The 972425-nt window shown below is 45.7% G+C and overlaps 3 protein-coding genes and 1 long non-coding RNA gene across 4 annotated transcripts in view; 2 read left to right on the top strand and 2 right to left on the bottom strand.

The window, feature by feature from the left end:
- Window positions 1–92699: 92699 nt before the first annotated feature.
- On the bottom strand, window positions 92700–392098 carry PPWD1 (peptidylprolyl isomerase domain and WD repeat containing 1). The gene is made up of 11 exons (XM_069222759.1): window positions 385084–392098; window positions 345183–345285; window positions 315334–315434; window positions 302628–302748; window positions 285646–286093; window positions 243833–244023; window positions 210857–211046; window positions 169016–169197; window positions 149223–149304; window positions 132938–133120; window positions 92700–93058 (listed from the first exon to the last, which is right to left on the bottom strand). The coding sequence occupies exons 1-11, from the start codon at window positions 392054–392056 to the stop codon at window positions 92915–92917; spliced, it is 8718 nt and encodes a 2905-aa protein (XP_069078860.1). The 5' UTR covers window positions 392057–392098; the 3' UTR covers window positions 92700–92914.
- A 43-nt stretch (window positions 392099–392141) lies between these two features.
- Window positions 392142–612836, top strand: CENPK (centromere protein K). The gene is made up of 11 exons (XM_069222771.1): window positions 392142–392272; window positions 403116–403142; window positions 420431–420568; window positions 433868–433924; window positions 447821–447893; window positions 479915–479961; window positions 511358–511440; window positions 512857–512955; window positions 539939–540074; window positions 593684–593737; window positions 610991–612836. The coding sequence occupies exons 1-11, from the start codon at window positions 392270–392272 to the stop codon at window positions 611147–611149; spliced, it is 876 nt and encodes a 291-aa protein (XP_069078872.1). The 5' UTR covers window positions 392142–392269; the 3' UTR covers window positions 611150–612836.
- Window positions 612837–765426: 152590 nt separating this feature from the next.
- Window positions 765427–812208, bottom strand: LOC138262004 (uncharacterized). The gene is made up of 3 exons (XR_011199217.1): window positions 812146–812208; window positions 771198–771263; window positions 765427–765494 (listed from the first exon to the last, which is right to left on the bottom strand). It is a non-coding gene; the product is annotated as an uncharacterized lncRNA (long non-coding RNA).
- A 59163-nt stretch (window positions 812209–871371) lies between these two features.
- Window positions 871372–972425, top strand: part of ADAMTS6 (ADAM metallopeptidase with thrombospondin type 1 motif 6) — a 1391222-nt gene continuing 1290168 nt past the window's right edge. Inside the window, exon 1 of the mRNA XM_069222749.1 lies at window positions 871372–871707. The gene's annotated coding sequence lies outside the window, so the exon portion shown is untranslated. The remainder of the gene's footprint in view (window positions 871708–972425) is intronic.

Here is a 972425-nt window from a genome sequence, read left to right as displayed (position 1 = left end):
GTAAAAATACACATACAGACACTGCAGTGGCAGGTCTGAGACATGATTACAGAGCTACTTATGTGGGTGGCACAACCAGTGCTGCAGGCCCACTAGTAGCATTTAATTTACAGGCCCTGGCACCTCTAGTGCACCTTACTAGGGACTTACTAGTAAATCAAATATGCCAATCATGGATAAACCACTTACATACAATTTAAACAGGAGAGCATATGCACTTTAGCACTGGTTAGCAGTGGTAAAGTGCTCAGAGTTGAAAAGCCAACAGCAACATGTCAGAAAAATATAGGAGGCAGGAGGCAAAAAAGTCTGGGGATGACCCTGCATAAGCAAAAGTCCAACACGACCCCCTACCAGCCTAAAGCCAGGGGAGAACAATCAATACCTTGATGTACTTCCCTGATTGGGGCGATAGAACAAGGACCCAGGCCCACAACAGCAGGGGCATGTTCCAGTTCTACGCCTTCCTGACTCCAGTTGGATCCCTCTGTCCATACTCTCAGGGCCCACTAAGCTAACCCATGGGGAACCCTTCTCCACATCTACAGACACCATCTGTGCAACACCTAACTTTACTTTGCTCACAGATGTATTGCAATGGGCAGATAGTACCACCAGGGCCAACACAGTGGTGTTGCCCACTCCACCCCTGGGGTGTGACTCTCGTCCTTCCCCCCCCAGGGGCAACTCTGTCCACCAGGACAGCAAGCCACAGTGGCCCCAGACAACTGTCAGGGATGAGAGCCCGACCTCAGGCCACTCTAACCACTGTGACTGTGGAGAGTGGGGGGTGGTAGCCCCAGGTGCCTGGCACCCTTTGACCACTCTCTCTTCCACCAGGTCAGGGATGACAACCTGACCCTGGTCCTCCCCTCTGGGGCTCTGTACCCTCCCTGCAGAAGCGGCACCCCCAGAGTCAAAAACTGTCAGGGTGCTTGTAGAAGCAGTCCTGCACAATTCTTCCATCAGTGCAGGGATGTTAACCTGCAACTGATCCTCCAACCTGGGGTCTGTACCTTCAGGTTGGACCAGGGCCAGGGGTGAGGCTTCCCTCCCCCTGCCCTCTCTTCTGGGGTCCTGAACCACCCAACTAGGAGTGGCCCCCCCAGAAGACAACATGGCAGGGGCACTGTTAGCAGTAGCCCCTTCCTCCAGGTCAGGGGGGACACCCTTAACCTGGCCTCCCAATCCAGGGTCTGTACCCACAGACTGGATCACTGCCTGGCAAACCAGGACTTCCTGGGGGGCATACCTACCCCCTACCAGGTCAGAGTTTACCCTCTGAACCTGGTCATTCAACCTAGGGTCACCACCCTGCGGTTGAACCACTGCCTGGCACACCAGGACTTCCTTGGGAGCACACTTACCCCCCATCAGGTCAGAGTTTACCCCCTGAACCTGATCATTCAACCCCGAGTCACCACCCTGCGGTTGAACCATTGCCTGGCACACCAGGACTTCCAGGGGGGCACACTTACCCCCCTCAAGGGACACACTGTCCCGAAGGGCCACACAAGAGTTTGGCTGGCGCAGGTCTCCTGACCTCTGCCCATCTGACAGAGTCTGGATTCCCCCCAACCCAGAAATGGTCTCACCAAGGTCATTCATGGGGGGCTCTGCTCTCAGAGCTGACCCCTGACCCTCCAGGTTCTCCACTGGGGTCCGCAACCCCCTCTCAACCCTCTGTCTGGACTTCTGCACCCCCTCACTAGGAGTGGTACTGCCAGACACCAGAACTGGTGGGACGCTGGCTACAGCCGCCCCCCCAAGTTCTCCTGACACTGTGGGGTCTTCCTCAACAGATGGCCCTATGGTACAGGCTAGGCTCCCCTCCTGGTGTTCCCGCAGGGAACCCTCCAGGACCTGGGACCGGATCTCGGGCACCTTGGGCCTCAACCCATCCCCATTCCCTCTCCTCTGAGACTGGACATGGGGTCCCTCACCCATCCCACTACACTGGGACCTACCTGGGACACTACAATCCTTCCCTACCTCACCTGGTTGGGAACTACCTAGACCACTCCTCTCAGGAGCACCCCCAAATGCCTCCATTGTAAGCTCCCTGGGGTCAGAGAACTCACACTCCACCTGGTGTTGGCATAGCTCTGGAAAATAAGGACTAGACATATGCTCTCCAGCAATTACATCACTCAGCCCCTCACATGAATTAACCAAAGTACCCTTCACCCAACCATCCAGTGACTCTGCTTTGAACAAGCACCCCACATCACCCTCCTGAGACTGGTGAGACAGTACCTGACTGTCCCTGACACTCAACCCACACTCTTCTGGGATGTCTTCACACTCCATAACCAGGACTTCTACCTGGGGGGAACCCCTCTCCCTGTCACTCTCAACTAGAGTCAGTAGAGTGTCCCTCCCACCAGTAGGAATATGACTCCCCATGCCAGTTCCCCAATCTACCTCAGAGACCCTGTGCATCACTGGAGCTACCTCATACCCCTGAACCTCCTGGCGTGTGTTAACTCCCTCCTTCAAGTAGGGCACCACCTCTCTGGGCATGTGCACTTCTTCAGCAGTACTGGATACAAGATTTTTGCTGCCACCATCTGAACTGGATTCAGCCCTCATGGCCTCCAGCTTCAGCTCTTCACAGCTCAGCTCTTGAGCTGCAATCCTTTCTTTTTCCAGGACTAAGGCTCTCTGCTCCTCAGCCCTCTCAAGCTCTGCATCTAGCTCTTCCAGACTCCGGATTCGAGCTAGGAGCCAATCATCTCTTTCTGTTCCCTCCTCAGAGCCACTGCCCTCCTCTTCGGAGTAGTCCTCCTCCTCAGAGTCATTTGGTGGTGTTGCCTGACAACGTTTCAATTCATACTGAAACAGGGCTGACTCAAGATCCTCCCTTCTGGATTTCTTGTTCACAGCCAGTCCCCTTTCCATGCAGAATGCTTTAAGCTGCCACTTTTTATACATAAATAGGTGCCAGAAATTGACTTCCATTCTGCAAAGGCTTCACAACCAAAAACCAAAGTCCAAAAATATTAGCAATACTTCCAGGAGGACATCAGAGAACAAAAAGCAGAATCACAAGACAAGTAGTATGTGGTCACGTAATGGTCTGAGATCAAAACAGTAGTGTACACTTAATTACTGTATGTCAAGTACAAATACAAGTCCAAATCCCGACCGCTGGTCACCAATGTTAGAAATGGGGTCTTTGGTTGACAGTCAGGTTACCCCCTGTTCAAGCAAGGACCCTCACTCTAGTTAGGATAAAAGAGAATCACCCTCAGCTAACCCCTGCTTACCCCCTTGGTAGCTTGGCAGAGCAGTAGGCTTAACCTCAGAGTGCTGGGCGTAAAGTATTTGTACCAACACACACAGTAACTTAATGAAAACACTACAAAATGACACAACACCAGTTTAGAAAAATAGGAAATATTTATCTAGACAAAACAAGACCAAAACGACAAAAATCCAACATACACAAGTCAAGTTATGATTTTTTAAAGGTTTAAAATAAAAAGAGTCTTTAGGTAGTTGTAACACCACACTAGCGCTGCTAGCGTGAAAATGTACCTGGTTTGCGTCAAAAATAACCCCGCACGGGCGGTGTGCGTCGAAAGTAACCCTGCACGGCTGTGTGCGTCGAAAACAACTCGGCACGGCGGTGCGCGTTGAAAAAGCCAGCCACACGACGATCCGAAAGTCCCGCGGCGCAGGGTGCGATCTCTCAGCCTCCGTCAGCGATGCTGCGCGTCGTTTCTCCTGCTCCGGGCGTCGGTTTTTCGGTCGCGTTTCCTGCGGCGTCGTTTCTCAGCTGCGGAACCGGCGTCGCGTCGTTTTCTCAGCCGCGATCGGATTCGCGTCGATCTTTTCTCCGCACGGTGCTCGGTGCGTGTATTTTTGTCCTTAGGCTGCCAGCCTCTCCTTTCAGGGTCCCAGGAACTGGAAGGGCACCACAGAGCAGAGTAGGGGTCTCTCCAGAGACTCCAGGTGCTGGCAGGAAGAAGTCTTTGCTATCCCTGAGACTTCAACAACAGGAGGCAAGCTCTACATCAAGCCCTTGGAGATTTCTTCTTCAAGATGGAAGGCACACAAAGTCCAGTCTTTGCCCTCTTACTCTGGCAGAAGCAGCACTGCAGGAAAGCTCCACAAAGCACAGTCACAGGCAGGGCAGCACGTTTTCCTCAGCTATCAGCTCTTCTCCAGGCAGAGGTTCCCCTTGGTTCCAGAAGTGTTTCTAAAGTTTGTAAGTTTGGGTGCCCTTCTTATACCCATTTTAGTCTTTGAAGTCACCTTCCTTCAAAGGGGACTCACACCTTCTTGTGAAATCCTGCCTTGCCCAGGCAAGGCCTCAGACACACACCAGGGGGCTGGAGACAGCATTGTCAGAGGCAGGCACAGTCCTTTCAGATGAGAGTGACCACTCCACCCCTCCCTCCTAGCAGAGATGGCTAATCAGGAAATGCAGATCACACCCCAGCTCCCTTTGTGTCACTGTCTGGTGTGAGGTGAAAAACAACCCAACTGTCAAACTGACCCAGACAGGGAATCCACAAACAAGGCAGAGTCACAGAATGGTTTAAGCAAGAAAATGCTCACTTTCTAAAAGTGGCATTTTCAAACGCACAATCTCAAAATCAACTTTACTAAAAGATGTATTTTTAAATTGTGAGTTCAGGGATCCCAAACTCCACCGGTCCATCTACTCTCTAGGGGAATCTACACTTTAATCATATTTAAAGGTAGCCCCCATATTATCCTATGAGAGAGAGACAGACCTTGCAACAGTGAAAACGAAATTGGCAGTATTTCACTGTCAGGACATATAAACCACATTACTATATGTCCTACCTTATCCATACACTGCACCCTGCCCTTGGGGCTACCTAGGGCCTACCTTAGGGGTGCCTTACATGTAAGGAAAGGGAAGGTTTAGGCCTGGCAAGTGGGTACACTTGCCAAGTCGAATTTACAGTGTAAAAATACACATACAGACACTGCAGTGGCAGGTCTGAGACATGATTACAGAGCTACTTATGTGGGTGGCACAACCAGTGCTGCAGGCCCACTAGTAGCATTTGATTTACAGGCCCTGGCACCTCTAGTGCACCTTACTAGGGACTTACTAGTAAATCAAATATGCCAATCATGGATAAACCACTTACATACAATTTAAACAGGAGAGCATATGCACTTTAGCACTGGTTAGCAGTGGTAAAGTGCTCAGAGTTGAAAAGCCAACAGCAACATGTCAGAAAAATATAGGAGGCAGGAGGCAAAAAAGTCTGGGGATGACCCTGCATAAGCAAAAGTCCAACAGTCCTTAAATGAACAGTTTTCTTATTGTACTGAAAAGTGTCCGATACCATGGCTTGGGCACAGGCGATGGTTGCCTAGAACAGGATTGGTTCCTGTTATACTTTTCTGAGTAAATCCATTATCTCTCATGATTCTAGCTTGAACCAATTTGTCTCACAGATTTGAGTTTCTCTTAAAAGCAAACATAGGTCTAGGGAGAGGGGCATAATCATCATTGGTGTTCAATATATTCCAATGTGTATTAGTGATTCCCTGTATTTTGTTGTTAATATTGGAATGTCTGACAACGCACACCATTCTAGATTGTTCCTTTTTTTGGTGTGGTTCCAATAGGGTGTCGCGATCATAATATTTAGCCTTTCTGTAGGCATCCCGATTACTCTATATGGACAGCCTCTCTGTAGAAATTTCTCCTTTAATGTCGTGGCATTTCTTTCATCTTCAGTTATGTTACTACAGTTCCTCTGTATCCTGAGGAACTGACTAAACGGGATGCTCTGTCGTTGGCATCTAGGGTGGTAACAATAGCTTGTTCCTGGCTGTAGGTTTTGTATACAGAGTCACTTGAAGATGTCCCAGTTCCTCAAAAATGAGAATGTCTAGGAATTCTACCTTCTGATTATTGACAGTAGGGGTGAATTTAAGATTGTTGTCGCATAAGTTAAGCCACTCAACAAATTCCTGAAGATGATCTCTGTTAGCCTCCAGATGAAGAAAATATAATCAATGCAACGCCCCCAATATTTAACATTCTCAAAGAATGGAGCAATTTAATTGTATATGTACTTCCTTTCGAAAAGACCCATGTAAATATTTGCCACATTTGGAGCACATGCAGCTCCCATGCTTACTCCTTTGATTTGTCTATATATGTCTCCATCAAATTCAAAGAAGTTGTCCTCTAAAACTGTTTTGAGACAACTCATAATGAAAGCAACAGGGACATCGGCAGACTCTTCCATCAACAAATGTTGTACCGCATTATAGGCTTCTTTTTGGGGAATGTTAGTATACAACGCCTCAATGTGACCAAAATCCAATGTGATCAAAAATCCTATATGAGAGTTGAATTTGAGTCCCTCTATTTTTACTATCATTTGTCCTATATCCTTGATATAAGAAGAAATTTAGCAGTCAAGGGTTTAAGAAAAGAATCAATGTATTTAGACAGTGGTTCCGTAGTCGAACCAATAGTAGAAACAGTAGGTCTAAGGGGAGTATTATTCATCTACTTATGTGTCTTAGGTACCCCATATATTATGGGTAGTTTGGGATTGCTCGCCTTAAGGAAATCAGCCTCAGATGTAGATATAGTGCCATTCTAAATGCCCCATTCACAGATGGTCAGAAGTTTGGAGCAAATAAGTGCACTAGGATTACTTCTCACTCTTTGACAGTGTTCTGGAACTGAGAGCATAGATTTCATTTTTTTGTTTATATAGCTCAGTATCCAACAGAACAATACCCCCACTTTTACCACACGGTTTGACTGTGATATATTTGTTTTGTTGAAGATCTCTCATGGCTTTTCTTTGCTCTTGGGTGAGATTAGGGGCCGGGGCTGCAACATATCTAAATACGTGATTGATTCTGTTGAAAACTATCTTCTCAAAAACACCTACTTCAGGGCCTATTTGGTCTAGATTCAGAGTGAACATGGACGGAGGTTTAAACTCCACAGTGTTCCATTCTGTAATGATCTCCCTATTTTGAAAGAATTTTTTAAGTCTAACTTTACGGAAAAAAGGCCTGCATATCCTTCATAAGTTCAAACTTATTTATCCTCTGACTAGGAACAAATGTACGTCCTTTGCCTAGGAGATCCAAAGTGGCCTGTTCTAATTGAAAGTTAGTCAAATTAAAAATAGGGAGAGCCTTCTCCGTATTTATGTTTTCCAATATTGTTGTCTCCTTGTTTGTAGAAACTGATGCGATTGATCCATCTGATAATTCAATCTTCCTCGCCTTCAGTTCAGTGTTTGTCCCCAGGGGCTGTTCCAGCTCCCTTGATTGTCTGAAAAAAGCGCTAGTTTTTATTGTTTTATCGTTTGTAAGATCTTGCCTATTAGATCCTCTCTCGCCATCAGATTCAGAGCTGCCTGAGAACGTAACTCTCTGTTTTTTTGTATGAGGTAGTGTTAGTATTAGGTCCTGTGGTTAATTCTTCTGAATAGAAATTTTCTTTCAAATAGGGATAAACTCTTATTTTGTGAAAAAAGTCGTAAATCTTTTCTGAGTTTATCTGTCTTCCTTTTTATCAGGTGTTCTTGGTATGTTTCTATCTCCGCATCTACCTTTTCTAGTGCTCTCTTTGCCTCCTCCAATGTTTGTTTTGTTAAATCTTTGTTTCTAGGGCAGTAATTTCACTCTCAAGGAGACTTATCATTTTTCTCGCTGTCTTTATAATCAGAATCATCCAGTCCCTTGAGCAATGATTGGCTATAAGAGACCATTTTTCCAGGAATTTACGAATTTCTGCAAAAAGCCCAGGAATGTTCTTGATCCGAAGGCCCCTAGGGATCATACACTTAATGTATTGGAGGGAGGGACAAATATGCCTCGTGTAGGTAATTGAATTGGAATCTAGGATTACGTGAGACTTCTTTCACTTGTTGAAGAATTCGCGTCCATACTTTCAGAGTCAAAGGCTGTCAGAGAGCCACATTCCAATGGTTGAGCCCACCTTCCACATTTGTGAGGGCACCTGTGATTAAGGTTTTGTATAATAATGAGATAGCTCATTTCTGACCAGCCCCTAATAACAAAACGTAGATGATGGCTGATTGTGGTGTTTCTGCAGCGCCAGCACCCCGGTGTTAGGCACCAGTTGGTGAATGGCGTAGTATGTTAGGAAATGCCCTGGACCCATGGAGTAGATGACCATAATTTCTGCGTAAGACTCTTCATTAAAAAAGTTCCCCCCAGAGTCACCAACTCTGCCGCAGTCCAAGGGGTTATGTTGTGGCGCACAGTCAATGCATGGTTGTCTGGTATATCAGCCATGGGGATCAGGGGAGAGTAAAGTAGGATGGGGGATTTGCCCTGTACAAACCAGCGCCAGCATGCTCTGGCCATCATCTTAAAATTAGGCCCCTTCATCGGGGGACATGTGGTCTGACAGCCAGGTATACACACTGCTCGTGCCTAGTCTCGCACTTATTGTCATTCTTTCTGTACTGGGAGACTCACAGAGCCAACGTAAGGGCCATTATAATTGTGCTGCAGCATAATATACCTCACAGTTTGGCGTACCTAGGCCTTTCTCTAGGAGCGGACATTGTGTTATAGCCAGGGCCACACAACAATGCTTTTTCACCCCAGAGCAAATCCAATCAGAGACCATTCAGTTCTCTGAAGATACTGGAGAGTACCAGCATCTTAGCTATCGCCACACATCCCAGTGTGAGAGCAGGGAGCACCAGAAGGGGAGCGATCCACGGATATAGCGGAGACCGTGGCTTAGGTTGTCCTCCCTAAGGGCATCATTGGAGTGATCTATCTGTATCCCCAGATAGATTAATCGCAAGGTATACTTCTGACAACTCAGGAACAACGTGCTATGTCAACACAAAATGGGAGGTGTTCAAGTAGTGGTGAAGGTTTATTGCATAGGCCTATCCGTAGGGGTCCAGTAGTTGATTGTAGTTGTGACATCTGTGCAATGGAAAGTGACCTTCCAGCGGACCCTTCAACTGGTCCCATGCTCCTGACTGAAAACGAGAAGCCTGCTACAGCTATGGAGCAGTTAAGAGTCATAAGATGCCAGGACTATATAGACTCTAAGCACGCTGATGGAGGGAGAGCAGGCAGACTTTATGCCTGGTTTATACAGGCAGAGGAGAGGGATAGCCCAGCCACCCAGACCACAAATGTGCTGGGGAAGACCATATTCTTTCAGGGGGACATCCACAAAGTTTGAACCTTTAATGTTGGTATCCATACAGGTAACCACCTGTCCTGGAGGTAGACGTAGAGGCCTTCTTAGTTAAGGTATCATTGGTGCAACTGGGAGCCAAAGAACAGGAAACTTTAGGTGGGCCCATAACAAAATTGAAAATTCATGGAGGCCTTTAACGAGCTCACCAGAGATAAGAACCCAGGCACGTATGGGTAATCCAGCAGTGTTCTATCAAACGTGAATGGCACGCTTGGCCCCTGGACTAGCTACAATATTTTCTGGTTCAATGGAATGTGGTTCCCTGACAGACAATGTAAGGAAGGCTTTCATTGTCTCAGTTCTTCAGGCCCAGGGTGACACCATGGAGGTGGCATCGTAAAGGCCCACCTTTATGCTGAATTTGGACTACAAGATTCTCAGAAGAGGTTCTCCCCCAAACATAGCACCTCATTTAACATTAGGTGACTATACAGAATCCTCAACGAAACACCTGGGAGTTACCTGCCTACACCACTGTACAGTCCATAGATCTGCACAAAGCTTTTGACATGGTGAATTGGGGCTACCTGTACCCAGTAATGAGACAAATGAACTTGGGAAATGGATTAGACATGTGAGTTGATTTCTTATAAGCTTAGGCCCAAGCCAGGGTCCAGCCTCGGTGGTGCATATCTGAGGCCTTCATGAAGCACAGGGGGAATGAGGCAAGGGTGCCCTCTCCTACTGATGCGATTTGACTGGCAATTTGTGAGAATATTCGAAACAGAGGGAAGAGGAACGGGCATACTACTATGAGACAGGGGGTGCATAATATTATTCTATGCTGGTGATATGCACCTGTGCTTAAAGGACCCGGAGACTAGAATACCTTGGAGTGTGGCAGTGCCCGAGAATCTGCGGTGATATTGGGCCTCAAACCTAACAGGCGCAACCCCTGCACTTTTCCGGTGTCACCCAAACTCTCTAGTGTACCTCCGATGATCTCTCGACTAACTATTAAATGGGAGCCCCAAGCCTTTAGGTACCTGTGGGTGTAAATCTTTCACACTAACATAGATACCAGAGAAGGGGATTTAGGAAGAGTGCTGCAAGTTCTAAGGGTAAGTGTGACATTATGTCACTCTCTGAAAATTGCATATCATGGCACGAGTCACCATTTCTAAAAGGGTGGTATTGCCATGTGTGGTTTGCAAACCTGCCAGTCTGTATTCCAATGAACTGGTTGAGGGTGATGAACACCCTGTTTCAAGAGTTGATATGGGACTCAATAGGGTCTCCTTTATCACTCTCCTCCACCATTCTCTGGCCAGGGGTGCTGGGAGACCCAGATCTCAAACTGTATTTTGTTGTGGCGGTGGCAGTAGGGTGACTTCTCCTGCCTCAAGGTACTCATGCGAGACACATGCTTTGTGTGTAGATCTGTTAGATCAGTTTGGTGATCAGGTGATGGAGTGATGCATCTGGCAGCAGCTGGAGCAGTACATTAATTATCCACTCTCCCCAGGGCTGGTTTTCCAGAAATAAAGCTTACCACTTGAAGATACTCGTGTTCCTGTGTATTGTCACAGGAATTTGGCAACGATTGGGAGGCCTGGAATCTCTTCATCACACGTGCATCGTCTCAGTGTGGCCACGCCCCTCTACCAGAAGAGTCATTTTCTTTGCAAGTCGGTTCTTGTGTGTTGAACCAAAAACACGTAACAAAGTCGTTTGGATACAAAAGCATGGTGCTCAACATAAAGCACTGTGAAATTAATTGTCTTTCATTATCAGGATTTAATACTGCAGTAATGATGCACACACTGGATGTGCACACCTGTATTTAGAACAACCAGATTGGTGGTGTTAAGCACATTTGTGTGATTTTAAAAGGCTCAGAAACTTTTTTTGTTTTTTGTTTTTTCTTTCTCAAAACAATTCACCATGCAAGCAGTGTATCCACCTCCTGGATTTGCCTGTTGAACCTGTGATTGATTGGAAAGACTGATACAGATCATTTAATGTACATCTTGAAACAATTGATAGGCAACGATTTTGTGCAGAAAGGAAAAAAAGTATTTTAGAACACTGGGCAGAGTTCAACGTACTTTTGAACATTTCAAGAATTTGATGAATTTCAAAAAGCTGTCCAAATAATAGAGAAAAGATTTGCTAAGAGTATTGTGGTCAGATGTTTCAATTTTTTTTCTAAAGAACAAAAGCTAGATGAATCTGTAGAATTTTATGTGACTGCATTAAGAGTTTTAGCAGATAATTGTGAATTTGAGGATTTTATTGAGCAATAAGACTATCCAAGAGAAATTGTTATAGTTTAAAAAGTTCTTACTCTTAGAAGTGAATAATGCTGCTTCTATGATCAAGTCTTCACAAGCTGAAGTGAAGATTTTAAGGAAAAACATGGAAGAGTCAATTTTGACAGTAAAGTGTAAACTGCAGGATGTCAATGTTATGACCTCTAAAGTAAATTCCAAAGTGGGTTTAATGCCCAACAACAAATTTTGTGCTTGTTTTCATTGTGGACCCACTCATCATGCAGCAAACTTAAATGTTATATCCAGCAGTTAAAAACAGTATGCAACTTTTAGGGTTCAATGGGACATTTTGCAAAAGTATGCATGAAAAGAAGACTTCAAGTAAAGGAAATTGGTGACTATACAGAAGAGGATGCATTACAAACAAGCCTCCCTGATTTGGTGCTCAGTATTAATTCTACAGCTGATGATGCCTGTGAAAATCCCACTGCTGACATAGGAATAGAGAATACATCAGTCAAATTAAAAATGGATTCAGGAGCCAGAGTGATGATACTTTTGAGTGGTTATGGACAGATGAGCCACTTGAAGATCCCAACATCAAAACAGAATCTTTTTAAGGATCGACAGTTGATCTTATTGGTTATTTTGTGTCCACGATTAGTTTTCAGAATGTATGTTTTCTGGTAAAATCTAAGTTACCTTCAAAGGAAAGAATATTTTAGGTTGACTACATCAAGCTATGCTAGACATTGTACATTTACTAGGCAAAAGTAGAAAAGTAATGTCATTTTCCGAACTCTGCTGTGAAAATTTATGACAACATAACAATAAGAGTGTTAATCCCATGCATATTACTAATAATGATAGCAATTTCTGTTCACAGCTTCAACAGGTGCTTAAGAAATATGATTTTCTGTTTGAATTGAATATTAAACTTAAGGAAAATGTCACACGTATTAAGCATAAGTTAAGGACTGTTCCTTTAAGTATTAGAAGTGAACTATCCAAGGCTTTAAAAGATTTGCAAGATGAAGGTATAATCGAACCAGTGGATAGTTCACCTTGGCTTTCGCCCATTGTCATAGCTAAGAAAAAGAACAAGGAGTTGTGCATTTGTGTTGATCTTAGATCTTTAAATAAAAACATTTGGGTGGATGCCTGTTGTTAGAAATTGGATCTCTAGTTAGCAGAGATATGCACCCTGTCCGAGTAGGGACCGCAGTCCTAGTCAGGGTAAGTCAGTGACACCTCATAAACTAGCCTGTGCTCATCCTCTGGTAGTTTGGCGCAGAGCAGGCAGGCCTAACTTAGAAGGCAATGTAAAAAGTACTTGTGCAACACACAAACAATAATCACAAGAGATACACAACAGAAAAAGACTTCACATGGATGTAGGAAAATAAAGCGTGTTTATATGGTTATTTTTAAGTTTTAGCACAATACAGATCCAGTTCATAAATATCAAACCATTGGCTTCAAAGACTCAAAAGTAATAAGATTAATGTGCAGAAGGTAATATATCAAAGGAGTGCTGCTGGGGACGCCTTGGCAAGGATGTGCAATGTCTTTGGTTGTGCTCCACTGCTGAGCAGAGCCACTCAAGTTGCAGTTGCGGGCTGCTCCTGGCAGGTTACAGATTTGAACGGTGAAGTTGGGCAAAAGCCACTCATGTTGAAGTTGAAAGTGTGCGGCAAAGAAAAGCTGGGCAACTCTAAGCAGGTCACAGATGCGAGCGGCAAAGCTGGTCAAGAGCTGCTCAGGTTAAAGTTGAAGGTAAGTGGCAAGGGAAAGCTGGGCCGCTCTAGGCAGGTTACAGATGTGAGCTGTGAAGGTGGACAAAAGCTGCTTGGGTTGAAGGTGAGGCCAAAAGGAAAGCCGGGCCCCCTCAAGGCAGGTCAGAGATGCGAGCGGCGAATCCTGGAAAAAGCTGCTCGGGTTGAGATCAATGGCAAGTGGTGAAGCTGGGCAAAAGCTGCTCATGTTGAAGTTGTAGGTGAGCAGCAAAGGAAAGCCAGACCTCTCTAAGCAGGTTACAGATGCAAGCGGCAAAGCTCGACAAACACCACTCAGGTTGAAAATGCAGGTGAGCCCCAAAGGAAAGTTGAGCCACTCTAGGCAGGTTCCAGAGGTGAGCGGCGATGCTGGGCAAAAGCTGCTTCTGTTGAGATCGTAGGCGAGTGGTGAAAGAAAGCAGGGCTGCTTGGAGTGACTCTGGAGTTTGAGGATGAGTCTTGTGTTACCGGGCAGAGATCAGCAGGCAGCAGGGCGGCACACCAAAGCAGGGCAGCAGTTCCTGAGAGAAGTCAATCCTGGCAGAGTGGCAATCCTGGCACATAGCAATCTTGACTCCAGCAGCATTTCTTGAGTACAGAAGTATACTGATTTTAGGCGGTCAAGGACCCAGTACTTATACTCAGTGGTGGCTCCTCCTCAGCTAGTCCGGGGGCCAAGTGTGACATTTTCATTTGATAGAACACTGCCGCATTACCCATAAGTGCCTGAGTTCTTATCTCTGATGAGCTCTTCAAAGGAGCGTCATCCCCCCTCCAGCAGCAGCACCTGCAAACCATTGTTTATTATTGTTTTGTAGTAAAAGTGGCGAGGCATTGGGGATGACAGCCATGTAGGCAGTGCACAGAGCAATCCCCTCAGTGCGCATGTATGTTTGGCCAGCCAAACACACATGCGCATTGTGGTCTCTCCAGCCCAGCACTATGTTGCAGGGCTGGAGACAGCAGGCACAGGCTCCCAGTCTGCCTGGGAATGCCCTGACTGGGTGCTCCCAGCCAATCCTAATGCTGCTCTGAGCAGTGTCAGGATTGGCCGCAGGGCAGGCTGGGAGCCTGTGCCTGCAGCTTGCAGGAAAGGAGCTGCATGGTGGTGTCGGCAGCGGCGAGTGAAGGTATGTGTATTTTTTAAATTAAATTAATTCCCCCTCCACACACACACACACACACACACCACACCGCCCGCCCCTTCAAATCCCTGCGAGCCGCTCCTGCTTATACTAGAAAATGCCTTTGATGTGGGGGTGACTACAGAGAGTTCTTGTGAATTGCACAGGTCCCTTTTGCAGGTCAGACTTGGCTCTAGACTATCAGTGGGAGGTAATCAGCTCCTTTGTGTGGACTCTAGACACTACCCTATGAGTTGTAGGTGTAGGCCCTTCCCAACCTCCTCCCCAGAAAGACCCATCAGTATGCAGATGGAGTTGAGTATCCTGTATTGTGGGTGTCTGAAGGGAAGGAAAGGAAGTGTAGCTAGCCCAAGCCAGGCATTTATTTGAGATAAGGTGTGGGCACACAAGGTAGTGAGTGCAGAGAAATGGATACTTTTTAAAAGTGGCATTTCTGAAATAGTAATAATAAATCTGACTTTACCAGTAAAGAGGATTTATTATTACCATTCCAATGGTGCTAAACATGATGCAGTTACTCCTCTCAGATCAAGGATTGCAGCTTAAAGTTATTATAGGGAATTCCCAAAGCTGGCCTTTGAGAGGGACAGGCCTCACAGAATTGCAAAACGACTTGGGGAGTTTTTCATTAACAGGACATGAGACTTACAAGTATATGCCCTGCCTTTTGCTTACATGGCACCCTGCCCTATGGGCTACCTAGGGGCCTATCTTAGGTGTGACTTATATGTAAGAAAAGGGGAGCCTGGGTGTGGCAATTGGATTTATATGTCAAGTCAGGGTGTTAAGTAAACTGCACACACAGGCCCTGCAATGGCAGGCCTAAGACATGTTTACAGGGCTACTTAAGTGGGTGGCACAATCAATGCTGCAGGGCCCATGGTAGCATTTAATTTACAGGCCCTGGTTATATAGTATACCACTCGTAAAAGAGACTTACAGGTCAATTAAATAGCCCAATTGTGGATACACCAGTGTAACCATGTTTTAGAAGAGAAGCACAAGCACTTTAGTACTGATCAGCAGTGGTAAAGTGCTCGGAGTCCAAAGGCCAATAAAAAGATGGTCAGAAAAAGAGGAGGAGAAAGGCAAAAAGTCTCGGGTAACACCACCGTAAGGATGCCAGTTCTAACTCCCACCCATTACCCAAGATTGAAGAGTTAATGGTAAAACTTAGTGGTACAAATATATACACTAAGTTAGATTTAAAGTCTGCTTACCATCAGATTGCCTTAGTCGAATCATTCAAACACTTTACAGCTTTTATCACTCCAGATGGTGTCTTTCAATTCAGCAGGATGCTATTTGGTTTCGCATCTGCTGCCTCAGTTTTCCGCAGAGTTTTGGGTGATATAGAAGGCGTTCTTGTATTTCAAGATGATGTATTAGAAGCAAGTGCAAATCAAGATGAACATATTCACAAGCTAAATGCAGTTTTTGAACCAAACAAAGTCAATGGCTTGCAGATAAGGCATGACAAATGTATTTTTGTTCAAGATCAATGGAGTATTTAGGACACATTATCACTAAAAATGGCATCAGTCCAAAACCAGATTTAGTTTAGTTTACTTAAAGCCATTGAAGATTCCCCTGAACCTTGTAATAGAGGGCATGTTATGTCCTTTATTGGACTATGTGAGTTTTATGGTAAATTCATTACAAATTTTGCATTGGTTGCTGAATCGATTACAAGACTTCTAAAAAATAAATAAAAAAAAAGAGGGTGGATTTCACATGGGAAGATGAACAAAAGGAAGTTTTTGTTCAGATAAAGAATAATGTATTGCAAGCCTCTCTGTCCCAGGTCTCCCTGTAAGTATAACTGTTGATGCCAGTGACAGAGGTTTGGGAACTGTAATTACATAACCGTTCAATAATGTTGATCGCACTGTGGCAATTACCCCCAGAGTGGTGAAAGATGTTGAACAATCTTAGTAATAGAGAAAGAAATGCTGGCCTGTACTTGGGCCATACCTTAGTTCTCAAATCTGTTATTGGGAACACATTGTCAACTTAGAATGAATCACAAACCTTTAGTGTACATCTTGAACAGTCCACTGCACCATTCTGAAAAGTTAACTACAAGACTCACTAGACTTTCTACAAAGTTGTTAGAATATAAATTTTCAGTATTGCATGTTCCAGGTTTTTCCAACAAAAGGGCAGATTTTCTTTCTCAGTTTCCCATTGTTCATGAAAATGAAGCATGTGAAGATGAATTGAAAGAGTGTATAGTAGCTTCAGTGGATTTTGAGAATCAATTGTGTGTTTCCAAACTTGATTGGAGCTCTGCATTATTATCAGATCCCGTTATGTGTAAAGTTTCTAAATTTGTAACTGATGGTTGGCCGCAAGAAAGGAACTTCACAGGAGAATTACATTGTTTGCTAAGATTTCGTCTGAATTTACTCTCAATGATGGAATTATCTATAGAAATTAAAAGCTTATTCCTCCTGTTTCTTTAAGAAGCAAGTTATTAAAGTTAGCAATTTCCTTAAATACAGACATATGTTCACATATATTTGTAGTAAAATACCAATATTTACCTGTAGGTGTAGTGTTTTTTTTTTAAATAAATCTGTTTATTGGTTTCCATTAACACAAGAACATTACAAATGAGTTTGATAAACTGTCCTGACCAGACTGAATGTGATCACAAGCAGAAAACGAAAAAACATACATATGATATCTCTGGCCTCATGTTATGAGTCAGCTGGGGAGTAGACTCAACAGCATTAACAATAACTGCGAGGGACACAGGAAAGTAGAGGAGCTCTGACGTTCATAGTGTTGTCTTAAGGGTTTGGGTTACAGATAGGCAAGAAGATTGGTGCTTTTTTTAAATTTCAACAAATTTTATTGCAAATTATGCATGTAGAAAACATATAAAACATAATTCCATAATAGAAAAGAAAAGGAGATACAAAAAAAGCATACCTACATGAAAGGTCTATCGATGTTCACAAATACACAGGTGGTGGGGAAAAATCATATATACAATTACATTGATCACTGTGAAATAGTCGAAGAGGACTGTAAGAAAGTATAAGCGCCCACAAATGCTACAAAACCTCAGCCATAAAAATCAAAATAACATCTGAAGAAAATGCAAGTAATACATAAATACATTTACCAAGCATGTCAGGTACAAACGAGCAAAATAAAAGGCACAATGTACAAGTAATGCATAGAATAGTATGCACAGATCCAGGTATACTGTTAACAAATGTCATAGGATTGTCCGGGAGAAGAGAGATGGTAATCCGTTGTATGTTCATGGGGGGTTAGTAGTAGCATAGAAAGTGTCAAGTCTATTACATAATTTTCTATGTTGTGGTTTCCAGGGAAGTATTGTAAAGCAATATTATCAGCGCACTTAATATACATGATCCAACTCAGCCAATTCAGCCAAGATTTAAAGGAAGCAGAAGCAGTATCTTTCTGTTTGGAAAGAATGGATTTACAAGCTGCTTTATGAGGAGAGGAACTCAAAACCTTTGTCTGAGAACATCGGGACAGAGCTGTAAGTAAAGCTTAAATGTGAGAAACCGTCATTCTTTTTATTACAATTCCAAAAAGTTGGTTCATCTCTCAGGCAAACTTTATGAAGGCAAAAGAGGGTCTAGAATATTCTAAGAAGAAGCCAGAATTTGGTTTGGGAGAGTGCAGGTATGGTTTTATAGGAGAACACTGATTTTTAAATCAGTTTCCAATGTTCTTGGGTCAGTGATTTATTCATATCCCATTTCTTGCGTATACCTCGGTTTAAACGAGATGAATTTGGCTGTAGCAGTTTGTAGTATCTTGAGACCTGGTGACCCTGTCTATTGGCAACCACAATCAGATTAGGAAGAGAGGGCTCTTGGTAGAGCGGGTTGGACTTCGAAACACAGGCCCTGAGTTTGAGAAAGTAATAAAAATCTATATTATCAAGGTTAAATCGATTCTGCAATTCTCTAAAAGAAAAAGGGTAATTTTTCAGACCCAGTTGTACAAAAAAGTGAATCCCCTTAGAAGACCATGTAGACCATTCAATTGGGGCATCTTGAATTTTGAACTGCATATTTTCCCATAAGGAGGCAGGTTACAGTGTCAGAACCTCCAATATTTTGTCTAGTTGCATCAAAGCTTGTTTGGTGGCCTGGAAAATGTGTCTAGCTGGAAAAGAGGATTTAAGTTAAGTAGAGAGTAACATAATGGGATGGTAATCCTCAAGAAGTGCTTTTTCGGCTAGAAGCCAGGCAGGAGTATACTCCTGTGGTGGATAAAACTACATAGCGCCCTGTTCGGCCATAAAAGCCATTTGATATAAATGGAAGTAAGCAAGGTTTACACCACCTAACACAGTAGGGAGGCAGAACTTCTTGATTGATATCCCTGGATGTTTATTTTGCCAAATAAATATGTTTAAGAGTTTATCTAGTTTGCAATGGAAGGCTTCAGAAACGGGGAGTGGGAGCATGAATATAAGGTAATTTACTATCAGTATAATCATCATTTTTATTGTTTTGATGCATCTCCACCGTATATAAAGTTGGGGTTCCAGGATTCAAGGAGATTTTGAACTTTTTGCAGAGTTAATTTCTCATTGTGTTGTAGGGTGTCTAATAAGTTTATGCCAAATTCCATACCTAAATATTTTAAATAACCAGACTGCTATGCCAGGCCAGATTCACCTACAACTTCCTTGGTGTGAATGTTTTTAAATCCTTTCACTTCAGACACATCTATGTTAAGTCTACATCCCGCAACGCGAGCATAATCCTCAATCGTATAGATGAGTGCATCAATCAATGGTCGAACATTATCCATCATAATCAAGATATCATCCACGTACGCTGCCACCTTCACTGTTGTATCTTTGAAGCTGACACCCAAAATGGAGTTAAAATTCAGGACATTTTGGATGAGTGGTTCTAGTGTAAAAATAAACAGGGATGGGGAGGGCAACCCAGTCTAGTTCCTTTCTCAAGTTTGAATGGTGCCGAGAGAAGGCCACCTGATCTCACTCTAGCATAGAGGGCCAAACCCTTTTGAAAACACTTTCACAGAGGCAGAATTTTGTCAAGGTTTCCTTAAGGAAAGCCCAGGAAAACTTATCAATGCCTTTTCGGCATTAAGTGTGATGGCCAGACTTTCAGAAGTCAACATTTTCACTCTTTCTAGAAAATGGCAAAGCAATTGTGTGACATTCAGTCTTTGATGTGAGCTGCCAATCAATTTAGGAAGGAGATTTTCTAAGCTTTTGGATAGGATTTTGGCATGTATCTTTGCATTTAGGTTAATTACAGAGATCGGCCTGTAATGTTTTGCTAGATTTAGATCTTTTCCATCTTTGGGGATTACCACTATTGTAGCCTCACTAGCTGTGCCCGAAGCGCCAGAATTTGCAAAATGATGAGAGTCCCAATAATGTAGAAAGGAGTGTTTGGGAAAACGTTTTGTAGAAATTTGCTCTAAAGCCATCTGGTCCAGGGGCTTTGTTTGCTTTAAGGGATTTAGGGCCATATTTATACTTTTTGACGCAAAACTGCGCGAACGCAGTTTTGCGTCAAATAAATTTAACGCGGGCTAAAGCCATTTCTTAGCACCACCTGTGCGTCAAATTTATACTTTTATGCACGGTAGCGCAAAGCACGGGTTAGAATATATATATTTTTTTCTCTAACCATTGCGCCGCATCGTAAAACAAAATGATGTTAACGCAGGGAAAATGACTCTAATACGGTTTGCGACATTGCAAACCGGATATGCGCCATTTTCCACCGCATTAGTGTCAAAAAGCGGCACAAATGCAGCAAACAGTGCTAAGGAGCCCCACAATGGATCCCAGAAGCTAGGAGAAACCCCAGGGAGATCCCAATCTACCAGGAACCAGCCAGGAGGACACAGACAAGACCCAGGGGAGAGACAAGAAGAAAAGGAAGTGTTGTTTTAGTGCAGAGGAGCATGAAATACTGGTCAGAGAAGTGACGGAGCACCAGCATTAACTTTTCATCACCTCACAATTGCCAATTGGGAGGAGAGAGGCAATTTGGCCACAAATTGTCGATAAGATAAACAATGTGGCAGAGGTACAGGGAACTGTCACAGAGTGCAAGAAACGCTGGCATGACTGCAAGCGCAGGACGAAGGAAAAAATGGAAAGGAACAGGAAGGCAGCACTGCAGACTAGAGGTGGGAGTCCAGCACCACAGGAGGCCCTGGACGAGATGGAGGAGATGGTGGCCGCCGTCATCCCAGAGAGGATCGTCACAGGAATTGCAGGACAGGACAGCACAGACCACCAGTAAACAACACATATGCAGGGTAAGTTGCATGGGGGATAAAAATGCCTAAATGTTAACTGCAAGCAGGGGGAGGTTCATACCTACTACACAATGCATGTCAGCCATGGAAATCAGGCAGTTGAAAGGGCAAAGGGGCACGGCACGGGTGCATGGGCTGTGCAGGGGAATCCAGAACCACAGCACAATACAACACCAACAACCTTTGCATGGGGGTACTCCGCCATGCAAAGGCTGTTGGAAAGGCAAAGCCAGTCCAGGACGGTAGGGTAGAACGTAAAACTGGGCTGCTGTCACAGGACAGCTGGTATTGTCAGAACATGAACTAAGGGACAATGCCCAGTCTCAGGCCATTTCCTCAAGCAGCATTTACCATTGACAACAGTTGCCACTACCACCCGTGCTGTGTGTGTTGGTCAATTAGGACATGGCAGTTAAGTGCCCATGGAACAAACACACCCAAAATAGAGGGTTCAGGATGACGACGTGATCAATCCCCTTCAATTCCTAACAAAGTGTAAATCCTGTCAAATGCTCATGTCTATAAGCGCAATAAACATAATGTATTGTTACTTACATTATGAAGTACACAGCCGTAATGTCATACCCATGCTGCCCATTCCAGGGTCTACCCTGTGCCTGTGTTACAATAGCTGCAATGCCACCTTGCAACATCTCAACTGTGCTACTGCTAAGACAACAGCATTGAGGGGGAGGACATATGTGTCTAGCTAGTGAAACACACCTGCACAGTCATAAGAGGAAATTGAACACTTCCAGGCCCATCAGTGCAATCCAATGTAGCACACATTGGCAAACATCAACATGACACACTACCAATGCTGAAACCTGTATCGTATCATGCCAATGCAATACATGGTATGTGCTAAATCTCAGCAACGTATAGGTGTATTTGAAATATCATAGACTGGGTCAGTCCCATATTGTTATGTGTGGTGCAAGTGGCATCAGAACACCCACAGGCATTCTAAGGCCTCACCATGCTAATGGAAGTAGAGGGAGGGGTGGGTAGGACAAGAAGGTGGCAAGACACAATTTGGACAGAACCTACACCTAGAGGATGTGACAGACAATTCCCCAAACTGCCCACACTACATGTGATATGCAGGTGGGGCATAGGCCTGTGAGAATGCTAATATTAATGACAGGAACAATGAACAGGAACCAAGATTACAATGTTCCACTATTAGGAAGTCAGTGATGTCACATTACAACTGCCACAACACAGACACACTAATTGTACAATATCTCATTGCAGAGGACGATGGCTCTCCTGTGGATTTGCCTGTCCTGGACTACCCTGATGACATGGATGATGAGCTGACAAGCATTAGCCAGGAAACCCAGCAAGATGTCCTGGGAACCCTCCAGACCCCACCTTCAGTCGTAAGGAGGAGCACAGATGTAGCAGCCATCACAGAGGACCTACCCACCACCCCAATAGTATGACCTGCCAGCTCAAACACAGCTGAGGACTCTGATGACACTGCACCACCTTTGAGAGGACAGTAGTGGGAGTACAGCGGGAGCTGGCCAAGGAGGTGCTGGTGGGGATGGAAAATATGGCAGCCAGCTTTGAGGGGATGTGCATGATGACTTCAGCAGCCATGCAAGTCCAACAATCCCTACTGCAAGGACTAAAACAGTGTATGAGGGACTTCCCCACAGAAGTTCGGGAGTTGCCACAACACCTGGCATCCCAAACATTTCACTGCATTCATGACTACAATCATGACCCCCTCAGGGCCAACCTGTCTGCCTACCACAGCGAGGTAGCTGTTATACTCAATAAACAGCAGCTCCTCCTTGCTGCAGTTATGCCCTTAATAGCCCCACAGTTGGCAGCTACCAGGAATTCACTTGCCCCCTCAAGCCCACCACCACCAAGGGCAGAGGAGATTACACACACATCAGAAGATGAAGATGTGGAACAGATCACCTTCACCCATAGTACCCCGTAGCACCAGTCCATGCCACATGGGCAGTGAATTTCCTATATCCTGTGCTTGATAAAATGCCAGTCTTGCTACAGTTGGTAACATGCACTGTTCTCCAACACACTGTTTACCTTACCACTATGGACTGCAATTGTCTCTCACTACCCAATTGGCAATTCATGTTCCTCTGCACTGAATGACACTCCATCACAGCATGTCCAATGACATGTCCCTCACCATTGCACACAATAGAATGCGTCACAACAGAATGCGTCACACTAATGAACTTACAATCCTGGACTATGTAAATATTGTACTACAGCACTTTAAAATAAACAGCACCTACACAACCACTTTGTCTCTGTGTAATGTGGCACATCAACTGTGCAGGAGTTTTGTGATTCATGTAACATGTCAATGGCCCCAGAATGTCAATCTAATAGTGTAGAATGAATGTGGGCTGAAATCTATGCACAAGGGTCTGGATTTTATCATCATCTGTGCTGCCTTTGGCTTATTTCTGAAGTTAAAGCATCACAAACAGTATAATGCTGTGTAGAAAATGTATATGTCAGGCCCAAAGTATCTACAAGATGAAACTCAATGCTGCCCACATCCCCTACAAGACAATCATTGTGTATGTGACATATGACTCTAAACTTTAATCCCACACCATATAGCAGGAATGAATATGTACGAGTGTTTGGACAATAACGTCACCTGGGAGTACAATGTAATAAATCATAGGTGTGATTTATGTATACTGAACTTCATAAGATTATGACACCACTCAGTTTATCAGAGTTCACATGAACATAAGGCTGCAGGCAGACGTCCCACAGTGCCCAAGATTCCAATACAGGACTCAAACGATAACAGCTTCAAAATCACGCCAACCTTTACAATACATTGGGAACCATAGTCACCTTGAGTGGTGGGTTCAATAGATGGCAGATGCATAGAGAAGTAGCTTTGTTGTACCTGCCAATGTGACAGCTGGAAGTGGGAATAACCATGTCAAGAACGGGATGTGAATGCAGGATGGAACACACAGGCAAACACAAATTTGACACTGTACACTCATGCAAAGGCCCTGATCCCCAAGCATGAACATACTGTGAAGGAGTACATAAAACTTTATGATATATGTATGAAAGGAAACTTAAACTATGTCATACACCTAAACTAACCTAACCTACCCTAACTATACATTACACACAACTGGCCTTAACTACCCTAAGCTAAACTTACTTACCACATGTAACTAAACACTCTAAACATCAACCATCCCCCTTATATGACAGGACACGTGTAGGACAACATATACTAACCTAAACTGTATTAGAAGAAGAAGACTTCATTCGGTATGAAATAATTCAACCATTAAAACAAATAAACAACAATACATTAGTCAAAATAGCAATAAGACAATATATAATAAAATTATCCATCAAAAATACAAACAGATAAAACCTCATTATTAAAAAAATTAAAATAAAAGAATTTCATTAGAAAACTCTACATTGTTACGCCAAGTAATAGCCTCATTCAAGAATGATCCCAGACCCCTCCACACCAATGCATCTGAAGCCATTTGCAGCCACATAAAAGTAGGGCGATATTGCACAAAACCCTTGGGTCTCAACAAAGGTAATAAAAAACGAGTTCTAAAAGGTGCATAAAAAACACAAAATAATGTAAAATGGGGCAAGGTCTGCAGGGACACCCCGTCACAGGGGAAAAGTCTAATAGATTTTTCCCCATACTGGCCTAACGGGAAATATAGATTACTTCTAATGATCCCCCAAACAAAATTGAGTAATGAGAGACCTTTCCCTCACATCATTTATCTCTAAAAGATAATGCTCAGGGCCCACCCCCATCTTTAACATAATAAAATCCCTGACCGATTTTTTTCCCTAAAACCTCCCCCTCTCTTTTGGTCCCCTGGATCCTCAAAAAGTTATCCTTAACCCAATTTTTATCACGACTAGTCAGGCCCTCAGGATTATCAAATAAATCAGGCCGCCCCAAATCATGGGCCATCTTTCTTATATACATCAGCCAGGGAATAATCTTTACATTGTCACAGGCCAAACAATCCCTTACAATTTCTCTATTAAAAGTGGCAGGTTCATTACTCCAAATAGAAATCCATAACAAAAGGGGAGCCAGCTGGATGTTGTCTTGCACAAACTCGAGATCTAATTCCGAGTGAAGGCAAAAGCCAGAAGTATTCTGGCCAACTCCCAATAGCCTTCTACAGAAACGATTTTCTTCTACAATAGGGCCTCATAACACATACAAACTAATTCTAAACAAATATATATTTTTTTGTATTTAAAAAAAATATATATTTCAATTTTATTATTTTGTTAAAATACACATAAACCCCAACATCAACAACACACCCACCAACCAACAAACCAAAATGTAATAATATAATCCCCCAACCCACTTATCCTACCTAAACTATCAGCCTACTCTAACCTATCACTAAGCCCCCTAAGCCCACTAAAAAACAGTATGAGGAAAGAGGAGGGAGGGGAAGGAATTAGGGGTGAGGAACAATAAACTCAAAGATTTGCCCTCCTCAGTATTTTTTTTATCGATCTCAGTCTCCTGCTGTTGCGGGCCACCTCCTGCTGTAGACTGTACATGCGCCTCATCATACATTGCATGTCACGTTGGAGGTGGCGCAATGCTGCCATGTCCATTACTCCAGCTGTGGTGGTCAGAGTTGCACTTGATGTTGCAGATGCTGGTGCCGTGGTTGGAGGTTGTGGTGCAGATGGTGCTGCTGTTGGGCTTTGCGCTGATGAGGTTGAGGGTCCTGCTGGACTTGCTGTCATACCAGTGTCCACTGTGCTTGCAGTTGGTGTGGTGGCGGCTGTTGTGGCCAATGCTGGTCCCCCTTGGCTAAAAGCCCTCCATGCACCTGTGGCTCTTTCGCGACGATACCACTTAGCCATCATGCGGTACCCAGCCTCCGCATCGAGGATGTGTCTGTACCGCCCTGCCCGCCTCTGAAATTCACAGATTTCCTGTGCATTTATGTGGGCAGCTGTAAAAATAGAAACAGGCAAACATTAGTGACATAATTGTGTGATACATGTACAGATGATAATCTAACACTTCCTCACAAATAGCACATGCAGTCCAAATCACAGTACAGATGATAGAATGTCCCAGAGGAATGACATGCCATCGCAGCCTACCCATCAACTATCTAACAGCACAGCACTGCACAACAAGGTGTGTACTTAATTAACTGATCTGTGCATATATGTAGTGCTATTGGCCACTTAACAAATGTTGCAAGTACTCAACATGTGCCAGGCCAACTAATCCCTATCTTCTGGATCAAATTCAAGGCACACAAGACCTGTGATTTGTATGTGGAACTGGCAGGATGGTATGCAGTCGATAATCATAAGGGGGCATTGTAGTTTGGCACACATGAATGCTTGAATTACATGTCTGTCATCTACACTGTGACCATCACACCTAGCTACATATATTTTCTCCCCCTAACCCTGTGCCTTTAGGGGGATGGGCATGCAATACATATTTTCCACCATCAAGGACAACCACAAAGCTTTGTCCAGCTGTACATGGATTCAGTTAGTGTGACACAGGTAAGGAGGCTTGCCAACTAGGAGTGAGCCAACCATTGGACAATCACATCTACATTCATGTTTCTATTTGTGGACAACCATCAACATCAGATCTCACTGACACATTTCCTAAATCCACCACATTGATGCAAGCACCCATCTGGCCTTGACCTGCATGCACTCCTATAATATATCACTCAAGTGCCACGTAAATGGAGTACAACATGTGGGGCTAGATGCTGTGGGACAGTCACCCATACAGTCCTACATGTTCATTACTTAACAGGGTTGCGCACGTTTGTGTGTAAAACTGATGCATCATTGTTTTGTGTGAATTAGGGTATGACTTGCTGACTAAATGATGACAGTGGCCACCTCCAAATCAATTTTTGGCATCACTTTGTTCACCTGTCCATGCCTGTTGCACAGCACTTGACTCCCAATATATGACTATCTGCCAATGAAAGTCTAACTCTTCCATGGAACACTATGTCAACCTCCTGTCAAGTCACATATCAGATCATGTGCCAGCTCATCATATCTTGCAATGAGTCCAACACACAGGAGTCAATCACAGCTGCAAACACAACACAGGACAAACATTTTCACACTAACTGGATACGTCTGGGTCCTCGAATCGCGCCACTCCACCTATGGTGTAGGGGGCTGGTCCACCTGTAAAACATGGAAGGGTAATATGTGCTCAATATCTGCTCACTGTACAAACGTAGGAACAATAAATCACTGTGTGTGACATTTTATATGATAGAGCTGCACATCAGGCATGTAGACACCCCAACAGACATACCACTGCAAATATGCATTACAATGTCACTCCAGTGAATGATAGACACACATATGCACACATGCACTGCCCATAACAATCATGTGGTGCCAAACATGATTACTCAATTTTGTGGATAATACATTCCAGATGGTACTCCATTTCATCTTTTGTAATTGGGAGAAAACATGCAATGCCACATTCCTGGTGCACTGCAATACCAGGGACTCGGGTATTGTGGCTTGTGCATCAAGGTCATGTGGGTTGATTTGCTTTCAGGAATTATTGTGCTTTCAGTGGTCCATAATAGGTGTGCCAGTGTTGTATGTAGGTTACATATGCCACATTGGCAGTGTACCCTAAGCCGTATATGCCCCCATGACAACATGATGACAGGGATCCTGTGTGTTAATTGATGACAATGTTTTGCTAAACATGGATCGGCCACTTTTCTGTTTCAAAACTGCAAAATGATGTATGCTGACAGTGTCTTAGTTGATCTTCGTTGACAGAATGCATGGACACAGGTGTAGTCATTGCACCTGAAATGTGTCACTCTGGGCCATGTGTACCTATATCAGGTATTGTGAATCACACATTGCCAGATTCAGCAACTTACAATTAGTAAGTTGGGTGATCAGAGGTAGTACACCCGAACTGACACTGTTCGCTAATGAAAAATGGGGTAGCAAATGTCCTACTTCTTCAATCATGATGAGCTAGGTCTCTATTTGAAAACACCTTGGGAATGGCGGCACTCACAGGAATGCTGGCCTGCTGAGCTCAGCAGACCACCAAGTCTGTGACTGCCTTCATACTGAGAAGTTTACATTTGTAGAAATGCTGCTATATTTCAAGCGGGGTGTACAGAAAGTAATTTAACAACCTATTTCTTCACTAAAATAGTATTATGGAAGCTGTCAGTGGTCCCTTGCACAACATCATGATCAAAAATAGTTTGTGACCATGCATTCACAAAGAGCAGGGATCCCATGCTGACCCTGTCACTTTCGAAAATGGGTTGGCACCAATGTGACACAGATGGTAACTGCAATAGCTCAGTCCTGGCAATTATGCCTAAGCAATAAATTTCATTGGGCCCTGCTACTCAATGATAGGATTTTAACGCCTACTCCAAAGTGCCATGAGATGACCCTGTTTTGTGATAATGCAATCTGGTAGCATAATGGCCCATTTGGGTTTGGCCATGTGAATGATTATTTGTCCTGACGTAAAGACACAGAAACAGTCAACTTAGGCCCAGATGTCTAATTTATTTTGTGTCGCATTTGCTTCATTTGTTGACGCAACAGCTGCGCAAATTAGCAAAAGAAATTTGAATGTAGCAAGTGTGTGCTACTTTTGCGTCCAGAAATTATGAAAATGCAGTGCAAACAAAGTAGAAATATGGGCCTAAGTTAATAGTGAAGGTTATGAAGAGCTTAATATGTATGGCCCTGAATACTGTTCGGACATGGTTCAACAAAACTATGGACTACATTGTTACCATGTATTACCATATGTAATACATACCATTCCTGGTACACTCACAGTTTGTCTAACATGCATTCCACATGTCCACAAACATTGCATGCAAGATGTCACAAAATCTGCTACTGTCACTCCAGAGCATTTTACTGTACACATTAGTCAATTTGGTACTCACCAACAGGGCCACCAATCACCACACCCAGGTGGTCCAGCAGGTCCTGCTCTTCGGCCACCAGGTCAGCCCAGTGATGTTTCAGCTAGTGATTACGTTGGGTGTTGAAAATCCGCCTCAGGTCGAACAGCACCTTTACCCACCTCAGCCTTCTTGCCTCTGCGTGATACTCCTGTATCACATGGCCCCCAGTCTCCAACATCAGGGGGAGGAAGTGGCACAACAGCCACACAAATGCCCCTAGCCGTGTCCTTCCCGACATCACACCAAAACAATAATTCAAAAGTAAAGTGGGAAAAACAGGGAAAGGAGGTAGAAAAAGGAAACTTGTCTAACCCAAAGACAGCCCAAAACTACCCCAACTAATACTACCCACAAACAGACTACCAACAGTACAAATACAAATCTAAATACAATTAAAGACACAAATACACTTACACAGGATACAAAACACACTTACCAAACACCAAAAGACAATATATAGATCACACAGGAGACGAAATCACACAATCCACAGAGACACAATCAAAAACACAGCCACACAGTATAGAATAATCACAGACTGCAAAATGAAAGTGAAGGTACACCCACTGTACCATTTCTGTAAACAGGATATCCTATTACATCACTTCCTGTCTCATTTGCAGCCCGTTTTTTGTCTTGCGTGTACATTTTTGACGCTTACGGAGTTTGCATCAAAATCCCACGCATTCATGGATCAATACATTTTCAATCGATATCCGCATGCCTGGGGTGCGCTGGTGGAATTAACACTAGGGACCCATTAATGTATAATGTGCGTTAGCGTAATTTTTTGGACACGTTTGCATCATTTTTTGACGAGTTTGCGTTTAAAATTCTGTCTTAAACTGTGTTTGCGTAATTTTTCAAATTTTAACATGCATGCAGCCTATAACTAGACAAAGATAGGATGGTATCACCTGCAGTGTGTGTTCAATGTTTTTGGCACATGTGGCAGACCATACTACTGCGGCACATAATACTCATATAGTTGTGCAGGATTAGCTCTCCTAAGTGACGCAACAGCAGCGCATACTTTTGAAATTTAAATGGATTTTTCAAGTTTGCGCAGGTGTTGCATCAATAGAGGACACCAAGGCTACGCTACAAAAAATAATGATTCATGGCCTGTGTGTTTTGTGTGTGAATTGACTGTTAAAATTATTTGTGTGCCTCTGTGAGAACGGCATGCAAAACATTTGGCGTAATGTTCATGTATGAATGTGTTACAAATGGGTATCACCATCAGATGCCAATCAATGAGGTACATCAGTCATGACATGTTTGTAATATCTGTTGCCTCTTATGCTGTGTGTACTTGCTTGACATTGGGGACAATACATTTCCCATGACAAACAATACACAGGAAAGATTGAGGACGGCTGTGTGTATACTACCCATGAGTCAGGCATTTGAACATGCTAGGTAGGTACAAGGTACAGTGTTTGTGACACAGAGTCTCAATTCCAGTCATAACATTGTTATGTACACCACAGTTTGACTAATGTAAATTACCTATGTTCCTCCTGTGGCGGACCAGCAGACCATGCTGCATGTGTTCACATATTTCCAGTGGTTAAAGTGTGTGGGCATGTGTACCCTGTGTCAGTATTGGCCTCCATGGTGTAACAGTTACGTGCAGGTCGTCAAGAGTCTGTGGAGCCAATCCTTGATTTAACCGAGTACCCCTCAAAGCAGATTTGACCTAAAGCCGAAGATCAGCTAACGGCATACAAGGGGCTAGGGCAGCTATGGTACAGCAGAAATTTCAGTAGGGTGACGACAGAGCAACCTTGTTGTGGTCAAATACATTATGGATCAATAATAGACAAACAGGCAGGCTTCATCACTACATTTGTACACAGAGTAGGGCTCTGAACTTCCCAAAGCAACAGGGAACATCAGTGCCTCTGTGCAGATTAATCTCACTGCTAGTCACCACACAAGCCCCATCGAAAGGTGGTGGCAGAAGTGAATCTGTGTCTGGACCATCAGGGCACAAACATGTATTGTCCTTACATACACATTAGCAGCCCTTGTTTGTTGGGCTGGAGGCACAGTACCAAATCCAGGAATACAGCCACAGCACACTGTCACTGTTTGGCACTAATGAATACATGCAAAACCAGACAAAGGATCGGGGCTGGATTCGCCCCCTGGAAAACATGTCCCGGTACAAAAACAATAAGAAAATAAATTAAACTATTCTATACAGTTGAGGACTGATCATAGACTTACCAGACACAATACCCCAAGAGGAAACAGAGGGCATGGAAACCAACTATGAGGCAAATGTAGCCCCAGGGAACGTCTCTGGTTAACGCAAAGACTGGAACCAGTCTGGCTTACAGGATGCAGGCTCTGTCAGGAACAAACATGAATAAGGCAGAAAAACAGTGAGCAGAGTCTGACTGGAACAAGCAGGAACAACACTGTGGAAACAAAGAGCAGTTTCAAGTGTACTCAGCGCTGTAACACAATCCAGCAAGGGCTCTGAAACACCAACGAATTTTACTCTAGTGCACAACAAGGAGCTTCTGGGAAAGGCAGCTTCTAATCAGTTCCAGGTAGCAGCAAGGGCAGGGCAGAGTCAAATGGCTGGGCTGCATGAGAGTGCTCACAGGTGTGTGCAGCTTCAATCTCTCACAAGTCCTGGAGTTGTGATTCCAGTTTAAGGGGCCAACCAGACTTTTCACATGGGAAGCAATGGACAGCAGATTACAGGTCTTACTGACTACCAGGCAGTGTATTATGGGACCTGAAGTCCATGAAGTAGAACTATGGCATGCCATACTGAAAAGGGAAGCACACTGGAGTAAGAATGGGAGTCTGGGTGAGTGTAGATGATGATTCCCAGGGTACAGATAGTCCATTTACAGCACCCCTAGAGAAGGGTGGGCAGAGACTTAAAACATGGCCGTGGCAGGACTTATTCCCTCTGATGGACTGCGCAGGGCACGTCTTGTGAGCATTGCTTGTCATACTTGGGACACTCGTGCTATCCATTTACAGTACTGATGCTCCACTTGTTACCCAAGCTCCCTCACAGGTGTGTGCAGCTTCAGTCTCTCACAAGTCCTGGAGGTGAGAATGCAGTATAAGGTGTCAACTGGACTTTTCCCATGGGAAGCAATGGACAGCAGATTACAGGTTTTACAGACTACCAGGCAGTGCATTATGGGGCTAAAGTCCTTGCAGGCTGATGAAGTAGAACTATGGCATGCCATACTGAAAAGGTAAGCACACAGGAGTCAGAACGGGAGTCTGGGTGAGTGTAGATGATGATTCCCAGGGTACAGATAGTCCATTTACAGCGCTCCCTAGAGAAGGTTGGGCAGAGACTTAAAACATGGCAGTGGCAGGACTTATTACCTGGGATGGATGTGCAGGGCATGTATTGTGAACATTGCTTGTCATACCTGGGGCACTCGTGCTATCCATTTTCAGGTTTGATGCACTTCTTGTCACACATGCTCCTTGCAGAGATAGCCGATGTTACACTTACTGATGTCAACGATCTGTTCATACATTCCTGTTACCAATGCAATTTCACATCCACTGCCTCATGTATGATGTACTTTTTTACCTTATGATTGATGGTGTCTTAGTTAGGTGTCATATGCTGCAATGGACCATGTTGGCAACATGGATGTGTCTCATAGCTGTGGTCCTATGAAACTGAACCTTCAAATGTGAAATAGACAGGATGTATTTCATAAAAACTGTGTGTGATGTTTGCTGTACATTCATACCCATCAAATGTGATGTGGCATCTGAGGTATGCAAATTAGTCTTTCTGCAATGCTCAATGAGGAAATACTCTGAATATTATTCCTAGAGATCATGTGATTCATAAATAATTACCCAGAGCATGATTGAGTGATAAAGTGAGCTGTTTAATTCCATATTGTAAAAAAGTGGTGATAGTGACTATTGTTGGAAAAAATGATGTACTATATGTTGTCTGCAACGCATTCCTGCAGCTGTGTTAGGATGTTCCCCCTCATTTTCCCGGACAGCATCCTCCTCCTCCTCCTCTTCAGGCAGTTGTTGTTCAGGTTCATATAGGGGAATGTTCCTCCTAACACAAATGTTGTGCAGGATGGCACAGATCAAAATGATCTTGCAGACCATTTCTGGGGAATATAGGAGGCTGCCTCCGGTGATGTCCAGGCACCTGAATCTGGACTTCAGGATGCCAAAAGTTCGTTCAACTATGGTGCGTGTCCTCCGATGTGCCTCATTATAGGCACGCTCTGCTGCTGTGCTTGGGTTGGCAAATGAGGTCATGATCCATGGCTGGATCCTATAACCTTGATCAGCTGAAAGAGAAAATAGGGGTAAGTATTTTGTTGTTGGTTGCACTGGAAATGTTACTTTGCATGGCAGTTGTTATCTTGTGTCGTCTGTGACTCATATGTGTTTGTGGTATTGTGTGGGATCCTAGGCTTCTGTGAGGTTCTTTCTGCATTGGGTTGTTTGACTAGCAAAACTGGTGTTTGGCTAATTGACCTGCTATCTCTGGTATATTTAGAAACGTGCAGATCAGTGTGTATCTCCCATGCGTTATGTAGTGAGAAAGATGTGTCTGTGTGCATTCACTGAAGGTGACATGATACTTCCACACACACAATAGATTCCACTGTGGTGGTAACATGGTTGCACTACATGGTCTGGACATTCCATCCAATTAGACATATGTTATTGCAGGTGAAATGCAACAGTGAGGCCCTTTAATTTGGCTGGTTGACAATGCACAACACATCTCCATAAGTTGCCAGCACTGAAGTGTTCAGTATTGACAATGCACAATTATCCCATGTGTGACTAGTTGTATGCAAACCTGTGTTTGTTCCCTCACCCAGTAGGCTCATGTGCAACCGTGCACCTACACTACTGAACTTGCTCCAGGTGAGCTGGCTAATTTGGTTGTGGGGGTGAATGTTTTAGTGTAGGAAGGTCCATCTCCCTGTACATCTGTTGTGTAGATGGGGAATTGTCTCTTTCAGTATGTGTAGCAGTGTGCACTTTGCATTAGTGTCACATCAACATGTTTTCATTGCACAGTCCACTTCCTTATTGCTAGCTGGCAATCTCACCCCAGGAGTGATGTGGGATGTTGACACTGCCTCAATAATTCCATGTCACCTTCATTTGAGTCAGCGTCATCATGCTATGTGTCTCATGGTGTTTGACCTGCAGCAACACACATTGCACACCCCTTACACACGACGTATTGCTTGAAAGGGTGTGGGATTGACTGTGGCCTTATGTGATATTGAATGGTTAATCTTCCAAGTTGTACTGCCTGTTAAGGCAATGTCATTGACACTGTGTGGTTTTAAATTGGTCCCTTGTGGCTGTAGAGTGGCATCTATTGTTATTGGCAGCCGTCATTTGTCCATAGGTGTGAATCCCATTGGGTCAGGATATCAAACATAACTACCAGTGTCACACCTCAGTGTCTTCCTGCCCACGTGTCAATGTAGTGGTGTATGTCTTGTGTGTCCTACAGGGCTGCTGTGCTGTGTGTATATTACTAGGTTTCTGGACTTACCAACAAGAAGGCCATTGCCATATCGTCCATCCTGGAAGTGCCGATTGATGGTGCTGTGGCAGAAGATGAAGGAATCATGTACACTCCCAGGATACTTTGCCATGATGTTGGTGCACAATCCCTGGTGATTAACAATGGCCTGCACATTGATGGAGTGGGTGTGCTTTCTGTTGCGGTATAGGTGCTCGGTTGCAGCAGGTGGCACAATCCGGACATGTGTGCAGTCAATGGCACCAAGCACGTGCGGGAAGCCATTAATTTTGTTTAAAAAAACCTGTTTGGTCTCCTGCTGCTTCTGCTGTTTGTTGGGGAAGCTGATATGGCGGGGTGTGAGGGAGATGATGGCATCAAGTACCTTGAGAATGAGGGCTGTGAGACCCCGGCAACCAGGGTACCAGTAGTTTGAAATGAGCCACTTGCCAACATGTGCAGGGCAGCTAGCAGCTTGGTCTCCGGTGGAATAATGTGGGGTGCCTGCAAGCTGGCTGATAACTGTGGCTCAATTTGGCGCAGCAGCTGCTGTATGGCTTGCCAGTTGAGTCTGTACCTCTGGATGATATCATGTTCCCTAGGCCCAGGAGGGTTGTCCTGGTGCTGAATAGCCTCTCCTGCCTTTTCCGTTGCCTTTGGGGTCCACGTTGGTGTGGTGGTAGCTGCTGCTGTTGGTCCTGTGCTCTGCATCTTCTGGCATGCTGCATGAGTAGCGCCTCCATGTCGTCCTTCTTGAGCTATGATGTTGCTTGTGTGAGTTTTCCTTAAGTAGTGATGTGTTTGCCCCATTTTAACGCCTGCCTGACCCAGGCTTTAAAATTTGACGCAAATTGGGATTTGCGCCATTGTCCGGGTCTGCCTCCCACCCATGCGTCATTTTTGCCCAGTTGAGGAAATATGGCTCACGGGTGTTTGAGACATTTTTTGGACCGGAACGGCTACCTTGCATCTCATTGACGCAAGGCGGTTTCACGCATCCAGAAAATGACACACACTCTGAAATTTTTATGCTAGACGGGTCTAGCGTCAAAATATAAATATGGTGTTAAGTTTGCGCCAGATTTGCTTAAAAAAAATGACGCTAATCCCGCGCAAAGGGAGTATAAATATGGGACTTAATTGCTATTTATTTTATTTATTGATTTTATATAGCGCACAGCTACCCGAAGGTTTCCCGGAGCTAAAGACAATGCAAGACAAAGGCAGGCTCAGGCGAGCAACTTAGGCAATTACTGGTTAAAGAGCCATGTCTTAAGCTCTTTGCGAAATCTAATGAACACCCTTTCATGACGCAAGTAAGAGGGAAGAGAATTCCAGAGAGAGGGAGCTAGGAAAGCAAAAGAGCGTCCCCCCATTTTGGCACGTCTGAATTTGGGCACCTGGAATTTTAGTTGATTAGAGGATCGAAGTAAACGAGAGGGCCGGTATTGTTGGACCAGGATATTAAGGTAGCTAGGAGCTAGGCCCGTATTAATTTTATGCATGTAGCATAGGGCTTTAAATTTGATATGATTCTCAATTCTTAGCCAATGAAGTTCACGAAGTGCACCAGAAGTAGGAGTGATTCTGGGAAGTTGGCAAAGAAGCCTGGCCGCCGAGTTCTGAACAACTTGCAGTTTATGTAGCGCTTCTTTATTCGCACCCAAATAGAGCACGTTTCCGTAATCCAGTCTAGAAATAACTAGCGCTTGGATCACAGTTCTCTGGGCAGCCATAGGAAGCATCCAGAGAATTTTGCGAAGCCACTTCAAGATAGCGAAACAGGTAGAAGCTACTTTGGTCACCTGTTTTTTCATATTCAACTGATCATCAATTATGATGCCTAGGTTACGTGCAGAGAGGGAAGGCATAGGGGGGGCACCCAACTCAGAGGGCCAATGTTGGGGGCCCCAAAGAGATTTTTTATTTCCAAAAATGAGGAGTTCTGTCTTACCTCCATTAAGTTTGAGTTTATTAAAATGCATCCAATTGGCTATCTTAGATAGTCCCATTTGCAAAGAGGGAGGGTTAGCGGTTTCTTTAGAAGAGAGTGAAAAAATAAGTTGAGTGTCATCGGCATAAGAAAAAATAGTTAAACCAGCTTGTTCTGCTATGCTCGCCAAAGGACTGACATATATATTAAAGAGTAGTGGACTGAGAATGGAGCCCTGGGGAACTCCATAAGGGGATGCATGAGTCAAAGAGGAAGCTATATGAGAGAAAACCTGAAAAGTCCTATTAGATAAAAAACTGGATAACCACAGAAGGGCTTTGCCGCCAATGCCCTTAGTATTAAGAGTTTTTAGGAGAGATGAGAGAGATACAGTGTCAAAAGCTGCGCTTAAATCCAATAGGATAAGAGCTACAGTTTCTCCTTTGTCAATTTGTTGGCGGATATTTTCAGTCACACCCAGTAAGGTCGCCTCAGTTGAGTAGCCAACACGAAAACCAGATTGGGAAGGGTGGAGGATGTTATTGGTTTCTACAAACTGGGATAATTGAAAATTAACATGTTTTTCCAAAATTTTGGAAAAAACAGGCAAAAGAGAAATTGGGCGAAAGTTAGAGAAAATTTCAGGATCAGAGTTAGTTTTCTTAAGTAAAGGAAGAACCATTGCATGCTTCCATGATGCCGGCACATAAGCTTCGGTAAATGACAAGTTAAGAAACTGCATAATGATGAGAAGTATGGAGGGGTCAAGCTTTTGAAGTACCGAGATGGGGATAGGATCTTGCGGGGAACCAGTTTTAATGCTTGTGAGAATATTAGAGAAAGAGGCAGTATCCATAGGGAGCCATTCATTGAGTAAGTTAGAATGATTGACTTGGGTTGTTTCTTGAATGATAGGAAAAGGTAAAGAGTGAGTAGATTGGGATTTAGTGATAATACTGGCATGATTAGAGTCATTGTGGAATTCAGCATAAATTTTGTCAATTTTATCCACAAAGAAGGTCGCCAAATCATTACATTTCTTGGAGTCAAAGTCAGGGGGCTTAGATAGGCGAGAGCCACCAGAGAGTTCCTGAACTACTTCAAACAGCACTTTGGGGCAATTCTGGGATTGTAGAATAATCTCGGTGGCGTGTTTGGCGCGCGCGATCTTACATAATCGGTGATAATTAAGAAGGGCTAGTTTGTAAGTAGCTTTTCTGTCTGGGTCATAGTTTTTTCGCCATTTCCTTTCCAAGTTCTTGCATTTAGTTTTTTCTATTTTAAGGGTTTCTGAAAACCAAGGGGCAGGAGGATGTTGGTAGCCCTGTTTGTTCTTTTTATTTGATAATGGAAGACATTCATCAGTGGCAAATGAAAGCCAATCAACAATGACCCCATCATCTCTTATACTCGTGATTAAAGGTAACGTTTTTCCCAACATCGAGTTCATAATATCAATATCTAAGTTTTTCCAATTCCTGTAAGTGCTGGATTTGGCGGAGGAAGAGGAAAGAGTCAGACCCTGTTTTGGTACAATCGAAAATTCCACCAAAAAATGATCAGACCATGGAATGGGAATGGCTTGTTTACATGAAATCGTAGCAAGATTGGAAAAAATAGGGTCTAATAAATATCCTGCCTTATGCGTGGGGCCTGAGTTGTGTAAAAAAACATTTAATGCCGCTAAGTTATCTAAAAGAGTAGCGCTCGTAGTACAGGATATATCATTAAAATGTAAGTTCAGGTCACCTAAGATCAGAAAGTTAGTGGTTTCTAATAAAAAGGGAGCAATAAGATCGGGGAAGGTCGATGCCCAGGGACCAGCGGGGCCAGGAGGATGGTATATGAGGGCCCCGGAAAGAGTGAAGTTAGGTGATAGTAAAAGTTTAAAAAACCCGGCTTTACAGTTTTTAAAATCCAGATCTACCCATTTACATGTAAGGTCTGTTTTAAAAATTAAAGCTATACCCCCACCAGTTCGGTCAATGCGATTTCTTCCAAGATAGGTGTAATTGGGGGAAGAGCATAGGCCATATCGGGTCCAGAACTCACATTGAGCCAGGTTTCGGTTAAGAAAAGGGCATCAGGTTGTCGGTCCGTGAGAATGCTCAGAATATCGTCCTTATGCTTAGGTAGTGAGCGACAGTTTAAGCTGAAGAAAGTGAAGGGGGTAAGAGATAAGTTAGTCTTGTTAGTCAGAAGAGGAATTCGGCTAGACTCGTAACGAAGGGAGCTCAAATAAAGGGGTGGTGAAAGAGTAAAGCTGCAGCAAGAGCAGCTGTATGGGGCTATATCAGGGATAAGGAGAGAACAAAAAGGATTGGGAACAGGTCGTAGGATCAAAAGATTATTACGTGTATAAGCAACAGAATTCTGAGCAGGGGTTCTGGCCCCAGGCCCCGGACGGTCACGGACGGGCGCAGACGGGCTTGCCTTAGACGCGCCTTCGGCGCGCCAACGGCGCGCCCGCTGCGCGCGTCCACTGCGCGTTGTGGGAGGCATCTGAATTTAAACTAAATAGTCAGCTGTGGAATTTCCAATTAATGAGCAACCCGGAAGTGGTTAATCACTTCCTGTTGCACCAGTCGTCCCTCCACACAATCCAAACAATTGGCGGTGGATCGGGGACGCAGTGCAGGTAAGGGGAACGATTCAAAGATTAGAATAACTAATCCAAAGGTGCGATGAAATAATGAAAGACATAGTGTGGTTTTAATTTAAAAGCAGCACACGCGAAAAGTACAATGATTAAAGAAACCGGAGCCCTTTACCAGGCGCTCCGCTGCAGCCAGTGATAAGCGCTGTACTAAAGTTAAAATATGAGCAGATATACCATTAAAATATTAGCGGCGAAAAAAAAAAACACGGAGCCCTTTACTCGGCGCTCCTTATCAGCAGATTCAAGTATAGTCATAAAAAAGGAACATTCAATTCGAAATTCGAAATTACGAAATTACAGGCAGCAGAAGACAGAGCCCTTTACCAGGCACTTAGTCAATTTACCAAAGTTAGGGAGAGCTGCCACTCATCCAGCGCGTCCGCTATATTAATATTTCATCTACACTTATTGAGGCAATGATTTTCTGTCTATCCTCAGGGGACAGTTGAAGGAGATCTAATTTATACAAGTAATATCTGCAGCATTCAAGTGAGAGTCAAGACAATTTAAGGACTCAAAAAACTCTTTAAACACATCTAATACATTTTGGAGATCTGTTTGAATGGTATTCAGTTAATTCTTAATGGAGATAATCTGTTTTTTGTTCTGTTTGTGTTTCAGGTATGAGGCTAACAGTTTTCCTGCTGTATTGGATTCACACATTCTTAGACTTTTGCATTTGTTAATCCAGACCCCTGCCTTCTCACTCAGGAGTTTATTGTTTTCATATGTTTTATTCATTTGATTAATTAGAAAAGTTAGAGTGTTGGTATCGAGATTTGACATGTGGAGGGATTCCAAATTTTTTATTTAATTTTCCAAGGAGCTTTAGGTGATATTAATGAGCCTCTGACGGTCGATTTTAATGTGTCCCAGAAAGTAAAGTATCTATCTGAATATCAGGGGAAGAGTTTTCTTTGATATAGTTAAAAATTGCCTTCTCAATGTATTGTCGGCTTCATCCTTAATTGATTCGTCATTGAAGTGCCAGATATTACTTATGGGTTTTGGATTAATCCCTGGTCCGAGACTAGACGAGGTAATATGTTGGATTGGTTGATAAGCTGGGTGGGGGCACTTGAAATGAGTATGTAATCAGTTCTTGAGTATGTGGAACATAGAAAAGAGAAGATGGTGTAGTATTTAGTAGCAGGGTGTTGTAATCTCCAGCAATCCTTCAAGTGATATCTGGTGCAGAGATGAACTAAAGTTTTGTGGGATTTCGAGGGATGGAGTGGTGATTTAGATTGTCTATCCAGGATCAAGTCAAAGAGAAGACTGACATCACTATGCACTATTAGTAGTTCATCAGTAGGAATATTTTTAAGGATATCACATAAGGAGCTCCACAATTCTGGAGCGTCAACATTCAGACCATAGATGTTGAGGAGGTGAGTGTATTTACCATTCTGTTTTAGTTTTGTGAATACCATTCTACCATTCTACCAGCATCGTCAGTTGATTGAGAGACTAGGATGAGGTTAGGGGTCTTTGAAAAAATCATTATTATCCAATTTATGTTTTTACCTATTGCAGGTGAACTTTTGACTTCACTGGTCCATTTGTTGCTAAGCGAATTAGCTTCTTTGTGACCAATTTTAGTTTCTTGCAGTAATATCATATCTGCTTTTTGTTTAAAAAGATAACTTTCAATTTTTTTACGCTTAATTGGGTGATTTAAACCATTGACGTTCAGTGAAATGACTTTTAGGTTTTTATAGAAGCATTAGCCAGCATTCACTCAAGAACAATTGGTGGATGATGGATGAGCAGTAGGGATGATGTATGATGGATAAGAAGTAGGGATGATGGATGAGACGTAGGAATGAGAAGTAGGGATGATGGAAGAGAAGTAGGGATGATGGATGAGAAGTAGGGATGATGGATGATGGATGAGAAGTAGGGATGATGTATGATGGATGAGAAGTAGGGATGATGGATGATGAATGAGAAGTAGGGATGATGGGTGAGAAGTAGGGATGAAGGGATGATGTATGATGGATGAGAAGCAGGGATGAGAAGCGGGAATGAGAAGTAGGGAAGAGGAGTGAGGAATGAGGATGTCATAAAATGGATGCCGTACCATAGGTTACTATGGATGCATAATTTTAACACCTGCCTTAGGGAGGTGTAACAAATGACGGAAAAAATGGCGCAGTGAAATCTTGTAAAAATCACTGTGCCTGCCACGGAGTGCTCCCTTGCATACTGTTAAAAAAGGGGTCTTTAGTTGGCAGTCAGGTTACCCCTTGTCCAATCAAGGACCCGCACTCTAGTCAGGGTAAGTCACACACAATCCAAATTATCCTGTGCCCACCCTTTGGTAGCTTGGCACTGAGCAGTCAGGCTTAACTTAGAAGGTAATCTGTAAAGTATTTGTGCAATAATTCATGCAATAACACAGTATAAACACCACAAAAATACACCACACAGGTTTAGAAAAATATAAATTATTTATCTGAGTAGAATAAGGTCAAAACGATCAAGATTTGATAAATACAAGTTGAAATATTACTTTTGAAATGATCAATAAAGTATTTAGTTCTTAAAAAGCAATAAGTGTCTCTTGCAACCACAAAGTACCTGGTTTACGCCTAAATTATTTGCACAGGACTGCAGAGGAGGAGATGCGTGGAAAATGGGGAGGTGTGCATCAGGTGCACACAGACAATGCGTCTATGTTTTTCCATGCAGCAAGGGTTTGCATCGATTTCCGGTGCGCAGGCTTGGATCTTCTTCGGGTTGCGGGGTATTTGGAGCCCCCGGGGACTATGCAGAGAAATCCTGGGCATGCAGGACAAAGTCATAGCAGCTGTGTCAATCTGGTGGGCGATGCAGGGAAATTTCTGGCGCACGGCAGGTGCTGCATCGATTCTTCTCACAGGAATTAGGGCTGTGTCATTCTGGGTTGGTGATGCGTCGATCCAGTGGGCCGTGCTTCGAAGTTCCGGTCGCAATGCTGGTGCTGCGTCGATCTCCACTCGAGGAGCCGGGCTGCGTCGTTCCAGTTTGGTTTGCAGTGATTTTCTCACGGCACGGTGTGCATCGATTCTGGCAGACTGTGCGTCAATTTGCACCGCAAAAGGGGTTCTTTGAAGAGATGAAGTCTTTTTGGCCCTGAGACTTCAGGACACAGGAGGCAAGCTCAATCCAAGCCCTTGGAGAGCCCTTCTCAGCAGAGCCAGAGGCCAGCAAGGCAGCAGGGCAAGAGCAGGGCAGCAGTCCTTTGCAGAAAAGCAGTCAGATGAGTCCTTGGGGCAGCCAGGCAGCTCCTCTTAGCAGGTTGCAGGTTCTGGTTCAGGGTTTCTTTCCGAGTAGGTATCTTGTCAAGAAGTCTGAGTTGGTAGGGTCAGAGGCCTGTTTAAATACCCAAATGTGCCTTTGAAGCGGGGGGGACTTCAAAAAGTGGCTTAGAAGTGCACAAGGTCCCCTTTCAGTTCCATCCTGTCTGCCAGGGTCCCAGGAGGAGTTTTTGCAGTCTATTGTGTGAGGGCAGGCCACTGTCCTTTGACATGTAAGTGTCAGGCCCTCCACCCTCCCAGCCCAGGAAGATCTATTCAATATGCAGATGTATGCAGGTGTGACTGAGCATCCTGTGTTTGGGGTTGTCTGAGTGAAATGCACAGGGGAGCTGTCAACTAACCCAGCAAGTTGTGGATTGTAAGGCACAGAAGGATTTAAGTGCAGAGAAATGCTCACTTTCTAAAAGTGACATTTCTAAAATAGTAATATTAAATCCAACTTCACCGTTCAGCAGGATTTCGTATTACCATTCTGGGCATACTAAATATGACCTTGTTACTCCTTTCAGATCAGAATCTACCACTCAAACAGTATAAGAGGGTCAGACCTAATGTTAGCCTATGGAAGGAGCAGGCCTCACAGCAGTGTAAAATGAATTTAGGAGCTGTACACTACCAGGACATATAAACTACACAGATACATGTCCTGCATTTTCCCTACATAGCACCCTGCCCTGTGGGTTACCTAGGGCCTACCTTAGGGGTGACCTACATGTAGAAAAAGGGGAGTATAAGACTTGGCAAGTACTTTTAAATGCCAAGTCGATTTGGCAGTGAAGCTGCACACACATGCCTTGCAATGGCAGGCCTGAGACATGGTTAGGGGGCTACTTATGTGGGTGGCACAATTTGTGCTGCAGGCCCACTAGTAGCATTTAATCTACAGGCCCTGGGCACATGTAGTGCACTTTACTAGGGACTTATAAGTAAATTAAATAAACCAATTGGGTATGAGCCAATGTCACCATGTTTAAGGGAGACAGCATATGCACTTCAGCACTGGTTAGCAGTGGTAAAGTGTGCAGAGTCCTAAAACCCAGCAAACACACTGTCAAAAAGTGGAGGGAGGCAGGCAAAAAGTTGAGGGTGGCCACCCTAAGGCTGTCAGGTCTAACACATACATTATGCCTGATGCAGGCAGAATGTGGCACAAGGAGTCGCAAAGTGGTGCAATGCAAGCATTGTGCCACTTTGCAAATCTGCTCTGGGGAAAAGGCCACCTTAGCGTAAACAAATTATGCTAGGGTAAGGCAAGGTGGCACAAGGGGCTTGTAAATATGCCCCTAAGTTTACAGCCCTGTCTGTCGTGTGTGCACAGAGGGAGTGACCATGAATATGTATGGTGAAGTGTCTAGTAAGGCTCCTAATCAATTGAACAAAGGAGCGTTATCTGAGTACGAGATCTCAAAGCTCTTGAAAAATTGTAACTGAGCAATCAACATGTAGCTCTGCAAGTGTAGTAGGACAAAAACAGGTCATAAACAATCAGACAAGTACTAACCAGCATCATTGTTGAGTCAAAACAAGAAAGCCAGAAGAAACAGAAGTTTATCTGTCAATGCATCACGCTAGCATGAACAAGAGTCATTAGTGTATACCACACTAAAACATCATATTTTAAGTTTACTGGAACCTGTATAATGTGGTTCCAGGGAATGAACTTCGTGATCTGCCAAAAAAGTGGAGAGGTCTCTTGCATCAGTAAAGATGTGATGTTTACCCTCAAACAGAACTCTGAATCTTGCTAGTCCTGCGAAAGAGAACTGGAGATTCTGTGTCTTTTAAGAGGGAGCATAAGGCCAGGAAGCCTTTTCGAGTCTCGACAGTTGCTTTGGAATAATCTTGGGAAATATATATTTGTGGACATTCCAAGCAATGTGATTATGGTTGTGCATGTAGTTGAGGATCAGTTCCGTGTGCTGAAAACAGAGTGGTTTACAGATGATCTGACAAACTGTGAATTTGTTAGCTGGCTTGAAAGAAGGAGCACAACGTGCTCGCTCAAGTTCAAAATCCTAGATGAAGTTTACCCAGTCATTTCTAAAGGAATATGAGATAGGAGGGTTCAGAGTTCTCTGAGCCCTCTGGGATGCCAAAAGTATGCAGGTTACCCCTATGTTTTTTGTCTTCCAGCTCTGCAACCTCTTTATGAAGTGTCTCTGTGGACGAACGGAGTAATCTGAGCTTATTTTCTGTTTTGGTGGAAGTGTCTTCCATGATGCTGATTTGTTGTTCAGCATATGATAGTTTGTCAGTTATATTGCTAATGTTAGCTCTGATAGAACTTAGGCTCATATTTATACTTTTTTAGCGCCACATTTGCGCCACTTTTTAATGCAAAGGCGGCGCAAACTTTAAAAATCCAATTGTATTTTGTAAGTTTGCGCTGCTTTTGCGTTAAAAAAGCGTCGCTTAGTTCCAATTGCATAGCGTCCGTTTTTATTTTAGTAGATTTGGCCAGCTCATGAACGTCACCTAGTTGTTACCTTAGGATTATTTTGTTGGTTGCGTTGATGCCCGTTTTCCCTTTTATAAGTGAATCTGGAGCTGGATGGTCAGCTTTGGTTTGTTTTAGAGACACGTTGGAGTCTTACTCCGCCACAGTGCAATTGTTTAGTGGTGTCTGAAGGTGTACAAAGTGCTTTTAGATTGGAGGTTGGAGCTTGATGCCTTCTAGATGTGAAAATGAGATATGGTAGATGATAATCGTTAGGTGAAACTCGGCCTCAGCTAAAATAGCGATTCCTTAAAATTGCGACCCTGTTTAGAGAAAAATAATTTTGGGGTGCAGCAGAGGGGGCCTTTCCAAAATTGCGATTTCTGGTTAAGAAATTGCAATTTTGGAAGTGCAAAAAATTTGCAGATATGGCCAACAGGCCCATAGGTGTGAATGGGGCCGGTATCGCAATTTGCGATTCGGTAATAGCATTTGCGATTTTTAAGAAATCTCTATTGCCAATTCGCAAATGTGATACATGCCATTTTGCGAGTCGGAAATAGCGATTTCTTAAAAATCGCTATTTCCGAATCGCAAAAGGCTTTCATGATACATCTGGCCCTAAATGTCGAATGTAACTGGAAAACGTGACCATTGTTTGTGAAGACGCCAGCACACTGACAGGCACTTTGCTTTACCTTCAGCATCAGCACCAGCACTCTCAATGAAAGCCCCTCATATACAACTGGCACGAATCAAAGTGTGCACTAGGCAAGACAGAAACAGATCATGATGAAACAGCTAACTCACTTGGTGAAAGCAACATTAATTAAAACATGTGAAATAAGAGTAACTAAATCACTTTTTAATATTCGTTGTTTGCATATCAATTCATGTTTTTTGCATTAATGCTAAGGGCATGATAATAGGGCCAGTTTTAAGGCCATACAGCAGATAAATGCCTTTACTGTAAGCACATATTTCTCCCTTTGTGCTTGAATCCAATATTTGGATCTTTTTTGCAAGGGAACAAGAACCATGCTCGTCTTTTGGATCAATTTCATGAGGGAACAAATGCAGCACCTCCACTTCTAAAGGAGCCAGCAACTTGCAGCCAGGGCCTGGGGCATCACAGTGAGGGAGGTTAGTGTGGCAAGGGGTCTCAGTACCATAAAGATAACATAAGATTAGCATTATAACACTTACCATAACCCAAGACAAGACACCAAGTTGCTCATGCTTGCATCCACTTCTACTGCGTGAGGAATGGGGGAAAGAGTGGTCTCTATGTCAGTGAACGTTAGACGGCTGGGATGAAGAAGTTTCAGTGATAAAAGGTACACGTTTATTTGAGCTGTGGATTACATGTTTAATATGACATATCACGTCATTAGTCTGCAGAAGAAATAAAACAAGCATAACTAGCCATGATAAATTACTGGAACCATTACTGCCTTTGAGAGACAAAATCACTTACAGAGGCAGTGAAAGGAGAGGAGAGCTGAGAGAACAGATTTTTTTTCTTATTGTCTGTAAAAAAGATAGAGTTCCAACTTACTTGTGTGCAGGGTTGTCTTTGGCATATTTATGACTTGAGGTCTTCAGGTCACACTCCTGTCTCCCAGAGAGCCCTGGATGGAGTTATTCATTGTATGTATTCAATTTCTCTGCCACAGACTGCTTGTAATGCAGGAAAAGGGGATTTTCTTTGCGCAATGCCACATTCTTTTAATATAATGTCACCTCTGGTATGTAGACCCTTCTGATCTCACCCCACCATTTGGGTAAATAGGAAAGGATGGATAATAATATCGGAGTGACATGAAGTTTTCAGAAACCCGGACTGAACAAGAAACGCTCCAGGCTGTTTATTATCAGGGCTTCTGGTGGAGGAGGAAATAAGCCAGGGACGTCACTGCGTTCTGAGAAAACGTAAGGGCTCTGCGTGGGCAAGCCCTGTCAGCCCTACTGTGCAGCTTTCAGCCACATACTGACGCAGGCACAGTGGGGCTTTTCAAAGTGCACAACTTTCACTCGGAAAATGTTGTGCAGAAAATGTTTTACTTTCATCATGTAATTAAATATATGCTTCACTAGAGAGGCCAGAAAAGGCGAGGGGCGCAGCCCCTTAGCCCTTGAACACCAGCCGCCCCTGGGTGTAACACAGAGAAGTATGTTTATTTCTTCTAGTTATTTCGTCTTACTAGATGTGCTGCATTGTGCAGCACACATTGAAAGATGAAAATGGCTCTGTGGACTGTTTTTGTCCAGGAAGGTGTTTTCTGGGATAAAAACAATCCTGTACTGCCTGTAATGCAGGCACCCTTGCACTACAGTGCAAGATTGTCTGCATTAGCTCTACACAGCACACAGAGAGCAGGAATGTACCACAGCTTAGTAATTTTTTAGCATTCTTCCTCTCTCCATTTGATGCAGCAAAGCAAATTGTCTTGCTCCATGGCATTGCATCAAATTTTAGTAAATCTGACCCTCAACGTTCATCACCTACCTGAACCTGTTTTGCATGCTGTGTGCAGAGCAGCCGTCTGTAGTTGGGATGTCTGATTATGTCCTTCCAGTGCACTGATCAACTGCTGCTTTTCCCCTTGCACATAATGAAAAAAGGGCAGGAAAATTCCGGCGGGAATGCTGCTTGCTTTGGGGAACTGTGTTTATGAAGGTGGTACCTTTATGGTCCTGAGGAGCCAGAACTTTAACGAGGGATTTGTGCCGCCGTCAGCAGAGTAAAGACAATCCAAGAACAGAACTATGTTACTGTTTAACTCCAGCTTGGGATAAAGTCTAGAGCCAGGAAGTTACGTCACGGCTGGTGCCATTTGCTTGCAAGGAGCTTCCTTTGTGGAGGGTACTGAAACATGGACCATCTTTAGGAGAGTCTGCCTTGAGCCACAAGGGTCCTCATCCCTTCCAGCCTGGCCCAAACCTTCCTAGCATCATTGCATCACAAGAGGGTTGTGGTTGTGCCAGAAACACTATTGGCCTCCGTCTCAGGAGAGCCTGCCGTCACCCCTGAATCCCTGCCCTTTGGCTTCGTAGCATGTGGCTGGGCCTGGTATTCATTGATGGACAGGAGTGTGGCTTGGAAAGGTCATGTCAACCCCTTTTTGAACTCCTGTGGTACACCTGCATCTCCCAAATGTGAACTACAAAGGAGCAATGTGACTGTCCCCTTGCAAACAAGGCCATCATAATGTTGAAAACGAAAAGAGTTGTCTGCCTAGAACATTGCAAACTCAAAATTGGATGACGTTAAAGCATTTAACCCCTTGGTCGCCATGGACGTAATGGTTCGTCCGATGGTGCAGCACTGAGGTGCCAAGGACGTACCCATCCTGGGACCTGCCCAAGGGGGGAGCGCTAGCGCTCCCCCCAGGGACCTAGGTGCAGGGATGGAAGGGGAGTCGCTTCCCCTTCCACGTCTGATGACCTCAGTGTACGATCATGCGCTGACCTCATCAGAGGTCGCCCTCATTGCGCTGGAAGCTCAGCTTCCAGAGCAATCAGAAAAGATCTGCTTGCATATCTCTTCAGATCGGGGGTGGGAACAGGCAGAGAGACATGAAACAAAAGGCCTTTCCTTTCATGTCTTTCTGAGCATTTCTGCAGCCTGATCGTAAAGCGATTGGTTTGCAGAAATGTCCACAATACACTAGGGATCTTTATTTTTTCTTTTACTTTTTTACACATGGGGAGCAACCCCTTAGGCAAGGGTCGCTCCCCTGGGGTACAATTTCATTTTAGGCCATTTCTGCCCACCTCAGGAGCAGATCAACCTATTTTTCGTAGGCCAATCTGCCCCCAAGGGGGGGCATAAACCACTAGGAACCAGAGATTTTGTTTGTGTCAATTTCACGCAAGGGGAGCGATCCCGTAGGCAAGGGCCAAATTTATTTTAGGCCGTTTCTGCCCCCCATGGGGGAAGATCAGCCTATTTTAATTAGGCCGATCTGTCCCCAAGGGGGGCAGAAACCACTAGGCCCCTGGGATTTTGTATTTTTTTTATTTTTTACAGATGGGGAGCGACCCCTTAGGCAAGGGTCGCTCCCCTGTGGGGAAAATTTATTTTAGGCCATTTCTGCCCCCCCTTGGGGGCAGATCGGCCTATTTCTATTAGGCCGATCTGCCCCTTGGGGGCCAGAAAACACTTAGGCCCATATTTATAATTTTTGACGCAAAACTGCGCTAACGCAGTTTTGCATCAAAAAAATTAGCGCTGGCTAACGCCATTCTGAAGCGCCATGCGGGCGCCGTATTTAATCAATGACGTTAGCCGGCGTTAGCCGCCGGCGCTGCCTGGTGTGCGTGGAAAAAACCGACGTACACCAGGCAGCGCCGGCGTAGGGGGATATGGAGCTTGGGCGCCAAAAAATGGGGCAAGTCAGGGTGAGGCAAATTTTTCGCCTCAACCCGATTTGCGCCATTTTTTTCGACTCCCAACCCCCATAGAAATGACTCCTGTCTTAGCAAAGACAGGAGTCATGCCCCCTTGCCCAATGGCCATGCCCAGGGGACTTCTGTCCCCTGGGCATGGTCATTGGGCATAGTGGCATGAACGGGGGCACAAATCAGGCCCCCCTATGCCACAATTTTTTTTTTTTAAAGTACTTACCGGAACTTACCTTAATGTCCTCCTGGGGTGAGCAAGGGTGACAGGGGGTGTCCCTGGGGGCATGGGAGGGCACCTCTGGGCTCCTTCCGAGCCCACAGGTCCCTTAACGCCTGCCTTGTCCAGGCGCTAAAAAACGGCGCAAAAGTGGCCGTACGTCATTTTTTTTGACCCGCCCACTCCCGGGCGTGAATTTTGCCCGGGAGTGTAAATACGGCGCACATGCCTCGGAGTCAATTTTTTAGACGGGAACGCCTACCTTGCATCTCATTAACGCAAAGTAGGTGTCCACACAAAAAAATTACGCAAACTCCATGGACTTTGGCGCTAGACGCGTCTAACGCCAAAGTATAAATATGGAGTTAGTTTTGCGTCGGAATTGCGTCAAAAAAAACGACGCAATTCCGGCGCAAACAGAGTATAAATATGCCCCTTAGGCACCAGGGATAGGTGTGTGTGTGTTTTGTTTGGTGGGGCAGCCCCTTGGGCAAGGGTCACTTCCCATGGGGGCACATTACTGTTGGCCATTTCTGCCTCCCTTGGGGGCAGACCGGCCTATTTCTATTAGGCCGATCTGCCCCTTGGGGGCCAGAAAACACTTAGGCACCAGGGATAGGTGTGTGTGTTTTGTTTGGTGGGGCAGCCCCTTGGGCAAGGGTCACTTCCCATGGGGGCACATTACTGTTGGCCATTTCTGCCTCCCTTGGGGGCAGACCGGCCTATTTTTGTAAGGCCCTTCTGCTCCCAAAGGGGGCAGAAAGCCCATCAGACACCAGGGAAGAATTAAACAAAACAAAAAAAAGAGGGTGGGGGTATGGCCATACCCCCCTGCCAAATAAATGGGGACAAAGTTGTTCTGCCCACCGATGGGCAGATGGGGCAATTACCCCCAATCTACTCCCCGGGGTGGTGGGGGGCAGAAAGCCTTCTAGATGCCAGGGAATTAAAACAAAAAAAAATAGTGGGATGGTGGCTACCAGCCAGTATGGGCATGTTTATGCCCCCACCCCAACTGAAGAGAGTAACAGTCATTCAGCTCTCCCCCGCGCACTAAAAGATCTTATCCCAACGGCAAGCAAGAGGACATTTGATTATTTGGGGTTTTGGTTTTACATTTGAGCCATGAGAGCTTGACTAACTCTCAAAATCATCCCACTTGGAATGGTGAGGGCTGGACTTTTTGGACTTTGGAGTGCTGCAATGTAGAAAAATCTACGAGACCTAGACACATCTGAAAACTAAATATCTGGGTGAGTCCAGGGTGGTGCGCTTCACATGCACCCCGCACTATTTTCTTACCCACAATGCCCTGCAAACCTCCAACTTTGCTTGAAATCACACATTTTTCCCACATTTTTGTGATGGAACTTTCAGGAATCTGCAGGAATTCACAAAACTCCTACCACCCAGCATTGTTGCATCTATACTGATAAAAGTTCTGCCCCACTAGTCAGCCTAAAAACGTTTTTTTTTTCAAACTTCTCTTTTGGACCCGCTGTGGTTCCCCCTCAATTTCGACATGTTTTTGGCTCTTCCTTATCACAGACACTTGGCCCACCTACACAAGTTTAGCTAAAATTGAGGTTTTCTGAGGATTCTGGGTTCGAAAACACTAGGGAATCCACGCAAGTCACACCTCCCTAGTCTCCCTCTGGAGTCTAGTTTTCAGAAATGCCTGGGTTTGCTAGGTTGCCCTAGATGGTTGCTGAGCCCAGGGCCAAAAACACAGGTGCCACCCCCGCAAAAAACAGTAGTTATGTATTCGATAATTTTGATGTGTCCACGTAGTGTTTTGGGGCATTTCCTGTCGTGGGCACTAGGCCTACCAACGAGTGAGGTACCATTTTTCGGGAGATCTGAGGGAACGCTGGGTAGAAGGAAATTTGTGGCTTCTCTAAGATTCCAGAACTTTCTATCACCGAAATGAGAGGAAAAAGTGTTTTTTGTCAAATGTTGAGGTTTGCAAAGGATTCTGGTTAACACAACCTGGTGAGAGAGCCACAAGTTACTCCCTCCTGGGTTCCCCTAGGTGTCTAGTTTAAAAAAATGCACAGGTTTGGTAGATTTTCCTAGGTGCCAGCTGAGCTAGAGACCAAAATCCACAGCTAGGTTCTTTCCAAAAAACATGTCAGTTGTCAATGTAAAAATTGGATGTGCCCATGTTGCATTTTGGGGCGTTTCCTGTTGCAGGCACTAGCCTACCAACACAAGTGAGGTACCATTTTTATTGGGGGACTTGAGGGAATGCTGGGTGGAAGGAAATCTGTGGCTTGAGGTATGCAAAGGATTCCGGGTAACAGAACCTGGTGAGAGCCACACAAGTCACCCCATTCTGAATTACCCTAGGTGTCTAGGTTTGCTAGGTTTCCCTAGGTGGCAGTTGAGCTAGAGGCCACAATCCAAAACCAGGCACTTTCCAAAAAAACACATCAGATTTCAATGTAAAAATGTGATGTGTCCATATTGCGTTTCCTGTCGTGGGCATTAGGTCTACCCACACAAGTGAGGTACCATTTTTATCAGGAGACTTGGGGGGAACACAGAATAGAAGAACAAGTGTTATTGCCCCTAGTCTTTCTCTAAATTATTTCCTTCCATGTAAGACAGTGTGTAAGAAATACGTCTATTTGAGAAATGCCCTGCAATTCACATGCTAGTATGGGGAGCCCGGGATTCAGAGATGTGCAAATAACCACTGCTTCTCAACACCTTATCTTGTGCCCATTTTGGAAATACAAAGGTTTCCTTGATACCTATTTTTCACTCTTTATATTTCACCAAGTGAAAACACATTGCAAGGTGCAGCTCCTTTATTGGCTCTGGGTACCTAGGGTACTTGATGAACTTACAAGCCCTACATATCCCCGCAACCAAAAGAGTCCAGCAGGTATGTTGCTTTCAAAAATCTGCCATAGCTGGAAAAAGTTATAGAAGAAAACGTGTACAGAAATGGTTCTTTTTTCACCTCAATTTCAATATTTTTTTTATTTTAGCTGTTACTTTCTGTAGGAAAACCTCTACACGAATGATCCCTTGCTGAATTCAGAATCTTGTCTACTTTTCAGAAATGTTTAGCTGTCCGTGGTCCAGCATTGGTTTCACACCCATTTCTGTCATTAACTGGGAGGAGGTTGAAAGCACAAAAAATAGTAAAAATTGGGTATGTCCCAGTAAAATGCCAAAATTGTGTTGAAAATGTGGTTTTCTGATTCAAGTCTGCCTGTTCCTAAAAGCTGGGAAGATGTTGATTTTAGCACCGCAAACCCTTTGTTGATGCCATTTTCAGGGGAAAAAAACACAAGCTTTCTTCTGCAACCCTTTTTCCCCATTTAAAAACAAAAACAAAATGTAACTGTATTTTGGCTAATTTCTTGGTCTCCTCCAGGGGAAACCACAAACTCTGGGTACCTCTAGCATCCCTAGGATGTTGGAAAAAAAGAATGCAAATTTTGCTTGGATAGCTTATGAGGACAAAAAGTTATGAGGGCCTAAGCCCGAACTGCCCCAAAAGGCCAAAAAAAGGCTTGGCACAGGAAGGGGAAAAGGCCTGGCAGAGAAGGGGTTAAGTATCTGGGCGTTTTGTTTGATAGGATAAGGTTCATGCTATTCAAGGGTGCTATATTAGCAAGGCTTTGTAGATTTCATTCAAAAGCTGGAGGCTAAGGTTATATAGTGAGTCCTCTACTCAAGTCCTATCAAGCTAAAGTACTGCCTATTGCTATGTACGGTTATTCTGTGCGGTTCATTATTTTAAAAACATTTGAAAAGCATACATTGCGAAAAGTTTTAAACATGCCTAGTATGGTAGCAACAGGAGCGTAGCTTTATCAATGAGATTCAGAAGTGTGAATTTCAAATTTCCTAACTAAATAAGCATTGGCAAAAACAATGGTTCTCACCCATGCAAGAGCTATTGACTTTGCCAATGTGTTTTAGCCATATTTTATACCAATGTGGCTGTTGTTCAGCATAGCTAAAAGTGGCATTAAGGAGATTATAGTGGAGTATCGTAGAGTGGAGTTGCATACAGTGGAGAAGAGTGTCAGAGTGGAGTGGCGTATAGAGGAGAAGGGTGTTTTGGAGTGAAGAGGAGTCTCTTGCAGTGTTGTGGCATAGAATGGAATGGTGTAGAGTGGAGTGGTGTAGAGTACAGTGGAGTGGTGTAGAGTGGCATGGAGGTGCATAGATGACAGATTGGAGTGGCATGTAGTGGAGTGATTTAGAGTGGAGTAGAGTGGGGTGGGGTGGGTTCATGTGTCGGAGTGGATTGGCTAGAGTGGAGTAAAGTGGAGTGGCGTAGAGGGAGTTGCTTAGAGGGGAGTGGCATAGAGTGGAGTAGGTTATCAGAGAGTGGAGAAGCAAGTGGAGAAGAGTGTTGTAGAGTCTAGTGGGATGCCATAAAATAGAGTGCTGTGGAATAGAGTGGAGTGCTGTGGCATAGAATGTAGTGCTGTGGCACATAGTGTAGTACTGTGGCTTAGAGTGGAGGCTCATAAAGTGTCATGGAGTAGAATGGAGTAGAGTGGCATAGAGTGAAGTAGGGTAGGTTGGCATAGAGCGTTGTAGAGGGGAGTGTTGTAGAATGGAGGGGCATAGGATGTAAAAGAGTGTCCTGGTATGGAGTGTAGTGTAGTGTAGTGTAGTGTAATAGAGTGCCATGGCGTAGACTGGAGCGTCGTGAAGTGGAGTGTAATTGGCTGGAATGGCATGGAGTGACGTGGAGAAGAGTGTCATGCAGTGTCGTAGAGTGAAGTGTTGTGAAGCAAAGTTGAGTGTTGTGGAGTAGAGTGGTGTGAATTGAAATGGTGTAGAGTGGAGTGGTGGAGTAGAGTGGTGTGATGTAGAGTGGAAAAGAGTGTTATGGAGTGTTGTGGAGTGGAGTGTCATAGTGTGGCATAGAGTGACACATAGTTGTGTGGAGTGGTGTGGAGTAGAGTGCTGTGAAGTGGAGTAGTGTAGAGTGCCATTGAGTAGAGTGTCGTGGAGTGGTGTAGAGTGGAGTGGTGTAGTGAGGAGTGGAGGGCTGTGGAGTGGTAGAGTGGGGTGGAGAGACATACAATGACACGAAGCGTTGTGGAGTAGAGTGGAGTGCCATCAAGTAAAATGGTGTGTCGTAGAGTGGAGTGTCATGGAGGGGAATGGTGTAGAGTAGAGTGATGTAGGCTGGTGGGGCATGGAGTAGAATAACGTAGAGTGGAGTGGGGTGGCATATAGTGTCATAAACTGGGTGGCATAGAGTGGAGTAGTGTGGTGTTGAGTGTAGTAGAGTGGCATGGAGTGGTGTGGATGGAGATGTATAGAGTGGAGTAGAGTGTCTTAGAGTGGAGAGGCTCAGAGTAGAGGGGCGTAGGGTGGCTTGGAGGTTGTTGAGTGGGAGAGTGGAGAAGAGTGTTGTTGAGCCAAGTGGCGTGATGTGTTGTAGAGTGGAGTTTCGGCGAAAATTGTCAGAGTAGAGTGTTGTAGAGTGGAGTGTCATAGAATAGTATTGTAGAGTAGAGTGTCAGGTGGCGTGGAGCGGGGTAGAGAGTGTGGAGTGAGAGTGGAGTGTAATAGAGTGGAGTGGCATGGAGTAGAGTGGAGCAGAGTAATGTAGAGTGGAGTAAAGTGGCATAGAGTGGACGGGTGTAGAGTATCGGAGTGGAAGATCATAGAGTGTTTTATAGTGGAGTAGAGTGTCATAATGTAGAGTGGAGTGGCAAAGAGTGAAGTGGCATAGAGTGGAGTGGAGTAGAGTAGAGTGACCTAGAGTGAAGTAGAGTGGCATAGAGGGGAGTAAATATATTGGTGTACAGTGAAGTGACAGAATGGAGTGGTATAGAGTGGGGTGTCGTAGAGTGGCATTGAGTGGAGAGCCGTAGAATGAAAGGGTGTGCAGTGGAAGGGTGTATAGTGTTGCAGATTGTCGTAGAGTGGAGGAAGGAGCGTAGAGTGTCAGGGAGAGGCGAAGAGCGGAGGGGCATGGAGTCAAGGGGTGTAGAGTGGTATAGAGTGGAGTTAGGAGTGGAGGAGGTTGGTGTGGGGTGCCATAGAGTGGAGTAGGATGTCAAAGTGCATTGATGTAGAGTGGAGGGGCAAAGAGTTGAGGGGGTATAGTGGACTAAAGTGTCATGAGTGGAGTGCTGTAGAGTGCAGTAAAGTGTCACAGTGGAGTGATGCAAAGTGGAGTAAAGTGGCGTGTAGTGTAGTAGGGGGGAGTGGCATAGAGTCCTGTAGAGAGCCGTAGAGTGTCATACACAAGAGTGTCGTAGAGTGACGTGGAGTGTCATGGAATACAGTGTCTTGAAGAGGAGCAGAGTGGCCTAGAGTGAAATGGTGTAGATTGTCATAAAGTGCAATGGTGGTGAGTAGTGTTGTAGAGTGCAGAAGAGTATGAGTTTTGTAGAGTGGAGTGGGGTAGAGTGGAATGTTGTAGAGTGAAGTGGGATAAAGTAGTGGGTCATAGAGTGAAGTGAAGTAGAGTACAAAAGCGAACAGTTGAGTAGAGTGGAGGAAGTGTAGAGCAGAGTGGCATAGAGTGTCATGGAGTAGAGTAGAGTAGAGTGGATTGGAGGGGCACAACGTGTCACAGGAGAATGACAGAGTGGAGGGGGTAGAGTAGTGTAGAGTGGAGTAGAGGGGAGTGGCGTAGAGTGGCATATGCATGGTGTGGTAGTGCATTGCCATTACATACATCACATCCTCACTTGAAATGGCCATTGCATTGGCACAGACATGCAGTTTTTTTTATATATAAACACTTTTTATTGGTTTTGTTGAAAGAAAGGAAGAAATAAAAACAATGCAGAGGTAAGGCCTGGCACAGCCAGCTTAAAGTCATTCTTATAGTGACAATAAACTTTGACCATAAGACAGTTCAACAGTACCAATATGTAGTACAAAACATATAGTCGTATTTGTTTATGGGAGAAGACCCATCCATTTCCCCCACACCTTTGCATGCTTATAGGGACAGCCCCTTGCCTCATAGATCGGATTTTCTTGGCTTGCACACCAGTCAACTCTGCGCCTCCAATTCCGGAAGGACGGTCCAGTGGGGGAGTTTAAGGTGGCTGTAATGTCTCTCTTGGCCACCAGTGTGGCGGCACCAACAAACGTACAGCCGGCTCTTGATCCCTCCAACTCCTCCATTGTGCCCAGCAGGACCAGTTTTGGGGACAACTGTTGCTCACTCCCCAGCACTACATTCAATTCACAATTTATCTTACCCCAGTACACCTGTATTAGTGGACATGTCCAGACCATATGAAAGAAGTCCGCAGTGCCCTCTGCTCACCGAGGACATTGAGCAGAGGGGCGGAGACCCACCCGGTATAGCCGGTCAGGGGAAAGGTATGCCCAGTACAAAACGCATGTAGTCTTGCCGACACCGCCAGTATTCTGGTTGCCATTAGCACCTCCACCCCGTGTGTCCCTTCAGTGGGTCCCAGCCAGCCCTCCCATTTGTCCCTGATATGGTTTAGGTTACCTGGAGCATTGTTAAATAACATCTTGTAAATTTGGGATACCCCTTTTTTCCCCAGCGCTCCCCCATTAGCAGCTTGGCCTCTAGTGGACTGTACTCCGACACCAGGTCCGTGCGGGATAAGTACGTGCCTAGGCATGGTGGAGGTATCTGAAGAACAGCGTGCGGGAGAGTTGAAAGTCAGTTTGCAAATCTTGAAAGGATCGCATGGCATCCCCCTTCCACACATCTCCCAGTCGTGAAATGCCCACGAGGTCCTATTTCGCAAACCCTCTCAATGCAGCTGATTCGCTCAGCCATGTGCTGTGCCACAGTGGAGTCTGCTGAGTGATGACATTGTTCCATTGAGTATGCTGCAGTGCCTCCCGCCATGCAAGAAAGACCACTTTGGTCTTTGGGTCCATCTCCCGGGGAAGTGGTGAGCTATAAAGAAGATCTAGAATAAGTAGAAAGCCTAGCGTGGTTAGTTCTAGCTGATAGGCCGGGTCGGTCCGCCCCCCCATTAAACCAGTCATACACCACCAGGAGATCTGTTGCTAAGTGGTACAGGTAAGGGTTAGCCATACCCATCCCTCCATCATATACCCCCCTTTGGCAGTGCTGTAGCACTATCCGGTGTCTCGCGCAGCACCAGAGGAATTAGGTGGCAGTTCTCTCCAGTGCATGGAACCAGGAACGTTCTGGAGCACATATAAAATACACGGTAGTACCATCATCTTATATAAGGCCACGCGGCCCAGGATATTTAATGGCAGTGCCTGCCATCTTTGTAGGTCTGTTTTGATTCGAGATAGCAGTGGTGCCAGGTTTAGGGTCCATGTGAGTTCCGGAAGGAGGGCCACCCATATACCAAGGAATTTAAAGCTCAGCCTGAGAATGGGCAGCACCCCCTACCAGTCATAGCAATCTCGTGACAATGCTAGTGGCACCAACACCGATTTGGGGGGGTTCATTTTGAGCCCTGCTGCCTCTTCATAGCAGCGCAGGAGGTGGAAGCTCCTCTGGCCAGTTTCACTGGGTTCTGTCATGTAGAGCAGAACATTGTCGGTATACAGGGCCACTCGGTCTTCAGAGGCTGTTCCCCAGTTCCAGCCGCGATATAGTGAGTCTATTCTGATCAGTTGTGCCAAAGGCTCAATGGCCAGGGCAAAAAGGACAGGGGACAGGCTTACTGCGTTCCCCGGTGGATAGAAAATGTAGAAGATAAGGTACCGTTAACCTGCACTCAGGCCGTGGGGTTGGCATATAAGGCACGGACTAGTCGGCAGAATCTAGGCCCCAAATCCGCACATTGCAATACTAGGAAGAGAAAACCCAGGCAAGTGTCAAAGGCCTTTTTGCAATCAACAAATAGAAGAGCTAGGTTCTGGGGCAACTGTTGGTGCCGGGCTAGGGCCATACGTAAACGACGTATACAATGCTGCATGCTTTGGTTGGCCAGGAATCCACACTGATCCAGGTGAATCAGCAGTAGCAGTGACCTTTTAAGTCATGAGGCAAGAATTGCGGCGTGAATCTTCACTTCGCTATTAATAAGGGATATTGGTCTGTATTCGGTATACAGCTGTGACGGTGGTTGGGTTTTGGGAAGTGCCACAATGGAAGCTACATCTAGTTCCTCCGGAAAGAAGCCCCGTCGGTCCACTTTTCTCATACAAGGCTTTAAGATGCGGTATCAGGTCGTCCCGGAACACTTTGTAACATTCCGACGGGAACCCATCAGGCCCAGGAGTCCTATCTGCCCCCATTGAGGAGATGGCATCACCGATTTCTTCACTTGCTAGAGGTTCATCTAGTATTGTTGCCTCGGCAAGGGGCAATTCAGGGAGGGGAATGTCTGTTAAGAATTGGCGGGCATGATCTGAGTCAATCACCGCAGATGCCCGATATAGCCCCTCATAATAAGAGGCGAATGTGTCCGCCACTTTTTGGAACTTGGAGACAGGTTGTCCGCTGCATAAAAAATGTCGGGGATAATTCTAGATGATTGATGGTGGAAGACCAACCAGTAAAGCAGCTTCCCATTTTTGTCCCCCCATCCATATACCCTGGCATTGTCCGCTCACCAAAGGGGTTTAGCCACCTCCACAGAGTGGTCACGGATCTCCTCTTGAATCAGTAGGAGTTGCCTGGCCCCTGCCTTGCTCGGCTGCACACTTTGCTCTGCTTCCAGCTGGATGGCCCGGGTCTCCAGGTGAGTAATGCAAAGGGTCTGGGACCTCTCCCGGGAGCAGACAAGGCTCCTGGCCTGCCCCCGTGTCACCGCCTTGCCCGCAGCCCAAAGAACTCCCGGTGATGGAACTGAACCCTGTTGAGGGCAAAATATTCCTGGAGTGTTTGTTTCAATTGTTGAACATGAGGTTTGTGTTGCAAGTGCCATCCATTCATTCGCCACATAGGGCGGACCACCGTGTGAGCGGGCCCCATTACAAATCAGAGTGGCACATGGTCAGATATCCCTTGTGGCAAAATTTCAATGTGTGTGAGGTGGCGGCAATCTGTGGCCGGCAAAAAAACAAGGTAAATTCTTGATTGCGCATGATATGCTGCTGGGTATGCGTGAAGTGACAGTGCCATGGGTGCCAAACCCTCCACGTATCCCACAGCCCCGTGGACACCAGCCACTCTAACAAACTGGCGGCGTGGCCTGACAGTGGGTCGAGGGGGACCCAGTCACGTCCAACATGGGGTCGGGAACTGCATTTAAGTCTCCCCCTAACATGGCGGCCCCCTGGGGTAGATCTAGAAGAAGGCTAGGAAGAACGTTTAGATTCCCGCGCACGGCCGCAAGCGGGGAACATACACTAATGGCATTGATTGTGAGGCCTTCAACTTTCCCAGTCTGGGCCACATATCCCCCCTGTGGGTCCCACCACACCTGGGTGACCACCTTTGGAAATGAGGGGTGAAGCAGTATTGCTACTCCCCTCGAGCCTTGCACAAACCTGGCATGGTATACCCTGTCAAAGCCCTTACGGGCCAGGAACGGACAGCAGTCCCCTAGGAGATGGACTCTTGCAGAATGACTATGTCAGGTCAGTGGTGGTGAACGTATGTGAGCACAGCTGTGCGCTTGATCTTGTCTAGAAGACCATTAACGTTCCATGAAATAATGTGCAACAATCCCATTCTGTCTGTGGGTGTATGGCAACTGAATTTCTACCCATGGGTCCTCCCGGGTATCCTCTAGGTCCCACATTGGTAGAGTAAGCATAATGCCCCGTTGTGTGTCGTACTGTTTGATATACAGCAGTGTATGCCGACATCCCTGTGCATTTCTTAGTAATAGCAAACAGACAATGTACCTGAACAACAATAACAAATGCCTTGTTACATGGCACCCAACTCCCATACTCCCACCCCACACTTCCCCCAAGACCCTTATAAAACATCTTACTCTCTAACACAGCAAGTTTTAAACCCCAATCTAACGGGCAGTGGTGGACCCATCCATACTGTCGGATTAAAGAGCATTGGATATTAGGCAGTTATGTTGTAACATGTTCTTAGTTTGGGTTTTACTCACCATCCCCTCCCTCTCTTCCCATTATTGAATTTACAGCACCAGGCTTCAGGACAGGTAGGAGACACTAGCGGCATCCAAGCGCACAGATGTCAGCCCCTTTGCTTGTGGATCCCCTCGGCTCCATCAGGGCCGTTGCTTGCTTGATGATCTGTTAGTGTCTTTGAAGTGGTACCCTCCAACAGTTGCCCCACTGGGGAGCAGGAGCACGAGCCCCGCCACGCGCTGTGCCTCCTGGAGCATGTGCGCTGCCGCGGGCCTAAGGGCTGCCTCCGCTGACTGCTGTTGGTAGCATCTCCCTTGACTGTCGAGGAGCACCACTGGAGGTGTGGGGGGGAGGGGGAGTTAGAGGGTCATCTTTGGTTATCCATGTCCATGCTGCCATGGTGTTCTAAAAAAAAAAAAAAAAGGGTCTTATTGTCATGCACCACTCTGAGCCTTGCAGAAAAAAGAAGACGGTAGGATAGCTCCATCACTCTCAGTTTCTGCTTGACTTCCACGTAGGATCAGCATTGTAATTGAACCTCTCTCCCATAATCTGGAAATATAAGGACCTTTGCTCCGTCGCAGCACAGATCATATTTGGAGCATGCCTCTTGGAGCACCGCATCCCTGTCCTTAAAATTGAAGAACCAAAGTATCACCTGTCTTGGCAGAGAGCCTGGCGGCGGCTAGGCCTCCAGAGCCCTGTGGACTCGCTCTATGGCAAACCACGGTGTGAGGCGATCTCCACGCATCCAAGGATCTGAACCATTCCTCCAAGAAAGAGGCTACAGAGGAGGCCACTGTGTTCTCTGGAAGGCCTACGATTCAGAGGTTATTGCACCTGGATCTGTTTTCAGTGTCTTCCACCTTGTAATGCAGTTCTGATGTACAGACCGATAGCGTGGACACTTATGATTTCAGGGCGGTCAATTCATCTCCCACAGCGGATATTCTCGATTCCGCTTCTGTGATCCGAGCAGTGGCATTGCGGAGATCCTGGCGCACTAGCGGCACTTTGACCCTGACCTCCCCAATTTTGGCCTCCACCGCTGTCTGGGACATCTGGGGGGCTTGAAGAATGGTTGCCAGGTCTCTGGCGGGTAGCGATTTCCCACCAGGGCCTCCTGATGCCAGGTCTCCGACATGAGTCGAGCTGGGGCCCATGGTAAACTGTTCCATGCACGTTTGCGCCGAGGTGCTCCTCACCGACTTGTCTTTGCCCATTGTTGCTCTCTTAGTACACAGTTATCCCAGCGGATGCGACCAGGCCCCAGCCAGGACTGCATTCCCTTAGGCGAGGTCGGCTGGGTTCTTTGCTATGGGACCCCAAGCTTCACGGGGCCCCTGTGTAAAATCAAAGGCCCTCTCCACAGCCCACCTTCAATGAAAGCTCATCTCTGTACACTGTCTCACCACAAGGCAGCAGCGCCTGGGTCAGGAGCAGGGCGCCTATAGTCACTGCTGCTTCCACCTGATCGCACCATGCTCCGACCTGCGGCACTCCTGTCACCGATGGCTGGGTGACCGCATTTCACCAGAGCGCGGTCCACGTTGCCTCAATTGACCTGCCCACTTGAGCCAGTCTCCAGGTTTGTAGCCTTATCCTGGAGCAGCCGCTCCAACTGCTCCTGGCTGTCTCGCTGTGGCGCGGCCACTCTGTCTCATCAGCGGTGCTGCCTCGTGGTCCGCACTCTGTGCTTTGGTGCAGCTGGGCCCCAGGGGTACTCCAGAAGGGGCCCAGATCCAGGACCAGCAGCGGCCCACGCCCCGGGGCCCGCACATGCACCCGGCCTGGCTGCGTCGCTCCTGGGTCCCGCGGTTTGGCCGGGGTGCCTCAATTCCGGCCCGCCCCTGCACCGCCTCTTCTCCTTCTGTTTTCAGCATCCCGGTCTGCCTTTCCTGCAGGGTGGCCTGGGCACTATCCTGGCGGCAAGCGGAGGGGCTGCACACTTCACTCCTCCGCAGGGGTCCGCCGAGGCCCCATCACAGCCGTCGGCCGAACGCCCCTGTCAGTGGTGCCCGGCTGCCATTTTAGGCACGGCCTGTCTGTTGCTGCCCTGCGTCTTGCCGGCTCCCTCGAGCACAGCTGTCCTGGTCAAGCGCTCCTCCGGTGCCTGGGGTCCCCTGGCACCAGTCCCGCTCAAGGATTGGGACGAGATGGGCGCTGCCTAAGGTGGATTACGGAGGGGTCCGGAGCACTACGAAAGTGCGGCCACCTTCGTGACACCTTGGCCACACCCTGATTGACAGACATGCAGTTTTACTGATAACACAAACAATAATGTATGGAAATGGCATCAAGTAGTGTAATGATTTGTTTTGATTATCTTCAAAAAATTGTTTCCAGCACACTTCAGAATTGCAAAAGAGAGTATGCTTCATTTTTGCTTTCCTAATTCTGATATATTCTGAAATATTTGCACAGTTAATTTACAGACATTTAAATGTTGTTGTGCGCTAGAAAAAAGCCTTTAGCCAGTCAGTGAAATACATTTGAACAGAGCACAGTACCCAAAAGTGTCACAGTGCAAACAAAACCCAGAAGCTCCGACAGAGGCAGGGAGAGCAAATGAAAAAGTAAAAATGAGACACAGAATCAAAGGGAAAAAGACACCACCTTTCAGACCCTCAGGTTGTCAACTAAAGCCCCTCAACTTTGAAGTCAGAGAAAGAAAAGCAAACACCAAGCGCTCTGGGAAGACAGAGCCTGAAATTTGACCGCTGTCTTTGAATGCACAGCAAATGTGAAAAGTTAAGCGCAAACTTTAAAGGCTTGTTTACCGATAGCAAGCACTGTGAAAGCATACAGTAAACAGAATATGCTCCACGCGATGCTCTAGCTCAGGCTGGACAGCCTAAGCCAAAGAAAGCAAGCAGATGTGAGTCACAAACCACAAAGCTAATGGCAAACAATGGGCAGAATCTATTCCTAGGTCAGCTTTCCAAATGTCCCCAAGATGTCTTTAGCACATCAGACAGCTGTGCTGTCTGGTAAGCTTTGACCTAAAAAAAAAACAGTGGGCCGTAGGGTGAAAGGGTGAGATGACCAGGGTTAGGGATGGACTGTTCCCATGAGAAGCAGGGTAAGTACTGATTTGCATTAGATGGAAGGTGCAAGGCACTCTTTGATCATGAAAGGTGATTGTGTACAATCTCTGGGGGATGCACCAATCTGTCTATACCCTAGAGCATGTGGAACACTAAATACTCTCAGTTTATATGTTTGGCCCAGAGGATATTGGCATTAGTTATGTCACAATATTTTAATAACAATACAGACATTTGCTTAAATCTGCAGTAACTCTGGGACATCTTTGAGGTGTTTGATGTGACACAAAATATTTTATGAGATTCCTTAACAGAAAGAGAGCTGCAAATAGAAACTTGAGAAAAATGAATGGTAGCCACAAGACACAGAGATAATTGGACCTTTTGGAAAGTGGTAAACAAATAACCACTTAATACTTAGGAAAAATGTCAGTCAGACATGAATACATGGGCAAATAATTTTCCAATCTGTATAGCCAGGTACACATGCAGGGCGATCAGCAAATATAATGTGCACCACTGATTTTTGTTTTGGATGAGGTTATAAAACCAATTGATTCAAGACCAAGGAATAAGGCTCCTGGACCATATGGTATTCCCCTGAACAAGGGATCGCCAACCTTTTCTGTAGCGAGAGCTACTTCTGACCAGTGAAAATTATCGTGAGCTACTGAAGTCTAAATAACTCATGCATTATTACCAGACACCCCCAGACCCAGACTCTTTGACTTTAAGCCTAATGTCCATAGTGTCAGATACTATAGTTTGAACAAAATACTTTCACTAGGGGCACTAAGAAAGGTCTTCCATGTGTGACAGTGAAAGTGTGGTCTTTAAGAATGTATGAACTTGTGTGCATATGAATGGGATATATGTGTATGTGTAACTGAGAGCCTGTGCCATATGTACTTGGGGCACATGACAGATCTATTGCCATAGGTGGCACTGTTGCATGTATAACACAAGCAAACAACCATTTTTTAAACAGGAGAAATTCAAAGTGTAAAAATATTCATAATGGGAACATTTTTCTCCACTTTATATTTCTCCCATTTAAAAAAACATGACTATTTTCCAGTTATAAATATGGCACATTCTACTGGTCAGTGGAAGCAACACTTTAAAAAAATTATAGCAAATTAAAATGAAAAGTTAACTTAATGATAAGGTAACTTTTCATTTTTATTTACTTCAACTTAAAAGCATTGAGAAACATTATTTTGTTCTCACGTCCAATACTGATTTGACAAGGACTTTTATTTAAGAGTTAAATACCTTAATGCTTCAATTCTTCACCTCTGTGTCCTGGGTTATAAATCCGACTCCAGCACTGCTCCTTATCAGACTCTGCTATCTGCAGCCTGATGATAATAATGTAAAATAAACACAGTTTTCCCTTAAATTTAAAAGGAAAAACTTGACCCTGTGTTTATTTAAAAAGGAACTCCAGGCTGTGAGCTACTTTGAAAGGGTCTGGGATCTACTGGTAGCTTGCGATTGACTAGTTGGAGACACCTGATCTAGCCTCTAGAATGGAAATGGAACGCTCATCTATAGTGCTGTACAGAGCTGCGGCTGGAGGCTCTGTAAGCAGTGGGTGCCTACAGATGGTACAAAATACTTTCCTTAGATATTTTCTAAGTTTAGCCCAATAGGCACTGGTGCTCCCTACGCATGAGGAACTAGGGTTAGAATACATTGGACTACATGAAATTAGCCCCTCTTCTCTTGCAGCTGTCCGTTTGGAGTGACAAGTACCACTTTGACTAAGGAGTTGTCAGATTATCAGTCACTGGAAATTTGGCACTTAATATTGTGGTTGTCATACATCTGAGTGTGGTATGGATATTGCCTGGCTTGACTTTTTTGGTGCTCCAGACATCCTGTTGAAGTGTAAAAACACAATTCATGACTGTCTATCTTGAGAGGAAGAGTATGAAAAGGGATGAAAGTGAACTTTCTACACAGATTGTATTTTTCTCTAAAAACTACAAGTGGTCTGCGGCCCTTCTTAGTATGGGTTACTAAGAGCTATAACCTATCTTTAGTGACCAAATTGCGTTTGGGCAAGTTTCAAATTTGTTATTGGTCGTCTGTGGTTAGCAGCCTCAGGACTTAATTTGTGCTGGTGGGGGCCACCAGCACTTATTTTTAGGGGTCACCACTTATTTTCCCTCTTCAGACATTTCCTGAAATCTAGAGGAGCTACAGGCTGGGGAGGTGCAGCCAGACCAGTTAGGGGCCCGTGCAGAACACCTCCCGTGGGTGGGAACCCTGGAGGCGAAAAGGACCTGCAAGCCCGGGAAAAGTGGACGACAGGATTGGCCGATGTCGTTCAAATGGCCCAACCGTGAGAAGGGCCTTTATGTGGAAGGCAGAGTTAAAGGGCTAAATGGTGACGGACCTGCAAGTTGATGTGCGCCTTTGCAGAATTAGCCCACCAGCCCAGACGAGAAGTGCAGGCATCGCAGCTGCATTGCAGAGTGGGTATGAGGGGAGACAGCACAGAACAGCTGAAGAGCGCAATAGCCTAAAAAAATGAGCTGCTCAAGTATGTGTCCTTGGGTTGCCTCACGACAGGGGCCCTGAGTTGCAGGTGAATGGTCAGCAAAGGGGTCAGCACAGGGCAGATAAGCCACTTGCAGCCCAGGCTAGACACAAGGGTTGCCCACACAAATTTCTGTAGAAAGGTGAATCCTAGAGGCTGCCCAAGTGCTAGATGCCTACAAGAACTGGAGATTATCGCTCAAGGTGCTGTCAAGGCAATACGGACTAAAACACAACCTGGTGTTAACAATATCGGACAAATATGAATTATGCATGGTTTGGTTGATGATGGATTGCGTTGTTAATGATACTTTGGCCCGTATTTATACTTTTTTTTGCGCCGCATTTGCGCTGTTTTTTGACGCAAAACGGTGCAAAGCTACAAAATACAATGGTATTTTGCAAGTTTGCGCCGTTTTTGCATCAAAAAACGACGCAAATGCGGCGCAAAAAAAGTATAAATACAGGCCTTTATGTGAATAAACTGTGGCCATTATGCACCAAGGCCCAGATTTATACTCTGTTTGAGCCACATTTGCGTAATTTTTTTAAGCAAATTCAGTGCAAACCTAACTCCATATTTATACTTTGGCGCTAAACTCAGCTAGCACCAAAGTTTTGGACTTAGCATAATTTTTTGCTTGCGGGAAACTACCTGGCATCAATGAGATGCAAGATAGGCGTTCCTGTGCAAAAAATGACGATATGGCCTTAGCGCCATATTTATCCCCTGTGCTAAGATCACGCACGGGGAAGGGGGCCTTAAATAATGGCCCTAAGCTTGCTTAGCGTCATTATTTAATGCCTGGCCCAGGGCAGGCGTTAGGGGACCTGTGGGCCTATTTCCATGGTCAGAGACCATGGAATGGGCCCACAGGTACCCTTCTCTAGCCCCAGGGACACCCCCACCCACACCAGAGGCACACCAGAGGATGGGGGGGACCCCATCCCTGGTAAGTATAGGTAAGTATTATTTCTTTTTGTTTTGTTTTAAGTGCCATGGGGGGCTAACTTGGGCCCCCCTACATGGCACTGGGCTCAATGGCCATGGCCATTGGGGTGGTGGGCCTGACTCCTGTCTTTACTGACACAGAAGTCATGTCCATGGGGATTGTACGTCAAAAAATGAAGCTAGTCTGGTTAGAGGCATTTTTATGCCTCTAACCAGACTAGCGTCATCCTTTGACGCACAACCTCCTGCTCCCCCTACGCCTCCCCCACCCGGCTAGTGTCCTTTTTTATGGGGCTAGCCAGGCCTTGCCGCCGGCTACCGTCATTCCATAAATATGATGCCCGTCTGACATCTTGGAAGTTTACCGCTAGCTGGCGGTAAACTTTTTCACGCAAGTGTCTCTGGTGTGTTAAGTGGTAAGGTAAAGGTGCATCTGGGAACGGCCTGGGAGCTCCTGGGGGTACTTGCCAGTCTGGGAGAGGCTAGGGAAAAACATACAAAGGAGAAAGAAGAAGGAAAATAAAGACGGAAACCCACAAGAGTCTGGAAGTAAGTTATAGAGGCCTGGGGTAGATTCAAGACTACGCACCCATGGTATTTGGAGCACCGGCATAGTGCCGTCCATGGGTTTCAGAGCAAAGCCTTGGTCACCAGCACTCTGTTTTACAAATTAAGCACCAACATCCTTTCAAGGGCGTTACACACTTTTGGTGGGTGTGTTATGTCTTTTGCAACACTAATGCACTTCTTTTTCTGCAAATACAACCTGAATTAATTAAAAATGAGAATCTACTGAACTACTTGCCTTTTTTTCTATTTTTAACTTTTAGAGCTACCATCAACGCTGGTTTTTGGGGCAACTGTAAAACTAACCAGTGCTTTAGTACAGAGTTTTTTTAACTGCCAGAGTCTACACAGATTTAGTGGGCGTCTGGTTTAGGCCACACTGTTGATAATGGATGAAAACTCTGCAGAGTTTGATAATGTGTTCTCTGTCTTTCTAGGTCCTCTAAGTCATGGTTACGTTTGACGTAATGGACTGTGTCACACTGTATATGTAACCTAGAGTACTGCTATTTTGCTTTTAGATTTTATACTTACTGCAATTTTATGAGATATTAGAATGGGACTAATAAGCGATATTTGATTGGTTTTGAAAGCAGGTATCCATTTATGGTATTTTTAAGGTACTTGATATTACGAAAAAAACTAAAACTTGACTTTTCAAGCTGCCTGTCATGGGCGCTTATGATGGCAAAGTAACTGTCTGAGCTGATCAGCTTGGAGAAAGGCCAAAGAGATACTAAAGAGGAGGAGGGACAGGGATCTCGCAGGATTTTATGTCAAAATGCGATGGTGCCTGCTCCTTAATTTATAGGCTAGCGCGTAGCACCGCTGTCGGCAAGAGTAGCCTCTTTCCGGCCGGAGACCTCCACTGGGCCATGATACCGCACTTCTCTGCCCTTCCCGCTATTACCAGACTCACAAATGACACATACTATTGGGGTTCAAGCCCAGAATTTTGCAACATCACTGTAGCACATGCGCAGCTCATGTCACAAATCATATATTAGGGCAGGTCCCCCCTCCCCTGTGGCATTTAGCCGGTCTCATCCGTGCTAAGGTAACACAAATACATTTTGCGGGCATAGTACCCAGAGGATGCCCTCTGTCCATTGAGTCTAGCCCCCAGTGACGCCACATCAGCAGTTAAATCGGCCACTTTTTGACGTCTCCATGCGAGAAGGCAGATTTGTGTGCGGTCTTTCAACACACCGGGAGGAGTGGCCTACCTCGAGATTGGACAACCGTAACTGACCTAGGGGCAGATTTATGAAAAGTATCTCTACACCTAGCGCAGAACCACATTTCTAGCACCCCTTAACACCCCCTCAACTCCACCATGGTAGCGCTGTATTTAAAATACAGTGCACCATGGCGGTAGTTAGGGTGACTAGTGTCAGAATTTGACGCTAGTCCGGCGCTTTGCAGGAGTAGCTTCAAAAATTGTGATTCTAATCCTGCAAAGCACCCAGAGGCCCATTGTAATCAATAGGAGCCTCTTTTTAACACCTGCCCTTAGCAGGTGTTAAAAAATGCTGATAAAAATGGGGCAAAGGAATCTCATAGATCAGTGGTTCCCAACCTTTTGACTTCTGTGGACCCCCACTTTATCAGTACCGGAGCTTGGGGACCCCCACTGAATCATTATTGGAATCTGGGGACCCCCCGCTGAGTATTTACTGAAAGCTGGGGACCTAATCCATTAAAATTATTAAATTTTCCAAGCAGTCACGGACCCCCTGAGGAGGCTTCACGGACCCCCAGGGGTCCCCGGACCACAGGTTGGGAACGACTGTCATAGATTCCTTTGTGCCATTTTTACAGCCCCCCAAGTGCCGGAACGTCCCCTTGCATACATTATGCTTGGCGCTAGCATAATGTGGCACAAGGGGTGACAAAGTGGCGCAAGGCAAGCATTGTGCTACTTTGTAAATATGGCGCAGTGTTTTTCCCCTTCCAACACCACATTAGCGTAAAAAAAAAAAAGACACAAATGTACCGTTGGCACAGCGCAAGGCCAGCATTAATCTGGCCCAAAATGTCTCAAGATCAACTATCTGCTGGTGCCACGCTGCTTGATGACTTATGCAACTGGGAAGTGGGTAGTGCGGGCCAGCCATATGGATACTTATGCATGACCGGTCACCTGCTGTTTAAGTGTCCTGGAGGAGTCTATTCAACTTAATTCACCAAGGGTTGTAACATTTTAGTGACCCACATTAAAAGGAAGGTGCAACAGGACGTTATTTTATTATATTTGTCATATAACTTCACGTATGCCCTTTTCACACACATCAAGCAGCCAAAACAACACTGCACCATCAGAAAGTCTGACACACTGCAACACAATAAAGGTCTGCTGTATAGGTCCTCAGTAGTATATGCTGGTTGGTGACTTTACATCAAGCAGGGACAATGGCTATTCCAAGAGAAACTAGTGCCAGGACAATGGTTAAAACCGGGGCGAAGGCCAGTGTGCCGGGTGCCCATTCCTTGTACCAAAGTGCCACTGAGCTTCTTCCGACTGGGTCTTTAGGAGCAGCATCCGAGTGAGGAGAAGCCTCAGTATCTGGCGTGCACATTTAAGATAGGCTGACTGACGGAGGACAAGGAATCCCTGCAAAAACAAAACGAGCACTCAAGTGGCGTGGAAGGTGTGCGGTCACACGTCTGAGGAACGCCTGTCTATTGATCCGACTTTTGACTGCTGTAGGTTTAGTAGTTATTCACCATGGCTGCTCGGCCCCATGACAATATGGTGCCTTTAGGGTGTCCTTGGTTTCTAGGCAATTCTTTTTATGCTGGAATTTTTAAGCCTACAGTATTCGTATAATGATAAACACACGTGTGTGGATACTGATGAAGCAGAAAATGAAGGTTTTGATTTATTAACGCATAAATGTAGTGCTGACATAATCATGTGTGACATTAACCGAACTAATAAAGATTGTACGGGGACAAAATGTGCCCTCAGAGTAGTTTGCCATCATTTATACGCGTGCTTTATATAACGTGGTGTATTAGAATTGCACTAATCCGACATAATCATAAACGTGTGCTACGATTTGCTTGTTTGAAATGTTTTAGCTTAGCATTACTTTAGCGGAGGCTTTGGCCTAGTTGCCTGGTCTCACGGTTTAGATGTTCGTATTTTTCCACTGTGCTATTAAATCGTGTATTTCTGCTTGAAGCTGTATTTTTCCACAGAAACTGTTCACGTGCTTATCTTAAAGTTAGTGCCAGCATGGCATATTTTCTCTTTAATTCAAGGTCGACTTGCAGGTGCGGACAATGGAGGCTCTGAGAGTAAGCTAATCGAGAAACAATGTTGCAACTTGCGTACCCATCTCCAAGGATAATGTATGCTTAAGTAAAAGCTTGAGAACTGTCGTTTTTGATTGGTCAATTTGAAGCTAACCTATGAACCCTCCAATGGAGACCCTACTGGACTTGAACTGTTGTCTATAAAACCCAGGTGCACGAGAGGAAAGCTCTCTTGATCTTCGGACATCCCGCCATTTTGACTTCGTAGCTACTATGACCCATTTTGCTGCGACGCCATTTTGAGAGACTTTGATGCTTTCTCTAATCGAGAGAAAGAGACCTTAATGATTCTTGCCCTAGAGACTTTAACTTTGATTTGCCCCTTTGCATGAAGTAGTAGTTTTATCTTGCCGCCGTGAGGCAATTGCCCCGTTCACCTTTGCCCCTTTCGTCCCGGCCCTATGCTGATCGAGAAACGATACCTGTGAGACGAAGAATTCATTGATTGCTGATCGGAATTGGTAATTATGAAAGGAAATTGTAAAATTGCATTGTGTTTCTTTTAGGTAACCAACTGCTGACTTTGATAAGGACCCTAGCTAGGAGTTTTCTAAATTGATGTTGCCAAATTGTTTTTGCATGAAGTCCCACATGCTGATGCTAATTTGAGGTTAGATGAGGATTCCATATGTCGCACGATGCAATTTGAGATCTTGTTATGCTGACTAGATGTACGCAATTAGCCCATTACAGATTATCGTATTAGTACTTTGCGTTGTTATTATCGAATGCCTTGTGATTCAAATGCTACATAGATTACATTTGTTTCGACGATATGGACAGCTATTAATGTTCATTTATGTTTATCATTTAGTGTTGAGACACATTTATATTGTGCTAGCTTTGTTAATATAGGGAAATAAATTCACTAACTTTGCAATAAACTGGTGTGGTTATTCCTGACTGAAAGGTCAGGGTTCGCCGAAATGTATTCTGGATTAATTGTTAAGTGTTATGTTGTTCAAGGGGTTGCTTATGTTCGTTATTGATTATCGATTTGAGGTGATTGATCGATTGAGAGTACAGAGAGTTCCCACTTAGTCAAAAGATTCATCGACCTAAAGAGCGTCCGAACGCAGGTAAAATTGTTACCACGTTCCGCTCTATCAATGCAAAATTCTACTGGGTTTACCAATCTGGGAGTAAGATCACACAAGAGATTGGCCATTACTTAGGAAAGCACAAGATTTTATCTTTATGATGTAGTTAAATTGACTTATTTTGGTTTTTATGCAGGTTCAAGTGCCATGTCTTCTGCATATGGTGGTGCACATCTCACCCGGAAGGGCACCCTCACACCTAAAGGATGGTACTCTGGATGGGAACTACTGAAATGGCCGAGTTTCCACTTTTTTGTGATATTCAAGGTCTGAACTAGCATCTCTTATATGCAGGAGGCGATAGTTCCATGCTCTAGGGGCCAGATAGAAATTGTGCCCTCCAGCTCTGGTTCTTGGATGTGGGTGTATATGAGGCCGGCAAACTGGAGTTTTCTGGTCAGTGTGTGGAAACTGATGTGGCTGTTCAGTGTGACCTAAATTTTGGAATACTTTGTATGTGTGCTTGAAGAGTGCACATCTGTGAACAAGGAGCCAGTACTTAGCTGGGTGAAAGTTTAAGTGCAAGTCTGGCTGCACCGATTTGAAGGACCTGAAGTCTCTTAGCGAGATGAATGGTGATGTTGACAGAGTGTTCCTGTAGTCCAGCTTGTTGAAGACCATGGCCTGTGTGACAGTTTTACCAGTGGTGAGCAGCAACCATCTTGAAGATTTATCTGAGGAGCTTGAGGGTGAGGAAGGAGGAGGAGGAAGGAACTGTGTTGATCTGGCTGCTCACTGAGTTGGTTGTCCAATACTAACCCAAGGTTCCTGGCTTGGTTCAGCGGTTTGGGAGTAGGTCCTAGTTCGGCAGACTAGCAGGTGTGGGTCCACACGAGTTGTCCATTACGAAGAGTACTACCTCTTTCTTCTAGAAGTTGAGCTTTTGGTCTCTATCCAGTTGGCAACTTCAGACATACAGGTGGTGAATATCATCCAGGTGTTGGGAGTGTCACCATTGGAGAGGATGAGCTAGGTGTTGTCAGCAAATGAGAGATGCGGACTCCTTATGCATGGTTGATTTAAAAAAAAATATATATATATATTTATATATATTTCTTGATTGGGTTTTGATACCCCACAACCAAATGGTGTACATCAGTAAGTATTAGTCACAGCTTCTTTCCAAAGAACTTCTATAGTCTCATAGATTAGAACATTGTAACATTGTTGGGGGCGCCATTGGAGACAATGGAGTGCTGTGGGCTTTTACTGGCTAGTAAAAGCCCAGAGCCTCAACAATCCAATGTTCTTTGTTCACAGCAACAGCTGTGAACACCCAAGGGGATTTTAATCTCCACTGGCTCCATGAGGACTTTGTTTTATTTATTAGACTATTCTGCCATCTAGTGGCAGAACGTTCTAATAGCCTAATAGCCCTTTGCAACTGGACTATACAGCCTTGGACTCGGGCCTTTAGCTTTGGAGCGGGCCTTTAATGGCCGGTATAGTCCGCTACAGCGGGCTCTAAGGCTATATTCAAGCACTACAGCATTGTGAGCAGTTGGGAACAAAAAAAATACAAGGAAAGAAAATATCAGGTGTTGTAGCAATGAATATCAAGAAACTGACTCAGTCTGGACTTTGCGTTCCACCCATCTGAAGAGAAATAAAGTACACCAATACAACCACAGTGACCCTCACACTTGGACAACCCCCATCACCGACTGACCACGCCCACAACCTTGGAATTATCATAGACAGCAAACTCAGCTTTAAACGGCAGATAAACAAAGTGGCCTCCTCCAGCTTCCACAATGTCTGCATGCTACGGAAGATCTTCAAATGGATCCCACGAAACCAGAAAAATGGTCACCCAAGCCATCATCACCAGCAGACTAGACTACGGAAATACCCTCTAAGTCGGACTCCATGCCCAGTTTCTCCACTGTCTCCAAACCATCCAGAACACAGATTCATCCCAGACCTTCCCAGAAGAACAGACATCACCCCGCCCTCAGAGGTCTACACTAGCTGCTGGTGCAAATTCAGAGTTCTCACCATTACCTACAAAGCCCAACACAACATCGGGTCAAAAAATTCAACTGTAGACTCTCCTTCCACCAGCCAACTAGGGAGCTCCTGTCAGCAACCCTTGCCCATGTCCTGAGAATCCGACACAGCCGCTGCGGAGGGTGCTCCTTCTCCTATCTAGCTGACAAGAACTGGAACAGCCCAAACCACACACCACCCCCCATCCGCACCTCACACTCCCCCAGACTTCAGGAAAAAACTCGACATGGCCCTTTGAGAAGTAGCTCGGACTCACAGCAACAGCCCTGTGCACCTCGATACCCACTGGGATGATAAGCCACACTATGCAAATACAATCTATGATTGATTGATTGATCATTTGAACCATTACTAAACCTATGAGAACTGCTGGTTGGAGGTACCTTGGGTGGCAAGTGTCTGGAAAAAAAACATTGCTGGAGCACTGTAGCATGGATCAATGTTGCTTGGTCATTGGGGTGTGTGTGGAATAATAAAAAGGGGGGGGGGGGAGAGAAGTGGTGTGTGGGCCATGCCATAATAATATTTAAGGGCGTTAGACCCTTCGTGCAGCTATACCAAGATCCCTTTACAGCCATTATTTGTATCATCATTTACTTGACAACACCCAGTGGAGCAATTTAAGGGGAAGGTGGGTGTAGTTTATCAAATAATTTAAGTACATAGGTGTCCCAGAGTGTGGAAGCTCCTTTGCCTCCACGACGCTGCTGGTTGGACGTCATAGCATCCGCCTCAGCTAGTGTCCATTTATGTGCTGTCTGAAGCCAACCATTAATCGTGGGTGTTGGTACAGCCTTCTATGTCATAGCTATCAGGGGTTTAAACAAGGCCAATGCAAAATCTACTACTTTTAGGCAGCATTTGGAGCGCTTGGTGCATCTTGTAATTCCCAGTAGACATAAAAGCGAATCTGCAGAAAGCTGGATGTCAACCACTGCTGATATATGGGACATCACCTGGGTCCACATGTGCGCCAATGGTGGGCACTCCCAAACCATGTAGAGGAATGTGGCATCTCCATGCCTACATCTAGGGCAGGCAGGCAAGACCATCAGAAACATCGCATGAAACCTGTGTGGTGTGAGGTATGTCTGATGGACATAATTAAACTGCATGAATTTCAGGCGAGTGTTCAGTGATACACGTTTCACGTGTCCTACTGCCACTCCCCACTCTTTGACAGTGAGCTCAGTACTTAAACAACCATCCCAGCGAGGCTTACTACGAAGTGCCCATTCTGCACCTCCCACCAGCAGCACTGAATAGAGCACTGATATCGCCCTGAGCTCTAGTCCATGCATAGGGAAACACTGCAATCCATGATGCAGCCTCGGCTCGTTTTTACCCATCGCCCACATCTCCCGTAGGGCCAACATGAGAGCATGGTAGGTGACAAAGGAGCCTGCTCTCAGTCCCTAATTGCCTTAAAACTAGTACAGTGAACCATCATTGTCTAAGTCACTCATATGGGCTATCTCTGCCGCTTGCCATGGTGCTGGATAATGAGCCTCTAACAGCGCTCGTGGGAGGTACCACCCACACAAGACGTTGTGATGAATATGGGACCTGGGTCCACCGGGGCTGAATATATCTATTGCAGACCTGCTTGCCAACCTGTGCAAGTTTCCCCAGGTCTGTTGATGGGCCTCCAGGTGTAAACAGCCATTCAGTAAGCCTATTTTGCCCAAGGATGCAAGAACCAATGTACCCTCCTTCATTCTGTAACCTGCTAGCCACCTCAGGGAGCACTGTGAAATATAATTTGAGGTCCAGCAACCCCAGGCTGACCTCTATCAATGGATGCTGGAGCAGCTTAACCGAGACCCCCTTTCAGGCTTGTCCCCACCCCAAGTCAGACATCAGCCTTCCCAGTACCGTGAAGAAGGCTCAAGTGGGTAGTACAGGTAGTGACACTAAGAAGTATAATAGTCAAGGGAGAACTAGCATTTTGGCAATCGCAGCACATCCCATGGGGGATGAGGGCAGGCATGTCCAGGTGGTCATGGACTGTCGCATGGAGGTAAATGCCCCTTCATGTCAACAAGGTCTTTATGGTACATGTTCACCCCCAAGTAGCGGAAGGTATCGAAGCGCCAAGGGAGTCCTGATCCACCCTATGCAGGGAGAAAATACAAGATTTCCACCAGTTCACTCTGAGGCCCGCCAAGTCACCTGAGCAATCCAATAGGGCATTAAGGGCAGGTAGTGTTTGTGCATAATCTCGCAGATATATCAGTACATCGTCGGCAAACAACGAGGCAGTGTGCCAGTCTGTAGGGCCCCTGGCACTCAAAAGTGCAGTCAGGGAATCCATGGCCAGCACAAAAATTATGGGTGAAACTGAGTAGTCCTGATGGGTTCCTTTTCCTATTGCAAACCTGGCACGAGATCTGTCACCCTGTGCCTTCCCAGGCTCGGTGTTGAGTCTATAGCACTTTAATCAATTTAAGGAATACCGGGCCCATCCCCATGACCTCCAGTACTTGAAGCAAGTGCGACCATCCAAGAGTGTTGAGGGCGTTTTCAAAGTCTAAAGAGACTGCTACTGGGAGGTCGGCCGTTTTCTCCATAGCACCCATGATATGACATAGACACCTCATATAATAGTAAATTGCCCGTTGCTCAGTCCTTTATAGTTCCAAGATTTGATTATGGGCAAATTGTTCCATACCTCATTTGACAACCCACAATCGGATCAAAAGGGCATTTCAAAGGAGGTGAGAGTTGGACCATAGGAACACCGTTGTGAAATAAACCTGCACTGACCAGGTTGGACCAAGGAATCAAGCAGCAAGAGCAATCGATTGGTCAGTACCTTGCTCAATATAGCCTGTAATCGTTATTGAGCATCAACATCGGGCAATAAGAGCCCACAAGTAAGGGGTCGTTACATGTTTTGGTGGAACCATGACGAGGTCCTCACAAAGCGATTCAAGATGAATTCTGCTTTGGTGGGCCTCTATGTAAACCTCTAGCAGCGTAAGGGCAATGGTGGTCCGAAACGTACAATAATAATATGTTCCCAGGGTCTTCCTCCCCAAGCCATCTGGAAAATAGTGAGTTGAATTTTCTCCAACTGCAAGGGGCATTCAAATTCTGAGGACAGGCGGGGGATAGCCGCCTCATGGAGGAAAATGCTGATGATATATGGCAGGGGGGAACTGGTTCCGGAAGAACAGAGTACAGGTCATCATAGAACTGAACAAACTCACCCTTAATGTCAACTTGGGGATTGTCTATGTACCTCGCCGAGTCACGTGTTGCGACAGTCAACGTTTTGGGGATCTCTGAGCCCAACAACCAAACCAGTGTGCACCCTGGTTTATTGCCATCTGCGTGCTGGCTGGCCTGACAGGTTTTATAGTCAAGGTCACTCATTCATGTTATTTCCTCGGGGTAGCAACATCAGAGCTCCGCCAAGTGCAGTCTTACGTTGGGTACAGTCACTGCCTCGATTTCTGCACCCCATACACGCGATTCCAGCTCCATCACGGAGAAGAGACCTTGCCCCCCATGACGTGTGTATACAGTGACCCTCATAACCACCTTCATGGCGTCCCATTCCAGACCCCAAGAGCTCAGTGTGTCAGCATTTTCGGGAAGTATTGTGTGAGGTGAGTGTCAATGGCATTTTTGTATACCACATCCTGCAGTGCCTCCGTCCACAGCCCCTATGTCGGTTTGGCAGCCCAAGCCCAACCCCATTCAAATGTAACCTTAAGGGGGCTATGGTCCGACATGGTCCTGCCTAAGTATTCGGAGTCAAGTGTGAGTCCAAAAATCTGTGTTACAAAAAGCATAGCCAAGACTGGCGTGCATCTGGTGGCTCAGTGCGTAGTAGAAGTATTCAGTCATCACAGGGTGCCCCATGCACCAGATGATATAAAGGTGTAGTGCTTGGGTCCAATTTTGAAAACGTTTAGTGGCCTGTACGCCTTGGGTGCCTGGGAGTTGAGGAATAAATTGATCAAACCCTGTGTTATGTACGCAATTAAAATCACCACCCCACAACACTGGAGCCTGGGGATTCAGTAACGGCGACAGTGAGTGAAAAAGCTTGACTTGGTGTGTATATAGATACCAATGAGACCGGGTCACACATCGGTCTTCTGCATCAATTAGCTCCCTATGTTTCACAAAAGGCACTCCAGGAGCAACCTATATCAACACGCCTCACATCTATGCTGAATACCCTGTGTCATTTACCTCTCCAATCCAGCACCTGCAGACTTTCTCAAGCTCTCCCTGGGTTAGGTGTGTCTCTTGAAGACATGCAAAGTGTACATGCCTGTGCCTTAGGTATGCGTACATTTGGTGTCATCGCACAGTAGTTGCCATGCTCCAGATGTCCCAAGTTAATATAGGAAAGGAGTTAGCCTTTCAAATGTCCCAGCTCATTTCCCCCCTACTCGACCAATCAGCATCCGCATATCCCTCCTGCCCTGCTTCCCTCTATCCAGAACAAAAACACAGAACTGAAACTTCTCCATCCCAGGCTTGGATACCAACGGGCATCGTGCCACAGTCAAAAACCAATAGGAAAGGTGTATCTGCAGCAATGATAGATCACAGACGGGGGCGGGCCAGGCTGTATAACCAACAAGCCTGTCACCGCTCGGAATCCATATCGGAGACCTAGGCCAGTGCCTGGAATCTATTGACACAGTGTGTGGAGACCTTATCGATTGCCTGTTCCTGGATGGCCTGCTCCTCCGTTGGGTGTGATTGAGTTATGCGGGAGCAGAGCCGGCTTTTGGGTATCACATCCGACCAGCCCTGCAAGCCACCTACAGAAGCCTTCTGTGGGTCAGGTACTCCCTTGGAGCACAACCATACCCAAGCCTTCTCCGGGGTCAGGAAGAAATGGGTTCTGTCAGAGTCTAGTACTCATAAGTGGGCTGGAAACAGCAGGGCATAGGAGAGCCCCAATTCACGGAGCTGCGCTTTGACTGCTCCGAAGGTGTTGCGTCTTCCCTGGACATCTGCTGTGTAATCAGGATACAGTGCTATTGTTTTACCACTGTAAGCGCAGGGAGCTTTCACCCTGAACATCTGTAGTAGTAGGTCCCTGTCTTGAAAGTAGAGCAGACACCCAATGAAAGGGTGTGGCAATGTCCCCAGAGGGGAGGACAGCTTGGGATCCTACATGCCTTCTCAATAGAGAGGGGTTTCAGGACCCTGGCAGCCAGGACCATCGTTGTTAGCCACTCTTCCAGGCACAGTTTAGACTTTCAGAGCGCTCGGGAAAGCCCAGGAAGCAAATATTTTTACATCTAGAGAATCCTTCTGCATCTTTAGCCCTTGCCTTAAGATCCCAGACTTTTGATTGCAGAGCCTTTAGTTGGTCCTGCATAGCCACTATGGAGGGCCGCAGACTAGTTGTAGTAGACTTTTGCTATAGTAACAAGACTGCTGGATTTTGGATAGCAGCACCACTGAGTATGGATGACTGAGTCTGATCCCACACCATGTGACAGCTGTTGGCTTAACCCTTCCAGATTTATGGCAGCCTATCACATGATACTCGACTCCTCAGGGAAGTCGTGGGGAACAGACCGTACCCCTTTCTCTCAGATATACAAGTTTCATACATGCAAAGACAAACAAAAGCAGGATCTTGGTTCAATATATATTTTATTGAAGCAACTGAGTTCTACGTAAAAAGGCATGAATTGTGATTATTAGGATAATGAAACACAACAGTAGTACAGCCGTGACCGGGAAAGTGAAAGTGAAACAGAGAGAGTCTCACCATATTATCTTAATAGTGTCTCTAGTCTCCCTACCTACACTACTAAGTTTCTACATGAGAGCAATAGCAGTATTAGCCCTCATCTGCCAATCTAGTCCTGGGAAGGAAGCCCAATCCCCGTACCTGTTTAAGAGGTAACAAAGAGGTCTTTTAGTCTGCTGGCAGTCCTCCCACGTAGACAAAGAGGAAGTGTGAGGTTTCAGGAGAAACTGCAACAACATGCAGCATGAGATGGCAAGCTGGCTGGAATGTCCCCTCTGCCTAATTTCTGGACAGCTTGTTGTTTTATAATAAAACACGCTGGTGTTCTGAAAACTGCCCAGACTTGTCTGTGTAAGGTAGACATTGCACTCTTTGGACCTGCAATGCCCGGTAAACTATTGTGTATAGCCTTGGAGTGAGCACAGGATGAAATCTTGTACTGGAAATGAATAACAATTCTGTGTTGAAGTGCAACTGATATAAAATAATAAAATACCATCACTAAAATGAAGCCTTTGCCAAAATAAGAGGAATAAAGTGGCAAATGACTAGGTGAGAGGGCATAGGCCTCATACCCAAGCTAAAGTAAATGTGCCTAAATAAAATGCTAAAATAACATCACAACACCCTCCCCATTGCCGGGTCGAAAGTGCCAAGGTCCATAAAAATGCATCCTACAGCTAAAGTCACCATATCTGCAATAAATCTTATTAATAGCAAGCTAAAATTAAATGTACGTAAAAGGAGATAAAATGTCCATGTTGACAGGAGAACAGACTAAGAGCAAGCCAAATTTAAAAGTTTGAAGAGACACACCCTGACTGGCAGTGAGAGGGGTTCAGGTACTGCCTAGGAGTCCTCGTGGTCTACAGTGTAGGATTGGCCACATGGTGTAACTTGACATTGTTGATGGATACAAAGCATTTTTCTTTGGAATCAGGTAGAGGTGGGAGGATGACAGTTCTGGTACTGTGTATTCCCAGAACCGGAACCGGTACTCGATATGCAGGGCCAAATTTATTTTTTACAGCAATCTTTTCATACGCTAGATCCCCAACTTTTGGAATCCAGCAGGCTGATGTTGGTAAATCCCTCATTCCCAGTGTGGCAACACATGCAGATGAGCTTTCATCACAGAACTGTTGTAATTCCTGCAAGACAGTGACATGTTCATTTACATCAAAAGGTGTGTCTGCTGCCACTGTGCCAGGCCATCAAGATCTAGGACATGCATAGGTATGCCGAGCAGGACCTCGTATGGGGTGCTCCCTCCCAAGAACCATCTGGGCAGATTATTGAGTGCTCTCGGGACTCTATACAGGAGGCTAAGCCTATTTACGACCCATACCTAATACTCTTGCTGTTAAGGATTGCTTTAAGTCTCGGTTTTTTGTTTCCACCACTCCATTTCCCTCAGGATGATAGTGAGACAAGGAATAAAGTTGGACACCCATCATTGCTCTGGTGTCCCTGAATGCCATGGAGGCAAAGGCAGGACCTTGCTCCGAATGGAATGCTGCAATTGCAAATGTCCTAATACTTGCAAATCTTTAATAACAGTTCTGGTCTCAGCTGATCGTTGTGACAATACCCATAGAAAATGGGAGCAAGAATCAACAGCGACTAAGATGTATTTGTTTGCACCATCAGGTGTTAGGGGACCACAGTGGTCCAGACACAAAGTGTAGTGGTTTATTGGAAATTAGCAAGGATGTCTGCGGAAGGCGTTTCGCTATGGACTCTTATTTGTTGGCAGATGTCACAACAAAGTACATACTGTCTGGTCTGTTTGTATAGACCTGGCCACCAATAGCATTTCTGCAATAATGCAATTGTAGCCACCACACCTATATGGGCCGATGCAACACCCTTCATGCGCTAATCTCTGGTCCTGGTTGGGGATCACATGATCACCCACCCCTGGTATTGTCACGAATGCAACATTTTTGGCACTTAGATGGTAGGAATATTTGGCAGGGTATGCCTTGGAAAGGGCTTGCTGTCAGCTGAAGCTTTCACAGAAGCCAGTGTTTCATCAATCAGCCAACCTCATCCTTGAGCGAGTAACCACAGCAACAGAAGCCGTGGGTACTGATGAGTTGGCTGCTTCATCAGCCAATGTGTTCCCTGCAACGTGTATTCCTACACGTTGGTGGCCCATTGTCTGTACTACATAGGTATTTGGTAATGTCCCCTTTAGATCTGCTACTTTCCCCCACAGAAGTTTGTGTTTTATGGTGTTCCCTTTCGAATCTTTGAAGCTATCCTAGCACCAGTAATGCAGGTATTCATTAAAGGACTGGACACAATAATATGACTCACACAAAAGTGTTAAAAGTTCAGGATCTGCATGTTCCAGTGCCAATCTGAAGGCTCTCATCTCTGCCAATTGTGCTGTGCAGTCCCCTAGGGTCTGCATGTACATATTCTGAGGGTGGAACTTGCTATCCCTCCTACATCCACTCAAAGATGCGTAAGCAGCGGAGTTTAGTTTTTTGAGGTCTACTGGTGGTTGTGCTGAACCATCAGTGGATATAATCACTTGGTATTGATCAAGAGGCAAAATGTTTCTTGGTGTTGGGTAGTCAAGTTCATATTAAAGGATTTCTTGGGTCTGTAGTTTCAGGTCAAAAACAATCAACATCAGAGGCTGTCAGAGATGTTGCCCATTGAATCCAACATGAATGTAATGCTTTTGCGTTTCGTACCCTGGCTTTTGTGACAGCCTCTAAGGCTGGTATTGGGGTCACAGCAGCAATGCGTTTATCCTGGGCCAGAGGTCTCTCTTTTATGACAGCCACCTGAACAGCAATCAGAATTTTCTCAGTGGGAGCAAAGCGTTGTTGTTATGCTATTAATTGTGTTTGACCAATCACTTTGTGTTTCACCACTGCGCATATTAGTTGCTCAATGTTCACCAGTAGACATTACATTTGGTATTTAGGTTAGCTGCCTATTGGCTTTAACATGGTATTAGCCCTTACATTCTGTATTCAGTTCAGCTGCCTATTGGCTTTAACATGGCATTAGACATTACATTTGGTATTTAGGTTAGCTGCCTATTGGCTTTAACGTGGAGTTAGACATTGCAGTTGAGACATTGCAGATGAGCTGTGTTTTTCCAAGCTGTGTTTTTCCACATGATAGACCAAGCTGTGTTTTTCACACCAAACCCTAGCTGATAAGAGAGCATAGATTTTGTGTTTACCTCTCAATCCAGTCTGGGAACGAGTGAAGTTTGGAGAATTGGCCACTCTCCAAGTTTATTCGGTTCTCACACTGTTTGCTTTTAACGATGGCCCTGGGCAACAGCGAGGGGGAGAAAGATCTTGACTTCAGACAGGAACGGACGTCAGTTTTTTGTCTCCCGTTTGGGTAGAAAATCTCTTTCTCGCAGTTGAACCGGAGTCATCAACTTGCAGCCCTCAGAAAGATTAAGCAGAGTGATAGGCCCTATGGTGATGCAATTTTGACTTTTATGCTTTGCTTTGAAGTTATGCTATAATATAATCACATGTATTTGCAGTGTACATTGCAACTGAGAAGTACTTTGATATATTTTGCTTTCATTGCTGCGACTACTTTTAAACGTGTGCTTCCAACCTACTAATTTCGTCTTTCAGGAACCTCGTGGTAAAGTAGTAATAATAATAAATGTCTTCTTCAAACTAAGAAGTGCATTCCAGAGAAGTTTTGTAAGCTCGGTCATAAGATAAGAGAAGGAAAGCAAAACAGTTGTTCAGCTATGGAATGTAAAAGGGATTTAAATGCTATTGTAACAGTATTACCCTCATTGAATGTTACACAGGTGAACCCGATGCCACCAGCTATTACTCCGATTACAAAGTTTGTTTTGTTGTCTCGTATGTTGTTTTTCTTCAAGCTGCTGTACTGCTCTGAGAATGCATGTATGTTCAACTGCCCAATATGAACTGGAAAAGTCTGGACGTATCAAAGTGGTTTTATGAAATAGGCATGATCTGGCATATATGTTCTGCCAAAATTGAAGAAGTCCAATAAGGATTGTAGCTTTTTGATGGTGATTGTAATTGCACCCACGTTTTTAGAAAGTGAGGCACTAGGCTCTTTCCTTCATCTAATAACTTGTATCCCAAAAACAGGACTCTGAGAAAGGCAATCTTTGTGTTCTAGAAGTTAAATTTGTAGCCTATTTCAGCAAAACCCACCACAATGCAGTCCACCCTTCTTAGGTGTGTGACCAGGTCATCATCAGTCAAGTAGATGTTGTCTACATAGGACAACACCTAAGGGTCAATATCATATAGTATGGATGTTACACGTGCTGAGAACAGTTCACGACTGTTCTTATACCATTGTAGGAGTTGACACATTTTCCTTTGCAAGCCTAATGAGCTGAAGACAGTCAAATCCCTGCTTTCCGGTGCTATATTTTGGCAGGAAAAAAATGTTGGAAATATACAAGGTTGTTTTGTATTTTTTGTTCACTAAATAGTTGATAAATGCTGTGCTGAGTGCATTTTGTATAGCAAATGTGCATGTGTGACTGTTTAAATGCTGTTATCTAAGACTATTCTATATGAATGGTCCGGCTTAGGTACGGGGAGCAAAGGGGTTGTTCATAGGTGATATGCAGGGTTAAATTAAGCCATAGTACTCGATTTGTGTATTTCTCTCACTGGTGCTTTAGCTTAATGTTTAATGGGGTACTGTGGTGGTGGTAATGGTGTTGATCTTATCGGTATTGTGTGGCAGGGGGATTCTTTATCCCATCCTACATGGACGCAATACAGCACCGGTGCTTGTGCCAACGCCCAATCTTCTGCATAAGCCTGTCTTAATTCTTCAGGGACAAGGACCAAAAAAGAGGGCTCAGTGACACCTTTCCCTAGTGGGAGATTATGGACAAACGCTGGTGGCCAAACCTTTTCTGCCAGTGAGATGTCATAACACAATGATAATTTTTCCCAGAATATAACCTTGCATGCTCTATGTCGCCCTCAAATAGCATTTTTCCTTTATAGGCCTGATCTTTTTTGTGTGTGTGGGTGGGGGGAGGGGGAGGAGTGGACGCACATGTCCACAGTTTCGACTTCTAATAAAGTTGTTTGTTGCTGTCAAATCCAGAAGCTCTTGAAGATTCTGGCGAACTATTGTGACCTCTGCCACGCTGTCTAGCAGAGTCTGCCCATGACCTGTTCTTCAGTAGGGCTCTCATTATGTGTGGCTTTTCTGGCAGAAATTGCTGCCACTTTTTTCTTTTCAAACTGTGCTTTCTGTTGCAGATGTTTTGCTTCCTTTTTTATGGAAGGTTCATATGAGCATTGTGAATCTTTTCTTGGTTTCATGTACTCATTTCGTTGCTCAGAATGCCCCTCTCACTGCATTTGTCCGGCGAGTCCAGATTGGCGTGTCGATTAATTTATATCTATCAGGAGTTTTTAAACTATCTATTTGTTAAATTGTATTGTTTCGCTAAGGGCTCCGATGGCGGAGATTCTCCTCTTTGTTCTACATCATCTTTAGTTTCTTTTTGTGTATCCCAGGTTTTTTTTTAGAACCCTCAGCTGCTTTCTTGGTAGAATTCTTTTAGGATTTACCTTGTAATTGTGGTTTATCTGATCTGGCTCCCAGACTATCCAGACCCATACTGCTATAAGTTTTGGTGATAATCTTTAGAAGCTCACATTCTTGATCCTGTACAGAAACATCCCGGAGCCGTTGGCGTACTGGCAATCTTACTGCTCCCCTTTATGGTTACTTAATATTAATGAGGATACTGTGGCAAAATTGCCCATTAATTGCATCCCCAAATCTAGGGTTTAGACAGCCCCATACTCATCTTGTATTTGTTTTAACACTTCCAGAAGATTCGAAGTGTTGGTGTATCGTGTGCGGTAGTATAGAGTGCAGAAAACACTGCACCCCAAGTGGTGCAGTTGTCCACGGAGGGAACTATCCAGAATGGCAAGCACATTGTGAAAATTCTGTGTTTATCTTGGAGTCCCATATGGGGAAACACTATTTCCAAAGCCCTCATTTTGTGTGCTAACCAAAACGTTATCTCTTCACGTTTGGTGGGTACCACCTTACCCATGACTGAATGCACAGAAGTAGTATTAATGTCCGCTGTGGCCACCTGTGGTTGCGATGGGGCAGCCCTTGCTGGGATGGTATTCAAAAGCCTCATTACAAATTGTATTAATCTTCTATATATTTCTACTAAATGAGTGTATAAGCAGCGTACTTCTGCTACAGGCATTGCACCTGGATTAGGGTGTGGTGTAAAGGTGGCCAATTTTAGGCAGGTAGGTCCATCATTACTTAAAGGACCTAGTCTAATGTCCTGTGCAGCATGGCGCAGGGCACCCTCAAGCCAATTTTGGTGTTCTTGATAAGATAGTGGTATTTCTAAGTATGCATATGGTCTGTATTGTGCAGGTATATTTCATGGAGTGTGGTGATGAAATGTGTGTGTGGTCCCATCTGCTGCTGGAAGTGACCCAAGAATAAAATAAAATTCTGTTCTGTATGCATCGTGAGCCTCAACGACAAATGTAACCGCTCCTCCCTCATCTGTGAGGCCATTATTTAATAAATGTATTGAGAGGGAGCTCATGATTGCCGCAATTACAACCCTGATTTGGTCTGCCATTTTTTTTAAACGGAACTGAATTGTTCAGAGATAGAAATACCAATTGGGGAATCCTTCTAAAGTTCAAGCTTGAACAGCTTACAGTATCAATAGGTACTACCTATTTAGCTGAGGAGGATATTCCCTAATACCACGGGCGTCTTCGTATAAGGTAGTTAGGGTGCCTTTGCATGAAATGAGAGATACTTGGGAGATCCATTAAATTAGTGCCTAACTAATGTAGGCGGCATCATGTTGTAGACTCTCGCTGTAGTTACAATACTGCTGGATTTTGGGCAGCAGCACCACAGAGTATGGGGGGCTGAGTATGATCCCACACTGTGTGACAGCTGTCAGCCTAACACTTCCGGCTAGCTAGCAGTACCAGAAGTAAAACTGATTTGTGGCAGGCTATCGCATGACACTCAGACTCCTCAGGGAAGTCGTAGTGGAACAGATCATACCCCTTTCTCTCAGATATACAAGTCTCATACATGCAGACAAACAGAAGCAGGATCTTGGTTCAATATATATTTTATTGAAGCAACTGAGTTTGACGTAAAAAGGCATGAATTGCGATAGTACAGAAGTGACCAGGAAAGTGAAAGCAGGAAGAGTCCCAGTATATTGTCACAAGTGTCCCTAATATCCCTACCTACACTACTAAGTTTCGACATGAGAGCAATAGCAGGGTTAGCCCTAATCTGCCGATCTAGTCCTGGGAAGGAAGCCCAATCCCCACACCTGTGTTAGAGGTAACAAAGAGGTATTTTAGTCTGTTGACAGTCCCCCACGTAGACAAAAAGGAAGTGTGAGGTTTCAGCAGAAACTGCAAAAACGTGCAGCATGAGATGGCAAGCTGGCTGGAATGTCTCCTCTGCCTTATTTCCGGACAGCCTGTTTTATGATAAAACACGTTAGTGGTCTGAGAACTGCCCAGACATGATAATGCGTTTTGTCTGTGTAAGGCAGGCATTGTATTCTCTGGACCGGCAATGTCATGTAAACTATTATGTATAGCATTGGAGTGAGCACAGAATTAAATACTGTGCAGGAAATTAACAACAATTCTGCGTGGAAGGGCAACTGCTATAGATAATAAAACATCACCACTAAAATGAAGCCTTTGCTAAAATATTAAGAAGAATAAAATGGAAAGTGACTAGGTGAGATGGCATAGGCCGCAGACCAAGGTAAAGTAAATGTACCTAAATAAAGCGCTAAAATAACCTTAGAGCATAGTTAAAGTGGATTCCGTCTCGTCCGCATGGTCTGTCAATTTGACGAAGTTCACTCACAGGAGACCTGCATCAACTTTTATTGCTCCTAATTGGGCTTGCATGCCTGTTTTAGATTCTTGTATAACATAAGATTTTGTCAAACATGCTTATGTGCTTCTCTTGCTTTTCAGTTGTCAGATCACGTTCGCCGGAGATTGGGTAGCTGATAACATGGTCATAATCGATGGAGGGGGCTTAGAGGTCTTTGGGCACACCATGCCCCCACTGTTCCTGCTCATGGCGCCCAACAGAATGTACTCCCGTACACTTGGAGAATCTAGGGAGGACCAGTGTTGCAGTCACCACAGTAACTCTCTATAGGCACTGCTATCTCTAAAGCAGGGCAAATGCCGCTAGATTTACGAGGGTCAGGGGTTGCCTCCAACATGCAGCAACATCATGACCACCTCGTCCGTGATGTGTAGTGGCACCAGACGGAAGCAGCAGATTGAGGGCACAGGATACAGCACATCTAGACACTCTGTATCCTAGGAGCAATTGATGAAGCCACTGTTAGAAGGTTACCATCTGGTGTGTGGAGCCACCCCCATCCTGTAATGAGCTATGGAACAGCAATATGTGGCTGGATTGTGTGACCTTACCCTCCCCTCGCCAGGTAGTTGTGAGGGCCCAGTGACAGTCCGTGGGCCATACAGGTGTGAGACACACCCCTGGGCCATGAGGCGGAACGAGGATCCTTGTGGTACTCCACAGAAGAGGTTGGTAGCAGCAGAGGTGTGTGAAGCCAGGCTGACAGACTGAGTGGAAGGAGCAAATTAATCTGAAGGCAGATAATCCTACACCAGTTTTGTAGAGGTGTTGGATGACAATGGGGTGGCAGACTGTTAAATGTGGCTGAAAGGATGAGCAGAATGAGTGTTGCTGTAGCTCCTCTGTCTATAACCTGGGGTTGTGGTCAATGGCAACGAGGAGGGAAGTCTTGGTTCTACGATTGTGCGTGAAACCAGATTGAGAGGGGTCCAGGAGATGGTTGCCGTTGTAATGGTCTGCCAGCCGGTTGTTCACAAGATTTTCCAGTACTTTGGCTGGATAGGGGGGCATGGAGGTTGGTTTGTAAGTTTGCCAGTCTCTTCACGTCTGCTAGGGGTTTCTTCAGAAGGGGTAGTATGGCGGTGTGTTTCCAGGCATTTGAGAAACTGTCTGCAGAGGAACCGTTGAATATTGGTACAAAAAGGCAGTGCAGATGGGGTTAAGTCCTTTGAGGAAGATGAAGTGTGGGCAACAATCTGATGGTGCTCAAGAGAAGATAGAGCTCATAGTGTTGGCAGTCTGTTGAGTTGATAGTGGGCCAGCAGGTCATCATGGTTACTGGGGAGTTTGTCTCCTCAGACTGGAGGACGGTGAGGATGGATGGCTCTGGCTGGGGAGAAAAGTTGTTGTAAATGGTGATTTTCTCGAAGTAGTAAGCAATCAGGGAGAAGAGGTCCAGTGATGCCATGGTTACGTAGCTGGAGGTGGTGAAGTACTTTACAATGACAAAATATTCTTTGGTGTTCTGGGAGATGTTCTCAATGAGTTTTGTCAGGGCTGAGCATTTGGTGGTTCTAAGTTACTAGCGGTAGAAACCAGATATCGGATCTGTAGATGCTTCTGTTTCCGCTGTGGATGTCTCTCCACCGGCGTTCCATTTTTTTTGCAGTGGACCTTTGGAGGCACAGTTCTTTAGCGTACCAGCTAGTTTGAGGTGTGGTCGTGGGGGTGGTGATGGTTTTTAGCAGGGTCAGAGTTCGCGCAAGAGGTGATCGAGGTATTGAAGTTCATGATGGCTCAGGAGGTGTTGCTGTGGTGGATTGTGGGTTTGAAGATCTGAGGTCTATATTTTCTCTGGGATCCTGTTCCAGTTGTGTCAAGCTGCTCTAGAGGTTTCGGTTATGGGCTAGTAGGAGAGTTGCAGGCCTAAGCAGATGAGGTGGGTGGGGTATGCTTCTCCACTGTGATGCTGGTGAAGTTGGTAAAGACAGGGTTGAGGTAGTCTGGCAGTGTGGTTTGCGGGGAGGTCCTTCTTCCATTGGGTGAGTATGTACTTAGGTCCTATGGAGGTTGTTGGTGTTTTAGTCGGTGTGGTCTTCCAGGTGGAAATTGAGTTCACATAGGAGGCTAAAGGAGATGGAGTCAAACACCAGTGGGGCAATGAAGTCTGTGATGGTGTTTTTGAAGGTGGATCTCAGGTCGGGAAATTGGTAGAACAGCCTTACTATCCCCCCCCACCCCTCCCCTACAGTGTTGTTGCTGGAGGCGTGGAGGTTACAGGTCAGGTGTTCTAGGAGGTAGCTGGAGCTTGCAGAGGCGAAGTGGTAGATGTATTCTTTGTGATGATGATGGTTAGTTCTCGGAGTTTGCACGTCTTGGCCTGTCTTGCCATCTTGAAATCGGGGCAGATTGCTACTGCGATGTTGGGGGCTGAAGTCGAGATGAGCTACAGTTCGGTCAGGAAGAAGAGGTCTAGAGAGTGGTTGGGTAGGAGGCCCCACAATTATACTTCAATGGATATTCTAACGATCAAGCGAGAGTTCAGAAGGAGGTAAGTCAGGGTAGAGGTTGAGTTGTGCATGGGGTATTGTGTGGGCTGCCAGTATGAGAGCAGGGAGAGGTGGAGAGGTGGAGGGGTGTGTGCAGGGGTTGCTGCCATAGAAAGCACAGAAGGAGCAGGTGGCGCAGGAAAAGCATCTTTAGCGTTAGAGGGGGGAAGAATGGAAGCAGTGTGGTGAAGGACGTCTGGTGTTCAGAGCACCAAGGTCAGTGGCCGAGTAGCATTTGGGTGGGAGGGCGGCCTGGGGTCCTGGTGCTGGGAGAGGGCGGGGCATAGATGGGCTTGCCTTTGGCACACAGTGGTTCATCTGCCATGAAGTAGGTCGTGGAGGTGGCAAGGAGATCCAGCGGCGGGGGGGGGGGGGGGGGTCAGATGGGTGAGACAAATGGCAGGAAAGTAGGTGTATGTGTGATGTAGAATAAAAAGGTGGGAAGAACAGAGGGGGGAAGGGTGCGAAAGGAGGAAAATATAAAAAAAAGAAAGCTGCAGAAGATCAAGAGGAGCGAGACAAATGAGGAAAAGTGCAGGTGAGACCAAATGGACAAAGAGCACAAAAGGAAACAAGCGTTGGCAAAACCAATAGGTTTGGCCTATGCAAAATCTTAGTTTTGTCAATCTTTTTTTACATGTTGCATAGCAGTTGAGCCGCTATGCGATATTGCTTAAAGTAAAATGTTTAAAGTGGAAAAACAGCACCAATTGCAGAAATCAGCAGAAATTCCAGCATACCTGGGAAACCTGAAGGAATAAAAATAAAATTAAAAAAAGTAACACAAAAGGTCTTCAGCAACAATATAAATCGTGAGATTGTGAGACTCAAGAGCAATCCGCCTTGTATTTAGTATCCACAGAAGTGCTGTTGACTACTGCTCTTGTTGCCAGTAAAAACACAACTGTGCCCAGGCTAAAAGAAACACGCCTTAAAATAAACTTTGGCCATACTATAGAAAATGTGTGAAGCAAAGTATATGTGGTAAGAATACCTGTACAAACTATTCCATGCCCACTCCTGCACAGTAGATAATTTTAAGGTTGAGTGGCACTGCAATTAAAGCATGGCTCTCTGCACTACGTTCTGGTTGTCTGCTGGTTGCCGTGCATGCAGTTTATTCACTGTCTGAAAGCACTTTATATGACTGCAAATAGCATGAAAGGGCAATGCTGCCTCTACATAAATATGTTTCCATTATCTGAGCAGCAAAGCTTGGGTCAGGTAAAGCACAAAAATACAGAAGCAGCCCTTAGTCCTCAATTCCTTTCAGATCTCAACATCAGCTTTCCATGCTTTTTTAGGGCACACTGGCAACACCCCCATCAAATACATAAGTACCACAAAGAAGGTGTGACCTAATATAAGCACCTTTGCCCTGGTATGTTGTAGTGAGGCTGGAACGACCCAGAATTAAGCATCAGACATGGGTGCTTGAATCATGGAACAAACTGAAATGGGAGGAGGGTGAGAGGTTAGGAGACAAGTCAGAGCTGGTCAGGAGTGCAAGTGTAGAAGTTAAAACACAACAGAGTGCAGATGGAGTGCTCATTTGTAAACACATTTTAAAAAGTACCATCACAGGTCAGTAGCCAGTGACCAGAAGGAGCACTTGGTCCAGGCTCCAGACGACAGCATGGACGGCAAAGGAGAGAGCAGGAAATGAAAGCACATGACTCGCTGACCAACCAGAAGCATTTAAATTAGAGCAACGTTGGACTAAGTGCAAGTAAGTAAGGAGCAGGTTCTAATTCCCTTTTAACATTTTTTTTTATTCACAAAAGATCTTGCTTGCACACGCATGCAGGCAAAACCTAACAAGGTGAGGATGTAAGCAATGGCAAAAAATGGGCGAATGGGAAAAAGCTTTTTTTTTTTTAAAAGCACAAGAGTGATATGTGAAAAAGAGGCAACAGCCCAGCCATGGGTCCTGTGTTCACTGTGCCACTGAAACCAAGTTACACCCGACATATGAGTCTTAATGAGGGCGAAACTGGTCTTGAGTTGCTTGTGTTCTGGTTCAGGGAGGACCCAGACTGGGCTGTTCGTATTGGAGCAGGGTCAAGGCTGATTTGCATATACTTTGGTCCAAAGTAAGGTGGCATGGTGGGTGGAAAAGAAAGGACTGTGATGTGGCTTGAGTGATTGTCATGGCTGACATTAATGCAAACATTTCATCCATCAACCTTGCCATTGTGGTTGATGTCCTAAGTTCGAAAGGAACACCCAGACGTGGGTCCTGTGCTCACTGTGCCACTAAAAACAAGCTATCCCAGAATGATGAGCCTTAATCTGGGCGAAACTTGTCTTGGGTCACTTGTGTTTCGGTCTATGGAAGACCTGGGCTGAAAGTTTGGACTGTTCCTACTGGAGCAGGGTCAAGACTGACTTGCTTATGGCTGGCTTCGAACTGAGATTGCTTGGTGGACAAACAACAATGGACTGGGATGTGGTGCCGAGCGAATGCACAGTGGTTGAGATTAATTCAAGCTTTACATCCATAACCTTGTTGCAGAAAAGTAGGGTGTTACGATGTGGAGATGTTAGCCACTGGCTCATTAGATAGGATGACAATGCCACACCCTTTTTGCCAAATAGCCTCTACAAAGATGTGGCCCTTGTGGGCTAGATAGTTTACAGTTATTTGGGCATTGGCAGATATTACATTTTGACAACACTGCAGCCCAAAAAGGAAACCTTGTTAAACATGATGCTTGCTTCCAGAAGAAGCAGACCTACATGAAGCTACTTTCTTCCTTCGCCTATACTATGTCAGAAACATGAATGTTAATTATACTGAATTAGGGACTTAATGCATTAGGGACATAATAAACAGTACATCAATATACAGGTTTAAGGTTTTATTTCTTAATTTACAAATTATTAAACAAAATCACTTGATATTTGCATGGCATGAACAACAGAAGACTTGGTGTAGTAGTTGGTGCAGACCTGTAGCTTTCCTGAGCAGAGCGCGTAAATGAAAAACACATAAAAAACTTTAGAATGGATCTAAAATTCAACATTAAAGATATATCAAAATTTATAAAATTCTCTTTAATTATTTCACAGTGATACTAATTATGCTAATGTCTTCGTACGGTTTGTCAGTTTTGGGGTTGACTTTCACATTGGAGATCCGCTGAACGACTTCCATCCCTTTCGTCACTCGTCCAAACACTGTATGTTTGTTGTCTAGCCATGGCTGTTTGATGAAAAAGAAAAAGAAAAAGGAAAACCATCTTACAATTTAAAAATCTTAATACACAGATCTATTTTTTTTAATTGTAATTTTAAACAGAATGCAAGGGAGATGGTCTAAATGTATGTAACAGAATTAAAATATTGCTTGATTTAACTCCATAGCAGTCACTGGTTGACTGGTATTTGCATTCTAAACATTTGGACACTTATACATTTTGGAATCTTTTCAGTATATGTTTGGTACATATTTAGAATAAAAATGATTTGTTAGTAATGAAATCTGTTGACAATTCTACAAGTGTAGGCCCACACACACACTTATGACCTAGAAATGAAGGACAACTTCTCAAATCCAGGGTATTATGGGCAGGTGTGATAAACGCTGTTAGGCGCTACCCATTGAAAAACAAACCTTATTGTTTCACATAACCTCTCACCAGCTATGCTAACCTAATAAAATGTTGTAGCAACATTTGCAATCTTATTTAATTGCTTACAAAAATCAAAGAAGGTTAAAGAAAGCAAAAAAGTGGATCTGAATAAGCAAACAGATTTTGGGGAAAATTCAAAGAAGCTCTAATATATTACCAGGTTACTATGCAGAGGCTTCATAAAGGAGCTTTTCTCTCAACACCACTACGCAATTCCCACAAGGTTTATAATAGGATCCTAGAACCATCAAGTTATCACACTTGCAGATTAAGGCCCACTCTCACACCTGTCCTCGGTCTTATGCTGCTGGCATGTATAGGCCAAAATAATAGCGCAATGGCAGAAGTAGGATTGCTCCCACTACTCGCATGTTTCACATCGAAAGCCGAGAGGACTTTCTTGAGGGCAATTCAGCTATCAGTATAAGCTATGTAAAATTTAACTATCCTTTATTGTGTTTGCGATTACAAACTGCAGTAAAAAAACATACAATCTTGAGAATACGCCACAACAAGAAACGGAGAGAGGAGAGTCAACAACATGCTTGTGAGGACAGTGCCGTAGAAGAAAACAGTAAATGATACACACAACTCCACGACATGATAGCAGGCATTGACGCTTCTTCGTACTGGCAAGATCGTTTTCCAAAATTGCCACTCTGTTCCAATCACAGATGATAACTTGGAAGCTTTCCAAGAAATTACTGATGTTGTTACAAAGAAGCTTGATAAAAAAAAGCCACTTTTCACAGTAGTTCAGACGTGAATGCACTCCAACTTTCCAACCAAAGCAACCGGGTAGAACCATCATTCCTCTAAAGCCTTGTCTACCAGAATCGGTCAGGGATACTTTTCTGATTCCCTAGTTTGCTATCTCTATGAAGAAACATCTTACTACAAAAAACTACAGAATATGACCCAAATTCCTAAAGGAAAACCTACCTAAACATTCCCTGGTACAAGAAGCAACTAGTAGTAGTACTATGCACTAGGCTCTACATGCCAAGCTCCACCAGTTAAAGGAAGCAGAAGAATGGACTGACTTCATAAAAGAAGGTATTCTGAACATCAGCTTTCACAGTGAGCTGGACTGCTGTACTGTCCTGGAGGAACCTGCTTTGTGGTATTCTATGCAACAAATGTGGCGTTCTTGTCAAAAGCAAAACAAAGGTTTTTCAAGAAATTAGGAAGTGGGGCATTGCATGAGAGAACACAATTGGCTTATCTAGACACTGTTTAAATGAAACTCATTTCCCGGGTGCATGTCACTGCGTTATTTCCTGACAGAGCGAAAGATTCTGGACCTTGCTTCATAGGCTCTCCTCTTTTTGTCTGGCATGCAGAGGATAAAAAAAAACATGTTGCAAGCTGAGACCCATGAAATAGGATTTTTCTAAGGGTCAGATTAAGGAGTATCGAAGTGGCAGGCAACATGTTTTTTAATCCTACTGCCGAAAACTGCTGGAAAGCAAACAACACTTGGTCACCTCTCTAATCATCTTCTGGCTTGGCAGAAAGTAACAAGCAACAGGTATGCACTAGGTTTTGCGTAATTTTTTAAAAAACATTTTTGATGACAGCTTATAGGGTACCTGAGATGGCCAATTTTTGCATGAGGTACTTGAGAGAACCAAAGTGTAATGATTTGAGGATAGCACAAACTAGTTTGAAGATGCTTCTTGATTCAATTGCGAGCCATTTAAGGGTGACTAGTATAGGCGAGATATGGTCAAATCTTCTGCTGCCAGCTACTTAACTGGCTACTTACTTGCTGCATGCAGAACAACTTTTCAAAGGGCTACTTGGATGTCGGGCAGGCCAGTGTATAGTGAGTTGCTGTAGAACTAAAGATTGTATCACTGCTTGGAGGTCCTCTTCAGTGGTGCAGTATTTCTTTGATCAAACTCAGCTGAAACTGTACGCTTTTTACCACTGCATTGAGAGCTTGAAGGTTTAGATTTTTGTGAAACACATGGATTTTGTTCTGTTGATTGTAGAGATTTAGCCAGACTTGAAGAATTTTAATACTGGATGGGTTTTCAGGCAGGAAATGTCTATCAGGTTGAGTCCTCAGACTGTGACAGACCTCCACGACTGAATGACTGAAGATAATTGGCCCATGTCTTCCACAGAAAGAAATTCTCAAACCGAGCTATGTGTCAGCAGAAAAATAGAGTTAGATATTCATTTTTTATTAGACAAGCTCAGAGGTTAAATGTAGAAGAGGAAAAGGGTAGGGGCGAGGATGGAGCTCTGTACTTCCTTGCTGGAGGTGAAAGGGTGACACAGAGCCAGAGTTTTATTTGTTGGATTCTATTTTGAAGATACAAGTAGAACCAGGTGAGTACTGACTTGTCACCACGTTCTTCAACTAGTATAAGGAGGGTGGGATGGTTAACCAAGTCAATCACTGCTAACAGAACAAGCAGTATAAAAAGACAGGATCTATCTTTATCCAGAATCTGGAAAGTGTTGTCCACTATTTGAAGTGTATCTGCTTCTGTGGGTACAAAATTACACCTCCTGGATCTCTGCCCTAGATTGCACCAAAAGGGCTGAATAATTTTCCTCTACTTCCTAATAAGGAAAAGCAGACCGCTCCAAGAATTCTGGCATATCCTAGACCTCAAGACTACAGCAAAACATGTATAAAGAGGTTTAGGCTGTTAACCTATACCAAAAGCTCCCTTTATCTACAATACTGGGACTGGATATGTGCAAAGGACCTAAAAGATAAATATTTTTAGGTTCTCCTATTCACACTACACAGACAGTTCTCAAGATTCAGAAGTGGAAACAAACATTACCAATGCAGAGTGATTCCCTTCAATCTGAAACCAGCCCCATAGTCCTATCACAATGCCTGGCTGCCACTGCAGTGTCTTCTTCACAAGGTAATATTTGTTTGCCCCCCCAACTTTACTATTTCCTCCTCAAGGTACTCTTGCACTAAAAAATATTTCAGGATTTAAAAGTAACAAAAGATCTACAGAATCAGGGTCACCATGACAATGAAGACAACTTAACTCGTATTACCACCCAATGTGCTCAACATTTAGGAGCGGTGCTAAATTACACAGGGTCTCCCCAGGAATGTTTGGAGGATCATTAGTGCCAGAAAGCATGGCTAAAACTGCACTAGCTCGGCCACAGTGCAATGCCTAGTCTGGTGGTATTAAAAGATCATACTGCAAGGGTGGCCTACCATCTATCACCCAGAAACCAAAATAAGCTCCTTTTGGAGGTTTGAGATTCCCATATAGAGTACCTGACAATGCAAGTCAAATTGTCTCCCCAGAATCGAGAGGAAAAGTAAGCTCCTTGCGATTCTAGGTATCCATTGTAGGCAATTGCTCTGCGTTCATAAGCAATGTAATCTCTTCCATAACGAATATTTTTAAAGTAACATGATTTCAAATAAATCATTTTAAACCGGAGAACATTAGGGGGTAGCACTTGCAAGTATTAAAATAATCCTGTCAATCAAATTTAATACGTAATGGCCATCTGGCTGACAACACCACTATGCTTTGAAAATAAAAATAAAATAAACGTTCCTCTTACACTTAAAACTGAAAAAACATACCAACACAAAGCCTGTCGTTTTAGTAACAGTGGCAACTGTGTCATGCCAAAATGCTTAGCAGAGGTGAGGAAACTTTTTCAATGTTCCAGTAAGAAACAACCAAAATAGGATGGTTTAATGAGAAGGGCTATTTGAGACCTGTCAGAATTCACACACACCAGCGAACCCCACAAACAGCTGATCGTCCACCTGGTGTTCTCTGGTATGACCGAAGTAAAAGCAAAAAGCTTGTGTCCACAGGACCAGTCTGTCTGGGAAGGTGGTGGTACATGGTGGGTGAACTTAGAGACCCAGAAGCTCCCTGACTCGTGACGCAGATGTGATGGTGACAAGGAACACTGTCTTGAGGGAGAAAAACCGCAAAGGGTAGCTGTAAAAGGGCTCAAAGAGTGCAAATCAAGTATGTGAGGATCAAATTAAGGTACCATTGTGGCATGACAAAAGTAGAGAAGAAGAAACACGTTTTGTAGGCCTTTAAAACAGAAAATAATGAATCATAACTAGTGATTTGATGAGGACAGATCTGGCAACTGTTGAAAGGCTGAAACATACCCTTTTACGTGCCCAAAGCTGTGGCAGGCAAAGGGCAACAAAACGACAGATAACTTGATCTGGTGTGGGGTGTCAATCTGGCATGTTCGTCATGAAACCACAAATTTATCCCATTGACAGCTGTAACAGTTTTTGTTGCGGGATGTTTAGCTGCCAACATGATATCAACCATTTCCAGAGGAAGGGTGAAGGTGTTCAGCTGTCACTTCTCCGTTTCCAAGCATGAAGATGGAGATTGCAACAGCAGGTCCTCTTGGAGGGGCAGCCTGATCGGATGACAGATGCTCAAGTCTAGGAGCTCTGGATACCATACTCTCTTTGCCTAGTCCCGGACTTGGGCTATTCAGTCCTGATCATCTTCAGAACTCTGGGCAAAACAGGTATCAATGGGAAGGCATACAGGAGTCCAGAGTTCCACCCTAGGTGGAACATCTCCTAGCAAGCTAGGTATAACTTATCTCCTAGTGAGAGATGGCTAGGAAACGCCAATGCGCAGAACTACTGACTTTGCGAGTTCTCAGCAGTGGCAACTAGATCGTGCCAGAGTTTTACACAATCTCGGAAGAGACTTTGCGCACCTTGGGGTGTAACTGGCACGCCTGATCCCGTAGGCACTGACTGCTGTGTTAGTCTGTCCTAAAAACAAAAATGGGACCGGACTACAGGAAGTTGGCTCTTTATATAGTTTACAAAAAGAGGTATGCTGTGTAAAGAGTCTAGGTATCCCCTTAGTAGTGGATAGGGCTTTCTTTCAAAATCCCAAAGGCTCCATTTGTGGTTCAGCGGCTTAGGCTAATCAAAGGGGAGTTTTAGACATTTGCTGCATACAGGCAATAAATGACACACACTCAATAAGGAGATCCACATCAATTTAGAAAAATAACATTTTTATATATTTTTTAATACTAAGAACTTGGTTTTTGAGTAAGTACTTTTTAATTTAGCAGTTTTGAAGTGTACAGCAAATACACTTGTATTGACTTTAATGCAGTAATGTTATCCTATTGAAAAAGAAACATACTGCATACGGGTACTTGGCAACAACTTACAGGACTGTTTTTATGGAGTTAAGGCAAGTATGGGCCAAGGGAGCAAGATCCAAGGCAGCACCGAGAGGTCACCATGGTCGGCTCTGGGGTATTCTGGTGCAGAGATGCTATTCAGTGTTGGGTGCCCTAATGTTATCCTATAGGAAAGAAACATATACTGCATATGGCTACTTGGCAACGACTTACAGGACTGTTCTTCTGGAGTTAATGTAAGTATGGGGGCAAGGTCCAAGGCAGCACCAACAGGTCACTTTGGAGGCACTGGAGTGTCGGGTAAAGAGGTGCTGTACAGCGTCAGGTGCCTCATTCACTTTAATGGAAAACGGTCCTGAGGAAAAGAGGGTGAAAGTTGGGACTGGGTGACCAGTCCTGCTGAAACCAAAGCGGGGCTCAGGTCTCAAGGGTCTTAGGCACACAGGGCTGCACATTGGTCCACAGCAATTCAGGCTGGGGGGCACGTGTGCAGTGGTGGTTTGTCTGGTGGGGTTGCGTCTTAAAGACTCCTCATGTTTCTTGGTTCCTGCAAACAAGAGGCTGCAGGAGGCGACTGGGGAACCAATCTGGCCAAACATAAGGTGGGGTTCAGCTTTGGAGGGTCTCAGGACCTCGTTGGCACTGTTGGCCCACCTCAACGCGTGCTGCAGGGCTTTGGTGTAGTGGTGCATTTTGGTGCTGGGTTTTCCACAGTCTGGGGCTCTCTCAGTTCCTCTTGGGTGCCTGCAGGGGAGAGGCTTAGCTACTCCATGGGAGATGCTGGTGGCTCTTGGAAGTGCTGGCAGTACTTTTGGAGGCAGAGCAGGATGATTCAACGTTGGCGCAATTGTCGAGGACAGCAGGCAAGTCAGCCGGCAGGGTTGGGGCCAAGTCAGTTCTTGCTTTTCGCAACTCTTCGGTGTCCTCAGTCTTCTTAGGTCAGCAGAATCTGCTTTCCTTCTACCAGAAGCTCCCATAAATACTAGGTTTAGGGGCATCATAGGGAGTGAAGGGTAGGAGCCAATGTACCCTTGGGGTCACTACACCTGCTATAGGACAACTTTCTGTGGAGTGTGGGCATAACCCTATCCCAGAGTTCTTATTCTACCATCACCAAGATGGCAGGATTTTCCTAAAGAGGGGTACATCAGGCAGCTCACCTTAGGAGTGTGTCTGACATGGGTGTATTCCACGCCTCCTAGCATAGCTAGTTTCCCAACTGACCATGTGCCAAATGGGCCTCATTGCAAGGGGTGGCATCCTGTAGGTCCTGGGATTCCAGGGTCACATATCAAAGGTGCAGGAACTTTGATGTTCCTGGCCTTGGTATGCTAAATCACTAGTTGTCCTGCTGAAGGAAGTGTGAACACTTACCTCTGGAGCAGGCATTGTTTCTGGCCTCCAAGAGCACGGGCTCTCACTTGCAGGTGGTCAAAAACCTGTCTGTGGTGGAAGGCTGGACTGTAGCAGTGAGCTACCACACTAGAGGACTAATAGGTTTCAGGGGGTACTTCTAAGGTACTCTCTGGGTGCATGTATTAATAAACCCATCAATGGAACAAATCTATCAGTGGAATCAGTGTGGGTTTATTAATACAAGGTGTTTGATTCCAAACACACAGGTTTCAGTGAAGCCATTATGTAGATGGCAAACTCGTTTTGACAAGTGCCCAGTACAAGATGGTTTCCCTGTTCACTTGTAAGGTCTGGGGAAAAGAGGCTGACATCACAGAGGCATATCTGCTCATGCAGATATGTCCATGCATGCATAATACACCCTACCTTAGAGCTGTGAGTCCTGCTGTAGAGGTGACCTACATATATTCCAAGCAGTGTTTGCAGTCGTGTTTTCACTTTTGTCTGCACCACGTCATGCAGCCTGAAATGGCAGTCTGCATGAGGGTGGTGAGGGGTCCCTTAGGGTGGTACAATACATGCTGCAGCCCTTAGGGACCTTCCGTAGTACCCATGACCTAGGGACCAGGGGTACCATTTACTAATGTTATTGCCAATTGGGGAACAAACAGACGAGACCTTGGTCACTATGTCTCATAATGCATGCATATACCTGCCTAAGAGACAACTAGAGTTAACTGAGCAGAGAGTCATGTTGGCAGAGGATTACATCCTTTCCCCAGAAGCCTCCAACAGTTTAGATTCTCTGTCCAGAGGTGCACTGAGAAAAGAGTTATGTTTTGACCTGCTTGTGAAAGTTTGCACCACAAGACTCTCTGGAGTAGGGTGCTGAAGGATTAAAGATGAGTCCCTCAGGGCAGGTCTGTGCTGTCTAGCAATCTGCCTGTTCACAAGCAGGCAAGATCCAGTCCCTGTCCATTAAGGCAGTGTTTCCCAAACCCTGGGTTGCGAAAGTCCAAGGAATAAACGAAGGTGACTTTGAATTCTGTGTTTATCTTGTCACATTTGCTGTTCTTTAAAGACAGATGTCAAATATAAGGCTATGCCTCCTGACAAATTGGTGCTTTTAATTTGTTAACATGGGGATTAGAATTTATAAATTCCTCTTTTTCTGAAGTTGGAGAAAGAAAAGTAAAACGAATTATATGCTGTAGGAAGTTGGCTCTGTATGTGCTATTTCAAAGTAAGGAAGAGCATGCACAGAGTCCAAGGGTTCCCCTTAGAGGTAAAATAGTGGTAAAAAGAGATAATACTAATGCTCTATTTTGTGGTAGTGTGGTCGAGCAGTAGGCTTATCCAAGGAGTAGTGTTAAGCATTTGTTGTACATACACATAGACAATAAATGAGGTACACACACTCAGAGACAAATCCAGCCAATAGGTTTTTGTATAGAAAAATATCTTTTCTTAGTTTATTTTAAGAACCACAGGTTCAAATTCTACATGTAATATCTCATTCGAAAGGTATTGCAGGTAAGTACTTTAGGAACTTCAAATCATCAAAATTGCATGTATACTTTTCAAGTTATTCACAAATAGCGGTTTTAAAAGTGGACACTTAGTGCAATTTTCACAGTTCCTAGGGGAGGTAAGTATTTGTTAGGTTAACCAGGTAAGTAAGACACTTACAGGGCTCAGTTCTTGGTCCAAGGTAGCCCACCGTTGGGGGTTCAGAGCAACCCCAAAGTCACCACACCAGCAGCTCAGGGCCGGTCAGGTGCAGAGTTCAAAGTGGTGCCCAAAACACATAGGCTATAATGGAGAGAAGGGGGTGCCCCGGTTCCGGTCTGCTTGCAGGTAAGTACCCGCGTCTTCGGAGGGCAGACCAGGGGGGTTTTGTAGGGCACCGGGGGGGACACAAGCCCACACAGAAATTTCACCCTCAGCGGCGCGGGGGCGGCCGGGTGCAGTGTAGAAACAAGCGTCGGGTTCGCAATGTTAGTCTATGAGAGATCTCGGGATCTCTTCAGCGCTGCAGGCAGGCAAGGGGGGGATTCCTCGGGGAAACCTCCACTTGGGCAAGGGAGAGGGACTCCTGGGGGTCACTTCTCCAGTGAAAGTCCGGTCCTTCAGGTCCTGGGGGCTGCGGGTGCAGGGTCTCTCCCAGGCGTCGGGACTTTAGGTTCAAAGAGTCGCGGTCAGGGGAAGCCTCGGGATTCCCTCTGCAGGCGGCGCTGTGGGGGCTCAGGGGGGACAGGTTTTGGTACTCACAGTATCAGAGTAGTCCTGGGGTCCCTCCTGAGGTGTCGGTTCTCCACCAGCCGAGTCGGGGTCGCCGGGTGCAGTGTTGCAAGTCTCACGCTTCTTGCGGGGAGCTTGCAGGGTTCTTTAAAGCTGCTGGAAACAAAGTTGCAGCTTTTCTTGGAGCAGGTCCGCTGTCCTCGGGAGTTTCTTGTCTTTTCGAAGCAGGGGCAGTCCTCAGAGGATGTCGAGGTCGCTGGTCCCTTTGGAAGGCGTCGCTGGAGCAGGATCTTTGGAAGGCAGGAGACAGGCCGGTGAGTTTCTGGAGCCAAGGCAGTTGTCGTCTTCTGGTCTTCCTCTGCAGGGGTTTTCAGCTAGGCAGTCCTTCTTCTTGTAGTTGCAGGAATCTAATTTTCTAGGGTTCAGGGTAGCCCTTAAATACTAAATTTAAGGGCGTGTTTAGGTCTGGGGGGTTAGTAGCCAATGGCTACTAGCCCTGAGGGTGGGTACACCCTCTTTGTGCCTCCTCCCAAGGGGAGGGGGTCACAATCCTAACCCTATTGGGGGAATCCTCCATCTGCAAGATGGAGGATTTCTAAAAGTTAGAGTCACCTCAGCTCAGGACACCTTAGGGGCTGTCCTGACTGGCCAGTGACTCCTCCTTGTTATTCTCATTATTTTCTCCGGCCTTGCCACCAAAAGTGGGGCCTGGCCGGAGGGGGCGGGCAACTCCACTAGCTGGAGTGTCCTGCTGGGTTGGCACAAAGGAGGTGAGCCTTTGAGGCTCACCGCCAGGTGTGACAATTCCTGCCTGGGGGAGGTGTTAGCATCTCCACCCAGTGCAGGCTTTGTTACTGGCCTCAGAGTGACAAAGGCACTCTCCCCATGGGGCCAGCAACATGTCTCGGTTTGTGGCAGGCTGCTAAAACTAGTCAGCCTACACAGATAGTCGGTTAAGTTTCAGGGGGCACCTCTAAGGTGCCCTCTGGGGTGTATTTTACAATAAAATGTACACTGGCATCAGTGTGCATTTATTGTGCTGAGAAGTTTGATACCAAACTTCCCAGTTTTCAGTGTAGCCATTATGGTGCTGTGGAGTTCGTGTTTGACAGACTCCCAGACCATATACTCTTATGGCTACCCTGCACTTACAATGTCTAAGGTTTTGTTTAGACACTGTAGGGGTACCATGCTCATGCACTGGTACCCTCACCTATGGTATAGTGCACCCTGCCTTAGGGCTGTAAGGCCTGCTAGAGGGGTGTCTTACCTATACTGCATAGGCAGTGAGAGGCTGGCATGGCACCCTGAGGGGAGTGCCATGTCGACTTACTCGTTTTGTCCTCACTAGCACACACAAGCTGGCAAGCAGTGTGTCTGTGCTGAGTGAGAGGTCTCCAGGGTGGCATAAGACATGCTGCAGCCCTTAGAGACCTTCCTTGGCATCAGGGCCCTTGGTACTAGAAGTACCAGTTACAAGGGACTTATCTGGATGCCAGGGTCTGCCAATTGTGGATACAAAAGTACAGGTTAGGGAAAGAACACTGGTGCTGGGGCCTGGTTAGCAGGCCTCAGCACACTTTCAATTGTAAACATAGCATCAGCAAAGGCAAAAAGTCAGGGGGCAACCATGCCAAGGAGGCATTTCCTTACATATGCTAATCTTGCTGAGGTTCAGTGAGTGAAAGGAAAGGCAATGAGATGTCATTTTTTGTAACACACAAGACTGAAATACCTAGAAATGTACTGTGAACATTTGAAAAGCAAAATGAAGCACTTTTTGCGATTTGGAAGTATGAAGGAAATAAATTAGGATCAAACTAAATCAAGACACTTAACTTGGTGATGCACAAATGACAAATATTCAGACACCCAGTTTCCACATACCATTTGCGTGGAATACAGTTTTTATCAGTAACACTATATGCCTGTGCCAAATTTAGTGTCCATTTTAATGGAAAATATGCTGTCTGTAAATGACAGTGCGTTACCACACAATGCTTTAGCTACATTAAAAAATTAACAGCCTCATGTCCGTTAAAGCTGTGTGGGTCGCGAAAGGTTATCATTCTAAACATTTTGTTGTGCTTACAAAAAGTTCAAAAAGCAATGCATTAAGGTATCCATCACTGTCTGCAAAAGGTGAAGGACCATTGTGAAGACATCTGTTTTCACCTTGACCGAAGGCAGATCAAGGACTTCCACAGCTCTCCAAAATAACCAAAGCAACAGGCGCGGATTGCTCTGTAGAAGGGCCAGGTGGAGAGTTGATGCCAGTGTCAGGGGATGGGTCTAACCTACTGGCATCTTGTAAATCTAGAAAAATAATTTCCTCTTCAAAGAGCTTGGACTCATGATCGCCCTCATCATATGGCTCTGGATCACAGAAGCGTAGTGGTAGTGTATCATCTGAGTCTGAATATGGTTGTGTGGGTTGTATCTGAGGTTGAGTTTGGAGCAACTTTAGTTGAGGGTTCAGAGTTGCAGGACAATCTAATCTTTCTCTGGCAATGATGCCAGCACTCACGCACAGGGAACAGTTAAGGATCTAGGTACCAGGTGATGTTGGGATAGGCGTTAGCCCTGGAACAGGAACAGATGGGGGAAGGATGTGTCAGCAGTGAACTGACTGGAGGTCTCCTCAGATTCTTGGGGCCCCATAGGTATGCCACGCGGAACTGCCATGGTGCAGACTATGCAATACATGTCCTCTTTGAAGGCTTGACCTGTTACGGCATCGCCCATGGACTCTGGAATTTAGGTTGGATTGGACGAGTTCGGGGGGGAATAAATCCACATGAGAGACTGAGATCAGAAGGCACGCTGACATCTGCGTGACTTCCCTTGACAAGTTTGGCATGAAGCAGGGGAGCCACGTTTCAACTTCTTGGACTTCAACTTACATGACAACTTGGAGTGGGGGGGAAGAGAACGTGTCTGAAAGCGTGACCACCGGTTACTTCCTTTAGGACAGTATTTAGCAACGTAGAGCTTAAGTGATAGAAAACAAGGGAGCAAGTGCTAGATGTGTCAAAAAGCATAGAAAGAAAGCAAATGACGTCGGTGCTCAGGGGTGGTGGATATATGTGGCTTGATGTCACTTACAGGGCAGGACTGAGTTGACAGGGAGCCACATGACACAGCCTACTAGTTTGTGAGGGACTTGTTGAGAAAAATCTTACGATCCAGTCTGGCACCTGAAGGTATTCACATGGTGAGGAATTTGCAGACAGAAGTACCAATCAGATGTGCCCTCAAGAAAGAGAGCATGTTGATAACACTGTTCTTGCCCTGCTTGTAAGATGCATGCTGTCCGTGTGAAAGATCTGTTCTCCATTCAGAAAGTGATATGAGACGCTGCTCACGCCCCATTTAGCTAGGGTCAACTTGGACGTTTCTGTGTACGTCTTAGCATAGTTGGATACATTCAATGAGAGAGACCAAAGACATTTCCATGTGGGAACACCCTATTTAATTTCAGATAAAATAGGTTCATGAATTGCTTTCTTACTGATTACATTCCTACTACTCAGGGGCAGTATAATCAATTTCTTTGAGGGTGTGAGGACCCCTCACTGTGGATCTATGGGCTATAAGCCACCATCATCAATGCAATGGAACACCACCTTGTTTACAATAAAACACCCTTACAGCAGGTTTCTGAAGACAGACATCTATATATCTTGTTAGTAATGTAAATATATTTGAGATGTACAAGGTGTTGCCCTCCTTCACAGTGTGCAGGGCCATTCGAGGTACAGACGGCTATTTTATGTTTTCTGCCTATTTTCTACTCAAGTACTCAATTTTCTTTTTAAAATCTTGCTGCTGCTGTTTGTGCCATAATGATCGTGCAGGAAAGTATACAAAAAAGTGATGGCTGGAATGCTTGAATTATTGTCGGCCGCTGGTAATTACTCGGGCCACATCCCAGTCCATTGTTATTTTGCACACCACAACATGGACCCAGCTGTGTCTAATTAGGTCTTGCCCCCCACCCCCCCCCCCCCCCCTCCAATGGGAACAGTGCAGCCCGAAATGCCAGGCCCCAGAACACAAGTAACCCAAAGTCAGTTTCACTGAAACGCAGCTATTCATGTCTCATTCAGTGTGCACTGTGTAGGTCCGAGCAACTGGAAGAGGGACATCTTAATCTGGGCTTATCACACCTTTCCCTCAAACAACTCTCTTATTTCTTGCCTACTTTATTGTTGTTAATGATGTGATGAAAACTGTCCAGTGACCTAGGCTGTGAATCTCATGCATCTGTAAGTCAACCCTTTTCTGCCTAGGGTGGCTATGGATTAAGGTGCAACACCGGTAAGAATGTGAAAAGAGGCACCAATCGTCTCTATGAGCGATTACCATGTAAGGAATAATAATGTATTAAGAGTGTGTATATTAGACGACTCCCTCCCCCCCTCACTCCCTCCCTTCTATCTTTCTATGGCCGCCTTTTAATTATCAACTGCATCTCTTAATAACTTAATAACTGCTTCTGTAGTAACAGCATGCTTATTCAGATTGCTAGTGGTTTTGAAAAATGTTGCCACCTGAAGCCTGCAAAATAACGCAGTGAGATAAATGCTTGCAGCTAGCAGATGCAAGACACTGACTAGTTTGAATCTCAACACAACCAAATTATCCTGTCTAATTGGTACCCTTACATTTCTTAATAGTAACATCAGATATTACCTGTCCTTAAAGAACAGCAGAACCTGTATCAATGTAAAACATTTAAATGCCTTCATTCTGCAATCATGAGCAGCCTTTACTCTGTTCACTAGCAAGGAGGACAGATGTTGATGTACAGATGAGACAATTATATGTAAAGAGGTGAATTGATGATGCCATCATAAGCCCAGGTACCAGGGGCTCATGATGCAAAACCCCACCTGGGAGCACTAAGAAAGTATATTTGGCATTTACGTATTTTAGCTATGAAAATGTACAAGAAAGTACAAACTCTGTCCAATACGTGCAAACCACTAAGGACTTCAGTGTCATTTGTCTTGGCTGCAAACTGGTAGTGAAGTATAGTTGGTAAAAATAAACAGGTCTTAGTTGATCAGCCTGGCGTGTCACAAGTGATGGAGGTTGTTCTGAGTGGCAGTCCTGTGGAGCGCTCTGAAATGTGAACCAGAAGACCAGCACTGAAGTAGATAACAATTCAAGCTAGCACTGAGAAATAACATGTGTGGTGGAGGCACATGCAACAAGAGAAGTATTGTCAAGGATGAACTGGTGGAGCATTGTATAAAACTTGCAGCAGTTTTTCGAAGAACATCTGCATCACAGCAATGAAGCAACAGAATTGAATGTTGGATAATCTAAGCAGGCACCTGCTAGAGCAGAACAGCATGAATGGGTGTTGAACTACGAACATCTCTCATTGCAGGATCATCCAAGCACCAAACGTTTAACCGCAGGAGAAAATTCAATGTCTCAATTACGCATCCAGGTAACCAGAACTACAATTCCTGGGGGGAATATATTTCTCATAAGCCTATCATAAGTATTTCTTTATGCATTTCCTCTGCTTCTGAATGTGGTCCCTAAGTTCAAGCATGACCATTCAAATATCTTCATAGCTCATGACTGGAAATGTCGAAGGTACTACACAGTCATTCTGAAGTTGTGAATTAATTTGCACAAGTAGAGTCAGTCTGAGATGAAAGGGAGACAGAACCTTTGGCAGAAACGTTTTTTCCCTGTAATACTACTTTACTGTTAGGTTATAGCCACTAAGAATTCAACATCCCATGAGAGGAATAGCAGGGGACAGGAATGCATTGGCTCAGAAGGGGGATCCAGGTGTCTGGTGAGGTCTATGTTTAAGCTCCACTGAGAGACTGGTAGAACCCTTGGGGGGAATGACTCCAACAAAGATGACATCGCTCACACCATGGCCTCCATCCACTCCGGATCCCCAGCGGACCCCTGACCTCACCACATTTTCAACAAGGCAAGCACCATCATCGCTCCCCACGTCTGCAACACCATCAACAGCTCCTTCGAATCAGCCACCTTCCCAGAAAACTGGAAACACGCAGAAGTCAACGCACTACTGAAGAAGCCAAAGGCTGACCCGGATGACCCGAAGAACTATCGGCTGATCTCCCTCCTCCCTTTCCCGGCAAAGGTCATCGAAAAAGTCGTCAACACCCAACTCTCCCGTTTCCTAGAAGACAGCAAGGCTCTCGACACCTCCCAATCCGGATTCAGAAAAAAATCACAGCACCGAGACCGCACTCATCGCTGCCACTGACGACGTAAGGATCGTGCTAGATAAAGGCGAAACCGCAGCACTCATCGTGCTGGATCTCTTCGCTGCCTTCGACACGGTATGCCATCGCACCCTACGTACACGTCGCTACAACACCGGAATCCGCGATAAAGCCCTCAACTGGATCTCATGATTTCTAACCGGCAGAACCCAGAGAGTCCGCCTTCCACCATTCCAGTCAGAAGCCTCCCGGATCATCTGTGGCGTCCCCCAGGGATCCTCACTCAGCCCAACGCTCTTCAATGTCTACATGACCCCTCTCGCCAACATCGCATGAACACACCACATCAACATACTATCATACGCAGATGAGACACAGCTGATCCTCTCCCCTACGAATGACCCTACTACTGCAAAAAACAACCTCCACAACTGACTTCACGCCATCTCCAGCTGGATGGAATCAAGCCGCCTCAAGCTTAACACCGACAAAACTGAGGTCCTCATTTTCGGCCCCAACCCTTCAGCTTGGAATGACTCCTGGTTGCCCAAATCTCTAGGCACCGCGCCCAAGCACGCAACCTAGGCTTCATCGTGGACCCCACTCTCAACATGACTCAGCAAGTCAACACAGTCTCCTCTTCTTGCTGCAACATTCTCTGCATGCTCCGCAAGATCTTCAAGTGGATCCCCGTTGAGACCAGAAAAAACGTCACCCACGCCCTGGTCAGCAGTACATTGGACTACGGTAACGCCCTCTATGCTGGAACAGACCAACTACAATCTAAGCTACATCCTCGATGTGAATCGACAGCTCTACATGCCACTAACAGATGTCTACTGGGTAAGTAACATTTTCTGTTCTATGGCATGTATGGTTGTAGATACACATGCTTTGCATAGACTGTAAAACAGTCCCTCCAAATAAGTGGTGGCTAGCATGTAGGAGTTGGAGTTGCATGAAAAAGTGTTCGGAGCACTGGTTGGCCAACATAGGCTTGTTGGCATGCTACACTATCTACACAATAGTGTTTAGTAAATGTATGTGGTGTAGACCAAGTAGCAGCTTTACATGTGTCTGCAATTGGGATGTTACCTAGAAAAGCCATAGAAGCATCCTTTTTCCTAGTGGACTGTACTTTAGGGGGGAACAGGTAACTACCATTTAGCTTTAGGATAGCAAGTTTGAATACATTTGACTAGCCACCTGGTTATACCATTTTTTGATATTGGGTTGCGTTTATAAGGCATTGAAAAAGCTACAAAAGTTGTTTAGATATTTCAAGCTGTTTGGTTCTGTCAATACAATACATGAGAGCCCTCAACAGCTAGTGTGTGAAGAGTTCTCTCTGCAACCGAGTCTGGTTATGGGGAAAAAGACTGGTAATTCAACTGAATGGAATTGTGAAGCTACTTTAGGGAGGAACTTAGGGTTTGTTCGGAGACCTACTCGAGCAAAGCGTAATTGGAAGACTGGTTATTCTAACGTTAGAGCCTGGAGCTCAATTACACGTCTTAGGGAAGTGCTAACTACTAAACAAGCCACTTTCCATGAAAGAAAATGTAAAGGGCACGTATGCATAGGCTCAAAAGGCGGACCAGTGAGCCTAGTAAGGACAACATTAAGGTTCCAGGACAGTGCTGAAGGTACCCTGGATGGAATGCCTCTCTTGAGACCTTCCATGAAAGCTTTGACAACCGGAATTCTGAATAAAGAGATGTGTTGTTTGTTTTGGAGGTCAGCAGCTATAGCTTCTAAATGAAGACAAATAGATAAGTATGCGAAGTTTGCTTTTTGTAAATGCATCAAATCATAAACAATGTCTTGGATTGAGGCTTTGAGTGGGTCTATATGTTTAGGTCAACAGTAGCATACAAAACGTTTCCATCTTGCAGCATAACACTGTCTAGTTGTAGGTTTATGTGCATCTTTCAAAATGTCCATGCATTCTGACGGTAGATTTAAGTAACCACACTATGACTTCAAGAGCCATAACGCAAAGCTGAGGGTTTTTGGGTCTGGATTCCGGATCTGTCCTTGATTTTGAGTGAGAAGTTCTGGCATGTTGGGGAGCTTCTTGTGCAGAACTACTGATGGATCCAGAAGATTTGTGAATTAAGCTTGATGTGCTCATGTGGGAGATACAAGGATCATGGTGAGTGAGGTTTGTTTTTTATTTGCAAACTAAAAATGGAATGAGTAGGAGTGGTGGAAAAGTGTAAGCAACTATCCCTGACCAATTCGTCCATAGAGCATTGCCCTTGCACTGGCGAGGGTATCTGGACGCGAAGTCTTGGCATCTTGTATTTTCTGTGGCGGCGAAGAGGTCTATTTAGGGTGTTCCCCACTATTGAAAGTGCTGGTGAAGGAATTGTGGTGAAGTTACCATTCGTGAACTTGGTGCTGCATCTTGCTGAGGTCTGCAAACTGGTTATCCATGCCTGGGAGATACACTGCCACTAAATGAATTTGGTGATTTGCCCATTTCCATATTGTCTGAGCACGATGGGACAACGAGAAGAATCCTCCCCCCATCCCCCACCAACCGTTTCTGCAGATAATATATGGTTGTCATGTTGTCTGTACAGACTAGAACCACTTTGTGGGAGAGTTGTGGCAGAAAAGCCTTCATTACTAGGAAACCTGCTTGCAGCTCCAAGTAATTGATATGTGAAGTTTGTTGAATGCGATCCCATAGACCTTGTATTGCGAGGTTGTTAAGGTGATCTCCCCAACCTGTCTGTGATGCATCTGTAGGCAAAGTAATCTGAGGCACAGGGTCCTGAAAGGGCTGACCCTTGGAGTGGTTGGTGGGATTCCACCATTGCAGAGAACAGTGAGTCTGGCAGTCCAACAACACTAGATCTTGGAGGTGACCAACGTGCCTGAGACTGCTGATGAGACAGACAATGCTGTAGGGGACGCATGTGTAGTCTGGCATGAGAAACTATGGCAATGCAAGACGCTGCATCACTGTCCTTACTGTGTAAGTATGGTTTTCCTATAACTGAGAAATAAAAGTTTGTTAAGTTTGAATTTGAGTTTGATTTGGATACGCTAACCCTAGCTGAGTATTGAGAATTGCTCCAAAATAGGGTTGTATCTGCAAAGGTTGGAGATGGGATTTGAGAAAGCTGATTGTGAATCCCAGAGTGTGAAGGAGGTCTACTGTGATCTGGGTGTGGCGCTGATAGTGCTGGAACGTATTGGCTTTGATGAGCCAATCATACAAGTAAGGGAAGACAGGAATGTGTTGATGGCTGAGGTATGCAGCAACTACTGCTAGACATTTTGTGAAGACCCTGGGTACAATTGTTACCCCAAATGGTAAAGCCTTGAACTGATAATGTTTCCCCGCAATGACAAATCTGAGGCATTTGCAGTGTGCTGGATGAATGGGAATATGAAAGTATGCCTTTTCAGATCTAAAGCTGTCAAAGTCGCCTTGCTATAACAGTGAAATTACATTTTGGAGAGTTACCATATGGAAATTCTCAAGATAATGTAGAGGTTTGGTGGTCTGAGATCTAGAATTGGCCTGAGTGACCCGTTCTTCTTTGGTATAAGGAAGTATATGGAGTATACTACTGACCCTTGCTGTGAGAAGGGGACTGATTCTATAGCCCCTTAGAGAAGAAGGGATTGCACCTCTTCGAGTAAGATGTTCTTGTGAGAATTTGTGAAATTGAGATGGAATATTTGGTGGAGTGGAAGTGAGCTCCGGACAATAACCATGTTGGATAACTGAGAGAACCCACTGGTTTGTGGTGATATCGGACTATTGTGGGTACAAATTTTTGAGTCTTCCCCCTACTAGAGAGGTGTGATGTGGTGGATGTAGTCATAGGCGTGCAGTGGAAGTAGATCCTTTGGAGGTGGATGCCTTTCCTCTGCCATTGTTGTTTGCACCTCTGTAGGATCCTCTAAAGCAGTGGTTCCCAACCTTTTCACATCTGGGGACCCCCACTTTATCATTACTGGAACCTGGGGACCCCCACTGAATCATTATTGGAATCCGGGGACCCCTTACTAGGCCATTACTGAAAGCTGGGGACCTAATCTGTTAATTTTAGTTTATTTTCTGAGCAGTCGCGGACCCCCTGAGGAGGCTTCGCGGACCCCCAGGGGTCCCCGGACCACAGGTTGGGAAACACTGCCCTAAAGGAACCTCTATTGTAGAAATGGGAGCTTTGTTTGTTTTGAGAGGTGGAAGGCTCAGTAGAGAATGGGTTGAAGCCTTTCCTGAATTGTGGGCGACTATAATTACCACTTTGTGTGTTTGGAGTAATGCCCCATTGCCTTTGCTGTCTCTGAGTCTTTTTTAAGTTTTTCTATGGTGTTGTCTACTTCTAGGCCAAATAAGTGTTCCCTATCGAATGGTATGTTGAGGACCGCCTGCTGTATTTCCGGCTTAAATCCTGAACACTTAAGCCAAGCAAGCCTACGTATGATGATACTGGTGTTAATACCGCATGTTGCGGTATCTGCGGCATCAGCTGCACACCTAATGGAATTATTAGAGATGGTTTGACCCTCTAAAAAATCTCTCTTGTGCTCTATTACAATGTTCCTCTGAGAGGTACTGGAGGAGATCCTCCATTTCTTCCCAGTGGGCTCTGTCGTATCATGACAAAAGTGCCTGTGAATTGGCGATATGCCAATGATTGGCAGCTTGTGCAGCCACTCTTTTTCCCACTGCATCTAGTTTTTTAATTTCCTTATTGGGGGGGGTGCCATCTCCTGTGGATTGACTATTAGCACGTTTTCATGCTGATGTGAGCCTGCATAAATAGAGGGTCTGTAATTGCTGCATTGTATTTCTTATCCACCCTCTGGGTGATAACCCAAGACTTAAGGCTTCTTTAAAAATAACATTGGCATGTCTAAACATGCCAGGTAACATGGGTTAAAACTGACTCTTTATGTGTGGTAGCCAGGATGTCGAAGAGGAAATCCTCTTCAATAGAGTCAGTGTGCAGCTGGACATTGTGGTATCTGCTTGCTATGACCTTCTGGTACGATGTTGTGTCTTCAGGTGGTGATGGCAGTGCTCAATATAAGTCAGGGTTTTGGCAGGATGGGATCTGGATGGTACGAATCCTATGCATCTATGTCCTGTGCCATGTCGCCAAAACCATTTCTTTGAGGTGGTGGTGAACCCTGTGTTAAAAACTGTGGTTCAATAAGTGGTGTTGGAGATTGGGGAGGTGGTGGAGGCGTAGAAGGAAGCACAGGGCAAGTGTGGTGGAGAAGGCTGAGGTCAAACTGGAGCCCTGTCCTTGGAGACCTTTTGAGGGGAAGGAGCAGTGTCCAAGGCCTCTTCAAAAGTGAGCTTCCTTTTGATTGGAACAAGGGAGGAGGCAATTATTCTAGCCGTTCCTTTTTGAATATGGAGATGGCACTGACAAGCGTCCATTATTTCTAAGACGAGCTCCACTGGTGAAGTAGCTGCGGAGGAATGACTGGAGTCTCTAAGATACAGTCTTATGTTTTTCGGAGTGGAATTCTTGTGTCGAGTTGAAGCTGTAGGCTCTGAAGTGATTGCAGAGGGTTTTCTGCTCGGTGATGAAGAGCTCGGGTCGATGGATCTGCTCGATCCTTAGGCCGCATGGAATGTTGCTGAGCCGAAGGTCGATGCCAAAGACGTCGTGGCTGTTTTCGGTGCAGAGCCAGAGGTCAGGGCATCTGAAGGTGATTTTTAGATCCAACCATGGCCTGAAGACAGTGGTGGTCCGGCGACCTGTTTCTGGGGCTTCTTTAAAGACTTTGTATGGGGAGTATGGGCTGTTCTACTCTCGGGTTGAATGGAGGTGACTGGCTGGCTCTCAATGTCGGATTGGATGTCTGACTCCGAATCTTTGACAGAGGCGGCCTCCTCCTGTTCCAGCCCCTCTTGCACGTGTTCTTCCCCAAAGATATTCAGAGTCTCTCTGGTGTTCTGGATGCCATCTCCAACCTAAGAGCTCTTCGGTCCCAGAGAATCTTCTTGGATCGAAAGGAAGGCTGGCGTCGCAGGTTTGTTTGTTGTGGTCAGGGTAACAAAACAAATTGCACACCAGATGTTGGTCTGTGTGGAGGGATTTGAAGTGGAATAGAGAACAAAAACGAAATTGGGTACACTGCATTAGCCCTGCACAGTCCGGCACCACGTAGAAGATTAGGCGTGAGAATGGGTGCAGACACTCTGAAGGGCGGTAACCCGGCTCCGGGTGTGGTGATTCGGACCAACCGTGAAATATATAGAAAACTCGAGCAAATTACAATACTGTAGCTAAAAGAAAGACGAAGAGAACAGTTTGGAATAGAAGGAAGCCAAGGAAATACCAGAGTGGGAGGAACATACGTCCGAACCAGACGGCGGAGAGGAAAAAAGTCTAATAAATTATGCTAATGCACAGTATCACCGAGAGGATGAGTCACTCAATCTTGTGACTCAAAAAGATTCTTTGAACAAAAACAACCTGTAACACTGCAGACCCAACGCTAGATGGAGGACTTATGCAAAGCATGTGTATCTACAGCTGCACATGCCATTGAACATTTCTGTTCTATATGCATCAAGTGTTTCTACGACAAAAGTAACATCTCCATCCCCATTAGCAAGCAAATATTGTGTGACAGGTTGTTTACAATTTAATGGAATTACCACCGGCTGCAGTTCTACCATATTTTAAAGGGCAAATTCTGAGCTAGAAACACTAAATGGGGAATAATTTTAAGGTTTAAGCTTGAACGACCTATAGACTAAGACAGGTACCTCCTATTTAGCTGAGGAGGATTTTTCCCTACCATGGACGTCTCCATTTAAGAGGTAATTAGGGTACCTTTGACATGCTAGTGCGAGGTACTCAGGAGATCCGAGAAATTTGTACCTGACCAATGTTGGTAGTGACATGTCAAGCGATTCCTATTATGGTAATAAGACCGCATGTCTGGGACGGCAGCACCACCGAGTGTGGGCGCCATTTGGACTTTGTCGGCCTGACTCCTGGCTAGCTGCAGTGCCTCACCCAACCCTAGGAAGGAGGAGGTGATTTGTGGCAACCTAAACCTGACACTCTGACTCCACAGGGAAGTAGTGGAAACAGACCATGCCCCTTTCGATCAGGTACTCAGCGACACACATACCAAGGCAGAACATGAGATGCAAACTGGGGTGCAGAGAAAAGTCTAAAGGTACAGAATTAGTATTACAAGTACCTTTTTTATTCCATCTGCACCATTACCACTATTACCAATTTGTTGTCTGCCACCAGACCGCCCCACCTGGCTCGACTAGTTCCTTCTCAACTGATACACATTTCTTTTTTGTTGACTACAATATTAAGTGTCTATCATTCTCTTTTAAAGCTTAAATAGGTAAGGATTTGTCCAATATTGAGAAGTAAAAGCTGACTTTCTAGACTACTGGTGGTGATTCAGGGGGTTACTCGAGTTTTGAGTTGACACAGGTTGTCACAGATGACAAGCTTCAAAATTTGTATGGTTTGGGCAGCTTCAGAGACACTGATCTAGTTTTCCTCGATGCCTTTCCCTATGTCTTGCCTTCCAAGTAAAATATTTTAGGGATGAAACTCCCTTCATGCCTTAAAGTTTCTCCTCATGTTTAGGTGCAAGTCACTCAGACAACCCTACTAGCCACGTTGGAATGAGCCCTAAAGAAGGATGCTAACAGGCCAGCACATGTCAGTCAGAAAAGAGGTACAGATTTCAATGTTTGTAACCATAGCTGCAGCTTTTTCTCTGGGACTAACCATAAAAGGCTTGATAGCATGCCAAAAGCTACGGCCTGCTCAAAAGTAGATAACACTGTGTGAACAGCTTCATCATTTATAACGAGCAATAGGAATTTTGTATCCGATTAGATTTTATCAAACTATCTGAGGCTACTTTCACACCTATGATTTTAGAGGTATTTCGTTGAGAACATTACAAAAAAAGATTTTTAATCAAATCGGAATGTACCTTCAGTAGAGAAGGTAGACGACTTCTGATGAAAGGTTTCACGGATGCAGGAAACCTAATTTTTGCTCACCCTTTTAGCAAATATAATGGCCACTGAAAATGTTCCCTTCCAAGACTGGTGTTGGAAGTCCAATTAGGTTGACTATAAAAGGACAACATTCAAATCAAATGGAGGAGACCTCCTTCTCAATGGAGAAGAAAGTTGACAAAAGCAAAGAAAAACAGCACTGACTTTCAGGTAATGTGTCCTGTTTAAGCACTGTAAAAAGACTCATCTTTCAATGAGTAATATGGCTTACCCATACTTCAAATCACAGCTGTGTTTAGGCTGTGCCATGCTGACATTATTAGTTTATCAGAAGTCTGCTGCCATTAAAAAAATTACATTTCTAAAAGTAACTTTCTCTCTGTTGACATTTCGATTACGCATAATGCGTCATCTTCATAAATTCCCCTTATTAGATTTAGGGGTGCAGCATAAAACTGCAAGTAAAATAAAGCCTGTCTCTTCTTTAGAGCCAAGCCCTCCTCTTGCTTTGCATCAAATGTGGCTTGCACTGGGCCCACCCCTTCAAAAACTGATTAATGCTGCCCTGATCCAGGGTCAAGCGCTGCAATCTTATTGTTCGTAACAAATTTTAAAGACGTTTTGCAATGAGATATGGCCTGTGTGGCCGCTAAACATATACAGGAGTTTGTTATTCAAATCCCACTTATCAACAATTATAACAAAGTAACTTGCATAGTTTGTTACATACCACTCGCCCCCAATTGCTCTAACACTAAAATGTCCTCCAAAAATTACAAGAATTGTTCCTGGGTTGCAATCGCCCCCGTCGTGTGCCCATAACTCTGTACCTTAGCACCCAGCAGAGATTCCGACAGGAGCCAGAACTATGCCCCTATAGTAGGCCCAACACGTCAGATTGTTTTTGGGGGCAGTCTCTGGCTTGAAACACTGCAACTTCTAGACCCATAGAATGATCCATCTCCTTTTTCCAGACCCCAGCAGATGAAGTGGAATCTGCTTTCCACATTTTGGCAATATCAATTTTGGCTATTGTGAGTCCCAAAAACAGTAACTGACGTTTATGCTGATTCCCGCCAATACACTCTGTGCTATGAAAAAGGATCACCTTAGGTCTAGTGGGATGTCTCAGGAAAGGATCTCTCCAGAAAGGCATCAGCACAGTACAGCTCCACACCGTGAGGAAGAAGGTACCCTCCTCTGCCCTGGCAGAATCACTTATATCCGTACGCCAGAGGCGACGTTGTGTAAAATGGGTTTGAGTGCTAAAGTACAGCTGGTATTTTGTACAGGCCCTGGGGGTGGAGGTGGGGGGTTGGGACGGGACTTTCCAGCTTTTTGAGAATTCAAAGCTGTTTTACTGTCACCCACTGGGCAGCACATATCATTTGGGTTTATTGTGTCCCATTTTACCCCATGTGTAAGCAAGTGCCAGAAAAGCTTAGAGGCTTTATCCTTGGCTGCCTCCAGTAGTTTGGCTGTGATTGGTTTGTCTGACGCTCTCTTAGCAGCCTCAGTTCTTGTTCTATAGCAATTTCTAGCTATTCTTATAGCTCCTCTGTCTCCTGCTCTAACAGCACTTATAAGTTCTGATTTGAGACAACAGTTTGCATCAAACCACTCATTTGATTTCAATTTACAGGCCTCGACACACCTATTTTTAGTGAAAATCCCTCAAATAATACATTGTGGATCTCCAAGAGCCAGCTCGACCTGAGCGGGAGGGTTCAAAAGAGGCCAGGAGTTGTGGAGGCACACATGGTAGGGAGTGTCTGTTGTTATTGGCAGGTCTGTTGAATACATTATTCAGCAGTAATCCTTACCATAACATAAGGCTATATTTAAAATTAGAATGTCCTGAAAGGGGCAAGTAAGTACCTTGACTGAGCTATGGATAGAGGTTTTAACCCAGGTGTAGGAAGTTGGCTCTGTATGTGCTATTTCAAAGTAAGGAATAGCATGCACAGAGTCCAAGGGTTCCCCTTAGAGGTAAGATAGTGGCAAAAAGAGATAATACTAATGCTCTATTTTGTGGTAGTGTGGTCGAGCAGTAGGCTTATCCAAGGAGTAGTGTTAAGCATTTGTTGTACATACACATAGACAATAAATGAGGTACACACACTCAGAGACAAATCCAGCCAATAGGTTTTTGTATAGAAAAATATATTTTCTTAGTTTATTTTAAGAACCACAGGTTCAAATTCTACATGTAATATCTCATTCGAAAGGTATTGCAGGTAAGTACTTTAGGAACTTCAAATCATCAAAATTGCATGTATACTTTTCAAGTTATTCACAAATAGCTGTTTTAAAAGTGGACACTTAGTGCAATTTTCACAGTTCCTAGGGGAGGTAAGTATTTGTTAGGTTAACCAAGTAAGTAAGACACTTACAGGGCTTAGTTCTTGGTCCAAGGTAGCCCACCGTTGGGGGTTCAGAGCAACCCCAAAGTCACCACACCAGCAGCTCAGGGCCGGTCAGGTGCAGAGTTCAAAGGGGTGCCCAAAACGCATAGGCTAGAATGGAGAGAAGGGGGTGCCCCGGTTCCGGTCTGCTTGCAGGTAAGTACCCGCGTCTTCGGAGGGCAGACCAGGGGGGTTTTGTAGGGCACCGGGGGGGACACAAGTCCACACAGAAATTTCACCCTCAGCAGCGCGGGGGCGGCCGGGTGCAGTGTAGAAACAGGCGTCGGGTTCGCAATGTTAGTCTATGAGAGATCTCGGGATCTCTTCAGCGCTGTAGGCAGGCAAGGGGGGGGATTCCTCGGGGAAACCTCCACTTGGACAAGGGAGAGGGACTCCTGGGGGTCACTTCTCCAGTGAAAGTCCGGTCCTTCAGGTCCTGGGGGCTGCGGGTGCAGGGTCTTTTCCAGGCGTCGGGACTTAGGTTTCAGAGAGTCACGGTCAGGGGAAGCCTCGAGATTCCCTCTGCAGGCGGCGCTGTGGGGGCTCAGGGGGGACAGGTTTTGGTACTCACAGTCGTAGAGTAGTCCTGGGGTCCCTCCTGAGGTGTCGGATCTCCACCAGCCGAGTCGGGGTCGCCGGGTGCGGTGTTGCAAGTCTCACGCTTCTTGCGGGGAGCTTGCAGGGTTCTTTAAAGCTGCTGGAAACAAAGTTGCAGCTTTTCTTGGAGCAGGTCCGCTGTCCTCGGGAGTTTCTTGTCTTTTCGAAGCAGGGGCAGTCCTCAGAGGATGTCGAGGTCGCTGGTCCCTTTGGAAGGCGTCGCTGGAGCAGGATCTTTGGAAGGCAGGAGACAGGCCGGTGAGTTTCTGGAGCCAAGGCAGTTGTCGTCTTCTGGTCTTCCGCTGCAGGGGTTTTCAGCTGGGCAGTCCTTCTTCTTGTAGTTGCAGGAATCTAATTTTCTAGGGTTCAGGGTAGCCCTTAAATACTAAATTTAAGGGCGTGTTTAGGTCTGGGGGGTTAGTAGCCAATGGCTACTAGCCCTGAGGGTGGGTACACCCTCTTTGTGCCTCCTCCCAAGGGGAGGGGGTCACAATCCTAACCCTATTGGGGGAATCCTCCATCTGCAAGATGGAGGATCTCTAAAAGTCAGAGTCACCTCAGCTCAGGACACCTTAGGGGCTGTCCTGACTGGCCAGTGACTCCTCCTTGTTTTTCTCATTATTTTCTCCGGCCTTGCCGCCAAAAGTGGGGCCGGGCCGGAGGGGGCGGGCAACTCCACTAGCTGGAGTGTCCTGCTGGGTTGGCACAAAGGAGGTGAGCCTTTGGGGCTCACCGCCAGGTGTGACAATTCCTGCCTGGGGGAGGTGTTAGCATCTCCACCCAGTGCAGGCTTTGTTACTGGCCTCAGAGTGACAAAGGCACTCTCCCCATGGGGCCAGCAACATGTCTTGGTTTGTGGCAGGCTGCTAAAACTAGTCAGCCTACACAGATAGTCGGTTAAGTTTCAGGGGGCACCTCTAAGGTGCCCTCTGGGGTGTATTTTACAATAAAATGTACACTGGCATCAGTGTGCATTTATTGTGCTGAGAAGTTTGATACCAAACTTCCCAGTTTTCAGTGTAGCCATTATGGTGCTGTGGAGTTCGTGTTTGACAGGCTCCCAGACCATATACTCTTATGGCTACCCTGCACTTACAATGTCTAAGGTTTTGTTTAGACACTGTAGGGGTACCATGCTCATGCACTGGTACCCTCACCTATGGTATAGTGCACCCTGCCTTAGGGCTGTAAGGCCTGCTAGAGGGGTGTCTTACCTATACTGCATAGGCAGTGAGAGGCTGGCATGGCACCCTGAGGGGAGTGCCATGTCGACTTACTCATTTTGTTCTCACTAGCACCCACAGGCTTGTAAGCCGTGTGTCTGTGCTGAGTGAGGGGTCTCTAGGGTGGCATAAGACATGCTGCAGCCCTTAGAGACCTTCCTTGGCATCAGGGCCCTTGGTACTAGAAGTACCAGTTACAAGGGACTTATCTGAATGCCAGGGTGTGCCAATTGTGGATACAATGGTACATTTTAGGTGAAGGAACACTGGTGCTGGGGCCTGGTTAGCAGGGTCCCAGCACTCTTCTCAGTCAAGTCAGCATCAGTATCAGGCAAAAAGTGGGGGGTAACTGCAACAGGGAGCCATTTCTTTACACCAGGTACATAGCCTTCCCACCGCCTGCACCACGAAGGCATGCCTCGCCATCACCTGGAAACATCTATATCCTGATCGGAATTCAAAGGTAGGCATCCAGGTTTCATGAAATAAACACTTCATAATTATCAATGAAAGAGTTCCAATCTTTCTCGGATAATCTACTTTTGAGTCTGGTCACATTCCAGCAAACTATTTTCACGTTATCAGAGTTCAGAGTCATTGGGGTGGCCAGGTTCATTACGTAGTCCATGGGAATGGTCCAAATAGGTTTGAAGAAGAGAAAAGTTCTCCAGGTGACAGACTGAATACAAAGAGAAGTATCAGTTGAAGATGCAAGGTCTCCTTAGCAAGTTAGGGGACAGATTTCAGCAGAGGCCAAGACGCTCAAAGTGGCATGAGGCTCCAGTTTGTGCTCTGACAGCCCCAAGGATTAGAAAGATAATGCAGATTTTTCACAGCCTGGTGGACAGAAAATCTAGATTTGATAAATGACATGAAGGCTAAGATTATGCAAAACTCCTTTATTGCCTGCTCACAGCAGCAACAATTGAAGGAATTCAGAACTTTAAAAACATTCTAACAAGGTATAAAGTCTCTGCACACGCTATAATCTTGCTTCTTCAGAGCTGCGAACAAGTTAATTCCAACTGAGAACTTCAACAACGAAGGCTTCACCAAGGGAATCCAGAGACAGAGACAGAGACCTTCATTAATCTGAAAGAAAAACACAAAAACTGAAACTGAAACTAGGGAGGGTATTAAAGTTGTGGGATAATCTTAGCCTTCCGGTCATTAATAAAATTCAGATTTTTTGCCAGCAGACTGTGAAAAATCTACATTTTCTGTCTTGACATGGGGGCTAACATTATGCACGTTTAAAGTGCTGATAACACATTATCAATTGCATTAGAGACAGTTCTGAAAATAGCAACTTGTAAACATCTTGCAAACCACCTCCTAAGAAAAAAGCCTTAAAGGCTGATGCACCGCTAAGGGAGTGAACCTCAAATATAGCGATATCAACACCAGCCTCACTTATTACCTCTTTCACCCATCTCGCCAATGTGGGATTAAAAACAGCCTCATGAGGCCACTATGAGAAATCAACAACTGCGCCACATTCGGTCTCAAACTTCCAGTTCTTTTCCCTTACTCTTTCAAGTATTTCACAACACAATGATTTTTTATTCAAAACAAAGTAAGGGTAGAAAATGAAGGTTGAAAGAGTCTTTGTTGTTCTTTTAGTATAGAAATAGACTCCCTCAGGTTTGTGGGCTTTGCTACTTACATCTAAGGCTCTTATGTCTGAAGTCTGTCTAAACACCACCAAATAAAGTAGAACTGTAAATTTATAAGAAAAACGTTTTAGCTACAGGTTAGAATTCTTACCCCATCCTGTCAGCACTCCCTGACAACCCTAAGAAGATATGTTTTGCATACTTTGCATGATCTTTCTAGTCAGTAGATTTTTCGCCAGCAGGTACGCTGTCCACCAAACAATGACCGGCTGCTATAACAGATCTATAAACGTTAACTGTCCTGTAGGACAAACCCGAGGCGAACAACTCTGATAGACAGTTAGTCACATGCACTAAATCAGTTGAAACAGGATTGTAATTCTGTTGAACACACCAACATATTAATTTCGTCCATGCCAATTGATAACTTCCCTTGTCCCAGGTGCTCACGACTCTGATATGACTTTGAAAGTGTCTGCCGAAAACCCAGGGTTTTCCCATTGTCTCCTGAAATCATTCAGGCCATTAAAACCAACCGACCATGTTCGACGAGAGAGTAAAATTCTCCTCCTGGTCCCAAAATAACATCTCTGGATATCAGAATTAGGATGGGGGAAGTCCACAGTCATTTCCAACTTGACTGGAAACCAGGCCTGTGACCTTCAGACAGGTGTTATCACTACAATAGTTTCCCTGGATCTGTGTACATGCAGGAGGGTTCGTGAAAGCATAGCAAATGGAGGGAAAATATAGGGTGCCAAGTCCTTCCAATCCTGGATGAAGGTGTCCACCCCCGAAGCCAGAGGGTCCGGCCTCCAAATGAAGAACCTTGTCAATTGTGTGTTCAGTCTGTCCGCAAAGAGGTCCACCCCGAACACACCCCATCTCTCCTGAACATTCAAGAATATCCTACTGTTGATACTCCAACTGCTGAAATCTTTGAAGTTCCAGGAAAACCAATCTGCTACACTGTTTTCTACTCCAGGTATATGTTCTGCTAGAACAGAAATTCCCTTCCTCAAACAGTACGCCCAAAAATCTTCTGATAAGTCTGTGAGGTCATTCGACCAAGGGCCACTCATCCTGTTCACATATCTCACATTGTAAATATGCAACATCACACAGCATCTCATCAGGTCTTTGGTAAAGCAGCGAATCACAAAATAACCTGCCAACAATTCCAAACAGTTGATGTGTAAATTCCTTTCTTGATCTGACCAACGTCCCCCGATGGATAAGTTCCCACATTTCACTCCCCATCCTTCTAAACTGGCATCTGATTCTATTATTATTTATGGTGCATCCCCAAAGATAGCCCAGGATAACAGACACTGGATCCTTGCCAAAAACCTTAATGGAATTTCCTTTTTCGCTAATTCCCTCTTCAATTCCCTGTGTAGGTTTCTTAACTTTTCCATGGGAAGCTTGAGTTTTGACTGAACAGTGCCTACCACAAATCAAAGAAACTGCACCTCCTGAGATGGGGTCAGACAAGATTTCCTTTGATTTATTACAAACCCCAGGTGCTCTAACAGATGGATAGTCATTTTTGTATGCTATGAGACTAACTCTTTGGACTGACCCATTATTAGGATATCATCCAATTAGATAATCAGCCTTACCCCTCTGGAGCCAGACCACCAATGGATGGATAACTTTTGTAAAGCACCAAGGTGCTCAAGAGAGGCCGAACTGTAGACTGCAAAACTGCCACTGTTTGTCCTTCCAGGTGAACTGAAGGAATTTTTGATGAAGGGACCAAATTGGAATTCTTACATATGCATCTTTGAGATCTAATTTTGTTAACTAATCCCCTTTTCTCAAAATGTCCCTCAGTAAGTAGAACTCCTCAATTTTGAAATGGTGACAGACCACCTACTCGTTGAGTTCTTTCCAATTTATTCCTGGCCTCATATCTTTGTCTTTCTTCTCGACCAGGAACATATTGCTGACGAAACCTGTGCTTAAGGCCTCCTGAACAGCCCCTTTGGGCAGTAAATCTTCCACCTCCATTGTGAGCAGTTTAGAGTCCTGGTCAGAGAATCTTATCTCTCAACGTATCCTCACCTGGACTGGGAGATTTATAAACTGTAGCGTGTAACCCTTGACAGTTTCCAAAACCTATGGGTCCTGAGTCATTGGTTTCCAATTCCCATAAAACTGGGCCAATCTTCCTCCCACCTCTGTAGGGGAATGTAAAGGGTCTGTGGAGACTCTTTCTTGCAGAACAAACGCTTTGTTTTCGGTCTCCTCTGGAAAACCTGTAACAGGTCCTTTGTCTCTGAGGGTAGAAGCCTCGGTGTGGACAAAACCTTGGTTGGGCAAACCTACTGCCACATCCGAGGAAGGATCTGGATGAAGCTTGACTTTGGCCGAGGAACTGACACCTTGTTTGCCAAAAAAAACCCTATCCTGAACAACCTTTTTTATGTCTCTCTGGGACTTCTGGATGGAACTGAAAACTCATACCTACTTGGCCATATCTTTGAGGAACTCATCTCCAAAGAGATGACGCTGCACAGAAGGGTCTCCTTCCTTGCTAGCTAAATCTATTAATTTCAGATCCATTCTGAGAAGGATGCTTTTCCTTCTCATTAGAGTGCAGTGTTGGCATTCCTCAATAGGCCAACTGCCCTTTGGGCCCACTGGCGCAATTCTTTTCGATCCACTGGTGTTTCATTGAGATAGTTCTCTTTGGGCATCTTAAACATATTAGTAAGGGGACCAATAAGGTCCAAGAGCCTATCTTGGCAAGATCTTAGGCCTTTGTGAAGTACTTTTCTGGGATCCTTACTATTTTTACTAATAAATTCCATCACCTTGGGTTGTTGTGATTTTATCAGGGAGGGAAGGACGGGGCGCTCCGATCTTAAATGAGATCTGACCTCCTTGGGATTCTCTCATCTCAGCCAGAAGGTTATAAAATCAGCAACATGCTGAGAAGGAGTCTATTCAGGAGATAGGGGATGTTTAATGAGGAGAGGGTCAAACATGTCATCTCCTAGGGGGTCGACAATGCCTATTTTGGATCCATGGGCCTTGAATGCCTCTTCTGATGTTCCCTATTTGGTTATTTCGATATGAAAATGTCACTTACCCAGTGTACATCTGTTCGTGGCATCAGTCGCAGTAGATTCGCATGTTCTGCAATAGCTCGCCATCTGGTGTTGGGCCGAAGTGTTACAAGTTGTTTTTCTTCTAAGAAGTCTTTCGAGTCACGGGACCGAGTGACTCCTCCTTTTGTCTCCATTGCGCATGGGCGTCGACTCCATCTTCGATTGTTTTTCCCCGCAGAGGGTGAGGTAGGAGTTGAATTGTAGTAATAGTGCCCATGCAATGGAGTGACTAAGTATGCACCTATTTAAGGTTGAGATGATACATATATAAATAATTGAAGGTAACTTCCAAACTGCTACAGGCTCCCGGGGAGGCGGGTGGGCACATGCGAATCTACTGCGACTGATGCCACGAACAGATGTACACTGGGTAAGTGACATTTTCAGTTCGATGGCATCTGTCGCTGTAGATACGCATGTTCTGCAATAGACTAGTAAGCAGTTATTTCCCCAAAAGCGGTGGATCAGCCTGTAGGAGTGGAAGTAGTCTGAAATAATGTCCTTAATACAGCTTGACCTACTGTGGCTTGTTGTGCGGATAACACGTCTACACAGTAGTGCTTGGTGAATGTGTGAGGCGTAGACCATGTGGCTGCCTTACATATTTCTTGCATTGGGATGTTTCCTAGAAAGGCCATGGTAGCACCTTTCTTTCTGGTTGAGTGTGCCCTTGGTGTAATGGGCATCTGTCGTTTAGCTTTAAGGTAGCAGATTTGGATGCATTTAACTATCCATCTGGCTATACCTTGTTTTGAAATTGGGTTTCCTGCATGAGGTTTTTGAAATGCAATAAAGAGTTGTTTAGTCTTTCTGATGTTCTTTGTTCTGTCAATGTAATACATTAATGCTCTTTTGACATCTAATGTATGTAGTGCCCTTTCAGCTACGGTATCTGGCTGTGGAAAGAACACTGGAAGTTCCACTGTTTGATTTAGATGGAACGGTGAAATAACCTTTGGCAAAAATTTAGGATTGGTCCTTAGGACGACTTTATTTTTGTGTAGTTGTATAAAAGGTTCCTGTATAGTAAACGCCTGAATCTCGCTTACTCTTCTCAGGGAAGTAATGGCGATGAGAAATGCCACCTTCCAGGTTAGGAACTGTATGTCGCAGGAGTGCATGGGTTCAAAAGGTGGACCCATAAGTCTAGTTAGGACAACATTTAGGTTCCATGAAGGAACAGGTAGTGTTCTTGGTGGTATAATTCTCCTAAGGCCCTCCATGAATGCTTTAATGACTGGTATTTTATATAGGGAAGTTGAACAGGTAGTCTGCAGGTATGCAGATATTGCTGCAAGGTGAATCTTAATGGAAGAGAAAGCTAGGTTAGATTTTTGTAAGTGAAGCAAGTAACCCACTACATGTTCTGGAGTTGTGTGTAATGGTTGTATTTGATTAATATGGCAGTAGCAAACAAACCTCTTCCATTTACTTGCATAGCAGTGCCTGGTGGATGGCCTTCTTGCTTGTTTTATGACTTCCATACATTCTTGGGTAAGTTGTAAGTGCCCGAATTCTAGGATTTCAGGAGCCAGATTGCTAGATTCAGCGATGCTGGATCTGGGTGTCTGATCTTTTGGTTGTGCTGTGTCAACAGATCTGGCCTGTTGGGCAATTTGATGCAGGGTACCACTGATAGGTCTAGCAGCGTTGTGTACCAGGGTTGCCTTGCCCAAGTTGGTGCTATCAATATGAGTTTGAGTTTGCTTTGACTGAGTTTGTTTACCAGGTAAGGAAGGAGAGGGAGAGGAGGAAAAGCGTAAGCAAATATCCCTGACCAGTTCATCCATAGGGTATTGCCTTGGGATTGTTTGTGTGGGTATCTGGATGCGAAGTTTTGGCATTTTGCGTTCTCCCTTGTCGCAAACAAGTCTATCTGAGGTGTTCCCCAGAGTTTGAAATAAGTGTTCAGTATTTGGGGGTGAATTTCCCATTCGTGGACCTGTTGGTGATCTCGAGAGAGATTGTCTGCGAGTTGATTTTGTATCCCTGGTATAAACTGTGCAATTAGGCGAATTTGGTTGTGAATTGCCCAATGCCAAATTTTTTGTGCTAGCAGGCTTAACTGCGTGGAGTGCGTCCCTCCCTGCTTGTTTAGATAATACATTGTTGTCATGTTGTCTGTTTTGACGAGAATGTATTTGTGAACTATTATTGGTTGGAAAGCTTTTAGTGCTTGAAAAACTGCTAGAAGTTCTAGGTGATTGATATGCAGTTTTGTTTGATGTACGTTCCATTGTCCTTGTATGCTGTGTTGATTGAGGTGTGCTCCCCACCCTGTCATGGAAGCATCTGTTGTTATTACGTATTGTGGCACTGGGTCTTGGAAAGGCCGCCCCTTGTTTAAATTTATGTTGTTCCACCACAGAAGCGAGAGGTAAGTTTGGCGGTCTATTAACACCAGATCTAGAAGGTGACCCTGTGCTTGAGACCACTGTGATGCTAGGCATTGTTGTAAGGGCCTCATGTGCAGTCTTGCGTTTGGGACAATGGCTATGCATGATGACATCATGCCTAGGAGTTGTAATACCATCTTTGCCTGTATCTTTTGTGTTGGATACATGCGTTGTATGATGGTGTTGAAATTTTGAATTCTTTGTGGACTTGGAGTGGCTACTCCTTTTGATGTGTCTATTATGGCTCCCAGGTATTGTTGTACCTTGCGTGGCAGAATTTTGGATTTTGTGAAATTGACGGTGAACCCTAGTTTGAAGAGGGTTTGTATGATATGATTTGTGTGATTTGAGCACTCTATTAACGAATGGGCTTTGATTAGCCAGTCGTCTAGATATGGGAACACATGTATTTGCTGCCTTCTTATGTGTGCTGCGACCACTGCTAGACATTTGGTAAAGACTCTTGGTGCGGTTGTTAATCCGAAAGGCAGTACCTTGAATTGGTAATGTATTCCTTTGAATACAAACCTTAGGTATTTCCTGTGCGATGGGTGTATTGGTATATGGAAATAAGCATCCTTGAGGTCTAAAGTTGCCATGTAGTCGTGTAGTTTTAGCAATGGCAATACTTCTTGTAGTGTGACCATGTGGAAGTGGTCTGATTTGATGAAAGTGTTCACTACTCTGAGGTCTAGGATTGGTCTCAGCGTTTTGTCCTTCTTTGGTATCAGAAAGTACAGTGAGTAAACTCCTGTGTTTATTTGTGTGTTTGGCACTAATTCGATTGCATTCTTTTGCAATAGTGCCTGCACTTCTATCTCCAGGAGATTGGAATGGTGTGTTGTTGAATGTTGTGCTTTTGGTGGTATGTTTGGAGGGAATTGTAGAAATTCTATGCAATAACCATGTTGGATAATTGCTAGAACCCAAGTGTCTGTAGTGATTTCCTCCCATGCTTTGTAATGATGACCTATTCTTCCCCCCACTGGTGTTGTGTGGAGGGGGTGAGTGACATGTGAGTCATTGTTTAGTAGTAGGGGTTTTGGGGCTTTGAAATCTCCCTCTATTTCTAGGGAATTGCCCTCCTCTATATTGTCCCCGAAAACCTCCTCTATACTGTCCCTGGTAAGTGGACGGTGTTGCTTGTGAGGTGCTGGCTTGTGTGCTTTGACCCCGAAACCCCCCTCGAAAGGGCGTTTTACGGAATGTGCTGTAATTCCCTCTGCTCTGCGGGGAGTAGAGTGCGCCCATGGCTTTGGCAGTGTCTGTATCTTCTTTGAGTTTCTCAATCGCTGTGTCCACTTCTGGACCGAACAGTTCTTTTTCATTAAAAGGCATATTGAGAACTGCTTGTTGAATCTCTGGTTTAAATCCAGACGTTCGGAGCCATGCATGCCTTCTGATAGTTACAGATGTATTAATTGTCCGTGCAGCTGTATCTGCAGCGTCCATGGAGGAACGTATCTGGTTGTTGGAGATGGTCTGTCCCTCCTCAACCACTTGTTTTGCCCTATTTTGGAAGTCTTTGGGCAGATGTTCAATGAGATGTTGCATCTCGTCCCAGTGGGCTCTGTCATAGCGCGCAAGTAGTGCCTGGGAGTTCGCGATGCGCCACTGGTTTGCAGCTTGTGCTGCGACTCTCTTACCAGCTGCATCGAACTTGCGGCTTTCTTTATCTGGGGGTGGTGCATCTCCAGATGTGTGAGAGTTGGCCCTTTTCCTAGCTGCTCCTACAACAACAGAGTCTGGTGGCAGCTGTGTTGTGATGAAAACCGGGTCCGTAGGAGGCGGCTTATACTTTTTTTCCACCCTTGGTGTGATTGCCCTACTTTTGACCGGGTCCTTAAATATGTCTTTTGCGTGCCGGAGCATACCAGGGAGCATAGGCAGGCTTTGGTAGGAGCTGTGGGTGGAGGAGAGTGTGTTGAACAAGAAATCATCCTCGACCTGTTCTGAGTGGAGGCTTACGTTGTGAAATTGTGCTGCTCTAGCCACCACCTGAGAGTACGCGGTGCTGTCTTCTGGTGGAGATGGTTTTGTAGGGTATGCCTCTGGGCTGTTATCTGACACTGGGGCGTCGTATAGGTCCCATGCGTCCTGGTCTTGGTCACCCTGGCTCATGGTGGTGTGAGCTGGGGAGTGTGATGGCGTTTGTGCTGGTGAAACGTTAATCACGGGCGGAGGAGAGGGTGGTGGTGTAACTCTTTTCACCACTTTTGGTTGTGGTGCTTGTTCCGTCTGGAACTCCAACCTTCTCATTCTCCTAATGGGGGGAAGGGTGCTTATTTTTCCTGTCCCCTGCTGAATGAAGATACGCTTTTGCGTATGGTCCACATCAGTTGCTTGTAGCTCTTCCTCAAACCTATGCTTTTGCATTTGGGAGGTTAGCGAGTGCTCTTCTTTATAAGAGCCCGAAGCTGGGTCGCTTGCAGTTTGTTTCGGCATCGAAACTTTGTCTGCGTGTTTTTTCGGCTCCGAGGTGACTTTTTTCCTTTTCGGGGCCGAAACCTCTCGGCGTCGATCTGTTTCGGTGCCGCTGTCTCGGCGTCGAGCCGTGTCCACACCGGCATCTCGGTGTCGAGGCTTGTCTCCAGCACTTTCTCGGTCCCGAGAAGGCTGCGTGCCGGTGTCTCGACCGGAGTCGGACGATCTTGGCACTGTTTGGGCCTTTTTCGGTGCAGACGGTCGGTCACCGAATTTATGGGTCGAGCCATGGCCTGGTGGCAGTGGCGTCCCCTGGGCCTTGTAAATGTTTCTTTGTGTGGTTTTCGACGTCTTACTCACGGTTTGTGTATCGTCGAATCCTTCGGAGTCTGAGTCTTGGATCGAGAAGGTACCTTCCTCTTCCTGTTCCTCGAACTCCCGTTGGGCTGTCGGTGCGGACGCCATTTGAAGTCTTCTGGCTCGACGGTCTCGGAGTGTTTTTCGGGACCGGAACGCACGACAGGCCTCGCAGGTGTCTTCGCTGTGCTCAGGTGACAGGCACAGGTTGCAGACCAAGTGTTGGTCTGTGTAGGGGTATTTATTGTGGCATTTGGGGCAGAAACGGAACGGGGTCCGTTCCATCGGCGTTCCTCAGCACGCGGTCGGGCCGACCAGGCCCCGACGGAGGATCGAAAAACTACCCCGAAGGGCACCGGAGCTCTTCGATCTTCGATGCGGTGTTGAATCTAAGTACGCCGATCCCGAACGCAACAATACCGACGAAAATCTTCCGAAATTAACTATTTTTTCCGTTCCGAAACTCGGAGCGACAGGAACACGTCCGAACCCGATGGCGGAAAAAAAACAATCGAAGATGGAGTCGACGCCCATGCGCAATGGAGACAAAAGGAGGAGTCACTCGGTCCCGTGACTCGAAAGACTTCTTCGAAGAAAAACAACTTGTAACACTCCGGCCCAACACCAGATGGCGAGCTATTGCAGAACATGCGTATCTACAGCGACAGATGCCATCGAACACCTTGTTATCAGATTCAAACTCAGAAGAGTAATACATATCAATCTCAGGCTCAGAAGCCTCATTGGTATCAATTGGAATGGGAACATTCAGGACTTTTTCCTGCCCTTCTGTTGTGCCTGTGGCACTAGCCTTGCCATGCCAGTACTGCATGTAGAATCATGGCCCAAAGCCTTTACCTTTTTTGCCTGTATAGTAGGTGTATTCACAGAGGCTCTTTTCGTTTGGGTCTTAAGTACCCATTCTGAGCACTCTGGTTGCTCAATATTACCTTTTAAATGAAGGTTTTCATTTTTTAAAATTAATATTATCATCAAGGGATCCCATTAGATTTTAAAGCATCGTGTTCATCAAGCTTTCTAATCGCTCATCCATTGTCTCCTCACTTTGTACTTCAGACATAATGCTGAGAAATAGAAAGTGGCAGCCAGCAAGTAAGGTGACAGTCAGTGAATGCAGTAATGCAATTCTAAACCAGTTATAATGTACTGCAACTGCTAAAATACTTTATTTTGCCCATTTCTAGAAAGATTTCCCAATCATTGCAGCGCTTGATGGCATACAGAAAGGTCCTCAGTGGAGCTAAAACAGCACAACCGAGGCAGAGAACAGAGACATCAGGAGAAACATAAGAAGACAGAACTCTTACCTGCTCTGAAGGAGGAAAGCTTGAGGTATTCGGAGTTTGGTGAGCCATGAGGGATGGCCCAGCCTCTTCCGGTTGATGACTGGCGAGGATGGACCGGCCATTGGCCCAGGCATGTCCTGAGTTGCTTGGTATTGCAGGGATATAAGTAGCCACCCAGTCCAGCATGAACACCCGTGGCCTTCTTGCCGCGATTCACCCTAGTCGCTGTAGGCGCTAGCGGCAACATCAAAGTGCCCCCATGAGGCACTGGCAAGTTGAAGAGCAAAGTCACTGGATTGAAAAGCCCCCTCAGGCTGTAAGCTTGTTCCAGACTATGTCAACTCACTTTATTTATAACTACTTGCCGAAGAGTTGAAGCGTCTCCAACCTTTACAAAATGCAGCTTCGAGTGATAACCAGTTCCCCCAGAAGAGCCACTGCTTAAAAAATTGCACATGTTCCACACTGAATGGTGAATTCATCTTAAGACCTTCTGCATCATATTTAAGGCTATGCATGCTCTAGAACCTCCATTAACCTGTAATACAATCACTAAATACACCCCCTGTGGTGCTTATGTTCCATCTCTGGTGATCTCTTGATAACTCTGAAATCTGAGACAATTGCCATGAAAGGGCACTGCTTCTATGTGGTGGGATTCACTTCATGGATTTCTATGCCTCTGAAATGTCAGCATGAAATCCATGCTCCAAAATTCCCTCTCTTAGGAAGGCTCTTAAGACTTGCCATTTAAAAAAAGCTTTTGCTGGTTGACTTTGCTCTTCTCTCCAGTAGGTTCAGCGCCAAGAAACCACTGGTATACGTTTGCTTTATTAAGTAGGCTTAACATAACATAAGCAACTAGACGAGAGGTGTATGTGTCCTCATAGGTGTTAGTATACAAAAACTGTTGAAGACACCTCTACAGATAAATATGGACGGGGAATGCCTACTTGTGAACTCACAGAAAATAGACACAATAGCCTAATAAGTACTAAAAGAAAGAGAGCAGACGGTACAATGTTACTTACTGTTGGCACCACGGTTAGGAAGAACTGAGAGCCATTTGAGTTTGGTCCTGCATTGGCCATACTGAGTGTATATGGTCGGTCATGTCTTAGCGTTGGATGAAATTCATCTTCAAATTCTCCTCCCCAAATGCTTTCTCCACCCATTCCAGTTCCTGATGGATCTCCTGTTTGAACCATGAAACCCTAGACAGAAAAAGCATTAATAAATGATAACTTAGAATTTGGATTGTGCATATCCACAAGAAAACAAATATTCCAGTTGAATTCATCATTTCATTATTCAAGCAGTAAAGACGTTTTGGACAGGCAAAAATGTGGATAAACATAAACCAGAGTGGTTCTCAATGAAGCAGTTTAAAATTGCTATACTACATGATACATTGCGCATTATTAGCTGTTTTTCAATTCTGATGGCACTAGATGCCAAATTAGACCTTCATGGTAGATTTGAACTTGTTGAGTGAGTGGAAAGCTTTGAACTATGATGGCAGGTAGTTTGAGTTTGGGTGTTAATAAGCTCTGGTTGATGGTTCACAAAACCCTGGTGGGTAAATGCCATAGGCGATCCTGAATAGAACTGTCAGTAACTTTCAGATGGCTCATTTTGAGTCTATGAACAGGCAGACTGAAAAGCGTTCTTGTTGCAAAGTTATGTACTTTGTCCAATGGTGAGAAGGAATAGCGTGGGAATCCTACAAGAAAACCGATGTAGTAAGAACTGGGGAATTCATTAATTGAAAGGGAGACATTGATTAATTTTCTTACAATAAATACTTGGTGTCCTGCTGCAGGGATAGTGATAAATGAGTCAATGCTCATCAAAGTCTTGAAAACTACTCCAAAATTTCTAGCCGAGGAGAAATAAAAAGACGGTAGGAGGAAGTGGATAAAACTAGGTGAGGGGGGGGGGGGGGCTGCAGAAAAGGATGGAAAGTAGACAATGTCACTTTTGGAGAAGTTCGGTATAAGAGACCTGAGTGCCATTCATCATTGGATGCCTGTGAGTCAGAGGGTAGGAAGGCTGAAGTCGAATGTTTCATCAGCGTAAACATGGTAAGAGAAGCCAAAAGAGATGTTTCTAAGTCAGGTGGTGCATAAGGAAAATAGGAGTGGACCCATACACAGACTTGGGCTCCGGTACAAGGAACGACGAAGTTTCACTGAGGAGTGATCTCTAGATATGATGAGAACTACTGTACAGCATTGCCTTGATGCTAATATTCTGAGGGAGGAAAGTATTTTGAAGTAGTCCATTATCTTAAATGCTACAGTTAGACAAAGAATAAGACAAATAAAGCCAGATACTGATGCTGACTTGACTGAGAAGTGTGCTGGGACCCTGCTAACCAGGCCCCAGCACCAGTGTTCTTTCACCTAAAATGTACCATTGTTTCCACAATTGTCACAACCCTGGCACCTAGGTAAGTCCCTTGTAATTGGTACCCCTGGTACCAAGGGCCCTGATGCCAGGGAAGATCTCTAAGGGCTGCAGCATGTCTTATGCCTCCCTGGGGACCCCTCACTCAGCACAGACATACTGCTTGCCAGCTTGTGTGTGCTGGTGGGGAGAAAATGACTAAGTCGACATGGCACTCCCCTCAGGGTGCCATGCCAACCTCACACTGCCTATAGGTATAGGTAAGTCACCCCTCTAGCATGCCTTACAGCCCTAAGGCAAGGTGCACTATACCATAGGTGAGGGCATAAGTGCATGAGCACTATGCCCCTACAGTGTCTAAGCAAAACCTTAGACATTGTAAGTGCAGGGTAGCCATAAGAGTATATGGTCTGGGAGTCTGTCATGCACGAACTCCACAGCACCATAATGGCTACACTGAAAACTGGGAAGTTTGTTATCAAACTTCTCAGCACAATAAATGCACACTGATGCCAGTGTACATTTTATTGTGAAATACACCCCAGAGGGCACCTTAGAGATGCCCCCTGAAACCATACCCGACTTCCAGTGTGGGCTGACTAGTTTTAGCAGCCTGCCACACACCAGACATGTTGCTGGCCACATGGGGAGAGTGCCTTTGTCACTCTGTGGCTAGTAACAAAGCCTGTACTGGGTGGAGGTGCTTCTCACCTCCCCCTGCAGGAACTGTAACACCTGGCGGTGAGCCACAAAGGCTCACCCCCTTTGTTACAGCACCCTAGGGCACTCCAGCTAATGGAGTTGCCAGCCCCCTCCGGCAACGGCCCCACTTTTGGCGGCAAGGCCGGAGGAGATAATGAGAAAAACAAGGAGGGGTCACTGGCCAGTCAGGACAGCCCCTAAGGTGTCCTGAGCTGAGGTGACTCTAACTTTTAGAAATCCTCCATCTTGCAGATGGAGGATTCCCCCAATAGGATTAGGGATGTGACCCCCTCCCCTTGGGAGGAGGCACAAAGAGGGTGTACTCACCCTCAGGGCTAGTAGTCATTGGCTACTAACCACCCAGACCTAAACACGCCCTTAAATTTAGTATTTAAGGGCTTCCCTGAACCTAAGATTTTAGATTCCTGCAACAACAAGAAGAAGGACTGCCTAGCTGAAAACCCCTGCAGAGGAGACCAGAAGACAACAACTGCCTTGGCTCCAGAAACTCACCGGCCTGTCTCCTGCCTTCCAAAGAACTCTGCTCCAGCGACGCCTCCCAAAGGGACCAGCGACCTCTGCCTCCTCTGAGGACTGCCCTGCTTCGACGACAACAAGAAACTCCTGAGGACAGCGGACCTGCTCCAAAAAGACTGCAACTTTATCCAAAGGAGCAGCTTTAAAGAACCCTGCAATCGCCCCGCAAGGAGCGTGAGACGTGCAACACTGCACCCGGCGACCCCGACTCGGCTGGTGGAGAACCAACACCTCAGGGAGGACCCCCGGACTACTCTACGACTGTGAGTACCAAAACCTGTCCCCCCTGAGCCCCACAGCGCCGCCTGCAGAGGGAATCCCGAGGCTTCCCCTGACCGCGACTCTCTGAAACCTAAGTCCCGACGCCTGGAAAAGACCCTGCACCCGCAGCCCCCAGGACCTGAAGGACCGGACTTTCACTGGAGAAGTGACCCCCAGGAGTCCCTCTCCCTTGCCCAAGTGGAGGTTTCCCCGAGGAAGCCCCCCCTTGCCTGCCTGCAGCGCTGAAGAGATCCCTTGATCTCTCATTGACTTCCATTGCGAACCTGACGCTTGTTCTAACACTGCACCCGGCCGCCCACGCGCCGCTGAGGGTGAAATTTCTGTGTGGGCTTGTGTGTCCCCCCGGTGCCCTACGAAACACCCCTGGTCTGCCCTCCGAAGACGCGGGTACTTACCTGCTGGCAGACTGGAACCGGGGCACCCCCTTCTCTCCATTGAAGCCTATGCGTTTTGGGCACCACTTTGAACTCTGCACCTGACCGGCCCTGAGCTGCTGGTGTGGTAACTTTGGGGTTGCTCTGAACCCCCAACGGTGGGCTACCTTGGACCAAGAACTGAACCCTGTAAGTGTCGTACTTACCTGGTAAAACTAACAAAAACTTACCTCCCCCAGGAACTGTGAAAATTGCACTGTGTCCACTTTTAAAATAGCTATTTGTGAATAACTTGAAAAGTATACATGCAATTGAAATGATTCAAAGTTCCTAATGTACTTACCTGCAATACCTTTCAAACAAGATATTACATGTTAAATTTGAACCTGTGGTTCTTAAAATAAACTAAGAAAATATATTTTTCTATAACAAAACCTATTGACTGGATTTGTCTCTGAGTGTGTGTACCTCATTTATTGTCTATGTGTATGTACAACAAATGCTTAACACTACTCCGTGGATAAGCCTACTGCTCGACCACACTACCACAAAATAGAGCATTAGTATTATCTATTTTTACCACTATTTTACCTCTATGGGGAACCCTTGGTCTCTGTGCATGCTATTTCTTACTTTGAAATAGTGCATACAGAGCCAACTTCCTACAGTGATGTTTCACTGGTATTAAAAACATCTCAAAGGTTTCTGATCTTCCCCATGTTATGAATTTGGGAGACCACCCCTCCTGTACAGTAGCCATATTTACCATCTGCTCATTATAGGCCCTGAATTCCAGTAGGTAGTCATTGAACCAAACAAGTTATTTCAGAAAACTGTCTGGCATCCAAACTTATGTCTCCAATTACATCAGATTTACATAAATGTAAAATGAAAAACTTCCAATAAGTCACTGATCAAGATATATCCTGATGCTAGAGAGTAGCCATGAACAGTGTCAAGTGGGGCTGGAACTTAGGTATGAGCATCTTCTGTGAAAAATCAAAGTATTGTCAGATTATGGCTGCCCTCTTACAGATAACAGATTTAAATCTGATCACCAAAATTTGCCAATTGTGTAGGATGGACATTAAAATCAGTTCAAATGACAACAGGAAAATCAAAAGCGAGAGGGCAGCCCCGTATCGTACCTAGGCTCAAGAGAATTATTTGGAAGAAATGCAGTTTACACTGGGCCACAGATGTTCTAAATGTTTATCAAATCAGAATTTGTGTAGCACTAAATGCAGAGAAGTTCGCAAACTTTATTAAATGTCTTCCCTGCATCCAGTGCTATTGAAAATCTTGGCAAATTAATGACTTTGGCTTTTTCAAGGGAATGGGACAGTACCCTAGTAGAAGCACTCAAGTGTCTATTCTTTATTTTGCACCATTTTTGCAAGCCACATTAATTATTATTAAGGATATTGGCATGTAGCAAATAATGTTGGATCTTTACTTATGTATTTCCATATTTGTGGCTTCTGGTGAAGTATACAGAACCCCAGAATCTTCCTAGATGTTGCAAAATGTCGACAGAGGACAGAAAAGGTTGTTAATACATAGTCAATAAAATGGGGTAGAATATCCATCGAGGCCTGTGGCTTTGTGTGTAAAAATATTTGGAGTCACATGTTCACTTATGAAGGAGCAGCTATGACTGGCTTTTTGGTTTAAAATGAGTGAAAAGCGTGTGTTTAAGGGATTGGAGGTCTATTGATCGCCATATGCTTCATGTCACGGTCAAAGAATGATTGGTCAATGCAAAGATAAGGAATAGGTGTTCAATAGCGAGTAATGACATAACTGGGAGAAGAATATGTTACACGGTTGGATACAGGGGTTTTCATAAGAACAGGTTACTTGCCAACAACTGTAAATCCTCGTTTCTGGGGTATACAGATTATTGCTTTTGAGTGTATACAAATCAAAGCAGAACACTGGCAAATCAATGTTAAAACAGCAAAGTTCCTGTGGCACATGCACCTACAGACACAGTATACTACAATGAACAATGAAGGCTCAAATACCCATAAAATTTCCCCCAACAATGAACTGAACAAAACACTTTACTTGAACAAACGATCTTCATTCACCAAACATGGTCAGACCACATTGCTTTGAACACAATAAGAATTCCACAATTGTATGAAAAGGTTGCCTGCATGCCTTACAAATGTAGATAATGATCATTCCAGAAGCAGACAACTCTCATTTCCGTTACATTGCACCGCAACGTTCATGCCCTGGCCTTTTCCAGAGGTGTAACAACTTTCCCCATAGATATTCATCACAAAACCCATGAAATGAGCATGGCTGCTAAAGGCTAAGGCTATTACGCAAGGTTGGTAACACAGTCTCGTGGTATGCATACCCCAGATTGCTTGATTATCAATAGTTGAAGATGAATAATATACCGCTCTAACCGAACAACTCCAATTTTCATTGTTCTTTACATTCCACAACAACTTTCATGCGGTGGCCTTTTTCAGAGGTGTAACAACTTTCCCATAGGTATTAATCACAAAAGCCATGAAATGAGCATGATTGCTAAAGGCTATTACGCAAAAGTTGGTCAAACAGATTTGTGGTATGCATACACCAGATTGTTATTCACCTTCAACTGTTGATGATCAAGCAAACTCCTCTACTCCAAGTTCTAGCTTACTTCAATTCCATATCAGTGAGTTCGGACGCAGTAATAACTCACCTTAATATGCAAAACAGTCCTGCCCATGCTTCTCTTATATTCAGTAGTGCCTTAGCAAAGTCTCCACAGTTTCCCCATGTAACAATGAATAGCTGGAAAACCATTAAAGGGGCGTCTGCAGGAAAACTATTGTATATTGCTCACCCGCTTCCATGATTAAATTCCCATTACAAAAAGTATTGAAAAGCATGTTACATGACTATAAAACACAGGGTTTGAATTAAAAGCATGTTCTGTCGCCGGGGTGTTTGGTAAAAGTTATTAACCACTCAGCCACCCACAAAGTACGAGAAGTCTTTACAAGTCAGTCCTTGCATACTGACCCAGAACACACACTGTGTACAAATAATTCCTAACCTAACAAAAAAACAGTATTTTCCTGAGTAGTCTGCATCAGGAAGGATGTAGGGATTTTAGGATGTAATAGGTAGTGAATTTCTCTGAGTGTCATTTTACTAGTGAATGGCTTTCTGGTCTCAATAATAATCTCAAATTATTTCAAACCAAAAACTGAAAACCTTTCTGAAGCCAGACAAATTGGTTGAAAAAATGTAATTAAGGAAAAATAAGCATGCCTAAAACAGACTCAGGTGGAAAGTGAAATCTTCATTGGGCTAAGCAAACATCTACTTGAATGATCTAAATCAAAAATGCATCCCATTGCCGATCTGCATTAATGGAATCCACTGTGACTGCTTAGCACTGTGCATGACAGAAGGTAAAATGTAAAGTCAGTTCTCCTGCCTATCATGCAGAAAAGGGGCCAAAACAAAAGCACAAAGTGTCTCTCATAAGGATTCTTTTACACCAAACGTACTACACAACTAAACAAGACAAACAGATATGTAAAGACAGGTTTAAAATCATTAATATCCTAAAATAAAATAAAAAATAAACTCTAAAATGTCTTTTGTTCATAGACAGAACGAAATGGTATCCATTTTCTTACACTTTTTGAAAATGATCAGCTGAAGTCCAAAACCTCAGTACAATGTTGAAAAAACATGAATGCACCCTTAACAAGCAAGTAACACATCATACATGGATCTGCTGGCATGCTGTTTTCTGCAATTCAGACCGCCATCTTCCATCTCTTTCTGGAAGAACAAGGACTTTGTCAATGAATTCTCAGATCTCCTCATCACCTCGTCCATTTGACGTGCCCACACTACCCTCTTGTGTGACTTCAGTCTCACAGACAACATAGGTGTAAAAAAGACAAGAGGTACCCTCTTCAACCCCCTTGAAATAATCAATGTGGTACAGCATGTTACACAACCAACACATTCCAAAGGCTAAATATCCTTGAACATGTCAACATCACCAGCAATCCAATGCAAATGACCCATACCCCCAAACGACTCATACCCCTGGTCTGGACCAATCATACCTATCCCATGTTCAGCATCCTATCAACAAACCAATGTCAATACAAAAGAGACACCAAGGGGGATTTTAGCAGAGACCTCTCCATAGACAACCTAATGCTTGAACTCAACCCATCAACTTTACGTCCAATGCCAACAGACTCTTCCATCTCACGTGCCCACGCTACCCTCTTAGGTGACTTCAGTCTCACAGACAACATAGGTGCAAAAAAAGACAAAAGGTACCCTCTTCAAACCCCTTGAAATAATCAATGTGGTATAGCATGTTACACAACCAACACATTCCAAAGGCTAAATATCCTTGAACATGTCAACATCACCAGCAATCCAATGCAAATGACCCATACCCCAAACGACTCATACCCCTGGTCTGGACCAATCATACCTATCCCATGTTCAGCATCCTATCAACAAACCAATGTCAATACATAAGAGACACCAACGGGGATTTTAGCAGAGACTTCTCCATAGACAACCTAATGCTTGAACTCAACCCATCAACTCCACGTCCAATGCCAACAGACTTCAACAATTATTTTGGAAAACTATGCGAACATTCACACTAGAATTAAAACACAGAGATTGCACCCTGGCTCTCTAAAGACTGCAGACGAACAATCTAGTCTTAGACAGGAAAGAAAATGGCAGGCAATCGCACTCCTAATGCCCTCATGACACGCAAGTCAAACCACGCAACAAGCAGACAGACAGCTCATCACATTACCAAAACAAAAATACTATAACACCACCATTTGCGCAGCCACCAACAGAAGCAGAACGTTTTTTAAATGAATCAAAAGACAACTGATCAGGTGAAATTAATAAACAATCTCACCATCCACCCAGGTGTGAAAGGTTTCATAAAGGAGAGCTTAACCTTGTAGAAAGCTGGGTTCAGGTTGCAGTACCATCTCCCTACTGTTTGCCTGTTTTTTGACGCAACTATGAGTGAAGTGCTCTGGGTTCCTGCTAACCAGGTCCCCACTGCCAGTGTTCTTCCCCAAAAAAAGAAACCTGGTCACTTGATACCAAAGTGGCCAGGCCCCTAAGCACCTCTAAGTCCCTAGTAAATGGTACCCCTGGTACCTAGGGCATGAGTACTGAAGAGGGCCTTTCAGAGCTGCAGCACAACTTGTGCCACTCTAGGGGACCCTGCACCACCCACACTGCAGGCCGCGTGACAAGGTGTTCCCTAAAAGTAAAATATGACATGATACACAACCTATTTGCCATGTCCCCTTAACACTGCACGTAATAATTATAAGTCACCCGTACTGCAGGCCTTACAGCTTTAAAATAGGGTGTATTATATTACATGTGTGGACATATCTACAAGAGCAGATGTGCCTCTATGTGTTTGTCCAGTCTTAGACATAGTAAGTTAATAGGGAAGCCATTTTAAGAATATGTGCTGGACACTGGTTGTAGGAAGTTGGCTCTGTATGCACTATTTCAAAGTAAGGAATAGTATGCACAGAGTCCAAGGGTTCCCCTTAGAGGTAAGATAGTGGCAAAAAGAGATAATACTAATGCTCTATTTTGTGGTAGTGTGGTCGAGCAGTAGGCTTATCAAAGGAGTAGTGTTAAGCATTTGTTGTACATACACACAGGCAATAAATGAGGAACACACACTCAGAGACAAATCCAGGCCAATAGGTATTTGTATAGAAAAAATATATTTTCTTAGTTTATTTTAAGAACCACAGGTTCAAATTCTACATGTAATATCTCATTTGAAAGGTATTGCAGGTAAGTACTTTAGGAACTTTGAATAATCACAATAGCATATATACTTTTTACATAAAACACATATAGCTATTTTAAAAGTGGACACACTGCAATTTTCACAGTTCCTGGGGGAGGTAAGTTATTGTTAGTTTTTGCAGGTAAGTAAACCACCTACGGGGTTCAAGTTTGGGTCCAAGGTAGCCCACCGTTGGGGGTTCAGAGCAACCCCAAAGTCACCAAACCAGCAGCTCAGGGCCGGTCAGGTGCAGAGTTCAAAGTGGTGCCCAAAACGCATAGGCTTCAATGGAGAAGGGGGTGCCCCGGTTCCAGTCTGCCAGCAGGTAAGTACCCGCGTCTTCGGAGGGCAGACCAGGGGGGTTTTGTAGGGCACCGGGGGGGGGACACAAGTCCACACAGAAAGTACACCCTCAGCAGCGCGGGGGCGGCCGGGTGCAGTGTGCAAACAAGCGTCGGGTTTGTAATAGGAATCAATGGGAGACCAAGGGGTCTCTTCAGCGGTGCAGGCAGGCAAGGGGGGGGCTCCTCTGGGTAGCCACCACCTGGGCAAGGGAGAGGGCCTCCTGGGGGTCACTCCTGCACTGGAGTTCCGATCCTTCAAGTCCTGGGGGCTGCGGGTGCAGGGTCTTTTCCAGGCGTCGGGATCTTAGAGTCAGGCAGTTGCGGTCAGGGGGAGCCTCGGGATTCCCTCTGCAGGCGTCGCTGTGGGGGCTCAGGGGGGATAACTTTGGTTACTCACAGTCTCGGAGTCGCCTGGGGGTCCTCCCTGTAGCGTTGTTTCTTCACCAGTCGAGTCGGGGTCGCCGGGTGCAGTGTTGAAAGTCTCACGCTTCTGGCGGGAATTACATGGGTCTTTAAAGTTGCTCCTCTGGAAACAAAGTTGCAGTCTTTGTTGAACAGGGCCGCTGTTCTCGGGAGTTTCTTGGTCCTTTTAGAGCAGGGCAGTCCTCTGAGGATTCAGAGGTCGCTGGTCCTGGGGAAAGCGTCGCTGGAGATGTTTTCTTCCGAAGGGGGGAGACAGGCCGGTAGGGCTGGGGCCAAAGCAGTTGGTGTCTCCGTCTTCTCTGCAGGGTTTTCAGCTCAGCAGTCCTCTTCTTCTTTAGGTTGCAGGAATCTGAGTTCCTAGGTTCTGGGGAGCCCTTAAATACTAAATTTAAGGGCGTGTTTAGGTCTGGGGGTTAGTAGCCAATGGCTACTAGCCCTGAGGGTGGCTACACCCTCTTTGTGCCTCCTCCCTGAGGGGAGGGGGGCACATCCCTAATCCTATTGGGGGAATCCTCCATCTGCAAGATGGAGGATTTCTAAAAGTCAGAGTCACCTCAGCTCAGGACACCTTAGGGGCTGTCCTGACTGGCCGGTGACTCCACCTTGTTTCTCATTATCTCTCCTGGACTTGCCGCCAAAAGTGGGGTCTGGGTCCAGGGGGCGGGCATCTCCACTGGCTGGAGTGCCCTGGGGCATTGTAACACGAAGCTTGAGCCTTTGAAGCTCACTGCTAGGTGTTACAGTTCCTGCAGGGGGGAGGTGTGAAGCACCTCCACCCAGAGCAGGCTTTGTTTCTGTCCTCAGAGAGCACAAAGGCTCTCACCGCATGGGGTCAGAAACTCGTCTCTCACCAGCCGGCTGGCAGAGACCAGTCAGTCCTGCACTGAACAATTGGGTAAAATACAGGGGGCATCTCTAAGATGCCCTCTGTGTGCATTTTTTAATAAATCCAACACTGGCATCAGTGTGGGTTTATTATTCTGAGAAGTTTGATACTAAACTTCCCAGTATTCAGTGTAGCCATTATGGAGCTGTGGAGTTCGTTTTTGACAGACTCCCAGCCCATATACTCTTATGGCTACCCTGCACTTACAATGTCTAAGGTTTTGCTTAGACACTGTAGGGGCATAGTGCTCATGCATCTATGCCCTCACCTGTGGTATAGTGCACCCTGCCTTAGGGCTGTAAGGCCTGCAAGAGGGGTGACTTACCTATGCCACAGGCAGTGTGAGTCTGGCATGGCACCCTGAGGGAAGTGCCATGTCGACTTAGTCATTTTCTCCCCAACAGCACACACAATCTGGCAAGCAGTGTGTCTGTGCTGAGTGAGGGGTCCCCAGGGTGGCATAAGACATGCTGCAGCCCTTAGAGACCTTCCCTGGCATCAGGGCCTTTGGTACCAGGGGTACCAGTTACAAGGGACTTACCTGGGTGCCAGAGTTGTGCCAATTGTGGAGACAATGGTACATTTTAGGTGAAAGAACACTGGTGCTGGGGCCTGGTTAGCAGGGTCCCAGCACACTTCTCAGTCAAGTCAGCATCAGTATCAGGGAAAAAGTGGGGGGTAATTGCAACAGGGAGCCATTTCTTTACACTGGTCAAAACGAGTTCCCCAGCTACATGATGGCTTCACTGAAAATAGGGATATTTGGTATCAAATATCTCGTATAAAGCAACCCTCACTGATTTCAGTGATGAATCTATTAATACATGCACCCAAAGGGCACCTTAGAGGGGCCCCTGAAAACTTACCAACTGCTGGTGAGCTCACTGACCAGTTCCAACCAGTCTGCCATCAACAAACGAGAATCTGACACCCCCCCCCCCCCCACACCCCTGCCCCCCAACTTACAAAGGTGAAAGCCTTTGCTCTTTGGAGGTCAGAGACAAGGCCTTCTCTGGGAGAGGTGTTTACACACCTATCGCAACATGATTAACTACAAAACTGCATTCCAAGACAGGAAGCGTCAATGAAACCCACTGCCATTGGTTTCCAGAACTGTTCTTCCTCAGAGGGAAATGCTGACCACCGCTGCCCGCGAGCCCATCTCGCACGTGGACACGCGGGAAAATTAGCTATACAGGAGCCGGTTACATTTCCAGGCAGGACACACCCCTAGGGTGCCCAGTCTGAAAAGAATACAGCATCAGGAATTCCACCATTTTGTGTTTGGTGAAATTAGGAATTCTGGGACAGGGTGAGGCCCACTCCCAAAAGGAAGTGGTCATCTAGGGGTGTAGGGAACCCAAGGGTAAGTAGCCCATTGGTTACTACCCCTTCACTTCCCTTAACACCTCCTAAACTGGGTTTTTAGGGGACCCCCCTGATACTAGGACCTCAGATCTTCGCTGGACACAAAAGGAGTGGACAAAGAAGACCGCTGACCTGAGAACCGAGGAGCACAACTGACTTGGTGCCAACCCTGCTAACCTGCCTGCTGCCCCCAACCCTCGATGAGCAACTGATCTGTCCTGCCACGGCAGCTTCTAAGAAACTAGAAGAGCTGCCAGTGCTTTGCCAAATTGCTAAGAAGAACTCCCTTGGAGCAGAGGAACGGCTTTGCTGCATTGGCAGGTAACCCAAGAAAGAACTGGGACCAAATACCTGATGCCGGACATCACCACTGCACCTGAGCTGCTTAGCCCGAGCAGAAGTGGCGAACAGTGTCAGTGTGGTCCCCAGACCCTCCAGAGACGAAGCGCACCTTGAGTTTGTCCACTGTGGACTTCATGATGGCATCTGCAGCCTGTTTCTGCAGACCCCCTCAGCAACCGTGAGTGACCTGGAGACAAAGACCCAACACCTCAGGAGAAGATGACTCAGGGTGTCTCCACGTCTCCCAGCCTCGTGAGACCTGAGCCCACGTGCTGACTTAACCAGACTGGACCACCAGTCCACGCCTGCAGACTGTTTCTGCTGGCCCTCCCGCAACCATGAGTTATTCCAGCACAGGACCAGATGCAAGAAGACATCACTGCACCTGAATCCCACATCCAGAGGAGAGGTAAATTGACAGTGTCCCCACATGCCCAAGGGCCTCAAGGGTCAAGTCCCCCTGTGAGTTCCCCCGGACTAATCTTCCAATCCCAGCTTGCAGCAACTTCCCAACTGGACTGTTTCTGATTTAAGTGAATGGGATACCTGATGCCGTAACACACCTTTGCACCGCGATGCTCAGAGCCTCCCGAGGTGAACTGCTGGTGTAGCCAAATGATTGTGATCTGGTTGGTAATCGTGGTATCAATGAGATTATGTGGAGAAATGAATTCATCTGCAAATATAATGTATGTGTTTATAATATACTCTCTACCCTGGTGAAGAAAGTACTTATACTCATGATTGTTCTCATGGGAAGGGAATGGTGTTAATATTAAGACCTCTTTGGGAAATTATCTTGTATTTATAATGTTTTTGTTTACTCTGTATTTTTTATTGTGGGATAGTGGTACTCAGAGCTGAGAATCTATATATTGGGATGTCTATGTAGCTAGGTGTTAGGACTGTTCAATTCTATGTATTGGGAGTATTGTGTATATATATATCTTTTCGTGATTCAACTTACTTATTTTATTTACTTTCTCTATTCTATATCATCCTTTCTTTCTTTGATAAAACAATTGTAACTGTCATGTTATAATTATGTTGGTTTGGGGACATTTAGGAGGCATACTGGGGTAATGGTCTAGTTTAATAAGGTATATAAAAGTGTATCTGTAAAGGGGCAGTGGTCTGCACTAACCTATGACAAGGATGGGCCAGTGTATCTTGAGGTGTGGTGTATTATTATGTGTTATAGGACCGTCGATGCTTAATTATTTTCTTCTAAGACTCTTGTTTTTCCTATTCTTGATTGTCATTGTAGTTAGAGGCTCAGTCCCTCTTCTATTTTTAGTGAAGGACGATGGAAAACTGGTCCTTCCTCTATTTTGTTGACTAGAAAGACTTGACACAGTAGTTAGAGGTATAGTCCATCTTCTATTCTGAGTGAAGGAGGATTGAAAATGTTGGTCCTTCCTTTATTTTGTTGATTAAGTAAAATGTAAATGCCGGTTACATGGACGCGTCGTACATAGTGATTGCGTGTCTTTCTGCAGTGGTACACGGAGGCTGTGATTACTTCAGCAGGTGCCGGGGGAACAACCACTTTACAGAAGGTACTGTGTTTGGGTTGTACGTGGGGACTGTATTGCAAAATAATGAAGCTGCAGATATGGCATTAGTGACTTTATTTAACGAGACAAGGAAATGGCTTATGATATGTTTGTTTATAGGGCAGTGGATAGCGTTTGGAGTCCGTTTTACTGGGGAGGCAGTCCTTTGAAACACATTGACTGTGGGTCCAGATTCAGTTCACAGAGTTTGTGATACAGTGTTTTTGGAGGTAAAGTGCTAATGGACATATTAAATTGGGCTATCATCTTGTGGCTTGTCAGTTATAACATGACAGTATAAGAGTTACACTATATTCTTATTCTTGCTGATTTATATTTCTCACTTATATTTTTAAAAAATTCAAATTTTTGACTTATGCATGCACACTAGGGTGATCTTGTTAACATGTATAGGGATCGTCACTACTACGGGTGTTTGCACGGATTAATAGGGTGTTTCTCTGAGTTTGGACTGGGTCGTTGGATACTAATCACCTAATAGGCTTTTGATCACTGGGTTCCACTAGGAGTTAATGATATATGTTTTGAGTGATTTAAATATGATTTTATTGAGTGTATTTCTGTTTTTGATGATTGTTGGGATTCAGATAAGCTAATATAAGAAGCAACTACATTCCAGCCCTGAAGAAGTCAAGCGACGAAACAAGTGTTGACTGAGAGGTCGTTGTAAGGAATTTGGATATTTTGTTTAAATTCAAGGCCATAAAAAGATTTGGAGGAACACTCAAGATTAAACATAATGGACTTTGGAGATAATATGGATCACCATTAGACTGTTCGGTGAACTTGAAAGAGATTGGACTTACATTTTTTGATTTTTGAGGGAATGAGCAATGAATTATAAGGTGGAGTATGGATGTATTTATTTGGAAATTTAAGAACTCGGAAATTTATTAATTATTACTTCTTTGATCTACTGCTTTTCATTGAGCCGTTTATTGTAAAATATTTGTTGAAAAAATTGTTTTATATACTTAGGAACTTATCATAAGGGTGAAAGCCTGTATCTTCAGGACAATTGTACACTTGTTCAACGGGTGCCTAAGCATTTTTATAATGGTGTAGCCTTGGATCCTGCTCCATACTCACCTTAAATCCTGAAGAACAGTCCTTTAAGTCGCTCCGAACTGTCCGTATGAAGTACATGTTTTTCCCCCCACTAGATAACATTACTTCACCCAAAAAGTGCACTGTCAACTCAATAACTACTCACCTGATTCAGGTGATCTTGGTATCAAAGTTTATATAAAAGCATGTGTTATTTTTTTTTATTAGTGTCAGATTTCTTTATTGAGTGTACGTCTCACTTACTGTACGAGTGTGTGCCTTACATGCTTAGCACTACCCTCCGATATGTCTAACCACACTATCCCAAAAAAAAAGCATTTGGGATGTCATTGTGCCTCTGTAATACCGCTGGGGTTTGCCTGGACGCTTTGCACAGAGTAACTCATTTTGGTTCACTATTTAAAGAGCCAACTTCCTACAAACATTGAGAGAGGACAAGCTGGAAGGACATGCTAAAGGTCCATTGACAACTACCATTGTTCCATATAGGACTGAGACTATGGTCCAGGTGTGTTCAACCTTTTCTGTAATAGGAGCTACTTGCGCTCAATGAAAATCATTAGAAGCTAAAATTAGTGTTGTAGTAGTGATCACATCAGATAAGATTACATTAGTGGTCAACATGTGCAAGAATACCGTCAGTGATCACCTCCTCACATCTAGCATGGTTGCTAGCAGCACTGTAAAAAGGCCTGTCAATATAGAATGCCTCCATTTGGGAAAGACTAAATGGATTATTGAAAAAGACTCAGAATATTATTCCTGAAGCTCATAGGACACACTCTTTTCAATTTTTTTTTATCAACTATCGAAGTAGACTAGAAAGAATTCTGAAAGTAAGAGGAGGCATTATTCATTACAAATCTGCTTCACTAATTTTGTCAGGTTGAGAGATTAATCTACCTCAGGAATTGTGTATTTGTTATACAACCTACTTTTGTTAACCTGTCAGAATACAAACACTACTACAAAGTTCCTTGACCAGGCTTGGAAAATATCAGCTACAAATCTGACCCCCTACTGGATGCATCTTTCAAGCACACCAAAACTATGAAAGCATGCTTTATAGATTGCTTTTTTGTTTCACCCTAAATGTCAAAATCATTAACATCCAGTCACAAATTATAGGTTCACACTTGTTAAAATAGAACAATTTGTAGCATACCTTTATGATGCGATGAAATGTGTGGCCATTGTAATACCCATTCCGACTGTGGACACAGAAGTTTTCCACTGTTTTTGGGCACCTATACGTAGAGACAATTTTAATGTTATGGCACGGATCGATACCTTTACAAATCAAAGTTAGTCTCATTAATCCTCATAAATCTTTTATCTTATATCACTGTTTGCATTCACCAAGTTTACTTAAAGATGCAATGGCTGCCTCAGTCAACTGAGTAGAGGCATAATACAGGTAAATTCTGCTTCATGCTGGATTGGTCAAATGATTGAGGAGCTCAAGAAAAGCTTTGGTTAAATTGCATTATACTTGTTAAGAAGGTATATGCAGCTTGCAACCAATAAGCAATGCTTGTGCCTGTTGAACATTTTTAACATTATTGTAAAGAAGATTATACACAGACTTCAAGGAATTTAATTGTCAGCACAGTCGAAGTCAAAGAAACATCAAGACCAATAAGGAATACAGAGAACAGGAAGTGACCATCATAGTTTTGTCTTTCAACTACCCATCACAGCAGTGGTATTTCAAGTTGGAAGATGCTTTACTTGATGGACATGTGGCAGTCAATTCAAAATGTAAGCATGGACTTCTTTTTTGTCCATATAATTTATGTTATGCTTGTTGAGCTACAGAATGAAGAATAAATCTGCTGCTATTCTGAATATAAAACAAATGCGATGTCTTGGGCCTAAATCACAAACCTATTTATTCACAAATAGAAGCATTACCTACTAGCAATCTTGGTTCTGCAGCGTAGGAATCCTCACTGACGTCTTTAAAAAGTTACAAGTTTTTAAAAGTTTAAAAAGACATCTTAAACCCAAAAGGTTATAATAATTCCCCACAGTCCCATGAACAGTTTAAATATATCAGACACAGTAAAGAGCAAACATGGTCACTGCAGAGCAGCACCCTCTACAGTAGTGATTTTCAAACTGGACTTCTGTGAAACCCCACTGGATCATTACTGGACCATGGGGACCCCTACTGGATCATAACTGAAATCAGAGGATCCCCGGAGAGTCATTATGAGAACCCGGGGACCTCAGCATAAACATTTTCAATGATTTGAAAAGACAATACACAACAAATACAGAAACAAGCATTCACCAATCAAATACATAAATTACTAAATATTTCTGTAATTCACAATCAAATATAAAACAAAATCTGAATTTTATTAGGACAATTGATGCTTTTCTTAATTGAATGTAGGCCACTCATCGTTCATACTATGTTGGTGTATCCACGTGCACTCTTCCTACAAATCAATCTGAGGATACTAACCTAATTTTTAGTCTCCAGTTTAAATTTCCTTCAAATTTACAGAACGTTTTCAAATTTTCAACGTTAAATTTTGCTTCTTCATTTATATACACTGTCAAAACTGGGCAAGAGGGGGCTACTGGGCCCAACTACGGGGGTTGAGGTATTTTACTCCTGATGTCCCAGGGCCTGTCCTACTATGGGTCCTGACTAATTGGGCCAATTATGCCTTTAGCACTCGACTCAGTGTTAGCACGGGTCAAGCTGTCCAGGGAAGGGGAGATAAGTGGGGGTGGGTTGGTGGGAATTGATGTAAACACTAAGGGGTTAACACAGGCTCACGACTCAAAATACATTCAGCAGCAGCAATAAATGACTGTCCAGTCAAATACTTACTTTTGTAGAAAAAGCTGTATTTATAAACAAACACAAAGTAAAGTATGGCATTTACGAACAATACTCACAGTCTCCTGAGGTCAGGGCTCTAGTGTTTCATCAGGTGGGTTCCTGAGTCCCATTCCCCTCTTGCTAGCAGTAGTAGTTATTCCCAGTTTACTGTAGGTGACATTCAGGATAAGCTACACTAGTAGTCAGTCTCGGGAGAACCACTTTGACTTTTATTTTAGTCAATAGTGCTCTAGCGCCAAACTGCTATATAGCAAGCAAGTTCCTCCACGGCAATCAGCCCTGTGAGTCAGTGTTACCCACACTAGCAGGACCTGCTTGACAAGAGTTTCTGAGCATGCCTCCTTCGTGGTTGCTGAAGTTGCAGCAGCTATCTCCTATGAGTTCTTCACATGGGGCCCTAGAGGGGCAGGGGTTGGGTGTCCTAGAGTTTTTCATACATGATCCTGCAGATGTGGCGGCTGGGAGGTACTCAATGCTCATTTGATGCTGGTAAGCTTCCTGGTGTCCTCCTCATAGTTTGTGGTGGGGTGGGGTGGCTCTGGGGGAGGGCTCCAGGGTCTGGTGGGTAAAGGGGACAGGGTGGGGTGGAGAGCTGAATCGACTCTACAGGTCCTGGTCATCAGTTGGTACTTGGGCCCGCATGGGTCACCACAGCAGCCTTCTCCTATTGACAACGATCTTAACCTTTACCATCCCAACATATACTTTATTATTCTGTCAATATTATTTCATTTCCTAAGTAGCCGCAGAACCCCTGAGCAGGCTTCGTGGGCCCCCAAGGGTCCCTGGACCACAGGTTAAGAATCACTGCTCTAGAGCCCATCAAAGGCAAAGCTTTCTGATTTTTTAGGATTTAAAATAAACACCATTCCCAAAACAACAACACAGCACCTATAACAACCTGCTGCCTAACATGTCTATAAAATTAGGAAAAGAGCAGCAAGATAAGTTTTAATGTTAAAAGAGCTAGCAAAGCACCCTGCCCTTCTGACATTACTTGGGCTTCCATCTCCCATGTTGGCTAGAACTGGCAATTAAATTACAGTTCTTCTTAGGGGCTCATGGGAATGGGATCCCAGAAAAGATTGTGTGTTTTTTTCTCCTTTCTTTCCAGTGAATGTACATTAAGAAACGTCATATTTTTTCGACTTTGACAAAATATAATGTGCCAACCTTTTCACAATCAAATATAACTTCTATCTGAATGGTGAAAGAGCCAACCACTTTGTGTCAGAGAAATCCTTGATGTCTTACTGCTCTAGGTCTCTAAATCTGATGCCATGCCCTAGCTTGATGTTGTGCCATTTTATGTCACTACATCATTTGACACTAAACCATAATTTGATAATATGCTGGATTATTCATCCTCACCAACACAAATGGATATAAAATGCTGCATGGTCCCTTCATGCACCAAGAATTATTCTAAAGCCTGTGACTTCAACGAAGATCCGACAATATATAAGGAAAACGTACATACCTGTAGTCCTAGTTCTGCATCGTTGGTATCTTCATTGAAGAGATAAACATTGAATATTTTCCCCAAAGACTGCAATGACCCTAGAACACATTCTTTAATATACTTAAATTTTGAGGAAAACGAAATTGAAGAATGTTCATCACTTAAAATAAATTTCCAGTGTCTCAGTGTAGCCTGTCAGAGATGCATTTTCCTTAGGAATGCAGCAGAAAAATAGTTGAAGCTATTACATAGCCTTGGATTGCTCAAAACCTTGTCATGGAAAAGGATACTTTTATACCAAGAGCATGAGGAGAAAATGCACCCTGATGGAATACCACTGACAGAGGTTCAAAAGAAGCCTGTACCTTTAAGAACCTCTGAAGCCCCTGATCCCACAATGCACTGCTGTGGCAGTTTTCAGGTGAGAGTCAGTTCTTTTTTTACGTGAACTACACAATATATATGCCCTGACAGCTGGGGAGGAGGGAGGGTTGTTTATGACTTCAACAAAGATACCTACGATGCAGAACTAGGACTACAGGTATGTAAACCTTTCCTTCTGCATTGTAGGATCTTCATTGATTGTCATAAATGCTGAATAGAGTAGCAAGCTGAAGAAAACACCATAGCGTGGCTGTCAGTTATAAGAATGAGGTCAAAATCTTCTACACATTACCTGTAGTAGTCCAACCACACTGTAGTAATGCATTAAGCCACAAAGTCTTGCAACTATTTAAACAGATTCCTCAACGTTTCCTGCTCGAACTTTGCTTCAGCAGGAGTGTCCGTGTCTAGACAACAGTCAATCAATCAATCAATCAATATTTGTAAAGCGGGGCAACTCAACCATGAGGGTCTCAGGGAACTGGGAGGTGCCTCATCCGAAGAGCCACGTTTTCTTCCAGCTTTTCGCAGCAGTGTAGATAAAGAATTGTCCTCTGGCTGTGCAAGGGATGGTGGCCACGGCCATCTGGGTGGAGCGGAGGGATCTGGCGGGGGTGTGGAAGGAGACGCGGTGGTTCAGGTAGGCTGCTCCTGCGTTGTGTATGGCCTTGTACGTGTGGGTGGGAAGCTTGAAGGTGATTCTTTTCTTGACTGGTAGCCAGTGGAGGGTTCTCAGCTGTTGGGAGATGTGTTCTCGGCGAGGGAGGTGCAGAATGAGTCTGGTGGCAGCGTCCTGGATGAAATGTAGTTTTTTGATGTTCCTGGTTGAGGTGCCAGCGTAGAGGGCGTTGCCGTAGTCACGCTTGCTAGTGACTAAGGCATGGATGACTGTCCTGTGACAGTCTGCTGGGATCCATCAGAAGATCTTCCCAAGTTTGCGGAGTGTGTGCCAGCAGGAGCAGAGTTTACCTGGCAGGTCAAGGATAGGAAGGAGTTGAGGATGATTCCTATGTTGCGTGCGTGCTGAGTCTGTGCATGGCGGGCGCTTAGGGATGTGGGCCACCACTAGTCATCGCAAGTTGAGGTGGCGTTTCCGAAGATGACAAGCTCAGTCTTGTCAGAGTTGAGCTTCAGGCAGCTTTCTCTCATCCAGGTGGCAACGGCTTCCATTCCTGAGTGGAAGTTCCTTTTGGCCCTGTCCGGGTCTCCGGTGAGGGAAATGATGAGTTGTGTGTCATCGGCGTATGACACAACGTTCATACCGTGGCTTCTGACGATGGCAGCAAGAGGGGCCATGTATACGTTGAACTGTGTGGGACTAAGTGAGGATCCTTGGGGGACTAAGCAGTTGACTCCTGTGGGTCTGGAAGTGTAGGGCAGGAGTCTGACACTCTGCGCCCTCCTGGAGAGGAAGGAGTGGATCCATTTCAGGGCTCTTCTGCCGATTTCTATGTTGTGGAGTCTGGTGCGCAGAATGCTGTGGGAGACCGTGTCAAATGCTGCTGAGAGGTCGAGGAGTATGAGTGCTGCGGTGTGGCCACGGTATAGGAGTAATCTGATGTCGTTGGTGGCTGTCTCTGTGCTGTGGTTGCTGCAGAAGCCAGACTGGGAGCTTTCTAAGGAGTTATTGGCCTCAATTAAATTCCATAGTTGTGCGTTGATTGCTTTTGCCAGTATTTTGGTGGGGTCAGGTAGCAGCGAGATGGGCCAGAAATTCTTTAGTTCTGATGGGTCGGCCAAAGGCTTTGGCAGGAGAGGGCTTATTTCGGCATGTTTCCAGTCCTCGGGGAAGGTGCCCATGTTGATGGAGCAGTTGATTGTGTTCCGGAGCTTGGGGGCAATGGATGCGCTGGCTCTGATGTCTATGTCGTGTGGTCAGGGGTCAGAGGGTCCTGCAGAGTGGGTGCTGTTCATGATGTTGACCGTTTCCTCTGTGGTGAGCGTCGACCAGCTGTGGATGGTCTGGGTGGGTTCTTGGGGGGTGGGGTCGGTCACTGGTTCCAATGCCAGGATCTTCTGGGAGGAAGCTGTTGTAGATGTCCTGGATCTTGTGGTGGAAAAAGGAGTGGGTTTGTCGCAGAGGTCCTGTGACGGAGGGATGCTGGTGGCTTCGGAGACTGAGAATGACTGAGAAGAGTTCCTTAGAGTCGTGTGCGGAGGAGTTGATGCGCTCCCAGAGCATTCTTGATTTTTCTTTGGTGGCTGCGGTTCTGAATGAGCCGAGGTCTTCACTGGTTCGGCTGTTCCTCCATTTTTTTCTCTAAAAGTCTGCAGGTACTCTGATTCTTGGAGTTCAGTGGTGAACCAGCTGGCTTTCTTGGGTACGCACTTGGCCGGTGTCAGACGGAGAGGGGCTAGAGTGTCTGCGCATTCGGTGATCAATGCATAGAGATTGCGCGCTGCTGTGTTGGAATCGTCGGAGGGAGGGATTTGGCAAGCGATGAGTTGAGTTGCTCGCTGGTTATTTTGTTCCATTTCCTGTGTGGGGGGGGGGGTCCCCAAGGTGTGTGTGTGCCTGCTGTGATTGTGAAGTGTATGTAGCTGTGGTCGGTCCAGTCTGGGGTGGAGATGGTCTCTATGGTGATCCGGTTGCTTGAGGTGAAGATGGGGTCCAGTGTGTGTCCTGCGATGTGTGTGGGTGCGGAGACCAGCTGTCTGAGGCCAAGGGTGGCAAGGTTGTTGAGTAGAGCGTCTGTGTTTGGGTCGGTGCAGTCCTCAAAGTGGAAGTTCAGGTCGCCAAGGAGGAGGTAGTCGACTGACGACAGGGCCTGGGGTAGCAATGCCTACGTCGTCATCTATGAAAGCTTGGCGGAGGCCAGGTGGCCTGTACACCAGGGTGCCACGGATGAAGGAGTTGTGGTTGGAGTGGACCAGGAAGTGAAGGTATCCCATGGTAGTGCAGTGTTCTTCTGGGATGGCCTTGACATGTAGTGAGTACTTCTGTACGATAGCGAGTCCTCCGCCCGGACGGGAGGGCCGGTCATTCTTTAGGATGCTGTAACTGTCGGGAAAGGCTGGACCCGCAGTGGGGTTGGTCCAGGTCTCGGTAAGGAAGGCGATGTCTGGTCGGGTGGTGTCGATCAAGTCCCAGAGTTCGGTGGTATGTGTGGAGGGAGTGGATGTTGAGGAGCAGGCAGTTGATGGGGTTGTGGAGGTTGTTGGTATTTTTGTGTGCGGAGAGTACCTTCAGCTTGTTGAGCCTGGCACTGAAGTTGCAGTTCCCGCAGGTGAAAGGTCTGTGGGTGTCCTTGGAGGGAGATGGTGTGGAAGTTAATGAGGCGTCCGGTGTTGAGGCGGAGGAGGATCTTGGAGTCATAATGGAGGCAGTCCAGGGGGTGGTGTGACAGAGATCCAGGATTCCTGGCGCTGGGTGTGGTCCAGGCGTGAGGGGGCCATAGGTCCTCTGTCAGAAGATAGCCTTGGTGGTGGTGTCTTAATCAGAGATAGAGCATTCCATTTTAAAATGGGCGAGATTGATGTGGCTTTTGAAAATCTTTCACTGGAGTCAGAGTCAAAGAGTGAAAAGGAATCTGTAAAGGAGTGTCCTCGCATATAATAGGCTTTATAGGAGGAAGTGAAGTATCCGATTGAACCAATGGAGCGTCTGACTGCTGAGACGCAGATGAATGTATAGAAGGAGACCTAGACCATTCCGGACAAGAGGATTGTCTGATATGATGTATCCTCAACATCGAGAGAGGTGTGATCGACGTTTTGTTGGAACCGGACTCTTTAACGTGGTGAGATGTCTCTTTGAAGTCAAATAGGTCTTCGAATGATGCAATTTCGACACTGAATGGTGGGATTTCGATGATTGGCAAGTCTTCAACGCTGAATGAGTGTGTCATGGCGGTGAAGTTGGCACTGTTGTAGTATTCAATGTTGAAACCGGTAATGATAGTCTTGTTGCCGACTTGGCTTTCGAGTGGCAACGATGGGGCATCGTTGTCAACCCCTCTTTGTACAGTGAACAAGTTAGGGTCAAACCTTTCGACGTCGATGTTCTCGACGTCAGTGAATGGTGCTGATGAGAGTACTGTCAAAACAGATGTTGGGAAGGAGATTTCTTATCTGTAGATCTCCCCCTCTGTGGGAGTCCATAGCAGATTTTCGATGCTTTTCAGCAGAACGGTGCAATTATGAGTTTTCCATTCTTTTTCTCTTCTTTCTCTCTTCTCGAGCCTACATGTCCTGTACCAAACCTCGCGAGTCTGATGCCATCCCTGTCTGTGGGTATTGTCTTTGACATTTTTGACAAATGTCACATCCTTTTGCCTAATGTGATGATGAAAGACAAACCACACAAAACTTATGAGCACCAGAGCTTGCCTTCTTTTCTTCCACGTGATGGGAATTTGGTAAAAAGAGAAGTAATTCTGACTAAAAAAAACTGTCAGAGATAGGAAAAAATTTATTTAATCGATGGAGGGGATGTTAAAATGTCGAGTACAATGCTTTTTGCAAGCGCTGAAGTTGAATGTTTTAGAGGTATGAAAAAAACACATGAGCAGTTCAGAGATCCTGTCTGAAGGAGCCGGAAATAACAGAACTCTCACTGGAACACTGTCACTACAATGCATTGTGGGATGGGCTGCATCTGAGGCTCTTAAAGGTACAGGCTTCTTTTTAACCTCTTCAATGTTAACCTATCAGGTAGCATTTTCTCCTCATGCTTTTGGTACAAAAATAGGTAGCATTTTCCATGAAGTGTTTGAGCATTCAAAGGCTGTGTAACAGCTTTAAGTATTTTTCTACAACATTGAGACGGAACATACATTTCTGACAGACTACACTGATACTCTATGTAAAATTATTTTCAGTGATGAACAGCCTTCAATTACATTTTCCGCAAAGTTGTTTAAATATATTAAAGGAGGTGTTTTGTGGTCCTCGCAGGCTGCAAAGAAGTTATTCAACACTTATGTTTATCAATGAAGATTCTATGATGCAGAACCTGCGGTTATAGCTGAAAAGGGCTATCGAAGAATCAACAACAGTATAAACAGGTGTAAGGAAATGCCTCCTTGGCATGGTTGCCCCCTGACTTTTTGCCTTTGCTGATGCTATGTTTACAATTGAAAGTGTGCTGAGGCCTGCTAACCAGGCCCCAGCACCAGTGTTCTTTCCCTAACCTGTACTTTTGTATCCACAATTGGCAGACCCTGGCATCCAGATAAGTCCCTTGTAACTGGTACTTCTAGTACCAAGGGCCCTGATGCCAAGGAAGGTCTCTAAGGGCTGCAGCATGTCTTATGCCACCCTGGAGACCTCTCACTCAGCACAGACACACTGCTTGCCAGCTTGTGTGTGCTAGTGAGGACAAAACGAGTAAGTCGACATGGCACTCCCCTCAGGGTGCCATGCCAGCCTCTCACTGCCTATGCAGTATAGGTAAGACACCCCTCTAGCAGGCCTTACAGCCCTAAGGCAGGGTGCACTATACCATAGGTGAGGGTACCAGTGCATGAGCCTGGTACCCCTACAGTGTCTAAACAAAACCTTAGACATTGTAAGTGCAGGGTAGCCATAAGAGTATATGGTCTGGGAGTCTGTCAAACACGAACTCCACAGCACCATAATGGCTACACTGAAAACTGGGAAGTTTGGTATCAAACTTCTCAGCACAATAAATGCACACTGATGCCAGTGTACATTTTATTGCAAAATACACCCCAGAGGGCACCTTAGAGGTGCCCCCTGAAACTTAACCGACTATCTGTGTAGGCTGACTAGTTCCAGCAGCCTGCCACACTAGAGACATGTTGCTGGCCCCATGGGGAGAGTGCCTTTGTCACTCTGAGGCCAGTAACAAAGCCTGCACTGGGTGGAGATGCTAACACCTCCCCCAGGCAGGAGCTGTAACACCTGGCGGTGAGCCTCAAAGGCTCACCCCTTTGTCACAGCACCGCAGGAAACTCCAGCTAGTGGAGTTGCCCGCCCCCTCCGGCCCGGCCCCCACTTTTGGCGGAAAGGCCGGAGAAAATAATGAGAATAACAAGGAGGAGTCACTGGCCAGTCAGGACAGCCCCTAAGGTGTCCTGAGCTGAGGTGACTCTAACTTTTAGAAATCCTCCATCTTGCAGATGGAGGATTCCCCCAATAGGGTTAGGATTGTGACCCCCTCCCCTTGGGAGGAGGCACAAAGAGGGTGTACTCACTCTCAGGGCTAGTAGCCATTGGCTACTAACCCCCCAGACCTAAACACGCCCTTAAATTTAGTATTTAAGGGCTACCCTGAACCCTAGAAAATTAGATTCCTGCAAACTACAAGAAGAAGGACTGCCTAGCTGAAAACCCCTGCAGAGGAAGACCAGAAGACGACAACTGCCTTGGCTCCAGAAACTCACCGGCCTGTCTCCTGCCTTCCAAAGAACTCTGCTCCAGCGACGCCTTCCAAGGGACCAGCGACCTCTGAATCCTCTGAGGACTGCCCTGCTTCGAAAAAGACAAGAAACTCCCGAGGACAGCGGACCTGCTCCAAAAAGACTGCAACTTTGTTTCCAGAAGCAGCTTTAAAGAACCCTGCAACTCCCCGCAAGAAGCGTGAGACTTGCAACACTGCACCCGGCGACCCCGACTCGGCTGGTGGAGAACCAACACCTCAGGGAGGACCCCCGGACTACTCTACGACTGCGAGTACCAAAACCTGTCCCCCCTGAGCCCCCACAGCGCCGCCTGCAGAGGGAATCCCGAGGCTTCCCCTGACCGCGACTCTCTGAAACCTAAGTCCCGACGCCTGGAAAAGACCCTGCACCCGCAGCCCCCAGGACCTGAAGGACCGGACTTTCACTGGAGAAGTGACCCCCAGGAGTCCCTCTCCCTTGCCCAAGTGGAGGTTTCCCCGAGGAAGCCCCCCCTTGCCTGCCTGCAGCGCTGAAGAGATCCGTTGATCTCTCATAGACTAACATTGCAAACCCGACGCTTGTTTCTACACTGCACCCGGCCGCCCCCGCGCTGCTGAGGGTGAAATTTCTGTGTGGGCTTGTGTCCCCCCCGGTGCCCTACAAAACCCCCCTGGTCTGCCCTCCGAAGACGCGGGTACTTACCTGCAAGCAGACCGGAACCGGGGCACCCCCTTCTCTCCATTCTAGCCTATGCGTTTTGGGCACCACTTTGAACTCTGCACCTGACCGGCCCTGAGCTGCTGGTGTGGTGACTTTGGGGTTGCTCTGAACCCCCAACGGTGGGCTACTTTGGACCAAGAACTGAACCCTGTAAGTGTCTTACTTACCTGGTAAAGCTAACAAAAACTTACCTCCCCCAGGAACTGTGAAAATTGCACTGTGTCCACTTTTAAAGTAGCTATTTGTGAATAACTTGAAAAGTATACATGCAATTGAAATGATTCAAAGTTCCTAATGTACTTACCTGCAATACCTTTCAAACAAGATATTACATGTTAAATTTGAACCTGTGGTTCTTAAAATAAACTAAGAAAAGATATTTTTCTATAACAAAACCTATTGGCTGGATTTGTCTCTGAGTGTGTGTACCTCATTTATTGTCTATGTGTATGTACAACAAATGCTTAACACTACTCCTTGGATAAGCCTACTGCTCGACCACACTACCACAAAATAGAGCATTAGTATTATCTATTTTTACCACTATTTTACCTCTAAGGGGAACCCTTGGACTCTGTGCATGCTATTCCTTACTTTGAAATAGCACATACAGAGCCAACTTCCTACATTGGTGGATCAGCGGTGGGGTACAAGACTTTGCATTTGCTGGACTACTCAGCCAATACCTGATCACACGACAAATTCCAAAATTGTCATTAGAAATTGATTTTTGCAATTTGAAAAGTTTTCTAAATTCTTAAAAGACCTGCTAGGGCCTTGTGTTAGATCCTGTTTAGCATTTCTTTTAGAGTTTAAAAGTTTGTAAAAGTTTGAATCAGATTCTAGAACCAGTTGCAGATTCTTAAAAAGTATTCCAACTTTTAGAAGCAAAATGTCTAGCACAGATGTGACTGTGGTGGAACTCGACACCACACCTTACCTCCATCTTAAGATGAGGGAGCTAAGGTCACTCTGTAAAATAAAGAAAATAACAATGGGCCCCAAACCTACCAAAATACAGCTCCAGGAGCTTTTGGCAGAGTTTGAAAAGGCCAACCCCTCTGAGGGTGGCAACTCAGAGGAAGAGGATAGTGACTTGGAGGAAAATTCCCCCCTACCAGTCCTATCTAGTGAGAACAGGGTCTCTCAAACCCTGACTCCAAAAATAATAGTCAGAGATGCTGGTTCCCTCACAGGAGAGACCAACACCTCTGAAATCACTGAGGATAACTCCAGTGAAGAGGACATCCAGTTAGCCAGGATGGCCAAAAGATTGGCTTTGGAAAGACAGATCCTAGCCATAGAGAGGGAAAGACAAGAGATGGGCCTAGGACCCATCAATGGTGGCAGCAACATAAATAGGGTCAGAGATTCTCCTGACATGTTGAAAATCCCTAAAGGGATTGTAACTAAATATGAAGATGGTGATGACATCACCAAATGGTTCACAGCTTTTGAGAGGGCTTGTGTAACCAGAAAAGTGAACAGATCTCACTGGGGTGCTCTCCTTTGGGAAATGTTCACAGGAAAGTGTAGGGATAGACTCCTCACACTCTCTGGACAAGATGCAGAATCTTATGACCTCATGAAGGGTACCCTGATTGAGGGCTTTGGATTCTCCACTGAGGAGTATAGGATTAGATTCAGGGGGGCTCAAAAATCCTCGAGCCAGACCTGGGTTGACTTTGTAGACTACTCAGTAAAAACACTAGATGGTTGGATTCAAGGCAGTGGTGTAAGTAATTATGATGGGCTGTACAATTTATTTGTGAAAGAACACCTGTTAAGTAATTGTTTCAATGATAAACTGCATCAGCATCTGGTAGACCTAGGACCAATTTCTCCCCAAGAATTGGGAAAGAAGGCAGACCATTGGGTCAAGACTAGGGTGTCCAAAACTTCCACAGGGGGTGACCAAAAGAAAGGGGTCACAAAACCTCCCCAGGGGAAAGGTGGTGAGACAGCCAAAAATAAAAATAGTCAAGAGTCTTCTAAAGGCCCCCAAAAACCTGCACAGGAGGGTGGGCCCAGAGCCTCTTCACAAAACAATCCTGGGTACAAGGGTAAAAACTTTGATCCCAAAAAGGCCTGGTGTAGAAACTGTAGTCAGTCTGGACACCAAACTGGAGACAAGGCCTGTCCCAAGAAAAGTTCCCCTCCAAACTCCAATCCAGGTAACACTGGAATGGCTAGTCTCCAAGTGGGATCAACAGTGTGCCCAGAGCAAATCAGGGTCCACACTGAAGCTACTCTAGTCTCTGAGGGTGGGGTGGATTTAGCCACACTAGCTGCCTGGCCGCCTAACATGCAAAAATACAGGCAGCAGCTCTTTATTAATGGGACAAGTGTAGAGGGCCTGAGGGATACAGGTGCCAGTGTCACCATGGTGACAGAGAAACTGGTTTCCCCTGGCCAATACCTGACTGGAAAAACTTATACAGTCACCAATGCTGACAATCAAACTAAAGCACATCCCATGGCAATGGTAACTTTAGAATGGGGAGGGGTCAATGGCCTGAAACAGGTGGTGGTCTCCTCAAACATCCCAGTAGACTGTCTGCTTGGAAATGACCTGGAGTCCTCAGCATGGGCTGAGGTAGAGCTAAAAACCCATGCAGCCATGCTGGGTATCCCTGAACTGGTGTGTGTAAAAACAAGAGCGCAATGCAAGGCACAGGGTGAAAAAGTAGAGCTGGAGTCTGGAAAAATGGCCCAGCCTACCAAGAGAAAAGGAAAGTCAGTTGGGAAACCAACTGCAACACAGTCAGAAAAAGAGAACCTCTCTTCTCAGGAAGAAGTTCTGCCCTCTGAGGGAACTGAGCCTTTGGAGCTTGAACCTTATCAGGTCGAGCTCTTAGGCCCAGGGGGACCCTCAAGGGAGGAGCTGTGTAAGGGACAAGAAACCTGTCCCTCTCTTGAAGGCCTTAGGCAGCAAGCTGCTGAAGAGTCCAAGGGCAAGAAAAATGGAACACATAGGGTCTATTGGGAAGATGGACTCCTGTACACTGAGGCCAGAGACCCCAAACCTGGTGCCACTAGGAGAGTGGTAGTGCCTCAGTCGTTCAGAGAGTTTATTCTGACCTTAGCCCATGATATTCCCCTTGCTGGGCATTTGGGACAAACCAAGACGTGGGAGAGGTTAGTCAACCACTTCTACTGGCCCAATATGTCCCAGAAGGTTAAGGAGTTTTGCCTCTCCTGCCCCACCTGTCAATCCAGTGGTAAGACAGGTGGGCACCCAAAGGCCCCCCTCATTCCACTTCCAGTGGTGGGGGTCCCTTTTGAACGAGTGGGTGTGGACATAGTTGGTCCACTAGAACCTCCCACAGCCTCAGGAAATATGTACATCCTAGTAGTAGTGGATCATGCTACTAGGTATCCTGAAGCTATTCCCCTTAGGTCGACTACTGCCCCTGCAGTAGCCAAGGCCCTCATTGGTATCTTTACCAGAGTGGGTTTCCCTAAGGAGGTGGTGTCTGACAGAGGTACCAACTTCATGTCAGCATACCTAAAACACATGTGGAATGAGTGTGGAGTGACTTACAAATTCACTACACCATACCATCCACAAACTAATGGCTTAGTTGAGAGATTCAACAAGACATTAAAAGGCATGATCATGGGGCTCCCAGAAAAACTCAAAAGGAGATGGGATGTCCTCTTGCCATGTCTGCTTTTCGCTTACAGAGAGGTGCCACAGAAGGGAGTAGGATTCTCACCCTTTGAACTTCTGTTTGGTCACCCTGTAAGGGGACCACTTGCTCTTGTTAAAGAAGGCTGGGAGAGACCTCTTCATGAGCCTAAACAAGACATAGTGGACTATGTACTTGGCCTTCGCTCTAGAATGGCAGAGTACATGGAAAAGGCAACCAAAAACCTTGAGGCCAGCCAACAGCTCCAGAAGTTTTGGTATGACCAAAAGGCTGCACTGGTTGAGTTCCAACCAGGGCAGAAAGTCTGGGTTCTGGAGCCTGTGGCTCCCAGGGCACTCCAGGACAAATGGAGTGGCCCTTACCCTGTGCTAGAAAGGAAGAGTCAGGTCACCTACCTGGTGGACCTGGGCACAAGCAGGAGCCCCAAGAGGGTGATCCATGTGAACCGCCTTAAGCTCTTCCATGACAGGGCTGATGTGAATCTGTTGATGGTAACAGATGAGGATCAGGAGGCAGAGAGTGAACCTCTCCCTGATCTTCTGTCATCAGACCCAAAAGATGGCTCAGTAGATGGAGTGATCTACTCAGACACCCTCTCTGGCCAACAGCAAGCTGATTGTAGGAGAGTCCTACAACAGTTTCCTGAACTCTTCTCCTTAACCCCTGGTCAGACACACCTGTGTACCCATGATGTGGACACAGGAGACAGCATGCCTGTCAAAAACAAAATCTTTAGACAGTCTGACCATGTTAAGGAAAGCATCAAGGTGGAAGTCCACAAGATGCTGGAATTGGGAGTAATTGAGCGCTCTGACAGCCCCTGGGCTAGCCCAGTGGTCTTAGTCCCCAAACCTCACACCAAAGATGGAAAGAAAGAGATGAGGTTTTGTGTGGATTACAGAGGGCTCAATTCTGTCACCAAGACAGATGCTCATCCAATTCCTAGAGCTGATGAGCTCATAGATAAATTAGGTGCTGCCAAATTCTTAAGTACCTTTGACTTGACAGCAGGGTACTGGCAAATAAAAATGGCACCTGGAGCAAAAGAGAAAACAGCATTCTCCACACCTGATGGGCATTATCAGTTTACTGTTATGCCCTTTGGTTTAAAGAATGCCCCTGCCACCTTCCAAAGGTTGGTGAATCAAGTCCTTGCTGGCTTGGAGTCCTTTAGCACAGCTTATCTTGATGATATTGCTGTCTTTAGCTCCACCTGGCAGGATCACCTGGTCCACCTGAAGAAGGTTTTGAAGGCTCTGCAATCTGCAGGCCTCTCTATCAAGGCATCCAAATGCCAGATAGGGCAGGGAACTGTGGTTTACTTGGGCCACCTTGTAGGTGGAGGCCAAGTTCAGCCACTCCAACCCAAGATCCAGACTATTCTGGACTGGGTAGCTCCAAAAACCCAGACTCAAGTCAGGGCATTCCTTGGCTTGACTGGGTATTACAGGAGGTTTGTGAAGGGATATGGATCCATTGTGACAGCCCTCACTGAACTCACCTCCAAGAAAATGCCCAAGAAAGTGAACTGGACTGTGGAATGCCAACAGGCCTTTGACACCCTGAAACAAGCAATGTGCTCAGCACCAGTTCTAAAAGCTCCAGATTATTCTAAGCAGTTCATTGTGCAGACAGATGCATCTGAACATGGGATAGGGGCAGTTTTGTCCCAAACAAATGATGATGGCCTTGACCAGCCTGTTGCTTTCATTAGCAGGAGGTTACTCCCCAGGGAGCAGCGTTGGAGTGCCATTGAGAGGGAGGCCTTTGCTGTGGTTTGGTCCCTGAAGAAGCTGAGACCATACCTCTTTGGGACTCACTTCCTAGTTCAAACTGACCACAGACCTCTCAAATGGCTGATGCAAATGAAAGGTGAAAATCCTAAACTGTTGAGGTGGTCCATCTCCCTACAGGGAATGGACTTTATAGTGGAACACAGACCTGGGACTGCCCATGCCAATGCAGATGGCCTTTCCAGGTTCTTCCACTTAGAAAATGAAGACTCTCTTGGGAAAGGTTAGTCTCATCCTCTTTCGTTTGGGGGGGGGTTGTGTAAGGAAATGCCTCCTTGGCATGGTTGCCCCCTGACTTTTTGCCTTTGCTGATGCTATGTTTACAATTGAAAGTGTGCTGAGGCCTGCTAACCAGGCCCCAGCACCAGTGTTCTTTCCCTAACCTGTACTTTTGTATCCACAATTGGCAGACCCTGGCATCCAGATAAGTCCCTTGTAACTGGTACTTCTAGTACCAAGGGCCCTGATGCCAAGGAAGGTCTCTAAGGGCTGCAGCATGTCTTATGCCACCCTGGAGACCTCTCACTCAGCACAGACACACTGCTTGCCAGCTTGTGTGTGCTAGTGAGGACAAAACGAGTAAGTCAACATGGCACTCCCCTCAGGGTGCCATGCCAGCCTCTCACTGCCTATGCAGTATAGGTAAGACACCCCTCTAGCAGGCCTTACAGCCCTAAGGCAGGGTGCACTATACCATAGGTGAGGGTACCAGTGCATGAGCATGGTACCCCTACAGTGTCTAAACAAAACCTTAGACATTGTAAGTGCAGGGTAGCCATAAGAGTATATGGTCTGGGAGTCTGTCAAACACGAACTCCACAGCACCATAATGGCTACACTGAAAACTGGGAAGTTTGGTATCAAACTTCTCAGCACAATAAATGCACACTGATGCCAGTGTACATTTTATTGCAAAATACACCCCAGAGGGCACCTTAGAGGTGCCCCCTGAAACTTAACCGACTATCTGTGTAGGCTGACTAGTTCCAGCAGCCTGCCACACTAGAGACATGTTGCTGGCCCCATGGGGAGAGTGCCTTTGTCACTCTGAGGCCAGTAACAAAGCCTGCACTGGGTGGAGATGCTAACACCTCCCCCAGGCAGGAGCTGTAACACCTGGCGGTGAGCCTCAAAGGCTCACCCCTTTGTCACAGCACCGCAGGACACTCCAGCTAGTGGAGTTGCCCGCCCCCTCCGGCCCGGCCCCCACTTTTGGCGGAAAGGCCGGAGAAAATAATGAGAATAACAAGGAGGAGTCACTGGCCAGTCAGGACAGCCCCTAAGGTGTCCTGAGCTGAGGTGACTCTAACTTTTAGAAATCCTCCATCTTGCAGATGGAGGATTCCCCCAATAGGGTTAGGATTGTGACCCCCTCCCCTTGGGAGGAGGCACAAAGAGGGTGTACTCACTCTCAGGGCTAGTAGCCATTAGCTACTAACCCCCCAGACCTAAACACGCCCTTAAATTTAGTATTTAAGGGCTACCCTGAACCCTAGAAAATTAGATTCCTGCAAACTACAAGAAGAAGGACTGCCTAGCTGAAAACCCCTGCAGAGGAAGACCAGAAGACGACAACTGCCTTGGCTCCAGAAACTCACCGGCCTGTCTCCTGCCTTCCAAAGAACTCTGCTCCAGCGACGCCTTCCAAGGGACCAGCGACCTCTGAATCCTCTGAGGACTGCCCTGCTTCGAAAAAGACAAGAAACTCCCGAGGACAGCGGACCTGCTCCAAAAAGACTGCAACTTTGTTTCCAGAAGCAGCTTTAAAGAACCCTGCAACTCCCCGCAAGAAGCGTGAGACTTGCAACACTGCACCCGGCGACCCCGACTCGGCTGGTGGAGAACCAACACCTCAGGGAGGACCCCCGGACTACTCTACGACTGTGAGTACCAAAACCTGTCCCCCCTGAGCCCCCACAGCGCCGCCTGCAGAGGGAATCCCGAGGCTTCCCCTGACCGCGACTCTCTGAAACCTAAGTCCCGACGCCTGGAAAAGACCCTGCACCCGCAGCCCCCAGGACCTGAAGGACCGGACTTTCACTGGAGAAGTGACCCCCAGGAGTCCCTCTCCCTTGCCCAAGTGGAGGTTTCCCCGAGGAAGCCCCCCCTTGCCTGCCTGCAGCGCTGAAGAGATCCGTTGATCTCTCATAGACTAACATTGCAAACCCGACGCTTGTTTCTACACTGCACCCGGCCGCCCCTGCGCTGCTGAGGGTGAAATTTCTGTGTGGGCTTGTGTCCCCCCCGGTGCCCTACAAAACCCCCCTGGTCTGCCCTCCGAAGACGCGGGTACTTACCTGCAAGCAGACCGGAACCGGGGCACCCCCTTCTCTCCATTCTAGCCTATGCGTTTTGGGCACCACTTTGAACTCTGCACCTGACCGGCCCTGAGCTGCTGGTGTGGTGACTTTGGGGTTGCTCTGAACCCCCAACGGTGGGCTACTTTGGACCAAGAACTGAACCCTGTAAGTGTCTTACTTACCTGGTAAAGCTAACAAAAACTTACCTCCCCCAGGAACTGTGAAAATTGCACTAAGTGTCCACTTTTAAAGTAGCTATTTGTGAATAACTTGAAAAGTATACATGCAATTGAAATGATTCAAAGTTCCTAATGTACTTACCTGCAATACCTTTCAAACAAGATATTACATGTTAAATTTGAACCTGTGGTTCTTAAAATAAACTAAGAAAAGATATTTTTCTATAACAAAACCTATTGGCTGGATTTGTCTCTGAGTGTGTGTACCTCATTTATTGTCTATGTGTATGTACAACAAATGCTTAACACTACTCCTTGGATAAGCCTACTGCTCGACCACACTACCACAAAATAGAGCATTAGTATTATCTATTTTTACCACTATTTTACCTCTAAGGGGAACCCTTGGACTCTGTGCATGCTATTCCTTACTTTGAAATAGCACATACAGAGCCAACTTCCTACAACAGGTATAAACAGTTTATCAACTGCATAATCATACACCACAAGTGTGTACGTGGGAGTATGTTTAAAGCAATACATGTTCAAGCTTTCTCTGTGAATCAGTCCTTAGTATTTCAGCTGCTACTCTCTTCTTGCCTAGTATGAGCTAATTTGAAATGTTTATGTTCAATCATTTTAATTCTTTAATCTTGCCAGTATCACCCCCTCAACACACAGATCTACGCTCTGACACTGCATCAGGGGTACAGATTCACAAGTGTGTCAAAACTTAGTAAAATATTGTTTACCTTGCATGTGGTTTACCATACCTATTAGTATGAAGGCAGTGTGATTGTGCATGTAAGGGTTTAGAACACTTCAAACATTTCGACAAAACATGATGGTTTTTCCTGGGACAAAAAGTTAACTATAGAATGAACATCACAGTGTTTGCGGTAAGGAGAGGAGCCTCTCTACGGCCTTTGTAATGCATGTAAAAGAGCAAGGCTGAAGACACGGTTACCTACACAATTAAAAAATATAGATATGGTAACTAGTAGAAAGTTCTACAATAAATTTAAAGTATAAGACCTGTTAAAATGACTGAAAAGTGGGGTGCAGCTACAATGCTCATTTTTAAGCCTGCCAGCTCACTCTGAAATGTGGAGATTCTGGATCTTTACAGTCAGTTAAGGAATGAAGAAAGCCAACAGTGTTTCCAAATAGGTTTTAAATACCCAAGTGTATATGTAAGAACAGGCTTGATGAAACAAGGTTAAAGAAACCAAGCAACTCTAGTCCACCAAATAAAGTACTTACTCGACAGGGAAGAGTTTGATATGAACATCTCCCATACTAGTGTGGACAATGGCACTGTCAGAAACACGCTTGGGACCTTCTGCTTGCGTGGCAGCCATAACCTCTTCTTTTGATGGTTTTTCATTAAATACATCTCGATCAGAGTCAGCGCTCTTTGTGTCTTCGGGTTCCCGCTTGGAAAACTAAAACCAGAAAAAATCATATCTGAGCACAATAGTCAACATAGTTAAATGCAGTTCTTTGATGAATTACAAGACTGCAGCATTTCTTTTCTCTAACACTCAAAGGTGGAATGTCAAGTGCAGCTTGGAGATTTCGCTATGAGCAGAATCATTAGGATTGTAGCTGACCTCGCCTACTGTGATAAATAGATTGCCAGGCGTGAATTAATCCCATGATTTAAGTTCTTAAAATATACATTTCAGATTGTTCTTCACATTAGGTATCAACTTGCATAGAGTTTCTGAGATTTTATTCTAAATAATTATTTTCAAAATGATATAAGTATATTTATTAACAGAATTTCAAGTACAACAAACTCAGTCATAATTACAGAAAGTAGGGGTGGAGGTTAAAAATCCATATAGATGAACCACTGTTTCCAAAACACTTTACCATAACATATGAAACCTCTTTACAGGCAAAGGGCTTTGCCCACATCACTAGTTCCTCTGCAGCATCCTGACAGATCCACCTACCCTACTTTTCCCTATCAGTCTTTGTCATCTAATCCATATAGTTTATAGAGGTCTATACTCTGGAATATCTGATATTTTTTAGAAAATTTCAGCCCATGTGGCCAAGTTGGTCTTCAACTTATCACCTTTCCTAAAAATCTGATGTGTGTTTCTTCCACAACAGTCCATTTTATTGAACCCTTTGGTGATGCTTGCCTGGTCAAACGTCAGGGATGTAGTCAGTAAAAGGACAGCCAGTGTTTTGCCCGCAGTGTCCCTAGAACTGCAAACCTGTGCCTCATTTTGCCTTTCTTTAGTTTGGTGAATACTCTTAGCAACAATTTGATGGATGCCTTGGGTCTGGTGCCTGTCGTGAGATTGAACTTGGCTGTGATCTGCCAACAAAATGCAGAAGGCAACAGAAAAGGAGATCAAGAAGTATTACCACCTCGTAGCTTCCAATTTAAGGCATGACAACACTAAAGGTACAGGGCAGAGAGGGAAATTATCCAGTTGGTCATATTACCTAATCCTAGGGTATGCAAAAGAAGCCGTTCTTAGATGAGGAAGCCTCACACACAACTTGTGTCATTCTTCATCATTGGCTACCTCATCCCACCCTGGTGAGATGATACTTCTAGGGCAGACTCAACCTGACAGGAAGTTCTTGATAAAGCTTAACTGAACAGTTGCTGAGATCCAGATGAATTTAAAAGAAATACCTTGGGTAAACCTAAAGGACATACCTTTATTTGTAGGTACCCCAGGTATGGCTGGTCCAATGCCCCTTACATTGACTGCAAAAGCAAACCCCACCGGGCTGGGATGAGGTAGCCGATGCTGAAGCATGCCACAGGTTGTAGGTGATGCTGTCTCATCCAACAGTAACGGCTTCTTCAGCATCCCGTAGGGATAGGTAATATGACCAATTGGATCACTCCCTTCTCTCCACTGTATGTATTGTTTTGTTATGCAATAAATCACTATCACCCTGTAAGACCAAGCCATGTGCATACAGTTAGGTCCTGCATTGCTGCACCTCAAAGGCAGAGCAACTTCCTGGGTAAATCAATGCCTTTCTATGGGGATCGGTCATTGTGAAAAGAGGCTGCAGACTCTGGCCAGGAGACCAGTCGTGTTGAACCAACAATGGGGCTCAGGCCTCACGATGCTCAGGCACAGGTAGGCACCTTTGGTCTTCTCCGCGGCTCAGGGCAGACAGGTGCAGATGTGTTCTTCGGTGTCGGGATTTCTTTACCGGAGCGGTCGCAGTGGAGGGGGGCTGCATGCAGAGGCTGCAGGCATCATAGTGGAGTCCATTAGTCCACTTCAACTCGGTTTGGAGACAGCGGGGGCAGTGGTGACTTCAGGTGTCAGGTTTTATTGGTTCCAGATGCTTCAGAGTCCCTTCTTTGGAGTTTGTGGAGAAGAGGTATGCTGTTCAAGGGAGGTCTTGAGACTTTTTCGAAGACGGGCACCTCCCGCGTTTCTGGGGTCACAGCTGTAGGACGAGTCGACTTTGACGCAGATTTCAACAAGGAATGCACACAGGCCGGCGGGTTTGGTACCAAGTCAGCTGCTTCTTTTCTCCTCTTATGCCGTTGAAGCTCTTCAGTGCCCTAGGTCTTCTTAGGTCATCAGGATCTGCTTCTCTGGTGCCAGGGACTCCCCTAAATACTAAATGTAGGGGTGTGTAGGGTAGTAGCCAATAGGCTTACTGACCCTTAGGCTCACATTAGGCCCCTTATTTGACCACTTCCTGTTGGGAGTATGCATAACCCTGTCCCAGAACTCCTAGGTATGCAATCTCAAAGATGGCTACCTCTGAAAAATCAAGTCCACCTCGCAACAGCCCCCTGTAGGGGTGGTACTATCCTGGAGGTGGCATGTCTGCCCAACTAGCTAATTTTCCCACCTGTTCAAGTGCCAAATGGGCTCTGGATGGGGAGGTGGGGGGCTTCCTCTCCTAGGAGAGGAGCCAGATTTGCATTTCAAAGCGGAAGACCTTTAAGGCTTGCCACCTTAGGAAGGCTAAACAGCAGGTCATCAGGTGGGGGAGGGTGTTATATCCTCTTCCCAGAAAGGCTTTTGCTCTGGGCCTACTGAGAGCAGAAGGCTCTGAACCTACGAAGCCAGAAGCGTGTCTCGGGTAGAAGGCTGGTGAAAACCAGTCAGTAAGCACACCAGAGACTGGTCAGGTTTCAGGGGGCACCTCTAAGGTGCCCTCTGGGTGCATGTACTGGTAAATCCAACACTGGCACCAGTGTGGTTTCACTAATATGAGATGTTCGATACCAAACATCCCTATCTTCAGTGAAGTCATCATGTAGTTGGGGAACTCTTATTGACCAGTGTCCAGCACATGCATTCAAAATGGTTTCCCTGGTCACTTACTAGGTCTGAGAATTGACAAAGACATAGCAGGAGCATAACAGCTTGTTCAGAAATGTCCTCACATGTAACAAAATGCAACCTCCCTTAAGGCTGTAAAGGCTAGAGGGGTGACTTACATATACTGCATGAAGTTGTAGTGGACATGGCACACAGGCTGTCATGTGCTTGGCGAGAGGTCCTCTAGGGTGGCACAATTCGTGCTGTAGCCTTTAGTGACCTTCTTTAGCACCTCAAGCCCTAGGTACCATGGGGTACCATGTATTAGGGACTTAAAGAGGGTGCTAAAGTATTTTCCAATAGGGGAATCAATTGTACAGTTTAGAGAAAGATCTGGCACTGGAGACCTAGTTATCAGGAACCCAGTGCATTTTCAGTCGAAATCACATCAGATAACAGGCAAAAAGTGTGGGGGTAACCATATCAATTCCCATTATGTTTCTATCAACTCTAAACTGTGTAACTGGATGTAAGGGTTCTATTCAGCTGACACCTAGTGCTGCATATTTTATTCATGCATTCAATGGGGGAATAAGTGGCAGAGAACAGTCGCACTGTAAACTCACTTTTTCCATGACAGTTAAGTGTGTAGTCTAAGAGTGCAATAATCCCCCTATGTACTCTAATATAGGAGATCACCTGTTGCTTTTAATGAAGCTGTTAAGGCCTCGCACATTCCCTGCATGTATTTTAATAAGTTATAAAGGGTGTAAGGATCCCTGCCCCTATTTTATCATGTCCGCTCTACCGCTCCCTCCCTAAACCAACTATTACCCCCATCCAACACAACCCCTGCCTTTCTGTGGCTTCCTGGAAATAACCCCTCCCCCAATGCCATATTACTTCACCACCATGGGTTAACACTCTAGACCCAACATGAAGGTGCCTTCCCAAACACTGAACGAGGTCAGCTGTCAGTTGCAAAGGGTGCGACTTCGTCCCTTTAAGGACCTCATTTTTATAGCCTTCAGAACCAGGGCCTCGTACCTCATGGTTCAAAATATTACTCAACTCCCAAGTTAGTCCATCTAGTAAAAATTATGCTGGTTCTTGCACATGCTAGGCAGTATACCTGTCTAGCGTCCCTATTTGGATGAGCAATTGTTTGCAATCACTTAAGGTTTGCTTCTCTTAACTGTGTGACCCTCCAAGGACAAGGGTTCTGCTTCTTGTTTCCTGTGATTTTAAGTTCCCGTCCTATCTAATATGTAGGTGATAACCACCCTCTGCCCCACTGATTTGTTCCACATGTTCCAGTCCAGGAAGAATGCTACAATCCTCCAATCCCTCCCTCCCTCATTTGCCATGTTCCCTCCCACCCTTCAATGATTAAGACACTTTGCTTTGGTAAAGTGCCTCTCTCTGGCAACTGTGGGTGGTGTTCACTGGGTGAGCCCTCAGTTTCTGCACGGCTTCTTCCTGAATGAAGATTCTGGTGGTGCCTCCTGAGGGCTTACCCTGGGTTCACACAAGCAGGACAGAGAGCCCGCCCATATCACACTGATGTTTGCTGCACATTATCCAGTTCGTCCTGCTCACCGCAGATGTCTGGGCTCTGGTGCCCATCTCCATCCACTCCTATACTTTTTCAGGTTGTGTGAGTAAGTTGAGTCACTATTTCTTCCCGATGATTCATAGCCTGGCCGGAAACCAAAACATATTTCAGGCCCATCGTTCTCAATTTTTGTTTTCACTTGTTCAAAGGATTTCCTCCATCTCTGGGCTTTTTGAGTCCTGCCTGGGAATATGTGGATTGGCATGGTCTTAAGTGAGTGTGTGCAGGCTTTCTAGTGTGTTGGAATATGACATTTCTGTCCTTGCGTCTGGTGGCCGATCCATTTTGCTTTGTTGTTAGTGTTGGTGTTTGCCTTTACCCATATTGGCAAGTGTGCTAATCTACGCTTGCCCCCTCAAAGTTACTGGATCAGCAACAGATGTACCACTGCAGGTCCAGCCAAAAGAGTGCGAGCCACGGACCCAGTGCTCAGTCCTCCCTATCTGCAAATTATGACTATGCCCCCCACTACCTGGAACGCAAGTGACTCAAAAATCAACCAGGCATACCTGGGAATTGCAACCCTGAGGTGTCAATGACACTAAGCTTCAGGGGATGAGCCACCCCTTCAAAAGGGGTCGTTGTGGCCCAGTAGCATGGCTAAGGCTTGCTCAAGGAGGGGCGGGGGGGCCAAAAAGGTGGCGCCCATGGGTTGGCTCCTAATTTAATATGGCACTCCAGTACAGACTGGGTCTGGGCTCCACAGGCAGCAGCTACCATCAGCAGGCAGGGACCTGCTAGTATGCCCAGGGTAAAGCACTGGGCCCCAGGTAGCACCTAGGTCCGGGTGCGAACATTGCTGTCAACGGCCTCAAACGTCTGTGGGTGCTGGCTTCTCTCACTAGAGTTCAGTCACAAGGTCGGGGAGAGGAGCCAATAGAACAGATAGATTCACTTATCCGCTTCCTGAATGTTCAGACTTACCCTAAGGCCATTGTTTAGTGTGAATCATAAGGGCACACTGGGTGCTCCTAGCATTGAGTTGAAATCTGGTCTCTTCAACTCGAGTCAGAAGGTGCCACCATGATCCACCTCTAGATCATAGGACACTTGAACTAGGCTTCCTGTACTCCCTACACTCAACATGTCATCAATGTCCAGGTGCCACCAGGCTCACCCTGCTGAAGCCAGCCATCTCTCGGACAGAGGATGCATTAGGCCTTGCTTCTCTCACCTCACTAGGCCAAGGAGGAGAAGAAAACAAAACAGTCTAACTTCAGTTGACACTGAGATCTGAGCAAACATTCAGGCCCCTGCCCAACACAGCGAAGTCTCCAGACAGAATCAGCCTGGTATGTTCAATTGTAAGGTATGTTGGTACTCAGGATGCTGCAGGATTATGTGGGGTATTTAGGAGCTTACCTTAGTGCGTCTTATAGGCTATCTTGTCAGAAACAACACCCCCACCTCCTCTATCTAGATAGCCTTAAGTTGTCACAGAGGCTAGTAAACAGACCTGCGAACCCAACCAATTTTATAGCACATTTTGTAATGGAAAAAAAGACAATAAAGAAAAATCAGTACAAGCAGCCGAGATGGGAAAAGTAGCATTAAAATATATGAATGATGGCAACTATGGAAAATAATACCAATAAGGGAGTATCTTTTCTCTCCAACTATTGGTTTGCCAAATATCTGCATTTGAGTTCAGCACGTAGGGTAGAAAGTCCATAAGGAGATTTTTGTGAGCTGATTGGTCTGCTGGTACATGAGCACTGGAAGAAAACAGTAGCCAAGACCAACATACCGAAGTGTGGATGCTGAGAAATTGGCCACCTTTTTGAATTTCAGATCCAACATATACCAGGATTCTGCAGACCATCAAGGTAGATCATCCAGCGTCAATACATTCTAAAGTTGCAGCGAGGGGACATTATCCAACTTCTAATTGACAAATCTTTAGAACAATGGACAAGACTGTAAAACTTGCCTGGGTATCTGATTAGAAAAAAAACCAAATGCATTTTATAAAGAAGTAAAAGTAGCAGCATTTTTAGTTCTCGAATTCTCACTAGCTCAAACCAGCTGTCTCAGAACTGTGAAGTCTTGAGGGTCCAGACAAACAAACCTTAACTGGCCATTTTTGGTTTGCCCCCCTAATTTTGGGTATAGCCTTAAGGCATTATAGTGGATACGTTCCCTCTAATACATATGTACCTCATGCAAAAACATTGAGACCAGTGAGATCCTAACTGATCTGAGACAGTGAAATGCCCCACTTGGGGTCTGTTACCATATCCACAGTCACCAATGCACTGGAAAATGAGACATTTGGCACCCTGGAATAAATACCACTGACATTAACTGGATGGGATCCCTCCTTGTTCGGGTGGTATGTTTTTATTACCCTAGCAACTGGAGCTTAAAGCCTACATAATAGTTCAGTGTGGAATTCACAGGTTGAGACACTTGAAACAAAAGGTCAGACAAGGCAAGGCCTTCTTTTCATCTGTCACCTATGACCCTTTGACAGATTTTCGTAGCAGGCATAGTAGTAAACCCAATGAACCCGGGCGTCTCTAGAGCCCACTTAAGTACAGGCCTGCAAGTTGACATTGACAAGATTGTAGAAAACCTATGCAGAAGCATGAACTTCATAAAACATTTGAGGTCATATAATGGTCAAAAAAGTGCTGCACATTTTTGTTTTCTCTGTGTCATGACAGCAACCAACCTTTGTACCTACCTGTAAATAAAGGTTGCATTCATCTTACAAGTTAAGTTACTGCCTGAAAATAGATTTATGTATCACTGTTTACTGTGTGATGCCGTATCTGAGGTTCTAACCTCTACTACAATAAGCCTTGAAAGCTAATCTTCACTACTTGTGCACAGTCACTTGACTAAGGAAGTAACTTGGCTGAGCAATTGGAATAAAGTACTATTCAAGGCCCTCACACCAGTTGTGAATTAGAATGTCCACACAGGACACTGTCCAGTAGGCACTAATTGCTCCAAGGAAAGGCCCAAAGACACACATCTGCAGCATTTCAAGTGAAACATGTCTTTTACATCTTCAGACCTTCTTAAAGAAAATGTTTCTTACCTTTAGAACAAAATGGCTGTTTATCTGGAGGAATAGTTTTGCAGCTTGAAGAATATTCCGGATTCACATGCAGTACATCTAGTGGTTCAGTGTGGAACTGCCTTTTTTTTTTTTTTTTTTTTTTTTTAAACCTGGCCCGTGTATACCATTTAGTGCCCCCTCCATCTCACCCACCCTGGAAACCCCTTTGCATGGCGACATCTTCAGATTATTTTTCCCCTTTTGGCAATTGTTTTTGTTGTAGATTCACAATCGTTCTTCAGCCTCTTTAGACACTATGTCAAACAATCTCCTAATTTTGTGAGAGGAAAGAGGGTCGTATGAGAGTCCAGAAAATTCTTCAAGCTACAAAACTACTCCTACAGGCAAGTAACCCTTTCGCTTAGCAGTATTAATCTTTTCTTGATTCAATTGCTGTGCATCAATTATGTAGCAATTCGTCCCTTCTTGGGAGGCTGGGTTCAAATGAGTTTGTGAACAGGTGCTTTAATACCCTCTGACCCACCTGTGTCTCTGTTTGCTTGAACACCAACATAACTGCATTTGTTAAGATACATACAGAAGACTGTCATACAAATGTCATTAATGACGACATTAGTTATTAAGTGTTGCACTCTTCTTCCTTGTTGAATGAGCTTTCAGTCTTTGCCCCAGTAATGCACCTATTGTTTTGCTACAAGTCTGAATTGTTTGGACTCTCCATCTTGCAAAGGTCTCCTTGGTAATTGGTGAGCCTTTACTTGCTGGTGGTGAAGGAGATGAAGAATTAATTCTCCTATTTGATTGGGCTGGTTTCTTGCATACAATACACAACCGCCCTTCTGGCATCCAGCTTGTGTAGTTCTCGCTCTGCTTTTATTCTTGAAAAAAAGTGTCAGTTACATACATTGGTTGACATGCAAACATAAGAAGATTGTTGGTAGAAATTGTGTTTGTCCTCATTGTACTCTGTCCTTGTGTGTCTGCAAACAGGGATCTTGCGTTATGAGCGATTAAAAACTTGCGAAGACTCCCAAAAATGGCAAATCAAAAAGGCTGTCATAAAAGTTAAACATCTGAGCCATAACACATACATTTTCTTGAATGGAAACTTAATGAGTTGTGTTAGCAATAGGTTTTAGTTCCATTGTAGTGTGGAAAATTACCTTTGATGGGCCACTCTCTTTGCACCTTCCACAAATCTCTTGTTTACTGGAGTATTGAAGGACCTTCTCCCTAAAACACGTCTAGTATAAGCTATTATGGCAGATAGGTGAACATTAATACAGGCATATGATATGCCTCACCCAACAGGTGAGTGAAGTACTTGACCACCATAACGCCCTATCTCCAACTATAATTAACTTCTACTCGATTGCACCACTGTGTGAACTTGTGTCATTTTGCAGTGTGGCATTTTCTTGTGCTAAGTCTTCTGGCTGCTCTTAGGACAATAATGACTCTCTGCTGGAGCCTCAGGGGGCCAAACTAAGTCCTCAGGAACCGCAGGCTAGGCTGAGGGTTCCGGAATCTCGCTGGCATACCTGACCACCTTGCATTGTTAACAAGTCCTGATGAGCTGGTAGTCTCAACACCCTGTCTCGTGACACTTTCACCAGATCTGAGAGCCATGTTTGTGGGGCACATAGAGGAGATATGACAATTATTGTTATGAACATTTCCCTGTGCCTGGTTTAACACCAGTGCTTTCATTACAATTGGGGAAAAAGTGCATGCAAGTTTCCCTGACCAATTTATCGACAGGGCATTCCCCAGTGACCACGGCTGAAGATACCCGGATAGGAAGTTTGCATTCCCCTGTATTACAAATTGATCTATATGTGGTTATCTATCTCTGTATTTTGTACTCCTCGTAGGAGGACGACTACTATTGTCATCCTTCTCTCTAAGGCCCACTTACCTATGTCTGGGCTGCTGAGAGTGTGCATACAACCTTGTTGCCCACTTACTGAGGTAGAACATTGTGGTTGAGCTGTTTGATTGCACTTTAACTTTTCTTTAATTTATATGTGTTTGAAAGACCGTTAGAGCAAAGGAAACTGTGTTGAACTCCAGGATGTTTATATGCATCACTGCCTCTTCTGGGCTCCTAAGGCCCCTGATATATAGTCTCCCCATGTGTTTCCCAATAACCTATGTTGCTACCTTTTGCTCTTATGATGTTTTCATCAACACTTTCTCCCTTTTGACGACCTCTTGGACTTCGGAGCCCTCTCCTTTTGCCATCCTAGTTTCCTCAGAATTCTCCCTGTTGCTCAACCGACTGAGGTCTTTCATCAGTGTTTTCTGCTGCGATTGTGCCATGGAATAGTGAGCCTACCATGGCTTCTCCCTCATCTTCAGGGTCTTGGGTTGGAACTTTGAACACACTGCAGCACTACAACCTGGGGTCCTTTGGAAGATAAAAGATGCAAACCTCATGGCTGTCCATCAGCACGAACATATGGTGGCACACTGGGCAGAATCTGAAGAGGGTAAGCTCTATCCCTGAAGACCATTCTCTGATCCACTGGGCCAATGTTCTTCTCATAGTGAGCTCCTGTAAAAAAAAACGTTTTCCTCCATGGAAACTCTTCCTTCAATATCTGCACTCTTAATTGCATTCCGGATTCAACACATTGGTGATGATCCTGACAAAAACTCGAAAAACTTTCTCAAGTACCTTTGCGTTCCCAGCTATGCTTCCAGAAAACAAAAAAAAATACAGAAGACTGTTCCGATCCAACAACTAGATGGCGGAATGGTGTGTTGTAGGTGAATCCAGAAAATAATCATGCAGAGCAATCTTTCTGGTAGCCATTTTACCTACCTGTAGACTGCAGATATGCATCTGTTCCAAGAGCCAGTCTGGATCTGCAAATTTCTCTAACAGCTGTCCTGCACCACCAGGTGGTGCCATGGCTCCAAGTCAGGCCTAGGACCTCCGAAATGTAATGTAACTAACCATATATACCGCCACTGCAAACTCTATTAGTGTTGCACGTTTTTCTCTAAGCCCTTGGAGGCAGAGACTACCCTGATGAACCTAAACTTCCAATACTATATCATCAGTAATCAGAGTTGGATGGTGGGCAGGCCAGTGATGAATATGCAGGTACCTATCCACCAGAAAGATCAACATCAAAGAAAAATAACTTTCTTCTGATGATTACTTCTACCTGCAGATACCTAAACTTGTGAATCAATGTCAAACAAGTATCCTGTGGTGGCAGAGCTAAGGAGAAAGCAAGGTGGCTCAGCAGCCCTAGTAGCTGGTGGTCAGGAGTTAGGAAGCATGGTAAAAAATAAAAACATCCCACAAACACTTGACCCCATTGACAGTGACTTAAATAGCAACAGCACCAAATGAAGCAAATCCTAAACCAAGCAATACATTCAAGGACACCATTGGACAATATCAAACAACCGTATGAAGGAAACCGTGGTAAACAAATAAGACTGGTTAATTGGTTCCGTGCTGAGGAAGGTTCTGAGCCTTCCTCAGTCACAGTACTTATGTGCTGAGGACAGTTCATGATGCACAGCAAACAAGGCAGGAAATCCCTTTGGTGAGGGGTCCAGAAGAATTTCCTCCAAACAAAAATAGTCTCAGGAGCAGGGGAAGAGGTTCCTCAGGTCCGAGGCTATTTCAGCTTTTTCACTGACATGACGACTGGCATGCATGGTGTGCTGATGTCATTTAAATGAAAATTAAATGAACCAATTGTCTCATTTCACTTTCAATGAATCGGTTCTCAGGGGGGCTATATCAGTGCCCGAGCACTGATTCAGACAGGGGAGGTATCATAGGAAAGGGAGGAATCTCCACTTTCTGATGGTACCTTTTTCTAGTGGATCCCTGCTTAGGGATAGTCGAAGGAGGAGTAACCCCAAGCAGAAATCCACCCGCTAGATAACAGGGAGGGGGAGCGGCCCATTGGGAAAGGTGTGCCCTCCCCCCACCAAAAAGATAAAACGGATTACAGTCTTTAGAGGGATAACTTATTTTTAGGTCAAGCATAGCAGCGTGCAAACACTGCTTTTCGAAGTGTTGTAATTTATTCTGTGGGCTTTAACCACACCAATTACTTTCATTCGTTTCTGAGCCTGCCTTTCAAAAATCCCTTCATTTTGTTGGTAAATGCTTTACGTTTGTCCCGCCTTGAAGCTGTTTTGTTATGCTCTGCAGACTGACCCTGTTACATGGATCAGTTCACTTCTAGCCATTTAATTAGTTTCAGGTGCACTACTTTTTTCTTTTGACTCTGCTCGCACTGCCATCCCCCCAGCACTTCCCACCTATCCCTGAGGTTCCTGTTTGGACATCCCCACCACCCTTCCCACATTGCTGCTTGTTGTATATAGTGCTTAGTAACCATATTTTTAAGCACCACTGATGGTGGAGCTGCAGTGAAATCAAGTGAGCTGAAAAGGATCATATCGTTCGTCAATTTGAGGATTGCTTCCAACGAGGTCACAGTGATGGCGCTTTAGGGAATCAATCAATCTCTCTCTCTCCTGGTGATGGCGCTTTGCTTCGAGCATTTTGTAATGTTTACGAGTGATTCACTGTCACATGATAACATCTCACTGTTTTCCTGTTTTGTTTTGGGCCAATTACAAACAGATACTGGTCTTTCATGAATGAAGGCATTTAAATGTGCCAGCACTGAATGCTGAGGAAGGCATAATTCTAAAGTGACCTTAGGGGTTTTTAATCCATTTATATACACCTCCTGCTCCTTTACCTCCTTCTTGCTTTCTCAATTTGTGATTTTTTCCCCCGTCTTTCTCTTCCCCTGCCTCTCCCATGTGTGTTTTGCTCGAAGTAAGTGCTTCATGTAGAAAACTAAGTTCTGACCCTGAAAAAGAAGCGCCTGTGCCCCATGCAGGCACAAATTAAGCACTGCTTACAAGTAAAGCAAAGGTGTGCCCTTCCCAAGCCCAGCTGTAAGTCTACACAGCACGCTGATTTTCAGCTTGGAAGCGATGGCAAGCGATTCAGACAATGTAATTCTACGGTTATCGCGGGCATTTTTAATACATTTATTTCCACTTCCTCCTTCTTTAACTCCTTCTTGCTTCCTCAATTTGTGACGCTTTTGTCCCTCTTTCTCTTCCCTGCCTATCCCATATGCATGTTTTGCTGAAAGTAAATGCTTGATGCAGAAAATTAAGTTCCGGCCCTGAAAAAGAAGTGGTGGTGCCCCGCACCGGCTCAAATTAAGCACTGCTTACAAGTAAAGCAAAGGTGTGCCTTTCCCAGGTCCAGCTGTAAGTCTGCACTTCAGCTTAGAAGCGATGGCATGCGCGTTGAGACAGCATAATTCTACAGTTATGTTAGGTATTTTAAGTCCATTTATATTCACTTCCTGTTCCTTTACTTTATTCTTGCTGCTTTTTGCTTTCTACATGACACTTTTTTCATCTTTCTCTTCCATCCCATATTTGTCTTTTGCTCAATGTAAATGCCTAATGCAGAAAACTGCCAGCTCTCACAAACAAGCGTTAACAATGTCAATAGGATTCGCCTCAGCAAAATCTATTAGTTATGTCAATGTTTTTTAGACATGTTACATAATAGCTCTAGTAACTACGCAGCATGTCAAAGTTAAAAAACAAAAGCAGTATATGGTCAACTCTGTCCGCGTCATATCTTTAAAAAAAAAAAAATTTAAAAATAAAAAAAAAAAAAAAAAAAACTTTCAACCATGTTGTACAACAGCTAGTGCCGCTGTACAACATTCTATCCGTTGACAGCGCCATACTGCTTTTTGGTTAATTTTAAGACCTGCTGCACAATACCTAGAGCAGCTGTGTAGCCTATCTAAAAAGTATTGACAAAACGAGATTTTGCAGAGGCGAAACCTATTGGCTTTGTCGTGCATGTTTTGTATGGTTACCTCCAACTTTTGGACAGATGCTACTGTTTTTTTTTTTTTTTACTCTGAGAATGCACTGAAGCCTGCTAACCACATGCCAGTGCCCTAACCTTAATCTCTGTATGTTTTGATATAACCAAGTGGCATAAGGCACTCCACACACTTAACTTGCAACTCCTGCTGCTGTGCTTACAACTTCAGGCTTGTGTTGGATGTGTTTTATAGTCTGAACTGCTATTGCTGTTTTTATTATATTTTACCTGTTTTGCAAATAAACTCTAATCGTTTTTTTTTTTTTTTTTTAACTCATCAGTTTCAGGAACATGACGTTTTACAAAGTAAAGCACGTGGTTGTTACATTCAAATACAAAATAAACATGTTTTTTTACTTTGTTGGCATCACTGTAACATAGTACCTTATGTGGTCAAAACCAGTCCTAAGGGACACCTAGGGACAGCCTGTGGTACTGCACACTTACCCGGCTTCGTGCCCATTACAACAGTAAATGTTGCAGTCTTTTTTGCAGCCAGCATACAATGTGTATAAAAACCATTAACATGTTGGTCCTGCTCACATTTCCCAGGCTTTACTTAATCTTGCATTCTCTACAAATGTTTGCTTTTTCCAGGATATTATTTATATTTTATCACAGCCAGCATATTGCTCTTGCCCACCCTCCCTCCCTCATAACCTATTTCCCATTAACTGGTTCTCCAGCATGCAAAGGTCATACGAATGGCAACAGCCCTATGCAAGTATCATCATTCCACTGCATTAAAAAAAATAAAAAGTAAAAGAAACATACCGTTTTCGACGCCAATAAATCTAACTTTTGCAAATGCGAGCCCTAATTCATTGCAAATGCTTGTTATTTGTAGGGGTAGGGACTACCTGGCATGGCGATGCTATCACCCTGCCCCCAAAACAAAAGGAAAACAATCCTTCTGACCTCCGCGGAGGTGCGGGGGGCAGATGGGGGCTATTACCCCCATCTGCCCCTCCCACCATGGGGGCAGAAGTCCACTAGACACTTGGGAGTTACTTTTTTTTATTTCTGGGGTGGGGGCTGCCCAGCATGGGCATGGCCGTGCCCCCCACCCCCTCCAAGAAAAGGAAACGTTCTTCTGTTCCCCTTTGGGGGCTATTACCTCTATCTGCCCCTACCAGGGGAGGGGTGGGGGCAGAAAATTCAATAGACAGCAGGGATTACTTAAAAAATATATATATTTATAGGGCTGGGGTTTGCCCAGTATGGCCATGCCCCTACCCCTCCAAGAAAGGGAAAAAGTCTTTCTGCCCCTGTCTGGGGGCAGATGGCGTAATTTCCCCTGATCCCCATCCCCCTAGGGGAATGCTGGGTGGAAGGAAGTTTGTGGCTCCCCACTGAGTCCAGAACTTTCCATCACAGAGATGTTAAGAAAATGTGTTTCTTCAGTCAGAGTTTTGCAAAGGATTTTGGGTAACACAACCTGGTGAGAGGCACACAAGTCACCTAATCCTGAATTCCCCTAGGTGTCTAGTTTTTAAAAATGTACAGGTATGCTAGGTTCCCCTAGGTGCCGGATGAGCAAGGATTCAAAATCCACCAAAAAAACAAGCCAGTTTTCAGTGGAAAAATATAATGTGTCCACATTGTGTTTTGGGCCGTTTTCTGCTGCGGGCACTTGGCCTACCTACACAAGTGTGGTACCATTTTTTGTCGGTAGAGTTTGGGGATCACAGAATAAACCAAGGGTTATCACTAGCTGTCTTACATTTGGAAGGTACAAATGCAGGGAAATACAATATGTAATAAAGAAGTAATTTTTAGAAATACCCTCTAATTCACATGCTAGTATGCGTACCTACAAATTCAAAGATGTGCAACTAACCCCTCCTTCTATCCATATCTTGTTCCCATTTTGGAAATATATAGGTCTCCTGGATACCTATTTTTCTCTATTTATATTTTACCATATGAAAAACCATTGCAAAATGAAGCTCAGATATTGGCTATGGGTAAATCGTATTCTTCTGAAAACCCATCAACCCTGTATCCCCACAATCGGAAGGGTCTAGCAGATTTAATAATATATACCTTCTGTAAATCGGCCATCATAATGAGAAGTTACAAATGAAAGTGTAATTTTGTTTCTTTGGGAAAACCATAAATGATCTACACAACGGGGAAGGGGAGAAAGGCCACCAGCAAAAGGGTTAATACGAGCAAACGAACAGCAACGTGAAAGCTATTCAAAGGGAAAGAATTTCCCAGTCCCCAATTTGCATAAAACATGCATAGGGTATGGGCTAGAGCGCATAGAAATAAGAAACAAGAACCAACACATGGCCAGCTCATCATGCACCAGTCAATCATCTGCCTAGTTCACAAGAATAGAACAAACTCCAAGGGTCTATGGTCGAATATATCACTCTTCATGACAGAGTGGAGGACTGTGAAACAGATCAAAACCTTGAGGGAACCTTGCCCCAATTTGGAAAGGCAGCAATCAAGAATGTAAGGACACTAAACCCTATGAAGGCTGGAGTGGAAACTCCCAAAGGCCTAGAAGCCAGACTCTGCTCAGAACTGCCTAAAAGTACTGCAGCATCTGCAAGGCCTCCCCATAAAGGAAAAGAGCCACAGATGATGGCAGAAAAAGGTTCAACAGCAGAGAGTGCCAACAGCACCTAGCACCGAACTAGCATTGATGTGGTGTACCCTTCTTAAGCTAAACAATGTGCAGAAGGATTAAATATCTAGTACTAAATACAATTGAAGAAAACCATCAAATGCAACTTCATGGTGGAAAGGCGGCTTTTTACAGATACACTAATAAGCCCAGAAGAGTTGAAAACACCAAACTCAGTAACAGCCCTGTCAGTGTTAGTAGGGTAGACGTATTAGCTGGAGAATGAGACACAGATGTGGGAGATCGAGAGAGATGCAAGCGATCGAGGGAGAGATGGCCTCAGAAGTCTTCTGTAAACCTTATATGAGACGTACCTTGATGCGTTTCCCCAGATGCTCCTCTTGTATTGTCACAAATCAGTTAGTCCACATCAAATACATTTTGAATGTTGGCTTCATGGTATTAAACCTCAGCCTGAAATTTTTTAATCCTGTTACTAGCCAGAGACCTACAGTAGGCTTTGCAACAGTCTAACTGAAAGTAATTCCTAAAAATTATCACTCATTGTATTTTGAAAACGCTAATAAAGTCTCTACAAAATACAGATTGCCACGAGGGAGGATACTTAAAATTCCCAAATGTTAGAAAACTGCAGGCTCACCCTAGATTTTTTGTTGAACCCTAGTTTCGCTGGCTATAAAATTTGTGCTTCTTCTTTCAACATGGTGAAAGTGCTATACATCTGATTGGTTTATTTAATTTGCCTACAAGTCCCTTGTATATGATACCAAGTGTACCTAGGAATTTTACATTAAAATGGTACCAGTGGACCACACCACCCACTGTGCAGAGTGGTACTTTAAAGTATATCTTCAGGCCTACCATTGAAGCCTGGCTCCGCAGTTTTAAATGTTAAATTCAACCTGTTAAAACAACCCATTTTTGCAGGCCTAAACCATCCTTTTAAATATTAATAATAAGTCACCCTAAATAGGTTTTGTTGCCCCTAAGGTAGGCTGCCTGGTATTTAAAAGTAGGACATGAACAGGTTTAATGGTAAAATGGTAAACTTACAGTGAAATGCCAAAAAACTATTTTTACTGAAGCAGGGTTAGCTGTCCAATAAGAAAACACTGGGCTGCAACATTAAATTTAATAAATGTTATCTCCGCCTAGGAAACATCTACAAATTTCAATTATGGACTTTTTAAAACATTCAATACAAACCAACTTCACTGTTGAGGTTGGATTTGTCATAAATATTTTGGAACAGAAACTCTTAGAACGTCAAATTTGCCCTGACTGAAGTCCCTGGAATCAAAATCTGAATTTTGTCTGGGGGCGCTATATACAGCCACAGGAAGAAGGCACTTCCCTTCCATCAGCTTATCGAGTTAAAATTCCTGCATCCCTGTTATATTGGGTGGAACTCCTAGACATCTCCAAATGGGGGTTCCTAAATCAAGTAGAGGGTATAATTCTCAGAAAATTATTATCCGTTAACACAGCAGCCTCAGTGGCGGCTCTGAGGCTGGAAATGGGGCTTAGAAGCGCGTATGCTCAAGGATTAGCGGGGGTTATACGATTGGCCTCCTCAATTTTAAAGAGTGAAGAAAACACTTTAAGATCACTATTAAAGAAAGAGCTCTTTTTAGATAACAGCAAGGCCAATTTCGTCTTTTGTAAGAATTTTTTCATTGCTCCGGAAAGGTTCGAGCTGGATTGTAGCCAAGTTTTAGAACTTTCACCATTGCATTTGGGGCGATTTTGAAGAACGCAACGTGGACCTTGAGCTTCTGCCAAGACTTGGAGAGCTGTAAAAAAAGAAGCTCCTTTGCGAATATAGTTAACACTCTAGTAATACATAAACCACAACTGTACCTCATTTGGAACATCCCTCATAGCGTTGGGCACTTTTGGACGCTGCTTCAACAGGGATTGCTCCCTTTGAACACACTATTAGCAAAATGGTATGGTATCGCAAAGGAGTGCTCCTTTTGTCCGGCAGAATCTCAAGACTTATGTCACAGATTATTTGTCTGCCCTTCTCTTGTCCCATTTCGGCGTAAATGGTTAAAACCAATCTGTCTTCAGCTCTCTTTTCTGTCAGTGCCTGATTTTCTCGAAGCCTTGTATGATCCTCTGAATGAAATATTCTGTTTTAAAATATTTAATTTTTTCTAATGTATTTTAAACTTATTTTAAGAAATTCTTGCAGCAAGGCAAGTCAGGGGGCTTGGTTAAATAATAGGATGATTGTTTTTAACTTGTCCATAATAATAATAATATTACTATGATCTAACATGTGGGACTGAAGATAGCAGGCCCCTTTTGATAGAGCGCGTGATTGGAATGCGAAAATGCTGTTTTTGCACAGGTACATACCACCAACATTATTGTTAACGCAGTTCTGTCTTCTGACAGTCCGGTATTCCTACCTCTTTCGAATTGGTGCTTCATTGAGTGTGTCTATACAAAGCAGGTACCCATGCCATAGGATTTCGATGTAATATTTTAGTGTATTTATCATTTAATTTTAATTCTTTGTACCCGGTTGGATGTAAAGTATAAATAGTCATTCTGACTTTCTGTTTATCTATACTATAAACTTTTATATGGTTTTTAGCTAGATGCAAAGGGTACATTTTATTTTTTGTTTGGTTGTAATATAAAAACTTTTTTTTTATGTGGACCTCAGTTGAGTTCCAAATCATAAATAAAATTGAATTGAATCTGCTCTCCCACTTCTATAATTAGCATTTGAACAGGTGTGAACTTGCTCACAGGGCAGTGACAAAAGATCTTGGGGGTGTGGAGGTGTTGTGCCTTGCAGGATGGACTGTGGGCCCAAGAACTTGATTAGCTGAAAAGAAACCTACCCTATCACAAGTAGATGTAGCTAAAACTCAGGCTTGCAGCCTTCTTTTGTCCTCCCCAGCCAGATCAGCATCTATCAGAGTGATCAGTGTGTCAGATGCTGCCCGAGTGTCATGACCCGCAGGACAGGTCTACCCTACTGGGAGTTAGCATATCACACTTGTGTGGTAGACAGGCTGCCCAAACTATTCTTGTGTATCCCCTGTCTGGCTACTAAAAACTCAGCTGTGTTCTACAAGACCGTTGTCTCCGAGGTTGTTGTGGGTACAGGGATTACTTGTAGTATTAGATGTGGGAGGACATTAGGATTAACGTAGTACACTCCCCAGCCCTGCTAGCCAAAGCCTAGGTGGTCAGTTCCCAAGAGGTCATTCCTCCCCACTAGCTCAAGGTCACAAAGTTAATATCCTGTTTTTTGTAAACAGATTTTGTTGCTTTTCAAAGCAATACAAACACAACTCACAAGGTCCAGGAAAACTGAGCCACACAAATACATTTGCATTGTACAGTGCGATAACCCATTGTATTGGTCTTCAGTAGTAGTAGGATGTAAGCAATCTAATAATGAACGCGCTAGACCTGAACCCTGTGGCTGCACACAGAAATGTCCCCTGCCATATACCCCCATTCCGCCCCAACCAACCACTGATTCCCCACTTCCTCCCTCCGGTTTAAAAGTGGTGACCAAACCTCCTCCTTTCGATGATCTGCCGAGCTATCTAGGGTACTTTCTAGCTCACTCCTATAGCTGTTAGTAGGATGGTATGCATGTGCGGTACTCATGTGTCCGTCTGTGCTGGTGTGCAATTGGGGTGCCCTGGTCAGGGTAGACTAGGCAGTACACCAGGTGCTCCCATCTATGGAGCCTCTGCCTTGCTTCTCTATGTAGGACTACACTCGCGTAGCCCACCCATCGGATAAATTAATCTCTGCATTTGTCCAGTCTAGGTCCCCTGGCATTTTTCCAACTCATTGTGATCTCTCTTTTCACTAATGTCAGAGCTACGTCTATGAAACCTAGTGGTTGTTTTACACGTAGGCAGCCTCGGGGAAACCCCCCAACAGACACTTCACTGGGGTGTCCGGGATAGACCGCAGCATCACTCTGTTGATGCAAGTCACCACTTCCCTCCAAAAGCCCTCCAGGGAGGGGCAGGTCCATACCATGTGTAACATCCCTGTAGCTGTTTGGTCACATCGTGGGCAGGCTGCCCCATGGGTCCCGAACTATTAATGCATCCCGGGGTTAAGATAGGCCCTGTGTTAGTAATAAAAGCTTAGCAGTTTGAATCTAGCTTTAATGGACACTGTGTATGTGTTCATAAAATTTTTGGAACAGTCTGTCTGTGATCGGGTGTGTTATGTCCCTTTCCCATTGTTCTCGCATTTCCCCCAAGAGTGTGGTAAGGTCAAGCCTAATGGCTTGGTAGAGACAGTTTACAGTTTTAAAGTGGGCCAATATAGTGCACAGAGTTTGGCATCCGCTGTGTTGTGGTGGTTCCTAAGTCCCTCGTCCCAAGTGGTTATGGATTGTCGCAACCGCTGCATGATGTAGTAGGAATTGGCCTCTCAGCACGTCGGCGGTAACAGCAAGATCATCAAATGATAGTAATTCCTCATCTCTATATAGGTTACCAAAACAGTTTGCTACGTATGTGGACCATTCTTCTATGCTCCATAAGACGGTGCTCTGCACTATATATTCTAGTCTTTTCAATGGAAGATCTGGTGATTATAGTGCCACTGACTGGGTACCTTTGAGGGTCCGTCTCCAGCAGTGACTGGCACCTCCCAGCTCGGCGCTATCTTCCTCTAACGGGCGCCTTGGGTCCAGGACTCCTCGGTAAATGGTCTGGAGGCTCGCCTTGTCCTCATCGCATTATCCGTATCTTGCCCTCTGGAATAGAGTCACCTGGCAAGCCATTGAAGCGGAGCTGCCAGGTAGTACGCTTCCATGTCCGGTGCTGCCACTCCCATTTGCAGTTGAATGCTGCATCTTGCTTAATTTCACTCTACGTTTGCCAGCTCCCCATATGAGGTACATTAACAGGAAATTAAATTCCTTAAAGACTTATTTAGGGATAATCACAGGCAATGTAGAGAAGAAGTACAAGAATCTGCGGAGTGCCATCATCTTAGATATTGCAATTCAGCCAGCTACTGAGAGTTGTAGGGGTTTCAAGAAATCTACACTGGTCCCAAGGTTTCTCATGGCAGTCCCTATATTATCCTCTAGTCGATCTATGGGATCATGATATATTTGGACCCAGAAGTATTTTAGGCATGTTGTCTCCCAGGCAAGGCCCCACAGGTTCTGTGGCTAGGGAGTCATCCTGCTAAAGGGAAAAAGCCTGGACTTTTGCCAATTAATGCGCCGACCTGATGCACGGCAAAGGTCTCCAAGAGGGCAATTGCTCTAGTCAGTTTAGTCTCTTCGTCACGCAGGAACAATAACATTGTCAGCGCAGAGTGCAGCTAGGTGTGCTACACCACGTATTTCCAGTCACAGATATGCTGCACCTGAGCATGCCCTGATAGCCAGCGGTTCAACCGCGATGGCGAATAGCAGTGGGGAGAGCAGGCAACATTGTCTGGTCCCTCGTCTCATGTTATATGTCTCTGATATCTGCCTCCTGGTCTGGATTGGGGCGGTGTAATTTGAGTACAAAAGCTTGACTCACTTGATAAATCCAGCCCCTAGACCCATCACTGCCACAGTCTGGTATAGTAAGTCTCATCAGTGTTTATTGTTACTATCACTGACATATTGTTGTCAATGGAGTTCGCATCAAGGCTCTCAAGCACCTGTCGGATATTGTAAGCTAGGTGAGACCCGGGTATAAAACCAGAATGATCTTCATGGATCAGGGTGGTCATTCATGGTAGGAGCCTAGGGGGGCAAGTATACTGCTCAAGATTTTATAATCTATGTTGAGCATAGATAAAGGGCAGTGTGCTCATACATCTTGTGCTGGACAACCCGGTTTTAAAAATGGGATTAATATGGACTATCTAGAAGTGACAAGTAGATGTCCCAATTCCCGGGCCTCTGCATAAAGTTCCACTACTTTAGGGGCCAAGTCATCAGTGTATGCCGTGCAGAACTCAACTGGTAGGCCATCTGTCCTAGGAACCTTGCCCCGGGTCAAGGGCCTTAATAGCTGCACTCACCTCTTCAATAGGGATGTCTCCCCCAGTGCATCTACTTCTGCCTGTGTGTCGGGAGTTCCAACGGGTCAAGGAACACACTTATTTGTTGGGGGATGTATCTTCAATGGTATTTCATGTAGTGCTTTATAATATTCCTCGAATCGGTCATCTACGGCACCTTGTGCGTAGAGGCGCTCACCTGTTTCTGATTCTACCTCGAGAATAATGGAGCCCCTAGAGGACGTATTAGCCAACAAGGCCAATAGGGATGCAGTTTTATCCCGTTTTGCATAGGCTCAGGTCATAAACTCTTGGTGATCAAAGCAGCGGAGTTTCTCCATGCATAATGCCACTTCCTCCTTTGCTTCAAGCAGCTGTTTCAGGGCTGGGTTCCCTGGTCTTGCTATTTCTAGTTCCCAGAGTGTTTGTGTTGCTCGAAGTCCTTAGCAGTGTGTGTTGCACTCCTACCGTTTTTGCTATGCAACGTCCCTGAATGAGTGGTGGGTGGGATCTCTCTAGCATCGGATTTGCCAGACAGTTATAGTTCCCCAACCACCTAGAGTCCCCCCCCAACCTCCTACCACCCCCTCCCAAGTAGTACGTTGTGTGTCATGTATGGCACCAGGAGCGGACAACTCATCAAAGAACCTCCCTTGGTCTGTGTTTGGAGTGTAAATCCCTACTACAGTCAGATCTCGGCCAGCCAGTATCCCCCGTCACCACTACATATCTATCAGTGGGGTCAATGATTTCATTTGTTTTTGGAAAGGTAACTTGGGTCGGACTCAAACCAGTAAACCTCCCCACCCTCAGGAAAGGCCAAAAAGGTGGTGGTGAATAGCTGCCCGTGCCATCTTTTTCGGAAGACTTCCCTTTCGGTTTACGCTAATTGAGCTCCCCTTCTCTTCAGATGTGTATAGATCTTAAATCTCTTGGCCATGTTATCAAGGCCCACACATTCCAGTTGACAGTTATAAGCTATGGAGGTTGCCATGTTTGCACTGCATAGAGGTGGGGGGGAGGGGGCATGGCCAGGTATATCAGGTGTGGGCCCACAAGACCCTCGATTAGTAAGCGTCACAGTCCACGGGGGTGAGGGGCACAAACAACCAACTTCTAAGAACCAACTCCCCAACCCCAAGACAGGAAGAAACAGCCTCCCCATCCAAACCAGCCTATCCTCTTCAAACTCTCGTGCAGTCATCATCCGTAACAAAGACAATCTCTTTGGACTTCTTTAAGTTGCGTACTATGCTTGTTAAAAAGGGGGTCCCTCAGAGCTCCTTTTCTAGTCCCACAACATTCAACATCTATGAGGGCCCCCCTTACATAAATTGTCAAAACATGTGGTTTCAAGATTACATACTACTCGGATGACACTCAATTTAGTCATCTCTTTTGGACATGACCGTGATATGGTCAAATCTCGATTTTTAGACTGCATGAGAAAAATTGTGGACTGGATGACAAGCAATTGCCTTCAATTAAACAGTGACAACACCAATATGTTGCTATTTAGAAAGGCTCATCAGCTTTGGTCAGCTGACCATTGGCCCACTGAACTAGGTCTGGTCCTGTCCCAGAGGCAGGTATTAAAAAACAATTCAGCATAAGGCTGGTCCAGCCATGCACCTGTGAGGAAAGCTTTCCTAAGCCTCTAGGAAAATTCTAGTCCAGGCCTTCAGTCCAAGTCACCAGGACTACATAAACCTACTGTTGGCTGCATCCAATGACACTGATGTCCAAGCTTTAGGTTGTGCAGAACACAGCCATCCGACTGGTATGTAATCTCCTCTCAGGCTCTTCTTTGGCACCTATTTTAAGTGCCTTTGCTTTGGTTGCCAGTTAGGAAGCAGGCACTCTAAGTTATGTTGCTTCACTCACAAGGCACTAACCAGCAAAGTGCCAATCTATTTGCATATTAGACTTTGCCACTACTGTCTTCTCAGATTGCACAGATCATTACTACAGATTCCCAGAATCCACACCTTACAATCTGGTGGCAGATCTTTGTTGCACCTTGCTCGTTCCATTGGAACAAACTTCCTTTGCAAATCTGTTCATGAAAGGAGATGGGGAAATGTAAAAGCCTTCTGAAGACATGGCTGTTTTAAAGTATTCTTCCGGCACAAGTCAGTGAAGAGACAAGATACACGTTTGGGTGTGAGTCGTTGCGCAATAATAAGTAGTAATAACAATAACAGAGGAGGGTACCGACCCACATTACATAATACCCTAATCTGTTACACAAAAATTCAACAGGCATATTTTAAGCCTGCTATTCTCCTTTAACAAAGAAACGGAACAGTTACTTGCAGTCATGGTTCTGCAATATAGGATTTGTTATTGAAATCATAAATGATAGAAGAATTCTCTGCTGACTGTGGGGATCCTAGTACTCCTCATATTAACATATTTGTCCATATATATCAGTGAAAAGGACAAAAAGTCCTACACCATATGCTGTGAAGCATCTTCCAAAAGCCTATCAGAGGCAAGATTTTACATTTTAAACCTTTTAATTTTACCCAAAAGTCCCTTCTTAAAACTACAATGCAGTGTCTAGAACAAACTAATGCCTACATGTTTCAAATAATGAGGAAAAGTACACACTGATAGACTTACATTCTGCAACGGAATTCATCTCCTTTCAAGGCTCCAGGACCTTCCACAACCCCATATGAATTGTACGGGCAGTGGCCGTGCAGTCAGTTCTTTCTGAAGCGTAGAGCAGAGACTAGAAGGAATATGTTACCTAACCTGTAAGCATCTGTTTGTGGCATGCAGTGCTGTAGATTCACATGCTCTGCATACTCCTGTCATCTTGTGTTGGGTCTGGAGTTTTACAAGTTGTTTCTTTAAAGAAGACTTTCGAGTCATGAGGTCGAGTGATTCCTCCTCTTGGTGATAATGCGCTTGGCCATCAACTCCATTGTTAGATAGCTTTCTCACAGGCGGGTGAGAAAGGACTGTAAAGTATGTGTAAGTAATGTGATGACCATGCTAAATGTGTATATAGTGAAAACAGTAAATGTAAGGAACTACAACAGCCATAGGTGTCTGGGGAGAAGGGTGGATGCATGTGCATCAACAGCACTACATGCCACAAACAGATTCTTAAACAGGGCGAGTAATATTCTATTCGATGGCATGTGTGGCTGTAGATACACATGCTCTGCATAGACTGTAAAGCAGCCCCCTCAGAAGCGGTGGCTAACCTGCGGGTGTTGCAGTGGTTTGAAAAAGGGTACGTAGCAGCACTGCCTGATCTATCTTGGCTTTCTGGTTTGCTAAAACATCCACACAGTAATGTTTGGTAAGGGTGGGTGGTGGGAACCATGTAGCTGCCTTACATATGTCAGCTATGGGAATATTTGCTAAAAAGGCCATGGTTGTCTTGTAGAGTGTGTTCTGGGAGGGACAGGTAAAGTCTTATAGCCTTAGCATAGCACATCTGAATGCTTTTTACTATCCATCTGGCTAGGCCTGATTTGGACATAGGGTTGCCTTTCTGTAGTGGTGATAAGGCAACAAAAAATAGCTTAGACTTTCTAGAGGTTTTAGTTCTATCAACGTGGAACATAAGTGCTCTTTTAACATCTAATGTATGAAGAGCCCTTTCTAAAAATGGAAATTAAATGGATTGATCGGTGTGAAGAACTACTTTATGTGAATGTGGAAGAAGGGTTCTTCTAAGGTTAAAGCCTGGAGATCACCAATATGCCTAACTGAAGAAAAGGCAACTAAAAATACCATGACACATGAAGAGGGAATGAGTGTAAAGGTTCAAATGGGAGACCAGCGAGTCTGATAAGAACAATATTAAGGTTCCAGGAAGGTGCAGGGGAACCCTCGGTGGAATAACTTAAGTCCTTCCATGAAGGCTTTGATGATTGGAATTTTGACCAGAGAAAGGTGCTGTCTATTTTGGAATCAGGCAGCTATAGCAGCGAGATGTAACCATATAGAAGTGTACACTAAGTTTGCATTTTGTAAGTGAGGTAGTTAGAAAATGTCTTGCACTGTGGCTTTCAATGGGTCAATTTGTTTTGAGTGGCAGTAGCAATCAAAATGTTTCCATTTTGCTGCAAGACAGGCTCCACTGTTGGGTTTACGTGCTTCTTTAAAAATGTCCATACATTCTTGTAGACCGTAAAAGTAGCCAAACTCTAAGACCTCTGGAGTCAAATTGCTAGGCTTAGAGTTTTGGGATCTGGGTGCCTTATTTACCCTTGGTTCTGAGTGAGAAGGTCCTGTCTTTTGGGGATCTTGTGTGGAACAACAGAGGTCTAGAAGTTATGTGAGCCGAGACTGATGAGCCCAAGTGGGAGCTACTAGGATCACTGTAAGAGAGGTTCGCATGAACATCTGAACCAGATTTGGAAGGAGAGGAGGGGAGGGGAAAGCATAGGCAAATATCCTTGACCAATTCATCCATAGTGCAATTCTGTTGGATAGAGGGGGTGGAACCTTGAGGTGAAGTTTTGGCATTTTGCGTTGTCTGCTGGGGTGCAAAGATCTATTTGAGCGACCCCTGACTTTTGAAAGAATGATACGAGGACTTGTGGGTGTAGTTCCCATATGTGGACTTGTTGCTGCACCCTGCTGAGTAGGTCTGCAAAGTCGCTGTCTGTTCCAAGGAGGTGTCCTGCTAAGAGGTGAATTTTGTGATTTAGAGCACAGTTCCAGATGGTCTGAGACAGGTCTGACAGTTGTGGAGACTGTTTCCACCTCCCCACGCCGTTTTTGTAGTTAGTACAAGGCTGTTATATTGTCCGCCTGAACTGGGACAAACTTGTGAGTGAGGTGAGGTAGGAATGTGTTCAAGGCTAGGTGAAAAGCTTGAAGCTCTACATGGTGGATGTGGAGAGGTTGGTGTTTGGCATCCCAGAGGCCCTGCACTGTGAGGTCTTGTAGGTGAGCACCCCATCCCATCTGTGATGCGTCTGTTGTGAGAGCGATGTGGGGAAAAGGGTCACAAGAAGGCTGCCCCTTCAAAAGGTTGGTGGTGTTCCACCACTGAAGAGAACGGTGAGTGTGGCAGTCTATCAACACAAGATCCTCCAACTGACCCTGTGACTGAGACCACTGACAAGCTAGACATTCCTGTAACTCTATGCATGTGTAATCTTGCGTAGGGAACTATGGCAATGCAGAATGCCACCATCCCTAGCAGCCGCATGACCATCTTCACTGCAAGTTGTTGGTTTGTCTGAAACTGGACCAATATTGCCTGAAAGTTTTCATTTCTTGCAGGTTTGGGGTAGGCTAATCCTAATTGTGTGTTTAGGATTGCCCCAAAATATGGTTGAACCTGTAATGGTTGCAGTTAAGACTTGCGAATGTTGATAATGAACCCAAATCTGTGGAGAAGATCTACTGTCATCAAGGAGCACGCTGTTGGCACCGATGAGCGTAGGCCTGGATTAGCCAGTCTCAAGGTAAGGGAGTACATGGACATTTTAGCAGCATAGATGAGCTGTTACCACTGCGAGGCGTTTGGTGAACATTCAGGGTGCGGTGGTTACCCAGAACAGGAGAACCTTGAATTGGTAATGTTTGTCTGCTATGACAAACCTTAAGTATTTGAGATGAGCTAGGTGTATTGGTGTATGGAAATAGCTGTCCTTTAGGCTTAGTGTTGTCAAAAGTCGTCCTGTTGAAGTGAAATGACGTCCTGTAAGGTGACCATGTGGAGGTGCTCCGATAGGATGCATTTGTTTAAAGGCTTGAGATCAAATATAGGCCTTAAAGATCTGTCCTTTTTAGGGAATAGGAAGTACTGAGAGTATACCCCCTGAGCCCTGATGTTGAAGAGGAACCGATTCTATAGCTCCTTTGAGGAGAAGAGCTTGAACTTTCTGCTTGAGTAATGTTTGTTTCTGCATTAGCCAATGAGCATAAGGTGGAATATTGGTTAGTGTGGTAATGAGTTCCGGACAACAGCCATGTTGAATAATGGCTAATATCCACGTCTGATGTGAAGGAATGCCAGGTTGGAAGGAAATGCTGCAATCTGTCCCCGAAGGGTGTTGTTTGTTCAGATGGTAGGATAGTGTGGTCACTGCTTGACAGGGTGTGTTGCTCTGCGGGGGAGGCACTTTTACCTCTACCCTTTGTGTTACTGCTTCTGAAAGAGCCACACTAGTAGCTTTTGGCATAGAAGCCTTGAGAGTGCTTTTGCTGAGAGGTGGATGCCTCTGAGGAGGTAGAATTCTATGCCGCACAGAAGTCTAGGTGATGAAAGAAGTCCAGGGAGCAGGTGTTTATAGCACTGCCATGGTCTTAGCAGTCTGTGTCTTTCTTTATCTTTTCTAACGTAGAATCTACTTGTGGACAGAACAAATGCTCCTTATCAAAGGGCATGTTCAAGACAGCCTGTTGAGCTTCAGGTTTAAACAGAGCAATCCTGAGCCAGGCTTGACGCCTTAGGAGAATACTGGAATTTATTCCACTTGCCGCAGTATCTGCCGCATCTAGAGCGCACCATATGGAGGTGGCAGAGATGGTCTGTCCACCCGCTATCAACTTCTGACTATGTTCTTTATGCTCCTCTGGGAGATACTGAAGTAATTCTTCCATCTCGTCCCAGTGAGCATGATCATAATGTGCCAAGAGAGCCTAGGAACTGGCAATACACCAGTGGTTAGCAGCCTGAGCTGCAACCCTTTTTCCCCACAGCGTCTATCTTTTTCCTCTCTTTATCTGGAGGCATGTCTCCAGTGGCTTGGGAGGTGGCTTTCTTGCGTGCTGTGGTAGCAACTAGAGATTCTGATGATAGCTGTGCTCTGATGAAGATAGGGTCAGATGGTGCAGACTTATACTTTTTGTCCACTCTCTGTGTTACGACCCTAGCCCTAATAGGGTCTTTCTAAATCGCCTCAGTATGCCGAAGCATACCCTTTAAAATGAGTAGATACTGTGTGGCCCCGTGTGTAGTGGGCAGAGTATCAACAAGCATTTGCAATGCTATAGGTCTCACATTTAGGAGAGTTAGAGCTATTGGCGCTGTACATAATAATGTATTTTACCTATGTGTTTTGGTTTAGGGTGTAGTGGATGAATGACAGGTGCCACAGCAACCCTCCAGGTCTGTCGCTGCAGGAGAGAGGACACAACAAGGCAGCCATCCTGTGGAACCACATGACTCCAGGAAAAGGAAAGGACCCAAGATAAAACCCCACCGTTTGTTTTGCACACTTTGCCTTCTGTATGGCATCATCTGAAGCTGTGGCACCCCTCCTGCTGGGTTCTCAAAAATCTTACGAACTGGGATAGTGATGGTCTTGGTTCAGTGTGTTAGTTCAGTGACGGCCGGTCTCTTCCATGCAGTGATGGTGAAATATATCATTCAAAGGATCAGATGGTATCACCCTAGATGACGAAAGGCCAAGCTAGCCCCTCTGGGAATCATACTTTTAATCCTTGCTGCCACACACACCTTTTCTGAGGATACATTAGGTCTGTGGGCTACCTTAGCCCATATAAAGGCTACCTTCACTTAAATGCTGAGACCTCAAATTTCAAATATTTGTGATGTGAATAAAATGCGTGTGATGCAATTAGGAAAAAAAAAAAATCACTTGCTGTAGACTATTTCAATTGTCTAGGGTCTTCCCACCATGGCCCTGTGTGAGCCATATTATAATATATAATCAATGTTGTACTAAAGACAAATCTGGACTCGTCATAGCATCTATCTGTAGACTTTCTTTGCTGTCTTATACAAAAAAAAGACTTGTCACAACAACACATTTGAGTTACAAAAGTACTAAGAGTGGCTGGCCCTGGTGGGCCCAGTTTGTGAAACAACAGTTCTCATCTTTAAAACACCTCCTGCCCATGGAGTCTTTACCGTTACTGTCCAGGATTGACTTTGAGATGTAGTCCTTGGGGTGCGTACCCATATAAAAAAACACATATTCCTATAGACACAGTGAGGTTTGGTGAAGCACCTCACCCTGGAGAGGAACACCAGGAAGGAGGAGTCAGAAAAAGGCCACTTGATAGGGTCAGAAAGATATTTTGACATTGATTTTCCTTGTATTTGGTAACCACGGCAACCAGAAATAATGGGTTGAGTTTACATCAAATGATGCATGGGAACTTAGTGGAGTGGTGACATTATGCCTGGGCTAGGGACTGAGGACAGCGGGCTAACCATTACTGGACTGTGACTGACAATGAGTGGATCATTAGTCCAGAGGGTGATGGGGAAGTGCTCTATGCCTGTTACAGCGACTGTGTGTGTATGGGGGGAGGGGGTATTCGAGTTGGGGCCTCTTCAAACAGGAAACAGTGCTACTCGAGCGTTGTTTTAGACAGCTCTTATGGAAGTGGCATCTGCAAGGTCACAGTAGATGTGAGGTACTGTCAAAGTCTAGACACCAGTGAATTCTGAGAAGAGGCAAGTATGGAGTTTGCTCCACTTTTGTGCCCCATTATATGCTGCCCTTCTCACTGTGGCACCCTTGTGTTAGCTTCTTTGCGCAACAGGGTTAGAAAATTGGCTGACTCTACTAACTGAACTCTATTTGAAGAGGCCCAAATTACATCCAGAGGCTAGATGTTTTTTGCTATCAAGCTTGAGGCCTTAAAGTGATTAGGTCTGGAGTCACACCTCTTTTTCCACCATTTTGGAGACAACACCTTTCGCCATCTTTTTGCCTAGAACTAATCTACGTGCTTGGTTGGTGACCCTCCTGGGGTTATCAAGAGCATGTGCTATTGCCTAGTGTTAAGCTCTACTCCAGTCAGTTGGTTAATGCACCCACTGCAGAGGTCTTGACAGCACGAGAATGTCACAGATTACAGTCCTGACATAGCTTTTTCACCTCTTCATCTCTGCAAGGTCGATACAAATGAATTATAGTTATTTTGTTAAGAAAAAATAGTGTGCCACACTAAGGTACATGCCCGATCGTGCAATAATCCATGTAACAGGGTCAGTCTCCAAGGCAGTAACAAAACAGCCTCAAGGAGGGACAAACAAAGTATTTACCAAAGACATCAAAGGATTTTTGAAAGGCAGACCCAGGAACAAATGAAAGTGATGGGCGTGAGATGGGTGTGGTTAAAGCCTACAGGAAAGAACACAACAAATCGAGAAGAGCAGTGATTGTGTGCGGCTATGCTCGAACCTAAAAAGACAGTCATCCTCCAATGGCTCTCTACGTAACTCCAAACTGTGAAAGGCTGCTGCCCTAGCTATGACCTATTGATAAGAGGTTGCATCCTCAGGGGTGAAGGTATCTGCATAGGGGATGTGTCCTATGAGTCCCATGAGTCCCATGGATCATCTCCTTGTTGACCTCCGGTACCTACCAGTGTCTGAATGTGGTCAAAGGTCTAAGGGGTCTTCAGGTGGCGATAGTGGTGGAGGAGAATGAGGTAATGGTGGAGGTGTGAAGGTGTGGAGGGAAGTGGAATAAAGGCAGGGCTGGTGGCCTTGTCCACAGTTTTCTTCTTTAAGAGGAAGTGACATCTCCAGTAAACCCCTCAAAAGTGCACCTCTTTTTGAATGGAGAGGAAGAGAGGAAGCTTTTGCAAGTATGCATCCAGTCCTGAATTATAAGTGTATTTTCTTCTACCCGAGGACTTGCACGTGTCTCAGTCGGATTCTTTGTGGTCTGGAGACAGGCACAAGTTGCACACCAAATGTTGGTCTGTGTGTGGGTACTTCGCATGGCAACGCGGACAAACCCGAAAGGGCATGCATTCCATTATCAGAGGAGCATTTTCAAGAAAAACTGGTAACAACGCGGAAGTTAGGTCTTGAGGGGGTGGAGCCCCAAAGGGGCGTCAGTCAAATGGAGCCGAACCGACAGAGTTTTCGGACGAAGAGCAGATGTAGAAAGCACGACCAGTAACAGTATTGTTGAATAAGATAGAAAAAAGAACCCAAGGTAGAACTAAAACATAGTTGAAACAGAGCAGAGGCATGGGCGTCCAAACCAGACGCCAGAAAGAAAACAATCTAACAATGGAGTGGATGCCCATGCGCATTACCGCCGAGAGGAGTCATTCAACCTCGTGACTTGAAAGACCTCTTCGAAAAAAAAAAAACTTGGACAATCCCAGATCCAACACTAGATGGCAACAGTATACAGAGCATGTGCATCTACAGCCACAAATGCTATTGAACATTAATTTCAGATGTCTTGATTGGAGATGCCAAATAAAACAAAGCTGGGTAGGAGGGATAGATGTTTATGACCTTAATTAAGAATTTCCACAATGCAAAGCCAGAACTACAAGCAAACAATCATTTCATCTGAATCATAGGATCTTCATTGAGGGTCATAAATGTTAGACTAGAGTAGAAAGCTATAAGATACCATAATAAACTATATTCCGTAGGAGAAACTAAAAGAATTTCAAATGCATGGTTAACCAAAGATTTCCTCAGAGTAGTTGCAAAAACAACAGAAGATGGACAGAATGCAGAACAAATCAAACATTCACCCCAGTCACAGATCTGGGATTAATCCATCAGTTTTTTTGCTTGCCATGCCATTCCAGTTTCGAACCAGCCATATGCAAATCAGTCTTGATCCTGTTCCCCATTGGAACAGTCCAGCCCGAACTGCCAGGTCTTCCCTGAACCAAAATAAAGCATCCTGGGACCGGGTTCAGAGTATCACCCCTCACCAGCCAGGCTAGCTTAAATCTGGCGGCATAGCAAGCACGGGGTCCACGTCTGGGCACACCCTTCCCACTTGGGGCGACAAATACAAAACAAAAGAAGATGAGCGGAATGCAGAGCAAATCAAACATTCACCCCCAGTCACTGATCTGGATTTAATCCATCAGTTTATTTGCTCTACCCTCTTCCACATCTAGCTCACCCAAACCTCACTTTGCTACCATGATCTTTCAAACAACTCTAATAAATTCTCCTTCATTTATCTCACCTTGACTCATCCAAAACCCCTACTGCTACTATGATCTCCCTTACCTTTCCACAGACTATTTCCTCCTCCATCTCTCCTTTATTCACCCCAAGCCTTATCCTAATACTATAAACTCTTAAGTAACACTTCTGAATTCTTCCCTCCTCTATCCCTCCATTACACTAGTCAATCCAACTAATAAACTTGCATATCCTCTGCTCAAATTAACTCATAAAAATACTAAAACTAAACTCTTATTTTCCAATACTAACCCACCACTAATTCCTCTTGGGCTCCGGAGTAACGTGCTACTCGCCGAAAAGCGCTTTGACGCCTTGTCAGGGGTAGTAAGCGCTATATAATGAAAATGTCACTTACCCAGTGTACATCTGTTCGTGGCATCAGTCGCAGTAGATTCGCATGTTCTGCAATAGCTCGCCATCTGGTGTTGGGCCGGAGTGTTACAAGTTGTTTTTCTTCGAAGAAGTCTTTCGAGTCACGGGACCGAGTGACTCCTCCTTTTATCTCCATTGCGCATGGGCGTCGACTCCATCTTCGATTGTTTTTCCCCGCAGAGGGTGAGGTAGGAGTTGAATTGTAGTAATAGTGCCCATGCAATGGAGTGACTAAGTATGCACCTATTTAAGGTTGAGATGATACATATATAAATAATTGAAGGTAACTTCCAAACTGCTACAGGCTCCCGGGGAGGCGGGTGGGCACATGCGAATCTACTGCGACTGATGCCACGAACAGATGTACACTGGGTAAGTGACATTTTCAGTTCGATGGCATCTGTCGCTGTAGATACGCATGTTCTGCATAGACTAGTAAGCAGTTATTTCCCCAAAAGCGGTGGATCAGCCTGTAGGAGTGGAAGTAGTCTGAAATAATGTTCTTAATACGGCTTGACCTACTGTGGCTTGTTGTGCGGATAACACGTCTACACAGTAGTGCTTGGTGAATGTGTGAGGCGTAGACCATGTGGCTGCCTTACATATTTCTTGCATTGGGATGTTTCCTAGAAAGGCCATGGTAGCACCTTTCTTTCTGGTTGAGTGTGCCCTTGGTGTAATGGGCAGCTGTCGTTTAGCTTTAAGGTAGCAGATTTGGATGCATTTAACTATCCATCTGGCTATACCTTGTTTTGATATTGGGTTTCCTGCATGAGGTTTTTGAAATGCAATAAATAGTTGTTTAGTCTTTCTGATGTTTTTTGTTCTGTCAATGTAATACATCAATGCTCTTTTGACATCTAATGTATGTAGTGCCCTTTCAGCTACGGTATCTGGCTGTGGAAAAAACACTGGAAGTTCCACTGTTTGATTTAGATGGAACGGTGAAATAACCTTTGGCAAAAATTTAGGATTGGTCCTTAGGACGACTTTATTTTTGTGTAGTTGTATAAAAGGTTCCTGTATTGTAAACGCCTGAATCTCGCTTACTCTTCTTAGGGAAGTAATGGCGATGAGAAATGCCACCTTCCAGGTTAGGAACTGTATGTCGCAGGAGTGCATGGGTTCAAAAGGTGGACCCATAAGTCTAGTTAGGACAACATTTAGGTTCCATGAAGGAACAGGTGGTGTTCTTGGTGGTATAATTCTCCTAAGGCCCTCCATGAATGCTTTAATGACTGGTATCTTATATAGGGAAGTTGAATAGGTAGTCTGCAGGTATGCAGATATTGCTGCAAGGTGTATTTTAATGGAAGAGAAAGCCAGGTTAGATTTTTGTAAGTGAAGCAAGTAACCCACTACATGTTCTGGAGTTGTGTGTAATGGTTGTATTTGATTAATATGGCAGTAGCAAACAAACCTCTTCCATTTACTTGCATAGCAGTGCCTGGTGGATGGCCTTCTGGCTTGTTTTAGGACTTCCATACATTCTTGGGTAAGTTGTAAGTGCCCGAATTCTAGGATTTCAGGAGCCAGATTGCTAGATTCAGCGATGCTGGATCTGGGTGTCTGATCTCTTGGTTGTGCTGTGTCAACAGATCTGGCCTGTTGGGCAATTTGATGCAGGGTACCACTGATAGGTCTAGCAGCGTTGTGTACCAGGGTTGCCTTGCCCAAGTTGGTGCTATCAATATGAGTTTGAGTTTGCTTTGACTGAGTTTGTTTACCAGGTAAGGAAGGAGAGGGAGAGGAGGAAAAGCGTAAGCAAATATCCCTGACCAGTTCATCCATAGGGCATTGCCTTGGGATTGTTCGTGTGGGTATCTGGATGCGAAGTTTTGGCATTTTGCGTTCTCCCTTGTCGCAAACAAGTCTATCTGAGGTGTTCCCCAGAGTTTGAAATAAGTGTTCAGAATTTGGGGGTGAATCTCCCATTCGTGGACCTGTTGGTGATCTCGAGAGAGATTGTCTGCGAGTTGATTTTGGATCCCTGGTATAAATTGTGCTATTAGGCGAATTTGGTTGTGAATTGCCCAACGCCAAATCTTTTGTGCTAGCAGGCTTAACTGCGTGGAGTGCGTCCCCCCCTGCTTGTTTAGATAATACATTGTTGTCATGTTGTCTGTTTTGACGAGAATGTATTTGTGAACTATTATTGGTTGGAAAGCTTTTAGTGCTTGAAAAACTGCTAGAAGTTCTAGGTGATTGATATGCAGTTTTGTTTGATGTACGTTCCATTGTCCTTGTATGCTGTGTTGATCGAGGTGTGCTCCCCACCCTGTCATGGAAGCATCTGTTGTTATTACGTATTGTGGCACTGGGTCTTGGAAAGGCCGCCCCTTGTTTAAATTTATGTTGTTCCACCACAGAAGCGAGAGGTAAGTTTGGCGGTCTATTAACACCAGATCTAGAAGGTGACCCTGTGCTTGAGACCACTGTGATGCTAGGCATTGTTGTAAGGGCCTCATGTGCAGTCTTGCGTTTGGGACAATGGCTATGCATGAAGACATCATGCCTAGGAGTTGTAATACCATCTTTGCTTGTATCTTTTGTGTTGGATACATGCGTTGTATGATGGTGTTGAAATTTAGAATTCTTTGTGGACTTGGAGTGGCTACTCCCTTTGATGTGTCTATTATGGCTCCTAGGTATTGTTGTACCTTGCGCGGCAGAATGTTGGATTTTGTAAAGTTGACGGTGAACCCGAGTTTGAAGAGGGTTTGTATGATCTGATTTGTGTGATTTGAGCACTCTATGAACGAATGGGCCTTGATTAGCCAGTCGTCCAAATATGGGAACACATGTATTTGCTGCCTTCTTATGTGTGCAGCGACTACCGCTAGACATTTGGTAAAGACTCTTGGTGCGGTTGTTAATCCGAAAGGCAGTACCTTGAATTGGTAATGTATTCCTTTGAATACAAACCTTAGGTATTTCCTGTGCGATGGGTGTATTGGTATATGGAAATAAGCATCCTTGAGGTCTAAAGTTGCCATGTAGTCGTGTAGTTTTAGCAATGGCAATACTTCTTGTAGTGTGACCATGTGGAAGTGGTCTGATTTGATGAAAGTGTTCACTACTCTGAGGTCTAGGATTGGTCTCAGCGTTTTGTCCTTCTTTGGTATCAGAAAGTACAGTGAGTAAACTCCTGTGTTTATTTGTGTGTTTGGCACTAATTCGATTGCATTCTTTTGCAATAGTGCCTGCACTTCTATCTCCAGGAGATTGGAATGGTGTGTTGTTAAATTTTGTGCTTTTGGTGGTATGTTTGGAGGGAATTGTAGAAATTCTATGCAATAACCATGTTGGATAATTGCTAGAACCCAAGTGTCTGTAGTGATTTCCTCCCATGCTTTGTAATAATGACCTATTCTTCCCCCCACTGGTGTTGTGAGGAGGGGGTGAGTGACATGTGAGTCACTGTTTAGTAGTAGGGGTTTTGGGGCTCTGAAATCTTCCTCTATTTCTAGGGAATTGCCCTCCTCTATATTGTCCCCGAAAACCTCCTCTATACTGTCCCTGGTAACTGGACGGTGTTGCTTGTGAGGTGCTGGCTTGTGTGCTTTGACCCCGAAACCCCCCTCGAAAGGGCGTTTTACGGAATGTGCTGTAATTCCCTCTGCTCTGCGGGGAGTAGAGTGCGCCCATGGCTTTGGCAGTGTCCGTATCTTTTTTGAGTTTCTCAATCGCTGTGTCCACTTCTGGACCGAACAGTTCTTTTTCATTAAAAGGCATATTGAGAACTGCTTGTTGAATCTCTGGTTTAAATCCAGACGTTCGGAGCCATGCTTGCCTTCTGATAGTTACAGATGTATTAATTGTCCGTGCAGCTGTATCTGCAGCGTCCATGGAGGAGCGGATCTGGTTGTTGGAAATGGTCTGTCCCTCCTCAACCACTTGTTTTGCCCTATTTTGTAAGTCCTTGGGCAGATGTTCAATGAGATGTTGCATCTCGTCCCAGTGGGCTCTGTCATAGCGCGCAAGTAGTGCTTGGGAGTTCGCGATGCGCCACTGGTTTGCAGCTTGTGCTGCGACTCTTTTACCAGCTGCATCGAACTTGCGGCTTTCTTTATCTGGGGGTGGTGCATCTCCAGATGTGTGAGAGTTGGCCCTTTTCCTAGCTGCTCCTACAACGACAGAGTCTGGTGGCAGCTGTGTAGTGATGAAAGCCGGGTCTGTAGGAGGCGCCTTATACTTTTTTTCCACCCTTGGTGTGATTGCACTACTTTTGACCGGCTCCTTAAAGATGTCTTTTGCGTGCCGGAGCATACCAGGGAGCATAGGCAGGCTTTGGTATGAGCTGTGGGTGGAGGAGAGTGTGTTGAATAAAAAATCATCCTCGACCTGTTCTGAGTGGAGGCTTACGTTGTGAAATTGTGCTGCTCTAGCCACCACTTGAGAATACGCGGTGCTGTCTTCTGGTGGAGATGGCTTCGTAGGGTATGCCTCCGGACTGTTATCTGACACTGGGGCGTCGTATAGGTCCCATGCGTCCTGATCTTGGTCACCCTGGCTCATGGTGGTGTGAGCTGGGGAGTGTGATGGAGTTTGTGCTGGTGAGACGTTAATCACGGGCGGAGGAGAGGGTGGTGGGGTAACTCTTTTCACCACTTTTGGTTGTGGTGTCTGTTCGGTCTGGAACTCCAACCTTCTCTTTCTCCTAATGGGGGGAAGGGTGCTTATTTTTCCTGTCCCCTGCTGTATGAAGATACGCTTTTGCGTATGGTCCACATCAGTTGCTTGTAGCTCTTCCTCAAACCTATGCTTTTGCATTTGGGAGGTTAGCGAGTGCTCTTCTGTATAAGAGCCTGAAGCTGGGTCGCTTGCAGTTTGTTTCGGCATCGAAACCCTGTCTGCGTGTTTTTTCGGCTCCGAGGTGACTTTTTTCTTTTTCGGGGCCGAAACCTCTCGGCGTCGATCTGCTTCGGTGCCACTGTCTCGGCGTGGAGCCGTGTCCACACCGGCATCCCGGTGTCGAGGCTTGTCTCCAGCACTTTCTCGGTCCCGAGAAGGCTGCGTGCCGGTGTCTCGACCGGAGTCGGACGACCTCGGCACTATTTGGGCCTTTTTCGGTGCCGACGGTCGGTCACCGAATTTATGGGTGGAGCCATGGCCGGATGGCAGTGGCGTCCCCTGGGCCTTGTAAATGTTTCTCTATGTGGTTTTCGACGTCTTACTCACGGTTTGTGTATCGTCGAATCCTTCGGAGTCTGAGTCTTGGATCGAGAAGGTACCTTCCTCTTCCTGTTCCTCGAACTCCCGTTGGGCTGTCGGTGCGGACGCCATCTGAAGTCTTCTGGCTCGACGGTCTCGGAGTGTTTTTCGGGACCGGAACGCACGACAGGCCTCGCAGGTGTCTTCGCTGTGCTCAGGTGACAGGCACAGGTTGCAGACCAAGTGTTGGTCTGTGTAGGGGTATTTATTGTGGCATTTGGGGCAGAAACGGAACGGGGTCCGTTCCATCGGCGTTCTTCAGCACGCGGTCGGGCCGATCAGGCCCCGACGGGGGATCGAAAAACTACCCCGAAGGGCACCGGAGCTCTTCGATCTTCGATGCGGTGTTGAATCTAAGTACGCCGATCCCGAACGCAACAATACCGACGAAAATCTTCCGAAATTAGCTAATTTTCCGTTCCGAAACTCGGAGCGACAGGAACACGTCCGAACCCGATGGCGGAAAAAAAACAATCGAAGATGGAGTCGACGCCCATGCGCAATGGAGACAAAAGGAGGAGTCACTCGGTCCCGTGACTCGAAAGACTTCTTCGAAGAAAAACAACTTGTAACACTCCGGCCCAACACCAGATGGCGAGCTATTGCAGAACATGCGTATCTACAGCGACAGATGCCATCGAACATACTATTACAATGTAATACAATATTTGTGGAAGTGCTTGACTGTATCTAGCTAAAAGCTAAGATGTTTTCTAACATTTAGAGAGTTTAAAGAACACACTGCTGGAGAGGATGGGTTCTCAAAGAAAACTGGAAGTCGGATGGCTTTGTCAATATGTAATTCTGATATTAACTTCAGGAGAAAAGAAAGATAAGTTCTTAAACCCCTATTTGCATGAAACCACTCCGAGGGCTTGAATTTCTCTAACCCTACAGGCTCAGTTTCAACCAGTCCTAGTCCTTCTGGATGAGTCACGGAAAGGGACCTTCTGATTGTGAAACAGCTTCTCTCTGGTATCTAAACCAAGGGTGTGTTTAAATGGCTTCCATATCTTCAGGATTGTACACCCTCAAGTACCATCTCGGACCATCCTGTCCCATGTGAAGGATGATGTCTTAGTCACTGAAGCATTTCAGCTACACCTTCTCTCAGCTGTAGCCCTAGAGTTTGATTCCTGGCTTATATCAGTAAGGCCTTTCTCGATGGAAGAGCGCTAAGAACAACCTGTTTCCTTTAGTATTTAGCAGAACCAGATTTTTTGTACTCTGCTACATTCATGCCAACTGTACTGCGTACATGTCAGTGTTCTGTCATTTTCTGCTAGTTGCTGACAAGAGCTTGTCTACTCCAATTGTATCTTTTTATCTCATGAGCTGTACGAGTAGCACTGAACTCCAAAATTTAAGTCCGAGAAGGTCTTCAGCTTCTGCAAAGGTGTGCATATCTCCTTTTCTCGGTCTACCAAATTGGCCCATCTTTATAATAATACGGTGTTCACTTATTCCTCCAGTACAATCTGCAAGTATGTTTAGCATGTCCCTCTTTGTATGCCCACTAGAACCGTTGGTTATCCCTTTACTTTAAAATTAATTTCACAGCTATTAATCCTCATGGTGCTCATGTGGCACAAGTGAGGCTGCCCAGAAGGATGCATACTTTTTCCTTTTCTCTAGAGGTGAGTTAAGTATTTAAAGTCTGTTCTGGCACCTTTCTACGGGTGTCTCATAGATTCCAGTTTGAGCAAAACTTTAACCCTTCCATCCTTTGCCTGTCCTAATTCAGTACCTCAGCAAACTTCTGACTTAAGTGGACAATCTCTCCCCTTTATCACTACTGGAATCCGGAGACCCCCAATAAATTGAAATCCAAGGACACTCACCATGTCACTACTGAAAGCAGGGCACCCCATGAAACTTTTTTGATGATTTGAAATGTAAAACATTACACAAAAGATATAGAAGCAAGCATCCATCAAACAAAAACAAATTATTGCATTTATTATTTCACAACCATGTATTTAAAAAAAACTGAACTTTAATGAAAAGGTTGGAGATTTTCTTAATTCAATTTAGGCCACTCATTGGCCATACTATATTTTGTTTGACACACTCGTACCACAAATCTGAGGATACTATCTTAATTTTTTGTCTCCAATTTCCTTAACATTTAGAGAACGATTTAAAGTTTTCAACTTTACATTTTACTGCTTTATTTATATACACTGTCAGTACCTTGTTTAGTGAGCCACGGGGTATGCAGGGGATATTGGGCCAAATCATGTGGGTTCAGGCCTTTTACACCTGAAGTCCTGGGGTGCAACCTATGATAAGTCCTGAGCAACTAAGCCAAGTGCTACTTCTGCACTTGACTCAATTCTAGCTCAGGTCAAGCAGTCCAAGGCTTGTCAGGGGGGGGGGTCCACATACTTGCTTTTATTAAAAAAAAACAGTATTTATATACCAACACAAAGACAAATATTAAATTCACAAACATTACAAACAGTTTCCTGAGGTCACGGCTCTTTGTGTTTTAACCAGTGGGTTCCTGGGTCCCATTGTATCTCAACAAATGTTGTTTTTATTTTCCATTTACTATAGGGGACATTCAGGTTAAGCTCCACTAGTAGCCCGAGCCTCAGGAATCCAAATTCAATAAGTGTTCCAGTGCTGAAGTGCTATATCGCAAGCAAGTTCCTCCGGGTCCTTAGGAGGGAAGAATAGAGGACTCTGCTCTTTCACAGTCACACTTTGCAAATGGAGATCCTCTACTCCCTCCCTCCCCTACCATATGTATTGGGTTAAAGAGAAGCGGAGTATGCTGTCGCCCTAATTTTCAGGGGTCCACGTGTCCCTCTGTTCGAAGCCCGAAGACTTGCTTCTCATCAGCGTCTGCTGCACTGATATTATGCTTGAGGCTCATTATTTCTATAGAATTCCAGGCATCAGATGTCTTAAGGTAGTGTGCCCCCCCCTAATATTAAAAGAAATAGAATTGTGTACGCACAGTGGGGAAAAAAAGTTATCCACCAGGACAGTGGATAGTATTATTTATTGATAGCAATTCATAAATGTAAATATTGTGGAAGAAGAAAGCAGCTGTTCCGACTATTTAAGCAGTCAAAGCACAAGATTTGATTAGCTTTAAGTAAACATAGGCATACAAGAAATGTGAAGAGAAGTGAAGCAATGTGCCTAGAAATTCTACGTACCAAATAAAAGCGGTTCTTTTTGAAAGCTGTGCAGACAATTGTTGGGTCAGCTTGGACACTCATAAGAACAGGATTATCAGACGCCTTCATCTCCACAGTGGTGGCAGCTCGATGTTTTCTGGCTACACCTTGGAACATGGCAAGTTGTAATATTCTGACATTTTCTTGTTTTCCTAGGATACGGACACACCTAGACAAAAAAGAAAAGTAACCTTAAATAAAATATCATACCGTCCAATAACTGCTTTCTTGCTCCCTTTTTAGACATTGGTGTCAATGTACATAATTAAAATTATTGAAACCAACTATTCCATTTTGATGAACATTGTTCCAAAGGTTTCAATTTTTAAGTTGAAACTCCTTTTTTAAAACATGCACGTCAACACAGAGCATCCATAGTTAATTTTGGTCGCTATCCATGTAAGGCTTATCATAAAGGCCAAAAGGTAAATCTTCTCCTCCCCATTCTACCATCATCCCCTTCTACTTTCCTCCACTGTGCTAACCTCCACTCACAAGGAGAATCGACAGCTTAACCCATCTACAGAGTACAAGAGGCTTGCCAAAACAAAAGAATACTAAGGGGGTCATTCCAAATTCGGTGGGCGGCGGAGGCCGCCCGCCAAAGTTCCCCCGCCAGAAGACCACACCGCGGTCAAATGACCGCGGCGGTCATTCCGACTTTCCCGCTGGGCGGGCGGGCGACCGCCAAAAGGCCGCCCGCCCGCCCAGCGGGAAAGACCCAGCAACGATGAAGCCGGCTCCGAATGGAGCCGGCGGAGTTGCTGGGGTGCGACGGGTGCAGTGGCACCCGTCGCGATTTTCAGTGTCTGCTAAGCAGACACTGAAAATCATTATGGGGCCCTGTTAGGGGGCCCCTGCACTGCCCATGCCAGTGGCATGGGCAGTGCAGGGGCCCCCAGGGGCCCCACGACACCCGTTCCCGCCATCCTGTTCCTGGCGGTAAGAACCGCCAGGAACAGGATGGCGGGAAGGGGGTCGGAATCCCAATGGCGGCGCTGCTTGCAGCGCCGCCATGGAGGATTCCGATGGCCAGGGGAAAACCGGCGGGAAACCGGCAGTTTCCCTTTTCTGACCGCGGCTTTACCGCCGCGGTCAGAATTGGCCAGGAAGCACCGCCAGCCTGTTGGCGGTGCTTAGGCGGTCGTTGGCCCTGGCGGTCCATGACCGCCAGGGTTTGAATGACCCCCTAAGTGCTTAACACATGAAAAATAAAGATACCCATTAAGAACAGCTTGTGTGTGCTTCTCCAAATGACAGCTTAGCGATAAACAGAAATATTAACACTCAATCATAGAAAAGCTTTTGCTTTTAGTCAAACTTCCAAACAAAGAAACAAGACTCAGATGTGAGCTGAAACACTATGCCTATATTTACTAACTGTGTGACTGGGGCTGGTTCACTGGTCTAGGAAAACAATGAAAAATGTCAGGAAGGTAGGTGCATGCAAATTCTGTTTGGGACTTGTCATGTAGTGCTGTGCCGAGAATTTTCATGAAAACTGGCACTCTTGAAAGCCTCTCAAAATCCTCAATTCAATCTACGGTCTTGAAACTGTCTTCAAGAAATATTTGTTTCAAGTTTCTGTGACTTCATTTTATTTTTTACCAATCACTGGGTTTGGCTTCCGTGGTGCAGCACAGTAGCGCCTAACAGATAAGGGTTGTTTAGTTTACCATAGAATGACTATCAGCATGGTGAACAACATTTCCTGGGAAAAGTACTGGTTACTAAGCTTCTGAATTAAATGTATCCTTCCAATATGTATCCTTGTACGCAGTGTTTGACTAGCATACAGGGCATTCAGGCAGTGCCGGATGGGCTGGTTTGACAGACCAGTGTGTGGGCTGGTCTTTTTTTAAGCAGTTTGTGGGCCGGTTTTATGCACAGGTGGGCTGGGTTTTTAAACTAGGTGGGCTGGTTTTTAATGTTGATTTCCCTGATAATACAACAAACATTGCATGCAGCAAACACAAATAGCTGCGGTCTCCCATACCTTGCAAAATATTTACACAGGGGTCCTTACAAGTTCACAACTGACCTTATGTGCAAATGCAGGCCACTTTTACATTTAGCTGGGTTTTAACGGGGACCACTCTTATTTTGGTGCTGGGGCCTATTTTTTTTTTTCCCAGTCTGACACCGCGTGTACATGTCCATGCTTTGTGGAGGGACTTCACATGAAGGAAAGAGTGCATGGACACCAATCATTCAGTAGGATGGACTGCACATACAAAATGTACTTAGCAGCACTAACTACAACGAAAGAATGGTAGTGCACTACTTTGTTGGCATTACAGGTGGCTCATCCTGGCTTCAAACATGCACTTGCATTGCATCTACTTTTAAAAGAGCAGTCAGTGACAACGCAAGCTCCACAGGCATTGTATTTCCTCTACTGCACTGAAAAGCAGGTTTATGTGCAGAAAGCTGTCGTCCTTCCTGTTTATATGCTTTACGAGCACCACTCCTGCTCAATGCAGAGTTAGCTCCCCAGACAAGAGATAAATGCATGGGCTGGGAATATGCACACATTCAAAGGGCTGCGTCATTCACCAAACCATGTTCCAGGGTCAGTAGGCAGTGCTTACATTACAAAAACAAGGAGGGAGAAGGAGGTTGAGGGTCTGGGTATGTCCTCCTGATAGCCTATATAACATTACAAAAGAGGCCCAGCTAAAAGAACTACCACAGGATGGATAGGAAAAAGGATTTTCCTGTAGAAAAGCCCTCACCCACCAGGGTTACCCCTAGGTGGCATCCTTCATCATTGGGTTTCTTCCCATTCCGCTATGGAGCGGGGCGTGCTACAACCTACGGGATACGTGGGAGCACTGATTTAAAAGTAGGTATCCCTTGTGGGTGCCTGTAATTGCACGGAGGTCATTGTGCCTTCATGGGCTTACAGAGGCAGAACTAGGGATTCCCATATCATTTTGATAATTATTTGGGAGTTTCTTTCTTGTGTTTAACAAAGGGTTACTTCGTTCCCTTCTTACTGTGATGGTGATGTATATGTGAGTGACCAATATTTATTGTTGAGGGTTTGCTCTTTGTGACACTATGGAATGCAAAAGAAAGAGATAGACATAGGACCTTCTGAGCTGCCTAGGTGTACCATTAATTTCGGATGTATATCCGACTAATGATTAATGTGATGTTTATACTTAGTCAGCTGGCTCCAAGGTATTTTCTCATTGAGGCCAAACTGGTGTGCGCGCAATTTATAAACTGATCATTGTTCTTTTTCGAACAGCGTAGACTCACAATAAATCTCTTTATGGTGTTCTAGGATAACCCACTGGTAATCCTCCACTGTGTGTGCTTTCTCTTTGAAATGGGTGGACATTTTAGTCTTAGCTCGTCCACATCTCAGGTTACTACGGTGTTCGCAGATGCAAGTCTTAACCCTGCAGGTGGTCATCCCCACATAATGTAGGCTGCCTGGACAAGTGATCATGTATGCTGCTCGCTAATTGGAGAAGTCTCTAATGTCCCATGTTGTACTGTTGTTAAAGGTGACCTGTTTAGTGACCTTTGTTAGATGGCATACACTACAGTTCCCACATGGATAATGTTCATTGGGTAGTGGTAGGTAGTTGATATCTTCTGGTTTACTGCGAAGATCGCGTGGGTGGGCGTGTACAAGCATGTCTCTAAGAAACTTTCCCAGTCTATGTGAAAACATGGGTTTGGGACTATTTAATGAGCCACTATTGAGGATGTGCCAATTTTTGTTGATGATCTTGCTTACTTAACTGGAGGCTATGTTAAATGTTGTGACACATATCGGTCTTTCCTCCTTTTCTTTTTTGGGGAGGGGTGTCCAGAAGGGCTTCTCTGTTGTTGAGAGCTCGCTTCATGGCTCAGCTAATTATTCTTGGGGGGTATTTCCTAGCCTCCAGTTTAGATGCTAGACTCTGGGCTTGTTTTATGTAATCCGATATCCTCAATCTGAGAAACTGTCCAAATGGTAGGTTCACTCTCAAATGGCGGGGATGAGCACTATCAGACAGGAGTAAACAGTTTTTGGCTGTTGGTTTTTCATGGGGGGTGGTTTTAAGTGTGCCATTGGTGGCTATAATGTTACAAACCAGGAAGACCAATTGCTCCTTGCTCATTGTGTGAGTGAATTTCAAGAACTGGTCCTCTCTGTTTAACCACTCTAAAAATTTCACCACTTGTGTCTCATCCACTTTCTAGGTAACTAATATGTCATCAATATATTTTTTCCACAATACTATGTTGCCTCTGTATGGACTGGTGGGGTTTAGGATTCTCTCTGTTTCTAGATGATGGACATAGCCTCTCTTTTATTTCTACAGGCATCAATGACAGACACCATAAACGATAGGTATCGTGACACCACATTAGTAAGGTGAACTGCACCATATCACAGAGCATTTATTATTTATGCTTTCATTAGAGGTAGTCAAACAAAGAGTGGCACCAGGGACTCCACATTGGTCCTGAAGAAGAGCCTAGGGATAAGGCTCAGAAACATGTAAACTAGGAAGTCAGGTACATTACATCCCCCCACTTCCGCAGCCTCTTTTTAATCATAGCACCTTTAAGAGATCTATTAAATCACTGGAATTACTAGGAGACAGGTATTTTTAAATCATCCAAGACCCCACCAGTCCTATCCCTCCTGTGATTCACATTGACAAGACTACATCAGTGCTCCCATGTATCCCGTAGGTTGTAGCACATCCGCTCCGTAGCGGAACGGGAAGAAACCCAAAGATGAAGCATGCCACATAGAAAAACCCTCACCCACCAGGGTTAACTCTAAGAGGAAAATCCTTTTTCCTATCCACCATGTGGTAGTTCTTTTGTACTGGGCCTCTTTTGTAATGTTATAGTGCTTACATTACAAGATCCAGCACTCAAAATAGGATTATCCTTTCCCCCAGTGGATGCTCTAGATCTACACACAGAACAGCGGTAGTCTTAGTGATGGCCAAAGAAAAGCCCGCACTTTTGCCGTACAATTGTGCCAAATGGTGGATTCATGAATGCGATTTTTTGTGGAAGAAGCTACAGCTACAAACAGTATTACCTGGTTGTTGTGTACAAAATTATACTTTGGCCATTCCAAAGCAGTACTGGTAATCAGTTTAGAAAATGCACATTTATGCATATGTGAAGCATTAATGTTTTTTCAAATTCGACAAGAAAAGTACTCGGTATCAAGATACAAGAACCTGACAATAATTCGGTAAAACAATCTATTTCTAATTTCTATATGTTGATTTTTCTTCAGCTAAGAATGAACTTTACATTTAATTCTTAATTTCTGAGTCAGGAGCAACAAACAAATTGATGAAAGCGATGCTCGACTTAATCTCAGCCACTGATGAAAGCTTGGGACACATTCCATTACATTTTTCACCCATTGTGACAGTCTAGACAGAGACCAGCAATGTGCAAGTCAGTCTTTGTGTTACTCCTAACAGAACAAGTCCAGCTCGATCTGCCGGGTCAGGTCCTATCTAGACATAGAAACAAGAGACCACAAACCAGTTTTTTTGGGTGAAACATAAGAGAGGGTCCAATTAGAGTACTTCTCGTACAAAATGCCAGTTCATTCGACAAAACGTGGGAACTTAAACCGGAGGAAATGGACCCATATCCCCCATTTGTAAAATGAGCTTACTGATATATGGTAGGTTCCCACTTAAATTACAGTAATTTAAAGGCATCCAATTGCTAGTTATTCAGTAAAATTCCTTAAGAAATTAGAAAGGTACTCCAGGATAAGTGATCCAGTTTAGGATTTATTAGACAGAAGTGAATGACTCCATATCATACAGCGGATGAATGAATCGTAGAACAGAGTAGATACTCAGCCAACACGTGGTTCCTATGGGGTACATTCAACAGGGCTTTCTCAAGGCTGTACGGAATGAGATAGAATAAAATTGGAGATGGTATTGAGAGAAGACATTAAAGTCTGAAGATCAAGAAGCACCAAGGAGTGAAGACCCAAGGTTCGTAAGGGAATAAATACACCTGCGTGCTGTCCTTATCTATGAAAATCTATCCATGAGGAAAGTAAATTTAAGAACCCATGCAATAGTAGTGCAATAGCATAGAACCATTCCAGATTGGGAGCTGGGAAGATAGTAAGAGGGAGGCTGAGTATCTACTCTGTTCTACACCAAGGACTTTTGGGAATGTTAGTTTGTCATGAATATGATGTGAAAACAGCTGCTGGTCAAATTTATGCTTAAGCAAAAAAGTAACGACTATAAAGCGTAATCCTTGCCTGTCCTTAATAGAACTGAAACTTTCCGTTCCGACAGCTAGGAAACTTTTAATTAAGTTCCACCAGGAGTTCTTAGGCCTACATCAGCTACGATGGATGAGGGGTCAGTTTAAAAACATAGTGATAACTAAACTACAGACCTCAAGCTACCAAACAATGGCCTCTACTAGTTACCTCTTGTTTTGTTTGCATTAAAAATAATCTGGAAAATTATATGAGCATTCATCATTTCAGGTGAGGTTTTACAGCATTTCCACTTATAAAATGCTAACAAAGGACTGTCTAACTGCTAAATGTTGCACCATTAAGAGATTAACATAAACAAGCAGTTTTTTTTAATTGCATTAAAGATAGGCATGATTGATATATAACTAATGCAGATGCCATACTTCACTTGGAATTGTTGTGTAGCCATTTTAGTAAGAGCTCCATGCACGTCATTTTAACACACTAGGCTGCTGTGCACTTTAACCTAGATATATTTAATCGGCTTTGCATTGTTATTTTTACAATAACCATTTGTACGGTCTTGTTTTATTTTCATCTATCTAACTGTTTTTGCTTAGCCCAGCACTGTGTTCTCAAACAAGACATTCTTGATCACTCTGTGCTTCATTCAAGGTTACAGAATGGTACATTGCCGGTGAACGTGGTAGAAGTTTAATCTCCAACATTCGTAGAAAATACACATCCTTACGTAGGGACATTTTCTTAGAACATCAGCTGTGTTATTATAAGAACACTTCCTAGTCCCATTGCACGTTAAGAGGGAGATTCCAGCCAGGGAACCACTACTGCATGCTGACTGCTGAATGCTTCGCTACAGATGCTAACGCAGACTGCAGGCCTGCTCAGGTATGAGGGTTGATGTCTTCCCGGGGGAACCTGAAAGGCAGAATTAGAGCTTAACATGCTGTGCTCAGATTATGACTTAGATAGGAAATAATCCATTGATCATAGTGAAAATACGATAGCGTTATTTCTATGCTTCACTCTTCTCGTCACCATTTTAATACTGTCATGTTGTGTTGTCCTGGTTATTGCAGCTCACGCTTTGCTACCTAAGATGCAGTCGTTTTATTAAACTAACCATTGAAACATATACTGCTTCTGTGTCGTTTATATTTAATTGTAAATGAGAGAACCGGATGCAACCTGAGTGACCACGACTCCCCTGAGAAGCCTAATAGGTCATGCGCTCGGCTGCCCAATCATCACTATTTCCTGGTAGAGATGAGGCACTGCTAGTTGGCCAGAGCAAAACACGGATTATGAGCGACAGGTGTCACCCACCGTGGGTTAGACTCAGTCTCCCACATTGTAGACGATCCTGCTGCTCAAAATCCAGTAGTCTCATTAGAATAATAAGAGCCTATGCAACAGAATGGCAACACTTTGATCATTTTCTGACACAGCAAAGGTTGAATTTCACAAATCCAGAGCTCTGAGCAGCCAAACAAGTGGTCTCTGGTGGAGTGACAGCGTTTTACTTGGAAAGCTCTTGACTGAAAATGGAAACCCACCCACAACTCCACTTCTTTTTTAGATATTGTGCCCGAAACAATAAATCTTTTAGCGGTTTGGTTCCTGTCATTTTTGCAGTCTAAATACAAGACCTTTAAATATTTTGATAGCATTGAGTATATAAAAGTAATTAGTTTGTGCTTATGGGCCACCAGTGTGTCTGCCATTTCTTTTCTTTTTTTACAGACTGAAATGCTTTTTAGAATATTACCAGGTTGCAACTCCACAGTCATTGACATAGCAATTTCACATTACACAACTATACACTCTTCTGGGCCTTTTCCATTTTCAGCCAATGAGCCCACTTGCGCCCAATAAATATTTGTTAGATGAACATGCTTATTAGACTAAAGTACAAAGCAAAAATAAAAGTCGGAAGGAAGCCCAAGACAATTAAGAGACTAGCCCCACTGTACTCTCTGCTCAAATACAGACAGTGGGTTGTGCATACACTGCTGAATACGTATCAATGTATGCATATGATATTTCTAAAGTGCAAACCTAGCCAAAAGACAGAACTTTTATGTAGTGTTTGTAAGGAAATGCCTCCTTGGCATGGTTGCCCCCTGACTTTTTTTGCCTTTGCTGATGCTATGTTTACAATTGAAAGTGTGCTGAGGCCTGCTAACCAGGCCCCAGCACCAGTGTTCTTTCCCTAACCTGTACTTTTGTATCCACAATTGGCAGACCCTGGCATCCAGATAAGTCCCTTGTAACTGGTACTTCTAGTACCAAGGGCCCTGATGCCAAGGAAGGTCTCTAAGGGCTGCAGCATGTCTTATGCCACCCTGGAGACCTCTCACTCAGCACAGACACACTGCTTGCCAGCTTGTGTGTGCTAGTGAGGACAAAACGAGTAACTCGACATGGCACTCCCCTCAGGGTGCCATGCCAGCCTCTCACTGCCTATGCAGTATAGGTAAGACACCCCTCTAGCAGGCCTTACAGCCCTAAGGCAGGGTGCACTATACCATAGGTGAGGGTACCAGTGCATGAGCATGGTACCCCTACAGTGTCTAAACAAAACCTTAGACATTGTAAGTGCAGGGTAGCCATAAGAGTATATGGTCTGGGAGTTTGTCAAACACGAACTCCACAGCACCATAATGGCTACACTGAAAACTGGGAAGTTTGGTATCAAACTTCTCAGCACAATAAATGCACACTGATGCCAGTGTACATTTTATTGTAAAATACACCCCAGAGGGCACCTTAGAGGTGCCCCCTGAAACTTAACCGACTATCTGTGTAGGCTGACTAGTTTTAGCAGCCTGCCACAAACCGAGACATGTTGCTGGCCCCATGGGGAGAGTGCCTTTGTCACTCTGAGGCCAGTAACAAAGCCTGCACTGGGTGGAGATGCTAACACCTCCCCCAGGCAGGAATTGTCACACCTGGCGGTGAGCCTCAAAGGCTCACCTCCTTTGTGCCAACCCAGCAGGACACTCCAGCTAGTGGAGTTGCCCGCCCCCTCCGGCCAGGCCCCACTTTTGGTGGCAAGGCCGGAGAAAATAATGAGAAAAACAAGGAGGAGTCACTGGCCAGTCAGGACAGCCCCTAAGGTGTCCTGAGCTGAAGTGACTCTAACTTTTAGAAATCCTCCATCTTGCAGATGGAGGATTCCCCCAATAGGGTTAGGATTGTGACCCCCTCCCCTTGGGAGGAGGCACAAAGAGGGTGTACCCACCCTCAGGGCTAGTAGCCATTGGCTACTAACCCCCCAGACCTAAACACGCCCTTAAATTTAGTATTTAAGGGCTACCCTGAACCCTAGAAAATTAGATTCCTGCAACTACAAGAAGAAGGACTGCCTAGCTGAAAACCCCTGCAGAGGAAGACCAGAAGACGACAACTGCCTTGGCTCCAGAAACTCACCGGCCTGTCTCCTGCCTTCCAAAGATCCTGCTCCAGCGACGCCTTCCAAAGGGACCAGCGACCTCGACATCCTCTGAGGACTGCCCCTGCTTCGAAAAGACAAGAAACTCCCGAGGACAGCGGACCTGCTCCAAGAAAGGCTGCAACTTTGTTTCCAGCAGCCTTGAAAGAACCCTGCAAGCTCCCCGCAAGAAGCGTGAGACTTGCAACACTGCACCCGGCGGACCCGACTCGGCTGGTGGAGATCCAACACCTCAGGAGGGACCCCAGGACTACTCTGATACTGTGAGTACCAAAACCTGTCCCCCCTGAGCCCCCACAGCGCCGCCTGCAGAGGGAATCCCGAGGCTTCCCCTGACCGCGACTCTTTGAATCCAAAGTCCCGACACCTGGGAGAGACCCTGCACCCGCAGCCCCCAGGACCTGAAGGACCGGACTTTCACTGGAGGAGTGACCCCCAGGAGTCCCTCTCCCTTGATCAAGTGGAGGTTTCCCCGAGGAACCCCCCCCTTGCCTGCCTGCAGCGCTGAAGAGATCCCTAGATCTCCCATTGACTTCCATTACAAACCCGACGCTTGTTTCTACACTGCACCCGGCCGCCCCCGCGCTGCTGAGGGTGAAATTTCTGTGTGGGCTTGTGTCCCCCCCGGTGCCCTACAAAACCCCCCTGGTCTGCCCTCCGAAGACGCGGGTACTTACCTGCAAGCAGACCGGAACCGGGGCACCCCCTTCTCTCCATTCTAGCCTATGTGTTTTGGGCACCACTTTGAACTCTGCACCTGACCGGCCCTGAGCTGCTGGTGTGGTGACTTTGGGGTTGCTCTGAACCACCAACGGTGGGCTACCTTGGACCAAGAACTAAGCCCTGTAAGTGTCTTACTTACCTGGTTAACCTAACAAATACTTACCTCCCCTAGGAACTGTGAAAATTGCACTAAGTGTCCACTTTTAAAACAGCTATTTGTGAATAACTTGAAAAGTATACATGCAATTTTGATGATTTGAAGTTCCTAAAGTACTTACCTGCAATACCTTTCGAATGAGATATTACATGTAGAATTTGAACCTGTGGTTCTTAAAATAAACTAAGAAAAGATATTTTTCTATATAAAAACCTATTGGCTGGATTTGTCTCTGAGTGTGTGTACCTCATTTATTGTCTATGTGTATGTACAACAAATGCTTAACACTACTCCTTGGATAAGCCTACTGCTCGACCACACTACCACAAAATAGAGCATTAGTATTATCTCTTTTTACCACTATTTTACCTCTAAGGGGAACCCTTGGACTCTGTGCATGCTATTCCTTACTTTGAAATAGCACATACAGAGCCAACTTCCTACAGTGTTCTCTAAATAGCTTAGTCTTTCCTAAATTGGAGTAGTGCTGGGGCATTCCCAATGGATATGGGGATATTGTTCCAGATCATGGGTGCATAAATTGTAAAGGCCTGCTGTCTTGTGTTTTTTTTTTTTACACTTCTTAGTCTGCAGTCTGATGCAATGGGTGTGCTGAGAACGACCAGAAATGGTGAACTTCTCAGCAAGATAAGCTGGGATGCTGGTCATGATGGCTTTCTAAATAATACAGCAGGTTTTGAAGACGGTGCGGGCTGGCAAGGGGAGCTAATAGAAATCCATCGGGACAGGAGTGACGTGATCATATTTCTTCAGGCCCTGGATGAGACGTGCTGTGGCATATAGGATGCACCTTGGTGGCGACAGTGTGGAGTCTGGAAGCCTATGGAATAGGCATTATCACCACCCAGATGCAAAAGTAGATCTTTAAGAGCAGTTTTGGGTCACTTTCTGGGAAGAAATGGTTTGAATTCCTTTAGAAGAAAGAGCTGGTATCAGGTTGCCTTTGTTTTTTTGGTACTATGTTCCTTGAGGTTGAGGTTGGTGACCAGGAGGGAAAATCCAAGTGACTTGGCATTCGGTAAAATTTGGGGTTCCAAGCAGTTAATGCTCAAGTAATTGAGGCAGGTTTGTACAGTAGCTTGTTTGTTGTTCCTGGTAAATAACAGGAATAATATCCTCCATGCTGCAGCATTGTGGCAGGCTGATCTGGAAAGCCTTTTGGTGCTGCTACATTTGAGCAAAGCTTACTCCTGGCAGCAGTTTGTTTGCGGGTAAGTAACTTTCCCTCAAACATGAAACACTTATCTTGCCTAAGATTTTAAATGCTACTGAAATGAAAGAACAACTAATTTGTTTTCCAGAATTCTACAGTCCTTTCAATACAATAAAGTCCCACACCGAGCTAAATTGCTTCACTGTTCATGTGCTGAATTTGTCCAACCTGCTCAACATTCCAGGTAAATAAATAATCAGTTGCTCAGAAGATTCTAAAGTATAAATGGAGGGACAAAGTGCCAACTATAATGCTAAAATGGAAGTGTTACTTCCCAGGTCAGTAGTTATGCTAGGTACACAGTTTTCAAACAAGCTGGTATTCCACTTTCCTAATGCCCTACTAGTAAACATAGGCTCTTCACCACTGTAGTCAAGAATTCTCATCCTGAATGTCTTGTCCTTACAGTATACTGCATCAGCATATTCAAACTTGCCTAGTGGCTTCCTTGTTTTACCATTGCAAGTGGAAATGCCTGAGCATTCAAACTTTATCGGTCTTAGTAGCACTGCCTCAGGATAGTGGGATTTTTCTAGATTATGTAGATTCCTTTTCAAAGTTGTGGTCTACAAACCAATGCAAGAGGTGGGTGTGCTCAGGTAAGTTAACCAAATATGTAACAAGGACAACCACTATGCCACCCACAGCCACCTTTTACATATGCTAGCATTAGAAACGTTAACAAGTTCAAACATACTTCTAACCACCGATTCACAATAGCACCATTTCTCTATTCCACAATTAAGTTTTCCTCTCGTATTCACTTTTTAAGTCTTGGATTTGAGACAGCATGAACTGTATCACCAGTAACATGTAACTACTGATCATAGCATTTGAGGCTGTATACTCACATACACTGCATACTCCTGCGATCTAGAGTTGATTCTGGGTATTTGCAATTTTTTTTTCGTCTACGCAGTCTTGAGTCACAAGACTTGTTGCAGCTGTTTCCTTAGTCCATAATGCATCATCTGTAAACTGCTCCACCTCTGATTGTTTTCCTGTCCAGAGGGCTAGTGCAGTGTAGTATCACATAAAAATAGCTAAGTGTACTGTGCATTGTGAAAATGAAAGCTAAAAGAAAGGTACCTGTCATCATCCCTGGCTTCAGGGGAGGCAGGTTGGTGCATGTGAATCGACAACACTACACACTATGATGATAGTTACAGGGTAATGTTTTCTATTGGAAGTATGTGTGGCGTTAGACGCATACTCCTCAAACTAGTGGCCAGATGATGCAGATATTTAACAGTTTGGCCAACTAAAGTCTAATGACTGGCTTGAATGTCCACACAGTGTGGAGTGGACCAGGTAGCAGCTTTGCAGATGTCTGCTAAAGGGACTGTGCCTGAAAAGGCCATGGTGGCTAATTCTTTGCATGAGGAGTGTGCACTAGTTGGCACAGCTATTGTATGCTTGGCCTTAGTATTAGGAGATTTATAAACATTTGATAACCCATTTTGCAATGCCTACCTTAGAGAAAGGGCTGACCCTTGTGATGCTTGGCATAGGCTACAGTGGTTTTGTCTAACAAAAGGACTTAGTCCTGTCAATAGGGACCTTTTAATGGTGGTGTGTGTACAACCCTACTGCTAGTCAGTGTGCAAAAGGGGACAGGTAGTTTAATGGTTTGATTAATATGAAAGGGTAACACTACCTTGGGTAGAAATCTGGGGTTGGTTCTAGCATCCAAGCTATCCTTAGAGTAGAACCATGAGCCGTTTGACAACTATGTTTCACACAGGAGCTGGGGCATTTTGGGAGGAACAAGCCTTTAAGGTCTTCTATGAAAGCATTAACCACAGGGATTTTAAAGAGGGATTTTGTGTTGCCTATTTTGGATGCATGCCATAACTGCAGGCAAGTGTAGGTGGATGGAAGTGTACGCCAATCCAGCCGTCTGAAGGTGAAGCTGGCAGCAAATAATATCCTGAACGCAGACCTTGAGGAAGTTAATGTGTTTGTTGTTGCAGTACTGGACAAATATCTCCCACTTAGCCTCATAACAGGCGCTAGCAGTGGGCCAGCACACCACGCTTAGGCTGAGCATGCATTTATCAGGGAGAATGAGGTACCCAAATTGTAGGTCTTCAGAAGGCAGATAGCTCGATTGATATGTCTGGAGGCCTGAGTTGCCCTGGTGTGCAGGGAGAATGTTCAGCCTCACCTTCTTGAGAGGGCTGATAGACACCTCCAGGAGCATGGAGTACTAGGCATGCCTGGCTGAGGATGGCATCACTACACTGAGGGTGATAAATACCTGCCTCAGTAGTTCTTCGCAGTGTGGTGGGTACCACATAGGGTAGGTCTGAAGAACAGTCAGACTGCAAAATAAAAATATTGTTGATGTGGGGTTCTCACCGACACAGAATTATGAACATATAGAGAGACATCAAGAAGACAGCCCTGGGAGCCACAATCCTGAGATAGAGCTCTTTGGCTGGGATCGGACCTTGATTCTTTGAACTTCTAGAGTATCAAGGAAAATACGCCTTAAACTCCTACAATTCAACTAAGTTACATCACAAGTATCTTACACAAGCCAGTGTACCTCACAACTGAGCTAGGTATGGGGAGATGGAGCAGACTTATCACATGACCTGGGCAAGCATGGCACTCCAGACTTTCTATAACTGTGTGTGCAATCTGGGTAAAAGCCCAAGAGGCAGTCACTGAAATACACAAAAAGTGTCTTTCAGGGTTGATACCCCAACTCAACAGTAATCAGATCCATAGTATTGTCACTGACCTTGTCTTTTTCTCTGCTAAGAGCCACTGCAGTTCACTGGAAGACCTGTTCCCCCCAGTCTGTTGAGCTCTGGACTGCAAAGCTCTGTAACACCAAAAGAAATAACAGGATGGAGCACCATTCTCCCAGAGAGACACATTCTACACTTCATCAGTCTCATGAAATTGAAAGTTAGGTTGAAATGCACTTGAATTCGGAAATGGGTGTTTCAGTACTGTTTGTCCAACCTGTACTTCTCCTTATATTTAGACTTCCACACAGTAGTACTTTGGCAAAGGTGTGTATGGAGGACCATGTTCTCTCTCCGGGCCGGACTGAGAGCCAAAAGCAGCCCTGGCAAATTTTGTCAGAGTAGTTCCCTCACTGCATAGTCTGTCTCAGGCAGCTCCTCTTGGCTGTGTGGAGGCTTGTATTTTCATTGCACTTGGCTGCTGGAATTACTGTGTCCCATCCAAGCCTTTGGTGAGAGCAACCTCAATAGGTGAAAATTGGCATCTTTAGGTCAAAATCAGCTCCCTAGCCTCTGGCCCAACGGAGAAATAACTGATGCCCCATATGGCCATTTGAGCACTGTTCTCGCCATACAGATGTGGTTGATGGTCGTATTTGCTAGAATGGCAAATGTTGCTCCATTCTTCCTTGTAGAGGGTTGTAGGAAGTTGGCTCTGTATATACTATCTCAAAGTGAGAGATAGTTTGCACAGAGTCCAAGGGTTCCTCTTAGAGGTTGATAGTGGCAAAATTAGATAATACTAATATTCTATTTTGTGGTAGTGTAGTCGAGCAGTAGACTTATCAGAGGGTAGTGTTAAGCATTTGTTGTACACACACAGGCAATAAATGAGAACACACACTCAAAGACTTAACTCCAGGCCAATAGTTTTTATATAGAAAAATATATTTTCTTTATTTTAGAAGCATAAGATTCAAGATTTTAGGTAAGTACATAAAATGGAAGGTATTTAACACAGGTAAGTATAGAACTGTGATTTAAAACAGTAGTAAACACAGTTTTGGTTAAAATGGCAATAAGCTAATTTAAAAGTGGGCATTGTGCAAAAATCAACAGTTCCTGCCGGAGGTAAGTTTGGTTAGTTTCTCAGATAAGTAAAGCACTTACACAGTCAGTCTCGTGAGCATAGGCAGCTTACCGTTGGGGGATCAAGGCAACCCCAAAGCCACCGCACCAGCAACACAGGGCCGGTCAGGTGCGGAGGTCAAAGGAGGGCCAAAAAAACCACATAGGCGCCTATGAAGAACAGGGGTGCTCCGGTTCCATTCTGCTTGCAGGTAAGTACCTGGTTGGGGGAGACACACAAGCACACAAAACCCTCATCTGCACAGGGGTGGTCAGGTGCAGTGTGCAAAGTAGGCATCGGGTTTGCTAAAGAAAGCAATGGAGGGATCCGGGGGTCCCTCTGGCGATGCAGGCAGGGCACAGGGGGGCTTCTCGGGCCAGCCACCGACTGGGCTAGGATGAGGGATGCCTGCTGGTCACTCCTGCACTGGTAGGTGGTTCCTCTCAGTCCTGGGCGCTGTGGGTGCAGTGCTTGGTCCAGGTGTTGGGTTCCTTTGTTACCAGGCAGTCAGGGGGAGCCTCTGGATCCTCTATGCAGGCATCGCTGTGGGGGGTGCAGGGAGGTAGACTTAGGGTGTCTACGTCATTGGAGTTGCCTGGGAGTCCTCTCTGCAGTGTTGGTTGTCCTGGACTCGAGTGCTGTTCTCTGGAGGTTCTTGGTCCTTTGGGTGCAGGGCAGTCCTCTGAGTCCTCCGAGGTTGCTGGTCCCGCTGGATGCATTGCTGTGCAGGTTCTTTTGAGTCTGGAGACAGGCCGGTAGGGCTGGGGCCAAGTCAGTTGTTGTCTCAGTTGTCTCTGCGGGGCTTTTAGGTCAGCAGTCCTTCTTGTTGAAGGTTGCAGGAATGTGATTATCTGGGTTCAGGGTTGCCCCCAAATACTGAATGTAGGGGTGTGTTTAGGCCTGGGGGGCAGCAGCCAATGGCTACTGCCCTGGAGGGTGGCTACACCCTGTTTGTGCCTCCTCCCTGAGGGGAGGGGGGCACATCCGTATTCCTATTGGGGAATCCTCCAAAATCAAGATTGGGGATTTCTAAAGGCAGGGGTCACCTCGGCTCAGGGCACCTTAGGGGCTGTCCTGACTGGTGGGTGACTCCTCCTTGTTTTCCTCATTATTTCCTCCAGACTTGCTGCCAAAAGTTGGGATGCCCTGGGGCCCTGCAACAACAGGAATGAGCCTTTGCGGCTCACCGCCAGGTGTTCCGGTTCCTGCAGGATGAGGTGAGAAGCACCTCCACCCAATGCAGGCTTTGTTCCTGGCCACAGAGTGACAAAGGCACTCACCCCATGTGGCCAGAAACTCATCTGGTTGTGGCAAGCTGGCAGGAACTGGTCATCCTAACACTAGGAGTCGGACTGGCATGCAGGGGGCATCTCTAAGATAACCTCTGTGTGCACGTTGCAATAAATCCAACACTGGCATCAGTGTGCATTTATTGTGCTGAGAAGTTTGATACCAAACTTCCCAGATTTCAGTGTAGCAGATTATGGAACTGTGGAGTTTGTATTTGACAGACTTCCAGATCATATACTATTTATGGCTACCCTGCACTTACAATGTCTAAGATTTGGCTTAGACACTGAAGGGGCATAGTGCTCATGCAACTAAGCCCTCACCTGTGGTATAGTGCACCCTGACTAAGGGCTGTAAGACCTGCTAGAGGGGTGACTTACCTATGCCACAGCATAGGGACTGAAGTATACACTATGTAACTATTTTAGAAGGATGAGGAAACGTTTCACTGAAATTGTCAATGTCCTAGGGGATTTTTGGCCTCCACCCAGTCGTCTTCATCCAAGGGGCCCATATCTCCCTCCAATATGTCCTTCAGTGTGGTCATGGGGTCTGGAGTGTTACTGACACTAATGAGTGATACAGACAACAGATGCCCTTTCTAACTAGTTGTGATTCCAGCAAGTGATCCTCATACATCGAAAGCAAGGGGGCGGGTATGAGGGAGACTTTTTATAGACTTCCAGAGGGAAGCTATTAGGTAATGATGACTTTCCAGTGGGGAGTGCTCCAATGGCTTCTGCAATCTCGGCTGCTATAATGGGTTCTTCAGGTCCATGTTTGTCAGTGTTGACAGTCTAAGGAGTAGCATGCCCTCCACAATAGGATTGAGGCTCTGCCTCAGGCAGCTGACAGAGAGTTGTGTAAAATAGTGTGCAAATTGCTGGGCCACCAGTTGAGGGTCTGACACCTCCTGGACTGCCTCTGTCATTAGGTGGAGGGCTAAATCCCTGCTCGCCAGCCAGTGTAATAGTTTTCTGGCCTTGTCTCCCTATCTCGTTGATCCTGCTTTGTAAGTCAAGGTGTGCTTAGGATGCTGTATAAATCGGATTTTGGTGAAGCGTCAGCCTTTTCGGGTCCACCGTGTGTCTCGACTGGTGGTGGGATTTGCAGCCTGGGCCTCTTCCGCAGAGTGCAATTTGTGCTCGAGAGGCACAAATCGATGAATCTGTGGGTCCAGGCAGCTGTCTCATGAGATATTTTCTTGCCACAGAGGACTGCCTTCCGGACCTCCTATAGCGTGGTAGTGGAGTCAACAGATTGATAACTGGTTTAGAAGTAGTCGGACACCTGTTTATATAGGAATTCTGCAAAGTCAGCATCTGTCGGCCACCATAAGCTAAGGTGGCAGTTGTTTAGCGGCTGACACCTGCGGGATCTGAGTGTGTCAGGGTGATTGGGGCCAGCCATATCCTTGGAGGACATAAAGAGATAGTCAAGCCGAGCAGAGGAGTTACAAGACTGGAAGAAGAAAGTATATTCCTTAGCCTGGCCGTGGAGTAATCTGGTCCATCTAGGGGTCTAGTACACAGTTAAAAGTCTCCCCACAGGAGGGTAGGACCAGAAAGGGATGGAAGAAGTAAGGGTACAAGCGCATGTAGTGTAGGGGGACATAAGTGTAAGAGAGGCGTAGACAGAAGCAACTGTCCAGTTGTCTCACATTACATTCCACAAGGATGAAGTGGCCCAGAGTCTGTTGTGCAAAAGGAAAGCCATGCCCCAGGAGGTGGCAGTATATGATAAACCCAGATATAGTTCTGTCACTGCAGACCTGGGCACTGGTTGCCTAGCCTGTGGGTCTCCTGAAGAAGCACCACAAGAGGGGAGAGGTGTTTCAGGTGCTGAAACAAAGCCCCTTATTTGATTTTATTGAGACCATTCATGTTTCAGAAGAGGGCATTAAGCAATTCAACAGTCTGTCGGGGGAGGAGTCCTAAAGGACCAAGCAAGAGGGATCCAGTGTGAAGTGCAACAGGGAAATAAAACAGGACAGAAAACAAAATCATTGTAGCCTTAGAACACCCCAACAAAACTCTCCCCCACCCCACATTTCCACCCCAGAAGCACCTGTCACCTGTTGCATAACGAGTCCCAAACCAGATCTGTTAAAAGAATAAAGTGGTGCTGGTGGTAAGATTTGAGGAAGCAAGACAGTCAAGGCTGCTAGGTCAGGTCAGACAACAAGTGGAGGGCCCTAGTTGTCCAGGGAGCCGCAAGATGAGGAAGGGGACGTGGTCTGAAGGGTGGGAGAAGGCATCCCCGTATACACCCCACTTTGGGGTCCGAAGAAGGGTGCCTTCTAAAGTTCTGGTGACCCCAGTGTGTCGATCTCATGTGATTTCTGGGGTTGCATTAGTTGAACCTCATGCGTTGCATTTAAATGGTAGTTGTGGCGTGTTCCAGGTGAGGGTCTCCTCCAGGGTCTCAAAGAACCAGGATTTGGAGTTGTAGAACACCTTGAGTCATGCCGGGAAAAGCAGCATGTAGTGAACCCCCTGGACCGAAGATGTTGTTGGAGTCCATCATAGGTTCTTCACCGCTGCTGCACCGCACAGGTGTAGCCCAGGGAGATAATTACATGGCTTTCCTCCTCCCGGACTTCTTGGAGTTTGATGTTCGATTTAGGAATTTATCTATCATAGGATGTGGAGGGACCTTGTGTGGAGGCTGCTACATGATAGAGCTGTGCACCCTCCTCAACAGAAAGCAAGTTCAAAAGGAGAAGGTGGGCATCCAGGAGGTCAGCCAAGTTTCCATGAATTGCACAGGAGATTGCTCTTTGTGGGGTTTCCCGAAGGGTGCAGAGGGGCAAACTGCAATGGCAGGCATGGCCCTCAACATCCTCAGCACAGGCCTCCAACGCCACTGATATTGTCAAAAGGCACAGAACCGTCAAACATGAGTTCCTTGACTGTATACTTAATTCGGAGATCTGGTCCTTCGTTTCCGTGTCCCTGCCCACCACTCTAAGGTATTGGGGTACAAAGGAGACCTCTACTCCCACCTCGCCATCTTGGGTTCCAGTGCTCAACAGGTGCCCCACAGTGCCGCCTCACCTCAATTCCCAAAGGAACCAGTCTCTGGCAGCCCTACCCTGTTCATGCGTAGCAGAACAAAAGAGCTCCAAGGCCCATCCTCCATGTCTCATCTGCACAGCCTCATGCACCTGGCCCAATGGTGTCCTCTGGTTCTGAGTGCGCAAGTGGGCTTGGTCGTTCCTGGAAATGGGTGCAGTATGTTCTCCCTGGACATGCAGGGCAGCTTCAAATCCTTGCCAGCACAGAGGATGCGGGCTACTGCGGCACGATGATCAGGCACTCATCAAGGAGCATCCACCATTCTTGGCCTGATCAGCCACACCACAGAAGGGCTGTTTCTTGAAGGTGTCGACAATGCCGTAAGCATGACTCATTTTCTCGGCCTCACCTTCAGTGTCTTGGGCTGGAACTCCTTGCAGGCCTCTCAACGCTCCGCATTATGCTACCTTGAAAGGTAGAGATTATGAATATCATGCAGGTCTAAGTAAAGCTGTGATAGCAGTTTGGGTAGAAATTAAAGAGTGTATTCTCCATCTATCCTCGCTGCCTCACCTCCATCCGTGATCCTGGACTGATAGGCCTCATCAGAATATTTGGTTTAATCATTTTTTTCTTGACGTCTTCAACGATCAGTCACTTTTCTTCAGCTCTCTTGGAAGTCCTCCATCTTAATACCAGACCCAACGGCGAAAAAAAGAATATGAAAATGGCAACCATGCATAGGAACTTCTGAAGCGCATATCTGATGTCTGATGTCACATGTCACCAAATGGTGGACGACAGTGACTCTACAAAAAAACACTAGATGGTGCAATAACAGCATGTGGATACAGAAAGGATTCACACTGAAAAACATCTGTTATGAACCAGATGTTGGCTGGGTTAAGAAAGCTTTAGAGTTTAGACAATAGGCAAAGGGTGATGCTGAGAAGGTTTTTTTTTTTCTAATTTTTTAAGACGCTTGTTGAGTTGTGCTGCTTAATGAAGGCTTCCCTTCAGGGGAGCATGGTTGGTCTCTGACAGACCACTGAGCAAGGTGTTGCCTCCATCTAGGTGGGAGAGAAATAACGCTTTTACTATTGCGCTCAAGTCTTCTCCCAGCAAAATGGTTTCAGGAAAGCATTGAAAACAGGCTTTGTTGGCCTTCTTGATGATGTAATCTTTTTGTGAGAAGTCTGTATTGATGATGAATCAAAGGGATTTGGCCTGGTCCTTCGGATGGGGTCTGAAGCCTCTGAGGTTTAAACTGGAGGCTTGACTGAAACTGGGATGGTTTGGCACAGGTAGTGAACAGGAGGAATTCAGTCTTTATCCAGATACAGATAATCATCAGGTAGTCTGTTGACACTCAGGATTGGATGCATTTGAGGCAGGCTCTGAGTCTCTGTAACTCAGTGGTTGAGGGCATTTTGAGATGAAGCTGGGTAATGTCAGCACACTGGAGTGACCTTGTTATTGCAGTCTTCAAGAATGTCTCCCAGGGGTTATAGGAAAAGGATCAAAATGATTGGGAGAGCCATGGGAGTACTCCTAGGATGACTGGGAGAAGTCCTGGATCTAGAGCTCCACACCTGTGCAAGTTGCTCTGGATGGACAAGGTAGAAAATGAACCATTTCAGGATCAAGCCAGAAACGTCCACAGATAAGGTCAGGCTGTGGTTTAATGGCTGGATGGTAAGCTGTGTTGAAGGCTGCAAAAAGCTCAAGCAGGACCAACAGGCAGGGGTTATTTCAGCCAGAAGAGGAGCAGGGTGCAGTACTCCAGAATAGTGTGAATCCAAATTGGTAGTCTTGGACTAGATTTTTGTTCCTGTACCTGAGTGGCAAATGAGTGGCAACTGTGTGGTGAGTGACACATGCGGATCCTTACGCATACATTTACAGTCTTGATGTTACCTCAATAAGACCATGTCTACTATTTTTAGACACAGGAGAGCGCAGCAGAACCAGTCAACTATATCCAGTTTGAACTAAAAAATATTTTTCACATACATCTTTCCATACAACACAATACACCTATAGATAGCGGGCAATAAAATATTCTGGGAGCCAGGTACTGAAGAAAGTCACAGATCGGGATCATTCTGGAGTTTGGTGAATGGGCTGCCTTTATGTTCCTACTATGTCTTTTTCTACTGATTACACCACTGGGTTAATATTTGAGTAAGGGGTGTTTCCTTTTTGTTTAGAAAAGGTTTCCCCCGTTCAAGTGCAAATCATCCCTGTAGGAAGTTGGCTCTGTATGTGCTATTTCAAAGTAAGGAATAGCATGCACAGAGTCCAAGGGTTCCCCTTAGAGGTAAAATAGTGGTAAAAATAGATAATACTAATGCTCTATTTTGTGGTAGTGTGGTCGAGCAGTAGGCTTATCCAAGGAGTAGTGTTAAGCATTTGTTGTACATACACAAGGCAATAAATGAGGTACACACACTCAGAGACAAATCCAGCCAATAGGTTTTTATATAGAAAAATATCTTTTCTTAGTTTATTTTAAGAACCACAGGTTCAAATTCTACATGTAATATCTCATTCGAAAGGTATTGCAGGTAAGTACTTTAGGAACTTCAAATCATCAAAATTGCATGTATACTTTTCAAGTTATTGACAAATAGCTGTTTTAAAAGTGGACACTTAGTGCAATTTTCACAGTTCCTGGGGGAGGTAAGTTTTTGTTAGTTTTACCAGGTAAGTAGGACACTTACAGGGTTCAGTTCTTGGTCCAAGGTATCCCACCGTTGGGGGTTCAGAGCAACCCCAAAGTCACCACACCAGCAGCTCAGGGCCGGTCAGGTGCAGAGTTCAAAGTGGTGCCCAAAACACATAGGCTAGAATGGAGAGAAGGGGGTGCCCCGGTTCCGGTCTGCTTGCAGGTAAGTACCCGCGTCTTCGGAGGGCAGACCAGGGGGGTTTTGTAGGGCACCGGGGGGGACACAAGCCCACACAGAAATTTCACCCTCAGCGGCGCGGGGGCGGCCGGGTGCAGTGTAGAAGCAAGCGTCGGGTTTTCAATGTTAGTCTATGAGAGATCTCGGGATCTCTTCAGCGCTGCAGGCAGGCAAGGGGGGGATTCCTCGGGGAAACCTCCACTTGGGCAAGGGAGAGGGACTCCTGGGGGTCACTTCTCCAGTGAAAGTCCGGTCCTTCAGGTCCTGGGGGCTGCGGGTGCAGGGTCTCTCCCAGGCGTCGGGACTTTAGGTTCAAAGAGTCGCGGTCAGGGGAAGCCTCGGGATTCCCTCTGCAGGCGGCGCTGTGGGGGCTCAGGGGGAACAGGTTTTGGTACTCACAGTATCAGAGTAGTCCTGTGGTCCCTCCTGAGGTGTTGGATCGCCACCAGCCGAGTCGGGGTCGCCGGGTGCAGTGTGGCAAGTCTCACGCTTCTTGCGGGGAGCTTGCAGGGTTCTTTAAAGCTGCTGGAAACAAAGTTGCAGCTTTTCTTGGAGCAGGTCCGCTGTCCTCGGGAGTTTCTTGTCTTTTCGAAGCAGGGGCAGTCCTCAGAGGATGTCGAGGTCGCTGGTCCCTTTGGAAGGCGTCGCTGGAGCAGGATCTTTGGAAGGCAGGAGACAGGCCGGTGAGTTTCTGGAGCCAAGGCAGTTGTCGTCTTCTGGTCTTCCGCTGCAGGGGTTTTCAGCTGGGCAGTCCTTCTTCTTGTAGTTGCAGGAATCTCCTTTTCTAGGGTTCAGGGTAGCCCTTAAATACTAAATTTAAGGTCGTGTTTAGGTCTGGGGGGTTAGTAGCCAATGGCTACTAGCCCTGAGGGTGGGTACACCCTCTTTGTGCCTCCTCCCAAGGGGAGGGGGTCACAATCCTAACCCTATTGGGGGAATCCTCCATCTGCAAGATGGAGGATTTCTAAAAGTTAGAGTCACTTCAGCTCAGGACACCTTAGGGGCTGTCCTGACTGGCCAGTGACTCCTCCTTGTTGCTTTCTTTGTTCCCTCCAGCCTTGCCGCCAAAAGTGGGGGCCGTGGCCGGAGGGGGCGGGCAACTCCACTAAGCTGGAGTGCCCTGCTGGGCTGTGACAAAGGGGTGAGCCTTTGAGGCTCACCGCCAGGTGTCACAGCTCCTGCCTGGGGGAGGTGTTAGCATCTCCACCCAGTGCAGGCTTTGTTACTGGCCTCAGAGTGACAAAGGCACTCTCCCCATGGGGCCAGCAACATGTCTCTGGTGTGGCAGGCTGCTGGAACTAGTCAGCCTACACAGATAGTCGGTTAAGTTTCAGGGGGCACCTCTAAGGTGCCCTCTGTGGTGTATTTTACAATAAAATGTACACTGGCATCAGTGTGCATTTATTGTGCTGAGAAGTTTGATACCAAACTTCCCAGTTTTCAGTGTAGCCATTATGGTGCTGTGGAGTTCGTGTAAAACAGACTCCCAGACCATATACTCTTATGGCTACCCTGCACTTACAATGTCTAAGGTTTTGCTTAGACACTGTAGGGGCACAGTGCTCATGCACTGGTACCCTCACCTATGGTATAGTGCACCCTGCCTTAGGGCTGTAAGGCCTGCTAGAGGGGTGTCTTACCTATACTGCATAGGCAGTGAGAGGCTGGCATGGCACCCTGAGGGGAGTGCCATGTCGACTTACTCATTTTGTTCTCACCAGCACACACAGGCTTGTAAGCAGTGTGCCTGTGCTGAGTGAGGGGTCTCTAGGGTGGCATAATACATGCTACAGCCCTTAGAGACCTTCCCTGGCATCAGGGCCCTTGGTACCAGAGGTACCAGTTACAAGGGACTTATCTGGATGCCAGGGTGTGCCAATTGTGGAAACAATGGTACATTTTAGGTGAAAGAACACTGGTGCTGGGGCCTGGTTAGCAGGGTCCCAGCACACTTCTCAGTCAAGTCAGCATCAGTATCAGGCAAAAAGTGGGGGGTAACTGCAACAGGGAGCCATTTCTTTACACAAGCCCCCCCCAGCCCATAGGCCAGGAGACTCAGCCAAAGCTGGGAGAGTCTTCCTAGTCTGTCAGGCGAGGAAGAGTAGGAGAAATAGGCTGGTTAGTTGCAGGGCCTACTCTGCCTTACATCCTTCTGTTCAGGTCATTCCCTTTGGGGAACTGACCCACTTCCACAGTGATAGGACCTAGTCTGAATTGCCTCTTGTCTGCCTCTTCAATGTCTCCACCCATTCTTTTTATTTTGGGTTTAGAGGTATCCACCTCTGCTAATCTTATCTTGGCCAGGGTTACCCCTAGCTTACCCAGAGAGGTTACCCAGAGCTGGAGTAACCCCACCATGACCAATAGGGTCAGGGGGCCTAACTTGCTATTTGGCATGGGGTCAGACCACCATGCTAAGGATAGTGCAGCCATAAAGGCTAACACCCAGCAGAGGCCACTGACAGCTGTCAGTGCCCAGAACCACACCTTTAGCTCTTCACCTAAAAGGGAAGGGGCTAAGTTACAGGCTTCTTTGGGTTCAGGTTGCCTGTCTGCTGTATTGGAGTGGGGGGTTACCACATCTTGTAGTAAACACCCTTCTTCCACTCTTTCTTCTGTTAGCTGAGGAGCCACCCACTCAGGTTTAACAGTTGCCTGACTAGCCAGGACTTCTTGTGGGTCAGGTTGGACTTTATCAGGGCCATTTTTGGAGTTCTCCCCTACTGGAGCAGAATCTCCTTGGCTTGCTGTAACCTTGGCTAAAGGTTGTCCACCCTTCCTACTCTGTTTTCTTTTCTTCTTCTTCTGGGGCCTGCTTGCATTTACTGCAGAGGCAGGACTTCCAGAATCCTTGGGAGAGGACTGGCCCTGGACCAGTTCTTCTCTTAGGCTCTGACTAACCTCTGGGTAGTCATTTCCAAGGAGACAATCAAGGGGGAGGTCTGTACTGACTACCACCCTTCTCCAGCTAAAAGTTCCACCCACTTCTATGGGCACAAGAGCCACAGGCCTATTAGTGACCCTGTCTGGGCTAACTCTTACTCTGGCCATCTCACCTGGGATGTACTGGTTTGAGAGCACCAGCCTGTCATGCACAATAGTGTGACTGGCACAAGTGTCTCTCAGGGCAGTGGTTGGGATTCCATTCACCAGTAGGTGGTGGAAGTGTCTACTTCCCTCTGGAATCTCCAACTCACCTGTTGGGCCCTGTTTCCAGTTGAAGGCTATGAAGACCTCCTCATCTGAGGAGTCATCTCCCATGGCTACACTGGTTACCCCTGGAATTTTGTTCTGGGGTTTGTTTTTGGGACAAGAAGTGTCCTTGGTGTGGTGCCCAGACTGTTTACAGTTGTGGCACCATGCCTTAGTGGCATCCCAGTTCTTACCCTGGTACCCACCTTTGTTTTGGGTTGTGTCTTGGGGCCCACCCACCTGTTCTGGTTTTTGGGGGCCTACAGAGGACTCTTTTTCTTTGTTTCTAGTGTCACCCACTTTCTCCTGGGGAGTTTTTGTAACCCCTTTCTTTTGGTCACCCCCAGTGGAAGTTTTGGTTACCCTAGTCTTGACCCAGTGGTCTGCCTTCTTTCCCAATTCTTGGGGAGAAATTGGACCTAGGTCTACCAGATACTGATGCAACTTTTCATTGAAGCAGTTACTTAAAATGTGTTCTTTCATAAACAAATTATAAAGCCCAACATAGTCACACACTTCATTTCCAGTTAACCAACCATCTAGTGTTTTTACTGAGTAGTCTACAAAATCAACCCAGGTCTGGCTCGAGGATTTTTGAGCCCCCCTGAATCTAATTCTATACTCCTCAGTGGAGAATCCAAAGCACTCAATCAGGGTACCCTTCATGAGGTCATAAGATTCTGCATCTTTTCCCGAGAGTGTGAGGAGTCTATCCCTACACTTTCCAGTGAACATTTCCCAAAGGAGAGCACCCCAGTGAGATCTGTTTACTTTTCTGGTTACACAAGCCCTCTCAAAAGCTGTGAACCATTTGGTGATGTCATCACCATCTTCATATTTTGTTACAATCCCTTTGGGGATTTTTAGGATGTCAGGAGAATCTCTGACCCTATTTAAGTTGCTGCCACCATCGATGGGACCTAGGCCCATCTCTTTTCTTTCCCTTTCTATGGCTAGGATCTGTCTTTCCAAAGCCAATCTTTTGGCCATCCTGGCTAACTGGATGTCCTCTTCACTGGGGCTATCCTCAGTGATTTCAGAGGTGTTGGTCTCTCCTGTGAGGGAACCAGCATCTCTGACTATTATTTTTGGAGTCAGGGTTTGAGGGACCCTGTTCTCCCTAGATAGGACTGGTAGGGGGGAATTGTCCTCCAAGTCACTATCCTCTTCCTCTGAGTTGCCACCCTCAGAGGGGTTGGCCTTTTCAAACTCTGCCAAAAGCTCCTGGAGCTGTATTTTGGTAGGTTTGGGGCCCATTGTTATTTTCTTTATTTTACAGAGTGACCTTAGCTCCCTCATCTTAAGATGGAGGTAAGGTGTGGTGTCGAGTTCCACCACAGTCACATCTGTGCTAGACATTTTGCTTCTAAAAGTTGGAATACTTTTTAAGAATCTACAACTGGTTCTAGAATCTAATTCAAACTTTTACAAACTTTTAAACTCTAAAAGAAATGCTAAACAGGATCTAACACAAGGCCCTAGCAGGTCTTTTAAGAATTTAGAAAACTTTTCAAATTGCAAAAATCAATTTCTAATGACAATTTTGGAATTTGTCGTGTGATCAGGTATTGGCTGAGTAGTCCAGCAAATGCAAAGTCTTGTACCCCACCGCTGATCCACCAATGTAGGAAGTTGGCTCTGTATGTGCTATTTCAAAGTAAGGAATAGCATGCACAGAGTCCAAGGGTTCCCCTTAGAGGTAAAATAGTGGTAAAAATAGATAATACTAATGCTCTATTTTGTGGTAGTGTGGTCGAGCAGTAGGCTTATCCAAGGAGTAGTGTTAAGCATTTGTTGTACATACACAAGGCAATAAATGAGGTACACACACTCAGAGACAAATCCAGCCAATAGGTTTTTATATAGAAAAATATCTTTTCTTAGTTTATTTTAAGAACCACAGGTTCAAATTCTACATGTAATATCTCATTCGAAAGGTATTGCAGGTAAGTACTTTAGGAACTTCAAATCATCAAAATTGCATGTATACTTTTCAAGTTATTGACAAATAGCTGTTTTAAAAGTGGACACTTAGTGCAATTTTCACAGTTCCTGGGGGAGGTAAGTTTTTGTTAGTTTTACCAGGTAAGTAGGACACTTACAGGGTTCAGTTCTTGGTCCAAGGTATCCCACCGTTGGGGGTTCAGAGCAACCCCAAAGTCACCACACCAGCAGCTCAGGGCCGGTCAGGTGCAGAGTTCAAAGTGGTGCCCAAAACACATAGGCTAGAATGGAGAGAAGGGGGTGCCCCGGTTCCGGTCTGCTTGCAGGTAAGTACCCGCGTCTTCGGAGGGCAGACCAGGGGGGTTTTGTAGGGCACCGGGGGGGACACAAGCCCACACAGAAATTTCACCCTCAGCGGCGCGGGGGCGGCCGGGTGCAGTGTAGAAGCAAGCGTCGGGTTTTCAATGTTAGTCTATGAGAGATCTCGGGATCTCTTCAGCGCTGCAGGCAGGCAAGGGGGGGATTCCTCGGGAAACCTCCACTTGGGCAAGGGAGAGGGACTCCTGGGGGTCACTTCTCCAGTGAAAGTCCGGTCCTTCAGGTCCTGGGGGCTGCGGGTGCAGGGTCTCTCCCAGGCGTCGGGACTTTAGGTTCAAAGAGTCGCGGTCAGGGGAAGCCTCGGGATTCCCTCTGCAGGCGGCGCTGTGGGGGCTCAGGGGGAACAGGTTTTGGTACTCACAGTATCAGAGTAGTCCTGTGGTCCCTCCTGAGGTGTTGGATCGCCACCAGCCGAGTCGGGGTCGCCGGGTGCAGTGTGGCAAGTCTCACGCTTCTTGCGGGGAGCTTGCAGGGTTCTTTAAAGCTGCTGGAAACAAAGTTGCAGCTTTTCTTGGAGCAGGTCCGCTGTCCTCGGGAGTTTCTTGTCTTTTCGAAGCAGGGGCAGTCCTCAGAGGATGTCGAGGTCGCTGGTCCCTTTGGAAGGCGTCGCTGGAGCAGGATCTTTGGAAGGCAGGAGACAGGCCGGTGAGTTTCTGGAGCCAAGGCAGTTGTCGTCTTCTGGTCTTCCGCTGCAGGGGTTTTCAGCTGGGCAGTCCTTCTTCTTGTAGTTGCAGGAATCTCCTTTTCTAGGGTTCAGGGTAGCCCTTAAATACTAAATTTAAGGTCGTGTTTAGGTCTGGGGGGTTAGTAGCCAATGGCTACTAGCCCTGAGGGTGGGTACACCCTCTTTGTGCCTCCTCCCAAGGGGAGGGGGTCACAATCCTAACCCTATTGGGGGAATCCTCCATCTGCAAGATGGAGGATTTCTAAAAGTTAGAGTCACTTCAGCTCAGGACACCTTAGGGGCTGTCCTGACTGGCCAGTGACTCCTCCTTGTTGCTTTCTTTGTTCCCTCCAGCCTTGCCGCCAAAAGTGGGGGCCGTGGCCGGAGGGGGCGGGCAACTCCACTAAGCTGGAGTGCCCTGCTGGGCTGTGACAAAGGGGTGAGCCTTTGAGGCTCACCGCCAGGTGTCACAGCTCCTGCCTGGGGGAGGTGTTAGCATCTCCACCCAGTGCAGGCTTTGTTACTGGCCTCAGAGTGACAAAGGCACTCTCCCCATGGGGCCAGCAACATGTCTCTGGTGTGGCAGGCTGCTGGAACTAGTCAGCCTACACAGATAGTCGGTTAAGTTTCAGGGGGCACCTCTAAGGTGCCCTCTGTGGTGTATTTTACAATAAAATGTACACTGGCATCAGTGTGCATTTATTGTGCTGAGAAGTTTGATACCAAACTTCCCAGTTTTCAGTGTAGCCATTATGGTGCTGTGGAGTTCGTGTAAAACAGACTCCCAGACCATATACTCTTATGGCTACCCTGCACTTACAATGTCTAAGGTTTTGCTTAGACACTGTAGGGGCACAGTGCTCATGCACTGGTACCCTCACCTATGGTATAGTGCACCCTGCCTTAGGGCTGTAAGGCCTGCTAGAGGGGTGTCTTACCTATACTGCATAGGCAGTGAGAGGCTGGCATGGCACCCTGAGGGGAGTGCCATGTCGACTTACTCATTTTGTTCTCACCAGCACACACAGGCTTGTAAGCAGTGTGCCTGTGCTGAGTGAGGGGTCTCTAGGGTGGCATAATACATGCTACAGCCCTTAGAGACCTTCCCTGGCATCAGGGCCCTTGGTACCAGAGGTACCAGTTACAAGGGACTTATCTGGATGCCAGGGTGTGCCAATTGTGGAAACAATGGTACATTTTAGGTGAAAGAACACTGGTGCTGGGGCCTGGTTAGCAGGGTCCCAGCACACTTCTCAGTCAAGTCAGCATCAGTATCAGGCAAAAAGTGGGGGGTAACTGCAACAGGGAGCCATTTCTTTACAATCCCTATAAATCTAGTGTTGTTGCTGGCCTCTGATACCCAGTCCACATTACACCATAACACGTCTAAACTGATGAAGCCAAGGACACGTAGCTCTTGAAGCTCAAAGAGCAAGCAGAATTTCTACAGTATTGGCTCTAGTGTATTTTGAAAAAGGTTGCATTTTGGTTGGATCACTCTTCCTGTTTGTGCCCCCAAAACTGCTTATTTACTGAACTGTTGTGTCTACTAAGTAGTAAATGATTTGGACATCTGGGGAGTCTGATCAACCACAGAGCAAATTTAATGTCAAGAACTTTATCTTCTGCTGGTTTGCAAATCTCCTAATCCACAGGAAACAAGTCTGGAATTTCGGTAGGAAATCCTACTAGTGTGACTTGTTGAGAAAAAGAGGGCTTACTTGCACTTCAAAGGGAGTCGCTTTATTACCCATTCAGACAGCTCTCCTTATACAAGGAGGACCTGTGCAATGCTCGGCTGACTGAACAATGTGCACTGAAGATACTTTAAGGAGCCAAGACTGTCAAAGAGTCATTAGGCAACCCATCTGTCAAGTAGTACTAAACTCCAGCCTTTTCTTCGAGGGAAACAGTGAGACTGCACTGTCCCCGGCCCACTTGCACTCTAAGGGCACCTCAAACTGCCCCTTCTTCAGGTTTCAAAAGGACCAAAAGACTTCTCTTGACCTTTGGGTGATGGAGGTAATATTGGTTGCTGTGTTTCCTAATTGGAGCACACAGTAAGGATTGAGTAGGTCATGGGTGCCAGTCTCTAAAGGATAAGACAGTGACTTGTACGTTCTGTTGCTTCAAAAGAGTGGCATTCCAAAGGACTATACAATGGGTGCTGATTCATCACATCTGTCCTCCTTTTGGCCTTAGCTTACTCATCCAACAAGCTACAAATCTATCTGCAGAGGAAAGGGCACACTTCTACACAAGAAAAAAGACGTTTTATGGAAATTTTTATAGTTTTCCATAATGGATGGTTTGGGTCACAAACTCAAAAGGGCTTCTCCCCCACTGCAGGTATGTTTAAAACAAGGAATCTAAAGTAAAGGCAGCAAGCCTTACTTACGTTCAGGATCAAGGCAAGCACATTTGGGGGGCTTAAAAAAATAAACAAACACAGAACCCAAACAGGGCTATTATCTTCCAGTTTTATGGTGGTCCTCATGCGTCAGAGACAAATTAAAAATTCATCAGGTCTCAAACTAACCACATCCCTAGATTTTGAAATGTGCCAATCAAGGCTCCACGTGCCAAGAAATAAAACAGCAGAATGAATGAATGGAAAAATCAGCTTCAACAAGAACATCTGTAGGCAGCTCGTGTCCCGTACCTTTGAGACCTGAACCTCAAATTTGAGGTTGACATCCTATGCTACTCTCAGGCTCTGGACCTTGGAAGCAGGAGCACACACACAGCCTGGGCAGAAGTTGTAAAACTGGCAAAATAAGTAACATCCAAAGACCAGTCGTAGGTCTTTTCACCTTTTGAAAACTATCAAGCTATACAGGACAGAGAGGCACTCTGTTGATGGACTTATTTGTACGGTGATGAAACCTCTGCAGCAACAACCATCATCAACATAAGAGAATACCTGAAAGCTGAAAATCCTGGAAATTCCCAAGAAGCAGTACATACAGACTAGGCAGAATCGGCAACAGTGCACAGTCCTGGAGAGCCACATTTTTTTGTAGTGTGTGACTGTAACCCACAGATAACATTCTGCTCTGAGTAGTATTAGAAAGAGGTTGAGCTGTGATTTAGGACCACAAAAAAGGTTGAAACCATGGAAAGACACGGCTACGATTCTAGTGTCAGAGAGACTACCAATGAGAATGGAATGATCAACCTTGCTATTAGCTGCTGCAAGATCAAGCAACTAAATATATGCCTGTGGACACCTCTCCCCTATCTAGGCTTGGCTAGAGTGGTGAACGCCAATTATTCCTTGAAAATAGGAAAATGAAGCATAGGCTGGGTCGCCACATAGGTATATTAATTGCTTACATACCAAAAAACATCCCACACAAGCTGAAGGTAGCTTTCAGAAAATGCCTTCAATGTAATTGGAAATAGCAACGATTGTTTGCGGAAACCAAGAGTAACAAGTGCAGCAAAATTATTTGAGGCATCACTTGGTGGGTTTCCTATAGATCTGGATCAGTTGCTGCTGTCAGGGAACACTTGTCAGGACTTGTGCAGTAAGCATTGTTTATACAAGAATCTGGATAAAATGTTCAAAGCCATGGGCAGTGTGCAATGGATTTAGACTGCCAAAAGCTGGGAATGTGAAGTACACATAAAAAAAGAGAGAAGTCTAGTCTAAGTGTTGCAATGTTAAACATTTACTGCACCCCTCTCTAGTCTGACCAGGAAAATATGGCGTTCTAGCTTCAATTTTTATGTAGTGGGTGACTGTAACCTTTATGAAAACAAGTGTTCATAAACTTAAGACCATGTATATTATCTATGACTCATCTTCAGCCTTTAACAAGTTCAGAAAGCTTGACATAGCAAGACTGACTTGAAATAAAACACTTGCAGTATTAGCACAAGTCAGCTTACTAATTAAGAACACTACTTAAAGAAGTGAGATCTTACCGGTTTGTTTCTACATTTATGACTTTAATGCCGAGCATTGTTCCATACAGCACAAAATGTCCAGTCTCATCGAAAATGATGTTAATTAATCTAATCGCATCCACTTTCTCCAGTTCACGCTCCACAGCCATACGTCGGCCAAACTCCATATCTGGAAGCTGTTGCCTCATCTGCTGCAGTTCAGTGAACATCTACAGAGAAAAAGTCACCATTAGAAGACTCCTAAAAGCACATGTAACACGACTTACCCAAGTGAGCTACAACATATGCCTCATGAAAATTAAAGTGTACTTACAATTTACTTTGTTTACTTTAAATCAACGAGGCAATGTGGATGCTGGAAGCAGAAGGTGGTCCCAGACACATTCATTCTGCTGGAAATGGTGTCTGTTCTGTGGGGGGTGCTCATGGGGCGGATAAAGGGGGACAGCACCTTCCAAACCAGACATTGAATGGGTGACAAACATGGCACTGAATATGCTAATGGTTACTGCAATGTGTCAATATTAATTGCCTTGTTATTTTAAGTTGGTTATATATTGTTTAGGGTGTATATAATTATATAATTTGTATAAACAATACCTTTATAGCATAGTATTAAATATGGTGGCGTCTTGGGTTTTCTTTTTTTCCCCTGTGATAAGTATCTTTGAAGCTGTTTCTTTCATAAGGTTTACACCCACAAATTGCATGCAAAAAGTCTCAAGCTGTTATAACCCTTAAATTCATGCATGAAATAAAGCCTTTTTTTACTTATGTTTTCCAAAATCGACCTCTACTTCATTCTACCTTCTGTCTCACTCTAAAAGTCTCATGCCTAATTGCCTTGTAGCTCTTTGGAAGCCATAAAAATATCTATTAATATTAATTACAGCCAAGAATTGTGTCTCACCTGCCTCCACCCATGATCACATCCATGTCGACCATTATCACAAATGCATGGATTGAGCATGCACACCTAATCACAATAAAGAGCTGACTGACTCATAAGTAGCTTACGGAAAGCACTTTGACACTTCGTCAGGGGTAGTAAGTGCTATACAAATACAATTTATATCAAAGACGGGAATAGTTGTGTTATGCCTCATACTGCTTTTCATTGCTGGTACTGGAGATGGTTAGTTTTACACTAGACAAACTATAGGGTCAGATGGGGTTCGGTTCACCACTAACAGAGGATGGAAGCCCACCAGAGGTATGACATCTTTCAAAGAAATCTGAAAATATTAGCCAACATTAACGAAAATGCCTTGGTCGTGTCACAGCACCAAATTAGGTAGTTTACTTTTTTTTTCTAGAAGAGGGTGTGTCTCTTGAAAAAAAGTGTTTACGTCTGCAGGCTGGCATTGATATTCAAGCTTTCACGAATATTAGCAAAGATCCTATGACCAAGAACAAATTAGAACACCAGCAAATGAAAACAATGAACTGTTGGTTTCGATTTTGAAATCAATGTCAATACTGAAAAAGCAAGCAGTAATAGGAATATAATGATCCATGAAGGTCAGCATATTGTGAAATACTCACTTCTTTAATATGTCACATCATTGTCTTTTTCAAGTGCAGGATATGGCTAAACCAGCAGAAGTCATTTTTAGGTCGAGCCTACCAGCCCAGTTGCAAAGACCTATTGTTACGTTACCAAGATAATAGATTGGGCTTACGGCCCATCCATTGCTCATCATTTGTTGGCTTTATTGTCACTCATTTGTTTACTTTTTATTTGACGGCTTGCCTCGTCCATCTTTTGTTTGTTTGTCCCCTCGTGTTCTACCACTGCTCACTTTTAGGAGTCTATTTTTTTTCTTTTTGCCTGAACACTTCATGAGAGTGCATGTGTTTTTCATCTGTTTTCCTTGTGTGCTACTTTCCCACTCCATGTTACTCTCGTCTGCGTGCTTCTCTCACCCAAAACTGCGCTCCACGTTGCTCTCACCAGTGTTCTTCTGTGGCCCCACACTCCATGTGCTGCTCTTTTCCTTCGCCAAACCCGCACCCCCATTAGACCTCCAAAACCCCCGTCAACATCTGTTCAATCATCAGCAGTTTTTTTTTTAATTGCCCTTTTTTTGTATTTACCGAACCAAGTGGCGTGCACTACCTTGGATGGATAAATGATAAATTAAAGCAAATGGTGCCTGCATCATTTTGCCGCCACAAACTGACTTTCTGACATGTCTGTCACTGGAATGACATCATTGCCATCAGACCTTTTTGTTTTGACAACTCTTCAAAGAGTCCAAAGACTGTACAGCATCTCCAACAACAACTGTCCCACGCATCCCTACTGGCTTTGCCAATACTATTTGTATATTTTATTTTGGCACTACTAGTCCCTTCTAAAACATGAATCGACAACAGTGAGAGACACAAAAGATGGTTACTTTGTGCTTTAACTAGGCCAGAGGCTCAAGTGAATATTTTTAAATGGGGGAATACATGCTCTATGGTGCCATAACATTGCATTGGCCTCAACCAATTCCATCAGAATGGTAAATGTCGATATGGAGTGGACCAGGTTAACGTTGCCTATCACATAATGAGAATGCATGTCCCTGCAAGAAATCTTGCAGCAGACATAAAACCAGATACAGCTGCTGTTGGCTTAAAAATCTGGTTCCATGCCATATTTTCAAAATATCAAAAATTGAAACTAAATAGGAACCATTTACATTGCCAGTGTCTCTTCTGAAAATGTAATAATTTGTCCCTCATGGACAGACATTAGACTCTTCATTAGAGGTGCTATTTGACAAAACTGGATAGCCTCATGAGACATGGTAGTTGTAGCAAGACAGAGTAGGAAGCTGGCTCTGTACATACTATACCAAAGTAAGATATAGTGTGCACAGAGTCCAGGGGATACCCAAAGACTTTACAGAGGCTAAAGTAGATAATACTAATGCTCTCTTTTGTGGTAGTGTGGTCGAGCAGTTAGGCTTACCAGAGGATATTGCTAAAGGATTTGTTGTTCATACACAGTCAGGAAATAAGGCACACACTCAATGACTAACTCCAGTCCAATGCTTTATGTATCAAAAAATATACTGCACCCACTTTCTTTTTTTTGTGTGTGTGGTGGGGGGGGGGGGGGGGGGGGGGGGGGGAACACCTCTTATAACCAAGTGCTCCAGAAGATGCCTCACAACGTCTGACCATAATGTTGATGAATCTCTACTCGGCTAACCCAGCATCACTACAAACATCCTACCACTAGAGAACACTTAGTAGCACTACTTTACAACGCTCTATAAGGGTAGGAAGAACAAGTTACTTACCTTCTGTAACACTTTTTCTGGTGGATACAATAGCTACATGTGGATTCCTCACCTTATGAATTCATCCTTGCGCCAGCATCCTACGGAAAGTTCTCTTCCTAGCTCTCCAAGTCAACGAGGACGTCACAATTGCTCCACGCGACTCCGTCTGACGTCACCGTGCCAATAAGAGGTCCTCGTCGGCGTGCTGATGTCAGTTTCACCCATTTTTTTTACATGCCTTTGAGGCGAACAGGTGCGAACCAACTTCCACAATAAATCCAATAAATATATATACACCTAAAACCCTCATGATGCAACATAATGAAAAACCATCATTTATATATAAACAGGAAAAAATATCTATATAAACATAGCTATACAACCACATATGCTAGTGCAATCAGACAGGCAACTGGGAGGTGGGCGGGACTGTGAGGAATCCACAGATAGCTATTGTATCCACCAGAAAAAGCATTACCGAAGGTAAGTAACTTGTTCTTCTGATGGATACAAACTACCTGTGGATTCCTCACCTTGTGAATAGAGTCCCAAAGCAGTATCGCACTCGGAGGTGGGTGCCCGTCTGATTACACCAAGAAATCCTGTAAAACAGTTCACACAAAATGGCTGTCCCTCCGAACCTCACAATCTAAGGAGTAATGCTTAGCGAAAGTGTAGAGGGACGCCAAAGTTGCCGCCTTACAAATATCCACCACCGGGACACCCCTTGCCAGGGCCGAAGTGGCCGACTTAGCCCTGGTGGAGTGAGCCCTGATTCCCTCAGGAGGAACTTTCTTTGCCAGTGAGTAGCAAACTTTTATACAAAGAATGACCCACCTGGAGATCGTTCTTTTATGGACTGCTCTGCCCTTCCGCTGACCAACATACCCCACGAACATCTGATCCTCTAGGCGAAAGTCTTTTGTCCTCTCAATATAAAAACTGAGAGCCCTTCTAGGGTCCAATCGATGGAGTCTCTCTTCCTCTTTAGAGGGGTGGGGAGGAGGTTAGAAAGAAGGAAGGGCAATAGTTTGCCCCATATGGCAACTTTTGGCAGGAAAGCTGCCCTGGTTTTCAGTACCACTTTATAAGGGAAAAACAAGGTAAAGGGGGGTTTTACGGAAAGGACTTCAAGCTCCCTAACCCTCCTAGCAGAGGTTATAGCAATAAGGAATACAGTCTTAAGAAACAAATACCTTAAAGGACATGAATGCATGGGCTTGAACGGTGAACCATCAGAAATGTTAACACAAGATTTAAAACCCACTGAGGCATGTGAAAAGGTGTGGGGGGAAACGTATTAAGTAAGCCCTTAATAAACCTATTTACAATCAGATTTGAATAAAGAGGGCTGGTCCGGGAGACAAAGAAAAGCCGATAAATCAGCCAAATAACCTGTCACTGTAGCTACTGAACAGCCTTTCTTTGCTAAATCAAGGGGCAAATGACAAAACATCGGAAAGGTGGGCCTTCAATGGATCTTTCTGCTTCTCTCCACACCAACTAACAAATTTAGCCCACTTATTAGCATAAATGGATTTAGTGGAGTGTCGCCTGGACGATAGAATAACATCCACTATATCCGGTGGGAGAGAAAAAGAACTCAGGTTGCCCCGTTCAATCTCCAGGCATGTAGGTGTAAGCTATGGAGGTGGGGGTGTAGAACCTGCCCCTGCGACTGCGAGAGGAGGTCTGCCCTGAGCCGGAGCGGAGGGCACTTTGAGAGTTGTAGAAGGTCTGTGCACCACACCCTTCTCGGCCAATCTGGTGCCACCAAGGTGACTTGAGCCCTGTCTTGGCGAATCTTCCTCAGGACCCGAGAAATCAAAGGTATGGGGGGGAAACGCATAAAGCAACTGGCCGCCCCAGGGTATTTGAAACGTGTCCCCCAACGATCCTTGCAACGGATACTGGAGACTGCAGAATGACGGGCAGTGTGCATTTTCCCGAGTGGCGAATAGATCTACCTGCGGACCCCCACATCTCGAAGATGTACCGGACTAGATCTGGATGGAGACTTGGCCCTGGTGGTGTGAGCCCTAATTCCCTCAGGAGGAACTTTCTTTGGCAGTAAGACTGTCCGCATGTACGTTCAGAACCCCAGCCAAATGATTTGCTATCAAGCAAATCTGATGGTCCTGAACCTAGGACCAGAGCCGCAGAGCCTCTCTGCAGAGAAGGTACAACCCTACTCCTCCCTGCTTGTTTACGTACCACATTGCGGTAGTGTTGTCCGGGAGGACTTGACCCGACCGAACGCGAAGGGAAGGGAGGAAGGCCTTGAGAGCCAGACGTATCGCCCGCAGTTCCAACAGATTGATATGAAACATGACTGTAGGAAGTTGGCTCTGTATGCACTATTTCAAAGTAAGGAATAGTATGCACAGAGTCCAAGGGTTCCCCTTAGGGGTAAGATATTGGCAAAAAGAGATAATTCTAATGCTCTATTTTGTGGTAGTGTGGTCGTGCAGTAGGCTTATCAAAGGAGTAGTGTTAAGCATTTGTTGTACATACACAAGCAATAAATGAGGAACACACACTCAAAGACAATTCCAGGCCAATAGGTTTTTGTATAGAAAAATATATTTTCTTAGTTTAAGAACCATAGGTTCAAATTTTACATGTAATACTTCAAATGAAAGGTATTGCAGGTAAGTACTTTAGGAACTTTGAATAATCACAATAGCATATATACTTTTCAAATAAATCACATATAGCTATTTTAAAACTAGACACTGCAATTTTCAACAGTTCCTGGGGGAGGTAAGAATTTGTTAGTTTTTGTAGGTAAGTAAACCACCTACGGGGTTCAAGTTTGGGTCCCAGGTAGCCCACAGCTCAGGGCCGGTCAGATGCAGAGTTCAAAGTGGTGCCCAAAACGCTCAGGCTTCAATGGAGAAGGGGGTGCCCCGGTTCCAGTCTGCCAGCAGGTAAGTACCCGCGTCTTCGGAGGGCAGACCAGGGGGGTTTTGTAGGGTACCGGGGGGAGGGGGGTGGGGACACAAGTTAGCACAGGAAGTACACCCTCAGCAGCACGGGGGCGGCCGGGTGCAGTGTGCAAACACATGTCGGGTTTCCAATGTAAATCAATGGGAGACCAAGGGGTCTCTTTAGCGATGCAGGCAGGCAAGGGGGTGGGGGGGCGGGGGCTCCTCGGGGCAGCCGCCACCTGGGCAAGGGAGAGGGCCTCCTGGGGGTCACTCCTGCACTGGAGTTCCGATCTTTCAGGTCCTGGGGGCTGCGGGTGCAGAGTCTTTTCCAGGCGTCGGGATCTGGGAAGCAGGCAGTCGCGGTCAGGGGGAGCCTCGGGATTCCCTCTGCAGGTGTCGCTGTGAGGGCTCGGGGGATGGGGGGCAACTCTGGCTACTCACAGTCTCGTAGTCGCCGGGGAGTCCTCCCTGAAGTGTTGTTTCTCCACAAGTCGAGCCGGGGGCGTCGGGTGCAGAGTAGCAAGACTCACGCTTCCGGCGGGAAACGCAGTTGTCTTGAAGTTGCTTCTTTGGAAACAAAGTTGCAGTCTTGGGTGAACAGAGCCGCTGTCCTCGGGAGTTTCTTGGTCCTTCTAGAGCAGGGCAGTCCTCTGAGGATTCAGAGGTCGCTGGTCCTGGGGAAAGCGTCGCTGGAGCAGTGTCTTTTAGAAGTGGGGAGACAGGCCGGTAGAGCTGGGGCCAAAGCAGTTGGTGTCTCCGTCTTCTCTGCAGGGTTTTTCAGCTTAGCAGTCCTCTTCTTCTTAGGTTGCAGGAATCTGGTTTCCTAGGTTCTGGGGAGCCCCTAAATACTGAATTTAGGGGTGTGTTTAGGTCTGGGAGGGCAGTAGCCAATTGCTACTGTCCTTGAGGGTGGCTACACCCTCTTTGTGCCTCCTCCCTGAGGGGAGGGGGGCACATCCCTAATCCTATTGGGGGAATCCTCCATCTGCAAGATGGAGGATTTCTAAAAGTCAGAGTCACCTCAGCTCAGGACACCTTAGGGGCTGTCCTGACTAGGCAGTGACTCCTCCTTGTTTTTCTCATTATCTCTCCGGGACTTGCCGCCAAAAGTGGGGGCTGTGTCCAGGGGGCGGGCATCTCCACTAGCTGGAGTGCCCTGGGGCATTGTAACACACACCTGAGCCTTTGAAGCTCACTGCTAGGTGTTACAGTTCCTGCAGGGGGGAGGTGTGAAGCATCTCCACCCAGAGCAGGCTTTTGTTTCTGTCCTCAGAGAGCACAAAGGCCCTCACCACATGGGGTCAGAAACTCGTCTCTCAGCAGCAGGCTGGCACAGACCAGTCAGTCCTGCACTGAACAATTGGGTAAAATACAGGGGGCATCTCTAAGATGCCCTCTGTGTGCATTATTTAATAAATCCAACACTGGCATCAGTGTGGGTTTATTATTCTGAGAAGTTTGATACCAAACTTCCCAGTATTCAGTGTAGCCATTATGGAGCCGTGGAGTTCGTTTTTGACAGACTCCCAGGCCATATACTCTTATGGCTACCCTGCACTTACAATGTCTAAGGTTTTGCTTAGACACTGTAGGGGCATAGTGCTCATGCACCTATGCCCTCACCTATGGTATAGTGCACCCTGCCTTAGGGCTGTAAGGCCTGCTAGAGGGGTGACTTACCTATGCCACTGGCAGTGAGGTTGGCATGGCACCCTGAGGGGAGTGCCATGTCGACTTAGTCATTTTCTCCCCACCAGCACACACAAGCTGGCAAGCAGTGTGTCTGTGCTGAGTGAGGGGTCCCTAGGGTGGCATAAGGCATGCTGCAGCCCTTAGAGACCTTCCCTGGCATCAGGGCCCTTGGTACCAGGGGTACCAGTTACAAGGGACTTACCTGGGTGCCAGGGTTGTGCTAATTGTGGAGACAACGGTACATTTTAGGTGAAAGAACACTGGTGCTGGGGCCTGGTTAGCAGGGTCCCAGCACACTTCTCAGTCAAGTCAGCATCAGTATCAGGCAAAAAGTGGGGGGTAACTGCAACAGGGAGCCATTTCTTTACAATGGCCAATGACCCTTGACCTCCAGATCCCCCGGATGAGCACCCCACCCTAGAGTGGAGGCATCCGTAACAACTGTGGCCACTGGAGGTGGTAGTGAGAACGGCCTTCCTTGGGAAAGGTTGCTGTCCACTGCCCACCATTGGAGATCCGCTGCAGTGTCCCTGGAGATCCTTATCAAATCCTCGAGATCCCCTTTGTGCTGAAACCACTGCCTGCGGAGGCACCACTGAAGAGCCCTCATATGCCAGCGCATGAGTGACCAACAGAATGCACGAAGCAAACAGACCAAGCAGGAGTAAGACCTTGAGGACCGGAACAACCGCTCCATTTGGAAACATTGGAATCAGTGCCTGAATGTCCCGAATCCACTGAGGCGGAGGGTAGGCCCGATACAATGTTGTATCCAGTACTGCACCTATGAACAGGAGGCGTTGGGAGGTCTTCAGGTGAGACTTGGGCACGCTCACTGAAAACCCCAGGTCGAACAACAACTGGGTTGTCACCTACAGGTGATGCAGCACCAACTCTGGAGACTTTGCTTTGATCAACCAATCGTCCAGGTAGGGGAATACCGCTATTCCTTTCCGCCTGAGATGTGCTGCAACCACTGACATCACCTTTGTGAAGACTCGAGGTGCTGAAGCAAGCCCAAACGGAAGGACTGCAAACTGGTAGTGTTGCGACCCCACCACAAACCAGAGATACTTCCTGTGCGACTTGAGTATAGGGATGTGAAAGTACGCATCCTGCAAGTCGACAGACAACCTCCAATCCTCCTTGTTTAATGCCAGAAGTACCTGTGCCAGAGTCAGCATTTTGAATTTCTCCTGCTTGAGGAACCAATTCAAAATCCTCAGGTCTAGGATCGGCATCAGACGACCGTCCTTCTTGGGGGATCAGGAAATATCTTGAATAACAACCCTGAGCCCTTTCCTGCTCCAGAACCAACTCTATCGCAGCCTTTGATAACATGGTCAGAACCTCCTGTTGCAACAACAGAAGATGGTCCTCCGAACAAAACTAGGGAAGGGGGGGGGGGGGGTGGGGGGGGGGGGGTTGAGGCCACTCCTGAAAGGGGAGAGCATATCCTTTTTCCACAATATCAAACACCCAGGAGTCTGCTGTTATCAACTCCCACTTGCGGAGAAAAAGATTAACCCTTCCCCCTACGAGAGAGGCATGTTCGATAAAGTGGGGAAAACTAGGGCTGCCTTCCCTGCTGTTGTCCACCAGAGGAAGAGGATGATGAAGAAGGGTGTTGCTGGACTGCCCCTCTAGCTCTAGCCCTCCCCCACACCCTCTAAAGGGTCAATAAGATGGATTGGCAGGCTGTTGGGCCGAGTACTGGGGCCTCCGTAAAACCACCCCATGACCAAACCCTCTGAATCTGCAAAAAGACCTATATGGAGTAGCAGGGGTAGCTTATAAACCTTAGGACTTTGCAGTCACTCGGCTCTCCTTAAAACGTTCAAGGGCAGAGTCAGCTTTCTCTCCTCAGCCACTCATGCCTCCTTGTAGCAACCGATGTCGCCATCACCCTAGCAACCGAGTCAGTGGTATCAAGGCCAGACTGTATAATCTGTTGCACCGCAGCCTGCACATCCGAAAAGAGTGTTCCAAAAGGCTTCTGCGCCTCCTGTGGCAGATCCCCGACCATAGTCTTGGTTGAATCCTTAAGGGCATGGACATACCTGCCCAGCACACCGGTAGCGTTCACAGCTTTAAGCGCCATGCTGCAAGATGAAAAGATCTTTTTTGAAGACTGCTCCATTCATTTGGGCTCCCTATCAGACGGGGCCGCGGGGAACGAACCAGGAGCAGACTTTGTGGAGCAAGACGCTTGAACCACTAAACTCTCCGGGTTGGATGATGTGAGAGGAACCCAGGATCCTCGGGTGCCCCCCCATGTCTCCTTGCCACCGCTCTATTAACAGCTGGAACCAAAACTGGCTTCCTCCAGAAGTCCATAATAGGCTCCAACATTGCCTCTTTGAAGGGCAGAAAAGGATCAGCTGAGGATGTAGAAGGATGCAGCACCTCAGTCAGCAGATTTGTCTTTACCTCTGCTGCAGATAAAGGCTGATCTAAATAGTCCACTGCCTTTCTAATGATCGAGTGGAATGACAATGTCCCATTCCAGGGAAGTATCCAATCCACTGGCCGACCCCAATCCTTGGAATTCCTCTGAAGACTCCATAAGCTCACCCTCTTTCAATTGTCTGTATTCTTCTTCTTCAAGAAGACGCAAGGCCTTTCTCCGAGATCTCAAGCGGGATTCTAACCTCGCCGTCGACATCGACTCCATTGAGGCCGAATCCCGACCAGGCACAGAAGAAGATGCATGGATCCGAGCATCACTCGGACCCAGCGCCGACACGGACTCCAACGGCACCTCCTTCGCAGTAGGCTGGCACGCAGGTAATGGAGCCAACTGGCCAGGGGAGAGCATCGGCGTCAGCTGAGGGGGAGATGGCAACGGCACCACGGATGTAGATGGGGACACCATACCTCGAGGAGACATCATCGACCTCGACCCGGCACCCTCAACCGGGCAGAACGGCATAAACAGCTTCGTCTGATATGGAGCAGGGGAGCCCAAAGAAAAAGCTAGTGGCCCCCTGGGACCGGCCTGTGCACCAGCAGGGGTCATAGCCTGGAAAACAGCATACATGGCATTTAAAAATGCCGCCGGATCCGCTCCCGGAGCCGGGAATGCAGGATAACGCTGTTCTTGATCCTGCTGCTGCACATCAGACTCTTGCAGCGCCGGAGAAAACAGAGCTATGAGGAGCCACCTCATAGACTGACTGCGTCGGAGATACTTCTGGGCTCTGGGGCTTTGGAGTAACAGTAGGGCTTACCTCCCAATTACTTCGACGTTGAGTTGATGGAGACCTTGATCGGCTCCATGTTGATCGGCGTCGTGAACCATGATGGCGCCGAGAGTCATGCAGACACCTCTTCTTATGCCTCTTGGAAGAGGTGTGAGAAGAAGCCCTCTTGTGGTCATTCTTCTTAGCCTTTGCTACGAAAATCTTGGCCTCTCTTTCCTTAAGTGCCTTAGGATTCATACTCTGGCACAAACCACACCCTGACATTGTGTTCAGAGCTAAGACACCAAAGGCAGCTCTCATGCGGATCCGTGACAGACATCCTACGGCCACATTCACTACAAGGCTTGAAACCCGATTTTCTCGGGGGAGACATAACAACCAAAGATACACACTATCCAACAAGCAAGGAAAAAAGCGTTGGCGTCGAAGGCACGGAAAAAAGGAAACGGACGTCAGCACGCCGACAAGGACCTCTTATTGGCACGGTGATGTCAGGCGGAGTCGCGTGGAGCCGTGCAATTGTGACGTCCTCATCGACGTGGAGAGCTAGGAAGAGAACTTTCCGTCGGATGCTGGCACAAGGATGAATTCATAAGGTGAGGAATCCACAGGTAGTTCGTATCCATCAGAACCGATAATATATATAAAACAAACTTACCGACCAAAGCAAATATGGCACAGGCCCTCCCATCCTATTCCTGACCCTAAGGAGGCCACCTCCATTTAATACAGCTCTATCTATAGCACGATCCGGGGTCTCCAACGAGTAGCTCGCGAGCTACTAGCAGCTCATGAGCTAATCATAAGTAGCTCTCCTGTGTGAAGCCCAGCCTACAAAACTGAAAGGTTTATATTTAAAACAAATATGTAAACATGTCTGATGTCGCCATTATTAAATTCCAATAATACTCGTAGCTCTGGATGATTTTCATTAATATAAGTTGTTTTTACTATAAAAAAAGATTGGAGATCTTTTCTTACTTCTTACATTAGGATCCTAAATTTCTCTACCTCAACAGCAACCCAAACTGCAGACAGGAAAGGTCTGAAAAAAATCCCTTACACTCCAAAGTGCTGTACCTTGCTATTCAACAATCTGCATTGCGGCACCATATACAATTATTTAAGTGTTACTAACCCAGGAAGGATACAGACTACTGCACCTCACCCTACCTCCCAACATTCAGTGCTTCTAGTCAGACATCTCAAGGACTACCAAAATCCCACTAGGTGCATCCAACATGAAGTATACAGTAAGGTCTGCTCTCAAAATAGCAGACACCAAACTGCAATACCCCAAGGAAGCGAGGGGAGGTCTGAAGGGCACCAAACGAGCGCAAAAGAGACAAGCAGTACCCCTCAGCCCAGGACTCCCCCATAAAATCTAAATCTGAAAACTCTGCAACTCTAGAGCCAATTATGCAGAAACTCAACATGCTACATGTGCTTGCCCAATCAACAAAATCCACCACAGAAACTGTAAAGCGCGACCTTGCATCTCTGAAACAAGAAATGATACAACTGGGTGGCAGAGTCTCAAACAGAATCATGGATAAACCTCCTGGAAGACCACAAAGATAGAAACAGAAAGTGCAACTTGTGCATTAGAAGACTTCCTGAAGGTAGCGAAAACCAAGCTCCTTCCTGTGCAATCTTCATTGAAAAATAGATCCCCCGTACTCAATACAAACGTAGGCAAGGACTTTGAAATAACCAAGTGCGCACAATGTCCACACATAAGCCAGCAAGCAGGAAAGATCCAAGAGTCCTCATTTGCAGACCCTTCCACTACTCGCATACTGAAGCCATCCTCACACAGATGAAGAAAATACAGAAGGGGCAAAGCTCCTCCACTGTGCTCTCTGAAGATTACTCCGAAGACACTGCCAAGAAACAAAAGGCAGTTCTTTGCCAAAGGGAAACTCTGAAAGATCTGTCAAATACAATTTTCGTTTATTGGTCCTGCACAAATAAAAACAACTTACAATGGCAAAACCATCTTTTTTGAAGACCCTAAGGAACTGGACTCTTATGTGGCAGAAACCCAAGACCTGAAAATGACTTCTTAAAAACTCAGAAGGAATGGCTAACACTTAACATGAATCCTTCCTACTAACTTTCACTAACTTTCTACTCACTTAGTAACATACAATAATTAAGGCTGCTCACAAACAGCCTAAACAAAACCCAATTCACGTTCTTTCCATAATGCTGCCTAACTCTGATCGACCCATTGGATCGACACAATAGCTGGCACATTGTTGTACCATTTATTGATAATTTAGCAGACTGGACCAAGTGGTTAGCTCCACAGATAAGCCCATGGCCACAAGATTGTTTATAGACAGCTTTACAAACCAGTAATGCCAAAGGTTTTGCTTGCAATCGTCCTGGATCAGTTCTATTTGCCAGCCCACACCTTCAGGGACTACTGGCAACACAATTACAACAAGACTGTTTTGTCCGCAATGCTCACAACATAATTACCATGTATCTGCACAGCTGTATGATCTGCCAGCAGCACTTCTCTAATCAGACCTTAAAAATTATAAGTTCTACCATTCCATGACCAAAAGGTCCCTTTAAAGCCCTTCATTTGGACTTTGTGGATAAAACTAATAGATGCAATAACTACAGATACCTCATCGTGGTGGTCTGCCCCTTCTCCCAATGGGTCGAAGCAGGACTATGCGTCTACTGTGATGCCAAGTCACCAGCCACATTCCTACTTCTTAAAGTGATTGCACAATGAGGAATCCCAGAAGGGATAAGATGTGACAATGGCACTCATTTTACCAATGCAACAATTTAACATATCAAAACACTGTTAGGGGTAAAGCATAAATTGTCCTCTGTGTACCTCCCCCAAAGTAAGGGTGTGGTGGAGCGGCCTGAACGGCCTCTTGAAGAGCAAGATCAGCAAGCTATGAGCTACTTCAAACAAAAACGGTTATACTGTTTGCCAATGGCACTGTTTTCCCTGAAGAATACACTAAGTTGCAACAATCATTTGATGCCCGATCAAATAGTGACAGGCAGGTCTATCAGAGTCCAAGTCGCTGCCACTAAAAGCAAACTTCAGGGAGAAAGTCTGTCACAGGCAGTGAATGCAGAAATGTGCAAAGTGAATCTAAAAATATGTAAGAGTGAAAAGAAAAGCGCACCAATGCTGAGGTCGACCTCCCAGCTGTGAAAGGAGATCAAGTGTTTATACGCAATTGGGTCCATAAATAGGAGAAACATTTCAAGGGCCCATCTACAGTCACCATGGTCACACCAACCGCCCTCAAGGTGGACAGCAGGAAACCCTGGGTTTATCACAGCCATGTGTGTCTTGACCCAGCTTTTCGCCAAAAGTAATGAACAATGAAAATGAAACAAGAGGGGAGACTAAAAGTGTCACCTCAAAAGCATCACCCTCCAACTGTGTTTTTTTTTTTTTTTAAAGTCAGCATACAAGACATGCATTTTTGTTTTTATGCTTCTCTTTTGTCTCTTAGTACTGTCTTTTTTTTACTCTTTGCTAACAAGGTACCCCCTAATTCCAATGTCATCCACGTCTTAAGAGCGCTCTCTAATAGCAATGTGAACCATAATTCCCACACTGAATTGTCAGATAACGTTGTATCAGCACATATCAGAAATAGGTGCAGGGACCACAAATGTGTTGTACCTCATGTGCTTCCTATTTCCTCATGCTACTGGGTCAGACAGACTGCACTCCACAAAAGTACCCACCCACCCCCAAAACTTTGCTCACTGTTTATTACCTCTGTACTTGTGTAGGATTGAGGACCAAATGCAATTAGCACTAGTCAAAGTAGTAAGCTTCCTAGTTAATGCTACAAGATATGATGCTTTACCAGAAAAACTGCACGTTCGGCATCTAGTCGGGCATCAGGGAAGAAATATCACATAGGAGAAAGACTAGGAGGAGCCCTACTACTGTAGACTGGACACAGATGGTCCTAGATCTAGGTCTTCTAGGAGTAACACACCAACCAACTAAATCTAACAACTATTTTTGAACCCTTTATCCTTAGATTGTGTCCGAAGGCCAGAGTTTAGAGTGACAGTCAGTCTTTGCCCATGATCAATGGCATCCCAACACTGAATTTTCCTGTAGGGCTATGTTGTTATAGAATGGCAATGATATCAGCCAGGATGCAAAAAACGGAATGTACAACCATCTCAGACAAGAATATTCAGCGCTATACTTGGGTAGATAGTACTGTAATTCCCTAGACTGTCATGAAACTAACTTCTGTTTCCAGGGAAATTGCACCATTTACGTAGGTCAAACTATTGGTTGCAATGTCACAGCCTTCCACGTCGACATGCCGGAGAGGGGAACCTCCGGCCTTATGGATTTTTTCTGGCAGTGTGGAGAACGACTATATTGCTGTATGCACAATTACCACCCAACAGGGGAGGGGATCTGTTCCATAGTGGCTTTGTACGCTCCAGTTTTGGTATTCCCTGGAATAAACATATCTGCTTTGCATTAACACCCCATGAGATGTCCAAAATCTTTGGTACATCACAGCAGAAGGGAGAAAACTGCAGAGTATTATGGCACAAGCACCTGGAATGTACTTCCCCAAGAGTATCGCTTGTTCAACAACGCTGAACTTTTCTTTGGGCGCAGTGTGCCATTTGTCCAAGCTAAAGCAACAGCTTGTTGGCACCAAATCACAAGGTGGGAACTCCTCACAATCATCAACACAACCAACAATGGCTTCAATGCTATAAAAGAGGAACTGAGTCACCCAAGTATAATGGTGCTGCAATGCCGTTATGAACTGGGCCTTATGACGTCAATGTAAGGTGGGGTGTGCAGGAAGATAGGAAATATATGCTGCACATTTATTCCAGCAAATGATGCAGAAAATGGAATTTTGTCAGAAGTAATACAGACACTGCATTCTTTACACACTAAAATGATAGATGAAGGAGGTGCTCTAGATAGTTGCTTCAGGGGTTGGTTTGCGTCGCTAACATCCTGGATGTCGGGACCGTTGGGGGCTTTGTTACCAACGTCTGATCTTGCTACCGATATACTGAATGATAAAAGTAATTTTAGCATGTGTTAGAAGAACAGGTACTAAGACCGGAGGGATGTTTTCAGTTAGGACATCAACACAGGTAGCAAATTCTCAGGACTACCTATATCATCTGGAGCCAAGGACAGACCAAGATCTAAATGAAGCAGTTAAAATATCAACCTGGTGTTGGGGGGGGGGGTAGGGTGGATGTTGTAGGAAAAGTAAAAAAAAATAAACACCATGAAGAAAATATGAAACACGGAAATATCGCGAAACATCAACTCCAAGCAGAAACTACACAGCTGTTCATAGTTAAAAAACGGTGTAGGCCCAACTGACACGAACAAGGTGTAAAGTGCACTTAAGAATGTGGGGGAATAGTAAACTTGAAAGAGTTTTTAGTTAAAAGGTCAACTCATGCCTAACCCAAAAGCATTTAAAACACCAGCACACAAGTTCGCCAGTACACACACCATGCATTTAAACAGATTGTGGCCTAATTAGATAATAGGTTCATAATCGAATTAGCCAAAAGCACACAGGTTCTCGATTAAACAATAGATGCAGGGAAGAAACTAAATTCTGAGCACATGGGGGCCTCAGGCGCACAATGCTGACAGCACACACTCCAAGGAAATGGCATCTACCATGTAACACCCACGCATTCTTAGGCCAAAAAATGCCATTCCATAAAGCATTGTCAGAAGTATAATGAAGAATGGGTAATAGTTTGGTTCATGAATTCAGTGTGGGGTCACATGCCTAAGCTTTTTCCATCTTAAATCTGTAACTTGCAAGTTACCGATCATTTACTATGCGTAATAAAGCATTGTAAGGAAATGCCTCCTTGGCATGGTTGCCCCCTGACTTTTTGCCTTTGCTGATGCTATGTTTACAATTGAAAGTGTGCTGAGGCCTGCTAACCAGGCCCCAGCACCAGTGTTCTTTCCCTAACCTGTACTTTTGTATCCACAATTGGCAGACCCTGGCATCCAGATAAGTCCCTTGTAACTGGTACTTCTAGTACCAAGGGCCCTGATGCCAAGGAAGGTCTCTAAGGGCTGCAGCATGTCTTATGCCACCCTGGAGACCTCTCACTCAGCACAGACACACTGCTTGCCAGCTTGTGTGTGCTAGTGAGGACAAAACGAGTAACTCGACATGGCACTCCCCTCAGGGTGCCATGCCAGCCTCTCACTGCCTATGCAGTATAGGTAAGACACCCCTCTAGCAGGCCTTACAGCCCTAAGGCAGGGTGCACTATACCATAGGTGAGGGTACCAGTGCATGAGCATGGTACCCCTACAGTGTCTAAACAAAACCTTAGACATTGTAAGTGCAGGGTAGCCATAAGAGTATATGGTCTGGGAGTCTGTCAAACACGAACTCCACAGCACCATAATGGCTACACTGAAAACTGGGAAGTTTGGTATCAAACTTCTCAGCACAATAAATGCACACTGATGCCAGGGTACATTTTATTGTAAAATACACCCCAGAGGGCACCTTAGAGGTGCCCCCTGAAACTTAACCGACTATCTGTGTAGGCTGACTAGTTTTAGCAGCCTGCCACAAACCGAGACATGTTGCTGGCCCCATGGGGAGAGTGCCTTTGTCACTCTGAGGCCAGTAACAAAGCCTGCACTGGGTGGAGATGCTAACACCTCCCCCAGGCAGGAATTGTCACACCTGGCGGTGAGCCTCAAAGGCTCACCTCCTTTGTGCCAACCCAGCAGGACACTCCAGCTAGTGGAGTTGCCCGCCCCCTCCGGCCAGGCCCCACTTTTGGCGGCAAGGCCGGAGAAAATAATGAGAATAACAAGGAGGAGTCACTGGCCAGTCAGGACAGCCCCTAAGGTGTCCTGAGCTGAGGTGACTTATCCTCCATCTTGCAGATGGAGGATTCCCCCAATAGGGTTAGGATTGTGACCCCCTCCCCTTGGGAGGAGGCACAAAGAGGGTGTACCCACCCTCAGGGCTAGTAGCCATTGGCTACTAACCCCCCAGACCTAAACACGCCCTTAAATTTAGTATTTAAGGGCTACCCTGAACCCTAGAAAATTAGATTCCTGCAACTACAAGAAGAAGGACTGCCCAGCTGAAAACCCCTGCAGCGGAAGACCAGAAGACGACAACTGCCTTGGCTCCAGAAACTCACCGGCCTGTCTCCTGCCTTCCAAAGATCCTGCTCCAGCGACGCCTTCCAAAGGGACCAGCGACCTCGACATCCTCTGAGGACTGCCCCTGCTTCGAAAAGACAAGAAACTCCCGAGGACAGCGGACCTGCTCCAAGAAAAGCTGCAACTTTGTTTCCAGCAGCTTTAAAGAACCCTGCAAGCTCCCCGCAAGAAGCGTGAGACTTGCAACACTGCACCCGGCGACCCCGACTCGGCTGGTGGAGATCCGACACCTCAGGAGGGACCCCAGGACTACTCTGATACTGTGAGTACCAAAACCTGTCCCCCCTGAGCCCCCACAGCGCCGCCTGCAGAGGGAATCCCGAGGCTTCCCCTGACCGCGACTCTTTGAATCCAAAGTCCCGACGCCTGGGAGAGACCCTGCACCCGCAGCCCCCAGGACCTGAAGGACCGGACTTTCACTGGAGAAGTGACCCCCAGGAGTCCCTCTCCCTTGCCCAAGTGGAGGTTTCCCCGAGGAATCCCCCCCTTGCCTGCCTGCAGCGCTGAAGAGATCCCGAGATCTCTCATAGACTAACATTGCGAACCCGACGCTTGTTTCTACACTGCACCCGGCCGCCCCCGCGCCGCTGAGGGTGAAATTTCTGTGTGGACCTGTGTCCCCCCCGGTGCCCTACAAAACCCCCCTGGTCTGCCCTCCGAAGACGCGGGTACTTACCTGCAAGCAGACCGGAACCGGGGCACCCCCTTCTCTCCATTCTAGCCTATGTGTTTTGGGCACCACTTTGAACTCTGCACCTGACCGGCCCTGAGCTGCTGGTGTGGTGACTTTGGGGTTGCTCTGAACCCCCAACGGTGGGCTACCTTGGACCAAGAACTAAGCCCTGTAAGTGTCTTACTTACCTGGTTAACCTAACAAATACTTACCTCCCCTAGGAACTGTGAAAATTGCACTAAGTGTCCACTTTTAAAACAGCTATTTGTGAATAACTTGAAAAGTATACATGCAATTTTGATGATTTGAAGTTCCTAAAGTACTTACCTGCAATACCTTTCGAATGAGATATTACATGTAGAATTTGAACCTGTGGTTCTTAAAATAAACTAAGAAAAGATATTTTTTTATACAAAAACCTATTGGCTGGATTTGTCTCTGAGTGTGTGTACCTCATTTATTGTCTATGTGTATGTACAACAAATGCTTAACACTACTCCTTGGATAAGCCTACTGCTCGACCACACTACCACAAAATAGAGCATTAGTATTATCTCTTTTTGCCACTATCTTACCTCTAAGGGGAACCCTTGGACTCTGTGCATGCTATTCCTTACTTTGAAATAGCACATACAGAGCCAACCTCCTACATTGGTGGATCAGCGGTGGGGTACAAGACTTTGCATTTGCTGGACTACTCAGCCAATACCTGATCACACGACAAATTCCAAAATTGTCATTAGAAATTCATTTTTGCAATTTGAAATTTTTCTAAATTCTTAAAAGTCCTGCTAGGGCCTTGTGTGTTAAGTCCCTGTTTAGCATTGTCTTTTAGAGTTAAAAGTTTGTTAAAAGTTTGAAATTAGATTCTAGAAACAGTTTTAGATTCTTAAAAAAGTCTTCCAACTCTTAGCAAAATAATGTCTGATACAGAGATGAATGTGGTGGAACTCGACACCACACCTTACCTCCATCTTAAGATGAGGGAGCTAAGGTCTCTCTGTAATATCAAAAAAATAACCATTGGCTCCAGACCTACCAAAATTCAGCTCCAGGAGCTGTTGGCAGAGTTTGAAAAAGCCAACCCCTCTGATGATGACATCACAGAGGAAGAAATTAGTGACTTGGAGGCCAATGTCCCTCCTCCAGTCCTAAATAGGGAGAACAGGACCCCTCAAGTCCTGTCTCCAACTGTGTTAGTCAGAAATAGTGAGTCCCTCACAGGAGGGTCCCACATTTCTGAAATCACTGAGGATGCTCTCAGTGAAGATGACCTCCTGTTAGCCAGGATGGCCAAAAGATTGGCTTTAGAGAGACAGCTCCTAGCCATAGAAAGGGAAAGACAAGAGATGGGCCTAGGACCCATCAATGGTGGCAGCAATATAAATAGGGTCAGAGATTCTCCTGACATGTTAAAAATCCCCAAAGGGATTGTGACAAAATTTGAAGATGGTGATGACATCACCAAGTGGTTCACAGCTTTTGAGAGGGCTTGTGTAACCAGAAAAGTGAACAGATCTCACTGGGGTGCTCTCCTTTGGGAAATGTTCACTGGAAAGTGTAGGGATAGACTCCTCACACTCTCTGGAAAAGATGCAGAATCTTATGACCTCATGAAGGGTACCCTGATTGAGGGCTTTGGATTCTCCACTGAGGAGTACAGGATTAGGTTCAGGGGGGCTCAAAAATCCTCGAGCCAGACCTGGGTTGACTTTGTTGACTACTCAGTGAAAACACTAGATGGTTGGATTCAAGGCAGTGGTGTAAGTAATTATGATGGGCTGTACAATTTATTTGTGAAAGAACACCTGTTAAGTAATTGTTTCAATGATAAACTGCATCAGCATCTGGTAGACCTAGGACCAATTTCTCCCCAAGAATTGGGAAAGAAGGCGGACCATTGGGTCAAGACAAGGGTGTCCAAGACTTCAACAGGGGGTGACCAAAAGAAAGGGGTCACAAAGACTCCCCAGGGGAAGGGTGATGAGACAACCAAAACTAAAAATAGTAAAGAGTCTTCTACAGGCCCCCAAAAACCTGCACAGGAGGGTGGGCCCAGAGCCTCTTCACAAAACAATGGGTACAAGGGTAAAAACTTTGATCCCAAAAAGGCCTGGTGTCATAGCTGTAAACAGCATGGACACCAAACTGGAGACAAGGTCTGTCCCAAGAAAGGTTCCACTCCAAACTCCCATCCAGGTAACACTGGTATGGCTAGTCTCCAAGTGGGATCAACAGTGTGCCCAGAGCAAATCAGGGTCCACACTGAAGCTATTCTAGTTTCTGACGGTGGGGTGGATTTAGCCACACTAGCTGTCTGGCCGCCTAACATGCAAAAATACAGACAGCAACTCTTAATTAATGGGACTAGAATAGAGGGCCTGAGGGATACAGGTGCCAGTGTCACCATGGTGACAGAGAAACTGGTTTCCCCTGGCCAATACCTGACTGGAAAAACTTACACAGTCACCAACGCTGACAATCAGAGAAAAGTACATCCCATGGCAATGGTTACTTTAGAATGGGGAGGGGTCAATGGCCTGAAACAGGTGGTGGTCTCCTCAAATATCCCAGTGGACTGTCTGCTTGGAAATGACCTGGAGTCCTCAGCATGGGCTGAGGTAGAACTAAAAACCCATGCAGCAATGCTGGGTATCCCTGAACTGGTGTGTGTGAAAACAAGAGCACACTGCAAGGCACAGGGTGAAAAAGTAGAGCTGGAGTCTGGAAAAATGGCCCAGCCTACCAAGAGAACAGGAAAGTCAGTTGGGAAACCAACTGCAACACAGCAAAAGAAAGGGAACCTCTCTTCTCAGGAAGAAGTTCTGCCCTCTGAGGGAACTGAGCCTTTGGAGCTTGAACCTTATCAGGTTGAGCTCTTAGGCCCAGGGGGACCCTCAAGGGAGGAGCTGTGTAAGGGACAAGAAACCTGTCCCTCTCTTGAAGGCCTTAGGCAGCAAGCTGCTGAAGAGTCCAAAGGCAAGAAAAATGGAACGCTTAGGGTCTATTGGGAAGAAGGTCTCCTGTACACTGAGGCCAGAGACCCCAAACCTGGTGCCACTAGGAGAGTGGTAGTGCCTCAGCTGTTCAGGAAGTTCATCCTAACATTGGCCCATGACATTCCCCTTGCTGGACATTTGGGACAAACCAAGACGTGGGAGAGGTTAGTCAACCACTTCTACTGGCCCAATATGTCCAACATGGTTAAGGAGTTTTGCCTCTCCTGCCCCACCTGTCAAGCCAGTGGTAAGACAGGTGGACATCCAAAGGCCCCCCTCATTCCACTTCCAGTGGTGGGGGTTCCCTTTGAAAGAGTGGGTGTGGACATAGTTGGTCCACTAGAACCTCCCACAGCCTCAGGAAATATGTATATCCTGGTAGTAGTGGATCATGCTACCAGGTATCCTGAAGCTATTCCCCTTAGGTCGACTACTGCCCCTGCAGTAGCCAAGGCCCTCATTGGTATCTTTACCAGAGTGGGTTTCCCTAAGGAGGTGGTGTCTGACAGAGGTACCAACTTCATGTCAGCATACCTAAAGCACATGTGGAATGAGTGTGGAGTGACTTATAAATTCACTACACCATACCATCCACAAACTAATGGCTTGGTTGAGAGATTCAACAAGACATTAAAGGGCATGATCATGGGGCTCCCAGAAAAACTCAAAAGGAGATGGGATGTCCTCTTGCCATGCCTGCTTTTCGCTTACAGAGAGGTGCCACAGAAGGGAGTAGGATTCTCACCCTTTGAACTTCTGTTTGGTCATCCTGTAAGGGGACCACTTGCCCTTGTTAAAGAAGGCTGGGAGAGACCTCTCCATGAGCCTAAACAGGACATAGTGGACTATGTACTTGGCCTTCGCTCTAGAATGGCAGAGTACATGGAAAAGGCAACCAAAAACCTTGAGGCCAGCCAACAGCTCCAGAAGTTTTGGTATGACCAAAAGGCTGCACTGGTTGAGTTCCAACCAGGGCAGAAAGTCTGGGTTCTGGAGCCTGTGGCTCCCAGGGCACTCCAGGACAAATGGAGTGGCCCTTACCCAGTACTAGAAAGGAAGAGTCAGGTCACCTACCTGGTGGACCTGGGCACAAGCAGGAGCCCCAAGAGGGTGATCCATGTGAACCGCCTTAAGCTCTTCCATGACAGGGCTGATGTGAATCTGTTGATGGTAACAGATGAGGATCAGGAGGCAGAGAGTGAACCTCTCCCTGATCTTCTGTCATCAGACCCAAAAGATGGCACAGTAGATGGAGTGATCTACTCAGACACCCTCTCTGGCCAACAGCAAGCTGATTGTAGGAGAGTCCTACAACAGTTTCCTGAACTCTTCTCCTTAACCCCTGGTCAGACACACCTGTGTACCCATGATGTGGACACAGGAGACAGCATGCCTGTCAAGAACAAAATCTTTAGACAATCTGACCATGTTAAGAAAAGCATCAAGGTGGAAGTCCACAAGATGCTGGAATTGGGAGTAATTGAGCGCTCTGACAGCCCCTGGGCTAGCCCAGTGGTCTTAGTCCCCAAACCTCACACCAAAGATGGAAAGAAAGAGATGAGGTTTTGTGTGGACTACAGAGGGCTCAATTCTGTCACCAAGACAGATGCTCATCCAATTCCAAGAGCTGATGAGCTCATAGACAAATTAGGTGCTGCCAAATTCTTAAGTACCTTTGACTTGACAGCAGGGTACTGGCAAATAAAAATGGCACCTGGAGCAAAAGAGAAAACAGCATTCTCCACACCTGATGGGCATTATCAGTTTACTGTTATGCCCTTTGGTTTAAAGAATGCCCCTGCCACCTTCCAAAGGTTGGTGAATCAAGTCCTTGCTGGCTTGGAGTCCTTTAGCACAGCTTATCTTGATGATATTGCTGTCTTTAGCTCCACCTGGCAGGATCACCTGGTCCACCTGAAGAAGGTTTTGAAGGCTCTGCAATCTGCAGGCCTCTCTATCAAGGCATCCAAATGCCAGATAGGGCAGGGAACTGTGGTTTACTTGGGCCACCTTGTAGGTGGAGGCCAAGTTCAGCCACTCCAACCCAAGATCCAGACTATTCTGGACTGGGTAGCTCCAAAAACCCAGACTCAAGTCAGGGCATTCCTTGGCTTGACTGGGTATTACAGGAGGTTTGTGAAGGGATATGGATCCATTGTGACAGCCCTCACTGAACTCACCTCCAAGAAAATGCCCAAGAAAGTGAACTGGACTGTGGAATGCCAACAGGCCTTTGACACCCTGAAACAGGCAATGTGCTCAGCACCAGTTCTAAAAGCTCCAGATTATTCTAAGCAGTTCATTGTGCAGACTGATGCCTCTGAACATGGGATAGGGGCAGTTTTGTCCCAAACAAATGATGATGGCCTTGACCAGCCTGTTGCTTTCATTAGCAGGAGGTTACTCCCCAGGGAGCAGCGTTGGAGTGCCATTGAGAGGGAGGCCTTTGCTGTGGTTTGGTCCCTGAAGAAGCTGAGACCATACCTCTTTGGGACTCACTTCCTAGTTCAAACTGACCACAGACCTCTCAAATGGCTGATGCAAATGAAAGGTGAAAATCCTAAACTGTTGAGGTGGTCCATCTCCCTACAGGGAATGGACTTTATAGTGGAACACAGACCTGGGACTGCCCATGCCAATGCAGATGGCCTTTCCAGGTTCTTCCACTTAGAAAATGAAGACTCTCTTGGGAAAGGTTAGTCTCATCCTCTTTCGTTTGGGGGGGGGTTGTGTAAGGAAATGCCTCCTTGGCATGGTTGCCCCCTGACTTTTTGCCTTTGCTGATGCTATGTTTACAATTGAAAGTGTGCTGAGGCCTGCTAACCAGGCCCCAGCACCAGTGTTCTTTCCCTAACCTGTACTTTTGAATCCACAATTGGCAGACCCTGGCATCCAGATAAGTCCCTTGTAACTGGTACTTCTAGTACCAAGGGCCCTGATGCCAAGGAAGGTCTCTAAGGGCTGCAGCATGTCTTATGCCACCCTGGAGACCTCTCACTCAGCACAGACACACTGCTTGCCAGCTTGTGTGTGCTAGTGAGGACAAAACGAGTAACTCGACATGGCACTCCCCTCAGGGTGCCATGCCAGCCTCTCACTGCCTATGCAGTATAGGTAAGACACCCCTCTAGCAGGCCTTACAGCCCTAAGGCAGGGTGCACTATACCATAGGTGAGGGTACCATGGCATGAGCATGGTACCCCTACAGTGTCTAAACAAAACCTTAGACATTGTAAGTGCAGGGTAGCCATAAGAGTATATGGTCTGGGAGTCTGTCAAACACGAACTCCACAGCACCATAATGGCTACACTGAAAACTGGGAAGTTTGGTATCAAACTTCTCAGCACAATAAATGCACACTGATGCCAGGGTACATTTTATTGTAAAATACACCCCAGAGGGCACCTTAGAGGTGCCCCCTGAAACTTAACCGACTATCTGTGTAGGCTGACTAGTTTTAGCAGCCTGCCACAAACCGAGACATGTTGCTGGCCCCATGGGGAGAGTGCCTTTGTCACTCTGAGGCCAGTAACAAAGCCTGCACTGGGTGGAGATGCTAACACCTCCCCCAGGCAGGAATTGTCACACCTGGCGGTGAGCCTCAAAGGCTCACCTCCTTTGTGCCAACCCAGCAGGACACTCCAGCTAGTGGAGTTGCCCGCCCCCTCCGGCCAGGCCCCACTTTTGGCGGCAAGGCCGGAGAAAATAATGAGAATAACAAGGAGGAGTCACTGGCCAGTCAGGACAGCCCCTAAGGTGTCCTGAGCTGAGGTGACTCTAACTTTTAGAAATCCTCCATCTTGCAGATGGAGGATTCCCCCAATAGGGTTAGGATTGTGACCCCCTCCCCTTGGGAGGAGGCACAAAGAGGGTGTACCCACCCTCAGGGCTAGTAGCCATTGGCTACTAACCCCCCAGACCTAAACACGCCCTTAAATTTAGTATTTAAGGGCTACCCTGAACCCTAGAAAATTAGATTCCTGCAACTACAAGAAGAAGGACTGCCCAGCTGAAAACCCCTGCAGCGGAAGACCAGAAGACGACAACTGCCTTGGCTCCAGAAACTCACCGGCCTGTCTCCTGCCTTCCAAAGATCCTGCTCCAGCGACGCCTTCCAAAGGGACCAGCGACCTCGACATCCTCTGAGGACTGCCCCTGCTTCGAAAAGACAAGAAACTCCCGAGGACAGCGGACCTGCTCCAAGAAAAGCTGCAACTTTGTTTCCAGCAGCTTTAAAGAACCCTGCAAGCTCCCCGCAAGAAGCGTGAGACATGCAACACTGCACCCGGCGACCCCGACTCGGCTGGTGGAGATCCGACACCTCAGGAGGGACCCCAGGACTACTCTGATACTGTGAGTACCAAAACCTGTCCCCCCTGAGCCCCCACAGCGCCGCCTGCAGAGGGAATCCCGAGGCTTCCCCTGACCGCGACTCTTTGAATCCAAAGTCCCGACGCCTGGGAGAGACCCTGCACCCGCAGCCCCCAGGACCTGAAGGACCGGACTTTCACTGGAGAAGTGACCCCCAGGAGTCCCTCTCCCTTGCCCAAGTGGAGGTTTCCCCGAGGAATCCCCCCCTTGCCTGCCTGCAGCGCTGAAGAGATCCCGAGATCTCTCATAGACTAACATTGCGAACCCGACGCTTGTTTCTACACTGCACCCGGCCGCCCCCGCGCCGCTGAGGGTGAAATTTCTGTGTGGACCTGTGTCCCCCCCGGTGCCCTACAAAACCCCCCTGGTCTGCCCTCCGAAGACGCGGGTACTTACCTGCAAGCAGACCGGAACCGGGGCACCCCCTTCTCTCCATTCTAGCCTATGTGTTTTGGGCACCACTTTGAACTCTGCACCTGACCGGCCCTGAGCTGCTGGTGTGGTGACTTTGGGGTTGCTCTGAACCCCCAACGGTGGGCTACCTTGGACCAAGAACTAAGCCCTGTAAGTGTCTTACTTACCTGGTTAACCTAACAAATACTTACCTCCCCTAGGAACTGTGAAAATTGCACTAAGTGTCCACTTTTAAAACAGCTATTTGTGAATAACTTGAAAAGTATACATGCAATTTTGATGATTTGAAGTTCCTAAAGTACTTACCTGCAATACCTTTCGAATGAGATATTACATGTAGAATTTGAACCTGTGGTTCTTAAAATAAACTAAGAAAAGATATTTTTTTATACAAAAACCTATTGGCTGGATTTGTCTCTGAGTGTGTGTACCTCATTTATTGTCTATGTGTATGTACAACAAATGCTTAACACTACTCCTTGGATAAGCCTACTGCTCGACCACACTACCACAAAATAGAGCATTAGTATTATCTCTTTTTGCCACTATCTTACCTCTAAGGGGAACCCTTGGACTCTGTGCATGCTATTCCTTACTTTGAAATAGCACATACAGAGCCAACTTCCTACAAGCATTGTACTGGTTTTTATAACAAGGCATGCCTGCAAACAGGCATTTTCGAGAAACAGCAAAGGTAGTTTGAGCATGGCTAAGGTGCAGTCCGTAATGTTTTCCACCCCGTCGCTACAGTTACTGAATACTGTCTTTGGAGAAGAGTGCGCATGGTTATTTGAGTTTGGAATATTTGCCCACCCAATAACAGCTTGTAGGAAAGCAACTTTTTGGCATGGTTAGCCCCCCACTTCTTGCCTGGTATCTGATGTATTTCGATAGTAAGTGCACTGGGTTCCCGCAAACCAGGTCCCCTGCGCCAGATCTCTTTTTTTCCCCCTAAAACTGCAGGCATTTCCCTTATTTCCCAAAACCCTTAGCACCCTCTGTAAGTCATTAGTGAATGGTATCCCTGGGTCCTGAAGAACTAAAGAAGGACCCTGAAGGCTGGAGCACCAGTTGTGACACTCCCAGGGACCACTGCAGACTGAGTGTTGGTGCAGGTAAAATTGAAAACACGACTTGTAACACCCACACACCCATGTGTGCCAGGACTCCTTCCACTGTAGGTGCCAGGTGTAACTCACCCCTAAGGCAGGGTGCATGAGGACACATGCGGGGCATATATGCACAAGCAGATATGACCCAGCTATGTCTGTTGATTCTTGGACATAGTAAGTGAACAGGGAAGCCATTTTAAATTCATGTGCTGGGCACTGGTCACTACAGGTTTTCCAGCTACATGATGACTTCTCCGAATCCAGGGATGTTTGGTATCAAACATCTCAGATTAATAAACCCCCACACTGATTCCGGTGACTGATTTATTAATAAATGCAACCAGTGGGCAAGTTAGGGGTGCCCCCTGAAAACCTACCAGCTATTAGTGTGTTGACTGACTGGTCCTTACAAGTTCAGCCACCTTGGACACGTTTCTGCCAAATGCCCCTCCCTCCCCCGCCCCAAATGTGAGAGCCAGCCATCTTGGGAGCCAGAGACAAAAGCCTACACTGGGTGGAGGTGTTAGCACCTTACTCAGGCAGGATGGACATTCCAGGGCGGGAAGCTTCAAAGGTCTAGCTGCCTTTGTAGAACGTCCCAGGGCTCTCCAGATACTGGCGATGACTGACCACCCTATCCTGACCCCACTTTTGCCAGCACAACAGGTGGGAAAATTAGGCAGAATAGCTGGTGTGCCCACTTCATGTCAGTCCCACCCATAAGGTGAATGAGCTGAAGTGGACACCACTTTTTAAATTCCTCTATCTTTCTTTGGAAGGAATTAGGTCACTAGGGTCAGGGTTATGCTCATTTTCCAGCAGAAGTGGTCACAGAAGGGGTGTAGTCACTCTAAAGGTGGTCAGCCCATTGGCTACCACCTGGCACTCCCTGTAATGCCTCTAAATTGAGTATTTGGGTGGCACCCCTGAACCCTAGAACTCAGATCATGATGACCTAGGAAGAAAAGGACAAAGAAGAGACACCAGCAGAAAAGGCGAAGGAGCAGATGACCTGGTACCAAACCTCTTGTCTGCACTCCTCGAACTCTGCATCAAAAATATGCCTCGTTCTGCAGCTGAACATCCAGAAACCTGGGAGGACTGCCTGCCTTCGAAAAAAAAGACTCAAGTCCCCCGTGAGCAGCGGACCGGCTCTCCAACCAACTCGCAGGAAAGGACTCTGCAGCCTCCAGAACCACAAAAACCCGGAACCTGAAGCCACTTCCAGTGCCAGCAACATCCCCCAGCTGTTCAGAGTCCGAGTCCATCGTGGTTTCACCCCTCCTGAAATACCTGAAATTGTCTGCTCCTACTGGAAGGAGGGACACTTTTTCACTGAGGCCAGAGACCGAAAACCTGGTTCCACTAAGAGTGGTAGTGCCTCAGCCCATGATATCCCCCAAGCTGGACACCTTGGCCAGGCTAAAACATGGAGTAGGTTGGAGAATCACTTCTATAGGCCAGGTATGACCCAGAAGGACAAGGCGTTTTTTTTTTTTTGTTTTTTTTTTTAAACTCCTGTGCCACCTTGTCAAGCCAGTGGCAAGACAGGTGGCCACCCAAAGACCTTCTTAATTCCACTTCCAGTTGTTGGGATTCCCTTTGACAGGGTAGGTACTGACATTGTCAGTCCCATTGACCCTCCAACTGCATCAGAAAACAGATTCATACTGGTTATAGTGTATTATGCAACCAGGTATCCTTAAGAAATTCCCCTCAGTACTACAGCTGCCACTGCAATAGCTAGGACCCTCACTGGTATTTTTACCAGAGTGGGCTTTCCAAAGGTGGTGGTGTCAGACAGAGGTACAAAATTCATGTCTGGCTATGTGAAACACATGTGGGCTGAATGTGGTGTGACCTATAAGTTCACTAAACCATATCACCCACAAACCAATGGCCTTGTTGATAGACTCAACGTAACATTGAAAGGTTTTTTTGGTGGACTCCCTGAAAAAGGGATGGTATGTCTTACTTCCATGCCTGCTTTTCGTCATTGAGCATTCTAAGAGCTCCTGGGCCAGCTCAGTTGTTTTAGTACCCAAGCCTCATTCCCAGGGTGGAAATGAACTAAAGGGGTCTCAATGCTGCAACAAAAATAGATGCTCATGTAATTCCTAGGGCAGTCGAAATGATAGACAGGTTGAGGGCAGCCCAATATCTCAGTATTTTTGATCTCACATCAGGGTAGTGTTAGCTAGGTCTCACCCATGGAGCGTAGGGAAAGTTAGTATTCTCCACTCTGATGGGTATTATCAGTTTACTATTATGCCCTTTGGATTGAAGAATGCCCCTGCCACCTTCCAAGGGTTGGTGAACAAAGTCCTTGCTGGGTCAGAAGACTTTAGTGCAGCATATCTTGATGAGATTGCAGTCTTTACCTGGCAGGATTACCTGATCCACCTCAGCAAGGTCTTGGAGGCTTTGAAAAGTGCAGACCTCACTATCACGGCAGGCAAGTCCCGGATAAGGGAGGGCCAGGTTATATAATTCAGTCACCATGTAGGTGGAGGCCAAGTTCAACCAATAAAGCCTAAGATACAGACAATTCTGGACTGGTTAGCTCCAACAACCTAGACCCAAGTCAGGGCATTCTTTGGCTTGACTGGGTACTACAAGAGGGTTGTGAAAGGATATGGCACCAACATGGTACACAGAAATTACGTCCAAAAAGATGCCCAAAAAGGTAAACTGGACAGTAAGCTGTAAAGAGGCCTTTGACACACTGAAAGAATTAATGTGCAGACAGATGCCTCTAAACCTGGGATAGGAGCCGTCCTCTGTCCCACATCAATGATGATAGCCATCACCAACCTGTTGCTTTCATTAGCAGAAGGTTACTCTCCAAAAAGCAGCACTTGAGTGCCACTGAGAGGGGAGAGTTTGCTGTGGTTTGGTCCCTGAGGAAGTGTAGGCCATACCTGTTTGGCTCTCATTTTTTTGTTCAAACTGACCACAGATCTCTCAGATGACTAATGGTGAAAAGCCCAAACTGTAAAGGTGGTCCATCTACAGGCAATAGACCTGAGACTGACCATGTCGATGCAGATGGCCTTTCCATGTTCTTCCACTTACAAGATGAAGACTCTCTTGGGAAAGGTTAGTTTCCTCTTCTTTCGTTTGGGAGTTGGGTCATGTAGGGAAGCACCCTTTTTGGCACGGTTAGCCTCCCACTTTCTGCCTGGTATCGGATGTCATTTTGATTGAAAATGCACTGGGTTCCTGCTAACCAAGTCCCCAGTGACAGATCTTTCCCCTAAAATTGCACAACTGTTTCCCCAATTGGCAAAGCCCTTAGCACCCCCTGTAAGTCCCTAGTAAATGGTATCCCTGGTACCTAGGGCACTAAGGAAGGTCCGTGAGGGCAGCATCAGTTGTGCTACCCCAAGGGAACCCTCACCAAACCCACACAGTGCTGCCATGTGTGTAGGAGCGAGAAAAATTGAAAACATGACCTGTCACACCCCCCTGTGGTCCAGGTCCCCTACCACTGCATATGCCAGGTGCAAGTCACCCCAAGACAAGGTGCATCAGGACACAAGAGGTCATAAAATGCATGAGCAGATATGCCCCTGCTATGTGTATGTCAATTTTTAGACACAATAAGTTAACAGGGAAGCCATTTTAAATACATGTGCTGGACACTGGTCACTACTAGTTTCCCAGTTACATGATGGCTTCTCTGAACCCAGGGATGTTTGGTATCAAACATCTCAGATTAATAAACCCTAACTGATTCCAGCGTGGTATTTATTAATAAATGCACCCAGAGGGAACCTTAGATGTGCCCCCTGAAAATCTATTAGCTGCTAGTGTGTTGACTGACTCGTCCTTACCAGGTCAGCCACCTTAGACATATTTCTGTCCCCCCCCCTCCCTCCCGAGGTGAGAGCCAACACTCGAGGGCCAGAGACAAAAGCCTGCATTGGGCGAAGGTCTAACCTAGGCAGGTTGGACATTCCAGGGCGGAAAGCTTCAAAGGCCTAATCGCCTTTGTAATGCGACCCAGGTCTCTCCAGATCACAGAGATGACCCCTCACCCCCACTTTTGAGGGCAGAACAGGTAGGACAATTAGGCACATCAGGAGGTGTGCCCACTTCATGCAAGTCCCACCCCCAAGGTGGACAAGCTGTAGTGGACATAACTTTTTAAATTCCTCCATCTTTGGAAGGAACTAGGCCATTAGGGTTAGGGTTATGCCCACTTCCCGGCAGAAGTGGTCATAGAGGGGGTGTAGTCACCTTAAAAGTGGTCAGCCCATTGGCAACCTCCTGGTACTCTGTAATACCCCTATGAGTATTTAGGTGGCAACTCCGAACCCGAGAACTCAGATCCTGACGACCTAAGGAGAAAAGGACTTAGAAGAGACGCACCAGCAAAAGAGAAGAAGAAGCTACCTGGTACCTACCCCCCTGGCCTGTCTGCACTGCTCAACAAACTCTGCACCAAAAGACTACTTGTCCTGCAGCTGAACATCCAGTTTTAAGTTTTATTGACACGATTAATTAAAACCATCACAATTACAAAGTGCATAATAATATAAATACTTTGCCTGTTCATTATGTAGGTGGAGAGCCATAATACAAACATAAAAACGTATTTGAAACTAAAACGTATGATGGTAAAGAGTTGTACATATCTAAAATGTTCTCCACTAGTTCCAATCTTGATCTTGAACTTAACTTTAGGACTTTCTTGCTCTCTTATGAACACTATAATTGTAGATGAGTGAAGCTGAGTGAAAATACTAAGTAGTACCTAAAGCTATTTCCTGGCCGGAACTAAACTTTCGGAGCTTTACTAATGATGACCCTTGCATACTCGGCTTCAACTTGATTCACTAATTCTTTCTGGGCCTGTACCATGAATTTAGTCCCTCGACAAGAAAACAGGATTGAAAGTCCGCTAAGCCAGCTAATAATGGCGGGTCTGCACGAGCGTATGTTCAGTGTCTTAAGAATGTTTTTCAGATATAATGTCCTGTGGTTTAGCAAAGCGGGCACATACAAAAGATATGTTCTAGTGACTTTTTTCTGTACCCACACAGTCGACAGGAATGTGTCAGGTCCTGCTGTTTCCATGAAGGGACCATATCCTTAGTTTCCATCAACACAAAGCGGAAAAGCATGAACCGATGTTTCAGCAACTGATTGAAGGTTGCTGCTAGATATTCCTGTGCCCGTAAAGTTTTGTATGATGTTATTATAGTCCAGGCATGCCGTCTGCTTGCCAGTTTTTGTTTATCAGAATTTCAAGATTTCTTCTTGGTGACCGTGTTCGCCTTCTGAAAAAACTCCTTTTTGTCCGAGTTCCGGTCCCAGGCTTCTAATAAACCTAGTACTTTGATGCAGTTATTTAAGTGATGACCCCAGGTGCTTTTGTCATTGTAACGCTGTTGCTCCTCAATTTCCATCCAACATAGGTTGTTTAGAGCACCAGTCTCAGCTGCACGCATCCTCCAGCATAGTTTAATGAAGGCACATCTGCTCTGAAATTCATAGTTTTTCAGACCCAATTCTAAACGAACCTGAGCTGGAGAAGCTGGTCGTGGTATCCGAAAAACAGTTTTGTAGGCCTTCGTCTGGACCGGATTGAGAAAAACTACCTCCTTCCCCAGCATGATTTCGGCGCCATAGGTGATGGTGGACATTAGTCACGCTGCCATAACAGAAAGCAGGTGAGTGTATGAAGGGCAGCTCAATTTTTGTTTTAGGACTTTAAAACCATAGGTCAAAGAGACGGCTTTTGCTTGAGCGACAGCAAGCTGCTGCTTGAAAGTCAAGAAACGGTCCATAGTGAATCCCAAGTACTTATATGTGGGTGCAACCTCCACCCAGGATCCCTTTATGGACCATGAAGCAGATTTAAACTTCCTGTCAACTAGGCGGACAACCATAGTTTTACTCAAATTCAATTCTAGGCCTTGCATTGTTATGTATGTATAAAATGCATCAATGCCATGCCGTAGCCCAACAGGTGTTTGGCTGAGTAAAACTATGTTGTCTGCGTACTGTGGCCATGCAATTCCTTTCTTGGCCAAGACTGGCGGGTGGCTATTTACGGGAGCTAGAGTCTCGACTAGGTCTGCAAGATGTAAGTTAAACAAGGGTGCGTACTGGCTCCCACACTGTTCAAGTCCTTTTGCTGTTAATGTTCTGTTGGTGAGGTGGCTGCCCTCTCTGATTTTTACTTGCGCCCAAGTACCTGTGTCAGGGAGAGGCGTCAGGCAGCGCAAACCCAGGGTTTCTAACTTTGTATATGTGATTGTTCTATTAGAGTATTTTGTGCTGCCTTTTCTCAAATCAAAGTTGAAATTGCCAGACAAAATGAGTATTGCGTCCTTGTTTTGTTTCTGCAGTATTTTTAGAATACTGGTCAATGTTTCAATGTTTCCACTGTTTTGAGTTCTGTTACTGTGTATGTATACAATGATCAATAGCAAAGTTCTATTGTTGCCTGATGGCACCCTATGTTCCAATTTTATTGGTAGCAGCCAGTCAATTCCCAGGTCGATCTGTTTGTTGTGAGCCCCCCACCACCCGGACATCACCCCCCACCCCCCATTATAAATATGGCTTTGAAGGTGAATCCATCCTTAAGTCTCTAAGCCATCGTAAGAGCGCTAAACATGTATTAAGAATAGACGTGGACCCTACTGGACATTCTAAAATGTGTTAATATGCACACTGTCAAAAGACATTTACCTTTTATATTGTTTCATTTAAATGAGGTTTTTGCTGCTAGCAAAATGACAGGAACACTTCAGTTCGGGTGCAGCTAGGTACAAGTATGTAACTGGTAGGCTTAATGTATTTAATTTGCACCACAAATGGAGTGTTAAGTGCCAAATGTGAGCTAGCACAAGGAAAATTTCAAGACCCTGCAGCGGTAGATTATATGCAGCTGCAGCTAACTGACAAGGCTATGCAACTCTGAAATGAAAAAAGGACTGGCTATTAAGTAAAATTTGGATTTCCTAAAGTACTAAGCTGGGAAAATCAAACTGCACACATGGGCACATTCAGTCGGTGTGGTTCATTGACTATTGAACTCAATCACAAGTACAATGTGTTTCTTTGTCTTGCCCCTTAACTAGAGAACTCCAGATAAGGTAAAACGATTCCTAATTGTGTGCGCAATAATGACATATCCCTAGAGAATTTCCAATTTTCACAAAGGTAGGTCTCTGAACGCAGCTTCTCTTTGGAAGGGAGTAGAGTTCCAGCAACCTAAAAGTGAAATTAACTACAGAATAGAGCTCGACAAATCTGAACACTCCCACAAGACTCATTGGTCAAGTACTTAGGTTCGTAGACCTTGGAAATTTGAAATAGATGGGACACCATATGTGCCAATAAGAGAGCCTGGTTAACTCGCATGGAGACCAAAAGTGTAGCCCACCAGCTAAATGTTGACAGTTGGGTACGGGGATGGCACTGAACAGCTCTGGCACACCCATCATAGGACAGAGATCCACGTGAAAGAACATGAGCCCTAGATTCGTGGGCTCCAAAACACAAGCCAGCAGTCAAACTCCAGTTTGGTTTTTATTTTTATTAGAACACTGGGCCGCCAAAAGGAAATTGGGGATTAAGAGAAAGGACACATGCCAGAGTTATAATAGTCTTGTATAGAGCAATTAAGAAAAAAAATTCAGGCCCTCATTACAATCCTGGCAGTCAAAGACCGCCAGGGCTGCTTTGTCGGAAGCACTGCCAACAGGCTGGCGGTGCTTTCCTTGGAATTCCGATCGCAGCGGGAGCGCCGCAGTCGCACCGCTGGGACCGGCGGTTTCCCGCCACTTTGGTCCCAGCGGTTGTAATCCCCAGCTGCCCAGGGAATTACAAGTCCCCCTCCCGCCAGCCTTTTCATGGCGGTATGAACCGCCATGAAAAGCCTGGCAGAAAGGGCAGTGGAGGGGCCCCCTGCCACGGCCCTAAGGAGCTTTTCACTGTCTCCCTAGCAGACAGTGAAAAGCGCGACGGGTGCAACTCCCGTGTTGCGACCGGCATCCCTGCTGGGCTGGCGGGCAGAAACTAGGTTTCCGCCCGCGGGCCCAGCAGGGATCTCGAAATGGCCACCGCAGGAGTGCGGCTGCGCAACGGATACAACTTGGAATAATGAGGGCCTCAGTCTGTCAGTGGTTATGTTCTTGGTGTGGTCGTACTTTCCAGATAATTATCTCTTGTACAGAATCAGAACTTCTTGGTAGGCCCCTATATACCAAACGTATATGATAAGATCCAGAAGGGAAAGTAAAAACGTAAGAGCAACAGAGTTACGCAAGTGAGGAATAGAGAATAAAATAGGGCATTTTGAAACTTCTAACAGCAACATTAAATCAGTGGCAAAATGTACTCAAGAGCATGTCTTACCATACTCATTAGCAGGTTCAGTGACTCCAATTACCCACTTTTTAAAAATCGGGAGAGTCTAATTATTGATGCTAATGCAACAAATAAGTTAAAACAAGCTGCCCCTTTGAGCTCATCTTAGCAGATATACACAGTGTATCATGAGATAAAAAGCTACACAATAAGTAACACATTTTGAAGTTCAAAATGTGACCTCTCCTGTAGAGCTTTTTCCAAACCCACTGAAGGAGATTATCTCCCAATGTTAATGGAGCATGATACCATCAAACATGCATACAAGCCCCACCTATATCTCATCTTCCTCAAAAAGACTCACTAGGAATATCTGTACCCCCAGGCCAGATGCCTTACAAAATTAGGATGCAGTCTCAAGTGGACCGAATTTCCTTAGCTAATCAACAATCCCTTGTAATGGCCCTGGTCCAATACACAGCACGAGCCAGAGATACAGCTCTGCTCTGGATTAAAATAATTGTTGCTTTCAATGAAGCATCACAGTCTGAATATTGAAGTAAAATGAAGAAGGTTTAATCAAGATTAAACTGGTCCACCTAAATGAACACTTTAAATACAATAGTAAATGCCCTACATTTCCATCCAGACACAATGGCTATTCAAGTGGATCTACTTAACGCTTTAGCAGTATGCATCTCTAGGATCGACACAAAATTGGAAACCTTGAACAACTTACTGTTGAGGGCCAGGAGTGAGGTCGAGATAAAAATAAGTCTTTGTGCCTGTTCACCGATTAAAGAGAATTAAACTACTCTTCCTACTGAGTTGCAATCCCAGATCTCTGAAATTAAATCTATAACACTGTGTTCAAAAACATTAAACCATCCAAATGACTTTAGCAGCACATTAAGATAGAAATTAGGCAGATAATAAATCGCTCTGAAAACAGTGCTACCATGCATCCACAGGCTGAACAGAGTGACACTTCGCAAATAAATGTAATATCCGTTGAGATTTACATCCATGAAGCTAGCTTCAGTAAAAAGTCTTCCAGGGAAAAATATCAAATGAATTGACCCAAACTTGAATGCAGCAAACATCAGCTTAAGAAACTAATATCTGACAGACGATCCAATGGTGCTCCTGGCCGAAATGGCCTCTCACAAGCTTTACTCAAGGTAAAGTTAAGGATTTTGGGGTAACAAACTAATTCTTTTTACAATTCTGCTCTTCAAAAATAAGTAGTCTGGATTCTTGAAGTGGTGCAGTAATTCATCCATTATTTAAAGGAAGAAATGCACAAGACCTGTCAAATTACCGGCTGATAACTTTGTTAGAAGTAGAGGCCAAATATTTTTGCCAGTCACCTCTTTCTTGCATGACTTACACTCCTGGACGACTGAATAAAAAATAATTACACAACATCAAACAGCCTTTCAACAAGGTGTGGGAATAATCTCAAGTTTGGTCCTATCAATAGCAACATTTGTTTTGTTGACTTCAAGGCCCCATTTGAACATATATATATATATATATACAGGGAGTGCAGAATTATTAGGCAAATGAGTATTTTGACCACATCATCCTCTTTATGCATGTTGTCTTACTCCAAGCTGTATAGGCTTGAAAGCCTACTACCAATTAAGCATATTAGGTGATGTGCATCTCTGTAATGAGAAGGGGTGTGGTCTAATGACATCAACACCCTATATCAGGTGTGCATAATTATTAGGCAACTTCCTTTCCTTTGGCAAAATGGGTCAAAAGAAGGACTTGACAGGCTCAGAAAAGTCAAAAATAGTGAGATATCTTGCAGAGGGATGCAGCACTCTTAAAATTGCAAAGCTTCTGAAGCGTGATCATCGAACAATCAAGCGTTTCATTCAAAATAGTCAACAGGGTCGCAAGAAGCGTGTGGAAAAACCAAGGCGCAAAATAACTGCCCATGAACTGAGAAAAGTCAAGCGTGCAGCTGCCACGATGCCACTTGCCACCAGTTTGGCCATATTTCAGAGCTGCAACATCACTGGAGTGCCCAAAAGCACAAGGTGTGCAATACTCAGAGACATGGCCAAGGTATGAAAGGCTGAAAGACGACCACCACTGAACAAGACACACAAGCTGAAACGTCAAGACTGGGCCAAGAAATATCTCAAGACTGATTTTTCTAAGGTTTTATGGACTGATGAAATGAGAGTGAGTCTTGATGGGCCAGATGGATGGGCCCGTGGCTGGATTGGTAAAGGGCAGGGAGCTCCAGTCCGACTCAGACGCCAGCAAGGTGGAGGTGGAGTACTGGTTTGGGCTGGTATCATCAAAGATGAGCTTGTGGGGCCTTTTCGGGTTGAGGATGGAGTCAAGCTCAACTCCCAGTCCTACTGCCAGTTCCTGGAAGACACCTTCTTCAAGCAGTGGTACAGGAAGAAGTCTGCATCCTTCAAGAAAAACATGATTTTCATGCAGGACAATGCTCCATCACACGCGTCCAAGTACTCCACAGCGTGGCTGGCAAGAAAGGGTATAAAAGAAGGAAATCTAATGACATGGCCTCCTTGTTCACCTGATCTGAACCCCATTGAGAACCTGTGGTCCATCATCAAATGTGAGATTTACAAGGAGGGAAAACAGTACACCTCTCTGAACAGTGTCTGGGAGGCTGTGGTTGCTGCTGCACGCAATGTTGATGGTGAACAGATCAAAACACTGACAGAATCCATGGATGGCAGGCTTTTGAGTGTCCTTGCAAAGAAAGGTGGCTATATTGGTCACTGATTTGTTTTTGTTTTGTTTTTGAATGTCAGAAATGTATATTTGTGAATGTTGAGATGTTATATTGGTTTCACTGGTAATGATAAATAATTGAAATGGGTATATATTTTTTTTTGTTAAGTTGCCTAATAATTATGCACAGTGATAGTCACCTGCACACACAGATATCCCCCTAACATAGCTAAAACTAAAAACAAACTAAAAACTACTTCCAAAAATATTCAGTTTTGATATTAATGAGTTTTTTGGGTTCATTGAGAACATGGTTGTTGTTCAATAATAAAATTAATCCTCAAAAATACAACTTGCCTAATAATTCTGCACTCCCTGTATATATATATATATATATATATATATATATACACATATACATATACATATACATACATATATACCCACACATACATACATATACCCACACATACGTATGATCAAAACGTTCTCATCTGAGGGATTACTCCAGCTTTCTGAAAGGAATCCTGTTACAATACACCAACACCACCATAGGTGTGCATAAAAAAATGGTGAGTGGTCTACCATATCAAGAAACGAACCAGCTGAGCCCAGCTTGAAGCAGGTTGTGTCTTGATGCCACTCTTGGTTAATTTATACATCGCTGATTTGCCAACTAAACTGGACAAGGTGTACGGCCATCCCTCATGGTTGAGAGGAGATCTGCTACCTTGCCTTTTATGTGTCAGTGATGTTTTATTACTCAGCAAGACCAGGGGTGAGTTGCAAAGACATCTGGTGTGATTGGACAAGTTTGCAATAACAAACAAAATGGAAATAAAATGGAAACCAATTAAAAAATTCTTAGTGTAGTAAAGAAGGTGAAGAAAGAATACAAGTGGAATATTAACGCCGATTAAGCTGAAAGATGATCGGAATATAAGTGGTCCAAATGTTTATGGATAGAAGAGGAGACATGTAAGCCCATAATCAGGCCATTAAACCAAATGCTAATGCCCCGCTGTCAGCCTTTCTTACTATCAACAAGTCTCTGAGAGGAATGACGCTTTCTGTGTTGTTAATGCAGCAGTCAAAGGAGAAGGACCAGTTTACCTGAGAAACAAATTTCGTTAATATGGTCCTCCATTTACTCTTCGCTTCCGTCTCATCTCTGGCAAATTCCATTCCCCAGATCAATGGCGCCATATTATGTGGACGCAGCTTTCTTATGTTGCAGGAAAACTGTGAGATAATTTACCTTCCAGCATAGACTGAGCCTGCAATTTCATTTCCTAGCCCAAGGATACCCTTTTTGGTACTTGCCGTGTTCTACAAACATGACAACATAAGATAAAAGGGCCAAAAGATTCCATAACGTATTCCTTCAAAGTTGAAGTTAGGAGAGCAAAATAGACTTGCTGTACATTTATGACTCCATTTTAACAGCTGTAAAAGCAGGTTTACTGGCTCTAAAACTGTGAAAAAACCTCACTTGAGTATCACCTCATTTCGTCTATCCTGGCTTTTAACAAGGCTTTAAAACACTTATTTGCACTGTAGTCCAACCCTTGGACTTATCATCTTAATATTTGAGTATTTGCAGCGATAGTGTGCTAATCTCAGCTTTGTGTTATTAATGCAGCAGATTAAACTGGTGCTCCTCAATTCAAATCACAGGGAACAAACGACATATGATTGGAGTCAATGAACACCGTTTTTGTGGCCACCAATAACTGGCACTCACTAAAGAAACAACAAACTTTCATGCCACCTCAGTAGAGAGCAGAAGCTATGACACACAAACATCCCTTTGCAGCAGAAAGAGTAATGACCTACAAAAAATGCTTGATGTAAAACAATACAAAAAGAGCAAAAACAGTTAGGAAAAGCTAAAGAAAAAGTTAAATTAACTGCTATTGTGCAGAGGTTTTTACTGACTTCATTGCACCTCATTCACAACTGCCCCTCATCTATCCTTTACCCCTCACACTTTAGAAACGTGGGTTTAAGATGCTCTGCTTTACACAGGAAGGTTAATTAAGCATGTAACTCTATAGATCAGAGAAGCGCTGCTGATACCTAGTCAAAAATGCATCACATATCTGAAAATAACACTGCTTGTTAAGTGCATCTCTACGGTTGGCATCATTCTGTTGCACTTTCAAACGTGTGCATCTTGCGTTCTTGGATAGCCCTTAACTGGTATGCAAGTGTTAGGTTGATATTGTATTTGCTGCATTTCTCACTTTACTGACAAAAAGGTGGGTGACACTAAATGGCGCCTGGCAAAGTTGAGAAAGACTAATGGAGATGGGTTTTTGCATTGTGGCTGGACAGACCTTTTTAAATATCGGTGTTGAATATTACATGTGTGGTTAAACTGCTTGGCACTGTGGGTTTTTAGATGGGTTGCAGAGGTTGATAGGTTTGTAGGCATCCATGCCAGATATGTGGCTTTGGTATAACAATCTGGGTGTGGTGTATTTCAGACAGTTGATATTTGGATTGGTAGGAGGTTTATATATAGGATGTTGAGGTGTCAAAAGCATAGCAGGGTATGGCTTTGAGTTCAGTGGTACCCAAGACAGATCTAGATGACTGTGTATGTTTACTACTAGTGCAGAGCAATGAATATATATTAGATGGCTCTGCTGCTGACTTAGCAACCCTTAACCAGCTTTGTGGGGTGTTGTATACTTGCTGATAACAGAAATATACTTGCTACATACATTAAATCAGAAAAACAAACATTAGCAGCCACAATTTTGGCAAAAGGAGAAATCATTACTCATTACTAATGGACTTACAACAGCATCATCAAGTTCAATAAGTGTAACTATTTAAGCATTTAGAGGATCTGAATATCTAGTTGTACACTTACGCTTAAAGATTCATCAAAAACTCTCATGAGTTTTCCAGTCAAAAATCTGAAAATGCGAACTTTTCTGTCTGATCCAATAGTAGCAAGTTTCTTCCCATCTGGCGAAAAACACATGCTGGTGAGATACGCCTTGCATTTAGCAAATTCATACAAGTCTGTATCCGTCTTGTATTCCCAGTGTACATTCTTGGGAAATTTGTACTCTTGGGGAGGACCAGTCCAGTATTCTATCATGCCAGTTTTGTCTGCCGACACTACAACTTTGTAGATAGAGTTCAGACGTATGTGGGTGAGAGGAGATGAATGAAGTCTTTCAAAAACATACATTGGCTTATTACTTCCACGGCCATCATATATAAATATCTTCCCTGTGCTCTTCTCAGAAGACGCTACAGCAGATATGGCGTCTCCTGGGCAAAAAAGCCACTCACATTGACCAGGGTGGTACCTAAAGAGAAAAAAAAACAAAAATAAGGTGTCCATAACAACTGTAAGTGACCAAATCTTTCATGATGCTCTGAGTGATAATGTTGAAATGTAAGCTCTTACTTCAAACACACTATAAGAAAATCTGTCCTGACAAAAATCACCACCTCTTGCTTTTTGGGCACTAATTTAGATTTTTGCTTGCAGGCTTACAAAACATGACCAGCCACCAACATAATGGTTCTATGATGACCTGCCCTCCATTTTCAATGCAGATCCTGCAGCTGTTGGACTTTTCTGACAGATGGTTAGAATTCTACCACAGCAGTGAAAGGTGAATATAAATTAGATACGATCAATGTAAGTTAACTAGCAAAATGCATACAGACCACACATTTACAAATACGCTCTGTTGTGAAACTGGAACGCAGAATGGTATTTATCTGGATGATGGATCTGTGATTTAACAGATCGCAAGAGCAACACCAGTGCTGACTGTAAGGTGGTTCATATATCCAAGAAATAATTAGAATTATAAATGTCTAATGCTGGAGATAATGAACAATTAAATAATTTTCATTTATTTCAGTTAAGAGTAAATGTAATAGATTTGATTTTGTGGCCTAGGAAGCATGTGTATTCGCTTAACCTAAAATGCGTGGGTGAGGACCCGACAACAATATTTTATTAAGTAATTTTTGAGAATAGCAGCATAACAGGGAGAGAAAGTGGCAAGAAATGAATTATTAATGGCCCATGTGGAGAAGCCTACTCACCACCCATGTCTGCTGGCTGCAAGGAAACATAGGTGGGCTTACCTAGAAAGTATGCTTCTTTATCACTCGTGTTACATTACCCAAAGTGGAGAAAGATAGAACATGTGTTGCACTGAAGTACAGTTTCAATAATCTGTCCAAGCATATAATGGCAAAAAAATGTACACCAAAAATATAGTGGCAAGAACTACAGTTAAATTGCAGTTGAACTGTTTTAAGTGGATTCCAGTATAAAAGGTTTATAAAAGATTTCATCTGACACATTTGTTTGCTGGGGTGAGTTAATGAAAATGCATACTTAACATACACTGATTTTTTTTTTTGAAAAAAGGCAATTTTAGAAGAGCATAGCCAGAAAGACATGTTTGAGAAGATTAACTGAATTCATTGAAAGTACCTTCAAGTCTCAGTGCTGCAGTATCTGATTTTATCAATACTTATTCTATTAATTTTTGCTGCTTAGTGTCAATTCCTAACCAATGGGGTTCTATTCAAAACCAACGGCTTAGATGTGCTCTTGAGCCCAAGTAAATCATGTAACATTTCAGCATATTAACAGAGATGTACCATGCTGTGATATAGTACACAGAAGACCCACCCGCCTACGTTTAAGCGGATCCATCTCTGTCCAACTGCATAGTTTATGGGGAGTCTCAGTTCAGATCTCCTACTCACTGTGGGATTCTAGCACTCTATGTCGTGCAAATATGCATGAAGGTTAGATGCTTCCCCAAGATGCAATTAGCTAACAAAATCATAATACTGATATAGAACAATGAAAAGGCCTGAGTGGCCTTTATGGCAATTTTGTAGATGAGCTGAGTAAATGCAGACCTTGAAATGAGGAACTTTGTATAAAAAACAAAAAGAATAAAGGGAAAAAAAAAAAAAAAAAGAAAAGAAAGCAGGCAGACACCGCAATCACCCATCATCATAGTGCAGCAGAAGCAAGTTTCTCCTTAAGGAACTTGCTCCTTTTTGCACAATTACGGGGTTGTCTATTTCCGTGTGAATTTATATCATTTTTATTGTCTTATTATGTATTTAGTATTTTGTGGTTAGAGAATGGCTTCTACCACTTACAGTACAGCCTACTGCTCAGTAAAGCAAGAAAAATTAATTATATTAACGCAATTTATAGATTTCTCATTCACAAGTGGTTTCTTGGCACGGGACATCAGAGTTGAAGATTATTGGAACCTGTAAAGGAAAAGGCTAACAGGCTTTAGTGAACTGAAAAGGCTAACAGGCTTTAGTGAACTGGCACCTTTCTAAGAAGCACCTCAAGGTGCTACGGCAGGTAGTGGTCAGGCATCCTTTCCACAGCTCTGACGAACAAACCAAGAAGTTGCAACCAACCTGTCTTGGATTGGTGAATTTAGAAATGACCAGAAAATTGGCAAGAGAAACGGAGGGTTGTCCATGGGAGAAAACTTCTCATACACTTATGTATGAACCAGGGAGCATATCTGTACAGGGATATGTAAATACAAAGCACCTCAAATAGGACGTTCCCTTACTGAATGCTAATGGAGCTATTGCAAAAGAGGGCATATATGGGCTAATCCTGGTGTGCCATTGACTATTTGGCCAGTGGCATTTTGGATTTTCTGCTGTAATGAAGAAAGTAGAGCAAGGAACAATGACAGCGCAATCGAGTCTAGTCCCAGTAATGGCTAAAATGACCCGCCCTCCTCTATGTTCCAATGCAAAGAAAGAACCATTTTCCTCCGTAGCTTTAAACACTATTAACAAGTGGATATCAGCAAGGTTACCTGCGCCTTAGTTCACAACCAATCTTGACTCACAAGATTCTCACAAAGCATAAATGTCATTGATAAGCAGGATTTCTTATTCTATTCGGGCTATTTTCAAGAGCACATTGACAAAAATAAAGGCAAGTTTATTTGTAGGTATCTTAAGAGGAGATTTTGCTGGATATAAACTCGCAGCCAATCTTTGTGTCTGAGAAGCCCAGGTAGGCATTGACTACTTTTTCAGGAATCCAACCTATTAAGTTCAGCAATGGCAGGGTGGAATTGAAAGCCATTCATCCTTATTCAGGATATCGAGAGCAGGCAGAAACTAAAGGAAACTGAAATGCTGGAAAGCAGGCTTGAGTCACAGAAACAAGGATATGTCACCAAGAAAGAGGCTACAAATATAATCTCAAAGTTGCTGGAGGTCTATCCCTTGTGGACATTCCAGCGACTCAGGTGAGGTTAGGGGGGTGGGGGGAATGAAGGATAGGCCATGGTACAGAGGAATTTCCAAAAACAATCTAGATGGAAAGGATCCCAATGGCAATTCTGTACTGTTCAAAGGTGAAACATGAACTGAAAACACTGATGGCTGCCACTCAGCAAGGAAAACTCCCTCTTGAGGACACAGATAATGGATTGATTAATCACCCATTACTGAGGTGCATGGAACAATTTCCTCACAGTATGTTCTAGAATATTATTTTTCCCATACAATAAAAAAGTCATACCAAAACATTGTTTGATATCATACAGACCCATAGCTAAAAAGCCCAATAACACCTCTCAATGTAAAATATATAGGCTGTTATTTAGGCTCCCACATAACTCTTCCCAATCTTAGATCTGTATGGAGCTCCGCCTATTGGACCAACATTTTGCACTAAAAATCAGAGTTTCTGAAGCATTGTTTTAAATTACAAAATGCTGAACCCCTTTCTACACATCCAAAGGGGTTTCTAAATAAAAAAAAATTAAAAAACAGAGCAACATTCCTTCCATGAAGGCAAAGCAATGTTTTGAAGGAGATGTCACAGTTGGCTAGATGGCTACAACAGTCTTGTCCACCAGAATATCTAGCTGCCATTCATCCAGTGCACTACACACTAAAATGAATGCAGCTATGTTTTGGCCATTTTCTAACCCTACACTTTCCCCGCAGCTGGAGGTCAGCACCCAAGCATGCAGGAATGAAGACTCTGTATAGCCAGAACTGAACTGTTGATCCACATTATGTGCATGTGTCCTGCTTTTATTATAGAACACAGAAATTGCCATGTGTCTTTTATCTGATATAATGCACCTGTCGCCACTCCCTCACTTTTTGTTTGAAAGGAGAACACCCACAAGTGCTATCAGATTTATCAAATTTATGACAGGTGAAGACATTCTTTCAGATAAAATAAAGCAGAAGTCTGACTTTTAATATATCTCTTTTATACAGGTTATTACTCTAAAGTGTCATGTTTGAACAATGGTGGTAGTCATGCAACTGTGTGCCTAAATTAACCCGAAGTGATCATTGGGCCTTATTAGAACAAACGGGCTTTCTCTGCACATCATTTTGTATGTCCAGTCCATATGGAATTTTATTTAAATCATATCTGCACATCATACAAGCACATCAGCAACCTTGCAAATGTTTTATCAGTATTGTAGGTTTAAATTTACCATTATGAATTTTGATGGTTCTGGGTCTGTTAAATGTTTTTGCCTCATTTCAAACATTTTGCACTTATGGTCTTTCCTCCTTGCACTGGTTACCGGTGGAAGAAAGAATAAAACTTTGCATTACCCACGGGGACAATTAAATCGCAGGGGACCTAACATGATCAGGGCTCTTCTTATTTCTTACACACCCAATATAAAGCTAGGGTCCTCTAATACTGGCCTTCTGAAAGTCCCTTGCATTCAAAGTCCAGATGGGGAGGAAGGTCCTTCTCATACATATCCCCCAAATTGTGGAATTAAATGCCTGTTGGTTTGAGAACAGGGCCCAATGAACTCAAATCTAGGAATCTTCTTAAAACTTGGCTTTACACTCACTAATTTTTATACGAACATAATAGAACAATGCTTACTCTCAGAGCACTGGGAAGCCTTAGGGTAGCTATGTGCTTTACAAATTCACATAAGATAAGAAGATGGTGTACAGCTGCATATAGTTACCATGACAACTTGCTGTAACCGAATATTTTAACAGCATAAATGGCCTGGATTCAGACTTTTTGCATTCCCTCCCTCGTTACAATACTTCCAAGCCCAGCTACAATCTGCAATGCTATTTAGTACAATCTTCTGATTGTATTTGAATGAATTATCAACTTGCTGTGGTTTTTTCTGTTTTAAAATTTGTATTTATTTTAGTATCCTTGTTGTATACATAGCTTAGGAATGGTGGACATCAAATAAGTTTTCCTGTTCGAAATTGTATTTTTTTTTACTTGAGGTTTCACAAGACTGTAGTCCCTGGAAGATAGCTTTCAACTTTGCGTAACTTACATGGGTCTTATTTACAGGCCACAACAAATGACGACATAGGTCCTATTATTGCGCTATGGCCCACACTGGAAGCGTTCTGTCTTTAGTGTCACTTGTGTACCAGTTATATAAGTAAACCGACTTTTGGCATTAGTGTGTACATTAAATGCTATGCATATGCAAATGCTTGGAATACACAATTATTTTGGTTTAGGATACAATTTTGATGTTAAATTATATCTCATACACATAGGTACTACAAATTGAGAGACCTGAACACACAGTTTGTCATAGATCAACTTTATGGATGCTTAACTAATACTAATTCATTAACTATTGTGATATAATTATTTTCGTGAAATTACACTTCCTTGTTACAGATCCATCTGGCTCTTGTAAACAGTTTCTTTTAGAAGGTACTTTATTACCTATTAACCAATGAACGTAGCCCTTCAGAGAGGGATTTGTGTCCATGCCTCATTGATCACTTCTACTGAAGAAACACGTCTAGATTTTGTGCATAAATGAAGCTTCTTAATCTCTTGAATGGACAATGGGGCACAGTGACAAAAAATAAAGTCATGTGTGCTTACTTGGCTTCAAAATAAGTGAAAGGAGGTTCAAAGATGGAACATCAGATATCCACAGTGTTTATTGGTCTTTTATGACCAAAGTCCATCCGACTGGGAAAGCCTGCTTCTTGAATATGTGTGTGGAACATAATTTAATAGACTTGTTAAGGCAGCAAAACAGTAGTTAGGAGAAATCTATACTTTCTGGAAGTCCATCTGAAGCATCCTTTTTTTCTAGCAATAAAGATAAGGGCTTAGCTGCCTCTAACCCCATCTTATATTTCTCAAGAACCTAGTCAGCTGCAGGCACAAATCCTGTGACTACTCACAAATGCATGTGCCCAGTAGGCTCCTCCCACGAACGTCCCACCTTAAAGGCTATTCAAGGGGGCGTGGCCTGGCCACCTGAGGACTGAGCTCCGTGGTGCGGCGGGCCTCGGACCGGGGGGCGGCGGTGCTGGGTGTGCACCGAGTGCCCCACATCAATTGCTGGATGGACGCTGGGGGTCGCTGACACCGGAGGGCACCTTGGGCGGTCGCGGAGGCACTTGATCCCGTCAACAAGGAGCGCGAGGGATACGGCGGCCTATAATTGGACGATGAGCCCCGGGCCTTGCATGACTTGGAGGCCCGGCTCGGAGTGTGCGGCTGTCTGGGGTGCCCTGAAGGAGAACGTGTGAGGCGGTGACAGGCTAGTCGGGCATGCGGGGGCTTGGACAGAGGCCACACCCTCGCCCATTCGTGTGCCTTCCCCCACCCCACCTCCTATACCACCTTCTTTCTTCTTTGCTGTTGCACGGGTGGCACCTGAGGCAGCGTTTGAAGCCCCGACTTTGGCACACCCGCCACCTGGACCTCGACAGGGGAGAGGGTGACAGCGGTCCGGCCTGCCCCCACGTAACCTCCGACCACTCATTCCCTCCCCCGCCCGGTGCGTTTTCAGGTGGCACACACGGATACAGCGCCACATTGAACCAGCGCCTGGGAATGGTCGCTACGAACATCAAGGACATGGCAGAGCGGCGCAGCAGGAGACGGCCTTTGACTGGTGGCAGCAGAGGGGGGCCACACGACAGGATTGGAGAAATCGAGTTTCGCGAGGAGAGGCACATAGCGGGGCAGTACCTGGCGGGTCCATATAGTGGGCCTATGCACCTCTTGGAAACAGCGAGATACTTTATCCTGCGCCCTGTCGGCAGCGCGGGGGTCCCTAATTAGACCTCCAGGAGGCGACGTTGCTTGCTGTGGTGAGGGCTCCCTGTACTGCGATTGTATCGCTTTGGACCATCGGGTTGGAGCACCAACAGTACTAGTCTTCCCGGCACTGTTCCAATGGAGGGCTCTCTGATCTGCCACTCCTCTTCCTGGTGGGCCATAAATGACGGGGCTCAGCATCCTCCACCCCACTTGTGACTTCCGGCCCTTGGTTACTGACGTCCCAGTGGATGCTCTCTGGTCTTCGCCAGATCTGGTCACAGCTGGAGAGACGACATCTCCCTCATCTTGCATCGCCCACCTGCCCTCCTGCGTCTGCCGCACCGTGGGTCGGTACCCTTCCGATCCCTATCTACACTGGGGAGCTCGCGATGCCCAGTGGTAGGACGGCAAGCAAACAATCGGGTAAGCCGTCCCAACAACTGCACTTCTCGGAAGCCTTGCATCACCAGACAGTCCCGCCTGGTGAGGAGCACCCCCTCATCCTAGCCAGTAGTATGGCAGAACCTACGCAGGGTGCGACCATGGACTGCATGATATCTTGGCGGTGGGCTGCAAGCTGGAAGGTATGGACAGTGTAAGGCAATGCCTCCTTGGCATGGTTACCCCCTGACTTTTTGCCCTTGCTGATGCTAAGTTATGACTTGAAAGTGTGCTGGGACCGTGCTAACCAGGCCCCAGCGTTATTTCCCTAAACTGTACCTTTGTCTCCACAATTGGCACAACCCTGGCACTCAAGTAAGTCCCTTGTAACTGGTACCCCTGGTACCAAGGGCTCTGATGCCAGGGAAAGTCTCTAAGGGCTGCAGCATGGGTTATGCCACCCTGGGGACCCCTCACTCAGCACATGCACACTGCTTCTCAGCTTGTGTGTGCTGGTGGGGAGAAAATGACTAAGTCGACATGGCACTCCCCTCAGAGTGCCATGCCAATCTCACACTGCCTGTGGCATAGGTAAGTCACCCCTCTAGTAGGCCTTACAGCCCTGAGGCAGGGTGCACTATACCACAGGTGAGGGCATAGGTGCTTGAGCACTATGCCCCTACAGTGTCTCAGCAAAACCTTAGACATTGTAAGTGCAGGGTAGCCATAAGAGTATATGGTCTGGGAGTTCGCCAAATTGGCTACACTGAAATCTGGGAAGTTTGGTATCAAACTTCTCAGTACAATAAAAGCACACTTATGCCAGTGTGCAATTTATTGTAAAACACATCCAGAGGGCATCTTAGAGATGCCCCCTGAAAACATAGCCGACTTCCAGTGTAGGCTGACCAGTTTTTGCCAGCCTGCCACACACCAGACAAGTTGCTGGCCACATGGGGAGAGTGCCTTTATCACTCTGTGGCCAGGAACAAAGCCTTTACTGGGTGGAGGTGCTTCTCACCTCCCCCTGCAGGAACTAACACATGGCGGTGAGCCTCAAAGGCTCACCCCTTTGTTACAGTGCCACAGGGCATCCCAGCTAGTGGAGATGCCTGCCCCTCCGGCCACTGCCCCCACTTTTGGCAGCAAGGCTGGAGGAGATAATTAGAAAAACAAGGACGAGTCACCCACCAGTCAGCACAGCCCCTAAGGTGTCCTGAGCTGAGGTGACCCTTACTTTTAGAAATCCTCCATCTTGTGGATGGAGGATTCTCCCAATAGGATTGGGGATGTGCCCCCCTCCCCACAGGGATGAGGTACAAAGAGGGTGTAGCCACCCTCAAGGACAGTAGCCATTGGCTATTGCCCTCCCAGACCTAAACACACCCCTAAATTCAGTATTTAGGGGTTCCCCAGAACCTAGGAAACTAGATTCCTGCAACCTTAACAAGAAGAAGGGCTGCTGACCTGAAGCCCTGCAGTGAAGACGGAGACGACAACTGCTTTGGCCCCAGCCCTACCGGCCTGTCTCCCAACTTCGGAGAAACCTGCAACAGCGACGCATCCAACAGGGACCAGCGACCTTTGAAGCCTCAGAGGACTGCCCTGCAACCAAGGACCAAAAAACTCCCGTGAACAGCGGCCCTGTTCAACAATCTGCAACTTTCTTGCAACTAAGAAACAACTTTAAAGACTTCACGTTTCCCGCCGGAAGCGTGAGACTTTCCACTCTGCACCAGACGCCCCTGGCTCGACCTGCAGAAAAACACTTCATGGAGGACTCCCCAGCGACTGTGAGCCAGTGAGTAGCCAGAGACGACCCCCCTGAGCCCCCACAGTGACGCCTGCAGAGGAAATCCAGAGGCTCCCCCTGACCGAGACTGCCTGTAACAAGGGCCCTGACGCCTGGAACCAACACTGCAACCGCAGCCCCCAGGACCTGAAGGAACTGAACTCCAGAGCAGGAGCGACCCACAGGCGACCCCTTGCCTAGCCCAGGTGGTGGCAACCCCGAGGAGCCCCCCCCCCTGTGCCTGTCTGCATCGTTGAAGAGACCCCCGGGTCTCCCCATTACTTCCTATCTAAAACCAGACGCCTGTTTGCACTCTGTAACTGGCCGCCCCTGTGCCACTGAGGGTGTACTTTTTGTGCCTGCTTGTGTCCCCCCCGTCCCCCCCCCCGTGCCCTACAAAACCCCCCTGGTCTGCCCCCGGAGGACGCAGGTACTTACCTGCTGGCAGACTGGAACCAGGGCACCCCTGTTCTCCATTGAAGCCTATGTGCTTTGGGCACCTTTTTGACCTCTGCACCTGACCGGACCTGAGCTGCTGGTGTGGTAACTTTGGGGTTGCCTTGAACCCCCAACGGTGGGCTACCTTGGACCCAACTTTGAGACTTGTAAGTGTTGTACTTACCTGCAAAACTAACTTTTACTTACCTCCCCCAGGAACTGTTGATTTTTGCACTGTGTCCACTTTTAAAATAGCTTATTGCCATTTTTACAAAGACTGTACATGATACTGTGATTATTCAAAGTTCCTAGAGTACCTAAGTGAAATACCTTTCATTTGAAGTATTACTTGTAAATCTTGAACCTGTTGTTCTTAAAATCAACTATGAAAATATATTTTTCTATATAAAAACCTATTGGCCTGGAGTAAGTCTTTGAGTGTGTGTTCCTCATTTATTGCCTGTGTGTGTACAACAAATGCTTAACACTACCCTCTGATAAGCCTACTGCTCGATCACACTACCACAAAATAGAGCATTAGAATTATCTCTTTTTGCCACTATCTTACCTCTAAGGGGAACCCTTGGACTCTGTGCACACTATTTCTTACTTTGAAATAGTATATACAGAGCCAACTTCCTACAGACAGTGCCATGGCTTCTTTGACGGTGGAGACGAAATCCATGCGCTCGGACATAGCAGGCTATCAGTACCAAGCAATGGGTCTAGACCAGCGAGTAACAACGGTGGAAACACGCATCGCATCCTGGGTGGACAGAGACCAAGAACTTATATACCTCCAAAGCAAACTGATTGACTTAGAGGACAGGAGCCGCAGAGACAATGTTCACTTTCTTGGGTTCCCAGAAACTATAGAGGGAGAGGACATACACTTCTTTATGGGAGCCCCTACACAAGCTGACTGGCTTAACTTTCGACCCTTCCCTGGAATTTCAAAGGGTGCACAGCCTGGGTCCCAAACGGCGAGATGATGCCAACCGCCCCGCCCAATCATAGCATGCCTGCTGTGCCATCTGCAGACCCGTCAACTATTGCAGGCTGCCAGAGCGCACAGTCCATTTCGGTTGGATGATCTGGAGGTTAGACTAACAGCTGACTTTTCCAAAGAAAGCAGCGAACGTAGGAGGGCATTCTTGGGCCTTCGACCCCTTCTGTCAGCTGGACGTGAAATACGGCTTATTCGAGCCAGCCAGGATGTGGATCACTAAAAATGGGGTGTCAAGAGACTTTTATGACCCTGATGACCTGCCAGTGTTTCTGGAGGGGCTTCAGAACCAGACCCAGTCTATGGACACAGCGTCCTCGATCCGGTCTCAGGACCCGCTCCCGAGTGTTGCCCTTTCAACTCCTGCTCCTGAGGACATGAGACGGACTACCGCAGGCGCTCACCCCATGACGATCGGGGTCAAGTCTCGCTTACCTCTGAAACACACTTTGACTCCCACATGAGGACAAGGAAACGTAATATCGCAAGGGTGACCTGTCATCGGCGGATGCGAAATCCCGTGAGAAATTGCAGTGGCCCTCCCGCTGAGACGACGGAGAGACAAGTATCTGCCTTTATAACATCACAGACACTTTGTATATAGATGGCCAGTATTCTCACAGGTCCTATGGCAGCCTTACTTAGTTGCCTAGCTCTTATTTGGTTTGTTTGAGTGTGATTAGTACTGCTTAAAACACTTTTCTGATCCCATTTGTTAACAATAGGTCTTAAGTTTGATTGCTTTTATATGCCAGATGTTCGTTGTCTTACGCTCTCTTAGCTATTTGGTTTAACATGACAGAGGCTCATTCTTCATCTTTTCCCAGACCCATCCTCCCCTTTCCCTGCGTTTCCCCCCCCTTATTTGTGCTCAGGCGCTTCCCCTCCCAGATTGGACTGCCCCCCCTCCCTTCTACACGGCCAGGCTAGCCCTTGCATAGACGCGCCGCCACGTTTTATGCTATGCCATATGTTTATCATCTGGGAGCTACATTTTTCTTTTCCCTTTCCTCTCCCCTCTTCTTTACTACTTACGACCACCCTATACCTGCATCGCTTACGTGGTTTTGCCTCCCTTGCTGTGTTCATGCCTTGATATCCTCCTTGCTGTGCCATGTACCAGTCCTTCCCCCATGCACACACTCCCTTCCCCCCCCAAACTGCAGAGCAGCGCTGCGTTGGCTTCTGCTGCATGCTCTCACGCTATCTCTTTTTCCCTCTTCTCCGCTCCGGAGGACAGCACCAGGCTCTCTCTACCCTCTTGGTCCATCCCTCATGTCTCTACCCCTTCCTTTCCTCGTTCCCAGTCTGCCTCCCCCCACCCACCCCCTTTTTCTATCTTTTCCATCTGGCTCTAAGATGGCAGGGTCTCAGCGCCTGTTCTTCCTGAAAATCAACCGCCTCCTGACAGAGATAGGGGTGACCCGCTATGCAATAGGGGGCGATTGGAACCTGGCCAGAACGGTACCCCTGGACGTTAACAATAATGCCGACAGAGCCCTACAGTCCGATATATTGTTGGACAACGGCCTGGTGGACCACTGGAGGCTGCTACATCCCGCTGACAGAGAGTATACCATTTTATCACCTGTGCACGGCACCCAATCTTGTCTCAATTACTTCTTTGTGCCACATACCCTAGTGGCCCATGCCCAAGATGCCTGCATACTCGGACCACTCTCCAATCCTCGTCGCTATTCGAGTGGGCCTGGTCTCCCCGGGCCGCAAACCATAGAGATTTGCCGTTTACTATTACAACCCCCCCCCCCCCAAGCAAGATGCAGTTGAAAGCCCATGCGTCCACCTTTGCTCAAGAAAACCTGGGCACTGTCAAATCCAGGTGAACCCTATGGACTGCAGCCAAGGCAACGCTACGGGGGCAGCTCATGCAGGACGCGGCGTTAGAAAATAAAGAGAGAAAAGCGTGACAAGCAGCACTGAAACTTGACATCTGTCATCTTACACGCCAATACACTGACCACCCTTCTCTCCCCAGGCAAGAAAACCGGTCGGTTGCTGGCAGCTCCGCTTCCGTCAGACGACGGCTGCTCTCGCCATACCGGCAATTCGTGCCCATACAGGAGACGTGGTCACGCACACACAGGCGATAGCCAACAGGTTTGCGCCCTTCTACCGCCATCTCTACACACCGGAGACAACATCTAGCCCTGTTCAGATTGAGGCTTCTCTTGCTGATCTTGACTTACCCTCTTTATCAGACGACGGGCGCCGCCTCCTGGATGGAGAAATTAGCAAACTGGAAATAGAGAGTCATCTCCGACCTCCCCTACCACAAATCACCGGGGAAGATGGATTCCCTTCTCAATTTTATAAATGGGCGGGGGAAGAGGCGATTGACATTTTACATGAGGCCTTGAGCGAAGCCTGCAGGGCGAAGGCTTTGGGAGCCATCTCCAACAATGCCACGATAGCGATTACACCAAAACCTGGAAGGGACCCCCTGCTTTGCAGCAGATATCGTCCCAACTCTCTCCTGAACGGCGATCTTAGTCAGCATTTTAGCAAATCGGATATGTAAAGTCATACTGTCCCTGATCCATCATACTCAGGTGAGGTTTGTACCAGGCCGAACCTCCCGAAACCACCTGGGTACTCTGTGCCATACACTATGGGCCTCCAGGGGACTGCCGGAGGCTGCGCTGGCCTAGTCTCTTGATGCCGAGAAGACGTTCTATTGCATAGAGTGGCCCTATCTGTTTGCGACGCTGGCAAGGTTCGGTCTGGGAGACAGATTGATCTCTATGATACGACTGATGTATGATCAACCCATGGCATGAGTTGACTGTGGAGGTTATCTCTCGGACCCTTTCCCCATCCGCAGGGGGGCGCGGCAGGGATGCCCCCCTCGCCCCTTTTGTTCCTATTGACAATGGAACCACTTGCTGCTGTCGTCCGCTCGTTCCCCTCAATAAAGGGTCTCACTTTGTGGAACGACATCTCCAAAATATATACTGGTAAGCCGACGATGTTCTTTTAACCATTACAGAACTAGAGCACACTCTGCCAGCCTTGCGGGAGATTATCGATGGGTTCACACCCCTCTCTGGCTATCATATTAACGGGGACAAGAGTGAGGTGCTTCCTCTTTCGCTTGTGACCACAAAAGCCACGCTTTTCGGCTTCCCATTTCGATGGACTCCGAGACGTCTCAAATATTTGGGGGTGTTGGTCAATCAGGGCCTGGTGCACATGGTGTCTGACAATTTTGAAAAGTGGAATTATCTGGGCCTCTCCATGTGGGGTAAGGTACAGGCACTTAGGATGGTCACAGTGCCTTGTTTTACCTATGTCCTGGGGCTCTTACCCTTGCAGGTGCCTCTCTCTACTCTGCGGAACATTGACACTCAGAGCTTTTGTGTGAGGTTCCATGCGACCACGCTTGGCACCAGCTCAGTTGCTAGGACGCTGCTCCCATGGGGGAATGGGTCTCCCCTCGGTGGAACATAATGCACTAGCACTACATCTATCACAATTGGTCCACACACTGCCCAGAGTACCGGACCCGCCACAGTGGGTAGCTTTGGAGAGGGTGCTGCTTTCCACTGACGGGGACTTGGAGGGCTCTATCGTGACAACCTCTCGTCTTCCGGTAAGGCCAACCCGATCCTGATGGCAACCCGAGCGGCCTGGCGCCGGGTTCACCGCCTGTTTGGAGTTCACCCTCTCTTACACACCCAGGCCCACTTATGGAACAACAATGGTCTAAGGATAGGCGGTGAGGTGCTCAACTGGCCGTAATGGAGCAGGGTCCATATCCTTGATCTTGCTCAGGTTCTAGAGGGTGGAACGCTTAAATCCTTCACCAGACTGCAGGAGGAATTTAGCCTTCATTCGCTGCAAGAATAGCGATACATTGCCTGCAACAGGGCACTAATACCATCCGATGGGGTCTCCAGACATCGCCTGTGGTAACATACCTGAAAACGTGGGGACAGCACAAGGGCGTCATGGCAGGCCTCTATGAGACCATCACCCGACAGCTATACTCACAACCTCTCCTGGACAAACTACGCTTACAATTGCAAGACCGCCTGCAGTGCACTTTTGATACAAAGGACTGCGGGGACATCCTGGAGGCCTTGGATAAGGGCACCCGAGAGGCCCCACTAAAGTTCTGTCTATTCAAGGTGCTGCATGACTGGTATTGGTCCCCAGGGAAGCTGAACCGGACGGGACTCCTCCTGCATGAAAAGTGTTGGCATTGTGCTGAGGCGCACTGTGATCTGATACATATTTTAGTTTACTACCCGACGGTCCGGCCTCTGTGGGCAGCTGTGGACTCCATTCTGGTTGAGTCTATATTGCTTCCAATGCCGCTCCCCCCTCCCTTATCATACTGCATGATGTGACCTCTCTCACGGCCCTACCCAGAATGCATAGACGACTGTTACACACGGCGTTAGCGACTGCAAAAATCTGCATTCTCCACCATTGGCGATCGACGACCTCCCTAACCCCGGAGGAATGGATTGTGGCAATGACCCATCTAGCCACGCACGAGGGAGTCATTTACAACCTGCAGGACCAGGCTCAGATATTTTGTCAAGTGTGGACCACCTTCCTTACTGCCGGACCATTGTAGGTTGTCCGACTGCACCCATACTAGCTGTGGGCCGCCCCTTGTCTGTCTATCACTCGCACTTCTGTCCCTACCAGCTCCTCACTGAGATCACAACTATAAGCAGCACCAGACCCACGACCAAAGTCAAAGCCTTAGATACTACATTTCTCTTCCGCCCCTGAGCCTCTAGCTTTCAGCCCCCTCCTCTCCAACAGCTTCACCTTGACATGCCTATTCTCCCCCCTCTTGTATGTCCACCTCTCCCCTTACCCCTTTCCCTTCCACACAGCATTCTCCGCTGTCCTCCTGCCAATACTACTCCTGTCCCCCCTTTCTCTCTCATTTTTCCTTTTTCTATTTTTCCCTTTCTCCCCCCTTTTTTCCTTTTCCTTCTTTCCCACTTTTCTTTTCTCTTTCTCTTTCTTATTGTCTTTTCTTCTCCTCCTATATCACCCTTTTCCCTCAATGCTAGGCGGCCGTGCAGTGAAGCCTGTGCAGGCCTTACAAACGCTCTTAGTTTAAGAGATTTAACGTCAGCCCTCTATTCCCCCCCTTGTAAGATCCCCTCATAGTTGCATCTTACTGAGCCACAGCTGTTGTACCAGGCGCCAACTACTACCTATGACGGGTGAATGCCTACGTGCAAACAGCCCCAGTTATTTTGATATTGTGAAATTATGATATTTCGATATTCTGACATTCTGATCTGTGTCATGAAGGCATACGATTCATTTTGGCATCTTAGGGTAAACAGACGGTACAGTATGATGCAGACCTGCGCCTCACTCCAATGAGACTTGGCATTTCCGACATTGCGTCATCAGGCTACTATGTACCACCCTCGCCCTATCGCCCCACTCCCTGCCACTTTTCTCCCTCTTCGAGTTCCCTCTCTCTTTTTTCTCTCATTTTTGAGATTTCGATTTTTCTCTCTTCTTCTGTTTTATTGCAATTGTCCCTTTATTGCGATCAGATGTATGGTTGACTATGTGTTACTCGATTTATTTTCTATGTGATCCATTATGTGTCATTTCTTGTTCGTGAAGGGACTTCGGTCCTTCTTTGGTTCTGTATCATCTTGCAGTCTTAATTTCAACACACATAAAGGCTATTCAAGGCACTGTCATGTGGAACAAGTCCTAAAAATGATACTGGTAAGTTTAGCAGAACCTGCTATGTGTATGAGATGGTGACAGCTCACTCCAAAGTCAACTGTCTCCTGTAGCATCTGATTTGTTTTTAAGTCACCTCCACAGGGTTTTAGCACAGAAATGGCAGGAAATTAGTGGATTTACAACCAGAACTCCAAGGTAACACGAGAAAGAAAAAGAAGATAGGCAAAGCAAAAAAATAATTTCAAGTCCTTTTTACTCCTGGGAAAACCAAGCTGCATTCTAAGCAAAGATTTGGTCCTTGCCCGGCCAAGGCAAATATTTGAACAGTAAAGATCACAAGACATAGTGCTGGGTGAAGCCATCCACCATAAAGGTTGATACTACTGAAACAAGTTTAAAAGGCAATGCAGTGAAATGTCAAAATCACACTTGTAATAAGATTTAAAACATACTCACCCAAGTTTCAGCATGTTGATCATGTCAAAATTGACAACATCAAACACCTTCATTGCCTGGTCTTCCCCAATCGAACAAAACAATGCTCCCTCAGAGCTAACTGCAATGCACTCAATAACTCCTGTGAGAACAAAACCAAACATTATCAAAACAGGAGCCTCACAATTAACAGAGTACACAAGAGATATCTACGCACATTACAAACTTTGTTCTAACTCTAGAATAGAGTAGGTGAAACTGAACAAATTGAGGTCTCCACAAGAGGGCCAGAACAACTGTCCCCTTTAATGTCACCTTAATCAACCTGCCAGTTTTGCTGTACCTTAAGAGATTTTAAATGCACAAGGATGAGTCGAGTAGTTTGTTTCACGAGTTTTACATTAATATGCAGGTGAAAATTGGGAGTGTCCAAACAATCCTTTTTTATAAACTGTTCTTTAGTCTTGTGCCATTGGTAGCCCTAAAACCTACAGCATGTTTTTTAAATAAAGTGTTGAGAAATGCTAATAAAAACATAATTGCATTGTACTAATATAAAGCTTTCTTACACTTTGTTCAGTTCAAAGAACTCTCTGGGAGAGTAAGTAAATAGCTACACCATCTGCATTATTTATATAGTGCTTTATGCCCATGCCAAAATCGTGAAAACCAACATGTGGGAAAGCAACACTAGGGTGTATGAAAGCAACACGGGGTGTGAGAGAGAAGCATACAGGCGAGAAAAGTAACAAGAAGTATGATGAGGTTAGGAGTTTGGCCAGGGCTTAGGGGAGGTGGGGTTAACACACAAGACTGAGCTTGCAACACATGGGAGACAGGAATACGGAGAGTGGTGGGCACTGGGCTCCCACATGCATTTTGGAGTGCATCGAGGGTACTGAAGTTTCAAGATGTGGTGAGGCACAGTGCAGGGAATGTCAATGACTGGATTGTTGTAGTGTGAGAACAGAAGCAGCCGCGCATGCAGATATATAACTTGGACTGTATCGACAAAAACTGCCACTGATATACCTACTGTAGGAAGTTGGCTCTGTATGCACTATTTCAAAGTAAGGAATAGTATGCACAGAGTCCAAGGGTTCCCCTTAGAGGTAAGATAGTGGCAAAAAGAGATAATACTAATGCTCTATTTTGTGGTAGTGTGGTCGAGCAGTAGGCTTATCCAAGGAGTAGTGTTAAGCATTTGTTGTACATACACATAGACAATAAATGAGGTACACACACTCAGAGACAAATCCAGCCAATAGGTTTTTGTATAGAAAAATATCTTTTCTTAGTTTATTTTAAGAACCACAGGTTCAAATTCTACATGTAATATCTCATTCGAAAGGTATTGCAGGTAAGTACTTTAGGAACTTCAAATCATAAAAATTGCATGTATACTTTACAAGTTATTGACAAATAGCTGTTTTAAAAGTGGACACTTAGTGCAATTTTCACAGTTCCTGGGGGAGGTAAGTTTTTGTTAGTTTTACCAGGTAAGTAAGACACTTACAGGGTTCAGTTCTTGGTCCAAGGTAGCCCACCGTTGGGGGTTCAGAGCAACCCCAAAGTCACCACACCAGCAGCTCAGGGCCGGTCAGGTGCAGAGTTCAAAGTGGTGCCCAAAACACATAGGCTAGAATGGAGAGAAGGGGGTGCCCCGGTTCCGGTCTGCTTGCAGGTAAGTACCCGCGTCTTCGGAGGGCAGACCAGAGGGGTTTTGTAGGGCACCGGGGGGGGGACACAAGCCCACACAGAAATCTCACCCTCAGCAGCACGGGGGCGGCCGGGTGCAGTGTAGAAACAAGCGTCGGGTTCGCAATGTTAGTCTATGAGAGATCTCGGGATCTCTTCAGCGCTGCAGGCAGGCAAGGGGGGGATTCCTCGGGGAAACCTCCACTTGGGCAAGGGAGAGGGACTCCTGGGGGTCACTTCTCCAGTGAAAGTCCGGTCCTTCAGGTCCTGGGGGCTGCGGGTGCAGGGTCTCTCCCAGGCGTCGGGACTTTAGGTTCAGAGAGTCGCGGTCAGGGGAAGCCTCGGGATTCCCTCTGCAGGCGGCGCTGTGGGGGCTCAGGGGGGACAGGTTTTGGTACTCACAGTATCAGAGTAGTCCTGGGGTCCCTCCTGAGGTGTTGGATCGCCACCAGCCGAGTCGGGGTCGCCGGGTGCAGTGTTGCAAGTCTCACGCTTCTTGCGGGGAGCTTGCAGGGTTCTTTAAAGCTGCTGGAAACAAAGTTGCCGCTTTTCTTGGAGCAGGTCCGCTGTCCTCGGGAGTTTCTTGTCTTTTCGAAGCAGGGGCAGTCCTCAGAGGATGTCGAGGTCGCTGGTCCCTTTGGAAGGCGTCGCTGGAGCAGGATCTTTGGAAGGCAGGAGACAGGCCGGTGAGTTTCTGGAGCCAAGGCAGTTGTCGTCTTCTGGTCTTCCGCTGCAGGGGTTTTCAGCTGGGCAGTCCTTCTTCTTGTAGTTGCAGGAATCTCATTTTCTAGGGTTCAGGGTAGCCCTTAAATACTAAATTTAAGGGCGTGTTTAGGTCTGGGGGGTTAGTAGCCAATGGCTACTAGCCCTGAGGGTGGGTACACCCTCTTTGTGCCTCCTCCCAAGGGGAGGGGGTCACAATCCTAACCCTATTGGGGGAATCCTCCATCTGCAAGATGGAGGATTTCTAAAAGTTAGAGTCACTTCAGCTCAGGACACCTTAGGGGCTGTCCTGACTGGCCAGTGACTCCTCCTTGTTTTTCTCATTATTTTCTCCGGCCTTGCCGCCAAAAGTGGGGCCTGGCCGGAGGGGGCGGGCAACTCCACTAGCTGGAGTGTCCTGCTGGGTTGGCACAAAGGAGGTGAGCCTTTGAGGCTCACCGCCAGGTGTGACAATTCCTGCCTGGGGGAGGTGTTAGCATCTCCACCCAGTGCAGGCTTTGTTACTGGCCTCAGAGTGACAAAGGCACTCTCCCCATGGGGCCAGCAACATGTCTCGGTTTGTGGCAGGCTGCTAAAACTAGTCAGCCTACACAGATAGTCGGTTAAGTTTCAGGGGGCACCTCTAAGGTGCCCTCTGGGGTGTATTTGACAATAAAATGTACACTGGCATCAGTGTGCATTTATTGTGCTGAGAAGTTTGATACCAAACTTCCCAGTTTTCAGTGTAGCCATTATGGTGCTGTGGAGTTCGTGTTTGACAAACTCCCAGACCATATACTCTTATGGCTACCCTGCACTTACAATGTCTAAGGTTTTGTTTAGACACTGTAGGGGTACCATGCTCATGCACTGGTACCCTCACCTATGGTATAGTGCACCCTGCCTTAGGGCTGTAAGGCCTGCTAGAGGGGTGTCTTACCTATACTGCATAGGCAGTGAGAGGCTGGCATGGCACCCTGAGGGGAGTGCCATGTCGAGTTACTCGTTTTGTCCTCACTAGCACACACAAGCTGGCAAGCAGGGTGTCTGTGCTGAGTGAGAGGTCTCCAGGGTGGCATAAGACATGCTGCAGCCCTTAGAGACCTTCCTTGGCATCAGGGCCCTTGGTACTAGAAGTACCAGTTACAAGGGACTTATCTGGATGCCAGGGTCTGCCAATTGTGGATACAAAAGTACAGGTTAGGGAAAGAACACTGGTGCTGGGGCCTGGTTAGCAGGCCTCAGCACACTTTCAATTGTAAACATAGCATCAGCAAAGGCAAAAAGTCAGGGGGCAACCATGCCAAGGAGGCATTTCCTTACACCTACTATAAGGAGTACACATAGGATCAAGAGAAGCCCTACACACTGTTAGAAGAACATGGGAGAAATATATGAAGATGTCCCAAGAGCAAACATAATTAAAGCGCAGTGCAGTCACTGTTTAGCAAGGAGGCAATACTCTGTGGTGTCAGTCAAGGAGCTAAAAAGATCCATCCTTGACTAAGAAGGGTATAAAGATTACAACACATAGGTGTAGAGTCCACATTAGAGCAGTAGCCAATGAATGAACAGACCCCAAATTCTATGGTGGTTTTTGTGTACTGGAGAACATACATACAATCCTGTGAGTCAAATGGTGATGCTTCAGGTAGTGCAATGATTAGATTTTAAGAAGAGAAAAATGACTGGGTAATTTTCAGAGACGAAGGCAAAAAGGAAATAAAGGAGAAGTCTAGTTGTTGGGCCAGTTTAAGCACAAACAGAGACAGTGTCACAATAAGACACTCCCTTGTCATGAGGCCTGTGTATGGACTTGTCATGAGGCCTGTGTATGGACTCACTATAGTTATACCTAATTTTTTTTAGCACTCTAGAAATCCTATTGTCTTTGCCTTATATTGTTGCACATTTTTCCTTTCGTGCCATTGTTTTGAAACACACTGCAATTTCACTTGTTGTGGAGCCACATTCCTGGGATTTTGTCTGTACATTCTCAGAACCTGTTGTCCACTGAGCAGTCAAAGTGTTGTTTTCTGCGAGTTCATCAATCGTTCTTAGGCTTCTATATACATAACCCATAGCTCTTCACTGTACCAAGCTAACGTTAGTAAGTAGGTCCTGTAGTGTTTAGTTTTAGAGAGGAGGATTCCAGCAGAGCTGACTTATCTGGGAACAGATGCCCTTCGGGAGATGCAGCCTGTGTAAACTGGGTTAACACTTCCCTATGAGGACCACTTGATTATGCAAGCATGAGGTATGGGTTCTCCTCTTCCAATGATCATAAATAATAATAATGAGCTTTCCTGCACATGCAATTACAGGGTAGGCTCAGGCCACTAGATTTGCATTATAGTGGCACTATTTGTGTCATATGAGAGAAAGCAATACACATGAGAATGGAAGGAGTTTGGCAGGGAGAGAATCACACAAGACTGAGCCTGCAACACAAGAGAGATTGCAATGTGGGTGTAGAAAGAAGCACACAAGGAAGAGAGCTGAAAAAGTAACAAATCTCATAGAATGATTGAGCAAAAATATTAAACTGCCGTCCGGCTTACACCACTGAATCTGTTCTAACCCATAGTGGATGACGTGTTAAAAAAAATGTTAGATCAGAATGAATCCTGCCTACTAATCCTCCTCGACCTATCATCAGTATTCACTATGGTTAAGCATAATAACCTACTAGAATTATTGGAACATAGCATGAGGTTACAAGGGTCGGTCCTGAACTGGGTCGTCTTGTTTCCCCACAACAGAACTCAACAATACAAGGTTAATCAGTCACTGTTTAGGTCTACTCCGGTCACATTAGGAGTTCCACAGGGATCCTCGCTCTCCCCTGAATACATCAGGCCCCTCAACTTAACTATTAAAAATACCCAAAATTGGTTGACATGCAACCACCTCCAACTAAACACTCTCAAAACGCAATTTCTACTAATCGCCCCACCCAAACATAATGGATCAAGCCACTAACAGCTCTTAACTGCTTGCCACTTGTTACAGATTCTGCAAGATCACTGGGAATAACTCTAGACAGGAACCTGAACATGTAGAAGCACACCAGTGCTACCAAAGGAGCAAACCTCCAATTGACCATCTTAAGAAAAATAAAACTCTTCCTCCCACTCACTGATTTCAAGCCTGCCATGCAAGCCTTAGAGATTCTCAGGTTGGACTATGGAAGAACAACCCTTTGCAGACTGCCCAGATCCAAGACTGATTCCTTTAAGGGCCTCATTCTGAAGTCAGCTGCAAGGTTTATTACTGGATCTAAAAGAAACAACCACATCACCCCTGATTTGAAATCTCTAAACTGGCTATTATGCAAGAATACAGTTAAAAATTGCCCTTTTTGACCCATAAAGCCAGACAATTCAATACCCTGAGATTCCTTGCACAGAAACTGGAACTTTCCGGCAGTTGCAGACCCTCTAGAAGTTCCAGCACTTTCCTGCTGAAACCACAGAAATTCTATAAAAAGAAAAAGTTACAACTGAGCCTGTTCTGGCATCGCCCCAAAAATTTGGAACTCCTTGCCCCCTGAAATCAGACTGAATCCCTCAACTGCATCTTTCAAGAAGCAGGTTACAATACTACTAATTAACACATTCCAGCCCTAGAGCCCTTGAATTTGTCTCGCTGTGCCCGTCATAACATGTTGATTATACCCATGTCTCTCTCTCGTTGGTTATGATAATGTTTTTGATTTGTTGGATTTGACTTTGAGGTGATCTCTCTCAATTATGTTTTTGTTAATTCTGTATGCCCTTATTTTTTTTAATCAATTGTAAAGCGCTCAGATATCCTTAGGGGTCAAATCTGCACTATATAAAACTTTTAAAATAAATATAAATACGTGAGCTGTGGAAGGGAAGAAGCAGGTCAATTAGAGAGATGGTAAAGAGGGTATGCTCCAGGAGTGGGACAAACATGATGGGACAAGGTAAGCCACTGAATGAGAAGAAAGAAAATGAATAACAATAAAACCAACAAATGGTAGGCAGTGAGCTGGCTTAAAGCCCCTAATAAGTTCCTGATAAATCCACAACAGGTCTTTTACAACAGCGTGCTCCATCTTGGAGCCTCAACATAAAATCAGATTGTGCTCAGGTCCTCTTCTGAAGAAGCTAAAATAATATGGGACTCAATTCCATTACATAGCACTGGCCTATGCAGAACCTCCGGGGAATTATTAGAAGAGATGCTCCCATACAAGTGAACCATCAGACAGGGTGCCAAAATGTAGTAAAGAAATGCATCCAAGTCTGGGAGAAAACACAGCCCAAAAACGTTAAAGCAACTCTCTTTATAGACTTTCACAGAAAAGTAAGTCCTTCTGATAACCAAGCCTTGTATTGTTCTATGAAAAATCATTAATAAACAGATTTCAGACAAACATCCTTCTGCATCAGAACTGATTTGGATCCTGTCTTTGTTGGGAGAGACAATGCCAACTTCCAAACCAAACAAGATGTGGCTAATACTAACAGACTCGGAATAGTGGAACTTCTAAAGTCATTAAAATGTTCTCTTTTGTCTTTGTGCCTGACCATATATGCATTTTCAAAGGAAAAGGCTTGAACTTGTAAATGACCTACAGGCTCTTGGCTGCAAGGGGCGGACAAGACAGCAGATCAAAGTATTAGTGTATTTATTGTAAAGTTCACAAGGATATCTTTATCTGGCTGCAGTCTCTGATGTGTGAGGCTGTGTGAAGGAGAGAAAGAAGAAGACACTTGGAGTTCAGAAAGGTGCAACCCACCCTCTACAGAACGTTAGGTGTAAAAGTTTTACCAGCTCAGATGCAGGCAGCTGCACAAAAACACCGAAAAGAAAAGGTAGCTGTGGATTTGCAGTCTTTGGAAGAGAGATGTTACCGCTGTGAAGAAAATGTCAATAGTAATAAAAGCCTCATGGAAATAACCTAAATCAGGGCAAGTGGTAAAAGGTGGAAACTAATTGTGTTTGAATCGACCCAACACTAATATGAAACACTGAAGGAAAGAATGCTAGGTCTTTGATCATTCACAGGAGTAAGGAATCCAGATGGCTTGATTTTCTGACACCAAGAACAGACTTCAGAATATGCGACGATAGCACAAACAACTGGTCAAGACTCTGGTCCATTCATTTAGCGGAGCAAATCTCAGTGATATGGATAATGGCATACATCTAACAGGGCCTGCTAGAATTCCTGGTGTCAAAAGTGCTGTCCTGCCATTACTCTTTTTTTTGCAGAGACTTTTAGATCTGCTGGATGTTATGCTCTACACAGAAGGTACAACAGTTGCTGAAGATAGGCAGCTAGTCTGTTCACCACAACCCGAGGCTTGGGATTGGCATCAGGGTGTGTGGTAAAACCAAATCTGGTTTTCCTGGAGAACCCTAAAGTGTTGTCTGAGGCTTGAAATAAATGGAACTGCATTGTATTTCAAGAGAAACACAATATTGTACCATGAAGCAAATTAAGGGAAATTTAGATGTTGGCATCAGTCACCAATGTGCAGCATATGACGCAACCCAGAATGGAAAGTAAGGAAGCCAGAAGGCAAATGAAATTCCAGGTTGTGGCAAGGTACACAGAAGTAAGTGTGGCATGTTTGGCTGTAATGAAGTCTCTTTTGGAGCCCATGCGGGTCTGCATGTGACAGGTCTATTAAAATTTCTTTTCATATGCTATGGAAACAAGCATTTGCTATTCAATGGGTCTCACAATTGTTCGACTTAGAGCTATTAGCGTTGTAAAGTACTAACCGGACTTTTCTTCCCACATAAACTGAAGATGAAAGGTAATACAGTTTTAGAAAAGCAAGCCGATTTAAAGTGCCACGCCAGGAGCATAAGTGTGAAGGGGCACACAAAAGGAAACAGAAGTTCACTTGCAGTCAAAAGCATCAGCAGTTATGCAATTATCTATGTAACAGGGTCCATGTCATGCAAAGCACTCTACTACTGATCGGCGAGATCGCACTGCGTAAAAAAGAAAAAATAGTCCAGAAGCCATGTGGAAAACACAGAGCCTCGCACGTGTTTAGTAGTTTACCGGTGCTCTCGAGGAGGGCTAAACACCAGAAAAGGCATGCCGTGTGCATGCCTTTCACAAATGAAATCAAGTGAATTTTAAAAGGCAAGCTCATCAACCAATGAAACTGATGGGTGTGGTTAAAAGCCCACAGAGAGATTACAACAGGGGTCAAAGCGTTTGCGCGCTCGACCCTAAAAATGCACTATGGCCTCTTCTGTTGGGGTCGTCCATTTGTTTTGTGAAGGGCAGGGAACGGTGACCTGTAGGTTAGGCTCAGAATATCAAAAAGGGCACACCACCCTTTCCAAACTAACATAACACCATTTTAATACAAATAAATATTTCAACATTGTGGTGAAATAAGCCCCATTTTATCTATGGCCACCCCTTGTTCATTTATGGCACACAATCATTTGAGGAACTCGTATGGCTCTGTAACTCTCCTAATTCAACTTTTGGGTCCTGCTAAGAACACCCCCTCTTCAGCTTGGGTAAATGGGTCCCCTGGGCTACCTACATTTCACATCTTTTGGGAGGCACAAATGATTTGGGTCAAAAATTCAACAGTTACTACATATAAGTTCAGACATTATGTTAATAACATATCAACTTCCCTTTCTTTTATTTGCAAAATTCAAACAATCATTTTATTACTTAGTTCTGCTAATACGTGCTTCATGACAAAGCGTCAATTCCTTGTAGCAAATCTGTCATTTGGTTGCAATATCAGTCAAATAATGTTTAGGCCCAATTCAATTTCATTACCACCAGTCGCCTCTATCTAAAGTACTATAATTAACCACATTCATTCGACTGCATTCCTCATGGTAAAAGGCACCGAACAGATCATTTAGCATATTTATGATGAACCTTCAATTAGGTGTTAAGCCACCTTTCAAAGTAAGCTAAGTCTAAAGTCAAAAACGTTATAAGACTTCAAATGCTTTCATATTTTTGTTCTTTATTTATAAATGATAAAAACCATATGAACGTCTCCCAAGTCTTGCACTGTTTTACTCTGACTCAAACACAGATACCTTGAAGTCACATGGCTTCAACCGAAGTGCTGAAGTGAGTTTAACTGCTTGTTTACCCACTAATCCGAATAAATTAATCTTCAACGAAATGCCAATCTGGATGTTGAACGAGGCAAATAAAGTACTTTATTTAAAATGTTTTTCCTCAAAAAGTGAATTATTCTGTTTAACAAGTTAGCAGCTTTTTTTAATGACTCAGTAAGAAATAAGATTGTTAGACTTCAAGTTCCCTGATAATGCTTATATAGCTAGGTTAGGCAATTAACGAAAATTGGTTACCCTGCATTGACAATCTCACACTAATATACTCCAGGATATTATGGAAGTAGATGAAAGCCAAATGAAAAACCTACCAGACCTCTTTCCCCCAGACAAAATAAAGGAGAGTTTGGGGGGGGAGGGAATAGAAGCAGAATTGCACCACAAGGGGTAATCAGGGAAGGTAGATTAACATTTTTCATTGATTCAATTTAAGCTACATTTTTGTACGAGCCAAAGCTTTTTTATAAAGCCATACTTCTGACTGCCAATTGTTGATGATGTGCTGCATCACAATTTACACAATTTAAAAAAGTACACCTAAGCCGGCAACTGGGACAGGGACCAAAAACATTTTCATTAGCAGGAGGCAAATATATGCCCAGACATGCAAACAATCCCCAGCCCCTTCTTTAGGGCTTTCAGCCTCACTAAGCTTTAAAAAAGAAAGAACGTAGCTAATGTCCTGCTCTATAGTGCCAAAGCAGTGTATCATTTACCTGTGAAAATTACCCACCCCACTGAGCATCCAGAAAGAGCTAATGCAATTAACCAAAACAGCTTAACCGGAGATGGTTTTGTGCATATTAAACACCAATAGGCTCAATACATAAACATCTTTGGTCTATTCAGAGTATCACTAGAACTACTGCCAACAACTGTAATACCAACATACACAGGTAACAATCTGTGTTATGGTTCTAGATTAATTAACTGTTTCAGGTTTTATTAAACAAACTGAAAACTGATGCACAACCTGCTAAAACTATGGCTTATCCAATCTCATAAGAGTAAAGACTAGTAATGGACTAATTCCCTTCACACTTATGAGATATGGTATTAGGTTTCCTGCTTGCTACCATTCTACTTTCATAAGTAATGTCAGACAACTCATCAATGCTATATGTTTAACAATTAGAATGGAACAGGTTAGGTATAGATCATTTTCAATAGCTGAAAGCACTATTTTTTCACAGTTACTGACGGTACTATGCAATTGTTTCACTGCATCTTCATTTAATTAAAATTTAAAAGTGTAATTATGCTTATTCGAAGTTTTGACATTGGCACAATGAAAACATAATTTTCTTCAACACAACTTCTTTATTTTCGTTTAAGTTTTCCATTTTTGTTTTTAAACTGACAACTTGCTTGACTGTGCAGCGGTAGTATTCTGTTTCAAGCTCCATGAGCCAGGCGGGAACAGGAGCTCAAGATGTGTGGTTATGCTGAAGAAAAGAACCCCCAAAACGAAAAGGAGAGGCACAGCATTTTTGTTAAATACTGAACTAAAATAAATTTAACAGCTCATACGTACAATTATACTTGATAAACATCACTAATTCATGCTCCAAAATATTAAGTTATTTACCTGCAACAATGGTTTTACAACTTTGCCCCATATGAATCCCACAGAACCTCCTGTGAAGGTAACGATGTCGAAAAAGAGAGGTGCATCACAGATGACGACTGAAAACAAGGTGGCCTCAGAGGTTCTTGCAGAATCGAGGGTCTGGTTACTAACACTTCATCTGTCGGTGCCAAGGGTTGCTTTTCAAAATTATTACACTATTCTGGCTCAAACCAATAGATGGCAGGATCTATAACGGATACCAAGATGCAAAACCAGTGTTACAGGTAAGTACCGTATTCCATTGATCCATCAACTGGTCTGGTAGATGTGTGCAAAGTCTTTAGGACACAAACTGCTATGCTACTTATTTCTGGCTGTGCTACATCTGTCAAATAATAAGTAACAACGCATTTTATGTCGCTACATGCTTAAATCAACACAAAGTAAGGCAATGTTTTACAGCGTTTGTTTTCACCATCATTTCACGCATGATGGATGTCACAAAAAAACTTTGTAAAAATAATTGTGGGTAAACACTATTAATAAAAATGCAAAGGCAAATTGTATTTCACCGTGCCCAGCCTTTTGGGCTGCTAAAGGGACATTTAAAATGTAATCTGCACACCAAGGCTTTCTGTCTACTTAGTTGCCCACCCACCACATACCCAGACACACCATCTAAACGCATTATTATTATTATATATATATGCACACACACAGTTTCTATTTTCTAAATCTCATGTCCTTGTAGTTTTAGACGTACACTGTGAGGCCACAAAAAAATAACATATTTGCAAACTAAGCAACTTCATGTGCACAGTCAAAGATACAAGCACACACACCCGACGAAGGTTAGATAATTGTTTTAAAACACATTGCATGGCATAGTATCACAACATGTCTGCCGATACCACATATGCCCCAAGAAACACTGCTGGACTACAGACATAGCAGGTAACATGGGCAGTAATCAGCATTCTGCATAGATTTGTTGCAATGTTCAAGATTGCATTAAAAGCAGATAGTTTTTTTACGCACTTAACCCCTCAGGGGAACGGAGGCTTCTGAAAGTGGATTTTCCATTGTTGCACACCCGTCAACAAAAATTACATGTTGCAGCAACCAGGCTTGCATATTAAATTGGACACCTGGGAATGTCTGCCAATGATAACTGTAGTGTATTGGTTGTTAGGCTTACTTGAAGTAAGAAAATGACAGTCCATCAGTAATACACTAAAACAAAGGCTGGTAGGTTACATGTGGAGTTAACAGTTATCCTCAGAACCAGTACTGGAAAGCGTATAAATACAGTTATAGACAAAATGGAAACTCCGGCAGGCAGCCATTTAGCAAGAGGGAAAGTAGTACAATGGATAGCAGCAGATCCTATTGAATCAAAAAGCACCCATGCATTCACGTGGAGAACAAGACAGTCTTGCATTGTGTGGTACACTCTTCAGCAACAACTACGTTCTTCTAAACATCATTTCTGATAAAATTACAGATATATGGATATCTTAAATTACATCATCGCAGTTAAGGGCATGGTGGCAATTCTACACAGCCCCATATGTAAGCATTCCTTGATATTAGTAAACAAAAAGTCCCACAAAAGTGGTTTTATTCAACCATAGAAATCCTTACCTAAATGGCTGCGGAAATGTTTGACAAATTCGATTCCCTCTGCAATTTTCTTCCAGAATTTAACATGTCCATCATGGCTGGCAGTGATGATAAAATCAGTCCTGTGTAGATTAATAAACAAATAAGTTACTAAATACCTTTGGGCAAAATGAACATTTTAAAAAAGTTCTGTCTGTTGGCAGTAGACTGTAATCAACCTAATTTTAATCAGTGCCTTCCCTGCCTCCTTTGCTAAGTACCCGAGATAAAGTGCAGCATAGATATTCAAGAATTTGTGATATATCAGTTTTTGTATTGATCTAGAAACCTGTGGTAGATCCTCGATATGGGCACTAAGGCTCTACACTTCCATCAATCATTGTGACAGCCCATTAATGCTGAGGAAAAAGTGCTGGTTTGGCTGCAATGTTTACTGAACATCAACTGTTGTACGCCACTCCCAGCATTGTACAGAGCCTAGCCCAAGGTGATCTAATATAAATGTGTGAAGACCAGATAGGATACAGCATTGTGTAGCATTCTAATTTCCAAAGAGCACTGAAAGACAACAGCTGATTATTCTAATCCTGCTTCATGTGCTGGGATGTGCAGCCATTATCTGAAGCAGAAGGCTAGGTTATGGTCTCTAAACCCACATTATTTGTGAAAGGCACAGAGGTGGCGGGGGGGGGATGGGTGTCAACAAATTTGCTGAGGAATACCCTCACAATTAGGACACAAATAGACCATACTTTAAACACAATATAGATGATGAACTTAAATAAATACTGGTAAAAACACACAAATTTGACTTTTTCAGTCGAAACCAAAACAGCTCTTGTTGAGCTTGAAGTGTATTTTTGCATGCCCTTTATTAGATTCTGTAAAGTATTAAAGACAAGTCTAAGTGGAGGAAGTCTTTGTGGTAATAAATCAGGCTTCAAACAAAGTTCTAACCTATCGCAATAGAGCATATAATGGGCTGTTTGGCAGTTCTACAATGGAGCAGACAGTCAAGACTACTTGAATTACTGCTATAGCACATACATAGGCAACCTGAAAAAAGCCTTACAAATTTAGTTGACATGAAGACAGGATGCAAAGCGTTTCTTAGGACTGAAAATATGGGATCACAATAACTAATGATTCTGACTCTATGCTTGCTACCAATGAAAAACAGTAACCATCAGAATGCTTGATGCATAAGCATTCTGGACAAGAGGTCCCAAGGACTTAAAGCAACTGATCAACCATTAAACGCCATCTTGTGATCTTAGATCTGCAGTGGACAACACCTTCAACAAAAAACTTGCAGCAAAATAGAAGTATTACAAAGGTTTATTGTACCACTGGGAAAATATGGCCTCCACAAACTTTAAATAACCAATAAGACATCTTCCCTCAGGCTTTCTCACTCACCCTAGAAGCAAGAAAAAAATTGAGAACAATGGGAGAACCTATCTGCATCAACCCACTAACTAACAAATTCATATTGGTGCTCAACATAGGGAAATAAAGTCCCACCATTCATGCATCAAACCCAGAAATTATAACCAGGATTTAAATTCTATCTTCATTCATGATAAAAGTAGCTAGCCTTCAGTTCTCAGTCTTGAGGGGCTTCTTAGGTCCTATCGTTACTCCTTCTAGTCTACTGCTTGGTTACAGCAAGCAACACCTAAAAACCTCCCATAAATAAAAAAAAAAAGCACTGATCTGTGCTCAATCGCCCAGGTTTTTCTAGGCTTGAACAATATAATTCTGCCTTTTGCATACCAGAAATCATCAGGTCTACATGATTTTGCGCATTTCTGTTTTAAAGCATTTCTTTTTATGCTCTAAATCATGTAGTCATAATAATAAATAATAATGTAATGTAGTAATAATGCAGGTAGGCCTGGAAACATCTGTTTTAGGGTGCAATGCTGTGTGTTTCTGCTTGAGGACACAGATTTAACCCGACACTTTTTGTATGATGGTTGTTTTTATTTCAGAGCATTAGAAAGACATTTAAGCTTCAACAAATAAGGCAAGAGTGTGGAAAGATAATGAACTGTACCTAGGTATTCTAGAATAGAACGGATTTGCGCTCAAAATCAGGTATTGTTCGAGAATGCTGCAGTCAGTGGCAATTCCCTAAATTCATCCAATGGCAATTCCCTGAATGACCCATTTCCTTTTACTGGCGTTCAAACTTAGAAAAGGAACTAGGCAGTTTTACACCCGGACCTCAATGCTCATATTGCATTTGTCTCCCAAGGCTCCGGTTTGGTGTAGCGGGAGTGTGTGGGGAGGGTTCCAATGGAAAGATGGGAAGAAAATTATCAATCATGGTATCAGACTACATGCAGCATACCTTTCTTATACCATTACTAGACTGCTAATTGTGTTCTAAGAAAACAGGTCACACTCTGGGTACAAAATAAAGTGGGCATCTACTATAGTTCCATTTTGAAAGTGAGAAGCGAGGTCACCGAGTAGAAAGCAATTTACAGTGAGAACAGATTCTAATATCCCAGAACAGAAAACAATAAGATCAGAAGAAGATATATAGATAATGTAATCTACATGTGCTATTCAATACTTTTAGAGAAGTCCAGGACTGGTGGCCAGAAGCCTTTTTCTGTACTTGAGGGCCGCCACAATGAAAACATTCCCTACACAAATTCACGTGCATTCAACACAATTCTCCATTTTGGGTCCCTAATGAAGATTTCTAGAAGATTAAGAGAATGCTGAGAATACCAGCTATCAGGGCCAGTCCTTTGCAGTACAGTACAAGACTGGGGAAATTCACTACCCCTCATAAGGAATTTTTACTGGGTTCTGTGAAGTGCTGTATGCATGTATGCCCAAATAGAAGAGCCTCAGTCAAAACTGACAGATTAACTACAGGGATCAGAATTTAAGTCCATTATGTGCATAGAGGCATGCTCATTGAGAAACTTAGAACAGGCTATGGAGCCTGTGGTTAGTGTCTGGAAGAAGGCTAAACACATGATAGGCTGGAAAAGTAAACTGACTAACGAAACTCCCTTATGGGAGGGAGACAAACTTTGGAAATTGGCCACATTGATTGAAGTAGACAATGGGAATTAATGGAGATTGTTAAGCTGTTACAACATGAGACAAACATCTGACCAACTCAAATCAGAATTACAGGATGGTAATATATATATTCCTAAAGGACTTCCATGTACTGGAGAAATACATTATGCCCCTGGGAGAACAAACAGAAATTCACATTTAGAAGTAAGAGTGATGAAAGACAGACTCAGGTGGGCTGATGGGAGCAGGGGTGAAGGGGCAGCAATAAGAGATATGCATGGTGTTGACAAGTAACACAAGACTGGGGCATCAGAGGGAAAAAGGGAAGATTTTTTAGGGAGGTTGGGTGTAAGATGCAGACTGGAAGAAAGCACACAATTAGCTTTCTAGGCATAGTGAGCAAGCTGAAATTGCCCAAACACAAACTAACTCTAATTGTAGTGGGTTTTATGGTTGCACAGTGGTAAATATATCCAGAATGGTGAAGCACCAAAACCATGGTAATAGGAACGTGGCATGGGGGAGGATCTGCTGCAGGTCCCCACAGAGGATAATATATGAAGACCACAGATGCCCGAGAAAGTTTGTGTAACTATGTAAACCATGCAGAAACTCTCTGGACCAGAATGAGTGCTACACACGGAAGCCAACCCTTGTTTTAAAAAATATATTTTTATCAAGGTTTACAAAAAAGACAAAAGTGGGCATATCCAATCACATTACCACAATACTATTACTACTTGCTTAGCAAAAACATCCTTTCAATAAACATGTAAACTCTCCCTACCATTCAGGTCTAGGTGCAACTCCAAACTTTACTTGCCTACTCTATATGCCCTCTAGACTTGCTACATACTACAATTTAAGGCCTTACTCAATTTACTCTTAATGATTTGGTGACTGCTCTTATGGAGTGGGCTCATTCCTCTTGAAGTGGTTTAATTGTGTCACTAGCAGGTCGACTGTGAGAACACCTCCCTCACCATTCCCACCCCCACCTGGGATCATTTTATCACTGGCTTACAGCACCTACAGAGGCAACTCCTAATTTTAATTCTATAGCCTTAATGGCATCACATCCTGTGCATTTACATCCCAAGGTTTCCAGGCCCTACCCTGTACAGAAATCAGAAACTCCCCTTCTGCTGTTGCCCATTTGATCATTTTCACCAACCACTCCGCTAAACAAGGAAGGCAGGGGACTTCAAACGTACAGCTATTTGTTGCAGTGCCAAGCTAGAGATGGGATCCTAAATGGTTGCCTGGGACAGGATTCTTGGTGGACCAAGGGCTTATGGCTTGGCTGATGATGGGTTCCTGAGGAAAGGGTTCAAATTGGTTTCTAGAGCACTTCGTGAACTTGGGTCTTAGCAACTAATTGGTTCACAGGGCTGGAGTTCTTATTGGTTCTAGGATGTAGGGCTACAGTTCTGATTTGCCCAAGGTCAGCTAATCACTAGGGCTATTTAACCCTAGGGCTCAGGGCATCTAACCCGGGTGCCCAAGTAAATGCCTCCAGGTTAAGAGTGTCCTGTCTTTTGGTCTTTTAAGGCCTAGGACCAGTCACTGTGCATCTCCATCATAACAATTTCAGGTAAGCAGTCACTCAACATTTTTGTGAATGAATATTTCCTAAACTCCACCAATGATAAAAACATACCCTATACACAAACACTGAAATACTTTGACTACTAATAAATATCAACCATTTAACTTTTAATAACCAAAAACACCACCAACACCACACAACAATTCAATAACCACAACCAAAAGACGTGATTTGCCAGGAAGAAACTAAAAATCAAAAATCAAGAGAAGGAGCAAATGTATTATCACAAAGGTTCCCTGATCTTACCTTCCCACTGTAACTACCCACACTCTACCCACATCACCTTAAAACACAGCAGTTACTACACCACCACTCACTACAAAAGGCCCACAGACACACACAAACGTATCTCAAAATTCTCATTTCTCTAACCAAACGATTGCCCATCAACTTCCACCAAAAGTCAAAATCGCGATACACAGTCAAACAAACCACATCAAAATCCCTCATGCTACACCACACATTCCACTATTAGCAACAGGACACGACGAAAGAAACACAAAAACTGAAATGCCTTTCAGCGCAAGCTGCGTAAACAACAAGCATTCGCAATGCAATAGGTCTTGCATTTTCTTGAGTTAGAGCTACTGGCATTATAAATTCATTGCATTGGGCTTTTCTTGCCATATAAACTGGTCAACCCTGCCTCATAATTTCATCTTTTCCTGCCATATAATTCCAGGGGCCCAGCATTAACTAAAGCACTTCCATTTACCTTCTTTTTCCATCTTAAAACATAGACAATTATCATATGAACCTATGACCCCTTCTGTGCCCAGGACGTAATGGTGGGCACAGAGTCCAGAGGGAGCGCTAGCGCTCCCTCTGTGGGGTTCCCCCCACCCCCACCAAGGCAGGGATGGAAGGGGAAGCCAAAGCATTTCTCTTCCAATCACGTGGAGGGGGCCGGAGAGGCTTCAAAGGGAAGGAAAGGAATTTCGTTCCCTTTGCAGTCTCTCTGAGCATTTCAAAAGCTGGATTGTAAAGCAATCCGGCTTTTGAAATGCCCACTAGACACCAGGGATTTCTATTAAAAAAGTTAATTGGCATGAGGGAGCGACCCCTTGGGCAAGGGCCGCTCCCAGGAGGGGCATTTTTTTTTTTTAAGGCCTTTTCTGCCCCCCCCCCCCGCGAGGGCAGAAACCTCTAGGCACCAGGGATACTTTTTTAGTTGTTTTTTTAGAGGTGGAGAGCGACCCCTTAGGCAAGGGTCGCTCCCCTAGGGGGCCAATTATATTTAGGCCATTTCTGTCCCCCTTGGGGGCAGATTGGCCTATTTTCATGAGGCCAATCTGCCCCAAAGGGGGACTAGAACCACTGCACACCAGGGGGGAGGTTTTTTTTCGTGAATTTCACGCAAGGGGAGTGACCCCTTAGGCAATGGTCTTTCCCCTGGTGGGCAAATATATTATAGGCCATTGCTGCCTTGGGGGCAGATCGGCAGATTTTAGGTCAATCTACCTCAAGGGGGGGGGGAGGGGCAGAAACAACTAGGCACCTGGGATTTTTTTTTTGCGCCAATGTGACGCAAGGGGAGCGACCCTGTAGGCAAGGGTCGCTCCCCGGTGGGGTGGAATTAATTTTAGGCCATTTCTGCCCCCCCACCCCCCCCTGGAACGGCTGAGCTAGAGGCCAAAATCCACAGGTAGGCACTTTGCAAAACACACCTGTTTTCTGTGAAAAAATGTGATGTGTCCACGTTGTGTTTTGGGCCATTTCCTTTTGTGGGCGCTAGGCCTACCCACACAACTGAGGTTACCATTTTTATCTGGAGACTTGGGGGAACGCTGGGTGTACCATTTTTATCGGGAGACTTGGGGGAACACTAGGCGGAAGGAAATTTGTGGCTCCTCTCAGATTCCAGAACTTTCTGTCACCGAAATGAGGAAAAGGTGTTTTTTTGGCCAAATCTTGAGGTTTGCAAAGGATTCTGGGTAACAGAACTTGGTCAGAGCCCCACAAGTCACCCCATCTTGGATTCCCCTTGGTGTCTAGTTTTCAAAAATTTGCTGGTTTGCTAGGTTTCCCGAGCTGCCGAATGAGCTAGAGGCCAAAATCCACAGGTAGGCACTTTGCAAAAAACACCTCTGTTTTCTGTGAAAAAATGTGATGTGTCCATGTTGTGTTTTGAGCCATTCCCTTTTGTGGGCGCTAGGCCTACCCACACAAGTGAGGTACCATTTTTATCGGGAGACTTGGGGGAGCACAGAATAGCAAAACAAGTGTTATTGCCCCTTGTCTTTCTCTACAATTGTTCCTTCCAAATGTAAGGCAGTGCATAAAAAAAGACGTCTATTTGAGAAATGCCCTGTAATTCACATGCTAGTATGGGCACCCCAGAATTCAGAGATGTGCAAATAACCACTGCTTCTCAACACCTTATCTTGTGGCCATTTTGGAAATACAAAGGTTTTCTTGATACCTATTTTTCACTTTTTATATTTCAGCAAATGAATTGCTGTATACTCGGTATAGAATAAAAACCCATTGCAAGGTGCAGCTCATTTATTGGCTCAGAATACCTAGAGTTCTTGATGAACCTACAAGCCCTATATATCCCCGCAACCAGAAGAGTCCAGCTGACGTAACGGTATATTACTTTAAAAAAATCTGACATCGCAGGAAAAAGTTACAGAGTAAAACGTGGAGAAAAATGGCTGTTTTTTTCACCTCAATTTCAATATTTTTTTATTTCAGCTGTTATTTTCAATAAAAACACTTTTAGGATGTACAAAAATGACCCCTTGCTGAATTCAGAATTTTGTCTACTTTTCAGAAATGTTTAGCTTTCTGGGACCCAGCATTGGTTTCTCACCCATTTTGGTCACTAACTGGAAGGAAGCTGAAAGCACAAAAAATTGTAAAAATGGGGTATGTCACAGTAAAATGTCAAAATTGTATTGAAAAATTGGGTTTTCCAATTCAAGTCTGCCTGTTCATGAAAGCTGGGAAGATGGTTATCTTGCCACGCAACCCCTTTGTTGATGCCATTTTCAGGGGAAAAAAAAAACCACGAGCTGCCTTCTGCAGCCCTTTTTTCCAATTTTTAAAAAAAAAACAAAAAAATGTCACTGTATTTTGGCTAATTTCTTGGTCTCCTTCAGGGGAACCCACAAAGTCTGGGTACCTCTAGAATCCATAGGATGTTGGAAAAAAAGGACGCAAATTTGGCGTGGGTAGCTTATGTGAACAAAATGTTATGACGGCCCAAGCGCGAACTGCCGCAAATTGCCAAAAAAAGGCTCGGCACAGGAGGGGGGAAAAGGCCTGGCAGCGAAGGGGTTATCAGACAAACATTTGGCATTAGAGCTCTGGTGGTTCCAATCAACAGTGGCGGTGAATTTTAGACTTGAGGAGCACGGGCTGAGCTGTGTTTTGCTGTTTTGGGTCCAGTACTGGCTTGGTAGTGGGACTGAATATTAGAATTGAGCTGCTGTAATGAAACTGCATGTGAGCGGGGTCCCAGTATAGGAAAGGAAGGGACCTCGCTGGGGTAGAACTGAGGCACTGATAGAGCTGCGCCCAAGGTCCCAGTACTGGAACAGCAGTGAGTACTGACTAAGAACGGAGGTGCTCTGGCAGGCAGCATGTGTGGGGTTCTGGCACGGGTACGGCTGAGGGGCTTGGAGTGTGTGAACTGAGATGCTGTGATGGAGCTGTGCCCGAGGTCCCATTATTGGAGAAGCAGAGTGTACTGACTGCAAGAACTGAGATCCTCTGGCAGACAGTGTGTGTGGGGTTCTGGCAGAGGCACAGCTGAAGGCACTGATGAAGCTTCGAGTTGGATCCCAGTATGAAGCAGAAGTGGGCACTGCCTGCAGAACCCTGATAGAGCTTGGTCCGTAGACTATAGGCAATTACAAGCCATCCTCGGCCCCAGGGACCACAGGCAGGTACAATTGATAATGAAAATCCAAGCCAAGGAAGGGCGGGAGCCAGGCAGCCGAGATAGGATGCAGAAAGCCCACAAAGGCTAAATGTGACCAAGATAACAGCCTGATTTATAGTTTTGTTTACAGCTAAGCTGAGAGCAAGAATGCTCTGCAAATAAAAAGGGAAAATTCCCTGGACAGGAGGCATAGCCTTATATTTGACATCTGTCTTTAAAGAACAGCAAATGTGACAAGATAAACACAGAATTCAAAGTCACCTTCATTTATTCCTTGGACTTTCGCGACCCAGGGTTTGGGAAACACTGCCTTAATGGACAGGGACTGGATCTTGCCAGCTTGTGAACAGGCAGATTGCTAGATAGCACAGACCTGCCCTGAGGGACTTATCTTTAATCCTTCAGCACCCTACTCCAGAGAGTCTTGTGGTGCAAACTTTCACAAGCAGGTCAAAACATAACTCTTTTCTCAGTGCACCTCTGGACAGAGAATCTAAACTGTTGGAGGCTTCTGGGGAAAGGATGTAATCCTCTGCCAACATGACTCTCTGCTCAGTTAACTCTAGTTGTCTCTTAGGCAGGTATTTGCATGCATTATGGGACATAGTGACCAAGGTCTCGTCTGTTTGTTCCCCAATTGGCAATAACATTAGTAAATGGTACCCCTGGTCCCTAGGACATGGGTACTACGGAAGGTTCCTAAGGGCTGCAGCATGTATTGTACCACCCTAAGGGACCCCTCACCACCCTCATGCAGACTGCCATTTCAGGCTGCATGACGTGGTGCAGACAAAAGTGAAAACACGACTGCAAACACTGCTTGGAATATATGTAGGTCACCTCTACAGCAGGACTCACAGCTCTAAGGTAGGGTGTATTATGCATGCGTGGACATATCTGCATGAGCAGATATGCCTCTGTGATGTCAGCCTCTTTTCCCCAGACTTTACAAGTGAACAGGGAAACCGTCTTGTACTGGACACTTGTCAAAACGAGTTCGCCATCTACATAATGGCTTCACTGAAACCTGCGTGTTTGGAATCAAACACCTTGTATTAATAAACCCACACTGATTCCACTGATAGATTTGTTCCATTGATGGGTTTATTAATACATGCACCCAGAGAGTACCTTAGAAGTACCCCCTGAAACCTACTAGTCCTCTAGTGTGCTAGCTCACTGCTACAGTCCAGCCTTCCACCACAGACAGGTTTTTGACCCCCTGCAAGTGAGAGCCCGTGCTCTTGGAGGCCTGGTAAACAGGACTAAGTGTAATTATACAGTAATTGGTCCCTGCTCAAACACAGAAGAAGGAGGGACAAAGAGGCATGACCGACCACTAGCAAGCAAGGATTTTTAAATGACACTGAAACTAGTAAATGAAATAGCTGGAAGCCCACAGAAGTAGTATTCTTAAAAGTATACAAGAGGTCATACGCTTACGCTGAACCTAAAAATAGCTTAAACATTTTTACTTCTGCTCATAAACACTAGACTTCACCTTCATTACAGAAACATAGCTCAGTGAAGATTCTGCAACCACATGCTACAGACCCGCACTGCCTGATTTTCTCATTAAAATAAAATCTAGCATTGTCCAAATTGGAGGAGGCCTAGCTGTTATCCATAATAACACACTACAAATAACTGAAAACCTCATCATGGAAAAATGTGAATCTTTCATGATAAGAGGTCACTGTAAAGAAATGGCTCCCTGTTGCAGTTACCCCCCACTTTTTGCCTGATACTGATGCTGACTTGACTGAGAAGTGTGCTGGGACCCTGCTAACCAGGCCCCAGCACCAGTGTTCTTTCACCTAAAATGTACCATTGTCTCCACAATTGGCACAACCCTGGCACCCAGGTAAGTCACTTGTAACTGGTACCCCTGGTACCAAGGGCCCTGATGCCAGGGAAGGTCTCTAAGGGCTGCAGCATGTCTTATGCCACCCTAGGGACCCCTCACTCAGCACAGACACACTGCTTGCCAGCTTGTGTGTGCTGGTGGGGAGAAAATGACTAAGTCGACATGGCACTCCCCTCAGGGTGCCATGCCAACCTCCCACTGCCTGTGGCATAGGTAAGTCACCCCTCTAGTAGGCCTTACAGCCCTAAGGCAGGGTGCACTATACCACAGGTGAGGGCATAGGTGCATGAGCACTATGCCCCTACAGTGTCTAAGCAAAACCTTAGACATTGTAAGTGCAGGGTAGCCATAAGAGTATATGGTCTGGGAGTCTGTCAAAACGAACTCCACAGCTCCATAATGGCTACACTGAATACTGGGAAGTTTAGTATCAAACTTCTCAGAATAATAAACCCACACTGATGCCAGTGTTGGATTTATTAAAAAATGCACACAGAGGGCATCTTAGAGATGCCCCCTGTATTTTACCCAATTGTTCAGTGCAGGACTGACTGGTATCTGCCAGCCTGCTGCTGAGAGACGAGTTTCTGACCCCATGCGGGGAGAGCCTTTGTGCTCTGAGGACAGAAACAAAGCCTACTCTGGGTGGAGGTGCTTCACACCTCCCCCCTGCAGGAACTGTAACACCTAGCAGTGAGCTTCAAAGGCTCAAGCTTCGTGTTACAATGCCCCAGGGCACTCCAGCTAGTGGAGATGTCCGCCCCCTGGACCCAGCCCCCACTTTTGGCGGCAAGTCCAGGAGAGATAATGAGAAAAACAAGGAGAGTCACTGGCCAGTCAGGACAGCCCCTAAGGTGTCCTGAGCTGAGGTGACTCTGACTTTTAGAAATCCTCCAGCTTGCAGATGGAGGATTCCCCCAATAGGAATAGGGATGTGCCCCCCTCCCCTCAGGGAGGAGGCACAAAGAGGGTGTACCCACCCTCAAGGACAGTAGCCATGGGCTACTGCCCTCCCAGACCTAAACACGCCCTTAAATTTAGTATTTAAGGGCTCCCCTGAACCTAAGAATTGAGATTCCTGCAACTTACCGAAGAAGAAGACTGCTGAGCTGAAAACCCCTGCAGAAGAAGAAAGAAGACACCAACTGCTTTGGCCCCAGTCCTACCGGCCTGTCTCCTGCCTTCTAAAGAACCCTGCTCCAGCTTCGCTTTCTCCAGGACCAGCGACCTCTGAATCCTCAGAGGACTGCCCTGCTTCAAGAGGAACAAGAAACTCCCGAGGACAGCGGACCTGTTCCAAAAAGACTGCAACTTTGTTACAGAAGAGCAGATTTAAAGACCCCTGCAATCCCCGCAAGAAGCGTGAGACTTGCAACATTGCACCCGGCGACCCCGACTCGACTGGTGGAGAAACAACACCTCCGGGAGGACCCACCGGCGACTCCGAGACTGTGAGTAACCAAAGTTGTCCCCCCTGAGCCCCCACAGTGACGCCTGCAGAGGGAATCCCGAGGCACCCCCTGACCGGGACTGCCTGACTCTGAAATCCCAACGCCTGGAAAAGACCCTGCACCCGCAGCCCCCAGCACCTGAAGGATCGGAACTTCAGTGCAGGAGTGACCCCCAGGAGGCCCTCTCCCTTGCCCAGGTGGTGGCTACCCCGAGGAGCCCCCCACCCACCCTTGTCTGCCTGCACCGCTGAAGAGACCCCTTGGTCTCCCATTGAATCCTATTGCGAACCCGACGCTGGTTTACACACTGCACCCGGCCGCCCCCGCGCTGCTGAGGGTGTACTTTTTGTGTGGACTTGTGTCCCCCCTGGTGCCCTACAAAACCCCCCTGGTCTGCCCTCCGAAGACGCTGGTACTTACCTGCTGGCAGACTGGAACCGGGGCACCCCCTTCTCTCCATTGAAGCCTATGCGTTTTGGGCACCACTTTGAACTCTGCACCTGACCGGCCCTGAGCTGCTGGTGTGGTGACTTTGGGGTTGCTCTGAACCCCCAACGGTGGGCTACCTTGGACCCCAATTTGAACCCCGTAGGTGGTCTACTTACCTGCAAGAACTAACAATACTTTACCTCCCCCAGGAACTGTGAAAATTGCATTGTGTCCACTTTTAAAACAGCTTATTGTGTTTTATGTAAAAAGTATATGTGCTACTGTGATTATTCAAAGTTCCTAAAGTACTTACCTGCAATACCTTTCAAATGAGATATTACATGTAGAATTTGAACCTGTGGTTCTTAAAATAAACTAAGAAAATATATTTTTCTATAACAAAACCTATTGGCTGGATTTGTCTTTGAGTGTGTGTTCCTCATTTATTGCCTGTGTGTATGTACAACAAATGCTTAACACTACTCCTTTGATAAGCCTACTGCTTGACCACACTACCACAAAATAGAGCATTAGTATTATCTCTTTTTGCCACTATCTTACCTCTAAGGGGAACCCTTGGACTCTGTGCATACTATTCCTTACTTTGAAATAGTGCATACAGAGCCAACTTCCTACAGTCACTCCACTCCAACTAGAATTTATTCCTTCCTCTTAATGTATAGACCACCAGGCAGCAATGTCAACTATAAAAATTAAACATTAACCAACAAGCAACAAGGCCACCCAAAACAACACGTTCCAGGAGACCTCAACATATGGTCTCAGAAGAATCTAACCACAACCACTGCTATCAAAACCAATCCTGATGTCTTCAACTTTCAACAAATTGTTTCTGTTCCAGCTCACTGTGCCGGACACACTCTAGATGTCATATCTGCACCCTTAGGCCAAACCACAGTTAAAGACAACTTCACCACAAGCTGGAGCGAACATCAGTTTCAAGATGAACGCAGCTAACAACATTACTTTGAAGACTCCAAAAACAAACACTCATACAAGGAACCCAAATAAACATGTGGGCAAAAGACATACACTTCTACAACTGGATCTCCGCTGCACTGGACAAACCAACACCAACAGAAAATGCATACAGGGTTTGACCATGAAAAGACCACCACATGTGTAAATTACATCAAAAGAATGAAAATACAACTCAACACACTACAAAACAAAATTAAGAACACCAAGATATGAAACCGACATAAAAGTACACTACACCACTATTACAGAGCCTAAAAAAAGCAGAGCCACAAAAAGACTCCACTACTTCATATGTGTAACTGTATTGGACTGTCCTGTTGAAGTCTATAGCATTTTAAACGAATTTCTAAATCCAGAGTGCAAAAACACAAACAAAACAATCACAAGACTTCTGGGACAAAAATCCAAATGAACTGACCTCAAAAGTTAAAAAGATTGAAAAATACCTTAAAGGTGAACACAGACACCACATCACATGATCTAACAACCATAGAAAGAGAGAACAATAATCATCCATCAATCCATACTTTTAATACCCTGTCACTCTTCTGTTCATTGGCTGAGTTTGCAGCGTGGCACGCTGACACAACAAGCAGACACTGATCGCGGGCATGGTTGCTGAGCGGAGTAGATGCTGATCGGGTTTTTCTACCCCACCGCTTGCTCGTTTGCACATCTGCCGCTGTGTGTGGGGGGGGAGTGGGGGGAGGGGAAGAGGGGAAGTTCCACCTTCCCCCAGTTCCTGTTTTGTGCCCTGCACACAGCTGTCGGTCCTGCCGCAGAGGAGAGGATTAGAAACCCAGCGCGGCAGGTGCAATGGCACACGCAGGTGCCGCATGAGGCTATGCCTGATTGTTTTGCGGCTTGGTTTTGGAAGCATACAGCGAAGCGCTGTACAGGGCACCACACAAAGCAGGTGTCGTGCCATTAGGGCTATTAAAGCCCATCGAAGATTACGAGGATCACGTTGAGGAGGCAGACAGTAGGAGACAGGAATCTGGAATCCAGAAATCTGGAGCACAGAGCTGAGTGGAGTTCTGAGTGCAGCTCTGGGGCTTAGAGGTGAAGTGCACTGATAGACTTGATAAACTTGCTTCTCCTGCTGCTAGCCTCTCCTTTTCCTTGCTCTAGAGGAGAGTGTTATTACCTGGTGGCAGGGAATGAACGCTAACAACTGACTTTTTTGTTTTGTTTTTTTGCTACTGTCCTTGTTGCTACTCTTATAGTGATTCTCACCCTTACTTTACTTTCCTGGCAGCCCCGGCAAACACCTTGCGACATACAGGGCAAAGGACGGTGGATGAGGCGCCACGGATTGAAGTCAGGGCCAAGACTGGTTAGTTTAAGGCAGGCTCAGAGCCAAAGACTGTAGGGCGTGGCAGAAGCAGACGGCATTAGGCTGGTGCGGCTTGCTTAGCTCTGCCGTCTTGTTTGTCTACCACCACCTCGTCTACCCTGTCTCTCCTTTTTCAGCATCTCTGCAAGATATAAGGGTCAAGGACTAAGAGCTGCAAGAGCTATAAGAGCTACAGAGCCACAGAGCTATAAGAGTTATAAAAGGGGATCAAACAAGGAAAACAAAGTGAAGTAAAGAAGTGAATGTAAGAGACAGTGGAGCAACCGATCACAAAAACTAAGAAATTAATTAAATAAAAGTTCTGAGAATCAACAAAGAACCCTCCAGGGGAAAAAAAAAAAGTTACTATCTTCCAACATGTATGGAACAAGGGGAAAATCAAAGAGGTAGAAGAAAGCACTTGCACACAAAAAACCCCTATGCATTAAACAGTAATCTGAGCAGGAATCAGAGCAGGAACCTGGAATTGCACCCCTAAGCTCCAGTAAAACCTGTGAAACAAAGAGGCAGTTGTAAGGGGCCAGAAGTCTGGGCAATGAAAATGAGGAAGCACATGCAGATGCCGGGAGGTCCAGTCTGAAACTCTTCCTGCCAACCAGTATTGATACTGATGACGTTGTGTCTATTGGAAAAACAGGCCAGGGCGAAATCAATGATACTGGATGTGTAATATTGTCTGGGAGAAAAACCGAGGGAAGTAACATAAGTCTGGGCTAACTCACAAATATATCAGACAACAACAGGATATAAAATGTGCCCCGAGTTGGATGGAAACAAGGAGACTAGAAAATTCAATCAAGTAATGCATAATCAACGATTAAAGGCTTGTCTGCCCCTACAGACTAGCATATTTGCCGGGCAAACACCATAACAAACTATTACAACTATCTTAATTCGAGTGCTGATCAGTTGCAGGTGCAGCACACCAGGTCTTGCGTTGCCCCAGAGGAGTCGCGGGGGAAAATGGTGACGTTAAGTTGGAGGGGGTGGAACCAGCGCAATTAGGGGCCTGGCAGCTAGAAAAACCCTCACCGCAACCATTTCAATCAATGCATAACTTCTCAATTAAGGATCGCTTCCTAGAAGCGAAAACATTACCCCCACGGATAGTGGCAGCCTTAGGGGATCTATTACCAGGAGAACAAACTAAAAGCCAGGAACAACACAGCAACCATCCCTGGGCTCAGACAGGATCACAAGAACTTGAGAATACTTTTCAAACAACCCAATCATAAAGTACTCAAATTGAGACAGTAGCAATTCAAAATATAAATGTGAAGGGGCTTAAACTAGATCAGTCATTAACCATGCAGTCTCCAAAGTCAGAGTCCTCTCTCACAGCCAGAGTAGGAAAAGATAATCCTGCATTGAGTAGACAGGACTTTAGATCACTTAGTTTGGAGCTCTCCTCGTTTCACAACTTTGCCATTGGTAATGTAGATCCCCTACTAGATAATATAACATCGGATGACTTAAACATCTTGGATGGTAACACTTTAAAAGACACCAGGGATAAGGAGAAGAAGCAATCAGAAGGCCATACAGACAACGATCAAAATGGGCAAAGTCCAAAGAAGAACAAAAATGACTTTCCCCTAAACCAACCTATACTCAGAATCATGAAGATCATGTGCGTAACATTGGCCTCAATTGCAAATGCGCTCATGGCCCAGTCTCTCAAACTTGATAGTCAACTTGAGCTGACCAGGCAAGTCACAGCAAGGATAATTACAATGGATCATATAATGGCTCTAGTGAAGGGAGTTGTAAGGAAAAACCGAAGACTACAGTCTGATGCTGAACCTGAAGATAGACAAACATGTGGCCCACTGTTGGAGAAATTAATGGAAGTACTGAAGGTTAATAATGATATAATCGAGGACTGTAGACTTAGGGCCTGATTACAACTTTGGAGGAGGTGTTAATCGGTCCCAAAAGTGACGGATATACCACCAGCCGTATTACGAGTTCCATAGGCTATAATGGACTCGTAATACGGCTGGTGGTATATCAGTCACTTTACCGTCACTTTTGGGACGGATTAACACCTCCTCCAAAATTGTAATCAGGCCCTTAGTCTTAAAAATCTGCCCACGACTGTCCCCAAGCTTAAAGAAAAAGAGTCCAGAAAGATAATGAACAGCCCAGCTCCACTAACCCTGGGACATGTAGACTGCCCAGAAATCGGCGGTTGCACGGAGGACATAGAGGAGTTGAGGGGAATTCTTACAGCAGTAACTGAAGCTCCAAATGCCAAGGGAAAGAGGGCCCAGAGAAAAAGGTTTCAATTAAAGGGGAAAGCCAAAATCAAGGGGATAAAAGCTAAGGGGTGTAAAAAAGGCACAGCAAAAAAGACAACAACAAAAATTAACGTGGGAGTCAAGAGCAGCAGGGCAACATCAAAAACTGCACCATCTCGAAAGGAATATGTCGCTCATCAACAGAAGGTCAAAATACTTTGGTAGCTAGCCCAGGAAAAAAAATCTGAAAAAGATAGTGACTTCAGAATAAAAATCCAGGTTTGCCGTGCGATAAAAGCTGCACCCTTCACTAGATCATGTACCTACTGGATACAGGGGAAGTCTAGCATCCAATTCAGAAATTACAAACAAGAAGAGGATGGAAGATCTATATCCCACTCTTTCCATACAAAAATATCATCACCAGGTCTGGCCAGATGAACGTTGCAGCCAGACGAGCTTTCTCCAGCAGTTGAATGATAGTGCTCGGCCTGCACCCCTACGGCCCGCACTTGATGCTAAAAGTAAAGTAAGAGATGAATTCTGGTTACAAAGAAGCCAGATACAAGAAGGCTGCAAGTATACTGAGATGCATCCTGGAAAGAACAAAGACCATGAAGTTACAATCACGTTTACCCCCGAGTACTCTTCAAGGAAGAGTCAAGATATTTTAAATAGGAGTAACATCTTATGCCTTGTCAACTCCTTGCAAGGCTTGCATGATGTAACAACTAATGATTTGCTCTTGGTAAAATTTATACTAAGAAAAAGTCGAACAGGGGAAAATCTTCAGAAACAGTCTTGGTCTCACCACAGACAGCAAACGAGATCTTAAATCTGACCAGTTTGATGAAGACATGGGGCAAATCAATCAAAATCCCGGAAAAATAATTGTATCCATCTATATTTCTTGAAAAAGCACAAATTCAAAATCTACAAAGTAAGCACGAGCCTAAAGATAACTTTGGCTCGGTATTTCAGGGAGCAATAAGTTCCAGTCGACAACTCCCCAAACGGTCAAATTGAGTAACATAAGGCACTGCCTATCAGTCAACAATCCCAAGGAACAACTCCAGTTCAATACACAGCGGCAAACCCAAAAGTCACTTGCGGATAGCAGCACACAAGCTTTCAGCAAAAAGTGGACTTTCGAAAATAAAAGATGAAATAAGACTGCCACTAAAAATCTTAAGTTGGACAAGGATTGGATAGAATTTATCAAACAACAAGATGTTAGTTGCTTCCAGGAAACATGATCTGTTAATACCATTGAACTAGATGGGTATTCTACCTTTCACCTACAAGCAATCAAACAAAATAAAGGCAGGCCAGTAGGGGGTTTGACCATTTGGGTTAGAACATCGATACTCGAAAGCTCTGTAGCAACCCACACTGTATTAAGTAATGACATCCACACAATAGCAGTGAAACATGAGGCGTGGTCACCTGAAATAGTGAATGTGTACTTTCCACCTATTAGCTGGGTTCAAGTTAAGCCAGGAGTTTGGTTGCTCAAGGAGCATATACTAAAGAGAAGAACAGGGGATCATTTGAAATGTTCGATTGGATCCATGGGCAGATGCCCTTTCCAGTTTTCTATTAATATGTGGTGAATTCAACACCAATCCGCATCCTATCTTAGGGGATGAGCTATTACTAGAAGATAATGTTTAGAATATTCTAAACCCCCCCCCCCCCCACATTAAGCGATGCTGAGGTTCAAAAGAAAGGAGAACACATTTTTTAAGCCTTAATTGAAGGTGGAATGCGCACTTTAAATGGAAGAACTAAATCGAAATTAGTATCGAAATTTACCTTCCGAGCTGGAAATGGGCAAAGTATCATTGATTACATGGCAATAAACATCGAAGCCTGGCATTATATAATAGGCATGGAAGTTTTGGATAGGATCAAAAGTGATCATGATCCGCTCTTAATGGAGATGGTCCATCCTGACACAGGCTCCTGGAAACCTGCTTCTTCATATAGAGGAAATCGCCCAAAAATAGCCTTGAAACCAAATAGGAAAAAATAACGCAATGGCAGTTGAGTGTGAACCTTATATCTGCCCCCCGGTGAAACCTGGATGCCATCATTCTCCATGATTTCAGATCAGTCAATGAGGTTTCCCACTTTTTGCAAAAATGTAACAATCTCTCAGTACAAACATTGATGGAAAAAGCTAAGAATGTCAAAAACATTCCACCGGACAATCAAGGGTGGTTTGATGATGAATGCTTAAAATTAAAAAAGGTACTATCACAAGCTTTAAATAATCGGCACTCAAGAAATATCAATGGGCAACAATTCTTAGACTGCTGGCAACAATACAAGGAACTACTAAAATATAAAAAGAAGATATCCCAAAATAAGCATTGGGGAAATAATCGAGTGGGGATGTGAAGGACCCCCCTAAAATTTGGAATTGTAAATTAATCCACAACTGGGTAGATCACTTCACCACTCTGTACCAAGGAGAAGATAAGATTATACCTGAAATTATTATTGATCTAATAGGTCATAAGCAAGTGTTGGAAGGAAGTAATCACAACTCAAGCAAGACAATGCCGCCACCTTAGAACTGTGCGATAATGACTCAGCGGCCCAAGGCACTTGAAAATGAAATAGTTGTTAAGTCAGTTCCCAATAATACACTTCAGATTAAATGCGTATATACGATTCCTCTTTACGTCCTGCATTATGGTGTTAGTGAAAGCAATAAGAGAGAAAGAAGTTGCGCAACCCATCCTTTCACAAAAAACGCATAAGGCAGCAGACCCAGATAGCATTCCATCAGACGTCTATCGTAACCATCTAGTTTTATAGCTACCAGTTCTTTTTCGCTTATACAACAGCGTGTGGTCCTTTGAAGAAATTCCGCCATCATGGAGAAAATCAATAATAGTTCCAATACAAAAAAAGGACCACGGGACATGGTATGCAATTACAGGCCAATTTCACTGCTTGACAGTGCTGGCCATGTTTTTGCCAAATTGATAGTCTCAGCTAGACCAGTGGTTAGAAGAAGGAGATTTACTATCGTCATACCATGCTGGTTTTAGGAAGGGCAAAAGCACAATAGATCAACTCTTCATGATGAACTTGATCTGTTCCAAATAGGTCACCTTCAAAATTCCTTGCTGTATTTGGTATTTGTCGATCTTCAAACAGCATTCGACAGCGTGCATCGCCCAATACTACGGCAACTTCTGACGAAATGGGTATCCCAGGAAAGATCCTAAGGCTGCTAATTTTACTACACACAGGAAACACCACAAGGGCCAGATAAAGTACGAGAAATGATTACACGGCAGAGATTCCAATCTAGTGAGGCGCTAAACAAGGGTGTGTCCTTGCTCCAATCCTATTCAACTACTACATAAATTAAGTGGGTCAAAAGCTGAATAATGTAAACCTTGATGTGCCGAAACTAGCTAATGAAAGTATACCTACATTGCTTTTCGCAGATGATGCTGTGTTATTGGCACGAACAGAGATATTGATGCATTGTCTATTAAAGGGTTTCTTTTTGTGCATCAAGGAACTTGATGATAAATGTAAGTAAAACAAAATTCATGATTCTTAACCAAAAACAGAAGTTGCGACCAACCTTCAAGAATAGTAACAGGCCTCTGGACTGAGTAGCGACTTATGATTACTTGGGGTGCAGGGTGATTGAAAAATTGGCCTGGAACCCGCAGGTATACAAAAGCAGTATCTCCTTGGCCCAACAAGATGGTGCTGTTCTCAGATTTGCAAAATCCACAGTGAACCATTCTGTGAGATCTGCACTGCTGGTGTATAAAATGAAAGCGAGGGCTGCTGCACTGTATGGTGCAGAGATCTGGGGATTTAAAAAGATCCCAGCAATACAAATAACCGAAAATAAATGTATACAATGCTTGCTCTGTCTGGGCCGTGGTACCCCTATGGATGCAATAAGAACAGACTTGCAAGTGGGAAAAAAAAAAAAAAAAAAAACGAAGATTATACAGCATTGACTCCAATAAGATACTGGATTCGGATTTGGTCCAAGGAGGAATTAAAATCATACAGAGCTGCAATGATGGACTTCATGAACTTCAAAAATTGCCTTGGTTCAATCATGTTTCAACTACTTTGGCTGCCATAGGCTTAGAAGAACTTTGGTCTCACCCGGAAAAAAATTGCGAAGCTTAGTCTTACTGCAGATATAAAGGCATATTGGTATCATAAGATTCTGAGGACTTGTAATTCACCTGGTCTCTTGTTAAAGTGCTACTTTTTATTTAACCAAGAACTTAAAACCAGCTACTTTTATTGACAGTATCTCTCCTGAGGAAAAAAGATCTCTCTACTTTAAATTTCGTATGGGCACGTTACCAGTGATCTCAGTGACTAAAAAGTGGCACCCCGCTCTGACAGGGAGATTTGACTGCTGTCCCTGCCCCTTTGGCAGCCAAGAAGCATTGGTTAATTTTCTTTTATTATGTCATTTTACGATTCAACTTCGAATACTGTATTTACAGCCACTTATTTTAAAAAATGGTGTCAGGAATTGCAAGGCAGCCGAAGCGGTGTGCATGCGCTCTTATGAAAAAGACATAGCGATGACTGTTTCAGCATATATTTTAGAGGCATGACAATTAAGATCATCAATTCATTTACAGCTCTCAGCATCTTTATAACTGCTAGTATTATCGTGCTAATATATTTTTACAATAGTTGTGCCTCATAGATACTTATCCTTTTGGGCAAATGGTGCAGGATGAGGCATATTTTAGTAGTACTACCCAGATCTTGACCCAATAGGTAATTTTGAAGTCTTTCATCTATGAAGTAATTACTGTAGGCAAGGTTGAAGCAGATATTATAGGGAAAGTATTTTAGGACGCTACTACTTCTGGGGGTTTAATCACATGGTCTTACCTGATCAGGTTTAGGACAATTACATCTAATTTAAGCCTTATTATACTTGTATTGAGCTGATTAGTGCACTATGTGATAAAGTAATGGTGTGATTAGTTAGCCATTTTTGCAAGGCATTTATAAGCATATATATTTTAGGTGTTCTTAGCTCTGTGTGATAGTGCATGTGAATGAACTGATTGTTCATTATAGTTTTTATTGACAAGACCGTATTTTATTGTGCGACCTTTAATGTATTATGAAGTGACGTTTTTTTAACTTGTAATTGCAAACTTGTTATGGCTGGATAGGCTAACAACAATAATAAAAGGGAAAAAAAAAAGGTAATATCCCGTAACAAAAAGATTTCTCCAAAAGTATCCTTCCACCCAGACCAGTAGGATCACCTTCAGACTGAACATCACCAAAAATATTTAAAGATATCCTTTGCTTAACCTGTAAAAGGGAGGTAGCCAGATGCCTACTTAACAACTCCCTGGAACTAGGTCCATTACTGAGCTCAAAACCCCCTGCATTAGACCTCTTCTTAAAAGGAAAAAACACAACTCCCATGACCCAGGCTAATGGAATCCCAAATCAAATTTACCATTCTTATGAAAAATGTTTGCGATAGTAGTGGGTGTTTACTCAACTCACTAGCTTTACAGAACATTATGGCTTTACGTCAGACAAACAGTCCAGCTTCTGACCAGCCAGAGGCACAGACAGCTATCAAATCCATTTGAGATGATCTAAAACTCACACTGGACAAGAATGCAGTAGCTGCTGTCCAGCAACTACAAAGACTCCACAATCTTAGAATTCATGAAAAGGCTCTAAAATTGACTGCTTCTTATCTCCTAGACAAAGTGTAGACTACCTACCACCATTCACATCACCTCACGCACAACACTGTGGGGTCCTCAAGGGTCCACTATATACCCGCTACCTATCCCCTTTACCAAATTGGATTAAATCATACAACCTCACCTGTTCCAACTAGGCAGACGACACCCAAATTATTTAAAAAATGGACAGCCCAGAAGACCTCTGCTATTAAGAACTTGATGACTGCCTCCCTGCCATAAATACAGGGCTATTGAATAACCAGCTAAAGATCAATACTGCAAAGATCGTGATTATGATAAGTACCAGCCTACTGCCATATGGCCTAAGAAACCTGAAGCCCTTCCAAAAACATCAAGATAAGTAAGAAACCTAGGAGTAACCATGGATTAAGACTCGTCCTTGATACAGTATGTTAACAACGTCACAAAATGTACCTTCTGCACAATAAACACACTACATTGCATCTTCCCATACCTTGCATACCAACATAAACTGCAAACCACCCTCACACTTGTAATCTCCAAGCTTGACAATGCCGACAGCCTATTCCTTAGTGCACCTGCGTTTATCATACACAAAATAGAACTCATCCAAAATGATGCCACAAAGCTTCTTCTCTTCCTTCACCTAAAAAGAAGGCACACCTCCAGTTCTGCAATCGCTCCACTTGCTACCTACAAAAGGAAGGGCAATGTTCAAGGCACTCTACCATTACCCACATAGCCTCCCAAGGGAAAGGACGCCTATACCTACAAGTTAAATTGAAGCAAACCAAACAGAACATTGCACTACAGGGTTGCACCACTTATCATACCACTTTACCATTACATATCTGAACGAAGACACTGTCTTCTTAGTACATGCTTCCAAACTCTGGAACTCATTACCAGCCAACATTAGTAGCTTATACATTTCCAAATACAGTAGAAAAAAAAGAAAAACTTGTCTAGATAACTGCATCACAGACATCCCAGCAAAAGAGCACAGAAAACATTCCCACCCTTTAGCACAATTCTCGGCTTACAATCCACAAACTGGAAACAATGCAACCAGCATCTTGGGTACAGGTGCGCTGCCTGGTCATTCACTACAGACCGTGTGAAAAGCAACACCACCTTGGACACAGCAAGTTATAAGCCATGGGGAGGTGGGGTGCAGGTTGAGGAGTTTCCTTCCCCAAATTTGCATGTGAGGATGCCAAAGGATTGGGAACATGAGGATAAGTGCGTAGGGCCTCCCCGGGTGCATGGAGCCTCAGCAAGGTGCATTAGTTGTCAAAGCTGGCTATTTCCACCCCTACATATGGTACTCAACATTTATTTCAGTGGAATGTTATGAGTGAAATACAGAGATAAGCATGTGACCCCCACCCCCCCACCCCCCTTTCGGTGACACCTATGTTATGTTGGTACAATGTGTTTCAATTACAAATAGTGCAGTCCTCCCCTGTAAACACTACACAAAGTTTACTTTCTTGCTCTTATCTTCGGAAAGCTTTGTCTTGTATGAAAAGAGATTTTTTTTTTGTAAGCAAAATTTGGAGCAGGCATTTACTGAGGATATGTGAAGTGACTAGACCAAAGCAGTAAAAGGCACTCTGCAATGACAAACTCCACTGGTGACATTTGAAGAGCGGTTTAAGCGATTGGTGTGATAACCAACAATATTGTGGGATACCAATATCAAGGAAAGAATACCAAAAGTCAAGTACATAAAGGGAAGTATACATTATTGCAAAATGCACATCTATGTACCTTAAAGATATATGTACCGGTAGGTTCCCAACCTTTTGACTTCTGTGGACCCCCACTTTAGTACTGCAACCCGGGGACTCCCACTGAATCATTGGAATCCGAGAGCCCCCCCCCTCCTCACTGAGTAATTACTGAAAGCTGGGGACCTAATCTGTTAACATTATTAAATTTTTCAAGCAGTCACGGAACCCCTGAGGAGGCTTCGCAGACACCGAGGGGTCACCGGACCACAGGTTAGGAACCACTGGTGTAGTGTATAGGAAATCTAGACGTACTTACCTGTCGATATTTTATTTTCAATATTCTGTCCTCAATAAGGTATCTTGCTGATACTGTTGATTCAATATCCAGGGAGCACATTAGATAAGCTATGTACAGAAATTTACGAAGGGAGTCCTGGAATTAACATTAAACAACAAAGACATCGGGTGTCTATCTATGTCCGTCTTTCACTTTTATCTTAACACTCCAGAAACACAATTTTGAGAATTAGGGTATATCAGAGCAGAAAGAATGCACTTCAATGAAGTACAAAGTCTGATCTTGCTTAAAGGATTTGCTCTAGTTTATCAAGTTATTTTTAACATGTAGGGCAAACACATCAAGGTTTGCATGTACAAAGAAGGTAAAACAACTTTTAGCCAATATGGGAATGTAAAGACTATTGTAAGATGTGAAGAACAGCCTATTTCAGACAGAGATTCAAACAGTAATGTTTGTGTCAATTTTGAGCTGTTATCGTAGTACACCTCATGGGAAAATGGCAGACACTGCAACAGAGGAAAGAAGGTTATCTTCAATCCTCACATACATTCATCCTCAAAATGCAGAGACAATGGCAGTAATAGAAGAATGTGGGTCATGTACTTAGAACATAGGCTCACATGGTTTACTGGGTCACAGCTCAAATATCAGATTTAAACATGCCCCTGTAACCACAATGGACTGAGAATAGGTATTTTTTTATTTTAATACCAATTTCATGTTGGGTAATGTCTTCTATGCTACAGTCTTGTTTTTCTTGCACAAATAAGAGGAGTCTGCATTTCATGCGCTCTTCAGGCCATGAGCTACGGACAACATACAAGAAAAGAAATGTGCAGTTAAATAGGAGAATCAAAGAATAATACGTACCACACAAAATAGAACCAACTCATGAAGAGTAGGAGGTCAATAGAACAACTATGACTACCAGCAGGATTCCCCAAAAAGCAATCAATTTTGTAAAATTGTATGGCCCCTAAAGAATCTGTGCATAAGAACATATTAACAGAACTCATGTTCCTACTAACGTCATAAAACACAAAAATAGAAATTAAACGTTCCAGAAGAGATACAGCACTGGTACACTCACCAAAAGTGAGCAGTTGGCTAACAAAAATTTAGGAGACCACAAACTGACTTAAAAGTGCATTGACCTCGGGTTTTAAAGGTATTGCTACCCACAACTCTACTGATTGAACAATTGCAAAGCATTCCCAACTAGGACTGAAAAACAAGCTGCAAGGCACTCGGTGGACATGAAATCCAGACACCAGAACCCAGTCACATAGCTGTGGCTATAATTGAATTCTAGCTCACAAGCACTTCTTTCATAATTTTATGTACCTACTAACAATGGGAACTGAAATTAAAACATCTAGAAACACACTAGATAGCTAATTTATTCATGGTAAAAGGCTAAGTGCATTGGGTAACAATGTTGGGTTCGCATGCAATTGCATCCTACACACAAATCAACATCAACCATGTTAGGTAGTCTGAGTAGGGAACTAGTAACCACTAGTCCTGATGAAAACTCCTCCTGAGTAAGCACAAAACATGTTGACTAACAAGACATCAAGGGTTGTAACATACCCGTTTGTTTTTAGAGTTCCCACAGGGAGACAACAATAAAAAATTGATTTAGTCTCCCTTAGGCAATTTTAAAAGCACAAGGTAATGGAAACACACACATGATTGGTTGAAGGTCTAGTGTACAAAAACCTATAGCTGAATCGTTCGTGAAAATGAGTAGATCAAGGAGTGTTGAAAAAAAATTAAAAAACACAAGACAATTACACCCACAAAAAAGAGCTCCACATATCATGGGAGGCATCTGCCAGCAAAAGACGGAAGCTTGGAGTAAGGCATTAGCCCAATTAAACAGGCCATCAGGCAAAGAGACGAAGGCCTTTCTTCAGTAAGTCCTTTTGAGCAAGACTTGGTCTATCAGTTGGAATTGAGACTTGATCTACGGGTCTCACCTCCTCTGGTTAGCCTTTTTTTGTTTAGTGGCGTAATACTGAAGAGCAGGTCGCTGACTGGTCTGAAATATTGAACCTCTTCTTACTCCTCCTTTTTGTACACATGCAACAGACCGAGCCCAGATCAAACTGAGAGATGAGTTAATATCCCAAATGACTATCAAGACATTTATAGGTGTGGGGGGGGTGATTTTAGACAGGAGCCTTCTTCTCTCCTCTTGTATATATCACTCAAGATGGCAGTGTGAGAAATTCACAGTAGTCTTCCTTAGTTTGTGGACACTGAAAGAATCAAACTTAGATAACATTTGCTGGTTGGGCAAAAATACAATAGGCTACTAATTGTAATCTTTCATGCCCACTACTCTGAGATGTTTGAATGCCTAGAAGAGTGACGACTGGCGGATGGGAGGGGAAACAAAATACATTTTGTAGTACATAAAATAGTGCCACTTATACAAAAAAATGCAATTCCTAAACCTACAGCCAAAGATAACATCCTCAGCTATCTTTTCTGGGTTCTAATTTCCGCACACTGTGCTATAGGCTTTTGTGATAAATGTGGTAGGGACACGGGGAGTGGCTGGTACAGGGTAAATAATATTAAATGGGAGTGGTTAGAAAAATGTAAGCCGAAGGTTGGGAGCACCATGCCTGTACAAAACACTAAGGCCACAAAAGAGTAAAACAAATCTAATTCACAGTATACTCTTCTAAAGATACTACAGCACTGAGGGTGTCAGATAGGTGTAAGTGTACTTCAGCCCAGCCTTGGAGTATGTCTATCATCACACATGGCCAACCACTGATACACACTCACATAGGAACAATGGAAGTAAGTAATTAAAATAACACTATAAGAATTAATACTCAACTAAATTATTCAAAATAGTTAAAAAAAAAATATTAATACCCTACTTTGAATTTAAAAATTAATACAACAATTTTGATTAAAACAGAACTAAATTTCTTTTAACTCTAAAATATTTTTAACAATGCAACTTTAATGAAGGTAGTTTAAAATTTAAGAGATTTAAAATGTGTGTATAGTTATAATTATTTTAACTGTCTAATGTATTAAAAGACAGTTTCAAAATAAAGATATTCAATTCTTAAACTTTACATATGAAGTGATTAGATTTACACTAAATATTAAAAAGGTAAGAGTGAGAGTGACTACTGCGTTTAAAAACAGCTAAATGTTCAATTAATGTATTAAAATATCATTTAAAACATAATTTGACAAGTTAGTGTTCTAACATGTTATATTCTGGATATGTAATACATATTTTAAATTATGTATATAAAACATTTGTTAGAAACAGTTACATTTCTCTATGGTTTCTCATATTGAGATGTCCATCCAAGGGGCAGCGGTCAGACATGCTCACCAACTAGGCAGAATGTAAAATATGGTTAGGTAAATTTAGGAATATCTACCTTATATATAAACAAACAATCCTAACACCCACCAACCAAAAATCCCTTGCATGGCATCTGAGCTTAAGTACCATTCACACGTTATCCTGAAGTCTCACTCTCAGCCATCTATGTCTGTACATTTCCAAGTATGTACTAGTTACTGTTGAGGCTGCCCAGGGTGCACAATCTATTAGTGCTGGTTAGGCCTCTGTTGTTATTTTTAAGTCAGTCGGGACAAGGTTCCACACCCTATGACATTTATGGGTTAAACCTTTCAGATCACATGCTTTTTTTTTTGCAGAGGTGTCTGCCATCTTCGGCTTCTGGCCTTGGCATTGTGTCCTTAGTGGAATTCTATTAATCCATGTCATCTGAATGGAACATATAGTTTATATCTGTTTGTATCAAAGTGAAGAATTTTTGTACATAAATTAGATTAGCATAATTCTGCTGGTTTATAAAAACAAACCTTTAAAACCTGTGTTGTCAATGCACTTCAACAAACAAGCACCTGCTAACCTAAGATGGGAATTGGTTGCCTACAAAACATAGGGCTCCACATTTGTCGTTTTTACTGATTTCTACTAATAAATACAGTCACTACACATTGTGCATCCTGTGTTTATTTGTAAAAGTGGAAAAATACAGATAATTTGGCTTTTTTTGGGTGGCTCTCCATGCCGAGATTCATGAATTTCAGGCCAACAACTGTACATATTGGCAGCACGGGGAGTTAGAAAGCTGAAAGAGATTTGCTTAAATTACTGCGTATCCCAAAATGTATGTGGTCCTATTATGCTCATTTTTTTCCTATGGGTTTATTATTTTGGCTGTGTAATGTGCTAAAACCCCACAGGCATCAAAGTAGGAGTGCCTGCTTATCCGTTAATTTAATGTGGAAATATACATGTTATCACCTCCTCTGTTCTCACAACACAAAATAAATAGGATGCCAATAAGATGGCTAAAATAAATATGGATAAATACAGACAGAAATGTTAAAAAACGAAAAAAAAAAACAAAAAAAAAAAAATAAATAATAAAGAATAAATACATAGAACAAAATGTGAGGTACGCTTTCACTCAGGTAACACACACACATATTGCATGCAAGTGTCCCATTGATTTGTGTCATTCTGTACAGATGATTTCAGACAAGCATTTTATTTTTCCACCTGTCCTCATTTAACCTCTTCACCACTAAATGTTTCTTCTGTAGAAATAATGTCTAGAATAGAAGAACATTGCTGAACCGTGAAAGACATGTTTTAGTGTACGAGACTGAAATCAGACCACCACATTAGTTATAAACCGTAGTGGGACATCCTGTACCATGAAGAAGCCACACCCTTTAAAATGCATCATTTTCGACAAATAATTATATTAAATCAGTAAATGAATAGTTATCTACAAAAAAGGAAAAAAATGCTATTTGAAATTATTAAGCTGTACAGATTGTGCACTATTTTAGATGCACAGACAGGAGTGGTCAGAAGACCTTAGCAATAATGTGTAGCAGCCATTTCAAATCCAGTAGCTCTTGCTTTGTATGGTACCTGTTAAAGTTACTTAGAAAAGCAAGTAAAAGTATGGGGCCACATACTAAAGCCTTCCAAATGAAGTTTAAACAAGATTTTAGACCAATACGTTCTGTATGAGGAGGATGCACGAGACAGTCATAATCTGCATGTTTAAAAAAAAAAAAAAAAAAATCTCTAGTGCAACACTTTCAGTAAGAAGCGTTTACAACAGTCAAGCAGAAATCTACTGTCCTAAGCATAAGCAGAAAACAGACACAAAAACAACTTAACTAGACTTACTTTGTACATGCTACATGGGTGATGACATCTCTATGCATGTAACTTCGTTCATACATTGCGGCGCTGGGAAGATTGTCAAGGTAGACACGTTCAAATTCTAGCACTGTGAAAGAAAAAAAAATCCATATGTTTGTCTTCTAATTTTATTTGGATTCTTCTTACATGTCGTCAATATTGCTTTGTTAACCTCTTTCTACTGGAGGATTTCTCTTCACGTCTAGTTAAGGGGTGAACAACGCACTTTGATTCTCACTACGCAACTACGATTTTATTAAGAATAAGGTTCCTTGACTATTCCGTGATCTACTAGCATAAACACAGCAAGTTTCAGACAGAAGAAAATTGCCAACACTGAAGGCACTCATAAAAAGACACATGCAAAGGGTTTCAAATGGCAGATATATAACAGAACAGCCAGCTTCATTCCATTCGTTCTCCATTTTTTATATGTTTGTGAAATCTTTATTGTTGCAGAGCTGCTGGGCGTTGAACAATATAAAAACAGCATTGGAAAAGCCAGTAGGTCTGGCACTGGCCACCAGCTTTTTGGCTTGGTCGACGCTGGTTTATTACGTTTTTTGCAAAAAGTAGGTTGACTCACTACCCCAACCTGTTAACTGCCAATGGATGAAGAGAGCTGGCTGAGAGCCCTTACACGGATGTAAAAACCAAGGATTCTTGGACAACGAACATCAGACCTAGAAATAGCTACGAACAAAAATAATTTTGGCCTCATTTGCAATACCTTGCCATAGAAGCCCCTGCAATGAAGGGAACTACTTTGTGTGTGGATGTGCTCCTCGTGAAAGAGCAGAATTAATTTACTCACAGTGAAGTTAACCAAATGGCTGAAGTACATTGACTCATTGCCACAATCTGTATGTTGTAGTAGGCAAATGAAAATGTGAATGATGCAACAGACCAATAGATCAACAGGATTGGCTAAGAGCCCATATATTTAACTATGTTAGTAAAAATCAAAAGGTCTTGGCTAATGCTATAACTAATGAACAGTAACACTGAGTTTCTCAAAACAGTATTTGAGATTTGGCTAAATACCTCAGTCCAGTATAGTATGTTATCCTCGACAGTGGTTACCATGCAGTGCCTTTACCAAGTAGCTTTTCCCACATATGCATTTTTGGTGCTTTTACAACACAATAATAACAAAAGGAGAGTGACCCCCTCAAACACTAAAGAGACAGAGTTCAAAAGAACAGGAAAACAAAGTTTCCCTGGGTACCTAACAGAAAGCATACTTCACAAACTCAACCAGTGCAAAGCATACCTTTACACGCATGCTAAGTCTAGTTAAGGTAAATATATATGCAGAAATAACTATCTATCTATCACACTGGTGATAGCCAGAGGGCAGTTAGATAGTTAGGACCCAATTCCCATAGGCAAAACGATTCTTGTTTTGCTAACATCTTTGGTGTCATTTGACGAATCTTCACAAAATTTTCAAAACTAGTATGCAACTCACTTCACCCACTGTTTTGAAAGTTTTGGGGGTGATTTGTCAAGCAGGGGGGGGGGGGTCGAGAAAAAGGGGGGAGAGGGGGTCTCAAAACACGTTTTCCCCATGCAATTTCACATAGGGATTTTGAACCCAATTATAGCCAGAACAGCTGAATGGAATTACACCAAACCTGGCAGAAAGCTAGAACTTGGTCCAGAAAGATCTTTTTGTGATTTGGTGTAAATCCATTCAGTAGCTGTGGAGTTATTAAAGGAACAATGAATATAGATATCTAGGGACACAGAAGGTCTGCGGATCCCAGCGATCTCAAAATGAGATCTGATTGGCTGCCACCACTTCAACTAAGAAGCCAAATGTTTATAAAAAAAAAATAAAAAAAAAATCTTAAGGGGAAGGGTAAGTATACCTTGACCCCCTATGCCTGGTGTTGAGGTCCCATAGGGGCCCAAAAATATAAATATACATTTTATGTACTAGGGTGCACACACCCAGGACATAGCAGTTTCCCTGCTTGCATCGAAATCTCTGTCTGCTCTCGCTTAGTGGAAGCAATGAAGCTGTCACTAACCAAGAGCAGAAAGTGAGTTTGCTACTAGTGGGTGGGAGAAGGAAAAATGCTCTCGCCTGTTCAGAGCGGACTTATCATCTGTTTCCCTCCCTGCTGTGAAGTGGGCAGAGAAACAGATGAAAAATTATTGCCCCACATTTTTTGCTGTTCCCTAAGTGCAGGAGCAATGCTGGCTCCCACTGGAGGTGGGGAGCCAGCAGGGACCGCGGAGGCATTCAGGCTCCTCCCACGGCCCCCAACAAAAGACACTGGGTGTGGGACAAGAAACCCACCATGCAGTGGATGGGACCCGGAGGATGGGGTCCCTGGGACCAAATAGGCACAGGCAGAGGGGCCGAACATCCCCCTCACCCATAATTTCGATTGGCCAGGCCTCTGGTGATGGGGTCCCGGGCCAGATATTGGCCTTAGGAGCGGGACTGAGCCCCTATCTCTCCCCCCCCCCAGAAATGAAAAATGTAGAATGCCCAAGAAATTTCCTGAGAAGTATTATTTTAACTATTACAGTTGAATTACCATGGTTTTGTACATGTAAAATCTGAACCTAACAACCTAACTCTCACGTCCCGGTAACTATTGCTTTTTAGTGAATTTCTACTTTTTTTAAAATTCTATTTCCTAACTATACTGTCTCTGTAACCTTTGTTTTTTTTTTGTGAGAAAAAAAAAAATATATATATATATATATATACACACACACACACACACACATATATATATATATATATATATATATACACACACACATACACACAGACACACACACACATATATATATATATTTTTTGTCCCAAAAAAAACAAATGTCACAGGGATGTTAGTCTCACATTTTAAACGTACAAAACCATAGAAATTCTCCTGTTATAGTTAGCTACCTCAAGTAACTGTAACTCGCGCCCTAAGGTAACTGGAACTCGTCCCCCCTCCATGCACAGTTTTTTTGTCAAACATTTTACTTCAACTATTACACTGATATTATCAATAATGTTAATAAGGAGATGTCATGAGTTCCACAATGTGTGGGGAAGTTAGCAGAGCATTGGGGTGGGGGGGGGGGGGGGGGGGGGAGTGCGAGTTATAGTTACCTTAGGGCCCCGCACTTCACCGAATATTTGCCTCACGGGGAGGAGGGTCTGCAGGACCCCCTGTACTTCAATAAAAGCATTTTGCCTCAGGGAATTGGTGGTACCCAGGGTGCGGGGAGCATGGTCCGCCTGCATTGAATGTACTTTGACCCCTGGGGAGGTGGAGGTCATTGGGGCTTCAGTAAGCCCTAGGAGGGGGCAGCATGCGCCCCCTCCTTATTTTTGACATGCACCCAGGACCTGGCACACCAGGGGCCTGTTTTCAAAAAGCCTTCACTTGTTTTTGTTTTAAATGTCTGCTGAATCCTCTGACTCTTGGCAAAAAAGGGGGGGGGGGGGGGTGGAGGTCTTCACATAATGGCTGCAAACACTTCCCTGATAAATTGTTGGCAGCCAATCCTATCTTAGCATGAGATCAGGAGGGTTTGCAGAGCCTTCGTGCTTCTAGATTTACACAAATTCATTTTTTTTCCCTCAAGAACTTATGAACGGATTTACACCAAATAACAAAAAGGGTGCTTTCGAAACCAAGAGCTACCTTTCTAATAAATTTGGTGTACTTCTGTCCGGTTAAGCACTATTATGTTCAAAATCCCTATGGAAAAAAAGCCCCCGCATGTCAGACCACCCTGAAACTTCCCAGACTGCAACTGAAGTAAGCGTCGTATTTTTTGGGAGCAAGATTTTATGAAGACTCAAACAGCGCCAAAGTTATTTGCAAAACAAATAAAACATTTTTTCTATAGAAACTAGGTCTTAACTATAACTACCTAGTGGCAACTGCCACTATATAAACAAAATATACACACACATATTCAAGGGTTTAGGGGTGGGTAGGGGTATAGGGAGGTAATGGTATGTTTAAGGTTTAGAGCAAGGTAAGAGTATTGGGTGGTAAGGGTATTTTTAGGGTTCAGGGGTGGGGTAAGAGTTGCAAGGGTATTTTTAGGGTTTAGGAGTGGGTACAGGTAATGGGTTATAATGGTGTTTTTGAAGTTCTGGGGTAGGTAAGGGTATTGGGTTGTGAAGGTGTTTTAGGATTTAGGAGTATTTAACAGTACTGGGTGCACACAGCTGTAGGGGTGGGAAAGGGTATTGACTTGTAAGGATGTGTTTTTTATGGTTTAGGGGTGAGAACGGTTAGAGAGTGGTAAACATATTTTAGGGTTTAGGGATGGGTAGGAGAAGAGTGGTAAGAGTATATATATTATTTTTAAAGATGTTTGGAGTGATTAGGGGTAAAGGGTGGTATGGTATGGACTTCTCAAATTACATCATTGATGATATCACCAATTACATCATCCAATGAATATCCTAGTTTATTTTACAATTGTACGTATTAGGCTGTGTACATGGAGTGGCCTCTTCTGTCAGATTTCTCTCTCAGATGACGGATGTGTGTACTAGGCTGTGTGGAGAGAGACTGGCAACTCTGCTGAGGCCTCTCTCTTGTATTATAGTTGTGAACAGTATGCTACATCCAGGGACTGTCTTCCCTACCAACACCCCTCTTTCTGATAATGGTTGTGCATAGTAGGGTGTGGCAAGAGACTACACACTACTTACAACTCTCACAAAGCAGATGGGTGTAAATAGTACACTTTGATAAAACATCTCCAGAAGCAACTGTGCACACTGCAGTGTAATCAAATATCACCTAAGCCTTTCTACTGATCACAATCCCGCAAGAGCCTTGCAAGATCGTAACATTTTTCAAAATAAGAACTATCTACTTATCACAGTACTTATCTCTTACACACTTCCTTTCAAAAGCAACTACAACAATATGTATTCCTACTAATGCAGTATATGTGGAACTCATCTACTCCTTTTTACAATTCGCAATCCTGCAAGATCATAAAAATTATGTAAAAGCAATCTACATTTATTTTCCTCACAGCAGTTATCTCTTAAACAATGTCCTTCTGAACTTGGGGGGTACAGCATACTTTTCTGCTGCCCGCTTCTATTGCTTTTTTATTTTATTTCCACAACACCTCCAATTTTACAAAAAAAACAGCAATGGCAGCTATTTCATTTCTAACATTCCAAAAGCCACCCAAACAGCGTGCTTGTGGGAGCCTCTGGGTTTCCTAAGAGGGTGAAGGCTCACAGGAAAAAGAGGCCTCTCGACCAATCACAGGGCCCCATTTTTTATTTTTGTATTCTCACTGGATGCTCACAGGACTCTTGAGTCTCCAGCTGCCAAAGTGTACAATATTTTTTTACCCTTATTTCTCAAAAACTACTGAATGGATTTACACCAAATCACAAAAAACACAATCTGGGGCCCATAATCTAGCTCCCTAGCAAATCTGGTAAAATTTCGTTCAGCAGTTTTTGATGTAGCAGTGTTTAAATAGGTCTATGGGGATTTTACGTTTTATGCCCCCCCCTCTTTCCTTGGCCCCGGTTGACGAATCACCCCAAAACTACCTAGGAAAGCTCTGTGGTGGATGAACCTTTTTTCGTGGAAAGTTTGATCAAATGGAGCTAAAGTTATTAGTAAACCTAAAAAAGCTCTGTATATGGAAAAGCTGACCTAACTTAAACTACCTACTGGGGACGCCATCAGGATATGGAAATATAATATAATTTATTAACCTGCATGGTGAAGTCATGCGCAGTAAAGGCAGATGTGTGATAAATGCAGGCTTTGTATAAAAAATATTTTTTTTTTAAATGTGGTAAAGGCACGCTTTGTAAAGTTGTACAACCCCTGATGAACAGCACCCATTTTATTTACAGTGTACACTATAAGCTGCACAAAGAGGAAAGAAACCCTGTTCCGTAAACTTGCCTTCTGAATGAAAAGTCATACGTCATTAAAGGATTCAGACAAAATGCCCACATGCTTAACTTAGATCTTCCAAACATCATCTTAACAGCTACACAAGACGTTAGTACTATAGTCCTAAAATTCATGCGAACACTGCTCCCGATGGCAATATTTAAGATGCTTTCAGGCACACACATCCTTTTGAGTATTTTTAAATTCTGTGCTAGAACCGCAGATACAAAAAAGCTTTAATAATGAGTGTTTTCCAGAAAGAACAATTCAAATATCTTGGAGATGTGTGCAGATGTGATGCATTTTATCATGTTAAATGGCTTTAAATAAATGCAACTAAAATAAGCAACTGAACCTGCATAGAAAAAGTCACCAAACACAAACTGAAACATGTGCTCTGTAACACATGCCCCACTCAGGGTTTATTAATCGCACTCATAACTGGCACTGGCAAATGTTAAAAAGAAAAACAAAAGAAACAAAAAAATAGCACTGATAAAGCTTATGGTTTGGGCTTCTGAAGAGCTAAAACGTTTCTTGTACATTCACCAACACTTACAACTTTGGCAGCAGCAGTGCAAGCTTCCCTCACACAGGCCAGAAACACAGTGCAGCAGTAGGCGTTTCTCAAATATCTTGCATGACTATGGTATGTAGTGCCTGGCACTCATTAGCCGGTCAGACACCCAAGACCAGCTAGTGGCCTCATCATCTAAGAGTAATTCTAGAGACGGCGTGGCCAAGCAAGATGGCCGGCGCGATGAGCTTTTTTTTACGCAGCTCCTCGCAGCCCCAGCCGAATCCACCCACAATCGCCACATAGATGTTTAAACCTGCAGAATGACATCATTAAAGCTTCTCTGTAACCCCGGAAGACTGTGGTTGGAAGGTGGCAGTGCCTGTATGTGCAGATGGTACTAAACTGAGTGGAGAGATTGGAGGGAGCTCCCTGGGCTGTGATGCCCGATATGGGCCCACAGCTGAAGGCCGAGTCCTGGGCACACAATTGCCTGACCCGGACCGGATTTAGGGGGGGGGGGGGGGGGGGGGACCACCGACTGCCTGGACAGCGCGACTGGGTGAGTGTGGACCGGGAAGGGAGCCCATCCAATGCAGTGCAGCTGGAGATTGGCCTGGAGAATGTGGGTCTGCGCTCTTTCAGGAGTGGTGGTGGTGGCCCAGAGAGCTGTTCCTAAGGCATAGGATGCCAGCTGCGACCAGGGCCTTACGATAAGCCGGGTGGGCCCTGCTTGAGCCGTAATTACAAGGCTGCTGCCCGGACACAGGACTAGACCCAAGGGGGCGCCTGGAGCCCTTTTGTGCTCCTGGCCTTCCCTCCTGCCGGTGGAGCCCTTTCTTACAGTATGTTATCCCTCCTCGGTGACAGGAGACTGAGGCGCCAGCTACAGTTGGCCTGAGTGGGCACCGGACAGACCTTTGCTGACAGGCACATAGCTGCGACATCTAGTGGCGGTCACATCCAGAAACAGTACCTTGGAAGCATGAATTGAAGATGCCAAGGGTAGGTCCCAACAAAACAAGACTTCTGGGGTTCCTGGATAGAGCAGGGGCACGGCAGTGGAGGCATTTGTGGAAAAATGGATCAGAGATGTATTCCAAATAACTAGACTGACCCCTATGTTTGCAATAGAAAGGGCGCATCGTGCAATGGACAACCAACCACTCCACTCCACTCCACTCCACCCCCCACCCCCATCCCCGCCCCCTCCAGAGAACCCCTCCTTCCACCCAGGCCTGGAGTTCCCTTGCATGCCATAACAGCACAGATCCTCAATTACAGGGACCGGGATAGCATACTTCGGGCAGCCTTAGAGGTGAATAATGCTGCCCAATTTGAGAATCATAAAATATCAGTATTTCCAGACTGTACCAATGGAGTGCAAGGATCCAGAAGTTTTTTTTTTTTTTTTTAGTGGTAAAGGCCAAGCTTTGCTCCATATGGGTGCTCTACATGTTGTATCCTGCACGTTTAAAGGTTATCTCGGGCAGTAAGTCTCATTTCTTTGAAACCCCCAGAGGAGGCGTGGTGTTGGCTTGAACTGTGGGACAAGGTACACCAGCACACGTCAGAAAGAGGTCAAGTGTAAAAAAGGGGACTCAACTGGAGCTAGGTGTTCCAATTGGAGAACATCAGAACAATCGGATGAGTCGGAGCAACAACGTGATGGAAAGTCTTCATACCCCAGAGTGGAGATGCAGGAGGATGGCACTATGGCCGTGGCATCTCCCCCTACCCTCGAAGGGGGGTGATAAATAAATGGGGATTTGGGATTGGAGTGATCGACATAAGGGGTTATATATATATATATATATATATATATATATATCCAAGAAAGAAGTGATTCAAACAGATGATCTCACCAAAGAACAAAAATATATTTCAACTACAATGTTTCAGCTTCCGCCTTCCTCAGGTAGTATAAGATGGTTTGCTCAGTGGCTGAACAGCTGACACTGCTGGATTTTCAAAAAGCATCATGAGTGAAGATTTCAGTTGGAATGTGGAATCAATGCAGTCCTGAGAACTCTTCAGATATGCAGAAATCAAGTGGTATGGTCAGTGATGTTCAGTCCTTCTGGATGCAGTGATTTTAAACGATACATCCAGAAGTTCTCTCTGATGCCCAGTAGTGCTTCCTTTAGAACATGTTCCACAGGGAAAATCTTCAAATCTGATAGAAAATGGTCCACAAGGTTAAACTGATTGGCTACAGGCTGGTCAAGTTTCTTGTTAATTATTGCTGATTTGTGGTTCCTGAATCGTGTACGGAGGTCATTCACTGTTTGGCCTACATATTGTTTTTTACAGCTTTGGCGTTGGCACTGAATCACATAAATAATGCATGTTGATCGACATGTAAGATGCTGTCTTATTCCACAGGTCCTTGTAACAGAGCTACTTACTGATGATGTTTGTAAAAGGTATTCACATGTAATGCACCTTTTAGAATCACAGCAATGAACTCCTGCATTTGTTACAGCTTGCTTAAGTTCAGCTCTCACAATCAGCGATCGTAAATTGGGAGCTCTGCGGTAAGCAATGACTGGCGGTTTTGCAATTGTTCACAAGTGGATAGTAAGGGAAAAGTTGTTTGTATTATATTTCTGTAGTTGGGAGCTGATGGATGATAGTCAACCACAAATGGTATTCTGTCACTTTTGTTTCTTCTGTTGGTATTCCAAATAAGTGCTTCTCTGGGTAACTGCAAAGACTTGTCAATTTGTTGCAGAATGATATGCAGAGGATAGCCTCGCTTTTTAAATAATAATTAAAAAATAATAATGTAAATAATATAACCAGCTCCTGTAGATGGTCTTTACAAGTGTCACATAGTGGTGGGACCTTGTTGGGATTTAGGTTCAAGCTGTGTGTCCTAACAGGATTACTATGGATTTACTGTATGGATTATTGTTGTCTGTCTGGGGAGGGGGTGTGTGAAATGAGGGAATGTTATGCAGAGTTACATACACTGGAGAAATGTTATTGTTATTGCAGGGCGTCAATATTATTTGTAAACTGGAACTCGACATCAGAACACTTGTGGTGGTGTGACTGGGCAGGGGGGCTAGCAGAGCACCGGGGGGATAGGGGGGAATGAGGGGGTAGGGACTTCCATGGCTAATTGTGTGAACATTAAAACTTGGAATGTGCGGGGACTGGGACACTACACTAAGAGATGTATGGTACACTCTTAGTTAAAGTGCCAAGGGGTGCAGATAGCCTGCCTCCAAGAGATCCACCTTATGGAAGAAGAGGCTTTTAAACTGGCTATGACCTGTGGGGTTGCCATTTGGGTTACTCCTGGTGTTTCATTCCAACATATGGAAGGGAACTTACAAACCTTAAAAGATATCCCCCAACACAGATGACATGTTTTTTGATTGGATGCAGGAACTTTTGGAGGATAGCATGGGGCACCCAATACTATGGGCAGGTGATCATAATTGTATTTGGAACAGCAATGGGGAACGCTACCTACACCCAATCACAGGAATAAACCCCTTATGATGAAATTACTAGCTACGCCCATGCACAATCTGGGGATCTATAATGGTTGGCAAACCCTGCATCCGGAGGGTAGGCAATACACATGCCATTCACTTATGTATGACACCTGTAGTGGACTGGCTAGGATCTTGGTTGCTGGGTTAGACTCTGGTAAACTTGAGACAGCGACACCTCAGAATGAATTTATCGGATCATACACCAGTGACGATGCGCATAAGATGGGAAGATACTCCACATTGAGAGCGCCAATGGCATATGCCCCCAGATCTTCTGACAGATGCGGTGTGCCGGGAAGAACTGGCAGCCTTTCTGGCAGACTACTTGGGGCTTAACTGGGATATCGCTGCAAAAAAAAAAACGGTGACCTGGGAGACACTTAAGGCAGTGACACGTGCAGCTTGTATGTGGGGTTAAGAAGAAGCTAGGGAAGGACCTAAGGGATCAGAAGAATCAACTAATGGAGCTACAGAGCGCTGATATAACTAACCCAGAAATTAGAGTGGCAGACCTTCGGCTCAGAAGAGAGATAGAAGATATACACAATACTTTAGATAAATCAACACTGCACACTTATTGGTAACGTCTACATAGAGAGTGGTGGCAAGTCAGGAAGGTTGCTGGCCTGGTTATTACACCGAGAACAGGAGGTCCCACCTGTTCTGTACCTTCGCAACTCTGAGGGGGCATTGGTAACTACCAGGACAGCCATACCTGAGGCCTTTGTGAAACACTTGAAGATGGTGTATTGGGCAGGGGACGTTTGACCTATTGAGGAGATTGAAACTTATCTGATGGACATGGGAGTTCCCATGCTTGATCCAGATATTGCCCGGGAATTGGACCGGGAAAATCACACTGGAGGAGCTGGGAGAGGCAATTAAAGCGCTCCTTAGATCCAAAGCTCTGAGGGGTGTACGGGGGAATTGGGGGGGGGGGTAGATGCCCACAGGGTTCTGTCAGACCTATTCTGCCACTCTTAAAGCGAAATTGTCGAAGGTCTACAGTGAGGCTAGGAAAGAAAAACGTGTTACCACCCACCATGAGGGACGGCATAGTGTGCCTTATGCCAAAACCGGAAAGTGATCCGACTGACCCTTCATCATACAGAACCCTGGCTATGCTCAACTCAAACGTAAAGGTGCTTTGTAAAATCCTAGTGACGCGTCGGGTGGGAGTCATCCAAACCTTGATCAATGACGATCAATATGGTTTTATGCCCGCCCGCAGCACTGTCTTTAATATATGCAGACTAACACACAATACATGAGACTATAGATAGTGCTCAAAAGCTAGCACTGGTGTGACTAGATATAGAAAAGCCTTTGATACAGTTGAATGGCCATACTTGGTGGCGGTGCTACGCTGTATGGTATTTGGGACTGCCCATGGTCCGGGTGATCTATCTGAGCTGTGGAGTGGGTGAGGGGGACTAAAAAGGGGGGGGTCCTCTGTTGCCCCTGTTATTCCCTAATGAGCCACTGGCAATATTGCTGCACAGAAATCTTGCACAGTACGGCATAAGAGTGGGACACACAACACGCGTGGTCTTATTATTTGCGGACGACGCACTAATATATCTTAGGTCACCAACACACTTGGTTCCGGTGCTGACGGGATTACTATTAACCTTTGGAAAGATGTCAGGTTAGTGAGTCAATGCAGGCAAATCGATCCTTTTCCAACCTGTGGATACAAGTAACACAGAGGGAGAATGACTTCAGGCGCCTGAAAGTAGACACACTCTTGACAAAATTGGAGACATCAGTTGCCTTTTGGTACCGACTCCTGTTGTCGGTAATAGGTTGGACGGCAGTGACGAAAACAGTCTTCCTGTCAAGATTGCTTTACCTTATACAGAACGCGTTGTTCCCTCGCCGACAGGAGTTTCTTTCTCCATAAACTGGATGGGAGTGAGTATGTGTGTGTTTGTTAGTTACACAGAGCAGGGTGGCGCTCCAGGCGCTAATGCGTGACTTAGAGGACCGGGGACTTGCCCTCCCAGACATTCGCTATAATTATTATGCGGCCACATTACAGCATGGGGCAAAATGGCGGACGACCTCTAATAACTGGAAGAAGAAATTATATGATGGTATGATACAAGGAGATACCCTCCCTTGAATGATAATGAAGGAGGGAGCGCGTTCTAAAAACCCAGTCCCCTTCCTGGTAATACACACATTGGCAACGTGGGAGACGGTGGTGACGAAAGTGTTTCGTAGAGCTCCCTTTGACAGGAAACAAACTTTGGGATCTGGTGCCCCTTGTGCGCGATAGACAGCGACATGTCCATGGAACAATGGAGAGCAGGTGGCCGTGATTTGTTGTGGGACTTATACCCGGGAGAGGGTTTCCTCAGATTTCAAGAAGCACAGGACACTTCTGGGGTGGGGCCAGGGCACATCCTCCATTATGCCAAGCTGGAAAATACTGCCAAGGAAATCTGGACGAGGTTCCAAGTGCAACCGCAGCCTTCAAGAATACTGGGTGGGTTGCTTCAATGGGGTGAGGGAAGACACCTGATTACTCTGTTCTAGAGTGTACTCCAAGATGACACAGAAAACAAATATATATATCACCAAGATATACCATATGGCATGGGCATGTGCCGAGATTCAGAATTTTTGGGTGGGGTCTATGGTTGAGAAAGCAACAGGAGCGACCTCTTTACTGGGAGTAATTAGGAAACCGGCTCGGAATACTCATACTCTTGAATGTTCCTTTGAAGGCACTTTTATCATAATGCTGCATGGAAACAAGAACACTGTTATGTTAGGCATACAACTGTGTAGCATCCTACACAATTAAGGCCAACCTAAGCCGATTTTGCATATTACCTCTGGTTGCAAAGAGCCAAGACTGCTAACAAAATCCCATGGTTGCAGAGCATGCAGCCCCACCATGTGTTCGGTTATGGAGCCCTCTTTAATTCTTAGATGGTGGATCTTTGGAGTCAAAGCACTGCCCTTAAGTTAAGTGAACTTTCTGCTGATGCTGCACTGCCAAGGGACAGTTAGAGTAGCGGTCACAAGGCGGCAGTAGGCACAAATAACCTGTCCCATGCAAGGTGGGTGCAGTGGTCTTAAGAACTCCTAATGGTGGGGAAGAACAGGAGGCAAAAGCACTGCTTGGCTGGAGCCCAAAACACTGATTTCTGAGGCGGGAGTGTAGAGGGAATGCCGGTGGAGATGGTGTGGAGCTCCAATGCCTCAGTTCAAACATGTTGTAACTCAACTCAACACAGTGTAAAGGATGCTGACAAGTTATATCTGTCAGACAGTAACTAAATTACAAAACAAATTAGGACAATTATACAAATAGCGATGCAGTGGGGGGCCAGTGATAAATATGGTTGGTGCTCTCTCACGTGATAAAAGTGATCAAGTGCATATCAAATTTGGCAAGAACAGCATGGCCCATTTAAATAAGAGTACCCAATGACTAGGGTCTGTTACACAGTGGACGACCTTTAGATCCCGTTAGAAATCATGATGACTCACGAAGATGTGTATTGTAGCTGTGGCTAGCGTAAATGCTAATAAATGGCCTTCACAGCCTGGAAGGGAGGGGACTTCTGGTCAGAAACGCCATTCACCATCTATATAATAACAGGGCGCAAATACAAAAACGAGGCTGGAAAAAGTCATGGGAAAGTATATATATTTTTTTTTAAACTGTCATATAAATATGGTGAATGTGTGGGAAGGCAAGTGGTGTTTGCGATGGAACACAGATCCGTGCATCAATGTAATAGCACTTGCTGCAAGGATGTAGAATTTAAATAGAAAGAGAAACTGCAAACCGGGCAATCAGTACTACATTTCAGCATGAAGGAATCCTTTTGTCCATTTTGGACGCAAGGAAGCATTGTGCCAAAATAATAGCTCAAAAAACTAAAGGTACCATGCTTAACAGCTGCTCGTGTAATGGACAATCGCTTTCTTCCTGTGCTCAAGTGGTAAAATTACACAATGTAGTGTAATTTCTAGAATTTCAAGTCGCTATCTTAACATGAAATTCCTGAAATTAACCAAGATTACCAAAGCCTAACAGAAATTTCCCTTGGGCCTAATAAAAACTGGCCTGTTTAAGCAGCATTGTATCCTGATGCAGAAGTAAATGACATCTGCCTAATAGGATGCCATGTTAATTTGTCACCAGAAATCTGAAATAGTTCTGACCAGCTGATAATAGTGAAGATACTCACAGTAAAGAATCAGTCCAATTCTCTAAAAAGCTTCATGTAGAGTCTAGCACAAATAAACTTCTCTGGGACCATTTAAATCAAATATGGTTGGATACAAAGGTCTAGTCATAGATTTGGCAAAAAGCATTCTTACCTAAAAGCGAATAGCTTGCAATTTTATTTGTCTGGCCAACAGTGTCTTATGGTGGATTAAGAAAACACACTACATAGAAGCACATTAGATCTTATGGCATGTACATGGGAACAGTGGTCTGCATCAAACTACAGTGGCTACCCTGAAGGAATAAACAGGACAATCTTATCTGTGAATTAATTAGTGTGTTTGTTTTGTATGCCAGTTTCGCTGGTGCGCTTGTCCTGGAATGCAATGTGCAGGTTGAAGAACCTCTTCCTTTCTTGTATGAGGTGATCAAAGAACACAGATTCCAAGATAACCAATCACTCATTTGGATAGAGAGCATCAATATACCACAATTACATAAGAAGATGCTTTATAATGCATGCAAAGCAGTGGAAGCACTCTTTTGGTAAAGCCTGGATATGAAATGTATCTAATTACTTCATAAATTTCTTGTAATAACACTTCAGTATTTGTTAGCTAGAAGTACTGTACCGACAATAGTTCTTTTACTGTCTCGGTCCAACAAAGGGTATGTACATTTATTTTTAGGCTGTGCAGGAAGCATTTACATAAAAACAATTGCTGGTATAGCCACTGAAGTTAACTTCAGATTTATTTATTTTTTTAAGTAACTGCAGAAAAACAGTTAACATGTTTTAAATGTATATCCGTGCACTGCTTGCTTGTGGCTAGAAAAAAACAAAAAACAAAAAGCATGTGAAAATGAGACACTCCTCAGTGCCTTAAAACCTCTAAAAACTTAAAACCTTAATAGTTTCAGGTTACACTCATTGGTGCTAGGGAACGGAAAAGAGAGCTCCCATTTTTCGCCGAAACGTTATAGAAGTTGCAAATCAAGACACTTTAAACTTTAGGTCTGAAAAGTGGCCCTTACCAGACTGAAAAATCACTTCGGAAACAATAGTCAAACACGAAAAAGGGATTACATAACATCAATGTAAGTCTCTATCAGAATCGGCTCCTTTAGATGGCAGGGAGTTGGTCAGACTAACACACATTGCATCCTTCAAATATATTCCACAAAAATAAAATGATTTATCTTGCATAATTAGCAGCACAAAAATGTGTGAACATCACCCATTTAATTGCGAAAGAGTGCCTCACATTCCTAGACATTAATGTGTAGACATGTACACATTTTTCATGGCTACTGCTACACATAATTTAAAAAAAAAAAAAAAAAAAAAACAGATGAGGAGAACAAACTGTTCAAATTAAGTACGTTTTCTCTGATGCCCTCTGCATGAACATTTAACCTATGGCCAATTCCTAAAGCTCTGCCGTAATTGTTCAAGATTGAGTGTTTTTAATAAACAAGTGGTAGATACTGAATCCTAGATATCTGAAATTTGAGAACCTCTTTTTTGTACATAAGCAGTGCTAAACCTGAGGGACACTTAGGTGCACACCAGATATTGGAGGAGTGGACAAGTAACTGATGCTAGGAAGATCCTGTAGGGGATTCCGCAAGTCACCAGACATTAGCCATTTGGAAGGTGAAGATTGCAGTATGTGCCACCTAACCAGAAACACAAAAGAACCCTATGGCTGGAAATGGTCTGAATTCAAAGGAAATGCACTAACTGTAACTCAAGCAATGTACTTTACCTCTTCATGTGCCCATGTAACATGCATTATGTGGGCATGACATGAAGGAAAGTCAAACTAAGGATATGCGAGCATTGGCAAAACCTATGGTGCAAACGAGCTACTACGAAGATCATACGGTAGAGGATTTAACGTGAACCATATAGGAACAAGTACATACAACCTCACTCACGAAACAGATAATCCAGGAAATGGCCTGAAAAAGAACAGAGATGGATCTACCAGTTGTCCACCTAAAAAGGATGGTCTCAATAACGGCACCCAATTGTTAAGTGTTGGGTAACCTACTACTTATAGACAATACAGTTCTATAATGTAAGCCAGGGTTCAGAGAAACGGCTTGTTTAAAAACACCTAGTGAATGAGGAGTACATACATACGCACGAAACAGATGTGGTGGTCAATGATGTATATTTTGTTCATCACACACTTCCAATTTTCATAAATTTCTTACAAGGACTGGTGAGATGCAAACACTACTGTATTCCTTAGTTGGTTTTCGCCCCTGCTGATATTTATACAGTTGTATTTAGATGAAGGTTTGAGCAGGAACAAACGTAATGATTATCAATCAAAGATGGCGGCTAGAACAGACTCGCTATAGTAGGAGTACTAAAACACAGAACCATGTGATTACGTCAGACTGCCAACACCACCGCAGTGGAAAGGGCAGAGGACACAGCACTTCAGAAACACAAGCTCCCATTTCGGCCCCTTATGATGAAGGAATTACAGGCACTGAGAGCTATGTGCTGTGGCTGGATGGGTTCCACGTACTAGCAAATACAATTTCTGGTCACTGTTCCATTTCTTTTCCATAATATTGCTTACTGAAACTGCAGCAAGGTCTGACATAATAATATACTCTTATCGACTAACAGACTCCTCCTAATAATCACCTCTTCCTTATTTGTAGAGTGCCGAAACCCACCCTATTGGTAATTACCTAAGGTGCAACAAAACCCCAGGTTTTATGTAAGTATTGACACAAGAGTGATTAGAACACATTCACGGGGAGCAGGAAACAGAAACACAATTGGCATTACGGGGGCATGAGCACCCTGATGCGTTCAACCACCTGGAAAAACATGATGACAAGTGTGTTTTTAAAAATAAAAAATAAAGTGTGGGGTCTGTTTGGACAGATGCATCCCAAACACAGATGTATATGGTTGCTATCTGTTTTTCACAACTATACTAAGCAAAGTGTGAATAAGAAGTAAATATGGGGTTTCTCTTTGGGGATAGGGATACTGAAACAGATGACTTGTGGAAATATGCACTAATGTTTAAACTTTTCAGTGACTCACCTCAATACTCAAACTATGTCACCTTACATTATGTTGAGAATAAGCAGGGGTGTGGAATTCTCATAGCCCGAAGCCTAGGACATATTGTTTGAGGAGAAGGACAACAAGATTTTATGTTAACTTTGTCTTTGGGACAAGTAGTCCCAACCCCCTACAGCACAACTCTTTGGCTGCCAGACTACAGTACCACATTATGGAGCACGGAAGGGAATTGTCTGCAGTGGAGGTAATATTTGTGTCCATATGTTTAAGCTGTTATAGCTTGTATTTATTGTTTATTACTACAAAGCCTTTATTACTAGGATGAGCGATCAAAATAAAAGTTGTAAGCTTAGGCTACACTACTGACTGTGGTTGCAGTTAACAAAAAAAAAAAAAAAAAGTATACACACGTTTGCAAAGTTCAATTATAGGAGGCTCTGTATAAAACTCGCAGAGTGCTCTATGATTAAATCAATACTTGCAGAAGCTTGAAAGTAAGATTGATGATTATTTGCTTTCAAAATAAAATGTTCAAAAAAAAAAAGCCAAACTAGGAAAACATTTTTTTCTAAACTACTGTGAATTTTTAGGTACCATTTCTTTGAAGCATCATTTAGTAAAGTGTATTGATCCATGCTAATATTGCCAAAAAATATTCATAATGGAAAATCAGTGTACCAAGATTCAACAAGATTATGGGGAACATGAAAATAAACATGCATTGGCAAAGCCAATAGGTTTGACACTGGTGGTCAGTTTTTTTGGTTTTGTCAACATGTCTCGTGTTTTGACATGGCTGTTGGAAAACTTTGTTGTGGGCGCTGCCAAGCCCTCGCCACTGCAAAAAGAAATTATCAAAAAGCAAAAGTATTTTTTAGTCAAAAAAAAAAAAAAAAACACATTACCAGGAGCACTAAACAAAATTACTTTGTGCTCAGATATGCTCCTTGTGAATGAGCAAATTGCTATCACTCACAGTGAAGCCAGCCGATAGATGGAGAGTAAGAAAGACATAGAAATTTAATAAAAACAAAAGATCTTGGTTAACACCAGACCTAATTAGGGGCCCAGTTCTTCACGAAAATCACAGAAGTGCACCCATGGTACATGTCTTTGCTTTAGGGGAGATTAACTTATTTCATTAACTCAGATGAATTTACAAAAGTACATCAGAAAATCGTAGTACTTTAGCATATACAAGTTCACTTTCCCTCCAGACACTTTTTTCTCAATCATGGAAGAAGCCTTACGTCTGCCCTCGTCAGGAGTAAATTTCCAAACATGCAAGTTAATAGGTTTGCAAAGACTCAAAAGGGCATTCCAACCTTTGAACTACCGCTTACCGCTACCTTAGGCCCCAAGTATGTAGGTCTGCGAAAAGGTGGAAAAATAGGAAAATTGCTAGTAATAAAGCCCCACTATAGTATTAGCCCTAGTATAATCTGATATGCTATGGTCAGTGCTCTGATATAGTAAGATTGCTGCCATAATTTGTCGCCACACTACATGGCACCAAAAGGAAAGGTATATTTTTTTACAGGACAAGAAGATTTATGAAGCAACCTGTCCCATGGACAAGTAGATATTTTATTAAATTCCACACCCGATAGGTAACCGGTTTCTGATTTCCATAGGCTGAAGAGCACAGGATAATTTCTGAGAGCCAGATGGCATTCTCACCCTAAATTGCGGGAGCGGTAATGAGGGAACGTGTGAATGATAGATACTTTTCATGGAACACTGAACTCTGAAATCTGGAGCTCAATAGCAAGATCGTATAGGTCCTAAAGAAATGTGGAAATTTTATGCCGGATGAAACATGTTGACCATCTAGTCAAAAGCACAAATGATGATTCTAGTGCATTAAGCTTGTTTTTAATCTTACAAGGGGGTCCCATCTAATACAGTTTGGGTGAGGCATTACTCAAGCAATTTTAATTTTCTCCTTGGGATTCCCACTTAGTGTATCCTGCTGTTAATGTAGACTAAATGACATTTATTGAATACCTAAGTGCTCTCTCCAAAGGTGGTGTTGAGCCCACCTGATGTTAACAGCTACGCTAGTGTTGAACCGGTAATGCAGCATGCCACTAGTGTGTGGGTCAAAAAAAAAAAAATCAACAAAGAATCATTCTGTTTAGACTATGGTGGTTTAAGTACGGATACAACAGGTTTCTCTCTCTTAGGACAGACCTCTCGGTTTTTCTGGATTTGACTTAGGAGAAGGTGAAGGGAGTGAGTGGATTCTTTGTGTGTATAAATCTGTGTGTATATATTGGAACACACAAACATACGCACATTCACACTACTCAGGGCACAAAATTCAACCACAGGGCCCCTGCACTCCAGCTGAAGAGCATACAGAGTGCTTTAAAAAAATATGGTAAGGTCTCCTGGGGCTCATGTATTCAATGACCAGGAGGATTTACTGCAACTTTTTTATTTTTTATTTTTATAACTGTTCTAAGGGGGCTGCTGCACTCCTTGCAAACCCCAACATTTATGAGAAGGAAAAAAAAAAAGCTTGTTGGTGCCCTTGTCCCATCGAAGGACACCAGGAAGATGAAAAAAATAAAAATAAATATATATATAGCCCTTTAAGGGCATTATGGGGTTACTCCATGGCAGGAATAGTGAAAGAGAAATGAGAGGCTACTCCACTCATTTCACATTTGCGCTTTTAAAATATAGGGGGTCCCGTGCACCTTGAAAATGTTGGGGGCTGCAGTGTAGGGGCAGGCTTAGTGCTACCCAGGACATTCACAACATTAAAAGCCCTTGGCATAGGCCTATGGCCCCAGTTGGTCTGCCAGCTCCCCTGGCCATTATGGGTGCCAGCTGCATTGGTCTTCTCCCAGGGGAAATCTGCTTTCTTTCTGACCCCGCAGGGCAGCAGCAAACCTATGTTGCCTGCCCAGTAGAGCAGAGGTAGGGAGCTAGGTTTCTGTTCCCTACCTGAGTTCTCCCGGTTAAGGAACAACACAGTGACCTTGGAGATGGAGTTCCTGGGACAGAGAGACTGACATTGGGCTTTGGGATAAGGTCTCTGGAGCCATTCCATGTCAAAGGCAGGGAGACACCACACACCCCTCCATAATAAGGCATTAAGTTCCGGGGGATGAGGTCCCCAGGGTAACTACTGGGTTGGGGAGTGGGGCCCCACAACCCCCTCCGAATATCAAAACAAGCATCTGCAATGCAATAGATCTCGCATTTGCTTGAGCTAGAGCTATTGGGGCTCTAAATTGATAACTGGACTTTTCTTGCCACATAAATTGGTCCACCATGCTTCATAACATGGTCTTTTTCTGCCACATAATTCCAGTGGACCTATAACTAAAGCACTTCCATTTACCTTCATCCTCTATCTACAGCAAAAAATGAAAATGTTGCCATTTAGCATCATAGTTTCAATCTGCCACGCTAATGACAAAGGAATATCACTTTCACTACCCTACTATGAGAGTTACTGGCTGGCTAACACAAAGCATTATGAACGCTCACCAGCAAGTAGTCATGGTGATGTTTAATGGAACATTGTGATTTATATGAACTTCCTCAAAAATAAGAATTAACCTTATTTTAACCTGGCCTTCTGGTGGTACAGTGTTACATTAGGAATGTGTCCCTTATACACATCAGTATTCAGAGGACTCTTGGCTGTGCAAGTCTGCTCTACAGCTGAGAATATGGGTGATGTTTCAAATGTTTCAGAAAATATCAGTGAAACGTTTCACCAATTTCAGCAGAGGCCAGTGAAAATGTTAACAACCAGATGAAAACTGGTAAAGCAGCAGGTTCCCCAGAACACTACTTTCCACTAATGATTTGGAAGTAAGTGAAACCGGGCAGTCTAAACAGATATGAAATTAACACAATCTTAGGAGCGACATGACACTTTATTTATTTGGCAAGTGGGCCAGCTTTTGTTAAAACTGGAATCATTCAATAGTCTGCACTACCCTATATTTTTTAGGTACCAAAGTACAAACAAACAAACATCATTAGAATTGCCATGCAGTCGATTTAATTATTGCTACTTCCCCAAATTATGTGCACAAAACATGTTGTACCTGACACCTTGGGCACTGGCCAGAGTTCCCTGTAACAACCAAGTTGAATGTCTTTGGGGGGTGAGCATGCACTATGAAAAAAGTTATATTGTGTGTTGCATAACCTAGCTGGTCACTAATGTTTTATAGGAGCATCTATCACCAGTCTCCCTCTGTTCTCAGGGACCCCAGGTCTATTTTTAAGTTGGCTTTTACTCACAGCACTGGGATAGCTCGATTTCTTTAAAGGGCCCTGTATAGAGAGGAAACTGATTTGCCCTTCTGCAGCTCCACCCTCCCACCACTATGTACAGCTAGGCCAGTGAATGGTCTTCGGTGGTGCACCTGGGAGTCTGTCTCTACTGGGCGTACCTTAAAAACTTTCCGGGGGGCGTGGATTTGGGTGTCAAGATGGCGGCCGCACTTTGAAAGTGCTCTGGACCCCTCCGTAATCCGCCCAAAGCGATCGCCGAACTAGACGTGCAATCGCGTCAAAACCTATTCTTGCAGACGTTCCGGCTGGCATGGAGCGAGAGGCGATGTTCACTGTGGCCATGGCGCCCCGGGGGAGTCGCGGGGCTCGCCCGGCCCTGGTGGCCAACATGGCGGCAGGGGTCACCTCAAGGAACGGAGGAGCGCGCCCTCGTTGGGTGCGCCCATAACAGCAAAGACGCTGACTGGGCAGCGTGCGCTCGGCTGCCATCGCACTCCCGCGGGGCCCCCTGGAGGGAGCCTCTGGCAGAAGGGACCCCTGACGAAGACCCGGGGGCGGAGGTGGTGCCCGGCTGCCTCCGGGTCCGCAGTGGAGCGCTTCCTTTGGTGGCTGCCCTGGGCCCCCGGGGCACTCTCCGGCTGCCCTGAAGATCACCGGAGAACATCGATTGGTGGCCCCGCGGGAGGGGGTGTGCAGCCCGGGTGGCACGCTCACACAGTGGGTGTTCCGGGTGGGTTGTGCTGGCCCGCCCGGACGGACGTACCCACCTGGAGATCTTGGCGTGGTGTCAAAGGAGGGGGGCAGCTGCCGGCCGCGCCCAGAGAAAACGGTGGGGCGCGACTCACGCGAGGGCCCCCCTGGAAGAAACAACCCTCTGTGGAGGAGTGCCCGAGTTCGAGCTGCCCGGTCTTGGTGACCCAATGGATTGAGGCTTCCTCTGCCAGAGACGCCCCATGTGGGGGATGCGGGACGCCGGATGGCGTCACAGCGTCAGTCGACTGGCGAGATGGTCCCCTTGTGCCCCCCCCCATGTGATCAAGGGACACAAGAAAATCCGAGGTGGGTGACAACAGGTTGGCCTGCCCTTGTACTATGGAACAAGTCGGGCCACAGCCTGTGGCCATAAGAGTGATCGGACGTTCGCTGACCCAGAGCCCGGATATTGGCTGGACTCGGAAACGGGGGGGGGGTCTGAGCTTCCCCCTCCCCAACGCCAGGTGATTTCCCTGGGAGTGCCTGGGGTTGCCTCTGGGATCGGGCACGGGAGCCTACGCACACCCCGACCGTGCCCTTGGAGGGGCAGAGGACTCAGCAGCTTGCTGGTCTTCTCTGGTAGCGGCGGATCTGTGGACTGCATCATTGAGGGAGTGGAGGGCTCTGCATGGTGCCCTTCCGTTCTGGCTGAACGAATATCTACCCGATTGAACCCCTGGTACCCACTAGTGACAGAAACTAAAGACTTCAATTCCTTGGCCGTACTGAGCGGTGTCACCAACACCTGGCGAGACCATGGGAAAAGGAAGCATCAAAGCACTCATCAGCTTCACAACCAAGGATCGACCAATTCACTGCACCAACGGCCTCTCGGGGTGGCGGGGATGCCCCTGTCTAAGGCCACGCCTCACCGGATGGAGTAAACGCCATCCTACCGGCGATCCAGACGTCACAACTTGCTGTGGAGACTAAAATCGGAGAGGTAAAGGAAGACGTAGGCCTCATAAGACAGGACCTCAGAAACGCCGTGGGGCGCATTACCACCGTGGAGGCCCACATTTCACAAACTGAAGACGACCTGGTTGACCTCAGGACCAAAGTACCCCAACTATTATCCTGCACTGGAGAGCTACACCGACGAGCCGAGGACACCAAAAAACGCTCCCGGCGCAACAACCTCTGCTTCATTGGATTTCTGAAGGGTGCAGAGGAAAACAAAACACTCGATTTTCTGGAACAATGGATCAAGTCCTGGATGCCAGAACATGCACTCTCGCCATGGTTTGCGATCGCGCAAGCGCATAGGGCCTTGGGCCCATAGCCTCCTCTGGGTGTTCCCAGAAGACCCCTCATCGCATGTTTCCTTAATTTTAAAGACCAAGACAATATCCTAAGGGAAGCCAGATGTGTTACTAACCTCTGCTGGAACAACGACAAGATCTTAATATTCCCTGACTACACCAGGGAGGTTCAGACCCGGCGTCGGTCATTTGAGAAGGTCAAACAAAAGCTCTGGGCGATGCAGCTCCCATATATGCTCCTTTTCCCGGCACACCTAAAATTCATCATGGCAGGCAAAACCTTCTTCGACACACCGGAATCGGCATGGGACTGGCTGACAGAGGAGGGGGTTGGGAGTTGGAGGGGTCCCCCGGGCACGGGTGGCCCCACAGAGGGGCCGCAGAAGCACCAGGTCTAGACGGGGAGAGAAGAAAGGGATCGCTGACCCACCGGGACATGAACCTGTCGTGGGAACTGGCCCCTGATCCGGGAGGTTGGACACAGAGCGTCCCCATTCCCCAGAGCGAATGTGGGCTAATGACAACCTGAGCCAGTCTCCCATACTTGGATAGGAACCACCTGATGATCCATGGTGTTTCTATGGATGTCGCTTGGCCCTGCGGGTCGCAGTCTGACCCGCGATGAGATACTCACACAGTTACTAGCTAATGCTGCACTGCTGGCTGGTTCGCCACACTTAACTTTCACTGTCTAATAGTCTAATGATCCGTCTGAATGGAGGGGTCCACCGATCTGGCCGCGTTACCTAGTTTGGGTAGTTGGGCGACAGATGCTTCCGGGGTTGAAGTATGGGGTGGGGGTGTGTGAAGTTAATAGAGGGATTTAGAGAGGTTATTTGGTTACGTTTTCTTTTCCTTATCACTGCTTTTGTTTTCATTATCATTCTTTGTCTGGGATGACTGAATTCGGACCCCACAACGCGTTCCCAATACTATGACACATTGACACAATGGACAAGTGGCCCACACTAACTCAAATACTGTCATGGAACGTAAACGGTCTGCTAGATAAAATTAAGAGGTCTGCAGTATTTAGCACTCTCCGTAGATACGCTCCATCAGTGGTCCTGTTGCAAGAAACTCACCTCTTAGGTACCCTCTGCCCCATGTTGGCGCGAGGGGGATATGATAAAGTTTACCACGCAGGTTTTGCACGCGGATCAAGGGGAGTGGCCATTCTTCTCCACCGCTCACTGCCAATAGTTGTTGCCTCTACGAGGTCCGATCCGCAGGGGAGGTTTGTGACAGTGTCTGGGATACTTCACGGATCACCGTGTAACTTTGGTTGCACATACGACCCACCAACTGGTTTTGATAATTTCTTAGTCGTGCTCCACCGTGCCTTGGTGGACCCCCCTCAGGGTGCCACTCTAGTGGGTGGGGACTTTAACTCAGTCTCATTGGATGTCTCGGGACGGTTTCAGCCGCCCGAAGTATAAGGGCAACAAGTTTGCATAGATGGGCGTACAGCCTTGGCATGTGCGAAGTGTGGAGAACTTGGCACCCAAGAACGAAGCAATACACGCACACCTCAGCGGCCCACCAATCACATGCTAGAATCGACCTTATATTTATACCGGCCCAAGATGTACCCAACGTCACAGGCACAGAGATCTTGCCCCGGGGTGGGGTTTCTGACCACTCACCAATGCGAGTTAGACTAGGTGGCTTAGATCCGACCCGATGCCCGCTGTGGCGCCTAAATGCTTGGCACCTGCAAGACACCGAATACACCCAAGATATCAGAGACCATCTTACCCAATATTTTGAACATAACCTGGGTACAGTGCGATCCCCAGGCACAATTTGGGCGGCTTGCAAGGCCACCCTTTGTGGCTATGCAAAGCACCTCGTTCTTATCCGGGAACGCGCCAGGGACGAACAATTGTCAGCCCTAGAAGCCAAGGCACTACGACTTGAACGCCAACGCTCAGGTGACATGTCCACCCCCATACTAAGACAACTCACTAGAGAGGAGTTTAAACATCTAACCCTCGAATCCGCAAAACATATCTGGAGAGCGAAGGCTGCCCGTATATACGGCTGGGGAGACAGGAACGGAAAGCTCCTGCATTGGCTGGCCACGCAACCTCTAGCCGACAGTAATTCCTGAAATCCTTGACGCATCGGGAACACTTGTTAGCTCCCCATATGATATCGCACAGACCTTTGCTTCCTACTATGCGAGGCTGTAAGTGGAGCGCCCCAGGCCTCCAACCGAGAGAGAGCTTCCCCTTCTGAAGGACGTGGTGCTCCCCCGGATCTCACAGGCAGCAAGAGAGGCTCTAGATGCGGAAATAATCCTGGCTGAGGTAGCAGGGGCGATAACACAACCTTTGGTCAGGTAAAACCCCCGGCCCAGAAGGCTTCCTGTCGGAACTCCATTGTCGATGTGGCGAGATATTAAACCCTCACCTCCTTAACATGTACGAGGAAGCTGAAAGAGAGGGCCACTTTCCCTCCGAGATTGACCAGGCCACTATCGTAGTAAGGACCCAGCCCCCGTCGTGTAACTGCTCAGCATACCGGCCTATTTCCCTTCTTAACATCTGAATCAAAGCGCTGTCAACAATACTAGCTACTAGATTGAAACCTGCTCTTCCCACACTGGTCCACCCTGACCAGTGCGGGTTTATGCCCTCACGCAGCACCAGACATTGCATTAGGCGGTTGCACTCGGCCTTAGCATATCGGGGGATCCTGTCTCGGTCAGCGCTAGCCCTTCTCCTAGATTTCAAAAAAAGTCTTTGATACTGTGGACTGGTCCTATCTGGAACAAGTCCTTCGACACAACGGGATTGGACCAAAGTTCTGAAGCCTCGTTAAACTACTTTACTCCAACCCGACGGCCTGTGTCCAAGTAAACGGGGTGGTCTCTGACCCATTTCCCATACGTCGTGGCACCCGCCAGGGATGCCCCTTATCCCCATTGCTATTTGCACTCGTGATAGAACCCCTGGCGAAACTACTGCTGGAGGACCCCCTGATGGGGGGATGGGCATGGCCTGAGGGCCCTGAAGACAGAGTGGCTCTCTACGCGGATGATGTCCCCATCTACATCTCAAACCTGGCTACAAGCAGTCTGTGGATCCTTGAACTCTTGGATCTCTTTTTCCAAGCCTCTGGTCTGGCTTTAGACCCCAGCAAATCTCTCCTGGTTCCCCTACATCCATCCAGAGAGTGTATCAACTGGCAAAGTAACATCCCAATCCGTAGAAATAATTTTAAGTACCTAGGCATACACGTAGCCTTATTACCCGAGCAGGCATGGGAACTAAACGTCACGCCACTTACCAAAAAAATTAGAATCGACCTCCAAAAATGGAGGACCTTACCCCTCAACTTGTTGGGCAGAATAGCCCTCTACAAAATGATGATACTCCCCAGATTCCTATACCTCCTGCAGAATCTTCCACACTCAATCCCCCGAAAGTGGTTTGCCGAAATAGACACAGTGGCACGCCGATTCTTGTGGTACAGCTCCCGCCCTAGATTGGCCCTAGTTACATGCCAGAGAGATACATACGATGGAGAGTTAGGCTTGTCCAATATCTACCTCTATTACCTAGCCACTCACCTCCTGGTGATCAATGACTGGCTGGGAGGAGGGTGGTCCGATCCTGCTTACATGTGTGAGCTTCAGACACTCGGGCACTCTGGAGTTTTTGATGCCCTATACGGGGGCCGTATCCCCAGTGACACCCCAGATATCACGAGGGTAGTGCTGCAGGGCTGGCGCGCAGTCCAAAGATTAACGGGCTTGGGGGGGGGGGGACTCCTCACCCAACAGACTCCCCTGTGGCGGAGAACTCACCTACGTGAGGTCTCAACGCTAGAGGGATTCCAAAAATGGGACAATATAAGGATATCTACCCTGGGGGATGTCTGGGGCGAGTCACATATGTGGTCCTTTGCAGATTTCCAAGAAACTTACTCCTTACATAATAATCAATTCCACAAATACCTACAGCTCGGACACGCACTTCTGGTACACGTCAAACCGGGAGACATCGTCCCTGACAGCAGCCCTATGGAGACGAGGACCCTGATGGGTGATCTGGGCAAAAGAGGAATATCCCAACTTTACCGTTCCTTACTCTCCAATACCACCCACCCCCCTTGGGGAACTTCGCCAGAAGTGGGAGGGCTGGGTAGGCCCAATTGAGGAGGCAGATTGGATAGATGCATTAATGGTCTCCAGGACCTTATCAATGTCGTCCCGATTCCGAGTGTTACAGACATTCTTCCTTCACACAGCCTACCTCACACCTGTGAGACTCTCCAGGGCTGGCCTGCGACAGACTTCCGCTTGTCCTCGATGTTTCAGCCCCGACGCTGACTTTTTTTCACATGATCTGGACATGCCCCATTATCTCGACGTACTAGAGGGCAATAGTGGGAGAAATCTCGAAGGTCCTACACTCAGGTGGAGGTTGGCCCCCTTCCCCTTCGGGCAATGGGGGAGATGGACTTAAGGAGACCAGATCGTACCTTTGTTGGAGTGGCATGTCTGGTGGCAAAGAGGGACATTGTGACGGAATGGAAGGCAGGAGCGGCCCCCACACTGTCTAAATGGAGGCGGGGTGTTGATTGGTTCGCACTATGTGAAAACCCCGTGTACGAGGCCAGGGGATGCCCAAGCAAATATAACAAGATATGGTGGAAATGGGGGTGCACATAAAATGCCGAGCAGATGGTGTGGAATCCTCTCCTGACAGGCTGACACGGTTGGGACGGCCCCCTGACGGGGGTCCCCTTGACCCCTTCCACCCTGTTTGACCAAAGCCCATAGGTCGCGATAGAACCTCTTTGACCCAGCACCACACAGTCAAACACTCCCATGCTTTTTATGTCCACATAAGATTTAACCCCAAAAGACTCAGACCCTTGGACATATTTTGGTTGTCCCAAAACCATTCTATTTTATTTTACCTCACCTTGCTTTACACTACGTTATATTATTTAAGGTTTGGATATTTGTTTAAGTCACATTATTCTTTGTTAAAGGTACGCTTTGTGATTTTTGTATTCGGAAATTTTATGTTTTTCCCCCCCGTTTAAAAGCAATAAAAATATATTTAAAAAAAATAATAATAATAAAAAAAAAAAGAACCTTTCACCATAACACTCCAAAATGCCGTTGTTTTTTTTTGTTGAATATCACAGATCTCCACGGTGCAGATCTCCTATTTTACAGCAGGATAATTGTATTAGTATAATGTTGGACTATCGCCACAGTTTCTCAAAGAAAAGGAGAGCCCATAGTCCCTCCTCACCAGTGAATGGCTCACGCCCTGTCACTCACAATATCACCTCGCGCCAAATAGGAGGCATAAATGACACCAAATATGCGTCACTCCTGCCAGTCCTGCATGCATTTATACACAGAGTTCCTAGTCACTTCTTCCTTCAAAACCTTGTCAGAAGAGACCACTCCCAGCCGGGAGTCATTTCCAGTCACAGAAGTCAATTTTTCAAGCTACAATGCATGCAAAGTAGTAATATTCAAGACCAGTTCCAAACCACTTTTCTCATATGGAAGCATCTGGGCTGCCAATTTAATTCCAGGTCCGGTGCCAGCATCTAACAACGGACTCAGCACATTAGCTAATCCTTTAATCAGTTAACATGAGATCAGGCCCATTTTTCCTTGGAATGCACATAAGCAACGGGGGCACTACCATCTTCATCAAGATGATCCACCTGAACACTGGCAGTTTCAGCTGAAAGGAAAGAGAACTCTGCATCCTCTCCATGTTCCTTAAGATTTAATGCTACAGTTACACATTCTGGGTGCATGATCTGTATCCCTACGTACTTCAACATTCTATTCTAACACCACTCACCCATATCCTGACAGGTAAGTTTTCCACTCACGGTTTCGCCCAGTTTCCCAAAGGAAAAATGTGGATTCCCCCATTTAATCTTCAGACCAAACAAGGTCCCAAATGTGTACTAATGGAAGTAATTTAGGGACCATTCTCTCAGGTTTGGACATATACATCATTGTTTCATCAGCATGAAGTGATACGGTACGTGTAGTGCTTCCAACTATAATTCCTTGCTGGTGCAAGTCCACTGTGGGCCTACACTCTATGACCTCCACCGCTAATGCAAACTGCAGAGGCAATGGTGGCATCCTTTTCTCCTTCTCCATCGAAACTCCCAACGGTCTGTGATAATATCATTAGTTTCACTCTGGCCATAATCTGGGAGTAGTACAATCAACATCAACCCCTGTCCAGAAGCTGGGGACCAGAATTGTAAAAAGCATTAAATAAAATAAAATCCTATCCCAAGGAATCTAAGGTGTTCTAGGATGACCTAAGCCTTTTTGCTTTCCTCCAGTGAATATGGACCATGGGTACCTGTGCAGGTTGGCGATTCTGCTTCTCCCAGCTGTAAAGCCAGATGGGTCCTGGTATACTATCAACTGTAGAGTTCACAATTATAGTCCTCAATGAGTACTTTGATAGCAGAGAAGGGCACCTTCTGTTGTGACCACATAAGTGCCAATGAACAGATCCACTACACCACATTCACTCTGTACCTTTCCAACAACTGCATAGTATGTCTCTTACCCACCACAAGACATCACAAACCTCACATGCACAAGTTATGTCCCACTCACCAACAATGCTCAATCAACCCTCATTAGCATCACATTCACAAGCACCAACACCAAGCACTCCCAATTCTGCTGACTTGCTAATGCCAGTACTCACAGAGAACTTCTGCAAGCTGCTGACATGTGTGATCTTATCACAACTCCTGGTCTTAAAGCACTCATAGTAGAAACCAGGCAGTGCCCTACCACCACCCACCAGATGACCCTGTTGCACAAAATTACAGTACCCAATAGATCGAGAGGCAATCGTAGTCATCCATCAAACATTGTTGCTTTGCAGATAATAATAACCTGACCTCAGCCGTTCCACACTGCCTTACCCTTACAACTCCCAGTCCAACCAAAAACGTATTAAAGGAGAACACAGACATCACTCAATAGCACATCGAAAGAAAACTCAAGTCTGTCATCATTTCTCCCAGCAACAAACCTAAATAGCCTACACTGCAAACCCAATGCACAGAAGACAAGACGATGATACTACAGTGACAAAGGCCACGTCCTACAAAGACACCATGCTATCATCATTGTGGAGAAGTGTGGCTCAATGGTTAGAGCGGCAGACCCTGAAGCAGAGATCTGGCTCAAGACCAGGGTTCAAGTCCCGCTTCGGCAGGTCTTGGGCTCAATTCCCCTTGACCAGATAATTCTCGCCTCGGTGCCTAATCTAATTCATGGGTCCCACTCTGCAACTCTGGGCAATAGCTTGCTTAATCTCCACAACGGCCCCAACAGTGCTTAGATGCCTGGCTTCACCCTGGGGTGCTCAGGAGTGGGCGCCTCACAGGGAAAAGCCAGGAGGGGTTCCATAGCGGTATGAGTACAGCGCCTTGAGACCCTAACGGGTGAGTAGTGCGCTATACAAGTGCTAATTTACATTTACATCAATCATAATGGGCATATGCAGAGACACACTAGCATCACTAAATATCAACACATTACTTTCTTATGTCCCTTCCTAGATGTCATCAGAACTAATCCTATTCTACCATTTCTTAAGAAATTCAACCTGAATCAGAATGAACTCCCTACCACCCAAGACACATACTGCATCTGGAAAAAAGATCTCTGAAAAGCCAGTCAACGACCAGCTTCAGGAGAACATCAAACACAATCCAGGTCCAACCATTCAGAATTCAACCTCTGCAGCAGCACACAGAAACCAACCAATTGGATGTCAAGGCTTTTAAGATCACGGCAATGTCTCCCTGTACGTGCTACTCCGCCTTCATCCTTTGACACAGTTGACCACGGAGTCTTGCTCAAAAGTCTCAGATTTTCAATGGGACTGATGAGCAACTTGCAACAATGGTGTAACTAGTAACTGACAAATACAGTGCAGTAGGCCTACTGATGGTCTGAGCCCATCCACGCCATGTGAGATGCCCCTACGCTAAATCCTCTCACAAATTATCCTGCATGTATACATGAGTCAATGTAGCTATCAGTATCCATCAATATGCACAAGATGGTGAACTCTGCACAAGGGTGACATTTAGCAAGGACACCAACCTGAAGAAGGCGAATCTTGCCCCCATCTACACCTCGATGACCAGAGCACACAGAGTTGAGTTGCAGAAGACAGAATTTATTCTCAGGGCAAAGCCAGCAAACAACTGCAGCTACAGAAGGGGCTTGAACAGATAAACCTCAACAGATTCACACCCTGACTTGTCAACAGCTGCGACTCAACTTTTACATGGACACTAATCTCAGCTTCAAAATACATCAACAAGATGGGGGGAAAAAACAAAAAAAAAGAAAAAAACATTCTTGCCTCTAAAGAGTGAAGCAAGTTCTTCTCCCAGATGACTCTTTCAGGGCAGCAATCCAGACAGTAGTAAAGTCTCACCAGAAAGAGGAAAAGTTCACTCACCAAAACCCCAGCATCCCACCTAACCCAACTGATTAAGGCACTTGATGCTGCATCTCACACACACACACACACACACACACAATGTCAAACGTCTTTGGAACTTTCACGTAAGGACAGCACTCTGGCATCAACAAGCCCTCTCCTCCTGCCAAAATGTCCTTCGAGATCTGGTGCATACCTTACTGAGCCGCACAAAATGTCACCCCATCTTACCTAGCATCCAAGATCAAAACCTCTGCAGGACTACCCATGACATATAGCAAAGACATCACAAGACTCAAGACCACAAAATGACTCCTCAGGGTGGTTTACGTTCCATGTGGAGCTTCAATGTCTGGTATCCCCAAGACAAATCCTGCGTCCAGGCCATCTGTACTAAACTTCAAGCATACTTCCATACAAACAAAGGATCCGTTGCTTCAAGGGGACTGTGGGAGCTAAAGGATACATCCGCGCATAGGAGCAGGATCGCTCTCTCCACATCACCAAGTTGGTGGCCCGTGCCTTTTCAAGGTTCACTGGGTGACATTTCTTGCCGACTAAACCTCCCATACGAGGAGATATGTATACAATCTCTGCTAAACTTATATGGCGTGCCACGACAGCCAGGCTGTATGGTTGGGAAGACAAGAACGGGAAGCTCTCAACGCCAGGTGACTAGAATCATGCGAGAAATTGTTGATGAACAGGAGAAAACGCTCCACCCTCTCCCAGAGGTGGGATAAGCGTTCGCCCCCCAATATCAAGAGTCTATATACAGCAATTCCTGGGAGAGACGTCAACTCTTCCTTTTGATTCCTGGACGTGATACCCCGCCCCAGATTTTCATGGACGGAGACCCGGACTCTAGACAAGGTTCTTAGCTTGCAGCCAAGGAGATGGGTGGGCATTATCCGTGATGGCCCCTGGGAACCCCCAGACCAGATCGTTCTGAAGCAGAATGTTATGCCATGTTTTGGGATCTTCTGCCTTTCTACAAAGAGGCAGAATGAAGAGGTACTTACCCACTAGAAAGACACAGCCATGACAGTGGTGCTTCCGAAAACAAAACCCCCCATCAATGGCTTGTGCGGACTATCTTCTAATCTCTCTCATTAAAGGGGAGGTTAAGATATTCGCAGCAATCCATGCCACCCGGCTTAATCAAGTTGTCCCTACCTACTCTGATACATCCTGGCCATAGGAAACGAAGCAAAGGACACAAGGACTGCGTTGCTTTGTATGCAGACAATGTCCTCCTTTACTTTGCAGATCCCGCAACGAGCGGCCCACGCTGCCTCAGACACCCGTTAGTGCTTTGGGGAGGCATTGGGACTCAGCACGAATCCTTCCAAATCAATACTAGTGACCTTGGACAATGGTTAACCTCTACTTATACTACTTGGCTTCCCATCTATTAGTGATTCATTACTGATTTAATAGGAGGTTGGTCAGAACCCGTGTACCCATTAGAACTGTTCCTTTTGGGGTTCTCTCAAATTTTCGGTATGCTTTATGGATCCCCAATCCCTCGGGAGATGCTGCCGGTGATGAAGGCGGTGTTCCTGGCATGGAGGGAGGCCCTGCGTCACACTCAATGGAACTTAACACTCATGCAGCAAACAACCCTATGGCACGGTACTTGGCTGCAGGAGGCAGCTTTCCTGCAAAGCTTTGGGAGGTGGGACTCCAGGGGTGTGGAATTTATTAAAATATCTACTTGTCCAGGGGACAGGTTGCTTCTCAAATCTACTTGTCCTGTAAAAAGATCTACTTGTCCCTTTGGTGCCATGTAGTGTGGCGACAAATTATGGCAGCAATCTCATTATGTAAGAGCTCTGATACTGATAATAGCCTCTCTGATTATGCCAGGGCTACTACCTTAGTAGGGCTTGAATACTTGCAGTTTCAATCCCTACTGCAGCAATTTCCTTATTTTGCCACCTTTCTGCAGATCTGCATACTGAGGCTGGAGGAAGCAGTAAGCAATAGTTCCAGGGCTGGAATGCCTTTGAGTCTGCAAACCTACTAACCTGCATGGTTTTAAAGATTTTCACCAGCTTCTCTCTAATATTTTCCCATAATAAGAAAGGTTGGACATTTACTCCTGACAATGGCAGAATTAGAACTTCTTCCAGGGTTGGGAAGAAAGTGGCCGGAGGGAAAATGAACTTGCAAAAGCTCAATAGATTTTCACATGAGCAAATCTACACATGCGTATTTACCCATGCTAAAATACAGTTCACAAATATTTTACAGGGGTACGACATATACCATGGGTGCACTTTTGTGACTTTCTTTAAGAATTTGGGGGCAACATGTAGGTAGGTTCAGATTTGCGACTTGCAATTTGCGAGTCGCAAATCTGTGTGTAGGATGGTGTTCCTGACACCATCTGTGATGAGCAAGGGCTTCGCAAATGCCCAACTAGTGAATAATCATGAAGTGGGTCGCAATTTGCGACCCCCTTGCGAATAGCGGCCCTCACAGGGATGGTGGCCTGCTTGAGACAGCAGACCACCATGTCTGTGACTGCTTCCTTAAAGGAAAACGAGAATTATAAAAATGAAACTTTTTCGTTTCATTTTTTTCAGAGCAGGCAGTGGTCCGCAAAAATGTTTACAGTGACATTCACAATGGGAAAGGGGTCCCATGGGAACCCCTTCCCTTTTGCGAAAGTGTTAGCACCCATTTGAAATGGGTGCAAACTGCGATTGGTTTGCGCCCGCGTTCGCGGTCACAAAACAATCCTACATTGCACTGCGAGTGCAAAACTGGCTTTGTGCATCGCAAGGTGCTTTTTGCACGTCGCAAACAGCGAAAGTCGCTGTTTGCGACATGCAAAAAGCTACCTACATGTGGGTCTTGGTCCCTAATTAGGTCTGGTGTTAACAAAGACATTTTGTTTTTATTAAACTTCTATTTCTCTCTCTTTCGGCTGGCTTTACTGTGAGTGATCGCATTCTGCTCTTCCACAAGGAGCATATTGGCACACAAAGTAGTTTTGTTCAGTGTCAGGAACTACAGTGGCAATCAGTGACGTAACGAAACTGGAGGGTGCCCCTTTGCAAAGAACATGGAGGAGCCCCCTCTCCAGACTCACTCAGGGCAGGTGCTGTGCTGAAAGGGCCCCCTGGAGGGCGGCTGCGGGGCCTTTGTTATGCCACTGGTGGCAACGTGTGCTTTTAGAGTTCAAAAACATTTTGGGTTTTTTTTGCCAGTGTTTGTTACAATGTTGAGGGCCTGGTAGCTCCCACAACAATAAAGTGTTACAAAAGCCATGTCAAAACAAGACACGTATTGATGAAACTAAAAGACTTATAAAAATATGTCAGACCAGTTGGCTTTCTCAGTGTTTGTTTATTTTCATGCTTCCCATATTCGTGTTGAAAATGGTTACACTGATTTTCCATTAGATAAATTTTTGGGAAATGCTAGCATGCATCAACACATTTTACTAAATGACACTTCATTTGCATCTAATCAGAGAGCATTCTGGGAGCATTATACTTAGCCTCATAGCCTAAACTTTTCAAACATGTGTATACACGTTTTGTTTTTTTTTGTACTGGAACCAACGTCAGTAGTGAAGTGTGACCTTAAAACATTTATTTACAGCACTCACCCTAATAATGAAGGCTTTCAAATAATGAACCATAAATACAAGTTCAAACAGCATTATCTTTTGGAAACACATTACCTCAACTGCAGAGAGTAAAACAGGCAGCCAAAGGGTTTGTGCTGCAGAGGGTTGGGCCTACTTGTCCCAAGGACAAAGTAAACATAAAACCTTGTTGCCCTTGACCCCAAACAGGATGTATAGGAATTCCACATCCCTGCTGGGACCTTATAGGCATTTCCCAATTAGGTGATGTTTGGTGGGGTACACACACATGCCCTTCAGACCGACTTTGCACTGGCTAACACAATGCTACAAATATCTACAACTAAGACTCGCCCTCTACTCATATGCCCACCTGTCTGCTCTCTTCCTGAAGTCAGCCCACTAGAAGTCAAGCTCATGGGGCGATGGGCAAAGGTGAGGTTATCCAAAATATACTGCACACTGATCATAAATATCCCTGGTACTACAGAAACAGCTTAGAGCTCTTGGGAGAACTGGAAAGGCCCCCTCGAGGAGGAGGACTGGAGAGATGCCCTAATGATGATGAGGACCATCACTATCTCGCCCAAAATTACATCTGATCCAAACATATTACTTGCATAGTGCATACCTTTTCCCAGCTAGGCTATACCGGGCGGGTCTCATTCCTGAATCCATCTGTCCCTTTTGTGACGCCGCCCCGCCGACTTTTATCATGTGGTTTGGCTATGCCCCAGGATCCAAGAGTACTGGGCCGCAGTGGTGGGGGAGCTGACCAATGGGAGGTTCCCCATACCCCCTTGGCGCTTCTGCTTGGAGTCCTTGAGGGTCCCAGGGCAACAAGAGCTGATAAAATATTTTTAGGCATGGCCCGGATGGTCGCCAAGCATGGTACTGCAACTCAGTGAAAGAAGAGACCGGTTAACGAGGCCCGGCATTGCCCTCACAAAAAATATCAAGTCTGGGGCAAATGGCTTGGTCATTTAATATAAGGTTTTTTGTGGGGAGTAATGTTGATGTCTTGCCATGGCAATTTCCTATGTGTGTATTAATGATGTGTTAGATCAAAGTGTCTTTTCCCTAACATGCTTTAAAGTGTTCTACTGTCTCACTTGTACAAAACCCAATAAATTTGTTTATAAAAAATAAAATAATGAAAAAAGATAGAAAGAAAGCTAGATGCGAGGACGCCACAATCTAAGCATCTAGGGCAGTGGTTCCCAAACTGTGGTCCGCGGACCCCCAGGAGTCCGTGACACATTCCCAGGGAGTCCGCAGTCCTGGCGGGAAGGCACTCCTCCAGCTGCGGCCTCTTACAAACATGTGCCTGTTTTCATATTTATTACTTCCTTTGTTCAGCAGTTTTAAAAGCACTGCAAAGCTTTAGCTTTGGTACAGCAAAAATAAAAGTGCCTAGATAACTCTAGTGATTAATGTGCCTGCTGGAGAGGTATGAGAGTTTTGGGCAGAGGCAGTTTTGACTCAAAGGTAGAGCAGATGGTTAATATCCCTGCTGCAAAGAATGTGCATCATGCAAAGAACAGTATTTTATGTGCATGGTACAGTGGTTTACTGCTTTTGTCACAGAGATTATTTTGTTACTGTGCAGTTCATAATCGTAATTTAACACAGTGAGCTATGCGCTGCCATTAAAGAGCTGCATTGAACCTGCATGGCACAAATTAGAAAGTTATGTTTTTTTCCCCAGTTCTTTCATTTTCCTTATGCTGCTAAAAAAAGGTTTGCTTGTGTAGAAATACATTCTTATTATTAAAGCCAGCGCTAACCACTGTGTTGTGTTCTCAATCCTGAGTTTGTGCTTCTCCTGACCAAACGCTCTTAGAAAATACCTACATGTGACTCCTACCCCAAATAGTCCCCTGTAAAGTGCTCCGATACCCTACACTGGTATGAGAGGTGCTATAAAAACATATGAATTACATGTGACAGGGACGTTATGGAGAGCTGAGAGGCCCTTATGGATTTACTTCCATTTCCCACCACGTATTTATGTGAAAAAGCTTCCTCAAATCTTATGTACATATAAAGTAAAAACAGAAATCTCCTGGGAAATGTACAATCTGACCCGAGGAAACACTGAGAAGTTAGTCGCCGAGATACAGCACCAACCTTCCCATTAAAATGTTTACATTTTTTTCATATTTTTTCAAAACAAAATAATTATATCTTTAGTAATTCGAGTATTAGTTTGGTGTATATTTTTTTGTAAATTACTGTTTTAATGTTTGAAATGTAAATCATACAAATTGCTTGGGGGTCCCCCAGGTTCCAGTAATGATTCAGTAGGGGTCCTCAGGAGCCAAAAGATTGGGAACTACTAATCTAGGGTTTTCAAATCTGTTCCCCGGTTAAATCTGCCAAGCATTACCTCACCTCTTCAGGAAAGAACCTAGTCTTTAGATAACACCTAGTTGAGTAACACCCTAACCACCAAGACACCCAAAAAGCCCCAGCACACGTTGCTGCAACTGTGCCCCCCTCCACCCCGCTTCTATGTAAGTCACCCTTTCCATTAGGAATTGTACTATTGTACAACTCTATTACAGTACAGTGCTTTGTTGCTTTATACCTGCATCTGTGTTACATAAACAACATGCACATTATCAGTGCAATGGAGCTTTTTGAAGCTATGGCCACATTCAAAAATTCATGAAGAAACAGAAATAAAATAAAAAGTTGTCTAGTGTGATAATGCACTACTCTAAATGCTCTACTGGAGATCTCGCCTTTCTTAGTGCATACATCTACAGAACAAGCCCATTACCAGGAGTCAAAGATTTCCCATGTGATAACTCAATAATTCAAAACAGACATAAATACTATAACAGAACACTGAGGATAGAAACGTCTCCTGCTAAGATGGAACAAAACAAGGTTCAAAATATTTGTCTTACAAGAAATATATCCTTCAAAAACAAAATTTCCCTACGCTTTAGATTTAGAGCTTCACGACAAGGATATTAATTAGATTTAGATATGTATACCTGAGCTGAGTGGTAAGAGAAAGTCCTGGGATGGAGTGATGAATGAGTCAAACCCTCCTTGTTAAAAAAATTGTTTATTTCTATAAAATTAAATACTAAAATAGACAAGTTGCCCTAAAAAAAGTTGCAGATGGACATACTTAGCAAGTTCCGCCTGGAGAAAGCAAGGATTACCTCCAGTTAATAATGTGAGGCTCTACTAAGTGGCTTTCCTTGGAAACTGGGTCAATGGGATAAACAGGTCAGTTACCCTTCAGGAAAAAGAAAAAAAAAAAAAAAGAAAGAAAGAAGAGGGAGGAAAATGTACCCCCCTTTTTTTCCCCACTTAGCAATTTTGCCCATGGAATCATTTGATTATCCTTGGGCTTGCAGGGGAGTATACTCACAGGGTAGATATTGTACTTTCCCTTTAAAGGATACTTTTGTCCTACTTTGGAATTCAGAAATAGCACAATCTTCAATGATTCAATATCAATCACAAAAAAGTGATTTTTGAGGAGGCATTAAATTTGTACAGGGTGAGAAACTGCTCTTAGCTTTACAGATGGGGAGGGATAGGTTTTTATTTTATGGGGTAGGTTTAGAAACACCCAGTAACATTTATAAGGTTATTTTTTTTAGTTCTCCATGTTGCACTACTTCCACTTGCTCAGGATATGGTCCGGTTTTACTCCTTGGTTTGCCCATTATCTTCCAGTCTTTCTGACCCCTCTCATGGTGCTTCTATGGCTCACCTCCAGCTGCTCACTGTGTACAAATTTAGCGGGAGGTTCAAACTTTCAGTCTATTAAAAACTTTGATCATTCATATTCGTAGTACCTGGAAAAGGTCTTGGATAAGACACATTTAGTACCACAAAAGTGAATTATCCATCTGCTCTTCAATATAAACTCTTACTTAAGATCCAGTCAATTAAGTCATTACCACATAAATAGCAAGTGCCTTTGAATTTTAAATTTAATCTGGATTTTTTTTTAAACTACATAGACCGATTAAAAAACATCAAACAGTACAAGAAAACAATTTTCACTTCGGAAAATGTAGTACATTACCCTTAAAGATGATAATCAATCCAGGGGGCTGGTATCCCTAACATTTTGCAAGTACAACTAAACCTGCTTTCTGAATGGTGAACTCTTATTTTATTTTCATTGAAGAGATTAAACTATTTTGTACAACATAATACTAGATTGTAATGACCATGTGACAAAAGACATACAATTCTACAACTCAAGCAGAAAATGCTATGCCTACAGGCGTTCAAGATATCAATTTGTTTCAATAATTTCCAAGAATAAAAGAGTGACGCAGGCTGTAAATACCTTTTCTCTTCTTGGTCTGTGAAGCTTCTGTAGGGAGGGGCCCAACCCAGCGTTCCTCGCTATCTGCCTCTTTGGAGGAAGGCAGTGACATCAGCTCCTCTTTTTTCTCATTGCCTTCGCCACCAGTATTTTCTTCCTTGGAAAAGGGTGAGGAGAGTTGGTCTTTCTTCCTTACTCTGCCTCGTTTAGCTGGAGTTTGGGACAGCTGTTCCATTTTCTCTTTGCTTACACATCCCGCACCATCCTCCTTGGAAGGAGGTAAGGACAGCAGCAATTCCCCTTTAATTTCTTGGTTTCCAACAACGTCTTTTGAGGAGTCCCAAGATCTCTGCAACTCTCTCCTCTGTTCTCGAACACTACCATCCTCTGTGGATGACAGACAGGACATCTGCTGCTCCATATTCCTCTCTTGGTTCCCACCGCCTTCCTCCTCTAATGGGGCTGACGCCAGAAGCAGATCCCTCATTACCTCCCTCTCTTGGTCTAACCTTTCCCCACCATCATCGAAGGGGAGTGTAGAGAGTGGCTCTTTTATCCTTTGTGCGCTTTCAACACTCTTCTCTCTTTTCCTCTCCTTGCCTACATCAGAGGTGCTCCTCGCAAGGCTATCACCATCAGACTGTCTGGACTCTCTTTCCATCTCCACCATGGATGCATGCTTCACCTCACCTCCCATTTCCAATGGCACACTCTTCCACTCACCCATTCCAAATCCAGGCTTCACTTGCCCATCTTCCCGGTGGGCTCTTTTCCTCTCCCCCTTTCCGGATAAATGTTCTACCTCTTCGCCATACCCCTCCAGCTGTTTATCTCTCTCCATGAAAGGTACATGTTTTGACTCTCCTCCACAACCCACTTCCAGCTCTCTTTTCTTTTCATCTTGCGATGATCCATGCTTCATTTCTGCTCTAATATGTACGTCTGGTTCGCGAATCCTCGCTACAAAGTCAAGTGTATGCTTTTCTTCTCCTTCACTGTACATTTCAGCCTCTTTTTTTCTACCTTCGCTGCCAGCTTTAGGCTCAACTTCTGTCAATATACCCTCGGCTGAAAACTTTTCTCTCCTCCTGTCCCTACTATGCAAAGAAAGCCTTCCAACATCACCACTCACCTCAGCCTTTTCCTTCGTCCCTTCCTTCTCCACAGGGGTGCATATTGTTCCCTCCCCACTATCATCTGTCTGCATTTTATCCCCGTCTACCTCCATGTAAATATATTTGCACTCAGTATTGTCCTCTTTAGTTCCATCTTTTTCCCTTCTAGCATCATACTTTTTCTCACCATGTTCCTTCACTGACCTCTCCGGCTTTCTTTCCTTCTCCCCTCCACTTCCTTGACTCCTTTCAGTGTTATGATGTTGTGTTTCTGACTTTTTCCTACTTCGCTCCATCTCCATGACACTCAAGAACTTCTCTACTTCATCCTCTTCCTCTTCTTTCTTGGCCACTTGCCTGCAGCTTCCAAGTTTGATTTCTGTCTCTTCACCATCCTCCTCCAACACCCTTCTCTGTTGTCCATCACTCCTAGGTTTGTTCTCCCCACCATCTTCCATTTCCCATGCACCCAGCCAATCTTTGCCCCTTTCCTTCTCACTGTCACTCCATTGCTTTAACCCTCCTCCGCGAAGTTCCTCTTCTTCCCTTCTCTTCTGCTTCTTCCTGCTGCTCCTGTGCTTTCTTTCTCCACTATTATCGTGCTCCCTCCTCTTTTCCTTTTTCCTACTCGACTTTGGCTCTTCTGCACCACAACCCTCATCATCTTCTGCCTCATCCCTCCTTCTGTGCCTTTCCCTGCTTTCCCAGTGTTTTCTTTCACTACCAGTCTCCTGTTCATGCTGCTCCCTCTTGCGCTCCTTCCTACTGCGCTCATGCCTCCATTCAACTTCACCAACACTTTCATTGTGTTGCTCCCTGCCCTGGCCACTCCAGTATATCATTTCTTCTGCAATATCAGCACCTTCATCATGTGTCTCCATCTCCTGGCTGAACCCCCACTGCTCTCTGTCGAGATCCTCATTCTCTCCCAAACATTCAGGCCAGTGCTGCACATCTCCCCCACCACCTGCTTGCTGTTTCTCCCTCCTCCTCTCCCTGCTCCTGTGTTTCCTTTCTCCACCAGCATCGTGACCATCTGCGTCTTCCTCCTCCTCCTCCTCCTCATCCCAGGACTTCTCTCGCCTCCTCTTTTTTCTGCTGCTTCCATACTTTCTTTCTCCAGTAGCCTCATCATCCTGCTTATCTCTCCTCTCCCTGCCTCTGTGTTTCCTTTCTCGGCCACCATCTTCCCTTTCCTCCCTTTTTCTCTCCTTCTTCCTGCTACTCAAGTGCTTCCCTTCAGTAGCTTTTCTCCCATCTTCCCCCTCCAACTCCTTTTTTTCGTCAACCTTTCTACCAGTCCAATGGCCCATCTGTCTTTTTCCACCCTCCTCTTCGGTCTTCCCACAATCCCAGAGATTCACCTCACTGCCACCAACTTCATCTTCTTTAAACGTTCTCTCCTTTTCCCTGCCTCTGTTTTTTCTATCTTCGTAGTCCCCTTTATCTTCCTCATACATTCTCTGCCGCTGCTTTATATCTGCTCTTGCATGATTCTTCTCTGGGTCTTCTACAGCCATCTCCTTTACATTTCCACCATCATCTGCTTTGTCCACAAATGACTTTTCCGTCTCCCTCCTACTCTGTTTCCTCTCCCTATTATCCAAATGATCATCTTCATAAGCTTTCTGACGTTTGTGCCTCATTTCTGATTGTGCATTGTAGTCTTCTTCCTCCTTCTTGATCTCTGCCTTTAACACTGCCTCACAAACCTCCTCTTCAGTGAATGTCTTTTCTATCTCTCTACTCCTGTGCTTTCTTTCTTCTTGGGTCCCTGGATCCTCGTCTGATGACCTTTGCCACCGCTGTTTGATCCCAGCACTCACACCAAACTCTATTTCTTTCTTCGCAGTCATCGACTTTATGTCTGTATCACATAGGTCATCCTCCAGTATTGTTCCCTTCTCAGTACTTCTGGGTTTACTGTCTTTCTGAGGCTCTCTCTGCTCATGCACTATTTTCTCGTTATTTACCTCTGACACTGCAATACCCGACTCTGCCTTCAACTCTTTTATATCGATTTCTCTACAATCCTGGTTCTCTCTACTCTCCTTGCTGCACACCTTCTCCTCAGAAGTTCCTGCTGGTTGCTGTAGACTCTTCCTCCATTGGAGAGCCTCTTCTCCAGAACCTCTCTCCTCAGCCTCCATATTCTCCTTGATGTAAGGTGCTACTTCAACAAACTCTCCTCTTTGCACGACTTTCTCTTTGTTATCCCTCTGCCCTACCTCCTCCTGATGACTTAGTGTACTACCATCCCTGGAATGATGCTGCCCATGTGCCTCCTGCAACAGCTTTACGTCCTCAATCTGCAGCTTTGCAGGTCCCTGGGCCAGCATCTCTGTAACCTCAACTTGCTGTCCCACAAACTCCTGCAAAACCCCACCTACATGATGCCCATGCTGTCCAACAGGTTCTGGTGACACCTTCTCCCCAGCCTCTTTATACCACCCAACAGACTCCTGCAATTCTCTTTCTCTGTCCTTCTTATTGCGCTCCATAGGCTCCTGTAGTGCTCTCCTTTGGTCCTCCTCATACTGCTCCATCAGCTCTTCTACTGGCCGCTGACTGACTGTATCCTCTTCAGAATCGCATACTTTGCTCTCCTCATGATGTCCCACTGGACTTTCTGGCCTTTTATTTCTGTCCGATTCATGCTGTCCCATGGTTTCTTTGGGTGTCATCTCTCTGCTCTCTTCATGCCGCCTCATAGACTTTTCTGAGCTCTCATACTTATCACGTCCATGTTGGTCCTTGGCCACCTCCAAAACCTTGTCTCTGCGCTCTTCATGGTACCTCATAGGTTCCTCTGACCCCCTCTCTGCGTCTGACTCTGCCTGCCCAATGGATTCTTCTAATATGGACTCTTGGTTCTTCTCATGCTGACCCATTTGCTCTTCTGATCCCTTCTCCGTGTGTTCTCTGTACCCTGCAAGCTCCTTTGATAATCCCGCTCTGCTCCCATCCTCCGATATTGTGTAATGCTCTGACCTCTCTTCTATGGATTCGTTGTGTTGTTTTGCTGCATCACCTGGCCCTCTCTCTCTGCTATCCCCCAGCTGGTACACTGGTTTCTCATCATACGGCTCCACCGATGCCACCGACCCTCTTTCTCTACTTTCTTCAGGCTGCCCCATGAGCTCCTCTGATTCCTCATTTCTACCATCATGCTGTACAACATGTTCTGCAGGTACTTTCTCGCCACTCTCCCCAAGTTGCACCAATGACTTTCCTGGTGTCTCTTTATCTCCCCCCTGCTGTGCCACAGCCTCCTGCAATTCTAGCTCCATGCCTACATGTTTCCCTAGTGACTCATGAGAACCCCCCAACTCTTTAGCATCCTCCTGTTTTAACATGTGCTCCTCCAGCCATCTATCCGTATTATCACCCTTGTGTCTCAAAGGGCCTTCTAAAGACTTCTCAATACTCTCCACTTGAGGGCCTACAAGCTCCTGCATCCCTGCTTGCTGGCCCACAGGTTCGTGCAACATCCCATGCTGTCCCATCAACTCCTCCGAACTCGCAACTCTGTTTTCTGCCTTTTGCCAAATATGCCCTTCTGACCTCACACTGTCGTCTGCTTGCTGTAAAATGGGCTCCTTCGATGCACCCTCTGTGGTTTCCCCCTGAGATACTCTCTCTCTGCCCCCCTCTCCTGGGTGCCTGATTGACTCATGTAATCCTGTATCCTCAACTCTAGCTTGCTGACCCCAAGGCTCTCTTAATACCCCTTCTCTGACCTCAGCTTGCTGCTGGCCCCAGGGCTCTGCTAATTCCATTTCTCTTCTCTCTGCGTGTTGTCCCCAGATCTCAGTTGATATCTTGCCGTCTTCATCCTGTTGCCCCCCCCAGTGATCCGTAGACACCCTGTCTCTGTCGTTCTCCTGCTGGTTCCAAGGCTCCTGTAGTCCTCTGTCTTTAGACAAGTCTTGCTGTCCCCAGGCGTCATGTGATCCCCTCTCACTGCCATCCCACTGCTGCCCCCAAGGCTCGTGAGCACGTCTATCTCTGCCATCACCCTGATGCCCCCAAGGTTTTTGTGATCCCCTCCCTCTGCCTTCTTCGAACTGTCGCCAGGGCTCCTGTGACCCCCTGTTCTGCCCCTGCTGCGCCCAAGGTACACGAGTCCCTCTTCCCCTACCTTCCCCCTGATGACCCCAGGGAACACGTGATCCCCTCCCTCTACCTTCACCCTGATTCCTACGGGGTGTATGTGATCCTCTCTCTCTACCCTCCCCCTGATGGCTCCACTGCTCTCGTGCCCCCCTTCCTCTACCCTCCCCTTGACTCCCCCAAGGCCCACTGGAGCCCCTTTCTCGACCATCTCCATGCTGCTTCCATGGTTTTTGTGATCCTTGGTCTCTGCCATCCCACTGCTGTCCCCAAGGCTCTCGAGGGCCCCTGCCTCTACCATGTCTCTCCTGCCCCCTAGACTCTCGTAATGGTCTGTCCTGCCCATGCTGTCCCCATTGCTCCTGTGATGCCCTCCATCTGCCATCATCTTGCTGCCGCCATGGTTCTTGGGGTGTCCAAACCTGCTGCTCCTGTGAGACCACGTTCTGTCCCTGTTGGCCCCAGGGTTCTTGTGATCCCCAAGTCGGCTGCTCCTGGAATGCCCTGTTCTCCGCATGCTGTCCCCAAGACTCCTGTGATCCGCCAAGTCCAGGCTGTCCTGGCCCACTACTGTCTGGCTGCTGTCCAGAGGGCATCGTTGCTCCCCTTCCCGCCCCAGTAGGGGCCCAAGTCTCTGCTGATCCCCTTCCCATCCCGGGTGGGGCCCATGTCTCTGCTGATCCTCTTCCCACCCCGGGCGGGACCCACTGCTCTGCTGACCCTCTTCCAATCCCAGGAGGAACCCAAGGCTCGCCTGTTCCTCTGCCCACCCCAGGCGGGACCCAGGGCTCTGTTACTCCCCTTCCCGTCCCGGGGGAGACCCAAGGCTCTACTGCTCCCCTTCCGACCCCACGAGGGGGCCAGGGCTCTGCGCCTCCAATACCGAGACCTGGCGGTGCCCAATGTCCTGCTGCTCCTCTGCCGTCCCCAGGCGGAACCCATGGCTCTGCTGGTATCCTGTTCGCCCCTGGTGGCAGCCAAGGCTCGCCCGAACCTCTACCTACCCCAGGTGGGAGCCAGGGCTCTGCTGTACCCCTACCAACTGCTGGAGGCACCCACGGCTCCGTTGCTCCTCTGCCAACACCAGGAGGAACCCATGGTTCCGATACTCCCCTGCCCACCCCAGGAGGGACCCAGTGTTCGGCTGCCCCCCTCCCCACCGCCGGTTGTACCCAAGTCTCTGCTGCTCCCCTACTGGCCCCAGGAGGGACCCAAGGCTCCGTAGCTCCACTATTAACTGCAGGCAGGGCCCACGTCTCTGTTGCTCCTCCGCTTTCTCCAGGGGCGATCCAAGGCTCTGATCCTGCTCTTCCCACCCCGGGCGGGATCCAGGGCTCAACAACTCCCCTACCTACTCCAGGTGCAACCCAGGGTTCTGGTGGTACTGGGATCCAAGGCTGCTGGGGTGTCCTGTTCTCTCCCTGCGGACCCCACGGTTCTTGAGATGCCACATTCTGTCCCCGAGAACCCCATAGTTCTTGGGGTGGCTTAGTGTCCATTTGCTGTCCCCATTGCTCAGAAGGTGTATTGCCCCGTATATGCTGTTCTATGGGTGCCCTGGGCTCTTCTTGTTGGCTGTGAGTCTCTGTTTCCCCTCTGACCTCGCTTTGCTGCCGCCCGCTGTCTGTGCTGCTCAACGCATTATCCGCGCCGCCGGGCTCGGGGGGCGGCGGGGGCGGTGGTGCCGGTACGGGGGGATCGTCCCGTTCCCTCGCTCGGCTGTCATCCCAGCGGGTCTTCCTCTGCCTGGATCCGCCAGACGCCATGCTCACTAGTGCGTCACAGCGGTCGGCCGCCAGGCACTGACGTCATAAGCCAGCGACACACGGCCCAACCAATCAGGATCTCACGCGCTGTTTTCGCCCGAACCGAAACGGGGCATCCGGGGAAGGGTAGCTTAGAGAAAGGTTGAGCTCAGGGGTTGGGGGAACAAGCTGTGATCGTCGCTAGGCTACCGCGACTGGTCAGGAGGTGCCATCATGGTACGTATGATAACACATCAGCACTGCGTATTACTGAACCGATACATCCGCAGCACTGCCAGAAGGACTACGCACCGCTGCTGTAAATCAGCACGGTATAAGTTCCGTCAGTTTCGCTCATCACGGCTAGGGTAGCTACCCGCCCTTTAGCAGCAGAGCACACAGCTCTAGGAACACCGCGCTGTGCACGCTACAGCCCTCCACTAGCGGGAGCACTGCATGCAACCGCCGAAACACTGCACAGTGCTGCAGTGCACACTAATGTCAGGAACACAGAAAGAGAGGTAGTGATGAGCTGTAAATGGACCGCGAGGCGGCAAAGACTGCCATCACTTGGCACAAACTATAAATCCCTTTTAACATGGGGGGCACAAATCATTTACCTTAGTGTAACGCAAACGCGATACCACACTGATGGAACACCACTGTTAGCGACAGGGCACGCTTTATCACGAGAAGTGTGCATACAAATAGCATCGTCTGAACTAAAATTAGCAATGTTACTTCACTGATTTTTAAAAAAAACTCTCCCTCGAGACACAAGCTTCAGATCCTCCCAAAACAATCGCCCATTGACTAGTAAAGTCATGGAAGCCATTGTCTATCTGCAGCCTGAAGAAGCTTCAAATTCATATTAAGGATCGTTCGCATCTGACATGGATCACCACTGGCCGCAGGACTGAAACCATGTGGTTTGATAATAGGGGTTGAACACTCCTAAAAAGGAAGGGCAGCAAGGAGCTTTGGTTTTATTGGGCATGTCCGCTGCCTTCAACAACGGGACAGCGGTTATTCAAGGATTATAATAAGTAGATGAAATGAAAGAGATATTAAGAAATGTATTTGGACTGCTTCGTTGGGTAGAAAATCCATGCTGATAGCTGGCGTTGAGATATCACTGGACTGTATGAATAGGTTATACTTATAATAAGGGAATATTATTAGGTTGATATGGAGCGCTTATGTGTTTTTCACCCAGTGTTGTGTGATGCAATTTTTCTGGGAATCGTTTGCCGCTGGCCTTAACCTTTCGATCGTTTCTGTGTTGTTAAGTAAAGAACTTCAAATATTTTGGTAGCCCCTAGAAGATTTGGGGATGGTGACTCCAGACGTTACTTTTTAAGGGAATAAAAATGGAGAAACAGATTCATCAGTTCATTTACTTTGATGCTACTGCCTATCAGTAAGTATATGGCAAGAGAGTTGATGAATTGTGGCGTGCAGGTGAAAATGTTATTGATAAAGTTCCACCAAAGAACATACACATTTGCATTCATTTTGTAATGATTTTACAGTGTAGGGTTTACTACAGTGCCCGTGAATGTGGTACACGTGCTAGGATGTGGCCATGCACTTGGGGTTTTCTGTCCTGATTTGAAATAATAGCGGAGCACTTTCTGACTCGCCCACAGATCTGGTCAGTGTCCTGCCCATCCACAGCCTAATGTAACTGTGGTTTCTAATGCGGTTATGGGACAAGATGCCGTCTCTGTGACCTGACAGATGCATACATTACAAATAAAGGCATGTACTAATAAATACTTTAATTTAGAAGTACATCCTCAAGTGGAGTGAGTAGTAACCACCTGCTTTCTGGTGAAATCAGAACAATCATCCCATTTTGGCGAAAAATGTCCATTGAACATTTTCAAATTATCAGAATGCCCCACCTTTGCAACCTTTAGAATTTCTTCAGGAGACACTTTTTATACTGAGGGAGTAGAAACGTATTTTAAAAATGACAGAACTCCAGTTAAAAATCATACAGTCACCCCTGTGAAAAAGAGAGGACTACCTTTTACATGCTTTAAGGCCAGAATGGCAAATAACCTACAGACAGTAGAAAGAATGGAACTCTAATAATATGAACGGAGATATTTTGCAGCAGTATTGGATGCCCATAATGATCTCAAGCACTGCATCTCAAGTGATAGATATAAGTTATTAAAAGGAAACAAGTAATGGTAAAAGTATAGATGAATGAGTGACCTTTTTCTAGGCAATGGCCAAAATTTTGTACGTTTGGTATTTTATGGACTTTTTAAAATAGTTTAGTTACGTAAATAAGCCATAACACCCACCTACATCCACAGTCCAATAGGATAATAACTGCAGACCTAAACAATATTTCTCACTTCGCTATCTGCCCAAACAGCACCAACTCCTAACTGTCAATTTAGTCAGAAACCACAGCATAACATTAAATGCAAGGTCAGGAGGGCTGAATGAATGTTGTTTGAGTCCCAGAGAACGGGCCATACCCACTATGGCATCGCAATGACATTATGCATTCGGCTTGGAGAGCTACATATTTGAGTCACTGGTAACGTGCAACACCCATACAAGTTTAGGGTGTGTGACCTTTCAGTATTCGTTGGGCAGAAATTAAAGAAATGTCTCCCATACATTTTGGTAGGTGTTGCATTTATATTGTAGTGCCATTGTTAATTTTTCAATTCTAAAGAAATCCCAAATATGGTATAGCCAACTTCTGTTTTCTGTTGTAGAGTTCAGGCCCCAATGTGTGGTAATAACCCGTTTGGCCGTGCTAAGGCCTAATGCCATTTACTTTTTCTTTTTCTTTCACTGAATGGAGAAGAAAGGTTTGCATATTTGGGAGAGACAAACTGATTTGTCCGCAACCTTGGAATGCGTGTGTTTTATTTTAGCAGTATGTCATAGAGCCCATCCTCCAAATACTTTGAAAGTTTTGGGCTGTGCCAGAGTAAGTGGCACAAGGTATTGGGACTATTGCATCCCCTCCAACAGTCTCCAGGTTTATTTGGTTCTAACCTGTGGGCTAAGTTACCAGTATGAGGTTATTTTCGAGATTGCCTCTGTACCAAATGCACTCCAAGCTGTGACTCTGGTTATGTGGACTATGTCATACCATTTCATATCCTTCAGTGTTCTCCCAGTTCATGCTTTCACTTTTTTGATTGTGATTTTCTCTACGTTTGGCTTTTATTATAAGTTTGTGTGTTATTGAAAATAGGCATTTTATATTTTCTTTAGTGATCATCCATTTTCAAAGTATGTTAATGGACTCTTAGCATGGGGTTTATCATCTTTGTGGGTGACCCAGTGTTTAATTTGAAGGTACCATACCCTTTCAGATTCTGGCAAGTCGTAGTCTGTTCAAAGTTTCTTGAAGAAAATGATACCTTTGTGGTCGTAAAGGCACCTTGTACCTTATTCTTTTACAGATTTCTTCTCTCCTTGTACAGAATTCCACCCGAATTCACAGCTAAAGTAAACTCTAAATTGCCCGTTGTCGAAGAGAGTTGGGGGAGGGGAAGGGAATGTTGGCAGTTCACATTCTATTGCCATCCTGTCCAAACCATTAAGGCAGCTTTCATTACAGATGAGCAGTAGAGCCCCTAAAGCCTATGTTTCTTTGTGAACAATACACAAAGGACCAACTCTTCTCTGACACAGCCCTGCTTCACTCAACCATATATCTCGTCTGTGCAGCGTGTTAGCAGGCTACAATATTAGGATCACCTATCCCACCCTCCCCTGGATGAGAGTATATCATTCTTTTTACCATGTAAGGTATTTTCCTTACCAAGTTAAGTTAGGTACGGCCTTTTGCAATATTTTAAGGATTGTTTGGTATTTTACAGCAAGACTGTAAATGCGATTAGCTATTAATGCAGACCCAACTTATTGTTCTTCTATAGGAGCTTAAAAACAAAACTTGTTTTTTTTCAAAATGCGCTTTACACCACTCTTAACACCCCTTCTCGTTTATACTGTTTTTTTTTATCAGCGGAAGGTTGCTGTTATCTCCAATGTCACTACAGAGTGACAGAGTTCTGTTGAAAAATAGTAAATAAATAAATGAAAAAAATAAAAACAATTCAGTCAAAGAAAAGCTTTGGGTCGAGGGCAAACCGTGCCTACAAGAAGCATCATCAGTAACTCACATGCTGAATTGTCTGTGGAAGATGGGTGCATGCTTTTACAGAAGTGAATGAGGAATGTACACCAGATGTCATGAGCAGAGTTGAGGAAAAGTACATTTAAAAGAAACATGAAATAAAGTGTGTGGCAAATGGAAGGTTTTGTGTACAAGACAGTGAAGGCTTAGGGCCTGATTTAGAGTTCGGAGGAAGTACCATGCCACAAACATGACAGCTATCCTGCCTGCCTTATTGCAAGTGCATTATATTGTGGCACTTGTATAATAACGTGGACATGGTATCTGTTAAGTTTGTGACAGAATAACCCGTCCTTCAAACTGCAACTAAGGTCCTTAATTTCTTTGTATCACTTTAGGTCACAGGATGAATAATAGAATTCATGTCTTGTATTACTCCTCAGTGTCATATTTGTAAATAAAAACAGGCACATTTACTGAATGTTGCAAAAAAGCATCTTGGAAGGAAATTGGGAAGTCTATTGACAGCAATTCATCACAGAACAGTGCCAAAAATAGTTTGTGTTATACAAAAAATTGTCAAAGATCATTGTGGGAAACCGATAAATCTAGATCGTGAAGGCAGGCCATGTGGAAATTTATAAAACTAGAAGGAAAGATAAAGGCAATTTTTGGTTTCCTGAATTTATTTGAGCATAGCTTGCTGAGTTGGAAATTGCCGAACTTGCTCCTAGAGTGATAAAATCCTTCTGTACAGAAAGTGTGCAACAGGTTGCCATGGGAGAGTTTTTCTTATCAATTGTGTCTGCCTTGTATGGTGCCACAGGGTTCCTCGCTTAGCCCCACTCTTTCCAATCTCTATGTCACCCCCTTGGCAAGACTGGTCCAATCTTATGGATTTTCGGTAGTGTCATATGCCGATGATACCCAAATAGTGGTATCACTATCTACTAACCTAGAAGATACTCTCTCAGGATTCAGCTCCTGTTTGTCACAGATTGATATCTGGATGAAGCAAAATTGTTTAAAGCTCAGTTCTGAAAAAACAGAGGTTCTTCTCCTGGGTGAAGACAACTCATTTTGGTTGGAAAACTGGTGGCCTCAGGAAATGGAGTCGCTTCCCTCACCATTACTGGAACTTACTCCCTTTTAAACTTAAAGAACTGCTCAGATCTATTGTCCATTATGAAGCTTCTTAAGACCTGGCTTTCTAATCATTAGTATAGCCTATTTTCTCTTTCCTTTCATGTGTCGGCGGCAGTGCCAAGACGCCGCTGGCATTCAAGCGCTATATACAACTAAAAATCAAATCATAGACAAAGCAGACAGAATGTCTAGCGTGTACTTCAGCTGAGTCTCAGAACCTCCTAATTTGCTTTTAGTTTCTGTGGTAAGTCCAGAAATGCTTTGACAAGTAGACACTTTTCATATCCTGTGACATGTCTGACTAGGAATGTGCAAAGTAAAGTAAATATAGTCTAGTAATTATACATAATTTCAGTAAGTGATCTGGAATGAAAATAGTTGAACAAGCGAACATATTGTTTTAAAGTTCATGTTAAATGTTTTTAGAAAGTAGTGTTACATTATGTAATCAAATATAGTCCTTATGTCAGTTTTGTTTCCATCAAAAGAGTGGAAGATACAGTTTTGAAGAAGTTACTCTGTATGAGAAAGAGCCTTACCATCCTTCCACTTCGTCTTGAGCTGTGATTTGCGGGAATGCAATTGAAAACATATGGCACACTTATTATTGGATGGAACTTCCAAATTCTGTAGACTGCTCCTGAATTTTAATAGAATACTTAGCAAAGAGTTTGGTTCAACTTTTAACAAATATCTCAGTTACACACTGCGAATGTTAGTGTTCACGCAGGCTGTGAGTCTTGTATATGTCTCATCCACAATTACATATAGAGGTTTCAGTAGTTTTGAGAATTTGGTTAGGATTATCAGTGTAGTTTACAAAGCTGACAAAGAGAATTTTGTAGCCCTGGTATTGCTAGATCTATTGGCCGAGTTTGCTGCAGTTTCACATTAGACACTCATTTCAAGATTATCTGAAATCATTATAAAGGGTAAAGCGCTGAGCTGGTGTGTCGTATCTTCCGCCATTCAGAGCTCGGACACTTAAAGCAGGGAGTGTGCCAGGTCCCTGCATTCAGCCCCACTTTTATTTAATATCACTTAAGGCCTTTGGCAAAACACATTTGTCATTTAGGGGTAGGTTTTATGAATTACCCTGATGATACCCAACTAATAATATCTGTGGATCCAAAGACACCTGAACCATACAAAAGTTTTCTTCATTGTATGCAGGCAGTTACTAAACAGTTGACTCTAAACTCCTTCAAAACCAGTGGGTATAAAACAGAGGTACTTTGCTGAGATATGAATAAGATTCCTGGGGGACTTCCGGAAATTTTTTGGCCTCCTCACTTTAATTTCCCACAGGTGGCTTCGTCAGAGGTTAGGAATCTGGGCATATTGTTTGAGTGATCTATCTTTGACCGCTCATGTAAACTGGTTGTCATTTACTTGTTTTTCATCACAACATTTTTTGAGAAAGTCTTTACCCCTTTTCCTGGAAGAACATAGACCTTTGATTGTGCAGGCATCTATACTGAACTGTTTAGACTACGGTAACTCTTTCTGGGTGCCTCAGATCAATTGTTCAAATGTTTGGTGGGTATACAGAATGCTGTGGCTTGGCTGGCCTTGCCATTGCCACAGATATAATCGGCCTCATCAGCATTAAAGAAATTGCACTGGTTTCCGTTAGCTAAGAGGATAATTTTTAGGTCTCATTGTATTGTGCAGAGGTCGTATTACAACATGGGCCTGTCTATCTGCAGACTAAGTTTGGGAGGTATTGCCCGGGCCACCTGGTGCGTTTGGCAAATCTAGCGTTGTAACAAAGTATAACTGCAGACTTTGGGGGTTATTCTAACTTTGGAGGAGTGTTAATCCGTCCCAAAAGTGACGGTAAAGTGACGGATATACCACCAGCCGTATTACGAGTTCCATAGGATATAATGGACTCGTAATACGGCTGGTGGTAAATCCGTCACTTTTCCGTCACTTTTGGGACGGATTAACACCTCCTCCAAAGTTAGAATAACCCCCTTTGTCTGGCAAGGTACAGATCGTTTTCAATTCAAGCAGTGCATTTATGGAATAGCTTGCCAATTTTTCTGCGAACGTTGGTGGAACTTGGCAAGTTCAAAAAGGCATTAAAAATCTGTCTGTTTGCCATTTAATTGCCGGCAGGTAATGTAAATGCGGACATCCTGTGTTACAATATTGTTAAGTCTCAGCGCCAAGGTGCCTTTTTAAAGCGAAATCACACACTTTAGAAATAAAATGAATAGTAATAATACATTTGCACTGCATTATAATTTATTTAATTGGGAACGGTACGTTGCTGTCCTTTGAGGGGCTTATTTGAAACAAATAAAATCTACTCACACATCCCCATCGGTGTCTCTTAGTGCTGTTGACACATCAAGATGGTTATAATTTAGCTCTATCATTGAGAGCAGTCAAGAAGGATCATTGAGTTAACACTTGCAGACAATATGTCACAAGTTTAAATCCTGGCATGGCAAACTTAGTCTTCCATCCCAAGATAGGTAAACTAAGCCCTATTAAATTGAGCACTGGCACCACCTGTTAATGACTGACTTAGAAAAAGGAGAACAGCGATATAAAAAGCACTATAAAACACACAGTCTTTGTCTTCTTCATCTTTTTATTATTACTGTTAAAACAAGCTAGCACACCACCTATCTTGCAAGTTTTTTGTCTAGTTGGGTTGAAGACCTACCAAAGCATAGATGACGGATGAATGTATTAAGAGGGCCCACAACACCATCTGGTGTATGGATAATGACGCCCCCCCCCCATTAAAAGGTTCGAGCAAAAGTCAACTCCATTGTTGTTGAATGTAGGGCAAAGATCCGGGTAGCCCATGGACATATCAACGGAGTGGCTGCGATACAAAGATGAATGCTGAAAGGAATTCTGCATCTCCCCTTTGCAGCTCCTCCGTTCTCCAAGCAGTGTGTGCTTATCAGGAAGTAGAAACCCAGCACCACACAAAGGTACTATGCTACAGAGTAAAAGAAGAGCTGTCCAAACTGCCAACGTAATTGATATGTTTAAAAAAGTATGCATATTTCAACAATATGTAGTGTTGGAGAGCCCAACTTGAACACAAAGGAGTATTTCTTGACTTATGATTACATAAGACTCTTTTGACAGTTGGTAATATGCAAACAGCCTGTCCTTCCACCCTGAGACCCCAATAATTTTTTTTATCAATACATGAGGCCACGGATTTCTTAGAATGGGAGTAGCAGCCGTCAGTCCCTCCAAAGCATACCTTGGAAATTACGTCCCCGCCCTTTACTGCAAAACTTGTACAGTGAGAAAAGCTGTAGAGCCTTTGTCATATCGAGAACAAACCAACTTGGAAACAAATGCTCTAAGAAAGGGTAGAGGGCAAAAGGTTTTAATAAGATCTCATCCAATGGAAAATCAGCAGGAATCTTAAAGCTTACTCTGTTAGCTTGCCTTTGTGTAAAAAGCTAACTTGCATTTTTTAATTAGACCATTGGAATACTATTAACTTTATGGAGGACAGTAGAGTAGCATTGGGCTAATAATGTCTGGTCCACGGTTTCTGCTTAAATATTCCAGTGTTTGTCAACTCTTTCTCCCTATTTAATTTAGAACATTTCACCCTCGAATCTAACAGCATTATAGCCCTTTGCCTCAGACTTTCCAGTTGCTAAAGGCCCTCACTCCCGTTATATGCCCTCGCCTATAGCTCAGACATATAATTCAGATATATGGCATATAACAGCTTTTTTTTATCTCTACGCAACTAGCGTTATTGCTGTGATGACAATCCCTGGCTGGCAGAACAGTTTCTAGAAATCTCAAGCGAAGTAACTAGGTCCCTACAAAATTCATTCACAAGGAAGAAGCTCATGCTGCTAGAAATAGCAACAATGGTAATCCAACCAGTAAATAAGAGCGACTCTGGAACCACTGCACAAGGGTAAGCAACATCTAGAAACAGGTTTGGTGGTATGACAGCCTCCTAGGAGGAAATTATATTATGATATACGAAATATCTAAGACAGTGAGAAGTTTGCACAAATATGAGAGACTAATAAAGTAGTGCCTGCGATGGATCCAGTGGCTCTGGTACCAAATGAAGGTGAAACGAAAATTTCATACATGAATCACTTCCAACACCCAAAACTGTGTTGTCATGAACAAGAAAAAATGCACAGAGGCGCCCTTTTCTTAATCACCAATTTTAAGTTTCTGCTTCCCCCCCCCTAACTGACATGGGGCCCCTAACCCATTCTTCCTAGGACATTTTTGTGACCATTGAAAAGGGAACACAATGATGAAAACTGTTGAGTAAATGATAAACACAAGGAATCAGATTGCAAATTTTTACCCTCTAACTATGATCAATCCCTCCTTATTTTTTATCTCCCCTTTCCCCCACTTTCCCTCAACTCTCAAACACCCCCACATTATTCTTCTTTTTCTGCAAGTTTTTATGAAATAGCCTGTGAGACTGAGTAGTAAATCAAATATTTGAAAACAGATATAGTTTTGTCTTGCCACTGTCAATAAAACAAATAATCAGGCTCAAAATCTCAAAGAAGTGCTGCATCAGTGAATGGTCCAAGTCAAAAAGGCCTCAAACACAATTGGTTTGAGTCATAGCCTGAATCAGATGCAGGAAAAACTGAAGGGTCTGGTAAAATGTTGAAAAAAGAGCCCAAAAGGCCTACGTATTTAACACATCAACGAGGCACTAAAATAAAGGAAGTGTTCATATCCTCCAGGAAATGACCACCCAGCAGCTTTAAGGAGCACACTCTGGTGGCACACCATAAATGTCCAAATGTTCTTCAAACGCAAACATTTAAAATCCAGTATCTTATTTTCAAGAGTCTAGGTTCTGCTTGCTATTCTCATCTCTTCCCTCCTTGCACACAGACATCTTCTACATGCTTCAAAGGTCTAGACCACAATCAGGCTTTTGGGCTAACCGTAAAACTCAAAGCGTCAGATGGGTCAGTGGAACTCTCATGAAGTAAGTCTTCCCTACACTGAGAGGAAACTTCCCAAGCATGGCTAACTTTCCCTCTGAAACGGAGTTGCCCTAGCCAATTGACACACACAATTGTCACATACCTACTGAAGTAACTGAAGCAAAACCTATAAGTACTGTTTTGAGCCAGCTTTCCTCTAGCAAAGGATGAAAAAAAGTGACAACTTGTTACAAGACATACAGTTGAGCTTCAAGACCATGACGGGAACAGGGACTAACCTACTTGAAGATAGTCACCCCTCCTGGTACGTTTTGACCCTCAAGCACCCTTCCATGCTAAAAATCCTCCTGTCCTCTGAAAAGACTCACTGAATGGATAGGGTTTTTGAAATGGGATTGGAGTGGACCTGCCAATCTGTGTTTTCATTTAGCTTAGCCCTATTGGACAACAGAAATGCCTTTTGCTAACTGCTTATAGAAACTACTGTGTACGCTAACACACTACAGGTATGCAAGAGGGTATATGGAACTCTTCAAAAGTCAGAAATACATATAGTATATGTAGTCAAATTAATAAAAGCTTTTAGTTCAGCTCAGGGCTTAAATGTGCTTGTGTATTTTTAATTATTACAGCATGTTATTGCTGTGTAATTTTAATAAAGACTCCATATTGTTTGGGTAGCAGCTTTTCACGCCCAGGAGTGATAAAAGTATTGCACTGGGCAATGAAGTGGAATAATACGTTTGTGTTGGGCTTCCATTGCAGTAAGTGGCTTATATCTCCTTCAGTTTCAGAATTTAACAAAAGTACAAGTTGCAAGGTAAAATGAGATAAACCAGAAGCGATAACTTGTAGTATTTTCTTTTATGTCTTGCAGGACAAACAAGAGGAACTTTTGAAAGATGTAAGTAACTTGTATAACTAACTTAGTGTTTTACTTTAATTCTTTTTATATTGTGGCAAAATTAGTCAGCATCCGTTGTTAAAAAAGGTTGGTCTTTCTCCCCTGTGTGTTTTTGATCCTGTCAAATCTCCACTCTTCTCCAGTCTGGTTCGGCACATGCATAAAACTCTACTAAAGATATCATCTTGACTTCTATAATTTACACAAAGCTCAGCATGCTGAACTTTTTTTCTTTGTTTTATCTAGAGAGGACTACTAAGAGCCACATTTAAATATTGATTTTGGGACTTTGAGGAGTGTGTGGTGTAGGCAGAACTATGCATTGTCAGAGCTAGAACTGGTAAAAGATTGGCTTAAGACTCAACAGTTTGTAGGACGTGTCTCCAAATTCTGTTGCATTCACCTAAGTATTATAATGCCTTACAAGATGGTAGCAACTCTGAGCATAGCTCGGGCTATGGGTATGCAGAGATGATTGACTGGGTTTGAATTCGATGGGACTAATACATTGCGAGGCTGTGCAAGACAGGCAGAAGGGCTACATTTAGAAGTACAGTTCTGTATGCTCCTTACAGACTGATGAGTGTCAGTGATCGCCTGTGGAACATTATGACCAGTTAAAAAATAACTAGCAAATTGAGACAAGGGTTAATCTACATATGATAAAGGTGCTATTTGTTAGAGAGGTATAAGTAAACATGAGACCTTGGAAGAGGAGCAGAAAGGCGATGTTTGGGCTACACGTAGAGCACAATTTTGTTTTTCACTCTATACTTATATGTGACGTGCTATATGTTATATAAACCATTATTAAAAAGGGTAAAACATGTTAGTTTTACTTGACCTTTCTGCTGCATTTGATATTGCTGATCATACTTTCTTTCTGTGCACGATTCTAATGTGTGTTTCCTTAACTCATGTGCTGTTCATATCAACTCGAGAGGTACATGGAAAAATATATTTTCTTCTCTCACTGCGCTTTCCTATGTCATGCTTAAGGCAACTTTTATTTTCTGTTCCCACTATTCCTCTCTCTATGGCTATTTTATCGTTTCAGTTTCACTCAGCTGCATAAAATAAAGGTTATTATTCAGAAAATGCATTCTGTATTTGTTAGTGCTTCAAATCTGTCTTTTCATTATACCGCCTAAATTAGCAGTTATTGTGTTCTTTTACTATATCAAAATGTGTGCATCTTTTAGTTCCCATGCTTCTCTTATTTTTCATTTTGTGTCTCTAACTATTTCCTGCCGAGTTATGTTAATATAGGTGAACGCTTTAAGAATTGCATAGAACCTGAAGAGAATTTCCTATTTGCTGGTGACATGATAAAGCCTGATCCCTGAAATTAGTACACACAAGTATTGTTATTTTTGTAATATTATGATTATTTTATGTACAGTAGTTAATCTATCCATTATGTGAATAAGAATGAATGTAAATATTAAGAAGAGCTTGCTCAGCAAGTACCATACATATTGGGGCAGAGGTCTGATGCTCCCCAGTCATATTTCATCACCCATCTGTAATCAGTAACCTAATCTCTCCCTATATTATAAGTGTCTAACAGAGTAAATATATTATTAATTTATATGTGTGCCAAGTCATGTGTATCGTATTATGCCACGAGGTCTGAAGGTAGAAGTGCAGCTTGAGCATCCTTCCATCCACCTGTTCTTTGCGTCCAACCCCCACCCTAAACAACAGCATTTTCTGTAACTTATTTGGTTCCTGTTTTGCTATACGGGAGAGTGAACAGTACTTGTTAACATTATAGAAAGTACAATGGAGCTTACTGCTACGACCTCTTCTCTCCTTCCTTCAAGTCAGAACCTGCAGGGTCCTTTCTCCTCATAGCCACTTTTCAGCTGTCTTGTTTATTAGAGAGCTTCAGAAAATGGAAAGTTTCCCTTGCCTGGGCTGTTAACCGAGTATAGAAAACATGACAATCGGCTATATATTTTACTAGTTTGCACAATTTGAATGGTTCTTTTTAGAAGATAAGCAGTCTTCTAAGACTTATGCTTAGCCTAGTCACTGTTGTATACATTTGTGCTAACCTCCACCCACCTCAGCCTTTGACTATTCTTTTTTAGATAATACTTTTCTATTGGGTTTGCATGGATAAAAACTAAACAACGTAAAGCGTTATGCCACCTATCGAAAGCACACTTTTTCTGCTCGGGGTGTGTATGCACGTCAATTTCAGTTCTCCTTTTTCCTCTCATAGTCCTCTGTGCGTCCAGCAGACCAGCTTTTGTCCCATTTCTCGAGGCATCTCTGACCCTAGTAAACCGCTCTCTCCACCAGCATACACCAGTTCAGATCCCTCTCCTATTTGATCAGTTTTGGTGCCACTTGTCATTCCCTCACAAACGCTCTGCAGTTTGGGACAGTCCCACACTATGTGAAAAAAGGTTCCAAACTCTCTGCTTTCCCACATTTGTGAGGCACCTCCTCCCACCCTGTGTAAGGTTACTGGGGATAGTAGGTCTTGTGTAGCATCCGAAGTTGGACGAGCCGGAACTCTGCTCTAATGGTGGTTTCTTTGGAGTCCCGCAGAGAAGTGGATAAAGACTGAGGGCCAGAAATTCCGTCCTTTCTCTGATGATGTGGATACTCAGGTACTTAAGTCCCTCAGTGACCCGTGGCAGCCCATTGTTAGGGAGAGGCTGAACTGAGAACACTGAACGGGGTACACTAAAGACTTTCTCCCAAATAATCCTGTAAATCGAGTATTGGCCCCCAAAAAATTGGAGTACTCTCGCTTAGTGGGATATTTTCTCCTCCCTAAGCACTGTCCCATCTCAGGCCTCGGATGAAAGGGTCCTGATGGATCCATGCCGCAAGTGGTATCAGAACAAGAGCGAAAAGCATGGGGGAGAGTGGGCATCCCTGTTTCGTGCTCCGTTGGAGCTCAGACAGCTCCGAGTAAATCCTGTTAACTTTAACGGTGGCTAGTGGTCATTGATAAAGTAGTCATACCCACTCTATGAAGCCAGGGCCAAGTCCCATCTTTTCAAGGACACCAAACATACAGGGTCAATACAGTGTGCTGAACGCCAGTGTGGCATCCAACAAAACCACTAGTGTCTGCTCCACCACTCTGCTGCTAAACCTCAGTACACTGTACAGGCGGCACAGATTATGCTTGGCCCCTCATGGGGCATAAAACCTATTTGGTCTGGGTGGGCTAGTGTCAGGATTACCTGTTTAAGCTCTGGCAAGAATTTTGGCCTCGCCATTCAGTAACGATATTGGCCTATAAGAGCCACGCATCAGGTGGCTTGCCTTCTTTAGGTATGACCACAGTGGTGGCTGTTTGTTGGTTCATTAGAAGGAGTCCTGCTTTTTTTCCTCCCAGGAGCATATTGAGCATCGTTTGTGAGAGCTAGATGCCAAGACTTTATACAGTTCGATGGGAATGCGATTTGGTTCCACCACCTTTCCTGATTACTTTAGGCTAAAAGCTGCTGCAGTCTTGGTGGGGTCCATCTCTGCCTCAAGAAACCGTTTATCTTCTGACAAGAGTTTGGGAAGATGTATATCTTTGAGGACATCTGCAATTTTCACCTGACTCTTTTCCAGAACCGAGATATATATATATATATATATATATATATATATATATATATATATATATATATATATATATATATGTGTGTTCGATGGCATGTGTAGCTGTCGAGCGTTTCGGTCGAGGAAAACGCTGAGGGACCGGAGAGCAAGAAGGCTTCAAATGGCGTCGGCCCCGTCAGGACACCACGACTTGGAGGAAGAAGAAACCTTCTCCATTGCTGACTCGGACGAGGCCGAAACAGAACAGACGCCGAAAACCGTGAGTAAAACAGCCCCGGCCAAAACTCACGTAAAAACCATGAAAGCCCAGGGGACGCAACCGCCGGCAGGCCATGGCTTAACCCGAAAAATCGGTGACCGTCCATACCGGCACCGAGATGAGTCGGCACCGAGATATCGGAACACCGAAACCCCAAAAAGTGGATTCGGAGCCGAAAAAGACAGTTGATAAGGTTTCAATACCGAAACATCCGGCTTCTGAGCCGAAAACAAGTTCCTACTCTGAGGAACAAGGCCTTTCCGCACAAATGCAAAGCCATAAATTCGGACAAGAGCTAGAAGCAGGGGAGCCAGATTACACACAGAGAAGGCTCCACATTCAAAAGGAGACAGAAAAATAAGAACTCTCCCTCCTATACGGATGAAAAGGAAACTTGCTTTCCAAGCTAAAGAACAACCACAGGCAAAGGTGGCAAAACAAGTAACTCCGCCACCATCACCACAACGCTCACCACAACAATCATCACCAATGGCTACCCCACCCATGATGCAGTCTCCAACGCACACAGGGATGAGCCAAGATGACCCAGAAGCATGGGATCTTTATGATGCGCCTGTTTCAGATAATAGTCCTGACTGTTACCCAGCAAGACCATCACCACCGGAAGACTGTACTGCTTACTCACAGGTGGGGTCCAGAGCAGCTGCTTTTCACAATGTGACACTGCACGCTGAACCAATTGAAGATGACTTTTTGTTTAATACGCTGTCGTCAACACATAGTCAGTACCAGAGTCTTCCGATGTTACCAGGAATGTTGAAACACGCAAAGCAAGTATTTCAAGAGCCCGTAAAAGGCAGGGCCATCACTCCTAGGGTGGAGAAAAAGTACAAGCCTCCCCCAACAGACCCTATGTACATCACGCAGCAACTGACACCTGACTCAGTAGTAGTAGGCGCATCTCGTAAAAGGGCAAATTCACACACCTCTGGAGATGCACCACCACCCGACAAGGAAAGTCGCAAGTTCGAAGCAGCGGGGAAAAGAGTTGCACCACAAGCTGCCAATCAATGGCGCATTGCCAATTCACAGGCTTTGCTATCAAGATATGATAGAGCTCATTTGGGACGAAATGCAACACTTCATTGAAACATCTACCCAAAGAGTTCCAAAAGCGTGCACAACAGGTGGTGGAAGAGGGCCAAAGTATCTCGAATAACTAGATACGATCGGCAATGGATGTAGCAGACACAGCTGCAAGAACTGTAAATACAGCGGTCACTATTCGGAGACACGCATGGCTACGCACCTCAGGATTCAAGCCTGAAATCCAACAGGCGGTGCTTAATATGCCTTTTAACGGACAGCAGTTGTTTGGGCCGGAAGTGGACACTGCTATAGAAAAGCTAAAAAAGGACACAGATACGGCCAAAGCCATGGGCGCGCTGTACTCCCCACAGAGAAGAGGCACATTTCGGAAAACACAATTTAGAGGGGGGTTTCGGGGCCAAACAACAGAACCCTCAACCTCACAAACCAGAGCCAGTATCAGAGGGGACGTTTTCGGGGACAATACAGAGGTGGACAGTTCCCAAAAATTAGAGGAAAGTTCCAAAGTCCAAAGACCCCTCAAAATAAACAGTGACTTCAGTGTCACAAATCCCCAACACATAACACCAGTGGGGGGGAGACTAACAGATTTTTACCAAAACTGGGAAGAAATAACAACAGACTCGTGGGTCCTAGCCATTATCCAACATGGTTATTGCATAGAATTCATACAATTCCCACCAAATGTGCCTCCTAGAGCACACAACATGTCCAAACAACACATGGATCTATTACAAATAGAGGTCCAAGCGTTGCTGCAAAAAGATGCAATAGAACTAGTACCAAATCATCAGAAAAGAACAGGTGTGTACTCCCTGTACTTTCTTATACACAAAAAGGACAAAACTCTAAGACCCATATTAGATCTCGGAACACTAAATCTTTAAAACAAATCAGATCACTTTCACATGGTGACACTTGCAGACTTCATCCCCTTGCTCAAACAACAAGACTACATGACAACATTAGATCTCAAGGATGCGTATTTCCATATACCCATACATCCTTCGCACAGAAAATACTTAAGATTTGTAATCCAAGGGGTACATTACCAATTCAAAGTGTTGCCATTCGGGATAACAACAGCGCCAAGAGACTTTACAAAATGCCTTGCAGTAGTGGCAACCCATATCAGAAGACAGCACATACATGTATTCCCGTATCTGGACGATTGGTTAATCAAAACCAATACGCAAGAACAGTGTTCTCAACACACAAAATGCGTCATAGAAACCCTTCACAAACTAGGGTTTTCACTGAACTACCAAAAATCACACTTACAGCCGTGTCAAATACAACAGTACTTGGGAGCAACAATCAACACAAAAAAGGGATTGCCACTCCAAGTCCACAAAGGGTACAAGCATTCCAAAACGTAATACAAAGCATGCACCTAAACCAAAGGTTACAGGTAAAATTTGTAATGAAACTTCTAGGCATGATGTCCTCATGCATAGCCATTTTCCCAAACGCAAGATTACACATGCGGCCCTTACAACGGTGCCTAGCAACACAATGGTCACAAGCACAGGGTCAACTTCAAGATCTAGTGTTGATAGACTGCCAAACATACACCTCGCTTCAATGGTGGAATACTATAAACTTAAACCAAGGGCGGCCTTTCCAAGACCCAGTGCCTCAATATGTGATCACAACAGATGCTTCCATGGTAGGGTGGGGAGCACACCTCAACCAACACAGCATCCAAAGACAATGGGACACTCAACAGAAACAACTTCATATAAATCAGTTAGAACTACTAGCAGTGTTTCTAGTGTTGAAAGCATTTCAACCACTAATAGTCCACAAACACATTCTTGTCAAAACTGACAACAATGTATTACCTGAACAAACGGAGGGACACACTCCACACAGTTGTGTCTCTTAGCACAAAAGATTTGGCATTGGGCTGTTCACAACAACATTCGCCTAATAGTGCAATACATACCGGGAATTCAAAACCAGTTAGCCGACAATCTCAGTCGGGATCATCAACAGATCCACGAATGGCAAATTCATCCCCAAATACTACAAACTTACTTCCAAAGATGGGGAACACCGCAAATAGATCTATTCGCAACAAAAGACAACGCAAAATGCCAAAACTTCGCATCCAGGTACCCACAGTCTCACTCCCAAGGCAATGCGTTATGGATGAGTTGGTCAGGGATATTTGCATACGCTTTTCCCCCTCTCCCACTCCTTCCGTATCTAGTAAACAAATTGAGTCAAAACAAACTCAAACTAATACTAATAGCACCAACCTGGGCACGACAACCTTGGTACACAACACTACTAGACCTGTCAGTAGTGCCTCATGTCAAACTGCCAAACAGACCAGATCTGTTAACTCAACACAGAAACAACAGATCAGACACCCGAATCCAGCATCGCTCAATCTAGCAATTTGTCTCCTGAAATCTTAGAATTCGGACATCTAGACCTTACACAAGAATGCAAGGAAGTCATCAAACAGGCTAGGAAACCAACTACAAGACATTGCTATGCAAATAAGTGGAAAAGATTTGTTTATTACTGCCATAATAATCAAATCCAACCATTACACGCATCTGCAAAAAACATCATAAGCTACCTACTACACTTACAGAAGTCCAAGTTAGCTTTTTCATCCATTAAAATACATCTGACAGCAATTTCGGCTTATCTGCAAATTACACATTCAACTTCACTATTCAGAATCCCAGTCATAAAAGCATTTATGGAGGGTCTAAAAAGGATTATTCCACCAAGAGTACCACCAGTTCCTTCGTGGAACCTCAACATCGTATTAACACGACTCATGGGTCCACCATTTGAACCCATGCACTCCTGTGAGATACAGTACTTAACATGGAAAGTAGCCTTTCTAATAGCTATCACATCTCTCAGAAGAGTAAGTGAAATACAAGCCTTTACCATACAAGAACCCTTTATACAGATACACAAACATAAAGTAGTTCTACGCACAAATCCCAAATTCTTGCCTAAAGTCATACCACCGTTCCACTTAAATCAAACAGTGGAACTCCCAGTGTTCTTCCCAGAACCAGATTCTGTAGCTGAGAGAGCATTACATACATTAGACATTAAAAGGGCACTAATGTACTACATTGATAGAACCAAACAAATTTGCAAAACAAAACAATTGTTTGTAGCTTTCCAAAAACCTCATACAGGTAATCCAATATCCAAACAAGGCATTGCCAGATGGATAGTTAAATGTATTCAAACCTGTTATATAAAAGCAAAAAGAGAACTGCCTATTACACCAAAGGCACACTCCACTAGAAAGAAGGGTGCCACCATGGCCTTTCTAGGAAACATACCAATGACTGAAATCTGTAAGGCAGCCACATGGTCTACGCCTGATCCATTTACTAAACATTACTGCGTGGATGTGTTAACAACACAGCAAGCCACAGTAGGATAAGCATTATTAAGGACATTATTTCAAAAACTTCAACTCCTACACGCTAAACCACCGCTTTTGGGGAGATAACTGCTTACTAGTCTATGCACAGCATGTGTATCTGCAGCTACACATGCCATCGAACGGAAAATGTCACTTACCCAGTGCACATCTGTTCATGGCATGAAACGCTGCAGATTCACATGCGCCCTCCCACCTCCCCGGGAGCCTGTAGCCGTTTAAGTTCACTAAAATTAAACTTGTACATTTGTAGATTTGTAAATATATCACTTTTAGTCACATTATGTACATACATACTTACTCCATTGCATGGGCACTACTACTATATACACAACTCCTACCTTACCCTCTGCGGGGAAAACAATCTAAGATGGAGTCGACGCCCATGCGCAATGGAGCCGAAAGGGGAGGAGTCCCTCGATCTTGTGACTCGAAAAGACTTCTTCGAAGAAAAACAACTTGTAACACTTCGAGCCCAACACTAGATGGCGGAATATGCACAACATGTGAATCTGCAGCATCTCATGCCACGAACAGATGTACACTGGGTAAGTGACATTTTCCATATATATATATATATATATATATATATATATATATATATATATATATATACACACACACGTTTTTAAAGTGACTCACATAGATTTCCACTATTTCATATTTGCCTTGAATTATCGCCCTCCTCACTGTTGTTGATTGCTAGAATCCAGTTTCTCATCTGATGTCTTCACTCCAACCAAGCCAGGGGTTTCCCTGACCTGTTGTCTACCTCATAGAGCCTGCTCTCTGAGGCAATATACTTGGCCCCTGCATTGCCCTCTGCTGAACCTCTTAGTTCCTACTGCTTCAGCCTTAACCTGTGGTGTTTGGCAGGGTCATCCTGTTGTAGCAGGTGAGCTTCGAGGCCCAGTATCTCGGCCTCTAGTACCGCTGGACTAGTTGCCAGGTTCTTTTTTCCACAGGCAATTAGTCCTCTCACTTGTCACCTCTCCACTATTGTTTAGGTTTTTCACAGGGTGGGGTCAGAACTCACCGACCCCAAGGTCTCCTCAAATAGAGTTCAGTACCTTCTCGGACCTTTGCGGTTCGGTACTTGTTCTTAAGGTACAAGGGATCAAAAGATGCTAGATTTGTTTTGTCAGTCCCCTCTCCCTTGTAAATCAGTCTGTACTAAGGAGTGGTGTTAAATACCTCTAGCTAGATGTTTGGTCTCAGTGAAATTCCCCACTGTGTTGTGCCAGAAAATAGACTGCGGGAGAAGCTTCTGTGGGCTCCTGAGTAATATGTATATTATTTGTGTGGGGTGCTGAGCCTGCCAATTCCCGTGAGGCATGCAGCATGATAAATCCTGGCAAGGTCCTGAGTTAGGTCTGGCTCCCTCTTGTGCCCCCTATCCCAGTCCTTGCTGATGACAGCCTTGGACATAAAATGGATAAAAACACCTATCATTTGGGCCCAAATAGGTCAAGTCCCCACAACCACACAGTTTCTATCTGACACTACTCCGCTTGGGGTTTCACCACCTGACCAGCGTCCCACGTGGGTAGGCAGGGTCCGGATTCGGGTCACAGTGTGCTCCCTTATTCACTCTGGTGGCCCTATAGGTACTCCACGGTCTCTCATGCTGTGTCTCTGACACACAGTGGCACCTCTTCTGTAGTCTCTCCCCTGGGGTATTTTTCCTCCACCAGCCAATCCCTATGTCTGTGCAAAAGCCCCTTGTCTCTGACCACCAGGCTCCTCACCACTTCTAAGGGCTCTGCCTCGGCCCACCCTGTCGCCTCAGCTGGTCAACGAGGCCCTCCAGGTGAGTGGCCACATAATGAGAAACTGCCAAAAGTACAACGCAGGGTGTCCTTTAGTGCCCTGGCAGTCCCTCCCACAACAGAGCGGGATCCTCTCTGCTGTCTGAGCCACACTCCTGCACCAAAATCACCTCTTACCAGCCGTCGGGTCCTGCGCCTCTTCTCGCAGTCAACAGCGACCACTACATTGACCCGGGCAACCAGGAAAGCCCTCCAGTCGGTGCCCGCACACAAAGAGCTCCAGACTGTGTGCCTGCTACAGGCCCGGCGTGGGCCACAACCCATTTATTGCACTATAATTTGCTACTAAGTGTTACCATGACCCTTTAATACAATACAATACAATTGAACTTGTAAAGCGCACAGCTGCCTCCAAGAAAGCTCCCCAGCGCTAGGGGCCCTAGCACGCACACAAACTAAGATGCCACCAGAATACCTAGTTATCAAACGGGTAGGCCTTCAAGAGTTTCTGGAAGACCCATTAACAAGGAGAAAAATGGAGGTAGGGCGGCAAGGAATTCCACAGCTCTGAGGCATTGGGGATGCTTCCTATGAGGCACTGAACAATTTAAGCAAGATAGTGGTGATTAGAGGTGCAGCCAGCTTCAGAATGTCAGGAGGACAAGGATCCATCGGAGTCCCAGATTTGCAGCTAGCCAAGGAAGAGGACACACTAGAGATTGTGAGAGGAGCAAATTTATCCAGCAATGGGCCTGAAAGAGGATTCCTATCAGCCATCTGGCCAGACACCCCATGTGCAGGAAATTTATCATAAATTAGTTGAATTCTTTTAAAGAAGCAATCCCTAAAGGGAGAATTGAGGGGGTAGCATTCATATACAACTCAGACTTAAATTGAGCCTAATCTCTTGTTTACATCTCCTTTTATTTCTTGGAATCATATGTCTTATCCTTCCCAATCACTCCTTCTTTGACTAATTCCCTAGCACTCGCCAATTTACCCAGTACAGTTTTGTAAAGAAATTCACAACTATAAAACAAATCAATTAAAATACTTTATGTAATAGGCGTTAATCTCTGTTTTCAAGCCTATAGCAACACATAAACCAAAGACTTTTTATTTTTTTATGTGAACACTTTATAATCAATCAATCAATCAATCAGGGATTTGTAAAGCGCACTACTCACCCGTGAGGGTCTCAAGGCACTGATGAGGGGAGGGTGAGATGGTGTGGAGGTGGTTTTGGGGGGGAAGGTGCAGCTACTGCTCAAACAGCCAGGTCTTGAGAAGTTTCCTGAAGGTAAGGAGATCTTTGGTCTGTCGCAGGTGGGTGGGATGAGTGTTCCACGTTTTTGCGGCGAGGTGTGAAAATGATCTGCCGCCGGTTGTAGTCCTGCGGATGCGTGGGACGGTTGAGAGGGCGAGGTCAGCAGAGCGGAGATACCGGGTCGGGGTGTAGAAGGAGAGTCGTTTGTTGAGGTATTCTGGTCCGGTGTTGTACAGTGCTGTGTGAGCATGGGTGAGGAGTTTGAAGGTGATTCTCTTGTTGACTGGGAGCCAGTGCAGGTTTTTCAGGTGGTCTGTGATGTGGGAGTGGCGGGGGATGTTCAGGATGAGGCATGCAGAGGCGTTCTAGATGCGTTGCAGCCTCTTCTGGAGTTTGGCCATGGTTCCTGCATAGAGGGCATTGCCCGTAGTCCAGTTTGCTGCTTACAAGGGCTTGGGTGACTGTTCGTCTGGTTTTGGTGGGTATCCATTTGTAGATCTTTCGGAGCATGCGGAGGGTGTTGAAGCAGGAGGAGGAGAGGCATTGACCTGCTGGGTCATTGATAGTGAGGGGTCTTTATAAAGACCTTTCCTTAGACAGTGTGTTCTACTGTAGACTTTCTTATTGACCACACCATTACAATGATTGGACCTTTTTCTCATTGCCCTATGAATCGAAACCTATTAAGAACTGTACAACTCTAAGCTCCCTAAAATGGTACCCATCTAACTTGCTTTTGATAAATGAGGAAGAAGAGTGAAATTAAAGCCTTCATCCCTCCTCTACCACAACAGCCCTATTGAAATGGCTGAAAAACTCTGCTGGTGGCAAAATGTGAGATTACACTGGACAGACCACCTTTTTTTCTAGAAATCCAGTGGTGGCCTTAAAGCAAAAAGCACGCCTCAACGTGTGTTAATGCAAGCCCCTGAGTGAGTCTATAGCATGAGTCTGATGGTCTCCAGGAGGATTCACGATGGGAGTGCGGTGCAAATTATAGTTTTCCCCTTTTCCTCAACTCCATACCATTCGTCCCCCTTTCTCCCAAAGATATAAAATACCGCTGTGACACAAATACTATATTTATTTGGAGTAAATGTTTGTAGATACTTTCCATGGTCAAGGTCACAGATTTCTGCTTCTGAGTTGACTGTACTTGTCACCAAGGTGGTGTCGTTTTTTAAGTATTTACTGCAGTGCCAGTGAGGTCCTTATGTGTTAGGCCCACATTACTTTTAATAAAAAAACGGTTAAACCAAAGTAGCCAAGGAATGCCATGGTCATTGGTGTCAACTGCGTACAGTCCTTCCTACCTATCCATTATGCATTCCTCCTGGATTGGTCTGCGATAGCTAAAGTCTGTCAGAGCCCTTTCTTCTTAATGCCTACTATTTATAGCTTTGGGTTTTAAAGCCAACCCTCAAATGTGTCTGTGGGTGCCCTTGTGGTGTTTCATCAGAAGTATCCATTGAGTTTTCTTTCTTGACAGTGCCTGTTTCAGACTGACAAGTAAATTGGCAATACTGTTCAACTTTTCACTCAGAATGTGAATACTAACCTCTTTGTCTACCATCCAGTTTTCGGCATGTTGTAGCAGTGTAGATCGGTATTCTGCCTTGTATTGCACCTTGGACAACCTAGCTTTACATTTTTTTAAATGTATCTTTGGTACAATTGGCATATCTGCAAAAACACATAGAAACAGTGGCACATTTATAGGAATATCGTTTCCATCTATCAAAGTTGGAAGGTTAATCCACTTCTCCACCTTGTCATGAAACTGTTCTAGGACGTTGTCCAGATTATACCTAAGAATATGTATCTTGTATTTGTATTAATGCCTACATATCTGAAGGTCTAGGTTGCCAGTTTATCCAATAATACTTCTTTTGTATCTGGATCTGGCTTATTTAGCACACATAAATCTGACTTGCTCAAGTTAATAGTTCTGCAAAAAAAATCAGTGGTCAATAATAGCGACTGTTCATAGTGTGTTACCTGCATTTAGGGACACACTGCTGTTTCAAACCATATGTTATGGTACCATGGCCAAAGAACCAATTTCTCTCTATTTTTATTGTCATCACCTCTATGTGGGGATCGTTGCCTTCTGTATCCCCCTTTCTGCTGCACAGTATAACCTAAATTATATCCAAATACCTTTGCAGGGCTGGACCCAGCCTTTTCCAGGTGATCCTAGAGGCGACATGCTCATCCAAAATCGTGTTCTCAATGTTGATTAGGATTTATATGACCAATATTTATTGATGCTTATTTTGGGATTAGTCTGCATTACAATTAGGCTTTTCTAATACCTCCATTAGTGTATGCTTGGCATGTGATTAGTTTTACACCTCTGGTAATGTTACTCCATATATTTTATAAAATTGTATTGAAAACAACCTAGTGCTTTACTGTGTTTATGCCCTGCAGGATCTTATGCACCAAGAGCAGCTCTTGTTTGTTGCTGTGGTGAATTACATCGTCTACAGGGCAGCGTAGTCCAAATAAGTAGCAACTTCATCTTCACAAATTGCTGTCAGTTGTAAGTCTAAGTTGTACATTTCCTCTATCATTCCAAATGTTCGCATCATCTACAATTTTGTTTCTCGTAATGTACATATAGCACTATGGGCCTGATTACAACTTTGGAGGAGGTGTAAATCTGTCCCAAAAGTGACGGATATACCACCAGCCGTATTACGAGTTCCATAGGATATAATGGACTCGTAATACGGCTGGTGGTATATCCGTCACTTTTGAGATGGATTAACACCTTCCTCCAAAGTTGTAATCAGGCCCTACGTGCTCTCTCCCCCTCTGCAGATTAATTTCTGTCATCATAATTCATACTGGAGCTATATGAAGCCTATCATATATATTCTCTCCTTATTGATTTCAGTGTCTAACATTCCAGTGAGATACAAATGCCACAGGGTGACACCTTAAATATCTCCCACAATAATTCATGAACTATATCATTGCTCATAGCTAGTGAATGGTCAAATAAAGTATGGGTAGGTATTTCAGAGTTGTATGTGGACTGTTTCAACTCAGGCAGTAAGGATTAGAATGAGCACGTTTTCAAAGTTACACGTGTATGTCTTCTGCTAGTCATTTATTAGGGTGGCTGCCAAAGTCTGATGGCCCACTCTTTGCAGTATCTTGACCATAGTAACAATTACTACAGTACTGAAATCCTCACCCGACATTGTTGCTTGGTTATATGCACCTTGACAAATCCTAAATATTATCTCAGAAGCAGCTGGATCTACGTTATAAGGCCTTTGTCATTTTCTATAAGAATATTCTGCTGCTGAAACAACCTATTCACACATTCACGCATTCCATCCACTTTTAATGATCTGGACTAAACAAATATGTTTCCTACAACAGCATAGTATTTATTTACATATGTCAGTGTTATTGCATTATGTTGTGTCATCCTATTGTTAATACCTCTGAAATTAAAGAACATACACATCATACATTTGGACCCATGACAAGTGTCTTAGACACCACCATTGTGAATCACCACCGCACGCTACAAAACATGGCTTTAATGTATTTTATTTATGCACCTCAGTTGTGGTGGGGTAGTTGACTTCCTGCACCGTCACCCTTGTATGCCACCACAACATCTAGCATTCTCTTTGAAATCAAGTCACTTTGTAGGTTACAGCACCAAAACTGTTCCTCAGATATGCCAGGCAGTGTGTAGCTGTCAGTTTGTTTAGCTGGCATTCATATATCCATTTTTGCAGTACATCGTTCTTCAATTTTCAAATAGTATTGTAAAGGATAATACACAACCTTCCTATTGCTTATATATCCTCCGCATTTATACTAGTTTTCTAATAGAATACATTTTATGTCATCTTTCGATTATCACTGTCCTTTTCCATACAGTATATCTTTTCTACCATAATTCCGACATGGCCTCTCCTAGTGATCTACAAGCTGGACTCTCAACCATCTATCTGCTGTACACATCAAAAGAGCAAGTGAATCCAGCATCAGCCACCTCTAGCACTCCAGCCTGATACATGGTCTCAGTGACTCACACATCTATGTCCAGAATGCTTTAGTTCTTCGTTAGTATGCCACCCTGTCTGTGGTGCCGTGCTCTGGCCTTGTGTTTTGCTTTACTTTTGATTGAGCCAAGTTATACACACTGAAAGGAGTTGTAAATATTCTCTGGAATGCACTTCTTAATCTGAAGAAGACATTTGTTATAGCTTTTTTTCAAGGTTCGTGTAGGAAGGTTTGAACTGTAAAAAGTGTACTTTCAAAATGTGCAACAGCATCGTAAGACCATATATAAAGAATCTTCAATCTATAAACAGCAAATATATACATGCAAGGATACAAACACTTATATTGATATATAGATATATATTCATATGCAATGCAAAGCAAATAATTAATAACAATTTATCACCGTAGAGCCTGTCAGAAGCTTCATCTTACTCATGCCAGCAAGAAGATGACCCCGTTCAACTGCGAGAAAGAGATCCTCACCCTCACGGGACAAATGACAGGCATTTGACGGCCAAATTCTGACAGAGGTCTCAGAATTCATCGCTACTGAGCAGGGCCACCTTCTTATATCTTAAACAACCATGGAAAGGGCCTTCTAGAAGAACCCCTCCTCTCAGAAGAAAATATTAAAAAATGCTGGCTAGTTTAGGTAAACTTTGAAAGGAATGCGTTGGGAATTGGCCACCATCCCAAGGCACTCTTCCCAAAGTCAAACCGTTCCCTGCTTGTAATAAACACCAGCGTGGTACAGTCTTTTCGTACTGACTGCTTACCTCCTACATATTATGTACCAGTCCCAACTCTTCGGTGAGAAGGAAAACATGCAGAAGTGAAAAACACGTTGCATAACATATTTGCACGTAAAAATACTTTAACGTGGTGGTGAAGCTAAGCTGAACACAAAATGGAGTCTAGGCTGAATACAAAATGGAGTCTATAACCAGTGACCACTAAAGTGACAGTAGGCAGCTAAGCCAGGTGCAAAGTGCTGCAACACGACATCAGTGGTCAACACCAAAATAACACTACACTTACAGCTTCTACACCCTTGCAGCTGATGCTCTTTCCAACTCATTGACGTACAAACATGGAGCAGAGAAACCACAGATGATCTGCTGCTAATTCACTGAAAGCATGTCCCAATTTCAAGTGCAGATAAGGCCCTCCAGTAGCCTGCGTTTGAAGGTACGCAGATAAAAAAGGAACCCTTCTTTCTAACCTGAACCAAAAAGAGCGGTAATTTCCATTTTAATAGCAGCAAACCACCATCAGTATTTACTTATGATGGGTTCTCACTTACAGTTTGGCAGATTTTTTTTATCCTGCCAGCAATGTTAATTAGTCTGACTTATTAACAGCTCGCTCTGCTGTTATATCCCTTTCGGCGTGTTGTATGCTTAAAATCAAAATCAGATCTATGAATTGGGTGCAGAAAATTCTATAACTACAGCATAAATACCTAGCAACAGCTGTCTTGTATAAAAGAGTCATGCCTAACTAGTCTTTATACTGAGATCGCTGCAGTGAGGCATTCAGTGGTATGCATTCATGTCCTAGCAGAACCTTCATGTTCATTCTGATTTAGGGAATGTAAAATCCCTTCCATTTCTTGAGAATGTCTCTTTTTTTGGGGTTAAGGCGCTTCAGAAAGTTAAGGATACAACTACGTAATTGTTTACAAAAATAAAATGAGATTGATTAGGGCTTGACAAGGAAATCCAACATTGTTTATAACCATAATAGTAAGGAGACACTATTTTATATTCTAACTTGAAACGTGTACGTCTCTGTTGTGTGTCAATCATCATCATTCTTCCTCGTTCTTAATAGTTTTTTGGTAAATTGTCATTTATTTATGTTATTCTTTTTCAGGCTGAGTCGTTGGCGAAGCACATGTCATCATATAATTGTGATCTGGCACCGGATCTCATCTCTGAGTCTGACTGTTCTGCAGAGGCTAAGGAGCAGTTATTAGTCCAATGTGAAAATATATGGGTGCAAATGGAAAAGGTACTCAAAAGTTTCATTTCCTGTCCTGTATCTGACCCTTAAGTTTGGTTACTTGTATGAAGCAAAGCAGTGGAAAATTATACTATTGTCAAATGCTGATGCACGAGCTGCATTCTGTCCAATGTTAGAGAATGTTTTTCTTATTTTTACAATTTAAAATTGTTTGTACCGTAAATCAAGTCTTATAACTTTTAGTAAAGTGCACAATCCACAGGAATTCTGAACCCTCCAAGATGTAATAGAGATTGGACTGAAGTGTAAACATTAGGGAACGCATGATTGAGGGCAGTTTTTTTTGTTCTTGGATAAACATTTTTGTATAGGTACTGTGTTCTGATAGTATGCTGAACAACAAAATAATCACTGGCAAAGCCAAATGCAACAACAGAGCTATTGACCTTGACAATGCTTGACTCCTGTAGTACACTTTATTATCATATATGGTACACATTAATATTACTCAACCTTTCTAAGATTCCAACATTTTGGATTCAACACGTCAACCATCTTGTAATGGTAACATAATGTTTGAATGTTTTTGGCTCTAGAGCAGTGTGTGCTAAGCTGCGTGGCCCTTGAAAAGGGGAAACATGAAATAAAGGTTTGTAGATGTAATGAAAAATCATGTATTTGACCTTAAAATAAAAGACACAGTAGCCCACCCGACCCAGCACTGAAGGGTCATATGTTAATGGCAAATGTGCGCTTGGTGCAGAAGCAAAGTGGTGTCAGTCAGACTGAGGGGAGCCAATGGATGAAATGGGCTGACCCTTTGCCCCATATTGTATGCTATGGTGTTTATAAATCAAATGTGAATGACAGTGTAAGTGACCAGTAGATGAAGACTGCTGACCCAAAGCTCTCATTTGTATGCACACATGTTGTTGTTGTATTGTTTTCACATTGTTCTCTCCTTGTTGTTATAGATTCCTATCTACCTGTTTTGCACCTTTTTCCCTGTCAATGAGGTTGCTGATGCGCTGTATCCATTGCATGCATCCCTTACATTCCCCATATGCCCACCAGCTGGTGGCTACTAGGAAAATTGACTGGTTTTATCATTGCTATTACCTTGGAAAGGGTTTCCCTTTTAGCGACCGTCACGTGGTAATATGGGCTTATGATCAACTTATTTTCATTTTATATCGCCACCGCCCTCTAGCATGTCTCCCCCAGCTCCACCCCACTTTTAGCACTCCGGCCAACAAGCGTCCCTGTAACCGTGGCAACTGCCAGGGCTCTTGATTTTGTCCGTGATCAGACACTGTTGGTCTGGAAGCACTCCCGCTCCTATCCTCAGTTTGACTCTTCGTCAGTGTCAAAAGTAGAATAGCCGCAAGCGTCCTCCTGCTAACACTGACAGAGCAGTGAGGCTGAACCTGTGCAGCCCGCCCCATTCATCTTGCCCACAGATTCGCTATGGTTTTTCCTCGTGTGATGCACGTCTATTGTGACACTGACCTCTCATAGTTGAGGCTCCTACAGCACCTGCGGTAGCAGTTCGTTGTTTTTCCAACTTCTGCCGTCAGTTTGGTCTTCCTGGAGGTAAGCACAGCTATGCTGTTCTTTGCTAAAGTTGTTGAGTATTCTAATATTACTTTATGGCAAGTGAATAAATTATACAACCCTTATGTTTCATTCTCAAGTTCCCATTTCCAGGCATCCCAATGAGTGAATTCCTTTCTCCACACTTTGGTGGTGTGCACACAGGGTGTGAATCCCACTGGATCCTCTACAGTGTGGTGTCAATTAGTAATTAATTTGACACATTGTGTTACTGCATGATTGTTGGAAACTGGCCCTTGTTGCAGTTACCCCCCACTTTTTGCCCGATATTGATGCTGACTTGATTGAGAGTGTGCTGGGATCCTGCTAACCAGGCCCCGCACCAGTGTTCTTTCCCTAAAAATTTACCATGGCACACAGATAAGTCCCTAGTAAAAGGTACCAGTGGTACCAAGGGCCCTGTGACCAGTAAAGGTCCCTAAGGGCTACAGCATGTGTTATGCCACCCTAAAGGACCCCTCACCAAACACATACACACTCCCATTGCAGATTGTGTGTGTTGGTGAGTAGAAAAAGGCAAAGTCGACATGGCATCTCTCTCAGGATCCCATGCCCACAAAATACTGCCTGTGGCATAGGTAAATCACCCCTTTAGCAGGCCTTACAGCCCTAAGGCAGTGTGCACCATACCACAGTTGAGGACATAGCTGCATGAGCAGTATGCCCCTACAGTGTCTAAGTCCATTTTTAGACATTGTAAGTGCAGTGTGGCCATATTAAGTATATGGTCTGGGAGTTTGTCATTACGAACTCCACAGTTCCATAATGGCTTCACTAAATACTGGGAAGTTTGGTATCAAACTTCTCAGCACAATAAACCCACACTCATGCCAGTGTTGGATTTATTCCAAAAAGCTCACAGAGGGCATCTTAGAGATGCCCCCTTTATTTCATCGAATCTGCTAGTATATGACTGATTGGTCTGTGCGAGCCTGCCACTAGCAGACAAGTTTCTGACCCCATGGAGTGAGGGCCTTTGTTCTCTCTGAGGCCAGAAACAAAGCCTACTCTGGGTGGAGGTGCTTCGCACCTCCCCCCTGCAGGAACTGTAACACCTGTTGGTGAGCCTGAAAGGCTCAGGCCTCGTGTTACAGTGCCCTAGGGCACTCTAGCTACTGGAGATTCCCGCCCCCTGGGCAAAGTCCCACTCCAGAGCCTCCCAGGATCCGTGAGTCCTGACTACCCTGCACCCGATGCCTCCGGCTCGTGTCCAGGTGGCCCAATCAGCTAGAGAGAGTCCCCAGGTGATTGCGAGCAAATGTCCACCCTGGGTTGACCTCTCCTGCCCTCCACGATGACACCTGCTGCGGGAATCCCGACCCCCTCACCACGACATCGCCGGACGAAGATATCTGACACCTACATAGACCACTGCAGCTGCAGTCCCCTGGCCTTGGAGAATCCGCCTTCCAGTGCAGCTCCATTCAGCAGGTGTCCCTCCTCCTCGTCCAGTTGGTGGTCAGTCCTAACCGACCCCCTGAACCTCACATGCAACATCTGAGTGACCCCTGGGATGTCCTTATAGACCAGCATTGGGAGCCAGATGTCCTGTTTGCACCCTGCACCCGGCCGCCCCTGTGCTGCTGAGGGTGCATGTTTGGTGCCTACTTGTTGGGCCCCAGTGCTCCTATAATCCTCCCTGGTCTTCCTTCTGAGCCGCCAGTACTTACCTGCAGGCAGGCCTGATTCCGCATACCCCCCTGTCTTTATAGGAGCCCATGTTAAGTTTGCTCATCTTTGACCTCTGCACCTGACCGGCCCCGTGTTGCTGGTGGTGGGTGTTTGGGGTTAATTTGAACTGTAAGTTGAATGCTTACCTGCAAACCGATCTAACTTTTCTTCCCCCAGGAACTGTTTATGAAAATTGCAGTGTCCATTTATTTATAAAACAGATAATTGCCAATATTTCAAAAACGTTATAACTTACCGATTTCAAACAAAGTACTGTTGATACATCTGGGAAATACAAAACTATTTAAGTACTTACCTGCAACTTGAATCTTGTGATTCTAAAAATAAAATAAGAAAATATATTTTTTGCTATATAAAAACCATTGGTCTGGAGTTAAGTCATTGAGTCTGTGCTTCTTGTATTGTCTGTGTGTGTACAACAAATGCTTTGCGCTACCCTTTGATAAGCCTAACTGCTCGACCACAGTACCACAAAAAAGAGCATTAGTATTATCTACTTTAGCCTCTGTTAAGCCTCTAGGGAACCGCTGGACTTTGTGCACACTATATCTAATTTTGATGTAGTATATACAGAGCCAGCTTCCTACAGTGATGTAGTAGTCATTTATTTTCCTTATATCCTCAGCTTTCCCCGCATTCTGTGGTCCTGGTGAGACGCCATACCCTATAGGGTGTTGAAACGTCGTTGACATATACAAACACCCCAACTAATGAATCCCTTGATTGATACTAGGGCTCGGATTCTCTGTATAATTTTTTTATGTGGTTGGTTGTTGTGTTTTAGAAGCATGAGTTTGTTGTTTTTGTGGACTATACATATGGATTGTAATGTTTTGGTTTTGTTCTTTTTCACGTGGGGTTTTCTACACATTTTCTACTTGTATATAGGGAAATGTAACAATTTTCAAATATGAACAATCTTTTGACTACTTCTTTCCTACGACATCCTTGAACACCATCATTTTAAATAGCCATTCAGCTGGACGTCCATTGATTACCCTTACATATCTCTAAGAACCTTTGTTCTCATGATATTGCTTTTTTTCCTGGTTCCTATTGAGAAGAGCTGCCCTTGTTTTGTTGTTAAAATATTTATCTTCTCAGGCTCTTCAAATAAAAAGCCACAATTCTGAGTGCAACCTTTTTGCATCCAGTGATGCTACATCTTGTTGACCACCCTGCCCGGACCTGGCATAATACATCTGTTGTGGACTAACTCAGGTTAGTCAGGGTCTAATCCTTTGATAATTAATAGCTAAATTATTTTGACCATCAATGTTATATTACACTTTAAAAAAAATGAATTAATTTTTTTAATACATTGTTGTTTGGATAAAATTTGATGTTATGAGGGTTTTTTCCTACTCGAGGTAAATCAAAGGGGTTAAACACCATCTCATGTTGTTTTTGGAATTCTTCTATTATGTGTACTGCATTTAGTCTAGAATATTCCTCGGGGGAGTGGGCGTCGTCTGGAGGCGATAGTGGTGACTTGCATCACTTGTCCTTTCCTTTTCGTTTCCTGCCCTTTCCTGTATTCTCCCTCTCATGTCGTCAGTTGGCACATTGTCACTAATGGTAGATCATTAGTAGTTATCCTATCCTCATCCAGCTGTAGTGGATAAGGGTCCTGCCACTCACTTCTTCCTTTTCTAGATGTTTAGTAGGGGCAAACGTCCAATCATTCGTTATTGGGTGCACCGCTCTATTAGGTTGACCACCCCATTATTTTGTGTATGTTAAAGCTTCTCTGAGGCCAATTTTAGATGTTTTTCGTGATTACTAGAACAACCCTTTTTCCTTCTTTTTTTTTTGTTTCAATATGGAAGCTTTGCAATGGGTAGCAGAATCCAAGGAGCTCGAATATGTTTTTGAAATATTGTTATTCTACTGATGATCAGATCTACTTTCAGTTTCCCTGATCAGATGATGGAGGTATACCTTTTCATATTGGTGCTTTATTTTGGGTACATATCCTTATGTAGTTAGATCAGTGTGCTTCAACTTTGCATGTTTTCTATTTTATTTGTTTTTGCCCTCTCCCCTTTACAGAGAAGCCAAAAAGCCAAAAATCTTCATATGATCTAGCAATCTATTTCTTTTCAACAGTGCTATATAAGCCTTGTAATTACAGCAAGTTGTCGGACCCATTCTAATAAGGGTTCTGTTGTTGGTGCCGATAGAATGGTTACAGGGGCACTCTTGTCTCATGCTTCTATCAAAAGAGAACACCTACAGGTCAGAAGTTCTCTGTACATTAGCCATTAACCCATCTTCAGAACTCTGGCTCAGTCCACATCCTGGTCATCACTTACAAATGAGTAACCCCGTGCCAAGAAATCAAAGGCTTTCTTTGTGTTGAGGGTGTGCATCGACAATGGACATTTGACCGTGTGTGCTAGGGTGTGGTGGACCCTTTTCAAGTTAGCTTTTTATGTGTGTCAATCCACATTGGATTCTGTGCCCCAATTTCTTTATTACATGCAGTAGCCCGATTGCTAGAAGTTTCTCTAATATTTTAGTCTCTGCCTTAATGAATAGGTTGGTTTGTAAGATTCACATTTATCGGGTGCTTTACCTGGATTTAAAGTAACTATTATTTTTGGTTCTTTTAAGTCCTGGGAAAGCTTCTCTTTCAGGCAAATCTGATATTTTGGCAAAATGTAACCAGCTAAAGTTTCTATTACATTATTCAATAAATTGTTTTGATATGAACACAAGGTCTAATTGTCAGCCCAATAGAGTCTGGACAAAAGCTGCCTGATCAGTCGGAATGCTATTGGTTTGAATATTTCCCAGTATTAGTAGGTGAAACAAACAAGTTTTTGTACTTGTTGATTTGGGATTATAGGACAAGGATAACCCTTGACATTTTCAACTGCTTTCGTGGTAGGTGGCTAGCATCAGTACTCTGGATGAAGCATACCTGGCCAGTGGAATTAAAACAAGTGTTCATAATCAAATTATCCGACTTCAGCCACTGAAGTGCAGAGTTATTTTTCATTAACATCCATAGTTGCACCATTTTAGCAAAAGCTAGCAATCTTTTTCTGAGATCTACTTCAACCCTTTCACTAATCACAAAACAATCATAAACTCCTTGAGATATTTTGCCTGTTTTTCCATCATTATCATCTTCTTTTTCTGCTTGTGTAACCTTTATAGTGTTACTGCCTCATACTTACCTTTTGAAAGCGGGTGGTGCAAGAAAGAGTTTTTCTTTCATGCCTTTACAGCTTCCTTGAATTTTCTGCATCCTTAATTTTTTGTTTCGGTATCCGTTTTTCTGTCTTCTTTATTTGGCTTATATAATGTCATACTTTCGAACACTTTCATTTTTTATTTCTAAACTAACATTCCTGTCAATTGTTTTTCATGTTATGCTATAGCCACCCAACTTTAAAATCTCACTTTTGCACATTTAGATTTTTGTTACTTTTACATCAGTCTTTTCTGCTTATTCTCACAATTTGTTGTATGCAGCACTCATATTCTTCCATCTATTTTTTAAATATGTTTATTGGATTTAAACACATAACTGTTCATAGTTATATTACAGAATTATGAGGCTCATTTATATGCGTACATTACATTAAAACAATACTTAACATTTACCAACAATGCAAACCATGTTACATTAAGTTGCAGTTTTTTCAGGGAGTGATATCAGCTACAAATGCGCTCATAGTCATTCCTTGTCTGTGCCATCACTGTCACAGAGTGTCCCAGTCTGTTTCCTCTGCAAATCTTTTAGCCTATCTTTGTTCCATAGAGATAGCCTTGCTCTCGATTTTAGCCTATTTTAAGTAATTCCTTTACCCATATTTTTACTAATACAGCTGCGGCCGACTTCTAAGTCATGGCTAAAGGCTGCTTCACTTGGAGCATTGCCAGATCTATGAATCTACTCTCTAATTGTGCTTTCTTTGGTCTTGGCATGAGCCCTATAGGCAGGTTTTGGGATCATAAAGATTATGTCTATTCACTGTTTCAGAAGTTCCATCTGTGAAGGCCTTCTGGTAATTGGCTCCGGACAAGTCTAGAACATGTGCATAAAGTCTGCCTCTACCATCTTGGAGTGAGGAGATGTATTAGTAATTGTTGTGTGGATTTTATGCAGCCACAACAGTGTCAAATACGCTGTATGAAGCATGTTAAACTGAATAAATCTAGCCTTCCTTGACACACCCTGATGAAAAGCTGTTGCAGTGACTAATTCTTTATTGGTCCACTTCCTACTTGTTTAAGTGCTATCAGGTTTTCCCTCCAATCTCACTAACTCGTTGCCTTAAATCATAGTTGTTGCCCTTCATGCACACCAGTGTTTGAGTGGCATATGTATTGTTCAGTGTGTTGGTGGTTCTGTATCTGCTGCTCCCCATATTTGTTGGACCAGATTTTTGGGATTGTCGTATTTAAAAAACTGGCTTGTGGATAGCTGTCTGTTTTGATGCAACTCATTGAATGTCTGTAACACTCCACGTGCATGGTGGTGGCCTGTGGTAAGGATGCTAGTCCTGTCTCATTCCACAACTTTAGCAACCTTTGGCAGTTTCCTGAATTTTGTATGCAATCCTAATAGAAAGTCAAGGAAGCAGACTTCCTTCAACTGTTTTGTTGTGTACAAGACAATGTACCCAACAGTATCTGGCCATATCCAGCAATCTAGAACATGGCTTGTTTCATGTGACTAACAACATATGTAAACTCTTCAGCCCTGGGGAAGGTGTGCCACCTGCCAATTCACTACAGGTAAGCCAAAAAGTAATAACTCTCTTACTCAGGGCTCCCAATCCTCCTACCATGATCAGTAGCCTCAATTTATGCAGTGTCACGTGCATCTCTCTCTTCTCCATATAAGTTCTGCAAGTAACATGTATAGCTGCTTAAAGACTGGCCTGGGAATTTTCACTTGTGCTGTCATAAAGAACTAAATCCGGCATGGTAGCAGTTTAATGTTTGTAAATGATAGCCTGCTAAACACTGACAAGTAGTATTGTTCAAAACTGTGTAGTGTTTCTAGGGTCTGCTAATGTTCTGCTAGTATTTCCCTTCAATGATGACTGAGTCTTTGTGAAATACATTTATTCTCAGGTAGAGGAATGTTTGCCAGCATGGGCAGAACTTGAGCATCCTAAGAGTTCCCCCTCTGCAACGGCAACAAGCAAGATTTGTCCTTATTTAGCAGAGATGAGACATAGCACTAGAGCTTTCAAATGTAGATTGAAATGGTTTAAGGTCCGTACTCTTTTTTTTTTTATCGTAGATACAGTGTATAAAGATAATACTTACAATTAGTCATTTACATTACATTTTTCTCTTACTTCCATTTCTGCCAGGTGCTCCAAGGCCAAATCAAATAGGAGGAAGACAATTGGCATACCTGCCTTGTCTCTATGCACCTTCCAGACTGTAGAAGTAGTATGACCATTTCACACTTGAGCCATTGTGTGGGAATATAGCAGCAATATCCATGCTCCAGTCTAATTTTTCCTCCAAACTCCATCTGGTACCACCAGGAAGTATGATCAGTCCACTGTATCAACAGCTTTTTGCCTGTTTATGGCGACAATTACCCAATTACCAGTAGTGCGGCTTTCACACTTGAGCCATAGGGTGGGAGTATAGCATTGGTACCCATGCTCTAGTCTTGTTTTTCCTCCGAACTCCATCTTGTCTAGCACTATCAGGAAGTATGACCAGTCCATTGTATCAAAGGCTTTTTGCCTATGGTGGCAGTTACGGGTAGGGCGAATCCACCAGCAGGTTACCTGGTACATGGAACTGCTGACTTCAAGCATACCATGATACAGGCTTATATAAATGTGACAAACATCCATTTTAATACCTGTATTGAACTTTTTTTTTTTTTTTACACCATTCACCACACAAAACACATCACTGTTCACGTTTACTTTGTATTGTACCACCTTGATTTATCACTGTTGTCACTATAAGAATAGATTTGTATATGATTGAATCACTGACTATTTTTTTGAGATTGAAAAGCTTTTATTAATAAACATTAAATACAAGAAAAAAGTACAATGAGCAAAGCTTATTTTACATTTTCAGTGGACCGGGGAAGGATAAGGGAAAAGAGGGAAAGGAATATATAGGTAGGATACTGCAATGAGAATTGAAGACCAGCTGGGAAAATACAAAGTAATTCAGTAGAGCAATTATCCTATAAAAGTAACAAGTACATCTTAATACGAATAAGAACAAGAACAAATGCTGAGAAACACAATAATTTGAGGTGGTTTAAAAGTTTCTGAAAAAAATACCCCTAGGTTGCAAATACCCAGCAGTAGTATTAAGAAAATGTGTTTGAACTCTGTATTAGCATTTCTTTTATATGTAACTGGGAAAGCAATATCCAGTCTATGTGCATGACACAGGTTACTCCACACCAATTTATAAGAAAGATTTGAACAACATTTCCAGTTAGTCATTGTTTGTTGAAAGGCTAACACCAGCAATAGATCCAGCAATTTATTTTTGGAAAAGTGGGGGTCAGTATTCACAAACAGACTTCCCAGGAAGAGTAACTTAGGAGGAAAAGGATAATTAATGTGAAAATTCTGTTTAATTTGAGACCAAACCATATGCCAAAAAAACGCATGTAGGTGGACATTTGAACAGTATATGCATGAGACCAGCTGATGAATGGTCATGCGACCAGCATTTACCATTATAGCCATTTGAAAAAATAACTAGATGTCTTGATAGCCTAGAAGGTTTTGATAGCCTTATCTCTGCCTGATTGAAACAAAACGCTCTATGTTATATAAATGGAAGTTTGGAAAATTAACACCACCCTGTTTAGCTTTTTTAAGGTGAGAAAGATACATTCTAGTCAAGTTATTAAAGAAAAAAAGCAAGGATTGTTGCTGAAGCTTGTAAATAATATATAGAATGAGAGGAGTAATCCTCATCTCGCTGAGTGTAGTCGTTATTGCAAAGATTTTATAGTCCACATTTACTAGAGAGCTATCCCGATAATACTTACAATAAGATAGATTCTTCCCATCCTTATGAACAAAACCTGTGGTGGCTTCTTGAAAATTAACTCCAGCAGCACCTGTGACTGAGAAGAAAATTAAAAGTTGCAACAATCTAGCGAGCAAAAGATTTAAAAAATGAAGGTAAAATTAATCCGTGAAACCAACAGGACCTGAGGCCTTGTCTGTCTTCAGAGATCATCTGAGAGATTTCTTATATAAAGATGCCTTTCTCCAAATTAGGAAAATGTATGTTAGTAAAACCTGATCTAGGAATATCCTGTAAATAGGAATCAGTGTGAAAGGAATGCAGAACTGCTCCAGGAGTACATGGAATTTGATAAAAGTTGACAAACTCCGATAGGATGTCACTGTCCTTGAATAAGCACTGGCCGATAGGGATATTGATGTGATCAATATTAGTACACAGTCTCCTAATTTCTAAATAGTTAACTAAAAGTTTGCCAACTTTATTATGTCCACCGAAGTAATGAGCACTTCTATAGAGAAGAATAGATGAAGCCTTATCAGCCGATACTTTATTTCCTGAAGTTAAGTATGGCTTGTGTAAGCTCAATTAAATATGTTTCAGATTTTTAAGAATAATTTCATACAAAGTAAGGACGTGTTGTCCAGGATGGTTTTGTATTTGGAAACATAGCTAATATTAAAGCCACGAGCAGTAGCTTTAAAAACGATCCCATAATAGTTGAGGGGAGAGATCAAGATCTTTATGAAGAGCAAAAAAAGTCAGCAAAAGTGAAAAAACGAAGATGAAATAGTAGGATCTTGTAGAACAGGATTATTAAATATCCATCTCTGGGATAGTAGGAGTGATAGCAAGAGTTCACAATCTGTGAGTCCGGGAGCATGGTCTGAAATCATAGGGAGACCAAGGGAAGATTGAGTAAGAGAGTGGAGAAGAGAAAAAAGAAAATTCTTGTACTGTGGGATTATATAGTCTCCAGGAGTCAGTAAGGCCTCTGTGAGTAATAGTGGCGTAAAAACGCTTATGCAGTTTATGAGGAATAAACATAACCTTCGATTAGTAGTCTAGAAAAGGATCGATAATCTGGTGCAATCTCTACCTAAAATAAAAAGCTCATCTTCGTACTGTAAACATTTTTAGACCAACAGCTATATTCTACATGAGAAGGGCCATACAGATGAAAAATAGTTAATAGAATGTTATTAGTTAGAAATGTAATTATATGTTACCTACCCTCCTTGTCAGACTCTTGTGAAATAGTTGCACTTTTCACTTTTTTATTAGACAATATAATTACACCATTCATTTTATGGATGGTTAAGGAAACAAAGGCTGAGCCTACCCAACCAGGCTTAAGCTTAAAAGCCTCAGCTCAGTTAAGTGAGTTTCTTGCAAGAGAACTAAGTCTGAGTCTCATTTGGCAAGGTGGTATAGAATTCTCTTCCTTTTAATGGGAGGATACAACCTTTAACATTCCAGGATAAAAGTACGAATTTTATAATAAAGGATAATAGTTCTATAAAAGAATTCTTCAGCAAAAAAGCAAACAAATGAGAAGCCTGAAACAGAAAGAAAGAACATAGGTTATTACAATTTGGATGAACAGATATAGGGACCATTAGAGGACTAGGGAAAAGAAAGAGAAGAAGGAAAGAAAAGGGAAATAGGATTGAAAGATAAGAGACTGCATGTCAAATGAATGATGACTGAGAAAACATACTTTTTGAATTGGAACATAAAAAATGTTATTTGGTGACAGGACACGCTAAAGACGACATGTTAAGGGGGCCACAATGTATTGATAACTGAATGGAATAGGACTACTGAGAAATTACATTGATTGGAGACATAGATAAGCTGTGAAGACATATAGTATTGATTTAGGACACAAAAATCAGCACACTACATAAATAAGGACCCAAATAAGTAATATGTTAGTAAATAATGCCTTCAGTTCCCAAACAAAACTTAGCGGCTAAGCATTAATAGGGAACCTGAAGTGGGAAGTAGGACCTGAAGTGTCCATATTAGAGGACAAACAAAGTCTTAGGAAGTTCATCAGATCAGCCCGTTGATCCTATGTAGTAGTCTTGTCTCGATAAGTCACCTTGAAGAAACATGGGTCAATTAGGCCACAACGAGCACTCCGCACACACAGTTGTGGTTGAAGATCTAAAAATTCTTTCTTCTGGGAAGCTGTCACCCTGAATACATCTTGAGAGGTGAAAATCTTTCTTTTTGACCAAAAAAGTTACTTATTGGCTCTTGCCACATTTAACACTTTCAGCAAATCCATAAATTCTAAGAAAAAAATAATCACACCTCAAGGCTTAGCTGAGGATGCATTCGATTGAGGAACCTACTTCGGGCTATTCTCCTTGATCCACTGTTTTTGCTGCTTCAGATCTGAGGACAACTGCTAAAGCTTTTGCAGGTTCGTTAACAAACCTGAATTCTGTATCATTTGGGTCACTGGAGCCAGGATGCTTCAGGATTTTGCATTGGGCTAACCATAGAGTTCACGAGTATCCGACCTGCTCTATCTGCTGTTGACCAAATTTGCCCCCTTCCAAAACGTAATGCTTTTTTTAATCACCTCGTATGAAGTTCACATTGAGTGGTTAAGGTAATGTGTGCATGCATTTCTGGTTGGTCAGTAATTAATCCATGTTCTTGTTCTTTGTTCTGCCCTGGGAGCTGAAATACTTCCCAATCTCTTCCCCTTCAAATTCTTCCAATGCTGCTTTTGGTCCCATTATGTATGTTAAATGCCTCCTTAATTATACAAATCCCTCCTATCCCAGTTATTTATCGTGACTGAGAACACAGTTGAGTTGAAAATAAAATATTTGATGTGTATTTGTTTGCAGTATCATCTTCATTTGATGTATTTCTTATTGTTAGCAAGCTTATGTATTTTCCAAATGTAGTGCTGATGACTTTCTTGGCACCACAAGTATTTTGTTTTCTGTTAAAAGCGGGTACCATGCTAATGAACCTAAGTTTTGTTTAATACCTAAAAATAATAGTTTGTGTTTTATTGTTCAGTGTCAGAGCAAACTAAACCAACTGGGAACAGAAACGTTGCCGGAGACCGATACTCAGGTGAGTTGTGACATTTTCCATTGTTTTGTTCTTTCATGAGAAAAAAATTACATTTCAGGAATGATTTTTCATGCTGTTATTCTATAGTAATTTACACTTGATAATTTTCATTTACATTTCTCATTAGTATTTTGTATCTTGTGTGATGTAGTGTTTTAGACCTCATAATCTAAATCTGTTTCGGACAGTTGAAGCAAGTAGTGCATAAGCCTTGATACCATCTATTTGTATGATAGGTACGGAAGAACTAAAATACCTAAACATGTTTAGTGGAACGCTTTGGTGAGTAATGTCTCTGTTAAAAGGGACTTGAACATTAGAGGTACTTCAGCATCTGGCACACTTAGCTGAGTAAGATCTCACCCACTTTTTAGTTCAAGCCTACTCGACAGCACATGTGCTGCCTGTTCCACGGTATTGTGTGGCTTACCAAGTAGATAGAGGGGCTTGGACCCTGCCCTTTGTTTACCTTTGGTTGCCTTTCCTTGCCACTCTCATTTGCCTGCTTATTATATGTGCCTCAGCTTTCCAGTCTTGGGTTTGTCTCTCCCACAGAGCATTGCATCTTTACTGTTGCTTTGATTGGCTGTGGTCACTGCTTCCACTGCTTATTTTTCAAGCACTGCTTTTTCTTTTGTGTGAAGCATTGCATGAGAGTGCATGTGTTTTTCAACTTTTGCTCACATGTACTTATCTCCCTCCGTCCGCTTAGTGCTTTCCCCCTCCCCCCTCCATATTTCGCTTGCCTTTGTGCTTTTACCCATTGCCTTTCTGAACCCTCTTTGTTGCTTTCCCCCACCCATGCCTTCTTTATTACTTTTCCTTAGCTCCCACCTTCCCCCCTGTTGCTTTGGCTTACCCCACTCATACTTTTTTTTTTATTACTAATCCAACTCCGATCAGTAACTGAAAAGAAAAAAAAGGCCTGTGTCATTTTGTAGGTGTGTGCATTCATGGTGCCACTAACAGCAGACTTCTTTCCAGTCTTCCCTGCGTGTGTGTAATTAATTCTGGCCACAGGTGTACACTTAGATATTTTACAACGTTTTCATGTTTTACCAAGCTTACTTGGTACTTAAGAATTTTTATTCTACTTGGACTCAGTTTGATGCTTTAGCTTTGAAGACCTTTAAAAACATTTTTGATCAAAAATCTTGAGTCTGTTTTCTTTACATTGGTCCATTTGTATCCCTGAGACTCCAGTGGTAATTACTAAGACAGCAAAAAGGAATGTCAAAATACAGCTTTACTCTTAACAAAGAAAAACATTAATCAATTTTCCCCAAAACAAAGCCAGTGCACTTCTTTCTGTGATAAATTATTTTACACTATTAAAACTTTCAGGCAACAAGTCACAGTGCTCTGTATATCTTTCTCGTGTGATTTCAAAACACTTGTTACCAGTAAGTTTACTAGCCATTTGCTGCCACTGTGTAAAACATTCTGTTTGCACCATTCGACTTGCTTTGCTGGGTCAAATGTGCTGTGACTTGAGCAAGCGTTGGCACAGTGAGTAGCATGTGCGCAGTGAGGTCACACCAGCATGTGCCCTCTTCACGCGGACTTGGTACACCACAAACCATGTGTGACGTTACCACAGTGCTCGTGCCCTTTAATGTAACTATTATTCTGACTGATAAGTACAGCTCAACATACAGACCCCACTTGTTCATAACATGCACACATCGATAGTGCACAACCTGCACACACATGCACATATACAAATCTAAAGTGCACAATATACACACTCATACTGCAGGCTATGTACACTAAAGTGCACGGCATGCACACATTTACAGTGCATCACATGCATACACCTATACTGCATGACATACAGACATCTACATTGCACAACATGCACACACCACTTGCGAAATTTGTGCAGGCATCTATATTGGATGACCTCAAGAGCACGATATGTAGGCATCTGTGGATACTCATCAGTTCACTTATGTCTAAAAGCACATTCCCTCTTTATAAATCCCTGTCATTGTTGTTGTGTTATGCCCCTTGTGAAAGCCTAACCGCTAATTAAACCGCTTCACTGACATCCTTAATTATCGAACAAAATAAAATCTTTCACAAAGGATATGTGGGTTTGAGGGAGGGGTTCTGGTCAGTTTCAGTGTTTGGGAAATATATTTGTTACCGCCTTGCAGACTGACCCTGTTAAATGGATTATTGCGTGATTGGATATACTTCAGCGTAGGTGAACTATTTTTTTCTTTTGTCTCTCCCCTTCGTGCTCCTTGGCGGCCATGGTGCTCACAGAGCGAACAGTGCAGAACAGCAGCTCAAACTCCATCACTGATTTTGAAGCACTGGTCACGTTGTTCACACTTACCTAATTAGATTCATTTCTTTTTTCTCTCACCTTCACTCTCCATAGCTTTCACAAAAACACTTGTGATTACTAAATGCTTTACATAACAAACACAGAAAACCTCAAAGCGGCTCTCCCTGCACAACAGGAGATTTGATACTACAATAGTCACTGCACTTGGGAAACTCGCCCCATAATACACTGCAAGCATTTTTTTACAAAACATTTTTTCCCGTAACTCAGCCTGTGGTGGTCCTAGGCCAATAGTATTGTATTTGTACTAGAGTCCCTACATATTGAACAGGTTTCTCAGAGATAAAACTCAGTTTAGTGGAAAGCAGCCTAGTTTTATTATCAAAATCCAGTGTGTAAAAGGTCTGATTCTTCAGATTGATTGCAGATAATGTTTGCACTTAAGGTAACTATAACTAACGCCCCCCACATACACAGTTTTCTCCTCAATAGTTTTACTGCAAATATGACATTCGTATTATCGATGATTTGATCAAAGATGTCATGAGTGTTGCAGTATGTGTGGTAATTAGCAGTGTATGGTGAGGGCGCGAGTTATAGTTACCTTAGGTCACGAGTTATAGTTACTTGAAATAACTATAAACAGCTGAATTTCTATGGTTTTGTACGTTTACAATGTGAGCCTAACTATAATGTCCTTGTAACCTTTTTGAATTTTTCAGTGAATTTCTATGTTTTTTTTTTTAAACATAAAATAGTTGTAATTAGTATACGTTAGTCCATGGGTACTCACAAACTTTTTCTCGGGGGCCAAAATTGCAGTATGGTTTGCGGCCGAGGGCCGCACTGAAGTGACAGCGGGGCGGGGCTTAGAGGGGGCGGGGCTTAGAGGGGGAACAACCACCCCACCCCCTTTTTCAAAACAATGCTAAACAATGCTGTATTTTGAATCCAGGTATAACTACAAACCTACAAAGGGGACATTTTGAAAAACATTTTTATTATCACCCCTACCCCAGTAACACACACACACAGCGCGCACACACAGCGCCATCTGCTCTCACGCCTACCCCAGTAACACACACAGCGCGCACACACACAGCGCCATCTGCTCTCACCCCTACCCCAGTAACACACACAGCGCGCACACACACAGCGCCATCTGCTCTCACCCCTACCCCAGTAACACACACAGCGCCATCTGCACACAGCGCCATCTGCTCTCACCCCTACCCCAGTAACACACACAGCGCGCACACATACAGCGCCATCTGCTCTCACCCCTACCCCAGTAACACACACAGCGCCATCTGCACACAGCGCCATCTGCTCTCACCCCTACCCCAGTAACACACACAGCGCGCACACACACAGCGCCATCTGCTCTCACCCCTACCCCAGTAACACACACAGCGCCATCTGCACACAGCGCCATCTGCTCTCACCCCTACCCTAGTAACACACACAGCGCGCACACACACAGCGCCATCTGCTCTCACCCCTACCCCAGTAACACACACAGCGCCATCTGCACACAGCGCCATCTGCTCTCACCCCTACCCCAGTAACACACACAGCGCGCACACATACAGCGCCATCTGCTCTCACCCCTACCCCAGTAACACACACAGCGCCATCTGCATACAGCGCCATCTGCTCTCACCCCTACCCCAGTAACACACACAGCGCGCACACATACAGCGCCATCTGCTCTCACCCCTACCCCAGTAACACACACAGCGCGCACACACACAGCGCCATCTGCTCTCACGCCTACCCCAGTAACACACACAGCGCGCACACACACAGCGCCATCTGCTCTCACCCCTACCCCAGTAACACACACAGCGCGCACACATACAGCGCCATCTGCTCTCACCCCTACCCCAGTAACACACACAGCACGCACATACACAGCGCCATCTGCTCTCACCCCTACCCCAGTAACACACACAGCGCGCACACATACAGCGCCATCTGCTCTCACCCCTACCCCAGTAACACACACAGCGCGCACACACACAGCGCCATCTGCTCTCACCCCACCCCAGTAACACACACACACAGCGCACACACACAGCGCAATCTGCTCACACGCCTACCCCAGTAACACACACTACATTAAAAACAAATAAATAAATAACCAAAGAGCCTTACCTGACTCAAAGCACTGTAAAGATGCCACAAATCTGGAACAGCAGGCAGGCAGGCGGGCAGCAGACGTGGAGCCGGTGACAGCAAGCAGACGACCAAAGCCCCGTAAAAGTTAGCTGCAAGCGCTGACTTTTATGGGGCTTTAGCTTCCACGATCGTCAGGGCAACGCAATAAACAATGGCCGCCGTATGTAAACATAGAGGAGGGCCGCGGGAGCATGCTCCCGCGGCCCTCCTCTATGTTTACATACGGCGGCCATTGTTTATTGCGTTTGGTGTGCGTCTCGCGGGCCGCCAAGTTAGGTCCGTGGGGCCGCTGGCGGCCCGCGGGCCGTACTTTGAGTACCGTTGCGTTAGTCCAACCAGAGGTTGGCTGCATGGCCTTGCTAACCCTTTATAACCACCCAACCCTGTGCCACACACTGCCTTTGACTGTGCGAGGTGGGTGTTGCCACCCAACCCTGCGCCACTTAGAATGAGAAATGTTCTGACAAATTGAAAATAAATTATTTAAAAAGTAAAAACAGTGAGAAAACCCTTCTGTATGTACTGTAAATATTTGAAGTTGAAAAGAATTTAAAGCTGAGAAATGACAACTGACACACCTAGACCGGAACCCTCAACCTTCTGTGTGAGGGTCTGAGACCTTAACCACAAGTCCGCAGGTGACCCCTTACTGTGCATTGTCCATACCTTTCTATAACATTTAAAGCAAAGTCTCCTGGGCCATATATGGCTGCAGGAGAGGGGCCGCGTGGCGTTTTACTTAGCACTTTTTAATTTAGTTATTTTTTTTTCTTTTTATTTGTGTGGCAAGAAAAGTCCGGTTAGGAGTTTACAACGCTAATAGCTCTAACTCGAGCAAATGCGAGACCCGTTGCCTTGCAGATGCTTGTTGTTATTTTTTTTCTCTGGCCCCGCTTGATGGCTCATCCCGAAACTTTTCATGCACAAAGACCCTAGAGGGCTCTTTTTTGGGAAACTTTTTTGAAGATTCGCCAAATTCTGTCAAAGATATAGGCAAGTCAAAACACGCTTTTTCTATGGAAACTAGGTCCTAACTATAACTACCTACCGGTGCTTGAGGGTTTTTAGTCACCATGTGCTGGACACTGACTTCTGACGCTCAGCCTCACTGACACACATTGGGCCTCAAGTTTGGCGGTGGCCTCTACTTGTTCTGCCGTCATGCCGCCTGTGCAGCCTGAACACTACCGGCCCCATTAAGCGTTTCCACCCGCTGGCCCTCCGGTAAACAGGGCATTAACATTGACACCGGCTCCTAATGGACCAGACGCCAATGTGGCGGTGTGGTTGGTGCAGCAGCACCCATCTCACATTCCACTGTCCATAATTTGGGCAGTGGAATGCGCGATGGAGCTGTGCATGTGGTCCCCTGCACTGCCCATGCTAAGTGCCGGGGCAGTGCAGGGGCCCCCGACAACCCTATTTTGCAAGCCTTTCAACTGGTGGTGTGGAGGCTCATAATCCCCCAGGGCAGCGCTGCCCTGGGGGATTATAACAGCCGAGACCGCCAGGTTGCAGGCTGGCGGCAGCCTGGTGGTGTTGGCGGTCCTACTGTGGCGGCGCCGCCACAGTCCTAATAGGGTGGTCCGACCGCCCTGTCTGCGGCGGTCCGACCACCATCGCAAGTGTGGCGGTCTTGAGACCACCACACTCGTAATGAGGGCTTTAGTCTGAGACTGTAGGATGCTCCATGGGGCTGAAAGAAGCCTTGCTCAGAGGGCTTTGATCCCGTTCACACAAAGCACAAACAGATGACCAGGGTCCGCCCCTCTGTATATAGTCAAGGCTGTCAATACCAACTGTAGCATGCTTTTTGATGTCTGATATTAGTTGTTTTACATGAATCAGGACTTAAGCTAACTGGAGCAGTCATACACATTAGGTTATTTTTTTATGCCCAGTGGTGTTAGAATCTTGCCTTGGTACAGCTTGGATGAGACACAGGAGAAGAGTGCAGACATGCTGGTGATCAGTCCCTAATCCCTTGGTCTTTGGCTCGTCATTCAGTTCTGTCATTCCCATCTGTGCACGCCATGCATGCGTCAGGAACACAGTACCTGCTTCTTTCCTTATGGGTGGTCCCAGAGTGAACATTGCACCACTATAAATGTTTACATATTTTATAATGGTACAACCATCTCAGGAGAGGCAGTGTGTTTATTGTGGACATACCCAGAGAAGAGCCACACATGGTTTTATGCAGGAGTGCACCCCTCTGCTCCCCTAAGTACAGTCTATCTACCCACGGGTAAAGTGGGTACAGGCAGTAAGAGCAAAGGCCACATGAGTGAAACAGGTGTCAGGTAGTTGGGTGTTGACTGCAAGCCAGGCAGGGACAGTACAGGCCTCTTCACATGATGCCTTTTACAACGAGGTTGGTGGATTTGAGTGAAATCTGCACTTGGAGTAAAGTGCATTTTTTTTAACAAGCCTACCTTCCTTGTTGCTACCTGAATCACATTTCTATGTATCGTATGCATGCCTTTTATCAGCGACATGTACTAGCAACTGAAGCCACTCATTACAGAGTTGAGAGCTTATTGACCCGCATTTCACAGCCCAATAACTAATATAGCTGTGTTAATAACTACACTATTATTACTAAACTTATTCCACAAGACAGAACTATACAAAAAAGAAATGACTGCCATTAAGGTAACACGCCGCAAAAATGCTGCAAAAAAAAATGCTCATGTTTGCCGCAAAATATACATTTGAGTGCTGAAAAATGTCCTAATTCATACAGCAATATCCTGGGGCGTGGGGTCTGTTAAATGAGTAATGGCCAGAAACTTGATGAGGGATCAAGAACTGGCGATTTTATTACTTTGCAGATTATTTTACAATAAATTAAGAAGCTATGAAGGTGATCTGGTTGCACCAAATTATTATTTCTGAAAATAACTGTTTGCCCAACTTAGAACATAGAAAGACAAAAAAGTGATATATCACAATGCTTACAGTAATCCATTGGAATTTGCTCAAGATGCATTTCCTAGGTGTTCTACTTACTCTGTCATTACAGACAGGGGACAGCCATATGCACATACATCTAACAATAGGAACGCAAGCACCCTTGACAAATTTTGCACTTGTTGGTTCTCACCACTAAGGTGCAGGCTGAGTAGCCACAGTAAACCAACAGACTTGTGTCTGGGCATTCCCTTGACACATAGTGCTCTTCATTAGGAAAGACAAAAAGTGATAGAGTAGTATGCTTGAAATAATCTTTTTTTATTTAAGAAAAAGTCATTAATCTTAACCGTTGGCAATTGCTCTGTGGCTCTTCTGCATACACATGCTCATAGTTACTGTTGTGTGAGCAACTGATTTTCCCTTAGAGTGATTGTTAGAGTTTAGTACTGGATAGCGGTAACAGTGTCATCTGTTACTGAACAGCCAGCTCTTTACTGCCTTCCTGAATTCCAGGAGGTTGCAGATGGTTCTAATCTTTGCCATCAGTGAGTACCAAAAGGTCACTGCTTGAAAACAGAAGAGTGTTGTACAAATGGATGTCTCACTAGAGGGCAAGTGGTCAGTTGGAGAATCAGCTATGATTTCAGAGTTCTAATTTGCATTTGTAACTGAAATATATTTTGAATGGTTGAACTTCCAGTACCATATATGGCTGTCTGGTTTGAGCAGAGTGCCTTGAAGGAAGAATGCCTGTTCTTAATTTCCCAGTGACATGCTGGCGCGATGTCATGCAGTACATGTAGTAGATACCGGGCTTCAGTACTCATTGTAGTTTTTGTAATAAGTAAAGTCATTCTTCTAGATTAAGTCTGTTTGTATAGTTCAAGCACAACAGTGTTTGGTTGATGGTATCCTCGACTTTCTGATAATAACCACAATGAGGGACTAGGCATTTGAGGGATTGCATGAAATTGTTGATAACTTTCAAGGTTTGTCATAGGGTGATAATTTTCCTGTTTTTCTGGGTGGAAATATCAGCAATAAATGCATTGTGTTCCAGGATGTTGGTCATCATCTTTTGGTCCATGGTTAGGAGGACGGAGTGGTCTAGCTCTAAGGGCCACACAAATGTAATTCTTCAGCTAGGTGAATGTACCTCAGCTTCTTTTCTTTCAACCAGGCATATTGTTCCCTCGGTTTTAGCAACCTGGTGCTCTTCAAGGATCCACGACCCTTCCAGGCCATTTCGGGAGGTGCATATTTGAAGGCAGCTCGTCAGCCCCACAAGCCAATTAGCGTCATGCCTTTTTGGCTCTGGAGGTAACCGCCTTAATCCTTGTGGTTCAGAATAGCTCTTAGTTACCCCAAATAATCTGTGTATCTGTATCACAGCTATTTTTAAAATCATAATCCTGCTCCTCATAGGTTTTTGCTGCGATTTCAGTAGATTCATTCCTTTTTTTAGCATTCACAAAAATTAAAAACCATGCACAAAAAGTTCACCAATACTATACCTTTATAAATCCTAAATTGGCTGTTTTCCAACAGTGGTGAATTCTTGTTTGCTTTGCTTTTTTATGTCAAAGGAAAAATATGTTTTAGTGGTATAACAGCCCTTTCCTACTCCCTCTGTAAACATGGGGGCACCAGAAAATATTCCCCCACAAGTTGTTTTTAAATTGCTTCTGATATGTAAATATGATGGGACATTACACCAATAATGTTTGTGATTAACCACAAACTTACATTCCAGTAAACACCTATCTATTCCTGCTCTAGGAAAACGCCCTTTCGCAACCCACACATAACAGAGCAGAAAATCTACCATACACGCAGATTTTCTAGAATTTGATTTGCAATTTGCATTTGAAAACTTCACTTATTGTGTTAATTGTGTGGTATACAGACATTTCCACAACTAGGTGTTCTGCTTTGCTTTAAACTAGGAAGAAACGATTCCAAGGAATGTAGTACTCTAAGCTTGAGTAATGAATTTATTAAGACACTTCCCAGATATCTAATAAAAGCACACAAATACATGAAAATAAGCATTTAGCTCAAATAGAATTGAACACGTGTATATAATAATAATTGCAGAGAAAGAACTGTGGAGTGCATAAACAAAGCATAAACATGTATATAAGCTAAATAATTGAAAGTTAGAATGCCTCACCATGGGGGTCAAATCCATCATCATCCTTGCCAGCATCAAGTCAGGGAACCCTGAACAGCTGAGACAGGAGAACTGCCCCAATGGGAACTTATTGGGCAGTGCGTTCACTCCCTTATTGAGCAACTTTGTGTCAGTGCTAAGTTTCCCCTACTTCATATACCTTAAATTAACTCAAAAGGAAGATTCTGGTAACCTCCCCCTCCCTTCGGTTATTTACTTCAAATGCCGGCAGTACTTGGTCTGTGTCGAAAACATGCAAAAGAACTGGCCAGGCCCCAATGGTCAAGCATGAGACAGAGCCGTACCATTCTCTGCTCAAAACATTCTCACACTGGTACACTCTTATCACCTCTGCATCCCCCACAGTTTGTTCTCTGCTCTGGTAAGAAGAGCGAAAACACGTTCAGTGTGGAAAACAAGCTCTGTGTGGAAAAATCCAATGCCTCCATTGTGACGGCACCAGAAGCTAAGTACAAAATGGAGTCAGTGGTCAAGATGGAGTCGGTGGGCCAGTACTAGTAGCATTACACTTCACCCTTTGACCAGTGACTCTCATAACATACTGGTCTAAAAGTAACCCTTTTTGGCTTAAACATTGTAATCAGGTTATGTATGAATTGTATACAGCAACATAATATTATTATAATACAAATTACTATGAGTATTCCACTTAAAACAGTGTGCAGTTGCCCAAAAGGCAGCCAGCTAAATAACCAGTCCCACCACCATTTATCTACATCTTGTTTTACTCCCTTATCCAATTCATGTAAAGCTTCAATATCGGACTGGATAGATTTTGAACGGTCTGACAAGTGAAAACAACACATTCCGTCAAGTTCTGAGTCAGAAGCAAGTAGTTAATGGCTTCTCTGTTTTGTAGTGCAGCTTTTCTAATGCCTAGTGCGTCTAATAATAGCTCTGCTAAAGCAATAGATGTGTGGTTAACGTTCTTGACCATCAAACATGCTAATCTGTTGATAACTCGAATATTATAAACAGCTAATCCTGGAATTCCTACTATAGAAATACTTAAGCTCACATATTCTGATTTAGATAATAACTGAATTTCAGAGTCATTGTCTTCGCTTAATTGAGCTGCTTCCCTTTTGTGTCGAGTATGTGATACAGAGTGAAATGGAAACATCGTGAGTCCTAACAGTGTAAAAGCACACGGTCCTCCAGTTACATTGGCAGGAATGTACGTATAAGTGGTATTTCCAAAAGAGAACAACCACCTCACTGGTACCTTAACATGTTTCATGTGACTGGCGGCAGTCATGATGTGTTTACAAGACATGCTGTTATTGACATTTTTACACATTTTATCGCTCCTTTGTTGACCTAGCACTCGTCAACAAAGGATCACTCAAGGAGACTCCGTTGTTGCTTTATGGCGCATTTCAGCACGCTTTCCGATTTTGTGAGTGTCTTAACTTAGGTTATAGCAGACATCTCCAGCAGTAATATTGTAAGTGATAACATGTGTGAGATTATCCCATTTTTCGTCCGTTGTCTCTTAGTAAAAGCTACAGGACTCGTAGGGTGTAAAGTAAGTCAATACATCACTTTCTTCTACTGCTCCATCCCTATTGGTGGCATTTATGTTTGCTGCAAAACATTGGCAGAAGTTAGGATCGCCACCAAACAGGTGGAAATGACATCCACTGTACTTTTCATATTCATCATGCAGAAATCTGATCTGTTGAGCATGGTGCATGCCAGGTGAATCCAAACGATCTCATTTTGGTGCAGTAAAGGTGTCGATCGGGGCCGTCGGTCAATCACTTCGGAGCTGGGGGCTTTCGGTCCCTCCTGATCCCATGCAGACATGTCCAAAAGGAGACCATATGACACAAACATCACAAAGACACCTTGTAGTATGATCTGATAAAGAGACAGGTATGATCATTCTCGCAAATAACATTTATCAGCTGGTACGTGCTCCCACTTTTTTCTGTCCTGGTTTCATGACTAGCAACACATTGTCCTTGCCTTTTGCTATAATTTCTGCTTGTTAAAGAGGACAATTTGGGGATTCTACCCAACTTTAGCACCAGGATTTTTGTCAGTTGAGCCAAAGCTTCCCTCCCCACTCACTGTAAGAAGGGCTGGCGCAGTACCCTATTTAACTATTTCTCCATACACTGGAATGAGGCAATCTGAGCAATTCTGTCTCCAGGTTGTATTATCAAATCAACATCCCCACTGTTCTGTAGGATACCTTTGAGTTCTGCTTGGTAGTCTGCATCGATCACTCCCCCCAAAACCTGAATACCTTTGGGAGCCAGCCCAGATATAAGATTAATCAATCCAAAATGCTCTGGGGGAATTTGTATCCCAACACCTGTTTCAGTCAAGGTTATGTCTCTTGGTTTCAGTCTTCTGTACATGTTCAGAGTTTGCAAATCAAAGCCTGCAGATTCTGGTGTTGCTCGGTATGGAGCTAAGGCTCCTGTTTTTTTTCCCAATACATGATGGTGTTTGTTGAGACATGAGGTTGTATCTGTAATTCTGGGGTTAACATTTGCATTAATGGTGTTTCGTTTGTCAATGGTCTGTTATTAAGTATCAACAAGGCCTCATTCAAATGTTCTCTCCAGTTTCTCAAAATTTCATCAGATAACTTTTGTAATTGGGCTTTTAGTAAGCCGTTCATTCTCTCAGTCAGTCCTGCAGCTTATGGGTAATATGGAATATGATAAATCCATTCTAATTTGTGTTGTGAAGAACACTCTTGCACCAATTTACCTTTAAAATGTGACCCATTGTCATTTTGGACCTGCAGTGGGACTCCATAATAGAACATTAACAAGTCCATTGTTTTTATGGTGTTAAACTGGGTAGCGCGTTTACATGCGAACACAATCAGATAGCCTGAGTAAGTGTCGCCCACCGTGCAGGCGTATTGACACCCACGACTGTTCGGTAGTGGCCCAATGCATTCAATCTGCCCCCGCAACTTCCCTCTCCCCAATTGACCTCTGGCGGTTTGCGGGACAGATCTCTGTGTATGCTGACAAATAGGACATTGTAGGATCACTGTTTTGATCAAATCTAGGGGAATGTGCATCACTCTAATGCCCACCTGTTAGTAGCCTTTTCTCTCAGGTGTCCACATTTTTGGTGCACCCACTTAGGCATCCCCACCAAGTCAGAATCCTGTGTTGCCACTTCCGCCTCTGAGATTTTGACTTTGTCATTTGCAGTGGAATTAAACCTTTGTTCTAGTGAGTTGGTGGGACAGTGGACATCTACATGATATACAGTTCACAGTACTTTGTTCTAACATTTCCCAAATTATCTGCCACTCCTCTTTACCCCACACCTCCTTGGAATGTATTTGCCAGTAGTGTGCATGCCACGTGGGAAGTCAAGTGGCTAACCCATAGGCAGTGGACCAAGAATCAGTATAAATGTGACATGTCCCAGGCAAGTCTTGTTTTAACGCCTGATATGCAGCATACAGTCCTGCATATTGACTACTTCCCTTCTCTGGTAGTAGAAAGCAGTTTCTTTGTTACAGGATTATATGACACTGCCTTCCAATGTCTCTTGGTCCCCACATACTTGGCTCAACCATCGGTGAACCATACATGCTTCCTATCTTCAGAGGACAAGGACTCAAATGGCTCAACCCACCTCAAGGGTGACTCTTTTACCTTGGGCACTTACAGTATGTTCCGTGCTTTGGTAAGAAGAGCGAAAACACGTTCAGTGTGGAAAACAAACGCTGTTTGAAAAATCCTGTGCTGCCGTTGTGACGGCACCTGAAGCTAAGTCCAAAATTGAGTCTGTGGTCAAATACAAATAGCATTACACTAGGTTACCCTTAATGTGCGCAAATACTTTGCTATCTGTGACTCAAACCCTGTATTCTTCCTAAGTAATGCAAGGGCTTCTTTACTTTTGCTGTGGTTTGCCTTAGAATACATGTTTTTCTTTTCGATCCTTTGGATTTATGTGTGCATAATGCTGTAGACCTCTGGTAAACCCCACACACCATCTTATTGTTCCTCTGGTCCATCTCAAAGAGAAAAGGTGCAATAAATTATATGAGCATCATTTTGGTAGAGTTTATACTGGATAAATTCATTTTTTGATATTAATACCATTATGCATTGTTTATTCATATTCAAATACTAGTAATGTGGTCTAAAATAACAGATCTGTTTTTAAATTGTCAACCTTATAAAAAGCTCTGAAAAAAATGCATAAATATTGTGGCGATAATTTGGTTAGAATCCTCCCCAAATCGGTCTCACTCAGGCAACTTTGAATTTTCAAAAGAGTTAATACTGATGCATTATTTTTTCTTCCTTTATTTTTTTAGCTGTTTTTGTTGATGATGCAAGTGAAATCTCTAATGGCAGAGTGCACCCAATGGCAGAAAAAAGAGCCAGAGAGTAAGAATTTATTTTTATTTATTTTTTAAATACTCAGAGCTTCAGCAGGAAACCTCTTTTGAGTAATGAGAACTAGAGTGATGTGTTAAAATCATATTACTCTATACCAGTCCAACTGTGCTGTGCAGGGCTACCTTCATAAGTGCCTAACGCAACTATATCTTTGATAGAGCATTTCCTTAGTCTAGTCTCCACATCACTAACAGTTGTACCTCTGTTTTAAAGTCAGACTCTTATATTAGCAGTTTAACCCATCAGAGACATTTAAGTGGGTTTTTAGCTCTCTTTTTTGTTGTGTGTGTGTGTGTAATCTGATTATCTAGTGTGCAGGCCAGTGATTTGTTCTGCAGTCAATGATGCTAGCTTTGCAGTCCAGTACATTGACTGAGTCTACCATGATTGCATTGCGATTTAGCCACGTTTGGTGTTGTGGGGCGGAGAGAGGAGTTGGTACTCAGTTTTAGGTGGGTTTAGTTTTGGGGTGTGATATGACATACATAATTGAATATCTTCCAGAGTCTGCCCTAAAAGGAATATTTCCTCAGAGGAGGAGAATTATTGCTGTAACTATGTGTAATTTACATAGAGATTAAACAAGAGTTTTGAGTTTGAGAAGCATGATCAGTGGTTCCATAAACAGATAAAAAAGAGTTGAAAACAGAACGAATCCTTGGGACACTTCCTGGCAGAGAGAGGAAGGATCTAAAATAATACTGCTCATTTTTGGCATATGTGTTAAGTATTTTGATAACAAACACAGCATGGTACCATTTATATCTAGTCCTACCTTAAGTTTGTTCAGAACACAATCTGCAGTGAATGATTTGAGTTGGAATCTATACAACATTCCAGTACTTTTGCTAAACATGGGAGATTTGTTACAGGATGACAATAATTTAGACTTTAAAAATTATTTCCTGGTTTTAACCCCTTCTCTGTCAGGCCTTCTCCGCCTCCTGTGTCGAGCCTTTTTTTGGCTATTTGGGGTAGTTCGCGCTTAGGCCCTCATAACTTTTTGTTCACATAAGCTACCCACGCCAAATTTGCGTCCTTTTTTTCCAACATCCTAGGGATTCTAGAGGTACCCAGACTTTGTGGGTTCCCCTGAAGGAGACCAAGAAATTAGCCAAAATACAGTGAAAATGTAGTTTTTTTTAAAAAAATGGGAAAAAAGGGCTGCAGAAGGCAGCTCGTGGTTTTTTCCCTGAAAATTGCATCAACAAAGGGTTTGCGGTGGCAAGATCACCATCTTCCCAGCTTTCAGGAACAGGCAGACTTGAATTGGAAAACCCAATTTTTCAATTCAATTTTGACATTTTACTAGGACATACCCCATTTTTAATATTTGTTATGCTTTCAGCCTCCTTCCAGTTAGTGACCAAAATGGGTAAGAAACCAATGCTGGATCCCAGACAGCTAAACATTTCTGAAAAGTAGACAAAATTCTGAATTCAGCAAAGGATCATTTGTGTAGATCCTACAAATGTTTCCTACAGAAAATAACAGCTGAAATAAAAAAATATTGAAATTGAGGTGAAAAAAACAGCCATTTTTCTCCACGTTTTACTCTGTAACTTTTTCCTGTGATGTCAGATTTTTTCAAGCAATGTACGTTACGTCAGCTGGACTCTTCTGGTTGTGGGGATATATAGGGCTTGTAGGTTAATTGAGAACTCTCGGTACCCAGAGCCAATAAATGAGCTGCACCTTGCAATGGGTTTTTATTCTATACCCGGTACACAGCAATTAATTTGCTGAAATATAAAAAAAGAAAAAATTGGTATGAAGAAAACCTTTGTATTTCCAAAATGGGCACAAGATAAGGTGTTGAGAAGCAGTGGTTCTTTGCACATCTCTGAATTCCGGGGTGCCCATACTAGCCTGTGAATTACAGGGCATTTCTCAAATAGACATCTTTTTTACATACTGCCTTACATTTGGAAGGAAAAAATGTAGAGAAAGACAAGGGGCAATAACACTTGTTTTGCTATTCTGTGTTCCCCCAAGTCTCCCATTAAAAATGGTACCTCACTTGTGTGGGTAGGCCTAGTGCCCACAAAAGGAAATGGCTCAAAACACAACGTGGACACATCAAATTTTTTCACAAAAAACAGAGGTGTTTTTTGCAAATTAAATCAAAAAGAGATTACACACGGTTCCATCTAGTCCTGTGAGTTTCTTTCAAGTGAATAGCTTGGTCAGTAGATGAGAACCGAAACTTTTCGAAGCAAGAGCCCTCACTCACCATCCAGTGACATGCTTCATCATAGGGCCAGCTCCTCGTCAGGCCGGCGCTGCAATGCCTGATGGGCCCCGCAATGGGGCTCTTTGCCGGAGATCTTTTACGAATCGAATGTAGCCGGTCAAAAACAATGAAGTGAAGGATTGGTAAATAGAAAAATAAAAAATGCCTAGAGGTAACAACTAATAATTTTAATTCACGTGCTTATACCTCTGACAAGATTAAAAACCAAAAAAGCGGGGAGTTGGTGGGATAATGACCACACACCCCATGGAAATACACGTAGGTATAGTAGAAATAATGTCTCTTAGAGAAAGATGGCATATAAGAGACGGAGCACACAGGGTCCCCTGTGTCACTCTATGTAGTGGGTCAACATGTTTCTCGCTTATTACAGAAGAATTAACTTATGCGATTCATCAGGACCTAGTAACATACCTAATCCTATAGATCGTGGGAATTTCCACAAATATGAAATTCAAAAACCTAAGAGAATGTAGAAGAAAGAAAGAAACCACAATTGGCATGACAACCAGGATGGTGAAAATTCGTATTAACGAACACCGTAGCACCATCAGGTGTAAGAGATCCTCCACGAAACTGACTAATCATTTTGTTGAGAAACAGCACGCACCTAATGATATTAAATGGTTGGTTCTAGAAACTATGAGAGATAACATTGACAGTACCAGGAAGCTCTTTGAAAAAGAACAACGGTGGGTCTTCAGACTTCAGACCCATGTACTTGGTCTGAATGACGATATTCAATGGACTAATTTTATCCATTAACAATAACACCCAGTTTTCCCTGTTTGTTTACTATGGCCATTTCTGATTGTTTCACACTATGATCTACAACTATACATACTTTATAAATGACTCAAGAAACGCTTACGGATCCCTGGCTGTGATAACTTTGACAACCCCCTTTAGTGACTGTGAAGACACTTTTGACAATTTGGTTATATGTACATTCCAATATGGCCAACTCTGTTCTGCCTATTTTCTATGTACATCCTCCAAAATGGCCGACACCTTCCTCGGGTTGACGTGTCCTTCCTTTTATTTTTGACCTATTCTCCTTTTAAAAACCCTTCGATATCAGTATCTACTTTGATACCGGGAGTGGGAACCGGCGTAGGTTTACCGACAGTGACCGTTTTTTCCTCAAGTAAGTGCCCTTGCTGACATGCGCTACCTTTAATCGGCACCTCTGTAACGCCGTCTTTCTTTTTGCTTTTTACGAGTCCGGGGGCTCGGCGGTTTCCCTTGGAACCCCCTTATTTGTGACTCTTTAGCAAATGTCTATTCCTGTAGCGTGTACACCATGCGCTCTTATAGCGGCGCCGTAATTTAGTGTGAATCTTTCTCGTATATGAACTATGTTGTGTTAATTGTGGTTTCTTTCTTTCTTCTACATTCTCTTAGGTTTTTGAATTTCATATTTGTGGAAATTCCCACGATCTATAGGATTAGGTATGTTACTAGGTCCTGATGAATCGCATAAGTTAATTCTTCTGTAATAAGCGAGAAACATGTTGACCCACTACATAGAGTGACACAGGGGACCCTGTGTGCTCCGTCTCTTATATGCCATCTTTCTCTAAGAGACATTATTTCTACTATACCTACGTGTATTTCCATGGGGTTTGTGGTCATTATCCCACCAACTCCCCGCTTTTTGGTTTTTAATCTTGTCAGAGGTATAAGCACGAGAATTCAAATTATTAGTTGTTACCTCTAGGCATTTTTTATTTTTCTATTTACCAATCCTTCACTTCATTGTTTTTGACCGGCTACATTCGATTCGTAAAAGATCTCCGGCAAAGAGGCCCCTTGCGGGGCCCGTCAGGCATTGCAGCGCCGGCCTGACGAGGAGCTGGCCCTATGATGACGCATGTCACCGGATGGTGAGTGAGGGCTCTTGCTTCGAAAAGTTTCGGTTCTCATCTACTGACCAAGCTATTCACTTGAAAGAAACTCACAGTACTAGATGGAACCGTGTGTAATCTCTTTTTGATTTATTGTACAGTGGGAACTTTACACACGGGACCAGGAGCTACACTCCAAATATCCCATTCTTCTGCCCCTCCTCGTTTTTTGCAAAGTGCCTACCTGTGGATTTTGGCCTCTAGCTCAGTCGGCACCTGGGGAAACCTAGCAAACCAGCACATGTTTGAAAACTAGACACCTAGGGGAATCCAAGATGGGGTGACTTGTGGGGCTCTGACCAGGTTCTGTAACCAAGAATCCTTTGCAAACCTCAAAATTTGGCCAAAAAAACACTTTTTCCTCTCATTTTGGTGACAGAAAGTTCTGGAATCTGAGAGGAGCCACAAATTTCCTTCCACACAGCGTTCCCCCAAGTCTCCCGATAAAAATGGTACCTCACTTGTGTGGGTAGGCCTAGCGCCCACGAAAGGAAATGGCCCAAAACACAATGTGGACACATCAAATTTTATTACAGAAAACAGAGGTGTTTTTTTTTACAAAGTGCCTACCTGTGGATTTTGGCCGCTAGCTCAGCCGGCACCTGTAGAAACCTAGCAAACCAGCGCATTTATGAAAACTAGACACCTAGGGGAATCCAAGATGGGGTGACTTATGGGGCTCTGACCAGGTTCTGTTACCCAGAATCCTTTGCAAACCTCAAATTTGGCCAAAAAAACACTTTTTCCTCTCATTTCGGTGACAGAAAGTTGTGGAATCTGAGAGGAGCCATACATTTCCTTCCACACAACGTTCCGCCAAGTCTCCCGATAAAAATGGTACCTCAGGTGTGTGGGTAGGCCTAGCGCCCACGAAAGGAAATGGCCCAAAACCCTATCTGGACACATCAAAATTATCAAATACAAAACTACCTGTTTTTGCAGGGGGGGCACCTGCATTTTTGGTCCTGGGCTCAGCAGCATTCTAGGAAAACCTACCAAACCCAGACATTTCTGAAAACTAGACACCCGAGGGAGTCTAGTGAGGTGTGACTTGCGTGGATCCCCCAAAGTTTTCTTACCCAGAATCCTCAGCAGACCTCATATTTAGCTAAAAAATCAAATTTTTCCCACATTTCTGTGTGGGATCACCGCACTGGGACACATTTCATACCACCCAATGTTCTCCTCAGTCTCCCGGTAAAAATGATACCTCATTTGTGTAGGTGGGCCAAGTGCTTGTGAAAGGGAAGAGCCAAAAACATGTCGATATTGAGGGGGAACAAAGGGGGTCCAAAAAGGCAGTTTGCAAAAAAAGATATTTTAGGCTGACAAATGCAGCAGAATTTTTATCGGTATAGATGAGACAATGCTGGGTGGTAGGAATTTTGTGGATTCCTGCAGATTCCGGAAGGTTCCATCACAAAAACATGGGAAAAATGTGTGATTTCCAGCAAAGTTGGAGGTTTGCAGGGGATTGTAGATACAAAAATGGTGCGGGTGCATGTGAAACACACCACCCTGGAATCACCCAGATGTTTACTTTTCAGATGTGTCTAGGTCTTGTGGATTTTTCTACATGGCAGCGTCCCAAAGTGCATAAAGTGCAGCCCTCACCATTCCAAGTGGGACGATTTTGAGAGTAAGCCAAGTTCTCATGGCCCAAATGTAAAACTAAAACCCAAAATAATCAAATGTCTTCTTGCTTGCTGTGGGATAAGATGTTTTAGAGTGCGGGGGAGAGCTGAAAGACTGTTACCCCCTTCAGTTGAGGTGGGGGCGTAACCAGGTCCATATTGGTTAGTAGCCCCAACCCCAATATTTTTATTTATTTTTTTAAATTCCCTGGCATCTAGTAGACTTTCTGCCCCCTGGGGTTTGGATCAGGGGTAATTGCCCCATCTGCCCACTGGTGGGCAGAACAACTTTGGCCCCATTTATTTGGGGTGGGGGTATGGCCATACCCTCACCCTCTTATTTTTGGAAAAACAACACTTCCCTGGCCTCTGGTGGGCTTTCTACCCCCCCTTGTGGGCAGGTGGGCCTTCCAAGAATAGGCCCATCTGCCCCCAATGGGGGGCAGATATGGCCAACAGTAATGCGACCCTTACCCAAGGGGCTGCCCCCTAAAGAAAACACACGCATACACACACACACCAATCCCTGGTGCCTAAGTGGTTTTTGCCCCCATGGGGGCAGATTGGCCTAACAAAAATTGGCCGATCTGCCCCCAAGGGGGTCAGAAATGGTCTAAATACAATTTGCCCCCCAGGGGAGCGACCCTTGCCTAATGGGTCGCTCCCCATCTCTAAAAAAGAAAAAACAAACAAAAAAAAAAACACAAAAAAAATATTTGCCCAGAAATGGCCTAAAATAAATTTTCACCCCCAATCCCCCCGGGGAGCGACCCTTGCCTACCTGGTCGCTCCCCTTGCGTGACATTGGCGCAAAAAAAAAGATCCCCAGTGCCTAGTTGTTTCTGCCCACCTTGGGGGCAGATTGACCTAAAATCAGCCGATCTGCCCCCAAGGGGGGCAGAAATGGTCTAAATACAATATGCCCCCCAGGGGAGCGACCCTTGCCTAATGGGTCGCTCCCCATCTCTAAAAAAAACAAACCCCCCAAAAAAACACAACATTTTTTTTGCCCTGGCGCCTAGAGGTTTCTGCCCACCCCCCTCCCCAGGGGCAGATCGGCCTAATAACAATAGGCCGATCTGCCCCCGGGGGGCAGAAATGGCCTAAAATAAATTTGCCCCCCAACCCCCCCGGGGAGCGACCCTTGTCTACGAGACCACTCCCCTTGCGTGACATTGGCGCAAAAAAAAAGATCCCCGGTGCCTACTTGTTTCTGCCCCCCTTGGGGGCAGATTGACCTCAAATCGGGGGGCAGAACTGGTCTAAATACAATCTGCCTAACGGGGGCAGAAAAGCCCTTTAAAAAAATGCCCCCCCTGGGAGCGACCCTTGCGCAAGGGGTCGCTCCCTCATTTCAATTTCCTAAAAAAAAAAAAAAATCCCTGGTGACTAATGGGGGTTTTAGCAGCCGGATTGCCTGCAATCCGGCTACTAAAACACTCAGAGAGACTTCAAAGGGAAGAACATTTATTTCCTTCCCTTTGAAGCCTCTCCGGCCTCCTCCACGTGATCGGAAGAGAAATGCTTTGCATTTCTCTTCCGATCGTGCTGGAAGCTGAGCTTCCAGCGCGATGGGAGGAGGCCTCTGTGATATTCAGTGCGCTATCGTGCACTGACGTCACGGGGGGGTTTGGGGGGGTCGGGGTTGAAGGGGAAAGGCTTCCCCTTTCATCCCTGCCTTGGAGGGTTGGGGGGGAACCCCACAGAGGGAGCGCTAGTGCTCCCTCTGGGCTCTGTGCCCAGGACATAATGGTTACGTCCTGGACACACAAGCACTGTGCCTCAGGACGTAACCATTACGTCCTGGGCACAGAAGGGGTTAAAGTGCAGGATTACCTCCCCTTTTTTAAGAGAGTAAAGGATGATGCCCTGGCCTGGTGAAATATTGATAAGAATTGTCCAGTTAAGGGCATGGGATGTATTGGGTTTTTAATTTGGTGGCAGGTATCGGGTCAGTTAAATGAGAGGATGGTCTGATATATGGAATAGTCTTAATTAATTCACTTTCAGACTCCATCTTTTTTGGGATTGGGAGGGTAGAGAAAGTTGTATCCAGTGTAAGATGCATCTGTCGCAATAGTTTGAGGTGATAGTTCCTGATGAAACAGTGCTCCTGCCATGCGGTTCTTCCGAAGGCATCACAACAGAGACTGCAGAGTAACTTCAGCAAGGCCTGAACTTTTTTCTCCCAGTTGTCCTTGAGTTGGTTTCACTGGATTCCTGGTGTTTTGCATTTTCATGGTACAAACTCAGCAATGCCAAACAGATTTGAGATTTGCCTGGCTGTGGTAAACTGAGTTGCTAGATAGACTCAGCATCTTCTCCAACAGAAACACAGAGTTGGCGCTGATTTTGAATAGTTGATTGGGAGCCCCGGGGATTTAAGGAGAGAATCTGTCTTGTGAAAATCCTGTTCACCCTTTAAAATGTTGTGAATGTATTAACCAAACATACAGTCTAAGATAGACTGAAACCTGTTTCTTAAATTAAGTATGCTGCTTCTACTGTCATACAGTTTCAGACAATAAGCTACCTGATGTGAATCCAAAAGGTAGGTCTTTATATTGATAGGAATGTTTCCCTGCTTCAAATTGTAGAAATTGCCTTTGCTTCTTTGTGATCAGACAGAGAAAGTATGTGACTTTCTGAATGTGGCACATATCCAGTTTCGTGAATGTAGTTTGGGGATAAATCTGACACAAGGCTAACACTGCAAATTTTCTTTACTTCATTTCTTTGCTGTCCTCAGATGATGAATAGATTTGAATTTGCTCTTTAAGCTCATGAAAATGCCCCAATGCAAAAAGCACTTTCATATATTGAAACCTCTTAATCACCCTCCCCATTACCGTGCTCATCCCCCACCCAGACGCTGTCATGTCACACATCAGGGAAAAGCAGTGAGGAAGATCACAGCTGCTGTGATCTTGCCGGAGGGGCCCAGCCTCGCCAGACGAAGTTCCTCTGATGCCACATTCAGGCTCTTTAAGCTATTTTTGTGCATTATGGGCCCGCCCTGCAGCCATTCCCTGTTTGTAGCCTCCCTTCTACCATGACTGTTGCCGCCGTTAATCTGCCTACCACCACAGTACCTGGCTCGCCCATGGAGGAGGGGGGGTATGGTTGTATGGCAGGGTAGTATTGTGGCGCTGTAGCTGTGGGGTTGATGTAGACGTTTTAACCCTTGGTAGTCTCGGATCCCCTGGCACCTCTACTGAGAGCAGACCCTTCTGAGTGGTCAGCGTCCAGAGACTCCATTGAATCTATTGAATCTTTGGGGTAGGGTTGTGGCAGCTTTTTGCTGTCCATGGGAAGGAGGTAAGTGATTGCTGTTGCTGTTGTAACTCATACAGATATGCTGCTTCATTGGAGTACTAATAGCGTTATCCTAGCTTTACGCCTGCCCCTATTGCCTCTGCTCTCCTCACATACCATTTTCGTCTTTTTAATTGGCACCACTTAAGTGCTGTACGAGTGACTCCAACAGGTCCTTAACAGAGACCTTGCCTGACTAACCTGCTGGCCGACCTGTTGAGGTGGGACTAAGTCCCCCTGTAGACTTTGTTCCACAAGGGGCAGCACCATTATTAAGTGCCCTAACTTCACTGTGGTGCGAGACGCCCAGACTAAAGTCCGAGTTCATCTCTGCCTGTCGTCCTCCGTCATTGCCTGAAGGAGGCTGGGGGGCTGGGCTGGACTAAGCCACCTCTTTTCTATCGGCAGGACAAGGTACCATACTGTGTTTGACTCGTTTTGCATTACTTTTCTTTAACTATCATGAACCATTGTTCATAGTTTTTGTGTAGGATGTCTGCCTGCCAGCCATCTGCAACTTGAACAGCATGGGGAAGCATAGGGTCACTTATTCTAAGCCCATGCCCACGCCAGGCACCACTCTAGATGGATTTTTATAATGAGCTGTGGGAGTATTTATTAGGGAAATCAAACTTAATGAGCGCCACCTGTCTTTGTCATGTACACTGGCATCTGATTGTAAGCCCTCTTGCATCCCCCTTGCGCCAGATATACCAAGCCCCTCAACTGATTTGCCTGAGTGGTCTGCCACTTCTGATACTTTTGCCAACGCTGCAAAACCCAGGCTCTTCTGTGCTTGCTCTGTCTAGTGCTCATCCTGTGAGTCCTTAATCTCACATCCGTCCTGTTAATACAGGGAAGGTAAAAAATCTAAGGGCAAAGAGGAAAAGAGTGGCAAGGTGTGGGGGCTAGGTCAAAATGTCCTTGTCCCTCAGCAGCTCAGCCTAGTCCTACTTTGGTTCCTAAATCTGTTACTAGCCATTGTCTAACCAGTTTTGAAGCGCCTGTTACTTCTGATTTCACTGAGGCGCTGTGCAATAAAGTTCTGTCCTCACTCACATCTGCTCAGGTACCTATTTTGGCATGATTGGCTAATGTGGAATCTGCATTAAATGAGCTGGGGGACGTCTCCATTGCATTAGTACATGCAAAGTTACTTTCTATTAGCCCTAGCCCTAGTAATGAATCTTCTAATCCTGCTCTACCTTCTCGACAACTATTCTTCAGGACAGAGTATCAATAATTCCCTAGCCAGGGCAGATTGGGCACTGCATCTTTGTCTGACCCGCCGGTCTTTCATGCTGTTGATGGCGAAACACGCCTCCAACATCGCAGCTTAGACGGAATAGGGAACACTAGAGCTGGGCATACTTTGCCACTCCCATCACTGTGCCACTGCACCTTCTACCCCAGGCAACTCCCTATGTTGGCATCTTGAAGAATGTCCCTCAACTATCCCCAATCTCACATGAGGATTATGATCCGGTGGTTAACAAATTGGTCCAATAGGCTAATAGTACATTGGGAGGACCTGTGTCCAGCTACATAATGGTAACTCCTAACCTGGGTATGTTTGGTATCAAACATGTCGAAATCATATCCCAATACTGTTGCCAGTATTGTTTGTATGATTCTGTGCACTCTGGGGGCTCCTTAGAGGACCCCCAGCTTTGCTCCTACCAGTTTGCAGGGTTTTACCGAGTAGCCCGCGTTGCTGCCATTCTGCAGTCAGGTTTCTGCCCTCCTGCTGCTTGAACAGCTCAAGCCCAGGAAGGCAGAACAAAGGATTTCCTTTAGGAGAGGGAGGCAACACCCTCTCCCTTTGGAAATAGGTTTTACATGGCTTGGGAGGGGTAGCCTCTCCAAGCCACTGGTATGCTTTGAAGGGCACATTTGGTGCCCTCCTTGCATAATCTGCTTTGCGCCAGTCCAGGGACCCCAGGTCCGTGCTCTGGTGCGAAACTGGACAATGGAAAGGGGAGTTAGCACTCCCTGTCCATCTCCACCCCAGGGGTGGTGCCCAGAGCTTCTCCAGGTGGCCATCCAAGGTGGGCAGAGGCCTCTGGGAGCATCTGAGTGGCCATGTCAGGCAGGTGACATCACAGTACCCTCTTGATAGGTGGTCACCCTGCTAGGGGACCAGTCCCCCTTTTAGGGCTATATAGGGTCTCCTTCTTGGGTGGGTCCTTAGATTCGACGTGCATAATTCCAGTAGGACTCCTCTGTTGTGTTTACTTCGACTTCTGGCCACTGGAACCGCAACTGGACTTCACAGGAACCTACAATCTGCAGCTCCAGCGACAACTCAACTCTGCAACATTGTTTCTCCAGCTCCTTTCAGCAACTGCAACATTTCCCCGGCTGTGCATCCTCTGACGGCGGCAAGTCTTCAGTCTGCACCAAGAAGCAAGAAGGAATCTCCCTTGGATTGAAGGAGTTACTCCCCTGCATCCGCAGGCATCAATTGTAACGACGACCGGCCGCGTTGATCCTCTCTCCTGCAACACAGGTGGTGGTCTGGAGTGGTCCCCTTGGTCCTCTCTACCAGCTGTCCAACTTGGGAGGTGGCGAGTCTTTGCCTCTCCTTGTAGGGTGAGAGCCCTGTGCACCGTCACTCTTGCAGCTTCCAAGGCTTGTTGGCTCTTCTTCCAAGGGATCTTCAGGCTCCTGCCTGCTGCTCCAGTGACTCCTTTGCAGGTGTGCTCAGTGGGCCTCACTGCGATTTCTGTGCCTGTTGCCTGTGAGTTGCTTGTGGGGGCTGCATCCTTGACTTCTGTCTCTTCTCACTGCTGAGGGTCACCTTGAACTCCCCTCCTTGGGTTGAGTCCCCTCGGACCTTCCTGGTCCCTGGCAGCTCTGCAACTCTTCATCTGCAACTCTTGCCGTCGCCAAGGCTTGTTGGTGGTTTTTCAACACCACTGACGGACTGCAACTCTACTTCCGAAGTGGGACATCGACAGCATCACTCCTGGAACTCTTCTTCTGCTCATGTCCTGCGTAGCCGACTCCTGGTCTTCACCGTCGACTTGGTCCTGCATCTCCAGAAGGGTGGGTAGTGGCTCCTGCCCCAACCCGGACACTCCAAGTGGAACTGGACTTGGTCCCCTTCATTTGCAGGTCCTCTTCTGTCAGGATCCATCTTCTGTTTTTTTCCAGGCTTGCTTGGGTCTTGCACAGTCCTTTTACAAAGTTTACCTGTGGGTTTGGGAAAAACCAGGTACTTACCTCTTCTCTCCTGGTCTCTTGGGGGCATTCTGGTACTTACCTTGTGGGGTTCCTAGTTCCTCCAGCTCCCCTCTACAGATTCCACTTAACTGGGTGGGGGTCTGCCTTTCGCATTCCATTTTGTAGTATATGGTTTGGCCTCCCCCAGGGTCGCTAATGTTTAATGTTATTTCACTGTTTTCTGTTGCTTTCTATGCCCATTCCTGACTACTGAGATGTATATAATAGTGTGTTTACTCACTTGCTAGTAGAGTACTGCCTATACAGTATTTTAGTATGTATGTCACTAAAATAAAGTACATTTATTTTTGCAACACTGTGGTTCATTCATGTTTGTAAGTGCTGTGTGACCACAGTGGTATTGCATTAGCTTTGCATGTCTCTTAGATAAGACTTGGCTGCTAAGCTACCTCTAGAGGACCTGGCTTCCTAGACACTGACTACACCCCACTAATAGGGGAAACCTGGACCTGGTAGAAGGTGATAATACCATAGGTACTCACCACACACCTAGGTCAGCTTCCTAAATAACATGTGGAATGTGGCAAATCTAGCAAGCAAGTGGGGTAACCCTGATTGGCATAAGCTGGTTGATCGTAATGTTCTTATTTGTCTGCAAAAAACATGGCTCAGTGACTCGTTTTTTATGGATGTTTATACAACATATTTCACATCAGCCACTCCAAGCACTGTGGGCAAGTGGTAAAGGGGCACTTCTCACCTTTGTGTCTTTGTCATTCCCTGCTAACGTCCTATGGTCAAGTTATACCTCTGTGTATTATCAGCTCATCTTGTTTCAGTAAGCAAAACCCTAATTGTTACTTATTAATGTTTATAATAGTGTGTTTGATACCTCCAAGGAGGCCAGCAGTCTACTCACAGACATTGATAATTGTGTCAGTAATATCTAGGGTAGCTATGTGTTGAAACTCTTGGGGGGATTTCAATCTATGTCTATGCCAGCACTCTGCAGCTAAGGTCTGTGGACTGATGAATGACGCAGGGGGGCCACATTTCACATTTCTTTCATTGCCTTCTTGGAAATCAGTTTAAAACGTTGCTTATCACATACAGTTTCATTTTTTCTCATGACTCCCTTAGTTCAGTACCAGTTGATATTACCACCTTTGTTGGTAAGGGTACCCCTAGCCACATTGATTTTATTTTGTTTTCAGAGACACTGAAGGACTGGGTGCTGGACTAGGAGCCAAACTTCATTTAACCGGGCCGTGCTCAATGAATGTTTAAAACTCGATCGATCATTAGATATCCCTTGGATTAAGTACATCCTCAACACTTGCCTTAGCTTGGGTCGTGAAGACCTTTTCCGCTCACCCAGTAGCCTAAAATCAAGTTCTTTAAATTCCCTGAAAAAGGAGTTTTTGGCTGGTTGTCTGGATTTAAGGATGAAAAGAGATGCAGACTTAGATTAAGCACGGTGCACTTTTTGGCTGCTGTCCCCTTACGGGGTTCTTACTTTCCAACTTTACTGTTAGGCCCTGTGATGACGGCTCTGTGCAAAGCACAGAACAGTTTGTTTTTTTTGCAGGTTTTGTTCTGTCCTAAGAAAGCGTTACCTTTTACCCCTCTTAAAGCAGGCTAATATATGGTATTGCATACCTGCTGTGGCTTATTTGCAAACATTGCCTACTGTTAATATTTGCTTCCTAATTGCTGCTTTTAATCAATGTGCCATTAAGCAGAGGGCCACTGTAGTTACGTTAATGCTTTGATTCTTTTAATCATAACTAGCCTGTGACTTTTATTCTGTAAGGTTTCATCGGGATGATGCATTTTTTTATCGCTATTATGGTTTATTGATCAACTGCTGTATGTAGTGTGTTTTTTTAATGCTGACATTTATGGACAAATTTGACTGAATAAAGATATTCTGACTGCTTTTCAAGCTTTTCTTTTGTGTTACAAATTAAATTGAATAGATCACTTTGTCTCTCTATTTTCAATGGCACATTGTATCTCTCTTTTAATGGGGCTTTTCCTGTGCCCTGGTGCTGCTTAATGATATTGGTTTCTAGTTGCAGAAGATCCTTATAGGTTTGGGGCACTGTCTTTGGCGGAAAAGCAGGCAGATTCATCCTGAAACATGAGGCACAGCCATTGTGCCTATTATTTAGCTGCAGTCTGTCTCTGTTTATATTTTGACACTTTTACATGATTTCTGATACAGCAAAACTCCCTCCAACCCCTCCAGAGTTCCATACAGAGAATGATAGGTGGGAAGTCAATGTTTTGCACATTGCACTAGATTCCTATGCCTTTTTTAAATAAAGGCAGTCTGTTACGAATCAGACTCTAATGTTAGAAATGGGGTCTCTATTTGGCAGTCGGTTTACACCCTGTCTAAGTAGGGACCCTCACTCTAGTCAGGATAAGGGAGATACCCATCTCAGAAAACCCCTGCTGACCTCCTTGGTAGCTTGACACCAGCAGTCAGGCTTATCTCAGAGGCAATGTGTAAAGAATTTGCACATAACACACAGTAATACAGTGAAAACACTTCAAAATGAAACCACACCAGTTTTAGTAAAATGGCTAATATTTGTCTAGCTAAAACAAGACAAAAACGAGAAAAATCCAACATTCAGTAATAAAGATATAGATTTTGCAAGAATTAACTTAAAAATACAGTTCCTTGAAGTCGATAGCTCCATCGGGGGCTATCATGGCGTCATGAACAACAAATCCAACTGTTCAGGCCAGCCAGCTACGGTGTCGGGAAGACCCTCAAACAATACCTTGGAAATGCAGGGCGTTGTAATCCTCGTGCTGAGATCCGGAGTGCGGCGTTGCAGTCTTCTGTTCCGGAGGTCAGTGCAGAGGTCTTCGGGCCCTTGAAATCACACGTGTTGCAGATTGAGCTCCGGGCTGATGACCAAGTCAGGAGTGCTGGCGTTTATGGTGTCGGGTGTGAAGTGGGACGATGCACTGTGCGGTGCCCACAGCTCACGGTGCAGGCAGTGGCTCAGTGATGGCATCCTGCACTGTCGTTGAGACCAGGGCTGCGGTGTCTCCAGGTGATGGTGCAGGCAGAGGCGTTGTCGTTGCAGAAACACTGTCCTTGGTAGGCCCAAAGCAGGCTCCGTGCAGCACCCACAGGTCGGGTTGCAGACAGGGGCGTCTGTCCACGACGCTGGAGTCGATGGCGCTGACATCGGTAGACCGGGGCTGTGGTGCAGGATCATGCTTTGTGTACCTCACGAGCGGTGTCCACAGGCCACAGCGGTGCAGGCAGCAGCGTCGGTGTCAGCGTAGCACGCCGGTGTCAGGAATGCCAAGGCTGCGGTGTGAACAAGGCGATGCGGATTGCGGGGTCCACAGGCCATGGTGCAAGCAGTGACTTGGTAACAGCTTCAGGTAGTGGCGGCGGTGAGACCAGGGCTGCGGTGCAACGTGGGGCACAGCTCCGTGTGGCGTCATTAAGTCAAGGTGCAGTCAACGGCGTCTGTGACAGTGTTGCTGTGGTTTTTCTTCTGTTGCAGCACAAAACACATAGTTCCCAGTGGTGCAGGCAGATGAAACTGACGTTTTTGATATCCCTGAGACTTCTAACAGGAGGCAAGCTCTACTTCAAGACCTTGGAGAAACTTTACAAACAGCATACAGAGCAAAGTCCAGTCTTTGTCCTCTTTATGGCAGAAGCAGCAACTGCAGGCCAACCCAGCAAAGCACACACAGCAAAGGGGCAGTACTCTTCGTCTAGCTCTTCATCTCTTCTCCTTGGCACAGGTTCCTCTTGATCCAGAAGTGTTCTAAACGTCTGGGGTTTTGGGTCCACTACTTATACCCCTTTCTGCCTTTGAAGTAGGAAAACTTCCAAGGAAAGTCTCTGTTGTTGACAAGATCCTGCCTTGCCCAGGCCTGGCCCCAGACACACACCAGTTGGGTTGGAGACTGCATTGTTTGAGGACAAGCACAGCTCTTTCAGGTGTGTCAGCGCCTCCTTCACCCCACTCTAGCCCAGGAGACTCATCAGGATATGCAGGCTACACCCCAGCTCCCTTTGTGTCTATCTGGAGGGAATTCACAACAGCCAGACGTGGAATACGCAAGCAGGCAAAGGCACAGAATGGTTAGGCAAGAAAATGTCCACTTTCTAAAAGTGGCATTTTCAAACAGACAATCTAAAAACCAACTCTACCAAAAGCAAAAGAAGTATTTTTAAATTGGGAGTTCAGACACCCCAAACTCCGCATATCTATCTGCTCCCAATGGGAAATTGCACTTAAAAGATATTTAAAGCTAGTCCCCGTGTTAACCTATGGGAGAGATAGGCCTTGCTATAGTGAAAAACGAATTTGGCAGTATTTCACTATCAGGACATGTAAAACACCCCAGTTCTTGTCCTATCTTTTAAATACACTTCATCCTGCCCACGGGGATACCTAGGGGCTACCTTGTGCACTAGGTGCCTTACATGTAGTAAAACAGAGGGTTTGGGCCTGGCAAGGGGTACACTTGCCCACTTGCTAGGTCGAAACTGAAACTGCACTCACAGACACGGCATTGGCAGGTCTGAGGCATAGTTCCAGTGTTTCTCGTGGGAAGCACAATCAGTGCTGGAGGCCCACTAGTAGTATTTGATTTACTGGTCCGGAGCACAAATAGTGCTCTTTACTAGGGACTTACCAGTGAATCATAAATCAGATATACCAATCATGAATAACCCAATCACCAATACAATTTACATAGGGAGCACTTGCACTTTAGCAATGATCAGCAGACAATAAACCAGCAAAAGCAAATAAAAAAAATAGGAGGAGGAAGGCAAAAAGTTGGGGGATACCCCTGCAAAAAAGGCAATTTCCAACAGTTTCTAATCGCAGAAGATCCTTATAGGTTTGGGGCAGTGTCTTTGGTGAAACAGCAGACAGATTCATCCTGAAACATGAGGCACAACTAATTTGCCTAATATTTAGCTGCAATCTGTCTCTGTTTATATTTTGACACTTTTAAATGATTTCTGGTATAGAACAACTCCCTCCAACCCCTCTACAGAGAAAGATAAGTGGGAAGTCAGTGTTTTGCACGGTTGAGGGTACTGGGCGCCTCCTTGCTGCCCTAACAATCCTAGTTTCCTATGCCTTTTTGCAAATAAAGGTAATTTGTTACTAATCAGACTCTAAATATATGCATTCGAGGACAGCAAGATTGTACATTTCACAGAGTAAAAACTGTTAATCACAGCTTCGATGTCCATCAATGTCATGTTCTCTTTCTTGCTCTGAAATCATTCCACAATAACAGAAAAGTGCGAATGACTAAGGAATTCTTGCAACCCTTGATTAACATGGTCATCGAATCTGTGCATGATCTATCTTAATATTTTCTTTACAGGCCCCAATGCTTTGGAATCTCGATTCCCTTGTTGTTGCCAATCTCTTAGCTTACTATCTGAGATGCAAGAGCCTACGTGGCAGGCACAATCACTTGGTGCTAAAATGACTAGTGGCGCGTAGTGTCTACATCATACGTATTTGTATTATTTAGCATTTTTACATATACATATATCCGCATTATATATCTAGGATTTTCCTAACTCTTTCTAAAGTATGAGCAGTTGGCAACATCTAGTAGTAAAAGCATAAATTCTGGTTGTATGACTGACATGAAGCATGTATGTAAAACAGAGATGCCAGGCCAGAGCTGATTAGAAGATATTTACTACCACCAGCAATAAGGAAACACAAGGTCTGCAGAAACATATCAGAGGCCTGGTATCATTAGACTCAAAGAGGGTGATTAGTATGGGAATGTGTAGTGCACACTATCACCTTGGAGGGGTATCCTGGCACTGAGTGGTTTTGGGCCTAGCCTTGCCAAAGGTGGGCGGGAGTGCTATTCAGAAAGCCAGGTCTTCAACTTTTTGTGAAACTAAAGGAGTGATGTGGTCACCCTTGTTTTTTCCCATCCCTTTCACAAGTGTCAACAGTAAACAAGCATTGGCAAAGCCAATAGGTCTCGTCTATTGTCTTGGACACCTACTGACACCCCTCATAACATCAAAAGCATTTTTTTTATCATTCACCACTGTCATTGCAGCTACCAGGACCAGATCTTTTGCCTAATCCGCCTCAAACAATTGTCACACACTAGGGCATGTGTGTATCCTGTGGCTGACAAGTAACAGCTGCACATAACTAGGCAGTACACTTCCTTTTCACTTTTGCACTCATTACAGTGCGTATAATTTCTGAAAAGAAAGTGGATGAGTCTGGGGCTTTAGATCGTGGCAGATCTGTTATGTTATGCCTTTGCATAGCTCATTGATCACCTGAGGAGGGTAGGTGCTGGAGCTGGTGTGTTGGCGAGTCCCCTCCGAGTGATGCAAAGAGCCGTGCCTTCAGCTTCTGGCGGAGCTCAAGAAGCGTGAGGGAGGCTCTGTTGTGTTGTGGGAGGTCTTTCCATGTTTTTGGTGCAATGTATGAGAATGAACAACCTGTTCTGCTCTTGTGAATGCAGGAGACGTGTACGAGTGAGAGTGAGGCTGAGTGTAGGTGTCTATCAGGCTGGTGAAAGCCTATGTTGTGCTGGGCCAGTGTTGTGTAAGACTTTGAGTGTGTGGGTGAGGAGTTTGTATTGGGTGCATTTGTGAATGGGAAGCCAGTGGAGCTCTCTGAGGTTGGGTGAGATGGGGGTCAGCGGGTGGTTTGGAGTTTACAGTGGATGCTGTGCAGGAGGGTGGCTACGTGGGGAGCCACTGAGGGTACGGACAGGGCGGTGATGGGTTCTTCCTTGAAGCAGGAATTATATCACTTTGAGCCTGCAGCACCTTTCCAGCATGTGAAAATGAAGAGTGCTGTGACACTCATCTTTGTGCACAAAATGTTCTTCACAAGGATAGTAAAACGAATCACTTAACCACTACTGAAAACAGAGATGTATTAATATATATATATATATATATATATATATATATATATATATATATATATATATATACATACATATATATATATATTTTGCTGTGCATGACGTTTTGAAGTGGTGAACCAGGGTTCGAACTCAGGAGTTAGCTCAACATTCTCTGTCACTGGGCAAACCACTCAGCCTCCCCGTGCCTGAAGAAAAATGAATGCAACCTTGAGTAATGTAACTGGAACTCATATAAAGTGCTCCTGTACTCTCGGTCCAGTACGCGCTGTATGAAAACTGCAAAAAAAGGTCAGCCCATGATGTGGACTACATTTGTGTATTTCCTTTTAGTCCTGTCTCTCTAAAGTGCTGTACTAGATGATCTGTTCTGGTATGAGATTGTGCAATTACTCCCTCCACAGTAACAAGAGCTTCCCACTGGTTGCCACTAAGAGGACAAACCAGTGCATACAGTATTACAGGCCAAAAATAGACGACAGCAGGGGCTGCTGCTCGGGCATGGTGAGGCCTGAAGTCGTGCGTATGAGGAAACAGAGGGCACTTGTAAAATGACTCCAAGTCTAAACCAGGCTTGGAGATTGCAGATCCATTTAACCACTATGACAGTTAAATTGGACTCTAGTTGTCCCATCAGGGGAGCCTCATCTCGAAGGACTGACAGCGGCGAGGTTCACAAGTGGAAAAGAAAAAGCGTGCCCTTTACTCAGGCCGGGCCAGATGTCCATATACACTACCAAAATAAGGACTTTATTTCCATTGCAAATGAGGCGCTGACCTGCGCAGCTACATGTCGTCGGGACATAAAACACCCTTCAGCAAACAAACCTCTCAAGTTTCACAACTCGACGAGTGAGCACTCCTGATCCCTGTCTTTACATTCGGAAATTCGAAGGTTTCTCTATGACGTCATCAAAGTAGGACTTTAAATCCCAGACCACAAATAAATACATCTGCACTGGCGCACCTTGAAACGCATCGATCTAGAAAACTGGAGTTTTGCAAGCATGAAGAAACACGTCTCTAGAATGCGATGAGAAGAACGGATAAGGCTAGAGAAATGTGAAAGTCTGACTGAACAACCCAGACTCGCAGGAGGGATCCCTAGAGCCACCTTCTGTATCGCACTTTTAGAAGTCATCGAAGCAACTCTTCACACTGGCACCAAAAGCCCCTCTGTATTACTTAGAAAACAACAAAAACCTATCCATAAAAAGTAAACATTACTACAAAAGAGCCGCTCACGGCTTTCCACGGAGTGCCGCTCTGGCAGGTCAGATATCACCAAAATGAAATGTATACAGGCATGTAAAGATTTCAGCGAATGGGGAAGCCCGGAGACACAAGTCTACACCTGTTCCCATACAGTAGGTCTTGCGCTTCTGAAATCCACAGAGGCTGAGTGGGAGCCTTTCTAAAAGATGCTGAATTCCAGAAAACTCAGCAGTTAAAACATTAGCGATGAGGAGGGACTGACGAAGGAACAAACAACAGATAGGGAGGAGTGCGGGACGAGGGCAACAAGTACTGGGGCAACAATAAACGGAGACTGCGGAAAGGATGGCAGCAACAATCAACAACGCAGGAGCGACAGTGCAACATGCCACGTAAGGTTAAACAAGGAGCAACGACAATGGGAAGCAAAAAATAAGTCCCTGATTTGGAGTACGAGCAGCATAAGGATACCAGTAAAAAGCAATTAATTAATACTTTGTCCATGCTCCATGGAGAAGACAAAAGTACAAAGAGGAAGAAAGTGAAAGGGACCCACTGACCAGTCCAAAGCAAGGAACTGAGAGAGCCAATGGAACCAACCAAGGGTAAGTAATGGGCACGCTAAAGGCACCAGTGTAGGTAATGGGCGGGCTAAAGGTCCCTTTGTAGAGTTAAAAAAAAAATTATAATCGAAACAATAGATCGTTGCCATAGTGACAGTCCTTGCACGCTGCATGCAAGCTTGACCTAAAAAGCAGCAAGAACCCTGAACACTCCATGGGCCTAGGCTTACTGGAGATGGGGATGTTGATTGTAAAGCACTTTTTTGTTTGGTCTCTTTCAGAGCAGCATATCTCAGTTTAGTCACCAAAACATTGTCATCAAGATAGAATATTAATTAATCTAATCTACGGAACACATACTTACCATATAGTATCGTCAAAGTAAGGTAAGGATAGAGAGGGGCACAAAGAAGGCCAGAAAATAGCTTTCCATTAAAGTATCAAATGTAATTCCTCTGACCTCCCTGGCCAAATCTGGTGCCCCAAATCACTCAGAACTTACTTAGAGCTAGTACATAACCAAAGCAGGCCGCCTCTCCTGCTGATCAACTGACCAGAAGGTCCCTGGCTGATTGGGGATTTATGTAAATTAAAGTCCTGCCTTCCCAGACCAAGTGGGTGGTTTGCCCACTGCTTGGTCCTGGGCAGTGCAAGGCCACATTCTCTCCAGTGGATGGCTTCTTCTACTGGTTCTGGAGGGGGCCTTGTGCCCAGTGTGCTTCATCCTGCCAAGGATAGGATGAGTGGATGCCTTTCTCCACTGGTTCTGGAGGGGGCCTTGTGCCCAGTTTGGTTCAACCTGCCAAGGATAGGGTTAGTGGATGCCTTTCTCCACTGGTTCTAGAGGGGGCCTTGTGCCCAGTCTGCTTCATCCTGCAGAGGATAGGGTGAGTGGATGCCTTTCTCCACTGGTTCTGGAGGGGGCCTTGTGCAGAGTGATGCAGCACTTGGGTTGTGGCAGTTCACATTCCCTCACCTGGGTGTCTGAGGCACAAGATTTCCAGGGACCAGGTTGCATGATAGTCCATGGGGGCAGGGCTAGACTCCATGCTGCGGCGCCTAAGGCTGCAAACTGGTGGTGTTGCTGGTGGGGGTGCTGCCAGTGGTGGTGGGAGGCTCCAGCCCGTCTCCTGCAGCATCGGACGGCCGCCCACTGGGGCTGCTGGTGCTGGTAGTGATCCTACTGTCAGAGGAGCTTGCGGCGGGGCTGGTGGCATACTGGCCGTGGTGCAGGTGCCGGTGCTGCCACTGGTGGAGGTAGGCCCCAGTCCTAATCTTGCAGCCTCGGACGGCTGCCCACTGGGGATGCTGCTGCTGACAGTAGTGGTGGCAGCAGCGGTGCAGGTGGCGGGGCTTGCGGTGGTGCCTGCGGTGGAGCTGCTGGTGGTGCTGCCCGCAGTGCAGGTGGCGGGGCTGGCGGTTCTGCTGCTGGGCACCAGGCCTTCACCTGCAGCCTCCGACAGCTGAAGTGCCTTGCCTTGGGTTTTCTGGCCCTTCCTCACCTTGACAGATGCTGTTGTGAGGCTCTGGCAGCTGGAGTTTTGGAGTAGGCCTTGCTGGGTGTGTCGTGCTCCTTGCCCTTGCTGCATGTCGTCCCTTGTTCACCATGGCAGGTGGCGGAATGGTTTGGTCCTTTGAAGGGGTTGGTGGCACACTGGCTGGCATGACGTGTGCCCCCTTTGAGCCTCTGGGAGTTGGAGGTACCACAGCGGACGACGACTTGGGGGCTGAGGTGCTGGCCTGGGTTCTGGACACCCTGGCCCGAGGGGAAGGACGGGGGGGAGGGGTTTAGGGATCAGGTCCATGTTTGCCAGGAAAAGCTTTTTAAACACACTGGGGCGGGAAGAGGGAGAGGGTTTGGGAGTGGAGGAAAAGGGAGTGGTGGTAGGAGGTGTCTGCCTGCGGAGTTTGAGTGAAGGTGCATGTGCTGGAAGCGGTTGTGAGGTGGATGGCTGTTGGGTGGGTGGGTGCTTGCGTTTGTGTACTTTGGGAGGAGGGGTCCCATCACACTGGGAAAGGACACAGGGGGCGTGTGAATGGATGTGGGGGTGGTGACTGCCAGTGAGGGGTGAGTAGTGATGTGCGTGCTGGTGATGAAGGTGGTGGATGAGGATGTAGTGCATGCAGGTGTGAGCGGAGACGCTACTGGGAGGGAGGTGGATGAGGAGGAGGAGGAGGGGGACACAGTGGAGGCAGTGGATGTTGGTGTGTCTGCATGGGTATGGTGCTTGTGTTGAGTGCCTGTGGGATGATGTGTGGTGCGTGTGTTTGCCTGAACCACTTCTGTGTGTTGATTTGGGTGAATGCTGGTCTGAAGGTGTGCTTGGGATAGGCTGGGGTTGAGGGGATTGGGACTGTCTAGAGGAAGTTGGAGGGGGGAGGCTAGACACAGGGACAATGGCTGCCATCAGTGCGGAGGCCAGAGCCTGAAATGCTCTATGTTGGGCCACCACATCAGAGTGAATGCCCTACAGGTATGCATTTGTGGGTTGCAAATGCCACTCAACACCCTGGATGGCATTCAGAATGGTTGACTGCCCAACAGTGAGGGATCTCAGGAGGTCAATAGCCTCATCACTGAGAGCAGCAGGGCTGACTGGGGCAGTGCCTGAGGTGCCTGGGGCGAAGGAGATGCCCACCATCCTGGGTGAGCGGGCATGGGAAACACACTGCAGGGCTGCTGGGAGGGCGGTGCTGGTAGGGGTTGTTGCGGCGGTACCTGTTGTTGGGGTGGGCACAGAGTTGTCCACCACTGCCAGGGAGCTTCCATCGGAGGAGGAGTCGCTGTCTGTGGTCTCCCCCTCCTGTCCCCGTCATGGTGTTCCCCTCGCTCTCTGTCCCACTGGTGCCCTCACCCTCGGTGGATTCGGCCTCTAGGCCCATGTGGGATGCAGCTCCCTCTATCGCCGGTGCCTCTGCTCCTCCACCAGATGATGCTAATGCACACAAGGACAGGGTGACAAAACAAAAGGGGGGGGACAGAGGATACACTGGCAGACACAACACACAGGGAGCAGCCCTATGCACTAGGCCATGCCCAACCAGTTACTAAGATAGTCACCAGCCCATGGGGTACAATGCCTAACGCCATCAGCTGCACAGCAGAAACCCACAGGACCCTGTCCAGTAGTAGATGCCCACTAACACTATTTGGGTAGGAGTGCTTCGGAGCCTGCCCAACAAGGGACCTACCCTGCCATCTTCGCCCTGGCCTAGGGGCACCCATAGCCCACATACCCCACCCATGTTCCTATTAACACACACAAAGTAAGGAGTCAGATTCTGTATGCACTCCCTAGTGGCTGCTGTGATGCCTTCAAGCTCCCATTCAACTCCAGATAGGCCACTGCCAGGATGCGGAACATTAGTAGGGGGGGTCATGGTGCGACGGGCACCCCTTCCTCATTGGGAGGCCAGCCCCAGCTGGGCCTCCGCCATCTATTTTGCCCAGCGGCGCAGGTCCTCCGCAGGTCACCTCTTGCGGCAGTGGGTGCTCCGCCTGTCAAAGACCCCCAGGGTCCGCACCTCCTTGGCGATGGCACGCCAAATACCCTTCTTCTGGTGGGCGCTGACCTGAAATCAATCAATCAATCAGTGTATATGTAGAGCGCACTACCACCCATGAGGGTCTCAATGCGCTGGGGGGGGAGCTGCTACTGCTCAAATAGCCAGGTTTGAGCCGCTTCCTGAAAGTCAGCAGGTCTTCGGTCTGTCGTAGGGGCAAGGGAATGGTGTTCCAGGTCTTGGCGAGGTCGGCTGAGCGGAGTTGGCGGAACGGGGTGTAGAAGGTGAGTCGTCTGTTGAGATAGGCTGGACCAGTCGCTGTGGCGGTGGGCATCGAGGATCAGGCGTGCGGAGGCATTTTGTATGGGTTGCAGACGTTTGAGGAGTTAGGCCGGGGCTCCTGCGTAGAGGGCGTTTCCGTAGTCAAGTTTTCTGCTGACGAGGGCTTGGGTGACTGTTCTTCTTGTATCTGTGGGGATCCATCTGTCGATCTTTCGGAGCATTCGGAGGGTGTTGAAGCAGGATGAGGAGACGGCGCTGACTTGCTTGGTCATGGAGAGTGTTGAGTCGAGGATGATGCCCAGGTTACGTGCGTGGTTGGTGGGTGTTGGGGCTGCTCCCAGAGCGGTCGGCCACCAGGAGTCGTCCCAGACTGAGGGGTTGGCTCCGAGGATGAGGACCTCCGTCTTATCTGAGTTCAACTTCAGTTTGCTGTTCCTCATCCATTCAGCGACGGCCTTCTTTCCTTCGTGGAGGTTGGATTTGGCGGTGAGGGAGAGGATCAGTTGGGTGTCGTCGGCGTAGGAGATGATGTTGAGGTTGTGTAGCCGGGTGAGCGTGGCCATGTAGACGTTGAAAAGTGTAGGGCTGAGGGACGAACCTTGGGGAACGCCACAGATGATCTTGGAGGCTTCGGAGCGGAAAGGGGGGAGGTGGACGCTCTTGGTTCTGCCGTAGAGGAAGGAGGTGGTCCACTCCAGAGCTTTGTCCCGGATCCCTGCATTGTGGAGGCGTGTGCGAAGGATGCGGTAGCAGATGGTGTCGAAGGCGGCCGAGAGATCCAGGAGGATAAGGGCCGCGGTTTCGCCGTTGTCAAGCAGGGCCCTGATGTCGTCGGTGGCGGCGATGAGGGCGGTTTCGGTACTGTGGTTGCTGCGTAACCCTGACTGGGATGGGTCCAGGATGTTGTTTTCTTCGAGGTAGTGGGTTAGTTGTCTGTTGACGATCTTCTTGATGACCTTGGGAGCAGGGAGATGGGACGGAAGTTCTTGAGGACTCTCGGGTCCGCCATGGGTTTCTTGAGAAGGGGTTTGATCTCACCACGCTTCCAGGTCTCGGGGTAGTTTGCAGTCTCGAAGGAGATGTTGATGACTTTGCGGAGGTAGGGTGCGACGGTGGCGCTTGCTTTGTTAAAGATGTGGTGCAGGCATGGGTCTGACGGAGATCCAGAGTGGATGGTGCCCATGGTTTTGATTGTGTCGTCTTCCTTCACGTTGGCCCAGACGAGCAGGGGGTTGTAGTTGAAGGTGGGTGGAGAGTCTGAGGAGTCGGTGATTGGCGGGGTGGTCTTGCTGTTGAAGCTGTCATGGATGTCTGTGATCTTGTGGTGGAAGAAGGCAGCAAGGGAGTTGAACAGGTTTTGTGAAGGTGGGATGTCGTTTGTGCTGGAGCTGGGGTTGAAGAGTTCATTCACGATGTTGAAGAGCTCCTTGCTGTTGTGTGCGTTGTTGTCCAGGTGGTCTTTGAAGGAGGTTTTCTTGACAGATCTGATGAGGTGATGGTGATTGTGGATGGCGTTCTTGAAGGCGGCATGGTTGTCTGGTGTCTGTTCGAGGAGCCCCTTTTTCTCCAGTTTCTGGCAGGTTTGCTTGGAGGCTCGAAGGTCCGAGGTGAACCAGCTGGCTCTCTTGTTGGCACCTCTGTTAGAAGGTTTATTGAGCGGGGTGAGAGTGTTGGTGCAGTCGTCGATCCAGCGCCAGAGGTTGCAGCCTGCGAGGTCGGGATTAGTGGGTTCTGTGGGTGGTTTTCGGACGAGGCTGGTGTTCATCTGGTCTTGGCTGATTTTGCCCCATTTGCGGCGCGGGATCTGTTGGGTGCGGTGGTGCATGGTGGGTTTCTGGAAGGTGAAGTGGATGCAGCGTTGGTCGGTCCATGGGAGTTCGGTAGTGTGGCTGAAGGTGACGTGGGGGCTAGCGGAGAAGACGGGGTGCAGCATGTGGCCAGCGGAGTGTGTTGGGTAGTGACGAGTTGTCTGAGTCCGAGGTTGTCGATTAGGGTGGAGAAGTTGGGGTCTCCACCTGCAGGGAAAAGACAGCAGAAAAGGGAATTAGTCAACCGTCCAGACCGTCAGACTCATGGCCCACCAGATCCATCCCATCACCTGACGCACATACATTGTCCACCTTACATGCTGCACTCTGGCCAGGACGCCTCTGCCCCCCTACATGTGGCTTACATACATAGCACTCCATACATTTATGGCCCATGCATCATGCTCACAGTGTACTCACCTGTTTGTCTGGAGGACTGTAGAGTAACGTGTAATGGGGTAGGACCCTGTCCACCAGTTTCTCCAACTCCTCTGCAGTGAAGGCAGGGGCCCTTTCCCCAGATACATGAGCCATTGCCGCTTCCAGACACAGGTCACAGCAGCACTTGCTGTGTAGGTCCTCTCCTGTGGAAGGTCAGGTAGGAAGTGAGCGGATAGATAGAAAATGGCAGTCACGTCCGCGGCAGTGCATACCGTCACCACCGGCATACATCGCCATTGGCTCCTGGAACCCATAGGGCCCAATGATAACCAATGCGAAGTTGCGGCGTGGTCATCAACCGCCTACTGCAACTGCGCACAACGCCAGCACAATTACCTAATTTCCACTCGTCTCTCCTCACAGGCCAGGCATCTGCCATTTTAGGGGGGCACAGGGCATGACACCTAACTGCGTCACAGCAGACATTGGCACGGCAACTGACAGTCGGGTTCACATTTTGTTTCTGTAAAGTAAACAAATCATCATTAGTGCAATAGATGTGGGAATATGACCCTCTGCTCACCGTTCTCTTCCATAGGCTTCAACCACTGAGACTGAATATGAGATGGCGGCATCCTCCGGTGTACAGACCCCTGGTGGACCTTGCGACAATGGAGGACAGACACATTATCATTACATACAGGCTTGATCGGGCCACCATACAAGAACTGTGTGCCCAATTGGAGCCAGACCTGATGTCAGCTATTCGCCAGCCCACAGGTATACCCCCTCTAGTGCAGGTCCTGTCAGTGCTCCATTTCCTGACAAGTGGTTCCTTCCAAACAACAGTGGCCATGGCCTCAGTGATGTCTCAGCCAATGTTCTCCAACGTGTTGACCAGAGTGTTGTCTGCCCTGCTGAAACACATGCGCAGCTACATCGTGTTCCCCCAGGTGGAGGAATGGCCACAGTGAAAGCTGACTTTTATGCCCTGGGTCATATCCCCAACATCATTGGTGCCATTGATGGTAGACATGTGCCATTTGTTTCTCCCATCCCCCACGCCCCCCCCCCCCCCGGAGAAATTAACAAGTTTTCAGGAATAGAAAAAGCTATCACTCTATGAATGTGCAGATGGTGTGTTTGGCAGACCAGTACATCTCCCATGTGATTGCCAAATATCCTGGCTCTGTGCATGATGCCTTTATCTTGAGGAATAGCAGCATCCCATATGTGATGGGCCAACTCCAGAGGCACCGGGTGTGGCTAATAGGTGAGCCAAAGGTCCCCACCCAGTATAAGTTGGTGTCTGGGTATTGGGTTGTCCCTAAGCGTTAGTGTGTGTCTAACAGTTGTCCCTCGATATTTGCAGGTGACTCTGGTTACCCCCAACCTCTCATGGCTAGTGACCCCAGTGCGGAATGCCAGGACAAGGGCAGAGGAACGTTACAATGAGGCACATGGACGAACAAGGATTATTGAAAGGACTTTCGGCCTCCTGAAGGCCAGGTTCCGGTGCCTCCATCTGACAGGTGGCTCCCTGTACTACTCACCCAAGAAGGTGTGCCAGATCATCGTTGCATGTTGCTCAACCTGGCCTTGAGACGCCAGGTGCCTTTTCTGCAGGAGGATGTGCCTGGAGGTGGTCTTGTGGCAGCAGTGGAGCCTGTGGACAGTGAGGAAGAGGAGGCAGAGGAAGAATATGTTGACAACAGAATCAATATAACTCAGCAGTACTTCCAGTGACACACAGGTAAGACACTGTAAGTTCACTTTACATTTCATTTTTCTGTTGGACATTGTACATGGCAGCCTGATTTCCCTATGTCTTTGGCCACTTACTGTACCCTTTGGCATCTCTATTTTCAGATCTCTGTGCCCCACTCTGGCTCCTGCTATGTGTACTGCTGCCCACCAAAGGTCATTCCAAAGTGTATTTCACTGTACATTTGAGTTGCAATGCTTTGATAATGTTGTACTAATACATTTGTGAATCATTTGACAGACTTCAGATTAGTATTTGTTTATTTAGGTGCTCATAAGTAGAGGGGGATGTGCATTGGGCTGGCCTGATGGTGGAGGAAAGTCAAGGGTAGAGTCCAGTCTCTTGGTATCACAGGTGCATTATCCAATGGGGCATAGGAAGGGGAGTAATGGCAGTTCAAGGTGGACAGGGTGACAGAGTGGGACAGAAGGGTGACAATCAGGAGAGTCTTATTTCCTGGTGGGGGTCTTGGCAATGTTCTCTGGCTCCTGCGTGGATCGCAGGGACCGTTTGCGGGGTGGTTCTCCTTCTGCAGGGGGTGGGGTGCTGGTGGCCTGTTGGTACTGTGGTGGGGCCTCCTGTCCACTTGCGCCGGCGGAGGTGTGAGGCTGTTCATTGGTTTGGCTAGTGTCAGGCTCCCGTTGTTGTGCCACTGCCTCCTTCATGGTCTTGGCCATGTCAGCCAGCACCCCTGCAGTGGTGACCAGGATGGTGTAGATGTTAGTTAGGTCATCCCTGATCCCAGGTACTGTCCCTCCTGCAGCCGCTGGGTCTCCTGCAACTTGGCCAGTATCTGGCCCATCGTCTCCTGGGAATGGTGGTATGCTCCTAGGATGTTGGAGAGTGCCTTGTGGAGAGTGGGTTCCCTGGGCCTGTCCTCCCCCTGTCGCACAGCAGTCCTCCCAGCTTCCCTGTTGTCCTGTGCCTCTGTCCCCTGAACCGTGTGCCCACTTCCACTGACCCCAGGTCCCTGATCCTCATGTGTTTGTTGGATTGCCTAGGGTCCCTGTATTGGTGGACACACTGCTGATTGACATGTCCTGGGGACAGTGGCATGGGCCCGCTGGGTAGGTGCTGTGGTGGTGTTTCCTGAGGGGGGAGGCTCTGTGGTGGGTTGGGACTGTGGCTGGCTACCCGACTGTCCAGAGGTCCCTGATGGGCCAGGTTGGTCATCCTGATCCAGGCTTGCAGAGCTGCTGTCGTCACTGTGGGCCTCTTCAGGGGGGGACTGGATGTAGCTGGCACATCCTCTCTAGTGATATTGAGTATGGGTCCTGTGGGGATGCAAATGCAGTGTTAATGTATCTGCGTGTGCCATCTTGTGCATGGGTGTGTTTCCCTGTATGGTTGTAATTTCCCTGTCAGCTTGGCCTTGTGTGAATGGTGATTTTGTGGGCTGGTTGAGTCTCTCTACTGGGCATGCTGTGGTGATGTCTGTCCATGCAGGTCTGTGTTGGGGGTCCATGCTTTGGTGTTGCATGCAGTGCTCGGGATTGGGATTGGTGGGTTGTGATAGTGGGGTATATGTGAGGTGGTGGAGTGATGGGGGTGAGGGTAGGGGTAGGAGTTTGTGATGGCATGCAGGTAGGGGGGTGAAAGTAGTAAAGATTTGACTTACCAGAGTCCAGTCCTCCTGCAACTCCTGCGAGGCCCTCAGGATGCATTATTGCCAAGACTTGCTCCTCCCATGTTGTTAGTTGTGGGAGAGGAGGTGGGGGTCCACCACCAGTCCTCTGTACTGCTACCTGGTGTCTTGCAACTAGCTGTGGCTCCACCCGGATGATTTCTTCCACCATGACCCTTAGCTCCTCCTCTGAAAACCTGGGGTGTCTTTGGGGTGACATGAATGTGCTGTGTGTGATATGTGTGAGGATGTGTCGGGTGATGTGTTGGGGTGTATGTTATGAGGTGCGTGAATGGTGTATGGGTGATGGTGTTCTGTGGCTCTGATTGAGTGGGTGCTCCTGGCTTGTGTGTCTCTGTGTCGGCAATCTTTTTTTTGTAGGTGAAAGGGTTGTGGGTAATGTGGGTGTGTGTTTTATAGCAGTGTGAGTGTGTGGGTGTGGTGTGTGTATGTGTGTCAGGTGTGTGTAGTTTGAATTGTCCAATGTGTTTGTATTTTGTAAATGTGTGTGTATTTTGAGTGCAGCAGTATGTACCACCAATGGTTTACCGCGATTGAAAGACTGCTGCAGTGATTCTGTGGGTGTATTCCTGTTGGCATAACGGTGTGGTTTTGACTATCGCCAGTTTATCACTGACCTTTGGGCTGGCGGACTTGTGTGGGTTTCTGTATGGTGGCGGATTTCTCACTGTGGGTCATAATACCCGTAGCGGAATACCGCCGCGGTCATGGTATGTTGGCGGCCGTCAGCACGGCGGTAGGCGGCATTTACCGCCACGGTTGTAATGAGGGCCTATGTGCTTGACACCGCCCTTCACTCTTGGAAGGATTTTAACTTTACTGTTCCCAGAATCCTACCCCGGTTATGACATACAGAAAGTGTTACCTTATTTGTGCAAGTGAATTTCCTCAGGATTTTAAGTCCTTGAAATCTAAGGGCAGCTTTAGTGCTACTTCTCTCATTGTTTTAACTCCAAGCAAACAATCTTGGTCGTACACACTGCACATATTCAACAATGAGACAGACACGAATGCAGAATGCACACATAAGCTTAGACTATAAAGCTGGATATCTTATTTTGACTTTTGACACCTAGAGTTCCTTCGTGCTGACCATCCTACTGATTTCTACATTGTGAAGTAAGTCTTGGATGGCTCTCTTCTAGAGGAAGGAATGCATGTGAATTAGTGGCTGCTGGATAGGTGTGTGGACGTTGCATGCATGACACAGACCACTTCTAACCCATTACTTTCACTGCTGATTTCCAAATCTTGATGCAGTGCAGTCATGTTTTCTTTGTTATGTATGCAGCACTTAACAGAAGTGATGTTTTGCACCAATATAACATTGTAATATTTAATATAGTCAAAACATTGTCATGTATTGTGATTACATTGTAATAGCATTGCTATATTTTCTATGAATTCCTGAGATCATGTCTTGTGGTTTGACTGTAAACTGCATTGACATCCCCAGGGTTAGAGAGTAGTGCTATATAAAAACCACAGATAAATAACAACAAGTATATGTAACCTCTTCTCATTTCAGACGCATCACCTTTTTCATGCACGCAAGCTGCAATTGGTCCATTCCTGGATAGAAGTTTGTTAACTATGAATGTTTCTCTTTTTGCTTCACAGTAATCTCTGCTAACCAAGAGGTACTCTTAACATTAGGAAAACAAGAGGTAAGCAAGGAGGTTCTAATAACATGCATCTAATTATTGTGTTCCTCAGGAGTTTGGAATGAGTTGTCTTTTTTCTGACTGTTATTTAAATGATCATATGTATTTTTCCTGTTCTAGAGTGTGCTCCGCAGAACCTACAGAATCGCCCTTCTCTAAGTAACATGACTAGGTTTATGTGTTTTTGACGCAGATTGTTTAATTCCCAATTCTTCTACTTGGAATATTGTTCACCAACCGGTTTATTGGTTGAAAACATTTTATATTTTTGCTGCTGTAGGTAGACATATCATGTACAACGAATTAAAATTATTTTTGACATTTGTAAATTCTCTGCTAGATTTTTAGATTGTTCTCATTTATTAAACTGAAAATTCCTTAACTTTAATTAAGTAATATCATGTATTTTTCTTTACAAATGGGCCTTTATGATTCTGATTATAAATGCCTTCTTAATTCTGATGAGGATGAGCATTGCCCCCCAAATTACAATTACACCTTGTGTTGATGATGTTACCTCAGTTTTCCCCACACATTTTTCATCATGTAAAACCTGATGAAAAAGTGCAAACGAAAAACTTGCATTCCGAGTTTTGCATCTCTGACTGGGGAATAAACGTGGTTAGACCGCACCCCACGTTATTCTCAGATTTCTCCTTGCAATATTAGGGGTGGAGTAATAGAACAGACCTTGGAGCATTAGAAATCCTGGGGCTAATAAACAGCAGTTCCCAAGGCTCTTTCAATGAGTAAAATAAATCCAACCACTTTTTAAACAAGGGCAAATGCAAAGAGACAAATACTCTTTCTAAAGCTATTCTAATTCATTATTGAAATGCATCAGCAATCTGCCTTACGTCAGTATTCATGTGCTTGATACAGACTTGAGTCTCGCAGATGGCCAGGCTGTGCCCTCTTTGTGCAAAGAGAACTTCGTAAAACAGCAGATTTAAAGGCAGTAGTCTCATATCATCGCAATATCATGAAAAAAGTGGCAGGCTTGCAGCAGACTGACAAGTTTTAGGTCGTAAAAAATATCACAACTTTCAAATCCTGAAAGTCAGAACTGGGGTTCCTTGATGGAACATTTAGCATACATGCTGCTGAAACATTTTTCGTCCATATATCCTTCTATGTGTTTTTCTTCTCTGGTTAGCTACAAACTGAAAACCCATCAGGAGAGGATGTGATGTAACGGCCAGAGCAACTCACATTGGAGTTAGGGAACCAGGTTTGAGACTCAGCGTTGGCTCGACATCCATTGATTCTGGGTAAATCACTTAATCACCTAATCATCCCGAGCCTACCAAAATGAATATGTAACGAAACTGGTGCTCATGTAAAGCACCTCAATACCTTCAGGTCGAGTTCGTGCTATATAAAAACTGCAAAAACAAAATAAAAAATGCAACAAGACAGAGAGGTCCCACTATTTGTTTTTCACGTGTAAAAAACATTCAGTAGTAGTGAAAAATGTTTAAATCATGTGCTTTATTATTAGTACAAAAAAAGATAAAAAGCCACGTGCTTTTATGAATCCCTTCAATAAAATTATTTCTCCTTTTGTGAATACTTTGCTCACTACTTAAGATACTGTCAGTCTTTGATCACACAATTTTGCCTTTCCACCTGCAGTCATAAAATACAAGCTTTGCTCTGCTTTGTATCACTGTTATATGTAGAAAGACTAGCTTTCCCTGTGACCTTTTCCCCTGTTTGGTCATTGCTCCCATAGTTGATTTCAGTGCCTCCACAACATGCTGTGATACATAAGCCTGTGTTGCATTTGGGCTCCCCCTGATTTTTATTTTTTTTGCTTCACCTGGTTTTAAACTTTTTACTGTGGGTGGGTCTCACTATATGTGTCTTACCCACTGTAATCACATGGAAAATGGATTGTGCATGCTTACTGCCAGTGTCCGCCTTTTAAGATAAGGCTGCTGCAATGCATCAAGGGTAAGGGTCATTTGACTGGTTACCCATGAAACGTGTGCACACATGTGGGGGCTGTCTGTGTGATTCTATCACTGTGTGCAGCCCTGGTACCAGCGGCTGGCGCAGAGGGGACTCTGCAGGATTGAATCTGCACGTTCCAAAAGGATATTTCTACAAATTATGTGTCATCCAGAATTGTCATATATCTGTGGCTCAACTCAGGATCCAGAGCCCAGGCCCTTTATTACCCTGCTGTGCCAGTTATATACCTTTCTCTCCAGAAGAAGGAGGTGGGGAGGGAATGATCTGCAACAATCAGTCAGCTGTCACGCTGTACCAGTGAAGGGACTGTCCAAGCCCACTGAACAAAGGAGGGAGCCTACACCTCTGGAGCCGACGGAGAAGGGGGGACTCCCTTTGAAAACCTAGCGAGGAAGGCCCTGGCAGGGGTGCCAGCGAGGGGCGGAGCTGAGGCTCCCAGAGGAGATGTGAATAGTGACACCCGGATGATGCCATTTTGAACTGTCCCAAATGCTGTACAGGAAGGTTAGGACATTGAAGAAGAGGTGGCATGACACCCTAGAATTGGTCAGGGGTGCCTGGCTTCCAGTACCTTCTGCTCCCTTTTAAAAACCCTTGCACAAGGGGAGGACTCTCTCCTGCCTGGTGATTTCTTTGTGCTTCACTACTGTACTCCTGGGCTTCCATGGAGAACTGGAGGAAAAACCACCTGATGCCCCCACCGGACTAAGGACTCTGCCCAGTTGACCCCAGGACCAGTGGGTCTCCCTAAGGGCCAGTGAGGCTGGCCTCCTTGCACCCTCTAAGGACGAGTTGGAGTAAAACCTTGTGCTTCTGTGCCCAGAAACCGAGACCAGGAGGAAGGCTGGCACAGAGAGCCAGGAGAACCAGCTCCCTGAGGGGTGTACCACTTTGGAGCCGAGGAGGTCTGCTGCAACTGCCCAGGGTGACTAGAAATTACTACCAAGAGTAAAATGAGCCCAAGTTGGTCAAAATCGGGCCAGCGGGGCCAGAGTTATGGCAGTTTAAGGTTTGGCGACCTTTTCAGCGACGAAGCAGGTGGGGCTTTGCCACCATTTCTAAATCTACTCTTGCCGTGGGCCATGGCCCGGTGGGTGGCGCATGGTTTATTTAATCAATTTTTTTGCAGGGAGGGGCATGAGTGAGGTCCCTTCTCCCGACTCTCTACTGGCCTGGGGACCCCATCCACCAAGCCATTTCTACTTTAAGGGTGGGGCCAGAACCATCCCTCGTTCCCCGAAGCAAAGGGAGGATGGGGGTGTGCCATTGTATCCCTTCCGGAATGGTGGTAGGCTTGCCCCCGGGCCTTGTGCCCGTGTCTTGGGGGAGCTGGGAAGCCCAAGCAGAAGGTTGTACGGGAGACAGATGCGACCAGCTTCAGCAGCTGCACACAGAGGTGCAGGTCAGCAAGGGGTGGGCTCCCTCAGCTGCCCCCAATGTAAGGAGTCTTGGGAGTGCCTGGCTGGGACCAAGCATGCCCGCCCCCTCACCCCCAAAAAAGGCTAAACGACAAAAGGAAAGCTTTGCGGCTCTCCCATCACAGCGGGAGATCCACTGTTATAATGTTCACTTCTCCTGGAGGAGCACCCCATAATGCCCTGCGAGGCTCTTCAGTCTAGATATGTTTTTCCACTTGTGGTAGCCCCGGGATGGCAGGGACACCACCAACGAACTACAGAAAGTGTGGGGGCAGGGGCTGCAGTAGTGCAGCAGCTCCCACTTAAAGAGTGTTTTTAAAGCACTGACCCTTTGTCTACAGGGGTCAAGAATGCAGGGCCCCTCCAGGATCTTCCTGATGTTTCAAAGCGCTCCTGAAGCTGGAGCTTCAGCTGGGAGTTCAGCACCATCTAGAGGATTACTTTATGCTTACATTTATTGTGGCCTGAAAATATTCAAAGGAGATAAGTGTCCTGACCGCCCTCTAGGGGCTAAATCTATGGTTGAATGTTAATGTAGTCAAAATGTGTTGCCCTCTAGAGCAATGATTGAATGATGGTTTAAAAATTAATAAAAATACAGACACATGTTTCGCTATTCAAAATGTTTTATTGAGATGGTAATACTCAGAGTGTTTGTTGAGCACAGTGCATATTTTATTTTGACATTTATAAGTGCATTTACACCTGGAGATTATTATTGATGATCACATTTACTTACAAAATGATGTCTTTAATATGTGGTTTGTGTATTTGGAATCCTTGACTAAGCCAGTATACTTGCCTTATATGTTTGTATGACACTGATAGGGGGTCAAAGATGATTATGTAATGTCACTTGTCATATACATTGGTAGTTCTATCTACCAATGTATATATTTGTAAATACCCAAAAAATGGCACACACGGTTCCATTTTTAACCTTTTCTATTCCAATCCTCGTTTTCCTACTTTTGACCGGTACGCATTTCGCTTAAAAAGATCTCCGGCAAAGAGCCCCCGTGTGGGGCCCGTCAGGCATTGCAGCGCCGGCCTGACGAGGAGCACAGCCCTATGATGAAGCATGTCACCGAAAGGTGAGTGAGGGCTCGTGCTTACAACCTTTTGGTTTCCCTGATTTGCAGAACCGGTAGATACTATTTCCCGCCTTTTGAAACCTTGTGTGCCATTTTTTTGGTTTATACAGTATTGGGAGCTCCACACACTGGACCAGGAGTCTATCCTCCAAATATCCCACACTCCGCCCCTCCTGTTGTTGTTTTTTGATATATTTGTAAATCACAGATTAGTATTTAGTAGTGTGTGTGTAATAAATGTACTTCTCCTTTTTCTTACCAAAAAAGTACTGACTGGGTAGTCATTTATTGAGTGTTTTATTGCACGCCAGTGACTAGTGTTTATTAGCCCACACCACCTCCCCTGTGTAGGACTTGGACTGCTCTGCTTTGCTCCCCTGAGAGAGTCAAGTGCTACAATGAGGTGCTTGCTTCCCAGTGAGGAGAATTGTGGACCTATTACTTGTGAAGGCCATTCAACTAATAGCCCAATTTCCTACAGTCAGTGTTTTAGATGTTACCACCTTTTGCAAGATCCTTTGAATTCTGTGTTGCATTTGTTTTGGTGTTTTTTGTAATCTGTTGTTTTATCTTCATTTACGCTCCACAAGTTATACCTCCTTTGTTAGGTAGTCCTCAGCTGCATTTGCTATCTTAGTTACTATCCATTAATTATACCATACCATCTTGTGTTCACTTGTTTCAAGTCGTCTGTTATTCCCACTACTGCCTCCCCCTTTCACTACGAACCATCAACACCAGGAGGTTGTATTCTCCAGCTTGTAACTTTAGTTGCTAGGATGCTTCAGGCAACATCATTCGGTTTAAAGAGACCTAACAGTAGTAACTGCCATTGGTTCTGATTCCAACCATGGTATCTGACTTCCAAGTTGGTATCCCTGGACCTGGAACGATGATGCCAGGACTATCCTGTTTCTAGGATGCAGAAATAAAGGTCTGTCTGAGGCTACCCCCTGATAAATACCCAAAAGATTCCATGTCCTTTCCAGTCTTCAGAGATTTATTTGTAGATGTCAACTGCATTAAGACAATGAATGTGGCATGTCTCTTTATTACTTTCCACTCTTGACCACTGTAACTCGTTTGCAGGTCAAGATTACATCTGGTTTGAGCTTCTAACTAGCAAAATACTGTTCAGAACATGTCCAGATATAGTGGTGTGTGTTTGATAGAGTTGGTGGAGGTGGCATGCACCAGTAGAGAATTTGAAGTTGAAGCAGTTGAATAAATGCATTGAATAAATTTGTTTAAAACGTAGAGCAACATTCCAGGGCTCTAAATAGTTGTTTACAAAGATTATAAAAAACTAGAGGCAGGCCATATTGCTTTATTATGCCCACAAATACACAAAAGCCACATTGCTGAAGCAAATATATCATCTCGGAAGTAGAAACTCAGAAAGAACATAAGCCCATGCCACTCTTCAAAACCATCACCTCTGGAGCATACAATAGAGTAACTTGAAACAATTGAGGGCAGGCATATTTATAATAGCCAACTTTCACGCCAGAAGGATCTACAGGGTAAATAATCCCGAAGGTTTTCATGTGCCAGCAGCATTTGAGTAAAACATCAAGGTAAACGTCCTGTAAAATAAATGGTTTCGGCCTCATCTTTAAGAGCTCAAGTTTGTACAAATTTCTCATTGCTAGGGATAAGAAACATTCAAGATAATTCAAGGTGTTGGCATTTCTAACTCAGAAACATTTCATCATAAAACTGTAAAAGAGAGAGTAGCATGATAAAGATGTGTTATGACCTACCCTTCACATTGTGCATCCAGTAATCTTACAGGCTGAATTTTGATAACTTGCTTACCTCCATAACAAAAGGAAGAGTGAGTCTAACCACAGATACCAAACAGGTAAAAGGCAGTGATATATAGACATACCAGCAGTATTATAAAGTGCTGAAGTATGTGGAATGTAGGAGTTAAAATCCATATGCCACAAGTAGTTGTTTTTAGCATATGTCTAAGAGACCACGGACTGAAAAGTAGTAAAGGTTTCTAAAGTTCTGGTTAGCTCATAATTACCATCTACAGTTTTTAAATAGAACTTTTTTCAGGTCGCAAGAGCACAGCAATCTTAGTGGAATTATAGACTCAAAATTAATTCAGTAAGTACGAATTATTAAATTGAGGGGTGGTACTGAGACACCCGAAAGGAGGTCAGTAGTTCATTGGTCACTGAACATAGCCTCTATATCCTGTATACAAGATGGTCATTATCACAATACATAATTTTGTGCATTCTTTATAAAACTACTTGAGGTTTTATATTAGCCCCTGTTGAAATAAGGATGTTATCTTGATCTAAATGTACCCGTGGATCTACCAGTAGATCCAAAGGACTTGTAGTATGCCCAATGCAGTTTTCACCTGGGCTTTTTCAACTAAAGAAAATCTGCCTTTTTTGGTTTCTTTTTACCTGCACGCCTATTTTCCCAGTTTTTGCATTTAGAGATTAGTAATACATAATTTAATGGAAAAGCTTTGAGAAGTTTTCTGCTTCCTTCTGTGAGATTTAAATTTACCCCGAGGACCTTCAAGGTTAGTTTTCTGATAACTTCACAATAACAGAATGCACAGTGAAATAGTTCAGAGCTTGTCTCCCTTGTATGAGTGCTTAGGAATCACAGTGGGGGCAGACTTTTTTGTAAAAGTTTTATTGAAATATTTGTTCAAAGGATCACATTAATCATTAATTGAGGATTTGTAAATCACTGCATTCAGGATCTTAGTGCTAGTGTTTCAGCTATAAAGACAGCATAGACAAGCTACTTTTAAATTCTAGCTTACATATCCACATTTTCAGTTGTTTTCCAAATTTTAAAAGATGTTTACTAGTACGGATTACCAGAGGGGTTGGCATTCCAGGTCAGAGTTCCCATGCTGTCAGTAAGCTCTGCCACGATATTTGTTATATTTAGTATTTTGGATCTCCAGCAGTAGCTGAGTACTTGACATGCATGAAAGAATAGGAGCTCAATAAGTATTATTTACAAGAAAAATTGATTAATCAAATAGAAAGTCCTTTGAATTATGCAGATAACTTTAATAAATAGTATGTCACAGACAAACAACTAGTGGATCTGGCAAAGGTAGTTGAACACTTGAACCAACTTCTTCAGATTAAAAGAGAGTGTCTGATAGAAACTCCTAGCTGCAGATTCCCTACCTTAGAATATTTCCAGGCTTCAGACTGAATCTGGAAATTTTCAAGCAATACCCCTGTGTGGCGGTAGGTGGCATTGTTCGCATACACATCGGCATCCACACCGCAAGTGATGTGTGCGGTGCCAATCTACACGCCACACCAGCATGCTCTAATAATACCTGTAAAGACTGCTGCACCATGAATCTAGAAGCACTGAGGGAACGTTTCCTAAAGCTCCTCTTCATCGGCGACCCCACGATGCTTTAATCCCAGTTACGCAGAAAGTCCTTGGACCGCATGCGGAGCTGCTCCCGACAATCTTCATTGCAGTCAAAATTGTTGGGTAAGTCCCACAAGCGCAAGAAGTCAAAGCAGTCTTTGACTTCTCTGCTCCAAGTCACCGGACTTGGCGCAGGAACAGTAACACCATTCGAGGCCTTGCTCCTCCGCAGAGTCTGTGCCTGGTCTGCTCCATACCTCCCAGAGTTTCCTGGAGACAGCGCAACCCCACCCAATTCAAGGAGTTCTAAGGCCATGCATCTTATATTTGGATAGCCTGACCCCTGAGGAGTGCCTTTGGGCCCCATGTGACCCCTAGTAAATTCCAGCTGTCCGGTTTGGCTTCGATGTCAATCTGGAACCATGGATCTGGTGTTGGATCCGTAGCTACTCTACCTGCAAGACTGCAACCTTCCTTGGAGCCTGCTCCAGTACCTTTATTCCTAGCAACATCGAGGCCCTGCAGCGACTCCGACCTCTTCGTCATTCCCGACTTGGATGTGGATCTACGTTGACTCTGACACCAGGAGCTACAATGCCCTACGAGTCGGAGTCAGTGCCTTTTACTCTTGATAGGCCTATAGAGGGAGACAAATGGGAGGGGTTTGAGAATCCTTATTCTGTCGATTACTCCAGAGATCAGTAGTTCCCAACCTGTGTTCAGGGGACCCCTGGGGGTCCACGAGGCCTCCTCAGAGGGTCCGCAACTGCTTTGAAAATTAAATAATATTAACAGGTTAGGTCCCCAGCTTTCAGTAATGACTCGGTATGGGGGGTGTCCCAGGATTCCAATAATGATTCAGTGGGGGTACCCAGGTTCCAGTAATCATAAAGTGAGGGTCCACAGAAGTCAAAAGGTTGGGAACCACTGCCCTAGATGAACTGGTAGAAAGAGCTAGCAAATGCTAGTTGGTTAGAAACTCACTGACAGCAGTGGCAACAGTGGGCAGCCCTGCTGTATGCCCTGTTCAATATCAAAGGAGTCCGACACTATCATCCCAGTTCGCACCCACGCCTGTGGTGCCGTATACAGCAGCCGTACCCATGACGGGAAGTTTAATCCAATGCCCATTCTATGTAGCACCTCCCACAGGTAGTCCCAGGACAAGGTATCAAACGCCTTTTCTAAGTCGAGGGCCACCAGCGCCGCGTGGGCTGCAGTGTCGCACGTCTCATGTAGTACATGTGATAACCTCCGGAGAATGATATGGTTTCTCCTCCCCGGAATAAATCCACATTAATCATCCCGCACTAGATGGTTTACAACTCGCGTAAGCAGGTTGCCAGTACTTTTGCAAGTATTTTTCCATTGTCATTGAGTAAAGGCAATGGCCTGTAGGAGCCAGGGTCCACCGGATCCTTCCTTGGTTTCGGTATCATAACTATCAATGCTTCCCTCGTGTGTTGGCAGAAAGCCTTCTCTGCAGGCCTCGCAGAATATTTCCAGTAATTGGGGAAGAACCTTTGTAGAATATGCATGGTAAAACTCAGTTGGTATACCTTCGGGCCGGGTGTTTTACCGTGTGTCATGGCCCCCAACGCTTCCTGTAGCTCCTCTAGCATTACATTCCCCTGTAGCTCCTCAGTCTGTGCCTCAACAAGCCGTGGAATTTGGAGCCCATCTAGATACCGGCGCATCTGACAGTCATCTTCGCACTTCGGCGAAGTGTATATGTGTTTCAGGTTATCGCGCAAGAGTAGATTGACACAGGATTATTGGTAGAGGTCGTTCGCTCTTAAGTACGCAAGCTAGCATGCGCCCGAGCTGTCTCCCTCACAGTACAACCGCTGTCTGTAGTCCCTATGGACATAACTATTCAGCCTATTCCAAATAACTCCTATTCTTGTGTGCGCCTCGTGGCAATCTGCCTCTGATACGTCTCCGCTGGCCGCTCAGCACTGTAGAGCAGCCAGAACGCCCTCCTGCTGCGTAAGCTTCCGCTCCAGTGTTTTCCTAATAGCATAGGATTTACCAAGGCTCTCGCTTCTTACAACAACCTTTACGGCCTCCCATTCTGTGCTGCGTGTCCGGGTTGTAGACCAGTTCATGCTAAAATATCCATTCAGTGCCGCCTGTATGTCTCCCCTATTTTCAGGGTCCCCGAGTTGCTCAGGCCGCATTCGCCACAGGGGGGTCGCCGGCCTAGGTGCATGTGTCTCACATTCTAATGGCAGAGGGGCATGATCTGATAGAAATCTCACCTGATAGGCAGCATGACGAACACCCAGCGTGCCTACGTTTCCCAGCAGAAACCTATCTATACGCCCCATGTGTTGGCGTGTAACAGGAATATACTGTGAGGTGGGTTGTAGTTCCCTCCATATATCTACGAAGTGCAGGCTACTCATGACCTCGCGAAGTTTGGCTGTCATATGTGGCTTAGTGCCCAGTTTTGGTGGGCTCCTATCTAAGGTTCCATCCAGGACACAATTAAAGTCCCCCGCCCAGATGAAGGGCATTCCCATGTAGGGTGCTAATTCTTTTTGCACTGTTTTAAAGAACTCCGCATCACCCGAGTTGGGGTGTATATATATTCAGGAGGCAGACTTCATGCCCATCAAATTCTCAGTGTAAGAATATATAACGGCCTTGTATGTCCGTTGTGAGGCTTTTTAATTGGAAAGGGACCCCGGGGGCAACACAGACAGAGAACCCCCCTCGAATAGATGGAATATGTTGCCGAATACAACTGTCCGCGCCACTTTTTCTGTCGTTTTTGTGCTTCACTATCCATCAAGTGTGTCTCCTGTAGGAGGGCAATGCGGGCACCTATTCGTCTAAGGTAGGTGTGCACTCTATTACGCTTTACAAAATAATTCAGCCCCCTTACATTCCATGTAACAATTCGCATTGGAGTACTCATCCTGAGCTATGTCATCCAGCAGTCGCAGCCCCATCCCACCCTGTCTGTGTCCGCCCCGGTCGTGTTTTCCGGTCCAACGCGCACTCAACAGTGCAACTCCATGTCCTCTCTTCCTCACAATGCATACAGTATACCAAGTGTATAAAACAGAACTCCAACTCCCACTCTGAACCACATTCAACATCCCAATCCCTCCCTGGGTAAACACATCCCACAACTACTGACTGCCCAATCCGTGTGCCCCGCTATCCACTCTAGAATCCAGAGGAGAGTGAATCACTGCTCCCACTCAATAGCAAGGAACTGTTCAAGATGGTACGGTCAACGCGCATGTAGTTCTCCAAGGTCCCTTACACAACCATCCAAACCATGCACGCACTGTACCCAAATATAGTAACTTATTACTGCAAAAGATCATTAACAATAACAAGATACGGGACGAGGCCTGCCGTGGCCGAAACAAGGAAGCGTATTTGTTAGATCACCCACACCCCGCGTATTGGGGCCATGCCAAGTTCCCGCCTCCCCCAGCACAAGTAGGCAGCGAAGTAGGAAAGAAGTGGGGGAAAGCAAGATGATGGAGAGCAGGAAGAAGGGGTCAGTATTACCAAGCCTGGTATGAGTCCAGTTCTAGTAGTCCATCTCGGCGTCTCTGTAACGAATCTCGGGTATCTGCAGTGTCTGATTCTGGGGTCAGGCCATCCTCGCTGTGCGGGATCCAGAGTGCGACGATGCCTCCGAAGTGACAGATTTCACTCACAGTCTGGCCTCCTCAAGTTCCTGTCTCTTCCGTTCCAGACTCAGGGTGTCATCCGGGTGCACCTTTACCCTGTCTCCTCGGCTGGTGCGGCGGATCCTGTTATTCCTGCGCGCAGTGGCCTGCAAGCCGCATGCTCCCCCAATCTCCCATGCGGCTCCCTCTGTGTGGGTTTTCCGGGGACCCTCAACCACCTCTCAGTTCCAACCAGTCCCAGACTGCTTCTGGCATATGGAAAAATTGAAGCGGCCCGCATGGAGGACCTTCATCTTGGCAGGGTATAGCAGCATATAAGTGTAGCCCAATTCTTTCAGTTTTTGTTTGACACCTATGTATGATTGCCTTTGGAGCTGTACCACTCTAGTGTAGTCTGGAAAGAAGCGTACAGTGTGATTCTCATAGGTTGCGTTGCCGTGTTTGCGCCCTTCCTGTAAGATAATGTCTTGGTCCCTATAGTTGAGGATCTTGGCAATAATCGTTCTAGGGGGAGTTACCGGCAGTGGAGGGGGTATAGGGCCCTGTGCCCCCATTCAACCATGAACACTGGCAATAGGGGAGCAGTGGGCATCGTTTTTTGTTTATCCAATCCTCTAGAAAGGCCTCCAGGGCCTTCCCCTCTGTTCCCTTTGGGAAGCCCACTACTCGTAAGTTGCATCTCCTCGCCCTCCCCTCCGCATCTTCAGCCACGCGCCTCCAGTTTGCACAATTTAGCCTCAAGGGTGGCCACTGTGGCCTTCAGCGTATCCATGTCTGTCTGTATGCCAGTCACTTGCTGCTCAGTGGCCACCGAACGTTCTGCCACCACCCTCAAATCCACTGTCAGTAAATTAATGTCTGCACCGACTGACCCGACGCCTCAATAGCTGCCAGGATCTGTGCTCCAGTGGGCTCACCGCCCTCATCTATGGGTCCAGACGAGTCTTTCTGCAGGCTCCCTCCTGCACTCTGGGCTGTATATTGGTCCATCTTGGTTTGCCGTGCTCCTTTATTCGATCTGTCTTTGCCCATATTGTGCAAAGTTCACAGCACTGGCCTCCGCCGATCCCACAGAGCACTGGTAGTCACTCTTCGCCGTGTCGCAGCCTCAGAGGAAGCGGCATCCGTTGTATCAGCACCAGACAGACAGTGCGTCCAGCACAGCCCATTCCTGGTCTCTGTCACCTCCCCAGGTGCTTTTCTGTTCAGGCAGCCAACACAACTCTTCAATAGCCATTGACTGGTGCTGAGGCATTCGGGGGTGGTGGAATGGAGGGTGGCCATGTCCAGTGCAACCAGCCTGATTACAGGGCCTCGGTCACCTCCCAGAGCCCCCCCCCCATCCCGCACCCCCCACAAGCTGCTCGATGTCTCACTGGACTGTGATATGCCCTACAGGGGCCAAACGGCAGATCAGCCGCTCATCGCTGCCACAATTGTGCCACTCTCAGCACCACTGTCTCTCCGCTGGGCCTCCTTTGCCTCCACCGCACCACTTAACATCGTCCACTAGGCCACACCAGGTGTTCTTCAAGGCCCAGGCACCAACAGTCTGCTCTGGTGCCACCGTGCGGGGGGAGGTATGAAGCAAAAAAGCGGGTTGCTCCCCTCACATCAGGTTTCCCCCACCGGGCTCCTCTAAATCAGTGTACTCATGCCGGGTCTTGGCTTTTCACAATGGCAGCCCAGCCTGCAGTCACAGTCACGGCCGCCATGTTGGAGTCAGGCCCTTCACTGTCCCATCACCTCATTCCCCCACTCCCCATCCACCAGACCGCTGGGTCTGTGGGGCCTCTGGAGGGCAGGATGGTGTAGGAGTTAGAAGCCGGGGCCGGGAGCACTCACCTACTGCGTCCGGTTGGTCATCTTGTTGGCCACACCCCCCACCTCATCCTTTTAAAGAAGAAGAAAGACTCCACCACTTGGACCCAAAAAGGAAGTTGTTGTTCTGCTTCGATCATACAAAAGAATTTCAGGTGAATGATCAACTCTCTGTAGGGAATGACAGGGCAAGCACAAACTGACTATCTCACGATGGTTAGTGCTCTGCCTAAAGATCTGTTACACATCGGCCAAAAGCAACCCCCTGAGGTTTTGCATGCTCATTTCACCAGAGCCAGGGCTGCAAACACTGCATTAGCTCATGGAGTATCTGTCCTGGACATCTGTCAGGCGGCAACGTGGGTGTCTTTACATTCGTTCACAAAACATTACTGTCTGGATGGTTAGGTCTGTCGTGGTGGGCCTTTTACCCGTTCGGTCCTGCAGGAGATTTTGGTCTAATCTGTTTTGCAGACCCAACTTCGGAGAGGCATTGCTTGGGTATCTACTCTAAGGTAAGCAATCTTCAGCTAAGAATCTCTATCAAATGAATGCTTACCTTTGGTAACGCCTTATCTAGTAGAGACGCTATGTAGCTGCAGATTCCTTACCGACGCTCCCGTTCTCCCCGCTCTCTTACTGATTTCAGTTTATGGTCTCCTTTCTGAGTTGGAAATGCACACCCCAGGGTGTCTGTATCCTTTGTGGCTCCACACTTCTTACATGGATAGTTGCGGGGAAAAAAACTAACGTTGGGGCGACACCTATATAGGTACCGCAAATGTCACTGACAAACTCAAATATGGTCTTCCAGAGAGTGACTTCAGAACTGCTGTTCAAGTGGCTATCGCTCATCTGGATCTGGATGATGGTAACGTCCTGCTCCATGGCCTTCTCAGACTCCGCTCTGGCACTCCTTAAGGCTTCCTACACGCCTCAGCACATCTCATCCAGGCCCTGAAGAAATATGATGACCTCACCCCATTTCTCATGGAACTCTATTGAATTCCCTTGCCAGCCTACAACATCTTCAAAACCAGCTGCATCATTTACAAAGCCTTTGTGACCAACACCCATGCTCATCCTGCAGACAAGTTCTCCATCACATGTGGATTTGGGCTTACTCGCATTCAGGGCACCATCATATTGCAGAATAATAAGTGTGAAAAAGAAACAAGCCAGCAGGCCTTTTCCATCTGTGCACTAAATATCTGGAACACCACCACCATATCCATCAAGAATACTCCATTGCTGGAGCAGCCACGCACTTTATAAATACTATAACATAACATACTGCTCCAATTTAGGAAATAATTTAAGACGCATTTCTTTATGGAACACATCATCACAATGGGTTAACAGTCTACAAACCAGCTACCTCTCCTGTCATTAATGACTTTATGCTTATCATTGATCCAGGTCAGTGCTCTGTTCTTTTTGTTAGGGAAATGTGCCACATAGAGCTGGTGTTAGACCTATGAGCTCTTGGTGTGGTTTCCCCTGTATTTTGGCTTCTGACCTCCTGTTTTTGATCCTGTGCCGTTTTTTTTTTTTTTTTTTTTTTTTTTTTTTTTTGCTGGCTTTAGGACTCAGGGCACTTTACCAATGCTGACCAGTGCTAAAGTGCAAGTACTCTCTGTCTAAATGGTATTGGTGATTGGTTTATCCATGATTGACATATCTGATTTACTAGTACGTCCCTAGTATAGTGCACCATGTGTGCCCAGAGCCTGTAAATCAAATGCTACTAGAGGGCCTGCAGCACTGATTTTGCCACACACATGAGGAGCCCTGTAAACATGTATCAGACCTGCCACTCCAGTGTCTGTGTGCGCAGTTTTAAACTGGCATTTCGACCTGTCAAATGCGCCCACTTGCTAGGCCCAACCATTCCCTTTTACTACATGTAAGTCACCCCAAGTCCAAGGCAGCCCCTTGGGCAAGGTAGGACATGTACTGGTGTGTTTTACATGTCCTGATAGTGAAATATTGCTAATTTCGTTTTTCACTATTACAAGGCCTCCCATAGGATAACATGTGGATTGCCTTGAAATATCTTTTAAGTGTAATTTCTCATGGTAAGCAGATAGAGATATGAAGTTTGGGGTCTACGAACTCACAATTTACAAATACATCTTGGTGAAGCTGTTTATTAAATTGTAAGCTTGGAAATGCCCCTTTTAGAAAGTGGGCATATTCTTGCTTAACCATTCTGTGCCTTTGCGTGTCTGTGTAATACACGTCAGGATGACAGTTGGGCTGTTTGGGAATTCACTCTAGAAAGCCACACAAAGGGAGTTAAGGTGTGCCCTCCATATCCTAATAGGTTTTCCTGAGGAAGATTGGTGGGAGGAGCTGACATTTGCACCTGAATATGGCTGTACCTGTCCTTACACGAAGCAGTCTCTAACCCCCGGGAGTGTGTCTTGGGCCAGGGCAGGAAAAGCAGGGTCTTGTGCACTACAAAGACTTTTCTTTGAAGTTTGCCTATTTCAAAGGCAGAAATGGATATAAGTTCTGGACCACTGTCCCCACAAAGTTAGAATCTTTCTGGACTGAGGACATTCTGCCAGGAAGAAGAGCTGGATGCTATAAGAGGGACTGTCACTCTGCCTGTTGCTTTACTGTGCTGGCCTGCTGCTTGCTGCTTCTGACCTGGGAGTGAAAGGACTGGACTTTGGTTTCTACATCCTGCTTCCAAAGGTTCTTCAAGGGGTTGGACTGGACTTGCCTCTTGTTAAGAAATCTCAGGGACATCAAAAGACTTCATCTGCCAGCACCTGGGCTCTCTTGCTGAGAGTCCTTACTTGCCAAGTGGTGTCAAATCCAGTTCCTGGGCCCTTGGGAGTGAGTTCTGATGCAACCAAGAAGAAACCAAGCACATCGACTACAGAGTGTCTTTGGTACTGGCGCTGCTGTCCGACTCCGCGCCGCTGCCTGCACTGGAGCTGTTGTCCCCGCTGATATGCAACGACCGGCTCCGCAGGCCCAATGCCGCTGCAGTGCCTCCGAAGTCCCACCTTAGCGTAATTCCAGCACGCTGTGTCACTGACATCCATGGCACCTGGCTCTGACTCCGCTGCAGCACCGATGGCCCCGTGGTGTGATAGAATTTGACGCCTCACGTCTTGACCTGCTGGAGTCATTGACCCTACTGTGTCAGAAGGAACCGCTGCTGCGCCGACAACGCCGCATCACCTCCCTGCAACTGTAAGGAACAGACACCACACCTCTCCTGCCTCGCAGTAAGGAACCCACGCCTCACCTCCCAGGTGGCAGTAAGAAACTGATGCCTCAGTGGTTCCAGCGACACATCACCTCCCTGACTCCATGTAACATCTTTGCTTCCTCCTCGTCTTCCCAGGCACTGTACCTGGGGTCTGGGCAACTTGGTGACCGACCCGCACTCCCTCACCAGTGGCATCGTACTGTTTGTAACAACTCCGTCAAGAAGCCATGATAGCCCCAGTTGGAGCTATTGTGTTTCTAAGGGATATACTAAGAATTAATATTTCGAAATTCATGTCTTTACTTGTGTATATTGGATTTTTGTAGTTTTGGTCTTGTTTTACTCAGATAAATATTGGCTATTTTTCTGAACTTGTGTGGAGCACTTTTGGGGTATTTTGTGTGTGTGTGTGTGTGTGTGTGTGTGTGTGTGTGTGTGTGTGTGCGTGCGTGCGTGCGTGCGTGCAGATACTTTATACATTGCCTCTTAGATAAGACTGACTGCTCATGCTAAGCTACCAAGGGGGCAAGAAGGGGTTATCTTAGCTGTGTTACTCCCTTACTCTGACTAGAATGAGGGTCCCTATTTGGACAGGGTGCAAACCACTGCCAACTAGAGACCCCATTTCTAGCATCCAGGAAACAGCTAGGATGTGCTCCAAAAAAGCCTTCCGGAGGAATCATTATAGAGAAAGGAAGAAGGTCACAGGGACCATTATTAAATCTGAAATAGTTGGAGCGCCCTTGTGTGGGTGAGACAGGCTGTAAGTGGTAATCCTTCCGGCAAGAACTGCACTAGGTATCCCCAACGATACTCAAAGTTCCTGTGGGTATCTGACAGAATGGGTGATATTTGTTCCATTGTTAGGTCTTGCCACAGTACCACTGGAAAATAGAGGGCGTGGGTGTCTTTTTCCAGTTTGCCGCCAATGCAGTCTTTGCAGCTCCCTGGCACAACCAGAGAATGGAGTGGTCACTAGAGGTTTTGTGCTTAAGGATCTCGTCCCGTAGTCCCACAGGACAAAGTGAATGGGATTTGGTAGCCCAACATGGTTTTAATCTGCCAGAATTTCGAACCAGAAAGATCATATAAGCGGGCGATCCCACTAAATGTGTTAAAGTCACCAGTAGCCCACATCACTTCCAACGTAGATCGGAGGTGGTAGGAAATATTACTTTAAGTTTGGTGGGGAAGTGGTACCAATCATATATAGTAGCTTATAATGAGTTTCCCTCAGTCCAACAGAATGGTTGAATCCCGTTATAATTACTGAGAGCCACTGCCATAGTTTATCTGGAATGGGGTGGCCTAGTATTGTTGACCATAAATGGACATGGCGTGGTGGGACTGTGGGCAGAGCATCCCATCAGTGGGCATATAAATAGGAGACAGTGCCCTTTGCACCAGATACCTGCCGAACAACTTATTTGATTGGTGTCATTTCTCTAGTGGCACACTTCAGATTGAAGGACCCAATGTTTCAGTTGTGTATAGTGGTACTTCTCGGAGGCCGGAAGGCCAAAATCGAGTTGACAATTTTCTAAGGTAATGATGTCCCGCCCATCGAAAAGATATGAGATCTTGAGGCTACCCACGTCCCTCCATTGATCAAAGGGCCCTGGGTTAAGCGCCGGGGGGAAAAGCAGAGTAAAAGTGGATAGGAGTATACAGTGAGGGAAAGGTCACCCACCCAGTCGCTCAATTTAAGGTGTCCCATACCACAAGCGTAGTTCTTGTGGGAACGTTAAGGTATGTGTTACACAGGCGGTCTGCTGTTGGGTTCCACTAAACATCCCATGTGTACCGCCGCCCTAGCCATATGGAGCCAATGTTTCTCTAATTCTATCATCGACCACTCTGATATCACCCTAAGCTGCGCTGCCCTATAGTACAAGAGAAAGTTGGGAAGTGTTAGTCTTCCCTCTTTCTTCGGGCGTCTCGAGAGGTTATAGAGGAGGTGGGCTCTGCATTCCTGCCATATAAAGTGGGTAACGATGGAGCGGAGCTCAGTGGAAAAACCATTGGTTAATCTCATTTGGGAGCCCTTGGAATAAATTTAGTAACCAAGGGAGGATAGACATTTTGACCACATTGATCAGGCGGTGGCCAAGATAGATACATAGGAGCCCACCTTTTAAGGTCTGCTTTCAATTGTTGTAAAAGTGAGGGAAAGTTAGCGCAGTAGAGGTCAGGTATTTTAGGTGTTATTTTGACCCCAAGTAAGATTGTTTTTTGCCCAATTAGAGGGAGTCGATTCCACTAGTTTCTCCATTTCTGTTCTGGATAGGGTCAAATGAGAAGAAAGTTATTTGTGAAGGTTTTTACGGTAGCCTGACACCTTTTCATGGAATGCTAACTGCTGCTTCAGAGCTTCAAGTGAGGAAGTGGGTGAGGTGAGAGAGAGTAGGACATTGTCCGCAAAAAGTGAGATTTTGTGGTCGTGTTGGCCAAAGGGAATGCCTTGAATCTCTGGTGTAGCCATTATTCTCACTGCAAGGGGTTTTACACTGGAGTGAGGATTAATGTAGTTTGCCTGGCCCATTGTTATGAAGTGTTCACTAATGCAGAATTTGTGGAGGATGTGGAAAAAGAAGGTCCAGTCGACCCTATAAAAGCTTTTTTCAGCGTCTAACGCAAAAATGTTTGCAGGGAGTCGGTTTTTGTGCCCTTTTTAACCAGATGAACTTCCCTTCTCAGGTTGTCATGGATCTGCCTCCCTTTAATAAACCCAGATTGGTCCGGGTGGATCAAGTCTGGCAAAATTCCTTCCAGTCTTATGGCAACTATTTTGGTGTACATTTTTGCATAGGGATTGAGTAGCGTAATTGGCCTATGTGAGGGACAGTAGTGGGGGATCTTCCCATGCTTTCGGAATGACGGTGATCAATGCTTCACTCATCGAGGGTGTAACCATGTAAGTTGGTGCCATATAGTTGAAGAGCAGGGATAGATGTGGTACAAGGTCAGAGCTAAAAGTTTTATAAAATTGTGCTGTGAATCCGTCGGGACCCGGTGATGTGTGTATTTAAGTGAGGTCACTGTCTGTTGAACCTCCTCCTCTCTTATTGGGCTACCCAGTTCCTCATTTTGATCCTCAGTTACTTGAGGCAGTTGGACTCCCCCTAGATATTCTATCTGTGGCTCTTCTTCAGGTGTTCAGAGGTGTATAAAGTATGCAAAAGTCATGGAAGGTTTTCACCTTATCTTCAGTCATGGCAATATCTCCAGTGTCTTTGTGTAAGTATCTAATAAAATCCTTTTCATGTTTGACTCGTAATTAGCAGGCCAAACATGTGCCTACTTCATTTCCCCGGTCATATGTTTGAGGCGAAGCAAGGTAAACTCAGCTTTATTGGAGAATATAGGGTTTAATTTCCCTCTGAGGGCCGTGACCTTCCTTTGATGTATAAAGTCTGTTTGTTTTTGTGAATGCATTCTACCATTTTGAGCTGTTCCTCAAGAGTCACTCTCTCCTGGGATTTCTGCTTATTAAGTGTAGTCACCAGGGAAATGCATTTCCCTCTAATAACTGCCTTAAATGCATCTCAAGTGTTGGCCAAGTTTGCGACTTGAGGGTTACTCAGTTCGAAGAATTTTCTAATAGTGGTGCATATTTCATCCCTAAAGAGGCGATCCCCAGTAAGGGATCCAGGGAAGAACCATCTGCGGAGTTTAGGTGTGGGGGAAGTCCAGTCTATGTCAACACCACTGGGGCATGATCTAAGATAGTTATCAGGTGAAAAGCAGCGGCCAGAATAGAGTGTCTCCGAGCCTGTCTGGAGAAAATAAAGTCCAGATGTGAGTATGAGCAATGTGAATGGGGAAAAAAGGTGTAGTCCTTAACATTACGCTGTGTCACCCTCCAGGCGTCCACCAAACCAGTGGAGTGTATTGATTGTTTTAAGGAGTTAGTAAAATTCCCCGCAACTGAGCGGTGTGGGTGGGTTCTACCTATTTCTGGCTCCCAATTAAGAATAAAGACTCCCATTAAAATAATCTCACCTTCCGCAAACCCTCCCAAGAGGTCAAGGGAGGAGTAGAGAATGAGTGCGAGTGCTTGTGCCAAATTGGGGCATATATACATGCGATTGTACACAGTCTGCCTAATATCTCGCCTTTGATTATTCTACCTTCCTTGTCGGCTTTGCTACTGTTAGGTTGAAACATGAGGGATAAAAGAAAGAAAAGGGCAACCCCATTGTGCTTTGTAGAAGCAGAAGAGCGGTAGAGTAGTGGATACGCCTTGTGCAACCTGTGCTCCTCAGTGTTTAAGATGTGTTTCCTGTATGGCGACTATATCATGTCTCCGATCTAGGGATATTTCCACATTTTGTGGCGCTTAGCCAGGGAATTAAGGCCCTTAACATTCCATGTCAGTGTGGTCAAAACCATGATATTATGTAGTGGTCACATGCCCTGTCAGGCTGTCCTCGCATCTCTCTCGCTTGCAGACATCTTCACTACTGACCCTACCCCACCAAAGTCTTTCATTGCTAGTCATTATAAGTACACCCCAAGAATAAAAACATTTCAACAATAAAACAGTAACAGTGAGGGACCTAGTCCAGTAAGAGAGGTGAAATTATGTCACATAACTTTATGTGCATATATTATTATTATTTTTTTTAAAACATATTTTATTAACATTTTGTTATAGTACATTTGTGTGTCGGTTCGGAGTAATCATTTGCATCAGTTATTCATGAACATATAAGTTGGACACAGTTGAAGCATACATTACTCGTGTTACACTGCTGGTTCTTGCGGAGCACCTAGTATTGTTTGTGTAGTTACCGGGTCCTGATTCTAGTACTTTAAGCCCCCTGGCCCACTACCCCGAGTTCATCGTTGGTCTTAATGTATTAGTTTTATGCCATTCTTATATGTAACAAATTTGTGGATAAAAAAAGGAAAAAAAAAACATTCCTATTTGCAACTTGGAGAGGGGATCATAGGAAGTGAAGATAGGGGATAATGGGAGGGAGAGGGAGGAGATGGGAGGAAAGGGAGACTAGGAGGGGATAGGAAGGGTAGTCAAACTAAACGAAGGGTCAACTTTACAGCATTTTGTGGGTGATACTTGTGGCTAATGTTCATTAAGGAGCTAGTGCGCTATGACAGCCTTATGGGGGGCCATGCCCGAGGCGCACCAGTGTGCGGGCGGGGCAGGAATCTGCCCCATCCGCCTCTTCCTCCACCTTGCTCTTGGGGCATTGTGAATGGTGGCGGTTCATGTGGCTTCTTTATCGTTTCTGCATGTGGTCTTATTGTCAGTGCAGGGACCTCAGGGCGCCAACCGGGCAACCTCTTGCTCAGGGCCACCCCTTGGGGCATGCCGCTCCCCGGCCTCCCCCACCTCGGTGTTTGTTGTTCCCTTGGTTAATGCGTCCCATGTCGTCGCCAGTTCTTCCCAGGTCGGGGCGATAGGAACAAGTCAGACGCCCTTAGCTTCCTCAGCTTTCAGGACCTGTAGTTCGGCCCTGGACCATTTCGCAACATCCCTTTTCCAATCTGTAAGTGATGGGCAGACTGGGGCCCTCCAGCCCCTCGAGATCAGCCTTTTATAGAGGGCCAGCGTTAGGCCTAGAAAACACCCTCTTACTTTCCCGTTGAACTCAGTCGGCCTGAGTCCCAGCAAGCACAGGTCCGGGGTGGGCCTTAACTCCCCACCGAGTAGCCGGAATAAGGCAGCCAGTGCCTCCCTCCAGCCGATCTGGAGCACCGGGCACCCCCACACCATATGGTCAAAATCCGCCTTGCCCCCCTGGCATCTTGGGCATGTCCTGGGGGTACCTCCATACATTCGGAATAGCCGGTGCGGTGTGAGATACGTTCTGTGTAGATAATTATATTGGATGTAACGTAGTCTCATGTTACGTGAGACCACCCGGGGGTATGCTAGTATTTTGTTCCATTCCGATTCGGTTAATTCCCTCCCAATGGTGCCTTCCCATCGCTCCCTCAGGGATTGCAAAGGGTCCAATGCTGCGTGGGCCTGGGCCCAGTAGATTTTGGCTATCAGGTGGGGCTCACCCCCCGAAGACAGCAAAAGGTGCAGTACCCCGTGGACTGCAGGCTCTGCGTTTATCGTGCACCAGTGATCTTTCAGGGCGTGAACCAGCCTCCCAAAGAGCAGTAACTGGCCCTGGGGAACACCGGCTTCCGTTAGGGCAGAGAAATCCCTCAGTACCCCCCGTTAAAGAGGTCGCCCACGGTCACAATCCCTGCTCTAGTCCATGGGCCAAGTCCGAGGCCTCCCGGGCCCAGTCCCCCAGCTCCTAGGACCAGTGCCGAAACCGGCAGGGCCGGAGAATAAGGGGGGCCCACTCCCACTCTTTTCATGCACCTCTTTCAACATGCCAATGCAACATTCGTCATAATGTTGCTACCAGGTAAGGTTATCTTCCTACCTATCATGCGTGCTACGATCCATGTTGCATCTTTTGTCCCCAGAGGTGTGCACATGTCCAGTGGTCCTCTGCCTGACATCCAGCCAGATACCCATTGTAGCTGGGATGCCAAGTAATAAGCCTCAAAGTCGGGGCGCCCAGTCCTCCCATTTGGGTCGGTCTGCAGAGGGTTGTGAGTGCAGTGCGCCTACGACCATCATCCCATATTAGTTCCCTTAGCAGCATGTTCAGGTCGCGGAACCATGTTGGGGGGATCAGCAGTGGTAGATTTGCGAAGTAATAGAGGAGTCGGGGAAGCATGATCATTTTGGACAGTGCCACTCTAGCCATTACTGTGAGTTTCAAAGAATGCCAGAATCCCACCGAGGACCTCAGTGATCGCAGTGCCCTGCCCAGATTACCTTCCCTGAGATCTCCCAGCTCGTGGAATATCTGGATACCTAGATATTTGAAAGTACGGGGGGCCCAGTTCATGTCCATCGGGCATGACGTAGGACGCACGCCATCAGGAGACAGAGGGAACACGTACGTTTTGCCGCGGTTTAGGCGGAGTCCGGAGACCTCGCCAAAGTTCTCTAAGACACTGAGGGCCCAGGGGAGGCTGCTGTTACCATCCCCAAGGTATATTAGTATGTCGTCAGCGTACAGGGAGAAAATGTGTTCAGTTGGTCCGTACATTACACCCCGTCCTACTCCCTCCTCCCGCAGTCGGCTCGCGAGAGGCTCAATCGCTAGGGCAAACAGAAGCGGGGAGAGGGGGCATCCCTGTCTAGTTCCACAAAACACTGGGTATGCTCTGGATATGATTTTACCCGTCTTCACTCTTGCTAGTGGGGACGAATATAGTAGGTCAACCCATCTCACCCAGTTCTCACCCAGGCCCATCCTCATCATCACCGACCTCAGGTAGTCCCACCTTATTGAATCGAAAGCCTTTTCGAAGTCCACCGCCAACAGGAGCCCGGTCGGTGGAATTGATTCTCGGGGCATGTGCATGACAGAGAAAAGACGCCTAAGGTTTAGGGAGGTGCTGCGGCCCGGAATGAAGCCGTTTTGATCAGCATGGATCAGCGTGGGCCTATGGGGGAGCAGGCGATCGGCCAAGATCTTGCTAAGGATCTTAAAGTCGCTGTTCAGCATTGACAGAGGGCGGAAATCTGTCACCGAGGCCTCACTATTGGTGGACTTAGGGAGTGGCACTACTAGTGCTTCGCGCATCGTGTCTGGTAACTGACCGCACCGCAACGCCTCCGCATACATTTCCGCTAAGTTTGGGGTTAACAAGGATCTATATTTTTTGTAAAAGTCCATGGGAAGACCATCCGTTCCGGGGGTCCTCCCAGGAGCCAGATGCGCTATTGCGTCGTTGATCTCTTCTAAGGTCACTGCCCCTCCCAGGCTATCTCTGTCCTCTGGTCTCAGTTCCCGGATCGGGGTCTGTCGCAGATAATTGTCAAAGATCACTGGCTCCAGGCTGCTAGGTCTACCATACAGGTGCATGTAATAATCTCTGAATGCGTCGTTGATGGGGCCTGGGCTAAGTCTACGGTTTCCCTCTTTGTCTGTTACACTAGTGATGGGTTCACTGCTCCCGCCCGGGCGCACCAGCCATGCCAGAAGCCTGCCCGACCTCCCCTCCTCTGATTGCAGGGATGCCAGGTATTTCTGCATGCTGTGACATCTGAGCTTTTCCTCGGCTTGGGAGTGTTCTCTGCGGGCACGGTTATATTCTTCCTCCTCGTGTGCTGCAAGGCCCAGGCTTAGTTCGCGCTCGTGTATGATCTTCTCTAACGCAGTGAGCTCCTTTTCTAGTGTTTTCCTCACCCCTACTGACTGCCCCAGGCAAAAACCCCTCATCCCCACCTTAAGTGTCTCCCACTCCACTGCCCTGGAGGAGGTGGTTCCTCTATTGATCTCAATGTGTTCTGATAGGTAGTCTCGTAGTGCCTCTCTATACGCTTGATCCTCGAGCGCCGCGGGGGCAAGCCGCCATGACGGTATGGGGGGTCTATCCTGCAATGTCCTCAATATTAATAATAGTGGGTTGTGGTCTGAGATTGTTCGGGCTAGGTATTCAGAACGTGTCATCCCACGGGCCAAGCCCGTGGTGCAGACCACCCTGTCAATTCTGGTGTGGACGTGGTGGAGGCCCGAGTAAAACGAGTAGTCCCTGTTGGTTGGGTGGTGAACCCGCCATATGTCCACTAACCCCCATGAGTCAAGCCATTTGACCAAGTTTTGTGCTATTTTAATTGATATTGCTCCCTGTAGCGGTAGGGTGGATCTATCCATGTTTATGTCTAGTACTGCGTTAAAATCCCCACCTATTAGTACCTCCCCTGTTTGCTGGCGGGTAAGATGTTGCGATAGGTTCGTCATGAATGAAACCTGATCTTGGTTAGGGGCGTAGATGCAACTCAAGACTAATGGGGTCCCATGTAGTTTACCTTCCAATATTACAAACCTGCCCTCTTTGTCTATGTTTGCGGTTTCAATTGTCAGGGGGACACCTGCTCTGATCCATATCATTGCGCCCCTTGCGTAGGCTGAGTACTCCGTAGCGAACACTGGCCCTCTCCATCTTCGTCTGAGTTTCTCTCCCTCCCCTGGGGCTAGGTGGGTCTCTTGTAGCATTGCTATCTGCACCCCCCTTCTCTTTAGGAATGACAATATTCTGTGTCTTTTGGCATGGGTACCCATCCCCCTGACATTCCAGGTTATGATATTGTAATCTGCCATCTTGTTCTTGGGATCTGACAATTGGAGGACCAGTGCGCCCGGCATTTCAATCTACCCATTGTTGCGCTCGTTCCTACATTGTGATAACAATAATTGCCCATGCTGTTGGATTAACTCGGAACTGTGAACCCCAACTCCCCCTCCCCAGGGCACCCTCGGAACTGTGGGTAGCCCAAAAAAACGTGCAACGTTGCAACTTTACCAAACACATAGTTACAGTACTCGCCAGCCAAGCCAGGTAGGCGAGAGGTATAGTCAGGGGGGAGGCGGCCAGGTCCGGAGGGGCCAATCATTCGTTCAGTTCGTTATGACTTCAGGCCCAGTCACGCGGTCAGGTCAGCCAAGCTCATCAGCTGTTTGCGGAGTCACCTTTGGTGCCCGGGACGGGCTCCCCGAGCCCCCGGCGGATGATACTATCGTGCCATCGGAGTCCGCCTCCGAGCCCTCCTGGGAGGACACTTCGCAACCGACCCGGGCCGCCGCCTCCAGGGCCGCTCTTCTGCCTGTTTCCCTCTGCGTTTTCGTCGGGGCCAGGCTCGGGCGACCCCCGGGCCTCTTCCGCCCAGTCGCCCGGCGGGCTCCGCCAGCTCCAACCTCCGTCAGCGTTGGTCGTAGTGTTTGGGCCCCACGCCTCTCGAGCCAGTCCCATGCCTCCTCCGGGGACTGGAAGAAAGAGGTCTTTCCATCCACGATCACTCTCAGCCTTGCAGGGTATAAGAGCGAGTATTGTATCCCTTCAGTTCGTAATGCTCTTTTGACCGCTAAGAATGAGGCTCGCCTGTTCTGGACCTCCAGTGTAAAGTCTGGGAATAGTGTCACTTCTCTGTTTGCTACCTTGAACGGGCCCGATTCTCTGGCTTTCTGTAGGAGAATATCCCTGTCATTGTAATGCAGTAGTTTAGCAATTACAGCACGGGGGTCTGCCAGGAGCCAGCGGTCTTGATGGCACTCGGTGGGCGCGTTCCAACGTGTAGTAGGGAGTCAGGCATCCCGGCGCAACCGTTGTGCTCAGCCAATTCTCCAGGAATTCTACCATGTTCTCTCCTTCGGACCCCTCAGGAAGGCCCACCACTCGTACGTTGTTCCTTCTATTCCTCCCCTCAGCGTCTTCGGCGCGTTGTTCAAGTCTTGCTACTCTGTCAGCCAGTGAGGTTACTTCCGCCGCCATGTCTTTCTGCCTTGGGGTGATGTCGGCCAGCGTAGTCTCCGTGTCTTTGACTCTGTCAGCCAGCTTGTGATGTTCGGCTCTCAGGAGACCCACCTCAATCGCGACCTGGTTGATTTCTCGTTGCAGTGTTGACTTTGTGTCCTCTATAGCCCCCAGTATTTTGTCTAGAGTGTCTTGAACTTTGGAGTGTGGCTGGTTCAATAGTTCTGCTGCTCCGTCCCCGGGGGGTGTTGGGGGGTCCATGGTTCTGCTCTTATGTCGGCCTTTAGAGGGCATCGGTCCGACCAGGAGGTTTGACCCAGGGAAGGGGCCGGACACCAACCCGGGCGCTGTTGTAGGAGTCGCCGCCGGGAATCACCCCACGTTTTAGGCTCTGCAGCCTTGGTGCTGTTCGTGGGCTTCACTGGGCGGGCCCTGGGCGCACGGCCGGTCGTAATCTGCTTCAGGGGGGGGGTTCCGGCGCGGCTATTTGTGAGTGTTCGCCGCTCCGGGCAGCGTCAACCCCCTCGCCTGTCCCCGCCGGCGGGACCCGCCGCGCCAGCCGGCGTCAGGCGCGCGGCGCCGCCAGGGCGAAGCCGATCCCCGCTCAGTGTACCCACTTTTCCGCCGATAGCACCAGTGTGCTCGTGGGTATTCTCGCTCGCCTGCGTAATACGTGCGGACAATGGCCGGTGGTGTACCAGGATATCGCGGGGGCCCCCAAATGGTGGTACAATGTTGACTGCGCCTCCTCAAAGGGGGAGATAGGGGGTGTCACTCACCCTACCGGCCATCCTCATGCTGGTTGCTGCCAGGGAGGGCCTTCTGCCGCATACTGCTGCCGCCCAGAGTATCCATGTGGGGCAAATGCTTGTGCTCACGGGGCGGCCCCATTGGGAACAGGGCCACACCCGTTTACCCAGTTTTGGGCGAGGCGCCCCTTCAGGGGGGGCACCAGCAGGTCCAGCGATGCCCCCACAGCATTGTCGGGTCCCGCCTCCGAAATCCGGAGCTCGAGCGATTTCGCCATCTCTTGCCGGCAGCTCCTCCCGCGCACACCGCGGCCCGCCGCTCACGCGAGGCCACGGCTTCGGAGGGGATGAAAGGCCGCAGGTCTCCTCGCCGTCCGGGCAGCTACACGCGGGCCGCAATGCTCACCGGGCCCGACCCGGGGGTCCCGCCGTTCCGCCCACTTTCCGGCAGCTCGGCCGGACGATTTAGCGCACAGACGGCTTGTGCTGGCGTGCTGGGCCTAAGTTCTCAAGCTGGCCCCTCCGGAGCCGAGTTCTTAAGCGGCCGCCATTGTCGAAGTCCTGGCCACGCCCCCATGTGCATATATCATATGCCACTTTTCATTCATGCTATTGAGAGCATAAAACATGGTATATAAGAGGTATCTGAAGAAATGACCCCCTGTAGTCTAACTTTCCAAGTCACCCTTAATATTATACAATTCTATATTTTAAACAAGACGTGCTCAAGGTGAGCAGAACAGTGTCTCAGTGGTCCGTGATTGGTTTATCAGTTTGACCGCAAGGTGGGTGAAACATAGTACAAAGTTGGACCTGAAAAATGGATGATTACGGATAGTGATCCTACTGCTAGAAGATAGACCTAAGATTCAACTAGGGGATCCTTGTCTCCCCCGCTCCCTTGGCTGTCTTTGTGGAAGCCATTGTCTCTTGTCCATTCTGGGGTTGATCCCCTTCTGAGCTGTCCTGTGGAGGAAGTGCTGCCTCCTTCAGATCTGTAAAATGGTGTGTTTCGTTTCAGTAGTCAAAAGCCAGACCGAAGGGGTATGTCAATATATATATATTTGTTTGCATAATCTATCCATCATCAATCTGAAGTGTAATCGTTGGGCCAGGGTAGCTGGAGCTAAATCCTGAAAAACTGAGCATTTCACCCCCTTGAAGGACACCTCCGTTTTCCTTCTAGGAATGTAGCTTCGCCAGTATGTCTCAAGGACGTCTCGCTTCCCCTTGCACCAATGGGCCAACTCTGTGGACTCAATCAATTTTTACTTTGTCCCCTAGAAGTTCTGAAAATAAACCCACCACAAAAGCCTCCTGGTCTGGGCCCTCTACACTCTCCTCCAAGTTTCTCAAACAAATGTTATTGCGATGTGGGCGATTTTCCAGGTTCTCACATTTAGGTTTTGTGTTGTGGCGGTTAAATTTAAAGTGATCACAGGAGGTCTCCAGCTTGCCTACTCGGTGCTCATGGGTTTGACATTTAGCTTCCAGATCGAGTTTACGAGTCCCAATCGAGTTGCCACTTTATTGTAGCGTGAGCTTGGAGTTGAGATTAGACCGTAGAGTTTCCAGGGACGAACCCAGGTCTGTTTTAAGTTCTTCCCATAGCTCCTTTTTGAAGTCTTGTAGACAGTAATATGACTGACTTCTGGAAGGGTATTTTTTCTTTGCATATAGAATGTCGTGTTGTAATGTGTGAATTATAGTGTAAAGAATGGGAGGGGTGGCGTTTATTTTATTCTTTTTTATCATTTAGAAGATGCAACAGCAAGGACTGAATGTTCTTTCTTTTCTTCAGGAATTGTATTATATCATTTTATTGTTATGTACTATTTATACATGTAGACCTCTTTGGAGTTCCAAATCATGATAATAAATAATTGAATTGAAGTCTTGTAGAGAGGTAAGTAAATCTTCTTTGGTTAGAGCCATTTCCTTGTCTGAGCTTGTAGTGGAGTGGAGGTCCTGTGCTTCGGCCGTTTGGAAGTAACTCAACACTATTTATTTGCGTTTTTTTCAGAGGCATGTGGGAGCCTGGGGGCTGTAAAGCGTAGTAGAGAAGACTCCACCTAAGCATTCCCCCTGTAGGAGTGGGTTGGGAATGTGCCTCTGTGGATGAGTAGTATCTTCCAGCGTGCTATTGCCTGTGAGTCTCGTCAACACCAGCCTTTCACTAAACCCAGCAGTGTGCCATAAAGAACAAAATCAAACTGTTCTACCTACATTGCTTTCTCGTGTCTCCACTAATAATCCAGATCAGGCTTTTCAATCGAGTAGCTGGTGAGCCACTGGTAGCTCTCCTGATACCTGCAAGTAGCAGTGTGTAGTCCAGCCTAGTAAATTAAAAACCTTTCCTTGGTTAAATTAATATGTTTATCAAAATTGAAAAGTGTGTACTCAAGAAGAAAATAGTTTATTGTCAGAGCTTACACGCTGCTGTTTGGAGAAAAAAAATTAAATTTTGAAAATATATTTAAAGGTGATATTTAAGTGGCAACTTATGCTTTGTTAGGGAGACTAAATACAAATATTAGCATGGTGCCAGGGTATTTGCAGCTATGGCAGTTATTTATTATTAACTGTGTAGATGTAGTCCATATTGGTAACAGTGTTTTGCATTACTGCTGACAACCCTGCTTGATGCACTGAGATAATCACTGCTGGTAATCTTGCATAGGGTGGTCACTAATGTAATTGTGTCTGATATGGTCACTATTATAACACTTATGTTAATAGTAGCTTGTGATTATTTTTATTAAACATAAGTAGCTCCTTTTATTAAAGAAAAGGTTGGAGACCCTTGATAATTTACTAATTATATGTTATATCTGTTTACAGATGTTATTTACGTAATCTGCAGGCACAAATGCTGTTTATCACATTAAACCCTGCCGTATTGGCCTTGCCATTTCTGACAAATAAATATCAGAAATGAGTTTTTCAATGTATAGAAAACATGTAGGAGATAAAGAATTCACTATGATAAACAAATTGATGTAAATAATCCCCTCATAAATTCCAATGGAAGCACTTCATTGAAGACAGTCGCATGCACTTGGATGGACCAACTCGCAGTCTGTGCATTTTAAAGAACTGGTAGCAGTACATCTGTAAACCACTGCCATGTCAAAACGGAGTTAAAACTGTTGGAAAACAAATTACATAGTCATTGACAGGTAATTGGCTAAAGCGAGCAAAAACAGAAAAGGAACAGCTGAACACGTGTATTATTTGAGATGAAAAGAGCTGAACACAAACAAACAATAACACCGAAACGAGAAAAGCTTGTGACACAAAAATGTGAATAGGAAAATTCTTCTCCCCATGAAAATACGAAAATTATATTGATATAATGTTTAGAAATACAAAATGATACAATGAACCACAATCAAATTTATCCTCGGTGCAGCGTGTACAGAATGTTCACAAAGACCTGCTGGAGTTGCTGTGTGCCAGCTGGGCCACGTTTCCCAACATCGGTTTCATGCATCAGACCTTTAGGAAGAAGGAACATGGAATTTTGTCAAAACATGCTGTTTTTTTTAGAAGACCTTAAATATATTGTTGCGTCAATTGAAAAAAGCAGAATAACCTATAGCTTCTCCATGTGTACAGCTTTGCAGTTTTGTGGCAGATTACAGTATCACCCCAGTATTATTGATTCATTTGAGCAAGCTGCATGTCAGTGAAGCCGCTGACGTTTTTTGGTATTGGTACCTTGGAGATTCCCTCTGTCTTAAATGATGTCATTTACAGAAATGTTTTTATCTTACAGCTTCAAAAAGTTAATCGGGAGCTTGAAATGGTCCTTTCTTCTGTTCGGTCGAAGAATAGGAAGCTGAAAGAAGAGCTGAAAATGTAAGACTTGAAGCAACATAGTCAGCCATATTGAATCAGTTGTTTTCATGTTTGGTCTACCTGCCCAAGGCCTGATTTAGACTTTGTATTGATGCAAAATCCTCTGATTCATGGAGGAAGTGTTAAATCTGGAGGTGATTCCAGTGGTAGAATTTTCTCTTCCCTGCAATGCATATGTTAGAGAAACTTCTTGTGGTGGCTTTGGCCGCAAATGTAAGATTGCCTCTGGAAATCGTAGGCTATCCCATTAACACATGACCCTAATAAGGCCCCAGTTACTTCACAGTTTTTGGTACCACATCTATGTTGTGTAATGCATGCACCAGGATCCCACATGCGATGGGTAATTTCAGGAATGGGATTTCAGGTTTCGAATGTAAAGTTCCATTAAACCAAAAATGCTCTTGTGAGGCATCGGATCACACTCAACCTAGCTTAAATGTAAACCTCCAACTCTCCTAAAATGTGTTATTTGGAACCAAGGTCATGGTTTACAAATGCCACCTCAGCTTATTTACTTTTCATTAAAAGTTTCATGATAATATGGAGGGGAATAGAAAATTTCTCTCAGATTTGGGATTGCGAGATGTTGGGTAAAGCCAGCACATTTGAGGGTTTTACCGGGACACATTTTGCCTGTTTAAAAGTAGGCAGAATGTGTCCCGGGCAAACTCCATAGAATGATGGGAAAAGCTGCAACAGTCAGTGCTCAAACCCAGACTCCTGTGATTACTTTTCATTCTGACCAAGAAAACATCTAAGTGGGTGGTAATACTGCTGAACGTGGCAAATAGTCTGTCCAGTGGTACTGGTAATTGTGAGTGTCCCATACCCGCGTTGGTTTTCCTGTGTGCCTTGAAATGAGACCTTATTGTTGGTCAGGCTCTGACCACATAAAAAACACTAGAAGTTGCAAACTTATCTTTCACTGATTTGGCAGTGGAGCACCAAATCTAACTGGGTGTCCTTTCCTGGCATGAAAAGTCGCCCCTCTCTGCTTGTGTTACAGTTTTGCTGTATTTCATATGCCTTTGCATTTTCTAGACTGTTTGAGACTCTGCCTTCTGTCTCTGAAGGCCTCTTATTCCATTCTGTTCATTCACCACTTTTTGTGCACTTGTTCCTCTGCAAATTGAGTTTTGAGATCCATCATCAGACGCCTGCAAATTGAGGTCGTTAATGCGACCTCGTTCTGACCAGTGTTTAAGATCAGTAGAGAGTACAGTTTCGGCACACTGAATATAAGGCATACTGTCAGTCCTCTTTATAGTGCTTCTGTGAATAGCAAAGCAAGTTTGAGCGCTTCAAAAGAAAGTAATGGTTTGAAGAATCTGGTAAACACTTCTGGTAAACACTTCTCTTAAACATAGCCCACTAATCGCCCTGTTTATTTCAATGTTTTCTTCGTGCTGGAAGGGAACAGCGGTGGTTAGAAGAGCAGCAGCAGCTCGTTCAAGCTCTTTCGTCGAGGCAGGAGGAGCTGAAAAACCACGTCGTGCAGATTTCAGAGAAGAGGTATGTTTGTGTCGCACGTCCCTTATGATGTCGTTTGCTCAGATGCCTTGAGGGGGTTAATGCTGCAGATTCATGTGGGTCGGGGGATCCTGTAGAGTTGATTCTGTCTCTCTTGCTCTTCCCAGCCCTTCTCCTTTCTCTCTCACTCTCTCCCTCTGTTCTGGGCCCGTGTATGAGCGGCTCAGTAACCCCCTACCATTGGTATCGTTATCCTGGGGGCCGAGGGGCGGAGTCACACCGTGTTGCGAGTTTTAGGAGAATGCAGTGCGGATATCTGTAGGGCTTTAAGTGGGGTGGGTCCCTGCAGTCGCCTACGCAGCAGTAATTAAACATTCATTTGAAACGGGTTCCTATCGGCCTTTCTATTGATATCCCTTACAGAGAAAAACTCGGATCAATTTCTTCACATCGGTATCACATAAATAACGAAAAAACATTTTGTAATCCATGACAATGAGGCAGCTCCTGATTACATTTCAAATGTTTTGCTTAATTTACTTCCGTGAGAGTGTTTGATGTTTCCAAGATGTTGTTTTTCTGTATTTTTTTTTATCACGCAGCATATTGCGCATGTACCGAGCTTGCTGTGGGTTGGGTTGCCTCTTGGTGTCTGGCTGAGGTCGGGTTGTGGGTGGGTGTTTGAGAGCTTTTGAGAGTGAAGGTGGTGTGTGGGTGTCACAGTGTCTGTCAGTGGGTCATTCAAGTCTTCAGAATACGTGCTTATTCAGTTCTTGGGCATATTACTGTGGTAACACAAAAGTGTGTGTGAAGCAGGCACAAAGCTGCTGAAACAGTGACCGGGCAAAAGAACAAGAAGATGCAGTGTTTACAGGTGAGTGGGTGCTTTGTGCCTGTCGAGGGGTGGCGAAGTGAAGGAGATGCAAGGAAGTACATGCAGATGGACAGGGTGGAAAGAGGGTGCAGAAAAATGAAAGCGACTGGTGTGAAATATGTGGCTGGAAGATTTCAGAAAGATGTTGGCAGATAAAGGGTATAAGTGTCCCGCAAAGAGGCTGCAGAGGAAAGTAGTGTGGAAAGTGGTGTGCAGATGAGAATAGAAGTGATTGCGACATTCCGAAGACCACTACCCCTTTCACAGACCTCACTAATGTTTAATTCTGAGTCTCATTTTCAAAATTGAAATAAATGATGTTCTAATTTTAGATTACATGTTTTACATGATGCCCTTAATTATATAGGCCACATCTTTTGTAAAGAATATTCCTATTTATGCTCTATTGGCCACTCCCCTTTTAGAGATTCCCCCACCTTTTTCATCCCATTTAAAGTCCCAGGTATCTATATTTCTGATGGATACTGCAAATTCTCACCTTATGAATTTGCACAAGCACCAGACTGAATCCAGAAAAAACTCTAAAGCAGTGCTTTACTCCCTTGCTGGTACCACGTGACTCTGCATCAACACATTTCCCTCTGAAACTTCAGAACATAGCCACATATAAGTGTCACCAATGCACATTGATGTCAGTTCCTTTTTTCCGCTCCTCCAGTCGTGGTTCCAGAGCTCCACTCTTTAATTCTCACTCTGTGAAGAGATTTTCTTTCAAAATATTTCTAGTGTGCAAAGGATGTCACCTCCTAAAATGACAGTCTGTCACAAGCAGAAGTTAATTAATGATACCTACAATGTATGCCAGTGGTACAGGCATCCACCAGTAGTGTGAACACTTCCCCTGACAGGGAGTCAAAACAACCACAAGGATGTATGTTTTACCCAGCCAGTCCTGCCTTGTGGTTGATGAACTCAAGTTGTTTACTAGGTTGCTACACTTGTGCACTCTTGGACATGGCTGGTGAGATCTTACATGCGGTTCCAGAAGACTTAAGTTAAACCACATTTTTGGGATGCAGCCAAATGTGTCATCCTCTTGGCCCTAGTCGCCACGAATTGTCTAGATAGGGTTGTTGGAACCAGCGTGGTGCTTTAAATCCATGCCTAGATAAGGTCCACTGGCTTCTCCGGAGATGTACAGTCATACCTTTCGGCAGCCCTCGCCTGTTTGGTGAGAAGTCAGACTCGCCCCTAGAGCATTTTAAACAGAGCAGAGACACGGCATTCTCTGTTTGCCTTTCAGCTCCAGTCAGGCAATCCCCCCACAATCTAACCATTTTTGAGGATATGCCGGGGGTTTGGTGTATCGACAAAGTCAGATTCCACTTTCCATGCCTCCCAGCCTGGGGCTTTGGGCCCAAAAGACAATGACTGAGCTACCAGGGGCAGTACTCACCTCAGTCTTCTACCTCTTGGACTGCAGCCACCAAGCCCCTTTAGTGTGCCCTTACCAGCACACAGCCATCCAGTAGCAGGCCGGATCAGCAGACAGGATCAGCCGCTTCCACCAGGGGTAGTAACATATTACATCTGACAAATGAGTCTTGTAGATTGTCCAGCAGGGCTATGCCCCGCCATTCCTTTCCAACCGCACCTATCACCGCTATGATTATTTTTCATGTGATCATGTATTCGTTTTATGCCAGGAATTGAAGGCTTTTTTGGCCAAAGGAGCTATAGACTGGGTACTGACTTCTTAAGCAAGGACTGGGACCTATTCTCACTACTTTCATGTGCCGAAGAAGCACAATGGTCTCTGTCCTGTCCTAGATCTTTGCCCTCTCTTTCCCAATTCAAAATGCCAACCCTTGCCCAGGTTCACACTGCCCCAGAACTTGGAGACTGGATAGTGGCATTGAACCCGTAGGATGCTTATTTTCATATCCACAGCCTGCAGGCTCACAGATGTTACCTGTGGTTCAAGGTGGGCCACAAGCAGTTTCAGTTTGCCGTACTCAATTTTGGCATCACCATTGCTCCACGAATGTTCACCAAGGTGATGGTGGTGATTGCTACCCTTCTGCAGAGGTCTAGGGTATCGGTCTTCTTATACCTCAACAACTGCTTCTTGAAGTCTGGCTAGCCACAGTTAGATGCCAACCACCTCTTGAAAACTGCCGAATCAACCTGCCAAAGTCACACCGGACTCCTTTGCTTAGGCTTCTCGTCATCTGAACCATCTGAGATACGGTGCGCTTTCAAACCTTTTTACCAGAAAACGAGTCTAGGAAATTCAGGCTGTGATCCTTCTATTTCAGCTTCTGGCTTGGATCTCAGCCAGGGTAGCGCTGAGCCATCTTGGCCTAATACCTTCTTGCAACCCGCTTGCCTACATGCAAGATAGCATATCTAAGCTGAGCAGTAGAAGCTGACGTCTCAGTGGGCCCAGCACCAAGGGAACCTGTCAGCTGGCAGGGGTGACTGCAAAAGATCTGCAGTGGTGGCTGCTGAACTGCAGTTGCACCAGCAGCAGACCCCCCACTCCCTGGTCTACCCACTGTTGCTAGTGGTGATGGATGCATTGCTACTGGGTTTTGAGGGTGGAGGAGGGATAATAGAGGATTCTGATCTCTGGCAGATTACAAAAAAAAAACAACAACCCTCCATGTGGTACTGTACAAAGCAGGGCAGGGTGGGGTCCTATTCCAGTGCTAAGAGGCTCTAAACTTCTGAGCTGGCTGAATCGTCAGGGGTTTTCCCTGGTGGTACACCATCTGGCTGGAACTTTCAACACCTGGGTGCATGAACTCAATCGGTGCTTAGTGTAGCAGCAGTTACACTCGAATATCACACAGGATATCTTCCAACAGTGGGGAGAACACTGACTCAATCTCTTCTCCACTTCTGAGAATGCTCAACGTCAACACATTTGCACGCTGGAGTTCCCAAGAAGGGGTTCTCTCGGACACTCATTCAACTTAGCATGGAACAGAGGACTCCTGTATACCTTCTTGTCACTACCTTTTCTGTCCTCGGTTCCGAAAAACATCAGAATCTACTGGGTCCAAGTTCAGTGGCTCCGGAATGGCCAGGAGAGTGTGATAACCTAGATATTCAGAGTTTGAGCATCCTTCTTCCGATCAAGCTGCCACTTTGGGAGGACCTCCTGTCAGAGCAGCCGAGCAAGATTCTGCACCAGAGCCTGCACAACCTGCACCTCCATAAGTAGAGACTAAGCCGCAACAGTTGATCCCCTTTGAGCTTCCTCCCAAAGGCGTTGACAAAATCTGTGTATTGAGGGGGGGACACATTTGTGGCTTCGTTGGGTACCACCATTTGGATTCGCTGCAGGAAAAAACGTTGTTTGCTTTGTTTTTTCACACAGCAATTTCTTGCTCTAGACACGGCTAAATGTTACCTCTTGGCCCTTTTGCACTTTTTTATCTTTGCCGGACCAACTGTCCTTATTCAAATCACAGGTTCTGATGTATTTTCTAAAAGATTAATAGTGAATGTTTCCACCTAATTCCTTCATGTTGCCACAGTAGGACTTACATCTGGTTCTCACATTAATGTGTATCCCTTCTGAACCTCTGCATAGGTCTCCAATGTGCCTATTCACGCTAAACATGTTCCTAGTTGTGATAACATCCACTTGCTGAGTGAGTGAACTTAAGGACCTTTCAGTCCAGCTTCCTTATACCTTCTTTTTTTCTGGACAAACTGGTGTTAAGGACTAGAGCTGAGTGCTACCAAAGGTGGTAATGCCTTTTCATTTTGCGCAAGCCATCATCCTCCTGACCTGACATCATCATCCTGATCTTTTTCACTTCACCTTATCCCTTGATAGAGTAAGGAGAGATTACATAATTTGGATCCCAAGAGACCTCTCGGTTTTTACATCAATCATATCTAAACCCATCAGGTGGATAATCAGCACTTTGTGGGGTCCCAGGGGTGAAGAAGGGCATGGCTGTGCAGAAACAAGTCATCTCTCGATGAAGTGTCCTCTGCGTTAAGATCTGCTATGCATCAGCGAAAAAGTAGCCTCCAGAAAAACTGTGGTCTCTCTGTGTCAAGGCACGTGTGGAGTGCCTGTCCTGGAAATCTGTCAGGCAGCTACATGAGCATCCGTGCACATGTTCGTGAAGTCATGTTAGTCGAAATGGGCTTTTTGCCCACTCAGCCGTGCAGGGCTTTATAGTCACAGCCATTCCACAGATCCACCACCTTCGTAGGTACTATATTCGTATCTATTCACAAGTTGAGGTTAGATGTATCCATTAGAAGAACAAGTTACTAACCTTCGCTAACTCTCTTTCTAATGAATACTTTATCTAACCGCAGATTCCTCACTACTCTCTTTCCTCCCCTTTCTGCGGTATGGTCTCTTCCATCTAAAAAGATCACAATCTGGAATCTTCATACTGGCTTGTTCAATTAAGCAATGGGCTCCCGTGGGCACAGAAGAGCTCATGAAAGAAACTGATGTCAGCACGGATGGTTGATGCTTATATGCAGGTCTATTTATCACTTCCAGCGCGGAATGGTGTTGATGCTGTGTTGCATAGCACCCTCTACTGGTGTGCAGATCCACTGCTTTTGAGTTTTCCAGATCCAGTCTGGCACCTTGGGAAATTCACAAGGTGAGAAGTCTGCAGTTTGATAGAGTATTCACCAAAAAGAGCTTTACCAAAGGTAAGTAACTTGTTCTGCAAACCAAATGCTACATGTTTTTCCCCAGCTATTTGAGCCAGTCATTTGGCCTGCTTTCAGCATGTGACATGTTCAGGAGAAACACACTTGGCCCACACTGTTCCTGCTCGGTTTTCAATCGCTCTGGGGCCAGTAACTCTTGGATTATTGACCCACATATAATGACTGTTTGAGTTTCTGGTGACATTGTTTGAATAGTTCATAAATATCACCAGACCCAGAAGATGAAACTCCTGCGCTGTAAAAACAGAGATGTGGGGTATGCAACCCCCCCTCCCCGAGCCTCTGAGATCCCGGGTACCCCATCCCATGGCTCCCATTTTGATAATAAGGGCAGAGTAGCACGCCCCTGTTCCATGAACCTGTATGTGGCCCCATTCACCCCATCACTTGGGGCTATGTTTATTATAAGGAGATTCAAAGCTCCCCCTCCCTGAGCCTACATAAGGCCCCATGGACCCCATCACCTGGGTGGTTTTTATTATTTGGGAGTGGGGGACATGTGGCTCCACTCCCAGTGTGTCTGTCAGGCCCCAGGGATATCCATCCCTCAGGGCTGTTTTCACTTTGAGGGAAGGGAATGTGCAGCCCCCCTTCCCTGACCTATGGGGGCCGTTTTCACTTTTAGGGCAAGGGAGTATGCAGCCCCTCTTCCCTGACCCACACTAGGGCTCTGGGCCATTGTTTTTTTGTTTTTTTTTAAAGGGGGCATGAGCGTTCACAACACCTTCCCAGAGCCTAGATCAGGTCTGAGGACCCTATCCCTTGGGGCTAGATACAACAGTGTTCCAGGGACACCATCCTCAGGACGCTGCTGCTTTCTGTCTAGGTGGGTGCGGCATATTGTGCCCACACTCTCCCTGGCAGAGAACACAACTTTACTCCCTTCCGAGCTGGAGCAGTGGATAATGCTGCTCCTTTAAAGGCAGAAGCAAAGTGAATGAGCCGGCTACTGCCAGCACCACTATGGGTATTGACTGGGTAGCTGGCAGGGACCGTGAGGCCCTTGGGTCTCCCCCTGTGGCCCCCAATGAATAAGACATAGGAGCTCCAGGTGAGCACCGGGGCACACAATCCTGAAAAAAATGCTGGCTCCCCCCAGCACCTGGTATGGGCGCTGGAAGGAGAGCCGGCTGGGGCCAAAAGGTCAATGAGGATCCCTCTTTGTCCCCCAACAATTTTGATAATGTGGGTGCCCTCCAAGTTGCTTTTCTGGGGTGCACAAGGAGAGGCATAAGCACCTTGAAACCCCCCACAGTGTGAGAAACAGCAGCACAAATAAATATTATTCTTTTTTCTATTGTAGTACACTTTGCAGACTTTCATTGCATTAGAATTGAAATTTGTGTGCATGTTTAGCTTGCACAATATTGAATACAAATGTTGCATGCAAAAGGGGTCCTTGCCGTTTTGCGATCAACCAAATATTTTTGAGGAATGGAAGTTTTGAAGGATTTGTCTGAAAAAATATTAACTATAAACATTCCTCATTTCCAATAGCAAATGAATCAATCTCTCAGTGGGTTGTTTTAAAATGTATAAACACCCCTGGTCTACAGTACAATAGTTTTTCTGACATTAACATGAGACTGTTAAGGCACATGTGGAGACCGGCAAAAAACATGCCCACCAATGCTAGAAATGTTGACAAGGAGGACTTTTTAGGTCTTGCTGAGATAGCATATGTACAAGGTATTTTGTTATTGTACAGAGGGCTTAGATTCCACCCGTTGCTTATAATTGGTTGGCTTTATCATTACTCTCATTCCCCTGCTTCTCTTTGGTCAGGCCATGTTGACTGCACCTCCTTTTCGTGTTTTTTGTTCCTCCCCTGCAGCTTGGCCCAAGTACTCTTCCTTGGTGCGTAGGTTCTCATTATGCTAATGAGGCTACTGGATTTGGGAAACAGGATTACATGGATTGTGGCTACTAAGTAGAATTCCACATCACATGACGCCAGTCGGCCTAATTCGGGTTCTCCGGCTAACTAGCAGCGCCTCATCTCTGGCCGAGCTGATTGTGGCAACCGGGCACATGACAAGAAAGACTCCTCTGGGTAATTGTGGTCAGTTAGATCCCTTGCCTTTCTCTCAGTTACCAATGGCTCTCATACAGGCAAAGACTACGGAGGCAGAAAATGGTTCCAAAAGGATTTATTGAAATAACTGCATCTTAGATAAAAATGCATGCATTGGAAAAACTAGGATGATAAAACACAATAAAAACAATCAGGTGACTAACAGAGTAAAACACAAGAATAGTCCTACCATACTGTCACTAGGAGTGATGTATATATTTCTACTACCTACACTATGTCTGAGTACAACGAAATACGCCTAATCTGCCCTTCGGCTTTCCCCTCTGTGGGTACATCATCCCTCATACCTGGAGGAAGAAGCCTGTAGTCTAGAGAGACACCGTCCCCATGTGGACCAGGGGTCCGGCCGTCTAAGCAAGTAGCTGCAGCAAAGCAATCAGCATGCAGTCGTGGTCATCTGGCTGGAATCTACCTCGAACATGTCTAGGACACAGGGGTGTTTTTATAATAAAACAGCAAATATTCTAAGAAATAGTCCCCACGTATGAGTGTGTATTTTCTGTGAATGTTGATGACCCAGCATACCACGTTTTTCGGCAACCTTATCTGACTGTAGCCTGCCATACTGTCACTAGGAGTGATGTATATATTTCTCCAACCTACACTATGCCTGAGCACAGCGCAATAAGCCTAATCTGCACTTTGGGTTTCCCCCCTCGGGTTACATCATCCCTCATACCTGGAGGAAGAAGCCTGTAGTCTAGGGAGACACCACCCCCATGTGGACCAGGGGTCCGGCCGTGTAAGCAGGTAGCTGCAGCGAAGCAGTCCGCAGTCAGCATGCTGTCGTGGTCATCTGGCTGGAATCTCCCTCTAACTTGTCTGGGACGTGTCTTTGTCGTAGGTGGAACCAATGGCCCCAGCATTACTCTGATGACCAAATGTTTTTATTGTCCCTTGTATGCAAATGTTTTGCTTCGAGCATGCCTTTTTGCAAAGCTTTTAGAATGCATGTGTGTTCAACTGTCCAAAATGTACCAGTAAAATCAGGACGTATTAGGTCGTATAATGGTTTGATGCGTTGTGCATAATCTGGAATATACGTTCTGCCAAAGTTTAAAAGGCCAAACACTGACTGGAGCTTTTTTATTGTGTTTGGAGGTTGTAGCTGTGCGCATTTTTCTAAAAAAAAAAATGTGGGCGCCATGCTCCTGCCTTCATCCGACAGTTCGTATCCCAGAAACAGGACACTAAGGAATGCTATTTTCGTTTTTTTAAGTTAAATTTGTGGCCGATTGCGGCAAATACTACAGCAATGCGGGCTACCCATCTTAAATGTTGCATGAGGTTGTCGTCTGTGAGATAAATGTCATCCACATATGACAACACCTCAGGGTCAATGTCGTGTAAAATAGATGTTAAACAAGCGGAGAACAGTCATGGGCTGTTCTTGTACCCCTGTGGGAGTCTGCAGAATTTTTCTGCGAGCCAAGGGCACTAAAACTTGTTAGGTCCCTACTTTCAGGCGCTATTTTTTGGCAGAAAAACCTGTTAGATATATCCAGGATCGTCTTGTATTTTCTGCGCACTATGTTGTTCACAAGTGCTGTGCTGTGTGCATTTTGTATGGCATATGTTTTTGTGTGACTTAAATGCCTGTACTCTAAAGTTATTCTATATGAATGGTCGGGTTTAGCAACTGGAAATAATGGATTACTCATGGAGGGGTCTGAGGGTTCAATAACACCCTGGTACTCCAATTGATTGAGGATTTCCCTCACAGGTGCTTTAGCATCATATTTTATAGTGTATTGGGGTTGCGGTTAGGGTTGGGATTTTATTGGTATTACGTGGTAGGTGGAATCTTTGTCCCATCCTACATGATTGTGATACAGCGCAGGTGCCTGTGCCACTGCCCAATCAATGGTGTGCATTTCAACTAGCTTTCTGGGAACAAAGGGCAAGAAGGATTTTTCAACCACATCCTCTCCATAAGGTAGATTGCGGATGAATTCTGGCAGCCAATCTTTTTCAGCCAGAAAATATCATAAATAGAGACAACGCGGTCCCAAAAGATAGCGTCAGTTATGCGTTCAATGTCCCCTTCTAACTGAATAGTTACTCTCTAGTCCCTATCTGGCGTGGAGACACTCCTACCCACAGTCTCAACTTGTAAGAAGTTATTAGTTGTTTTCACCTCCAGATGCTCTTGAAGATCCTGGTGAACTATTGTGACCTCTGCTGCACTGTCGAGCAGTGCCAGTGCCTACTTCCTTTTCTTCAGTAAAGCCCTCTTCTTGAGTGGCATGTCGAATTGGAACCGCTGCCACTTTTTTCTTTTTAAATTGGGGTTTTTGTTGGGGAAGTTTCTCTTCATTTTTTTAACTGAAACTTTAGACGAGCATTGTGAGCACTTTCTCAGATTCACGTACTCAATTCGCTGCTCTGACCACCCACCTCTCTCACCGCACTTTTCTGGTGAGTCCTGAACCGAACGAGATTGGTGTGTATCAGTATATTGATATATGTCAGGCGTCTTTATATTATCCCAATTTCTAAGATTATACCTATTTTGTAGGGTCTATGCATGTGGAGATTCTCCTCTTTCTTTTTTAGGTGTTTGTTATTTTTTTATCCCAGCGTTTTTTGGAACCTTCAGGCACATGTTTGGAAGTATCTTTATTAGATCTGCCTTGACATTGTGGTTTAATCGGTCTGGCCCCCAGACTATCTTGACCAATGCTCGAGTAGGTCGCCGTGATAATCTTTGTCAGCTCACATTCTTGATCCTGTGGAGGGACATCACGGAGCCGCATGCGCACTGCTTTAAAGTTACTTAATATAATTGAGGATACTGTGGCAAAGTTGCCCATTAATTGCATCCCCATATCCAGGGTCAGAGCAGCCCCGTATTCATCTTGAATTTGTTTTAACACCTCCAGAAGATTGGCAAGTGTTGGTGTACCTGTGCGGTAGTATAGTGTGGCAAATACCGTGCCCTGTGTATTGCAGTTTTCACCTGTGCAGACCATCCCGAATGGTAAGCACATAGTGAGAATTCTATATTTATCCTGTGGTCCGGTATGAGGAAAAACTGCTTCCAGTGCATTTATTTTTTGAGCTAACCAAAACGCAATATCTTCCCACTAATAGTCTGCATATCTCTCTCTCTCTCTCTCTCTCTCTCTCTCTCTACTCTCTCTCTCTCTCGACTCTCTCTCTCTCTCTCGACTCTCTCTCTCTCTCTCTCTCTCGACTCTCTCTCTCTCTCTCGACTCTCTCTCTCTGGACTCTCTCTCGGAATGGAGTAAAACATTTCTGTTCTGTAGGCTGGATGAGCCTAAGGGGTGTTCGCATATTTACTGCAATTGCTACCCGTTGTGGGTTCGCCATTTTAACAGTAGAAATATGTTCAGCGATAATGTCACCTAATGGGGATTAGTCCTTTTAAGGTTCAAGCTTGAACAACCTCCAGCGCAAGATAGGTACTACCTATTTAGGTGAGGAGGAAATCCTCAATACCACGGACGTCTCTGCATATACTATCAAGGTGTCTTTAGCCTTAAATGAGACAGAGATACTTAGGAGGGGCTGAGTATTAGTGCCTGACCGAACGTTGGTGGTGCCATGTCACGTAGGTTCTCATTATGCTAATGAGGCCACTGCATTTGGGAGACAGGATCACATGGATTGTGACTACTAATTAGAATTATGCACCACATGACGCCTGTCGGGCCTAATCCAGGTTCTCTGGCTAACTAGCAGCACCTCATCTCTGGCCGAGATGATTGTGGCAACCAGGCATGACAAGGAAGACTCCTCAGGGTAATCATGGTCGATCAGATCCCTTCCCTTTCTCTCAGTTACCAATGGGTCTCATACAGGCAAAGACAACAGAGGCAGAATATGGTTCCATAAGGATTTATTGAAATAATTGCATCTTAGATAAAAAGGCATGTATTGCAATAACTAGAATGATAAAACACAATAAAAACAATCAGGTGACTAACAGAGTAAAACACAAGAACAGTCCTACCATACTGTCACTAGGAGTGATGTATATTTTTCTCCTACCTACACTATGTCTGAGCACAGCGCAATAAGCCTAATCTGCCTTTCCGGTTCCCCCCCTGGGGGTACATCATCCCTCATACCTGGAGGAAGAAGCCTGTAGTCTAGCGAGACACCGCCCCCATGTGGTCCAGGGGTCCGGCCATCTAAGCAAGTAGCTGCAGCGCAGCAATCAGCATGCTGTTGTGGTCATCTGGCTGGAATCTACCCTCTAACGTGTCTGGGATAAAGGGGTGTTTTTATAATAAAACAGCTAGTATTCTAAGAAATAGCCCTCATGTATGGGTGTGTATTTCTGTGAATGTTGGAGAAACAGCATACCATGCTTGTGGGGAACCCTATCTGACTGTAGCCTTGGAGAAATCATAAAGTGAAATAACTGTCCTACTAAGAACGTTATGCTTTCCTAGGTGAAAGTACAATGAGATAAAGAAAATAAAACAGTACCACAAATGTTGCCATTGCTAAAAAACAAGCATTTGCAATGCAACGGGTCTCGCCTTTGCTCGTGTTAGAGCTGATAGCGTTGTAAACTTCTAACCGGACTTTTCACTCGTCATGAAACCTATCTGCAAAAGTGCAATAACCGGAAAAAGTGCAATTAAGCGTGTAATATGGGCGATATTATGCCAAGCGAGATCGCGCTGGGAAACTAGAGAAAAAGTAGTCCACGAACCGGACGGAAAGCAGCGAGCCTCGTATGTTTTCTGTACTTGGTCGATGCGCTCGAGTAGGGCTATCTACCGGAAAAGACATGACGTATGCGTGCCTTCCACTAATGAAATCAAGCAGATTTTAACAGGCAAGCCCACGAGCCAATGAAAGACACTGACGTGACGTGGACGGGGCTCCGAGCCCTTTTGAATTCCTAAAGCGTCTCGCTCAGCGAAACGCATGCGCAAGCGCATGCGACGCAGGCTCGACCCTAATAAAGCAATGCTGAATAAAATGTAACAGGGTTGAAGTGCACAGTGGCAGGCCTAATTTAGCTTAAAACAACGTGTCTAAAACATGGATAAAATAGCTTTACAATAGTTCCATTGTGTGTCCTTCCACTGCTCAAACTTTCTAAGTTTTTTCCCTTGTAGTTACTTGCATGTCATTGTTGCTTGCCCTGCCGCATTTCTTCCTGTGTTGTTGCTTAAACCAGCCCCTCTGCTCCGACCCCAGTGTTGCTTGTCCGTTGCAAACCAGTTTCCTCCTCCCCATGTTTGGTCACCCCGTCCCCCTTTCCCCTGGCTCTGTCCAGCTTTCCCAGCTGTTATTTTTAGCCAATCTATATCGAAAATACGAAATTCGCTACTTTCTGGAGCTCTGTTAAAGCCCCTACGGCTGATCCTGCAATCCCAGGGTGGATCAAGCCAGCTAGGGCCAAACTCACCCGGTGTGTTAACAGGAGTGCCTCATGGAAGGGCTGACCACCGTAACCATGGCCGGCTTTAGAGCTGTGCGAGCAGTGCCGCCACACCGGGTGCTGACCTCAGGGGGGTGCTGTGTTTAGCAATAACTTACGAAACTCACGATTTAAAAGCAACGTTTCTTGTGTGTCCAGCCTTCAGGAAGCAATTAAAATGTCAAGATACCTCTTGTGATTAATGCTGAGGCTAGAAAGGGATATTGGAGGTTTGTCTAGCAGCAGCTTTGACTCGCAATAAAGTAGCACAGAGGGTTAATATGCCTGCTTAACAGAATTATATTTTATGTGGATAGCTGAGTGGATTAGTAAAGCCAGCCTTTACAAGCGCTTTAAAACAAATGAATGCTTGTGAAAGGGAGGCTATGGAGAGATGAGGGGCACATTTGCTGGATGGCAGTGAGGGAGTCTGAGGAGGTGGTCATCGGGTAGGAGGGGTGCCAAAAAGAGACTGTTGCACAGGGCGCAACTAACGCTAAAACCAGCCCTGACCGTAACCATCCCGTATGACATCCTAAGCTCTGCCTTGCATAAGCTATGCTGGTGCAGATGGGTCAGTGCACACTGCTCCATGGCAGAAGTGAAGTTCTGTGTTCTAACCACTGAGGTTATCAAGTGGTGGTATCCCCAATCAAAGGCGGACTCTCGTGGGAGGGCTTGTGTAGGAGGCTGGACTGGCTTGTAGTGGGTACCAAGAGGTACTTACACCTTGCACCAGGCCCAGGTATCCCTTATTAGTGTAGAGGGGTGTCTAGCAGCTTAGGCTGATAGAAAAGGTAGCTTAGCAGAGCAGCTTAGGCTGAACTAGGAGACGAGTGAAGCTCTTACAGTACCACTAGTGTCACTTGCACAATATCATAAGAAAACACAATACACAGATATACTAAAAATAAAGGTACTTTATTTTTATGACAATATGCCGAAGTATCTCAGTGAGTACCCTCAGTATGAGGATAGCAAATATACACAAGATATATGTACACAATACCAAAATATGCAGTAATAGCAATAGAAAACAGTGCAAACAATGTATAGTCACAATAGAATGCAATGGGGGCAAATAGGGATGGGGCAACACAAACCATATACTCTAGAAGTGGAATGCGAACCACGAATGGACCCCAAACCTATGTGACCTTGTAGAGGGTCGCTGGGACTGTAAGGAAACAGTGAGGGTTAGAAAAATAGCCCACCCCAAGACCCTGAAAAGTGGGTGCAAAGTTCACCTAAGTTCCCCAAAGAGCACAGAAGTTGTGATAGGGGAATTCTGCAAGGAAGACCAACACCAGCAATGCAACAACGATGGATTTCCTGACGAGAGTACCTGTGGAACAAGGGGACCAAGTCCAAGAGTCACAATCAAGTCGGGAGTGGGCAGATGCCCAGGAAATGCCAGCTGTGGGTGCAAAGAAGCTGCCACTGGATGGTAGAAGCTGTGGATTCTGCAAGAACAACAAGGGCTAGAAACTTCCCCTTTGGAGGATGGATTTCCCACATCGTGAAGAGTCGTGCAGAGGTGTTTCCGTGCAGAAAGACCGCCAACAAGCCTTGCTAGCTGCAAAGGTCGCGGTTAGGGTTTTTGGATGCTGCTGTGGCCCAGGAGGGACCAGGATGTCGCCAATTGCGTGAGGGGACAGAGGGGGCGTCCAGCAAGACAAAGAGCCCACTCAGAAGCAAGCAGCACCCGCAGAAGTGCCGGAACAGGCACTATGAAGTGGAGTGAACCGGAGCTCACCCGAAGTCACAAAGGAGGGCCCCACGATGCCGGAGGACAACTCAGGAGGTCGTGCACTGCAGGTTAGAGTGCCGGGGAACCAGGCTTGGCTGTGCACAAAGGAAATCCTGGAAGAGTGCACAGGAGCCGGAGTAGCTGCAAAACACGCGGTTCCCAGCAATGCAGTCTAGCGTGGGGAGGCAAGGACTTACCTCCACCAAACTTGGACTGAAGAGTCACTGGACTGTGGGAGTCACTTGGACAGAGTTGCTGAGTTCAAGGGACCTCGCTCATCGTGCTGAGAGGAGACCCAGAGGACCGGTGATGCAGTTCTTTGGTGCCTGCGGTTGCAGGGGGAAGATTCCGTCGACCCACAGGAGATTTCTTTGGAGCTTCTAGTGCAGAGAGGAGGCAGACTACCCCCACAGCATGCACCACCAGGAAAACAGTCAAGAAGGCGGCAGGATCAGCGTTACAAGGTCGCAGTAGTCGTCTTTGCTACTTTGTTGCAGTTTTGTAGGCTTCCAGCGCGGTCAGCAGTCGATTCCTTGGCAGAAGATGAAGAGAGAGATGCAGAGGAACTCTGATGAGCTCTTGCATTCGTTATCTAAAGAATTCCCCAAAGCAGAGACCCTAAATAGCCAGAAAAGGAGGTTTGGCTACTTAGGAGAGAGGATAGGCTATCAGCACCTGAAGGAGCCTATCAGAAGGAGTCTCTGACGTCACCTGCTGGCACTGGCCACTCAGAGCAGTCCAGTGTGCCAGCAGCACCTCTGTTTCCAAGATGGCAGAGGTCTGGAGCACACTGGAGGAGCTCTGGGCACCTCCTAGGGGAGGTGCAGGTCAGGGGAGTGGTCACTCCCCTTTCCTTTGTCCAGTTTCGTGCCAGAGCAGGGCTGGGGGATCCCTGAACCGGTGCAGACTGGCTTATGCAGAGATGGGCACCATCTGTGCCCATCAAAGCATTTCCAGAGGCTGGGGGAGGCTACTCCTCCCAAGCCCTGACACCTTTTTCCAAAGGGAGAGGGTGTAACACCCTCTCTCTGAGGAAGTCCTTTGTTCTGCCTTCCTGGGCCAAGCCTGGCTGGACCCCAGGAGGGCAGAAACCTGTCTGAGGGGTTGGCAGCAGCTGCAGTGAAACCCCGGGAAAGGTAGTTTGGCAGTATCCGGGTCTGAGCTAGAGACTCGGGGGATCATGGAATTGTCTCCCCAATGCCAGAATGGCATTGGGGTGACAATTCCATGATCTTAGACATGTTACATGGCCATGTTCGGAGTTACCATTGTGACGCTATACATATGTCGTGACATATGTATAGTGCACGCGTGTAATGGTGTCCCCGCACTCACAAAGTCCGGGGAATTTGCCCTGAACAATGTGGGAGCACCTTGGCTAGTGCCAGGGTGCCCACACACTAAGTAACTTAGCACCCAACCTTTACCAGGTAAAGGTTAGACATATAGGTGGCTTAAAAATTACTTAAGTGCAGTGGTAAATGGCTGTGAAATAACGTGGACGTTATTTCACTCAGGCTGCAAGGGCAGGCCTGTGTAAGAATTGTCGGAGCTCCCTATGGGTGGCAAAAGAAATGCTGCAGCCCATAGGGATCTCCTGGAACCCCAATACCCTGGGTACCTCAGTACCATATACTAGGGAATTATAAGGGTGTTCCAGTATGCCAATGTAGATTGGTGAAATTGGTCACTAGCCTGTTAGTGACAATTTGGAAAGAAATGAGAGAGCATAACCACTGAAGTTCTGGCTAGCAGAGCCTCAGTGAGACAGTTATTCATAACACAGGTAACACATACAGGGCACACTTATGAGCACTGGGGCCCTGGCTGGCAGGGTCCCAGTGACACATACAACTAAAACAACATATATACAGTGAAATATGGGGGTAACATGCCAGGCAAGATGGTACTTTCCTACAGCTTGCCAATCAAATACTTACAAGCCTATATTTTATGCTCCTTAGTCAAACCTATGAAAAACAGAAAGTCATCAAAGTCCAAAATATGGAGCATGTCTGGGCTGGTGTCACTATAACTGTTAGATGTTTCTGCAATATTTGGGGTAACAGTGGGATTTTGCAATTAATGATGTAAGCGTTAGTTATGCAAGTGTCTGCTGGCAGCAAAAGACTTTTGGAGGCCGCTCATAATTCATGAAAGTTGTGCTGTATTCCCGGGTCACCTCTTGGTAATAGTGCTGAAGCCTCAGGTAACACCAGAAATGTTCGTAATGCTAAGGAGTGGTAAAAAGTCCAGTAACCTGATTACAGACATTCTACTCTTTCTCCAGAGTGTTAATGGGAGGCTCTAAATGACCCACAAGCTTGTGCCAAGCGGGGTGTCTGTAAATTAGCCCTAACGTCCGTTGTCCCTGATTGAAGACCACGTTTGTCCGTAAATTAAGCCTCTCAGCTAAAGGGAAAAAGTTAATTCCCACAATAGATTCCCAGCTGAAGTGGACGGGGGGGGGGGGGAGTCTGTGCTGCATTCAGACGGAGGGGTAGGCAGCTAAAATGAAATAAGCCGCCGTGTTAAGGCGTCTGCTTCCCCGCAGAAATTCAGATGTGTGCAGTTAGTTAATAGCTAAATGTAAAGGCTGCTTGGGAGGCGTTAGTCGGTGGTGTCCCTTGAAGCTTCCTGATAACAAGATATTTTCTTTTGGGGAGGGTACTGTAATGGGGTTCCAAGCTGAAGTATGGAGTGGGTGATTTTAATAGACGGTTATAAAAAAGGTTTGCACTGGGTGTGATCTGCATATAACTGAAATCTATGCTTTGGAAGCACTTTTATCTTTTAACTAAATTTATGTGTACGTTAAGTGACAGCCTATATTATACTGTGTATAATGCATGTTGAAAGTATTGACTTAAACATTCACAGAGCTTTCAGGGACCTCCTAGACTAAAAATACTCAGGTCACTTTTCTCTGCTGCACAACACAGGATCAATTCTACGGGCCTCTGGTTGCACACATACACATCTGTAGTGATTGCATTAACCAATAGAGGTTTCATAACATGAAATAGTGCATCTCCCACTTATTAGTTTAACTTTTATTTATTTGTCAGTTCAAGTGTGCATTATTTTATATGTCGTTACCTGACGGTGGGAGATCAACAAAATAGTTATAGAATATTTTGCTTTTTTTAGCCATGCCTTTGATTCCGACTCCGGGCTCACTGACAACCCCACCAATGGCAATATCCATGCTTTTTTTTAATGAACTTCAACTGCTCCATTAAATAGCTTTGAGGTGGGCGAACCAAGAGCTTAATAAGGAGAGCCGAGCAAAGGGTCTGGCTTGAATCTTAGAACCAGTGCACAAGCCAAGGCCTGAAGTTTTTGCTGTGTAAATCATACAACAAACATCATGTAAAATATGATAAAATCCAAGAGAAGTATATTTCTTTAACATGTGAAGCATTGACATTAATAAGTCACATTTAAGTATTTTTAATCTAATACAATAGGTTTTTGTACAACTGACATTTGGAACTCGCGTATTTGAAAGTGCTTTCATATGCATTAATGAAGAAAAAAGAGTTTTGGTGAAGTAAAATATTTGCCTAAGATCACACAGTTTAAGCAGAAAAGCTGCAATTAATCCCCGTTTTCTAGTATAACTTTGCACAAACTAGCAAAGAAATGGGTTGTCTTTCCTTATGTTAAGGCTATGTTTTTTCTGCAGTTTTTATATAGCATGAACTCAACCCAAAGGTATTGGAGCACTTAACATGAAACCACTTACATTACACAAGGTCACATTCATTGTTTATAGGCATGGAGAGATTAAGTGGTTTGCCCAGAATCACAAGATGTTGAACTAATACTGAGACTCAAACCTGCTTCCCCAGTTCCAAAGTTGACAGCCCTGGCCCTAACGGATTTTGGGTAGAGGGAAGGAGGCAGACAGAAGCCGCATGAAAGCTCAGCTGGTTATGGGTTTGAGATTCCAAGAGGACCTCGATCTGAGTCAGAGCCAGGCTTCAGACTCCAGCCTGGCTCTAGCTTTCAGTGGCTTGCCCACTTCTAGAATAGCTATATAATGTCTCAGAGTCAGTGATATTAGCATATGGTGTCCTGTCGTCCCTTACTTTCATCATTTTGAGAGGCCTTCAGCATCTCTGACAAACTTGCCCTGAGTAAAGCCCTCCTATGTGTGTGGGGAGGCCTAGCAAAGGTACTGCAGAAGCACAGGGTTTTTTCATGTTAGTGAGTTTACAGGTTCTACTAAGTTAAGAGAAAGGGGGATGGACTAACCCTGGGTGGCATTGGGTAGAATGGTCTGTCTAAAACAACGGGTGGTGCAGTGAGCCCTCATTAAAGTATTTACATGAAACCCTGTCTTATGCAGGAGGCGGCCAGACCGTCAGTGAAACACTGTTGGAGCTGTTCAGCTAAATAATGGCATTCTAAGTCCAGACGAGCTAATACTCCCACATATAGCTTTAGAATGGAAAAGAGTTACCTGGTGGCTCCCCATCCCTCAAATCAGATGTGAGACATGTTTAGGTATCTAAAGAGGGAATGAGGGATGAGCAGCAGGTGAAGGTTGGCAACATTATACAATAACTGGGGTTGCACCACCATCTTCCTGCAAATCAGTGGGGAATGGTAGATATTAATCCCTTGGTATCAAAAGGTAACTGATTATAAAATCGTTATCATGTTCTTACATTTAGCTTGTGTAATTTACATCACAAATATTTTGAAGATTCTGCATGTACTTTGGCACTACGTCGTGGGCCAGATCACTAGTTCAGCTTTGGATCCACTGCAGATCCATTTCTGATGCATGGACAGAGCGGGCAGATGCTCAGCACAACCTTCCAAAGGGTCTGCAGCCTGCTCACCCTTCACAAGCGCGACCAGTGGACTATTGCACCAGCAGAGTTTGGCATGGTGGGTGGGTGCTGCTTGTTCAACCACTTGACAGTGCTTCTTCTCTTTCTCTCCTCTTTGCTGAGACATATCCCCAGGTATACGGTACGATACTCATGGCAGACCCATCTTGTCTGATTTTAGGAATTGTCCCACCTTGCTTTTCTCATCATTATTTGTCCATTTCTTAGCAACGACCCTATGAATCTGTTGTTGTGGATCTTCAATATGATCTTCATTTCATCCTGCTCTTCAATTTTATTTGTCTGGTATTCTTGGCTCCCAGCTGTGAGATAAATGTAGACTTCCAGAAGCACACTCCAATGCTGTGAGACTACAGACGAGTTGTGAATACATCACATCCTGACATTAGGTTTGAGTCTGTTACCCATACCATCTGATCTGCCTTATTGATTTATTTTTTAGGTTTAACTGTAGGAAAGTAGCATCTTTCTGACATAGTTACCCCCACTTTATGCCTGGTGTCAGTGTGTTTGGACTGTAGTGCAATGGGATCCTGCTAACCAGGACCCCAGTGCCTGTGCACTCTCCTGTGAAAGTGGTTGCTGGTAAACTTTTACACACCACAATTGGCATACTGGTGCACTTATGTAAGTCCCTAGTATATGGTACCCAGGGCATTGGTACACCAGGGGTCTGCCATGGGGTGCAGCATATATTGTGCCACCCGTAGGAGCCTATGCAAACTGTGTCTGCAGGCCTGCCATTGTAGCCTGTGTGAAATGGTGCATGCACCCCTTCACCACCAATATAAGGCTTACCTTATATAGCGGTCACTGCACTTAAGCACTACAAGTCACCCCTCTGGTAGGCCCTTCAGCCCAAGGACAGGGCGCATCTCCCTAAGTGCAAGGTTACTCCTGCATGAGCAGGGTACCCCTGCAAACCCCAGACTACATTCTCTGGGCTTTGTAAGTGCAGGGAGCCATCCTAAGGTATGTAGTGTACCCTGGTCAACACAAGTGATGTAACTACATAATGGCTTCTCCAAACCTAGGCATGTTTTGTATCAAACATTTTAAAATCATGCATTTACACCGATTCCAGTGCTAGTTGCATGATCCCCTGTACTCTGAGGGAATCTTAGAGGATCCACCAGTTCTTCCTGTGCAGCCTTACGGGGTCTGGCTGCCATCCCGCGCTGCTGCCGACACAAAACACTGTTCTGCCTTCCTGCTGCTGACATTAGCACAAGCAGAGTGAGGCAGAACAAAGGAGTTCCTGCCAGGGAGAGGTGAGACCACCTCTCCTTTTGAAATGGATGTCTCTGGGCTGGGGTGGCCTCGAAGCGCCATCAGACTGCTTTGAAGGAAATATGCCCTCCTTGCATAACCTGGTTTCCACCAGTTTAGGAACCCCCATTTGCCGCTCTTGCATGAGACCACACAAATGACAGGGGGTGACCACCACCCTGTCCAGTCACTTCCCTATGGAGTTGCAAAGAGCTCTGCCAGGTGGCCGGTTGGTTCTGCCATCTTGAAAATAAGATGTGCACAGGCCCCTGGGAGCATCTGACTGGTTAGGCCAAGTAGATGGCATCCCTGACTCCCTCTGATCGGTGGGTCACTTCAGAGAGTGACCAACCCTTTTTAGGGTTAATCAGGGGCTCCCCCGTGGGTGGGTCCTCAGATTCGTCGAGCAAGTCTCTTCAAAGAACACTCTTCAAGACATTTCTGCTCCTGGCCTCCAGAACTGCTGCTTTTGGATCTGAACCAAGACTGTATCCGCTTGGGAGGGCTTCCACTTAAACATTGTTTGTCCAGCGCCTGCAAGATTTCTGCAACATCCGTGGCTGTGCATCCTCCAGGGTCACAAGGACTCTGTCTGCATCCAGAAACAAGTAGGAATCTCCCTTGGAGTGAAGGAGTCACTCCCCTGCATCTGAAGGCACATCAAGACAACAAAACTGGCTGGTGGATCCTACTGTCACATGGACAACATAAAGGCTCGGCTCACAGGTAGTGGTCCGATGTTACTCTCCATGTCCAACTTGTCTTCTGACCAACTTAGGAGACGGATGACCCTTGCTGCAGCCACTGGAATGGAACCCTTGTGCACTGCGACTGTTGCCCTTGCTAAGGCTTGTTGGCTCTTCCTCCAAGAAGATCTTCGAGCTCCAAAAAGCACCATCCTCCAGCACGCTGTAACTCCAGATTCACCTTCCCCTCTGCAGCACTTGCAAAGTGAGGCTTCTGTTTGTTGTGCTGCTGAGGTCTTCTTGCGACACCCTGTGCCTGCTGCCAGTGAGTCACTTGTGGGGGCTCCTCCAACTCCGGCTGGCTTTCCTTCCTGCTGAAGGACTGCCCTGACTCCCCACCAATGGTCGAGTCACTAGGATCTTGCAGGTCCTCCAAAATCTGCAAACTTCCTTACAACTGTGATTTGCATTTGCAGCAAAGGTTTGCTGGTGGTCTTGCTGGCTACTGACCCTACTGCAACCAACGTGGGACAGCTCGTGGGCAAATTCTGTGATCTCTGGCATACCCCTGGACACTGCAGCTGGACTTCTTCTTTCACTGTCCTGTAGGAATCTCACCTCCAAGAGAGTGGGCATTGCCTTCCTGCACCGCCTGGACATCTCCTAGGGGTCTGGACACTGTCCCCTTCTTTTTCATGTTCCTCTCATCTGGAATCTACCTTCGGGTCCCATCGACCTGGTACACAGGTCACAACAGCAGTTGGACAACCGAGGCTTCCATTGCCTCCAATGAAGGGTTTCCGATGCCACCTCATCCCTATGCACCTGGGCTTCCTGGTGTAGGTACTCTAGTCTTCTGGGTATCCACGGGTGGAGGCACTCTCCAACCTTCTTTGTGCCAACTGGTTGACTCGGGGTCCACTGTGAAGAGTCCTGAATCCATAAGAATCTAACTGCAACGGTCTTGTTTTAGTCTACAGGACCCCCAGCTCGATAAAAACGCTGCACCCAGGTGCCTGTGGAAATTCTAGTACTTACCTCTGGTAATTTCCTACTCCCCCAGCCCCTAGGATCCTAACACACTTACCTCGGTTTGGGCTCCTCCATTCTTATAGCACTTTCTTAGTTGATGGTTTGGCCCTCTTAGGGCTCCATGTACTCTAATGCTTTTCCTGATTATTTCTTAGTGTATATTTTTGTGTGTTGATCTCTCCAGGTGGAGAAACCTTAGTGTTGTTATAAAAAAACCTTCGTTTTTGCAACACCTAGTGTGGTTCTCTCTTGTGATTGGTTACTGACTGGCCATACAAATTGCCCGTTTGGCTGCCCTATGATACCGTATCTCGAATCGTTTCTTCTGATTGACCCGTGCTGAGATGTTCACCAGTGCATTTTTCATGCTGTACACCAATTTGTTAGCTTTTGTGTTCTTTGGGATTGCGTCCTTTGTGCCCGGTTTCAGATTTTGAGATCCTTATGTTCTTCTGCCCTGGACAGTTGTTTCCCTTGGCTGAGGCATGTGTATTGCTGTGTGATTGTGCTTTAAGTCATTGGTTTGTACTGTTGTTTGTCCTTGTACTATCTTTATCATTGAGTGCGCCACACAAGTGCCAGTGAAACCATGGCAAAATGCGCATTGTTTAGATGACTTTCCCATCTCCCAACCTCTTTTGGTTGTTTGTGTATTTCGACTTGAAGGCTGTTGCAAAGTTGTAGTACATTAGAACTGGTAGTGTGGATTTTGCTCCCTTTTACGAGGTGCTTTGATGTGATTTTGGTTACTTCCATTGCCTATAATTCCTGGTTGTTGCCTTCAGACTTGGGGCAGGCAGCTTCTATAGTTGTGTGCCTTATGTGACATTCATTTTCCCTTGTAGTGGGTGGTGTGTTGGGCCTACAAGCTGTTATGTGCGGACGAAGAGTTGAAGTTCTCTTTGATTTCTGCAATCAGCGAGGGCAATGGGTACTGTTCTAGGTGCCTCATACTTCCCTCTAGACACAGGTAATGGGGACAGGCATCCAGTGATGCTCCTGGGGGTTTTGTCTCTCCCAAGAGCTTCTCTCTTTATCTTCTGTCCTGGGTCGATTGGGCCCCAGGGATTGTTGAGATGTCATCATGCTCAGGGAGATTACGTCTCTGAAGCCTGAGATTGCTCTCGGGGTTGGAGGGGCACGGGCACTGGGAGTTGGCCCCATCCACATCCCTTCCCCATTGAAATTAAAATAAAAAGGCACTTGGCCCTCCCTTGAGGCATCTTCACTTTTGTGGCAGACAGCATGGCACTCAGTTTTCTGCTGGTCTCTCTGGGAGACCGAGTTTTAGGTGTTGTTTTCTCAGGCCCTGTAGCGTTGATTTGCTTCATCCTGGTGTCGTTTTGCTTCTAGGGACCAGTTACAGCACCTAGGAGCATTTTCTTGGGGCCTCCTGGCCTTGAAATGTTACTTTTGCTGGGGATCATGATTTTGCTGCTCCCTTGCCAGGCCTGTCCTCTGCCTGAGCTCAGGGTGCACTCTCCTGCTTGGGGATGCCAACAAGCAGAACACCCTGCCTGCTGCACTTCCCTAGTCACACAGCTTCCTGGCTACTTGCAGGGCACCTATGTGCCAGGAGATCACCCTGCTGTCCTCAGGTCTACGGAAAGATCTTCCCTGGGAGCCTTTGCCCCACCCCCGTTAACACAGCTGCCTGATTCCCTCACACCAAAATGTTAATGTGGAGCCAATCCTGTGCTTTGTCTTCTGATGTCTGGCCTTGTTCCTTTGTTTCTGTGGGCTTGCCGGTCACAGGTGCAATGCAGAGAGCTAATTAACACATGTAGGTTTCCTCCCCACTACTTAGTTTCCCAGGAACTAGACAAGCCCTGCTAACTGCTCTATTGTGTGGGTAGGCCTTTTACCCTCCTGCTGGCCAACTGAATAATTAACTTGGCCCAATAGGGAGGGGGAGGACAAAGGCCTGGAATGTGATCATGACTGAGGAGTACGGTTATCACAGATGTGACAGTGGATCTGCACTCTGGGTGCATGTTTACCCTAAAATTGATACCTGACCCGTACCTCTTGGCCTAAAACAGTGGTGCTGAGTTTGCCCATAAAGTACAATGCAGTGAGCACACAGCCTTTTCAGTAAGCACTATAGACCTTTATATACGGTGAATGCCCACTCACATTATAAGGTCTACACTAGGTAGGCACCAATGCCTGAAGCTTCCTTTCTATGATAGTTTACTTGTGCGCAGATACCGAGTTTAGCTAGGTTGTAGACTCACACGTTCAGCCTGTACACTTGTGTACACGTGTGCATGAAACAAGCCCAGAGTCTCTTACCCTACATGAGACATGGGTGTATCCAGGCCTGGAATTACTGAGTCCGTTATTTACAGGCTCTTTAATTCCAGACCTAAAAACACTGGCACTAGATGCTGAGCTGCAGGCATCTGTGGAGTCTCGCTGCGCCCTACCTCTTTTTGCACAACAGATTGCACCGCAAATAATCCCTTCCCCCCTACTCATCTCAGGAACAAGACTCCCTCCCTAGGGCCCAGATGACTCCGCTGCACCCCACTCCTCGGCGTGGTCCTGCTGCATATTAGCACCTGCTCTTAGCAGTGGTGAGTAGCAGCCATAATTACTGATAGCCCAGGGAACTATTGCAATGAAGTGGATGGACACTATTCTGCCATGGTTGCAGTGCTGGTATGCGGCCACCCTGAAGTGGGGCACAGCTGAATCGTTGCCCTCCGTAGGGAAGAAGTCCGTAGCTTGCGTAGGGTCCCCATTGCACTGGAATGGGACACACTCCTCAGTGAGCTTCAGGTGCTTTCGGATGAATTCTTATGTTTCAGGACTGTTAGAGAGATGGGACGGCCACCATATTCCTTTACGTTTTACGAACACACCCCTACCATTTCTCCTCTCCAAATTCCATGCTCCACTTCTTTTCTTTAAGGCAACTATTCCTGAAAACTAGCTATAAATGTGTACCGCTTTGTCTTAACTTCACTGATTAGGACTGGATGGAGTACATGTGTGATTCACTAGAATTGGGTGCCATACATATATATCATTTCACTACTGTTAAGATTAACTGTGTTTGACATGACATGCCAGTTGTGACTGTGTACGGGGTTTGTTTGCCTAGGCACTGTTCCGGACCAGTGCCTCCTGTAGAGTATGTGTTACTTGCTTGTGATCTCTGGACCCTCTGGGAACAGGTAATGTGATACTGTCTGTCATCCTTTCATGTACTTGACATAAATATGTCTGTTACTCTCAAAATAAATAAAAATGTCTCAAAACAAAAAAGTAGCAGCCATAGTAGGGCTTGTTATGGGCCTGCAACCAGGAGTATCTGTGGATAACAGCCTGGTAAAACTGCCCGCAGGTTATTCACCATTTCCGACTCTCTGTCTCTCAATGGATGATTTTGATGTACTGGCTCTAAAAGGAGATCCGGCCACCCACTTTCCCTGTACCGGAAAAAGCATTAATGCGAATAAGGACTTACATCTATGCTTATCTGGAGCGAAAAAATATTGTCACTTCCAGCACTAGGAGAAACACGAGTTTTCAAAAGTATGAATCACTGCGTAGTTTTCTAATAAGTTATTCTGGTGTAATACAGCCCCACCTAGTGTAACGCATTTCCGGTCATTTTCCAGCATTACCGATTAACCTGAGATTGTCAATTAAATCATGAAGTGCGTTAAAACCTTCTTGCTTAAGTTTCTCATTTTGCTAGGGAAGCTCCAAGTAGTATTTATCAGCCACAAGGTGGCGCTGGTGTACAACGGAATGTGTATGATTCTCGCTATATTATGATATTTATACAGTTCCCTTGTCTTCATCGCTTGATTTTGCTTGCAAGAAAGTGTCACTCATAATCGTTGAAATGGCACTCATAATTACACTGAAATTATGAAAATGTCAAACATAGCAATCTGAAACCTTGGCAGTTATGGTATTACTGGGTTCTTTTATATATGCATATGATAATTTTCCTTTTCACATGACTCTGATAGGAATTTAATGATACAATCACACGTGGTGACGAACGTGGCTTATTTTAGATATAAACAAACAGGAGTAAGACGAGACTAGAAGCAGGTACGATTAATGGAAGTCCTCGCTGCTAAGAAAGAGAGTGCGTTCAAGTTGCATCACTGTCTGAATGGCGTGTTGCTGTCTGATTGTTGCTCGTTTTCAGTCGGCTTGTGGTTTTCCTCTTGTTGATTCGTGAACGTTGTAGTTTTTATTATTTAAGATGGCGGCTGCCGGAAGCAAGGCAGAGAAAGAACGGTATAATTTGAGTATTATGCACTTAGTAGCATTGTACACCTCAAATGTAAAAGATAATGCTTTTTATTCTACATTACACTCTTGAACATTTTGCTTCATTTTAGGGTATGTCGAGAGGTGGAGCAGAAAATTATTAAAATCCGGGCCTACGAGCAAGAACTATTGGGGGCCCTTGGTGAATTTTTAGGAGAACATTTTCCCCTTCCAGAGAAACCTGAAGAAACGAGTAAGAAGAAAAAAGTATGTTTTAGCTCGAAGCTGAGAAGATGTGTAATTTTCAAATTCACTGTGTACTTATTTAAGAATGAAATGTTGTGTGTGAATATTAACCCTCACTGGCCTGGAGCATGAAATTGGGGTTTAAGGAGCAGAGAGTGACTTCTAAGTGTCAAACGTTTTGCTCTGACCGGTAGGCGCTTGATCTGGCCTAGTCTCAACAACATAGGTGTGGTAGTTCAGAGGAATTAACCACCCGCCCTCTTGGCTCGACACCTGTCTTGTATCATTTGAAACAGGCTTTCTTTGTAAATGAGGCTGACGCTGAGCTTCAGCAAAGTAATGAAAGTCGTGTTCATATTTATTTATAGTTTAGTGTAAGCAGTTTCTAGACTGTTCCATTACTTAGCAGAATGGGAATTTCTGCTCTGGCTGCAAAGTGCCACGAAGTCTCCATATCACTGGAACACAGTGGCACACGGGTGGGTGAGTCCAGTAGACGCTCTGGAATTCATCAACTGTGCAGCATGGTTCACTTCGTTTGGCCCCTCATTAAAGAAACTGCACCCCTTCGTATTGTTGCAAATGTGATCCATAGAAATGTTAAGTATTTAAAAGAAATACCCTATCCTGAAATATTTCTCAGGGTAAACAAGCAGAGAACATTTATATCTTCACAGAGGAATGGAGCATCCTAGGAACAGAAAGCAACGAATTTCGTCCTTATAAACTATTTACCCGTCCGTTGTGTGAGCACAGCCGCGCCATTCAAATCAGACTGTCATTCTTGTCCCTCTTCTGTGTCTGCTCCTGTTGCGTTCTGTGGCGCAAACCCGACACATACAGCCTGAAACCTATCCTGCTGCAAGTTCACTGCAATAATTCGAGCATAAATCACAACCGTCGAGAAGCGACATCCTCTTCACGGTGGAAACAGACTCATCACTGCTTGTACTCTGCGAAGTGGATTTGGCATTTAAGGCGAGCGCACGAGAGCTGTCTGGTGTGTGGGACTGTGTCTGGACACGAGGCACGTGCAGCCGACAACTCCCGCAGGCTTCTTACTAGTGAAACAAAAACACGCCAGGCCCTGGAAACAAGTCTGCCTTGAAAACGTTTCTGAACTCTGGCCCCACACTCATCCATACCAGTGCACGTCAAATGAATGGAGGCTGATTTAGACGCCTCCCAAGAGCGAATTTCATAGTTTCAATCAACATTACAATTCACAGACAGTTATGTTTAATATATTGCAGCATTTCGTTCACATACATTTGTTTCACCACCTGCAGCACTAACATATTCTACATATGTAAAGGTATATTTGAGGCTAACACGTTCTTCTGGGTGTAAAACTGTATTGAAACTATAACATCCCCCTCCCCCCAGGATAGAGCAGTGTCTTTGAAATTGGAGGTCAGTCTGACTTGGTAGCATTTAACACACATTATCCAATCTGATTTGTACTTTTCATGGGACATTTTTGTCATAAACTTGAAAATAAATTTGACTGAGTAATGTGAAAGGTGAAGAAGGACACAATTCTGTTTAATTAACCCTTTTATCCTAACTGGTGGAACGTCCGTCCACTGAAGTGAAGCCAATTTAGATTACATTTCCCATGTATTTCGTCTTGTGTGACGAGAGCATTACATGTATGTCCACTGTGACGTCCGAGCAGCAGCTCTTCAAATGAATCTAGAGCCATGTATTACAACAAATTCAACAAGAAGAACCACTTCCATACTAGTGCCACTACTTTGACCAGGGCATCTAAGCGCATCACACTTTCATTTGTCCATGCTAGATAAAAAGCGAAATGATGAGTGTTAAAGAAGCCCCTTATTTTATGAAAGTGCAAAGAGGCAATTCAGTGCATGGTGTCAGATTTAAAGACGAGCAGTATTGTGTTTGTTTTCTCTTCTGATGGGTATTGGGCAAACCTTTACAGTATTCAGCCAGTCATGTCAGCGTGTTCTTAGATATTGTGTTCCTATTTTTTGCACGATTCTTAGCCACATGCACCAAGCAGACGTCTAACCAGTTGGCTTTGCTAGGGCTTATTTGATGCCTGTACTCAGTGTGTGTATACCCGCACCATGCTTTTAATCGCCCATACGCTGCTCTGCCACAATTCACCTTATATAATACCCTTGTTCTTTACAAACCTAATTTTCCAACCATGTTTTTATAGAGTCTGCCACCGGCCTCTGTAGCTGTCAGCAGCCAACGCTGAGTTCCCCGCTACAGAGCCATGGCATGTTTGCACTACGTTGTAGGTGAAGGGGCGACCGTTTTTGTGTGCTTCATAATTACAAATGTATGGAATAATGGCGCCATCCTGAGTCTGTTGTCTGCATTACAGGCAAGTTAGTTGCGGTTTGGTTAGTAAATGCTTACTGTTAATTTGAAATGGCAGATAGCCCGAGGAGTTGTGAAATGGCTGAAAAAGGCGAGTATCCAAAAGTGCATAGTAAAGATCGCCCACCAATCATAACTGCCTCAGTAGAGAGACACTGAAACAAACCTTGTCTTTATTTGTTGATCAAAGGGGTTTGGCGTAACTGCCAGAGCTGCGACTTTAGAGGCGTGGAACCAGGACACAGTCTCGGCGTTGGCTCAGCATTCTGTGTGTGATTCTTGTCAAATCACTTAACCTCCCTGTGCCTATAAGCTGTGAGCGAGAGCTTGTGTAATGTAACCGATGCTCGTGTGAAGCGCTCCAAAACCTTTGGATCGAATTCGGGCTTTGTTCTGAAAAATGCACTGAGTTATAAATAAAGCCTTAACATCAGGAAAGACAAGTAGATACCCGTTTACTGGCTGATTTGTAGAAAATGAAAACCCAAAACCTGGATAAATCGCTGCTTTCCTGCCAAAACTGTTATTATTTTTTGTTCTTACATTACCGTGCAGGAAAGCACTTTCAGATATGTGAGTTCAGAATACCAGTTTAATCAAACTATCACTTTTAATAAGTACTTCTCAGTGCAGTGCTATATTGTGCCCTAACAAGGCAGTGTTGTGTGATTTATATAGCAAGCATTTTCAGGGCTAGGCTTGTGCATGGGTTCTAAGGTCCGAGCCAGACCCTGGCTTGGCTCTCCATGTTAATCTGTTGGCTCTCCCACCTCTGTTCGCCGCCATGCATGGGCGAGGTCCCCAGGCTTCTCCAGGGCGATCCTTATCTTCAGTAATGCTCTTTCCGGTGGACACTCTGAATGCAGATTCTTCACCTCCCTCCCACATTCCTGTTCTGTGGGTGGTCTTTTCCATCTGAAAAGATCCCAGTTTAGGAATCTGCACAAAGTTTTGTGCAGTTCGCCGGTGGGCTCTGTGCCCGAGGGCATGAATGAGTTCATGAAAGAAACTGACGTCCGCATGTATGGGTGGCGCTTATTATGTGGCTCCGTTTGTCACTTCCAGAGCAGAATTGGTGGCACCTACCAGCACATCAGGAGCGCTGCTTTTGAGTTCAATGGATCTAGTCTGGCACCTAGAGGAAATTCACATGGTTAGGAATCTGCAGTTAGAAAGTGTGTCCTCCAGAAGGAGCATTACCAAAGGTAAGTAACTTGTAGTTGTGGTTGTTTATTCTTGCACAACAGCTGGCAGGTTGGGCAGTAGCTTTCCTGGATCAATCCAAGCCACCTGAGGGAATGATCCATTAAGGCACTACTATGTTACTCTGTATTTTGCAGTGCCATTTTTCTTCCGATGGTCAAGAGACCTGTGAGTCTGACAAGTTGTTTCTTTAGATTGCATCATCGAGTTCAGCAGTCTTCATCAGCATCAACATTTTCTTCAAGCCCTCAATGCAGAGATGCCCAGTCAAGGCATGTTCTGTTTAGAATGATGTCCATTCTCTTCTGGAAAAAAAAGTGTGTTCACCCATGTACACCAATAAAGAAAAAGGATTTGACTGTTACACAATTCTCAACATGGGCAAAAAGTCATTTGGCAATTTAAATGTATTAAGATATCTCAAGGCAGTCATCCAATTAGTGCCTCAGAGGTCCTTTCAGATGTTTTCTATTAATTTAATTATCCATCTCATTCATCTAAGCTACCACCTTATATGTCTGAACTTCTCTGCAACACTGATTTGCACTTGCCTGTTCATCTTGACTTTCAAAGCTTCCTATACCTTCTTGTGGAGAGGAATCATTTATACTTCCATGCCTTGCTCTTTGTATTGGCAGGCGTCCCAAAGCGTCACCAAGGTATTGGCTCCAATTGTCACCTTACTACATGAAGGTAATTCTTCAGATTCCTTACTTAGCTGACAGGATGATATGCACCTCTTCTGTCGCAAGAATGGCAGAGACTGTCTTCAGGTGTGCAGGATACTTTGATTTATCATGAACAATGTAAAGTCTCCTCTCCAGCACTCATAAGTCCAGTCATTGATTGGGTCCAGATTCGAGAGACAAAGGGGGATGATGTATAGAACACTTGTTCTTTAGAATTTCCTAAGGTGTCAGCAGGGTCTTGTGGAGAGTTGAGGCCTTCAGGTCATTCCCTGGCCATTACTCAACCAGAAGCCAGTTTTGGTTGAAACTCTGGTGTCTCAGGAAGGCCACGTATGTATATCTCTTTACCTGCTGCACATCAGTAGTCGGCAGTGTCTCTGTTATGATCCAGGCACTGTTGAACCTATCTATATATATTTTTTATGATTGCCTGAGTTCCAGGAGGTTTTCTTTTCTTCAGTTCGAATTCTACTGCATTTTCTTATACTTTAACCATTTTTTCATAGGCAAAATGGTGGATTACCAATTCCTGTTTCCTTAGCAGGTTCACTTCCTGAATTCTCCTACTTAAGGAAACCAAAATGAGTTCACATTGCATCGCAGTTACGCTTGTTGCTTATTGTTCATTCTCCTGGTTCCAGCTTTTCTTCATCCAAATCCTTGTTCTACTTGTCTTTCCTGGTGTGGTGGAAGGATTTTTACTCAATTCCAGCTTTTTTTCTTCCATCATGTAATTACTTTGTGTTGTGTTTCTTGCCTACCTGTTGCAGTCTGAAGTCTTAGGTTGTTACTGGAGATAACATTCACATTAGGAAGAGACCTCAGCTCTCTTGACCCTTTTCCGTAAAGCATTGAAGGAAGTGCTAAAGAACAAGCTTGTTCGCTTTTCCAGACCAGCAAGGTTTCTGGATCTAATCCAGTTACTATTCAAATCGACAATAGAATCCAAGAAAGACGTCGCAAGGTAAACAATTAAAAAAAAAACTGAAATCAGACCTGGCTTTAAACCTGTATTTAATCCAGCGTTAAAAAAATCCAAATTCTGACCATTATCAAGGCAGATTGCTTACACTGTCGGTCTTTGAGGAGGAATGAGCCAGATGGCGGAAGCTTGGCCTGTGTCTTCATTGTAGCCAGAAGTGACACTCCATTAGTGCTTGGCCTACTAGACCCACTCGTCTATATGAACTATCAGAAAACTAGGAAATCTGTCTCATTGCGGGGATTAGGGGCAGGTTCAAATGGAGAAACCATACCCATCCCATCTCATTCCTTAGGTTTCATCTTATTACATGGAAAGTTTGTAACTGCATCAATCAAGTCACAGGGAAAATCTGCTACCACCAACCGTTAATATCAGACGTCCTGGAGGCATTGCAAGGGGAACATGTTTTTACAAGCCATGACCTCAGAAGCCCATACCATCGTATTAGAATTAAGGCTGGGGATAAATAGAGGCCGCCTTCCAAACTCCTTTTCGGCATTATGAGCATGGTTTCCTGCCCTTTGGATTAATAATTGGTAAAATCAGCAGTCTTTTAGCGTTTTATGAACTCCACATTCTCATATCTAATTGTAGTCTTTATCTCTACATTGATGTATATTTTCTAAGAATTGTAAGGACCTAACCTAATAGGCTAAGGAGTTCCTAAGCCATCTGAGGAAGCATAATTTACTGTCCAAATCTGAAAAATGTATTTTTGACAACAACGCAGTTAAGTACCTGTCATATGTTATTTCAGCAGAAGGACTTCCCATGGCAAGGTATAGGCTGTTCTACAATGGCCTATTTCAACTCCAGTCAAAGAAACGCATAGCTTCCTTGGCCTGATTGTACATTTATCATGTTTTCCTGAAACTGGTACCCCAATAACAGAATTTAAAATGTAAAACACATTTAAGTAGAATCAGGGAGCCACTGAAGCCTTTAACAAGTTAAAGAGAGAATTCATAAAAGTACCCATCCTTTTAAAACCAGATGTTTCCAAGCTGTTTATTTTGTAACAGACGCCTATGACCGAGCTATTGGAGTTGTTTTAGTGCAGAAAGGACTGGATAAATTTGAACATAATATTGCCTCCTACTGCAGGAAGTTTATACCAACAGAATAGAATTATTCTGTACTAGAAAATAAATTATAATCGATCGAAGAGACCTTCATAGAATAGAGAACTTTCTTTTTAGGAGCGCAATTCAGGATGTCTGTCCTTACTAACCACCGTAGTGTACAAGTTCTCCCAAGAGGCTGACCAGAGCTTGCTGAAGTTATAAAAGCTTTGAAAAAAGGGAAGGCAGTTGGGCCAGATAACTTACCAAATGAGTTATATATGTTACTGGGGGAGGAACTTACTCCGATTTTATTGGAATTATTCAATTCTATGCTTTTAGAAGGGGCACAGGTACCTAAATCCTGGAGAGAAGCTATAATTTGTTTGCTGTTAAAACCTGGCAAGGATTCAATGTTATGTTCATCGTATAGACCCATTTCTTTGTTGAATTCGGATTATAAACTGTATACAGGAATTTTATCTAGAAGATTGGGGAAAGTTATAGGCAGTTTGGTTCATTTAGATCAAAAGGGCTTTATGAAGGGTAGACAACTTCATGAGTTAACTCACGAGTTATTTGCTGCAGTAGATTTGGCGGAACAAGAAAAGGCTCCATTAGCGGTTCTGACTTTCGATGCAGCAAAAGCTTTTGATCGTGTCAATTGGTCCTTCTTGGGGTTTGCGATGGAAATAGGTGGCTTGGGAATTCCTTTTATCAGGGCTGTTAGGGAACTGTATAGATGCCCTTCTGCGAAAATTTTGGTTAATGGTCAGTTATCGCAGGAATTCAGGACTAGTCGGGGTACTCAACAGGGTTGTCCTTTGTCTCCCTTGCTCTTTAATTTATATATTGAACCTTTGGCAATTTCACTACGGGTTTGCAAGGACATTCCCCCGTTTCAGAATGGGGGTTGGGAAAAGAAAGTAGCGTTATATGCGGACGACCTTATGCTATACACTAGTGATGCGATGACTACTTTACCTATTTTCAGTACATTGATGGAGCAATTTGGTAGATTCTCAGGTTATAGTATAAATACCGAAAAGACGGAAATCATGTGTTGGAATATGGCTTATGTTTCTCCCTTAGTTAAACAGGAGATTAAATACTTGGGAATTCGGTTTACAACTGATCTTAATGATGTAGCTAAGTTAAATTTTGATACAGCTTATAGGGAAACTAAAAAATTGTTAAAGGCGTGGGCTGCTCTCCCACTCTCTATAATTGGAAGATCCAATATATTGAAGATGTGTATCCTTCCAAAGTTCACTTTTTTATTTAATACTATTCCTTTAGAGTTTAAGGCGAGCTGGTTAAAAAAATTACAGGGTGAATTATCCTCATTTGTTTGGGCCTCCAAGGGAGTAAGGATATCATGGAAAAATTTGGTCATCCAAAGTACTTTAAGAAGGTGTGCTTGAAGCTTCCTAGACATGCTTTTAAGGTTTGGATATATTTTCGGAAGGTGCTAGGGATAGCTTATTATTGCAGTTCTGCTCCCATCTGGGGCTCACCTGGTACGCCTGATTGTCTTTTGGATAAATTATCAACTCCTTTGAGAACCAGCGGGATGGTAAGATGGGGGCAGATCATGGAAGGTTCTGAATTATTATCTTGGTTTGCATTACAGGATTGTACTAAAGGGACAATTTCTAAGTTTAAGTATCTTCAGATATCTAGTTGGGTTAAGTCTCGAAGAGCAGGAGAAATAGGGAGGAGCTCATGGGAGGGGAAACTAGACCAGACATGTATTAGAAAATAAATTGCTTGCTGGTATCATGCACAGTTGGAAACAACAGAAGATGCTTTTTCCCTCCCTCTGTTGAAATGGGGGAGGATTTTTCCAACCCTAGAAGTCATATCTTTGTGGCAAAAGTCATGTTTAGAGTTATGGTTTACTATTAAATCTGCAGGTTTGAAGAAAAATCATTTGTTTACACTACACAGGGTATATTGGTCACCAGCTAGATTAACGGCTATCGGGAAATCCAATAAAAGCTGTCCACGGTGTAGGGAAACCAATGCAGATGATGTTCATATGTTTGGCAATGCTCAATTTTGAATAAGTATTGAGAAGATATAGGAAGCATTCTTAGGGTAATTTTTGATGGAAATTTAAGAATAAATCTTCTTATGGTGGTGTTTGGGGTTTATGAACCGGGCATAAAGTATCAGAAAATGTCGGTGCAACAAGAGCATTTGTTGTTTGTACTAATGCTTTTGGCCAGACGGGAAATATGTTGTAAATGGGTGGATCCACCCCCGTGTTCAGGATTGGCAACTATCAGTAAATCGACTGTGTAAAATGGAACAATGTGGTCCTCATACTAGAAGAGATACTTTTTGGGTGGATTGGGAAAATGCATACCAGTAGTTTATAAGTTTGGAATATGTTTAGATGTGTAAATTTTGTCTTGTTTTTCTGGTTCCTCCTCCTGGTAGTTAAGTCCAGTGATTAAAACCCCCCTCACCTAATTGGGTACCGCTTTGGTTATGATCATGTTTTGAAGAATATAGTAAGACATGGTCGATGGCAGTCGAGGGGAAAAAAAACTTGCAGTATGTAGAACAGGTGGGGTGGCCCAGTAGTGTTGTGGACCGCACACTTGGAAACATACTTTAAGGGCCTCGGCCTTTACCTTTTTTCTCTTAGCCAAAGCGAGGGTGGCGAAATGAGGAAAAAAAAAAAAGAGAGGCTGACCAGGGAATAGCAGGCGCATTCACTGGGCATTTCTGTCAGCAGTTTGATTTTTTTTATAACCCTTTTTACCCAAAACTCATAATACTGTCGCCTGCAGGTTTCTAGACAATAATGTGAAAGAAAAAGATTTGGACCAAAATATTTTTTTTTTCCCTTTAGTGCCTTTTTGACTGCAGACTTGACAGTCACTCCCTTAATAAGTCCATCGTAAGACCTAAGGAATTTCACCAGTACCAATTTGCCAGGCATTGCTCTCGTTTAAGAACTATAGATAAATAGCTCTTCTGCAAGCAATAATTATTCATTCCTTCTAAGGATCTTCAAAGATTTATCCTACATCTGTGTCATGATTCCCTGATCTCAGGCCATAGAGAAGAGCAGCCTACAGAGGAATAGCTAAGAAGAAGAAGGTTGGTCTTCTACTAAATCCCAAATTACCAAAAAGACCTTGGGAAATAATATCTACAGCCTTTATAGTGTATTTGCCAATATCTTTGGTAAATTAATTTTGTGCCATCATAATTGTCCCATTGGATTATTTTAGTAAGATAGCACACTTTTCAACCATACCAAAGATTCCTTCTGCATTTGAGATGGTCATGACATTTTATTCTGATATCTTTAGACTTTGTGGTCTTCCACTCAAGATTATCTCCGTGCATCTCAATATATATATATAAATTCTGGATTTCGCTTTGCTACAGACTAGGTATTCAAAGAGCATAACATTCTGGATTTCATTTGCAGGCAAACTGACAGACTGAGAGGTTGAACAGAACTACATCCTGCACAAAGATGATTTGTTTACAGTTTCTGTTAAGAAGGCCCATAGGGTGGAATCCAAATCTAATAGAGCTAAAGAATGATCAAGGGATGTAGGTGTGAAACTCTCCAATTATCCAGTGAAAAAAAAATCTACTGCAGGAAGTCCAAAAACAGCCTTCTTTACTATTTACGGGCATTCAGGTAGTGTTGTACCAAGACTTGGCACTGATCACATTGGTGACACAATGCCTATAGTGAGAGTTGGTGCAAGATCGCAGATCAAAATGGACTGGATACTGATGGATCTTCTCATAGGGCCTGCAGTTCGGTTGCAAGGATATTGAAGTGACAGCATGATCACAGGAGGAAGCTAGGAAGCTCTTGAAAATTCCTGATCAAGAGGCAGACAGTGAAGAAGCTGACAGGAAGATACAGTCCAAGTAACAATGATTGGCCATGGGCAGATCAAGGATTTGCTCAACATGGTGACATTATTTCTTCTCAAGTCTGTGGTGATCACTATGAACCATGGAAATGGTTACAGCTTCTCACTTTGCCCTGCCAATATATCCGGTGACAGGTAGGTAGATAACAAGTTTATTGAGACCATTGTCCATAAAACATTCTAAAACAATAAAAACATTGTACAATAAAAATTAATTTAAAACCCACCAGACCCACCCGTGGACCACTCGCTCTACTGTAATCCATCCTTAAGACTCTGACTGTGCTTATAAAATGAGCAATTCCTACCGCCACATCTAAATAACACATTTCAGACAGCAGCTCCATTGCCTCTACCTTTTGTACTTTTCTATATTTTAAAAACAGAGGTCTTAAAAACTTGATCCGGCTAGAAATAAAAAAGCCACAATAATATGTAACAGAGAACATTTTACATTCAGGGGGCAAAGGCAAAAAACACTGAAATCCTGAATTATAGCATTTTGGGTGGAGGACAAGTAAATAGGGTTACAACTCGCCCTCGCTCTTAAAATTTCATTCCTCAGAGTGGGATCTGTTAGCTGCATCAGGTAAGGAAAGACTGTGTCAAGGCCAAGAGTGCTTAATGAAAAGCTGATAGACATTTGTTTTCTAGCTACGCCTATTCAAAAGGCTCAGCAATCTTTGCCGCAGACTCTTTCAAAGCTTGTTTACTAGGAAAGGGCAACCAAGTTAAAATTGTATCATGCTCTAAGTGCAAATTCCCTAGGACCATTAGTCTATTTCTTACTTCCCTTACCCACCTTCTTTCACTACTTTGGACCTCAACCCAGCAAAGTCTAGAGACATTTGCTACTTTGCAGTCCTCTGAACGCAAACAAATTTCAGTGGGCTAGGTTCATTTCCCTCCTTATACTCTGGACCATGGTGCCTGGTGGTAGTCACTGGAGCCTCCTTAGAACAGTCCCCTCCAACCGGTCTCTCTCGCAGGAGGGGCCAAATGAAAAAACCTCAGCGTCTTTCTAAGCATTTATTAAAGAGGTAAGAGCCAACCCTCCATATTTCCAGTTAAATCCTGCCAAACAGCTACCTTGCAGCAAGAACCTCTGCATAGTACTAACCATGTGCGAGTACCATTTTAAGTTCTTTTTAAAGGTCAGCCCTAGATACTTATAGGGATTCACTAATTCCACCTCCCGAGCATATAGGAACCATCTGTAGCTTTTTACTTTTTCCCAAAGACCAACACCTTTGTTTTCTCTAGATTGATCTTCAAGTGGTTCTGCTTCAAGGGAGTGTAGTTTCCTCTGCAGGAACATGGGAGTATAATCCAGTAGCTCCACGTCCTCTGCATACAGCAGAATGCTGACTCCTAACTTTCGGGGAGAAAGACTTTACATAGTTTAATGATTTTGAAAGTTTGGCTAGGAATAAGCTAAAAAGCCACTTCTGCGGAAGGCTGTTCTGAATGGGAATTTTCTCTGTAGCTTTCCTGACTTATCTAGCTCAACCTGAGCCCAGTTGTCAGTATCTAATGTTTGCAAAATGCTGAGGAGATGCAAGGGAAGCTCCCAGGCTGCCAGTTTGCGCCATAATATTTTCCTGTCTATTCAATCAAATGCTGTCCAGAAGTCAACAAAACAGCAGCAGGGCCTCTGGTTCCTTTCCAGGGCCTTCCGAATGATGGCCCATAGAGCGAAACAATGATTCATGGTTGAATGTCCCTCCCAAAACCCTCCTTGCTCAATTCGTGTAACCTTATGTGCAGAAGCCCAATCCTCCAGCTCGGATAAAATAATTTTTGAAAATACTTTAACCAAGATGTCCAAAAGGCTAATCAGCTTGTAACGTGCAGGATCTGAACCATAACCCATTTTTAGGATAGTTTTGACAAGTTAGCCTTCCCATGATGCAGGGTGGATGCCAATTGAGGCTATCCAACAGAACAGAAGGGAGTACACCCTTGCCCACCAGCTGCTATTTGTTTTAATTATTACTGCTGGGATGTTGTCTGGACCTACTGCTCTTGAGAGCTTTAACCTATCGATGACTGCCTTTACCTCCTTTTACAGAAAACTAAGTAGAGAGGAGCTCTTTGACAGTTGTACACGAAGACCTAGCTGATGAGGAGGGACTGCTGTACAGAACTTTCAAGTACGCTGCCCATATGTCCTCCAGGATCATACATACTTGGGTCCCCCATTCGGGCCACTGGACTCATTTACTTTTGTCCAAAACTCCAGTTGATCCCCTGATTGTATAATTTCCTGCATTTCGTCCCACTTACTCTGAAAAAAGGAGGCTCTTTTCTCTTTAATCAGCTGTTTGTATAGCGACTTAGGCCGATTCAGCTCCTGGGGTTACTTCCTGGGCATAGCCTAGCTTGTTTAGCTGCCTATCACACCAGGCGTTTGATTTCCCGACAGAATGGATCAAACAAACCCTTCTCTTTACCTTGAGAGTTTGGCTGTGATGCATGATTTCTGACATTTATAACAATACAACCCAACACCTTAATCAAAATTCAATTAAACCAAGCAATTCTATTATCAGAACCCATGGTGAAAACCTCCATGTTTTTTGTTAATTGGTAGCCAGCTAGAAGCTCTAGGTGCGCAGGGTCTAAACAGGTTGTCAGTTTGCGTGGGTAGGACACCTCCAAAGGAAGTAACCTCTCTACAGCCACCAGTTCATTGTACTGATCTAAAACATCTTCTATCTGTAGGTCCACTTGAGCAGGGTAAAGATGAGCTTTGGAATCCCCAGCCAAAATAGCAATTGCTTCCGGAAATGTTGTTGTAATGTCATTAAAATATTGATTGAGGGATTTCAACCAGTCCTTCATTCTCCGATACTCTTCTTTATGGGCATATACATTTATGAAAAGAAAACACCTGCCAACATTGTTACTCAGGCCAATTTCAACCTCAGAAAACTGCCTACCATTAGGCATATTTATAACCTGCAGAGGTTTCCTGATTACCTTGGTGGTGGTTAAGGTTAGGACTCTTGCTGAAGCTCTGTCGTTGCCTCAACTTGACCTTTTGCTATTCAGCACCATGAAGTCTTCTATGGCCCTAACGTCTTGCAACCAAGGTTCCTGAAGGAATACCTCATGGTAGGGGGTTATTGTTTCTTCCAGTACGCCACTTTTCAAAAGCCACTCAAAGCCACGGATATTCCAACTCAGGATTCTCAGATTGGGAGCAGGGTCCTCACTCTGTGAGCCATTAAATTAAGCCTTTCATCCCGCCCGTAGGTGTCAGGGAGCTGCAGCAGGGGTGCAAACCTTTTATGGCTTTTTTTTTCTCTGTTATGATAGCCTGTCATTTACTAGTACCTTTCAGATTCTTCTGGGGCTGGCTATCTTGCCATGGTCTCATAACCATTGAATGCAGCCAATCATATGTGTAGGGTATAAACTGCTCCTACTGGTTGCCAGCTAAACCGGCATGCATGGCTAGAAAGAATGAGGAAGTAGATACTTGTTTAGCGGCGACCGAAAGGGGGTTTTATCTTGGGGGATAACTGGCTTGTAAGTCTGCCTTGGCCACATCATCTCCCCATTTATTACCTACTGAGCGGTGCAGGGGAAGATAAATTAAACTTTTGATACTTCCCTTCCTTGGTCCCCACTCTGAAACCCCACAGATAATATGTCATCTGGGAAAATCCCAGAGTGTGGAGGATTTTTGAATGATTTAGAGGGCATAACTTCCTTGCTTTTTCCCCCAGCAAGTAAAATCCAACAAAAAATCGGAGGAGCCCCGCTCAAGCTTAGGTGGGCTCTCTGGCCTAGTGGAAGGTATTCTTTTTGGTGCAGAAGGGCTTAGGCGTCTTTCCTGTGATGGGGACTGGAGACTTTTTTGTGTGAACTAGTACAGCCATTTGAAGGCTGAAAAGGCTCTGCTTGAGCTTACGTTGCAGCCTAGTCATAGGTAGCTATGGCTACTACGTCACAGCTCCGTGGCGGAGGGGTGCTTAAATGCTGATCTAGCAGGGGACCCTCTGGCACGGGGTATAAAACTTGTCTTCATTCTGGGGCGCTTTCCTTTACCTGCACTTGGTTTATGGAATCTTGCTCTTCTTCTCAAATCTTTAAACCTCTGAAAAAGGTAGTAGTTCGAGGAAAACTTACTGGGGCCAAAAAGATATTTCCTCTTGCTAACTAGCGTAGGGCATTTAGAGATGTAACCTGGGACCTTCGATTCTAACAGAGCCCCATTTACTTCTGGTGTGGTAGACCTTTGACCCCCTGAGGCAATCTTGGGAAAACATTAGGACCCAGTCCCTTATTTGGAGCTAGCAAGCTATTGTTGGTATTATGACATTCTAAGGAAATATCTTTCAAACATTTTGATTGGGCCACCTGGTTTGAGCTTATGGTCACCAGAGTTTCTAGGATGCCGTATAGGGTCTTTTGCACGAGTAACATTACGTCCAGCAGGGATGAGGAGCCGGTCAGCTGAATGCACATTGACCCAGGCCGGAGAGACTTGGGTTACGTTGGAGGCCCCATACAGGTAGCCTTTTTGCAACAGTAGAATACTCTCATCCGAGGAGGATGAATAATGTTGGGACCGGTCATCTACGCACCTCCCCAATGTCAGAGTCAATAAACAAATATTAAGATGGGGTGAGAAGCACTGTCTTGGACCCCTTACAAGAAAAGGCTGTGGGAACACATCCAGAGAGTTATATGGTTGGGCGAAATTATCTGCCAAAGTCATCCCCTCTTTTCCTGGATGGGGGGGCACTAGATATTCCACTTGATAAAGAAGGCAAGCCCTTGTTGAAATGTTTGGAAACAAAGTTCCTTATTGAGCTGGCCAAAGGCAAACGGGGAGCATTCTGATTTGAGATGGAACTTAGGTCGAGCTGTGCATTAGTCTTCTTTCCCTCAGCCTTCCTCCTTTTACAGGGCCTCCCTTAAGCTTTCCCTTTTGAAGCTCCAGGCATAGTTTTTTTTTTTTGGCAAAACACTGGGGGGTGGCGACACATTGAAGGAGGGATTCATATGAGACAATGGAGAGAATGCCATAATCAATCCAAAAGCACTAGGAGGGACCAAAGCCAGATGAGGGGAGATGAATGAATCACTTACTTCCTACTTTTGTGCACCCAGGCTTACCACACCTTGTTATACCAATGCTGCTTCACAATCTGGATACCTGGGGGGCCAAGACAAAGAGAGAGCTAATTCCTTACAGGTAACTTCTCAGCTGAGCATTGGGGGAGGTAGTTTGAGGGGAGATATTGTGAGGGAGACAAGCTCCATGACTTGGGGGGGTTACCCGGTTACCTGAGGCCCCTAGGACAGGCTTGGGAGAAAGGCCTACCCTGCCACACTCCCAAACCCCCTGGCTGCCCGAGGGGCTGAATGCATTGGTGGTTTGGAGGAGGGGTGCATGTCACACCCACCAGCTCGCCCGGAGCTCAGGGCTCCTCCCCTATGTGCTCCTTGCTAAGGCCTTAAAATAAGTACCTCCTTTGTGTTTCTGCCAGCTCCAGGAAGAGAAGGGAGTGGAGGTCCGGCCCCTGTAGAAATGTTTGTCCGTCGTCTAGGCCACCAGAGTTTCAATATTGCAGTGCTGCTGTGCATCCACAGCCAGCACCAGCACTGGACTCTGGAGTGCTTCAGTAGTGCTTGGCGGACGAGCTGGCGCAGGCTTGACTATAGGTCAAAGCAGGCATCGGTGGTAGTGTAAGTGGTGGATGGGCGCGAGCATGCAGGGATCATTTACTGGAGAAAATTACTAGAGCCAGCCACTAGGTCACTTCAGCGTCTGACAAAGTTTGTGATTGAGGGTGATAATACAGTGATTGATTAGTTAACTGACTTGCTGTATTGGCCCAATAATGTAACTTCCCCTTCTTTATGAGGTACTAGGGGGATTAGAAAACAGCCATTTCCTCCTAGACCTAATGAGGCCTGAGAATACTGCAGAGAGCTAGTAAGGATCTTCAAGGGCAATTGAAAGTCAAATTTTTAAGTATTGGTTATTTACTTACTTGAATATTTCCTTTTGTTTTTTACTAGGTTATTGTTTGTTGGGAGAATTTATTTGGGAGCTGCACTTACACCTCTCAGGAGCATGAGAGCACGCATAACTATAGATGGTTGTATTGACGTATGACTCTGGTTGTAGTAAGGAGACTGCTAGATTTTGGGCAGCAGCACCACGGTGTATTGGAGACTGAGGGGGTCATTCCGAGTTTAACGATAACTGAACCGCCACTCCGGCGGCAGACTTTTGACCGCCATATAATGAGTCAGGCAGTGAACCCAATGCAACACAGATGACGCACCGCCAGCACGGACGACGAGCTCAACCGGCGGCGGAAGCCAATGTCCCTCCCGTCATATTCCAAGTCACCATACCTGGCCGCCACGAAAACCTGGTGGAAACAGAAAGTGCAAAAGGAGACACCCACCTCCAGACACAGGGACGCCTCTGCGGCCTCTATGCAGACAAACTGCCAGTCTTCCCAGCGTTATATCTCGCCATACACCTTCAGGGCCACCGACAACGACGAAGACAACAACCGTAAGTATGCTTAGCACAGAGGGGAGGAAATGGCAGTGATACAATCCCACATATAACACACATTTCTCGCACAGACAGCTAAGGCCACACACAGGCACACACAATATACGTCAATGGCAAGTACCCAATACACACACAAAGCCAAGCCGACACGTGCCAAACATACAGCACAACACACACCAACACACCCCATAACCACACAACAACAACTAGACCACGAACACCTCAATGCAGGCACAGACAGGCACATTGTGCGACACCACACATACAAACACACACCATGATCTCTATGTAGCAATGGCACACAATTAATAGCTGTGAATACACATCCCAGCAATGATACAGGTGACACAACATGTACAATCAAGGAAATCCACACATGCAGCTCAGTCGTACACAACACCCCATACAATCACACAAGCAAGCAGTCACACACATCATCACGTTCCCATGGCCCAAACCATCTACTCAGCGCATGCAACAACACAGACACAATCCATACACAGACCTCACACACATTTGCACACAGATGTAGAAGGAAACCAGGGCAAGCATCTCAACTTGACAACCACAGCAATGTGGGCAGTTGTATTCAACAAAAGAAAGAAAGTCCAGTGTCTAGAAATGCAGGACACGTTGTCTATGAATCTTGGGCCCAACTTGACTCCTGACAGCAAATAGGCCTCCACTTCATAGGGGCATCAGTTGGACAGGCAGTCAGGCACCTCGGTGTGGGAGCGGTGAGGGAGGCTTGGATGTGGAAGGGGCACGTTTTGGGCTTAGGAGGGGTGACTTTTGCACTGGGAGGGGTGGATTTCTTGCTGGGTGGAGGAGCAGAGGAAATACCAGAGGGGGAACCTGAGGAATGGGAGGTGGAAGGGCCTGAGAGGGGCAGGGGGACAGGGCGTTTACTGAGAAAATGGGGTGGGAGAGGAGTAGGGAAGAGGTCAAGGATGGAAAGGAAAACTTTCTTAGGTACCATGGGGCGGTCACATGATTGAGGGTTGGGAGTGGAGGTAGAGGGAGTGCTCGTCCGACGTGTTGGTGTGCTGTAAGTTGATGCTGGTGTGCGCAATGTCTGTATGTGTGTGGTGGCTGAATGTTGGGTGGGTGAGTGTGTGCATGTGCATTCATTGGGAGGAGGGGGGCAGAAATGCTGGGAGAGGGAATGGGAGATGTGTGAGTGAATGTTGTGGTGGTGTGAGCTAATGAGGTGGATGTGCTGCAGGTGGCAGAGACGGTAGTTGTGGTGAGTGCGGATGTGGTGTGTGTGTCTGTGAGTCTGCTGTTGTGGTGATTGTGAGTATGACAGGAATGGTAGTAGAACCAGTGTGTTATGATGCAGTGCCGACAGGTGTGAGTGGAGTTGTGACTGCAAGGGAGGAGGTGGTGGGGGAAGTGTCTGTTGTTATGTCTGCAGGTGTGTGTTGTGTGTGTGCATGCCTGTGGGAACATTTGTGGTGCCTATGACTGTCTTTGTGCACCTTGTCTGTTGTAGTGGGCGAATGCTGATATGTAGGTGTGCTTTGGACGGGTGTAGGGAGAGGGGTTGTGAATTGGGAACAGGTAGCTGGAGGGGGGGGGGGGGAACAGAAGATGAAGGGACACTGGCTGCCGTCAACAAGGAGTCCAGAGTTTGAAACGATCTCTGTAGGCCAGACAAGGCACCGTGAATGCCTTCCTGGAATGCATTGGACTGCTGCATCTGGGATGCCAGTCCCTGGATGACATTCACGAATGTTGTCTGCCCCACAGAGATAGACCTCAGGAGGTCAATAGCCTCCTCATTGAGGGCAGCAGGGCTGACTGGGGCAGGGGCGGAGGTGCTCGCGGCAAAGGAGAGGCCCGCCCTCCTGGCTGAGCGGGCACGGGCAACTGGGTGGGGTGCTACAGGGAGGGCGGTGCTGGTAAGGGGGGTGGCAGACAAGGATGGTGGTGGGGTGGTCCCAGTTGGTTCCGCTACCACCAGGGAGTTGCCATCGGAGGAGTAATCTGAATCAGATGTGTTGGTAGTTCCAGTCTCACCCGTGGTGCTCCCCTCGCCCTCCGTCCCACTGGTCCCCTTGGCTTCACTGGTGTCCGCCTCCTGGGTCCTGTGGCCTGCTGCATCCCCACTCGCCGGTGCCCTTCCTCCTTTGCCAGATGATGCCAATGTACACGTAGAAAGAGGTGGAGAGAGAGGCGTGTGGGAGGAACAGAAAGGGAGGAAATGATGTTAACCTACACATCCGCTTCACATAAAAACAATACAGATTACATCCCCTGCCAGGGAAACAAGAGACAATTTAGCAATCATTTACTATTGGATCATGCAAGCGATACCCAAACGCACCTCATCCCTGCAGCCTAAACACCTGAATGAAGACCACCACATGGCTATCAACTGCATGAATGACTTATCCAACTAACCAGCCCAGGACCATACCCATCCACATGTCATCCATTTTGGGATGATACAAATCTGAGTACAGAGGGATTGGGAACACTCACTAACTGACAGGAATGTGTGGAGTACATGTGCTACAGAGGTCCATTGATGTAGCAAGTCAAACAATTGCAATGTTCATGTACCATGCCTGTCATAACCAATATACAGGGCTTCATTTGGACCTCAGCGGTCTTTTTTTCAAGACTGCCGAGGTACTGCCGTGCTGATGACCACCAGCGCTGGCGGTTTTCTGCACAGCGTATTATGACTGCTGGCAGTCCTCCGCCCTTTTCCGGACGGAGAGCCGCCAGCAGCCATACTGGCGGTGAAGTGGAGGCTGCTCCACCACCACGTCATCAGAACACCGAATCACGTCCCAGGATTCGGCGTGGCGTTGTTCTGGTGACGGGGTGCTGGCGGCGGAGCAGCTCCCATGGATCCCGTTCCCTCCCGGGGGCGTTGTGTGCGTGCATGGGGGTGTGCGAGTGAGTGTGTAGAGGGGGGGTGTGTGAGTGCGTGTATGCATGCAGGGGGGTGTTGTGTGTATGGGAAATGTGTGCGTTTGTGTATGTGTGCATTTATGTGTAGTAATTGTGTGAGTGTGCTTGTGGAGGGGTGTGTGTGTGTCAATGTTTGGGGGGGTTGGGACGGGGGTCCTACCATCTTTGGAAGGTGGTAGGGGGGGTCATAGGTTTGGGGGGAGGAATCTGGGGAGGGGAGGTGGGGGAGACCCCTATCAGTGCCAGGGAACAAATTCCCTGGCACTGATAGTGCCTACCGCCATGGATTTTGTGGCGGTACAGAACCCCACGAAATCCATGGCGGTATGCAGGGTCATGATGCTGCCGGCGGTGTAGTGACAGCCACCGGGCTGGAGACCGAAGTCTCCAGCCCAGCAGTCATTACCACCCTGGCAGTCAGAGTGGAGAAGTGGCGGTTTGGCATGGCGGTCACCGCCATGCTTGTAATTTCATTTTTTTTTTACCGCAGGCCTGTTTGCGGTATTACGCCCACTTCTCCACCGACCGCCAGGGTTGTAATGAGGGCCACCGTGCCTAAATGACCACCTTGTACTACAACAGTACACGCACAGTTGGAGGATGGAGCCAGTGACATCATTGCATACATTAGCGACCCATACCTACAGTTGAACTTGTGCTCAGTACCACCACTTCTTCTGCATGGCTCAACATAGCTAACGCCACACACTCCTACATGATGGGTGTGACAACCAGGATTGTGCATTCCCCAAATCACATCGGACCACATCAATTCCTAATCCAGTGAGGGTCACAGTACACAACCATGCAGTAGTCACCGGACAGTCAAAACTTACCCCCTTGTGGCTCCTGTGCTTCCTTCAAGCGCCTCATATCACATATCCTGTGCATGCTAAATACCTGATCAGTCATGACTTGTCAATGTGCACACACATACATCGTCAGACACCACCCAACATGTGGGCCAAAGGACGTTGTACTGACCTGTTGCACTGGAGCAGCGTACAACCACCCATACAGGGGTAGGATCCCTTCCACCAGTTTCTCCAGTTCCTCTGTAGTGAAGGCTGGTGCCCTATCCCCTGCAGTGCGTGCCATCATTGCTCAAAGTGACAGGACACAGCAGTACATGAAGTGGAGGTCTGTTGTGCCCGAAAGCCAGGAGTCAAGTGAGCTGGCCCGTACAAAATGACGATTACGACAGCAGCGATCATGACCGTCATGGCCGGCGGTGATCGTCATTGGTCCCAGTCTCCCATAGATGTCAATGTAAACCAATGGGGAGTTGCACGGCGGTTCAGACCGCCTTCCACCAGCGGCACAAGGTCACTTCCAGCTGTACAATGCATACCGGACAGGCAGATGCCATATTAGTCTGTGTCATTACTGTCCTGGGTGCACAGTGCGTAATTACCTGCATGTCGTCACAAATAGATACATCAGGTCACACATTGTGGATAATAACACATGTAGTGAGTGTCTGGTGACATCACCACATTTGTCATTACAGTTGTCACCATATATGATCAGTATAGTAGAACACATGGAAGGTGTACGTGTACATGTCCTGTATACGCCCATTGCCACAGGGATCATGTGCCATCGCCTGGTTAGGAATGGAGTGTGGAGTAATGTGTCTTCCTACAGCATTACAGCCCACTTGCATTTTTTACACTTCGTGACTGTCATATGTCATACTTGGTGCCCTACCTTGTGAGTGGTTCCCAGATTGTTTTTTGTGTCCCTGCACAGATATCGCCACAATGGAGTGATGAGGAATGCACCAGTTTACTGGCCACTTGTAGATCTTGATACCATGGAAGAGCGCCACATCATCATGACCTATTGACTGAACCGTTTGTGCATCAGGGAATTGGTCGCCCAGTTGAAGCCAGACCTCCTACCGGGTTTGAGAAATCCCCATGCCATTCCTCCAACAGCCCAGGAGGTGTCAGTCCTGCATTTTCTGGCGAGTGGCTCTTTTCAGTTTACAGTGGGACTGGCTGCAGGGTTTTCACAGCCCAAGTTCAGTAAGGTGTTGCAGGATGTGCTGGATGCCCTATGTGCACAGGTACGTTAGGTTCCCACAACGTCAAGAATTGCCCACTGTAGAAGCAGCCTTCTGCAACATATCAGATGTCCCACATGTAATTGGGGCCATTGATGAGACTCACATTGCCTTGGTACCTCCCGTGGACCAATGAACAGGTCTACAGAAACAGGAAGAGCACTTATTTGCTCAATGTAGTGGTGTGTATTGCAGACGAGTACATAACACAAGTGAACGCAAAATTTGCAGGATCAATACATGATTCCTATGTCCTGAGGATCAGCAGTGTCCCTGCAATGATGTCACAGCTACAGGGCTCATAGGTATGTTTACTGCCCTCCATGTCAGACGTTTGTACCCCTCATAACAGTCAGTACTCTGCCTAGCATTGTTACCTATGGTCATGTTCTCTTATCCACACAGGTGACTCCGGATACCCCAACCTGCCCTGGCTCCTGACACCTTTGAGACATCGAACTACAGGAGGGGAGAACGGGTACAGTGAGGCACATGGCCGGACAAGACGAGTGATTGAGCGGACTTTCGGTCTCTTGAAAGCTAGATTTTATTGCCTTCATGTGTTTGGTGGTGCCCTACAGTACCACCAGGGAAACTCTCCCAGATCATTGTTGCATGCTGCATGCTCCATAATCTGGCCCTCAGAAGGCACATCCCACTGTTGGAGGAGGGGGACATTGATGCTGGAGCAGTTTTGGAGCCGGTGACTCTGATGCTTAGGGGGAGGCAGACGAGGATGAAGCACATGACAACAGGACTGACCTGATTCATCACTACTTTCAATGATGTACAGGTATGTGTGAATTGTATGCCATCTGCACATGGAAGATGTATTGCTGAAGCCAGTCACTAGCCAGTATTTGCATGCATCAAGGTGTGTGTGGGGACTACAGCCTTCCATCTCGGTTTCCGACCTTGAAGGGTAGTAGACCCACCATGAGGGGTAGTGATAATGCACTGCTAATAAGTACATGTGTGTAATGCTCGTGCCATTGTAGTACAGCCTTATTGTTGTACCAAAGGTTTAGGGTCATCAGTCTGCCTGTTGGTGGATATGTTAGGGGCAATTATCAGTCTTTTCCTGCTGTGTAGGCATGTCATGCTGCATTGTCAACTGCTGTGTGGCTAGTACCTGTTCCTGACCACTCAGGGAGGTGTACAATAGAGGATGTTACCTATGTTACAATATTCCTGTCCCACACGTGTATGACTACCTATGCAGACCCTTACATATGTGGTATCATAGCTGCTGGGCCTGTCATCCTGTGTATGTGTTCAGATGGTGTGGATGTATGTATTGTTTACATGCCTTCAACTTTGTGCCTGATGCCATTTCATTTTCTCTCTTCAGGTCACATTTCTGTCTGCAGGCTGTATTCTCTGTTGCCATCGTTGACACTGGAAATCCTTACAATTTGGATTTACCTACACACCTGCCTGGGTGTCTCACTACATCTGTCATTTCAACATTGTTGTGGAGCTGACATGTGTATATATTTGCTGGTTGGAAACAGGATTGCCAATACGTACAATGAAGAGTCATGCACCATGACTTGTGTGAATTTTGTGTTTATTAAGTGTATGACATCACAGTCCAGAGCAGTGAGGTATTGGTGTGGGTGCTGATCAGAGTGGGTGGTACAGCTGTTTATCTCACAGGTCCTGTATCCATTTGCCCGGTATGTTGTGTACTTGGTATTGGACAGCCAACAGGGTGTACCAGTGGCACACAAGGGTGACAGTCCAGAAGAAGGATCACTTCCTGGTGGGGGGATTGGTCTTGGCCTGAGGTCTTGCAGGATGTCTGGATGGGCTGGCCTCTTTTGCGGGGGGGGCACTCAGCTACAGGGGTAGAGGTGCTGTTGGCCTGTGGGTCCTCCTGCTGTAGCTCAATTCCAGTGGCAGAGTGGCCAGTGGTGTTGCCTTACTACTGGATGTGACCTGCTGTTGGGTTGAGGATGTCTGCAGGATGTTCATCTCCTTGAACTCCCCTAATATGGAGGCCATGGTGGCATTGAGTGCCTGTCACTGCTGCATTGCCTCCTGGTGGTATTCCCCCTGCAGCCTTTGCGTGTCCTGCAAGATGGTGTGTATCTGGCCCATCTTGTCCTGGGTTTGCTGGTAGGACTCTGGAGACAGCCTCCTGGCCAGTCGTGTCCTGCACCAGACCCGTCCCTTGGCCCACGATTGCACTCCCACTGGCCCTTGCCCCCTGTGTCCCTGGTGCAGTGTACCCCCTCCCACTGACACCAGGACCGTCATTGTCTTGAGTTTGCACCGTTGACTCCTGCCCCTGTCCTGTGGGGCACACTGTTGTTTGATGTGACCTTGGGACACAAGTATGGGAAGGTGGGCTGTATATTGGCTACCACAGGGGAGGTGGTTTCAGTTGTGGGCAGGGTGATGCTGGTGGTGGTAGACTGACCACTCATGCCTGATGGGCCAGGTTCGTCGTCCATATCCATACTTCCAGGGGAGTCCTCCCCTATTGGACCTGCTTCCAGCCCTCGGCTTTCTGTCACCGAGCTCCTCTGCTGTGTGGCGGTACTTGGGAGACCTGTGTAATGAGAGGTATTGTGTCAGATGATGGTATTGTAGCAGTGACACACATGGTTGTATGCCATCATTAACTGGATTTGCATGGCAGTAATGGCATTGACAGTTAGCAGTCCACTGCTTGTTTTCCATCAGTGGAATGTTACAATGGGCCTATTTTGGAGGATAGTTCATGTTTGCCTTGCTACTGTCATTGCCATGTACTGATGTGCATTCCTAATACTTACTGGTGATAGGGAATGACATGGTTTAAGGTGCAATTGCAGTGATGAGATGTGGATGTAGCAGTCATGCAAGTGTAGGGAGTGTTGCATTGTGGTAGATGTGGTACTTGCTGCAGTGTGGGGTATCCATGCACTAGGTGGGCCTGTGAGGGAATGGTGTCAGTAGGGTGCTGTGGCATGCATGGGTGGGTGTTGAGTCCATGGTGGGTTTGTGCACCTTAGGGTGGTGAGAGGGTGGGGGTACATGCTGTGCACGGGGACATGTTGGCCAGGGAGTACAGTAGACGTACCATTGATCAGTCCAGTAGGTTTTCCCGTCAGCCCTTCTGGATGTAGTAGGGCCAGGACCTTCTCTTCCCACGCTGACATTTCTGGGGTATCCGATAGGGGCCTACCACTTGTCCTCATTACAGCGATTTGATGCCTGGAAACCATGGCCCGTACCTTCCCCCTAAGGTCGTTCGACCTCTTCCTAATGTCTTCCGTTGTGCGTGGATGGTTCCCCACTGCATTCACCCTGATGACTATCCTCTGCCATAGGTCGTTCTTCCGGGCTATGGATGTTTGCTGGACCTGTGCTCCTAACAGTCGCGGCTCCACTCTGAGGATTTCCTCAACCATTACCCTGAGCTCCTCTTCTGTGAATCATGGGTTTTCTGGTGGTTGTGTTGTGGGTGTTTGTTGTGCAGGGATTCTGGGTATGCTGTTTGTTGATGTGAGTTTGTGTAGTAATATGTGTGTTTGCTCTGTGGTGTTTGTGCGCAGCGGTGTGTTGTGTGATGCGTGTTCAGTGTGATGGTGCCTGTGGTATCTAGGTGCAATGCCTCCTTTCAGTGTGCTCTTGCCTCGCTCTGTCAGAGTTTCTGGTTGCAAAGGGTTCTGGGTTTGTGTGGGGGTGTGTTTTGTAGTGCTGTGGACAGGTGTGTGTCTCCGGTGTTGGGTAATGGTATTGTCTAATGTGGTTGCAGTGTTCTGGTGCTGGTGCCTTTTTTCACCGCAGCGGTTCTGACTGCCAATGGATTTTCCGCCTTGTTGGGTCCGCGGTGCTGATTTGTGAATCGTTATTTGTCGGGCGGGATATTCTCGGCATGGCAGTGCTGGTGGTGGAGCCGCCTCCTTCACGCCTTCTTTTCGGCCGACGGTGTGTTTTTTGGGTGTATTTTGGGCGGTGTTGTGTGGGTGACTCGTAATATGGCGGTCTTCACTCCATCATCACTGGCGGTCTTTCTGCAGCCGCTTGCACAGCGGTCTTCGGTGATGACCGCCAAACTAGGAATGACCACCTGAGTCTGATCCCACACTGTGTGACAGCTATCGGACCTAACCCTTCTGGCTAGCTGCCAGCACCTCACCAGTGCCAGAGGTAAAAGTGATTTGTGACATCCTATTGCATGACAGTCAGACTCCACAGGGAGGTCGTGGTAGTACAGATCATACCACTTTCTCTGAGATATACAAGACTCATACATTCAAAGACAAACAGAAGAAGAGTCTAGGTTCAATAGGTTTTATTGAAGTAACTGCGATCTATGTAAAAAGCTTGAATTGCAGTTATGAGGCTAATGAAACACAACACCATTAGAGCAGTGACCAGGAAAGTGAAACACAGGAAGAGTCCCACCATATTGTTACTACAGTGTACCTAATATCCCTACTACTACTAAGTTTCTACATAAGAGCAAATAAAAGCGGTAGCCCTAACCCACCCATCTAGTCCCGGTAAAGAAGCCTAACCCCCATACCTGTGTTTAGAGGTAGAGAGAGGTCTACTAGTCTGCTGCCAGTCCTCCCAGGTAGATGAAGAGGAAGAATGAGGTTTCAGCAGAAACTGCGATGACTAGCTGCAATCTCGCCTCTGACTTATTTTGGGCAGCATGTTGTTTCATATTAAAACATGTTATTCTGAGAACCGCCCTGACGTGATAATACGCTGTTTCTGTGTAAGGTAGACATTGCACTCCCTGGACCGGCAATGCACGGTAAGCTGTAGTGTGCAGTCTTGGAGTGAGCACAGGATGAAATATCATGCAGAGAAATGAATAACAATTTCCACATGGAAGAGCAACAGATAAAAATAAACATCACCACTAAAATGAAGCCTGGCTAAAGTAATAAGAGGAATAAAATGACAAGTGAGTAGGTGAGAGGGCACAGGCTTCAAACCCAAGCTAAAATAAATATGCCTACATAAATGCTAAAATAACCACACAACAGTATCAAAACACTATACCGAATTCAGGCTGGTCTTGCTGAACATGAGGGGGATTAAGTCACCAAACAACCACCAGCTGAAAAGCATTGTCCCCTTTAAGGGATCTGTCTGCTGATGTAGATCTTTTTACCGAAGACCCTTCTGCAGCACCTGTGTCTGCAGCATAGGCTCCATACCATCTGTTCTTTGCCTTTGAGGATAATAAAGTAGGAGGAGTATCTGTCTTCCTTAGGCAGAAGTACGTACTGGTACATACTTGTGCTACCACAATTGGAAAACTGGAATAGTAGACTCACTGTTGTCAGCATTTACACTCAGAATGTATCTTTATAAAGATTTTCTACCAACATTCTGCTCTCTTTGGCCCATTTGCTAATGGGGGTATGTTGTAGTGACAGGTGGTCTTAACTTAGCTTGGGATGCTGGACTGTATAGATTGAATCCTTTTTGGCCTGCAACAAGACCAGAGTTTTTCTAAGTTGTGACTTATTTGACATTTAATGACATGTACACATTGATGCTAAAGAACATGCAAATGTTTTTGTGGTGCACTCGACTTATGCCCGAATAGATGACTTGTTTGTCAGTAGACAGTGGGTGAGAAGGGTGCAGCATTTTGATGGACCAAAGCTTCAAGGAGGGGTACCCCTTTTAGTTTTGCAGTCCCATCAGGGTGCTGCTTGTTGCATGAACCTCATGCTAGGGGTATAAGACAGCATATTAAATAATTCTTTATTAGAAATTGAGATGGTCCCACATCCCAAGTTATGAAATGGGAGATGCAATCAGGTGTGAATTTCTAAAAAGGGTGCAGAAGTTAAAAACCTGTGAACTACAAGAAGAGGAACATGTAGAGTGGGAAGAGTCAGGAAGATCAAAAGGTTGAATATGCAACTGACCCTTCTGCAGATGTATAAGAGTGAGCACATCCTGCTAAGACTTGGACAAAAAATTATAGATTTGTCCACAAAGATGACAAATTGCTGACAGTGCGACTTCTGGTATATCAGAATAAAACACATATACTCAATCAGATGAGATTGGCCAACTGGTAAGGGTTGCGCAGGGTAAAGTGGAAGAGATTAGGTAGTTTTTATCAGAAGCTATATGAGAGGAAATTAATCACCAGAAGAGGATTAGCTATACCTAAACACATGCCACCTCCCTTCTGTAACTGAATATCAGAGACAGGCACTTGATATCCTGATTGAGATGGACCATGGGTTCTCTTAAAGTGGGGAATGTTCTGGGCCATGATAGCTACCTCAGGGAATTTTACAGGTGTTTCAGTGATCTTCTGGAAGCTCCACTTGTGTCACTTTCCAACAACCTTTGTTCATCTTTGGGGAAACTCTAACAATAGCAGAGATCGACATCTCTGTGATCCTGAACCCTGGCAAAGTCCACAAGGAGCAAATCATATATGTCCAATGCCATCTTAAATGTTGATGTCGAACTCTTTGGCAAATTTTTGGTGACTCACCGAGATAGATATTTGCCTTTGATGATATTCACAGATACCCTCATGTCTGGAGAGGAGAAAACACATCCAGGTGTTTTTTTGTCTTATTAGGTGCTGGAAAGGGATCCAGTAATATGAGTTGGAGCTACCTGACATTTGTATAGGTGAGAAGGCGTTTAGCTCACACTTTAGCAAATGGATTTTTTTTTGCTGTTCAAGATAACGTCAGCACAGATCTTGGGAAATATGGCATGTCTTAATATGTTTCCCCCATTTATCTGGAATGCAGCCTGAGCTTGAAGCCACCTAGACCCATTGGTAGCAGGGACCTAGTCAATGTAACAATCCTGAGACAGAGAACCCAGTGGATGACAGCCCCAGGAATCTCCTGCACATCAAATTGAAAGGGTGTGTTCTGGACAAAGACCCATCCTGTGAGACTGAGGAGTACTTGTTAGTAGGTTTCAAATCCTCTGTCATCTTGAAAAGACACACTCAAGGATACACCCCAATAATATTTAGTTATAATTTTTTATTTAAAAAACATGAAAAACAATGCCCTATCCTAGTCCATAAAATGTGTTTTCAGCTTCTGTGTCGGACATTACACTCTCAGCCTCTGGAAATTCCGCTCTGTCCCTATCTCTCATTTGTGCTGGGTTTACTACCTTTCTGGGCTCTTCTATTGAATGTTACTAAATATAACAATCAACATGTTACCTCTTTATTGAATGTTACCTATCATTGATTGCGAGCAACAATGAATATGAGTTTTCACCTTCCTACTGGCTCTGTGACACATTGTTGATTGTTGAAATGTAGGTATGAACAGTGGCATGAATCGACATTTAAGAATATGAAGCACCGACAAACGCTTAAGCTATGCATGCTGGTAACTGCTGAACTATGAAATCACACTTAAGCAAACATAAAACAACATATTTGTGCAAACCAAACTAAGTTAAATGCTACGTATGTTTATAATTGTGAAATCTGCAATCAAATATATGCAGTGTAATTGGGATTTTAAAGTAGAAAAAAACAAAGGTCACGTCAGTCTAACAACTTTACTTTATAGGGAATGCCCATCAGGGATGTCCCCTGTTTCCATTATTGCCCTAGCAATAAAACCGTTAACAGCTACTACCAGGCAATATCCAGACATTTCTGGGCTTGCCTTTAGCATGGATCATCTCAGAATTACTCTTTTCACAGCTTATGTCCTCTTGATGTTGAGCAAACCTGAGAGATCTGTGCCGACCATCCAACACCAGCTGAGCAAATTGCAAATTCGAGAAAGCATCAGGGTTTAAAATGAACAAAGACAAGTGTGCAATACTGAATTTTACCCTCACAGACACCCATGTATGATTACTGCAAGATATATACCCATTTTATTAGGCATCGGGCCCATCCGCTACCTAGGCATAGCCTTAACTAACTCCCTCTCAACATGGTTTGAATGAATTGGCCACTACCCAAGATCTGAGAATGGCTGACCTGAACAGATTGTGTGCACTTCTGGTGTTGTGGTTGGGCAGAATACCAATAGAAAAAAATTAGGTGCTGCAGAGTCTTCTGTATTTCTTTCCGACGCTCCTGACTCCAGTTGAAAGGATGGTATTATGTTTCTTGAGAGAAAGTTAAATGGATACATTTGAGGTGGGCAGAGGGCGAGATGCTCATGAAACATTATGACAGCTCATCATAATATGAGGGCTGGTGAACAGCCCAGCCTCTGCAGGTACCACCAGGCTTCACACATTTGGTTGCTGCAGTTTTGGACAGGCTTGGCTGGTGAAGAGAAGAGATCTGTGGGATCTCCCATGGATTTTGTGTGTCAGAATTCTTTTTATTAAGATTTCATTATTCATCAGTCAGCAGTGGCAGATTTTAACTAATGATCCCCCACCCATATCTGAGTTAGTTCCTGTCCAATAGTACTCACATAGTACATAATCTCATTATCCCTCAAAAGTGCACCATTCATACATCAGGAACAAACATTCCCATCGCTCTCCAACATGGCAGACAGAAAGTATGTGATATTCCACTTCCCAACACATCTAGCAGTGATCTCCATTGTCTCTCAATGTCAGTTCCTGAGTTCTCAGCTTATGTGTCAAGTAATCCATGGCCAGAATTGACCACAACCTGTGGTACCACTATGTGATTAGGGGAGCCTCTTTCTTTTCCCATTTACAAGCAATGACTGATTTTGCATCTTCCAATCATAGCAAAACCGAGTGCCATTCCCATCTACGTATGCATTTTTTCCTGGAAGCCTCAGGCCTAGAATCAAAACTGCTGAGTCATCAGGCAAGCAGTTGCACAGCAGTTTTCCCAGCCTCGTCCCAGAATGGCTGTGCAACTAGGCAATCCCACCATATATGGAGCGCCATACCCAGTGAAACACATCCCCTCCTGCATCATGGGTTATCATTTGGCTAAATGCGGCTCTGGCGCACTGGGCTAGTACTTTGTGAGTACTTTCTTTATTCTTACTACTCATTGAACATTTATGTGTGTATATATATATATATATATATATATCACGTCTGAGAACTTTATGTTGCATCGATGTGATTTCTCTTTTAAGTGCTGGTTCCCAGGTTGTTATGCAAGACCACCTAGATTCTTGGATTGCTTCCAGTAGGGTCTTGCTAAACCCTGAAATCTCCTCTTTTATGCCTGCTACTGTGGGTAACATATTTTCACATTGAATCCGGTCTCTAGTTCCTTTCATTTTATTTTCAGGCTGAAGGACCCAGTGGTATGTTTGGCATACCGTAATCTTTCTTTTTCATATAAACCAGATTTTGCTTTAAATTGATTAAAAGAGGAAAATGTCGTCAGTATGCTCTGCGTCACCATTTTATCCCAGCTATTCAGTGTCATAGCCATTGGTGCTCTTAAGAATACATATTATCTCATAGTGGTTGCAGGAAGCCTGCCTGGTGTGTGGTGAGCACCTATGGTGTTATCACTTTATACCAGGTCCAGGGGTCCCCTATTAGTGAGTTGTAGGTAGTGTCTAGGAAGCTATGGATGAGCAGCCAAGACTTATCTAGGAGACATGAAAGCTTATGCAATACTGCTACAGTCACACAGCACTTACACACATGAAAGAACCACACAGTGTTCCAAAAATAAAGCTACTTTATTATAGTAACACAAGTATAAAATACTGAATAGGCAATACTACAATAGGAGGTAAGTAAACCAACTATTAAGTACACATTAGAAGTCAGTGATTAGCATAGAAAGCAATAGCAAATAGTAAATACAATAGCAAATAGTGAAGGCCTTAGGGGGAAACCAAACCATATACTAAGTAAGTGGAATGTGAAAGACAGTTCCCCACCCAAGGACGTGGAATCAGTAGAGGGGAGCTGGAGGAACTAGGAACCCCAAAAGTTAAGTACCAGTGTCCCCCCCCAGTGACCAGGAGAAAAGATGTAAGTACCTGGTTTTCCCCCAAACTCACAGGAGAACTTTGGAAAAGGACTGTGCAAGACCCAGACAAGACTGGAATAAACCAAAGGTGGATCCTGACAGAAGAGGACCTGCAAAGGAAGGGCTCCAAGTCCAGTTCATGTTAGAGTGTCCGGTGGTGGCAGGAGCCACTACCTACCATTCTGTGGATGCAGGACCAGGTCGACAGTGGACAAAGAAAGTCAGCAGAAGAGAAGTTCCAGAAGTGATGCAAGTTATGTCCCACGTCGGCGGTCGTGATGCATTCGATCAATGGTGCTGTAAAACCACCAACAAGCTTTAGCAAATGCAAGAGTCGAAGAAGAGGATTTTGCAAGGCTAGAGAGGACCAGCAAGGCCCAGGGGACTCCACCCAAGGAGGGGAGTCCGAGGTGACCCTCAGCACCTGGGAGAGTCACAAAAAGAAGAGGTGGCGCCCACAGGCAGCAGGCACAGGAGTCACTGTGAGGCCCACTCAGCACACCTGAAGAGGAGTCCCACGTTGTTAGAGCAGCAGGCAGGGGACTGTGCTTCGCAGGGAAGAGGGCTGGAGGCCAGGGCTACACGGAACCTGAGGATCCCATGGAGAAGGAACAAATAAGCCTTGGTAGCTGCAAGAGTCGCTGTGCACAGGGGTACTGTCCTGCAAGGAGATGTAAGAGCTTACCGTCCCCCAAGTTGGACAGCTGGTAGAGGAGACCAAGGGGAGCACCCCAGACCACCACCTGTGATGCAGGATCCACGCAGTTCTGGGGGTTAGAGGATACACGCAGCCGGTCGTCTTTGGAGTTGGTGCCTGCGGATGCAGGGGAGTGACTCATACACTCCAAGGGAGATTACTTCATACTTCTTGTGCAGGCTGAAGACTAGTCACCCTCAGAGGATGCACAGCCAGGAAAATGTTCCAGTTGCTGGAAGGAGCCGGAGTTACAGATTGTCTGCTCCTAAAGAGTCCAGTTGCAGTCCAGGTGGTCAGAAGATGAAGTAAACAATGCAGAGGAGTCCTGCTGGAATCCTGCCTGTCGAATCCGAGGACCCACCCAAGAGGGAAACCCTAAATAGCCCAGGAAGGGGGATTGGTCACCTAGCAGGGTGACCACCTCCCAGGAGGGGGCTGTGAGGTCACCTGCCTGATGCTCCCAGGGGCCTCTGCCCACCTTGGATTCAAAATGACAGGGGTGGTGATGGACAGGGGAGTGGTCACTCCCCTTTCCATTGTCCAAAAACCTGTCTGAGGGGTGGCAGCAGTGCAGGCTGGCCAGGAAACCCTGTAAGACTGGTGGTAGCAATGTTGGGGGTCCTCTAAGGAGCCCCTATAGTGCATAGAATCATACAGCTAATTCTGAAAACAGTATTGGGGTATGATTCCAACATGTTTGATACCAAACATGCCCAGGTGCGGAGTTACCATTATGTAGCTGGATACTGTTAGTGAGTTACCTATGTCCAGTAAGCAGGTGAAATGACTTCCCCGTATTTACAAAGTCCAGTGTAATGGAGCTGGAGTTCTTTGGGGCACCTCTGCTCATGCAGGGGTGCCCTCACACACAGGTACCTGCACCCTGCCCTCTGGGCTAGGAGAGCCTACCAAAGGGTGACTTACAGTGACCTGGTGCAGTGACTTGTAGTGAAAGGGTGCATGCACCTTTTCACGCAGGCTGCAATGGCACACTTTTTTTGCATGGGCTCCCATGGGTGGCACAATACATGCTGCAGCCCATGGGACCCCCTGGTGCCCCAGTGCCCTGGGTACCTAAGTACCATATATTAGAGACTTATAAGCGGGCACCAGTATAACAATAGTCGGGTGTGCAAAGTTCTAACCAATCAAATTTAGAGGGAGAAAGAACAATCACTGGGGTCCTGGTTAGCAGGATCCCATTGAAAACAGTCAAAACACACTGATAGCAAGCACAAAGTGAGGGTAACCATGCCAAAAAGAGGTTAATTTCCTACAGTGGTTTGTGTGTAATGGAACACTCCTTGAGCACCCTTGGTATGCCTAATTCTGCTATAGACTATTGCATAATCACCTTGAGTTCAGCTGCTTCATAATACTTCCATAGGTTAGGAAGAGCTGTACCCCTCTGCAATTTAGGCTGTTGTAGTAAATACATAGTAATCTTCAATTTATCTTTATTCCAGATACATTTAATTACCTTCCTTTGCATTTGCTCTAAGAAGGTGTTATTCAGGGGATTGTCAGTGGCTGGAAAAGGTGAAACTCCTGGGCAGAATATGAATGTTTAGCACATTGATTCTGCCTATCCAGAAAATATGAAGTTGAGCCATTTCGTCCTCTTTATTTATTAATCTGCCCATGAAGGGTAATAAGCCATGAAGAGTTCAGAATCTCGACATTGGGAGGTCCTATTTTTTGCAAGAGAGTGCATATAATGGAGCTGAAGTACACATTTGGGGGTCTACTGCACTTAGAAACTCACAGGAGGAGGTGTGGTCTGATAGCAGTGCCATAGGACTTGCACCCTCGTGGTGTTTCCTGCTTGCAGCTGCACTGAATCCTCAGCAGGAATGACCCCAGTAGATTCTCCATTCAATTAGATGATGGTAGGAGTCAGGAGTGTGCCCACAGATGGGCCGTGTAGGCTGTTTGGCAACACCTAGTTGATGTGAGGCCTTCAGCAGAAGGCACGGTGCTCCCCCAATGATGGTTCCTTTGGCCTAACTTTACTGGGGCTCGGGGTCTAGTTTGATTCCCAAGTATTTAATTTATGTTTTCACCCAAATTAAGACAAGTGATGTCTCAAGTCACATTATCACTTAGTTTTCCCTTGACAAGTTGAGAATTTCTGATTTCTCCAAGTTTGTATTGTAGCCTTCCACTGTTTCAAACTCTTCAAGTTGGCGGTTCACTGCAGACAGGGGACTCTCCAGTTAACATAATGTTAAAAGGGTATCATCTGCATATAAGATAATTTTATTCTAATCTGGCCCAAATCGAGTCCCTTCATCATCTGGGGACTTTTGAACCAGACATGCAAAGGGTTCTATGGTCAGCTTAAACAATAAGGGAGACAGTGGGGCATCCCATTCTGGTACCTTGTTTTAGGTGTACTAATAGTGACATTTCTTCATTAAAATAAATAGTTGCGTTTTAGGATTTGTAATTTGTTAGAATCATCTTTAGGTATTTTGGGCCAGTGCACATCTGGAGCACCATATTAGGTAAGGTTCAATCCACCCGATTGAAAGCTTTCTCCATGCCAAGAGACAGGAGAATTGCTGATAGCTTGCTTTTGCCTAATGGGTTAGGTGGCTACCATGTCTACCACCAACAACAGTGCTGTGATAAGGATCATTCCATTCAGGCCGAATGTGATTTCATTGTTTATTTTAAAAAGTATCTTTGTCTCTATATTAAGGAAGACAATAGGACTTCATGAAGTACAGATGTTCTTTTATTATTCTTTCCTGGTTTGGGAATTACCGTATTACAGTAATGATCGCCTCTTGCTAGAAAGCTGACACTTCCCCTGTTTACTCACAGTGGTTAAACACATTGGTCAGTTTGGGAGCCAATTTATTAATAAGCGTTTTTTTTAAATTCCTCAAAACAGCCTAGCCCAATAGCCATATTATGTTATTATGTTTAAGTACAGTTATCGCTTTCCTACCTTCTTCTTATTTAATCATAGTTTTCTTTCTGAGTGGCTGTAGTTTTGGTAGTTGTTCATTTTTTATATAGTCTTGTTGGAGTGTAATTGAGTAATCTTCCCTGGTGTACAGAGCAGAAATCTACATAATTCTTCCAATGTATCCCCTTTTCTTACCAAAGGTCTCCCTTTCACAAACATTATTTCCTTAATGTAGTCTCTCTCCTTCTTTGCTTGGAGTAGTGTAGCTAACTGAGCGTCCACCTTATCTCCCTCTGATATATCCTCTGCCTTAACTGCAAGAGGATTGATTCTGCTGCATTAGTAGAGTCTGTTCTAAGTTGGTCTCTAAGCACCAACAATTTACGCCTGAGCTGTATTGAAGGATGAGCCCTGTACTCCATCTCTGCAGCCCTTCCTCTTTGGGTGCATGATTTGATGCTGGTATATCGTACCAATATCTGCTGCTATTATCTCTGAGGCCAATGCATTGCTTAAAAAAAGGTAATTGATTCGAAAATGAGATTGATGTACATGTGAATAAAATGCACATTTAGCCTCATCCAGTTGTAATTCCCTCCATATATCTCTTATACCTTATTCTTTGAGGGCTCTCTTACTTTGTTTAGATTAAGTACCTCCTAGTCTCACCCCCTTGTTTGACCTGTCTTGCTGTGGTCACTAAACTGTGTTAAAATCTCTTGTAATTATAATTTCCCTTTTTGCAAACAATATTAGGTTTTGCGAAAATTAATTTGGAAGACATCTCGCATCACATATGGCTCGGGTCATAATAGTGGTTCTTGTTATTGCCTTATTGCGTAGTGTGCATTTTGCGTATCAAGTACCTATTGTCTTTGTCTATATTTTTATCCTTATGTATAGATGGATGATCTCTTTTAATAAAGCTTGCCACCCATTGTGTTTAGTCCCTGCTAAAAGATAGTTTGCCAGTCAGTCAAAAATCTTTGTTCGGTCAGAATATGACTATATCAGCACAGGATAAAAGGTACATTTTCAATCATTTATAAACCTAATCAGTAATTTGTCATATGCTTTCAAGGTAGTATGCATTTGTGTATCCTCTGTGTCTCATCCTGTGTTGATCGTTCTCTTTAAGCATGTTTCCTGCAGACATATATTTTCTGGTTACTGGGCTTTCAGATAGCTCCAAATAAAGGTTCTTTAAACTGGCAAATTAAGCCCCTTAACAGTGAGATTAATATGTCTGTTTATCACTCAGGAGACCTCACGTTCTTTTTGTATAAATGTCCCTCAACTCTCCCCCACCTCCATACCATTGCCTGTCCCAGAGAGCAGGACAACGCTATCTTCTGGTGCTTGTGGGATCAGCCATGTTGTGCCCCACCCAGATGTTTATTCCCCTTTGAATCTACAAACATCAAATAGGGGAGTAAACCTTTCTTCATGGATTTCATTGATCTGGGTGGCATTCACTTCCTTCTGGTGATTCAGTAAATCTTGCATTTTGACTCATAGGGCCCTCATCACCAGGCCACAACATTCTTATTAGGAAGTACTTGGTTTGGACAGTTAACAAGTATTCTTTTGTGTTATTTCCTCCACCCTTGGTAGTTGTTTTTCTGAGATTTTGAAAGGTGGGTTGGCTCGTGGGTTTGTAGTGCTGTTTCAAATGAGGAGGCAGGCCAGCCTCTGCTCGTGGCTCCATGGAGAAGCAGTCAATCCCCTCTAGTGCACTTATCTCTCTTAGTCTCTATGAGGGTTTTTAACTTCTCTTCCTCAACCCCCTAACCCAACCCCCCCAACCTCCAAAGGATGTTGGAGCGGAGGTGCCTGCCAACACAACTTCTTTGAGAGTCTGTTGTGGGCACCTGTCAGGGGCTTGCCTCTGCAGCAAATCTGCACGCGCCATCATGAGCCACTCGGCAAACAGTTTACCAAAGGCTTGAGGCTTACAGGACGCTGCACCACCACCCATGTACGTCTGTAGCGAAAGTCTGGGCCCCGGTGCCGGCAAAGGATTCCCTCAGGTCTACCTCCACAGCAAAACCAGGCCACGTATGCCTTCTTGGGATGTGCATTTAAGCTAATAAGGCATCAATGTGGGAGCCCCCACAGCCCTTCTGCGGGCACAGTTGGGGCTCCTATCACTGCCCATCAGTTGAGCTCTGGCTGTGGCACAAGAATAAACCCAGGCTGCACATGTAGAGGACTAATTGTCAGTCTTTGTAAACTAGTGAAAGAAGGGGAGGCAATAGATAAGAAAATCTACCAGAAAGCGTGAGATGTGGATTGAAGGAGATAGTTTAAGACGAGGACTGGGGCCACCTTTGGGAATGCATCCCCTCATTTTTTTTAAATGTATTTATAGGGAACAATGTTATTAGATGATGTGCAATTTGTATTTAAGAACAGACTGAAATGTCTTTACACAAGGGATTAAATATATGCTAGCGGTGTACTACTGAGGTGGGAACTGCTTCGCACATTTAGTAGATATGTGTAAAATTAGAGAGCTTGTAAAAGAAAGTATTGAGTACAAAGAATAGCTTCAAGGCTTATCACCTAACAGAAACACCGAGCTGAAATTACTGGGATTTGGGGACCCAGGAGCAGATGAAATGACGAGCCAATAGAGTTTTGGCAGACTATGGCCCTCATTCTGACCTTGGCGGGCGGCGGAGGCCGCCCGCCAAAGTCCCGCCGTCAGGTTACCGTTCCGCGGTCGAAAGACCGCGGCGGTAATTCTGACTTTCCCGCTGGGCTGGCGGGCGGTCGCCTTCAGACCGCCCGCCAGCCCAGCGGGAAAGAGGCTTCCACGATGGAGCCGGCTCGGAATCGAGCCGGCGGAGTGGAAGCTGTGCGACGGGTGCAGTTGCACCCGTCGCGTATTTCACTGTCTGCGCAGCAGACAGTGAAATACATGTAGGGGCCCTCTTACGGGGGCCCCTGCAATGCCCATGCCAGAGGCATGGGCACTGCAGGGGCCCCCAGGGGCCCCGCGACCCCCCCTACCGCCATCCGGATCCCGGCGGTCGGACCGCCGGGATCTGGATGGCGGTAGGGGGGGTCGGAATCCCCGCGGCGGTGCAGCAAGCTGCGCCGCCGTGGAGGATTCAATGGGGCGGCGGTACACTGGCGGGTGCCCGCCAGTGGTGCCGGTCCGACCGCGGCTTTACCGCCGCGGTCGGAATCCCCATTGGAGCACCGCCGGCCTGTCGGCGGTGCTCCCGCGGTCCTCCGCCCTGGCGGTCTTTGACCGCCAGGGTCAGAATGAGGGCCTATGTGTTATTGCAGACCAGCTCAAAGCAGCGCCTGGAGAACACCAGACCTATCCCAGCTTGTAAAATGGTACTATAAGGTGTTGGCGGCCCTAGCCACGTAAAAGCTTTCTTAACTGATAAAATGACACAAGGACTTTCTTTCGATGTGCAGCGGTTGATTGACCATTTCCTTTCATTGGATACTAATCGTATGCTACCAGTGCATATGCGTGTGCTGGATCTGCAGTACTTGATATGGGAGCTAGAGTGAACGCAATTACTCAGTCAGCAAAACCCAGTGCAACCTTGGATGGGGGTTGGTCTCATTACGTTTTGGGGGGTTGGGGGGTGGTGGTTAGGCAGTGTATTATCACTAGACGTTGATCAGAAGTAACCTATCTGAGGTTAAAATGATGTCCTTTTGGTCACCATCCTTTTGAAAGTGATACATTTACGAATGTGGTGTCACAGTCTTGTAGACTGATACGTAAAACTTTCTAATAAAATGCTTCAAATATGAAAACAAGATGATTGGCAGGATGGCATAAAAATCTCAGCTAGAGGAATTTGATTGGGGCCACATTACTGTCTATTATTTTTAACAGAGTAGACCAGAAAGTTAAACATTGATAGAATGATTCTGCATTTCTTGTGGTGACTAGCACTGTGAATACCATGAGGAGCAGAGGGGATAATCTGACATCACTGGGGTACAGAATGGATAATCTAACATTAATGAGTGAACTAGAGCCCCTGGAGCAGCTTGCAGAGGTATGGGTGAAGGGCTACATGTAAAAGGCTGGCCAACTGGGGGATCCTCCTTTTAGGTTAGGGAAATTAATTTGTTAATAGATCCCTATGTACTGCCAATCGTGAGTATGTAAAGGCTCTGTGATCCATTGATATATTTTGTTGCAAATCCCAGAAAGGAGAGGGAACTCCTTTCACGTCACCTCCGACTTATGATTCATAATGGATCGCAAAAGCTCTTTTATGATACGTCAGAAAGACTCCTGACTCCTAAAAGGGCTTAAGTACATTGTAAAAAGGTGTATTGTGGTCACAAACTCTGTGTTTTTGTGAATCCCAGGCTTTGCAACTGCAATATTATGAGAGACCCTTGGTGTTCAAACAATAGTTATCATTTTATCAATCTCAGAAGTAGTCAAGAGTGAAACATGCCATCTAGAACCATAACTGGTGATACACAAAAAAATCTACGAAAGTATACCCATTCTGCAGGTGCTATATGAACATAATCATAGGAGTAAGCACTATATAAATACAATTACAAAAACAATTACTTTGAAGTTGCTAATTTGTTTTTTGATTGATACGTCTTCACCTTGTAAATATTCCCTAGGTGTTAGACCGGATCTGGCAATTTTAAAGGAGTACTCTTGCGCACTGATAGGTGGTGTTGTGCGGCTTTGCACAAATGTCATTCTACTATGGAAGTGAGGAATGGAGTCACATTTAAGCACCACCTATGTGACCTGACGTCCGTTCTTTTCCTTCTGTGCCTTCATACCTGGATTCATAGCTCTTTCTTTCGACTTTGACGAGTCTTTCTTTTTCAGAGTGTTACTTTTTTATCACAATACAAAGGAAATATGTCTCCTAAAATAACAGGGTTTAAACCTTGTAGGGACTGTTTCAAACTGGTCCCTATGAGGCATGACTGTGGTGCCTGGGGCTGAAGCACAATTCTGGAGCCTTCAGCGACTGCCCCCAGATGAATCCAAAGGCCACAAGGCAAAGCTCTGTGTTGCCAAACAGTGGAGGGCTCTGCACTGCGACTAGTTGAAGCCCAAAGGAAGGTCCAGTTCCCACTCCTTAAGTCGATCCTGCAGCAGATCCTCATTGCAGTTGAAGATTTCAGGTAAGTTGAAGCTGAAGCTCAAAAAGTCCAAGCGACAATTGGCCCTTCCCTTCACTCCCAGAATTTTCGAGTCTGTTTGTGACATTGCAGCAAGTAGAGGACTTAAGGGAGGCCATGTTGTGCATTAACAGTACTTTACCGGTTCACTCAGGTGTGCCTTTGGGACCAAACATCCTCAGGGTTTCCAGTCGGGCTCCCGTTGGCAGATCTGCCTTCGCTACCTTCTGCGCCCCTTGAACCCACATTGGGTTCAGCACCAACTTCATTTCTGGCATTGCCCTCTACATTGGGTCCCTTTGCATTGATGCTGGTGCAGAAGCCACCAATGCCAAAGGAGGATTTGCAGCCTATTGTGCTGTCCACTTCAAGCAGAATCTACCATGACCTCAACAGGGCCATGCTGGCTCCCACCAGAGCACAGCCATTCAGCAATCTCTCTGTTTCTGACACTTTGCCCTTAACATGCTGTAGGACCCAAACTTTGCATGTCTTTTTGGCACTGACTTGAACCATGAGAATTTTAATGAGCTGGATGATTATATCTCCTAAAATGACGAGGAAATCTGGAATGAAAAACTCCCACATACCAGTGACCTCGCTACTTCAGATATTGGCCTTTTGTCTCCTCCTTGTCCTGCTCCTGAGGAAAAGACCTCCTTTGCCATTTTTATGAAAGAAGGCAGCATAAGTATTAGACCAACAGCTTCCAAATCTGGAGGTAACGACTAATGTTCTGACAGAGGTACTCCAGCCTTGTTAAGCCACAAAAGACTTCTGTTACCATTTATTGAGGTCCTCCTGGGTATAATTTTTGGCACTTTGTAAAAACCATGTTCGGGAACCCCAGTTAATAGGCAGGTTGCTCTACATAATCGTCCAGCTCCAGGTGACCTGTTTGGGTTGTTGGCCTCTTGCATCCTTTTAGTCACAAATACCAGATGGCACATGGAGGCTCTGCAATGGGACCTCAAGTCCCATTGGGCCCACTACCAGGGGAATCTGTTGGATTGTAGCCATATTTTGCACAAGACTACAAAAGATCTGCAGGGGTGGCTACCTAATCGTATTGGGGCTGTGCCGGAGCCCTCTCCCTACCCCACCCAGATTTCACAGTGGTGACGGGTGCATCGCTTCTGTGGGGAAGCCATCTGGAAGAGTTGTAGATCAGAGGTCTCTGGTCTCCCAGGGAAGCTGGGCTCCACATCAGTTTGTTGGAGTTGAGGGCAATGCTGTTGGTCGCTGAAGGCCCCATCCCAGCCATCAGAGGGAGGCATAGGCAGATTCTCACGGACAACACCACCACCATGTGATACCAGGGTGGCGTGTTGGGCCCTGTGTCAGGAGACTGTATGCCTCTGAAAGTGGCTATAAAGCCAGGGAATTTTCTGGTGGTTAACCACCTTGTAGGATCTCTAAGCACTACTGCTAACGCTTAGTGGTTCCCAAGTAGCAGTTGCACCCAGAGGTGGCATAGGTTGTCTTACATCAGTGGGTGAGGGAATAGGGTACCCTGGCGCAATCCTTTCCCCACCTCCAAGATTGTGCATTGGCAGCACTTTGGAGTTTCCAATGAAGCTCTCTCTCTGATACACATTCAGTCTAGATTGGAGCTCAGGACTCCAGTATGTCTTCTTGCTGCTTCCTCTTGTGCCCTGAGTTCTGAAGGTCAGGAACAACAGGGCCCAAGTCACCCTAGTCACTCCAGATTGGGCCAGGGTAGTGGGGTACCCAGAAATCATAGGCATGAACATCTGTCATTCTGTCAAGATGCCGTTCGGGAGGATCTTCTGTGGCAGGTGCAGTGCAGGGTACTGCACCTGGGCCTGCATAATGTGCATCTCTATGTTTGGATGTCATCTTAGCGCCAAGGCATCTCTCCACAAAATTGGTGTACACTAGTCGCTGGGATAAATTTGTGGTACCGACTACACTCCAAGTTGTCTAAAGTTTTATTTGTTTTGTCTCTGGCCAGTAAGGACATACCTTGGGCACTGTTAAAGGCTTTTTATGAGCTCTTTAATCTTTTTTGTGGTTACTGGATCAGACATTTTCATTTAAGCCACCTAGTGTGAGGATTTTTTGTTATTTTTTTTAATAGAGTTTGCAGCACTTGTTTCTACCTATACCCTTTGTGATACCTCAGTGGGACTTGAAATTATTGCTCACTATTTTGATGTGCACTGCCTTTTAGCAGTTGCACAGTTGTCCTTTAAGAATCCTGGCTTCTTTTTCATTGGCCTAACATTGGCAAAGTGTATGAGCAAGCTGCAGGTTTTTTTAAGTCAGCCCACCTTATACTGCATTCTTCCTGGATAAGTTGTTTTTTAGAACCTGAGCTTCCTTTCTGCTGTAAGTGGTCACTCCATTTCATGTTGAGCAGGCTATGACCCTTCTGACATTCTTTGCCTCACCTTATCCCTTGAAGGGGGAAGAAAGACTTCATCGCTTGGACCCCAAAAAGCACTACGCTTTTATATTGACCATAGGGGATCAAGTGGGTGATCAGTTCTTTGTGGGTTTCTCCATGGCAAAGATAATCAAAGTGGACCATCTCCTCATCGATTGTTCTCTGCTTAAAGATGTGCTATGCACTGGTAAAGAAGCAGCCTCCAGGGGGCTTACGGGCTTGTTCCACCAGGGCTAAGGCAGCTACCACTCAGCTAGCAATTGGGAGTATCTGTCCTGGACATTTGTCAAGCAATTACATGGGTGTGGGTACATACGTTCACGAAGCACTACTGCCTCAACATTCAGGTCCGTTGAGCAGGGCATTTTGCCCACTTGGTCATGCAGGACTTTTTGGTTTGAGACAGTTCACAGGCCCACCACCGGATACGTCTGTGGTTTCTATTCACAATGTGAGAAATATGTCATTAATAGTATCCATCAGAAGAACAGGTCACTTACCTTTGGTAACAATATTTCTGGTGGATACTTCTATTCCAATTGCAGATTCCTTGCTGCCCTTCCAATTCCATGTTCTGTGAAGTGTCTCTTTTTCCTATCTAAAAAGGTCCCATATTAGAGGTCTGTTTACTAGTACCGCCATTTGTTTTGTGCTCTGCATCCAAGGGTGTGGAAAGACACAAGCAGGAAGCTAAAGTCGGTGCTCAGGGGTGTTGCTTATATGTGGCATGTTGGAGGGCTGTATGAAAACTCCCAGATCCAGTCTGGGGCCTGAAGAATATTTTAGTTTTAAGGAATCTGTGGTTAGATAGAGCATCCACCAGAAAGAGCTTAACAGGTGGTAACTAACTTGTGTTTTGCGTTCAGTATATTTCTTGAGCATGACGGCATCCCAACATTGCAAAAGTCCCTGCTTTTTTTTTATCATTTCCAATTTCATTAAAAAAAAATGTACACCCTCTTTATTTGGGGATATGTTATTTGTGGTTGCAGTACTGGGGCTCTCAGTTCCAAAATGTTCCTCAACTAATTTGTCTTTATTATTGTTAAATCTATTCATGGTTCAAGGATAAGAATTATGTTTAGACTTGTGTAATTGAAAGAAGGAGTACTAACAAAGACAGATATGCCAATGGGAGCATTGTATTAGGTGTTGCATATCCAAAGAAAGTATGGTTCAGTCACTTGAACAAATTAATTAATAAGGGTAAGAGAGACTGTATATTTATGATGAGTGCTTGTAGGGCTCGCCACACAAACACCCTGCTGTTTGAGTGTTACACAAGTGAGCGGCCAGAGCCATCAATCAGAAATATACATCAAACACACAGGAGCTCATCAAAACCGTCTAACATTGGAATAGTCGCTTAATTAAAGTCTAAGAAACACATATGACATTTTTATGCAGGATTTATTCTTTGTTTGTTCCAACAAGCCAATGTTCAAAATTAAGGCCCTCATTACGACATCAGCGCAACATTGAAGCCTGCTTGTAATTAATCTGGCGGCAATGTTATGTTGCGTCGGGTGCAACAGCACCCGTCGCAGATTTTACTGCCCGTAATTTGGGCAGTGAAAGGTGGGACAGGGCTGTCCATGGGTGTCCCTGCACTGACCATACCAAGTGCATGGGCAGTGCAGGGGCCCCCGACACTCCCTTTCTGCCAGCCTTTGCATGGTGATGAGACCGCCATGCAAAGGCTGGCGGAAAGGGGACTCGTAATCCTCAGGGCCCTGGCAGATTGCGACTGAAGAGACCGCCAGGCTGTCAACAGGCAGCAACCTGATGCTGTCGGCGGTCGGACTGTGGCCCATCTGCCACGGTCATATTAGGGCAGTCTGATCACATCGTGAGTGTGGCGGTCTTGAGACCCCCACACTTGTAATGAGGGCCTAAGTGTCTATTAGATCAAAAAATAGCCAGTACATTGAAAAATCACCAATACGTTTCATCTCAAAAAGACTTTCACAAGGCTGTGAATTGATAACACTAAATTGCGTTACATACTACTTTGAGAAAGATTGGCCTAAGGAGGAAAAATAGTACCATTAGTTGGGTAGGTGCCATGTCAGAGGGGTGTTGTAAGAATAAGAGGAAAGTGAAAAGTTCACAGGTATATTATAAACATACGCTGTCTCTTACCATTACTTGTTCTTGTAATTGAGGCATACTCTTTGGATGTGGAACACCTATTTCACTGCTGCCATTGCAATAGGTAGCTTTGACTGTTAGTACTCCCACTTTGACTCCCACAAGTCTAAACAGAATTTTTATCCTTGAGTCATAAATAAACTTGACAACATAGAGACAAATTGGATGAGAGCGTTTTGGAACATAAGGCACCTCTTCTGTGACCACAAACAGCCTACTCCTAAACAAAGACTGCCTGAAGCAAAAATGTATCAAATTGGAAAACGTTCATGATGGCTGGAAGCCATCACGCTGCAGAAATAAATTGAATGCTGAAGGGCTTCTACACGACTCAGGATTCTGATTTTTCTGTCCTTTGAAGGCTTAGATAAAGATTTGCTTTTAGGACTGGGGTACCTCCTGGAGAACACATCCTACAGGATGATAGACAACTTTGTCAGATGTATTGAAAGAAAGCTGTAACAACATTTCACTAGAAATTAGTAGAATAGAACAAAAGTTAATTACCTTAACCTACTAAGAGCCAGAGAAAATAATGACAATATAGTTAAAGATGTATTATCCCTACACCAATTACACCTCAAAGACAAAAAATGAGAAAGATAACAAGAGATGAGAACAATTACAAAAATGGTTGCATTTGCACATATGCCAAGACATGATAATATAAGAACATCCTGTACTCCTAAAAATCTTGATGTGGTAGGTCTGTCCTCTATCCCCTCCACTAGAGACTCAGAACTCTAGTATTACAATCAATCAATCAGGGATTTGTAAAGCACACTACTCACCTGTGAGGGTCTCAAGGCGCTGAGGAGGGCAGGGGGGAGGTGGTGGGGGGGGGGAGGTGCTGCTACAGCTCGAACAGCCACGTCTTGAGAAGTTTCCTGAAGGTAAGAAGGTCTTTGGTCTGGCGCAGGTGGGTGGGAAGAGTGTTCCACATTTTGGCGGCGAGGTGCGAGAATGATCTACCGCCGGTTGCAGTTTAGAGTACGATTGCGAGGGCGAGGTCAGCGGAGCAGAGATGCCGGATCGGGGTGTAGAAGGAGAGTCGTCCGTTGAGGTATTCTGGTCCAGTGTTCTGCAGTGCTGTGTGAGCGTAGGTGAGGAGTTTGAACGTGATTCTCTTGTTGACGGGGAGCCAATGCAGGTGTCTCAGTTGGGCTGTGATGTGGCGGGTGATGTCCAGGACGAGGCGTGCTGAGGCGTTCAGGATGCGTTGCAGTCTTTTCTGGAGTTTGACCGTGGTTCCCGCATAGAGGGTGTTGCCGTAGTCCAGTTTGCTGCTTACGAGGGCTTGGATGACTGTTCTTCTGGTTTCAGTGAGGATCCATTTGTAGATCTTACTAAGCATGTGGAGGGTGTTGAAGCAGGAGGAGGAGATGGCATTGACTTGCTGGGTCATAGATTGTGAAGAGTCCAGAATGAATCCCATGTTGCGTGCGTGGTCGGAGGGTGGCGGTTCGGTTCCCAGTGTGGCAGGCCACCAGGAGCCATCCCATGCGGAGGGGATGGAGCCGAAGATGAGGACCTCTGTCCTGTCGGAATTCAGTTTAAGGCAGCTGTTCTTCATCCATTCGGCGATGGCCTTCATTCCTTTGTGGAGGTTGGTCTTGGCGGTGTCCTTGGTGAGGGAGAGGATCAGCTGGGTGTCATCAGCGAATGAGATGATGTTGAGGTTGTGGGATCGGGCGATGTTAGAGAGCGGAGCCACATAGATGTTGAAGATGCCGCAGATGATTTTGGTGGATTCAGAGTGGAATGGAGGGAGGCGGACTCTCTGAGTTCTGCCAGTGAGAGAGGAGGTGATCCAGTCCAGGGCTCTGTCGCGGATTCCTGCGTCGCTGAGGTGTGTGCGTAGGGTGTGGTGGCAGATGGTGTTAAACGCTGCTGAGAGGTCCAGGAGGATGAGGGCAATGGTTTCACCGTTGTCCAGTATGGTTCTGATGTCGTCCATGGCGTCGATATGGCCAGTTGCGGTGCTGTGGTTGTTGCAGAATCCGGATTGGGATGGGTCTAGAGTGCTGTTCTCCTCAAGGAAATGGGTCAGTTGTTTGTTGATAATTTTCTCTATGACTTTAGCCGGGAAGGATAGCAGGGAGATGGGCCGGAAGTTCTTGAGGTCCTTTAGGTCCGCCTTAGGTTTCTTGAGGAGGGCGTTGATCTCTGCGTGTTTCCAGCTCTCTTGGAAGTTGGCGGACTCAAAGGAGCTGTTGATGATCTTCCGGAGTTGGGGTGCGATGACGGAGCTTGCTTTGTTGAAGATGTGGTGGGGGCCTGGGTCGGATGGTGAGCCGGAGGGGATGGTGTTCATGATTTCGATGGTGTCGTTGACGTGGGTCCAGGAGAGCAGGAGGCTGGTGGGTGGTGAGTCTGTGGTGTCGGTGGTTGACGGGGGGGTCTGAGTGCTGAAGCTGTCATGGATGTCTGCGATCTTGCGGGTGGAAGAAGGTGGATAGGGAGTCGCACAGGTCTTGTGATGGCAGGATGTCGTTGATGTTGGAGCCAGGGTTGGAGAGCTCCTTCACGATGTTGAAGAGCTCCTTGTGGCTGTGTGCGTTGTTGTTGATGCGTTCTTTGAAGGCTGTTCTCTTGGCGGTTCGGATGAGTTGGTGATGTCTGTGGATGGGGTTTTTGAAGGCTGTGTGGCTGTCCAGTCGCTTCTTTTAGAGTCTTTGCCATGTTTGCTTAGATTTTTGGAGGTCGGCGACGAACCACAAGGCCTTTCTGTCTGTGCGTCTGTTGGAAGGATTTTTGATCGGGGCGAGAGTGTTGGCACAGTTGTCAAACCATTGCCTGAAGTTGCGGGCAGCTGTGTCAGTGTTGATGGTGTTGATGGGTTGGTTCCGGGAGAGGGTAGTGATCAGTTGGTCTTAGTGACCCTGTTCCATCTGCGGTGGGGAATCCGTTGTGAGTGATGGTGTGTTGTGGGTTTCTCAAAGGAGAAGTGGATGCAGCGGTGGTCTATCCAGTGGAGTTCGGTGGTGTGGCTGAAAGAGATGTGTTTGCTGGCAAGGAAAAATGGAGTCGAGTGTGTGTCCTGCGGAGTATGTGGGTGTCGTGACGAGCTGTTTGAGGCCGAGGTTGGAGAGGTTGTTGAGCAGGGTGGTAGAGTTGTTATTATTGGCGTTCTCGAGGTTGAAGTTCAAGTCCCCAAGGAGTATGTAGTCAGTGGATGCAAGAGCGTGCGTGCTGATGACATCAGTGATGAAGTCGCTAAACTGCTGTCAAGGGCTGGGAGGGCCTGTAAACGTAGGTCCCTTGGAGGGTGGTGTTTGCGTGGGTGTGGATTTGGAAGTGCAGGTGTTCTGCGGTGCTGAGGGTGTCTTCGGTGCTGGTCGGGATCCTGAGGGTGTTCTTGTGAACGATGGCGATGCCTCCTCCTGGTTTGTTGGAGCAGTCCCTGTGCGTGATCTAGTAGCCGTCTGGGATGGCTATGGCGATGTCTGGCGCTGAGGAGGGGTTCATCCAGGTCTCGATCAGAAAGGGACGTCTGGGGAAGCTGAGTCAAGTAGATTCCAAAGTTCGAAGGTGTGTTTGTGGACGGAGCGGGTGTTGAGTAGGATGCATCTGAGATTGTTGCGTCCTGGCTTGGGGGATGGGTCGTTGGCGTGGAGGCTGGTGAAGGTGCAGTTCCGGCAGGAGAAGGGTCCGCGGGTGAGCTGCGGGGTGGCTTAATGGCAGGCGGGTGAGCGGCAGGTGTTGAAGGCATGAAGGGTGGTGGCGTCGTAACAAAGATGGGTGTAGCGGTGGTGGGGGGGGCGAGAGCCAGGGGTTCCGGGGCTGAGCGCGGTCCAGGCACGGACGAGTGCAAGCGGGCTTGCCTTTGGTGCGCCAGTGGCCGCCATTAAGTAGGGAGGGGAGGAGGAGAGGACAGCGGGGAGGCGGGGCAAAGAATGGCACCAAAAAAAGGGGGTAGGAGCGGCGGCGGGAGTGCAGCGCGAGAGAGGAGGGGGCGGGGCAGCAGCGGCAGGGGAGAGAGAGAGAGGGGGAGAGTGATAGAGAGAGTGGAGGGAAAAGCGCAGAAGTAAAGCAAGAGTCTGAAAGACCACAGAGGAGAGCGAACGGCAAAAAGGGGCACAGGGGGACAGATCCAGAAGAGAGAGCGCACAGAGAGGCAGCCTAGTAGGAAAGCAGAGCTCTCCCACTAGACACTAGGGATGAGGCGCAGGCAGATAACTGCGGGTGGAGTAGGGCATCGAACTCCTGACAGGGGTCAGAAGTTCAGAGGAACGAGGGCTCTACTTAGCAGGTGGAGCTACTGGAGGCAGAGCAGTTCACTGACCAGGTCAGTTTCAGTAAACCTCACCATACTAGGCCCCCTCTTTAAACTATCCACGTGTCCCCTATAATTTTGTCAATCATTATCTGAAGGTGTACTCAAGGCCTGCTATCTATTGCTTACTGGCACTGAGGGGGTGTGGTGTAAATTTTAATGGGCTCAGAATAGTGGTGTACCGGGGGGTTCCCTGATTGTACAGGTTGCAAATGTCGATAGAATGCATCCAACGGGAGCAATGATGGAGTATTGCCGTGATGTGGATAAAATGTAGCCCTAAATAAAATGTCCGTCACATGTCTAGGGCTCCCAAAATTAATAATTATACAATCTCCCCCACACTCTTTCTCTAACGGGCCCACCCAACCTACTCTTCGAGTTAGGATAATGTGGTGGGCATTATCTATTGTGAATAACTTGTTTTGGACCAACCCATGCAGTACTTTGTTCTTCAGAGTCCCTTGGGGTTCGCTCTGATCAGGCCGTAAAGGAGGAACATATGCCATGATAATAACTTAGGGGCAACACTCTGGTGGGAAATTAATAGTTGGAGTATCCTCCCTCAATTGTAACAAGGCTGACAGTATTCTGTGAATTCAAGACATTTCCTGACTGGGACATGCTAGTTGCTTTAGAATTTGTAGTGGATCTTAAGCCGTCTGGTGGCAAGCCGTAAGGCTTCTTACTAATAATTGTATTCTGCTCACTGGATTGGCCTACACCACAGGCCACCCTTCGCTTCTCTATAGAATTATGCCTCCGCCTAGGGCTCGAGACTAATCCAACTTCGTCTATAGGCTCTATGCCCTGTGGTGTAGCTGTGGGACCTAACTCATTTTGTGCAACATTCTGTACAACAGTTGCTTGGGAGGTAGGAGAAAATATCTGACACATAGCCATTATTTTCCCCACCTCCCCTTCAAGTTTATCCAGTTTATCTCTTAGTGGTTTAAGCAGATCATTAAAGGCAGATATAAGATTATTCTAGTATATGGGTTCAGGATTAGCTGGCATCATAGGGCACAAATCACTATCAGCCCCCTTTCTACACCGTTCATCCTATTTTTACCATGGGTGAGTGATTGACTAATATAGGGGAAGCAGTAACTGTATCCATACACCCTGAGTGGTCATCACCAGTCCTCTAGTTCTAAAGTGTGATTTGTATCAGTTACCAGGTCTATTAGTCTGGGAGGTCCCTCTATACCTTCGTTCGGTCCAGCTGCCCCCAGAGATAAGCCCCTTTCGCAAGATCAATTTCCTTTGAGATAACTCCCACCGCCCGTACTAAAAAGGAATCGATTGTTGAACAACGAGGTTCAGTATCTACCTTCTGAACTACAGTTTTCTGTTTAACCAAACTTTTACAATATATATTAGCACCCACTTCAATAAATCTGTTTGCAGCTGCAAAAGAGCGGGCATTCAATATAGGAAAACAATAATAGCATACTTTAATGTCTCAAATACTTGCACAGCAAACCTTATGGTCACACATTGTTTTATAGACAATCTAATCAAACATTAATAGACCCCAAAGCCAAGATAGTAGGCCTGCCCAGCCTCGTTCAGCCATGGACGGGCGCAGACGGGCCTGCTCTTGGCCCGGGCATGCGCCCGGCTGCCTCCCGCACGTGTTCCATGCAGCGGAAGCGCAAGTCTTAATTTATGTGCCCTCATGTGCTGCAGAGCATCGTAGGCGGCCTCCTCCCGCCGGTGTGCCAGAGAGGTGTGGTCTGGTTGAGCCCTTCGCGCCCTGTGACCAAGAGCAGAGTGTTGCATGCAGCTGAAGCACAAGTCTTAATTTATGCACCTTCAGGCGCTGCAGAGCGTCGTAGGTGGCCTCCTCCCATCGGTGTGCCTGGGAGGTGTGATCCAGTTGAGCCCTTTGCCCCCTCCACTCTTGCCTCGGAGCTCCCACCTCACCCACTGTGGGAAACGGATGAACTGTTTCACTACTGAGTCACCGGAGGCAGCTGATTAAAGCATTATTGTTTTTTAAGGGTGAATTTACGTCCTCTAATTTATGCTTCCGGGTCCTTTGTGGCCGCACCAGTATAGGACACTGATAAGTTCCGCTCTGGGCTGTGAGTATAATAATAATGTCCGGGTCAGCGGAGGCAATGTCAGCACATCAACACATATTACGCTGCTCCTTTCAGGTATGCCTTTGGAATCACTTCCTGGTCAGCGGCGGCAGAGTCAGCTGCGAGCGCTCTCCAGTCCCAGCCTCCCGCAGAGGAGCAGGTTAAGCAATGATGACACTTTTTCAGTTTCCTGTGAGTTTCTGCCTCGTTTACAAGTCCATGCTAGCTCTGAAAAGCCGATAGCCTTCACTGAGAATGTTTGCTGTTCAGCTTGCTTGAATTAAAGATTACTTACCCCTGGTCGTGTAGCCTGTAGGAATTCAGTCTCTTAGTCCTTTGCGGTCGACTAGAGCAAACTCTGCAACTTGACAACAGCACAGGTAGAGGCCTGTGGTGATCGAGTGCATTCAGTGTGAGGCCATCAAGGAGGCCAAGCATAGCGGTTGCCCAGGTTAGTCCAGTGTCAGTCAGCAGTCCTGGTAGTACCATACAGATGTTGATTCAGCAGTTGCCTCAACATTGCTGGTGACACTGTCAAGGCAGGATTAGCCCCGGACCGAGCTGATGCAAATACCACAGCAATTGCAACCCGATTGGGCCTACCCGAACACCACAGTATTTTCAGCTCCGACTGGTCAAATGCGACCATCAAAGCAGAGCTGATGAGGAGAAGCATGTTGACATTTCATGGTTCTTGCTAGCTGTAGCACGGGCTGCTCCTTTCATCGCTCTCAGGCACTCCATTTTCTCTGGGTGTTTCTCTAAATAGGAACATGCTGGGCTTCTCCTGCACAGTCCCTCATCCTGTAGGGCAGAGTCCTTCTCTCTCTCAGGCTTGTAGGCACGAGGCAGACCCTCAGCTCCTCCAGCAGAAAGTGCAGACTTCAGATGATTTCCCCTAAGCTCTGTAAAACTGGATATCTGATACGCACCAGCGCTGATCACACAACAGTCCTTCGAGGACTCTGCTGAGCACTCCCTTCATTCCTCATGAATAACTTGGTATGGTTTAGGTTCCACTTTTATACATGTTTTCTAGATACAGGATGGTGGATCGACTATCTCAAACCTGAGCCCCAGTTCGGGATGGTTTTCTTTAAAGTATCCTTCTCAGGCTGCTCTCCATACACAGTTGTTTGTGTAAAGTGATGCTTCTCACAGCAGTTTACAATGGGACTGTCTCCCAACTAAAACACCCTCAACATGGCAACACTGAAGTGAGAGGTTTCTGCACCATGCTGTCATCATCCTCTCTGAAGCAGTAATCCGGGTCAAACAAAAGGACAGGCCAGCCCTTCACCTCTACCATCCTCCATGTGACAGTGCTCAGGAACAACTAATCATCAGCGCCTGCCTAACAAAGTCTTCAATTGATGGAATTAGTAATAGAAGCCCAGTCTCAATCCTCCTCTCTTGAGTGTCTAGATCGCCACCATCCAGCCACAGAAATGCGGGCAGTACACTTCCACTGTCTGAAAAAGCTGTCCTCATCGTCCATCTAATGCCATGATAAACTCCTAAATAGATCCCACTGGCTTCAGTACTCAGACTCATACACACACAAAGACCTACTACTGCACAAATGCCACATTAAACACACTTGACATGGACACATAATGTCCGTGCAGAGTTCTGGGCATTCACATTATATCTTTATTTGAGAGTAACAGTAGGCCACTTTTACAGTGAATCAGATCAAAAAAGTTCTGGTCATGCTATCAGTCTCAAAGTAGGGTAGGCCTCTGCCACTACCATTTGTGTGTTTCCCACGGGTCAGGGACAGTAGTCTTCAATATGAGGGCAGTCTTGGTGCGCCCCTCCAACTCACAGGACAGGTCTTAGGCATCTCATTGTTGGGTACAGGCCTATGACTCTGTGTGCACACACTGCATTAGTGTGACGCCATGGTCAAAATAAAAAGGATACCAAATGCACTCCCAGTCGTGTACTCAGGGCAGTGGAACATGCTTGGAAATCATGCAGGGAGCATTCTGTTCCCAACACTCACACACACATCTTCATAGCATGAACTAGCCACTTGGGCAGCATAGTGCTTTACATATTACAGTGTATGGTACAGGGCTGCTCAGCAATATTTAATTTTATTAGCAAACGTAAGGAATCGTTATTGCATCCCTGAAGTGTGTGTGTCAAAACGTTAAACTATATTTTAAGACACCCTACCAACAATTATGCTAACTTTGACTTTACAGGTTCTGATATGTGCAGATGTTGTCCGAATAAAGCATTCTAATTATATTTCATATTCCGATTTTGTTTAAAGATCCTGCCTGCAGGACCAGCTACACAGCTGAAGACTTTGCATGACATTTTAGAGGTAAGAATTCGTTATTTGCAACTTTGCATTTGTCTTCAAGATTTTCCAGTGTTTCTGAAAATCCAGGATGAAAATCAAGCATTAGAAGATAGTAAGTTTACTATCTGGTGATACTGCAGTATTTTAAAGAAGACAGCAGGAATGGTGCTAGGCATGGGCAGTGTGGCTGCTGCCGAAGGCCCCTCTCCTGCTCACAACCGCAGGGCCCCACACCAGAGCACCACCTTTACAAATAATCTGTGTTAAAAAACCCAGGAAGGAGTGGTGATGCAGAGCTGTGAGGCCCAAGGGAGGCCCCTAGTCCTCACAACTATGAGCTGAAAGGGCCTCAGAAATCTAATTGCTGCTTCTGCATGATAAAGGGGATTAGTTATGTACTTGAAGTGCCCAAAGGTGTGAAGTGAACCCTGCCCTGTTTGAATGAAAAGTGTAGAGTGTCCTACAAGGCTCACAACAAAATAAAGAATCATGTCCCCTCACCAGTATGCATACCTCACCTAGGATGGAGGAAAGGGAGACACGAGGATGTGGGTAGAGGGAAGGAAGAGGAGCACTGTATGAAATGTGCAGAATCATTTAGAGTCCGGGAGAGATATGAGATGAAACATATAGCAGGCTAACATATTAACAGGAATAGCTTGTAGATAGCATCAAGATACAAAAAAACATATGTTCGATGGCATCTGTCGCTGTAGATACGCATGTTCTGCAATAGCTCGCCATCTGGTGTTGGGCCGGAGTGTTACAAGTTGTTTTTCTTCGAAGAAGTCTTTCGAGTCACGGGACCGAGTGACTCCTCCTTTTGTCTCCATTGCGCATGGGCGTCGACTCCATCCTCGATTGTTTTTTTTCCGCCATCGGGTTCGGACGTGTTCCTGTCGCTCCGAGTTTCGGAACAGAAAAAATAGTTAATTTCGGAAGATTTTCGTCGGTATTGTTGCGTTCGGGATCGGCATACTTAGATTCAACACCGCATCGAAGATCGAAGAGCTCCGGTGCCCTTCGGGGTAGTTTTTCGATCCTCCGTCGGGGCCTGGTCGGCCCGACCGCGTGCTGAAGAACGCCGATGGAACGGACCCCGTTCCGTTTCTGCCCCAAATGCCACAATAAATACCCCTACACAGACCAACACTTGGTCTGCAACCTGTGCCTGTCACCTGAGCACAGCGAAGACACCTGCGAGGCCTGTCGTGCGTTCCGGTCCCGAAAAACACTCCGAGACCGTCGAGCCAGAAGACTTCAAATGGCGTCCGCACCGACAGCCCGACGGGAGTTCGAGGAACAGGAAGAGGAAGGTACCTTCTCGATCCAAGACTCAGACTCCGAAGGATTCGACGATACACAAACCGTGAGTAAGACGTCGAAAACCACACAAAGAAACATTTACAAGGCCCAGGGGACGCCACTGCCACCAGGCCATGGCTCAACCCATAAAATCGGTGACCGACCGTCGGCACCGAAAAAGGCCCAAACAGTGCCGAGATCGTCCGACTCCGGTCGAGACACCGGCACGCAGCCTTCTCGGGACCGAGAAAGTGCTGGAGACAAGCCTCGACACCGAGATGCCGGTGTGGACACGGCTCGACGCCGAGACAGCGGCACCGAAACAGATCGACGCCGAGAGGTTTCGGCCCCGAAAAGGAAAAAAGTCACCTCGGAGCCGAAAAAACACGCAGACAAAGTTTCGATGCCGAAACAAACTGCAAGCGACCCAGCTTCAGGCTCTTATACAGAAGAGCACTCGCTAACCTCCCAAATGCAGAAGCATAGGTTTGAGGAAGAGCTACAAGCAACTGATGCGGACCATACGCAAAAACGTATTTTCATTCAGCAGGGGACAGGAAAAATAAGCACCCTTCCCCCCATTAGGAGAAAGAGAAGGTTGGAGTTCCAGACGGAACAAGCACCACAACCAAAAGTGGTGAAAAGAGTTACACCACCACCCTCTCCTCCGCCCGTGATTAACGTTTCACCAGCACAAACGCCATCACACTCCCCAGCTCACACCACCATGAGCCAGGGTGACCAAGACCAGGACGCATGGGACCTATACGACGCCCCAGTGTCAGATAACAGCCCAGAGGCATACCCTACAAAACCATCTCCACCAGAAGACAGCACCGCGTACTCTCAGGTGGTGGCTAGAGCAGCACAATTTCACAACGTAAGCCTCCACTCAGAACAGGTCGAGGATGATTTCTTGTTCAACACACTCTCCTCCACCCACAGCTCCTACCAAAGCCTGCCTATGCTCCCTGGTATGCTCCGGCACGCAAAAGACATATTTAAGGACCCGGTCAAAAGTAGGGCAATCACACCAAGGGTGGAAAAAAAGTACAAGGCGCCTCCTACGGACCCAGCTTTCATCACAACACAGCTGCCACCAGACTCTGTTGTTGTAGGAGCAGCTAGGAAAAGGGCCAACTCTCACACATCTGGAGATGCACCACCCCCAGATAAAGAAAGCCGCAAGTTTGATGCAGCTGGTAAGAGAGTCGCAGCACAAGCTGCAAACCAGTGGCGCATCGCAAACTCCCAGGCACTACTTGCGCGCTATGACAGAGCCCACTGGGACGAGATGCAACATCTCATCGAACATCTGCCCAAAGACTTCCAAAATAGGGCAAAACAAGTGGTTGAGGAGGGACAAGCCATCTCCAACAACCAGATCCGCTCCTCCATGGACGCTGCAGATACAGCTGCACGGACAATTAATACATCTGTAACTATCAGAAGGCATGCATGGCTCCGAACGTCTGGATTTAAACCAGAGATTCAACAAGCAGTTCTCAATATGCCTTTTAATGAAAAAGAACTGTTCGGTCCAGAAGTGGACACAGCGATTGAGAAACTCAAAAAAGATACGGACACTGCCAAAGCCATGGGCGCACTCTACTCCCCGCAGAGCAGAGGGAATTACAGCTCATTCCGTAAAACGCCCTTTCGAGGGGGGTTTCGGGGTCAAAGCACACAAGCCAGCACCTCACAAGCCACACCGTCCAGTTACCAAGGACAGTATAGAGGAGGTTTTCGGGGACAATATAGAGGAGGGCAATTCCCTAGAAATAGAGGAAGATTCCAAAGCCCCAAAACCCCTACTACTAAACAGTGACTCACATGTCACTCACCCCCTCCACACAACACCAGTGGGGGGACGAATAGGTCATTATTACAGAGCATGGGAGAAAATCACTACAGACACTTGGGTTCTAGCAATTATCCAACATGGTTACTGCATAGAATTTCTACAGTTCCCTCCAAACATACCACCAAAAGCACAAAATTTAACAACACACCATTCCAATCTCCTAGAGATAGAAGTGCAGGTACTATTGCAAAAGAATGCAATCGAATTAGTGCCAAACACACAAATAAACACAGGAGTTTACTCACTGTACTTTCTGATACCAAAGAAGGACAAAACACTGAGACCAATCCTAGACCTCAGAGTAGTCAACACTTTCATCAAATCAGACCACTTCCACATGGTCACACTACAAGAAGTATTGCCATTGCTAAAGCTGCACGACTACATGGCAACTTTAGACCTCAAGGATGCTTATTTCCATATACCAATTCACCCATCGCACAGGAAATACCTAAGGTTTGTATTCAAAGGAATACATTACCAATTCAAGGTACTGCCTTTCGGATTAACAACCGCACCAAGAGTCTTTACCAAATGTCTAGCGGTAGTCGCTGCACACATCAGAAGGCAGCAAATACATGTGTTCCCATATCTAGACGACTGGCTAATCAAGGCCCATTCGTTAATAGAGTGCTCAAATCACACAAATCATATCATACAAACCCTCTTCAAACTAGGGTTCACCGTCAATTTCACAAAATCCAAAATTCGGCCACGCAAGGTACAACAATACCTGGGAGCCATAATAGACACATCAAAAGGAGTAGCCACTCCAAGTCCACAAAGAATTCAAAATTTCAACACCATCATACAACGCATGTATCCAACACAAAAGATACAAGCAAAGATGGTATTACAACTCCTAGGCATGATGTCATCATGCATAGCCATTGTCCCAAACGCAAGACTGCACATGAGGCCCTTACAACAATGCCTAGCATCACAGTGGTCTCAAGCACAGGGTCACCTTCTATATCTGGTGTTAATAGACCGCCAAACTTACCTCTCGCTTCTGTGGTGGAACAACATAAATTTAAACAAGGGGCGGCCTTTCCAAGACCCAGTGCCACAATACGTAATAACAACAGATGCTTCCATGACAGGGTGGGGAGCACACCTCGATCAACACAGCATACAAGGACAATGGAACGTACATCAAACAAAACTGCATATCAATCACCTAGAACTTCTTGCAGTTTTTCAAGCACTAAAAGCTTTCCAACCAATAATAGTTCACAAATACATTCTCGTCAAAACAGACAACATGACAACAATGTATTATCTAAACAAGCAGGGAGGGACGCACTCCACGCAGTTAAGCCTATTAGCACAAAAAATTTGGCATTGGGCAATTCACAACCAAATTCGCCTAATTGCACAGTTTATACCAGGGATACAAAATCAACTCGCAGACAATCTCTCTCGAGATCACCAACAGGTCCACGAATGGGAAATTCACCCCCAAATACTGAACACTTATTTCAAACTCTGGGGAACACCTCAGATAGACTTGTTTGCGACAAGGGAGAACGCAAAATGCCAAAACTTCGCATCCAGATACCCACACAAGCAATCCCAAGGCAATGCCCTATGGATGAACTGGTCAGGGATATTTGCTTACGCTTTTCCTCCTCTCCCTCTCCTTCCTTACCTGGTAAACAAACTCAGTCAAAGCAAACTCAAACTCATATTGATAGCACCAACTTGGGCAAGGCAACCCTGGTACACAACGCTGCTAGACCTATCAGTGGTACCCTGCATCAAATTGCCCAACAGGCCAGATCTGTTGACACAGCACAACCAAAAGATCAGACACCCAGATCCAGCATCGCTGAATCTAGCAATCTGGCTCCTGAAATCCTAGAATTCGGGCACTTACAACTTACCCAAGAATGTATGGAAGTCATAAAACAAGCAAGAAGGCCATCCACCAGGCACTGCTATGCAAGTAAATGGAAGAGGTTTGTTTGCTACTGCCATATTAATCAAATACAACCATTACACACAACTCCAGAACATGTAGTGGGTTACTTGCTTCACTTACAAAAATCTAACCTAGCTTTCTCTTCCATTAAGATTCACCTTGCAGCAATATCTGCATACCTGCAGACTACCTATTCAACTTCCCTATATAAAATACCAGTCATTAAAGCATTCATGGAGGGCCTTAGGAGAATTATACCACCAAGAACACTACCTGTTCCTTCATGGAACCTAAATGTTGTCCTAACTAGACTTATGGGTCCACCTTTTGAACCCATGCACTCCTGCGACATACAGTTCCTAACCTGGAAGGTGGCATTTCTCATCGCCATTACTTCCCTGAGAAGAGTAAGCGAGATTCAGGCGTTTACTATACAGGAACCTTTTATACAACTACACAAAAATAAAGTCGTCCTAAGGACCAATCCTAAATTTTTGCCAAAGGTTATTTCACCGTTCCATCTAAATCAAACAGTGGAACTTCCGGTGTTCTTTCCACAGCCAGATACCGTAGCTGAAAGGGCACTACATACATTAGATGTCAAAAGAGCATTAATGTATTACATCGACAGAACAAAGAACATCAGAAAGACTAAACAACTCTTTATTGCATTTCAAAAACCTCATGCAGGAAACCCAATTTCAAAACAAGGTATAGCCAGATGGATAGTTAAATGCATCCAAATCTGCTACCTTAAAGCTAAACGACAGCTGCCCATTACACCAAGGGCACACTCAACCAGAAAGAAAGGTGCTACCATGGCCTTTCTAGGAAACATCCCAATGCAAGAAATATGTAAGGCAGCCACATGGTCTACGCCTCACACATTCACCAAGCACTACTGTGTAGACGTGTTATCCGCACAACAAGCCACAGTAGGTCAAGCTGTATTAAGGACATTATTTCAGACTACTTCCACTCCTACAGGCTGATCCACCGCTTTTGGGGAAATAACTGCTTACTAGTCTATTGCAGAACATGCGTATCTACAGCGACAGATGCCATCGAACTGAAAATGTCACTTACCCAGTGTACATCTGTTCGTGGCATCAGTCGCAGTAGATTCGCATGTGCCCACCCGCCTCCCCGGGAGCCTGTAGCAGTTTGGAAGTTACCTTCAATTATTTATATATGTATCATCTCAACCTTAAATAAGTGCATACTTAGTCACTCCATTGCATGGGCACTATTACTACAATTCAACTCCTACCTCACCCTCTGCGGGGAAAAACAATCGAGGATGGAGTCGACGCCCATGCGCAATGGAGACAAAAGGAGGAGTCACTCGGTCCCGTGACTCGAAAGACTTCTTCGAAGAAAAACAACTTGTAACACTCCGGCCCAACACCAGATGGCGAGCTATTGCAGAACATGCGAATCTACTGCGACTGATGCCACGAACAGATGTACACTGGGTAAGTGACATTTTCATTCTTTAACTTGCAGGAGCATTTTACCATAGTACATCAGATAATATCACTGCACTGAGATGTATTTAGTAAAAGAGAGACATTTTTAAATTCCTGCCTCTGCCCTCATGGTAATGTTATTAGTAAACTAAGAGAAGGGCCACTGGAATTGTGCGACATGGAAGGACTAAATTGTAAGGCGGTGTTTACTAAATTATGCAGCAAGAAAAGGCATATTATGTGGCATTGTGTGGCACAGTTTGGGATAGCATTACCTCATTTGTTCTCATTCTTACATTTTAATGTAATTTGGGCAAAGGTTTCATCTCTTTAGTACCAGTGTGACACCCAAATACAGCAGGAGCTACAGAAAGATGACCAGTCAACCTTGACAAAAGGCTTTCAGCTGCGCAGCAACATGTGTTGCTGCGTACTTAGTAACTTTTGATTAAAGCTAAAAACAAGTGTATTGTTTGCTAAAATCTGCAGATTTTCCAGCAGATGATGGATTAAGTGGCAAATGCAGCAAATCCATAATTATGTGGAAAATGCAGCAACCGAAAATCACATATTTCCGGTGGCTCTAAGAGGCCCGTCAGGTTTTATGTGTACTCTATATCTGGGCTAGATTCATATTAAACATGGAACAAAATTCTAATCTATTACATCAAACACAAGAGGTGTTTTCACCGAGCACACCTGAAAGCGTGTATTTGAAAACGGTCTGATGTGTGAAAATTAACAAAATGGATGTTAGTAGAATAAAGGTTTTGCCTAGAATCACACCATTTGGTCAAGCAGCAAAGCTGTAATTAATCGTAGATTTTCCAGTTTCTTACTGTGCAATTCAGCCACTAGGTGGGTATTTCTTTATGACATTAAAGCTTAATGTTTTGTCTTTAATTCTTGGAGGATGAGACTAAAGTGTAGTAGACAGGCAGGGATCCACTTTGTATTTTTGGCAATTTTACATAGCACAAACCTTACCCATGATCATAAGAGCGCTTCCCAACGCACACAGTCTACTTATTTTTTTTTTTTTTTTTGGCATGGAGATTTGCCTAGATTCACAGTATGAAAAGGCACAGGCTCAGATTAGAGCCTGGCTCACCATGATGCATGGTGTGCAGCTGTAGCCACTAGGCCACATCACCTCCTGTGATGGCTCAGCTCATTTTGAGCTTGAGGTTCCAAGAGGACCTTGAGCTTAGCAGAACCGGGCCTCTGGCCTAACCTTTCAGTGAGTCCTTCATCTATAATTCTATGCAAAAGCAGCAGCGGCCGCCGCAAATTTCAAGGGGAGGGCGGTGGTTGAAATTGTGCCCCTCTGGTGTCCCCTGCAATGCCCATGCACTTGGCGCAGCCCCGTCGTGCATTTCACTGCCCGAATTACAGGCAGTGAAATGCGTGACGGGTGCTGCTGCACCGCCACATTGGCGCCGGCTTCATTAGGGGCCGGCGTCAATGTAAAGGTCCTGTTTCCCGCTGGGCTGGCGGGCGGAAACACTGTTTCCGCCTGCTGGCCCAGCGGGAAAATCATAATAGGGCCGGCGGGGGCTTCACCACACTGATGGGGAAGTTGGGGGAATGCCGCCCGAGGAACTCATAATGACCTCCTTAGTTTTGAAATTCATGTGCCATTCTTCACAAAGTTTTGTGATCTTGAACCATTCTGTGTGTCTCCTTAATTTCAGCCTCCTGTATTTGTATTATTTTACTGATATTTACTTTTCTATTAAATCTCGCTCCCAGTAGGTCCCTATCCTGCCCAGGCCATGACCTTACATCTAGAGATCATAGCTCCTGCCCTGATCTCCCTTTGCAGTATGTTGCTTAACCAGCAAGTAATTATTGACTGCCTTAAATGTGACCAGTTGTGAGAAAAGGCCTCTTTTGACATGATACCCACTACTTTTTGCCTGGAAAATGATGTGGTTTCAAACTGTAAGCCCCCTGGCCCCTGCTAAGCAGGTTCAAAGGACCAGATCTCTTTCCCCAAAACTGTACTATGTATTGGCACTTCAGCCACCCTTGTAAGTCCCTAGTGAATGGTACCCCAATGGTACTGAAGAGGGCCCTTCTAGATATACAGCACCAATTATGCCACTCTGAGAGACACCATACCAGCCTCATGCAGATTACCATCGCAAGTGCATGACAAGGTGTATTTAAAAGATGCAAACCCGACTTGGCACCCACCAAAAGTGCCATGTCCACTAACACTGCTGCACTATAGGTAAGCCATCCTTCTAGCAGGCCTTACATCCCTAAGGCAGAGTGCACGATAATGCATGTGAGGGCATATGTGTGAATTTGCAACTATACCCCTACTGTCTCTTTACAAAACCTTAAGACATAGTAAGTGTACAGGGAAACCATAGCAAGTACATATGCTGGACACTGGTCATTACAAGTTCCCCAGCTACATGATGGCCTCTCTAAATACTGGGTTGTTTGGTATCAAACAACTCAAAATAATAAACCCACACTGATGCCAGTGTTGGATTTATTATGACATGTACCCAGAGGGCACCTTAGAGGTGCCCCCTGCAAAACCTACCAGCCCTAGCATGTTTGCTGATTGGTCTTAGCCAGCCTGCCACCACCAGACACAAGTCTGGACTCCTGGGGTGACAGCCTTTGCTCTCAGAAGCCAGAACACAAAGCCTTTCCTGGGTGGAGGTGTTACACCTCCTCCCACAGGCAGGCATTCAGTCAGCTTCTGACCCACGCCTCTGCTGCAATGTTTTTCCCCTCACTTTGAACGGGAAACTGGCGGCAAAACTTAGTCAGAGTAGGAGGAGTGCCCCCCTTTAGCCTGAGCCTGCACCACCCCTCAGGTGTGGCAGACGAGGTGACCACTCCATTTCATTTTCCTCCATCTTAGATGGTATGAAAATAGCCAGTCAGGGTTAGGGATGTGTCCCCTTCTCACAGGAAGTGGTCTCAGAGTGGGTGTACCCACCCTAAGGTAGGTGGCCCATTGTCCACTACCAGGTACTCTCCCTAACGCCCACTAAATGCAATATTTAGTGGGTATTCCTAGACCTGCAGATCAGATTTGACAGACCCAAGAAAACCAGGAACAAAGAAGACTAGAAACACAGAACAGAAGTCCTGCTGGAAGAAGAAATAGGTGTCAAACCCTTCCTGCTGCTCCAAGGACTCGACAGTCGCCGCTGAGGTGTCGCCTCCTTACTATTAAGACCCCAAGTCTAGGAATATACACACTGGTCAAACTAATTTGCTGTTGGGGCTCTGTGTCTGAGAGCGTTCCCTTGGGCCTGGTTACCTGTAGGAAAGTACCATCTTGCCTGGCATGTTACCCCCATATTTCACTGTATATATGTTGTTTTAATCTATGTGTCACTGGGACCCTGCCAGGCATGGCCCCAGTGCTCATAAGTATGTGCCCTGTATGTGTTCCCTGTTTGATGACTAACTGTCTCACTGAGGCTCTGCTAACCAGAACCTCAGTGGTTATGCTCTCTCTGCTTTCCAAATTGTCACTAACAGGCTAGTGACCAATTTCACCAATTCACATTGGCATACTGGTACACCCATATAATTCCCTAATATATGGTACTGAGGTACCCAGGGTATTGGGGTTCCAGGAGATCCCTATGGGCTGCAGCATATTTTTTGCCACCCATAGGGAGATCTGACAATTCTTACACAGGCCTGCCAGTGCAGCCTGAGTGAAATAACATCCTCGTTATTTCACAGCCATTTACCACTGCACTTAAGTAACTTATAAGTCACCTATATGTCTAACCTTCACCTGGTGAAGGTTGGGTGCAAAGTTACTTAGGGCCAGATGCAGGAAATGGATAGCGACTCGCAAACGGCAAAAATTGCCGTTTGCGACTCGCTAATCGCGTTTCCCTATGCAGAAATGCATATTGCGAGTCGGTACCGACTCGCAATATGCATTTCAGAATCGGAAATAGGAAGGGGTGTTCCCTTCCTATTTGCGATTCGGAGTGGTATGCAATACCATTTGCGACCGCATATGCGGTCACAAATGGTGTCGCAGTTACCATCCACTTCAAGTGGATGGTAACCCACTCGCAAATTGGAAGGGGTCCCCAGGGGACCCCTTCCACTTTGTGAATGGACCCACAAATATTTTTTCAGGGTAGGTAGTGGTCAAAGGGACCACTACCTGCCCTGAAAAATAACCGAAACTAAAGGTTTCGGATTTTTTTTTAAGTGCAGCTCGTTTTCCTTTAAGGAAAACGGGCTACACTTTAAAAAAAAAAAAAACTGCTTTATTTACAAGCAGTCACGAACATGGAGGTCTGCTGACTACAGCAGGCCTCCATGTTTGCGAGTGCCTAGACTCGCTATGGGGCCGCAATTTGCGACCCACTTCATGAATATTAATGAGGTGGGTCATTGCGACCCCATAGCGAGTCGCAGACGGCGTCTGAGACACCGTTCTGCATTGGAAATTGCGACTTGCAATTTGCGAGTCGCTCCGACTCGCAAATTGCAAGTCGCAATTCCCAACTTTGCTACATCTGGCCCTTAGTGTGTGGGCACCCTGGCACTAGCCAAGGTGCCCCCACATTGTTCAGGGCAAATTCCCCAGACTTTGTGAGTGCGGGGACACCATTACACGCGTACACTATACATATTATGTAGAGCGTCACAATGGTAACTCCGAACATGGCCATGTAACATGTCTAAGGTCATGGAATTGTCACCCCAATGCCATTCTGGCATTGGGGAGACAATTCCATGACCCCCTGGGTCTCTAGCACAGAACCCGGGTACTGCCAAACTGCCTTTCCGGGGTCCACTGCAGCTGCTGCTGCTGCTAACCCCTCAGACAGGTTTCTGCCCTCCTGGGGTCCAGGCAGCCCTGGCCCAGGAAGGCAGAACAAAGGATTTCCTCTGAGAGAGTGTGTAACACCCTCTCCCTTTGGAAATCGGTGTGATGGCTGGGGAGGAGTAGCCTCCCCCAGCCTCTGGAAATGCTTTGATGGGCACAGATGCTGCCCATCTCTGCATAAGCCAGTCTACACCGGTTCAGGGATCCCCCAACCCTGCTCTAGCGCGAAACTGGACAAAGGAAAGGGGAGTGACCACTCCCCTGACCTGCACCTCCCAGGGGAGGTGCCCAGAGCTCCTCCAGTGTGCCCCAGACCTCTGCCATCTTGGATTCAGAGGTGTTGCTGGCACACTGGACTGCTCTGAGTGGCCAGTGCCAGCAGGTGACGTCAGAGACTCCTTCTGATAGGCTCTTACCTCTCTTAGTAGCCAATCCTCCTTCCTATGTAGCCAAACTTCCTTTTCTGGCTATTTAGGGTCTCTGCTTTGGGGAATTCTTCAGATACCGAATGCAAGAGCTCACCAGAGTTCCTCTGCATCTCCCTCTTCACCTTCTGCCAAAGGATCGACCGCTGACTGCTCAGGACGCCTGCAAAACCGCAACAAAGTAGCCAGACGACTACTAGCAACCTTGTATCGCTTCATCCTGCCGGCTTTCTCGACTGTTTCCAGGTGGTGCATGCTCTGGGGGTAGCCTGCCTCATTCTTGCACCAGGAGCTGTGAAGAAATCTCCTGTGGGTCGACGGAATCTTCCCTCTGCAACCGCAGGCAACAAAAGACTGCATCACCGGTCCTCTGGGTCCCCTCTCAGCACGACGAGCGTGGTCCCTGGAACTCAGCAACTCTGTCCAAGTGACTCCCACAGTCCAGTGACTCTTCAGTGCAAGTTTGGTGGAGGTAAGTCCTTGCCTCCCCACGCTAGACTACATTGCTGGGTACTGCGTGATTTGCAGCTGCTCCGGCTCCTGTTCACTCTTCCAGGATTTCCTTCGTGCACAGCCAAGCCTGGGTCCCCGACACTCTAACCTGCAGTGCACAACTTTCTGAGTTGTCCTCCGGCGCCGTGGGACTCCCTTTTGTGACTTCGCGTGGACTCCGGTTCACTCTTCTTCTAAGTGCCTGTTCAGGTACTTCTGCGGGTGCTGCCTGCTTCTGTGAGGGCTCCCTGACTTGCTGGGTGCCCCCTCTGTCTCCCCATCCAAGTGGCGACATCCTGGTCCCTCCTGGGCCACAGCAGCATCCAAAAACCCTAACCGCGACCCTTGCAGCTAGCAAGGCTTGCTTGCGGTATTTCTGCGTGGGAACACCTCTGCAAGCTTCTTCACGACATGGGACATCCATCCTCCAAAGGGGAAGTTCCTAGTCCTCTTAGTTCTTGCAGAACTCCAAGCTTCTTCCAACAGGTGGCAGCTTCCTTGCACCCTCAGCTGGCATTTCCTAGGCTCCTGCCCACTCTCGACACTGTCACGACTATTGGACTTGGTCCCCTTGTCTTACAGGTACTCAGGTCCGGAAATACACTGTTGTTGCATTGCTGGCGTTTGTTCTTCCTGCAGAATCCCCCTATCACGACTTCTGTGCTCTTTGGGGGTTATAGGTGCACTTTACACCTACCTTACAGGGTCTTGGGGTGGGCTATTTTTCTAACCCTCACTGTTTTCTTACAGTCCCAGCGACCCTCTACAAGCTCACATAGGTTTGGGGTCCATTCGTGGTTCGCATTCCACTTTTGGAGTATATGGTTTGTGTTGCCCCTATACCTATGTGCTCCTATTGCAATCTACTGTAACTTTACATTGGTTGCATTACTTCCTTTTGCTATTACTTGCATAATTTTGGTTTGTGTACATATATCTTGTGTATATTTCTCATCCTCATACTGAGGGTACTCACTGACATACTTTTGGCATATTGTCATAAAAATAAAGTACCTTTATTTTTAGTATATCTGTGTATTGTGTTTTCTTATGATATTGTGCACATGACACCAGTGGTATAGTAGGAGCTTTACATGTCTCCTAGTTCAGCCTAAGCTGCTTTGCCATAGCTACCTTCTATCAGCCTAAGCTGCTAGAAACACCTCTTCTACACTTATAAGGGATAACTGGACCTGGCACAAGGTGTAAGTACCTCTGGTACCCACTACAAGCCAGGCCTGCCTCCTACATTACCTGGGTGCATACTGATCCCGATAAAGACTTCTTCTCCGTCCCGAGATCCATGTTGTTCCCAGCTACATTGACACTGGTTGCAAAGCCACTGGTACCGGAAGAGAATCCAGTGCCAATCTTGAACAACAAGCCAACTTTGGCTTAAGCTCAACCAGTGTCACACTACAGAATTACAAATGTGCAAATTGTTATCATCCAACCTTCATCCCAGTGCCTCTGCCACATTATGTGGACCAGCAGAGGCTGTTATCTTTTCAGGTTTGACTTTGATCCTGTGCAAGAGCAAGAAGCACACCAGGATGTTGAAGATAATTATCGTGATGTGATGGAAATGGCTTGCTCCCCCTCACTGTACTGATGATGCATTATTCATAGATTTACAGAAAGCAAGTGGGTTTGACACCTCACCAGAGACAGAGCTTTACTCACCACTTAAAACAAAGTGCTTCATTTGCACGGGTGGTCCAGAGGGCAGCTGAGCACTATAATTGCAAGTAGCTTCGTTTGAGACTAAAACAGATGTACTAACAGAGATTTTAGAGCCTGGGCCAGCTACTTCTAAGCCCTTGCATCCTTTTAAATATGGCCTCACTAATACTTTGATGGCCACTTGGTCGAAGCCTTGTTCTTACCTGCCTGTTAATAGGCAGATGAGTAGACATCACAGATGGGCACCTGGTAACCTGGGTTTTCTCACCAAGTACTCCACCTCAGAGAGCTTCCATACAGGCCTCGACAGTAAGGTGAATCTTAACGTATTTTCAACCACTCTGGGTAAAGGATTTAAACTTTTGGCAAGGGCATTCTTCTGCCACTCTGGCATTGCATTCCGTAAATGCTGTGTGTTTGCAGGCTCGCTACACACATAGCCTGTGGGGTCATGGCTACCAGGATCTTGCTGGCAGTCCTGAAAGACCTTAGGACCTCTTTGACCTAGACGATTCACATGACCAAGTATGTGATTTCTGTAGGTCTCAATACTACAGATTGCCTGGGGAGGGCAGTCACTACTAGTTTGGTACTTTGTTGATTACTAGTGTGGTACTTCGTCGATATGCTTGGATACATTTCACAAGCTACAGGTCTCTCCCATGGGAATGCCCCTTGATGGGTCGCGCCTTTCGGATAAGACCCACTCTGCGTTAGAGCGCTTTAATAACAGCAGAGCCATGGAACGCTCAGCGGGCTGTTGATTCCTGCCACATAGTTTCTACATCAGTTCAATATCTCATTTTAATACATCATGTAAAGAGCCAGCTTCCTACACCGAGGGCTTGCATGCAAACTGAAATAGCCTTCCCTGCCACTAAAGCACACTCCCCAGTCATTTTGAGGCTCTTGACGTGGTCTGGTAGGCAGCCTGTGGGCCAGCAGGGGCATCTGTCTGCCTTTTCCTCTATTACAATGGTCACCATAGCACTTTGCCCTTAGTCGCATATACACAACTGATACAATTTTACATGTACTTCCAGATTGGCAATAAATCAAGTCCAACAGATAGGCCTTATAGATCATCAAAATGACTATGCTTTGCCTTTTCTGTCTGCCCCACCCATTATTTCTCCCACACCAGAGCAAATTTCAGACAAACACATATACATTCTCCTACAGGATGTGCAGGTGTTGCTCTCCAAGGGATGTCAAGAGTGTCCTGGACTCTGAAAGAGGATATGGTTGTTACTCTCTCTCTTTCCTTGTTCCAAAGAAGGACAGGGGGCTCAGGTCTAATCTGGACCTTCGGCCTCTAAAAGACTTCCTGCAGAAGGACAAATTCTGAATTTTTACACTGCCCTTGATTCTGTCTCCTCTGATCCCCGCAACTGGACGGTGTCCTTTGACCTGCATGACATGTAATTTGATATACTTGCCCTGCTGTCCCACAGACATTATCTGAGGTGCGTTAGGCCGGAGGATTTTCAGTTTGCGGTGCTCAATTCCAGCCTCACCAGCACTTCTCAGGTGTTCTTATCTGACTCTTTCACATAGGCTTCCATTCATTAGGGCACTCTGGATACACTGGAGTTCAGGGCTTTCCCTCCACCACAATGTGTTTAGAATATTCAGGCTATGATCTCTATGTTTCTGGCTCAGTCCTTGATCACCGTGGGAGTAGCTCTGAGGCTTTTTGGCCTTACAGCCTTCTGCATCCTCTGTGTCTGATATGTCACTTGGCACCTGTGTCCAGTCATCCCAGCACCAAGATAATTTGGCTGAAGCTTGAGATCTGCAGTGGTGGTTACTCAAAGGCAATAGTTCCAGCTCCAGGCCTCTCCCTTACCCCTCCAGAGCTAACCGTGGTGACATATGCTTCCCTGCTTCCCCGTGACAGGCGGTCATCTAGGAAAGGTTGAGATCGTGGGACTCTGGACTAGGGCAGATGGCCTCCTCCACATCAGTCTGCTGGAGTTGTGGGTCATTTGTCTGGTTCAGAAGGTCTTCCTGTCAGCTATCAAGGGAATGCTGGTGCAGGCCTTGAAGGACAACATTACCAGCATGTGGTGCTGCTGTAAGCAGGGCCGAGTGGAGGCTTGGGTTCTATGTCAGGAAATTCTACACCTCTTGCAGTAGTTGGAATGCCGGGGTATTTCCTGATCGCAAACCATCTAGCAGGGTTACTGATGCCACAGCAGACGACCTGAGTAGGCAGTGCCTTGCAGATTACAGTGGTATTTACAACTCAAGGTGGCACTGGGTATCTTCCAACAGGGGGGGAACCATGGCTAGATCTTTTCACAACTGTAAAGGATGCACAGTTCTCTGGAATCAAGAAAGGAGGAAGGCTATGCAGTAGAGAACCCTGTTGAGGTAGATAGCCCTTTGAATTAAGATCTGCTAAGTACATGTCACAAAGCATCCTCTGTAAGGTCTAAAAGCCTATTGCAACATGACTCGGGCTGCTGCCACTGCACTGAAATGCGGATTTCCTGCCCTTTATATCTGCCTAGCTGTGGCGTGGGTGTCAGTGCACATTTCACGAAGCACTTCTGCCTTTACAGCCAAGTTTGGCAGGAAAGACATTTTGCCCGATAAGTCTTGCAGTATTGTTTGGTCTGAGTCCATTCCACAGGTCCTCCACCAGGTGAGTCACTGCTTTGCTGTCTATTATATAGTGCGGAATCCTCAGTTGGGAGTATCCATTGAAAGAACAAGTAATTCATCCTTCGTTAACGCACTTTCTGATAGATACTGTAACCACAGATTGCTCACTGCCCACCCACCATCCTGTTCTTTAGAGTGGCCTCTATTTGGCATTTAAAAAGGAACCAAGTTAGTTTTCAGCACACTAGTACCAACAATTGGTGATGCTCTGCACCTGCGGACACCAACAGGAAAAAGACAAGAAACTGATGTCAGTGCACGGGGGTGGCACTTGTCTGCATCTCCACTCTGTCATTTCTATGGTGGTGGTGTGGAGCCAGTGCTGAGCCACGTAGTGCCATGCAGGAGCACTGGTATGGACGTTTTCTGGATCCATTTTGCCAGCTGGGAAGTATTCTAAGGTGACGTATCTGCAACGAGGTAGAGTATCCACCAGTAAAAGCATCACTGAAGGTAACTTGTTCCTTACATCTTCTGTGATAAATCAAACTGTATTTTGCTAACGTCCTGATAGTTGCAACTAGCAATAGTTAGTTATATTTTATTTTAAATACAAAGGCTTTTTTAATGAACTGCCTCATCTCATTCCACTTTTTTTCTTTCAGGAGCTTATGAATAAGTTGTTGGCTACTCCCCATGACCCATATGTGCCAATTACAGAGTCTGACTGGCCTCCTTACATCGAGCTGCTGCTGCGCTACGGCATAGCGTTGAGACACCCACAGGATCCAAACAGGATACGACTCGAAGCCTTCCATCACTAGAACAACTGCTACCATAGTCTACCTTTCCAGTATATGCTGTAGGGTCCTTTGATATACCTATTTTAAGCAAAAGTAAATTTAAAAAAAGAAGTTGACTTTCATGTGGACTTAGGTTGTACCATCAGTCGTTTTTGTGCTTATGGTCCCTGCTTTCAGGATGGTCCCAGTGACTTTTAGGTTCTCCTTTTTCTTGTAAATGAAAAGTTGGACATTTTAAGATACGTTTTCTTAAATTTGCATTTTTACCTCGAACTGTGTACTCCTCACTTTCATTTACCATTAGAATTTTAAATGTTATTAGCCAAGGTTCCGAATTGCTCTGGTAGTTTTTACCAGAAATGGTGTTGCATTACATAAACTGCTTGAATGATGCAATGAATTCCTTCTTAGTTAGCACCATATTACATCTTGTAATGGTGTACAAATGTATTGTTTGTATTTTTGCAGCAGCCAGTGTTGTTTCTCAGCACCGGAAGTCGATGTTCGTTTTTGGTCTCCAGAGTGAAAAAAACAAACATTGGTTGATGCTGCAAAACAGAACAAACTGCCACAAAAGAAACTGAGCAAAATTGTTAAAGGATGCTATTATGCTCCTTTTCGTCTGAAATAATGAAACACAATAGGACTCTTTTATTATATGTCTAATTATGAATGGCCTACGGTGCAAATGGAAATTGGACATCCGCCAATTTCCACTTGTGTGATGTGGTAATTAATGAATGGGAATAACATACAAATTCCATATGAATTACCAGTTCCAGGCTATACAAGCCGTCATTTTGTACCAGGTGTAAACACCTCCTTCTCAAATTGCACCATGTTTTATCTGGTAAAAACCATGTGGGCATTTAGCCGGGCCAGGCGCAGTTTGCACCCGATTTCTTGTAGTTCCATTTTGCGCTTTAAAGTATAATTTGTGCCTAAAAGGGGCAAAGTTGTAATGAGGATCTATGTAAAATAAACAGCATGAGGGTGCAAATTAGCAACACCTGGTATTTTTTGTAATGTGGTTCTACATTTTTCTACTTTGTGATGAAGGTATTCATTTGAACAAATTTTTCAACAATGTGTACTTACAGAGCTGTCAAAAAATAACTATTTGAAGAGTAATTGTGTTAAAACAACTGTGCCATAGCTTTGAATTGTAAATGTGTTTATGTTGGTTTTTTTTTAACGCTTAGTATGCTAAGATCCACAGACAACCATGACCAGAAAGGTAGTACAGCCACAGGGACAATTCAGGCAACTGGGTGTTAACGCTGTCAATAATTCATCTCACTGCGCTTGATTTGGACACGGTGCAATATTATCATTGACGCGCCACCAGATCCCATCTGTGAAATAATTAATACATTTTGCTTACTTGTCCTACCCCATGATCAAGTGTGTTTCGTGTGTTTACTCAAAAGAAAAGTGTTGTTTGTTTCAGAAGATGTTATAGAACTTTAACTATGTAAAATGTGCAATCATTTGGTGAGAAAAGCATCTAATAGAGATTGATTAATGTGAGATAATTACAAATATAGAGATTTGACAAGGTTTTTCAACCTTCCATTGTATTTTAATCATTAAAATAATGATGTACCGCAAAATGATTTGGAACCCATACATTTAATTGGTCCTTCGTTTTCGAGCACATAGTGAATGATAAGGTCTCTTTGTAATAAAATACGAGATATTTAAACAAGGCCAACCTCCGAAAACTAGTTTCTTGGTATCTTGTGCCCAGGGGGATGTCTGGAGGAAATTCTTAACTATTTCTTGCATTAGATGAAGGTCAGTGCACAAGAAGATATCTTGCCCAGCAGAAAGTTGGATCTTTGGGGAGTTGGGAGGGGGAGGGAGGAGAGAAGCAGCTGTGAAGTCTCTGCTCACTAGCCTGTTCGTTAACTCCCAACACCAATTATTTTCATCTGATCCAAGTGATTGCACTTAGTGTAAGCTAATATCCTTCTGTTCTTTTAGAAACAGGCTTCTTCAGTGACATTCATTGTTTGGCTTAACTACCCTTTAGTATTTGCTGGGTGGTCACTATGAAGCTGAAGAGGCCCCATTGGCCTACAGTAAGTGGGGATTTATTTTTGCAGGCCACCATGGCGTGGTTATCAGTTCTTCGTGGAAGGCTGTGCTGCCAAACTGAGCTTCATCTCAGCCTTAACACAGGAGCTTTCACAGGTACCCCATGCACAAATAGGTCTAATGCTATTGGGACATTCCATGTTGAAATGCCACAAACCAAGACCTGAAAGTACTAGAGACAGCTTAAATACTTTGGAGGACTCTCTAAGCAGCTGTCTGGGGAATAAGCATAGCAAAGTATTCTCAGCGATATTCCCAGCTTCTAAGTGTACCGAGCTTGTCCTGCATTCCCTCAAAAGTATGAGCAATTAGGGGCAAAGCAAAAGTTAACAAAGGTCCTCCTTTCCATGGTTCTCATCCAAGTGCCAGCAGAGATGAAGCACCTGTTTCACGGAGGAATCTTGACTCTGGCCACAACTACAGCCAAGGTCCAAAAAATGTAAACAAGTGTTTCAGGTCAGACTTGGAACCTCAATAGCAACATTGTAGGTCAAGCCCATGTCTTTGCCCTGGCAGCACGTTTGTCATCAGTCGTAGGACATTTTGGTAATAAACCCTTGGAAGTTGTCTAACGGAGATGGAGGGGGGATTGTGCATATACTCATGTGTATGTGTGTGTTAGTGTGTGAGAGAGAATTGCATGGTAATAGGTTTGAGTAATCAGCACTGAAAGAGTTAAGAAATGTTATTCCTCGGTCTTTGCTAACATGGCATGGAGCAAAGGCCAGCTGGTCACAGATTGACTCCTTGCTCTTTCTTTTGGTCTGCAAAGCACATACTGTAACAATGGACTGCCTAATGGCCCACTATCATGAGGCATGGGATCCTGACTTGCTTGGACTGGAAGGAGCAGGAGGGCATTTTGGGCCTCTGAGCATAGACTAGTATTTTGCCCTTGCTCCATCTACCTCCTTTTATAAGTAACCTGCATCGACAGACACACTGGCCACAGTTAGGGCATGTGTCCTTATCATGTTTTTACAAGGATCTCATGAGCAAAATCTTGTCTTAACTATGAGTCAAGTTCGCTAACCATGGCTCCTGCAGATTGCTGCCCGTAGTACGGCTCCATTATCCCTGTTTCCCCACTGCTCCTGTTCCATGCTCTCCCCTCAACGATGACTATGTTGACCGAGAAGGAAGCTGGTGACCCAGGTGAGATAACTATCCCTAAGGTGAAGATTGGCCTGAAATGGACCTTTTGACCTGGTTTGACCTCTAAGAGATGTGGTTTTCTGCTCTTGGCAGACATACTGAAAGTAACAAACTGTCAAGGGCTGTAAGTGAAGTCGGTCTGTCAAGTGCTTTTTGAGATTTCCGGTCGAAAAGGTGACTTCTCCCAATTGTCACAGTGCCATACTGCACAGAATATTATATGTGAAAAGTTGCCACGTGTCTCCTTCAGAGTGTCACTACTATGAGGAAACACCAGCAAAGGAGAAAACATCTCCTTTAGCAATCTGTTCAGTACTTGATTTAAGATGCTTTAAAGTCATCAAGGTACCAGACTCCACCTAACAGCAGGAAGGAGGTAAAAGCCAAGCAAGATACAGGACCAGGGTTAAATGATCCACAAGAAAGTTGATCCAGAGTGCACCAATAACAACAAAATGACAATAGAAGAAGATGCTATGCAAGACAACCGTTGTAGAAGGAACAATCGGGGTAAAACATATATAGCAAGAGGGCGAAGATACCCTGGTTGTCCAGCACCGAATAAATAGAAAAATTATCCCTAAGACCTCCCAGGGTGTCAGTAATTTTTTTTTTTCTTTTCAAAAACAAACTCAAATGTTTGGAGTTTGTTCTTATCAAGCAAAAAAGTGTAAAGAGCCTGAAACATGGCAGTTGGTCAAGAAAGTTTCAGTGTCCTTCAGAGTAGCTACTGTGACTTTGGCTCCTCTGAAGGCACAGATATCCCTGCTGGGCTAGCAAAGATCTCAACCAATAATGAGCAGTAGTCCAGCCAGGTTGGCGAAGGAAATGGCTTGTGCCAATGTGACCGGCCTCCATAGTCTAAATCAGGTCCTTAGTTTGAAACTTAGGCTACTTCGAGAGACCAGAGTTTGCACCTTCAATCAGTGCTGTGACCTGTCTTTGGTGATAATGGAGGCACTGAATAGGTGTAAGAGCCCAGCATCCTTAATATTCGGGTTGCTACAGCAGGAGGCTGTACTCCTTTAACATCATAAACAAGATCTTCAAGCATGCTTCTCTACACTTCTGGCAAATCAATGCAGATGCAGTCCAGAGTGTTTAACTGTTTCTTCCTCATCATCTGTTCACAGTTAGTGGAGAAAAGCAGTTAACAGTTCTGCTCTTGATCTCCACTCTTGTGGGGGTGTAGTTGGTCGAAGTAACAGCCTTGAGGCTGTGTATGTGTGCATGCACTCACTTTGAGTCACCAAAGGAAATCGGAGACCTCTGATTTGAAGGGTGGTGTCTATACATTTTAAATATTTTATTGAGAGTAGGTCTGTGACACAAAGTAACTCCAAGATGGAGTACACTACTTTATTTAGCACAAGGGTTACAATGCAAATTATTAGGGGTTGCAGAAGCACAAATGGGTGCCAGCAAATATGTTCTGATGGATCCCTGTCACAAATAAGATGAAAAGCAATCCCGATGTGTAAATGGTGTACCGAGGATATTTTTCAAATCTCTGATGAACTATATGAAGTCCAATGTGTATGTCTAATAAATATTATCTACAATTCAAAAAATTGTTTGGCAAGGCCTCACACACCTACCCAGGTGTCATGCGTCCTTATTTGTCGAGAACGAGCATAATGACGAACGGGCTTCTTAATCTATAGGAAACACTTTGGGAGTAATGAAAGAAAAGGGATCTGGGAAACTATTTACTCATCAGGAACGCTTTTTGTCTTATTCGCACTTGAGCAAGGAGGATGCAATCCATGATTGCACATTTCCTCTGGTTCCTCTCTTCCTTTCTGGTTTGAGGGCTTTGTTTCTGCAGGATATGTGTAACCACTAATTCTTCTGTTTTTGAAAATCTGGAGGCCCTAGAGTGAAAATCTTCAACATCAGTGCTTTTGCACACTTGTAGGTGGTATTGTGCGGCTCCGCGTTGGCTCGTGCCTTCCCAGAAGAGACAGGGTAAAGCCACGTCAGTTCATTTTCATTCCTGCAGCTCCAGTTTTCAAATAATTAGAAAAAAACAAAGGGCACATGGTTTCAAAAGAAAAATCACGTTTCTGCCTTCCCTATGTGCGAATTCTTGTCCATGAGATTTCAGCGTGTAAGCACCACCTGTCCTCCGAACAAATGAAAGCCGTCTGTAAGTTACCCCACTGTGTAAATGTCCTCGGAGTACGTACCTTTTTGGGAATGGCAGGGTATTGCAGACATTGTAATATGGTGGAATTGCCAAACCTTTGTGAGATTATATTCTAAAAGACACCCCTGAACCGAGAGCCGAGAATGCTTTTGTGAAAATCCAACAAGCGTCAACGTCTGCACCCTCTTTAGGGCTCCCTAACTTTGCCAAACATTATACTTTATAAATTCATGAACTAAACGGATTTGCACTTAGGGTGTTGGTTCAAAGCCTCGGGATTAGAAAAACGGGCATAGTTTATTATTCCTGAATTTTGGATCCAATTGTGGCTAGGCTCCCACCCGGTTTATGGTCTGTGGCGGCTGCTTGATCTTCTTGTGGCTTGTGAAATATTGTGTTATCAGCTAACTGTTGCTGTGCTCCATTCTGGGATTGAGATCCTCCTCACTAGAGAAACTGAGAACTTCACAGCTCAGTTTTCTTGATGTGAAATACTGTTGTTATCTGCCTCTCATATTACTTTGATCCACTTGATGCTGCTATGTATGTTACAAGAACAGATCTGTTTCCTGTGCCGTTAGAGGATTTGTCTCAGTTTCAGAAGCAACCTCTGAAAATAAAAAAAAGTTGCGGATCAATGTGTGAAAGGGGAACCCGAAGGGGCATGGAGCGACAGCACCAGGCACAAGGTCACCCTGAAATTTCTACTCCCCGAACTTTCCAGGTTGTATCATGGGGCAGCCCACATGGCTAGAGATGGCATGATGTTACTCTGCATCCCATCGGTGTGCACCCTTCTTTTTTCTGTGGGTCTGACATTAATAAAGACACACAGCAGTAAGGGTCTAAGTTTAGCTTTATCATTAAACACCTGCGAGGAGTCAAGTGCTGAGGTGGACTTGCTCAACTTACAGAATATGGGGTTTATCAGGGCCGGACTGGCCATAGCGAGCATTTGGCGTTTTCCCAGGAGGCTGGAAGAGTGGGGGCCTGCTTTGCAGCAGTGGGGGGCTGATTTTACTGCGATATCGGCCCCCAGTAACAAATGCAACGGTGCTTCACACTTGCACCACTCCCACAACGGCTGGTCCGACAAAGTTGCCAGGGCTGCTTTGGGTTGCAAGTCCAGCCTGGGTTTGATATATTATAATGCATATTGCAAATTATCACAAATGATAAACAGTCAATAAGAGCCAGTTGCTCGGCGAAACAGTAGGTGTTTTGCCAATCATTTATTCAATCATTAACCAGAATAAGATCTTTGGCTAAATATAGGCACTGACTGATGAAATTGGCAAATGGAGCATAGCATCAGCTGGTCACGAACACTTGTGACATTATCATTTCTCAAGGTCCTGCGGTTACAGCAAAAGTACAGATAGGTAAAGTTCACCACAGGCCTGTGCACCTTCTGCAAGCTTGCTACTATTGAGTGTCATAAAATGGAACCTGAATCAAAGTGGATTCCACAAGCCAAAGCTATTGCCAATCCTGTGCCGTTGCCTGTCATACAATGCCGGAAAAGGGATTAAAGTTACCACCACTGTTCACCTTCAGCCTTGGGCCCCTTCATGCACATCCTGATACTCTTTATTCAGATCCCCAAATGTGCAAATTAATGCTACCTCCTTCTTTTTGTATGCATGTTTTTAACCTAGATGGATGTGTACACCTGTATCCATGCAGATGCTGGTACAATAGCTAAGCAGCCGATCTTGAGATTTCATCCCCTGGTTCAGGGTGCCCAGTCGAATCAGTAGTGACCACGGACACACTTCGGGTTAGCAGTAATGCAGGCAGTTTGTATGGCCTTCAGAGTATTCAGCAGGCAAAGATGCTCTGCCACTAAACCTTTTATCCTCAAGAGTGATACCTTTCCCAGAAGACACAATTAAGTCCTTTTGAAATAGTCATAGGCCGACCCATGATGCTCCTTTCAAATCCTCCTATCTCGCCTGTCAAACTGGATTTACAGTTAAGTGACGACTCTGTCTTATGGTATTGTAGAAAGCCTTACATTTTCGGTTCTCAAATGCAAACCTGACTGAGGCCTGCCATTCCCTCCTGCCTGGTGTATACCAGAGGTAGACTGCACTACAGTCTTGCTGGTATAGACCTTATCAGATCCTGCTCAGTACAAAGAGAGTTGTCAAATGTAGTCTAACGACTTGGATCCACTCTTCCCACTGCAAGCAAGTTGCTCCTCCTAGAGACAACTGTGCTCCTCCCACTGCTTTAGGGTCCGTGCCTGACCCTAGACCTTCTGGCAAAACTCTTCCTGCTGTAAATTCATCATCTGCTGCTGAGCCACATTCTCTATGTCCATCTCTGTTGTCTGTTGCACCACTGCCACATGATGGGGCACCAACATCCTCTCATCACTATTACCACTGAGATAAGCATTCTCCTCCTTCTTGTTACCTGATTCCCCTGGAGGTCTGTCTGCTATCTTCATTGCTGCTCTGAGCATTTGGCTGGTTATCGGGGTACATTCTTGCCTCAGAATGGGGAATTATCCAAAAGATCAAATTGTACTGAACCTTCCCTTGCATGAAGCCACCGCTTGGCTTGCAAGGTAACTCCTACATGTTGCTGTTGAAAAAGTACAGACCATTAACTTTTATTCCTACTGGATCTGAAGGCACATGCCTATTGATGTGGGATATAGCATTCCATTAATCGGAGTGTGCATCCGTTTTTATGAAACTTGCCTTCATCTTTTCCACTTCATGCACAGACTGCCAGAGTACACCAGCATCTCCCCCTCTTTCTTCCCAGGCCTTCAAAAGTTTAGTCCTTTGAACTGCAATATGCAATAACTGAACAAGGATTTATTTGCGAGCCCCGAGGAGCAAATGCCTCGAGTATTTTTGTCAAACATTGCAAATGTGATTTAATAGTGGAGGAAACTCCTTTCGAGTTACCTCCTTTTGAGTATCACCTTCCCCATGGACTTTTGTTTCTCAGATACCACCCGCAAGAAGGTTATGCATAAATCATTTGAGGTTCACATGCCTATTTTTGACTGCTCTTATAATGGAATGGAATTTGTTATCCATGGTACTTTGTACCAGGGTTGAAGCACTTTAATGATCATCCTTTAGAGCAAAAAATGGGTAGGTGGGCTATTTCATCATGTTGCTTTAGGTTGTTTTCTTTGTTAATTCCCATGTATGGAATTCCTGTTAGACGAGATAAGAAGAAATGCTGTAATAATGGAAGAAAAAGCAATCTCAACCACAATAACAATAAACTAAAGATGTGTGGTTTAGATGCTTTGATCATGGAGGATAAGGACTATTTCTGCATGGAGGATGATTACTCAGAAGCTGATCGTCTTCTGCCACCTTACAATAGTAATGCTGATATGAACTGGGAAATGCAAAATATTGCTGGCGTACATACTTCACCAAAAGAGGAAATGTCCTTGCCTCTGGCCCTGCTTCATAGAAGGGCTTATCCATTGCAGCAGTTGAACAGACGGGCAGTGGGGGCCTGACAGCAACTAAGCATTCTGCAGCATTTAAATTAACTTTCTAATGGAAAATTTTGCAATCCTCCACAGGTTCTGCATAACTCTTGTTGCTGATCAATGAGCCGCTCCTGCGCCCTGAAATAGCTGCTTGTGAAAAACGCATTTTGGGCACAGTAGTCCACAGGCTTGTGTCAGAGACCATATGCCTACTCCAGGTGACCGGCACATTTTGACCTCGCATCACATCATTGATTCGCTTGTGGTCTTGAAAACAGGATTTAAACGTCTTCTCTAACGCTTCCAAAGATACAGAATTAAAGAAACGTCATGCCCTGTGTTAGAATTTTTGTATTCAGCAGCTTGGCTGTTCGCATGATTAATGTCTATTCCCTTTCATGTGACTGTGGCCATGCCCTGTGGCCATGCCCTTTAATGTGCTATTTGGAGAGAAGGTGAGCTTCTGCTTTGAATGTTTTGTTTGTGCCTTAGGCTTGTCGTACGCAGCAAGGCCGTTTCACTAGCTGCATTGGAAGTTCCTTAGTTGACTCATGGGCTGAACTACCCAACAATAGCTGTTATCAGAGCCTGACCACAGGCCTCAGCAAAGGTATTCCTTTCGAAGGAGGAGTGGATCTACAGGGCGTCACGAGCAGCAGTTCCAGACCCCACTGTAGGAGGCTGGCCCTCTATGTAGTGTACAAAGCTAGGCACACTGTGTAAGTGGTCCAGGCAACCACACATTGGTTTACAGGGGTAAAAACTAGATCACCTAATGCTCTAATTTTTAAGGTAGCTTGGTTGAGCAGTTAGGCCAATCTTGGAGCAGTGCAAAGCATTTGTTGTACTCACAGCATCAATCTTGCAACTCACACACTCAAAGGAATAATTCAAGACCAATTTATAAACATACCTCAGATTTTCATGTCATTTTTAAGACCAAGATAATCAAAATTGGTTAAGTAGTTTTCAAGATATGAATTTTTGAAGTTTAATAACATTAGTCTTTTTGTGCGTAATTACGCACTATAGGAATCAACGGAAACTAACCTTTAAAAATACATCCAAAATCACATAGTGGGTGTACCAAGTTCTTTTCCAGGTTGGTCAAGGTCATCTGTGGGCACACTGTGGCAGCTGGAGAAGTCCGAGTGGCTCCCTGTTCCAGTGTGAGCAGCGGGAAAAGGTCTCTGGAGCTGGTGCAGGGTAACTCTGAGGGACTACTTGGAAAAGCACTGCACAGGTAAGTTTAAAGGTGAATCTTGGGGATCCCCTTGGAGTGTTGAGGTTGCATGGGGTGGGGGGTACCCTTAGGACTCAGCATGTTCTTCAGTGCAGGGCACAGGGTGGCTGGGTGCGGAGCGAATCGGTGAGCCAGGAGCTGTGGGCAAGGATGCCCTTAGAAGCAGGAGGTAGGTTGGTTCAAGGGTCATTTGCAGGACAACGGGTGCACTCTGGGGGCGGTCTGGGTTGTTTCTGAAGTCCTTCGACTGGGGCTTCCTCCTGATCCTTTTTCAGTCCCAAGTGGACTGTTCTTTTTGGTGTTCGAAGTTAGCTGACCAATACCCAGGGTATTGGTACGGTTCAGCCGCTAGAGGGCACTGTGTCACCAACTTGGCAGACTAGCAGGGTTTGTACTCGCGGTCTTTGATGTGAAGTTTTATCCGGTTCCAGAGTTAGCGTCCTGTCAGTGAAATGGACCTCACTGGCTTCTTGGTTCCTTGGATTTAGAGTGGTGCCTCCACTCAGGAGCGAGTTCTCTGGCGATTTGCGAAGCTTTAGGTCCTCTTGGGTTCTTTATCCAGCAGCTCCTCAGCGGCGATTGTCGGGTCCTGAGTGCAGCAGGCAGGGTTTGGCACATTTTCTTTGTTGCAGCAGGTCCACAGTTCTCGTGCCTTGCATCATCTTGGTGCTTGTCTTCTTCTGTTTGTTGAACCTGATTTCTTGGTCTAGGAATGCCCACTAAATACTGTATTTAGTGGACATTTAAGGGGGAACCTGGTGGTGACCAATGGGTCTTCTATCTTATGGTGGCTACACCCACTAAGTGACCACTTCCTGTGGGCAGAGGTCACTTCCCTACACCTGATTGGCTATTTTCCTTCCATCCAAGATGGAGGAAAATTAAATGGAGAGGTCACGTTGCTTGCAACACTTTGGGGGTGGTGCAGGCTAGGTGGGCCCACTCCTCTTGTTATATGTTTGGTTTTCCAGCTGTTGCTCCCGCCAAAAGTGGGAGTTTGCAACAGGGGCTGTCATCTACTTCCAGCAGCAGACCTGGGGTCTAGTTTCAAGGGCTGTAAGCCCTTTGAAGCTCTCCAGAGGGCAGTGCACATACCGGAGGGAGGGGGTGTGTTAGTATCTCCACCCAGGAAGGGCTTTGTTCTGAATCCCAGAGAGGAGGAGCTCTCACCCCAGGGGTTCAGACTTTTGTCTGGAATTGGGAAGATGGTTGGGACCGGCCAGCAACCATGCCTGGTAGTTAGCTTTTGCAGGGGGCACCTGTAAGGTGATCCCTGGGTACATTTTATAATAAATCCAACACTGGGACCAGTTTGGATTTATCATTCTGTGTTGTTTGATACCAAACGGCCCAGGGTTCCGAGTGGTAATCATGTAGCAGTGAAACTCGTACTGACCAGTGTCCAGCATATGTATTTAAAATGCCTGCTGTATTCACTCACTATGTACCAGGTTTGGCACGGGCACAGTGGGGGCATATTGCTCATGCAGTTATGCCCTCACTTACAGTATGGTGCACCCTGCCTTAGGACTGTAAGCCCTGCCAGAGGGGTGGCTTATCTATATTGCATGCAGTGTGTAGTGGACAGGGCACACAGGCAGTGTGCCATGGCGAGTTTGCATTTTAGGATTGCACCAGGACACTCAGCCTGCAATGGCAGTGCTGGTTGCATCTGGATGCATGGCCCTAGAGTGTGGCAAATCAGTGCTGCTGCCCTCAGGGGCCTACCCTTAGTACTCCATGCCCGGGGCACTGAAGTACCATTTACTAGGGACTTATAGTGGCAGCTAAAGGTGTTGCCAATTACCTTTGCAATTTGTAAGGAAAGAACACTGGCACTGGGAACCTGGTTAGGAGGATCCCAGTGCACTCCAGTCCAAGTTGCATCCAGAAACCAGGCAAACGTGGGGGGGGGCTGCAACAAAGTGCCAGTTTCCCACTCTATGCTGCAAGGTCCGTCACCTCAGTTCTCTGATTCCCCTTCACAACACCATCTTCTAGTTGAGGAGTGGTGATCATAACAGACCACTGGGCAATACAACTGATCAGCTGGGGCTACACAGACCACCCTCCCTTCCTTCAGAGTGTGCTGGCTGGCTCATGCCTTGATCTTGAAGGCCGAGTCCTTACCTTGCTCACAAAAGGCACTGTTGGGGTGGTGTCCCTGCAAGAGAAGGTACCCAAGAAGGATGGAGGGCTTGCCTATCTTGGCTCTCTGCCTTCTAAACCTGGTCATCTGCCAGGACAAGTGCACATTTCTGTCCTTGAGCCAGGTACTCTTAGCCTGAAATTGGGGGATTAGTTGAAATAACTGGACCTCAAGGACGCATACTTCCATCTTCTGATTTTTCAAGTTCATGTTGGGATCCAGAATCTCTTAGTTTGCCGTCCTCCTGTTCATACTGAAAACAGCACCACGCATCCCTACAAAGATGCTGGCCATTGTGGCAGCTTTGTTGCGGGTTTAGGGCATCCATGTATTTGCATGCTTGGACAACTGACTAGTGAAAATTAAGTCCCAGCTCTGGTCCAGAAAGATCTTTAACAGGAGATAACCATGCAGACCTAGGATTTACTATCAAGGGCTAGAAGTCTCACGTTGCTCCCACACAGGAACTGGCATAGTGTGTCACACTGCTCAATAACCCTTATGAGAGCCTTTGCCTTCTCCTAAGAAGATTGTGATTGGTGATTCTGGTGGAAGCTCAGATAACCATCATACAAGACTAGCACCTGTTAGGCCCGATGACCTTCTGCCTCCTGTTAGTGCCTTATGCCAATGAGAGCCCTCCAGTAGTCTCTTAGGAGGCAGTAACTATAACACTAAAGTAGTCACGCACTCCTCTTTGCTGAGTTGGAATAATCATTTAGGCAACATTATGGTGCAGGGCCTCTAGTTGATGATAGAGCAGTATCTGCACATAAATATGCCAAAGATACGGGTGGCCCCATGCTTTCCATCTCATCAATGTCTGGATTCTATTGAACAACTGCGCCGCTGTCCTTTATACCAAAGGTGTTGGCAGTAAAGCATCATTGGCCCAATGGTGGCCCATGTAGCAGGCTCCTTCAGCGTGAGGGTGGATGCATTGTTGCTTCTAATTGGAGGACCATGCGTGGGAGCAACACCTTAAATTCATAAAGGTGATCTCCAGATTGTGGTTTCTATTTGTAGATCTCTTCACTGCTACCCAGAACAGGGAGAGTCTTCCGTTTTGGGCCATACATTTTCAGCTGAATAGTTTCCTTCCATTTCCGTCAATCCCACTTCTATCACAAGTCCTGTGTAAAGTGCAGGATTAGCTGATCCAGATCATCCCACTCTAGATGAGAAGGATCTTATATGCCAATCTGTTTGGAATCATCACCCTGCTGCCCATTCTCCCGTACATAGCAGACCTGTTCTTGCAGCATTATGATCTTCTGTCCCAATCCCCAGATGCAGCAGGTGCATGCCTGGCGACTTGAGTGGTGTCAGTTGGATTAATTTTGTCTTCCTGATGGGGTTGCAGACATCTTCTAGCTGAGGATTCCTTACCTTTGAATTCTTCCCAGGCATCAGACTGGATTTGGAAGATTTTCGTGAGCAGTACCCCCGCACGCCAATAGGTGCCAGCGATTGGCTCTGCATCCGTCATTGGCATCATCCATGCCAAAAATGACATTGCAGATCCTATGTAGGCGTCACTGAGACGTGTCAATGTCAGTTCTTTTCTTTCCACACCAGCTAGCGTTAGCCCAAAGAGGGCTACCCCTCAGTCAATTTTTGACTGGTCTTTTTCGAGTTTTTGTCTAGCTTTTGTCAAGACTTTTCTTCTTGTCTGCCGAGAGATGTCTTCTAGGAAGATAGGTTTCAAGCCTTACAGATCCTGTCATCAAGCGATGTCCCTGACGGATCCGTACCTCGTGTGTTTGTGGTGTTTGTTGCGTGGCCACAACCCGAAGTTATGCTCTGAATGTTGGGCCATGCATCTGAAGGCTTTGAGGGAGCAGTCCCTAAAGCTGAAGGGGACCCGGCTAGCGATTCTGCACAGGATGAGGTCTCAGTCGAGAGGAAGGCCCTGAGACTGGTTGCGGAGTCCGAAGTCCTCGTCATCCTATTCAAAGTCCTCTGGCAATTGGGTAAGTCAAAACACAAGAAAAAATCCAACAAGTCAAATCACTCGTTGAATTCTCCTCGTCCGTAGGCCGACGAGACAAGGAGTGTTGATGCTCTAGGCCTCGTTCTGTGGAACCAATGCCTGGTTCAATCTGCGCCTCCCCAAATTTCCAGGAGTCAGAGCCACTCCTGCCAAATTCAAAGTGTTTTAGGAGGTCATGCGCCTCCTTTTGTTTGGCAGTCCAACCCTGCTGGAATGCCTCCTTGCCATGCAGTGTTAGAGGGGGCCTTGGGTTCTGTACTGACGGCTCTGGCCCTGGCGCTGAGGGGCTCTCAGGGATCGAGTCCTGGATCCAGACCGCAACCGGTCATACCACCTCAACCTTCTACGAGGCTGATCCCAAAGCCTACTCTCCTGGCACCGCCCACCAGTGGCACCGTTCCCATTGTAATCCCCCACTACAACACCGAGCCGGATGGGTGTCGCACAACACCGACTTTAGCGTCTGCAGGAGCTTTGCCTCTTCGCTCGGATCCTGAGCCCCATTTCTCTGGGATAGGCCTCAGTATGAATGGGAGGGATGGCTGGATTCCTTAGAATACCAGCCTTACAAATCTGAAATGAACTGGAGTGAGGACTTGTGTGAATCCAGCAGACTGGACACTTCTCCAGCAGGCATGCTTTTTTCCCCTACCATGGCTAAGGAGGAAGGAGCTTCCCATGCTATGGTAGTGAGGAGGGTGGCTCAGGCCCTGCACCTTCAACTGCCCTTGGTGGGCGTCAAGACTAATCTCAGGCTGCAACCAGGAGCTTCCACTTCATAACCCTTGCTCCCATTCAATGATGTCAACATTGACAACCTACTGGGTACCTGGTTCAAACCCAGCACAGGAGTGTCAGGTTTACGTGGGCACATGGTCTTAACCCTGTTCTCTCCGGTGTTCAACCCACTGCTGCGCGTGTTTGTAGTACCCAGACTATGGGGGTCATTCTGACCCTGGCGGTCGGTGATAAAGCGGCGGCCAACCCGCCAACAGGCCGGCGGTCAAAAAAATGCAATTCTGACCCTGGCGGGAACCGCCAACACAGCCCGCCGCATAAACACTCCGACCGCCACGGCGGAACAAACAAACAGCGCGGCGGTCACCGCCAACAGCCAGGCGGCAGACAATGTACCGCCCACCCTATCACGACCCACCAATCCGCCACCTTTTCCGGGGCGGGAGCCCCGCCGATAAAAACACGGCGGAAACAGACATTTCCAATGGAAAACGCTCACCTCGAGACACTCCACGCGGAATCCGGACAGCATGGAACCCGAATTGAACATCATACCTGCTCTCGTCTACCTGCTCATCTACCACGAGTACGAACTCCGGCGCAGACGTCAACGGTGAGTACAGCACCTACGACACACGGGAGGGGGGAGGAAGAAAGGTTACGGGCATACACATATGCGACCCCCCCAATATGTACACACCAATGCAGAGCAGGAAGTCACAGTGACACCACACAAAGACCCTTTAAAAATACAATGACACAACCAAATTTGGAATACATTTTCATGTACAAAAAAAGCACCTGGAAATAATTGAGCAACCGTGAAAAATATTTACAAAAACCAAAAAGATATACACATCAGTGTATCACTGAAGTAACAAGTCCTGCACATCCTACGAATCTAACATGTCCGTGGGCCAAGGTTCTGCGAAACAAGGGCAAAGCCCACACACGAGACCTGATTCCTTTGGAGAGAACACTGCAGGGGCATCTGATGTCAAAACTACAGGCACCTCAGGGGGAAGGGAAGGGGGGGCCACCACAGCCACATGAGTCCACGACGCCAGATCCACGAGGAGCCACCATGCCCACTGTACCATCCTGGGGAGTGCAAAGCCACAGTCTCTCAAGTCTCTGCAGTGGGTGGGTTGCCCACTGGACCATCCTGGGGAGTGCAAAGCCACAGTCTCTCAAGTCTCTGCAGTGGGTGGGTTGCCCACTGGACCATCCTGGGGAGTGCAAAGCCACAGTCTCTCAATGTCTCTACAGTGGGTGGGTTGCCCACTGGACCATCCTGGGGAGTGCAAAGCCACAGTCTCTCAAGTGGATTACAGAGTCCACTGGTCAAGGAGGAGGCATGGTGGGCACAGTGAACCATAAACAGTGCCTGAGACGGCGGGACCCAGCGCAGCGGTGCATGACATGGCGATGTCCAGCGGAGCGGTGCTTGAGAGGAAGGGCCCAGCGGAGCGGTGCTTGACAGGAAGGGCCCAGCGGAGCGGTGCATGAGACGGCGGGGCCCTGTTCAGCGGTACCTGTCTTCACGGTGGGGCCCTGTTCAGCGGTGCTCTTCTGCACGGCGGGGCCCTGTTCAGCGGTACCTGTCTTCACGGCGGGGCCCTGTTCAGCGGTGCTCTTCTGCACGGTGGGGCCCTGTTCAGCGGTACCTGTCTTCACGGCGGGGCCCTGTTCAGCGGTACCTGTCTTCACGGCGGGGCCCTGTTCAGCGGTGCTCTTCTGCACGGCGGGGCCCTGTTCAGCGGTACCTGTCTTCACGGCGGGGCCCTGTTCAGCGGTGCTCTTCTGCACGGCGGGGCCCTGTTCAGCGGTACCTGTCTTCACGGCGGGGCCCTGTTCAGCGGTACCTGTCTTCACGGCGGGGCCCTGTTCAGCGGTGCTCTTCTGCACAGCGGGGCCCTGTTCAGCGGTACCTGTCTTCACGGCGGGGCCCTGTTCAGCGGTGCTCTTCTGCACGGCGGGGCCCTGTTCAGCGGTACCTTTCTTCACGGCGGGGCCCTGTTCAGCGGTACCTGTCTTCACGGCGGGGCCCTGTTCAGCGGTACCTGTCTTCACGGCGGGGCCCTGTTCAGCGGTACCTGTCTTCACGGAGGGGCCCTGTTCAGCGGTACCTGTCTTCACGGCGGGCCCTGTTCAGCGGTACCTGTCTTCACGGCGGGGCCCTGTTCAGCGATACCTGTCTTCACGGCGGGACCCTGTTCAGCGGTACCTGTCTTCACGGCGGGGCCCTGTTCAGCGGTGCTCTTGCAGTATGTCAAGGGAGTCATACCTGGCCTGGACACCCTGCTCACTCGCCCTCCGACCGTGCTGTGTCAGGCCCCTTCGGGGAGTGAGTCCTGGGCCCTTTGGTGTCGTCCCTTGCAGCCGGGATGGGGCTTGTGGGGCCCTCCTGCTCCGCGCTCCTGGTGGTTGTCCTCTCCGCCCTGCTGTCCTTCCGCTCCTTAGATGGGGCTCTCGGGCCCTTGCCTCCCCTGGCTGCTGTGGCCGGTGAAGTGGCCGGAGTCACCTCCTTGGGGGCAGCCGTCTCTGTCCGCTCACGGCGGCCCTTCAATTTCCGGGTCCTCTTGCCTGGGGGGGGCTGGCTGTCCCCTTGCTGCTCACCGAAGTGTTACTGCCGCCAAAGGGTGGACTCCACATGCCATGCACCACTTGCACTGTAGTAGTTGGGCTGGTGGTGGCTGAGGTGCCCTTGGGACTTTTCCCAGTTGGAGGGGGTGGGTCGGGGGAGGGAAAGAGGTCAAAACTGGAGAGGTAATTTTTCTTGGGACCAAGGTAAGGGGTAGGAGTAGTGGTGAGAGAAGTGGAGGAAGAGGATGTGGTTGTATGAGAGCCAGGTGTGCTGTCCTTGGGTGCAGGTGACTGGGACGTAGGCTGTGGTGAGGTGGTTGGCTGTTGTTTGGGTGTCTGCCTGCGTTTATGTGTCTTGGAAGAGGGGGTGACAGACACAGTGGGAGAGGACACAGGGGACGTGTAAATGCCAGTGGGGGTGGTGACTGCAGGTGTGCGGACTGTAGTGGAGGGTTTGCTGGTGGTGGAAGAACTGGCTGATGTTGGGGTGCATGCAGGTGTGAGTGTAGACGTCACAGGGAGGGAGGACGGAGACGAGGAGGACGGGGACACAGAGGTGGTAGTGACTGTTGATATGTCTGCATCTGTGTGTTGCTTGGGTGAATGCTTGTGTTTTCTGTGGTGCTTATGTTTGGATGAGCTGGCCTTGGGTGTTGAGGTGTGTGCAGGCTGGTCTGATGGTGTGGATGGGATAGGTTGAGGTACAGGAGACAGAGAAAGGGTGGAGGCAGATAGAAGAGGGAGACTGGAGACAGGGACAATGGCTGCCGTCAGTGCTGAGGCCAGAGCAGTGAACGCTCGTTGATGGGCAGCCTGACCCGAATAAATGCCCTCCAGGTAGGCATTGCTCCGATGCACCTCCCTTTCCACCCCCTGGATGGCATTCAGAAGGGTAGTCTGCCCAACAATGACCGTCCTCACCAGGTCAATGAGCTCCGCACTGAGGGCAGCAGGGGTAACAGAGGCAGGGGCTGAGGTGCCTGGGGCGAAGGAGACGCGCGCCTTCCTGGCCGAGCGGCCACGGAGCGAAGACTGAGGGGCTGCTGGGAGGGCGGTGCTGGTACGCTGGGTGGCGGCTGTACCTGTTGTTGCGGGGGGCACAGATGGTGCCGCCACCGCTAGGGAGCTCCCAAACGAGGACGTGTCCGTGTCGCTGGTGTCTCCACCGGCCCCCGTTGTGGTGCTCCCCTCGCCCTCCGGATCACTGGTGCCCTCGGTGTCTGTGTCAGTGCCCACCGGGGCCTGGTGACCTGCAGCTCCCTCCTGCTCCGACGCCAAATCTCCTCCGCCGGATGATGCTAAAACACAAGAAGACAAAGATTTAGGGTGGGGGGAGAAATGAAACAAAGTTGAGTGCATGCCTTAGCAATACCCTTTGCGGAGAGGACAGACACAGGTGCCTCGTGCACTAAGTCGCGAACTTGGGGTACACTACTCAGTACTTCTGACTAGGCAAACAGGTCTAGGGACAACACACGCGCACATGTGTGATGCTGGAGCATGGGTAGCTGCACTTGGCACCCTACAGAGGTGGGTTGCGGGGGCACAGGGCCATGCCTAAGGGAGCGGACTACACTACAGAGAGCGCCCTGGCCTAATGTCACCCACAGCCCTCCTCCCCCACCCAGACGCCTCCAATGCGCACACAGATAGGAGAATGTGCGGATACTCACCCCCTTGTGTCTGCTGTGCTGTCCTCCAGCGCCCATCTAAATTAGGGTAGGCCACCGCCAGGATCCGGGACATCAGGGGGGTCATGGTGCGACTGGCACCCCTCCTAGGTCGGGAGGCCAGCCCCAGCAGTGTTTCTGCGGTCTTCCTCGTTCCGCGGCGGATGTCCTCCCACCTCTTGCGGCAGTGGGTGCCCCGTCTGTTGTAGACCCCCAAGTTCCGGACTTCCTTGGCGATGGCACGCCAAATATCGATTTTCTGGTGGGCGCTCACCTGTTTGACATGTACAGGGTGGGAAAGAGAAACCGTCACATATCTGCATGTTTGGAGTACATGCCCCCCCCTCCCCAACCTTGTCATGGTTCCCATTCTCTCATCTGTCGTGCGTTGCACTCCTCATTCCCTCCACACCCCACCAACTTACATCCCCCCCCTCCACACAGGCATAACCCATTCAATGTGCACTGAGTGTACTCACCTGTTGGTCTGGAGGACCGTAGAGTAGCGCATACTGGGGGAGGACCCCGTCCACGAGCTTCTCCAACTCTTCTGAACTGAAGGCGGGGGCCCTTTCACCAGTAGCAGCAGCCATTGTCACTTCCAGACCGAGTTCACAGCAGCACTTGCAGTATAGGTCCTCTCCTGTGGATGATCAGGTCTCGAATGATTGAGCAGATAGAAAATGGCGGTCACGCCCGCGGCGGTGCGTACCGCGGCGGTGCGTCCCGCGACCGCCGGCGCACATCGTCATTGGCTCCTGAAACCCATAGGCTTCAATGTTAACCAATGCGTCTTCGCACAGCGGTCTTCGACCGCCTACCGCCACGGTGTGCCCCGCCAGCGCAGTGACCTCACATCCCATTGTCCCACTTCACAGGTCAGGCATCGGCCATTTCAAGGGCCCACATGGCTTAATTTCTAATGCGTCACACAGGCCTAGGCCTTGCAATGGCACACATACAAACATATCAAACCATACATTTACCTGTACTGTGCAAGCTGTGTTGTACGTACCTGTGAGTGGATTGACTCTGTACTCCTTATTCTCCTTCCTAGGCACCGTCCGCTGGGACTAGCGATGAGAAGGAGGAATCCTCGCGTGTACCGCCCGCTGGTGGACCTGTCCACAATGGAAGAACGCAACATAATACTACAATACCGACTTGACCGAGCCTCCATCCATGAACTGTGTGCCCAGCTGGAGCCAGCCCTGATGTCCCCCATCCGCCAACCCACAGGAATTCCCCCTCTAGTGCAGGTTCTGTCTGTCCTCCATTTCTTTGCAACTGGCTCATTCCAGACAACAGTGGCCATGTCATCTGGGATGTCTCAGCCTATGTTTTCCAAGATCTTATCCAGAGTGTTGTCTGCCCTGATGAAACTCATGCGGAGCTACATCATTTTCCCAGAGGAGGGTGATTTGCCTACAGTGAAAGCTGATTTCTATGCCCTTGGACACATCCCCAACATCATTGGTGCAATTGATGGGACCCATGTGGCTTTAGTCCCCCCAAATGATGATGAACAGGTGTACAGGAACAGGAAGAATTACCATTCAATGAATATCCAGGTGGTCTGTTTGGCTGACCAGTACATCTCCCATGTAAATGCCAAGTTCCCAGGGTCAGTGCATGACGCGTATGTTATGCGAAATAGCAGCATTCCCTATGTGATGGAACAGCTACAGAGACAGCGTGTGTGGCTAATAGGTGACTCTGGTTACCCCAACCTGCCGTGGCTATTGACCCCAGTGAGGAATCCCAGGACCAGGGCAGAGGAACGGTACAATGAGGCCCATGGGCGTACTAGGAGGGTGATTGAGCAAACCTTTGGGCTCCTGAAGGCCAGGTTTAGGTGCCTGCATATGACAGGTGGATCCCTAATGTACTCACCAAAGAAGGTGTGCCATATCATCGTGGCGTGCTGTATGCTCCACAACCTGGCTTTGCGACGCCAGGTGCCTTTCCTGCAGGAGGATGGTCCAGATGGTGGTGTTGTAGAAGCCGTGGAGCCTGTGGAGAGTGAAGAGGAGGAAGACTCTGAGGACGACACAGACAATAGGGACAGAGTGATACAACAGTATTTCCAGTAACACACAGGTAAGAATCACCCACGCCATTTCACAATTGCTTATAGCCTCCTGCATCTGTACTTTCTGTAGTTCCCCACAGATGTTTGTCATTAATTTTTGCCTTTCCCTTCCCTTCTCAGTGCTGTCTGACTCAGTACCTGACTTCTGCTTGGTTCGCCCATGAAATACAGCGTATTGACATTGGTATGTTGTCATGACTAATTGACAGAACAGAAATTGAACAGTAATATGTAATACATTTGTTAATAATACAGCATGACTCAAAACAGATTTGTGTGCAAAATGTGATTTATTTACAGTGCTAGATATCGGTACATGTGATTCTAAGGGTGATGGGTGGGGGTGGAGGAATATCCATGGCAGAGTCCAGTTCTCAGTCTCACAGGTGCATTGTCCTTTTGCCTGTGGAAGGATGGAGCATAGGCAGTTCATGGTTGGACAGGGTGGCAATGTGGGACAGTGGGAAGACTTGAGGGGGTATGTCCTGCTGGCGGGGGTCTTGACATCCTACTCTGTCTTTTTTTTAGGTCTCAGGCTCCTCTTACGGGGTGGTTGTTCTTCAGCAGGAGGTGGGGTTCTGGGGGGCTGTCGAGGTGTTGGGACCTCCTGTCCACTAGCGCCGGCGGAGGTGGTAGGCTGTTCCTGGTCCGGGCTAGTGACAGGGGCCCTGTGTGGTGCACCATGGTCCCGCAACGCGTCCTCTATCCTGTGGAGGGCCAGGACGATGGTCCCCATTGCGGTCCCGATGATTCTCAGCTCCTCCCTGAACCCCATGTAGCGTTCCTCCTGCTGTGCCTGGATCTCAGTGAACCTGGCCAGTACCGTCGCCATCGTTTCTTGGGAGTGGTGGTATGCCCCCATGAGGGTGGTGAGGGCCTCTTGGAGAGTGGGTTCCCTGGGCCTCTCCTCCCCCCCCTGTCGCACAGCAGCCCTCCGAGCTGGCCGGTTTCCCCCGGCCTCTGTCCCCTGGACGGTGTGTCCGCTACCACTGCCCCCAGGTCCCTGTTGTTGTTGGGGTGTTGGGTTAGCCTGGGTGCCCTGTAGTGGCAGACACACCGCTGATTGAGCTGTCCTAGAGACAGAGGCATGGGCCCGCTGGGTGGGAGCTGTGCTGGTGTTGGCAGAGGGGGTCGGGTCTGATGTGGCCTGTGGCTGCCTGAGGGGAACCGACTGCCCAGAGGTCCCCGATGGTCCGGGCTGGTCATCAGGTTCACTGTCGACAGAGCTGCTATCCTCAGTGTGGGCCTGTTCCGGTGGTGGGATGGACACTTCTGGACCCTCCTGGCTGGTGTGTTGTCGTTCGGGTCCTGCATGGGGTAAGAGAGTTTGGTTATTGTTTCTGTGTGTGCAATAGCGTGCGTGTTATGGGTGCCCTTGTCCCCCAGTGCAGGCATTCCCTTGAGGGAGGTGTTGTGAGGGTAGTTAGTGGGGGGGGGGGGTTAGTGCAGTGGTCATGCTTAGGTGATGGGTGCCCATGACTTGTGTTGGCATGCAGGAGTTGGTGTTGGGATGGGTGGGTTGTGCTGGTGAGACATTGTCAGGGAGGATGTGTGCTGGGGGGTTGGGGGTGAGGGTGGGGGTGTGGGTTGGCATGCTGGTGGGGTGGGGGGGATATAGTAGTTGAGATTGGACTTACCAGAGTCCATTCCTCCGGCTACTCCTGCGAGGCCCTGAGGATGCAGGATGTTCAAGACCTCTTGCTCCCACGATGTGAATTCGGGAGGGGTGGGTGGGGGTCCGCCGCCAGTCTTCTGGACCGCGATGTTGTGCCTGGAGACCATCGATCGGACCTTCCCCCGTAGGTCGTTCCATCTTTTGCGGATGTCCTCCCTATTCCTGGGATGCTGTCCCACCGCGTTGACCCTGTCCACGATCCGCTGCCATAGCTCCGCCTTCCTAGCTATACTGGTGTGCTGCACCTGCGAGCCGAAGAGCTGGGGTTCCACTCTTAGGATTTCCTCCACCATGACCCGGAGTTCTTGGTCCGAAAAGCGTGGGTGCCTTTGGGGTGCCATGGGGTGGTGTGGGTGAGGTGTGGGGTGGTGTATGTGATGATAAGTATGTTGGTGAGTGGTGCTTTGTGCTACTATGTGGTGTGTGTGATGGTGTAGTGTGCCTCAGTGTGTCTTGCTATGGATTGTCTGCTGTGTCTCTCTCTCCTTCTCTCAGTAATTATGGTCGCAGGGGTTTGTGGGTGATGTGGGTGTGTGTTTTATAGTTGGTTGATTGTGTGGGAGTGGTGTGTGTATGTGTATCAGGTGTGTGTATTTCAAATTGTCCAATGTGGCTGTGTTTTGGTGCTGTGTGTGTATTCTGACCGCGGCGGTGTGTAGCGCCAATGGAATACCGCGTTTGAATGACCGCCGTGTGGATTCGTGGGTCGTAATGGCATGGGCGTATTTCTGTTGGCGTGACGGTGGAGGTTTGGTCATCTCCAGTTTCTCGCTGCCCGCTGATGTGGCGGGCTGCAGTGGAGGATGGATTTTTGGAGGTTTGGCCGTTGTGGGTCAGAATGACCGTGGCAGTTAACCGCGGCCGCGGCGGTGTTATGGCGGTCTTCTGACCGGCGGTAAGGGCCTTTTACCGCCGAGGTCAGAATGACCCCCTATGTCCCTATTGGTTGTTCCTTCCTGCGGCAGACCATGCCTTTTCCCATACCCCTGTGGGAGAACTCATCTCTCTGCAGGCACCGGTCGATGGTGGTTGCGCTGCATCTACCACCTTCATACCTGCAGGGGCTCTGTTGTCTGAACAGAACCACAAATCCCAGCATGCTATGGCGGCGGCCATCTTGGGGTGTGGCTGGTTTATAAATACCTGCCACACCCAGCAAAGACGCTCACTATTATGGAGTTTTCTTGGAGAGAGCAAGTTCGGTCTTTTCCCAGCGCTCTCTTTCCCTGAGGTGGAGCAGGAAGACAGTTCTATGGACAAGAGTGGTCGAACTCGTAGTGGTGAGTCTGTTCCATCGGGGTTTACCCCGGCAGCTTTTGGCTGCGCCTGCTTTTTGGAACTTTGCTTCTCCGTTTCTCTCGCCATTTCAGAACTCGGAGTGAGTTCTTGGATACAGTTGCTATTGCCTGAGTTCGGAGCGAGTTCTTGGATGCAGTTGATATTGTCTGAGTCCGCTGTAAACAACCAGTGTGTTTTTTCTTTCAGCACTCTATTCAGACGCCGTTATGCAAGGCGATCTGTTTGTCCTTGTGTAAACAAAATTTAGAACCAAAAGCAAAGTACCGTAGAACATTGCTGGCGCTTTCTTGAACTAGAGAATTTGGGCGATGCTATTTGCGGGGATGCTTCATGGCATCATACCCTGTTTCTGTTTAAACGGTGTTATTGACTATGGAAGAGAGTATAATATGCTTAATATGATGATTAGTCCCACAGTTACGCATTGCAGTGAGATTTGTGTTGGCAACATTTTTGTTCCTAAGAGCTGGTGTTTTCAGGAAGTATGATGCCCATGCTTTAGAGTCAGTTCTAGTGAAGCGCAGTGGCTTTAGTTGTTTGTTTCTTAGTTGGCTGATAAGTTACTCCTGTTGAGTTTTGTTTCCTCTGTCACTCCTAGCGTTTTTCCAGGTGGCAACCCAAGATATTCCAGTTTGTAGCATGACGTGTGATAACAGTCTTATTATGCAGCATTGCATTTAACCATTTGATTTTCATATCTCCTTCCCTGCTGTTCCCTTCCTGTTTCCCTTCCCCTCGCCTGGCACCTCCAAAACTCAGCGCTACAAGGGCATTTTGAGTTGGTGTTGCCTGGAAATGGGTCTCTTGCTCAGCAATGTGCAGATCCCGAGGGATTGGGCGCTCTGGCAGAATAGTGAGCCCATAAATTTATACTTCCTCTTGGTCTGCACGGGGGCTGCTCAAGATGGCCACCCTAGATGCTCTGATGCAGGCCATTACCCAATGAGAATTGTCAGAATCAATTTTTTTTACCGCTGATCTAGTCAATAAAGTAACTCAGCTACAGGTTAAGGTGGATGGAACAGGGGGTACATCCCCACCACGCATAATGCCTCCCCCGCCTACTAACATCGCAGTGAATGTGCCCACACAGATTCCACTAGTGGCTCCAGAGAGATTTTCAGGGGATGCTTCTAAGGTCCAAGTGTTTTTCACACAGGTGGAGTTACACTTTACGTGCCGCCCTGCTGCCTTCCCAGGCCCACAATCTGGAATTGTTTTTCTTATTTCTTACCTGACTGGTGACGCAGCCACTTGGGCGGTCCCTTTGGTACGACTAGATAGTCCATTGTTGTACAATTGGCATCAGTTTGTGGACAAATTTGAGAAAGTCTTTGATAGACGTGCAATCACCATGTCAGCGGATAAACAACTCTTGGAACGGCGCCAGGGCAATAAAGATCTCATTTCATATTTGTTTTATTTCAATCGCCTGGTAGTGGAAACTGCGTGGCCTGAGGAGAAAAGATCCGCAATATTCTACCAAGGTCTAAAAGAGGAGTTGAAGGACATCCTGGCTCCTGGCTCAGACCGACCCCCAACCCAAAACTTGTACAGACTTAATAAATCTAACTCTTAGGCTAGACCACAGACTTACAGAGAGGAAAGGGGAAAAAGAAAAAACCTGAACGTGGTAATTGACGCATGGACAGGTACCGAACTCCCTTAATGTCCTTAGAGGCCACCACCGAACCAATGGAGATAGGGACCATTAGACAACCCCTAACCAAAGAAGAAAAGGGCTTGCGACGTCGGAAAGGTCAATGCTTGTATTGCGGAAAAAAGGGGCATTTTGTAAGGGAAAGTCAAGCAAAACCTAAGACAAGATGGATGTGACCACCAATCTGAAGAAAAAGATAGCAACCCTATAAAATCCAGAGGAAAACTAAGAAGCCCAAGAAACAAGGAAGGGGACCTCTTGGGTAATCTAATGTTCCCTTCAGTATATTCTTGTGTTAACCAGCCTGTTAAACATCTCCTAATTTTCATACAACTCATGATACAAGGAAAATGGCAGATCGTGCACGTGCTGATAGATTCAGGAGCAACCAGCAACTTTGTAGACTTTCAAACTGCCCAAAATTTACAAATGACCTGTGTCAAAAAGAAGGCACCCGAAATCGTGCAAGCAGTGGATGGCAGTGAATTAGCTGGAGGCCCAGTTACCATGCATACCTCACAGATGCAAATGATGTGCAAGGATGCCCATGGCTATGGACATCGCGAAAAGATACTCTTTGACAAAATTCAAGCCCCTCAGTATGGTTTTATTTTGGGAATGCTTTGGCTAATATTGCATAATCCGCAAATAGATTGGCAAAAACAAACCCTAATCTTTTCCTCGCTACATTGTCAAAATAATTGTCGTCACTCAAAAGAAAGGAAATGCCAAAAACAACTGGCCACTGCTGCTGAAAGAGATACACCAACTATGCCGATGATTTCAGTGAACAGGCAGGCAAGTAGTTTGGCCCCTCATAGGCTGTACGATTGTCAAATCGACCTCTTGCCTGGTGCCAACGTACCTAATTGCAGAATCTACGCCCTATCTGAGAAAGAAAACCAGTACCTGCGTGAATACCTTGACCAATGTCTGGCTAACAATTTGATCCGGCCATCACACTCCCCAGCGGCTTCTCCACTATTTGTTGTGCCCAAGGCCAGTGGTGAGTTGAGACCCTGTATTGACTATAGCGCAAAGCACAAGATCACCATTAAGAACAAATATCCATTACCACTCATCCCAGTATTGCTGGACCAAGTAAAAACTGCAGTTATTTATACCAAGCTCGACTTACGTGGGGCCTATCAGCTAGTTCGTATATGTGAAGGGGACAAGTGGAAAACAGCTTTTAAAACCCGCTATGGTCTGTTCGAGTATCAAGTGATGCCATTTGGTCTATGTAACTCCCCCGCGGCTTTCCAGTATTTCCTGGATGACGTTCTGATAGAGTATCTAGACATTTTCGTTATTGTTTATATTGATGACATCTTGATCTATTCTAACTCAGAAGAAATCCACGAAAAACATGTGAAAAAGGTCCTGCAAACCTTGATAGCTCATCAGTTGTACTGTAAACTAAGCAAGTGCGAATTCCACACCAAATAAGTAGAATTCTTGGGAGTCTCTTTGAAGCCCAGTGGTATTCAAATGACGGAACGAAAGATTCAGGCTGTAACCGAATGGCCCACACCAAAATCAGTACGAGATGTCCAATGCTTCTTGGGATTTGCAAATTTTTACCGGCGTTTTATTGACCATTTTTCCCAAAAAGTAGCACCAATTACGAAACTGTTACGAAACAATTTCCTCTTTTGCTGGTCCAAAGAAACTGAAGAAGCCTTTAAGGAACTTAAAAGGGCTTTTACCTCCGCCCCCATTTTGGCTCACCCAAAGGTCGCAGAGCCATTCATAGTAGAAGCAGACGCTTCTGATGTAGCAATAGGGGCTATACTTTCTGATCGCCACCCCCGCACTGGACAACTACACCCCATTGCTTACATGTCACGGAAGTTAAATGCAGCCGAACAAAATTACACCATCGCGGAGAAAGAACTATTAGCAATTTGTGATGCCTTCAAGGAATGGAGGCACTATTTACTGGGAACGTAGCACACAATCACAGTCTACTCCGATCATTGGAACCTACAGTTCATGAGCTCAGCCAGAATACTGCCTCCCAGACAGTTACGGTGGATGATATTCTTCGCTTGTAGTAACCTTCAGACCAGGCATAGAGAATAGAAAGGCAGATGTATTAACCAGACAAGACTCTTCAATAACACATGAAGAATCAAAACCGTTGCCAATCATAGCACCCTCAAAGGTGTTGTGTTTCATAGCTGCTGAACAATTCTTTAATCTTATCCATACCCACTTTCATATCAGAATGGCAAGAGTGGCTGCAACAGGATACCAAACGGTCTATTCGGCAAGGCCTGCCTTTACATGAATCTTGGGTGTTCTTACCCACCATCGAACTAAGGCAAACAGCTTTCCACTGGTTACACAGTCACCCCTTAGCAGGGCACCCAGGCCCCCAAAAAACAATGGAATTAATGGAGAGATATTTCTGGTGGCCCACTTTCTCCAAGGATCTAAAACAAATGCTACAGTCATGTGAAGTGTGCGCACGATGCAAAAGTGCACACAGTAAACCAAAAGGCTTATTAATGCCCTTGCCAATCCCAAACCAACCATGGGAACACATCTCTATGGACTTCATTACTGGACTTCCTGAAATACGCCATTTCACCACAATTTTGGTAGTGGTAGACAGCCTCACCAAATACGTCCACTTTATTGCATGCAAAGGCCTCCGGACGTCCAGCGCTCTAGCCACCATTATTCTTCAAAATATTGTCCGTCTTCATGTACTCCCAAACATCATTCTCTATGACAGGGGGGTCACAATTTTCTGCCCACTTTTGGCAAAAGTGGTGCAAGGCCTTGCACATTGACTCTACGTTGTCCACTAGCTACCATCCTCAGACTGATGGTCAGACCGAAAGACTAAACCAAACCCTAAAACAATATCTACAGTGTTATGCTACAGACTCGCCAACCACTTGGCCAGACCTCCTTTGGCTCGCCGAATTAGCTTACAATAACTCTTGCCATTCATCGACTAAAACTACCCCCTTCTACGGTCTCTAAGGCCGACACCCACACATCCTACCAGTCAAACTACCGGCCTCAACACATGCCGTGCCTGCGGTCCAAGACATGTTAGCACACATGCAAAAAATATATTTGCAACTACAAATCAACCTATGCCATGCAAAGTCAAAATACAAGCTACAATACGACAAGAAGCACCAATCCACGCCTGTATATAAAGAGAAAGATATGGTCTGGTTGTCTACAAAGAATTTAATTTTTAAGAATAAGAACATGTTTCACCCCATTTTCATGGAACCCTACAAAATCCTACGCAAGTCAACCCAGTAACTTATAAACTAAAACTATCGCCTTCGCTAAAAATACACCCAGTATTCCACACTTCCTTACTGAAACCTGCCGTCCCCTCCTGTGTAACGTGGCCCGCTCCACTCTTGATTTGAGGGCAATGGGAATATGAGGTACGCTCCATCTTGGACTCCCGCTTTTGCGGTTCATCGCTGTGGTACTTTGTGGCCTGGAAAGGGTATGGACCCGAGGATAACTCATGGGACCCTGTAACAAACATTCACACTCCTAAAGTGATATGCCGTTTCCATCTCCTTCACCGACCAAGCCGGGCCCCCCGCCGTGCTCGGGGAGGGGATGTACTGTCAGGTTTACGGGGACGCGCAGTCTCAACCCCGTCCTCTCCGGTGTTCAACCCACTGCTGCGCGTGTTTGTAGTACCCATTGGTTGTTCCTTCCTGTGGCAGACCACGCCTTTTCCCATACCCCTGTGGGAGAACTCATCTCTCTGCAGGCACCAGTCGATGGTGGTTGCGCTGCAACTACCACCTTCATACCTGCAGGGGCTCTGCTGTCTGAACTGAACCACAAATCCCAGCACGCTATGGCAGCGGCCATCTTGGGGTGTGGCCGGTTTATAAATTCCTGCCACACCCAAGCAAAGACGCTCACTATTATGGAGATTTCCTGGAGAGAGCAAGTTCGGTCTTTTCCCAGCGCTCTCTTTCCCTGAGGCGGAGCAGGAACGCAGCTCTATGGACAACGAGTGGTCGAACTCGTAGTGGTGAGTCCGTTCCATCTGGGTTTCCCCCGGCAGCTTTTGGCTGCGCCTGCTTTTTGGAACTTTGCTTCTCCGCTCCTCTCGGCATTTCAGAACTCGGAGTGAGTTCTTGGATACAGTTGCTATTGCTTGAGTTCGGAGCGAGTTCTTGGATGCAGTTGATATTGTCTGAGTCCGCTGTTAACAACCAGTGTGTTTTTTCTTTCAGCATTCTATTCAGGCGCCGTTTTTCAAGGCGATCAATTTGTCCTTCTGTAAACAAAATTTAGAACCAAAAGCAAAGTACCGTAGCGCATTGCTGGCGCTTTCTTGAACTAGAGAATTTTGGCCATGCTATTTGCGGGGATACTTCATGGCATCATACCCCGTTTCTGTTTAAACTGTGTTATTGACTATGGAAGAGAGTATAATATGCTTAATATGATGATTAGTCCCACAGTTACGCATTGCAGTGAGATTTGTGTTGGCAACATTTTTGTTCCTAAGAGCTGTTGTTTTCAGGAAGTCTGATGCCCATGCTTTAGAGTCAGTTCTAGTGAAGCGCAGTGGCTTCAGTTTTTTGTTTCTTAGTTGGCTGATAATAAGTTACTCCTGTTGAGTTTTGTTTCCTCTGTTACTCCTAGCGTGTTTACAGGTGGCAACCTAAGATATTCTAGTTTATAGCATGACATGTGTGATTACAGTCTTATTATGCTGCATTGCATTTAACCATTTGTTTTTCAGATCTCCTTCCCTGCTGTTCCCTTCCTGTTTCCCTCACCCTCGCCTGGCACCTCCAAAACTCAGCGCTACAAGGGCATTCTGAGTTGGTGTTGCCTGGAGGTGGGTCTCTTGCTCAGCAACGTGCAGATCCCGAGGAATTGGGTGCTCTGACAAGGAGCTCCTGTGAACAGGACGATTGCCCGCCACCATCGCCCCGCACCCAGGGACCCAAGTTTCCTAACGCAACACCCCACCCCTGAGAGCTTGGTGGTCTAAGCCTCTACCTCCCAAGGCACATTACCTACCACTCCCCTGCATAGGGACTTCAAAAGGTTGGATTCATTTGGGAAGATATTTTCTTCCGCCAGCTGCACATTGCGGTCAGTGAACACCGCATGCCTTTGGGCCATTACTTCCACTCGCTATGGGATACAGTTGCACAAGTGCGCCACAGGTTCGGGAGGAGGCCCGGTCCGTACTCTCTCAGATTGTCGCTGATGGGAGAGACATGGCAAAGTTCACAATTTGTTGCAGATTTGACACAACTGACTCGCTGGGCAGAGCAGTTTCCACGACATTGGCCCTGAGATGCCATGCCTAGCTTAAGATGTCTGGCTTTTGGGGGGATGACCAGGCTTCTTTGATAGACATGCCCTTTGAAGGCAGAATCATCACCTGAGCACCTCAAGGATTCTCATGCTATGGCCAGGTCCTTAGACCTCGTTCCAGAATCTGACTGAGAACCTGAGGGGAACCTGAGGGGTTACCAACATGCTAATTCCCATCCAGCCATTGTGTTGTGCATGCTGCCCAGTCTCTACGTGGCAGAGGGCGCTGGACCCACAGACCTCGTGGGTCAGTCGGCCAGCGGTGTGGTCTGTCTGCATCCCCCCTCTGCAGCAGTCTCTAAACCCTTCTAGTCTGCCTCACCAAGGACCAGTTGGCAGCAAGATTCGCCATCACCCTGCCCTACTGGCAATCCGTCTCTTCAGACAGGTGGGTTTTTGCAGATGATGCAACGGACTACTCCCTCCTCTTCGAGTTTACCCCTCCATCCATCTCACCATCTTACGATCGGATGACGGAGAATCATTTGTCCCTCCTTCAATCCCTCAATCGCTTCCTTAAGAAGGAGAAGTTCAAGATGCTCACGTCAGCCCTGGACCCCAGAGACTGGATGGTAGCGTTGGATTTGCAGGACGCTTCCTTCCATTTTTCCATCCTGCCTGCTAACAGACATTACTTGCGGTTCATAATAGGCCACAAGCACTTTCAGTTTACTGTGCTCCCCTCTGGTCTTAACCAGCGCCCCTCGGGTGTTCACCAAGGTGATGGCCGTGGTTCAGAGGAATCTCTCTGACATGGTCCAGTTGTCGGAGGAAACTGTGAAAGATCTGCAGTAGTGGTAAACAAACAGTGATTGGTCCAGAGGCAGATCCCTCTCCCTTTCCCAACCAGATCTGACAGTAGTGACAGATGCATCACTCCTGGGATGAGGAGGTGGAGGTGGAGGTTAGAGGCACTTAGTCTCCGGCGGAAGCTAGACTCAACTTGCTGGAGCTCTGTGTGATCTGGCTCGCATTTAAGGCCTTTCTTCCCTCTATCAAGGGAATGATGGTGCAGGTGTTTATGGACTACACCACCGCCATGCGGTAGTGCAATAAGCAGGGCAGGGTGGAGTAGTGAATCCTTTGTCAGGAGGCTCTGCGATTCTGGATGTGGCTGGAACTCTGGGCATACCCCTGGTGGTTTAACATCTGGCAGACTCTCTCAACTCCAGAGCGGATAAACTCAGCCAAAAATGCCTACTGGATCACGAATGGTGTCTCCATCCGGAGGTGGCACATAGTCTCGTTTAGCAGTTGCCTCCGTCGAGAACACGCAATGACATCAGTTTTGCACGTTGGAGTTTCCAAGGCGGCAATCTCTTGGAGATGCTTTTAGTCTTGAGTGTTCAGGCCTCCGGTACGCCTTTCCGCCCAACCACCACTCCTGCCCAAAGTTCACAAGAAAGTCAGGAATGACTGGGCCCAAGTAATCATTGTGAATAAGGCCTGGGCACAGGGAGTCTGGTATCCCGAGCTGCTGAGCATGTCCATTGATCCTGCAATCAGACTGCCCCTTCTAGAGTATCTTCTGTTGCAGCAACAGGGGAGGGTTCTTCACCCAAACTTGTTCTCTACCTGCCTCCTTACGTGGAGATTGAGTATCAGCAGTTGACACCGTTTGACATTCTCCGCGAAGTCTGTAACATAATCTTGGGAGCCAGGCGTCCCTCCACCAAAATGGTATATGACTGTCCTTGGAAGAAATTTTTGGCATGGTACTCAAACAAGTCTGTTGACCCACTTTCTGCCTGTCTCTTGCTGAGGTCCTGTTGTTCATCCTTTCCCTTGACCAGCAGGGCTCTGCTCTGGGCACTCTCAAGGGATATTTGTGTGCTATTTCTGCTTTTTTGAGGTAGCCTGATCAACCTTTTTTGTTTAAGTCTCCTATTGTTCATAGGTTCCTCAAAGGTCTTACTCATCTCTTTCCCCCATCCCCATTCATTATGCCCCAACTGGATCTGAATTTGTTTTTAACATTTCTGATGTGTGCTCCATTCTACCCAAGCTAAAGCTGCAACCACTGCATTAGCACAAGGAGTTCCAGTCCTTAACATCTGTCAGACGGCATCGCTATAGACGTTTACCAAACACTATTCCTCAATAGCAAGGTCCGGAGGGCCGGACACTTTGCCCGTTCGGTCCAGCAGGAGTTTCTTCTTTGAACTTGGTTCGCAGACCCACCTCATGGGTTGGTATGGCTTGGGTACGTATTCAAAGTTAAGGAATCTGCATCTAGAAGTCTCTATCAGATGGACAAGTTACTTACCTTCAGTAACGCCTCATCTGGTGGAGACAATATCTAGCTACAGATTCCTTACCGAACCACCCATCCTCCTTGCTCTGTGAACTGATTTCTAGCAGCAGGGACTCCCCTTTCAGGGCCTTAGTTCTGGCACACCAGTAGTCAGCGTTCTTCATGCACTTCTACCATGGAAAGTTGTGAAAAGAAACTGGTGTCGGCGCCCTTGGTGATGCCAATATAGGACCCGCAATTGCATTTCTGGTGCAGACAACGCCAACAACAGATGCAAAGCCGATCAACGACACTTTTACTGTAAGATCTTCTGTATTCAGTCTGATGCCTGGGGAGAATTCAAAGGTAAGGAATCTGCAGCTAGATATAGTCACCACCAGATAAGGCGGTACCGAAGATGAGTAACCTGTCTGTTAGGCTGAATTTATTCAGTAGTGTGAGTTGGTAGACATTAACCTCTTTAAATCTTGCCTTTCCGATGATTTGCATTGTTCCTGGTTCAGCAGGGCCTGGCAGTGGCTAGAGAAAAGGGCTAAGTAGTGGCCCGTCTTCTTTCATGTTTTTGCCTGATCAACCTTCCATGTTTACATCACAACTAGTGGTGACTGATTTGCTTTACTTGTTCCCTCCTGCACTGTTTATTGTTTCTGAGTGGGATTTGAACCTTAACCTTGTTCTTGCTTTTGTCATGACATTTCCATTCAAGTCTATACACAGTTGCTGGGTTCAGCTGCTCATACTAAAAAAAAAAGTTATATTTGTGGTTATTACGTTTTCCTACAGATTTGAAGAATTTTGGGTCCTTTCAGTTCATACACCCTCAGGTGTTGGCACTCAGCCTTCCCACCCACATTTCTTGTGGCTCAGGCTATTACTCTTCCATCTTTCTTCCCTCTTCCACAGCCAGACAAGGAGCAGTAGCATATGCATAGGCAGGATTCCAGTGTGTGTGTCATAATAAATCGTTCACGAACGACAAGAGAACAGAGATTTTTTTAGCTCCAGCTTTTTGTGTGCTTCACTGGAGCTAAAGATATTTGGTGACGAGCTGCACTATTTTGCATTGGGTCATCCTTTGGTATGTTATCAACATTTGATATAGTGCAAACACCTCACTCCATCAGGAGTATCTTGGTGCTGTAGCCTAATACAGAGAAAGGCAAGTAGTAAGCAAATCAGAAAAGGGAATGAATGGCTAAAGTAGCCAGGTTTTTAGCAACTTTTTATAAACAATAAAACTGTGACAGGAATGGATGTGAAAAAGCACCTTATTCCAGTGGTGTATGGTGCAAGGTAAGAAAGAGTGTCCTACATTCTGAATAGTCCATAAACGACAGGGCGTGGATAGTGCAGTGTCAGATGATCTAAACTTGTTGAGTGCCTGGTAAATCTGATTTTTGTCCGAAGGTAGACTGGTCCCTCACCTCACAAAGCAAAGGTGCTTAAAAATGCAAGGCTTCCTGGCAGAAACCAATGAAGGGATCCCAGAAGAGGATCTGTTGAGGTGCCATATGGAAGATGGCAAACCAAACGGGCAGCTGTGTTACAGACCACTTGCAGGTGTGACATAAGAGACTTATTTGCTGCAACCAAAGGAGCATTACCGTAGTCGAGGTGGCTGGTTATGAGAGCCTTAATAATGGTCTTTCTGCAGTTCAGAGGAAGCCAGGAGAACTTTCTAAGCAAGCAAAATATTCCTTGGCTTGCCATATTAAGCTTGTTATCCTGCAGAATACCAAGATTCTTTACAACGTTTTTGGGGCAGAGTTGATTGCCCATTTCTGTGGGCCATCAATCATCCCACCAAATCTGAGTAGCTCTGCCAAATAATATTTCAGTTCTCCCCCCATTTAGTTGAAGGCAGTCCTTCTTCATCCAGGATGCCACAGCATGCAGACAGTCACAGAACCTGGTTCTTGTTACTTTCTGGTTTTGTCCAATCGATATCATTAATTGGGTGTATTCAGCATATGACAAAATCTCTAGCCGAAAGACCTTTGCCGCAAGGTCCACATATACACTAAAGAGAGTGGGACATAGGGAGAGTCCTGTGGCACTCCATATGTGTTGCTAGTAACCTAAATTTAAAAGGAGGGTGAAAAGCACTTGAGATCTATCCTCTAGGATGTCCCTCAGACAGGCCAGGGCCTGTGCGTGAACCCCAAAAAGCCTTTCAATCAGAACTGCATGAGAGATCATATCAAAAGCTGCAGAAAGATCTAATAATAGAAGTGCAGCAGAATTTCCTTCATCCAGACTGATCCTGATAGCATCAGTGACTGGCAAAAGAGTGGTTTCTTTTCTGTTGGCTGCCCTAAAACCATACTTCAAGGACTCCAGTATAGGATCCTTTATATCAGGATTTGTTATGCCCTGGCCACGATGGACCCTCAGGAGAGCATTTGTGGTTATTCCACCATAGCTGCTTCGACTGCTCTTTTTAGAGGCCTCCTGGTTGCTGACATCTGCCAGGCAGTTATACGTTGATCATTACATAGATTTACTGCCTCTTGTGTCAGGCACACAGTGATGGGTACTTTGCAAGAGCTCTTTTGAATGATTTTCTTAGTTAACTTGCACTACTCAGTCCCTCCTTCTAGGCAGGTGCCGATTCTCACCTCATTCATAAAGAGAGAAATCACAAGGAAGATGTACCCATCAAACAAAAGTTTGAGTAACAATCTTTTTGGGGATATTCAATCTTTTCAGCAGATTCCTCACTGCCTGCCATCACTTCTCACTGATGGGTTAGTGCAGTGATTGATAAGATCCCAAGGTATGCAAGCATATTATGCGCTGTATTTTTTGTGACTTTTGATTCTCCACTGCACTCCTCAGTGACTGAATATCAGGAACCGATGCCATTGAGCCAGCTGGTGCCTATATACCCCTGTGACTTCCAATGAGGCAGTGTGGCTGGAGCCAGCCTGGCAGCCCTGGAGAGTCATTGCTTTGGAAAAAGATTTCCTGACCAGTTCAATGGCTGGAAATAATATTCGGATTGTGAGGAGTCTGCAGGAAGATTATATATCAAACAGAAACATCCTCACCAAAGGTAACAAACATTTTTTTCATGAGAAATTTGCCATCAACCGTAGTGCCACTTATATATGCTCCGGCTCTTCCGCTTGAGAGCGCTCCACTAATACCACCAACATAGGAACCCAGAGCTATGGCTGCACTGTGTAAAATGCCACTACATCTCCTGGGCGAACCGTGCTCTGAGAACACATTCAGCACTCTGTTTTCCCCACAAAGCGTCACGCTCGCTGTTGGATATATTCCTCCATTATGTTTTTTTTTTTTTAATTGCTGAAACAATATGCCTCTTACTTTCTAATGGACCAGTGGGCTGACAAATATTAACTTCGGCTATAAATAATGCCTCTGCAGCCCACTTGTGACGTCATCTATAATGTGTCTCAAATCATGTTGCCGACAGGCACCCACATGACATGTACAGGTATGAAACCGATCTTGGTCAACACTTAACAAATCATCAATAGCACCTCATCTGCTGAAAAAACAAATACGTATCCCTAGATGAGGGACAAAGGTTGATGCATTTGGAATGGATTTGTAGATATTACCATTCCACTGGCAGGGCCTAAGAAAATGGGCTCACAGCCACAATGTGAATGATGTACCAGTTGTAAATGACATGAGGCTAATTTCTTGCAGCTAGCCTGAGAATGCCTTGCAGTTCAAAACTTCTGGGACAAGGTGCCCCAAGAACTGTCAGAAATATCCAGAACTGAGATCATACTAACGCTAATGAAATGTGTGAAACCACTCCTTAAAGCAGATAGGGAAGTTCTGGTACCTTGGTAATAGCGAAAATAATTGCAAGGAAATGGTGGAGAGGATCCAGACCAAGCTTGAGGGATTGTATCAAGGACCTGACATTTCAATGCCAGATTTAGACGTTAAATTTAAATGGAAGTTGTTTACACGGTTATTATTATCCTGAAAATCCGGCATAGAACTGGTTGTTTTGGACCTAGGTTACATAACCCCACCCTAAAACATGCTGATTAAACTATGAGAGATAATAACCTCATCCTGCCTTTCCTGAAGTGTTATTTGCAAGACAGTACGTGAAAGAAATGCACTGAAACAAACCAAGGCTTGTGGTCACAAATTGACACTTTAATTGGAAACACATTTTTCTTATTTGCGATCTCCTATACAAATACTGATTTTGTAACATGCAAAATGTTGTATTCTAATTCTACTCAAATACCTCAATTTAGCCATTATACTAGTGTTAACTGTTTACATGTGTAATTGGAGAGTAGCACTCACCACAGCTGGGCAAAGTTTGTTATTCATAAACAAACCCCCACTGTAGTTATCAAGGCCTGTAGACTGATTTGTGTTCTTTAGTTACTCATAGGATGTAGAATACAAACGAAAGGTCGACACTGTGCACCCTGCAGATCCTCACCTTAGCGGATTATAGGCTAAAATGCTCACCTTAGAGAGTCTGCTGAAAGCCACCACAACGACATAGTATGTTGAAGCCTAAACTGACCAGTTATGGTTCTGCCACAGATATTAGTTACTGAAACAGTGAGGAGTGTAGGCAGGAAGTATAAAACAAGCATTAGCAATTCAATGGGTCTCGCATTCATATCGACTTAGAGCTATTAGCGCTGTAAACTGCTAACCGGACTTTTCTTGCCACATAAACTGAAAATGAAAAGTAAAACAGTTTCACATAAGCAAGCCGACGGCTGCCATGTGCACGAAGCAGACACACAAAAGGAAACAAAAGTTTGCTCGCAGTCAAATGTATCAGCAAAAGTGCAAGTATCCATGTAACCGGCAAAAGTGCAATTATCTGTGTGACAGGGTCGATGTCATGCAAAGCGCACGACTAATGCCCAGCGAGATCACGCTGCCAAAGAAATAAAGAGAAAAAGTAGTACAGAAACCATACGGAAAACATGGAGCCTCGTATGTTTTGAGTAGATGGCCGGTGTGCTCGAGGAGGGCTAAACACCGGAAACGTATGCATGCCTTCCACTAATGAAATCAAGCAAATTTGAAAAGGCAAGCCCACACACCAACCAAACTGATAGGCGTGGTTAAGAGCCCACAGAGAGACAACAGGGACAGAGTGCTTTGCGTGCACGACCCTAAAAACAGGTAGTCAGTGTGGGATGAGAAATATAGTTTAAAGTGAATGCTCTTGCTTAGCTTCTGTGAAAAGGAGAGTAGGTGCATCAAACTGATGTATATACCCTCAGGGTGGTTAAGCAACTTACAAATACAGATTGATGAATACAAGATCGGGGCTACTTCATTCAGCAGGTAATTCATGCTTTATGACAAAGATTAGTATATAGACACACAGGGCGAACATGGTGTTATCAGAGTATCAGTACAAAACATGCCAGTCCACCCCATTGTTCAACCCTGACATGTCTGTCAGCAGATTGTATATCTAGCTTATTCTGGTAGGTAAGATTTTAGTCATGGTTGTAGAATTCTGGCCTGATTTGAGTTTCTTAATCCCCATTCACCCCAGCTCCTCCACACTACTACTTCTCCAGAAAATGACCCGCCAGTTTGGCACTCAACTTGATACTTATTACTGTGCATATTTGCTTGAGGACACGTAACTCTAGGCACAGCTTGTAGGTGTGGTAGCTTGTTAGATGCGTGGTGTGTGTATGTTGCGAGTTGTTGCTGTACCTACTCTGTTCTCTTTCCCAAATCTATAGACGTTGATTTCTTTTTTATGTTCACATGCACCTTGGACCAAACCGCCATACTAACTTTACTAGCTAACTACTAGTACTCACCATTTTAGCTTCACGCCGTTAACCCATTTTCTGTCAGTAGTGCTCAACAATCACGGAACTCACCTGCCACCCATAAGTTGGTAGTACCTGCACGCTTAGCTCTGTCATACAACTCTCTGCCACACGCCATTGTTGAGTAAAGTGGCAAGTTCACTGTAACACAGTTGGAGCACCACTTCAAAACCCATGCCGACATCAAACGTATGCAACATAGGCTATACTGTAAACCCACATTCTAACAAACATTCACAGCAAATTGAGTAGTCTCCTACTTAACGATCCAGAAGCACTTCAAGACCTAAACAAGATGCCGGAGTACAATAAAATATTTTCTTTTCGAAATTTTCTTTTATAATATACCTCTCTCTCCCCCTAGCCTCACACTAGCAGTACTGTTGCCTCACACAGCAATTGGTGTTAATGAGTTACACCTGTCCGTGTCAGTCTGCTGCCCCGAATATGTGCCCAGCCCACCTGCGTGTGGACAGGGTTCTAGTAAGGGCTTCTCAGGGTCTATTAACGTTTCAACGGAGGTCAAAATCTAGAGGTCCAACAAGACTTGAAATATCTAGGGAAATATCATGTCAAGCAGAATGTCCTACATGTGGCATACATGAAATGGTAACTGATAGCAAAATAAATGTTCTACTCGTAGATATGTATCTTAGTAAGGAAGAGGTGTGCCTCTCTTGTTGGTTCTTCACTGCTGTAAGGCTGATGGCTAACCTGTGCTATAAACGCTCAGATTTGTTTCTTAACAAAAACTGGCCTTATTTATCAAACTATAATATATAACTCATCTTCCCTTACCACCTGAAAGTACTAAAGTACTAATTAAAACTGATAATCCAGTAATCAATTTATCTTGAATCATACCACTTTCGAAGAAGTTGTGTTTTTTCCCAGGTCTTGGCAATTAATTCAGACTCTTCTCACAATCTTTGTTCTACTAGAATCATTAAGAAGGCAGTTGATTTAGTTGCTTCGATTCTCGGAGCTATATGCAATCAATATTTAAATTCGGCTTCCACGGCCAGTACTGGGAAAGAAGCCATTGTGCTCCCCTATTTAAAAGGTCACAGTCAATCCAGCAATACTTGTGGGCTACCATGCCTCGTCATTGTCATGTCTTCTAAGAATACCTTTGGCAAAAGAAGTAAACCGCTTTCTCATTGTCTGTAAAGTAATCAGTTGCCTGGCTCTTTTCAGGTGGGGTTAAGGCTGGCTCATTGTATGGAATGTATTAGTGATGGTGCTAGAGACATTTCATCTAATTTGAGATGTGGGCGAAATGGCTGCCCCCATATTTTTTCCCTATTTGTGGTTTATGTCATGGCCTGCTATTCCATAAGGTTGACCCAGCTATATATTGTAGGGGCTCACTCACATGGTTTACTTCGTTTCTATCAGTGTTGGAGGCTGGCCCTCTATGCAGTGTGCAAAACCAAGTTCACTATGCAGAGGTTTCAGGCAACCACACGTTAGTTTCCAGAGGTAAAAATCAGACCACCTAAGGCTCCAAATTTTAAGGTAGCTGGTCGAGCAGTTAGGCTAATCCAGGAGATGTGCTAAGTATTTGCTGTACTCACAAATCCAAAATCATGCACCACACACACTCAATGAATAACTCGAGACCAGAATTTATCAAAAAACTTCAGACTTTTATATAATTTTCAACACCAAAACCTTTAGAATACATTACGTACTTTTTCAAGTTATGACTTTTTAAAGTTTTAGCAAAGTTAGTCTTTCGGTGCGTAATTATGAATTAAAAATCGCACGGATGAGTTACCAGTCTCTTCTTTTGCAGGGTGGTCACAGCAGTCGGTGGGCACACTGTGCCAGCTGGAGAGTCTCGGACAGCTCCCGGTTCCGGCGGGAGCACCGTTGGAGATGTTCTTGACACAGACACCGGGCCACCTGAATGGGCCACTTGGAGAAGGAGCTGGTTTGCAGATTTAAAGGTGGTGCCTTGGGGTCACCTTGGGCTGATGAGGTTGCCAGGGACTGGGGACCCGGGGCACACAGCAGATCCCGGGATGCAAGGCTCAGAGCGGCCAGGTGCAGGGTGTTTTGGAGGTCTTGGATGCTATGCGCAACGGAGTCCACAGGAACGGGACGTGAGTCTCTTTGTGGGCGACTTACAGGACAATGGGGGCACCCTGGTCGGAGGTCCGGGGTGTTCCGGAAGTCCCTTGAGTGGGGCATCCTCCTGATCCTTTTTTACAGCTCTGGTAGAGCTGGTTTACTCCTGGTCCGATGTCAGCTGACCAGTACCCAGAGTATTGCTGTATCTCGGCCACTAGGGGTGCAATGCCACCAAACATGGCACAGTTGTGGGGCACTTCCGGGCAGTCGTCGGTGTTTCGTCTGGTCCAGTTGTGACTTCCGGTTGCATAGATATCAACGATTCAGTGAAGTGACCCTCACTGGTTTGTTGATCCTTTGCAGGTTTCTTGCTTTTCTTGAGTGGTGCCTCCACTCAGGAGGGAGATATGGGGTGATCCTTCAAGCCTGAAGGTCCCCTGGGTTTCTTGGGGTCGGTCCAGTGTTCAGCTCCTCTACAGTCACGATTGTCGGGACCCTGGTGCAGCAAGCAGGGGTCTTGGTGCCTCTTCTGGTGCAGCAGGTCCTCTGTTCTCGTCCTGGCGGGTTCTTTGGTGCTGGGGATCCTTTTCAAATCTAATTTCTTGGTCTAGCGGAGCCCACTAAATACTGAATTTAGTGGGTGCTTTAGGGGGAACCTGGTAGTGTCCAATGGGACACTTACCCTTGGGTGGCTAAACCCACTACAGTGACTACTTCCTGTTGGAAGGGTCACTTCCCTAAACCGCATTGGCTGTTTTTCTCTATTGCAAGATGGAGAAAACTGAATCAGAGGGTCCACTTCGCATGACAGCCCTGAGGGGTGGTGCATGCTGAGTGAGGCCACTCCTCCTACCCTTTGTCTGGTTTCCCACCCTGGCTCCCGCCCAAAGTAGAGGTTTGCAAGGGGGGAAGCCCTCTGCTACTAGCAGCAGGCCTGGGGCTCGAGTTCAGGGGCTGTAGCCCTTTGAAGCTCAGGCTCAGCCCAGGGTGTAGCACATTCCTGGGGTAGGGGGTGTTAGCTCCTCCGCAATATCTCTCCTGCATTCCAAGGTGGTGTCACATGACTTTAGTCATATCTATATCTGCCACTGAAGTGATAATAATGGCTTTTGTGGACAGTTCTGCATGACACTCTGGTGTTAGCTCCTTTTTGCATGCCTTATCTGCCCAGATCTCTCCTTTAGTTTCTACTTACTGTTTTTAATTTAACACAGTAGGCTTTCAGCAGAATAGGTTGAATGCTACCTCCTATGGTGTCCAGGTTTAAACCCTTTTGTCGATGTCATAACCAGATGTCCTTGTTGGATCCCCACGACATCTGCTTGTGGTGCCATGAGCCAGATCATGATCCTTCAACATGTGATTCCAGTGCCTCCATGCATCTGACAGGCCTTCATATGGAGTAAGACATTAAATTGTTTTTTGCCCAATCCCTTAAGAAGACCTCTTGACGGCCCCTCCTTGCTTTGTCAAATCTCCTAGTAGGGAATGACATTCCAAAGGGTGCTCTCATGCAATAAATTAGAAACTCTTCAAAATGGACAAGAACACCCCTTCCTTTTCTCTTTGGACAGCTTGGTGGGTCAGCAACGTGTTCTTCCAATACCAGCCTCCTGGCCTTTTTCTGATTTTTTCGATTCCGGTTGTTAAGGAGCTTTGTGCAGAGTTCCTGGCTCACTCTACCAACCACTGTCATGTTGAGGCTTTCTGGCAAGGTGACTGAACCTTTTCATGGCTGCCCCTTCTCCCTCTGATCCCACATTAGCTTTCAAGGGCAGGTCAAACTCTTAGGGTCTGACACTTGCTACAGGTACGCAACCCGTCTCCATGCCTTCACAGGTCCCAGCCATTGCACTGCTTCTTTGGAAGCTACATTCACCATCTTAAGTTGTTGGGATTCCTGGCACTAGCACCAATTTCAACGTTGTCTCCATTGTTCCGCGCCATCTCCGTGTCGAAAAAGTTTGAAAATCCAAAGAGCAATTAGGAAAAAGGTGAAAGCATCCGTAAGGACCAACCCCTTGCAGACCTGTTGCCCACAACTCAGAGGTTCTCTCACACAAATTCCACTACAAAGCTGCAGTTAGAGTTGCAGCACACTGAGGATGATTCAGAGGCTGATAACCTCCTTTCACCATATCATACTGATGCTCTGCTTTTTCTGGACCTTCAAATCATGGTAGTCTTGATATGTCTCTAGAAGGGGACAGCCCCTATCCTTCAGACTTTCCCTTGGAGGCAGTCTGTCACAGCCACTGTACTTAAGGCTGTGAAGTCAATTCAGTTGTCACTTCCAGCTGCTGAGCCGAAGAACAACCTTATACAAAAATCCTGCAGCCGTCATCCACTGCTTCTCAGCTTCCTGTATCCTTTAACTAGGCCTTCTTCAAGCTAGTTCTTTTTGGGCTGTGCTGTACCTAGACGGGTTGCAAGCCTCCAAAAGCCTGTTTTTTCTGATCCATAGTTTTTGTCAGCTCTACTTTACCCAGAATGTTCGGTAGTTCAGACATGATTTGCAAAATGAACAACAACACCTTTCATACTGCTCTTCTGGACCAGAAGTCCAGGTGTCTTGATTCTGTGGGGTGGTAAGTGTTTACACTGGATAGCCTTGCCTTACGCACTACCAATTCAATGTGTCTTCTTGAGACGAATATTAACACCACCTTGTGGGAAATGGCAAGACTTGGTACAGTAGCCTTCTGGACCATGTGAACGGCCCGTCCTTTGAGCTAGTCCAGGATGGTGTTCATTCTCTAAAGCAAATTCTGAAATGTGGTGTGGATTCACTAGCTACTATGTCACACTCTATGGTGACTGGAGTCATGTAAGGCAGGTATTCTTGGATGGGCTCAACAGAATTTTCCAGGGACACACAGACTACTTTGGTAGGTATGCCCTTCTGCCAAACAACTTCACCAGTAAAATTACTGCTCTCAGATCTTTTTGAGATCTTAGCCCACCCAACAGAGGCAGCTGTCTCAGCCAATCCAGACCCTTTCACAATTTGTTCACGCCTTTCTAAGGAGATGAGGATCAAAGTATCACCAGCAGCAACAACAGTCACACTACTCTTCCTGTTAGTCACTGCCTCTCTTACTGCCATGCTGCTCGGATTTGTCTTTCTTTCCCCATCAACTTCTGGTTGGGGTGGGCCTCCTACTTTGTGGTCCAGTGGTAATAGCACCATGGACCAGTGGGTGCTTCAGTTCATACACAAAGGGTATACCCTCCACTTTGTAGTGGCTCCCCCTGCACACCCACCAGCAACCTGGAAACCCTCCACAGCACATGCCTCAGTTTTGGAGCCCTCGCCCTGTGCTACAAGGGGCAATCAAATCATGCCATTGTCGGAGAGAGGGACCTGTTTTTACTCACTCTACTTCCTTGTTCCCAAGAATGAGAGGAGCCTCCAACCATTTCTGGATCTGTGATTCCACAAATTATTTCTCCACAAGGACAAATTCACAGCACTGTCTTTAAATCAGGTCCTTCTTCCTCTCAACGGATAGGACTGGATCCAGTATTAATAATTTGCAGTAATACTATGCAGATTTTCACCAAAGTACTGATGGTATTGGAGACCGGCCCTTCCGTCCTTCGAAACCTTCACCAGTGGATATATCAATCCCTCTTGTTGTGGGTTGTCCATTCTGTCTCCTAGTGGCCTAGTGTTCTTGTTGGGTGCATTCTTTTTGGCCTTGGGTGATCACCTTGAAAAGAGAATGGTGAGAGGCCTTTGGTCCGTAGCAGAGCAATGACCTCACATTAGTGTTTTGGAGCATTGTGCAATATGGCTGGACCTAAGGCCATTTCTCCCTTCCATGTCACGCTGTTTGGTGTAAGACTTGTGCAATAATAAAACTGTGGCTCTTTACCCAAAACATCTGTGCTCGGGGAGTAGAATTCTTCCAGTGGCAGCACATTTAACTCTGAAACGGCATGCCTTAAGCCAGCCATCCCTGGAAGTCCACAAATGGGAAACCCTCCCTGAAGTGGTGGATGTTATAGTCTCTCAGCCAGAGGAATCTTGCATAGACCTTTTTACATTTGTTCTCTACTGGCAGTGCCCTCTCTTCTGCATCCTGGATTTTCCACCATGTGGCTTTCTAAATGACATCTTCCACTTGCTGTGGACACAATGGCTGCTTCATGTTTTCCCCTGCTCATTTTGCAGGTACGTGAGAAGGTGTGCAAGGCTGCAGCACAACCAACTCTTATTGCCTTGGACTTGGGGATGAGGATTTGTACACTGACTTTTGGGAACTCAGTGGTTGGCCTTCCCTCTTCCTTTTCTAGACAGAACTTATCACTTTCATAGCATGATGCTGTGGTCCTGCAATACAATCCTCAAACATGTTGAATCCATTTGTGGTGACTGAGCAGTTTCAATTAGAAGCTTTTAGTTTTCCATCCATAGTAGTCAATGTTATGCCTGAAAACTGGCCACCAAATCTGTTTATGCTGCAAGCTGGGACAAATTTGGTTCTTGGTGCCACATTCTTTTTAAACCGATTTTATTGATTTTATTGAAATTGCAAGTTAAGCATTTGCAGACATCATAATAATGAAGAACAATCAGTACATCCTTGTTCCCTGCTTCCTTCTTAAAACTATTCCCCCTCCCTTTCCCACCCTCAGTCCCTTGCCACCGCCCCAGTATGTGTAAGTGCTAATCTATTGGGTGTTGTCAATGTGTGCTTATGTTTGTCAGAAGCTACATGAGTGCGCGTGATGTCGGCAATTTTATTGGCATTTCTCCCATTAATAGTGATCAGCTTATTGAAATGACAGGGGGGTGCTAATGTTGGGGGGGGGTTATTGGAGAGGCTCCAGGGGAGCCCTTGGGGACGGCTGACCAAAGTCCTTCAGGCCATCTACTAGGTGCTCCCAGGTCTAGGCCAAATCCTACGATCCTCTACCCCGTCTGGCTTCACACATCTGTACCATGCTTTCATATTCTGCTCAGTCCTCCAATTCCCTCTCCCAGCAAGCTATTCTCCCCCCCACCCAGGTTTTTCCAATTCCTAATTATCTCCCTCTTTGCCAGGATATAGGCCAGACCCTGGAGTCCACTGGAAGTCCTATACTTGGGGATGTTGGGGAACCAGTAGAGGAGACAGTGCCTGGGGGTACAGGGAACGTTCTGAGAGATAACCTCTGCCATGAAAGCTGCTACCCCTTTCCAATATAAGGTTACGGTTGGGCAAGACCCATTGGGTAAGCCATTGCAGTTGGGCTGCCAAATAATATGACTCATAATCAGGAACCGCTAGCTCCCCCCTCTGCCCATGGTCTCCTCATGGTAGCCAGCGCCACCTGGTGCCGACCCGGATACCAGATGAAGGCAGTGATCAAGGAATCCTGTTCCTGAAAGACAGAAACGGGGATTCAAAGCAGCAGTACCCCGAAATAGTACAGTAGCCTAGAAAGGGCCACCATTTTGAGCAAAGCCTCTCTCCTCGCTACCAACTGTGGGAGTATGTTCCAGATGTCCAGTTTAGTTTTCAACTCTCTTATTGCTTGACCTATATTTCCCTCTAAATTCTGACTCCCAGATAGGATTTACACCTAGGCTCCCAGGGGACGTGGTCTAAGTCCACAGGTGGGTCTCGGTCTGTTGTTAGTGGGTACAGTTGCGATTTCTGCCAATTCACCTGCAAACCTGAGAGAGAGCAGAACCTTTCTAGGAGTACCCTGGCCCCCCTCAGTTCCAATGCAGTGTTCCATAGGAACATGAACAAGTCATCTGCATAAAGCGGTATGCGTGGAAGGTATCCCCATTTACCAGCCCTTGATACCAGTGAGCTGTCGGCACCTGGCTGGCCAGTGGCTCCATAGCCAGCGTGAACAGCAAGGGCGAGAGGGGGCACCCCTGCCTGGTACCTCTCTCCACTCCGTATATTTTCAAGATCGTGCTTCCAGTTTGCACTCAGGCTCTAGGGTCAGTATATAAAAGTTGCATCCAGCTAAGGAAACCGCCCCCCAACCCCAGGTGCTCAAGCACTCCAGATAGGTAGCTCCACTCCAGGCTGTTGAAGGACTTCTCTATGTCGACAGCAAATACAGCAGCTGATGCTTTATCTGGAATGTCAGCATCAAGAAGATTAATAAGGCATCGTATATTCTGAGCTGTGTTCTGTGCAGGGATAAAACCTGCTTGGTCAGGGTGGACCAGGTGAGTCATGGAAGGCAAGAGCCTCATTGCTAGGACCCGACTGAGAATTTTATAATCCGTATTGAGCACTGATATCGGCCTGTAGGCCTTGCTGTCGCATGTCGGCCTGTTGTGTTTCAACAGCGGAACTATCAGCGCTTCTTTGATTGTGTCAGGTAGGTGCCCTCAATTCTTTTGGCAACTTTGTACATGTCTACGAGTCTGGGGGCTAGGTCGTTCACATACGTGGCATACAATTCATTGGGGAGCCCGTCTGTGCCGGCGTTTTCCCCCTCGCAAGGCCCTTTATTGCCGCTCAGGTTTCAGATAGTTCGATGCCCTCCCCAGCGCCTCCCTTTCCTCAACAGTGAGGTTCAGATGTGGCAGCAGTTCCAGGAAGGTCCATATATCAGCCTCTCTGCATGGTACTTGGCTGGTATGGAGAGAGGTGTACTATCTGTAAAAATGCTGGTTGATCTCCTCCTGCCAGTACGCCCTCTGCCCGTCAGAGGTGGCAATTTTCACAATAGGAGACCCCCATTTCGATGGGTTACCTAACCATGACAGAAGGGTGCCCATCATATCCCTTTCGGCATGCGCCCTTATCATATAGTTCCTGTAGTCAAAGCAAAGGAGCCTTTCTGTGTGATCAGCGGCTCTCTCCCTCCTCTCGACCTCAGACTACAGCTCAGGGTGACCTGGTCTCCGCTCTCAATGTCCTGTAACTCGTCCTCCGTGTCTGTGACATCCAGTAGCAATGCCCTCCATATCCCTACAGACTCGGCTATGCATCTACCTCAGTTCACTACTTTGAAGGCATCCCATAGAATCTGGGAAGAGGAGGCGGTCTCCTTGTTCTCCGCAAAATATTGCCTGATGTGCCCTCCTATCGCTTCTTGGAAGACGGAGTCTTCCAGCGATTCTGGTTTCAGACGCCATGTCAGTATACGGGGTTTGGCTCGTTCCCACTGCAGGTGGAGAAGGACGGGGTTGTGGTCAGAGACTGTCTTCCTCAGGTACTCCACCCCCCCTTATCTGGCCATGTACCCCTGGTGTGCAAAGGAATGTGTCTAAACAGAAATGTAAGTCATGTAAGGTGGAAAAGAAGGAATAGCCCCGAGCATGTGGATGGAGGCAGCGGCACAAGTCCACTAATCCCCAGTCTGCCAGTCCCAAAACGTGCGGGCAGCCCAGCGGGTGGGGGAACCCCCAAGAGGGGGATGTGACCTATCTATGTCAGGGTCTGCCACACAGTTGAAGTCTCCCCTAATCAATACCAATTGTAGTAGGCAAGGGGCCAGGGGCCCCAAGAGGTATGCTAGGAACGTTCCCTGGTCAGTGTTTGGTGCATTAATACTAATAAGAGCCATATCGTGATCCTCCAGGCAGCCAGCGACCGCCACAAAGCATCCTTCTGGGTTTATGACTGCCCCTGTTTTCCAGAATGGGACTCCCGCCCTAATCCACATGAGGTTCCCCCAAGCATAGGCGGAGTAGGATGTATAATAAACCTGTCCCCTCCATCATCCCTGTAAGGCCACTCCCTCTTTGGCTGTCATATGTGTTTCTTGCAACATTGCTATGTGGGTCCCCCTTCTCTGTAGGTAGGAAACACTTTGTAACGTTTGGCCATGGTATCCATACCCCTCATATTTCATGATACAATCTTATAATTCAATAATGCCCTCATCTGATTAGTCAGCTGCTGAGTTCTCGCCACATTTACCACTTCCGCGTGGATCCCAGTTCGACCAACCACCCCTTAACAGCATCAATCTCCAAGGGGTGCGGCAGCATAATCCCAATAAATCTACAAACCAGAAACCTCCCAACTCCCATTCCCCAGGACAGGTGAGAAAATGGCCACCTACCCAAACTAGTAACATAACTAAGAGCACTTGTGGAGTTCTGTAAGGCTAGCGAGTTGAGGATTAAACTGAGGCAGGGCTCCCCCACCTTAGTTCCCCCATCTGGTCTTACTGGTAATAGAACAATAGTCCCCCATTGACATTGTGAGGTGTTCCAAAAGGTCTCCTCTTCTACGCAGCTGAGGGGTGTAGATTATGTCGTCTGAGGTCCCTGGCAGCTCCACACTAGGATCCTTTGAGGCCCTGGATTTGCTGTCAGACTCTGAGTTCTGATCGCCCTTGCCTGTCGCAGTAGACAGAGGGCTGGCCCCCTCCTGCTTAGGGAGGCCCCGCTGATGTGGCCCTCTTCCTCCCTCACTGTACCTCCTCAGCAGACGGTGTGGCTTTGCTGCATTGGGGTTAATGGGAGCGCGACCGGCGGTTCCTGGGTTGGCTCCTCCAGCGCTTATTTTTCAGGTCTGCCGATGGCTGCAGCTCCAGCCAGTCACAACCTTCTTGTGGAGTCTGAAATAAGAACGCCCCCTCTCCCACCGCCACCCTCAGCGTGACCAGGAGAAGCATGGCGTAAGGAATGTTCAAGGTTCGCAGCTTTATCTTTACCTCCAGGAAGGCGGCCCTTTGTTTTTGCACCTCCTGTGAAAAGTCAGGGAGAGGCGGACCGTACTGTTCTCCTCCATCAGAACTCCCCTCTTCCGGGCTTAATCAAGGATATAGTCCTGATCCCTGTAATATAGCAGCCTGGCTACACTGGCCGCGGGGGGCCCCCAGCAGCGGCAGTCTGGAAGGTACCCTGTGCACACTCTTAAAGCCGAAGAAAAGGGATAGGCCCTGTGGCGCCACCTCAGTGTGGACCCAGTTCTCCAAGAAGGAAGCCATGTCTTTGTGTTCAATCCTTTCCGGCAGGCCGACAAGTCAGATATTGTTACGGCAAGATCTGTTCTCCGCATCCTACAGACGGGCTTCAAGTGTCTTCACCTATCGTTGCAATTTAAACAGGCAGCTATTAGCAGAGGAGAGTACCAGTGGAATCTCCACTAAGTCTCGTTCCACTAGCGTGACTCTTTCCGCGAGCCGCCCCTGGTCTTCTTGCAGTATGCCCAGGTCTATTGCCAAAGTGTCTATTTTGGTCTCAAGGGCCTCACGGGAGGCCATGATAGCTTGGAGAATATGAGTAAGGGACAGGTTTGCAGACGGTCTCTCAGTGGGTGCTAGTCCCCCGTCCCATGAATACATTTCCCACTGTCGTCCAATTGGTGCATACTGTCTGTTCCAGGATTTTTCTTTCTGCTTGATTTTCCATAATGACAGTTTGGAGATGGCCTTCAGGTGCTGGCAGGGTTCCCAGTGGCCCCCGGGATCCTCGCCCAGCACTCGAGCCCCACCAAGTAAAGTCCGATTCACTATGCTTCGGTGGCAAATGCCTCCATTGTCATCAGACGGGGGAGCGGGAGCCGCTAACAGCACCAGTCAATGCTGCCGCTGTTGCAAGGGAGGGAGGCCTCAAACCCCTCTCAGCGATGCCCGTAACTGCGGGCGGAGAGACTCAGCTAATGTCACCAAGGGCCTCCAACCGTGGCCCGTCAGCTCCTTATCATCTGAGGCCCCCCACAGTTCCCTCTGGCAGCTATGCATAGTCTCGGCACGCCATTGCACCTAGAGGCCCCCCTTAGATCCAGTGTGACAATCTGAGGGGCAGGGGGACCAGCCGCAGTATACTCACTCACCCCTGGCTACCGATGGTAACACTCCAGTGCAATCACCTGTTGGGGAAGCCAGGAACCCTCCCGTGCCCCCACCTGCCAGAGTTCCAGCTCTGGTCTTCCTCGCAGTCCAGCTCCCTGCCGTCACCCCAGCGTGAGCCCCGCAGCTCCACAGGGCAATGACGGTCTCTCAGCTCTGCAACAAGGTGGAGAAAACAGCTGCTGCCACCCCGCACCTCCACGCTTCCAGCGCCGTGCGGTCAGTAGACTCTGGGCAAGATTCAGGAGCAGAGGAGGATCGCTCCCATCTGCAGAGCTCCTCCGTCAGGTTCCCCCACCGCTCGCCCCTCTCACCAGGAAGGGGGGGTCAGCAGCCATGGAGAACAAGCAGCAAGGGGCCCTACACGCCTAATGCCCGTCTCTGGCCTCCACCGCAGGCCCGGCCCATGCCGCCTCTTCTGGATCAGACCCTCTGTTCGGCAGAGCGCCGGCAGGCAGGAAAGCGGCCGGGTCAAGAGGGCACTCCAGAGCAGCCCGGACACAGGACCCGAGGAACCCGGGTCAGCAGCCAGTGTCGGGGAAAAGCTGCACCACCATCTTGTTTTCCTTTCTGTTGGCCTTTCCTCTCAATTGGGCCGCCTCAGACAGCATGCGTAGCTCTCAGCCCTCTTACGCCGGGTGGCACCACTCCCCGCTATGTCAGGGGGCTATAATCTTCGTAGTCCTGGGGGTATTGCTGTGGAATGATGCCAAATGGGGGACTCCAGCAAGGGAGCACCTCTCTTCCGCGCCCTACTCCACTGGCAACAAGGAATCCCTTCCCCACCATTTCAGCATAGTGAATGTTTTGCTCCTTGCACTGTGCCATAATCAGCACAATTTTGTCTTCTCTATAGAGAAGCAATTCTTGGCCTTTGCCGTCCTGACCAATTGTCTTTGTTCAGGTTGCCTCTTGTAACCAGGTTCTTGAAAGGTTTACTACACGTTTCAACTCACCTCTTCTATTGTTCCGCAGTGAGATTTAAACTTTAATGTGGCTTTCCTTATTGTTTCTTGAGTTGAGATTCTGTGCAGTTGTCCTTTGCGCACTTTGACTCTGAAAACTCTGTTTCTAGTGGCAATACTTTGGTCTGCAGGGTCATTGAGTTATGGACGTTGTTGGTTTCATCACCATGTATTAAACCTAGCTTAGCTCTACAATGTTGGTTTTCACGCCCACTGGTGACACAAGTGAACTTAGTTCAATGCACCAACACTTGAATGTGAATGAGGGTATTGTGGCTCAGCAGAACCCCACCCATTATATAGATTAAGTGGTGTCAGTGCTTTTGGAATACTAATAGTCCCTGAACAGGGATGCAGGGATACCATGATTTTTGGAAACATTAACTAAAAAGCATTTATTTCTACAGACTCGCCCTGTTGCTTAGCACATCTAAAATACTCACACAGAATATAAATAAAACAGCACAAATGGATATTGTAAGCAACAAGAGTAAAATGAACATTTTTACCTAACACCCTAAAACCTACTTCTTTGTGCTACATTAGAAGAGCATAAAGTAGTATAACTTGCATCTAGAGTTTCTCAGGTAAAGTCAGCACACTGAATACCTTTTTATAGCAAATTTATGTTGTCAAAAGTTGGGGAGGCTGTCCTCCCTGGGTAAGGTAAACACACATTGCATTAGCTCTTCTCCTTTCGGACTTCGCTCTATATCAGCTTTTAGTAGAAATTGCTGTGCAGCAGTGTCTCTGGCACTATATTGCACGACAAAAGGGGTAAAGGACCTCTCCTGACAAATAGTCAAGTGTTGGGCCTTTTATATTATATCTTATCTAAGATGGGAATCTCTCATAACCTTATGAATGTTGGAAGCTAGCCTAAGACGCATTCTTATAAACAAATAAGGTAAAAACATGGCAACTCACATTAAAGTGTTTTGGCTTTCATTCTTATTTGACCTTGTAATAGAGATAACAAGGCACTTGTTCCAGACTGATGTTGCTTCAAGTGTCTTATCAATGTCATTGTCTGAGTGACATGATCCTTGGAAAGAAAAGAGCAAACAACTCTTCAATAAAAGGCAGACATATTGATGATTCTGCAAAAAAAGAGAAAATTGAGTCTCGGCCTGCTCAAGATGAAGTCGGGACTTATAGTCTTTATGTCAGTATGAAGGACTTCTTGATGTCCTGGAAGAACACTGTAAATTGAATTGTAATTAGACGGAGCCGAACGACATACCAAGGGACAGATGAGGTGGATCAGCATAATATGGAGGATAAATTGACTGCACCTCCCTCAGCAAAGAAAAATATAAGTCATTGGAGCCATCCTGGTAAGGGTATGTAAGAATAAACTAAACACAATAATTGGAATTATGGCACATTTACTGAAGAAACAACAGGATAAGGAGGAAAAATCAAGCATGGATGTTGATGTAAATAAAGGCATGGTGTACAAGGTGTGATTTGAGAGATACAACTTTGTTCCAGAGAGGAACCGCAACAGCAGTATAATATGAGATTTAATGCCTTACTGTAACCAGCAATAATAACATTGATAAGGCCTTCTGCACACTTTATTTCAGCAATTCAGCAGTCCCTTCAGTAAAGTTGCTGGCACTGTGAGACTCACACATTCTCCCTCCCAATGGTCTAGTCTGAACATTTAATAACACCTACTTCCGTCTCTACTACAGGTAGGCCCGGGACAGACATGTAGGTGTCTTAGGTGTCTTCCCTAATGATGCATGTTTGACTTATGGCTTGGGACTGGGATATCTGGGCCTAAGTGTGTGCATGTGTACATACAATTATAACTACTTGTGATAAAAGCCTGCAACTTAGGTGACAGATATATGTCGAGTGAGCTCACAAATACAAAGGTTCTAATAAAATATTCTAATATGTTTCTGCTTCTCCCAGGTGAGAGTGAATGAAAGATCAGCTACTGAATGAGGACAGCTTGGAAGCATATTTGTAAGAAACTGCATCAGTATATCCTTTCCTGAATGATTAAGAATTGTCAGGATGCTTCTGTGGCTATATCAACTAGTTTGCAGGGAGCAATAGCTTACTTTATGTAAAGATTATGGAAATATCAGTAGGTTTTATAAAGGATACCTGATAGGTACAAGAAGTGTACTCTTCCCACAGCTGATGGAAGATGTACAAAGATTTTTGGAACCAAGTAGCCCGCGATTTAGCGCCAGCTGTTTGACTTTGGGCACCTAGCAGGGAGACAGCATAAAAAGAGTGTAGGAGGCTGTCCCTCTATGTAGTGCACAAAATTAGGTACATGGTGTAGAGGGTCCAGGCAACCACATGTTGGTTTCCAGAGGCAAAAAACTATATTACCTAATGCTCTAATTTTGGAGGTGGCTTGGTCGAGTAGTTAAACTACCCTTGGAGAAATGCTAAGCATTTGTTGTACTCACAGTATCAATCATGCACCACTCACACTCAAGGAATATCTTGAGACCAACTATATAGAATATTTCACATTTTTATGTAATTTTTAAGACCAAGATGGTCAAGATTACAATAAGTACTTTTTGAGTTATAATTTTTTCAAAGTTTTAATAAAGTTAGTCTTTCTGTGCGTAATGATACACCATAGGAATCAATAGGCAGTCACTTTTAAAAATGCCTTTTCTTGATGCAGCAGGTCCACAGTTCTATTGCTTTGGATTTTCTTTGGTGCTGGTCTTCTTTGTCCTTTCAAATTTGATTTCTTGGTCTAGGGATGCCCACTAAATACTGAATTTAGTGGGCGTTTTAGGGGAAACCTGGAACTGTCCAATGGGACACTTACCTTTGGATGGCTACAACCACTATAGTGACCACTTCCTGTGGGAAGGGTCACTTCCCTAAACCTCATTGGCTATTTTCATCCATTCCAAGCTGGAGGAAACTGAACAAGAGGGTCCACCTCGCAGGCAACACCCTAGGGGTGGCGATGCCAGGTGAGGCCACTCCTCCTACCCTTTGCTAGGCTTCCTGCCTTTTCTCCCCCCAAAAGTAGGGGTTTGCAAAGGGGAAGGCCATCTGCTGCTAGCAGCAGGCCTGGGGCTCCAGTGGGAGCACTTTGAAGCTCACTGCCAGGGCAGTGCACATTCCTGAGGGAGGGGGTGTTAGCTCCTCCATACAGAAATGGCATTGTTTTACAAACCAGAGAGACTGGGCTCTCCACCAAGGTTTTTATATTGGCTGTCTGGAGGTGGCAGGCTGGTTGGAACCAGTCAGCATCCTTGCCAGGTTAGTTAGCTTTTGTAGGGGGCACCTCTAAGGTGGCCCCTGGGGACAATTAGGGATAAATCCAATACTGGTACCAGTTTGGATTTATCATTCTGAGTTGTTTGATACCAAACAACCCAGGGTTCAAAGTGGCCATTATGTAGCTTGGAAACTCGTGTTGACCAGTGTCCAGCACATATATTAAAATGGCTGCTCTTTTCACTCACTATGGGCCTCATTATGACCCTGGCGGGCGGCGGAGGCCGCCCGCCAGGATCCCGCCCTCCATTATACCGCTCTGCGGTCAGAAGACCGCGGAGGGTATTATGAGTTTTTCCCTGGGCTGGCGGGCGGTCTCCAAAAGACCGCCCGCCAGCCCAGGGAAAAACTCCCTTCCCACGAGGATGCCAGCTCGTAATCGAGCCGGCGGAGTGGGAAGGTGCGACGGGTGCAGTGGCACCCGTCGCGTATTTCAGTGTCTGCAAGGCAGACACTGAAATACTTTGCGGGGCCCTCTTACGGGGGCCCCTGCCGTGCCCATGCCATTGGCATGGGCACGGCAGGGGCCCCCAGGGGCCCCGCGACCCCCCCTACCGCCATCCTGTTCATGGCGGCTTTCCCGCCATGAACAGGATGGAGGTAGGGGGGGTCAGAATCTCCTCGGCGTCGCAGCGAGCTGCGCCGCCTTGGAGGATTCTAAGGTCAGTGGAAAACCGGCGGGAGACCGCCGGTTTTCCCGTTCTGACCGCGGCCAAAGCGCCGCGGTCAGAATGACCAAGGGAGCACCGCCGGCCTGTCGGCGGTGCTCCCGCCCCCGTTGGCCCTGGCGGTAGAGAACCGCCAGGGTCAGAATGAGGGCCTATGTCCCACGCTTGGCAGGGACACAGTGGGGGCACATTTCTCTTGCAGATATGCCCTCACATATAATATGGAGCACCCTAGCTTAGGGCTATAAGGCCTGCTAGAGGGGTGTCTTACACATAGTAAATGCAGTGTAAGGTGGACAGGGCAAACAGGTAGTGTGCCAAGTCGAGTTTGTGTGTTAGGTTTACACCAGAACACTCAGCCTGCTATGGCAGTGCTGGGTGCATCTGGGTGCATGGCTCTAGAGAGTGACACAACCAGTGCTGCTGCTCTCACAGTCTTACCCTTAGTAGCCCATGCTCTGGGTGCCTAAGCACCTTTTACTAGGGACTTATAGTGGTAGCTAAAGGTATATCCAATTACCTTTACAGTGTTTTAGGGAAAGAACACTGGCACTGGGAACCTGGTTAGCAGGATCCCAGTGCACTCCAGTCCAAGTTGTGTTCAGAAACCAGGTAAAAAGTGTGGGGGGGGTACTGCAACAAGGTGCCAGTTTCCCACAAATAGATTGAGAAAGATAAGAAGAGGAATATGGAAAGGGAATATTTTGGAAGTTTAACATGGGAAACTGCTTTCCCGGGGTCTTCATTTGCCTTTGTGCACCACTATGCTTTCTGTGTTAGGTGGTGTTAGAAATGGGGTCTTTGGTTGACAGTCTGGTTACCCCCTGTTCAAGCAAGGACCCTCACTCTAGTTAGGATAAAAGAGAATCACCCTCAGCTAACCCCTGCTTACCCCCTTGGTAGCTTGGCAGAGCAGTAGGCTTAACCTCAGAGTGCTAGGTGTAAAGTATTTGTACCAACACACACAGTAACTTAAGCCTACTGCTCTGCCAAGCTACCAAGGGGGTAAGCAGGGGTTAGCTGAGGGTGATTCTCTTTTATCCTAACTAGAGTGAGGGTCCTTGCTTGAACAGGGGGTAACCAGACTGTCAACCAAAGACCCCATTTCTAACATTGGTGACCAGCGGTCGGGATTTGGACTTGTATTTGTACTTGACATACAGTAATTAAGTGTACACTACTGTTTTGATCTCAGACCACTACGTGACCACATACTACTTGTTTGGTGATCTTTTGATTTTTCTCTTAAGGACTCTTTTTATTCTACTTCCATGATTTTGCTGATCCCTTGACTGATTCTTTTTACTTCATTGGGAAATTATTTTTTTCTGCCTTTTGGAACTTTGCACTTGTGACCATCATGTCTCAATCTGGAGATGCAACAGCTGGAGCTGTGTTTGAAATGGAGAAACTGAAGGAGTACTCAGTTGCTCAATTGAAACAGTTCCTTAAAGATCTTGACTGTCCCACTGAGAGCTCCACCAGGGAGGGGGAGCTGCAACAGGCACAGAGGGCTTGGGTGACAATCAAGAAGGCTGGAGGGCACACAGAGGAGGAGAATATGGGTGGGGAAGTGCAGAGGATACACAGTGGTGTAGTGGAGGAACCTGTTACGCCTGGGGGGAGGGTCCCCAGGAGGGGTGGCAGGGTGTCACCCAAGGGTCTGACTCCTGAAGAGTTACAGGACAGACAGGCAGAGAGGGAGTACCAATGGGAGCTGAAAAAGCTCGATTGGGAGTTGGAAGAAAGGAGGAGGAACTTAGAGATTAAAAAAATGATTTATGCTTACGAGCTTAAATTGAAAGAGCTGGAAGTCATGAGGGCTAAGTCCAGCTGGAATGGTGGCAGCAACAATTGTATATCCAGTGATGCTGCAGAAGTGCACATGCCCAGAGAGGTGGTGCCCTACTTGAAGGAGGGAGTTAACACACGCCAGGAGGTTCAGGGGTATGAGGTAGCTCCAGTGATGCACAGGGTCCCTGAGGTGGATTGGGGAACTGGCATGGGGAGTCATATTCCTACTGGTGGGAGGGACACTCTACTGACTCTAGGTGAGAGTGACAGGGAGAGGGGTTCCCCCCAGGTAGAAGTCCTGGTTATGGAGTGTGAAAACATCTCAGAAGAGTGTGGGTTGAGTGTCAGGGACAGTCAGGTACTGTCTCACCAGTCTCAGGAGGGTGATGTGGGGTGCTTTTTCAAAGCAGAGTCACTGGATGGTTGGGTGAAGGGTACTTTGGTTAATTCATGTGAGGGGCTGAGTGATGTAATTGCTGGAGAGCATATGTCTAGTCCTTATTTTCCAGAGCTATGCCAACACCAGGTGGAGTGTGAGTTCTCTGACCCCAGGGAGCTTACAATGGAGGCAGACTTCTGGGTGAGTACCAGAGAGTCTGAAGAGGCATTTGGGGGTGCTCCTGAGAGGAGTGGTCTAGGTAGTTCCCAACCAGGTGAGGTAGGGAAGGATTGTAGTGTCCCAGGTAGGTCCCAGTGTAGTGGGATGGGTGAGGGACCCCATGTCCAGTCTCAGAGGAGAGGGAATGGGGATGGGTTGAGGCCCAAGGTGCCCGAGATCCGGTCCCAGGTCCTGGAGGGTTCCCTGCGGGAACACCAGGAGGGGAGCCTAGCCTGTACCATCGGGCCATCTGTTGAGGGAGACCCCACAGTGTCAGGAGAACTTGGGGGGGCGGCTGTAGCCAGCGTCCCACCAGTTCTGGTGTCTGGCAGTACCACTCCTAGTGAGGGGGTGCAGAAGTCCAGACAGAGGGTTGAGAGGGGGTTGCGGACCCCAGTGGAGAACCTGGAGGGTCAGGGGTCAGCTCTGAGAGCAGAGCCCCCCATGAATGACCTTGGTGAGACCATTTCTGGGTTGGGGGGAATCCAGACTCTGTCAGATGGGCAGAGGTCAGGAGACCTGCGCCAGCCAGACTCTTGTGTGGCCCTTCGGGACAGTGTGTCCCTTGAGGAGGGTAAGTGTGCCCCCCTGGAAGTCCTGGTGTGCCAGGCAATGGTTCAACCGCAGGGTGGTGACTCTGGGTTGAATGATCAGGTTCAGGGGGTAAACTCTGACCTGATGGGGGGTAAGTGTGCTCCCAAGGAAGTCCTGGTGTGCCAGGCAGTGGTTCAACCGCAGGGTGGTGACCCTGGGTTGGATGACCAGGTTCAGAGGGTAAACTCTGACCTGGTAGGGGGTAGGTATGCCCCCCAGGAAGTCCTGGTTTGCCAGGCAGTGATCCAGTCTGTGGGTACAGACCCTGGATTGGGAGGCCAGGTTAAGGGTGTCCCCCCTGACCTGGAGGAAGGGGCTACTGCTAACAGTGCCCCTACCATGTTGTCTTCTGGGGGGGCCACTCCTAGTTGGGTGGTTCAGGACCCCAGAGGAGAGGGCAGGGGGAGGGAAGCCTCACCCCTGGCCCTGGTCCAACCTGAAGGTACAGACCCCAGGTTGGAGGATCAGTTGCAGGTTAACATCCCTGCACTGGTGGAAGAATTGTGCAGGACTGCTTCTACAAGCACCCTGACAGTTTTTGACTCTGGGGGTGCCGCGTCTGCCGGGAGGTTACAGAGCCCCAGAGGGGAGGACCAGGGTCAGGTTGTCATCCCTGACCTGGTGGAAGAGAGAGTGGTCAAAGGGTGCCAGGCACCTGGGGCTACCACCCCCCACTCTCCACAGTCACAGTGGTTAGAGAGGCCTGAGGTCGGGCTCTCATCCCTGACAGTTGTCTGGGGCCACTGTGGCTTGCTGTCCTGGTGGACAGAGTTGCCCCTGGGGGGGGGAGGACGAGAGTCACACCCCGGGGGTGGAGTGGGCAACACCACTGTGTTGGCCCTGGTGGTACTATCTGCCCATTGCAATACATCTGTGAGCAAAGTAAAGTTAGGTGTTGCACAGATGGTGTCTGTAGATGTGGAGAAGGGTTCCCCATGGGTTAGCTTAGTGGGCCCTGAGAGTATGGACAGAGGGATCCAACTGGAGTCAGGAAGGCGTAGAACTGGAACATGCCCCTGCTGTTGTGGGCCTGGGTCCCTGTTCTATCGCCCCAATCAGGGAAGTACATCAAGGTATTGATTGTTCTCCCCTGGCTTTAGGCTGGTAGGGGGTCGTGTTGGACTTTTGCTTATGCAGGGTCATCCCCAGTCTTTTTCGCCTCCTGCCTCCTATTTTTTTCTGACATGTTGCTGTTGGCTTTTCAACTCTGAGCACTTTACCACTGCTAACCAGTGCTAAAGTGCATATGCTCTCCTGTTTAAATTGTATGTAAGTGGTTTATCCATGATTGGCATATTTGATTTACTAGTAAGTCCCTAGTAAGGTGCACTAGAGGTGCCAGGGCCTGTAAATCAAATGCTACTAGTGGGCCTGCAGCACTGGTTGTGCCACCCACATAAGTAGCTCTGTAATCATGTCTCAGACCTGCCCCTGCAGTGTCTGTATGTGTATTTTTACACTGTAAATTCGACTTGGCAAGTGTACCCACTTGCCAGGCCTCAACCTTCCCTTTCCTTACATGTAAGGCACCCCTAAGGTAGGCCCTAGGTAGCCCCAAGGGCAGGGTGCAGTGTATGGATAAGGTAGGACATATAGTAATGTGGTTTATATGTCCTGACAGTGAAATACTGCCAATTTCGTTTTCACTGTTGCAAGGTCTGTCTGTCTCTCATAGGATAATATGGGGGCTACCTTTAAATATGATTAAAGTGTAGATTCCCCTAGAGAGTAGATGGACATGTGGAGTTTGGGATCCCTGAACTCACAATTTAAAAATACATCTTTTAGTAAAGTTGATTTTAAGATTGTGCGTTTGGAAATGCCACTTTTAGAAAGTGAGCATTTTCTTGCTTAAACCATTCTGTGACTCTGCCTGGTTTGTGGATTCCCTGTCTGGGTCAGTTTGACAGTTGGGTTGTTTTTCACCTCACACCAGACAGTGACACAAAGGGAGCTGGGGTGTGATCTGCATTTCCTGATTAGCCATCTCTGCTAGGAGGGAGGGGTGGAGTGGTCACTCTCATCTGAAAGGACTGTGCCTGCCTCTGACAATGCTGTCTCCAGCCCCCTGGTGTGTGTCTGAGGCCTTGCCTGGGCAAGGCAGGATTTCACAAGAAGGTGTGAGTCCCCTTTGAAGAAAGGTGACTTCAAAGACTAAAATGGGTATAAGAAGGGCACCCAAACTTACAAACTTTAGAAACACTTCTGGAACCAAGAGGAACCTCTGCCTGGAGAAGAGCTGATAACTGAGGAACAAGTGCTGCCCTGCCTGTGACTGTGCTTTGTGGAGCTTTCCTGCAGTGCTGCTTCTGCCAGAGTAAGAGGGCAAAGACTGGACTTTGTGTGCCTTCCATCTTGAAGAAGAAATCTCCAAGGGCTTGATGTAGAGCTTGCCTCCTGTTGTTGAAGTCTCAGGGATAGCAAAGACTTCTTCCTGCCAGCACCTGGAGTCTCTGGAGAGACCCCTACTCTGCTCTGTGGTGCCCTTCCAGTTCCTGGGACCCTGAAAGGAGAGGCTGGCAGCCTAAGGACAAAAATACACGCACCGAGCGCCGTGCGGAGAAAAGATCGACGCGAATCCGATCGCGGCTGAGAAAACGACGCGACGCCGGTTCCGCAGCTGAGAAACGAAGCCAGCCACACGACGATCCGAAAGTCCCGCGGCGCAGGGTGCGATCTCTCAGCCTCCGTCAGCGATGCTGCGCGTCGTTTCTCCTGCTCCGGGCGTCGGTTTTTCGGTCGCGTTTCCTGCGGCGTCGTTTCTCAGCTGCGGAACCGGCGTCGCGTCGTTTTCTCAGCCGCGATCGGATTCGCGTCGATCTTTTCTCCGCACGGCGCTCGGTGCGTGTATTTTTGTCCTTAGGCTGCCAGCCTCTCCTTTCAGGGTCCCAGGAACTGGAAGGGCACCACAGAGCAGAGTAGGGGTCTCTCCAGAGACTCCAGGTGCTGGCAGGAAGAAGTCTTTGCTATCCCTGAGACTTCAACAACAGGAGGCAAGCTCTACATCAAGCCCTTGGAGATTTCTTCTTCAAGATGGAAGGCACACAAAGTCCAGTCTTTGCCCTCTTACTCTGGCAGAAGCAGCACTGCAGGAAAGCTCCACAAAGCACAGTCACAGGCAGGGCAGCACTTGTTCCTCAGTTATCAGCTCTTCTCCAGGCAGAGGTTCCTCTTGGTTCCAGAAGTGTTTCTAAAGTTTGTAAGTTTGGGTGCCCTTCTTATACCCATTTTAGTCTTTGAAGTCACCTTTCTTCAAAGGGGACTCACACCTTCTTGTGAAATCCTGCCTTGCCCAGGCAAGGCCTCAGACACACACCAGGGGGCTGGAGACAGCATTGTCAGAGGCAGGCACAGTCCTTTCAGATGAGAGTGACCACTCCACCCCTCCCTCCTAGCAGAGATGGCTAATCAGGAAATGCAGATCACACCCCAGCTCCCTTTGTGTCACTGTCTGGTGTGAGGTGAAAAACAACCCAACTGTCAAACTGACCCAGACAGGGAATCCACAAACCAGGCAGAGTCACAGAATGGTTTAAGCAAGAAAATGCTCACTTTCTAAAAGTGGCATTTCCAAACGCACAATCTTAAAATCAACTTTACTAAAAGATGTATTTTTAAATTGTGAGTTCAGGGATCCCAAACTCCACATGTCCATCTACTCTCTAGGGGAATCTACACTTTAATCATATTTAAAGGTAGCCCCCATATTATCCTATGAGAGAGAGACAGACCTTGCAACAGTGAAAACGAAATTGGCAGTATTTCACTGTCAGGACATATAAACCACATTACTATATGTCCTACCTTATCCATACACTGCACCCTGCCCTTGGGGCTACCTAGGGCCTACCTTAGGGGTGCCTTACATGTAAGGAAAGGGAAGGTTGAGGCCTGGCAAGTGGGTACACTTGCCAAGTCGAATTTACAGTGTAAAAATACACATACAGACACTGCAGGGGCAGGTCTGAGACATGATTACAGAGCTACTTATGTGGGTGGCACAACCAGTGCTGCAGGCCCACTAGTAGCATTTGATTTACAGGCCCTGGCACCTCTAGTGCACCTTACTAGGGACTTACTAGTAAATCAAATATGCCAATCATGGATAAACCACTTACATACAATTTAAACAGGAGAGCATATGCACTTTAGCACTGGTTAGCAGTGGTAAAGTGCTCAGAGTTGAAAAGCCAACAGCAACATGTCAGAAAAAAATAGGAGGCAGGAGGCGAAAAAGACTGGGGATGACCCTGCATAAGCAAAAGTCCAACAGGTGGCATCCCAGGACAAGCTGTAAAACCCTCCAAAAGACAAAAAAGCGTGAGTTTAGAGGTAAAGCTAACATTGGCCCCACATGGTGGGCACAAGAATGGCATCCATGCAGAGTCGAAAAGGCTGAGTTCTAACTCTTGAAAAAAGGGTCAGGCATGCCCCTATTTACGAGATTATACACTCTTAATGGCACCCGTAAAACAACCATAAAAAGCACTATTCAGTTCCCTGGACAACCAAGATGCATAGTGTACGACAAAGATTCGGCTGGAAGTTTCAGCATCTGGGATAAGACTTGGAAAAGTTGGTGAACAAACACAGGACAGTAAATCGTTTTTCCAGGATAGAAGAGTGCATCTGGGAGTTTTCTTTCAATTCCTACTTCTCTTTACAAAGTTCTCCCTTGTCTCCCTTGGTGACATTCCTAAATTGGGAGTTTCGACTGGTTCTCCCCTCTTTTAATCTGAGTGGGTCACACAGTGAGTGATCACATAAACATAAAGGAATTGTGGATTGGTGTATTCATCATTCAGTCAAGCACCATGAGTGCAGAGGGGTAGAAGAGTGGAAACATGGTCTGCAAAGATAAATATAAAATCTGTATTTTCTCTCCTTCTGGCACACTCAGAAGCTAAGTCATGCTTAATACGATATTCAGCATATATTTCTTATGTGACAAATGTAAATCCATTGGGTGTAGGTTCTCATGTATACTATTGGCAAGGTGGAGCTCGCTCCTGAAGTTGGAGCGAAAGCAGAGGTATGTTTTCTGGCACTATGTGTTATTTCAAGAACTTTCTAAGCATGAGGGGGGAATATGTTTGAGGTTTGACATGTATTCAGCAAAAAAAAATTCTCCAGAGGTGGCGACTTATTGGGAGTACCTCTGGCAGGGGATAAATATAATGGCCCAGTCACTTACTCATATTTGTAGGATTTGATCTGGACACTGAAGCAAGAAGTTCACTTCCTGTCTAATAGTGTAACCGTTTAAAGGGGGACATACTTTTGTATCTTCCAACATTACTCTTGTTGACACTAAACACCACTACTTCATCAAAGAGCTACAATAATCAACTATTTAGGGGCTGATTCACAAATTGAATTTTGTAGTGTGCGTGTAGTACTACAGTAATACTACTCACAACCAACAAAATGCAGTTCACATATTTACAGCTGGAGACCTCTGCCTCTCCCGTGTTTTCTTTTCTTCTACTTCTACTTCTCACTTTGTAGTGAATGTAGCAAGGACCACAAAACACAAATCCACAAAAGAGTAAGTCCATTTCAATTCACAAAAGTAAATTTCTAACGTTAAAAGTATCACAGCAGATTTAAGTGTATCCCAGACAAGCTCTGCAGCATGTTAAACCCCACACATAGCCAAGCACTACTATTGCAATACACTCCCACAGAAAATGGAAACAAGGAATTAAAAGAGCATCCTATAGGAATTAATGTAAATTGAATTAAATTATTTTGACATGGAAATATATATATTATTCATGTCCCCTGTGTGCCCTGTCCCCTAACACTCGTGCAATAATATAAGTCACCCCTATAGCAGGCCTTACAGCCCTAAGGCAGGGTGCCTTATATTACATGTGAGGGCATATCTGCAAGAGCAGATGTGCCCCTGCTATATCTTTTTGATTCTTAGACATAGTGATGAACAGAGAAGCCATGTTACCTACATGTGCTGGTCACTGGTCACTACAAGTTCCCCAGCTATATGATGACTTCTCTGAAAATAGGGATATTTGGTATCAAACATCTCGTATTAATAAACCCTCAGTGATCCCAGTGATGGATTTACTAATGCATGCACCCAGAGGGCACCTTAGATATGCCCCCTGAAAACCTAACAACTACCAGTGTGCTGACTCACTAGTTTTACCAAGCCTGCCACCATCAGATAAGCTTCTGACTCCCAAGGGTGAGAGCCTTTACTCTCAGCAGTCAGAAACAAAGCCTGCTCTGGGAAAAGGATGACCTGTGAATCTGCATTCCAGTGCAGGGGCTTCAAAGAAGCCCACCGCCATTGGTATGCAGATCCGACTTCACTCAAAGGAGAGATGCCGACCCCCGTGCTCCAGGGCCCATTTGGCAACTGGACAGGTTGGAAATTTAGTACTCAGAGAGGTGTGTCCACCCCTCTGGTCAGTCCCACCCCTAAGGTGAGTTGCCTGATGTGGACACAACATTTAGAAATCTGGCATCTTGGTGTTGGCAAATTTAGGAACTCTGGGTTATGTCCACTTCCCATAGGAAGTCATGTAGTGGGTGTAGTGATCCCACATGTAAGTATCCCATTGGCTCCTACCCTATAGTCCCCTAAACACCCCTAAATTCAGTATTTAGCAGAGCCCTTGGCATCAGAAAATTATATTCCTGCTGACCTATGAAGAAGAAGGGCACTCAAGAGCCACAAAAAAGGAAGATGCACCTGACTTGGCCTGTCTGCTCTTCCTGCCGATTTGCACCAAATTTGACTCGTCCTGCAAGCTGCTGTGCCTCCAAAGGCCTAGGGGGACTGCCTGCCTTCAATAAAGACCAAGGAACTCCTGTGAAGCAGCGGAACTGCTTCCCTGCATCTTGCAGGCACCCCAAGAGACCTGAGAGAACTGCAGACCGCAAAAACATGACAGCGCAAAGCACCACTGCACCCCTGCCGCCAAGCTAAAGTGGCCCAACAGTGCCAACGTGGTCCCCCAGCCCTACAGATATAGAGCTCAACTTGTACTTGCCCACTGTGAACTCCCCGATGCTGCCTGCAGCCTCTGCCCGCAGACTCCCTCAAACACGAGTGCTCCTGGTCGAGAAAATCCGACTCCTCAGGACACCTCTGTACCCGACTGACCTGGCCTGTGGAGAAGAGGACCTAGGGTGTCCCCTTGTCCCTGAGCATCTCAAGACTTGATCCCACCTTTGGTTCTCTTTGACTTGACTCCCTGCCCACACCTGTAGCCTCTTCTCAACTGGATCGATCCCCATTGACTAACATTGGGCCCTGAACGCTATATTACACTTCTGCACTGGATGTCCCAGTGCCACCAAGTGTGACCTGTTGGTATGATCCTGACCCTTGCCCAGTACTTTGCCTTAAGTCCAGAAGATTGGTCCGATAAGTTGCTGTACTATACCTGTTTGCTGTATTTGTTTTTCCTCCACAGAATAACATTTCAGCTTCCAAAAGTTGCACTGTGTTGACTTTTCAAAACTGTAAAGATCATTCTTGTGAAACGTTATTACCTGAATGTATTGATCCTGGCGCCTAAACATATATAAATATACTTGTTATTTTTGTAAATTGGTGTTGATCTCCTTATTGAGTTGTGTGTCTCACTTATTGACTGTGTATGTATTTGCAGATGTCTAACACTCTTCTCTGATGAGCCTTTGGCTGCTCAACCAGTCTACCTCCTAAAAGAGCAGCTTGAGAATGCTAGAGCAAGCCTCTGTCCACTTGTAAGGGAATCCCTGGACTCTTTGCACAATATATCCCATTTTGATATATCATATAAAAAGCCAGCGTCCTACACCAGTCCCTCTGTAATCATCTAGGTCATTGGCTTGAATGTCCAAGGGTAAGGCCACATGTCAGCTACTTTTCATAGATTTTGTGACTGGTTGGTCAAAACGACCCCCGGGTGCCATGGCTGAAGTAATGTTAGAGGCGCTCATGAAGGAACTCACAAGTTTCAATTGATTATGGACCTGATGCGGCTAGACACTAAATCCACGGCATCAGAACTGAAACCGCTGTGGAGTGACCTCGGAATCTTCAGTATGTGGCTTGAGACTACGGACCGTAGAGTGGAGGCCATGATGGACTGACCTTTCTGGAAACAGGGCCTGATGGGAATAGTGAGGTCTGGCACCTCCGGAGGAAATTGGTCGGGATGGAAGACCGTAGGCAAAGAAACAGCATCCATTTTTTGGTGGATACCAGAAGGGTTGAAGGGAAGGATATAAACAGTTCCTTATCCACCTTTCTCCCCGAGCCTACAGGCCTCCAATTTTAACCCTGTTTAGAATTCTAGAGAGCCCACATGATATGCCCAAGAGTGGACATTCGTTAAAACACTGCATGTGGCTGCCATAAAAAATATATTGGCAGCACTATTCATAAACTAAAAGTTAGATTTTTACAACATTTCAGGATAGGTCATATCCTCTAGCCAAACATTTCTGGGAAGTCCATGACAGTGACTGCAGTTCATTGATATTCTATGGGATCAAAACTATTAAAATCAATTCAAGAGGAGGAGATAGAACGTTAGAGCTCAGGCAGATGGAATCTAAAATGATTTTGCTACTTGGTTCAGAAAACCCTTGGGGGCATAATCTAGATGGAGAGCTTTATGTTAATCTGTGATATACCTTTTTGACCTTTTTTGATTTTTTACCATCTCAGTTCTGTAATTAGGAGCTATCCTACTAGCATAATAATTCTCTGACATAGCAGCGGGTAGAGGACACTCAGAATTGGTCTTAGTAACATGTCCACTCTAGATGTAATATTCAGACCAGTATCAGTATACCTAGTTTTACAATTTTGGATTTATGAATATTAGTTTTAATTGTTCATTTTTTGCACATTCTTTTCATCACTTTTTAGATTAGTTGTATGGTTGGACACTGAGCACTTTAATCATGAGCGATTTTACTATTCTATTGATATTAGAATTGCTTCATTGTGCATAAATCAGTATATGGATTGATGCATTCCTTCATGTATCTTTACGAAGTTTTACATGATGTATTTTTGTCTGGCTTTTTAATGAACCACCATTAATGATGGGTTGAGAATTAATTAATCAAAATGATTCATGAGATCTTATAGTATCTATTTAAATTTGTATATCATCATTCTTTATATTATCAATTTAACACCTTTATAATGGTGATGATTTAGACCATATATGGATTATATGTTCCTGCATATTCCATGTACTTTTTACGTCTCATCCTGGTTTGAATTTGATTTGATTAGAATTGCTATAGATATTCACACTGGAAACGTTTCTATTTCATGAACATCAGACTTTTACACTCATGTATTAATTCAATTCATTTTATCTGAATATTTATGGATATTTATTATATTTATATTTATATTATATGCAAGATAGATTATTATTTTGATTTCTGGTACAAAATTTATTGGAATTGGTGTGGAAAGATATGTTGAGAATTATCTCCATTATTAGTATATCCATGTATTCAATTGGTTTTGTTTGGCTATCTATAAATATTTTGACTGTGAGAATGAGATATTAGAGAACCTTCCCTTCATAGAATTCCCTATACTTGATATTCTTTTTCCATTATGATGATTTATGCCACCACATGAGGAAGCTTTATTTATATTTATAATATCATTTGTTGCATTATAGTAACAATCAATCATGTTTTTATGATGGCCGCTGCTGTTGTAAATGTGCAGTGGGGCACTGAAATTAAAGAAGGACTATATTGGTTAAATAGATGTGAGCAATAATGTTTGCCAATGTCCAGTTGAAGGCGTTTGCCGAAACGCGTAGACATTTGGCCAGGACAGCGTGATGGTGAATTTGTTCTGAATTTACTACTACTATGGATTTTTTTTTATAATAAATTGCTGGCGGTGGATTTATATTTGAGAGATGTTTTTGGATTCTTTTCCCCCAACCGAACATGACCCCTGGACATTGTGCAGCTGTCCGGTGATTTCTTTCTCACTGGGTTTGACATATATATATATATATATATCACTTTAAAAAAAAAAAACAAAGGTTACAGGGACGTTATAGTTAGGCTCATATTTTAAACATTAAAAAAACAATAGAATTTCACCTGTTTTAGTTAGAGATATTTCAAGCAACTATAATTCGTGCCCTGAAGTAACTATAACTTGCGATAAAAATTTCAGGGCGCAACAAGAATCACCAGGGCACTTTTTTGGGAAAGTTTCTTGAAGATTCGTCAAACAGTGCTAAAGATATAGGCAAGTCAAACAACATTTTTTTCAATGGAAACATGGTTCTAACTAAAAATACCTAGTGATGACCGCCACTAGGTAATTTATTTATAGTTAGAACCTAATTCCCGTAGACAAAGCATGTTTGTTTTGTCAATAACTTTGGCGCAGTTTGATGAATCTTCACAAAAGTTTCAAGACTTGTACATTATTTAGTTCAGCTGTTGTCTTGAAAGTTTTGAGATGATTCGTCAAGCAGGACCTGAGAAAAAAGGGAGGTCTCAAAATGCATTTTCCCCATGCAAATTCCCATAGTGATTTTGAACACAACTACAGCCCGAACCAATGAACGGAACAACACCAAATTTGGCAGAAAGCTAGATCTTGGTCCCGAAAGGTCTCTTTTTGTGATCTGATGTGAATCTGGTCTGTACTTTTTGAGTTATTTAAGAAGGAGAAATATAGATATCTAGGGACGCGGATCCACCTTGGCAAATCCTCTGCTGCACATGCCACCAGCAATGCCATGATTGGCTGGACACAAGCTGAGTGGAAAGTTGCAGAGGCCATTATTAATTGGGCCAGGACCTGGGGAGTACAATATGAAGTGAAATCTAATACAAGCGCTAGGGTAGAGGTACCCTGACCCCATGCATGTCTTATAAGGATCTTCTAGGGACCATTGATGGGTAAGACAATTACCTCAAATTATTTGTTTTCCATGTGTGCGGGTCAGCCGCAGTGCTAAAGGCACTCCCCATGTGAACCCGCAATGGATCAAGCGAATTCCAACATAAAAAAAGCCTCTCACACATGCTCAGACACTCACACACATCCTTACAGAACCAGTCAGATTCTTGCACACCCACTCATAGACTCACTCTGACACTCACACACCCATTCACAGACCCAGTTAGACACTCACACACCCACTCAGACACTCACCCATTTACACCCACCCACCTAGTCACAGACTCACTGACACTCACACATCCACTCACAGACTTACTCAGATACTCACACACCCGCTCACAAAACCAGTCAGACACTCACACATCCACTCACAGTCTCACAGACACACACACTCACAGACCTACACAACCAATCACACACCCACTCACAGACCCACACAACCACTCCCATTCCCACTCACGGGCCCACACAACCACTCACCTACCCACACAAGCACTAAAACATCTAGTCACGGACCCACTCTGACCCTCACACACCCAGACACACCTACTCACACACCCAATCAGACACTCACACACCCACGCACAGAACCACTCAGACACTCACACAGCCATTCAGACACTCACACACCCACTCACAGAACCAGTCAGCTACTCCCACACCACACACAGACTCATTCAGACATTCACACACCCACTTCCAGAACCACACAGACACTCAAACACACACACCCACTCAGACACTTGCACACCCACTCACTCACACCCCCACTCACAGACCCACTCAGACACACACTCACAGAACCAGTCAGGCACTCACACACCCAACCACACAGACACTCACACACCCACTCACAGACCCACTTGGACAGTCAAACACCCCACCACACACCCACTCTGACACAGCCACTCAAACACCCATTCATGGACACACACATCCATTCACACACACAGGCCCAAACAACCACTCATACACCTACTCACCGATTCACACAACTACTCACACCCACACAAACACTCACACACCCACTCACAGACCCACACAGTCACTCACACAACCACTCAGAATCTCACTCACCCACTCACAGACCCACCGAGACACTCACACACTCACTCAGGCACTCACACACCCAATCACAGAACCAGACACACCCATTCACAGACCCAAGCCAACACTCAGATACCCACTTGCAGATCTACTCTGACACACACACACCCACTCATGCACCCAATTAGACACTCACACACCCAATCAGACACTCACTCACAGACACACTCAGAAACTAACACACCCACTCATCATCAAAATACTTTATTCGATTGTTTGTCACAATCATAAAAGCACATAAAATATACAGAACAACACCAGTCTGCATCCACTTAATATAAATAAATAAAACTTCTAGAAGTTAAAACAATATCATAAAATGTGCGACAAGAGTCTAGAATCAGTTACTCATTAAAAACAGTAGTAACAATAAGAACAATAAAAGCAATATTTTGGGAGATAAAAACTGGTGACATTACTAAAATCATTTGTACATGGAAGACCTCCTCGATTTACTCTAAAAATGTAATCGAGACTTCATAACTGCACACAAGTAGACCGCTAGGGCATTACAAATTTGGACTGATGGGTCAGCAGATAAAAAAAAGCAGGGCGACACTGTGTAAATTGCAAAGATTTTAGGAGTGGTATAAGGAACACTTTCATTAAATCAGAATATAATGTACAAAATAGAACAGTATGCATTGTGCTTTGATCTGATTTAAAATCACAGCGTCATTTTTCCGACACTGGGCTCCAATCGTTGGTAAGAGGAAAGCTGATGAGTCGATGAAATGTCTCTAGTCTTAAGCGTGTGAGGACATATCAATGCCTTGGGTTCAGAACATATTTTAAATATGGTTCCATGCCGTCTGATTGCTGAAGCAAAAGATTCCTCATCACACTTGATTTCTTCGACTCTGTTGCCCACCTTCGCTCAGCCAGATAGGTGAGACACATTTTTTTCAGATCTTTCCTAGAAAGTATTTCAATTTTTTCTAGTGTGCAATAAAGCTCTGGATATCCCAAGACCATAAAAAAGTTCTTTATATAATCCAGCCAAGGAATTTTCAACGAGTGGTTTAGTGATTGAGCATCTGCTATAGTGGCCCAGTTTAAGCTTGCGGATTCAGAGGTCCACACTTTGTGCCAGAGTAAAATTGGTTGGATACTTAATAAGTCTATAATATATGTTACCCCCAGTTTTGAATGGCACACCATGGTTGAGGTAGATTTTGGAACATTTAGGATGGATTTAAAAAAAAAAAATCTACTAACTGCAGGACATTACATTTCCTATATTCCCATAGGCCTGCCCCATACGTTGCAACAAAGACACATTTTGCTTTGTAAATTGTCAGCATATCTTTAGGAGTGGCCCTGCCAACTTTTTTGGAAAAGTTTTTTTACGGCCATAATAGTTTTCGTAAAAAGTAATTTCCTGGAATTGATAGCTTGCGACCAAGTGCCTTTGTTATCAAACATAATTCCTAGGTATGAAAAAGTTTCTGTATCATCTAATTTAGCGCCCTTTAATGTAATGTGGGATTTTTTGGCGGATTTTATGCCACATGTCATCATGTAGGTTTTCGAGTGCTTAATTTGAAGGCCTAGGTCTTCCATGTAGTTAGCAAAAATTTCCAATAATCGCTGCAGAGCTAGTGGGGTGCGTGCCATAAGAACAGCATCGTCAGCATACCTTAGTGCTGGAATCTGTCGGGAGCCAAGTTGTGGGAGGTCTCTACATTCTGTGGACAAGACAGCCTCTAGTTCATTGATGTAAAGGCAAAACAGCAGAGGTGAAAGAACGCAACCTTGGCGTACCCCCTGATTTACAGAAAAAGAGGAAGTGCACTCCCCCTGAAACCCAAAGCGTACCCTAGCTGTTGCTCCGGAATATAGTTCCCTAATAAAGTGAACTATTGTGTTATCGACCCCCATGTGCAGCAAGATGGGCCAAAGTTTACTATGAATTAAGCAATCAAATGCTGAGGTCAAATCTACGAATACAAGGTACAGGGCACCTGGCTTGGCCTTCATGTATTTGCCAATCAACATATCTAAATTCAGGGCCTGTTCCACAGTCCCTATCCCAGATCTGAAGCCATATTGTAGGTCCGTTAATATGTTATTAGCTTCCGTCCACTCCCGCAGACTGTTCAGCCCAATACGTCCTGCAATCTTTGGAAGGGTGTCAAGTAGTGAGATTGGTCTGTAACATGCTGGGTTTTGTCGGTCGCCTTATTTAAAAATTGGGACAATAATGGACTCCGCCCAGGTCGAGATAAAGGCTGTGGGACAACAGGCTCGTAAAACCTGTGTCAATAGGGGGCCCCAAAGTGATATATTACACTTATAGATGTCGATTGGTACTCCATCTGGGCCAGGTGCTTTCCCACTCTTGCTGGTATTTATAGCTTCGATGACCTCTCTTAAGCTAAATGGTGGAGTGATAGGCTGGAAATCCACTCTATGCGCGTTTATGTCAAGGGATGTCTTTCCCGAAGAGTATATTTTGGAGAAGTGGGTCACCCACTCCTCATCGGTAGTAGCAATTTCAATTCTCGGTGACGTACCCTAGCCCAATAGAGGAGAATTTACTATCTTCCAGAACTTGGCGTTATTATTTTGGATACTTGCATCATAGAGAGTGTTCCAAGCCTCATCTTTTATATATTTTTTCCTATTTTTTATGGCCTCTTTATACTTATGTCTGAGGGTAATTATCTCATGCTTATTAGGATTTTGGCTATGTAGGTACTGTTTAACTTTCCTATAGGCCCGTGTACATTCGGTATCAAACCACCCTTTGTTTTCCCCGTGGTCTAGATTTACCTGTGCTTGCTGTGAGAGACTGTTTAATTCCCGTGGTAACACACCCACTCACTCACACACCCACTCACAGAACCAGTCACACACCCACTTACAGACACTCAGACACCACTAATAGACCCACTCTGACACACACACACACTCAGACACTCACACCCATACTCATACTCACACACCCAATCAGACACATACACCCACTTACAAACCCACACAAACACTCACACACCCACTCACACACCCACTCAGTCACACACCTACTGACACACCCACTCGGACAATCACACACCCGCTCATACACTCACCTACCCACTCACAGAACCAGTGAGACACACACACCAGTCCACAGACCCACTCAGACACACACCCACACAGGTACTCACACACCTACTGGCAGTAACATATAGCCACTCAGAAACATAGTGACACACCCATACAGGCAGTGACACACCCACTTACATACCCAGTTAAACAGTGGCTCACCCATCACCCAACCACTTAGACAGCTATTCAAATACCCACTCACAGAGTCACACACGCCGACAGCGCCATAGAGGAACTGAGAAATCCTCCCAAACTGTGAGACCGCCTTTCTCACATTATGTGCTATATAAATGTAGGCAGTTATATGAGGATTGTATTATAGATGTTGGTGTTTTGTATGAATTCTTTGGGCTAGAAGTGGATCCCCAGTCATGTTGTGGAGTCAAAATGTGTTGCTATTTCGTGCTGAATGTTTGCTTCTGGTTTGTTATCCATGACGGAGCAACAGATCCATGTGACATAATAAAAAAAAGGAGTTCTAGCCGAAAGTAAAGTAGAATTTGGAAATAGGGTTGGCTCTGGAAAGAGCCTTTGTGTTTATGATGCGTAGATGTGTGAGAAAGTGCCTCTTTTGACATGGATAGCCCCCCTCTTTTCGCCTGGAACATGATGTGGTTTCAAATTGTAAATGCACGAGGCACCGTGCTAAGCAGATCGCTTTCCCCACAAACTGTACTGTGATTGGCTCTTTCCCCAAAAACTGTACTGTGATTGGCACTTCAGGCACCCTGGTAAGTCTCTAGTAAATGGTACCCCTGGTAACTATGGCATGGGTACTGAAAAGGGCCCCCAGAGCTGAAGCACCAATTGTACCACTCCAAGAGGCCCCACACCAGACTCATGCAAACTGCTATTGCAAGATGCATGACAGGGTGTCCCCTAAATTGCAAATTTGACATGGCACTCCCCCTGGTTGCCATGTCTACTAACATTGCGTGCAGTATAGATAGGTCACCCCTCTAGCAGGCCTTAGTGCCCTAAGGCAGGGTGCACTTAAATGCATGTGAGGGCATATGTGCATGAGCAGATATGTCCCTGTTGTGTATCTGCTAATTCTAAGACATAGTAAGTACACAGGGAAGTCACAGTATTCTCTGAATACTGGGTTGTTTGGCATCAAACAACTCAGAATAATAAACCCACATTGATACCAGTGTTGGATTAATTTTAGCATGTACCCAGATGGCCCCTTAGAGGTGCACCCTGCAAACCATACTAGCCCTGGCATGGTTGCTGATTGGTCTTAGCTAGCCTGCCACCTCCAGACACAAGTCTGGACTCCTGGGGTGACAGCCTGTGCTGTCCGAAGCCAGAACACAAAGCCTTTCCAGGGTGGAGATGTTACACCTCCTCCTGCAAGCAGGCATCCTCCACCAGCGATCAGCTTCAAAAGCCTTGTCACCTTTGAAATCTGACCCATGCCTCTGCTGCTAGCAGTAGATGGCCACCCAACAGTTTTTCCCCTATTATGAGTGGGAAAACCATCAGGAAAACTTAGTCAGAGTAGGAGGAGGGCACCCTCCCTCAGCCTGCACCACCCCTCAGGTGTGGCAGGCGAGGTGACCACTTCATTTCATTTTCCTCCATCTAGGATGGTAGCAAAAAAATAGCCATTTAGGGTCAGGGTTGTCTCCCCTTCCCACAGGAAGTGGTCAATTAGTGGGTGTAGCCACCCTAAGGTAGGTAGCCCATTGGCTACTACCAGATACTCCTCCTAACACCACCTAAATACTGTATGTAAAGGGCATCCCCTGACCAAGACCTCAGATTCGATGAACACAAGAAGACCAGGACAAAGAAGACCCAAAGCACGAGAACTGAAGCCCTGCTGCACAAAGAAAAAGGTGCTAAACCCTCCCTGCGCTTCAAGAACTCTGCAATCGTCACTGCAGTGTCACCTGGAAACCTGAAGGACTCTACAAAAACCCAGAGCACCTCCAGCCTTCTGAAAATCGCCAAGAACCTACATCAGAGTGAAGGTATCACTCTCCTGTACCCTGCAGGCAAGGAACCCAGGAAGTTCAATTTACTGACCTACTGCTGACCAACGACTCAGACACAGTAGCCCAGCCAAAAACCACACAACAGCTCCAGAGGACCTGACCTGCCTCCTGCCAAGTTTGGTGGCACTAGGACCTTCCAGGGTTGTAGCATACTAGTACCCGGGGTACTGGACCCCCAACAGTGAACACCCAGAAGCAAAGTGCATTCCGGACTCCCAAAAGCACAGAAGCAAGCACCTGTCGAGGGACTTAGGCCACCTGAGGTCCACCCCCTGAGTGGCCCAGCTGACCTTCAATCCATCCTCAAAGCTCCCTACTCCTGACCGCGAGGCTCCAAGACAAGCGACGCCTGGCTGACCTATCTGCACTGCACACGGCCTCCCCGCCCCTGCACTGACCAACCAGTTCTGCTCCCGTGGTCCCCAAGGCTTTGCCACCTCCATCAAGTCTTGTAGGGGAAGCCTGGTAGAGGCCTTTCAAAGAACCTAAGCAAGACATTGTGGATTATGTGTGTGGCCTTAGATCCAGGATGGTTAAGTACACTGAGAAAGCAAGCAAAACCCTTCAGGCCAGCCAGGAGACCCTTGAGACTTACATTTAAGTCCCTCTGTGTAGTGTGTTTCCAAGTGACCCCCTTCTCCTTTGTGCACCAGCTCCAGGATCTTTAGCCACTGCTCCTGCTCGCAATGGTAACCACCCAAACTTCTCCAGCTGGACCATTGGACCTCTCAACGACATCAACCTAAAAATAGAAGGTGAACCTTGTGAGAGCATTGCCTGATTTTATATGCATTTTTCTAATTTTCCCATTGATTCCCATGGTGCGTAATTACACATAAAAACAGTACATTTTCCAAACTCTAAAAATTCATAACTAAAAAAGTACTTACCTTGTAATGAGGTTCTTGGAGTTAAGTAATTTATTAAATCTACACTAGTTTTGTAAATTGGTCTCAAGTTATTCTTCTGAGTGTGTGTCTTCATTTATTGATACTGTGAGTTCAAAAAATGCTTAGCACAACTCCTAGACTAGCCTAACTGCCCGCCAACACTACCACAAAAATAGAGCATTAGGTGATCTATTTTTACCTCTGGAACCCAAAGTGGGGGTGCTTGTGCACTATATAGAGAGCTAGCCTCCTAAAAGATGATTAGTGCGCATAGAGGCAGATGCAGTCTTTCAAGTTGTTGAGGAACACACTGTTGCCTTTCTCTGTGAAATGAACTCCATTGTTTCTATACATTCCGCCCATATCAAAGTGTAAATTGTTATGCTATATAGAGTCGATGTTCTGGTCTCTGAGGAATGCTAAAACTGTTTTATTGACGTCTCCTGAATTTGTCTATCTGTGGACAAATTGTTTTAGACCACTTCTACTTCTGCCTTTTGCAAATGTTGGAGAACACCAAGGCAGTGTGTGGGAAAAGTGCAATTAATTTACCAAAGGTATCCTTCACTAGGATTTCATTGTGCCTAGGTCTTTGCCACCAGAATGCACATTCATTAGGTCTGGATGTTGGCAATCCACAATGCTTTCAACCAAAAGCAGCAATTGGTGCCACTTTAACCATCTCTGGACAACCCAAGTAAATTAGGTAAACCCAAGTCTCTGTAAATGCCACTCTTTCTAGCACTCTCTCTGTCCCAAAACACAAAACTATGACCCACAATCCACAGTCTGACCATATTGGAGGCAAGCAAGAGTAGCACACAGGAGAAGGATGCAACTAAATAAGACCATTTACAAAATAAAAGACAGGTGCAATGGAGGAGAGCACCTAAAATGTATTAGAAAATATTTGATTGCATGTTGCAAATATGCAGGTGGCTAAAATTAGGTAGTGATATTGTGAAAAAATAACAATGTGTTATTGGCTTTGGAAAAATGAAAAAAAGGTATGTTGTTTGGGATATGCTTATAGTTCAGAACAGTCAATGACACCATCAACCAAAATTGCTACAGTTGAATTTGAGACTCGTATTCTGCTGACAGAAAGTGTTGTGAACTTTCAACCTAGTGCTAGCAGGGAATGTTTCAAACATGGTCACCATGGAAATGGAGCTAGATTAGCATGGGGAGATGAGAACAAAAAAAACTAGACTGTTAATCTGAAAAGGGGAGTTACATGGAAATGTAGCTGATTAGTGAGTGTTTGGTTTCAAATTCAGACATTTTTACACTGTAGATTATAAACTGTATGCTTTATAAGTAGATTATGAAATAGTCTTATGGGCTCCTCTATGGATTAGTGGATCCGCTGTGATTTTTAATAGGAGGGTCACGCTGAATGCCTCAGAGGATCCGCTAATCCAACCAAAATCACTACCAAATTGGGGAGGTGGCATAACAAAATAAAAATTTGAAAGGAAGGTTGTGATTTGCTTACTTAATCAGTATCACTGAAATCAGAGTGAGAAGTATTGCCTTTAATGGTTCTTTGTACTGAGAGAAGCATACCATTCATGTACTTCGGAGTTCAGATTGTGACTGACAAAGATTTTAACTGACACTGAGATAAAAAATGGAGAACATCAAAGCAGTACAACGTTATGTCAAATGGGATGTAGCCTAAAACTATGAGAGGCACTGTCAGATCCTCTCAGACACATATAAAGCTTTTCATGTACCCAGTGATCAATCAGTTACAAAGAGATGTACTCAGCCAACAATCCAGTTATACATGCAGTAACCCACCCACACAGACACTTACATACTTATCCAGAAAACCATAGAGAGATTTACACACTCAGTGAGAGAGTGACAGAAACACTTAGATATCCAATGAAACAGCCAGACTGTGATTTGCCCACTGTACAGATACTGATATAACTGACCAAGCTATGTGTATTTTTAAAGTGTATGTTGGTAATGAATAAAAGATGTCTATTACTCAATTGAATGTTACTGATTTTAAACATCTTGAAAGGGTAAAAGGCAGAGTGGATGGCGGGAGATTTAAATTGTAACCTTGAAAAGAAACACAGCCCCTAACAGTGTACAGATTAGCATTGTAACAAACAGACCCAAGGTACTCATTTTTACATGTATAGTGACAAAATTACAAAGGCTCTTACACAGTCATAAATTGAATGGTAGGCTATAAGGCTATTAGAACATTCTACACCTAGAGAGCAGAATATGGAAATTATAAAACCAAAGGCACTGGACTGAGGGGGTTGCAATCCCCATAGCTCTGACACCTTTGATTCACAGCTATCGCTGTGATTGTGCTCCTGCTAACAGCCACATGCAGGGCCAAGGCTGTTAGGTGTTGAACATTCACAGAAAGAGTTAAGGTCAGCCCCTGGTTCCTCATGGCTCAACTAAACTGCTTTTACTCGGGCAGGGAGATGAAGGAGCTGAGCAGCATTCCCCTTCCCTCCTTCAAAGGCTGAAGTGATTCTGTGAGCTATGGGAGGAGGGAAGGTGGAAGCTCTGGTGTGCCCTGTACCACAGCATTTACCTTTCACTTTCCCTTGCCCACTTCATATATTTAGAGAGGCAAAGAAAACAGAAGAGCAGAGGCTGTAGTTTATGACACTGAATTGTTTAGAGCGGTGGGCGTGTACTAGCTTATATGACTGCTACCACTCCATTGTCTTCAGTGGAGTGCTCAACATTGCAATGTTCTAATTATAGTAAGAGAGACAGTTACCAAATGAGATAAACTTTTATTTATGTATCCATTCGTGTAAAATATTGAATGAAGTAGTTTTTAATATTAGGTCACATATATTTTATGTTTGCATTTCGTATTTTTGTGCTTAAAAAGAAGATTTATTATGCCAAGGAAAACAGAAAAAGACTTAGTAAACACTACTATCTACTTGAAGCTGAAAATAAAAAAACACACAACTATCTACTTGAAACTGAGAATAAAAAAGCACAAGATGAGGAGAATGTACTAAGAAAAAAAGGGCTGCTGGCAAGAAAACTAAGGAATTTGCAAAATAAGGAAACAGTTTCAAATGAAAAGGAAGCTTTACAGTCGAGTCACAATGGTGAAGGAGTAAGTCATACTGAAAGTAGGAAAGGTTCTCAAAATGCTAGCATGACAAGAAGACAGAAACAAAGGAAATATGAGTGAGAATTTTTAGACGTAGGGTAATACATAATTTTCTACGAAATATGAGGGAGAGTAAGAGAAGAAGGGCAGTATTGATGCAAAAACAGCATATTGATAGTGTGGTTAACATGACAAAGAATTTGCTCTGAAGGGAAAACTATTAATCTTGATACTGAACAGGTTGAGAAAACTGGATAAAACAGTGTTGTATATGAAGAGGTAAGGTAAAAAAGAAAAGGATTATTAATAACAGTCATTTTTGCAAACTTTTCAAAGGAGAATAGAAACATACTACTAGTACTGAGGCCTTCTTGGGTTAAGAAAACACATTAGTGCATGCAGTTGAAACACCTGGCTGAATCTGAAAGACAGTATTCCCATTCAAAAAGAGGAGTGGTTCCTGGAAATGTGAAGGAAGAGATAGCTGTAGCGATAAAAGAAAGGTATAGACATGCCCCAGAGTATAAATGGGACTGCAGAAGTATGTGTAATGTTCTGCAGGAATCAATGAAGGTATTAATGTTTCTATGTGAATTTCCATGTAAAAGTGTAGAGTTGAAACAACTGGCTGAATCCGAAAGACAGTATTCCCATTCAAAAAGAGGAGTGGTTCCTGGAAATGTGAAGGAAGAGATAGCTGTAGAGATAAATAGGAAGGCATAGACATGCCCCAGTGTATAAATGGGCCTGCAGTAGTATTTGTAATGTTCTGCAGGAATCAATGAAGGTATTCATTTTTCTATGTGAATTTCCATGTAAAAGTGTGGTGGGGAAAAATTGCAATCTTGCAAGGTTTTAGATCAGTTGCAAAGTGAGGAAATCCACTAATTTACAAGGAGACTCATTGCCATATTTATCTAAGAGAGTGTGCACAAGCACCTTTCATCAAGTAAAACCCTGTTGTATGGTACTGTATCTGAGGTTGAAAGTGTTTGAGAAGATATTCAGTTACAGTTCTTTGGTCCTGAAAAGGAGTGTAGGCAAAATGAGGGGTTGGTTTGCTCTGATGTAGAGGAAGAGAACATCAATATTACTCCTGATACATTTGCGCAAGAAATAGAAAGTTTAATGCAGCTCCTACAGAGAAACCAAGCTATGTTTGTATTCGGCGCACTCGCTACAAAGCCCAAAACAGAAAGGTTGAAGTGTTATTAAAAACTGAACAAGAAAATAGAAATAAGTGTTTAGAATTTACTGCGTACTTGTTTGTGGAAGAAGGTTTTGATTTATCTGAACGCCACATTATGTGTAAGTATTTCTATGACAAATTAGAGGACAGCAAAATACCTGCCAGAGCAATACATGAGAAGGTAGAGTTGGTTGAAATATGAGAGGAACTTCAACATCTAAATTGCCGATCAGATCTTCTGTCAACTTTACATATACAAAGAACTGGCAAGTATCTTATTGTAATGGTACAAAGATGCCGAGCAAATAGCAGTAAATTGGAAACAGAGATTACAGACTTTAAAGCAAGACCAATATCTATTTCTAGAAAAACATCTACTACTATGGCTACCATATTTCATGAAGGAGGTACGGTTACATATGGACACTACACTCTATTTAAAAAGTAAAACTGGGTGGACAGAATGTAATGACTGCAACCTCAAATTCAAGCAAAGATTGCCTTATAATCTATCAAACTCTCATCTTTTGTTTCTTCAGTCAAAGTTCTAAGGAGGATTACAATTGTAAAAGTGAAATAGTATAGTTTTAGTTCCTGCATTATCAGTATTTCTGACATCATACGGCCTACCGGGGTGATGTCTTTATAAAGCTTTCCATATGCTGGTGTGCACTTAATGCTACAACGATGCAGAGCAAATAACAGTAAATTGGAAACAGATTACACACTTTAAGGCAGGACAAATATCTATTTCTAGAAAAAGTGTAGTACAACGGCTATCATATTTCATGAAGGCGTTAGTGTTACATGTAGACACTACATGTTCTATTAAAAAAGTACAACTGGTTGGATGCAATGTAATGACAGCAACCTCAAATTGAAACAAAAATTGGCTTATAATCTACCAAATTCCTATCTTTTGTTTCTGAAACCAAAGTTCTAGGGAGGATTACTAATATCAAACTGAAATAGTGTACTTGTTGTTGATGTTTAATTAGTAGTTATGACATCATAAGGGCTATCAGGGTGAATGTTTTTATAAGGCTTTCCATATGCTAGTGTCTTACATACCTATTATTAGTACTGTAGCACTTCTAATGATAGAGTTATTTTTAGCATGTTTCTTTAGCTTTGTGGAGCAGGTATAGGTAAAAACATTGTTTGAAAAATTGTAGTAGGCAATGTACAGTGTTGCTTAATTATAGTGACATACTGTGCAGTTTCAGAGGTTTCTACAATCTTTATGATTGTTTTCTCCCCACTGTTCAATGATGATTCTTTCAACAGTACATCATTTATGGTGTATGAGTATATAACATGAGAACCGTAAAAAAAGGGGAAATTAAATGCTTATTAAAATTATAAAATACCTTTACAGTATGAGAAATGTAGAAATGTGTAGTCATGAGGTTACGCATTGTTAAAATTGGAAATTTCTTTTTAAATTTTTAAAAATTGTATTACTTATTCATATTCCTTTTCTTGTTCTATTTATACAGATCAATCACACCTTCTGTTGGAGTAATGTAGTTTATTACGTTCTTTGAGTGTTGTTCCATAACATTACATTGTCAGGGTGCTTCAAACTCTAATTAAGAACATAGACACCTGCTTACAAATTCACACGCTCACTTATACTCCTATACAGCCACTAACACACCCACTAACACACCGATGCAGATATTCACACACCCAATCCCACACTGATACAGCCACTCTCACACCGAGCTAGAAACTGATAGAGCCACTCATATACTATCTTACACATCGATACACGCCTACCCATACACTGACACAGCCAATCACACAGTCACTGACTCACTCATACAGCAACTCATACACCCACCCACCCACTCACTGACCCATATAGCCACTCACACACCCGCCCACAGGCCCATACAACCACTCATACACTAACTTACACACCCACACAACCATTGACACAGCTACTCACTCACCCATACAGCCACTCACACACCATACGGCCACTCACAATTATCCATTCACCCATAACCCATACAACCACTCACAGTCCCACTCACCCAAACAGCCACTGACACATCACTCACATTCCCACACAGCCACTCACTCACCCATACAGCCTCTCACACAGCCATTCACTCACCCACACAGGCACTCACAGTCCCACTCACTCATACAGCCACTAACACAGCCACTCACCCATACAACTAGTTACACAGTCACTCGGTCACCCATACAGACACTCACACACCCACTCAGTCATCCATACAGCCACCCGCACATCATGCATTCACCGATGCAGCCACTGATAAAAGCTACTCACTCACCCATACAGCCACTCACAGCCATTTACTCACCCATACATCCACTCACAGTTCCACTCACCCATACAGTCACTCACACACCCACTCACTCACCAATACAGTCACTCACACAACCACTCACCCATACAGACACTCACACACCCACTCACTCACCCATACAGTCATTCTGTCACCCATACAGCCACTCACACACCCATATAGTCACCTGTACAGTCACTGACAGAGCTACTCACTCACCCACACAGCCACTCACACACCTACTCATCTACTCATTCACCTATGCAGCCACTTACAGTCCTTCACTCACCCATACAGACACTGACAAAGCCACTCAGTCACCCATATAGCCATTCACAGAGCCATTCACTCTTCCATACAGCCACTAATACACTCATTGATAGAGCCATACAACCACTCATACACTACTCACTCACCTATACAAACCCTCACCTACCTACTCAGTCACCAATAGAACCGCTCACACAGCCACTCCCATAGCCAGTCACTCACCCATACAGTCACTCAGTAACTCATTCACCCATACAGCCACTAATGCAGCCACTCACTCACCCATACATCCACTCATGCATCCACTCAGTCAGCTATACAGCTACTCATGCACCCACTCACTCACCCATACAGCCACTCACAGAGCCATTCTCTCACCCACACAGACACTCACAGTTCCACTCACAGCCATGCAGCCACTAACACAACCACTCACTCACCCATACAGCCAATCACACACCCATACAGCCACTCACACACCTACTCACTCACCGCTACAGCCACTGACACACCCACTGACATACCCATACAGCCACCCACACACACAACCACCCACCTATATAGCCAGTCACTCACTCATGCAGCTACTCACTCACACAACCTCTCACCCATACAGCCAGTCACACTAACACCCGATCACTCACCCATACAGCCTCTTAAACAGCCAGTCACTCACTCATACAGGCGCTCACGTAGCCACTCATCCATAGAGCCACTCACACACTACACTGACAGCCATACAAACACTAAAACACCCATTCAAACTGCCTTATCAACAATGGGTAAATCATCCCATGCCTGGATTTAATGACATGGAAACATCCATTTCACTATGGACACAACACAAAAATGTACATCTTCACAAGTCACCTTACCAAAGCGAGTCAAGGCTGGTATTTGCAAGGCCCACTCAGATGTAGCACATATCTGATGTTTCTCAAAACTACATGGAAGTCAGGTCCCATAGCTCATAGAGATATGTCTCCTGAATACACACCTGAATGGTCTAGTAAGGCCCAGGATAGACCCCACAACTTTCCCCCACCCATTTCCATCTGCACTCCTGAGTGTGTCTGTAGTAGATCACTGGACTGTGCGGGAAGGAGGGACACAGACCTTGCAATCACTATGAAGAGGACACCATATTGTTTTACTATGATAAACAACATTACTAGCCACATCACAGACATGATAAGCATGGCATCTGTCTGTGGGGTATGCCTGACCCAAAACACAAGTCATGCTGATGTCACTACAAGTCAATTCATGATGCATCCATACAGTCAGGGCACAATTCCCAAACAACACACAAAGGGGGTCATTCTGACTTCCGCCCGCCAAAGTTACCCCGTCGAAAGACCGCTCCGCGGTCAAAAGACCGCAGAGGTCATTTCGACTTTCCCGCTGGGCCGCCGGGCGACCGCCAAAAGATCGCCCGCCGGCCCAGCAGGAAAGGCCCTGCAACAATGAAGCCGGCTCTGAATGGAGCCGGCGGAGTTGCAGGGGTGCGACGGGTGCAGTTGCACTCGTCGCGATTTTCACTGTCTGCAATGTAGACAGTGAAAATCCTTGTGGGGCCCTGTTAGGGGGCCCCTGCACTGCCCATGCCAGTGGCATGGGCAGTGCAGGGGCCCCCAGGGGCCCCACGACACCCGTTCCCGCCATCCTGTTCATGCTGGCGGGAAGGGGGTCGGAATCCCCATGGCGCGCTGCAAGCAGCGCCACCATGGAGGATTCCCCCAGCCGGGGGAAATCCGGCGGAAAACCGCCGGACCCGGCTGGGCGACCGCGACTTCAAAGCCGCGGTCGGAATACTGAATGAAGCACCGCCAGCCTGTTGGCGGTGCTTCAGCCGGCCTCCACCCTGGCGGTCATAGACCGCCAGGGTCGGAATGAGGCCCAAAGTCTGGGGACCCACAATCATCATACCACCTCAAGTGCACAAATCATTATCAAGTGGATCAACACCCTGCCCATAGCTGTCATGTCCATCATGCCTACTGCTGTTACATATGACTAACAATATACTACGAGACATGACTGTATTTGTTTGACTACATATGATGGTGACACAGTAAGCCTGGCACATTACAGTAAAAGGACAACCATTGCAGAGGTATCATGACTACAATCGGTCCTCATGGAGACATATGTGAGGGAACTAGGATATCATACCATCTCCATGGCTACCACATGCCTGCATCTCATGCATAGATATGTAGCATATTGGAAAAGGACCAGATGCAGACAAGTAGCAACAAGGCATGTTACCTACAATGATGACACATCACCCGCCACAATGCACATCCCCCACTTACCAAGGGGAAGTCCCTTGCTACAGCTGCCAAGACATTTGGAATATAAGGCATGTCACAGGTATGATGGACATCCCATGCATCAAAGACTGCTGTGAGGCCCAGGCACACAACATACAATGGAGAAAACCTGATCCTGGTTTGCAGATGTTAACCTACACATGTCCCCAGACACATGACAGAGGACAGTGGCCCACATCCTACTCACCTTTGGACTATGACAATTGTATGGAGTGGTCCCTGTGTGAAAAGTTACATTCAGCAGGATTTTGCTACACTTTGCTGGACACCTCACTGTGACATAAGTGCTCACTGCTGGACATTTTAACTGAGGGGTTACTATACAATAGTCCTAGGTCCCATCACCTAAAGGATGAGCACACCAGTTGGGAATACATGGGCTTTCTCCAAAAATAGGATGCCAGAGGGTATGTGACACATGACACATGCCACATTGTCAGGGGAAGCTCCTTATGTCACAGGCTGCTAAAAGTCATGAGATGTAACAACAAACCTCCTGAAAGACACACTGTGCATTGAACACTTTGAAGGGAGTGACAGGTGGAGTATACATAAAAGCAATCCTGTCCAGGTGTGCAATTGTGCTGAGACAGATGCTGTCACATGCTAATCCAGGGGGTGGGGGTTTTCAATGTCACTTCAACCAGTAGCTGCATACATACACACGTGTGGACCCCCAAACCTATACTATAGAGAAATACCTGGCCCTGCATTGTACACGTCCAACTTCATATCCATAAACACAGAGTCCACCATCAGGGCACATTACACAACAGCAGATTATTTGCTGATGTGCAATATCCGAAATTGAAGGCGCACACACTGGGCACAACGGAGCTGTAAGGTAGAGACAATAGGGCTGAGTGATCAAGGTGAGTCATAAGGGCTATGTAACACATGTTGCCAAAATATGAAATGAGCAGATTAGACACATATGATGAGCCTATCCCCAATGAAAATCCCAAGGTGATGAATGGACATTGGCCTAAGAAGCTGTAGATAGGCAGGGAGGAATGAAATGACACAATCACATGTTGTCCAGGGAATCTTGGATTGGACACAGTGTCACAATTGCAAGGCAAACAGAGACCAGGACACATCTCAAGTTTTCCAGTGGGCAAACCTACACTGGCACTACACTCTGCAGGTAGATCAGCCAGACCTACAAATCATACCATGTCCTCCTAATCACATGCAAAAAAGCTAATTATGTAGTCCTTTGCTATTTTACAATGCATGCCTATGTCAAGATCCGAAGCCCCTAGTGAGTCAATACCTGGTTTTAGTGCAACAGTCCAAAAAGGCCACAGACCTATGTGTAAAAGGTGTATAAACACAAATGTTCTGTTGAGAAGGCAGGGGCCCTATCACCTGTTGGATGCAGCATGATTGTTTCCAGAGGCGGTACACAGCAGCACAGGTCATGGAGGGTCTTGCTGGCAGCAGTGTCAGGAGTCAAATGAGGGAATCTGCAGAAAATGGCGGTAATGCCTGCCACGTAGACGACCGTCACCACCGGCAAACAATGCCATTGGCCCAAGAGCGCCACAGGCAGGAATGTCAACCTATGGCAGTGTCTGCCGTAGTAATATCCGCCTACCGCCACAGTGACTTCTGCTGGCGGTGGCGGGCAGTTTCTATTGTCCAGTGGAGTAGGTCAGGAGTCCACCATTTTAGAGGCATATAAAGCAATTACATGAAAAATTATGGTGCAATGGTCTGGGCAATTTTGAGTACTGGCCTAGTCAGGTCATGTAAGTCAATCCTTTGGCCACCCATATTGATATGTAGTCATGCAAATGTGACAACATGCTTGGTGGTACAGCTACCACCCTCTCCCATACGTGTGACCTAGGAGGTTGTCCATTAAATCCCAGGCAGCTCAGGCAGTTTACTAGCAATGAGCTTCCTATCCATAAAGATGATTCCTATACATATATAACTAATGAGGGTATTAACGTCCCAGGATGTGCAAGGCTTAGCCCTGGTGTGTTTGCACAACATGCTTACAGTGTCACACATAACGTGACGTCATGTACTAAACATGTTACATGTTAAATGTGTGGGACATATTGAGTGACTGGCTTGTTTTTTTTATGTCCCACATAGTTACTCTGGTGGGAGACGGCTCAGACAGCCTCCTGTTTACCGTCCACTTTCTGGCTTGCAGATCATTGATTCAGATCTACCATCTAGCTACACAGACAATCACAGACAATCATGGGTCTATGTCATCAGTTGGAGCCAGATCTGATGCCAGCCATCCGTCATCCAAATAGCATACCACCTATTGCATTAGTCATGTCAGTTTTGTACTACCTGCCCACAGGGACCTTCCAAAATACAGTGGCCCTATCTGCTGGGATGTCCCAGTCTATGTTCAGTTTGGTATTGAAGGATGTCCTCTCAGCACTGTTGAAACACCTGGACAGCTACATCCAATTTCCACAACATGAGTGTAGGAAAGTCCTCCTTTTGGCCCTGGTCACCCCAAACTTTCTGGACAGATACTGGTGGTTACTGACTCTTGGGTATGCCCTGGGTACTGCTTACCAGTCCCAGGGCCGGTGCTCTGTGTAAAGTGGATATGCAAATTAGGCTAATTATAATTGGCAGTACCAACCTACCTATAAGTCACTAGTATAAGGTAGGGCATATAGGTTTAGGGACCCCAGCATAGGTAGTGCACCGCACTGCTGAGGTGTCCAGTGTAATTTTCAAGGCAGGCCTGCCTTGCTGGCTGCTTTCAAATTAAAGTTATATATAAATTCGACTTTGGAATGAAAAGCACTTCTAAAGTCTTAAACTACCTTATTTTTACATATAGGTCACCCCTACGGTGTGCCCTATGTGCCCCTAGGGTTTGATGCCATGTAACTATGAGCAGGGACCTTATAAAAATTGTTTTGTAAGCCCAGGTGAGGTAAAATAGCCAAATTTGTTTTTCCCTTACTATTGTGAATGGCCTCCATAGTTTAAAATAGGGAGACTTTATTTTAATTAATAAAGTCCCCTTAAGTGTCAGATACCTTGTGTTTGGTATCAAATTAATTTTTATAATAAATCCTACAACTTACAATTGTTGGATTTAATATAAATAGTTCAGGTAAAGTGTTTTAAAACCCTACCTAAAAGTTGCCATCTTTAGCTCTGAACTGCCCTTCTCTGATTGGCCAGTCTCTGGCAGCCTGGCCAGGCTGCCATGATGAGCTGTGAAGTGGCCTGAGCTGAACACAAAGGATGTACTTGGGGGAGGAGCTCTGCCTCAGCAGAAGGGGAAGCAGAAAGGCGGGAGGGTGGCAAAACTGGCCTTCAAAGGCAGGGAAGGACATTTGGAGCAGCCCAGCACCTCCCTCACATCCTGCAACCCCAGACAATTAGGTGCCCTCTTCTTTAGATTAGGAGAGGGCAGGAGATGGGGTGTGTTTATGATTTTTTAGCCACACCAGCGGGTGGGCTCAGTCAGATCCAAAAATCACTTTCAGCCATGTTGGATTTTTGAGGAATGTTGCTCCCTGGAATTGATTTTTGCCACACTTCCCAGTAAGTGGTCCTCACAGGGGGAAGTACCCTGCCTGTGATTAGATACCTAGAACCCCCCTGTTTTTCACCCAGGAGAAAGGATAACTATGGAAGAGCTGCACCCACACCTCAGATCCCTACAATGAAGAAGAACATCAGAAGAAGAAGGACTGCCCTTCTGGACCCCTGACCTGCACCTGGACACTGCACTCTGAAGGAGTGCACCAGCTGCACACTTGGGCATCACCACAAGAAGGACTTTGTCTGGCTTCAACTGGTTCAAGAAGGGACTCCCTGTTTGCTATTGGTGAAAAACAGCTATCCAGAGTCCCCTGCATCAAACCCTGAAGAAACTGACCAGCTGACCACTGTCCAGTGGCCATTTTGGAGTTTGAGCCAGGTTCATCCTAGGAGTTGGAGTTCGCACCCTCAAGGAGAAACTCAGAGCTTCTGGAACCTTGGGGTGAGCTGTGGACTCCTAAAGGACCTTAAAAGACCTCCAGACGTTTGGAGAAAATTGGTCAACTTTTTGTAAATAGCTCCATAGAGGGACCGACCCGCCAGGGTGAGTCTAGTCGGCTTACCTCAACCACGTCCTGGTGAAGAAAATCACCAAAAAAGAGATTAAGGCGGTCATTACAACATTGGCGGTAAAAGCCGCATACTGCCGTGCAGAAGACCGCAAACACACCGCCGCAGCCACAGAAAACAGCCACTATGACCCACAGCACGTAATCCGCCAAAATTCAGACACCCACACAAGTCCGCCACACCAAAGGTCAGAGATAAACTGGCGAAAACAAAACCTCCACTGTCACGCCAACAGAAATACGCCCACACTATCACGACACACGAATCCACGCGGCGGTCTTTCAACCGCAGTATTCCATTGGCACATTTACAAAACACAGCCACATTGGACAATTCGAAATACACACACCTGATACACATACACACACACTACTCCCACACACCCAATACAATATATAACATACACCCACATCACCCACAAACCCCTACGACCAAAAATCACAAACTAAGGCCAGAGAGAGACACCACCATCAACAATACTAGCATCCACAGGCACACAACACCATCACCCACATAACTTCCACGCACCTCACACTACACACCACTACATATCAGCACACTTATCACCCCACACACCACCCCACACATCACCTACACCACCCCATGGCACGGCAAAGACACCACAGGTTCTCGGAGGAGGAGCTCAGGGTCATGGTGGAGGAAATCGTCCGGGTAGAGCCACAGCTATTCGGATCACAGGTGCAGCACACCTCAATTGCAAGGAAGATGGAGCTATGGCGAAGAATAGTGGACAGGGTAAACACAGTGGAACAGCACCCAAGAAATCGGGAGGACATCAGGAAGAGGTGGAACGACCTACGGGGGAAGGTGCGTTCTGTGGTCTCAAGACACCACCTGGTGGTTCACCGGACTGGCGGCGGGCCCCCACCTCCTCCCCCACAACTAACAACATGGGAGGAGCAGGTCTTGGCAATTCTGCATCCTGAGGGCCTCGCAGGAGTAGGTGGAGGAATGGACTCTGGTAAGTCAAATCTTAACTATTACATCCCCCACCCTACCTGCATGCCAGCACATACCCCCACCCTCACCCTCTCCCCATCACTCTAACTCCTCACAAATGTCCCAACATCACAAACCACACCTCCTAACCCCAAGCCCTGCATGCAACAACAAAGCATGGACACCCATCACTAAAGCATGCCCACTTCACACACCCATGCACCCCCCTAAACCATCATCACACAAGGTCCCACACAGGAATGCAAGCACTGGGGTACACGGTCACCCACCCATGGCACACCATGCCACACACAGATGTAATAAACATCCTTTTATACCCCTGCAGGACCCCTACCCAACGTCACCGGACAGGAGGGTCCACGCATGTCCACACCATCAACCGAAGAGGCCCACAGTGATAACAGCAACTCTGTCCAACTGGATCTAGATGACCAGCCCGGCCCATCGGGGACCTCGGGACAGTCAGTTCCCCACACCCAGTCACAGGCCACCACAGAGCTTCCCCCCTCTGGAAACACCAGCACAGCACCCACCCAGCAGGCCCATACCTCCGTCCCCAGGACACGTCAATCAGCAGTGTGTCCACCACTACAGGGAACCCAGGCTAACCCACCACCCCAACAACAACAGGGACCTGGGGGCAGTGGTAGTGGGCAACGGTCCAGGGAAGAGAGGCCCAGGAACACAGGGGAACTGGGAGGGCTGCTGTGCGACAGGGGGCGGACAGGCCCAGGGAACCCACTCTCCACGAGGCCCTCTCCTCTATCATGGGAGCCTACCTCCACTCCCAGGAGACGATGGCAGTGGTACTGGCCAAGTTTCAGGAGACCCAGCACCTGCAGGAGGAACAGTATATTGGCTTCAGGGAGGAACTAAGAACCATCAATTCCACCCTGGGCACCCTCGTAGGGGTGCTGAAGGAAGAACTCAACACCAGGAGGGACACTGTGGCACTACAAGGGGCCCCTGACACTAGCCTGGACGAAGAACTGCCTACCTCTTCCACCGGCGCTAGTGGACAGGAGACACCACCACACCAGCACCCCACCCCCTGCAGAGAGAGAACCACCTCGCAAACGGTCCCTGAGATCCAGGAACAAGACAGAGAATGATGCCAAGACCCCCGCCAAGAAATGAGACCACCCTGATTCTCATCCTACTGTCCCAATTTGTCACCCTGTCCATCCTTAAACTGCCCCAGCTCCACTTCCTATGCCCATTTGGGCAATGCACCTGTGAGACTAATAGACTGGACTCTGCCATGGAGATTCCTCCACCATCACCCCTCACCATTTTGCTACGCCCTCCAATTTTGAGCACTAAAATAAACACCCTTAAATCACAAAACAATCTGGAGTCAGTCTGTGATTTCGGAATACTGTATTAGCAATTACTGTGGCAAAAAGCTCTTTCATTTGTAATGTCAACATACCTATGTCACACAGCTCTAGTCCATGAGGAATCAAAGCAGATCTCACACTGTGGGACACAGATCAGTGAAATCGTAAGGGAAAGTGACAACTCAGTGACCATACACTGGGTGAAAACGACAGACAGTAGAGAGGTAGTAGTGTTTAAGTACATGTAGTAGGCAGGTTTGTATTCTTACCTGTGTTTCACTGGAAATATTGCTGGATCACTGAGTCCCTGTTGTCCATGTCTTCTTCCTCTGCTTCCTCGTCTTCACTGTCCACAGGCTCCACAGCTGCAACAACACCCCCATCTGGACCATCCTCCTGCAGAAAAGGCAACTGCCGTCGCAAAGCCAAGTTGTGAAGCATATAGCAGGCCACGATGATCTGGCACACCTTCTTTGGTGAGTAGAATAGGGATCCACCTGTCATATGGAGGCACCTGAACCTGGCCGAAGGTCCGCTCGATCACCCTCCTAGTTCGCCCATGGGCCTCATTGTGGCGTTCCCCTGCCCTTGTCCTGGGATTCCTCACTGGGGTCAGTAGCCATGACAGGTTGGGGTAACCAGAGTTACCTGCAAATGGCGAGGGACAACTGTTAGACACACACTAACCTGGAGGAATATCCCCAGACAACCATTCCCACTGACAAGCTTCCAGGTGCTCACCTAATAGGCACACACTGTGCCTCTGGAGTTGACCCATCACATAAGGGATGCTGCTATTCCGCAGGATGTAAGCGTCATGCACTGAGCCAGGGAACTTGGCATTCACATGAGAGATGTACCGGTCGGCCAAACATACCATCCGTACATTCATCGAATGATAACTCTTCCAGTTTCTGTACACCTGTTCACTCCTTTGGGGGGGGACCAAAGCCACATGTGTCCCATCAATGGCACCTATGATGTTGGGGATATGTCCCAGGGCATAGAAATCACCTTTCACTGTAGGCAAATCCTCCACCTGAGGGAAAACGATGTAGCTCCGCATGTGTTTCAGCAGGGCAGACAACACTCTGGACAACACGTTGGAAAACATAGGCTGGGACATCCCTGATGCTATGGCCACTGTTATTTGAAATGACCCACTTGCAAGGAAATGGAGTACTGACAGCACCTGCACTTGAGAGGGGATTCCTGTGGGATGGCGGATAGCTGACATCAGGTCTGGCTCCAACTGGGAACACAGTTCCTGGATTGTGGCACGGTCAAGCCTGTATGTGATTATCACGTCTTTCCTCCATTGTCGACAGGTCCACGAACGGTCGGTACACCGGAGGATGCCGCCATTTCTCCTCACATGTTCCAGCGGACAGTGCCTATGAAGGACAACAGCGAACAAGTCAAACAACTCAGAGGTACGTCCCCACAGCTTACACATAACACCAATCATAATCTAAAAAGTGGCCTGTATGTGTGTTGAGTCTAGTATGTGTGACGCAGTTGAAAATGAAGCCATGTGGGCCCCTGAAATGGCGGCTGCCTGACCTCTAAAGTGGGACAATGGGATGTGAGGTAACTGCGCTGGCGTTGTACACCGTCGCGGTAGGCGGTCGAAGACCGCGGCGCAATGCTGCATTGGTTAACATTGGACCCTATGGGTCCCAGGAGCCAATGACGATGACGCCGGCGGTGATGGTACACACCGCTGCGGACGTGACAGCCATTTTCTATCTGTTCAATCACTCGATACCTGATCTTCGACAGGAGAGGACCTACACTGCAAGTGCTGCTGTGACCTCGGTCTGGAAGAGACAATGGCTCGAGTGTCTGGGGACAGGGCCCCTGCCTTCACATCGGAGGAGTTGGAGAAACTCGTGGATGGGGTCCTCCCCCAGTACATGCTACTCTACGGTCCTCCAGACAGACAGGTAAGTACACTGGGAGCATGCTGTATGGGCTATGCCTGTGTGGAGAGGGGTGGATGTAAGAAGGAAGGGGGGAGAGTGCAGAGTGCATGAAACTACGGTGACTGCACATGACACATGGCAAGGGTAGGGATGGGGGCCAATCACTTTGACAGTACAGTTGGTAATAAGTTTCTCTTCCCCCTGTACAACTCATGTAGGTCAGAGCCCACCAGAAAAAATATATTTGGCGTGCCATCGCCAAGGACGTCCAGACCCTGGGGGTCTATCACAGACGGAGCACCCACTGCCTGAAAAGATGGGAGGACATTCGCCGCTGGAGCAAGAAGACGGCGGAGGCTCAGCTGGGGATCGCCTCCCAACGTGGGAGGGATGCCCGTCGCACCATGACCCCCTGATGTTCAGGATCCTGGTGGTGGCGCACCCGGAGTTGGATGGGCACTTGAGAGCATTACAGCAGACACAAGGGGGTGAGTACACTCTCATTCTGCTGATTTTGAGTGCAGTGGAGGGGTCTGGGTGGGGGAGGTGGGCTGTGGGTTTCCCTAGGCCAGGGCGAGTTCCGTAGGCAAGGTCCCTCCGTAAGGCAGGCCATGTAGCACCCCACCTCACCTCTGTAGAGTGCCAACTACACCTAGTCATGCCCCTGTGTCATCCATGTGTGAAGATGTCATCCATAGTCTAGTAAGACATTTCCCAGGAATTGAACAGTGGAGCCCAAGAGCGCGGCGTAGTGCAGGGGGCTTCTGTGTCTGTCGTGTCCGCCAACTGTAGCGGTAATGCATGCACTCAACATGTCTTTCTTCTGTCGGCCCCCCCCTTTTTGTGGTCTCCCTGTTCTTGTGTGCATTAGCATCATCAGGCGGAGGAGCAGTGGCACCAGAGCACGAGGGGGCTGCATCCCACATGGCCATGGAGGGCCACACTACGGAATTGGACTTCACCAGTGGGACGGAGGGCTAGGGGAGCTCCACGGCGGGTACAGGAGCTGAGACCAGTGACACGGACTCGTCCTCTGATGGGAGCTCCCTTGTGGTGGCGGCAACATCTGTGCCACCCCCATCTACAGGTACAGCCGCCACCCCCCCTTCCAGCACCGCACTCCCAGCAGCCCCTCAGCCTTTGCCCCGTGCCCGCTCACTCGGGAGGGTGGGCATCACTTTCACCCCAGGCACCTCAGGCCCTGCCCCAGTCACCCCTGCTGCCCTCAGTGAGGAGGCCATTGACCTCCTCAGGTCCCTCACTGTTGGGCAGTCTACCATTTTGAATGCCATCCAGGGTGTAGAAAGGCAGTTGAAACAAACAAATGCATTCCTGGAGGGCATTCATTCTGGTCAGGCGGCCCTTCAGCGAGCTTTTCAGACTCTTGCCTCAGCACTGATGGCAGCCATTGTCCCTGTCTCTAGCCTCCCCCCTCCAACTTCCTCCACCCAGACCCAATCCCCTGTACCCCAGCCTATCCCAAGAACACCTCTAGACCAGCATGCACACACGTCAACACACAAGGAAAGCTCAGGCAAACATAAGCACCACACATCCCACAGGCACTCACGCAAGCATCATACCCGTGCAGACACACCAACATCCACTGCCTCCACTGTGTCCCCCTCCTCCTCATCTCCCTCCTCCCTCCCAGTCTCGTCTACACTCACACCTGCATGCACTACCTCTACAGCCACTACTACCATCACCAGCACACCCACCACCACACCCCGCTCACGTGCAGTCACCACCCCCACTTCCATTCACACGTCCCCTGTGTCCTCTCCCAGTGTGTCTGTGACGCCCCCTCCCAAGATACACAAACGCAGGCGCACACCCACCCAACAGCCATCTACCTCACAACAGCCTCCAGCGCATGCACCTTCACCCAAGTCAGCAAACGAACACCTCCTACAACCACAACCTCTTCCTCCACTCCCAAACCCCCTCCAGCTACCCGTCCCAGTGTCTCCCAAAATCTTTTCCTGTCCAACCTTGATCTCTTTCCCACACCTCCCCCACCCCGTCCGTCTCCTAGGTCCCAAACTAGCACCTCAGCCACAACATCTCCGGGACCAGTGGTGCCTGTAGTCACCGGAATCTGGAGTGCACTGGCCACCAGGGCAGCCAGTGTGGCACAGATCCACAGCACAGACAGTCCCCCACCTGTCAAGCATCAGAAGTTGGCCAGTGCCCGGTGGGAGAGGGGGAAGACCCCAGCCACCAAAGCCGCTCCCAGGGGTACAGGTGGGAGTGTGGAGTCTGCTGCGACACCTTCCAAGGTGGGGAAGGGGCACAAGAAACTCAGCAAGTCTGGGAAGAGCAGCACGGCGGAGAAGACCGCCATCATCCCCGCTGCCCAGGAGGCCACCGCCACCAGCCCTGCTGCCCAGGAGGCCACCGCCAGCACCAGCCCAGCTGCCCAGGAGGCCAGCACCAGCCCTGCTGCCCAGGAGGCCACCGCCAGCACCAGCCCTGCTGCCCAGGAGGCCACCACCAGCACCAGCCCAGCTGCCCAGGAGGCCACCACCAGCACCAGCCCTGCGGCCCAGGAGGCCACCGCCACCACCAGCCCTGCGGCCCAGGAGGCCACCACCAGCACCAGCCCAGCTGCCCAGGAGGCCACCGCCAGCACTAGCCCATCTGCCCAGGAGGCCAACGCCACCAGCCCTGCTGCCCAGGAGGCCACCACCAGCACCAGCCCAGCTGCCCAGGAGGCCACCGCATTCATCCCCGCTGGGACACAGAGGACCGCCAGCACAAGCCCCGCTGGACCATGAAGGACCGCCAGCACAAGCCCCGCTGGGACAGAGAGGACCGCCAGCACAAGCCCCGCTGGGACAGAGAGGACCGCCAGCACAAGCCCCGCTGGGCTAGAGAGGACCGCCAGCACAAGCCCCGCTGGTACATGAAGGACCGCCAGCAGCTGGGTCACTGCAAAGAAGCCCGCCGCTCCAAGCACCGCTGAACAGGGCACCGCCGTCTCAAGCACCGCTGAACAGGGCACCGTCATATCAAACTCCATCCACTACCTCTGTCCTTAGCAGGATGAAGCACTCTGGGCACCATGCCCCTTCCAGAACCAGTGAAGAGATCCATCCACTACCTCTGTCCTTAGTAGGATGAAGCACTCTGGGCACAAGGCCCCCTCCAGAACCAGTGGAGACTGTTATCCACTTGAGAGACTGTGGCTTTGCACTCCCCAGGATGGAACAGTGGGCAACCCACCCACTGTAGAGACTTGAGAGACTGTGGCTTTGCACTCCCCAGGATGGAACAGTGGGCAACCCACCCACTGTAGAGACTTGAGATACTGTAGCTTTGCACTCCCCAGGATGGAACAGTGGGCAACCCACCCACTGCAGAGACTTGAGAGACTGTGGCCGTGCACTCCCCAGGATAAAGCAGTGGGCAGACCACCCACTTGTGAGACTTGAGAGACTGTGGCTTTGCACTCCCCAGGATTGAACAGTGGGCATGTGGCCCTCTCGTGGATTTGGCGTCGTGCACTCAAGCGGCTGAGGTGCCCCCCCTTTCCCTCCCCCTGAGGTGCCTGTTTTCTTGCTCTCTGATGCCCTTGCAGTGTTCTCTCCGTCATGGTCGGGGATCTTGTGTGGGCCTTGCCCATACCATGTGGACCCAGTGTTCCACGGACTTAATTGGAGCACTAGCTGTACTACTATGCTTGGTGTATATTTTGTTAATGGTGTATATATATATATTTTTGCCTACTTGATTTTAATATATTACAATGGTTACACTCATTTTCCATTGTCTTTGCATTCTTCGGGGGGGTTGGGGATGTAACTGTGATGTATCAATATGTATTAGTGTGTGTGTTGTCGTGGGTGAGGGTGGGGGTGGGGGTGTTGCGTGTTGCATGTGTGTGTCCCTGTTTTTCCCTCCCCCCTCCCCTCTGTCGTAGGTGCAGTACTCACCGTGGTCTGCGCCACCGGAGTTCGTGCTCCTGGTAGGGGAGCAGGAAGACTATTGCAGGGAGAATTCGGAGTTCTGGGTCCATGGTGTACTAGTTCCTCGTGGGGTGTGTAGAGGTGAGCGTTTTCCCTTCGGAATCCTGTTTCCGGTGTGTTTTTATCTGCGGTTAATGCGCCCCCGAAAAGGTGGCGGATTGGTAGGTTGTGATACTGTGGGCGGTACATTGTCCTCCGCCTGTCTGTTGGCGGTGACCGCCGCGCTGTTTGTTTGTACCGCCGTGGCGGTCGGAGTGTTAAAGTGGCTGTCTTTGTTGGCGGTTTCTGCCACGGTCGTAATTGCAACATTTTTACCGCCGGCCTGTTGGCGGTCTTACCGCCACTTTAACACCGACCGCCAGGGTTGTAATGACCACCTAAGTCTGAACATAGAAAGTTGACCGGGACCTCCTGCGCAGTGTATCCGAAAAGGGCTCCAAGGACGTCGGATCAAGATTTAGGTTTGGCCCGGTCGAAGGATTTTCATCTCAAATAACTGTCTAAGCCCAAACGTAGAAATCTTCACCGAGGTCTTCAAGTAAACGACTAAGTCCGAAGGTAAACTTTTGACTGAGGCCTCTCACTTGCTGTCGCCGAGCAGGGCTCCATCGCGGTGGGCCTTTAACTTTGACTTTGCCCCGGTCGAGGTGCGATCAGATGACCAGATTAGCACTATTCATTTCTATGCACTAAAAAAACGAATTCTTAAAAAAATCATATCTCCGGTTCCCCTTATTCGATTTTATTAGTTTTGGTGTCAAACTAAAGATAAAAATATTTCCTATTACTGTTTTGTGATACTTGAATGCTTTACACACTTTGGCCCTCATTACGACCCTGGTGGTTGGTGATAAAGTGGCAGTAATACCGCCAACAGGCTGGCGGGAAGTACCACCAAATTATGACTATGGCGGTGATATCTCCGAAAGACAGACAATGTACCACACCGACCACCAGGGCGGAAACAACAGCCACCACGGCAGTAGCTGCCTACAGCCAGGTGGAAGATAAAGTTCCACCCACCAGATTATGACAACACAATCTGCCACCTTTTCCATTCAAAAGCCTGGTGGAAACAGAGCACAGAAGTCAAAGGACTCTCCATTGGAGACACAGGGAAGAACCACGCCACCATGGAACCAGAACTGCAAGTCTTTCCGATGATCTTGTACGTCATGCTCCACCACGAACACCAATGCCGGCGAAGACGACGACGGTGAGAACAGCTGCCTAGCACACAAGGGAGGGGGGGAGGAAAACGAGTGACACACACACATGCACAACACACACTCCACACATGCCATTCACACACAACCAGCTGCACAAGAAAATATTTTGTCCCTGGTAATTGGCTGAATAATGCAATGACAACAGGAATTGACTAAAGTGATTGTAATAAGATCAACACCAAAAATAATAAGTCGATGTGGCAATGCAACATATAGGTATAAATGTACAAAAAAGGAACACTGCCTGGCCATAGTTCACAGGGGCCACATGACCACAGGGCAAAGTCCAAGGCCCCACTTGATCCCTGCACCAATGTGGAGAGAACACTGCAGGGGCATCAGTTGGCAAGTAGGCAGGTACCTCAGGGGGAGGAGAGGGAACCTCAGCCGGATGCAGAAACAAGATCACTGGTTCTGGAGGGGGCAACATGCCCTGTGCTTGGTCCTGGGGAGTGCAAGGCCACAGCCTCTGGAGTGGGTGTCTTTCCCACTGGTTCTGGAGGGGGCAACATGCCCTGTGCTTGGTCAGGGGGAGTGCAAGGCCACAGTCTCACGGGTGGGTGTCTTTTCCACTGGTGTCCAGTGTAATTTTCAAGGCAGGCCTGCCTTGCTGGCTGCTTTCAAATTAAAGTTATATATAAATTCGACTTTGGAATGAAAAGCACTTCTAAAGTCTTAAACTACCTTATTTTTACATATAGGTCACCCCTACGGGGTGCCCTATGTGCCCCTAGGGTTTGATGCCATGTAACTATGAGCAGGGACCTTATAAAAATTGTTTTGTAAGCCCAGGTGAGGTAAAATAGCCAAATGTGTTTTTCCCTTACTATTGTGAATGGCCTCCATAGTTTAAAATAGGGAGACTTTATTTTAATTAATAAAGTCCCCTTAAGTGTCAGATACCTTGTGTTTGGTATCAAATTAATTTTTATAATAAATCCTACAACTTACAATTGTTGGATTTAATATAAATAGTTCAGGTAAAGTGTTTTAAAACCCTACCTAAAAGTTGCCATCTTTAGCTCTGAACTGCCCTTCTCTGATTGGCCAGTCTCTGGCAGCCTGGCCAGGCTGCCATGATGAGCTGTGAAGTGGCCTGAGCTGAACACAAAGGATGTACTTGGGGGAGGAGCTCTGCCTCAGCAGAAGGGGAAGCAGGAAGGCGGGAGGGTGGCAAAACTGGCCTTCAAAGGCAGGGAAGGACATTTGGAGCAGTCCAGCACCTCCCTCACATCCTGCAACCCCAGACAATTAGGTGCCCTCTTCTTTAGATTAGGAGAGGGCAGGAGATGGGGTGTGTTTATGATTTTTTAGCCACACCAGCGGGTGGGCTCAGTCAGATCCAAAAATCACTTTCAGCCATGTTGGATTTTTGAGGAATGTTGCTCCCTGGAATTGATTTTTGCCACACTTCCCAGTAAGTGGTCCTCACAGGGGGAAGTACCCTGCCTGTGATTAGATACCTAGGACCCCCCTGTTTTTCACCCAGGAGAAAGGATAACTATGGAAGAGCTGCACCCACACCTCAGATCCCTACAATGAAGAAGAACATCAGAAGAAGAAGGACTGCCCTTCTGGACCCCTGACCTGCACCTGGACACTGCACTCTGAAGGAGTGCACCAGCTGCACACTTGGGCATCACCACAAGAAGGACTTTGTCTGGCTTCAACTGGTTCAAGAAGGGACTCCCTGTTTGCTATTGGTGAAAAACAGCTATCCAGAGTCCCCTGCATCAAACCCTGAAGAAACTGACCAGCTGACCACTGTCCAGTGGCCATTTTGGAGTTTGAGCCAGGTTCATCCTAGGAGTTGGAGTTCGCACCCTCAAGGAGAAACTCAGAGCTTCTGGAACCTTGGGGTGAGCTGTGGACTCCTAAAGGACCTTAAAAGACCTCCAGACGTTTGGAGAAAATTGGTCAACTTTTTGTAAATAGCTCCATAGAGGGACCGACCCGCCAGGGTGAGTCTAGTCGGCTTACCTCAACCACGTCCTGGTGAAGAAAATCACCAAAAAAGAGATTAAGGCGGTCATTACAACATTGGCGGTAAAAGCCGCATACTGCTGTGCAGAAGACCGCCAACACACCGCCGCAGCCACAGAAAACAGCCACTATGACCCACAGCACGTAATCCGCCAAAATTCAGACACCCACACAAGTCCGCCACACCAAAGGTCAGAGATAAACTGGCGAAAACAAAACCTCCACTGTCACGCCAACAGAAATACGCCCACACTATCACGACACACGAATCCACGCGGCAGTCTTTCAACCGCAGTATTCCATTGGCGGTACACATCGCCGCGCTCAAAATACACACACATTTACAAAACACAGCCACATTGGACAATTCGAAATACACACACCTGATACACATACACACACACTACTCCCACACACCCAATACAATATATAACATACACCCACATCACCCACAAACCCCTACGACCAAAAATCACAAACTAAGGCCAGAGAGAGACACCACCATCAACAATACTAGCATCCACAGGCACAGGCACACAACACCATCACCCACATAACTTCCACGCACCTCACACTACACACCACTACATATCAGCACACTTAGCACCCCACATACCACCCCACACATCACCTACACCACCCCATGGCACGGCAAAGACACCACAGGTTCTCGGAGGAGGAGCTCAGGGTCATGGTGGAGGAAATCGTCCGGGTAGAGCCACAGCTATTCGGATCACAGGTGCAGCACACCTCAATTGCAAGGAAGATGGAGCTATGGCGAAGAATAGTGGACAGGGTAAACGCAGTGGAACAGCACCCAAGAAATCGGGAGGACATCAGGAAGAGGTGGAACGACCTACGGGGGAAGGTGCGTTCTGTGGTCTCAAGACACCACCTGGTGGTTCACCGGTCTGGCGGCGGGCCCCCACCTCCTCCCCCACAACTAACAACATGGGAGGAGCAGGTCTTGGCAATTCTGCATCCTGAGGGCCTCGCAGGAGTAGGTGGAGGAATGGACTCTGGTAAGTCAAATCTTAACTATTACACCCCCCACCCTACCTGCATGCCAGCACATACCCCCACCCTCACCCTCTCCCCATCACTCTAACTCCTCACAAATGTCCCAACATCACAAACCACACATCCTAACCCCAAGCCCTGCATGCAACAACAAAGCATGGACACCCATCACTAAAGCATGCCCACTTCACACACCCATGCACCCCCCTAAACCATCATCACACAAGGTCCCACACAGGAATGCAAGCACTGGGTTACACGGTCACCCACCCATGGCACACCATGCCACACACAGATGTAATAAACATCCTTTTATACCCCTGCAGGACCCCTACCCAACGTCACCGGACAGGAGGGTCCACGCATGTCCACACCATCAACCGAAGAGGCCCACAGTGATAACAGCAACTCTGTCCAACTGGATCTAGATGACCAGCCCGGCCCATTGGGGACCTCGGGACAGTCAGTTCCCCACACCCAGTCACAGGCCACCACAGAGCTTCCCCCCTCTGGAAACACCAGCACAGCACCCACCCAGCGGGCCCATACCTCCGTCCCCAGGACACGTCAATCAGCAGTGTGTCCACCACTACAGGGAACCCAGGCTAACCCACCACCCCAACAACCACAGGGACCTGGGGGCAGTGGTAGTGGGCAATGGTCCAGGGAACAGAGGCCCAGGAACACAGGGGAACTGGGAGGGCTGCTGTGCGACAGGGGGCGAACAGGCCCAGGGAACCCACTCTCCACGAGGCCCTCTCCTCTATCATGGGAGCCTACCACCACTCCCAGGATACGATGGCAATGGTACTGGCCAAGTTTCAGGAGACCCAGCAGCTGCAGGAGGAACAGTATATTGGCTTCAGGGAGGAACTAAGAACCATCAATTCCACCCTGGGCACCCTCGTAGGGGTGCTGAAGGAAGAACTCAACACCAGGAGGGACACTGTGGCACTACAAGGGGCCCCTGACACTAGCCTGGACGATGAACTGCCCACCTCTTCCACCGGCGCTAGTGGACAGGAGACACCACCACACCAGCACCCCACCCCCTGCAGAGAGAGAACCACCTCGCAAACGGTCACTGAGATCCAGGAACAAGACAGAGAACGATGCCAAGACCCCTGCCAAGAAATGAGACCACCCTGATTGTCATCCTACTGTCCCAATTTGTCACCCTGTCCATCCTTAAACTGCCCCAGCTCCACTTCCTATGCCCATTTGGGCAATGCACCTGTGAGACTAATAGACTGGACTCTGCCATGGACATTCCTCCACCATCACCCCTCACCATTTTGCTACGCCCTCCAATTTTGAGCACTAAAATAAACACCCTTAAATCACAAAACAATCTGGAGTCAGTCTGTGATTTCGGAATACTGTATTAGCAATTACTGTGGCAAAAAGCTCTTTCATTTGTAATGTCAACATACCTATGTCACACAGCTCTAGTCCATGAGGAATCAAAGCAGATGTCACACTGTGGGACACAGATCAGTGAAATCGTAAGGGAAAGTGACAACTCAGTGACCATACACTGGGTGAAAATGACAGACAGTAGAGAGGTAGTAGTGTTTAAGTACATGTAGTAGGCAGGTTTGTATTCTTACCTGTGTTTCACTGGAAATATTGCTGGATCACTGAGTCCCTGTTGTCCATGTCTTCTTCCTCTGCTTCCTCGTCTTCACTGTCCACAGGCTCCACAGCTGCAACAACACCCCCATCTGGACCATCCTCCTGCAGAAAAGGCAACTGTCGTCGCAAAGCCAAGTTGTGAAGCATATAGCAGGCCACGATGATCTGGCACACCTTCTTTGGTGAGTAGAATAGGAATCCACCTGTCATATGGAGGCACCTGAACCTGGCCGAAGGTCCGCTCGATCACCCTCCTAGTTCGCCCATGGGCCTCATTGTGGCGTTCCCCTGCCCTTGTCCTGGGATTCCTCACTGGGGTCAGTAGCCATGACAGGTTGGGGTAAGCAGAGTCACCTGCAAATGGCGAGGGACAACTGTTAGACACACACTAACCCAGAGGAATATCCCCAGACAACCATTCCCACTGATAAGCTTCCAGGTGCTCACCTAATAGCCACACACTGAGCCTCTGGAGTTGACCCATCACATAAGGGATGCTGCTATTCCGCAGGATGTAAGCGTCATGCACTGAGCCAGGGAACTTGGCATTCACATGAGAGATGTACCGGTCGGCCAAACATACCATCCGTACATTCATCGAATGATAACTCTTCCGGTTTCTGTACACCTGTTCACTCCTTTGGGGGGGGACCAAAGCCACATGTGTCCCATCAATGGCACCTATGATGTTGGGGATATGTCCCAGGGCATAGAAATCACCTTTCACTGTAGGCAAATCCTCCACCTGAGGGAAAACGATGTAGCTCCGCATGTGTTTCAGCAGGGCAGACAACACTCTGGACAACACGTTGGAAAACATAGGCTGGGACATCCCTGATGCTATGGCCACTGTTATTTGAAATGACCCACTTGCAAGGAAATGGAGTACTGACAGCACCTACACTTGAGAGGGGATTCCTGTGGGATGGCGGATAGCTGACATCAGGTCTGGCTCCAACTGGGAACACAGTTCCTGGATTGTGGCACGGTCAAGCCTGTATGTGATTATCACGTCTTTCCTCCATTGTCGACAGGTCCAAGAACGGTCGGTACACCGGAGGATGCCGCCATTTCTCCTCACATGTTCCAGCGGACAGTGCCTATGAAGGACAACAGCGAGCAAGTCAAACAACTCAGAGGTACGTCCCCACAGCTTACACATAACACCAATCATAATCTAAAAAGTGGCCTGTATGTGTGTTGAGTCTAGTATGTGTGACGCAGTTGAAAATGAAGCCATGTGGGCCCCTGAAATGGCGGCTGCCTGACCTCTAAAGTGGGACAATGGGATGTGAGGTAACTGCGCTGGCGTTGTACACCGTCGCGGTAGGCGGTCGAAGACCGCGGCGCAATGCTGCATTGGTTAACATTGGACCCTATGGGTCCCAGGAGCCAATGGCGATGACGCCGGCGGTGATGGTACACACCGCTGCGGACGTGACAGCCATTTTCTATCTGTTCAATCACTCGATACCTGATCTTCGACAGGAGAGGACCTACACTGCAAGTGCTGCTGTGACCTCGGTCTGGAAGAGACAATGGCTCGAGTGTCTGGGGAAAGGGCCCCTGCCTTCACATCGGAGGAGTTGGAGAAACTCGTGGATGGGGTCCTCCCCCAGTACATGCTACTCTACGGTCCTCCAGACAGACAGGTAAGTACACTGGGAGCATGCTGTATGGGCTATGCCTGTGTGGAGAGGGGTGGATGTAAGAAGGAAGGGGGGAGAGTGCAGAGTGCATGAAACGACGGTGACTGCATATGACACATGGCAAGGGTAGGGATGGGGGCCAATCACTTTGACAGTACAGTTGGTAATAAGTTTCTCTTCCCCCTGTACAACTCATGTAGGTCAGCGCCCACCAGAAAAAATATATTTGGCGTGCCATCGCCAAGGACGTCCAGACCCTGGGGGTCTATCACAGACGGAGCACCCACTGCCTGAAAAGATGGGAGGACATTCGCCGCTGGAGCAAGAAGACGGCGGAGGCTCAGCTGGGGATCGCCTCCCAACGTGGGAGGGATGCCCGTCGCACCATGACCCCCTGATGTTCAGGATCCTGGTGGTGGCGCACCAGGAGTTGGATGGGCACTTGAGAGCATCACAGCAGACACAAGGGGGCGAGTACACTCTCATTTTGCTGATTTTGCGTGCAGTGGAGGGGTCTGGGTGGGGGAGGTGGGCTGTGGGTTTCCCTAGGCCAGGGCGAGTTCCGTAGGCAAGGTCCCTCCGTAAGGCAGGCCATGTGGCACCCCACCTCACCTCTGTAGAGTGCCAACTACACCTAGTCATGCCCCTGTGTCATCCATGTGTGCAGATGTCATCCATAGCCTAGTAAGACATTTCCCAGGAATTGAACAGTGGAGCCCAAGAGCGCGGCGTAGTGCAGGGGGCTTCTGTGTCTGTCGTGTCCGCCAACGGTAGCGGTAATGCATGCACTCAACATGTCTTTCTTCTGTCGGCCCCCCCCTTTTTGTGGTCCCCCTGTTCTTGTGTGCATTAGCATCATCAGGCGGAGGAGCAGTGGCACCAGAGCACGAGGGGGCTGCATCCCACATGGCCATGGAGGGCCACACTACGGAATTGGACTTCACCAGTGGGACGGAGGGCTAGGGGAGCTCCACGGCGGGGACAGGAGCTGAGACCAGTGACACGGACTCGTCCTCTGATGGGAGCTCCCTTGTGGTGGCAGCAACATCTGTGCCACCCCCATCTACAGGTACAGCCGCCACCCCCCCTTCCAGCACCGCCCTCCCAGCAGCCCCTCAGCCTTTGCCCTGTGCCCGCTCACCCGGGAGGGTGGGCATCACTTTCACCCTAGGCACCTCAGGCCCTGCCCCAGTCACCCCTGCTGCCCTCAGTGAGGAGGCCATTGACCTCCTCAGGTCCCTCACTGTTGGGCAGTCTACCATTTTGAATGCCATCCAGGGTGTAGAAAGGCAGTTGCAACAAACAAATGCATTCCTGGAGGGCATTCATTCTGGTCAGGCGGCCCTTCAGCGAGCTTTTCAGACTCTTGCCTCAGCACTGATGGCAGCCATTGTCCCTGTCTCTAGCCTCCCCCCTCCAACTTCCTCCACCCAGACCCAATCCCCTGTACCCCAGCCTATCCCAAGAACACCTCTAGACCAGCATGCACACACGTCAACACACAAGGAAAGCTCAGGCAAACATAAGCACCACACATCCCACAGGCACTCACGCAAGCATCATACCCGTGCAGACACACCAACATCCACTGTGTCCCCCTCCTCCTCGTCTCCCTCCTCCCTCCCAGTCCCGTCTACACTCACACCTGCATGCACTACCTCTACAGCCACTACTACCATCACCAGCACACCCACCACCACACCCCGCTCACGTGCAGTCACCACCCCCACTTCCATTCACACGTCCCCTGTGTCCTCTCCCAGTGTGTCTGTGACGCCCCCTCCCAAGATACACAAACGCAGGCGCACACCCACCCAACAGCCATCTACCTCACAACAGCCTCCAGCGCATGCACCTTCACCCAAAGTCAGCAAACGAACACCTCCTACAACCACAATCTCTTCCTCCACTCCCAAACCCCCTCCAGCTACCCGTCCCAGTGTCTCCAAAAAACGTTTCCTGTCCAACCTTGATCTCTTTCCCACACCTCCCCCACCCCGTCCGTCTCCTAGGTCCCAAACTAGCACCTCAGCCACAACATCTCCGGGACCAGTGGTGCCTGTAGTCACCGGAATCTGGAGTGCACTGGCCACCAGGGCAGCCAGTGTGGCACAGATCCACAGCACAGACAGTCCCCCACCTGTCAAGCATCAGAAGTTGGCCAGTGCCCGGTGGGAGAGGGGGAAGACCCCAGCCACCAAAGCCGCTCCCAGGGGTACAGGTGGGAGTGTGGAGTCAGCTGCGACACCTTCCAAGGTGGGGAAGGGGCACAAGAAACTCAGCAAGTCTGGGAAGAGCAGCACGGCGGAGAAGACCGCCATCATCCCCGCTGCCCAGGAGGCCACCGCCACCAGCCCTGCTGCCCAGGAGGCCACCGCCAGCACCAGCCCAGCTGCCCAGGAGGCCAGCACCAGCCCTGCTGCCCAGGAGGCCAGCACCAGCCCAGCTGCCCAGGAGGCCACCGCCAGCACCAGCCCTGCTGCCCAGGAGGCCACCACCAGCACCAGCCCAGCTGCCCAGGAGGCCACCACCAGCACCAGCCCTGCGGCCCAGGAGGCCACCACCAGCACCAGCCCAGCTGCCCAGGAGGCCACCGCCAGCACTAGCCCATCTGCCCAGGAGGCCAACGCCACCAGCCCTGCTGCCCAGGAGGCCACCGCCAGCACCAGCCCAGCTGCCCAGGAGGCCACCGCAGTCATCCACGCTGGGACAGAGAGGACCGCCAGCACAAGCCCCGCTGGACCATGAAGGACCGCCAGCACAAGCCCCGCTGGGACAGACAGGACCGCCAGCACAAGCCCCGCTGGGACAGAGAGGACCGCCAGCACAAGCCCCGCTGGGCTAGAGAGGACCGCCAGCAGAAGCCCCGCTGGTACATGAAGGACCGCCAGCAGCTGGGTCACTGCAAAGAAGCCCGCCGCTCCAAGCACCGCTGAACAGGGCACCGCCGTCTCAAGCACCACTGAACAGGGCACCGCCGTCTCAAGCATCGCTGAACAGGGCACCGCCGTCTCAAGCACCGCTGAACAGGGCACCGCCATATCAAACTCCATCCACTACCTCTGTCCTTAGCAGGATGAAGCACTCTGGGCACCATGCCCCTTCCAGAACCAGTGGAGAGATCCATCCACTACCTCTGTCCTTAGTAGGATGAAGCACTCTGGGCACAAGGCCCCCTCCAGAACCAGTGGAGACTGTTATCCACTTGAGAGACTGTGGCTTTGCACTCCCCAGGATGGAACAGTGGGCAACCCACCCACTGTAGAGACTTGAGAGACTGTGGCTTTGCACTCCCCAGGATGGAACAGTGGGCAACCCACCCACTGTAGAGACTTGAGATACTGTAGCTTTGCACTCCCCAGGATGGAACAGTGGGCAACCCACCCACTGCAGAGACTTGAGAGACTGTGGCCGTGCACTCCCCAGGATAAAGCAGTGGGCAGACCACCCACTTGTGAGACTTGAGAGACTGTGGCTTTGCACTCCCCAGGATTGAACAGTGGGCATGTGGCCCTCTCGTGGATTTGGCGTCGTGCACTCAAGCGGCTGAGGTGCCCCCCCTTCCCCTCCCGCTGAGGTGCCTGTTTTCTTGCTCTCTGATGCCCTTGCAGTGTTCTCTCCGTCATGGTCGGGGATCTTGTGTGGGCCTCGCCCATACCATGTGGACCCAGTGTTCCACGGACTTAATTGGAGCACTACCTGTACTACTATGCTTGGTGTATATTTTGTTAATGGTGTGTATATATATATATTTTTGCCTACTTGATTTTAATATATTACAATGGTTACACTCATTTTCCATTGTCTTTGCATTCTTCGGGGGGGTTGGGGATGTAACGGTGATGTATCAATATGTATTAGTGTGTGTGTTGTCGTGGGTGAGGGTGGGGGTGGGGGTGTTGCGTGTTGCATGTGTGTGTCCCTGTTTTTCTCTCCCCCCTCCCCTCTGTCGTAGGTGCAGTACTCACCGTGGTCTGCGCCACCGGAGTTCGTGCTCCTGGTAGGGGAGCAGGAAGACTATTGCAGGGAGAATTTGGAGTTCTGGGTCCATGGTGTACTAGTTCCTCGTGGGGTGTGTAGAGGTGAGCGTTTTCCCTTTGGAATCCTGTTTCCGCTGTGTTTTTATCTGCGGTTAATGCGCCCCCGAAAAGGTGGCGGATTGGTAGGTTGTGATACTGTGGGCGGTACATTGTCCTCCGCCTGTCTGTTGGCGGTGACCGCCGCGCTGTTTGTTTGTACCGCCGTGGCGGTCGGAGTGTTAAAGTGGCTGTCTTTGTTGGCGGTTTCTGCCACGGTCGTAATTGCAACATTTTTACCGCCGGCCTGTTGGCGGTCTTACCGCCACTTTAACACCGACCGCCAGGGTTGTAATGACCACCTAAGTCTGAACATAGAAAGTTGACCGGGACCTCCTGCGCAGTGTATCCGAAAAGGGCTCTAAGGACGTCGGATCAAGATTTAGGTTTGGCCCGGTCGAAGGATTTTCATCTCAAATAACTGTCTAAGCCCAAACTTAGAAATCTTCACCGAGGTCTTCAAGTAAACGACTAAGTCCGAAGGTAAACTTTTGACTGAGGCCTCTCACTTGCTGTCGCCGAGCAGGGCTCCATCACGGTGGGTCTTTAACTTTGACTTTGCCCCGGTCGAGGTGCGATCAGATGACCAGATTAGCACTATTCATTTCTATGCACTAAAAAAACTAATTCTTTAAAAAATCATATCTCCGGTTCCCCTTATTCGATTTTATTAGTTTTGGTGTCAAACTAAAGATAAAAATATTTCCTATTACTGTTCTGTGATACTTGAATGCTTTACACACTTTGGCCCTCATTACGACCCTGGCGGTTGGTGATAAAGTGGCAGTAATACCGCCAACAGGCTGGCGGGAAGTACCACCAAATTATGACTATGGCGGTGATATCTCCGAAAGACAGACAATGTACCACACCGACCACCAGGGCGGAAACAACAGCCACCACGGCAGTAGCTGCCTACAGCCAGGTGGAAGACAAAGTTCCACCCACCAGATTATGACAACACAATCTGCCACCTTTTCCATTCAAAAGCCTGGTGGAAACAGAGCACAGAAGTCAAAGGACTCTCCATTGGAGACACAGGGAAGAACCACGCCACCATGGAACCAGAAATGCAAGTCTTTCCGATGATCTTGTACGTCATGCTCCACCACGAACACCAATGCCGGCGAAGACGACGACGGTGAGAACAGCTGCCTAGCACACAAGGGAGGGGGGAAGGAAAACGAGTGACACACACACATGCACAACACACACTCCACACATGCCATACACACAACCAGCTGCACAAGAAAATATTTTGTCCCTGGTAATTGGCTGAATAATGCAATGACAACAGGAATTGACTAAAGTGATTGTAATAAGATCAACACCAAAAATAATAAGTCGATGTGGCAATGCAACATATAGGTATAAATGTACAAAAAAGGAACACTGCCTGGCCATAGTTCACAGGGGCCACATGACCACAGGGCAAAGTCCAAGGCCCCACTTGATCCCTGCACCAATGTGGAGAGAACACTGCAGGGGCATCAGTTGGCAAGTAGGCAGGTACCTCAGGGGGAGGAGAGGGAACCTAAGCCGGATGCAGAAACAAGATCACTGGTTCTGGAGGGGGCAACATGCCCTGTGCTTGGTCCTGGGGAGTGCAAGGCCACAGCCTCTGGAGTGGGTGTCTTTCCCACTGGTTCTGGAGGGGGCAACATGCCCTGTGCTTGGTCATGGGGAGTGCAAGGCCACAGTCTCACGGGTGGGTGTCTTTTCCACTGGTTCAGGAGGGGGCAACATGCCCTATGCTTGGTCCTGGGGAGTGCAAGGCCACAGTCTCTTGAGTGGGTGAACGCCTGATAGGTTCTGGTGGGGGCAGGCCGCACAGCAGCCCATGGAGGCTCGGCCCCTGCACCCTCCAATGGCTGCACTGTGGTGGTGGTCAGGGAGGCTCCTGCTCAGCCGCTGCACACTCCAATGGCTGCACTGTGGCGGTGGTTGGGGGAGGCTCCTGCTCAGCCCCACTTCCCCCTCCGATGGCTGCACTGTGGTGTCGGTTGGGGGAGGCTCCTGCTCAGCCCCTGCACCCTCATATGGCTGCACTGTGGTGGTGGTTATGGGAGGCTCCTGCTCAGCCCCTGCCATCTCTGATGGCTGCACAACCACGGCTGGGGGTGGGGGCTCTGTGCCAGCTGCTGGTGCAGGCTCCTTCCTCTTCTTGGTGGCTGGTGCAGGCTCCTTCCCCTTCTTGGTGGCTGGTGCAGGCTCCTTCCCCTTCTTGGTGGCTGGTGCAGGCTCCTTTCCCTTCTTGGTGGCTGGTGCAGGCTCCTTCACCTTCTTGGTGGCTGGTGCAGGCTCCTTCCCCTTCAGTAATTATGGCCTGGAATCCTTTCCACCATGTGTAGGTGCTGCTGAAACTAGGCCTGTGCACTGTTTGGCTGAGGTGTTTGGCTGGGTCCTTCATACCCTGGCCATACGTGCAGGACGGGGAGGAGGGGTAGGGAAGAGGTCAATCTGGGAAAGAAAAAGCTTTTTAGGGACATGGGGGGAAGAGGGAGAAGTAATGGGAGTGGCGGATGAGGGAGTGGTTGTTGGAGGTGGTTGTCTACTGGATTTGGGTGCAGGTGCATGGGTTGTATGCTGTTGTGAGGTGGATGGCTGTTGGGTGTCTGAGTGCTTGCGCTTGTGTACTTTAGGAGGGGGACAAACACGGTTAAAGAGGACACAGGGGACATGTGCATGGATGTTGTGGAGATGTCTGCCAGTGAGGTGTGTGTTCTGCTTGGTGTGGTGATGATGCAGGTAGTGGATGATGATGTAGTGCATGCAGGTGTGAGTCTGGACGTAACTGGGTGGGAGGTGGAGGGGGAGGAGGAGGAAACAGTGGAAAAGTGGATGTTGTTGTGTCTGCAACTGAACGGTGCTTGTACCTGTGGGATGTGGTGTGGTGCTTGTGTTTCCCTGTGACACTCTTGGGTGTTGTCTTGTGTGCATGCTTGTCTGCCTGTGTGCTTGGGATGGGTTGGGATTGAGGAGAATGGGACTGGGAAGTGGAAGTTGGAGGGGGGACGGTAGAAACAGGGATAATGTATGTCATCAGAGAGGAGGCCAGAGCCTGGATTGATCTCTGTTGGGCCACCAATCTACTGTAAATGCCTTCCAGGAATGCATTAGATTGCTCCATCTGGGCTGCCATCCCCTGGATGGCATTCACAATGGTTAACTGCCCTACAGAGATGAATCTCAGGAGGTCAATAGCCTCCTTACTCAGGGCAGCAGGGCTCACTGAGGCAGGGCCTGTAGTGCCTGGGGCAAAGGAGATGCCCACTCTCCTGGGTGAGCAGGCATGGGCAACTCGCTGAGGGGCTGCTGGGAGAGTGGTACTGGTACAGGGGGTGGCGGCTGTACCTGTAGCTGGGGTGGTCACAGAAGTGCCCGCCACCACCAGGGAGCTCCCATCGGAGGAGGTATCAGAGTCTGCATGTCCCCGCCAGTCTCCGCCGTGGTGCTCCCCTCACCCTCCGTCCCACTGGTGCCCTCAGCGCCGGTGGACTCTGCCTCCAGGGTCCTGTGGGATGCAGCTCCCTCTGTCACCGGAGCCTCTGCTCCTCTGCCAGATGATGCTAATGCACATAAGGACAGGATGACAAAACAAGAAAGGGGGGGAGAGAGACAAAGGTTACACTGGGTCAATGACTGCAACAACACCACATTTGGCGTACACAGCACCCTCACACACAGGTAACAGGCCTACGCACTATGCATTGCACTACCAGTAATATTGCTAGCCACCAAGGTATGAGGAAGAGCACACACCGCCAACTACAGCACACCTGGGACCCACGCAGCCCTGACCAGCAGTGGATGCTAACAAGCTAGGTAGGCAGTATTTCCCCTTCAGACCCTTAGCCACCAGAGGACCTACGCTGCTATGTCTGGCCTGGCCTAGGTGCATCCACTGACACACAACCACCACCCGGATACCACACCTCCAGCCGTGACCTTCAATGATGGCCACTGTGCTCACCCCCTTGTGGCTGCTATGATGCCCTCAAGCGCCCACCGCCAGTATGTGGCCATCAGGGAGGTGAGGGTCCGACGGGCACCCCTTCCTCGTTGGGATGCCATCCCTAGCTGAGCCTCCGCGGTCTTCAATGCCCAGAGTCTCAGATCCTCCCACCGTTTTTGACAGTGGGTGCTCCACCTGCCATAGACCCCCAGGGTCCGCACCTCCTTGGCGATGGCACGCCATATACCCTTCTTTTGATGGGTGCTGACCTGCAGAGGCAATACAGACAGGAGAACACCATTGGACAAACAGTCCAGCCAGTAACATGAATGGCCCACCATACCCGTTTCCATCACTACTGGCACACACCCAGCCCAGCACACAATGTGTACCCAGCCAAGAGGACATCCCTACCACCTCACACAATGCCTTCACACACAACTCCATGCATTCATGCCTCATGCATCGTGCCCACAGTGTACTCACCCGTTCGTCTGGAGGCCCATACAGCAGTCCGTACTGGGGTAGGACCCCATCCACCAATCTCTCCAATTCCTCTGACGTGAAGGCTGGGGCCCTTTCCCCGGTCATACGGGCCATGGTAGGTTCCAGACACAGGTCACAGCAGCATATGCAGTGTAGGTCCTCTCATATGGAAGGTCAGGAAACAAGTGAGGAATCAGATAGAAAATGGCAGTCACGTCCACGGCGGTGCATACCGTCACCGCCGGCGTAGATCACCATTGGCCACTGTATCCCAATAACCAATAGGGCCCAATAACCAATGAGGAGTTGCACTGCGGTTCCCGACTACTTACCGCCACGGTGCACAATGTCAGCGGCATTACCTTACTTCCACATGTCCCTCCACACAGGACAGGTGGACGCCATTTCAGGGGGGGGACAGGCCTATGGAATAATGCTGTGTCACAGGATAAATAGGCACATACTCCAAAAATTACACTGTCCCATAACATGTTTACAGATTGTGGACTACTGTTGTGGCTCCATTGTTGAGTTTGTGACAACCTCCTCACTCTTTTGTCCCTTAGATACCTATCGCTGCGGATTAATAGGAGATGGAGACATACCCCGTGTACAGACCCCTGGTGGACTTGGCTACACTGGAGGACAGGCACATTATCCTCACCTATAGACTGGACAGGGCCCAATCACAGAGCTGTGTGCACAATTGGAGCCTGACCTGATATCTGCTATCCGTCAGCCCACTGGGATACCCCCTCTTGTGCAAGTGCTATCAGTTCTCCATTTCCTGGCAACTGGTTCTTTTCAAGTGACAGTGGGCTTGGCAGCAGGAATGCCACAGCCAATGTTCTCAATAGTGCTGACAAGAGTTTTGTCTGCCCTGATAAAACACATGTGCAGCTACATTGCATTCCCCCAGGATGAGGACTTGGCCACTGTGAAGGCCGGGCTTTATGCAATGGGACATATCCCCAATATAATCGGGGAGACTGACGGAACACATATTGCATTTGTTCCCCCCCGCCAGAATGAACAGGTGTTCAGGAATTGTAAGAGTTTCCACTCTATGAATGTGCAGATGGTGTGCTTGGCAGAACAGTACATCTCCCACGTCAATGCTAAGTATCCTGGGTCGGTGCATGATGCCTTTGTCCTGAGGAATAGCAGCATCCCAAATGTGATGTCAAAACTACAGAGGCACAGGGTGTGGCTAATAGGTGAGCCCTGGTTCCCACCCAGGATATGTTGGTATATGCCTATGCTGTTGGCCAGATAGGATAGTGTGTGGCTAAATGTTGTCCCTCAATATTTGCAGGTGGCTCTGGTTACCCAAACCTATCATGGCTGCTGACCCCTGTGAGGAATGCCAGGGCAAGGGCAGAGGAATGTTATAATGAGGCACATGGGCGAACCAGAATAATCATTGAAAGGACCTTTGGCCTCCTGAAGGCCAGGTTCCGGTGTCTCCATCTGACAGATGGATCCCTGTGCTACTCACCCAAGAAGGTCTGCCAGATAGTCGTGGCATGCTGCATGTTGCACAACCTGGCCCTCAGACGCCATGTCCCTTTTCTGCAGGTGGAGGAAACTGGAGATGCACCTGTGGCAGCAGTGGACCCTGTGGACAGTGAGGATAAGGAAGCAGAGGATGAGGATGAGGATGTGGACAACAGAACATCTGTAATCAGTCAGTACTTCCAATGACACACAGGTGAAACAGTACAACTTTAGATGTCAATGACGGTTGTATTCTGTGTGGCATTGGCATGCTGGTATTTCCAACTTCTATGCCCACTTACTATTACCTCTGGTTATTCATTTTGCAGATGTTGGTGATTTGACAAATACTCCTGGTGTAATCACAACAGCCAGCTACAGGTCATTGATGCTATGCTCATTCTATGTGCAGTTCATTTGCAATGGTTGTACCTGTTTCAATCAATACGTATTTGAAATACATGACGTACTCGAAATCGATTTATATCAAAGGGTGTTTATTGTAGTGCTAATATATAGGGGATGGGGGTATTGTTCCAGTCTGTTTGTAGCACTGGTGCATTATCCAAGGGGACATAGGAAGGGGAGCAATGGCAGTTCAAGGTGGACAGGGCGACTGAGTGGCACACAAGGGGGACAATCAGGAGAGTCTCATTTCCTGGTGGGGGTCTTGGCAAGTTTCTCTGGCTTCTGTCTGGATTGCATGGAACGTTTGGGGGTGGTTCACCTTCTGCAGGGGAGGGGTGCTGGTGGCCTGTGAGTCCTGTGGCAGGGCCTCCTGGCCACTAGCAGCAGTGGAAGTGAAAGGCTGTTCAGATGACTGGCTAGTGGCTGGGGCCCGCTGGTGTGACACTGCCTCCCTCATAATGTTGGCCATGTCTGCCAGCACCCCTGCTATGGAGATCAGGGTGTTGTTGATAGCCTGCAAGTCCTCCCTGATCCCCTGATACTGTCCCTCCTGCAGCTGCCTGTTCTCTTGCACGTTGTCTAGGATCTGACCCATCACGTCATGGGAATGTTGATAGGCTCCCAGGATCTCAGAGAGCGCCTCCTGTAGAGTCGGTTCCCTGGTCCTGTCCTTCCCCTGGTGCACAGCAGTCCTCCCAGTGTACCTGTTGGCCTGTGCCTCTGTCCCCTGAATTGTGTGCCCAGTGCCACTGACCCCAGGTCCCTGATTGTCTTGTGTGTGAGGTGTGGCCTGGGGTCCCTGTACAGGTGGGCACACTGCTGATTTATGTGTCCTGGGGACAGAGGTTTGGGTACGCTGGGTGGTGCTGTGGTGTTGTTTCCTGATGGGGGAGGCTCTGTGGTGGTCTGTGATTGGGCTTGGGTAACCGGCTGTCCAGTGGTACCTGATGGGCCAGGTAGATCGTCCAGATCCTGAAGACCAGAGTTACTGTCATCACTGTGGTCTCTTCAGTTGGGGGACTGGATTGTGCTGGCACCTCCTCTCCAGTGACTTTGGCTGGGGTACCTGTGGGGATGTAAATGGTGTATTATGCTTCATATGTATGACATATTGTACATCCCTGGCTTCCCCTCTATGGTTTGTGTTGCCCTGCCAACTTTTACTTGTGTATGTTGGTGTATGGTGGGTTTGTTAGTTTCCCTATGCTGTGCATGCTTTAGTGATGAGTGTCCATGCAGGCTTGTGAAGGGTGTCCATGCATTGGTACAGCATGCAGGGCTTGGCATTGGGATTAGAGAGATGTGATGGTGGAGTGTGCAGGATGTAGTGGAGTGATGGGGGTGAGGTATGTGATGGCATGCAGGTAGGGGGGTGATAAGTGTTGAAAGTTGACTTACCAGAGTCCAGTCCTCCTCCAACTCCAGCCAGGCCCTCAGGATGCAGTAATGCCAAGACTTGCTCCTCCCATGCTGTGAGTTGTGGAGGAGGAGATGGGGGTCCACCGCCAGTCCTCTGGATAATGAGCTGGTGTCTTGCTGCTATGGAACGTACCTTCCCCCGTAGGTCGTTCCACCTCTTCCTGATGTCGTCCCTTGTTCTGGGGTGCTGTCCCACGGCGTTGACCCTGTCAACGATTCTCCGCCATAGCTTCATCTTCCTGGCTATTGATATCTGCTGCACCTGTTCTCCAAACAGCTGTGGCTCTACCCTGACAATTTCCTCCACCATGACCCTTAACTCCTACCCAGTGAAACGGGGGTGCCTTTGTGGTGCCATGGGTGTTATGTGATGTGTGTTGGTGAGGGTGTGTTGGGTAATGTGTTGGGGTGTGTGAAGTGGGGTGCGTGAGGGATGTATGGATGTATGTGGTGTGTGTATGTAGATGTGGAAGTGGTCTTCGTGTCAGTCTCGTGCCAAATGATTTGTAATCTTAAAGGGTTGTGAGTAATGTGGGTGGGAGTTTTATAGTGTGTGTGTGTGGTGTGTGTATGGGTGTCAGGTGTGTGTTGTTTGAATTGTCCAATGTGGTGTTGTTTTGTCTGTGGGTGTCCATTGTTAGGGCAGTGGTATGTACCGCCAATGGTTTACCGCCATTGAATGTCCGCTGTGGTGATTCATAATGTGGTGGGCGTTGTTCTGTTGGCATAACGGTGTGGGTTTTGATACCGCCACTTTATCACTGAGCTTTGGGCTGGCGGATTTGTGTCTGTGGCTCGATTCTGTCAGATTGGTGTGTGTGTCATAATATGGTGAACGGATATCCGCCGCCACCGTGGTAAATTGGTGGCCGTCAGCGCGGCGGTAAGTGGGAATTACCACCAGGGTCATACTGAGCGCCTTTGTCTCCTAAGTTAAGCCTCATCGCTCATTGCCAAGCTACCAAGGGTTGAGCTGGGGCTAATTTATTGAGACCTAACTGAACCTATTGGGGGTTAGTGGCCTACTGCTAAGTGTAGGTACTTACCTGCCCTTACCAATAATCTACTTTCCAACAGTGAGAATGTTACACATGTGAAAACAGAATTCTGTGGATTGGCACACATCTCACATGTTGATGGAGCCAATGATGGTACCCTTGTAGCCTTGGTTCCACCGCTTGGCACTGATCAGGTCGATCGGAACAGGAAAAACTTCCATTCTATCAATATCCAAGAAGTGTGTTTGGCAGACCTGTACATTTCCCGAGTCTGTGCTCAGTATCCGGGTTCAGTCCAGGATGCCTTCATCATGCGGAACAGCACTATTCCACAGCTGATGACACAACTACCCAGAGAGGACCTGGCTCGTTAGTAAGTTGCATATGTCATGTTGTATGTATGTACCATTTCTGCTGTTAGTGACACTTTGCTCTGTACGCATGGCTGCACACGTCACCTTGCCTTACAAGGGTATCTGTGTGCCCAAATCGTCCCTGGTTATTGATACCAGTGAGAAACCCAACTATGCCAAAGGAAGTCTGTTTCAACAAGGCACATGGGAGAACTTGCCGTGTCGTGCAGCAGGCTTTTGGGCTCCTGAAGGCGAGATTCCGTAGCATTGACAAAACAGGTGGAGCCCTCCTCTACTAACTCTCAAGAGTTTGTAAGGTCATTGTCACCTGCTGCATGCTCCAGAACCTTGCTTCGAGAAGGAATACCCCATACATTCCTGATGAGGGTGACCTAGCAGTGCCACGTAATGAGAATCCTAAAATGCCGAGTGAGGATGACAGTGATGAAGATGAAGGTGGAGACATATGGACAGATCTCATCAATCAATACTTCAGCTGAGTGTAAGTACCTGATGTTTTGGGATTACTCTGGCTGCATGGGGTAGTGTACGGGTCATGATATGTTGTGACGGATATCTATCTTGCTGTGACACAGGTCATTTTATACAATGCATCATAAAGCCCAGTTTTCCTGGCTACATCAGACATAGTGATGTCCCTCTCTTGAGCACCTCCTTTGGTTTGTGCAGTCATATAGCACTGTCAATGGAACTACAGATGATTTGACTGACTTGTATTTCATTAATGCCTTTGCCTGCCTAAAATACTTGTATGTGACTTTTACCTTCCAGGTATCATTCCCATGCCATCCTCAAGGGGACATTTCAGAGTTGTGTCATTGGCAGGTGGACAATTCTAGTCTGACATGGGCCATGACGTGGCTCCAGGTACTGTTAAATACAAATTTGGGTTGTGTGGGTACCATGTCCAGGCTGCCTGAACAGTGGGAGGGGAGTTACTTGAGCTTGAGAATGGACCGGTTTACCAATGGTCTCATGTGTTTGCTGATGTGCCCTTGTGACATGTCATTGTGGCCCAGCCTTACATTCTCCCCCCATATTGTTTTGACAATGTTACTAAATGCCCTGTATGTCGCGGGTTTCCACATTGCAGGCCACAGTGGCAGTGCCTTTACACTGACATAAGTGTGTGACATGGCAGTGGATGCCTAACCATTGTAATGTGATGGGCCTCTGACTAGGGACCGTTGTACTGTCCTCTGTCTGTGTCATGGGGTATGTAAAGTTGGATAGACATAGGGCCTGATTACAACTTTGGAGGAGGTGTTAATCCATCCCAAATGTGACGGATATACCACCAGCCGTATTACGAGTTCCATAGGATATAATGGACTCGTAATACGGCTGGTGGTATATCTGTCACATTTGGGACGGATTAACACCTCCCTCCAAAGTTGTAATCGGGCCCATAGTCTTGGCATGGGATAAGGCTCATGCCGAGGACAATATCTACCTATCTGGCATTGCATTTTTCTGTGTTCAGGTGGACAGTAGTTTGGGATATCTGTATGAGTGAATCAGTGTTTGGCCATTCTTGGCTATTACAGCCCAGACATGTTTGCACCCTTTAGGCTGTACAGTGCAATGAATAAGTTTTGGGTGACAGAGCACTTGTGTTTTTGTGCTGGTAGTGATACTCAGCCTGACCCAGTCTGTGATCTGTCTCTCCTTACATTGACATTCTTTCATATGCCTGATTAAAATCACATGCTTTTCACATTGTACATCTCAAAATATTCCCAAATAACACTATTGGACATAGAGAGAGTGCTAATTATGTTTATTTACAGAAGTTCTTAAGTCAAAGGTGCAAAATAATGAGAAATAAACAAACACAGACAGTGAAGGGAACAGCCATGGTGGATGTAATCATTAGAGTAGCTGCCACAACTTTTGAAGTCTAAAGCCCAGTGTCCAACTATCCTAGGAAATGGAAAGTGTTTGTAGGAGAGTCAACAGAGTGTATCTGTGGCACACATAGGAGTTCAATTAGTAAGAGGTTACTTCCTGGCAGTGGATGAGGTCTTGGAATCCGCACCTCCTGGATGCTTGGGTTGACATCCCTGCTTGTGGCACGGGGACTATTTAGCTACAGAGGCAGGGGTCTCAGAGATAGGTTCTTCCCATGGCAGGGCCTCCTTCCATGCCTGCCCCAGATGTTGAAAGAGCTAATGTTACGGGGCCAGTGGAAGGTGTGTCTTGTCCCCTATCCCAGCTCAGGATGATGTTGATGTTCCTCACCACCACTGTTATGAAAGCCAAGGTGGCATTGTGGGCCTCCCACTGTTGTAAATTTTCCTGGTGGTAATCCCTCTGCAACTGCTTCATCTCCCTGAGTTCGACAAGCAGCAGGCCCACCACGTCTTGGGATTGTTGGTATGCTCTCAATAATTGGGTGATGGTGTCCTTGCCAGACCCATCTCCAGCAGCCTCATGCTGCTGGCCCACACCATCCCTCACATGCAAACTACCCCCACGTGCCTGCGCCCTTGGCACAGTTTGCTACCTACCACTGGGGCCAGGTCCATCATTATCCAAGGTGTCTAGGTGAGACTCATGTACCTGTACTGGGGGCACACAGTGTTGGAATCTGTCCTCAGGAGACAGGCTTGGGGGTAACTAGTTGCCTGAGATGTTGATGCAACAGTGCTGGGAGGACTGGTTAGGGTGAGGCTGACCGGTGTCAACTGACCAGGTTCCCCAGATGGGCCAGTGCCATCCTGAACATCCACACGTCTGGGAGTTGTATCCTCACTGAGGGCTTCATCCGGGGGAAGGGGGGGTTGGCAGTCTCTGGGGGGCTCTCCATGTTCCCAATTGCAGATAGACCTATTGAAGTGATGGACAGGATGTTACCGGTTGTATTGGGACATGTACATCCAAAAGTTTACAGTGACTGTAGTTTCATGGCAAATACACATTGCCCTTGCATTTTTTCCTTCATGTGAGAGACACTATGCTAACAACTGTATGGACCTGACATTTGAGGTGATGATAAATTCTATTTCGAATCATCTTGCTACAGGTTATGTGAGTATCTTGGTGCTTGCTGACTGTTCATGGACTCCGATTATTCCAGCAGTGAAGTGTAATCAGTGGCTGGGCATGATGTGGCTTAGGTCATCTTGGGACCTAGTAGTCTGTCATGCTTGCGGATCCAGCACCATGTAGTTGAACATGTTACTTGTCAACAAGTTGTCAGTGCATTGTGTATTTGTAAGCTGCCACATGCGTTTAAATGAGGCATCTTGGTTCTTTTGTTTGTCTGTCTGTGATGTTGCACACAGGTTGAGCTGTCCTTATTGTCCACACTATTTTCATTTTGGCTTATCTATTCAAGATGGATCTAGTTGGTTAGACACATCTCTTGAGTGTAACATGATCTGTTAGTTGTTCCCAGGTAGGTAAACTTCATTAGTGATTTGACAGACAGCAACACAATGTGATTGTGGACATTGGCCTGATGATTAGAATTTTTTAGTACTGGCCCTCCTGGGCTTTCAAGCACTGTTCCACCAACTACTACATACAACATACATGTATCATCCTCTCAGTTGCATACATTTGTATTGTGAGTGGATGTGGGAGGATGTTAGTACAAATGCACATTAGGCAGGGATTTTGCTTTGGGTAGACAGTGCCTTGTGGCCTTAGCATTGCTGTCTTAGCCTGTCCTCCCCCACAGTATACAGATGGGATCCTCACAGGTGAGTAGAGTTCAGTAGCTGAATGGAGGGAGAAGGGTCATAATAGGTGAGTACACATTTGTGGCTGAGATGCGTGACATACCCAGTGCCTTCTGGCCTTAGCATTGCTGTCTGGGCCTGTCCTTTCCCCACAGTATAGAGATGGGATCCTCTTAGGTGAGTTCAGTTCAACAGATGAGTGGAGGGAGAAGGGTCATAGTAGGTGAGTACACATTTGTAGCTAAGTGGAGTGACATACCCAGTGCCTTTTGGCCTTAGCATTGCTCTTTTGGCCTGTCCTTTCCCCACAGTATACAGATGGGAGTCCCTCAGGTGAGTACAGTTCAGTAGCTGAGTGGAGGAAGAAGGGTCATAGTAGGTAAGAACATATTTGTGACTGAGTGAAGTGACACACCCAGTGCCTTCTGGCCTTAGCACTGCTATCTTGGCCTGTCCTCCCCCCACCAGTATACAGATGGAATCCTCTCAGGTGAGTACAGTTCAGTAGCTAAGTGGAGAGAGAAGGGTCATAGTTGTGACAGGTGGGAATTCTTTGAAAGGGTACTGTGTCTTGGTATTGGTGATAGTCGCACGGTGCCTGCTGAGAGTTGTAGTGTTGTCAACCCATGAGGTACACCTGGTTTACTGGTATGTTATCTCCCCAAGTGGGTTTGCATTGAAATTTTGGAGGCCAGACAGGGGTCTATGGACAGGTGGTCACTGGGCTTTTGAATGGGGTGACATTCTAGGTGGGTAAAGGTAAGCAGTGGGCATGCATGACAAAACATTTGGGGGACACATTTGGTAGTTTTGACTTACCCAACTCGACTCCCCCAGGTATTCCTGTCAAGCCCTCAGGATGCAGGATGACCAAGACCTTCTCCTCCCGTGATACGAATTGTGGGGGAGGAGGTGGGGGTCCACCGTCAGTCTTGTGTACCGCCAGCTGGTGCCTGGTGGCCATGGGACGGACCTTTCCCCCTCAGGTCATTCCACCTCTTCCTAATGTCATCCCTTGTGCATGGATAGCTGCCTACAGAATTCACTCTGTCGACTATTCTTTGACACATTTCCATTTTACGGGTGATAGTGTTTTGCTGGACTCGGGCTCCAAATATCTGTGGCTCTACTGTGATGACTTCATCCACCATGACCCTTAACTCCTCATCGGTGAATAGTGGGTGTTTTTGTGGTGACATGGTGGTGTATTAAAGGTGAGGGAACATGGACAAAAAAGTGATGATGATTTTGTAGCTGCTGTGTGATGAGGGGCTGGCATGCACTGAAGTGTGAGCTAGCAAATATGTGCTTAGGGGGTGCGGATGTGTGGCTTATGTGAGGTGAAGTGGTGCCTATCCTATTGTTTGCTCTACTGTTGTGTTCTGCGTTGTGGAGGCAGAGGATTGTGGTATGTGAAGGGGTGTGTTTTAAAGTGTGGTTAGTGGGTGTGTCGAGTGTGTCTATGTGTGTCAGCTGTGTAGTGTTCCAATCTATTCAATGTGGTGTATTGTATTACAGTGGGGAGCAGCAACCGCTGTGGTTCTTGCCGCCATTGTAAGACCGCCATGGCAATACCGCCATGGAAATTTTCAGGTTGTAGTAGGGTCAGTGGTTGGTTGGCAGCCTGTCAATGCGGTGATCGGACTGCCTCTTTCTCGCCTTCCAGGATCCTGGCGGAGTCGGGATTTTAGCTTTATTTTGGTGGGCTTGGGTGGGTAACTCGTAATACGGCGGTCTGTATGACCACCGACATGGCGGTCTTCTGGCAGCCGCCACCGCGGCGGTCTTGCTGTCAGTCTGCCAAACTCATAATCAGCCCTTTTATGTGATGGCCTGGATCAATCTGGTAAAAGAGGTGAACAGACAAGGATAGAAGGTTTCTATACATGTGGCACATGCAAAACCTATAGGTATAGTATTAATTGTAAGTCAATAAAACTTTCAAAGGAGGGTCAGATATATACAATAAGGAAACATCTAACGTGTAACACAGAATATTGTATCTATGCTTTGGGTTGTCCGTGCCAGAAATATTACATTGGCAGTACAATACATAAAGCAGAGAAATAGGTAATGGAACATCTGTGGGCCATACATAATGAAGATAAACAGTATCCAGTGGCCAGGCACTTTAAATTGGTACATGGAAAGAATACCAATCTCTTGAGGTTTTGTGTATTAGACTGTATTCCCATCTGTAAGAGGGGTGGGAACAGAGTACAGGAGTTGAGATGCCTCGAATCCAAACTCATTATTAAATTTAAAACTTTACACCCACAAGGTTTAAATATGGACAAAGTACACTTGGGGTGAAATGACCAGAAATGAGATAGAGTCTTTGAATTTTAGATGGACTACATAGCAGTTACGGACTTGTATTTATGATATTTTCTTAAATGTGTGTTTTTCTTTTTGAATTCTAGTTTTTAGCTGTATAGGTTAGGCTGTTAGTGTTTTTTCACTTGATGTGAGTATGTTTACACCTGTTTCTTCAATTTTCTTGTTGTTGTCTTTACAGGGAGGATTTGAGCCATTAATCGGAAAAAGAAAAGGAACGCAAAAGAGCCATTTGCGTCTGTATTGATTAGAATTTTGGGCAGGGCTAGGAGTAATGTTTAATTTGGGTTACATGGTGCCAAAATATTTTTTCCATACTTTTTTCTGTTCAATCTAATTTTGTCTATCTTTGGTAGGTTTTTAGGTGCTTTGGTGCGCCTCCGTGGCAGTAGGGAATTTGACTAGTAATATGTAATCTTGACTGGGGATTATACACACTTGGGCTGTGCTAGGCGATGCCATATTGCTGATTGAATTACATTTGTTATTAGGGAATTAAAATGAAAATTATTTTTATCTGGTGTGAAAATAAATTTAGCCCACTTGGGCTTGATGGAAATGTAATTCACTCTGGTGCTGTTACAATATCAGATGACATTTACAGGTTGAGTTTATTTATGGAAACCAAGACGAAAATATCTGCTGTCAAGCAAAGTTAATTATGAGTTTTGTTGAACTGTAAAGTTTCCTGGTTTACTAATATTGGAAATGTGAGTTTGGCAGTCTCAGGACCGCCATGTTGGTGGCGGCATTCCAACAGGCTGGCAGAAAAGATCGCCAAATTATGAAATTGGCAGTATTCAGTACAGAATACAGCCAAAGCACCTCTGGCACTACCACAGCAGTCTGGCCACCACGGACGATGGTAGCCACCTGCAAGCCGGCGGAGCCCATGTTTCCACCGGACAGATTACAAGACGCCAGATCGACAAGGACCCACTGCGGTCGTACCGCCACGGAAACCCAGGCGGAAACCAACTGTATAAAAGGAGACAGTCACCTTCAGGAATCCATACTCATCTGGAGCCGCTATGGAACCACAACTTCATGTCATCCCACTGCTCCTACTCACCCAGAGACACTGGAATCAACGCCGAAGATGACAACAGCACCCGTGAGTACACACACTAACCTGTCACTGTTGTAAATTGCCAAAGTTTGTACGCTCACACAGTATACCAATCGGGAACGGGGAGGGAGACACACACACGTAACCTGACACTGACATACCCACTCACAGACAGCTACATACACATATGCACATACACAGTACACACACTGCAGCCATCACACACATACACGTCAAAAACACACACCTACTCCCGGAAACACAACACAACACCACAACCGCAACACCATCAATGCATTGGCAAGCATCGACAATAGACACTACCCATTGACAAATCACACATACCCAGCAAACACACATCACAACGTACCTGACATACCATGAACGAAACACGCACACAGTCAAAGCACACAAAGCCACACAATACTGCAACAAACACATGTCAACACAAACACCACTCAATACCATGACAACAACATGTCCACAACATACACATAGCCATCACACAACACACACCCATCACCGGGGGACAAATAGACTGCACACAACCACACATGCTGCCCAGACAAGACCAGTAGCACAAGCACCACTTATATACAAATACACACAATGTCAGCCATTCCCAAATATGCCCTAAGAAACAGATGTAGGACAAATATGTAACGTCGAAACCAACAACTGGTTGGTCCAATTATGTATTAAAAGTGATAATAAATATGAAAATGTCAAGGCCATAGGCCAGTCCAAATAGAGATAGTACAGCATGCACTTGATGCACATCTGTGTGCCCTGAACTTGACTCCAGACTGCCATGTAACCTCAACAGGTAGGGGCATCAAGGGACAGGCAGGCACCTCAAGGATTATTGGGTGGGGGGCAGGAGGGAGTTTGGGCTTACGCGTGCAAGGGGGTCCTTTGGGATTGGGTTTGGGAGGGGGGTTTAGGTCTAGGCTTAGGGGAGGGTTGGGTTTTCTTGGGAGGGGTAGACTTCTTGGTGGGGGAGGGGCATGGTACTTGCAGGAGAGGCTTTGTAGGTGGAAGGGACAGGCCTGGGGAGGGACATGGAGCGTTTAAGGGTCTCACATGTGAAGAGTAGTAGGGAAAAGGTCAAAACATGAAAGGAACACTTTTTTAGACATACGGGGACAGTCATCAGAAGGGGGTTTGAGAGTGGAGGGTGAGGAAGTGTTTGTCTGACGTATCCATGTGGGTGTCATGGGCATGTGTGTGTGTGTGAGGTATGCTTGTGGGTGTCTGTTGGGTGGGTGGGTGAGGGCGTTAATGTGTACGGGACTGAGGGGGGTGGAGGTGCTGGGGATTCCATGGTGGGTGGGTGACTGTCTGTTGGGGTGGTGAATGCAGGGATGGTCGATGTGCCGCATGTAGGAGTGTCAGTGGTTGTGATGTCTGCGGGTGTGATGAATGGGGTGGATATCTGAGGGTCTGCTGTGGTGCTGTCTGTGGGTAGTGGCTGGATCTGTGAATGCTGGTGTAGTGTCTGCAGGTGTGTCAGGTGTGCTGTCAGTGATGCTGGTGGCGGTGGTGTCAGGGCAGGTAGTGACTGTTGCTGCATTTGCAAGTGTATGTTGCTTGTGTGCATGCTGGTGGTCTGTCTTGTGGTGCTTATGTTTGTCTGAGCTACCCTTGGGTGTTGAGGTGGATACATGCCTGTCTGTCCATGTGCTTTGGCTAAGTCTGAGAAGAGGGGTTTGGGATGAGAAAGGTGGAGGTGGATGGGAGACAAAAGGTGACTGACTGCCGTCAGTGTGGAGGCCAGAGCCTGAAAGGATCTCTGTAGGCCAGCCAGTGCACCGTGAATGCCCCCCAGGAGTACTTCGCTCTGTTGTATCTGAGTTGCCAGACCCTGGATGGCATTCACAATGGTTGATTGGCCCACAGAGATGGAGCTCAGGAGGTCAATAGCCTCCTCACTGAGGGCAGCAGGGCTGACAGAGCAGGGGCAGATGTGCCTGCGGCAAAGGAGATGCTGACCGTTTTGGGTGAGTGGGTATGCCCAACTGGGTGTGGAGCTACAGGGAGGGCAGTAGTAGTAAGGGGGGTGGCGGATTGAGATAGTGCTGGGGTGGTCCCAGATGGATCCGCCCCCGCCAGGGAGTATCCACTGAAGGAGGATTCTGAGGATGAAGAACAGGATCCTGTCTCCTCCGTGGCACTCCTCTCACCCTCCGGGCCACTGGGTCCCTAGGTGTTGGTGGTATCATGACTTCAGGCCCGTGGCCAGCAGCTTCCCCACTCGGCTGTACCCCGCCTGCTGATGCTGAGAAACAAAGAGAGAGGTAGGGTCATCACATTCTTTGCAAACATATACATTATACCATACAAAACAGTAACATCACATCTATGTGTAAAACACCCAGGTAGGAACCATTTTGAGCCAACATCATGTCACAACAACTTCCCTATATGACAAGAACGTCACACACAACATAAGCCAACTGTCATCACTATCCTATCAGTACAGCTATAACAAACCCTATACCAGCACAAAATGAATTGCCAACATTAAAATTGTGTCCCTATACACAGCATCATTGTGAAACTATAACCCATCAATGGTAGTTGTGTTGACTGTGCTATCACATTCATACATACTCCAAATCTACACTTGCTCAGTCCATTAACAGATGGCATGTCATATTAAAGTTCCCTCATCACATTCCAATTATAACACAGCATGTTGCTTAGCAATCACATTCATAACTTGTAACTACTGTGTCTATGACAGTCACAAATGCAAAAAACACAGATGCACCTACTCCATTTGGCATATCCAGAGTTGGAGTATAATAGCTTTCATATGTATTTCAACAACACATGTATTAGTAGTGTTATCACTAAGGTTGATACACACTTTGTGGACATACGCATCTTAGCAATTCTCACATACTAAATAAAGTCAAGTACAGCAATAGGGGCCTCCTCATCACACATGATTTACCCACAGACAACTCCAGGAAACATTCCAACACCTTCAATACAATGGACACCTGTCATGTACTGTAGTGTGGTCATTTTTATGTATTCTTTGCGCGTTTGCTTCAGGCGTTAGGCCTTTGTGCACTTTGCCCTGGATATATTTTATTCCTTTGCTTGCAGCATAGAGCCTCTGTGCACTTTGCTCTAAATGCATTTTATTCAGCTTCGTACTGTTATTTTTCAAATAGCCTGTTCTATGGTCTTGTTTTATTTCTTATATCACACTGTTCAGCCTACTTTAGCACTGGAGTTCTCAATAACACATTCTTGCTCACTGTGGGCTCCAGTCAAGGATATAGTCTGGTACATTGCCGATAGACGTGGTAGGAGTTTAGTCTTTGGATACATTCTTGCGTAGGGACGTTTTGTGATCACACTGACATGTTAGTTATAAAAACACTTCCTTGTCCTAATACAGGCAAGAGGGAGATTCCGACCAGGGAACCACAACTAGACACTGACTGCCTTGTTGCAGATGCTGAACCAGATCACAGGCCTTTGCTCAGGTATGAGGGTTGATGTCTTCCCAGGGAATCTGAAAGGTAAGTTAGTAGCTTAACATGCTGTGCTCGAAATATAACTTACGGAGAGAGAATAGAATCTATTAATACCATGATAGCGTTGTTTTTATGTTTCACTCTCATCATGACTAGTTCAATCCTACTGTGTTGTATGGTTCTGGTTATTGCGGCTCACGCCTTATTATCTAAAATGCAGTCGTTTTATTAAAAACAATCTATAAAACCTAAACTGCCTTTGTCATTTGTATATGAGATCATACTGTAAATGAGAGAGCTGGTTGGGACCTGAGTGACCACGACTTCCCTGAGAAGTTCTAAAGATGTCATGCGCTCGGTTGCCCAATCATCCCTTCCTGTCGGGAGAGATGAGGCACTGCTGGAGCAAAACCGGATTGAAGGTGACAGAGGTCCTTCTAAGTGGGTCAGACTCAGTCCCCCACACCAGGAACGACCCTGTTAACTAGAAATCTAGTAGTCTCATTTAGGATAATGAGAGCCCACGCAACAGTACATATAGGCCACATACGGTACTAATACTACTGATGATCATCAAACTCACATCAACATTATACAAATCACAACATGACTAGCAGCACTTTAGACATGAGTAAGCTAACATCTTTGGAGTAAAGATACACTGACAGAAACAAGCTCGTAAGTGACCATGAATGAGACATACACCTAGAGTGCAGCAAATTGATTGATAACATAAACCATTCCGCCAATATGTGAATGTCAACAATAAAACCAGCAACACAATGAAGTCAGTGCAAATTGAGTTTAGCCATACTAACATCCATCTAAACGGATTCAGAATAGCTACAGTAAGTATGCCATACTTGGATCAGAAATCTGGAAAAATGGCAGGAATTACCAATGAACACATGATGTTAGCAAAAACAGTGTATATTGTACCATTTAGGAGATGTCCTGCCCCATGTAGCATGCCCACAATATATTGGCTGAGGGAATAGCAGGCTCACCATTTACCTTCACATTACCATGTACATGGGACAAAAAGTCAGAACTCATAATTCTATGACATGTCTTGCCCTGGGAATGTAGAAATACCACCATGCCATCCATCATGTAGGATGTCCACCCTGATTATACATCACAGTTTTCCAATGCACAGTCCTCACTTAACTATGGGGACAACTCCTCATACCTCTGGGTAAGTGTAGCAAGTATGGCATTAGAATTTTCAGATTGATAGTACAGCCATACATGAACTTAACATCTAGGTCACACATATGATTAATTGGCCTGTTTCTCACCTGTCATACCCTATGTTGCACATAGAGCTACGTCAAGTGGAATAGGAATGGACAGAGACCAAAGACCTGAACATCTTATTAACAGGATACCTGGAGTATGGATCAGTAGGTGGCAAGGATGATGGACAAGGTTATAAATAGAGCAGTATAGCGGTACACATATGACACTGTCACATGTGCATCACCACATGCTTTAATACAATATGGTTCACACTGGTGTGTTTAATGTCCCTATACACACTAGAAACTCCCAACCAGTATGTCAGTGTTATAAGTTGTACAGCTAGGTGTAATTAGGGGACCATTTGCCTTTAGAACTTACCAGATTGTCACTGCTTAAATACTCACATATCATACACTGAACTGGCAGAGGGATGTACATGTGTTAAGTCAGTACTTACCCCCTTGTGGCTGCTGTGCTGCCATCAAACGCTCATCCAACTCAGTGTAGGTCACCACCAATTTGCGTGCCATTAGGGGGGTCAATGTCCGACAGGCACCCCTCCCTCGTTGGGAACACATCCCCAGCTGGGCCTCTGTTGTCTTCCTGGCCCAGCATCTCAGGTCTTCCCACCAATTCCTACAGTGGGTGCTCTGCTTGCTGTGGACCCCCAGGTTCCGCACTTGTTTGGTGATGGCACGCCATAGTCCCTTCATTTGATAGGTGCTGACCTGCATGGATGACACAGACAAAAGGAAAAAGTTATGTCCACATTCACCATCCAAACACAAGTGGTCTGAACACTTCAGTCACAGTAAGTTGGCAAACATACCTTTCCAGTCAGTCCAAACCCATTCACAATTTACCATCTGCAGCCAGCCCATGTGTGGAGTGGACTCTCCTATAAAACATCCATGAACAGTACCTGGTAGTGGCTAGGCACGTATGACCACAATATATTATTATGTATAACAAGTTATGTCTCTATGAACAGTTCTCACATCATTAATGTTGTACATGCTGCAATCTATGTTGTGTATAGAGGAAGTTGGATTACACACTAGCTACCATGTATCAGTACTGGATGTCTGCCTCTGCACATATACACATTCACATTCACACAGACATTATTGCCCAGTCCCTCACTACCCCACTTTTCATGTACACCATCAGACACTCCCTGTCTCACACACTGGTAGACAACTGGACTCACCTGCTTCTCTTGTGCACCATCTAGCTGTCCATACAGGGGTAGGACCTCATCCGCAAGTTTCTCCAGCTCTTCTGGAGTGAAGGCTGGTACACTATCACCTGCAGGACGTGGCATGATAGCACCCAGAGGCAGTACACAGCAGTTCAGGTAGTGAAGGTTTTGATGGCAGCAGTGTCAGGAGTCAAGTGACCATTACAGCAGAAAATGGTGATTACGTCAAGCACGTACATGACCATCACCATCGGCAGACATTGCCGTTGGTCCAGGTCCACCAAAGGCAGCAAAGTGTTCCAATGGTAATGTGCACCCCAGTTGTGACCACCTAACGCCATGACAACATCCGCCACCGGAGTTAGGTCACTTTCTCATGTCCAGTACAGTAGGTCTGTCTGCCTCAGCAAGGCCTACTAGTGCAAGGGGTTCGCCCTTCTCTGCACAAAGTCCTCAGACCATATAGGAAGAAGTTGGCACAGAAACTGAAATAAAAGACAAAGTTTATTAAACCTCATGAGGTGGTACTACAGTTCAAACAGAACTCTTTGGTAATGTTTGAAGTAGCACACTGAACTAAGAGAGCATGGTCCTTTTATACCCGCGCAGGGGCTAAAAGAAGGTGGTACAATTATAGAAACAAGACTTATATACATATAAGGTCATATGGAAATGCACAGTCGACAGGTAGGAGGGGCTAACAGTTTTCAAGGACTAGTAGACACATTACTGTTGGTTACTAATTATTAACAGCTGCAGACCTTATTGGGCATGTGCAAAGTGGGAGATGCTAAATATAACTTTTCACTAGACAGATTTTCAAGAGTAGTTAACAGGAAGGTAGGACAGAGCACATGGCAAGAACATGGCAGCATGTGGCAGAGAAAATGGCTGCCATGAATACAAATGGATTCCGCAAAATGTTCACAATAGTTGCTAAATACAAGATGTCTTCTGCTAATGCTTAATCTAATCGCTACTGAATTACAACAGACAACCCTTTCAGCATTAGCTGAAGACATTCGTCTTTCTGGGATAATCTAAATATTCTTCTTGTATATTTATGCTCATCATTTCAGCTATATCCTTATCTAACATGTGTTGTGCTTTCATTTCTGTAATATTTCTTTTGGTACGCATACAAGCAGTAATACACATGGAGCAGAACATTGGACCACACTGAATACAGATACAGCATGTGAAAAATATTCCAATCATTACACACAGGATAGTCAGTAGTTTCCAGCCCCAAGCGGAAACAAGAGCCCAAAACCATCCAGAAAAAGTCCAAGTACCAGTCTCTGTGTGGATTTCTGCAGCTATTTTATGCAATTTAGATATTGCATCATATACTGAAGGTGAGTGATCTGGAATGAAAACGCAGCAACTACTACCGATGATGCGACATGCACCACCTCGATCAGCTAATGTCACATCTAGTACCATACGATTTTGGAGCGCTACAATCCTCGCAATTTGGAGCTCCTCTGTAATATTCCCAAGTGCCAGAGCTGCCTGATTGGTAACAGCTTCCACAACCCTAGTCAATCGTCTCACTTTCCTACTGTTTAACGCAGCACCCACAAAGGAGAACAATCCTAAATTAAAATCAACATATTGTTGCAGGCTAGTGTCCGTTTGGTCTACCTCATTTGTACTTATTGTCCTTTTATATCTATTTTTAATGATGTCATTGAATAGTTTAAAATCTCGGTGATATGATGCAGGTGCCAAAAACACAGGGGGTAATAGAAAAGATACATAACACATACCTGACCACCCAACAGGTAGTTGGTAATATCCATAGTTACCACAAACAAAATATGTATTATGTGAAGCTGTAAAACTACTATTATTTACACCCTCAATAGTTACAATCAAGGTACAATCGCTTATCCCCACTGGAATTCGCCCAATGCTACATATACATAAATCTGCTTTAGTTTTTGTAATAGAAACCACAAATTGTTCTTTCTTGTCAGAGTCTCTTATATTTGTGAAGACATATGGCATTGAAACATTGTCCGGTTGATACTCTTCCCATTCCCATTTAGTTCCTTTGGCTTGGGGATACCCATCTTTGTCTTGGTAGCATACTTTATTAAGGCGAAAAAGAAGTCCGCCCTCTGTACGTTTCCCAGATGCAAACAAAAGCGTATACCAAGCTTGACAAGAACCATTGTGTAAAAAAGGAAGAGGAATGAAAAGTGGTCCTCCTTTCTTTTGATGCGTAGGTATCATTCCACATACCCAACAGTTAGTAGTATTTGTAGCATTATGAGTATGATGCAACATCTGAATGAAAGTATTATTGAAGTACGATTGACGGTGCTTCTGCTCATGATAGGGAAGCATAAAGTAACAGTGATCCTCTGGTACTGGAGTAGTGGCAACAAAAAACTCACGAGCAGGAGCCTTCTTTTCAACAAACCAGGTGATTATTGCTATAACCACCAAAACAACAACAAACCCCATAGTACTAATGATCACTTTGTTATTCATTTTAGCAACAGTGATAATAGACCCTTCCAGAAATTAATTAAAAACAATTGTTGGAGCTCTTATCCCTGGACAGCCGCTGATTTCTTCTCCACGGGCCAAGACGGGTGTCAATACTCTAATGCATGGCTGATCTCCCCCCTTGCCACATTGGCTCTCCGTTTCACTAACCCAGGGTGGTAGTTCAACCAGTTTTTTCCAGCAATACAGATTGTTTCCTCGGTCTCAAATTATATCGCGATACTACAGAAATCGTATGGTCCGGGAAGAACTCCGCAGATTCGTCAGGTGATATAGCATGTCCTTGTCGCAAGGAGCACCTTCTCTGGGCCTCGCCACCTTGGTTCCAAGCTGCTTGATATTTCAAAGGACTTAATCATCACCTGGTCACCAGGTCGGAGTTCATGTCCTTCACCTGTAGATCTGTCAGGAAGTGCTTCTCGAACCTGTTGATGAATAGAAACCAAATTGTCGGTTAACTGTGCCAAATAATCATTCCTCAGGACACAAGGTACATCATATACAGAATTTGGCATAGGAACTCCCCAAATATTCATTGGCCTTCCAAATACTATTTCATAGGGGGTAAGGCCTGTTCGAGAGTGTGGCACTGACCTAATAGACAATAATGCCAACGGTAATGCATCCGGCCAAGTTAAAGATGTGAAAGCCTGTATCTTCGCTAACTTCAGCTTCAAAGTAGCATTATACCTTTCCACCAACCCTGCTGATTGTGGGTGGAAAACCGCATGGAACTTCTGTTTGATCCCTAATCCTTTCAGGACATACTTAATAACTTCCCCAACAAAATGAGGTCCGTTATCATTCCATAAAAGTCTGCAAACACCAAACCTATGGAAAAATTATTTCAAAAGCACCTTCGCTGTGGTAATGGCAGTATTATCCTTTGTGGGGTACGCCTCTATCCATTTACTGAAGGCACATACCACCACCAAGACATACTTTAAATTGTTGCAGCGTTCAAGCTGAATATAATCCATTTTTAGAACTTTGAAAGGTGCAGTTGGTGTAGCAAACCCTCCCACAGGAGTTCGTGTCCCTTTTCCAGGATTGTATTGTAAACAGATCAAACACGACTGTACTACTCTCTAAGCTGTACTGGAAATTTCTGGATGCTCCCAAACTTGCGTAAGCAACTTCGTTATTGTTGAAGCTCCAACATGTGCCAGCCCATGTGCCATCTGAACCATAGGTTGTACAAAAGCTATAGGCAATTTCCATTTATCCATCTGCTTATTACGGCAACAGCCCTCATCATCCAATTCTCCTTCTTCAGACCATTGCTCACGTTCTTTCACAGAAGCAGATTTCTGTATATCTAATAAATCTTGTCTAGCATTATGCCAACGTTCAGCTTGTGACTTCAATACATACATAGAAGTAGTACTTCGCTGCATTGCAGTCTCACGTGCTACGCGGTCCACAAGGGCCTTGCCTTGCCCTATCTTATCGGTCACTTTCTTGTGTGCACTACATTTCACAATAGCTATTTTCTTTGGATATGTCAATGCAGTCAAGAGGTTATGCATTAATTCTCCGTGCATTATCTGCAGCCCGTGGCATGTGAGAAAGCCTCTCACCTTCCAAAGCAAACCAAAATCATGAGCCACTCCAAAAGCATAGCGGATGTCTGTATAAATGTTAACACATAAGTCAGTACTAAGCTCACATGCTCGTGTCAAAGCTATTAGTTCAGCTGCTTGAGCTGACTTCTGTGGTATATGAGCTGTCTCCACTACCGTGTGTATCGTGGTGATTGCATATGCAGCTGAGGTCGTACCGTCTGGCAACTTCAAACAAGACCCATCAACCCACAATTACCTGTCTACATCTGGAAGGGGCGTATCTTGCAAATCAATACGACCCTTTGTCTGTTCTTCGGTAAGGAATATACAATCATGTGTTTCTTGTGACTGAGGCTGAGTCACCGGATATGGCAACAAAGTGGCTGGATTTAGTGTTGCACATCTCTTCAGTGTAATGTGAGGAGCCAGCAATGTCAATTCATATCCTGTCAGGCGAGCGCTAGGTAAATGTTGCGTCTTTGTTTGATTTAAAAGAGCATCAACCGCATGGGGTACTAACACCAACAGCTTATGTGACAAAACTATCCCTTCACTCTGACGTATTGACACAGCTGTTACCACAACTGAACGAAAACACCCAGGCAACGCTTGAGCGACAGGATCAGGTATACGAGCTGTCTCCACTACCGTGTGTATCGTGGTGATTGCATATGCAGCTGAGGTCGTACTGTCTGGCAACTTCAAACAAGACCCATCAACCCACAATTCCCTGTCTACATCTGGAAGGGTAGTATCTTGCAAATCAATACGACCCTTTGTCTGTTCTTCGGTAAGGAATATACAATCATGTGTTTCTTGTGACTGAGGCTGAGTCACCGGATAAGGCAACAAAGTGGCTGGATTTAGTGTTGCACATCTCTTCAGTGTAATGTGAGGAGCCAGCAATGTCAATTCATATCCTGTCAGGCGAGCGCTAGTTAAATGTTGCGTCTTTGTTTGATTTAAAAGAGCATCAACCGCATGGGGTACTAACACCAACAGCTTATGTGACAAAACTATCCCTTCACTCTGACGTATTGACACAGCTGTTGCTGCAACTGAACGAAAACACCCAGGCAACGCTCGAGCGACAGGATCAAGTACTGCCGAAAATTATGCACAGGGACGCTGCTTATTGCCATGTGTCTGTACTAAAACTGACAATGCACATCCATCTTTCTCATGTACATAAAGTGCAAAAGGCTTCGTGTAATCTGGAGTACCTAACACTGGTGCTGAACAAAGGGCTTGTCGTAGCTGCCGGAAAGCAATCTCACATTCATCTGTCCATGGGAGGGGCATTGGAGTATCTTTAGTCAAAAGTGCTAGCAAAGGTTTGACAATGTGTGAAAACCCTAATATCCATTGCCTACAAAAAGAAGTAAGACAAAGGAATGCATGAACATCTTTCTGAGTAGAGGGTACTGGTGTGTCTAAAATTGCTTAAGTGCACGGCCCTCCTTAGACAAAAGGTGACCTAAATTACCTTTGGTCTACAATATTGCAATATCTTTCGTGACACTTTATGATGGTGTGAAGCAAGAAAGGAAAGTAAGGACAAAGTGCACTTTTCACATTGCTCAGGGGTATCACCTGCCAACAAAATATAATCGACATATTGTATGAGAGCCACACCTTCAGGCAAAACAAAAGAATCAAGTTGTCATTTTAACGCTTGACTATAAATACTAGGACTTTCAGTATAGCCTTGAGGAACTCTGCAAAATCTATATGATTGTTTATTCAAAGTAAAACCAAACAAATATCGGCTGTCAGGATGAATAGGAATCGAAAAGAAAGCATTCTTCGAGTCTATCACAGAGAACGTAGTTGCTGTCGGGGGAACCAAAGTAAGAAGTGTCGTGATGTCAGATACCACAGGATATTGTGGTACCACAATCTTATTCACTTCTCGTAAATCAATAATGAATCGGTAAATCCTAGTATCAGTATCCTTTTTCAGAATAGGAAGAATCGGACTGTTACAAACATTATACCGAACTTCCTTAACAACTCCAACTGCAATAAGATCAAGCACAATTCGTATGAGTGCTTCTTCGCCATCCTGTGAAATTTTGTATTGAGGCAAACGTGGCAATACAGCTCCCTCCTTGACACTAATATGTACCAGTGGAATAATCATTTGTCCCACATCAGTATCTGAAGTAGCCCACAAAGTACTAGGGAGTGAAGCTAATGCAATATCCTCTTTAACAAGACAAACTCTTTCCATCACAGGATGATTATCATTCAAAATAACAGGCACAGCTTCAGGAGTGCATCGTATTGTAGCCCTGAAATACTTGAGCATATCAAGACCCACAATATTGTCTAGTGTATTTGGAGAAAGCAAAAACGGACATGGAGCAGTAAATTTATCAACATGGAATGCAAGTGGTTGTGACAATGGACATGGGGAAGGTGTTCCATCAAAACCTATAGATGTAATGGTTAAGCCAGACAGGGGAGCCCTTGGAACCAATTGTTTAGACAAGGCACTACGAGTAGCTCCTGTATCAACCAGAAACTGATCAGTAGAACCCAAAACATGTGCTGTAACATAGGGACCCCTCTGATCTATTGGAACTTCAACTGATTCCTTATCCCATCCTAGGCAATCCTATGTATAAGCAGAATCTTGGAAATCAGGCTGCACATAGTTAGACATCTGGTATTGGTTCCGTCTATCAAATGTATTAAACCCATGCTGCCCTCGTACATTAGCATCAACCCTAGCATGATCATTCGTGCTTCTTGTAGGCCCTGACTATCCTGAGTGATTTCTCATTTGTCCCCTACCACGTGCACACTGCTGAACACGTAGTGCTGGACAATCGGCAGCCCAATGCCCAAATTTCTTACAATACGCACACTGATAAACAGACAAATTTGAACGAGTGTAAGAAGAACCATAAGATCCATGTCCACCTCTATCACTACCTCTAAAAGGCGGACCAAAAGCTTGAGCCAACATAACCTTTGTTTTTAATTCTTTAATCTTTTTATCCTTGCTACCTTTTGCTTCTAATTCCTGACGTTCATAATACTGAGCCATAGTCAAAAGAGAAACCGGAGTAGAGGTAGTCCATGAACTTTCACTAGCTTTTAGACGACTAGCTATTCCTGGTAACAGATTTGCGACATATTTATCGACGAACAAATGTCTGCCCGTATCATCTGACAATAACTGCCCGCTAAAATCATGAAATTCTTCTTCAAAGCGTGTAAAGAAATCAGAGACTGATTCATCTGCCTTTTGCTTACAAGACGCTAAAACAGTCCAATCTATCTTTTTAGGGGGAATAATTCTTTTTGACTTAACTAATATGGCTACGGGAAGATCTAGAATCAACTGATACGGCTTTTTCGCAGGTTCCCTATCCCCCTCTATCTGTTCTAATTCTTTCCATGATGCCCCAAAAACGACCCGATCATCAACTTCATGAACAGTTGTCCACATATCTGGCGGTAATATCAATCCGAAAAATAAATCAATGTCAGCCAAAGTCATAGTACAAGAACTAATTGCTCCCTCAACTTCCTCATAAAAGGCGACTGGATTTTTCAACGGGTCAGGTAATGCTGTTTTAAGTGCCATTACATCTGCCATATTCCAAGGAGTATACACCCAATTATAAATAAAATAACCCTTAGCATCAACAGAAGTTTTATCATCACTTGTACCCAATCCTTTAGGAGGAACATACAAAGGCGCAGCCTCCCGCATTGGTTTTGCATGAACTATCATAGTCTTATCTGTTACAAAGATGGAAGCTTGCACCCCGCCGGTCTGGATATCCGTGCAACTACGTCCATGGCCCTTTTCTCCTCTCGCAAATGGTCTGCCGCAACACATAATTTCACCAAACCCCTGATTGCATCAGCCACCTGGGAGAAAACAAAAAGACCATCATGCATTTGCTTACGATCAGCTGCTACATCATCGGGCTCTAACTCATCAGAATATTTCCAAAATAGTTCAATAACTTCTGTGCCAAATGCCTCAGTAAAATATAGCTGCTCCTTTTCCGTCCACCCTTTCATGTTGTCTAAAAGTTCAGAAGCAGAGACAACGCTACGAATTGCTTTACGAGCAATAGATCTAAGCTCAGACGCACAGTCAGCAGGCAACATAGAACGACTGTCTCGTATCTTCTGTTGCTCCGTACCGGAGACCTCAGCTAACTCATGAGGGGCAGAAGGAACAACATAGGGAGGTGGAGGGCGATCTAGTAACACAAAATCATTGTGCGGTTTATTAAGGATAGGATAGAGAGGTTGCTGAACAGTGTATTGGCCAGTTACTTGTAATTTACATTCTTTCTCTTCTATCTCCTTTAAATCGTTTACTTCTTTCTTTCTCATTTCCAATGCTCTCACATATACATTCTTCCACTGCTCTTTCTCAAGCAAGGCTTTGTCACGCTTCACTCGTCCACGCACTTCTTTCTCCCACATTCGTACATAGTCAAACATATCTTGCCTAGACCTTTGCTTACACGTACATTGTTCCACACACTCAATTTTTCGCAAATCAAATGACCCATGCATAGGCCAACGTAACTCAGGATCCACATGAGTGTATTTATTCAATAATGTGCTGTACATTATAGAAGAAAGACCATGTTTAACATATATATCTCTATTGGGCGTCCCCTCTGGGGGTGCCGGTTGCATTTCTTCCAGTCTCAAATTGGTACCATTACAAAAGCAACACATCCTACGAAGTGCGCTAAAAACAGGCATGCCAAAAATAGTGCAGAATATGCAGTATTATAATCAAAGTAGCACTTAAGGTGCTGTTCAAGTCAAAATTAAATTGGAGAAAATTCTCCTCATTACCTGCCTATATCAATTGCAATTTATATATCAATTCAAAGGACACAAATTGACTAGTCACCCAAAACACGAGAGCCACAGTAAGTGGTGAAACAAAGGCATCAAAACCCACAGCAAGTGCCGTAAAACGGCTCTTACCAGTCACAGGGCGTCCAGGTTCCAACTGCCAAGTTCTAAAATCAACCAAATGGTCACTGCACGACGAATGAACAATAAGGATCTCAGTCGAGGACCGGCGCCACCTGGATGGTCAAATCAGAAAGAAGGGAAAAACGCTGTGGTTGTCAAGACTCAGGTCTCCTCAGACATTGATCGTCCGCAGCGAGATCCCAATCCGTCGGGCGTCCGAGTCACCGATGAGTCCCTGTTCAGGTGCCAATTTGTCAAGGTAAGCCTCAGCAAGGCCTACTAGTGCAAGGGGTTCGCCCTTCTCTGCACAAAGTCCTCAAACCATATAGAAAGAAGTTGGCATAGAAACTGAGATAAAAGACAATGTTTATTAAACCTCATGAGGTGGTACTACAGTTCAAACAGCACCCTTCGGTAATGTTTGAAAGTAGCACCCTGAACTAAGAGAGCATGGTCATTTTATACCCACGCAGGGGCTAAAAGAAGGTGTTACAATTATAGAAGCAAGACTTATATACATATAAGGTCATATGGAAATGCACAGTCGACAGGTAGGAGGGGCTAACAGTTTTCAAGGACTAGTAGACACATTACTATCGGTTACTAATTACTAACAACTGCAGACCTTACTGGGCATGTGCAAAGTGGGAGATGCTAAATATAACTTGTCACTAGACAGATTTTCAACAGTAGTTAACAGGAAGGTAGGACAGAGCACATGGCGAGCACATGGCAGCATGTGGCAGAGAAAATGGCTGCCATGAATACAAATGGATTCCGCGAAATGTTCACAATAGTTGCTAAATACAAGATGTCTTCTGCTAATGCTTAATCTAATTGCTACTAAATTACAACAGGTCAGGCAGCTGCCATTTTGAGTCAATTATATGTATGGAAAAGTTATGATATCTGCATCATTGACGAATCTCTATATTGTGCGAACTATTACTAAGTGCTGCCTTCATGTTTAGTAGTCTAATTGTGCCTGTGTGTAGTAAAAGCTGGATAACAGAGGAATTGGTGGTAATGTAAATGAAAACCTATCCTCAACATCCTATGTGCAGCAACAATGGAGTATAGGTGCAACAAATATGTGTCACATGTAAACTAGGTTGGACTATGAAAAACTGACAGTCACAGTTAAATAAGCATGTCTAGTACATCAGAGGATTCATTGAATATGAACCAAAGGGACTGTCATAGGATGCACAGCAAGATACTGTACTTCTAATGGCATATGTTGTATCTGACATCATATGAAATATATGTGACTTTTATTTGATCTTATCCATTATATGTACATTGTTAAAATCACCTACAATAAAAAATAAATCCACATAGTTACTCTGGCATGAGGAGAGGAAGACAACCTCCGGTGCACTGCCCAATAGTAGACCTGGACACCACAGAGGAAAGACACATAATACAGAACTGTCAACTGAATACACATACAATCATGGATCTCTGTGATCAGATGGAGCCAGATCTGATGCCTGCCATTCACAATCCCAATAGCATACTGTCAAAGCCCAGCTCACCTGAGTTCTTGTTCAGTTCTGATGGGGGTTGAAGACAATCCGACCCCACCCTGAAACTGCTTGTTCCAGCACACTAGTTTTTAAAACAGTGCACTAAGAACAGAAGCTCAAGGGAAGGGGGGAAGTGGATAAAATAAAAAAAAGAGACAACACCGTTCTTGCGTTTCCACTGTTGAAGTGCTGCACAAATCTGCAGCCCTTTCTGACTTCTGTAGAAACTGGTGCCTAATGAAACATAAACAAAGAACAGATAAGTGCAACCTATTCCTAAATGGGTTCCTGACTATCCCTTTATTTATTAGAAATTCTCTTCTAAAAGTACCTCTTGGATCCTGGTCTCTAGTTTCCAGGTTTGGAATGTGTCACTGCTCTGGGATGTGTTTTCTATTACTGTAAAGCTTCTAAAACATTAAACAAATACCGTTATCAGAATTACCAATATCAAACATTCATCATAATATAACTAAAGCCTAAATTCCCAATAGGAGACTCACTTTTCCCATATTTCCAGAATCTTTTATAAAACAAATACTGTACTTTTACATCAAAATACAGCATGTAATTTGTGCAAGTCCTTGATTTACTGTTTGCCTTGTTGTTAATGGTTTCCACTGTTCGATTCTTAAAAGTTCCATAAAAAAAAAAAAAATGTTTGCTTACAAAGTTCCGCAAAGTATTGTAACAAGGGGTTTGAATCACAATGTTCGTGGAAGGTATCTTGTTTCCAATTGTCTATACACGAATCCAGAAATTGTTGTCAAAGTTCTTTCAGGTAATAAAAAGTTTTGCACTTACTTGTTGCTGGCAAGAGATACTGATCAGTCTAACCTTGTCTTCTTTCTCTTTTGCAGGTTGCTCGTAGGAGAGAGGCTGAGGCAAGGAGGAACCGGAAACCAGAAGAAGGAAGAGCCAGCAGCTGCGCCCATTGAAGCCAATGAAAGTCAGGAGTGTCAGCGCTGAGGGATCTGTTCTCAGGTAAGCGGGAGGTAGACGAGCACAAGCACTGGGTGAGGCTCGGGGGCTGCCTTTTATAGACAGGGCTGGGTGTGGTTCGAAGAGCTGGGTGTGGTTTGAAGAGCTGGGTGTGGTTTGAAGGGCTGGGTGTGGTCCTCACATGCTGCACATGTTCTTGAAAGGTGTGCAGAGCTGGGTGTGGTTTGAAGAGCTGGGTGTGGTCCTCACATGCTGCACATGTTCTTGAAAGGTGTGCAGAGTTTCAGTTATTATGCAAATGAGTTGAATTAACACATGGCCTAGGGAGGAGTGTTTTAAAGAAGCCTTGGTAAAAGCAAGGCCCAATGTGTAAACAAAACAGCACATTAAACAACATACACAGAAGCCTAGGGGGGGGGAAAGGTGAGATAACAAGAAAGGCTTTCAATAGTAAGTTTAAAAGGGAGCTATTACAGAACCCACTAGTGCAGTGAGAGGGGACATGCTCTTTGCTGTGCACAAACCCTAACAGTTGCCCTCCTCAAAGGCCCTCCTACAGGACGGGGTTTTCCTGGATTTTTTAAATAAAACCGTCTAATCAGCTGTGGGGCATGTACATATGATGCTGGTTCCCATGAATTCTCAGATTCATCATATCCTTTCCATTCTACTAAATAAAACAGACGTCCACTAATTCTTTTTGAGTCTTTTATGCTTTTCACTTCATATTCTAGATTTCCCTTAATTGGTATGGGTGGAGGTGGTGGTTCAGGTCGGGTTTTTGGGTTGTACGGCTTAAGCAAGGACACATGGAATGTAGTATGTACTGGATATTCTTTTGGTAAATCTAATTTTACTGTTACCGGGTTTACTATGGCAGTTATACTAAAGGGTCCAATGAAACGTGGTTGCAGCTTTCGGGATCCCTCTATGTTTAGGTTCCTTGTGGAGAGCCATACCTTGTCACCAATTTTATACATTGGGGCCTCAGATCTGTGTTTGTCTGCTTGTCTTTACATGCTTTCCTTGTACTTTAATAAATGTTTCCTGGCTTTGTCTTGTATGTCACCTAACCTCGTTAGTCTATCCGTTACTGTAGGTAACAGGGAATCTTCTAACAAAATGGGTATAGCTCTTGGATGATACCCCTGCAAGAAATAGAATGGTGAGCAAAGTAGAGCTGAATGCTCAGTATTATTATAAACAAACTCCACTACAGGGAGAGCTTCCAACCATTCACTAGAATAATCAGCCAAAAACAACGTAGCGTTTGAAGTAAGGTTTGGTTCAGTCGTTCAGTCTGTCCATCTGTCTCTGGGTGGAAAGCAGTGGATAATGCCACATCTATTTTCAGTTTTTCACATAATTTTTTCCAAAATCTAGAGTTGAACTGGCTCCCTCGGTCTGACACCACTTTGCTTGGCAAACCATGTAAACGCACAATTTCCCTTATAAAAATATCGGCAAATTCTGCCGCCGTGGGTAATTTCCGTAATGGTACAAAATGTGCCATTTTAGATAAAAAATCCACTATAACCAACACTGTTGTGAAAGATTTTACAGGTGGTAATCCTACAATAAAGTCTACGCTCACAGTATGCCAAGGTTGTTTGGGTGTTGGCATTGGTATTAACAAGCCGTCAGGGGCCTTATGAGAAGATTTATGTCTTGCACAAATTGGACAAGTAGTGACAAATTGCTTAATGTCCTTTCTTATAGTGTCCCACCAAAAGTGTTTTTGCACATTTTCCAGGGTTTTTACCCAACCAGGATGACCTGCCAACGGTGAGGCGTGATGCCAAATTATCACCTGTGTTTGTAATTCAGAGGTGGGCACTAACAGCATGTTGTCGTGATACAATAAACCTCGTTGTATTGTGTTATGGGAATCCTTTAACCAATCCTGAGGTGTTATTTGCATGTTTGCATTATATAGATCTGTGATGAAATCTTTCTGTTGTACTGGTGCCAAAAACTTTTGGGGAGGAATAATGGGTTCTCCTATTTTATCTTGTTTCATGTCTGAGGTATGTCCGTATCTAGATAACACATCAGATTGAATTTGTTGTGCACCTGGTCTATAGGTTATTACAAAGTCAAATGTGCTAAAAAAAATTAACCAGCGCATCTGACGTGGTGTTAATGCTTTAAGTGATCCAAAAAACTGTAGGTTCCTATGGTCAGAAAAGATTGTAACTGGGTACTTGGCTCCCATTAAATGGTGCCTCCATTCTGAAAAGGCTACTTTGATAGCTAGTAGTTCCCTTTCAGCCACAGTGTAATTTTGTTCAGCTGGCAATAACTTTTTGGAATAGAAGGCTATAGGATGTAACTGGCCATCTACTGCATCTCGTTGAGAGAGAACTCCTCCTAAAGCTACTTGTGAAGCATCCGTTTCAACAAAAAAGGGCAAGTCAGGATCAGGATGTTTCAGAATTGGGGCTGAAGTGAATTTTTGTTTTAGGAGTTGAAAGGCGTGTGCCGCCTCATCAGTCCAAAGAAATCGTTGCCCTTTCCGCAACAAGGTAGTTATTGGGGCCGCAATGTCTGCAAAATGTGCAATAAACCTCCTATAAAAATTGGCGAAACCCAGAAATTTCTGAATATCTTTTACAGAGGATGGTTCTGGCCAATCAGCAATAGCACTGATTTTCTTTACATCCATAGTTATTCCTTGAGGTGACAGGCAGTATCCTAAAAAGTCCACCTTGCTGACATTAAAAGTACACTTTTCTAACTTAGCAAAAAGATGATTTTCTTTTAACTTTGATAATACTGCATGAACATGTTGGGTATGTTCTTCTGAGTTCTTAGAGTAAATGAGGATGTTGTCTATGTATACTATGACACAAACGTCCAGGAATTCGTGTAGGACCTCATTTATAAAGAACTGAAAGGCCGCAGGGGCATTACATAACCCAAAGGGCATTACTGTGTACTCAAATAAGCCAAACTTTGTCTTGAAAGCTGTCTTCCACTCATCCCCCTCTTTTACTCGGACCAGGTGGTAAGCTCCCCGCAGATCTAGTTTAGTGTATACAGTACAATGTCTTAATTGATCCAACAACACAGGTATTAGAGGAAGAGGATATTTATTCTTTATTGTAGCCTTATTTAGTCCTCTATAATCGATACACGCGCGCAGGGATTTATCCGGCTTTGGGATAAAAAAGAGTGGAGATGACACCGGAGATGTGGAATGACGGATGAACCCAGACTGTAGTAGGTCATCTAGGTAGGTTCTTAAGTATTTGGTTTCTTCGTCAGTCAAAGCATATGCTCTGTTATTAGGTAAAGGGGCCCCTGGGATAAGATCTATACGACAGTCATAAGACCGATGTGGGGGCAACACACTAGCCTTTCCTGGATCAAAGACGTCTTTAAAGTCAGAATATTCAGGAGGGAGACTTGGTTCATCTTGTGTAAGACTAGCACAGTGTAATACTGTGCTCTGTTCTGTACCTGCTTCTTGATAGCAATTAGTTCTACAGAAAGAGGAATCCAAAGTAACAGTTCTATTCACCCAATCAATTTTTGGGTTATGAGTTGTTAACCAGGGTACCCCGAGAATCAAACCAAAATTAGGAGTATCTATCAGATCAAAGCTAATCACCTCTGTGTGCCCGTTCTGACAGACCATAACAAGTGGACTTGTTTGTTTTGTGATTAATCCAGAGGTCAATTCTGACCCATCCACTGCACATACTGCTTCTGGACAAGGCTTTAGGCACATAGGAAGTCCTAAGTTTTCAGCTAACTTATTATCCACAAAATTTCCTGTCGCGCCTGAGTCCAGTAGGACAGGGAGAGAATGCCTCACTTGGGTAGTAACAATTAAAATGACCTGAATTATGAAATGTCTAGGTATGTGCGGTACCCTGAAGGCTGCAGCATTAGAGGTTTGATTAAGATGTTTTCTCGAACACGTAACCTCTCCCCTTGTCGAGCTTAATCGTTTCCGATTCAGTTGAGGAGGTGGAGGAAACAGCACCCTTTCGTGGAGTTTTAGGCTTTACTGGACATTCTCTGGCAAAGTGACCTGCCCTGCCACAATATAAACATAATTGAAGTTTTCTCCTTCTTTCTTTTTCCTCTGATGTGAGTGGACCTCTGAGTGTCCCTATTTGCATAGGCTCTGGTTCAGGGAGTTTATTATCTGTGTCTTTCTTCTCGTGTCTAATAAAAGTTAACCGTGATTCCAGTTTGTATTTATCTCCCTTTCTTTCTCCTAATCTATGTTCTAATTTCACAACTAAATCTACAAAGTCCGAATAGTCTTCTGGCAAATCAACGATATGAGCCAGCGCGTCTTTTAACTCGTCTCTCAAACCTTTATAAAAAAGGGAGACACGCTTTTCTTCTGGCCACTGTGTCTCGGTGAGTAAACGATTAAAACTAGTGAGATAGGTCAATAAATCCTTGTTACCTTGTTTAAGATTTAAAAGCTCATTATCACTTGCCTGCATGAAAGTGTGTTTTGCAAAAAGGCTGGTCATGGTACGTTTAAATTGATTCCAATTATGGAGGATGGGATCATCTCTATCCACGAAAGGAATTGACCAATTGGCTGCTGTGCCACCCAAATAAGACAAGACGAATGCCACTTTCGTATCATCAGTAGGGAACTGTTGTGGCTTACAAACGAAGTGTAATTGACATTGATGGATAAAAACATGGAATTTGTTACTATCTCCATGAAAACGTTCAGGTGCTGCTAAGGGCACAGCATTAGGGACATTAACAGTAACCTCAACTGGGGGAGGCAAAGTTGTATGTTTTGATGGCGCCCCTGTCTCTGAGGAGGTTTTAAACAAAGGCGTAAAAGCTGTGTTCCACTGAGATCCCCTAAATTTATACCTGCTTAAATCCTGTTTTAAAGAGGTATTCTCCATCTTTAATCTCTCTATTTCCTCTTGCATATGTTGCAAGATGCCAGACACTGATTCATTATGAGCCAAGTCCTCATTTAGGGCCTGCACCATATCCGTGACGTCAATGCCCTCTATTTCTTCCCCGGTATTCATCGTCCACCAGAACTGAAATTTTTTAAGGCTTGTGCTTCTGTCAAAGCCCAGCTCACCTGAGTTCTTGTTCAGTTCTGATGGGGGTTGAAGACAATCCGACCCCACCCTGAAACTGCTTGTTCCAGCACACTAGTTTTTAAAACAGTGCACTAAGAACAGAAGCTCAAGGGAAGGGGGGAAGTGGATAAAATAAAAAAAAGAGACAACACCGTTCTTGCGTTTCCACTGTTGAAGTGCTGCACAAATCTGCAGCCCTTTCTGACTTCTGTAGAAACTGGTGCCTAATGAAACATAAACAAAGAACAGATAAGTGCAACCTATTCCTAAATGGGTTCCTGACTATCCCTTTATTTATTAGAAATTCTCTTCTAAAAGTACCTCTTGGATCCTGGTCTCTAGTTTCCAGGTTTGGAATGTGTCACTGCTCTGGGATGTGTTTTCTATTACTGTAAAGCTTCTAAAACATTAAACAAATACCGTTATCAGAATTACCAATATCAAACATTCATCATAATATAACTAAAGCCTAAATTCCCAATAGGAGACTCACTTTTCCCATATTTCCAGAATCTTTTATAAAACAAATACTGTACTTTTACATCAAAATACAGCATGTAATTTGTGCAAGTCCTTGATTTACTGTTTGCCTTGTTGTTAATGGTTTCCACTGTTCGATTCTTAAAAGTTCCATAAAAAAAAAAAAAATTTTTGCTTACAAAGTTCCGCCAAGTATTGTAACAAGGGGTTTGAATCACAATGTTCGTGGAAGGTATCTTGTTTCCAATTGTCTATACACGAATCCAGAAATTGTTGTCAAAGTTCTTTCAGGTAATAAAAAGTTTTGCACTTACTTGTTGCTGGCAAGAGATACTGATCAGTCTAACCTTGTCTTCTTTCTCTTTTGCAGGTTGCTCGTAGGAGAGAGGCTGAGGCAAGGAGGAACCGGAAACCAGAAGAAGGAAGAGCCAGCAGCTGCGCCCATTGAAGCCAATGAAAGTCAGGAGTGTCAGCGCTGAGGGATCTGTTCTCAGGTAAGCGGGAGGTAGACGAGCACAAGCACTGGGTGAGGCTCGGGGGCTGCCTTTTATAGACAGGGCTGGGTGTGGTTCGAAGAGCTGGGTGTGGTTTGAAGAGCTGGGTGTGGTTTGAAGGGCTGGGTGTGGTCCTCACATGCTGCACATGTTCTTGAAAGGTGTGCAGAGCTGGGTGTGGTTTGAAGAGCTGGGTGTGGTCCTCACATGCTGCACATGTTCTTGAAAGGTGTGCAGAGTTTCAGTTATTATGCAAATGAGTTGAATTAACACATGGCCTAGGGAGGAGTGTTTTAAAGAAGCCTTGGTAAAAGCAAGGCCCAATGTGTAAACAAAACAGCACATTAAACAACATACACAGAAGCCTAGGGGGGGGGAAAGGTGAGATAACAAGAAAGGCTTTCAATAGTAAGTTTAAAAGGGAGCTATTACAGAACCCACTAGTGCAGTGAGAGGGGACATGCTCTTTGCTGTGCACAAACCCTAACACATACCTCCTATTGTTCAAGTCATGTCAGTGCTACAGTTCATGGCCACTGGGTCCTTTCACAGTACAGTGGCCCTAACTGCAGGGATGTCTAAGCCCATGTTCAGTCTGGTTTTGACGGATGTACTATATGCATTGTTAAAACACCTGGACAGCTACATCAGGTTTCCTGAATGTGTGGAATTGGCCTATGTAAAGGCAGAGTTTTATGCTTATGCTTTTGGACACATTCCATATATAGTTGGAGCCATAGATGGTACCCATGTAGCCTTGGTTTCCCCCAGTGCCAATGAACAGGTATACAGGAACAGGAAAAACTACCACTCAATCAACATCTACATGGTGTGTTTGGCAGACCAGTACATTTCACAAGCCTATGCAAAGTTTCCAGGATCAGCCCATGATTTCTTAATTATGCGGAACAGCAATACCCCACTGCTGATGACACAACTCTACACAGAGAGGGTCTGGCTGGCTGGTGAGTCACATTTGACATGTGTGTTTGCAAAGTTTATCTAGTGCTATCACACATGTGCATATCCAAGATATATGTTTGTGTTGTTGTAACTATTCCTTACAGGGGACTCTAGCTACCAAAACCATCCTTGGTTGTTGACACCAGTGAGGTAGCCAACCATGACAGGGGAAGTCCACTACAAGGAGGCCCACAGAAGGAGAAGGCCTGTCGTGGAGTGGACTTTTGGGCTCCTGAAGGCAAGATTTCACTGCCTGGACATATCTGGAGGAGCCTCACCCAACAAGGTATGTCATATAATGCAAGCTCCACAACCTGAGACATCAGATTCCATTCAAACCAGATGAGGGGGACCCAGCAGAAGATAGGGGTGGAAATGCAGATTTGCCAAATGATGATGAGCCTGATGAAGATGAAGCTGGAAACTTCAGGGCAGATCTATTCAATCAAGTACTTCAACTGACTATGGGCATGTGATTCTTTAATATTGAGAGTTCGTGTTTTAAACTACAATTGATGGCTGGCACATCACCTCCTGTTTACCATCATCTGTGAGGTCTTAGTTGGCTCCAATGCCAATGGGTCAGGTATGCATGCAGATTGTAAGTTAGTATATTGTACAGTACATTGTGGTATGCAGTGTCCTGTGATGTTATTGCACAAGCAAAGTCACACTTGTCCAAATGACTTGTCAGAATTGATGTATGTTTATGGCTATGTCACATCCCTTATCTCTGTCAATCACAGATTTGCTGAGTTTCTGTTTGGCTCTTCATCATTGGCAAGTTACAGTGCAGATAGGAATTGCAGGCAGACATGATAAGTGAACATGGATGAATACAGGTACTGATTGGCATGAATTAGTGGAGTTTAACTAAGATGGCCAGACTGTCAGATGGCTGGGGTGGTAGTGTTTTTGCCACCAAGGAGACCTGTTTGGTTCTGGAGGTTGTCAAATGGTGTCATGTGTATGTCCATATGTGTCTGACACATATTAAAATGTTGCACCATAGCCTCTACCATCAAAATGGTTTCTGTTGTATGTGACCTACCTTGAACATAGCTGTCAGCGTGTTTCTACTTTGCAGACCAATGTGCATGTATCTGTGGACTGACATAGGTGAGAGGCAAGCCTACAGGTACAGGACCATAGTAAGTGACAGATCCAAGGACTGGGGACATCACTACTGATCTCTGTCTGTATCATGGGGAATGACTATTTGTGAGCTAAGGTATGGGTATGTGATAAGGCTTTACCTGGTAATACAAAGGACCAATTTGTTTGGCTCCAGGCTTGTAGGAAGACTGACATGTTCCCTAACATCTGTATTCTGTGGGTTGGTAGTTTATGACAAGTAAGCTGACAATCTGGTGTCACTAGCAGGACTACTCTCTGCTGTTAGCAAATCTGGAAATAAATGTGTTGAGATGTCCAAAACAGCTGTTCTTGCTTATATCAATGTTACAATCCTAATGCAATTAATCTCCTGGTGATACAGTACACGTGTATGTTATGTCCATACCAAAGGTTGTCCAATACAGAGTGACAGTGATAATATAGAAGTCGTACATGACAATAGTACATGGTTGATAAATGATACTTACACAGAACCTGTGTTTAAGGTGCATTTTTTGGAGAGTGCAAAACAATATGTGTGAATTGATACAGAAATAACAGAAAGCAAACAGTGTATGGTTCAGTCATGGTGGCTGAAATCATTAGGGTAGCTGCTACACCATTTGTAAACACAAGTCCAGGTATTTGTAACATAGCAAAATGGATTTAGGTTTCTGAACAGTCAACAGGGTGGATCTGTGGCACACAAGGGGAACCAGTCAGGAGAGGTTCACTTCCTAGCAGTGGGTTTTGTCTTGGCATCTGCTCCATCCTGGATGTCTGGGTGGACGTCCACACTTGCAGGGGAGGAGGGGTTCCTCTGCTACAGTGGGTGGGGTGTCTGAGGCATGTCCTTCTCCTGGCAGGGGCTCCATTCCACTAGCAGCACAGATGTAGAAGGGCCAGACGAGTCATTACTATTGGAATAGGCCTGATGTTGTTGGGTAGACCTACTCAGGGTAGCGATGGGAGCCAGTATGGCATTTTGTGCCTGCCACTGCTGCAGGACTTCCTGGCGGTTGTCCCTCTGCAGCTGTTGGATTTACCCCATTATGGTGACTACCTGGCCCATCATGCCTTGGGAATTTTGGTAGGCTCCCAAGACCTGGGAGATGGTTTCCTGGACAGTATTGTCACCTTGAGCCCCCATCCTCTGGCCCACACCATCCCTCCCACACACTGTGCCCCTAAGTGCCTGTGCCCATGGCACAGTGTGCCCTCTCACACTGGTTGCAGGACCATCATTGTCACAGGTGACAAGAGGAGACTCAGGTACCTGTACTGGGACACACAATGGATGAAACAGTCATTGGGACACAGGTTTGGGGGTGAATGGTTTCCTGTGATGTGGATGCAACAGGGCTAGGAGGAGTGGATTTGGACAGAGTGAGGCTGACAGTTGTTGACTGACCAGGTGTCCCTGATGGGCCAGCTCCATTGTCAGTGTCCAAACATCCAGCGGTGTTGTCCTCAATGGGGCCTTCATCCAGAGGGGTAGTTGCTGTCTCTGGTATCCTCTCCATGGTGACAATGGCAAGGTTACTGTGAACGGGTCTCCGAGACCGCGTCCACGCCTACACAGCACAGGAACCCCTCCGAGAATCCCGTCACGTCATTTCCACGTTCCCATGTTACCATGGGAACGCTACAGGACGCAGCGGCCGCGGACTTCCGGGACCAGAGGAGAAAAGCGAGAACGGACTCTCAGGAAGGAGAGGAGGAGAACGCCACGGAGAGAGAAGAAGTCAACGAAGAACAGAGCCGGAACGAGAAGGACGAGAGACGAGCCATATCCGGAGGCGAGAAGCCAGAGACTAATCCCAACAAGACTCCGGAACAAAGAAGCCGAGGATCCTGCCACAACCCAGGAGGGTCGTGGCTTGCAAAGGTACGGTCCCTCCTGGGGACACGGGAAGCTACAATTAAAGGGGCACCGGGGAAGGGACCAGGGGAGGTGGGAGAGGAAAAGAGGGCGGCACTACCCACTTAAGGGAAAGTATTTCGTCACCACTCACTGGGAGCAATACGTTCTGTTATAGGCACCGCTAAGAAAGCACTTTTCCCTCATCGGCACTGGGCGTACCCTCACTCTCTATCCCTCTTGACAAAACCCTTCCCTTCCAATACGTTAAATAAACCCCAGAGCTAACTCTCCACTTACCTTCGCATTTCTTTTGTCTGTTTCCTTTACCGGTAACCTATACTGGAGCCTCCAGAACCCACCGACCTAAGAGAGAGGAAAAGAAACAAGAACGCGCCACCATTATGAAGAACTGAACAAGAACCCAGCAATATAGTTATTATAGTTGAATATATGCACCCAGAGTAAAAGAAGATTAAAAATATCATTTTACTTACCTCATTACGCAGTCTGAGCCTGGTTTGTACCGCCATAGCCTAGCACAGTGGTGGCAGCAGTGGGATTCCCCCCCCCTCAAAGGTTGATTGGCGGTATAGACCATGAGTGACAAACCCACCCTGGAGGACATGATTAAACAGCTGGCGGAAGGGCAGCGTCATTTACAACTTGTATCTGAAGCACACCAACGGGAGGCTAAGGAAGACAGGGAGGCCTTACAATCAGCCCTAAAAGCCAAGCTACTATCTTGGCAAACAACCAACTTGTACATGAGACTGCGCTGCAGAAGTTAACAGATACAATAGCTGCCAGTAAAGTACACCCCAATGTCCCTAGTTCCGTTTTACAAAAATTCTAGGAGGGGGAAGACTCGGATTCCTTCTTTACCAACTTTGAACGGGTAGCTTCCTCCGCTCAATGGCCTGAGGATCGATGGGGACAATACATCGCGCCTTTACTCACGTGGATTTTACAGACGGCATACCAAGCAGCTAATCCTGGCGGTACCACCCCATACAAGGAGATAAAAAGGAGCATCTTGGAAAGGGTTGGTCATGATGTGGAGTATTATAGAGTAAAATTCCGGAAAGTGAAATGGGGACAGAATGAGGACCCGCGTACCTTTTACTTCCGGGTTAAAGATTTAGCACTCAAATGGTTGGGTCCTATAGGAACCAGCAGAGAAGATGTCATAAAAACAATTATCCTCGAACAGTATTTGGATTCCTTACCCTCCAGTACTAAAAATTGGATAAGGCAACATCCAAAGGTAGATACGGAGCTTGCTATAGATCTGGCTTGTGCCTACCACAGGTCCACAGATGTGAGGCCCCTACAGCCCAGACCCACCCTAAAACCCATTGCACCACCACCAAAGCCCATCCCGCGGTACCCCCTGGAAAACTCTGGGACACATAAACAAGGGGAGGGTTACCCGATGCATATACCACAATGTTTTAGTTGTGGAGAATGGGGCCATATAGCAAGAGTGTGTCCCAGGAAAACGGAAGGAGTTGAACCCATGGAGATAGGGGTTACCCGACGCAGGGTATTATGTACGGGAGTCGGGAATGCGAAATTTAACCAAGTCATAAAAATAAACGGACGCTTCCTCTCTGCCCTCATTGACTCTGGTTGTAGTCAATCCGTCATACGGAAAGATTTAATAGACCCCATAAACACAACCTCAAGTCAATGGGTCACTATTTGTTGTATACATGGCGATAAAGAGCAGTATCCCCTGACAATAGTTGAACTAGAATGGGGCGAATATCACGACTTTCTCCCCGTAGGGGTTATGGACCAGCTGATTGAAGACTGTATTATTGGTACTGATTATATCCGGTTCCAACAACTCCTAGACCAAACCCAAACCCAGAAAGAGAACCCGGAGTGGTGGACTGAAGCTCCATTTTCCAATAGCTTCATTGAATGCCCCCCAAGCCGCAGGAAACTCACCCGAAGTGAGAAAAGACACGAGAAATTTAAATTTCAGGAAACCCGAGAGGATACAAAACCCACAAGGGTGGTAGCCGAGACCAGCGGTGCTCCCGTAAGCTTCCGCACCTGCCAGAGAGAAGACCCTACCCTCACTCATGCTTGGAGAACAGCTAAAACTGAAGGCACGGATGAGGTGGGTCCCTATTTCCTAGTACAGAAAAACCTTCTATATAGGATTACCACAACTAACACAGGAGAGCGCAAACAACAATTAGTAGTTCCAGAAGTATACAGGAATCAGGTACTCTTCCTAGCACATAATCAACCGGGAGGGGGCCATTTCGGTAGAGAAAAGACAGAGGAATATCTCCTATGGAAGTTTTATTGGCCGGGGTTTTTTGCCCACATTAGGAGATATTGCTTACAATGTCCTAGATGTCAGCTCACAGAACCAGGTGTGCCCAGGAAAGCACCTTTACAGCCTTTACCCATCATTGACATTCCTTTTAGCAGGGTGGGTATGGATTTAATCGGACCCCTACTTACCTCGTCCAGGGGACACACATATATTCTGGTTATAGTAGACTATGCGACGAGATACCCGGAAGCCCTTCCCTTATCGAGTATGACTACCAAAACGGTGGCACAAGCCATGATAACGGTCTTCACTCGGACAGGTTTTCCCCAAGAGATCCTCACTGATCAGGGCACACCGTTCATGTCGAACCTTATGAAACAAATATGTAGGTTATTGGGTATCACCCAAATAAAAACGTCGGTTTATCATCCTCAAACGGACGGTCTAGTGGAACGGTATAACCGAACCATTAAAACCTTGTTGAGGAAAGTAGTAGACGACTCTGGGAGGGATTGGGATCAAAAGTAACCCTTAGTTCTTTACGCGATTAGAACCCACGAACAGTCCTCCACTGGTCATAGCCCGTTCGAATTGGTCTTCGGAAGACAACCACGTTGTCTTCTGGACATGGCAGCCGAAACCTGGGAGGAGGAAGAAGAGGAAGGAAGACCATTGCTAGAATATGTCCATAAGCTCAAAACACACTTACAAAGTTTATGGGAGGATGTACGACGACACCTTGAGAAGGCCCAAGATACTCAAAAACACTATTACGACAAAGGAAGTAAATTTCGCACATTTCTTCAGAACGATCAAGTCCTTATAATGCGACCCACGTCTGAACAGAAATTATTAGCTCGATGGCAGGGATCCTATAGGGTTATTAGAGCAGTCTCCCCTGTCACGTACCTTATAGAGCTAAGGGCCTCATTCCGACCCTGGCGGTCATAGACCGCCAGGGTGGAGGCTGGAGGTAGCACCGCCAACAGGCTGGCAGTGCTACATGGGCAATTCTGACCACGGCGGTAAAGCCGCGGTCAGAAAAGGGCAACCCGCGGTTTCCCGCCGGTTTACCCCTGCCCAAGGGAATCCTCCATGGCGGCGCTGCTTGCAGCGCCGCCATGGGGATTCCGACCCCCTTCCCGCCATCCTGTTCCTGGCGGTTGTTACCGCCAGGAACAGGATGGCGGGAACGGGTGTCGTGGGGCCCCTGGGGGCCCCTGCACTGCCCATGCCACTGGCATGGGCAGTGCAGGGGCCCCTTAACAGGGCCCCATTAAGATTTTCAGTGTCTGCCTTGCAGACACTGAAAATCGCGACAGGTGCCACTGCAACCGTCGCACCCCTTCAACTCCGCCGGCTCCATTCGGATCCGGCTTCATTGTTGAAGGGGCTTTCCCGCTGGGCCGGCGGGCGGCCTTCTGGCGGTTGCCCGCCGGCCCAGCGGGAAAGTCGGAATGACCGTCTTGTTGACTGCGGAGCGGTCTTCCGATGGGGTTACTTTGGCGGGCGGCCTCCGCCGCCCGCCAAAGTCGGAATGACCCCCTAAGTGTCAATCTAAAAAAAAAACAAATCTACCATGTAAACCTCCTAAAGAAATGGGAAGCCGTAGAAGGGCTAGATACTCAAACAGAGACGGGGTGTTTTTTATCTCCATGTAAGGAGTTAGACCTAGTATCTTTCCCCTTGGAAAAACAACAGAGAGAGAGTGGTCCCTGTATTAACACCTCTCTAACCACAACCCAGAAAGATCAATTGTCAGCCCTGTTAAAACAACACTCCCATTTCTTTTCTGACATACCCGGAAGAACCTCTTTGATTTATCATAAAATAAAAACACCGCCAGGACAAACTATCCGACTACGACCATATCGTATTCCCGAGGCTAGGAAACAAGTCATTGAGGAGGAAATAGAGAAAATGATGACTCTAGGAGTAATTGAACCCTCTAGTAGCCCTTGGAGTTCTCCAGTAGTTTTGGTTCCAAAACCCGACGGATCTGTCCGGTTTTGTTTCGACTTCCGTAAACTCAATGACATATCACTATTTGACACATATCCTATCCCTCGGGTAGATGATGTCTTAGAAAAATTAGGGAGAGCCAAGTATTTATCCACGTTAGATCTCACTAAAGGCTACTGGCAAATTCCCCTTTCTCCTGAGGACAAAGAAAAAACAGCATTCTCCACACAATCCGGCCTTTATCAGTTCACAGTTTTACCCTTTGGTCTTCACGGAGCCCCCGCTACCTTTCAACGGTTAATGGACAGGCTATTAAAACCCTTTCACACCTTCTAAGCCGCCTATTTAGATGATGTTGTCATTTACAGCGATACCTGGGTAGATCACCTCCAGCATCTCAAACAGGTCTTCAATGCCCTTGCGGGAGCCGGTCTGATGGCTAATCCAAAGAAGTGCGTCTTAGGGAATACAAAAATCTCCTATCTAGGCTATATGATAGGCAATGGGACTCTTCCCACAAGCAAATAAAATTGAAGCCATAAAGCAAGCCCAAACCCCAAAAACCAAGAAAGAATTGCGTTCCTTTTTAGGACTGGTGGGCTATTACCGTAGATTCATACCGAGATACTCCACCCTCGCGGCCCCTCTTACTGATATACTAGCCAAACATCGCCCCAACACGTTAGCACCATTTGCAGATTCTCAAAAGACTAGCTTTGAACAGTTAAGAACATCCCTTACCACAAACCCCGTGTTACAATGTCCGGATTTCTCTAGACCATTCCATCTCTATACTGACGCTTCTAACATTGGTCTTGGGGCGGTACTCATGCAGCCTGATAACGAGGGACGTGACCACCCAGTTGTCTTTATCAGTAGGAAACTTCTTCCCCGCGAATGTCACTACCCTACCATTAAGAAGGAGTGTTTGGCCATCAAGTGGGCGGTGGAGAACTTACAATATTAGCTTCTGGGCAGACCTTTTGTACTATACACAGATCACGCTCCTCTTACTTGGCTTGCTTCCCACAAGAACTCCAATTCTAGAGTATTACGGTGGTTCCTTGAACTTCAACCTTTTACCTTCCAGGTAGGCCATGTCCTGTGGTCTCAACAAGGCCCCGCAGATTACCTATCCCGGTTCCCCTACTCCTCTTCGGTCCTCGACCAGGACCGATCATGGGAGGGGAAGGGTGAACGGGTCTCCGAGACTGTGTCCACGCCTACACAGCACAGGAACCCCTCCGAGAATCCCGTCACGTCATTTCCGCGTTCCCATGTTACCATGGGAACGCTACAGGACGCAGCGGCCGCGGACTTCCGGGACCAGAGGAGAAAAGCGAGAACGGACTCTCAGGAAGGAGAGGAGGAGAACGCCACGGAGAGAGAAGAAGTCAACGAAGAACGGAGCCGGAACGAGAAGGACGAGAGACGAGCCATATCTGGAGGCGAGAAGCCGGAGACTAATCCCAATGAGACTCCGGAACAAAGAAGCCGAGGATCCTGCCACGACCCAGAAGGGTCGTGGCTTGCGAAGGTACGGTCCCTCCTGGGGACACGGGAAGCTACAATTAAAGGGGCACCGGGGAAGGGGCCAGGGGAGGTGGGAGAGGAAAAGAGGGCGGCACGACCCACTTAAGGGAAAGTATTTCGTCACCACTCACTGGGAGCAATACGTTCTGTTATAGGCACCGCTAAGAAAGCACTTTTCCCTCATAGGCACTGGGCGTACCCTCACTCTCTATCCCTCTTGACAAAACCCTTCCCTTCCAATACGTTAAGATAAACCCCAGAGCTAACTCTCCACTTACCTTCGTGTTTCTTTTGTCTGTTTCCTTTACCGGTAACCTATACTGGAGCCTCCAGAACCCACCGACCTAAGAGAGAGGAAAAGAAACAAGAACGTGCCACCATTAATGAAGAACTGAACAAGAACCCAGCAATATAGTTATTATAGTTGAATATATGCACCCAGAGTAAAAGAAGATTAAAAATATCACTTTACTTACCTCATTACGCAGTCTGAGCCTGGTTTGTTCCGCCATAGCCTATCACAGTTACCTTTGGGAGAAGTGGAACACAGTATTGCTGTAAGTGATACAACAAGTGATGTTGCAGTCTGAATATTAGTGGCATCGTGTGAGATGCACACAGTGCCTTAACGTGATCCCCAGAAATGACAGTGACAGCTGCTGGCAAATCTCACTAAGTACAACATGAGACTCGGAAATTTCCATACCATACACCAGACTGCTGATACCCTCTTATGTTGTTTGACTACTGACATGGGTGTTAACCTTTGTTTCCTGGTGAAATGTCTGGCATGATATATGCCACAAAAAGCTGCACAATGCACAATAGTGTCAGAGTAGGGACACAGTATGGTAGTAAGCCACTGACATTGACCTCTATGTGGATGTACGCATGTGCATCCACTTTGGCATCTATATCCCCCCCCCAGGTCAGTCAATTCCATTCTTTGCATTGTTATTCTAAGGGCAGCTTGATGGGGCAGTCAGCTGTAGCTGTGTTTTGCTTGATATGATAGTGGGAGTGGGCTATTGCATTACTATCATTGCCATAAACTGTTTCATAGTGGAACATTCTTGATGTGTTACATTTTAGTTATTTTCACATGGATGACATCTCAAATTTGGTGCATTGTTCAGTTTTTCATTATGGTGGAATATTGCCTTCTGGGAGTTGTAGTGATATCAGTTCCAAGTACTTCACATGCCATTCCCAAGGGTTGTTGAGCCAGGTGAGTTTAGTGGACATGTGGAATGCCAGGGATGGATATTGGGGCATTTGGACAGAGAGGTGGTGGGCGGTTTGGTAATTGAGGTGGGGTAAGGTGGTGAGAGAGCATGCAGGACAAAACAATTGGGTGACATGAATGTTGTGGGAACTCTTACCAGACTCCACTCCCCCAGGTTTTCCACTCAGCCCCTCAGGATGCAGTATGTCCAAGGCCTTCTCCTCCAAAGATGTGAAAGTAGGGGGAGGAGGTGGCGGCCCACCACCAGTCTTCAGTCCTGCCAGCTGGTGCCTGGATGCCATGTAACACAAACGCACCTTCCCCGGGAGGTCGTTCCACCTCTTCCTGATGTCCTCCCTTGTGCGTAGATATGTGCCTACAGTATTGACCCTGTTGACTAGTCTTTGCCACAACTCCATTTTTCTGGCTATTGATGTTTGCTGGACCTGTGCTCTAAACAGGTGTGGCTCTACCCAAATGATTTCGTCCACCATGACCCTCAACTCATCATCAGTGAAACGTGTGTGTTTTTGTGGGGACATGGTAGTGGTGGTAAAGACGGTGAGTAGTGTTAAAAAGGTGGAAAATTGACCCAGAAGTAAATGATAAGGTATAGGTGCTGTGATGTGAGTGTGTGACGGTTGTTGTGTATGGTGTGTGAAAGTTGATTGTGTGTTGTGTATACTGTGCAGGCGTGTGATGTATGCGTGTTGAAATGTATGTAGGTAACAACAGTTGTTGCAGTAAATCTGTGATGGTTCTTTCTCCTCTGTGGCTGTGTGTGGCGTTCTGGTTGCAAAGGATTGTGGGTTGTGTAGGGGTATCTTATATAGTGGAGTGTGTAGGTGTGTCAAGTGTGTGGATGTTTGGCAGGTATGGGATATTCAAACTATCCAATGTGGTGTTGCGTTCAGTGTGATGTGAGTTGAGACCGCTGCAGTTCGCACTGCCAATGGTTTTCCCCCATGGAAGAACCACTGTCGTGATTTGTGGATTGTAATATGATGGTAGGATTTTTGTCAGGCTGGTGGTGCTGGTGGTGGGACCACCTACCTTTTCCGTCCTCCAGTGTCCTGGCCGTTTCGGATATTTGGCTGTTTTTTTGGCACACTTCACAGTGTAACTCTTAATACGGTGGTCTGATTACCGCCAACATGGCGGTCTTTTGGCGGCCACCACTGCAGCGGTCTTCCCAAAAGACGACTAATTCGTAATGAGGCTCAATATGTTTCAAAACAGACAGAAAGCAATGATGTTCAATAATTGCCGCCCTGGTTTCTGGCAAAAGGTAGATTTTGGCTTTAGTCTGTTTACACTGTTAATTGAGGGAAGGTGGCTCCAAGGGTTACTTATACTAAACAAAAACAGCACTACCTGACCCGTGATTAAGGAGCATGGGCTCTGAAATGCGTTGGGTGTTTTTTCTTTTCTTTTGTTTGCCTGCACGATTAAATAAAACGCTCTGTGCAAAGAAGCTGCGGTACGTTTTTCTGTTGCATTTGGATGGATGCGAAGGAGATTTGTGAATGGTTGGTTTGAGGAGGCGTCGCTACCCTACTGCAGGCTGACCGTCAGAAAGTGGCGGAGAAGCAGCAACTTTGATATGTGTGTATATATAGACACCTTGGAACTTTGGAGACTTCGAGTCCCAGAAACATTTGCAGCAATGAGCAGGGGGCGGAGCCTTTACACCTCAAAGCGCTTAGAGCGCCGGTCAGTTTCCCACCATGTGGGACACCCTGGAACTTTGGGGACTTCGGGTCCCAGAAACATTTGCAGCAAGGAGCATGGGGCGGAGCCTTTACCCCCGAAAGTGCTTATAGCGCCGGTCAACTTCCTGCCGCGCAGGATACCCTGGAACTTTGGAGACTTCGAGTCCCAGAAACATTTGCAGCAAGGAGCCGGGGTGGAGCCTTATAGTGCTGTTCAGCTTCCCGCTGCGCGGGACACACGGGGGCCAAGGCGGGCCCATCCCTTGCCCATCATTGGCCGGAAAAGGCCAGGCTGGGCCACCCCTATTAGCTTTGATAGATGGGGTAAGTCGTCCCGTTTTTTGTGTTTTTATGGATCTTATATATGGTTCAATTTAACTTCTTCCTAGTTATTTTTTTATGGTGGAGAGAAGTCTCTGATATACTGGTAATTCAAATTGTGGGTGCTTTTTGTGAGAAACCCTAGAGACTACTGAGGCCCCAGTAGTAATCTGTGAGGATGGGTAGGAGAAAATCAGTGCTAAATGGGGAGCAGAGTGGAGGGGAAAAGGGGAAAGCAAATTCTACTCTGGATTCTTTTCTTGTATGTGCTGTTGGGGTAGTTACGAGGGAGATTGCCCTGGCAGAAAGAAGACTTTTGCTGGAAATGGGTGACCGGCAAAAAAAATCCACAGAGGATGGGGGTCTGGGAATTATGGAGGCCGAGGATGGACAGCCTCAGATCGGCCAGGAGGAACTGCCCAAAACCCCAGTACAAGCAGAGACATAGGTACCAGGGCCTAAGGACTTGGAAGGAAGATTAAGGGAGAGTAAGAGGCTTTTGATGGTCTCTCCATCGGGCAGTAGCAATCCTCCTCTGAAAAAGAATAAGATGGTAAAAAGACCCGGCAAAAAAAAAATCCCCTGTCTGCTAAACCTCACTCAAACCCTCTGGGCCTTGTGGAACAGTGCCCTGGTCTATGCTTAGAAAATTTACTGCCAAAATTCAAAGAAATTATTGAGTTCTGTTTGGCCGTGGTTATGGAGAAACTGCGGGCGCTTGAAACAACAGTTTCCCGGATGAGCGGTAAAGAATGGCCAAGGTTGGCCCCTGTCAAAGACGGCCCCTTGGACTCTAGGTGTCAAAGTAGTTTGGCTGAGGGGATGCTGCATCAAAAAGAAATCCCCAGTCCCCAGCTGAGAGAGATGCAACATCCCCCAAGTTATCCTATCCTGGGGGCTGCTAGTTATCATGTGGAGACTGCCTCTTGAGATTCTTCAGCAACCTATGAGACAAATTGTAGAGGGGGGTCTTGTTGGTCACACTGTAGTGGGCTTGTAGATGATTTGGGTGGGCCTCAAGACAGTAACAAGTCTTAAACCCCACACTTGATGAAAGGTCCCCCCCTTGTTCGCTTAGAGCTCCCTCCAGTTTGTGCACCCTATGTGGTGGTGCTCACTGATGTCCCTTTCTTAGCTTTGGGCATAAGTGAGTCCACGGTTCAACTAAAGAACAAGACTTGCCATTGGCTGAGTAAAAACTGTAATTTCATTTGTAAGGATTTTGAGGATATTTTATTTGTCAGAAGAATTGATTGGGTCGGGCCTCGGGTAAAGAAGAGGAACAGGGATTGTGTGATTGTAAACTGCAGATATCCAGGCCTGGCCCAGGGGATCCTTTTTTCACAACATCTGTCATTCCAGCTGAAGAGCAAGATTGGCATGGTCCCTTTGCCAGCTGAGTGGCGATACCTCAACTAGGGAATCTAACAGAGGCCAGGGTGGTTTGCAGCCAACTAGTATGGGTAATGACCTCCTCTGAGCTGGAGAGGGTGGATTGACGGCATGTGCAGAGACACATAGACGGGGAGATAGAATCTCCTCTCGATGCCTTGATTACGGAAGGGGGGACGGTCCAAATTTGAAGTGTTGCCTCATCTCATGGAAGGTAGCAGGGTATCACTCTAAGCTCCTGGACAGTAATTGGTTAAACTTTAACCAAATGTGGCACATTATGATTTTATCTTACTGCAAGAGACCTGGTCGGATGGGTTGGGTGTGTGGGATGGTTTCCAAAGATTTACAATCCAGGCCGTAAGGTCTCAAGGTGGTCGTCCTAAAGGTGGTTTAGTCACCCTGATTCGATCCTACAAAATAGCAAGAGCCTACCATATTATGTGTAAACATCAGGGCTTCTTAATCACCTAGGTACTCTTTTCTTATAAATTTAATGTTGTACTGTTGAACTACTATAATGCTGTTTGGGATTCTGGTTGCCAAATTGAAGTTCTTTTTTCTGTTTTGCAGAACATAAAGTATAGACTGGAGGGGCTTGGGCTAGCTTTATGTGCTGTGGTGACAGGGGACTTTAATGCTAAAATTGGGAGCTATAATACTAGGGAGAACCTGTTTGAACGGGAATATAGGATAAATACAGCTGAGGGATCACATGATTCGAGTAGTGTGGTCTTGATAAAAGGCCTAAGGAGTTTGGGTCTTTTGAATTTCTGCGATTTGGGAGTGGTGGGTACATAGCAGGCCCCCACGTTTGTAGGTAGGGGGGTTGGAACAACAATTGATTATATTTTTGTGTCTCCACCCATAAGGAACATGGTCAGGGGCGGTGAAGTGGTGGTGCAGTATTTTAGTGACCACAATCCTTTTAGGATTTCTTTTAATTTTCCTGAGACTATGCGGAAGTTAGTGCGGGGTGGGCCAGCCTTGGGGAGACCCAAAGATCAGGGCAGACGACTTAGCTGGAAGCAGGTTAACATTCAGCAAGTAACAGAGAGGGTAGTGGGTAAAAACTTAAATCTGTTCTTAAGTACTCTGTTGGCTGACTCTTCCAGCCCAAGGGGAAGTCATGGATGCTATATTCAAAGTAAATGGGGATATCAAAGAAGGTATGACCGCAGTCGTCCAGCCTCGGTGTAAGCAACAGGGTGGCTGGTTTAGTAAGCCCTGTTATGAGGCTAAGAAATTCCTGAGGAAGGCACTAAAAGAACAACTGAGAGACAAAATTCTTGTAAGAGATGCAAGGGCACACTATAAATCCGTCCTGAGGGCCAGGAAGCAACAGCTCAAGGAGCAGGCCTGGGAGGAGTTGGAAAGAGCATCACTACTCAAGAACCCTGGCCTGTTCTGGAAGGTGGTTAACAGGGGCTCATTTGAGACGGAAACCTCTGAGGGTTTGGGATGTAATATTGCCCCTGAGACATGGGTGCCCCATTTCTGTGGAATTTTCTCAGGGTGCCGTACAGGGGAACTAAGGGGTGATCAGCAGGGACATCCCCCTAATCTGGCCGTTAGGTTCAACCTTGAGGAGCAATGCAGCGCAAGTCACAAAGCCCCGGGCCCCGATACTATTCCAATGGACCTATATAAATATTGTCCACAGTTGTGGGCTCCCATTCTGATTAATGTCCTCAACGCAGCAGTTAGTGCAGGAATTCCAGCTTCCTGGAGATCGGCATGTATTGTACCTGCTTATAAAAAGGGCAATCACAATGACCCGAAGTCGTACCACCCGATTTCATTACTTGACTCTTCAGCAAAAATCTTAGGTCGGATAATCCTAAAACGTATTGAGGATTGGATGTCTGACAATACAATCTTGAGCAGGGTTCAATATGGTTTTAGGGAAGGGTAAGGTACCCTAGAGCAGTGTCTAAATCTGCTTATGTTGATTGGCAAATATACACAAGCCAAGAGGGGCACCCTGTACCTGGCCTTTATGGACCTAAGCTGCGCTTTTGATAAGGTAAATCGCAGTAAGGTCTGGGATAGGCTAATCCAGATGGGAATGGATTCCCATATCATGGAGCTTCTGCATTACCTTCATTTAGGCACCAATGCTAACGTGAGGGTTGGGGTGCATGGTGAGAGTACGGAGCTATTTGAATCAAATGGGGGCGTGCGACAGGGGTGTGTTTTGGCCCCTACCCTTTTTTTGTTATATACAAATGGGTTGTATGACTTTCTAGTTGAAAGATGTAAGGACGCCCCTAAAATCAATGGCAAGAGTATTCCAGTTCTGATATATGCGGATGACGCTGTTCTTATGGCCCGCACGATGAATGCTTTACGTGAGGCAGTTAAAGCATATGATACTTTTATGTCAACCTTGGATTTAGAAATCAACTGTAGTAAATCTCATTTTATGGTCTATGGCAAGCCTTTGAGTAAGGTGGGTGCGTTGAAAATAAAGGAACAGGTTATTGGAAAAGTACAGGACTTTCCTTATCTTGGAGTGATTTTTGATGATAATGTCACCTGGAAAACCTTCATCTCTAAAAGAGGGAGACTCTTCAATTCCACTGTAGGTGCCACATTTGAGTTCGCTGCCAGGGTGGGTAACAAACCTATTAAACCCCTGCTGGAGATTTATAGACATAAATGTCTTCCAGTTTTGACGTATGGGGCCCCACTCTGGGGCTATATGGAAAACAGGGTCCCGGGGATTGAGGAAAATCGTTTTGTAGAAGATTATTAGGTGTGGGTCAAAACACTTCTGGGTTCTGCCTGCATGCTGAGCTGGATCTGGATTTAATAGAAGATGCCATTAAAATTGCTCCCATTTTATTGTGGATCTCAATTTGGTCTAATGAATTTGCGTCCCTTAACAGGGAAATCCTGCGGGATTGTCTGACATGCGATCACGCTAAGGAAATTCCCTGGTTGGCTTTTGTAAGAAAGGTAGCCAGTGGTTTGGGAAGTTTAGACATCTTTGATGCACCAGAGGGTCTATTTACCGCAGATAAAAAATGGGTGAAGGAGAATTTCTTAAAAATATCAACAGCCAAGAGGGAGGAGGTGGAGTTAAGGAAAAAATCAGTGAGGGATTTTATCATGATAAAGATGGGGGTGGGCCCAGAGACCTACTTCCTGGAGGTAAAAAATTTATGGGAAAGGACCCTCATCACGTGATTCCGTTAGGGGGTAATTAGAAGTAATTTGCGTTTCCCCTTAGGGCAGTTTGACCCGAACTCTATAAAATTGTGTCCGTATGACGGTGTATCCCCACAGACCCTAATCCATTTTACTATGTTTTGTGAGTTTTCTGCACCTTTCAGGCAACGATATTTAGTCCCCCTTCTGAGGGAAAGGAGTTTTGTGCAATACCACCCAGCTTTTATGTAGTTGAGTATGACCTCTGATGCGCTGGTCTGGCATGGGATTGGGTCCTTTTTAAAGGGAGCTATAACCTGGCGGAACAACGTTAATTTTTAACATTTTAAATTTTGGTTAGTGTTGGTTTTAAATTGTTGTTTTTTTGGAACTATTATTTTTGAGTAATGTGATTTTGCATTTAACCTTCCTTCTTTAACTGTTTTAAAAAATTTAATACGGGGGATATGAAGTTTGAGACTTTTTGATGTGCTGTGTATTTATATGTATTTATATGTTTGTATGGTTGAAAACATTTAAACCGAATAAAGTAACTATTGATTGATTGATTGATATATATATGTACATAAATATATATATAAAAATCACTGAAAAAAAATAAAGGTTACAGGAACTTTATAGTTAAATGACTTTTTCAGTGACAGCATAACATTTTAAATGTAGAAAACCACTGAAACTCACTAGTTATAGTTAGCTCATTAACTTGTGTGCTAAGGTAACTATAACTCGCACCCCCACCATGCACAGTTTTCTCATCAATGATTTCATTGCAGTTATATTATCAGTGGTGTTATAGAAGATGTAATGCGTGATGTAATATGTGAGGTGATTAGCAGTGCATGGCAAGGATGAATACAGTGCTTTTCTAGGGTTTTTACGTAAAGTAATATTTTGTTACCATATGTAAAGCCAACCCCCGCCCTGTGCACTGCCTTCAGGCGTGTGTGGCAGGGGTCGTTTCCAATCTCCTGCAGGTAGTCAGCCCCCTGCATACAGCCATCCCTACGCTGCACATGGCCTTTGGCCTTAGTAGGCCTGAGGACCCCATCCCAGGGGATTCTCAAAATTATCAGTGGGTGCCCAAGTGCTGATCCAGGGCACCCACCAAGAAACACATAATAAGGGTAGGATGGCGCACAGATCCCGTTTCCTAGTCTCATTAGGACCCTAGGACTCCATCCCTCAGAACCAACTTCAATTAAAAAGGGAAGGGGCTGTGGGCCCCCCCCCCGCCTGAGCCTTCATAGGTTTCCATCCTCCGGGGGCATATGTTATTTAAAAGGGAAAGGAGGCCCTTCTTGGGCCTCGGGGCTAAAGGTGGGTGCCCCATTGCCCACCTAGGGCACACACAAAGCACACATTAGGGACCCCCATGGTCCCAGCCAGGTCCCCGCATGCTGTGGGAGTCAGCATTGCTCCCACACAGAAGGAGTAGCTGTTGTTTGCAGGCTCCCTCTGGGCGGGAGCAATATCTGTTCTGTTCCCTGCCCACAGAAGTGTGGGTAGGAAATCAGAATAGAAGTCTGCTCCTAGGCGTCAGGTTCATGTTTTAATCTCATGCCAGGTGAGAGCAGACTTGCCTTTCCTGCCTGCACTCCTGCAGGTAGGGAAGGCAAAAATGCTCCCATCAGGTGGGAGCAAACATATGTTTGCCTGTCCTCATCAGTGCGGGTAGGGAAACTACTGTTTCCCGAGGGTGGAATCCCCAGGACACAGTAACTGATGGGGTCAGCAAGGTCATTAAAGGCTCAGGGGAAGCTGTGCGCCCCCTTCCCTTTTACCATCCTGGGGTTGGGGCCCATGGGGCCTTTTTAATATATTTTCCTCAAAATAAAATGTGGAGTCTCCAATCACTGCCCATCGTGGACCAGGCATACCTCCTCCCAAATCAACCCATTAAAAGCTGGTATAAGAAGAGCAAACCTGGGCCCATTGGTCCCTCATGCATAAAGAAATTGTGTGACAGTATAATGTCATACATGTCATGATCATAACAGTTATGATAATAATGTTTTGTCAATAAAAAGGGTCTAATGCCCTCAGGCCAAACTCCTTCTTGGTGCATATGTGTAAATCAACACATCCAGTGTAATAGAAAGCTTCCTCAACTTTCCCAGAGGACATCTTCAAACTTTTTCATAGTGCCCTTTGTATCTCCTATGTAAGACGGGAGGTTGATTACAAAGCGTGTCAAAAAGTAGTTGACAAACTCTGAGAGAGGTTCAATTACCAAATCTATTCCAGCAATGACAGGTCTTTCAGGAAGCAAGGGACTGTCCTTGTGTATCATAGGTAATATGTAGATACACAAGTGTTTAATTTGAGCTGGTGGTTGCTGGTGGGGCCTCCGGCACTTATTTTTCCACATAAGACATTAACCACGAGCAAGAGAGGGCAAAACTCACAAATAAGAAAGAAAGGGGGAGAAAGACTTAAAATACATCACAAAGGGAGAAAGCAGGAACCTACAGGGGCTGGGTGACGGTTCAGGGATTGTCTGGTGATCTATTAAAGAGGTTAAGGTGAATTCAAGACTACACATCCTTGGTATTAGGTATACAAATGTTTAATTTCACTGGCAGCAGATTTCTGAGCAGGAGCTTTGGGCACCGGTACTCTTTGTTTTACAAATTAAGCACTGAGCAACACAATATCTAGGATCGTCCACTTTGAAATATTTGTACTCATGGTCACTTTATAAGCCCATTTCTTTCTGGTCCATAAGCTTCCTTCCAATCAGCTGGCATTTATCTTTCATAGAATTAGAAATTAGTTCCCTTTAACTTTCCGATCCATTCAATTGTATCAGTATATCCAGCTCATAATTCGACTGATTCACAAAGACAATATTTTCCCTTTTGTGTGCCTCGCGACTAACTATTGAATCATCACTTTTTAGGTCCTTTAAGGCACACCTTTCACTAAAGTTTACAATTTTATTTTCTCTCTTTTCCTATACATTCACTGTACTTATCCTCTACTTTCTACAGGGCCTACCTAAATGCTTTTTCAAACAAATCAGTTTCTCTAGACAGTGAAGATTGTAAGATGAATTGGTCTGAGACCACTATCACATGTATATTCAGGAAAAAAATCTAGGTTAGCCATAATGCTTGTTCAATGACAAAAGATTAGTACATTAGCAAAACTGAATTAGAGTTACATCAAAGACTCGCAGAGACATAACTAATGGAATCCTTTACAATTCAAAATCTTCAAATCTCTTGGGCAGCCTTATTGTTTCCTTGACCCAGAGATGTGGAACAATTGTATTTTGTAAGTTTGCGCCAAAAGCGGTGCAAATGCGGCGCTAAAAAAGTATAAATATGGGCGTAAGACTCATACTTGTTAACCTTACCCCCTTCAAAACAGATATCCAATCACTAACCTCATAATTTCCTTCCACATTTTCCCTATCCACTCTCTTCCTTTCAACCCGTTTTGAAAGTAAAGCTCTATGTTTACGTTCCCTCATCACTTCAAACAGAGATTTTCCTGTCATACTATGATGAGTTGTGCTGTACAAACATATATGTTTTTTAACAACACTGCGCCAACCTATTCCATTGCTTACTGCCAATTGCAGGCCGTCCTTCAAAGTTCTGTTCTACCTCTCAGCTAATCCGTTACTCTAGGGATAATATACTGACAACCTTATATGTTCAATGTCATACGATCTCAAAAAGTCATTCTTGACTTTAGATACAAGTTGTACCCCATTGTCAGACACAACAACTTCAGGCACCCCTTCGGACTCAAATAAAAATACAAGAGAGTCTATCACAACCTCAGTAGAGACATTAACAACAAATTTTACCACTGGCCATTGTGAACAATAGTCTACCACCACTAAGGCATACTAAGGTATACTTAGGTATCTAACTTATTCTTGGAGCAGGTTTGGCTAGTTGGGAGTAAGGGTATTATCGTCATGCCCATTTCACCCCTACAAACAAGAAGGAACCTGACATTGAGTTTAAGTTTGTAATAAAATCCCTTAATGTTATTCTTGACTGGAATCTTCCTTGTATGGCCACATTGGTCATACTGCATAAGATTTTTGATTTGTATTGAAATTGTGTTAATGGTTCTACCACATCCTATGCTCGGTCCAAAGATCCATTGACCTCGATGAGCATTGATTCATGTGAAGGATGAAAATGTCCTAGATCTAGTGGTAGTTATGGTTTGTCCCATAGGGGAAAAACCATTTGAGTGTAGCGATAGAAAGCTAAGACTATTCCATGTAAATGCCCAGTCCAAAATGTGTCCACTCCAAGTTCTGTCCTATGGTCCGTTCCGAAGACTGATGAAGTTCTGGCATCATGTCTACAAGAGATGGAAGTGTGAGTTTATTTGGGTTTTGCAGTTGCATTGCTTTGGTCTGAAGATTGCGGTAAAGTGTGATGTTGTGAAGTGTTTTGCAGAGTCGTTGTATGCTAAGTGATTATATGCTTGTTGCACAAAAATATACGCTGTTGTTGTTGATGGGTCTGTCATGGTCTAAGATCCCGGCATAACGCACGAGTGTAGAAGACACTTGATTAATTTATTGTCTGCAGTGAGGTACTTGTCATGAGACGTCATTGACAGTGCCAATAGTTTCCTTGAGTGAGTGTGAGTTGTGGTTGGAATTAAGTGAATCCTGAGTGCACATGGAAGATCTGTATCAACCGGAGTGAGAATTGTTGGTCAAGTTTCACTTGTTGTGTAAGTGTGAAAGTTACAGTCGGAAAGTGTATATCTGTACAGCATTGAAGTGTCTGAGTTCCTATCCTGTATTGTGCAAGCAGGTTGTTGGTTTTTGCTCACAATTTTTTTATATTAGGTGTGTGTGAATGTTTGTGTGTGCAACAATTACAAAGTGACTGCAGCTGCTGAAAGAAATGAGTGTGACGTCATTGTGCATCAAGCTGGTATAGGTCAGTTGGTGCGAAGCTGCGCTGGTATTAGTGGGCAGTGCTACATTGCTATTAACTGAGAACATCGAGAGAAAAAGATTGTGGGTTTGAAGTTACTTCCTGATTTGATCGAAAGTAAAAAATGAAATTCATTAAAGCCTTAAAGAGTGCATTAAGAGGAGATGTGTTTACTTCAGTTAGAGAGGGTATAGAGATCCCACCCAGAGGAACTCAAGGCTACTATGTGTCGTCTGTCAAAGGATTTCATGTGTGTGCGTGGCTAGAACAATGATGTAGGATCACTGACAAAGAAGGTGCTTTAGCATTTCCCTGTTATGGAACTTTTAATCTGAGAATTTTAGACAATTTGAGGCAAATACTGTATGAGTTTAAACCACCTCTGAGTCCCGCACAATTTGAAGCTCTTAGTATTTGAGAACTTATGACGGACACGTATGAGAACAGAATGCAGAAAGGAACTAAGACACTTGCAGAGGTTAGATGGGATGCAGATCACAAAATGTGGAAATTGGGCATACTTGAGGGAGTTAGAATGTTCCCAGCTCTTACAAATGAAAAAGGTGAACGCACTAAACTTAAAACTAGGAAAAAGACGGGAAAGGCAGAAAAGACAGCTGAAGCTGAGGATAAAAAGACAGTGACATATGAGAGTGATTCAGATAATGAGTTTATGAATCAGATCCTGATGAATTGTCCGCCTCAGTATCATTCAGTTGAAGTAGGTACAAGAAGTGAAGCAGCACAAAAAGCAACCCTGAATGTGCCAACTGCTCCAGTTGCACAGACCCCAAATCAGATGCTGCCAAGTACACCTGCAAATCCAGTAACACAGATTCCTGATGTGAATCAACCAGTTTAGAGTATTAATACAGTTCAGCCCATACCAAGTTATGTTGTGAACCAGATTGTGCCAAATCTTAATGTGAACCAGACAGTGCAGTCACCCTATGTGAATCCGCCTGACAAAATTGTAGCCAACATCAGCCTGTGTCAATGTTTAGTCCAGTTAAGTCAATGCCAAATGTTACCCCGAGTCATACAGGACAAAGTTTTAGTAATGTCTTAAACAGACAGAGTATAGGAATGACAATTTATCAGAATCAGACAAATCATATGGGTCTGGATGCATTAACAGTTCCCATGACTATCGGTCCAGTTGTTCCTTTGTATGCTTCTGGTACGTCTGGAAGCAATCTCCATTCAATAAATGTCCTTACCATGCCTGATACACTGGTTACATCTGCTGGGATATTACCAATCGGTATGCAGAGAGCAGTATATTCTAACAATTCAGAAATGCAGCAAAGTGGTTCTCTTATTAGACCCCTGACCCCTATACAAATTACAGATCCAAATTCAGTGACAACTCAAACAGCATTGATTTCTGATGCAAGGTTTCTTCAAGGAACCCCTCCATGTTTTATGCCTAGACCTGATTAGATCCTGAATGTACATTGCAGCACTCCGCAAAGAGGAGTACCCATTAATACCCCAGAGAACAGTTAGAACTTTAACATTTAAAATCAGAAAAATGTAGGACCGTTAACAGCAGAAATTACACAGAAAAACAATATGCCTACAAGGTTTCACTGCACAACTGTTAACTGATTGTTTGAATAATTTGAGTCATCAAGGTGCAACAGGCATGACAAAATGCAATGCCAGAAGAGAAGAGACACCGGAGGGAGATAGATCAGTAAATGTGCCCAGACTAAAACTGGAGTTAAATGAAATGATTTTAGGAATGTTAGACACAGCCCAATTGGAGAGTTATAGTGAAAATTAACTATGGTTCATGTGCAAAGATGTTACACAACTTGCAGGACAGGCTTATGAGAGATTAGCTGAAGTAGCCGAGAAATATGATGCAGATCAGGAAAAATCAAACCCTTAAAGAGAAGATACCGATTGGAGTTTAGCACAAAAGATACAGCCAACATGAGATTCCTTGGAATGAAACTGCACACAAAAGAATTGATCACATACATCCAGAAATGGGGAGCTATAGATAAGTGTGGAGGTAGATGGGCAAAGAAAAGATATCAGAATAAAGCTAAGCCAAATGTGCCTTCGGTTGGAGCAAATGAAGCCAAAGACAATGTGAAAATGATGCCCATGAGAGAGATACCAGGTCAAGGCTAAGGTAATGTATCCTTGAATAAGAGTAAAAATCTGTCATTTACAAATGATTACCCAAGATTGAGAGAGAATCCTGTGGAATGGTACAAGCAAACAGAGAAATTTGTGCAACTTTCAAAATGCCTGTGGGAAGATTTAAATACATTGTTTGATACTGTGGTTCTGCCTGATTTGTGGACTGAATGTAAGGTCAATGTTGATTGGCCAGATAGTGAACCTAAAAGAAATCCAGTAACAGGTGAACTATCTGAAGAGCTGATGAAAAAATATTGCAAGGTGATTGAATTTTTGAACAATAAAGTGTTGTCAAAAGATATTGATAGGCAAAAGATTACAGGACAGCTCAGGAGTCCAAGGAGTCAATTCATGCCTACTACGAAAGATTGTTACAAGTTTTCAAACAGAATAGTGGTACTGAGACAGTAGAAGCTAAAGATATTGTTCATTTTGTTTTCAGACACCATTTTCTAATTTCATGGCAACATCATTAATACATTTGAGAATGTGTAAGGATCTATATACAGCAGATGGAATTTTTGTGATCCTTTTAAATATTTATTTAGTAGATAATCATACCTGTTCACCTACATGATATTCTGGACTTACTCTGCAATGGGTGTTCACATTTACTTAATATGATAACTTGGCTTGATTAAAATTTTCCTCTGCAGTTCACTGGATACTTTGTATCTGTTCCATATAGTCTTGAGCAGCTGGTACATCAGGGCCAGATACCGAAGGCATTGATAGAAAACGAGGATGCAGACCATAGTTACACTGAAAAGGGGTTACTTTGGTAGAGCTGTGTTGTTCATTATTATAGATTAATTCTACAGTCCAAAGCTAGGAACCCAATTCTGAAGAATCACTCAACACTTGGCACCTAATGTATTGTTCCAGGCACTGGTTTACCCTTTTCTGTCTGACCATCTGACTGTGGATGATAACCAGTTGATAGTTGGATATCAATCTGGAAAACCTTGCACAAGGCACCCCAAAACTTACAGACAAAATGAGAGCCCCTATCAGGCACAACAATAGATGGCAAACTGTGCAATTGACTGTAAGAAAATATCTGCAAGTATTTTGGATGTAGGTGATAAAGGTGTATAATGAGTCGTTTTGGTAAGCATGTCCACTATGACCATATTTGTATTGTAATCCCGATCTGTCTTAGGTAGTTCTATAAGTTCCAAACAGAGTGTATGCCAGGGTTGTGGAGGAGTGGGTAAGGGATGTAATAACCCAGCAGGGGCTTGATGAGAGCTTTTATTTTGAGCACAAATAGCACATTGTTGTACCAAATAGTTTTGTGTCTGCTACCAATGTGGGCCACCAACAATACAGCTTAACCAACTTCAAAGTCTTCTGTTCTTCCAGATGTCCGGCCATAAGATGAGTGTGACACCAGAGTTGCTATAAGGATGGATTAGGAATAAACAGCCTATCCTGCACTTGATGCAAATTATCCATAACCTTAGTCTCTTGTCCTTGTAAGACTATTTGAGCTTCCTTGCTTTGCTGGGCGACAGCTACAACCGCCAAAAATGATTTCTCAAAGATCACTGCCCCCACAAAATGATCAGGAGGAATTTTGAAAGGGTTTTCTGATTCCTGTTCCACAATGTCATAACCTAAACGAAATAAGGAATCTGCTTTCCCATGCTGTCTAACCACTTGAAAATTAATAACAAAATCCTAGGCTGTAAAAAAAATTGTGTCCACCCCAACTGCCACATAGACAAGGCATTAGCTGATTTGAGAATTTTAAGATTTCTATGGTCAGTAATGACTGTTACAGTGTGCCAGGCGCTCATCAAAGGATTTCTTTATGGTCAGTAATTCTTTATCTCCAAAGGATTAATTTCTTTCACCAGGACTAAGTTAATGAGAATAATAGGCTATTGGGTGTAATACTCCTGTTTCTCTAAGATCAACTGCCACCTGAGAAGCATCAGCCTCTACTATAAAAGGTTGTATATTATCAGGATGTTGCAAAATAGGGGCTTTCATAAACATCTCTTTTAACTGTTGGAAAGCATGCTCTGCAGTTTCAGACCAATGAAAAACGACTCCTTTATTTAGCAATTGAGTTATGGGGGACACCAAGGTGGAAAAAGGATGTATAAATCACCTGTAAAAATTAGCAAAACCGAGAAAAATCTGAACCTCCTTAACAGTTTCTGGAGACTTCCACTGCATTACAGCTTCTACTTTTTGAGGCTCCATATCAATCCCATGTGGGTAAAAGAACATAGCCCAAAAAGGTAACATGTATTTCTGGTGCACCTGTACTTCGACTGGGCCCAGCCCCCTCATATTGTGAAAATATCCCTCCTGTAGTATTGTAGTGGATCCTTTATGTTTTAATGGGAATCAGGAGTTTATCTTAGCCTTCTGGCTTGCAGGCCTGTGCCCCCCTCACCTACTGACTTTTAACTTACTTAACCTGCTCTGTTTTAGCACATTTATTTAATTATTTCTTCCAAGATGGCTGCTATGTTAATAGTTTGGAAGATGTTTTGATTTCATGTTATCAGTGCCACTCTGTGAAGGCGTCGCTATCAGCATGAAAGACAAGTGATAGACATAGGTATTCACATCATGTTCCTTTCCCACTTACGTGTGACATGAACAAAATGCACTTTTGGAGGGAATTGTTTATGTGATTGCCGCCCCAAGCATGCCTTCTTATCAACTGTTTGGGATAATACCTGCGCCAGGGGTCCTACAAGATCTGTATAAATATATCTCATGCAGACAAGCTTATCAGAGGGATTCCTAATAGATGCCATCAATGCTATCTATGCTACACGTCGCCTTGATGCAGACCCACCCTTCATGTCTCCACAAGTCTGATTTAGAGACCTCATTCCAAGGTAACAAGGGTTGGGGTGCTTCTCATCGACATGGTACTGGAAGATTAGGTTTTACACAACTACCTCTCTTTAGGTTAGAGATTAGGTTTACCGTGCTAGGGTATTAGAGCCTATTTCACATCTCATGTTGTTACAAGATCGTGGGGGTCATTATACTCATGATGCTCGTTTTTACAATTCTGTTCTTTGCATTGTTCATTATCCTAATCATTGCAGCCCATGCATTTTACAGTAGACTGCAGTCTTGGTAATAAAACCGATTGAAAAATTTACTGCATCTCCTTCATTGCCTGTGTGTAACTGAGACTTGTTGCTCATGTGAGAAAAGGGTAATCTTCACTTAACCACGACTTCCCTGAGATGTTGCACTCTAAAGTCCATGCGTAAAGGCTGCCATAAATCACTTTTTACTATTTAGGTTTTTGGCGAGGTACTGCTTGTGAGCTGGGGGGGTTGGTTCGACAGTTGCGACTTGTTGTAGGAGTGACCTAGTCGACTACAAACAAAAGTGCTGTCATGCCTAAACCAGCAGTCTTGACTAGAGCAAGAGTCAAACTACGACATGGCGCCACCAACAATGGTATTTTGGCACTAATTTATAGATGCCCTGAGTATCTGTCTCAGACACGAAAGATACCCTAAGTTCCATTATATGGAGACATCCGTGGTCTTGGGGATAATCCTCCTCAGTTGAACAGTAACCATCGAACTAGGCTGTCGATTGTTCGAGCTCACACTCTTAAAAGGACTTTCTCCCTATTTGGTGTTCCATCTCTTTACCTATTTCATAATATGGTTAATGCCATAGATGTTCCCGAGAATGTCAGACATGCATTAATACAACATTTAGTAGGGCATGGCTTAACAGATGAGGGTGGGCATGTCACATTCCTTGTAGAAGCTCATGAAGCTTACCAAACAGAAACATTCTATTCCTGGATCACCTTTCCTGAGGAAGACCCTAGAACATACACATTCCAAACATACAGAGTTGCTAACATACCACAGTGGTACCACGCATACCAGTATCTTGAAATACCGATTACTTATCAAGAACATCAGAACTGGTTTAATGGCACCCTACCACACATAGTACAACCCGTGAGATTAGGTCCTTCAGGTAATGACGGACCGACGTGGCCAATGTTTGCCACATATACACCTCACTCCGGTGTACAAAACATGCAGGCAGCTGATCTGCGCAATCTTTACAATTAGCTAGTAACACTATATAGACGACTTGTTCAGTTCACCACCAGCACCCGGTGGATATCAATTAGCCACTACTAGGATTAATCCACAAACTGTACATTCTATTATGGGCAAAGTGCCCACGGAACAAGAGAAAATCCCATTCTGGGTAGCCCAGAAAACTAATTAGCTGGAAGCTGTGTTTCCCCATACGGGACAAAAGGAAAAACATAGAATTCTAACAGTGTGCTTACCATTCGGAATGGTTCCCTCAGTAGATGACTGCGCCACATGGGGTACAGTCTTTGCTGCGATTTACACTACCACACATGGTACTCCGACACTTGCCAATTTACCGAAGTGTTAAAACAAATTCAGAATGAAAACAGGGAAGCTCTAGCCCTAGATTAGAGGATGAAACTGATGCGTAACTTCGACGCAGTCTCCTCAATAATACTTAGTAACATTAAAAGGGAAGTGGTAGCATTGGCCATATGCGGCAGCTCCAAGAGATTCCACACTTGGCACAGGCGAAACAGCTACCGAAATTAATTTCCGATACCTATACCAGTATAGGACAGATAGTTTGGAAGCCAAACCGAAAAAGCCTGAAATACAGAGTACCACCTCTATGGAAGGTACCAAACCAGCACAGGAGGGTTCTAAAAAGTGCTGGGATAAAGAAGAGCAAATTAAAGACAGACAAAGTCAGAGAGCAGATTCTCCACACCCGGAGAACTCTGAAAGGAGATACATTCTCAGAAAAAGAGAAAACATAAAAGCTCCTGACAAATATATGAATTCACATCCCTCTCGTTCCTTTCAGGATGCACTGGATAGACATAGAAAGACAGTGGGCCGGTCAGAGCAATGTCATGACCATGTGAAACAGAAGAAAGACTCACTGTGGACTTCAGACAAAAAAGAAGACAAGTCCCCACAGCATAAGCCGCAGTTTAAAAAGAAAAAGGTGGCAGCACTTTCAATTGAAAATGTCAGTAAACTTGAGAACATTGCTGAAGAACAAGACGCTGTGACACTGCTGGATAGCGCAGCAGAAGTCATGATATGACGCCACAGTCTGAAAGATCATCTGCATGCAATAATAACTAACAACTTCATTGCAGACGAGACTGCGGACGGGAGCGTTCTCCCACCTGAGCACATCTGTAAGCTCCCACATGGGGAAGATGTCATTTTGCCTTCTTTCTCTGATCTTGTTCCAGAGGCGGTAAAACAAGCCTATGCTGTAAACTGCGCTATACCGCAATCATGCAAGTTGGAATAAGGATTCTCCTTATCATTTGATACCGATTAGTTCCACACCCCAGCCTCAACCACAATATCCTGTTAAACACGAAGCTAAAGCTCCAGTGAGGGAGATCCTCACTCTGCTCGAGTACCAGGGAGTAATTGAGCCCTGTGTCTCTGCAATGAATAACCTGTTATTCTCTGTTGCAAAACCCAACAGTTTATATAGGATAGTCTTAGATTACAGACACTTAAACAGTCACACACGCAGATACGCTATACAAAAATCAGACAGCACAGCACTAATTAACAACAAAGTGTGTAAAAAATATAAAACAACCTTGGATATCTCCAATATTTGTTTCTGTCAAAACTTAGCACACAAAAGTCAGGACCTGAGTGCATTCTCATTAGGCTCACAAAAATGCTTTTGTCATTTGCCCCAAGGCTACAAGAACAGGCCACGGCTGTTCTCAGCCAGTGTAACATCAATATTGCATGTTATTGACCCTGAGGTGTAGTCCTATGTGGATGGCATCTATCTCACAGATGATGACCTCAACATTCATCTTGCCAGGGTCAATCAGATCGTTTTGGGATTAGCAGCCCTTGATTACAAATTTAATTTTAAGAAAGGTAAAATAGCCTATCTCAGTGTATTGTTCCTGGGATATGAGCTATCAAATGAAGGTAAGAGCCTGGCCCTGTACTTTTTAGAAAAATGTGCTCAACTCCAGCTACCAAATACTATCAAGAAACTACAGTCTTTACTGGGTTTCTTCAACTTTGGCAGAACTTACATTCCTGTCTATGCACAACACATCAAGCCACTCCATGACTTACTATGCCCTGATTTCTCTAGCAGACACTGAACAGTAAAACACACACGCATCCTTAGAAGATTTCAACAGGACATGCTGGAAGCAAAACACTGACACACCTGTGACAACAAAACAAATGTGGTTATCAAAATAATTGCTGGTGCCATTAAGTTCACTTATGTTAAACGAAGGTGACACGATGCCCATAGCATATAAATCACAGAACAACACTTTGCACCCACAGAAAAAATTTCTAACTGCAGTACAGATGGCTGTCATCAAGGAGAGGCCATTTACCCAAGGGAAATGCATTATTGTTGTTACCCCAGTGCCAGCCTTAGACGCTGTCACCAAAGCAAGCATTCCTAACGCTAAAGCATTACATCCATGTTGTATTCAATGGGCAACCTCCCTGACTGTCACTGCTGATTACATCTTTGATCCAAAACTTCAAAAACAAGAATTTTTCCAATACGAATAGGAGTACCCTGCACCTATTGATATTTTGCCACTTGACAGATACCATACTGTCTTTTATAGTAATGGTTCAGCTCAACAAGCTGTAGGGACAAAAAACGTCAATATTCAGCCACTTTCGCAGCCATGAGCAGAGTGATGAAGGGTGGTATAGTCCACCCTTACAATAACTACAGGCAGACCCTGGGGGACTGCACAGCTCAGCTGGCTGCACTTAAAGCCGTTATCCTGCACTGGAACATACGGATCTAGGACAACTCACATTGATTGTTTGTGATTTGTACTACTGTGTCCAGTTCTACAATGATTATCTTAACCACTTGTGACTGAACAGGTTCAGAGACTCCTAAGAGAACACCATAAAACACAGAACTCTGTGGGGGAGGGAGGCTGATCTTAAGGATAAGCTACCTAAGGCTCAAGTAGTCCATACACTGTGCCACCAATGTGTAGGAGTACACGTTATTGGCAATACTTTGGCTGATGAAGCGGCCAAATATGCAGTAGCTACAGCTTCTGTTGCTACAGACGAGACTAGATAATGACATTTTGGCTGCCGTGAAAGTTTCGGCTGAAGGCAAACCTGTCCCAAAAGCATACCCTACAAAATATTCATACAACATCAGTGCACAGAATGTTGCCTTTGTAACAATTCCTGGGGTTGGAGATCGAGTGATCCCCAACCAAGAACAGAGATTAAATTTACACAAAGCAGGGCATGAGGGTGTCACCTCTGCACGTGCTGGTGTTGCGGCAACAATACCACTGTCATAGAAACGCTTCTGGTGGCCAGGTCTTTATAAACAGACCAAGCAATATGTTCTTTGCTGTGACATTTGCTTGCAGATAAAGGGTTCAAACATCAAACGCCCCCTGCAGACATCCCTCTTAGTGTCCAATAAGCAACTACAATGTTTGTACCTGGACAATTGTGGTCCCCTTCAACCGGATGGTGCATACAAATACATCTTAGTCAATGTAGATTCTTGTTCTAGATTGATGTGGGAATGGCCTCAGCAGTTGGCTGACGCTTGAACTGTTATAAAAGACTTGCTGATCTTTATTGGTACATATGCGGTTGCAGCATTCCATGCGGACGAGGGCCCTGTCTTTGCCTCTAAGGCATTTAGGGGCACCATGCGGATGATAGGTGTTGAACTCCATTACTCCTCACCCTACCATCCTGAAGGTAATTCGGTTGTGGAGAGGAGGAATCGAGATCTAAAGCAGTCATTAACAGCTAGAGTACTAGGTTCTGGACGGACTTGTCTTCATCACCTAAATGGGGTCCAGAAAGCAATGAATAATCTACCAAGGTGGTCCTTGGTAGGATGCACTCCTTATGAGGTTCTCTTTGGGATACCTATGTATGTCCCAGATCTAGATGGCCCTGGTTTGGTGGCAGCAGATACACCCTTTGACATAACTGAATATCTCACTGTCTTACAGGAGCGTCAGCAATTGTGTGATGATAATTCATCCAGCAGTGCTGCCACCTTAGAAGTAAGGGATTTGCCAACAACTTCTACAGGCTGGATTCCTGAAGTTGGGGATCTGGTCTGTGATAAGTTTGCTATGAAGAAGGAGTTCAGCCCATCCTACAAATCACCGGTCCAAGTCCTGGGAATACAAGGTACCAGAACTGTCATCCAACTACCGCTGCCTGGTTCCAAAGCAAACAGATTTGTCTCCATTGACAACATTAAATTACACCATGTGGCTGATCCTGCAAAGTAGACCCAGAGGTCCCTTCGGTAGTTCCTGGTCCCACTCTCATGCACAACAATGCTACAAGTGCCTCCTTGAGCATGGGGAGGGAGGAAAATGAGCTTTTGCTGACTCCTGTTACCACTTCAACAACAACCTGTCCAAGATGTGGCTGTCTTGTACTCCAACTCCACACAGACAACATTGTCTATTATGAACCTCCACGTGAAGTGGATGCACTGGCTCCTTGTTTGCAGGAACTGCCTCTCGTTATTTCATCGACCTTGATGACTTGTGTTCGACTTCATCCGCACCTGCAATTGAAACTGTTTCAGAGACACGTAAGCTGTACATATGGCTTAAAAATAACTATTTAATTTATCCATGGAATTACCTTTGAATATTTCTGACATTGCTTGCATTTCAATTATGGATTGGTTTTGTGACTGTTTTATTTCTCCTTAAAAATGGTCATTATCTTCCTGAACGTTCTTCTGTTGAGCCAGTGGATGAAGTCCTAACTCTATACCTCTCTCACATAAGGTCTGAAGAGACTTGTCCACTGTGAAGATTTCAGTAGTACCAATTCCAGATGGGATTGTGTGGGACAAAGTTCTGTTTGATATATACAGGCCTACTGAGGTCATTCAACTTCCATATGTTTTCAAAATTTCAATGACTGATGTAATTACATCTGGTGTTGTTTCTGATGTCTGGGATTTTCAAACAGTTGATTTAATGCTTGCTGAATTGCAGGATTATACTGTATTTGAAAGTGATGATGTGTACACTAACACAAAGACTTATGGGGAGATATTCTGTTATAATAATTGGGGACATTACTACCTGCACCGAGCAACTAGGCACAGATCAGTATTTATTTACACACAGTACTGTACAACACTGTACAACACTGTACAACTCCGCCTGTGGGGAGCCCAAAGCATTATTCAGATAAATTCACATATTTTTCTGGGCATGACATTAAGAATGCAGAATCATACTATTTCAAGTTGCCACCTTCTAAAATTAGGAAGATTTTGCTAACAAATACAAAATTGATTTATTCAGATTCCTTTGTTTACCGACTTGCAGTTGAAGGATACAAATACAGGAAGAACACTGTTGATGTAAAAAGTGTATGGGGTACACAAGATTGGCAAATTCAGGGCAGGGAATCTTTATTTAGAGCGTACCTTATTCCTGTTCAAATGATCTTTTTACACCGGCAAAATTCAACAATTGGCAGTCCTTCCTAAATGTCACTGAGGAAAAATTAGATGCAAAGGTTCAGGTTGGTTCAGGTTCAGGTTGGTACCTATAATTATTTACATTCTAGTCCTGGTGGGTGGTTATTGTGGGCAGTAGACGCAAATAGGTGTCAGGCACGTTTGTTAATTCCTCAGGGGGTTTCAAGATTAGCCGGCCGGACCTTCGCTTTGACTCGGGCCAACACTCAGGTATAATTACCACATACAGTGCAGGTAAACTGTACCAACAATGGTTGCAGACTAACACCTTAGCAGCATTTAAAGAACATCTTAATACGCTATCTGAAGACATAGACTTACAAGATTTTTTGTTAGGTCCCAGAAAGCCTCGCTCTAAAAGATTCATCTATGCCATATATAATGAGATCTGGAAGCTTTCTCAAATGAAAGCAGCTGTGCATTTTAGACAGATTGATAAGGCAAATTTAGGAAAGGCTTTAGCTGTTGTCGATAAGGGCATGAACACTCTGTCCAACAGAATATACTCCCTTAATAACACAGAATGATATGTCCTTTTTACACCATGGACAAAGTCAATTGCATTCCATCATGCAGTTAGGTTTGACACTACAGATGCTGAAAAATGGCCGCGTTCCATGGAAATACATTAACAGTAGTGACCTGTTTGGGGCGTGGCTTGGAGGCCAACAATGGCGGACGTGTGAGCAGAGAGCTCCGCTCTGACCCCTGCAATGTTCCTGAAAAAGAACGGATTGAGGCTGCACTGAAGGCAACCCTACACTGTTGAATTCCCAGAGGGGATCATCACACCGCCGGCGAATGGAACTGGCATAGGAGATAGCAAGTGGTGCCGGCGAGGCCACTGGTGCTGGGCCGCCGCCTCGCCCACTGGTGGCTCGGCTGCTGTATTTCAAGGACTGTGACACATACTCCACCAAACACACAACAATGGACCATATATGTTGGATAATGGGAAAGTACTGGTTTTCCCGGGCTACACTGCCAGAGTGTAGGGACAAAGGGCGTCCTACCGAACGGTGAATAGGGCCCTCAGGGAGGCAGAACTGCAATATTCGCTGATGTTTCCAGAGAAATTAAGGATCGTCCAGGATGGCGCCACACACTTCTGTGCCTCACAAAAAGAAGCCTGGACTTGGTTAGACGCATATAAAGCAGGAGCACCATGTCCGAAGCCCAAACGCAAACTTCAAATGCCCAACAGAAGACCCAGGATTCTTGCCTAAAGGCAAGTGTGGGGGTCCCTCTGGACAAGGCCCTCCTCCTCACAGACAGAATGGGAGAGAGGTGGCGCTACAGGTGGTGGCAGAACTGGTGACAATGCCCAAGGGGACGACAGATCAGATGAGGTGTCGGATCCGGGCTTGAGCGTGTCAGGCTCCGGCTTTTCATGTTCCCTGGGGGAGGGATTGCGGGTTGTAACACCACAGATGGCGAAAAGTATCATCTGAGAAAGAAGAAATTGGCCTGGCTGTCCCGGTGGGCCAGATGGCCACTGCCCCCATGAATAAAACAACAGTGGGGCATTAGGAGTAATTTGGACTGGGAGATGTTAAATGAAGCCTAACATAGCATCATACAAGGCCAGAGCGGAACACTGTACTTGGCCCCTAGTCGCTTCTCCACTCACAGAAAGGCTTCCATACCAGGGAGCTGGAAGTGGTGATCCTCTATTAATGTTTTTTTTCTTCGGGTTTGGACGGCCAACCGTTTCTAGACTGCCCTGGGGTAAGGGAGTTCAATGTGGGAACTGTTGTTGCAGGCCCCAGGGGTCACAGATACAAGTGAGGGCTTCCCAGAGCAGAGTGGGGCACACACTGGAGAGTACCATACACCTACACCAAACCTTTTATGGCGAGGACAGATGGACCGCGGCCCAAACTGTCATTCATAACCTGGAATGTCAGAAGAATGGGATTGGCTGCTAAGAGGTACAGCATACACAGATACTTATAAGGCAGAGGGGCACAAGTAGTTATGCAAGAAGAGACCCACTTAATGCAGGGTGAGGTAGAACAGCTACACCGCCGATGGTGGGGTAATATATATGCCACCACATACTCGGTCTATTCAAGGGGGGGGTGCTCATATGGGTAAGAGAAGTTGTCCCATTTGAACATATGCACACACTGATTGATAAAGAGTGGCGCCATGTCCTGATCAGGGGCAGGCTCCTGGGTAAAGTAATAATCTTATGATCCATCTATGCACCAAACCAGGGCCAGGTACAGTTCCTCAATGAGTTATCGATCCCTTTGGCTAACATAGGGGATGACAACTTACTCTTGGGTGGGGACTTTAATTCTGTAGTGAATGTGGAGCTAGATAGATCTGCCACCCCATTATCGGGGGCCCTGGCACTGAGACTATCTGAGGGGCTATGACAATGGATGACCCACTGGGACCTGCTGGAAATCTGGAGGGCTCACCATGCTCAACCCCAGGAATATTCTTAGTAATCACCTATACACAAACTACACACAAGGTTGGATATGTTTTTTTTTTACTCTCCTCTAGGGCATTCGGCACTGTGTGCGGAATATCTGGGGCGCACTCAGTCACACCATAGTCCGCTGTTATTACAACTTTGCCCACTGCCGGAGAGGCCAGAAGTCCCCTTCTGGCATCTGAACTCCCATCTGCTAGAAGACGCCTCCTTCAGGGAGTAATTACAAAATGCCATCACAGAGATTTTTTAGCATAATCAAGGGACAGCCACTACTAGGCTAGCAGAGTGGGAGGCCTTGAAGGTGATGCTCCGTGGGCACTGTATTGGACAGCGGGTGGGGGCCAGGAAAGAGCTGGAAGAAGAGGTTAAGGGCCTGGAGGATAGACTTAAGGAGCTGGATAACCAGTTGGGGCTTGATAGCGGGGCAGATGACCTACAAGGAAAAATTAGAACAGAATACTTTAAAGCACTAGACCGTCTCTGTTGTTTGGATTACAATGATTATATGCCAAAGACGCACGATGAAGAGGGCAAGGCGGGGAGGCTCCTTGCCCTGGTGGTTGCACCCCCAACTAGGGGGAAGCCAATCACACAGTAGTTAAGAGATCACGGACTTCTGGTATATACACCGAGAGATACTAATGAGGCTTTCAGAAAATATTACAGACACTTATACTGCTGCCCTGGGGTCCTTATAGAGAGGGATATGACTGACTACCTGAACCTCATCCAATTAAACTTGATAAACCCTACCTCATGGGATGCCTTCGGTGGGACCCTAACGGTGCAGGAGATTTGGACAGCCATCACGGAGATGGCACACGGCAAGACCCCTGGCCCTGATGGACTCCCGGCGGAGTTCTATGCTGCCTTCTCTGCAATGCTCACACCCAAATTAGAGGTACTATATGCCGAATCACTCAAACTGGGGCAACTACCGATGACTACTAATGACACATTGGTGATACATTTGTCCAGGTCAGAGACCCGGGTGGCAGTCACAGCATTCCACCCCCTCTCCATGCTCAATTTAGATTTCAAAATACTAAGTAAGGTACTAGCCTTGAGACTAGCCCTGTATATGCATACCCTGATCCATCTAGACCAGAATGGGTTTATCCCGTCACAAAGCACCTCCCTCAATCTACGTAGGCTGTAACATGTCATATACCATCCGGAAGTGGAGCTCCACCCGAATGCAATGCTAATGTCCATAGACCTTGAAAAAAGCATTTGATTCTCTTGGATGGGATTTTTTAATAGCGGTTATGCAACAAATAGGGCTGGGTAATATGTGGGTGGAGTGGGTGAGACTACTTTATGCCACCCCCATGGCCAGGGTGCGGATAAGTGGAGTGGTTTCCGCCCAATATGCTATCCATAGGGGCACTAGGCAGGGATGCCCGCTGTCACTTCTTCTGTTTGCACTAGCAATTGAGCCATTGGCAGCAATATTTCGCAGACGAAGAGCAGAATTGGGACTCTCGCTGGATGGCCAGCTACATACCATATCCCTATATGCTGATGACCTACTCATCTATTTGAAAGAGGGCTCCCACGGGGTGGCAGAGGCGATGTCTATCCTGAAGGACTTTGCTAGATATTCTGGTTTACACATCAACGCCACTAAAACTTATTTATTCCCCTTGAAGGTTGACGCTCCCTGGCCCCCTGTGATAACACATGGATTGAAATGGGCTCCAGTCTCCTTTAAATATTTGGGAATTCAGGTCTTCCTCTCCCTGACTGACTCGCGGGATGCTAATCTGGATGCCACACTTAGATCGCTCAGATCATGTGTGTCCTTCTGGAGGTCCCTGAAGTTACTGATAATGGCTCAGATCTCCTTAACCAAAATGATAATGCTACCCAGACTGCTATATTATTTTGTTAACCTACCGGCCACATGGTTTAAACAGCTAGACTCCCTGCTTCATGACCTGGTCTGGGATGGTGAACGGACTAGAGTTGTGCTTGAGGTCTTTCGCAACCCCCTGGATGAGGGAGGACTGGGAGTACCATATTTTGAGCTGTATTATGTAGCAGCACAGTTGCAGCGGGTGGTGGAATGGTAGGGGGGGTGCTAACCTCAGAGAACTGGGAGACAGGTTCAGTGGCCTCTACAGGCCAAACTACTCAACAAATCAGTGACAGCCACACGTCCATGGGCTCTGTTGGAGGTGGCCCTGTGGACTTGGGGGAGATGCGTAAGTAGATCAAAAGGGACTCCAGTGTATGCACCAGCGGTACCCTTGGTGGGATTGCCACACGGAGACCCACTGACGGTGTTCACTCAGGGGCAGCTGGCATCCTGGACAGAGGTGGAGTTGAGGACGGTGGGGGACTGCTTTCAAGAGGGAACTCTTTTGCCCTTTGCGGATCCAGGGGAGCGGTATGACTTACCCCCAGGGTAGTTTTTAAGATATCACTCTAGTGCACTCCTTTAGACATAAGTGGCAGTGCACCGACCGGGAACCGGAGGCGCACCTAGTGCTGCAGAGCTTACTGACGCTGAGGGGGACTAAGCACGTGGTAAAGTGGATGTATCAAGCACTCCTTCGCACAATCCAGAAGTCCCTAATTAAGGCCAGGCAGAGATGTTAGACATTACTGGGGCGAGAGATATTGGATACGGACTGGAAGAAAATGTTGGCCTATACACATAAGGTCTCCAGGAATACCAGTTTAAAGTATACTCAATTCAATTATTTACACATGACTTACTTAACACCATCTAGGCTGCAAGTCATACATGGGGGGGGCGAAAAACTGTCCAAGATGCTCATCCCTAGCAGCTGATTTTAGCCATATGACATGGACCTGTCCTGTAATACTGGAATTCTGGGAAATAGTTGTTGCCAAACAATACAGTGCTGGGGCGTAGTCCTGCATGCACCCCGGAGACCTGCTTGCTGGGGCAGTACCCAAGGGTTGGACAGAAACAAGTTGGCAATAGATTTGTAGATATGGCCATGAAAATAGCTAAACAAATCATAGCCAGTGGAAGTCTGGGATGGGCCCACGGGTGTTAAGCTGGACGGAGGAAGTAACGAAATGGGCTAGAGCTGAAGAACGGGTGCTAGTCCAAAAGGACAAATGGGGGATGAGGAGACAGCTATTGGCGGGGCTTTGGTTGGACATCCTGGGAACCTGGGAACCTTAGGGAGCAGATACAGGGACAGAAACGAGTTTGGATGCCTCTTCCACTGAAGCTTCTAGGAGGCCTAACTAGCGAATAGCCATAATTGCGCCAACGGGCACCAGAATATGCGATTCCGGCCCGGCAGCTGTTAGTGACCCCATAGAGGAAGATGAGGCAATCTGCCCCATAGAGGAAGATGAGGCAATCTGTGGACAAGGTGGAAGGTGCATGTGGGCCAGACCCCCACCACATAAGCCCCTCTAGGCCGACATAGACAGGGGAGAATCAAACGGAGCCCTCAAACGATTATAGAACATACATGAGTATGAAAATAATTGACCCCCCAGAAGGACCTCAGTTTGGTTTGAAATGTTATTAGTTTGTAATACAATTTGATTCAACTGGACTCCTATTGAACCTGGTTGTTGAAAATAGCTCACACAGATGAAACAGAGAGAACACCTGTGACCCTCTCCCACAGAAAGATACAAGGGATCAGTATGAGCGATGTAAGATCACACCACCAGACAAATGTAAATGATGTTGTATGTAAACAATGCATTTGAATGACATAAAATAAAATGTAAATGTTTATGACGCATGCTATAGGAAAACAATAAAACATATGGCTAAAAAAATCAGTAGTGACCTGTTTGCTGCTTTTAATGTATCCAGGGAACAACTGACAATGGCTAAAAAGCAAGCGAGTGTCACCATGCTTCATATAGAAAAGTTAGAAAAGTTGCCTTTCACGATTGCAGAAAGTCCATCGACAGTATGGCTCGTACATGGCATTATAAATCTGCCCATTTCCACCTTTCATTTTTCGAAATGCATGAAACATCTTGCCGTGAGCAGATACGAGTGGCTAGGCAAAGGCTATATTAAAGAAGAGTGGGATTTGCCCTTTGAATATAAATGTCTGAACAGCGAAACAGAGGTCTTTCTCAGTGCAAGCGAATATGAGACTTCTGTTAGTCATTCAATGATCTGCAAACATGTGTCCCTTCATGGCCTATGCAACTCGGGGTTAGCGAACTTGGCCTCTTTTCTGAAGGTTACTCCTGTCTCTTTGATTCGTCCAGCATTTCTTATACTGTTGAATGGAAGTTATGTGGTCCTCAACTAACAAAGCTGTTGCGGTATGAGACCAGGAATTGCCTACGCAATTTCAGTCTCTAAGATTGTAACTTGTTGCGGACATGTTTTATTCCCCCTCACACATGAGATAAGAGTAGCAGAAATGTGGCCTCAAATTGATACTACTAATGTAAATTATGACAAGCTGAGCAGACTAAAGGTGCTACTGTTCCAGAAATGAGTTGCGTTGACATCGGCTAGAGAGACGTATGCTCTCCGGATAGCAAGATCATCAGCCGAGATACAATCCCTATTAAGTATCAACTTCCCCAAACACTTTGGAGAGTTCGTATCAAGAATATTCAATGCTTCAAACACTATAGGGATTATGCACTTCTTCAAGGTTGTCGGGTCTGGATTTGTTTCTATCTTCCAGACTGTCTTCGGAGTCATTCCTTCAGCCATCCATTCAGTCTTTTCAAGTGTGTTTGGCGGTTTTCCTGTGACTTTGGCATTGATAGGCAGGATACTGCTGCTGTTGTTCCTGATACGCCGGGGTTGTGCCTTCCCAGCTAAGCAGAGCGATGGAGCTATGACCACCAGCCCAGCTGTGCCGTGATCGCATGGTATAGTTCTTTGGTGCACTGTTACTGGAAGAATTGGAGCATGATTGGTCACTGTCAATCTGACCAGTCTTATGGTGTGTGCAACCAGTCTTTCATTGCACATGTTTTCTCTTCGAACATCTACCTTCGGTGTGCCTTGTTGTTCTGCCAGTGCCTCCGGTGGACCAAGAACTTCTGATGTTCCCAATGAGGGTTCATTCACAGTCGTTCCCCATGTGACTGGTACTGATTCATGAGGCCACTTATGAGCCGCCCTTGGTGGACTATCTGGTTCCCTTAGGCACTTTGGACGGTGATGCCCCCGCGGGCGATTCTGCGCCTGAGGCTGCTGAGCACTACAGCGCCGTGGATCTGTCTGCCAATCCTGCCATCATCAATCTGACAATGTAATTTCTTTCATGGATGCCCTTCCTTCTGATGGCTTTGAAGACATTCTTCAAGATCAAGTCTACTGTTAAAAGACTTTGACCATTGGCTTATTCTAAAGTTTCAAAGTTTTGCCAACATTGCCTTTACCTTTGGCCTGTTATCCTTGTCATGGTCGACATGTTGTCTCTTTGTATGTTTTAGCTATTTTTAACTAGTTTTAATTAGGTTTTAGCTATGTTTTATGTGATTTTAGCTTGTTTTAGTCCAGAGCATTTTAGCTTGTGGTCATGCACCTTCTCTGACGTCATCATCATGGCGTCATACTTGTTCCGGAAAAGGGGAGGGCGTAGTGAATCCTATTTAGTTTTAATGGGAATCAGGAATTTAGCTTAGCCTTCTGGCTTGCAGGCCTGTGCCCCCAACACATGGTGACTTTTAACCTACTTAGCCTACTCTGATTTAGTGCATTTATTTAATTATTTCTTGCAAGATGGCTGCTATGTTTATAGTTATGAAGATGTTTTGATTTCACTTTATCAGTGCCACTCTGCGAAGGTGTCACTATCAACTTCAAAGACAAGTGATAGACATAGGTATTCACATCATGTCCCTTTCCCACTTACGTGTGACAGGAACATAATGTACTTTTGGAGGGAATTGTTTATGTGATTGCCGCCCCAAGCATGCCTTCTTATCTATTTTTTGGGAACATACCTGCATCAGGGGTCCTACAAGATTTGTATAAATACATCTCACGCAGACAAGGTTATCAGAGGGATTCCTACCAGATGCCATTGATGCAGACCCAGCCTTCGTGTTCCCACGGACTCTGATTTAGAGACCTAATTCCAAGGTAACAAGGGTTCAGGGGCACTTCTCATGGACATGGTACAGGCAGATTAGGTTTAACACACCTAGCTTTCTTTAGGTTGTAGATTAGGTTCACCATGCTAGGGTATTAGGGCCCATTTCACATCTCATGTTGTGGCAAGATGGTGGGGGTCTTTATATTCATAGCTCTTGTTTTTACAATTCTTTTCCTTACATTGTTCATTATCCTAATCATAGCAGCACATGCTTTTTAAAGTAGATTGCAGTCTTGTTAATGAAACCTATTGAAAACTTTACTGCATCTCCTTCATTGCCTGTGTGTAACTGAGACTTGTTGCTCATGTGAGAAAAGGATAATCTCTGTTTATTCACGACTCCCCTGAGATGTCGCACTATAGAGCCCATGTGTAAAAAGGCTGCCACAAATCACCTTTTGTTATTTGGGTTTTTGGTGAGGTACTGCTTGTGAGTCGGAAGGGTTGGGCCACAGTTGCAACTTTTTTTAGGATTGGCCAAGTCGCCTACAAACACTAGTGCTGTCATCCCTAAAACAGCAGTCTTGGCTAGAGCAAGAGTCAAACTATGCCCATGCTCAGTGCTCAAAGCAGAAGAGGTGGCAGAGACTCTCTGTTGTAGAGTATCCACTCACTGTGCAAGGGTTTGTGTCTCTTTCTGCGAATTGCCAATCATACTAGCTAAATCAGTCAGTGTCACCTCTGGCGTCCCCATTTCACTCAGGAAGAAATTCAATGTGGGTTTGTCGTACTTCCAGGCTTGTACCTTTTCTGCAGGAATGAAATGGACATGAAGCAGTTCCCAGCTTTCCTGCGAAAGAAGTGGACCAAAAATAGTCACGTCTGTTCCACCGGGACGAAAGGGTGAACCTTGACCAGGACTAGACCAAAACTTCCACTTGATAGAATTAAGTTGTTTTCAGTAGAAAGAACAAAAAAGCAAGCTTTTATCATTAAATGTAAACTTGTACACTTTTCTCTTAAACTCAATATAATTCTCATTAAGTACTTTATGTCCCTTCTACCTTTCTTTAGGTGCCAGTGCCTGAGGACTGGTGGTGTAAGTGTACTACTTCTAGAAAACAGAATTTACAGAATTTGTTGAATCATGTTAGCTTGGATGCTGACCAAGGAAAAGTTGCTGTAAGGATAAGAGCTGTACCAGGAGACAACTGGCCTAAAGAGCAAACTGTACAAGTGCCTCCGACTATTGCTGAAGAAACTCAAGAGTCAAGTCAAGTGACAGCAATACTGAGTGTCGAGTAAACAGAAGATCAAAAATAAAGAGAGTACCAAGCCGAAAGTACTCAGCACATAAATGGACATATCTGGCTGTGAATGAGTGGGAGAAGGAGTTTGCAACCTTTTGCTTCAACAATTTGAATCTAGTTCAGTATTCTTGAGTATGAAATTGTAGTGTTGCGATCAAGTTGGTGCTTGATGAACAAAGACATTACATGTTGGAAATGATTACTAGTGACTGCAAGCTGCATCTTTATCAGAGACATCTGAACTGTTAGTAGAAGCTTTTGAACATTTACAAGTAGAGGAACCCTTGATTAACTTTTAAAAGATCAAGGAACTGTGAATAATTTGCACTTTTAAAGAGACTATTTTTGTTTTGCTGACAAAAAAAAAGGGACTGAAAAGAGACAGTGATACATTAAAGCCGCTTTGCATTTTTTTATTTCTGAATTCGAAATTTTGGTCTGAAATTAGAGAACTTGTTGAGTTGAACCACAATAGAAGTAGCAAATGTAACTACATTTGTATAGGTTTAGTAGTAGTGATAGTTATAATTATATTAATGCTCAGTGGATTAAGTTTACCCATAGCGAGTGATTCAGAGAAAGTTATATCCACAAGTGCCCAAACTTAATAGATTCCATTGCAAATCAAGATGCTCTCTATAAGGATGAGAAATATTTACACAATGATGGTTCTAGATGTGATTTATCAGCAAATGTGTATTACAGATTGCTTTATGAGTATGTTGACACCACGGAAGATAGAGATTGTTACCTTTGCACACAGTTACCTTCATCAGTAAGAGAGGGAATCATATTTCATAGTCTACCCTTAAGCCATGGAATTTCCTGTAGTCTGTTATTAGCAATGTTGTATCAGCAGGAGTATATGACCTTGTGTTTTCAATTGTCATCATCATGAAACATTTTAGTAGCACTGCAAAGTTGAAAAACATTGGCACAGTGGAAGGATTATTTGAGCCTACATGGATATTTGGTACAGTTTATGCCCATAAGAACAATTTAACCTGTATTTCTAGACCAGTAAAAAAGGAATTCATTGGACAAGTTGAGGAAAGGAGACAAGCAGAACGCAAAGATAGAAAAGGGAGTAGTTTTACAAAATTGGGAAAAGGATGAAGCACACACAAGAGCAGGAAAACAAGGATTCCTGGCTTTATTTTGGCAACATGTAGGAAAATTATGTGTATATAGACAAGATCCAAGACTGACACACTTTTTGTAGGAACAAGTGAATGTAGACGTGTTTTTGTTTAAGAGTGTTTGGACCTTTATTTTATGTTAGCTAGACAAGATCCCACCATACCAGGTGTTTTTTCCATATGTGGGAAAATGCCTATCGTAAGCTGCCAAAAGGCTGGCATGGTATATGTTATCTAGGAGTAGCTTTTCCAAAGATGTATCATGTGGACCATTTTAATGATCCAGTATGGAGTAAGAAAACAAACGCCGAATTAAAAAGAGGAGCTAGTGCTTCAGAGATTGTAGGAGATGTTTTTGGTGCTATAATTTCATCAGTAGGTGTTATCTTGGATGATATCAAGATTAGAAAGTTGTCAACAATAGTAGATAAGTTATCTACAGACACTGCAGGTGCTATATTGTTAATGGACACAGAAATGGTTGCTGTGAGATCAATGGTTTTACAAAATCGCCTTGTGATAGACATTCTTCTGGCGGAGTTTGCAAAATGTTACATGCGCAACAATGTTGCACCTTCATACCTGGCAATAGTAAGGAGATAAGAAATCACATTTCAATCTTGACTGACTTGAACAAGGACCTGAAGGAGTTAATAGCAACAGGTGTACAGGAAGCAGTAGGCAGTGGTTTTTCAGCTATGAGAAGGTGGTTTGAAAATGTAGGAGGAGGAATTGTGGGAACATTTTGAGACTTCTGTTGATCATGGTCTTGTGTGCCCTAGTTGCAGTTGTTTTTTTATAAATTATACCAGAAGCTAAAAGTGAAAAGAGCCAAGCCTAGACAGAAAAAGAAGGAGGTTGAAATGGAGAATAGGAAGAGCATATATTATAGTAACATCAAGCAGTTAGAGGACTTCAGAAGACCTTACCTGAATAAGCCTCTGAAATGTTGAGCTGTCTCATTGAAAATGAGAGTTGGAGTATTTTGTGATGGCTTAATTTGCCATCAAAGGGGGGCTGATGCAGCAGAAACGGTAGTGCTGTCCTTTACTTCATAGAAGTCATCTATATGTGACAGTTTATGCATTATGTTATCCAAAGTACTAATGGTTCATTTGTAAACTGATGCACTGAGAAAACGTGTTAGTGTGCGTTCACTCGAGACAAGATGTTTAAACACGTGTGGTATTCAAGTTAAATTTAATGGTAGAAGGACTTAACTGATATTATGTCATAAGTGAGACTCTAGACTTACTGAATATATTGAAATTATATTGGATTTCTAAGGATTACTGATTTAAAATACTTGCTGAAAAATAGAGAAAAGTAGTTCCACATTATACTGACTGAAATGTACTGTTAGGAATGGGGTCTGTAGTTGGCAGTGGTTTGCACCCTGTCCAGGTAGGGACCCTCACTCTAGTCAGGGTAAGGCAGTCACATAGCTAAGATAACCCATGCAGGTCCCCTTTGTAGCCTGGCTCAAGCAGTCAGGCTTATCTCAGAGGTAATGTGTAAAGTATTTATACACACACACACACACACACACAGTAACATAGTGAAAGCAACACAAAAGTACTCCACACCAGTTTAGTAAAATTGCCAATATTTATCTGAGTAAAACAAGACCAAAAGGACAAACATCCAACAATCATAAGTAAAGATACAAATGTTTAAAGATGAACTGTAGTATAACACTTAGAAACACAATAGCTCCACTGCGCTATCACAACGTCTTGACAGAGTCATCTCCAACAGTCTGACACCACTTGCATGGAAGTGTGGGCTGGTCATAGAGCCACATGGACCTCAGGTACAGTACCTTCGAAAACGATTAGAAAACAGAGACATTTCATGGAGTCCGGGAGGTGAGGCATTTCTGGAGCAAGTGCGTCATCGGTTCTTTACTGCTACTGGGGAGGTGAGGGGTTGGTTCCTTATGGTTGCCAGGGGTGATACGGCATTGGTGGTGAGTTATTAGTTCCTTACGACAAGGCGGGATAGATAAATCCAGCAGGTTAAGATGTGAGGCCTCGACTTCGTGGTGTCGCAATCACACCATGGGACCACAGGTGCTGTGGCGGAGTGGGAGTCGTGTGCCACAGATGTCAGTGACCCAGCGCTCTGGACTCATGTTGTGGCGGGACTTTGGAGGAACTGCAGCAGCGTCAGTCCAGTGTTGGATGCCACGGTTGTTGCACTCAGTGAGGAACACGGCTCCGGAGCAAGCAGCAGCGTGGAATCAGAGAGCAGTGCCGATCCTGAAGTCGTTGTGGAGGTTGATGCACTAGTTTCTTCCTTATTACACCAGAACTCACTCCCAAGGGCCCAGGAACTGGATTTGGCACCACTTGGCAAGTAAGGACTCTAAGCAAGAGAGCCCAGGTGCTGGCAGGTGAAGTATTTGATCCTGAGACTTCTTAACAGGAGGCAAGCTCAGTCTAAACCTTTGAAGCAGGATGTAGAAAGCCAAGTCCTGTCCTTTCACTCCCAAGACAGAAGCAGCAAGCAGCAGGCCAGCACGGCAAAGCAACAGGCAGAGTGGCAGTCCCTCCTACAGCATCTAGCTCCTCTTTTTGGCAGAATGTCCTCAGTCCAAAAGGATTCTAACCATGTGGTGTCAGAGGTCCAGTACTAATACCCATTCCTGTCTTTCAAGTAGGCACACTTCAAAGAGAAGTCTTTGCAGTACATAAGACCCTGCCTTTCCCTGCCATGGCCCCAGACACACTCCAGGGAGTTGGAGACTGCTTTGTGTGAGGACAAGCACAGCCCTATTTAGTGTCAGCTCCTCCCACCACTCTAACTCAGGAAGACCTATCAGGATATGCAAAGCACACCTCAGCTCCCTTTGTGTAACTGTCTAGAGTGAATGCACAAACAGTCCAACTGTCATCCTGACCCAGACGTGTATTCAGCAGACAGGCAAAGGCACACTCTCTAAAAGTGACATTTTCAAACTGACAGTTCAAAAACCAACTTCACATTTTTAAATTGTGAGTTCAGAGACCCCCAACTCCACATCTCTATCTACTCCCAATGGGAAATTACCCTTAAAAGATATTTCAAGGCAATTCCCATGTTGCCCTGTGGAAAAGATAGGCACCAATCCCCATGTTACCCTATTGAAGAGATAGGCCTTGCAATATTGCAATAGTGAAAAACAATTTTTGCAGTATTTGACAATCAGGACATGTAAAACACACCAGTGCATGTCCTAACTTTAAAATAGACTGCACCCTGCCCATGGGACTGCCTTGGGCCTATTCAAGGGGTGACTTACATTTAGTAAAAGGGAAGGTTTGGGTCTGGCAAGTGGGTGCACTTGCTAGGCCAAAATGATGGTTTAAAACTGCACACACAGAGACCGCAGTGGCAGGCCTGAGACATGTTTGCAGGGCTACTTATGCGGGTGGCACAATCAGTGCTGCAGGCCGACTAGGAGCATTTGATTTACAGACTTTGGGCACACACCATGCACTGTACAAGGGACTTAGTAGTAAATCAAATATGTCAATCATGGAGAAACAAATCACCAATACATTCTAGACAGAGAGCATATACACTTTAGCACTGTTTAGCAGTAGTAAAGTGTCCAGGGTCCTGGTGCCAACAAAAATAGGTCAGAAAAAATAGGAGGAAGCAGGCAAAAGGTTTGGGGATAAGCTTGCAAAAGGCCAATATGTATTGACAGAGCCCTTCCATTTAAAGAAATGTAATCTGAATATTAATGAAAAATTATTAATTACAAATTAATATTCTGTGTTTTATTTGATGGATTAATGTACTGTATTAATAAACTCACATTAGCCTAAGTGAGGCCTGTTACGCCCTGTTTTTCGTGACTGTGCAGACAATGCTGATTAATTTCTTTAACATTAACTTTCTTTCAGACTTCATTCCCATGAGAAGACTAGCTTTGGTAACAGATCCCTAATGTTTTAAACATTGATAGAAAGTGAGATGATTTCCTTGAATGTGCAACATCCTGAACAGCTGACTGAGATTGTATACAATTGTTTCAAAACTCGTGGGGAGCTACATGGATGCGTGATGTTTCCATAACAGACCTGGGAAGAAACATTGATGTTTCAACTTGGAGTTGTGTGATCGATTTCTATTGGATGATGCCACTTCAACGTAATGTGGACTGTTAACCCTGGCGTATCAGATTGCCGTATGAACTTTACTAAGGAATTGACCCGTTGGACTTTGGTCAGATGTCAAATTCTCCCCTTAGTCATCAGGTATTCAGGTACCCAGAACCCTTGCTGATGAAGAACCCTGAATACTAAGCCCCTTGTAGAGGTATTTTCCTCTCTGCTTTGCCCCGTTGAGATGCCCCATTGTGACAGAGATTTTTCCCTAGCCCTTCACAGAAGACTCTCGATCGAGCTTCTGACATGCTGATGCTACCTTTTGCCCACCTTAGTTAGTAGTCTATTGCCGGAGATTACCTTATTCCAAATTCTTTTTGCCCTTTCTGTACTTTTTGTTTTTTGCCAGCATGTGTTCAGCCCCACACATTTTCTTCCCTGATTTGGCTGATTGTAGGGTCTTCTTGTGCCCAGCTAAATTACAACTCTGCTGATTTAAATTGACTTGATGCTTGCCAAGCCTGAACAAAGCTTAATTTCTGTATCACAGATAATTCTATTGATGTTTTGTACTCTTCCTATTGGATGCTTAGTTTTATTAATGTTGGTTCGCCTGAACTTGTTTTGTCACCTTGGGCAACCCTTGGTGAATTTGTATTTTTACAATTTTGTCTTGTGCGTTGTCTATATGACTTTGAGCTTAAGTTTGTAATAAAACCCCTTAACTTTATTCTTGACTGTAGTCTTCCTTGTATGGCCACACTGATCATACTGTATATTTATTGGTCGGTATTGAAATTGTGTTAATGGTTTTACCACCCCCTGTGATAGGTCCAAAGATGTGTAAACCTCGATGAGCATTGAGTCGTAGGAAGGATGAAAATGCTCCAGCAGCTACTCTGGATAGAAATAACAAACACCCTTTTTTTGGGTGTTATGAATACTACCGGTTTCCTCATTGCAGACAGTGTTATACCCTTGCGGTACTTTTATAACACATAAAGCTCCGCTTGTTTGGCACACATATTGAATGTTTTGTTCCATTTCGTTGTTTAATGTTCAGATATGGCGTCTTGGGCGCGGAAAATAACAGATGAGGTCAATAATACCTGTCATTCAAAGGAAGTATGAGAATTTTACCAGCTTCAGATCACACGGTGGCGCTCTTTGAACGCCTTCAGATGCCCTGGTACTACGTTGTTCTGTGAAGCATTACGAAAGCTTTCAACACAATTCTGAACGAAATCACATAAATTGTGATGAACCCAGACGAATGACCAACACACCAAAGGCATACATGAATTATTAAACCCAGACAGGCAGCATTAAAAAACGTTGTAGTTAGTTCATCAAAGCCGTTAGTTACATTAGCAAAAGACAGTGATTTCTGGTCTGGAGCGGCCCGACAAGGCCCATATAAGTGAAGGCAAGTGTGTCCGAAACAAAGTGACCAGAGGCGGAAATAAAGGAGGAAAAATATAATAAAACACAAATGTGGTTTCACTACGGTGATTTTTTTTTAATCTAGCCACAGATCTTTGAAGGTGAGGCTAAGACGCTACAATAGCGTCACTCCTGCTTCAACCCCTCCTTGCCAAAGAGCTATAAACAAAGTCCTAGCAGTTCAACATAATGGCGCCCTTGCATGCGCGCTTGTGTTACAGTTCCCTCGCCACCCCGCTCAGAAAAAAAATTAAACCTGTCTGTCTTACTCTCTCGCTTCTTTTTGTGTAAAAAAAAAACTTACTTGAACGTGTTCCCGCGATTTATTGCACGGTCCTAAAGTGTGGGTCCATGCCCTCGTGCACTACGCGTGTAAGTGATCAGCCAACACACTCTGTAAATCTGTCAGGTTTTGTCTTGCTCGTCCCCTCCCCAGCCCCACCAAGGATGCCACTTTTCTGAGAGAAGATACCGGCCATTTGTTAACATTTTGTCATTCTCGAACAGCCAAGAGCTGGGAGGCGAATAGGAATCCGTGTAAAATGGTCAGGATTCTTTATCACCACAAGTATCCCTCTATTTGCTTTAATAATCATTCTGTAAAGTTCAAACAGCTCTCAATGTGTTTCAGCTGATTTCTTTGTTTTTGCTGCTTAAGGTTTTTGTTTCGAAAAGAAAAACACCGAATTGCACTGCTTTTCCCAATACTTCTACGAGCCTGAACTTAAAAAAACATTAAGTCCAGGCCGCCAAAAAAAACCTAACCATGTGGCAACCCTAGTTGCGCCTCACTTTTTGATGTGCAGCCCTCGCATATCATCTAATCTGCGCTGTATCGAAGCCCTGAAATAATGTATAAATAACTAAACTGAAGAGACTAGATTGGTCTACGGCTTTGTAGAAGGCAGGGCTAGCTAGCTACGACCATGCTAGATAAGTCCTGCTGTCCTCAACTACCTTCAGCCTTTTTCTGGTATCAATTAACTTCAATTCTTGTGCTGCAACTGAGGAACAAAGCCGTATTTACATTGTTAGCACAGCTACTGTGACAGACTCCCCCACTCGAAGCACTGCCAGGTGGGCCAGTCTAGAAAGACCTGTGTGTAAAGGCCCACTTACACTATAATGGATCTTTATCTTTGAAACTAGGACAGTACCACTGCCATATGGGGTTTGTTTATTTGAAGCTGTCCGTGCCAACCACAGGACGTATTCTCTACGTCTCAGATGGCAGGAGGCCAGACAACCCGCGTCACCATGAGGGCTATTGACTCTGCAGACATCACCGATGCTGCCTGCTGCGTCTACACTCGTCAAGGACTGCACTGAGGGAGGGAGGGAGAAGAAGGGTGATGCGCGCGCGCCTGGGTGTACGCGCGCACGAGAAAGGGCATGCGTAAGAAAGAATGTGTTTGAAAGTGTAAGAAGGCGGATGTGTCCGAGAGAATGATAAGTGGGAGTATGTGAAGAGGTGTGCACGCGTGCCACTGAATGTGTTTCTAAGAGAGTATAGAAGGGGGCTTTTGAATGTGTTAGGGTGTGTGTGAAAGGTAGATGGTGTACTGGGCGCTTGTGAGCGTGTAGGGTGCGCATGTGCTTAAGATAACTTGTCGCCTTCATTCCAAGACCAGCCAAGCGACAGGCTTCACATATTCGCAGAAGTAATTACACCCCCTGCCTCCAGTGGCGTAGGAAATATGATGTTTGCAGCAGCATTTCAGACGGCAGGAACTTCGATGTCTGGGTGCAGGAAGTGTTTGTTTTTCACTTTTCCTGGCCGAGGAAATTGAATTGACTGTCGGAGAACTGTTGGAACGTTAAGGTGTCAGTTTCTTTGTGAAAATATTACCAGCTTTGCGAATAAATGATGCAGCAGGTTCGCCTTAGTGCAGTCAAATGTATTTTACGCCTGGCACTCTTGAGGCCAACACCAGTTTTGTTAATCCAGGAGTGCCATGATGAACCTACAAGGCACCGTAGCCTGGGCTACAAGTTTTATCAGTATTGTTTTCCAGTCTGGTAACTCACCATGGAAGAGCCAAGATTCCGCGGGAGGGGACTCTCGAGACGGAGAAGTTTTAACCAAAACCTAATGTTAATCTAACAGAAAAATAGGATCCCAAGGGGTGACACCACTATTTAACATCTACAATGAGACTGGTTTCTTCAGTTCATTTCAGTGTAATTGATTATTTTGGCGATGTAAATTCATTCTACCTCACAAAACCATCAAGTGTCCAACATATTGAAATACAAAACACATGCTGGACATACACAAAGAATAAAGCAGTAGAACAGTTCTACTAAATCCAGGCACATAAATTAAACATAAACATTTTAAACTCGGGGTGCTATAAAAGTGCGGTGTAATGTGGCGCGGTTCTCAAGTAGTTCAAACGTGCAAAAGTGTCAGGATGTAACAGTGAAGCACTGTTAAATCAACAATCTCTGTCTATTAATTGCTAATGGAGTAAGTACAGAAGTAGATCCCCTCTTTTCCATAGTATTCTGGAGAAATGTTCGAGTTTGCAGCCACTGTGTGTCTCAGGAACAACAACAAGGGCTCTGATAAGGCAGCGCTATGCGATGTGCTTTGAAACTAGAAGTCGGGGAAAGTGGTTGTGCAGCTATGGTTCTGACACTATTGGACCCATATGGATCGGGCAACAGAATGGAAGGTGCGTTTTAATGGGAGAGGTCTGGCAAGCAGATTGAGTGATCCAGCGGTGAGAGGCATGAATGCCTCCAACACCATTCCTCAGGCTCCTGGACCAAAAGATAACCGGATTGTATGATAGCACAGACGTCAAAACGTTAATTATGCTACAGCTTCCCCGTGATATTTGGCTAGCCCCAATACTTCTAAGTCGTTTGATGTTGGCATGGCCATTACAGGCAGTGATTCAGACCATACCCCTAGAAATGACATCCACTGAGGAAGAATTGCAGTGTCTGATATTGATCCCTTGTGTCGATCCATGCAAACAACAGTTAAGTTTACTCCTGTAGTGATGTCCCGAATGGATGTTAAGACTAAAATCACCCTCCTTCATCAGAAAACAAAGGGGGCTTGTCCATATAAGTAACTTCGGCAGTAGGCAGAGGCCCATAGTAAGGAATGCAGCAAATTCGAGAAAAAAAACAAATACAAAAAATTGGGGCTGCAAATTGCATGGTTCATAAAGGGTGCCAGTTACTGGCAGCTAGCCTTGGGTCACCCCGATCTGAATGCAATGTTTTTATATCTCACAACATGCTACACACGTCTCATAAGGATGGGAAGACGAATATTTGCTGATTGTGCTTATTTTTGCGACCACACAATTTCCACATATATTATTAATAGCACCAGAGTGGCCAGCAAGGTAACATGCTATCATCTTTGTGCTACCAGAGTTGCTCTAAGAAAGTCTAGCACAGCCTACAGCACACCCTACTTTGTTTTATTGTCAGGAGCACCAAGAATACCTTCTTTGACATTTGGGAGAAAGGAATATATTTACACAAATATTTGACTACTTGTTTTCAGACCCACATTCTTGTGTAGCCAACAAGTGTCATTAAGGGGATGAACATTGTCTCTGTTCAGTCAGGAAAACTACAAATCCTGTTCACATTTATAAAGGCGCCAGAATGACAGAGTTGTTTCTAGGCCAAGGCAATACAAGGGTGTCGCCTAGGGCCCTACCTGCTGGGGGAGGCCAAAACTACCTTTACAACAATCGAAGGGAGCAAATGTGGCTTCACTGCCAGAGAAGGGGAATTTTACTTTTCCTTGGTAAATCCTCTTGCTAGCCCAGTCAGAGGCTTCTTTAGCAGCTCAGCGTTTAAACCCTGACACCTCTAAATATATTTTAACTTGTTAGATAATTCAGCTGAGTCTTTCAGAGGATGGTTATATTTAAATAGAAAGGGATCATACTACTAACCACACTTCCCATTTGCCTTGACTACATGGGTAGAAGTTGAGATGTAGCTAACAATGCCACCTGCAGATGATGATGCAATAGCAGCTTGTAGACAGAGACATTTACAAATTTGCTTGCCATCTTGGTACATAATTATTTGTTCCTGATGCAATAGCAGCTTGTAGACAGAGACATTTACAAATTTGCTTGCCGTCTTGGTCCATAATTATTTTTTCCTGAGACCTAACAAAGAGCCTGGGATGTCACAACATGCATGGCAAGGGGGTGTTTTTTTAAAGTCGTAGAACCTCTACTTTAAGCACTTACATGAAAAGTTGTACTGCTGTGAAGTTCTAAGAATTAACTTGTTGGGCTTATTCTTTGGTGGGTTGACACCAGAAAGAGAACAGGAGCATCATTGGTACATCTCCAGGCACTTCAGTTCATAACTGGAATGGAACACCCAGTTGAGAGGTGCCACAGATGACACCAGCTTTGTATCATCCTTCCTCAGGCCCAGCTGACCACTTTAGTGTAGAGTTTTGTAGGTCCGTATGCGAATAGCCCTTCCTTCTGATGGATTGTCTATGATACCTAGGTAGAAAGGGGCATGTCAGCTTTATTCAAGTAGACGTTATATGTCAGCACGAACATGCATGCATGACCTTATGCATATCTTGTGTGTAGGTTTCTTGATGTATGCCTTTATTTATATTTGTACTTTTTGTGTACATTTATGGGTGGTGGTGTTCTGCCTCTTCTGTTGGATTCCTATTATGGCACTTCTGTACATGCCAAAACAGTAAGAGAAGGGCTGATCAATTGGGAGATTTTATTAATGGTCCTGTGCATAATACTCCAATACAACTAACAAAATGACAGATGCACAGTTCCACGGTGAAAGTGATTCCTCTCCACCCGGTCAGGTCTGTACATGTCCTGTTCTGTATATCTAAAGTACAACTCTGCCTCGTTTAAAAGTGCAAATCCCTGTATCCAGCCATATAGGGGGTCATTACGACCCTGGCAGTCGGTGGTAAAGCGGCAGTAAGACCGCAAACAGGCCGGTGGAAAAAAAAATGGAATTATCCGCCACTTCGACCGCCATGGCGGTGAAGACCGCTGGGCTGGAGATTGCGGTCTCCAGCCCGGCGGTCGTCACTAGACCACGGACGGTATCAGGACCCTGCATACCGCCATGGATCTCGGGTGGTTGGGAACCGCCATGAGATATATGGCGGTAGGCACTATCAGTGCCAGGGAATTCCTTCCCTGGCACTGATAGGGGTCTCCCCCACCCCGCTACCCCCCACAAATTCTCCCCCCAACCCCCTGCCACCCCCAAAGGTGGCACAAGCCCCCTCCCGACCCCGAACATGCACATATACACACCCCTACACGCACACACCCCCAACATGCACATATACACACCCCTACACGCACACATACACCCCGACAACATATACCCGCACACATACAGACATGCACACCGTCCGACCCGCACACATTTCCCATACACACAGCACCCCCCGCACACATGCACTCACTCACTCACCCCCTCTACACTCTCACACGCACACCCCCATGCACGCACACAACACACAACACTCCCCACCCCCTTCCCTAACGGACAATCAACTTACCTTGTCAGTTGATCCTCCGGGAGGGGACGGGATCCATGGGGGCAGCTCCGCCACCAGCACACCGTCACCAGAACACCGCCACACCGAATCATGGGATGTGATTCAGTGGGCGGTGTTCTATTGACGTAGCGGTGGAGGTTGAGCAACCTCCACTTTCCCGCCGTCCACCAGTATGGCTGCTGGCGGCTTTCCGTACGAAAAAGGACGGCGGGCTGCCAGCGGTCATAATACGCGGCGTGGAAGACCGCCACCACTGGCGGGTCTTCAGCACGGCGGTACCTCGGCGGTCTTGCGAAAAGACGGCTGAGGTCGTAATGACCCCCATAGTGTGGTTTTGCCGCCCTATTTATGTGCATGTGTCTGGATTGGCCATTGTTTTCCTGTGAATGCTTTTTGCTGTTGATTAAGTCTCTCTGTGTGTGCTAGGCAATGGGAAGGTTGTGGAATCTTCCCCAATCTTTCCCACCTGTTGCACGAGGTCTCCGATTTTGAGGATATGCAAGTATCTGTTTTTGAGTTATCATCAGGCATTTCCAATCCTACATGTATTTGTTGCCGGCAAGTAAGTCGAGCAGTTTTTCTATTGAGCTAGCTGCTATTATATAGTACTAAATCCTATTAGAGTGGCATCTCAGTGTTTCAGAAAGTGAATGTTGAGTGAGATCTGTGTGTGATATACATAGCTAGTGTTGCATTGTTGATTAGGTCGTCACAGCTGTTGGGAGCTTTAGCTTGTTTTGGGGGAGTGGAATGCAAAACTAATGCACAGGTTGGAGTATTGCGTACCTGGGCTGTTTCTGCATAAACTGTGATCAAAAGGAAGTAAGTTGGTTTTTAAGTGTGGAAAGAGGGCATATTATGTTTGCATTTTTTTCATGGTACCAAATGGAATTCTGAGGGGGTGATCTGCAACTGCCGTTATGGATTGTTGGATTGTGAGGCCATTGGAGGCAGGAAGACTTAGGCCCTCATTACAACCCTGGCGGTCGGTGATAAAGTAGTGGTAATACCGGCAACAGACTGGTAGTAATTACCGCCAAATCATGACCATGGCGGAAAGAGCTCAGATAGACAGCCACTTTACCACACCGTCTGCCAGGGCGGAAACAACAGCCACCACGGCGGTAGCTGCCTACAGCCAGGCGGAAGACAATGTTACGCCGACCATATTATGACAGCCCAATCCACCACCTTTTCCGGTGCGGTACCAACGACATCAAAAGCCTAGCGGAAACTGAGCTCAGAAGGGAAAAGACTCACCATTGGAGACACAGGGAACAACCACGCCGCCATGGAGCCCGAGCTGCAAATATTTCCGATGATCTTTTACATCCTGCTCCAACACGAACACCAACAATGGCAAAGACGACCATGGTGAGTACAGCTGCCTAGCACAAAGGGGAGGAGGGGAGGAAAAAGAGAGTGACACATACATGCACAACACACACCCCCACCCACTCCCCCAACACCAAGCACACAATCAGATGCAGTAAGAAAACATATATACCCCGTACCACTCAGGAATAATGCAAGGCAACACGAATAGATGAAAGTGAGTGTAATAATAAAAATACAGTAGAAATACATCCATCCAATCTAAAAGTATATACATATGTACAATTCAAGGGACACTGCCCAGTCCTCAATGTGCGTGGGCCACAAGGCCACATGACAAAGTCCAAGGCCCCACTTGTCTCCTGCCACAACATGGAAAGAACACTGCAGGGGCACCATTTGGAAAATAGGCAAGCACCTCAGTGGGACAGAGAACATGGGGGGCACCTCAGCCGGCAGATGGAACAACACCACTGGTCCTGGAGGGGGCAACATGCCCATTGCTCTGTCCTCAGGAGTGCAAAGGCAAGGTCTCTCAAGTGGGTGACTTGCCCACCAGCTCTGCAGGGGACAACATGCCCCATGCTTGATCTGTCGTGCCGCTGCATGCGGCACGAGCCGAACATTCGGCTCGGGCCGCGGCACGCGGTTCCAAGACGTGCCGCGTCCCCAGCCTGCTCTGCACCTTCCGAGGCCCCAAATTGGGCCTCATTCTTCTTTAGCGCACCGCGCTCACAGGCAGGTCTGACCCCCCCACTCACCTGTTCTTTTCTTCTTCTTCTTTTTCTTGTAATCTGGTTGTGCCTTCCTTTATGTTTTTTTCCCTTTCCCATATTACCCTTCTCTTCCCAGCATTCCTTGTTTCCCTACTCTCTATGGTCCCTAGTCCATTCTGTTCTATGTGTTTTTCCCTATCTAATATGGTGTCCTTGTACTTCCTGATGGTCGCTTCCTGTTTGTTGGCATTTAAGGGCTGTGATTCTTTCTCTCCTTGCGCTGCAAAACTTTCTGTTTGGATGGTGTCTTCGCTCCTACTTCCTTGTATTCCTGTGCTGGTTCTCTTCGGTTCCAGTGTATTTTCCTGTATTTTGTTCCTGTTGTTACCTCTTCATTGTGTTCCTGTTGCAGGAACCTATCTTTTGGAGGGTTTTTTTCCCTTTTCAGGTTTTTTTCTCCCTCTGGCACTACTTCTGAGGGACACGGCCTGCTCTTGGCGTACCCATTGCCTGCAGCACCGTGGCTACCAGAAAGAGTCGCCCATACCTGGGCCAAGGCCGAACATTCAAGAACAAGATCCATGCCACTCGTTCTGCGGACTCCAGGTTAAAGCAGCACGTAAGTCGTGACAGATTGCAGCGCCAAATACTCCAGACGTCGTCTAACACCATGGATGATACAGTGGCGGCTGCTGCAGATCCTGATCAATCTCTTCTGGCAACTATTCAGCAACAGGCTCAGGAACTGCAACAATTACGCAATGAGAATGCTGCTTTACGATAGGCTTTGGTTTTCCGCAGTGCAGATGTTCCGGCTGTCTCCACCTCTACTCTTCGTTTCTCCGGTGAACCAACTAAACTGCGAGAGTTCCTCAATGCATTAACTGTAATTTCACCTTCCGACCTACCCAATTCTCCCACGACAAGACAAAGGTGGGATATCTTATCAGTGCGTTATCCGGTCCTGCTTTGGCCTGGATAACCCCGATGGTATCATCCAATGACCCAGTATTGTCAGACTATCCCGCCTTCGTGAATCGGTTTAAACAGATGTTTAGTCGTCCAGGATTGGAGGCCTCTGCGGAAGAAGCCTTATGTGACATCCAACAAGGCTCACAAGATGTCCTCCAATATATTACTCGCTTTCGACAGCTAGCGGCTGAGACCACCTGGGTGGAACGAACTCTGGTGACTTTATTCCGTAGAGGACTTAAAGAGGAGATTAAAGATGAATTGGTACACTCCACCCGAGTTGAATCTTCGTGGTCTGATGGATCAAGCTCTTTCTATCGAATACCGTCCCCAAGAACGACGTATGGAGAAGAGAAAGCGTAGAGGATCTTCCCAGCCAAGCACTTCACGTGTCTTTATGCATCGTCCCGAGGAACCTCGTCCTCCCGCCAGAGACACAGATGGTAAACCTATGCAGGTGGATACCACTCGAGGCCCACTTTCCGTTAGCGAGCGGGAAGACAGACGTAAGAAAGGATTGTGCCTGTATTGTGGTGCTGCCGGCCACATGCTTCGTACCTGCCCCGTTCATCCTCAAAGGCCATCGGGAAACGCCACTTCCCGTCCTGTGTAAGAAGGGAGGGGACGGGATCATCTGCTATACCTTCCATCAGTTCATTCAAGGACAATGCCACAACTTTGTTTATGTTACCTGTGACTTTACAGTTACCGGACGTCCGTTAAGAAAGAACAATGGCTTTACTTGATTGTGGTGCTAGTGGCATATATATGGACAAGACTTGGGCCACGACTCAACAAATACCAACACGACTCAAAGAAATCCCAGAACAAGTGCACACAACGAATGGGTCCTTAATATCCTATGGTCCAGTTGATACTACCACCCTGACACTAAGTTTACAATTTGGAAACCACCAAGAACACATCTCATTTGATCTCATATCATCCCCCAATCATACTATCATTTTAGGAATTCCGTGGTTCATAAGACATAACCCTTATGTAAATTGGGAAACCCGGACTATTTCCTTGTCCTCACAGTTTTGTCATGAGAACTACTTTGCTTCAGACACATATTGGTCACCCAAGAGGTTGATGCCTACTGAAATTACTACCGGATGTTCCATCAATACAGTCCAAAGAGTCCCTGATCACTATCTAGAATTTCAAGATGTGTTCCAAAAACCATCCAGATCTGTGTTACCCCCACATCACGATTACGATTGTGCTATTCCCTTGGAACCTGGCACTATCGTTCCCTTTGGGAGGATGTATTCACTCACGGAACCTGAAAGGAAAGTGCTTAAGGAGTATCTGGAAGAAAACTTACATAGCAGTCTTATTGTACCATCGTCCTCTCCGGCAGGGGCTCCCCTCTTTTTTGTACCCAAGAAGATGAAGGATCTTCGTCCCTGCCTGAATTTTCGAGGTCTAAATAAGATAACTATAAAAGACCGTTATCCTTTGCCCCTCATCAAGGATATACTAGAGGCAGTCAGAGGGGCTCAATGATTTACCAAACTGGATCTTCATGGAGCCTACCACCTTTTGCGTATTAATGAAGGAGACGAGTGGAAGACTGCTTTCGGGAGCCCATTTGGTCATTATGAGTACAGAGTTATGCCTTTTGGTCTCACTAATGCCCCCTCCATCTTCCAAAGATTTATGGACTCTGTGTTCTCTGATCTCTTGAACCATACGGTCGTCATTTACTTAGACGATATCCTTATTTATTCTAGACGTCCTGAACTTCATTCCTCTCACGTGAAACAAGTCCTCCAAAGACTCCGGGAACATCAACTGTCCTGTAAACCAGAAAAGTGTGAGTATGACAAGACCGAAGTCAAATATTTGGGATATCACCTTAGTCCCACTGGAATAGCTATGGACCAGGAAAAGGTACAAGCCATCCTAGACTGGCCTTCTCCTTCCTCTATTAAAGAAACACAATGTTTTCTAGGATTGGGTAATTTTTATCGGCAGTTTATCTTAGACTTTGCAGAACAAACCAGCCACATAACTCAAACATTAAAAAAAGAGAATTTAAAGAAAGGCTTTGTCTGGACAAGGGCGGCTTAAATAGCTTTTCAGAGTCTAAAAAAGGCCTTCACTCAAGCACCGACATTGAGACACCCAGATACCAACAAACAATTTATTGTTGTTACTGATGCTTCCGAAAGAGCCATCGGAGCTGCCTTACTCCAACAACAAGAAGATGACGGTCTTGAACATCCTGTTTTCTATTTTTCCCATGTACTTTCTGCTTCGGAACAACATTACTCAGTACTAGAAAGGGAGTTATTAGCTCTGAAAACAGCCTGCCTAGAGTGGAGACAGTTTCTTATGGGTTCCAAAGAGCCCTTCGAGGTGAGAACAGACCATCGTAATCTACAATGTTTACGTAATTTTTTATGCCAGAACAGTCGTCAGGCTCCTTGGGCCTTTTTCTTCAGTCAGTATGACTTTTATGTCACCTATATTCTTGGATCCCAAAACATTCTGGCCAATGCTCTGACTCGCCGTTATCCAGATTGTATTCCTACCCCATCACAGTATCTACTTGAGCCTAGTAAAATCATCGGTGTAGCTCAGTCTTTCCTGGATGAGGTACAACTGGAATATTCCAACCTGTCTGATCAAGAATTAAAGAAACTAAACCCCCTAATATGTAAACTGCAAGGGTATTATTATTACAAGAACCTGTTGTTCCTCCCTACTAATGGAGTAAGAGAAAAGGCACTACAAATGTGCCATGATTCGCCGGTTGCTGGTCATAGAGGCATCAAGGCCACACAAGAACTACTCTCGCGATCTTTCTGGTGGCCTACCTGGAAATCGGATGTCGAAAGATACGTTCAGGCTTGTCCCATATGTGCTCAAGTTAAGATTCCCCGTACCAGACCTGCAGGATTACTACAACCATTACCTGTTCCACCGGCTCCCTGGCACACCATTTCTACTGATTTCATGTGTTCACTACCTCCATCAGCAGGAAACCGGGTTATCGTGGTCACCATAGATTCCTTTACTAAGATGGCTCACTTCACTGCCCTGAAAAAATTACCTACTTCCCAAGAACTAAGTCAGATATTTATCCATCAATTTTCCATCTCCATGGACTTCCACACAGCATTGTATCTGACAGGGGTCCTCAGTACATCTCCCGGTTTTGGAAACATTTTTGTAGGACACTGAATATCAATATAGCACTATCATCGGGTTTAAATCCTCAAACCAATGGACAGACTGAACGTCTCAACCAAGGATTGGAGCAGTACCTTCGCTGCTGTTGTAATTCTACCCAGAGCAACTGGAACACTTACCTTCCTATAGCTGAATTCTCTTACAATAACACTGTCCATAGTGCCTCCAAGGTCACTCCTTTTTTCTGTTCTTATGGCTATCATCATACCTCTTTTCCTACTACTTCTCAGTCTACCTCTTCTCTTCCTGCTGTTACTTCATTTTCCAGACGACTTTTATAGTTCCATAGATTGATTCGATATAACTTGTTGAACACCAAGAGATACATGAAGAGAATAGCAGACAAGAAACCTAGGGATATTCCAGAATATCACCTTCAAGATAAAGTCTGCCTTTCGTCAAAATTTTTACCTTTACGCCTTTCTCAGAATAAGTTCACACCTCGTTACTACGGTCCTTTCCGTATCCTTCAACTGATTAATCCTGTCACTGTCCGTCTTCACTTGCCTCGTACCTGGAGGATTCATCCGGTCTTTCATGTTTCCCAGCTCACACTCTATGTACCTGATCCTTACTCTCGTCAGTTTCCTTGTCCTCCTCCTGTGTTAGTGGATGATGTACCTGAATATGAGGTACAAGAGATTTGTGACTCTTGTATCTTTCACAAACGTCTTCAGTACCTGATTCATTGGAAGGGTTACCCTCTCAGTGAATGCTCTTGGGAAGATGCATCTTCTGTTCAAGCACCTCATCTGATTCGCCATTTTCACCGCTTGTTTCAGCACAAACCTGGACCTTCGGGGCGGGGGCCTACTGTCGCACCGCTGTGCGTGGCACGAGCCGAACATTCGGCTCGGGCCGCGGCACGCGGTTCAAAGACGCGCTGCATCCCCAGCCTGCTCTGCACCTTCCGAGGCCCCAAACTGGGCATGGGGCCTCATTCTTCTTTAGCGCACCGCGCTCACAGGCAGGTCTGCCCCCCCCACTCACCTGTTCTTTTCTTCTTCTTTTTCTTGTAATCTGGTTGTGCCTTCCTTTATGTTTTTCTCTCTTTCTCATATTACCCTTCTCTTCCCAGCATTCCTTGTTTCCGTACTCTCTATGGTTCCTAGTCCATTCTGTTCTGTGTTTTTCCCTATCTAATATGGTGTCCTTGTACTTCCTGTTGGTCGCTTCCTGTTTGTTGGTATTTAAGGGCTGTGATTCTTTCTCTCCTTGCGCTGCAACACTTTCTGTTTGGATGGTGTCTTTGCTCCTACTTCCTTGTATTCCGGTGCTGGTTCTCTTCGGTTCCAGTGTATTTTCCTGTATTTTGTTCCTGTTGTTACCTGTTCATTGTGTTCCTGTTGCAGAAACCTATCTTTTGGAGTTTTTTTCCCCTTTCCATGTTTTTTTTCCCTCTGGCACTACTTCTGAGGGACACGACCTGCTCTTGGCGTACCCATTGCCTGCAGCACCGTGGCTACCAGAAAGAGTCGCCCCTACCTGGGCCAAGGCCGAACATTCAAGAACAAGATCCACGCCACTCGTTCTGCGGACTCCAGGTTAAAGCAGCACGTAAGTTGTGACATGATCCTGGTGAGTGCAAGGCCACAGTCTCTCAAGTGGGTGACTTGCCCACTGCTTGGTCCTGGGGAGTGCAAGGCCACAGTCTCTCAAGTGGGTGACTTGCCCACATGCTCTGGAGGGGCAACATGCCTTGTGCGCTGTCCTGAGGAGTGCAAGGCCACAGTCTCTCGAGTGGGTGACTTGACCACTGGCTCTGGAGGGTGCATCGTGCCCTGTGATCTTCATCCTGGGGAGGATGGGGTGAGTGGATGGCTTCCCCACTGGTTCTGGAGGGGGCATCGTGCTATGTGATCTTCATCCTGGGGAGGATGGGGTGAGTGGGTGGCTTCCACACTGGTTCTGGAGAGGGCATCGTGCCCTTTGATCTTCATCCTGGGGAGGATGGGGTGAGTGGGTGGCTTCCCCACTGGTTCTGAAGGGGGCAACGTGCCCTGTGATCTTCATCCGGGGAAGGATGGGGTAAGTGGGTGGCTTCCCCACTGGTTCTGGAGAGGGCAACGTGCCCTGTGATGCAGATCTTGGGGTGTGCAAGGTCACAGTCTCTCAAGTGGGTGTCATTCCCACAGGATTTGCAGGGAGCAGGCTGCACAACAGCCATGGAGGCAGGTCTACAGAATGTCTGCCGGCAGTGACGGCTGTTCAGTGGTGGCAGTGGTGGTGGTGCTGCTGCTGGTGGTGATTGTGGGTGGAAGCGCCTGCCCATCTCCTGCAGCCTCGGACGGCTGCCCATTGCTGGTAGTGGTGGTGTTGCTGCTGCTGCTGGTGGTGGTGGTTGTGGGGGGAAGCTCCTGCACATCCCCTGCAGCCTCGGACGGCTGCCCACTGCTGGTTGTGGTGGTGTTGCTGCTGCTGCTGCTGGCGGTTGTTGGGGGGGGGAAGCTCCTGCCCATCCCCTGCAGCCTCGGGCGGCTGCCCACTGCTAGTAGTGATGGTGTTACTGCTGCTGCTGGTGGTTGTGGGGGAAGCTCTTGCCCATCCCCTGGAGCCTTGGACAGCTGCCCACTGCTGGTGGCGGTGGTGCTGCTGCTGTGCTGGTTGTTGTGGGGGAAAGCTCCTGCCCATCCCCTGCATCCTCGGACGGCTGCCCACTGCTGGTGGTGGTGGTGTTGGTGCTGCTGCTGCTGGTTCTAGTTGTAGGGGGAAGCTCCTGCCCATCCCCTGCAGCCTCGGACAGCTGCACAACCATGGTTGGTGGTGGGGGCTCCGACTGAGTCCCAGCACCAGGCCCCTTGTCCTTCCTGCCTGGTGGTGCAGGCCCCTTGACCTTCCTGGCAGCAGCTGGGGATGTCTCTTTGCCCTTCCTGGCAGCAGCTGGGAATGGCTTCTTGTCCTTACTGGCTGTGAGCTGGGGATGGCTCCTTGCCCTTCCTGGCAACATTTGGGGCAGGCACCCTTTCCACGAGGCAGCCTGGTGCCCTGGATCCTTTCCCACCATGAGTGGGTGTGGACACTACTGGGCCCATGGACTGGGTGGCTGAGGTGCTTGCCTGGGTTTTAGCCACCCTGGCCAGAAGTGAAGGGCCGGGGGGAGGTGTAGGAAAGAAGTCAATGGTGGAGAGGAAAAGCTGCTTAGGGACACTAGGGTGGGGAGAGGGAGAAGGTATGGGAGTGGAGGAAGTGGAGGAAGAGGGAGTGGTTGTGGGAGAAGTCTTTCTGCTGTGTTTGGGTACAGGTACATGGGGTGGATGCTGTTGTGAGGTCGATGGCTGTTGGGTGTCTGAGTGCTTGCGTTTGTGTACCTTGGGAAGGGGGGACAGACACAGTGGGAGAGGACACAGGGGACGTGTGCATGGCTGTTGTGGAGGTGTCTGCCAGTGAGGTGTGTGTTCTGATAGGTGTGCTGTTGATGGCGGTAGTGGATGTGGATGTAGTGCATGGAGGTGTGAGTGTAGATGCAACTGTGAGGGAGGTGGAGGAGGACGGGGACACAGTGGAGGCAGTGGATGTTGGTATGTCTGCATCTGGATGGTGTTTGTTTGCCTGTGCCACTCTTGTTTGTTGTCTTATGTGCATGCCCGTCTGCGCCTGTGTGCTTGGGATAGGTTGTGGTTGAGGTGGATGGGGATGGGACTGGGTAGAGGAAGGTTGAGGGTGGAAACAGGGACAATGGCTGCCATCAGGGAGGAGGCCAGAGCCTGGATTGATCTCTGTTGGGCCACCAAGCCAGTGTGAATGCCCTCCAGAAATGCATTGGTCTGTTGCATTTGGGCTGCCAGCCCCTGGATGGCATTCACAATGGTTGACTGCCCAACAGAGATGGATCTCATGAGGTCAATAGCCTCCTCACTCAGGGCAGCAGGGCTAACTGGGGCAGGGCCTGAGGTGCCTGGGACGAAGGAGATGCCCACCCTCCTGGGTGAGCAGGCAAAAGCAACTCGATGAGGGGCTGCTGGGAGGGCAGTGTTGGTACAGGGGTGGTGGATGTACCTGTAGCTGGGGTGGGCACAAAGGTATCTGTCACCACTAGGGAGCTTCCATCTGAGGAGGTATCTGTGTCCGAACTGGCCCCTACAGTCTCCGCCATGGAGCTCCCCTTGCCCTCTGGCCCACTGGTGCTGTCACCGTCGGTGGACTCTGCCTCCTGGATCCTGTGGGATGCAGCTCCCTCCATCGCTGGTGCCTCTGCTCCTCCGTCAGATGATGCTAATGCACATAAGGACAGGATGACAGAACAAAAAGGGGGGGGAGAGACAAAAGATACACTTTGTCAATGGCTGTACCAACACCACCGCTGGTGTACACAGCACCCTCACACAAGGGTAACAGGCCTACGCACTATGCAATGCACTACCAGTAACAATGCTAGTGACCAGGGCATGGGAGAGACACATACCGCCAACTGCAGCATACCTGGGACCCACACAGCCCTACAAGCTGTCCTACAAGATAGGTAGGAGGACTATGGCATCAGAACCCTGGCCAACATGGGACCTACTCTGCAATGTCAGGCCTGTCCTAGGAGCACCCACAGACACACATCCCCCACCCAGATACCACCCCACCGTAAGTAGTAATGATGGGCACTGTACTTACCCCCTTGTGGCTGCTATGATGCCCTCAAGCGTCCATCCAGCTCCGGATAGGCTACAGCCAGTAGACGGGCCATCAGGGGGTCAGGGTTCGACGGGCATCCCTTCCTCGTTGGGAGGCCATCTCCAGCTGGGCCTCCGCTGTCTTCCGTGCCCAGCGTCTCAGGTCCGACCACCATTTCCAACAGTGGGTGTACCACCTACCGTAGACCACCAGGGTCCGCACGTCCTTGGCGATGGCACGCCATATACCCTTCTTTTGATGGGCGCTGACCTGCAGAGTTAATACACACAGGGAAAGGTATTAGTCAGACCATCCTGCTTGTTACACTCATGGTCCACTATCCCCCTTTCCATCCTCATTTGCACAGACAAGCAGCACACCGCCCAGGGGACGTCCACCAACCCCCCCACACGAGGCCTTCACATAACCCACTCCATGCATTCATGCCCCATGCATTGTGCTCACAGTGTACTCACCTGCTGGTCTGAAGGCACATACAGCAGTCCATACTGGGGTAGGACCCCATCCACCAGTCTCTCCAACTCTGCAGAGATGAAGGCAGGGACCCTTTCCCCAGTCACAAGCACCATGGTAGGTTCCAGACACAGGTCACAACAGCACATGCAGTTTAGGTCCTCTCCTGTTGAAGGTCAGGTAGCAAGTGAGTGAACAAATAGAAAATGGTGGTCACGTCCGCGGCAGTGCATACCGTCACCACCGGCATACATCACCATTGGCCACTGTACCCCTTAAGGCCCAATATTATCCAATGAGGTGTTGCATGGCAGTTCCTGACCACCTCCCGCAACGGCGTACACCGTTAGCAGAATTACCTCACTTCCACCTGTCCCTCCACACAGGACAGGCAGACGCCATTTCAGGGGGGGGCAGGCTCTCTATTATAACTGTGTCACAGTTCACAATTGTACATACAGGACAGATGCCACTTATGCATTTCAAATTAACTTGATGCATTGTACTGTTGTGGCTACAATGTACGGTTTGTGACTGGCTCCTCACTCTTTTGCCCCATAGATTGCTACTGCTGCTGATGAATAGGAGATGGAGACATACCCCCGTGTACACACCACTGGTGGACTTGGCAACAATGGAGGACAGGCACATTATCCTCACCTATAGACTTGACAGAGCCACAATCACAGAGCTGTGTGCCCAGTAGGAGCCTGACCCGATATCTGCTATCCGTCACCCCCTGGGATCCCCCCTCTTGTGCAAGTTCTATCTGTGCTCCATTTCTTGGCAACTGGTTCTTTCCAAGTGACAGTGGGCTTGGCAGCAGGAATGTCACAGCCAATGTTCTCAACAGTGCTGACAAGAGTGCTGGATGCCCTGATTAAACACATGTGCAGCTACAATGTTTTCCCCCAGGTGAAGGATTTGGCCACAGTGAAGGCTGACTTCTATGCAATGGGACATATCCCCAACATCATTGGGGCAATTGATGGTACAAATATTGCATTTGTTCCCCCATGGCAAAATAAACAGGTGTTCAGAAATCGAAAGAGTTTTCACTCAATAAATGTCCAGATGGTGTGCCTGGTGGACCAGTACATCTCCCATGTCAATGCTAAGTATCCTGAGTCTGTGCATGATGCCTTTATCCTGAGGAATAGCAGCATACCAAATGTGATGGCAAACCTGAAGAGGCACAGAGTGTGGCTAATAGGTGAGCCGTGGTTCCCACCCAGTGGATGTTGCTGTATGGGTATGGTGTGGGCCATATGGGATAGTGTGTGGCTAAATGTTGTCCCTCAATATTTGCAGGTGACTCATGTTATCCCCAACCTATCATGGCTACTGACCCCTGTGAGGAATCCCAGGACAAGGGCAGAGGAACGTTACAATGAGGCACATGGGCGAACAAGAAGGATAATTGAACGTACCTTTGGTCTCCTGAAGGCAAGGTTTCGGTGCCTCCATCTAACAGGTGGATCCCTCCACTACTCACCAAAGAAGATCTGCCAGATAATCGTGGCATGCTGCATGTTGCATAACCTTCCCTTGAGACGCCAAGGCCTTTTCTGCAGGAGGAGGAGGCTGGAGATGGCCGTGTGGCAGCAGTGGACCCTGTGGACAGTGAGGATGAGGAGGCAAAGGATGAGGATGAGGACAACAGAACTGCAGTGATTCGACAATACTTCCAATGACACACAGGTAAGACAGTGTAACTTCACATTTCATTGTCATTTGTTTGTTTCACATTGTTACTGGCCACTCACTGTACCCTTTGGACACTCTTTTTGCAGATGTTGGTGCCCCACTATCGTTCCTGGTGTGTTCACTGCAGCCAACTACAGGTCTATCCTATGTGCACATTACTGTACAGTTGATTTGCAATGTTTGAACCTTGTTAAACGAATACATACTTAAATCATTTGACATACGCCATCCTTGTATTTTTTCAAAGTGTGTTTATTGAAGTGCTATGAAGAAAAGAGTGTAGTGCAGGAAAGTCCAGGGTATTGTTCCAGTCTATTTGTAGCACAGGTGCATTGTCCAAGGGGACACAGGAAGGGGAGCAATGGCAGTTCAAGGTGGACAGGGTGACAGAGTGGGACACAAGGGTGACAATCAGGAGAGTCTTATTTCCTGGCGAGGGTCTTGGCAATAGTCTCTGGCTTCTGCCTGGATCGCAGGGAACGTTTGCAGGGTGGTTCTCCTTCTGAGGGGGAGGGTTGCTGGTTGCCTGTTGATCCTGTGGTAGGCCTCCTGTCCACTAGCGGTAGTTTAGTAGTGTGGCTCGTGTCAGGGGCCCGCTGTTGTGAGACTGCCTCCCTCATAATGTTGGCCATGTCTGCCAGCACCTCTGCTATGGAGACCAGGGTCGTGTTGATGGCCTGCAAGTCCTCCCTGATCCCCTGGTACTGTCCCTCCTGCAGCCACCTGTTCTCCTGCACATTGTCCAGGATCTGGTCCACCGTATCCTGGGGATGTTAGTATTCTCCCAGGATCTCGGTGAGTGCCTCCTGAAGAGTTGGTTCCCTGGGCCTGTCCTCCCCCTGGCGCACAACACCCCTCCCACTTTCCCTGTTGTCCTGTGCCTCTGCCCCCTGAACCGTGTGCCCACTGACCCAGGTTCCTGATTGTCTTGGGTGAGAGGTGTGCCCTGGGGTCCCTTTAGTGGTGGACACACTGCTGATTGACGTGTCCTGGGGACAGAGGTATGGGTATGCTGGGTGGGTGCTGTGGTGGTGTTTCCTGAGGGGGAGGCTCTGTGGTGGTGTGTGACTGTGTCTGGGTAACTGACTGTCCAGAGGTCCCTGATGGGCCAGGTTGGTCATCCAGATCCAGACGACCAGAGTTGCTGTCATCACTGTTGGCCTCTTCTGTGGGGGGATTGGAAGCTTCTGGCGCCTCTTATCTGCTGACATTGGCTGGGATACCTGTGGGGATGTAAATGCAGTGTTATTGTTTCTGTGTGTGACATAGGGTGCATGGGTGGATTGCCCTCTTTGGTTGTATTTGCCCTGGCAGCTTTCACTTGTGTGAGTTGGTATGTGGTGGGCTAGCTGATTCTCTCTAGTGTGCATGCTTTAGTGATAGGTGTCCATGCAGGAGTGGTTTCCATGCATTGGTATGGCATGCAGGGCTTAGTATTGGGATGAGTGAGATGTGATGGTGGGGGGTGGGGGACGTGGTGATGAGATGGGAGTGAGGGTGAGAGTATGTGATGGCATGCAGGTAAGGGGGTGATAGAAATAGAGAGTTGACTTACCAGAGTCCAGTCCTCCTGCTTCCCTTGCAAGACTTGCTTCTCCCATGTTGTTAGTTGTGGGGGAGGAGATGGGGGTCCACTGCCAGTCCTCTGTACAGCTAGTTGGTGTCTTGCTGCAATGGAACATACCTTCCCCCGTAGGTCGTTCCACCTCTTCCTGATGTCATCCCTGGTTCTTGGGTGCTGTCCCACGGCGTTGACCCTGTCCATGATCCTCCGCCATAGCTCCTTCTTCCTAGCAATGGATATCTGCTGCACCTGTCCTCCAAATAGCTGTGGCTCTAACCAGATGATTTCCTCCACCACGACCCTTAGCTCCTCCTCAGAGACTCTGGGGGTCGTTGTGGTGCCATGAGTGTTTTGTGAGTGGTGTGGGTGAGGGTGTGTAGGGTGATGTGTTGGGGTGTGTGATGTAAGGTGCATGGGTGGTGTATAGGTGATGGTGGTGTGTGGGTCTGGTCTTGTCTGTAGTCGTGATGTCAGTCTGTTGGCAATGGTTTGTAGTCGTAAAGGGTTGTGGGTAATGTGGGTATGTGTTTTATAGTGGTGTGGGTGTGTGGGTGTGGTGTGTGTATGGGTGTCAGGTGTGTGTTGTTTGACTTGTCCAATGTAGTGTTGTTTTGTTTGTGTGTGTGTATTTTGAGCGCTGCAGTATGTACCGCCAATGGTTTACCCCCGCTGAATGTCCGCCGTGGTGATTTGTGGGTCATAATGTGGTAGGCGTTATTCTGTTGGCATAACTGTGTGAGTTTTGATACCGCCAGTTTATCACTGACCTTTGGTGTGGCGGAATTGTGTATGTTGCTGAATAGTGACGGATTGGGGGGTGTGTGTCATAATATGGTGAACGGATATCCGGCGTGGCAGCAGTATGTTGGCGGCAGTCAGCGTGGCAGTAAGTGGGATTTACCACCAATGTCATAATGAGGGCCTTAGTGTTAATAGTTAAAGGCCTTGGAGGAGGTTACTGAAGAACATATCAGTAGTACCCAAGAAATTCTAGAGGCAGGAGGGGATGGGAAGGGTGCAATGGAGACATTGTAGAAAAGCAGCATCTCATGTGAATTAATTTTTTACTTGAAGAGGGAGAGTTGTGTGGTTGTGAAGGACCTGGTGAGGCTGCTCTGACTGAGATTGCCAGTTCTCTGTGAGGCCCAAGAGGTATCTTTGATGTTTTTTATTGGACTGGTGCATTATGAAGAGACAGAAGATGCGGTGATTTAGGCTTCTTACCTCTATCCCGTTACTTCTCTGACAGAAGGAATGAGAGATTATTTGTTAGGGTTCGCACGTGAGGAGGCCAATGTAATATTACAATTTACTAGAAGTGTGTGCTATGAGGATAGAAATGTTTTCTTGAGGTAGTTTGTGGAAACTTTTAGCATATCAGCTCTACCTGACTTAAGAAACAGCCAGTGCTATCTGGATTTTCTAGAATGCTGATGTCAGAAATCCAAATTCATAAGTAATCAGCTGACAGGATTTCAAGTAGCTGGGTACTGTCAGCATGTACTAGAAATCTTGCACTGGAGCTGCAGAGTACATTGGCTGGGAGGGGAGGCATTTATTAAAGAGGAGGTAGTAGGAGCCTTGAGGTGCCAAATATCTCTGAGTTTCCCTGCATCTTTGTTTTTATCATACAATGTCTGTATTTTTGCATGTGTATCTATTTTTCTTTTGTACATCTTCCTGCTTCTGTGTTTTGCTGGGGGTTTGTTCGTTTCCTACCTTGAGTAAAATGCCCATCTAGCTCTTTGTTTTGCCTGTGAGAGTCTACCTATTGATCTGCGTGTTAGAATCCATTGCTATTTACGTATGTGGCTATTGCTTCAGTGTCCCTTTCTTTGTGGGCACATCTCCATGTATGTCTTTACGTGAAGACCGTGTGTCTGCCTTCCTGCGAGTGAGTATGTGTATATAGCTGTCTGTCCATCTACTCTTCCAAGCATTTCTGTCTATGTACATGTGTCCCTCTGTGTGTCCGCCAAAACAATATCACAGTGAGAGATAGTGCCGAGGAAAATTACTGTAGTGTACGTGCAGCGCCCAGACTATTTAATAAGGATTAATAAAGTTTTATAGGGAACATCTGCAAACTGGGTCGCTTCTCACTGCCTCATGGATGGTGTATTTGCTGCCCCCCACACCCTACACAGGGCAACTGATTTACTCCATCTTGTGACATACTCACATGCCCTGTGGCGATTCTGCAGCTTCTGGCATTTCGAAAGGACGAGATTCTGTTTTCCCCTTTATTTGTAACAGTCAAATTATAAAACCAACACAACAATCGAATATTTAACAAGTACAAGTTATTTTTATGAACCAAAGCCATTTCAAAATACGTTATATTAACTTATAGGTTAAACCTCACAGAAATCAACTCATAAATAACTTCCTGTACCCTTCCACAATTGTTTTGCTTTTCACAACTAATCAAATATACAGGCTAAAATAGTAATATGAAGGAGGGTCTGATTTCATTTAGATATGGGAGTGTTCCCTAACTTTCGTATAAGCTACACCATAACCCACCTTATGCCTCTTTCTGTGCGTACTCCCAGGTGCGTCCCATTCATTCCGATCTCCCCATAGCAAATCTTCAACCCCGTGCTTTCAGGTATTCTTGACATTCTACACTATTATGGTATTTCTTGCTAAGAATAGGGCCAGGCAGTTAAATGATTGGGATATATTCAGTATAAAAATCAGTTTGCTCACAGAATGACCGAAAGTGAAATTTCAAGCCACCCTGTAAGCAAGATGTGTAGGACGAAGTGCTTCTTGGCATCTAATTCGTCCAGGTCATGCATTTGGCAAATTGTAGCTTCTTGGTTTTTTTTAAAAACACATACGGAGCGGGTTTTGGCTCCACAGAGAGGGTAACATTTCTCTCACCTCATGCTATGTGCTTTGTGGTGTATCAGTATCATTCCGCCTTCCTTCGTACTAGTTTACATTTCGAAAGTAGCACCAATCATCACACTTTCAATTTTTTATCTCATACATATCTTTTAATACAGAAAACAATTGTTTTGGTTTCTTAACTGCAGTGGTCACGACTTAATATACAAGACACTAGCTTGGCTTTGACAATGCTTGTTTATTTAAGCAGCGTCCGCACGTACCTGCTTCCAGGCGTTGCTCATTCAGTTTCTCTCTAGTGCTCATGGTTAACATTTCGTACCGCTATCAGGTATTTTACAAGTTAAAAGTAGTTGTTATAGGAATGTGGCGATTTCCAGGTTTTGATACATTCGCTGCCTTTGTGAAGTCTGCGTGTGACATTATCGGGATTGGTATGAGCATCCTGAGTGAAATCACCTCCTGTGTCTAGGTGTACGCGCGGCAATCTTGAACTGCTGCAGACAATGATGTACCCGAGCGCAAGGGAACGTTGCACTGCTGAATCCTGGGCTGTGTACGAGAGGGACACGCACATCTCGTGCCCATGCTGTACCTGTGCTGTGTATAGAAGTGCAGCTTAGAAACATATGCGCAGGGCCCATTCCATTCTGGACACTCAGTTCATTAGGCCTCAAGCTGCACTACCGTATACTGCTATTGATGAATGCTGCCATCAAAGAGCTGAACATTAGTTTTACTGGCAGATTAAAGTACGATAATTGTTTCTTGATGGCATAGAATTCACATGGGTCTTTTCTGGTAGCGTTTTATTGCACATTTAAAACTCACAGATGTTCTAAGCCCCATGTAAGCCTGTTCTATAGCCGACCTGACTGCTGTACCATTAAGAAAGGATTTTAGTATGCTTTAAGTCTAGTAAGCTTTTTTCTATAAGAGCGCAGTGTGTTTTGCGCAGGGTTTCGTCTGGAATCATCAATAGGGACACCTATCTATCAAGGTTTGGTTGGATGGATGCCGCCATTACTGAGTGCTGAGACGGCCAGCTTATCTGTATACAGCACACACTGTCATCTTGATTCAGAGTGATGTGCCCTTTCTGGTCGTGTATACAAGCTTTTCTCCAAAACGCACACATCATTGTGATTCGCAGATGAATTTTTCTGCTCATCAGGAGGTGCAAATCCATAAATGTTCCATTTGTGCAAACAGAGTTGGATTTGCCGATGCGGAGTGCGCTCTAAACAGATCATTCCTGGTTCACAAAAGGAAGCACTGCCATTGCACACGGTCCTTGGCTGCTTTTAGCTATGCCATCTCTAGGCTAGAGATGGAGGCTGTCCATGCTCCGCCGAGAACACATCTCCTAACACCTGAGGATCTTCCACTGGCTACCGGTCGAGAAGCGAATCACCTTTAAGCTTCTCACCCACACGTACAAGGCCATACAGAATGCAGGACCAGCCTACCTGAGCCACCGCGTCTACTTCCACACACCACCCCACGAGATCCCGCCGCTCCACCCAGATGGTCCTGGCCACCATCCCTCGCATCCGCAAAACCACTGCCGGAGGATGATCTTTCACCTACACTGCAGCAAAGAGCTGGAACAACCTCCCCCTGCACCTCAGACAAAGCCTGTCACTCACCATCTTCAGGAAGAACCTCAAGATGTGGCTTTTTGGATGAGGCCTCTCCCCTCCCCCCAGCACATTGAGACCCTCACAGGTGAGTAGCCGCGCTTTACAAATATTGATTGATTGAGGGATTGTTCCTCCAACCTCTATTAGGCTCATCTTCACAACCAAGAGGTATTAATCATATTATTATTATGACAATTTAACCTGCACTAAAGTGATAAAAAACATATTTCCAAAGAACCATCAATGTATGTGCCTCTGTGTCCTTCTGCGTCACACTGTTAGTGTTTGTTTTGTTCTAGATCTGTATCTTGGTGCTTATTTATTTGTGTTTGGCCATGCTACGATGTCTGGATATGTATCTGCGTTTGTGTTTTTGTGTGAATCACTGTCTTTTTTTGTGTCTAGGTTTCTGTTTTTCTTTGATGGTTTAGGAGTCTGAAACATCTCTATCTTGGTGCCCATGTCTCAATGATGTTCTTTGGCTTTGTGTTACTAGCTGGATTCAGGGTTATTTGGGCCTATTTTTTTCTGTTTGACGGTATCTATGTCTCTCTCGTATCTGTATATATGTCTCTGCATCAGTCCGTGTATTTGTCCAAGTATCTGTTTCATGTCTGTCTAGATTTCAGTGCCCCATTGTCTGTCTCAGTCTATGTCTCGATGCCCGTCTTAGTCTCGATGCCCGTATCGTCTGTGTATCGTTGTTAGTCTCAGAGCCTCTCTTAATCAGTGCCTGGGTGCATGTTACTGGGTGTCCTGTTCTTGGTCCCTGTATTTCTACGTATGCCTTGAGGTCTCTTTTGAGCTCAGTATGATGAGTTCATGAGTTTAGGCATTTGTATCTGTGTTCACCCTAATGACACGGCACTCTCCGTATCTGTTTCTTGTGATCTTTGTCTATATCTCCAGGCCTGTCTGACTGTGTTTATCTCTGTGTCTTTGCCTCTGTGTCAATGTTTCGATGGCCATCTGTATGGTCACCGTCTTGGTGTAGATCTGCCTTGGTGTCTCACGTCTATGTGCCTGGCTCTGTGTTCGACTTTGTCAGTATGATTATTCTCTGTTTGCCTCAATGTTTAACTCAGTTTCGAATTCAATTCAGCTATCTCTCCTTTTAATTATCTGCTTCAATCAGTGCCGTAGTAGTGATCCCACTTAAGCAGCTTGAAGTGATGACAATACGCATATTACAGAAAAGGGACAAACTGAAAAAATGAACATGAGAGAGAAAGCAAAGCAAAAGAAAGCCAAAGGTCAAATGATTGTTCGAGAGAAAGGTTGGAGACATTAAGGAAATAGAACTGGAATAAAGAAGAAAAGGTGAAGGGTAGCACGGAAGGGTGAAAGGAAGTCTGAGAATGGATGGAGGGTGAAAGAATGGATGAAATAGTAAAGAGATACATAGTAGAAAGGATGAAGAATATGCACCTAAGAAAGAGTGAAAGGATGGGTGGGTGAAAGGATAGAAGGATGGAAGGAGAATAAAAAAGTGAAGGGAACTTTCCTGAGGGTCAAGTTTGCTTGTTTCACTTCCGCTGTATGATTACCGTATGGTTCAAGTGGGGGCTATTTTAATTTCCTGGCTACTCCCATGATCTCAATGTGTCTCTTGTTGTCCTTGTCCCTGTCTAGCTATCTGTCTTTATTTCAATGTCTGTGGCTAGCTGTATGTTTCTGTGTTGGTCTTGATTACTCATTGTTATCATGGTCTTTCTACATGTGTGTTGTACTGCCATTTTGTATTTTGAGTATGTGTCTGTTCATGTGTCTTAGAGCTTCATTTAGGATATGACAGATGGTCTGCCAGCCTTCTGAGTCAACGAAAGTAGGGAGATGCCAAACCTCTAAGTTCTGCACCACTGCGGCAGAGCATTTTTGCTGAAAGTGTTCCCATTGGCATTGCAGGAATACCTTTGGCAAAAATGTAATACCAGCCAGCTGCACGTCTTGATGGCTGGGCTTTGTTTTTGATCATCGAAAAGAGCAATGACCCTGACATACTTACAGTTTTCTACCAGTACACAGGGTTCATTGTTTCTTTTTCCTGTTCACAGCTACCACAGTCTAGTCGAGTTGTAATAGGAAAAAGGCAGTAAAAGCTGTGACCTAGATAGGCTGAGCCTGACACCTTGAAGGCAGTGTCCCTGTGCTGGAAGCACCGCTGACCAGATGATTCAAATGACACACCTAGCTGAGGTGCTACCTCAGAAATCCATCAGTTCCCCCATCCATATATAAGTTGAGGGAACAAGTGAGATCCCCGACATTTTATGGCAAATGTCACACATCCATCCACTTCTAAATGAACCCTCAGTTCCTGTATTTGCATTTATATTCAGTTCCTGGGTGTATGTCTTTTGTCATGTGCATATTTTGGTCTGCATGTCAATGTCTATATCTCTATGTCTGACCAAGCGTTTTGATGTATGTGTTGTTTTGATGCCTCTTTGTATCTCTCTCTGCATGTACCTCATTGACTGTGCCATTGACTTAGTATTAGTCTGTCTACAAGGCTGCACATCTCAGCGTTTATTTTTCCTGCTTCTTTGTGTATAAGACTCTTATCTTTTTCTCGGTTTTTGTCCACCTCTATTTGTATTAGTCGTTGTCTACCTGGTTGTGTATCTTGGTGAAGATCTGTCTTGATGTTTACTGTATCTGTGTGTCTCACTTTATGGACTGATGTCAGGGTGGCTGTTCATCTGGTTGTCTGTGTTTTTTCAGATGGGGCAAACCATGGTAGTATTGACTTACTCAATGTCTGGATTCTTGTAAGGTATGTGAAGTTGTGGGGAACTTATAGCTATATCAAAGTTGACAATAAATGTATTCTTTACTGACAAGAAGGTTGGGCAATTTGACTGAGATAGAAAGTTGGACCCTCAAAGCCTCTTTGACTTTCTTGGGTAGCTCAAAACTAGCAACTGGGATGTAGTGTGAATCTTGAAGCAAGATTACACCACAATAATTAGGAATGTTTAACGAGGGTTAGTACCTGAAAAGAAACAACAGTTTAATAAACACCAAAACACTGTAGTACAGGGAAGACTAAAACCAATGATGATGTCCCACTGCTCTAACCCTGATCTTTTAAATGTAATTAAGGACAAGGTCCATAGGGTTAGGTCTCTGTTTTGTGGTTTGGGAACCAGTTCTGGACACAGGGAGATGCTGGTTATATCCTTGTTGAAGCAATGTAGCCCAAGCACAAATATAGCATGGAGATGTACTTGTGCAATGACAAATGGAGGCTTGTGGTTACCAGGAATAGTAAAAGCATTGCATTTAATGATAAAGGTGCATTGGAGGTGCTGGGCAGCGAGCTTGCAAGACAAGGCCCTCTACGGCCTGCCAAAATCATACCGCCATCTGACCGCCAGTGCGGTCATAACACCACCGGCCCTATTACAAGTTTCCCGCTGGGCCGGGGGGCGGGAACATCGTTTTTGCCCGCCAGTCCAGCAGGAAACAGGGCCTTAACATTGACATAGCTGGTAATTGAGCCGGCAGCAATGTGGCGATTTGGCGGGTGCAGTAGCACCTGCTGTTATTTCCACTGCCCATAATTCGAGCAGTGGAAAGCGCGATGGAGCTGTCCATGGAGGCCCCAACACCCCCATTCCGCCAGTCTTTCCATGGTGGTCCAAACGCCATGAAAAGGCTGGTGAATTGGGGAGTCGTAATCCCCAGGGCGACGCTGCATGCACTGCCATCCTGGCAGATTACAACCGCTGAGACCGCCAGGCTGTCGACTGGCGGCAATCTGGTGGGGTTGGCAGTTGGACCGTGGTGGCTCCGATACGGTAGTAATGTGGCGGTCGGACCGCCACCACAAGTCTCGCAGTCTTAAGAGCGCCAGACTCGTAATGAGGGCCTAAGTCTCTGTTCTTGAGGGTCAGCTTTCCTGCCCTTTCTTATCGTTAAATGAGCACCCTACAGTCTCTAGTGAGTGATCTCTAAAGGCGTCAGTATGCTCTGTACAACACTTCAAGTACCTTTGGGCTCACCAGTGTTTTTCCCTCGGGCAATTCTTCGAGGTAGCAGACACGATCAGGGCCATAAACAAAATTTAAAACTTGGTCCCAGTCTAACAGAGACAGAAAGCATGCAGCTCATCATTCAAAAAGTACCATAGATCTAAGCAAGTTGCATGGAAGTAGTGTTAAATTATTCCTTCATTTATGTATTTGTGAATTTATTTATTTATGTTTTTCTAAAGTGTGAGCAAGGGGAAAGGGCAGCACTTCACAAGAGAACAGGGAATTACTGCAGTGGGTTGCAGTGTATATTTTCAGTGTGTCACAGTCGGGCGAGATGGAGCAACCATGACCCTCACACCATGTAAGGGGTAAAAGGACGCTTTAATTAATAGAACAGGTCTGGCAAAACTACAAATGTCCTTGGCAAAAGCCTTCCAAAACTAACCCACCTCACTAATACGTAATGACGACCTAAAAACCCAACCCCTCCCTTCCAATGAAGCTTAGCCCTAGAAATTCCCCTTCCCATCCAAAACCTTGTAAACCAAAAGAACAAGTTACTTACCTTCGGTAGTGCTTTTTCTGTTGGATACTGTGTCTACCTGTGGATTTCTCATCTTTTGAATACTCCCAATGCACCAGCATTCAACTGAATATTTTTCTTTCTAGCTCTCCATGTCGACAAGGACGTCACAATGGAATGGCTCTGCACGTGACTCCATCTGACATCATTGGAGCCATAACAAGTCCTCACCAGTGTGCTGACATCAGTTTCACCCACTGTTTTTTACTGTGCCTTCGAGGCGAATGGGTGAATACCAAAATCACAAGCACATGTGTGAACTCCACACAAGAATTTATATATACTTCCTTATATATAAACATACATTCTGTATATACAACCTCCCAGAAATACATATATACAAAATATACAACCACTTTCCTTCTTGGTATGTCCAGGCAGGCAACTGAGAGGCGGGTGGGTCAGTGAGGAATCAACCAGTAGATACTGTATCCACCAGAAAAAGTGCTACCAAAGTAAATAACCTGATCTTGTGATGGATACATCTACCTGTGCATTCCGCATCTTTTGAATAGAATCCCAAAGCAGTCCCAAACTCGGAGGTGGGTATCTACCTGGCTATACCAAAAAGTCCTGCGGCACAGAATGGGAAAAATGGCAGTCCCTCCTCAATTCTGAGTCCAAGCAGTAATGTTTTGCGGAAGTGTGGAGGGAAGCCCAAGTTGCTGCCTTGCAGATGTCAACAACAGATACACCTCTAGCCAAAGCAGAAGTAGTAGACTTAGCTCTGGTAGAATGAGTTCTTATGCCCTCTGGAGTATCCTTCTTTGCCAGTGCATAACATATTTTAATGCAAAGAATGATCCACCTTGACAGCATTCTTTTGTGGACGGCTTTGCCCTTTTACTTGCCCACGTCGCCTACGAAGAGCTGATCGTCTGTCCTAAACTCTCTCATCCTGTCAATATAGAAGCTCAATCCTCTCTTTGGATCCCAACGGTGCAGCCTACCCTCCTCCTTAGAGGGATGGGGAGGAGGGTAAAAGCACAGAAGGGTGAGGGACTGCCCTAAGTGAAAAGTAGTCACTACCTTTGGCAGGAAAGTCACCCTAGTTCTCAGAAACACCTTGTTAGCATGGAAAGTGGCACTCAGAGGTTTTACACTCAGAGCTTGCAGCTCACTAACACGCCTAGCCGACGTGATCGCTATGAGAAAAATAGTTGTAAATGTATGGAGCCTCAACGGGCAACTATGCAACGGTTCAAACGGTGTACCCATCAGGTTTGTCAAAACTAAATTACATTCCCACTGAGGGATTATGAACGGAGTGGGAGGAAAACTATTAGACAAATTCTTAAGAAACCTTAGAACTATAGGGTACTTAAAGTGTAGTGGATCATGTTTAGTTTTCATGGGAATCAGGAGTTTAGCTTAGCCTTCTGGCTTGCAGGCCTGTGCCCCATCACCTGATGACTTTTAACCTATTTAGCTTGCTCTGTTTTAGCACATTTATTTATTTCTTCCAAGATGGCTGCCATGTTTATAGTTAGGAAGATGTTTTAGATTCATGTTATCAGTGCCACTCTGTAAAGACATCACTATCAGCGTCAAAGATAAATGATATATGTAGGTATTCACATCATGTACTTTCCTACTTTCATGCGACAGTTGCATAAAGTACCTTTTCAGGGAATTGTTTATATTATTGCCGCCCAAGCATGCCTTCTTATTTATTGTTTGGGAACATACCCGTGTCAGGGGTCCTACAAGATCTGTATAAATACATCTCACACAGACAAGATAATCAGAGGGATTCCTACCAGATGCCATCGATGTAATCTATGCCACACGTCGCCTTGAGGCAGACCCAGCCTTCGTGTCCCCACGGAGTCTGATCTAGAGACCTCATTCCAAGGTAACAAGAGTTGGGGGCTCTTCTCATGGACGTGGTACTGGCAGATAAGGTTTAACACACCTAGTTTTCTTTAGGTTAGATATTAGGTTCATCATGTTAGGGTTTGTTTTAGGATCTATTCCACATCTATGTCATTTTACATGTTATTGCAAGATGGTGGGGGTCTTTGCATTCATGACTCTAGTTTTTACCATTCTTCTTCTTGCATTGTTCATTATCCTAATCATTGCAGCCCATGGAATTTACAGTATATTGCAGTCTTGTTAGTAAAACCTATTGAAAACTTTACTGCATCTCCTTAATTGCCTGTGTATGTATGAATGAGACATGTTGCTCATGTGAGAAAAGGGTAATCTCTGTTTAACCATGACTCCCCTGAGATGTCGCACTCTTGAGTCCATGCGTAAAGGCTGCCACAAATCACCTTTTACTGTTTGGATTTTTGGTGACCTGCGAGGGTTGGGCCGACAGTTGCGATTTGTTGTAAGATTGGTCTAGTCACCTATAAACAAGTGCTGTTATCCCTAAACTATCAGTTTTGCCTAGAGCAAGAGTCAAACTACGACAAAAGAGGATTGGTCTTGTAAGCAAATAAATGCCAACAGTGCAGAAAGATAAACCTTCTCTGTCGCAAATGCACAACCTTGTTGTGCCAAAGAAAGAGAAAACCGCAAAATATTGGACGAATGGGTCTTTAAAAGATCAATGTGTTTGTTCTTACACCATTGGACAAACTTGGACCATCGACCAGTAAAGACAGTTTTGGTGTTGTGTTGACTGGCCGATAAAATAACATCCAGTACTTCAGGTGGGTGAGAAATGGAATTCTGGTTTCCCCGTTCAACCTCCAGGCATGTAGTGCAGTCTCTGGAGGTTGGCTCCAGGTGAGACTTGGGCACGTTTAACAAAAGCCCCAGGTCGAACAACAACTGAATTATCACCTGCAAATGGTGAAATACCAACTCTGGAGATATGGCTTTGCTCTACCAATCATCCAGGTATGGAAATACCAATGTTAACATCTGTGTCTAGGGGCCTGATTTAAAACTTGGAGGATGGGTCACTCCTTCACAACGGTGATGGATATCCAGTCTGCTGAAATCTATTCCCATTATATTCTATGAGATTTAGATTTCGGTGGATGAGATATCTCTTACCCTTGTGACAGAGTAACCAGTCCACCGAGTTCTAAATCAGTTCCTAGGTGTCTGAATTTCCAGGTTTTTGACAGTGTCTCTTTATTTCTTTCTATCTATTTTCTCTGTGTCTATGAAAATGTCCCTGTCTAGATATGCCTTTGTGTCTTTGTTCCTGTGCCCATTTTGGTGTCTGTTAGAAATAGGATCTTTAGTTGGCAAAACTATACACCCTTGTCCAAATAGGGACCACAGTCCTAGTCAGGGTAAGTTACAACACAATCCAAATTATCCACCCTCTGGTAGCTTGGCATTGAGCAGTCAGGCTTAACTTAGAAGGCAATGTGTAAAGTATCTGTGCAATAAATCACACAGTAACACAGTGAAATCACTCCAAAAGTACACCACACAGGTTTAGAAAAATAGATAATATTTATCCGAATAAAATAAGATAAAAACGACAAAGATCCAATAAGAACAAGTTGAAATATCACTTTTAAAAGGATTAAAAGTCTCAATCCTTAGAAATCAACAGTTGTTTCTTTATTACACACAGTACCTGGGATGCGTCAAAAATAACGACACGCGGAGACCGCAGAGGAGGAGATGCGTGGAAAAATAAGGTGTTACGTCAGATTTTCCGGCGTGGCACAAACAATACGTTGTTTCTTTCCACGCTGCAAGGGGTTGCATCGTTTTTAAGGTGCACAGTCTTGGTTCCTCACTGCAATGCGGGGATATTTTGATGCCCAGGGATGATGCGTTGAAAATCCTTGACACGCTGGTAGAAGGTTCCCCTTTCAGCCTAGTTCTGTCTGCCAGGATCCCTATGGGGGGTTATCAGTCCTTTGTGAGAGGGCAGTCCACTGGCCTTTGAAATGTAAATGTAAGCCCCTCCACCCTTCCTGCCCAGGAAGACCCATTCAGTCTGCAGATAATTGCAGATGTGACTGAGTGTCTTGTGTTTATGGTTGTCTGGGTGGAATACACAAGGGGAGCTGTCAAACAGCACAGACCAGATGTGGTTTAGAGACAGGCTGTAAGGGACAGATGGCAGTAAGTGCAGAGAAATGCCTACTTTCTAAATTGGCATTTCTAAAATAGTAATATTAAATCCAATTTCACCAGTAATCAGGATTTTCTATTACCATGCTGGCAATACCAAACAAGGCATGGCTACTCCTTCCAGATCAGAATCTACCACTTAAGAGTATCCGAGAGCAGTTCTAATGCTAGTCTATGAGAGGAGCTGGCCTCACAATAATGGAAAACAAATTTATGAGTTTTTCACTACCAGGACATGTAAAACACATAAGTACATGTCCTGCCTTTTACCTACATAGCACCCTGCCATGTGACTGCAGCGTATTCTAATATCCATGCCTTAGTTTTTGTGTCTCGGTTTACACTGTCATGGCATCAGCGGCTCTCTTCCTATGTATGTTTATTGGTATGTGTTAGATGTCTCTATCTAGATAACTCTCTGCGTCTTCAAATCCGTGTGTCTGTGTCTTGGTAACCCCTGTCTGTGTGGCTTGGTGTCTGTGTCTTGGCATCACCTTATGGTTGTATCACATACAATCAGCACTGGAGCTACAAATTCAAAGTATGGTTTCAGCAAACAGTTTGGGATTGACGTGTTTTAAGGAGATAAAATGCTCGAACAATGGTATGATAAAACCTGAGACAGTGGCAAATTGATGTCTATCATTGGAACTTTAAAGGGATATGCTGCTTTTGATTGGAAATGTATCAAGGTCTCTACAGTAGCTACACCACAAAACAGCACAGTGAGCCAATACAACACAAAGCAAAATAACAAAACAAAAACATAACAACGCAAAACAATACAACAGTACAACAAAACAACACAGTGCACCAAGACACCAGCACAAAAATCAGTACAACATATCACCACAAAAAATGTAAAACCGCATCAACAACACAGCAACATGATCTAATAACACAACAATGCACCAAAAAACACCACAATGGCACAATACAAAATAACACATTAACATTAACATGCTTAGACAACAAAATAAGAATACAACTGAATGTAGGGACAAAACAAATCCACCAAATAATAAACCACAATAGTACACCTTTACAATAGGAAACAATATGTCACAAAGCAACACAACAAAACAGAATAAAAGCGCAAACAGCACAATAACACCAGGAAAAAAACAAACTCCACCTCAAAACAATTACAAATGTGCGCTTTTTCTTGTTTCGTGTTTTATTGTGTTATGTCTGTGTTTTTTTTTGTGTTGTTAGCGTGTGGTTTTGCTGTATTGTTTTGTATTTTTTCTTGTGTTACTCTTGCATTGAATCATCGTGTTGGTGAACCTCAGCAATATTCTTTCTGCTTAAATATGCACACACATATTCTTGTCACACATTACCACTGCCACATATTTGCTTTCACAGTATGTTGATAAAGGGTGTTTCGCATCAAGCACTGCCTTACTTACCGCCAAGGACATATAAAAGTGCCAGTCAAGAAAAGTTTGATGAGCTGGCTCTCTTCGGGCGGGAAGGTACGAATAACCAGACCACTTTGAGAGCACAGGTATGCAGACTCCAAAACTTTATTTATTTACAAACATTTGTCATAAAACCTCAGCCTCACTAATACTAACAAATTCCCCTCCTCCCCCACACACTTAAGCCTCGCCCTTCCAATAAGCAGTTTCCCATCCATCATCCAATCAATCTTCATCATCTCCTTCCTTTCTTCTCTGTCCTTTGAACTCCACCCAACCATCTCTCCCCTGCATTCCCTCTGCCATGCCTACCCTCCAAGGTCCCCAACCCTTCTGGCCTTATCTTGGATGCCCCCTTTTTTGTCACCAGGAAAAAACCGGGTTAAGGCATTTTTCCTGTCCTCCCGTTTCTTTTCATTTGATCAATAAAATGTTAGGCTGTCGCAAAACAGCTGGGAAAAGAAAGGGTTGACAGCCAAAACACTTAGACATAAAGGCTGTTGCCGAAACCGCAGTGTAAAGAAATGGCTCCCTGTTGCAGTTACCCCCCACTTTTTGCCTGATACTGATGCTGACTTGACTGAGAAGTGTGCTGGGACCCTGCTAACCAGGCCCCAGCACCAGTGTTCTTTCACCTAAAATGTACCATTGATCCCACAATTGGCACACCCTGGCATCCTGATAAGTCCCTTGTACCTGGTACCTCTGGTACCAAGGGCCCTGATGCCAGGGAAGGTCTCTAAGGGCTGCAGCATGTATTATGCCACCCTAGAGACCCCTCACTCAGCACAGACACACTGCTTACAAGCCTGTGTGTGCTAGTGAGAACAAAATGAGTAAGTCGACATGGCACTCCCCTCAGGGTGCCATGCCAGCCTCTCACTGCCTATGCAGTATAGGTAAGACACCCCTCTAGCAGGCCTTACAGCCCCAAGGCAGGGTGCACTATACCATAGGTGAGGGTACCAGTGCATGAGCACTGTACCCCTACAGTGTCTAAGCAAAACCTTAGACATTGTAAGTGCAGTGTAGCCATAAGAGTATATGGTCTGGGAGTCTGTTTTACACGAACTCCACAGCACCATAATGGCTACACTGAAAACTGGGAAGTTTGGTATCAAACTTCTCAGCACAATAAATGCACACTGATGCCAGTGTACATTTTATTGCAAAATACACCCCAGAGGGCACCTTAGAGGTGCCCCCTGAAACTTAACCGACTATCTGTGTAGGCTGACTAGTTCCAGCAGCCTGCCACACTAGAGACATGTTGCTGGCCCCATGGGGAGAGTGCCTTTGTCACTCTGAGGCCAGTAACAAAGCCTGCACTGGGTGGAGATGCTAACACCTCCCCCAGGCAGGAGCTGTAACACCTGGCGGTGAGCCTCAAAGGCTCACCCCTTTGTCACAGCACCGCAGGACACTCCAGCTAGTGGAGTTGCCCGCCCCCTCCGGCCCCGGCCCCCACTTTTGGCGGCAAGGCCGGAGAAAATAATGAGAATAACAAGGAGGAGTCACTGGCCAGTCAGGACAGCCCCTAAGGTGTCCTGAGCTGAGGTGACTAACTTTTAGAAATCCTCCATCTTGCAGATGGAGGATTCCCCCAATAGGGTTAGGATTGTGACCCCCTCCCCTTGGGAGGAGGCACAAAGAGGGTGTACCCACCCTCAGGGCTAGTAGCCATTGGCTACTAACCCCCCAGACCTAAACACACCCTTAAATTTAGTATTTAAGGGCTACCCTGAACCCTAGAAAATTAGATTCCTGCAACAACAAGAAGAAGGACTGCCCAGCTGAAAACCCCTGCAGAGGAAGACCAGAAGACAACAACTGCCTTGGCTCCAGAAACTCACCGGCCTGTCTCCTGCCTTCCAAAGAACTCTGCTCCAGCGACGCCTTCCAAAGGGACCAGCGACCTCTGAATCCTCTGAGGACTGCCCTGCTTCGACGACGACAAGAAACTCCCGAGGACAGCGGACCTGCTCCAAAAAGACTGCAACTTTGTTTCAAGAAGCAGCTTTAAAGAACCCTGCAACTCCCCGCAAGAAGCGTGAGACTTGCAACACTGCACCCGGCGACCCCGACTCGGCTGGTGGAGAACCAACACCTCAGGGAGGACCCCCGGACTACTCTACGACTGTGAGTACCAAAACCTGTCCCCCCTGAGCCCCCACAGCGCCGCCTGCAGAGGGAATCCTGAGGCTTCCCCTGACCGCGACTCTCTGAAACCTAAGTCCCGACGCCTGGAAAAGACCCTGCACCCGCAGCCCCCAGGACCTGAAGGACCTGACTTTCACTGGAGAAGTGACCCCCAGGAGTCCCTCTCCCTTGTCCAAGTGGAGGTTTCCCCGAGGAAGCCCCCCCTTGCCTGCCTGCAGCGCTAAAGAGATCCCTTGATCTCTCATAGACTAACATTGAAAACCCGACGCTTGTTTCTACACTGCACCCGGCCGCCCCCGCGCTGCCGAGGGTGAAATTTCTGTGTGGGCTTGTGTCCCTCCCGGTGCCCTACAAAAACCCCCCTGGTCTGCCCTCCGAAGACGCGGGTACTTACCTGCTGGCAGACTGGAACCGGGGCACCCCCTTTTCTCCATTGAAGCCTATGCGTTTTGGGCACCACTTTGAACTCTGCACCTGACCGGCCCTGAGCTGCTGGTGTGGTAACTTTGGGGTTGCTCTGAACCCCCAACGGTGGGCTACCTTGGACCAAGAACTGAACCCTGTAAGTGTCGTACTTACCTGGAAAAACTAACAAAAACTTACCTCCCCCAGGAACTGTGAAAATTGCACTGTGTCCACTTTTAAAATAGCTATTTGTGAATAACTTGAAAAGTATACATGCAATTGAAATGATTAAAAGTTCCTAATGTACTTACCTGCAATACCTTTCAAACAAGATATTACATGTTAAATTTGAACCTGTGGTTCTTAAAATAAACTAAGAAAAGATATTTTTCTATACAAAACCTATTGGCTGGATTTGTCTCTGAGTGTGTGTACCTCATTTATTGTCTTGTGTATGTACAACAAATGCTTAACACTACTCCTTGGATAAGCCTACTGCTCGACCACACTACCACAAAATAGAGCATTAGTATTATCTATTTTTACCACTATTTTACCTCTAAGGGGAACCCTTGGACTCTGTGCATGCTATTCCTTACTTTGAAATAGCACATACAGAGCCAACTTCCTACATTGGTGGATCAGCGGTGGGGTACAAGACTTTGCATTTGCTGGACTACTCAGCCAATACCTGATCACACGACAAATTCCAAAATTGTCATTAGAAATTGATTTTTGCAATTTGAAAAGTTTTCTAAATTCTTAAAAGTCCTGCTAGGGCCTTGTGTTAGTCCCTGTTAGCATTTCTTTTAGAGTTTAAAAGTTTGTTAAAAGTTTGAATTAGATTCTAGAACTAGTTTTAGTTTCTTAAAAAGTATTCCAACTTTTAGAAGCAAAATGTCTAGCACAGATGTGACTGTGGTGGAACTCGACACCACACCTTACCTCCATCTTAAGATGAGGGAGCTAAGGTCACTCTGTAAAATAAAGAAAATAACAATGGGCCCCAGACCTTCCAAACTACAGCTCCAGGAGCTGTTGGCAGAGTTTGCAAAGGCCATCCCCTCTGAGGATGGCAACACAGAGGATGAAGATAGTGACTTGGAGGAAAATTCCCCCCTACCAGTCCTATTTAGGGAGAGCAGGGCCTCTCAAGCCCTGACTCCACAAATAATAGTCAGAGATGCTGGTTCCCTCACAGGAGGGACCAACAACTCTGAAATCACTGAGGATAACTCCAGTGAAGCGGACATCCAGTTAGCCAGGATGGCCAAAAGATTGGCTTTGGAAAGACAGATCCTAGCCATAGAAAGGGAAAGAAAAGAGATGGGCCTAGGACCCATCAATGGTGGCAGCAACATAAATAGGGTCAGAGATTCTCCTGACATGTTGAAAATCCCCAAAGGGATTGTAACAAAATATGAAGATGGTGATGACATCACCAAATGGTTCACAGCTTTTGAGAGGGCTTGTGTAACCAGAAAAGTGAACAAATCTCACTGGGGTGCTCTCCTTTGGGAAATGTTCACAGGAAAGTGTAGGGATAGACTCCTCACACTCTCTAAAAAAGATGCAGAATCTTATGACCTCATGAAGGGTACCCTGATTGAGGGCTTTGGATTCTCCACTGAGGAGTATAGAATTAGATTCAGGGGGGCTCAAAAATCCTCGAGCCAGACCTGGGTTGATTATGTTGACTACTCAGTGAAAACACTGGATGGTTGGGTAACTGGAAATTAAGTGTATGACTATGTTGGGCTTTATAATTTGTTTATGAAAGAACACATTTTAGGTAACTGCTTCAATGAAAAGTTGCATCAGTATCTGGTAGACCTAGGTCCAATTTCTCCCCAAGAATTGGGAAAGAAGGCAGACCACTGGGTCAAGACTAGGGTAACCAAAACTTCCACTGGGGGTGACCAAAAGAAAGGGGTTGCAAAGCCTCCCCAGGAGAAAGTGGGTGACACTAGAAACAAAGAAAAAGAGTCCCCTGTAGGCCCCCAAAAACCAGACCAGGTGGGTGGGCCCAGAGACACAACCCAAAACAAAGGTGGGTACCAGGGTAAGAGCTGGGATGCCACTAAGGCATGGTGCCATAACTGTAAACAGACAGGGCACCACACCAAGGACACTTCTTGTCCCAAAAACAAACCCCCTAGCAAAATCCCAGGGGTGACCAGTGTAGCCATTGGGGATGACTCCTCAGATGAGGAGGTCTTCATAGCCTTCAACTGGAAAAAGGGCCCAACAGGTGAGTTGGAGATTCCAGAGGGAAGTAGACACTTCCACCACCTACAGGTGAATGGAATCCCAGCCACTGCCCTGAGAGACACTTGTGCCAGTCACACTATTGTGCATGACAGGCTGGTGCTCTCAAACCAGTACATCCCAGGTGAGATGGCCAGAGTAAGAGTTAGCCCAGACAGGGTCACTAATAGGCCTGTGGCTCTTGTGCCCATAGAAGTGGGTGGAACTTTTAGCTGGAGAAGGGTGGTAGTCAGTACAGACCTCCCCCTTGATTGTCTCCTTGGAAATGACTACCCAGAGGTTAGTCAGAGCCTAAGAGAAGAACTGGTCCAGGGCCAGTCCTCTCCCAAGGATTCTGGAGTGCCTGCCTCTGCAGTAAATGCCAGTAGGCCCCAGAAGAAAAAGAAAAGGAAACAGAGTAGGAAAGGTGGACAACCTTTAGCCAAGGTTCCAGCAAGCCAAGGAGATTCTGCTCCAGTAGAGGAGAACTCCAAAAGTGGCTCTGATAAAGTCCAACCTGACCCACAAGAAGTCCTGGCTAGTCAGGCAACTGTTAAGTCTGAGTGGGTGACTCCTCAGCTAACAGACGAAAGAGTGGAAAAAGGGTGTTTACTACAAGATGTGGTAACCCCCCACTCTAATACAGCAGACAGGCACCCTGAACCCAAAGAAGCCTGTAACTTAGCCCCTTCCCTTGTAGGTGAAGAGCTAAAGGTGTGGTTCTGGGCACTGACAGCTGTCAGTGGCCTCTGCTGGGTGTTAGCCTTTATGGCTGCACTATCCTTGGCATGGTGGTCAGACCCCATGCCAAATAGCAAGTTAGGCCCCCTGACCCTGTTGGTCATGGTGGGGTTACTCCAGCTCTGGGTAACCTCTTTGGGTAAGCTAGGGGTGACCCTGGCTAAGATAAGACTAGCAGAGGTGGATACCTCTAAACCCAAAATAGAGAGAATGGGTGAAGACATAAAAAGCACAGACAAGAGGCAGTTCAGACTAGGTTCTATCACTGTGGAAGTAGGTCAGTTCCCCAGAGGGAATGACCTGAACAGGAGGATGTAAGGCAGAGTAGGCCCTGCAACAAACCAGCCTATTTCCTCTACTCTTCCTCGCCTGACAGACTAGGAAGACTCTCCCAGCTTTGGCTGAGTCTCCTGGCCTGTGGGCTGGGGGGGGCTTGTGTAAAGAAATGGCTCCCTGTTGCAGTTACCCCCCACTTTTTGCCTGATACTGATGCTGACTTGACTGAGAAGTGTGCTGGGACCCTGCTAACCAGGCCCCAGCACCAGTGTTCTTTCACCTAAAATGTACCATTGATCCCACAATTGGCACACCCTGGCATCCTGATAAGTCCCTTGTACCTGGTACCTCTGGTACCAAGGGCCCTGATGCCAGGGAAGGTCTCTAAGGGCTGCAGCATGTATTATGCCACCCTAGAGACCCCTCACTCAGCACAGACACACTGCTTACAAGCCTGTGTGTGCTAGTGAGAACAAAATGAGTAAGTCGACATGGCACTCCCCTCAGGGTGCCATGCCAGCCTCTCACTGCCTATGCAGTATAGGTAAGACACCCCTCTAGCAGGCCTTACAGCCCCAAGGCAGGGTGCACTATACCATAGGTGAGGGTACCAGTGCATGAGCACTGTACCCCTACAGTGTCTAAGCAAAACCTTAGACATTGTAAGTGCAGGGTAGCCATAAGAGTATATGGTCTGGGAGTCTGTTTTACACGAACTCCACAGCACCATAATGGCTACACTGAAAACTGGGAAGTTTGGTATCAAACTTCTCAGCACAATAAATGCACACTGATGCCAGTGTACCCAGTGTACATTTTATTGCAAAATACACCCCAGAGGGCACCTTAGAGGTGCCCCCTGAAACTTCACCGACTATCTGTGTAGGCTGACTAGTTCCAGCAGCCTGCCACACTAGAGACATGTTGCTGGCCCCATGGGGAGAGTGCCTTTGTCACTCTGAGGCCAGTAACAAAGCCTGCACTGGGTGGAGATGCTAACACCTCCCCCAGGCAGGAGCTGTAACACCTGGCGGTGAGCCTCAAAGGCTCACCCCTTTGTCACAGCACCGCAGGACACTCCAGCTAGTGGAGTTGCCCGCCCCCTCCGGCCCCGGCCCCCACTTTTGGAGGCAAGGCCGGAGAAAATAATGAGAATAACAAGGAGGAGTCACTGGCCAGTCAGGACAGCCCCTAAGGTGTCCTGAGCTGAGGTGACTAACTTTTAGGAATCCTCCATCTTGCAGATGGAGGATTCCCCCAATAGGGTTAGGATTGTGACCCCCTCCCCTTGGGAGGAGGCACAAAGAGGGTGTACCCACCCTCAGGGCTAGTAGCCATTGGCTACTAACCCCCCAGACCTAAACACACCCTTAAATTTAGTATTTAAGGGCTACCCTGAACCCTAGAAAATTAGATTCCTGCAACAACAAGAAGAAGGACTGCCCAGCTGAAAACCCCTGCAGAGGAAGACCAGAAGACAACAACTGCCTTGGCTCCAGAAACTCACCGGCCTGTCTCCTGCCTTCCAAAGAACTCTGCTCCAGCGACGCCTTCCAGAGGGACCAGCGACCTCTGAATCCTCTGAGGACTGCCCTGCTTCGACGACGACAAGAAACTCCCGAGGACAGCGGACCTGCTCCAAAAAGACTGCAACTTTGTTTCAAGAAGCAGCTTTAAAGAACCCTGCAACTCCCCGCAAGAAGCGTGAGACTTGCAACACTGCACCCGGCGACCCCGACTCGGCTGGTGGAGAACCAACACCTCAGGGAGGACCCCCGGACTACTCTACGACTGTGAGTACCAAAACCTGTCCCCCCTGAGCCCCCACAGCGCCGCCTGCAGAGGGAATCCCGAGGCTTCCCCTGACCGCGACTCTCTGAAACCTAAGTCCCGACGCCTGGAAAAGACCCTGCACCCGCAGCCCCCAGGACCTGAAGGACCTGACTTTCACTGGAGAAGTGACCCCCAGGAGTCCCTCTCCCTTGTCCAAGTGGAGGTTTCCCCGAGGAAGCCCCCCCTTGCCTGCCTGCAGCGCTAAAGAGATCCCTTGATCTCAAATAGACTAACATTGAAAACCCGACGCTTGTTTCTACACTGCACCCGGCCGCCCCCGCGCTGCCGAGGGTGAAATTTCTGTGTGGGCTTGTGTCCCTCCCGGTGCCCTACAAAAACCCCCCTGGTCTGCCCTCCGAAGACGCGGGTACTTACCTGCTGGCAGACTGGAACCGGGGCACCCCCTTTTCTCCATTGAAGCCTATGCGTTTTGGGCACCACTTTGAACTCTGCACCTGACCGGCCCTGAGCTGCTGGTGTGGTAACTTTGGGGTTGCTCTGAACCCCCAACGGTGGGCTACCTTGGACCAAGAACTGAACCCTGTAAGTGTCGTACTTACCTGGTAAAACTAACAAAAACTTACCTCCCCCAGGAACTGTGAAAATTGCACTGTGTCCACTTTTAAAATAGCTATTTGTGAATAACTTGAAAAGTATACATGCAATTGAAATGATTCAAAGTTCCTAATGTACTTACCTGCAATACCTTTCAAACAAGATATTACATGTTAAATTTGAACCTGTGGTTCTTAAAATAAACTAAGAAAAGATATTTTTCTATACAAAACCTATTGGCTGGATTTGTCTCTGAGTGTGTGTACCTCATTTATTGTCTTGTGTATGTACAACAAATGCTTAACACTACTCCTTGGATAAGCCTACTGCTCGACCACACTACCACAAAATAGAGCATTAGTATTATCTATTTTTACCACTATTTTACCTCTAAGGGGAACCCTTGGACTCTGTGCATGCTATTCCTTACTTTGAAATAGCACATACAGAGCCAACTTCCTACACGCAGCTAATATGATCCTTTCCTTGCCAGCGCTGTGACCAAGGTGTCTTTGATCTCAAGCAAATATAACTATAAAAGACAGATTAACCCGTTCCTATTTAAATAATTCAAAATCATCTCTCCTAATGTCTCCGTATTCTAACCACCCCACACCCCTGGCTTTGAAAAAATGGTGCATGTCCCTGTTCACCTTCCTCCTGGGTTTCTCCACTGCCGAATACTTAAGGGCACCTCTTCATACCTGCCTAGGAACAAATGTATTCCAAACAATGTGTGTACCCGACCAAGATCTCCCATTAATTCCAGGTCCTTTCTCATCGCCTTCATTATTCCCAACCCTAATTCCTTTAACAAATCAATTTCCCCCAAATGAATAATTAAGACATCAGGAGACATTTGATAAACAATTAGATTAGACAAACAAGGCAAAAGCTGACCTCACTTCATTTCCCTCGAACCCTACTATTCCAGATTCACGTCTTCAAAACAAAAACCTAGGTTTTCCCCCCATGGTCTTTTCTCTGCATACTTCACCGTCCACTTGATGAAGAAATGCCGGACAATGAAAATAGATAAGGTCGCCAACGCCAGTCCTACCCCACTTTTCTTTTTTTAAATATATTTTTATTATTATTTCAACAATGAGATACAAAAATCAAACAAAAATGTGATACATATTTATACAATTATTTACGTGTTCCAATGCTAATTCTTCCATTGTCCATGCATTCTTAGCGGTGTGGATACGATTATGCAATTGGAAGAAGATTCTTGGAAACATTATGTTCACAATGAGTGCAAGAAGAGGGAAAGGAACATGCCTTAAAAAGTGCTAACCAAGAAAAAAAAAAAGAAAATGAGGATTGAGTTAGAGAGGGATAGAGTGAGGTCGTAATTCGGGCCAGTGCGTGCAGCGGACGGGGGTGAGGGAGAGAAGGGCGCCGCCAGGCCCCCCCCACCAACAGAGCCCCCGGAGGCAGGTGGAGCTACGCGGCATGTGCTCTTATTATAATCAAGAGTCGGGGCAGGCCAGGGGGACCCAGCAGTTGTCCACACCCCAGGAGGGGGCAAGGAAGGATAACCACCCAGGCGGAAGAAGCCACGGTAGCAGGGCCATCCAGGGTAATCTACGAGTCCAAGTGCGTTCTCTCCCATGGTCTGATTTATTACCAGCGAGCACCTGTTACTCATTGTAATTGTGGTGCATATTTCCCTAGACTCCACCGATTCAATTATTTCTTGCTGGTATGCAATTTTATTGTATTTACTGGGTTAACCTATTGTGTCCATATTTCAAACTTGGCCTGTCAACAACTAGGTATTGCCTATCATTGACATTTGGTTATTTATTTATTTAGGGGGGTCGGTTATCATCCTTGCTTTCCATGGTTATCACAAAGGAGTTCCATGTGTCCACTCCTTTGATCCAGATACCTTTTTCTTGGAGTGATTGTAGTGTCTGTGCTTCCGCCTTGGCACAGCGGATTGCCACTGATTGATACTTGGCGCACTAGACGCTTTCCAATGCATGGCTATTAGACGTCTGTACATCACTAGTGCTAGTGCTATGCATCTGTGAGTCTGTTTCTGCCTTTTGGATCTTACCCCTATTCCAAGTAGGCATAATTCAGGCTTGAGAGACAGCGGAATGTCAGTCCATTCGGTTAGTATGGTTAATATGTCGTTCCATGCACGCAGAATTGGAGGACAGTCCCATGTCATATGAAAAAAGTGGCCTCTGTATTGCCGCACTTCTGTGGTGTCTGGGGGAACACGCGCGCTAGACGATGGTGTGATAAATATGTTTGATGTACATAATTAAACTGGGTATAACGGAAACGGGGGTTACATGATACTTCATAAATCATTTTCATAGCCTGGTTCCATGCGTTCTGTGAGATTGGTTCTGGTAATACCTAATCCCATCTGTTTTTTGCTTGCTCCTGTCCATGTTCAATATGTGTGGTCATAATTTTGTAGGTCCTCAATATATTCATTGGGGTAGCTATGTTGTCAATCAGATCGTGTAATATAGGGGCCGTGTTTGGTTCCCCATTTCCACAATTCCAGATTGAACGTACCAAGTGTTGTATTGCGCTGAAGGCAATAAAACTACTTTGTCCCAGGGTATATGTGTCCGCCAGTGCCTCATATGTTAGAAATTGCCCTTCACTGTAGATATCACCTACGGTAAGTATGCCCTTCTCAGGCCATGTACTCAGGCCTACCGTGGTTGCAATCTTAGCAATTTTTGGGATGGCCAATAGTGGGATCTTGTGGGAGTACTGCGTTTTTTTGTCTACTGTTAGAGCGTAGCGTCCCCATGCCCAGTGAGCGATATTCAGTAAGATATTCTGTGAGTGTTTAAATCCATCACGATTCATCAGGTGTTGCAAAATATCAGTATGTCCTAGGTCCGAGTGTATCATCTGTGTTTCTACACCCGTAGGGTTTCCGAGCCATTTAAATAACCATTGCAACTGGACGGATGCATAATATAATTCAAATCTTGGTGCCCCCAGCCCTCCTAATGTAAGTGGTTGATATATTTTGGATAATGCCACACGCCGCCGGACATTGCCCCAAATTAAGTCTATTAATATGCTATTCAGTGGTCTGAAAAAGGAGGAGGGTAATGCCAGTGGGATGGCCATAAAGAAGTACAATAGATGTGGTAGTATTAACATCTTTGCTATGGCCACTCTACCCATGGGCGAAAGCGGAAGCGAGCACCAGAAAAGCAAAGAGCCCCTAAGAGATCGAATCACTTTTCCCAGGTTGCCGTCTTTGAGGTCCTGGGAATCATGATACACATTTATTCCTAAATATTTAAAAGTGGCGTATCACCATTTCAAGCCACCCGGATTGGAGGTTAAATGATAGAATTCTGGAACCAGTTGCATAGGGAATAGGCATGATTTAGACCAGTTCACTTTTAATCCGGATACCGAGCCAAATTGGTGAAGTAATTTCAATAAGTTGGGTAGAGATTCCGTGTGATTTCGTAGGCATATTAGTGCGTCATCCGCGTATAATGACACTATACAGTGTGTGTGTCCGTCCGGGATGCCCCAAGCTGGGGCTAGTGTGCGAAGCCGGGCAGCTAAAGGTTCTATAGCTAGAGCAAATTACAGTGGGGACAGTGGGCAACCCTGTCTGGTGCCTCTTTCGATGCTGAACTTCTCGGATATCATGTCTCCTGTTTTAGGCCAGTCCTACCCCACAGCATAAGAGGAGAAGAAAATATTAGCCCAAGAAATCATAACTCATCCAAATCTCTGATGTAGCGCAAGCAGCAGTTGGAGGACCATCTGCCCAGCATCCTAACCTCCCGCATGAAATATCCCAACCTGGCCACCTCTGAGGCTGCACCAATGAGAAAGGAATGCGTACTAAAGTTTGACTGGACTTCCCCAGCACTTTTAAGTATCTTCTTCATTACCGCTACGACTTGTTCCACTGTCAATCTAGAGCCATCCTCGTGACAGGAAACAGACAGCCCTCATGCTTCACCCACGCCTCTAAATTGGTGCCAAGCTTACACTGGACATACTGTACCTCCAATCCTATGAAAATGTATTGTTATCCCTTTCCTTACTTGATCCGTTTTAGAGCGCACTAAGAAAATTCAGATGGACTTACCTGAAGTGGCCTGAAGTGGCCAAGTGGATTGTTGCCAACCCCCCTTCTTTATTGCCACCCAGTAGCTCAGAAGTGTTAAACGCCTCAAAAGACAGCCCAATCAAACAAACTTGAAATAATGTGAAATCAAACTGTGAATAGCAACACTGCATCAAACCTTTAACAAGCAACATCAATTTATCTATGGTCACTGATACCCTTGACCAGCCTGCAGAAGGTTCATAGCCCCAAAATAATCTCCCAAAAAACCTATTCCCGCTAACTTCCCTGCAATAGTAATGGCTGATACCCTCCTGTCAATATTATTCATAATCAACTGCACAGCATCCCCCTGCCTAGCTGCACTATTGCTGTCTATCTGGTGCCTAAAATGCGTACCTTCCCTAAAAAAACCGAATTCCATGCTATTTTTATGCATTTCTTGTGCTCACAGCAATGGATTTCTCTACTAGTTCCATGATCTTCATTGTGCCAACTCCCAAGCCTCCTGCGGTACCTGGATCGTCTGCTAGTCCACTCTGGGCACCAGACCACGGAATCTCTGCCACTGCGAACGAGACAGAGCGTCTGCAATGTTATTGTCCGCACATGGTTAGCTTGAAATCTAATGTTATGCATCAAAAAGCCCAACATAAATCTCTGTAAAAGCCTCAAGAACTGTTTGTCCCTTGCCTTCTGACCATTTACAAGATCTGCCACTATCCTGTTATCCATATTGAAGATCACAGTCTTATGTGCTAGTTCTTTGCCCCACACTGCCAGTGCCACCAGTAGGGGAAAAAAATCAAAGAATGCTATGCTCTTCCCTTCCTCTTTCCATTCTGTCTGCCACTTCTCTGCGCACCACTTGCCATTCCAGAATACACAAAAACCTTCCAAACCTGTTGCATCTGAGTAGATCTGCACCACTCAATGAAAATCTTCTTCCATTGACCACATTAACACACCATTGCAACCTTTCAAAAAGACCATCCAGACTTCCAAGTCCTCCCTCAAATCTGCTGAGATCCTTACTGTGTGATGTGGTACGGCCGCTCCTGCCACTGCAAAACCCAGGCTGCGATAGAAAGCTCTCCCTGCTCGGACCACCCGACATGAAAAATTGAAGTGACCCAACAACTGTTGCAATTGCTGCAACTGCATTTTACTGGGCGCCATAGCCTGGTCCAATGACTTTACCAATTCTTGCACCTTTGCCACTGGTAACCTGGCCTCCATCCTCACAGTGTCCAACTCCATGGCTAGAAATACCAACTTAGTTCTGGGCCCTTCCATTTTATCAGGTGCCAAGGGGACCCCCATCTCATCTGTCTGCTGCTGAAATGCATGTTATGCTGCTCTGCACTCATCCTTGCATGCTGCACCAATGAAACACAAATCATCCAAGCAGTGGGTAACCAGTTCATGTCCGTTCTGAAAGTTAAAAAAACATTGTAAGAACAAACTTGAATGTTTCAAATAACCTGCAAGATATGGCACAACCCACAGGAAGTATCTTGTCAATGTACAAATTCTGCTGGTATTGAATATCCAATAGAGAAAAGTTGCTGGAATGAACAGCCTTCTTTTTATCCCCCAAAACCTTCTTGCTGCCTTTATTGGTATTGTCATCCTTCTTGACCTCTGTATTAACTTCTTTTGTAGAGACTGAGTCCCTTACCACCACTTCACAGGCCTCTGTGCTAACCCCCTTTGTCCACCATGGAAGTCCCCACACAGACAACCACCAAATTTGCCTGTTTGATTTTATCCAGCTCCCAGTTCCTCCACCGTATCTCACCTGATTGAAGTCTGTACCTAATGGCACTGATCTCCTGCACTCGCATCATCTTCTTGCTTGAAATCCTGCTCTGACCCTCAATTCCACTGTCGCCGTGCTCGACCCCCCCCAGTAAAACATCACTGAGGCGAGATACATTAGTTTTCCCCTCCCCCCTTTCATGTACCTTCAGGTCCTCCCCTTTCTCCTTCCAATGAGGAATTCCCCCCTCTTCCAATTCCTCCTCCTCCTCATCGTAATCCAGCTCACAATCCATCTCTTGCTCCCCTAATAGCCACTCACACCTGGTCTCTCACCGTCCCCCATCAAAACGTCTCCAGTCTATTTCATTGACTCCAGTATGCGCTGATGAGTAAACACCATCCTACGAAGTCTGAAATGTTGATGGAAACCTCCCTCTCACTTCAGACTAAGTAGCCGAGGTCGCTCGCAACCTAGCCAGTTCTCTGCTATGACTTGAAGTGTTTGGTGGCATCATCCCACTGGTGCCCTGCAGGTCACCCCAACCTGCGGGATCAATTATCCTGGTCCCTACTCCCTGCTTGCTACCTCCCACCTTTTTAGCACCCTCCTGCTGCTCCACACATACCCATCTGCCTGACTTCTTACTCTCTACACCTGCCTGCCGACAGCCCTGCTGCACCTGCCACTGCGCATCTGCCTGCCACCTAAATGCTCCCTGGCCCTGTTCATCCTTCAGGCCAATGCTACTGCTTGTAGTAGTCATCTCAAGCATGTCTTTCATTCACTCAGCCAAAGGCATTTTTATAATACTCTGCAATCCTTTCGCCTTGGTTGATGTACTAACGGCGTCCCGCTGTTGTTCCTTGTATGTTTCCCAGTGTAGATATCCTTAATTGTATCCCCGGAAGGCCCTGCCTGCTCCTCTAACTGTAGAAGTCCTTATACAGTGTTCACAACCAAATCGTGATGTGTGCTTGCACCTCCTGATGCACTTGAGCACACTGTTGAGACCTGCTGTGCTGGCCCCTGCCTCAGCACAACGCAAAGGTAGGGCTGAGTCTGCGCGCTCCGGCCCACCCACATGGCCTGTGCCTACAGGGAGCCTCTTCACGCTTCCCACCCACTGGCCCTATGGGTCCTATCAATGGGCATAGGAAGTGTGGGAGACAGAGGGGACGAGGGTGGGGGGCACATGGGGACAAAAGAGTTTCCCCTTTCACTTCTATGATTTGCAGGGCCATTAGCGTGCAAACGTGCTACTTAGAACGGCCCTGTTTGCTGATTGCTCTCTGCATCCTGCCATCCTCAGCCCTACCCCGCCTGCCGCCTTGAAGACAATCCCTGCAGGGCATGTGAGGAAGATCAAAAGAGGGAACAGAGTCACACTCAGCCTGACTCCTGCAGGCTAGAAAGGAGACTCTGTGAAATACAGTATTTGCAGGGCTCAAGTCTACCCTGCCAAGAGGTTGGGCCCTAGTAAAATATGGTGAATTTATCTTGATGTAGCGGGACATTTTCAGTAGCGCCTGCACATGCTTTCACAAGCACGTTCAATCCTTCTGGGCAGCATTGGAGAGGGCTTTCTAATTTTAAATTCCTGCTGAAATTAGGGGGCCAACAGGCCTCCTTTTGTTTGATTATTCTAGCTGGAAGATGTCTGGGGCCTCACACCTAGCTGTTATGGAGATAAAAGGCACACAGATTGCTATTACTTCACAAGAACCTAAGAGAGACATGTTTTTTCACTTTGTTCAATCCCTGTATTTAAGAGATTTGAATCCACTGTGAAGAATGTCAGATGTGTTGGTCTGTCCCAGTATTTACATGCATGGCAATTTAAATACCACTATGGTGCTTTATTTCTTCAATAGCGCTACTCATCCCAATCCAGGGTGTCTAAGTGCTTTACATCATATATAAACATTATTATTATTAGTGAAGCATACTGGGCACACAAAGATCTCTTCAGCAGGTACCTTAACCCCCACAAGATATTTATTTTAAAATGCAGACTTTGTAAACAATTAAGCAGAACTAATTTACTGCCACATTTCTCCTTTATGGCAATTTCTTTGTGGCAAAGCCTCTGAAAAATAAGGCCCAGATTTAAGAGGGCCTAGTGCTATTCCAGCACCACATTAGCATCATTTTTTTATGCTAATGTGGCGTTGGAAGGGCAAAAACGCTGCAGCATATTTACAAAGTGGCAGAATGCTTGCATTGCGTCACTGCGTAACGCCTTGTGCCACATTATTCCTACGCCAGGCATAATGTATGCAAGGGAGACGTTCCAGCACTAGGGGGGGGGTGACAAAACGGTGCAATGAAATCTAAGAGATTTCTTTGCATCTTTTTTATCGGCATCTTTAACGCCTGCTAAGAGGAGGCATAAAAGAGGGGCACCCATTGTTTTCAATAAGCCTCTGGGTGCTTTGCAGGATTAGCGTAAAAAATCTTGACGCTATTCATGCAAAGCGCCGGATTAGCGTAAAAATTATGACGCTAGTGCCCCTGACTACCACCATGGTGTGCCATATTTTAAATACGGCGCACACATGGTGGCGTTAGGGGGCGCAAGAAAAGTGGCGATGCACCTAGTGCAGCACCACTTTTCATAAATCTGCCCCTAAATTTATAAATTGAGGCCCAGATTTTCTGTCAGGGTTGTGTAACTTTTTTGGCCCAAACCCCAAAGCAACATCTAATTTATTAAGTATACTAATGCACTCAAATGTCCTCATAATAGACCTGCTAAACATATGCCTGAGGTGTTAAGATCTGATGCCACTTCCTGCAAGGTCATGGGTTGTGATGTTAAGTGCACTGTCATGCGCTATGATATCATGCACTGTGATGTCACTTGCATACTGCCTAACTTGGTTAGTCCGACCCCTTCTTTTTGTAGGACGTTTGCCCTGAGTATTTGTAGTTGCGTAGGATCTCACGTTTTGGTGAAACAGGGAATGCTAGATTTTACTTGTTCACACTATACAATTTAGCTACTTGAAAGGTATCTCTTTCTAACATTTGCATGTAATGTTTTTTATGTCAGTAACGAAGGGTTGGATTACAGTGTGGATATCAGGGAGAACCCATGTTTCATTTTGGGCAGTTTTGCCTAGCGTTATTAGTTATGTTATTATCGTTACATACGTAAGCATATTGAAGTATTTTGAAGTATATTATCTTTTCTGTTTTTAACATTCTTGTTTTATTTGTATTATAATGTTTTTATTCATTTTAAATTTTCATGAGTAGAGACAGAAAACAATGGCACATAAAGAATACAGTTACATGAGGATACATTTGTGATAATCAGGGCCACTAGAATTATTCAACAGGAAAGGGCCAAATTATGTGGCAGGGTTGACTAAGTTATGCAGCAAGAAGAGGAAAATTATGTGGCATACTGTGACACATTATGTGATAGTGTCTCATTATTTTGTCATTTTTACACTTATCTCTGGGCTTAGGTTACACCTCATTAGTATCAGGTTAACACCTAAATATAGCAACGAGCAAAAGAAAGGTTAGCAGTCAACTTTTTAAAAGGGTCTTCCACTGTGCACCAACGTGTGTTGCTGCGCTTTTAATAATTTTTTAACTGTTTGAGCTACAAACATTTTTTCGTTTAAATCTGCAGATTATGCAGCAGATGATGGATTTTATGGCAAATGCAGCAAATCCATAAATATGCAAAAAATACTGCAATGCCCAATTACATAATTCCAGTGGCCCTGGTGATAGCCAACTAAGGCATCAGCAATACAGTGTTTGTAACAATAAATGTGCACACATTTCATAACGTTACAGGAAAATACAGTGAGTCCAGTCTATGCCCACAAGAGAGTGTGTAAAGAGCACTAAATACCACAATACAGTTTGACTGCCACAGTGTTTAGACGGCATATTGTATTGCAGTCTGTCAGATCTCCGAATAATGGCAGCATTTATTTAATGGGCATCTTACTCTTATGTGTGGGTTAGGCAAGAGGAGGTTGATGGTTCAACATCCTCGTCTTCAGCAACGTGGAATAAAAAGGTACATAGCAGACCTCAGGTATCTTTTTTTGTCTCAAAGAAGGAAGTGGTAATTCTGCATAGATTTTAATCTGTGTTACAAAGGGCAAGATCTCTTAGTCAATCCTCTGACATGTACCAAAATTGGCTCATCATGAATGTTCAATTTCACACAGTGCCCTTCCAAGTGATGTAGGGGGTGGTGGACGGTACACAGGTTTGGGAGAAGGGGGTATGGAAGTTCAGTGTGCAGGCTCACCAAGCTTTGCATGAGGTTATAACTCTCAGTACCCAGTTCTTAACATAAAACAGTGATACTCAAATTACTGCCCAGGGGACGCATGCAGCCCTCCTAACCTTTACATGCCTCCCCCTGGTCAAAAGCAGCTCTGGGATGCTGTTTACTCGACTCAGCACTGTGACCAAAAAGATGTTAAATAGACAGGAAAACCTTTATTTAAATGTTAATTGAAGGTAAAGAAAGGAAGTAACTAGGTTGTCATGCACCTTTAAGTTTGGGAACTCCTTTATTTTTAAAGACATATTGCGGCTAAATTGTAAATATATGATAAGGTGTCTTCAAAAAATCAAAAAGTGTATTTCATTAACATGCAGAGACGTTTCATCTTAGTACATCAGGTTATTACAGTCCATTGAGAAGTATTTTCTTTTTAAGTGACAGTTTTCAAACATTAATGCAGAAATATAAATCCCCCCTCCACCATCTCCACCCTGAAAAAATGCAAATAGTGACCTAAGAGGAAAAAATTGGTTGCTATGCACACTCTTTTAATGGCCTGGGCTCCTTTTATACATGAACAACAATATAGTTTATTAAATGAAACACAGGAAAAGGTTTTGTACAACGCAAATCCTTAAATCATGTATTCTGAGGTTCTATTACATGCACTAATAAAGAAAAAGGAGGGAAATGGAAATATAAAACAATTGCCTAAGATCACACAATTTGGTAAAGTGCGGAAGCCAGGATTAATCCTGTGCTTTTTGGTTCCAAATTTTGCAATTCAGCCACTAGATGTATATGCTTCACTTCCCTCACACCCACCATACTGTCAATCCCCCACCACACTCCAGCACTCTACTAAACTTTTGCTCTGCACTCTGCTAGCATCAATCTGGCCCTTGCTCACAACACAAATCAAACTTTGCGGCCCCTGGGAAAATATGTGCAAGTACCCATGATATAAGGGGTAAAGTACCCCTTGCCATACAGTATAATGATTTTGAAAGTCACAGAGGAGTTCCATAAACATATAGAGGAACAAGGCTGAATGCTAAGTTCATTAGGTCGAAGCTGACTGGTTTGCTAAAAACATTTAGGGGACATTTGGAAAGCTTACCTGGGAATATATTCCGTACATTGCTTACCTTTGGCTTTGTGGTTTGTAACTCACATTTGCTTGGTTTCTATTTGCTATCAGTATTTGTATTAGGCTATCCAGCTTGAGTTTGTCCCTCCCGTAGAGCATCCCTAGTTTACTTTATACTTCCACCACTGTTCAATTTCTGTAAACAGACTTTTAAATCTTGTTCTTATCTTGTTTCACTTGCTGTGCATTCAAAGACCAAGGTCAAATGACAGGCTCTGTCTTCCCGTGGAGCTTGGTTTTTATCTTTCTTTCTCTGGCTTCAAAGTAAGAAGACTTATATGACAATCAAATTGGCTACTGGGGGTGTGGTGGAGGAAGGCCTTAGGATGCTATTTATTTCCACCATACAACAAACTTTAAATGTCTGTAAATGAAATGTGCAGTCACTTAAGAATACACCCATGGCGGAAACTTATATTTTAAGATGATCAAAACAAATCAATACACTTGGTAGTGACCTTTTCACACATTAACATCTGTGCGCTGTATACTTTGATCAGTAAAACTCTATGTCTGTGCAAATGTAATCGTCATTACAATTGAAGATTTGTTGCCTTTAATGGCAGTGTGATACCACACTATGCATACTCCACTTTATGTCACTCCACTCTGCACTACTCCACACCACTGCACCCTACTCTGCACCACTCCATGCCACTGCAATTTACTCTGCACCACTCAATTCTGCACCTGTCTACTCTACTCTTTACCACGATGCTCTACACCAATGCACTCTACCCCACTCCAGTCTAGGCCATTCCACTCTACACCACTACAGTTTATGCCATTGCACTCTACCCCACTCTATTATACACCACTGTACTTTACGGCAGTACTCTACTCTACGCAACTGCACCGTATGCCATTCTATTCTACTCTGCACAGCTGCACTCTACACCACTGCTCTCTATATCACTCTACTTCATGCACTCTACGACCCTCTGTTCTGCAACACTGCACACTACGCCACTCTATTCTACTCTGCACCACTGTACGCTATGCCACTACACTCTAGGCCATTGCACTGTGTGCCACTCTACTCTACACCTCTGTCCTTTATGACACTCTACCCTGCAACACTGCACACTTTGCCTCTGAACCCTGCGCCACTCTGCTCTGCACCACTGCACTCTGCTTGCCACTGTTCAACTCTGTGCCACACTACCAATGCACTCTATGTCACTACACTCTATGCCACTGTACACTGCATCACTACACTCTATGTCACTCTGTCTTGCACCTCTCTACTCTACAATGCACCACATCACCCTACGACACTGCTCTCTGCATCACTGTACTCTGCACCACTTCACTCAACCACTCTACGACATTACACTCATCATACTCCACTCTGACACTCTACTCCATTAAACTCTACTTCACTCTGTGCCTATCTACGACACTTTACTCGACTATGTAACTCTATACACAACTGCCTCTATGCCACTCCATGCCACTTTACTCCACTCCATTCTATGATACACTACTCCACTCTATGCCACTCCACGATATTCTGTGCCACTTCAATCTATGATACTCTACTCTACGCCACTCCACTCTACGATACTCCATGCCACTCCACTATATGACAATATACGATGCTCAAAGACACCCTATTCATCTCTCTACACCCTTCTACATTACTTTACTCCACTCCACTCTTCTCTATGCCTCTCCACTCTACTCCACCCTATGACACTGCTCCACTCCACAACACTTTTCTCACCCCTCGACACTCTATGGCATACCAATTGACGGCAGTGGATGACGTGCCATTCTCCTTTATGCCATTAACTTATAGCCATGCTGAACAGTAGCCATGCTAGTTTACAACATGGCCAAATCACACTGGCAAAGCCAATAGCTCTGCATAGGTGAGACCTATTGGCTTTGCCAATGCTTGTTTATAAAGTATGGAACTTCGAGGTGACTTGCAGTATCTTTATCATCTACGTCAGGGGGTACAATAGCCCACGTTATACATGGTAACACCATCAACTTTCCCACAAACCACTAAAAATCTTAGTGCAGCGATTACCAACCTGTGATTTGGGCCCACCAGGGGTCTGTGACACATTCCCAGGGGATTTGCAGGCATGGGCCAGCAGGAAGGCACTTCTCCAACTGCGGCATCTAAAAACACATAAAGTTGTATATTTATTACTTCCTTTGTGCAGCAGTTTTAAAAGCACTACAAAGTTCCTTCTACATCTAACAGCTTTCGGACAAAAATAAAAGCGTCTACATCAGTACCTGATACTTGAATTAATTTACCTGCTGGAGTGAGATGGGAGTATTATCTAGTGGCAGTTTTGAGTCATCTAAGGTAGTGCAGATGGTTAATATGCCTGCTGCAAGGAACATGCATCATGCAAAGAACAGTATTTTATGTGCATAGCACAGTGGGTTACTGCTTCTGTCACAGAGTTTCATTTGTTACTGTGAGGTTCATAAGTTACAATGGTAATCTAGCACGTTGAGCTATGAACTGCTGTCAAAGAGATGCATCCAAACTGCATGGTACGGGTTAGAAAGTTATGTTTTTTTTCCAGTCTTTCATTTTCTTTATGCTGCTAGAATAGGTTTGCTTGAGAAGAAATATATTCTTATTGTTAAAGTCAATTTTAACCACTGTGTTATGTTCTGAATCCTGAGTTTGTGCTTCTCCAGACAAAGCACGATTGGAAAATGACTACCAGTGTGGATGACATGTGAATCCTACACCTTGTAGTCCACTGTAAAGTGCTCTGACACCCTACACTGGTATGAGAAGTGCTATAAAACAAATGAATTACATGTGGCAGGGAGGCTATGGCTGAGATGAGAGGCCCTTATAGTTTTACTTCCTTCCCCCCCACATATTTATGTGAAAAAGCCTTATATACCTAACAAATAAACACAGAAATTGCTTGGGAAATGTAGACTCTGACCTGAGGATTCAGCTTTCCTAAATAAGACCAAACATTGAAAAGTTAGTTGTCTGAGATACAGTGCCAATCATTCCATTAACATTTTTTTATTTTTGCATATTTTTTTAAGATAAAGTAATTATATCTTTAATAATTCAAGTATTGGTTTGGTGTGAACTTGTTTGTGTATTTTTTGTGAATTACTGTTTTAATGTTTAAAATTTGAATCGTACAAATTGCTTGGGGTCCCCAGCTTCCAGTAGTGATTCTCGGGAGTCAATGGTTGGGAAACGCTGCCTTAGTGCATATCTTCTGTCAATGTAAGCTATTAAAATAGAGCAGAAGAAAGAAAAGCAGTGTTCCATTTGTTGCATTAAACAGCTGCCTTAATTATGCTCTGTGACCTGACCTGCCGTTCACTTTGGCTGCTGGCTCTGGAAGAAGGCATTGCGAGTCACGACTCAACTGTAATAACCTTATGAAAATCGAGTTCTGACGTATTTTATTTATAATTGGTGACTTGCTGCATCAGAAGTAGCTGATTATATAGAAATTATTGACTGCTGTTTGTACAGGGATTACTGAATCCTATGCATTAAATAGCCTGTAGGCTTCTTCAGTGTAAATGCTCCCAGTTTTGACTGATGTGGAGCTGAGCTGCCCATGATCACATAGAGGAGAAGTGTTATTAGAACTACAGTTTCAGAGCACAGTTTACAATTATTGGACCTGATCACTTTTGATATCTCCAGTTCGGTTTCAATTTGCATTAGGCAAGTGGCAAGGCATTTTGGGGCACAAAGGGTATGTTCCTCCTTTTCTCCCTCCTATCTTTATTTGCTTGGCGCATGAAGATGCAAGGTTAATCAACATGTTTTTTCACATTTGGTCTAAATACTTTGTGAATGTAAATAACAATAAAACATACTTTCAAAATATGACATGCCTTCCTTTCTCCCTATTTCACGTCCAAACGATATGATTCTGTACATTTATCTGAGCCTGAATTTCGCAACCAACAGGAGATTTGTAGAGGGTCAAATGAAAAGTCCCTGAGGCTGTTGCTGTCCCCCCAAGAAATGTATTGTCTCGTACGCCGCTGGCCCTACCATGCCTCACCGTGGTCACAGCTTTTTATTCATAAGTAAGCGTGCTCGCCTTAACATTGTGCTTATTATCCTCTGAATCCTGCCCTTCAGCCACTTTCTCACCCACCACTCTCACCATAACCTTGGCTTCAGGAGAACAAGCCAACACCGCTGCAGCGACACGCATCCCGAAGAGCGCATCGGTCATGTTATAACAACCCACGACTCAGACGGCACACCTGGTTGAAGCAGATCCTCCATGTCCGCCTCGAACTGCGTGATTCTTCTTAGCCATTATGATACACAAAACGCTTAAACCTCAACTACCACTAGCTAGGCCTCAATGGGGCAAAACCTAATAGCAGCCTACCTCCAGGACCAAATGTGCTAAAAGGGGCCAAACCCAGGGGACAGTAACACTAAACTGTCACCTTGATCCCACCCCAAGCCCAAATCGACCAATGCCATCCTGAGGTGGCCTGGTTCGCACCACCCTCCCAAAGAACCCCGGGTTGGACATCCGTTGGATCCCACCACCACGACTCACATTCTCTTATCTTCCTGCATATTAGTTTGAGAGTCGATGTGTGCGCACACTTGGCCTAGAATGTCTGTATCTTGATTTCTGTGCTTTTGTTTCAGTCTATGGTATATTGGTAGAATTTGTGTATCATACTGCTACAGCCTTGTATAATGAAACGTATTTCGTTTGAAATCCCGGTGTTCCATGGAGTTCTGGGAGTTTTGCCACTGACTCGACGTCATGCTTTGTTATTTATCTCAGGGTCTGTGTTCAGTATCTGTGATTCTCGGTATCGATGCTTAGGCAGTGTCCCGCGTCCTTGCTACTAGCTTTGAGTCTCTACATATCTGTTTACCGGTCTCTTAACTTCCATATCTCCCTCGAATTTGAGGCCTCAATGATTTTGTCTTGGTAGCTGTCTTCATTTCAAGATGTCAGGTCTTTAATATTCAGGTTTCGGAGTTTGTTTAAGTACCTGTGTGTGTCTCTGTGTCCGTGCTTCGTGGTTTGTCTCTACATGTGTCTGTGTTCGATGATCTGTCTCGCTGTAACTTTCGTGGTAACTTTATCTCGATGTATCGCTTAATAGTTGAGTCACGGATTTTATGTGCTGGTATCGGTCTTGAAATATAGGCTGTAATATCCACAAATATGTCTATGTGTCGGTGCCCGCCAGTGCATCTCTCGATCTGTTTCAGGTTCTGGCTTCGGTATCCGTGCCCGGGTATTCTCTCTGGGTCCGTATCGTCCCTAGGTGCACCAGTCTTTCTCTGTCTGTCTGCTCCTGTGTACTCAGCTACCCCTGTCTGAACCTCTCCGCCCCTCCCCCGCGCCAGGCCTGTGCGCACGCGCGCCCTCACCCCCCTCCCGCACATCTGCAGCGTGAAGTCAGCGTCGGAGCAGCCCCCGTCGCCCCCCGCCTGGCCGGCTGGCGAGCGGTGCCGGAGTCCTCAGGCTCAAACTTCAGTCAGCGCTCAGCGTGCTCATCCACATGTAAGCACCGGCTGCGAGGGAAGCGGGCCAGCACTGCGTTGAATGGACGGCAGCCCCCTCCCTGCCTGGACAGCCTCCACCGAGCCCCTCCAGGGAAGGACCGCGACGGGCGGAGCGCTAGTGCAGAGCAGGGCGCTCAGGGGGCGGGAGCATCACTGTGCACAGACCACTGCACAGGCACCTTCTCCCTGGAGCTCAGGATGAACACGGTAAGGCTTGCTGATGTTCACTGGCCCTTCACGCCGCCGTAGCCCTCCATTGCATACCCCTACCCATGCCCATCCAGAGTGTGCCCGCCCTGCATACTCTGCATACAGTCTGTCAACTCAGCACACCACTTCTGTTCTCACTCTGCTTGCTCCTCCTGTGCCAACTCTGAATGCCCTTCCAGTGCTCACCTTGCATACTCCTACTTGCCCAACCTGCCGTGACCACTCCACGTACCTCTCCTGTACCTACCTTTTATACCTCCCCTGGGTCAGCTGCATATCCCTCCTTTGCCTAACCTCCATACACCTTCTATAGCCTCTCTCCATGCACACGTGTCCATTCTGCATATTCCGCTGTGGCAATCCTGCACACACCGTTGTGCCACAGTACACGCCCCCTGTGCGCCCAGCATGTGTCCCTGCCTGTTCTACCTGCCCCTTCTATTTCAGACTACTGTGCCTTTGCATGCCACTTGTTCTCACCTAAAAGTATTTCCATGCGCACCCATGTCCATTCTATGCCCCGTGCTTGGAGCCTCCTTACACTGCTGTGTGCCTTTCCTGCATATACCTCGTGGTCTTGTATACTCCACTTTGCCACCTTGCGTGTCCATTCCCCGACCGTCTCCACTATGCATTACCCTCAGGAACCATCCGTTCCACAATGTGAATTTACCCGTGTTCCCTGCAAATCCCTTCGACCCTCTGTATAATCTCGTGTCCTCCCCCCGCCATTGCAAACACCCTGTATATCTCCCTCTGCCCCCTACATATCTCTTTAGCACACCCACACCATAACCAACGTTCATACACCCAACATGCACCCTTGAATATCCCTTGGCAGTGCAGACTATGCATGTCTGCCTGTCTCCTGATACTCTCACCTTCGCCCCTTCTATCTCTCTTCCGCACCCCTGCTGTGTTCGGTCCCCTCTACATGTCTCCCGTGTGTTCTTGCGTACCTCCTTGCACCCTGTGATATGCCCACCACACATGCTTATCTCCCCCTTTCCCCTCTGCATACCCCCTGTGTCTCTCCGTTCTGCATTTTTTCTTTCCCCTCTGCATATCCAGGAGTGAACCTGCTGCCTTCGCCCACCCCTGTATAGTCCCTGTACGCACGCTGCTGCCGTTGGTGTCTGTCAGCGGCTTGCCCTGCGCTCCAGACAGACAGGGTAGCCGGGGTGCCAGACTCGGCTCGGAGCCTGATCTGCTGATACCGGCTCCTTTCAGATCACATCGGCACTGCTCTGTTCTCCAAATGAGAAAGCTCAACTTTCGCAGTCTGTGCTGAGTGAAAAAAGTCAGCCAGGAGCTGCGGGTGGGTGATGTACAGCCAGGCGTGCGTGTTGCTGATGGGACGCCCACACTGAGGGCTTGGATATGGCACAAGGACCATGGCTAGCCTTGGTATGTATACCAGAGGCCGGCAACGTGGTTCCGCGTTCCAATAACTTTGGCATATAGGTGTAGGTAGGTATCAAGGCATGGGCAGCAAAGGCAGGTGACGTGGGTATTGCATAGCCAGCTTCGGGTGACTGGCATGGCGCAAGCACGACATTCTTTTTAATTATGCGTAAAACGCTGTGTTAATGAGAACGGGCCACCCCTCAGTTGCAACCGGCATAATGTCATGCAACTACATGAATTCCTCCTCACTAATAAGACATACATTCGTAACTGCCTTCATCTTAAACCTCCCTCATTCTCCAGCGTCACCGCTCCCCATCTCCAAAACTCGAAATGCCCCTACCGTATGTCTCCCCTATTCATTCAGGCATGTACTTCTCACTATATCGAGCCTCGCAACTAGATACTACCCTGGGCCAGAGGTACTCCCCCTCCCCCGTCCAGGAGCCTAGCCAAGCATCTGTTCTCCCCGCCTTTCTCCGACCATAGCGAGCTCTGACACCAAGAGAACGAACATTTTTTTTACATGTCGGATTGTGTGGTCATTTTGATACCCAAACACCTTTGCACTGGCACCTTTCGAATGGGCATAGCAGGTATGACTGAGGGTATGAAGATCACTCACGAGTGGCACTGACATCTTATAGCCAACCTTTGCAATAAAGAAACGAACGTTTGTAGGGCTCGGCAGAGATAGCGCCGGCACCGTGAACTCAGACAAGCCTGGCAGGGTAGGTGGCACGAGCAGTACCAAGTCCGCTTTGTCAAGAGGGGAACGAACATTTTCGGAGCGGCGCCGAGGTGGAGCTACAGAGGCACTTCGGGTACTGGACGCAGCACCGGTCGTCAACGTGTGTAGTAGCCCCAACGGTCGCTTGTGCAGTTCAGATGATCTGCTCAGCTCGTTCCACAGAAAAGACGCGCGTGAGGGGTGAGCGCGCGGCTGGGGGAACGGGAAGACGTCCCCTCACCGGCGTCCAGCGCGAGGACCGAGTGCAGGAGTAGCGTCGACTCCTCCGTCCCCCCACAGGAGGCACGGGCCAGCCTTCTGCCCACGAGACTCACGTACGGCTGCTCACGTCTTACCTCGGGCGCTTTATTTTGTACTGTCTCCTATGCCTGGGCCTTTACACCTGAACCATACTCGGTACCTGTTTCAGGGCTGTCGGAGCAGACGCTTTATCGCCGGCCCTAGTGCTTTAAATGGCAAGGCACTGCCAGGTACTGAGTGCCTGCATTTCTATAATTTGAAAGAAAAAGTACCTGCAGCTTTTGGCACTGCTGCAGTAGAGTTAATGGGAGAGTACCGGAAGTTCTCGGGAGCAAACAAGTACTTTGGATAGTGAGTATCAGCTCTCTTATATTTCCATATAAATGCACTGGACCGCACCCAAACATCACAGGAGCTCCTTCGTCGCTGCTAGCATCATATGCAGCGGTTTTTGCCTAGGGGCTAATAAATCAGGTGTTGGGAAAGGAGATTCGCCCCATTCTCACTACCAGTGAAGCCCGGGTACCCGCTCCTCTTCTCATCCTGTGGACGAATGCTGAGAGCATTGCTGCTCTGGGCTGTAGGCCCCCCGTCCCCACCGGGTGCCCCAACTTCTAACATTTCACTGGCTCACCGTATCTGGGCCAGATGCCAATTTGTCTGGGTCACACGCGTTTTATCCAAACAGATTTTAGCGCTCCTGTCTGGGAACATACTGCAGTGGCTTCCCTGCCGTGGTTATATATATGTCTTTTCATTGGCTTTCCTCGCAGGTCCGTGCCTCCCTGTACACAGTCTCTTCTGACAGGGCTGTGACTCTATACAGAGGCTTTTCTGACGGGGCTTGCATCTCTCTACACATGCTTTTCTGACAGGACTGCACTTTTATGCACATGCATTTTCTTCACCGACTGTGTCTCTGCTCAAAGGCTCTTCTGCGAGGGCTGTGCCTCGCTGTATACAAGCTTTCTGTCCCAGCTGTACATCTTTTTACACTGCCAGAGAGTGAGCGGTTTAGAAATGCGGGCAGTCCTACAGACAAGCGAGGTTGTACCTCACAGGACACAGGCTCACCCAGGCTCGTGACCGTACCTTCACATACTGTACACCCCCACCCCCCATTGGGTTTCTTCAAGTGGAACGTGTTGAGCTCAAGGAAGAAGGCTCATCCTCTGGGAATGGCAATACATCCATGTGGGTGTGAACAAGAACTGCAAGGAGTCTTGAGCAGTCGTCGCCACACGCACAGCTCAGCCCCTTACTTTTTTTTAAAAATTAGTTTTTATTATTTCACAACATCAACAAAAGTGAAGCCAATTGGATTGCATACATCTTAAATCATTGTGTATACTGTGTACTATCATAATGCAAGCAATTTTCATTACACGTGCTATAATGTACAAACAGTTCCTCTGTGATCTTCGTCTTCGAATACAGTGTTAAGCATCAACGTCCACAAGTGTTGCGGTCCTGTGTAAATGAATGTCTACTAACCATCGCCTGCGAATTTCAACCATGTAGGAGGCCCGTGGTTTGGTCGTGTCACTCTTGTATGATGACCAGGGGCACAACAAGACCTGAACTTCCGGGGGGGGGGGGGGTTAAAACTTCCAACAGTTGGTGTAGGTCATGCATTTCAAGCATGCGGGCAGATCTATGTTTATTGCCAATATGAGGGAAAGAAGTGACAAACTGCAGTTTAAGCATAGTGGACTGAATATAGTTGAGAGATTGGAGTCTATGGTTACTCCGGTTTCTCACTTGGCTGAGTTGTTTGGTGGGTGGCCAGGTTGCTGGGCTCATCTGGTGGCGTTTGATCCATTTGTTGCACCAGAATATTTAGATTTGTCACATGTTTATTTTCCTGTGATTAGAGATCATCCTTTATTTGACCATTTAAGTAATTGTCCATTTAGGTATAAGTCAAAGTCAGATGTGTTTTCATACTTAAATGTGATTTGGATATTATCTGCATACCAGTAATAGTTGAAATGTTGAAATTGAAAGAGGAGATTAGGTCCGGTGTACAGCAAAGGCAAGTGCTATAGAGAAACATAGTGGTACTCCAATGCAGATATTTGTCTTAAAACAGTTCTTTCTATCTATTTTGACTGAAACAACCTGTTATTGGCCAGAAGTAAAAATTATCTTTGTTTCAAGGAATGTTTGTTTTAGGAAGGGTTTATGTAAGACATTTAGAGTTCCTTTGGGAAGATGCATGTAGGCAAGGAGTTGTTGACAGCTCTGACTGGATTGCCTACAGAGCACTTTAAGAGGACATTCGTCTGCAGAGATGTAGCTTAGTCAGTGAGATTCAGGGGATGTGAATCTCACACTTCCCAACTAAACAAGTGGGAAAAACCAACAAAGATGTATCAGACCCAATTCTGGGTCCCCAGACCCAACTGTCAAGCCAGAAATGCATTTATTTAGGGGAGATGTCACACCCCATACGCCCTCCCTGAAGCTATGTCCTTCTTGGTCTGCTGGTGATTCTGCTGGCCTACAAGTGTTTGTAAGATTGAAGTTTTCTGTGGTCAGGGGGCTAAAGGGGTTAACTGTAGTTGTTTTCGTGTTTTGTTATCTGGTAAACTGAGCTGGGCTGCTAGAAAGAATTGTGGTTGAGTAGTGGGAAGGCAAGGAGGGAGACTGACTCTGGTGGGTAGGAAACACAGGGCAGGTCTCCCTGAACCAAGGCAAACATCAGGTATTGTGGTTTGTTTATTTTACTTGCTCCAGTCAGCTTTCCTCACTACTACCCTCTCCAGAAGAATAAATAAATAAATATCCACCTCGCTCACCATATAAACACCGTGGAGTGACTTTTACTGCATGTGCGCATGGAAATAATGTATATGTCGACCAACAACTATACATTGAGATGCACATATGTACTTGTTTAATATCCACAAAACATCAGATGCACAGGAGTCAACTAAACATCTACAGAGTAAAAAGACCATAATAGAAGCCATATTAATGTAGGAAAATATAATATTGCCTGAACATGGTGTTGGGATGGGAATGTCACCTGCGATGTATAGAGTCATGTTGCCTTAAACTGAGTGCAAATTTGTAAGTATCTAGTTACCCAGATTATGAATCTAGCCTCATGCTAATCTAGTGTATAGAAGCCCTTACTGTCCCTTGGGTACAGAGAAGGCTAAACTCTTTTATAAATTCACTGGGGCCATTTTACCGGGAGGAGCTGCTGATTAGTCTTTCTGCAGTACTGCACTGTGGAAAATGGTTGGGATGAAGTTTGAGACTGAAGTCGCTTTTCGGCATGGAAAGGATCTTTTTAGGTGAGCTAACCTTTTGTATTTCCCATGATCATTGTACAGTGTGGCAGTTGATAAGCCGGGCATAGAAAGTGCATGCCTATTTGTTGTGGGCACTCCAGGCTGGAGACTACCCTGCTATGAGGAGCATTACTCTGCTTTGCAGCATACTGTGATGACTGCTGTGCACCCAGAGCTGGTTTCTGACTGACAGCCAGCTTTTCAGATGAGAGGGGTTATTCCCTGGAGTCTTGCCTAACTGGAAGAACTTTATCTCTAAATTTAGTGCCTGGAAACCAGCCTTCCTACTGAGAAAGGGAAAGATCCAGCCAGAATGTGGTGCTAATGGTCTATCCAGGGGAAAGGAGACTGCACAGAGAGATTGGTGAGCCTGAAAGTGTGGGCGCAGTCTGTCCAGAAGTGAAGTGCCAAGAGGGAATTGCGTAATTGGTGGCTCACCTTGCTGCTGTGCAATAAGAACAATTGCAACTGAAGCGATTGAAGCCAAGGCCTGTGCCTATGGCTGTCACCACTGCTGCTAGCATGCCACTGTGACACTGTCTACGTGGCTTCCCATCTGCTGCTCAACACCAAGTGACAAGAAGTAAGTCCGATGACTACTCCCAGTCCCCACTTTCAACAGTATCTGTGTTCATCAAAGGGCTCTGGGCCAACACTGTGGCTACAAATCACTGGCAACCCCCAAGCTACCCCCCGGAGATGCTTATCACTACTTTCCATGACAACCAATGAGCCCCAAGTACTGACGGGGATGTACTTGACCCTGTTTGCACAGCTGTAATAAGTGATATTCCCGGACATCAGAGGCAAACAACCCCAACACCAACGATGAGACCCAATAGCCCATGCTTGCCCCATGGTCCCCATAACATGGTTTTACCGGTCCTCTAATAGAAAGGGTATGCATCCAAACTGATCAACTTTGCATTGTGTGCCTCCTAACCCTACAAAGTCACTGCAATTCAGTTAGTACTACTTTTTCAGTAGGAATCCAGGGGACAATGGGTGCAGAATGATTCTCTGCACAAAATGCATTTAGGCACAGGAGTGAAAAGAGGGTGAGTTTGAATAAAGCTAATAGTGATTCTGGGTATCATGACGCAGCCCAGTGCGGCACAGATGGTCTACATTGTGACTTCAGAAGCAGCAAAAGGGGTCTGACCACAGGTGACCCAACTCCTTTGTCATTCACAGCAGCCAGCATGAAGGCCAACAGGGCTAAAGTGTAGGATCAACAAGTAGATCTACAACCTGTGCCCACACACACACTTAGCCTGCAGTCCTCACTCAATTTTCACACCAACCCATTGCCTCAGATGCAGTGCTTCACTCTTAGACCTCCAGCAGCCTTTGCCTGCATTCCCGTCTTGTATCACAATACCACTCCCTCCCGGCTCATCCCCACAGACTGAGACTGATGTGGCCCCCACACTATGCCACTCAGCCTTGGCCCAATCACGCTGCCCGTTCTGTCCACCAGCCTCAGAATACTCTTCCCTCTTGCACCCACCCTGTGGTCCTGTGGTTATGGATGGAACTAAATCCCCATCAAGTACTACGGGAATAACAGAAGTTCTGTAAGTTCATTTGTGGGCATATGTGCAGGTTTATGAGTGTTGGGTAATTTAATGTATGATGTGTGAGAGGTGTTCCCATGTAAGTGCTGAGTGACTGTGAGTTGTGTCAATGCATATTTAGCATTGTGATTGTGAATGCTGGGTGAAAGGTGCGCCTATGTGAGTGCTGAGTTAACGGCGTGCCCATGTGACAGCTGGATGACCATTGTGTGCATGTCTGTATGTAAGAGGAGAGTGAGCTGTGTGACTAATAGCTGAGTGGACAGCCATTGTGAATGCAAGACAATGTATCTCGAGATGCTTTTCAGGAACTCACCATGTCATTGACGGTTTCCAAGTGGGGTTTCAGGTGTAATTTAAACTAGGATTATCATGATGTCAATCAGGGACCAAGGGTGGAGAAAATAAATTAGCAGCTGATCCTGCAATAAAATGTCAGCTTTTTGGCCAACTTCACTTTTCTAGTGGTGTCCGAGCCACTGAAGAGCCAGAGACAAATCTACAACTCTGACTCAGGAAGATGTATTTTGGGAACCTCAGGCTAAGACTTCATGTGGCCTCTGCCTCCCACCTCCAGTTGTCAATAACCAAGGCCCCTGCCCCTTCATCTAGTGGCTTAATTGTGCAACATAAAAACAAGGTCCCCGGTTTACCTGCTTGACTAAATTGTAGGATCCTAGGCAATTACCGTACTTCAATATGCGTCCTTTTCCTTTGTCCTCTCATTTGAGTGTCGATTTACTAAAAAGCAATGCAGCGCAGCGCAACAACCAAATTTGCAGCACTCCATTGCGTGAGAGTAGAGAGCAGGACATCGTCAAATCTGTTAAATTACCGCGGATGAACAGTCTGTGCAAGACACACACACATCTTTGCACGATAGTGCAAGGCTGTGTGTGTGATGGTAGGCCTGGGTTATGCACTGTGTACAACATACTGTTTCTAGGCAAACTGTAAAACTTTTCCCCACTTTGGATGCATGTTGTACACTGCAACACAGATGCTAAGTGTGAAACATTTTGAGAAATGAATATATTTCCTCCTTTTTAACACCTGCCTCAAAGAGGCAATATTGTTTGGCACATAGCTTTCCCTACTATAGTTAGTAGATAGGGATTTTCATTAAAAACCATGGAAACATAGAACATTCATGCACTGCCCTTGGAACAGCACTGTGATGTAAATTAAAGCAGAACAAAGTGTTGTTCTGCATTACTTTCAGGCACTTTGCTGTGACAAAGAAGTTTTGCACTCAAACATGACTTCCAAATAAACCTTTACAAACCCAGTGCATAATCTGCTCTAAGCCGTCTGATAAAAGTCACTTAATGCAGCAGTTCATTCTAGTGTTCTTAAGTGAAAGGCTTTCACTTAAAAAAAATACACTTTTTAAAGAGTCTTTAGCACATTTGTTACATCACTATTTACATACCATGCAGAGGGCCTAGTTCGCATTTTAGCGCTAAGATTCAAGGCTGATAATTTGCTGAGCTCTGGCTTGGCACTCCCTATTAATAGTCTGCTTGCCCACCTCTGTATTGTCCCTGAAATATACTCTGGGCCACTGGAGTTATCATTCAGCTGCTGCGATTTTAGCATAATTGTAGATTTTCCATATTTGGCACCTAATCCATTGTCTGCCACATAATCTGTGGATTTTAATAAAAAAATACCTTCTAGCTCAAACGGTTCAAAAGTTACTACATAACTCAGTAACACGAATTGTTACGCAGTGGACGGCCCATTGTATAGGTTGACTGGTCACCTTTCTGTAGCTTGTTGCTATATTTAGATGTTGAACTGGTACTAATGAGGTGCAACTAATTCCCAGACAGTGTTAACAAATGTAAAAACGGCAAAATAATGAATATTATCACAAAATGTGCAGCATAATTTGCCTTTCCTTACTGCACAATTTACTTAACCCTTCTGCATAATTTGGCCTTCCCCTGCCGCATAATTCCAGTGGCCTGCATTTACTCCCCTCTGTGGCAGCAACAGCCCTTACAAGAACAGGGACTGGGACGGCAGGGAGCACAGGATGAAATGAAAGCAGACAGAAGACTTGTTTACAATTAAATGGCCTTTTGAAAACCAGCAAAATACAATGCATGCGTCCCAGGCATCAGCCTCATTCCAGCCCGGCCCACAAAAGAACTGCCTGTGTCATTGAAGCTGAGACTGTATAACCCAGGCAATAGAAGGGGTTGAGGGGGGGCAAAGGCCCTTTTAGCCCAATGGGCGTTGCACACCTGATGATGACAGATCTGTGGTTGCCTAGTGGTCCCTCAAAGTGGGTGTGTGTCATTCTTGGCTTCAATATTTGCAATATAGGTGTCCCATTGTTCACCCTTTACCCTGGCTATTACCTTGTCAAGCAGCGCTCGAGCATGCTCAATTCCACGCGTGCCCATTGTAATAGTGAAGTCGGCCATTTAGCAGTGCCTGGGTCTGCTGGTGCTTTCCAGTGCATCACGATTTGCTGCTTAAAAAGAACAAACGCAAGGCCTGTAAACCTATGGAGATGCTTATCTCCCTTGGCTTTGAGATGGAGGCCAAGGAGGCAGGACTTGTGGGTGGGCATTAGTGTGTGACCTGATAGTTCTGCAGTGGTGATTGTTATTTCCAATAAACAACAAAGGTGCTGTTCCTATAGCAGAAAAGATGGATGCAAAGATGAATAGAACTGACAGGGAGTCCTTATGCTCATGAGTTGGTGCCCTCACACACCCAAATGAGTGTCATGCTTCATCATAAGGCAAGCTTCTCACTGGCTGGCACAACAGTGCCCTACGGGCCCTGCGAGAGGGCACTTTTTTAGAGATTTGTTTCCTCCAAACAAATGCCATAATGATGACCTAGTGTGGGAGGGTGTGTGCTGTGTAGGGCGGTGATAAGATGAAAGACAAAAAAGTATGTTAAAACTGACTTAATAGGTACCTAAATAACATTTATGGTTAAAAACAAAGGTGCAACACTATCCAGTGGGTGTAAGGTACCCAGGCAGCTTTTAGAATGATTTTTGTAGGGTCAACATGTTTTGCGCCCCTCAGTCCAGCCTGATCCTTGGTGCTTCTTCAGGACCAGATATCCCTACCTACACCAAAAAGGATATGTAATGGTTAGTGTTCCCTAGACCTATCTGTGGTATGATCCAACCTAGAGAGAAATAAAAATGGAACAAATGGGCAAGAAATTTAATCTCAACAATATTTAGATTCAACATTTTTAGTAACACAGGAGAGATTCATGCTCCATGCATAAGGTGCCAAAGGCTTCGCCAATAGGTGATAAGTGCTAAGAAACAAAGTAGGTCAGGCAGGTGACCACAGATGTAAAAACTGTGAAATCTCAGTACATACAGACACACAACAAATAGCATAAAAGGGACCAGAGGGTCGTCATATTCCATTTGGCAATGTATCAGTTTTGCCCCTTAGGTCGAAAGCAGAGTAATGGGCACAGCTGCTAAAGAACTATAAATGTAGAAAACGAGGAATGCATGAGAATAAGTAACACAAGATCCTTAGTTTAAGGGGAACCGTATTGTACAGAAGGTATCAAGTACTCACGTGGTCCCGCGCATTGTGCACTAGCGACCCACCCCATCTCTGCTTAGCCCGAATATGAAAGCCAGACTCAGGGTTGCATTTAAATATGGCCCATAATTGTCACAATGTGATTGAGGTGTGGGCATGAACGTTGTCTTGACATGGACGTCATCTTGGGTCAACTGCAAGCTCAGGTGACGATGCGTCAGAAGTGACATGTGGACTGAGGCCAGTCTGAGAGTGACTGCGCATGAGTTAAACTGCGCATCTCAGCCCCAGCCCAAGGATGGCTGAGGCCGCACATGCTCAGCTGCCTCTACAGCGCTGTATGGAGAAAAGACAAAAAGAGACGTGTTGGGGGAATCCCGGTCACCATCTTGGAGTATATAGTGACTGTGTGCTATGCTATTGGGGATACTTTCATACTGCAGAGGTGGGGAAAAAAATCACATGATGGTTATGTGAATGATGCAGTTGGTAAAAAGTACCCATTGCAGTTATTCTCATAATGCGGCTGGTATTCATTCATAGCATGAATTATGAAATGAACATACTGGGTATCCTTTATTACAAAAAACCTAGTAGTGGTTAATGATTTCCACCATAAAAAAATCACAGAGGAAATGGCGGTACTATTCTCCCAATACTCTTGTGTTTGCTTCTGAAGTCTTGAGCTGAAAAGAGTAAGGGCCAAGATGGTAGTGGAGGACAATACCAGTTTTACAGCCTTCAGGTGCAGTGATAATCAATAGATCATCGGCAGTCATATGATGTCATATTCATTATGTATGGAGTCCCGTGATAATTAATAACATCAAAAGCAGCCAGATAGTGGTAATTCGATCATAGAATGGGGGTACTCATTAAATGTCAGGAAAAATTGACACTGGTAAGGTCATATCTCACACCATGGGATGTCATCTTTGAGGCAAAGGGTGTGAGTTGCTAGGCGGAACACCAATCTTTGTCCTTTCCTAAAGTTCATTGTTTTCAAAACAGTCCATATGAGGTCACAGCATGTATGTATGGTTGAGGGTTGCAAATGGTTGTACAGTTTGGTAGTGGTATCTTTACATTGTATATTGCTAAGGTGTTCCATGATCCTTGTTTTCACTGATCTTTTTGTCATCCCCACATATTTTAGATCACAAGGGCATGTGATCAAGTAGACACAGTTTTACATGTTAAAATTGGAATGGTGTCTCTGAAACAAAACACAGTTATGGTTGCCTACTTACCCTGCGTATACTGTAGTGTTTGCCACCTAACAAAAGCCTTGAAGGAAATTGACCTGGGCAATAACTGTGTTTGGTTTCCACCTCACAAATGTCTTGAAGGAAATTGACCTGGGCAATAACTGTGTTTGGTTTCCACCTCACAAAATCCTTGAAGGAAATTGACCTGGGCAATAACTGTGTTTGGTTTCAGAATGGTTGTTTATTGATGATATTTTGAAGCATGAGTGCTAGACCTTTATCTGCTCCCTATCCCTCCTTTTAAGTATACAGGTTGTTTTTTCCACCCATGTCAATTGTAGTGATAGACAGTCCCAAACCATGTGGTAGAATCCCATTTCTGCAAGCTTGCATCTCTGGCATTCAAGTATGGATGTAGAGAATATGCACTTGATGCGCATGGGAGAAAGATAAGCATGATGTATATTTTTGAATTCCGCAAAGTGGAATGTGGGATTTCTGCACACCTCCTTTACATGTTGAAGAGCCCATGCCCAGGCCTTGTCGGTCACTGGTTGAGGAAGAACTTCTTTCCACCTTGTCGGTCACTGGTTGAGGAAGAACTTCGTTCCACCTGGTCTGCTCTTTTCCCACATCTGATAGAGCACCAGTTGTTAGCACCATGTATAGTATTGAAATGGCCCTGCATAATCCGCCATGAGTGAGGAGTGCATGTAGAACGAGTGATTGAAGTGGTTCCAGCACCCCATGTAGTTCTCACTGTGTGCACAATGGCATGGTAGGTTAGGACGTGGCCCGTGCCCATGGTATAAGTGTCCATTATGTCTACAAACGAAATGAGGTTTCCTTCATTAAAGATATCCCAAAAGTGTCCATTTCTGGCATTTTCCACTGCGCCAGATTATGTTGGTCGGTCAGCTCTTGCAGGCCCGGCACTTTATCCAAGGCAATCAATGTTGAGTAGGGGATGATGGAGCCTGCCTGTGCACAAATCATATGCTGTCATCATTAGACTTGATCCTCTCTGGGGAGGACTAGTACGATCAGTCAGCCAGATGTAGACACCCAGCCTTGACTGAACAGCTGCCCGATCTGCACCCAAAGTCACATCCAGCCAGCGCAGCGACCATTGCAGCTGCACCGCTGCGTAATATAATTCAAAATTAGGTGCACCCACACCTTCAATAGTGGTCGCTGGCTAAGGCCACATGGCGGCCCGCTCCCCATATTAAAGCCAAGAGGAGGCTGTTCAGTTCCTAGATAAAGCATTTAGGGAGGACGATTGGCAGCACAGCAAAGTAATACAACAATTTAGAAAGCTCTAGCATCTTTGCTATTGCTACTCATCCTAGCGGAGGTAGGTGCAGGGAGTACTGATGACACTGCACGGGCTATGTTGCCTTCTTTCGGGGCCCTGTCAGTGTGATACATTTGGACACCCAAGTATTTAAACGTGTTGTAACCCCATTTGAGTTGGTGTTCCGGGGAAGCGTCTCTGTGGGGCTCAGGAGGAAGAGTGAGAGGGAACAAACAAGATTTGGCCCAGTTTACTCTGAGGCTGGATATAGCTCCAAAGTCGCATCAAAACCTATAAAGAAGTCCTAACATCACTTAGAAAGAGTAAGGCATTGTCTGCGTAAAGGGATACAATGTGGTAGATGTTTAGTTCAGGAATGCCCCCGTCCTGCACCTGCAGCTGCAGGCAGGTGGCTCCATTGTAATCGCAAAGAGCAATGACCCCCTTGTCTAGTGCCTCTCTATATTGGAAAGCTGTCTGATATCAATTGTCCCGTACACACTATAGCCGTCAGTTTCGAGTACAACGTCCAAATCCACCACATGATCTCCAGCCCAAAACCAATGTGTTGCAGAGTCAACAATAGGAATTCTACGGAGCATGTCGTTAATGATCTATAAATGCAAATTACAACGTCTCAGTATAAATCCAGATGGATCGTCGTGGACAAATGTATTTGTCAATGGAAACAGTCTGTTTGCAAGTTCTTTTCCCAGGACTTTTGCTGTCAAAGTTGAGTAGGAATGTGGTTGTAAGCTCGTACATCTAAAGGATCAATTCCCGGTTTGGGGAGGACCAGTATGAGCGTCTTTCATTGCGAGCCTGGAAGCCGCTCATTCATGGTTTGTGAAACACCTCTGGGAGAGGCTGGGGAAGCAGAGTAGAGAATGTAGCATAGTGTTCAACTGGCATCCAAGCCGTGCCTGGAGTTTTATTTCTGATTATCTGCCGCCCAGACCTCTTCCGATCAAATGGGTTCTTTCAGCTCCGCCCTCTGGAGGGGGAAAAGACACGAATGGATGCAAAAGGTCGGGGCAATGGCATCTACAGCCCCATACAGAGGGCTGTAGTAAACTTGAAATTCGTCATTAATGTTAACATGCTTGGATGCCATTGAGCCATCATTGCGTCTGATGGCTCCAACTGGCGTGCGTTGTTGGTCTTCCTTGATCAACCACTCTAGTGGTCTGCCCGATCTGTCACTCTCGCCTTGCAGCAAGGCCAGTCAGTGTTTATAGTCATAGTGGCCAAGCCTTGTCTGTGCTTCCCTATATTCCCAATGTAAATGTCACAGGCATTCATTCCCTGTCTCTGGGGTAGCCACTGCTCTGTAAGGGGCATAGGGCCCTTTCTATTGTCAGTAATTCGTCGTGTGGTACTCGCCGTACTCCCCACATGGTAGCTAGGCAATGACCACGAACTACTACTTTATGTGCATCCCATTCTATAGCCCTAAGGCAGGTGAATCCCTTGTTATCAATACTTTGACTCAGGTCAGAGTACTGAGTGATGCATGCAGAAACTCCTCACTGAAGTGGGAGGGGGGGTCTGATAAAGCTTCGGTCTGAAGGCACCAGGTGGGAATTCGCACAAACAGGCTGCTCCACTGCAAAACTGCTTGTAGCAGAGAGCGTACGGACCAGGTAATCAATGAGCCCAGTTGTTCAGTGCAAGGAATCAGATCAAGCCTGGTATGGAGTTCATGAACCAGGAAATAGAATAAGTGTTCACGGGCCGTTGGGTGTCCCGAGCCTATATTTGTGACAATGCTTAAGGTATGCGTGGATTTGATAGCGCTTAGCCGGGGTTGCCATGCTGCGCACATTACATATTACCACATAATACTGTGGGATCAGATTGTCAGTTCATGTCCCCATGTTGTGTTGTAATAACGTGTGTCAGACTACAGCATTGTGTGTGAGTGTGTGATGACTCACGTGTAGGTAAGTAGCAAGTCTCTCCCTCCCTCCAGTGTACTCCCCCCAGTGATCCATATATACACAATAGCTTCACATGCCCAATACGGAGGAGGCAGCATCCAGCCCTCCCTGGCTTGACAGATTACCCAGTGAGTGCCCAGGCACAACAGCATGCAGAGTGCACAAGTTTGTTCACGCCAGGACCTCCAATACATGTGTCACATGTCATCTGCAGACTGTGAGGTGACTTTCAGGCTTTGCTCAATGCCAGCTGTTGATCACACCAAACTACCAGAGTCTGAGCCAGACTATGATTGTTGCTCAGTGCGTAATAGAGCAAAATAGTTCTTGCTGAGTTGCGATGTCTCCGACTGTCTGTGCCTGCACTGCTGCCACTTGATCCTGGGATGGTTTTGTTCTGATGGGCCTTCTCTTGCATCGCCAAGTTTTTGGTGTCAACTACTCCCTAGTGCTTGATTCAGCAGGCAGGCCCTCTATCACACGTCTTCTGGGACGCAGAAAAATGTGTGTCTTCTCACCATCAAGTACTGTTATCTTCGCTGGAAATAGAAGCGTATATTTAAAGTTCAGTTCGCAGAGACACTGCTTGAGGGGTGGGGTCGCGTCATTGAGCCCCTGCAGTAGATTACATCGGTGCACACCCTGGTGTTTGTCAGACAGTAGTGCGAGGCCCTGCAGGACCCAAGCCCAAAGAAACAGTCAGGCCCTTGGTCCGGGGGCAGCAAGCAATCCTCCAAGGGGGTATGTGGGTGGAGGTGACAGAGGGCCTTCCCTCCTATTCTGGTAGTTCTAAGTGTGTGGCGCAGTCCCTGTGTAGCTCTCGGGCCGTTTCCTCAAAGGCCCTGTCTTAGGCCTCATCTCCGTTCTCTGCTGTGGCTCTCTCTGTCATCTATGCTATGGTGGCGCTCACCTGCTAGCCACGTAATTAATGACCCCTGGCAGCAGGCGCAGGCACAGTGGACCTGGCCAGTTAAAAGCGGTTGGATGGGAAGGATGGGTGAAGGATTTTATTCAGGCCAGCCGCAGAGCTCACTAAGGTGTGTCCAATGTGGCCACTATCCTGGCCACGCCCCTCTAAGCCCCTTACTTACACTTGAAATTACACAATAAGACAGATAGATGTGTTTTTGAGTGGTGGAGACTGTGAACAGAAACTCGTAGTCTTCTCCAACCTCATAGTCTTGCACTGGCAGAGATACAGAACATCAGGTGTGTGTAACAGTTTCTTACAATAACATAAAATACAATGCCTTTTTTTCAGTAGTTCATGTCTGTGTGAGGCGGGGAGCACAAATACTACCCTGTGTGCCGTGACACAGGCCTGTAATATTTTCTTTTAACCTTGAAGTGGGGTCCTTGAGACCTTTTCCCCACCATGACACTTTCCACCTCTCATGCTACTGGCCACTTGTAGCCTGTGCCCTGGTCTGTACCAGGAGCTTAAGCATTGTGAGCAGTGCCCCGTGTGCGCTCTGCCAGATCAGACAGCAGAGGAGTGCATCAGCAGAGCCCTCTCCTCCACGCAGACATAGCTGGCAGCCACCCATGTATGTCTAACTTGGTGATTGTTTCTATGTTGGAGGCAGTATACACAGGGCAATGTCTGTCTTTGATGCTCTACACTCTTACTTTTGAAACATCCTAGTCAAAACAGCCCATGTGCCTCGTTTCCACAGCACGTTCATTGAGCAAGCTAGACACCACTCACTTCCATCTCACTTGAATGCTAATTTGTGAGCCCTCAACAGGCAATCTCTTAAGCTATGCACCATTTCAGCCCATGCTGTCGATGAAGGCTAGGGTTGTTTTCCCATACAACAGAGCATGCATATTGCATCGTTCTAGGGTTGCATTGAGTTTTGCAATACTCCAAAACACCAAGGCCTAGACTTACCAATACTTCATGTCAGGGTTGCGTTATGTTTTTTAACATAAACCAGATGCAAAGTGTTGTGGTGGGGTGTACAATCTAACACAAATCACAATTTGCAATGGATTATAACCCAAAGTTGCACAATGCATTGCCTTGCATTACCTTGCATCAAAGGGGCGTTATATGGATGGTGCTTCCCATGCAACCACCCATGGGTCTTGACAGAAATCAATAGCTATAAAGAATTGTAGACAGGGTTTTGTGCCAAAACCCTGCGCCTCCTCGAGGCAGGTGTAACACGGAGAAATGTTTTAATTTCTCCTTGTTTTCCCCACTTTACAGTACAAATACACATTGAGAAATACCTTAACACATTGTTATTGTACTGGATGGGATCCCTTCTAGCGCAAAACCTATGCTTCCCACAGCAAATAAACCCTAACTGTAGGAAGTTGGCTCTGTATATACTAGCTCAAAGTAAGAGATAGTGGGTACAGAGTCCAAGGGTTCCCCTTAGAGGTTGATAGTGGCAAAATTAGATAATTCTAATGCTCTATTTTGTGGTAGTGTGGTCGAGCAGTAGGCTTATCAGAGGGTAGTGTTAAGCATTTGTTGTACACACACAGGCAATAAATGAGGAACACACACTCAAAGACTTACTCCAGGCCAATAGGTTTTTATATAGAAAAATACCTTTTCTTAGTTTATTTTAAGAACCACAAGTTCAAGTTTCGAAGTAAATATATAAAATGCAAGGTACTCCACACAGGTAAGTTAGGAAAGATGAATTAGAGCAATAACATATGCAGTTTTTGTTAAAAGGGCAATAAGCTATTTTAAAAGTGGACACTGCAAAAATCAACAGTTCCTGGGGGAGGTAAGTAATGGTTAAATTGTGAGGTAAGTAAGACGCTTACAAGTCTCAGTTCCTGGGCATAGGCAGCCCACCGTTGGGGGTTCAGGGCAACCCCAAAGTTACCACACCAGCAGCTCAGGGCCGGTCAGGTGCAGAGGTCAAAGAGGTACCCAAAACACTTAGGCGCCTATGGAGAACAGGGGTGCTCCGGTTCCAGTCTGCCAGCAGGTAAGTACCCGCGTCCTCGGGGGGCAGACCAGGGGGATTTTGTAGAGCACCGGGGGGGACACAAGTAGGCACACAAAACACACCCTCAGCGCACAGGGGCGGGCGGGTGCAGTGTGCAAAGCAGGCGTCAGGTTTTAGATAGAAAACAATGGAGGGACCCGGGGGTCACTCTAGTGGTGCAGGCACAGGGGGGGGGGGGGGGGCTTGTCAGGACAGCCACCACCTGGGCTAGGCAGAGGGTCACCTGGGGGTCACTCCTGCACTGAGGTTTGGTTCCTTCAGGTCCTGGGGGCTGCGGGTGCATTGCTTGGTCCAGGCATCGGGTCCCTTGTTACAGGCAGTCGTGGTCAGGTGGAACCTCTGGATTCTCTCTGCAGGCGTTGCTGTGGGGGTCCAGGGGGGTCATCTTGGGCTACTCACTGCGTCACAGTCGCCAGGGAGTCCTCCCTGTGGTGTTGGTTCTCTGGACCTCGAGCCGGGGGCGCCGGGTGCATAGTGTGAAGTCTCAGGCTTCCGGCGGGAAACGTGAAGTCTTTGAAAGTTGCTTCTTTGTTGCAAAGATGTTGCTGTTTTTTAGCAGAGCCGCTGCTCATGGGAGTTTCTTGGTCCTGGGGGTCAGGGCAGTCCTCTGAGGCTTCAGAGGTCGCTGGTCCTGGTCGGATGCGTCGCTGGTTGCAGGTTTTCGACTCTGGAGACAGGCCGGTAGGGCTGGGGCCAAAGCAGTTGTCGTCGTCCGTCGTCTCTGCAGGCTTGAAGCTCAGCAGTCCTTCTTTGTAGTTCAGGTTGCAGGAATCTGATTTCCTGGGTTCTGGGGTGCCCCTGAATGCTAGATTTAGGGGTGTGTTTAGGTCTGGAAGGGCAGTAGCCAATGGCTACTGTCATGGAGGGTGGTTACATCCCCAATCCTATTGGGGGAATCCTCCAAAACTGAGATGGAGGATTTCTAAAGGCAGGGGTCACCTCAGCTCAGGGCACCTTAGGGGCTGTCCTGACTGGTGGGTGACTCCTCCTTGTTTTCCTAATTATCTCCTCCAGCCTTGCCGCCAAACGTGGGGGCAGTGGCTGGAGGGGCGGGCATCTCCACTAGCTGGGATGCCCTGGGGCGTTGTAACAAATCACCGCCAGGCCTAGTACATAGTCCACCACATCTTGTTTAGGCTCATGGAGACGACTCTCCCAGCCTTTTTTTACAAGAGCTAGTGGTCCCCTAACAGGATGGCCAAACAGAAGTTCAAAGGGGGAAAACCCTACTCCCTTCTGAGGCACCTCTCTGTAGGCGAAAAGCAGGCATGGCAAGAGGACATCCCATCTCCTTTTGAGTTTTTCAGGGAGCCCCATGGTCATGCCCTTCAATGTGGTCATGCCCTTCAATGTCTTTTTTTTTGTCCTCATAAAGGAAGTCCCACCACACCACTCGAGGGTCATCAACCTGCATCGAGCATGGTGAACCGGTTTAACCAGGTTAAACCCAAGCAGATACAGCACTTCACCTCTCCCGGGCATACCAAATGCTCTTATCCAACCACAAGCCCGGGAGCGAGGAGGGGGAGGGGAAGGAAGAGGGAGTAATCATTGGACTATATACCGAGAGTAATTCTATTTTGCCAAACATTTTCCCAAATGACCCAACATTCATCGTTATTACCCGTTGGACCACTACGTTCTAAGCAAGAAAAGTAATCTACAGAAGACAGCCAGACAAAAACATTCGGGGGTATAGGGCTGACCCATTTTAGACATATTTGTCTCCTAGCCAATAGCATCAACAAAAACAACGAATACTAAAGGGGAGGCCACCTCCACTTCAGTACTTATAAATCGCTTAAGAAAACCATTAATCCCAGACCAAAAGATACCTAGATTTGGACAACTCCAAAACATATGTATATCGTTTGCATTAAGCGCCCCACATCGTGGACACTTTTTTTCTGACTTCCCCACAGTAGATACCTTCTGGGGGGACCAATAAACCCTATGCATCGCAAACCATTGTTTTTTTTTCAAAGCGGCTGATCTAGTTACCGACCACAGCATGGAGCTTGATAATTCCCAAATATGCACTATATCCAAATCAGGCAAGACCTCTCCCCATTTCTTCTCGAGAAGCAAAACCGCTGAATCTGAAGCGTCAAGCAATGCCTGATACCAAACAGAGCCTTCTTTATGTACCAAGATCCAGGATAATTTCTCTTCCCAAAAATTATACACTCCCCCTTTCTCCTGAAGGGATGCCGCCCAACTTGCTAATTGTAAATATTTTAACCTTGAAAGCTTATGATCTGTTAATTTCTCAAATCTTGACCAGGACACCAACTTAGCTTCCTTCAAAATTTATCCCCACCTCGTCACTCCCTTTAACACCAAGGCCAATCTATCTAAAAGAAACCCAGCAGTGCCAGGGGAGTCCCAGACCGGAGCCTTTGGACCGTAATAATGAATATGGAGGGCTTGGCGTACCAACCACCATACTCTGGCAGCATCCTTAAGAAGCTTCAAACGGATCTTTGTGAAAAATTTCGGGTGACCAAGCTTATATAAGAAAAAAGTACCAGCCTCTAAAAACTCTTGAGTCGCTGCGCCCCAAAAGAACATATATTCAGACCTATCCCACACCAAGATCCTAACATTTTTCAACTGAAAGGCTAAGTAGTATTTGTAAAAATCTGGAGCTGCGATCCCCCCTTCCTCTTGGGCCTACATAGTTTTTGCCAAGCAATCCTAACACCTTTTGATGACCATACAAATGAGGTTAAATCAGCTTGCATCTTCTGAAACCAGCTCTTCTTGAATTCCAAGGGGATCGAATTAAACAGGAATATAAATTTAGGAAGAATAACCATTTTAAGAATATTTACTCTACCTATAAAAGACAGAGGGAGCCCGGCCCAAGTCTTAAGTAAGTTACGAGTTTCCTTACAAAGCTTATCATAATGAACCCTTGCCAATTCATTAAGGTTGGGAATAAGTTGAATTCCCAGGTATCTAATCTGTTGCTTAACCAGCGGGCTATCAAACGTAGTATTCCAACACATAATTTCAGTTTTCTCAGGGTTAACGGAATGACCCGAGACTTCTCCATACTCCTTTAAGCGTAGTAGAATTCTAGAGAAAACATGTGTCAAGTCCCCAGTGTATATCATAAGCAATCTTCTTCTCCCAGCCCATACATTGAAAAGGAGGGATCTCTCTATCCGCCCTAATTATGGCTGCTAAAGGTTCGATATATAAATTAAAAAGAAGAGGAGATAATGGACAACCTTGCTGCGTCGCTCTCTGAATGCTAAATCTAGAAGACAACTTATCGTTCATCAAAATGCAAGCAGATGGATCTTTATAAATTACCTGAATTGCCTCGATAAATTTCAGGCCCAACTTAAAGGCATCCATTACACATTCTAAAAATATGCCAATTTACCCGGTCAAAAGCTTTGGCTGCATCAAATGGGAGGACCGATAGAGGAACTTTTTTAGAGGTCGCCAGATCCACTGCACCCAACAAGTCATGAGTCAACTCATGCAAATATCTACCTCTAACAAACCCTTTCTGGTCCTCATGGATCAAATTGCAAATCACACTCTGGAGCCTGTTAGACAAAATATGAGTGTAAAGCTTATAATCTGAATTCAACACAGATGTTGGCCTATATGAACTACAGAGGGCAGGATCTTTCCCTGGTTTCAAAAGGAGGCTAATAACTGCCTCACCCCAAGACTTGGGCATATCAACCCCTTCCTGTAAAAGAAGGTTAAACAATTCTGTCAAAATAGTTACCAACTCCTCGCAGAGGTTACCATATAACTCATTAGGCAGACCATCTGGACCCGGAGCCTTCCCCTTCTTTAGATTCTGAATTGCTGCTCTCACCTCCCCAGAATCTATTTCCCTAGCGAGTTGGTTCTGATTCAATGCTGTTAACTGAGGAAGATGAAGCGCATCCAAATATGCCTTTACAGACGTTTCAGAAGAATGCTGATCTTCTGTGTACAGACTCTGAAAACCCCCCACAAAGGCCTCCTCTATCTCAGAATTGGTTGTGAATACAGCTCCCGTAACCTCTGATTTAACAAGCGAAATAACATTCTTGGAACGATCTGATTTGGTTTTCCAGCTAAAAGTTTCCCACAGCCTTCCCCATATTCGTAGTGGGCAAACCTGCTGCATTCCCATGCCGTTCTCATTTTCCCCTCTAAAAATAAGCCCAACTCAGATCTTGCCGATTCTAACTGAGAGTTGAAATACCCCTTCTGTCTCTCCTCCACCCTTAAAGTAGCCTCCTGCAAGAAAGCCACCTTAAGCTCAAGTTGTTTTAATTGATCTTTCTCCACCCTGTATCTGCAAGTGGCCAACCCCACAAGCCTACCTTTAATAGAGGCTTTATATGCGTCCCACAATATCTTCAATGTGGTAGATCCATAATTCACTTAAAAAAATTCATTAGTCTCCTTCCTCAAGCCATCCACAATTAACTAATCCAAAAAAAGAGTACGGTTAACTGTCCACCTGGGAGTAGACACTTGGCTATTAAGGGAGACTTGCATTATTACTGCTGAGTGATCTGAAAGATGTGCTAGGGCATGGCAAACCAATATTACCATGTCCCTTAACTGATGTTGAATTAAGAAAAAATCCATCCTTGAATGATGACCATATTTCTTGTTATTAAATCTGTACCTGGGGCCCACCCCACCCTTCTGGTGCCAAATATCTATTAAACCAAGATCCAACATTCCTTGTTTTATCCTTGACCGAGTTTTGGGTGAATTAACTGTTGGTCTTGGTGTAGACTTATCTAAAATAGGATTCAATAAAACGTTAAAATCCCCACCAATTATATTCGGGTGTTTAGTAACCAATAAATGGGTAAAGAGATCTTGAAAGGGTGAAGGGTCATCGACATTAGGACCATAATACCCGGCGATCGTAAACCAGGTACCGTGCAAGACGGCCTCCACAATCAGCCACCTACCCCTAGGATCCTTCTTAACATTAGCAACCTTCACTCCTACCAATTTCTTTATCAAAATTGCCACCCCCTTAATCACACATGATTGATTAGTATATGCACAATAGCCCACCCAGTTCAGATGTCTAAGATATACATTCCATTCAGTCTCTAACAAATGAGTTTCTTGTAAAATTATTACTTCCTCCTCTACCCTCTTTAGGAATTTAAAAATTCTCCTCCTCCTCCCAGGGACCCGTAAACCATTAACATTCCATGATAAAAACTTCAATGGGGCCCCCCTTCAGGTTAACCATTGTCGATTAGAGAAGAGTTATCGCAGGAGAACCATAAACTCAACAAAAAGTTGAAGCCCCTCATAAGAGTACATACCACACTGCTGAGGACATTTTCAAACATTGCATAACTTCCTATCCCCCCAACCATTCCCCCACCCACCACCCATTCCTCGTGAAAAAAAACACCACCTGACCTATATCTCAAACACACCCAATACCTCCTCCACCCATGGGAACTCTCCCTCGTCGTTCAAAGGGTGACTATTACCACCCATGTGAGCTCGAACCGGCCGGCTTTTCTCAAAGAAAATACAATCAACATTGAGTTTTCATTTTCTCAATTAATGCCTTTACTTCCGCGGGTTCCCTAATATTGTACATGGTATTGTTCCACATAATCTTCAAAAAGGTCGGGAACCTCATCTGGACTGTGGCGCCATAGGACCTGAGATCCTGCATATACTTCCCCAATTCCCACTGCCTATCTAGGGTTGTTTTAGAAAGATCCGAACGAATCCGAAAAGACCAATCGCCCATTGAAAAGCTGCCCGCCTTGAGAGCATCAGACAAAATTCTTTCTTTTACAGAGTAAGTACCAAAGTTAACAAGAATCTTCCTGGGGGTCTTCCTATCAGGCTTTCTCATGAAGGGATCCCAGTGAACTCATTGTGGGGGTCATTCTAACCCTGGCGGTCGGCGACCGCCAGGGCTAAAATGACGGAAGCACCGCCAACAGGCTGGCGGTGCTTCCTTGGCCATTCTGACCGCGGTAAAGCCGCGGTCAGAAAAGGGCAACGGGCGGTTTCCCGCCAGTTTACCCCTGGCCCAGGCAGCGCCGCCATGGGGATTCCGACCCCCTTACCGCCATCCTGTTCGCGGTAACGGGTGTCGTGGGGCCCCTGGGGGCCCAGGCAGTGCCCATGCCACTGGCATGGGCACTGCAGGGGCCCCCTAACAGGGCCCCACTAAGATTTTCAGTGTCTGCAAAGCAGACACTGAAAATCGCGACGGGTGCCACTGCACCCGTCGCACCCCTTCGACTCCGCCGGCTCCATTCGGAGCCGGCATCCTCGTAGAAGGGGGTTTCCCGCTGGGCCGGCGGGCGGCCTTCTGGCGGTCGCCCGCCGACCCAGCGGGAAAGCCAGAATGGCCGCCGCGGTCTTTTGACCACGGTGCGGTCATTCGGCGGTTCCCGCTTGGCGGGCGGCGACCGCCGCCCGCCAATGTAGGAATGACCCCCTGTATATCCACTTTCAACCTTATCTGGTCCATAGCGGGGAAAACTTTCTTGAACAGGGTTAATACAAAGGCCTTAATATCATCCCCTTCCAGCCCTTCAGGAACATTCAGTAACCTAATGTTATTCCTCCATAAGTTATTCTCCAAAGACTCTAGCTTCTCCTGAACCATCTTGCCATCACGTGTCAACTGAGAAATATCCTGGGAATTGGACAGTACTCGAGCTTCCTGCTCTGAAACTGCCGTCTTCAGTTTACTTATCCTCTCAGTCAACGCATTAAGTTTAGTTTCCAATGCCGCACAGGACTCTCTGATTTTTCCTTGGTTATACTCAGATACCTCAAATCTACCTCTGATCTCCTCAGATAAGGAAATCAAGAGGTGCTGTACCGCAGAATCATGAGTAGGTAGACCAGACTCTAAGGACTTAGGGCCTCATTATGACCCTGGCGGGCGGCCAGGATGCCGCCCTCCATAATACCGCTCCGCGGTCAGAAGACCGCGGAGGGTATTATGAGTTTTTCCCTGGGCTGGCGGGCGGTCTCCAAAAGACCGCCCGCCAGCCCAGGGAAAAACTCCCTTCCCACGAGGATGCCGGCTCGTAATCGAGCCGGCGGAGTGGGAAGGTGCGACGGGTGCAGACAGTGAAATTCTAGCGGGGCCCTCTTACGGGGGCCCCTGCAGTGCCCATGCCATTGGCATGGGCACTGCAGGGGCCCCCAGGGGCCCCACGACAATCCTTACCGCCATCCTGTTCCTGGCGGGCGAGCCGCCAGGAACAGGATGGCGGTAAGGATTGTCAGAATCCCCTCGGCGGCGCAGCGAGCTGCGCCGCCTTGGAGGATTCTTAGGGGCAGTGGAAAACCGGCGGGAGACCGCCGGTTTTCCCTTTCTGACCGCGGCCAAAGCGCCGCGGTCAGAATGCCCAAGGGAGCACCGCCGGCCTGTCGGAGGTGCTCCCGCCCCCGTTGGCCCTGGCGGTTCTCTACCGCCAGGGTCATAATGAGGCCCTTAATATCCAAAGGGCCCTGCGCCCCACCACACTCAACAGATTGAATTTGCGCAGACACTTTCTCGCCAGCCTTTTTCCCACACCCAAGGGACGAGGCTGAGGGGGTCAAGGAGTGAGGAGAGTTCTCCAAGGATTGTGGAGGCTGCATCTCTACACTGCGTAAAGTATTCCTCAAACAGGGTGCAAGGGGTAATGCCAACTTGCCCCCCTCGGATAGTAAGCCCTGAGCGCACAAAGCCTTACTGATTTTACTAAGTTTGTTACTGTGCCTCTTTCTAGGCTCCAAATCAGGCGGAAGGGGTGCAGACAAACTCCCTTTATTGGATTTTACAGTCCCCTTCACTTGCGCTCTCTTATTACCAGACCCCCCCTTACTGGGAACTAGCAAGCTGCTAATTACACCTTTTTGAAGGGCCTCCTCACCCTTCCCAATACTGAAAAAAATGTTCTGACTCTGCACCAATGGGGGGCCCCTAGAAGACGCCCGTACTCTTAATTTCACTGGCGTCATAAAAGCACTGCCTCCCACTAAAATGGCAGAAAAATACTTGCTGTGATCCTTGGGTTCCTCCCCTGACTCCTTCCTGAAGATACTAAAAGCTACTTCCAAACGTGGCCCCCGGAAACAGCTGAGGCAAAGAGAACGTTTTCCTCGATGGAGAGTACAAGCTGCCTCTAGCCAGAATCCGGTGTGTGGAACGCTGAGCCTTGGCGTCTCCACGAAGAAATTCGACTCCCCGCCTTGCCCTTGCTCACACGTGGGGCGGGGACGTAGTAAGATGCTCATCGGCCTCGCGGCGTCCAAGCGTGGTGTTGTGCGGCGTCTCAGTCCCGAGCGCCAGCCGGGGAGAGCTCGCCACCACAAAACTTTCGCGGCCGCCATGTTCCCCGCCCTTCAATGTCTTGTTAACTCTCTCAACAAGACCATTGGTTTGTGGATGGTATGGTGTGGTGAATTTGTAAGTCACCCCACACTCATTCCACATATGTTTTAGGTAAGCTGACATGAAGTTGGTACCTCTGTCAGAAACCACCTCCTTAGGAAATCTCACTCTGGTAAAAATACCAATGAGTGCTTTGGCTACTGCTGGGGCAGTAGTGGACCTAAGGGGAATTGCTTCAAGGTACCTAGTAGCATGATCCACTATTACTAGGATATACTGATTCGCTGATGCTGTGGGAGGACCCACTATATCCACTCCCACTCTTTCAAAGGGGACCCCCACCACTGGAAGCTGAATGAGGGGGGCCTTTGGATGGCCACCTGTCTTACCACAGGCTTGACAGGTGACACAGGAGGTGCAAAACTCCTTCACCTTCTGGGACATATTGGGCCAAAAGAAATGGTTGACTAACCTCTCCCATGTCTTGGTTTGTCCCAAATGCCCAGCAAGGGGAATGTCATGGGCTAAGGTCAGAATGAACTCCCTAAACTCCTGAGGCACTACCACTCTCCTAGTGGCACCAGGTTTGGGATCTCTTGCCTCAGTGTAAAGGAGCCCTTCTTCCCAATAGACCCTGTGTATTCCACTGCCATTACCTTTTTCTTGCTCAGCTGCTTGCTGTCTTAGGCCTTCAAGAGAGGGACAAGTTTCTTGCCCCTTGCACAGCTGTTCCCTTGAGGGTCCCCTAGACCCAAGAGCTCCACCTGGTAAGGTCCCAGCTGCATGGACTCAGTTCCCTCAGAGGATAAAACTTCTTCCTAGGAAGAGAGGTTCTGTTTCTTATGCTGTGTTGAAGCTGGTTCCCCAGTCTTCTTTCCTTTTCTTTTGGAAGGTTGGGCCATTATTCCAGACTCCAACACTTCTTTTTCACCCTGAGCCCTGCACTGTGCCCTTGTCTTGACACACATCAGTTCAGGGATACCCAGCATGTTTGCATGGGTTTTGCGTTCTACCTCAGCCCATGCTGAGGACTCCAGATCATTTCCAAGCAGACATTCTACTGGCATGCAGAAGAGACTACCACCTGTTTCAGGCCAGTGACCCCTCCCCATTCTTAGGTTACCATTGCCATGGGATGGACTTTAGTCTGATTGTCAGCATTGGTGACTGGCTATGTCTGTCCAGCCAGGTATTGTCCTGGGGAAACCAGTTTGTCTGTCACCATAGTGACACTGGCACCTGTATCCCTCAGGGCGTCTACTCTAGTCCCATTATTTAAGAGCTGCTGCCTGTATTTTTGCATGTTAGGCGGCCAGGCAGCAAGTGTGGCTAGGTCCACCCCCCCCTGAGACTAATTTAGCTTCAGTGTGAACCCTGATTTGCTCTGGGCACACTGTTGATCCCGCCTGGAGACTGGCTATTCCAGTGCTAACTGGAGTAGTAGTTGTTGTGGAACCTTTCTTGGGACAGGCCTTGTCTCCAGTTTGGTGTCCATGCTGAGTACAGATGCGACAGCAGGCCTTTTTGGGATCAAAGTTTTTACCCTTATACCCAAATGAGGATTGTGAAGAGGCTTTGGACCCACCCTCATGAGCAGGTTTTTGGGGTCCTGTAGAAGACTGTTTACTTTTTCCCTTGGATGTCTCAACACTCTTCCCCTGGGGAGGCTTTGTGACCCCTTTCTTTTGGTCACTCCCTGTGGAAGTCTTGGTCACCCTTGTCTTGACCCAGTGGTCTACCTTCTTTCCCAATTCTTGGGGAGAAATTGGACCTAGGTCTACCAGATGCTGATGCAGTTTATCATTGAAACAATTACTTAAAAGATGTTCTTTCATAAACAAGTTATACAGCCCATCATAATCATTTACACCACTGCCATTAATCCAACCATCTAGTGTTTTGGCTGAGTAGTCAACAAAATCAACCCAGGTCTGGCTCGAGGATTTTTGAGCCCCCGAACCTAATCCTGTACTCCTCAGTTGAGAATCCAAAGCCCTCAATCAGGGTAGCCTTCATGAGGTCATAGGAATCTGCATCCTTACCTGAGAGAATGAGGAGTCTATCCCTACACTTTCCAGTGAACATTTCCCAAAGGAGAGCACCCCAGTGAGATTTGTTTACTTTTCTGGTTTCACAAGCCCTCTCAAAAGCTGTGAACCACTTGGTGATACCATCACCGTCTTCATATTTTGTTACAATCCCTTTGGGGATTTTTAGCATGTCAGTACTTTCTCTGACCCTATTTATGTTGCTGCCACCATTGATGGGAGCTAAGCCCATCTCTTGTCTTTCCCTCTCTATGGCTAGGAGCTGTCTCTTCAAAGCCAATCTTTTGGCCATCCTGGCTAACAGGAAGTCATCTTCATTGAGGCTGCCCTCAATGCTTCCAGAGTTACTGGTCTCCCCTGCGGAAGAACCAGTATATCTGACTATCACTTGTGGAGTCGGAGTTTGAGGGACCCTGACCTCCCTAACTAGGACAGGAGGGAGGGAATCATCCTCCTGGTCACTAGCTTCCCCCTCTGTAGCATTATCCTCAGAGGGGTGGTCCTTTGCAAACTCTGCCAAAAGCTCCTGGAGCTTAACTTTGGTAGGGTTGGACCCAGTCTTTATATTTTTTAGCTTACAGAGAGTCCTTAGCTCTGATATCCCTAGTTGTAGGTATGGGGTGAGGTTGAGTTCCACCACCATCTCATCTGGGCTAGACATTATTTCTCTAAAGGTTGGGATAACTTTTTAAGAATCTAAAAACTACTCCTAGAACTTAAATCCAAACTTTTACAAACTTTTAAACTCTAAACAAAATGCTAACAGGGACTTACACAAGGCCCTGGCAGGACTTTAAAAAGTAAGAAAAATAGCTCAAATTTAAAAAATCAGTTTCTAATGACACTTTTTGGAATTTAGTCATATGATCAGGTATTGGCTGAGTAGTCCAGCAAATGCAAAGTCTTAGACCCCACCGCTGATCCACCAATGTAGGAAGTTGGCTCTGTATATACTAGCTCAAAGTAAGAGATAGTGTGCACATAGTCCAAGGGCTCCCCTTAGAGGTTGATAGTGGCAAAATTAGATCATTCTAATACTCTATTTTGTGATAGTGTGGTCGAGCAGTAGGCTTATCAGAGGGTAGTGTTAAACATTTGTTGTACACACACAGGCAATAAATGAGGAACACACACTCAAAGACTTACTCCAGGCCAATAGGCTTTTATATAGAAAAATATATTTTCTTAGTTTTTTTTACGAACCACAAGTTCAAGATTCGAAGTAAATGCATAAAATGCAAGGTACTCCACACAGGTAAGTTAGGAGCTTTGAATTAAAGCAATAACATATACAGTTTCTGTTAAAATGGCAATAAGCTATTTTAAAAGTGGACATAGTGCAAAAATCAACAGTTCCTGGGGGTGGTAAGTGATGGTTAAATTGTGAGGTAAGTAAGACACTTACAAATCTCAGTTCCTGGGCATAGGCAGCCCACCATTGGGGGTTCAGGGCAACCCCAAAGTTACGATACCAGCAGCTCAGGGCCGGTCAGGTGCAGAGGTCAAAGAGGTGCCCAAAACACAGAGCCGCCAATGAAGAACAGGGTTGCTCCGGTTCCAGTCTGCCAGCAGGTAAGTACCCGCGTCCTCGGGGGGCAGACCAGAGGGGTTTTGTAGAGCACTGGGGGGGATACAAGTAGGAACACATCCTCAGCGGCACAGGGGCGGCCGGGTGCAGTGTGCAAAGCAGACGTCAGGTTTTAGATAGAAAACAATGGAGGGACCCGGGGGTCACTCTAGCGGTGCAGACAGGCACAGGGGCGGCTTGTCGGGACAGCCACTACCTGGGCTAGGCAGAGGGTCGCCTGTGGGTCACTCCGGCACTGAGGTTTGGTTCCTTCAGGTCCTGGGGGCTGCGGGTTCAGTGCTTGGTCCAGGCGTAGGGTCCCTTGTTACAGGCAGTCGCGGTCAGGGGGAACCTCTGGATTCTCTCTGTAGGCGTCACTGTGTGGGTCCAGGGGGGCTGTCTTGGGCTACTCACGGGGTCGCAGTCGCCGGGGAGTCCTCCCTGTGGTGTTGGTTCTCTGGATCTCGAGCCGGGGGCGTTGGGTGCAGAGTGTGAAGTCTCACACTTCCGGCGGGAAACGTGAAGTCTTTGAAAGTTGCTTCTTTGTTGCAAAGATGTTGCTGTTTTTGAGCAGAGCCGCTGCTCACGAGAGTTTCCTGGTCCTGGGGGTCAGGGAGTCCTCTGAGGCTTCAGAGGTCGCTAGTCCCTGTTGGATGCATCGCTGGTTGCAGGTTTTCGACTCTGGAGACAGGCCGGTAGGACTGGGGCCAAAGCAGATGTCATCGTCCGTCGTCTCTGCAGGCTTGTAGGTCAGCAGTCCTTCTTTGTAGTTCAGGTTGCAGGAATCTGATTTTCTGGGTTCTGGGATGCCCCTAAATACTAGATTTAGGGGTGTGTTTAGGTCTGGGAGGGCAGTATCAAATGTCCTGGAGGGTGGCTACACCCTCTTTGTGTCTTGTCCCTGTGGGGGGGGGGGCACATCCCCAATCCTATTGGGGGAATCCTACAAAACTAAGATGGAGGATTTCTAAAGGCAGGGGTCACCTCAGCTCAGGGCACCTTAGGGGCTGTCCTGACTGGTGGGTGACTCCTCCTTGTTTTCGTAATTATCTCCTGCAGCCTTTCCGCCAAAAGTGGGGGCAGTGGTCAGAGGGGCGGGCATCTCCACTAGTTGGAATGCCCTGGGGCGTTGTAACAAAGGGGGTGAGCCATTAAGGCTCACCCCCAGGTGTTACAGTTCCTGCAGGGGGAGGTGTGAAGCACCTCCACCCAGTGCAGGCTTTGTTCCTGGCCACAGAGTGCCAAAGGTACTCTCCCCATGTGGCCAGCAACTCGTCTGGTTGTGGCAGGCTGGCAGAAACTGGTCGGCTCCAAACTAGAAGTCGGATTGGTACTCAGGGGGCATCTCTAAGATGCCCTCTGGGTGCATGTTACAAAAGATTTTACACTGGCATCAGTGTGCATTTATTGTGCTGAGAAGTTTGATACCAAACTTCCCAGATTTCATTGTAGCCATTATGGAACTGTGGAGTTCGCGTTTGACAAACTCCCAGACCATATACTCTTATGGCTACCCTGCACTTACATTACATTTTCCTCCAGCACACACAAGCTGTGAGGCAGTATGCATGTGCTGAGTGAGGGGTCCCCAGGGTGGCATAAGACATGCTGCAGCCCTTAGAGACCTTCCCTGGCATCAGGGCCCTTGGAACAGTTTAGGGAAAGAACACTGGTGCTGGGTCCTGGTTAGCAGGGTTCCAGCACACTTTCAATCAAAACTTAGCATCAGCAAAGGCAAAAGGTTAGGGGGTAACCATGCCAAGGAGGCATTTCCTTATACTTACACTATGGCACAAGGGTGTCAGCATTGGCACATGGCTGCTGAAAGCGAGGCAGCACAGGGATAGATCAGAACAGCGCGACATCTTAATAGATATGGTGCTGTTCTGCTCTCTCCATTTCACACAACGCAGCAACCTTACTTGCTACTGTTGCGTTGTATGACCTGTATGTCAATCTAGCCCCAAGAGTGTGAATACCAAAGAATGAAATAGCAGAGCATATTATTAAACTTTTATAATATTATGTACAGGTTCCTCATTTGTTTTACGCTAGTCTGCTCAGATTTTCGAATGTATTTCTTTTACATTACTTTGTAGATAACAAGCTGTCGCTTGGCTTCTGTGTGGAGACTTGCATTGCTTATGCTTTCTAGCGATGGGACATTGCTGTTGGATGATGTACACATCATTAGTAAATTGTCAACCAAAAATCAAACATGCTAATGGTTCGTCATTAACAGTCAACAGTGTTAAGCATGCTCCTGGCACTGTATCTATTTCATTAACAGGTTGGTGGTGGCCTGGGGTAGACCAAATAAAAAAGGATGAGGCATGCAGCTTGGGTTTTGTTCAACATCCATTCACCAGTTTGAGGCTCAAGTGATCTTATTGGATTTGCTGGAGACTGAACAGTGGTGGCAAGAAATATGGAAAAGGCCTTTGCCACACTGGACTGGGACTTTCTCCATGTGGTGATGGAGAAGATGGGCTTTGGTGAGGTCTTTAGGAAATGGGTGCACCTATATTCCATGAATCTGACAGTGATGGTGCATGGTGATTTCAGACCTTGGTGGTTTTGGTCGTTCAGTGTGCACTCTGCAGAAGTGTCCTCTGTCTCCCCTGTTGTTTGCTTGGACAATGGAGCCAATGGTGACTACACTTAGTTTGAGGGGGTCTCTTAGGAGATTGGTTTTGCCGGGTTATGCCTCTGTCCTCTTCCTCTTCCCAAACGTGGATGATGTACTGCTATTCCTGCACACCCGCTAAAGGATTTACCTGTGCTTTGTTGAGTCATTTGGAAGACTTTGGGGGCAACTTCAGTCTCCTTGTGAAGAAGAACAAGTTGTGTGTCTTTCCCCTTAGGCCCAGATCAGAGACCATTGAAATAGATCTAACCGCATTACAGTTGCCTTGGAGCCTGAGGTCCTTATGATATTTGGCAATCCAGGTGTTGCATGAAGACATGCAAAATGTTGATCGCTGCTAGGAAATTGACACGCTTCGGATGAAACTGCCACTGTCCGAGGTGGGTAAACTGGCCCGGTCTACGATGGTTCTAACATCTATATGGCTATATTTATTTTTTATTTACTAGCATAACTGTGGTGTTGTTCAGCCAGATTTGGAATAATATGAACAAACTCTACTACCTTGCTGCTCAGTTACAATGGGTTTCAGAGTGGATGGGTGACAACATTTTGTATGAGTTGGCATACCTAAGGGCCTGTGGGTGGTGTACAATTAGTGTCTGAAATTCTGGACGCCCGAAGTACTCCATGGATGAAATGCAAGTTGTAGCCAAACACAGCGGGAAGGTTAGCAGCTTATTTTCCCGTGCTTCAGTTGTGGTTGCAGCCTGGATTGAAGGGTATTGGGTCTAAGGAAAGAAAGTTGGGGTCAGGTTGGTGTGACTACTCTGGTGTCTTATTTGAAAATCAAGTGTTATGATGTTTGATGAGTTCTGAGGGGAATGTGAGCTTGGATGCATGGCGCTCTGGTCAGGCAGGTGAAAGTTATTATTTGGAGGCAGGGCAGTGCAGACCCTCTGACACATATTACTCTACAATACCTGCTTACTCTCAGCTAAGGCAGGAAGGCTGTTCCTGCTGTTTACAGCGGCCTACTGTGGCAATAAAGGGTAGATATTAATCCTTTGGTTGAGTGCTGGGAGCCGGTTTTGGGTAGACAATTGTCATCTGAAGAGAGGGTGGGAAAGCTGGAATATCACTCTAAGGTAGCAAAGAATTATATATTTAAACTGATTCAATTCATCATATCACACAGAGTGTACCTTACACCTTCCAGATTATGCAAAATATGTTCCTGTGTCTCTGATGAGTGTCCAAGGTGCCGCTGGCTGGAGGCAGAAGTGATTAACATGTTTTTTAGCTATCCAGTTCTGTCTGCTTTTTGGGAGTCGGTCCATGAGCTGGTGCGGGAGGTAACTGGCAGGGATCACCCTCACTCACTAGATGGAAACATTTTGGGACTTTATAAGTGAATTAACGCTTCTAAAATAGAGGATGTATTTGCTGATCTAGCATGGCTGTTGGCTAGGGGGCAGATAGTCATTAGGTGGAATTCATCATAGAGTACCCAGTTGAAATCTGGTCCCGTGAACTGTTGAGGTGTGCAGCAGAAGAGGGAGAGGCTTTTCACACACTTTACAGAGCGGACAGTGCAGCTGTGGGCTTAACAGTGTGAGATTTGATGGTTGTGTCTCTCCAGGCAAAGTACCTCATGAAACCTCCTAGGTGATTGCAAATGTATTACCTTGGAGACCGTTATGGATATATGGTTGCTTATTGCCCCATGTCTAGTGACAAATATTCTGCTAACTGTGCTCTATACACTTTTGAGTGATTGTTGTTTGTGACGTGTAGTGAATTCTGCTTAGCCCTCAGAGTTGTTTCTCTGGAACTGTATGTATTCTTTTCTTTCTTGTGTGCAGGTGTATGCTGCTGCATCATTTGTGGCCCTCATAGGACAGCATCTGCAGTATGTGCTGTACTTGTTTAAAGGACTGCCGCCTTTAGAGTAGTGAGACTGGTGCAGTCACATCTGGTGCTGACCAGGTTGGGGGCAGGAGTGTAAGACTATGTGTAGAAATAAATTAAGGTTTTGAAAGCACCTGCTACAGAGTCCCTTGTGTGTCCAACAGTTTTCAGGCACCATTCAAAATGTCAAGATAACTTTGTTCATTAATGTCCCTGCTAGAGATGGATCAGAGTGTTGTCTGGTGGCAGTATGACTCATTGTACAGTAGCACAAAGGGTTAATATGCCTGCTGCAAAGAACGTGTACGATACAAATCACAAAACTGTATTTTATGTGGACAGCTCACTGGATTACTGCTTTTGTCATAGAGATCCCTTTGTTACAGCAGTTCATAATTTACACATTTAGGCCCTCATTCCGACCCTGGCGGTCATAGACCGCCAGGGTCGCGAATGACGGAAGCACCGCCAACAGGCTGGCGGTGCTTCATTCGTCATTCCGACCGCCGCGGTCGCCCAGCCGGGTCCGGCGGTTTCCCGCTGGATTTCCCCCGGCTGGGAGAATCCTCCAGGGCAGCGCTGCAAGCAGCGCTGCCTTGGGGATTCTGACCCCCTTCCCGCCAGCCTGTTTCTGGCGGTTTTCACCGCCAGAAAGAGGCTGGCGGGAACGGGTGTCCTGGGGCCCTCTAACAGGGCCCCAGCCTACTTTTCACTGTCTGCCTAGCAGACAGTGAAAAGCGCGACGGGTGCAACTGCACCCGTCGCACACCTGCAACACCGCCGGCTCCATTCGGAGCCGGCTTCAGTGTTGCAGGCCCCCTTCCCGCCAGCCCAGCGGGAAGGTTGTAATGGCACCAGCGGTCTTTTGACCGCGGTGCGGCCAAATGGCGGTTCCCGCCAGGCGGGCGGCAACCGCCGCCCGCCGGGGTCAGAATGACCCCCTTAATACAGAACAGTGACTTATGAACTGGCCTCAAAGAACTGCATGCAAACTTCATAATCTAGGGTAGGACATTAGGTTTTTTCCCAAGTATTTCACTATATATTCCTAATCCTAATGTTGCCAAAAAGGGTTAATTTGGGTATCCATACATTCTTATTAGTAAAGCCAACCCCAACCAGCGGTTTAAACCAAATACAATGTATTTAAGAGACGGGCTATGGACAGATGAAGGGCACTGTTGGAGAGTGGGAGTGAAGGAATCTGGAAGAGGTAATTTGAGGTGGGGTGTGCCAAAAACAATTGTTGCACTCAGTGCCACCAATGCTAAAGCCAGCTCTGGCAGGGCGCTTTAGAGCGGTGTTGCAAGCTCGCTACCTAAATTGCACCAACTCTCAAGCCTACAATGTGCTTGGAAAGAGGGGATGACAGGTCATTGTTTTTCCTTTCAATGTATTTCTGAGCACATTTAACTGCTGCTTCATGCACTGTTCTGGAAAATAGTTTATTTTGTTTTCCAGGCCAGAGAGTGTTAACATTTACCCATAAGCAGTGAGATGCTGGAATTTGCATCTGAATGGCTACTTCTGACTTTAGACCCATTAGTTTGTTAATCTGTGTTTTCCTACAAGGAAATAAGCAGACAACCAAGAACTATAGTTTATTTTGCTTTTCACAACTCTGTGATGTGGAGTAGTGACATAGGATTCAATCAACTATTTTGTTTCTAACTAACAACATGTTGCATTGTGGGGCTTGTAGTTTTGCTTTATCAGTTTCATGATAGGCTCAAAACCCCAATTTAGAAAGTGTTGTGGCTAACATGTGGTTTATATGTGACATGGAGTAACCTGTAAGCCAAGTTTTAAAGTTTTACAAAGTCATTTACTGCATTTAAAAAACTCATTGTTTCATACGTAACATTTAAGGGTTCCTCACATACCTCATGCTATAAAGCAAGCATTGGCAATGTTAATTGTTTATTCTTATGAGTAGTGGAAAGTTTTATACGTAGCTTTAAATTATAATAAATGTAAATCATGGAGACCAGCAGTGCAACCTTCCCCAATAAAACTAGTAAGTTAATTACAAGTTGCAGTATCTGAATGAACATCTCACAGTTCTGTAACCCATGCAGGACAATTGCTACACAGGCAACTAATACACTAAAGAGTAATTGAGAGGCATTAATGGACTCTTGTACGATTTTTATTAACACACATAACCACAGAAAAAGTACAAAATGCCTGGAAAAAACAGCCAAACCTCTTATGGATTTACCATACATTCATGTATTCATAAAGGATGAGGAACATTTACCTGCCTTATGTGGTGTGCTCCATTAATAGATTCCCTATCTTGCACTGAGAACCATTTGAGAATACTATTCTCCATTGATTGTACAGTCTTCTAGTTGTGGGTTTCCTAGTTTGGGTGTGGTAACATCACTTATATCAACATATATATTCTTTCTTTGTTAAACTGTCAGACCTATATTAAAATTGTATGTGGATGAACTGAAAATGTTTTACTGGTTTCTCAACATTATGGTCTCTTCCTTTATGGTATTGTTTAACTGTTTGTCAGTGCTGTATGAACATGTTCGAAGTGGTACTATGGCCATTCATTATGTTGACTAAATCGATAATTCTTACCTTCTCCGTTGATATTTTGATGTATATTAGTACCATAATAATAATAATAATAATCTTTATTGTTTAGTTAATAAAAACCATAACAATCATCTCATAATACAACAGATTTAAAGATAAAACATCTCTAAAATTCGATAAAATTCCGTAAATTCCTTGGCCATGAAACCATGCTAGGATCTAAAATCAGTTTCTTAATTCTAAGATGCAAAAAAGTGCGTGATTAAGTATGCATCCCGGATGGCAGGTTTACGTCTTTGGTGTGTGCAGTCAAGAATTTGATAAATTAGCATATTGATTGTGCATCATTAGGATCAAACATTGACATCACCGCTGACCGACAGGAACGAGTCCCATTTCTCATAAAAAGCGGTTTTAATAGTTGTCTGCGCGCTTCTTTTAAGGCTGGACAAATACAAATCAGGTGAACCATATCTTCTTTCGGGCCTTTGCATAGCCTGCAGGAAGTCTCTCCTCTATTCTTCCACGATGGTTGATCCGCTCTAGCAAGAGATGCTCCCAAACGCAGAGTCAAGAAGCAATGCTTGATGTAAAGTACGAAGGTTTCGGCCAGGTATTGTGATGGGGCCATGGTGGTATAAGTGTGCATTACCAGCCAGGCGTATGAGCGTTGCGCAAGTTTAGCTTTATCATCTAGAAAAGATTGGATACTTATTTCCTTTTTTATCGCTCAACACAAAAGGGAATACGACATGTTGGAATCCCATAGGTACTTTGTTTTCGTCTCTTGCAAGGAGTTGTTCAGGTATCTGTTGTATACTGAATTAGGATTGTCGTTTACTGAACTCCATAGTGCCACTACTAGCGGGCTGACAGTGTTTTTACTTATTTTGTACCAGATCTTTATTGTGTGGGCCTTCCTGTCGAGTTGCTGTTGTGTTAGACCAAATTCCAGCCTTATCTGTGCAGGGGAAGCAGAGCAAGGAAGATTGAAGACTTGCTTATAGATTTTTATTTGCTGTCTTTCCAGAAGGCTAGCATCTTTCCCGTATTGGGCTGCGCTTCCGTATGTAATTGCTGGAAGGAATTTAGCCGACATAACCGACATTAGTGGTTTATATGATGGGCCCTTTAATCTTTTAGCAAGAGTGCAGAAAGCGAACGCCAAGGCTTTGGACTTCTGTAGAATATACTGGTTTTGCGGCACGAAATTGATCTTATTGTCTACTGTAAGTCCAAGATATTTGTAGTTGCAGATCGTATCGAGAGTGAAACCGTTCAATTTTATTTTGTTTGCAGGATTCAAAGAGCAGCCTATTGACATTGTTTTTGTCTTTGAAGTGTTAACCTCTAGTTTGTTTGTCTTTGCAAATTCGCCCAAGGCACTAACCAGTCGTTGCAACCCTATTTTTGTGTGGCTTAACAGAACAATGTCATCAACATACGATAGATGTGTTATAGCCAGACTTACCATCCTTGGAGAATGTGAGTTGGTTGCGTCTAGTTTTGCAGAGAGATCTGCCATGAAGAGGTTAAAGAGGTGCGGGGCCAACACGCAGCCTTGCTTTAATCCTATATTTGTTGGTATTCTCCTGGAAACTTTTGAGCCATCTGCTACCTTGATTCGTACCCAAGTTTTGTCATACAGCAATTCTATGCACCCCAAAATACGTTCTTGCAAACCCCAACTCCGTAGTTTGTTCCAGAGAATTGCTCAGTCCACACAATCAAAAGCACTTTTGAAATCCACAAAACATATGTGTAAATTTTTCTTTAAGCACTTTGCTCGGTTGGCTATATCTCCTAGCGCAAGAATGTTAGTCACTGTGCCGTAGCCCTTCCGGAAACCAGTTTGATTCATAGGGACCAGGTTATTTAAATTAGACCAGGTGAGCAGGTCTGCTAGGATTATAGAGGCAAAGTATTTGGCCTCACTGTCAATTAGAGCTATCGGTTTGCCCTGCTGCCTCCTTTGTATATAGGATTAATGATGGATCCTTTCCAACTATCAGGAATGGTACTGTTACGTTCGACTTCAGCATATAATATTGACAGAGTGGCTGACCAATAATCGAGATCCGCCTTAAATATGGCTTGGGGGAGACCATTAGGGCCGGGAGCCCCGTCCCTACGGCTCCTTCTGATCACCTGGGTTACTTTATTGGCACTGAATCTCATATCTCTCTGAGGAACGTCTGTAGGTTTTAGTGAAGCCTTCAGTTGCTGATTTTCTACAGGAGGGGTTGGCTTTAAAAAGATGTCTAACAGGTAATCCACCCATTTATCTTCTGAAATTGAAGTACAGTTTATTACTCTTGCTTTTCGGTCTATTTCATTCACTGACATCCAGAATTCTCTAGTATTAGCCTTTCTTAAGTTGAAAAGTAATTTGATCCAGAAATCCTCCTCCTTTTGGGTTCGTATTTGCCATAGCTGTTTCTTATAATTTTTCCGAAGGGTTTTTATTTGGGTACATAAAGATTCTGTAGGAGGTCTATCTTTTGTGGATCTGAGTTTACGTCTCAGATCCTTTCTTAATTCTAAGATATGTGGTGGCATAGTTAGTGGCCTCCGGTTATGATTTGGAGCTTGACGCCTGGCCGAGCCAAGTGATGGTACTAACTGTAGAAAGCTGGCCCACACTTCCCCAGCTGAGAGATCTTGGCGTGCTGTTGATTGAAGCAGGGTTTTTATATTTTTGCACAGCTGTGGTAAAGAGGACTCCGTCCAAAACAAGCGGTTTAGATTGACAGAGGTTACTGTTCCTAATTCATTTATGGCTGGAAGAAAACACGGAGCGTTCCAAGCCAATTCTATGTGCTGAAGCGAATGGTCACTGTGAAGAGTAGGTATGATTTTGAATTTTTTAACATGTGCCAGCAGGGGAAGAGAGACGGCAGTATAGTCAATTGTAGTTGCAGATTTTGCACTATGATGAGTAAAGCTGGATGGGACATCACCTTTCACCCTGCCATTTAGCACCCTCATACTCAGATGTTCTAAGGCCTCTACCAATTGCTTGCCCCTTATATCCAGTTTCATCTGTATTGATGGTAACTGTGGAAGCACTGACCAAATTGCGTTTTCTACTGCCAATTGCTCATCCGGTTCTGGAGTATATATCAGTTTGCTATTAAAGTCGCCTGTTACTAAGATGTCCCATGCTGGATTAGCGCACCGTATCTCTTCTACCTTTTGCAGTAACTTCTCGAAGAGAAGTACTTTGCGATGTTTCCGCGGATGGGCGTAGACATTAAAGATAATTAGTGGAGCGTGACGATTGAAACTAAAATAGATTTTTATTGCCTGTAAGTCCGTCGATGAGAAGGCCAGCTGTTCTGTTGTGACCTGAAGTGCCGTAGAGTTGTAGGTGGCTAGACCATCGCTTGCCCTGCCTGATTTGTTTGATTTTTCAGCTCCAATGTGGTGTAGAGAATAGCCTCCTAGTTCTATTGGGTCTACCAGCCATGTTTCTTGCAGCACTATTATCGAGTAGTTGCAACTGGACATTACTGTAAATCCTTCTGTAATAATTGCTTTTGCTCCCGCAGTGTTCCAGGTCATAATAGTAACAGTCGGCCTTTGATCTGTATCTAGTGCATTGCGTATGGTGGGTCAATTACTTCTCCTTGAATTAAGGGTACGTGCCGTCCATCTCCATTCGTCTTGTACTCCATTCCCTACAATTAGGGGGTCAATAGAGGTATTTGAATCTTTTTCCCCCCATTTGGATTGACGCTGTTCCGCTTCCCCGACGTCCGGACCCCGTCCGCACTTGCGGGCCTGTGACTCAGTTTTTTGAATTGGTTCACTTTTCAGATTTAACAATAGGGGAAAAGGATAACGTGGGCTGCTTGGTTGTGATAGCCGTATACCCCAGTTTTCAAACTGTTGCTTAACTGCCATAATTAATGCAGCGATTTCGCTTGTTCTCCACATATCCGTTGATATTTTGATGTATATTGTGCTGAAGGTTCATAACAATAAGACAGACTTTAAAACAGAAAGTGATCTTACTGCATAGAAAGATGAGAGCGATTACATTCCTGTTGGTGGGAGCAGGAGCAGACATCTTGACTTTGGAAAATACAGTGCTGAATCCGGCAAGCGATGAAGTTGCTGTTCACTCATGCAATCTTCTGGATAAATGAGTAGATTAAACACACGTGTGGTTTGGCACAGTCCTGTTTTAGGGTTGTGGATCCATAGAGGATTCAGAGAAGACACGTTTTGAGTTTGGAGAGGTTGGCTTTGTAGCAGATGCTCATAGATAATGAATTGTATTGCCCAGGAATCGGGGCACTTTGAGATGTTCATGGAAAAAATGTGTGTTGCACTCAGTTGTTCTCGATGGATTTCAGCACACTAACAGTTTTCTTAAAGTAGATAGGCCAATATGGGCTGTCACCCATCCTCTGGAAGCACGTGAATCACAACAGCTCAGCTGTTTTATAGAAGTGCCATAAAAAAGCACTTAATTGATTGCAGCTCGGATGTATTCAATTACTTTAATTGTGAATATGTGAAAAATACTATGGCAAAATCTCATGGCTATTGTGTTTTTTATTCAGACGTCTGTTTGTATAGAACGGGCAAATATAAGCCTGCGTAGTAGCACAATCAGCGAAAATGTAAAACCGAATCTTCCTTCTTCCTCCGATGGTCAATAAAAATGAACATCTTTACAATGATACAGTATCGGAAGGCAGAGGCATCACTCAGGAGCCACCAGTGAATGCTCCTGCAACATGCGTGCTCCGCTTTTGACTACACTGCTTGCTTCATATCTGCTCCTGAGTTTACAGTTTTTACACCCTACATCTTATAATTTTGTTAGGGTGAAAGAACGTGGGAAGTTACTTCTTGTGATGTAGTTGAGGGGGGAGAGGGAACAAAATGATGTGACGTCACTTCCTATAATGTTATCAAAGGAGTGGGTAGTCAAATCATGTGATCATGTGATGTCAACTTCTGCTAGCATCATTCATTTTTTAAAATTATGTAAATTACCTTGGATTGTCAGTGCTTAATGCCAAGGCAAACCAAAAGGGACATTTGTTGCGCCAAGCTCTGAGCCTTGTTTTGTGTGTCTGGTATTTATCATAGGTAATCTTTACAAAGCTTTGCTCATAGCTGTAACTGGGAAAGGTTTTACTGTTGTAATGCTTTCAGAACCTAACGTCCAATCTCAGTGTCCATATGTAGGCAAATTGTATCTTAGACATACTGCCTGTTTCTAGTGACAATGGAGTATCAAACAAATTAATACATAAGTCTGCTAACCCTTCAGCAGAGCCCAGGCTCAGTGTATGTACCTATGTGCTAATTTTACTGCGCAAATCTAGCCAAAAGACAGCGGAGCACTTTTAAATAAGTAATCTTTAAATAATTAGTTTGTAATTAAATGGAAATCCTTGGTCAGTCATGAATGATTCTAGGAGTAGTATTTTGTTCAGTGTTGTCGATGCTCCTGTCCCTCACTTTGAAATAAATCTGGTGTGTAGCTCTCACATGTTATGCATCCATTTCATTGCCATGGTTGTAACAGCCTGACCACAAAGTTCACTAAGTCTCAGCTAGTAAAACAATTAAGGCTCTGTGGTAATGGCACACATGAAGAGGTTGCGATGGCGGGTCTACTGCCCAACGTATCTCTGTTTCCACCTGGCCCTCACTAACACGAGAAAGCCTTGGTGCTGAAAATACATGCTCAGCTTTATTGCTGTAGCAGGTATCCAGAAGGGTGTGTCACTGTGTCTGAGGTGTACAGAGTATGTATGGAGCACTGAGCGCGACCAGACACTCTCTTATTGCGGTTGGCCTTTGCTCTCAGAATTATATCCCTCTACAATTGGAAGAGACGATGTCTCTGAGGTGACGTATTTAGCAAAACCAGGATTAGTCTTTTTGGACAACTGTCACTTCCACTGCCAATATGTGCAATAAACTTGTTGTATGGAGCGCACAGTTTATGACCTAAGTTAAATGTTAGCAAGTGGTAGCTATACACATGTAGAACATGGGAGAAATTGATTAAAATGCCCAAACACATTAGATATATTTTATTCCCTTTTTAAAAATGTAAATTTGTTGCTTTTTAGATACAGATTTCTTTACAATGAGATTTTTGCCATAGCAAGCATTTTGGAAGTGTCTGTCCAAGCATGGGATCTGCTATCCCCAAAGTGTGGTCTGACTCATCTTGGGCCTAGTGCTGTTATATTGAACATTAGTTCATTTCTCTGACCAACAATGATTTGTGTCAACTTTCTGTTCACTTTTTTGTCTTAGAAGTCTCCGTACCAGTGGTATAACAGGGGTGTGGAATTTATTAAAATATCTACTTGTCCACGGGACAGGCTGCTTCTCAAATCTACTTGTCCTTTAAAAAGATCTACTTGTCCCTTTGGTGCCATGTAGTGTGGCGCCAAATTATGGCAGCAATCTCATTATGTAAGAGCTCTGATAATAGCCTCTCTGATTATTCCAGGGCTACTACCATAGTAGGGCTTGAATACTTGCAGTTTCAATCCCTACTGTAGCAATTTCCTTATTTTTCCACCTTTCTGCAAATCTGCATACTGGGGCTGGAGGAAGCAGTAAGCAATAGTTCCAGGGCTGGAATGCCTTTGAGTCTGCAAACCTACTAACCTGCACATGTTTTAAAGATTTTCACCAGCTTCTCTCTAATATTTTCCCATAATAAGAAAGGTTGGACATTTACTCCTGACAGTGGCAGAATTAGAACTTCTTCCAGGGTTGGGAAGAAAGTGGCTGGAGGGAAAATGAACTTGCAAATGCTCAATAGATTTTCACATGAGAAAATCTACACATGCGTATTTACCCATGCTAAAATACAGTTCACAAATATTTTATAGGGGTACGACATATACCATGGGTGCACTTTTGTGACTTTCTTTAAGAATTTGGGGCCACATGTAGGTAGGTTCAGATTTGCGACCCGCAAATTGCGAGTCGCAAATCCGAATGTAGGATGGTGTCCCTGACACCATCTGTGATTCGCAAGGGCTTCGCAAATGCACACCTCATGAAAAATCATGAGGTGGGTCGCAATTTGCCACCCCCTTGCGAATGGCAGCCCTCACAGGGATGGTGGCCTGCTGGAGACAGCAGACCACCATGTCTGTGACTGCTTTTCAATAAAGCAGTTTTTTTTTTTTTTTTTTTGGTAATGCAGCCCGTTTTCCTTAAAGGAAAATGAGATGCATTACAAAAACGAAAAATGAAACTTTTTAGTTTCATTTTTTCAGAGCAGGCAGTGGTCCACTGCCTGCTCTGAAAAAATGTTTACAGTGACATTCACAATGGGGAAGGGGTCCCAGGGGGACCCCTTCCCTTTTGTGAAAGTGTTAGCACCCATTTGAAATGGGTGCAAACTGCGATTGGCTTACGCCCGCGTTCACAAAACAATCCTACATTGCACTGCGAGTCGCAATTAGGAAGGGAACACCCCTTCCTAATTGTGAGTCGCAAACCCGTTTCGCGATTCGGTAACCAGGTTACTGAATCGCAAAACTGGGTTTGTGCATCGCAATGTGCTTTTTGCACGTTGCAAACAGCGAAAGTCGCTGTTTGCGAAATGCAAAAAGCTACCTACATGTGGGTCTTGGTCCCTAATTAGGTCTGGTGTTAACAAAGACATTTTGTTTTTATTAAACTTCTATTTCTCTCTCTTTCGGCTGGCTTTACTGCGAGTGATCGCATTCTTCTCTTCCACAAGGAGCATATTGGCACACAAAGTAGTTTTGTTCAGTGTCAGGAACAACAGTGGCAATCAGTGACGTAACGAAACTGGAGGGTGCCCCTTTGCAAAGAACATGGAGGAGCCCCCTCTCCAGACTCACTCAGGGCAGGTGCTGTGCTGAAGGGGCCCCCTGGAGGGCGGCTGCGGGGCCTTTGATATGCCACTGGTGGCAACGTGTGCTTTTAAAGTTCAAAAACGTTTTGGGGGGTTTTTGCCAGTGTTTGTTACAATGTTGAGGGCCTGGTAGCTCCCACAACAATAAAGTGTTACAAAAGCCATGTCAAAACAAGACACGCATTGATGAAACTAAAAGACTTATAAAAATATGTCAGATCAGTTGGCTTTGTCAGTGTTTGTTTATTTTCATGCTTCCCATAATCGTGTTGAAAATGGTTACACTGATTTTCCATTCGAAATATTTTTGGGAAATACTAGCATGCATCAAACATTTTACTAAATGACACTTCATTTGCATCTAATCAGAGAGCATTCTGGGAGCATTATACTTAGCCTCATAGCCTAAACTTTTCAAACATGTGTATACACGTTTTTTTTTTTTGTACTGGAACCAACGTCAGTAGTGAAGTGTGACCTTAAAACATTTATTTACAGCACTCACCCTAATAATGAAGGTTTTCAAATAATGAACCATAAATACAAGTTCGAACAGCATTATCTTTTGGAAACACATTACCTCAACTGCAGAGAGTTCCACTCTCTGTAAACAGGCAGCCAAAGGGTTTGTGCTGCAGAGGGTTGGGCCTACTTGTCCCAAGGACAAAGTGAACATAAAAACTTGTTGCCCTTGACCCCAAACAAGATGTCCCGGGCGATAGGAATTCCACATCCCTGTATAATATTATCATAGCTAATAATATTCAAAACATTACTCATATCCAGAGACGTGATGGGCTGGGTGCTTTTTCCTCCAGGTTTTCTCTGTGTGTTTTGTCTTCAGGAACCCACAGTTTATGCCAAAAACTGTTCTGTTTTCAAGTAGGAAAGTAGAAAATGAATACAAAGCGTGTCCCAGGAATAGATGGTTTGGGTAGTTAGACAATAGTATTATTATATTGTTGAGCCTTTGGGCATTTCAGCTGCTGCTGAGCAGTAGCATTTGTACTGTGTTATTGTTTACATAGCATTTCGAGACTTTATTGAGATGTTGTACAGGTATAAACAGTTTAGCCTGATACGAATTCCCTCTAATCTTTTACCATCCACACCACACTGTATTGTTTATGTATTCTTCTCCAACACATGCCTTGCACTACGTATCTAACTTTGGTTGTCCTTACCTTCCTATCACACAATCAAACAAATGGAAGGAGAGCAACTTTATTTTGATGCAATCTATTGTCTAACATTGATAAGCCCAATGAATGCTGGTGAAGTGATGATGCCCTCAGCACTCTAACCCTGCTCCTGTATTTTGGACCTATGATTGAGTTATATCCACAAAGTCACCACAAATCAACACAAGCAGTGTGTATACCCCATGTCCACCATGACACGAAGATTATGACCTGATTTCTTACCCACACTCTTTGTCTAAGCCACAGAAATGACTTTCACTGAGTGAGTATGCAACCGCTCTTGTGTACCATATATGTCATGATGTAACTTTCCTCCGGGGCCCATTCCTCCACAAATATTATATTAGCGATACAGTTTGAGCTCCAACTAAGAAACCAATTTCATTATATGCTTTCAGTGAAAGGATTAAAATATCTACATACATAGTCTAAATAAGCATGTTGCTGCTATTGCACCTATTTCCTTCTACTTTACATAAGCTATGTCTGAACCACACCTGGTGGAAGCTATGTAGGCTATGGCATTAGAAATGGTGTACACAGTGATTGAGCAGAGACATTATTTTACTGTGTATTGTGGAGCGAGCAGTCTCATCCTATCCTACTAGTGGAGAATGTGTATTGCTACAACTGGGCTCAGAAATCCCTTCATTGGATCCAATCTCAGAGTGGAGTCTTCTCTTGCTTTTGAATGAGCTCTGCTTGGATGTTTTTCATTCTAGGTTTTGGCTAAGTGATTGAATGGAGACAGTTATAGGCACAGTAGGGACGAGAGAGCATAATCGGTGTTTTCCGATCTTTATTCTTTTTTCTTTCCTTCTTTCTTTTTCATTTTTTTATGTCCTCATATCACCTCAGATAAGGACACTCCTGACCTAGACTTCCCATTGTGCTTTATATCAGGGTCTGCGTTAATCGATTGCGTGGGCTGTGACTCTTTACCTAGGCTTCCTCGGCCACTACTGACTTAAGAGGTTTAATCATTGGACACAATGGGGGTTATTCTAACTTTGGAGGAGTGTTAATCCGACCCAAAAGTGACGGTAAAGTGACGGATATACCACCAGCCGTATTACGAGTTCCATAGGATATAATGGACTCGTAATACGGCTGGTGGTAAATCCGTCACTTTTCCGTCACTTTTGGGACGGATTAACACCTCCTCCAAAGTTAGAATAACCCCTAATGTTTTTCATCTAATTTTGAGAAAATTCCAGAACCCCTCTTCCCGTGCCCCACTCCTTAAAATACCTCATTCACTTCCACCTGTCATACCAGATTGGGGCTGCACGTTGACACCACTTTTTACAGGTTTCCCTCCTTGCCAGGATGATCAAATAAAAGATCAAATTTGTTGTAATATTTAAGAGGCCATGACTCCAGCCTCTTGCTGGGCCAAGCAAAACATAATCATGGCAGTTCTTAGCTCCATGTTCATTCCCATGGTGTCAGAGATTGCCTTACCTACACTTAACCAGAAACCTTCCAGCATTGGGCAGCTGGTGAACATGTGGACATCATCCGCCTCACAGGCACCACACTTTCTGCACCTGAGATCCTTACCTCCTCTTATCTTTGCCAACTTCAGCGGAGTCCAATAGGGTCCTTGGCCGGTGAAGAAATGGTTCCTCCTTGGTGCTGCAGATTTAATCACAGACTAAAGCATGCTCATTGATACTTGCCATAACTCTTCCAACTCCATACTTGGCAAGTATCTATCCCAGACATGGTGTGGGGGTATCATTCTTTCCTCCTCTGCTTCCAAGAGATACAGATGACAATATGACACTTCCTTCTTCCTTGCCTTGGGTGCCTGAAGGTCCTTTTCCATAGGTCTTGTCTCAGTCTACCTCTGAGTTGTAAACCACGCATTCAGCTGATAGAATGTAAACCTGGATGGTTGCCCATTCATCCAGGTATCACAGGAAAGGCCTCTGCCCCCTTCAACCATCTGTCCCCTGTTAATTATACTGCATTCCAAACAAGGGCTTAGCTAAATAGAACAACAAGCATTTCAGGGTCCCTGGGGATTCCATACTGCCGACAACTTGCTGTAATACTGGATCCCCAGGAGTGACCTGACCCCATTCCACACTTAAGTGGCTGCCTGCAAGCACTTTAAGTGCACCTTCTTGAAAAATGTTGGTGCCCCAAACTTATATGAAAACCATCCTCGGGTAGGTCAGTCAAAATAACACTGTACATAAGACCAACTGACGACTTGTCCGGCTGAAGAAGGAGCGTCCTATTATTCTTCAATTGAAAAGCCCAGCAGCACAGTTGAAAGTCTGGGAGCCCTAAACCCCATTTTGCCACTTCCTTCTCGGCTTCCTCCAAGAGCCCGATTTCTTTAGTCGCTCATATAAAAGATGTCATTTTCCACATTATTTTCTTAAGGATCTTCTTGTAAAAATTTAATGGAATGTTGTCATACAAGTAAGTAAACTTGGGTTGGATGTACATTTTAACAAAATGTATTCGGTCTGGTAGGGTAAGTGGGAAGTTCTGCCATCCCTTCATAATATTCTCCACTTCCTTGCAGACTTTCTCCATATATACTAATCGATTTTTCTCTGGGTCCTGTGTTATTATTAGCCCCATGTATCTCATCTCTCTAGTACTTTGTATACCCTCACAATTCTGATTCCACACTATTATCTCTGTTTTTGTCTAATTGATCACGTAGCCGGATAGCTTCCCAAAACACTTCACCCCTGACATTAACTGAGGGAAAGCAGACGTGGCATCGGTGGTGTACACCATTAAATCATCGCATATAGTGCTGTCGTTCTGGAAAATGTGCCTATCATAAATAGTTTTATTTTCCTGTTCAGTCTCAAGCTTTGAGTCAGAGATTCGAAATACAGATAAAAAGAATGGGTGACAGGGGACAGCCCTGCCTAGTTCCCCTTCCTATTTTAACCGGTGAAGTGAAATTATCATTAACCAGAACTTGGGCATTTGGCACACAGTAAATCGTGCCCAGTACTCCAGAAAACACACCGTCTATCTAAAAAAACGTCAACTATTTTGTTAATTGATTTAAATTGACACGGTCAAATGCCATGCCCGCATCAACTGTTAGAACTGTCGGGTGTGGCGGGGCTAAAGTTGTCGCTAAATCAATTGAGCCTATCTAGGTGTGAGTCAGCTCCCGCATATGCCTTCCAGGAAGAAAACCCTTCTGATCCTTGTTTATTTGACTACCCACCACTTTACCTAACCAAGTAGCTAGAATGCTGGTGAAAAGCTTGTAATTGCAATTTAGCAGCGACATTGGTCCAAACGACTGACACTGTGTGGGTTCTTATTGGGTTTCAGAATCAATAAAATATCAGCCTCATTCCAGGACCCTGGTATAGGGGAGCCCTCCATTAATAAAGAATTAAACAACCTAAGGCAGACCAGAATCCCCACCAGTGACATAAAAATGGACAAATCATTTGGAATCCAGTCAGGGCCTGCTGCTTTCCCTCTTTTAGGTCTCTTAACTGCTGTCACTATTTCTCTGCCAGATATTTCATAGCTCAGAAGTTGCTGCTGTTGTGAGTAAGCTTGGGAAGGATTTTTTCAATCGACCATCTGTCTAGCTCTTCCCAATCTACAACCAAGGTTTTTTGAGTGTAAGTCCTGAAAGAACGTATACATTGCAAATTCAGTTTCTTTACTCTTCTCAACAACCAGGTTTGTCTCCTCATCCATAACCTTTTTAGAGTAATTCCGATTTCTATCCAGTCTGGCTTTCTAGGCTAGCACTTTTCCACAGCTCTCAACATACATAAGCTGTTTCCAATACTGTTTCTAAATTAGCGATCTCATGCTCCAGCTGTGATGTCTGCATCCTCTCCTTCCTATTCCTTGCATTCGAAAAGCTGTTTAAAGAGCCCCTCAACTAAGCTTCGTATGCGTCCTATACTATATGAATAGGGCCAGATGTCATATTCCAGCTACAAAATCTTCAGTTCCCTTCTCTGCCTCCTGCATAATTTCCGACTGGAGAAATAGCCTCCTATTAATCATCCACCTTCTGCTCTGTTTACAAACTGTCAATGTGATCTTTAATGACAAGCCTGCATGGTCTAATAAATGGATTAGACAGTGTTCTATCTCTAAAATTCCCTCTGCCTCTCTGCTGTCAATAAATAAGTAATCTATTCTTGAATAGTGTCCATTCTTCTTGCTGTAGAAGGTATAATCCCTTCAGTTTCTCTTTACCCTGCACCATGCCTCACATAGATGTAAATTTCCTACTAAAGACAGAAGGTAGGCGCATAGCTTAGTGAGCTAATTTGAGCACATTCAGAGGATCTATATAGATTATTATCCAGCAAGATGTTAAAGTCTCCCCCTAAAACGTTAGAAGCCTTAAATTCCACCATAGTGGAAAAAAGTGCAGACAGTGGGGAGACATCGTCCTTCTCTGACCGCAGTAGCTAACTAAGGTACCTTAATTTCAGCTACTATCCAGTGTCCACCCTCATCCGCTTTGTATCTCATTATTTGTACTTCTGATTTTACCTTGACTAAGATAGCCACACCTTTGTACAGTGTTGTTGGTCAGTGCCCATCATGTTCTTAACTCAGCTTTGTTCCAGAAAAAGGTATTTGCACTCGGATCTTAGCAAGTGTGTTCTGATTTTTTTTTTAATGTGTTCTCTGAATAACACACTAGGTTAGATGTGGGTCGATACAATTCAGTAATTGCTTCCCTTGTAAGTGCCATAAGCATTTCGTACAGTAGTAATAAACAACGTATAGTAATCATTCTTCTTCTGCTGGAATACCTTGGAACACTAGACTGTGAAGGGCTTTTTCCTACTGACTCAGTCCCATTGATCAGGTTTACTTGACCTCTGTCTTTATCTCCATTCATATCCAAAGGGTCTAAGCACCTCCAGTATTTTTGTGACATCATTTGTTCAAAAGAAAAGGTGCAATGAGAGACTTAGTGAGATATAAATGAATGACTTTGTGAGTATTTAGGCAAAATTCTTTTATTTATGTACATTTATAGAGCTCAGCCACCACTCCAAAGGAGCCTCTTGGCGTTGAGGTTGCTGCATTTAGCTGAATTTGGTAAAGACATCAGCAATTAGTATGGGAAGAGCCATTTTTAAAGCATTTATGAATTTAAGAACTTGGGACTGGAGTCTTATTTTCATGGAGATCCTATTCCAGAGTTCGTCTCCTTGCGTTCTCATGGCTCTTCTACCCCAGCTAGCATGTTTGAAGCGAGGAACTACAACCGTGTTTTTTTTGCCACTTCTAAAGTTTCTTGATGGAATATAGTTTTTTTAATTCACAGGATAGAAACTTATTGGCTGTGTCATGGAAAATTTCATCATGCAAGTGGATTTGAAGAGAATGTGTTTAGTCACAGGAAGCCAGTGTAGTTGGAGCATATACACAAAGACTTAGACGAATTTCTTTAGGTTGAAGATGGCTCTTACCAGCATTTTGGGGGTATTTTTTAAAATAAATGACATCTCTTTTTTTGGGGCAGATGTAGACACAGAAGTCCCGTAGTCCAAACGAGATTGGACAAATACTTTTGCCACAATGATTTTATGGGGGAAGAATAACAGAGGGAGGATCCAGCACATGGTGCAGATCTTCAGTGAGCAAAATTTGGTGGTATAGTAAATTGTTTCTTTAGGTTCAAATGGGTGTTAATGTGAACACTCAGGTTTTGTAAAAATTGTGGCAGAAGAAGGACTATCGCCTAACTGAAATAGCCGGGTCCGAGTCCAGCAATTGAGGTTATTAAATATGGACTCCATGAGGGGTTGAATGTAAGGATGTTATGGTCCATCCATGAGGCAATAGTGGTCGGAGTGCTAACTTTTTTCAAGTTGATGGCAATGTATGTGCCTTCTGCTTAAAAGTATACTATCTTGTTGAATTGTTTGAGTGAAGAAGCTAGCGATTGAATGAAGAGGTTAAACAAAAGGGTGAGAGGACTGAGCCTTGTGGTACGCCCCAAAATAGAAGGATAAACTTAGATTGAAATTAGGCTAATTGAACTTGTCGGGATGTATTGGAAATAAACGATTCTAACCAGGCAAAAGCTTTATCCTCAAGTTGTACAAGTTTCATATGGTATAGGAGGATTTGATAGTCAATCTTACAGAAAGCAACGGATGCGTCCAGGAATATGACTGCTCCTGAATTAGCGCTGTCCACCACCCATTTTAAGGTGTCATTGGGCCTTGTAATGACGTGTTCAGTACAGAAGCCTCAACTAAAATCAGCTTAAGTGATTTCCAAAGATTGTTTAGTTCAATGTAAAATTGTTGTTATTTGACCACCACTTTTTCCTTTAGCTTAGCTATGTACGGGAGGAAAGAGATAAGTCTTTAATTACAAGGTCCATAGATCAATTGGGCTCAGAATGTTTTTTTTATTTTTTAGAATAGGTCTTGTGTTCGCTTTTTGTTAATTCGGGTGGTACCAATCCCTTGTCAAAGGAGGAATTGATGATTTGGCTTATCATCAGGAGCATGGATTTATTGAATCTTATAAGATGAGAAGCAGGGCAGCTATTAAGGTGAGTACCTAAGAGTTTGCTGGAGCATATAAAGGTGTGGCCTAAATTGGCAGAGAGACTGACCCTTAGGTATAACGTTTGAGGGTTATTCAGGACCTAAGTGGTTAATGGCGGAATCTTTATGATTCTTATGTAGATTGTTTTTGATTTTCAGTATCTTTTTAAGGAAATATATAAATAAGTCATCAACTATTTCTTGAGAGGACTTAATATCTACATCAGTACTTTATTGGGTGAGTTAATGGCTGGTGAGTGAATGAAGGTGTTAAACAGTAAACGAGTATGTGAGAAGATTACCCAGGTAAAGATCTAGAGAGTGAGGTGTGTGAATCATTCAGTTGGTGGATGGCTGAAAGTGTAGGTGATTAAGTCAGAGGCTGAGTGTAAAGGTATGTTAGTAGTTGAATGGGCAAGTGGTTGACTGACATTGTAATTGTTTAATTGAGTGAGGTGCCATGGTGTGGATTGAAAAGGTAGTGGGTAAGCTAATGCGCCGTTGACAACAATTTCCTCGAAGCGCACCCCAAATTGGGGGTTGCTGAGGATAATTTTGGGCCAGGTGGTGGAGGAAAGGATCCTCTAAAGGTGATGCTTTTGGAGCTTTTTTCAGAAAGTTTTGGGAGGGGCTGCGGCAGGAAGTGGAAAGGCAGATTCCTGTCAAAATGTGTATGGATAGTACTGGGGCAGCTGGCTAGACTCAGTACCATCGATTGAGGAGTGGGCAGTATGGGCAAACATCCTCTTTAGCTGTGTAAACATTCTAGCTGCCTGCTGCCTCACCAGAATCCTTCTTGAAAGTTTGGAGCATATGGGGGTTTAATGGTTGGTGAACTATATTGGCCTGTGGCTGAAGGAAGCTAATAGTTGGCTGCAAGATGGGTAGACACGTTGGCATCAGGCATTGAAAAAGACAATTCAAGGCTTGAAAGTGGTTATTCTAGCCCAAGCACAGGCTTTGGACTTCTAGCTGTAACGGGGCTGGGAAGGGCACTTATGTGATGGTTCCTTAGCCTTTCACAGGTCTTCCATTGTAAAGAGTTTGGGTTTACATCAGAGGACCAGGCAAGGGCTCATTTGCCCAGGCACATCAGCCAGGAGGGTGCCTTAGGGTCGCCATAGAGATTCAGCCGAAATGATTTTAGATAAGTATCGGTACTGGTCCTGCTCCCTGCTGTGGGAGCAGAGCTGATTCTTTTTTAAATGTGTCTGGGCTTCTGAGGATTGACTAGCAGGGAGGAATAGACATGATTTGTGGTTAATCCATTTTAGTTTCCCAGTGGGCACAGGAGTTAACTTAGCCATCAGCTTGCAGGCCTGTTGCCCCCATCACCTCGTGATCTTTTTGTCAGCCAGTCAGTCAAAGAACTTTACTTTGGCTAAAAGAGCCACAAATGCACAGCAACAATAAATAATTACACAGGATTAATAAGATATGTGTATAAAATATGTACAATACATGTATATGAATAAAATAATAAAATTAAATAGGAATAAGAGTTTGAATAAAAATAAAGATTGAATGCGCTCCCGGGGTGAGTCTAACATTCTTGCTAACATCATTATATTGGTAAAACTTTCCCTCTGACAATCCAGCTTGCCCCAAGGAATTTGGCAACATCAATCACTGGCATAGGTCGAGTGTCTGATCTAAGAATTCGAAGAGCTAAGTCGGACCTGCGAACTCCCAGCAGTCTACAAGCCGGGGTCAACCATTTCCTGCGTGGAGCAGTGTATGCAGGGCAGACAAATAGGACGTGGGGGAGGTTTTCAATGGGTGCTTTACAAGCTGGGCAGATTGTTGTTTTGTCATGTGACCAGCGACTAGTGAATAGTCTTAATGGCAAGGTGCCAATATGGAACTGAAAGTACAACTTCCTCTCTCTTGGCACCTTGATTATGTCCCAGAAAGCCTCATATTTGCACTTCTCTTTTAGGTTGGTGAAGTCACATGATAGTGTAGAGTGAATAGCGACCCTCGTGTCTTTAGAGTCTACCATGTGCCAATACAGTTTTTTAAGATCACTTTTGGAAGCAAACGAAGGAGTGGTTGGGGAATCCCACAGTTCTCTGAGCCCAAGCGAGTAAAGTAACCCCTTGATGTGTCTAAGCCAGGGGATACTATGGGAATGGTCAGCTTCTAGGATGACCTGCAAAGCTGTAGTGAAGGAGTCGAGCTCCGGGGTGGTCCAAAGGCGCAGCCAATACAAGAGGGGGCGTTGATGGGCTTTATGGTCAATGTGTTTCATGCCTAGGTCTTTAAAGAGAGGAAACAGTGGAGTACTCGACGGGAGAGACACTAAATTCTGTAGGAAATTATTTTCAGACACCTTCATTTCTTGGGCTTTGGCATTGCCCCAGAGTTCAGCCCCATAAAGGGCTCAGTTTACTGCCTTGGTTTGATGTATCCAGATTGCGGGGCGTATTGTTTTGATATATGAAAGGTTAAAGTCCTTTATTAAGACCCCCGTTGTTTGCTTTAGCTTGAGTTCTTGCTTTGCCATATGAGAATTCCAGAGCATTTGTTCCGTTAGCGTTATGCCCAGGTAACTAAAAGTGTCAACCTTTTCAAGTGGAGCTCCCTCAAGAGTGAACTTTCCTCTAAATGACCTGTATGGATTGAGTGTCATCAGTTTTGTTTTAGAGGCATTGATTTCAAGTCCCCTTGTAGAGCAAAATTCCTCAAAACATGCAAGGAGTTTACGTAATCCACTTGGATATCAGCAATGTATCGTCTGCGAAGAGCAGGACCGGAATTTTCTGTGTGCCTAATGATGGTGCATCTGCCTCTAGTCTTAAGTAAAGAGGGGACGATATTATTTATGTACAGGGAGTACAGGGTGGGGGCAAGGACACACCCTTGCCGCACACCCCTTGACACCTGAATTCTGTCGGTTAACTGCCCCCTGTTGTCCCACCTGACACATGCATAATTACCCTTGTGGAGCCGAGTTAGTAAAACAAGAATGTGCTCAGGGATTCCCATTAGGGAAAGAACTTCCCACAGCTTGTTACGGGGTACTAAAACGAATGCGGATTTCAAGTACACAAAAGCAAGGTATAGGTTCCCTTTGCCAATAAAAACGGGTTTCCAGTATAAGAGCAGGAACCTAAGGGCTTGCTCAATGATAGATATTTTTTGCAAAAACCTGCCTGGAGGGCACTAAGAATATTGCGTTCTTCCATCCAGTCTTGAATTTTACCCAGAAGGCAATGATAGAACACTTTCTGCACACAGTCTATTAGGCTAATACGCCTATAATTGCTGGGGAGGTTTCTGTCGCCCTTTTTAAAAATGGGGATAATGATGGTCCTCTTCCAAGACTCAGGGATTGGTGCCCCAGGTGCTAGTGGGGTAGGTGTGAGAGTGATAGATGAGCAAGTGTCCTTCTGTCGAGCGGTAGAACTATCATGGTTGTAAGAATGTAACCCACTAAAGTGATCTACCCAGTCCTTTGGTGCGATATTTGTTGTGATGTGCAGATCGCTGTTTGCAGGGCCGCGCGCTGCCAGGGACCAAAATGTGCTGCAGTTCCTCTCTTGTGCAGCGTCACTAAGTGCAACCCACCACTTCTCGTATTGTTCACGTTTAGCTTTGTTAATGGCAGATTTGTAAGACTTTCTGGCTAGGCTAATTGCTTTTACATCCTTGGATTTGATAGCTTGGATTAAATGCTTGATTGAGGAGCGACACTCTTTATTAAACCAGCGATGCCTACCCTTAAGCCTCTTACTATCAGGGGCTGCGTCAGCCAAGAAGAGGGCCGCAATACCCTTGAAACATATAATGTGAGTTATGCTTACTTCCTCGTTAGTGTATATAGAACCCCCCTCTAGGCCCGTCAGTGCGGTCCTTAAGGTGTCCTTGGCAACGTCAATGAGTGTTGGTCGAGCCAGAACCTGGTTCCACTTTAGGTGGCGTTTGTCATTGACCAAACTAATCCCCTTTGGTGCTTTAGCTGAGTTGTTAATTATGGGCAGGTGGCTGCTCAAAGCTAACAAGTGGGCTGAGAGAGGATTATGGTCACTTTCTGATCTCTCGACAACCATCATGTCAATCACCAAAGGCCATAATCTTACATCGACTAGACAATAGTCGATTCTACTGGTATGGTTAACTTTGCTGTACATGTGACAGCCCTTTACATCTGATTTGGTCCTACCATTTAGTGCCCTAAGTCCGAATTCCATGGTCAATGATTTTACTTGAACCATGCCTGGTCCTCCTCGTTAGTGGACCCAAGATCTTCCCAGTTGAGAGGTTCAAATGTGACGTTAAAGTCGCCTGCCACAATTATTTTGTAATGTCAGGGACAGTTTTGCAGAAAAGTCTCCAAGGTGGAGAGGGATTTGGAAACCCGTCCCCCCCCCTCCAAGCCCTCTGGTATAGATGTTAAATAAAATCACAACTGCATCAGCCCCGAATGATAGTCGAAGACCTAGCAAATCATGGGAATCAATAGATAGCTGTACTATACGGCATTTTAGTGACGTTCTGGTCCAGATGGCTAGATCCCCAGAGGGCCTCCCCCTGGTGCTGGCCAGAGCAGGAATATAAAAATTGGAGTAGCCAGTTCGAAAGAGTGAATTGATTGACCATGTCTCTTGAAAAAGACATATGTTGTGCTCATCAATAAAGGAGGTGAAGGACGAGAGGTGAAGGATAGATCTCAGGCCTGCTACATTCCACGAGACAAATCGTAACCCAGTGGTTGAATGGACTGCCCTGCCCACTGACGTATTTGAGGATTTGGTAGCCAAGGGTAGGTTTAGCAAGTGAGGTCGCTTAGAAGGAGAGGGGTCATCCTCACTGTTGTCCAGTTGATGCAGATTTGAGTTATAATGAGCATCTACGGGACCTGACCTGCTCCTAGGTGCGGTATTCTCATACTTTGCTGTCTGTAATGAGTGTGAATCACAGGGCAAAGAATGCGCAATGTTGTCATGGCCATGCAATAGATCACTGGTGGACTGGTGGGGTCTGTATGGATTAAAATCGTGAGTGCTTGCAGGGGCAATATTGGGGGCTACAGCCAGACCGTGGACAGTTGTGTCATGTAAGTCAGGGAGAAGCTCAATGTGTAATTCAAGTGATACTCTAAGTCAATCAGAGCAGATGGTTTGCCTGATGGGTAGTGGATGGGGCGGGCCATGCAATATGCAGGTGAACTAGGATATTTGAACTGGATACGGATTGCTCTGGAGCACTTGTCCTTGCATCTAGGGCCACCAGGTTGTCCACCATATTCCTATCCCTGAATTTCAACTGTAAAATGTCAAAATGTGTGCCTGGGTCGGGCCTTCTTATTGCATCAATTATATCCTCATGGATTACAGAGTAACAGCCTCTTACATAGAGAATCCAATGAATTGCCTTATTTCTAATAAAATCACCCCCTTCTCTGGGTGCCAATGGGTGTAGCTTAGGAACATTTACCATTAGAACAGTCCTTGTGGATTGGAGTCGGCCAATGATGGGTTTAGCTGTGTATTTATGGACAATATTGTTTGTAAGTTTTATAATTGGATAGCAGGCATCCGGTGCATTCACTGCGCTTAAACTAATGTGGGGGGTGGGCTGATCCGATTAATTTATGTTGGCATTGGCTAAGAATTGGTCAGCACAACCATTTGCTTGCGTTGTGGGCAATTTCATTGTGGTACCTAAGTGGTATGGTGTTAGATTGCAATAATGATTTATGGAACTTGTTGTGTCTGGAGAAATTAACTGCTTAACTACCACAATTAAGGAATTAACCATAGACTTTAATTCTGACACATCCCTTTTTAGATCTTGTATGCATAGCATGTGCTGTGCATGTGACTGGACTGAGTACTTATTTACATCTACATCTACTAACCCACCCACCCTGGTGCATTGATCTGGGTCGTCCTGAGAGTCTAGGATGTTTATTAGGGGGGTAAAGCGGTTAATGCACTGCATAGGGTTGCTGGGGTTAGCTGAAGGCTTATCCGACGATATTGGGGAGGCGTGGCTGATGACATCCCTACCCTCCCCCTGGCCTGTGGAGGTTATGGCCTGTTGGCCGGGCTTTACATATATGTCAGCAATTTTCTTATGGCCAGCGTCCTTCCTAAAAGACGAGCACTCTCCCCTGATTCCGGTGGGGCTGCTGTCCAGGGGGGAGTTTAAAATTCCTCCACATTTGTCAAGAAGGTTATCAATTCTGTCCATAACACAGTTGTTGACTACATGCTTCTGTCTTTTCTGCTTGGTTTTTGACACCACCCCTGCCCCACCCTCTATTGCCTTACTTTTGCCCATTTGCTTATTTGCATATAGTTAATGGATAGCTGCTCAATAATAGACCTGGAAGAAGATACAGTAGTGGCAATAGTCAATAGTGCCTATTTAAAGAAAAATGTTAGGGAGGTGGCCCAGCCCAGCCTCCTCCGGGCTACGACGGGCGTGGACGTGCCCACCCTTGGATTTGGGTGCCTCGAAGTGCCCCCACGTGCTCTATAGTGCTCGTTGGTGTGGTCAAGTGGATGCAGGTGCTCACAAGATGGCTGCCTCCTGGGGCCACAAAGCTGTCTGGGATATGTAGTCCCTCAGAGATTGTGGCGTCCCGCGCCGCGAAGTGCCCTCACGCGCTATATAGCGCTCGTTGGTGTGGTCAAGTGGATGTAGGTGCTCACAAGACGGCCGCCTCCTGGGGCCTCAAAGCAGTCTGGGATATGTAGTCCCTCAGAGTTCCTGGTGCGTCCCACGCCACGAAGTGCCCCCAGGCGCTATATAGCGCTCGTTGGTGTGGTCAAGTGGATGCAGGTGCTCACAAGATGGCTGCCTCCTGGGGCCGCAAAGCAGTCTGGGATATGTAGTCTCTCAGAGTTCCTGGCGCTCCCCGTGCCGCGAAGTGCCCCCACATGCTATATAGCGCTCGTTGGTGTGGTCAGGTGGATGCAGGTGCTCACAAGATGGCTGCCTCCTGGGGCCACAAAGCAGTCTGGGATATGTAGTCCTTCAGAGTTCCTGGCGTGTCCCGCACCGTGAAGTGCTCCCACGCGTTATATAGCGCTCGTTGGTGTGGTCAAGTGGATGCAGGTGTTCACAAGACGGCCGCCTCCAAGGGTCACAAAGCAGTCTGGGAAATGTAGTCCCTCAGAGTTCCTGGCGCGTCCCGCGCTGCGAAGTGCCCCCACGCGCTATATAGCGCTCGTTGGTGTGGTCAAGTGGATGCAGGTGCTCATAAGATGGCCGCCTCCTGTGGCCACAAAGCAGTCTGGGATATGTAGTCCCTCAGAGTTCCCGGCGCGATTGAAGAGGAGTCAATCATTTGTCCTCTTGACCTCATAGGCGCGGTGGCACGTGCCCTGTGTCCCTGCTGTTGGGGTTGGCCGGATCACTGACTTCCTGAGGTAGGCCGTTCGAGTCCCCTGAATCCAATGATGGTGGCGCTCCGTGGCAGTCTAACAGGAGTGACTTCTGGCAGGTCGCTGTCCAAGTGAACTTTACAAATGATCCTTTTACCTATTTAGCATGCTCTGTTCTATTCCATTTATTTTATTATTTCTTGAAGCATTTGCCATTGCTTACATGTTATAAGAAATGTTTTGATTTTCATTATCAGTGCCATTCTGAGAAGGCGTCATTATCAGCGCCATTATCAGTGATGTACGTAGGTATTGTCATCATGTCTCTTTCTCACTTACGTTTGACAGGAACATGATGCACACTTGTTAGGGATTGTTTATGTAATTGCAGACACAGTCTGCCACATTATCAGTTGTTTAGGAACATTCCTGTGTCAGGGGCCCTACATTATCAGTATAAATGCACCTCACACGGACAAGGTAAACCTTGGAGTTCCTTCCAAATGCCATCCACACTGCACTTCACCTTGCTGCAGAACTCAGCCTTTGTGTCTTCATTGAGTCTGATCTAGAGATCTAATTCCAAGATAACGAGAAATGGGGGGGGCGCTTTTCTTGGATATGGTACTGGTATATTAGGGTTTATCACACGTAGCTCTTGTTGGGGTACAGGTTAGGTGATCTTTGTTAGGAATTGCATATTTTATGTTTATTGTAAGATGGTGGAAGTTTTCTTTTTGACAACTGTCATCTACACAGTTCTGCTTTTATTTCTGTTCATTATCCTAATCATTGCAGCGCATGCATTTTAACGTACATTGCAGTCTTTTCAATGAATATGTTGAAAACTCTCCTGCACCTCCTTCATTGCCTATGTGTGTATGAGACTTATTGAAAATAAGAGAAAAGGGTAACTTCCATTCCACCAAGACTTCCCTGAGAGGTCCCATCTACATTCCATGCGTAAGGCTGCCAGAAATCACCATTACTGTCTGAGTTTTGGTGAGGTACTGCTTGTGAGCAGGGAGGGTTGGGCCGACAGTGGCGAATTTTTGTAGGACTGTCTCAGTCGCCTACAAACAGTAGTGCTGTCATCCCTAAATCAGCAGTTTCGCTTAGGAGCAAGAGTCCAAATACAACAGGTTTGGCAAAAGGAATTTTGTTCTCTAGTTTTTCTGTACTCGTTTTGAAATGGATATATTCTGTAATCATTTCCCCCTTTTTTAGATATTTGATGTACTCTTTTTAGGTCTTGCTTACCAGACAGCACAAGCTGTCTGGTTCCAAAAAGACCTGTTATCAGCTTACAGTGGGTTTAGAGCCTGCCCAGTACTTGCCATTGGTAGGCTTTACTGTCTCTCTCGTTTTTATTTGTTACCTCATTAGGGCTTTCCTTCCTCTCTTTGTTTTTGTCCTCTTTGCCACAGTTTTTGCCACTGCAGTCAAGATTTTGGCCTACCCCAGTTCCCAAAGAGGTTGTCAAACGCAATGCTTTTTTCTCTGTAATTCATGAGCTCCTCAGGAAGAAGGCAGTTGTCAGCGTGCCTCCAGTAGAGTGCACGTTGGGATTCCATTCCATTCTGTTCTTAGTTCAGAAACCATCAGAAGTGTAGTGCCCTCCTCAGCCTTGGTACTCTTAAATGAACATGCCACACATGGAGCTTGGTCTTACACATCTTTATTCTTCTGTGTGCAAGCGCAAACTCAACATTCTAAACCTGAAATCCAGTGACCACACCCAAAGACTTACGTCAGTTATACGGAGTCCATTGGGAACCAAAAGGGTCCTGTCATCACTACTCATACAACACTATATCTCCCACCGTGTTAAACTAAAAATGCAGTTTTTAAAGACTTGTATACATATATTACAACTTCTCTCCATGTCTTTTTGGTGCTTTGACCAAACACCCACATTCTGACTGCTGAAGCTGGGAGGAGAGAGGAGACGCGTCCATGACTGACACAGGTGATGCAGGGACAGTTGCAGTCAGGGGTTGCTTCATAAAATTGCATATTTTATTTACAACACAAGTCTTCGCCGCCCGCCATGCGGGAACCTCCAATCTGCCGCCATGCGGTCAAAAGACCGCTGGCGGCATTCCGACCTTCCCGCCGGGCCAGCGGGCGCTAACAATGTTAGCGCCCGCCGGCCCAGCGGGAAGGGGGCCTGCAACATTGAAGCCGGCTCCGAATGGAGCCGGTGGTGTTGCAGGTGTGCGACGGGTGCAGTTGCACCCGTCGCGCTTTTCACTGTCTGCTAGGCAGACAGTGAAAAGCAGGCTGGGGCCCTGTTAGGGGGCCCTTGCAGTGCCCATGCCAGTGGCATGGGCAGTGCAGGGGCCCCCAGGGGCCCCAGGACACCCGTTCCCGCCAGCCTCTTCCTGGCGGTGTAAACCGCCAGAAACAGGCTGGCGGGAAGGGGGTCAGAATCCCCTGGGCAGCGCTGCTTGCAGCGCTGCCCTGGCGGATTTGCCCAGCTGGGGGAAATCCGTCGGGAAACCGCCGGACCCGGTTTTCTGACCGCGGCTTTACCGCCGCGGTCAGAATGGGCAGGGAAGCACCGCCAGCCTGTTGGCGGTACTTCCTCCATTCGCGGCCCTGGCGTTCTTTGACCGCCAGGGTCAGAATGACCCCCTTTATCTCCTGCTGGTCCATTGTGGTAACTTGGTCGTCATGGCTGTCCCAAATGCCAGTGTGGCAGCGCTCTCCATACTACTCTTAGAACTTATTGATCAGCTCCACATTCAATGATGACAGTCAAAAGTCCTGCCACAGTTGAGATAGTTAAAGGCTTTCTGATCAAGCTTCTCCAATTATGCATTCTGTGCAGTCTTTTTAAGGGAGCTCATAAAGTGTTTTACAGTGCCATTTGCTAGTGGCGAAAGAGTTGTGATTTTCTGATGCTTCACATTGAGTTGAGTAAGAAAGCCTTTAAATATCTCGACTGTTGAAAAGTGGACAATTGTCAGACTTTAAAATTGGGGGAACACCCCATAATGCAGAGATTCCCTCTAATCTTTCATTTAACTTTTCCTGAGTGATCGATGAAAGATCTTCGACAAGTGGAAAATTAGAATATTCTTCAATAATCACCATCAGGTGATGTGCATTGTCAAGAGGACACACACAGAAGTCCACAGCAATTCTCTCCCATACATGTTTCGGTACGTCTGACATATTCAAGGGGTGTGGAGTGATTTTGGGAGATAAGCAATTGCACCAATTAAAGGTTTTCAACTCTTTCCCAACTCTCTCAAGGCAGGCAATCAAACTTGGTCTCAAAGAGCTCGTTTAGTAGCAACAGTTCCATGATCTCCTTGGTGAGCCACTTCAATTACTTGTTGCCCTAGACTCTCTAGTATGACAATTCTTGAACCTGGTAAAACAATACCTTCTTGAGTAACTGAAAGTTCATCTTTTACATTCTTAAACTTCTGATATTTACTGTCACGTGTGAGATGTCGAGTGTATTTTTGCCAGGATTGATGAGTAATATCTTTTAGTATCAACATGTCGCTATTTTTGCTCGTTGCAGTAATAATTTGTTCAAGAGAAATAGCTGCAGGGGTATTCGACTTTACAATTAAGTTAATGTAGGCTTCAGCTGCTTTGGAGGGGGGGTACCATGACACTAAACTGGCACTTGAAAGTAGTCAGCAAGATTTTGATCCTTCCATGGTTGATGCATGTTAGTGTAGTCATATTCCTCTAGTCATAAACTCCAACATTCAATTCTGGGAGGCATCTTAGCTTTTGAGTTGCCAAAGATGGTAAGCAATGCTTGTTGCACATTTATGAGAGTGAAAGATTTTCCATATAATGTTCACAAGCCCATATCACTGCTAAATTTTCTTTCCCAGGTTGTGAATAGGCACGTTCAGATTGTGACAAACCTCTGCTTGCATATGCCACAGTATGCCTGAGCATTTGGGTGTCCATTGTGTTGGGCAAGGATCACACGCAACCTGACTGGGCTTGCGTCAACAGCAACCTCCGTATGCAGCTTCGGTCAAAGTAGCCCGTTTCAATGGTGTTCTCAGTTGCATGCTTGACTTTCTTGAAGCTTTGCTCGCATTCATGTGACCAGTAAAATGGAACATTCTTTTTTGGTAAGTCTCTTTTGGGAGTACTTACTGTGGCAAATTCACTTATGTATCAAGCACAGTAACTGGCCATGCCAGGTAATAAACGTAACATGGTAACATCTTGTGGGGGATTGGTGGCTGACAAAGCTTATTTGTTATCTGAATCCGGCGTTATACCCACAACAGAAAAGTTATGGCCAAAGATTTTGAATTTTGTTTCATGGAACTCACACTTCTCTGCATTCAACCTTAAACTTGCATCAGCAAATAGTCAACAAACTTGTGTAAGAGCTTTATCATGTTCCTTTTGTGTGGCCCCAAAAAACAATATGTCATCACTGTAATTGAAAGCATTTGTGACAGGCTGTTTTATAAGTTGAATGACATCTTGAAACAGTTCTGCAGCTGATGACTCACCAAAGCGTAATCTTTTATTTCTGAACAAACCTGTATTAGAAGAAAAAGTAGTAATGTACCTGCAATCTTCTTCAGGTTCCAGCTGATAATCTCCTTTGTTCAGATCAAGGTGAGAGAAGACGTTGACACCATTTAACTGTGTGATCATGTTGTCAACATGTGAACCAGTATGCCATTCTTTTTCAGTTGCCTTGTTAGCTCGGAGCATATCAACACATATGTGTACAGCTCCTTCACTGTCCTTTTTGTGTACTGCTGCTATGGGCAAAACCCAAGGAGTTGGAATAGTAGATTGCTCAATGATATTGCACTTTAGTAATGTCTCAAGTTCTTTCTCAACAGCTTCTTGTAAATGAAATGCAATTACTCTGTCTTTGAGCCTCAGGATGAGCGTCCTCACTGATATGAAATTTCACTTAGATGGTCTTCAATTTTCCTAATCCGTGAAACAACGAAAGGAACTGATTTACTATTTTGTGTTGAGCATTCATGTTATAGTTCACCAACGTCAGTCCCATGTCAGCAGCAGTATTGAAACTGAGTAAACAAGCACTTGCAGCAGTACATTGAAGTACACAAATGGGTGCTTGTACCTTTGTCTTTTAGTGTTTCAGTGTTGCTATGAATAAACCTTGGCTCTTTAATGGCGTTGATGCAGTCCGTGTGTACACTTTAGTTTTCGACAGTGTGAGACAGTGCGATGGAGATAGTTCATTGTATTTCTCCTCAGGTTTAACCCCTTCACTGCCAGGCCTTTCCCTCCTCCTGTGCCAGGCCTTTTTTTGTCTATTTGGAGCTGTTCGCGCTTAGGCCCTCATAACTTTTTGTCCACATAAGCTAGCCAAGCCAAATTTGCGTCCTTTTTTTCCAACAACCTAGGGATTCTAGAGTTACCCAGACTTTGTGAGTCCCCCTGAAGGAGGCCAAGAAATTAGCCAAAATACAGTGAAAATTTCGTTTTTATTTCAAAAAAATGGGAACAAGTGGCTGCAGAAGAAGGCTTGTGGTTTTTTCCCTGAAAATGGCATCAACAAAGGGTTTGCGGTGCTAAAATCACCAGCTTCCCAGCTTTCAGGAACAGGCAGACTTGAATTAGAAAACCCAATTTTTCAACACAAATTTGGCATTTTACTGGGACATACCCCATTTTTATGATTTTTTGTGCTTTCAGCCACCTTCCAGTCATTGACAGAAATGGGCGTGAAACCAATGCTGGATCACAGAAACCTAAACATTTCTGAAAAGTAGACAAAATTCTGAATTCAGCAAGGGGTAAATTGTGTAGATCCTACAAGGGTTTCGTACAGAAAATAACAACTGAAATATTGAAATTGAGGTAAAAAAACAGCAATTTTTCTCTACATTTTACTCTGTAACTTTTTCCTGCAATGTCAGATTTTTTTAAAGCAATATACCGTTACGTCTGCTGGACTCTTCTGGTTGCGGGGATATATAGGGCTTGTACGTTCATCAAGAACCCTAGGTACCCAGAGCCAATAAATGAGCTGCACCCTGCAGTGGGTTTTCATTCTATACCGGTATACAGCAATTCATTTGCTGAAATATAAAGAGTGAAAAATAGCTATCAAGAAAACCTTTGTACTTCCAAAATGGGCACAAGATAAGGTGTTGAGGAGCAGTGGTTATTTGCACATCTCTGAATTCCGGGGTGCCCATACTAGCATGTGAATTACAGGGCATTTCTCAAATAGACGTCTTTTTTACACACTCTCTTATGTTTGGAAGGAAAAAATGTAGAGAAAGACAAGGGGCAATAACACTTGTTTTGCTATTCTATGTTCCCAAGTCTCCAGATAAAAATTTATACCTCACTTGTGTGGGTAGGCCTAGCGCCCGCGACAGGAAATGCCCCAAAACACAACGTGGACACATCACAATTTTTGACAGAAAACAGAGGTGTTTTTTGCAAAGTCCCTACCTGTAGATTTTGGCCTCTAGCTCAGCCGGCAACTAGGGAAACCCACCAAACCTGTGCATTTTTTAAAACTAAAGACCTGGGGGAATCCAAGATGGGGTGACTTGTGAGGCTCTGACCAGGTTCTGTTACCCAGAATCCTTTGCAAACCTCAAAATTTGGCTAAAAAAACAAGTTTTCCTCACATTTCGGTGACAGAAAGGTCTGGAATCTGAGAGGAGCCACAAATTTCCTTCCACACAGCGTTCCCCCAAGTCTCCCGATAAAAATGATACCTCACTTGTGTGGTAGGCCTAGCGCCCGCGACAGGAAATGCCCCAAAACACAACATGGACACATCACGATTTTTGACAGAAAACAGAGGTGTTTTTTGCAAAGTGCCTACCTGTAGATTTTGGCCTCTAGCTCAGCCGGCACCTAGGGAAACCTACCAAACCTGTGCATTTTCGAAAACTAGAGACCTAGGGGAATCCAAGATGGGGTGACTTGTGGGGCTCTGACCAGGTTCTTTTACCCAGAATCCTTTGCATACTTCATAATTTGGCTAATAAAAACATTTTCCTCACATTTCGGTGACAGAAAGTTCTGGAATCTGAGAGGAGCCACAAATTTCCTTCCACCCAGCGTTCCCCCAAGTCTCCTGATAAAAATGATACCTCACTTGTGTGGGTAGGCCTAGCGCCCACGAAATGAAATGGCCCATTCGCTCCCCTTGCGTGACATTGGCACAAAAAAAAAATCCCCGGTGCCTAGTGGTTTCTGCTTCCCTTGGGGGCAGATTGACCTAAAAACGGCCGATCTACCCCCAAGGGGGGCAGAAATGGTCTAAATACAATTTGCCCCCCAGGGGAGCGACCCTTGCCTAATGGGTCGCTCCCCATCTCTAAAAAAAAAAAAAAAAAAAAAAAAAACACACAAAAAAGATTTGCCCTGGCGCCTAGAGGTTTCTGCCACCCCTGGGGGCAGATCGGCCTAATAACAATAGGCCGATCTGCCCCCAGGGGGGGGCAGAAATGGTCTAATATAAATTTGACCCCCCACCCCCCCTAACCCACCCGCCGGGAGCGACCCTTGCCTACGGGGTCGCTCCCCCTGCGTGACATTGGCGCAAAAAAAAATCCCCGGTGCCTAGTGGTTTCTGCCCCCTTGGGGGCAGATTGACCTAAAATCGGCCGTTCTGCCCCCAAGGGAGGCAGAAATGGTCTAAATACAATTTGCCCCCCATGGGAGCGACCCTTGCCTAATGGGTCGCTCCCCATCTCTAAAAAACAAACAAACAAACAAAAAAACACAAAAAATTAATTTGCCCTGGTGCCTAGAGGTTTCTGCCCCGGGGCAGATCGGCCTAATAACAATAGGCCGATATGCCCCCAGGGGGGACAGAAATGGTCTAAAATAGATTTCTTTTTCTTTGTAGACATCGCATTATGTCCTTCAGCCTTGTGCTTTTGCTTACTTTTCATGTTCATGACTGACTCACTTTGGGCATCTCAGTCCTCCATATCAGCAGCTTGTCATTCTGCACATTCCTCAGCTCTGGCAGTCATAACTACTCTCTTCAGACTAAGGGCCTGATTTAGATCCTGGAGGATGGGATTACTCTGTCACAAATGTGATGGATATCCCATCCACCATATTATAATTCCATAATATCCTATCAAAATTGCTAACAGCTGACGGAATAACCGTCATATTTGTGACAGAGTAACCAATTTGACAAGATCTAAATCGGGCCCTAAGTGTTTCTCTCAGCATTCATCATCTGAATGAATGTGACAAACAACCATCTATAACTCTGAGATGTAGGGTTCCATTATTGAATTCATTGAACTTACAGTGTTTGATGAACGTATCCAGTCTCTCAACAAAATTGTTGATTGGTTCACCAGCTGTTTGTCTTTCCTGACTGAAAATATATCTTTTGTAATTAGCTTTCAGCAATTAATTGAATTTGATATTGAGTATATTCAGTACTTCTTTGATTTGACAGTATGAGAATTCATGAGCGTGTGGTATTTTCTTTATTACTACTTTTACTCCATCACCTGCAAGGTTCTTAATATATTTGATAATCTTTGTGTCATATGTTTCTTCCAGTGCATCAATGAAATCATCAAAAGTCTCTTTCTAGGCAGTCCATCTATCACCAATAATTTGCTTTTTGGCAGTATCATATGGAAGTGGTGGTTTTAAGAAAGAAGCAGCATTATAACCATTTGTGCAACTTACTGACATTAATATTGATATTGGAGTTCTGTCCAGCATCGTCTGCTGTCCACCAGAACCAGTTCCATTCATACTATCAGCAATGCCCTGAGACATGCTGGCATCAGAGTCATTGCTGACAGTTGAAATCTGGTGGTCTCTTTCTTCATGGGATAGAGAGACCTTCAACTTCTTGAAACTTTTTGAACTGTGCTGAGCCCCACCCAGCACCTTCTGTGTTGTGTCTCTCAATGGATTGACTGCCATGTAAGCACAACCACTGTGCTTTCACTTAGGTTGCGGTGCCTGGTGCTGAGGTCAGATGGCTCTGTTTACCCAGACTCTGGTAAGCATGATCGTATTTTCTATGCTTCTACTTATCACCACGTCTGATGTTTCTCTGCATTTCTCTGCCTCCCCCCACATCGTTCTCTTCCACCTGACTTTTTTTTGTAAATATTTTTTTGGGGGGGTTTTATTGAAAGAAGGGAAAGAAAAGGAAAGGAGAAGGGATAGAAGTGCACATGTAGGTCCTTGCTCTGCCAGCATTAAATCAATCTGATAAAGACAGCATACATTGATAATATGACATCTCAACATTACCATTATTCAGCACAGAGCACGCAATCGTAAGTGTTCATGGGAGAAGACCCAACTATTTCCCCCATGCCTATGCATGTTTATGGGCACAACCCCTCACCTCATAGACCGATTTTTCTTGGCTTGTACACCAATGAACTCCGTGCCTCCATTTTCGGAAGGATGGGCCAGTGGCAGAGTTCCAGGTGGCTGCAATGTCTCATTTTGCCACCAATATGGCGGTTCCCATGAATGTACAGTCTGCTTTTGAGCCCTCCAACTCCTCCATTGTGCCCAACAGGACCAGTTTTGGGGACATCTGTTGCTCCCTCCCCATCACTACATTCAGTTCATGATTTATCTTACCCCAATACACCTTTATGAGTGGGCATTTCCAGACCATGTGAAAGAAGTCCGCCGCTTCTTCTGAGCACTGAGGACATTGAGCAGAGGGGCGGAGACCCCCTTGGTGCAGCTGGTCAGGAGAAAAGTAAGCCCCATACATAAAATACATTTGCACCACTCGCAGTCTTGCCAACACTGCCATTAGTCTGGGTCCCATTAGTTCTTCCAACCAGTCTGCCTCTTCAATGGGTCCCAGCCATCCCTCTCATTTATCGCTGATATGGTTTAGGCGCCCGGAGTATGGTTAATTAACATCTTGTAAATCTGGGACACCCCTTTCTTCATCGGGCACTCCCATTAGTAATTTGGCATCCAGTGGACTGTATTCCGGTAATGTGTCAGTGCGGGATAAGTGCGCGCTCAGGGCATGGCGGAGTTGGAGGTATCTAAAGAATTTTGTGCGGGAGAGTTGAAAGTCAGTTTGCAAATCCTGAAAGGATCGCATGGCATCCCCTTTCCACACATCCCCCAACTGTGAAATGCCCACCAAGTACCATTTCTCAAACCCACTCAGTGCAGCTGATTCGTTTAGCCATTTACCGTGCCACAATGGAGTCTGCTGGGTAATGACATTGTTCCATCAAGTGTTCCGCAATGCTGCCCGCCAATCAAGAAAAACTGCTCTAGTCACTGGGTCCATCCCACATGGAAGCGGTGAGCCATAGAGAAGGCCTAGAATAAGTGGAAAGCAAGAGTGGCTAGCTCCAGCTGATAGGCCAGGTCGGCCCACTCCCCATTAAACCAGTCGTGCACCACGGGTAGCTGCGTCACTAGGTAAAACAAGTAAGGGTTAGCCATACCCATCCCGCCATCGTATACCCCCCTCTAGCAGTGCTACAGCGCAATCTGGTGTCTCAAGCCATAGCAGAGGAATGAAGTTGCAGTTCTACATAATGTATGTAACCAGGAACATGGAATGGGAAGTTCTGGAGCACATATAAAATACGTGGCAGTATCATCATCTTATATAAGGCCACACTGCCCAGAACGTTTAATGGCAGCGCTTGCCATCTCTGTAGGTCTGTCTTGAATCAAGACGGCAGCAGTGTCAGGTTTAAGGACCATGTTAGTTTCGGAAGGAGGGCCACCCATATACCTAGGTATTTGAAGCTCAGTCGGCGAATGGGCACTACCCCCTGCCAGTCATAGCAGTCCTGTGACAATGCTAGGGGCACCAGCACTGATATGGTGGTGTTCATTTTGAGCCTCGATGCCTCCTCATAACAGCGCAGAAGGTGGAAGCTCCTTGGGCCAGACTCACTGGTTCCTTTATGTAGAGTAAAACATAATCGGCATACAAGGCCACTCGGTCTTCATATGCGGTTCCCCAGTTCCAACCGCGATATAATGGGTCTATTCTAATCAGTTGTGCCAAAGGCTCAATGGCCATGGTAAAAAGAAGAGGGGACAGCGCTGGCGCGTTCCCTGGTGGATAGAGAAAGTAGAGGAAAGGGTACCATTGACCTGCACTCAGGCCATGGGGTTGGCGTATAAGGCACGGACTAGTTGACAGAATCTAGGCCCCAAACCCGTGGGTTGCATTACTAGGAAGAGAAACCCCCAGTCAAAGGTAGCAAAGGCCTTCTCGAAGTCAACAAATAAAAGGGCCATGTTCTGAAGTAACTGGTGGTGCTGTGCTAAGGCCATGTGTAAACAACGTGTACAATGTCGTGTGCTTCGGTTAGCCATGAATCCACACTGATCCGAGTGGATCAGCAATGGCAGGACCCTCTTAAGGCGTGAGACAAGAACCATGGCGTAAATCTTCACTTCGCTGTTAATAAGGGATATTTGTCTGTATTCGGCACACAGCCGTGACGGTGGCTGAGTTTTGGGAAGCACCACAATTGTAGTCATGTCTAATCCCTCCGAGAAGGAGCCCAGTCTGTCAATCTCCCCGTGTAAGGCTTTAAGGTGTGGCGTCAGGTAGGCTAGGAGCATTTTGTAGTATTCTGACGGGAACCCGTCAGATCCAGGAGTCTTTCTCGCCCCCAGTGAGGAGATAGCTTCATTGATTTCTTCACTCGTTAGAGGTTTGTCCAGGATTGCTGCCTCCGTAGGGGGCAATTCAGGAAGGGGAATGTCTGTTAAGAATTGGCGGGCAGGATCCGAGTCAATCACCGCAGAGGCCTAATACAACACCTTGTAGTAAGAGGCAAATGTATCCGCCACTTCTTGGAGCTTGGTGACAGGTTGTCCATGTGTGTTAAGAATTTCGGGGCTAATTCTAGATGATTGATGGTGTGAAGCCAACCAGTAAAGCAGCTTTCCATTTTTGTCCCCCCATCCATATACCCTGGCATTAGCCACTCGCCAAAGGTGCTTAGCCACCCCCAGAGAGTGATCATGGATCTCCTCCCGTATCAGCAGGAGCTCCCTAGCCACTGCCTTGTTCGGCTGTGCAACTTGTTCTGCCTCCAACTGGGTGTCCCGGGCCTCCAACTGAGTAATGCAGATGGTCGTGGACCGCTCCTGGGAGTGGATGAGGCTCCTTGCTGACCCCCGCATCCCCGCTTTGCCCGCGCCCCAGAGATTTCCCGGCGAGGAGGCCGATTCTTTATTAAGAACAAAATATTCCTGAAGTGTTCGTTTCAATTGCTGGACATGAGGCTTGTGTTGCAAGTCCCATGCATTGAGTCGCCACATAGGGCGGACTGCCTGAGCGGGCCCCATTACAAACCGGAGTGGCGCATGGTCAGATATACCCCTCTGCAGGATTCCAGTGTGTGTGAGATGGCGGCAATCTGTGGCCGGCAATAAGACAAGGTCAATTCTATATTGTGTATGGTATGGTGACGAACTGACGGTGCCGCAGGTGCTGACAATCCCGCGGCCACGGCCTGCATGTGGGCTGATGGGGATCCCGTCACGTCCAGGGTGGGGTCAGGCTGTGCGTTAAAATCTCCCCTCAGAACAGTGGCCCCCTCGGGCAGATCCAAGAGCAGGCTAGTAAGATCATTTAGAGTCACGCATACAGCTGCAGGCGGGGCGTACACACTAATACCATTGACAGTGAGGCCTTCAACTTTTCTGTTCAGGGCCACATATCGCCCTTTTGGGTCTCTCTGCACCTGGGTGACCACCATAGGAAAGGAGCTATGGAGAAGTATTACTGCTCCCCTCGATCCGCGCACAAACCCCGCATACTATACCCTGTTAAAACCATTATGGGCCAAGAACGGACAGCAACTCCAAGAAGATGGATCTCCTGCAGCAGGAATATGTCAGGTCGGTGGCGGTGAATGTGCGCAAGCACCGCCTTGCGCTTGATGTTATCTAGAAGACCATTAACGTTCCATTAAATAATTTGCACCGGCACCTATCTGTGGATGTATGTCATCTGAGTTCCTACCTACGGGTCCTCCCGGGTACCCTCCAGATCCCCAATCGGTAGAGTGAGCATAATGCCTCGTTGTGTGTCATACTCCTTGTTGTACAGCAGTGCATGCCTATTTCCCTGTGCATTTGTTAGTAAGAGCAAACAAACAATGATTCTGAACAACAAAAAAAAATGCCATGCAACATGGCACAAACTCCCGTACCCCCAAATCCCGCCCCAACCCATACATCCCCCAAGAAGCATCTGTCGCCCTTATAAAACATCTAACTCTAACACAGCAAGTTATAAATCCCGATCTAACAGGCAGTGTTGGACCCCTCCATAGTGTCGGATTAAAGAGCATTAGATATTAGGCAGTTGCCTTTTTAACAAGTAACTAGACTGGATTTTTAATCGCCCTCTCCTCCCTCTCTTCCAGTTGCAATAGTCACAGCACCGGACTTTGGGACAAGTCAGAATCACTGACGGCATCCAAGCACTCAGGTGTCAGCCCCTTTGCTCGCGGCTCCCCTTCCGCTCCATCGGGGCCACTGCTTGACGCATGCTCAGGCAGCGTGATTTGAGTGGTTCCCTCCGACAAGGGTCCCACGGAAAGCCGTCGATCACGAACTCCCCCGCGCCATGCACCACCTGGAGCGCATGTGCTGCCGTGGGCTCGGGGACTATCGCAGTCCATTGGTAGTGCCTCCCGGGTTCCGTCTAGATCCACCACCAAGGGATCCCAGAGGGACATCTTCGGTTATCCATGTCCATGCCGCCGTGGAATTCTCAAAGAAATGTGCACCACTCGGAGCCTTGCGGGAAAAAGAAGACGGTAAGGTATCTCCATTGCTCTCAATTTCTGCTTGACCACCATATAGGATCGGCGCTGCAATTGAACTTCTCTTGTGTAGTCCGGAAAAATAAGGACCTTTGCTCCATCGCAGCACAGTTCATTTTTTTCACGTGTGCCTCCTGTAGCACCGCATCTCTGTCTTCAAAATTAAAGCACTGAAGTATCACCAGTCATGGTGGAGAGCCTGGCAGCAGTTTAGCCTGCAGAGCCATATGGGCCCTCGCCTGGACCCATGTCCCTCTCATTGGAATCGGTTGGGTTCCTCTGCTATGGGGCCCTAGGTCTCACGGGGCCCTAGGACATGATTAAAGTCCTGCTCCACAACCCAACCTTCAGCAAAGATTAGCCTGATTACACTGTCCCATTTATGGTGGGTCTTCTCACCGTGGGGCAGTAGCACGTGGATCAAGAACAGAACGCTTGTATTTTACATTTACTTCCTTATGGTTTGGGGTGGTCACCTTGGCACTGCGCTGCCATCCAAGCAGCAGTACTCCTGTCTCCGATATTCAGGGGGGGAGGGGGTGGGGTGCATTTCCAGAATGTGCACCACAGTACATCAACAGGCCTGCCCACTCGACTCAGCCCTCAGGCATGTTGAGTTTGCAGCCCTCTGCCAGGGCGGCCGCTACGGATGCGTCCGCATGTTATATTGCAGTGCCGTCCGTTCTGCTGAGCCAGTCGTTTCTGCTTTGCGGCCTCCATTCTGCCCTCTGATGCAGCCTAGCCTCAGGCATACTCCAGAAGGGGCCCAGATCCAGTGCAAGCGTTGGCCCCCGTCCGGCTGCATCTTTTTTCAGGCCTACGCCGTGGCGCAGCCTCGCCACCTCACCGTGCCTGCTGCTGTCGTCCCGGATGCCTCAATTCTGGACCGGGCCCACTCCGCTCCACCTCTGTTCCACCTCCCCCCCTCCCTTCCATTGCGGCCAGGTCATCTTTTCCTGCTGACCTGCCCCGGCACTGTCCTGGTGGTAATCAGAGGATCTGCCCGCCTCACATCGTAATCGGGGCCCTCTGATGCCCCCGTACAGCCACCGGCGGAGCGTCTCCCCCAGGGCACAGCTCACCGGGTCAAGCACTGCTCTGGTGCCAGGGTTTCTTCAGCACCAGTCCCGCTCCAGAGATCAGGGCATTACGGGCGCTGCCTTAGGCGGATGACGGAGGTGTCCGGAGCACTACGAAAGTGCAACCGCCATCTTGACGCCTCAGCCGCGCCCTCCCCTCTTCCACCTGACTTTTGCTGCTTGTTATGTTTTAAGTATGTTTGTTACTGCCTTTATCGTTTCTTTGCATCCAACTATTGCTGTCTCTAGCATTTCTGGCTTCCTTTAGTATTATTGTTCCGTACAGCTCTGTGTTACATTGTGGCGTGGTACCTCTTTCACGGCCTCACCAGCCAGTTCCTGGCCAGTAATACATACATTTCTCTGTAAGGCCTTCATATCCTTTGAAAGCTCCCCCCTGACTGGTGCAGCCATTTGACTCCACATACGCCAAACATTGATTGTCTCTTCGTCTGAGGTGCGTGTGACACGCACAAGCAGTTTGCTGAACCACAGCAAACTCTTTGGGAGAGCACTGTCGGTTCTTCGGGTTATGTATTCCCTATCTTGTCACCAGTTGTAGCTTCCTCCCCAGCCTGGGTACCCTTAAATGAACATGCCACATTCGGAGCTTGATCTTACATATCTTTATTCTTCAGCGTGCAAGCGCAAACTCAATATTTTAAACCTGAAATCCAGTCACTCTACTTAAACACTTACGTCACAGTTCTACAGTGTCTATTAGGAACCAAAAGGGTCCCGTCATCGCTACTCACACAGCACTACAATCAGTATATCAGCCAGTGTTGGATTTGAAGAGAGACAACAAACTCTCAAACTGTGCATTTCAGAGTTATACCTTTGCTGACAGTTATTCCAGTGGTCAAGGCAAGGAACTTTTTTTACAACAATCAACTTGGAAGATGCCTACCTCCATATTCTTATTGTACTACCAGACCAAAAGCATTTGCATTTTGCAGTAGGAGATTATAATTTTCAATTTGCAGTGCTCCTCTTCAGCCTCAAGCTCGGGCCAAGGTTGTTCAGAAAAGTCTTCACACCTTTCATCGGTTTGTTGCACGAGCAGTGTGTTTTTGTTCATCTTTATCTGAACGATCTACTCATTCATTCCCATTTCTTGCAGTTGGCTCAGAGCCATACTATAGAAGTCCTCAAGTTGTTCCAAGAGCATGGATTTCTTATAAATTGGAAAATATCGAAGATCCTCCTTTCTCGCAATCAGGTTTTTATAGGAACCCGATCTTGCAAGGATCTGGGATTTGTAACTCTTCTTCACACAAGGCCGGAGAAAATCCAGTCACGCCTAAGAAATCTGTTGGCACAAGAATCTCCCACTATATTCTCCTGCCTCTATGTTCAGAGAGAGTTAGCAGCTACCATATCTCTGATTTCTGTGGGCAGTATTCCATCTTCAGCAATTTGTAAGATTTCTTCTGACAAAGTGGCATCCCTTCTCCATGGTTTTCGCTCACAGAATAACTTTATCCCAGACAATCTGCCATCAGTTGCAGTGGTGGCTTGTACCATCAAACCTTGTGAAAGAAATTCCTCTTTCGTCTTCTCCTCCTGTTATCGTGACTAAAGCCAGTCCCCTAGGTTGGGGAGTTGGCTCGATCTCCACCAAGTCCAGTAGATTTGGTCAGTGAAGCAGAGCTAGAAGTCCTTGAATTTGAGGGAGTTGGAGTTAGTATGTGTAGGAAGTTGGCTCTGTATATACTATTTCAAAGTAAGAAATAGTGTGCACAAAGTCCAAGGGTTCCCCTTAGAGGTAAGAAAGTGGCAAAATTTGATAATTCTAATGCTCTATTTTGTGCTAGTGTGGTCGAGCAGTAGGCTTATCAGAGGGTAGTGTTAAGCATTTGTTATACACACACAGGCAACACATGAGGAACACACACTCAAAGACTTACTCCTGGCCAATAGGTTTTTATATAGAAAAATATATTTTCTTAGTTTATTTTAAGAACCACAAGTTCAAGATTTGAAGTAAATACATAAAATGCAAGGTACTCCACACAGGTAAGTTAGGAATTTTGAATTAGAGCAATAACATATACAGTTTTTGTTAAAATGGCAATAAGCTATTTTAAAAGTGGACACAGTGCAAAAATCAACAGTTCCTGGGGGAGGTAAGTAAAGGTTAGGTTGTGAGGTAAGCTAGAGACACTTACAAGCCTCAGTTCCTGGGCATAGGCAGCCCACCGTTGGAAGTTCAAGGCAACCCCAAAGTTACCACACCAGCAGCTCAGGGCCGGTCAGGTGCAGAGGTCAAAGAGGTTCCCAAAACACATAGGCGCCTATGGAGAACAGGGGTGCTCCGGTTCCAGTCTGCCAGCAGGTAAGTACCCACGTCCTCGGGGGGCAGATCAGGGGGGTTTTATAGAGCACTGGGGGGGGGGGACACAAGTAGGCACATAAAACACACCCTCAGCAGCACAGGGGCGGCTGGGTGAAGTGTGCAAAGCAGGCGTTGGGTTTTAGATAGGAAACAATGGAGGGACCCGGGGGTCACTCTAGCGGTGCAGGAAGGCACGGGGGCTTCTCGGGACAGCCACCACCTGGGCTAGGCAGAGGGTCGCCTGGGGGTCACTCTGGCACTGAGGTTCGTTCCTTCAGGTCCTGGGGGCTGCGGGTGCAGTGCTTTGTCCAGGCGTCGGGTCCCTTGTTACAGGCAGTCGCGGTCAGGGGGAGCCTCTGGATTCTCTCTGCAGGTGTTGCTGTGAGGGTCTAAGGGGGTCGTCTCGAGCTACTCACTGGATCGCAGTCGCCGGGGAGTCCTCCCTGTGGTGTTGGTTCTCTGGATCTCGAGCCGGGGGCGTCAGGTGCAGAGTGTGAAGTCTCACGCTTCTGGCTGGAAGAGTGAGTTCTTGGAAAGTTGCTTCTCTGTTGCAAAGATGTTGCTGTTTTTGAGCAGAGCTGCTGCTCCCAGGAATTTTTTGGTCCTGGGGGTCAGGGCAGTCCTCTGAGGCTTCAGAGGTCGCTGCTTCCTGTTGGATGCGTCGCTGGTTGCAGGTTTTCGACTCTGGAGACAGGCCGGTAGGGCTGGGGCCAAAGCAGTTGTTGTCGTCCGTCTTCTCTGCAGGCTTGTAGGTCAGCAGTCCTTCTTTGTAGTTCAGGTTGCAGGAATCTGATTTCCTGGATTCTGTGGTGCCCCTAAATACTAAATTTAGGGGTGTGTTTAGGTCTGAGAGGGCAGTAGCCAATGGCTCCTGTCCTGGAGGGTGGCTGCACCCTCTTTGTGCCTCCTTCCTGAGGGGAGGGGGGCACATCCCTATTCCTATTGGGGGAATCCTCCAAAATCAAGATGGAGGATTTCTAAAGGAAGGGGTCACCTCAGGACACCTTAGGGGCTGTCCTGACTGGTGGGTGACTCCTCCTTGTTTTTCTCATTATCTCCCCTGGACTTGCTGCCAAAAGTGGGGGCTGTGTCCAGGGGGCGGGCATCTCCACTAGCTGGAGTGCCCTGAGGCATTGTAACACAAAGCCTGAGCCTTTGAGGTGCACTGCTAGGTGTTACAGTTCCTGCAGGGGGGAGGAGTGACGCACCTCCACCCAGAGCAGGCTTTGTTTCTGGCCTCAGAGGGCATAAAGGCCCTCACCCCGGGGGGTCAGAAACTTGTCTCTCAGCAGCAGGCTAGCACAGACCAGTCAGTCCTGCACTGAATGACTGGGTAAAATACAGGGGGCATCTCTAAGATGTCCTCTGTGTGCATTTTTTAATAAATCCAACACTGGCATCAGCGTGGGTTTATTATTCTGAGAAGTTTGATACCAAACTTCCCAGTATTCAGTGTAGCCATTATGGAGCTGTGGAGTTCGTTTTGACAAACTCCCAGACCATATACTTAATATGGCCACACTGTACTTACAATGTCCAAGAATAGACGTAGACACTGTAAGGGCATATTGCTCATGCAGCTATGCCCTCACCTGTGGTATAGTGCACTCTGCCAAAGGGCTGTAAGGCCTGCTAGAGGGGTGATTTACCTATGCCACAGGCAATATTTTGTGGGCATGGCATCCTGAGGGGGATGCCATGTCGACTTTGCCTTTTTCTCCCCACCAACACACACAATCTACAATGGCAGTGTGCATGTGTTAGGTGAGGGGTCCCTTAGGGTGGCACAACATATGCTGCAGCCCTTAGGGACCTTCCCTGGTCACAGGGCCTTTGGTACCACTGGTACCTTTTACAAGGGACTTATCTGTGTGCCAGGGGTGTGCCAATTGTGGAAACAATGGTACATTTTAAGTGAAAGAACACTGGTACTGGGGGCTGGTTAGCAGGGTCCCAGCACACTTCTCAGTCAAGTCTGCATCAATATCAGGCAAAAAGTGGGGGGGTAACTGCAACAGGGAGACATTTTCCTACAGTATGTTTAGCTCTGAAAGCTCTGTCATCAAGAATATCAGATCAGGTGGTTTTAGCCTGTATAGAGCACAATACGGCCAAGGTTCATCTGACCAGGCAAGGAGGAACAAAGTCTTGTTCTCTGGTAAAGATTTCGGACAAATTGTTCCAGTGGGCAGAGAAGAGGCTCACCTCATTCTCAGCAATTCATATTGCAGGGACATCAAATGTTGTGGCAGACTCCCTGAGCAGAACAATTCCTTCTTCAGTGGATTTCTGTTTTCATTCAGGCATCTTCTCCTGGATTGTCCAGAGATGGAGGTTCCAGTAATTGGCCTCTTTTCAACAAGGTGAATGCTCTAGATGACAGGTATGGCTCCAGGGTGAAAGAGGATCGAGCCTGGGCAGTAGAGGATCTAACCTGCAAGTGGCCACTAGGTCTTTCTTTGCTCCCCCCCTTCCTCTTCTTCAGAGATTTCTACTCATGGTCAGGAGAGAGAGAGTTACAGTGCTTCTGATCGTGTCAGTGAAGCATGGACCACCTCACGTTGTCTTCCTCTCCTGACATCTTTGGCAATGGAAAAGGAGTTGAGACTCCAGGTCGGGATGTCTTCCCTGGCTTTTCCTGCTCTTCAACTGGAGGTTCTCATGAGGTTCAAACTAGAGGTTTGGAAACGGGAGGCTGGGGTTGAAGGAGTACATGGAGTTTGAGGTTATGCATCTTACTGTTGATCGCATTGCTGTAAGTCCCTCCTCGCTTTTCTTTCTTATGTCTCTCCTTCCCTCCCAGTTTGCCAGGCCAATTGTTTGCAGAGGCATGCAGTGCTTGGTACTGACAGGAGGATTGGGGACAAGCATCACTTTTATTCCTTATGGGCATTGTTAATTGGCTGTCTCAGGAAGCTTCAATGCATTGTTAATTAGCTGTCTCAGGAGGCAGAACTTCCTCACCAATTAAGGAAAACGAGGAAGGACATAGAGTAATGTGATTGCTGGTAAGTAGTGGATGCACACTTGGTGGAATTGGTCACAAAAAAACACCCACGATAATGTGTGATATATATTTCAATCAAATTACAATTAACAACATATGTGCAAAAGATTGCCAAGTGGATTATATTAGTAGTGAAATACCAGTTCCAGTTTTTGGAGAAAGCCGACTGTACAAAAATGCTGCTATATCAAGTCTGGAGAAACCGTACGTTTAGCTAATCAAAAATTAGCACTGGGAAGCATGCTCGGGTGTGATTAGGTAGACATGACAATATATTATTTTGATCTGTTCCTGTCAGATTCCTGGACTTCATTTATCGCCTCTTTCCCAAAGCACAGGTTGTAATCGCGTTTCAACCCCTGGTTAGTGTGGAGTCTCCTCAGGACAGGGAACCGGTGAGCCTTTCTTGTAAGGGAAATCTAAAGCCTTACCATGATAAGCACTCAGATTGATGCAATGAAGACCATGCTAAATTTGTAAAAGAATAAGTGCCAGGGCCCTTGTCAGGAGACTACTGCAGCTTGTACCACCCATTGCCCCTGCTTGTGCAGCCAATGCCAGTAACAGCACAACTATTAACCATCACACTCCTACAAGTGTGACGATTCAAACTATTCCAGGCCCCCAAAGCTATAAGAACGGCTTTGGTGCCATGTATTAGTTGTTTTTTTGTACATTTAACTTATAAACAACTGTTATTGTGCTCATCTCCAAATTACACAAACCATGTGGCAGGATGACATAAGTACCAGTATAGACAATTACGTGCTGAGCACTAGAAACCACCAGCTCAAATTAAGCATTGAGCAGAGAAGATTACACTCACCCAAAACCTTTGAAAGCGTTTGTGTGGCAGTCAATCAGATCAGCTTGAAAAATTATGGACATGAAGCATTAGCATCATCTGCTTCCGTAGTGTAGTGCTTATGTAGGTCATTCAATGTTTTGTCTTCTTTAACCCCTCCCACGCCCGGGACGAGCTGGTCTCGTCCAGGCACACGGTTGCCGTGTGCCTGGGACGAGGCCAGCTCATCCTGCACCCAGCCCACACACCCCAGTCGGGGATGGAAGAGGAATCGCTACCCCTTCTGCCCCTGCCCCCTTCCCCAGTGACCTCTGATGACAGAAATGCCCACTAGACACCAGGGATTTTTTTTTTACGGATTATCAATAAAGGGAGCGGCCCCTTGGGCAAGGATCGCTCCCTAGGGGGCCATAATATTTTTAGCCCATTTGGATGATATATATATATATTTTTTTTTTTTCTTTTATGTGTAGGGAGCGACCCCTTAGGCAAGGGTCGCTCTGGGGGCCAAATTGTGTTTAGGCCATTTCTGCTAGACACTAAGGAGTTTTTTTTTTTTTATACTTACGCATAAGGGGGGGCAAAATATTTTTGGCCCATTTCTGCCCCCTGGGGGGTCAGAAAACCCCTAGACACCAGGGATAAAAACATTTTTTTTTTTATATTTTTTTTTTATAAGTGGGGATGACCCCTTAGGCATGGGTCGCTACCCGGGTGGGGTGGGGGCAAATTGTATGGCCTATTTTTGTTAGGCAAATCTGCCCCTAAGGGGGGCAGAAACCACTAGACACCAGGGATTGGTGTGTGTTTTGTTTGGGGGGGCAGCCCCTTGAGCAAGGGTCGCTCCCCATGGGGGCACATTACTGTTCCCTTGGGGGCAGATTGGCCTATTTTTGGAAGCCCTTTGCCCCCAAGGCAGAAAGCTCACCAGCGACCAGGGAAGATTTTTTTTTCAAAATAAGAGGGTGGAAGTATGGCCATACCCTCACCACAAATAAATGGGGACAAAGTTGTTCTGCCCACCAGTGGGCAGATGGGGCAATTACCCACGATCCACACCCCGGGGGGAAGTCTACTAGATGCCATGGAATTTAAAAAAAAAAAAGAATTGTGGGGTGGTGGCTACCAACCAGTATGGGCCTGGTTATGCCCCCTCCCCAACTGAAGGGGGTAACAGTCTTTCAGCTCTCCTCCCGCACACTAAAACAATGTATCCCACACCAAGCAAGAGGACATTTGATTATTTTGGGTTTTGGTTTTATATTTGGGCCATGAGAGCTTGGTAACTCTCAGAATCGTCCCACTAGGAATCATGAGGGCTGCACTTTTTTGGCTTTGGGACACTGCCAAGTAGAAAAATCCACAAGACCTAGATCTTAAAACTAAACATCCACAAGACCTAGATTTGAAAACAAAGCATCTGGTTGATTCCAGGGTGGTGTGCTTCAAATGCACCCTGCACCATTTTCTTACCCACAATACCCTGCAAACCTCCAACTTTGCTGGAAATCACACATTTTCCCCACATTTTTGTGATGGAATCTTCCGGAAGCTACAGGAATCCACAAAATTCCTACCACCCAACATTGTCTCATCTATATCTATAAAAATTCTGCCGCCCTTGTCAGCCTAAATTTTCTTTTTTTCAAACTGTCATTTTGGACCCGCTTTGGTTCCCCCTCAATTTCGATGTGTTTTTGGCTCTTCCCTGTCACAGGCACTTGGCCCACCTACACAAGTGAAGTATCATTTTTACCTGGAGACTGAGGGGAACATTGGGTGATAGTAAATTTGTCCCAGTGCGGTGATCCCACACAGAAATGTGGGGAAAAAGTGTTTTTTCTTTTAGCTAAATTTGAGGTTTGCTGAGGATTCTAGGTAAGAAAACATTGGGGGATCCACGCAAGTCACACCTCCCTGGACTCCCTTGGGTGTCTAGTTTTCAGAAATGTCTGGGTTTGGTAGGTTTCCCTAGATGGCAGCTGAGCCCAGGACCAAAAACGCAGGTACCCCCCGCAAAAACAGGTAGTTTTGTATTTGATAATTTTGATGTGTACAGATAGTGTTTTGGGGCATGAGGCCTAACCACAAAAGTGACGTACCATTTTTATCAGGAGACTTGGGGGAACGCTGGGTGGAAGGAAATTTGTGGCTCCTCTCAGATTACAGAATTTTCTGTCACCGAAATGAGAGGAAAAAGTGTTTTTTTGGCCACATTTTGAGGTTTGCAAAGGATTCTAGGTAACAGACCCCGGAGAGAGCCCCATAAGTCACCCCATCTTGGATTTCCCTAGGTGCCTAGTTTTCAAAAATGCACGGGTTTGGTAGGTTTCCCTAGGTGCCGGCTGAGCTAGAGGCCAAAATCCACAGCTAGGCACTTTGCAAAAAACAGCTCTGTTTTCTTTGGGAAAATGTGATGTGTCCACGTTGTGTTTTGGGGTATTTCTTGTTGCGGGTGCTAGGCCTACCCACACAATTGAGGTATCATTTTTATCGGGAGACTTGGGGAAATGCTGAGTGGAAGGATATTTGTGGCTCCTCTCAGATTCCAGAACTTTCTGTCACCGAAATGAGAGGAAAAAGTGTTTTTTTTTGGCCAAATTTTGAGGTTTGCAAAGGATTTTGAGTAACAGAACCTGGTCAGAGCCCCACAAGTCACCCCATCTTGGATTCCCCTAGGTGTCTAGTTTTCAAAAATGCACAAGTTTGGTAGGTTTCCCTAGGTGCCAGCTGAGCTAGAGGCCAAAATCTACAGCTAGGCACTTTGCAAAAAACATGTCAGATTTCAATGTAAAAATTTGATGTGTCCATGTTGTGTTTCCTGTCACGAGCATTAGGCCTACCCATGCAAGTGAGGTACCATTTTTATCGGGAGACTTGAGGGAACACAGAATAGCAAAACAACTGTTATTGCCCTTTGTCTTTCTCTACTTTTTGTTCTTCCAAATGCAAGACTGTGTGAAAAAGGCGTCTATTTGAGAAATGCCCTGTAATTCACATGCTAGTATGGGCACCACGGAATTCAGAAATGTGCAAATAACCACTGCTTATCAACACCTTATCTTTTGCCCATTTTGGAAACACAAAGGTTTTCTTGATACCTATTTTTCACTCTTTATATTTCAGCAAATGAATTGCTGTATACCCGGTATAGAATGAAAACCCACTGCAAGGTACAGCAAATTTTTTGGCTCTGGGTACCTAGGGTTCTTGATGAACCTACAAGCCCTGTAATTCCCGCAAGCAGAAGAGTCCAGCAGACGTACCGGTATATTGCTTTAAAAAATCTGACATCGCAGGAAAAAGTAAAACATGGAGAAAAATGGCTGTTTTTTTCACCTCAATTTCACTATTTTTTTATTTCAGCTGTTATTTTCTGTAGGAAACCCTTGTAGGATCTACACAAATTACCCATTGCTGAATTCAGAATTTTGTCTACTTTTCAGAAATGTTTAGCTTTCCGTTATCCAGCATTGGTTTCACACCCATTTCTGTCACTAACTGAAGGAGGCTTAAAGCACAAAAAATCATAAAAATGGGGTATGCCCCAGTAAAATGCCAAAACTGTGTTGAAAAATTAGGTTTTTGGATCAAGTCTGCCTGTTCCTGAAAGCTGGGAAGATGGTGATTTTAGCACTGCAAACCCTTTGTTGATGCCATTTTCAGGGGGAAAAACACAAGCCTTCTTCTGCAGCCCTTTTTTCACATTTGTTTTTAAAAAACCCGAAATGTTCGCTGTATGTTGGCTAATTTCGTGGTCTCCTTCAGGGGAACCCACAAACTCTGGGTACCTCTAGAATCCCTATGATGTTGGGAAAGAAGGACGCAAATTTGGCGTGGGTAGCTTATGTGGACAAAAAGTTACAAGGGCCTAAGCGCGAACTGCCCCAAATAGCCAAAAAAAGGGGCTGGCACCTGAGGGGGAAAAAACCTGGCAGCGAAGGGGTTAAATATCCCATTTTTTCAGTGTATGAGGCATCATTTTTTATTCTTATAAACATTTTTTTTGTTCGGTAATTGCAATTACATCAAATGAAACAGATAAATGATCAATAGTCTCTCTTTGGTCATTTTTACAAATGCTGTATTGAATGATAATTACGAGGTCCCTTTCTCTTGGTTCTCAATTTCGGTGGTCTAACCTCCGTATTTTATGGACCCACCTCTTTTTTCGAGATTATTATGTACTTCTAAATGCACTCCTATCTCCATAGATGCATGGATAGATTGTGAGTAAAATATGTTTGTGTTTCCAGGGATGTTTGGGCAGACTGTGATTTAAAGGCCTTTTGATTGGGAGAGAGAGGGAGTAGAACAATGGGGTAAGGTAGATAAATAGCCAGAATGCTAGACAGACAGGCAGAGAGAGGTATGCATTTAGAAGCAGTATTAGTACGTTCTCGCCGACAACAAATGGTGTTCATTCGATCTGGATAAGTGGTGGCTACCCAAGCAGATGGGAATGGCGTGTGTGAGCAATGAGAGAACAGGCTGCACACCACCGTTAATATTTTTTAAAAACTGCTGGCTCCTCTCAGAATTTAACCTTCCCCGCTAGCAGCTGGAAGATAATAAAATGTTCCCGCTCCTGGGCAAGTAAAAGGCTTTTTGGCCTGTCAGAAAAGATGTTGTCTAGACCAAAATGTCGGTTCATGTCCTGACTGGGGCGCACGTCCCCACGAAGAGATATGTTTCTGCCTGAAGCAATTGGACAGCGCGCCTTTTCAGGTGGAGCGAACGTCACTTCGCGTCTACCGTACGCCGAGATCAGCAGCGAGAAGGGAGCTCAGTTAGAGTGCTTAAGGAAAGGGCGTATTTAGCCGCAGCGAGTTGGTTTAATGGGAATGGGGGCAGAATCCACGCAGACAGTTTGATATTGCAAGGAGCTGAGTGATGTCTTGTAGCTAAATCCTGTCTGGGCTCAGTGCTTGTGCTGTATTGCAGGCCCTTACATCATCGCGCAAGCACTGTAATCAGTGACCCAATGGCATCTCCCTCTCCTGCTACTCACCAGGGTAAAGCGCTTTACTAATTAGCGAGGCTTATTTTAGAGTATACTGGTGAATTAGAAAGAAGACATGGTCGTGCTTTTATAATGGTGCGCGTGTGGCTTGTTATGTTGTTTTAGATGCAGATGGCTTAGGGGTAAAACCAAGTTAGCTAGTGGCGAGCAAGAGTGCAAGAAATGCTGTTCACGCTGGTAAAGCGGCATATGCGAGGCTATTGCGACTGTCATGGTGAAAAAAAAAGAATATTTTCTTCATGAAGGAGCAAAATCTATTATTTCAAGCTCTTAGAAATTACAGACGTGATGTATGAAGCAATTCCTATTAAAATATTATTAGTAATCTTACTCTTGCGGGAAAAAGAAAACGCTAACATTTTCTTTCAACATACTATATCTTTCATAGTGTAGAGCAGGCACATATCATGCAGAGGATCAGTGGTGGCAATTATGCACTCTTGTTGTTGTAGTTCATCTGCATGTATGTATGTCTTCTCCAGTTATAGATTTTGACAGTGCTTAGTTTGTAGGGAGCCTTCTGCCACCACTTCCGAATGCTGGAGTCACAAATACCAAGCATGTTTAGTTTTGTTACTCCTCCGTACCCCTTTCTTTCTATAGCTCTCTGCCCCTTTCTTTCAACACCCTATTTATTTATCTTGTATTGTTGTCTTCCTTTGTCATTGTTTTCCTACTTTACACTCCATTCTTTGCCCCTTTTGTGAATTCTCTCTCTTGCTTTGAGTCAAAGCCACATGCATAAATTAAGTACTGGATTTTGTAATCTCTAAATCTTTCCTTTGAAAGTGGAAAGCCTAATGACCTAGCTTCATCAAGATTTAGCAAGTGTCTCCGTGCTGGTGAGGACTACATGACGATCAACCACATGTGAATCAACTGGAAGAACTACGGACCAACAACAGTCTGTCCCAAAGAGCTAAAGACACCACCAGTGACTTCAATAGAAATGAGAAACTTCACCATGACCATTGGCTGTAACCTATCCCTGATGCTACATGTCAGTTAAGCCTCAAAAAGTGCGTTCTACACTAGGCGAACAATGTGACTGATCTTCTCTCACCTTATCTATCAACAGTAATTACAGGCCATTCTCACCTTTGTGATATTATGGGTAGAGTATCCGAGTGGCCTGTACCTAGTTGCTCCTGTCTTTGTACTCTTTAAACCGCAACACATTCAAGCTACTACAGCAAGACAGCTATTATACCCCTTTTTCAATCGATTACATCACACCAATATTTCTTGCTTTACACTGCCTAGCTATAGCTGCACAGTCTGCATTTAAGGCTCTATACCTTGTCCAGGGTAATGGCCCCTGATTCCTACTAGTCAAATTCTAATGTAATAAAAAACTGAACACTTCTCAAGACTAGCACCTCGTCTAATCATCTCCTCCTATAAGAAAATGACCATAAGTACAACATTCTGGTCAGTACAGTCAACAAAACATTGGCACTTCTTATTAACCACGGTAATAAAACACACAAGACCGTCTTAAATTCAGTAAGGAGCGAAGAATTGGCTTTTCCTGGACTAAGTATGCTGAGCCAAACTAGGGTCTTGGCACAACAAAATGAATCCTCATTTGAGATCCGAGTGGAATTAATTTACAAGAAAGGCACATAAACTACTACATTAGTGCACTGCCATAGCTGATTTTAATCAGTGGGTGCTAGGGACTAGAGTTATACCTCTTCTGACTATCCTAATAGAAAATCAGGTGTGGCTGCCTGTAACAAGTGCAGTGTGAGGGTTTCTTCCTTATCCCCAGAATGGACACACTGGCCATTCATATCTGCCTGTGCATTGTGCTAGCCACCATCAACTCACCTAAAACCAATCCCATTCGTTACCGAGAAGGCCTGCAACCATCACAGAATGAGTTCTGCCATCCATTGTTATTACTAGATATTTTAATATATAAGATCTTAATAGACAACAGTACCTAGTCCCTTTGATTGTTTTAATGCAGTCTATCCCTGCAGGCCCCCGTCTTTTACCACAACTGCCTCTCGATCGGACATTTTTAAATCTTTTGTTACAATAACTGCTTGCGTTAGGAATGACTTTAGACAGCTCTTCCATGCAGAGCCATCTCTCTTAACCGCAGGGCAGTGCATTACATGAACTTGTGGTTCAGCGGTCACCCAAGAATTTCATAAGGGGCATAGGAAACAACTAAAGTAAACCGCACATGGTCTATCTTTCACTCTTCCTCTGCCAAAATATTAAGCGCCACAACCCAGGAGTGGATAAGAGCATGACTCTGGTTACTCACTCATGACATCAACCAACTTCTCACATAGAACTCTCTGCAAAGACACACTCTTCTGACCAAAGTGCCCCCCCTTGCCTCATAAGGTGTATGAAGTACTATACAGATGCAATAACAATTTTTGGAAAAGGATACTACGTAAAAAAGGTTTTATTGGGTAATTAGTAATGATTCTAGAGCCAACAATTTCCAGCATTTGTTTTTCACATCTGTGATTCTTGCATTAGACACAGTGTCACAAGCTTTATCAAAGAGTATCACATTGAGGCCCAAAGCGTTTTCAAGTATCAGCAGAGCTTTGTACCTACTTGAATTAGTGGGAATAGGGATGAGCCTGTATATTACTGAAAAATTTGCCCATCCGTTTAAAAGTTAAATGAATAAAAGTGCAGGTGAAAGTAGGCCAGTCAGTGCAAAACACTATAAAGAAATTAATTCATTCAGCGTAGTTTTTACTGCCCATTTTTAAATGAAAACTTGAATTAAGTGTCACCCAGACTTGTAAGATTCATAAGGTGATAATGACGACTTTGTCTTTTCTTTATGCATTATCTTCAAATTTATTATGGACGTGGTGTCTTCAGAAGGTTTCTTGTTTGGCACAACATCAGCCTATGTCGAAACACAAAAGATTATAAATGGATAATTAAACAATTATATTACCTGATTGGACCAGACTGGATGATCGTTCATTCTTGATAAAAGCAGAGTGCTCCTGGTAGTGGTAGCAATTAAATGGACCATAAACGCAATATAATTCAACGTGGTGTGTGGTTAAAAATAACTTTATACTCTCAATTTAAGATAGGATATGACATACGTATTTATTAGTGATTACAAACAATTATGAGAAAACAGTTGATCAGGGGTTCTCCTCGCTGTGGTTGATTTCACAATTGGTTCGACACAGACGAATTGTAGCTCTCCATTTACCATGATCATTACATCTTTTAAGCCAGCATATGGCTCGTAACCTATGAAGAGAAAGATTTATATTAGTATCACAAGGGGTTTATTAGTAACTTTTGCATAAAAATGAGTCAACATCTACAAACTGCCTTAAACTTTTTTTTTCACATCACAGTCTCATATCAGTATGTTAGTATACACAGGGCCATTGCTATTCTTGCCAATTCAGTCAGTGCTTTGCTCGAAGTTAATAGCACATCTCTTTTTTTAGAGCAGCCATCATGATGATGCCTAGCTAACTTTCTCCCACAATTCTCTCCCACAATGTGCTTTCTAAACACAATACTGCCAAAACAGCTTATCTCTGTATCTCATTGTGAAGAGTTGACAGCAAGGATGAGAGGGGAAAATGAGGCATCACAGCTCGAGCTTTTCACACTCCCTATGCCAGTGTCCCAGCAATTTGGTGTTGTCTCTCAAGGACTGGATCAGTGATAGTCTGTTCAGTTTTTTCTTCATTGCCCAAGAAAAGGGTGACTCCTCACAATAGCTATGGTATCAGCCATGAAAGATGTGTGTCTCCATAAAAGGGTCCCTTTACTGGAGGAAAGAAAAACATATAGGTAAAATTGGTACTTGGCACTCTGATAATGGTTAATAGAATATGTAGATTTAAATAGCAGTAGATGAGGCAGGCCCCAAAATCCCACTGGCACTAGGAAGCGAGAAGAGCCACACCAAAGAATTCACAAGAAGAATCTAATTGGAATTCCATCACCAGGAACAAGTTCACCACACGCTTGATTAAAGTGGCCAACTTGATGAAATCCAACAAAAAACTGAAGTGGTGGTCGTTGGGAAAGATGCCTCTCTGGGGGGCTCCACCTTGTGGCCCACAGACCTTGGACCTACCCCCATGCCTCGCTCACAAGCAAAAAACCTTAGAATCATCATAGAAAACAAACTGGACATGGCTGCCCTAGTCTATGTAGTGGCCTCGTCCTGCTTCAGCATCCTAAGGATGCTTAAAAAAAACCTTTGAGTGGCTACCAGACAACGCCAGGAAAACAATCACCCAAGCCCTCATTACCAGCAGACTAGACTATGGGAACACTCTGTACGCAGTGGTAACCAACCAGTCCACCAAAAGACTGCTGACCATCCAAATGCAGCAGCCAGACTTGTCTTCAACCTCCGACACTTAGCCCACATCACATCATACCTTAGTGATCTCCATTAGCTCCTGATACACAAGCATCCACACTTCAAACTCCTCATCCACACCTACAAAGCACTCCACAATACAGACTCTACCTACCTTATTAACCGCATTCATTTCCACCAGCCTTCTAGACATATCTGCTGGTCTCACACTAACACACACCCCAATCATACAAAAAGCAGAGAAGAGGTCACATCTTCTAATACCGGTCTCCTAAAGCCTGTATCAACTTCCCACAACACATCAGAGCCTCCTCCTCTCCACCAGCTGTAAGAAACACAAATCAAGGACAAGAACAGAGAATCACAGGGCACAGTACCGCATTACCTGCGAGGCGAGCAATGAAAAACCTTGCAAACAGCAAAGATATTCTTAACTACTTGCTTACATCAAATCATGTAGGCATCTTCTGTCTCAATTAACATGTCTAAATTCAAATATTATTCCCTCCTGAGGTCCAATCCGTGGATTCACAACAAGTAGTTAAATAGCAGCAGGCCCCAAAAATCCCTCAGCTGCGATTGTGGCCCTTGCAAGCCAGCATATGTCTCAACCGCCTCACCAATAAATGCAGCATCTTATAACCAGTCTTTTACCCCTTGGGTGAACCTTCCATCCATGACAAAACAACTCTCTGCTTAGCTAACAGCACCAACACAGCCATAAAACATCAAATTGCATTAGGAAAAGGCTTAACACAGCCTAACAGAAACAACTCTGGTGTACATTCAGCATGCATTGCTACAGTCTCCCCAATACTCTTTGAAATATTAACACGGGTGGTCTCCGTGGTGGGGCACTCCCGGGCCGTGTTGAAAACCCAGCTGAGACTGCCGCACATAGCACACAGTTTGGAGGTCTCATAGGGTCAATTCTGTGCAGGGAGGGCCGTGGCTTGGCTCCAGCCAAGATGGCCTCAGTTTGAAAACGCTCTGCGGCCTTTAACTATATAAATGCCGTCATAAGCCCATAATCGTGCTACATCTGTGCTAGTTTTGTAAATTCTGATGCACCCTGATGACTGCTGAGCCCGGGGATGCTTTTTGAGCCAGTGCCCATCCTGGGGTCTCCAGTCCTGAAATCCACTAAGTCACGGCCTGGGCCTCATGATCTGCAATTGGCCAGAGGTGACGGGCTGGGGGTGCTGCGGCAGTGAGACGCCTGAGCGGGAATAGATGGGGTGGCCCCGTGGCCTGACTGCTGCTGGCTGCGTCGTTGCTGCTGGGTCGGCTTCCCGGCGCAGGGGAGGAGACTGTGGCCTATCTTCGGAGCTTGAGAGTGCTAGCTGTCAGCAGTGTGTCGCGGCAGGCTGCTGACTCGCAGTGCTCGAACGCATTGCTTTTGCTGCGGACACTGCCGGCGAATGACTGCCTTTAGATCACTATGATGAACCTCCGGACGAGGTGAGGTGTGTTAAGCTGTCTGGTGCAGGTGCTGGGTGCCTGGTGCCTGGAGCTGGAAAAACACTGCCCGGAGGTCTGAGGAGCATCGGGTCTGAGTGAGAATTCCCAACAGAGAGTCCCTAATTCACGGTGCCTGGAGGGTGGTGGAGCCCCTAGGGTGGGGGGTGTTTGGAGCTTGGGGGCAAACATCGAGGACCATGGGCACGCTATAGGAGGGGTCCCAGCTGTTCATCTGCTCTGGTGGCGAAGGGTGACTCCTGAGAATTGAAGGTATGAACCAGGCATTGTGGGCATAGCAGTCAATTGGACTACCATACACAGGGTTGATTGGGACTTCTGGGTCCCCAGTTCGGTCCCCCCCCCCACCCACAATCTTTTGTCAGAGGGGCTGGACTGACTATGACAGCTAAGGTCAGAGGGGTCCTCTCCATGCCTACATATCCCTCATTAGAAGTGGCGGCTTCCCTGTGTGCCCGTTCACTGTTGCAGGCCAGATGAGTATCGTGCGACGGACTTCAAGGTGCATTTGGTGCTTCTCTGCTGGCAACTGTAACACTTGCATAACCTTATGATGCTGCCGCTGTTGGGTCCGGGCTGCACACACCTGATACACTCTGCCTGATTCTTGACTGCGACCTTTGGGCCCTGGGCCGACCCCCCCATATCTTTCCATATGGTGCTTCTTTTACCGTGTAATGATGGTAAAACCTAAGGGACAATCACAGACACAATCCAACAAGATGGATTAGTTTGCTATATCGAGACCACTCATACTGCCTGAGGGGTTAGGGTCCGGAGGACAGGGGTCCAAGAGGGCTCCCTGGGGGCTATTATGGCTGCAATCCAAGACCTGAAGGTCTGCCAAGACCCCAAAATGGAAACTGAGATGGTAGACGTCAATTTACTGAGGGCCGATTTCCAAAAATTGTTGGAGAAAGTCACAACAGCTGAACCATACATCCATACACCACAGTCCACCTCCAAGAAGCTGGAGGACCAAGTTCAATACCTCACCAAACAGCATATAAACATGGTGGCCAAATTAGAGGACCAGGAAGGACGTGTGCAAAGAAATAACATTAGAGTGGTTGGGGTCCCGGAGAGGCCTAGTGTGGACCTCTTTCTCGGGTACTTGATAGTCAACATCCTTCGTCCCAAGCACCTCTCAAAATTCTTTTCCATAGAAAGTGTGCACAGGGCATCAATACCAGCTCTGGAGCTGGATGCCCCCGCAGGAACATTATTGCTAGGATTTTCAATCATAGGGACCGATATGCAATTCTCCAGGAAGCCACGCACGTAGAATTGTTCTGCAAAAATACTAGCATACAATTTTTTCTGGATTTTACAATAACGGTGCAGCGTCTGTGCCGCAGCTTTGATGAACTTAAGAAGGCACTACATGCAAAAAGACTTAAATACATGATGCTTTTCCCAGCAAGGCTGCGGGTGGTGGCGAAGGGTAAATCATGGTACTGCGCCACGCCGGCAGATTCATGGGATTTGCTCAAGGACTGGCGCACCCCGAGACAACGCTCCCCCGAGGAGCGATGGGAGGATGCTTTGTGTGCCATTGGGCCGGGGACCCGCTGGCTCAACCCCAGGAACACTTTGTGGAAGAAACTGTGACTGAGACCTTATTGCTACCTGGGATTGCTCTGCGGGGTGTGAAAGGTTTGAAGTGCTCCAAAAGGTCTGTGGCATCGGCTAGGGGGCGCTGGGAGTGGGCAATTGCCACTTGGACTCCCCAAATGCATGAGCCCACAATGGAAAATGTGCTCTGGTGACCCCCGGAGTAGGGAGCAGCACTCAGCAAGGTTTCTTGTAATATGAATGTAAGAAATTGGGTAATATGGGATTTCCGAGGGGCCCACCTGTTTGGTATCCCATTAATGGTAAATGGGTACTGTCTTGCTTCTCCTCCCCTCCTAGGGGTACGCGGCAGGGTATCCCTCTACCCCTAATGATATTCGCCTTGGTGCTAGAACCATTGGCTGCTTGGATTCAACAAGACCCTCTCATATGGGGCATAGAGGGGGGGAGTGAACTGGGGAGAGCGGATTTCTTTATATGCGACAACATCTTGTTATATGCTACGCGACCTGCAGTCAGAGTTGACAGGATACTCCACATTTTTCAGCTTTTCTGTAGTTATTCTAGATACCAGATTAATTGGGATATGTCCTTTGTCTTCTCCCTTGCCCGGGGCAGTCTGACACTGCTGCCAAGGTGCGCTGCCCCAGTGATGACAACTGGTTTCCAGTACTTGGGAATTCAGGTAACACGTAGAGCTGAAGAGTTCTTAGCAAGAAACTTATTTCCTCAGCTGGAGTGCCTCCGGAAACATGTGGCATATTGGTGGATGCTTCTGGTGTCCTTGATAGGGCAAGCAGTACTTTTTAAAATGATGGCTCTTCCCAGTCTTCTATATGTCCTTCAGGATACCCCCTGTAGGATACCGCCTGACAATTTTCGTAGTATCAACAGTGAGTTGCGTAGGCTTTTGTGGGACAGAGGTAGTTCAAGAATTCTCTCTCGTTAAACTCCAGAGAGGGGTGTTTGAGGGTAGATTGGCAGTCCTGGAGATACTCTATTACTGGGCAGCTCAGCTGGCTACGATTAATGACTGGGTGTTTGCATATTTGCAGGTCCCGGCCTACCGAGTCAACAGAGAAGCTATGGGAGGCTGGGGGGTACACATCTGTCCTTTATAATAGGTACACTGAGCTACTGTTTGATAAAAATATTTTTAAACAAATCTGTGCAAGAAGTTTGGAGTACAATAGAACCTGTTGAAGAAGTTAAAATGGAGCTATTAATGATTATAGTTGATAAAGACCTTCTTAGTTGGTGCAAATTAAATATTTCTGCTTCTCCTCCGTGACCACTTCATCAAAGTCCCTTTCCTATTTTTTGAGTGCAGGGCCTTCCTCTTTTAAGGAGCAATCAGTGTATAGTTTCCAAAATTTTGAAATTCACCCTCTCTGTGCAGGAGTTTGTATCTTGCTTTAAAGGCAGAACTTCATCAGACTCCTCAGGGAAGGAAGGGCAGCCAGCCACACCAGTGTGTTGCACCCCAAGGAACACAAATATATCGAATGTATTAATGGACCTATCTCTTTTAAATTGGCTCAGTGTTATAATCCTGCCGTCCATGTACAGCTGGCCCAGAGTTGTAAGACCAGTTCTCTCAAAACTACTTATCACTCTTTTGTCAAGTGTCAGGGAAAGCACAGTCTATTACTAAGTTGCAGTGCTGCTGATTATACCACAGGCAATCCTATTCTCCTATCCGTGGTCCACAACGACCAGTTGGTGCAGTGTACAGTACATATTAGTTCAGTTGGCCTGGGTTGTTCGATAACCAAGCAAGACTTCAGCTCCACCATATCGATCTGATCTCTCTCAGTTGGGAAGTACGGTGCCTGGCAGTTAGAGTCCAACCAATAAGTGACATTAGGGAATTACGCAGCATGATAATAACTCTACAAATCAGGAAGATAAAACCCTCATTTTACATATGGCAGTGGGAGGATGTCCCATTTTAACCTAGGATTTTGGTCTCCCCAGATCAGTTTAATCAGTCTAGATCTTAGCCTCAAGAAAAAATGCTTCCCTAGAGAGGTGGCGATGTCACTAAACAGGTAGCGGAATTTGTGAACACCAGCATATTCACTAATGCATCCCTGCCGTCCATAAATACTGGTAAAACTATCTATCTCTCAACCTGTTCAGCTAGTTTCTCTGTCACTCAGCACTAACTGCTTATGCTTATTGATGAATATGCCCAAGTATTTAACCAATTCCACACACCAATGTAGCAGGTATTCAGTGGACTGCTTGCTAGTAGCTTACAACTGTGTAAACATTTCAGATTTTCCCCTATTTAGTATGCTCGTTAGTCTCCCATATCTCATGATCTCTCTGATTATACTATCTATATAAGTGTCTGGCTCTTTCACAGCAGGATGGCATCTGTGCACATTCACACACTCACCCGCCTAGTTGCGAACACTACCACCTATGCAAATGTTTCTGCTGTAGCCATATGGCAAGAGGCTCGATGGCTACACAAAAAAGAGGGTCGAAAGTGGACTCCCTTGACGGTTGCACCTGGCTGGGAAATGTACCCATTCACTTTCACCCTAGCGTTTAGCCCAGTTTACAATAAACACACTAAATATAAAATATTAGGAATGTGCCACAGTCTTTGCAATACTGCACACAGAAAAGGCCATTTTAAAGAATCAAAGAATGGCCTCCGTAGCATCAAGAGGCAGCAATAGGGACCTGACTTCCAGTCTGAACAGAGTTTGTAAATGATTAAAAGTCGCTGTCCCCGGTATAAAGCAAGATTGATCCTACAGGACCAACCTTCTCATCAAAGGGTTCATGTAGTGGGACAGATTTTTTGTTGTCTAAGTTCATAAGCAAAAAGGGTCTTTATGATTATTTTGTTCTTCCCTGATTTTGGGATCGCAGTAATTAAAACTCCCTGTGCTGACATTGGCAGCTTACTCACTCCTAATGGCTTTTGATACAAATCCTCCAAACGCTCAGCCAACAGTGTCTTAAAAACTTTATAAAACTGTCATCGGACCGAAGAGCCTTCCTGTTTGGTATCCAGTTAATGGTATTCATACTCTCCTGGCTCCCAATGGGCTATACTATAAGGCACCACCCTCTATCCAAGCAAGCGCTATCCCATCTAGTTATTCCTGTATGAGATGGGGTCCCATAGTAGTTTATGAGAATTCTCATAATATGATCTGAACGCTTGCAGGATTTCTCCATTCCCAATCAGTAATTCAGTATAGGACCTCAGTGCATGTATCATAGGTTGTGGCAGGCTTTACTCGTCAGCCAGGGCCGCATCCTACTGAGGGGCTTGATCTCTCCATATATATGCACCTGCATTTCTTTTCCCTGGTTCTTACTGTCAGTGTCAGCCATCACCTTGTAGGCCAGGAGATGTTTACTTATTTCTTTAAGCACTTTAGGACAATCATAAGTTTCATATTTACTTTCAGATCCGTAAGGGGTTTCTCCAAAATGTCCAGCTGTGTGTGTAGTGATCAGAGTCCACTTATGTGCTTACGAATTGGGAATCCCCTAATATAGACCTTAAGTTTCCCCCAAACAGTAGAGACTAGCTCAGTTGAGCTGATATTGAATTTTAAAAATTCCCTTTTAGCAGTCTGCTTTTTGCTCTTAAAGGCCAAATCCCAAAGGGGTCCAGCTGGGATCCTCCAACAGGAGTACCTTTACACTTGATCCTGGGTCTCTAGTGTGAGGTATTTAACACGTCTCACCCATAGCAGGGCCTCAACAGATGCTAGCCAAAGATCTATGCTTGAGTGGGTGTCATGTACTTAGGAAAAATAGGAGTTGCCCTGTCATCGCCTCTTTTCTCACGCTGCACATCTCTCATCCCATCCCTCTCTAGTATGTATTTCAAAGTTGTAATTGAGCTTGGATGATCCGATTTTCAGGGATTGCTACTATCTAGTTAGAGATGCCAAATTAATTTACAATCCCTGCCCCATATTATGTTACTGGCCCGATGTTGTCTATACAATGCCACTGCTCCACATTTGGGGGTGTATGTATTAATCAAGGTGACTGGGGTATCCTGCACATTCCCTTTTACAAATAAAAATCTACCCAAGGTATCTCCATGAACAAACGCCAGTTTTAGGCAAAGTGTTTTCTTAATTTGGAAAACAACCCAACTTGAAAAAAGAGCAACAGAAAGCACAGTATCCGTGTTGATCCCACTTATTTGAAAAGAGAATGTCGTACCCTCCAAGTGGGACTCCTCTAGGACAGTATGTACCTCTTTATTTTTATCAGCTTTACCCAAGCCTATTATATTCCGGATTACCATTTTAACTGTCTTTATTACGTTTGAAGTTCCTAAATCCTGTACACTCAAAATCCATAATACTGACAAATGCTCTAATATTACCACAATCCTGCTATGTAACCTGAAACCGTTGTAACCAAAAGCAGTTATTCACTATCCTTAATACACCCTTACCCTCCTTCCTCCCACACGGATGATCTCAACTATTAGTGATACATCCCCAGCACCTAATCAAAACCCCCATCGACATATTTTGCAGTCACACTGGCGAGGCCAACGCCACCAAACCTCATGCTCTATGAGACAATCATACACCAGAAAGTCCACACGCAGCCCCCAGAGCACATTAAAGTCAAGATCAGGGAGATCATCTTCAGCAAACTGCAATAATCCTCAGTAATGCTTAAAAGAATAAAACCGAAGCATCGCAGTTGCGGTAGAGTCCAACCCCAACACTGCATCATCAAGCAAATACAGACATGAACACACTACAGCAGAGGATATATAACTAACTGTGACTGCATATGAACAGCGGAATTTTCATTTTTTTGCGGGTTGTCCTTTATTTCTTTGCCATTTTTTGTGTGTGCAAATTTCAAGGCATCATGTTGAGAGTTGTAGCTTCGTGGGTGTACACTGTGTTGCACCCACAACCAAGCTAGGTAAAGCTTTGCATATTTGATGTTGCACTAGTAGTAGCTTCTTCGGCTCTAAGTAGGCTTTCCTCGATTCTTGAATCGAAGCAGTAAAATCCGGAACAATAGAAATTACAGAGCTCTGACACATTGCAGACAGGCCTCTTCTCTAGCCAATCATAGCATCATGTCACGGCCCCCATAGTTTAATAGACGTGCCACCATCAGATGTGGCAGCGCACCTGGCAGAGGCCGGGATCCAAGATACCTGTGTGCTCTTTCCATAATTAGCAGCGCCTGAACATTTGCCCTGCCCAGCAAATCAGTGAGGAGAGTTTCCACAAAAGTTTCAGGTTTCCCCATGTCATCCTCAGGAATACAAATGATTCAGTGGTTTCTTCACAAGCAGAATTCGAGGTCTTCATTCTCAGCGAACACTCTAGCTAATTCTTTCTCCATCGTCATGATAATCTTACTCATATCTCGGGCAGCGTATTCTAGCTCAGAGATCCTGCATTAAATTTCCTGAATTAGCTCATTGTGCTTATGAGTTTGCTTCTTCGTCAGGTCAAGGCATGCCATAAGGTGATTTTTTTAAAATCTGTAGAATGCAGGCTGGGCTACATAAATCAGTATAGCTTTAATATCTGTTTCATTAAGTGTGGGCTCCTCAACAGCAGCAGTCTCTTTAGATTGGAATTCAGGGTCTAGAGCATGCCTCAGCAAGCCTCCTTTGTTCAAACGTGTGCCTGCCCTGCTTAGCATCAGCTTTACCATTTTTGGCAACAATAGGTGAGGCAGCACACACATATTGCAATCACAATAATATAGGCATATGACAGAAAGGGCTGTAGGACAACTTGTAATATCAAGTCTGTATCCACAGGGGAAAACATCATAAATAAATATTGCTTTATGCCTTTAGCTTTAGCTTACCACAATGAATACAGTGTTCCAGTGCCAGCAATGCACCTTCTGCAGTGGCCAAATGAACAGAATCAGGTTACACTGCTCGGGAGGACCCTACATGTACCTCTGGGCTTTGTCTAGTTTCTGCAGCTGCTATCCACGTCTCACACCGAAAGCCGCCCAAGCAACCTCTATCCTCCCGGTCCCTCTATAATTCAGCCTGAGGCTGAGCTCAAAGGCTTGCGATCAATCTGAATCCCTCCCGGTCTGCGTCAGAGGAGCTGCTACTTGATCCAGATCTACGTCATGGCTAGCACAGCCCCATAAGCCATGCTTGCTCTAGTTGGCAGGCTGCGCCCATCAATCTGCCCAAGTGAAGTCAGACCAGACACATCCCTAGACACTCAAGTGTTTCTTCTCGTCACTAAGATGAAAGTCTGATGACCCCCTTTTCAAGTATGTAAGAGCTGTGTGGCCATGTTGAGCGGCTGTTGGCCCCACCTTTGGCCAGTTGGCTCTTAATAGAAGCCAGATCCTTTCTTTTATAGGAAATATTTCCTTCAGTAACTGTTTGATATCAACCTGGTTGGTATTGTAACATTCAGCGATGATCTGGATTTTTCCTTCATTTTCCTCTCAATTCTTAGATGTATTATTACGGTCAGTCAGAATCCAAAGTATGCGGGCAATGGCTGTCCTTCAGCATCGCAGCTTTAATACTGTCTTAGTGTCACCATGGCAGGGATATTGTCTTGAGGTTCTTCATTAAGCCTCCTCACTTGTAGAAAATGTACTCCTACCAATCATGCCTCTCTGTTACCTAGTTCTGTCTCTTTGCTCTGCCTTTTGCTTAAGACTTTTAAAGGTAACAGTTAGGACTAGCACCTATCTGCCCTGAGGGCAATCCCAATCTGGGTAGGTTCCAACCATGTTCTAACAAGAGGAGGTTTCTGGGGGCGTAGGCTTCATATTGTAAGTTATTAGTTGTGTTTCACCTTGTAGATGGCCTATTCACAACTTCTTTTGATACACAAGCCACAGCTCCTCTGTTGGTTCATATCTTCCTTCTGCTTGCCCTCTGTCTCACAATGACAGTGTAGTGCAATATATATAGGAGGTCTTTCCCTGTCTTTTGTACCTTTTTCATTATTTGGGGACGTAGATATGGAGGTAGAGGAGTCACTGGGGAAACAGGGTGTTGTGAACACTGTGGCAGTTCCCGTTCAAGAT

Source organism: Pleurodeles waltl, chromosome 1_1 (assembly GCF_031143425.1).
Source record: "Pleurodeles waltl isolate 20211129_DDA chromosome 1_1, aPleWal1.hap1.20221129, whole genome shotgun sequence".
Classification (NCBI taxonomy): domain Eukaryota; kingdom Metazoa; phylum Chordata; class Amphibia; order Caudata; family Salamandridae; genus Pleurodeles; species Pleurodeles waltl.
Note: the sequence above shows the minus strand (reverse complement) of the source record. Positions and strands in the feature narration are given on the sequence as shown.

Coding starts and splice junctions, on each gene's coding strand:
- PPWD1 (XM_069222759.1), bottom strand. CDS start 392,056: ATGGCGTCTGGCGGATCCAGGCAGAGGAAGACCCGCTGGGATGACAGC. Junction 211,047..243,832: donor ATAAATGTAGAAACAAACCG/GTAAGATCTCAC, acceptor TTTTTTGTCTAG/GTGTGTCCGTATCCTAGGAA. Junction 169,198..210,856: donor AAAAGAACCGCTTTTATTTG/GTACGTAGAATT, acceptor TTCTGGTTTTAG/TTTTCCAAGCGGGAACCCGA.
- CENPK (XM_069222771.1), top strand. Junction 512,956..539,938: donor GTGCAGATTTCAGAGAAGAG/GTATGTTTGTGT, acceptor GCTTCATTTTAG/GGTATGTCGAGAGGTGGAGC. Junction 593,738..610,990: donor CTTTGCATGACATTTTAGAG/GTAAGAATTCGT, acceptor TTTTTCTTTCAG/GAGCTTATGAATAAGTTGTT.